Source organism: Chamaea fasciata, unplaced genomic scaffold (genome assembly GCF_029207755.1).
Source record: "Chamaea fasciata isolate MVZ Bird 193981 ecotype frontalis unplaced genomic scaffold, bChaFas1.0.hap1 SCAF_2, whole genome shotgun sequence".
Taxonomy (NCBI): domain Eukaryota; kingdom Metazoa; phylum Chordata; class Aves; order Passeriformes; family Sylviidae; genus Chamaea; species Chamaea fasciata.
Window position 1 is genome coordinate 9,212,883 of NW_027094087.1, and position 1,153,433 is coordinate 10,366,315.

Sequence of the window (1,153,433 nt, forward strand, 5' to 3'; positions counted from 1 at the left end):
TAAATGTTCACCGTGCCTCCAGTGAGCAGAGTCAGAGCTAAAAGTCAAAAGAAGCTAGTAAAAGCCACATTAAAATCTAAAGACCAACAAGTAAATTTTGGATTAGTGTGTTGCTGCGTTTGAAATGCTCCAGAGCTGCGAAACCTTTTTTCTTCCCCCAATGGATATTGGGGCTAGTCAAGTTTGTATGGGTTCAAGGGATGAAGAACACGTTGGAAGAAGAAGCTGAGATTTATTAAAAGCACAGAAGCAAATATGGCTTTGACTGTCTAGTTTGTTGTCATTTTTTCAGCTAAGAAAACCATTTTCTTAGTAGCAGTACCCTACACAATCTAAAAAGCAACAGATTTAAAGCAAAACAGCAAGAAGAAAACAATATTATAGATATATAGATGTTTACTTGGTGGTCTTAGAATGGGTCACAGGAATAACCAAGTTATTCAGACAAATTATATATAAGTTGCACTTTCCAGTGAGGCACTTGAGGGCTAAGTCTTAGAATAATGGCTCTCTAAATGATAGTTTGCTGTTCATAATCATCTTCAATCATTCCTCTCTCCTTCTCCCTTGCTCCAAGTCTAGAGTATAAAGGTATTTATCTTTATGAAAAATGCAGAACAAAGCTGCTACACAACCTCTGTAAGTTATACTTGTGCTCTTATGGACATTAAACCCAGTATCCCTCTGCCTTCAAGGAAGAAAAAGCATCAGGCAGGTAGCTATTCTCCTCTTTATTTATATATCTTCCATCACTTCTAAAATAAAGGAAATCTGTTTATCACTCCATCAGAATTCAGAGATTTTGTTTATTTCTAATTTAAAGATACCAATTTAATGCATGAAAAATATTTTGCTTGTTTGTTTGGATTTCTCCTCACAGAGTTCAGTCTCACAATAGATATACAGCTATTGAGGACAAGTTATGATCAATCATTCTTCCTGGAGCCTAAAGTATAATGCAAAACAGAACATCAAGAAAAAAAAAATAAAGCCAAACCACAAATAAACAAATAAACAAAAACACTCTGAATTATGAGCCTATGATTCCAGCTGTAGACAAAGACTGCTGTGCACAGCCTCAGGACATCCAGTAGCCTGGATTTCAGCAGTAGGTATTCAGTTAAAAAAAGAGGGAAAAAAAGGCAAACAAAATTATTCAAGTGAATTTAGTGGTTATTTGAGGAGAGGCTTAGTAAAGGCTGGCATTGTTAGCTTGATGGGTAAAATTATGCAGCTGAGGCCAATATGTCAAAATCTGGCTTTAGCAAAATCAGCTGTTTCTGGCAAAGCCTCCCTTACAGTCATTGCATTAAATGGCCATGTAAAACTGGGATTTATGAAAAGGAAATCCTACATAGTTGTCTACAGAAGTTAGATTAACAATTATTACTTAGCACAAGTACTGATATTTGCCAAAGAGGGAAATAAAACACTTGCTTGCCTATCTTCTAAGTACGCTTATATAATGAACTTTCAATACCTAGTTGTAACTCCTGCCTGGGAGAAAAATATATAGTGCCAGAATATATTTCAAAACAGACGCAAATTAGGAGTTTTACAGACCTGCATTCGGCTCTGGGGCATCCCATATAGGGCTGTGAACCTGTTGGAGCAAGTCCAGAGGAGAACCACAAAGATAATCAGGTTTTTGGAGCATCTCTCACATGGACACAGGCTGGGGTTGCTCAGCCTGGAGAAGGCACCAGGGCAAACTTCCAGGACATAAAGGGGGCCCACTGCTGCAAGACAAAACATTTCCAGCCTAGCCTCCCCTTCCCAAAACTTTCAGCAGACAGGTGGAAAACATTCAGACAGACCTGTTTCTTTCTTCCTCCTCTGAGATCATTTACAGAGCAACAATTTTGAAAAATCTCTGCACACAACCTGCAATGGACTGCAACAGTTCCTTTTCTCTGTAAGATCAGTTGTAGTCTGGTCTGAAGGAGAAGACAATTAAAAATTACTTTAATTCATCCACAGTCTGGTCTGATTGAATGTCCAGGGCATCCAAGTGACAACAGGAGCAACAATTCTCAACCTGATTTTAACATATTCCCTGAGCTGTATATCCTCCATTGGAATATTTTAATGCTATCCTATGGATACATCATTCTTGAGGGAAGTAACAACAGCAAGATAATTTTCTTCTTTTTACAGAGCATTCCCAACACCTCACAGGCAACATTAAATCCATTAAAGATTAGCCATACTGCAGACTAAGCCTGACAAGATAAAAATCACATAAATAATAAATGCTGAAGTAGCATGCTATGCCAAAGCCTATTTCATCAAACGTAACAGTGAAAACCTCTTATTATTTTTGTTTTGATATTCTGATATTGTAAGGGGACAATAAGCGGCATCTTCCACACTTTGAAGCCTCAGGGGCAAAGCATTACAGAAAAAAAAACCTTTGTGAGCTGTCAGTAACCTGCTTTCCAGGAATCAACTCCCACTGCCTCATTGGCCTGGAAAAGCCTTGCTGGATTTCATAATTAGTAAGTTTGCTTGTGAGTTTTACAGGCATTTTTAATTAGGTTCTTCTGTGTTGATACAGACTGTATTTCAAATTTTTTTTCATAACTGTTAACTTATTACTTTACTTAGGGGTTTTTTTTTTTTTTTTTGCTTCTTTTAGTTATTACAGGATTATTGTATCTCTGTTTCCACAGAAATGAAATGTGGGAAATGGCAAATGAGAGCTTCCTTAATTTTTCAGCAATTTTTTCTTGGGGAGGGGATGTCCTCACAGTCTCATATTAATTCTTCTTATTTTAACAGTTAGTCCCTATTTTTTCATTAACTGCATTACCTATATCTCTGCTGCCTATTTGTGCAAAAAAATTGTTCTTGGTCTATATACTGTATGTTAAAAAAACAGTCAGACTGTTTGTTCATTGTATTTTTCCATCAGTGGTACTCTCAAGTTAATTATTTATATTTTCTCACAACTTTTTTTTTCTTCACATATCTAGTTCGATGTTCAAGTTTAAAACAGATTTGATAATTCAGCAATTTTGTAAGAAACTTCTGATTTCATCTCCTCATTTTTTATTAATGAGCTTCCTTCCCTCTAATTTTTTTCTTTTTCTTCTCAATACTGATAACTCATAAGGGGTTAAAACGGGGATTTCAGCAGCTCTGACAGAGGGTACAGGGAGTTGAAAGACACAAAGCTGGGAGGAGTGGCTTATACCCTAGAGGGCTGTGCAGCCCTTCAGACGGGCCTTGACAAGTTGGAGAGGAACTTTCTGAAGCTCAGAGGAAAACGCTGGGTGCTGGTGGACACCAAGCTGTCCATGAGCCAGCAGAGCCCTGGGAACAAAGAAGACCAAAGACATCCTGGGATGCATTAGGAAGAGCACTGCCAGCAGGACAAGGGAGATGATCCTGCCCCTCTATTCAGCCCTGGTGTGGCCACATCTGGGCTGCTGTGTCCAATCCTGGGTTTCTCAGTCAAAGAGAGACACGGAGCTCCTGGTGCAGGGGCTTGGAACACAAACCCTGTGAGGAACGACTGAGGGACCTGGGGTTGTTTAGCCTGGAGAAAAGGAGACTCAGAGGTGACCTTATCACTCTCTACAACTCCCTGAAAGGTGGCTGTGGTCAGGTGGGGTTGGTCTCTTTCTTCAGGCAGCAACTGACAGAACAAGAGGACACAGTCTTAAGCTGCACAAAGGGAAATATAGGTTGGATATTAGGAAAAAAAAATCCACAGAAAGGAGTGATAAAGTACTGGAATGGCCTGCCCAGGGAGGTGGTGGAGTCACCTAGATGTGTTTAAAAAAAGACTGGATGTGGCACTCAGTGCCACGGTTTAGGTGAGGTGTTATGACATGGGTTGGACTCAATGATCTTGAAGGTCTCTGCCAACCTAGAGATTCTGTGAATTCTGTGCAATTCCAGTGGAGGGCAAGCAATTTGTTTAAGGGGGGGCTGGAGCATCTTTCCCACGAGGAAAGGCTGAGGAAGCTTTACCTGTTCAGCCTGAAGAAGAGACACATGAGAGGGAACCCCATCAATGTCTGTCAGCATCTGCATGGAAGGTGTCAAGAGGATACAGCCAGGCTCTGCTTAGTGGTGCCAAGCAATAGGGCAAGAGAAGAAAGCCCAGAAAGTTCACAGTGACCACGAGGAGGAACTTCTTTCCTGTGCATTGACTGAACATTGGAACAGGTTGCCCAGAGAGGGTGTGCAGCCTCCCTCACTGGAGATTTTCCAGGACCACCTGGACACAGTCATGAACCTTGTGGTCTGGGATGGCCCTGCCTGATCAGATGATCCACTGGAGATCCTTCCAACCTGACCCAAGTAATCCTGTGGCCTGACTTCAATTCTAGCTTTACATTTTAAATGTTCATTTTCTGTTAGGTTACCTTATGTCTCTTTCTACCTCTGCTTTCTCTCCCACTTTCTTCTGGTCTTCTCTACCTATAACAGATTTTCTGCTTTTGGTACAAATTCTTTTATAGAATTTATATCCCAAAGCAAGGACCCCTATATCAGTAATAAGTACTAGCACCACTAACAATCATTAATTGGATTCTGCAAAAAGATTGTCTGATGTAGAAATTCTAAGTCAATTTTTTTCTCCTCCCTTTCCTTCATCTCTCATTAATCTCTTCTGCACAAACATTTTAAAACACTTTTTTCTTGGTGTTCAAGAAAAGAGTTTTAATTGAAAACTATCCTTTTTACCTGTGTATGAATTGCAGGACTATCAATAGGAAGCAGGAGAGGTGGGTAGAAAAGGGGATCAATAAAACTGCACTGACTGCACCTCTCAGTACACTTCCTGAAAATCAGTTGCTCAGTCCATAGATACTCTTTTTTCCTCTTTCACTGTAAGACTGAAACAAGACCCAAAGTTTTATTAAGTTGTCTACAAGCCATTATAAGTCCAGTTGTGTCTTATGCAATATAATAAGGATGCAGCACAGCTTTAGAATGTATATCTAGTGATATAGATAAAAATATTTAGTGGTGTTCTGTGTGGTCTGTCCAGATTAGTAACAATTTAAAGTTGTCACTAAATAGAGGTAGAAACATTCAGCAGTGACACTGTTTACATTTATAAGCAGCTAGTGGGCAGGGATGTTTTAATTGCTTTTCCTCAAACAGTTTCCCTGCCAGATGACAGAAGTAAATTGTAAGCTGTATGGTCACTGTTACATTACTAGCAAATATTTGCCAAGACAAGGTAAGTAGAATTTTTTTCTTCAAAAGTAAAGACTGTGAAGCCCAACAGAAGGTGCACTTGGAAATTGCACTGCACTTTGGTCCAAGATACTTGCAAGTAAACCAGAGAAACATGAAGTACAGAGATTACAATAATAAGAAATTGTAATAGGGAATATCCAGGATTAACAAATATATTATTTATTGCTTAGAAAATCAGTTAAGATACTTTCTCCTAACTGACAGAAGTTAAACAAATGCATTAAGTATAACATACATTTAAAGATGCTAAAGAATGTTCGAGAACATAATGAATATAATTGTGACAGGGTTGTAGCACTCTTACTAAGATTTCATATTTCCTGTATTCCAGTACATTAAAGCACTCTTCTTACCTCCAGAGGAAAGTGAGTGTTCTCCAGTAAATTAGTGTTAAGTTGTATATGCATTTGCTGGATCACAAGATGTTCCCACTGTCTCCACATTCTTTTATTTTTTGCAGAAAGAAATCATGCCATATGCAGATTTGATGTTTTCTTTTCTACATATCCATAAATACGTTTAAAGCATTGTGTCACACTGAATATTCTGGAAGCAGGACCTGTGAGGAATGGACTCTTATTCTTTGCAAATCTTGCATGGAGATCTCAGCCTGTAGAGGCTTAGTGTACTTAAGACTAAAAGAAATCCAAATACTCATTTCAAAGAAATTTATCAGGATTTTCAAAGACAATGATGAATTTCCCACAGGATGTTTTTAAAGAAATGTTAATCCAGTTGCAAGAAAGAGAGAAATATGTAAAGAGGTAAAAAATTGTCATAGTCCTCACATGCTAGAAACACTCACCAAGTTCTAGAACCCACTATGCTGTTTTAGGCTAAATAAATAACACTTTTCTTTAAACAATCTATCTAATTGTCATTGGCAATTAATGATTCCACTATAAAAATTTTAGCAAGATATTTTATAAAGGACTATCTGAAAAATATAGTTAAGTTACATTTAAGAAGGTATTTGTAAGGAGCACAACTAGGTAACACTGACCATAGGAAATAAAGTTCATGATCCTCTTATCATCATTAGAGCCCCTAAAAAAACTGCCACAGCAACTCAGAAATATTTCAGCACAGAAGTACCAGAAAAAGTACACCTAAAGGGAAGAAGCAAAAGGAAAAATGCAGATGGGTGAACAAGACGGTTGTTTTTAAAAGTCCCCCCAAAAATGTTAGAAAGGGCAGGAGTCACTGGGAAAGACGTTATAAAAATTCCTTCAGCTTTGAGGTTTGCTGTTTAACTTAGCCTTCTTAATTTTAATCATCTACCACAATCTACTATGCCATGCTGCTACCAACAATAAATTTCATTTTAATTATGTTGGAGATTCATTTATATGTAGATGTTCACCATCAGATGCATAAACCCAATGAAAGAGATTCATTGAACATCTGCCTCAGAAATATAACAGAGTCAGGTCTGTTTAATGAGTAGCATTGTCCAACTACCTGTTCATCGGATATCATTTAATTTACCCTTTTTTCCCAATGAAAGTAAAAAAACATAAGGGGGAACTATACCACCTTCTCCTTTTTGCAATTATTACATACAATTTATAAAGACAATAATAAAACAGAAAAGATTCCCCAGCTGGAAAAAAAAAATAAAGCTGAGGGCAAAACATGGTAAATAAACCCTTGTATTATTGATTTGGAACTAGAAACACAACGCTGAGTCTTACACCAAGGGAGTGATTCATGTACTAAACACAAGCATCAGGTGCTGTTTTAAATGCCCAAGTGGATACAAGACATCGCAACACAGAGCCTAATTTCCTGCTCTTCTGCAGCAGCAGGTGGAGGTGAGGGATATCCTTGGGCATCTAAACCGTCACTAGATATGCAATTTTAAGCATCATTATAATTTGTGAAGTGACTTGCCTGTAAAAAACTGCTGCATCATATTAGTGGCGGCAGGTTCATTTTCAATGACATTGTCTGCATTCAGAGCTACATTGAAAAGACTTTTGGTCTTGATTTAGTTTTATTTTAGCTTGTTTAACTTCAGGGCAGTACAGTTTCATTCCCACATTCACGTCCTGCATGCACCAATACAATATGGCTGTAGGAATACCATACTGAAATTAGGAAGCTAGATCATCCAAACATAACAGCTTCAATCAGCTCCACTAACAATGCTGACAATCCCAGCCTTTCCATGAATAAACTCAGTGCCAACAAATGTACCTCCTAGAGTATGAAAAATATGAATTTGGTCATTTATTTCAATTGTCATTTTGTGGTTTTTTTCCCCTCAAACTCTACAACATCTGTTGCAGCAGGGATGGTGTCACACAAAAGCAAGAGGATTGTCCCACTGTTGATCCAGTCTGCTATGAAATCATTCCCTCCAGCAACACTGGAGGGAACACACCTGCAACAGGTCATATAACACAAGGGGATGCAAGGGGGCAAAGCTGTCATCGGAGAGGGGAACACATCCCTTGGCACCTGTCACATGCAGCTCTGGATAGCAGCTGTGCCTGGCACGTGGAGAGGAGGAGAGAGAGAAAAGCTGTTGCCCATAAAGTTGTCATCTCTCCTCCCAGGCTACTTCTGCCACATGTTGGTTTTCACAGCATTCTTATTGCCTCCCAACAACTGCACACCCAGCATCTATTCTACTGCATATAAAGCCAGATCACTATCTTTCGTTTATGCTACAAAGCTTAAAATTTCAGGAAGATCCCCCTGAAGTCAATGCTGATCTGTGCAGTTTCTTACTGATTGCGTGAGTGAGCAAGTGGAATTGCCTTCCCAGAGAAGTTGTCTTTCTCCTTTGCTTTTATCGTGTGGAAAAAAAGTTACTGCAATTGCAGTGCTTCCCTCCACGTTTCCTATGTATTGGTGGAGGTTTTTTTGTTTAATTCTAGAACCACGCAACTCCTGAAAAAAGATTATAGTATGTTGAAAGGTAAGATGCAGCTAACAAAGTCTAGAAAAAGCAAAAGAGATCATTGCAAGAACAGCCAAAATTAATTCAGTTAGTAGAGATTGATAAGGATGGATGGAATTCAGTTGTGAAATGAAAGAGATTAAAATTTTGGCCAGGAAACTAAACGCACACCTTGAATAGTAAAGAAGGAAGCTACCACAATCCAGGGACATTGCATGCCAAGACAGACAGACTTATAGAGTTTCCATATGCTTTGCTTTTTTCATTTTTTTCTTCATTTGGCTATAAAGCTCAGTAGTTGAGGGGCCAAACTAAAGTTGTTTTTGAAAGAAGTTCTTTGCGCAGCAACATTTGAGAATCAAACTTGTGTTGACAGCCAAACTGTGGTTGCAAGAGTATTCAGCTTTACCTTACTGTCGATTTTGTTCTTAAAATACATGCCCCACATAACTTGTTGAAGCTTAGCTTACTCTAAACGAAAAAGTAAAAAAGCTAAATTAAACACATACCCATGTGTTTTTTCAAATGTTTTCCAGAATATTTGGGTTTTTATTTATAAATACATTCCTTCCTTTTTTTCATTAAATAAAAAATCCTCTTATTTTAAGAAGACGACTTATGAGAAGAGAGAAAAAAGTAGTGTCTGTGAAATACAAAACGTGATAAAATATGGTGCCAGATTTTCTTGCAGTTGCAGTTTCAGACTCCCAAGCATCTTGAAATTCAAAGTTCAAAGCACTTCAAGTGATAGCCAGCTTTTTTGAGTCTCAAGGCTGTGCCCCACTTACAGTTCAACTTTGAGCATACAAGTAGAGAAGAGACAAATGTGTGTTATCTGTACCACAGTGAATTTTAGCCATTGTTGATGTTGACTTCAGAATCCACCTACACCACAAAATACACACATCGGGTTGTGATTGCCCCTGTGATGTTCTTACCTCTGTCTGCCCCCTTGTCCTGAGCATCTGGGCCATATCTGTCTTCCCTCCAGCCTCCTAAGAAGCTATCTCAGGTTCCAGGGATGTGTGCATAACAAGATTACATGAGATAGTGAGGGTTCAGTCACACTTCCCTCCCTCAAAGAGCTACCACTCTTTTCAGAATTAAATCATACCTGAGTTTTGGACCTGGCTAGAGTGGTGGAATGAGATCACGGTTCAGACCCAGAAGCTATGAGATTGGAGAGTTCAGATACAGGCAGAGTCCTGCAGAAAGCTTCCATTTAAAGGGGAAAAGAGGAGACATGTGTAATTGATATGTGGCTATTAACAAATTATTAATAAATCCCTGCGTGCTGATGAAAACCCATTATTAATTAACCCAGAGAGATTTCTGCAGTGTGGCTTACAGGAAGTGAGCACTAAGTTGCACACTACTTAACCTTTTCCAGGCATTCAAAATACAGGAAATTATAACACAAACATATATATATATATATACACACACACACACATATACACACTTTATAGGTGAGAAGGAGTACAGAAGTCCTGTCTCCTGGTAAACTAGGGAGGTTGTGAAAAAAAGTAAAAATAGGGGGTTTTATTCAAAGAAGTATAGCTGCCATTTCTGTTCATCTAGATTTGCTTTATTTTGACCTCAGAAGATGTACAACTTCCTAGAATCAATGGATTTGAGTGACCTGTACAGGTTGTTCCAGATATCACATGTCTAGGCAGAGTAAATAGGGCCTTTAATGAAAGGCACAGGGCAGTGGTAGTCCTTGCATACCATCAGTGATAAAATGGCTTGGACTGTGTGCTTTTTTTTTTCTTGCATTTAGAAGTTCCTGTTTACTTTCCTGTTTATTTATTTTGAATGTGTTTCATATTTGCAAATCACTCCCTGACTCTTGAAGGGGAAAGAACAGTTTATAATCTTACCTCTACAAAGTCCTAGTAATCCTTTTAAAGGAATTCATACAATGCTGCTACACCACAAAATAGAGCAGATTTAAGAATTATAATTGTCTTACTGAAATCCTTTTCTTGAGGCCATAAAGTGCATGCCAGTATCAAAACCTCAAGGTCAAGGTAAGGAAGAGTTGTTGAATGGAACAGTTTGAGAAGCAGCCCTTGAGCCTTTGACCCTTGAGCTTTGACATCTTATTTTCTGTCCCCATGTCATTGAGGAAGGGGACTGACAGCAGCCTGGTGGGTGTCTGGCAGCTGGCCAGAGCCAACTTGCTTCAGGAGCTTTTTTTAAATGAGCAGGCAATAAAGAAAAAACTTTTCAGAGATAAATACAAGTGGACACCCTGGAGTGAACTGAGGACCCCAAACTGAGCATCTTTCCCTTTAAGGGACTGCCAGCTGTTTGGAACGAAAATGGCAAGAAGAAAAAGAACAGGGAGGAGTCAGTACTTTCTAGCAAGCAAATAGGGTAAGATTTCTAGTTGTACCCAGAAGTCAATGAGCCAGACAGAGCTGGAAAAACTATTATATTTAACATGGGATTCTGCTATCATGCTCTGACCAGTTGTGTTACAAGCAAGATTGATTTTGTGGGGCGGATGTAGATATTTTGGTTTGTGATGGCTGGCTCCTCAAACAGGAAGAAAGCAAATGAATGAAGCCCTAGGAGAATACCCTAGAGTCTTTTTCAACTGTAAAGAAAGTTCTGAAAAAAAAATTTATTAAATTATTCCTAAGCTTGGGGGTAGTGTTCATATATTAATTTATTTAGGTTTGATACCAGATAGCTATTTGCAGATGCTTAATACTTTAATTCTAAGGACAGTCCACTTCACTGATACTGCTTAGCTCTAGGAAGTGCTACAAGTGGATGTTGTACTGTTTTAATTACAACATTAGTTGTAATGATATTTACAGTTATTGGGATCTAAAGTGTTCTACACCATCTTCAAAGGGAAGTCTCCAAGTCTAGACAAAAAGAGTGGTTTCCATACAGCAATGCTCATTGTGTCTGCTTTCTGCTTGCTCAATTTCCCTTGCATTCTTCAGCTTCACACCTCTCAAATGTTGCCCTACACTTTTTTTCTCCTTTATTTGCTGGTCTGCTTGTCACATTAATTTCTCTGAGTGTTACTCTAACCCATCTATCAGTTATACACATGAACACACACTCTCCCCTTTCTGTTTCTGCCCACTCCGCAAAAAACTGCTGGGATGTGCCTTCTAGGAGTCCAAATATGTCATACCTTAGGCTTAGGTCTAATGCATACTAGAGAGACTGGTTTTCAGATGAAGTATTAAGGAATAGAACTCAGTATCCATGATCACAAAAAAAAGAAAAAAAAAAAGGGACAGCTTGCAGATATTTTAGAGAAACTGTGTAAAAAACAGGAATAACATCATGAAATCTTCACTGAAAATGGCTTAAGAAAACTCCTGCCAAATTTCATTTGCTGAAAATAAATTCCTAACTGCAAAAAATTTTACATGCTCTGTTTCTGACTGAACATAGTCTCATGCTTTATTTACCAAATTAATGTTTATAGCACAAGGCAAGAGTATTCTCAACTTACATGACTGTAATTTGGCTGTCTTCAATAAAATTAGAAGTGTTCACATGAGAGTTTCAAAAATGCCTAAATTTTAAAACTATGTCAGTATACAATTCCTTTCATTTTTTAATTGCTTACCCACATTGAATTACGAGTGGAAGAAAATAAGGCAAGGGTTTTTTTTTTTTTTTTTCCTTCTATCAACTCCAGTTCTTTCAAATCTTTCTGCTGATGGTAGATTTTGACAGGCAACATCAAGCTGCCTGAGTCATGTCACATTATTGCTAAGTGGTAATTTTCTCATTTCAAAAGTGTTACATTTTAAGGGTCATTGGTACCACAAAACCCTGTTGAGGTTATTTGCTAAGACAAAGACAACAACCTAAAAATGTTACTTATTTCATCCCATACAAATTCCATAGAGGTGAGACAACATCCATTTTCCTCTCAGTACATAGCTTGAGATAGAAATGGTATTTATATGCATAAAAAGGGGTCTATAAAGCTCACATTTACCCAAAAAAAAAAGGGAGGTATAGATTAAGATAAGAACTACTTTTTTTATTTAGCATATATGGAAAGGGAATAAAATGGCAGATATGTAGGCTGATCAAGGGCTTTGTTAGGTTTAAAGCTTCAACACCAAGTCTTTTGTTTATGAAATTGTACAGCTGAGACTCCCTGAAGTATACCATTTTTATTTCTACTGAGAAATTGAAGTGCAAGAACAAATGAAATCAAGGCAATGGCAGCTCCATATGCCTGTTCCAGGCAGTCCATACAGTCTACAGGCATAAGAACGTCCCTTGCAAATATGTGATGCTGACATCTTTTATCCCAAAGTGTTTCAATAGCTACAAGTCATCAGTATAAAGGAAATATTTCTGGACTGGATGTTAGAAGAAAAAAGAGAATAAAAGTAAAGTGGTACACAACAGCAAGTGGAGGAGAAAATTGAATCAGGAAGCAGGACATTTTCTTATCAACCTAAACATGCTGGTAAGCAGCTGGGAGAATAGGATTAACACAGCTAAGATGTTAAGAAAATGTAGAAATTAGAAGGGGGAATAAAGCATATCTTTGTGCTCTTCTTTCTGTAGAACTTCCCTGTCTGGGAAGATTTTCCAGTTCCAAAGTTCCTAAAACATAAAATAGTTCAGGAGAACAACAGCGTCTCAGTGGTGCTAAAATTGGATTTACTTTAACAAAATTACACGAGTTATTACCATTATATGAGGATTTTCCAATCTATAGCCCTTACAAACCTTGCATATTTTTGTGAGCATTTCCTGACTGCTTCCTTCCCTGGGCTGGGTTATATGACAGCTGCCTAGGCTGTGCTTTGGTCACGTTCAGCAATAATCCACATTGCTGTATTTAGAGGAGGAAAGCAGTGGTGACTGAGGCACATACCCCTGGCAGTGCTGGGATCTTCCTGAGTCCCTCAGATTGGGTGCTGCAAGTCCTCTAACTCTTGGCGAGGTGGGATCTCAGTTTAGAGCTCACATAATCAAGTCCTACATGGCAGAGCCTGTCCTGACAACTCCACCATAAGAAATATCCTTCCTATAGCCAAGTGTACCAGGTTTATTACAAAAAGGTAGCCATAAAGTCAGTGTTATCTCGTAGGGTTTGTCCCATGGGACTTGCACTATAAAACTCGACTCACATGAAGCAAACTAAATTTTCAGGCACTCAGGCCAGCCTCTATTAAGTTAGTTTGCTTGTTAAGAAGTAGACAGATGACATGTTTTCTGCTTTGACTTTGTCATCATGTCCTTATTGTCATATTCAATTAATTAGCATATAAAGGTAATATTCCAGCATACACACCTCCCTTGGAAACACTACAGAATTCCACTAAATAAAGTAGACTTGCAACAGATTAGGGGGATTAAAAAAGGAATGTTTAGAGGCTTGTGTGCCTGCAAAATGGCACATCTCTTAGGAAAAGGGTATTATAGTAAAATTATACTAGTTTTCTATAAGGGGACCAGAAAGAAAAGAGGAAAAGAAGAAAAAAATTTGGAACAGATAAAACTGAGGACAGCTGCATACCTACTGAAAAGTGCAGTCATTTTCGCTTCACCTTGACCTCATTATTAATGAATAGATCAGGGGAATAGAAAATGAGCATGTATTAAAGCCTTTTCCCTATCTCAAAAAAAACCAAATATTTTTTCACAATTTTGGGGGATAGTAGGGGATTAACTGCTTTATTATTTTTAATCAAAAGTCTCAAACCTATTCATAAGGGGGAAAACAGACAGTAAAAAAAAGAAACACTGCATTAGTTCTAAAAATAAGACAAATTAGATGGCTTGTACCTGTAGCTTCTCCAGCTTGGTTGAAGGGTGCTTTTTGAAAAAAAAAACCAACCTGATTGACTCCATTTTCTGTATTGTGGTTTTCTCTCTGAAATGGTTTCAAAGCACATGATATGGGAACCTTCCATATTAACAAAAAAGGTGGAAGATGCACTCTGGAGGCATCCCTAATACACTTCATTCAATCCATGCAGCCTTAATAGGGCTCAAAAAAAAAAAAACCCAAAACAAACCAAAAAAAAAAGAAAAAGAAAAAAAAAAAAAAAAAGAAAAAAGAAAGAAAAATAACAAAAAAAACCCAAACAAACAAAAAAACCCACACACACACACCAAAACCACACACAACCCAAAAAAACCCCCAAAAAAACCAAAAAAACAAGCAGCAAGCAAATACATAAATGTAAGTGTGATTGGGTGATTGGTGTGTATGTTGAGTCCCCAGCATAACTGACAAAAATGTTTCTAAAGGTCATGTCCAGTTAATGTATAATACTTGGCAGTGTATTTAGAATGGAACAGTATATTTTTAGTTGGAAGATACCTCTAATCATCTAGTCCAAGTGCCTGACCACTTTGGGATGACCAGAAGTTAAAAGCATGCTTTTAAGGCCATTGTCCAAATGCCTTAAGCACTATCAGACTTGAGGTATTGAAGAAACAAAATTCTGCTCATGCTGCACAACATGAAGGGAACTGCAAAGACATAAATCTTCTTTTAGACAGTGATGTAAGCCCAACAGACTTAACAGGGTGATGTTTAGCACTGGCTCTTGCCAGCCTCTGAGTTCAAAAGCCTCCAGATCTCTGTGGTTTCAGTTTTGCCATGATAATTTTCAGTGGTGTTTTTTACAGTAGGTGACTAAATTGCTTTTCTCTTGGTTGGCGTCCTCACTCCAGTGGTAAAGGGGATGGTTTTGGTTTTCATCAGTAAACAGTCTCAACCCTTCTTCTTACATATTTTTCAAATTAAGTGAAATATATATGATGCCACACTTTTACATTAAGTACTTCCAAATCTCATTAGCTGCAGCATAATAAATGTAATCCTGCTTCTGGTACTATTTGCTTTCAGGGAGGTAAAAAATTATATGTTTCTAATGCAGACAAATTGCTTTCAGATACAACATATGACCCAGCATACTCAGGATACAGAATAATCACTAAAAAGCTATTTGCTCTGCTTTTCCCTACAATCTTTTACCAGAATATCAATGTTGTACTGGAAGTAATAGAAATACAGCACAACACATTGATCTCATTGGGGTTTGCTGCCGCAAAGAGGTTATACATATATTTCCTAAGGCCTCTTCTAAAATGCTTTTTCTCACTCTTCCCCTGCCAGAAGACCTTGTTTCAACATTGTTACCAGAATTATCACTACATTAAGCTTGGCCTGCTATTACAAATACATTTCCAGTTCCTCAGTTGGGAAAGTATTCAAAACTTTAGTAGCTCCCATAAAAATAAAAATAAAAATAAAAATAAAAATAAAAATAAAAATAAAAATAAAAATAAAAATAAAAATAAAAATAAAAATAAAAATAAAAATAAAAATAAAAATAGAGTTCAAGTGCTCAGAAAGAGAAAAATACTGTACATACTCATATAAGGCATTAGGACAACTACAGATATTTCTCTCAACAACATATTCCCTGAACTGAAGCACTAAATTCCACTTGTACCTAAACCCATTTATTTTATGCTCCACTCAGTTGCAGGTGCATTTATCACATTAATATTAATGACAGTATTGATTCTTCTCTTGTACAGATCCATCACTAAGGAAAGGTCTTGTCACTAATATCCAACAATCTCAGAACCCATGGTCCTATCTGAGCTACTAGATGCCAAAGTCATGCACACACCCCAAACACATCAGAGTTGCCATGCACATCTGTAATAGCTATAAGGTATCTTCCAAAAATGACCAGTTGCTAACTGAGTTTAGAAAACAACAACTGTCAATAGAAAATAGTCACTAAGAGGCACCAGTTTTTTCAGTTAAAAGCTGTGGATTTATCCAATTTTTGGTGAACTTTGCTCTTCTTTATACCACAAATATTCACCTATTTGATTTTTCACAAAAAATGTTGAGTGTGGAATCAGAATTTCTGGATTTTATATTATATTTACATATAATATAAATGATATAATGATATATTTATAGATTTTAAGTTGGACACTGATAACCTTCACTGGGATGGATAAATAAATTATCCATGACCCTGAATTGTGCACCTACTTCTTCTTCTAGCTAGGCCACCTGTGCTTGCTGTAGTTGCCTGATTCAAGGCATGTCAAACATCAGCTGAGTGAGTTGATGACATGAGGTCTGTCAGCCACTTCCATTGTTACTATTTGGAGCTAACATGAAGAGATGTTTGTCTTAGAGGTGACTCTTTCTTTGCAACTCATTTCTTGCAATCCCATTCTGTTCATTTTAAGTACCATACTTCCTACACCATCTTCTTACTAACTTTGCCTTTTATTTTCACCAGAAGGTGAAGTTTTGTAAGGATTGACTTTCTAGTGCTGACAGTTCTAGAAGAGCAAGGATAATTGATGCATTGCTTAGGCAGAACAAAAAAAAAAGTCCATGTTAGGCATTTTTTTATCTATCTCTTGTTTGAATAGACAACATTGCATTTCCAATCTTTACCATAATTTCTTCTTTTGGGAAGAAAAATAAAATTATGATCTTCTAAATGAACTATCTTCTTGAAAATAATTCAGTTGTCATCCTTTAAGGCTTGGAAAGAAATTTTCTTCCTTATGTACTTAGATTGGCTTATCAACAGTAACTCGAGCTGTACACTGCTAAATGCCTACTGCTTGTTGGTAGTAAATCAAGTTCGCATTTTATAACTGACATAAACGTTCATTTCTTTCTGAAATAAAATTTACAGCTATACTTTCACTGACAAGCATGCAAGGTTTTCACTTCATCTTCACCATGTGAAATTTGAAGTTATTTTAGATAACTTCATGTGTCAAGGTAGCACAAGCTGGGGGCCAAAATGGATTGCTCCACAGGCACTAATTGCCTTACCAAGACAAAGCAATATGGCACTTCACTGCAGTGAATTGTTGTCCTGAAACACATTTTTATGCATTATGTTCAAGGTTTCTTTTAACTTTAGAGATTAGAGACAAAAAAAATGGAAAAAAAAAATCTTGCTATTGTTACATTTTAAAACAAAACTGAGATTTTTTAATATGTTGTGATAAAAATCAATGTAGTATAATTTGACTTTTAGTAGCAGTAAGTATACTTCAGTATATGAGAGGAACTAGAAGACAACTTAAAAATACCATACGGCAGAAATCCCCTTCTTAGATTTGTATTCCAATCTGTCAAGACCTTTCCATCCCTCAAAAGTAAATAAATAAATACCTTCTAAACAACTTCAGACACACTAGTTTAATAAAACTAACAAAGGAGAACACATTCATTGAAATGAGTGGAATGCAACCAAATAAATTCAAAATCGTTTGTAGACTAATTTCCATGCCTCAGAGTACTTTAATATTGTTCCTACTCAGAATAAAATTTTCTGATAAAAACTCTAAATACTCAAAGGAAATATATACAGGCATTATGAAAACAAACTGAAAATATGTAGATATATGAACAATTTTTTTTTTTCAGAGATAAAATTTAAAAGATATGGCCCCCACTCCAATAAAAAGACTGTTCAAGAACACTTGAAAAAACAGAGTATACAGTCTTACTACCTGTCAATGGACAACAAGTGTTAATGGTAATTGTGAAACTAAAATGTAAAGTAACTGAAATACAGAATTAAGGCCAAACAGATTATCACTTCTCTGTGGTACAGTTCAAAGCAGCTCTGAACTGGCATTAGACAAGAAAATAAAAATAAAGTTACTCTAAACCCTACAAAAAACCTGATCAAATATTGGATCATTGGATAGATTGAATAAGGAAATAAGTACAACAAGAACCTTTCAATTATCTGTTTTGGCAAACTATTAAAAAATAATTCAGCTTAAGAGTAACCTGTTGAATGCTAGTGCATGAAAACAGTAAATAAAATAGATGCCTCTGGTACTACAAAACTTCTAACTTCTGACTGTGTGCTACTTTCTGTTATGAGGAATTCAAATCACTGGAGGTGAATCCTTCTCCAGTAAAGTTAAAAAACCCCCAACACATAAATTAAAAAAAAAAAAAGACATCCCACCCCCCTGCTGTAGCCACAGTTCTCATTTTGAATTCACACTATTTTCACCTACAGAAGAGCTGAACTTATTTCCATTCCTGAAATACATAAAGAACCACCAACAAAGTGCTGAAATTGGATTCAAAAGGGCAACACCTTGCATGTAACAATAAAGTTTTCCTTTAACTAATTCTCAGCATAAGTTGATTTTTCTATACAGGGCATGTTGCTCCTCTAGATAAGCAAAATGTCAAAAAATTGTCAGCAGATATGAAAGGCCACTGTGTAATATCTCTCTGGTTTTATAAAAAAAAAAGAAACAAAAAACAAAACAAGCAAACAAACAAACAACATCAACTGAAATGGTCACCCAACTCTATCTTAATATCTCCATTTGCTAGCTACCCCAGGCTTTGTAATTTAGCAAGCAAAGTCTTAACTTCTGATAAAACACAGTATTTCTGTTGTGACAACAACTTTACACAGAAATAAACTTTTTCAATAATCGAAGTACAAAAGTAGAAAATTACTTAAAGTGGTGGGAATTGATAAATCCATAAGGGTTTGTGCAAATCACTTTTCAGAAAGTGCAGTTTGGTTAAAAACAATGCTGGCTTTTTATTTCAATATTTTTTATTTTTTAATAAACTATCAAGCTGTCCTTCACAGCTTTCTCAGATTTTTTGCAGCTTTGCAAATAAAAGAATTCTTACCTAAAGAAAAATGTGAATTACATTTGGTCTTCATATTAGTTGCACAGATTAAAGAACAGAAGTACAGCAAGTTTGCATTGTTATGTTTGTGTACTTGGCTTGTAGAGCTTTTATTTTCTCAAGAAAATGGCTTTTCTACTTTTAGTGTCGTTGCCAATTAAAATTTTGTCTGAGGGAAAAACTAAACCAAATTTTGTCTCCAGCCTAACTAGCTAGAAAATAAAACTGCTGCCAACTTGCATGGTTTTATAAAAGCTTCAGAGTAAATGGTGGATTTCCTCCAAACTTATGTGAGTTCCCACTTTCCCAAATGTGCCAAAAACAAAATCATCAGAGCAAAACACGAGGGTTTGAAAAGCCACATGATATTCCAGTGCTTTGGGGTCAGCAGTGTTCATGTGAAGTTTTATGAAACAGGTAGCTCTGGAAACAGAAATTATTCCATTTAGGAAAATACAGTATTATGTAGCAGCTAAACAAACTCCCTGTGCAGATGTACCATTTACCACTTTTTCCACGCCTTGTATTATAAACCACCACTAAAACTGAATGATTTAATATAAGGTTTATGCTAAACCATCTAAAGATATCACTTGGCCTTCTTGGACGCCAAGCATCATCACACTTATCTTTCTTGTTTCTCTCTGCAAATATAAGTTTAAGTTGCATTTGTAATGAACATAACCCAAGAAATTGGAGCAAAGTTAATTTTCCTCATTGTCTGCCTAACACCTCCTTCCTCACTCTGTGTTCCTGATTTTATGACTCAGTTTTATCTCATTTATGCATGTCGTTGAATGGCACTTCCTCAGCCCAGAATCCTGCTGTGCAAACACAACAATGTTTACTGCACTTGACCTACCAGGCATTCCTTAACTGATAAAAAGATAATTCAGATCTATCTTCCACTTGAGAAGAAAGAATTTTTGTTAATCATATTAGAAGATATTTCAAAGGCCCATGGCTAAGAGAGAAAAATTAATGGAATCTGCATTCTCAGTACACCTTGATTTCCTGGAAAAAAAATTGCCTAATTTTATCTCTACTTAAATAATAACTTCTATCTATATTTATTATAAATATTTATTTGTTTTATATTTATGAAGCAGTCTAGAGTACAGGAATTCACTATTCCTTACTTCCTTCTCAAAGATGTTGCACATCCCTGTAGCTAAAGTCCAGTTTGAGGTTTTTTCATTAACACATCCTTAGTTATTTCATAGTGCCACCGTGTATTTCAGATATTTGTACTCATTTAAAGCAGAGAGAGAGATCTTCATTGCTATTTCAAAGGAATCTTTATCAATTCAGTTCTATTGCACTGAATCACTAAACTACAGTTTGAGTGGTTTGGGGGTTTGCTAAGAATATTTCTATCCGTTCCAACTGAAAACAAGATGAAGAAATCTTTTGAGGATTTTTAATCCAGTCTTCCCAAGGCCTATATTCAAAGCAGTTGGGTATTTCTTGCTTTACACCGATACTGAATGTAAGTGATACTAAATATATTATATATAGGCTTAGAGTATTGTTCCCCAGGATGTCCCTGCTTATTTCTTGCATAATGTGTCCTAAGCTTTGCTTAGGCTCCATTTCATCCCTCTTAAGTGATAGTTTTCTTTATCAAGATTCTTTAATCTTCAGCCTTATAATTCTCTTTCAGTCTTGAGCAAGGTGTCTAATGTTTACTGAACTTGATGGATTTTTTTTCTCTGACTTCAGAGAGGTTTAGAAGTGGCAGCTTTTTTAGTAGTATCAGACTTGCCAGGTACCTCAAGCACACAAAAAAATTGTTTGCACGTTAGAAGGGTTTACAAACATACTTTAAATTCAATAATGCACATTAGACATCAAATTACCAGGTACTTTCCTCTGACACCTTTGCAGCTGAGTGCAAGAAATATAAAATCAAAAAGGTGTGGGCCTACTGGAATTAAACTTTTTCCACATCTCAGGCCCATCAGAAGAACATACTCAAATTATCATTCATCATTTTGTGATGCAGTTTTGAAAAAAAAATCAGTAATTCTAATAATTCAGAGTTATATCATCTTATTTCCATTCAGAAAGCTTATTTGCTTTCAGTGGAATTCAACAGTACTTAAGATATCAGTATTAGCTAACTGAACCCTCACAAAAAATTACCAAACTGATAATCGCAGACAGTCGGTACTACTAAGAGATTTGTGAAAGGCACTTTTTTTTTTAAAGTGCTACGATAATAAGAGTAACTTAAACATGAAAATAAATACTACTGATAACACATTCCCTGTCTCAAAATGATAATATTCAGGTGACAGAACTGGGTTAAAAACCTAGAGTTTGCTCAAGAAAAAATAATCACACATCAGCAATCTCTTCATTGACTCTCAGTATTCACATTTTGGACAAGAAATACTTTTTCTTCACTTATGTCATGATGAAAAACAATGTACAAAATACGCATGAACAACAGTGAAAAATAAAATAACAAAATATTCTATGCCACCACATCTCTTTCCTCCCTTTTGCACATCACATGGAAATAATATATTTATTAGAGAACTTTAGAAGCATCATAGTTTATAACTCGATTCTCAGATCCTTTAAAGACTTTTGAAATGTCTAGCTCTAAATCACATGGATATTATTCTGTTAGCTGATATGAATGCAAGTGGAAAATGTAATATTTTTTGGTGGCTGGTTTCATCATATTCTGCTGTATAGAAACTGTGGGAGTGTGTCATTTCCAGACGTGTTTACAATGTCTTCAAGGCATGAAGATAATCTTAAATATCACAGAAAAATGTTTATTGAGTGAACCAGGGGAATTTTTAATTCTTCGATAGCAACAGTGGTAAATTATTAATTGTTTCTTGGGTTAGAGGTCTTGATTAAAGGATTTGGTTTCTTAGATTGAAAGTATGACTGCATTCAGTCTATTTCTTTGAAATATCCAATTTTCACTGATCCCAGAAAAAAGTATTTTTCTAGCCACTGCTCCTTCTCCAGATGCCTTCCAATTTCTCTTCCCTCTGTACTTGAGCAGCTTTTTTATTTGCACGAGTACCTATGCACACATTAATTCCCGAACTCCCAATTTTACTCCTCTGTTCCTACCCTCTCATTTTATCTAGTCCATTTGACAGAGTGGAAAATTTCATTCTCCAACTTTTTATCTTCCTTGAACACCTTCCTGGGTGTTCCTTAAGATGATTAAATTTCTTCTCCTTCCCTCTAAGTGTTCTCATCCTGTTGTTTTTTTTAACATATGATCTCATTCACTTTGAAAACTGTCAACATCAGAAGTCCTACTCATAAATGCTCTTTCATTGGTAATCTGCCTTCTAATATTGTTTTTCTTTTTTCCTTATTGTTAAATTTTCCAACAACAAGTCAAATACACTAAAGCAACATGCCATTTTCTTCTTAAAAAACTTTGATAAATCCAGATGAGTTACCTTCTTTCACACTTTTAAGTTACCAACCATATATCTTCATATATATCGTCCATAATTTAGTGTAAAATTCATATATTTGCTCTGAAGAGGCAGTTTTAACTCCAGTTTTGACATTTTTATACTCTTGTTTTCTCCCGGTTTTGCAGTGTCAAAAAGTTGCAAGCAATCAATAAACATTGCTGTTTCTTGTATCAGGCTTTGCTCAGAGCTAAAAGATTCACGCTTCAGCTTACACTCTTTGTCTAAATGTCTGTGGGTGGAAATGGAAGAAGACAGAGAAAGCTATGTGAGCATTAAACAGGCAAAGAAATGTACTGTATAGCACAAGATAACCCTTATTTATGCCTAACAAGGGCCTAATCAACATGCATCGCTGAAATTAGTTCTTATTCTTTGCATGCTAAATATGTAACGTATTTAAGGCAAAACCAAAGTCGTGTAACAAGTGCGCATGGAATTACACCAATTCAGCATACAGTAGACACTTTAAATTGAGTATACAGCAACTGCCACTGATTTGAGATCCTGTCAGGCTGTTAGGAATGGCAGAAATAGGCACTAAACAGGGAAGTTTCTGATTTATCATTGCTCTTGATGTCTGCCTTTGCTACTCCATCCATTTTTCAGACCTACTGAATGCTAAACAAATATAAGCTGTATTTCTATATGTGCCCACTTTTATGATCAGCTTAAGCCATCCTTTATGTAATGGCTGAATTTGACCTGGAGGCTTTCAGGGGAATTTCAACCTATTCTATGAGGTAACTGGACAAAATTGTCAGTGCTTTGAGCTTCAGGATTCAATGATGTCATTATTGCTTATTCCAGCTGGCTCCAACTACTTTTGCTACAAATCCCTGGTTTTTACATGGAGCCTACCTGAAGGCCTTTGATTTAAAAATACGGTGGCATTTCAGAATTATGGCCAACTATTTCTTCTGATATGCTTACAGTACTGTCTGAGAAGACATTCTGGAAGAGATATTTATCACTCCAGTGATGACAGTTTCATTAAGTCTTTAATACTTTAGGCTATGTATAACCTTTTTTTGGTAGAACTTCCATACAATTAGCCAACAGTCACAAAGTTATTACTGTTTCCATGGCTGTCCTATCAAATTCTAGAGGCACAACAGGCACATTTTCAGTTCAAATGGACTTTGCACACTGATCTTTCATTGTTGAAAGTCTTAAGTCACTTTGTTTTCCTTTTTCTATATTAACTTTTGGGGTGGTTTTGACATATTTGAACTCACATTTTTTGCCAGTATTAAAAACACAAATGTACCTTCCTCTGCCAAAACACTGCACTACAATTTTTTTTTGTTTACTCTTTAAGACTTTCGTTATTTCTTTATTTCTAACCAAATAGGAAGCATCATGCTATCCAAAGCATCCTGAGTAAGAATTCAAGAATTTAAAAAAAAAAAAAAAAAAAAAAAATGAACAGTTCCAAACAAATATCAATTGAGGGGGAAAAAAAAAAGTTTCTGAATATTTCACTCTGTCCTCTATCTGTGATTTCAGCCAAAACTCTACCAAAACCTGTGAGCAACCCATAGAATAACAGAAAATACTGTTTGCAGAGATGGGTTGCACAACACAGAAAAGTCAGAATCCATGCACTGTGTAACCCTACTGCTACAGCACAGACACAGCTTACCAATTTTATTTGAAACAAAACAAAAAAATACTTAAGGCTAATTTTACAAATTTCAAATATCAGGAATTCTCTACAAGGGAATATCAGGTGTTTCAGCTGAAGACAACAGAATGACAATGTGAAAAAGAAAAGAATCATATCCACAGTATTTTGAAACACTTTCAGTAGTATTTTCTAGCAAAACCAGCCGTTGACTCTTGTCCTTCATTTCAGACCCTCGCTGTCTAAGTGAGATTACTCTGCAGTTTGGTGGAGGTGGTTGAGAAGGCAGAGTCAAACCACAGCAAGACATCTGAACAATGTGTGTCATATCCTTTTCATTTCAGGTGTTTACTTAATGGAAGTCCTGACAATTGGATTTATCCAGCTTATGGAGAGTATTTTAATTTATATCAAGATGACACACAAGAAAGGTATGAGGGGAGAAATAGATTTTTCTTGTAACTAACTGAACAACTAGAAATTAAAGTTTCATGGGAAATCAATGCAATATCAAGTCTTCAGTGAACTTCCGTAGGAAGGCTGAGAAACTTACTTTTTAAAATTGTGTCTGCTATGTTCAATCTATCTAGATTATTATAAAATAGGCCTGCAGTTTGAATCACTGTAGTGGGTATAGCTTTTGTCTAAAATGCCTATGGAGAACATTACTGTTAAAAGAAATCATCATTTTGAAATCATCAGGCAGTATAACAAAAAAAAACCCTCTTGAAATTATTCCTTTCCTATGTCCTGAATAGGAGACATATGAATTTGCCTGTTTTTTCAAGCTTTTATCTTGAAGAAATATTACCTCACATTGGATGATAGAATCACTCTAATTCTATTGTTTTAGAAATCTTATGCAGTTCTTTGAAGAAATAAAGTAGGGGGAAAAAAAAAGCTTTAGGGTCATGGAACATATACCGCATGAGTGTGTGATAGATGTACAACATCTGCTCTGTCTTCTCATCTCACATCATCTGTGTGACCCTGGTCCTTCTCTCCCATCTTATTTTGAGACAAGAACATTGGACTTTACATCTCGGTGCTGAGTGTGGCATCATCTAAACCAAGGAGAGAAATACATCTCCTCAATACGGCAGAAAATGTCACTTTGAATGTTCCTGTCTCAATGCAATAAATCCCCCCAACAAGATGAATTAAGTATAATTTCTTAACTTCCTTGATGAAGGACAATGAAACTTCCACTTTTTTGCTAGATTTTCAATAATGCTATAAATACAAAACTAACACAATAAACTAGCACTCCATCTGCACTTTTAAACTAATCACCCCAGTCTTCCTTCTCAAGTGGAGAAGAAGGGAGGAAATGGAAGAAGGGCACCTGGAGTGACTGAGTTTCATAAAATAAAGGAATCTTTCTATGGCTACCAAATTACTACAAGGACAAATTGTTTGGACTTTGTTCATAACTTTTACAAATTTAACTAAACAGATCCACTCTACACCATCTACTGCCTTCTTCCCAATGCAGACACTTTGGCCTTCATCACTAGAAATGTGTTGGTAGTACTACCCACAAAAATAAAACACTGTATTAGTCTGGACACAAAGTCCTGCTGAATAAAATACCAGCCAACTGAACCTATCCTACCTTCAAGATGTTTTCTGTCATAAATTTAGCATTTGAAAACACCCTTCATAACAGCAATCCTGCTGTGGAAAGCAATTTTGTTAGTGTTTGGAGTTTGTAATCTATAAAGAAATTCTGACAGTTTATATTCTGATTCTGACATGCTCTGAAAGATCTTTCACTTTAAAAGCATTTTTTCAACACAATGTCTAAGAAAACTTAAAAAAAAATCTGTTAAACATTTCACAGCTCCTAATTTTTCCAATAATTGGATTCAATTGAGCCTTAACAATTTTATAAGACACAATAGGAGAAAACTATTTTCTTCTGTTAGTTTATGGGAAAGAAAAAACTTCAATACCTCCAGTACTTCTGTTTCTGCTATGGGGACAACTTCTACAACCCACTTTTTGACATCTGAGAACAGCAGAAGGATTTTAAAATGCAGACTTTTTTGGCTTTATATTTTATTTTGCTCAGATAGTTAAAAAAAAAGTTATTCTTGCCTGGCTCTTTAGATTATATAATAGTTTTATATAAAGTAGCTTTTAATATTTAGCAAGTCCTATGTAATAGCTTTTAGTGCTTTTAAATGAGAGATTAGATATTGGTCTTTTTTACTGTCATTCCAGCAACACTGGTGATTTCTTGTGTATCTCTGAAATGTGTCAACGGAATTAAGAGAGAGAGCAGCTATACACAGTATGGTCTATTATAAAAATGCAGTGATGTTCAAAAGCTTACTGCTTTATAAAAATGCTGCAATAATTTCTGCAGCATATTTTCTATTTTGTTGCTTTTCAATGAGATGTTCATATTTTACAAAAGTGTTAAGGCTGTTGTAGATATTTATGCATCCATTTAGTTTCGTTTGATGTATTTATATATACATTTATTAATAAATAAATTTGAAAACAGATGGAGTTAATTTCTATTGCTTTAATCTATAGTATTTGGCAAGGGTCTAACAGGTATTCTCAAGTATATTCATGATTGAATAGTTTAATAGAATTAGAAGTGGATTCTTTTGAGTGCAGACCTATGCATAGAACAAATCGCTATACAGAAAAGAAATCCATGGAAAAATCATATTCTCCTGCGACAAAAAGTAAATGAGCATAGTAGATGTCACTCATTGATATGTTTGTCCCAAGATCTTTCCTGTACATCCAGTTTTTATAGTATTGGGCCTTCAGACTGCTGAAATGTGGCAAAGCTATCTCGTAAGTACCTGAAGCTGTTGACAACTATAGCTAAATATTTCCTTTCTTTTATTTCACATGCATCGAGTCCTCAGGCTTTATCAGCTTCTGTATGACAGCTAATGAACTATTCCAAACTGTGACAGGCTACAGAAAGCTCCACAGAACCACTTACATGCCTATGCCACAGAAGAACCTGTGTTCTCATCTTCCTTTCCTTCACACAGGGAAGATTTAACCAGGAAGATTTATTGGGAAGGTCTCCTTGCTGGCACAACTAGAATCAGGTAAGTTTTAATGGTTCTGAGCAAATTGGCACTGAACAGGATTCCTGAGATATGGCTTTGGTTCTCCCTGATGAGCCTCTGAGTCACTTTGCAGGGCCCCTGAGGGGCAGCCAGCACAATGGCACACCCTCTTAAATATTCCTTGAGGAGATTGTGACAGCGCTGCTCACTTTTCACAGAAGCACTGGGTTGGAAGAGACCTTAAAGATCATTGAGTCCAACCCAGCCCTAACACCTCAACTAAACTGTACTGAGTGCCACATCCAGTCTTTTTTTAAACCCATCCAGGCATGGTGACTCCACCACCTCCCCAGGCAGACAATTCCAGTACTTTATCACTCTTTCCATAAAAACTATTCCCTATTATCCAACCTATATTTCCCTTAGTGCAGCTTAAGAGTCTGTCCTCTTGTTCTGTCAGTTGTTGACTGCTGAAAGAGACCAACCCCCACCTGACCACAACCAATTTTCAGAAGGTTATAGGGAGTGATAAGGTCACCCCTGAGTCTCCTTTTCTCCAGGCTAAACAACTCCAGCTCCCTCAGTCGTTCCTCACAGGGTTTGTGCTCCAAGCCCCTCACCAGCCTTGGTGCCTTCCTTTTTCCCCAAAGGACCCAGTGGTGAAAACCAGTCTCCTCTATGCCATGTATGCTCAACTCTCTCATTTCCCACCAGTGTCACAATCATTAACTTACACGGCTTTTATTTGTTTGATTATTGGGTTTTTTTTCTCTGTTTTTAACAACAGTCATTAGAGAACAAGATCTCAATCCTCTCCCTCCCCAGTGAGTATACCAAAACCACATATCTGCCACTTTGCTTGGACCTGCCATGTTATTAGCTTCAAGTCATGCAGAGCTCTTTTATTAGACTCCACTTCATCAACTATGAGCAATGCTGCCTGCATTGATCCTGTTTCCTACACAAAAATCACAGAGCTAAGATCAAGATCTGCTCTGCATCATGGAAATTCATATCAACGTGCACTCCCAAGGTGTTTAGAGACCCTGAACGAGAAGAAGTCTTGAAAACAAGTGCCTCAATACTGTGCCATAAGGCTCCACTGATTAATTTCTCCCTTGCCTTACTGCCTGTGTTTCTAAAAACCTTTTTTTGGTGATCCAGGGTTTGTAGTAAAGAGAAGACCTCAATGATAATTCTCACATCCAATTTTCACCTTTACTACAAAAAGGCACTCTCTGGGTGGAGTAAACTGATCCAGCTGCCAGACATGTTGTTTCAGTAGGGCATCCCATAATTCCTCTTAATAACGGCACCTATTAGCAGCTATCATTCCAGATAGCCAAGATGATTTCAAAAACAAGTGGTTTCCCTCTATTAGAAGCTGTTTGTACTGGTTCCAGGAACAGGCTTTCTCACTTTCTGAGACTGTTCAAAAGCTACACTACTTTTAAGAAGTTATATGATAGTCACTGAATCATTCTGAGAGTAGCAGTCTTCCAGAATTCCTTATTAACTGTACTCCTCCTGAAGCTGGACATATGTCCTTTCCTTTGCAAGGAAATCGAGTTATTTCTGTCACAGCAGGCAGTTCTCAGCAAGCTTTAGATGCTCTTCCCCACCCTCACTGTATGCTAGACAATTTAACATGTTTCTCTCACAGCGACTGTACACAAGGATAATAAATGACTAGCCATTCCAAATCCTGCCATGCCTCTGGCATTTTCCTCTTGATGATCTCAAGAGCACTATTAGCACCAAATATACACCTGTGGCTAAAAGATAAAATAGCAAAGTATCTTCTCGTCTCTTGGAAGAATGCCTTGCAGCACAAGACTCATTAATCTCCCAACTATTTTATTTGGGTGCTCTGAACCACACATTTAAGAACTACTCTACACTTCATCTGATGCACAGAGCAACACTTGGTGTGAACTGGTTCTCCGTGCAACTGCCCCCCTCCCTTTCTAAATCTTCTGGAGCTGAAAGAGCTGCATCATAAAACTTTCATTTAATCTTAACTGAGCTTCAATCAAGGTATGACAGAAGCACCATTACCCTGAGATCGCCAAGACCAACATTTCCCTAGTCCCATTTGAGAGACGTGCCAAGTTATAAATTTCTTGGTGTAGCCATGCAGTCCCAGAGCATCCCCAACCCCCCTCAGCACTGACAAAGTACCAGGTATCAACTTTGCTATTTTCTTGTTACAGGGAATGCTTTTGCAGTTCCAGCATGCTGGGCAACATCTGCTGAAGCTGCTACTGACTCTCCCATGTGCCACAATAATCTGCTTCCTATGGAAAAATTAATGCCAAACAGAGTGAAAGCAGGACAGATCAAAAGGGTGAAAATGGGCAAAATTTGTGCAATGGGCTCAAATTGAACACAAGTGAAGACGAAAGAACAGTCAAGCAAATGAGCACCTCTGTTATGGGTCTTACCAATGCTCTTTGTGTCTCTGCCAACTTGCTCAACTAATCTTCCCTTCATTCTGCAGGCTGACACCAAACACAAATAACAGCAGCTGCAAAGCAGGCATAAAAATTCTGGAATTCAAATCTCTAGATGATGATTCAGTACAATGGCAGAGTCTTGATTCTTCCTCTTGTCTGTTTATTGTGGCAAGGCTAGCTAGAAACCATTCCAAGCAGAGAGACTTGGAGGGCAGAGTTAAATAAAATTTAATAAACTGAGCTAGTTAGAAAAAAAACCCGGAAGGGTAAAGGTGAAAGGCAGCAATTTCTGATGAAGATTAGAATCGTTCAGAAAAAAACTGCTATCATTTGGAAAGCAGTTGAGAAAAAGTAAGGTAATTCATTCAGGTGAGGACTTCTGTTTCACCCTGCTGTTCAGCACTGCAAATTCCTTCACAGAACTTGCCAGTGTTCTTCATAGTTTGCTTTCACAATTCAAATATGCTTTTATAGTTCCAGGCTAAAAAATAGTGCCAGAACTGTGACCATCCAACTAGTTTACCTCTCAGTGACCCAGGGGAAGTGGGAAGCCTAGGACAGGGAGATAAACGCAAATACAGTAAAATAAACTGCAGTTTATAGAACTGCATCTCCCAGATGGCATGCCGCATACCTGTACCCAGCCTAAACTCAAAAAACAGATCTCCCAATTCACTAAATTTCAATCAACATGTAAATTTTCTTCTTTTTTTGTCTATGTCAAGCAGATTAAACCACTCTTGCTGTATATTGGTCCTTCAGCTGGCTGTAGTCAACTTGATTCTTCTCAGTTTGGATCAGCTCACAATGCCAACTTTGCCTGCAAACACAACAATTTCACCAGCCTCAGTGCAGCTGCCAGCAAGGCACTGCCTCCCATGACACTGCTCTGCCCCTGGTCATGCACAGTTCCCCCCCTTGACTAAGCAACTCCACCACTATTCATTCTTGAAGGAATCATATTCCAGATCTTTATTACCTGTCCCAGGAGTCTATCTTTACTCTTTCATCCCAATGTTTCTCCTCATGAGACCAAACACACATAGGGATTTCACCTTGGCCAGTTCAGTTACATTATGATCTGGTTAATATTTAGTCTCTTTAGGCCATTTGAAGGCTAATCCTTTTGGTACCTCTCTATAATGAAGCCATGTTACAGACAGAGGTGGAATGATGAAAAGGGAAACTTGCAGATTTGGACCAAGAGTGAAGTCACATGCAATTAAAGAGTTTATTTGGTTAAAAAAACATCATCACACACACAAATCTTCTACTCTCAGTTCCTGTATAAAATAAAAATTAGGCACCATCATGCTCATTAGCATGTAAAATTTAATTCAACTCCACTTACTAGCAGAAGTAACATGGACAGTAACAATCAATTCACAGAGGTCTTTCAAACTGCAGTCATTTTTCCCAATTTCAATCACTTTCATATGGCTAATAACTACAAAATATGCTACTGTAAAACGTGCTGAATTTGGGGTTCTCCATGTACGTTTTCTCAGCACACTTGATGACCTTGATGCTGATTATTGTTGCACTCCTCTCTTAAAGACAAAGATTTAAAAATACTGTATGTATTTGTGATTATTAATTCCATGTCTTCTCCGTTCTTATCAAGTCTACTTAATGATTTATTCCCCCTTGATTAACTTGAAAACTAATTTTAGCTAGCTATATTAGCTACCTATCTCATTATATGTTAGGAAGGTTTAGCACTGAAGAAAACAGGGACTCAGTTGTCCTTGATGCATTCCTGTTTATCATTCTCAGATTTGTAATAGTTCTTGCCAGACCAGCCTTCCTTTGTTCCCTGAGCTTTTAGCTTTTTAGCACAAAGTGTTCTCACCAATTGTGCTTCATTGGGGATAAAATATTCATCAAACTATCAAACCATTACTATTTCATAGCAATTTACACTATCCTCACATTTAACTGCTAAGGTTTAAAGGGTTTTTGTTTGACTGGGGTTTTTGTGTGTCCGTCCCCCTTGACATACCTATCTGCCTTTCCAATCCCTGTGTTTTCTGCTCTGTGAACATCCTGTACCAAGTAGATCAAACACTGCCAGCAGAGCAGGCTCCTGAACAGTTAAACACAAAACCTTCTCGATGATCCATTTCTTCTTTCATACTAGATACAAACTTATATCCTTGCTTTGCAAATCAATTCCTTCTGGACATACATCTGACTTGGTGACTAACATTTCAGCTTACAAAACCTCCAGGTTCCACAAAGATACACTTTCTTATCGAATTCTAATGAAGTGAAAAGTACTTGTTACCACCACATTGTCCTTATGGGGGGAAAACACCCAAACAAAACATTGTTCTGCTTAAACTCAAATAACTAGTTAATTTTTTAAAAAACAAAACAAAAAAAGCCTACACATACACACAAACCCACATCAAAAACATTTCCATGGAGTGCTGTTTGTCTCTCTGGAAGTGTCTAGCTAGTTAGCTGACTAACTAGCTGTCTTACTCGTAGTAAAATTTTCATAAGGAACTAATCCCACTCAGAGCTCTCTCAACTCTATCAGTGATGCTTCTTCACAATGGTACTTCAGAACCTCCACTTTAGCAGTCACAAAATTTCATTTCATGAGTTCTTCACTGCTTCAAGTCATATATTTCTTGATTTATCTAAAAGGGATCTTAGCCCATGCAAGAGTGGCTTCCTTTAAGGCTCTAGGAAATTATGCTTAGCCTTTCTGTAGATAATTTGACTAGATTCAAATGCCCTTTCAAAGAAACCAAACAGACCCTCATTCATTCATGAACTGAAATTCAGCATGTACTTTTTGGCAGATGGGCACAGACAAAACAGATGGAGATAAAAAAAGAAAAAAAAAAAAAAAAAAAAAAAAAAAAAAAAAAAAAAAGAAAAGAAAAAGAAAAAAGAAAGCTTGACTTTGTATTTCTCCAGGAACCTGTTCTGTCAGATCTTTTGTGGATTTCCTCACAGTTGTTTTGCTGAGATACTATTGTCCACAAGCATTCAGAGTAGTCAAAATAATCCTCATCCATAATAGGCTTAATGTCTGAGCCAAAACCTGACTCCTCCAAGTGGTAGCTAATATCACTGAGCAGCAGAATAATTCTGGATGCAACTTGCTGGGGTTGTACTTCCGATGAGCACAGGTGATTATTTCTCTGTGTGTGCTCACACAGACCCACGCTCACAAACACAGTGCTAGACCGAGAAATCCTTCTTTCCCTTTCCTGTCCACAACACATGGCTCGCTCCTCTCTCTGCTTCAAGTTTTAAAATTTCATCTTGGCCGAGATGAGAGACACAAGAGTGAACATCAAAGCAACACGCCCTCACTTGACTCTCTCTAAATAATTTTTAAGCTGGCAGTCATGTGAACTGGAAGCACACTGACACAGAGGCTCTGCCCATGAAGAGCATCTGCTCTTAGATATTTGAAGATGGGGGTCTCACTCGGCGGCAGAGCTTGCTGTGCTCCTGCACGCACAATGAAAAAGGCGTCACTTTATCTCGCCCCAAAGATGTGTGAATGTGTGCATGGGAGAACAACACACAAATATGCACTGGATTTCCACCAAGTCTTTTGGGATGTACAGGAAGAAAAAAAAAAAACCAAAAAAACCAAAAAAAACCCCAACAAATCCCCCTGTTTCAATTTTCTTCGAATCCTAGAACACTTACTGTGTCCCATTTGCTGTTCTTCTTCCTTGTAACAGTGATGTATAAAAACCTCTATTTCTTAGCTATCAAGAGCTGCCAAATTATCATAAGAATACACTACAGTATGTAGCTGTCCTTACAGAACAAAATGAGTACTAAACACCTAAAACTCATGCATCCAGAACAATTTTTAAAAAGTTTTTTAGGTTCAAGGGAAAATTTAAAGGAAGCCATAGGATCTGTAAAGTAAAACTCAAAAGGGAAAACTAAGGGCACTCAATACTTTTTTATTAACTTTTCATCCTTCTCAGAAAAATTAATAAGGTATTATTGCACATACAAAGTGAATTTAAATTGGCCACACCACTTAAACCCAAATATCAATTTCTTTTATCCCAAAACATTTTTTCCTTAAAGGTTTTGTTGTTGGAGGGCAGGGAGGGGAATGTTTATTTGTGGTTTTTTTTTAACAGTATTTGGCTTTGCTCCTGGTATACTGCCTGTGCTGTGAAAGTGAAATAAAATCAATTCTATGTATACATCAAAAATACTTTCAAACACACGTGGATGTGTGTTTTCCCTTCTGCAAGTTCAGGAATGCACAATTTTCCCATCAGTGCAATAAAAATATAGTTAGTGGCTAAAACCAGAAATATTTTACTTTTTCTAAACACCGCAAACAATTTTCTCTTTTTTTTTTTTTTTTTTAAACACTGTAGGTTTCATGTGTAACAAAAAATGATACAAACCCATCAGGTATATCACATACTTCAGTACAACTTAAAAAGAGTCTCACTTCTAATGCCCTATATAATATGTAAAATACCGAGCTGTACAGTTTTGCCGATGTTATTCTACTGTGAAAAGCTAATTAATTCAGAAGATTGAAAAAAAACCACTTGGCTTTCTTTTAACAAGGTAATTGATAACAATTCATTTACAGATTTAGACTTACAACTTAGTAGACGTTTAAAAAGAAAAGTATCGGAAAATGTACTTCAAGAGAGGAACAAATATAAACAATCTTGAATAATAATAAAAAAAAATAGAGAGAGAACAGATGAAGGATGAGAAGAGTATTGGCTTTGACTGGAAGAACTTATGTTTATCATCACCTGTATTTTATCTACTAGTCAGGCCAGGGGTTTGATTCCCAGAGGTATGTCTGTCTCTCTCAGCATCATGCTACAAGGCAGTAGATAATACAAAGTAGAACTGTAGTTAAAATTCTTATTATGTGCTGGTTTCCCTACTGTTGCCTCTAAGGCAAAAAGAGACCACTGAGCTCTATAGTATTGAAGCTTTCAAATGCAATTTCAGCCTAATGCTTTGCATTAATATGTGGCATCTCTGAGTGCTCTGCTCTACTGCTGAAGGAAAGAATGACTCAGGTACTGTGAGAGGCACATCTGTGATTAAATATGGCAATGGTATTTATGCTGCAAAGCCACTGGCAAAACAGCTCAAAAATTAATGAGAAGAAGGTTCCACCACAGAAATGGTGGAGCCAATTTATGGAGACAGATTGACAGTACCCCAAAGAGAGAGATTAATCTACCATGTATACTTCTGCAGATATTGCTAAGTTGTCCTAAATAAATAGAGTTGTAAACAGACATTAATCTCTACCATGAACATGCAGCTTACTTATTCAGCTATGGTATGCTCTGTAACTTGGAGAAGATGAGATCTCCCAAACAGATACTGAACTGGTTTAGACCTGCATGTCTTCCAGCAGCTGATTATACTACTTCTGAGTACAAACTTATAAATTAGTCTCCACAGTAGAAAATGTTCTATTTTCTTTTTTCTTCCCAGAAATTTAAAATTTTTAGTTTAGCCTTTATGACTAACTAAATTTAGTCTTACTGAATGTGATGGCTCTCCTAAAGCTATCCCACTACATAAATGCAGACGCAGAAATACTTGTTGTTTCTAAAAATGCTGTATATTAAGAGAGACAGTGCTAAGACAGCAATAAGAATGATGTAAAGAAAATTGCAACTCTTTATCCTAAAAGCCCAGCTAATGCAGTTTAAAAGTTATAAAATGGAAATTAAAAGACACTCAGAGTTTAATATTTTTGACAACTTTTTTTCTAAAGTGTTACCAATCCCCTACCTATAATAACACCTACACGAAACACTACCGTTGTTTCCAGAACAGCATTTTCTTTACTGTTACCAGCTTCCTTTTCATGAATCACACCATGGAAATTTAGAAGAATTTTAGTACAAAACATAAAAAAAATATTTTTTAAGTTATGCAACTTTAATTTTAAAAAGAACTGCACTCCAGAGTTTGAATTTTGGTATCAGAGAACCATAACAAAATAAAAGATAACATGATGGCTAAGAATGATTTCTTGCATAAACTATTCAATATTCCTATGCATATACATCACTTTGGGCCCCATTTCTAAAACCCATCTTACAGCAGAAATCAAGATGGAAAGAGTATTAAATACTAACCCAAGTTAAGATAAAAGTCAAATTTCCATTCAAAATTTTACCAGTAAGAATTTGGTTTATTTTTATTATCTTGTACTCAATCTTATTCTTCAAAATCTATTAAGGACAAACTTATTTTTTACATGGATATATATACATATACATACATACATACATATATATAAATTATCCAAGCTGAGACTAAATGACTCTAAACTTAGCACTTATATTTTGGTTCACAGAGAGTAGATTTACCTCCGTCATTCTTTGTATCAATCTCTGTTTTCCTCTGCAACGACCCTTCACATAGATCTCCTCTGCATAAATTAAGTTACTACTTCTGCTTCTCCTCTCCATCCCATCCCAGCCCTACCATGGCTCTCCAGGCTCCTGTGGAAAGGCACATAGATGTGGTGAAGCAGTGTGTGTTTATTTTTCAGAAGGTGAAAAGTTAAGGGCTCGTATTAATTGGACAAGATGCCTGTTAGAATTGTCACAGACTCTCTATACCAATCAGAGTGCGTTAAAATTGTCAGGCAAGTGGGTAATTAGCACAATATACCACCCTCCCCGTGTGGGAGGGCACAGGATTGTCACCTTACACCTCATTGTTAACCTGGACAGACAAAAGCCTTCCCAGTTTTCCCATTTTTTTTTTTCTTGAACAAAACCAAAACCGGGTTATGAACCACTATGTATCTTGATTTAAAAACTGCTGAAACTGGAATGGCCCCTCTGCTTCTGAGCAACCCTGTTTGCTCCTGAACAAATCTCATCTGAGAAAAAGAAGAAAAGAAGGGAGAGGTGCATTATTTATTTGGGATTGGGGGGCGGGTTGTTTTTGGTTTTGGGGTTGTTTTATTTTTTTGGATTGAGATTGGGGTTTTTTGTTGTTCTGTGGGTTTTTTTGTGTTTGGTTTGTTTGGGTTTTTTTTTTGGGGGGGGGGGGTGGGGTGGGTTCTTTTTGTGGTTTGTTTTTGTTTGGTTTTTTGCATTCCTGCCTCTGGTCTTGCAGAGACACTTCAGGAAAGATAAAAGGCCAGGGTAAATAAATATGGTTTTATACTAAATCAGTTCTATTCTCAAAGCACATAAAAAGGCCCAAATCAGCAGCAGAAAAGAAAATGCATAGTTTGTTAGGAAATATGTGATATGCTAATAACCTTGAAAAAGTAACTGGGGAGATGGGAAACAGCCTCCTCAGGTTCCTGTAAGATGTGTATGTCAGGTCTATTCCACATAAATGAGCAGGGAACACAGAAATAGCTCTCTTTTTTGGTTTGTTTCAATAAGATGAGCTTTCTCAGCTCTATTTTTACCCCATGAGATTAGTTTATAATCTTGCAGCAGAATTTCCCACAAATTTGAACAAATATGAGCTCAAAATCTGGTCCTATTTGAAACAACAGAGTCACTTTTCCTCTTAAAGCAGGTTGGATTTACCTTTTCAGTTGAATGCCACCTAAGGATGCTGTTATTTTAAAAAGAGATGCTAATTCATTCAATCTCTGACAGATTAAAATAAAATAAAGCATTTCAGATGTTAGGCACTTACAGTGATCACCTGGTACAAGTCAGGAGACCAGAAGTTAAAGCACATTACTAAGAGCATTGTCCAAATTCTCCTAAACACTGACAGGGATGGGGCCACCATCTACCACCTCTCCAGGAAGTCTGTTCCAAAGTCTGCCCACTCTCTTGGTAAAGAAGTATTTAACAAAGCTAGGGAATTCATTGTGCATAATAAAACAAAACAGCAAATGATTAACACACAAAAACCAAATAATTAAATCTAGATGCTAGAGTTTAGACTTGTATCTTCATTTATCCTGCTTAGTTTTTTCCTGACCTATGTAACCATGGTCGAAAATGCCTGCAGATCTGTTTGTAGATTGCTTTTCAATGAAAATTATTGAGCCTCTGTATCATATGAAATAAGATTTTTGGCATTTGCTGAGTTTTTAATTAATTTTTACTTCTAGCTTCAGGAAGGAGCTGTCTTGCACAGTAACTCATAGATAGAGATGAAGATATTAAAATTCACTTCTCAAAAACATCAATATTTCACTCATGCTTACAAGACTCAAGGAATTCTGCAAGCTAAAGCATTATATTTGTTGTTTTAAAGACTCTTTTCAGCTGCTTCTAGTACAGAAGTACTTCTGAATTTTGTAGGTATGAGGTGTCACTAAGATGAAGTGCTGTACCTATTCATGTCAATGTGCACATCATATTATCCTCTATAACCATTCCAAGGATTCATGCCAAGAATGACATATAAAAATATGTAACTCACTCTGAACAGCAGCTGCAAACACCCTGTTCTCCAACACACTGCTCAGAATGGGAATGACTCCCTGTACTAGGGTACTGCTTTGTTATTATCATCATTATTTTTGTTCTGGAAAATTCACAGCCCTTAATGATTTGAGCTTGCAGCACAAACTTGCCTCAAGCATTCTGTAGCCAGGATGGAGAAAACCGGACAAAACTCTGTATTCATTATTTTAAATGTATTTTAAGGTGAGGGCATTAGAATTTCACTAAGGAGTAAGAAGGGTTTTCCAACAAATGGGGCTGACTATGCAATTCCAGCTTTTTCCGGCAGGGTGTTCTTTAGTAGCAGTGGGTAAACATGTTATTTTAGATGCTTTGTTACATGGCTCAAGTTGCAGGTCGCCTTTACAGGAGAAGCAAAATGGTACAAACCAAGAGCAGAGGTGGAGTATGATTTAATTTCTTAAATATTTTCTGGCTATGAGTTATATGACTAGAAGGGGCCTCGAAAAATCCTTCAGCCCCTTCCCCTATAGTAAAGCAACTTCAGCTACCTTTATCCTAACCAAGCTGGTTTTATGCAAACCTCACTTAAAAACATCTCATACCAAAGACACTGAAATTTGCCAGGAAACCAGTGCAGAATTCCAGTCCCCTTTCCATGACTTATTTATTTTTCCCATGGTATTCAATGCTCAATCTTTAATTTAATTTAAACCTAGACTTCTTGGGCCCTCTACATGCACATAGAAAAAAAAAATGACCTTTTTACAGCAAGAGTTATGAAGTAATCTTGCTATTCATCTTGGTGCAGGTTAAGACTCAGCCACAATATTCTGTCCAGTTTTGGCTCTTACTGTGCAGTAAAAATACAGTCTGGCATAACTCAGAAGTTTTCACTAAAAATTACCAGATGTCCTATCACACCTGCATGTGCTGCAACCTTCTTTCTCAAGGCAAGCTGCAGCTGTTGGAAATTGTATAAAGTCTAATTTATTTTTTTTTCATGTCATTTCAGTTCGTTTTGTTTGCTCTTATCCCAGGGGGAGGGAATTGAAGTTTCTTTACAGGGGACTGTTCCACCAGGCAAGGTCTAAGGAGCTGAACATGCCAGCAGACCGGGAGTAGCACTGAAGATACACAAAAAATAACGACCATTAATGACCATGAACAAACATCAGCTCCAAGCATCACCCCTGGCATGGTCAGAGACACCTGGTATGGGAAAAGAGAGAGAAAAATTAGGACCTAATTAGCATCAGAGGCAAAGAAATCCCCAACCAGTAGGAACCCAGATACTAAGAACTGTGCAACTTGGGACCATTGAACCAATGAATTTCTATGTGTTTTGACTGTATAAAATATGTGAAAAATCAGGTAAAATGTATCTGTGATGAAATGATTTTCACTGCACAACCCAGGCAATGTGTGCATGAAATTGTTTCTGCTACACATCCTGGCCAGAATAAAGTAATGTCTTGAATTCTCAAACACTAAAAATGACGTTGGAGAGGTTTTTTTTTGTTTTTCCCGCACTTTTGGTTACACAGCCAAGCTCTTCAATCACTGCTAGAATTAATGTCAGCAAATGGTCTCTCTAACAAAAATGCCTATGCCTATCTCTCACAAATGGTCTCTCTAACATCATGAGTTGCTGCAACCTTCAACTTTGGCTGAACCACCAGTCAGGAGTTTTCCCTCTTTAGAGTAGTGGACCACCACACAACTGAGTTACACCAACAGGCACTAAGTTAAAGATAATTACCAACCTCAAAACTTAGAAGAGGTCTATCCCAACAACTAACTAACTTACCAGCTTTTATGAGGAAATGACATTAAAAAAAAAACAACAAAACAAACAAACAAACAAACACCAACTTGACAAGCAGACAATTTTGATGCGAAATATAAAGGGATTGTACAAGAAAACTTGCTGCTCCTGGCTGCTTTCTAGCTTTGCATAACTGCTGGAGGTGCTCAGTGAAAAGGAGCATTAAACATCCAATCACTCAGATTGTTCCCAGATCTAAAATATTAGGGTTGCTGCTCTCCTTGTCACACAGCCAGACACCCACGAAAGAGTCCCATATTCACCAGGGGCTAAGACAACATGAAAAGCTAGTCTAGAGCTCCTTAAATGTAATTTTGAAGTTACAATGACAGGGTGAGTTTATGAACTCAGACAGAGAGGACTAATCCCCTCCCTAGGGCATTAAATAGTAAAAATGATACCCTTAATTACATTCTGGAGCATTTGTGTGTTGCAGAAAGATGACTGATATTTCAGCTTTTGAAAGATGTAAAAATACTTGGGAAATCTTGCCCTTTTTTGAGGTGTTAGCCGCAGAGTCTTTAGCCACAAGGCACTCTGCATTCAAATCACTGGGACTACAAAAATGCCTTGATCTTAGGTAGAGAAAAGGAGGCTGCCTGCAACTTGACCTGCTCTTTTCCACTTAATCATGGGCCAAGCCTCATGCTGGCAGCCCATCAGATACTGACATTCGCTCAGTGCTTTAATTCAGCAAGAAGGAAAATCAAAAAAGGGAAAAAAAAAAACAAAACCAAGAAGTTTGGAGCTCTTATTCCGCACACACTAACAAGTATTAGCATTTGCATAGGACAGGTTTTACCCTGGCTGATCAGTCCTTGGAGCACAAGTGATCCTGCAGGAGCCAGGAGGGCTGCCTGGGGAGCAAGGCTGTGCTTCCTCATGTATCTTGTCGTTACAGATTATTTCACACTCCATGTCATACATGGGAGTCGGGAGCAAGCTTAATGAACACGGGCCCCAACAACCAGGATTAGCAGCAGGAAGTTACAGAACATTAGATTAATGAGCTAAAGCTACCAGGCCCCGAACAGGAACAATTGGTAAGAATCCAAGATTCACAGCCAAGGACCAGAGTCCTACAGAACCAGTTGCCAGAAATAAATGTGTATTGTACCAACACAAAGGGAATAGAAAAGAAGAAGTTAGGTTTCAAAGCACATGACTGGAGGACTAAATAAAAAAAACAAAAAAACAACACAAAACCAAAAAAGCCAAACCAAAACAACAACAATCAAACCAAAAAAGAAAAAAAGTAGGAATGACAACCTCCTGCTCAGAAGCAACAGTAAATAAGACACTAATGCACAAGCAAGAAGAATTTTCCTGAAGCACTTTTTTAAAAAAAGAAAATAGTGCAGATTCCAACTGAGGGAAACCCACAGAGCCAGAAAATAAAGTTGATAGAAGTTCCCAATATTTTTTCTTTTATTCTGACAAAACCCTTTCTCCTGCTTAAAGCTGCTGATGTAGATGCCTTTCGAACGTGGCACTCTGGCATTGCCTCAAACAGGGCCTGGGTAAGATCTGGATGCAAAGAAGTAAACAGACATTTTAGTGCATTTGTTTCCTGTTGCTTGCACAAATCTAAACAGCTCTCTTTTCTGTTTCACTGTTAAACTTTGATTCCAATAAGGGATTATCACTGAGGGAGGGGAGAATATTTTTTGTTTATTAGTTTGTTTTTGCAAGACAGTAGTTTTAAAAAGGGTATATGGATTAAAAAAAAAAAAACCCACAAACATTTAAAAAACATGTCAGATTTCCATGGGCGTGGATAGTTTTGTTATCCAAGGTTTTTGGTATTAAAACAGTAAAAAATGTTTTGCACAAGGTAAAATTCACCTCAAGCCAGGAGTCCCAGTTTCAATTTCTTCTCAATTCATCAAAAAATTAAAAAACTCCAAAGCAACAGCACCAAACATATCCAGAAAAAAGTAGCTTCACCATTCCATCACAGATACAAACAATATCAACATAAGCAAGAAAAGGTGGTAGGATTATCATCCCTTGCTCCACTTTAGTTTATCCTTTATGCATGAAATTTTGGGGTTTCTTACACAAACTTATGAAGCAATAAGCATTCTTGTTTATCTGTAGTAAGTCCTGCTACATTATTATATGCACAATTGTAAGAGATGACCAGAGCACAAGACATTTTTTCTGTGTCTATTATTTTTTAACTGAAAAATAAAAACAGAAGAGCTAGATTGTTAAAACTAAGGCCCTAGAAGACAAACTTATAAAGATGATTCATTATTTGGTAATTCTTCAGAAATACAAGGAAGTTCCCACAAGTGGACCTATTCTCTCCTGTAGAACTTAATATAACACAGAATTCCTACGAGGAATCTACTCATAGATTAAAATGTCGAAGAGAGGAGCAGCTCATTGTGCTGTCCTCATCACAGACACTCTGAGTGGTCTCCTTTTTCTGTGGGATACTGGAGGGAACACTCTGTCTCAGTACATAACTGGTGTACATCTGCCACGCACAGAAGCCATGAGAAAGGGAAGAGAAGCAAGAAAGATTAAAAAGAAAAAGGAGGAAATAATTTCTTTGCTGTGCAGCAGATTCCCTTTAAAATGGCTCGCCTTCCAGATGCTCCCCAACTACAGCAATTGGCAGATGGCAACGACTGCAGATGGATGGGCACAGCTGAGACACAGATACAGCTGCAAATAGCTGGCTCGGCAGTGTTTGCTTTTCCTTCTGCCAGCCACAGTCACAGCACTTCTACAGAGTGGGTGGCAGAATAGGGAGAGGATTTCCCAAATTCATGGCAGAGGAAAAAGCCTTCTGTTAACATCACTGTCTTCCTTATTATCATGAGTGCATGATATTATAAGACATTTTTTCTTCTTCATTAACAACAAAAGATATACTTTGCCATCTATTAATTAATGCCTATGATTAATTCGGAGAAGATTTATTAGATGCAAACTGTTGTTAATTTACCCTCTTTCTTACAGCTTACGTTCTTATGAGGCCACAAAATGTTACACATTTTATCCTCGTTCTTCACTAACTCCTTTATTAAGAGCAAATAACAAGCTGTAAAACAAAATCCACTAAAGTCAACTTTACCTTCATGGTCACGTACTAAGTTACACCATGTAAAACAATAACAAAGAGACCAGAACTGCAAACCATATCAATGGCTGTGCAAATCTCTTTTCTCAATCCATAAAAACTTGCTTCAGAATTTTTTTATCCCTCTGATTTCTAATTTATTGTTGCTCTTGTGTCAGTTCTGTCTTTATAATCAATTTTACTGAATTCTCTACATCGTCAAGATATTTTAGTCTAGGGAAGGCTTCAGCCTAGCAGGCTAATGATTCTCCAGTAAGAGAGATGTTAATAACCATTTCTACCTGGAGTACTAATGCATTGAATATCATTTAAAAGGCAAACAGTAATTAAGATCTATACATTTTAATAGCATAAGAAAATAGCCCAGCACATTATCTCATGTTTTGAAAGAGCATTCTGAGTAATGACCATAGGAGAGTACGCTTAGAGACTGATAATTTAAGGGCAAGGATTCCTATTTGCATGTTTAGCTCACACAGACAAACTTCAAGCTTCAAGTGTAAGTATGTGCTGATAGACATGTGCCCCTTTCCTCTACCTTCCTAATTATGGTGACTGCAAACATGGGTAATAAAGATGTGTAATGTACATTCATTCTGTTACAACAGCTACAGTCATCTATCCTACAAAACAGTGCAGCTGACAGAGCCGGTTAATGTCCAGACTACTTCTAGAGCTCAGTTTTCTCCATCCTTTTCCCTTCCCCCTTCAATAACACCCAGCTGCTGGAGTCTCATTCTGTCATAACTGAGAGCACTTTCCCCTCCCTCTTTAATAAAATCTCATTTAGACAGAAATGTTCTGTTGGTGGACATGACTACTAATGCCACATTTAAAAAGGCATGATACCTCCTTTCAGAAAAGGGCTGGTGAGGGGCTTTTTCGGTGCCAGCCTAAGTGCAGAGAGGCGATTTTCATTAAATTTGGGCCATTCATTAAGATGGGAAAAAGCTACATGATAGCCACAAATGTCCATCTGCAAATTGCAATACCAACCTGTTTGTTCTATGTATCAGAAGGCATAGGGAGCAATTTCAGAGGAAAAATGAAACAACATTATTATAACCCTTAAAGAATAAGCTCTTCTTCTTGGAAATAAAGACGTGTTTCTGAGGCTGTTATAATCCCTAAGATGTTCTTTAAGAACCACATCCAAAACAAAATGCTCAGGGAAGATGCTATAGCACACAATTACCATGTTCAGCATACTACATAAAGAGTGAGGGAATGGGAGGAGTGGAAACTGATGATATCCTTAGTTGTAATTTAGTGGCACACACTTATAGTGGTGTTTTAACCATACAGAAAATATCTCTAACAAGTTCCAATGAACAAGTCTATAAACTGTTAAATTGGTTGGGTTAATAAATGAAATTACTAAACAAGCTTGCCAGGCAGATTTGTCAGTGATTTATGCACCTCTGAGAGTATATAAAAGATTTGTCTCTGGGGATGTTCTTACATAAAAGGCTTTTATTGGCATCCTGTAAATCCATCCATGGTACTATTTCCACCCCTTTGAGTGTGGAGTCAGATTTGTGACAAATTTTTGTTCAGGCAGTTCACAGGAGATTCCATTGATGCTTGGTTTTTGACTGCTTATTTGCATATTTTTATATAAAAGGGAAAAATTAGAACTTAAAAATCCAGAGATAATTAAACAGACAACTTAACTAAATCAATTCAAATACAGATAAACCACTTCCATGAAGTCAATGTATGCACTATTCTGGAATCATATTTGGCCTTATAAAGTCAGATGAAATAATCTTGTGATTTCACCGTGGGTGTATTTCATAAAACCAGCTAAAACATATTTGACGGCCTACACCAATATATTTAATGAGTCAAAAGTCATGCATAAACAAGAACTGTAAGCCTGCTCAATGAAACACTTAAAAATTCTTCAGTATGAACTGTTATTTCCCTCTCCCTTCAGCAGGCTTCTTCATTCCTTCCTTCCTTTTCAAGGTGATCCTTTAAAAAAAACAGCACCGTGTTTTTATGACAATTTTAGCTCCCTTCCCCACAAAACTCTCAAGTTAGAATTAGTTGTAAATTAGTTTTTGGAAATTGCCTGTTCATGGTGGCTCTGTTAAACCACTTAATTAGATGGGGACAAAATCAGACTATGAGAAACAAGATCATTTCTGTCTGTTGGAAACATGTATTTTGATATTATACTCTACAGAAAGGCAATTGGCATACTATTGCCAGCCTCATCTCCAGGCTGTTTTCCTTTCCTTGCACAACTGGGCTCTCATTCTGACATTTAGCAACCCTTTTCATGGAGACATTCATCCAACCCAAACCTCCCCAGGCACAACTTGAGGCCATTTTCTCATCCTGTCTCTGCCTGTCTGCGAGAAGAGGTTGATGCTCACTCAGCTACAACCTCATTCAGGTAATTGTGGAGAGCAGTGTGTTGTCCACTGAGGCTCCTTTTCTCCAGCCTCAGCATCCCCAGCTCCCCCTCACTGGACTTGTGCTCCAGATCCTTCCCCAGCTCTGCTGTCCACCTCTGGTCATCCATAATTTTTTTAAAGGTACTTAAAGGAAGGCATTTTATGTCAGTACATTGACCAAGCACAGGAGAGTTAGGAAAAGCCAAACAAAAAAAACCCAAAAAAACACCTCAGCAAACCCACCCCAGAGTAGTTTCTTTCAAGCAAGAATTTTTTTTCTTTTAATGCATATATTTGGTACTCATGCTTTTGTCCAAAACTCAAGTCTGCATTAGAGCAGAGGTGAGCAGTTGGAATTACACAGGTTGTGTCTCCTATTTCCATACTTTTTTTTTCTTCTCAAACTAAACAATCACACTGTCCTGGCTTTCAACCTAATCTCTTCATAGTCTTGAACCCTTGCGCAAACAACGGTCATATGTTCTTATAACTCAATTCCGCAGTGCTTTCGCAAGCGAGAAACTCAGCTCGTTGGAGAAATATTTGTGATGCCCTGAGCCCGTGTGCACACAGACAGACAGTGTGGATGTTTACAAAGAGTCAGGTTCCCAAACAAATGCATTCATTTTTTTTTTCCTTCAAAAGCACCTTTCTTCACCTTTTCATATTTACATTCCCAGCACACATTTATCCCAAAAGCTTAGACGCAAACTCTCAAACTTCAATGCCAAACGTGTTGATGCTGCTCTGGACACAGCCCTTAGAATATTCCATGGGCAAGGAACGCCTAATTTACATCTCTGTTCAGGATCTGTTAAGGATTTTTAGCATAATCTCCAGTGAAATGATTAAGGTGGTACTTTTAACAAGCTTCATATGATCCAGGGGACTGAAGTGACTACAGTGATCCTTTTCACCAAGAGAAAAGCTAAGGGATATTCCATAACATATAATGGCAGCTCAGGTATAAAAACAAGGAAAAGGAGGAGGAAGAGATGACATTCCTTATGTACAATAAGGAATTTCCTTCTGCAGCCCAGATGTGGCTGCATATTTCTTGCTGATGGGAAGTGGAGGAAAATCCTCCTTTTCTCATTGCTGGTGCATGAGTAAACTTATCTTTTGTTTCAGTAGATGGCCTTATCTCAGCCTATAGTTGTTTACCAGCTTATCTTCACTCCCTGAGCAGCTGGCACTGGGAAGGGACAGCATGGCTGGGCAGCCTGGAGCTGAATCTGACTCCACTTGACCTGACCCAGACACAGGGAGAGACTTAGACCTGGACATGGACCTGCCTTCATTTGACCTGATCTGCCTTACCTGGACAGAGGCAGACCTAGACATGGATCAGACTTGACATATCTGGACTCAACGGCACTTGGGTTCTGGGAGGTAAAAAAACAAGCCAAAAGCCCACCAGACCAAGCTGACATTTATCAGGAATTACACTTCTCCACAACAAGTCCCATGGATAGTCTGTACCAGTGCCAGCAGACAGACACGGAGCACTGTTACAATGTTTGACCAGAATTTGGTTCTCACTGACTGCAGTTCTCTTCCTCATCTCTCCTGTTGTATTCACAGAACTTGAATTCTTCAGTCATTTCTGTAGCACAGTCCTTTTGTTTTATAATTTTTTTGTTTTCTATATAAAACTCCCTCTTTTTTGCCAACAGATCTGAATCTACCCAGAAAATATGACTCAATCCAAACTTGCCTTAAGACTAAAAATAAAGTGTTCCAGGTCCAGTAATCCTCCAGTCCCCCCACAATTTTCAAGAAAAATCATAGGAGAATAAAACCATAAGAGATAGGGACCACATATCACTTTTAACTTTCATTTCATGATACAGTCATGCATTATGTTCTTCACTGATTGTAAAGAGGGTGGAGCAGATGGTGAAGGCCACGTTTAAAATAATGCACCCAATAAAAACATGTACACTTGAGATTGTTCACAGGACAAAAGGTTATTTTCACTTCTAGAGGAGTTTGGCTCTAATGAAATACTCAGCTTGCAAGATGGTTGAAGTTCAAAATCTGCTTGTTGTAACATCATAACAAGGAAATTTTGTGGTAACTCTAAAGATAATTTACCTGTTTTGAGAGTGTGTGTGTGAGTGTTTGTATACACACACATTTGTTTGGAAAGGTTTATGCTTGCAGATTTAGAGAGGTGAGACTATGGTTAAAATTATATATGATGGCAAAACTACTCCTGCTCCCGGCTGCTTTATTTTGTGCACCTGCTGTAGGAAAAAATGCCCTTTTTCTATGTTTTCTTTTTTCTTCAGCATAGGATTATAGTACTAGGAGGCTTGCAAAAACACTTCTGCAATCCTCTTCCCTTACTCTGCCTACATTAACATCATCCCAGCCCCAAAACACATCCTCTGTTTCAGATGTGACAGATAGTGATTAAAGCAAGGAAGCTGCTACAACACAACACACTAGAGTCACAAAACAACTGACACAGAAGAGTCAGAGGATTTAAGCCAACAGCAGTTGAAGAGAGATTTTATTTTCCATTTTTTGCAGGATTCTTTTAAGGTTTGCAACAAAAAATCATGGGCTCCGTGGCACCTGAGGTCCTAGTTCATGTCAGTAACTGGTTTATTTCCTAGGTGTAAAATGTCTTACTCAGTTAGGATGACATAATGACTCTTAGGAGCCTCTTAAATTTTTAAGCTCCTGAGCTGAAAACACACTGATGGAGGAGTCAGGTATTCCAGGGTTAAGTATGAAGCCTGAGGTCTATTGAATATATGACAAACCTTCAAGGCAAAGCAGTTGCATCTGATCTTTGACTGCAATAGTACAGAAAAACTCTATTGAAGGAACAAAGGAGATGGCACCTCATGTTTTGCTTCAAGACTGGAAGAAGGGTCTGTTTCAGTTTTGAGGCAAAAATGTTCATTTTTAAAAATATTCAACTGGAGTTCCTAAGACAATTTTGCACTTCAGTTATAGTTTCTATTACCTCAACCTAACAAAAACAAAGGACAATTAAAAAAAAAAACTATAAAAAAATAGTGAATGCCCAATAGCTCAACAAAAAGTAATTTTTAGAATGTCATAATTTATATAAAAATGGCTATATGTGGAAATAGTGATCTGAATCAACTTGCAATTTAACTGTTGATAGAAGCTATTGGTAGAAATTTATATTTTCAGGCTTAGAGTGTGAATTAAGGATTTATTTATTGGTTTTTGGTTTTTTTTTAATGTAGCCCTCTCAATGTAATTGAGAATTTGCTGAGACTGTAAACACAAATTCAGGAGGATCAGATATGGCATATAGATACAGAACAGGGTCCTAAAATCAAGCCTTGCCCAAATACTACTTTTTTAAAAGCAGAGAGCAAACGTACCTTTCCAAAAAGTATTTCTGGCTCTATCACATTCACAGAAAAGTAGATTTTAGACTTCAGGGAAAAAAGTAGATAACATCAATCCTATTCTTGCTTTCTAATGCAGCTTCAAATGTAAAACGTGCTATGTTTGTGTAAATTAACAATCATGAGTTTCAGAAGGAAATTTCATATTTTAAAGATTAACACACTATAAAGTTAAGACTAAAGCCTGTTATGAGACCCTGGATGCTGCTAGAGAGGAATGCTTTTTCATAAGCATCTCACTAAATACCACAAACTTGAAATAATAGTGTCTCGTAAGCACACTGCAAATAATTTTGCAACCATCTTGTGGAAGATTAATTCTATCATCTAAGCATCTTTAAGAAAATAAGTATTCTCCATTTTTAAATGATTTCCAGAACAAGAAACTAAATTGATAAAACAGGTAGGTTACAGCAGGTCGAGTAGTCCAGTTTTACTATTAACTAGCATCTTTACACGTGAAAGCAACAGGAAGTTTTTTTATTAGTTGTAATATGTAAATACATTTATTTCCATGGCCTTTTCTCCACTTTTCCACTTGCAGGTTTCAAACTGATGTAGTGCTTAAAAGAAGAGAACAATACATAACTGAAATCATCTGGGAGATGCCGAAGAAATCATACATTTTGCTAAACAAAAATATATCCAAAGTTTGCTCCAAGTAGCACTTTACCACCTTAGGGTTGTGAGAAAGAAGTGATTTTTCTCCATTTTTAGGATGAGGAAAATTTGCTTGACACATTAGACATAGCTATAAGCAGGAATAGAGCCCAAAACAGTTGGTTTCCACACTCATGCTCTGACCACCTGATCATGTTTCTATGGCCTTTAAAAAAATTGTCTCAGCAGCCATTCCCCGACCAATTTTGCTTAAATCACTGCTGCTCTGCTGGTGATCTAATCAGGATGGCAGCCAGGTCTGCTCTGCCCATGGCTCCCACACTGCTCCTCTCTGTGGCACCTGCAGCGTAATGAGCCTCCACAATGGATGGTTGAATCAAAAATAAAGCTGTTTGTTTGAGACGTTCATCTCATTGATTTCATAGGCGTGCATAGGAGGCCTCTTAACGGGTTGTTGGATATCCAAGGTAGGCAAGGCCAACAAGTGCACCTACAGATTACCACAAATGTGAGCCTCGCACACAACAAATGCTCCTACAGATGACCACGAGTGTGGGCCCTAGGATGAGAAAGTCAGAAAGAAAAGCTGAAAAGGTTCTGTGTTCCAAGCATCCTCAAGGTGAAACAAGCATCCTAGACCCAGAGGATTCCTGATGTTATATAAAAATAATTTTGATCGCAGGACAATAAGAGAAAACTTGCGAGCTTAAGCGTCTGGAGTTCAAAATTTCTCTGATAGTTGTACATCAAGTAACTATTTCCAAGATATGCACACAAAAATAATATATGAAACCAACACCCAGATACAATGATTAAAAGCTACCTCCTAAGAATTAGAGTTTTTCCACAAAAAAACCCAAAAAAAACAAAAAAAACAAAAAAAAAAAGAAAAAAAAGAAAAAAAAAAAAAAAAAAAAAAAAAAAAAAAAGAAAAAAAAGGAAAAAAAAGAGGAGATTTACACTGTGCCGGTCTGCTGTGCAATGGGGATAAGTCTAGCTGGCTCAAAGCTTTCCCAAAGACTAGTACTACTGACAAACACCCATGTACTTTTCCTTAAAGAATACAAACCTCTTGACTTCAATCAAAGCTTTGGTGAGCACAAGTACTGCAACAATAAATAGAAACCACCTAAAAATACTGTTTAACAAGCACAACATCCTTCAGTGTTTGTACACACTGGAATATGCACACATATACACAGAGCTGTCAGAAGATTTGTCCCCAGATGTTTGGGCAACTGCAGAATTAATTGCATATCACAAAATGCTCATTACAATGATTAGATACACAAAAAGGACTTTTAGCCATTGAGTAAATAACCTCATTTAAGATCCCTGGAGCTAAACACAGGCCAAGTGGTGATTTCCCGCAAATCATATATATATGTGTTTTGTCCATAATATACCTTCACTGAGTTAGACCCCATAGATTATATCCACCAAGGTGTTTATGGTTTTGACCTGTTGGGGACTGTAGAGTAGCAACCTCTTACTTTCTGGTGACTTTTCTCCTCTGGTGAATGACTTTAAGGGCTTGTGTGTCTGGGAAGGATATTGAAAGACAGTGTAGGGTTTGAATTTACAGCACAGCACTAGGCAACAGAAAGCTACGGCCAGTCAAAATTATATTAATGAACAAGACTGTCCACATGGAATATTAGCATGGAATTAGCAGTGTGTTGTAAATTCAGAGAGACACTTATGTGTACTGTACAGTAATGTCCCTGCCCCCTTATAAACAAACTCTTCACTCTTTCTTGGTGAGAACAGTCCTAATTTTCTAGGAAGAGGAACACATGCACACAGAATAAAGAGGCTTTAGGAATTGATGTCAGAGCAAAGTGCATGCATGAAATGGAGCAAGGGTTTTAAGTCAGCCTGTTCAGATTAATTGGAGTTGTTTTAGGAGTCAGTGAGAGCTGCCATCTCTTTTTCATGGTTAATTCTACCAAAAGCAGAATATTTCCAATTCTTATCAAACACTGAATTTCAGTATAATATTAAATCAATATTCTCAGAAACAAAAATAAGCTTATGATCAATAAAGTGTTATTGACTTAATAAGGGAAAACTTTATATTTCACATTTTTATATTATTTTAATACACCAGACCTTTGAAATTAAAATCTGAAAGTTACTTTGATAGAAATGTTTGAAAAAGAAAAACCAATATAACGGGGCTTTTTTTTTTCTCCAATCTTTTCATTTCAATAAAAGCAATAGCCATCAATGCCCTATTTGAGACCTACAGTGCAGTGGACTAAAAGCCTGACGGACACCTGACAGAGAAATTTGTCTGCATGAACATCTTCACAAGAGAGTCCGCTGCATGGGCAGCGTCACACAGGCTTCAAATCCCTCACTCCACCAGCCCAGCAGTAATAGAAGAGAAAATAGATCACTGGATCAAGCATCTCAACATCAGAGCAATACATAAAGGTATTTATCTGCACAAAGACAGGCCATGATGCCCCTTTCCCCACTTGCAATTTCATGACCATAATAATTTGATTCATGGGTTTGTCTGCAGACTGTGCACTTCCCTGTCTGTACCCACCCACCACGGTGTATTTTCATGGCATTTCTGATCACCTTATGCTTTGCCTAAAGTAAATAGGAACAGTAATAATAATAAATTACAAATTCTGATTCACAAGTGGAAAGGATGCAGAGTATTTCTGTTAGGAGAAAAGGCACTTACTACAGTGGAAAAAGGGCCTTAACTTAGTTTGTGTAAAATAAAAAGGTAAAACAAGAAAAAAAAGGGAAAAAGTTCTATGGAATTTGGAAAAGGCAGTGGAGATCTGGAAGAGGCTCAAGTCAGAGTTTTAGCTTTGAAAATAGCTGATATTGCTAGCATTAACAACTGGCAGGAGAGTCATATTTGAAGGAATGATTCCCTCTTTTTGGGAAGAAAATCAGCAACTCAGCAGAAACATTGATGTTATATTTTGAATTTGATGCAATGTAGCAATTCTTTCTATGATTACTTGGACATGAATAAGCGTATCTCATTTTATAGATTAGTTATGAATCATAGGTTTAAGTATACAGCATGTCCAGGAGAAAATGAGACATTACTACCCACACTCAGTATCCTTCTGGGGAAATATATGCAAGATACCCTATTTACTGGGTAAGATAAGATACCCACAATTTACTGCAAGCTATCAAGACAAAAAGGCATTCAAATCAGTGGTGGCTTCAATCTGTACACGATAAACCTAAATCTACACTAGTGCCTTTCACAATTAAGGGTAACTGGCTTGAATAGAAAAGAAAATAGAAAATGTGATGTGACAATGCCAAAACAAACTGGAGGATCCTTATCATTAAATCAACTAAGTTTCTGAAGACTTTAGAAGTCCCATCAACTGGCAAATTCCAATGCACCATCTTGAGCCCAAATCACATCACATCCATGCAACCTTATAGCATTAAACCAGAAACTTAATGTCAAATTCACCAAGATTTACCTTTCTTAAGGGGGGGAAAAATAAAATTAAAAAAAAAAACCCAAAATATTTTCCAATCAGCTTGATGCTTGTCTTGGTGCTATTACCAAATTCAGGCTCTTTCATATTCAGACAGCTAGTCTAATACCTAGCTAAATTTTGCTCAGTGTGAACAGTGATTAACTGATTTCTACATGAAGCATTTTATTTTCCTGATCATCACCAACTCCAGAAAAAAAAAAAAAATTGGCTTCCAAAATACACAGGTTAAATTCTGGATGTTTTTTCCTAATATGTACATTATTGTAATTAAGATACAATTTATCAACTAAAAATAGAACTGCATTTTAGATTTCTCCAGCTCCCTTTTGTTTGCCCAAGAGGTTTAAAAGATAGCCGTGTACAGCTGCACATAATAACAGAGTTACACAAGGTTTCCAGGTCCTTTCACGTGGGCATTTTAAATACCTCCAGCTGTGATGCACAGCTGATCAGATGAGCTCTGGGGCAGAGGGGTAGGTGGAGGCTATGACATAGCTTAACCAGACCGAGCAAACCATATTTATAATCTAACAAAACTAAACCTGAAGAAGCAAATCAGCAGCACCAGTCTTATGCTGAGAAGCATCAGATGTGATGCTCTGCTAGCAAGCACAAACAAAAGGCAGCTTTTCAACTCTGTAAGAGCAACAGAAGCGCAATCCACGTGCAAAAACCAAACACTAGTGGTGAAAGTTCCTGCTTCTGCCAGCACCAAATGACATTTCCTGCGTCTGAAGAGGGATGGTTGGAAAGACAGGAGAAGCCATGCAGCAGTGAGCTCGGGAGAGTCCAGTGCCACTGCATCTTCGGGAGCTTTCCAGGGTGGTTTGGGCAGGCACACCACACTGCAGTGCCTCAGGGGCGCTTTTATCAGCCTCTAGGCAGGTTAGATAGGTAACTGCAAGGAGGTTTGAATCCTCCTTGAAAACATAATTGTAGTGCAATTATATCCTCATTATCTCTGAAAATTGAGAAGCCGGTCTGGTCCATTCACGGTGGCAATGGAGCAGAGAAAGGGCAGCTCGAACAACCAGTGGAATGCTGCCATTAGCAGTTGGGTGCAAAGCAAACACCGGGAAAGATGCACAGAGTGTTTTGCAAGAGAGGACATCCTCTAAAATTAGTTCTCTAGCATGAAGTGCTTCTCGGGAGTTGATTTCATAGCCGGGCTTGAATTGCTTGTAACAAATGTTATAACAGTGTTCTGAAATATTAAACATGTACTCACTTGAAGAACAAGATTATTCATGAACTTAAATGCTTGTTCCTACATTAACTTGAGTTATTCCGTGGATAATTGACTGAAGTTATTTACAATAAAAATAACACAACAGCCAAGGCACTAAACTGTGTCCTGGAATAAGCATTAATGAAATGTAAACACCAGCCATATGAGATATAGGCTAACATTTAAGTATCAGCTAGGTTAAATAAAACTATTTAAAAGTCCAAACACAGAATTAACAAACAAGTGTAAAAAGGCTGTACTGAAATAAAATAGAAGATGTCTCATCATTATTTTGAAGATTTTAGCTCCTACTAAAACTAATTATATGACTAGAACTCAATGCATTCTCCCAGGATTTTTATCTGAACAAAAAAAAAAAAAAAAAAAAACAAACAAAAACCAAACAAACAAGAAAAAAAACAAACAAAAGAACCCAAACAAACAGAAAAAAACAACCCACAAGAAAACCAGCAGTGTGACAGGCCATCATATAGTCTATGAATTTGCAAATAATAAATTTAAATAAAATTTTCTGCATCTACATTTTTCCCCTTAAAAGTAAAATTTATTTTATAAATAATAATCAAAAAAGTAAATTAAAAAGAGGGTTCTAATCTTGTCTCTGCTTGGGTAAATATTGACAAATATTGTTGGTCAAAGTTTCCATTATTTTCTTCAGGAAATTCAGAACTACTTTATATTCAGTTTTCAAAAATAAAAAAATCATGTGCTAAAAATGCAATTTTCACCTAATCTATGACCAAATTACTAAAACTGATGTCAAAAACAATCCAGACAACGCAAATAATCTTTTCTAAACTTCCTTAAATTACAGAGCTAACATAATTAACAATCTAGGAGAAAAAAAAAAAAGAAAATAATCACTTAAAATATATAGCAGTGGTATCTCTGAAATAGTGCACTAAAGTCTAAAATTGTTTTACCGTTTTTCTGAAAAAAAAAACAAACAAAAAAAAAAAAACCAAAAACCCAAAAAACCCCCAAAAAACAACCCCCCCCCCAAAAAAAAAAAAAACCCAACAAACCACATGCATACATGAAGTTATTTTCCCTCCTGAGTCTCATTTTGCTGAATATGTCCATCCTTTAGCTTTTTCTGCCTCAACCTCACCTTCCTGACTTTTGAACAGAGCTGCTTTGTTGGAGGTAGGTCACACTGGAACCATTTCAAGTTGCCTTCAGTGATGAGAAGGAAAAGTTAGGACATGATTTCATTGAGCAGGACGAAGTCTTGGAGTTTATTAGTTATGGTTTATAGTCATGCTTAATATAATTATATCACTTTTCAATAATGCAAGAGCACTACGTGCTAAAAAACACCGAACAAGTAAATCTGTGCCTATTTAAGAGAGAACTGAAAAAATTCCCTTCACAACTACATTGTGTAAAGATGTGATAAATAGAGAATTAAGTCACCTTTAAGACGTCACAAAAGCTTTTTTTTTTTTTTTTTGGTAAAATATCTGCCTAACACTTAGAATATGCAAGTGAATTAGACTTTTGAGTCATCACAGTAGCCCAGATCATATGTTTCGTTTTTATGATGTGCTTATTTTATGCCATTTTAATTGTGGCCAATAGTAGTTTTAAGAAAAAGACCTTGTTTAAGGTTTTGGGGGTTGTTTGTTTGGGGGTTTTTTTTGGCAGAATTTTAGTTTTATCTTGCTATATGTTTACATACACATTTTCTCTGAGTAAAGGCAATATATAAATTTAATGAAAATACATGGAAAACACATTACAAAAATATCAATGAAAAACATTTAGTTAAAAACAGTCAGCTAAAAGCTCTGAAGTGTTAGTCTGGAAACTAATATGATACTCAAATCAAGTTTGCACTTAATTTCAGTATCTCTGTCCTGGCATATCGATTTCAGTTCCAACAGATAGCAAAAGGCTCTAAAATTGTTTAAGTAATGATTTTCTGTTAAAAACTTATTGTCATTAAAGGACTTCTTCTGAGATATAAACACGTCACTATCCAATATTCCAAGGACAAACCCTTCCCAAACTCCCAAGTAAATATAATAAGGGGGAGAGAGGTGAACAAAATATCTGCCACAGCTATTGAAAGAAATCACAGGTTCTAATTGGTTGTTGTGGTTTGGGAAGACAGGTATCTGCCAGGTAATAAAAAAACCCTGGAGTTTCCTTTGGAATGGAGAGTGTAAACCCTCCCTCCACCCTTTCTTTTTTTCTTTTTCAATTATAAATTTACAATCAGAGGCTCTTAGGCAAAGATTTGGGAAATAGGAATAGCAGTTCTTTACTAGTATGTATTGCAAAGCAAACAAACACAAAAAAAAACCCCACCAAACAACTACAGCATTAATAACAAACGAAAACAGTACCAACAACCTTGAGGGCTTTGTTTCACAAAACCCAGGGCAGTTTGGTTTCGGTGTCCCTGCAGGATCCTCAGAGCACCAAGCTGAAACAGTGGAAAAGTCCCGGGCTGGTAGCTGGGATGGCAGGGTGTCCCGGCAGGCAGGGGCAGGATGTCCCGGCAGCGCAGGGGGTGCAGGGTCACACTGTAGCAAGAGGAGCAGCGCCGAAGAAGCCGAAGGCGAGGCAGGGCTTGGCCCAGCTCCCGCAGGTGGCAGAGAAAAACTCAGGATTCAGGCCGAACCGGTGATAGTAGATTTCCCAGGACTGGATCCCTTTGGCCACAGTGAAACTCTTCCAGGCAGCAACAGCTGTTCTCTTTCTCCCCAAACGCCGGAAAAAGAAGAGCCCGCAGCTGCCTCAAGCTCTGTCTTTTACCTGCATTATCTGCCCCTTCCACCTTTGTCCACCTCTTTGTTTCGGTTAAGTACTCTCAAGTATCTAACACTTGGTCTCCCTGGTAACTTATGGGGAAAAAATTCTTTAGAGAAAGAAGGAACAAACCTAACCCCCAACACTGGTCAAAGCAACACTTGTCTAGTTCAGTCTATTACATGAACGTCCCTACAAAAGTCTGCAAAGAGTTGCAATACAATGCCTAAATCACGACATCTATTTATATGTGTCACTCCTGGACAGTGTTGCAAGCTATTCAAGTAAATAAGTATTGGAATAGAAATCAATAGATCAGCTCTGGTGTGTTAGGAATTAGGTCTGACCAGTCAATCAAATAATTTGAGAGCACAGTATCCAACATAGGTTCAAGTATCCTCCTTTGGAACTGGATTCATTATTGAATACATCTAGATAAGCACAATTAAGTGTTCCAATATCTAGTAACTGATACCCGGATGTCTAACTGCCAAATTCTCTTCTTAATGGTTCAACGTATTCTATATCTCAGGACTACTATACTAAAAAGAAAACACTTACTGCCCCTGTTTCCTCTACACCTCTTCAAGAACAATGGACTTAAGCCATTTGATAGGTTGAAGCTAGAAAGAACTATTTCTTCGGAAAGATTCTTCTAAAAAAAAAAAAAAAAGGCAGTTTCTGTCTCATCTATTTATTTTGTCCTTTTCAGAAGAATTTTGTCGTACAATAGAGGTGTCGATTATACACAGAAGGACGGCATGGCCAAGAAACCTCATGGTGACTCTTAGGAGAGAAGTTTGCTATATTTCCAGGTAGTAGCACGAATTGAATCCCCCCAGCCAAGTTTACATGTTGTGTCATCTAAATTAATAACCTCTATATTGCACTTTTCAATGCTTAAATTAAAGGAATGTCTCACTGAGTGAGTGGAATGCTGCCTTCCTTCATCACACCACACCGTAGAACTGCCACTGTGCAGAACCAGGTAACAAACCAGGTGTTTACAGTCATTCCAAGCAAGTCAAAACCTCTCTCCATAACTCTGAGAAGTTGCTGTGGCACTTTATAATTCCAGGTGACAAAACACTCCACATAAGAAGGACTCAGCTGATAATCCCTCTGTTATTTCAAGGATCTGGTCTACTGAAACACTTCAGTCTCCAACAATTATCCACCTTTACTACTGCAGGAGCCCAATAAACCCTCATCAGCTTCTTTCAGATATTCCATGTGTGAGAGGTGTGACTTTTACTATCCCCAGTCTCCAGGAGGGAATATGTGGGTGAAGCCAGTTCAAACCTGCTGGTCTAATAGTTATCTAGTTTTCACACTCTGTGTTACACTAAGAAGTATTTACAGGACCTCCTGCCGGTCTGGCTGATTCAGGAAGACATTTGCATCAGTAGGTGATCCTTTCAGATGTTGATAGCTGTTTATCTAAAACAAAGGCCACCCTCTGGTCTCCTTGCTGTTGGAATACTCAGTTTATTAATCTTATTCCCTGAGTTTAGTGGGCACTTTACCCCATCCCTCTCCACTGAGCTTTCTTGAGCTTTCTCCCATTGTAGGGTTTATTCAGGGAGTCACAATCCACACTTAAGGATTTAGACAGTCACAAGTACAAGGCAGGTCTTAAGATATCAGTGGTCACCATGCCATTTGTGTCTTTTTTTTTTCCCTTTTTTTTTTTTTTTTTTCCCCAAGAGAAGGCAGGAGGCTTTACACAAAAAAATTAGCGGGAAAAATCCAGAAGGTTTCCATGGGTGGCAGCAGCTGTTACAGTGCAGAAAATCATTAATATGAGGACTTGATTGAATCTCACTACTAATCCATGATTCTGAGGACGGTGTACACAAGTCCTTAGCAGCGTTACTGAGGGAACTGAAATATATGCACTGCTACCAGATGGGTTTAGAGAAAAAAGGGGGAAAAATGCCAGTTAGTCAATATTTCCACAAAGTTATTCTTAACTGAAGAACTGAGGTTAGCTAACTGAAGAAAACCCAACAAAACACTCTTCCCAAAGACCTGTTTTCAAGTTGCACAAGTCACAACCTGATGTGAGGTGTTTATAAACTCTCGCTCTTCAGGATTCTTTGTCAGGGCTCTTATGCCAGGATAAACCTCTGCCAAATTAATTTGGTTTCTGAATGAGTATTTTGCTACTGCACGGATGTCAAAGGAGTCTCCTTGATGTGGGGGGCTTTTCATCAGTTCACAGGCACTTTGTGATTTTCCTGACAGTGCTAAACTTACTTCTCCTTACAGAGAAGCAGTAGCCAATAATCATTTTCCCAGGTATGAGTAAAGGAATAACAGGTTCTGATCTCAAAATGGGAGAAAGGAGGAAATACAAAACCCATGGCAACACTAATGTTTGATTATCCTTCACTGATAACTGGTGTAGACTTTTCACAAGCTTCTGTATATAAGGAAGTTGGGATTTGTGGTTTGTTGGTTTTGTTTCGTGGGGGTTTTTTTGCTTGTTTTTTAATCAGACTTTTTTCTAAAGCTGAAATTAGCAGCAACTGTAATCTAATAAATCTTCCTCTCCTCCAGGTAGCAAATCCTACCACACACCACCTTCTTATTCCTTCCCTTATGTATTCTGTGCAATGAAAGATTGCCTGAAGCTATATTTAAAAGGCCTTCTAGGAGAATGTGATCAAAAAGTCTTCTAAAAGTAGTACCTTTTGCTGCAAATCATGGGTAGAAGTTTGGTAGCTGTCAGAGGGGACTGATTTATTTTATGAATGTCTCATTTCACCAAAAAGTTAGCAATAGAAATTAAAGCTGCAGGGTTATTGGGGATGCTTTTGTTGGAGGTTTTTGTTGTTTCTGTTTCCTCCCACCTTTGTGTGGGTTTTTTTTGTTTTTTTTTGGTTTTTTTTTTTAATGTAGCCCTTATCTTTATGGGCTAAAGTTATTATGCCTTCCAAAAGCCATAATAAGATCAAAATTCTAGATTTTTAAAATTCATTTTCTAGTTGTAATAAGCTTGGAAATATTTTAGCATAATTTTCTTAATATTGAGATTGGATCCCTTTCTAAATCCAGCATAGATTTGTTCACCATAGTTGATGAAATGAAGACTGAAAAAAATTCCATTTTCACATTCTAAGGAGCTGTTATTTGCTGATCTTAGCAGATAATAACCTGAGTCACTTTAAATCCTGTCAGATTTTCTATCTGTTCTATCCCAGATCTGTAGGATCTCAGTAGGACTACCTCTCAAATTAAAAGAGACTGATGCTGTCACTTCTGTAACACCTGCACTGGCACTGAACAAGAAAGCCATCTCTGTTATTCTTCACATGTGCTTTCCCCCTCATTCCACTGCAGTGAAAAAGGAATAATCACCACTATGTGTTTTAGAAACAGTCACTTCTGCAGAAGGAAGATGCAGAGCATAGGTCACAAGAGCACATTCCCAGAGCAAGTCAGAACGAAACCCAAATTCTTGAGTTTTATCATCTTCCTGTTACAAATATTTTGTCAATAGGTTTCAGAGGTTTATCTTTCACCCTTATTACAGCAGCTAGTCCTTGCAAAGGCCTGAGTACTACTATCATCAGTCAGTTGGAACATACTGTAGGTGACAGAAATAAATATGATTGGTTTCCACAGTTACAAAATTGCTGTTGACTTGTATCGGTAGCAATACTGTTCCACATAATAGAATTTCTAGGAGGGATTAGTTTGCTTTCCTAAGCAATGAAATAACACATATTTGAGTGTCCAAAGAAAGTCTTGCACTTGGCGCTCAAATCTGTTTTTTCTTCCTGTAAGTTTACTTGTCTGTCAAGCTAGATTTTTTTTTTCTTTTTTCTTTTTTAAGCCACTGTTAGGAAACTGGGAAAAACTGAAGACAGCTTATAGAAAGTTTCAACACTATGTAAGATTAGTTACCTACTTTTCTATATTCCTACCAATAAGCGTTACTACAGACCAACTCCACGTATTCAACAATACAAACTCATGATGAAATTTTACAAATAAATTTTTATTTCTAGGTTGCAATCTTATTTGCCATAGAGCTTGGCTTGCCAACAGGTTAATGTGAAATGATAAAATATCATCAGATTCCTCAGATGTTCCCTAAGATAAAGAAAGCAGACACTACCAGAGCACTATAAAGTAACCATCCATGCCACAGACAGATTTCAGCAGCCAAGAGCTAATAATCAGCACCATGATTTCCACATGCAAATGAAAATTAGGATTTACACAGTCAGAGTCAGAGGAGCAACAGCTCTTCTATTTCTTTCATGTCTGGAAGTCAGCATGGTGAAATGCAGTACTTAAAATTATAAAGATCCAAAAGATCTGCCCAAGTCCAACAAATTAGTCTGACTTTAATAAATCAGGGAACTTCATAGGCGCAACAACCAGGGCAATCATGGCAACATTGACTTACAAATTTCCAGATGCTCGACCATCATAAGGTGTCCAATCATTTGGGCCCTTTTTATCACAGAAATATTTATATGGAAGCCAGTTAGAAGAAATTCAACCTGTTGTTTAATCATTTATATTTAACAGCACTTGAAGTTAAGTAGACAGGAATAGCTGTGTTGTACCCCTCACAAATGAAATGGTTAGACATTATGACCAATTCTTGGAAAAAAATAAAACAAAAACAAAAACAAACCTCACCAAAAATCCTGATGCCATATGCCATGCTACTTCTGCCAGGAGGAATACTGCTCTTTCAAAAAAAAAAAAATATTTCAGCTGGGCATCAAAACAACATACCCTGCACTTCTGTAGAAGGGATTTTTTTCCCTCATTTTTTATAATCCAATTCTATCCTTTTCTCTTTCTCTTTCCATTATCTTCAACCAAGTTTTCAGTGTATTTTTGTTTTTCTCTTTAGAGCAAGTGAACAAGCAAAGCCAGCCAGAGAGCCTGCCCTTTGAAATGGGCAGTGCTGTATGTCTAATTTGGATTAGTCATGCATCCATTCCAAACTAAAAGCAATGTCTACGCTTTTTTCTTTTTTTTTCCTCCATCATGCTTTGGCTCTCCAGCAAGTTCCATATTCATTAACACAAGCTGGAATTTAGGCTGGTGTGGGATTTATTCAGGAAACAGACGCTGTATGAGCATGAGGGAACATTTCTGTCTTGTAAATGTTGTGCACACCTTCTCATGTGGATTTGTAAGACATTTTATTTGCATAAACAGCTGTCTTCTTACCTCATTTCTGCAGCAACAAATAGTACCATTCAAGAAAGCTGCCATAAGAGATCCTGCTCTTACTCTTCAAAGTACTCCTTCCACTTCCCTTTGCAGCTGGCTCTTCAAACTTAAAGAAAACAAAAACCAAAAAGAAACAACAAACAAACAAAAAACCACAAACCCAAAAGAAAACAAACAAAACCCTACCAAAAAAAAAGCCAAAAAAAGAAAAAAAAACCCCCACAACAAAAAAGAACAACAACAAAAAAAAATCAAGAACAAGCAAAAAAAAAAAAAATCCCACAACCAAGAACTGCATTATTTTTCAATTCTATTATAACCTGTATTGCAAGAATGAGGTATTGGTATGCAATTCCAGCAGATATTTTGAAGCCAAAAATGAGTATATTTTTAACTTCTGGTCATGCCAAAAGATTACTATGTCAACTCTAACTGAGAAACTAAAATAACTTACTAATAACCACCAGGGAAAGATCCTATCAGTTAAACAGGAGAATTCTGAAATAACACTACAGAACACTTTTAGATTTCAAAGAGAGATAAAAATAGGAAGCATAGGTTAGTACTCCATCCCTGTAAAGAATATTTCAGAGGAAAATTAAGTAGATACATGATAGTATATCTCAAAGAATGGAACAGAACAGAAAAATGTTCCAGGCCAACAAAAGGGAACAATAGTGGATTTACTCTATTTTACTAAAATATTTTAATTAATTTACTTCCCCAAATTTAACTTGTCTCCCCAAATTTTCTTTCACCTCAGGAACTAAGATAAACAATCTTCATGAGTATTGTTATAAAACTCACTTCTAAAGAGCACAGAACAAATATTCCTGGGGAAAAAAAAATCCTCATTCTTGTAGTGAGTGTCTCAGTCTTTGATGGGAAACAGCCAATGGCATCTAAGACTTCAGCTGACATGAACCATAGAATCCCAGAGTGGTTTATGTTCAAAGGGACATTAAGTCATCTAGTTCTAATGCCCCTGCCAAGGGCAGGAATTAAATCACTTTACACCATTCACTGCTAAGAACCCTGAAAACAAATAAATAAAATAGTCTGTTTTAAATAGGCAGAGTAAGAATACATCAAGGGGGAGAAGAAAGAAGAGCTTATTAATGCATTGACGAATCAAAATCAGCAAAGCACCCTTAGCATCACAGAATACTGAAGGTGGCTTAAATTGGGATCAAGTCAGAAGGAATTTTAAAAATATAGATTTCTTTTTCCACTTCTAAACTCCAAATATTTTTGCATGAAAACAAAAATGCATTTGTTGTATTTCCTTAAAATTTTCTTATGACAACTGATATTTTTTTCTATTTCAGGTATTAACAGACTATAAGAGCACCTAAGAGACTAAGGTACATAAACTCCAATGAACTATTGGCCTGTTCAAACTGATTCTTTCCTTTTACAGACAAGAGAAACAATATTTAACAATCTCATCTGAATCTTCCCTGAACGTAGGATAATCACAAATACCTTGCTTAGGCAGAGGCAAAATCTCAGAAAATATATAAAAGCAGGTTTTTGTGCTAACATTCTGATGGAAGTACTACTTACAAAGCAGCCTCAAAGATAAGCACGTATGTCAGATTTCTAAAACACATTTGTGAACGTTCTTCAGTTAAAAAAAAAAAAATCCCACAACTTCCTACGAAAGTCTCTTGTATTCCTGGTTCTGTGTTCACTCTTACATTGTGTAGTCATTGGCTGGGACTAATAATGACATTTTAGGTATGCTCTGCACTCAGGACAAGCCTCACAGGACAGTTGCAGGTGGCAAAGAAGCATAACCACGCCCTTTTGAGGCAAGGAGCTTGGACTTAGCCAGTTACCCTGGAGCTTCCAGTCTGGTACTACACACCAAAGCTGAGCTATTTGATTTGCCTTCAGTCACAAAATGTTCTACCCCACACCATTTGTTAATGTTATTTTTCCCCCCAAAACCAGAGTGCATGTCTTAAGACTTGTTCAATTTCAGACAAGTGCTATTTGTGAATTAGGCAACCTTAAATGTTTATCTGCCTCAATTCAAATTCACATTTCCTCTCTTGCAGACAGTCCAACTTGCTGTGAACATCTCAAACAGCAGGTAGTTGCTTCATTCACTTTTAGCTGTGTTGGAAACCATCTTGGCATGGCCAAGAAACCCAGGCAAGCTTGTCACAGCCCGAGAGTCTCTTTCAGAAGTGCTCTGGCATTAAAGACATGCTGAGGGAAAGCCAGTTGAAAGCGTCATCCAAACAAGGTAATAAACAGATAATAACACACATTCTGTAGCAAAGGTGAGTTGCCAGGAAGCCTGCTGAAACCTTAGAGTTGCAGATCAGTCTCTCCTGACAGACTTCCTTGACTCTTGCAAAAAAAAAAAAAAAAAAAAAAAAAAAATTAAAAAAAAATCCACAGAAGCAATTATTTTTTTCAAATATCAATAGAACATCCACATAACATCTTTGGAAATAACCCAGTATCTTCTATTCCATTAGATTTTCTTTTTTATCCTCCCGTGTCTTCCAAAGATAAAGGAAGAAGCTCGAAGAAACAGGACTTACAGATGACAACCTTCATGCCTCACCAGGAAAATTTCTCATGCTTTATTTCACTGACATTCAGATTTCTCTGCCACCTGCCATAGACTCTAATGACATTTTCAACAGAGATGGATGAATGATCTTTCATATTCTGAACAAAATGGGCACAAATGTTCTAAGTTATTCCCTGTCAAACTTTCTCTGATCTTCATAGAATCAGGTGTCGGAATTACACTGCCTACTGTTCCAATATTTCTTACTGCTACCCAATTTTTTCTCTACTAGATTACTGTTTAAGAACAGAGATCTGGTTATGACTAACTTCTAGAAGACTTATGTCATTTAACTATGACATTCTTTTCATCATCTCCTGCATCTTGAATCTTAACACTGATGTTAAATTATGACATCTGGTTTCAGCTTTCACAAGTTTTCTGTTCTTCCCCCTTATTATTTCTTTCCTCTCTCATTTAACATTTGTACACTACACTTGGGAGATAGATTTGATCTGGCTTCTCCTTTCACATTAGTATTTTTAGTCATTACTGCATCTGAATTGTTTGATAAACACATCACTGGCACAGAGGTAATTGTAAATCAACTCACTTTTTTGATCCTCACATTTGCCGTGGCTTTTGTTAGTGCAGTACCTAATTCTAATTGAAAATGCTGATAAATGTGAGCCTCTTCTGCCAAGAGCTATCCTCTTATTAGCTACTCTTTCAACAAATTCTATATTTGCAATGTTCAGCAAAGCTGAACTGCAGCAATAAAGCCTCAGCTGTTTCCCCTTGTTCCCAAGATCTATGAAATCCACTCCGGATTTCTTGTACATTCATCTATATATGTAACTGCATACATACAGATCTGGATATACAATATTTTGTCTATGAGATTGAGTATTAGAACTCACTTTCATTTAAATCTTTTGGGCTTTTTTTTCTCCACAGTAAGGGAGAAGGAACACACTTCAACTTATCATTTCCTGAAGTTCCTCTAAATAATTTCAACCCAAATGGACATTTAAGAACCACTCCCTGTTTGCACAATATTCAAGCAACCTAAAAAGAACCTAAAGTGACACCTTGGTGTAGTTCCTTTGGGTAAACTAGGTGCAGTTTGAAGATTTGGAAGTAATTACTTTCACACTGAGGCCATAAAGAAAAAATATACAGATTTCCATATTAGAAAGAGTAGCCCAAACAATTTGAGGGATCTTTGTGTATGTATATTTGCACACAGAGGAAAAAAATATACATATGGTGGCAGCTCTGTTCTATCAGTTTAGTGGGCTATCTTTTAATGTTCTGAGTGATTCAGTCTGGCAATGCATGAGAGAATTCCTTTATTCAAGGAGTTTCTCTTTTCTCGGTATCTTTTTGTTCTTGGAGGGCTGCAGCACAGAGAGCAGCAGCATGCAACAGAGTTGTGAACTATTCTAGTAAAAAGGAGCTTTCAGAGCCAAATGGCTATTTTGTTAATGTTTTAGACCAGCACATTGACCTTGCAACATAAAAAGATTAAAACAGACAAATATTTTAAAACATTTTGTTTTATGAGTTTCAGCACGGAAATAACTACCCTTCATAAAGTCCGCATCTGAATGAGAGAGTCAGTATTCCCACAGTGCTTTCAAATTTGCTGGAATGTTACATTTCATACTGCTTAATTTTTAATGCCTCATTCTGCTCCCAAGTCCAAAGACAGAAGTCACTTGGAACCATGTAATGATTTTATTACAGGCACCTCAGTTCTTGCATTTCTCATCATTCCTCTTATTTGTTTGTTACAGTCAACTGTTACACATTCCTCAAATTAAATTGTAAGCAATTTGGAGAAGTACCACAGTGGATATTCACAGAGTGCATTAGCATAAAGAAACTAAACCCTCTGTGTTTCTCCTGTTGTCAGTGAAAAGGTAGAAATGGTTTCAATTTCCTTCCCACTCTGGAACTAACACCAAACTTCACCAGAGCTGTAGCATCTCCTTTCACTGGCAACACGAGAAGCCTGTGGAAATTAATTGTCTCAGAGTAAGATTATTAAAATACAAATAAGAAAATAAATACACACAAGAATAGCCATAAGGGTCAGTTCAAAAATCTATCCAGCACAGTATGCTGCCTCTCGTGGCAAACTGTAGAGACTAGATGGGGAAGCAAAAAAAAAAAAAAAAAAAAAAAAAAAAAAAAAAAAAAAAACCACACAAACAAAAACAAACAAACAAACCAAAAACCCCAAAAAAAAACAAACAAACAAAAAACCAGCTGTAGGAAAATAGTTTCTTCAAGTATTCCCAGAGCTTGCAACAGAGAGCCATCCACAATTGAAGGTGTCATCTCTGTATTCAGGGCCTTTGATGGATTCTCTCATCCCTGATGTTTCCTTTGTGTCCTGCTTGGCTCATTGCTAACTTTAGCATTCAGAGCACCCTGTGCTCCTTGTTATCAACCCTTTGCCTGAAGAACCACCTCCTCTCCTTTGGCTGAGCGTGCCATGTACCTGGTCCATGTTACATTCTATCTCCAGTCCCCTCAAGTTTCCAAATTTCCCTAAGTACATCTTTAGGCTAGAGGCAAATTTTCAGATACTGTATGTTTACTTCAGAACCGCTGTTTAGTTGGCGTTCTACAAAGAGGGTGTTCTGCGCAGGCAAAAGCACAACTCTGAGAAACTAGACACTAATTCAAAGAAAAGAGGACGAAGAGAAGAGCTTAGCTAACTAAGCAGACAGTTTTCCTTGACCAAGCAGAAAACCAACAATTGGCAAACAGCACTTCTTATCATGGAAAAATTGATAAGCCAAGTCAGAAGCATAAGTTTCTCTACTACCACTGAAAAAAACCTCAGTACATTTAGTACTGTGGTAAACCAGTGTTATGACACCCAGTTCCTTCTATGATGTTACTTGTGACAGTCAAAATTGCTTTGATCTGATCATAATGAACTCAATACTTTTTTAACACTAGATGGAAAAAGTCAGCAAGCAGGTGGCTTTGGAATAAAAGCAAACAACCAGCCCTTAAGCAAAGAACACCAACAGTTTTCTGCTCCTCAGCATTCCCTAAAATATGTCAGTTTGGTATTTGATGCTTAAAAAAACGTTCCAAAATACTTACTCACCAACTGTTTTGGATAACAACATTTGTTGACTTCATTTCCAGGAAGAGGAGCCTAACATGCATGACAAATGAGTATAAATAGCACAATGCAAATAGAAACCAGGAACTTTGGTATTACTACAGCATTTTATCATGCTTAGTGTTGGAAAAGACCAGTACTGAAATGTTCCTGAAAGTAGAAAAAGGAAAAAAAGTTCCCAACTGTTGGCAATATTCTCTGATGCTGATATAAGACGGAGTGGAACAAAGACTCAAAGGAGTGATAGACAAAGGTGATCTGGAAAAAAAAAAGAAAAGTAGATGTCCTCAGAAAACGATTTATTATCAGTTTTTACTTTGTCATTTACATCAGTCATATGAAGAAGGTAGTTTTATACTCCTTATTACTGAAACAAATGAGCACATGGGCTAATGCTCATGGAATACCAGAATAGTGCACCAGAGTAGTGCTCTTTATTTCCAGTTACCAGTGTGCAGACAGAGAAATCTTTCCTGACCCAAAGAATATGTCTCTAAAACCTGAAGGATATCTAAAATGACACCAGCACTACTTGGATGAACCTAATTTCCTAAGAAAATCCTTCAATTTATGCAATTTCTAGTGTATCTGTTTTGTTGTTCTTGTCTTTTGTTTGGGTTTTGTTTGTTTTTCTGATTATGAATAATTTGAAAAGGTCTGACAAGGTCTTTCAAGAAGAACTTGAAGGCTCCTGACCCTGCAAGCACTGTACATATGCCCAACATCAGCATGTCAGCGCTGATTGAAACCAGTGAAACTACTATCATGCTTTAAATTACAGACTGGAAAGAGATATCTGCAATGTCAGAGCCTCAGCCTCTAAAAAGTTTCTGCTTTATACAGGCTCAGTTTTCTCTTCCAGCAACTGTGAGAGACAATGCTTAGGAACTGTGAACAAAGTTCATGATTTTTTGTTTTGTTGTGTTTTTAAATAGCAGCATCAGAAAAGTGTCAACACTGTAACAAGGGAGCTGATGTAGAACTGAGAATAAAATAATGTGAAAGAAAGCCCAACCCCTCCCTCCCGAAAAAGTAAAAGAGGCAAAGAAAAGAGTCAGCTTAAAGGGAATTCACAGACCAGAAGAAATACCTCATGACAAAGTGCCTGAGGAGGAAGTGGAGATACTTAAAGAGATGCTGATGTTTTCAGAGACAGAAGTAGGAAGAAGAAAAGGTTGAAAGTTGTGAATCTCAATCCCTGAAGGGAACATTAAGCTAAAAAAGTCTATTCAAGCACATTAAGGCAGAGCTTATTTGTACATTCTGCAGCTGAAGCAAATATTCAGAACCAAGGAAGATTACTACTATTTAAAATGTTACAAAGACAACCTCATATAGACTTGTCAAGTAAGACAAGAAAAGACAAGACCAAGAAAATGAGGATTTTACTGTTCAAGATTTCAAGCTAATGTGCTAATCACCAACTCCCCCTTCAATTCCTTCCTCTTCAGTAGAGCAACTGGCTAAGTGATAGAATGAGGCAAGTTTCCCAAACGGTCACACTTTTACCTCAAGGAACATTTCATTTACTGTATGTTTTATGTTAAGTACAAGTAGTTTTATGTTAAAAGGATCCTCTAGGGCTTCTGTGATGAAAGACTCCAAGATTACCTGCTACTTCTCTCGCTCGCCCCCAAGCACTTATCTAAGAATACTCTGAGACATACAGGTACACGAACTCTTGCCATACAGTGCACAGGAGAATCAATCTCGAGGCAGAGGGAAAAAGGAAGAAAAACACCACTGCATCCAAGTACCAATATCAAGCCTGCCCCAAAGAAATGTACTATGAAATTATAAATTCACTCCCATCCTGGGGTATTCATTACCCCAGAACCAAATAAGTGGACAAGGCCCGTGTGCACTGTACTAAAAAGCAGGACACCCTGCTGGCAAGGGTGAAAGATGGGGGGCCCAGGACATTTCTCAACCCTGCTGTTGAGCAAAAGGTGCTCCAGGTAAATTCCAGAGTGATAATCAAGGAGGAAGGGCAGATAAAACCTTCCTGGGGCAGCTGGGAAAAGTCCCACTGTCACAGGAGATGTCTCTCATGAGCCTCGGTTGTCTGCTGGCCAATACAATGGGTCAGAGGAAACCCAGACACCCAGGATACCAAGAGGAATGAGTGGGATCAACAGTATTGCAGCCCTGGAATGCAAAGATATTGCAGCCTCTGCAGGGACTTGCTTGGAAGGACCTCATGGGAAACTGCCTGCCAGGGCAAAGGGACCCAGGAGAGCTGGCTAAAGTTCAAGGTCAGCTTTATGAGAGCAGAAGAACAGTTCATCTCACTTTGCAGAAGTCCAGCAAGGCCAGCACAGATGAAAAGGAGAGCTCCTGGCTGAGTTCAGGCACAAAACAAAAGGACACAGAACCCAAAAGCAGGACAGCTGCTTGGGAGAAATAGACACTGGGTCATGGGTGGGAATAGAATCAGCAATGCATAGCTGGAGTTCAAACTAGCAAAAGAGAAGATGGGCAGGAAAAAGAGTTTCTGCATGTACACTGCCAGCAAAAGGAAGCCTGAGGACTGTGCTGGCCCTGCTCAGTGAGGCAGTAATCCCAGTAAAAAGCAACAATACTGCAGAACTCAGGGCCATTTTTTACAGCGCTTTTAACAAGTCTCAACCACTAGACAGGTACTAATATATGAACCAATTCCTTCTGAAATTCTTCATAGAGGAAATATTTTCCTCCATTACCTGTCATTTACCACATGCCAACGCATGGCACAGAGCCTTGTCACTAACACCTAAAAAATAACCACTCATCATTAATGTTTCCACATAAAATTTGTTTGCAAAATCATGGCCACTGACTTAACACATGCCTTCTGGTCACATCAAAGCATGCCCAAGGCTGTTTTCCATATTAAAAAGCTCGCAGATTTGTTAAAAACATTTCACAGTTCTAATTAGGTGGTCTGTATCTGCCAAGCTATTGCTCAAGAGGCAGATGTAATTTAGTAATTTGAATCATTTTCTTAGCTAGTCTCCCACCACATCACCAGAAGAAGAGCCATGCTTGGACTGGCGATTCACTGGGGCAGTGGTCTGATCAAGACACCCAGAAAGGTCAGACAGGACTGATAACAAAGGCATCCAGGGATCAGTTTCATGCTCTCTTTTGACCATGTGGTGGTGACATTTGAGGGGCCATTGCCACCTTTCCTCAACAAGAGCAAATCAGTCCCAAGGCTCTCAGAAGCCATTTGAATATTTGGGTACTGAGGTTTTGGAATCATGTTCAATCCTGTTCCTCTACCATTTCTATACTGATTATATATACTTAAATATATAGTCACTGTGATTATTTGCTCATTTACATATATATATTTGGTTAAAAAAAAAAAAAGTTTAAAACCAAAAGGCCCAAATCCTTCTGATTTTAATACATTCTTGCCTGTCTTGTGTTCCAAAATTCAGTCTCAGCACCCAAGAAACACATCAGCTGTTGCAGCATAGGGTCTGACAGGAAGCACTGACAATGATTAGCAAGATTTTCCAAGTGGACAAGTTCATCCTGTGTTCAATATCCCAGCTCCTGACATTTGTTTTCAGAACTAACACACCAGACAATCTATACATAGCAGAGAGAAGTCATGCCAACACAGCTAAATATGCAAATCAAAATTTTATACCAACACACATTTCTGAAAAGGGCCCAAAGACTTTGTGGGTCTGGGGAGAAAGACAAAGGTTTTAACTTCTTGCTGATTCAGAAAGATCACTGGTGAAACATATTCTCTCTCACTCATCTGTAGATATAAGTAGCTTTTTTGGGGTTGGTTGCTTTTTTTTTATTATTGACACATTGTGATACTGATTCAAGTCTAGAAGAATGCTATGGAAAAAAATAGTGCTGTGAGAGTGTCTCACGGTTCCTTCCCTTCTTTTCTGAGAACAAAGCATTATATCACAGAGAACGCTTAAAATGACAGAGGTTGAACTTGAAATGGAGGAAAAATTACACATTGGCCTTCTGAACATGGATGGATTTCAGCTCTACAATTTCCTTTAAGTGTTTTCATTCACACATATGAGTCATCCCTAAAGTACCAGTTCTGTTCTATAGTTGGATGTCTCTGACCCATAGGAAGAACACAAAGTCATACTTCCTGAAAATTACTGACACTGATACCATTTTCACTGTGAATATAACCTTTCATGGGTGAGAAAGGTGTAGTGTGTTACCAAATGTAAAAAAAATTGAAACGACCATATCCCAAGGAAAGAGGAAGAAACATTCACCATGAAAATAATAGTAATTCCTTGAATATTAACAAGAGAAATTCATAGCTATGAGACCTAAAATATCCTGCAGCACAGTTTTTCCTCTTTCATGTAGGGAAACCTCTATCATAGACTGAGGTCTCCACAGCCACTGACAGGTGAATAAAACAAATGTTTACTGTTCTCCTTTCAGAAATGTTTATCACTATTAAGAATTAAGTACATTTAAAAGTTCTTTGAGGCTCGATCAGAGTCCAAAAGTATTCTTGAATCAATTTTATACAAATGTTAGACCACTGATCATAGGGATACAGCACAGTCTTACATGTGCAAGAAATCCAGCATCAAATATAGTCTGACACATCTACTTGAAATAATAATGATTTTCTGATTTCAGTGAAATTAAAACCAAGGGCCTTTTCATTGCTGAGTACCTGACTGCAGTATGACTCCCCATCTTTCATTTCACCAGCCTACAGAATCTTCTCTGCTTCATTGTTTCAGCAACAGTTTCTGCACCTCCTCTTAAAAAATGATTTTTTTTTACTTCCCCCAGCTGAAAACACCAATCAAACTATAAACAGGAGAGCTGTAATTATCCTGCTTCTGAAACCTGCTTTCTACTCAAATAGAATCCTCTGCTTAGCACAATCAACTCATTTACAGAAAATCTTGGTGAAGAATAAGTTTTGGCCTCAGCTCTTTATTTGGTTTCTGTTTGGCATGAAGCAGTCAATGTTTGAGATCCAGGCACTCCAGAGACAGAGCAATATCCAGCTAAGCCCTGAAAACCCCATACTTTTACATTCCTTAACCCTAATATCTTCCTAGTTAAAGAAAAGAAAAATTAAATAAATAAACATAGTATATCTCTTTTGTGGTTTGAAAGTGGTAGAGGATAAAATGAGAGCAATAATATCCATTTAACTTCACAAATGAAATAAACTATACAGCATTAAGTGTCATTATTTTAATTAATTAGCAGAGTGATTAATCTTCCTCTAGATACCAGTTCCTGTGAGACAGATATTCATTCCCTCCTAAACAAATATGATGCTATCATTGTGGACATACAAAACACTAGGTCTGGCAAGAAACAAGAATGGATTGTTTTCTAATTAATTAATATATACACTTAGATTTGATGTATAAGAGCCAGAACTACTCAGCTGTTCCTCAAGAATCTCTCACAGGACCATCCTTTTGTACCATCCAAGTGTGTCTTATGGTAAGCATTAATTTATATTGGCAGGAAATGCTGGAAGGGAGCCATGTGTCAGCTTTCCAAATGCAGGCTTGCACCTCCGATATTATAGCAGCAGGTACATAAAAAGAGCAACTTGGGTGTTGGAATGAAGGGATATTTCTGGAGTCTTTGTCTCCCCTTTCTAACAGACACCCAATGGCAACAATCATGACTGCTTAGGGATCCCATCAACATTTAAACTAAATTCCCTTATACTTTAAGATATAACTATTTAGCATTACGTTATATATTTTTCTGATCCTGAAACATAACTCCATGGTAATTTCTTTCTTATGAAAGAAGAACTAAATCCATATAGGAAACACTCAAGAGCTGCTATTAAATCCAGGGAGAAGTACAAATTACCTTGCTTAGCAGAACTCTAAATTTTTATTCTACAGATTGGCCTAAAGGCAGCAATGAGTGTTAATGTCTTGTACATGGGAGTGCATTCTTTTGTCAGTGTATGCATATTCAGAACTTAGGAGACAATTATTCTAGAAAAACCTGGCCTTCCACTGTTAGATATAGTTGCCAAATTCCTATTTAATCACCTTTGAATAGTGAGTTTCTCTTGGTTTGCTTATTTATGTTTTCTAGGGGGTTGCCTAGCTTAGAAAACACTTTATTTTCACTCAACAACCAGGAAGTCCTGAGAGTCCCACATTAGGACCCTAACAGTGCCACAAAAATGAAGGATTTACATTAGCAACTAACAGTCATTCCTTCTTTGGGACCCACAGATACAGAATTCATGAGAAGGAAACAAAATTAAAATCATGAATTAGATCAACTGAGATGGAAGCATCACAGGGGTAGATTTAAGGCAGCGATATGCAAGATACTATATTGATGAGGGACCTTGTTCAAGAGGTCCCTAAATACAGATCAGCTCCAATTCAGTTTGCCAGTAATTCCCCTAATTTAATTAGGGACCAATAAGAATTTTAAGTTCATGAAGATTTAATTGAGTGAAGCTTTTGAATAATGCTGGGCTTTTCATTTATACATAATGAATGTGAAATATAATTAACCCATTTTAGCTGTTCGTAATTTTCCCCTTTCCTTGCCAATTTTTATTTAAGGTAAGAAATCATACTATGCATTAATACACAGATATGTACTTTTATACATTTGCCAGTAACATTCTGTCTTTTTGATGACTGTGCTGCCAGCCTCTAGCAGGGATAAACATGTGTTTTGTGACTTGGGATTTACTACCCAGCCAGGCAATGGCACAGCTTCAGATTCTCAGGCAACAGCAATCTTGCAGCCTCAAAGTTATTAGCTTATAGCATAGGCTATGGCCACTTCCACCATCACACAGAAGGAAAATAATATAAAGTAGAAGGTGTGCAAAAGAAAATAAATTTCTGTCCCATGCAGCAAGAAAGAAAAAAGCATCAATAAATCCAAAGATAAAAGATCAAGATTAGTATTTTAAAACGACTTGCAATTCCTAGTTATATTAACACATTCCCCTCTTTTCGTGCTCTTCTTCTTCCACAGCTATAAAGGCAAAAGCAGTGGAGGTTTTTGGAAATTTAGGCTAATAGTAAATCCAGTGTTAGCCTCAAGATTCAAAGCTTTAGCATTAGAACTAATAACTATCAATCCCAGAGAGGAATAATTCTTTTTCAAAAGACTCCCAGTTTCATACAGTGAATACTTATATTGTGTCCTAGATAATAGTTTAACATTTCAAAAACAGGACTTTGAAATGAAACAAGATTTTAGAGCACACTGAAGATGATTTAGCAGTTCTCTGAGGAACAAACATAATACTTATGACTGTTTAACACAGTGCAAGATAATGAAATTAGAAATGGAAAATTCAAATGTGAATTATAAGACACCTATTAGAAATACCTACATCTAGCTCCTGACTCAATACAGGGAATGTGCTTCAACTTGAGCCCAAAATTAGCTTATAATATAGTGGCAGAGCCCCCCTACAGGCAGGCTATGTAATCAAGTATGGAAAAGTGGGATGTTTAGCAGTCCAATTCCCAAATCTGGAATGGGAATTCCCAAATTCCCCTACAGTATCATGGACTATTTTCAGATCATACCCAGAGCAGTGAAGGATAAAACAAAGTTTTCTAGACTGATAATTATTCTGCCCTTATTAATTGCTTAATGCAAGCAAACTTTTTCAGAATGCAGCGGCAGGGGGTGGGAAGAACTCAGTCTAAAAAAGGCTGAAATAGGAAAAAAGAAAGAAAAAAGCCAGGTGTATGCATCCACAACTATAGAAAACATCACCAAGTCAGCTCAGACAAAGCAACATATTGGTTTGTAAGATACATTATCACTGAAAAATAAGTGAAGTTTCACAGTAGTGTAACGGTGTGACCAGGCAACCCTGCTTGGGATGACAGAAAAAAACTCTATTCTGCCCTTTCTAAAAGCTGTGCTGTGAAAAGGAAGCCCAGGGTGCCTGTTCATTCTCCAAGGGAGCTATCTTGTTCAAGTAATAAAAGACATTAAGTTCAAACTAGAAGCAGCTGCTGGCCAAAATGCTAAAGCATTAATGGAAGCTTGCAAGTGAAAGCTCAGAAATGTGCTGCTACTTTATCTCAGTGCTACATTATTCCAAACACGTCAAACATATCAACATTACATTTTATCTCATGGTAAAATTGACCAGGCTTCTCCAGTTCTGCAGGTACTTTTTAAAGGCTACTCCATCTCTTTTAAGTCATCTTTAAAGCCATGGTGGGAAAAATTCCCTCCTCCGTTCTGTATTCATCCTTTCTTTGTGCCACACCACTGGCTGTGCTGTCAGACATTGTTGGGAGGAAGGGATGAAAAAGCAGAAGTCCGGTCAGGAGGATTGTAAATGGCTTAAGTGACCTTGCAGCTGGGAATAACCCTGGACAAACCTGTGGGAACAGCAGGACAGGGATCTTCTAGCATGGGTGGAGTGCAACAGTACCTGTGTCTCTGCTCACGTGCCTCTGACCAGGGGCTGCCCCAGGGATGCCCCTGCCAGCAACGTGACAGAAATAAATTTACTGTTTGTGTTCTTGCTATGGGTTTGTGGGTGTTCTGGCTGCCTGTGTTGACTCAGAAACAGCAGCAAAAAAACAGGCCAAAATCTTGTCCTGATCTGAGTAATGAGGTTAAAAGGCTCAACACTGCATGACTCAAGACTTAAACCGTAAGAAAACCGAACCCCAACAAACAAAAAATATGGAAGTCCAGCTGGTTTGTTACAATGTTCATTCGTATTCAGCTTATCTAATGTAGCAGCTAAAACAGGTTTACAGGGAAAAGACTACAGTTTTCTAAGGCAGGGCAGGCATTTCTCACTCACGCTATGACATGGTCAGATCTATTAATCAGCTTGGTGACTGCTTTAGCAATTTCCAAGTGACACACATAAGAGCCCAGTATGCCACCCCAGTTCTTACCAAGTTTAGCTAAGAGCTAGCATTAGACATTCAATGTTATATATTAAAAGGAAATTTGTAAGTAGGGGGCAGTGATATTTTTTCATTTTACATATGAATACACTTGTTATTTTTTCCAGCTGGGGTACTCAGATCGAAGTTTAGCATCTGAGGAGGGCATAATATCTGTGATACGTTTCTGAAGAGGCCTTTGAATTTTGTCTGGATTTCCTCCTATCAACTCAGGTATGCTGAACACCCTCCTTGAAATCCACTTCTCGTACTGTCTTCTTCACCAAACAGTTGGTAATAAGAGATGCTACACTTCCCTTTCATACTACACCTGAAAGTGTTACTAGAAGTCCTGAACAAACAGAAAGGAATAAATATTGATGGAAGGCTTTTTCCTCTGTTTAACCAGACTTACAACCTTTTGTCCCTTGCGTCATGAAAACAAATTCAGTCTACCCATAACAGAGCACTCTTTTGTTGAGAAAGGTGAAGAGTAACACTTTTTTCCAGTGTGATAATAAAAGGCAACACACACAAAAAAAAAGTTTCTTTCATCTTAAACTGTTCAATTACTTGATTAATTACAATAACAGCTTTGGTGGGTGAGTTTCAAACCAAATACTATCTTAGTGCACTCAGAATATTTCTGATCAAATTCTAATTCTGTTTTACACTGTTCTGCAATACAGAAAATGAATTAATTTCAGCTTTCATCATTCCAGAACTTTCCTGCAGGGGCAGGAACACTCTCAGCTCTGCTGAAGGATTTTTCCCACACCCAGATGCTGTCACCTCCAGCACAGAGACACTGTGGATTTTGTGCGGAGTGTCCTGGGGAACAGTGGGGCTGAACAAGGCCAGGGGTACGTGATGTACTGCAGGCTATCAAGGGCCCATTCACTGGCAGCACTGCAGAGCACAAGGCAGCTGCTCCTTTTTTGTGTGCAGGCTTTAGAGCAAATACTGCAAAGAACACAGCAAAACCAGGCTAAGGACAGAGTGCTACTTCAGGACAGCCACTTGTTACACTGCAAGGTCATTCCCCTTCTGTCCTCTCCTTCTAAAATAGAGAGTGAAGAAAAAAAAATAATTAAAGATTTAAAAGATACTTTCGTGACTTCAGGTGCTCTAGAAATGCAAGTGTAGCAAATTTGTCATGGTTTAAATACAGTAATATCTTTTCAAAGTGATGAGGTGAGTCCTACAGGGGATAGAGTCAGGTGAAACTCTAAACTGAAGAGCTTTAAAAGATTCTGAGAGATTGATTAAAAGATCTAGCTATTTACAGAAGGGACTCTGTTTGAGAAACTGGAATAAAATATGAGAATTCAAATGAATATCAGAAATGCAAACACGAATCTATGAAACTTAAATCTGAATATGTTTACCAGATATCAAGTACGAGGTCAACCAATCATGGGGGTTTTTTGGATTATTGTTTCCTGGGTGGGGTTTTTTTGGGGGGTTTTTTTTGGGTGTTTTTTTTTTGTTGTTTGGTTGGTTGTTTTCTTTTTGTTGTTTTTTTTTGTTTGTTTGTTTTTTTATAACACTATTAACAGAATAAGGAGTCAAGTTTGAAATTTCAAAGTTAGTAGAAAAAGCAGACCAAATATTTAAGTCGCATGATATAACCTCATCACAAAAATGAATGTAGTTCTGACATCTAGAGCAAACCACTGTTTCAAGAAATAATGAAAAGAATTCAAAGCAGAAACAAGAAATTGAAACCACTCAGCCATACTAATGGCAGGACGAGAAGAAAAATATTTTAAGTTTGGCAATAAATAAGACAGAAATGAGTATAAACAAAATAGAAATATGCTGCACAGAGCAAGCAAAAAAATAGTCAAAGCAGCACAATAAGGTATCATGATATTAAAACAAAATGTCAGATACCATGTTGCTTCTTAAATAATATCATCTTTTGCTCATCATTTTTATTCTTTTAAATAAATATTGAAACCTGTCTCTTCTTTCTTCTTTCTAACTGTTGCAAAGTTACAAGTGAACAATTTTGATTTCTAGATAATAGATTTCCCCCCCCCCCCTTACAATAGTCTCAGATTTTAAAGGCCTTTAAAGTATTTGTTTATCCATCAAATCTTCTGGTCTGTTTAGCCATCTCCTGAGAAAGAGCCTGCTAAGGCACCATGTAGTAGATCAGCATTTAGGAACTTGCCCTAATATTACAGAGTCAGAAGTTTTGCTGGACTCCCAATTCTCTTGCTCTCCGTGCTGTGGTTATGCCACTGCTCACAGACATTTCCTTCTAACAGATGTATCTGATGGGAATGCAATGGCAAAGGGAAAAAAAGAAACCAGTTTAAAATGTACTGTGCCTCTCTGATTATAATTAGATTTGCACATGTAGAAATCTAAATATGATGCATATGTCTCTGCATCTCTACTCCCACGTGTGTGCCCATGATGGCAGGCAACCTTCACAGAATGTGTGTGTGATGAGAATGCGTAGCATCTGTCAGATGCTCCAGAGTTTCACTAAAGGAATAGTCCTAAGAGCAGGCCCAAAAAGAAGATCTACAGGATTTTCAGGATTCTTTCCTGACATACCTAGATCTTCTCAGCTAAACTTGGTTTGGTTTTCAGTCTTCTGTTGACTGAACAGGAAAACTGTTCAGGGAGAAGGAGCCATTCTTCAGTTCAGAACAAAGCAGATAAGAGCTTGAAGCTCTATCAGTGAAAGATCAGATAGAGCAGTTACAAGTTCCCTGCATTGATCCCTTCAATTTCTGTTAGAAAAGTGCAAAGAAGGCCATAGTCAGGCCTTTCCAGCTTCCACCATCCAACTGTTGTGCCGCTTTTTTATTTTAACCTCCCATTTCAGATTACAAATCGGTCTATAAGCATATATTTTGAAGTCAAAGAAGCACTAAAACATACACCAAAAGATGGATTAAAACAATAATTTCATCTAAGTATTCCTGTACCATTCCACAAATTTATGCCCCTCGTAGGCTATTCTTGAAGTTAACAATCTTTCCACATAGACATCTCCCATTAAAGACACCTGAATGATATTCTTACAGCCAGAATCAGCTTTACATGTTTAGATGTGCTTCCTACATATTCTACCCTGAAGACAGGATGAAGTACTTGAGGAAGTTACTTCTTTTCTCATTATTTTTTTTATCCTAAGGCTTAGTCACACCTACCTACGGCAAGGAATTTTTATGGAAGAGTTCATTTGGGTTTACTTGTGTGAAAGGGGCCAGCAGCCCAACTGCATGCCCATGGAAAACCTGACCTTCCAATCCTAAAAAAGCTCCACATTGGCATCCCAGTGTAACCATCACATTAATTCCACTATGTACCTGACAGCAGTGCACAACCATTCTTTCAAATTGAACCAAACAGTAATATTCTGGTATTCACAGGCAGTAAGATACAAAACAACAACAACAACAACAACAAAAAACCACAACACTTCAGAGGTTTAAAGTGAAAACTATGCTACACTAACAGTGGCTTTCAAACTGTCAGGGGAAAAAAATGAAAAAAAAATCTGTTTATATTAAATATTTCGGTGTTAAGCTTTCTCCTAGAATCTTTTTTTTTCCTTTGCTAATATGCATTTCATAAGCTAACAGTGAAAATGCACACAGTGTAAAAAGAATTAGATTTTGTGGTTGCTGTTATTCAAGAGAGAAGCATCCTTGCAAATACAGGTAAGTACTGACATTCATACTGTATTTTCCTGAGAGTAACACACCAAGTAGACAGTGGTCTGCAAAAGAAAATCCTGTCACATTTAGCTGAGCCGCAGTAGAAATGAAAATAAAATTTTCTGAAGGTTACATATTAGAATAAAGGTCTGGAAATTTTGATAACATTTTTTACTTGAATAGGATAATAGAGGTCTTAAGGGAATGCAAAATTCAATTACATACACACTGGAATACAATTCTGGTGGGAAGAGCTGCAGAACCAAATAAATGCAGCCTCTCTATCCCCCCCGTTGTAACTTTATCAGTCACCATAGTCAAAATGCATCCTTTTTCACCCTTGAGCTGCATTCACTGACTGATCCAATACGAATAACAGCACAAGAAAACCTTCCCTCCTCTTCCTCACACCTCTGACAAAGTTCATTTACCATTTAATCATTGTGACATTTGGACCTTGGTCGGTACAAAGTCTTTTTAGTGGTTTATAGACATAAATTTTGTTGCCATTTTGATTTCAACACATCTGAAAATCTCCAGATGTCTTACTGATTGTGCATGCAAACAAGTACAGAAAGCATTCTCTTTTGGCTCTTTCCAGCAGCTTTCTTAGTTTAAAGCCAACAAAACCCCTTGGAAACTAAGGGCATACAATAAATTACAACAGGATAGCATGGACTAGACCTGATTAGGTAATAGGATAAGATAGGTTTGTTATGTTATTGCTTATTGGAAACAATTCAAGTATTATTGAATTCAGATATTGTATCGCTACATTGCAGAGAAGTTTCATATGGATTCATTTGTTGCTCCCCATTGTATGTTTGGCTGTTGAAAAGAGGCTTATCTTTCTTCTTTGGCCTTCAGACAACTGAACATTGCACTGAAAATGCAGGCTCTTTTTTCCTGATTAATGAACATTAACTACTATCCTGAATAGGGAAGTGAGAGAGAGAAGGGCAAGTCACAACAAGGATGCTGTAACCAAAAATGAACATTGGATAAGGGAGCACATTCTTCTAGCCAGAGTGGGAAAATTAATAGTTTCCATCAGTGTCAGAAACGTTTGAAGATGCTAAATGGCAGATTACTGAAGTACAACTAGAATACAGGGAGAAACACAAGTCCTTCTTTCGTGGATTGAGAGCTTCTTTGAGCATCTAATTGTACTTCAGGCAACAGGGATACACTGTTTACAAAAAAGGGTAGGATGGGAGGCACACAGGCCAGTTCATTTAATCAAGCCAGAACTCAAAAAGAATTCGTGCCTGACACATAGAGAGTATTTTGGAGGCTGGCCCTGCCTTTTACAGGGACTTGATTTAATTAAAACACATTTCAATTTTTGAGGAACTTCCTTCTTGTTTTTTACTACCACAGTTACCAAAGTAGATGAGGGAAGAGTGGTATCTTAAACAGTTCAAGGAAAATGGAGAAAAATTTAAGTTACATACAGAGCCCATCCTATCTGACAAACCAGTCTTGTCCAACACATGGGGGTTTTCCACATCACCACAATATTATTTATCCTGCAGTAACCCCTGAAGGCTTTAGCTATGGAGTGGGCCACTGCTCTGTAACACTGGGCCATGTCCTACATGGAATTCCTGCTACAAAGTGCTTTCCATTGTTTTATAAAAAATGCAAAAGGTCAGCACTAAGCTATGGAAGTATACCTAAGTAAGGTATTAAAAACTATTCATAATTGAAACAGATAATCCTCCTCTCAAACCACAAAATTTCCCACAGTGAGAAGAATATTTTAGCCTAATAGATCCATCAGTAAATAACAAAGCACCCTGCCTCCACTTCAGTAACCAAGAACCACATTCACCTCCACCTGCTGGCTTAGAAGCAGAGTTCTACTTCCCCTGCTACTGTTAAAAAAGGTCAAAGTTAATAAACCACTCAGTGGAGAATGCTTTTTATCACCATATAGGAACATTTCAGTACATGAGGGATGGGGAGGGGTGGTGGTGTAACAATAGTTAAAGCAATGCCTCTAGAACAATGCATTTTCTTGATACTTCAAATGTAAAAGATGATCCCCCTCAAAAGAGTTATTAAAGACTTGCAGTTTGGTTGGCAATAGGAGAGATCAAACCCACCTTTGCAAGTGCCTCCTCAAATTCAAAAATATGCTGTGATTACTGGCAAAGCATTTTCACTCTGTCTGTGTGTGGGTAGCAGCATGTGTGCATTACAACTTTCTCAAAATTTCAGCAAAGAAACATTTTAGGATTTTAGACCATCTCAGTTGTACCATCAGCCATCCCAGTCCCATTAACAAAGGTATTAAAAGCAAGCACCAGATTAAATTTGTTCTCTCTTATAATAAGAAAATTTAAATATGATTATTTTATTATTATGAATGCAAAAAACCTTAGACCATGAATGTATCTGGAGTCAGGTGAGTAAATTTAGTAAGATTTTAAATCAAAGAAACATACAAATTACTGCTTACTACTCTTAATTCGTCTGTTTATTTTCTCACCTTTCCCTGCTACACCCTGTACTCTCACAGGCCTTAAAAACAGATCCCAACAGTGACATAAAATTACTTCTACTTCAAAACTTTCTCTCAATTCCGGAAAAGTAATGGGGGAAAAAAAAAAAAATCTGCTCTTGCTCCTTTACATTTCACTAGTTGTCAGTGTTACCAATATGAAGGATGCTCATTATGCACATTTATTTTGTAGTGTTGTACTGAGGCTATGATAAAGCTTGGTTTATATCTATCTTTCTTTACCCAAGTGAATGTTTAAGTTCTCTTTAACGGTTCATTTGGTACCTGAGCTCATATAAGTACTTCATTAGAATATAGGACAAAAGGCATTTTGACAATCCTCTTTAAAATATGGTAATTGTCAGGTGAGGAAGGAAAAAAAAACACAAAACCAAAAACCACCACCCTTGCAGTAATATCAGATGTTTCAGAATTCTCCTTGGAAACACATGATACAATTCCTAAACCACTGCTGTTTCTTCTTACTGTAAATTTTTAGGATCACCCACTGTACTAAATAATTACTTCTCAAGAACCATCACTAAGATTTTCGTGTCATGGTAGCCTTTGAGCTCTCTACTACCAGGCAAAGCATTTTGGATTATTCCCTTGCCTTATTCAAGACAGACACTTTAGTTTCTGAAGCCTGTTTTAAACTGGATTTTTTTTTTTTTAATTTTTTTTTTTATTTTTTTTTTTTTACTCATAGTAACTTTCCAGCAAGTGCTTTGTACCGACTTTGGAGCTTTGAAGCTCCAAATTTTGACATATCAAAAAGTCATTTTTAGGTCAAATAATTTCAGTAGAGAGCTTTGTACCTAATCATAGCAATTTTTTAGGTCTAGTTATTTGTTCCCTTGAATTACCTCGATAACTATCCCATAAGCAAAATAAAGGGGGCTGCTTAGTCACTGCTGCCATATCACACTTTTCTGATATTCCCAATTATCCCAGCATACAGCTTAACTTACTTCTCCCTGAGTTCCAAAAGAAAGTAAAGATACAGAAAGCCAACCCAAAACAACCATAAGCTTGCATAATTTATGTGAATACAACAGACATGTTCTCATCTAAAGGCAGAAGAGAGATGAGAAGCTAAAGAGTATCTCACTTGACTTCAATATTTCAGAAAGTGAAGTTATTTACCTTTTTCTGTAAATAATACATCACAAAAGTGTTTCCCACTTTTAATATGGCCCTCAGTCTTTTAAAAGACAAAAATCAGGTGGTGAAGCAGACAAGACTAAAAGTAATTGTTTAGTTTGGTTAATTATTAAACTGAAATTTACTTAAGGAGCAAGGTTAAGTTTTCCAAAACCCTGATTCCCTAAGAGAAATGAAGTTTTATGTAAGAGCACTCTGTACCGCTGAATTCATTACAGATACGCAGGCAAACAAGGTCTCTGTCTCCAACTGGTAGAGAAATTGTACAAAATTCATGTCCTAAGTAACACAACCCAAGGTAACTCTCTCATTTCACTCATTTTCTTTCTTAATGATACAAGTGAAGAAATGTTATTTCTGTAGTCTACTGCTATTTATGATTCCAAGAAGAGCAACAGAGGCACATTAAGACAGAGGAAGACTGACAAACTCGAGAAGTTTTCTTCTGGGGCATCTTGTTGTGGAGGTTTGAAAATTGGACCATGACCTCTAGGTAATATTTCAGGAAAAATGGCATTTCATAGTAAATAGCATTGGTAGATAGCAAACATTTAGGATTTCCATCCCTACAATTAGCTTTCTAAAGTATGTTTTGAAGCCATGTATTAGGACTTCAGAGTGGATTCTCCAGCTGGTCACAATACAGTTTAATTTCAAATTAACCTGCCTGTCTAAGCTGAAAGCAGCTCAGCTCTGCCCAACAGCAGCTGAGTGCACTTCTCATCCTTCATTCCCGACTTTAAAGACCTGCTGGATATTAGAGGTGTGTGGGTGTAATGTTGAGTGCACCTAAGGAGACACAAGAAACAAAACCAGAAGTGGTAGACTCAACTTGCTTCTGTCTGCTGAGAAGCAGCAGGTTCATGTCATAAACTTAAAGATGCCAGACATTTGCTTTTAAGCTCATGATGTATAGTGGTGTTTAATCCCCTCCCTTTTTCCCTTCTTCCTTTATTAAAAGTTTTGACAATTAATTTTGATCCTCACAAAGAATTTTGCACCAAAATTTGGAAAGAAGCAGGCCTGACTTTAATAGGGGAAAAACAAAAAAATTCATTTAACTTTTCTACGTAGCTTAACATAAAAATGACAAAATCAGACAAAAATATGACAGAGCTCATGAAGATTTTATCTGCTCATGGAACAAGAACTCCTTCCATCAGTACTCACATAATTTTCCACTACAATAAATAATAAGTAGAAGTAACCCATCCATTTTCAGAATGAAACAAGAACCTCTTAATTGTTGTTCTTCATTTTAACATCCACTCTTCTGAATACTTCTATAAAGCATTTTTGTCTCTTAAGTGACCTGAGGTAAGAGTCAAACTGCAAGATAAAACACTGAATCGGCTGACCAAGTTTCCTATTCTGTTGAATACATAAAGGAATCCAAGAAGAAGTCCAAGAAGTTAAAATGTTTAACCATTAATCATTAGCATGTATTGTGGGCATAATTATTTCAGCTGGGGAATTTTTACATTACCTAATTTGTCCACTCCATCTCCCTGAAGCCTCTCCAACCAGGATGCTTGGCACAAACACCCCAAGCAAAATTTGGTTTCTCCCTTACTTAAGTCTGAGGGGGCAAAAAGCATATTTCACTGTCTAACAAAAAAAAAAAAGAGTTTTAATTTTTGTGAGCTGAATTAAGTGCTGGGAGAGAGCACACACAGCAGCTTTTTTGACTGCAGCCACAGTATACATATTTTATAATTGAAAGGAAAAGCCTGCTTAGTATTTTGTTATTTGATCCTATAGTTCCCAACAGTTGAAATATCTCAAGTCTTGCTAGTTTGGATCCAAACCTCACTTATTTTCTTATTGTTGTTATGTCATACCCAGCAAATACAGTGTACGTGATAGTATTTTCTTTTGTAAATGGCTGTGTACCAGGAAGCCTGCAAAATATCTCTGCACATATTGAGACAATTTTTAGAAGCCATTATCCTAGCCATTTCACTGCAGACATACCAGTAGATGATCTCTATTCTGGCATAGCTGAAACAGTTCTAGTGATTTCAGTATTTAAAGGGAAAACTATTTTTTTTGCTGAGATAATAAGATATATAAAAATATGCACCTATTCCGATGGATTTATATCAGTTTGGTGAAAATTTAGCTATGCAGGTACACAGAAGTAAAAAGTTAAATATTAATGTTACTCATTCTTAAGAGAATTAACATATGAGAAATAAGCAAATGTTATCACAGATAACATTATCAAGTCAAGGTATTAAATTTATCAATTTCAAGAAACCAGTTCATCTGTTTGGATAAATCCAAGCACTCAAAGAAGATTCCAAATCCTGTTTCTCATACTCAGTATGGAGTTTGAAAACCAGGTTTCTGATCTGTTCTTGTTGAGACCTACAGTACTATTTAGCACACCATGATTTAAGTTAAATTGCAATCTGTAAAGAGTATTATTATCCCACTGTCCCTGCCATAGATCCTTAATGGCCACTTTACAGACTTCAAGGCCCATTCAAGATAAGATAACGTCTTGATAAATACTACTCTCAGTTCAGCTGCAGTCTCATCTCTTCCATCTCCAGCTTTTTTTTTTTTTTTTTCTGACATGGCTGTAGACAATTTTGACCTCACCAGTACCTTAAACCTTCACCTCCTACACTGGTCTCTCACAACATGCAAAAGTCTGACTGAACAACAGAGACCAGTGAGAGCATTCATAGCTCCATGTGAAAACACGCTGCCTTTAGAAGGAGGAAAAGGTCAGGCATAGCCCTAGGACCCCAGGAGTGGCATCGCAGCATAACAGAACAAATTTCTGCCTATTCCAGAGTTGCTCTGGTGCTTTTACAACAGAAGACAAAGGGAAACTCGTGGACCTCTGGAGCTGTCTGTGGATGTGACAGATTGTGACTGTCCTAGCACTACCTCCTGAACCTGGTGCAGGTGAGGAGCTGCAAGGAGGCAAGCAGAGTGTGCTGCCGGCAGAGAGTTGCTGGGTGACAGGGCTTTGGGAGAGCCCCACATCCAGCAGGGCATCCAGGAACACTGCTGTCATCTTCAGAAATCACAGAAGGATTCCAGTCCTTTGATTACATGAGATCAGTAACAAAATCAGGGCCAAGGCTTTCCTTTCAACCCTGCTAGCCTCTTGGTCTAGCTGTAACTCATGGGCCAGAACCAACAATCCCAAAATGCTACAGAGACACTGATGCCATGGGAAAGGCAGCAGGGGTTATTGTGAGGGGCAAGGGAGGCAGATAACCTAGAGAAGAACAGACCTGTATCTCTTATCTATTCATAAAATGGCATGAAATCTATCCCATTCAGTGAATAATCCTTCTGCTCCAAGGCTGTTTTTGCCCCTGCATCCATTTGATTAGGCAAGTCATTTATAGGGAATCTTATAGCCAAGGTGTACAATTTGTTTTCAGTTGTTAAACCAAATTAAATAGGACTGCTCAAAATATTTGAATTCTATGTTTCTTTGTGCTCTCTGAAATTAAGACATACTTTTTTATTTGAAAATACATTTGCTTCCTTCCAATGTTTGTTGATGACTTTTACTTTCCTTTGACTGTTCAGTCTACTTCTAGAGAAATATCTCATGGGAGCAGGTGCTAGATTCATCACCTAAAAATAGGATCCTCATTTTGTTTTCCAGCAAACTTCTGAGAGCAAAAGAGGAGCAAGCCTGCTGGTCAGCAACACCATCTCATTCGGACACTATTGCCAGTGACAAATAGAGATTTTGAACACAGCTTCATCAGGTAGGAAAGAAACACCTTTTCGCCTTATGAAATAGTCGTTCCTATATGGTGGTCAAAGTAAAAAAGGAAGGCCTTTAGTAAAGTTAGACCAACCTTACAGTTCTTAGACTTGGTACATCATAAAAGGAAGGTAAGAAAAGCTGAAATTCAGAGGGTTATTAAAAGATCTAAGAAATCCTGCTGGCTCAACTTCTATAGCACTATTAATAAAGATGCTTTTGTAGGTAAAATAAAGAAAAAAAGATTAAAAGGAGCAATGGATGAGGGGATGATTTTAGACTCTATGAAATGTAAGAGGTGAAACTTATTCTCTGAATACTATCATATTAAAGGGCATTTTGCTAATATTAGATGTGATATAAAATCTGATTTTCTGATTGTCAGAAAGTGACTTCTGGTACATATTTAATTTTCTTCTTAAAGGTGGATTTGCTTTATGCTGTCAGATGCACAGTTAATCAAATATAAAATGTGAAAACCCTTTCCCCAGTTTCCCAATTTCTTTACCAGGTCTGGATAAATTTGGTTTGCTAATGTTTTAAGCACACACAAGATAAATCCTGAGCTGTAATTTTCAAATTAATCTAAATGTCAAGGCTCTCTGCTTGTTCGTCAATGAGTGGAATATTTTTAGTGTTGTTATATGTCCAATCTAAACTCTTCAGATGAGTACCTACAATTTTTTTTAAAATATTAGATGGGTGGGTGATGAGAGCCCTATTTTAGTCCTATAGGGTCTTTGTCATCTGCCTTTACTTGAAAGGTGTCAGTTGTCCCATGTTCTTTGAACAGATAAGTCTTCCTAAGTCATTCTCCTTTGTTCATTTTCTTGCTTTCCAAGGAGATTTAAAAAAAAAAAAAAAGACTAAACCACCCTCAGCTTACAGAAACACACTTCACTTATGATTTTTATTGTGCACTACTGCAGAGAAACTAGAGAGAGAATGGAAAGCAATAGGTTACATTTCTGCAGAGACTTTCCCCTGCCCCATTTTTTTTTTAATTTACAAGAAATCTTCTGTAACGGAAAGGATAAGAGACATAAGTAAGCCAATGCCGAGTAACAGAGAAAACATGACTCAGGGACAAGTTTCCACAAAACAGTAAGATCGGGGGGGGGGAAAAAAAAAAAAAAAAAAAAAAAAAAAAAAAAAAAAAAAAAAGTAGCAACAGAGTCAAACAACAAAGCCAAAACTTATGCACATTTAGCCACAAGCCTCAATTTACTGCAGTCATCTCAAACTGTCCTGCAAGCAGAGAGAAGCATCCAATTCACCTAAAATTGACCTTTTACTGCAGATGGTTTGATTAACTCTGGCTGAGTTGATAAGTGCCTCACTCAGGGCCTATAGCTGCTTGTAGCTCCTGGCTCACTCTCTCAGTGGCTCCATTGGGTGAAAGTGAATTTGAAGGACCAGGGCACACCAGCTCCTGCCTCAAGCCCTCTACCAGCACATGGCAGAAGGGTGCCACCATCTTAGGGACAGAGAATAAAACCACTGAGCAAAGGAGCACCCTCCAAACCATGCCAATAGTGCTGCCAAAGTCAAACTTGCAAGTGGAAAAATAAAACTAGTTATAAATAGGATATTTACTAATAGAATTAGGACAGAGACATCAATGTGGAAAATTAGGAAAGCAGTGTGACATAAGTAATACATATTTGCCCTGATTTTGGAAGTTGTTTTCAGCATCCAATATAATAAAAATCTGACTTTCTCTGTTATTCAGTTGACACCTGTTTTGCTGGTTTGGGCTGAGGCTGAGTTAGTTTTCTTCACAGTGTTTGGCATGAGGCTGTGTTTCTGATTTGTGCTGAACACAGGGTTGATAATATAGGAATTATCAGGGATTGTTATTGCTGAGCAGGGCTTGTACTCAGCCAAAGTCTTTTTCTGCTTTTCCTAGAGCCACACTGGCAGGGAGAATGGGGGGGCTTGGGAGGGGGCACAGCCAAGACAGGTAATCCAAACTGACCAAAGGGATATTCCAGACCACGTGACATTCTGCTCAATGTATAAAGTGGGGGGAATGGGGGAGGTTTGAGCGATGGCATTTGCCTTCCAAAGTAACCATTGCATGTGATAGGGCCCTGCTCTCCTGAGGATGGGGATGCCCATGGGAAGCAGAGAATTTATTCCCCGCTTTGCTTGTGTGCATGACTTTTGCTTTCCCTATTAAACGGTCTCAAATCACCAGTTTCCCAGTTTTTAGCCTTTTAATTTTCTCCCTGTTCCCACTGGTGTGGGAGTGAGTGAGCTGCTGCCTGGGGCTTAACCATACCACCTGTCCAGGCTCTTGGTATATCCTTAAATTTCCCCCTCTACTACCTGCAGTAAATCTGAGACATAAGGGAATGCAGGACAGACTACAGTCATCTTGCAGAGAATTATCTGTTTTACAGCAACAGAGTTAAAAAAAGCCAGCCCTAAAATGATCCATTTTTTTTTTCTTGGAAATGAGGTAAAGTACTGATCTTCATCAGAGAAGATAAAAATAGGACAGAATAAATAAGAATTATTTTTAATCAGATGGGTTGTTAATACTTATTTTAGAATACTAAAATTAAGCTAAGAACTCTACAAAGTAACTATAAGGGTATTGCAAAAAAATGTTCTCTCATTTTTGAAGACAGAAAGGAGAGAGAAAACCAAACTCTAGTTCTGGAGGACTTTAGCTTAATATAATTTTTTGTGTTCTGATCTTCTTGGACTCACTGACTAAGCACTCACATAAATAAAATTCTAGAGGATTAGGTTTTAGAGGTAGAGTCTTTATTCCAGTAAAGGATCCAAGACTAGAGCATCCTATGCTACAAAGAAAAGGATAATTTGTATAAATTTAAATACCAGTAGCTAGGAATTACAACTGTGTAAGTCTAAGAGGAGCTAGGAGTGCATTATCCAAATGATCTTTTTCTTACAAAATCCCATTGAATCTATCATGCACCTTTGTAGTGTCATATCTAACATTAGTAGAAAGTGAATATCAAACAAGGTGTGGTTTTTATAAATTGCATGTACAAGAGAAGCTCTTAAAAGCCTTTTAAGTCAGCAATGTAGCAGTTCTGGCCATGGACGATCTTCTAAAGCAGAATTACAATTTTCATGGGTTAGTGAAGCAACAGAAGGATGATTTCTACACGTTATTTTTGTAGTGTGTATGCAAAGGAAGTAAGTGGGAGGAAAACAGAAATGGACTTAAGCATATTGATTTATCAAAGAAAAAAAAACAGACCAAATATGAAACAAGACTCCATTTTTAGAGTAACTAAATTGAAAATGCAGGTTAGATGAAGATTTCTCTTATGCTAAACCTGTGGAAAATAAAGGCAAACAAGCATTCCTTCTCTGGCATCTCCCATAATTTTTCTGCTGTTTCACCCTCAAGCATCATGTTATAACTTATGAACTTTGGGCTAGTCCACAGTTGTTAGAGAAAAAGGTTGTACCCAAAGGCCAGAAAAAAAATGAAGTTCCCACATTAGCAGTTCTAGCCAAGTACTTTGAAGAAGCAGCTGGTGGAGAATGGGGGAGCAGGAAGCAGTAGGGCAGGGGAATTTAGGCAGGACCTTCTTTGCCATTGAGGTGTTAGTGAGTCTTGCAGGCCCACTCTCCAAAGCATCATCACATTACGAGCTCCAACTTGATTTACCTTTTTGCAGAGAAGTAACACGCCCACATTCACACATCCAGGTCAGGAATCAAAGAATCATTAATGTTGGAAAAGACCCATAAGGTCATTGAGACCGACCATTAACCCAACACTACCATGCCCACCACTAAACCATGACCATCAACACATTAACACTTTTCTGAAGTTCTTATGTGACTGTCACCGAGGAGATCCAACCTTGGCATCTGCTAGATCTCTATGCTTCAGCCTCATCCATGAGTTTTCCTCCGCTGCCTGCTACTGCCACACTAAAGGCAGTGGAAGGCAGATCCCATTAACTCCCATAGTGTCCGGTCCTGGCCAGTTCTGATATTCTTTAGAAGACTTGGTAAGGGTTTTTTTATTTTATTCCCATTAAATAAATATTAGGCAGTATTCTTGAATGTCAATTCAATTATTTTTCAAGAGGAATAGTATGGCACACCTCTATGTTTCAACATGTATGAAAGCCCCACTTCAAATTAGACATTCCCAAACCCAGCGATCTGAAACGGCTTCCACATTTGTCCCCTGCTTTATATTTAATGGTTTATCCCTCTGTTATTCGGCAGAATTATTCTGAAAGAACTAAGAGAGATTAATCAGTATGTTATGAATATTGATTTTCAAAGTATGCTACCTCATGATTCTATAACAAGCCTAGCAGATCTATTCCTAGCTTTTTCCTGAGTAACCATCCTTAATTTAAAAGGATTTTAAAATTTAAAATCTAAACAGAAGTTTCATACATTTGATATATTGTCAGAACTTTGCTGTTCTTACCTGCCCACTGCTTTCAGCTGCTTAATAGCCTGAGCCCCTCTGAAACCACAGCTCTGTCATTAAGTGCTAAGTAAGTGCTTGATGTGTTTGGTTTGGTGTTTCCCTCCACTCTCCCTGCCCATGCACTGACATTTGTCCTTTTCTTAGGCCACAGAGTGAAAGCAAGCCTATTAAGCTGCAACTAAGAAAATGGGGGGGGAGGGGGAGGGGCGGACGACGACAGGAACTCTCATACGGAATTGGCCCTGAAAAGAGGAATAAAAATGTTTTTCTTCTGAGACCATATAAAGTCATTACTAAATATTTTTTGGGAGGGAGGTTTGTAAAAAGCATTCACAAATATACATCTCCTTTTTAATTAACCTAATGTTTTAAAAGATATCCTTCAGATTTAGGTACATGATGGTTTGTCACTATTATTTTATCAGCTAGATTCTTCAATCAAACTCCTGTTCTGTTGCATGTTGTAAAGGGGGTATGTTCTTGCTGGATTTTAAAGACCAGAGTAATAGCAAAAAGTGAATAAATACACACAATATAAACAGAAGGAGGAACATCCATAAAAAACCCTAAGCTTACTTCCACTATGCCGACTTGCAAAATATGAATCATCTGGTTAGTCTTGAATAGAAAATGTAGTTTAGGACTAAGACTAACTGCAAATGTCAGAACAGCACAGATGAAAACATTTTGATAGACCAATAAACACATTTAGGACCTTATGCTGTGGTTAATTTTAGCAATTTTGCCTCAATCAGAAGCAGCACTTGGTTTACAAATATTTAGTAGGTCAAGTATGAAGTGTCCTTTTGAAAATTCTGTGCAGAACATTTTAATAATAAACTAAACATTTGTCCTAATCTTATTCTAAATAAACACACAAAGACAACATAATCCTTCAGAATTAACCTTTGATCAATTACAAGTACTCAGTAAAAAAGGAGTAGCTCTTTCTCAGCTCATTTTCCTTGCCTTAGGGTATTACTTAGCAGGTTTTTTTAAATTTAGTTTAGACGCAAAGATGCATCCAATTCCAAGCTCTTCTCAATAAAAACATACCAGGGAGTAGCTCCTGTTCTTCAGGATGAAAACAGAAGAACAAACAGAGATGTGTGCCCTAAAAACCTTAGGTGCCAAAAGTTGTTCCTAATATACCACCACAGATGTCTCCATGCCTGACTTTAGTCATCACAATGAATATTTCTGAATGGAAATCATCCTGTTTGGAGGGAACAAATCCCAAGTAAGGACCACACAGAAGTCACTTCAATTGGAAGGAAAAAAAGTGATTAAAGTGGCACTGATTAGGTGGGTGGGTTTTTTTTCAGAGTAGGCCAGGGATAAGGTTCCTTAAGTAAGCACAGAACAAAAGCCAAGCACCAAATAGTAGTATCACGAAGCTCTTTCAAGATGATTATGAATATCACCTTTCTTCCCAGACAGCGATAAGCCTGAAAATTTCCTCTTTTCTCAACTTCCCATTTCATTTCCTTGTACTAATATGGCCATGGAGATCCACCTTTCCAAGAAACAGACAATAGGGGCTCAACCAGAATGCCACCTCCCCTCCCACTACTGCTGAAGCTGGGGGTGGGTGCACATTATCTCATTACCTGAGCAGATGGGGAGGCTTATTCCAGTTCTTGGAAGCCTGATTACATAGGTGGCATGCAGGGAAAGCTAATCAGAGGATGCTTTCTGCTAAGTGAATCCTGTCTCATGGTTGACAATAGAGTGAAATCAGCAGCACAGAGATGGACTTCCAGAAGCTTGTTCTACTAATAATGACAATCTGTGGCTTATAAAGCAGGACTGCACTAAAAGTGCCCAAGAGATTAACTGAAAGAGAGGAAATATTAGCTGTGAACTCCACAGCTTTTCTCAATAAGTGTCAAAACCTCAAAGCTATTGAAACATAGTTTTTTTCATTTAATATTTACAATGCTGTGATAGTAGCAATGAGATAATTATAGCACTTCTGCCACCAAGGCATTCACCAAAGCCAAACATCAAGTCATTATTTCTGTCATTCCACTACAAGGGGTGAGGAGGGCTAAAGGGAAGAGGAGAGCAATGTAGGCTTTTTACTTTGAGATACTGCTTACAGAAGCAGAATATTTGTTCCCAGCACAAAGCATTTTGCATCTTGTGCAACTGAATTACCAAGGAGTTTTTGTTACCTCCATCCTACTTTTTTTTTTCTCCCTAAATCTTGTTAATGACCAACTCAAAATACCAGTGCAATGAGAAAGAAGGCACATGAAAAGGAACAGTCAAGATGTCAATTTGTGAAGTACCCCAGTTTTTCCATCTGGTATACTGCAGGCCAGGCTCTGTGGAATTATTTAGCTATTTTGCGATGCTAAAGCACAGTATAACTTATTGTGTGGTGAAGCCAATCATTCCCATTGCTTTGAGAATTTTTATAGGGCATCTGTGCTACCTTTGTAGTTATAGCAGAACCCGCTTTCCAAGCATCATCCATGCTTTGTGCGTGTGGCAATTTAGACTAACCTGAAAACCCCTTAAGTGAAAACACTTCTAGGATTGTGGTCTGGGATCTCTTAAGTATTTTTGCTCAAGATGAATCAAGCAGTTTATCAGCAGCATCATAAATTAAACAGATACATTCTATTGACCACAATTGTCCAAACATTTAGCCTATGTACCAATTTAGCAACAATCTGGAATAATCTATTTTTCAGAAAGCATTTTCTCAAGTTAATTGGAAGTGAAATCTTCCCTTTAATATTATCTGAATTATGTCCCAGAAAACAGATAGGAAACTTTACTACTTGTTAGTCCAAGGCAATCAACTCTCTCTCCTCTTTTCAGTTGCTATGCTGCAAAATATAAAGTACAGTTATAGGCTGCAAGATACATGAAGAAATATTTAGTGGCATTACTTGCTGGTAAAGCTCCAAATCAATCACCATTCTGTTTTCAGGCACCATGATTTAGGCACCAAGGAAAATACAAAACAGCTAGGATCAGAGGGGAGAAAAAATTTAAGAGGAGTAACAAGCATGATCAAGGTTGAAAAGAAACTATATCACTTGGTCTAACAAAGACTGAAGGGAGATGTGTGTAACAACTTCTTTTACCTTTTACACTTTAAATTATTAACTAGTAGAAAATAAACATTTCTTCACATCTGATGAAGATAAGGAAAGTAGTAGTGGGTTTAATAGCAGCAAGATTTTTTCAGGTGGAATACAGATGGCTAAGTACTGGAAGAGAGTGCCCACGGAGGCAGACAAATCTCCATTATTATATTTAGAACAAACTAGATAAATATGCATCAGGAATAACATAGGAAGACCCAATTCTAGCATGGGGCTGAAAGTGAAAAATGACCTCATCAAAATTTCTTCCATCGAGTTTATCTTACAGGATTTCTTCTAGGATTCTTTGCTATCTGCCCTTCTCAGACCCCAGCAAGCTCCCTGCTTGAATGCATGACAGGTTTTTGCTGTTATCCAGATGAGAAACTAGCAATTGACTCAGGTACTGCCATGCTGAGATGCCAGGAGTTTGCTGGCAAGTCAGCACTATTAGTGAAAAAAATCCTTTGAGAGTTCTGCAGTAATACAAGATTTAAAAGCTTGAATTTAGGGACAGCGTTGTCCAGTTGTAGATGTGGACTTGCTGTGTTTACAGCACTTGAACATGTGTTTTGTCGAAGTACATAAAGCCCATTTCAGGCCACTAATCCTCCTTTATATGGCAATTTAATTCAAATCAATTAGCAATATACATTTAATGTGGTCAGCTGGATGGGATTTTGTTAATATTGAGTTCGTTTGCAATCATATAGATAGAAGTAACTGCATCACACATGAAGGTAACACTGTGCCACACTGGATCACAAACAGAACTCAGTTAGGGCTTGCATAACATTCCTTACTACTTTTGTTATCTTCTCATAGGTATTCTACACAGAAAATCTCTAATTATTTCAAAACCTGTTTTTATTCTCATAGTCCTTCATTGCCTGAACTAGTAGACAGCTTTCTCAGGAGCAAATATGAAAAAGCAATATAAACCTTTCTTAAGAAACCAGGATATCACAAATCCCACTGTTCTTCAAGTGCAAACTTCATCTCCTCACTTGGTAATTAAGTACATAAATTAGTATTAATACATTTTAAAAAGTAATAACCTGAAATGCTACCGAAGAGACACTTTTCCTGTTCTCCAGCTGTGAAGAGAATGGCCAAATTACACAATTCCACATACCTGTGCTGCTTAATGCATTGCTTGAAAAAGCAGTAAGATAGCTAAGCAATCTAGGGAACATAAACAATTTTCTAAAATCCTGGTCACAATTTTGAATTCTATTGGGCACATTCTTGACTCCAAAGAGATTAATCCATCCACATATATTCCAATTTGATGGGAAAAAAAAAAAAAAAAAGAAAAAACAAAAAAACAACCCCAACCTTGGAGGAAATTGTACTAGTATTTTCATAAAAAGGGCTAACTCCTAACTCTGAAAAGGAACCTCACCCCAAGGAAGCCAAACACATGAAAGGCTTAAGTGCTTTAACCTCTAGTTGAAAGAATGTCTGCCTTGAGCTTTCATCTCCAGCAGGAAAAAGGGCTAAGAAGAACCTTCCAGTATACTGAAAGTTGTTCATTAAGTTCAAGACAAAAGCTAGCAAATTAGAACAAGTTACAAGAAGATCTACTCAAAGATGTGCAGAGTATCTACAGATACAGACCAACCAGGATATCTTAAGATATGAACTGCTGTGACTCATTGTCATGGGTTTTGTAAAGAGCATATTATTCTATTCCATCTGGGTGGAGCAGAATTGCTTATCTTTGCCCAAATGGGTCAGTGTCACATATCAGATGGTGGAGCAGCTACTTATCTCTCTTCATTGTTTCACTACTTCCATGGGAATGTCTTCTGCTAATGGACCATTAAGAGCTCATCAATGACATTAAACATTACAGTGCACTGTTGTATGCTGCTCCACACAGGGAGGAGGAGCCAAACCATCTTAACCTAGATAAAAAGGAGCCACAGCCCCACTAGGTATCCAGTTTTTCCACCGGATCCCTGGAGGAAGACCGGACCCATCTCACCATTACTGGATCCTTTTTTATTCAACAAGACCATCTCTACTGCAACAGAACCACATCTGCCTCTCCAGGAGGGCTTACTGTGGACTGCTTCCAACATCCTGACCAACAGGGTGTCAGGTTGTATTTCTGACTCTGTCAGGGTTTTTCTAGGATTTCTTGTTTGCTTACTTTCTGTACTACAACATCTGTATTTTTATATCCCTAGTAAAGAACTGCTATACCTGTTCTCAAAATCTTTGCCTGACAGCCTTTTAATTGCAAATTTATGATAATTTGAAAAGGGAGGGGGAGGGGCTTACATTTCAAGGGAAACTCCAACCCCCCCGGCAGATACCTGTCTGTCTAAACCAAGACACTCATAAAGGTAGTTATATTAGCTAAAAGAAATCATTACTCTGTGGAGTAATTCAGCTTGGATAGAACATTACAGTGTTGTGGCAAACAGTTTCAATATCCCAAACTAGCTCACAGCAATCAAACCATTTCTACATGGTACAATTTTATGCCATGGAAATGTGTCTTAAATGAACGTGAGCCATGTAGCCTAGCAACAGGAAACAAGAAAGGATACTTCTCTTTGACATGGAAGTTGTAGGAGGACTAATTACAAAAAAAAAAAAAAAAAAAAAAAAAAAAAAAAAAAAAAAACCACAAACAAAACAAAAACAAACAACCACCAAAAACACACCCAACATGACCAACAAACAGAAGACAAAAGAAGACGACAGACAAAAGAAAAGAACTGGGATCATATTACCCGTGAAAAAGTCACAAGTTTAACTATATTTAGAAGACTGGAATGAGAATTAAAATAGCCTTTCAGTAAGGATGGAGGGGAGCAGAAAATAATGTTAGCCTCTTTAGAAGATTACTCCAAATGAAGAACTTTAATGCTGGCTACATACCAGCTGACACCTTTACTTTGATAGGCCAAGCAGCGATGGGATCCCCAAATTATATTATTATGCTTATTTTTCCAGACTATTCTTTGAATCCTTAGAAGCAGTTTTGAGCTACCTTCCACCTACTTCATACAAAACCCTGAAATTGGAGTGGCCACACTCCCTAGGTGATCAACCTGCATAAATTTCCATTATTTTATTGTCAAAAAAATAAAGATTGGCTTAAGCAAATGACTTAATTCCAGTATTACTAATGCCTCACTTCACTTTGAGAACCAGTGGTTGAACTCTTCCATCACAGAAAGAAGCTGAGGTGATAAAGATGAGGAAAGAAAGTTCTGACAAATACCACCTCTCCAGATGGAGAGAACACCACAATGAACTGAGAAGAAAAATAAGAAACTGCCTTCAATTAGCAACCTCAGCTTGAGAAACACTGGTTTACACTAAGCAATGTGAATAGATTCTAACTAAAAGGCCTGGAGTTACCAACTGCTTACATCTACACTATTTTCCCTAAGCTAAGGAAGATTTTTGGTTGAGTTCAGAAGAAACACTACAAAACCAGACACCTCTTAAAAATGGTTGGTTTGTTATTTGCATAGAATATGGTAACCTATCTTTATTTTTCAGTGAAGCTCATACTTGTCGTTTTCAGATTCAACCATGAGAAATCATGATTTGTTATGTTAAAAAAGCATGATTTCATAGCTTTGTATAACAAGTGTAAAATAAATATTAATAATTTAAAAAAGGCCTACAAAAAACAAAACAGAAGGCAACAAGAAAAGCCACACAAAACAGTATAATAGATTTGATATATCATTAAGTGGTGAACTTTATCCAGGTAAAAAATTTCATCTACCATAGTGGTGAATGCATTTTCAGGGAATTTACTAATTTTAATAGAAGTTCATGCTATTTACTACACTGCAGAATACAACCAAACTGAACATCACCACTGGATTTTCTCATCTTTATTTTCACTATGCTAACTGATAAATGTTTATGACAATTTTCACTTGAACAGAGTCCATCAATAATTTAAGAAGAAATAACTTGCTGTTAAAATTGACTTCTTTCTCAAAGACTTTTCCTTTCATCTCCTCCATGTTAAAACTGGCACATCACAAAGTGACAGATGAATTTTATGAGGATTGATTCATGCCAGTCTCTGAAGAATAATTAAGTTCAATAAAGGCCTGTCAATATCATTTGGTATCAGTTGTCACTTTATATCACATATAAAAAGTACAGATGCACACAGAGATGGACAAAAACTGCAAGGACAGAAAGTACAATTCAGCTAGGACAGGGAGGTGGTAAATATTAAACACTTACTAGGACTGAAGTCACTGCCTCACCTAAAAAAACTGTTGTGAACCACTCCTAAAGGCCAGTCCTCAATCAAAAGCACAAATACTCCCAAAATGAGAAGTCAGAAGTCATTATGTTCCTCTCGTCAAAGGACATATAATCCATGCTCTCCCATCTGCAGATCCAAACCTCATGGAACTTCTTAAGGCATCAGAAAAAGAAAAGAGAAAGAAAACATATAAAAGGAATAACTGTCCTCTTTTCCCTCAAGTGAGTATATGGTTTCATGCTTAACAGGCACCTACACAGTGAGAGCCTTAAACCCAAATTCACACTCCAAGCTTTAGGCTAGTTATCCCACCTCCTGAATGAAGTGTTTCACATAAGAAACTGGCAGATAAAAAGAACCCACAGCAACAATCCTTTTTAAACTGTTTTGAAAGCAAGAACAGCATCTTATTACATCAGCAAGCCAGAGATTCTATGCAGTTAGAAAGGACATAAACACTTACATCGAGATGAAGCAGTGCTGCAAGCCACTAGTAGCAGAACTCCATGTGCTTTAATCCCAGCAAGAGCACAAAGCAAAGAGAGATAAAACTCAACCTCCAGCCTTTGCTCCATAGCACTTGCCCATTAACCAATCCCAGAGAGATGGAGTTAGAGACTTTTCTGGAGAAGGCTGCCTGTGAACATGCTCCACCCTTCCCCTGAGTTTTAATTCACACTCTCTGATTAATACATCTGCAGCAGAAGCTGAGGACTACATGGCCTAGTGGGGAACAGCTGCCCTTTCAAGGTTAAATCAGTTAAAGTTAATTGAACATAAGAAACTCAAACTGCGAGTGGGATGGCTCATGCAGGGATGTTAAGAAAAGAGAGGACATGCTAAGTTTTGGGTTTGTTTTTTTTTTTTTTTTTAAATAAAGGCTTTACATAAGGAAGCATAGTAGGGACTCTATAGGACACATAGACCTGAACATTTAACAAAATGGTAGGTGCCCAAGGATGAATTTAGGGGGGATTGTTACATTTGAAGTTTCAGAGCTGGAACAGTGGGTGCTGATAAAGAATCGCTGATAGCTAAGAGGCTTTGGTATGTGGCAGGTGATCCTAGAGAAAAAAATGAAAGGAGGTTTCACCTTTTGGAGAAAGGCATGACGGCTCTGTGAAATACAGTGGAAGCTGGGTTTTTTCATGGGCTTCTAGGTGGCTCAGTCATACTGCCATGACAGACAGAAGCTAAATACTCTTAAAATTCTGATGTTAAGTGCCTAACTCCCTTATGTCCTTTTTTTTTTTTTTTTCTTTCCTACCTAAGAACAGATCTTCTGGCCAAATTGTGATTGGGCCCAGATGAACAATCTGAATTGGAATTACTTTATTATGTAGGATATTCATCTCATAATGAAACATTACTCACCATTTTATATTCTCATATTCCTAGCAATGATCTAGAAAAGAAAGGTTTATCTACATCCTGTCCATTTCATTTAGGATGTAGTTCTCAAGCCTTCATTTGCAGATCACCAGAGGCACAGAGAGTAGTTCTTTGTTTTTTTAAGGGAATCATTTTTCTGTACATAGTGAGGTTTTCTAGGAGACATACTTCAAAATGACTTTTAGAAGTTTTTAGGTGATTTCATGACTGATTAATCTGAAATCCCTGTACGGTTTCTTTTTTCCTGTGCTTGAAATAGTAGCTCCACATCCGTTGCTGGTGACTTTGCAGTGGTTATTCAGCTTTGACCACAACTTAGAAAACTGTAGGAAAAAAAATAACAGAGGCCAAAGTGAAATGAAAAGGAGTGGTTTGGTCTGTGACATTTTCAGCCAACAGGGAGATTCAATATTAGTAAATGCAAAACCTGATGGTCAAGAAAATGGAAGAATACATACAGAAAGAAGCAAGCATCATAATCAATGTAAATTAAAACACAGCAAGGAAATTTTATCTTTCTTTTCTTTCTTTCTTTCTTTCTTTCTTTCTTTCTTTCTTTCTTTCTTTCTTTCTTTTCTTGTTTAAATCAAATACAATTTTTCAAAAATTGTTGATTCTTTGGAAGATTTTTCTGCCTGTTATAAAACCTGCAGGGGGGAAATTCTACACAAAATCTTGATGTCTTCATTAAGGCATTATCTATTCTAAGAACATTCTCAATTATCATGATCATCATTAGCATGTTTTATAGCATGTTCATTTGTTTTTCCTCCTTCTGAAATGTTAATCAAAGATTAAATTTACTGTAAATCAATCAAAAACATTTTCTTCATTTTAACTTTAATCACAAAGTGTTGTAGTGTTCAATAAATGAAATACAAAAATACTGAGTCATTGTTGTTGGTTCTTTTAATAATAATAATGTGAAAAAACTTGACGTTTATAGCCCTACTAATTCGAGCATAAGTCGAAGTTACTTTTCTAGTTTTTAACTAATATATTTTGTAAAAATATAACTTCTTTAAAACTTTCTACCTCACCAACTTAATAATATATCTGAAAACTTTAGAACTTGTACATTATAAAATTTTTCCTAATCACAAAAAATATACTAAAAGACCACTGAATTAAAATAAGCAGGCAAGTTAACGAACAGCTTCCCTTAAGGAAGAAACTAATCTAAAAATCAACAAAATTTATTTCAGTAACTCTTCTGTCTTCATTGTTAGAAATATTTGGTAAAATATTGTAATATTATTCTTACACTTGCAGAAAAAACTTTTTACATAAATCAGGCACAAATTTCCTGTGCCTGATATCCAAGTATTGTGAACACTCCTCAAAATCCAATGTTGTCATGCATATAAACATTTAGCTGGAGCGTGAACAGAGAAGACTCGAATCCAACTTCAATAATTTTGCCACAGTTTTGGAAAGTGAAAGTGTACTTTAGATTAATTTCATGACAATAACGTTGAGTTTATGGCCTCAGAAGGAGAGACCAGTTTCTGAGCAACAGTAAATTTTAACTGCCTTTGAAAGTGTGGTGAGCTGACCTTGTCTAGCTGGCAAATGCCCACCCAGCCACTCTCATTCCATTCCTCAACAGCAGAGGAGAAAATATGGAAATGCTCATAGGCGAAGATGAAAACAGGGAGATTGCTAATGAGTTACCACCAGGAGCAAAACAGACTTCCTTTGGAGGAAATTAATTTAATGTATCACTTACAGGGTAGCAAATGGAGTAGGAGAAATAAACTCAAAACCACATCGCCTCTACCATTATCTCTTCCTTCTTCCGGGGCTCAGCTTCATTCCTTTGTGGAATCTCCTGTCTCCTCCTCCTCTCCCTGAGTGGTGCAGGGAGATGGGACAAAGGGAGCTGTGGTTAGTTCATAACAATTTGACTCTGCTGCTCCTTTTTTCCTCATTTAGGTCCCAGGCTCCAGCATGGGGTCCCTCCCACTGGAACCAGACCTTAGCAAACTGCTCCAAGGTGAGTCCTTCCCACAGGCTGCAGCTCTTCAAGAACTGCTTCAGCATGAATCCTCTCCAAGGGGAAAAATCAATCAAGCAAAGACAGCTTCAGCACGGTTCCTCCACAGGCTGCCAGAAAACCAGCTCCTGTGTGGGTTCCTCTTCTGCCAGGAGCTTGCTCCAGCGTGGGGTTCTCCATGTGCTTTTATCTACTCTCCAGTGGTTACAGGGAATCACTAGGTTCTCAAAGGCTACATGGACATTTTCAGCACCCCCTACCCCTGCTCATTCTCTCACCACAGAACTCAGAGAGCTGTTTCTCATGCTTTCCCATCAGCTCTCACTGATGGGCAACACTTTGTCCTTCCTGACTCTTTGCCCTGTCTCAGGGCTTTCCCTGGGACACCACTGTTGTGACTACAGGGCTCAGCTGTGCCCTGGAGTCACTCTGGAGCCCTGTGTGTCTGGGGCACAGAAAACATTTCCCTCTGCTGTCCTTGAATACACAGCACTCTGAGCCTTAACTTTTAGGCTTTCAATAGAATAGTAGAATGTTGTCAAATTAGACAGTTTCCTGGTAGTGTAAAAATTATAAAAGAATTTTTCCACTCTATTTTTATCATATTAGTTTTTGTCCATGCTCATTTCAGCATAAAAAAGCTTCCTTCATGCTACACTTTAACTCCAAATTACCATCCAGCTTCAGCTAAGGAATTGGAAATCAATGCCTAAAACATTATATTGATGACAAATAAATGATAGGCAATTCACAGCAAGCAAACTGAAAACTTTTGGACAGAAAATCAACATAAATGTTTGTGTACATAGCAACGGAAAATAAGCTACTTTCTAGGCTTCCTGAATTATATGCAGATTCTTATTTCAGAGTACAGAATAATTTGTGCAGAGAATATTTATTCTATTCCTACTAGGTGGGTCAAGTTGTATAAAAATGTGAGATAACCTTGATTCAGACACCTGATAAGTAGTTAGCACAAAATATAGATCTGAGAAAATCCTGTGTGGATGTTTGTTATCTCTTATGGCTTGGATCTGTTGATATGCTGAAATACAGACTGTGTTGGAAGACAATAAGCAAACAAAGAATTGTTTGTTGAACATGCTGATAGCATGATAAACAGATCAGTTATACACTAAAAATCATCATACATAGGATATGCACAAAGCTCCTAAAAGGTAGAGGTGGAAGGAAAATACTTTTCCTGTTGTTTCCACATTAAAATTTTCTATTCTCTGGATTTTTTTTTTCATAGTGTAAGAAAGATGATGGGAAACATCTCCATTAATGAAAATATCAGAAAAATACAAGAGTAAATGCTACCCCTAGCTTTTGCTCATTGCCAGATATCCAGGCTGCAGTGGAAAAGTTAATGTACAAATAATATAATTGTCTGGATCTTGAGAACTGAGAACTTTATCTAGAGGCAGAATTGTAGCTTCCCAAAGTTCACATCTGAGGGTCCAAGCAATGAAAGTACTGAGTGTTTTGTAAATTAAAATCTGGAAAAGGGAATTACGTACCAAAAATTATGTACCTGAAAAATTTCATAGCTGTAATTCACTTTTTCTTACCTGGAAAAGAGGTTTTGAAATAACAGAATCAGAAAAAAATTCAGTGTTTCCTTTTGTAAAAAACTAATGAAGGCAACAATTTTAGTCATAAATACAAAGTCTGACCTGCTCTGTACAAGCTCTTTTTTTTTTTCCTCAGCAATGGAACAACACTTAGAAGGAAAGGTTTCCACAGCCAATTGCCTAATTCGAGTGATCTGAAGAGTTCCTATAATGCAGTTTGCATTTCTTCACACTTCAGTGTCTCATCATTTGTCAGTGAACACAATGAGCAGAGAGCAAAAACAGCCAAGGCAGCAGACGTGACAACGTGCTCTGGCAGAGGAAAGGAGGGGTACAATTAGGTGGGATCCAGAGGCTGTTAGTAGAGGTAGCAAGGCAAATTAGTTGTGTAAAAAGGTGATCTATTATTCCTTAGTGAACAGTGCTGCAATTATTTTCTCTCTCTGTATGGCAGGTCTTCCCCACCACACCTCACGGCTTTTTAATTTTGCCATAGCATTAACTGAGTGAAAACGCTGCCACGGTTGAACCTAACATGGCTGGTGAACTTCTGTCCTATATTTCACAGACAGAAATTTGCTTTGCACTCGCTGTGGAGACTTGGAGATGTTTAGAATCAGTGGGTCTCGTTAGCAGAGAAGTAGGGGGTGCTGCAGTCAGAAAGATTCTATAGGTCACACAAAGTTTGCATGTATTTATTTCTCTTTTCCTATGCAGACAAAACTTGTGGGCAGAAAAAATGTGAAAAATCTTTTTGGTCCATTAGTCCTACAACTTAGAAGTAGGGTAAAAATGAAAGGAGTACTCACTGGTAGGTTATCCTTTTCATTTTGCCATAATGTTCAGTATTTTGGGACGTCTCCTGTGACAATGTAAAGCACTTAGGAAATGAATGTTTCTAAAACAACTGCATGTTGCAATAAAAATAACAATAAGCATTAGGGGGTAGCAGGGAAAAAGAAAGATGGGAAGTAAATTTTTGACTATTTCTAGATAGAAAATGCAAAGTCACTGCAATATGGCAAAATTAATGAGTTCCACTTAACTTGAGATAGCTGAGTGAGCCTGCTGCCTGACAGCCATTACCGAGTCTGGGCTGAAAATCCTTAGCTGGAGAAAACCATCTGGTAAGCACCACACAAACAAAACTGAATGCCTTGGAGCACTTGGAGCATGTAGGCAACGGCAAGCAAGAGGCAACGCTGAAGTTTGGGAAATAGACAACATTTCAGGCCAAGTTATTCAGACTGAGTGATTCATTTCTATACATGCTTCAGCCTTGTAGAAAGTCCAGCACAGCCTTTCCTCAGGGATTTCTGGATAAAGAAAAAGTAGAAGAAGGAAGATCCTGTGACCTGTAACCATACTGAGAAATGCAGTTTTCTGTGAATAATTTAGGGAATAAGATACTCAGTGGGAATCAGAGCAATGAACCTGACCTTAAGACAATCCTGAAACTGAATACATCTCTTAAACCCACCCAAAGGAAAATCAAAATATCAGATCTGTTTATCAAACATTTCTAATCAGAGAAGTATCTTACTTTGAGAGATGTCCTATAACCTTCAATGGGTTACTCATGATAATGATGATGATAATAATAAATATGATAATAAATATGGTTTATTTGGATTTTTTTATTGATATGTTAAAAGAATGGGATAAGATCCCACTATCAAGCTACACAACTATATCCATATTATCTATTTGTAGTGTCTTTATATTTCTTAAGAGATTGTCACATGTAGAGTTTCACAGTTCAAGGGATTATAAGCATAAATCTCCAAAAATTGGGGAAAAAAAAGAAAAAAAAAAGGAATAATTTCTTATTGCTTGATTACGTTTTCTTTGTTTGGGGGTTTTTGGGGGGTTGTTTGTGTTTGTTTTTTGCTTTTGTGAGGTTTTTTTTGTGGTAAGGCTTTTCTAAGAAATGGAGGTAATACTTTCAAAATCATGCTAGTGTCCAGGTTAAAGCTGACAAAGAAAAGTATTTCTGAAAGGATTTAGACATAAAATAAATGGTTCTATATCTGTTTAGTTATTTGGTTTCTAAATTTATAAGTTTACCTATTTATATAATGCTTTAAGCATTCTTTCATAAGTGACATCATCCAAATTTAATGATAAGTAAAACATATTACATGACTTTTTTTTCTTTTTTTTTTCTTTTTTTTTTTTTTTTTTTTTAATATGCATGGATAAACTCCCTTTCATAACTGCCAAACATTGCAGAAAGAATTCTACTCAAAATATTTTTTGGACAAAAGATACCACAGATGTGGCTATAATGATTTACTGTTATTCCAATTTATTTTTAAAAACCCTCTTTGGTAATAAAACTGGCATGCAAAACTTCCTCATATTTACCCTCTTTTTTTTGGTGCTAAACCTGTTGTTCTTTGGAAAAGCTTCATTCTTGCTCAACGACATTGGGAAAGACAGGGACATAGAACAGTTTATCAGCAGCATCCAGAAGTCCTTTACTGGAAGGAATACCATATCCATTCTGGTGGTTTCTACAAAAGGTAGGGAAAATACATCTTAGACCTACTTATTTCAGAAAACATGGAATCATTTAGGCCTTTGAAGGAGAATAATTGAGTAAGCAAATTTTCTAATGCTTGTTCAGCCAAAGTATATTTAGCACATTTTGTTTAGGATGTCACACTAAAGTAAAGACACACTGGGGCTAGAAGCAGATTTCCCTATTGATCTACCCCATGCTCATTATATCATTTACAGCACACCATGGTTTGCAAATTTTTTAAATGCTATGCACTCCATCTTCCAGATCAGGCCAGAATGCATTGAATAAAATGAATTTAAATGCACATGGTTTGAGTATCCATCTACACTTCACCCCACATTAAAGTTCACTTTGTTCATTGTCTTTCATCTAGTTGTTCCTCCATGTATTAGCAATCATATTCAAGTGGATGTGGACCTTTTTTTTTAAAGATTTTCAAAGGCATGATCATACTTTACTAAAATGCAAATATATCTGGTTCATATCCTTCATTTACTAATTTTGTAAGTCTATCAAAAAAGCAATCAAATTTGAGTGGCATGACACTTTTTTTTCTTTTCTTTTTGTTTATACTCATACTGATTTTAAAAAATTAATGGTTTTCATTAGAGCACCAAGATAATTCAATATAATGAAATGAGTACCCTATAATAGTGAAATACAGAATAAATACAAAATGTAAGAATTGGAACTTCATTTTAAGGTTGTGGGTAGCATTCAAATATTTCACTATAATCTATATATTTTAGGAAAGCAAATTAAATAATGCCATGCATGAAGATATTACCAACATAGAAGAAATGAGCTGGTGGATGCGTTTTATTCTCATGGTAGGGTTCATCTGTTCTCCCACTCTAAGCCTGCGGGTAAAAATTCTTTTGAACAAAAATTATTACGACAATGCCATGTGACATATGGAGGTGTTCGAGGCCAGGCTGGATGGGGCTCTGAGCAACCTGGTTTAGTGGAAGGTGGAAAAGTGTCCCTACCAATGGCAGAGAGGTTGGAATTAGCTGATATTTAAGAACTCAGATTCACAGACTATTCTAAGTTGGACTCTTCTGAACTAAACTTTTCCAAGATTCTACAACAAATGAAAGCATTGTCCAGGCAAAATGAATGCCATATATGCATTTTCTAAGATTTTTTTAATACATATTCTATTACTCTTGGCTGCTTGGCACCACAAAGATTTTAAAGTCAAGAGTGAACATAAAGCAGGCCACAGACCTTTTTTCAAAAGTTCTTTCTGAGAATTAATGGTTCTTCTATCTGTGTAATGATGACACAAAGTTCAGTAAGTTGCAGGTAAACTAAACTGCATCTTTTCAATGCTTCACTGGAATATAACCCTAATTTGTACAGCTGAATATTATCCCAAATTTGATTATTTTCAAATTTCAGTTTTTCAGATATGTGTCTGTGGTTTTATTCTGTCAGTTTATGTAGTTTCCACTGGTCAATCTCTTATTTCGTGGTGGATATCTACAATCCATGATCAAGTCCTCCCTTAACCTTCTCTGCACGAAGCAGAAACTACTGAAGTCTTTCAGTGAGAGGGAAATATTCCAAACCTCACCTACAGTTCTTTTGAGCATTTTCCTATAGCTGGCAGTGTTTTAAACTCAATGAATTAATCATCTGCCACAGATATTCCTGACCAGGTACTGAAGTCTGGGGAGGAGGTTAAAACAACTATAGGAATAGGGAATATAATTTTGTGAAGCTTTGACTGCATGAACTGCTTCAGAGGGCTTCTAGCTGCTTTCACACAAGCTGCAGCATCCAAAACATGAATGGGAATGCTCTCAGGGTATTTCTTGTCCTTGTGAGACCTCATAGGGCACTCCAAGCTACAAAAAGATCTTTGAGTTTATCTTTTGATTGGGTGAAGATGAACAGACTAGTTGGAAGACAGAACTGTGTAGGAGATGAAATGGAAAAAAAAGTATTAGTAATTTGCAGTTGTCATCCATAGCAATGAGATGAGCTGACAGTGCCAGGGCTGCAGCTGATCTCTTCTTTCATTGATGAGGAGTAACAGAGCTACTTAAATGTCAGGCATAAACAAAGAATTAACACTACCTCAGTACCTACTGCCTCAACTCTGTGGGCTCAGTTCAGCATCTCGGTATTGGCTACATTTCATGATTGTCAACAGACAGGAAATGAGTGACATAACTCTTGCACACTCTGACCTTTCTGTAGTAATTTAATGTGTGGAAGTCTTTATAATGGAGTTTGACTGCAATTTTCTACTTTGGATTGAATTCTGAGTTCTGTTGTGGTAAAGGTCCTTGGTGGATCAGGCTGTGAGGGAAGTGTAGACAGAACCTGCCCCCAGCTTGCAAAGGACATCCCATGAAAGATTGAAAACTGCAGTTTGCTTTTTATTTATTTATTTTCTTTACAAGGAAAGCCACTTACCTGAGTTGTGCAATAGTACATGTAGTATTTATTAAGAATGTACCAGAAGAAGGAAATCAGACTGGAAAAAACCAGAAAAAGCTTAGCTGTAAAATCCAATGTAAGTTAGTTAATGACCTCATGAGTCTCAAAGTAAATCCCTTTTATTTGAAAATATCTAAATGAGGCTTCCACATGTACATCTTGGTTTAGATTTAATTTTGTTTTTTAACAGATTGTAGAATAGGACAAGTTCCAAATTGAGATAAAGCACTCCTTTTTTGGATTTTGGGTAGAAAACCTATTCCAGCATGGATGGAGGACAACTGTTCAATTGCTGCAGCTAACCATAAACTCAAGCCTTAATCTAAGAGTTCTTCTGAGTCAAAACAAGAAGCTGGATTCATGTAATGCAGGAGGCTGGACAATTACACGACCTTGAGACCCCTTCCAACCTAATTTTTTATTATTATTATTAAATAAGATATACTGCAGATCTTTACCACTAGCTAGTCTAGGAAAGCACTGAATATTATACAGTTACTTGCTTTACATTTTGAAGTACTGAACATTCAAATTACAATACAGAGTGTGATTTTTATTTCAAAATCAATTCTTCATTTGGGACCCCAGATTTGCATGTATAAAAAACTAGATTTACTCAAATATTATATGTGAGGGATTAAGTTTTCTTTTCTTATGTAAAATACACACAGAAAGCTCTGTAAGTTTATATCAGACCGCTGTGTCAAAGAAAAAACCCTTCAAGAGAACTGATGGTGTTTGCACTTATTTAGCCCATACATTCCTCATATGAGATTCAGTGTCATTTCTTCCTTTAAACCAAATCAAAGAAAAATGAGAGTTTTGATGAAATCTCGAAATCTCACTGGTTTTTTAGACCAAATTAAAGAAGATGGAGGGGAGTCACCTCTTAATTGTTACAAGTCTTTAATTGACCAATTGAGCAAGAGTGTTCCCTTGTTTAAAAGTGTTCGTTAGTCAAGAACCTTGAAGGAACAAAGCGTGTGTGCAACAACACTGCTGGGAACATCAGCCTGGCTCTGCTTCAATAGGTATAGGATGTCCATGATCATCTAACCCAATGAGTCACCAGAAAATGAAACACTCTAAACTTCCCCTTAAAGGCTGGATTTGGTTAATTGACAGCAAGTGACTACAAAAGTTCAGGTGAGTAGGTGCTCCTTAAGAAAATAAAACATGAATAAAGATGTAATGCAGTTAATTAGACAGCTACACTTGTTTCTTTGTGTTTATGTGATAATTGAAAACACAACAGTGTTCACTGGACTGCCAAACTTTCTCTCTGTTCTGCTGCTGACCTCCCCTGCCCTCTCTAGCTGGGGGTTTTCTGTTCAGTTTGGACAGGAGAGTCTGCTTTAATGGGTTACACTGACCAACCCACAAGGTTCAGTGTCTGAACCAAAAGAAACCAAATTTCTTACAAAAGCCATATGAAATCCCTTTTCTTCAGTGCAGAAAGAGGGTGAAGACAAGCAAAATGAAAACACACACTGTCTTTCACAAACTTGTCTCCCTCTTACAGTATTTTTTGTGGTAAGATAGCATTTTGGTCTGTGTCTATTTATTCTAATGTTTTCAAATATTGAACTGATGGTCAAGGAACCTGAGCTGTACTGTATTTTAATTTTGAAAAAATAAATAAATTGTTCATTTATAATTTTGAAAACCACGAAGCAACAGAGTATTATATGTAAATTCCAAGTAGGAAACACAGAAAGGAATATTGATATATTAATTCACTTTGAGCATTTTGCATCCCTGCTTTTAGCCAAAATCTTACATTTAGCTTGAATTTTAAAGACTTTAGGCTTAAAATCTTTAAGATTTAGTAATAAATAGTCCTTTGCATCTATAAATTATTTCCTGAATGCATAATAGTGACAGGAGCCAAAGAGAGAATCTGAGTTTGTATGGGAAACCCAGTGGCAAGTAGAACTCAGTTCCCTACATATACAGTTAAAAAAAATAATTAAATGACATCTCATTATTCTGGACTACAAAGCAATAATGAAGAACATGAAATTCAGATAGTCTTGTGTACACCTGAAGAGTTGTAAATATGTTCAAATTTAACTCTCAGCTGGATATCAATTAGCAATTCTGTTTTTTCCTTTGTATAGACAACAGTGCTTCTATACACTCCACCTTCAAGCAAGAACTTGTTCAAGCAGTACTAAATACTTCATATCAAAGAAACAAGTTTATTTTCAAAGTATTGACACACTGTATTTTGAGAGCTTTGAAAATCCTTGCTGCACTGAAGGCTGCGCAGCACAAACACAGAACCCTTGAAAAACCAGCTGTAATTTTGGGTGCTCAGCCTTTGAAAAATCAATCAATGTTCCTTTCCAAAAATATAGGCCTAAATAATCTATTCTAAATAATCTATACACTGATGAGAAACAACCAACCAAAAAACCAAAAAGCAACACCAAAACCCACAGGAGAACAACCACCCTGCATATTAAATATCCATTCATTAGTTACTTCAAATGTGAAAAGCAACAGTGACTGCTTTCTCATATTAAAACTGGGAAATTTTATACTGGAAGTAAAAAGGACAGGTGATAAAAATATAATGGAGTAAAATAAATGCTAAAGCTATTCTAGTCACTAATTAACCTTGTCTCGCTTGATAACAAGCTCAAGAACTGCTTTCCTGTACACATTCATATCAGAATTACACTGCAGAGAGTTTGAACGAGTTTGGGCTAATTTTGCAAGTTCATTAGTTTCCAGACTTAAAGGTCTTTTCTTGCAAAATAGAAGGAAATAGTGTCAAATTAAGGGTTATATTTCCTTCCTAACGGGAATGTTACGTGCCTTGACTAGTCCAAGATGTACCACATGAATGCCATGGGTTTGAACATTTTTCTTCAGTATAGATTTCTGCCTAGCAAGCATGCCAAATAAAAAAAAAAACCCTTTTCCAAAGCTGCTAGTAGGCTGCTTTGCTTCAAGCACATCATAAAGAGATGATGATAAGACATGTCTCAGTAGTCCTGCCCATCTCCCCTTAAATTTAAATATATATGACAGTACAGAATAGACACATATTGAACTAAAAATTGTCTTACTACAATTAAAATTTAGCTGTCATGTATACCCCAAAGAAACTGGAGGGTTAGAGGCATTGAACAAAGTTGCACAAAAACCTGCTTCAAATTCTATTCTTAAACTTCTCAGGAGCAAGTTATAATTTGCCAAAATTATTTTTAATTAAAGAAATTTACAAATTAATTCCTGTAATTATTACTAGCTCTGTAAATTGTTTAGAAGCTTTAATTTAGAACATTTAATATTCAAAATTCAAGCTGAATTGTGATTAAATGCAGTCCTATTTCTGCTTCTCTGCTGGATGAAAATAACTCTTGGAATGAATGATTTCAGAGTATTAAAAATACACATTTAACAGTTAAAAAGTGTGAAACTGCCTGATATCTACCTAAAGTTCAATTTCTTCATGTTTAACATCTTCTTAAAGCTAAGAAATACTGCTGGCAGAGGGCAAAAACTTTAGAAATTTGGAAAGAACTGCAAAGAGTTGTATAAGAAGGGCAGGTGAAGGTGAGAGGTTTTAAGACCAAAAATAAAATGCATGGAGAGGTGTGCGTGAGCAATTTGTCTGTTCTATATCTTTGTGTTTTCACAAACTTTTACATAAAACACATAGCTGCAGACACAAATTTTGTCGGGTATTAGCTCTGTAGTCTTTAAGCTATTTTTTTTACTGTTATATAATAATTAGTGTCCCTAAGTGCTTTCATCATTTTCATCATTTTCATTATGTTTGACACAGATGTGTCCCAGGTATGTGGCACATGGATTACCTGACCCATGGATTATCTGATCAGTTCCTGTGATGGGGTCTGTGCAGTGAAGAAGTACCTTCTCAGTAGTACCTCCTGAGGAGCAGTCAGAAAAGTCCATAGTTTGTTGCCACACATTCGTACAAAAACACTTTAGAAAAGTTTACCAAAAGAGCAACTGGACTTTTCTCTTAAAAAACAAAACAAAACAAAACAAAACAAAAAAAAAAAAAAAAAAAAAAAAAAAAAAAACCAAAAAAAACCACCTCACACTAAAGACTATTGAAGCCAGTAATATTCTAGAAAAACGAAATTCATTTATTTCCCTTTCTCTGTATGAGTCAAGACAGTACAGTTCACTAAGGAATGTCCAATTACACAGGCACCTTTACCCTCTCTGAGTGTATACTCTAGAAAAAGACTGGGAGACAGGCAGGAAAAGGAAGACTTAATACTGTCTCATTCCTGATAGTTTTCTGTATCGCATTTCCCAACTAATTAACCTTTTGCTGCAGAAAAGTTCTGTATTAAGAAGCACGGCATAACAATCAAACCATTCATCATCATTGAAAGGCTGGTTCTAATTTAAAATATTTCTACTCTTCAGAAAAACTACTAAGTTCCATAAAAATTTTCTATTCTCTCCTCCCCTTAAAAAAAGTTAAAAATCATACAGGTATGCAGAATATAAACGTAGAATTTATTTTTCTTTCTGTTTCCAGTTGTTAACGTCAAAAATGTTTGTCTCTCAGCAATACAGAAAGACAGGATTTTTCATATCACAAATTGTAAATAATATATGGAGGAAGTTTATTATGTTCATACTTGCCATATGTTTAACCATGCATAACCCGCACTCTAAAGAAATTGTACTCAAAATGTACAGAAAGCATGTGCACACACATGGGGTCTCCCTTCCTATAGGCACCCACACACCTTGTTGATGTATGAATCCACATATGTGTGTGTGTGTGTGTGTGTGTGTGTGTGTGTGTGTGTATAAATATATTTTTTACAAGTATACATCCCTTTTTGTGTATGAGAGCAAACAGAACATATAAAATGTGATATGCAGTGTTTTTTATCGACTGAACAAAGTGAATGGGGTGAAGTTCCTCATCTCTCTCAGCCACAGGCTGCCCAGAAGTCTTTGTACGTGGCCATCATCTCTGCCTCAGTAGAACACTAGGAGACTTGACTCCAAATATATTCTAATTTAAAGAACACATAAGATAAGACACTCTCAGAACTCACCTCTCCTCAACGTACTTCAAAATCAGCTACTCATAAAAGAGAAATATCTCCTTGGTGAGATGCTTTACTGCTGCTTTAATTTACCTGACAATCTATTTTGAAGACTTCCTTAGTGACAGATATTCAAAAACTCCTCAATACGAATACACTTAATTTAAAATCAGTGAGCTAAAAACCTATAAAATGCATAATTTTAATAGTTTGGAAATCACAGTCAGTATTATACAGGAAGTTGGTATAACTAGACATGATTATTAAATGGATAGCACGTTATGGTTGAAAGATTCCAACAGGCTCATTATGCTGAAAACATTTCTGGAAATAGATATTCCCCCCCCCCCCCCCCCTACATTTCTGCATTTTTAGAAATGATATTTCTTTTCCACATTTCAAATGTTGCCTCTAACAGACAAGTGTATTTACGTGGAAATTTCAAAATTATTGAAATAATCTCTTCATAGCCAAGGAACCCTATTTGTGGCAAGTACTCTAACAACTTGTTCCCAATACCTTTTTTTGCTATGCTCCGAAGGCCCAGCTCCTGGGTACATCCCATTGCCCATTTCCTTGCTGTCAAGGGCACAATCTATGCACCACTAATTTGGATAAGAAAGAAGTGCAATTAGAGTAGCTGATGCTGTTATTACACAATACATTTATCATCATCTGTAGATGCTTCCTCAACTCCTGCTGAAGTTGCCAGTGCTGATGACTTTCCTGGCTTTGAGAGCTGAATCAGGTCCTGCAGTCGCTCTCAGGCTGTAAAGACATGCACAGTTTTATGAGGAGGGACAGCTTTAAACACAGTTCTCTAGAAAATCCCTTTCCTTATTGCAAGGGCTCGAGCCTATCAGGAGACCATCAGCAGGCAGAAGATTGGAGATGAGAGCAGGCACACAAAAGATGCAGCAGCATCAAGGCTGTCAGACACAGTGTGGGGCTGGATTGACCATTCTATCCATGACAGATATGCCACAGGAAAAGAAAAAGGGAAATAAAATGGCAGGAAATCTCTAGTCCTTGTGCTGTGCCAGGATACAGTGACATTGGGACAGCACCAATTGCTACAGTTCATCATGTTCCTTGTCCTTAGCCATCTAAGAGTTCACATATTCAGTAGAAACTCCTTGCTAATTCATTTTGTTCCATGCCACTGCCTAGGAATCTCCCAAAAATTCTACTTTGTGATCCAGTCCAGTTTTTTGGGTTTTTTTTTTAATTGTTTGTTTGTTTGTTTTTTTACTTCATGGGTTACATTCAGCATCCTGGAAGATATGAACCCCATAGTTTGAAGGTAGGGTATGTATATATTCCATCTTGCAAGCAGTGTAGCTCTCTCAGTATCTAATGAAACCAGCAGGGACTTGAGCATCCTTCAGGATACAGCTCTGTCCTTTCTTGCTGAAAAAAATAAGATATAAGAGGACTGCAAGGAAATAGTTTATGCTACTCCTCTGGAAATCTCTGTAAGGATACTAAGGGAATACACTGACCACAGAATCTGAGTCTGCTAAACTGAAACTCCATAAATGAAAGATTTTGCACCTGTACAGTAAATTTCCAGGTATTGTTATCAACTTTTTTTTTTTTTTTTAATAACTCATGCTTAATGAATGTTAATGAGGAGAACATGTTTCTTCTTCTATTAGAGGCCTCTGAGATCTAGTTTGGAAGGACATCAAAAGGGTAAATTTTATTTTAAAAACCATTAAAAAATGAGAGATTAGTTTCTAAATTATTGTGTTCTACCTTCCTTTAATTGATTCTCTTATTCAGACTTGTTTGAAGTTTGACATCAGAGCCCCAGTGGAAACATAGCCATGGATTAAGCACCAGTTTGACCTAAATGCTACTGCATAAAATCTTCACTTATCTTGAAGTACATATATAAGGTCTAAAATTCTAATAGTGAAGAAAAAAAAAATAAATGCAGTGGATGACATGAAAATAGTGAATTCTTTAATGAGCAATTTTTAAATTATAATTTGAAGTGCATGAGCATATAGAGACTAATGTTTCTCTTGACAGGAAGGATTTGCCTGGATGAATGTGGTCAAATGTAGTTGGTTTTCCTTCTGCCCTGAAGAGGTAACATGCTCAACAATATCAAAGGATTACAAATTTACTTTCAAAGTACAGTGGTCTTGCAAATATTATCTTCAGTATTAATTGCAAAGCTAACTTTTCTTTTCTTAGAATCTCTTGTGTGTTTGTCAAGACAGTTTGGAAAGCACACCCAAAATGATACTTCTGCAAATATTAATCTTAAACAAAAAAGTTGGTTTCTTTCAACCTACAATAAAATAGGTTTTATGCCTTATATAAGTTTAGAGCAATGTTAACACAGCACCTAGCTCTTACTGAATAAATGACTTAGAAATTTCTGAATGAGATTTTTTTAGGGAATTTATATACCAAGACCCCTTGACTAAAAACAAAACAAAACAAAAAAAACACAAGAAAAACAAAAACAAAACAAAAAAAAATATAAAAAGAAACATACAGAAGCAAAGTCAACCAACAAACGACACCTACACAATCAATTAATTCTAAGCAAAGTACATAAAATTATTAGTTTTGTTATGGATTAGGTCTAAGCATGACCTAAAATGTGCATTTCTGGATAATATCTTTGTCTGCTGCCTTCCCTAAAGGATGGAGTGCATCTCCTTTAACAGGTGAATTTTCATAATGTAAAATGCAATGTGATCTTGTGGTTCCTTGAGATTCCTCAGAGGAAACACAAGATCTGATTCAGCTTTCTGCCACATTTAGAGAAGCACTGAAAAAGATTCAAAAATCATAAACAGGAAATCCATTTTCCTTCCTGTGTTCTTTTCTCCCCGAATTGATGTTCCACATCATCTGCTGGGAGACAAATGGCTTAAGTGGCCTGAAGTCTCACCCAGTAAACACTGATACTAATGAGAAAAAGAACCAATTACTTCCATGAACTGGACTGAACCTTTAGCCACCACTAGAGAAAAGCACTTGAGCTATCCCTTAAGGATGTTCAAAAGAACACATTGTCATAAGCACTGCTAACACAGGTACACCCAGACCATAAAATGTCTTTCTAATTAAGGCAAAATTGAGGAAAAACAATGAAAACAGAAGAGATGAGGAAAAGAAAACTGCTAGAAGGTCAGGAGTTAGTGCTTCAAAGTCAGTTTTCCACAGAAGTGCTAAATAACATTAACACAGAAGAGAGGAGGCAGGCAAATGGAGAGGAGAACTCAAAAATAGATTCAATTCTTACACAACATTTAGAAAATAGGCGTTTTTCTTCCCTACAGCTTCTGGGGTTGTTTGCCTCTTCCAAATTCTATGGTAACTTAGAGCTCTGTATAAGTATTAATGTTTAGGAAGATTATAGCTCTCTCTCTCTCTCTCAGACACTTGGTTATAAAATTACATAAACTGCAAATATGCAGTGCTCCTCGTACTGTGTATTTGTGGAATTAAAATATCAGTCTATGCTCAGTTCAGGCTTTCAGTGTAAGGCTCTAGAGAAAAAAAAATTCACCCTGTGCTGCATCTATATTTGAAGATAGCTCACGGAATCAGTCAGGTTTGGCAGTGCCTTACAAATGCCTCTATCTCTTTCCCATGCTGCCAGCTTGGTGCATTTCCCTGGGAATCCCATGCCAGGGAGACAAGGGCAAGAAGTGTGGGGACAAAACGGGGCAAAGAGCAGCCCTTGGAAAAGCCTACAAGCCCAAAACTCAGCAATCAAACTAACTCCTCTCTCATGCCCTTGGGGATTTGATAGATGATTAATAATAGTGGAAAATTCTAAATAAATCTGACAATATAAGACTTCATGAAAGTTACATACTTCGAGAGTGTTCACAATTTGCAGAAGGTCAGACCCTGCTAATTATATCTTGTCTCCAAATGTTCTTCAAATCTTCTGTCAAAATGCTTGGAACCCTTTTTTTTTTTTCCCTTGCTTGTTTTTTTCATTTGTTTAGAGTAGGTAATCACCTAGAAAGCATTTTTCATGTTGTGAATTTCAGACAGCATCCTCCCAAGAAATTGCTTGAGTCATGGAAAGGTCATCTATTGGAGTACAGAAATATAAATTAGCAAGAAAATTACTGGACTTTATATTTACTCTGATATTGAATTTTAACACATACTTTAAAGTTGAAGGAATTTTGTGGACAGAGATGAACTAAGATCAAGTGTTCTGATAGTTTTAAACTCCAACATGCATCTTACTGATCAGCACTCCAAATTAATTAATTGTAGATACAGTAATAGTTGTACAAAAGTCTATGTGCAAATCCACTCCATATTTTATTACCTCAGTTTTTAAGGTCAATATAGGTCTTATTTCATTGAAAAGATGAGTAAAAATGAGTTAAATAATTAGAAATGTATTTCAACTTCAAGTCTAGCATGCAATTTGCAACAGCCTCATCAAATAATTTAGAACCTGAAATAAAATAAAAAAAATAAAAAAGGGACCTGGTGGGATTATATCGTTTTCAGATCTGGCCCAATATTTGTGATTGTCTTATAGCTGCTCCCTTTTCCAAACTGATGGGCCACTTTGCTTTACAAATAGGTAGCTTGAATTATAAGGTCCTATGCCCAACAGTTCTGAATTAAATCTGGTTTAAAACAGTTTGGTAAACTTCCACTCCAACAGAGCCATGGAGAGATTGAATTGCACATGTATATACTTAATTAGACTTTTCATCCATTAGGAATATGAAGAACAAGTGTGTCAGATAACTGCAAATTCTCTAGCAAAGCCAGCAAATAATATAGGACAAAGTCATGTCAGCTTTTAATGAGAGAAACAGTCCTGTCAAGGCTCTTCTACCTCCAGGGAAACAGAATGCTAGCACATTACCTGTTCTTCTTTTGAATAGTTATCAAGTTTAAATTTCTCTTACCTCAGTGAAATCACATTGAGTTCATTACAATCTAATTTCCTGATCCAGAACCACTTAACTTATTCTTAAATTAATGCTGGTACCATGCATATACTTAATTGTGTCTACATTTTTCTTCTGTGGAAAAACCAAAGAATTTTCTGGCATTGTAAGCTGCATATCAAATGCAAATCCACTATGTGACCTTGATTTTTCTCTTCTAAATATTTTTTTGAACCACAAGATTTTCATACCAACTTAAGTAGAATTTTGTTGTTCCTGAAACGCAGGGGTTCATGCTTTTCCCCATACCTCTTCCTCCACATGCATTATGCCGTATATATCTCTACACAGTTGGGTTGTTTTTTTTTTTCACAGAGTTCTCTAGGCTGCACAAAATCTCAGCACCTAAATCTTTGATGAATGCATCACTAAATAGATTGAAAAGGAAGTGATTTGCTGAGGTGGATTGCAAAGTCATATGGAATTCCTCGGAGAGGATTTTTCCTACATGGCAAACCTTCATAAAAATACTGCAAAATATTAAATTTTTAGGAATGATTTTGCAAATATGAGCACTATGAAAACAGCTTCCTTTTTTGTAGCTTTCCCAGATATGCATTTTTCTTCAGTAACCAACATCTCACCTTCAATCACTGCTGTGAATTTTTTGCCCCTATTTTTCTGTTGAATGTATATCTGAAAAAAGGGCTGGATTCTGACCTGGTTTAAGATGGAAGTTTTTAAAGCAATCCCACTAAAATCAATGGAATTTTTCATCACATGTCTGGAAGTCAATCTGTTCCTTTCAAACCCTTCCTTAGGGGATGATGGGAATATCCCTGTTTCTGGTTAGGTTTTATTTTTATTTTTATTTTATTTTTAATGCATATCACTTGGTTATGTCTGGTGTAATGAAAGACATCTGAATTAGATTATATAATTTGATGTAATTTTTAAAATACTGCTGTTGTTTATGAAGTAGCAAGGATGTGTCTCTGCCTTAAAAATCATGGTAAAGTGCTTCATGCTGCTCTGTCCTAAACTGTTTCCTCTAAGGGTGAACTGGGATTAAAGGTGGCTCAGGTAGCTCCTCAGTGCATTCAGTCACTGCCATGTAGGTGCAACTTGTGACAGGTTCCCTGGTTTTGATTTTGTCACCTACAGAGCTGCAGGAGCTGCTAAAATCTTCCCAGGATTTGCAGAGCTCTGTGTAGGATCTCTCTCATGCATACCATCATGTGGGTGTTTACTCAGCATGACACAGCTTCAAACCACCAGTGCCTTTCATCCCCTACACAGTCTGAAGGCGTCTGACAATGCCTTCCCCTTGCAAATGTGAGAAAAGGGAAACTTCTCTAACTGTGTTCTCAAAGTCTTTACCCACAGATTAATCATCCCAGTACAGAAACAACTACAATATTCTCATAAGTATGTTTTACTTTATCCTACAGCAAACCAAAAAAAAATTTCAGCTACTCATATTAATCCAAGGAGTAGTTTCTACAAAATGCAATTGGTTTTGAGATCTGAGTCTGATCTCATACTCATTTTATCCCAAAGTAGTCAGAATCTTTGTTTTAAATGACTTTTCCAAAACTAAATCCAAGACCAGCTAGTAACTTTGTCTTTCCTATGTTATGAATTAATTCTTGCCTATCAGGTAAAGCAAGATTAGAACTCCATAACTTGATGTTGTCTTCCTCTCTTGTCTTATGGAATCAGAGGCCAGTTGTGAAACAAATTGTGAAGCACCAATTTGCACCTGTAATGCCACAGTGGTTGAGGGTGACTGTGGGGTGTGAACCTCCTCAGTACAATTTGCATACTCCTGCCACTACACCAAGACCTTTTATTCAGTCCTGAAATCTTTTACACCAGCTTAAAATTTATATTGATTTGCACACTTTTTATCTTTGAACAGATGTCTATATATATGTGTGTATGCCTGGAAAGTGCTGTGTGGTGTTCCAGCCCTCAGAACATCTTTCTTACATAAAAGTTGCATCCTGTTTGAAAGTTTCCTTGGAAATGCTGGGATTCATTGTATTATAAAAGTGAACAGTTTTGTTAGGATGCAAGGATTTCTGGCTGCATATTAATTTTGCTGTAAAGTGCACTGAGATGGTAAGCTTCCAGCAACTCAGTCCAACTCAATTATCTGCATCCTTCCAGGTGGAGACATCAGGACTTTATGCCATTTTTTGCCATTTCACTATTTTACAGCTCAAACTTCTACGTGGAGCCAGAGCAATCTAAAATTATAAATGTCTATTAAACTTCCCACCCCTCTGGCAACCAATATGGCAGCTGCTCTACTACATCAGGAAAAACTTGCTCTCTTGGAGATGAACTTTTAGAAAATGGACTAATCCTTTTATACAATAACTTGCTTTAAACATGAGCTAGAATGACCTAAGTTTTGATCTGTGCATGTTTGGTCCAAGTCATGCAGCTCCGTATCACTTTCACCTTTACTCAGAAACTACACAAATGAAGATGGAATTTCTTCCTCTGAAAAACACCTTTGTGTTTCAGCTGTATTTCCCTCAAGGAGACCTCCAGGAGGCAAAAAAAATAATCTGAAGAGCAGAGTTTCCAGCTCAAAATCAATAAGTGGAGAACAAGACAGCATCTTTTGTGGAGATAACTTTCTTCAAGTCTTTCCTCTGATGTTGATGCTACCAGAGCTCTGTGCCTTGGGATATGCTAACAGAAGCTGTCATATGAAAGAGTGGAATAAATACCAAAATAAACCTTAATGGCCCAAATTTCAGTAGCACTCAGTACTTAGTAAAAAACAAACAAACAAACAAACAAGCAAGCAAAAAAACCCACAAAACTTCAGGATGATAAGGTTTTAACCACTGCATTAAAAACAGCCAGCAAAAGCTATCTTATCATGTACACAATGACATATTTACAGAATTTTACATAGAGAAATGCTAACAGAGTTTGTGCATTAATTAATTAAAAGTTTTGTCATTTAAAATATCCTCATGTTATCTTAAGAGACAGAGCTTAAACTTTAGAAGAGCAGTGACTCAGGTGATCCACCTCACATTTTGCACAGCTTGGGTGCAAACTATGCTTTTAGACATCTTGTGATATGACAAGTGCAATGTACATTTTCTTCCTTGAGACTGCTTTAAAAGAAAATTAAAGGGAGATATTTTCAGAAGTTTATTTCCCTGAAAGATCAGATAGTAATCTTTACTCCACTCTTCCTTTCCCTTATATATACTGTTCTCTAAAAGTGAAATATACTTTAAGAACCACCTAGTATTTCAGCATCAAATATAACTATTAACAGATATACTGAGAGAAAAAAAAAACACTGGTTGCCTAAGAACAATTTAAAGAATTCTGAAAGTTTCAGAAACTTTTGCATTCCAGTCTCAACTTTTCCCCTACTTCCAAAGATATAAAAACTAAATTTTATTTCCAAATACCAACTAGGTAATAATTTTATTTCCAGTAAATATAATTGGAGAATGAAAATCAAGATTCAGGATCCACATTCATAAACCTGAGGCACTGACGTAGGAAAGATTTTAATCTAATTTTCACTTCTTTTTATTCATATTTTCTTGAATTTATTGATGTTTTTAAATATTATAGAAATATTTCTCTCTCTAATGGGAGAAATGTACTAGTACTATTTCTAGAAATTGGATATCTGAAGCCAGGAGAAAAAAAAATCAGTTTTCATCAATTGTAAGTACCAGGTTTCATTCAAATGTTAGTGTAATTTATAGAGTAATATCTAAGCAAGGTAATTAATTGACCAACGGTGTCTACCTAGAAAGGCAAAATAATCGATACACTTCAACTCCAAGGTGCTACATTCACTACAATATGTTACAAATTAATGCTCCTGGGTCCCATTTGTCCCAAATTCCAGCAATATTTAAACATTAGGCCAAACTTACAATGTGGCTATGATAAACAAACCTTTTTTAGGAGGATAAATTCGAAGCTCACTTTCAGCTGTTCATCCTGTCAAAATTCATGGTCCCAACTAGCATTTGCTAGGTCCTAATGCTCATTTTATTGTATTTATTGCTTTGACAAATGGTGAGGTTTCAGTGATGGCGGCAGCCCAGGAAGCCCCTCCCTGCAGCTGTTCCTGTCACACACAGTCACAGCATTTATACATGGGTGCCTTTAGGCAAGTACCCGAGTGCACTTATCAGCATTTCCTAAGGCACTTATGTTTGTAAGACAAAGTAGGAACTTGAGGAATCACTGTAAAGGGTGCTTCAAAGAGGCACAGGAAGCTCGATTGTCACTTTGGGAAATTATGATCTCTTTAGAATACACAGGTCATGTGAGAAATTCTTCAAGGCTAGCAAAAGTCTTTGAAAACCTGGTTACAGTGCATTAATGCTGATCAATTAGTTCTTAACAAGTACAGTACAAAACCCAGCTCAGCTCTGGCAGGTGGCAAGGTGCTAGGAAAAGAGTTTTGCTGAAGGGCCCTTCTGGCCCACAGGGTCAGGTAGAAAAAACTTCAAAAAACTGTGGGAAAGGTAATAGAGGAGATTTGGGCACCTTAGGCAAGGTAGAAAGCAGGCACATTGCCAGAGATAAGTGCTAGAAAACTAGAATGTGCACAGGGGAAAAAAATGTTAGAAAAAAAAAAAAAAGGGTTAGAGAACTAGAATGTGCAGCAGGAGGGCAGAAAACTCTCAGTGGTGGAAGTTCTCAGTAAAGTGGTAGATTTGACAGCTAACTGTCAGAATCTAGTACTGACTCATGGGAGAAGAGAAGAGCACAATTTGTGTCTGTAATTGCTAAAAAAAAAAAATAAAATATTTTCTTGGAAAGATGTTTTGTGGTGTGGTCAGATACAGACCAAAAATACAATGTCTCCCATGCAAAGTGAGATAAACAAGGTGACCCGCTCAGTGTATGAAGACAAGGCTGTGGATGTCATCTCTCTGGACTTCAGTAAAGCCTTTGACACCATTTTCCACAGCATTCTCTGGAGAAACTGGCTTTTTATGACTTGGATAAGTGCACTGCTCACTGTTCTGAAACACTGTCTGGATGACCAGGATGGCAGAGTCATGGAAAATAAAGTTATATCCAGGTGGCTGCTAGACATAAGTGATGCTCCCTGGGCTCAGTTTGGGGGTCAGTTGTGTTCAGTATGTTTATCCGTGGTCTGAACGAGGGGAACAAGTGCACCCTCAGTCAGTTTGTAGATGACACCAGATTGGGTGGGAGTCCGGATCTGCTGGAGGGTAGGAAGGCTCTTCAGAGGGATCTGGACATGCTGGATTGATGGGTCAAGGTCAACTATAGGAGGTTCAATAAGGTGAAGTGCCAGGTCCAGCGCCTGAGTGACAACAACCTCATTCAGCGCTCCAGACTGGGGCAGAGTGGCTGGAAAGCTGCCCAGTGGAAAAAAGCCTGGAGGTGTTGGTGGACAGCAGCTGAACAAGAGGCAGGGAGGCCAAGAAGGCCTGTGGCACCTGGCCTGGATCAGCAATAGTGTGACCAGCAGGAGCAGGGCAGTGATTGTCCCCCTGTACCCAGCACTGCCACAACACTCCAACACGGACAATGAGGTGCTGGAGCGCATCCAGAGAAGGGCAATGGAACCGGGGAAGGATCTGAGCACAAATTGATGAGGGAGCTAGATTTTGGAGAAAATGAGGCTCAGGGGGACCTTAGCCTTCTCTACAACGCCCTGAAAATAGGTTGCAACAAACTAGAGGTCAGCCTTTTCTCCTAGGTAGCAAGCTATAGGATGAGAGGAAATGGCCTCAAGTTGTGCCAGGGAATGTTCAGATTCAATATTAGGAAAAATTTCTTCATGGGAAGAGTGGTCAAGGATTGGAACAGGGTGCCTAAGCAAGTGGTTGACTCACCGACCCCAGAGATATTCAAAGTACAAGTAGATGTGGTGCTTAGGGTCATGGTTCAGTGGTGGACTTGGCAGTGCTGGGTTCATGGTTGGACTGCAGGATCTTCAAAGCCTTTTCCAACCTCAACAATTCTGTGTATCTCTGACAGGAAGCTTAATATGGCTTAAGAACTCATAAAGGAGCAAGTTAGAATAGTTTGGAAAGTAGAGGTGTTTTATCCACTCAAGTCTTGGCTAAATTAAATTTAAAAAATCTATAGACTACAGTAAATGATAATTTCAAGTCACCAGGAACATGAAGGAGAGATGTTTTTGGGCACTGTAAACAGTTGGTAAGAGACAGAGCAAAAAATGTGCATAGAGGATGGGTGACATGCAGGAGAAACAGCCATCTCAGTTTTGCAGTGAGGGAAACTAAAACCATATCATCTACTGGCAAGGTGCTTCAAACCTTGAAATATTTTTGTTTCTATTAAATTCAAGCATGAATTTGTAAGGTGTAATGATTTGTGTGAAAAAAGCAGAAACTCTGGTGTGCACCTTTATCTAACAGAAGCCCAGATGGGAGGGGGAAGGACTCTCCTCTCAGAGTTTATCTGTGGTGCGACTCTTCCCAAAAAAGATATCAAAAACCCATAAATGGCAATATCTTTGCTGCAACAATGACCCCATAAGATTTTTTATGGAAACTAGCTAGACTTAATACACTTACAAATCTGGTAGTTATATTAGAAAAAAAAAAAAAATTCTCCCATCCTGGAATAAGAATGTCCACATGGAAGACATATTATTGAATAATTATTCCATGTAGACTGCTTCCATAATTGTACACAGATTGACAATTATAGTCTGCGCATGCAGTATCTCAGAGGGAACTGTTTTTCAGTCTTGGCAGTCAAGGGGTCAAAGGAGAAAAGAGCTAAAAAAAGATTAATTAGAAAATGATATACAAAATTTATTGAAGTACAAAAATACATTGCTAAAAAATGTATTAATTCAGATACCAGGTGATTTTAAAGTTTCAATAATCATTCCTTATGTTAGAATCTCCCTCAAACTTACAGGATGATTTGAGTGTGTCAATATCATAACCGATATCCTAGCTAGCCTTTGTTGGAAATATAAGGGATTTGTAAGGTACAATTTTTTCTTTGAAAACAAATGATTTTAAATTAAACACTTAATCACATAATTTTTAGTCAGTGGTAACGACCCCTTCACTTTTGTAATCTGTTACACCACATGTAAATATATATAACAAAACATTTAAAATTCCATTCTGAAAGGCAGAATTTAGATATTCAGTAGTAAAACAATGGAACTGCAACAAATACACAGTCTGAGTTTTTCTATCATATACCACAATATAAATATTCTCACACTATTGTACTATTTCATTAAATGTGCACTCAAAGAAAAAAAAAATGTGCTTTAGTCAAAACAATATCTAGTGTAATAAAACTTGCCACTTTAGGCTACTGTCCAGTAACATTAAGAAATAAAATCATGAATTTATAATGATTACCTATGCTCACATATTTTTAAATATCTTTTATTTTCTCTGGGAAATCTAATATTTTCTAGATAATATGCCACTTGAGCAATGAAATATTTAAAACAACAAATTATTTTCTGCTCAGGACAGAAATTGTTTTCGTTTAGAGACACTTCAAGTATTTGAAATCAAAAGCTTTTATTAACAAGTGTGGGATGGAATTTTGTGATTGTTCATTATTTGTGAATTCCACAATTATACATTTGGAGTTGGAAAAACACAGAAGGAGCTGATTTCTTTGGATTGTCTGATAATCAGCAAAACTGCTTAAAACTGAATGAAGAACTTATGCTGATAACATACCAGTTTGGTGTTTGGCAAACTTAGTGTGTGTTTTCTGCTGCAATTTTCTTTTGCATGCATGAAAAAATAATTTAGGGCAGAATCCTGACTCCACTGAAATCAATGGCAAGCTCTCATTCACCTACTGAAGTCCAAGTTTCATTTAACCTTGCTGTTTGATTTTGTTAGCAAAATCGAGAGAGGGTGTCACACCCTTTCTATTCCCTGTTTAAATTGCAAGAACCTTAGTGCATGGACTGTGTTTTGGACACAACACAATCTTAAGTATTTTAAATGTAATTTTTTACTTTTTTCTTTTTATCTTCTTGATTTGCACTTTTTTTTTTTTTTAAGGACAGATACACATATGTAGACAGTGTTTAGTTAATACAGATATAACTGTATGTGCAACAATTATTTCCCACACACAGGTTTTGATGTGTCTACTCTTTGATGCACATGTGTTATCAGTACCCAGTCACGTGGATCCAGGCTCTCATTTTAACTTTTAAAACCTACTAAAATGTGAAGGTGCTAACAAACCTGAGGTAGTCTGCCTACAGATCAGGCCAGAAATGAGGTACCACAGCAGAAAGCTGCCAGAGCACACCCAAACAAATTACCCAAACTGAACAAATGTGTTCAGTTTACAGCTGCAAGTCCCCTGAATCAGCTTCACTCTGTCTCCAAACACATCCACCTACCTCTAAATTCTTTCTTGTAGCCATGACCTTCAGTATTACTATAAATGATAATAATCGAGTCCATTAGCATATTATCATATTCACATATTTCATGAATCACATTTTTCCCCTTCTGTTTGATATTATTAAAAGAATAACTTGCATTTATTTCATTTTCTTGTGCAGCGACAAGGAACCTTCTCCCAAAAGTTTAAATAGAGAATTAAATCCAATATTACTATGAAGTCTTCCTAAATGCTCTCTTGTTATTTTATCCTTGTGCAATCTTTGCAATTAAATGTTTAATAATGTTTATTTTATCTTTTTTTCATATTTTTTTCCTCACCAAAATTAGGGACTAGTCTTCTGCTGCTTTTCCTCCTTCAAGTAAAGAGGAGGTATGTAAGACCTGTGGGATTGATTTCTTCAACAGGCCTGCGGAGATTATTTTATCATTTTGTTCTGTTTGAAGGTTTGAGGAAGTAAAGCATAATGACCACAAAAACACTCTGTGGTCTTAATGTATGTCATCTGCCTACTGCCCTCCAAGAAAAAGACATCATGTGTTATATATTTAAACCTCCTTCTCCAATGAGGTTGCTGTTTCGTCGTTCTAAATTCTGAAAAATCGCAGGAGGTATGTTCACAAAGCCCATTAACAAATAAGATTTGTGCTCACACTTCCTGCATACTGTTTTGAAAATTGATCCCTGAGGGCTTAATTAGCCATTATGCGCTTTTCCTACTGGAAAAGGAGAAGGAACTTTTATGCTTAAAATAACTTAACAACCAAAATCTTCCAGAACATGTAATCTCTCTTAGTCAGTATCTCACCTCCAAATTCAGGGAATCCCACAGGGCTCCATCCCAGCCTCCAGTGAAAGGACCACACAGAATTATCGCACTGGATATCAGCATTTGTCATCTGCATGAAGAGCAGGAACATTGTCATGTCTTAATTCTGACAGACTCTAAGTTCTCCTGCCTTACACGGAAATTCAAGATGTGAAAGAAGCAGCTGCACCCCTCAAAAGAATGAGCTGAAAGTGTGGATGATTGTGCAGAACACTGGGATACAAGGAGATGCCAGAGCAGAAAATGAGTGCAGAAAAGCGTGCTACAATTATAAGGGCTCGGATGCTTCATTTTGAGACGTCCACGAACGCAGCAATGGGCATCCTATTTCCTTCTCTCAAGCATGCTACTAATTTGTCCACAGCATTTAGCAATCAAGTGGCATTCAGCAAACAAGTGCTCAGCACTACATAAAACAAACAGTGTCCCTCACTGAAATGTTCACGTGTCAGTAGAGTCTGGTTAGAAAATTACTCAATATGCTTGGGACAGTATTTTTCCTGGTCTCCAATATTATTTTACTCCCACTGCCTTGCACTTTTGATTTGCCCTGTTGAACCATGAAGTGACCTGCACAACTGCTTTCCACAAATGGCAAAATTCTTGCCCTTCACAGATACCATCAACAATTTTGCAGGCAGAATACTCCCATTTGGAATTGCACTAAGTCAGCTATGCTCATAAAAGTAAATTTTACCACACTATCTTGGAATCCAGTTATCTGTTTGACAAATGTTGGACTTTGGGATGTTTACTACCCACTCAGAAGAAAAACAAAACTAAAAACTTCTTATTTAAAAAGTAAGAATAAGACTAGTTCAGTGCTTACTTCTGATATTATACTTTTTAGAAAATGAATAAACAGCAATTTTTTATTGTGATACAGACTTGACAGATAATAGTAGACCATTTTAAAACTATTGCAGAATGAAAATAATTGCAAACAAGTTGTTCTTCAAAGAAAAAAGTCCATTCTGAAAAAGTTCAAATTGAGTGTCTTTGCCTTAGGAATATTAAAAAATCTGAAAAAACAACTATTCCAAAATGTGTATATTTCTTAGATTTTTTTTTTTTTTTTACTTTCAACAAATCATCATTTTCCATAAAGACTGTTCTGGGGAAAATTTTAATGATCAAAATTGGATGAAGCACATCTAGTGTTATACTAAGAAATATGAACATCTATCTTTATCTGAAGGTGAGTGTTCCTAGAGGATGGATTCAAGAAAAAAAATTATATAAAGCAGTGTAGTCTTTTCCATTTTCAAGGCTAAACCTAGGTTTTGATCAAGAAGTCGACCAACAAAATTTTAGAGAAAGAGACAAATGAAAATAATTATTTTGAGTGGCTTAATTAGGATGTCAACAGTAGCTGAAATGGTAGATGAATTATATGTTTTCTAGAACGGTTCTAGTTAAATAGAAGACTTGCCAAATACAGATGCTTTGTGACATCTAAAGACACCAAATGATTAATTACTGTTAATAGCAATGGAAATGTTCAAAGAATAAATGACTGGGTTTTGTTTTTTTTTTAATTTCCATAATCACAGAAAAAATTCTAAGAGTAGCACTGAAGTAGAATAACTACAAAATGCAAATGAGTTATGTGTGATCACCCAAATATGACTATCTCACTCTCAGCTTTTCACCCCAATTTACTTTTTTGATTAAATCACGTTAAAATGAAGAACAGCCATTCTGAATGCAAGTATTTTTGAAGTAAGGTTAAAAGATTATGACAAAACAGAATTGAAGCATAATCCATTACCAATTTATTTCCATTGTTGACTCATCCACAATAGACATAAATCTGGCACTTTGCAATAATGGTTGCAAAAGGCACTCTGTGTTAATTTGTAAAACACATTGTAAAAAGAAAAAAAAAACAGTGAGAAAGACATTTTTCACTTGGTTTCCTGATAATTAATGTTTCTTCTACATATCTCCCAAGTTAAATTTGTTCCTTGGTATTTACAACAATTTCAACAGACTTCAGACATGTAGAACTTCAGTATTTTTCTTTTTTTTTTTCTTTTTTTTTCTTTTTTTTCTTTTTTTTTCTTTTTTTTTTTTAATAAGGAATTTTGTTCTAATGCCAGTGTTGTATGATATTATTGCTATGAGAACAAGCAAAGCAGAGGGAGAGATGACCCCACCATACTGTGGAATCAAATGTCCTATAAGCACTAGAGGAGTAAAGGGCAGTCTGGTTTTCCTAAAAGAAATTCATATCACATAAAATATATAGAACAGCATTTTACTAGAGCTTACATAGTTTTCCATTTAATTTCAGACTAACTTCACATTTTATATTCTATAACTAGCAAGGGTTTTAAATAACTTGCACTTATTTTGTGTTTTGCAATTATAATAAGGTTGGGTAATTATACAGAGAGCATTTTTGCCATTTATTTCTAATTTGAAACTTTCCTGAAAGCATGGAATCCAAATAAAGTATTTGCAATTCTAAAAGAAGGAGAAATAGTTATTTATAAATAGGCAAAAATTATCAAAGTCTCTTATCAAGCTGCTATCATTTTAAAAAAGGACCATGCTGGGATAAAACAGTGAAAAACTCAGTAAATGTCAGCAGTATTAAACAAAAAAAAAAAAAAAAAAAAAAAAAAAACAAAACAAAAACAAAAAAAACCCAAAAGATATTAAATTATATTAAATATACATAACATATATATTTGTAGTGGCAGCAAAAGTGGCTAAAGATTTGGCAACTGGAACCTCTTTTCTCTATTCCTTCCCTCATTCCTAAAGTAAATAAAATAATTATTTGACCAAAAATACTCAGAGAATGGAGCGGGGATGTCAGATATTCAAAATATTTTATATGTGTGATGGTACAAAAAATACATGGGCAGTAATCAAAGGACAGGCACAGTTAGTTGTACTTTGGCATAGAGTTCTTAGTTTGAAAATCGGAAAGTGCAAGTCAGATAAATTATATTCTTTAATTAAAGCCTCAGCTCTTACACTAAAATGCTTGGATAGCTAGGAGACCTAATTTGAAAAAGTTCTATAAAATTAGTCATATATGACTGCTGGATTTTTGGAGGTAGATTTTTTTTCTTTAATTTTAACTATTTATAGGAGTTGTCTTTAAGATTTTAATAGTTTTGTCTACCATGACCAAACAGTATTTCCTTAGATTTACAGTATTTAAAAACACTATTACTACCTAAAGCTTTGGATAGTTGCCTCATCTTTTTGCTGTAGCAATCTGGATAAGTGAATAATGAACTGGCCCCGTAATGATCAAACAAAACGTGTTTAAGATGGAAAATTAATTATGAAGGTAGTTTCCAAAATGAAAAAAAAAAAAAGAATAAATTAAAATCGAGCTGTTTGTCATATATTGCAGCTTGTCATATATTGCAGCAGTGCCAAGCTTCTGGCTGTGAAACATCCAACACGCTGTAACTTAACAGGTGAGAAAACTGCTGTCCATTCTCTTCTCTAATTTTTCCCACCATTTGACTTGCCTTTGGGACATTCTTATGGATAGAGCACAAAGCATAAAGGTGCACAGCATGTTTTTGGCTCATGGGATTTAGAAAACGGATATTCACTTTTGTGATGGAGTAACTCAGACTCAGGAGAAAAATAAATCTCTAAAGAGAGCAGAGCCACTGTTTCTGGCTATGGAAAAAGAGTATGAAAATTTAACTGGAAAGACATCTTTTTTTTGTGAGCTGTTGATCCAGGATAAGGGAGGATTGTTTTTCTTTTGGGGTGGTGGGTTTTTTCATATGTTTATCTGATTATGTCATAAGTTGAGCCTAGACTGTGCAAAGAACTTGGGCACTGTGAAGAAAGGTCACTCAGTTTTGAATGTACCCTTACATAATGTGTTATGATTGTAAGGTTGATTATTACAAATTATATGGCATCCAGGTCCTGAATTATGGAGGAAAGTATAAATTCAAACAAATTAGTTTTATTTCTTGAAAATCTAGAAACAAGTCTTACCTGCATTCAAATTATGCACTTACATTGGTATACATCATCTCCAAGGATTCAATAACTGATTTGGGTACTTATTAAACAATAAGCATAATTGGGAGCTTTCACTGTTTCCCTCATCATTTTGAGATTAACCACTTGACAAAAAAAAAAAATAAAAAATTAAAAAATAAAAATAAAAATAAATGAATGAAAAGCAGTTAACACCTTGACATGCTCAGCATCGTGCCAAAAGTCAGGATGCAATATGAGCTGTAGGAAGATCACACAGTTCTCCTCTTACCCTTTTAGTGATGCAAGAAGTGTGCTGAGCGCTGCGTTCCAGAGTTGCCATCCACAGTGAGACAAGGTCTTTAACACATGACATCTGGCCTCCTGCCTCGTTTCCTATGCTCCCTGAATAGCAGATGGACCTCAGTGCCACAAGTGTGACCAAGTCACTGGGTCAAGCAACACCCCCTTGGAAATTATGCAGTGGTTAGCACATGCCCTCCAAAATTGAAGCTGAAGAAGCCTCCTGCAGAGCAGAGGGGAATATTATTTGTAGTTCTAGACCTGAGCATTAATCACAACAAGGTCAGACACATGAACAAACCCTATACATTTAAATGATTTGAAGCTATTAATCTGAGCTTGCAATACTACGTTTTCACCATGGCTATCCATGCTTTCCCTCTCACAGTTTGTCACACTTGTAGGCTTGTTTTATCTTTGGGTACCAGCCCTTGCTAGCAGTAATAGGTTTTCCCTATATGATTGTAAAGCATCTCCCACAAGGAATTTCTAATGCTTACTGGGCAGGTGGGTCACTACCTGTAAATTTGATTTGCATAGTACAGAAAGTTGAAGGAAATGAAAATAAAAGCAACAACCATTCTCAGTAAAGGTCATCTGAAAACTCATGCAAAGTATTCAAAATAAAACTTTCCAAAAAGTAAAATCAGATTTTGATAGGAACCTTTTATTCTCACAAAATATTTGCTCAACTCAGATGAAAGCAGAAGATTCTTTTTTCTCACCAAATTTCCATTAAAATATCAATCACTTACTTAAAACAAGCTCAGATGGAATTGTCTGAGTAGCTGCAGCCAATTTTCTTTGCATTTTGCCATGTAAGAACAAAGCACGTACCTCATGCACTTCAGAGTAGTACAGAAAGGGAGAATTGAACAATCTGGAAATTTGGAAATGGAGAATCTCACAAACATAGCCATCCATCAATATTGAACAAATCATTTGAATATGGTGAATAAAAATGTGTTAATATGTCACCAGAATTAGTTCTCAGTCTGTAGGAAAAAAGGTCATTTTTGATGCTGAAGGACTGAGTGATTGAGGGGATTAGTGAGCACTAAAAGCAACAAAAACCAGTTCATTTGAGTATTCTGAACATCAGATAAGGTTAATAAATGGTCTTAGCATAGTTCTCAAAGTGCAAGAACCACACCATAAAACTGTTAACATTAATTGATACTTTTTACGGGTAGTCTCAGCTGAAAGGTCACACGACGGGAACACTTCCAGATCCGAAGCACATCACAGAGGCCTGAAGCTTACACACATTCTGCCTTTCTGTGCCCTGCCAGAGCTAGAGGTTTTATGCTCAAGGACTGTTCTGTGAGCACTAAAACTTAAAAATATTTGCTAGCCTCTTCTACCTATAAATCTAAAAATAGAAGCTTGGAAGGAAAAAGTCATTAAAATTTACAGTTGCCTTCTACTTTTAAGGGAAAGTATTACCAACAGAGAGTGGGAGGAGGATGAGTAATCCTGGCACCTATTCTATATTTCAGCTCCCTACATCCTTTATTGTTTGCCTAGCTGTTGCATAAATTCAGGAATTTACTATTTTCAAAAGTATATATCAACACGATATATATAGTGCAGTACATACCAACCACTGAATTGTGTGAGGAACATAAACAAAAGGCCAGGTTCTTCTCTGGTGCCCCTGAACACAACCTGGTGTGCTCTCAGAACTCTGAATCCCACCTCACATCAGACTTCGAGTCAGAGAAGCATCAGTTATTCAAAATATTTCCCCTAAAATAGTCAGCCTGGGAGCAGTGCCTATAGGAACTGAATGCAGATTTCAGCATCCCCCCTCCTGTGCTCGTGGGAGGCTGCAGGCTGCACACACACAGTGTGTTCTCTCCATGTAGGCAGCAATCCCACCCATGGAGCAGCCTCCCTTCACACACCAACCCACTCCCAAGCACTGCCATCCTGGAGAAGGGGTGAAGGGAGAGAGGACAGGCACAGTTCAGTCTGGCTGCTGCACTGGGCACTGGGAGGGGAAAGAAACGACAGTGTAAAGAACGTTCTCTTGTTTGGAGTGGAAGGTGCTAGGCTGAGTGGAAGACAAGGCTACCACTGAGCTGAGCCTGTACTGCTCAGCCCAGCTCTGGCTTCCCACCAGCAGTGGCAGCAGCAGCAAACAAACCCAAACTGTGCCTGTGCAGCCACTCTTTACACACTCTGTACATTCCAGTACATTTCATTCTGTTTGATGTATTGTAGGGTTTCCCTTTGGGCCTACTGAGCATTATATCCATCTGTGCACTCACCCAAGTCCTCTAGGGGGACAGGATTGCATTTGCTCCTTCCTACCCATCATGGTTTAACCCCAGGGATCAGCTAAGCCCCACATGGCCACTTGTACAAACAACCCCCTCACCCCGACAGCTGGGAGAGAACTGAAGGGGAAAAAAATGGAAACCTTTTACATTGAGATAAGAACTGTTTAAAAACCAAAACAAAATAAGCTAGAAAAATAATAATAGTAATAAAAGTGAATGAGAGGTAACACTTGAGAGAGAAGAGATGCTCAATACAACCTCCTCTCCACCTACTGACTGATGCTGCTTCCCTGGGCAGCAATCACCCCTTCCAGCCAACTCCACCCAATTTGTACACTGGACATCATCTTTTATGGAATAAAATCAAGGAATATTCCTTTGGCCAGTTCAGGTCAGTTTTCCAGGCCATGATCCCCTTCCAGGTTCTTGTGCCCCTCCTCACAGGCAGAGCATGAGCCTTGACTTAGGGCAAACACTGTTCAGCAGCAAAATATCAGTGCGCTTTCAACATTATTCTCACACTGAATCCAAAACTCAGCACTGCACAAGCTATCCCAGACAAAATTTACTCTATCCCACCAAAACCAGGATACTACTACTGAAACAGACTGTTCTGCCCTCTTCCCTAGACAAGGACAGTACCTGGTGATGATCCTTATAGAAATGTTTATGAAGAAACAGATTAGACATCAGGAGCATTGAGGAAAAAAACTTCTGCGAGCAGAACACAAACTAGGTACTAATCCTCAAACCCTGTTGTTAAGGTTCTCCCGCACAAAGTAGACATCAATCTGAAATGTGATAAACAGTAGTGTGACATGGATATTGAAAGATGCTTTCTTGCAAAAAGGGAGCAGGTGGTAATTCATAGTACATGAGGCTGTTTATTAGCTCTGAATTGTCATATGAATTGTTCATAAATGACCTTCAGATGCCATCATTTAAAATATTCAGAGGACTATGTTTGGAAAAGTGAGTAATCTTAGAGAGATAATCAACATGTTCTGTATGTTATGTACTGATCGTTATTTTCAAAACTTCAGAGGCATTAAAATGTTAATTATTCTTAGGATAGTTTTGAATGTAAGCAAGCATTTTTCAGTCCATTTATGACCTCTTTAAACAAAAGAAAAGTAGAACTGATGAATTGAAATCAGTGTTTACTCCAAGCAAGCAATTCACTCTCCCTCTGTCCATTGCCTATTTTTTGATAACTTTCATTTTACTATTTCTACTTATTCTAGTCTAGTTTGAGTGCATGACACAGCCATGAAATATTTCTTCTACTGTTTAGAAATAGATAAGGGACATGGATTTCTGCTTAAATGGCAATGACAGTGACAGCACATAACACTCCAGCCTTACAAACAAATACTAGCTTGATTAGAGATACCAAAATCCAGGTACCATATTTTTGGTCATACCATTTGGCATTATCTTCCTCCAACCCTTAAAAAAATATTCCTTTAAGAAACAGTGAGTTAGGATGAAGTCAGAATAAGAGCTCTTCCATTCTGGAAGAAGTAATAAAAAACAGAATGAAAGAAGCCTTGTTTATAGCTTAAATACCCCCAGTTTCCTTAATCCATATCATGAAGATTTTTTTTCCCTGTAGTCTTCAACAGACAGAGTCATCGAGTAACCAATACAGGTTTTCTAAACCTATCAAATTTTAAACACTGAAAAATAAGGTTTTGACTTTAAGGTTGAGTTGGTGGGATTTTTTTTGTTTGGTTGGGGGGGGGTTGTTTTTTTTAAAGGGGTGTTGGATTTTTTTCCCCTTTTTTAAATTGGGAAGCACATAGAATGATTTTGTAATAAAAGGCCTACAGTTTAATACACATCAGCACTAGTTTTCACCAGGGATATGAATATGTCTGCATGTGAAACTGTTTCGTATAGATTGATTACAGCTTCATACTGCTTTGTTTTAGGATAATAGTCATAACTGCTATATAACTACAAGGACAGGAATTGTTTTATTAAAATAAATGCACTCCTCTATAAATGCCAGTGCCACACCAGCAAGGTCTGCATAAATACAAAACTGCTGACAAGAAGGGTTAAGCAACCAAAATATATCAATGTTAAGTCTCAACATAATTGTCTAAATGTCAGCTGAACCTTCACGGACTACCTTTCCAAATCTTAAAACTAAGTATGATTAATAGAAAAAAAGTTAAATATCAATCTCTAGACACAGAATAATGTTTTAAAAGGCTGGGTTTAGAGATAATTAACTAAGGATCCATTTGAGAAAGGTTATAAGTCTCAAGTAGCACAGTCAACATTTTGAATGTTATTAATCCTAAGATTTTAAGCAATTTAGACATTTAGATCTCATTTAAATACCCTCTCTTACATGTGATTTGCCATATTAGCAAGGCCATTTGACAACAATTTTGCACAATTGATGTAAATTACATTACAGATTAAACACTACTACCAGCTATGTGATTAAAGCCAAAAATGAATAGCAAGAAAGATCCAAATACAGTAAAAGGCAAAACTTGATAATATCAAGGTAACTCTGAAATATGTAACAGTGTCTTAGAGTCTGAAAAAAGTATGAACTGATAAGTGAGTATGATTTGTAACTTCATCTGTCAACGTACATGCGTAGGCATGAATGCATATGTACATATCCATAAAGCATTGTTCGAAGTAATATTGGCTTACACTGCAAATTATTTGAAGACCACATGTGAGCCATTGAAATTTAGTCTTCATGGTTATGGTACTCTTCAGACATAAGATCACAAGCATGAAAAGCCAATGAATCCCCTAACTCCTCATGCAATGCACAGCTTGGATGAAAATCATTTATGAAAACTTCTCCATTTTTTTATTCCTCTTCATTTTTTATGTATAGTTCCAGCTATTATTGGTGGAACACTCTTACAACACTGTTCTAAAAACAGAAACTTAATTCACACATTTCTACTATGTGACAGCTTCCCAAATACCAATTTATTTCCCCAACCTCTCACCCCTCCAAAATGATGGGGATGTATTCATTATTATATACATTTTAAAGAGGGTTTCTGCATCACAGGGAGTTTAAGGTCAAAAGCATCAAGTGATTTTGCATATGAAGTTTGAGAGGTGGTTAGAAACTGATTTATCAGCATTCCTAATGTTAGATAGCACTTTTTATGTTTATGGATTTATTGACTACAGTTTTAGTTTTGATTTGCAAACACTTGTCCCAGGCAAGGCAGGATTAATTTTTGCAGGCAAGGAGGCACAACCAGGACCTGGAGGTTGCTCTATACCACCTCACAGCATTGCCAGAGGTGTGGGGAAGGGAGTCTTTCCAGAGGAAAGTCTCTCTTGCTGTTGGAGAGGCTGCAGACAGGTCATGGGCTCCATGGTGAACATCTTGGCATGTGAATCATTTTGTACGTTTTTGTTACTAGGGTTGCTGTTTGTGTTTGTTTTCTTATCTCACTGCTGTTTCCAGCAAACTGTTCTCATCTCAGCCCTTGAGGGGTGAGTGGCTCATGGTTTTAGTGGGAATACTTAATTTGAAAACACCATTCCTAAAATATGACAACACTTTTGCACATAAGACACAAGGGAAATGAAGAATCTTGTTTACAAGTGAGAAAAGTTGGGTTGAAGTTATTTGATAGCATAAAATAATATTCTTTGTCATAGATAGAAATAAACTCCAGTTTCTCAAAAAGATCCAACTACTTTCATTGTCAAACTTTCCTTCACTTCACTGCAATCACTTGTCCCATTCAAAATTCCCTCAACACAGGTCCCAGGGTGAGTAAAGGCCTTCTCACCCTGATTACCCATAGAACAGTTCTACCCTGAGCACTGGCTGGGATGGGATCCTGAGAAAAAAGCTGGATGTGTTCATTGACTTTTGTCAGGGTCATCATGCCTAGGCACAAGAAATAAGTCAAGAATCTGCTCCTCCAAAACAACTCACCTAGACTGCTGCCTTACCCTTTCGACCTCAGACAAACACAGACTTCCTGCTCTTCCAACAAACCCTGCAGTCCCTCCCCTTCTGCAGTACACAATGCAAATTATACCTGAAAAAACTGGCAAGTACCAGGCCACTCAGCTCACCAGAGAGGTTGGGCTAAAACAAAGTAGTTTTAAAGGGATTACGCATTGTATATGTCATGGCTAGAAATGAGAAACAGAGTTCAAAGAGAAGAAAAAAACGTGTGGAAGAGAAACAAATGTAGGGAAGTCTTACTTGGAGTTTGGGGAATATCAAGAGAAATGGTTGAGGCTATCATACAGCTTGATTATAAGAGCACTGGAGAAAAAAATTCAGAGGGTAATGAAATTAAAATGAGGGAATGGATAAACGGAGACTAGCAGCCTATTTCAGAGATTTACGCTGAAAACTTTAATATCCCTCACACCTTAAAATCAAGCCAAAGTGCTGATAGATAACGTAGACAAGATCCCATACAGTTGCACTTCTGCAAAAGAGAAGTAGACCTCATCAATGCATCATAGCAAACTTAATGGGAAATGTGCTGTTTGAATTATAACTCTTGTCATGGTGTGAGCTGGGACGAATAGTGGTCAAATAAAAATTAAAGAAAATTGCAGTACAATGTAGTGGGCATTTTCTTCACAAAAGAAAAAAAAAGAAAAAAAAAGTCTATGATCTCCTCTCTTTGCAAATCACAGCAAAACCACCATGAAGTAGTTGAACCATGAAACTTTCCCTTGATTAATCAACCAGAGAAACAGCTTTCTCACTTAAACACACACTGTATTCCTACAACTGCTTAGTCAGAGTTTCTAAACAGACAATGAGCTTAACTCAAACAAACTGTAGAGTCCTCAATTTTATTTTTCTTTTAATTAGCTTGAAGTGAGCTAGTGGAAGAAATCCTCTAAGACAGAATCATAAGGTTCTTCTTTTTTAGGTTCAGTTACTTTTCAGAGATATAAGTCAAATCTCCCCAATTTTTTTGTTCCTTTGGTTGCATGCCACACAAGCATAAAGAACTATCAAGGTGAGATAGAAAGGTTGACATTCACCCAAATACAGAGCCAAGCTGCTTTTCAAGTAAATCATCAAAACATGATGTGTTATCCTCGTTCTGTCACCTGCAAAAGGGTGAACCCCAGGCATTTCAAGACATTAAATGCACTAAAATGCACCACTTCATCTGATAAAATATCACAGACAGAAATTCAGGCTTCTGTCTTAGTTCTATCTGTATATACTCCAGGAGGCAAGAAAACTAAGATATAAAAATTAGAGAAGTATCCAAGAGGAAAGTGGGTAGGGAAGAAAGAAATGTGACGCATTCCAATACCAGTGCAATATTTTTTTAATCATCCTAGAAGTCAGATCTAATCACAGCAGGAGCCTTCATGGAATCTGATCCTGTATTGCTCTCACTGTGCTTTCACTTGAGTCTATGAAGTTAAAACTCTTGCTTTATTTATGGGCAGTGGTGGATCATTTCCTGCAGAGTGTAGACATTGAATAAGAGTTGAAAAGAATCAATCACTTGAGAAGTCTTCACCTCTTATCACTACAGCTGAGCATCTAAAATCAATTAGATAATATTAATAATAATATTCTGACTTTTGCCTACAAAACCACGTAAATTTCACTGGGTTTGACCAGGCAACTTTAAATGTAGATGGTGTGATTTATCACCAAGGAGTAACCATCATGAGTCAAAGCTTTTGAACTGTCAAGTAACTGGATTCTTTTTTCTCTCTGTGTAGTACAACGTAGAACAATGTTTCCAAAAGTCACATCATGCTGATTTATTACTAAATACAAAAAAAAATCCCAAGTATTCATTCCCTGAACAAGAGAATACTCAGGCTGGAAAACTTCATTCAGAATCACTGAAGCAGAGATTTTCAAGACAGTTATTCCTCATTCCTTGACTTGGCAAAGGAACAACAAAGGAAAAAGAGGTCCTAGCTGTAGCCACTTAGGATTCTCCACACATGTTCCAAATCTTAGCTCCCTCTCTGCTGATGGAGAGAAAGATGCTTGAAATGCCAGTAGACAGGTTAGTATCAATGATATTTTTCTTTCTTTCCAAAAACCCAAATGCCTCTTTTCTTTTAGGGACACACCCTTAATTTTGTTCAACATGTAGCAGAACAAATTAAGAGGGAGGGAACTATCTGGCTACCATTTAAAGCACAATTTAAAAAAAGAGTGAGAAATTCTCACTCTCACCATTCCATCACAGGTTCACAGTCTCTGGGCACCTTGCCAGTCTGCAGGACCACACTTATCTGTGACACAGCCTTGTGTTTCAAACAGATTAGTAGACAGAATCAAAGCATCTGGTGTTGGCTGTGCAGAACCACTCTTCATAATTAGTTTAATATTTCACACCAACACATATTTCATGTCTCTTAGCCTACTAATCCACTATTATACTCCATGATGCTACTGCTCTGTGTTCCTCATTCATCCATTCACTGTGACTGAAGGACATCAGTTTTATTGTGTCAGTTTTTCTTGTGTCCACAGCCTTTGCCTGATGGAGGTGGAGGAATGTAGACTGACCATGTGACACAATAAATCCATAGGGATTAGTGGTGATGTATATCACTTTCATGCTTGTGAGAGCACTGACACTGTGATATTACTCATTGATAATGATCCAGCATCTGCACCTCATTTCTGTGGAATATTTCTCTACATCAGCTTTTTCCACTAACTATAACAACTGTTTGGGGAGGCGTGTTTCCAGTTTTCTCCTGTTATTTTCAAAGTTACACACAGTTTGGGGACTGCTGCAGCCAGCAGCTTCAGCATATTGACCAATATTTCTTTGGCTTCACGTTTGCTGTATCACAGCTTTCATTTTACACTTGATGTGCTATGAATCTCCCTCTGCATATGTGACCATGTGGGCTTTGATGATAGCACTTTGCCAATTACTGCTCACAGCTGCAGATCTTTCCCAATGGCATTTTCTTGATGCACAACATCTTAGGCTCTTTTTCAGGGCTTGCCTCACACCAGTTGTGTTCCAAACATGTTATTGGAAGAAAAAAAATTGGCACATCCCAATTTTGGCTAATGTTTCTGTAAGTCTTTGCCAGTTGAAACACTCTTTTTTATTTATTACAATGGTCATACATGTCCTAAGGGTCAAGAAGAGGTATGAGATAGGTATTACATATATTTCCTGTCTAAGCGTTTAACTAGAATTGCCAATGCTGCCTTTACAGTGAAGCATCATGGAGAGGGGCAGAAGAGCTTTTAAGAACGATCCAGCCTACTATATTTATAGTCATCTGCAAGGCTTTTCCAAAGCCATAAGATGAAGCATAGAGGGGAATGTGGGGAGCTGGTCTTCAGTGATTTCTGTCAAAGAATTCATGTATTTGAGGACCTTTAGGGCAGATCTTCAGTGATTTTGAAGAGGTAGCACCCCTCAGCCTGTTCCCAGATTGATTCTTCTCCCAGTTTTTACTGCAAAGACAGTTCCTTGCTTCAAGTTGGGAGATCTTGACTCCCTGATTCCAAGCAGATCCATGTTAACTGTTTTCAGCCATTGTTTTAGAGTGTAGCCAGAGGTTTAACACATGGGATATATGTTCTTGACCTTTCAGCCAACCTTGGTACAAAGAAGGCAAAGCCATGGCATGGTTTTATCTCCTTCCAGTAGTCTGATATCCTCATATATTTACATCTGCAAATCTGAGGTTTTCTGCTGCCAGTGGAATACTGATTGTCTCAAAGCAGGTTGTAAGGTATGTTTGGAAGAGCTCTCTGAATTTGCATGGTGAAAGAGCAAATATGAAATGCACATGAATGGTCTGAATTTTCATAAGGGAGCAGTAAGAGTGCAGGTTGTGAAGTAGTGCATAAATTCACAAAGACGAAAAGCCATTGTTAAAGAAAATATGTATATGCAGAAATAAAATTGACAAGAAGTTTTATTCTGTCAGTTACAGGAGACCATTGACAGATTATGTTATGGAAGAAAATGCTTCACTAATGCAGTTAATGTGGTATTATCCCAGATGTATCTAAATTGCTTTCATTATTCTACACCACGGAGCCTGAATGCTCCTATTTCGTCATGTCCTTTTTTGCTGGCCTGCTTTTAACTTGCAGCTGGAGAGACCAAGAACTAGAAATTAAATTCTCAAACACTTGTAGATAGTATATAAGCATGTGCCTCCATTTTCTCCTGCTAACAAATGGGAATATTTTCATATTATCTGGATTTGAAGAATTATTTAGGCAGGTATTTGCAGTTCATTGGAGGTAGCTGGTGGTTCTCCTTGTTCAGTATCTGATATTTCTAAGATGTATTTATTTTATAATATCAAGGAAAGTAATGAGTCTCTATGAATTCTTCTTTAAGTACATGGCACAAGTTGAAACATATAACACCTACAGTGGAATAAAAACCTTCTGTCCTGTTTATATCAACTCTGGTTCCATTTTCATAGGATTTTTTTTTTTTTCAATTGAAGACATTGTATTCCAAACTACAGCAGAAGATGGTACAAAAGTTCCAACAGAGACTGGATAGAAAGAAGGGCTCATAGCTCAGAAAACAAGTAGAAGCATCAGTGCTTCAGCCTTTCAATACTGAATGGCCAAGGAATCTATTCCATTGGTATATTACAAACCCTACCTGCTTCTAAGCTATTTTAACCTCAAACAATAAATCTGCTCTAGGTCTGAAGCAACAGAAAGACACACTAAAAGTACAATCATTTCAGAACTGAAATAACTTAGGATGTAGAACTGAGTCTTTATGAACATTCGTGGCCAATATTTTGCAAAAGCAAATGATCTTTTATCACTCTTACCTTTCCATAATCCAGCTCCTGAGATGCACAAAAGGGTTGCGTAAGGAAGCCTCTAGCTGAGAGGGAAGCTGGTGGTGGGAGGAATGCTCCTCCTTTTTCCTGTCTGCCCAGCTGCTGCACATGCAACTCTGCCTGCAGGGAAGCAAGATTGAGAATGGCTCCAGGTGTGTGGAGGTGAAAAGAACACACTTTGCTGCTCTGTTTCTCTTCAAAGACATGAACAGGAAAAGAAGCAGCAAGAGCCATAGAAACCCCCTAGGCTGCTTTTTCCTAGCAGTTTTAAAATTCCTTTTAGCATCTAAACCCAACAAAGCAATTCTCTGATGCATTGCATTTGAGGTTGTCTCTTGCTACAGCATGGCTCACATCATATTGCACTGGATAAGTCACTTACTTATCAGTGTCAATCAGTTTCCCCACCTATAAAACAGGGCTTCTTCACCTGTTTTGCAGAGGAAATGGTGATTCTGTTGAAAAAAGGAAAAAGAAACAAAAACAACAAACTCAGAGCCACTACTGTATATTTATTTAGAAGCAGAAACAAATATTGTCCAGTTCCGGTACACTTGTTTACCAAGAACACTGTAGCCTCGGCTCAGTTGTTTGTGTTATTCATCTTTGTGCACTCATTAAAGTGAAACATGGGTAAATGGATGCAATGGCAGCCCATAATGACAGCTGATGTGTGAGGAAGGGTAACAGACCCTTTTACCCTTTATGCCTCAATCCCTCATATGTGCATTTAGGGGCCATGGAGTGGTTAATTGTCTCCCTAGATACTGAGTAATCTATCATATGGCTCCTTATCATCCCATTCTGAGGATTTTGTTCATTTTGAAATCTTTTTCACCTGTAGAATCATTAGCTCTCTCTTTCTCCTTGAGATAATAACAATTACGCCTAAACCACCATGGTTTCATTTCTCTCTTTGGTCTTTATCTCACAGGACTTTCTCTTTTTCTTTTCTTTTTCTTTTTAAACCCTTTTATTTAGAAATAGATATTAGCCCATAAATTAACAGAACACTAAACCAATCTAAGGATTTTGAAGATACCAATAAAATGATTTATTCATAATTTAAGTCCTATAATTTTTTTTTCTATGCTCACTTCTGCTTTTTAAAAATTCTTTTCTGTGAAATGAATTTCTGTTGTAAACTTATGTACAACCAGTGTATATAATTTTTGTAGTTGCAGAGATTTGTACACTGTAGCACAACTCTGTCTGAAAGGTTTTAACCTTTTCAAGCCATATACAGGTCATAGTAAAGCCCTGTTTTTTTGAGTCACTTGATAATAATTTAAACTTGTAAAGAGTGTTACTTTTACTATGGAGTTTATAGGAAGTATTCAAAAAATGAATCTCTTTGACTTTTGTTTTTTTACACCCATTTAGTTGGAAAATCACCAAGCCCTTATTACAGGAGAAAGTGAATTATTCATAGAATAGGAGGACAAGAATCTTGTAACTGAAAAAAACTTATTCAAACCTACCACCCCAGATGAAATTATTATAATGTTCCAGTCCTGAGAACTGGTAGTCATGTGCCTAATGACAGATTTGCATTAGTTTGCTGGTCTGGATTTGACCCACAGAGTAATTCGATAGTCTCCCACTTTTTGTTACAGGAATTTTATGAGTGTAGGATGAAGGGGTATCAGATATTGGCATTTACTCCTCTGGTGGTTTGGGATCTATTTTAAAAGACCCTGACTACTGACATTACTAGTGAATTAATTGCTTCTACTGAGTCTGTTCATAGACAATTATGTAGGATTGCCTCTCAGAAGTCTGTAACGAAAGTAGTGCTGAAATCCCAGCACTGCAAAAACCATTTTATTGGTTTTGCCTCAAATGATAGAGCATTTTACATGTGAAGGATGAGCTTTTTAAGGCTTACTTTTAAATTTAAAAAATTTTATATTGCGTCCATAAAGAAATATGTTGGAGCTAAACAACCAAGCAATTCAAAACACTGCTTATTTATTTCAGTTGTTGCATGCACACACATGCATATATATATTTTACAGATTTTATGAGATACTGTCTATATTTATGAATATTCCATACATTTATTGGAAGTAATACAATAGTTTTTCTACAGTTACAAAAAATATTAATAATTATGAATTGAACCATCTTTGAATTACTAACCAAAATGCATAGAGGTTATTTCTAGTAGGAGGATACCTACAATGAACATAACCCAATAATATCTAGTCTTCTTAATGTGGCAGTTCACTTCATTAATGTGCCAAAACTAGATGAATCATAGATCTATAATTATGCTGTTAAAGACAACTAGAAATGGATAGATCATATATGCCTCAAAGACTCCATCTTTTAAAACTAGGAAGGGAAAAAATAATACAGAAAGATCAGAGTATGAGACAGAGATATAATAATAATGTTATTATAGTTATTATATATTATTAATAATGGCATTATTATTATTATTACTATTATTAACTGTATTATAATAAATAATATAGTAAGAGCAGAGTTATATACAGAATAATTTTATTGTGCAAATATCCACAGTTGAAGGAAATTGAACAAAGGCAAGTATTTGTAATTATTTCATCATGCACCCTGGAACCTTCATAACCCTAGGTACGGTGCAAATAAAATAACGCAAAACATTTTTTAAATGTATCCAAGATTTTGTTTGTTTGTTTGTTTGTTTGTTGGAAGAGGGACTAAAAGAAAGCACAGGGGAAAGAACAAAGGGAAGAAGCAGCGAGGAAAGAATAGGCAGCAAAATTTGATCTCCACAGTAGCAACTGGATAGAAGATTGTGAAAAATGAAATGACCAAAGGCAGCTTCTAAATGAGAAATTATAATACTGCAAACTTGATTCATATATATCTAGTTTGTGAAATCAAAATGATTTAGCAGCATAGCTCAGTTTAAGGTTGATATTCATTTATGAAAACTCCTGATTCAAGGTCTCACTAAGGATAATAAATAGGACTAGAAAGAAACCATGATTAGACAAATAAGTATTCTTGAAAGGAAGCAAAAGGTGTACTGAAATAACACAGTAAGAAGATTGTGGATGAAATAAATGAGAATTTAAAAAATATGGTATGTACAAGTTCAGCAAAAAGAACTTATGCTGTGCTTGGAATCATCCACTAGCAAAATGTTTGGCTATACTGCTCCCCTGATGCTGAAAAATTACTTTGCATGGTAGAAAAAAAAGTTTAAAATAAGAGAAAAATCAATCCCAGATAGCAGAGGAACAATAATAAATTGAAAATAGGACCATCTCTTATGTTAAGAAACCTCTGCAGAGCTGTGAAGGAATAAAGAAGCTTTATTCCTAATATGGATAAAGCTTTTTAAGAAAAAGCTGATGACTGAGAAAATGCAGAGAAGATGCCTCCCTCCCCAGCTTCTCTGAAAACCCAGTCAAACAAAATAAAACCTGATAAAGTGTTATATGTCATGAGGGATGTTTACACACCAAAAAGGGGGCATAGCTTATATCTCACATATGACAGATCCCTGAGAGCCCACACGTGCGTTTCCTGTTTATCATCAAAACGTGGCAGCTTGGATGGAAACAATAGCATCCAGAAACTTTGCTGGCTCCAGCAAAACTTGGAACAAGCATGAACGGTTTGGAAGGCTTCAGATGACAAATAAATTCCTCAGGCAAGTGAATAATAGGTACCAGGATTATACAGCTAAAGTTTTGGGACACCACTGTCATGGTCCAACCCCAACCAGCCACTCTCTCTCTCTCCCCTGGTGGGAAGCGAGAGAGAATCAGGAGGGTGAAAGTGAGAAGATTTGTGGGTGGATTTTAATAGTTAAAGCAAAAGTCAGGCATGTAAGCAAAGCAAAAGGGAGAATTCATTCCCACGGTTCAGCTGTCCCTAGGAGAGCTGGGCTCTCACACATATAGTAATGACTTAGGAAAACGCACCCTTCCTCCTTCTTTATGTGCTAAGTGTCATGACATATGATCTGGGACATCCTTTGGGACAGACCACGTCACCTGTCCTGCTGGGACCCGTCCCAATTCCTTGTGGACCTCCAGTGACTTCACTGCTGGGGTGGTGTGAGAAGCAGAAAAGGCCTTAGCTCTGTGTAGGCTCTGCTCAGCAGTAAGGAAAGCATCTCTGTATTATCAGTACAAATCCAAATCACAGCCCCATGCTGCCTACTGGGAAGAAACTTAACTCTATTCCACCCCCAAACCAGTGCAATTGTACATGGCAAATGGAAGTGTTGCTTCCAATTAATTCCTTTAGACTCTCTGTTCGCATGTTGACAAAAAAAAATCTGAACCATCTGATAAACAGCAGTGTATAGATGACATAGGTCGTTCAGCAGAATCTAAGTGGAATTTTCAGAATCATAGAAATCTATTGTTTAAAATAAGTTATTTGGGCCACTCCTCTTAAAAACACTCATGGACTAAGAAGAGAGATGCACATAACTGAATACCTAATTTGGTTATTCTAGAGAAGTGACTTTATGAAAGTTTATTAACAGGAGTAGCAAATATCTGTCAACTACTCAAAGAGCCACACGTATGGATAATGATTAATAATCATATAGTATAAAACAGAGAAATGCATAACAGGGCTAGATGGCTAGTCAGTTTTTCCACCACATCAATGAAACTAGGTCAAATTTTGCAGAGTATTGTGAGGTGAATTTTGGGTGTGAGGTTAAAAGAAATCAACAAACATTAGATGAGATAATGCAAATGGTTAGAGCAGAATATCTTAATAATGTGTCTTTGCCAAATGGCTCAAATTATCTCATTGCCTTTCTCAGAAAGATTTCTGGTAAGAGTCTACAGATTTTACAGAGGAACAAAATAGGAACTGAAAATCCATGCAATTTCAAAGTGATAGAGAGCCTTTCTGAAGTTTTCCATTTTAATCAGGCTACTAGATGTTACAGAAGACACATTTTTCCTCTGTTACATTTTGTGGGATACAGATTTAAAATTGGCAGGAGAGAGTTTTGTGCAAAGAGCACTGCTCTTCTTTCCATGCACCTTGCCTTTAAGGTTGCCTTTTTGCTTGACTGAAGAACCGCACCTAAAAACTGGTCATCTCAACATCAGCACCAATATTCAGCTTAAAACAATGGGCAGCTGCAGAGACCCCTCCTAGTCTGGGGAAGGTGGAAAGAATCACAATTTTATTATTTAATAAATATTAATGTTAATAATATAAATGTTAATATTATTATATATGTTACTTTAAGAAATAAATGTACAGCCAGGTATCAAAAAATTGGATGATTAAATATACCTATATGTGAAGCCTGAAAGGAATATGTTTTTTTAAAAAGACAATAGGAAACAAAAGCAGTGACCATGTTACACTGCCAGCAGTCTCAAGTCTGTGTGATTAGAAGGTCAGTGTGTCTGTAGCAGCAAAAAAGTATATCTTGTGAGAAATTATAGACGGTGTGTTGTCATGTCAGTCCCCTTCATGCGGTGAAAGGTCAGTGATCCACTGTGGAAGAAAGATGACAATTTCTGTGTAAGACTGACTGACAGCACAGGTGCTGTTGGACATCGTGTCTGCTGTCAAAAGACCAGTGGACAATAAAGCAGTTTTAGTTTTATTTTAAATTTTAGAGCTAAGAACGAAGTAAAGTCATGTCTGACTTCCATGAAAAATGGCACCTAAACTTCTCATTACATATTTATAACCCGTAATAACCCTTGGAATTAACTGTGTCAATAACCCTTTCAGAGAAAATGGACAGGGTTGATTTCTGTACACAGTTTAGTCCTGCAGCTTTCAGTGTAGCCGTAGACAGGCAAGAAGAAAATCTGTGGCTGTCAGAGCAGTTTACACTGGCCAACTGGAAGGGAAAAGAATGAATGTGAGCAACATGTAGTGTCATAATGAACCATACTATGTCCTGCTTTACCTCACTTTCTATGGGTTTGGGGTGGAGGGATTTGATTTCACCTGTAAGTTTCTGAAGAGTTTGCTCTCCCAAACACAAAGGTCCTGATTCTCTTTAGATATATGTTACAAGACAAGTAACTCAACTGATGCAAAATAGGTTTAAGCAGAATCAAATCCTTGCTTTCCAGCCGTACCTGGCGCTTGGATAAAATGCAGTTCATAATTCTCTTTTTACCTGTGAGTCAGCCTCACAAACACAATGCCTTGAGGAATGTTCTAGAGCTCCATCAGGCTTATTCAAACAATGTATAAGAGTCCTCAAGCAGAACTCAATTACTGTTCAAGTGGAAGAGTAATTGGACAACACTCATCAGTTTTGGAATAAATGATATTAGGTGCCAGATTTGAAAAGCAAACCTTTGGGTTGTAATAGAAAAGGGAGATTAATTTAATGAAAGACAAAAAATTCCAGTTCTCCCAGGTTAGAAATAATGAAACAAAAACTTTTCACTGTATCTCAGATAGTAGTAAAAGAGAAGGTGCATGTACACTTGACATTTTAAATTATCTAAGCTACATTCAAATGAGAAACGGAACCATGGTTAGAAGTTTCTCAAATTATTCTTGTATCAAAAAGGTTTCATCCCTATGTAACCTTTATCAAGCTGTGACTCAGAAGAAGTATTAATATGAAGTTTTATGAGTGCAGATGGGAAACTGAAATCTATTCACTAATTTTATTATACTTTAAATTAATTTCTAAATAGAAGAATTGATACAAACATACATAAATGGAGATGTGTGCATATGTTTTCTTAAATGTACTTTTGGTGGTAACTTTTCCATAATTATGTTTAGAATGTCTAAAAGTAATGTGGACAATTGATTTTTGAAAGAAGCAATAGGGGAGAAAGAGGGATTCCTAAACTCTTTGAAGAAGGAAGAAACAAAGTTATAAGAGAAATTTTGTCTATATTTCCATATTTAATCCATGGTTAACAAATGGTTACTAAAAGAAAAGGGATATATTGCATGAATATTGCTTCTTTTAAATATACTAAAGCTGAAATGTTAATCAAATTCCTCAAAATCTGGAATATGGTACCTAAATTAACCTGAAGTTCACATCTTGAAATACAGAAATAAAATATTTCCAAGGAAGACAAGGTTAATGAAAAGTAGTGGTGATATGCAGAAGGTCACAGCTAATTTTTGTGAAAATAATATTCTGAATAAAGACAAGATTCAGTGTGCAACTACAATGGCCCCGTATTCAAGCATATTTGGCCCTGCACTTTTTATTCAGAAATAATGCAGCTTCTGAGGCAACCAATTTACTTCTTAATGAATTCACAGTCTTAGTTGAGCCATGTTGGCAAGACTATATACAGTGCATATATATATATATAATATATAATCTAACTGTATAGATAAATGTTTTATATAGATTTCCAGGTTTAAATAATGACACTGATAATTAAAGGAAATATAAAAGCTACAGGTAATTGAAACACATACATTTTACAGTAATCAATTTAGAAGCATAACATAGATATGGTCAAATGTTTTTGAAAAAAAAAAACCAACAAAACAAAACGTGAATTTAAAGGATTTTAGAGTCAAATAGTGCAGGCTGCATTTTGCTGTTGCAGATGTTGTTACATTTTGGATGGTATGGTGAAATATTCATTTCCTGTGCTGAGGACTGGATATGACCTTGGAGTCTAATGGCTTGTGCAGTTACCCAGGCTGAGGAAAAGTGGGGTTTCAGTTCCTTCACTAATGAATGCTCGTGTTCTATATTCAACAATAATTGTTCAAAATGCATAAATATTCATAGGTGGTGAGACTCTCTCTCCTTGCAGATGAGTTCTCATGCTCAGGTGAAAGCCAGGCTCGATTTTCTTGTCAGTGTGTGATTTGACCTCACGGTTTCTCTGGTTACGAGGTGGGATAGGTCAGTTCTTTGGCCACTCTTCAGCTCACTGCTCATTTAAATTGGGCTTTGTCAGAAAATGCACACAGATTTACATGTGCCCTCTTCCTTAATATGTCTTTAGCTATTCCATCCTAGAAGGATGTTGCATTTCCAACACCCTATTGATCCTACAATACTTTGGGCATTTGAAGGTATGGATCAAATTCTGAGATGTCCAAATAAAGAAAAAGAAGGCACATCAGAGAAAACATATTTCTATGTGTGAGATGAAGACCAAATAACAGTGTTCACAGCCACCAAGTGTATCTTTCATTTAATCTATTTTCCACAGTCCACAGCTCATTTTGCAAACTGCAAGAAAATTAATCTGGTTTTACTGGAAGCAAAACTGAAGTAAAATTTCCTAACTTTGTGTTGAGTTTATAAACCATTTTCCCCTATACAACTACTGAGAAAGCAAGTTACAACTTAGCTTTTGCTCCTTTCAGAATAGAGGTTTTCTGAGTTAACGAAGTTAACTTTTAAGTTGCTAAGTTAACTTTAGCAGCAGGGTCAGTAACATTGCCATATTGATCAATAACGGTGTCTTGCTTCTTTTTATTCTTTTTTTTTTCTATTATCATTCAGTAGTGTCACTCCCCATCCATTACATTTTTCACAAAACTTATTTGCTGACTCTAGAAAGACACACATTTGTGCACAATTTATCAGTACAGTTCCTAGAAGATGTTGCAAAGGCTGTGAGAAACAGGATACTCCCCCTTCATGTGCTCTTCATTTTAGCCTATTGTCGAACTTCCCTTTCTAGGGATCATCTACTAGAGTTGCTCTCTTAACTGGTATCAACTTCATCTGCTTCTTGTATTTGGTTTAATCTGTCCCCAATCTCTGTTGCCAGCTGTAAAGTGTTCCACAGTTATTTGAGGATAGCAAGTTTAAAAGAGGGATGGAGAAGGTTAATTACAACAGCATAATTAATATAATTCCTACTGAAGTAAATGGCAGTTCTGTCATTTTATGTAACACAAGCAGGATTACACTAATTATAATTTCATAATCTCCCCATTAGAGAAGCACAACAGCAGCTCCATTAAAACATATTGCTTAACATTACATTCCCTGCTGACAGGATCCATAAAATAGAACTTTAGATGTTCAAAACATGAGATATGTAATACAATATTATGTCAGGCAAAACCATGCTCTTTTGGAACTATTCTAATCATTTTCGTTATGTAAAATTCACACTTTTTTCCTATTTTAATCTCAAAAAAACCACCATATATTAACCCTTTTCTCAAATATACTGAGTGGAGTGCTCAGCTTGAGTTTTCCCCTTTGTAATGCAGGAATGTCAGCCTAGTGAAAAAAGAAAGAGCTCAGCATTAATTTGGCACATGAAAATTTGAAACTGCGGGGATAAACAGGCTACTGAAACGTGCAGTCTTCTAAACCATTACCAATTGTTCAAATTTTTTTTAACCCTTATTTCACCCCCCTATTTCACATAAAGAAAGAAAGAAAGAAATTAATGTATTATCCTGGCATTGAAAAAAATCCTACTTCTAAGACTAGACTTTGTATTACTCATGCACAAGGAGGCCTGTGATGCCCTTCCAAAGCACTGCAGAGCTGTGATTTCTACATCTTTTAGGAGCTACATTTTCACTGAAGTTAACAACGCTAACTCAGCACAAAACCTGATGACAGATTCCAAACACCTGTGGGAAGTAGGTCAGAATTAGAACTCACATAAAAAAAACCCCCAACCAACCAACAAGCAAACCTAATTTAATTATGTCAGCTACGAAAGTGATGCCAAAAGTAGAACAGTCTTTGTAACGCTTTTTAAATCAAAAAAGGTACTGAGGAGAGATTTTCAGGAGATGGATCAGCCCATCTACAGTAGTTTCACTCTATTAAAAATTTGCCATGATTTGTAGATTTGGAAGGAATCACATCTTGTATGATGTATAACCATACAAAAATTTCTCCTATAATGCTAGACCTTCACATTAATTCATTAATATGGATATTTTTACACAGATTTTATTCCCTCTTTAACAATTCCCTCAGTAACACCTTTTATATTTTCCCTGCTAAATTGGATTTAGCAATTTTGTTCTTTCTTTTCAGAATCATGAGGTTTTACAAACAAAACAGGTAATTTAAAAATAAAAACTGTCAGAAGTTTTGTAGGAAGCCACTGTTTAAGTATTTCTTCTTGCTTGCATTCAAGCCACTAGACTTCTCTGCCTGATTTTTACCCTCAATTTTCTGTAAAGTTGATGAGAGGTAGATATTCACAGAACAAAAACACCCAAATAAAATGAACCTGTATTCACTATGTGCTCATAACTGCAAATTGGCTCACAAATCCATAGGATTCTATGACTTAAATATACATAGCCCAAGTGTATCTTAAAGCAAATGGTGATGCACCAATGTTGAGGGTCATTTTTGGGAACCTTATTTCAATGATTTTTCTCATAAAGTAAAATGCTAAACAGAAAGGAATTACAAAATAACTAAATGAAAGTGTTAATATCATATCAATATTCACATTAGTTCATCACCTTGAATAACCCCTAAACTCTAAAAAAATTGTAACTTTCTTCAAATATTTTTAATTTCAAATATTTTTAATTAGGTTTTGTTTAGCGCTGTCACAACCTGCTGAATAGATACAGACGTGGCTCAAAATTGGCAACTGAAGACTAAATTCTAAATAGTGAAATGATACTTCTGTATTTACCCACATATATGTGTATTAAATATATATAAAATCTTACAGCAGGCCCACTGAAGCTAAATATATTAATGATATAGTAGCCTAAACTAACCATTAGTACACATTTTTAAGAATATCAATATGGACTTAGGCTGAAAATATTTGAAATAAATTTCCAGGGAAATCAGATTCTTTCAGTACTTGATTCAAGTAGGATAACTCATGTCTGGCTGAGCACATTCCTGAAGTGGACAAAATCTGGGTTTCTGTTCAGCTTCTCTGCTGAGGACCCCTCACACAGCCAGGGGCAGAAACAGGAGACCACCAGGGAAGCTTTTAAAATCTTACTATTGTAAAAGATAGTTTTTTTCCTTGATCAAGAGGCAATTTGAACTCTGCATGCCATTTCTAGGGGGGGTTGATTTTATTTAGTGTAATTGTAATTTAGTGAAGAAAGCTGAAAACTACTAACAGTGTTCATAATGGAACCATATGCTAAACTAAAAAAGAAATAAAATGTATAATTGCATCACTATGTCTGAGATTCACCAAATGTTTCAAATTCACTTTTTTTAATGTGTAGGATGTTAAACTCATACCCTGTACATAAGTATTGAAATGTTTAAATACATTATTTTGATATTTATACCTTAGCACAAAGCAATAGGAGAAAATTGCATTACCTACATAAGCAAGCAAACCACAGCATGGAATCAAAGGTGGGTTTTTTTTTTTCTGTGTGTTTACTTTGCAAAATGAGTTCAGTTGGAGAATACAGGGCTGTGATGAAACTTTATTGATGAAAGGGACACTTGGAAATTGAAATGCTGCATTTTCTCCCTGTAAATGTATGGATACTACAATAAGTACTCCTGGAAAGCTGCAGCTCTTTAGGAACCCTATAACACTCCAGGAACATAAAAACAAGGGACCTCTTCCTCTCCATTGCCAAAATATGCAATTCTTGGTAATTAAAAACCAGCAAATCTGTTTATTGTTAATGGCACAAAGGGAACCAAGAAGCCTGCAAGAGCATGGGCAGGAACTAAAAAGCCTGCAAGAGCTTTCATGTTGGTGCCTGGCAGAAGGAGATTGCCAATGATAGAAGTTACCTGTCTTTCAGAATCACAGAGTGAGATAGGTTTTAGTGAAAGCTGAACATTTAGATAACGGGGAAAGTTGGCAAGACAGCCCTGGGGGATTGCTGTAACTCAAATCCATCCATCCATCCATCCACCCATCCATCCATCCTTTAAATCCCCTCCCTAAGCAAGTCACTTAGCAATAAGCTCATAAACTCTGCCAGACTACAGTAAAAGTAAACTGATGTCTTACTACAGCTCCCCAACAAGCCAAGGAAATACTTCTCTGAGACTGCACCTTACAAATAAATTCCATGTTTAGAGTCTGGCATGCTCAGAAAACTTATTAATGAAAATTCCTTTAATTAAATGTTCACAAAGTACCATGGGGGAGGAGAAGAAAGAGTTTGAAAAGTAAATAACATCATAGCTTGGTCACATATTTAAGACCAGAAGACAAAGTTTCATTTCTTGTGTTGAGTGATGGAAAAAAGGTCTTGGAACTGGGTCCTTGACATCTCTGGTAATATCCGTGTCTTGGTGACTTTAGTCTCCCTCTTTTTCTTACCACAGTTAGCTTCCAAAAGTGAAATCTCAAGTAGCTTGCTGGGTTTTTTTTTTTGTTTGGTTGGTTTTTGTTTGTTTGTTTTAAGATACAAATATATGTCACCTAACCTTATCAGTTAGTTCAGTGGAATTTCAGAGAGGCTAAACTCAATTCACAGACAAATAGAGCTGTGGAAAACACAAAATCATAGTAATCTATCCCGAAAATGTTATCCATTACAGCTCTCACCATGACAGTCCTGTGAGTATTGCCTTCAGGATGTTTTTTGCCTGGCCGAATATAATTCATTTTTTCTGTTGGTATTGAAGATATATTATGAGCATCTGGTGGTATTTATATGTCTAATTTTTCTAACATATTAATTGCATTTAAAAATAAAGAGACTACCATAACTAGAAAAGTTCCACTTAAATACTTCCTGTTATCTTTCATCTTTCCCCATGACTCTCAGCAGGCTTTTGTAGTGGGCTTTAGATCTAAAACGTGTAAGTCTTGGAAGGCAAATTTATGTGCATTCAGAATACTAAGCGGTGCATAATTAGATTTAAAGAATGCAACTGATAAAACACGTCTACTTTCTGTGTTGTTGCTGATATTTATAGCTGGCACATGGAATTTAACATGGATCATTACTTTCTTGGGATTTTACACATTAGCTATGGTTGTGGCATTACCCCAGTACTTCTTGATGTCAAATATTTTTGAGTTGAACACATTAGAAAAATTCTTTTCATCACATTTGTCTTACCTTAATAGAAGAAGACGAAGTTTTACATCACCATAGCAATGCATTTATTTCTGTGCTGTACTTATCTGTCTTTCGATATGATTCTAATATCAGGCACAATGCATCGTTTCTATTGAGCCAACCAGCTCCAGTACGGAAACATCTGCAAACCATTTATGGGTTTTAAATAGCAGCCCATTTGTGTTTATTGCTTTATAACCTTTCATGCCACCACTTATTTAAAAGCAAGCCCTCAAAGTGAATTAAAATATTATTTCATTTAAAAAAGAATTCAAACTCAACCCCCCCCTCCCCCCACTGACACTATTTGCATTACTTGTAGGCCCTTGAATTTTAAACAATATTTAATCTAGCCAAGCTAAACCAATAAGCTACGTATTTCAGATCTCATCTTTGATAAATATTGTCATTTTTACTGTAATCCTTCAGAGATTTGTGCCCATCTCTTAAAATTTTAAATATAAAACGCATTACCAAAGTCATTGGAAATAGTAACATTGATTAATAAAAGACAGCAAATATGTTTCTAAGATAGAAATGTTCACATGGATGTAGCAAAATTGCTATAGTCATAAAAATATAACCTCTCCCAAAATACTTGTACATCTCAGAATTTAAATATGTCCTTCAAAATATTTCTTTAGTACACTCTCTAACCCATTGTTGGAGATATATATGAATGTTTTTTAAGTTGTCTGAGTAACCAAGGGTTCTTCTTTCTCTAAGACTCACTTAAAAGGGGGCTGCATCTTTTCCATAATCCCACAAAATTTTATATTAATTATTCAATGTGGTGACAATTTTTTTCTTTGTTATAACTAGATATATTTTACAGTATGAAAAGTTATGGGAGAACAGGGTGCAGAAATTCTTCCCAGCTGATAGAGTCCTCAAAGTTGCATATAAAATAAGGAGGAAAAAAAAAAAAAAAAAGAGAGAGAGAGAGAATAAAAGCCCTCAACTCCTTCAGGCTTAATGATATATGTGCTATGCTAAGGACTTTTCTTTAACATGTGTTCTTTTCAATATGCAGCACTGAATAATACTTTCCACTGTTTAAAAGCCTAAGCAGTGTGAAAACTGTTGAAAGAAGAAAATACAGAGCTAACTAAGCTGATAAGGCTGTGATGACTGGAAGTATCCACAGAGAGGAAAAATACCCACCTTAGTAGCATGCTTTATAAACACCATGCATTTTTTTCCAGATGGGTTCATTCCTTTTAACTAGAAAATAGTACATAACTTGGACTCATCTTCCTCCTAGTCAGACTTGCTCATGACAGAAATATTCACCTTGCACTACATGTACTAATCCTGAAACTGATACAAATATTAAAAAAAAGGTTAGAAAATTGATTTGCAATCTCCTATAAAATCTATATAAACATCAGTGATGACTCAAATAAATTGTTGTGAATAGTGTTCCTTAAAACAGAACAAAGAAGTTTGAGGGCTGTTAATATTAGATGCTAACAACTCTTCCAAGCTGTGAACGTATAGTAGTGACAGAAATTAAAAAGCAGATGTCCTCCCACGTTGAAATTCCCCCCAACTTACTTCAAGATTACATGGTTGATGAAAGTACAGCAAGTTCTAATTTCTAGGGGGAATAATGACTTCTAGTTGCAATAATTTAAGGAATAATGTACTCCAACTGTACTTAATAAGGCTATAATTCCATCAAAGCTTTCCAGGGACGTCATAAACCATGAGGGTGAAACTCAAGTGGTTTCCTCGTGTCACCAGAAGGCTGAGATGGAATTACAGTTTGAATTTATATTCATTTTGAAGGAGACTTATTTAATATTGCACATTGATCATGATTAATGCCTTTGGAACTGCCAAAAACTATTAGGGGTGTTTACAGTCTTTTGAAGCCACCAAAAGTCAATTATGCCACTGAATAGTGATTCTTTTAAAGCTGTGGTTTGGCCTGCACAAATTGTTTAACCATGCTAAAGTTAATATCAATTTGGTCAAATATTTTTGATACTTTTCTTTTTCATATTGAATGAAAGTAGGAAATATTTCTTCTGTCTATGTGCATAGCTCTTTATTTATAGAATTTCATTCCAAATTAAGGGACAAATTAATTGGAATAATTTGGCTAACTTAGCCACTGAGCATCACTGAATGAATGTACTCTTATTGAACATATTTTTCACTTAAATGGCAATAATTTTCCCACATCTTATGTGAGCTAATTGAACAGGGAGGAGCTTCAGTTAGAGGAGAAAATTATTTTTTGTTGTAAGACTGCAGCTAATCTATTTTAAAAATAAGGATTGTGTGGAATAGCCCAGAGAGCCCACAGACAAAAAATTGTGGTGTGGAGAAAAAAAAACACAGAAGAGGAATTCTGGTTGTTAAATAACGTGTGAATCAAAGTTTCCAGAGGTAAAATAATGTTCAGTGTAATCCTTCAAATTTCTATTTATTTTTTGGACTTGAAGATGTTGTCTGCCTCCACAGCCTCCTAGGACAGGGAGTCCCAATGTCATTGCTTAAAGGACAGCTACTCAAAAATATGGTTTATTGTGATCTCCTACTGAGTATCCTTACTTGCCTAAGCATAAGGACTCAGAACCTTTGGGATGCCCTTTGGTGTGGTCTCTGGACTCAAGAGTTTCCTCTCCTGAGGGGCCTCCACCATTCCAGTGCAGATATTCGCCAGCCACCTGTGGATTTCTTAGATATCATAGGGGATCTAATACATCAGAAGATGCCTTTATTTAGATAATGGCTTTAAGCCAAAACGTTTACATGTGTCAGAGAACCTGCCATAAAATGTATTTCCCCAGAGATGACAGTGTGTCAATTTCTGAAATTCCTAGTGCTGAGTAGCTGATTTGATTTACACTTCTGAACAGAAAACACATCAGGGTAATCTCAGTTCCTCTTTACATTATATTCCAAGTAGAGGATTTATTTGTAATTTGTTAAGATCAGATCCAGATAGAAATAAGTCACCTACAAATCCTATTGAAAGTCTTTTGGCCAATTTCTAAGATGATGGTAGAGCAAATTGATCTTTAAAGCCAAAAACATGTAATCAGTTACATGGCACTTTTGAGCAAGATAAATGCATGTTCTACACCCCGAGCTAAAAAAGCATCATTAAAATGTAACAAAAAAAAAAGAAAAAAAGAAAAAAAAGAAAACCAAAAAAAAAACCCCAAAACCAAACCAAACCAAACCAAACCAAACCAAACCAAAAAACAAAAAACAAAAAACAAAAAACAAAAAAAAAAAAAAAAAAAAAAAAAAAAAAAAAAAAAAAAAAAAAAACCACACACCACAGTGTTGTTTGCTTCAAGCACAGCAATCCCATTTGGCTTTTGGAAGGAAGTTTTCTCAAACTCAGGGCCCGATGATTCTAAAGGTTTCCTTTGGAAAACCACAGTATGAAAGCCTTCTGATCCTTGTATAGACCACTAAAAGTCAAACTAGACATCAGGTTTTTACATGATACGTGAAGAAATGACCCTTGGCCTTTGATGTTTTGCATGCTGAGGACTCAACATGGGGTGGCAGAACAAATGAAAAGAAAAAAAAAATCCGATCAGGATACTGGCTGAGAAAATCCCAGAGTCAAAAATTTTTGGAGGCTGAGAAAAAGTTCTTTGGTTTAATGCTATAGGGATGTCCTATCCCTACAAACTTCCCTTGGCATTTGGTCTTGGACAAAGTCATATGAACTCTTTGTCTGCAATGACCCAAGAGAGGTGCTGCCAGTGTTCCCCTTCCCACAACAAATGTCAAACTCTGGCTTTGCTTCCTGAGATGGATTGAATTTTTTTTCAGTTTCCACATGTAACATTTGCTATTAATGCCAAATTGCTCGTATATTCCATCTCTATGTGGAATCTAGCACAACTCAGCATTCCCAGTGCTCCTTTGCAACTATTTCATCAGTAATCATCTCTCCTTGGCTTCTCTGAAAAATTCTTCAAATTCATGAAAAATTCAAATTCCTCAAAAACGGACAATGCCAAAAATAGCAGCCTTCTGAATGTGTTCCTTCCTATTAACAGCAAATTCTGAGAGAAAAAATTGTCTGAACTTGTCCAGGTTTCCGTCCTTAATTAGGAGTTCCAACACGGGAGGAATTTTTAATTGCTCCAATCCATTTCTCAGGATAAATAAATAAATAATAATATCTTTGTACTCCTGATACTACATGGTCTTAAGCCATACTCCAAGAAAAGGTGTCCTCAGGAGTTATCTACTTCCTTCTGTACTTCAGTTTTTATTGATGTGGAGTAAAAAAAAATGCATTTTAATGGCTATTTCTACATGTGCTTTCTCAAAAATTAGGGCAAGATGCATAGAATTAAAACCAATTAAAAAATTATCTAGCAAAAGAAGTGTTCTGCTACAAAGCTTGCATGTTCATTGCTTTTGTGATCAATCAATGAAAAATACCAATGTGTTCTGAAACATGGAAAAGTATATAAAATTTTAAAAGATTTATATCCACCCAGATGTAGGAAGAATTTTTATTTCCTCCCTCTAAGCACAATAAAATATTAGAGCAACTGCCCTGAGATGCTGCAGGCAGCTTCTCTGGAGGTTTTCAAAATCTGTCTGAATCAAACCCTGAGCAGCATAAACTGACCACGAAACTGCTCAGGCATGAGCACAAGGTTGGACAAGAGACATCCTGAGGTCCCTTTCTCCTTTGAAAGTATGTGTGCGTGTCTTAGGTTGCTGTAAATTCATATATTAATATATAAATAAATGGAGTAAAAGCCATTTCAAATTTTTTTTGAAATTCTTCCCCAGCTGTCTTCAGATACTATCTTTTTTCTTTGTTGAGAATACAACAGGGGGTGGCTTTGGAAAATTACTACAGCCCTGAACTCTATTTACCTAGACTTCACTTTGTCATCAATTGTCTTCTCTTAGCTTCCCTGCTGTTCATCAAAATTGGAAATAAAGAAGTTGGCAAAAGGGTAATTAATGTTTCTTTTCTGAAATGATTTGTGAAATGTTTTCCATTTTTTGAAATTTTGTTCCTAAAAAAAAAGAAAAAGGAATAAAAGATAAAGAAATAGAAAAATTGATAAATTGGAACAGTATATTGTCAGTATTACATTAGTCAGGTGATGACTATAAATGTTTATTACACTGGACTAAAAAGTTGCTCGCTTATAACAAACAACAAAATAATTGGACATTTTTGTACAAGTCCCTTGATGAATCTCCTAACTTATTTTCTAATTTTGAGTGTTGAAATATTTGTCTGCAAAGCTTGTTGTATTTTGAGTAATTATTCTCAAAGTGGAAACAACCAACTATAATAAGAGTTTTGTAAAATTTTAACCTTAATATCTCTGAAATCCTTTCATGCATTCCATAAGAACATCGACAAGGTTAAACTCATGGTAAGCAGAATATTTTCAGGCAAACAGGAGCCTTTCTGTAGGTCTAGCTGAGACTTATAGGTCAAAATGAAGGTATTCTAAATTGGTGGTGATTCTTTTTCCCTTCTCGTAAAACTGGCTATTAAAAAATGCACTATGGGAGGTATTCTGAGGAAAGAGGTAATTTGTGTGTAAATATATAAATATATAGATGTTAATAGACATGCATATATGTGTATAGCTATGTAAATACACTTGCACACAGTGGACCAATAAAAACAAAGTATGATGCAGTGACATTCTGTATGATGAAAAAGATCATTAAATTCATGAAGGAATTATGGACATATTAAATCTTTGGTACAGAGGATTCACGAAAAAAGGAAAGAGTGGTGTGAGAAGATGTCTTTGTTATACCTCTTTTTGATAAAAGTTTTCAAGATGTCTAGTTAATTGATCTCTGGAGAATGCAGAGTAAATTGTTTTATACTTCCCATATATTTCAACTTATTTTAACTGAGCATAAATTGAGAGAAAACACTTTTCCTCTCTCACACTCTGCTATTTGTCTCAAAGGACCAGTACCACAGATAAAGGACCTTTGGATCTTTCCAACAGCTCACTCTTCTCAGGGCATCCTCAGAACCTGTTTGTACAGACACAGACATGTCTCAATTAATTGATGAACTCAGTCTGCAACAGATCCTGTTGGCATCTCCTGTACTCTGTGTAGCTCACTAATTCAACACTATTCCATAGAATTCCTATTAAAGGACACACATTTGGAGTTCCTAACTGCCCAGCACAGCAGCACTGTCCATGTGCCCCCTTTGCTGTCACCTAAACACTCCCAGGCCCAGCAGAGTAGGGCTGGAAGCGCTGCAGCAAGCAGTGAAACCAAAAATCAGCCCCAAAGAGCACCAGACTCTCACAGTCAGGCAAAGGAATCCCATGGCAAGCACAGGAGCTGCCCATTAATAGCTGAACAGCATTAACAGCTCTGGGCTCTGTCCAGCACATTCCAATCAGACCCTTTGTCCCACACAGGGTGCCCACAAGGGCTCTCGTGGTTTAACCCCAGTCAGCACCTCAGCCTCACCCAGCTGCTTACTCTCTACCCAGAAGGGTGAGAGCTGGAAAACTCATGGTCTGGGATAAAGACAATTTAACAGGGAAAGCAAAAGTTCTGCACCCAAGCAAAGCAAAGCAAGGAATTCACTCCCCGCTTCTCATGGGCAGGCAGGTGTTCAGCCATCACAAGGAGAGCAGGGTTCCCTCAACATCTAGTGGTGACTTAGAGTCACAAATCTCTCTGGAGGTTACTCTGCTCCTGCTTCTTCCCCCAGGTTTATGTGCTGAGCAGGGTGTTACATGACCTGGGATATTCCTTGAGGTCACCTGTCCTGGCTGTGTTGTCTCCCATCTCCTTGTGCCCCCCACCCCGAGCCCACTTGCCGCTGAGGTGGGAAGCAGAAAAAGCCCTGGCAATGTGCAATTGCTGCTCAGCAGTAATGAAAAGGTCTCTGAACTACCAACATTGTTTCCAGCACAAATCCATAATACAGCCAGTTATAAGCCACTGTAAAGAAAATTAGCTCTACCCCACCCAAAACCAGCACAATATCTCATGTAAGTGTTTAATCCATCTCTAAAAATGTTAGTAGAAGAACTGTAATCCCAACTGAGTGAACAAAACAGTCATTAACATGCACAAGGATGGAGTTGTCTGAATGGCTTACTGTTTTGTTTTGAAATATATGAAACTACAGTTCAGTAAGCTCTTCCTGCATATTAGTAGAGTCCCTTTTTGGGAGGCTTAGATATTTGAGATGACGGTGATTCAAAAGGAAGACCTCAGATACATATTCCCTAGCAAAACATACAGATCACTAAGATACTGATTTAAAAAAATAAACAAACAAACCCTGTCTTTACACTTGGAACAGACCTCCATTTTTTCCTTAAGTGTTTTCTAGAATACCCAGGAAATTCTTTTCCCTGGAGTATGAGTGTAATGAAGTCTTAAGTGTCCAAGGAGGTGTTGGTACAAAAACATAAAAACTACTACAATTTTTCAGGTGCAGCTCTCTCAACTGTCATGTTCTGTTTTCTTTATTTGTGAATGAATTAAGATTTCCATTAGTTTTTTGTTTTGTTTTGGTTTTTTTTCTAATATGAAACTGTTTTCTAACTAAAAAAATATAGAATTTTTTTACAGGAATGAATTTTCTGATGTTTTTATTAGTTTGAAATAGTATCACAGATTAAGGGAAGAAATATTTGCACCCTCTGAAGCTGCTTAATATAAGACAGTGCCTCATGACCTAATAGGTATATACTTTAACTCTTGCAACTGCCTTTTTTATTTTTTTTTTCTTCCTGGCCTTAGCTTTTTCCTCTTATTCCCCCATAGCAATTTCAACTCAGAGTATAATACTCATATAATTTCCCTCTAGATTTGAATCCAACGACTGGACAGATCTATTAGTACACAAAAGCAAATTTGCACACCTTTAGGATTAAGCTTTTTAAAGGCTTCTTATTGACTGCATCATTAGATATTAGGGAACAAACTTTATGTAAGGATTTCTTCAGTGACACTCCTGGAACAAAATCTTACTAAAAGTTTATTTCTTTGCTTGTTCCATATAATCAATATTTCTGATAATCAGAGTCTGATTTAGGACACTGAGCTCATTCCTTGTTGCTCTGTGCATCCTCAGGTTTTGGGATACTAAAAAGGCTGATATCCTCTGACACATACAAAAGTGAAAGAACAGAATATGTCTTTTCCTCCACTCCATCCAGCCTCCCATTAATTATCTATCATTCCAGTTATTTGGGGTTTTGTAAGTTTCCCCTACTGTGTGGGGAAAACAGTACTTACAAACGTGGGCTCATGCTAGCCAGGAAAGGCGGGTGATAGATGAACCCTCTGCCAATGTCCAGACTGAGAAAACTCACATTTCCTTCTCACAGAAAAATAAAAATGCAAAATAAAATAACATAAAAAGCTGATGATTTTTTACAAAGCTTCCCAAGCCTTCCAGTTTTCAGTAAAACTGATGTCCTTGTCAGGTTCATTGTAAGGAGCACTGGATATTTGCTCAGCTGTAGAAATCTGGAGCCAAAGATTGTGGGTTCACTGAAATGGCATTTTCCAATTAAACTGTGTTTTGCTGGAAGTTCCCCAAGCTCTACCAAACACCATGGTTATACATCCTATGTAAACTACAGATTTGCATCATTTTTGCATGACAGATTTTTGAATACATAAGTCTTGGGGGAACAAAGCTTTGCAAGGTGAACATTACAAAATGCCCAGTGATTTTTCCCTTCTCCCACAGGCTTTTCTGCAGGCATGCATAATAGGGACATTAGTTATTAAATTGGCACTGGGTCTTTCTCTATTTCTCTATCATTTTCAAACAGGTTAATTAAAGCTTATTTATATGCCAGTAAAATAGAAGGTAACTTGAGTCAGAGGAAACATCAGCACACATTTTATCATAAATCCTTCTGAACTTATAAATGACCTTCAACCACTTTCAATATCTACCTCTTGAAAGGTACAAATACCTGCATCTTCATTTGTTTTTCAAAACCAAAGCAAAAAAAAGAATTTTTGTTTTCTTTTGTTTTACGTGGGACTTCCTTTTCTAGAATCCTGTGTTGTAACTGTCAATAAGCTCAAAGGAAGAAATCATATTGCATAGTTACCATTCATGAAGAATGAGAAAGAAAAATAAAACCTTCTCCTGAGATTAAAAACAAAATAACGGCTTACCACATAGTTCATTGGCTGACATGCAAATGCACCAGCATTGGGCACTTCATTATAGGCAATATCGGCACTTAGGCACTTTTTAGCCTAAGTGAGATGCAGGTAAACAAAGCCAGAATTTCATCCTCAGCCTCTCAGCTCCTTTGGAGACAGATGTTGACACAATTGCAAGTGCAATTTCTATGTACAGATCAGAGACAGAAAGCCCCAGGTAGTGCTGGTATACAAAAAAATGTAATTAGCCACAAGTACAAAAAACTTGGTCGTATCTGTGCTGCTCAAGGCCCAAAGCCAAAATGTTAGGGCTCACTTGTATCAAGGTACAATTTCTGTTTCCTTCGTGTGTGTGCTCCTTACCAACAGCAGAATATGAAAGAACCATGTGGCTCAATCTTCTTTCACAGTGCCAAGCTGGCAGATAATGTTTTAATGTATGTACATAAGTATTTTGGAGCAGCAGGAGCATGGGGTATCAACTTTCCAGGTAGGGTGCTTGCTAACACTCTTACAGTCATAAAACTCTAATTCTACAGAATTGGTTTTATATATTTCCTTAGATTTTTCTTTCCCCTTTAATCTGCTAAGTTCCATGAAACCCCGTCACTGAAAAATCATAAAAATGATGTGTCTGTGAAGCTAATGCACAGAATTGTGTTTTGCTATTGTATCCCCAAAGATTGTCAGAGAATATTCTAGAATAAAACAACTTGGATCATATGTAACCATTGATTTTTAGTCATAGTTCTCCATTGATTTCAGTGGGGAGTTCTTATTAGGCATCCCTGGCATGAAATGGCCACTTGTATTAGATTTTGTAGGAAAAAAAACCACAGTTGGCTAAAATAATCAAAACAGGCATCGTGAAATTTGCCCCATATTGTGAGCAATTGCAATAACAAAGTTATCTATCCTGCACCACAGAATAATTGCAGCATAAAAGAAAACAAAACTTCTTTTTTCCTTTTTTTTTACAAACATCAATCCTCAGGAGCTAAGAGTAGACAGATTAAACCATATGATTTGGGATTAGTTTCTGAAGAATTAAAAAAAGAAATCTTCAGAGCCTGGAGTTTCTCACTGTGGGAGCTATCTTGTGGAGGGAAATTATTTTCCCTGTGATAGCATAAAAGCAGATTTGCTTTCCTCTAATTGGAAAAATATAGATGGGATGTAAGAGGCACACAGTCCTAAGTATATCTCCCTTTCACAGCTTTAAGAGAAAAAAAATAGACGGATGACTCAGGAAAATGTTTTTGGGTTTTTTTAGATCCATTATTTAATGTTCATTCCCTAAAGCTTTCTGTACATGATTCCAGATATACCTGAGGGAACATTTTAAATTCTGAGGTAAAGAAAAACTCCTTTTTTTTTTTTTTCCAGAAAAAACACGATGTTCACTTTTTTGAATTTGGATATGAATGTTCCCTATGCCATATTGCAAAAAATCTCATGAAATGCAGTTCATTACTTTTATCACTGTTTTATTTTCTGAAGACTTTATTATACCTAAAGGACATTTTTACTCACGTGTGGCAATATATTACCTGTCCCTATTTCCTAGATAGCCAGGAGGATCAAAATAGGGCATATAAGAAATTTGTGGAAGAGGCTGGAGTCAACCTGGAGAAATTTTCCCACTTCTCACGCCATGACTTGAAACACTGAACTGAGCTGTTTTTCCATTAGGAACTACGATGTTTATACAATTCCTCAATCTATTATTCCCTCAACAATATAGCTCAACAATCCATGAGCAATACAGCTGATCTGACTGGCAGTTCTGGCTGCAGGACTTTAGGAGCTCCTTTTCTCTCAGAGCAGGACTTGGAGTTGCTTCTTTGCCCAGCCAGTCAAGCATCACTGATGGGGAAATCATGTCAGTCCTGGTTGCCTTTGCTCCAGCAAACTGTGAATTTGATCTGAACCTCTATTCTCTTGATCCTTCCCTTTTGCTGGTAAGTGCTTTGCTTCTTCAGTGAGCTTATTCCAGCTGCGGTTTCCACGGATCATGTTGGGATCTGAGGTTGTTATTCAGTCTTGGTGAGCTGGAATCCACTCCTGCAGAAAAGACAGCCCCAGTGTCTCACTTCTGTGCTGCCAAGTTCATTTCTTTAATGATCTGGCCATTGTTGGCCTTCATTCCTGCCTCTGCAGGCTGACCTGGAGCTTCACTGCTGTTGCCTGAGGAGAGGGAGAGAGCCCTGCTGCTCTGAAAGGAACTGGGTAAGGATGGTCACTCTGTCAGGAAAGCAGCTTTCTCTTCCTGACAGATTATTCTTTTATCCTGGGTGCATTTATCCCATCTCGCTCACCTTGCAGAGACAGGCTTTTCATGGGAAATTTTGCCAAGAATTGTGAGGCATCGCTCTTTTGGCTATTCTGCTGTCTCTGACATCTTCTTTCTAGAACACTCAAAAGGTTTTAGAGTTCCTTTCATCTCTAGATTTTGTTCAGTGTTGTCAATAGACTTGAAATTTTTAAGTGTAAAAATAACACCAGCAGTCATAAAATTCAACTGATTTCCCATGGGGCAATGTTAGTCAGCACAGAGGAATATTCCAGACCACCTCATTTTTGAAAATTAGCAGCAAAAAAAGAATCATTGGAAAGTTTTACAAAACTATGAAGTAATATGAAAGATGAGTTCAGTAATGTTCCAGAGAATTAAGTTTCAGATTTTTCTAAGTTTTGTCAAGTGTTTTGTGCTTGGTTCAACTTCTATTTTCTTTTTTATATTATACCATCAAAGCAAGTCAATTTCACAATATCTTCTTTACTCCTTTGCTCTGTCACTGACTTTGATATTCTCATTGTAGGGTCAGCTCTAAGAACTCAGAGCTTTCCCCAAAGACAAAATTTTATCATTTCTTCTAGGTTTGCTGACCCAGAAAAATTCTAAAACAGCAAGTAATATGAACAAAGCAGACATTTAGTCCACAGAAAATAAAAAAGTACAAATCCCAAGACAGAAATGCAGTCAAGGACAGACACATTGCTAAGGAACAAGGAGAAAGGAATTGCTGGGAAAAAATTATGTCCAAAACAGTCAAGGCCTGCAGATAAAGCAGGGGATGAAGTAAAAGAAGGGGGGTTTTTTTGGAATGATTTCATCCCTGCACCTCCCACCCACACTTTTCTTTAATGTTGCAAAATATAATGTAGTAACAAAACACACATTAATCTTTCATTAAAAAAAATATCTCTAACCAAGCAGAAAAGTCTTTCAATAAAGTTTATGTTCTTGAGATATAAAGTGTTAAAAATTTCCTCCCAAAGCCCGTAATTTCTGCTTCAGGGATAAAAGTGGCACTGATGTTTTCAGTTTTCCTCTTAACTTACTCAGTTTGAGACAGCTTTCTGTCCACTTGAGTTCTTTCAAAGTACCTTTGATTTTGTTTAAACAGGCAAGAGAATCCAGGCATTTCTTACAGATTTAGTTACTTAATATATGATACTTCATCATCTTAAGCAGGCTACTCACTCCAGTTAAAGAATGTTGATTTTTCAGTGTTTGTGCAGCCACAGTAGATCTGACCTAAAACTCATTTAAATGAAAGACATCTATGGAATTCATGGGCTTCGGGGCATAAACTAGCCAGCCTTTCACTGACTCATGAAATGCTGTAGTCAGATTTATGATTGATATCTCATTCCAATGGCCTGGACTTGAATGTGGTTGTTCAAGGGGTTAGTAATCACCAGGCCAGTGTTTTATAACCTATGAATGTTATAAGAATGCAGATATATCAACCCAGTACTGTCCTTTCTGAAAAGGATGGGGTTTTTTTAACAGTTCCATACAGATTCAAAATGAAATAAAAGCAAAAATTTCAGAAGGACAGATAAAAGCTGTGTTAAACTTGCTGCTCAAAACGGGAATTTGCAAGTGTTCACTTTCACAACAATTGATATTAGGAAAACAAGAAAGGTAGATAGGGTGTTTGCTTTCAAAAACAGATAACTACTAAAGTGTCAAAGGGATTTAAATAGAGAAGAAATCTATGGACCACATTTTTTATTAAATTGGTGTTTATTGACACTACCCCTAGGATTTACTAGCTAGATAAAGTGACAGCAGATTTGGTAATTGTGTGTGTAGATTATTTGGAAAAAGGTATACTAATAGGATATGTAAGAAAAAAAAAAAAAAGACAAACCACCAAGATGAAAATCCCAATTGTATAAAATCTGTCATTAATTTTAATAAAGAAATGGATAGTTTACCTAGTTATGGCTATATGAGGACAAATGTCAATGAAGGAAAATACATCTAGTTGCTTTTTACTGATTTGTCACACTCTCCCTCCAGTTAACTAGAAAATTATTTTTCCTAGTTATTGATCATTAATATTCCTTTATGTATTGATTAACTAAATTAATAAATTTAGCAAGTAATGCAATCCCTAATTAAAAAAAAATCCTGCTTTTAAGTAAGGACAATATATTTTAGAAAATAAGGACTCAGCCTGAGTCTGTGTTTATCCGTAGTAACTTAAATAGCATCATTCAAGAGTTTTATGTTGTTAAGCTAAATCCTAGTGCTGAAAACATTAGTGGAGTTGCATAATATGTGTGATAAGTATTTCCCTGAGAATTATTACAGAACACAAGAAGGTCCTTCCTCTTTTACTTGGCTTTCAGGAACTTCACTAGGTCCTCTTAACTTTATAGAAGGAAAAAGTTGAGTTACAGCAGCAGATAAGGAGGCCTTCAAGTTTATAGAGCAGATTTCATTCCTTCCTTGCTAGACAGCTAATGTGAGGAATGATTGCCATCTGTGAAACCTCTAATCTGCCCCACCAAGATAAATAAAACGGGGAGCAATCAAAATTTCCAGGATACCCTTCACACTGTATCACCCATGGCCAAATTACCTGTTCTCATGAGATTAAAGCACACTTTAGTATATTTCTGAAAGGATGTGATAGAAACACACTGTGGAGCCAGGGTATGAGGCACTGGTATTTTAGACTTATATAGAGTAAAGCTTTAAACTGACATTTTTTTCCCTGTCAGAGGAAGGAAATGATGAACCAAGAAATCTGTCTCTGCAATGTGTCAGAAGGTGATCCCAAGGGGGAGAAATATTAGGAGAAAAAGGAGCTCTGCCTTGGTTTCTTAGATATATACAAGTAGCATTGCTGGAGGACAATTTCATACCTCTGTGAAGAAACCTGAGTTGAAAACTCATGTTACAATTAGCAGCAGAGTTTCTGTGAATTTCTCAAGTTGCAGCAAAAGGAACTAAACTTGGGTGCACCCTCTTTCCACTGGACTTAAAAAGGACTCTTTGATTCTACTTTCCTTGGAAGCCTTGCAAACTACTTTCTCACCCCCAGCCTGAGCTTTCTGCATGTGATGTTTTCATTCTCTACTATATTAATGGATCATAAATGCCAACTCTGTCAATTCTCCCTGCTCAGTACAACTGCAAATTACATTTTTAAAAAAATATATTACAGATTTTGCAAAATCAATTATTGCTACTAACGAAGCAGACGCTAAAGATTTCAATTGTCTTATTTTGCTATTCACTTTCTTGCAAAACTATGTAGTTTGAATAAGATAAACTGAATATTTGTGTGAGTATATATATATATATATATAAAAAAATAAATATAATATGTATCAAAGGGAGCTATTTCTTCTTTTGGTGAGGAATTGTAGGACAGAGAGGTGACACCTAGCCAGAGTGTACATATAAAAATCACAATATTATCCTTCTCAGTTCCAAGAGTCCAATGTCACCCTGTTGATTCTCTCTAAAATATTCAAGAGCACATTATTGTCCCATGTGAATCACTACTTGTTCCCCACAGGAATTTGCTGTGTCCCTTCCCCACCAGTCAGCATGCAGGTCATTCTGTGCTGGTGTGTTTTGGTTTTTTTTTTTTTTCTTTTTTTTATTTTAAACTCTGAAGTAAGACGGAGAGTTTCAATGCAGAAAAAGAAACAGACTAAAATGGCTGAAATGGTTTTATGGCAGTTTTTCTTTCAGCAGGCTAAGCAAAGACTATGAAGGTTAGAGAAGAGGACAGAAAGAATATTAACAGAAAACTAATAATTTTATGAGTTTTGCAGGACTTGGGCTGTAGGGCTGGTGTGCACTGAGGTATGCAGTGCCTACCGAAAGTCATAGTCAATGGTTAGGAGTAGATAATATTTAACATTTATATAGTGTTATACAGCTTCAAAGAACTATGCAAACATAAATTAATTAATCCTCAGGATTTTAAGATCTCTATTTAGATAGGTAGATTCCACTCAGAAAGTTCTGTGTAACACAGATGATTACATCTACTTACAAAATAGGACAAACAACAGCAATATTATCACTGGCTTTGTGATTCAGTTAAGCACTGTTATCCCTCTTTTGCTGATGGAAAAGCTGAGGTTTAGCTATGAGGACATTTCTGTGAGGCATGTCAGTGAGAGAGCTGAAATTAAATTTTTGGAATGGCCTATCTTTTGACTCTTATTTTCTGCCTCCTAAGTAAATCCAGGGAACAATATAGTTTAGTGATGTGAGACAGATAAATAAATTTAAATTAAAAAGTTTAGAGTTATGATTTCTTTTCTCATAAGATTTCCATCCCAATAGTGCAGTTTCACAATATTTTTTTGAAACTTACATCAAAATTAATGCTGAGGTATGGGAAAAATAAAAGAAAAACTTTCATCATAATATGGCCAGATTCTGGCCACTGCAAAGAACAGACTTGTATTCAAGGGCCCTATTAATTTATGTGTTTGGTGGCTTCCAAAATTTATTTATTGTCCATTGTTCCAGATTTTCAAACACAGCTAACAGACACGTGTTCAGTAAAGTCTGATGTGATGCGGAAATGTCCACCAGAGTCTGCAGAGATCCTGTAATAACACTGATCCCACTTAGGAGTTAACTCAGAGGCCTGATGATAATTAAAAATGCCAACATCATTAAATATTTCATTTCTCAAATATGAAAGAAGAGGCTGAGTCTTATCTTTGCAAAATTTACTTAACAGCCGCCTAATTTTGGTGATTGAATTGACGACACCTGGGAGGTCTAAACTTTTGGGTCTTAAATCCACAAGTCTCATACCCAGAGAACTTTCTAAACCCTGTCAGTGTACTGAAGTTCCACCACAGGTACCGAAATCCAAAAAATCTGAGAAATACAATCTTATTGGGGTTGTTCACATCATTTTTTTTTTAAGTATGATGGCAGCTGATACGGATGAAGCACAGAGAGCTTTTCTCACTTTATTGTTCTCACTTGGCTCCTGCTAGGAAGATAAATGGCAACGTTGTCAGTCAAAAAATATTTTAATATTAAGTTTTCTCTCTCAAGTGGGACCAAACGGTATTATATCTTTGCATCAATTATCTTCCTATTAGCTTTTAGGAACTGTAAATTGTGTTTTCCAAAATGAACTCCGTTCTACAGAATCGACCAATAATCTTGCAGCCTGGTGGCTTCCTGTCTTACTTTAATTCATCTCTAATTTACAGAGAAATATTCCACTGGTAAACCAAAAAAACCAAGGAGTACATCCAAGAAGACCCTTCATGATATAGGTAACTAACTTAAATTCCATTTTGAACCTTTGCCAAATCATTTAAAATGCTAAATCTTTCAAGGTTTTATTATAAATGTTTTCTGGTGTTATCAGCTGGTGTTTGGAGGAGAGAGGTGGCTGCTCTTTATTTTTATATTAATATTGTAATATACAGACCAAGAATTTTGATATTAAGAACTAAATTGTTTTGTTAGAGCTGCTGTAAAGAATTTTAACACACTGTGGCCTAGGATAATATCTCAGCTCACAGCAAATTCAGCTGTGATGGGATGAGAGGGGAGGCCTTCTCATGAATTAATAAATAGTTTAAATAGTAGGATTAAGTGATCAGCTTCAACAAAAGTAGAGGTTTAGCAGCAGAGTCCCTCAGGGAGCTCTGCTGGGATATCTACTGCTCAACATAAATGATCTAGAAAAAGAAGGGAATAATGAGGTGACTAAGTGTCCTGATGATATAAAATTCTTCAAAATAATAGTGATGAAAACTGACTGCCAGGAGCTGCAAGAGGATTTCAAGGTATCAATCAACTATGGGACAAGGAGCAAATGAACATCACTGTGGATAAGAGTAAGATAATGTACAAGAAAGGGGGGGAAATCTCTCTATTACAAATACAGAGTGATGGTCACTAACCAAGCTGTTATCATTCTGAAGAGGCATTTCATTGTCATTGCCCATAATCCTAGGAAAACATTTATAGCCCTCACACTCAGTGACAGCAAAGGCTAAATAGAATAAGAAAATAGCAGCTAAGGGAAAGAACAGAGAGTAAAAGAGATCATCATTATGGCACCATGTACAGTCATGGCACAGTCATATCCTGAATTACAGATTCATTTCAGTCTCCTCAGCTAAAAGCCGGGACTGTCTAAAAAGCAGGGATAAAAAACCCCAAAAGTATGGATTGCTGTCAAAACTTAAAAACACTGACATACTGGCTTGGCAAAGTGAACTCTTAGATATTTAAAAATCATGGGTAGAGAACAAAGTATGATTATTTATATTTTTTTCTTGTCAAAATCGGGAGGCCCAAAGTTAGTAGATAGAAGCATTAATACCAAAATACATACTTTTTCAGTATAATTGTGGAGTTTGTTGCCATTTGTTGAAATGCATTGGGTCTGCAATGGGCTTAAAATCTGCATCGTGGAAAAGGGGCCCTGATACGCTACTCTTGCAATGCTCAAATACAGCCTCCAGCTCAAATGCAGGGTGAGGGAAGGCATAAGAGATAACCAGAGAGGTCCCACTCTGTCTTTTCTCATGCATCAGAAGCAAAAAGGTTGGCTAGATAAAAGCTTCAGTCAAAGTGGTTTTATTACCTTGTGTGGTTTCTCTCTAATTACAGCACATCTGCTGCTCATCTGTGAAATGGGGCTAAAAATACATACTACCTTTACTTTGGAAGCATGTTAAGATTTGAGATTTTCTGTGATGTCCTTAAAGGTGCGTGAGGTACAGAAGTGGCGGGGTTTGTTTGATTGCAAAAATACTCTGACATTTGCATGTGATTAAATGATTTTAAACGTCTTCTAAATAGCTTGGAGACAGCCTCATTTAGTTATAGTGACTTCTAAGGAGAAATGACTTTGAGTAAAAATTGTATTGGCATGCTCATTCTACACTTCATCATTTGTGTTTATTGAGGTGAGGGCTGTTAATGTTCTCTTTGGGCCAGCCTCTGCCTACATATGCAGAAATCTATAAAATCACAATTAAACTGCATTTTGGTATAAATAAATGGCAAGCATTCTCCTACTCCCAGGGCACTTTAACTCAAGCGTTTTTCAGGCTGCTGTTTTTCCCCTGTCCTTAGCACAGAGGTAATGGATCCTGATGAAACGCCCTCTGCTGCTGGAACAACTGCAGCTTTTTCCAGGGCTTCTTTTTGCAGCAATTGCTCAAAAATCTGCCTGTTGAGTTCTTTTCTAACTCGCCTGCTAATGAAGGAGGTGGAGGAAGAAGCCATCATGTCTATTGCTTGGCATGCAAGCATCACTTTCAAGGGAGTGATGCCTTGACCTGTGAAAGTAAGATGTCCACATTCCCTCTAAGAGGTGGCGGCTGCAGCCTTGTTCAGAGGTATTCATCTCTGCTAAAAACTTCTGGAATTTACTCTCTAGGCAGCTTGAAGGCTATTGAACAAAGAGGTTTTCTAATACATCATCATTACACAAACACCTGTGCTGAGCAACCTTTTACTGAGCTATCCAAATTTTTTTTTCAGCTGTACACCAATGCTCGAAACTCCTCATCAGCAATTTGGTGGTCTAATGGCTGAGCACAGGGCACAGTGAAGTACAGATGGGAATTCCTGATCAAAGACATTTAAAGAAAAGTGCCCAGATATACCTGTTCACAGTATTGATTTTGATATAATTTTACAGCATGCTGTGTAACCTAAAACTGTTTCATTTCAATGTAAGGGCAAAACTAGAACTAAGACATAATGTCATTTATAGATGTTCTCTTCAGATTATTTAAAAAAACTTCACAGTTTATTTGTTTGACTCAATATATGAATGTCATCTTCTACAGTACTGTATGCAAAGTGTCTTTTTAAAGATTTTGTTTACTTTTCCAGCTTGTTCAGGTGGCTTTTGGAGTCTTACAAATTCTAGAGTTTCCAAATCTCAAAGTCATTCTTTACCAAAGATATTCTTTGTATCACATTCTTTTGTGAAGTCATCTTTAAAAACATAAATATTCAACACTGGATTTGAAAGCTGAAATGATTTTTGAGAATGTATTTAATGATCCATTCTCTCTTCAGCCACCAACTGGAATCCATTATTAGATGGGCAATAACTCTTTCCCTACGTATGAACTTCTTTCTAAAACTTGCTAAGAACAGCAACTTCTTAATGAATTACTACATTCTCAGTTTTTATCACATTAACATTATCTGGTATCATCAACATAGATTAATCAAACACTTTCAATGAAATTAACACAGGAGATGTCTTTCTCTTCACACCAACTTACAGAATAAGTTTTTTATTTTTTACTGAGGTTCAAATTGTTTCAAAATCTAAGCCTATCCCTGAGTTTAAAAACTGAGATTATTCAAAGAACAGGATCTTTCAATTCAGCATTGATTTCATTTTCTTTTAAGAACAACATTAGTACAGGAAGTCAGAATGTTCAAAATTCTCACAACATTAAAGCAACTAAAAATCTATGTATTGACATAAAGTTTCTGACCTGAAACCGGTGTGGAATTGGAGAGATTACTTTGAATCATGTTACAATTTGTGTGAGAACACAAATATAAAAGAAATTATGGGAATAAAAGGAAACAGACCATCCTGCCCAGATTTCTCTCTACAGCAGTAAATTCCTCCAGAATAAAAGGCCAAAACCAGACTGATAATTTTCCAGGATATTCTTACAACCTCCTACACCACAAAGGATTTCCAGTGCTAAGGTGGTCCCTTTGCACTTAGCTTGCTTCATTTGAGTTCTTTTCCACCCAGCTTTGTCCGGGTTCTTTTTGAATCCAATGAAAATATTTAGAATTACTTTTTAGGAAATTATGCGTAATCACAAAGACTAGATGTTTGGCTCAATTTTCTCTGTCTCGGTTTTTAATCTGTTTAGTAAACAATCTGCCTACTATGAACCATGAGGATAGAGAATATCATTACAAAAACCCAAGCTGTTAAACCATGAGGCTGACAAGGGATTAATTCTTAAAAATTGCCTAAGGCTTGCAGAGGATTTTAACAGTTTGGAATTAAAGACTGATGGAGTGGTTGCAGCTCAGCCATGATGTGTTTTGTCCCTGATTGTCACTTGTGCCAAACAAACTGCAGTCAGAGAAGGGTGGCACTAAGCTAAAGAAGAAGAGGTTTCCTTCTTTAAGGTTTTCTTCTAGAGCTTCAGATCTCACAGAAAGTCAACCTTCCTATTAAAGTCAGAAAAAATAAGCAAAATATTTCCATGTTGTACTCACTGTACTTTACAAAGACAGACTTTTTTTCATACATGTGGAGGAAACTGAAAGTGCTCTGTCTTACTTGTTCTCACAATTCCTTTTAGTTTTAGGATCCTGTATTCAGATTTACTGTTCTCTGCATCCTTTACTTTTCACTGAAGTATTCAGTGACTGTTTTAGATGACTATGTAGACACAAATCTTCTAGAATATCCTTCATAATTCTTAAAAACATGTTCTGAAAATACACCTATTTAGACATAAGTCTGGAACAAATACCATCAGTCTCAGCACTATCCAACAATAAGACTAAGCAATACTCAATATTGGACTATGGGGGCTTGTATTGTTGGGGTTTCTTTAAAATACAATTCTGCACCCAAAAGTGTTGTGATTTCAAATGCATATTTGCAAAGCGTAAAATTACTATGCATGGGAAATACTGTGGTATTGACCTAAGAGTTATGTTATTTAAATTAAAATAGCAGTTACAAAATTTTTCTTCTTTGTCTTTTGGGTTTTTTTGAAGTGGGCTTTTTACTTATTTTATTCTCATATAATCTTAGCATCACATGGAAAATACATTTTTCTCCTGGTAGAATTCTAGGCCAGATACTTCATTTCCAGTTTGACATTACTCCGTAGTAAGACAGCAACACCTGGGAAGTTCTACTTGAGTTATATATATTTTTTTCTTTAAATGTTAAACCTCTTTGAGCACAGTCCTCTGTGCAGATTTTCTCTTCCTCTCAGCTTGCTACTACGTGACTCTTGAATTGAATAAGTTTGAAGAATCTGCATACGTTGTAAAAAGACTTTATGATTAATATTTAATTCAGAATCATTTGTAGCATTCAGAAACAGAAATATTCTGCAATTTTATAACTCTCAAAGTGAGATCTTTTCAATACCATAAATTCATTTTCTTACTTTATTTAACCTATATTGTGAATTATGTTATGTCAGTACCAGCATTATATGTACACATAATACACTAAAAAATTATATTTCCGTATGACAGCAAAACTTGAGAGTTTTGGGCATTGGAAGGGGTGTGGGTTGTTGTTGTTGTTATTGTTGTTGTTGTTTTTAACAATGGTATACTAATAAAAATAAAATCTATTAAACTTTGACACTTAATTTCATCAGCTTGGGTTTGACTGGAAGACAGTTATTGAAATAGACATCTGCTTTCATTAAGAGTGTCTAGAAGTTAATTCATGTGTAACCTCTAATTGGGCTATAAAAGATGCTTGTGCTCACAACAGATAAGCTTTTCTGAGTAAGAATCCTTCATTTTGTCACTGATAGCTAGCTATGTTTTAGGGACCAGCACTTTGGGCTGCTTACCTGTGGGAAAAAAATAAAAATGCTCATAAAGAAGAACACCAGAATTAACTAATGTTTATGATACTCTGGAATTTTTAAATCAAAGGAGATATCAAAAAATGAAGATGTTATAGATATAAGAACACTGGTGGACATTGTTCCTTTTTTTGATTTTAAATAGTAGGTCTTTTTAATCTGAAGGGAAGTGATGATGCTTTTAGCAGCAGATGGGAAAAGACAGACAATAGTATTTCAGAGCAGTACAGCTTGTGCTGTGTGCTTGCAGCACAGCTTGTTCCACAGCACTGGGGGCAAAATCGTTCTACATCCTAAAGCTCTTCAGCCCTTTAGGAGCAGGATGCCAGATCTCCAAGAAAAAGAGATTGCCTAGGAAGAAATATACTGGGGTGTGGGGAAAGCAGACACAGGTCAAATAGTCAAAGATGAGGAGGAAATCTGGGTGATTTAACTCTTCTGTAGTGAGAATATCCCAAAGACACCAGCTAACAATTCTCTGGTAATATGTATTTTTAAATTTTGTCAATACAAAACATTTATGACACCCTTGAAAAACAGCACAAATGTTAAAAATAGTACAAAAGTCACTACAGGGTTACAAAACTGGAGAAGTCAGTGAAAATATTGTATCACAAGTTTTCTGCCCATAAAAACATGCTTTGATCATAATTATCTTCTGAATCATCAACATGGGCTTATATTTAGCAGCAATTTTACAAAATATAATCATTCCTTAAAATCTCAGATTTTATACCAAGAGACCTTGTGTACCAACAAATAAAGTACTAGAGGGAACAAAGAGTACGTACCTAACTTGGAGTCTATCACAACTGGACAGACATTTCTGTAAGACAGATATATTAAACACAAACTTAGATTCATTTCTCATGAGGACATAGATACAAAATTAAACAATTTGATCTCATTAAAAGTTCTATGCCACAATAAAAATATGTAGCCACATCATATTTCAAACGGTAACAAAATCCTCCTCACAGAGTCTGCTCTGAAACTACGAGAAATTTAGTAACTTACTTTTGCTATAGCTATCATTGCTGAATCATTGTTAAACCGTTGCTTACTCTCGTTAAAGGATTCAAACATATCCTGACTACAACACACTTTCTCCTCTGTACCATTCGAGGTCATAACACATTAATTTGTGCCATTTCTGTAAGCAATACTTAGGCTAGGAGAATTAGGGCTAGGAGAAGTCATCTCTCGAGATACTTTTGAGGAGACTGAGGATCACATTCATGATTGTCTAGGAAAAAAAAACATGAGAGCTCTTTCTTTTAAGTAAAATTTAGCCAACATTTAACAATTCTGCATAAGTCAAATTTCCTACAGAGAGTCCTTGTATTTAAAAAGGTAGAATGAAGCTGTAGAATGAACAGTCTGTTACACATAAGCTGCCTTTTCAGTGGCCTTTGATTGACCAACACCTTTGACCTATAGATTATCCTGCATTGGAAGGAACCCACCAGGATCATTGAGCCCAGTTCCTGGCCCTACACAGAACACGCCAGGAGTCACACCATGTGCCTGAGAGTGTTGTCCAAAGACTTTTTGAGCTCTGTCAGCCTTGGTGGTGTGACCACTGCCCTGGGGAGCCTGTTCCAGTGCCCAGCCACCCTCTGGGTGAAGAACCTTTACCCAATATCCAACCTAAACTTGCCCTGACAGCCTCATACCACTACTTATGTAACCAGGATGCAGATCAATTAATTTTAGAGGGGCTGTATAATTATGAAACCGTTACATCTTTATTATTATTATTTTTTAACTGTCATACAAATGTATAATGCATCTGAGAAAAGAACTCGGGTAAAACTCAGTCTCTATAACAGTGACATTAAGAGCTGTATTTCTAAAGTGTAGGTTATAAATATTAGAGTTATAATTCCTTTTATTAATCATTAATTGCTGTTAAATTAGTATCCAGTTAATAAACAACTATTTTTAATAATTATCATTAATAAGTAGAGTAGCAAATATTGATCATAATGTGGTTTGCTTCTTTTCCGCACCTTTGCAAGGCTCTCACAGTGAAATAATTGCTTGCAAAGGACCCAATTACGAGTTCTGAATCAGATGCAATAATTTTGAGGAAACATCAAATAGCATATGTTTGCATTTCTTGAATTTGAATTTGTAAAACAATTTAACATTTGGGTGTTTAAAAAAATTATTCTGAAATACCTAATTAATACGCCCTAGGTTTCACTCACGGAGTTCAAAACACAGAGGAAAACATAATCGCCTTTCTAGAAGTGAGAAAAGTGTGGGATGGCATAGGAAATACATACCGAACACCTCCCATAGCTTGGAAGGAGAAACAACCAAATATAACCATGAGTACTAGTTCAGAATTTTGTACTCCAGAGCACATGGCCTCTTCCAGTGGAGTACTATTTCCTTTTCAATGGAAGACTTATAGTATGGAATCTGCATCATCTCTTACTGAACTGGGACTCTGGTTCAAATTAAACATTAGTTGAAAGAGATCATATTGTACTGAAAGGAGCTAAAAATGCAATTTTCAGTTTTGAGGGGTTTTTTGCCAGTGCTGTTTGGGTGTTTAAAGGTCTAAAAATTCATTAGAAACAAGTATGTGTTTTAATGACTAAGCTCTGCCCTCAGTAACAGCAAAGGAAAAAAAAATTGCAAACCAGAATTGCTGATGAATAAGTTTGTAAGCAATGACATTTAAATCTTTTATGAGTGAATGGTATCTCTAGAAGTTAATAAGGGGTAGATTGTGGAGAAAGCCTGTTAGTAATATGTAAAGCTTGATGAGAAAAGTTATGGATGTGGTTCCTATCCCTGTATTTAGGCATCACAGTCACAATAAACTTAGTTTAAAATTCTTTACTAAATGACCTGTAAAACACAGTTTGGTGTACTCTGACTCTATGAACAAGAAGGTGAAAAGTAGAAGCTAAACTGCTTGAAGCAACTAGACTTATCTTTCCTATAACTGTAAGCACAATAAACAGCCATTATAGCCCTTCATTAACACATTAATATTATTTATTTCTATGTATTGCTACACAAAAATATAGTTTGTTTTATATTGTTTTGTCAGTGCAATGTTTATTCCCTGTTTCTTGAGTTACAAAATATAGATGTATTTTAGCAGTACATTGTATTTTATCTATGCAGTAGAGGCATTTTATTGAAAGCATATATAAACTTTATTTCTTCTGTTGGTTATGGCTTTAGAAATAGTTGATATAAAACTTGGAACCTGAATTTTAGGTGCTACTCCTTCCATTATTTTTCTTTCTAGCTAAACATTTTCACTTGTTCAATGTACTACAGGAGACAGATGACATGAGACAATGCCAAGGCAAAAAGAAAGGAAGAAAATTAAAATTAATTAAGCAACAATTCATTGACTGTTGAAGTAGCCCCAAATGGGAATATTTTATTTCAAAGCGAAGTTTAAATTTATTTGCAGTGAGTTTCAGTCATTCAATAGCAGGAAATTAACAAAGAGGCACCTGGATGCACCTCTGAAGACTTAAACTGTTCTTTCTGTGTTTATACTTGCACTTGAAAATTGTCTTGCTGAAGTTCATGAGGAGTCACAGCATGAAAATGTAAACCCTCAAGTGTGTCAGGCACACTAAGTAATGCTGTAATGACAGATTGCATTTTCAAACTAAAGATTTTTCTTTAACCCTTATGACTTAAACCTACTAGAGGTGTGTAATTTCATAGAAGTACAAAAAAGAAATCCAGTTTGACAATTAGATTAATACAGAATAGTATTTCCTTCTATTGAAATGTATAGACACCCTGCAGTTTAGCTTCTCATATACCTTTGCTGATTCAGGAATAAGATACTGCACAATTTATCTTTCATGATCAAGATTTTCATAACTGCTGAGGACATTTAGTCACATTTATTTCCTTTCACTGAGATGTATGTCTGAAGTCCCTTAAATAGCATTAAAAATTTTTTTAAAAACTATCAATACCTAATTTATACCTATGCAACAGTCCAAACAAGAAAATGCAAATAGATGAAAATATCACACTCATTTGCACTTTCGTGCTTAAGAGTACATTTGTACAAACACAGTCCTCTCCTACACAATCATATTTATTTTATGGTATAAAGGTTATGCATTATCTACTATAATATAATGAGAGATTCCTGAAGAGCTGAGTTATTTTTCAATAAATCTCTTAATGATATGCAGAAAGCAAGCAGAAAGCTGATTGTGTTATTGTAGGGAGATTCAGGCAGCTGATTCTCCCCCTCTATTCAGCCCTAGTGAGGTCATGCCTCAAATATTGTGTCCAGTTCTGGTCTCTACAGTTCCAGAAAGACAAGGAGCTACTGGAGTGGACCCAGCAGAGGCCACAAAATGATTAAAGGACTGGAACAACTCTCTTATGAGGAGAGACTGTGGGATCTGGGCCTGTTCAGTCTGGAGAAGAGAAACCTGAGAGGGGATGTCATCAATGCACATAAATGTCTCAAGGGCAGGGGCCAAGAGCATGGAGCCAGGCTTCTCAATGGTGCCCAGCAATAGGACAGGGGGAAACAGCCATAAAACAGAACTCAAGATGTTTCACATCAACATGAGGAAGAATTACTTTATATTGAGAGTTGCGGGGCACTGGAATGGACTGCCCAGGGAAGTCATGGCGTCTCCCTCTCTGGAGACATTCAAACCCACCTGGACACATTCCTGTGTCACCTGCTCAAGGTGACCCTGCCTTAGCAGCAGGGTTGGGATGAAGGATCTCCAGAGGTCCCTTCCAAGTCAAACTATCCTGTGATTCAGTTTCTGAGTGTTGAAATGAAACAGAGATGGACCCAGTTGGGAAGGCATGAACCAGAATTTGCAAAATCAGCAGAGTTTTACCACCAGACGTGAAGTTGTGAGGCCTCAGGTAGCACCACATCACAACTGCACTTTTGGAGTACCAACACGTGAATTACTCTGAACAGAGCATCATCATAACAAAGTGGAGTTTGACTCTCGTGTGGATAAGTGGCATCTGTAGTAAAATCAAAAAGAACACAACGAGTTTCATTTTACATGAGCTGCTTTTGCAGTGCTATCAGCAATTGTTCAAGCACTCTGGTTTCCAGAAGGGCCACTTACAGGAAGGACAACCGAGAACAAAGAGAGAGCGCATTTGACTTTCCAACTTAAAAGCAATTTGTCTAATGAATTATTCTGAATGGGAAACAATGAAGTTACACTAAATGAAGAGAATAAATAGAAAATTAATATGACTTGCAATCTGCTGCTTCAAAACAGAGGATATGACTCATGAAATATATAGAATTTTACATGTAAATGTCATGTAATCTAGCTATATGCACAAAATGTGTGTAAATTTATAATGTTCCAATTTATTATAATTTAGTTTAATAATGTTTTGCTTGTTCTCCATATATTTTCACAGTTAAAAAAACTAATCTTATACCTTACCAGGATAAAGTCAAGACATTTTCACAAAGAAAATTTGTAGAGAATCCCATCCTAAATTAATTTCAAATTTAACATATCACCAAAAACATATGCAACTGACTGAAACAGTGATGTTCATTTTTCCTAACTTTAACAATCAATATAAAATGTACAGTTTAAGCTACTTGGCCAGAATTCAGGTTATCAGCAGAAAGACTGTGTTTGCACAATTCCCCCCACCCTTCAGAACTGAATACCTTTCTCCTCTGAATAAAAAAAGAAACTCAGATTAAGCCATTTTGGTTCTTATAGAAGTTTTACCTCTTAAAATTCCTTATTTCCATTTTTCCTCATTATGAATTTCAGAGACATTCCTCAAATTTTAATTATTGTAAACCTTGCTTTATATGTCATTAAAAATGATATCTCTGAAAAAATTGTTTCTGGACCTCTTAGATAAGCCAGAGGAATCAGTGATTCTCCCCCTGAGTATGGAATGTGCTATTGGATCCTCATTTTTATACATATCTTCAATTCTCACTCTCCATGTTTCCATTAATGAGCCAAGACTTGTCATGTTAGCCAGAAAATGGAGTTACATTTTATGCACTGCTCTGAAATCTTTGAAAGGACAATCATCGACTGATATTATATACAGGTTTGGAGAATTAAATCTGCCCATTTCTTGAGACCATTCCTGCATTTCAGTTTAGTTTTAGTTTCCAGGTATTACTGCTTCTCTCACAACATTTTCTGGATGCATGAATCACTATAGAAATTATTTTCTTTAGCATTGTTTCAAATATTTTTCTTTTTCCTAAATTAATTGACAGTGAAATGACCATGGGTGTGCAAAGCCGTGTTTCAAGAAAACAATAAAAACTGAAGCTACAATAATATTCCTACAACAAATTTCCAATCAATAAACCACTTTTCTTCCAAGTAAGCATTAGCACTAAACTGGCACAGCCTTTATAGTTTTTTATTATAGCTATAACCCTTTTAACTAAGGCTTATTATTTGTTCTTAGCTGACCATTTCTTCCTCCGTGTTAGTAGAGACAATTTTTTAGTGTGACCAGAAAATATCTCATATACAAGAAATACTGAATAAGAGAAGCTTTAGGTACAGCTTTGTTTCATTTAAAAATGTTCAGCTTTCCAGCTTAGCAAATTCACTGCATAATTGCCATAGCAGGAAAAAATAAGCTCAAAAACTGACACTTTTGGGGCATTGGCCACCTCTCTGTCTCTCCTGGGAGTCAGCCCCAGTGTTTGACCATTTTCTCTCTAAAGAAGAGTTCTCTCTTGTCCAGTCTGAGCCTCCCGTAAAGAAACTTTAAAGCTCAGCACCTGAGGCTTCTAATATAGAACATATGAGGAGATACTGAAATTGGAAATTTTCTCTGCATGGTTGATTGACTATCATTAGGGTTTGGGAAGGGGAGGGAGTGGTGGTGACAATTTTTTGGGAGGAGTTTTTTATTTTTTTTAAGAAGGTGGCCATTAACAAAATTGTAGGGCAGATTTACTTGGCCTGGAGTAAATGTGAAGGGATAGCACTTCTGTGAACAAGACTTTCAGCTAACACAAATTATTTGCCTTTGAACATGTGTTCAGTTAAATAAAAAAAAAAAAAAAGGTGGATGATAATGTGTCCTTGGTATTACTCAATAACCTTTTTACTGGCTCGTAGTACATTAAAATTAAAAAAAAAAAAAAGGCAAACCAAAACAAGGAACATGTCAGCCTTTTTCACAACTGATCTTTTATCCTCTGTGGGACAATTTTCCTATCTTCCCCTCTCTGTCCTTCCCCAAAAGGGATAATATGAAAGAAATCATGATACTATAATTTTATTCCAAGTATGCCTTTTTTTCTTCAACACTTCTATGTGATTAGCCTGAGGGGTGCTTTCACACATGCCATGAAAGGCAAATCCTACAAGGACAGTAACAAAAATACTGCTAATTTTGAGGGTTTAATTTCCTTCATCTTAAAAGACAAATCTCCTGCCCAAAAACCAGTCACGGATCCACACACCATTCTGCAAAGCCCCACAAAAGTAATTTGAAAAATCCACTAAAAATGTTATGCTGAAACAGTGCAGTTCTATTCCATATCATTTACACCCCCCAATTAAGTAATAGAAAAGCAAAAAAAAGTACAACATAAATCTTAAGCTGTCTAACGCTAAATCTGCATACTTTTTCATAAAAAAATATAAACGGACACAAATTTTACTATCCCGTGCTAGGGCAGATGTGATTTCCCATAAGTAACACTGCTTGTCAGTTTTTCTTACTTAAAAAGATAAATACATATTTCCTCTACTGAGTTACTATTAAAAAAAACTTGACCACCCAACAAACAGCTATTCATGTTAATCTGAGTCTGTGTAATCATTTATTTATGGAAGAATTCATAATCATATCATTCACTAGCTGGATTTTATAACCTGCTTCCAAGATTTTAAGATAAAAAGAGGGAAATAGTTACGAGAAAACTAAACAGCAATAGCAATGTCTTCCACAACTACCAATTTGTCAAAAAATACTGTAAATCTCAAAAGGTGTCCACTTTTTACTGTCAAAATTATCAAAATACCTTCTGATTTCAAGTAGATTTTGGTTTGGTTTTTAAATCTAAGCAAAACATTTTTTTTATTTGAAGGTTTGAGCTCATTTTCAAAGAAGACAAGGTTGGTAGAGACAACAGGCTCTAATTCTCTGAATCCAGGATCACTCGAAAGAATGGGCACTAAATATAGAAATATTATTTTGCTGTACTTCAGTCCAAAAATCCTATAACAGCACAACCACAATTACTTTTTATGACTGAAACTGTTTTCAGTGAGGTCCATACTTCAGTACCCTTGCACTACTCCAAGAAAAGGAGAATTGGATGTTAAAGATTCACCTGGAATTCAGGATGCTCACCTTTCTGGAAATAAGGAATTAATTTTATTATTATTATTATTATTTATTTAATATTCCACTAAATAAAGGGAAGAAAGCCTGATAGCATAGCTAGTCACACATTATGTAACCTAGATAAATTTGATGTAGAGATGTATACCTTCCTAAGGCTACTTTCTCATTCATTATCCAATCCATTATGGCTTTATAGTTTCTTCATGAGTCAGGGAGTCACTTATTGCCAGTTCTGGTGGAACATTGAGTGATATTCCCTGGCTAAAGCAGGGAGTAATTGCCCAAGATATTTTTGGCACGTATAAAGCAATGAGATCTTTTCAGGAGTAGATCTTGTTTCAAATGCTCTATGACTCTTTTTTAGCCTTTTCATTAAGGTTAGAGGAGGTGTGTTCAATCACTGGAATTTTAAGAAACAGAAAGCTGGAATGTATCAGTCAACTAGTAAAAATAACATGGGTAAAAGTTCCTGTATATTCAGAAATCCCCGTAGCTGACAGCATAACTTTCATTATACAATTTTTAAAAAATCATAAAGAGAGAAGCTCAAAAGACAATCTTTCTCCCCAGTTTTTTTTGCCACAAAGATTTCACCAAAATAAGAGATGCTTCATGATATTTAAAATTATTGAAAGAATTTTTCTATCAATATTAAACGTTGGAAAACTTTTAAATATTTCCTTTTTTGAATGCTTGCCACAGAGCAGAAAGTGGAACAAATATTTTAGAAGCAACAAAACTGTAGGGATTTACATGAGCTCCTGGACTGCATACATTAAAACAAGTTCTAGCAAAGTGAAACCTGAGGGAATCTCCTCAGATGAAAAAAAAAAAAAAAAAAAAAAACACACACCATAAACAATTAATTTAACACACAGTGGAAAAAAAACCAAAAACACTTTATATAAATAACAGGTATGGTCTTTTTAGTTATCATGAATGCAGAAGTCTTGGGTTTAGACGCACTGCTCTTAAAGCTTGTTTATAAGAACTTTCAGTCTCAGCAAGGACCACGATCCCTTCACAGCAACTGCTACTCCTTATGCATTCCAGGTTCTGTAAAGAACTGTCTGCACAGGACCAGACTAGGCATAAACTCTCCATTAATTCCACACCTCAAAACTGGAAGCAGTTTCATTCCTCTCTTCTCCCTCTTCTTTCCTCTGATTGGAAAGGCAAGCAACAGTAACCAGTGATAAATTATTTTTTGTTGGGCTCTCTGCATTAAGTCTTTTTAAATGCTAGAGTACTGAAGCTCTTTGCTGTCTCTTGTCACGCACACCAAATTAGCAAATTTCCTTCCTTAAAAGCTGTTATCATAGCCATACTCTGACCTTGGAAATTAAATGAATGAAATACTCATTAAAAAATGAGCTTCCTACATGGGTCATTCATTTTTACTGTAATCTTGCTATAATATTGGAGATGACAAAGTTGCCTGACTTCAGATTACCAGTCCTGCTAATGCTCAACCTGTTGCAAACAATTATAAAACTTAAAATTATTAATGAAATACTATACTAAATGTAGATTTGATGTCAGCATTGTAGTACTATTAGGAAGCACTAAAAAAGTAGCCCTTTCTAGAAAAACTAGCTTACAAAAAGCCTAAAACATGAAGACCTGTTTTTAAGTCAGACTGCTATTGAACAGCTGAAGGATAGCTCCTATAATAAATTCCCAGCCAAATCCATGCTGACATTTTTAAAATTGAATGCCAGGAATTCACCTACAAAAAAATTAATGTGTTATTCATTAACCTACGTACCAACAAGCAATAATTTTAGAAAAAAAACCTTATGAGCCTCAGTAGAACTTCTGTCAGTATCAGAGCTCTCTGCAATCGTAGTGATAGAGGAAAAAAAATTGAAAGACATTCTGTCTAACCATGAAGCAATTTGATCCAATACAGAAGTGCTTGGGTACAACTGAAGAACAATTCCATTCATCCTGCTAATAGAAACAGACTAGATTTTCATCCACATCTGTGGTAAGGACATGAAATAGATGAAAAAATCTTAGAGAAGGTCATAGTCATGAACAGAGAATAAAGCGAAACCGCTGTCTTCTGAGGGCTGAGGCCTTCTGTAATAATGAAAAACTGGCACCTGGACTGGTGCTATGAGAGACAAAAGGTTTTGTGGGGACAGCAAATAAAAGTGGGGAATGAAGGCATGAAAGCAAAAGTTTGCTGAATACTGCTTTAAAGGAAACTGATCACTTTCATCATTACCTCTACCTGCAACTCATCCAGTATTTACTGAAGCAAGAATGTTTACCACAGGAGTCATTAATTCACCAACTCTCTAAAAAAAAGAAAAAAAGGATCCAGTGTTCAGCTGTTCAGGTGTGCTGGAGAGCATTTATCCCTTCCTCATATGAAATAAGAGGAGTGTCTAGAACTGTCTAGATTATTTTTTTCAGTGTTTTCAGAAAACTCCAACTCTAATTTTGTGGTGGCCGAGTCCTATTGGAAAAATGTGCAATATCGCACTGGTCAATAAAAAAATGGTTACAGAACAGAATCTAAACTAACACAGGAAAGATAGAGACTGAGCTTTGAATTTTATCAATATAAATCAATATATATATATCAGGTGCTGCTACACTGAGAGGAGAAAAAAAAAGGAAGTTTAATTATTTATGGGCAAGGATAAAATGAAATAATATAGAACTGGGGTATAGAAAAGACAAAAGTGAATAGAACATAATTATTTTGTTGAAAGCAAGCTGAAGAGGTATGATTCACAGTAAGTAAGCAACACTCAGGAAGAGTTGATAAAGAGGAAATGGAAGTCCTTGACGAGAAAGAAAAAAAGAAGTTGTGAAAAGAAAGAAACAGTGTGGTCTTTTCTCCTCTTGTTTCTTGAGGACATTTTGTACTATCAGTTTACATCTTCTGCTGCATATTTTTCCTTCAAATACAAAGCCCTGAATTAAAGAAGAATGATATTTCAACACTTAAATTATTCATAATCAAGGTGAAGAGAGGATAAGTACAATAGGCGTGGGTGATATTTTGGTTGAGAGATGATAAAAAGAACTTAGAACAAACAGCCCTAATTCAGTGAATCTGGTAGGCACATATTTATTAAATTCTTTCAGAATCGAAGAAAACTCTTCCATATTTATTTGTAATTGCTGCATAATTTGTGTATGCTTGTACATACTTCAGGAAGTTCAGAATGAAGTTTGAACTCTTAAATGTTGTAGACACTTGAAAAACCCCCTGGTAGGTTTGACACTTCTAGATTTACAGAGATGTCTATAAAAATTACAGAAATGAAAGAAATCTTAGAAGCACAGATATGAGGGAATTAAGGGAAATACATTTTTCCTGTGCCAGATGGACAGAAGTTCCAACTTTGCTTCTTTTTTATAACATATACCTAACCAATATTTAAGTAATGATATTACAATACCATCCCCAATCCATGATTTTCCTTGAGCCTTGAGAACCATCAGTATCTGCTAGAGCTATGTTACCAATTTGACCTTTATCTGGTAGCTGATAAAAAAAAAAAAATATTATTTGCAGGATCATGAAGTAAGGGAAGGAAATAAAATACCAATAAGGAAACTGCAAGATAAGTAATTTGAAAAAAAAAATGGCCACATTGAGTATTTAGAATACTAGACTTTAGGAGAAAATCCGCACCTACACAGTGGATTCCAAAAATCTGTATTTGCAGCCAGGCCTAGAATATTATATAACAAATGTTCTTAAAAATGACAACAAAATCCAACAAATGACACACAAGACTGATGACATGCCAAAACTGCCAATAGACAACTTTAAAGATAATAGACAATTTTAGACATTATTTTAAAAAATGCATAGTATATGCTGCCTTGCACAAGTGGTCTGATAACTGTTAGGGCATGAAATTTTGATTATTTTTTAATAATATTGATTGTTAATTTTTTTGGTTTCACTTTAAAGAAATCTGATCTGCAATAGCAAAATATACTTCTCACAGTGGCTGAGCTGGCTAAAATGAACTTTTCAACATCCAGGTAGAACAGGGAGAGCCTACAAACTGATACAGTCCATCTGTGAGGGGGACTGGCTACTCAAATGCGTGTCAAAAAGGAGTAATCAGGAGAACAAGCATCAGCTGCTGTCAGGAAACCACCAGTCCTCAGCCAGCCTTTATTAAACATGCCAGGTCAAAGTTTAGACCTAGTAAAAGAGTTCTGATCAGAAAAAAGGGCATTCACTATTAACTTGGTTTTCAATAAGTAAAGGACTTGCAGAGCTCAGTAACGCATGAAGGTTTATGAAAATTAGGATTGGGACATGGCAGACAGATTGAATTTCATGTACAGAACACATGTCATATTCCTACCATTGCATATCATCTCCAAAACTGGACACTGGGGGCATGAGTACCATGCATAAATAATGGTGATTTTTTTTTCCTTCTCTTCGCATTTAAAAATATGTAAATACTTCTGCCTCAAAGAAACTGAATAGTAAGTATTAAGTAGACAAACAGGTACAAAAATATTAAGGAGACGTCTACAGTGCAAACCGTGTCTAAAACACTCTACTAAACCATGAACTCAGAAATAAACCCAAAATTAATATTATTTGACAAGTTATCATTACAAGACAACCTTGAATATGTTTGGCACAGGCTTCGATAAAGCTTTCCTTATTGCTTTGGGACAACATTTACATCTAGGAGTTCCTAGTCCAGAGTTGATTGAAACAAATCTCCAGCACATTTTAATGACTATTAGTCAGCTCTTCTGGGACTTTTGTAATCAGGGGATTTTTCTGCATTCAAAAAAGTTGCATGAATCCATCAAAGGTGCCAAGATAAAATGCATAACTTTGGTGTGTTAAATCTCTGTGTAGAGTTGCTAAGTAGAAAATAATTAAGTTCACGATGCACGCATTTGTTCTCTTGTCTCAACTTTCACAAATTTCAGCTTCTGCTCCTTACTGAAGAGGTAAAAGAGAAGTAATATCTATTATTATAAACAGATTTTTAAGGCAAAACAGTCTAAACCTTTCCCTTAATGAAGAAAATAAATAATGCTTACAACTTATCACATAATATGGGAAATTAGACCTTCACATGTTTTCACTCTCTGGAAACCAGTTGTTTCACACTGAATCTGCAGGTGTATTTAAAAATTAAATATCACAGATAAGAATAAATGACACTAAGCAGATTTTGCCAATATAGGCTCTTCTAAATTGAATGTGTTATAATTTAAAGTGAAATTTCTCCAGATCTCTACAGAACTTCACCTGTTTCTGAACACTTTTGTAGATAAACTTAGATGAAGAAATAGAAAATTAACCACTACACCTAACTTTCACACAAAACAAAAAAATTCAAGGAGGCAGGGAGAGAATTCACCTTCATTCTTCACACTGGGTTTATGAATGATACTGATGCCTTATGTAGTTGACTAAGTAAAAGAAAGTAGAAGAAAAGAGAGAGAAAAGAAAGAAGCAGAATAAATTCTAAGGAAGCTCTAATGTTTAAAATCCATAAATCAGTTAGAGATCTACTGGTTCTGTGCAGAACCCATCACATGCCCCTCCACATCCTCTGGACTGATTTACGAGTTAGATAACAGCTGAGTGTTTCACCCCACCAGTGTGAAGTCTTATGCTGTAAAAATTCTTAGTTTCCTTGAAGTCATTAGGTCTATTTAAACCCTACTGCAAACCCATCTACTGTTCTTCCATGTAATGGCTGTAATATTAAACAGAGAAAGTGTCTAACACCAATTGTAAGGGGAAATGGGCTTTAGGTCACTAATTCCTTTGAGTTTGCTCACAGTAATAATATGTTGAACAAACTTGTAGCAACTAATCAAAGAAAACTCTCAAATTATGTGAGATAGGCCACGTCTTCCATTTCAAGCATTGGTGCTTCCTCAGTTTGTCTTAAGCCAAAGCCAAGGAAGATAAGAGCAAATAAGCAAATAAGTCTGATCAATTGCAAGTCTTGCAATATGCAGAGTTGGTTTATGATTATTATTATTATTATTAAGCATTTTTAAAAGATCTAATTCCAGAAATCACTCTACTCAAAATGTCTCACCTTTTCCATGACACTGGTTTACTGAGGGCCCTAGGCACGTGTGAGTGATTAGAGACCAACACTGCTGCACCTCAGGTAAGACATCCACCCTCTCAGAGGGAGTGTCATAAAAAGTCAACAAAAAATCACGAGGAGTCTGTGCCAAGTGCCACATTTTCAAAACTGAATTTTTTTCAAGTTCTTTACAGCATTATGAATGAAAAAGACTGAAAATTAAAAATGAAAACATTGCTGAAGTACATTAAACAGGACAGACTTCCAAAAAAGGCCTAAAGCTACATGTTTTTGAGGCTGTGATTTGATAACATTTTACGTGACTAACATACACAACTGTGAGAAATTGAAAAGTTTTTATTTGTAGGCAAAGGTCCTCACTTTTCTGTTAATGTTATGGACATATTCAGGATGTGCAGTAACATTGACACAAAAGGATTTTTTTCTTATTGCAAAAAGGAGTAACTGCAATAGATTTTCAAAACTCAAATGGTAGACAAGCATCTTCTATAATAAATAATCATATATTGTCTGAGATCTACAGTTAATTAGATTTACGACACTTGGTACAAAACGTGAATTTTTACAAGTAAAAATATTTTGATAAATGGAGTATTTAAATGTAAATTAATTTTGTTCAAAATGCACAGTCTGCTCCTCTGCTTAGTTTCAGAGTTGTGCTAAAGAAACAATAACCTTGAACACAAAATGTGAGCATCAGAGATGGCCTTCATGTGCCTGTTATCCTTTCCTGACATTACAAATAAAAACATAGCATATTTGCATTTCTTTGTCTTGCCATGCTTCTGAAGAGTAAATGTATACTCAGGCAAAAATTAAATGCAGAAAAAATCCATTGGAAACACTGCTGAAAGAAGTCAAGCTGAAGAGATTAGACATTTTGCTTAAGGAGGGTTCTGCCTTTGCATTATTAAACTGGCCTAAGTTTAGGCTTTCTAGAGCACTGTTGACGGGGTTACCTGAAAATGATACCTTGAAGGAAAAACAGTGCCACAATATCCATAAGAAGCAAGAATTCCTTTTTGAAAAATATTGAATACCATAGACATGAGCAGTTTAGCATTCAGTTTCCATGCTTCAAGGTCCATTTTATTAATTGGAAGAAATAGTTTGTGAACATTTGAGTTTTAGAAGAGAAAGGTAAAGAAAACATTCTTTTTTTGACACCAGAGCTCTGCTTTCTCCCCACCATACTTTGTGAAGCACCCCAAGTGCTGTTACACAGGTGCTGAGTGTGATCAAGCATTTGACATAACTTAAGGAAATGGTGTTATGGTTGACAAAGAGCTGAACTAGTTTGCCTCCTTTGAAGGAACAAGGGTGTGTCTCAATCAATAGCAAGGTATCTCTAGGCATTTCTAAAATAAACACATTAAAAATACGCTGGTACTCACATGAATGTTATTTACTGTCAAACTGTATGAAGAACTGAAATACCCACAGAGATGGTACTCCAAAAATGCAAATGAGAAAGTGTATCTGCATTTATATATTTATATAAATAATGAATAGGTGGATATATTTCAACAAAAATACATTTCACTATTAATCAAGACATTTTCACTTCCTCCAATATGTGTTCTACAAGGCTTTTGGTGCTTTTTTCTTGTGGTTGTTGTTCGTCCCTTGGCCATCAAAACAATTCCCCACAGCCTCCAAACACAGACAGACTAATCAGCTTTACAAAATGGGCATAGGCTAACTAACAAACACCTTTACTTTTAAGTTCTCATTCCCACACCGATGTAACCTCTGGGTATTCCAGGGGAAATGCTAAAAGCTTCATGTGCTTGATAGCCAGCCAGTCCCTCTTCTATTGTACTGAAGTATAAAGACATTCACACTGCTGGAGGCAAATCGCAGCAGAGCCACTATATTTTTTTCCTTTTTAGAACCTTTTTTTCCGTAAGGTTTCATGCATGTAGCATTTGTGAATGGCAGTCTGCTGAAGGAGATGCATTTTATTTATGGAAACAAAGTTTCAACCGTGGCAGTACTCTCTCCCCTAAGCTGTTTTTATGCCCCAATCCAAGTGGCCTAAGGAATGAGTTTCATCTCCAAAATCTGTTCAGTTGTTTTGCCTGATGTTGCCATCTCTGGTCCTGTACAGTGCCCCTTGAGCTGTCAAAAAATGCATGCCCAGACGTTGCCTAGAACTAAGCCTACTTTATTTTCAAGTGTGAACAACAAATGTTCAAAAGGCATCTGAGCACGGCACTTGGATACATGGGTTAGACTTGAAGATCTGAGAGGCCTTTTCCAACTTGAATGATTGCGTGATTCTAATAAACTTTTTTTATTACTAATACTTGTTACTTACTACTTTGTGATCAATCATACCTGAAGCAACCATAATACTGACCACCTTATAGAGACTCTACGTATGCTCACCAGACAAAGATCACCCAGCTCCAAAAACAACCTTTCCATGGAATTTTGGCCAACAGATAAACAGAGAAGTGTCTGCAAGACACTTGGCATTCCAGTATCTCACCAGTTCATCTGCCATTTATTTTACCAAACTCAACCCTATGGACTGAAACTGATTATGCCAGTGACAGCTTCAGACTGTGGACTTTTAGAACATATAATTCAAACCAGTTTGGCGGTTCCTCAAAAGAAGAAACCAAGTCCTTTTGCATGTGTTAAATAATTCACTGTCTGCTCATTTTCCCCATAAATTCAGTGGGAAGTGTTTCCATGCTGGAGAAATAGACTCTACAGTTTAAAGCACTAGAACAGAAGACTGTGGTTTGCACTTCACCCATCCACTTAAATATTTTTCCCAGAACAAGAGAGAGTTTCTGAAGCATCTCTCCCTATCACCCGTGTACTGTGCCTCGTGTCACTCTGTGGAGAGGCCTAGGAGTAAACAAACTGGATTCCTTTTCAGACAAAAATAAATTTGAAGATGTCTTTCAGGAATACATCAGATACACTCCAAATGTTAATAATCCCTCAGTCTACAATCCTGACTACAGCTGGTTTGAAGTAAGACTCCTGAAATGTACATGGAATTGTCAATAAGTGCAACTCCCCAGCAAGTCTGCCATCCTGCTCTGTGCAACCAGGAATCAAGTATTTGTTTTTAGCATTCACAGATTTTATTTTTTTTTTTTAAGTTATCAACATGAGCTGGCTAAGAACACAATGTGGAAGTAACAGGACCTGGTAAGAGTCTTGCAGAGAAGTAAATAAATATCATAATGGGTCTTGTTCCCCTTAGAGCTTCAGCAAGCTGAAATACACAACTTCCCGAGAAAAGGAGGGAGGTACCCTTATTCCTGTTCCCCACAATGTGACAATGACGCTCAAAAGGTAAGAAAGAAACATTCTAATTTTAGTCAGGCCCACCACAGTAAAAAAAAAAAAAAGGAGAAAGCATTCTTTGCATCCTGCAGGAAGTTTGCTGTCTCTCCAAAAAGCTACTTATTTCTGAAAATGGCAGAATGCAGCCAGTCATGAGGCAAGGAAACAGTTGTTATTGCGCAAATTGTAAAGCTTTGTTTGCTTAGCTTTGTTTTTATTTGAACAGGCTGTTTTAAACAAAATCCTAAATACATAAGGATTGCTGCATAGGCACCATGGACTAAAACAGAGAATAAACAAAAAACCAAAATTTAGCCAAGATTGTCCAGGCAGCTCCATAAGTGAACTGAGGATTTTGCAGAGGGAAGGGATTCCTGGAAAAAGGAGATTACCACTGAGAAAACATATCCAAAATTCGTATGAACCAGAATAGCAAAATTTATTTACGTAGGCAATCTCAGTTTTGGCTTACAATATTTAATAAGAATTTCAAATAGACACTTCTTTTAATAGATGTGTCCTGACCATGGAAAATCCCTTGATCACTTCACTCTGCATGATTGCTTTTCCTTTACTTGATGAACTGCTAAAGAATACCTTTCTTAGATAGAGTTTTTGTTTTAAAGTGTGTTTAAAATATTGCCAGATATTTTGTAGTAATGGTTTTTAATTAGCTCAGATCTTTACAATATTCAACATTTCTCAGTACAGAGCCTCTACCGAAACCAGCTGAACCTGTTATCCCTCACTTAATTTTACTGAAGTCTTTTTCTCTACTTTTGCACCACACTAAAAATCAATGATTTCTGTAAATGCTCAGCTTAGATTTGCAATGTCAGCAAGTAGTCTGTTTTCTTCTTCATTTTTTTTTTCTTTTAACACTTGAGTGAAGGATAGTGTGTATTTACACATTTCTTAATTTGTGTTAGGTTTTCTACCCCTCCTGTCTCTCATACCATCTTGCTCCCTAAGGAAGGGAGAATAAATGAGTAAATTAAAACCCTTCAGAGTAGGGTAAAATACATACATGCCAGGAATCATTCAGATTTTCACATCTGTCAGAAAAGTTGACAGGACTTCTAACACATTTGTTCATTATGAATAGAAAAAACAGTTTTATCACTCAAAAATAAGAAAAGAAGGGGGGACATGCACATAAGCTGTTTTCTGACAGGCTTTGACAACTATGAAGAGATAAAAAACTTAAAAAGTGAGAAGAGTATTTAGCAACAAAAATAAACACATCAGTTTGAGAAAATTTCACATAAAATTTGAAATTTAGAAAAAAAGTGAAAAGGTAAGTTATTGCTTAAACTGGAAAGCAAAAGGTAAAAAGAAAAGCAAAACAATCCTTTCCACAAACAATTACAAAAATAATCATCAAAACAAACCTAGTGATGTACTACAGACAAAAACAGATCTACCTCTGACTGGAAGGGAAAGATCATCTTCTATTTTATCCTGTTCACATGCTAAGGTATTATCACCTCAATTAATTATAACAGTTCTGGACACCAACCAGTTTAAAATCAAGAAGCATTCAAGTTCTTCACATTTCCAAGGCCTCTACTTTTTATGTCACTGCCTATCCAAAAGAACAGCTGCAAATTGTCATCTCTGAGCTTCTCCTAAATTGCAGCATTTCATTTGCTGAATCAATCACACACAGGTGTGGAAAAATTAACGTCAGGACAAAGGGAACCTCACACTCCAAAGATAAAAAATGCCACGTGTCAAGTTTCCTTCCTATCCCACTGCATTTTTGTTCCTCTTGTTTCTTTCACAAAAGACTGTCATGGACTCTTTTTTTTTTTTTTTTAAATACTTGATACATCTGAGACTTAAGTTTTTTATATGAAGTTAAAGCACACATACACATGCTTATATACTTTACATGCATTATATATGAATATATAATACAAAAGATGCACATTATGCATAAATATATCAAGGATATAATTTAAAAAACCTGTTGGTTTGTGAAAAAAAAAAAAAAAAAAAAACCAAACAAACAAACAAACAAAGAAACAAACCCAGGCACATAGGCCTTTGCAACAACTTAAGATATTCAAGCAGTTTTCTTACAACAGAGTTTTTGTAGCTCTTTTGGTCTACTATTAGCCATGAAGGAAGGTTTATATGGTCACATTGTTTTTCTTAAAAGATCAATTAATATATTTACTAAAAAGAACCCGCAAAGCTTGTAGTTGCAATATTTTACTCTTTTCCCAGGTTAACATAAATGCTAGAAATTTCTAAATATGAACAAATTTCAAGTAGTTATTCTAAATTTACCTTTGTTGTGTTGCTCAAACAAAATTTTTATTACATTGGAAAAAACAGATGGAAGATTATCAACCTTAGGATCCCTAAACAGTTATTCAGAGCTGGAACTGTAAAATATGTTTGGTTAATCTGTTTGGAGGGGGTTTTATTTAGGGCTGAAACAGGTCTCTAGTTTTGCACCCTGCAAGAAAAATGAAAACATAAAGTTCATGTAAAAACTTACTCCTTCCTTTCTTCTGCCTCTATTCTCTCCTTTTAAGAATGCTCCTAATAAAGATGTCAATTTTCCTTTTACCTTTGATTTCTTGGTTTTCTTGTAGTGTTCTTCTAGAACTCTTGTAGAATTACTTGTGCTATGACCTCAGCTTGTGTTATGATTGAAAGACTTCCATAATAACCTAAAATGTCTGATTTAAGCCACCTCTGAAGAAAATATCAATATTATCCATTCTTTGCTCAATGATACCAATTAAATCCCAAACACAAAAGGCATAAGGGAAATAACTTCTTCACTGGGAGACATTAAGTTCCTGAAGGCGTTATTCCTGCTGCTGACACTATTGGGGTGCAGAGGAAAGGAAATGAGAAATAGCTGCTCCTGTATCCATTACAACATGACGAATTGCTCCTCAACACTTCATTTGCAGCTTATATCCCAAACCATCATTCTCAGAACAGCTGTTTTCATCCTGGTTTTGATCTATTTAACAATAAAATATTGTCTGAGATATTAGACATCGTCATTTTTACTGCTTTTCTGTTGCACCTAGTTCCAGTTAGACTAATTCTATTTACATTTAGTAGTCAGGCATGCTTATTCTCCTCTCTGTAATCTTTTCTTTGAGAAACTTAATGAATTGCACCTCTTTCAAACCTTTTCAAAAGACTTTGACATTTCTTTTGCAACATTTGACCCTGAAGTAGTGAATACTTTTCATCTCTTCTGACAAAAACAGACTTTCGCATGTCTCAAAGATGGGTATAACAAAGCGATGTTTGGTTGTTTGATTTAATCCTATTTTTCTAATTAGCACCAAAAAGGGGAAGACAGTCTTTTCATTCAGCCTAAAGAGTCAAATAGCAACAACGTGTCAAAGCTACAGTGGAAAAGAAGTGAGAAGGTAGGTGACATCTAATTAAAGCCAAATTCAATCACAACACGGGTCTCTAACAAACCCTTTCATCAGTAAAATGAAGCTGAGTGAAGCACACATTTAAATGGTGCTCACGATGGTCGTAGCAAATATATAGAGAGCTTTATATAGCTAGCAAGGCAAAGGAGGCTACTGGGGAGTTTATGAGATAGTCTGCCACAGTGCTGGGAGACGTGAGGAATGCCAGGAAAGTGTCTGTCCCGGGGCTTAGCAGGGAAATGATGGCAAATAGTGTTACTTACTAGCTGGGACCAAAAGTGATTTCTCAGAACTGGAAAACAAGTTTATGGGAAGAGAAAGAGTCTTAAGGAATCTTGAAAGTGGAATCAAAACACAGTATCTGACACATCACAAAGGCAGAGGTAGTGGAAAAGATGTAAAACTTCTCACAACTAATCAAATCAAAATGACAAAGTAGGAAAGAGATCCTTGCTGTGGCAGTCAGGATGAATGTGATGAAGCAAAGGCGCCCTTTAAAAGGTCGAAAGGAATACAATTACTAAGGTAATTTACATTGCTTTAGTGGATGCTTCTGTTACTGTGTAAACAGTAGTTGTTAGGCGCGTTGAAAATTCACTTCTGTGAGCGCAGGTAAACCGAGACTTTGAAGCCAATGGCAGAAAATAAATAATCCTGATTTCCTGTGCTTGGCTCTGCTCCCGTTTCAGAGCAGACACAGCCCGTGCCTGTCACTGCTCTCGCCTCCGCTCGCTCTGCTTTCAAACCAGAGCATCCAGCTCTCGGAGCTGCTGCACTGCAAAGTTCCCTTTTGTTACTCAGAATCTCTTCCACTCCTCCGCTTTCTGCCTTCTTGGGTGGCGCAGACAAAAGCGCCCTTCTCTCAGCAGTTAGGATCGTGCAGCCGTTGGTTTCCATTGGCTGCTATTTTTCACTTCTGCTCTAAAAAAGGTATTAGCCTCTTTCTTTTTTTTTTTTTTTTTTTCCCACTGGGTGGTTTGGTTAATGTTTATGCATGAGTTTGTACATTGCCACATATGCTGAGCTAAAAAAGTTAACTCGGCGCTTGTCACTCCCTAATTGAAGCTCGGCAAGTAATGCTAGAATTGGAATATATGAAAGCAGAATACATCTGAAATAAAAAATGCATGTATAAAAGAGGACAATAAATGGATGCAGGAGAGCACTTGCTCTGCTGTTCCATTAACTTACTCAAAATTTATTTTCTTTTTTTTTTTCCTGTGACACAAATGTGGAAAACTTCTAACACTTTTTCTTAAGTCTCGAAGTGATGGAGAAGTGTATTTCCCACTCTGTAGCAACCAAGAACTATCAAATATTTATTGGCCAGGTGGAAAATCTTTCTCCAGTCCATTTCCTGACTCACTGGGAGCAAAATCAATGTTTAACCTTCATAAAAATGTTAGCACTAAATTTACCAAAAAAAAAGAAAAAAAAAAAAGAAAAAAAAAGTATTGCCTTGAAGATACCAACCCAAAATGGTGAATTAGGAAATTAGGAGAGGGGAAAGTTGTCACAACCGTCTTACACAACTTATAAAAAGCACCTAATGTGTATGAAGTTGAGATTCAGCACCAGTTTTGAATTAGAATGAAGAAATTGTTTCTTTTTTGCCAAATCTTCTAACAGTGCATACTAATTACTCTTTGGAATTAGTTCAGATCCATGATATTTACTTACTAAGGTGTACAGGCCACAGAAAGAGAATTCAGGTAGCTCTGCTCTAAGATGTCTTAGCCTGGGCAGTGTAATGTCCACTTGAACTTTCAAGGACTAAGTCATTATCCCAGACTTGCTCAGTTCTGCAGTACCTCTGTGTCTGCTTCTCTACCATTATTAGAGCAGAAATTCCCTCTTGAATGTAAGAAACCACCACTACTCCCATTTGATCTATAACAATATTTTTCCAAAAAAGCATCTCTGCATTCACTAAATAACATTTCCCATAAAAAGAAAGATAAAACATTGTGAAGGGCAAAAATCATCTTTTCTTTATGTAGAACACATAAAAGGGCTGGGAATATATCAAGCGTGGTTGTAAGGTAGATCTTACTTTTGAAACAAGGGTTATTTTTGTCCTGTTTGTCTTGCATAAAATCTGCAATACTTTTGTTGCATAGTACCAAATTATGTGTTTCATATGCTAGAAGAATCACTAGAGCTGTAAGTCGCAGATAGTTTGCAGCTACTGTCTCTGCTACCAAGATCACTAACTGCTGCCTGTATCCAAAGGGACATCACATCCAATGATCCTTAGGGGTTCAATTTTATATTTGCCCTAGACCTTAAAAAAAACAACAACAAAAAAAAGTGCCTTTGGCTCTGCTGTGCTCTGGAGCTCAGAGCAGAGCTCCAGCAGGATCTGCTTTCCTGCTATCCTCACCCACAATGGGTAAGCCAGCTGTTGTTCCCAGAGCCTGACCCAAAATTCAGTCCCTGCTCCAAGAACAGCACTCGATCTCACCATCCCCATCCCAGTGCTCCTTACCCAGTGTTTGTCTCCTCTCCTCTGTCATTTTATTTCTGAATCTTTAAATCATTTTTTGGAAATGAAGACATTTCAAGGAAAGGCTCTGAAAGTGTTTTCCCACATGCAAGACTTGTCATAACCTCGCCATTAACAGAGGCCATAAAAAGAGATTTAAGTGAGCAAACATTCAGGAAACGAGTGGAAAAAACATCCAGAGATCTCACTGGTATTAAGGATGAAGGGAAAGGGTTGGAAACAAGTGTCACATACTGTTCTGGCCATGTTTTGCAGCAAACATGACAGCTGCCATGGTGTTTTGTGAGAGCTGTGCCCTTGTCGTGGTGTGTTCTACATGTTGTGACTGCACCTCCAGGATTCCATCCCTCAGGGGAAGCTCATGCAAGAAATGCAGTATTGTTGAGTCTTATGATGTCTCAGCGTGAGACAGCAGTCTGTCTCAGCTGGGCATTTGATTCCCTGGGCTCAGTCATTTCTGAGATGCTATCTTTACATCTTGTGCACAGAAAAAAGGGTATGAGCTTGTTCTGACGTGAAGATTCAAGCCCAAAACACCTAAATTCCGCTTCGGAGTACCTCAAACCAGATGGAGGCCTTGATAAGTTAAATGCAGCAATTAAAGACATGCATTTAATGCAAGCAATACTTGTGTCACAGAAGGCAAATGACAGCTTGCTAGGAAAGCATAAAGAGACATGGAGCTGTCTAGGGATGTTTGTTTAAAGAACTGCACCGTGTTGATTCCATCAGGGCAATATGGAAGAGGTTGAGGATAGCATAAAGAAAGTCTGGGGACGTGAATTCTCCAGAATTGCACCCTCTGGGAGAAGAAGGAGGAACGGGGAAGGGTATGAAGGAAACTTACATTTTTCTTGTTTCCATTTCTTCTCTTTTGTCTCCTGTTTCATGGAAGTGTAGCTGCACGGTGCTACCTTTGTGTCATGGCTTTCACTGTGCAATAGTATTTCCTGAAGGAGAAATGTCCTTTTTAAAATTCCAGGGATTTTATTTTAGTAGTCTGTGTTTCAATGATATAACACACAGCAAATTATTTTCAGTCTTTTCACCCAACATATACCTGTCCTGAAAACAGAAACCCCAGACTGCTTGTGGATTTCATGAATTTGGAACGAAAATCTGAGCTTTTCCGATGGACTCATTACTTTTTTTTCAACTCCTTTTTTAAAATATAAATCTTCCAGCAAAAATCAACTTTTATATCAGATACTCAGCATTTGTCAGATTTGAACCATCCACATGAAAAGTCAGGAACTGAGATTTGACTGTCAGACTAAAAAAATGTGTGACTGGAAGAAAGAACATTTTGTAGACAAAATTTTGCTTTTATCTTGAGGGCTAGATATATCAAGAATTTATAATTAGGATACACTAGGAAACTTTAGAAATCTTATTCTCTGGTCAAATATTACACAAAAAAACCCCCAAAAAACCAAAAAAAAAAAAAAAAAAAAAACCACAAAAAAAAACCTCAAACAAACCAAACAAACCCCAAACAAACCAAACAAACTCCAAACAAAAATTAAAACAAAACAAAGCAAACAAGCAAAAAACCCAAAAAAAACCCCCAAAAGAACCCCAAACCAAACCAAATCAACCCAACCCAACCAACCCAAACCAGAATCTATCCCCTTGATAGCTGCCAACCCACCACAGTTTTTTTAGTGGTGATATTTCTCCTGCTCTGGTCATTGTCACAGACATTGTTTCTCTCGTTTGAAATGAGAAACAGAAACCATTCCCCAGCTGTTTTATCCCCAGCTCCCTTGGCCAGCTGGAGAAGCAGGGTGGTGGTTCAGCAGCTCCCACACTAGGAACTTCTCCCACATTCTGTACTGGCTGGATGAGTTTTTTGAGGAACAGGCATTAGAAACATGCAATCTCATCATAGTTCGAGGTGTTTTGGTGACTTTACATTTTTGGTTTAACATTTGAGTAAGAATATTTACAGGATAGAAAATAAAACCCTGAAAATCTCTAAGCACTAACCACAAAAATTATTTCACACAGCAATACCTGCTGCAGCAGGATTGCCTACTGCTAAGGCTGGCCTGAATGATGGTGCTAAAAATACTTGGGGTTTTTCTTGAGCTGAAGCCACAAAGGCCAAGAAAGTATGAAATAACAATTCATTCTTCTTTTGTATGTCTTCCATTGCTAACATATCAGTTCAACAAATTTCTTTACTATACATGGAGTGAAATATTTCTCCATACATCTTGGCATCATCATATTTTATTTTGCCACCAGATGTGCCCTACGCCACAATAAGATCAATAAATGCAACAATAAAATAATGCATCACTACCTGTGTGTTCAAAACAATTTTATAGTAGAATAACATCCTAGATCCTGGGTTGAGAATTTTACTGAAATATCCAAACCTAATTTAGGTTTATTATTACTATACATGACAATTACAGACTATGTTCTACCTCATACTACATATGATATATTACACATGAATAATAAATTATATAGGTAAATATATACTTCAGTCTTTATTATTTATATGAAAATAGATTTTTTCCGTATTTTCAAGACCCAAGAAATTTCTCTACTGATGACCTAAGCATTGCCTGTGTGCTCAACAAACAGACCTTGTCAGTGGGGAAAAACTTATACACATGACCAAGCAGGTAAAACATTTTAAATTCATTTTAATCTTAGTATCCTTAGACTTATGATCAATATATTGATTAGAATTACCTAAATATTGTTTTTCTTACATGTACCCGCCAAAGATTACCAGAAATTGCTTTAATAACTAACATGAAGAACCCTACTATAATTTTAACATGAAGTTATTACCAATTTGTTTGTGATTTTGTCAGGTGTTCTCAGTCAATTTTCTATCTGAGGTGGCTACTCAGGATAAAATAGTCTTATCTTTTGAGGGGCTATTTGATTAACTGGAATCATTGAGCTAATTACAGTAATTTTGGGGGCACTCTTTCTTTTATCCTGGATGATTTCCTTATTTTAAAGAGAAATAAACTCCCTTTGGGCATTAAACTGTATTTGCTTTGATGTAAATGTGTTTATAAAGGAAATAGAAGACATTTTCTAGCCTGTATGGTGCTATAACAATATTTTGTGTGTTGTTTTGAAATATACATAAAACTAAAGATCACATTACTTTTTATTAATATTTTACATGGAATCTTCAAATGAAAATGGTACATGGTATAAATAATAGCATACAACACTAAAAGCCTCTTATGAAAAGAGAGAGACGCACCACTTAGATTATCTTTTGCAAAACTAATAATTTTTTTGTTGTTGTTATTATATTTATTCAGTAGTTCTATTTCAAGTAAAACTAGTTGTTCAAATTCAAGAAGATTTTAGTATGGATAATTTAGAGAAATATAAAATTCAGAGAATATTCTAACAAAAGCTATAAACATCACTGTAAAAGCAGGGCATTTTCACTCTGTATTTCAAATAAAAATACTTTAAAACAATTATATGAATCATTATATTTCAGAGAATGTCTTATATAAAAGCTTTGTAAAGCATCTGCTTATTTAACATTAAATGGTTATTTTATCTTTGGAAGATATTTAGGTTATTGCAAACATGTTATTTCTTAATGGTGAAAAAATTCAAATACTTAAATATTCAAAGCATAAACCTCTCAAGTGGTACACTTAGAAACATTTTGTATGTAAATTCAGATAACTGGTAATAACATCTTTACATTGGTGCTATGCAAACAATAAAATACTTTATATTCCAATACATAGGACAGTGGCTGCATTACAACTGGTTATGAGTTTAAAGAAGTCATTTGAGTAAAAAGCATTTATCTTAATTATGAAGTTAATTAGGTATTTAGAAATGTGTAAGTAGCTTAGTCCACAAGCAAAAAGAACAGTAGACAATGATCCAAAAATTATTAAGGAAAAGAAGGGCTTCCTAAGTGACTCTGTGCAGTTTATAACTTGTCTTATAAGTTAAGTTCAAAAAGTTTATTCTCAGGTCAGGTAAACTTTTCAAACTAATAAAATGTTCCTGAGTTCTGACAAATACTGAAAGGTTTACTCATTAAATGTGCCTACCAAGTTTATAAAACAAACTGTAAATATTAGAGAGGTTCCTGCAGTTCTATCCTCAAAAATGAAAAATAATACTGATGGTTTGCCTATTCATGAGCTGATCCTTCTAATACCATACTCCACACTCTCATACTATTGCATTTTACATTTCCCTTTTTTTTTAGTAGCTTTCTCCTTCCAAACCTAATCCAAAGCAATTTTGTAGTGACCTTTTGCAAGTATGCTTTAAATAAATTATTCTGGTTTTATTTATTTCATGTTGTTTGGTCTAAAATAGTAATTTTTGTTGAGTTTGGTGAAGGGAGAGGAACATTTCTGTTTTTTCTGGACTAAAGTCCTGCCCTTTTATGCAAAAACCAATATCCTTCCCACCTAATATCTCTAACATTGTACACAATAAGAGAGTCTCAAGGGCAATAACCTCCAAATCTAACCCAAACTTTTATTAAGAATCATACTAAAGTCATTCAATAGCAAATTAAAAATACTGCAGAAAAGCACCACTTGCATAAGTAATCACATGAGGTCAATTTTCACAAAATTAAAGTGCCTCTAATTTCAGCATTACCTCTGAAGAAATAAGTTTCAGATTTCACTTCTCACCAGTAACCGAATCACCTGGACTAGAGCACCCACCAGTGAAACAAAAAACTACTAAAGCATAACTAAAGAAAAGGAATGTCTTCTATAATATAATGAGTTCAATAGAAAACTTAAATTCTTTTGTGATTAGAAATTCAGGATGATAATTGTGTCTTACACAACAGCATCAAATTACAAATCTTCAGTTAGGTTATGCTGGCAAAGAGGCATTAATTAATTTTGGTAAACCGAGAGAAACAGTTTAACTTAATTACATTTCAAGGCTATTTTCCACTCCATAATTGTTTGTTGCAAGAATATACCTTTAATGACTTCTTTTAATTAACTGGTCTAAATTCTTTATTTGGTTACATGGACTTGATAAGATGGCTCACTAGTCCACCTATATATTCATTTTCTAGGGTATTCATTACAAATTGAAGAGAATTCTCTAACCATTAAGCAAAGCTCTTTAGCCCATGAAGAACTTGCACTGAATTGTCTGAGGCATAAGAAGACAGGATACATTGATTTGAGAGAAAAATTTTCTTTAAATTAATTTACTTACAAAGGAGATACTTGACTCAATGCATTCTTGCCTCTAAAGATGATACATTCCAGTTGATAAAGAAACACACAGTTAGGTGAAGAAACCAGCATTTATTCTTTGTGTTCCCTGTTGCTCTCCTTTTTCCTGCATTTATTGTAAGTCATTACAGCTGTTTTGCTTGTCTTCAATTAGATTGCTCTATAAGACAGCAAACATTAATCTAATGTGAGTAAAATACTGAGAGTCATCCTCTGTGTGACTAAAGGACACTATTATTGAGCTTTGCCCTGTGTATTTCCTATCTTTTAGGACCATGCATATTACTAATGTCAGAAGACATCCTTGGGAAAAAACCCTGCCGGTAATGGATTTGACAATGTATTTACAGCCTCTTGGCAACTTCCTGTTCAGTGTCCTTATTTTTTTCCTGCTGCAGCACAATACATAAATACGAGACTATTTTGTTCAGTTCCCAAAGAGGAATCTTTAGAACAGCTTCAGGGAATTTCATATTGCTTGCAGGAGGCAGAACAAGTGTTGGAAAAGAGCAACTCTAAACATCATTCAAGGAAGAGTTCAATGAGCTCTTTCTAAATTGAAGAGTCAGATCTACACCCTTAGAGACAGGGTTATTCTGTGCACTTCTCCCACAGTTCACACAGGAGGCAGTTTTTCACAGGGATGTTATTTTTTGGTAGCAAAATCTTTTCACCATAACTTCACTAACTGATGAGAATTCGTAAAATCTCTCATTCTCACCAAATTGAATGTTGTGATGGTGAACAGGATTAGCATTTCTGAGTACAGTTTACTTTCAATGCCTCAGCAAAGTGTACAGTTGGAATTTTACTTTACTTATCATGTCCCAGTACAGCTAATGCTGAACAAGGCTCAAGGACTTGATCTTCTGAAAAGAATAAGGTCTTCAGCTCCTTCATTAGTGCAAAAGAGCAAGGTTTGCTGATGCCAAAATGGTAAAAATAACTTTGTAAATGTCATTTGCACTGGGTCTGGGTCACCCCCTTCCTTTGGCTCTTACCCAAAATATTTCTCTTTTCTGTTTCAATACCCAACTTTTTTTCATCTTAAATTTCTACAGAGTACAGACTGTACTCATTATACTGCAAAGTAGGCATTACCAAGAAAACCACCCCAAAACCCACAGAAGAAACACCCAAAAAAAAAACCCCCAAAAATAAAAAAAAACAAACAAACAAAAAAAAAACCACAAAAACAACCCAATAAAACAAAAAACCAACCAAACAAAAACCCACCCCACATATGTACAACCCAGTTCCCAATACTTGCTTGCCACACAGTAGAAAAATACCAGGAATTACTGATAGAAATACTACAAATTCATTGAAAAACGAGTTTAATTTCCTGTTTTTCAAAGGTCACTAAATTTAGTGTTTATTCCATGCAAAAATCTCCCCATGCTAAAACAAATTAACTCCAAAATTGAAATCCTGTGGTATTAACTGATACTTTTGTTTACCACACATAATTGTGCATAACTGTTTTCTAGAATCATTCATAAGCAAGAGAAAAAAATAAAATTAAATTATAATAAAAAAGGTTTTCAAATCAATAATTTTTCTTATAGCTTTTTCCTTAGTATCTGGTGTGATGGGCAAGTGCTTAAAAAGTAACAGAATTAATTTTTGACATTTTTAAAGTTGTCTTCATGCTTGAAATTCCATATCTCAAAAATTTTGCCTGAATTAGGAAAAAAGCAAAGGAGGTAACACAGACATTTATTATAACTACTGTGAGACAAGTCAAAAATATGTGACAACCAATGGTGAGGATCATACCTTAAAATTCTATCCTGCTTCATTGTAACTCAGCACAAACATGAGAAATTTACTACATGTGAAAACTAGAATGACTTTCAAAACAATATTTCATTCTTTTAATATTAAAATGAAGTTTATCATTGTAGGAGGTATTCTATGTCACTTTTAAGCTCTCACTGAAAAGTATTAAAAAGAAGCAAGTAAAAATTGCAAGCAAGCAGGAGATGACAAAATATCTTCACAGAGCACTGTTGAAAGATTTGAAAGTTCAAAAGCAAAACAAAATTGGTGCTGAAAATGGCTAAGAGTAAATGCGCAGAAGGTAAATTGAAAAATAAAATCTAAGGTAAATAAATAAAATCAGATTAGTTTTGTGGTAAAGACCCCAAAATAAAGCCAACAGTAAATAGATTATGTTGGAAAAAGGTAAAGAGAGAAATAAATCATCTTTAGGAAACGTTTTTGAGAAGAAAACCTGTTAGAAAATATAACAAACAATGAGGAAAAAATCAGCAGTACTTTTAAAGTAACAAGGTTGAACTGCTTTTTTTTCCAAAAAAAAACCATGTTGAATTGATAACACAATCTAGAGAAAAAAAAATCTTTTTTGCATTCATTCATGATTTTATTCCAGTTTTCCTCTTAATCATCCCTGTGAAGAAATCTTTCATCCTCTGCTTGCAAAGAAGTGTTCCCAGATTTCTAATAATCTATCCAAAAGTCATCTTTATTTTTGAAGTAGAGAAAATGGAAACTACAAATCATCACGTCTGAACGCCAAGAGTGCATGATAGAATTATAGCATTGTTATTTTCTACGTTATTTTTTAAAACATTCTGACTTTTTATATATTTGTTTTATGTGATAGCATCACCATACACCAAGCAGAGGTTTTAGCTGAAGTGAATACAATAATTTTCTTATCTGTTTGCTGTTTGTGGTTTTTTTCCACGCAGTGTCCCTAAGCTATTTTTCTAATTAAAAAAACAGACTTGTATGAATAGATGAAATTATTCATGTGCTTGGATATTTTCCTGCTTGTATCAAAATCCAATTGAAAATTATTTTTAGCTAACATTTCAGTTGTTTGTGATTCTTCCAGCAGCACACAAAATTTCTTCTGATTTCACTTATCTAAAATTTTATCACATTTTCTAGTCCTTATAATATAGATCTTGAAATATGTATTAAATTACATCAAATTTTAAATATTGGGCAATTTTCCATCATCAGGCCATGTTTATAAACAAACAAATCTATACACACACACAAAAAAAAAATCCAATTTTTTTATTATTTCAATTTTTCCAATATTTAGCATATTTAGTTTCTTTGGTCTTAAGCATCAGCTAACTCTTATTTTAAAAACAGAGGCCCAGTTTCACACCTGCATAATTTACCACCTATTAGTGCCACAGCAATATATTCACAGTACAGAACATTAAAAACAGCCTTTGAAGGATAAGAAGTTTTCATGATGGATTTTTGTGGAGGGTTTTGCCAGAGTCTTTCATCCATGTGGATTACTAGTAATACCTTTGAATATACCAATTAACTTTTTTGTTGATATAATCACAATATTGTGGTACATCGAGGGTACCTCTTCACTTTTAGATAGAAACACTGATTCATTCCTATAAAATTGCCCTGGAACAAAACAAACCAACTTTCCTTTTCCTAGTAAGTAATTCTATACCTTGATTAGGGCTAAATAGCCTGAAGTCACCCAAGCACCAAGCATGGCAATTAATTAGAAATATTGATTATATAGCAAATTTCTTTAGATTTGAGGGAAGCCTTTTATTCTGATAAAAAATTTTGAGAAGTCTATTGAAAAAGTTGGTTGAAACATCATGTCTTGCATAGCCAAGACTTACCTGTGTGAGCCTTGTGCCATGTGTAACATATACACACACCTGGGGGGAACCAGGAGTTTTCATGGTATGGATTAAGAGCTTTACAGTCTCCATCTGTGTTTACACAAGTTAAGCATTTTGGCTCCTCTTGTGGTTTGGTCTAGCTATTGTAAAAACACCTTACTCCCCTGGTTGCCATCGTAAAGGTAATTCCTCACCCAGATCAAGGACACTTGCCAATTTCACAAACAGCTGCCACTGCAAGAATGTGTGTCATCCAAAAATCTCCAGCAAGGTACTTTGGAAAAAAAGATAAAAAAATCAAACATACGAAATATTTTTTCCTGGTTTACTGTCTTGACAGCAGACTCTGAAGCCACATGTTCTCACAGCACTGGAAGGGGCACAATTCCATGGCCAAGGGTGTTAGCCACCATTTTAGCTGGTGAAATCAAATAGCACCATAAATTAATTCCAATAATGAATCATTTTGCCTTTCAGATTGATTTTCTATTCCTTCCATCTGGAAAACCTTTTATTTTAGGCAAAATAGGTGATAAACACTACCAAATGTAATCGTACTCTTACACTCAATATGAAATGAAATAAGCACCTATACAGAGTGCAAAGAAGTGGAGATTCAAATTCATTTAAATTAATTGTATGGGAACAGAATGTATCCTGAATTCAAGTCTACAACTTATCTTTACAAAATACCACCAAACTCTTTCAAGTGTGCCAAAGTTTAGAGATTTTTTTTCACTCATTTGAAAAGCCCTTTTAAAATAAAGCTCTCCTTTAGAAGTGTGAGCAGTTCTCAAATATTTACTGCAATTCTCTGCAATATTTAGGATTTCAGGGGTTTTCTGCTGTTATCTGACTCTTGATAGTGACTACTGCTTTGGTACAGCCTTGCTGCAATTATTATGGATGACAACCACGTAAGGGTTGTTTCGACTGAAAGCATTGCAGTGGACATGTCCACTGCTTTGATTTGCTGCCTCGGAAGAAAAATGGACATACATTACTTTCTTGCTGAAATTAAAAACTAATCACACTAACTTTTCCATTAACATCATGACCTCATTTGTTGCAGAATTTTTTTGCATCATATTTCCTCCAACAGTTATATTCCATACCAGAGAAATGAAATAAATACAAGCAAAGGAAAAATAAAAAAAAAAAAAAAACACGAGTTAAGGAATTAAATGTTAGCAAAGAGTAGCTCAATGTTTGTGCTAAAAATAGTTAAAGTTTATAAAAAACATTTGTTAATTTTCTCTTGATATTTTCTGGTAAAATGATCATTTTCCTCTAACATTGATTTCTTTTCTTCATTCACTGAGCTGAAAACTGACTGCTGCAACTTATATAAATGGGCAAGTCCTACATTTATAGCCCAAGAACTTTAGGTTCTTGCTTTGATGACACCAGAATTCAGTTAGGACACACCGTTGAGCCTAGGACTCTAATACATATTTCCATATAATTTCTTTAAACATACTTAGCTATGTTCCTGTTTGGTTTATTTTTTTTACTTGATTTTGATATATTTGTAAACTCACATAGCACAAATATGCCCTGCAATACAACGTGAAAAGGAAATAGTGAAATATATATTAAAGAATGTTCTTTTCTAATTTGTAACATAAGCTCCATATCTATGTTATCTTCCATTCCAAGCAATCATTGTACAGACACTGTGGCTGACTGAAATTACCAAGATAATGAGAATATTTTAAGAGAAATGAAACAAACCAACCAAACAAAAAACAGGCCCCAGCAAAACAAACAAGACCCTACAGAAATTATTCAGTGCAACACTGTGATTAGCAAATACATTTGAAAAAGAAAACTACAATTTTGATTATCTGTAATTTGAAAATTAAATATGATGTGGAGGATGTGAAATAGAAATTTTTATACATTCTTATCTCAGCTCTGATTGTAATTTGACTTCCAAAATAGATTAAAATTGGATTGGTCTGTAACAAAAAGTGATAATTCCATACTGTGTTTACTTCAGAGTCTGTTCTTCTGCAATGTAAGTCTTGTTTGTCAGGTCCATACAAATATTCTGGGCTATAGGATGTAGTTACCATCATAAATAAGATGGATAGAATGATGGAAGAGGAGCTGTGGACTTAAAAACCAGAATGCACAGAAATTCCAGGAATTACACACGCATTGAACACAAGGAATGAGAGGAAACCCCTCCGTACAAGCACAAAGTTTGGGCTGTGAGAGAAGCTTGATTCTGCTCTGTGAGAACAATTATCAAATTCTGTCACAGCCCTCACAAGAGAGAAGCTGCTCTTGCTGGGTACTCCCCTGTGCACAGCCACAACCACCAATTCCATGCAGACTTTTGGATCTACAAGGCAGAGATGCAGCATACAACACATTCACTCCGAGGACACATTTAGCCCTTCTTTTCAGAAACTCCCCAAGCAACACAGCATTATTTTCAGCATATTGCCAAACACTGATACCAAGTTTGCTGATTTTCACATTTCATGTAGCATAAAGGATGTTTCTCAGAAGAGACTTGCCTCTCTGGTAGTGGAGCTGTTTTATGTCATAACAAGGCTGAAATACAAGTCTGGATACAACACTCTTCTTCTCCAGTATTGCACATAACACACTCAAGGTTCATATATACCCATCTGCGGCTGATTCCAGACCAGATGCCCTGATTCTTCTTGGATATGGTACTGTAGCTTTTCCCACGTGTAATTGCATGGAAGTTCATTACACATTGTAAATGGAAACAGCAGCAGGAATTAAAGCTAATCTTGGTACAACCACTGAAATGTAAAATGCGTTTCTTCTTCTGTAGCACTGTGTAAAGACACAATCATCTGAAAATGGAACTAAACTCCAAAAAAGAATGGGAAAAGAGATGGAGATAATCCTGAGTTATCTTTTCATAATAACTGTTAGGAGAAATGATTTTCTGGAGCATCCATACGAGATATGTGTGAAAGAACATTATACATTTCTAAAGTCTCATGGACTATTACACTTATGGCAGATATATTGTACCTAACAGCACTTCATTTGGAGTGTGAATTCATTTGTATGGTGAACCTAGTCAAGAAAGTGTAGGAAATTAAATACATGAAAGAAATGCAGTTTACGGTTTGGAAGCTATAGTCTGCAAATCAAGAAACACAATTTTAAAACTTGAAAAATTTCAAGCAAAAAGCAGTTGGCAAAAAATATAATATAATACTCTCTTTAAATGCATAAACAGTTGAATGATGAGCAGAAAATCTAGCAATTTTACCTTCATTAATAGTGGTGGTGAAGGTGACAATGGAGGATTACATCCAGCTGCACATGCCTAGATTTCAAAATGGACATTTGAAACATGGAGTGTGTATCACGTAAATGACTAGTGAAAAAGAAATGCCTTTCATACACTACAAAGCTTTATACTTTTTGTGAAATAAAACAGTGATGACAACTTTAAATAACTTAGGACTGGTCATAAATATTTACTGGGGAAAAATTATGCATAACCATGGACTTTTTACTCCAGCAAAGAGTCATGCCAAGAAGGCGTGGGTATTAGGGTTAGGCACATATCACTGATGTTGAGACAGTTATTCATCAGAACAAGCTGCTCTGCAAAATTATGGATTTTCCCTGTTGTGATGACTTCCAATCAAGTTTAGAAGTCCTTCTAGAAAACCAGGGTTTTCTGTGTACAAACTGTTGAACCTAAAATTGTGTTAATTACATGAAAACAGATGGCTTTATCCTGCAGTCACACAAATCATATAACAAATCTATACAACCCTCATTTTTTATGAGTTCAAAACAGAAATAATAAAATGACCAAAGAATGCTATATGAGGGCATATTTGCATTGACACTGAGAAAGAGTGCTATCTGGTTAATTAATATTATTAAAATTCTTTCTTTGGCTCATTGCTTTCCCTATAAAGGATGCAATAAGACACAATAAGTGCAACTGCTGCGTTACATTTCAAGTTTAAATATGTCTTCATTTGATTTGGACAAACTATTCAAGGTAAAAGATACTAAAGTTCTAGAACTACTATCTCCCTTGCTCTGCATGATATCTGAAATCATATTTTATAGCATCTCTCTCAAACAGGTCTAATCCAGCTCTCTGTAGTTGTTTCAGACAGACTCTATACTTCTTACAGGCCAAAATAACTGATGTTTTTTAAATTGCCACTTTCTAAATCAATATTTTTCATTCTGCATTTTAACACTTTTTAAAGAATTAGAGATTGCAACTACTGCTTCTTTTTAATAAAGGAGATATTTATTATTATTATGAAAGGGGACTAACTAAAACATAATATTTCAGTCCTCTATTAAAAGCAAGATTGCTACAATCTCCTCTGACAGCACGTATCATAATTCTGCTGAAACCCCACATGATTTACATGGAGTTTCTATCATTAAACTTGTTGTTGGCTTCATTTCTAATCCTATATCTTCTGCCAGCCACCACAATTTAAATTGATCAGCAGATGATGGTTTTTTGGTGGGTTTTTTTTTTTTTTTTTTCCTATGGGAGCAGGATAGGAAGGTTAATGACACATGGAGTTTTATTCTCTCAGGTCCTGGGCCAGGTACCGAGTCTGGATTGTAAGAGCATGTAAGGCTATGCTTGAATCCACTCCTATGCAGAACATTAAGCAAATGCTTTAAGAGTTGTTCCAGTTGGGAATGTTTTCATGTGTCAGTGCCCAGGCCATTTATTTTACAGGGAAGTGTGTTATCTACGTGGAAAAACTCTTAGACATGTCATATTAAGTCAAAAATACAGTATGCCTGGAAAGAAGCCTTCGAGTGCTCTGCAAGCAAAAACTTAAAGGTGAAGAACTCCTAAAAAGTAAAGTATACCAAATAAGACATTTTTGCTGATGCTATCAGAAAGGTCCTATGCTACCAAATCATTTATTTGGGTGTGTATAAGTAGGATTATTTTTTTTTTTTTTAAGTTGAATTATATAGTTAGAATTCAAATTGAACTCTTCTAGTTAAAGGACTAGCAAAATACATTACCACAGCCTTTCTCTCTTAGGCTGGCTCTTCTGCCCAAAGTCAAAGTGAATTTCAACAAGTTTAATTCAGGCTAAATTCAGACATTCCCCCGATTCCCCAGACATAAATTACTACTCTGCTTATTATTTTGTTTTTCAAATAAAAGATACTACTCCTCTGTGCTCCAAGTTCCTGGGAGCAGACTTTTAGGATACTCCACACTAGGGTGATACTGAAGGAAAGGAGCTGGTTTTCAGACACTATTTACTGTGGAAATTTTACCAAATAATGCACAATATTACTACAGTTATGTAAGCGTAGAATCAGTATTTTATTCTGAAATGAGTAGAATAAACATCTGTCACTTTTTTTTCCCCCAATAAATATTAAATGACTACTAAAACCGGTTGAATTTTAACTTTACTATGTTATTCTATTAGGCACTGGACTCTAACAGATACAGTTCATAGAGCAAGAAGATACACAATTTTAGAATTATGTCTGTTCAAAGTTTTTTGGTTTTCTGGGTTTTTCAAACTAAATAATACCTTTTAGGTAAGCTAAATAATTTATTATGTGTTTACAATCCAATAAAGATGCACTGTGTGTTCTTCAATATTTATCAAGATTAGATGCACTGGGACTCTGAGCCTTTCTGCGTTTTTGGGAAATATAGACAAACTATAAGGGTTTTTTAAAAAGTTTTATAAAAGCCTAGATTCATCTACATTGCATTTCTTAATCCCTAATCTGTACAGTTTTGTTAATATTAGCCAGAGGCACTTGTTTTACTCTTCTCATTTAATTGATATTCCCTTATATATTAATCCTAATTATCACAAAATACTTGTTCTCCATTTTAGATGCCAGAACTGGGTTCTCTAATCTCCAGAGGGTGTGATCCAAAATTATTTAGGTTTTTTAATAACACCTCTGTTCATTTGATTGGCCTCATGGAAGGGTTTGGGCTTTGCTCTTCCTACAACCTGCAGTTCTACTGAGGAAAAAAAAATCTCTTGTATGACTGTATAAACACTAAATTCAGAAGAAATTTGACATACATGCTCTAATTCCCATCTTCAGGGCTGTGTTCTTTTACAAATTATCTGATTTCAGTGTTTTCTGACTTGATAGATGCACAAGTGACCTCATGGTCAAAGATATTTCTCTGATCTGGCATAATATGGGGCTGATGCAGTGTCCATACCCAGGATTATCTGTAATCATTAATTTCCTGAGGGCCAGAGTTAGAATCAGGCTTTTTATGTGGTGCTATTCTTAAAAATCCTGTTACCCTACTTGAGAAAATGAAGAATAATAATTTTGATAGAGTATAAGAACTGAAAGACCCATTCCAGTATTCAATGTCTGAGCTCACTGAATGCATGGGTGTAAATTTGTGCAGCAGTTATATTAGAAATGTCTGTGTAGGAATCCTGTTATTACTTAACACCCACATTTCTTGTAAACTAGTAACAGGATTTGTGTTGTCTTTTGTACACTGTTCAGAAAGTTTACCCTATGTCCTCCACTTTACCCTTTAAAAATTTAATCAAGCATCTGTCATTTAATACCCTGCTCAAAACCCTTTGTGTTGCTGCAAAGAATCCAGATTATTCTGTGATTATTAGGAGGAACATGTTGCATCTCAGTTTAGTTTGCCTCAACATGAAGAATCTCTCAGCTAACATCTGAAAATACAATAAATGTGCCATGTGTGTATACGTTTAAGGGGGTAAGTGAAAAGGAGAGAGAAGAGATAAAACTTATAAACCTTTCACATACAACACCTTATGCTTTTTTTTTTTCACCTGTGTATGCAACAAGCATCATCAGAACCCGGAATAATTTTTTCTCCCTAGTGGGCAAGTCAGGATATGCCTGATCATATGACTAAACATTACCTACATGAGTGATCTGAGGTTATTTTCTTGCACAGTCAAGAGGATTTTCATACTTCCCTTTCAAAATGCTCTCCACCTTTTCACAAATCAATCATACCTGAATTCACATGGCTGCACAGTCTCCCATTCCCACTATATTGGATACATCCATAAGTCCTCTCCATACATATTTCCAGTGTTCTAAAAATGAAAGTCATGTAAGAAAGGGCTTCCACTTCTCGACACGCTGTGGAGAGGATGTGGAAAAATTATCTGCTGAAAACCATGATGATAATTCAGAAGTCAATGAGACTTAAGTAGAAGCAGCTGTACTACTATGGTGGGAGACAGGATCCAGAGAGATGAGCAAACACCTGCTACCCACCTCGCAAGATATTGTTAGACTTAATTAGTCAGTGTTGAAAAGCACTTTAAAATCTACTGAAAAAAGGGCAAGTATTATTAATTTTTATTGTAATTACCATAATTATCTCTATTATTGTTATGCGAAATGCACTGTGTGAGAAGGCACAAGATTACAACAAGTGCCTTTCATAGAAGATACAAAACATTGGTTTCAAAATTCTCTAAATTATAGCCACATCTATGCTGTCAATTTGGCTAATGTCTCATTTTAGTCTTTGGTCCCACTTCTCTGACACTCTCATGTATGAGAGTTTGCTCCTGGGCTGATGTTTGAAGGAAATCTTGTGAAAACACGTTGCCAGCCACATCAACTCTAACCTCAGAAATCCCTGAAGATGAGATCCTTAATCAGAGGTCTGGAGCAGCCTGGCACGCAGGACCAGAGCAGGACCTTGGGCACCATCATAGAAAAAGATATTGTGGCAAATGTTCAGCCTTGCTTACGTCTGACTGAGGACAGGAGGGAAGGGGCAGGGGGCACTGATTGTGTTTGGGGACAGACAAGGTATGATGACAGGAAGCAGAGTAAAACAGGCAGGGCACAGGTGACACAAAGGAACAACAGCTTCTGTGCCTGGCAGCCTCCCATCACCAGCTCACCTGACTCTGCCTCCAGACAGCAGGTCTGGGTGACAGAAAGCTGCATCACTGCTCTGGCCAGGAACAGAGAGGGAGGCTGATAAATCACAGCCATACACATTCATGAACATCAAGAACAGACAGGCATCTACAAACAGTGCAAAAGCATAAGCTGCCGGGCATCCCCTCTGCACAGGTCAGGAAACAACTACAACTTCCACAGTGACACTCAGCTACTCAGATGGGGAAAAAAAAGCATTCACTGAATTTTGAAGTAAAGGACTACCCTGCCTTAGACTGTGATCACTGGTTTCACAGAGCACCATCCTGTGAGGGAAACATTCACAACCCTACCATCTGCCTCACATGACCTTCACTCTCTCCCTGTTTTCCCCATCCTCTACCACAGACTAAGATACCCTATTCTGCTATTCTATTCTGACATCCCTTCTCTGGTCCCACACCTCATAAACAACACATTGAGGTTCAGGTTCACCTCTGTGGCTACCCCCCTCAGAGTTTTGAACGGTTGATACACAGTCACAGAAGCATCTCTGATTTGCCAATATGGGGGGGATGGTATTTTGAAGCACCCAAGCATCAAATACTAGGGCAGCAACTTATTCCACTCATGATTCTTCCATGGCAGTCTCTGACTTCTTTCTTGCTTTACTGGGAGGGTAGGGTATTTGAGCTCTTTATATAGATGCCACGTAGGAATCTAAATCCCAGATGGCCACAGTTCTCCAAAGCCCTGGAGAAATTGCTGATGAATTCTATTCATGGATCAGGCAGTCTGGTGGAGGTTTCTAGACCTCTAATCTGCTCACACCTGTGGAGAAATGTTTTCACAGTAGCCAGTAAAAGCTGTGCTTGGCAAACATCAGAGGTTCAGCAGTGAGCTTTTGTCCAGCTGTCATTAAGACCTAAGGGAAGGATGCACTACACCTTGATTGTGATGCTGATCCTGACACAGTCTTAAATGTGATCCTCTGCACGTAAAAGATGCACACACAACATCATTCTCCCTAGGGTTATGTCTCAGTGTCTTGTAAGGAGGATCCCCTCCCATTTTGGAAGGTCTCCAGAGCAGAGGAGGAAGCAGCTCACCCAGTGATGTGGTCAAGATGATGCCCTGACCCTTGAACAACTGCAGCAGCAAATACAACAGCAGAGAGGGAGCACAGATTAACATGCAAATACAGGACTGTAAAGGAAACAGGTTTGGGAAGGGTTCTGATTTCTCTTATAGGTCCTGACAACAGAGAGTGGGAGGAGGAATAGCTTGTCCAATACTGAGTGCTGTTAGCCCACACAGGGGCACCCCAGTGAGCTGCAAAGGGCTGAGGAGCAGCTGCTGGGACAGCCAGGATTAGGGAGAGGAGGCCAGGCCTGCCTGTCAGAACATTTGTCCTAAGCCGTGTGAGCACAAGCTGTCTCATATCTATCACCACAGCAAGGGAAATCTCTCTTGTGTAAGTTCCCTCCCTACGGCCTAAATCCCCTTAAATATCACTATTTTTCTCCTTATCTAATGCCTCTGTTCTCTCAGATTTTAATACTATTTGATAAAGTTATCAAATAATCAAACAACTAGGATATCATAACTTCATGGCTCATGCATTAAATTTTCTAGAAATCATAAATGAGAGCGTTTCAGAAAAACATTATATTCTTTTTCTAAAAATGAATCAAAAATACCTCTCTGCAGAAGTCTGTATCTGTTACTGGGCTAGTTAATGAACAGCAACATATATATGCGCAATATATGTATTTATTTACTGTGGGAGGATCAACCACAGATCCATCAATCAAAATGTTAAGTACTCACTGTACCTAAATGGAATGGTTGTTAATACCTACCTGTCATTTCCTCCCCCAACTGAATGGGAACAGATGCCTCTAGGAAGTTCTCCAAATTATGATCTTTCTAATGCACCCAATAGCTTTCATTAGATGTGAAACTCCCAAATCTCACCTTATATGTCCCATTACAGTTTAACTATTATTTAAAATAAAGGTAAACCAAATACATCAAATTTCTTTAGGTTATTCTTCTAAACAAGTAGCTAGTCAGGTTTACTAGCAGGCTAGTCCTTGTCAGCTAGCGCTAATCCTTACTAGCAGGTTTCCCACATGATCTCATTCCCTCAGGGACTATGATCATCAAGAAGTCAGTGTTCCAGGATCCCACAGTGGGATTGCCTCCTGCCTGATAAAACCTTGATTTTTTGCTCCTGTCTAAAGACTGAGATAGGATTATGAAAATTTACTTATAAGTCAAACAGTGACAAAATATTTAGGCCTGAAATACACAGACTCAAAATTCACTATTGGAATAAGGACATAGAAACACAACATCATCATCATCATCCTGAAAAGTCATTCAGGGTCTTAGGTCTGCCTGTAATAACACTGCAGAGCACACTGGGCTCCAGGTGTGAGCTTCCACTTGACAGTTTGGGGCATAAAAAGCAGCACAAGCCAGTCTAACTGCTATTTGCTAATTCAAAATGGGAAATGTCCTTTAGCATCTGTAGAGTTGGAACAAGGAAATACACCTTCTTTAACAGAACAGCCAGGAAATCTGAACTATCTGGTCCTTATCTGGTGATAAGTGAATCTTTTCCATATTCCAGAGCTAGACAGAGTTACCAAGCAAGGACACCTGTGTCTGAACTTGTTCAGTTTAAGGTCCATTTAGTCTATGATACTGTCTCTGGAAATGGATAGCAGTGATGAATCAATCAATGAAGATTATTTAATTAGAGAATAAAAACAGGATAGAGAGATATTTCCTATATTGGCAGCCCCTCACCATAACTACCTGAGGCAAGGATTTTTCTGAGCTAGAAGAACATCTTCACCATGTGTTTGAATTTTCAAAAACTGTTCTATTGCATTAGTTAATTTCATCATTTTTAAAGTGCACTTTGACATTTATTACATTCTGGGGCAAATGTTCTGGGAAAAATTCTTACATTATGCAAAAAAACCCCCATAAAACCATTATCTCAATTCTCTAATAAAATTATAGAAATTGCAAAGAATTGTCTTTTCTCAAGACTTGGATTCCAGCTATTTTGACTCTGAGGTTACAATAGCTGCATATTAATTTAGTAAATTGCATATATATATAAACATTAGTGTGATGTGTCATATCATAATACATATTATAAAAAGGTTGGACTTTGACAATACATTAAAACAACATTATCAGGTTGATAATTAAGAGGCGTTGAAAAGAAAGAAATATTTCCAAAATCATCACATGTACAACTGTCCTCATTATTTGAAGTACTTTCTGACAAGACAAAGCCAGTATAGATGTAATTTCTGTAGAACTTTGCAATATTAAAAAAATTAATAAACTGTCATAAATTGCTTGTAGTAATTTTTCATATTCCCTCCAGACCTGTTCTGCAAAGTGAAACTTCAAGGCTCTTCATCCTGAAATGAGGCTTCAAGGGGACAGGATGTCACAGGTGCTGGTGAATGAAGGTAGGGAAAGTCAGTGTGCACCCTGATGCTCTGAACTGTTCATCCCACCTGTCCCATATCAGAGCCCTGCCAGTCAGGGGAAGTGACAACCCTCATCCCAAAGTCTTTTCTTGTGGAGTTCTGCATCTGCTTTTCCTCCTGGATGGAAACCAAAAGCCCCTGGCTGTTGCTGCTGCAGATACTGCTTTGTCAGTCCTGTTTGCACCAGAAGGAAAAGAGAAGAGTGAAACAGCATCTCTGAGGAACTGCTCCACCATGCATCTGGAGAGAGTCATAAGAGAAGCAAGACACTTTCATCTTTACTTGAGCTATTTATATCAATGCTTGACATGTATCTTAGAGCTTGATAATACCCTTGCAATATTTAGGAGATTTATTCATACCTTTCCTTATTGCAAACTTCAGTCTATTCTAGAGTACTTTATTAGACTTTGATTTTTACCCACCTGCCTTCATGTGCCTTTCTTGCACAGATGCAAGAAAGGCTGATGATAATAAAATTCAGGAAGCACAGGTAGGAAAACTTGATGTTACTAAGATCTTTCTGCTTAAACATTTGCTTTTAAGTTCATGTTTTACTACTACATGGCTGCGTAGTCTAATTTCTGACTTGGACTTTGTAGAAATATTTATTTTGCCTTTTTAGGTACTGATCTCATGCTCTGGAACTTTAAAAATGAAAAAAAAAATTATGCATTTTTTAATGGAATCCTGAGAGAAAAGGGAACTTTTTTTTCAATTTAAACTTCCAGTGCTTCAAATTAATTATTCCAGCTGCCTATACTAAACTAGAAAAGATAGTCTGTAATCCTTCAAGGCAATAAAGCCAATCCACACTCTAAATGCTGAACTGAATAGATTACTAAAAATCAAAACCAATCAAAGCCGGCTACTCATCAGAGCTGATGCTCATGAAGTATTAGCTGTTCCTGTTCTTGTAGGGTTCACAAACACGTTGTCATGTCTATGAACATCTTTCAGATCCAAGGCTTTGGGTTTAATCTCACCACACTTTGAAAAAATTCAGATTTTTCAAAGCTTGCCAGTTTTATGCTTATGTGACCTAGTTATGCTCAAGTGACAAAAAACATGCTGCTCATGAAGAATTTAGAAGCCTCTGTTGTAAGACTCACTGGAACTCTTGGCTCTGCCCCTAATTTTATTTGCTACAGGGGCCCATAACTCCCAACTCCAGCTCTTTCTGCATACACAGCTCTCTGCCTTGGAAGGGGGCTAAAAATCATGAATATAACAACAGCTGACATCTTTGGAGGTTGATTAAGATTTTGGGTTCTCTTGATGAGTTAATTCAGGCCACCTGAAAAGAAATTTCTAGTGCTTATATCAGCTTTTGGCATATTTGAAGTGTGCTGTTGTACAACAATCTCAAAAAAAAAATTTGGTTCACTTTGAAGAACAGGGCATAGAGACATTGTTCTATGAGAGTTATTTTTTGCCACAACTTTTGGACAGTTTCAAAACGAACACCAATATGAGCATAGTCAGGGGGTTGTTTTATTACTGCTATTGTGATTCTTTTTTTACTCCAAATGCATTCCAAAATATATTTCCCTTTCTAGGATTCCATTTCTTGCATTGTTGATTCAAGTCACAGTATTATTGTTAGGTTTTGGTGTAGGGTTTTCTGGGCTTAGGGTTTTTTTTAAGAATTCAAAACTGTCCCTTTCCATTTGGTGGCTAATCCATTACTCTCTCCAGAAATAGAAGGTAAGATATTTGTTGCAATATGGACCTTCTTGTTAGAAAAAGAAAAGCCAAGTAAATCATGTAAAGAAATCAACTTCACCCTTTCTTAAACGGATTTTACAGTTTAATGGCTTCAAATGTAGTGTAAACAGAGCTCCACGACAAATCTATCATCTGCTATAATGCTTTAGACAAGTCAATGTACAGTAAATGTAAGCTATGTGGGGAAAGTTTGGAAGTAACTATTTTTCTCTGGAGAAATTACAGGTGCAGATGTTAAAATTAACAAATTTATAAGAGAGGACACTTTTTCTGTTGCCTTGTATTCATTGATAAACATCAAAAAGGAATAATACCTGATATTGGTACTTAAACAGAACATGACTAAGTCCTTGTGCAGAAGACACTAAGATTCTAGTCTGCCCTTCATGAAGCTGCATCATGAAGATGAGCATTTTGTGATTCTGCTTCAGTAAAAAACTTTTTAATAGTCCAAACTACAAACCAAGAAAAAATTATTTGAAAGAGCAAACTTGAAATGAATAAAAATAAAAAAATATGAGATAATATAGTATGAAAAGGATAAAATTCACTTAATAAGTATTTCCCTTCTTAAATTTACAGTTAGACCCCAAGATCCTTCAAACCTTATTTAATTTGCATATCATTCATTGCCCATCTGCTCTATTTCCAATTTCTTCTTTGCCATCTGGTTTTCTAATGCTGTATCTACCACAAATTTTTCTGCATGTACAGCCTCTAAATTGTAGCTGATTGATTAAAACATATTACAAAATAAATATGTTTAGGCTTCTTCTAAGGGCTAGCTCACTGCTTAGAATTAATTAGACACCCTAAATCACCCTTGGTAGCTGATAAGGTAAATAATGACTGTAGAGTTGACTCCTGCAAAGAATGGAAGAAAGGAAGAAGCTACAGCAAAAGACATAACCAGAGAAATCAAAGGAGAGGTCCCAGAAAGGTTATGAAAAGAAAAGATAAATCCCAAAGCAGTCCAGCAGAATGGAGGTGTTGATGAGAATACATGGGCTGGGAGGAAATGTGACAGTCCCAAAATGTGTCATGCAGTGTGATAAGAGAAGCAGCAGCAGCTGGTGCATGTTAAACAGCACTTTACTCTGCAATTGGTCCCACTAATTTTAATAGGATAGATTTCTATTCACTGACATCTCATAATCTGTCCTTTGTGATGTAGCCAACATTTTTGTCTCTTCACACACCCCAGGACTCTTAGACTGCTCTGGCTGTCTGTCTCAGCTGCTGTGATTTTTGTCTAACTGTTGCACGCTTCCCCCAACAGACTCTCCAACTCCTTCAATCCAACAGCTGCCACAAATGCTTCTATTTTTGGCACAGCAGCCCTACAGTTTCAAGATGTTTACTCAAGGAGTAGGTGGGTCATGATCTATATTTCTGTAAAATGTGTTACAAATCTAATCTTACACAACATTTGGGGTGGGACACAAAAAACCATTCTGTTTTGTAGGGGTCCTGAAAGCATCCTAATTTTGATATATATTTTTCATTTCTATGGAGGTACTCATCCAAAGATGGGTAAGTCATTGCAAAGCGGCATAAATACATTATTTGCCTGACTGGGCATGTAAATAGGCAATGGGATAGTGAACAGACTGTCAGCTTTCTTTCTAGGAGTGTTAAATGAAAATAAAGCTCTGAATTGAGAGAAACACAGTACCACACCAGTAGATACCCATTGTCAAGTAACTTAGGGAGAAAGTAAAGGAGCATTATGAAGGTTAAAGAGTCCAGAGATTACATAGAAAGATTTTTACGGGAGACATTCATAAAGAACACTTAATGTAACCTCAGCAAAGTTTTTTTCCAGAATAAGAAAGACATATTCATATTTCTAATTTCTACCTCTACCACTTGAAAAGTACTAAAACAAAACTCAAAACCTTCTCCTGTTCCTCATTGCAACATCTCACTTACAAATTCCATTTATCTGTCTCAAAAATGAAGTTAAAACTGCCCATTTCCAACAATTTGTTATGACTTTCTGACAAGAAATGCTAATTACAAAGTGACTCCATCCATCTACCTTTTCTCCTGTTACTTAGCACTTTGTCAACAATCCCTGCTGGAAGTTTTTTTCATGGAGAGCATGAAGACTGTTTTTAAGAGCTTTTATTTCCTCCTGATTTCTGAGATAAAAAATACATATAGCTTACAGCAATGCATAAGTCCACACAAAACATTAAAGTTTTTTTTCCACTAAATCTTGACAAATTTTAGATATTTTCTTGCAGATCCTAAGCAAAAATAAAGAGATAAAACTCTAAATTGCTCCAGGAAAACAGCAATCATCATATGACACCTACTGCACATCTTAAAATATTTTTTTTTTTACAAAAATCATCTCATATAAAGATGCTGACATCAGAAGGGATGTTTGTTTACACCGAAACAGCAGTCTAAGACAGATACACTAAAAACATAGTAATTCTGGATTGGAATGGGACAATTAGTCAAGAAAAGGAAGGAAATATTTCTGCTCAATGACAGCATAAATTTGCATCATGATGCAACAGAGCTCAGTATTTCTGGTGTCAACCTTTCCAGCTGAGACATGCACTGGAGATCATCCTGTTTTAGGGTATGGAAAAGAAAGGAGAAAATACCTCAACAATGCTAAGCTGCATCCTTCAGACAGAATTACATCTGATATTAGGAGACCTTTCCAAAAACTTTAATTATGCCAAGGTACGTTTTCATTGACACACACAGAGCTGAAAGTTTCTTTTAATTGCCCCTTCAAACTCAAGTATTCAGTCACAACATAATTTACTACGTAGATTATGTTAAAATACTTTCAGAAAAATAACATGTAAAAGTTACCAGATTAGTCCATAGTCCATGGATTACAAACCAGCAGCATATTATTTTTCTTTGCAATGAAACACGTTGCTTGCAGAGCTACCAGTTATACACTCTTATTAAGTGCTTCTTTAAAAGCATATTTATGAGCCAAATTTTAGAGCACAATTGCAGTGTTAGGTACACAACGCTTTCCTATTGGGCTGGGGAGAGACTTAGCCTTTTAGATGTCAATAAAATTCAGCTTAATGAATTGGCATTAACCAAACATTCACCAAATATATGCAGGAGTGGAAGAAAGCAATGAACCTTAAAATTCAGAGAAAAAACAAGTTGCAAAGAAATGCATAATTCTATTGGAATTTCATGCCTCAGAGACTTGATGTAATAAATACACTTCTGGATTACATTCTTGATTTAATAAATTAAGTATCCCAAACTTTCATGCACATATATGAAAATGAAAGGCTTTCCCTCAATGAATTTGTTTTCTTATTCAGAATCATTTGCCCAAAACACAGGACTTCTCAGTACATGTTCGCCATAAAATCACACACAAATTCACTTTCATATTCATGTTGCAGATTATGTCTGTCCTGATTAATTTTTAGAAACTTTCTATAAAGAGATGCAAGTAAAAAACCTAGAATATTATATGTATTTCTACAGATTTCTACTGCCATTTCCAGAAACACATTCTTTCAAAAACTTATTCTCTTTTCTAATTTCTATAATAAAATAGACTGGTACGGACTAGAAAACTAAACTTCACTGTCCCACTGGCTCACAGTTTATGATAAAGTGTTCCTAGGACACTAATTATTTTCAGCTGAATCTGATTAGTGCAGCTGCTGGACTGCAGAGCCTTGTCTTGTACAAGTTACAACTGAAAGCACAAAATACTGGAAGGGGGAATAAAATACTTCCTTTGGTTTCTCCTCCATTCAAAGATATGGATGCGTCACCCAGAACAATTTGCCACTAACTCACTTCTACTTATGTCTTGATATAGATCTACTGCAATTTTGCAGGCCAATGATATGTGAGCTAATTTATAAATAATAAATCATTTAAATACATTCAGGTATTAAACATGCACATTTACATAGAAAGCATTTGCTGAAAAACACTAAACACTAGCAACAAAATTCTATTTTCTCTTCTTTTGACAATATATGGATCAAAGAAAATACACACTATGACTAAGCTCTTGATTTTGAGGGTTAAAATGGATTTGACAGTAAGGGCTAATGACACCTGGCCCTTGTTTACTCTTGAAATCTCTTTAACAAGATGCAATCTCTGTTGGCCAACTTCTTCTCTATTGGAAATTAGCAGAACTCCTGCACTGCCACAGGTTCATAGTTTGGTGGGGACCTAAAATCTCTCAGCTTTTTTGATTCTTCTCATTATATTCGTGGTTCTTTCTCCCCAAATCTTCAATATCTGTACCCTCATTATAAGAAAATTTCTTCTGTCCTAAAATCTGGGTGTTGTTTTGAATGGCCAGATTCAAAGGGGGGAAGGAAATTTCACTCCTAGCTATCACCAAAATTCAGAAAACAGTTTTCTGACTCCCTTGCACTGCCTATAACTTCACTGTAATTGATTAGTCAGAATCCTCATGGCAAAGGTTAATTTAACAAGGATGCAGAGACCAGAACTGCACTTTCATTGCCTAGACTAGAAAAGAACTGAATTTTCCTGGTTATCACAATTGGACACTGCTGACAGAGGCTGCCTTAAACTGGCTTTATTATCAAAACACAAAGAGGGAGAATAATATTAGGAAAATAGGGGGAAAAAATCAGAACATGCTGAACTCAATGTAAACAGAGTGCAGTTCAGATCAACTCCCTGGCTGGAGGTGCTGAGGGGCAGATGTCTGAATTTGGCTGATCAGAATGAAAGAAATCAGGATAAAGAGCAAAATGTCTAAAAGTGTAACGGACCTAAGAGCAGAATTCTTTGCATTACAGGCAAAATTAGAGGGTATCAAGGCACTCTTTCTTTCTGTCGTTACTCCACCTTATAATCCCAGCTGATATAAAGCAAAGTGCTATAATTAAAAATTAATTTATTCTGAACGCATTCCTTCCTTCATCTTTGTCTTTAACATTGCTATTAAAAGTTTTAACATACTTTTTTCACTTGACATTAAGCTTCCATTTTTTCCCTCCAGGGTTATGGCAGCTCCCCATGTAATGCAGAGGTATGTTCAAGTCAGTGCACATCTTGAAACTGCAAATCACAGAATGCAATGCTCTGAGCACATGCCTTCCCTGAGACTTTGCTCTTGCATGTGCACCAGAAAGCTCCCAGGGGCCCTTTTTGCCACTGAATACCAAAAAAGGTTACCGTTATGACAGGGAGAAAAAAAAAATAAAAAATAAAAAAAAAAATAAGTTACAGACAACATAAAACATATAACACAACATCACATGTCGTGGAATGATGATCACAACTTTTGTGGGACAACTGTCAAAGCAAAGACTTTACTGAGAATTTCAGTACAGTTCATACTAAATTTCCAACTTCAAGCAATATTTAGTTCTTTAAAAGATACATTAAAAAGGAAATAATTCAGGAGCTAAAAAGACAAAATTATAGAGTTTTCACTGAATAATTACTTTCCTTGGGTGTTTTTTTCTAACTTTTAGATTTTTATCTTTTTCAAAAAATATATTGAAATTTAATTTAAAACCCCCTCAAATACCTCTGAAATCCAGTACCTAAATATTCAGATATACCTGCGCCCTTCCATAGAAAAAATTGTTCAAATTCACTTGCTACTATAATAGAATTACATCATGCTTCATAAAACATTGCAATCACTTCAATAACTTTTTCATTTTATTTTAGAAGCACTGAAACAGAATCCCTGTTGTATAAAAATCTGGGTTTCACTTTCATGCAGAGTATCCAATACGAAGATAGAAAATTAGAAAATTAGCATATTAACAAATTAGCTACTTTGCAGAATGATTGCACAAAGCACTAGAGGATCAAGTTCCATTCAACAATTCATTTTCAATTTGGTGGCAAATCATGATATACAATTCTTTTTATATCACATTTTGATTTCAATCTACCTACATGCACGGAGAAATATTCTTGCTAGGAATATGTAGGATCAAGGTTTATATGTTCCTACTGGTATAGGAATAATTTGATGCCTGTATTTATTAGAGGAGAAAATGCATATGTTTGCAATAGTGATGGCAAACAATGTGCTTTTGAGGAAAATTCTTGCCATCTGGAAGGGCGTTAAATGAACACTTTGTTAGGTTATTGTTTTGTTGATAGCCAGAGCACTTATTTTCTATCTTTGGCATTTATTGTTCTTTGCAAATTGCTTTCCTCAGCCCCTATAGCAGTACAATTTAACACTACTTAAAACATATCCTCACTTGTGACTGGAAAACACCAGCAAAGAAATGAATAAATTAATCATCACAAATTCCTCAAAGTCATAAGGATGGAACTTACTCTCCTATATCAGGGTTCAGTTGTCTTCTAGAAATACAGCAAGTAAAATTTAGCACAAACAACTTTAAATGCTTATCTTTTGCTCAATAATCATTTTCAGGCCAGCTGACACACTGTTAACATGGTAAGTGGGGCATTGTATTAATTACAAAAAAGAAGAATTATATACACTTGTATAGATTTGACCTCTATTTACATTCACTATTAAGTATTTTCTGCTGAAAAGAAGAAACTATAGGGGAAAAAAATCCTATTAAGGTAAAATTAAAAGCTTACATAAAAACCGAGTTATGATAGAATGGACACATACCAAAGTTTTTCACATAGGCAGATCTATTACTCAGCACTTCAGACCTGAATGTGAGCTTTGACCCAGCACAGCTTGGTAGAACATCAGGCTAAATTTGGGATCTCAAGCCAAAGAAGAACCAGATATATTTTCATGCTTTATTTTCTGTACAGAGTGCACAAACTATGCTGCTTTACCATTTTCCCTCATGGATAAGCTTGGTTATTTAGCTCTTTGCACAGTGTTACAACTTCAGCAGCAGCACCTTACCCACCACTTAAAATTAAGCACACCATTAATCTGATTGGAACCAAATGAATATCAGCATATTTCAACTTAAATGGTTTAATAAATCCTTTGTTACAAGCTGAGAGTTTCTGCAATGAAGTGGACTAGCAGGAAAGGAATAATGTAAGTTTACATCTACTCATCTGCAGATTTAGTCCAACATAAGTTGCAAGAGCTGGACTTAGTTTTCCACCCCACCTGTCACATTTTTCACTCAATTATGCAAGGAGTTTTGATGTCTCAAATCTTAGTGTAATGAATCAGATTTGCAGTCTGATTCCAGTAAGTGGCTTCAAATATAATAAATTATATCACAATTAACAGAATTAATGAAATTTGGTGTGTATTCCACCTAAATTTATCTGTCTCTGCATAGGCATTCTCATCTCAGGGATTCACAAGAACATCAGACTTATAGTTCACATACAAGTCTTTGTTTTATTGTTAGACTAAAAACACATGTGCCATTTGGAGTTGCAGCTTCTGTACATTCAGGATTTAGAAACGATTACGTTCTCCTTCAATGACAAGTAATCATTTTCTAGTCCTGTTTCCTACTCTGAAGTGAAAAAACTCTAGAATACAGTTGGACCAATAAAACCCAATGATACAGTACCTACTGCATGTTTCCAGGTGGAGTAGCATATGCAATTACGAGGAGTAAAAATACCTATAATTCTACTATGCAGTACTCATATGTATATCAGTATATAAATAAACAGTGTCCTACATATCTCTTTAAAATAAGACAAAAATTATTGCATGTTCTAAAAAAATACTTCCAGACTGCCAAAATTTTAAAGTTTTACAATTAAAAATAAGGTTTTATGAAATTATTTTATGTAGTTTTTAATTATATTCTGAAATGATATAGCACTTACTTTGAGAAGAAGGATAATCTGCAATGCAGCTAATGTAATTTTTTTTATCTGTCACTAAATATAAGATGAACGATTCAAATCTCCCTGGAAAAAAAAAAACATACCTTTTGGCAAAGTTCTCACTCTGCTCTATTCCTAGTCAAGCTGTGAAATACATGAGGAAGTAGACAGGACAAGAAATTATAAAATAAACCAGACTACTTTGCATTCTGAATTTCTTGGTCACTGTTGTATCTGTATAATTCATAACTTGAATTTATCAAAAATATACACTCAAAATACTTGTAACAAAGATGAATTTTTTTTTAAAAAATCAACTACTTCCCTGAAATAAATTCTGAAATATTTAGGGGGAGATTAATAGTTAAAAAAAAAAAAAAACAAAAAACCTATTTACTAGCATGAGTTTGAGGAGCTAAAAAATGTGTCTATAAACAGTCTGTAATTTTTCAATACAAAATATATTTATATCTTTCAATATAAAATATCTAATGTGCCCAAATCTTATTGCTATTAGAAATATATTGCTCATATAAATAAATATTAACTCTATTGAATATGAATTTGGTTTTTTTCCCTTCTTCAAAGCATCTAAAACAGTTTTGAGTCTTCTGCCTTTCCAAGTTGAGTATTGAACTTTCAGCCTGGCCATGTAAAAATGGAGCATATTTTAGTCCAAGAGGAAATCAATATGGCTGTTCTAATATGAAAGGAAAATTGCATTATCAGCAAGGACTGAGAAAGAGGGCAGCCCTGCACATATCCAGAAGAACGGAAGATGTGGTTTCAAGTCACTGCCATGAATTCCTTCCCAGAAATTGAAATCCATTTGAGGCATTTGTTGTTTTAACTTTGTTTGCTTTTTAGTGTTTGTCATTTGTTTTCATGCAGCTTTAAGAAAACAATGTATATTTTTAGAATTATGTATTTTGTTTACATATTTCTCCTCTGGGAGGAGAAATGTGATTGATGGTTGTCTTGACCAATGAGGTTAAAAAGGTGGCAATCTATGTAGTCAATCTTCTGTCTTCTGAAAGAACTGTATATAAAATAAAGTCAAAAAATTAAAGTTAAAACTTTCCTGCTAACCTTCCTGCTGCCTGCTTCATTCTTTCATGTCCAAAAGTGCAACAGGCATTCCAAGGCAAACACACATTGTCATCATCCTACTGTTAGTTACGTGATTTTCTATAAACCTTGGGTATTTTGGACCAGAAATTCCAACCTGAAGTGAAACACGCAGAATTATGTTTTCTTGTTGAACTTCTCTAGAGTTCTGATGTCATGGATTCACACATGAGAATTCACATGCGAGAATGAACATTTCTGCTAAAGTTGTAGAGTAAATTCATTGCAGGACCATTTCACTAACTCTTAAACCTGAAAGCAAATTTTAAGTTAATTTAGCCTGAAAACCAGCTATGATCTCAGCAACTGAGGGGCCAGTTTCTGCTTAGACTCTTAGTAAATCAGTACCAATGCAAGATTTTAACTTTTCCATGCTGATTCAAGGTAGTTGAATGTCTATTCCAACATTTTGTGAGTTAGTAGAAGTGATCATCACAGTAAGGCATGTGCTAGAGATTTGCACATTCGAGCTGAAGAAAGATTTTTCTCTTTCAAAGCAAAGACTGTCAAATTTTCATGTCCTGATAAAAATGAAAATTTTGGCCATAAAAACCAGTAACAAAAGTTTTATTTAAATTAGGGAGCAAAAGAATTGGGAGTTACTTCCCTATCTCTGACGGTGGCTGATACCACAGGCTCCAAATAGCTGATAAGAAGAGAATTTGTTTGTGCAGTTTTGTTTTTGTTCAGTTGTTTAAACTTCAGTGCCAATGGGATTTATTTCCTCAGTGGTTATAATTACTTTTTGATGCCAGAGGTATGAAAAAGTCTAGTCACTCCTTCCAGTTAGGATTTTCTTACATCTGTTAGGAGTGAATTGCATTACTTGTCCAACTGCCTATTCATCTAACCTTGCTATTACTTCAGAATGTTTTCAGGGTTCATTATACTTGACTACTCTCAATAACTTAGTGTCAACTCTAAATTTTCTCTTATCTGGAGTCCTTTCTCCGATTTTCACATGTCATATAATTATCTAGAGAAAAATTGACATGGGAAATATTCTAACAATTGTTAGCCTTTAGAAAAAATAAAGATGTGATTTACACGCACATTTTCTGGTGTCTGCTTTCCATTTCTCATTTGTAATCATTACCATTAATTTACTTCTCACTATTTGACAGTCTTCCCCAAATAAAACCATGGAAAGAATTAGTTCTGAAACAGTTAAATAATACATTATTTGATTTTTAAAGACAAATACATGGTCATGCTGAAAGAGTTTTAAAGAGTATATCTATATCTAAACCCAAACACAAGCCATATTTTTATTGTTTTAAAAATGACAGCTTTACCTCTTCTTGCTTGGAAGCTGCTCACCATTCACCATGTAAACACATGTACATACATGCAAAAATTCAGCTTTTCATACTTCAGATCAAGCTCACACAATATCTCTGTGCTTGTGAGGTAAATCATACAAGTCCCATCCTGTCCCAAGTTTTTTTAAGATGAAGCAAAATTGTACTACCTAACAGGAATCCCTGACCATCTCCAATTTAATATGTAATATTTTACTTATGTATATTGATATGGACTCAAATATGCCTGTCCAACAATAAACAAGGCAGATTTAATTATTATAGCCATAGAGTGGACTGAAACATGAAGTATTGATGACAACTTAACTACCCTCAGAAGTTCAGTACACACTAAAGCATTCTATCACCTTGTGAGACAAGGTCGTCTTATTAAAACCTTTTTAAATTTGATCTCAATTTTCTTGATTGTCCCTTTATTCACTGTACCATGGAATGCTAAAATTTTGTTATGCCTGAATAGTTCCTATTTAAGTTCTCCTGTAATGGAACTACAATTCCTGCCCAACCTTTTGCTAAATATTATTTCTACAAAACTTCCGAAGGAATTTATCTTTTGAAACTTGTCATTTAACCATGCTAAATATTTACTCTCTCTAAAGTTTTAATCAAATCTGTATTCTTTTGCTGATGATGGACTGAACCTTCCCAAAATCTAAGGATTACTAGTTTTACACTTGGGTTTGAAGCTTATTTATTAAGGGTTGGACTTAACCTGTTATTTACCCATTTTTTCTCCTTGAGCATCCATCACTGTGTTTCTAGGTTGTTTTTATACATGCACAGTTTATCTACCAGTAAGATAAACTTAATTCTCTTATGGCCGTCTCAATTGCTACCAGCAAGTGTTGTTTGAACTTTCATGAGCATCTCTTTACAATGCTATAAAATTTAAGGAGTTGTTTTCCTATATAACTTGATAAGAAAACAATGGACAATTTTCTTTTAGTCTGAGCTTCCCATGAATGATCATCAAGTGACATTAGAAGCACTTTAAAATGTTTTTTCAAGTTTCCTATTGATCTTAACCTGTATTTTCGCAAGCAAAATTCAACAGTTAGACAGGATCCTCTGTGCTTTGAATGTTTTCAAAACTTCGGAAGCTACACAATAGGCAATACACAGAGGGAAATACTAGAAAATTTAACATACAGTGCTCTAGACTGAAGGATTTAAGTCACACAGGCTTCAGATTGCAGTGGAAAAAGCAAAACTTGAAACACCTAATTTGGTTTATACTGCTGGTACAAGAGCCAAAGTGCTGAAATCCTCTCTTTATTTACAATCACTTTAAGGCCAGAAAAAAAGACAAAAAAGGGGATGTTTTTGTAAATTTTATAATGAAGTGAAATGAGATTTGTTATCAGTATGTGAAGAGCCTCGTAGGCAACTCTACACTCAGACCTGGACAAGAATAAGCAGTTTCACACATCCTGTGCTCTGAAGGATGTCTGAGCACACCCAAAATAATACACACACAAATACCCACACAGTGACCCTGCAGGATATGTCACACAAATACCTATAGGTGCCACAGAATCCTGTTCTCGTTACAAAAAGTTCTTTGGACTGTTTTACCATGGCTGCACTAAGGGAGTGCTTCAGAGCCAATTTGAAAATAGCAGGGGTCGCAGTACATTAACAAAGATCAGCCCCATGAGGTTATTATCTTTTCTTTGAACTGCAGCCTAAGAGGACAGACACGAAGCATAGGTCCATTTCATAATGAAATAACAAGGTTGTGTTATAGCTGCTCAGAGGGAACACTTCAAATGTGACCAAACTGCTAATTCTACTATAACTGTCCAAAGTGCCTAAAGGGCCATTTATTAAAAATAAAAAAATAAATTGCTTTGCCACTGAATAAATCCCCAAACATACAAGGTCTGAGGGCAGCATTTTGAAGGAGAAATATTTAAATGTTAGAAGCAAAATTTGCTTAATAAGAGACATTGGGTTTTCATTTGTTTGTAACAGAGCTACACGTGCCCATCTCAAATTATGCTAATATGCAGTTGAAGTCAAAAGTGAGTATCATAAAAGAAAGTTCACAGTACATCAAAATAGTACCTAGACACACTCCATTTGGAAATCACTTAATTTATACATCTAGTGATAATCCCAATTGCCAAGGGGGAAAAAATGCTTTCTATTGAAAAATTTCATCCTCTCAGTTCCACATTGCAGCTAAAGCATCAGATAATAAGAATCTTTCCTTGGAAATTTAAACAATTAATTCAAGTTGATTCTCTTTTTTTCTTTGAAGACTAGAAAACTAAAAAATCTTCTAGTGGTCATTCCACTGCTGTCATCCAGCACAATTTCTTATATTGTAAAAGGCTACTTAGTGCAGGACCAGTGTAGGGCAGACTCTGCTTGCATTTCAAGTTAATGCAATTTTTAAATACTTCCATGCATCAATGAAACATGTACAATATTTGTGCTAAAAAATTGCAGATTTTTATAAATCAATCCTTGTCCTTCTCTGCAGCTGTGTTGACATTTATCAAAATACATGGCACTAATATATTTAAGACAACTTGGTGATGAACATCTTACAAGTGTCTATAAAGAAAGCAGTAAATAAAAAGAACATTTTAAATATGGAACAGCATCACTATTTTCATGAAATATACACAGATGTGTTCAGCCCTGCCTCTTATTTGCAGTGTCATAAATATCATGCAGTGATATTTTATTATGTTATAGTAGCACTTCTGCTTTTGACAGAAGAGATTATGTGTTGTGAATACATGTGGAAAGACAGCACCCACTCCAAAATAACCTCATACATTAAAAGCCATGGTAGAAAACTTATTATCCACTGATTCTCAAGTCCCAATACAGTCCTCCAGCAAAAATATTTGCTTTTTTATTTCCCTTAGACGGACTGTTCTAATTATAAAGTTGTTACAAATATACTCATAAAAAATACTCACAATTATGTTCCCTTCCCGAACAAAAGGAAATGTGATTAATATGAGAACACAGGGAAGAGAAAAACACAGACTTAAAGCCTCTTTTGCTGCAACAGTCCTAGGCATTCTGAAGAGTTCTTCAACTCAAAGAAAGGAAGAAATACCATTCTATTTGTCAAAGATTTCCATAAACCACATTTTGCCTTCTCTCACTTCCTTCCCTTTTACTGCTTCATCCTACAGAAAAAAAAAAAAATTATGCTGGATTTGTGACATAATTTTCATGACTGCAATGCCACACATAGGATTACAACTTAACCAAAGGATCAGGCAGAAAATAAACTGTGAGGAGAGGCTGTGAGCTTTTCTGCTGGATTAAAGCACAAATCTTCAACGGTAGTGCAAAGAACATACACATTGCTAACCAAGGACATTGCTTTTGCTGTGAACATTCTCACTCAGAGTTGCTCCACTGTGACAGCTCACTTGATCACCATCCAGGCAGACAAAACTGGAAATGCCACAGATAGCCTGAATACACCTATGGGTTTTTTTCCCTTGTTATGTTGCTTGACGCCATCTGACAAAGGATAGTTCTTGCTCTCTAGGACAGAAAGACTCCTTCACCTGCCACTTCTTCCTTTACCTTGAAATTAGTGTACATTTGGGATCTTCAAGCATCTCCCATCCTTGTACTTCACTACAGATTAAAATCTGGACTTCAGCACTGCATAACTAATAAAGAAATCATAATAAATTACCTGTCTGCCTGTATCATTTGTCAAAAAGTAACATCCAGAGATTTAAATGTTTACCTCCATCTTTAAAAGAAATAAAGGCAAATCTGAAGTCTTCATTTGAAAGTGAAAGCAGGCTGTGCTCACAGATAAGGATGTTCTGTGTTATGAATACCTGTGCAAGTGGTTAGAGAGATTTTACACACCTATTATTCTCTTTCACAGGATCGAGAGCAGAGGAGCTGTGGGTCCACAGACACTCTCCCAGGCTGTTACAAGTAAGAATAGATGCTGACATTGAAAACTGGTGCTTTACAGACTACAGCATTTAAGTTCCCATGAACTTCCCATGAGTTCCCAGAACCTGCTTTGTTAGTGTCAGAAAGGACAGCACAGTTCCACTTCAACTGGAAAAATCTCCCTGTGCAAATGTCTGCTTATCACATTATGAAAAAGTTTGTATACTGAGAATTTAAAAGGAGGTGTCCAATAACAAGCTGAGGTTTTTTGCCATGTAGGATTACAGGTGCCTTGGGATAGAAGATGCTGAGCAAGGTGATAATAAGGAGAAAAGAACCTACACAGAAAAATGGATGCAAAATGCAATGTTTGATTTCATAATATACATCCTGAAGACTCCACCGTGATCCAATCCCAAAATATTTCTTCAGCGTCAAGTCAACAGCTGAAGGGCATTTGCTTGGGTTTGGGGGTTTTTTATTAGATTTAAGAGGGAAAAATTAAGGGAGATGCCTGATAAACTTTTAAGGCTCCAAACCACCCAAAGAGGGTAATAAGAACACGGCAAAAAAATTGTCTGTTTTTCACTAAACAGCATTAAACTACTATGGGAGACTTATTTAGGCAAGTCACTATTAGGCAGAGCAGCAGTACCATAAATTAACAGCCCTACTGTTAAATTCACATTTGGAAGAAATTCCAGTTCTGAGCTAATCGAGTCAGTTGGAAGTCATCAAAACCTGTGAATTGCTGCAGAGGAGAAGAGCTTTTTGTACCCCTTACCTAGTACCAAGGAAAGTAAGGTCCCCCCAACGAGATATTCATAGATTACTGCTGTGAAATGAGTCTTATTTGCAAGGAAGGAAACTGCTGTTAGAGCTCCTAGGGTCATTCGAAAAACCTCAGACAAAAACTCACAGTCAATTCTAAAGGAACCACCAGTAGAAATACCAAACTCATTTTAAGTATCATGCAGTGCCTGTGTAAGTAGGAAGGAAAAAATGGAGAAAAAGTAAATTATTACCCATTGAAAACTACACCAAGCAAAATGCACAAGTTGACCACACCTAAAAAATACATTGCTTCTAAAGGGAACAGATATTAAAGCAATAATCCAGATCTTATGCACCTGAGAATCCCAATACTTCAAGAATTTACTAAAGAAAACCAAACAAACAGCAATAACAGCAACAAGACACAAGAATGAAAAACTTTTTTGTGAACAGATATACCATGTGTTATAGAAGTTTTTAGTTTTGGTTTCAAAGATTTGACTTACTCCCAAATGAAGAGTCCACAGCAACTTTCATCCAGAAAGAATCTCCAGGAGCAGTCCAAGTTATCCTTATAAACTTTTAACCACAAGGGGTTCTGAAAGTCCAGCTACAGTAGATCAAAACAGCAGCTAATTCACTCTAACCATGACCTTTTCCATCTTATTGTACACAGATTCAACATAAATGCACAGCCTAAAGACTTTTACTGCATCTTCCCCTTCCCAAAGGCTTTGGCTGCCCCAGCTCAGGACAAATTGAGAAAGAGACAAGAGAAAGCAGCTAAACAAAAAGGAAAGTCTACACCCCCTCCCTAGTGTCTGCTTTTAAACTCAGGCTCTCAAGATTGGCTACAGCTGTAGACAACTGGCTACATCTGTGCTGCAGACTTACCACACCCCAGCAGTGCTCCGCCCATGCATCCATGCATCCATCCATCTATGCATCCATCCATCTACGCATCCATCCATCTGACTCTGCCCCTGATCCACAGAGTGGCTTGTCCTTGGCTCTGTCTTATCACTCTAACTTTGCTCCCCATGCTGGAAATGTGTCTGAGCTTTCCCTCCCCTGATGCTGTCCCAGCCCAGGGGCTGCTCCTGTGGCTGAGCCCAGGGCCATCAGCGCCCCTGGGCCAGCCCAGCCCAGGTCCCCTCCCTTCACTGGAGGCTGTCTGGGGAGAGTGGGCACTGCACTGTCCCCAGGCTTGGCACAGCAGCCCACGGTGTGGACTCTGGCATGGTGGGGCAAATTCTGAGCACTTCTCATCCCCAAATCATCTTCTGTCATGGTCTGAAACTGCACCTTAATGGCAACATAAAAATGGAAAATAAGAATCTTGCAAAGGTTTCAGATTTATCCCTTATGGAGAGGAAAGGTCTGATGTCCCAAAAGTATTGCTCTTTAAATCCCTGTGGATACATATCTGCCTCGTTCAGCAGCTGGACTGACAGGAAACCATTTTTCCACTTTCTTCAGCACAGGAAGAGTGCCACTGTCATAAAACTGATAAACCAGGATTTCCTTTGTTTTATTTTATACTGAGACACAATTGCAGACCTAATAAAAGCCACAGATGTACTTGACAGGATGATAGTGAGTTAGTGCACCATTCTCCTACCTCCAGAAACTTCAGGGAATGCCACAAGCTTAAGCTGCAAGTTAAATGAGGACAGTGAATTCATCCTTGTCTGCTCTAACTCACATGATGCATTTCTCCTTGTACAGCTATTTAAACTCATGCACCTCTATTGGCTTCAATAGATTTCCTCCAGAATCAGAACAGTGGAGTAAGGCATATCCAGGCTGCAGGATTGAATAGAAATGTCAACAAACGCAGTCATCACAGCCAGTATATTACGAGAGAGTTCCCGAGGACAGTGTTCAAAAATGAGCTGCAATGGTTCATCTCATTGTGGTGTAAACTAGAGGCCATTCAGCTGGCATTAGGGTTGAATTTGTCTGTCAGATTTAGAAAATTATTCAAAGAAAGATGATGTGCAGTTGCTGAAAGACATTGCTTGTACCTCCTGAGAAACTGAGTGATGCTGATTTCACAACAATTTATCTGAAAGAAGAATTTGATCTGTAACTTCCACAGTTAATAAGAGAAGCATCACCAGTAGCTATTATATTGCAGCACTTGTTCCCATTGAGTTGATGAAACAATTCATTATAGCACATCAAATAATATATATATATATATATCCAAAAGCTCATATTTTAAAACTTAAATACTTTTAAATAGACTTCCAATTTATTTCATAGGAAGAAATTGTAGGCAGATTTGAACTGCTGGTTAAAGGTATTTCCATACAGACAGCCTTTTGATGCTAATATGCCATTTAAAACACATGCTCTGTAAGCTTCAGCAAGACTCGTTTTTGAAACAGAGCACAGGCATTTTGTTTTTCTTCCAATTAACCTTTTATGTAGGTATTTGGTTGCAAAGCTCAATATGCTAGAAGAGTTTTGTGTCTAGAAGAAGATAAAATAAAATGGCAGCAATGTAAATTCAAACATTTAGAAATTAGTTTGGGTGAATCCTACGTCAATTCAGTTGAGGAAATTATTGTATTGCTTTTGGGGCTAATAAGATCGATTCCAAGCAATCATGTCTTCTGTTCCGTTGTAGAATGAGTTGTTTTTCCATGCTGAGTCTTTGCACAAGGTGTGAGAGATGCTGACACAATCAATAGTCTGTTCCCTACAAAAAAATAGTTCAAAGGCTCTATGTGAATAACATTGTCCTATTTTCTCAAAATCCTTCCTAGCATCAAGTAGTATGGTCACAGAAAAGGGATTCCAGCTGATTTTTAACATTAGGAAAAAAAATAAATTATGAGGGCTCAGCAGACCAGCAGGTAGCAGAGAATTTATGCACTCTTTCCCAAAACTAAGTTGATTAAAGACAATAATCTCAGATAATTTAAGATAACTAAGCCCTAAGTTCTTAGCAATTATTCTTGAAGAGGTTTTCACTCCTAAAAGACCACATGACATCTGCCATCACTGATAAAATGAAAAGGAAGGAAAACTGTTTCTTTTTGTTGGCTTTAATATGGTTCTAGTGGGTGTCTTTTGTTTGTTTTTTAATGGCAAAATAAATCATTAAAAAATCATGAAAATAAATCTCCTCTGATTTTTTTTAATGTATGCACTCAACTTTTCTGTCAATACTTTAATATTTTATTTTGCTGTAGGTTTGTTTTTTTTTTTAATTATGGTTTTGCTATATTTTTTTAATTAGACATGTTGTAGAGCAAATTTTGATTCTGAAGTAAACAAGTGCTTGCTGTTATACCCCTGTGTGTATCTGGACTTAACTGCTTTGTGTAAGTACATGGGCTGACATTCTAAGTTAAATAGGTTAATATTTAGTCTAAGTCTAAATCTATATGTTCTTTTTAATGAAAATGTTTGCCATATTCATTACTAAAGAATGACATGATTTGTCCAATGAAATTTTTTATTGATTTCATTAAAAAAGGTCATAAAGAGTCATCCACAGTAAGTTTCAAAGCTATTTAAAATACAATACAGTTTTTTGGGAAGAAAAGGAAAGACAGAAATATCTACCTATGGAAGATTTTTTTGATTTGAATTTTTTTCTCTCCAAAACAAATCTGTCATGTTTCCAGTTTAGCAGAAACATAAAATTAAATATGTAAGCTCATTTTGAGGCATAGAAATTGTACTACTTTCCATTGCACACAGTGGCAATTTTCAGTAACAAATGAGCATTATGCCTACAGCTGAAACTATTTGTTACTGTATTTGGGAGTTTATTTTGTGCACAGGTATGGCTACTCTTTCTGTATTCTTATGTTTTTCTAAATAAATAACAAGACAACCTGGACAGAGATGCTGAGGGGAGAATATTTCAGAGACCAAATGGCTGAGCAGGCTCACATCAAGATGCTTGTACTAACAGGGCCTTGAATGGGACATGAAGATCTTCATGAAGAACAAAAGTGAATTAGGAGCTCCTTGTTGGAGCTTGAAAATCATTGACTTTCTGAGAGCAAGGATTCATTGGGTAGGGGAAAACTATGCATAATCCACTATTACACTAGTTTTCTCTTCCCTAATAGACAAACGTTCTCTGTTCAAAAAGGTTAAATTGTCAATCTAATTTTCTAGTAAACTTTTAAAGTATTTAGCAAGTCTTTTTTCACCAGTAATTAATTTTCCAGAGGACTGGAGACACAACTAAACATATCTTTCTCAAAGTTTTGACCAACTTAGGTATTAACAGGAGCTACAAAATCACATTAGAAAAAGATCATTAACATTTTAGTAGCTCTTTCCAAATGAATTCAAAGGCCTCAAACAAATTCCAAGGTCCCAGGATAGTTTCAAAGCTAAAGAAAGCTTTCTCAGTTTGTAATGTCATGGTTTAGCCCCAGCCAGCAAGTAAGCTCCACCCAGCTGCTGCTTCATTTCTCCGTGGTGGCATAGGGGAGAGAATAAGAAGAGTTAAAATGAGAAAACTTGTGTGTTGAGTTAAAAACTTGTGTGTTGCTCAATAGATATGGAAAAAATCTATGTGTGCAAGTAAAGGAAAACAAGAAATTCATTCACCACTTCCCACGGGCATGCAGCTGTTCAGCCATCCCCATCACTGGGAAGACAAATGCCATCACTCTGAGCATCTCCCCTGCTTTTCCCTTGTTCCCCCAGCTCTATACCCTGAACACAATGCCAGATGGTCTGGGATATCCCTGGGGTCAGTTGTAGTCACCTGTCCCTTCTGTGTCCCCTCCCAAGTCCCTGTGCTCCCTCAGCCCACTCGCTGGTGTGAGGGAGTGAGAGGCAGAAAAGGCCTTGGCTCTGTGTAAGTCCTCCTCAGCAGAAACAAAAATACCTCTGAATTTTCCATGCTGTTTCCGTTTAAAAAATCCAAAGCAGAGCCCCATACTAGCTACTGTGAAGAAAAACCAGCAAAACCATCACAGATGATAACTGCTAGAGCTAACATGCAGTTTAAAAAAAAAAGTTCCACCAAAACTCAAACAAACAAAAAAAGACCAAACAGAGCTAACACTACTTTTCATATCCAAGCTACAAAAGCTGTGTCACTTCACTTTCAAAAAAAACAAAATTACACAAGACAGCTTGAGCCAATCTAACACCTTGTCACTGCTCCTTACTGCATGCTGTCTCTGTTTACCTTGCTTTAGCTGCAACATATATCAGGCCTCTCCATGCGGCAATTTCAGATGGTTTTCTGCTGGGATAGTGCAATCAGTCTTTTGAGCAATGATCTTGGGTAGAGCCTGAAAAGGAGCAGAATGACACCATGTGAAGGAGGGAGGAAGAGCTGCTCCTGCAGCCACAGAAGGGGAAACCTCCCCATCTGGCAGTGGTCAGTTGTGGGACTGACTCGAGGGTCTCACATAATTCCAGCTAGAGAGGAACCAGGTTAAAATGGTTTTGGCATATTTAGTGCTTAGGATTTACAAGCTTGAGAGAGACCAAAATAGGTATAATGAGACTGATATAAATAATGATGTAATAACATAGATATGATTGATGTTCTGATGACTAAATAACTCAGGATTTGTCATTTTGCTGGTTGGTCCTAGCATACAGAAAGACCATCACATGTCAGGTTTCATTGCCAAAATTTCAAGAACCCCTGAAGACTGCTGTTGGTTAGGAGTAATATGACCTCAGAAGTGCAAAAAGTTCATTGTTATGAGATCATAGTAGAAATTGTGCTGCCTCTTCCATCTGCAACCCTCAAAGGGTGAAAGCCTCCTCTGTTTTGTAACCATCAGACTGTCTCAGGTGCACAAACAGTAGGTTGAACTGCATTCTTGCAATGCCACAATGTTCAACCTCTGTCATCTTCCTACAGTTCTATACAGAGACCCAGCTGTGGAGAAATCATGGGAGGAATTAAACTAAAAAAAATGTGCTAGTAGAAAGAAAAAAAAAATTGAAGAAAGGAGTATCTACCTGTATATATTTATGTCTAGATATGTCTTTCATTGCTAAATTGCCAACATTATTTTTTAAAATTATCTAGATTTTTTGTAGGTGAAAATGAAAATAATTTATAAGATGTTATGCAAATGCTGTATTTATTATTAGTGAAATCACAGTTTTATTTAAGTTCTATTGGTACAGGGAAGGTGAACTCACTAAATTCATATGACATCATTTAAAAGCTCTTAAAGAATACATGATGGATTTCAGAGGAGTTTAGCTTCAGAATTTTAAAATGTTCTTATAGTATAGAAAAGCTGCAACGAGCAAAGATAGAAGATTATACTGAAATGGATTTTACTGAAGAGGTTAAATCACAGGTTCCCATACTAATTTATTTACCTCATATCAGCACAGCTGAGGGTATACCTCTTTAGATTATGTCAGATCATGCATATCTCAAAAGCAAAGCCTCCCTCATAGACCAGAGGACTGATCTTTTCAAAAATGCAAAATAAAGTAATGCGAATATGTCTGGGCACAGAGTGGGATAAAGAAGGCCAGTAACTGATGGAAATAGTAATTGTAACTATGCATTTTTTTCGCTTTCTCAATAGTTCCTTATTAAGATATTTACACACTGAAAAGAAAGAAATAGGAATAAAGGCATTAAAAATCAGATTCTTTAATACGTCCTTCTTCTCTGAATCTCATCTTTATTGGGATACATACACAACATTCAAAAAAAACCAAAACAACAGCCCAAACACCTGATTTATAGAAAAAAAAAATCTCATTTTCCGTCTGAATAATGGTCCTGATCCCATATAAATCCAAATAACATCCCCTGGAGTATAGTGCAGAAATATTTCATAGGGAAAGCCACCTTTCGTATGCGACTCTTGGAGACACATATTAAAAAAAGACACGAAGAAATCTCAAAACCCACTGCTTAATCAACCATTTTGCTTCACAGGAACTATCATATCTGAAAATCACCGTGGCTATTTCAATCACCAGGTGGATGTAGCAGTTGCCAAAGGCAGAGTCAGTCCTCTCTCTCTCCACGGAACTCCATAACATGCAGCACAGTTTCCTGGAATAAAGCTCCAGAACATTCTGACACAGAGATATTTGTAAAAAATGAAGTAAACCCCACTTCCCAGCTGGGAAAAACAATTTCAAGGTTTTCAGAATTCTACAAAGGCTTATTTTCTCATTTAAAGCTGTAAATAGCTAAGTAACATGCATCTTGGCAAGTGGAGGCTTTTGCACTTTTTAAACATCACCTGCAGAAAGAAAAAGAAAAATGACAAATTAAAGTATGTGTGGGTTGATCACATGTTACGGGAATGTTTTTACATCCACTGTATGATTTTTAAGAAATAAATTCATTTTGATTTAAAGTGATAAACAGTTCTTTCAAAGAAAATTTTGGCAGAAAATATCATTTAGATTTCCATGTTCCAAAGTTATTTTACTCTGACTTACTTGTCTGCAAAGTTACTGCTAACAACACATTACAAAAACTTAAACTAAAATATTTATTATGTGCAACTGATAGATTGTGACCTATTTCTATATAGGTCTTCACTTTGTTCACCTATCACCTTAAGATATATCAAGAATTTTTTTCCTTTTATCTTTCACTGAACATGCCCTAAACCAAAAAGCACTTATATAAATCAGAATGATCAAGAACTGTGTTTGAAGTTCAACATTTTTATCATCTCTGACATAGTTTGTCCATATTAATATTAAAATGAAACAATCTCAGTGAAGTACAGTTCAATTTATGGAATAATTACACTCCATAAATATTTCAGCAAACACATTATTAGGTCCCATATGTAGCTTATGTGTTTGTGTGATCTAATTAATTATAATGCTCTGGAAAAATCTGTGGCCTCCTGAACTGAATGATTGGTCCTGTTTAATGATATATTTTATATTATGGAAATATAACTACTTTATTTTGTCCCTTAAAAAGAAGGCAAGGATTCACTGGCAGTATGCATTTCCTTTGCTATGTCAGTAACCTAGATCTGAAACATAAATTGTTCCAGATGTTTAGCCCACAAGTTACTCTAAATCTAGAGCATGGAGTATTAAATATGCAGGTGCAAAATTTCTGATGTACTAGACTAAGTGTCGAGAGATTCAGGTTCTGCCTGTTTCTGTGTCACTTCAGATGTTTTCCTGATTTGTCACATAGCTTTCCTGGCATGTATATGGTAAGAGCCATGCTTGATGACCTGATGTCATTTATTATTATTGTTGATTCCAAATGGGAATGTTACACAAGGATCTCAGGTATGAAAACAAAACAAAACAAAACAAAACAAAGCAAAACAAAACAAAAAAAAAAAACCCACCAAACACCCAAACATTCAAAAAAATCCTACAAAACTACATCAAAATGTGATATCTGTTCAGATATCACATTTTATTCAACATTGTCATATTTGCCTTTCTTCCATAACTCAGTAGACATTAATAATTAGAGAGATACATAAATCAGTATGTTCTTCTAAGTGAAGCATTAGCCCATTACCCTTTTTTTTTAAACTTAATTTTATTTACCTCCACTTGGAAGACCTTCTTCTTTCTGTCACTAACTTCAGGCTCCTGAAAGTCATGTTTCTTTCATTTCCTAATCTGACATATGGACAAATAGATGCTATAATAATTGCTAGGATGCTCCAAGGAAAGAGCATGAATTCCGGAACAGAACAGTAGGGTAAGAACTCCGAAGTGTCTGTCCTGCTTAATATTCTTGGCAATAAAAAGGAAACATTACAAACCAGAAAATTTTGATATGAGACTTGTTGGTTTTTGCACAATGCTTTTGGTTTTACTTGTGTTCCATGTCCTTTCCTAGAGCTATCCTCAAGTATTTAACACTTAGAATCATCACAGTCCAGCTCTGGACAGCCTGCAGAGTCATAGAAATATGGAATGAGTTTGGGTTGGAAAGAGCCTTAGAGATCATCCCCTCCCAACCTCCGTGCCATGGGCAGAGACACTTTCCACTAGCCCAGGCTGCCCAGAGCCCCATCCAACCCAGCCTTGAATTCTTCCAGGGATGGAGCAGTCACAGCTTCCCTGGACAATTTGTTCCAGTGCCTCACTGCCCTCACTGTAAATATCTTTTTCCTAATATTTAATCTAAACCAATGCTATTTCTGTTCAAAACCATCCCCCCCTTCCCCTACCACTGCAAGACCCTATTAAAGTCCCTCTCCATCCCCCTTTTAAGTCCACTTCGGACATTGGAATGCTCCCATAAGGTTTCCTCTGAGCCTTCTCTCCTTCAGGATGAACAGACCCAAGTGTTTCAGCCTTTCCTCACAGGAGAGATTCTCAATGCCTCTGTGACTTCCTCTGAACTCAATCCAACAGGTCCACATCCTTCCTGTGCCAAGGATCTCAGAGTTGGATGCTACTAGTATTCCAGCCAGGCTGCTCATGACAGCAGAGTAGAGGGACAAAGAACTGCTGTTCACACTTCTTTTAGTGTCATAAAAAAGTCTCTTTGAAACTGGAAAACCTTCAGCAGTGACAACCATCAGAAATATATCATCTTCAGATGAAACCTCAAGGGCAGAAGGGAGGAACAGTTGCAATTCTAGCATTCCTTCAATCATCGTGGAAGATTCTCCTCACCTAATTTGTAGTCATTCCAAACCTCCCTTGACTTATTACCTTTGTGGAGTTTTTCTCAGGGGCTGCCTAAGAAAGGTCAGACCCTGCATCTGACAACCAGCTGTTCAGCAACAGAGAACAAATGAGATGGTCTTAGCTGGTGCTTGAATGAGTTATCCTGGAAGTAAACTAGAAAGGAAGAAAAATGTCTCTAACTGGTGTGTGCATAAACCACTTCTTCTCATCCATCCCAAGTGGTAGAAAAGGAGGGAGGAAAACTCTGTCCCTCCTGCAAGGTTCAGTGGTTCCCCCACCTCCTTTGCCCAGCTGAGGAGCATCTCAGTGCTGCCAGTGCTACTGCATTGCAGATGGCAAGGGGAATAATAAAGCTGCCCACTTCTCCTCCACATGCCAGATAGTGAACTTAAGCCTAGACCACCTCAAAATACCTCAGCACGGCTGTGTGTTACAGCCATTGCTATAACCTCCCTCAGAACGGACTTTAGCAAAAAATGCTGCAGCTACTGCTGAACTCTTACCTTGGAAGTATTCTTCCTGGATCTGTGGAATTGAGAGGTTTTCCATAAGCTCTAACAATAGTTTTCTTTATGAACAGCAGCTGATGGCTCACCTAATGAATTCCCTGTCAAACACAGCTCTGTGAATGGGATCTTACTTCAAAAGTCACCAGGAAAAAAATCTCTCTTACTTGGCTTTAGAGTTTCTCTGACAGTGAAGGTTTTTCTCTTCATAGTATCTGCAGCACTTGTTACACAAACAGAAAGTCACTGATTGATAAGACTTGACTTATTAATTGTGCATAGGGACCAATTATAATAGGTTATTAGGATGAACCTTTGTCCCTGAAGATGTTGAGACTAGAATCACAGGAAGTCAAATATTATGACAACTATTCTTTTGGGGTTGTATAGGAGCTTGAAAGTTATTGAAATAAAATATCAATGGCTAGACATGCATATAATGTAATTAAATGTATTAAAATAATGCAGAAGTTCCTAAAATATGACTCATACTTTTGAGCTACCAACAAAAGAAAAGATCTGCTGCTGCTGGAAGGCGCAGTCGGCAAAAAGAGTCGGTATACAAAAGCAACCCAGATAAACAGATAATCTTCTTAAACAGGAAAGCATGCAGCTGGATTCTTCTATCATTTCATGACTAAGTAGCATAATAGGGATGAGGAATGTGATACAGAATTCTTTGGCTTACACTTCAAAATCCAAGGAAGGATTTCAAATAGTGAGGAGACATTGTTGAGATGAAAGAAGCCCGTGTTCTGTATCATCATAATGCATCAAATAAAAAAGTCGTAGGGTATTATATGTCATAATTAAAGTCAAAACCAATCCCACAGCTCACCTGATTCCTTGTAACTGGATAAAATATCACTAATATAAACTGATTTCTCTACATGTAAATCTTAAGTGTGTGGAGTCACAAATCAGGGTGGTTCCTGAAGACGTGTTCAGTCTGCAACACCACGACCACCTAACACCAAGCAATATACAAAACATTACTCACAGTACAGTTCTATTTTGATGCAGAGCGTGCATTCATGTATTTTTTAAATTAATGAAATAATTTTGGTACAAACACCTTGCCAATGTTTGTGTTCCAATGGCTCAATATTCGTTTTTCTTCCTTTGTGGTTGCATTGCTTCTATTTAGGTGACACTTCATGGTTACACAAGTCCATAGAGCGGAGATTTCTATGTACAGCTAGAAAGATGTAAATACAGTCAGAATGTGGCATAAGTTTATTGGACCTTGCCATGTAATTCCTGTCAACGATTTGAGCATTCATTCCAATGGCATAAATGGTCTAGTAGCAGCATCTGCTTTTAACTGTTTTACTCAACAGGCACATAAATGCATTTCTGAATAGGAAATTATGAAATTTTTTGCTATTACCTTTTCTCATATGCAAATATTTCTGAGAAACAGCTGCATTCTGAAAATAAAATTTGTTTCGTACTTTGTAAAAATTATCTACAAAATGCAAAGGAAGAGTCTGATTAATCTTAAGAGGATTTATGAATATTTTCTTAAATATTTTTCTTTCTCATTGCTAACGGTAAGCTTTAGTGGTCATTAACCATTCATCTAAAAGAAAGGCCTTTAAGTTGCAGCTTTACTCTGACTTAAAATTTTATCAAAATTGAATTTGAGGATTTCTGAAGAAACTGCATGGATAAATATAGCACAATCTTTTATTAGGAAATTATAATGGATATAGTATAATCTTATCTCATTCATCTTGACATTCTTGTACCTTTTTTCTGTTCCCATGTATGTGACAATTACCTTTTGTCATTGCTGTTGCTGTGGGTAAGACAATAGAGGTCACTGCTGATGGTGTAGGTTGAGAGCTGGCCTGAGGTTCCCTGTTTGAGGAGACACTATCATCTGTCCTTTTCAGAAAAAAGGAAATGCTGACATTTTGTAAACAAAATCAACTGGCTAAGCTGACAGCCCCTACAGCGCTCTGTATTCAAAGATGCTTAAAAGCTATTATCTGATGAACATTTGTGAGAAAATAAATATGACGATATGTAACATTGTTTTACCATTTTAGTGAGGGCATTTGCATGCGGCAGAGACAGGGAGGTTTGTACACAATGTGAAGCTGACATGTTGGCATCACTGAAAAGATAGGGACTAGTCACTTTTGAAAGGTCATTCTTCAAAGGAAATTATTTTTCTCTGTTATCTCGCACACAATTGTTTAGTTTTCAAACTTTCCAAAGGCATTCAGATTTCGGTATAATCACAATAGTGCATTCCATTAACTATGAAAAAGATTAAGAATGACCTTTCATCAGGCAAAAGACACGGCAAAACTGGCAGCTTTATGTATTTATTTTCAATTAGATATAAAAATGCATCAATGTTCCAATTTTCAGCTACATTCTTGCACAAAGGTGGGCATTTCAGACTATGCAGGTACTAAGAAAGTGTGAACATTGAATGAAAAATAAATGTATATGAATAAGTGAAGAATATTTAGAGAAAAAGCGAATATTGGTTGTGGCAGCAGTGGGAAGATACAGTGTGCTTCAGCAAACAAAGAAAGCAAAAAAGTGAACATCTCTTTATGATCATTGACAACAGAACTTGCCCTTTTCTGTCAAGATGTTTCCTTTTTTTACACCTTTTTTAGGTACATGTATCATTCAAGTAGGAAAAGCCAAGCCTGACCAACAAATTCCCTTTATTCGTGCTCCATCAGAACACAGGCTTGATTAGTCATGGTATACAAATAAAGTTTATCAGTCGCTTCTAAAATACAGATTTGGTGAGGCAGGGGCTGAAGGTTCCCATTTTGGCACCTTGATCTGCACGACCTCTTCTTGCCCCCCAGAGTTTCTTTTTTCCTGATACCTGTCTGGGAGAGGACAGGAACCCAGTAGGGAAATGGAGGAAATGGTGTAGACCCAGCACTTGTCACATGGGTGGCCAGTCACAGCTTCCAATTTCAGGTTATGTCTGCAGAGCAACAGCTGCTCCCAGCCTGCTCCAAAATCTCTCAGATAACATTGGGTACACAGACAGTTAGCTATGGTGGCATGGCGTTCCTCTTTGGCAATACTCAAAACTTCATTGATCTTTGCTCTATAATCAGCTATCACGGCAGCAAAGACATACTAAAGGGTTTGGCTATGAAATTCCTCTGGAGCCCATCGGACTCACGTCATCCAGTCTTCTCTCCAGTTCTCAGTTTTGTCTTCCTTATTGAAGAGTTCAGCCATAGACCAGGTAGGGAGATTCCTTGATTAAAATAATTTGGGTTAGTTTGTTGCTCCAAGCTTTTCTGGAAGAGAGTCTACAGCCATTCAAAGAAGTGAATATTATTATTAAATAAATCTTAATGAAGCAGTGGTGAAGTTGAATCTTGAGGCACAAAAAGGCCACATACCGTGACCTGCAGAGCAGGAATGACCATAAACCTGTTGCACTTGTTTGAATAATACCCCCCTAAAGACCATCAATGGCCTCTGCAAGGTGCTCTGCTCATTTTTTGGGTCCGCTCATCGTCTTTGGGTTCATGCAGAGTGATGAGCACATTCTATGACATGGGGAGCCAATGCTAGCCAGGTAGGACTTGGCACTGTTTCCTGGGTTAATCTTGCAACAGGCTGAGATGTTTCTTGTGATAGAATCATTCATCTTAAGTCATTATTCTTATCAAATTCTCAAAAATCAACTGTGATTTACTGTGAGTATTTTGCATTATTACTATCATAAAACCAGTTTGGGCAGAATTATAGGATTACAGCTGATTCAAAAAGGAGGAAAAATTCATCTCAGCTTGAGGGATTTGTTTCATAATGACTTCCTTTCTTTTCTGACAGATATCCAACAGAGAGGAATTCAAGTACTTTTTAAAGGATCTCTGTCAAAAATAAACTGATAAAAGCAATACTCAAATAGTCCATTTCCTGGATGACCTAACTTTAATTTTTCTTTTGTCAACTCTGCCTATTTGCAGAGTACTGAAAAGCTTTTCTGACACAGAGTTGGAGTTAGGATTTTTAGATACATGCAAAAATATGTGGTTTTCTTTGTAAGAACATCCCAACTCCAAGGACTGGAATTCAAGCTGTTTGTACAAGACAAAATTCTGAAAGTATTTTGGTCACTGGAGCATTATGCCCAATGTCAATATCCTCATTATGTTATCATCCAGCACTAGCACAAATTAATTGCGATTTACCAGAAAAAATCCAACTCCTATATCAGATTAGGGAAAATGTGAGTTTTGTGTATAACCATAGTAGGCAATTTCAGAACTCGTATTTTAAGAGTTTCTGCATAAGCAAATTTAGCCAGTAGAAAAGAATGGCTCAAAACGAACACAAGCATTTAAAAAAAAAATAAAATCCCAGTGTCACAATCCCGGCAGTAGCCACACATCTTCCATATAAAAGCAACAGCTGAAACAGATGCTGCCTTTCAGTCTGGCTTCTCACAATTTAAACATAAGAGCTTTACTTCAAGCAAGCTTTTGTTAGAGCGCTTTTTTTTTTCTTTTAATTTTATTTAGTTAAGTTTTTTGGTGGAGAAAGAGGGGCAAAATTGCTTGAAATTTTCAGGTAGAAGTGACAGTGCTTGCAGTAGCAAGGCCTTATAGAAGGTTTTGTGTTTTCTCCCAAAACAAGACAGAGTGGATTCATGTAGGGGCCTGGCAGAGTGTGTTCCCTGGCAACTTCTCTTTGACTACAAAATAAATAAAGAAAAGAAAGTGCAGTGAAAGCCTTTACACTTTTAAATTTAAAATCAGTTTTTAACTAAAGTTCTTTTGTTGTATTAGTCTGCTTTCTACCTCTGCGTATGTCAGCATTAGGGGTACTCCTTAGACAGGGTAAACGAAATAGTGTATTTAGAAGTTCTGTAGAAAACTTTTTTGGTTAAAACTACAGGTAATAATGAATGGACTCTGATGTCCCCTAGAGACTAATTCCTTGCCTTCTGCCAGACCTTTTGTTGTAGCAGTTTGATATTTCCTCCAGTGGCACAAAGCTGGCAGGGTTGGATGGCTCCCTGCCCTCAACTGTGCATTTTGAGGCACAGTAACCAGGACAGCACAAAGGTCTGTTCTGCCAAGGCAGCCTTGGTGGGGTGTGAAACATAACCAGTGAGGGTCTCAATGGCCTGGGATTGTCAATAATAGTAATAATAATAATAATAACAGCTATATTCTGTATGAAAATGCAGTGGAAATGGAGGTGTGACAGCCAGTTTCTTGCACGCCTACTGGCTCTTCTCAAGAAATTATCTCATGACACAGTTCGCAGTGTTCAAACATTTTTATGCTTATTTGTAAAAGTGTAGCATAAAATGGTCTTGCAGCACTGTCTAATCTTTTGTGTATGTGTTAAGGCACAGAGACTTCTACCCAGACATTCATCAGTTCTCTCTTGCTGCCTGTCTTCCTTTCTTTCTTTCTTTGTCAAGTTGAACTGGAATTGGATCATTCTTTAGGAATCTAAGTCCCTGATCAGGATTTTGGAAATACAGTTTATTCCTATCATAACACCAAAATTATTATTTTCATGTCCTTGAAATACACTTTTTCAGTATTACTAATAGTAGGACTCCTAGTTAATTCCATATTGTATTCCATCAAAATGATTCTGGTAATATTACAATTTCTACATATGTAATATTTTCATTTATATACATGCAATATCACTATTTCTACTTATATACAATTTCCAAATATATTGAAATCTTTTCCTCTTCTAATCAGGGTTTTTTTTTTCTATTAAGCAGAATTGAAATGCCAAATTTCCCCCAAAATGCAGCCAGTTTACACATTTGTGCAAAATAAGTAATAAGTAGCATTGGCATACACTGATTTTCATACAAATAGATGCACACACACACACATAAACAAAAACGGAGGATCAAACCCACAACACTTACAAAAAATGCAGGAAAATGTTACCAGGGACACAGCCACCTTATCTAGACTGATATGAAAGGCCTCATCAGAATTAGCCAAGAGAGACATTTATAACAGTAATCCCAGTCTAGACAAGGTCTTATAATTTAAAAGAAGATTTTCAGAATCATCTAAGAGCTGTTAGTCCTCTAGGTCTCAAGATGGGATCCCAGATGAAGCAGTTTCAGGCAAGAGCAAAACATGACAAAGCAGTTTAAAGAGGTCAGTTACAGAAGAGACAAAGTGCATAGGATAGTTTTAGCTTCGTGTACTAGACTCAAAAACACAAAAAAACACCCAAACACAAGCCAAACCCTGAAAGATTTAAATATCATTAGAAAACTGGATTTTTAGAAAATCCTTGATATGTGGAAACACTTATACCCGTATTGAAGATATTTGAAAACAAAAACCCCAAAAATTCTTATAGGAGATTTAGTTTACTAAAATAGATTAAAGCAAAAATCCACCTGTATAAATCTAGTTAAAACTAAAGAAATTATGAAAGACAAATTTTTTCCCCCCTGTAAATAAGTTGCCAGTGCCTGACAGCTTTCCTATTGATTTTTATTTTAGAAACTGCTTAGTTCCCCTCTAGGAGTCACAAGCAGAGAGATCTTATTCTCAGCATGTTTCCTAGATGATTTTTGCTTCTACGTTATTTTTTTAAAAGACAAATATATCAAGGAAAACAATTCCTATAGGCTGGCGTCCACAGTTAAAAGAAAATCTACATTCTTGCTAAAGTAAATGATACCATCAGAGACTTCTGTTTCTGGCAAGACCAGGAGAGATAAAAATTACTTTATTTAAAAAGAGACCACTCACATTAGATGGACATAGAAGATGATTCAATCTCCCCTCTACAAATGCATCCCCAGACACACTTGATTTAAGTCTTACAGAGGATAAAAGAGTTATTGAAATTTATATTAACAATGAGATTTTGTTCAACAACTGCACTGAACTGCTTCAGTACAAAGCACTGATGAGTTTCAGAAAATCTGGTAATTTTAATACTAACTGAGACTAACAAGTGCTGTGGTTAAGGATGGGTACAATGTGCAAAAAGAAGGAACCAAGACAGAGTGTGGTCACGGTTTGCATCTCATCTTTTTGCTGCTCTCATGAAAAATGAGCATACTAGACCATTTTTTTCTGTCAGAAGTTTCTTGCTGCCACCTTGCTTTATAAAAGTACATTTATTTAGTCAGGCAGCTGACCTCAGGAGAAAGAGAAAAGACTTGTATATATCTGAGCATGAGGCAAATATTCCTTTTCTCATATTTCATAAAATATTTTCAATGAAATTTTAAGCGGATGAACTTACTCTCAAATTATATTTTGGATAGCATACTAATGTCATTGTGGTGCCCTTCACATTCCATCAGTTTATGCTATGTTGAATAGTAAAACATTAGGCATAGGTCATTTATTTCGACAATAATCATCTGTGTAGCAGTAGAGGAGCATGTTACTTCTCTAACAATAGCAACAGGATAACACCTCCCACTTCCCTTTCATTTGGCTACTGAATTATTGCACTGCAGTAAAAGGATTAAGCATTGCACAATAATCACAATATCAAGATAAATCTGGCTAAGGCAAAGCACATTAAGGCCGTTTCAAGGCACACTTTCTCATTTAATCTTTGTACAGAGACCCAGAAGCTCGGCTCTTGTAACACAGACAAAACTGGAAAAGCTTTTGGTACACATAATAGAAAATATATAAATGTAAAATTTGCATTATTATATGTAAATTCTGGACATTCAAGCAGCCTAAAAATGATTTTTGAAACAAAAAAAATTAATAAAAACACATTACTTTATCTACTTGGGCATCATGTATAATTTTAACGTAGAACCTAATTTGATAGAACTGGAGTATTTATTGCAAACTTTTTGATCAGTGATCAGTCCCTAGAGATAAGCACTAGCAAAGTCAGAGGCTTAGACATTCCCCAACTTTTAGATCTTGATTAACCTCTTTCACAAAACACTTTATAGTCGTTATTTTTTCCTCAAAAAAACAGGCCTTTGAATTTTAATTAAGTTCTTATTTCAGCAAAAATTACTCTTGCTTCTGGCATTTTCAGTAGGGTCAATATAATGATTATATCATTGACATGTTATTTCATTTCCTTTCCAACACCTTTCTACCTAAAAATCCAAATTTTCTCATGTTATCCCAATAACTACATGATGCATTGTTGAAAAAATTGATTGCGGTGTTTTTGTGAAAGAAAACCACACTTTTTTCTTGCAATCATGTCATGTAAATAGAAAACCAAATGTGAGGAACCTGTTGAATAAGAATTTTTACAATTGGATAGAAGAGGTTTGATTCCAATTTTCTTTAATTAAAATGACTATAATCTTAGCCTACTTAATCCAGTATATGCTTTGAACTAAACTATGAACCGAAAATGTAGTTAAAATTGTCAAATGAATGATACATTAATGAGGGAATACTAGCAAGATGACAACCTTGTAAAAATCACAATTGGTGTAATTCTGAACTATTTTTTTCATTATTTATTCAAAATTCTAGGTTAAAATTTTAATAATCTACCATATAGGAATACAACATATGGGAATATTGTTCTTTTTTTGCCTGTTAACTATTTTATTCTATACACTCTTTAATTTTGTTTTTTGTTGCCTTTTTTTTTTTTTTCTTGTGAAGAGGGAGAATTCTTCAGGATCTGGGGAACTTCATTAGTGTAAAATTACAAGTTTGGTATGACTGTGGAACTATGATAAGATCCAATAGAGACCAACACCTTTGTTAGCTAGGAACTTTTAAGGTTTGATATAGTTGCCATGTCTTTGAAAAATAGATCTATAAGATCAAAAATACCTCTTCCTGTAAATTTTTAAGGCAACGGCGCTGAATATTTTCACTTAAAAGGTTTACCAGTTGCTTCAAACACAGCCATGAGCCTTTTGTTTTCAATACCTCTGCAATACCAAAACCTTCCACGGTCAGAGCTGCATAATTTATTTCCATGTGTGTGAGTTCTGAAGAAAAAAAATAAAATTGATAGCAAACATGCTAAGTAGGAATTTTAGGGGTTTTTGAGGAGGTTGTGGTGTGGAGAACTGGAGTACCAGAGGGCAAAGGCAGCACCTGATGAGAAGACCGTGGTGAGGAGCCCAGCACTAGCAGTGGTACCCAGGAAGGACTGGCCTTCAAGAGGACCCATGGACACTGGGGAGCTTGCTTCAATGCAGAAAACAACAACACTGACGGACTAAAATGAAGTCCAGGACCCACAAGTAGACACAGTGAGTAGGAGAGGAGTGTATGAGCCTGTTTTACTCTGACCTGGTCAATTTTGAATTTGAAATCTTACTTATTTTTATAGGAACAGCTGACTTCCTGATTTTAAAAGTTCTTTGGTCTTCCTTGGGGATCCAGGACAATTAGTTCTCTTCATCTCAAAACAGGGAAAAATTTCCCATCTCACCAGGCTGCACTTTTGACAGTTTTCAGAGTTTTCTTTCTATATTATTTTAGCCTTACTTTCCATTTTGTCTAGGAGACTATTTCCTTCATAATATAAATCCAGGAAGCAAAACACTCTTAAGCTATTTGCCAAGACTTTCAGAAAACTGTTCTAATAGTGCAAGACGGAACAGAGATATTCTTCTGTTAATTATTAACTGTAATTTCTTTGGGGAGATGGGAAGGAAGATACTAATATTAAACTATAACCATTTATGAAATTTCAATATATATGCTGAATTTGGGCTAGACCTTTATTTGGTGTGGTCAGCATAATTCTTCTGACTTCCCTCCAATCCATCCAGCATGTACAAGTTGATTAGCTTGTTCATTAGTTCTTTTACCCATTATTACATCTGCCAAGAACAGACTCCAACCACAGCCTCCATGCACTCCGTGCTGGGTTATTCCTGATTCTCCAATACCGGCCATGTAAACCTCTAAGCTTATAAATCCATCAGTTTTGTTGAGAAGTCACACAGGCATAGGGCACCATGTGCCCAAATGTCTTTCCGGAGCTGGAAGGGATTGAGTGTTTATTCTTTTCAAAGTCGATACTGATCAAACTCTACAGATTGAGACTATTTTGTTTTTCAGGGCAGCCCTTGTCACATTCGTCAAAATAACTGACTACTTCTTCACTCTTCCATTCATCTTTTTCTGTTTTCCAGACTTTTCATTCCATTGTAGCAGTTGCAGTGGATCAGAGCCATATGGCTCTGACTTTTAACTGCTGCAGCAAGCTGCTCTACCACCTGGCAAAGGAGTGATACAGACTCTGCTCCTTATTTTCAGAAATTCCGTGTCTCCTTTCACAGTGACTAGGCTTTTCACAAAGCAGTGAAAGGAAAGAATTAATCTGCACCTACTTAACAGACAACATACAATTTTTTATATTGATCTTTATTGAAAATATGTATCTTTGAAGACTGTATGCAATATGGGAATTAATTTCTTTTTAACATCTTAACAGTGCAGAAGTCAAGGATAAATGTAATGATGACCAGAATGTGCTTTGTAGATTTTTCAAGTAATCTTGCATCCAAAAGCAGATGTGGCATTTGATCTTCAAATACCACATTTTTCAAAAGATCAATGGCAACCTCTTAAGAAAAGAAAAAAAAAAAAGTCCTCTTCATTTCTTTTTTCTTTATTTCTAAGACAGTGTAATAGAACCAATGTTTACCCCTTCACCTTAGCTACCTTTCCATATAACGTGCAAAGGTTTTCCCATGTGATCTGTCTCAAAATATTCAGTAATGTTTACACATTTTTCCATTTAAAACTTCTAAGTGAAATCTATGTGTCATTAGCATTTGTACTGTAACTTAGGAGCAGCTTGAAGATCCACATGAAAAAAGAAACCCATCAAAAAAAAAAAAAAAAAAAAAAAAAAAACCAAAACATGAGAGCACTTTAAAAAATAGGAATTTAATATAGGCTCAGTGTCCTTACTTGAGGGTGCACTTTGCTGCACATGGATCAGCGGTAAGCTTCACAAACAGCTTAAAATATATAAAGTTTGTCTACGTGTATTGTGCTGCCAAAGCTTCACATTCATCAACACCAGCGTTTTGTGGAAGTGCATTTTCACCCTTGGAAAATCTGGCCGATCCTTAATTTTATATTATGCAGATTCCTTGGGGCTTATTTTGTTTGCAATTCGTTGGTCACAACCTAAAGTAACTGAGTAACAATCTAACTGATTGAAATGCATGCCACATGAAGAGGAACTATTTGTTTGTTCTCAAAGATTCAACAAAATTGTCATTTCTTGTGTATAAGAGAATACTTGGTGAGGACACCTTCAAGGAGTCATTGTTGAAGGTGAGGGTGGAAGAGTTCAATAAGATATATCCTCACATTAGACCAAAAATCACTGACTGCATATGTTTTATAATGAGCCATTTGGGGAAAGAAAAAAAAAAAAAAAGATGAAACATGGAAAGACAGAAAAAGCACTATGGAACAGAAGGAGTGTGAGGATAAATAAGGAAGGCAGGAAGGAAAGACTACACTTTCAAGAGATGGAGAGTATTGGCTTGCCTGTCCAAAAGGGAACTGTTTATGTTCTAGAGTCTTGGTGAAGGAACAGAGTATGGACTCTGGTATGAGCAGTTTCATATAACTACAGAAATGACATTGCAGTGACTTCTAACATCTCCAAGAAACTGGAGGTGTCTAAAAGAAAACCTGATAAGATAGGAGGGGGGATGCTGGCGAAGTTAAACTTCAAAGAAAATTATGAGCGCAAATGATTCAGATTAACAACCCATCTTTCACTCCTGCTTTGTCATGGGCTACTAAAGGCCCTTTTAAATTTCAGCTCACTGGATTGCTGCCCAGTTATAGCATGTTTTAAAGGGAACTTTGGCTTCAGTGAAGCCAAACAAACTGGGAAAGGTAGAACCCTCTCTAAGGTAGAGGGGAGTTACATTACATGCTGCTGCACAGTGAATTTCATCAGCTCCTCACAATGTGCTGTTAAAGGACACAAAAAGAACTCAGGGTCCTTTTATCCTCTGGAATCCAAGCTAAAATCCAGTATCTTTGTGACACCAAATAGAAATAATTCAGTAGCACTTAGGAAGTGGATACTTTTATCTACTATTCTGACACCTTCTGGTCATAAGTAGCCTTGACTTTCAGTCCTTGTCGATTTAAGGGGGTTACATACTGTCCATTTCTACTGTGACAGGGGATGAGCTTTAAAGAACTTGGTTTTAGTCTTCAGCACTGCAAAATGCGTATTTTAATGATGTCCCAATGGAGTGAACTAGGCAATTAAAAGTTTTTGCTGAAAATCCTGCTATTAAATTATTAACACGTGGAATTCACATGGAACAGTGTTATAAATTACCCTGCCCAGCACCTGTCATTGACTTCACATGCACGAGTTGTTGTTCTGTATCATTCTTGACTCTAATGCTCTCATTTTTAAGGAAGATGACTCACAAAACAAAGATTTCCCTCTTCTGCTCCACTTCCAATTTCTTCCTTCCTACCATCCTACTCCCCTTTCCAGAAGCATCCAATTGATCCAGCGTGCAAATGCAACACAGAAAAGATGAAGAGAGCTCAGGAGCAAAGACTGCATTCCTGACTCATTTGCACTCGCTCATTAGCTATTTAATTGGCAATTTAAGAACTGTTTAGCTAATTTCAGTATTTGTGATTTCTGTTGTGAACCAAATCATCGTCATGGTTACCATGCAGTTGATACCCTACACACACACACCTCAATTTTTTTACAATTTTTTGCCACAGCTGGGAAAGAATATCAACAATAATGGATTGTTGTTCCAATCCAAAATACAGAAAATCCCCCAATACAGAAATGTTTCTCAGGTGGATTATCTTCTACAATCTGGTAACTACCCCACTTGCCATACTCAGTAAACAAATTACACGTAACAGATGCTTTGTCGAAGCATGAAATAGGTCGCAGACACTTTTGAAAATAATGGAGAAAAAATGCAGTAGGCCCAAACAAAAGAAGAGGTTATTTGTAAATTAAAAGGCAAGAATAAAGTACTTATGTGAAGCAAATGAAAGTCCTGCCATAACTGGATGAAAGTGGACAATGATAAGCTAACTTTTTTTTGTAAAGGCTTGACACTGCTATCAAAAGGAGGAAAAAGATGCAGTTAAACAAGTTAAGGATGCATGATAATCACTGAGCTCTAATTATGCCGTGCACTTTCCCTCCTTTTTTCCCCTATTCTAAGCAGAGAGAAACGCCCATTTCAAAGTGAGAAGAATATACATTTAGAGGATAGAAGTTACAAAATGCATGTCTAAATTTGCTGATGCAGGCAAAATATTAGGTGCTCATGCATCTCTCTGTTAGCATAAGAGTTTGTTTTGGATTTTAAGAACACATTAGTGCGAGTATTTTAAAGGAGATATACATTATTTACTCAATTCATCTACAGCTTTAAATTGTAGCACATGAAAGTCAAATGATTTTTTAACATCTCAAATGTCACTATAGCATTGAACTATGGTAGCAACCTGACAGATGAAAAATATACACGCTTGCCTGAGTCAGTGAAATAAGGACATGATACATATTAAAAACTATAGCAACTTCACATAGGCATGGGTTTATGGGTCCTTGATCAGAAGGGAGGAGAGAAAGTAAAATCACCCATTTGATTATTAATAGGATGTTTCTATAACAATACACATTTTGAAACATAAAAGGAATAAAACCATCATCTTCAGAGATGGCTTCAAAGTGAACCTTATTCTTCTGTGTCCAATAAAAAGGAGATGCAATATAATTTAAAAACATAAGCATGTGATTTTGCATTATTATCATAATCTGCTGCCTTAAGAGACTGTGAGGGGTTTTAATCATCCAGCATGAAACAAATTGGCTACTTTATTTTCTTGCTGATCAGTGCTTTTCCTTCCACTGTCACTACCTCACATTTTAATTCCTCCTTCCTATTGCTTAGATTAGTGCACCAACCAAAAAAAGAAAGTGTCCCTTTCTGGGATAGAAATGCTGGTTTATATGTTCCAGGTGCATACTTTGGTGTGAGGAAAAGCTTGAGTGTCAGTTTCTGGAGGTATCCCACTCTTTTTTCCTGGTATCATTGTTAAGCTGTGAATGCAGTTAAAGAAAATGTTTTTACCTTCTTTCATCAGACAGCAAAAATTTACTTCAGTACAGCCAGTGTCTTGTTCTTTCTTGTGATTTTTTCAGCATTTCTTCATACTATATTGTGTCTCAGCTATGGTTTGGTTTTGTGGCCTGTGTTCTCATAGCAGAGGACCTCTGAACTGGAACTCTGGGAAGGTTCATAGATGGAAGACATGCCTGTCTTCTCAGATAACTTCTAAATCCTTCGTTCATGTCCACAAAGACCCCAACACTGTTTTATTGGATGGTCATATTCTCGATCTTCTTTTTTCTTTCCTTTAATTTTCTCAGTATTTTCAACTCTGTTCTTTCCCAGGGCCCTTGCTGAGTTACCTCTCAAAAATCCTGTGGCAGACTTTTACAAAAGAATCCCTTGGGAAGCTTTGTCCATAGTGTGCCTCTTTTTCCAGACAGTCTTTCTTTGGATCTACTGATTACTCAGGGATTAAAAGTTCCGAAACATCTTCATTTTTGAGAAAACAACTACTGGTTTGTCACACTCAACTTTGGACAGGTCTTTGCAATAACATCTAGCTTATCTCATATGGCTTTGCTTTTGAAAAGAGTAGAAGACGGACCTGAGGACCACATGGAAATTGATCTCATCTTTATTTTAAGGGGGCATAAAGAAAACCTGGTTTGCTTTATGGTCTGGAATATAGTTTTCTGAATACCATGGAATTCTGCACGAATATTTCTACATGGACATGCAATAAATTCTATCAATATTTTTTTTTTTACAAAAAATCTTTTTTAAACCAAGATCACGTTAAAAATTCTCATAGAAAACTTTTATATTGAATATACATCATCTATTAATAAAAATACCTTCTGAACGTAGGATGGGGCAAAGTTTTTGGTGAAAATGGTTTTGTAAGTGTATACTTAGTGTATCAGCACAACTGTATTCTTTCTTACCACCAGTTAGTGGTATGACAGTTTGAAGAATGTCAAACCCGTTTATAGAAGAGGGAATTTGCCAGCTCTACAAAAGTGTAAGCTTGTTTTGGCAAAGGTCCACACAAATGAGCATGAATTTACCAGCTTTGTTAAAAAAAAAAAAAAACAACAAACAACTCATCTAATGAATCAGATATGAGAAGATCAATGGTTCTTCTTCCCTTTTTGATAAAAGTCCAAGCTGCCACCTGTGCCAGGCTGGCTCCTACCTAAGCAATCTGACACCCAGGGCTAGGAAGGGGATGTAATTCCAGCAAGTGAGAGGGTAAGGAAGATCTTGATTTGGAGTAATAAACTTATATTTTCTTCACAAGTCAAAGAGTTATCAGAAAGTGAAATACACAGTACAACAACTGCAATGTGCATTGAAAGATAGCTGATGGACAGCAAACAACAATTCCTGCAGTAACCTCTTGCAGATTATATGTGAATGTAACCAACTCTTTCTCAGATTGCTTATCCTTCATTAAAACAGCTATTCAATAATTCGATACGTATTACAATTTGGATATTACCCCTATGAATCTTACTTATCTCTTTGATCTGCTCAATGCAGAAGCTGAACGGTTGTTTGAACAAGAACAGGTCTGGTTTTGAAGAGGTCCTACACTGGCACCTTTCCATGTTTTCCCACTTCTCTTCATTGCAAGAGTAGTTACATAAATAATAGAATCATGTGATCAACTCATGGACCATATCAAGAATACATTTTAAATACAATCAGCTAAAATCTTGCTCTCTCCTGCCTGTTAAGGCCTTTCTTTTCAGAATGTAAGCACTCACATGTGTTGGAACACCTGTTTTTCTTTCATAATTTAATTTGATGGGAACTTTTTCCAATCATGTTTATTATCCACAGAAAAGTCCTGTTTCTTCTCCCCCCACTTCTCACCCTAAATATGAACTGTATGACAGATGGAGACCAGTATTCAGTCTACATCTAGAATAGAATACAGCACCTACAAAATACTGCTGCTAAAAGTGTGTTGATTATACTAAACCTCCTCAATGCTTAAAGTAATAAGTAGACATCTTTTCTCCCAGTCTAGAGGGATATCTTAGCAAGCTGGTCTGTCTACAAAACCTCATGGACTGTGCTCAGCTTCCAAACCAGATACCTAAGATACTGATAACACACACACAAATCCTAATCTAAATTTGCCTCTTAACAATAATCATGTTAAAGAGCACTTTCTGTAAATAACCTAGTTAGACACACAAGTACTCCAGTCAATACTACCTGATGGAACAGTCCTTTTAAGATGCATGGGGAAGTAATCATCTGAGCCAAACAAATTAAAGGGAATTAGACATCTTAGAGATCGGTAGGAATTAGTGTTCGTACCATTACTTGTTCCAGGTTTTTTTCCTTCAAGTGTTCTACATTCAATGGAAAAGGGGATTTATTTGTCAGCCTATAGAATCAAGGTTCCTCAGTCTGTGAATATCTAACAGAAGATTGATTGCAGCTGGATGTACAGACTCATTACAGAGGGATGTTTAAAGAGCGTAGTGATGAAAAAAGTCACTGAGAACAAACAGGAAAGCCAGAGAAAGAAGGATATTAACGAGATAACCCACAGAATGCAACTGTATGGGCACAAAAATTAGAGGATCACAAATACAGAAACTGCTTTCATGTGTTGACAGTCTTTTAAACACCAGTCAAATTAACCCCTAATTTCCAACTAACTGTGGAGCTTGTTGACGCCAGCCGACTCTGTGTGAGCGCAGGTGCTTTTGCCTGGCCAAACAGAGGTGCAATATCCTGATGCTGAAACTTCTAGCTGCAAAGTAAGGCTTTTAAAATAATATGAAAGAAATTATGCAGAAAACCTGAGTAAAGAACAAAGGGCAGAAATAAAAAGCGACCAGTATTTTCAAACATTAAGTACACTGAATTTCAGTAGATGATGACCAGAAAAGCAGAAGGGGATTTTAAAAAGTCACTCAAGATTTGAATGTCATGCATGTTCTGCACCTCCTTACCACTGTTTAAAGACTGAAAAGTACCAAGGGTACCCTACAGTTATTTTCCCTACTTGACAGAGTTAATTATTTATGTCTGATACCCTTTATCTTAGCATTACATTCTGGAAGTAATACTTTGAATTCATAAATTTGGTACAAAGTCTCTCTCAACAGGAGTATGTCAAGAACCAGCCCTTACTTAATCAACACTGAATTGCTAAAACTTTGTCTAGTACTGAAAACTACCATTTCTGCAATCAGAATAGACAATGAAGAAAGGGACACTTGGTGTCTCAGAAAAACTAGAATGTGTCATGACCAATTTTTCAAAACAGATAATAAATGCAAGCTTTGGCAAAACTGGATGTCATTAAGCTTGCACAAACCAAGGATTTATGAACTAGATGGACAAGTGTAAAAGTTTCCAATTATTCAGATAAAAACTGTCAAAACAGCAAAACAAATCTTACAATGAAAGAGTATTTGTTAATTTTTGATGTTTGGTCTTATGAATACAGGAATTTCATAGTTTGTTTGTTTGTTTTAAGGTGTCTGAAATAATTTGCATATCATGGCTGCCTGTATTATCCAAGAACTTGAACTTGAAAATACAAAAGATTCTCTTCTGCCATAAAGTCCTTGGTATAGTATTGAAGAATCCATGCCTTTACTGTGTCTGTTATGATTGTCTGTTTAAAACAACATCAATGTGACTGTAACCATTTGAAGAACTTCAGGAGACCAAGTTTTACTGACTGTCCTTTATTTACACATTCTGAGAAGTGAATTATAGTCAAACTTCATATTAAAACTACCTCACATTCCCCACTTAAAGGCAGAAGGGTTCAGAACACACATATGGGCGTGTCAACAACTATAAGCATATGAAAAACAGTTTCTTCTCAAAGATGAATCAGGTAATAGCTCTTAGAAAAATGCTTTTTTTCCCCACTCTGGATATTAAACAATTGTGAGCCATTGTCTCACACAGCAATGCCTTTCATGTGGTCAGCTGTGAACTATTAAGAATTGTTGGGAGCTCACACTGAGGCAATTATCCAGGATTACCCATATATCCATCAGTGAACCATTGGAGCTCCCAAAACAGGCTATTTCATCCTCTTAGAATAACTGTGTCAAGTGCAAATGGCTAAATTATGGATGTTTCCTTATTTTTGGTCTTCTATCCAAGTGATTGAGATTTACCTGGCTTTCTACTGAGTCTGATCCCACAGTTCTTTACTACCTCTGACCATCACCAACAGGATTGTATAGCATCGTCTGGATCACTGACAAAAATATCACATAGCAAACAAGTTCTGATGTCTCTGAACCTTACTTGATAGGATTCTCTACATCCCCCTCAACAGCTACATCACGCTGTCTATCCAGTATTTATTCCATCTAATCCATCCCCTATGTATATCTATGTAAACTTATGAACTTTCACATCACGTAGTATCAAGCTGCAAGTTGGAAAAATCGAATACTGGATTAACATATTTTCTTTTATAAATCAGACCTCATCTTAGTGGAAAACTTCAGACAATTCTGCCTAACATTAATTATAATTTGGCCACTCTTTATTTTGTTTACAGACCTCAAAATTATGCTTTCATGATTTTATGTGTCAGGATAATCTTTCTTGGCTGTCTACATTCTCTTTAAGTGCTATTACAAGAGTTAATATTTTTCTAATTTTTCAAAATCAGTTTGAGATGTTATTGATTCGGATTACTTCACAGGTGATTCTTTTGGTGAAATATATGTAAGCCAATTTATTTGGAATTTTTATGGTTTTGTCTTGAAATTTAAACAGTTATTAGGAAAACTTTTTTATTGACTAGAAACAAACAAAAGAGAAAATAAAAATGAAGTTTCATGCTACCATCTCTACTCCTTCTCAATCACATCTGAGCGACGAGTGTCTAATTTCAAGCTATAAGGAGAAGTTTGTCTCCAATTTAAGTCCATAATTCAATTGCTGCAATATAAGTTTTTAAGAAATTTGTATAAAATTTGTGCATTTACTCCTTTTTCCATCATTACATGGGAGGAGGAAGTAGTAGCATTCCCAGTTTCTTTCATAGTGGCAATATTAAGAATAAATTGAAGTATGGAAGACACTGTAAAATAAGAGAAGGTATTTAAGTCCAGATCTTCACCCCTCAACTCCTTAAAAGAACTTTGCAACTTTTTATTCTATGTCTTTTGATCTAATAAATCTTTCCTGTTCTTCTGCTAACCAAAATGCCTTAGCAGGTGAGAATGGAAAGCATCCTCTTCCACTCTCCCGTGCAGACACAAAACAAAGTATAAACTGATGATTAGATCACTGCCTAGAAAGAAAAAAAAATAAGTTTGGACACTGCATCTTCTAATGAGACTAAACTTTTACACACACGTGATGTCTATTCTGACTAGGTGAGATCTCTTGCAGGATTCAGAGGGGCAAAAACCTCTTTTCATGAGCAAACTTAACTACTATCTATTATCTATCTACTTCTAGCTCAGTGCTAAAAAGACTGAATCAGTTTTAGGTGTGATATTAAACTCTGCCTAAATGCCACTTTACGTAAAAAAGTAGATTATATATCTATCTTATCTCCCCATTTTTAATCTGTGCCTACACATTAGGGTGTAGCTTTACTTACTTTGAAATCAATACTAAAATCCTTAGACTGTACTAGTAACCTGACAAAATTCAACTAAGCCAATAGAATACATAGCAATTTACACCTGGTTTTCTGATCCTACATTATCAAGATTTTCTACTTTACTAAAAATGTTCATTTGTCTAAGTATAAAGTGTTTTTAGATACGTATTCTGCCTTGTAATCTGAAATCAGAAGAAAGACATTGGTTATGAAGTCTCAAGAATAAGGGTCACATTTATCTCAGGTATAAATTCAGTCATTTATATTTGGCTTCATATGTTCTGCCTCAAGAGTTTTTTAAAGAACCACTCCACCAACTTCCATGTTCCCAAAGAAAAGCATCATTTTGTGAGCAGGGGGTAGATTGCTTCCACATGGAAAAACTAGTGAAGCCTCTCAAAATTGCTGATTCACAAATTGTAGTGATTGAAAGTTAATCTCAATTATAGTACTAAGGTGTATTGTCGCACAGTGTGATAATGGTATTTTTTGCCTTAAAGGGATTTTGATTCAAACACCAGCTTCAAATAAAGAGAAAAAAAGGGAAAAAAAAAAAAAAAAAGAAAGAACCAGACATTTACTATATGCTCATCGTAAACCTAGTAGACAGGGGGATTTTATATTTACAAAGGTACAAGGACACCTGCACAGAAAGCAGGAACTTTTTTTTAATTTTTCAAGGTATTTTCTTAAACAACAATTTTAAATATTTTTAAGGAGGATATGTTGTCATGCTAATTTGCAACTTGTTCATATTCATATAAAAGTTATGTCTCAGTTAATTATTTGAAGAAACAGAAAATAATCTACTGATAGCTTGACTGTTATTCATAGGGGTCATATAGAGGAAATAAAAACAAGACTGTGTCCCAGTCTAAGCTAAATGTAATTTCTAACTCTAACAGAAAAAGTGTTTAAAAAGACAAACCCCAGGTGCAGTTCAGTAGTATTTCCTTGCAAAATAAGTGTTAAAATAAACAAAGAAGTGTTGAAAAGGTAGAACCTGGAAATTATCCTGTACTATGAAGTTTACTACAATAGGAAATGTAGGAAATATTGGTGCACTCCAGATACAGTACCTAATTTATAAATCCCCAGAGTAAATGGTCAAATAACATACAATAAAGAACAAGCAGTTACCTATTTTTGGCCTTTTTCCCAGAGATTTTCTTTTGCAGTCACTGTCAGAGAAATAACATGGTTCTTGACATGTCTTTGGTTAAAATAATTATTTTACTGGAATATTTTAAACTAAGCATGAATCAAGTGTAACTTTGCTTTTCGACATTCATTAGAGCACATTATACTATTCATCTTAAGCTCTGCCAGCAGAGCCTCCTCCTGTCTTCCAAAGCATCCCTGTCTTTTCTCCTTCTGACTGAATTTTTCCTCCTCACAAAAAGATATTTGGTATTTTTGAAACCGGTCCCAGACAGTGACAAGATAACTTGCTTAGACCCACAGTATCTCTCTGCAACACTACTTCCACCATCAATGCTCTCATACATTAACAGGTTTTAAAAGAGGAACACATCGTAAGTGAATTAGTCGAAATTTCAAAACATGGATTTGTCTTCAGATGAGCAGCCAGCATACGAAACACACTCTGAATTTCTCTGCAAGTGTGAGTTAAGCAAGAGAATAGCAAAAGAACATTTTCAACCAGATTAATTCTGCTGGATACTGAGGTAGCTCCCAGCAATCCATCAAATGAGGCTTTGTTTCACCACATGAGGATCCATCCCCACGAATACAAATTTAAGCTACTTTAAATGTTACAACAAGGAGAATAAATTTGCAAAGGACAGAAGGGCAAATCATGGTCCAGAGAGAGAAGTGAGCCAGGTGTTTGAATTCCTGCAAAGGAGACCTAATTATCCAGAGCAAGGAACTTGTCTTAAATGTCAGCGTTCATAAACCTGGAAAGTCTGTGACTGAGGAACTCTTCAGAAACTCTGTGGTTAAAATGTACCCAGAGAAATGTGTCTGGAGAAGCAGATGTCATTTTAAACAGAACTATATAGTTGGAGGGGGGGAAATGTTGTTTATAGGAAATTAAATGCTAGAAAGTCTATCTCTAATGTGTTTTTTGGTTGGCTTTGATTGGTTTGTTTTAATACCATTATTCTATTTTTAAGGAATAGCAAATAAAATATTAAGTCACTAAACTCCATCATTCTCAACAGAGCAGGATATAAAATTGATATTCCTCACTGAATTGAATATATTGTAGCTGATTATCACTGCCAGGCTGAAATTTGGATTATTGTTCTCAGTGGATATATGTTACCTTACCACCTTCACAGAAATTGCAGATAAAGAAATCCTGTTTTACAAATTATTTAAGTAAAGCAGCATAACAGTCTAATGTAGATGGTGTAATAAATATCAGAATTAAGTACAGTGATGCAGCCTTCACTTGCCCTGCTTTGCAAAGCCATGACATTGTTGGGAATTGAGTCACATTCACAGTTAGAATCAACACAGGCAAGGTCAGAGATCTTAATTTTTTTATGCAGAAAGTCAATGGAATTGCTTGGAGAAGTCCTGACATATCAGAATCCTGCTCCTTGTCATGGGTAACTTCATCACATTTTAACTTTATCAGTGAAACAGGGCAGCACTAGGCTAGATCTTCCCAATTCTTTAATTGCAATTATAAAACTAGCGCAAGGCCATTTTCTTAACCAAGAGGATGTTTGGACAGCAGCTAGAGGGACAGAATGCTCTTTCTGAACATTTAGTTGCGCATGGGCTACATGGAAAACCTAGTGGAGTTTGGCAGCATTTTCTATGAATCTGGCCTGTACCAAAGCCTTTGGTACTGGAACAGCTTTAGTGAGGATACAATGCTCAAAAAGATCTTATCAGCTCCTGATAATGCTCTACTGAGCATGATAATTCTGATTTTCAGAGGTTTATACCCCAGCCAAATTGAAAGGAATTTTCTTAGAGATAGCAAAAGTCTCTTTCACGCAATGACTCTTCTCCTGCCAAATTTTGGGTACCTACCACAAAGCCAAAGAGCCACACTTCAAAGTAATGATTTTACAAAAATCTGATACTGGCAAAAGGGTCTACTTGGCTTAAGCTAGAGGGCAAAGTACAATTGTAAACTATAACGACACAAGGCAGACACACATTTTTACATCAGTTAAAGGTTCACTGAAAATGGAGTTTTGAGGTGCAAAACCATCTGCAATTTTTTGTTCACCTTCTCCAAAAAAAAATGGTGGGGGAAAAATTAAACTCCAGTAATTTTAGTATTATCTTTTCCCTTTTTATTGATAGCTTTCCATTGTCATTTTGGGAATGTTTAAGTATGATCTATGTTTAACATCAAACTTCACAAGTAGATTGAAGAATATTAAATGATATCAATATAGAATGAAATAGTTGCTTCTCAGTTGTATTAAAAATCAGCTTAAAAAAACCCACAATTTTTTAATTTCTAAAAGAGAAAAAAAGCTTCAATTCATCCTCTCATGGTTTTTTCTTTATGTATTCAGGTTATCAAGGAAGCTCGCAATCTACTTTCCTGACACCTGTACTAGTGTTTTGGTACATAATTTCACCAGGCACTGCAAAATACCTTCTCTCAAAACTGCCAAAAAGTCGAGATCTTTTCCCTGTTCTTAAACACATTGTCTATCTTATGCTGGCTCTGGTCTTTGCTAGATTGCTGCACTACTACATTCACTTCACTAAAATGACATAATACAAACACATTGGGGGTGGGGAGGGGTGGTGACAAAAAGTGGTTTCCTACTCATTTAATATGGAAAATAAACCATCACAGCAGCTAAGCATGTAAATTTAGTTTTTTACATTTTTTCTGAACTAATTAAATTATAAGTTAAATTATATGCATTCACTTGTGGATGAGTAAATTTATAGAACAAAATACGAAATTTCAGGTAAAAACAGGGCTGTTTATCCAAAAACTGTTTCCCAGAAAAACAAGAAGCAAGTACTCATTTCTACACTTTGCCAGAAAAAGCTTTCATATCTACTTAAAACATTCAAGTTACATATTCTGCTAAATTACATCTCCAAAGAACTTTTTATATTTCTCACATTCCCATTACAAGTTTTCCCAAAACGAAGGGTGGCCAGCCTTTTTACTTCAGTAGGTCTTAATTTCAGACACTTTATTTGCAGTGATGAGTCTGAAGGGTTTGAATTTGACGTGAATATCAGGCACTGGACGCAAACAGTCATATGTTCATCAGCCTGAACCAATAGTAGCAGGCACTGTGTTGTGAATTTACCACTTTCTGCAGTCCCAAATGAAAGATCTCTGTGCTGAAGTTGACATTATACACTGTAAGAAGCACTAGGGATGATGAATGCTCAAGTGAGTACATGCTGTTGGCCTTGGACTGTGAAGCTGCAAGAAACACTGATATGAACAAAGCTAATGCAATTTCTGCTACTTTAGGAACATTCAGCTGTCTACTGATGTGAGCAGAGAGTTGATGGACACAACAATCTCTGGCTACTTGCTCCCAAGAGGCAAATAAACTTTACTTTCAGTTCTTTATTGCCCTAAATTTTTAATCTGAGAATAGTGGTATAGTCCAAGGATCCCCTGGAGGATAATGATTGAAAGCAAAAAAAAGTACAGCAAGTTTATTAATTGTTCAGCTGAGCTGGGATAGTTTTTGTTGTTACTGTTTTCTTACATCAAGAGTTTCCAGTGAGTAGGAAAGTGACAGATGTTTACAGGAGCTGAACAACACCTCTTGCAATAGTTTAAAATTAAAGAATTCATCATGAAGTTGTTCCCACCTGAAGTACAGCAGCATTCTCTGTGTCTTTACTTATGGCTCATAATCCTGGCAGCTAGAGGTTCAAGGTTTGGAGGATTAGTTCCCTGCCAAAGTCTTAAGGGAGTTTGGTCCTTTCAGCAGCCTTAGAGAACCTGAGAAAGTCCAAAGCCTAATTGCATTTAGGACCACAGCATCGTTATCTTCTTCCTGAGGAAAGAATAGCTGTCTCAGGCTCCCACAGGTGAGCCACTAACAGTAGTCCCACAGACAGCAGTCACCAGGCTGCGGCACAACATCCATGCTACAAAATGCACAGAAACCATTCAGGCTTTCCCTTCCAGACGGGAGCTGTGAGGAGCCAAGATTTCACAATTTCTAGCACCAGCAGAGCCTGGCTTATCCTTTTTACAGTCTCCCAGCAGTCTTCATTTGTTATAGGAATGGTTTGTGAAAGCAAATTGGATGCAGAAATATATTAATCTCCCTATGACTGACAAATGTACATACATCATTAGAAATATTTTTGAAAATGTCAATTCTTTCTCAGTTACTGTTTCGTAGGTGTGCATGGGTGTGTTGCTGGTGTTTATCAGATGTGAGTGAGCAACTCATAAATAGATTATTTGGTTTTACCATTTCCTATAGAAAGTTTGTCTTGGACTGTGCTAAGTTTTAGCTATTGAACAGATGTGTGGGGGTTATTTTTTCATATGGTTTAAGTATTGCTCACAAATTATAGGTATGAGCCATGGACCAATATAGCCAAAAAGATAACAATGCCTGTTTTATGAAAGAGGAGATTAATTGATGACTGCTCATGCAGCTATATCACAGTCCAGTTATTCTTAGGATTTCAGAAGAGGATTTTGTATGCCTTGGTTTGGAGATTTTTATTCAACCAAACTATGAACACGGAGCTCTTGTGTACCTCTTGCTACTTTTACCATTTTTCATTTGTTTGTTTATTTTCCCCTTATTTCTTTCTTTTTTAATTATATGGGTGATGTTGAAACCAGAAGGACAGAAGACAAACATAAAGACACAATAAATTGCAAAGTGACCAAAACAGAATGGAGAAAGACCATCTGCAAGCAAGGAAAAATTTGGCCTTAATAAGTGCAAAACATACTGAGAGAAAATAAAAAGCGGAGATATTGAATGAAAGGATATGAACAAGCTCCAGGAACAAGTGGATTTTAGTTTATTTTATTTGCTTAATTCTGTTTTAGTAATGCTTTTTTTATGCCATCAAACACTACAAATCTAACATAAAAGTAGTTGCTGCTCATACAAAGTTTTTTTTTTTCTTTACCTTCTGTGAGAACAAAATACAGAAATAACAGAAGAGTTCACAGATCTTAGTACTGGTTGAGATCTAGAAATTCATTCTTAATCCTGCAATATTATTTGTAGAAAACCAAAGTGAACAGTTAGGCCACTTTTATCAATGTGGGTTTTTTTAGAAATAAATAGCTTTCAGAAATGTACTGAATTTGTACAAGTATTCAGAAGTTACACATAAAAAGTGGTTAGGCATTTCCAACATTATTCCATCTGTTACATCCCAGGTCAGCAGGAAGAGTGTTCGGCCGCCAAGTTCATCAATTTTGTGCCTATTATACATCCTTGACAACTTTTCTGTGATTTCTGTGGCGTTGTGATAAAATGAATATACTTCCAGTAGGCAATATATTTATCTCAAATTTATTTACAGCATGGAGACTGGCAAACAGCTTTCTGATGATAGCAACATTTTATTCAATATAGCCTCGTGAAAAAGGTTAACAGCTTCCAGATAACTCAATGGCATTACTCCTGCAGATCTCGCATCCTGGGGGTTTCTGAGTGAGTTTAGTAGATTTAAACTAGTACTTTTTCCTGGCCTTTCCAATATGTACATTATCACACACAGATGCCTTTCTTAGATGTCCTCACTTACATGCCCTTAGTCATTTAGGCTCTGCATTGTAGTCCCTGGAAGTAAACACCCTAGGTAACTGCCTGATGGTGGTTTCTCTTATTGCCACTTTACACCCTTCTAATAGCAACAGAGCCATAAAAATAATGTAAATATAAATTGCTCCTGTTTTAATGCCTTTTTGTATTACCAGAGTGATGTGAAGGGCTCATCTTACAAATGAGAATGAGGCCTAAGGAGCCTGAATTGACGTAATTCACATGCTGACAGGTGAAACAATGGGAACAAAGCAAGAGAATTTAAATCTCTCGGTTTTGCTCAGGGCTGGTTTAATGGGCACCTTCCTGTACTTTCCTTTGGCTCCTTGGGCAGCGACTTGGGTGCCCTCATGCTCAGGAGGAGTGTGGCGGCCTCAGCCTGTCCCTCAGACTCACCGCCTAAACATGGCTAAACTAAACTAAACTAAACTATACTAAACTAAACTACTTTTTTCACATCTTTGTGGTTTGTACTTCTTCCCTCAGTGTTGGAAGCCGTTCCCATGGACTGAAGTCAAAAGCAGTGTCCTCCTGAGCTCTGTGCCAGGGTCTCCAACCCCCCTGTACAGCTCCAAAACCCCCCTGTACAGATTCCAACCACCCTGTACAGATCTCAAACCCTCTTGCTCAGGTCTGTGGCCTCCCAGGGCATCCAGAGGAATGCTCTGGACTCCAACAATTTCATGTAAAACTTTCCATTAGGAATACAAGTTGCTATTAAACGTTTAATAAAACCAACCACAAACTCACAGGAAAACAGGAAATTTTGACATTTCTGAAAGTAGTGAAACTTTTTTTTTTTTCAAATCTCACAAATTTCAAAAGCATGGTACTTGTAAGTGTTGGTGAAATATCAACATGTATTTTGATTATCAAATCCACTTATGCAGTGTAAATATTCATCATTTATTATATATTAGTGTTAGCCATCATTATAATCCCTTAAGAGATAAAAGCCCAGATAAATCAAGTCTGGCAAAGTAATGAACAGACACCATCACTTTTTCTGCTCAAACAGAATAAAGAATGATATCACATCAGTCTAATGCTAGAGAAATTTTGTTTCCTCTGAAACTTCCTGTCATAATCATTCTTTGAAACTCTTTCATAGCAATACCCTATGGTGTCACCATAATCTGCCTGGCATGCAGAGAGAGCAGCTCAGGAATCAGTGAACTTCTGTGCTTTTACCACATTCCACAGCTTTTACACAACAACTTCAATATTGAAAATTAAACATGGCCTGTTTAAGCACTGTAGCTGAAAAATTTGGTTTCATACCATTAAGTAACTGTTATCGTACCACTCTTCTTTCAAGCAGTCACAAATCAAGAGACAACTACTGCAGCACATTATTTGGGGAAAGAAGAGCTCCTATCTAAAAACTGTTGGTCTCATTTCAATAATTTTAAAATATTGTTTCCATAAATTAAGAGTTATCTTTTATTTTTAAAAATGTGGTGTTTTTAGTGGAGAGTACAGAAAGTTATTTTTTTAAAGCATTTTCCAAGGGGCTGCAGTTCTGTCACTGTATCATGCAAAATATGCTGGAGTTAAATGTAGTGTGTTCCTCAGGGTAGGTGAATATTTAATTAAATCAAGACATGAGGTACAATGTTGCAGTCTGCAATGCCGGGCCTCAGAGACATGCTAGGAATCCTGTATTCATTATATTTGACTATTTAGGCAAAATTCTGGTATAACTACATTTACCTGTATTAACAGTAGTATCTTAACATTAACAGATTCAGGATAATGGAAGGGGAGCAGCAGTATTTCCTGTGCTCAATCAAAAATTAGAGCAGACTTGGGTCAATCTCATTTTTCCATTTTGCCTTCAGTGTCTGAAAAATTTGTTAAACATGCTTGTTTTTGTATCTTTGCAAAGACCACAAAAGAAAGGCCACATTTCTATTTCGTGACTGTTGGCTCTTCAGTCTGATCCAGAGAATAAGGTGTTGAGCCTTTGGATTGCTGTAAGAGATATTTTTATACCAAAAAGTAAAATTCATTATAAATCAAATGTGTTCTGAGATTCTAAATTGTCTGTGTGTCTCAAATGCTTTTGTCTCTAAAATGCCTTGAGCATGAAATGTTTCACCTTCAGTTTTGGAGGTAGTATGTAAAATATTTAGGATGTAAAATGAAGACTAATTCTGGTTACTAACTACGGTACTTAAACAATTTACTATCTGATGTCAGTTTTTAATTGGTCTCTAGACATGTCAGCCGGTAAAATGATACGGTAAAAACAGGAAAGTGTCAAACGTGGAGAGCTCATCTGGAGATGTTTCAGGTCTAAGGCCTTGACAATGCAAACTTGTGCATTAGTAATTTATGAATTTATGAAACTGCTCTTTGGCATCAAGGCCAACTGGAATGGAGTAGACACTGCAGCACATTTTAAAGATTCTCACCCTCCACAGCAGCCAGGATGCCTCCAAAGTGTCATTTGAGAACATTCCCTGGTCCAGGCTGATGCCTGGGCTGTGCCTGGGGATCACTCAGGAGGGTGCAACAGGGACAGGACCAAAACCCTGTTACAAATAGCATTGGCAGCTGAGATTCACATTGTCAAGAAGGTTCCTTGTCATTTTTTTAATTCCTCATATAATAATACAAACTTATGCCAACAGCTTTACTTAAATCCTCAAAGAGAACAAAGAAGGTACATTTTATATGACCATGTCTGAATCAATTGTTTAATAAAATTGCCATTTAACTTCTCTTTCATAAAATATGTAAATTATCTTCCTTGGTTCTTTCATTTTAAGATACATTTTCCACTTCTATAATCATTGTGTTAGCTTTTTTTATAAATTTCCTCAGGCTACTGACGTTTTTTAAACTGTAATCAATGAGAAACAAAAATTTATTCCTGAAGAATTACTTCAGTGCCAAATACAAACAAACCAACAAAATCCCAAACAAACAAACAAACAAACAAACAGAAAAGAAAGACAGATGGCTTTCATACAACTTGATCTCTCTTTCAGACTTCTTCTAAGATATTGAATTTGGAGCTTGAGTTGAGTTCAACTCATTATTTATCAAAAATGATAATTTTTTGCAGAGTTTCCATCCTTCAGATATGGTTACATTTTTTTATTCTTTAAGATACGGTTTTACACTTTGGCTTACTAAAAAAATTTATTGTTCCTTTACAGCCATTTTACTAACAATGACACATTTGTGCCTTTTACTGCATTCTAGTCCTCTGACCCTTGTCTCACCCAGAGATGTCATCAAGAATGATATTTTCTTCTAATTTGTTGTTCAAATTTTAAATTGTGTAAATAAACAGACACACACTTTTGGGTCTTCAGTAGAAGTATGCCTGGAAAATTAAAAAAAAATTAATAACCCAGGGATATAACTTAAATTTTGGATACAGCTTGACCTTGGATATAGCTGTTTATTTCCTTGTCACAGAAACTCTTTTTTGAAGGTGGAAAAGTTATATGTATTAAAATATATGCAAAAAAGTTTATATATAAAAACTATATGTAAAGCTTCTCTATCTTCAATCCCTACATGTTGAAGCAATAGTGTTGATATCAGCTAGAAAGTTCACAAAAAAATTGTGGGTTATATTTTACATAGTTAGTAAAGGAGAAAGTTCAATCTAGTATTCAACTTAATTTCCATATGCAGAATAAATTGAGGATATTTTTCAGATTACTTTCAAACAGGAAAAGCATAAAATCTACACTGAAATCTGATATTTATTTTAATAGTGTTTTGCTAAGAAAATTACCTGCTGGCATTATTTTTATGAGATATTATGGAAAATAAATTCTAGTTAGGTTGGAGGTTTTTTTGTGCAAATTGCTAAGCAAAACTAAAAAAACCCACAGGTTTTGCAGGTGTAAATAAGGGCTGTAATTTCACCGTGTGTGCCACACCAGCTGCTCTGTAGGGGAAGGGCAGCCAGGGGACAATCAGGACAGGAGTGTGAGTACCCAGTGATGCCTCGGGAAGGCTGACCTGGAACAGAGGCTAGACAGAGCTGTGAGAACAAACTAGATATTTATTAAAAGGCCTAAAAGGATACACGTTGGCCTGTACAGGAGCCTGGCCAGGGCTACACCCAAGATGGTCTTAAAATGGTCACGAAATGGATGACTGGTCACGAGGTTTCACACTTTTATAAGTTTTGGTCCATTTGCATACTGGGGTTTAATTGTCCAATTACAGCTTCAGATTATGAAGTCCCATCCTCCATGTTTGCTCTCTTCAGTTCACCATTGTTTATACTTTTGGGCCTGAAGCTTGTAACAGTTGTCCTTGGTCTCAATCTGGAGAAGGATTTGTTTTGTCTACCTGCCCTGTGAAGAGAACTTACTAACACTTAATATGAAGATCAGAGCTACACATCTAGGCAGCACAAAATCTAAAAAACATGAAAGTTAAAACTTAAGGCATCACCAGGGCCAGCCAAGTGCTTAGTGTGGGTCAGACAAAGCCCATGGGGATGAGGAAGAGCTCAGGGCAAGGCAGTTGAGGGGGACGGGGCAGAAGTGGAAACAGGGAAGAGGAGGCACATCTCTTTTACACAACACTAAACCAAGGCTGAGGAGACACAGGCCAGCATTGACCTTGAGCAGGCAGCAGTGAAGCAGACATGACCTTGACTCAGGCAGTAAAGCCTTTGGGGTGTATTTGGGATCTTCCTAGGCAGTAGAGACAAGACAACCCTATTTTAGGAGTGAAAAAGGCTGTGGGGATGCAAGCTGTTGTCATGTCGCTTGCCCTCTGGTGCAGCAATTGGTCACATGTTACTTACTGGCACAGATAGAGCCTCCAGTAGTTGTTTGCTGAAGGACTTGTACAACAGAGCTCATGCTTAGCCTGTATCACAAAATGTACAACCTGCCAATTAAAAGCATGTCTGTCCAGGTACTTGCTACAATTTCAGTTTTGCAGACTACCTGTCTGATCCATTGAGCAGATTTAATTCTAGAACACAGTCAGGAGAAAACCTGCAAAAAGATGAGGTAATCCTTCCACATATTTCTTCAGTTTGTTGCTCGTAGGATTTTTTAAAGAAATGCCTTCCAAACTGTGTGCCTTGCTATCCAGATGGACACGACTGCACTGTTCGTTTCGCATACACTTGGCAGCTTACCTGAGGTGAAAATAGATATCTCAAGATATCTCACACACCTCAAGAGATGGATGTGTTGACAAAGAGAAGATGTTGAAAGGTACAATACCTTTTCATACCTCCACAATCTGTGATTTGTCTGCTTTTGTCTCTGGTTTTGATCTTCATTGTCATGTACCATATTGAACAAGAAGATCAGTGAAGAGCAAGTGTGCATGGCTTTCATCAGCACATACCTGCAATTTGTCAGTGTTAGCATTTCAGGACTCATCTCTGCTTCGGGTTAATCTGATTAGACTGTGTGTCAAAGCTTCCTGTAAGTCAGCTTGCTGCTAATAGAGTCCAGCCAAGGAAGACTTCATTCTTGCAAAGTATTCTGCTTCTCTTTCAGCTGGAGTTTCAGTGTGTCATCATTGACATCAAATCAGTTTTCATCTCCTCTGAATAAAAGTCAATAATGTGCATAAATAAGCACATAAAATTTGCCAGTTTCTGAAGCCGAGTTTCAGTTTTAGACAAAATTTGGAATGGTTTTGAGCACACAATTCTTTGAACATTTCCATGCTTTATGTTCTTCCAGTTATACAGCTGTTGTTACTGGTTTTGGGCAGATCGAGTGACGTGTGTAGCATGCAGCTGAATCACAGCAGAGATTTAAAAGTCCCTCCTGTGGGTGATGAGCAGGCACAATACAGATCTTCCCAATCCCCCTTTGTCTTGGCTGGCTGTTGGAACGTGGTGCTGGGTCACAGCTTGTAGTGGAGATGATGAGGCAGATAACGCTGCCATCAGCACAATCTGCTCCTTATCTGCTTGGAAGGCAGAAGGCTCGGTTCCCCATATGCCCACTGAAGTCTACCAGAATGAGAAAACCCTCAGATATGAAGATATGAAAGCACGTTGAAAAAAAAAAAAAATCATATACATTCAATGATGATTTATACCTCAACATATTTTTTATGGTGAAGATTTTCTTCCACTAATTAATTTTATTCCATTTTAGAAAGCCAGACACGAGAAGATTATGTTCTTTAGAAGTGACTACCTCCACAACAATTGCATGCTTATTCAAGAAGTTGATTTTCCATCAGTACAGTAATGCTTATTGCACTTGCAGCTTGCTGTTTGCCAGCAAACATAGATACAGCTGGCTTTTGGCTAACCAATACTCCTTAGGCATTCTAAGCCATGGCAGTTACTTCCTTTGGTCACCCTTGCAACATTTTATATTTGGTTAAATCATGTCATTATGTACATAGTGCACTTTCTTACTCCAAGTACAGTATAATATCTTTTTTTTCAATTAAGTTTACAATTTATTTTAACTGTTAATGTCACACATTAAATCCTTAAAGTATCTAAAGGAGCAATAACATTTTGTAGGATTATTTCATTTCATGAAAAAAAAAGAATGATAGCGAGTGATAGATATAGAAAAACTAAGAAATCACTTTGAAATGTAAGATAGAATAGAGTTCTAGAAACTCTTGTTAATTTTTGGTGATTAATTGCTAAATTTATACCAAATTATAAAGCAAGGAGTAATTACTTTTCTACATTAACTATTCTATATATATATGTGTGTGTCATTTTTCCCAGTGTGGGGCTGATCTCATTCTCATCCAGATCAATAGTAATTTTTCAACTTAGTTCAATGGGTGTTAGACAAGCTTTTCTGGGAAAAGTACATTCCACAAACCTATTGAAAACAAAGACATTTTGCATATAAAAAGACATCTACATAATTATCCATTAAAGTAACAATGAAATTCTAATTCTACAGGTCACAGTTCTAAGGACTTACACTCAGAGTAGCTGCATTCTCTTGAGATATATCCTTTGCTTTTTGCAATACCATTTTCTAACATTTCCTTGGTCTAAATGTTCAAAAAATTTAGCAGCAGGAGTCACAGTGCTAGAAGTGTAGTGAACACATTGTAGGGTTCTAATGGTAAAGTGGAGAAGGCACTTCAGTATATTCCATTATTAATTTTAAAATTAGTTCAGATCAAGACATCTTCTCTGAAGGACTCTCAGTTGAAGCTATAAATTGGGGGCTTGCTACATCTGTTAAAAAATATTACTTCACTTTCATCAGTTGCATCTTTCATAAAGTATATTTTTAGACTTTAAGAAAGAAAAAGGAAACTTATCTCTATGTATCCATCATCTCCTAGCATAATGTCTAGTACGTGGATTTCTAAAGCAGCATTTATCATAGAGTCATGGAAAGGTTTGAGTTGGAAGGGTCCTTAAAAATGACCCAGTTCCAAACCCCCTGCCCTGGGCTTCCACCAGATCTTGTTGTTCAGAGTCCCATCCAATGTGGCCTTCAAAACTTCCAGAGATGGAGTATCCACAACTTCTCTGGGCTACCCCAACTCTTTCAGTCTGTCAAGTTTTTCCATGTACCTTTATTTCGTGCTAATATCCAACCATAGACCCACACTTTCTACTGACTATCACTAACTTGGTGGACTTTAAAACAAGACTTTGGTAACATCACTGCCTTAAAATGAATATGTAAGAGTCAAGAGACTGACGGATCCTTTGTGATGTTCATATAAACAGCATTTGTAGTTGGTTTCAATCATAGTATACTACCAGTCTCTGATGCCTCAGGAAGTTTTTTATCCAATACCAGGTGGGGAATCTGGTTTTGTTTCCTTTGATTTAAAAATTAAAACACTCCAGTATCTCCCCCCAGATGAAGAGGGAGGGTGATAAAATGACTTTGGCAGGCACCTGGTGCCCAGATAATGTCAACCCTCCACATTCTTTTAAAATTGGAAGGTTATCTGGAACAGTCTGTCCAAATTCCTCTAGGGCCCAAACACACTCCTGAGCTCATCCTACTGTGAACCACAAGTCTGAAAAAAAGTTGTTCTTGGGTTACTGTACCACTTTTTATCCAAAAAGAGGGAGAACAACAGTTTTCTTTAAGTGTCTGCAATCATATTTTCAACTCCATTCAGTAACACTGAAGCCTCAATTCAATTTTCTCATTAGCACCCTGAGTCAGAGGGGTAGGTTCAGTTGTTAGATCAGGAGACTGTGAAACCAAGGATTATAGCTTTGTTTATGGATTAAGTACTCCTGTACTTAGGGTGACAAGAAAAAGGCCTTTGAGAAGTTAATGATTCATCCGGTGATTTCTGAATCACAGAACACCACTGATAAGCACCTAAGAAACGACAGTTCCAGACGATGAGGGAGTATTCATTGTGCAATAAAAAGCAAAGTGCAGTTCGGGGGATTGTGTGGTGATATTTCTGTTGATATCACCTCTTCAGTGCCGAAATCCAGCTCCATAATCTATAGTGGCTTGAAGAAGCATTTTTTAATTTGGCATTTCAGTTTTGCATTCAATTAACAGGCCGTTTTACCCTGAAAGCCAGACAAAGCTGAGGCATTGTCTCTGGAACCTGCAGGTTTTGATGTGATATATTTGATCCAAACTCCATTTCCCAAGCAGCATTATCCTTCTGAAAACAAAACAATTCAAAATCACGTACATGACAGAGAGACGTTTTCCTCTTATAATAAAGTGCACTTCTTAAAACTTGCTGAGATGTTATTTGGCATTGTGAAAAAAAACCCCAACACTGCAGCACAGTAGGCATCTCAAAGAGAAAAGGGACATTGAAGGCAAGAGAAAACTGTCTACAAAATCAATGAGACAAAAAGATAAACACTCCACTGAAGCACTGAATGTTCAGTGTGTCTTATACAATTCTTTTAATATAAAAACAGAAACTGACATTTGATTTAACTGAGGAATTAGATAATTCTGACTTCAAAGGAGGAGAAAAAGATTGAACTGACAGATGAAATCAACTACAAAAGGGTGTTCTTTACCCATCAGCACTAGGAAAGGAACTGAGAATTGAAGTCCCTCCCCAGACATCACTGATGGCCAGAAAAACCCAGTTTATTAGGAACATTCTGATTTTGAAAATGCCCTAATATAATGCTTATTCTCAGTAAAAATATTATTTTATTCCTTTTTCTTTCTTTTTCCTAAATCAGGACTGACACCCCCACAGCTGTATGTTCTTGTCTGATTCTAATCTAATCTCCCTGTTCATTTCTCTAATTTTCCAAAAGGCATTCAGCACCTAGGAGGTATCTACCACAAGCCTTCTTTACCTGTCTCTGAAAAATTAAGAGTTGAAATTCATGAAGGTAACTCAGTGAGCTGTTACATTATCAGAATAATTATAAGAAAGTCAGCATAAGAATCAGATTTCTTCAATGCATGGCAGAAGTAAGGAAAACTTAGATTCCCTGAGACATTTGATTTGCTGGAGCTGTAATGATTCTTAGCTAGGAAGAAATAAAAGGACTAGATTTTTGTGTTTGGCAGCTACTTAGAAAACAATAATGCTACTTCATTTTTTTTTTTTAAATGCTATTGAATTTCCAAGTCCTATATGAGCAGAAACAGGCAGGGGGAAAGACAGTTAAAACTTTTTCTTTACTCTGACTTCTGGCTTTATTGATTTTACTTTTACCTAAACACATGTACTTTTTTTTGATGTTAAAAAACTTAACTTCAACGAAATCTTGGGAACTGATGCAGTGATTCAAAAAGAGCTGCATTTTAACACATGCAAGAAATAATTATATCTTAATTTTTCAGGAATGATGGTTAGTTGGCTTATATTTTCTATTTCCATAGCAAGCATAGAAGATGTTTTTCTCCACAGTTTCACTGACATCTGCTTTGTATGCATCACCTCCATGCATCTTTTTGATGTGTCATCTTTCTCCTCCTTGTCAGAGGTGAATAAAAGACCTGACCATAAACTTAACCTTAATATTAAATATTTGTGTCAAGAATCCCTGCTCTGTTTTCTGAGCACTGGAGTGACTAGTCAGCATCTAAGTCTTTTGAAAAGCAGTGTTGATTCTTACCAGGCTGCAGAGTGTCAGGGCTGTTTGCCTGCCTGGCATTAAACAGCAGTTATGTTTTCTTCTACTTTTACTAAAAATTAAGGAGATCAGAAGGATGTAAAAAGCTTTGTTCTTCTAAATTGTTTCTGAAGTATTTCCAGAGTATGTTATGTGCGAAAGCCTTTTAGCAGCAGAAATATTGCCATTTGAGAACCTAGAACCCACTTTCCAGAGGTGGTAATCACATTTCCCAGAAGAAAGAGAAAATGTTTGAGGAAATGTTCCTAATTAGATGACAGAAAATATGCACAAATGATCAGGAGATAATTTGTGTGGGAAAGGGAATGAGAGAGGAGTGAAGAATCCAGACTAGGTACAGAGTAATACAGATAAAGTATTTCCTCCAAAGACTCTCAGAAGTTAGAATTTGAGATCTTTTATAGTCTATGGGATGCAGGAGGCTGCCCACAGCTCTTTCTCAATGGAAAACAGTTGGGGAGGATTTGATATCTCCTCTTATAAAGAAAGGATTACTTTTTGGCATGAATTTTGGCCACTAAAGAAGAATAGAGTGCTTAATTTTCCTGATAAGAAACAGTTTTATTAGTTACATTTAGAATTATTTTCAGCGGCTTTTACAAAAATATCCAGCAAAGAAGATAGATGTTAGACTGGAGATGCATATATTCTGTTATAAAAATCCTACATATGATGACAATTCGGGTTTCTTTAACCCTTAATTTCACACTAAATAGATGAGAGTGGTTGTTTTGGTTTTTTTTTTTTGGCACTGACTAGTTTTATCAACAGCAGCAATGGAAACTGTTCAGAATTTCCTTTGTGTTAAGCTACTGTCAAATCAAAACAACTCTGGTCCATCACCAGGTCTAATTCATCCAGTGAAATTAATACACAATATTTACTCACAGCAGTTCTGAATTTTTTTATATTAATTTTAATTAGAAAATCAAATGTGAAGACAGAGTCTTCATGATGTAAAGTAAACTGACCACAGTAATTAAGAAAATTGACATCTTATGCCCCATGTACAAGTCACAGAGGATCACACAGAGAAATCCTCCTTAAAATAAAACTGACAGAAGATGCTGTAAGAGAATGTAAGGAAGAGCTAGGAAACAATGGAAGAGCACTGTGCATCCTTCCCAACAGGAAGAAGCTGATTCCTGCAGATCTTTAATTATATCTCAAAACACAGGTCTTCAAGGAGAAGCACATTTTGAAAGATCCGCAGAGGATGTTTCTGGGAGAAAGGATATCTAAGATCAAAGTTTTGTCTTCATAAGTGAGTTTAAGGACACAGATAAGAATCTACAGGCAGAACACACGATTAGAAACAAACCTGAAGGTAAAGTAAGACACTGTTTTTTGTTATGGGTGCTAATCCAGCCATTCATGACAAAGGAGTTAGGATGCTTTTCAAATGTTTACAGATGAAAACCAAATATCCTGTTCTGCTGCACTGTTTCTGGTCATCCTGAAAGTCTGATGGGGTTGGAAAAATCTAAGCCATCTGGATCCATCTTGAAGAAAACAAGCTCCTAATTAAAAAAAAAAAAAAAGATAGATAGATAGATAGATAGATGGATAGATAGATGGATAGCACTTCGAATTGATGATAATTGGATGTTTACTTTGATGATAATGAAAGACCAGGTTTCACACAAAGGATATTCCTCCCATATTTAGTTACAACATTTTACCACCAGAACAGGCAGTATTGACATAAAAAAGCAGTGTTTGGCTCCAACAACTCTGACCACTACTGAGATTTCCAGACATAAAATAAGATCATGGTTTCTGTTCACAGGATGAAAAGTGCAACTTTTTCTTTTTTGCCTGGTTGATGACTTCTATTTTGCCTCCACACAAACATGAGCATTTTCATGATGTGTTGTTTTACTTTTTCTGTGCCCAGAATTCAGAAAAAAGAAATATGAATTTTAAAGGAAACACAGTCACAGAATAGTTTGGGTTGGAAGGGACCTGTGGAGATTATCCAGTCCAACCCCCCTGCCAAGGAAGGGTTACTTCAAGCAGATGACACAGGAACGTGTCCACGTGGGTTTGGAATATTTCCAGAGAGGGAGAATCTCCAGGACCTCCCTTGGCAACTGTTCCAATGCTCTGCCACCATTCTTCCTCCTGCTGAGATGATACTTCTTGTGTTTTATTTTATGGTCATTGCTGCTCCTTCTGTCACTGGGCACCACCGAAAAGAGTCTGGCACCAACCTTTTGGCACCTACCTTGGAAATATTTATGTTCATTGATGGGATCCCCTCTCAGGCTTCTCTTCTCCCAACTAAACAAGCCGAGCTTCCCCAGTCTCTCCTCATGAGAGAGACACTCCAGACAAGAATGAGTTTATTAATTTCTGTTAATTAATTGCAAAGTTTATGATATTAGGGAAACTGCTGTAATTTTTTCAAAGTTGAATTCTCACAGAAGAGCCAATTTTTATCAAAAATCAAACTTTCCATGGGAGAGAGCAATTTTAGGCCTCTTTTTCTTCCTGTGTTCCAAAATGACAGTTCAAAATTGTTTCCATCTTGATACATCAAAATGAAGCAAAAAATGTAATCAGATTTTAAAGTGTATAATTTTGTTTCTTGTGGGAAAAAAATATCATATTTTGATACTTTTAATTTGCATCCTGAAGGGAAAAATGAAAAGGCAGCTACATTGAAGAAATTCATTGCACAAAGGTTTCCAGGGGCATTTGAAGGAGTTCTGCAAGTGGTTCCAAATGAAGTTAAGATTCAGAAATCTTGGGGCTGGCACCTTCCAAAGAGGGTGGGTCTATAAGAGATTCAGGAAACTTGAATTTCCTTTCTTAAACTGCATTAATTCAAATACAGGAACAAATACTTCAAACTAATTTCATAGATCTCCATCAAGGAATGCTACTTTCAGACAGATTAATTTGGGCATATAATAACACCAGAAACACCATTGGTAAATCAATGATAATGGCAATTATGCTGTCTTGACTCTTGTCACAGTTCAGTACCTTTTGTACAACTGCAATATGTCAGTCTCCTCACTAGAACAACTTTCACTGTTCTGTGCCTTACTGACTAGATCTGTACTAAATATGGGATGAGAACAGAGTCCATGTGGAAGTAAACAAGTGGCTATGGAAGAACTCCAAACTGTTTAGCTGTTACTAAACAAATGACATTATCATATGGAGTAAAAACATAACAATAGCTTTTGTTTCCCAGGACTAAGCTGTGTGCAAGTTTGTTACTATGCTGATATTATGTATCTACAGGATTTAAAACAAATGCAGTGTTGCAGAATGGCCGTTGAAATCCCTTGTTCCATGCTCTCATGGCAGGATGTAAAGCATTATCTATTCAGTTGCATAAATATATCTTACATACCCAACCAGATCTCAACATGGGTACAAAATGGTCTTCCCTGATTCGTTTATAAGTTTCTTTGTTTCATTTTCAGCACTAAAAATCCAATTTGAAGTCTACATACTGTTTTTAACACCAGCAAATGTCTGCAGCAGCAGGCACAATTATAGAAATGTATTAAGAGAAGGGTGTTTCAGAGCCAAATTCACTGTTTCTTAAAAATGTCAGATTTTTATTTAATTTTCTTAAAAATAAAACCTTGCTGGATCAAGGTTTTATTGAATGCATCTCTCTTTGGTATTGAATTTAGGGATGGCGTAGCCTATGAAAATAATGATAAAATACGGTTTACCCATTAATGGCATAAAGATTAACTAACCAGAAAGGAATTTCCAGGTTGCTAATTTATTCTGAATTAAGAGCTGGCACTTCCAGGACAGCTGAAGTCATGGCACGTTCTGCGCTGTTCCACAGACCTGATGCATTTAAATAATCATACCAACACATCACATGTACCATTGTTGCACAAGGAGTGGTGCAACCTTCTGCATCACACTCAGCTGCCCACATTCTCCTACCACTAGGAACATTTGGTCTCAAGCATCTGAAAATAGCATAAATCTACACAACAGGTTATGGCAGAGTGAAAAAGGTACCCAAAGATACAAATGGGCTGTTCCAAAACCTTCGACAGCCTGGCTGCAGAGTTCAGTAGATCACCGTAACTGAAGTTATCCTTTTTGTTTCCAGACATTTCCTCTGAAAGCTCATAGAAAATCAAAGTGTCTCGGAGACATTTGCTTCAAAACAAACCATCTCCTCACACAAAGATCAATATAACATAAAGGAAGGAATGAAAACTTGTTTATAGGTACCAAAGATAGAATACGTATTTCTGTCTTTGCTGTATTTAAGGCACTCTTGCCAAGGTCTGAAAATCAGTCTCCTTCATTACTGGTTTGGAACTGAGGACTAATCATTGCAGGTTTTGTGCTTCTAGCTGGCAGGATCCTCTCTAGGCATGATGGGTCCAGAGATTTTATTGTTCTTGCTCATACCTATTTCACCAAAATGTGAAAGCCTTTGAAAATAATTCAAAAAAATATTCAGTGTGATAGTTGGAGTACTGTTTTATTTGTATTTACTTTTGTTACAGTTTGAAAACACCAAAACAACATTAGAGGTTTTCCATATTAACAAATTCAACACATTTGGCCTGGATAACAAGGAACACAAAACAAGGTAACACTGATTATGGCCTGGTGGATGAAAATGCCTTGAGCTGCCTTCAGCTAGAATAGCAAATGGTTGAATAGCCCAAGGCTCCGTTAAACAAATGACCAGCAAAACCTGTCAGCACAAGTAGGTTGACTTTTGTTTCCAAATAATTAAGTATAGCAAAATAAAAATCAGTGAGCAGGTGGGCAACACTGTTTTCCTGATATCCTCAAAATACGCAATAAAAAAGGATTGAAAAGAAGGAAGAAGAAACAAAAAAATGTATACTCTTCAGAAACATTCAGTAGCAAAACCAAAATTTGGGGAAAAGAATGAAAGCAAGATTGAAAAGTGGATTTTGTCCAAATGTCAGTCATGTTTTAAGAGAAAATATAATAACAGCTGTGCAAACTTCAGTTTATTTTTAACTTCAAGTCTGTGAAGGGGGGAGAAGATCACAATGTGAGATAAAACTGTTTGCTAGGAAAAAGTTAACAATCAATCTGCAATAATAGTTTTCATAGGCTACAACTGAGAAACTGCAATCCCAATTGCAGCATGTTTTCAAAAACACAATCTCATTATGTCCTTCAGACAGAAGTACTGAACTTAAAACCCAAGTCTGAACTCTTGGAGTAAAAAGTGCAGAAAGGAGGGTAGCATAAAAATGGATGGATGAACAGATACACATCTTTCCTTTTGGTCTTTCATGTGTATCCTTCTATGTCAAGTACGTACTTTCAGACCAAATGGGATTTCAGTCTTCTGTCTTTCTATCCAGTACATAGTTCACAAGCTGCTGGTTTTTATTTTAAGGGAGAGAAAACAAATGAACAGACAGAGCAGAATGATGAATTTTTATTCACTGAGGATAGTGGTCAGCTTAAGATAAGTAATTTTGCATGAGAAAGATCTTGTGTTGCTCTGTGCATCCTAATATTCAAAAACAGTGAAACACAAGAAGGGATCTTCTACTGCAACCTTGCTCCTTTCATGTTGAATTACCTGCCTGGATGGGGAAAAGCCACTTAGAACAGACGTTGATTCTTTGTGTGGAACCCATGAAGTGTTTTTGAAAGAACCAATTAATACTTACGGAGGGCAACATATAATTTCTATCATAATGCTAATAATAGAGAAATAGAAAAAAGAAACAAGAAATTAAAAATAAAATAAAGTAATTATTTTAAGTGGGCTTTATTCCATTGAAAGCCTATGATGATATTTCTAAACAGTGTGTTCGTGTGTGATTAAAGAAAGTGGTTAAAACAGCTAATAAAAAAATATGTTAAACTTCCTTTAATACCCCACCAGCTTTTCTATTGACTTTTTTTCTTGCCACCTACATTTCACTGTTAATGCCTCTCAGGAGTGGTGCCTCAAGGTCAAAGTAGTGCAAATTCATACTCACTTCACCACCGGTTTTGCTCCTCCAAGCAGTTCAGAGTAAGCTCCAATTCCATTTCCAATTTGTCTCTTGTGGGAAGGATGTTGAGTGTCATTTTTTTTCTCACTACTGTGATGTGAAATAGATATGTGCTGTCATGCTTCTGAGAGATTTGAGGAAAGGAAGCGACTGATTTCTAAACCAGACTTGTGCACTTATTACCCATCAACATGAAAGTCACAGGGAAAAAATAAAAAGGAAATTAAAAGATATTGCTGTCCTTCAAAACTGCTGAAAATTCAACAGACTCATCACCAGAATTTTGTGGTTTCCACTCAGTTAGTTGGTGTTTTATGAATTTCTTACCTTTTTCATTTAATAGCTATTTGGGGCAGGTACTGTTTTGCTTATTTTTGTGTGAAGGCGGTTGTTTGGTTTGAGTCTCTAAGAACTTTTTCTCAGAGCACTGTTCATTTATCAGATGTTTAAATGTTGGAACTATCAGCAGCCATATGCATAAGGATGATGGGTACTTTCCCTTTTTTAGCCTTTAACTAACTCCCCTTCTTTTTCCAGTACATGTTCTTTCATGTCCTTTTAGGCATTTTGCTCTTCAATGACCTCTGCCTGTCTTTCTCCAGGAGACAGCACAAACAGGATTTACTAATGAATAGAAAACTCACAGAAATTATGTGAATATGCCCCAACAATTCATTCAGTCCAACAGGTAGGAAAATCACCATTCTCCAGGGTAATAAAAAGCTGTCTTTTGTCTTCTGTGTCAGATAATGAAATGACTCCAAAAAATCAGTGTCAGTAAGGAATGTCATGGGATGTTCAGGAATACTGATCTCAGCGTTCCCTTTTTTTTTACTGATTCATTTTTACAGAGCAGCCTTATGCACCTTTAAATGGTTTGGATAGAATTTACTCCAAATCATGGCACCTAAAAAGCTAAAAAAGCATAGAAAAGGGGACTTTAGGGTATTGGTACACAGCAAGCTCAGTATGAGCCAACAGCATGCCCTGGCAGCCAAAAAGGCCTCCAGCATCCTTAGCAGCATTAACAGGAGAACAGCCAGCACAGCACTGCCTGGAAAAAAAAACCCCAAGCATTTATTACTATGGGGGAAAGAGGAGGACTGGCAACAGCACAAGACAGTACATTCCACCAGCAATATGCTTTCTCAGAAAGCCTCCTGGATGTAAATCCCTGTTGTCATGTAAGACACATCCCATGGATCATGTCCTGCTCTGGTGCTCTGCTTTGCTGTTTCACCTGGTGCAACCTCTGTATTTGCTGATGGCATTTTAGTTCAAGTGTTAAATAACAAGTCACGTTTACATGGCCATTCTCACACATGTTCTTTACCAATTGAGCAACAAGAGCCTTTATGATACAAAAGGCACTCATTCCTGCTGTTAGCATATACAGTCAACAAAGAGATTCAGAGTATCAGACCTTACAGATTTTTTTATTTAGCTAGATCAGCCTGGATACAATGGGAAGAGAAATTTGAATAGGTAGAAGTTATAGCAATTGTAATTTGTATGTCTGTTTTTCAAAAATATTATAATGTATTTCTCAGAAATAGAGTATTGCATAAAAATGGCATGAACTGATAACAGACAGAAAAGCTTTATCCTAAGATAAGAGATTCAGATAGAAATATCATCTTCCTCTGTTTTCCAACACTGGCTTTTCCAGATAGGATGCATGACTGAGACCCAAATGGGGGCCAAGAAGCACCTACACAAGCCAATAGTGGGCTAAAAAGCCATAGCCGAATCTCTCTTTAAGAGATGTTAAGATACACCTCATGTAAGATACACTCCCAGTAAGAGTTCCTACCTAAGAAATATTTTATAGCTTACATTGAATTCAACCTAAAAGCTCCAAGGACTGAACTGGGACAACCCTTCAACCCTTACTGGTAGCCATTTCTGGTCACCTGGCTAATTATGATGATAGCACAGAAAGCCCTTGCCTTTTTAATCAAGTTTAAAACTCACACTACTTTGCAGACATAATTTTCTGGAAAGAAAAGGAAACACACTCAGCAGTGATTGCCATTCGAATTAAAGGTGAAATATGGCAGGAAATATCCTGGCCATTACAAAACATCCTGACAGCAAAGAGATCTGAAAATTGTTGTAAATGCAGGCATGCCATTAAACATATATTTGTGATAAACAGAGTGAAACAATTACAATTTTCCATTTTAGAAGTGTCAGTATAATTTTTTTTTTATATTCTGCGTTGTCAGATTACAAAGTTAATCCTCTCAAACTACTACTTTGAAGTCTGGTTTTGGAGTTAAATCAGAATCTAGTCACAGTGACAATCTCACCACAAAAAAATTTTAAAGGCCATTTTTGCAAAATATCTTAAGCAAATGTTTTGCTTGAAAAAATATTAGAAATCATCATTCTTTCCAAGAAGCTGTATATTGTAAAATGGTTTAAAGGAATATATTCTTGCAGACTGACTTCTGCCTCCTAAAGAAGATATGCACATATGGAATGATATCTTATATAAATACCAGATTTGTGTGCACAGATGCAGCCGTGAGCGTGTCTGCAAGCTCAGATCAGTCTTCAGTTTTCAAAAATCCAGCACAGGAAGTTGAGCACCTGATGGAACCTTTCCCATTTCTGCCATGCAGGGCTTCATTTCAAAAGTGTTTTTTTGTAGACCATTGTCCCTCAAACAGGTGTAGTGCTGACATAAAGTGCCTCTTTGCCCAGGCACATTTCTTTCTTAGGAATAATTTCATGGATGCAATGTCTAGTTTGCCCACGTGAATCACTGGTACTGCAAACTAACTCCTTGTTCTGAGAAAGTGTGGAATGGAATATTGTTTCTGGAACAGCTGCCAGCAACCCAGAGCCCAGAGCACTTGAAAGGCTCTGAAAAGACTACCCACAAGCTATAATTTTATTCCAGGATATGAAGATTACTTCCAGTTCACACCATTATGTATCCCGGTGATTCTTGACCTCCTCCTTGTCAGCTCAGCTGTTTTGATTGATATGATTCAATGGGTAGAGATCTGTCTTGTCCATTCCCTTATAGATGGAATAAGGAAAGATAGAGGAAAGAATGATTTCGTGACTTACACCTGCTTGACAGGGCCGGTGTTAAAATAGTCCCTGCACAGTCAGGTAAAGAAGTTTCTTTTTCTTCTATAGGGATTCCCATATCCCTTTGTGCAGATAATCAAGACAAATCTATTTTATTTAGCTTTCTATAAAATAAGTTTATTATAAACTTTGTCCAGAAAGGTTTATTATTTTCCACATTTTTCCCATTTTCCTTTACCCTTGCACTTCTGCCACTTTTCAGTTTCCTAAATCCTAATCACCACACCATAACACAAAGGGAGTTACAAATGTTCATACACACATGATCATCTGGTGTATTCCTAAGCTAAAAACAGGTGGTGCTACTAAATAAGAACAGAAAGTTATTTTATAATAGCTTCAGGCAAGTAAAGACATGGCGCATTAAGGAAATTCAGTGGACAAGGATCGATCCTTGCAGCTGGATGAGCAGGATAAACGGTAACAAGCATTAGTGAAGGCAAGACTAAACAGCAGCCTTCACCAAGGAAAAAATGTTCTGAATGTTGTATGTCAGCAATGCACAGAGTCACAGAACAGATTATCCAGGAGTTTAACAACAATGAAATTAGCTTTAGAACTCCAGAGCTTTACAAAACAACATTACAATAAAAAAAATCACAGATAAGGTATTTCTGCCTGCATATAAACAAGCAATGTTATATTACTCCTTCCTTAATTTAGAAGTTATGAATTATTTGTAAAATAAAGACAGAATCCAAATTCATGGAAGTGGAAAGACTGCTATACATATTATGAGAGAGAATTTGTTTTTTTAAATGGTGGGGAAAAAAATCAATCAAAGCTTACGCATGTAAGACATAAATGCAGATTGATAACTACTAAATATATAACATGCACCCAATACATCTGAACCATACAGAATAGTCTTTGCTGGTCAACCCCTCTTTCTTTGTGGAAAGATATTTTTTAGTATCAAATCCTTTTGATTCTCACTATACTGACATTTTAGGTAAACTAACTCAAAATGAAACCACAACGACATCAACCAGGACAGTCTTCTAATTCCTCTTTTGTGGCCCATGTTAAATCTTTATTGATCTAAAAATATGTATAAAAGACAAAAGCTGTGACCAACTTGAATTTCCATTGATGAAGGCAAAGACTGTCAGGCAGTTTATCTTTGCTCAAATGGTACTTTGCCTTCAAAAGCAAAGTACAGGTTGATTAAAACTTATACAAAACTCCCCTTAATTCTTGAGATATAGGTAATTACTCCAGAGCAGACTTAAGACTCATCAGTAGAACAGTGTCCAAAAAAACCCCAGAATGTCATTACTTGAGTTCAGTGTACTAATTAAACAGAGAATTATGCTTTCCACATCTGTTAGTGCAGTGCCTTTCAATAGAACATTCAGCTCAGGTCTCTTAGAGAGAAATAGCTACCTTCACAAAATATGGTACTTAATTTCAGAAAAAAAATTATTCAAATATGTAAAAAAACAAAAACAAAACAAACCTCATTTGTATGATTGTTATCACAGCCCTGAAATGACAATAAACCAAGATTATCAGCAGAAGCTTGACTCTAGCTTTGAATTATTTTTTTAATAGTAATCAGATAAAATTTCCAATTTTTCCATCCTTTAATTTGTAATCTGATTTCTTAACTATGAGGTGGCATTTAAAGTTTTGCCTTTCATCTAGCCCACTAGTGTTAGTAGGTTTAAAGTGTTTAAAAAAAAAAAGATTGTCACTGACAAATGCAGGTTTTTTGCACAGTCATTGTCCTTATTTGCTAGACAATCTCATTGTGATATGATCACATCTTCTCTTCAAACTTTTCAGGGACACGAGATCATGTTTGTAAATGCTTTCCATTTCAGTGTTGCAAAGCCAAGTCAAAGGTACAGGGATAAAGAATATGTGGAAGCATAAAAACACTCTCAACACACTAAACAACAGCAGGATAAGAGATCTTATAATATGAACTATTTTTCTTCAACCTAGCAGGAATATTTTTTAAAGGAGCCATGTTCTAAAAACATACATCTTGCGAGGTTTCTGGCCCAATTTTTAGTCTTTTCTTTTTTCTCACAAAGGCTCTTATAAAAAGAATATTTTCTAGGACACAAAAGAGAATTGAGGACTAAAAACTGAGTAATTTGTTTGACACGGCAGAAATCTTGCACTTCTTTCTCAGGAAACCTGCTTTGTAGGAGGTTTTCACTTACCCCATTACATGCATGGGAAGAGGCATCTTTGTTCTGATTTTCGTTTGTATCTGAAAACATAATTTGTAATTTCTAGCAAAACACCCTCTCCTCATCAAATCAGAGACAACACTTGTGGTTCCCCAGTTATTTGCCTAAAATAAAAAATTGAAAATGATTACAGGACGGTTGTGGCTGAAGATGTGTCCACAGAAGCCAGAAAAAAACAAAAAAGCAGGAAGTGAAGCAAATCAAAATTAAGTAGAGTAAGCAGGTTGCAGTCACAGGGAGTTTTTCAGTTCTAGACTGAAAAATAAGTATTAATATTAACATGGATATTGATGGAGATTTACAGGCAATTTCATTTTTTCTTTGCATAAAAATGGAGATTAGAAGAAATCAAATGAAAGGAAGGGAAAATAGTCACAAAATTAGGGTTTACAGTTGCTGATGGTTTCCTCTTATAGGTTAAAGAAATCATTAGATGTGAAAATACTATGGTGAAAAGGACAGAGTTCAAGTGCAATGGAAAAGAAAATGCAATCTCCTAAGAACTTTGAAACACAAATTCTGAAAAATAGTGTTGCTTGAATATTTCACCACTAGATTTCATTCCCACTACAACAAAATTATATCTAGAAATATCCTTTATGAGTTTGTCACATAATGCTATTAATAAACTCACTGTACTTTCCTTTATATTCTTTAAATAGCAACAGAAGAAAACATCTTGCTAATGGAGAAAATAAATTATTTAAATGAATAAGATTTTTTTTGTGTGTGAAAAATTCTTAAAAATATAATTTGGTTTTAAAAAGAAAAAAAAAATCATGAATTTGAATCTGACAGACAAGAAATCATACACAGCTTTCAGGACTTAAAATGTTACCCTGTCTGGGCGTGTTATAGAGATCCCCACCTCCCTTCTGAGGTGATCCATGTCACAAAGCCTGGAGTCCTCCAGCCATCCTTGGATAGAATCCAAACTCTCACAGAAAGCCCCTGAGAAACACTCACCCTGTTTAGTAAAAGTTACGTACAGCATGGGGATGTTCTCCAAGAAAGAGGCTCCATTTGGGATTAAAAAAAGCTCCATTTAGGATAAAAATTAGGTCTTTCTTATAACACAAGAGGGTGTAGGACGCACCACTTTGAGCAGTCAATAGATGCTGCTGATTTTGATTTTTCACCAGTTATAAGCCAGCATTTGATTACGTTCTCCATTATTTCAGAGCAATTTGATTTTTCCAGACTATTTACCACTTGTTCGGATGATAAATTGTTGTAGCAGTTCCTTGTTTATGCACCTCTTAATGGTATCTCAGGGTGCCTTTGGCATCTAGATCCCCATACTTGTCATTCTCACAGTTTCCAGACATACTTTTCAAGGAAGTTTCTGATTCACAAAGCTTCTTCCAGGCTCCAGCTTCCAAGCTGAGAGGCCGCCCTCTGGCATTATTTTTCAGGAGATCTTTTCCCCAATAATTTTACCTATTTAACCAGGCCACCTTATTGCTGCTCACATCAACGTATTCCAGAGGGCTCAAGGATTGTCTTTGAAGCATTTTCTGCTGTCATCACTACTTATGTAGCCCTAGCAAGGTCTGATAATCTAAAACAATCCAGAAAGACTAAGAGGGAATATTGAAAATATTTTAAATTCAAGATGCTCAGATTAAGTAAAAGAAAGTCCTTCCCACATTGATTAAGCCTCTATTAAAAAGTAAAAAGTTTTTCTTTTCCTTTCTGTAAAGACTTCAACCCTCGGTACTTGATACAGTATTTTCATAAACTTGGAAATCCCACTGAATCAGAGAATGGCCTATCAGATAAAATCTGTGTCAGCAAGTTTGAAGAATGAAACTTTTTTCTTTCTGTAATCATCTGAGAGTGAACAGATGCATGTTTGACAATTTGCAGACAGAATAAAAGACTAAGGAAATGGAGAAACAATTGGTCTAACCATGCAGTCATTTACCCAAGCAAGCTATTTCCATTTAAATCAAAAAGCATTGCTTACCTGAGCAAGTATTTCCCACCTACATAACAACTTGCAAAAAATGGAATCAAAGTCGTCCCAGTAAAGTATTACTTCTGAGCAAAGGGAAAACAGATGAATAATCTTTCAATGAGATAAGCAAAATTTTAACCAAATTTTATATTTGACAGTATATTAAATGTATCACAGAGCAATCCTCCTGAGGAATCAACATTTGAAATAATCTCTAGGCAACAGAGCACTTTCTCCCTGCTGTAGTTATTGTAATATAGTTTTTGAGTTGCAGTTTGTTTGTTTGGATAATTTAATTAAAGAGCTGAGCACGAAAAAAACTTGTGAATTCTGTCTAGGATACGATTCTATCTAGTTTTCTTGCCTTGAAAAATCTATTTAGGAACATAGCTGGAATAAACATCTATATGCCTTTTCAAGTTTACCTAAGCATATAGATGTTCACCTACTGAAGGGTCTCTAATGCTACACGAAAACCATTTGTGTTAAAACAGTGAGGTAAGGGGGAACGTAATTGTGGATTCTGGCAAGAATGGTGTTTCTTATTTAATAGAATTCCCACAGTACTCACATAATTAGGAGCTAGCTTGAGACAAAAGATACTAATATTGAAAATATGGACCCTTAGGAGTTTCAGGCATAGAAACATTATGATATACTAACATTGATGGATGAAAGTATGTTTTTTTCCCTGTCTTATTTTCAGGAGGTTCAGGAAACCTGAGGGATGCTTCTGGCAATTCACCTGGATGCCCTTTTTCCCTTTTATCAGTTTCATTGTGTTTTACAGAATGTACAATGGCCTGTGGTGGCACAAGATCATCCACACAGCCTAAATCTGAGTCCAGCAGTGCACAGCATACACATATGCAAGGCATCAATCTCAGGAGGGGCAGGAAATAACTTCTTCAGAATTAGAAGTAGAAAGGCAGATTGTGACATTGGCCTACATTGGATGGGGGGTATGAAATGATATCTGCTTGTGGGAAAACACTCCAAGCCTTCCTGATTTCTACAGCGGTTCCCAGCTCTTTTTAGATGGTGTGCTTATACCATCACGCCCTGGTATTTTAGTCAGCTCTTCCCAAGATATCAAACCAACCACAGCATCAAAGGGAAACAAGAACAAAGAACAGCCTGAAGTGGTGTCACACACACAGGTGGCAGAAGATCCCTTTTTGCCTTCTTCATTCCTGTGGGTATTCATCAGGGCCAGGAACAATCTGTTGTTTCTCAGGTTCAGTTACACAGTCTTAAAAAAAAAACAAAACAAAACAAAACAAAACAAAACAAAACAAAAAAAATCCAAAAAAAAACAACACCCAACCCCTACCTGCTTAGAAATAAACCCCAGCAAACTAGGTCACCATGAACTTTTTGCATCTGTTTGACATATAATAATGAAGTGCAGGGTCATGGAATTCCCTGATTTTATCAAGTCATTAGTTACATTGGGAAAGATGATTTCAGGAAAAGGCAGTGGTGTTAGACTGAAAATGATGTTTACACTTTAGTTCTGTTACAATGTTTTATTATTGCCAAAGTAAGTTGCTAAGCCTCAGATTTCTGGTGTCAGAAAATATACATGGATAAGTGGGATGAAGGGGTGCCTGTTGTTCCTTGGGAAAAGTAGGGTCTTCTTCCACTGCAGAATGAAAGCACTGACAGAAAAATTAGGCAAATATATAACACCATGGGACTTCATGTTAGCAAATTCAGGGTTAAAAGTAAGCTGGCAAAACATAGGTACTTTAAACAGCTGTGTCTTTCTGGTGAAAATTCTTGACCTCACTAATGGTGCTTCCCACTCAGCAAATCAGTCATTTGTCATTTTGTGGTTAAAAAAAACCCCTCATGTATTTTCACTCAGAACACCAAAAAGACACACAAAAAAATACTGATAAACAACAAACAGATGAGAAAGTATGCACAAAGCAAAGTTCAGAACAAGGAAAGCATGCAAAAAAATTTCAATGGATTCCACCTCTATTCAAAAAATAGAGGTGGAATCCATTGAAAAACAGCTCTGAAGGGCAGAGGGGCTAAAAAATTAGCAGGTCTTTAAAGACAACCTTCTCCAATTAAAGGCAGAGTCCATTCAAACTAGTGGTGCAAGTAGTAGACATTATGAGTTGTCATTTGATCTGTAAATATGTTCTAACAGAATGGATCATAATTACCTTTGTATTATGTAAATAACCAATCTAATAAAGGGAATGACAGAAATATGGAAGAAAAAAATAAAATCTCTAAAGAAATAACTACTCCCATTCTACAAGGCAAGAAATGTGGACTTCGGATAATGTTACACCCTAGTTCTTTTCTCTAGAATATTCCCCGCAGAAACAGAGCTAAACTCTTCCAGCAATAACTCTCCACCTTTTTTCCCCAAAGTCTGCCCTTACTGCTGTGTTCCCCACCACCCCCATGCCCACACCTGAGCTTGTCCACTCTTCCTGTGCTGTTGCTGTGACCGTGGGTGCTCTCCCAGCTGCTTGTCCTGCCCCAGATCATTGACCATCACTCCACAGTGTTACACTGACACGTTTGCAGGTGGAGTGTGTCTCCTCGTTCCAGAGCCCCTCTTGCACCCACCACTGTCTTCTTAAGATGTTCCTTCAAACAAGTTATTTGCACCTTCAAACTGACTAAAATTGATTGTGTTCTCTTTCCAATCCAATTATGATGAAATAGAATGAATCTCTTATTCTCTATACAATCTCCTAGACACGTTGCCTTTTTCCAAATGCCTTCCAAAACCTTTGGGGGTTTTGGGTTTTGATTCATTGACTTTTTAGATATCTGGTTTAACACTGACAGCTGAGACAATTTTTTTTTTTTGGACCTGAGAAAGGGCAAGAGTTACAAAAGACCTGCTGATAATATATTCTTTAATGACTTTTGTCACTTGTATTATTTTGCTCTAGGATCTTACAAAAGCAGACTTAAATGGGCACAAGATAAAACCTTCTTATATAATGGCAGTTACAGTATTATTAATAAAATGACATATTCCTATATTGAAGTCCCAGGAAGAGCACTCTGCTTCCCCCCTATATTCTATATATAATACATATTTAGATGAAATATATTTTATATTTCTATAGTTTCAGAATTAAAGCGTGTCCTCCAGCTGAGGAAATTCACTTCAAGGGAATCCATCAATCAAAATGAAAAAGCCACACAAGAAGCCAGCCACAGCAGAACTGACACACTGTTTGGAGCTGTTGTCTTTAAATAACAGTAACTTACGTGGATCAACATTTAGAGTTTGATTTTTAACAAAGAATTTTTGAAGAAACCATTGAACTATTAAAAAAAAATTCCCTATCACAGCACTCAAGGGGGAAATCAGCACAAAAATTTTGTAAGATGGTTTACACTGTGGGGAGGGAAGGGGCTAAGAAGTTAAAGACAGAAGAACAAGGTACTGTGAGTCACAGACCTCTTCCTCCAAACCCATATGTTGGATTCATTCAGTTCCCTCTCATCCAGGGAGAAGATAATGTCCCATATTATGCAAGCACTATGAGACTAATAAAAACATCAATTGTCTTAACCAAGCTATCAAGGCAGATGATGACAGCAGGAGCAGGAAGGGAACAACACTGTAAATCACCCAAGACTAGAGGAGAAAAAAAAATTATTGGGGGATTTGCTGCAAATCCTGTGCATTGACTTCTCTCCCAGTAAGGAAAGGATGAAAGCCAGGGTCTTGGAACTGGTTCTGATATTACTGGAAAGGGCAAGAGACAGAGTTACAAGACAAGAAACAAGGTGCTGCAGAAGTTCCATCAAGGGAGGAACAAACTTCAAGGAGTAGCAAGAAACAAAAAAAAGCTATAGGAAGAAATTAAACTATTCTATGTATAGCATGATAGCTAGAGAGTTTAACAAAGTGTTGGAAGAACAAATGTTTTTCCCTAAAGCAGAAATGTCAGTGTATCCTCACTAGACCTAGCTGTGTGCCAAGAGCTTCAGCAGTTCCAAGAAAGTGCACGACAGTATACAGTCTATCATTTTAAATATAAGAAGGGATTTTCAATCACTGATGCCCAATATTATAATCTGAAGGTCAAAACATTAAAAGGAAAAAAGAAGAAAAAAAAAGGAACGTATACTACTGCAGGTAAGAGGTCTGAAAAGGAAACACAGGGAGTGCAGAGAGAAAGGAACAGCACTATATTGATTGTTATGAATTTTCAGTATGAAATTACCAGTAAAGAAACAGCAAATTTATCTTGAGAAATTTTCTGTGACAGAAGTTCTCTCCAAGGCAACAAATGGAAGGAAGGTGTATTTGTTGTGAAAAAAGTTTACAGCCTAAATATTAACACTGTATTGTGTCAAAAGCAAACATTGTACAAGTTATATGAGTTAACAGGAAAGACCACAGATAATTAATTTACTCTGGATATTAATAAAAGACTAAATATTCATGTATGCAAATGATTAATATTTTAAAACATGTTATTACCTGCTTAATTATCATAGATTAATCAATGATAATTAACAAGTGATTAATCAATGGATCTCTAAAGAATTGAAAGAAAACAAGTTCCTACCTGAAAAAAAAGAATGTAGATAAGCAAACTTCCCAGAAACAACTAAATATATAGAGACGATGCAGAGAAATATAATTCAGCCCCAATCCACGGGGAAGTGTGAAGACTAACATCTTTCCAGAGACCTGTGGAGTGGAGAGAGCGTGGCAGAGGCACTGCCAGAGCACCAGGCAGGGCTGAGATTGCATAGAATTATATCAGTGGGTGGGTGAGAGCAGAAGAGAGACACATACACATACAGTTGAGACACAAAAACCAAAGCTTAGTGCATTTCAATGTGAAACTCAAATTGCATCACCCAAATGGATGTCAAGTGTGCTCATTGGTACAGTACAGTGGTGACTGTGACTCATTTCTCAAAAAAGGCACAAAGTGATCAATTTCCAGGCAAATTTCTATTAAAAAAATAGTATTCAGGTTATGCCATAATATCTGCTGAAGCAGCAAAATGGCTTCAGATATTCAGAATAGGTGCAGGTGCACAATTCAACAGCTTTCCTTTGAGGTGATACAGATGGTGCTTGGCAAAAACTCTGGCATGGTCGGCAAGGGGTCAGGCGAGGCCAGCTGTGAGCACACAGCAGCCCCAGGATGCAGAAACACGTGCATAATGCCAACACCAGCAGGCAGGGAAAGCACTGAGTGTTGGAAAGGGGCAGCAGCTGACCAAAATTACAATTGCTTCTGGGGGAAGCAGACAGTCCTTATGGGTCTACACCAGAGAAATTTGCAGCTGTGATGAAGGCACAAAGGACCCTAGGAGTCACTGCCAAATCAACAGCAGCCAGCTTACACTGCACCCTCTCCTTCTGACCAAAAGGAGCAAACAAAAAAGGCTTCCTATGCAAAACAGAAATGAGGAGGAGAAAGCTGAGTGGGTCACAATCAGTCATCTCAGTGATGGCCATAGCAAACAAAATATAGAAAAGAAATCCTATTTTTATGGATCCAAGTGTCTTAATAATAATCTATTGTATGAGCACAGCAGCCACCACCAAGGGCTGCTTGATAGGACGTTCAAGTTGTTTTCAGTGTATAAGGTGAACAGGTGATGCACTGGCAAATGAAGCTGAGTTAGAAATGCAGCCTGCTAACCTGCAGCACATCGTTTGGCAGCTGCTGATTCTTCTAAATGCCCTTTGCATCTCATCTGCAGAATTCCCATTTCTTCTTGCTTTTTCAGAAGGAGGAAGTGAGGTGCTTAAAGGACTGCACAGAGTGAAAGTCATAACTGACAAAATTCCCAGGTATAAATTCACAAGTCAGCAATACAACAAAAAAATTCATAGTACTGCCTAAAAATGTTGTATTTGCTATATACAGCTGAATCTGCACTCATAAAAAAGCAAGAGGGAATCACACACTTCAAAAACATTTTAGGAAAGAGAGATCAGAGATGAAGCAAGATGAAGGGAAAAATAATTGGCGGATTTATTTTTCCATCTATAAATCTTCAGATATTTTGGGAGAGGGCAAAAATGCCCAGTGACTTGAATTTGTCATGTAAAACTTACATTTGCCACAGCATCAATACTCAGTTAATGAAAATGCCTAGAACTTGAGCAGTTTGTGTGTCCTGTGGTCTGATGAACATCATTCTCTCTCCAAGCATGTGCTCCCTACTTTTTGTTACTGCTATTCTACGCATTGTATAAAAGCAGTGTTTGAAGGCAGAAATAACACTGCCACCTGTGCACTGCTATAACAGTGACTTCGAAATACCTGGTATATTTTGGGGTAACAGGAAATCCCAGAACAAGTTAGCTTTCTTAGGCTCCTCCTGCAGAAAAGACTATTACAAATCTGTTTTTCAAATGTATAGGAGCTTAAAACATTTCAAAAGCCAGGAAAGTTACAGAATTGAGATTCTGCTGTTGCATAATTACTTTTCAGAGTCTCCATCTCGACTGTATTTAAAACTTAACCCCTATGCATCCTAGATTAAAGAAAATAGATTAATATGTCAGCCTTAAAGAAGATTTTCGAGCTTGTAAAATCCCATTAAATTAAACAATATTTTCCAATGTATAACACAGTATTAGTGACTACAAAAAGAAATATTAGTTGCTACGCAATAGATTTAAAATCATTTCGGAGGCTATGAAGATTAGCATAATCTTTCACTACTGAGCAAATCCATCACTGAATGTAGCCTTAAAAACATATGATTGTGAATATAAACTGGAAAAAATAGTGATTTTCAGTGAAATTCTGTTAAAGAAAAAAGAAAAAAAAGTATTTTGAGGAGAATTTGCATTTTGCTAAAGGAAAGGCATGGATTCATAATCAACGTTTTCTGGGAAGAAGGGGAAGTTAACAAGGAATAATTTACAAGACATATGCAGGACATCAGGAGAAATATCTTCTAACAAGACCTGCTGAAATACAAAAGGGAGTCCATAGCTTGGGAAAAAAAAAAAACCCACAGAGATAGGTTGGATAAGTTTTGTCATTGAATAGACTAAGATAATCTTTTGAAGCAATTTTGAATCCTATGTTACTGTAATTCCAGAAGAAATTCTGGGTTTGCTGTATTTCCTTTCATTCATTAATTAAGTTTTAATAAGGCATTTCTTATTATATATTGGGGGATTTTTCCCTGTTTCTGATTAATGTTCCCCCTTCTTAGTTACATATTGAAAAAAAGATTATATTAGAGTTAAAAATATATATTTTGTGACTTTTCATGGGTTTTTTTACCATCAAATTACTAATAAGTAATGCTACTTCTAGGTTTGTGGAATTTCTTTCTGAAAAGGCCTCATATTTCTGAACAAAGTTTGCAAGTTGATCCACTTCTTATGACCTTTTACCTCCAAGGGCATTATTTCTTACTGCCTAAATATATTTTCCATAAATCAGTTGCATACAATTCAGGTTTTGGTTTCAATTTTTGACAGTTTAAATGATCACTTCTTTACTGGGAGAGAGAGAAGAAATGATTTCAATGTCAGCCAAATCTTACTCTAATCTACTTCATTAAACTGAGTAATAATCTGTGCACAGATTAAATGTACTCATCTTTGAGTGCTTCTCAATTTCAGTATTCCAGTCATTCACTCAGAGTGTAAAGTTATTTTAATGAATTTATTTTAGTGATCCAAGCGTATCTCTGGTCAGAGAGTCTTGCTACTGCTGATCTTTTTTGTTGACGTGCCACAGTGCTTTATAGAGAATTGGCACAGAAGAGAAACTTACAGAGGCAATTTTGTCTTCCTTATTTTCTTTTTGTATGTAAAACTAGTCGAGACAGAGCAATCTCACTTGCAATAAAATTCTGGGTAGGAAGATAAAGCCACAAAATAAAAACTTTTTTGGAGTACTCTAAGTAAGATCTTCCCTCCAGAGGAAAACAGAGAGCAAACACATCCTTGTGCAGAGAAGGATGACACCAAAACAACCAATTCAGCAAGAACAGCTGCTATCCAGAATGAACAGCAGAGTCAACACACAGTCTAAATCCAAAGGAAACAAAATGTTAAAAGAAACAAAAGTGTTTGCAGAGCCAAGGCTATTTTTCAAGACTGTGAAAGAAAAGAAATGGATTAATAGTAGTAGGTTTACTACAAATCATACTTAATGCTTTATTCTTCCCTATATAGAATATTCTCTGGAATATTATGATCAAGCAATTGAGTGAAGGATTATGTTATCTATATATTATGTTGAAAGACAAATTTAGTGTTCTGTGAATGTATAAGACTCTTACCAATAGAATATATAGCATGCTTAGAGCAAGTACAACCAGTATTGGGGCAAGAACAGCTTCTGTGCTAGTCACAGGGGTTGGAGCAGCCACAAATAGTTGCCAAACCCTAAACAACAGCTGAACGATGCTCAAAAACATGCTGGTTCCCAGCAATAGAGCCATGCTGGTTTCAACAGCCCAAGGATATAAAAATTTTACAAATTCTCAAACACTGTTGCAATTAGCCTGGAGAAGAAGGGGGACATAAAAAGAAACATTTCATGTAATACCTAAAATTATGATAACTTCAAACAATATGTTACAGAATGGCAAATCCTTCAAGATTTAAGCCTAATGAAATCAAAGATACATAGGCTTAAAACCACTATTCACATTCAGTCAGCCATACAATTAACTTGGTTGGATATTTTTCATGTTGAATAGATTCCACTCATAAATGTCACCACAGGGATATTTGTTCACCAGAACGCGTGTTAGCAATTTCAAACCTTTGAGCAAAGATCCCCTGTTGTGGCACTTCTGCTGCCATCAGGATGTCAGTGGGTTTGGGGACTGCAGCTAAAATCCTGGGTGGAGGTGAAGATTCATTTACCAGCTTTTAATAACTCAGAAAGGAAGGAAGAAAAGACAGACTGACAGAAAGAAAGAGCAACTAGCTTTCTTCACCCAGCAATAAATTATTCCTTAAACCAGCAGACACATCTCAGCAGAATATACCAATGTCCCTCACCTCAAGAACCTTTCATTTTGAAGCCAAATGACCCGGATATCCCACCATAAATAGGAATTGTCATTCAATTATTAATAGGTATAAAGAAACATAAGACTGCATAACAGTTACTACAATGCTTGATTTGTCTGATTTATTCTTGCTGTTTTCTAGTCAGTGTGGAATGATGAATGCTTTCTTTTCATTATTGTCTGCTTGAAGTTATGCTTCCAATTTTCTGTCTCGACAAAAGGTGAGGATTCATGTTTGGCACAATTGAATTATCAAAAAAAAAATCAAACATGATTTTTTAACTATAGATGAATGCATTATTCTTCTTTATTCCTACCTTCTTCCCTCCTGTGAATCCTTGCCAGCCCTTCTCCCACAATGACAGCACCTACTTTGCATGAGCAAAATACAATAGAATGAGTTACAGTCTTTTTTTTATTATTATTATTTTTTATTTAGGGGCACTTCTAGTTACAGAAATATTAAAACCAGCTGTTTTAGATTTAAGGTTTCATCTACAGTGAGGTTTATGTATTAAAGATTCTAACATGAAAGAAAAGGGTGATGTTTGGTCCTTTGGTCTATCTTTTCTGGTGATTTCACTGGATTATAAATTCTCTCACAAAGATGATATTTTTTATTCAAGTGACGCAGTAATTTGAACATTTTGTAGTTTTACAAATAATTTTACTTCCTGCCTATGTGTGATTTCACAGGGCAGGCTTCATGCAAATTAGGTCAGTTTCCAAATTCTTCAAGTCAGGCTAACTAAAGATTTTGGTCTTGATCTTTTGCTGAGCTTCATGCAGTGAATTCTCTGCATATACCAAGCCCCAGCAGTATTAGCCCTGGCTTTGGGGCTGTACTTGTTCTTCAAATCGTTGTGCACTAGTTCCAATTAAATTCACTGGACTGAAATCAAGATGGCATTTTGGGAAGTAGAGGTTTGGTTTTCTGTGCTTCAGAAACCAAATGAGAAATTCTGAGAAGGGAAAACAAATGAATAGAACGCAGTGTGAGCAGCAGCAGTATTCATGATCTCTTCCTTCAGTTTTTCTCTTGGTGTTTCTACAGCGTGTCCAAACTCCCACATAATCCCTCTCTGACTTCAACGTTTCTGCCAACTCTCCCTGACCATGACATCTTTTATCAGCTCAGTCTCCAGTTTTTGAAACAGAATATAATGCTGGAGACGTAGCTTCAGTTTTAAAGGAAACAAAGGGAAATTATTCCTGCCTTCCTAGGACGACCTCAGTTGCCTCTTTAAAATAAAGCAGAGTTAGGATTTGTCTGCCTAATGTCAGGGTGGCTTTGGTTCTGCTGAAAGCTGCTTACAGGAGAGGTAACATTCTGTGACTGTGCCTCTTGACATGGCTGCCAGCTTTGTGGGAGAGGTTGCCAGAGCTGGCTTGCAGCAAAGCTGGAGGAAAGAATCATGTAGATGTCAAAAGTTTAGGGGACATTTCCACTCCAACTTCTTGAAATGGAATCCTTTATGCTTTTCCTTGATTATTCTGCCACAGTTTTAGAAATTTTGAACCCCTCTCTTAAATCCAGCACAGAAGGGCTGGAAGACCCCTATACATTTCCTAAAGTGCCCCGTATGCAAAACATACACTGGTAACTCCATGTAGCCAATTGCACTCTCTGCCTCAAACATATACATATAATTAAAAAGTAGAAAATGCATATTTATACTAACTAAAAAAAAATGTAGCAAGAATTCATTGTGTCTTTCTAATCTCCATATCCATCCCAGCTGTTTTCCAATTGCCCATGTCCACCATAATCTTTCATAGTCTCATTTGCTCAGTCCTAGGCACAGTATTACAGCATAAGTTACTCTTTATTTCTGCTTGTAGGACAGATAGATAGTTACTGCGCTTTAAACTACTTTTACCCACTGCTTCTAGTTCCCTTTTTGAAACCATACCAGAAGTTAAAGCTTCCAACTTTGGGAAGATTTAAACATCTGTAACTGCAGTGACTGCATTAAGACGTGTGACTGCCCCTGCTATTCCCTATCTGTTGCCCGGGACTGTCATCTCTCCACCAGAGAGTGACCCCAAAAGACATGCTGCTGAGGCCCATATTTAAGCATTTGTGTATTAAATTACAGGTCTTCCAGGATGCGCAAATACAAACAGCATTATGACTTCTAGAAAGATGGATCTCAAGAAATTTCTTCCTATTCTTTCTGTCTGGGATATAATAAGTCTGTCTCAGGATATAATGGCCAGGTGCATGGATAAGAAACCAGAAGCAGTCATAGAAATGGATGACAGCCACCTTGTGAGCATCTGTGTTGTCCTATCTTTAAGAGAAATGGAGCACTCAAGATTCATAGAAGCTCAGAGTTGAAAGGAAAAACAGAAGTCAGAGGGTCCCAAATAACTCACAAAGTTTTGTTAGCATGTGTAATTACACACTTGGCATGGAAATTGGTAAGTCAGTCCCTGATGTGCAATATAAGGGGTTTGGATAAAGGGGTAGGGTAAAAGGGAAGAGAGTAAGGAAGAAAGAAAGGGCTTCAGGAGGTTTTGGAGGTCTTGTTCCTTCCCTACAGTTCACGCCTACTTCTTGATCTCATTCCTGTGCCTGTGCTGCACTGTGTTGTGCTTATCTGTAGGAAGTAGAACAAGGGTGTTTGTCCCAGGAAAGTGCTGCCCTACCTCCCCGTGGCTCCTTTCTCCAGCCACATCTTGCTCTTACTCACAGTGTGCTACTACCAACATTCCTTGGCTGCTGGTGCCAACAATTCTTGTTTGGCTTCACAGCCATCCAGCTATTGCTGTTTGAGACATGCACAGAAGTCCCTTATCTTCTGGGCTTCTACAACAGCTTAACAAGACACATTGGTATTGAATACCAAAGACAGTGATGATGCTACAACAAGAATTGTCAATCTTGACTTTTCATATGATGCATCTTCCAGGCAGGTAATGTGTTTACATACACACTCCCACACAGCGAGCACACCATGCATGTAATGCAGTCCTGGAATTTAACTGAGGTTATATGCCAGCTTTTTAGCAATGCACAGCATCACTATGAAAGCCATCTGTTGAAACTGTGGTAAGATTATAGGCAGTTAAACTGCTAAATGTTATTCGTCCGTCTTTTTTAGTCCCCTTCTGTTCGCTGAGACTCACTGGAGCATGTGCAGGTGCTGTAACTCCCTGAGATAGGAGTTACTGCAATCAGACTAGTCTTCTAGCAGGGAAACACTATCACTGTATCATTTCTCTTAAGAATTTTCCCTAAGTATCGGAAAAATTGAGTGATGCTTCCTGGAGATGGCTTGACTCTCCAGCAATGGCCAGCTCAGAATTTCAGAACTTACATGGCATTACCCATTCCAAAGGTATGCTTGCTCTTGAGGTATGAAGAAAGGGTTCAGTCAGTAAAGAAGTACTGGTTAAAGACAAATCTGAACTGTTGGATATCAATTCTGCTCATCTCATCAGCATTTTATTCATATGGGAGCTCTCTAGAAAGACTGATGTCATCTCCTTCAAGGAACAGGGTGACCATCTGCTAATTAATCAAGGTAGCTCAACAAACCCAAACAAAGCTGGAAAGAAAGCAGCATTTCAAAAGGAAGGGAGTGCAATTCAAAACCAGCTCATTGTGAGTTTTCTTCTCTGTATTTCAAAGGAAAACTCTAAAAACTAGAGAATAAAAGTTATGCAGAGAAGTGGTAACTTTAAGACCAAACTGAGTGATATTGCTAAAAACCAAGGGCACTTATGGAAATTATTGCAGCCTTCACACCAAAGAAATTTTAGGAGGTTTTATTTGTTCCCCAAATAAATTACACTTGCAAGAAGTCATCAGTCTTAAATGCCCATACTCCTGTTTGAATTCTTCTACAAGTTATGAGAAACATTCTTAAAAAACTGAAACCTTGTTCACTTTCAAGATATCAGCGAACCAGTCTATGAGGCCTAACATAGAATTCATAGCTTTTAGGTGAGATATCAAATTCTATGCCACCAGGACAGGGTGTAAAATATAAAGCCCCACAGTTTGAGTGTCATAATTAAAGTAAGCACTTTTAACCCTACTAGCAAGTTGGTTTTTTTTTCCAAAAACTCAGTATTCATGACATCCAGAACTCAAGGTTAAAGCAAGTCTGCACAAAATGCATTGAAAGCTTAGTTTTTAACACAGATTTAAAAAACAAAATGGTTGCTTGCATTAATTTTCTTTTAACTATGGAATAAAAACAAGAATAATGTGAAATATAAACATGGCTTTTTAAGCTAATTTCAGATTGCTCTACCTGCCTCTTCAGGCACTGCAAACCCCAGCTTTGCTTCAAATGTAGTCTGCAGACTACTTTTTACTGCTAGGTCTTCAAACTGAAGACACTTCCACTAGAAACAAATCAAAAAAAGGGAGGCTATATCTACATTCTATTTGAGTCCTGTAGTAAAGAGACACCTACAAATGTGAGTCACCAAAACAAAAGAGCATTTTCCATCAAGGTCACAGGGTTTTTTCACAGACCTTGCCAGTTGCTACAAACCCAAGGCCCTAATCCCGCAAATTTTAACACATAGTCTCAATTTTACTATTGTGCATCCAACTGAAGTGAGTAATGCTTTTTAAAGTGGGAAGTAAATGCATAAATATTTATAGGGTTGCAGAGGACAACTTGTTAGATAAGGAGAGAAGGAAACAAGCACCCTTGTAGTCACATCTAGGCACAGAAAGTGGTGGCATATTCTCGTAAATGCCCGAGAAACATAGTTTATATATAAAGTGACACATCCAAGTTTTATAGAATCCCTAAAAAACACCAGATCTGTTTTCTGACAACACAAATAAAAGGCTTAATATTTGCCTGGAAAGGACTTGTATGGAATCTGAAAGTAAGCACTAGAATTGAATAAATTGCATATGCAGAGGGATTGGTAGGGTCTGTCTGTCCACTAAACTCCATGGAAGATATAGCAGAGGACAGATTTCCTGAATTTGTACAAAGATATTTCTTTATATAAAATGAGTCAAATGAATTCCAACTGTTTCAATGTGAAATTAAATTCTTATGCATCCTATAATTTTTGGATAAGAAAGTAGTTCAGGAATCCTGGAAAACTTTAATGATTAATGTTCGTGATGTCTATACATGTACCTCTCAAGGGCAAATTTTCTGCATGGTTCATTATTAATGGAAATTGCATGCCTAACTCCCTGTACACCATGCAGAAAATGTACTTCTTTACAACTATCCTGATACAAAAAGTAGGAAAATATTTATTTTCCTATTTTAAAATTATATTCAAAGTATCTCTGATAAGAAGCTAATAAATATGCAAAAGAGCTGGAGAGAAAAATAAGCAAAAGAAGGAAGAGGTTCTAGCAACAATTAATTCTCAACACAATAAGATGATTTCAAATATCTTAATGTAAATAAAAACATTCTTTAAGGTTATATCTTCTTATACCTGTGCAAGACAGAGTATATTTTCTTTGTTCCTCCCTTAGTAGTTATAGGAGGTTATATAATGCATGCTATGTACTTAAATTGCTATTATAGAAGCAAAGAAAAAAATTGCAATTTTTTTAAATGTTACTGAAACATGACAGAGCCTTTCTAGATGAAGAAATGTTCAGAACCTCAGTAGTTTATTAAGTCTCAGTTTGGAGTGAAGGAGTCCCCCACTTTAAAAATATCGACTCTTGGACTGGACAGGTTTCCCTTCAAAATACTGGTAAGTCCTTTAAATTTTCAGTTTCTCAGTAGCATTGCTGAAGTCCAGACCAAACCTTCTCACTGCCTTACATATGAATCTTCAGTTAAAAAAACCCACAAACATAGAATTATAGAATATCTCAAGTTGGAAAAGACCTGCAAGGATCATGAAGTCCAGCTCCCTGTTCCTCACAGGACCGCCTAAGACTAAATCATAAACTAAGAGTTTCATCCAGATCGTTCTTGAACTCTGACAGCTTAGTCCTGTGATGGCTTCCCTGTGGAGTGAGCCTGTAGTAAAATAAATGTGAGGTAAGTGTCACGAGGCAAACAAATGTGTCATTTAACTGACAGGAACTTCAATATCTCAGAACATCTATCACAATATTAAGCAGAACATCAAACATATGGCCTGGGAAAAGAGTTGGGGATTTTTTTGAAATGAATAAAATATTGTTTACAATATTTTACAATATCTTACAATAAGAAATACACACAAATATACCATGAAAACATCAGATAAACAACAGTCGAGGGCAGAAAACAATTCCCCAAATAACAATATTGTAGCAGAAGCAAAGACTCAGAAAGTGGGATACTCCAGGACTAACTGGAAGCAAAACATGGTTATGATTTGCTTATGGAGGATAGGATGGGGGAATGATGAGGCAAAGCCCTTGTTGTTTCAAAATATTCAGAAGAGACAAAGCTAGAACAGATTCCTGACATTTACTGCAAACCTACTGCCTACCTGATTCCCAAGATACAGACATTTTAGCATCACTGCCCAGAGGGTGATTATTAAAGCTGCCAATGATGATTCTGTTAGATGTTAATTAAGGAACCTCAGCGTCATCTTAAAGCTCTCCTATGAAGTTTCCAGCTCTGATATGACCAGGCTAAAACAAGATGTTTTAGCAAAATCAGGGAAGAAAAAGGGGAAAGGAAAATAACTTACAGTTCTCATTAGGGCTTTGTCCAACAAAATCAAGTAGAAAGCAATAAAATGTATAGAAGTCATTGATGTGTTCTACAACAGAACAAATCAGTAACCACATCTTGTAATTAGCCAAGTTTCTGGATGGTCTTTGGATGTTATGTTGTATAAACTATGCAACCTTGAAAAACCCAAACAAATCCTACACTAGCTTTGTTTTCTTCCTCTCTGGACACCCAAACACTGGAACTGTTTGCTTTCCTTCTTTAAGTGATCTCTGGTTACACGATAGAAATGAGAAAGTTTGGTCATAGATTCCTCTAGTTTGGAACTTGGCACCACAAACTATCTTTATTTCCACAGAAGACAAAATTAAGTCAAATTGTTCATTTTGACTAAACCCATGTAGTCAATTTTCATCAGCTGTTTTTTTGGGGGTTTTTTTTTGAACAGAATTAAAATTCTGTTTGAGACAACTCCTATGAAAGTACTAAGCAGGATAAAAATTAAACAGCAGCTGTAACTCTCATGCAAAATTTAATCTGCAAAGAGTTGAAGAATCTGATCTTTTCATTTCGATTTCTATCCCAAAAAGTAAGCACAGTGGTTGAATGACGAAGTAATTGGACTTTCGTGGTTTGATATGGAAAAGGTAAACATTTTTCCCTGCTTCTCTTGACGGTTCCATAAAACTAGTTGGGAAAGTAGGAAAAAGTTGCTGGGAACATATTTTTTTATCTAATTTTTCTCTCTCCTACCCTTTGTCAGAACCCTGTTTGAAGGAGTTAGAAGTATGGTCTCTCTGTTCCATTAATTTATTTTTTGGAAAGAGAAGTTTTGCTTGACTGAGAGACACTGTAAATGTTTATGCCAGATTCTCTGCACAACCAGCCCCAGTGGTTATCTTGAGCCCCCATGCAGATTAACACAGGCTACATTCTGGATTTCTGGCTGCAAAAAAAGTTGAACACATCAATATTGAAAACAGTCCACAGCCAGCCCACACCTGAAGCATTTTCCTTTTCTGACTGAATTTCCCATGTACATCCCCATCAACATCAGGACTTAAATGTTTTTTAAACCCACACCCCATTTCTTACCACTGCTTGGTCTTTAACTGGAGTAAAGGAAAGCTCTCCTGAGAGGTGCAAGATGGGAATTAGCAGCAATTGTAGCACTCACCTTTCCCTGGCTCTGGTTTCCCATTCTCCCACTAAATTCCAGTCTAGGGGTTTGGTGCCTTTTCCCTGGTCCCTGGCTCAGAGCTTGTGAGAGAATCTCTCACAAGCTGCTCCAGGTGTCTTGGGAGAAAGCTTTAGTGTTCTGCCATTTCTCAGAAATACATCACCTGGCACCTGTGCCCCAAGGGCTTCCTCATGGCTCATCCATGACATTGAGGCAAAGGACTTGAACTCCACCTAAGTGGGATGAGGATGAAGACTCCAAGCAAACACTCACGGCTACAGAAATCAGCATTCCTTCTTTTTTCCTGACACTTAAGGCCCTGGAAGCTCTGCTCTTCTGCAAAATCTTTGTCTCAGCATCAGCCCCAGCCTCACCCTGAGCCCAGGGACACGTCTCAGAGCAGGTCCCAGCACTGACCCGTGTCCCCAAGTACCACATCCATGTAGTTGTTAAATCCTTTTCAGAACATTATTCTATAAGTGAAAAAAAAAGTACTGAATTATGTACTACTTCCATGGATGCAGCACAGATAAAGCAGAAGAAATTCCTCTGCAATAGTATAATTTCAAAACTGTAACTGAATATTTTGCACAGCCCTTGTCCCTTACACTAGAAGTAAGAGATTTTGAAGGAAACCACTGGGATGCAGGGAATCAAAAGTATTTTTCATTCAAATAGGTAAGAAAATTTACATCTTACTTAGAAAAAAACCCCTAAAAATCAAGGAAAAAAAAGTATCAGCTAGTGTAGTAGTAAACCAGATGAAATTTCTTTCAATAATCCCCTTTCTGCCATGTACTATTGCATGACAGTGGCTCTAATTTTTAAGCAATGCTTGCTAATGAGGAGTCCTTCATACCTGTAGGGCTCCTAAGTAAGAAACATTGCTTATCTGGTTTAGAAATGCATAATTTGCCTCAGTTCATTATTCTTAGCTTTGGAAAGTAATATCAGTACCAAAATCAACAGGAACTTTCATCACTGAACACTGACAAGATTAGTTTCCTAACACAGAATTCTTAGACTACAATACTATTATGCATCATTTGTAGGGTTGGAATTTAAACGCAACACATTCCTTCCACATGCTGAAATCCTCGGATGGGGAGCAGAGAAAATCTCCTGAAACATAAAAGAGCAACTTCATAGGAAAAAAGTAATTAAATACTCAAAAGCAGATAGGAGAGAAACTGGTAAATCAAAATGACAGCTTGATCATGGACAAATGTATACCAAAAGAAGAGAGCTTAGCAATTTCAGAGAAATTTCTGATTGTTTAAGCATGAACCTCAGTGAAATCGTGTGGAAGGTGGATGATACATCTGTGCATGGCTGACTATGTATTGCTAAGCCTTTTTCAAGTGGGACAGACAGTAAATGTCAGTTGTGTGATACAACAGCGCATTCAGGACACGCTTTAACAACACTCTTGCATAACAAAAGGTCACAGAGACATCACTTCAAAAGGGAGGCTCCTCTTAAAACATTGTAGAGAAAAATCTACTCTGTCAATACAATAGACAAGCAATTGAGTTGCACAGTCCAGTGTGAAATAATGGCGCCTAACGCACCTGAGAATGCAAATGTTAAACATTTAAAACCAGAAGTACATTTCTATAGCAATTATTTTCTTCAACAAAAACAAACAAACAAACAAAACCAACACTAATTCATATAGACTGGGAGTATCACCAGAGAAGTACAGAACAACTCAATTGCTCAGTGTGGGTTATTTATTGTATTCCATCCGATAAATGTTTCTCATTGTTATTTGTTACTGAATTAAAATATCTCAAATGTAATTTTAGTACTTCAATGTGAGGAAAGTTTATCAGTCTTAAGTTCTCAGTAGAAATTACATACTGCCCTGAGGTCAATATATTTCAAGGCAATGGATTTACTTCATTCCACTCTATGAGCACTTTCATGTCAATATTCATGCTTTCAAAATTTTGAAAAGCAGAAAGAAACAGAGTTATATATACTAAAGGCTAGATTTTCTAAAAAAAAAAAAAAAAAAGAAAAAAAAATCCCGCTACAAAAGGAAAAAGCATTCCAAATCTTGACTTACTAAAGCTATTCTTAAAATTACAATCCAAGAAGGTTTTGTTCTACTGCTGATTTAATGAGGCTTGTTTGAATTTGATAGAAAAGACTTATGGGCATATCAGCTAGTCCACTAAGTGGACACAAGTGTGTGGCGATATCTTGAGTATCTGAGAAAGAGAAATTAATTTAGGAGCAGAGAGAGAATGAGTACCCTAACAAGCATTTTGTAAATTCCTCAGTGGAGTGGCAGTTAGGCCCTGCTGTGAGGACTGTCACAATTTCTGCAGCAATGAGAGAAAGAGAAATGAGAGACACAGAAGGAGAGAGAGTCGCCACCTGAGCTACAGGTCCTGTTGGATACTGTTTTCAGGAAATAAACGAGATTCCAAGCCAGAGGAGCACAAAATTCCCAGTGCAACTGAAAGGGAGCTTTTCAAAGCCGAACTAAAGAAAAAGTGTTTTGCTTAAAGTGCTCAGTGCCGCAATATCAAAGTTTCCACCCCACAACAATCATCCAGGGTCATCCCATTCCCTGTGGGAAGATGTCAAGGTGAAAGACAGCATCAAGTATTGTGTGTTTTTCTTATTTTATTCAGTATTTTCACTTTGGCCTTAAATTCTTCCTCTATTGAGCTATTATGGCCATATATCTATTATTTGTTTGCCCTAAGTGATATTTGTTAAAATTTTGGGTATTAGTCCTAATACCCCTGGCCAGTTTGCAGGATTTTAATCAGCTTTCCAAGATGCTCAGCTTCTGGCCAAGTGATAGCTTTCTCCAAACAGGGTCCCAAGCAGAACTTAGTCACATCTTGGTCATGCAAAAAAAGAGAACTTTCCAGCTCATGATGACCCAAGCAGCACAGTGAGAAGAGGGGAAAAGCTTAGGTTAATTTCACTAGGTGAAGTAGCAAACTGTTTTCCTATTGAGGCTGAAATGAATTAGAGCTGCCAAACGGAAAAATCCAGGATCTGATAGTTTTTGATATTCCTGTGTTGAAAATAAGGAGGAATTGAACTCATTTATAAAGTCCCATGGTCTGTGAAAAATACTACACCAAGGAAAAACATGTTTTGAAAAGAAATTTGTTTAGTACAAGCAACCTCCTGAAGGAAAAGTTCAATTCACAATGAAGAAAGAAAATTTCCTACTAGGTCTCACAAAAATCTTTGTAAATCTAATGGGGCTTTTTTGTTCCCCTCTGAATTTCTAAAAAGCACCAAAATCCCATTATGCTTTCAATTATGAAATTTGTGCAATTCAATTAATTTAAAGAAATCCTTGTAAGTAAGGATAGGGTTATGCCACCAAGCAAGAAAACACAATAAGAATGGCTTTGCAGAACAAAACCATTCATTCTGAAAATGACATAAGCACATGGATGCAGGGGGTGCTCCTTAGACTGACTGCAGTCTGGTTTTGTGTATTAAAAAACAATGAGGTGCTGAAGTGTGTAAACTCTATTCTCGAGCTTGCATTGTGATTTAGTTCCATAAAAAATCCAGCTTTTATAATTCCAAGACCACTCTCTGAAGCTGCACAGAGTACAGTGACTGTAGATGATCTGGTGGTTCACACAGGATCAAAAATAAAACAAACCAAGGTAAGCACACCCTAATGTTTCCAGTCAGAATTTAGAAAAGGATCTGCATGGTTTTAAGTACGCAAATGGTCTCAATGATCTTAAAAGTGCTTGGCTAAGTTTATATCTATATGCTTTGTTGAAATACAGATTCAGTGGGCTAAAATGGTTTTTACATTGCAAGTACATGTAGAATTTTAACCTAAATTATATCTTTTGAGATTCAGAAAAATCCTGCCCTTTCTTAATATTTAGGTAGAACATTCATTTACCCAGATATTTGTTTCCCTTACAGTTCAGAAGTACTTTCAGGACAGAAGCCTTAATAAAAAAACAGTATGGCAATATCCTCCTCATCTTCCCTCAAAATTCTTAAAGGCACAGAACAAAATATTTCAATTTCAAGACACTCAGGAATGACATAAGTTTCTTTTATTTCTCATTTTTTCATCATCTATAGACTCATGTGGACTAGCATGGCCATCAGGGAGTATAGTCAGGTAATTCATCTAGTGCAATTAGTTTAAAAATGGTAACATTCTGCTGGTGAATGTCTGTAGGCACAGAATACAGGTCTCCAGCTTTGTTACACCAAAAAAAAAAAGTGTTGTTTTATATTACTGATCCATATAGCCAGACAATGAGATTCTGGAAACACTATGAAATGAAAATAAAGACTGAGAGCAAGTCATTTCATGGTCACACTTCAAAGTGCAAATTATCGTCTTTGAAGACAAACAAAACACTTTTATTGGCACAATTCAAAGTGTCAGACACTTGATTTCCATATGACATGACACAATAAATATTGTAAATCTTCAGCATTACTCACGACTGTAACCAACAGTGAGTGACTAATGCTAACACATTAACACCACAGTTTCAACTAAACTGACTTTATATGATAATTTATGTAGTTCAGATAAATGCATTGGCTAAATATAAGTCAGTTGTTGCATGGCATTTGTCAAAGACCTAATGCTCACTGGAGCTTGCAAAGTTTTATCTGGGTCTCTTTTCAGAATACTGTCAAAAGGATTGTCAGAAGACCTTACATATTTTTATCAAATTAGACTAACCTCTCAAAGAAGTGGTGGAGTCCAACAGTCACAGGCTAGAAAGGTTAAAGAGATTCCTAAAACAATATGAACTACAAAACCTCACTCAGCAAACATTTCCCTAAAATCCCTGGAGAAAACCAGGCCAAAATATACTAGTGAGCATAGCTCTCATAAGGTCAAATCCCTGGAAACTCCTTTGCCTTTCTAATTTTGTTACTGTTCTCAGTGTAAAAGAATAGTGAATGATGTACTTAAACTATCTAAAATGGCTGGATGTGGTAACCTACACAAAAACTTAGATCAAAAGTTATGCTTTTCTAAACATTCAGCTGTGAAGGCCAGGAAATTCATGAACATGCTAAGATTGGAGAGAAAACTGGACTTAGCAGGTATAGGAAAATATAGTTGCTTAGCAGCTGTCCCAGATTGTACTGGTGCCTTCACTTACAGAGTCTTTAGGGTCCTCTTGAAACAACAGAGATTTGGGTCTTAGTCTGTTACTGTGTTTTGTTAACATCCTCAGAGCATGCCTGCAAACAGGAGTCACAAAAGGAAAGTATTGCATAATCCCAGATTCTGATGAGTCATTCAGTAAACTTCATTCCCATTCACAATGCATCCCTTTAGAAAATGTATGTGAAACCATTATGAAAAACAAAGAGAATCCCTACTCCACCAGTTTAATCTTCATTAAATATCTGAAATAAAAATAGTTACTTTTTTAAAAGATAAGCCTCACTCATAATGTTAGAGTGATTTGATGAAGCATTTTCATATATAAAGCTATATACCTGGAGTATGAATATTGGAAAAGTATCCAGTCTTGCCTTCGATTTTGCACATATAAAATAAAAGATGCTTTAACAAAACATAAGACCTGAACATAAAGTTTCTTATTTTTTTTCTTCAACTTACTTTTATATAGTAAATAGTTATTGTATACTGTTAAAGTGAAATATTGAAATGATTTAATTAACCTTTTTTGACCTCTGTAAAATGCAAAAGCTATAAATACGGAGCAAATCAAATTGAGTTCTGCTGTAGGCAAGAAACCAGCCTCCAGTGGATTGCCTGCTGCTCAGATAGCATTTGCTAATTTCAGTCTTTATACTTCCACAGGAAAAACTGAGGGTACACATGCAGAATAGTTGTGTTCAGTGATTTTCTATAGTTTGGTGTTACAAAAATAATTTTGATCTTAAAAAATGAGACATAGCTTAATCCAATTAATACAGGCACAGTCAAATCTCTGTTATAAGTGAAAAGTTTCAGACAACTAAAATCCAGAAGGAGAATTTTTTAAATGACATTTTGTATATGTCCCTACTTACCCCTATTTCCATACACAGCCTCTAGCAAGGGATAATTTTCAGTTCATTCTTATCTTATCACTTGTCACTGAAAGAATTACTGACAATAGCTTACAAGACAGTCCTGATAATAATAAAAAAACTCAGGATCCATAATTTAGAGCCATAAGAATCAAAAATCTTACTTTACATGTCATTAAAATTAATACCATCTTCTAACAACTGAAATATTAATGGCAACTGAATGTACTTGCCAAAAAACAATTTTGCGATTATCAGAGAATTTAGATTTGCTTTAACAAGCACCTTGAAAACCTTTTTATAGTTTCTACTGCTCCTCTGTCATAAATACATTCCTTTATAACTCTTGAATCTCACTGCTTTGGAAACTTGAATTTTGGATGCTAATCCATTAAATATTCAGCATTATAGATTTTATGGCGGCAGGTAGTATAAAATTCACTTTTAAAAAATTCTTAATTCTGTTTTTCACCTAGGAGCAAACTCTGATTGGACTGTCCTGTATCAAAATGACAAGAGATATTATAAAACAATTTACTGCATTGGTATGTTTTAAAAGCATTAAAAAACTATGCTGTGTTTACTTCTTAATATGCCATGTTCATTAAACAGCATATTAAGAGGTCTAGAACCACACTTCATAAAAAATAAATCCAGAAAACTTATAAATGTTTGTATTCCACAGATTTCTGTGATTCACATGCATTTTAATGTGATCACAAATAATAATGTTCTGTTTTAAACAAAAAATAAAAAGTTTATTTACATGCAAAATCATGTAGCAATTACAGTAACAAACACCTTTCACCTACTCTGAAACAACAGTTCAACAGACTGTCAAGTTGTCGTGTTTTGCATAATTCCTTCTGGTTTACTTCTTTTCCAATACATCGCCACTATTTTTCTTCCAAAGACGGGTGAAGTCAGTTTCATAGTTTGAGCCAGTACCAAGTTGCATTGTAAGTCATTATTTATCTTAGTAGCCATAATGTCTGTGTTCATTTGTGATTTATTGGCTTAATACAAGAGATTCAGACTCTTCAGGAGTGGAACTTTCACTGACTTCGTACATGATGCCTACGCTTCTGAGATATAACAGATTTAAAATGTTAGGCAAATATTTCTAAAGAGTAACTACATCAAAGCTAGCAAGATAATTTAAAAAAAAAAAAAAGTAAATAACTGAATCCTAATAAATGACCAACAAATATAGAAAGCCAAATTAAATTACCATCACTAAAATTGAAAAATCAAAGACTTAAGAAATACCAGGATTCAGAATTGCCTATGCAACTTTAATTTGTCCGCGTTCTGCAGATACATTATAATGAAGTATTTAATTAAGATTAATGTCAAAGGTAGCCACTAATTCCAAGTGGCCAATTTTCATTACACAGCTCTGCGTGTTCTTAGTCCAGTTCACACCGGCTTTAGGATGTCTGCAGTACTTCACATTCCTGCAGATTAGACTCTGGTGTGAAGTTGGGAACTGAGAAAATGAGCATTAATATCACTTTATTAGCACTGTAAAAACATTTGGTCTGAGTGACTTACCTAACATCAGAGAGGAACTCTGAGGCATAGTGAAACATAATCCAATTCTCAAAGGCCTCATTTAGTTACTCAGAGACTGTCTTTTCCTCTTCTTTCAGACCTCTGCCATCCTGAATACATATTTTCTGTTTTTTTCTTCAGTTAATGAACTAGAGATTCTATCCATTAGTGTCTTCTTTCTCCCCACACCCACGAGTCACCCCCAGAGTCTCTTCTTGGGCTGACTGAGCCCAAAGCTCTTTGTTACGTGGAGGAGGGGTAGAACAGGACAACAGATGGACAAGGCATGGGAGAAAAAAGAAGGAAGAGCTGCCAGGCAGTTTGAGTTAATCATATAAAAGTGCAAAAGCAACATACATTTTGTATAAGTAACAAGTTCATATCTCTCATTATGACCATCTCCTAACTGTAAAATCCTTGTGTACTGTAAATGTATATATTTCCCTAATATTTATGGAAATGAATGAAGGAAAAAAATGTTATCACATTGATATCCATGCAGATTACTAGAGGACATAGGGTCTTTAAATCCACCTGACATCTTTTCATTTGAGCTCATCAGTTAGGGAGTGGTATAGAAAATTACTGTTTCCTAGAGGAGACAGTAACTTCATCAATATTTTATCATGGATCTCAGATATTTACTAAGAGCAGATGCATTACGAAAGTGAGATACAATGAATTTCAGGCCCTGCAAAACAATTTGGGTACTGACATTTCTTCCTTTAGTTAAAAGCCTGAAGTTTTGTTATTCTCCTTGTTTGTCTCACCTAGCAGGAGCTAGTTTTATCATCCCCCTTTCCATTCCTCTGGCTTCTCAGCTCATGCTGTGTAAGTTGTACTATTTAAATATTGATTTTTTTCTTTCTATACTTGGTGTCTTCTTTTTTCTGCTCTCATCTTTTTTTTTTTTTTTTTTTACTGTTGGACTTTATTTTCTGTTTTTTTTTATCACAACACAGTTTCCCTTTGTTATCTATTTTCTGGTCTTGACTTATGCTCCCCATCCTGTAGTTTCTCAGTGCATTTTCTGGACTCAAGGATTCTAAGTTCCTCTTTGAAGCTTTAGTCTGTCTTCAGATTTATCTTATCCTTCTTATTTCCCAGATAATCTGCTGGTCCTAAATTCCTCACCTGGATGACCACAAATTCCTTCCATTCTGGGGTCTCAACATGTTGTCATCATTTTGGTTTTCCTTACTAACAATTTATATTCCCTCAGATTTCAACCTCAGCGTTATGCCAGCCTTTTTTATACATTCAACCTATAATTTTAAGTCCTAATTTTACCTTGACCTTCCATCACACCTGTACTTTTTCTAGAGCTAGTCTCCCAAAATAATTTGTCTGAACATATTTTACCTTCCTCCCTTGTGGATTTTTCCTCTGTTCTTCCCCCCTTCCCCCCCCCCTTTTTTTTTTTTTTTTTTTTTTTTTTTGGTACCACATGACATCCTTTTGATTCTGCCTAGCGTCAGCAGATCAAAAGACGACACAAATCTCTGAAGCCAAAGACCTGGATCTATTTCCAACTCCTTGAGAACTGTGGTCTCTCAGACTACATCTGCTGGGAATTAACAAGAGCAGGGCTGCTTCCTAAGGAACACAGGGATGCCCAGCCCATGAGGACAGAGGCCTCAGAAGTCTCACAGTGCTGAAACAAAAAGAGACCCAGAGGTCACAGCAAAGTCCAGCCAGGAGTCCAGGCCATAAGGCAACATCCCAGTGCTGGAGCAGGTCAGAGACCACACTGCAAAGGCCAAGGTTAGGATCAGTGGTTGCAGGATCAAGCAATTGATTGAAATCTGGCTCAAAGTATTCCATAACCAAATAGGAGTAGGACTAAGCTACAGATAGGCACTCTCCTAACAGCTCGGCTTAAACAGAGGTCCTGAGCCCATGGGTGTGTGTGGAGACCCCTGGTGAACAGGATCCTTAGGGATTAATAACGCCCTCAGCATCCTGACTGAAAAGAAGAGCAAAAACTGGAGCACACAGTTTCTCATATGGCCTGGTTTCTTTGGTGTGCATGCCTGCACACGATAAAACAGGTCTTCAATAAGGATGATTGTGGCATCAGAACTGGTTAGACACAGGTCAAGCAGAGTCTGCTCTTCCTGCTTCTAATTGTGTTATATGACACCATCCATCTGACAGAATTACAATCTCATTCCCATTGCTGGAAAGAGCACTGATAATCCAGTATAGCTGTACTTCACTGCTAGATCATCTAATTCTTAGGAGACTGTTGAGCAGAGACAGAATACATAGAAATCATAAAGGCTATAATCTTTAAAGTCAGTTGTGTGCATTTTTTTATTTCCCTGAGGCTTATGCTGGGGGCCAATTTTCATAGACACAGCAAAAGAAATGCGCTTTTCAGAAAGGTCCTCTGAATTCTCAGAGCCTTGTTTTAAAAAGTATGGATGTGCCTGAACAAATATTTTAGGAATGTTTAGGATGGGCAAACTGATGAATTTGTGCAATTCTGAGTCTTACTCTGGATCAGTCAAAATAGTTTGACTTGTATTTGAAAACATTTTCAATATAGCATGCACTAATGTGAATATCTTAGTCTGAAAAATCCCAAATGCTGGATCTAAATGTCTAGACCTTCCTTTATATTATCAGAACATGTGAGAAAATCATTGTACTGTGTCAGTAATCGAAACTGTTCCTCAGAAAGTAAAATGGATGACATGATGCTCTACAGAAGGAACAACTTCTTCTTACCGAGTTTTTGAACAGTTTTTTGTCACTTCAGCTGAGTGCAAGAGAGGTTTCTGTGCAACACATCACAATATCTGCATAAGTAATAAAAGGCAAACCAATTTAAAATTAAAAAATATTTGAAATATTAAAAAATAGATAATTGGATAAATACGTATCACAAAGATGTTAGCTGGGATGTATTCTATGTAAATCTGTTCAAAACATTTAAAACACAATTAGTGTGTATTTAATTCCACGCATTAATATGTTTTTATGGCCAACTGTAACATGTATTACATAGAATCATAGGATATCCTGCAAGGATCATAGAATCAGAAAATCAGAGAATATCCTGAGTTGGAAGGGTGCCATCAGGGTCATCGAGTCCAGATGCTGACCCTACACAGGGAACCCCAAGAGTCACACCATGTGCCTGAGGGACTTGTCCAGATGCTTCTTGAGCTCTGCCAGGCTTGGTGCTGTGACCACTGCTCTGGGCCTCCAACCACCCTCTGGATTCCACAGTACGGCTGGAAAATTTTAAAAATTATAAGGAAATCAGGTTACAAAAGTTATTAAAGTTGTATAACTCCCCAATTCTGTCGTTTTGGGTAGGGAACTAACATTTCTTCAAGTAGTTGCTTCTTGGCTCAGGGTTAGAAGGTGTAGGAAAGCACACACTTCTACTAATTATCAAACACTCTAGGAAGTGGGAGACCTAACTAGAATATATGGAGAATCATGTTAGCAGCACCATTTTTTCTGCGTCTTCATTCCACAAATTATATGGATGAGAGGTCAGGTAATGAATAAGATAATTCTGCTTCCACTCATCATTGGTAATTCTCTTCTGCAATTATATTCACCAACTCAAAATGTAGATTATGTATTTTTCAATGAGAATGATACCAGTGTGGTTTGACCTTGGTTTACTTTGCATTAGCATTGCATTGACAGGGTTGTGTTATAGACTTTTTCTTCTCCAAAAGTCTGTGAAATATCTCACATTTATAATTGCTTTATAAATGGGACTTCATCCCACACATATTTTATATGTAGTATTCACAGCATGCAATTCCCCTTACTTGCTTCATCTTACTAACTAACACAGAACAAAATTTCACTGAATTCATAATATTGCTCTGGAACTGATACATTCTGTATATTTACACACCAATATGTTTTATGGAAATGAACACATTTCTTCTCTGGAGCATATTTTCAAACTTCAATTGCTCTTTACTGAAGCCAATTTTTTTTTCAAACAAAAAAAAAAGTGCAATGCGTTTCATGTCTATATATTTTTATTCATGCCAATACATTTTTCACAGTTGGATAGATTTAACTAAATTAGTAGTTACAGTATTTGTTCAAAGCATTGCATTTTTGCTGGCATCTGGTAAGTAAATGTTATCTGGGTTCTCTTTTTTTTTTAGTAATCAGCTTCCACCAAACTCAAACCATTAAAAACAACAGTGACTTACCTCAACCATTCAAAAATTTTCACCTCAAAGAGCAACAAAAGCAAACAAAACCCCAACTCTTCTGCTGCAGCTGCTGAAATATGGCAAAGCGAAATGCACAGGCTCCAGTGATGAACTCTGGTGCTCTGATTTTCACATAGGCCAGGAATGGTGCACCGGGCAGGGAAATGCATATTCTGTGATCCCTCCTGGGTCTAGGGATCGCCCACATGAGGGAAGCCATGGTGCCACTTTCAGGTGTGCTGGGGCAAACAGAAGCATTAAGCAGTTATTAAGGACTAGTGCAAGAGGCTGCTACACAGCCCCAGAGATTTCTTCAAAGCTAGGGGACAGCTGCACTGGGGTTTTCTCACAAGATATTTTTATTTATTTATTTATTTAATTTTACTGAGCCACATAAATAAATCTCACTTTTCAAACTGCTGTTTTAAAAATAATCATGAGTGATTAGCAGTTTTGCAACTCAGGATAGAATCTGCCTCTAACTTCTGTCACTAGAAGCTTGCCTTCTCCTTGTTTCCAATGGGGCTTTTTTAGTTGGTTTTGGTACTCTGCAACCATATTTTGACTACTTCTTCACTACCCTCTAAATTATACAAAATTTATTTTAAAGGACAGAACAATTGTTTCTAGAGCTATGTTTCCCAGCTTCTAACAGTGGAAGTTTCTCCCTCCAAAAATTATCTATACATATTCCACCGTTTGATGAATCCAACAAAACCATAATAGTTTGCCAAATATATGTTTTTCTTGGGTTTCTCCTCCCTAATCACTGACCACTGAGGCTATCAGGGAGCATCATTAAAAAACATGATTATCCCTTCAGATTTTGCTTGTCTTTCAGGGCAAACTCTAGAGGCACCCAAACCCAACACAACACAGATGGCTCTGTTTAGATGAGGTGGAGTTTAGCTGTTGTCTTGGGGTGATTTTATAAGTTGGGGAACTTTTTATTTACCAATTCAGTGAGAAAAAACACCGCAGGACTCTTTCTGAGTCATGTTTTGGGATTAAATTATTTTGCTTTGTTTAGCATTAGGAATATTTGCACTTATGAATATTTGCATGTCACCTTGGTGAATAACAGGATTATGCAGAAGAAAATTTTTTATGGTTCTGATAAAATGTTTACCTTCTGCATCTGATTTTCAGCATTATCTCTTGTTGGTATTTTAGGTTAATGCTCTTTACTCTATTCTGAAGTGTGTTTCCTGAAGAATCCCTGTTGTCCTTTTGGCCTGGAAGCAATGAAGCCCCTGGCTATGCTGCTCAAGAGCTCCAGCTCCACGTACCAATTGCAAAGTTCTGTGCTTGGTTTAGATTTCAGCTGACTTTCACAGTGTCACAGCTACTGTGCCTACAGAAACCATCAAATTAACACAGCTGAGCTCATCAGGAGAAGTATGACATTGTATCTAGCAGTTGTAATGATTTTAATTACACATTTTTCAGATATATAGTTGATAAAAAAACCTTTTTGTTGGGGACTTTTGTTGCAGATTTTTTTTCTCTATCAACATGTTGGTAGCTCATTTCAGACCCACCTGAGCCAGAAAAGAATAGCAAGAATTGGTAATTTTGGTTATGCTCCTGACATGGGGCGTGATGTGATGTCCATGTCACCGAATTCCAGGAAGAAAAGGCCAGCTGGTGTTTCTAAACACTAGGATCAGCTTTTCCAAGTGTGGCAAAGACTTGAAAATCCCACGATGGTTTTCAAAGACAGACACTTCATTCCTACACCTGCCAGAGGACCTCTTTCTACAGCTTTAAATCACTGAGCTAGGAAGACTCTTGTATCTTTCCTAATATGTTTCCTGGAACAGGACTATAACCAAAAGTATATCTTATCAAAAAGTACAGAGCTATCAGCCATCATAATTAATGCAAAAGCACTTCAGGATGGATTACAGTCCTGCCTTAGTGAAGGATTTGTGGGAATTGCTTTTTTAATTTCCTTCACCACCAACCAAAAAATACCCCCAACCAACATTTGTTGACATTTATAGTGCTGGCTTAAAAATGATGACTTGATCCTTTCTGTAAGTCTTCTAAAATACTTTGAAAATCATTCCCTATTCATTACTGCTGCACCTGCACTGAACCTTAAGAGAACAGTTGTAAAACCTTTGCCTGTTGTGTCTTTTTTCACTTATAATAATAATAAAAAGGCAAAGCAAATATCTACTCATACATTAAAGACAGACTAAAAATGCTACCCTGTCCTAGGAGATATTGCAGTGCAACATCCTCTGTAGTGTTAACATAACCCTCCAAAGGCATGGAGATGGACGTGGTGGTCCTTTGCTAGCAAACCACACAAACGCCAGAACTTTAAAAGGTGATACTTCAGTTTCATTCTGTATTTTATGTGAAAATCTTTTGGAGACTGAGGGAACTCAGTATAAATCCTGATGCAGTCTTAACTGCTGCCAGGCATAATCATCACTTGCTAATTAGCGAAGTGGAGGATGTGACTACAGAATGCGTAACTTTCCCGATCCCACTCCTGTGCAAGCTCTTCAAGGTGAAGTGGACAACTGATTGCACTTCCTTGACGATCTGAGACTGTGCCCCCTTCAGAGAAATGAGCTTTTAAAGAGCTTCCCTCTCCTGTAGGTAAGACTATTTCACCACTTATCTCCCCAAAGCTCTTTGCTGTCAAAGGCTGGGACACCAAGGTGGAAATTCAGAGTTACTGTGGGAAACATGATGTTGGAGAGAAAACCTCAACAGGAAAAGGATGGAACAAGAACTGGAGAAATACCCGGTCATTACAGGCATTTGGGTGCAGGGGAATACTGCTTTCTACGGGATAAGGCAACAAAAAACCTCCTCAGAGTGTTTACAGACAGATCCAGCAACTTCAAACCCAGGAATTCTGATTTCACTGAGAGGCTTGTGCAAAAGGCGGCCCACACTGTGCTAAACACCGAACACACAGAGGTGAAGTGGCTGCCTGGCTTCTTGCATTTTCTCATCACGTTCAGTGCTTTATCTTCCAGAACACAAGCGATTCCGGACCACGAGCTGAATGCTACCAACCCTCCCGAGAAACCCTCCAAGAAAAGGAAAGAAAAAACTTTCTCCACGCCACGCAGAGTCCGGACAACACCGTGGAAAGCCCAGTAAGCTCTTTATCGCCATTGTTCGGGGGCCGATCTCATCGCCGCCGCGGTGAAGGCGCCTGCAGGGGATTCGTTCCTACGAGCACGGAGACACAGCCAGCCACTCTTCTATCCGCTGTTTTCAGGGAGGAAAAGCAGAGGCAGCAGAGGGGGTTTAGGAAAGGGCCGACCGCAGGGTTAGCGTCCCTGGCAGAGCCCCTGGCCGGACCCGCGTCCCGCGGCGCTCCCGCCCGGCGCTGCCGCCGCTTCAGCACCGGCCCTGGACAGCTCCCGCTCCCGCCCCGCCCCCGCCGCTCTCGCCGCCCATTGGCTGCGGCGCCGCCGCGCGGCCGCCGCTCCCTGCGATTGGCCCGGACATGCTGTCATTCAGCGGCGCGGGAGGCGGGCCTGGCCCCGGGGCGCGCCCCTTTGCTTTGTAACACGGCTCCTCATTGGCCGCCCGGCCTGCTCCGGGCAGCGGCCATTGGACAGCGCCCCCCGTCAGTCACGCGCTAGCCAGAGGGGCTGGGCCGAGGCTGAGGGGCTGGGCCTGGCCGGCGGGGGCGGGACCAAAGCGACATCGGGGGCGTGGCCATGGCGCAGGGAGGGCCGGGGTGTGGCAGGAGGGCGGGTCCAGGGGCGTGGCCAGGCGCAGAAAGGGGCGTGTCGAGAGGCGGGGGCGGGGCCGGGCCAGGGGAGCCTGGCGAGCGGAGGTTGCCCTTGTGTATCGCGCCGGGAAGCGGCTGGAGCGGAGCGGGAGCGGAGTCCCTGCGCATCGCCCCCTCCCCGCCTCCGCCGCCCCGCGGCGGCACGGCACGGGACAGCCCGGCACAGGCGAGCGGAGAGACGGACGGACGGACGGACGGACGGACACGCCGGCAGGGGCAAGGGGAGCCAGCGGGGGCACCTGGCACCGCTCCGCGGTGGGAACCTGAACCTGCCCAGCAGCGCCGGAGCCAGCGGAGAGAGCCGCTCTTTCCTCCTCCTCCTCCTCCTCCTCCCTCCCCAATCCACCCCCGCGACCCTGGTCCTCCTCCTCCTCCTCCTCCTCCTCCTCCTCACCCCACTGGATACAGCGAGGGAGACACTGCGGCGGAGGCGGCGGCGGCGGCGGCTCCTGCGGGGGGAAGGAAGCGCCCGGAGAGCGGAGCGGCGGGAGGCTGCGGATCTGCGTGCCTGGCGCCCACCCAGCCCGAGGGGAGCCCCCAGGATGCGGCTGAAGCCCGGCGCGCTCCTGCGCTTCTACAGCCTCTGCGGGATCCTTGTGCAAGGTACCGCCTCCTCCCCACCCCTGCCCCACGCGTGGGGAGGGAGGGACGCCGGGGGGGCACCGCCGCGGCCCGGGGCATTCCAGATTTCCCCCCCGCCCCACTCCTGACCCGCTCCCTCCCTCGCCCCTCTCCCGGCTTCACCCCTCGCCGTGCGCCCCCCGCCTCCCGCTTGGGTAGCGCTATCCAGCGCTGAAGCGCCGCACGGCTGTTAACCCTTCCTGCCCTTCCCTCGTCAGCCTCTTCCCCTCCTTCGCCCTCCGCGCTCCTTCCTCCACCTATCCCCCATCAGCCGCTCGCCGACCCCCGCAGCCGCCCCCCCGACTCGCCGTCCCCTCCTGGCTCGCCCGCTGGGAACGTGCCCCCGAAAGTGCGAGTGGCAGCCGCAGCAGCGGCGTGTGCGCTGCAACAACATCCCGGGGAAACGTGCGGGCTCCAGCCGGGCCCCCCCGGCGGGAGGCGGCGGGATGGGGGGGTGTTCGCGCCTGGCTGCGCCGCCGCCGGGAGTGCGTGTCTGTGTGTGAGGCATCAAATGTGCACGTAGGGTAATCGGATGAGCCGGGGGTTCAGCGGCGGATCCTTTCGCCATCCTGCTCCAGGCGGCTCATCCTGCGGCTAGTTTCCAGACTGGATGTATTCCCCTCTCCCTCCTCCCCGCCGCCGCTCCCCCTCGTTCCCGTTACCCGGTCAAGTGGGATGGAGCGGCCGCCGCGCAGGGAAACCCCGCGACGCGCTGCGAGGTGACCGCCCGCCGCGGCTGCCTGCGGGGGAGCTTCCCCCAGACCTCTCCCGCTCCAGCGGGAGCCGAGCTGGCAGCCCAGCCCTCTGCGCTGCGCTGCCGCCGGGAGTTTGCCCCCTCGCTCCCGGAGCGGCAGCGGGGAGCCAGCGGTGGGAGGTGGCGGTCGGGGAGCGGGCGGCGGCCCCGGCCCCGAGCCACTCCGCTGCAACTCGCCGGCGGCCCCCGGTCCTCCGGGAGGATGCGGGGCATCTCCCTGCCCTTCCCTCGCTCGGCGTGCGGGGTGTTTCGATGTGGGAGGGAGAAGCGAAGAGTCGATTAAACTAAGTGGCCTTGTAGATTTTTTTTTTTTTCCGCCCGCTCGCCTCCGTCATGCCATTTCACGTCAAGTTTAATATATTTCGCGTTTCACATGGCTGCGTCATGTGTCGGGCGATCTCTCCGGAGGGAGCCGCGGCTGGCAGCCCCGAGCGGAGGCACAGGCAACCGCCCTGGTTCCCGAAACACGAGAGCCTCACTCCCCGACACCCCCATCGTCCAGAGCCCCCCGAGTGCCCCCGCTCCACCTCGCGGGGAAGTTCCCGGCCAAGGGCGCAAGAAGGAATGGGAGGGGAAGGAAGTGCGCTGGGCAACTGCGAGGGACGGGTCCGTCGGGCGGATTATTTGTATTCTTTCCCGGTGTTTATGGGTTGCCCGGTACGTCACCGCACAAGGAGCTGCTGTGTTGGTGCTATACAGGATTATTTATGGGGGCATGTGCGGCGCGCTGCACCTGGGGGCTGGCTTCTCTCTGCCTTTTACATTTCCCTGTGAATTGTCAATTCATTGCCCTGCAACGGAGCTGGGGGTGGGAAGCCTCTGGACTGACTTTCTGTCACCAATAAAATCGGGGTTGCTGCTGGAGGGGGAGGATTTGATCTTTCCTAAGATGCAATCAGCCGCATTCAACGCAGCACAGCTTTGAGAGTAAACCAGTGATTAAAAACAGTGATGTCTTTCACTGCAGTTTAGAGAGCGTGCCAGGCAGAATGTAACTCTGTGAACTGCAGAAGGTAAAAAACGTGTTGCAAGAAATGGGGTGTAGCACAAATCTGACTATGACTGTGTGAAAATAACCACGTTGGGCCTGTCCTTGCAGATGGGGAAAAGTGATGCTTAACACATTACCCAGCTTGCCCTCTGCGTGTGTAAATCATCTCCCCTCTCTTCAGTTTCTCACACAATCATTTTTTTCAGCTCCTGATTAAAACTTCAGTCAGAAATGCTGAGGCTCTCTGTACACCATAGTTCAGCAAAGTGTTCATTCAAGGGAATATAAAGGACCTGTAACACTCAGGCAGAAGTGAGAGGAAGTAATTTCTCCAACCCTTGTGTCCTAAGGTAAAGGAGAATGGAGGAGATGAGTAAATACATTCCATAAGAAAGTCCCTCAGTGGCAGCTGTACCCAACAGAATATCAAATTCTTTCAGTCGATCTTAAAGTGCAACTTCGTAAATGTTATTTTCTTAGTTTCTGCCATGTATTTTGACAGAAGTAGCAGACACTGTTACCATTAGACACATTTTTTGTTGATAACTTAATAGCTGCATTTGATAGTAGTTTTTCCTGTTGGCTTGATTTACTTCCCCAAACTGTATTGTGAAGTGACTCAATGGATTTATTCGATTCCTCCAATTTTCTGTTTGTGGGTTATGGGACATGCAAGTTTTTTCTGTCAGCTCTGATGGGGATGATGTCTTTGTTCTGAGGATTTGAAGCACTTCTGAACTGTAATTACTGATGGTTTCTGTTGGTGAAACTGAAGTAATTAAAGACAAGGTGACAAAGAGTCAAGCTGACATGTGTCCTGTATGGAAGTTTGCCTTTCTGGCAAGATCTGTGAAGAGACTTGCTGAAGGATTCTGTCCTGAGTATTGATGAAGCATCAGCTGAGGGAAGAGGACATAGAATAATGCTTCTCAGCTTGTGCATGGAATAGCATTAGCAGCAAGCAGTCCCTTCAGATAGGAGGCAAACAAGAAGTAAAAGAGCCCAGTGTCAACTGCTTGCTGTGAAAGGGGAGCGATGGAGGTGGGAGAGGGAGTAATAACATGTGTAGCTGGGAAGCAGTTTGTCAGCTGAGTTCAGGGACAGTATTCATCTTCTCTGCCCTCTCCAGCGTTTGCTGTGAAAATAGCGGGATCTCTGGCTGCTGCTGTTGTTAACTTGTGCGCTGTAATGAGCCTGGAGTACTTAAATGATGTCCCGGGGATTAACCTGTTACTTATGTTTACATCCAGCCTTATGTTTGTTTGTTGTTTTTTTTTTATTTCCATTCTGCTTGTCTTTTGACATCGTGAATGTAGTCTTAGACAAAATTTAACAGTTGTAGGGGGGCATGCTTTTAGAATAAACTTGAGTGCTTCATCTGAGCTGTTTTTATACAACCTGACAAGTAAGCTCTTTATTGTCAAGTCACCATGTGAGAAACTGTAACAATAAAAATAGTTCTGCTGGATTCATAGGAAACAGATACAGGTTAGGATTATCCTGGAATTGTAGCTGCTGTAGCCCCCTGCTGTGTGATAATGCAAATGGCATCTAATGCCTTGATGTGCGTGGCTCCGAGGAGGCACTGGATAGTGCCATGAGTGGGAGCAAACGATGCACTTCCAAGATTTTGCCAACACCGGGTAAATCTCCTCAGCGCGGTTGCTTCAGACACTTTAAATGCGTGCAACCTGTCTACTAATGAAAATAATGTAGGGACTCTTTAATTTGTCAGAAAGTGTGGTCACTGATGCAACAAATCAGCCAAGACAGGTAATTGCTTCTTGCGGGTGAAACTCTTTTCGTTAGCCCAGATCTGTTACAAGCAGAATGGAAAAAAAAAAAAAAAAACACAAACCAAAAACAAAACCCCACAAAAAAACCAAACCAAAACACCAAAAAAACCCCAAACAAACAAAAAAAACCCCAAACCTGCAAACAAACCTGGACAAACGTGGGTATGACTACTTATGAGATCATTGAAGCTGATTTAAGATGAAGTTGTTACGCATTGTTCAGTATCTTGTGTGTTTAGACTTTGTTTTGAATTTTCGGTTGGATTTCTGTTAGTAAAACCTTGGCAACCCAAGGCTGCACAGGGGTTGTCTTGACAGCTAAGTGTTCATATGCTAATACAGTGTACAGAGTGTCAATGCATGTAGTTTATAATTCTGCAGGTACTGTGAGGGCATACACAATTACATAATAAAGGACAGTAGCTTTAGTGCAGTCTCTATGTGGAATATTTCAGACACAAGTTGAAACATAAAATTTTTCACTCTACTTGGTGGTGTCTGTCTTTATATGACTCCCATCAATCTAATCGAGGCTTGGTAGACTTATTAGCTGCTTAGTTCTCTGGCTAGTTCATATTTTATGAATTATTTTGCTTGATTTCTTCATGATTTTTTATTGATAGTCATCCTATAGCAGTTCAGGTTTTGAACAAGGAGTAACTAAACAATCCAGATGCCCACTTATATTGTCCCACAACTTCCCTGTGGAGCACATGAATAGGGATTACTCACTCAAATATTTATCACTCCTGCACTCAAAGTATTTCTCAAGTTTCTACCATCAAATCCACAGTAATCAGTTTTGAAGTTTGTGACCAAAGAAGTAACTCCATGGAAATGGTGATCAGCAAAAGCACCTCTGTTGAAGCAAATACATTTTCTTGTCTACTTTCCTGTTAGTTTTATTCTCCTTTTTTATTTTTTATTTTATTTTAGAAATGTAGAATAGTCAATCTGCCTCTGCTTTTGAATTTACTTGTCAGTTGCAATTCCATGATAATGTACTGTATATGTCTCTAAGTTATAGTTTATTATTATAGAAGCCTTAGTTCTCATAATTAGCTTTCTCATCCCTCTGGCCTCATCCTGCTATTGACAAAATGTGTTGAGTGAGATTACCCTTACTCTTTCCACCAAAGAATTATTCTGTTAATAGGAGTTACTCTTTTAATATTGCAATGTAAATTGAAACTTGGATTTTGAGGTGCTTTTTTTTTTTTTCTTTTTCTCTCTTGTGCATTAGAAATGTTGATTAAGTAACTGGTAACAGCAGTTATGTATGGTATGTATGTATGGTGGACATCAGGTGCTTGCCAAAAGAACAGCTGTATAACCAACCAGAGTGTGGTTGACTGAGCTGGAACAGCGACTCTCTCTCCATCTAACACTTAAAAATGTAGAAATAGGAGATGTTGTCATTGTCCTCTTAATGCCTTCTCCAAGAGAAAGAAGGATTACTTCAATTTTGTTTCAATTGAGCTGAACAGCAGGCAGAAACTCCAAAAAGTTAGGCCCTCTGAAAATAATGCAGGGTCTTCTGTAGAGAGGATGCCACTGACTTGCTTTTTAAAATACACATCCTAAAACAAATGCAGAATTGTAAAAACTATTAGACACAATTTAGTGTTTGTATCCTCTGGGATTGCATCGATATTAAGTATGATCTTAATGAGCATATCCCTTCCTCCCAAGGAGTTTTTGAGGTGTGTTTGAAAGGAAGAAAGGCAAATATCACGTTCCAGTGGCAAGGAATAAATTGTAAAATCATGATTTCTCTCAGGAATTTGCCCTTGAACAATTATTCTCCTACATAATGAAAACATTTTGGAAAGAACTGAGTATTTTCAAAAATGAATGTGGGTGTCTTTGCAAGGGTTCTTAATGCTTAATGTTGTGGGTTTTTTCTCCTTTTTTTTTTTTTCTTTCCCTCTGAAAATTAAAGACAAAGCCCAAATATTTTCAGTTTGTCTTACTGTTCTCTTGATGCATGCTAAGCTCAGGATGGGTGCTTTAAATATCAGTGCATAAGGCACTGTTGTAACAGCATCCTATGGGGGTTGAAAGAAGGAGAGAACATTTATTTCAGTGACATAACACTGGGGGCTGTGTGGCTGTTCTCCCAGTGCTCTCCTTTAATGCTGGAGTTTTGTGTGTAGGACTTCTTAGCATGTGGAACTTGAAACAGGCAACAGAGGGTTTAGTGAACAATGTAGGTTGGCCTACCTATTGTCTCATCTACTTTCTCTTTAATCTGTAAATGTGAAAAATAAAATCATACTTGCATCCTTTGCTATACTTTTATTTGAAAAATAGAGATCTTGGAGCCTTTGTAAATCTTACTTAGGAATGCTTTTGCTGTCTTGACAAGTTTGGGGTTTTTGAGGGAAAGACAATTTCCTCCCAACAGTGAGTTGAGTTGTGTTTATTGCTTTCTAGTTTAATCAAATGGCTCTTGGAGACTGTGAGTGCTTTTATAACTTTCACATTTTAGGTAGCAACAAATCAATTTTAATATAGTTTTACATTACTGTAAATTCATGCATTTATCATTTTTTCCTGTTTCATTATATTGAATTTAATTTCATTTTTTTCTTAAATAGCTGATAAAGATTATTAACTGTCCATAGGCAGCTGCTCTTCAGTTTCAGAAAAATAATTACAGTGTATGTTCCTCAATTCAAACTCCTAAAGTTCTTTCAGAGCTGAAAATTTTGCTGTGTAAGTTTTGTTTATGTGGAGATACATTCCTGAACTACTCTAAAGCTTTCCCTTTGTTCTGTGAATGGACTTGGCAAGGTTTAGGTTTTTTTTGTAAAACAGTGAGTATCATCACATATCCAGTATGGTGGTTAAATAACTTGGATATTCCGTCTAACATCATCTCTGGGTAAAGAGTTTGTTTGGAAGGATAGTGCAGGAGAGACTGCTTTCTTCTGTTAGGGGTAAAAATATCCTGGTGATATTTTAAACCTCTTACATGCCACAGTACTAATCAAACAATGGCTATAATCATGGTAATTCAATTACTAAACCTTAGGTGAAGGAACCAGAGTCTGCTGCTACATGCAAAAATAATCTGTGGCCACTTATGAAGATGCAGTTACACCTTTACCATCAATAAATGATGCACTGCATTATTGCTGCTTCTTCTGGCAGAAGCTGAATAGGCAGCAGAGCTGTACAGACCCACTGAAGTCTTAAAGTTCTGGTTTTTTTTCCAAAGTTCAGCATTGGAGATTCAAGAACTGCCACTGACTGACAGCTCTGAAGAGAGTAAGACCAAATTACTTCACAGCAGCAGTTGTAGTAGGCATGGTCACTGTGGTATTTTCTGTCTGTTCCGATATTTATCCCAAACTGACCTACATCTGCTGGATTAACAGTGTAACCTGACCTGCTTTTATTCCTGCTATGCTATAAGGCAGAAAGGCTGTTCTGGTTAGTCCCTAACCAGGGGAAAAGCTGTACTAGTTGAAGCAGAAGCAATCAAATTTCTTTTAATTAAAAGGTTGTAAAAAGTATGTTCTAGCGTCAAGTTCATTTTATATTTATCGCTTTTAAAGTATTTTCTTTTTTTCTTCCTTGAGTGTTAATATGTTTTTAAATGTGAGGTTTAAATCTTGACATGCTAGTTGGTGCTTTATTGTGGTACACTGGAGAGCAGTGAAGAATTCTCCATTGATTTGCACAGTTTATACAGAGAAAGTAAGACTTCATTTGATAAATGAAAAAAATTATTTTCACTCTTGGATTTCTTTCAGTTGAATGAGGTTTTTTTTATGTCTTCAAATACACAAGAACATCGAACTGCAGCCATTTGCAAATTGGAGAATAAATGCAGTGTCTAGAAATATTACTCACTAATCTGATTACTAATCAAGGATTAACAAAGTATCCCAAATCTGTGACAGGTCATCAAATGGTATAATATACTGAAGTATTACATTTATATGAATTCTTTTGTTAACAACTCAGATAATGGTAGTGAGAATGAAAGAACTTCTTGTCTTTGGAGGAAACCTTAAGCTAACATGACAATTCTTAAATGACATGTGAAGCATCTTTTTGGCATTGCAGTTGTCTCTTAACTTTACAGTTTTTTAAGTTTTCCATTGCAGGTTTCTAATAATGTTACTGATGTCTTCAGGCTTGTGTCATGTAGCCTTGTAAAATTATGAAAAACAGGTGAGATTTGGACTGATATGGAGGAGGGTAGAACTGATGATTGTGGTTTATGACAAATTATATGTGTGCAGACAAAAGGGAATCCCTTCAATTTTAACTTGAAACCAATTTTAGCAAAAGTGACAACCCCTAACACTGAGGATCTTTTCAGAACTTAAATATCAAGTCAGACAATTGATGGGACATTGTGTATTAAAAAAGCGTATCTCATCTTCTGGTAGAAAAAGCAGTTAGCAGTGAATTAGCTTTAAAGGCTGTGTTTTCTCTGAAGGCTGGAGTCCTCAGTCTAACATGTCTTAGGGCATATCTTGACTGCTGCTTATATAAGTACAGTCAGGATGGTGTTGTTTTGATCACAGGCAGGGTATAACTGATTTAAGTATTAAATCAAGGATTAGAACCTTGACTAGTTGCCCATCTTCAGAACTGTTTGCCGTTCTTATTATATGGGGATTTTTTGTCAATTATGTGGCATGTCTCTCCTCAATAAATGTAAAGTTTGTGGTTTACAAACTTCTGGTTAATGCTACTTTTTGGTGTGTAAAATGCAAAATTCATACCATTCTATAACTGAATAAATCTCATTCACTCCTTAAAGAATGGTCCAAAGCTCACATAATTTCAGTACTTTCCCCATAAAAAAAGCTTGGGTTTTAGAATTGGACCAGAATAAAATTAAAATGTTTTCAGCTTCCTAAGCCATTTTTGTTTTGCAAATTGTAAATCATTACTACTTTGCTGCATTCTGTATGGTGAATTTGGGAGCCACTGGGAAAGCATATAATCAATAGAAATATATGGGCCATTTGTTTTTATTTATGATAGATAAAAAACCCTCATTGGCTTATAGACTTATTTATGGGACTTTCACATATGCCTAGCACATAAGATTAATGTAATTTCAAAATAGCTTGGATTATAACATTGGTTTAAGTGACTAGGCTTTTATCTATTTTGTGGAAGCAATATCTGGGGGCAGGGGAAGGAGAAGTAGTTTTGAAAACAATGGGGTTGTAGAATTTCCCAAGCTGTCTTTGGATTTTGAGAAAAAGAGGTATGCCAGATTTTGTACAGATCTGCTTTTGTCTATTAGAAAAAGAAGTGATACTTCTGTTCTACAAAAGGACGATTTCTTCCTGATCTGATGCGAAAGGGAGTAACAGGAAATCTGGATAAAGAAGGCAGTTGAACAGGTGCTATAAAGGATAGTCTTCATTTACTATGATACCTGTACCATAGGATTTGGAAGTGCAGATGCACTTAGTGTTCATTAGACTATGTCTATTGCAAACTGAAATATACCATAAATCCCAACAGGAAAACAGAATCTACTAGTCTTTATCATTGCAAGTAATTTTCCTTTTAATTGGTCGTTTAAAACCTATTATTTGAACCTTTTTTTAGAATGTAAATATCTTCAGAAATAAATTTCAAAATCTGTGACTAGCTGGTCACAGCTAAATGCAGAGTAATCTCCCTCTAGGCCTTGTCTACCCAGGATATTTACCAAGAAAACAAAACAAAATAAAACAGCTTATTTTTTTTTTCCTTCTGCTTGCTGCCTCAAGGCTTATGGTGGGGAAACAGCAGTAGCCCTGCTCTGTATGCATGAGGGATTTGCTTTCTTAAGAATGTGAGGATAAAGGCCTCAAATTTGGATCCTGTCTAATCTGTTTATGTTGATGTGTCAATTCTGCAAGGAGTGAGCTGTGCCAGGACAGCGCCTAAGTGGCCTTCATGGATGATGGGGATGTGGATGGATGGAGGACGGGGCGTGTGGACAGCTCATTTTCTCTGGGAGTAAAACATCCCTTCTGGAGTTATCACAGAAGCCTTTGCTGTGGAAGGCCAAGACATCTCTGAAGATCAGGCTGGAACAAACCCCTGTAAGACTGTGGTTTTGCAGGATGCTGTGGGACATTCTTTTCACCTGTCTCCTGCTGTGACTTTCCACCTCTTCCTCTCCACAGGAAGTGGAATGAAACAAGACAAGAGTTTAGGGGAAGTGCATTCTGTGAGAGGACATCCTTCTTCCTGCTTTGAGGAGAAAAATACCTGAGATGGATGTTATTAGAATTGTACCTTAGAATTATTTCTTCTCTCCCCCTGCCTTTTTTTTCTTTTTTTTTCTTTTTTTTTTTTTTTTTTTTTTTGTAGGGGGGTGTTGGTTTACTTTTGCTTTATTTTTAATTATTAGTTATTTATATTTTATATTTATATATTTAATTATTATTATTTCTTCCCAGTACTTCTCTGCCTTCCTCAAATGTGCGCTGACAGAGGTGAGGAGGAGAGCCAGTGGGAGTCAGTTCCTGGAGCCTGCCTCCTGCCAGGCACACCACTTTGAAATGCTTTTTACAGTGGTGGTCATAAAAGCTCCAGTCTCTTACGTCCATTCACCTGATTTTTTTGCGTCAGTAAAGCATGGAAGACTTCCCACAGGCATAAGCAGGACAGGGAAATTATGAGAGCTGAAAATACTTCAAAAGTCACCATAGGAGAACCAGGACTGGAGATGAATTTCCACAGATTGGTACAAATGTACTGCATGAGAGCTTTCAGCGTAGCCCCATTTAATTTTCCTCATTCTGAGTTAAGAGAAATCAATTGTTTGATTTGAGCATTTCATTCAAATGCAGCTAAAGCACTTTGTAGGTGCAGTTAACTCCCATTTTCTCTGTAATGCTACAAGACAAGCCATTTCACTGCAGAATGCAGTACTACCCAGAATACTCAAAGTATCAATGTCACTTGTGCTGCTTCAATTAAGGGGCTTACAGAAAAGATCCAGTGAAATGTATAGTAGTATGAGAAATTGGAGTTGACTCATGAATATCAGTGTCAAAACAGAAGATGTCTTCAGAAATACAGTTCCACTGCTATTATGTCCTCTTGATCTAAATGGGAACTTCGGAAATCTAGCTTGTCTAGGAAAATGGAATAAATGCTCTGCATGTGTAGCAATGTGCTTACCAAAATTTAAACATTGGCAGCCACGCTGCTACAGCTTGGGTAAGATGTTTGCGTGGTAGGGGTAAGCAGCTTCTTAGGTGCTGCTCTTGCCTCCTGGTAAACTTCTGGATTGTGCCAATGCACACCACTCATTTTCTAAAAGGGGAATTCTTCACATGGAATCTTTCAGTCCAGCTAATACCTGAAATATCTACCCCATTTCTGAATGGCTTCTGCTGCTTGCAGAATAGAAAAGTAACTGTGAAACAACTGGCAACAAGTTTTCTAAACACATTACTGAGGCTCTGTATTGTGAATGTATTTTTTTTGTATCTGGAACATGTGTACACACTATAAAGTGTCAGGCTATTGTACAGGAGAATCAATACAAATACAGCGTTTTTGCTAAATTAGGGAAATAGTCCCAAGAGTGGAATTAAGAAAAGACGAGCAATCCATCCAGTGTTCCTGGTGCTTCAGAACAAGATTTGTATTATTGCAAGTCTCTGCCATTCATGCATGTGCAAGTTGTTTTGGTGTTTTGTTTTTTGTTTTTGTGTTTTTTTTTGTTGTTGTTGTTTTTTTCCCCCACAGTATACGCTTGTAAAGCATCTACATCAGATGCTTTAATAACTCCTGACAAACTTGTTAGTATTGTTTCCTGTGGCAGTGTGACAGATTTTATTGCTGAATACACACGCATATGTGAATTTAGATTGCAAAAATAAATCAATGGATGATGATATTTGAAAACTTTTAAATAGAGAACTAGGTGGTGCTGTTCTTTCATCTTTGTTGCTTAGCTGAATTCTTAAGTATGGACTGAGAGCACCAGGCTACTACTTTTCAAAATTGAATTTAGCTGTCTTAGAAATTATAGTTTCAGATTTCATTGAGAGTGCTACTTCAATTGCTAATAATTGCACAATACAATACTTTACAGTTTATGGAAAAGAACTTTTTCATTGAACAAATGGTGTAGTTTTATTCAGTATGGTGATATAATTCCTTTTATTTTCAGTTTGAAGGACTTTGGAGTTAATTCAAATAACTTTTTAGACTCTATGCTTGGTGTTGTGTTTAGGATTATTTGTTCTAATCAGTTTAGCTTGTTTAGATGTGTGAACCTTTTTAATTCTTTTCCGCTGTTGGTTTCTTCAACACTTTGGGACTAATTTGCTAACAGCACAATGAGATCATCAATAATTGCTGGAAGAAATTTGTTGCAATTCTGTAGTAGCAGTATATAAACCACAATTAATTAAACCAGAAAACCAATTTATTAAGTTTCATTCCATTTACAAAAAATATAAATTTTTAATCACTGTCTTGTCTCAATGCCATTAATGCTGCAATAAGAAATAGTGAAACTAGATTATAATGAACTGCCTAGGATCGAGATAGATTTGTTTTATTAGTGTTCAGTGTTGCAGCAGAATAATAAATGTCTAATTAGAATCCAACTTCAGTATGCAGCACTTCGGTAGAGAGTGGCTCTCATTGACCACTGCTTAAACTAAAACGTTGAAAGAACAGATGGAAGATAATAGAAATAAGGGGGAAATGTACTTCTATACTGAAAAAGAAATGAAAATGTGCTGTGGCTAGGTCAGAGTTATAAATGTGTTTGCTCTAAGTATGTAATTGCTTATTCAAAAAATAAGCTGCAGCTGTTAATGGCAGAGTGTGAAAGCACTTTTTCAGGGAATTTGTTTCCCCTATTCTTTCTGAAGTGCTGCAATACAGAGTGGAATCTGAAACAGAAAGTTGGATTTGTACTTTATGCTTAATAATGCACAATCAAAAAATGCTTTTAATTGACACAAATTAGAGATTTAGTCAAATATCCAAATAATACATAGAATTGCAAATTCGTATCTAACACTGTTAAAAGCAATAATTCATTTTATGTTGATTTTTCTGAGATTTCAGTATCACAGAAGCAGCTATTCCAATGTTTGAAAACCACCAAAAGGTGTTTCAATTTATTCTTGGAAATGGGAGAGAATCCCTAAAAAACTCCAATTCACAAAGAATTTTTAAAAATCCCTTTTTATTCCTGACAAACAAACATTCTTAGCTCTGAAATAGGAGTCACATTTTATTATGCTCTTTGTGGTAAAGGACTTTGTACAGTGTTTTTGGTTTGTACCATTAGAACCTATTAATAAAACTCACTGCCAGAGTTACTTCAGTGCGTAGCGCTTGCTTATTGGAGAATTGCATCTCAGAGATAGTGGTTCCATTTGCATGAGTTAGTAGACTATTTACTTTTAAAAGGGTTGTGTTAATAGATTGTTAATTGGGTACAAGTGTGCAGAAGATTTCTGCATGCATACTAGAAATTGAAAATTATCAAACCAGCTACATTCGGAAGTTTCTACTTTCTCCCACAGCCCATAGTTTGGCCTGTGGATTAGCACATTCTCACCATTATTGCAAGTACTTAATTTTTGCAGCATTTTTCTCTTTTTTCTCAGGAAGCGTTGGACCCCTGAATCAAGTCCTTCTATGTGCAAGTGTCCTCCTAAAGAAATATTTGACTGGAAAGAGAGAGAATTTATTACAAGTAGTTACTTCTTTTCTGTTGTGTTGTGTTGTGATTCAAAACCACTAAAATTGATCATTTATGGACTGTGTTGGAGGTGGGCTGTCAATAAATAAATGAAGGACCACTTATAAGTCTTTCTGCACCAGCCCACTCCTTTCAGAACAGCCAGGCTGGAACATGTGAAGGAGTGAGCTGTTAGAACCAGAGCTGCTGTTGTTTTACTGATTTTTCTAAGTTACAGTTGCTATTTAAGAATCTAATTTAAGCCTGGTGCACTGAGAATGTCCTGTGATTTCTACAATGTTCTGCAGCACTCCAAAATAACTTTCAGAAAATGGATGCTACTTGATCCTTAGATCTGAGAAAGAGGGAGAGGTATTATTATTTCAAAACAGAGGAAATATGATAAAAATGATCTTTATTTCTTTTTGTTCTGCTTCGGTTCTGGGAAACACAGTGATTCCAAAAGCATGAAAGGTGTCCTTGCCCATGGCAGGGAGGTTGGAAATAGATGATCTTTCAAGTCCCTTCCAACCCAGGCCATTCTCTGTTTCTGTGATTCTGTGATCACTAAAGCTCAGATTTGCTTTCTTAGTACATTAAAAATAATACTAAGTTCTTGATTTGTTTTCCCCTCCTACTGAGTATTACCAGTATGGGGAGACATCTGAATAAGGTACTGAGTTTTAGGTAACTTCTGTTTGAAATCATATAGATTGGCACAGTAGGTTTTTCCCCTTGTCTTACATTGCAGTGAATAATTTATACATGAAATGCAAGATGACACCATATATAAGGTTACTTTTCTAATCCAGGAAAATGCCACAATGTAAAGCAGCCATAAAATACTTTGCATTTCTATTTGTGAGAAAATGCTAATTTTTTTCCAACATTCTTTGATTTAGGCTTTGTAAAACACTTTCAGGTTTTATTCTCTTTTAATCTGCACCTTCATTCATCTATTCTTTCTCCATTGTCTGAATTTTTACTTTTTTTGTTCTGTGTTGTTCTTATTCCAGTACGTTCCCCTAAGTCCTGACATTCTAAATTTATTAAATCAACTGAAGAATAATTTTGAATAAACAAGAGATTGTTGTCTGTTTTGGAACAAAAGCATGAAGAACCCCTTGTCACCTGTCACCAGTTGGGTGTTTTGTGGTGTTTTTTTTTTTTTTTTTTTTTTTTTTTTTTTTTTTTTTTTGTTTGTTTTTGTTTTGTTTTGTTTTGTTTTGGGGTTTTTTTGTGTGTGTGTGTGTGTGTGTGTTTTTCCTTTTGTTTGGACTTGGGTAAGGATAATGGTAAACATTAATGTCTGATTTAGTAAAAAAGACAGCTACACCCAACAACTTCCATGGTATCTACGGAAGGGTTGTGAGAAGGGGGCAATAGATAACTACCTCGTTTTTCATAAGAGTATCTCAGCTTTTGCTGTTACTGCAACACTTTTAAGTTCTTAAATACTTTTTCTTTTGATATTTGCAAGTAATTTCCCTTTATTTTCATGATATTTCGGTTGCCACAGTTACAGTAACTGTTTATTTTCAAATATAGTCAAAGCAAGACTCTCCGGTATAATTTCAGTAGGGTGTAACTTTGGTTTGTTTTTTCAGCACACCTTTAGACAACTCACACTTCAGAGCTCATATGAAAACTAAACAGACATATACGTAGAGAGAATTTAACCTGAACTCTTCCTTCCAAGTATGGAATTTAAAGGAAATAACTAATATTTAGAGTAAACAGTGCTTGCTCCTCTTTTTCCCTGATAGTAGGATCTCAGAACCTTTGACTTGAACTTTTTAAAGTTAACACTAACTAAATTAAGCTCTAAGGCTACTCAGGCTCATGATGGTGATACAATTTTTTTTTAGAATTTTTTTGTAGTGTTTGTCATGCTTAATTAATCTTGAAGACCTCTATCTGTGCATAACATTGCCAACATAGCAGAATTAAATGGAAATTATGAGATAGGCAAAGAATTGTTTGTGTACATCTGTTTATATCGATACTGAAAATAAATGATCAAGAAGATAGGGCAATTATTACATGATATTTGATGAACCTAATTCAGTTAGTTACCTGACTCTATGCAAATATTCCAGGTACCCAGGAGAGTTTTTTGGGTTTTCTTTTGCCAGCTACCCGTCTATCTCCCCACTTCCCTGAAGAATTTGAAGTGTGCACGAAACTTTGCTGGCAACACTTAAAAATACAAATAAAATTCTGAAGTCCACCTCTTCTATCTTGAAACCAGTTCTTTAGGCTGAAGCAAAGATGTTCATGGTTTTTATCTCTATGGAACTGTATTATTTGGAATTCTGTTTGTTTTCATTGTGAAACACGTAAGTAATTGGTTTCGGTGATCGGATAATATCAAGGTGATTTTGTTACTGTAACTTGTGTGCTCTCTTTGATTTTTTGCATTTGGAAATGTAAGTATGCCCATGTGTCTGCTCTGTACCTGCTTGTGAAAATTCAAAGGTGCAGTCACAGCATGTGAAAAGTCATTCAGTCCCATAAGAGTGTTGGTGTTTTTCTCAACTTGCTGAGTGTATAAGCTGTAAACTTTAAGTCATCTCCATGTAGAAACTTTGTGCATGTAACAGGACCATTTTATCTATGTCTATTTATCAGCAGCTGCATCCCAGAATGGATTTCTTAAATAAGTACCACTGTTCTGCAGTCTGCACTTCTACACGCTTTTAAGTTGTCTGATAATCTCAGCAAATCAAAAACTCTTCCCCCACCCCACCAAATAGTCTTCTGAGATTGTGGAAGTACTAAAATTTGTTCAGAAAGATGATATAATAAAAAAGACTTCCAGCCACCCAAAGTGCTGGCTGTATTTTTGACTATTGTTTCATTAAATCTTTTGTCTTGTTGCTGGGTCTGCTGGCAAGTATCTTTCAAACATTTTAATTTTTGGGGCTTTCTCATCACAAAATGCCATGACAGGAAAAATATCAAGTAAAGGTGAGGTCGTTCTTCTGCAATAACCCTTTGAGTTGAGCCTGTCTTATTCTGTATGAAGTGCATCTTCTGGGCAGTTAAGAGTCCACCAGCTTATAGCAAGGCTAAGGGGCTGAAGTCGAGTTCTTCAAAGTCCTTGAGCTGGAAACGTCTTGGGGCTGTGGCTGGGCTAATTAGCCTTATGTAATTCATCTTCAATGCACTGCTTTTCCTTACCCTTCTCTTTGCAAACACAACCATTTCGCTTTTTGTTAATACATGTCCCCTTCTTCTCAGTGACAATTTTTAGTATCATCTCATCCTAGCACTGTACTAAACCAGATCTAGTCATTGGTCTTGGTGTACACTGCTAAAAGTGCATGTTGAAATTCAGAGTTTTGACTGAGATGTAGTCCACTGAAAAATACAACATCCACTGTGGTCACTAGAAATTCATGTGCAGAAGTTTGGAAAAAAGTCAGGTTGCATTTTCTATTATTTAAGAAAAGATATGTGGTGTAGAGGTTGCATTTATTTAATATGTTTTAACTATAGTTTTAACTATATTTGTATATAGTCATTTAGGCTAAGTTTAACTCTTTATAAACATATACATATATATATTTCATCACTTGATTTGCACTGCGTTCAAAGCTAATAAATCAAATGTCCATGCATGACTTGGCTTCTGGCGATAAAGTTGCCCAAAATTAAGACAACTTAAGTGCAATAACTGAAGTGTTCTGAAAGCGAAATGTGAAAACATGCCCCCCAAAATGTGTATTTTTGCTCTTTGTAAATAGAAGCCACATCAAAAATGTGTCCTTTTTTTTTTTTTTTTTTTTTTTTTTTAAAGTGTTGATGTCAATGAAGCTGAGTTATGGAAGACCTGGTACTGCCTGGTTCAACAGAGTCAGAATTATGCTGTTCCAGGTCATTGTGGGTCATCTGGTTAATGCTGGATGTGAAAGGCTGTGCTGCATTCCAGCCTTTGTCCTACTTTCATGAAACAGATGCTCTTTGCTGAGGAGACATAATTAGTTTCTATGAAATGGGTGGGTGTCCCCTTGCCATTCCTTAAATGCAACCATTTCAGTTAGTTTTGGTTAAATTCTGTCTTGTTTGTAGCTGCAGGAGTGCATATTTTGAGGTTGTGAATTTCTTAGACTCCAAGACAAGATGAACAAATGGAAATGAAAATGCCTAATATAAACACTTTGAGTGCTTTTAAGCTTTTTGTTTATTTTGCAAGCATTTAAGCTTATTAACCCTAAAAAAAACCCCCTGAAATGGTGACAAGTGTTAATGCAACCTCCTCTTTCAGAAAAAGAACCTGAAATTTGCAACGCCAGGTCACTCAAAGGACCTCTAGATTCACAGTGAATATGGTTTAATGAAAATCTTCTTTCTTTCTTTGAGGGTTTTTTGTTAAGCAGTTATTCTCCTGTGGAAGATCAGGCTACTTAGTAGCAGGACTAAAAAGCAATACATCTAAGAAACATGATAGAATGGATTTCATTATGCATGTGAAGTACACCCACTAAATTTTCTGTGACAGATGTGTTGCTTTTATTGTTGACTTCCATGGTCTGCAGTGAGGGGAGCTGCAAAACCAGATCTTCTGGAGGCACCACCTTGCTGATCCTGGACTTTCAAGGCTAATCTCCATCACCTGCAGGCCTGAGTGTGCCCTTTTGGATGGAGAGAAGGATCCAGGCAGGATTTGCAAGGCTGGGAGACACCAGTGCACTCATGTGGAAGAGGTTTCAGATGGGATCCAGACTTGGATTGGTTTTTGCTGCCTTGGTTTCGTGCCTAAGATGTTTTGGTTATCTGAAATTCTTTTCCCAGGGAATTTTCTATAGCCAAGAGACATGTTTTTGTAACTGTAACTTTGTTTTCATTCCTTTTCCTCAGAGGGTCATCTTCTTGATGTCCCTCTGGTCTGACCAATGTGATTGAAGAGGTTTATCTTTGTTTCACCAATCAAATTGGTCTGTGTAAAATAGTATAAAAGGGAAAATAAAGGAGTCATTTTCAGCCTTCTGAAGTCAGAGTCTGTGTCATTGTGGTGTACAACAGCATCAGGTTTTCTCTCTCCTAGGCAGCACAAAGCTGCATTCACATGGCAGCATGGGATGTTATGGTGAGCAAGGAAATGGGGAAATGCAGAGAGATCTGAAATGCTGGATAGAAAGGAGAGGGGTAGGACTGATGTACAGTAATATGGAAGAAGGGAGGGAAACAGCGCATGTGATTTGAGGCATGAAGGGTGAACTGCCTGCTGTAAAGTAGAGGAAAATAACACAATTTCAGCTGTGTACAAAGATCCCTGGTTCAGCTTCCATACACAGTTTAGTCCTAATCAAATTGCAACTTAAAATGTGTTCTACGTTCTTCATTAGAATTAAGAAATTACATGTCTTGAACATGCTTCAGTTTCACATGCTTTCTGTAGTAAAAGAATAAAATGCTTTTCAGGGTGAAACATTAAGTACCAATGTATGGTTATAAATTGATTTTTCTTTAAAAATATTGTGCAAATTTATATTAATTCATTTCTCCACTTTTTTTTTTTTTTTTCTTCTCTGTGGGATCTCTTTAATAATGATATTCTTGTTCCTGTGGTTGGTTCTTCCTGTGCCTGATTTCAGAAGAACAGCTTGAGTGACTTCCTCAATTCAGTTTTTATATAGTGACAAGTATCTCATGCTTCTAATCCAAATGCTGTGTGCTTGACTAGCCTCCATCCGGAGGGTGAATATCCCTCCATGAACAAAGCCTATTCTAATAGTTTTCAGAATGTATATCAGCATTATTCTGCTCTTCTGAGCTGCCACATGCTGTAGTCCCTTTTATGAACCAAGGATTCATTTATAAATAAGATTAGGAATTTATTGTTACTAATGCTACCTTATTTTGAATGTCCACTGCTGCTGGATTACTTTGCTTGTCATTTACAGGAACTGTAATATTTGGAGCTCATATTTTTGATTTCTTGTTTGTTTATTTTTAATTTTTTTTCTTTGCTTCCAAGTCTTAAGCCAGAAACTAAAAACAGGGGACTCTCCATAACATGAAGAAGGAATGAATAGCTACCATTTCTCATTTCAGGCTGCTGTATTAGTCCAGTGTTCTAAGCCATTAAGTTTTTTTTAGCTGTTAAATTATGCTTTTTCCCTACACTGATAGTTCTTCCCAAGTCTATCATCAGTAAATTTGATTAGCACAGTCCTACTGATGTGGTAATTGTTGGTTATGGGAATGTTAAATGAATTTTTTCCAAAGACCAATCTGAGGGTGTCCAGAAATAAGCAGAAACAAGTAGAGTTTGATTTTCATTTCATTTATGAAATATTTGTTGTCTTAGGAAGATCTGAGAATATTTGATTTCTATTTGATACTCTTTTTCTATATGATATTCTGAGAATATTCTATTTCTATTACCTTCTATTTGTGTCAAAAATGCTAGTTTTTTTTTTCTTTTTTTTTTTTTTCTTTTTTTTTTTTTTTTTTTTTTTAGTATGTCCAGCATGGTATTTATTACAGTAAAAATACTTGTCTTCTGGTACAGAACTTGAAATTTGCCTTACTTTTTAATCGAAATTCCATTCATATTGCATTAGAAAAAAAAGTATACAGATGGAAATATGTTTCCTCCTTCAGCCTTCCTTATATATTCGTTGCAAGACCTTACTTGTTAACTGTTCTTTTCATCTTCCTTGTAAGCACTAATTTATTCTTGCCTTGTTTCATTTTTATGATTAAATTTTTGGTAATGTTTGCAACAGGTTTAGGTGAAAATTGATCAAAGAGGTCTCTTGATGTAGCTGTCTGTTCGTTTAAGGCAGAAGCTTCTCAACAGGCTTTTGGGTTTCTGCCCACAGATTAAGATTGTCTTTCCAGACAAACTCTTGTGAAAGTGCTGACTCTGTGAGTATTTGCTGCATTTCATTGTAGATGCCTCAAGTCTTCATTTTGTCTTTCTGAAATGAAGAGTTTTAAATTTTTTTCTAGTTCATTAGAAATGTTTTTTTTCTAGTTGTGCAGTCCAAGGTTGTATGTTCTGGCCTCTGATTTAGCTACTTGACCAAGCAATGTTTGATCTTATATGAAGTCTAGTTGATACTTTGTGGCCAAAAAACACCAGAAAACCAAGGAATCCCATCTCAATCAGATTTCTGTGTTCATAATACTGGTACTCAGTGTTCTGGAATGTGTATCTGGAGAGTTGAAAATGTATTAGTTTCTAGTGGTATCTGCTGATAGAGCAAACCCACCATACAGTCAACGAGATTGAACTTGAAAAGGAAACTTGATTGAACTTAAAAAGTTTTCCCACATGACTTGCAAAGTTCTTCTCTGGGTTGAAATCACAAAAGAGAGAAAATAGTTTGTGTTTTATTTTTAGTCTTTAATCAACTACAAACATGTACTTCTGCCTTTAAATAACATTTTTAAATACGCCTTTGCCGCCCTGCAAAATTGTGACTTTGGAACTACATGTAAAGTTATTTCACAGTGAATAAAGAAATGACTGCAAGAATAATGTTAATCTTTTTACTAAACCAAAGTTTTGAACTTGATTCTTGACCGTCTATAATTGTTTTGTGTGAAAAAAGTTGAGTGGTAAGTTTTTAAGCTTCTTATGAAGAAATTGCATTAATGTGGTGTGTATATGTGTGTGTGGTTAGGAATATGTGGCATATTGAATGACACTTTTTTCGTTTTCACTCTTCTTAAAAAGGAAAATATGTCCTTGCATCTCTTTACTCACAGCAGTTTCATGTAATGTGACTGAGGCTGAAGTTATTTTGGCTTCCACCTCTTCCCCTAAAAGTTCACAAGAGTTCATTAAAAGTAACTTTTAGACAGCAGGTAGTGAACTTAAATAAATAACTCTGAAGTGCTTGTGTGTCTTCTGTAGCATACAGATATGCTGTAGAAGTGTGCATACGTATGTAAATTCTCTTAGAATATTTTGCAGGCATGTTATTGAACATTTAATTTAATAGGTATTCAGGAACAATATTCTGTTTCTCCTTTGCTTAGTCATACTCCTAAAGTGCTTCCTCTGCAGAGCATATTACAGCAAATCTTTTGAAGTGTTTCATCAGAAGCTGCAGGTGCCTAAGATAAGTGAGACTCCCGAATAGCCGCCTTATGAAATCTACTCATCATGTGGTATTCACACAGATTCATGTTTGTTTAGAAGTCAATTTAAAATTCAGTTCTTGCAGGAAGCACCAAGACAATGGTTAAAGATTTCCTTCCATCATAGTTACTGAATAAAGAGAAACCAATAGGATCAGCTAACTGATCTATTTCCACTACACTGTTTTCAAAGATTCACTTTACTGTCGGAGCAGATGAGGAAGCAATAGCTAAAAAAAGGCTCAAAGTTGTCATTATCTGCTGTGTTTACCACAAAGGGCACATGCTAAAATCTTACTGAATCCAGGGGCACATTTAAGAAGTCACTTCGCCTCACTGATTCGTTGTTTAATTTCGCAGCGTCAGTTGCCAACGAAATTGCTCTCCTCCTGCATTGTTTCTAAACATTTTTCCTTGGGAGAGTGACCAAATTTTTCATCATTTCTGACTTTGCCAGGATGCATTTGTTCTGCGCCTTAAAGCTGTTAGATATGCTCTAAATACTCGGGGAATTATGGATCGCTTGGATGGATGGCACTGTTAGTCAGCATCCTCAGCTGCCGTGGCTCCCAGGAGCTGTGTCAGGGTGATGGGTGAAGCACACAGCCATGCTCAGCTCTTGGCTTTCTTTGGCCCTGTGCCTCAATGGGGCTTTTCCTCCTGGCATCATCCTCTGTGTGCCTGGCAGCTCTGAGAAACACGGAGCTGTCCTGAGGGAGCGGCTTGCACCATCTCTGTAGGGGGGAAGGTGGTGGCACAGCCACCTTTGGGGCATTGGGAAGGGTGGGAGAGGAGGTGTGACACCGTGGGGCCTGCAGTAGTCAGAAATGATGAAAAATTTGGTCACTCTCCCAAGCAAAAGTGTTCAGAAACAATGTAGGAAGATAGCAATTTCACTGGCAACTGACGCTGCAAAAATAAACTACGAATCAGTGAAGGGACTTCTTAATTGTGCCCCTGGATTTAGTAAGATTTTAGCGTGTGCCCTTTGTGGTAAACACAGCAAATAATGACAACTTTGAGCCTTTTTTATCTCACCATGGTGAGCAGTAGAGGAAAATGGAAGGACACCATGGTGCCTGCAGTAGAGGAAAACAGAAGAGGAGAGGATATGGCAGCAGGATGGGAGGAGAGCAAGAGGGAGTAGGGTGTGGTGAGGAGACAAGGGTCTGTGAATGTAAGAAGGAGGAGGAAGCAATGGCCACAGGCCTCTTTAGAGAAAAGCAGAACAAATCACTCAAGCACTGTGGTTAGAACAGTGTTAGAGCCCTGTTCCATTTGTGTGTTTCTACTCTGTTGTTGTCATCAGCATTTAAAGTCATTCATGCAAGAGCACACACAAAAATGATGATGTCTCTCTCCTTTGTCTCTTCTGATGATGTAGCAATGTAACCAGATAACCCCAGCATTGCTGAGAGTTGAATCCCTGAGTTTGGAGTTCAGGACACAGCCAGCCTGCTAATGTCCTCTGTGTGTGTGTGTGTGTGTGTGTGTGTGTCTTCACACCTGGAGAGCGTTCTGGGACACTGATGGTTTTGCTCCAAGTTTAGGACATTTTAAATTGTCTCTTTTCCTAGTAGAACAGTCTTACATCTGGAAACATTTGCAAGCTGGACAGCGTGGGAAGACCAATAGAGATAGTACTAAAGGCAATCTTGCTTCCGATATGTTGCAACTGTGTTAATTACCAAAGAGTGGGAACAGCCTTGCCCTCACGGCTGGGTGTGATAAAGAGTGAGTTAGGTGGTCGAGAGTTAGTTGGAGTCTGCGGGTTCTGCTGTGGGAAGGAATAGACAGGAGGTTGTGCAGGGGACAGATACAGGGTAAGAGGCTGTAGAGGGACAGATAGGGTTAGGTGGTTGTTCTGGGGACAGGAAGCAGTGAGCTGGGACTGCAGAAGGAACAGAGAAGAAGGAGAGAAACAGCCAGAGCTGTGTGGAGCTGCCCATTTGAGGCTGCATAGAAAAGGTATGAAAGACTTGTAGGTAAAATGGTGTTGATACTTGAAGCCCCCTGAAGTTTTTATTGAAGCATACTGAGTGCAGTGTCTGTCTCAACTATGACAGGATAGCATCATAGAATTTGTTTCACGTGTGCATTAACCTCTAAAGTGTATCTTAACTAGAAATGCTAAATGTTAACTTGTCTGTATGTCCTTCCTTTTTCTTTATTTTGAATTTTATTGCCTGGACTGTTCGAGACATTGCGAAGGAATCAATGGCAATGAGAAGTCTAGTTGAATTGAGACTTTGGCATTGTGCCAAATGTGATTAAGTAAAAAAGTATCAAATATGTTTCAAAGATGAATATTGTATTAATTTGAAAGGATATAATGCGTAAAATAAAACAATATTATTGTTTCACTAATGTATGTACAGAAATAGATTAATTGTATAAATATGTATGTATATAAGATTCTGAGACCCTATGTTCTAAACTGTGCAGTAAACACAGTCATCTTGCAAAAATCAGGAAGACTTTCTGTCTAGCTCTTTTCTCATTTTCATCTTCATGTCTGGCTTTTGCACAAGCTAAGAATACTCTTCAGTTATCCATCCTTGAATCCTGTCTGAAATTGTCAGTTTTAAAAGTTAGAAAACCTCAAAACATCTGGAGGCCAAAGCTTACGCTTCCCTCTTCTTCCTTTTTTTGCATGTCTTAGATCATTTAGGTAAAAGTGAAAAATACAAGAGTAGAAGACAGAGCAAACTCCCATCACTGATTTTTCCCTCGTTTATCAGTGTGATATTTGGGAGGGAACAGAGGGGAGCTTAATGTATCCTTCTGTGAATGCAGCTTCCTCCTGGCTAATGAGAACTATTTTGCCAGTTTTGTTTCTTCTTTTAGCTGCCTCCAAGTTTATGGCCCATCTGTTGGCCATAAACAAGCCAACAAGTTGTCTTGGGTTGCAAGAACTGCCTGATTCAGTGGCAATTTGAAGCAGAGCCCACTGTTGGATGGCGGGAGGATGCTGTGTGCAAGGATTAGACATTGCAGAGACTTTTGTAATACAACAGCTATTGGGGAGTAGCAAATTTGAGTGACTTGTGGCTGGAGATAAAGGAGGAGTGGCAGATTCGGCTGAGAGCTTGTTCTTTCTTGCCGTGGTCAGTTGTCAGAATCTCTAAATCAGCCAAATGCAGGCATTCTTGCAAATGGTTACTTATCTTGAAGGTCCTGCATGGAAATAATTGAAATATTTTATTCTGTTTCAGGGCATCAGGATTCAGCAGGTCTATAAGTTCAACAAGAGCAAAGGGTTTTTTTGCCATCACTCTCCAGTGTAAGGAATTGTATGGATTATCTGGAATTTAGCTGCAGCTCCAAGGCCCTGTCTTTCTCTATGCTGGCCTTGCAGACAGTGCTGAAAGTGTTGATGTTCCTTCTGCTGCATCTGTTGTCAGCTCCGTGTCCCAGCACATTATTGGGCTGTAGAGCAAGGCCTGGAGAGTTTTATTTATGAAATAATAAATCAATTTTAATAAGCTCAAGAACTCAGCATATTAAGAAATTAAGCTCAATTTTCATGTCGGTGCATACTTGGTCCTCAAATTGTCTTCTTTTGAGAACAGTGTTTTTTTGCATAGCAAAACTGCTGCAGCAGAGTAGTTTTATGTAAGAATGTACTCCATATTTGTAAGGATTAGTGTATACAGTATATTGATAATGACCACTATAAGCTTTGATAATGAACACTTTTAGCTTTGTTGCTAGGCCATGGTGGTTGTAGTAGATGATCTTTTTGGACATTAGACTTTTGTGTTTTGGGGTTTTAAGAAGCTTTCAAGGTTTTCTGAGTCACCTTAAAAAGTGCTTCAATGTGCTATCAGTTGTGCAAATAAAATACAAATAAGTAAATTTAAGTTAGTGCAAATCTGGAACTTGCATGCCTTGGACAGAGAGGTGAGTATTTACGTAATGTAAGAAATCACAGGTGCGTCAAGAAATGTGTCAAAGACTTAGTCTTGCATACTAGAATATGCACTGATTTCTCATAATTGTGGTGAATTTGTAAATATTGATTTGATGAAAAGTGGCCAAGAACTATTTGCCTTTTCATACAAAGGTGAGCTGATGTCAGTACAGTCTAGAAAAATCATTGTGTTGGGCTGATGTGCTCGTTTTATCTACAAGTTTGAGGCAAATTCTGTATTTCAGAAATTCCCTTATTTTCATTGGGGATTTTTAATTTGTTTTGGTTGCTTAATTAGTTTCCCTCTTTTGAGAAATTTCTTTCCATACAGCTGAAGAATTTAAATAGATAAAAACTAACTAACAGGGACACTTCACAGAGTCTTCAGTTTTCTATGCAAACCAGTTTTTTGACCCTCTTTCCAAGTAGTTAGATCTCTTACTTTTAGCGGTTTTGGGGTTTTGTTTGTTTTTGTGGTTTGTTGGGGTTTTTGTTGTTGTTTTTTTGTTTGTTTTTGTTTGTTTGTTTTTGGGTGGTTTTTTTTTTTAAAGTTTTAGAACTTGGCTTTTACTGTTCTGTGCTATCACTTGCTTCTCAGCTACATTGGGAAAATTTTTAAACTACAACCTGCCAAAACAGAAGATCATGTTGATGGTATAAGTGCAGAAATAGTCTCTAATCTATACTTGCTACTGTCAGATTGGTGTCTGTAATGGTGTATTAATTGACCTTCCCAGCTTTTGATATGGAATTGACTGTAGCATTTTGAGTTGCTTTCTTCCATTTACTTCTGTTTTCAATAATCCACTTAATTACTAGGCTTAGATTAATACATGGTTTTGTTCTTACATCCAGAAAGTATAGTTTTACTTTAATTGTTATATCTGATTTCACATTAATGTGCAGTCTCCTAGCAACTTAATTCCGTGGTAATTTTTTTTACTTCATTATTATTTCTGCAGCTTGACCAACCTTTTCTTTTCATTCTGTTGCAATGTGAATCTAAATATGGTTCTGTTTAATCTGCCATTTACTTCTTCAATAAAATGGAGAACATCCAGCTATAAGAAATGGAGTCTAGATTAGTCAAGGCTACTGAAAACTGATGCAGTGTGGATCTTCTTGCTGTGTTAATGGATTTCTATTCTTTGTTTATTCAGATGAGGTAAATGCAGCTTTTTGCCCTGACATCTCTCTTGACCCTGAAAAACTGTTTTTTAATCTTGGGTGCAGACAGAGTTATGTTCTGCAGAATTGGCATTCACACCAGGGAGGCTGTCCTAACAAATGTGTGTTTATATCTCCAAGGCTGTTAGTTTGGGAAACTAAATGGAAAGAACTCTTATTTCTGCATATACCTGATGTGGTAGAAAATAGGCTTTATTTTTTTGGTATCTAAATAGGTTTCTGTTGGACTCGTTGTTGTTGTGGTTTTTTTTTCTTTTCTTTCTTTCAGATTTTACATGTTTGTGGTGATTGGATGTGTTTACCGTTAAAGTGAGATATATATTATAATTTATTTAGCATCACTTTCCTTCTGGGCAGTCCCTTTATCAGAGCACATTTTGGGAAGAAATTTGTTTACATTTTGGGGCAATGGAAAGCAAACATCATCCTGGATATAAGATTAACATCAAGCTTGGAGAAAATAGGATTGGAGTGCTGTGCCGCTGGAATTATTTGAAAGTGTACTGGACTGAGGAATTAAAGGACAGATGTTCTTCCATGTAAACTAATATGGATATATTAAATATGAGAGTAGTGTTGACATTTATAAAAATAAAAAGTACCCTATATGTGTATCTTTATGCTGAGCAGAATTTTGAACCTTTTCTGACATTACAAAGTTAAACACCAAAATGAATAAATTTGTCAAACCTATCCATAATACTTAGTTACCAAAGTGCTCACTAACATGGGGATCAGCTTCACAACTGCAGCTTGATTTATTGAATTTCACTCTTTGGCCGTTAGGAATTTGTAAATGACAAAGGGGACAAAGCTATTTCTGGGAACAGGGAGAATGCTTATGCTACTTGATAATTTTTGCTAAACAAAATTCAAAATATCTTTGGGGAAAAGAGTGCCTTGTTAGAAAAAGCACGGCTGTAAATACCTGTTACCTCAGCATACTTGTCCTGGAGGCTGTAAAGTCAGGAGACATGAGAAGACTGGAGTTGAGAATCCCTGTGGTCAGAAGTAGATGTACAGGGAATCCCAACTGCATCTTCTGGCTGCTGCAGGGCATTGGGAGTCCTTGGGGAAAGCAGTAAAGCAGATTTAAATCTCATCTCACAAATCTGCTGTGGAAGGGATAAGCCAGTGCTTCAGCTTGAACTCTGCAATTCTGTGCTCTGCAAACTTAGACATGACTGTAGTTTGCCTTCCCTATATCCCCACTTCCCTGAGATTCTGGATTTTTATCTTTGTGTATAATACTTACTCAGTAATTCATCTTTTCACTTGATGGTTTGAGTGCTTGTGTCAGTTAATGAGCAAAGTAACATTTTTTTAATCTTCCCAATGGAAGACTCCTCACCGGTCCCTTCTCCTTATGCTTTCAGTACTAGAAGTATTAAGAAAATGTGTAGTTATTATTATAATTCTCAGGAAGAGCAAGAAAAGTTGATCTGCATGTTAGATTAAGGATAGAAAATGTTCAATAAAAAATAATAGTAATCAGGATATTTAACACATCCTAAATTGTGGCTTTTACTAATGAAATTTAATGTAATGTATCAACATATTTTTCCAGGCACAAATGAAGAAAAATAGAGATCCAGTTTGTTTTAATCAATTTTTATTAATTCTGCCCTGAAGCTCCTCATGATTTCAGCATGGAACACAAGCATGCAGAGCAGCAGGCAGAGCAGAAATCTGTCTCATTAATCTCTTTTGGACAGAGCATGGTGGAGAGTCATTTAGGATGCAGACGGGTTTTATGGATAACATGCTGTCCGTGTTTCCACCCAGGCCAGAAAGGCTTCTGTGTCCTGGTCCAGAAAGGTGCCAAGCTGTGAGTACAGAGAGTGCAGTCAGGGGAAGGGGTGAGCAAAGTTTCCTGTCTTCAGCTTAGGAGGTTGGGGGAAAAGGCCGAGGTCTCAGGGTTTTTCTTCTATGAAAGGAGTTAGTGATGTTAAACCGCATAACCATGTCTTATCAGAGGCCTTCAGTGCTGGTTTCAGGCATGTTTAATATTTATAGAACTGTAAATAGCCGATTTTAAAAGGTTTTTTTTTTGTTTGTTTGTTTTAAGTTTTGGTTTTCCAGTTTGAGATTAAACATTTTTTTCCCAGATTTGCTTTTAGGATTAAAAACTCCAACAATAATTGAAAAAAAAAAATATGGGAAATACCTTTAAAAAGAGAGAAACTCAAACTCCACATGAACCCCCCAACCTGGAGGAGACAGCAGTTGGTGTTTTAATGAGTAGCAGATTTTAATGTGCAGCAGATTTCTCATCTGTGATGTGCTGAATAGTTTGAGGCTTTTCAAGGCAGTTTGCTCAGAGTTATCTACAAACTCAAAATCTCCCAGTTCTTCAGCCAGGAGCTGGAAGTCTTCATACACCATGCTCCAGCTCTGAGCTTTCATGTGCTCCTGAGAAGAGGCAGTCTCAGATTTCTGTGCTCCAAAGTGCATTCAGGCTCCCTATTCTGGAGAGAAGGGACATGGTAACTTGGGCACAGAAAGGCTGTTCCCTGCCATTTCACACGAGCTGTTAAATAATTGCTGATGTGATGGCATCATGTCCAGGAATTGCCAGCAGTGAAAGGCAACCTCCCCAGCTCATGTGCCCTGGAGTTTCTGATTTCATAAAAGGTTAATCACCTTTCAGATGTTTTGATAGTATTTAGTGTTTTCCGGAAATCCTTTGGAAAATAACCAGCTCTGTTTGGAATCAATATTGAAATGCAGCATATTACAGCTGTGCAAAATGAGGTCTCAAATGAGCCTGTCTCTCCTATGTGGAATACAATTTATATTACATTTTATAAGTTATTTTCGGAAAGAAACTAATACATGATATAGCTACAGAAAGTGTATGTTCTGGAAGAGACCACAAAACTACTCCTGTTCTTACAGGGAAGTACAAATTGAAGCTTTGTGTATTGCAGTCTGTATGCCTAATCTCTCTCAAAGTTTTGCTTTATTGAGTGTTAAGTTTTATTTTTTGGTAACTTCAGTGGCCATTCACTTTTTCTAATGATTCATATTTTAGAATCTGAAAGAGGTGATCTTTCCAAGAAAATAGGTTAGGAAGGGGAGAATCCCATCTGGACAGCTCCCTTTTTGTTTGGCTTGATAAAGTGGCTCTTAAGTATCTGTTTGTTTGTTTGTTTCCCTCCTCCAGTGTTAATTTTTATTGACATGTGGGAGAAAAGAACCATGAGCAAAGTAACAGTACCTAGTTTGATAAAGGGCAACTGAGGTATGAAACACTGGGGATTTGCATGGAATTTGCATTTTCTTTTTGATATCTTCTGTGTTACACTTGCATTTTGGCTTTGGAGACTGAGAGTTTGCTGTCATAATCAGTCTTTTTTCTTTGTAGTGTGTCTGTGTGCTAAGTCACCATTGTAAGCCCTATTTACTGCTACTCTTCCAAAAAGTTAATGTAAATGAGGATTACAGCCATCATCTTTTGATGTTTCACTACATAATATTATAGAAATTCTTGGCTGTCTGAGTTCTCTGGATGTCTTTCCTGCCAGATGAAAGTTATCAGGGAAATTATGAGTACATTTTTTGGTTTAGTCTGCTGCCATCTCTTTCTGGGCGAGAAATTCAAGCCCAGATTGGCAGAACAACACTGTGTGGAAGGAAATATCTGAGGGATGAAATGTAGTTACTTGTCCAGGAGTCTAGATAGGAAGGAAAATCAGGGTGCAGTAAATGAGCTTCTAAGACATCTCCTTTTGTACAAGGGAAAGGACCACCACTTCCCTATCTGATCATCTCTTTCATGCCAAATCAGAGAACAGACTCCCCTCGCAGCCATCAGGGGCTCGTGGCAGGTGTCAGCTGGGTCGGATAAGTTCTTTAACCAGAGGGCTTGGAGGATGCTGCTCCATGAATTCCCTCTCTGGAACAGCAGGTTATGGAGTGTTAGCTACTCTGTGTTACAATTCTGATAAGAGTGAAGTAAAATAACTTACTTCACTTGCTAAAAAAGCCTTATATTTCCTTGGTGAGACAGGATGGATTCAAACTCTTCTGTCTGAGTAGTGACTCTGTACTTCACCATTTTTTTTCATTATTTTAACCACTGTACTTCTGGGTTTCCATGCATCCCACTTAAGTGGTAGTGGATCAGCAATACCCTGTTCCCTTTGGCTTTCTGGGATGGGTTTTTGAAATACAAAAAGCTTCTTAATTTTACAATTCCATCTCTGGTGATGGCAAATTTTAGACCTGTTTATTTGGCAATGTTAGATTCTCAAGATAGATGCTTAAACCTCGGAGAGCTGTGGAATGAAATGAAGTGTTTGCTGTCATCCAACTTGTATATTTTCCTCCAAATTGCATCTTCTGCTCTTAAATTGCTCTTTTCTCTGATGCTCTGTGCAAATTGGACCCTTCCTGTTGACTTGCATATGACACTTAAATAATTGCAGTGTAAATGCTGAGTAACTTTACTCTGAAGTACCATAGTTACCTGATTCTATTAAAGATGGATTTTGCTAGAATTAAGTTTTTAACCATTTGCTTTTGTATGAACTTGAAAAGTTCTTCATAATGGCTTTCACGGTCTTCTCAAAATCTTATATTTTTCAGTTTCGTGGGGTTTTTTTTTTTGTTTGTTTTTGTGTTTTTTATTTTTTTTTTCCTGAAAAAGCTAATACCTGCCAAATGGAGTGGTGTGATTACTCATCACTGCTAGGGAAAAGACTTGTCTCAATACAGTGCAAACTCCAGGTAATACTTGTGCAAAGAGAGAAGCAACAAGAGAAATTAGGAGTTATGATAATGGCAGTTGTGAATGGCATTTGAAAATTCGGTCCACAGCTGTGATGTATTGGGAAAAATAAATTATGTTCCATAGAGCCTCCTATAAGGATATAGGTCTTTTATTTTGACCACCAAAGTGAGTGTTCCAGGCTTATGTTGCAGCATGGACTCACTGGAATACAAATTTGCTTGTAGAGGTATTTTTTAATATTACTTAATAATTTTAATGCTTGCAGTCTCAAAATTGCAAGCCAGTTCTAAGTGAGATTTCTGTGAAATTTTTCATGGTACCTTCATTAAGGACAGGTTAGCTGTCTACCATGGTTTGTGCACAACGGAAGGACATTGAGCTGAAATCGCTTAAATGGGGGAGAAAGAAAAGCTCATATGATTTTTCTTTGAGGGAAAGAAATTCCTATCCTTTGGAATTATTCTCCCTTTTCTTATGAGGCTCCTGATTACAAAAAATCCCTTTCTTTAGCCAAGGAATTTAAAGGAACTAGTCAGTGGACTTCTGAACTAAACTCAGAGGGCTTATTCCAAGGATATTTTCCTTATCGTTCTCTTTCTTACGTTTTCAGCAATGTGTATTTGTCAGTAAGTATGTTTCAATTGAAATAATTTAACTGACTGTGAACTCGAGTCTTTTTTAGGTGTTCTGAAAACTAACCTGTGGCACTAACTTACTGATGTGGTTTTAGAATTATATTTATTTTGTAATTCCATTTGATCTTGTATTCAGAACCCTCATAAACAGTATCATGGTATCCCAGTTGGCTGATTAAAAATAAGTATGAATGAATATTCTGTCACTCTTCTCATATCCTTAATTCATACAACATTCTGAAACCATTCACTTCCTAAATATTTTTTTAATTAGTGGGAACTTGCAAATTGTGTGTTAAGTTTATGCAACAAAGTCTTTTATATTAGAAATGCTCTATAATTATGTTTTTTCAGTCATGAAAAATGAATTAGTGCTGCATTTTATGCGATGACAAATTCTCCTGTTTGTTCTAATTTTACTGAATAGCATGCTGTAACTTCTTGGCACAGCCTAGAATAAGTCTATTTAGCCATGAAAGTAGGAACTGTGCTTAGTACCAGAAAAGGCTGATATTGTGTGTAAACAATTAACTTACATGAAAGCAAAGCAAAAAAAGGATGACATGGGGAATTGGCTAGCAGACACCAGTATACCAGTTTGTCCGGACAACTGGAGCTTCAGCAGGACTGCTGGGCAAGTGGTGCTGATACTTTCTCTTCTGGGAATATCAGTTTATCCCTGTCTAACTTTATTTTGATAGTGTGGAAGTAGGAGATGGAAGACATCAGGTCTTTTTTTTTTCCTTCATTGCTGAAAAATTTGATTAGACACATAACCAAGCTTACGTTTTATTTTGTCCTATGGGATAGTGTTGTTTTTGTTTTGTCCATTCCAGATGAAAATGGAAAACACCCGAGAGACAAATTCTCAAAAGAAAACACATTTTGGGTCTGTCAAAACACTTTGTTTTGATGAGTGTGCTCTCCTTTGTGGTACTGTTTTTAACCTTTATTAAAGATTGGTAATCAGGTTGCCTACTATTTGATATTTGATGTAGTTTGCTCTCTAGCCGTTCTTCTCCCTGACGCTTCCTTGGTTCTTGTGAAGTGTCAGATGAAACCAACCAACCATGTTCTTGCTGAACTCCAGAGAATTAGGAAACACATCAAACAAACAAACAAACCCAGCAGTCTGAAATCACCTCAGTTTCATGCAGCTTTCTGAACTAGATCTGTCTAATAAGTGAAAAGAAGGATTTTAGACAGGAGAGAGAGAGCGATAATAATGACTGTTAATCTAATTCCTGAATTAGATTGCTCTTCTGGCGCTGCCTTCTAATGCTCAGGTTAATATCTAGTTATTTGCTTTTCTTTCTGCCATGTGTGTGCTTCTGGCCATTGAGACACCCAGCTTCTTTGTAATACATATCTAAAGTTCGGAATGTTTTTTATGTTATAACTAATGTAATAAATGTTTTGTTCAAATAGGGCAGAATGCTCCATGCCTGTGTATATTATTTGTAATGCCAGATGAATCTCTTGAGTCACTTAATTCATAGTTTTTACTTGTCAACTGGAAGGCTTCCTCAGCTTTTAAATCTGAACGCTGTGTCAGACGTTCAAAAGCTTTCCAAAAGTCAATGTACATTGCATTCACTGCGCTTTCCTTATCTGCATAGACAGTCACTTTGTCACAGGGGGAAATTAGGTTGGTCGAGCTTGATTTGCCTTTTGTAAATCTATGTTGACTGCTCCTGATTGACCTTTCTTAAACATGTTTTGAAATGTATTGTGAGGATTTACAGTCTGAGGCTTATGCCTTTCTTGTTATCTCAGGTGGTTGCCTGATTTCCTTTTAAAACACAACAAATCCAAACCCCATAATGAATGATTTTGGCCTTGTTTAAAAAGGCTTTGAAAATCTTTGTAAATTCCTTAGATGGAACATCATTAACCTTGTGCTGTTGTTCCTCACAGAACTGCATTATGTTTCCAGGCTTTTCTTCAAAAACCCACTTTGACTCTTCCAATATAAATCATTTATCCACACATTTTACTAACTCTGCTCTCTTTGTGTTCCTCACTGTTTTGCCTAATGTAGCAGTCAGGAGCCTGGACCTATAGTTCCCTTAATAAACCATGGAAAAAAATTTTTTTTTTTTTATAATTATTTTTTTAACAACTGACATTTCCATTTTATAGATAGGAATGTGATTTTGTTGTGCAGGCTGTGATGCATTGCGCAGCAAGCAATGCACTGTGCTAGATGGGTGGTTCCCTACCAACTTCCGCATTTGTGGGAGTATCTTTGCTGGGTTTTAAAAACTTATTAACTGAAAAATACAGTTTGCACTGCCTTGAGGAGGATCCACTATCAGTTCCTGATGCTGATCAAGACAATCATCCTGGCTATATATGATTTGTAAAAAGTAGTTTCCGTCCTAATTTAGTTTCAGACTGTTCTAGCAGGCTGAAGGTGAAATGTGTGATGCAGTTATCCAATATTTGTGACCAGTGGAGGACAAAAAGTTACTTGGATAGGAAAGTTTGTGATGTCCTGACTTCTCATAGACCAGGAGAGGCTGTTGACACGTCAAACAACTCAAGCACTACAGAAGCAGAAATCTGTAGTACCGTACAAAACTTGTCACAAAATAAAACAGCAGAATCAGTTTTGTAAATATACTGACTAAAATAGGTATTATTCTAATATTCACCATTATTCTAATGTGACCTCTCTACTAATATATACAGCTTAAACTGAGTCTAAATGAATTGGATAAGTAGACAAATGATGCTAGCTATTTGAAATTTCTTAAGTGTTGCAAAGTCAGAGTCTAACTGCAGTTAGGTTAAAAAAAAAAAAAAAGCCTTGCCCAAATAATTACTTTTTTTTTTCTTTTTTAAATGCCTTCTTTTTTTTTTTTTTTTTTTTTTTTTTTTTTAACAGGATGCATGTTTCTAGCTGAGTTTAATGGTTAGTCTCTTGGGATTTCATGCTGCTCCAGCTGCTCTGAATTCCTAGTCGGAATCTGTAGGTGGTTTTTCCACATAGAATGTAAGACTGGTTGTGCCCACAGCAGAAGTTTAAAAAAAAAAAAAAAAAAAAAAAAGGCGAAAGAAAGTAAAAGCAAGGTGAACATCTTTGGTGAAACTTCTCTGGAATATTATCCTAATCTCCAATAAATTATGATTAGGATAACACCTGTGTTACAGGTGATATTTCCTCTTTAATTAGGTGTTTGGTTCATGTTCAGTCATGTTATCTTCAATAGCTGGCTTTAATCAGCAAACTTGATTACTTTTCTATTCATCTCTTCTTTGAGATAATTTAATAATGGACCATCCAGTTGCTATCTTAGAGCCCTTAATTGAATATCTCCAATTTCAGTAGCAATCCTTGCAGAGCTGCACCAGTGACTTCTTGCTGTGAACTGTGCCCATGTGCTACTGCACTGTTCCTTAGCCAGGAATTTCCTCCTGCTGGATTTTACACCTGGTGGAAACTTTGTTCCTTTAGGCACCTGGGGAAGGGGCATTTTCGAAAGCCTTTTGTACAAGGCTTTTTGACACCTTGGCAAGACCCCAATAACTTTCTGAATTATCAGTCCCCATTACAAAAACCAAGAATGTCAAACATTAATCCTTAAAACTGTTTTTAATAATCTACTGTTAAAAACTGTTTCTATTAATCTACTCAAAAAATACATCAAATTCACGGAGATACAAGGGTTTGTTTATCTCTATACTGTTTGCAAAGACGAACTCTTTTGAGCTTCCTTTTAGCTGCCTTTTTTTTTTGTGTCCTTGCTCCTTGAAAATAAACCCAATAGGAATATTGTTGAGAAAAGCCTGAGAAAAACATGTACACCACTCTTTTGGTGCTAATCCTCGTAGTTCATCTGCTTAATACTTGTGATGTTTAAATGGCATTTTATTTCAATATTAATTAAACCCTGATGGACAGAAAGGTCCCCGTTTGAACACATTTTGTCAAGACTGGCTTTAATTTGTGGTGAGTGGAATAAGCTAAAAAAAAAAAAAAAGTCTGTCGGGGCCCCCAGGACACTTAATTGCCCTTAATTGCCCCGATGAGCATCACCTGGCACTGGAGCCACACTCTGACCCCGGCCATGGGGCTCCATTTAAGCTCAGGCCAGGCAGCTGATCCTGCTCTGTTTCCAGCTTTGCTCCTGACCATCCGTGGGATTTCCCTGCTTATTCTTGGCTCTTTCCTTTCCCTGCTGCTCCCAGGCGCGTGTTGGTGGCACCTGTGACCAACACTTTGTGTCGCTGCTCACCCTTTTTGGGGCTTTTCTCTGCCGGGGAGGCACCTTCTGTGCTGGGGGTCACCCACAGCTCCTTGCTTGGGGAGTACCCCAGCTCTTGATGCTTTCTGCCAGTCAGTTTGGTGAGTTTTATAGATCTAAAGTTTTACAGATTTTTATAGTTTTGTATTTAAAGTAATTGAACTGCCTGTAAAGGTAGGGGTTTTTTTAATTATCAAGGAAGATAAAAAGCAATTATGTAGTGCATGCTGCAAAAAAGCAGCAGTGGCAGAGTATTCTGTGTCCTGTGGTTTGATTAATCTCTTTTCCTCTATTTCTCACCCTCAAGCTGCACATTCTGAAGCTTAGCATACTTTTAGTTTTTCATATGGAAGTCTTGTGTGTCCATTTTGAATTTGCCTTAGCATTGTTACAATTTTTTTTTTCCCACACTTATGATACCCTTTTTAACTGAAAGTGTATCGTAAGTGTATTACTTTCAAGAGCTTCTAGGTTTTGGTCTCTGCTTTTTCTTCCTTTTGTTGTCTGTGTTTACAGCTCCTGTAGATAAATGGAAAGGATCTTGTGGTATTCTCACACACAAGGCAATTATATTCTGGGTTGTTCAGGTGACAAGCCATTGGACAAGAGGACACAGCTACATTCACAGCTGCACTGGGGGGTTTAGTTTGAATATTAGGAAAGCTTTTCACTGAATGGTTGGTCAGACATGGGAACAGACTGCTCAGGGCAATGGGGATGATCTTTGTCCCTGGAAGTGTTCAGAAAATTGTTGATGCTACACTTAGGGATATGGTTCAGTGATGTACTTGGCAGTGTTAGGTTAATGGTCAGGCTGGATCATCCTGGAGCTCTTTTCCAACCTAAATGTTTATAAGATAATTTTTAATTTTTGGTTTAATTTTTTTTTTTAAACATCTTTGCATTGCACCTCTGAAGGGTTGGTAACGACTAACCACACAAAAGGCTCTGGACATCACTGAGAGTCCTACCTGATGTGGGAAAAGCAGGAGTGTGGTATCCATGGAGTCCTGTTAGCTGAACAGTGAGAGCAAGAGGCCCAACACTATCACACACGGAGAACAGGTGAGCAGAGGTGCTGGTTCAGTCTGCATGGTACCTCCAGGCATCTTTCAGAAAACAGTTCAAGGACTGTTTTCCTCTTCATAAACACACCTTAGAAAAGCTTTCAGTTACATAAAACTCACCGCTAGTATTTTTTATTAGTATCTCTTAACATACTTTTTTCTTAGGCAACACTGCATAAATTGAGTTCCCGTGTTGTGTATGTGATACTGGGTTGGGTATAATGACATTAATTAACGTCATGCTGTATAGTTAATGACATGGTTGTATATTACAGGCAGGGATGAGATAGACTTCCCCTGCTCTTAAAGTCAGCTGTAAGCAATGGATGTCTAAACTGATGTGTCCTGTGTTTCAGCATGAATTGCTGCATTTGGACTGACGTTGTCCATGTGCTCAGTGGGCAGAGCTAATGCTGTCTGAGGAAATAGACTCACATCTGCCCACAAAAATCCATTCTAGGCTGGACTGTTGGAATTGTGTTTTAAAAGTTGACAATGCATAGCGAGTTGAGAATAATTTTCTGTATTTTTTAGTAATTAGAAAAAAGAAGCTTGGGTTCTGTCATAATAGGTGCATGCTCAGAAAATGCTGGTAAGAGTGTACAGCTGCAAAAAAATAAGGTTGCTGCTGTTTAAAACATGTAGGTGTGCTGCTTTGAGCAGCTTGAATGCACAGACATATCTGTAATTGAATTAAAGGCAGTGGAAGATAATGAAACTGGAATTTGATGTTCCTTTTTCCCTCTATTTCTTAGTTTTTAGCTTGGCAATTTTTTTTTCCCAGAGTTCTCTGTGGCTCAACTAGGTCTGCTTCAATTTGGGAAGAATCTGCTGCTACTTCTTAGTCCCAAGCTTCTTTCCTGGCTGCCTGTGATGCTGCCCTGTGTGCTGAGTGAGAGCTGTGTCTGTGCAGACTGGGTTTCACAGCTGTTCCAGCTGAATGTGAGCAGTGCTGGCCTGCCTGTGGGATTGTGTTTGCAGCAGCTCCCCACAGAGGGAGATTTCACAGGCAGCAGCAGAGAAGTTTCTCTCTGGGAAAGTTTTGCTGTGAATAATGCAGAATAGTCCTAACTGAACGTCCTGGCTGAAGCTGGTGAAGTTGCAAGCTATCAATAACTTTATCTTTCATTGTAAATTGAACAAACTGAAAATCTCCTTAGGTTGTTCTCAATAGTAATGAATCAGTTGAGGTTGCTGTAACCCTTTAGTGGTGCTATTTTTTGGGTAGATGTGTTCATAAATTAGGTCTTATTGTTGATATTTTTGAAAAGACCACATTTTGGAAGGGTGTCACAAAATTGCCATAAGAATGGACTACAAGAGAGTTTACTTTGTTTCAAAAATTGTCATGTGTTTGTCTGAAATTAAGGAGTAAATCACTCTGAGAATAAAGTGAAAATAAAAGTACTAAAGCAAATATACTATTAAAGAATTACAATAAAAAACACTGCAACTTTAAGTGAGGTCTGTTTCTACTTGTTAGAACTACTATGAATAGAACACACTTGTTCATGCATGTTCTACTAGGTTAGAACACATGAATAATTCTGCTTTTGAGGGCTTAGATGCCTTTTGCAATTCACATTGCTTTCTCACTATGGCTCTGTCAAACTCCAGGTGGAATTACTTAAAATGGATTACTTAGAATAGCAGGGTACTTTTCATTTGTTTTCATTCCACATGTAGTTGTCAGAGCTTCTCTTTGCATTGCAACCTCTGCTGCTCAGAGTTAATCTGTGCCAATTGTTAAGGATTCAGTTGCCAGCAGGAACTGAAGTTAAACTGGTGTTGCTCCAAATTGTTCACCAGACTAGGGTTTGACATTCTGATAAAAGGCCAGTGGAAGATTCAGAGAAATTCAGGAGAAAATATGTAACTTCATGCACCAGGATGTGAAGAACGCTCTTAATTTATTCTAGCATCACCTCTTTTTTGCTATCACCTACATTCTTCTCCACTTCGTTACAGCTGTAGAGAAATCCCTTCTCAAGAAAACTCATTTTTTAAAATCAGGAGAGGTAGGTATTTTTAAAATACGGTATTATATTGCAAAATACTTTCTCTCTACAAACTCTTTAGGTTTTAGTCTTTATTTCAGCTAATGAGTGAAGTATTTACCGTCAGAACTCAGTGATGCTATATCTGTTTGCATATTTTTTAATGCAGGAGCTATTTAATAGGATTTGTGTGTGTGTGTGTTTCTCTGAGTCTATTAAACTTTCCTGTTTAATAGGTGGGCATTTCAGTAGACATGCAGTAAAACCTTGTACAACTCATGCTTCATTTCTGTAGTGAGGGCCACAGGTCGTGCTTATCTCAGACTGTCAAATGTGATAATACTGTAGCTATATAATTTTGACATGTATATTCTGTGGAGGCTCATTTAGAAGCCTATTTGAATTTGATAAACGATTCAGGGTTTTAAATATAGAAGTTTAGAATCTAGAAGCCTTTGCCTCAAAGACAGATTATATTATGAAGTGATTTCATGTTTATTAGCCATTGTTTCTTGGCTGTCACTGTTGTGTTGTGGTATTATAATACTGTCTTTGAAGATTATTTAATTTAACTGAACAGTTCTTCCCCTTCTCTTGAATAGTTGGTTGGAGGTCTTTAAACCTGTCATTGCTGGTTGTTTCAGTGGTTTCTTTGATTTAAAGATGCTTGGTTGAGATCTGTTAGTGTGTACAAGCAGGATGACTGAATTTTCTGAGCATCAAATGCTGGGTGAGAAAATTTACTACTTTGTATACATATTTCAGGTTTTAAATGTGGGGGGAAAAAAATCTTGTTTCTTGTTGTCTTGCACTCACTGGAGGAGCAAATGCCATTCAAATAAATAGAGTTAGAACATGAAAACTTGCAAAGTGTTATCTATAAAACTGCCTTTTTTTTCCCCACTGCATTCATAGACATAATTTTTTTTTTTTTAAGTAGAGTGGGGCTATTTTTAGGAAACATTTTTGGTTGGTGGTCCAACAGCAAGGCCAGAAAAAGTCTCTGATGTGATGGCATGAGCTCTGAGAACTTGCAGATTAAAGCTAATCATTCTGCCAGGTTATTTTGTGTCTGGATCCTTTCCACAGTCCAGAAGCCAGCAGTCAGAGTGTAGGTGGCATAGCAGCAGGAATGAACAAAATGGAATTACAGGGGGAGATGGAATTCCTTCCTTCGGTTCTTTACAGTGTCGTAGGTTGGTGTGGAGCTACAAAGTAATGGAGACAGAGGAGCTCTTCTGAAAGGGGATTACCTGTCAAGTCAATACTTTTGAAATATGACAATGGCTTACATTTCACCTTATAATTTTGTTTTTCTGATTTTGAAGATTTTTGAAGAAATACTAGTTTTTTCTTTGAGGGTGACTGGCAGCTTTTAATTTCAGACATCAGCTGAAGGTGTATTTCAACACCTAATACTTTCAGTTAAATTAGGTTTTTATTTGAACAGGCATAAGTAAAGACTTGGACATGTTCTCCTCTGATTACTGGTTGGTGTGGTTTTTTTTTAGTTTATTATTTCTACTTCTTTATTTAAACAATGCAGCTACATTTGAATTGTAAATACCTTGGAAAACATCCAGTTGAAGCAGATGTTTCTACTGTAATCTGTTTAATTGCAAAAAAAAATAGTTTAATTGATTTTTAAATTTGGGAATTCTGAAGTTTAAATTGGCCTGGTCACAGTTATTTACAAATACTTTGATTATAAACAAAACAAACTAAAGCAAGAAACAAATCACTAAAGTTTAGAAATGTAAAAAAGCGACACTTGAATATTTCTTGTTCATTTTCACTACTTTAATGAGTAGATGTCACTTCCTTCAGCTAGTCAGCAATTTCAATACTTGTAAATAAGAAATCACTGTATTTATTCATACTTAAAATGTCCTGCTCCTCAGGTATTACAAGTTAATGGATAGATGCCGTTCAGTTGAGGGGAAAAAAAATATACATACAATTTCTAGTATGCTAGCACAGGAAAGGATGCTTCAGTTGGAAGATTCCTTTGAAGAGATCTGACCTATCCTCCTGCTTTCAAAGCATCATCAGCTCTGATGTCTGAGCCAGTTACTCAGCTCTTGATCCAGTAGGAGCTAGAAAGCCGCTGAGGATTGAGATTGCACAGATTTTTTGGGCCACCTGCATTACTGCCTGCCTGCCATTATGGGGAGGGAGATTCTCACTGTAGCCGGTTTGGACCTTGTTGGATTATTCCTTTTCCTGACTCAGGATGGGGCAACTGAAGGACATTTTAAAATTTTTATTCAATTTTTCAGTCTCATGAAGGGTGAGACAATACAGATGATACAATTTATGCCATCACACAATCAGAAGCCAAAATATTTCCTAATTGCAATACATTGTTTCTTTGCCTATCAGCTTTTGCCGCACAATGCTGTTAATGCCTTAAGGCCAGTCATCCTCATGTGTCCTACTACAATGCATCTTCCATAGTTCTATTTCTCCAAAGTATCTAGTCTGTTTGCAAGGCCATCATTTGAAACTTGTTTCTAGTTCCATTTCTCTCTCAACGATCTGTCCTATTCCATGGCATTTCTAAGTCAGCATTTTCTATCTCAAAGTTTGCATACAGATACATACATCTGTCAGGCTTTGGGAATTCTCTACAAATCCATTTTCTGCAAGACCACCTTTATTTCAGCTTATTCCCGTTATCTCTTGTGTTCCCACCAGGCAGCACTGCCTACTTTGGGCACCTGCATCTGTGCGTGGGATCTTCCCTGGGCTGTGGGTGAATCTCTGCATCCCCATGGTCCTCCCTGGGCTGTGGGGGAATCTCTGCATCCCCATGACCCTTCTGGGTTGCAGGAGCACAGCTGTCTCAGCAGGGGCTGCGGGGGATCTCAGCTCTGGCACCTTGGAGCACCTCCTTCCCTTGGGGTCTGCAGGATCAGACCTGAGGTGTCCTCACCACCAGTCTCATTGTCACCCCTCTCCCCCACTGCTGATTCTATTGTGTTGGTTTTCCCCTTCCTTCTCAGAGCTGCCATTCCTGACTGGCACATCCTTGGAGCTGCCTGCCAGTGGCTGTCACACCTGGGGGAAGAAGCTTCTGGCAGCTCTTCACAGCAGCCACACCTGTAGCACCCTTGGCTACCAAAACCTTGCCATGCAAACCCAGCACAGGCAGGTATTTGCTCTGGCCATTTGTTTTCCAAAAGGGGGCAGCTTGATAAAGCTGCTGAACTAATTTTGTGTTGCTAGGTCTGAATGTACATCAGGAAAGGTGGTTTGTTGTTTTTCTAAGCATATTTGGTAGTTTGTGGGATTCTCTGCCAGAATTCTGTGAGGATAAGGACAAGAAAAAACTGCTGTGACTGTAATAATGGGGTAAAGTCTTGACATACAAAACAAAGTGGGGGTAGCAATTACACAAAAGAAGCACTGAAGTGTTTTTACCAGTTTTGTGTAAAAGCTTGCCACAGCCTGTGGACAGGAGCTGTATATCCTGTGGAGAGTATCTGGTGCACACTGCTTATTAGAAAACAGTTGTGTTGGATCTCCAGATAGGAATCCCTGAAGCTGTACCATGGGGGATGATCACAGTTAGGCTCACTGTTCCCACAGCTGCTGCTTGGAAGATCAAGTGGTGATATGAAGGTGGATTAATGAGGATGTAGTGTTGCTCTGGTTCTCCATTCCTTTTGCCTGTTGAGACAGCTTCATAATAGGACATCTGACTGTAGCAGCACCGTGGCCCCATGTCTACATGATGGCCATGGCTCTCTGTGTTTGTCAGCATTTTGGAAAGCATCTATTTCTAAAGTATCGTGAAAAGTGATTTAAATAAGCTTTTTCACTAAGCTATACTGCCCATTGCAAAAACAAAAAAAATCATTACACATAATTGTTTGGATTTCACACAAAACTGTTGAGATTCATTTATCTTGTGTATTACCTCTTCTGAAAAGCAAACCTCTAACCTAAAATACAAGCAGTCAAATGTGGTTATATTTCTCTCTTCTTCATTTTCAAGCTCAATGAAAAAATTTGTCCCTTGTTCTCTTTGTAAGAAGTTAAGTTTAGTGTGTGTGGATTTATTTTCTTTTCTTCATAGTGTTCTACCACTTTACACATTTTTTTAGAATTACTTTTTTCCCCCCCACTCTTCCATATATGCAAAATTGCGTTGCCTTCATTGTTCCACACAAGTTTTCTCAGTGAAAGTGATCTCTGAGGAGTTGATGAAGCCAAAAATGGCAGGGACTTGAAAATCAGCAAGGTTAGTTGGGGAAACAAATGTGTTCATTGAAGTTTAAGGCCGTTTTTAGTTTCCCTGCCTTTTCATTGGAATTGGATGTATTATTGGTTATCTTTCAGTATTATTGGATGATGTGGGGGCAAGGTATATTTCAATCCCAGAGATACATCTTGCATGAGTTGTTTGATATTGGACAGTTGCTTTTGGTCATAGAGAGGTAATTTGCTTTCTTTGACATAAACCCAAGAAAACCTCTGTCACTTTTCTCAGCTAGTTCCTAGTGGGCAGTTTTTCCACCATTTTGCACTAGATGCATGGTTCTGGGGTTTGATTTTTTTTTTTTTAATTTGCTTGACATTTCTTCAAGTGGTGTCTTACTCTTCCACATGCCAAAATCACTGAGAAATAATTTTTTTAAGGAATAACAGGAGATAAGAAGGGCAAAAGACAACTAGGGAAGGAGAGTCCTACCTCATTGCAACGCTTGTCCAGATCTGGAAGTTCATGGAAGTGGCTGTGTTTTCCTAAAAGCCGTACCTCTGCTTTTCCTGCCAGCATCTGCAGATTTATGGCACTTGAATCTGTCAGCCTTCTTTATCAGGACTTCAGATCCCTGCCAGAAGAATGGAAAAAAGGCTGTGTGGAGTTAAACCCTGTGCCAGTGGAATATTTAGTTCAGATGAGCCTGTGTGTGTCAGAGCTGCCCTGGAATCCTTTTGCCTGCTTGTGACCCCGGGTGCTTTTGGGCTAGGCTGGGTGGCCAATCCCACTCCACAGGGCTGGGGTCAGCCTGGTCTGTCTGCCAGCTGGGAGTAGCACAGCAGTTTGCACCTCAGACTTAGTGCTGGCATCACCACAGAAAATTTGCTCCCATCCATCCAGGGAACAAGCTGCCAGTGGTGAACTGCTGTGGATGCCTGGGGAGAAATGAAAAGCAGGGAAAGGGAAACAACGAGCACTGCACTTTCAAGATCACTATTCTTATTGGGATGAGTTTTAAATTTCATAGAAATGCTGAAAGAAATTAAGTCAGGGTTGGGCTGGTGACATGAGAGGTAGGAGTCTGAAGGGTGTCAAGGCCACCTGCTTGGTGGCCAGGATTGCCCTGTGCTGGACACAGCTGGTCCTAGCTGAGCTCACAGCCAGAATGGTCATGCCTCGGGGACAGCTGGAGTAAGGGAGGGCAGCACTGCCTGGTGGTGAAGGTTGTGTGAGGAACAGCCCTGAGAGCCCCAAAGGGACAGGGGGAGCATGAGGTCCAGCTGCAGGAGCAGGGATTCCTCTGCAGCTTCCGGGCAAATGTTCCCTGGCAGCCTGACAGGACCATGGCAGAGCGAATTCTCCCCCACTGCATCCATGGAGGGCCCCCACAGGAATATTTTTATCCCAAAGGACTGCAGCCAGTGGGAGGGTCCCATGCTGGAGCAAGGGAAAAGTGTGAGGAAGAAGAAGCAGCAGAGGAGCTGGGGACTGACCTTAAAATGCTGTCCAAGCTGCTCAGGGAGGGTGGAGATAGAGGAGCCAGGAATGAGGGAGCAGAGGAGAGCAATGAGGAGGGGAAGGTGTTTAGTTTTTTTTGGTTTTTTTTTTTTTTTTTTTTTTTTTTTTCTTTTTTTTTCCCCTCTCACTCTGTAATTCTAGTTTATTTGGTAATAAATTAATTTTCCCCAGTCTATTTATTGTGACACTAATTTGTAAATGATCTCTGTCTTTATCTCAACCCATGGGCTTTTTCATCTTCTCCACTGGTGAGAAGGGGGAATGAGAGCAGCTGGGTGGGTGCCTGGCAGCTGGTCAAGGTCACATCATCAGGAAGGTAAAATCCATATGTGCTCTTGAGGGTATTTAGCACAAGGGTTTAATTTCAATTGCTTTCCTGTGAATGCATTTTCAGAATTTGTGTGTTCAAATGTAGCACATCTGTGAGATCAGCAAAATGTAAGTGATGTTTTATTTACAATTTGAAGAAGCTCTTTTACAATATATACTTCTTCATCTAAGGCATGGAAAAAGGCCATTCAGTTCTAGGGTGCCATGCCAGTTAAAGTTTGTTCAGTAGAAGCAACTTTTGGGTTTTCATAGCTAATTCCAATGAGATAAATTAATATTTGGCAAATGGAGAGAACTTGGTGTGGTAAATAGTAAGCTTCTGGAGAGGTTTGAAATAAATATTGTAATAAAAAATGTGTTGAGGCGCGTCCTAGAGTGTCTCCATTTACAGAGAACAGATGGCATGGAGATTATTAATGGCATACAAAGCTTTTTACCTCTTGGTCATGAGTTTGAACTGCCATGAGGCTGGACATGATTGAAAGTTGTGGCCATCTGTCTAATGGCCTCCATGAAATGAGTTAGTTGTCTAAATCCAGTTACTAAAGAGCATCACCTTCATCATCACGCAGATATCACAAATAATACCCGTTTTGGTCTTTAATCAGTTTGCCTTTTGAAAAGGAAATAGCTTTTCAAGAATAGCCAAATCTCCTATGGTTGGCAAATTTATTTTTGCCACAATGTAAATTTGCTTTGTTTTTCCACGGATACGTGTCTGAATGAATTAATTGAAAATATCTAGGTTTTAAGGAATTATTTTGATGTGCTGGTTTATTATGTTGAAGAAAGCATTTTATTTCTGTTGGCTGCTGCCATGAGTCATAATCTAACTCTGATCCCACAGTTATCCCACTGTACTACCTTTGCTGTGCTCTGTCTCCACAAAGATGGAATATTCCAAAGGTTTTAAGGCCAATTTTATTAATTTTTGACTTAACTTTCTGGCTCTCTAAAATTCAGAATGATATTAGCAAACTCTGTACTTGGTTCACCTTGCAAAGCAAGTGTTACTGTTTTTCTTTTGAACGCTTGAATGATGTCAAACAAAACCTTTTTTTTCTAAGCAGATGTTTGTAAGAAACCCTGATATAAAAATCTGAGCTTTTTGATTCTTTAGCTTTTAGATCATAGACTTAATTTGCAGACAGGAAAAATTCATAAATGGGGAAAAAATACTGCCTCGAGAAGAAAAGAAACAAAAAAAACCTTTGCACCCTTAACTGTTGTCTTTGATGTACCTACTGTATTCACTATTGAGAAGAATTTTTATACAGAGCTGGAAAATTTATTAAGATATTTGACATATTTCATTATAAACAGCTTTTGGAAAGGTTTGAAATGCTGACTGCTTTCTTTTAGAGGATTATAAAAACACAACAGGTCATGCTGAGGATTCCTACATTCTGTCTGGAATGCTAATAAGCATGTGAAAGGAATCAGTGGACTTCACTGCTCCTGTGCATCAGTACTTTTATGTTTTTCCTGTTCTTTTAGTGACCAGCTTCTTGGTAGGTTACCACATAGTGAAGGAAAGAGAATTTATAAGGGGATAGGAAGAGTAATCTGAATCCAATTTATCATAGCCAGATGCCTTTATTTCACTGAAAATATTTGTGAGTACTTGTTTTATTTCTGTTACATTAATGAGTGAAAAACACAACTGAACTCAATAGATATAATCCCAAGTAACTTGTTCTTTTACAGTTTGTTCCTAACTAACTTGTGCTTTTTCATTCTCATTAGGATTATTCTGTAAAATATTTGTAGCATATTAAGTTTGGCTCAATAAGTTGATGCATGCATTAGCTATGCATAGATGGAAGGAATTCTGAATTGACCAGACTTTCTGCACCCTCAGTATCTTCCCTTATTTAGAGATTAACTTGTACCATATCCAGTGAAAGGGAGGCTTTTCTGGTGTGCTGAATAACACCTCAGATAATATTGTACATTCTGTAGCTACTCTGCATTATGGAGCTGGGGATGAGCTTGCTTTAATCATCAAAATTAAAATTGTTGCTGAACAAGATGTGGTGAAGCAAGGGGTCATTGAGTGTTTCCCCCGGAAAAGTTGAAATTCCTGTTTCAAAGTTAACATTACTCCAAGTGGGAAAGAACACTGATTACAACCCAGGGAGAGTGATAGCTTTTTGCAGTCTGAAACACATTTTCTCTTTTTTTTTTTGGTCATAAGTCAGTCAAAAAAACTCCAAAATCAATGAAAGATGAGCTTGCTGAAGTTATAAAGAAACCCTGCTAAAATACTGTTAGTTGTATCCATCCACTGCTTCTTCTGAAACCATTCTGAATATTCTAGATCAGGGAGGGGCAAAATACTATTTATTTCTTCTTTAGTAATAGGCTTGGTAGCTGCAGTACCATGGAAGGGAAACAAAGGAAATAGTTGATTTTTATACTGAATGAAAGCCTGTGATGTCACTGTCTTCTTTCTTTGTTGTGGTCAGAGGTGATGGCAAATTCTTCCCTAGTTTTCCTTCAAGTTTTACTCTGGAATGAACATGAGAGGCACATCCTCCTCTCAACTCCAGAAGCATCGGTGAAATTGCCACAAACAGAGCGCTTGTCCCCTAGTCCATAACAGAATAGACCCTGTACTAACTGCCTAGATCTAATATTGTTAGTACATTTAGTTTTACTGATCTGTTGGCAGATCAAGTCTAGATGCTTTTCAAATGTTTGTTTTTCGTGGTTATTGATGAAGTTACAGGCTCTGTTAGGGACTCGAGTGGAATTTTGGCATGTTATGCTGAAGTGGAACACTGAGGAAAGGCAAATCTTAAAGGCTTCATTTGGTTTGAGCATGGTGCTCATAATGCCGGGGTTGTGCGTTTGATCCCTGTATGGGCCGTTCACTAAACAGTTGGAGTTGATGATCCATCCTTGTGGGTCTTTTCCAACTCAGAACATTCTGTGATTTGTTGCAGGTAAACCCAAGTCTGTATGTGTGTGTTCTCTTTTCTTTGTTTACCCCTCCTGACTAGAACGGTGAAAGCAGAGTTTCCCTGTGATCACGTGCAGGATTTCTTTTACTTGGCTCTGACAGAGCTGTTGTGTCAGCGAGAAGCAGCTGTTTGAGTTTGCGGGAAGGCAATCTGTGTCATTATCTGGGAATGTTTGATGAGGCTTCTGGAGCAGCGTTCAGCAGTGCCAGTCAGCGCTGCTCTGGCTGCGGTGTTGGTGCTGCTCTGCAGCTGCTGGGACTGTCAGGCTTCAAACACACTGTAACTTTATATCTGCTGCTGGGATTACAATAGTATGGTTTGGTTTTTGCAGATGGAATATTGACCATTAATATGCAAGCAGATACCCAGTTGTTATTTCTCCTGCTGTTTTGGATTCAGGCAGGCTGTCTGTGCTGGGGTGGGGAACAAGCTCCATGGTGTGGAAGGTCTCTAGTTTCTGAGCAGCTCTGACATGCACACTGACTTTCTAAGGCTTCTTCTGTCATTAGGCAGTGTTAAATGTATTGCTTTTTGGGTAACTTTCAGGATTTGAAATAATAGAGCTGATGTCTTTGAAGATGCTTGATGTGCTGCTGATTTTTTTTCAGGTGCCTTATTAAAGTATGCTGATAAAATTAACATAAACTAGGAACAACATAAGCTTCACAGGTAGCTGAAAAATACAGTTGGGTTTTGGCTGAGTCTAAAAGCTACTTAATTAGAAGTAATGCAAGTTAATATTTTATAGTTCCATATGAGCTGTGTCTACAGAATTATCAGCTTCTGTAAAAATGACTAACTAGGTGATGCAGAAAATACAGGTTAGCTTTTTAGAAACTCCTAGTGGGAAAAAAATAATCTGATGCAAAGCAAAACTACTTAGGCTGGGTCTAAAAAGCACATGTAAAAGGTTTCCATGTATTCTGCCTCTCTTTCAGTCTTGAGCTGAACTAGATGCATGTGGGCTTTTTTCCCCATGTTTTTTCCTTTTTTCAGTGGTTTCACTGATGTTGAAACTTGTTTCCTTCATGCCAACATCAGGTTTACTGGGTAACAGAGCCAGCCTTGAAGTTCTATAAACACAGAGCTAACTTTGTCCCTGTTAGAGGACTTTAGCCAAAGATAATTTTTTTTTCATTTTAAGTTCTTCAAATAACTTCATTCAAAAAAATATACTTAAAACAGATATTTGATTATTTTCTTGGTGAAGGATAAGAGCTGTAGCTAATAAGAATGTTTGTTGCTCTTCTGTCAGCCCTTGTCTTGGACAGAAGTGCCAACCTGAGAGGATTTTCAGGGTCTGGAATATTCCCTGCATAAATGCATAGCCAGATGTGGATTTTACTTCTAAAGAAAGGGTTGTTAATATATTTTATTTGGAAAGGAGGCAGATACAGCACTGGTAGTCATTTCAACTCAATCTACTCTTCTACACAGGAATCCTAGTAACACTCCTCTGACTGATTAATTTTGTCCTGAAAGAGTAGTTTTGTAGCAGAAGTTTGTCATGGTTTATTACCACACTTGCACGGAAGCTTTGGAGGGCTTTTTGTATATTTTGGGTTGATCCTGGATAATGACCGAGGCATCTGTCTCAGTGATTAAGCTTGCCAGACCTTCCTGCTAAAAGTGCGTTTGTGCTATCTTGCTTTGCTGAAGAGATGTACTTGTTGGGATTTTCCAAGTTTTTTGAAATTTGACATCAGATAGATTGATAGATAATTTTGGAGCTGAGGCTCTGCTGGGTTTTCTGCAGCCCTTACTGAATTAATGGGAACTTGGTTAATTTTTAATTCCATGGAAGCAGGTAGGCTGCTATTTGAGAGGGAGCTCTGCTGTTTGGGAAGTACTCCCAAATGTGTCTAATGTTTTATTTTGAGTAGTGTGGAGCATCATCTGCTGTAAGAATGCATTCAGGCTGCAGGCTTTCACAATTCATGATGCTGTTTATGGTCCCCAGGTAGATCCTTAAAGAATTTTATTTTAAAGCAAAATTAGATAATGTAATTTTCTTTCCTCTTGATGACTTTGATTCTCGTTAGAGCTGTGAAATGTAACCCTCTGCCTGGAGATGTTTGATGTTAATCTGCACTCTTGATCACAGTATTTACAGCATTCCCAAACTATTTATAGTGAGCAGATCTATTTATCGCATTCTAAAGACATTTTTTTTTCCTTATCAAAGAGGTTCTTGAGGTTTTGTTGGAATGATCAGTAAGTGAAGCACTGAGATAGGGAAGAACATTAAGTTCTCTCCTACCAAATATGTGTTAAGGTGTTACCTCATGTATATAAATGCTGTTGAACAAATTTGGCTTGCCATGGTAGGGTTGGCCCCATTTATCTTCTGACAGTTTTTGGCTTTTGGCTTCAGAAGAAGCAGAATGTTAAATTTAGCAGTGAATATCTTTTGAAATGTGGTAAAATTCAAGTGATAAAAGACGCTTTATTTTTTTTTCTGCCTTTTTGTGGCTGCATTCTTTTTAAGCAGATGTCCTCTAATTTTGGGATCTTTTTAAGGAAAAGTCTAAAATATACCACTACACAAGAGGAGGTGATGAGGAGATGATTTCTTATTTCATTGACCTGAGCTGGTGTTTTTTTTCTTTTTAATTTTTTTGTCCTTTGTTATAATGCTTTTTTCTTAATTAGTTCAGAAACTTAGTTGTGTTCATAGAATGCAGGTCCAACTCAGATGCTGAATGCTGTCTGATAATCTGATTTGATTTTTTTTTTTAGTTCCTCTCATAGTACTTAGTTAAATGGATATTTTTTCTAATTTTTTTTGAAAACAACAGAACAAAACCGGAAGAAATTGTATCATTGCAGCTTTCTAGTTTAGAGAACTCATGAGTGGTGGTCTGATATAGTTCATAGCTCTGTAAAATATTACATTTGTCTAAATTTCATGTCTCAAGATGGCATTGGGACAGAAGGTACACCTGTCTCTCTCTAGGCTGGTTCTGTGTAACGACATGTCTACCTCCAGTGCTCTCTGGTCAAAACCTTTCCATGTTTTGTTCTGTTTCAAGCCTTGGAATGAACAGCAGATATCCTTAAATATCACCTTTGTGTGGCTGGCATGTTTACCTTTGGTGTTTTCCCCTGAAATATCAATTCCAAATGAATTTCAAAAGGAGCTAAAATCATGTTGAAATTGGAAAGGATTTCTTTTCCCTACACCTGTTGTGCTGTCTCTTGTTATGGACAAAAAGGAATTCCCCATGTGTGTACAGGGCCAATAATTTACTGTTAGTCCTGATAATATTTTTAATAGTCTAATTATCCAAACTACATAATTAATACAGGAAAATCTCAAAATTAAATGCTGTCTTCATCTGTATCCATGTAACCAATAGCCTACACGTATCAGAAAAGCAGCAGTGGATTTGGTTTTGGTGTGGTAAATGAGTATTCATCTTGCAGCTCTTTTAATGAGATTATTTTTATAGTTTGCGTGCTGCACTTACGGGCTGATGAAGAAAAGATTGGGTGATTCTGGTTTCTATTGGAAATTTATGAATATTACAAATGATGGCTTGTGACACTGCATGTAGCAGCAGCCTGAGAGCTGCAGCTCAGTGCAGCAGAAATCCATGTTTGAGGGAAGAGGAGAGAATGATGGAAATAAAAGACATTCAGACACAAATTATGTGGCTGCTCAGGTTCAGTGAGTCTGCACCTACGGAACATAATTTGGCTGAATTTCAGTGTGTGACTTATTAAGCAGATGTTATTTCATGAGAGCACACCTTGTTCAGATGCTCTTGGGTCAGTTTAAAGTAGAGTGTTTCAGTTTAGATTTAGTAAAAATTAGTAAAAAATGTGTAATTTTTTTGTTATGAAACTCCTAAACTTAAAAAGGTTTGTGATATGAAGAAATACTCTTCTGTCAATTGTAGAGATATCAATATAAAAAAGGACCAAAGTATTTTTTTTTTCCTTTAAGCTCTCCAAAATATAACTGAAACCTGTGCCAATGTATGTTTCTCTTTCTTCCTTGAACGAGTTTTGGCACAATAGGTTTAAATTATTTGGGATGTAGTGCTCTAAGCTTGCTAGTTATGTGAAATTAATCAAACTTTGAATAATGAATCCCTTGACAGCTGTGAAAGCTCCTTCTTTCAAGAAAGAATTAATATAAGAGTGAGATCTGGATGTTGTTGTACTTCCATTATTTAGGAGAATGAGTTACTAACCTTGTGGCAGGCCTTTCAAAAGCTTCATGTTTCCTGTCAGTTGTGATCCAGGTGGATCTAAATTTCTCTGTAGCTCACCAGGATATAAAGAAACTTTTGAAAAGTAATCTTGTTAGATTCTGAATGTTTTTGCACTAATATAAAAGAAGAAAGATGAATATTAGGTTAATTTCAGTTTGGCCTATTTTTTCTTTTGAGTTTTTGGGACTTAGTCCTATGGGGTTTTTTGGGGTTTTTTTTTGGCTTTCCAAACTTGCATTTTATAGTATGACCGTTCCCCAAAACCACTAATACTCATGTGTGTTTATGTACAACAATTGTGTTTTCAGTCAGTGATTAAAAGCAATAAAAAGTTCAATTTTAGTTATGGACAAAGAAGTATTATTGAGAAAAGAAAAAAAATAGGAAATATGCAAATTCATTTCTGTCGTTATTAGAACTCATTTTCAAAGGGAATAAAATGGTCTGAAATAGAGGGATCAAATGACCGGAGCAGTTGTGTGGCTTGTGGAAGAAAAGAATTAAAATGTGTGTAATTGTGTGTGTCTCAGAAGAAGTGTTATAAATGAATGTGCTGCCTAATTTTCCAATCAGGAATAAAAACCCAAACAATATTAAATGTAACAGCAAGTTTAATTTGAGCAGCTTAAAAGTTACAATAATTTGTTAATAGTAAATAATATTGGTTCTAATAATATATAAGCAAATCTACATATACCACGGGGTACATGAGCAGGACCTGTCCAGCCTCATGTACAAATATAAATAGCTCATTTGAGCTCTTTTATAATCTGTGTCACCGCCCATTCCCACCTATTTTCGATTTGTAAAATTTTCATCACCACCCGTTTCTGTCTCCACTGCGCATACTCCACCACCCTTTTTAGGTGGTCTTCCCCACCTTTGGGGGTCACAGGGAGGAAGGCTCTCATCTTCATCACGTGTCCTTTCACTGAACTCATTGGTTACACATGCGTACTAAGCCTATATTATGTCACTAAATACTATATATGCACATCTGAATAGTTTCTTGGTACACTAAGGCAATAAATCTAATATAATTAACATCTTTCTGGATTTCCCCCAAGAAGTTCCCATCTCTAAATAAATATAACCTTCTTATCTCTCCTTCCTCCTCTCTACTGAACATCTGCTGGAGAAGGGAGGGGAGACTTCCCCCCCCCCCCCCAGTTACATTTTGAACTACTGTTCTTAAAATATTGATTACTGATTCAATTTATCAGCACGAATCATACCCATTTATCACAACAGTGTACAGATGCACAGGTTGCAGCTTCAATTTCTGAAGTAAAGATGAGTTATGCAAACTGAAATCACAGGGATCAGCAGAGGAAATACTAGGATTTTTGTGCTATAAAGAGTTCTCAAAGTAAGGCTTGCATATGAACTTTCCTGGAAGGGAAATATTGTTAAGGGTTTATGCTTATTTGGCATTTATTTTTATGAAGCAGTGAGAAATACTGGCTGGGATCTAGACTTGTGAAGGAATTTATAATGACCAGTATCTACCCAGCCAGTGGCATCACACTCTGACCCTTAGCACATAACAGTATCGGTGTGTGTGGATACTGAGTTTGTAAGGGAGTCCTGTCAGAGTATTCAGTATATAGTTATTAGCTCCACTTCCTGAAGCTCAGGGAGACACTGGTTTTGTTGGCTGTTAGCCTGCAGCCATGGTTAAGCTGACAGGAAGTACTCAGGGTAGTTGAGAAAAGCAGAGAAACTTCGTTTACTCATCAGATAAAACGCTTTGTGTAATCTGTGCCGCCGTGCTGCACTGAAAATCAGATCAGTGCTGCTGGCACCACTCTGTCAGGCAAGCACAGAGAACACTGACAGAGCTAGCACTTGGAGGCAGCTGGTGACTTGCTGCTTCATCTGAAATTTAAGTGAGTCACACACCAAGGAAAGTGTTGAGCATGTAGTTCTGTAAAACAGCCTCTGATGATGGGCTGCAGCATGCTGGGGGGCAGCTTCACGATAGCAGGTTCAGCATTGTTTTACTGAACTAAAAATGGCAAAAAACATGAACCAGTCCAAGTGCAGAAAGTTAGCTTTCACAGCAAAGGTTGATTTCTTAAAATCTGTGTAGAAGATTTTAGACCATTTACTCTTTACAGTTATAGACTTAGCTAGCAGAGGATGCTCACATGAAAGCAGAAGACTGTTTGGTTGTGTTCTGTCTGATCAGACTTGTTCCTAATAATTGGAGATGGCAAATTTCAGTCTGAGTAATTCAGTGAATAATGCTTCAGACACCTCCCTGATGGGTTTATTTGTTTTATTGACTAAAAATAGAAATGTTGGTAGAATCCAGTTGGCAAAAAATCCCAAGATGCTTTACATATAACAAACAATTACTGTCTTCTGATAATTGTTGCTCAGCAAAAGTGATGGTGTGCTTAAGGCTTAAAGGCAAAGTTGGAGTAATGAACTTGTTTGTCTCAGCTGGAAAAAGTGTGAGAGGTCATATTCTTCCTTTTTTGTGTGCCTGCTTAGGTCATAATAAAAAGATCTCAGCTGAGATGCTGGGTGGGGGGCTCCTCACAAATTAACCACGCTGTTCAATATTAGATCTTGAATTATATCAAGAAATTCTAAGCAGAAGGAAAGGAAAGCTCATTTGATGTAATTAGTGACTACTAGGCAATGCTCACTGGAAAAGTTACTGTAGTACTACACCTACAAAAACTGTCTGGAACAATTGCCAAGATTGCAGATGTTTTGCTGTGAAAGAAATGAGCCTAATGAGAGACTGTCTCAGCTGACTGAAACAAAGGAAACTTCCCAGCAGGTAGCAATTGAGGCAAATAACAGGGTTAAAATGTGAGAAGTGTTTAGTAAGGTTTGCTGGGTGAAATGAGCCAGTGCAGTCTATTTCAGATTTCTCTGTTTTGCAGATTTTAAATTGTGATAGAAAAATATTGGGTTTTGCTTATCCACTAGGAGAAGTAGTATTTGTATGGATACAGTGAAGCTATAAGTACTGAAAGGAGTTTCTAAATTTAAAGAACATGGAGTTCTTAGGTATCCTTTTATTTTTTCTGAATTGGTGTGACCACAATACCAACTAAATTAGGAATATAATGTTACAGAGCTGTCAAAAAATGCTATTATTCATTTCTTTTTGGGACGTCTATAATTTTTTTTCTCCTATTATATTGAGCTAATTGTAGGAAACTTTAACAGAGGATGTCTTTAGTTCCAGTTATGTTGCCAGGTTACGCAAAAATACGGGAAAAAAAGGAAGCAGAAATGCAGAGATTCAATTCAACCAGCAGTGTTCCTTCAGCAACTCATCACAGAACTTCAGCAGAAGAAGAATCCAGATGACCTACCTTTATTTGGAAAATGGGAAAGTAGGGCTTGTTAAATACTATTTTGACCTAAAGAGATATTATATTGTCATAGGAATCTTATACATCTGTTTTTTTTTCCAGAGAACCTACACGGCAGGTCTGAAGTAGTTAGGTTAACATAAGTCTCCAAGGCCATATGTGGGAACTGGGAAAGCAGAGGACTTTCAGTGTTGCAATAAGCTTACATAGATAGAGTTTTGAAACAGAGTTGAATTTTAGGCCTTGAAATATTTGGAGCCTTGAAAGTTTCTGAGCTGCAAAAAATATAGAACAAGCAACTACTGTATGCTGTAAGGTGTATGTGTAGTGTTTAGTGATTGGCTTAAGTAGATGCTTGTAAACTTTTAGCATTAGCCTATTGGCTAAAAAGCTTTTAAAAGACCTTGTTACAAAGAGAACTTTGGCTTCTGTTGTGGCAAGAGTTTTACCTTCTGTTATGTCTCCACCTTCACTAAGACTGAAAATGAAATAAACTTGTAGAGCCTCTTAGTTGCCCGATCCCATTATAGAAATAGGTCCAACAACCATCCTTAAATATTTAAGGAAGAGTTCTTGCTGGACTTTCAACCAACAGCATGTCTTGGAATAATTCTGTACTTGCTTCAAAAAAGAGCCTCTGAAACAGAAGGCAAGCAAACTGACAAACTCTGTTTTCATGTGGTTCAGAAAGAGTTATTAGGGTTTTTTAGATAGATCAGACAAAGCTCTTTGGCCTAAAAAAATGTGTGGGTTTTTTCAGATTTTTCATTTTTCAAATGGTTCTGTTTGTTGACAAGGACTACGAAAGCAGCTATTTGGTGCACAGGGATGCTTTTTCTTTGTCATTTGTAAATATTAGCAAATTACAGAAGCTGAAAATTGCTTACTTTTTTGATTTTTTTGATTTTTTTACCTCACATAGGGAAGTTTGTGGTTGAGGTGACGCATCAGTCTGCATTTCACTTGAAACAGGAGCTGATGCTGATTTAGAGCTTAAACTTTTCATCCTGCTTTGAGCTCCGAACTACCAAAGCACAGAAAACTTTGCAGCCCAGATACAGAAGAACGTGTGTGGACTGAATCACGTTTAAGGACCATACGTCATTCTCCTGTTTATAGCAGTGAGCACGGTAGCCAAGTGTTTATGATATTGCCCTTAACATCCCTATCTTAATTTTGTGAATTTCTGGGGCCAGATGTGGGGGTTGTACATAATTGGCTACCCACATTTGATTGTTATTCCATGAGCTTGCCTAGCCCCTGGTGTAATATTGAGCTTTCACTTATCTTTTGGCAAGGAGTTCAGCGGGTTCATCTCCCATTGCAAGCAAACTGCTTCCTTTTGTTTTAAATTACAAATTCGTTTTGATAAGTACTGGCTAACATGTTGCAGTGTGCAGTGATACTCAGCTGCCCTCTGTGCCCCAGGTGACTATGGAGAGTTGTAGTCATGGCTTTTAAATGAATTAGCTGCTGCTGCATGATTCTGTCATTGCTATAGCTCATGGAGTTTTTTTTCCCCAATATTTTTCCCCCTGTATCCTTGTGGATGAGGTGATCAGAACTTAAATTCAGTATTCAAGATGCAGACAAATTGAGTTTTTTCTGTGGTCCAATTATAGCTTCTTTTTTTGTTTAGTTTTCCTAATAATTACTAGCATTTCATAGTTTTTCGGAAAAAAAAAGCCAAAACCAAACAACAAGCAAACCAACAAAATAATGGCTTGATTTTTATAGCATTATGTAGTATTCAGAGCTTCATTCCTGGATGGAAATAGTTAACTTAGCCTCCAAAAGTGCAAACATGAAGTTCAGGATTTTTGCCATGTGTGTCACAGCTGGTACTGAAATTCATGTACTGTTTCACTGGTACTGTTTCACTGGAAGTCACAAAGTCTCATTAAGATGATTTCCAAGTCTTCTTGCATTGTATTTACTATTCAAAGTAATAGCAGCATTTGTTTGTTCCCCTTTTTCTGGATAATTTGTGTGTATTTTGGTTTATTGCTATCTATAAACTTTGCTTTTGGTTGAACTGAAAAACAAACAAACTGGGATTAGAACTGTCAAAATGGTAATTTACAAAATATTTACAGCATGAGTCTCTGCCCATGGTGTCAGATAAAACATATTCCCTTTTGTTTGTTCAAGACCCTGAGGTTGTTTTTCCTGCTTGTTCCTGCTCAATATCAGGGTTTCTCTTTGTCCTTTATACTAAGCCAGCTCCATTTCCTGGTTGTTTGCACTTCTAAACTTTTTCCCTCACTGTTCCTCAGGTGTGTGAGCAGGTCTCCACCAACATAAGCCAGCTGCTTCACAGCACTACTATCAGCTGCAGATAAGTACAGTCCTTTTCCAGTGACTCCTGGAAAAACAGTCTTTGACTTATTTCAAGTCATTACATCTTTATCCAGCTTCTGTGAAATTGCACTGAAACCACTGCCTGATGTTCTGTCCCTTTCTCCTCAGGCACAGTCTCTTTTATGGTTTGTTGTTTTCTTTTTTTTCCTTGGAGATGGGTTAAATTAGTAGACATCATAGTAGGAGCCTGGTCTGTGTTTTATGAACTCTACTGCCACAGGTAAATGAAGTTATTCAGAAAGCAGCAGCTGCCACTGAATGTAGGGGAAGCCCCTTTGTATTCATGTGCATCAATAGGGATGCTTACTGTAGTTATGGGAACTGAGATTTTTATTTTATCTCTGTTGTGCCATTAGGCTTTCAGGTAAAGATAAAAAACCCCAAAACCCTATGTATTTATATTTTTTTTTCTTTTAATTATTTCCTAAGAGATTGTAATGTGAATTATGAGCAGTAAGCTTGACAGGAGATCGGTTTTATTTTCCTGCCCTCTCTTGTTTTTGGTTGGCTTTTTACTTGATCTGGATGCTTAAATGTTAATAGGATTCCTCAAAAATGCCACATTCATTTGTTAATTTATCCATGTATGAGCTGTATGTTGAACAGAGGAAGCAGGTAGTCTGGAGTGAGGCTGCATTGATATTTGAAGTCAGATCAGGTGATGGGGTGCTCTGCATTTGGGTGAGGAAATGGGCCTGTTGTGCTTAGCTGAAGTGGGAAGTAGGGGACATAACACAGAAGGGAGCAAGCCACTAGGAACTGAATCACGAAGATTATTTGGGAAGGATAATCTTCATTGGGAGAGGCAGGTGCAAAAGGTCTTGAAGTGCCTGAAGAATCTAGAAGCAAATCTGGAGTTCCTGAGTCTCAGACTTGGTCAGGTGTTGGCAAGTAGCCAATGAAGTCCACTAACAGCAAACACGTGCTCCATTTCTCTCTTGCTGGTTCACACAGCTGCTATAGGTTGTAATCCTTTGTCAGTTAGGACTGGCAGCTTTCATGTGACGACTTCAGTTTTAATTTGCCCCCCATTCTCCCTGTGAGGATGTATTATAATTGTCTTTAATTACATGTTCACATGCTGCCTTTCATTGGATTCTTACTCAATTTAATGGGTGGTATTTGGAGAATGAGAGCTGTACAGTTAATGAAGCTGTTGTCTCTAGGGCTTCTGCTGTAGCTTGGTGCAGAAATAGTCATGTAGCGAATGAAACAGATGAATTGGGGAGAAAAATAACCGTCTTCCAATGTAAATCATTCCAGAAGATCACTTTTCTCATGACTTCCAATTCTGAAATTGTTTAAAGCAGTTTTTAATGTGTCTCCAAAGCATTGCTCATAAAAGTGACTTTAATATCTTTTCACTTCCATGGAAGGTGTCTTGGAGTGGCTGTCCAGACACACCAGCACAGGAAGGAGGACTTGTGTTACCTCACTGGATATCTGAAGGAAGAAAATTCTTTGAATTTGCCGCTACAGATGTTGCTGTGTTGTGCCAGGGATCACAATCTTAAGCTTGTGGGATGCTGATGAAGCCGTATCCTACTTCAGGAGAGCCTAAGAGATTCCTAAAGCAGTATTGTGGGAATACTTCTCTGTTTTGTGGTTTTTTTCCTATCAGTTTTGAGGAAAGCTTGGGACAGTACCCCATCTGGTACCAGGCTGGTTTGTCTCACTATCCTTGAGCTGTTTTTTCATATAAATCCAGTGGAAGGAAATGAGAGAGCATACCTGTTCAGTACCCAGTTTACTCAATATTGGAGGGTATTTTGGTGCCTTTGTACTCCTTGTGAAATAGGTATATCCACAAGAGAATGGCATGAAAGCTAAATGGGGGATAGAATGACCCTTCTTGTCAGTGACAGCAGACTTAGGTATTAACTTAGGTATATATTTGCATGATAAAAACAGTTACATTTATGTACTGAAAATAGATTTCTTGGTACCCCTTTGGCATTTTGTAGTAGTTGTGCTTTTCTGCCAGAACATTAGGTTTAGAAGTGCACTAGAACTTCTAGAACGAGCCAGAACTGTTCCTTGGTTCTATCTCTAGGACCAAAACACTGATGGTCTGGAGCCTGGGTTCTTCAGCATGGATCCAGTCCCTCTGAGCCTTTCTGGCTGTAGGACACTTTTTACCCTGGCCTGAAGGTATGCCATGCTAAGGGGAAACACAATTCCCTTCCTCACTATCCATATCTGATGTTGCCTGAATTGAATTGGGCTGTGACTTGGCTGATATCCCAGAGAAGGAATATAAAATAAGAGTGGACTGTAAATTTCACTGTTGTGAAATGATACTGCATTTAAACTAGTCAGTGTTTGTTTTTTCTTCTCACTTTTTGTGAATTATTTTTTTTAAACAGAAAAGTACCTTGTAACTTACCAGTTGTTAAATCTTCCTGAAAGAACCTTCAGAAAAGCCTTTTCTCTGGCAAATTTTTAATCACCAAACATTGTTAGAAATGGTAGCACATTTGTACCAATGCATGCTGAGTGTTCATAACTTAAAAAAAAGTTAAATCCAGGAAAAGGTTTGCTATGAATACAGAAAATAAGTTCTCTGCAGTGTTTCTGTGAGGGGGATAATTGGTGGTTGTGAGATTACAGGAATTTTAATGGGTTTCTGTAAACATCTTCTCTGATATTCACTGCGATATTTTATTTTCCCAATCTTTGAAGAAAGTTATAGCAACATATACCTTTACCTAATGGGAATTTTTTGGTAAAAAAAAAAAAATCCTAAATAAATGAAATGTTTCTAGAGTGCTGAGATACATTGGTGAAGATGGATAAACACAAGTGCTGAATTCAGAGAAAGACAGTTATTTTTCAAAAAATGATTTATAGGAGTGCATTTGAGGATGAGGAGAATTCTAAGGTAGTAGTTCATCTACTTTATGGTCTGAAATTTCAAGGCTTTCCTGTGTAATTGTCTTCTATTTTTAATAGTCTTCTTTTAATGTGTTATATGTAACACATGTGGGTGTATGCCTTTTTGAGAACTTTTTCTCTAAATTTGAGCTGAAAAAGTAAAATTTTTGACTATGGGTGGTTAGGCTTGATGGTATGGCATTATTGTAAAAGTAACATTAACAGAATGTATGCTTCTTAATGGTACTGTATACTTTTCTTTTTAATATAATATAGAGAAGTAAATAAGCTCCCTTCTTGTAGGTGAAAAATTGGGGTATTTTTGCTTGCAAATTTTCTTGTAAACTATTTTCTTTATATAAACTTCTCTACTATTTTTAAAAAATTAGAACTTTTTTTTTAGAAATATCAGTCCCATGTTATTACCAGATTGACAATAGCACATGAAGAATAAAAGCAGTGCAAGTGAATGTGAATTTCAAAATATTTACATGGACTCCAGTTGCTCAATTATTAAGGGGCTTAGAGTTCTTGAGGATGACCTTTAGTTGAGTTGTTAACCAGTTCTATGCAGTTTTCCTCTAATTAAATGAAGAGCACTTACAACCTGATATTTCGAAGTGTGAAAAAAAATCAAAGCTAACCTTTTACCTTGTTTTAGGCTTAGTTTTTTTTTATCATTAATGATTTTTGCTTTTCTCAAATTGCCTTCTGAATCACTGGCTGTATTTTGAAGTGATAATACCATTGTGTATTGACAAACTGATTTCAACAGAGTTGGTGTTAACCTGATCTTTGTTAAAAGTTTGAAGCAAATGAACGGAGTAAAGGAAGGGGCTGTGGTATTTTGTGAAGTGGAGCTTATTTTAAGGAAGGAGCTGTACTTTTGCTGAGATTTCTGTATTTTCCCCTAACAACCAGGAATGTATTTGCATGCCGTGTCAAATACATGCATACCAAACATAGCTGTGCTCAAACTTTGTTGAAAACTGTCCCTTTGCTGAAAAATTTCTGTATAAATGAATCCTCAGGGATTGCCTGTAATTTAGCTCTTTTTTTTTTTTTTTTTTTTTTTTTTTTTTTTTTTTTTTTTTTTTTTAGCACAGTTAGTCCACCTCAAGTAACTGGAAGCTCTGGCCACAATAGCCGAGCTGTACCTGTGAAGTTGGAGGCATGGGGCACCAGTAGTCCTGTGCCTGCATGAGCATTTCCAACAGGAGTTTTCAAACATCTGCATCCTCATAAGCCAACACTCTTACCTTTACTATTTCCCACAGCACAGGACTCTCTGATGCAGTTCCTGGGGAGATATGTGACAGGGATATGTGTAATTTTCTGCAGTCAGACGTGTCTGTTAGGCTCTGTATTTTAATTTTTCTGCAAGGCTCTCCCAGAGAAGAAGCACTTTGCATTTTGTAGCTGTCAAAGGATGCCTCGTCTGAAGGTGTGCTGGTTTTCCAAACCCTAGATCTTTATGGGGAGAAAGCAAGTTTGTTACTTATTCTTAAACTCAGAATCATGTGATGGTCTTTTTTGGTCTGTCGTGTTTTTTTTCAGGCTGAAGGGTCATAGTTATTTCTTTTACAGAAATAATTTGGTACTTTTTAAATCCTAAATATATTTCCAGCTCAGCTGCTGGAAGAACAAACTCTCATTTAAGGATGCATCTTTGGTGGTTCAGATTTCAAGTACAAGTAGGGGAAAATGAGGTTTAAGTCTTACCAATGCCTTTTAGCTCCAGCTGAAATCAATCATCATAACAATATATTTGCCATTTCTTTTTCTTTCACATGTCCCATTCCGGATATCACCGTGGATTCTGATCTAAGCCTTATCCACTGTGAACCAGATCCTGATGTGGTAAGACTGGATCTTGAGAGTTTGACTTGACCACAGTAACAGATTGGAAACAAGACAGTAATTTTGATCTGGAACTTAGTTTATCCCTGTTGGTTTTTCCACCTGTGAAAGACTGAATTTACCACTCAGTACATTTCCCTTTCTTGGCTAAAGGTTTTTGAGATCAACATATGTTGTTCAGAGCCCTCCACAGGAGTGAGCATCTAATAACCGGTGAACTCCATAACAATCAGTATTTTTCCTGAAAAAATTACTGCTGTACTTAAATGCACGATAGCATTTTGATTTGTAATGTTTTAGGAGAAATTAGAGCACAAAATACGAGACTGAAGTGTTTTGTGATTCTGAAAAGAAGGTAAACATAGACTCTATACTGCTTCTCCTTTTGGAGTAGCAAGTAAACAAAAGGGAGGTCAAGGCAGTAAAGATGTTACCACATTTTACACTTTAAATATTAGTGTAGTTGCTAGTGGTTTGGTTTTTTTTTTTTTTTTTTTTTTTTTTTTTTTTTTTGTGTTGAGTTGCAAGATGAAATTTAAGAAAAGATTTCTGAAACTGTTCCTGATCTTTGCACCTCCATCATTGTTGTGTTGCTTTCCATTTCATAGTTTGCATTATGAACAACAATTCATAAAAGTAAACTATTTCCAATTTCACCATTTGCAAGGCCTCTAAACTGGTAGAAAAACAGATAAATGCAGGCTAACAGGGCTAAAAAGAGGTTTTACGCTTCCGTGCAAACTTCAGCTTTCTGGCTCTCTTGTATTGTGTTAACATTTTAGTATCCAAATATTTGGGAGAGGTTAAATGTTTAGCAGGGCCTCATATCCATGTAGCATGTGTTGAACTATGAGTTTGTTTCTCTTCTCAGCCACCTCTTCCTTCTAAACATCGTTGTAAAGATTGATTCTGGGAAGATTTCTGTGCAAAACAAAATTTATATAACACTAGGACTCAACTCTGAGGCAGGCTGGTAATTTTCATTAATCAATCTCCTTTTAAAAATCAAACTGCAACATTTCTTCTATTAAAATTCTTTGGTTTTGTTACATTTTTGTCATGACTGTTATGCTCTGAAATAATTTCAATGTTCAAAATTATTTTAGTGAATCTGCAATTGAGCAAGTCAAATTTATCTCTTGTCCTGCAAACCAATTATAGTAAATTACAGTCATTCAGAACCTGAAAACTGTAATAACTCTGACAGAATTATGAGCAAACTAATGGGTCATTTATTATCAGATAAGTTTGCTTTCATTGAAAATGAATATATACTCGGCTCTTTTTCCTTCTAACTCAAGAATGGTTGTTAAACCAAAAAAACCTTGAAAGATAGCCTGCTATATTGCTGTAATACAGTTCTACCTCATACTGTGCTAACAAAGATCTATTAGATTTGAATAATATTTCACCACTAACAGAACTGACCAAGTTCATTTTTATTTCAATGGAGCACTTGTTAACACTTTATAGTTTTCTGTCAGCCCAGATGATAATACCCAGGGGGAAAAAAAATATGATCTGGTTTTACTATTGCTAAAAAGAGTATTAAAGTCTCTTCTCACCATTTAAAGTTGTCTTCCTCACCAGAAAGGAGAGCACATTCTTCTGTCAGGTGAGCTATCAACAGCAAAGCAGTCCTCATGGAGATCCTAGGTGGTTATTCCCCTGAAATTTGGCAAATGAAACTATCATTGTGTTTGCAAGTAAATTTAAAAATACATATATTGGTATCAGATATGAATAATTCATTGTTTTTATACAACAACAGTACTAATATCCTGCAAATCTGGATATGCATTCTCTAACACTGGTTTGGTTTCTGTACAGAAAAATAAAAGACAAATAATATAGGTTCTGAGTAATGTCAGTGTTTTTATCTGTGTTGCTTTTTGGGTTATGGACTTTGCTAGATGTGTATTGGTCTGTTACTTGCTCTAAAATTCAGAAGTCTTTCTTAAATCTGTGGTGCCTTCAGATACATGTCAGAGAAACCTGATGCTTCTTTGATCAATTTATCTGGTCTAATTTGAAATTTAGCTTTAAGCTTTGTGTTTAATTGTGTGCCTAGGAGGGAATGAACATCAGTTGTCTATAGCTAGAGGCAGTTTTGAGAAATGTTTTAATAGGGTAATTGATTGATGTGATCAACCAGCCTAATCCATAAAATCTCAGGGAGCTGGAAGAGGCTTTTTTAGTAAAGGATAGTTAACAGGAGGGTTCAAAAAGATCAGCCATCATGATTAATATCAGTAAGTGCCAGGAGAATCTAAGCCTCAGACTGCCAAGGAGATAGGTTGCTGAAACCTGGTACTTCTCCTGAACTTAATCCAGGGGGACTTCAGGCAGGATGATAGAATTTGGAGTTGTTAATAATTTTTAAAATCATTTTATGAGACAGCTGAAAACTAAATAAAGGGTAGAGGGAGACACAAAGATGAAAGTAATCAAAATACCTTTTATTCTTCCAAATTATTGGAAGAAATAAAATACTTGGAAGCCCCAAACTACTGGGTATGGAATAATATCCAAACAGTGCTGAAAAACAGGTCTCACCATGACCTCACTTCTGTCTACGAGCAGATATAGAGGAAATGAAAATTTCCTGGTTATTATTAATTGTGGCGCTGAGACATCCAGCTTGGGAATGGGGTGTGGTGCTGGACTTGGCAGTGCAGGGTTAATGGTTGGGATGTATCTTAAAGGCCTTTTCCAATGTCATAATTCTGTGTATTGTTGATAAAAACTCACTGAGACACTGTCAGTTTGCCAAGATGAGGGAAGGAAAAACACTTCTTAGGAAAAGTAAATTTTAAGAGGGGCAAGGCCTGTGGTGAAGAGGTCTATGGTGAAATGGTTGTATTTATCAGTATGTATTTATTGGCCTCTCTTTGGTGCTGTCTCATCTGACCTCAGTTAACTTCTGCAGAGCAGTTCTCTGGTTCAGGTGTATCTGCAGTTCAGTTTTGCTCAAAGTTCTTTCTCTCCTTGTTTGTTTGTGTTGTGGTTTGGAGTTTTTGTTGCTTTTTTGTTGTTGATTTTTAATTTGTTTTCTGTTCTGTTACTTTTCAATGCTGGGGCTCCTGAACAACTATAATGTGTGCAAATGAATATGTATTTGATGTGCTCTGATTTGTGATTAATACCTTTTCTTCTTCTTTGTTTTGTGTGACAGAGTTAGCTATATCGATGTCACATTGTGGTAATACTTTTTATATCAGTCAGCATTTTTTTATCACACTGTTTTTTATTAGCATCATTAGCTGTTAATGATGTTTGTGAAAAAAACAAATCAGGAAAATTAGAGTGTAGATGGTATGAATATTTAAATATTTTTCATAAAGGCATGGTTAAAAAAGTATTGCGGAGCACTTTCATAAGAGATTTTATTTTTGAAAGAGAAAATGAAATGGACAAATTTGAAGATTGAATTTATCAGTTCTGAAACTATGAAACACCAAACTTATCTGTGGTTAAATTCTTGCTTGCTGATAATTGGATATTTGCAATGACTTGCTGATTAGACTTGAAATTAATTTGACTGTAGCTTTTCCATATCCATGTAACTTTTTGTTGCAATGATGATGAAGCACTACCTTAGTCATCATTTAGTCATTCCAGTAATTCTGGACAATATAAAAGAGCAGAAATGTAAGGCTATTTAAATATTTTTTATGTAATATTCTGTATATAATATGTAAATTCAATAATTTAGCTTATAATGAAGGAACTGAAGTTGTGGGTTTTTTTTTTTTTCTTTTTGCTCTTTGTTTCCATTCTTCAAGTGTCTATTTAAGTCACTGATTAAAATAACTTAAAATATAATTTCTGGCTGTTGACACAGCTTATGATTTTTGGGAGTTCGTTTTCCTTCACAAAGAAAACGAATAGTAAATGCTAAGCTCAGTTGCAAAGTGGGTGTTGAGTTTCATTGGCAAATCCTTTACTGAAGTGTCTGCAAAAAGCTTAGTCCTCAAATGCAGTGTAAGCCACAGGAGAGTATAAGCTTTGTTTCTTTTTCTATGCTTTAAAGGAAGGCAGGAGGAGTCTATTGCTACAGACAGCTTTTTAAAGTGATGAGTAGATAAACTGACAAGAATTCTGCTAGTGCAGGGACCATGGGCTAGAATGAAAAGGTATCAATATATTAAATAGGTGATAGCAGATGTAAAGCGAAAATTAGGCTTTAAAGGAAAGTAAGGGCCCTTGCCAACTCACTCTTAGATTTTGCTGTTTAGAATTGTGCAAGCTTGTGTTATCTAATGATGAAAATATCTAATGATGCTGCATAGTTGAAAGGCAATTGAAGGAGATGAAGATGCAAGAAATAATAATAAAAGAAGAATTAATTGAATAGGAAGAATTAAAATTATTACTAAGGGCTTAGGGTTTTTTGATGGAAATTATTTCAAGTTTTTGAGAAGAACAAAAATAAGTGTCCACATGGTATCAATGTTATGCGTGTGTTTTTGTGTTCATTTAATTGTTAAATTCATTGTCTCTTAAGTTTTTTGGGAGACTAGGTTAAGGATTCTACATACTGTAACTATTTCTCCACTTTTATATTTATTTTCTTCTATCTATATACATAAATAGCTAAATAAACATTAAATTAACCATTTTCTATATGGGGAAGAAGCTGAGATAGTATTCCAAGCTTGAAGCTCGAGTGTGACTGCCTAAATTCAGAGTCTGTGGACCAAACACTGATGGTCAATGCCATGCCTGTCAGTGTTTAAGGCTTTTGGAAAATGCACTTAATAATGTGTTTTAATCTTTGGTCACCCTGCAGTGTTCAGGCAGTTGGACTAGGAGGTCTCTTCCAGCTAAAGTATTCTTTTCTATTCTAATTAACGCTGTTATTATCTAACTCATAGGTTCAGAACATTATGAGCCATGAGTTATCTCTAAAAATAGAAGGGCATGCACAGAGATGCTGACATGCCCCAAAAAGCCTCAGGCTTGCCTAGTTTTCTTTTTTTACCTCATTCACAGTCAGTAACAATGTCATTGTAGTTGACTTAAGATGACAAACAATGTTCCTATTGAACTGTTTTTTTTTTTTACTCAGGACTGCTTGCAATGTGTTAATATAACTTACGGTCACTTTTGCTTCAAGCTGTCTTTTTGCTGGAATCTAAATATCCTTTATTGCAGGTTTTCTGTATAACAAAAGGCATACTTAAAAATGGAAGACTCTCACTGAGAGCAGATAAATAAAATTTTTGTTTTCTCTGCTTATGGCTTAAAATAAAAAGTGAAGTCATCCAAGACTTCTGTAGACAAAACTTATTTTAGAGCAGAAGTGTAGAACTTTGTGCCCACACTTAGATCAGTACATACAATCAGAATCTCTATTAAACCCCACTACAAACTGCAAGTAGAATATGCTCTTTTATTAGTCTCTTCTGTTTGACTGTAAGCTGTTTTGCTTTTTATACATGACTGTTTTTCAGCAAATCCTTTCGGATACTGTGGACCAAATTACATTTTCCTAGACTTCTTGTACTCTTGTTTCTTTTTCAGAAGTCTTTTTCCTTCATATTTTTAGAGGTAAAGTAGCAATAAGTTTGTTATTTTGATGATAGTTTTGTTTAGTCAAAGGATGTCTATTTTAAATATTCCCTTGCTGTTCTTGCTATTACTGAGAACCCTATGCAGCCTATCAGTAACTGATTATTTCTTGTCTCACGTTGAAATAAGTATTACCCTTTTTGTGTGATTCAGTAATGAGTTGAGGCATTTTGTAGTCAAAGGCAAAAAGGAAAAGCTTTTCAGCAATGAATCTGTTTGGTCTTGTTTTTTGTAGTAATTTGGTGAAGTTTGGCAGGACTTCTGTATTTCAAGTTCCTGGCACCATTTTTATCCTTCTAGGTGTGTGCCATTGACTGGGTAAATATTTCCAATAAAGTTTGGTGTGTGGATAAATCTTTCTCTTAATGTAAAATATTTCCAGTTCATAATATGGTGTTAAGAACTTCAAACTAACTTTCTTTGGTCAGATCTGCTAGGAAGCAGAAACATTGATGCACCTCAAATGGATACTTCAGTGAGAGTTTGAATCAATTATGCAAGACATTAAGCTCTAGATTACACCAAAATGCTGATCATAGCATCGTAGTAAGACTATGTTCTGATTGCCACAATAAAAAGAGCTTCTGTTAGTCAACCACAAAATATTTTTCGAGAAAAGAAAGATGCACATTTGAACAAAGCCAAAGTCCCAGGAGGGGATTGTGTGCATATGGAGAGGAGATCTAATCTGCCTCAAGAACAGTAGATATGGTGTTTTGCAATAAACAGGAACACTAATGTCTTAATGCTTTTCATATTTGATTTACAATAGGTTAAAAAAAACAAGCTGTAGAAAAATAACATGATGATTGTGCTTTTTTTTTGTATGTTAATCTTGTTTCATTTTAAGAACTGAGGTGTCATTCTGTGAATGTGGGAAATTCTGTATTCATTGTTTGGGTGCTTTTCTCCTTATGTAAACAGTTTTGGTGTGGTGAGTTTTTTTTTTTTTTTTTTAAATTTTTTTTTTTAAAGCAAGTCATCTACCCAAGTAGCTTTTTATTTCTCTAGAAGATGACAAAAAATTCAAGGACTCATGGCAAAGTACACAAGTGGTGAGAAAGAATGGCTGCTGCTAATTGGCTGCATGAAACAGTTTTACTGAATGATATTTCTGTGAAAAAGCTGATGCCTCCTTCTGTGAACATTTGGTTACCTGGATAAATGCCCGTTCTTTGCACTTAAGACTGCAAAAAACTGCAAATATATTTAATTACCCATTGACATCATCTAATGGCTATGCTAATATGATTAGTGAGAATTTGAAATTTTAAGTGGGTTTTTTTAAAAATTTTTTGGCGAGGTTTTTGGGTTGGTGACTTACATGCTGTGACTGCATTACTTTAGTTTGGTTTCTTTGGTTTGGATTCCTTGAGAGGTCTCTGGCATTCACAAATTCAGTGCTGTTTGATTTTGCAGATCAACTTTCCGCGTGTGTTTTTCACAGTTAACAGCATGATGTGACCTTTATTTTCCTGCATGTGCTGTTGCTGACACTGTTTGGGTTTCTCCTAGGCTGATCTTGAATCTCAAGGATTCTGCATAGGTAGCAGTTCTCTCTGGAGTATGAAGTTGTGTATTATTAGCCAACAAAGCATGTTTGTCTGCAAAGCCCTGACACTTTTGCACAGTCAGCTGTTGTATTTTTTCCTTTGACCTGTCTCTCCACTATGCCTTAAAAGAGGAGGTTAGAACACGAAACTGCTGGGTAGCGCTGCCTTTGTGAAACCCGCTTTGTAAGTTTATTTTTTGCACTGTTTGGTTGCCTTTTGTGTTGGCTTGCTTTTAGATCGGTTTGGATGCACCCAGACCATTGTTTGTAGCCGGCAAACCATTCCCATGGAGCACAAGTCCCGTGTGGAAGCTGCTCTCATCACGTCTGCAGAGCATTGGTGTGTGTTTACTGCCCCATGGAGGCAGGTGATTATCTGGGGCATTGCAATTGCCGTGAGATTTTTCTGGTCAAAATTGTCTTGTGTGAACCTGAATGTGATTAAGTGATAACCGGGTGCAGAACGAGTCCTGCTAAGAGGCATATTTGAAAGACAATTCTGATTCAGAAGTAGCTAAGATATTTTCTGGTTTTGTGAGGGCTACTCATGTATTTTTTGTCTGGTATATGTTACAGAAGGTCTTGAGTTCAGACCTATTGTTTCCTTTAATCCAAATACTTACTCTAACTTCCGTGCTCTGTCCTGATTTTCTGGTTGGTTTTACATGGCGAGTATTACAGGGAAAACATGTTGGAAATAAGGCTGTGTTAGTCTGATGCACAGTCTTCCTCCTCCTAAATTACTGGTTTTTGCTCCAAAGAAACTCATAGGATGTTATCTTACATAAACTCATGTCTCGTATTCAGAGACCCATCTCTCATGTCCACATAGCCACTGAGGTGTCTTTAAGAACAGTTTAGAGGCTTGTTAGAACAAAAGGCAAAGCAAGTGCAAACCATGTATGCCGTATTTTGGTGAGGCTGTTGTGCTTCCAAACAGATGCTGCTTTAGCAGGCAGCTCTTCTGAAAGAAATGCCTTTTAAAATGAAAGTAAAATGAAGTGCTTGAAGTGAGGAAAAAAAAAAAAAAAACACTAAGCTCAATGCAGTTATGATGAGATTGCCTGAGAGCACTGGGAACAAGCCAGGCATAAAAATTAAATGCCTATCTGCTTTTTTTGTTATGGAGAAATATCTTAAAAGCTGGTGTGCTAGAAATGACCAGAAAAATGGTCTAGGACCTCATTACCGACTTCCTAGGAAAGAGCTGCTTTTCTCAAACTCTGTTAAATTGTATCTTCTGTCTGCCTCGGCTGAAGTTCTAAATTAGTCAAGTGTGTGTGGCTTTCTTGGTTCTCAGCCTCCCACAAATGTTCCCTGCCTGGTGCAGAACAGTGACTTCTCTAGAGAAAACAAGATTTTCTGGGTGACTTTGTACAGACCTCAAGCTGGTATTATTTAGTTACAAATAAATCTAACTAAACAGAGAACCTTCAGTACTTCAGGATGACCTATCAAGCTGGTTTTTAGAGCATTGCTTTAGATTTGTGGGTTCAAAGAAATCAATTGTTACACATCCATCATATACCTCAGAAAAATTGTCTTGTAAAATGGCTTTACACTGTATGTCCAGGTGAACAGACTTTAAATTTCGTCTTGGTCTAGAGCAAATGTAAACAATTTTCAAATTCTTGCAGCTATAACTATCTGTTTAATAAATAATGAATCTGAATTCTCATTTGTAGTCCTGTGCTTCTGTATGTGTAACTTTTAGTTGTTCTTTTCTGCAATGAACTCTGCAGGCAATGTACAGCAGAGGTGGACGTTACAGTTAAAGAATTTCTACATCCAAACTGAATATAACCCAGTTTTTCTGCCTAACACATATGCTGGGCATGAGTATTATCAGTGTTTCAGGTTCCTAATTCTTAGTTGGACTTTCATTGTCCATGATATTTGAGTTGGAATTTGCCAGTGAGATCACAGTGTGGGGAATGTATCCAGTTTACTTAAAAAAAAAAAAAAAACTTGTACAAAACATGTTCCACACATTACACTGAAATCTAACATAATGGTTATCACAAAGGCTTTGCTTCAACAGAAACTACAAAAAAGGAAAAAAAAACCCAGAAAAATCCCCAAAAAAACCAAGACCACAAAACCTCCAAAAGCCTGGGTTTTTGGTTAGGTGTTTTTTTGAGTTTTGATTTTCTCTTGTTTTGGGAGTATCATTTTGCTAATGATTTTTTTTTAAGTGCAAGGGGTGGCTTGGTGGTGGTTTTTTTGATTCTCTTTTTTTTCCCCCTTTGAAAGGCACACTTCAAATTTAGTTCTTGCTTCTCTAATGAGCTGTGGTTCATGAGAAAGAAATTAGTGCAAGGGTAATGTCCCAGCATTGAAGAGATGGGGAAGACCCAATCTAAATAAAGAAAAACAGACAAAAAACCTTTTAATTGTTGAATATACTCCAAAAGTTTGTCATAACACTCTGCTTAAACATGCTTGTATTTACCTGAGAAGCATCAGATGTGGTGTGCTGTGAGATGAAGGGAGTTCTTAAAGGTTCTTATCTTTCAAAAAGGGGAGGAGAGGAAAGAAAATAGCCGAGTGATGGGGAGAGTTTCCATTGACTCAGTCTATGCAGTATTACCCCAGCATAAATGTGATTAATGGTGGTAGAAATAAGGCTGAAGAAGATCACTCCTAGGTAGCTGAGCAGGAAAGTACAAAGGAAAATGTACAAAACTGCAGTGAAGACTAGCTCTAAACTGAGATTAAGTGGAAATTCTGTTTCCAGTTTAGAAGCTTTTGTGAATATTGGATTTTATAATCCCATGAGAATTTGTAATAAAAATTAATTGGGAGAAGACATCATCAGCTGCTTCTGTTGGTAATGGTTGGCCATAATGTCTGCCTGAGTAAATGTATGCAAATTGTCTCATTCAGGGATTACTTAGTATTTTAAAATGCCCTCAAATGTGAACATGTATAAGAATGTTTCTCCCTCACTTTGGTGACTGATGAAGAATTTATTTTTTTTTATTACTGTCTGAGATGTGTGATAGTGGCTGCTAAGATATATCCAGTGCTCAGCATGAATCCTGAATTGGTCAATTGCACTGTAAAATTTTCTGTGCTAACAACATTTTGAGGTTCTTACTCCATAAATTAAGAGTATTTTGTCTCTTTCCTGAAAATAGGCAGAAGTCTAGTGTATTTACTTTGCTAATTTTTTTAATTCTTTTTTTTATTATTTTTAGCAAGTTCTACAAGATCAGTTATCTTTCTACAGTGGACTGAAACACCACTTTAGGTACTGAGAGGATTGCTGTCTGTTGTGTGGACAACTTTGACTCAATAAATGGAAAACAGCTTAAACATTTTTGAGTAAGAAAATCTGAAGCTTATTCTAAGGAAAGCAAGTCTAAGGGAATTTCCATTTAGAATGTTGTAGTGGTTTGATTGGTTTTGGATGATGGTGTGTTGTGGGTTTTTTGCTGTTGTTGGCTCTTTTGGGGAGGGTTGGAGGTTTTTTGCTTGTTGTTTTCTTTCGGTTTCTTGTTTGATTGGTTTGTTTTTTTAGTTTGAATTATATTATGTTTTTCCAATGCTATGTGTTCTGCAACCCCTAGATTCTCTCTTCTGGTCAAACTAGACATCACAATGAGCAAGGAGAAATAAAGAAATAGAGACACTCTCCTGTCTCTTTATCCAGCTGAAAAGTGGCCTGGCAGTTCTTAAGTAATTTCCCAGAAGTGTTAGACTGTCCTTGCTTCTATCCCTTCCCAGCCTTTATTTTTATTATTTCAGCTTTCAAAATGTAGTACATTCTGAGGTTTTATTTTTCTGTCTCAGTAATGAAGTAATCAAGTGAATTCTTTAACACGAGTTTTGTAGATGCTGTCTAAAATTAGTCATTTTTGAGAACTATTACACTGTTCAAACTAACAAATGCTAGTATAATGCTTGTAAATTTTTAAGTATTATCAATCTCACAAGTTTTCACGTGAAAAGACTTAGTCTTTCAATGTTTAAGTTTTGAGAAGCTGCAAAAGACCCTAGAAGCACTGTAGTAAATGTGTGAATAAACAGGTGAAGCATTTTGAATAAATGCTTAATTAATTCTGTTACTTTGTATCCATCGAGAGGATTTGTCAACGTTAATTAGTTAATTTGCAAGGCATTCATATTGGCAAATTATTCCTTTCTCTTTATAGGGTCAGATGTTAAAGTGAAGATAGGTGGGGGAAGCCTAAGACTGTAGAAGTAGTTTAGCAGACCTGGTGTCAAGTGCCTGGTTCTGTGCATTTGCTGTTAGACCATAGCCCTGTATATTTTCCATGCTGTGTATTGTTTTGGTAGTGAGCTAATGATTGGAAAACTTTCCTTTTTTTTCCAAGTAAGATGTTGAAAACAGAACTGAGTTTTGGCATGCTGAAAAACATGAGCAGCACAGTTTTCTCATTCAGCACACACTTTATGGAACATCTCTACCAAATTCATGGCATCAGATTAAGAAACCTTGGGTATAGGTTTATAATAAAATAGGAGGAAACTGTTTCTTAGCTCATATTTGTAAGTCATTCATGGACTGCTGGAGTAAAAGCAATGTGCTTCCTAATTTTGGGGTTTTTTTCCCCCATCCCATGATGTTTTTAAAAGTGGGGTAGAATTCTAGGGGAAAGAAGAAACAGGTTACTTCTTACTTCATTTAAGGCTTAGCATACATTTCCTTTAAATTCATTTGCTATCCATTAACGTGTGTGTTAGTACAGATGTAATTTGCCTTTCTACCTTCCACTGAGCCAGCATGAAGTGTTCAGGTCAGAAGAAGCAGACTTAAGCTTGCCTTGAGCGCCCCTGAGTGCGTGGCTCCAGCCTGAGTCTGATAACCTAAACCAACCTTTTCCAGGTCAGCTCTTGCACATTCCTGCTTTGCAGTGGGAGTTTTTGGATTTGGGGCAACAAACACCAAGGGTAGGTCCCTTCCTTTCTCGCCATCTTTATTACTTTTTCTTTTTGTCTGAAAAACAATGTTCTCAAAGAGATCTTCCCTCCCCCCCTAAACTCAACATTAAGTAAATAGCACAAGCACATGTAAAAGGAATGTTGTGTTGCAGCTGTTTCTTCATACTCGTTGCCTTTTTTATGTCATTATTTCAGACCAGAGAAAATGAGATTAGTTAAGCAACACTGTGCTTTCATGATCAGATCTGTTTTAATTTTGAATGTGATGGTCATTTCTCACCATCCATTTTTTCAATAATAAAACCTTGTTGTGGTTTTTTTTTTGTTGTTGTTTTTGGTTTTTTTTGGTTGGTTGGTTGGTTTTTTTCCAGGCTTGCTGAGAGTCTGAAATTGTTTATAAATACTTGCCAAAATATTCCCGAATTTTGAGACAAGGAGGAGATTAAGTGACTTGACCAAAGTGTCAGGCTAAGTATCTGCTAACAGCAAGCTCCAGTCTTGGACACTATATGCCATTCTTTCATTTAATGCATATGAATACCAATTTATTACTAGAGATAAGCTCAGAATACTGGGAAGGGAAAATCCCCTATACAGAAAATGGAAGGTGTGTACATTTCTGTGCTGTCAGTGCTTTAAAAGGAGGGTTGAAAAGAGGCAATGCATGCCGAGATCTGACAGCGGATGATTTTTTTAAGCACAGGTGAAAAGTAAAGGTTTTTTTTCCCTGTTGAAGTGTCAGTGGTAGGTTTGCTTTTCAGAGCTCAAACCTGCAAGACGCAGTGACTTGCAGAGCCAGGGCTGTGGAATGCCACCACTCAGAGCTGTTCAGTCTTGGGAAGGCCTTTTCTTGCCTGGCACCTCAGGGTGGATGGAGCTGTTAACTAGTTAAATATGAAGTATCAGGTTTTCTGTCCACTGCACAGGCAGAAAATGGTAGTGGCCGGTAGCATGTTACACAGCATCAGCAAAAGCAAGTTGGAAGCAAATTAAATGAAGTGTTGACCTTGAGGTAGGTCAAAAGCAGGGTGGGAAAAGAGAAGGAACCAGAATGAGCAAGAAAAAAATGGATGGGCTGCCATGTGGTCACTGGGCTCTCAGACTGATGGGAGAGGTGCATGATGGAGCATTGCTCTGCTCTGTGATTGGGCTGTAATGAAGGTGTAATTAGCCAGGAACCTATTTTCTTTGTTCCTTCTATCATTTGGGCCTGGTTTGGCATTCTTTATGTGAAACTATTTTCTTTCATCTGCAGGAGTTCCTAGTGGGCAGATCTGGTGGTCCTTTCCAGACTTTTAATTATAAAAATATCTTATGTCGAACGTGAATGTACATAAAACGAATTAAGGGGCCTCAGTGTGATTGAAGAGTGCACTGGTGATTCTAGTAAGAGTAAGTATCAACTGTGGATGTTTGGGCTCCTGAAATGAGATCTGTTGTGGGTTTAGCGCTGCCATCTTGATGCACTGTGGTTCTGAGCTCAGAAGGGTCACACAAGCATTCTCAAAATAATTATAGGATCTCAGAATAATCTCAGGTCACCAAGACTTGAAAACATCCTGCTGTCAGTGTGTGTTTGGGGAGACTCAGCCCCTTCCCTGGTGTGCTGCTGGGGAATGCAGTGAAGGTTGCACCTCAAGGTTGTGGGGTGCAGCCGCCGCTCTTCCCTAGGCTGCTGTTGACAATCCTGGCTGCACCTCAGGGTTCCCTGCCTGGGGATGTCTGGGTGAGCAGGCTTGACTGACAGCTTGCACAAGGTCATTTCAGGTAGAGCTGGGAAAGGAGCTGCATGCTGACAGTGTGGCTCTGCATTAGCCCTCGGCAGCTGCGCTGCCTATCAGTGTGTGACAGTGCTGCTGTTCCCCTGCAAAGGGATTTGTTTACTCCTTGAGCCCATGTCCACTCCTTCACTTACCTTGAGCAGAGCTGCTGTTTTATGTAGCTGTGACAACTGAACCATGGGTCCTTCCAAGAGCTGAGGGGAATCCTGGAGCATACATTATTTAGGGCTTAGTTGTTGTGTGTGTGTTTGTTTGGCACCCTTTCATGTAAGTCGGTGTTTCTCGTGCTCTCCAAAGGAAGAGCAGCACAAGTGCTTGTTTATACCTGTAAATAAAATGATGTGTGTACACATGGAAGTGTCAACTCTCATGCTATAGCTTTAATATACTCTGTTTTTTCTGGTGGCATTTTGTTGGTGTTGTGGGCTTGTGTTTCTTGGTTTTGTTTGTTTGGTCTAGGTTGTTTCGGGAATTGTTTGATTATTGTTGCTTTCTCTTTTTTTTGTTTGTTTTTTAAATTCAAGTACAAATGATGTTTCACCCTGTTGGGTCCCTTACCATGAAATCTCTCAGCTGTACCCAAAGTGATTTTACGTAACATTCCTAAGATGGCAAAATTATTGTCAAATGTACTTAACTAAGGATGAGTTATGATGGGACATTTCAGCTGCAGGGATCTCAGAAGAGTATTGCCACAGATGCAAAAGCAGTTTGTAACACGTGGATGCTCTTGGGAACCTCAGAGACTGTGGAGAACATAGTCAAAAATGGCATTTAGGTGATAGGAATGAATGACTGATATTTAAGAGGGCAGAGAAGTAACTCACTATTTTCTCCTTGGCTGTTTCTGACAAATGAGTTGGAAAATAATATCTGTTCCATAGGAAAACTTGTTTTTTAATTGTCACTCAAATTCAGGGCAAAAAATTTTGTTTGCCACAGAAATAATACACCAGTAATTTAGTTTTGGGAGTATTGAAATCTTTTTGCCTAACTGATGCTAAATCATTCCCATTTGATTTTGAAAAAATCAAATCATTATAGATTAAAATACATGAAAATTCAGAGAAACAGAAATACAAAGTTTTAGCAAAATAAAAAAATGCTAGCCGAGTGTTTGAATCTTAGAAAACATTTTCAAACTGTACTTGAACAAAACCAATTTTGATAAAAATACCTTTTTTTTTTTTTTTGATGAAAAAGCACATAACTTTCTCTTACTGTTTTTAAGTCCTGAAGGCTGTATCACACAGAGATGAAAATGAGGTAGTTGAAACTGTTATCCGACACTTGTAGCTAGGAAGGAGTTGTAAAGGTGGGAGGCTGAGATGGCATCCTGCTTCTGCCACATTTCCATGTTGCTGCTGAGCATCAGAGTACCCATTTAAACAGGTACAACAGTTTGTGTGTGGCTCACAGTAGACATCAGCTCCATGTTTTAAAGGACTTGACTTAGAATGTTGAACTGAAATTTTCCTGTCACAGCAAGAGATTCAATGGATGACAATCAGGCTGCTCGTAGGGAAGTCCACAGAGTTAGAGTTTGTGTTTATATTTTCTAAAACAGCTTGAGGTGGGGGAATGCTTTTTTTGCCTAAGCAGCTTTTAAGGGATTAATGTAACGAGATCTCCTGCAAAGCTGACTGGAGAAATGACACAGAAACAATCAGTTCTGTTTGTGTACTTTGGCATGGAGTTGTACTGTCAACAAAAGCAATAAAGCAGACTTTCCAAATTTGTGTGATCCCTGAGGAATGTATAGAAATTGTACAGTGCTGGTGATGCACTTAATGAAATAGGTGTATAAACAAATAGGAGGAGCAAGTTTTGTATACGTGCTGTAGATACAGCAAAAAAAGAAAAAGAATCCAGGCAAGACCAAGAATTCCTGCCTCTTGTTTCAAAACAAGGTTGTTTGTAATAGAAGATGTCTTTAGGCAACAGTGAAGAAAAATGCTTTAGAACTTTTTGTAACAGTTCAAACTTTAATTTTTAGAGTAGAGCTTCAGAATATATCTTGGGTTTTTTTGTACTTGTTTCTGTTGATATTTGTTGCCAAGATTCCTAACAGAATACATTGGTGGGAAATAAACCATCAGGTTTATTCTTGATCTGTGATCTGTGTTAATCTGTCCATTCTAGTGAGGTTTGATTAATGTTTCTGTGCTTAAATTTTAGGGTACAATTTTTGATAACTGTAATTATAATTTGTAGTTTAGAGATAGGACTACATTATATCTTCTGATTATATCTACTCATGTATAATCAGTGTGTGTGATTTCAGCCTATGTAACAGCAATCAGATACAAGTAAAAGAAATTAAAATGCCCACAAGTATTGGCTTCCTTGTAACTTTACTGTAGGTACTGTATAAGGAAACAAATAACTTCAGATATTGTTGATAAGTGAGTGCTGGTTATGTCTTTTAGTCTTACCTAAGAAAAAATGGGCTGGTAGAGGCTTATTTTCCTAATTTGAGAGCACATGTCAATTGTTCTGAGTCATTACCATATATTTATGAAGTAGTAAGCTCTATCATAAAAGCATCGAATCTCGAAAGTTGAAATACATTTCAAACGTTGAAATGTACCATAAAATTAACATGGAGTCTTTACTGTGATTCAATTCCATATCAGGCTTTTTGGTGTGTTGGTTTCTGGGCAAGGCAGGGGGAGATTCATGGTAAATTAGTAAATTCTGTGGTTGGGTTGCTAGAGTTTGTACTCTGGGTGAGGAGAGTAGTATTAAGGTGATGAATGATGCTTGTTTATATTATTCTCTAATTTCTTCTAGCTTTAATAAATTAATATATTTACCTAAAAAAAAGGCAAGCTGCCAATCCCTAACCAAGAACACAGAGATGCAGTGTTTGTAGTGTTTTTATCAATTTCCAAAGATATGTAAAGGTCAAAAATATTGTTTTGCCCTGGGAGATATCTTTATTTATTATGTGGTAGGCTACATTGCAGTTCAGTTCTTTCAAGAATCTGTCTTTGATTTTAGTAGTGATTATACTTATTTCAGGAAGAAAATACACCATTGAAGAAAACATTTATATAAGTACATATAAAATAAGTGATGCTTTACTGTGTTTTCTCAATAATTAACCAATTTTCCCAGAATGTTACTGAATTCTTCCCAGAACACTACAGCATTTACACTCAGTGTAAGTTCATTTATAGAACTCTCGTTCATTCATGGACAATCTCTTAAGATTTAATTGCTGTCAAATAATATTAATAAAAAATTATCCATAGATGATTTCTAAGTAAAGGTAACATTTCTTCCTGAGTTTATTTAGATATTTATCAGGCAACTTAGGAAGCTTTTCAATAGACAGCAATTATTTTAAATTTAGGGTCTGTGGTTGTAGATTCCCTAAAGAAGAGGGTGTATTAATCTCAGTCTCTCTGACTGCTTTATTTTTCTGTTCAGAAATTCAACTTTTGAGAGCCTGTTTTTCCTGAAACATTCAGTTAATTCTGCAGAGATATTTTACTGATAATCCAAGTCCTCTTCCTAGCTGACTTTTTTTTTTCATTTTGAAAGTCTTGATTCTGAGAAGAGATTTAACCTTCCAGCATGGGAGATGTTAAGTGTTTCAGCCACAGTCTGACTTTTATTTTCTCAAGAGAAGTAAAACCCGTAGGTAAATAACAGGAATAGTAATAATATATTGGAAAGCCCACTAATACTTTTGGATTTTTCTGAACCTTAATATTTTGAATAGCCTGGCCTTCAAACAGTTTTCATACTCTGTCTAGCTGTTATGAAATTCAAGTGTGTTTATTCTGTGTATATAATTTTACATGGAAATAACTAAAATTTTTCAGTGTGATCATCACACTTCAGTAAATTGGACTTTTAATTGAAGGTCCTGTTCACTGCCAATGCTCTTCTTCCTGAGAGATGTAGAGATAGAGGAGATAAAAGTTTGTGCTAGATCTTTTACTCCCTGGGATAGGCTGTATCAAAAGGGTTGTTTTAGATGTATTTTGCAAGTAAATGCTTTTAATTTATTTGCTTTCATGTATTTTGCTTGTTCCACAGCCACACCTGTACTACCACAATCATGTTGAATGTGTGGAAAGCACTAGTACTTTGTGTGGTTTGGTTTTCATCCTTTTGATTGTTTGTTTACTGTGTCCCAGTGCAAAATTGAGCAGGGCCTTTGGATTGTAGTTCGGGTGTGACACATTTGTGGCCTTGTTGGTGATGCTGCTGAGGATGCTGCACTGTCTGAGAAGTCAGACTAATGTGTTGTGATTCTCTTCAGATGACCCATCAAGGATGGAGGTGGTTGGACTGTGAGCAGAGAGGAGTAAACTTATTGTTTCTGCTTTACCTTAATTACAGTATTATATATTTATTATTATTGCATTATAATGTCTGAAAGTGGTAAATATATCGTAGCTGGATCCTCATCATGGGGGAAAGGACACTCTCATGCTGGAAAACGTGATTTTTGCAGAATCTTTGGAAGGAAGATTGTATTTTATAGTGATTTCTTTTGTTTTTCTTTTGCTACATTAACAACTGGGCTTTCTGTTAACCACAGAAACCTTTAGATATTTTTCTCCTACTTTACTAGAATGTGCTTGTCTGCTAGGGGGTTGAGGTTAACTTGATTTCTGACTTGAATTGAAAATCAATTCAACTACCCCTTAGTCATAATGCTATAAACTACATTTGAGAAGCTGATCTAGTATTGAATTATATGTGAGTTTGTGCTGGGAATTGAGTCCTAGCTTCCTGAAATGAAAATTTTTGAACAATGACAGGCTTTTTTTTTTTTCTTTTTTGTCTCAATAGCATCTGCCTTAATGAGAAGTAGCTATAAATTATATTTTGCTGAAAGATGGAGGAGGTAGAATTTTGCTGGCTGTGCTTAGTTGCGGTTTGTGGGGTTTCAGTTGTTTTTTGGTTTTGCTTTGTGGATTTTGCTTGCATGGATACGGCATAATGCAATTTTTTTAATATATGTGTGTGGCACTTCTAAAGGGTCTTTTCATTAAGTGCTTGTGGTCAAGTTGCAACTCAAAAAGACAAATTCAGTAAACAAGAAATTCTAAATGGAAGAATAATACTTGGTTGCCTATAATACAGGCATTTTTAGTTTGGGGGGGTGTTCTTGTTTTGATTATGTTCAGGCTTTGTTAAGGTGAATTTGTCAGAGACTAGTTTTCCTGATGAAATTTTTTGTTACTTGTAGAACAAATCTAAAAAGATTCATTAGTTCTGTTGGTTTTTGTTCTTTCTTTAGTCTCATCTACCAGTGACTTTGGAAGTAAAGTTTTTGCAATTCAGCCATTTGAGTTCTGTCCCCTTCATGCCTTGCTTGGTGGGTTGTTTTTTTTTTTTTTTTTTTTTTGTGTGTGTGTGGTTTTTTTGTGGTTTTTTTGGGGTTTTTTTGTTTGTTTGTTTTTTGGTGGGTTTTTTTTGTTTTGTTTTGTCACTTTGTGAACTGGCGTAAATTTGAGAGAAATTAAATAATTCCCTTAGTTTTAGTTAAGGCTAAAGCTGTTGGCTGTGTTTGCTGCTGGCTAATTACATACATGATTCAGCACATCTGTTTTTTGAAGTTAACTGTGGCAGGCAGCTGGTCCTGCAGTTCAGGATGTGATTTTGAGTGGTGGAACAGGCAAGGGTGACATGGGAAACTGCTGGGAATGAAGGTGTGTTGAGGTGGAAGAGTTCACAGAAAAAGTTGTTTTTTTGAGTGGAAATACAGGGTTCAAATCCGGAGGAGGCTGAATTACTTCAGTTTGATGGCTCAACTGGATGTTTTGTGCCTTACAAGTAGGTGGAACTGTGGAGTACCTCTGGAGAAGTTACAAAGTCTGTGTGGCAGTAGACATCTTATGGTTTGGGTACTCTGCTGAAAGTCTCATCTTTAATCAATATGTGGCAGTGATAGGCACAGAGCATAAGCATGAATAGTATGGAGAACTTTAAAGGGAACAGTACATTTAATTTGCTTTTAATTACATCATCTTTATATTAATATAAATGAGTCACAAATTTATTGCTGGAATGTGAACTTCATGACAGTCTTCAAGGATATGTTCTCAGTTTTATGCTTAAGTGCATTCATAGTCAGCTATGATAGAATATCATTTTCTATTGATTTTTTTATTTAGGGAGAAATAAGCAAAAATCTCAAGCATCAATGAAGTTTGCAACCAAGTGTTTAGGTCTGACCTAGTTTTTTTTTTTTCGCTTGATTTCTTCAGACTGTGACCTGGAAACTTCAAAGTTACCTCATAGATCACAGTGAACTCACGCTGTTAAAAAAACCAAACAGAACAGTATTACCATTACATTTTTCTGCTGTTGAATGAATCTGTTTTGCTCTAATATTGTAGCTGTGACAGCCAGGAATTTGTTTTTGTTAAATATGGGTCTCATTACCACAAACTCAAGTGGGTTTGAAGGCACCAGAAGTTACGCATGCATAAACCACAGGTTTAGCATTTCTTTCCCCAAAAAAATCCCAAAAATCTACCAAACTGGCCAAAGCAAAGAACAAGTGTGTTTTTTTAAAATTTTATTTTAGTTTTCCAATGGCTGTTTTGTCTATATTAAGTTTTTACTGAATCTCTTTTGTGGTCAGTTCTGTTCTATTGTTTGTGAATTTAATAGCAAGTAGTAAAAAAAAAAGCCACTCCAGATATGTTAAGATTTGCTTTGTTATGTTATAAATGAGGACAGTTTGGTCTCTGATTAGGAAAAAGCCACTTGATCTTTTCTGGTTTCCCATCAGTTAAGGGGTGATTGCTGCCTTTTATCACCTGCAGGACAGTAATACTTGAAATATGCCCTAAAACATGTGCCTGTAAAGTATTCTATGAACTTCTGTGTTTTGTGATTTCAAGCACCATAAAAATGCACCTTAGTTATAGTAGTTATAAGAATGAGAAGTAAATAGATTTATAATATCTGCAGCATATGATTACTTTAGAGCAGTGAGTAGTTTCAGTTTCTTAAATGGATTATAATACTCACCTGGCATAAACTGTGTATTATCCACCACTTTTGTAGATAATTTTTGTGCAGCTACATGAAATACCAATATTAAAGGCAATTATTTCATCTTGCCCTTTCATGAGTTTGTTCATATTAATAAAAACCATAACCACATTTCAGTATGCTTTTCAGGGTAAGAAAAATCTTGAACTAGTTTTAGGGGTTTTTTTTGTCTTTGTAGGTTAGTCAGGACTTTCTGGTTGCTGTTTCCATTGTCTTTGCTGAGTAATCTTCAATGCAGCTGTGAAGTTCTATGGACCTTAAAAATTTTTGTGTACATAGTTTTGATTGGAAAGCCCCTTCCCTTCATGAAATAAGAATAAAAAAAAGACAACTGATATGTTACTGTCTATGCTTGCCTGTTGAAAAGAGATTGTATTGGCAAACAACCAGTGTAATGACTTTCTGCTTTATTACCTGTTTTGGCTCAGTAATGTTGATTCTATCCCCAAGCAATCTTCTTGATTATCTTTTTAGGACATATAATAAACACAGAAAGCTATTTGCTATAGAATTTTATAAGGGAACACTTGTGGTAGTGGTATATAATACCACTTCAGATACTGTTTACTGCATAAGGCATGAGATTGATTCTTTTAAATCTCACAGTAAGTAGAAAATGTAAATTGTTACAAAACTGCATCTTTATCATACACCAGAAAGTGACAAGTTCTAAAAAGACCAAATTTTAGGATTTTATTGTTCTGAAATTTTAAAAAAGTTTGTGTGCAGTATCTTGGTTTGAACCTTCTTGGTGGAACTGAAATAACTGGCAGTGTTAGGATTTTCTCAGGTTTACATGCTTTTAGAGGAGTTATGTCAAGTATCTCTTTTACTTTTGTTAATGAAAAAAAGATCTTACTTTTTTTTTCTTTTTTTAAGAATGGTGTTCTCCTCTCTCCCAAAGGAGAACAGAGCCTACTAGTAATTGGAAGGAAGAAAGCAATTGAGCCAAACTAACCTTCTCATATATGGTTCATATGAATTCTGATCCTTTTGTCCCAATTATCAGTGACAATCAATGAAAACACTAGTCAAGTTAGATTACCTTTTGGAAAGTGGTGGGATGTTATGCTGGTTTTCATTTTTTTTTTCCTAGAAGAAAATGTAGGCCATATTTTTTTTAAGGAATATTAAAAAATTCCTGCAAAATGCTCTTGAGCACAATGTGCAGTTGTGTCCTCTTCATTTCAAGAAGGAACTGGTGAAATTAGAGAAAATGGGGAGAAGCTGGTAATATTATCAAGGGTATGAAATAGCTGCCAATGAAGAGAGGACTCAATATTTTAGTGTGGAGTGAGTGAGGGATAGGACTAAAGTTACTAAAAAAAAAAAGCAACAAATTTTTTGCAGTGATAAGTCAAATGCTGAACCGATTGGAAAATAATGATGAAATGAGCAGAGATGTAAAGCAGATGGAAAAAAAAGTATTTTTTACATTGGTTTGTTACCTTCTGGAAGCTGCTGCCACAGGATGTTGGTGGGAAATGGTACCAGTGCTTTCAAAAAATGATCAGATGAATTTGTGGGCCATGGGCACAGAGGGATACCAGAAGGCCTGAGTGGGGGCATGTACTTCCTACTATGCCACAGAATCATGAAGTTTGGAAAAGACCTCAGAGATCTAGTCCAGCTTGTGACAAGAGCATGCACATTAAGCCGTGTTGTGGAGTGCTGTTTCTACTTGATTTATGAGCACTTCCAGGTGAGGAACTGAGTATAAAAGACAGGGTAGAGGTTAAGTTGGTGCGCTTTCACTGGTGTCCCCCTCTCCTGACAGAACTGGATTAGCTAAACTATTGCCTTAATCCAAGAGAGGATGTCATAGGTAATTATGGATTCATAACAAAACTTTGAGAATGAGCCCAAGTTCTTCTGTCTATGATGATATACAGAAGACTTTTCAGCATGAGGCTGCATATTCTGTCATTTTGAATATTAAATATGTAATTATACATAATATAATATTAATGTATAATATAATTATACATAAATATAGTATTAAGACATAAATAAGGCCTTAAAGGAAAATTGCTAATGTTTGGGAAAGAAGTCTCAAACAAACCAAACCTGCTGTTGATTCAGTAGGAGACTTTTTAAACTTCTTTCCTAACAATCTTGCTTGGTAAGATTGGGGGCACTAGTTTGGGATTTTACAGTAGTCCTCATTGAAGTGTTCAAGTGTTGAGAAGTTAAATTACTATTCCCTCTTTCCTTCTCCTATTTTGAGGCTTTGATGTGTAAAAGTCTTGACCTTGGAACCCTGTGAGCTTTTATTTACCAGTGCAGTAAACTGATCAGTGGGGGAAGAAGAGTGCTCTTCATAACTCCAAACTGCAGTCTTCTTACAGTACATGACATTTCCTCCTTTTGGGTGGTTTGTTCTTACAGAGGTGGTGTGGTTTTGCCACAGGCAGCCACTTGCTTGTTTGCCCACCAGTGGGATCAATCTGAAGGGTAAAAGCTGGAAAACTCACAGGTTGAGATAAGGGCACTTTAATGGGGAGAGCCACAGCTTCCCACACCAGCAGAGCAAAGCAAAGAATTGAGTCCCCATTTCCCATGGCTGGGCAGGTGTTCAGCCACCTCCAGAGGAGCTGACCCCATCACACATGATGGTGACTTGGGCAGAGAAATGTCATCATTCCAGATGTCCCCCACTTCCTCCTTCTTTTCCCATCTTATATACCGAGCATGATGTCACATGGTCTGGAATATCCCTGTGGGTCACCTCTCCTGGCTGTGTCTCCTCCCAGGCACCCCCATGCTCTCTGCCGGCATGGCTGGATGAGAAACAGAAAAAGCCTTGGCTCTGTGCAAGCTCTGCGCAGCAACAACAAAACCCATTTCTACATTATCAGCCCTGTGCTCAGTACAAAATCAAAACCCAGCCCCATACCAGCCGCTGTGAAGAAGTATAACTCTACCCCAGCTGAAACCTGCGCATGAGGCCACCCCTTTTTATGGGTATTATGAGGACAACAGCCCCTTTTTGTGTGTCCCTTGCCTGTCAGATTAATTTTGGATGTATTAAAGTCAGACCTATTAGTTCCTCCATCAAAGTGGAGCCCAGGAGCTGCAGAGAATGATAGAAAGAGTTCTTGCTGGGATGGATTAGCAGTAGGCTATTTATTGATTGATGCCTCCATGTGGTACCTTATTTAAGTTAAACTGCATCCATACTATTGTCTGCCAGTGTGGTGTTCAAGACAATGGCTAAATTGAACCACTTGCAGATATGTGGTTTGAATTTATTAGCAGTACTTTACTCGAATATAAAAGGATTCCTGACTCAAATAGGCTTTGTTTGAGAAACTGTGTAACTGTTTTGTTCATAGAACAGTACATCCTATTTGACTTCATTTCCTTTCAGTGTCTTTTGAAAACCTTTTCAGGTGCTCAATAGGAACACAGCCAAATCCCTACCAGACAGGAACAGTAGTTGAGTGCCCTTATACTTGTTGTTGTGTGCAGTACGTCAAATTTAATGGGAACATAACAATATGCTGTAGTATACAGTGATTTTTTTTTTTTTTTAGTCAGCCTCTTTAATGCTAACTTTTAATGTTGTGGTTTTCATAACTTATAGTTTGCTGTACTATTCTTTTGATAAGTCTAATACTTGGTTCCCCTGTAATTTCAAGAATCTGAAATATCTGAAATTGCATGCTGTGTTCCTTTTATTTTCCCTTACTTGTTTCCCTCAAGTAATAACAGTAGCTAATTTAGAGACTCATTACTATAGTATTTTATTATCAGGCTTACTTTTGACATGATTTGGTGTTCCTTTTTTTCTTAACAAAACCCTTTTGTGTGAACAAGTAATTAAAGTTATGGATGTAGGTGTGACGTATTAGTGTTGTCCCTATTTGATTAAATGTCTTTTTTTTTTTTTGTATTCCAACTGCCCTAATGTAAATGATAAAGGGAAAAAATTCTTTTTGGAAGACTGATTAATAATGCCAGATGTGGCCTCCATTCTTCTATCAGAGCCATGAGCCATTGGGAACAGAATTGACATCAGAACTGTGACAGGTGGCTGCTTGCATGGAGATCACTGCAGAAATGGAGCCATGATGTTTATTTGGTCTTCTCACTTTTTCTTGTATTACATGGGTTTATTATTTATTTTAAGTCAAATGTGGTTTTCAGTGGTTTGTGTCATGCATTGTCGAGATCTATTGTACATAAGTGTAACATTTTGCTCACTTAAAAGCAGCTTGCTTTGGGAACTGTTTTTTTATTTTTTTTAATTGCAGTAAATCATTCCAGAACACTACCACTGCAACACTAATGTGGGCATTGACTTTCCATTGGGTTTTTTTTAACATTCCTTGAGTTGATTTTGGATGACTTTTGCTTGCTGCTTCTTAATTAATGTTTCCTTTATGTTTCAGATTATATTTTTCCTCATTTTGAGATTCTTAGTTTTCTATGAGTAACAGAGGCATTCAAAAGTGTTTCTAATTATCTTTCTTCAGATTTATCAGAGGAACCCTTAGTTGTGAAAGGAAATCACAAATACAAAGCTGTTTATTTCAGCCTGGGTTTTAAGGCTTGGTTTCATGCAAAACAGAGAAGTATGATTGCTTGGAATTATGGAATGGAATTATATCAATTCCTCCATTAAACATCCTCCAATATTTAACTCAAATAAAAGGCCAAGATGTGTTTGTGTCACAGAGCAGGGGGTAATTTAGGCCGTTTGGATGGGTGGTAACCTGCATGTTCCAGAGATCCCAAAATAGGACTCTGGCTGTGGCCTTGGTAGGGGATTTTCTGTCCCTTCCAGAGGCATGCACTTTCAAACTGTGTGTGAATTGTAAACTTCAAGGGAGTGGTCAATTCCATGCAGAACTGCTTTGATCTTTTTAACTGGATGTTTTTTGTCTGAATGCCACAGTTCTGAAGGCGAAGGGGAAAACTGTTTCATTGTGTGATAAAGTAAATTCTATTAGCGTTGAGACCTTGGGTGCGTAAAGCCTTAAGGCTGGATCATGAAAAAGAAATGGACATGACTCTGAGAACCAAAATTCCTGTTTGGTCTTTTATCATTTTTATCCTAATCATGAAGTTAAAGTACTGGGAAAGCTGCAAAATTATTAGACTATGGGAATCTTAAAATATTACATTACTAATGCAGAAACTATTCACACTTGCTCAATGAGGTTTTTTTGTTGGGTTTTTTGTTTTTGTGGGTTTTTTTTTTTTTTTTTTTTTTTGAGTCATGCATCACTTAGGCCTGATTTTAGAGGTGGCTCCAAGATGGACCTGCTGCTAGCTGAGGTCATGTCCATCAGTGAGGGTGGCAGCATCTCTAGGGTAGCATAATTGAGAAAGGAAAGGTAAAAAAATCATGTTAAAAGAAAGCTTGATAATAAAATACTGTAGTGTATACCGGCTACTGTTATTACTTGAGGGAAACAAAAAACACCTTCACAGAGATGTTATAGATAGTTGTCCAAAAACATCAACATAGTGTTTAGCTCCTCTTACTGGATTTCAGACAGGAAATGGAATCAAGAACAAGGGAGGAAAGATGAGTATGTCATTGGAAAGTCATGAGCAACGCTATCTTGGAAAGTCATAAATTAAAAATAGGGAAGTTGCCCAGTGGGATAATGAAGATGTTAATTTTGGGAAGGTTTCCATTTCAGGTGAGATTAAGCGTACTGATGTGCACTATGACCTGGAAGAGAGGAAACTGAGAAGAGTGTAACAGTAGCATGTAACTATGAAGTACATAGAAAAGAGGAACAAAGAAATTTTATTCACAAAATAATATCTTAGCTATAATAGAAATAAAATCTCAGGAATCTGGCCTAAGTTTACAAGTGCCTATTCACAAATTAGGCAATTATTGTGAGCATGACAGATTCAGAATACTATAGTTTCCCAAACACAAACTCAAAAGCTGTTACAGAAATCAACACGCACATCTGCTTATTGACTGTTCATACCAATGACATGTGTGTAACTCTAAGACCTGAACTGAAAGTTGTTGTAAGCAGGGATAATGTGGAGCCCTCTGTCACAACAGAAGCCTGTGGTTTATTTTATTTCTTCTTTGGGCACCTGTCAGGGCATGGTTGAGAATGTGGAGATTGGTTTTCAGCTGGTTGTATGTTCCTTGTAGAGGAAATTGTGCCACTTAAGAAGAATAACTGTTGCTCTGAATTCCCACTTCACCCATACTTTGACCACTTAGTCTAGATTGGTAGCTATTCAAAAGCAAAATCTGCCCATTATTATATGTTTGCAGTTTTTTGAAGGACTGTGGTGCTTGAATTTTCTGTGCAGGAAAGCCAAGAAAGCTAAAAAAAAGTTACTGAACTCCTAAGTCAAAATAGTATATGAACAGCATCGTTCAGTTGCAACCTAGTGAGCAGGACTGTCAGTCTTCAAAGAATTGCTTAATGAGTCCTAAAAAAAATTGTTTTTTTTGTGCTGGATAAGTCTTCAGTAGGTTTTGTGGTTCTAAAGCATGCTATAATAAAAAGAAAAATTGAAAATTTAATTTAGTAAGCAGAGAAAAGTCATTTGCACTAAGTTTGCCTCAAAAAATTATCTACTGGGAGAAAAAAGGTGGTTGGTTTCTGTACTGGTTTAGTTGGCTGATACACAGTTGGAGTTTCATGCAATATAGTGCAGGACTAACTGCTCTGTCAATCTTAGTTCTTCATGATTGTCTCTGCATCTTTCTCTTCTTGAATTCAGCTCTACAAAGTATTTTCTCAGTTGAAAGGTCACCCTGTTATCCATGCACCAACTTCACTGCCTCAAGTGCTAGGGAAAAAACAAATCCGAGAGCCCTTCAGTGTAAATACAACCTTGGTATTGTGTGCTGGTACAGAGCACTGCTATCAGCAGCAACAAGCTCCCTTCCTGAGTGGCAGCTTCAAGTATTGGCAGAGCATGGGTATCTATATTCACTTATTAATTATATATATATATTTATTTTTTTTTATTTTTATAAAGCTTCTTGAGATCCTGAGAAGCTTCTTCCTTAGTATAGAGGAAGATCTTTTCTTTGTTCCTTTTATTGTTTGTTATGTTGATAGGAGCATGTTTAGAAAAGCTGAAATATGAATATGAAAATCTGAGTAACATTTGCCCTATTAAGTGATCAGAAAGTCCCTAATAGAATGCAGGGACATTTTAAGGCTAGGAGTGAGGCATTAAGAATTAGTAGGTGGAGTGCTTTTTCAAATTTTTGAGCATCTGTCTTGTTAGCTTGGGTTACTACGATAATGGTAAGAAAATAGAAATAGAAGTATGACTTTTTGAATTATTGGAGCTCTGAGAGAAACTCTCCCTGTAAAGAAAAGACCAAAACTTTTTTTTTTCATTGCAAATACCTTAAAATGTATTTGCCTTGTTGTAGAAGGGAACTGAAGCAACTCAGTAGGATTCATCAGAGTAAAATAAAACTTGCAGCCAAGTTCTTAGAATGGAGGAAGGAATAAATTAAAGGATTAGAAAATTTAACTGATTTTCAAGGTCTTCAAAGTGGTAAATGATGTTCCCAGTTTCACTGGGCTTAAGATTTCATCTTCAGCCCTTACGATAGTGGCTGTGTTTTAATAAATCAAACTGATATTTATATTGATTAACTTAATTTTGTATTTTCAGTATAATAAAATTTCCAATGATTGCATACCTACTGCTGGTAGCAGATGTGATATGCTAGACTATAGACAAATTTGTTGTTGTTCTTTTTAGTCTCTTAAGTCAAAAAGTGGAAAATGGGAGAATATTTAATCGGGTTATCGGTATGAAGGAATTATGTGATTGCATTTTGGTCTGCATATGAATTCTCACTTAGCACTGATAAGACTTTGTAGGTATTTTTTATGTTCCTGCATTTCTGAAGATAGTGTGTTGTGGTTTTTTTGTACTTGATAATTGGAATGTAAAATGTGTTCCTGTTTTAAAAAAATGCAAAATTAATTCAGTTGCGCTGCATAAACTAGCAGTTGGAATATATGTTTTCAAATTTGTTTTATAAAATTTTAATATGTTGTAATTTGCAAAAGGTGATCCGTAAAGGTTTTTTCCAGATGATGCAAACAAAAATTATTCTTTAAAATTTAAATGCTTAGCAGAAATTGCATCATGGATAGTGGCAGAGGATTAAAACATTAGAGGTTAAAATCTGTCAGATTTGGTTAATCAACAGACTCATTTATTGAACCATGAAAACATGTTTATTTTCCATGACAGAATTGCTCATTAAAATTAACATTGTACATAAATAGACGTGTCACACAGGAAACTGTAAAATGTTTGTTCAATATGTAGTGTTTTGTTCATAATTGTAGCATTCAGTCAAATATCATGTCACAATATAATTCCAAAAGAAGCACTGCTCCAAAATTTCTTACATCCAATGATCATTCCCACTTGTTTACAAAAAGGCTGTGAAATGAGTTCTCTTTCATTATATATGCATACAGACATGCTTACATATAATTTTCAAGAAAATAGAATGCAAAATGCTCGGCAGTATAGTAAATTAATATAAAATTTTCAATCACTGTCTTTTGAAATCATATCAACTTGTTTTTATGCCCAAGATTAATAGGTATATAGAAATGCCAGTGGAACAGAATATATCTAATTTGGCAGTAAACAAGCTAATAATTAAAGATCATGTCCCCTAGTTTGCCAAGGGTAATTAAGACAATCCAGATAATACCTACTTGTTAAAAAAGAAGTGCCAAACAAAACAAACTACCAAAAAAACAAACCAAAGCAAAAGGGGAAAAAAAAGGTGGGGGGGAAGGTCAACAAAACCCAAAGCATTGCAAAAACAAGAAACCAGTCTCCAGAAAATACCTTGTTCTGTGCTGGTCAGTATCTGCGTGTTAATCAAGTTAGATTTAACAAACTGCTTTGGTAAAACTACTCTTAATGATTTTTGAAACTGAATAAGAATGAATGACAAATAAAGTGTTCTGATTTTTGTTGTTGTTGGGTGGGTTGGGATTTTTTTCGTGGGTTTTTTTGGGTTTTGTTTTGGTTTTTTTTGGGGTTTTTTTGTCTTCTCAGAGTTTGCCTTAACTGATCATTCCAGGGCATTCTGGAAACACTTGTTCATAACTCCTCTTCATTAAGAAGATTATTTTGCAATGGGGACTTTGGGCTAATTACCTATGCACTTCATCCTTTCTCTCATGTGTTTTTCTGGTGTCATCTCTGAACTTCAGCTGTCATTGTGCAGGGAGTCCCAGGTCACTCTTGGATGCTGATTCAAAATGCTTTTTACTTTGTTGCTGGACAATCTGAAGAGCCCTTCAGTTTGGGAGTTCTGGGTGCTTCTCTCCTTTTCTTTACAGAGGGATGTGTGGGAAATTGAAGATGTGGATGGGAAGGGGTTGGAGTGTGAGTCTCTAGGGAAGGGAGGTGAGGGAGGCACTTTGAGTGATAGATGCCTGGGTAGGAGATTATTCTTCAGGGCCTGCCTTTCTTGTGTGCCCACCAGACTCCTGTGTGTCTAATGGTGTTCTGTCATTCTTCTGATAGATCCCTCAGTGTGTGAATCTACCAGGACCATGTTTCCAATATCTGTGGAGCCAGGGGGCTTCAATTATCCTCATTTCCTTCTATTCATTGCATCGCAGTGTTTGAATTTCAGGTGCCAATCTCTAATCTTGATTCAAATCAAGACATCAAGAAGTTATAAGGAAAAAAAAAAAAGCTTTTCATGATATAAAACGGTATTTGTATTGGATTTATTTTCTCATGGAAGGTGGCAAAAGAGCCCATTTCTCAAATATAGGCACCATGGGAATTGTGACATTCATTCATCATTACTAATGCCAACATTACAAGTAGGAACCATGAAGCTGATATTAAAATAACTTTGATAATTCTTTTTTTAAAAAAACGAGTGGGTTTTTCTCCATCTCAGAAATTAGATAGCTTTTAACTTTTAAAAAATAAAGGAAAACTGGCTCTTAAGGCCGATGCTAAATGAAATCTTCATGGATTTGCATTACCACTATTGATAACACTTTGTTAATTGAACTATTCCAGGGAGTTGAAAAGTGTCCATTGTAATTTTGTGCATCTTGACCATCTTGATCTCACTGTAGAGATCTGTTTACTTCCTCTTTGATTCCTTGGAGTTGGGTATTTGAATCTTTTAGAATATCACACGCATGTAATAAAGAATAAATTTAAAGAATGCTTGGAGAAGGTATGACTAATTGTCTGGGGAGAAGAGAAAAGATTACAAAATCCCACGACAAAAGAAATTAGGGGTGAATTTTCCTTTACATACAGGACCTGGTAAAATAAGAGCCATCCAAATGAGCAACTTGGTACCTCTTTAGTAGTTCAAGTAAAACTACAAAACCAAAATGTGTTATTTATTAAAATATTAATCAGTAGAAATAATTCAGTATCACAATGTGCCCGATTTTGGTGGCAACAAGCAATCCACTGTGTTATCTATCTATCTATATATATGTAAGAGAAATTTGCACATGGGAGAAGATAACTTTTCCTTTACAAGTTACGTGATTTTATAACAGTAACACTGTGGATGACCTTGAGTACCCAATTACGTAATATTGTTCTGCCCAACCTGTTAATGGATTTTGCTTCTCTAACAATTTGAGCCCTATGAACTAAACCAGTAGCTTGTAAAAGGAAGTATGATTCTTTTTCAGTACCACAAATATGGAAGTGGTAGCAAGAAGAAAATTAAATGAGATGATTTTAAATTTCTAGAAAACCCAATAACAAAGCATAACCAATTAAAAAACCCTAATCAACAAAAAAAAAAAAAAAAAAAAAAAGGCAATCCATGAAACAAAATCCTGTACAAGTAAAGCCACTATTTAAAAGTATTTCAGGTCAGTTACAGATAATAAAAATAATATCTTTTGAGTTTGGACTACTAATTAATCACTTAAAATTTCTGTGTTTTCAGACTCATTAAAGAATTACTAATGTCTTTGTTTTAAGATAACAGCATTTATGTAATTTAGCAGAAAAAAAAAACTCATAAAACTCAAGTTCGGCTTTTTTTTCTTAACTGTCCTAAGAAATCAGTTTATAGCATGTTCTGATTTGAAGTGATATGTGTTGTCTGATTTAGTTTAGAAAATCTCAGATGGTACTTTGTGTGTTAAAATTGCTTATTATACATAGTTTTACTTCTGTCCTCTGGGAAGCACTGGTGTGTACTTATGGCTTGCAGGTGCCCTGTAGGAATTGAAGGTTTACCATTTTGGTAGCACGTTTTTCCCTCGCTGTGTAAAGCATAAATACATAGTAGTTGGAATAATTAATCGTGGAGCAGGTTTTTTTGGTGTTTTGTTGTTTGTTTGTTTTTTAAATCACGGGACTCTAAAGGAATGTGAATTTAGTTTTAGGCACGATGAGCCTTTGAATTATCTCTGTCATATCAGCATGTTAATGCAGTTAAACTTCTAATTTGAAGGCAAACAAATGTGTTTAGTGAAGCTTGTTCTCACCTGTTGTAGTTACCAGACCAGAAATACATGGAATGCCTGCATGCTAAGTGGCATAAAGACTTTGTGATAATGAGATTCATAGAGTTTAACTCTTGAGCATGGTGAGTGCTTTGCAGGAAAGGCACGGGTGCACAGAGGGTGTGTGCAACATCAGCTTTGCTTTGTCACAGTTGCTGTACACTGTCTTTAATAAAGTAAAAAAAAAAGTAACCTGTGGAGGTGTTGACACAGCTAGAAGTCTATATCTGGAATATTATGAAGGAATAAAAGCGCAGCTCACATTTTTGGGATGAGTTAAATCACTTTCAAGCCTGGAATTTCAGAGGGAGGTTTTTAGGGACTTGGTATTTCTACAGTTCCTGTAAAGAATGAAGAACAGCATCTGAGTTCAGGTGTGTAGAGGTATAACTTTAGACACAAAAAAGCCTGTGAAGGATTAGAACCTCTTCCACTGAAAGTCAAATTTAAAGGAACATGGGAAAATACAGTTAAGAAAACAGATGCAGAATGTAGATTTGATCTAATACATGTAAAAGTATTCCTGCATTTTTAAAATTTCTCCATTCTTTTAATATTCCTCAAATGCCATTGAATTAAGAGTGTATATGCCTTAATTTCTGCAGATATTTTGTACATAAAATGTTGACTTCTTTTGGCAGAGATCTCATTATTCATAGAACCAAAACACGATGTTTATTACCTTTGAGTCATAGAGTATCTTAATAACTTACAGAAGTATTAAACAGAAAAATCATCAAAATTGATACTAATGTATATTTAAAATCCATGGGGTTTTTTATTTAACTTGAAATAGCTTGACCATTAAAGGGCTGTGAATTTCTCTTGGTCCACTTGAATTATTAATTTGTTGGTATTCAGTGGTTCAGACCCATTCAGTCTTAAACTGCCTCTTCCCCTATGGCCTTTACTTCTAAGACTTGTCCTTTCCAAGTGGTGGAAGGAAATGGGAATTGGAAAGGCAGTGATTAATTTATTGCTTTACTTCATGGTTGAGCTGTTGGGGATTATAGAAAGTTGGCATCCATGCTTGTTTTCCTGGAACTGTGGATGATTACTGATTCAGTAATTATTTGTGTGTTATGTATGTATTGTGAGGGAATTTTCAATTCAGATTTTCAGATTTGTCAGAATTTTCAATGAACTTGACACAGAGCTAACAGCATTTCATGATGTTCCACTTGCACAGTTCCAACCTGGTTTAGAGAATTTTTTGAAAAAAGTTGTCTTTTCTGACTTTTAGATATACTTTATCTCTGTCTTTGGAATCTGTGTAGATATTTCAGAATGAAATCTTGTCATTCTTGCCTTATTTCTTTTAATATCTTTTTATACATACAAGCATATTTGTAGTCTGAAGATTCCTTTAGTTTTTATTCACTGTTTAGTGAAATTACAGACTCTCACCTCTGTCAAGAGGTGATTTTTTTTGTTGGTTTTTTGTTTGTTTGTTTGTTTTGTGGGAGACACAATGTCGTAAATAACATGGAATGAAAGTAACCATTGGAGAGTCAATTGTTTTTAAATTTCTGCACTGTGTTCTGAATATTGTCCTGCAACTACCACAGGTACAAAGTGTGTTTTATTAGTGGCTCTCTGGTCTCATGAGGGTCTTAAATAATGAGGTCTTTCCCTTCCTGAGCATGGGATCATGTTGTTCTTTCATGCCAAGGTGGATATATAATATATATTGCCCTTATCCAATTTCTGCAATGGTGGTTGTGATGTCCTGGTTTAACTGCTGATGCTGAAGTTTTTCTTCTGTCTTTATCAAGATGTTTTTTGAATGGTCAGTCACATCAAGGTGTAGTGATGTAGATGAGGAAAACCTGCAAGGCACTGTTTACCAGAACTAATAAGAGTGCTTGAGCTCTGCCCTTGGAATTCTCAGCTACAGGAGCTGTGAATGCCTGGATTTTCCCCCATATTGCCTTGGTTCTTGTCAGAGCACCACACAGATGATGTTCTGGCCAACTGTGGGCAGTTGGTTCCTTTTTTGTCCTATTCCAGAGTGCTTTCTTTGACTCCAGGTTTTTGCTTTGCTTGGTCCTTAGTGTGATATCTCAGGGGTGGGCTTAAATATCCTTGTCTATAGCCATTACTTAGTCAGTAGGTGGGAAAAATAAAACCTCCTTTTATCAGTAAATATTTTTCTCCTTGCTGACTAACTCTTCATAAAATGGATTTATAAATCCAGGAATTTTAGAAGCTTTCTACTGATAGTGATTGAGGCAATGAGATCTGCTCCAATGTATTTAGAATTCTTGTTGTTTTAGAGATCCACCCCAACGACCTGGATTCACTTTTCCCTTTTTTTTTTTTTTTTTTTTTTTTTTTTTGGGGGGTTTTTGTGATTTTGTTTTGGGTTTTTTAATTGTTTTCCTCATGTAGGAAAATAATTTGATAAATTGACATGTGAAGTCATAATCATGTTTCAGTTTGGACTGAGTTTCCAGCTTGAACTGACCGTATAACTTTTAGCCCTGTTGTGTTTCACCCAAAATATAAAATAAATTAAAAATACCCCAAACAAAAAACAAAATTCAAAAAAAACAAACAAAAACCCTCTAGGAAATCCCCAAGACTCAAGCCAACTTGAATTTTTTTTTTTTTTTTTTACTTCCTAGAACTCTTGAAATATCATTAAAAAATAAAATTAAATGTGATGAAATTCTGAAGGCAATTTATCAACTCATCATACCTTATTCAGTAACAATAAATAGAAGGGCTAATAAACATTTTCTTCATTAACGAAGGAGTAATTCACGAGGCTCTGTGTTGAATAATGGAGACATAATTTAAACATCTGCATGTGTAGCAGTGGTTTCAGAATATGAGATCAGCTGTGCTGTTCTTACATGTGCAGGGTGGTGTAGCCTGCCTGCTGTGAGTTCAGCCACTGACTGATTGTACTTCAAGCCTCAGTATGTCCAGAGTAATCGTTTTAAATTCATCTTACATTTTTTTGACTGTATTTTGCCATTTAGTGAGGCAATCATCCTGCCAAGCAGCCTCTTCACATGGATGTTTTAGTGACCCTTTTCAGCACTTTTGATGTGAAAATGCCCAGGATCTTAAGCTTAGAAAATGTGCTTACTCTTTTGTTATTTTTTTGATACCTTTCACAATGAATTTTTTTTCTATTCCAAACAGAAGCCTGCTGAACTGACTTCAGCCCTTTTTTCTTTGTTTGGCATGGCAGAAACTTGAAGGTTATGTCAAGTTGCATTTTATCTATGATAAATAAGCTCTTAGAATTTTTCTGTTCGGATTTAGTACAGGAGACTTTCCAACTGGACACGTGGATCATGCAGTATGGTTTTTAGACAGCATTTGTTGGACTTGTCATGAAAAATAAAGCTTTGAGTTCTTCTCCTATGTGTGTGCTACTGGAAAGAAGAAAAAAAAAAGGCAATTTTTAAATTAATTCTCTAGGCTAGAAAGTCTCTAACCTAAAACCTACCAACCCCAACCCCAGAACAATTTCGTCTGCCCAAAGGAAGTTCTAGAGGAATAAACAAATCACGAGTAAAGACATCTGGGAGAGAAGCCAGAAGCAGTGTAGCAGGTTCATACATTTAATCTAAGGTTTCTAAGTCTCTCGTGACTTTTGAACCTTTGCTGTTATTTTTTTTCCTACAATAATGGCTTTTAAGAGTTTATTAAAAAATCCGGAGACACTGTGTTTTATGGATCCAGATCAAGGGAGTTGTTCTGTTTTTGAAGGTAATGTGCTGTGGCAAAAATCAAATAAACAAATCATCTGGGCTGCTTTTTGTGAGAGGCAGATGTGGGACAGGGAATAAACAAGAAGTTTGGTCCAAATACTCACTGCAAATGCAGTGGAAGAAAAGGTGGAGTTTTTACAGTAGTTTTATGAGACTGCAGATAAGCATGGTGGTAGTGTCAAACAAGGTTGAAGTAATTAAAATTGCAGAAGAAAATACAAAATTTTATATTCCTATTAAATTTGCATGTAAGTGAAGAGAACTAAAAGGAAAAGGAGGATGTGCTGCTTTTACGTGGTGAGTTTCAGCTGTGACAGGCAGTGAGGGGACAGAACCTCCTTCCTGATTAGAAAATTTTGCAGTTCTCTTTCTCTAGTAGCTTTGGTTTATTTTTCTGGGAATTTTCTTGCTTGAGTTTTTTGGATGGAGATTGTATTTCAGCCTGTGCTCTTCTTATAGAATGTTAATTTCTTTAGCTTGAACATAGAGACTTGTAAACATATCAAGAAGAAAAAAAACAGCCAATTAAATTTATGTTAGGTCAACTCATCCATTGCAATAAATCTGTTTTGGAAAATTCACAGGATATGCAAGGGTTTTTTCCAAGTCATCATACAGAGTCTGTGGTGGTTCCTATTGAAGATCTGTTTTTATTTATGTTTATGTTTCACCTATTAAGATCTTCAGTTAAAAAAGATCTTAAAAGTAACTTGGCCAGTGATTGAACCCAATTTTAACCATAGGAGGGTGGAGGAGTAGGGAGGAGGAGGGGTTGTTGCAGGTATGTCAAGAATTTGGACAGTAGAAAAGTGCAGAAATGTTTTAAATTGGAGAATAAGGGGTAAAATGTTAAGTGACAGGCATAAAGACAAAACTACGTTTTTTACTAGCTGGCTCACCAAAATGTTCACAAAGTAGAAAATTAATTCAGCAGAAAGGCAGGTTGGTTTTTTTTTTTTTTTTTCCTTTTCCGTCTTGTTTTAAAATTAGGTTTGGACCCATTTAGTCATGTCTTCTGAAGAATTTATACGTAACTGAAACGTTCATATGTGAAACTGTTTGAAAGAAAGGACCTCAAAATTTAAGTTTTTATCCATAAATGGGGGAAAAAACTCCAAAATGTTTATCTGTCAAAGCTATTTATCTGTATAAAAAATTACATAATTTGTTGGGGTTTTTTTATAGCTGTTGTGGTTTTGCATGAAAACATTTGAAAAGGTGTGAAGTTTATAAAATGAGAACCAAACACAAGCAGAAGAGCAGCCAGCATATCTGGGCCTGCTGTGCTTTGGAAATGGTCAACAAGGAAATTTGGGCTGATCTATGTAAAAAGGCATCAAACTAACAGCACTTGAAACTCAGGATTGGCAGCAGAATGACATGAGCAAACAGGAGCAGTGTGATGTCTGTGAAGATATTGCTAGATTAATAATAAATAGCTATACATAAATAATTAGGGTTTTTGACAGTTTCAATGACAAGTCATCCAAGGGAAAAAAAAAATCTGCATATTTGGAGTTGAAAAATGACAAGTTGGAGATGACAGAGGGAAAGAGGTGGTTTGGAACAGACAGGCAGCTTGTCTAAATATGTGTAATGCTAAATACAGGTGATTATTTATTTGAAATTAAAAATAAGCCTTTGATTCGGTTATTTTTAAATTGTTAGGCCTTCTCAGCTGCAAATTTTGCCAGGTGCTATAAGTTGCAACACCAACCACATAACTTATTACTTAAAAGTGGCATTTCTAGGCGTCAGTGGATATCTTTCTATTAAAGAAATGCTGTTTAGTATGGTGAAAAGCAAATTTCCCATTTTCCCCACGTAATTTGAGAGAATTTGTGGAACTCTGTGATTCGGAAGCAACAGCAAAGATTTTAGGTGTTGCTTTTTTTCAATTAATATATTGATCAATTGGGTAACTTGTATGTGCTATGGATATATATATATTTGTGGGTATCTAGAGCTGAACGAAGAAATACCATTTTTAGCTTGCAAACAATGCAATTTTTGAAGCTTTTAAATACCACAACATCACAGAATATCCAGAGTTGGTAGGGACCCACAAGGATCATCGAGTCCATCTCCTGGCCCTGCACAGGACCATCCCCGAGAGTCACATCATGTGAATATTTTCCAAGTGCTTCTGGAACTCTGTCAGGCTTGGTGCTGTGCCCACTTCCTTGGGGAGCCCAAGAATCTCACATGAATTTGGAAATATGACTTTGTTTCCCATTGTTTTACTTCTGCAATCTTACTCATCTCACTGAAGCAAAAAGTACTATGAAAATCAATAGGCAAAAATAGAAACCTATACCTAGTGTTGACACATTACGCCTAAAAAAAAAAAAAATCTAAGTATGTATAGAGCACTCTAAATATGTAAACCCCCATTTGTTATTCCCTTGTTGGCCTGTACCAGTGGGATAAATTGATCATTGTTAAAAAGTTAAGTCAAGAAAGCCTCAGGAATCTGGCAAGAGATGCAGTTGTGCCGGTCTAATGTCCATCATGGAGCCAGAAAAAGGCAGGTGGAGCAGTGCTGGTGGTTGTAGGTGAATCTGGTCCTCCTTAATTAACACTAATTAGGTGTTATTACTTAATGACGCAAGTGGTGCCCAATTTCACTGAGCCCAATGTGAGTCTGACCAAAAAAGCAGGAAGATTTTATTGCTGTCTCGAAGATTATCATACCACCTCTTGTTGCAGAAGGTGAGGGTAAGAATCCTCTTCCAAATTTATTTTTAATCTTGGTATTGAAAAGGTAGAAGGCTTGTTAGGTCTATATAGAAATAAATAAAAAATATCTTAGAAATACTTAGATACTAACAAACTTGAAAAAAATAGCTTTTAGGTAATGATGAGTGAATTTATCACAGTATGATGCAGTATTTCAGCATCTCATTATCTTAAGATGCTGCCTTCAGTTTTGATTGACAGCAAGTATAAAGGTGTAATGTACCATTTGCAAGCTATTTATCTGTTGTAATTTTTAGTAATGACTAGGCAAAGCTCAGCTCAGATAAGCTTGTTTAGTTGTCATACATGTCAGGCCTCCAGTTAGTTGAGGATTACTTAAAGAGGTTTGTTGTTTTACTCAAAGATGTGTCAAAAAATAAGCCTGTGAAGATGATACTACAAGAGCCACCACCAATAAACTTTAACGTGTTTTATTTTTGTCTTGATTTGAAATGTTATATGGTAAAAACTAAGCTTAGGAAGAAAACCTGGGCTCCCTTTTAATCTTTGACTTTAAATGCTGTCAACTTTCAGAGAGCAAAATCCATTGAATCTCTGTGTGTGCTTTGGTGTGGTGCTGATCTCACTGTGATTGTCACTAGACTAAAGGTTTTATTCAGTGATACAGAGATCTTTCAGCTATCAGATCTGGTGTGTTTTGAAGAGTCCCTCTGTAGCACTGGGTGTGTGTGTTCATCTGGCTTTGTCTGAATATACATGAGCTCTTTTATATTTTTATATTGTAGAGCGTGTTTCCAAATAGATTTCACAAAAATGTGAAGGCTTTGATCAATACTTTAATTTTATCATATATTTGATCTTTTGATAATTGCAATGCTTTCTTGTATACTCATATCCATATTCTGTAATAGATGAAAGAGGCACATTGTGTTTAGAAAAGACAGCACAAAAATACCCTTGTATCTCTGAAGATTATAATGCAAAATATAAGGAGCTAATTATTCCCAAATTTGTATTTCTTAATAGTTCTATTGCTTTTAAGCAATTCTCGGAAGGAGTTTTTATGTTTAGACAGTGAGTTAATGTAACTCAAATGCAAAACTTTCAACTTGGAATGGGTTTCTACTAGAGTTAAATTAGAGGCTTTTATTTTAGATTTGTGTTGGTTTGTCCTACCACCTTGTAAGAACTAGATGAACTGCCCACAGAATGAGTTAATTTTTTGCTTCTGTCATTGATCACTGGCTTCTTGTGTCGTAGGCAGATAGCCAAAGTGAAGTTCGTTTGTCATGGCCGACAGCAGGCTCTGGCTTTTAATTCCTGGTTGTGAACCTCAGCCCTGCTTGAGGAGGTTTCTTGCTTCCCAGGGCAGTGCTCTGGCATTCCTAGTGATGCTGGGTTTCATGGATTTGAATGTCACATCAAACATGGTAGCAGTTCCATTGTGTATCTTTGCTGGTGATTTACCAGGTTTCTTGCACGAGTGAAAGAGTCACTGCACCTGCAAGGCACTCACTACACCTGCTGTTTACTCAAAATTCCATGTTTAGTGTTTGATAGAAAATACTTAATAGTTAATAAAAAAATCCCATCCTTGCTACTTGTTGCTGTAAAAATTAGTATTACAAGCAGGTGAAATCAATAATTAAATTATGCTTGACCTAAGATGACATGCCAAGAGATATTATCCATTTTGGAAGAGCATTGGTGTGTGGAAGTTGTGTGAAGAATGTCACTGCTCAACCTTTTGTGAAGGATATATGTTATCTAGGACAACTAAAATGATGTTCATTTGTCTTTAAATCATTAAAGTTTTCATTAAGCTTAATTGCACTGGAAGTTTGAAGAGTCTGTACAAAGATAATTAGAAAAGAAATGTACCTCTTAACAATTTTTCGCAGTCTTATAAAGAACTTACTTCAATTAGTTAAATGATTTCTTAAATATCTAATTGACTAGAAAGTTTTTGGGAATTAACCTCTGCCATTAATAAGCAACTGTCACATCATTTTTCATATATAGACAGCTGAATTCTGGTTTTAGGTGTACATCTCAACCTAAATTCTGGATTTTTCTAAAATTGAAGGTCACATAACGCGGAGTATTTTCTGTTTAAATTTCCACATAGATTGCATTGTTTGTTGAGTAGGTGACTTTTCTGTCTTTTGCACCAAGCAGATGTTTACAGAAGGTACCCTAGTGCTTTAATGACTTCTTTAGCTGCCTCTACAGTTTATGTGAAGTTAAAGTTTACAGATTGGTACCTGTAAAAAACTCAAAAAAACCAAAAAACTGTCTGGTTCTGACCTAAGTTACAGAAGAGAGGGAATGCTGTCTGCCTTGCTCTGACATGCTCAGATTTTGCTCATAGTGTGACGCTTGTCTTGTCTGGCCTGGATTTTGGGCAAGACAGTGTAGCTAGAAGATGGTTAGAAGCAAAAAAACAAAAAACAAACAAAAAACCCCCCCAAAAAACCCTAAAAAAGCCAAACCAAAACAAAAAAACCCAACCAAGCCTGAAAATCCTGCACTTTAACATGATGCTATTTTTAAATTATTTTTTTATTATTATTATTTATTTTTATTTTTTTGAGATTGGTACTTGAAGTGTTGTCCTTTTACACTGCATACATTTACTTCTAGATAAAAGTATTCATATAAAACTTAACGGGACTGTGTCATTAGAATTAAATAGAATGTTTCTTTGCTGTTTCTTTTAAATGCTCAATAATTCATAATACTGACCTTTAAAAATTATTTTCATTTCCTTTTAAGGAAATAGATGTATTTGCCTTAAACTGTTTCAAGTATCCTTTCATTTGAAAGCTAATTGTAGATCTCTGGAACTGGAATTTATCATGATGGCAGTGAGATTAACTGTAGATATGTGTATCTTCCTTCAGTGAACTTAGACAAATAGTATTTACTTAAACACAGGAACACAGAGAAAAGTGCTAGATAGTCCAACAATAAAAAATTTTCATAGACGTCATGAAGTACACCTCTCCTCTCTGAAAAGTAACACAGACACAGTTTTGTACTATCAGAATTGTTTTTATTCGTTTGCCTGTTTTCCTACTTGCCAAAGAGGGAAAGAAATACAATTAGTGATTTGTGTCGTGTTGTGCCCCCTTTTCCCCCTTATCACACTCATCTACACAATGAATTAAAATTTTGATTAAGAAGACTGAAGTTCAGCCAGCTCTCTGGAATTTTTCCTTCCTGATAAGTGCTTTTGAAATTACAAGGCTTTTATATAGTGTTCCAATTAAAAATTGTATGGACAGTTAAAATTTTAATGTATAATTATCCCATGCTACAGCAATGCAATTGCTGTGCCTGTATGCCAGTAGCATGGTAAATTTTCTTGATGATCTTTAAGTCTTCTGACTATTTCTCCCTGGCTCACGCATAAGTTCAGGTTTCATATATAGTCCCACATATGTTGGGAAGTAACAAGTGAGTATAGAATTAAACAATAAATTTGAGGTGTAGTTCAGTTCTTAAAATAAAGTATGGTTTGGTTTTGTCAGGAGCAGTCATGAAACAGCAATTGTTTTGGCTATCAATATTGTACAAGACAGTCTCAAGGTCACTTTAAGCATGTAAACCATTTTATTCACTTTTTTTGACTAATGACTACAATTTGCTGTCACATTAATAGCCTGACACTGGGAAATCACAAAAGCATAACGTTGGAAAATGCAGTTACTTAGAAGATTTTTTACTGCTGCGCTGATGTAATTTGAAGGACTTTATGAAAGAAGTTAGGGGGTTTTGTCTCTGAATTGCACTTCTGTATAGCAGTTGATTTTAAAAGAGTGATTTTTATTTAAAGCAATAAAGTATCTGTTCTTAATAATATTGCATCAACAAAAGCAATATTGCATATATTAGACCCTCACAAACCCTTTCTTTGCTGGTGAATGACTTTGTCTTTCCCCTTATGGAAACTGGGTGTAGAGCACACTTCATGTTTTGGTTTCATAGTAGAAATTTCATGTATAACATTAAACCATGTGGTAATGATGAATAATTTTTTTTTAATGCTATTTGAATTGATTTTTCAATTGCTTCTTTAGGAAAAGCTTTGTCTCACTAGTGCTTTATACAGCTGCTATGAGTTTTTTTTAATGTTCCTACATTAAGGAAGCATTATCCTTGCAAATTTAGATTACAAATAATCCTACTTTGGAATATACATTGGAGGAGTCCACAGTTATGCTGGAACTGACAGCATTTGAAGGACTTTTTCCACATAGTATTAAACAAGTTATAAGGAGTAAATAGATGGTTTATGGGTGCCAGTTTAGTTACCTGCCACATTTGAAAGTTCCACAGCCATCGGCCGAAATGAATCCTCTCTGCATGAACAGGGCCCAGTTTTGTCCTCAACTGGATTACCTGTTAAAGTGAGATATTCGAGACATTATTGCCTGCATATTTTAAATTTGCTTAATAGTGGCTTCAAGTTGTGCCAGGTGAGTTTCAGGTTGGATATTTGGAAAAATCACTTCATTGCAGGAGTGGCTAAGCATTGGAACAGACTGCCCAGGGAGGTGGTGGAGTCCCATCACATGAAGTGTTCAAACAATGAGTGGATGCAACACTTCATGATGTGGTTTAGTGGCCATGGTGGTATTCAGCTGAAGGCTGGACTTGATGATCTTGGTGCTTTTTTTCTAACTATAAGGTTTCCATGATTCTTTCTTGGACCTTTAGCCATGCATTTTTTTTCTGCAGTTTCTTCTTAAATGGTGGAATGTTGTGGACCTGATTTCACTCTAGACCTAACTTAGTACTTAGGTCGTAGAACTTGAGATGTATCATTATGAACCTGATTAGAGATTATCTATATGTTGTGAAACATGCTATTTTTGTTTTGTTTTGTTTGGTTTACCACACTATTCCACTTAGCAGTTATGCTCTAGAAAAATGTAAAATAAAAAGGAAACTGCTTTTCCTAAACCTTGGTTATGTAAGAGCCTACAGTGGCATCTATGAGCTGCTGTGAAATGAAATTTTTTTGTCCACAGTAAGACAGTCTAACCTTCTATTCCTAGTTTTTGCAAGGTTGTGTTTGGTTTTTTTTTTTTTTTTTGTTGTTGTTGTGTTGTTTCTTTTTTTTTTTTTTTTTTTCCCCTGAAGAATTTGTGCAAGAGAACTGTTTGTACAATGAAGGGTGGCGGGGGTGTAACAGGACCAGTTCTAACAGTCCTCTCCACACCACTGGAAGTTCTTGTGGATTATGCTAAGCACCAAGTAATCCACTTGGTCTGGATGGCTTTGCACTTCACTGTCACTTCAGCAGTGTGGGTGCTAAAGTGAGATTTGTGAGATGTGAGTGGCTCTTCATGCACTGAAGTGTGGAAGTGTGTCACTAGTGTCACCTGAGAGGGCAGCTGGGATATTTTGGGGCTCTGTGAGTGACATTCTGAAGGACTGCATCTTAGATTGCCTATGGTTATGACTACACATTCCACTAATGTGGAGCAGTTAGGTTTCTCAGATATGCTCAGTTTCCAGCAACTTTCATTTTCTTGCATCCTTTGAAGTTTAATTCATTGGCAAATCTCCCAAATTGGAAGGCACAGCCTTTCCTGAAGCTAATGCAATCTTGTGTAACATAAGAAGGTACTAGTGTTCTTGGTAAAGGTTTTTACTGTTTATTTTTTCTATCTGTTGTATACATTTGAGATCTGAGATTTTTTTAGCACATGTATCTTATGTGTATACACTGATGAGGAAAACTTTCATTCTGATATTCATAATTGCTTTCCGTTCATGCTGCTCATTAACAAATGCTGAATTCATTAAATCTCTGAAAGAACATATCATCGTTAATACTCATTTGACATTACCTAAAATAGTGTGTTCACTATTCTATTCTAAATAGTGTCTTCACTATGTAACACATAGTGTGTTCACTATTCTGCTAAAGAGAGGATACAATAAAATATATAAATGTGTCAGTTCAGAAAAGCTGTCTAATTTTATAAGGCAAAACTTCAGATCTTTCACTGGCTTCACTGAAAACCTTGAAAGTGTTTATGGTAGTCACAAAAGTTAATGACCTTTGAAACTGTGTTATGTTAAAATGTTGCTTTAGGCAGTGTATTCTGAACTCAAAATTTTCATCCACTTTGGTTTTCAAAGGTTTTTGCACTCCTCTTGTCATAGGAGAATGGAATTGTGTCAGTACTCCAGCTGAATGAGCTGCTTGGATTTTACACAAATGCGACTTCTACCGAATTGTTGTTTTGTGATCCATTTTGCTGTGGAATGTTTCCATCTCAATTCTTTTAACTTGAATTTCAAGACATTTTGATTCAAAAATCTCATGAACGTGGAAGCTAATTCACTTTACGAATTAACTGTCATGTTCTTCCTCCCACCAAGTGTACTCATCCCGTTCTCTTCTTTTTCCTAGGTGAGTAACTGAAGGTTAACAGAATTCCTGCTTGCCAACTTTGCTTATTGCTTTTCTGTAGTACGTGGTGGGTAAGTAAGAAAGATACTGTTTATTATTTGTTTGTTCTTTTTTTTTTTCTTGAATGAGCACACAAGCAAAAATGAATAATTTATAATAATTCCTGCCATGGCATTTTAATCCTCATTGGCGTGTGCCACAATTGGCTGGTATATTAGCATACTATAAAAATGTGCAAAAGATTTGAAAGCTTTGTGGGAAGCTTGGCTTGGAAACTCAGTTTCACGTAATTGTCTGACTGTTTTGTCCTGTTGTTTAAAGTATGTGTATGGGGCAGGCGTGCAAACTTATAGAATTGTAGACGTGAAAATGGTTTGTGTAGGAACAAGTGTTCCATGAAAGACTAAAATTCACAGTCATACAAACTAATTCAGAAAGTGTTTTCATGGATTTAAGTAACTGTTTTGGGCTTGTGGCTTCAAAACTTATGAATGAATGTGTTGTATTTTGAATTTAATTAATGTTCAGCATTATGCTTTGGAGTTAGATTTGCTGTGCAAAAGTTGTTAGGGAAAAAAATGGTTTGTAGGTTAATATTCAACTTATTTATTTCTCAGTTGGGATTTGCATCATTTCTGTTTGTTATAGCTGGGGAAAAAAAAAAGTATTTTTTTCTGGAAGACTCTTAAACAAGGTGGCTTGCTTATGCTGGATTTATTTCTTACCAACCACTGAGTGTATGATGGGAAAAAAACTAGCAGTCAGGACTTTTGCTGTAATCCCAGCCCCACTGGAATGCATTGGACAGCATTATCAGCAACTCCAGTGGCAACAGTTATTTTCATTGGAAATATCTGTTTTATTAGTCAGAAAATACAATTAATAGAAACATAGCTGTACAAAAAAAATACACTAAAACACTTCAAACTCATAAAAAATAGTTCTGAATTCACATAAATTGGTGTTTATTTGAATGGTATTTAAAATACTTTTGTGAAATTTAAAATTTGTCATGCTAATTTAGTGGTTCTTTTTAGTCTGAAAGTGTGTTGTCAACGAGGATGCTTAAATTGTTAAATGCCCCGTTGGTTTAAATGATGGAAGAAGGAAGGAAATGTTTAAAATAAGCCTCAGACGTGGTTCTAGATTCTCTAGGAAGCCTGATACGTGTTCTACCAGTAATGCTTCTGGTAAAACTGGAAAGGGTTTATTCAGTTATATCTGTATAGTGGTATTCAGGAAACATGAGAAGGGCATGTGTCTAGGAAATGAGAATTTTGAGAGAGAGGGTTTAAATCTGGGAAACTTAGAAGCTTATTTTAAAAATGCTGAGTAGTCCCATGTGATGCAAATCATGTGCATAGAGGGATATGTGAGTAGAGCAAAGAGCACAGAGACACTCAATAATCATGAATTCAAAGCCTCAAGGCAGAAAATTTATATTAAAAATGTAGTGAATGGGATAAATTCGGGATACCAGAGCCATTTTGTTCTGGCTTTCTTATTCGGGCTCTACCTCTTTTTGTCACAGGCATGACTTACTTGATCGTTACACTGTTAAACTTTTCCTTGAAATGTTTAAAAACAACTTTTACAAAAGGTGGAAGAAAGGCTATAGAGATATTTTGTGTCTGGTTTTATATTTCTAGGTAGCTTAGGTTGACTTTTCAAGATATTAAAACAGCCTCCAAGTTCAGATATCTTGCAGAAACAATAAGCTGTTTTCCTCTAACTAGAAAACTTTATTTTTGTAAAACATATGCTGTCAAATCTTTACCTGATGACTTCAATTGAAATACAGAGAAACCAGTGATAAGCTTAATGCTACTGAATGTAAATCCTGATTTTGAGGGTCACTAATTCATCCCATAGGAAAGTATTCAGTGATTTTCATTATTAGTTTCTTTATTTTTTCATTTGGTGATTCCTTAATAGCTACAATGTATAGAATATGGATGGCACCAAAATTGATTCAATGGTGACGGTAGTTTATACTTGAAAGGTATTTCTGAATATTTTCCATCTGCCTGGGTATGTAAACCTACCAAATGAAGTAACTGAAGTGTGATTCATTGTCTGCTCTCTTATCAGTTCTGTTGTTGGGTGCTAGTCACAGTTGCATGGATCTTATGAATGAACTTAAAGCAAATTCACAAAGGTAATATTAAGGCCATGAACTTATGTTCCAGGTTGAATTCTATTTGGAAGCATAACTTTGAATATGGTAGTCTTGGAATAAGAAAATTAATAAGGAACAAAAAACTTCCCTATTCTATGAGTAATTGCTAACATAAAAGAAGGGCTTCAAAATGCCTGGAATTTTTATGTCAGCATTAATTAGCTGCTGGAGAAGCCTCTGATAGTATAAGAATAGATCCAAATATTGGTGGCTTACAGCTCTTGAATGTAGAATAGACTGTATTGATCTTATATGCTGTCTAGAAATAATGTTAATTGCATTTAATAAAGTGGAAAAGCTAAGCAAAATACATTGAAACTTTAACATAGATATGTTAATAAACAGTATTAGCAACAGTCAATTACAGAATACCAATGCCATTTTCATTTTAAGTAACAATGAAACGTGGATGGATACAGTGCCTCATCCAAATATAGAATTTTGTACACAAGCTGACTTGCATTTTAAAATAATTGCTGCCTTAAAAAGTCTTTACAGGAATATCTCCTGACATCTTGATTAATTACATCACCTTTGCTTACATACTAAAATCAGTTTTGTTATCTTTCTATGAGTGGGCTTGTGTTACTAATTATGGCAGCAATGGATTTTTTAAGTGTTGGAGACACTTTATTGCGCTATCTAAAAAAGGAAAAATGACAGTTTTAACTCCCATTTTTTGTAGCCAGCTTGCTATTTCTTTCTGGTTTACATAAAACTTGATGTAAACACTTCATTGGTTTGGAGTTAAAACTCTTAGATCTTTGGTTCTATAAACCAAAGCATATCCATCCTTCCTCCCCATGGTTCCTCTTCTCCCTCCTACCCCAGACATTTTGGCTTAGCTTGTGGTATTAATTGAGCCATAAAATGCCTGAATATGAGAATAACTGATGAATACAGGAGCATCTTCCTAAATCTCTTGATGAGCAGATTTAAAATTCAGCTGTCACAGAAGCAGGCATAGCACTTGCTGTCAAAACTCAGAGGCATTGCATTCATGCTGAATTTCCTGCAGCTACAAAATCAAGGTGCAGCCAAACTGCACAATTCCTGAAGTACCTCAACAATTTGAGCAGTCAGGACCATGTCTAATGAAAAAGGTGTGTTTCAAATATACCTTGATATAAAGGATTTTCTCATCCCCAGGTAACTTTAATACTTCATTATTTTCCCCAGTTTGAGATGAAATGTGAATTTAATAGGCTTTTGAGTGCTGTGACTGAGCCTTGTTTTATTCTGACAGAAGGTAAAAGAAACTGAAGAAATAATGTTTTGATAAACTGTTACTTGTTCTTTTCTTCTTGGACCTAGCTTTTTGTTGATTTTTTTTTTTGTTTGGGGGTGTTTTTTTGCGTGTTGGTTGGTTGGAGGTTTCATTTTTTTTTCCTCCCACCCTCCCAAACAAATGTGCATTGTGCATTTAAAACAAAGACTTCCTTTTGTTCCTAGGGCAAACAACTCCTTTAGAATGCCTGCATTGTACTTTAAAGTGAAATAATAGAATAGGAAGTCTAACACTTCAGATTTGATAGTGGTTTTTCTGTATATGCAAGTGCTACTTGTGGAGTATTTCTGAGATCTCAGCAAGTACAAACCGAATTATTTATTCAATGGAATCTGCAAGTCCTGTGAAGCAAAGATCAGTTTTTGAAGCTTCTCTGTTTCATACGCTCTGTAAGAGACAGTTTTGACACAGTTATATTTGGGTATCCCTAAATAAAAGTTGTCCTTTGGTTGTATTCTTTAAATGGTTTTTTGCTGGTACATGCATATACAGAAGAGGGGTTTTGTAGTGTTCTTAAAATCAGATTTTCTTCCCTTCAATCATTGCTTTGTGCATTTAGCATGGTTTTCTTGGATTTTTTTTATCTTGATGAATTTTGTGTGTACATTAGATAGAATATGGTAGCACTGGTAATTCACTGTGTGGACTAACACACCTCAGTCTGCAGGTGGTTTTTTAGCTTTCTGTTGAAAGGTGACAAATCAGCCTTTAACAGTGGCAAGTTTAAGATGAGCCATTTGTGTAGTATTCCTTATTTATGTGAAGTTGCTTCTGTCTGGGGTTTCATGATGCAAATGACCTGAGGGCAGTCCTGCTGGCCTGGGAAACACGGGATGGAAGAGCTGAGTGCAGCAGATTGATGTGGACAACAAACTGAAGAACTGTTCAGTCCAACTGAAGGGCTGAAGTCGTGGCAGTCACAAATGAAAATGAGTCAGCTGATGGAGGAGATGTGAGTCTGGAAAGCTGGGACATCCAGAATGGCAGCATGAGGAATGGAAGCAAGCAAGGCTTGGAGCGTCAGCAGCTAGGTTAGGAACAGGGCTGGTCACTGGGGTGGATGTGACAGAGCTGAGGAGCAAGATGCAGAAGGAGAAACTTAAGCCAAGGGATGGACTGTCCTCTGCAAAATGGGGAATGAGGCAGCTTCACACACTTGAGAGGCAGGGAATGCCTCCAATGTTGATTGTGACCAGCAGCATGGGATGACCTCCAGCTTGTCCCCAAGTGGGCCAGGCAGGAGCAAAGAAGGTGTGGAGTTCATGTTTGAAGAACAAAAATACATCTTGGTGTTTATAATAGCTCTGCTGAGAGAATCCATGATTGTTGGTGCAGCCTTTTCCATAGGTATATATGACACTAAATGTTTTTCCATATCAAAGCTATCCTGTAATGACAACATGAATTAAGAAGAGGAATTACTAAGAGAAACTTCACCAGGATTTGTCATGACTGCAACATTTTTCTATGCACTGTATGGGAGGTGTTGCTAGTACTTTGTCTATGATCTGCAGCTTAATTGAACATCTTGTTACGTTTTTGTTTGATTTCTTACAGCACAGAAAATACATTGTGGGACCTCTAATATGAATAAAATAATTATCCTTCCTTCAGCTTGCAAGATGCAGTGTAGGGCAGGAGTAAGATGATAAAAAGCCAGGGAAGGGAGTATAGTGAGGTAGTATTCATTGGGAGCTGAAAGTGTGTGTTGATAGAACTCTTGATTTGGTGTTAAATAAGTAAAAACCCTTGAGGTTTTTTTTGGATTTCACAAGTTAGATGTCTTCCAGAAGACAGATATTAACCTAGTCACTGTGTTAGCTCAGAAAAGGCAGCAGAGCAATTAAGCTGCCACAGAATATCTTGAATTGAAGTTGCTGCTTTTTCTTGCAGGTAACTCTAGTCCAGTTTGTGTTATTTATCTGGATAGAATGTAAACTGCTGATTAATGAAGCTGCCAGAGGGTCTCTCTGGCTACCTGGATGCTCTTTTGCATGGTGCTCATACATTTTTTTTTGCAGTGGAGACAGATACAAAGCCAAACTGTCTGACTGATAAGACTGTGCTAGTTAGGTGTCTGCTCAGTGATGGTGATTGAGTTATTTGCTGACATTCCTCACTCCAGCCTCTTCCTATTCTGTTTCAGCTTTCATCTACTAAAACCCATTTTATGCCTTCTTAACTACCTCCCATGCCTTAGTTTATATGCATTATTTAGTTGACTTTGTTTGTTTTTAAGGATTTTGTTTTCTTTTTAAGGAAGGTAGCATAAATTAATCTCTTCTGCAAGGAATGAGAAAAGACTTAGTTTATTTTTGTCCAGAAATTTCATTCTCCTTTCTTTCTGTACTGTTAAAAACATGTGAGGCCACATAGGAAGATGGATCAGATAAACAGTTTAGTAGTTTCCTTATTTGCCTTGTGTGTGGAAACTTGGAGACAAATACAATTTTTCAGGAAGTGCCAGGTGCTTGAGCAGGAATGATAAAAGGATTTTCAGAGAATAGTCAGCAGTTCCAGGTAACCTGTGTGTATGTGGGGACCTGGGATCTTAATGCTCTTGTGTCCCTCAGAAGAGGAGCCAAAACATGGCTTTCCTAAATGCAAGATAAAGATCATGAGCAATGTGCTGTTAGTGCTGGTGTCAAGTAGTTCTGTCTGTGCTTTTGAACAAGAGATTGACTAAATCTAGTTTTAATTAGAGAAATTTTTCAAACTGCTACATTTTATGAATAATAACAGCAGTAAAAATTATTAGACTTCAATAAGTTGGGTTTTTTTATGAAAAATTAATGATTGATTCAATTCTTATGTTCCAACAGTGGTAGTAAAATTCTGCATGGAGTTTATCTTCCTATTTTACTATACTATAGATACAGTATGTGGAATATTCTATACCTCTTGGCTTTTTAACATTAGAACGCTTCTTAAATGTTTTTTACTCCAAAAATATTTCTGATTTTTCATGCCATTTTCAGTTGCTTACATTGGATTTTTTTTTTTTTTTGCGAGCTTGCAACCATGATCTAAAAGGTGAAAACTATAAGCAACTTAATTTTGTGTCATCCAGCTCCCTGGTTTCTTACATATAATCTTTGCTAAAAGGCAGTTAGATATTGTCTTGTTCAAAATACTTAAAATCTAGTATCTAGTAAGCATGACTGTAAAACCATAGTCAACGCTTTAATTTATTGGCAAATCAGTAGCATATTTACGTTATGTGATTGTTTAGGTTTATACAACTTCCGGGAAAAGAGAATAATGAGAATCACTATCCAGTATTTAGAGACCTATGCTTTTACTTATGTGCAACAGACTTGTTTAAGGTTGTTTTTTTCTTTCTCTGATACAGGTCTGCTTGGGTTTGTTGGTGGCTTTTTTTTTTTTTTTTTTTGGTATTTTTATGTGTCAGGTGGCTTTACTAACTCTTTTTGTCCCTGCTAAATGACCTGGATGAATGGCATGGTTTCACTTACTGCTATTTTAGGGAAGTAATAACAGGTTTTCAGATATGATTGTGGTCTCTTGAATATAGTCCATTAAACAGAATGAAATCTGGGCCCTTTTTGATAATATTGTTTTTGGTTTATTAATAAAATGTCACCCCCTTAGTGTGGACATATTCAGGAAAATTGTTTTGAGCTCCATCTGGTTGAATAAAAGCACTGACATAGTTTCAGATGCATTTACTGGACTGGATTCAGCCTGATGAGGTCATGAGGTTTCGTGGGACAGGCAAAAAAACCTGAGTGACTCCATGTCAATCTGATTTGTAATTAAATTATATTATTGTACTTCATAGGCTTATAATTCTTACTGGTTGGAGGAGGTCCTTTTGGAAGTGAATTAGTACTCCTTCTTGTAAGGTAAATGATTCTAGACATTTCGTGGCTCTTCATTTAGACATGCACTATTTCATTTTTGTCTTTGACATGACTGCACTTGATGCAGTGTTATAAATTTATATATTGGAATCATATTTTCTTGTGACATGTAGCTTCTTAATCCAGTGTCTATATTCTATTTTCTCTGTACAAATTCTGACATGTGCTTTCCTAGCTGAGTTCCTTCTTTTATGCTTTGTAACAATGATCTTTCAACTATTTATTCATCATTGCTTCCACAGCAAATTTTCATTTTCCTTTCTCCTCTTCTATACATGGTGGCTTGATTTTTCTAGACTGCTTTGTATTTTCAGAGACAGGGAGAAAAAGTAATTGAGACTTTGATCCTACAGTAAGCAATTCTCTCCTTCTTTGAGGGAAAAAGTAACTCAGTGCAGGATAAAGCTGTGAAATACTGCATTTATTTCATGCATTAAGTAGTGCTAAAATGTTAACTGTGGTAATACTAAGGATCACTTTTAAATTCTTAATTATTAGCTTGCTTGGTCCAATGTCAACTCTCTATTTTTTAAAAATTATTTCAGCTGCAACAGTAATATTGGGACAGTTGGCAAGTCAAGTCTATTCTGAAATGTTTCTCATCTCATTTTTGAGGCAGAGGTGATAATTTTCTGGTTTTGATTGTTTGATAATGTAGGACAAGTCTTGCTTTTAAAGTTCTTCTGGGCAGAAAAAAGTTAGTCACAATGAACTTTTTTTTTCTTATCAATGATTGTTTCCTTGAAAGTAGAATAAGGCAAATTCATAAAAATTAGAACAGGAAGATGTAGTATTTATGCCTATTGGCAGATTTATTTATAACCTATTGGCAGATTTGCTTGCGTAGCCAAATCTTAACACATGATTTTTGCTATTCACTAAAAGCCAAGGCAGGCAGTTGCCAAGCTCAATCCATTTTAGAGTGCAGACTGATTATTTCCCCAGAAATTAAATGGAGTTCTTTAAAATGTCTGCCACCTTACTGGTGATTCCCACCTTTACAGCTGAATTAACAGGTTGTCTCAATTTTGTTTCTCAAATCGGAGTACAGCTCCTAGCAAGTCCAAATCACTTTGTCCTGAAGTGACCAGACTCGGTGATGAGCATCTGGTGCAGTAAGTTTTCAATCATCCCAGCTGGCTGTGCCAGAATTCATCTTTCTGTGCCCTTAGTCATTGATTTTTCTGGGCTTTTTGCTCATTGACTCATGGCAGCGTTGCGATAGAAAATCTCGACTGGCTAAATCAAAACCCTTTTCAAAAAGGTAGTCATGGAATGAAAAGATGAAGAAAAGGGAAAAAAAAAAGAGAAGAGATAAATGAAGGGGAATCTGAAAGAGGGCAGAAATGCTGGTGTTAAACTCTGAATCAGTTTTAGAAAAGAGCAGAAATCAATACGAGCTTCAAGTACTTTGAAAACCTCTGCATCCCTGTCTGGTTTGTTTGATCTGGACTAGTACAAAAGTCCCAGAGACAGAACAACTCTTCCTCAAATCCCAAAAGATGACTGAGTGGCAAGAAGTATCCTCTTTCTTCCTCATTTTAGATATATTTCATCAGTGCCAGCCTGGAGTAATTTTTTCTGTTTACATCTAAGGCAAAATGCCACATTTGCAGGATGCAAAACCTGTCCTACTGTTTCATCCCTTGACTCACTGCTTATTTTTTGCACACTTGGATCATGGATTTTTGCTAGTACGCTAGTTTTGTTACAACCACTTTTCTGTTAACTCAGACACAATGGTTTCAATAGAAAAATTCCATCTATCATTATTTTATTCTGACTGCTAATGGAGAATTTTGAGAAATGCAAAACTGATTTAGCTCAGGTTAAGATCTGTGCAAGATCTCTGTAAAGGGACTCTTTCTACCAGCTTTGACAAGGTTGTGCTGTGCATTCACCTCATGTGGCATCTCAGAGATAAATGATGCCTTTCTCTTGCCTTCCTTTTCTTTGAAATGACGATTTACTCTACAAATCAAGTCAAAAGAGGCTGGTGCTTTCCCTGCTTTAGTGAACTCTTAAAGCAGATTATTCTCTTATGCTGTGATAATCTGTTTTGGATTAGATATTCAGTAAATAGTCTCTAATGCATCATGCAGTTGGCAATGTCAAGTGGTTTTTCAGCAGTTTGGGTTTTCTGTTGTTGTTAGGGTTTTTGTTTGTTTGTTTTTAATTGGAGTGCTCTTTTTTTAATAATAGTTGACTGTTTCTAAGATCATGAACGTGCTCTGTGTAATCAAGACCTGATTCAATCTTGAATTTTGTATAAATGCCTCCTATTTGCATACTCCTGTATTCTGTTCTGAATGCACTGTCTGTCCTCACTGGAAAAAAATCTCAATTTTCTGCGAAATTCTTACTTAGGAATTGCCCTATATTTGGAAATATGAGGGAAAATAATGTTCTTAAATCAGACAATTACCAAATTTAGCCTGTCTATCACTGATGGAAAAATCCTCAGGTTTGGATACTTTGCTTTTGTTTTTACTTATGAACGCTTGTCTGTGGAGCATATGTATGCATAGTGAGTTATACAAAGCATATATTTTTAAGGAGGATCTTTAGTCTCTTCTTTTTCACTCCTGATTTAGTGTTCTAAATTTACACTAGCAGCTACTGAAACACCTCTTATGCTCTTTGGAGTTGGTTTTGTTATGTTTTTAGTAAATGAGAGAGAGAAGGAAGTTGGATGGTATTGCAAATGCTGTGTTGACAAGATTAAAAAAAAAAAAAAAGTTCTAGGTTTTTGTAACTTAAGCATTGCAAAAATCACAGTTGTATTTCTACTCCATTGTATGAAGGAATTGCTGTCCACTGCATGGATGGACTTCTCAGTTTCTTAAAAAGCTGGGAAAACAAATACTGAGTGGCTTCTTCCTGTAAGCACTTCCGTGCACGGCGCCCAGGGAGATTGTTCAGCACACAGTGAGTGCTGCACTTCCTTGCAGGTGTCTTCATTTAACATCCAGCCCCCCAAAAATCAAGCAGTTTGACACATCCGTCTACAATTAAACTTTTTATGTACAAATATATGGCCGAGACCTCTTTGTTGACGTCAGGGTACATTTAGTTTTGGATGAGTTGGAGCTGTTATGGGCTAAAAGTTGCACTATTTGCTATGTCCATGAGAGGACTTGTATGTTGATGGCTACACACTGAAACTCTTTTTCACTAATCATCTGAAAAGAACTTGCTTCCAAGGCAGGTGATCCCTCTGATTTACAGATTCTAAATGCCTGCAGAGTCCTTAAGTACTATGGTCAATATGCCTCAGTGGCTGTGGTTCAGTTTGTGAAAGTAAAAGGGGATGTTAGGACAGCCTGAGGTCTGCTGACTCTCTCCTGAATAGGCTCTGCTGCTGTATTTGGGAGATAAAATTGTTTGGAAAAATGCCTCGTAAAATGTCTGAGATGCAGTGAAAGGATTCATCTGAAAACTGATCTGGCCCAAAGACTTTCTTGTCCTCCCAAGGTGGGAAAGAAGCCAAATTATGTATTGTTCTTGCAGAGTAACTTATTTAAGAAGAGCAGAGCTCCCGTATGTGGGGAAATTAATTTCCTAGTGAGAAATTTCTCAATAAATATTTGCCTCTGATGGCTACCAAATGTAGTTTTAAGTTCCTAAATTGTGCTGTATTATAAATGATTGTTCGTAAGGAAGAGAGTATAAGGGTATGACTTAGAATTTTCAGTACTAAAGCGGCTGAGAGCCCTCTTTCTAAAGAATAGTGATGTTTTTATTGAGGAATGAAAACTATTTCTGTACGCAGAGAGTAGGTAGGACTTTATCTGCTCATTTTATCCTTCTTGGAGACCCAGGTGTTCTGGGTGGTCTTCTTTTTAGCAGTCCACATTTTCATTAAGGAAAGCAAAGGAAAACTTCCAATCAGCTTGTGCCCATGGTCAGTACTTGAGGCATACAATGCTTTTACAAGCAGTAGAAAATCTAGCTGAGGGGTATTTGCCTGTGGGATTTAAGGGCTGCTCCAGAGTGGATTGGCAGGGAACACAGGGAGCAGTAACTGGAGTTGTAGAGGGAGGTAGCTTGAAGACCACTCACCTTCTTGCTCAGACAAGGTGTTTTCTGCAGCTATTCCAGGTGAAGGAGTTTTATACAGAAAAGTCCCTGGAACACTTGCAATTCCTGAATCATCTAACATTGGCTTCACTTTGGTAACCCCTTGGGAAATCTAATTGCTAGCAGCTTCTTAGAGGTCAATATTATAGATTGCTTTTTACAGAAAGATCAAGGAAAAGATCAAGCTGTACTTCTTGTTTGAAGATGGGAGGGAGGAAGGACAGGTAGGAAAGGGCAGGGAGCTCAATAAGAGAATGTGATCTGTGCACTGGGGCACTGAAACAGCTTTTCATTGTAACCTTGTATTTGATTATGGTGCTTCACAAGTAAAGCTCAGGGGTGAAAACAGGATGGAATGATTAAGCGCCAGCTCTGTTAAAGAAATAATTTCCCATGGAGAAAGAGTTTAATGATAAAACTTATTTATTATTATTATGCAAACAATTTTATTTTTATTTTCTACATCCAAACTGTATTTTCAAGCTCAGTTACTATAATTTTTAATTAAAAGCAGTTTAGATCTTGTTAGTTTTTGAGGAAGGGACTCTACCATATAAGTTCTGTTTGATGTGGCAAACACAGGAAATGCATAGATGTATTGAACACTTTGAAAATTATAATACCAAAAATGAACTCAGTCTACTACTTGTTCTAAAATTATGAGAAATACCTTTTCCCGTAAGTCAGACATGGAGACATGGACTTTGTGTTTTATTTTCCTGAGGGTGGTTTTTTTTTTTTTTTTTTTTTTTTTTTTTTTTTTTTTTTTTTTTTTGTGTGTGTGTGTGTTTTGTTGTTTGTTTGTTGGTGGGTTTTGGTTTTTTTTTTTCCTCTCATCTCTTCTGAGTTTTTCAGTCCATTTATTGTGGGGAGTGCTTTAGGTAACCATATGGGTTGAGCACACACTATTGAGCAGTACTGGCAAGCAGACAAAGTGAGTATGCAGCACAGATAAATAAGGCCACAGGACAGTGTTTTTTGAAGTTGCATTATTAATGAGTGCCTTTACTTCTTCTTATCTGAGGCTGTATTAAAAGCTAAACCAAGTAGTAAACTGAAGCTATGAAAGTGGTTGCTTTGCAGAATCTGTTGGTTGATTAAGTATTTCAAGAATAAAATATTAGTACATAAGTATTTCAGTTTATATAACCAAAATGCCAAAATAATCTTCTGCTTAATAGAACAAAAAAGCAGTTGTGATACCAGGACCACAGTCTTTGAGTTCTGCAGCATGAGCAGGCAAGCTTTCAGTTGGATTTTACCAGAATATGTCTGAAGAATGCTAGAAAAACTGAGTTTCTAAACCCTTTTTTTCTGTCTTTAAAAGAGTACTCATAGGATGGCTTGATAGAACATAGAGGAAGAGGTTTGTGCTTAACTTTGTTTTTTGTTTTTTTTCGGGTTTTTTTTTAGCTTTTATGGTGAGATAACAGAAGTAGATATAGATTAAGTTCACATTTAAGGGGACAATTTAATATAAAGAGGCCTTTTGTATTGTCCATATAAGAAACCACTGGGCAACACAGCAACAGCACTGTAGTATGAGATTTCTGCAAGTATGCTTGGTTATCTTTAGTAGTTTTGATTGTCACTGCAGTTTTGAGATAACTGCTGTGCTAATCCTGGATCTAAATTACCACTGTCTGGTAATACATGGTTTTTTATGCCTGGTTCCTTTTTTTTACCCAGAGTCCAGCCTAGAGTAATTACTGCAGCAGCTTCCCATTTGCAGTGAGGAGGGGAGTGAGGGGATGGAGGCAGATCCACTGCTCTGGCATCTTTGTTTTTCAGTACAATGTTTGATCAAGACTTCACCTTCATTTTTTTTTTATGCTACCCAGTGAAATTAGAGTAATACCATGCTTCTCCTGAATTTCTCTTCTTCAGAATTTTTTCTTAATATTGATGTGTACCATTCATGTTTGTGAGCTACAATGAATTAAAGAACGTAAAGAAGTATGATTTTTCAGTTTGCACCTACTTTGATTTGGGAAACGTAAGTCCTCAAGGAACTCATAAGGAGCAAAGAAGTAAAAGGCGATAGGTTTAAAAGGGTTCACAGGACTTTTCACCAGACACTACCACACCTCATCAACGCTCTGTAATCAACTTTTTTAAAGCCTGAAAACCAGAAATGTAATGGGACAGCAAGGAGAAAAACTACTCAAGACCATCAACGCTATCTTGGGTCTCTGCAGAACCAGGACCCCATTAGGCAAATCAAAGCTCATTTTAGCAAACACAACTGCAGAGGTGAATCTGAACCACAGGGGGATGGATGAAGGCAGGAGACCCCAGTTTTTGTACAGTTGTAATTTCAAGGGCTTCCCTGGACATTTGCTATGCTTTGCTTTCACAGTTAGCACTGTGCTGTCTTGCCATCCAAAGCTTGATAAAATCTTTACTTGGTTGAACATTTTTCTATTTGCCATTTTGTTCCAATTATCTTAGAACAGCGCATCTTTAATAATGCTTCTATGTAAGACAAATATTTTTCAGGTACAGTGATCTGTCAAAAAATGTTAGGATATCATAGTGTAAATTGTATCACAGATGTCTTGCATCCTGGCTTAACTAGTTTAGCATTTATTGTGCTGTAATGATTTCCATTTTCTGCTTGTTCAAATAAGCTTTTGTATTTCATGCACCTGAGTTTTGACTGACACTGGATATTTACTCTAATATGCATTTTGATAAAGTATAGAGCAATTAGAAGTAAGATGACACTTATGAGGGAAGACAAGTAGTTTTCACTAGAGAATATCATTTATCATGCTTTTATTAGAAAAAGATAGAAAAGCTGTGTACAGTTCTGGACTGAGGGCAGTGGAGTGTAGAACCATGTGCCCCTGTCAAATTGATAGAGTAAAGATGTTGAGGGAGATAATGGAAACTTTCTATTCAGTGAGAAGTGGAATAAAGAAACCATTTCTAGTCATTCTTCAGCATTGATTGCCTTCCTGCTTGAGGCTTCGTTTAGAACTTGCACATAATAAAGAGAAAGTTGAACAAATACGGAGATCCAGTGTGGAAAATGTGGTTAGATGAAGCTGATCCTTTGGTGTGGAGACATCAGGAAAATATTTAACATGGATATTTAATGCAGGTGATAACTACAGTGATGATAATGCAAAGGATTAAGCTGCAGGCAGTAGCACTGATAAAATGTAGAACAGTGTGTAGTGGAATAAATGGTCCAGTGCAAAACATATGGTTCCGTATTTCTGGTTTGACTATACTGCAAGGAAACAAAGCCACAAAATAACCCTACACTTCAGCTGTAGCAATTCATGGTGGTTCTTTATTTGTGTATGTCAGGATTCACTTCAGTTTTCTTCACACCTGGCTGTAGCAGTCAAACAAACACTTGCACATTCTACACCTGCTCATACCTTGCCTCTGCAATCACCGTGGCAGCGATGGGTATATTAAATTAATCACTTAGCAATTTTATTATGCCACCTTCTGAAGCTTTAGCGTTCTGTAATTTTAAAGCAGTGTCATTATGGCTACCTGCTGGGGCATTTTATGTTCAGTTTTTAAGATGCCTTGGTGTTCATTATTTGTAGCTTAGGATTGTCCAGAAGACTGGATTTTGCAAGGCTTTATACAGGAACAGAGGAGCATAAAGACTTGGAGTCAGAACATCTGAAAGCAGAGAAATAAGTAATAAGTAATCAGAACAGCTGCTGCTGTAACATGTACAAAAATATACTATTCCTGCATCATGCTTAACATTATTTGCAAAACATTAAGTTGCTATTAATTGATGCTGGTTTTATTAGCCTGGGGTCAGGAATGTTCATTACAACGAGAAGTGGTGGTTGCTGTAGCTGAGAATAACTTAAAATGTCTGTGAGTCACACAGTGCAGATATTCATCAGTTTGGGATGCATACTTCTACAGAAAAAAAAAATCTGAGTTGGTGTATAAATAGAACAGGAAACCACCTTAGTGGTTTATGAAAAGAACACCTTAGTATTATAAAAAATGTTTTTTTTTTTTTCACTAGAGTTGGGGGCTTGAAGCAAGATCAGAAGACAAAACTGCAGGTAGTGGGAAGAGAGTTTTTCACCAAAACTTATTTTTAAATGGAGATGGTTGTAAACTAAAAAAGAGGAAGTTTTCATCAGCAAGTGATAATAATCTAAGAGTCAAGTGAAAGCTGAATTATTCAAGTTTTGGTAATTCTTCTGAACTATTGGGGTTTTTTAGTGGAAACAGCTCAGCTCTTTTTTGTGATCTTTCTTTTCCTTTTCTGTCATTATCCTCCTCTTACACATAAAAAGATTTCTAAAAAATTGTAGGAGATAGAATTATCCATAATTCAGTTTGTTAGTATGTTCACTAATGGATTATTTTTATGTTGTGTTTTGAAATTGGAGGAAGGAAAGTAGCGAGGTGGATGGTCGGAGGAGTTTCATTAATGTCTTCTCTTCTTTAGCCTACTATTTAATGAGAAAACACATCATTTGGGTCAATCTGATTTTCACAGCACACTTCAAATGGTTATTACCCATCAAAAATTGAAATTTAAAGGGTCTAGATCCCTCCTTTTAGGACCACCTTTTTTATTCCTGGCTTCAAGTCAGAATTGGGCCCTATCTCACTTGTATACTGCTTCTTTTCTGAATTAATTTCAATATTTCCTCTTCAACTTTGCAACATTTTTTTTTCATGTTTTCATGTTTCACGTTTTGACTTTTAGGGTTTCTTCTCTAAATTTTCATTGAAAATCATAAAGTTTCTAGTACGAGTCAGGATACTGCAAACAAGCAGTATTTACAACATGCTTGTAAATGCAAATATCAGCAGGAAGGAATTTTCTCTTAAAATTTTTCATTTTAACAGGACAGGTTATATTATGGTAAAAAAACCTGTTTCCAACACTCTTTTCACTGTCTTGTTATGTATTCCCATTAATTAGTATTTTGTCATATGCTAGGGTATCTCTGTATGTATGTTTGTGGAATGAAAGAAATTAGTAGCCTAAATCTAATTAATTCCTGTATTTAACATCTACTTGAGAAGAAGTTTTTTTCGGTTTAAAATAAGCACTGAGGATCAGAAGCCTTTTAAATGTTATTATGAATCGTGGCAATGAGACAAAATATTTGTTGAAGCTGTGATACAAATCCTAAGCAAGTGGCAATATAGTAATGGCATCCAGTATGTTAGCCAGCAGTATCCACTTTTTTTTACATTATAAAATTATTTTTTCTTAAATAACTTTTTGCACTTCAGCCCTGTGTTTTTGTTTACCTGTTGCTTTAGTAGCACGTCCCTTCTACGCTAAAGGTTACTCTGCAGGGGATTCATAAGGTTAGCCTTTATATAAGCCTAATTTGTGGAAAAGGTATTAATCTCCCATTAAAACAACCAAAATATATTAAGGAATAATACTGGAAATTTCAGGTGTTCTCATTGTAAAACTTCCTTGGAATGTTTCTTAACGTTTCCACCAGTGATGGCAGTTGGTATTGTTGGAGTAGTAATACATATTGAAGAGTAAAGTATAATAGAAAAATGATGTTTTATGAGATACTTGACCTGATTTTGATGTACTTGAGATACAAAGAATCAACTTCCTGGAATTTTCACCTTGCAAGAAGGGTGGAATTTCAGTGTGCAACTGGGGTGACTTGTTATTTTCAAGAACCATTCAAAAATTAGCTCAGTAGCTAACAGTAAGAAAAACAGCCAGAAACAGAAAAGCAGAGGGAGAAATGGGGGGAAGAAATAATACAGTTTTGTTCTTGTAGTAATACTGGCTTTTTCATCAGTTTAATGGCTTTTATTGGCAGGCATAAATGTGTTGTGATATTCTGAATACAGTGTGTCTGTTGCTTGTAATGACCATTGCACTTCTCACAGTCTTAAATCTGAGCTGGTAAACTAAATAAAATATCCTGTGCGTAGGTGTAAAGGAAAGTTATATAAGTGTAAAAAGTTCAGAACACGGGAAAAGGAAGGCAGACATACTGAACTGTGTTTTGTTTAGTTTTGCCCAGAGGAGGGGGGTACTGAGTTGTTAACAATAGATTCTGTAAGAGTTTTAACAACTTAATACCAACAACGTTTCTTACTGCTGAAACATCTCCCCTTCCTTGATCTGAGGGAAGGTCACTCTGACAATCGTTTTGTTCTCTGAGATTTCTGAACTGTATCTGTTTCTAAGAAATTGGGTGAAAAATGTATTTGCTGGTCTCCACTAAGATGTCATTTGCCTTTTTCTTTTTGATTGTCTTATTTTGATGGATTTTTTTAAACTAATAACTGTATTTTTTTTGGACTCTCCTCTTTTACTTACCCTATCTTCTTTTTTTGGACCTTTACTAGCCTGCCATGATCTTTATTGGATTAAATTATTTTTAGCTTGAATGTTTTGCTCTTGCTAAGGAAGCTGGGGAGATGGCAAGGGGAACAACATTTTTAGCAGGATATGTCTCTGTTCTTACGTGTTGTGCTCTCCCGGAGCAGTCGATCAAAAGGAAGCTCTTTATGTAAGCTTAGTAATTTCCTGAAAAATAATGAGAAGTTATCTCTCTGATGTTCAGCAGAGCACATTGTCAAGTCCTGAGCTGCTTGTGACTTGAACAAGTTACAAATGCTGCTTGCCACCAATCTTGGTGTGAGTTTAACTTCTTTTTCTGGGACAACATGTCAGTGTATTCTACTTAATTGTCGTTTGGAAGTTAGACTAGCAGAATACTTCATAAGACTCGAACTGCTCCTTTATTAGTTTACATAAAGACTGATTACCTAAAACTTGCTGTTCTGTGTTTTTGGGACTTGCAATGGCAGAGATGACTGAGATAGGGCCCTCTTAAAATGACTTGGAAGATGCTGGTAGCAGTGTGCTATTGTGAGAGACATCTGACTTGAGGTTTTTCTGTCTTTATTCCACCAGCATCTGAATTTGTTAACCTGTCAGAACACAAGTTCACTCTCTCACTTCCCTTCTCCCCATTTTCTCCTGCCCAGCACACATTAATACTCTTTTCATGTGTTGTTGAGAAACAAGTGGCTTGAGAATATTCTTTGTTGTAGGCAAATTGCTTTGTGTTTCTACTTGTTTAATATAGTGCAGACATGTGTTTAATGGCAGTTTTTAATGGATTTGGGTAGCAACACAAACTTCTGAAGAAGGGAAAGGGCTGACTCCTTTCAATGTGAGGAACTGATAGGCTGGATTTGAAGAAGGGAAAAAAAAAGTGGCTTTCATATCTGTGCTGTCAATCTGATCACATTTTCAGTGGGTAATGAGTGACAGTTGTTACCAGCTGATGGCTGTGTGGTGACCTGTGTGAAAGCAATTGCAATCGTGTTTGATTTCAGAGTCTACAGGTGCCTACACTGCAGAATAAACCAACAAAACTGACAGTAATTGGCATTGGTTTCAACAGGCTCTGCAAGAGGTCAAGGACAATCCAGCATTCCAGGACATTGCTGGGGCAGCTTGGAGCTGTTGTCTGAGAAAATTTCTGTGGTTTTCCCAAGCTCTAGCTGTAATGAGGATCAAGAGAGTTTTGGTTTCCAGTTCCACAGTCTTCAGAAGGACTCTTTTCTTTTAGAAACATAAACAGTGGAAGGGAGGAGGGCAAAAGAATCGTCTCATTATGAAAGTATTAATTCCTTTCTAGAAATACCCTATTGTAAGTGTATCTTTCACTTTCCATTAAATGAAATTGGAAATTAGCTTCTAGTAGTGGTTTTGATTTCCATCTTAATTAAGAAAAATGAGGAATAATAACTGTTTTTGTGAACACGTGCATATGTATGCATGTGTATATGTGCAAACACACATGGGTTTTATGTACACCAATTAAGCTCAGCGTATTGTGTGTAATTGGTGAGTTACAACAGAAAGCGGCATAATTAATAACAATTAAATGCCAGTAAATGCTTAATTGCACCTTATGCTCTATATAGTTGCTCAGTAGTTTCCTTTTGTATTTACTGAAGATTCAGCTATCAAGAAAACTTCTAAAATCCACCATGAACCTATGTATTTTGTGGGTATAAAGTGATTTTGGGGATTTTCTTAATTTCTCTTGAGTTGGAGGGCTCTTGCTTTGAGTTTCAGTTCTGAATGATGATTTCTTGTTTATTCTGATTGGAGAACGGCTTAGTGGTTTTTAGCCTCACCATGGTTATCTTGTTCAGTGATAGCTCAAAAAGTGATGGCAGAAGTTTGCCATTTTCATATTTAAATGTATCTATGTTGGACTTGTGGCAGGGACAGCTGGAAGAGACTTATCTGGTGTCTAATGTATCATTTTGGCTTTAAATATTTTCATTCTTTGGAGAGAAAGATGGACAGTGGAAAGAGAACTTGCTCCTCTCCAGTATAAACCAAAGAGTTTGAATGGATGATTATATCAGGGTGCTCTTGGGTGGTATCTACTAACCCAAGCTCTTGTAAGATGATAAAGCCTGGCATCTTTTCAGCTGAGAAAATCATCCTCTTTTCCAGATGTTTGGATTAGGGTTGAGTCTAATGGTTACATCCCTCCCCCTTTGTGCAAGACAGTTATGGGTGCATTCCTTGCTCCCAGAATTTTTGTCTGATAAAATTGATGTGACATTTTAATAGCATCAGCAAAACAGATATATTAATTAATTCATTAGGCATTTATATTTTTTTCTTTTTAGTGCTGAGTACCACAAATATTTAATCAGCTAGCTGTAAGTACTCTTTAAATCAAAACTTGTGCCAACTCTTAGAAATCAAAACATACTATCAGGAAAGAAAAAGAAAGAACTACTGTTGCAAATATAAGTTATATCTGTCATAATCATTATCTTTTTGGGTTTACCTTTCCTCCACAATTTAAAATCCCAGAGGTTACTGCTAAATTGGCAGGGCTGTTTTTAATCATTCTATGTTTAAGAATAAAATCAATCTATCTTTCTATTGTCAGGAGTAGAAATGTTTGGTGCATTTTCTCATCACAGAAGTTGAAGCTTTAAACTTGAAAGTTTAGCATATAATTATGTATTTATAAATAAAAGTATCAATACATAATGCTAAAAAGTTAAGCTTTTTCTAAATCAGCATTTAACTCTGAAGAGAGTTTGGTGTTTTGTGTCCTTCAGGGGCCTTACATAAATCTTAATGTAGCCATGTATTAATTTGAAAGCAGTAATTTCAATTTTCTTCCTCTTTCTTCCTTCTCCCAGACCTTTTCTGTCTTTGTCTTCCTTCTTTTCCCTTTGCAATTTTTAACTGGAACACAGAAACCTTGGTGGGCTTTTATCGTGTAATAGTGTCATTAGAAGGGATTTTATTAATTTCTAGTCCCCATGGCATAGGAAACAGATATTTGTGCTAGATTGCAATTGAAGCAATAAAGCAATTTTAGTGCAGTCTGGATGCTTGCTCAACTTTCCAGACCTGGCATGAATTTTATTTGTTGTTAGTTCAGACAATTTAGGATGAAAACCACAGTGCATCCAGGTTCTCCTCACTATCAAAGTATTCACTGAAGAAGTATAAATAGCTATAGGCTGTCAATGTTGTTAAACTGTTGATGCATCTAATTGAAGTGATTCACATCAATGTTATCTCTCCCTTTGTGTCTCAGTGCTGAGCAACCTCTTATTTTCATTACTATCCATTTACACAGAACCAATAAATGCCTTTTAGAAGTATATTAATGCTGTGGTTTTGAAAGATATTTTAAGATTTTGTCCTGTTATGAACAGCTTATAAACAAAACAAAAAGGTGCATAATAGAGAAGTGTTTTTTCTTGGTGTTACTACCTGTAGGAGATCTATTTTAAGATGTTTGAGATTGACCCTGGGGGACAAGTAGGAAAGAAGAAATGTATTGATGAATGAGGACAGAGATATTTCTAGAAACTTAAAGCAATGCTCTCAAGGCAAAAATAGGTAAGGAAAATGAAATATTTGGGAAATGTATAAAAAAGTCATTGAGAGAAAACTACTTTGGATGCATGTCCAGTCTGGTTTGTGTGCAGAACCAAGGTGATAAAGAAAGTCCATTTCAGGACTCAAGAGGAGGTTTGGGAAGCTAGGATGAACTGCAGGGTTTGGATGGTGGAGTAGAATTCCATTCAATGGCAATCCATTCAAAAAGAGCATTTTGAGAAGGGAGTAAGTAAGACTTTGTTAAATTGTTTTACTTAAAAATGGTGCATTTAGAACTTAGTTCCAAGCCTGGCTAGCTCACCCAACAATAAAACCTAAGGCATGCTAATCTTTTATTTGGGCTATTGGAGAAGGAAGTGGTATGATCATCCTTTGATTTCTACAGTTCAAATAACCAGGCTCTCATTCATGTGGATTAAAAAGGAATAGTTTTTCATGTAGGCTTGGAGCAAGGCTGCTGTATGACTGACTTTGTGGTGAGATGCATTAACTGCATATTACTTGATATGGAAAGTGAATTTGAAGGTAACCCAAATTTATTGCTGCCCTTTTCTAACTGAACCATGTTTGCAGAAATTTCAGTCACAAAAGAAAACACTCTACTGATTATGAAGCGGCATATTATGAGCATATCATGGATCAGTAAAAAGTAATACACAATATAATTTGTAAATATGTGCTCTGTCATGACATGTGTTAAAAGGGAGCATCTCATTGCTTAATCTTTGCTGCCTTTTTTTTTTTTTGTCTTGAAAGTTAAAAAAAAATTGTGTAACCTCTTTGCTCTAATAACTGGGGTTATTTTTTGTGGGGTTTTTTGAGTTTTCTATATTTCTGTGTTACTTCACTCTTGAGTCTTTGCTGATTTCTGTTTCTGACCATCTGATTTGATATGTGGGTTGTATTTCTCCATATTTCATTTGGGTTGGAGGAAACCCAGGTGAAACTCATTTTACTGCTTTCATGCAAAGGCATTTTGATTTTTGTTATATTCCTTGAAATCAGTTCTATGTTTTTTCTCTGTTTGAATTTGATGCTACTTTTTACTCTGATATTTATAGATGACCTGAGAAATCTTGGAACAGTATCAGTTTTGGTCCCTTGTGGAGTGGATTCCACCTGCTCTGAATGTACCACAAAATCTATCATTAAAGGAAAAAGTCTTCTTGGTTTTCATTTTCTGATGGGGGAAACTATGACTGACTTTGTCACAATTGACACAGACCTGAAGACGTTGAAAACTTGATTGTTTATCCCCTTTTCATATGGGAAAATGTTATTGTGTAAAAAGTAGAATCCAAGTTTAAGACTAACAAGTTTATAACTTTGTGTTTCTAAATCTTTCTCCTATTATGGTAGAAATTAAGAATTCAGAGTTTGTATCTGTAGATGAAGAGATTTTGATTCAGTTGCAGCAGTCCAGCCTTTGTTACCAGTCACCCACTCTTCTGTGGTTTCTGGAGGGAGGTAACCCTTGTTCTAGAACAGAACAAGAGCTGCTGAACAGCCCAGTAGATTTTTGAAGCAATTTAGGGGTTTAGTAGCTGGATATTTTTCCTGTGCTATGCTTTAGAAATTGGCTGCTACTTAGTTTTGTTTTACCCAGGTGGTTTGATTTACATGGGTCTATAGGGCTGGAGAGAAGAGTCAATACTGCCTTTTCTCTGTTAGGCAGCATCCTTAGAGGAAAAGCCAGACCTCTGAAATCCATTGACTTTGTGTCCAAGTTTATAAACCTATATGGTTCATTTTTTTTTTACTTTGGATGAAATATCACGTGAGAAACTTATGACAATTCCTCATCGTTTTTTTATTATGTGTGAAATTTCAAGGTGATTTACAGCAAGAAAATTAATCTAAGATACAGGGATTTATTCAGTTTCTTCATTCAGTATTTAAAGGAAAGTTTAACAGCTCCTTGTTCTGTTTGTGCATCTGAGTGTATGCAAATATATATATAAATATACATATTGTGTCCTACTGCCTAAATAGCTGGAAGGCTGTAGAAGAAAGTATTTTTTGTAATCTCCAGTAAAATGTCCTTAGAACATATGAAGATGATTTCTCATATATTTTACTTATGCCCTTGACTGTAGCATTTTATGTGTAAGGCCCTTGATCATCCTCAGTTATATAAGATATATTAGAGGTTTAGGAATTAACTCTCCTCAAGCATTGCCAGTTAAACATGAAGTGTACTGCAGATATTGCTAATTAGTCATTATTATTCTCAGATGTTACTGTCTTCTAACTATAGCAATACTTTGAAAAATTGTGGTTTCCCCAGTACAGTCATCCATCACTTTTTATGTATCATCTTCTTTCATTGCAGTTGATTGTGACATGTTTACTGGGATGTCTTAGTGTCGATTGGTGTTGTGCCCTACTTGTGAGATGATATATTTTATTGCACTGAAGATTTTTAGATTGGATGTTATAAATTATTAGCTTCTGTTGAAATATTTCTTCTTTTAATTTCCATTTTTAATGTGAGTGCTTGATACTCTGAAGGCTAGAGACAGCTGTTTGCAGGAAAGGACAGTGCACTTTGGTTTATTTCAAGACACAGTCCTCTAACTTCCTGATGTGGCTGCAGTCACCCCTGTGAGTGTGACTTTGGACCAGATAACCTCTGAGTATCCCTTACAGTTTAGTCTATCATCTTCTCCATGGTCAGAGAGTTACATAATCCTTAGGGAATTGAAGCTTGTAGACACTCCTGGCAGTAAAAGAAAGGGCAAAAGCTGGAATGTTTCATCTAGTCCAGGTCAGTGCTCAATTGCTCTCAATTCTAGACACTTTCCAAATTCTGTAGAATAATATTGTTTAATGCAGGAAATGTTTATACACAAGAATTTTTTTTTCTTTCATTCTTCGATATATTTGTCAGGATGCCCCAAATTTTGGGGGGGATTGTTGTTTCACCACTGTGATTTCTGTTTCATTACTTGTTGTTTGTCATTTTGTTGTTTTGATTGTGTATGGGACTCAGAGAAAAAGTTTAAATACATGAGATAATGCTTGTCTTTTAGCATCCACTTTTTCCTCCCTGCTAATAATTTTTTAAGTTTGAAATACAAGTTTCCTGCCCAAAATCTTAATTGATGACACTTAATCTTTTATATGTGTTTTTAACTTATCTGTATTTTATTTAGAGAGTGGTTAGTATAGCTACTGTAATATGCTAGGTTAACTGATTGAAAATATTTGAAATCTAAGATTTCCTTCATGGCCCATTTTAAAGTAAAAACTGTTGGTGGTATGATGGTCACTGCAATTTACTTTTGACAAATAATACTTATTATAATGAGCCTGGAGGTCATTGTGTGTGAGGTACAATACTGTATAAATGTCTGCTATTATTTTTATTACCGAGTAATTTACAATTCCCTTGTCAGCCAGTGACCCATGTATGAACATTTCTGTATACCAGTCAAAGCAGATTTTTCTTTCACAGGAAAAAAAAATCCCAGTCCTCGTTGCCTTACAATATTCTCTGACAAAAGACATTATCATGAAATAATTGATTGTGCTGGAGAATTACAAATGTTGCAGCACCACCAAGGTCATCTAACCCTCAGCAAAGTGGGTTACTTGGTGATAAGAGTGCTTTGTTCAGAAATATTGCTATTGCAAAATGGTTTAATAGTAGCACAAAGAGGATGTTCAGAATTTGAAAAAGCTGTTTTGAAAGAAATGCTGCCCAGAAGCAAAACCCATGCTGACAGTGGTAATGCTTTAGTGGGACACTGTGGGTGATAAAAATGCTAATGACTAGAAGTTAAGCGTCCTATAGCAAGTCCACGCAGTTTGCACTATGATCTTTGCCTTTTGAAACAACTTGGATTTATGAGGAACTGAAGCTGTCTACCAAGGTGTTCTAGGAGCAGAACACATGCTTAAGCCTTCTAAATCTCAAATATTTAAATGCAGTGTGGCAATGGTTCTAATAATAGTTTGATGACACTTAAGAGGTCAGAATAACTTTGTTTAATTGGCAGGATTTCTGTCATTCCTGAGTAGATAATTTAGCCTAAGTATATTGTAATAGCAATTCAAGCTGTGGCAGATTCATCTCTCTGTCTATGACATCAGAGAGCACAAGGATTGATTTTAGTTGTGTCATTAGAATGTAGAGATAAAAAGAAAGTGTTATAACCAGGACAAACTTTGTGTAGAAAAGTATGTGTCACAGGAAACCAGAGGACAGGTGCTGCGATTCATTTGTTTCTCTGTTCAAAGACAATTTGTCTACATTCCACATACTTACACTTGCAAATTAATTTAGATTGGAAAGAGTATCCTTCTGTGTAACTAATACTGCTACTGCAATGAGCATCTCTAGTGGGATCCTGATTAATGCAAAAATACATTAGCATCCAGAAACTTATGCAGATAGCTGGAACTTTCATTCCATACTTTCTGCAGCAGGTACTTCAGCAGTTTTGAAATCAAGTATTTATACATAATATTTTAGGGTCCTTATTTATGCCCTTAGGACTCCTACACATTGATCTTGTATCCAGCAACAAATCATTTTCATTGAGCAACTTTCAAAGCTGAGTTCTGAATTTGTTTCAGAGCATGTATTTTCACCTTTAAAGATTTGAAAACAGCTTTTTAGGAGTACCTAACCTGCAGAATCTTTCCTAACAGAAATTATATCATTATTTAGTCCTCATATAAGACAATGTGTAAGTTTTCTCATGTTTCTTCACTGATGCACTTTGAGATGTTGTGGGTTATCTCTCGGCCAGTCCTGTGGAGGCCTTGCTGATTTGGTTGCTGTCCTGGTGGGTGTGGAGAAGACACAAGGGCTGAGAAGAATTCCTTTAACTTGATGAGCCAAATGCTCCATTGGTTGGTGGGCTCACATGAAAACTTCAGGTAGCAGGTCTCCTTGGGAATGGGATTTTTTTTTTCCTATTTATAGCATTGGGAAATTTTGTCTTATTGTGGGGAGGGGAAAAAAAAAAAGAAAAGGTGAATAAACAGATCAAGCCAAGGAAAAATGACCAGACTGTGAAGCTAAAGTGAAAACCACACATATATAAGCTCATTCTATAGTATAAATTGCTTACTTCTGTTTATAAGGGCAATTTAAAGAGTTGTCTGTTTTTTAAGGCAGTGTAGAACCATCTTTAAAAAAAAAACCACACAAAAAAACCCCCCTTATAAGCCCATAGGTTGAAGTTCTGTTATGAGAGATTTGATAAAAATAGTGGATTTATGTGGCAAAAAGGAATCTCAGGCTTGAGGCCTCTGAGATGATTTCTGACGGAAGTAATGTTTGCGATGCACAGCCAGGTAGCATTGGTGAGTGGGTGGTCACACACGACCTCAGGATTACAGCAGGTATTATTAACAGTCTGAGACCACTCATTTTTCTTGATGAGAACACTCATTTGTGTTACTGTCCATTCCCATTGTATAAGCCTTCATTCCTCCTGATTTTCTACCTTGTAGGCTGTGGTTTGAAATTATTAATTTCATAAGTAAAATATTTTGATTGGTGAAATCTTGAAAACTGTGATTAGTAGTAAAGGTTATGAGTATTTGGTTCAGAGGATTTCTAGTAATATTTTTAAAAACCGCTGCTTACTGAACTACTGTAGCACATCTACTCACATCAAACGATTTCTAGAGGTTTTTACAGATGCTTATTCGAACAATTCAAATTCTGTGTTGGAGGGGAATTACACAACCAATATTGAAAACTGAAGGACAGAAGGGTCAAACGACTCCAGTGTGATTAAGGACAGATCAAAGAATCATGGAATGGTTTGGCTTGGAAGGGGACCCTGAAGGTCATCTTGTTTTGACTCATCTGCCTTTAGCAAGGACACCTTCCACTAGGTGAGGTCACTGCAAGCCCCATCCAACCTGACCTTGGACACTTCCAGGAATAGGTCAGCTGCAGCTCTTCTGGGCAACTTCTCCAGAGCCTCACAGTAAAGAATTTCCTCCTGATATCTAATCCAAACCTACTCTCTTTCAGTTTAAAGCCCTTTCTCCTTGTCCATGCAAAAAGTCCATCCCTAAACTCTCTTGTAGGTCGTTTGAGATATTGGAAGGTGCTTTGAGGCCTCTCTGGGTCATCTCCAGGCTAAACAGCCCACACTCTCATCTTGTCTTCAGAGGAGAGCAGCTCCAGCCCTCTGATTAATTCAGGCTGTGTTTGAATACTGGGCAGGTTTTATGCCTGAGAGAATATGGTAAGTGTTGTTTTTATTCCTCACAACTAGAACTGTTCACTAGATGATAGTACTTTGAGGTAACCACTGTGCTGCCATGTTCACAAATGTCAGTCGTTTCAGTCAGTTTTAGTTTCTCACTACCGTGAATGAGTTTTCACTTTATCTGAATATTTGGCACTGTGAAGGGTAGCTGCAAAGAAATAAAAGTTATATGATCGTAGGAGGTTTTTTTGTTTGGGGTTGTTTGCTTGGTTGGTAGGTTAGGTTTTTGTTTGGTTTTTTTTTTTTTTTCCTTTTTTTGTGTGCTTTTTGTTTGTTTGGTTGGGGTTTTTTTTTTGGTTTTTTGTTCTGTTTTTGTTGGTTTTTTTTAATAAGCATAACAGGAGTGAATACCAGTTCAATGACTAATCTCCATCAGTGTGGGAATGTCAAAGGGTCACTGCCATGTGCTGATAGCTGCAAGGGCTACATTGCTTATGGATAAACAGATCTCAGATGATAACTTGAGTTTGCAATGAATGGCTGGAGTTTAGAAGTCATTTCACTGACTGGAGCTGTGTAGTATTTGAAGGATAAATTAGCATTTTTTGTTCCTTGTCATCTTTAACTTACTTTTTAAATGCCGTTTTCCCTCATATATCATTTTTGCACAGTTATAGAGCTACGCAAATTGAATTCTCTTGTTTCTCAAATTTTAATTGCAATAGAAAACTGAGGATTTTTTTGTAGTTAATTATAAAAAAACCCGCTTGATATTACTTGAGGTTTATTTATTTTCTCTTGTTAGGCTCAGTTTTGCTCTTCTGGCTGTTCTTCCTCCTCTAAATGATCATTAGTCTTGCTTCACCAAAATGATTGACTTTATCGAACTTCTTGAATATATGTTCACCTTTACTTTCTCTTAGTTTAATTTTGGTCTTTTTTAGTTTGAGTTGAGGGCTCAGGTTTGAAGTTAAGGGTAGGGTTGGTCTACTCTCTTGTCTCAGGGTTGGAGTCTCACTCTCATTGCCGTTTACCCTGATAGGGTGAGATGCGTTTCTGTCAGGTGTTTATTTAGTAAACGGGTGAGTGGGTTTTGGTAGCTGGCCCTATAGCCAGTCCTGCATCCTTCCCTTTTGAAGGGAGGGTGCAGAAAACTGTGGACTTCAGTTTCCTTGTCAGAACTGCTGCCTGCAAAGCTGATCCCAATACTAGCTAGCTGTGTATTGTTCTGCAGGCCAGGACACACTTCTCATTTAATGCTAAAATTTCTGGTCTGGTTTCCAATATTACGTGGATTTTTGGATTTTGGTAAACCTTTTGCTATACTGTCTGTCACAGGATCCTTCTGGACACAATGTCCATCTCCCAGCTGGATAGCAAACGGCTCATGGGCTGGGCACAAAGAGTGGCAGTGACTGGGGTGACATCAGACTGGTGACCTGCCACCAGTGGGGTTCCACAGAGCTTCATCCTCTGCCTTGGGCTCTTCAACGTTTTATTAGCAGCTTGGACACAGGACTCAAAGATATTGTAAGAGACTTTGCTGATAATACTGAATTGGGAGGAGCTGCTGCCTCCCTGGAGGACAGGAATGCCCTGCAGAGAGACAAATCATGTGGCTGGGCCGTCAGCAGCCTTAGGAAATTTAACAAGGGCAAGTGCTGGATTCTGCACCTGAGTTGGGACAACCCTGGGTGTGTTCATACCCTGGGGAATGAGAAGCTGGAGTGCAGTGGAAAGGGATCTGGGAAGTCAGCAACGCCCTTGCAGCCAGGAGGGACATCCCTGACCTGGGGGACACCAGGCCCAGCATCACCAGCTCGGCAAAGAAGGGGATTGTCCTGGGGAAGCTTCACCTCCGGTCCTGGGAGCAGTTTTGGGTGCCACAATATAAGGATATAAATCTATTGGAGAGTGTCCCAAGGAGAGCAACAAAGATGGTGAAGGGTCTAGAGGGGAGGCATATGAGAAGCACCTGAGGTCACTTGCTCTGTTTATCCTGGAGGAGACTAAGGAGAGACCTCACTGCAGTTACACCTTCCTCATGAAGGGAAGAGGAGGGGCAGGCACTGATCTCTCCTGACGAGTGACAGGGCTCATGAGAATAGTGTGAATCTGTGTCAGGAGAAGTCTAGGTGGCATGTTAGGACATGGTTCTGTATCCAGAGGGTGACTGGGATCTGGAACAGGCTCTGCAGGGCACTGGTCACAGCATCAGCCTGTCTGAGTTCAACAAGATGTATGAGGGAATCACACCCTCAGTGGTGTGGTGTGATTATTGAGGTGTCCTGTGCAGAGCCAGGAGCGGGACTTTGATCCCTATGGGTCCCTTCCAACTCAGGATATTTTATGATTCTATAATGATGTTGAGCTTCTCTCTTCCTGTTTTACAGATAAAGTTTGGGCTGTCTCATGTCCATAATATTTCCTGCTTTCAGTTTTCTACGAAACCTTTACTTATTCTTTGAAAGTCTTACTCCAAATTGTTTTTCTGTCATTTTTCTTTTCAGTGATTATAGATATATTTCTTTAAACATCTTGACCATGTAAGCTGAATCTTCATATTTGTTTTAGCTTTGATGTTTAATCTTATTTGATTATCCCAAATATCATGAATCCTTTTTAAGACACTTCCTACTCTTGTTTTTCTGATGAGTCAAAGTTCCTAGGAGTTAAATCTCCAGAGATTGTTCTACTTAATTACTATACATGTTGACTGATTATGTATTTTTTTTTATTGTTACTCATGGCAGTGCTTGACACCAGTAACTGCGAACACTGAGGGAGCTAAGCCTGCCTTTTAAAAGATGACCCAGTATAACACATGTCTTCATATGTAGTGATTCACTGGAGTGGAATTTCATCCTCTAATATTCTATGATTACACAGCACTTCCCAGAGCACTTTCTGTCTGGAGAGTTCAGTGGGAATACAGCCATGCTCATTGCCCTCTTGCTAGAAAAGCTTTCAAGTGAAGATGGCTTTTCACAACGACTAACAGAAAGCAATATTGCTTTTGCCCTCAATATTGCTGAACCTTTGGCAGAGAATCAACACTTCTGAGAAGAGCTGCTAAACGTGCCTTATCTTCTGCCAGAAGAGGAAGGGAAAGGGTAAGAAGTTGTCCAGATTGATTGAAGCTCCTTAGAAATGACATCCACATCAATAAGACTGGGAAGTTTCCCACCAGCTAGCAGGTGGTCAGAGTCTATGCCAAGCCATCCAGATGACCACATGGATCCACCTTTACCAATGCCAAGTCAGTGTGAGTTTTGTGGAATTAATCCGGTGTTTTTTCTGCAGTTCTTGAGGGATAGCAGCCTTTGCTGACTCAGGCTGGAGGTTTCTGAGTAACAGCCTTTGTGACCTCTGTCAGTCAGTTTCACATCGATACCTGTGGAATTCTGCCTTCCTGTGTTCTGACTCCTCAATCTATCACATCAAACTAAAGCTGTCCTTTATGGGGAAAAGTAGCCCTGAATGCACTTGCTTAAACACTGTTTCTTTTCTCCAAACACTTTGGGGCTACAAATAAATGCCTTTTCAGTAGCTGAAATCTGCTGCGATTGTGCAACAGAGCTTTAGCCTCTGTTGTGACTTTGCTTTTCTCCTCATCTTTCTCTGCAAGCTGGAGGAAACCAGGTGAGTTTGCAGTGCTACTATCTAGTGATGGGCCACCATCCTTCCTTGTGGAGGACCAAAAGCTCTCACTGCAAACCTGTCACTTGTCATGTTTTACTAAGCTTGTGGTAAGTTACCAAAACACAACATAGCTCCTAGCCCTGAGATTAATTCTTTTGCCCACAAAGTGTTTTAGAGCAAGAAAATCCTTTTTAAATAGACTACTGACAGTTTGCTTTTCTTATAGGAGCTTATCCTTCCCTTTTCAGAGACAGGGAAACGTTTAAAAATATTTGTGGTCTCCCACAAGAAGCAGTGCTAAAAATGCTTCTCAAAACTTGGAAAGAACCTTAAAATACTGTCATTCAATAATATAAAGCAGAGAGTGACTTTTAGTACAGAGAGCTTTCCCAGAAGTGGTGATGTATCTGTTGTTCATGTTCACTGTTTTGTTAATGTGAGACCTATCAGCTTGTCTTAAATTATTATTTTTCCTTAATATAAGTGAGAAAAGAGTCACAAAAGGTATTTTTATATCATATTCATATGCACCCTACCTAGAGGGCAGTAATTCTTCCCAGAAAGAGAAGTTCTTTTTTATAGATTGTTTTACTCAGTAATTAATACTTTATTTTTAGAAACTGAAAAACCTAACAAATACTAAAACTAAAATATACAAAATGCAGTTTTAAGTCTAATTTCAATGTTAATCAAAAGTAACTTTCATTTTGGCATTATAATAATTTCAGTGAATGTGGGAAAAGATGTGTAAGACCCATCAAGGATTTTTTCCTTACATACGTTAAAATAATAATCTCTCTAAGCAAAGATTAGTTTCTCAAATAAAATTTGTGTTCTATGGATATAATAGCTTTCATCCAAAGCAAGTTACCACTTGTCTAGAGAGGAGGACATGAAAATGAGACAAAAGAAAACCTGAGATGCAGGCAAAAATAGCATTTAGACCATTTTAGCTGATTAAGAGAATATGAGAGCCTGTTTCCTGAGCTGAAATCTGCCAGCAGTAAAATAAAACCCCTACACATGAGCTACACTTGCATCCCCAAAACTGTCAGATCACATATAGTAGGTGCTTCCAGATACCTGATTCTCAGGGAGCAGGGGGGAAAGTATTTATTCCAGCTTTGCAGGACAGAGGTCAGCATAGATCATCATTAAATTTAGAGGGCAACAGATAATGAAAACTTACTGATTCAGAAATCCTTAAGACTAGGAGGGAAATGAAACATTTTTTCTTTTTCCTATGCAAGTTTCACTCCAGACAGGTTTTGTTCCTGTGGTCTTGAAAAATGGATGTCTCTCATGTCTCCTTTCTCTCTTCTGTCTCGTAGTTTGGCTTATTTAACAAAAAAGAATATGAACTTGACAGTCTTTTTGCCTTATTTTTGTTGCTTCAGCTTTAGATCCGCTAAGTGTTTTCTTCATCCTCAAAATATCTGTAGTTTACACAAAGGTACAAGTTCTTCCTTTCACAGTGTATTGATAAATTAAGCCTATGAGAGGACATGATTCACTGTAAGAAACGGCCTTTGGATTCTGACAGAAATTAGCTTTTATCTTAAATTGCTTTTGGGTTGTGCTGCTGCTCCCTAGGAGCAATGTGGGAGCACCTAGAAAATGCTTGTGTAGTGTAGTCCAGTTAAGGAACTCGTTCTTCAGCCAGTTTGGGTCCCTTTGTAATACAAAAGGCCTCAGCCTGAAAACAACAGGAGTTGCTCTTGAGAGACACCCATCCAGATAAATGCCTGTTTGAGAAAAGCAAAATCCCCACAAATTATTCCTAGACCAACCATCCCTCAGTCTGCTGGAAATAAAGTTGTGTTTTGCAGCTCTTGGAAGTCATTTTGTGTGGAGTAAATGCAATGAAGTTCATCCATAATTTAAAATTTCTCATATTACTTCAGTCACAAAGTCAGAATCAAAAAGAAGCAGCCTTTGGGTTAGGATTAGTGAGCATAAAAAGGAGCAGAAATGAATCGGCAAGTAATATCAGGATAACAGTGAAGCTTCCCTTTTTTACTGGAGTTGGAAATACAGCTGTAACTTTTCACATTAATTTGAATTATAGCTGGATTCTGTATTGTGTAGATGAAGGATTTTAATTCTCCTAGCTCCAAAACAGCAACATGTAAAAGTTTGGTTATCTGTATTATAATATGATATCATGGACACTTTTTAAGGAATAAAGTATAATTGAGACAGGTTCTCTGATACAACATGCATCAGTTGCTGAATAGTTTTTGTGCATGGAAGCTTTGCATGACCCACAAAGAGGACTAATTTTTCTTCTTTTTTCTCATCCTGTGAGTAGCATATACTGAAAAAAATATTGCAGAGTTCAGAGTGTTTCAGGATCAGTTTTTCTGTCTCTCTCTCTTTTTTTTTTTTCCCCAGAAAATGTCTAGAATTTAACCTCATGTATGAAACATTAAAGCTAGAAAAAATACCTAAGGGAATAAAAAGGTGGGGTTTTTTCAACGTTTTTCAATGATTGAATTTTGTAGCCAATATACTGTCACAGGATGAAATCTTTAGAATATAAAGGCATAACAGCAAAGTTGTGGAATATGCATTATGTTGATGTTCATATGCCTTCGTATAACAGACACATAATTTTCATTGTATTTCTCCATACATCTCAATTCTGTTTCACATATTTTTTATATCAGGATAAATTTCCCAAAATAGTGATTTACAGCCTTTACTAGCTATGATTTACTTCCCATAAATTTCATTCCAGTGGAATGATGTGCTGTAATGTGGCATTTAGTGTGATGTAGAAGATCTTCTTTATTTGGGTTGGAGAAATAACATTTTCTGCACATGAACTTCCTTTTTTTTTTTTTTTTTTTTTTTTTTTTTTTGCAGTAGCTTAAGTGTTAAAGCCTGAAAGGATTTAGAAAGCTGCAGTGAATGTGTTAAGACTGTTAATGAAGCTTCTGAATCTAAGGACAAAATTAGCTCTCACACCCACACTGCGCAAAGTACAGCAACTGTCTGATAGAATTGCATCATGACTTTTACCTGGGGACACAGGTATTGTATTCACTTGGAATGATGAAATTGGGAAGACAGATGTCCCCAACGGACACTTTAAGGAGTTTGTACCTACATAAATTGCTTGACAAAAATCCCTGAAATTTGAACGTGAAACCTATGTAAAAGTGCTTAGTAAGTGTGAGCAGTGGATAATATATTCCATCTTGCAATATCTGCTTTTAAGTGTGTAGAGGAATATACTTTTGATACAGAATAACCTGAGAAAGAAAGAACAAAAGGAACTTTTGACAGCAAGGACTTAGAACTACCTAATTTTGTTGGAGGAAAAGATAGATCTGCACATTCAGATTCATCAGAATCAATCTCTGGAGAACAAAAAAAAAGGGGCAGCTTCTCTTTTCCTCTATTTCAGTGAGTGGGAAAGATGACTGTGGCTGTAGTCATGGAGAAGGAGAATCTCCAAGATCTAGAATAACCTGTTCTTCTCACCTCTCCGCCCACACAAGTTCCTTCTTTCAGGTGTAGCACAGACATCAGGCACAGGAGATTTGTGAAAAACAAGACCAGGAGAACTGCTGTTCCCTTGAGAGCGCGTTGCTGGTCCTATGGTGCTGATTTAATCTATTTTTTCTTGATTTTATATGAAATGTTTGTGCAATATCATGACTGAGTAGCAGTTGGCATGATCCTGCAATGTAGGCTTGGAATAGGATGAGAAAATGAGAAATGCACTACAGGAGGAAGTAAGAAGAGAGCAGGGAGGAAGGGAGAGGATCAGATTTCCACAGAGAGCACTGAAATCAAAATATCCTGGATAGAGGTCAGTGATGGAGAATGTATATGGGTATGCCAGTGGATGTAGCTGGCATTATAAAAGCACAAAGGGAAATTGTTAATTACAAGAGCAAAAAATTACAAATTGCAATTACAAAAATTACAATTGTAATTACGTTACAATGTGTTTGTACCATAAGTTCTTTTGCAGTAAATGATCTCTCTTCATCTACTTAATCCAGAAATATAGGAAGTGATCTGCAGATCACATGTTTGCCAGCAACACAGTGGTGCTTGTTGTCCAGCAGAAGATCACTGATAAACAGAAGTTATAAAGTCATTTTTTCCCTTCTTTTAACAGAAAACTTCTTAGAATTGGAGTCTTAAGCAGGCAGTAATTGAGAAGAACCTTAGTATCAATTAAAAAAAGGGATATTTGTAGGCACTTAAAAAAATTGAGTAAGTTCAGAATCTTCAGCCTTCAAGATGAAGTATAATTTCTTCATAATGGGCTACTGAGTGTGCTGATGATGAGAAGGGAGCACTTGATAAAAGAAGGGTTTACATATTTCTTCATGAAGTGTGTTGACTCCAATAGCACAAAACTAAACATTTCTGTAACATATCTTTAACTTCCACAGCACTGAAAAACCCACTGGCTTCTTCCTCGTTGAAAAGGAAAGCATGTTGCTTTTAATAAAACTATTGTATTTCATGTCCAATTATTTTGGTAATTCTTATAGAAGAAAGTCTTTTGTCTATCAAGATAATATCAGACCTTTGCTTTAATAAAGTGAATCTTATTAACACTTCATAGCCCGTCATGGTAAGGCTGGAGTTTTATATCTGATTCTTGTGGTTCTTCTTAGAACCCCGTATAAAATTATAATGTATTTGGAGCTACTGAATGCTGTCTGCTTGAAGCCGTCAAAATTCAAGGTGATTTTGCATAATGTAGTAATTCGAGGACATCAAAGTTTAGAAATTTTTTTTGAAGGATTTTAGAAATAAGGAGTTTAGGGCATGAGAGAAGAGTAAAACTCTTATATTCTTGAAGATGTTGATAAGCTATTACTGTCATCACTGCTTTTTAGATGTAGTATTTTATAAACATGACAATAAAGTGAAGTCAACTAAAAATCTTCAGAGATTCATTTTACAACTATAGGTTAAGGCATGTGCACACAAAATCCTGGAAAAGTTATCAAATATAGGAGATCAGTTGCCTGGGATACTGAAATCAATTTTAAGTAGGACTCTTTGACAAGGCAAATTGAGAAAAAGCATTTATGATTGGAAAATTAGTAAGTTAAAATCCTGTAAAATAATTCATAATTAGAGATAAAAAAAGCAAGAAATTGAATAATTTTAAAATGCCTTTAACTACACGAACTACACAGGAAGGTGCAGATATTCCTTATTTACTATTTACTCAGCAATTGACATATGACTTTTGATATTTACCTTTACAGTTTCTGTCATGAAGGCTGGGTCTTGTTTATGTTGAAAATGGATTAGTTTGGTCTTAACTCCATTTCTATAGAACTGCAGTATCCTGCAACTTATTCTGAAATCCTGTCAATGGTCATACAGATTAATTTCCTAGATAAACCTACTTCTGCTTTCTCTGTGGAGCCTGAGGCTATACTCCTTACTACCTTTAGGTCATCAGATCAGTTCTTGACAAGGCAGTGTCTACCACAGCACTGCCTATCACTTCTAAAATATGAAAAGATATGAAGGAAATGTAAAATACCAGGAGAAAAGCAGATGTAGCACTAAAAATTGTATAAAAATTCTGAAGGATATGACCAAATACATAGCGTATAGCTGTCAATTAATTTGGTAAATAAAGCTTACTGTTTTAGTTGATTCAAAAACCTACAGAACTTGAGGGAGGGGAGCGTGGAAGAAATCAGTGTAGTAATTTTGTATTTTTGCAAAGAGTTGGCTGTTGCTTTGCTAAGCCTGACTTGCAAAATTAATTCAAATTGGCTTGGATAAGAGCACTGTCATGTGGATTAAAAGCTGGCTGAAACACTACAAACAAAGGATGTCTTGAGGGTACCACAGGGATCACTGCTAGAACCAGTCATTTTTAATGTCTTTATTAATGGTCTGGGAGAGAATGTTTAACAACATGCTACTAAAATTAACGTATAATACTAAACTGTGAGGAGATGGAAATACTTAAAAGTTTAGAAAAAAGGAAAACATGCAAAGTCCACAGAGAGATTTATAAACACTGCAGAAGTGCCCCAGTGAGCTTCAGCTTCAAGGAAATGGAGTCCAATTAGATCTCACAGGGAGAATTTGGAAGATGGATAACATACTTAAACTTGGAAGTAGTTAGGTAGGGGGAAAAACAAAAGGCTGAAAGGAAGAGTGATAATCAACGGCAAACCAAATGTGCATAAGCTGTGTAAGAGGGTGGCAGAGGAGGGTGAGGGCAGCTGAAGCAGCCCAGGAGCCCATGGGGATGTGAGTCGGGCTCTCAGCAACTAAGTTGGAAATTAAGTTTTTTAGAGCAGGCAACTGGTAAGTGCCGCAGTGGGGAATAGCCATAAAATGACAGGTTAGTTGTTTATGTGTTTTCTTCCTAATTTCTTTGGATCTTACATAATGTTCTAATGGGCACATTGCTTAAATATTGCAGCTTTAAATATGAGCATTTGAGCTAATGCTGAATAGTGATGGAGCTAAATTATTACTCCTAAAGTACCCATGGTAAGTATTTGGCAGAATCTTCAAGTAATAAATCCAATCACAAAAAAATAATGGAAAATACAATAGTATTGAATACCTCTGGGAGTGAAACCAATTTTGTGCACATAGAGCAGCAACTAAACAATCTTCAGATCTCAAGAATTTGATATTTCTGTAAGTGAAATGTAAACACTTCTTATAAATACTGACTGAGGCTTAAATGACATACTTAGTACTAAATTCTTGAAGAAATAGGTTGGCTTTCTTAATATGTTATTCAGATCACCTCAACTGCTAATGAACTGCTTTTGGAAATCTTCATTTGCAGTTTAAAAATGTAAAAGTCTTTAAAATTTTATTGTAAAAATATCTCCCCCCACTTCAACTGTGTTTATGTGAACAGGCAGCTTTTGTTCTATTTTACTACATATTCCTAAAATTTGCATTTAGAATTGGGAAAAATAACCTAGTGTTTTGGAGGCTTAACTATCATATAAAAAAGTATCATATAAATTTTTATATCTGTGTTGATCATTTAACTAATAATGACTTCATTTGAGACCTTAATTTTTATTTAAATGCAATTCTACTTTGTTTTCAGCTGGAGCAGCTTCACACACGCTGATGATGTGCTTTGCTTGATGGAAGCAGGTGCTTCTTGCTGGTCGTTTTCTTAGTTATGTTTAAGGAAAGTTTTCCAGACTGGTTGTTTTCTCTTACAGAGCTCCACAAAAGTTTGAGCATTCTGGGTTCTCCTTATTTGTAGCCTTTTTAAATCAGAGAATCAACCGATCTATGTTAGGAATCTATCACATAAATGTTTTAGAAATACTTGTGGTCTTATTTCTATTTGAAAGAATCTTTCTAACAAGTTGTAGAATTGCAAGTTGCAGAGTAACAAGAATCTGTATAATTCTTTAGCAGTGTTCAGTGTGGTTTTTTGGCTTCCAATAGCTTTTGAGAGGCAAATTTGGTTGTTGGTTTGTTTTTTGTTTTTTTTTTTCCATTTTGCGGAAACGCGTGAGAGACAGCAGATCTTCTTTGCCTAGCTGTTTCTTCTTACATATCTGCTTCCAGTTGGGCCATACTTCTTGTTCCGGACATCACCAAACAGCTCACATTGTTGGAAAAGCATTTGCATTGATTTTGAAGCTGTTCATTCAGTAAGAATGTTTGAAGCAGCAGGGATAGGCTGGGAAACCTTTACTGCCTTAATTGTTTGTGGAACTAAAGGTGAAATACATTGGAAAATTGATATGTCTGAGCAGTAACTTTTTTTTATTTTATTTTAAAGCTGTTTTTGGAGCATGGTTATACATGATATGGCCTCAGAAAGAGAGCGTCTCTTGTAGCTCTGTTGCTTGAGAAGGACCTGGAAGTGTCTCTGTCATCTCTGATGGGATCTATACATGTAGCATCCATTGAGGCTTTTTGGGCTACAGGGATGTAATTCTAAGGGTTTTGTTACACGTGCATTACTGTGAAATAGCTAACAGAACCTAGAGAAGAAAATTCTAGGCAGAAACATGAATGCTAACTCATTTATCAGCTCTTTGTGAAATAACTGAAGTTCCCATCTTGTACAAAACCCTGAGAATGAGGTTGGCACCACTTGCGAGTGGTGTTGGTTGTGGTTCCAGTAGTCTGTTTAGTATTCTACTGGACCCTGGGGCTGTTTGAGTGCTCTCTATCAATAACAAAGGTTCAGTTGTTTTATTTGCTTAGCGGTTTGTGCCAGCTTTAGTCAGCATATTGAAATCTACATTTTGAGTGCTTTTTTGAAACATTTGTGAAATAGATTTTTGCCTTCTGTTGATGATTAAGGTAACATGGTACAGTTCCAGACTGCAAGAAAATGCAATGGGTTTTATTTGTGATTAAATAGATGCAAATCTGCATATATACTTTTTTTCCCATATTTTTCAACTTCAAACTGTGAGGCTACTTGGTCTATGGGCATATTTATTCCACTGTAGTACCGGTATAAGCAAATAAAAAGCTGGGCATGAAATTAGATTTTGATCAGAAAATTGAGTTCTGGTTATGTATTTTTTATGTGCGCAGTAGTATTATGGATTTACAATATTTGAGGGGACAAATATAATATGCATCCTAATTTCCAAAGACTGAAGTATATCTTTGTCACACCTGTAAACATAAACAAATCGAGTTCATGAAGTGAAGTTTGTAAACAACTCAAACTTGCAAGGTCACTTTGCAAGTCTTTTAGAAGTTTTTAATCTTTTAAAGGTTTTAAAATATTAGCTATTTAATCCTTTCAAAAGCTCAGTGAGGAAAGCAATGAGTACAGTCACACCGCTGAGCTCCAGGCAGCCTGAGTGGTTCCACCACAGCACCCAGGACTTGCCTGATTCTGGATTGAAGCCCTGACTGAGTTGGTCCAGAGTCATGGCATGATTTTGAGGAGATTGCCCAGTTTTGAAGCTTGTCTGACTCTGGACTTGAGCCTGTGCCCTGATTCCGAGTTTGGTCTAGGCCCCCTTTGGTTTTGAGGAGAACCAACACTCCTCACGGATGGCAAAGACTGTGGAGCATCCTCCAGAGAGCACCACAAGTTCCTCCTGCCCTGGGACCTCACTCTGGCTAAATCTTTACACAGAGCGGATCAAAGACAGCCAGTGAAATCGTGTGCCATTATCAGTGTTCCAGTGGAGGGGCTTTTCATCCAAATGTTTAAGCAAGGAAGCAATCATTGGAACGTTCTGCTTGTTAGCAGCAGTGACTGCTCTTTCTTGAGGACTGTGTATTGCTCAGAGTTATTGTCATACTAGAAGTATGACCTGGTATTAATGAAAAGGCACTCAGCAGAATCAATTAACGCAGATGTTTGTTTGATTTATTATTGTTGCTCTTTGTTCTATCAGTTATTCACTGAACGTGGTTGATTAGCCTGTTCTCCTTTGTTTCCATTTACAGTGGTGAAATCTTCTGAAGAGTTTGCTTAAACCTTTCACTTTGACACATAAAGCTAATAAAACTAAGAACATTCACTGTGCAAGATGTCTTCAGAAAACTCTCTGCAGTGCTGTAGTACAGAGTTGAACAAGGCAGGTTAAACCATCTGATTTTGCATTTAATTCACAAAGGAGTGTGCCAGACATTGGTGGTTGTCTAGAGAACTGGTGATAAAAACAGGATGATATTGCAACTGATGTGCCAGATAAAATAAAACATAGGAAGACCAAGACTGGCATCTCTAGAAGGGAATACAGATTACCTAGTTTATCACTGGAAAAGACACCATCTGTTTTCTCTTTTCCCTGCAAAGAGGTGGGAACGTTGTACTTGTGGATTGTTTTTTTATAGTTTTATATATGTGAAAAGCTTCCCCCCCCCCTTTTTTTTTTTAACGAGGTAATATCAAACCTCAAAAGGAAGAGAAAAAAAACAACAATTGCTTTAGCTGAAATTGGTAATAGAGCACTGCTTTGATCATTTCTGTAATGTGAAGACTTGTACTGTGGGTACACAGGTGCCAGAATGGTTTTGGTTTTAGGGAATCTCGATGACTTATCCACTTTGTGCAGGGTATGTTGTTGCTTTTAACAAGTTTTCATAGGTTTTGTTGTTTGACAGCATTTGCTTGTCATTTCCTACGGTTGAAAGAGCTGTGTAGCATAAAAGCACTTCATACTGTATCCTTTAATTGACTATAATCAACAATTTACCACACATTGTTTGAAAGGGACTATGCAATCTCAGCTAAGAATATTGCTTATAGGATGAAGCTCCTGCACAAATTGCTTTCTCAAACAAAAAAATGTAATCGGTTTTAAATATCTACAACAAATTTTGTGAAATTATGTGATGTTGTGCTCACTGTATTATAACAGCACCTTATTTGAATGAGTGGGAAATTTGAATGTTGATAACACCTCACGGGGAATTTTATTACAGAGTAGTTGAGAACTTAGAGGGTAAGTGGGATTTCAAAATAACAATTAAGATAGTGTCAAAAAGTGATGGCTACGTTTGAAAAACAGTCAAAGTTATCCACATGGATAACTTGTGGACGGCCCTGTTATCCATAAGCTGCTCAGGCTGTGGTTCTTGTGGGAAGGACTGGAAATTTTCTTTTTTAGTGTCCAACCTGTGTTTGGTACCTCCTGGATGCTGCTGGGTGGGGACCAGGGGGCTCCAGGCCTGTCTCACCGTCCCTCCAGGTTCTGGAGGAGAGAGCTCTGCTGTGCCAGAGGTGGCTGCTCCCAGGGGTGAGCAAACAGCAGGAGAACAAAACATCTTAAATACTCCTAGGCCTAAAATAATGAAATGCAACAGGATTTAACCAGGGCAATCCCAGCATTTTGTGCTTCTTTCACTTTACAGTGGTGCTGAATTCTTTTTATGAGGGTAGATGATTATAAAACAAAAGGTAATGTCTTCAAACTTAAGGGAAATGGGTTTATATATTAGGTATTAAGAAGAAATTCTTCACTGTGAGGGTGGTGAGGCACTGGAATAGGTTGCCCAGAGAAGCTGTGGATGCCCTGCCCCTGGAGGTGTTAGATGGAGCTCTGAGCAACCTGGTCTAATTGAAGGTGTCCCTACCCATGGTAGGGGGTTTTGGAAATAGATGATCTTTAAAATCCCTTCCATCCCAAACCATTCTATGATTGTGTAATTTGTGTCCTGTTTGGATGATGGCTGCTCTCTAGCCCTTGGTGATCAGTACCAGCATAATTTCATAAGCAGTTCACTGTAAGTAAGAAGAGGAAATAATTTATTTTCCTTTTGGTCTTTGTTTCATGGATTCCACTGGTCATATGGAATTCATTCCCACAGCAGGCAGTTCCATAAATTTATGTCCGTTCCTCTCATGTGTGTTTTGGAATAAGATAAATAATGCTCTAAACCCTAGATGGGAAATTATTCATTGCTCCATGTCACTTCCAGCAGCCTTTGGTGGAAGTATCATGTTGCCTCCTCCATCCACTGTATCACTCCTTGCTGCTGCATGCAATAACAACAGATTCACCACTGACTTTTTCCTTCTGTCGTGTTCAGCAGCGGAACAATTAATGCTGACTTTAAAATCGTTATCATTTTGCATTTTCATTAGCACTTGCTTTGACAAACAGGATTAGTTCACACCTCAGAGTGGCTTTGTCAGCCCTCTGCAGGTACCACTGTAAACCAAACCCTGTGATTGTTGCTGTCTCTGGCGTACAGACTGGAGAATTTGGGTTTGTTGCATCCAAGACTGTGCAGTGGAGTTATGAAGGAGCCTAAACTAGAAAGGATAATTAAGCAGGGCTTTTCTGCAGCTGCGTAATTGCTTTGTACAGCAGGTCATGACTGTGCTGCAGTAATAAATTGTAATGTTGTCCATGCTTTTTAAAATGTTATCTTTGCTTTTGCATGCGAGGAAATAACAAATAAGATGTATTCAAATTTGCTGGTAGTCCAGCTCATTTAATTCTAGTTTGCATACATCACGTTTTAGTTGAATTTATCACCGCTACCAAAATCACCTCTTAGAAGGCAAAGTCTGACTAATTCCGACTAATCTTGGCAATGCAAGCAATGCTTTTATTTGCATTCGGTTTTATTGCCACGTCTAACTTCTCAATTTTTTTAAAAAAATATTTATTCAGGTTTTTTTAAAAATTTATTTCTGCAGCTTACAGAATCAATCACCAATTCACAATAAACCCTGTTTTCTTAGAACTGTTGTTTTTAGGATGTTTGGAGCAGTTCACTAACAGAATGTTAAAAGCAAAAACTCATAAGGTTCCATGCTGCCCATGACAGCATTATTTTAGCTGTAAAAAATTCACTATAATTTGAATTATTTTAATACATATTTTAGGATAGTCTTACAGACCACTTCTGTGATATCTTTCTTTTCTAAAAGTGAAATCGTTCCTTTTATTTTAATGGAATATTAACTATTTAACAAATACTTTTTCAGATCTTATTACTGAACATTTGATTCAAAGCTTTGCTTTAGTCTCAAAGTTAATAAAGTTCTGAAAGAACTGAATTTAAATGTGAAATGAAATTTCTTAATACATGACTGTTCAGTTTTCACCGAAGAACTAAACACTGGAAAAGTAAAATGTGCTGAATTATCATGTGTAATTTAAAGCCAAATCTGTCTCTAAATGTTGTCTTGTGGCATTTAATCACAGCTAATGTCTGTGCATTTCCCTTGGAAAATAAGGCTTTGTTTGGGTTGTATTTGTGTGTTGGGGTGGGTTATTTGTTTGTTTATTGTTGTTGTTTTTGTTGTTTTGGGGTTTTTTGTTGGGTTTTTTTTTTGGTTGTTTTGTTTTGTTGCTTTCATGTGCATGTCATCACTCCTTTGTGTCCCATTAGTAATTTCAAGTACTTAGTTAACATTTTTCTGTTATTGGGTTGGAATGAGCTTTTCCCATGTCAGGGGAACCTCAAAGCTTTATTGGAGTGAAACAAAGACTGTATATGTGCGTTTGGTTTAAAATAAGAAATAAACCCCCCCAAACTGAAATGCAAGCCTTTCTAAATGGATAAATGTTTGCCTTGGGGTAAATGCAAGGTTTTTTTGCCTAAATTCTTAGCATTGTGTGGTAGCAAATGGTGATCATTTCTGCAGTTCTATGGCATGGGTAGGCTTATCATTTTGTAGACGTAAATGTGCCACTGTCGTATCTTTCTCCCTGTACCTGTGCTAAGTCTTATCTCTCTCTTACAAATTAAATAAGACAATAACCCAAGTTACTTTCTTGGACTTAAAAGAAGCTCTGTCTTTTCTTCTTGTCTCCTTAGTATCTGATGTTACTGTCTTAAGCTTGCATGTTTTCACTAGTCAAGTGAAAAGGAAATTTAATATGAAAACATGAGATTTTGTGTTGATTCTTGAAGTACTTAATGGATTTAGTAACTCTGCTTCAAGCTGACTGCCCATTTTCCAGTGGCTTTCAACTTTTTTCCCCCCCTTGGAGGGCAAACACAAACTTTCCTTCCTTGCTTGGCAAAGACTGAAGTGTAAGTGCTTAGATTCAGACTGTTTTATTTGTTGTTCTGTTGTTGTTTGGGGTTTTTTTCTGCAGTTTTAATAAAAGTAATGGAAGTTTGATGTCTCCTGCCCTGCTGCAGTCTCCAGGTTTTCCCAAAAGCTGGCAGACCAACCCCTTGTCAAAGATATGCTCATTTATGAAACTGATTGTTAATTTGCTTCCTTTGTCACAATTATTTTAGAAAAAGCCTCATGTTTTTAAAACTGCCTTTTTTGTAGGTAAGGGTCAAATCAAATTGCTACTTTGCAGGTAAAATCATGAGTTCATGTACAGCTTAAACTTTGTTCAGCTGTAATGCCGGGAACCCAGAACTGTGAAAGAAAACAACATTTTTTTTATTCTCCTGTTGCTACTAAACTTTCTGTTCTTCTGTCTACTCACTACACTGTTTCAGATGCTGAATATAGGAGACTATCTTCCTTCACACTAAGAAATAAACACTTAATTTTTTTGCAGTTTGTATAGTGGCTCTGTCACCGAGTAATTGAATCTGAATTATTCAAATGCCAACTAGTGACATGAAGTGTGTAACAAGTTTTCCAAGTATATATAAAATATTTTTTCCAAGCTGTATTGTATTAATTTGTGGTGAAGGTAACAAATTCAATTTGCCTCACTGAGAAAGCAAACCAGAAAGTTAATTCCGTTTTCAGTTAGCATGTGAAATCAGCAGAATAATAAAACACAGGAAGGAGAAGCAAATCTGAAAACTTGATTCAGAACTAGAGAAAATGCCTGAGGGAACACAACTTTGGGGTCACGTGGGTAGGGAAAGTTGATATCCAGTAAAATGTGTGGCATGTAATGGGGGAAAATAAAAAGTGAGGGAATCTTGAACAAGGTACTTGATGCCCGTGGTGTTGAGGTCGCAGTATTGGAGCAGTGACAGCAGCCCAGCCCATCTGTGTGGCTGCTGGACCACATGCGTGGTGGCCTGAGGATGCTGAATCAACACTTGACAGTCCTGTGTTGTGATTAGCACAAGTCAAGGACTGAAGGCTGAGGAAGAAATTGCGTTGTCCAGAGGAAATGCCAATTTGGAGACAACTGGTGTAGATAAACGTTGCTTCAAAAATCGGGTATAAACTCCGTTGTTGTTGCTCAGAAATCCTCTTTTTCTCCTTAATAAGGCCTTATAGGGGTTGATAAACCCCACAGCTTTGTTGATCCTAGGATTTTTGTTGTCTCATTTAGTTTTCTGGACAAAGTGAAAGAAAGGGATAATTAACAACATGCAAGAGTGGAATGGACTTTCTGAACTAACAAAATTGATACTGTAACATACACTGAGCATGGGGAAAAGGTAATCTCAGTCAAAAGCAGTGAAAGTTTGACAAAGAATCAATGCATGTGCAAAGTACTTCAAGGACTAAATGGATCTGGATAGAGGGATCCATTCTTTTGACTAAAGAACAAGACAGATTGCTCCAGCTCCTGCAGTTGGAGGTCTGCAGACAAATATTTTGGAAGGCCTGTAAGGCCAGCTCTAAGAATTAAATGATAATTTGTATTCAAATTTTTTCTCCTTCAGATTTCTCTCTTGAAAAATGCTGGGAAAAATGTTAATTTAAGCTATGGTAGGATCTCTTTCCCAATGATTAAAGAAGAGAAATTCCCAGAGTAAAGAATCTCTGGTCAAAATTTATAGCTTTAAGTGAGGTTTTACACTTACATCTGAGGAAATGTTTGCTTTTGATAAATGGAGAGCAGGCTGTTAGGACAGATACTTATTTAATAAGCAGAAAGTTGGAAACGTTCTAAAATGGAGAAAATAACTGTTTTTATAATCAATGAAGACTAAAATGCAAATTTTTGCAAGAATTCCCTTATTTTTCTTCCTGTTTTTCATGTGTGAACCTGAAACTTTACAGGTGTTGCCATTTTCCTGCCTTCAAGGCAGGTAGATATTTAACAGAAGTACAAAATTAAGCAAACCAAACTCATTCAATAGCGGATTGAACGCTTTTGTGCCTGTCTCCTCTGCAGCAGCTGAAGTAAAACAAATGAAGTGTTTCTGGTCGCACTCAGTTTGTCAAGCATAACAAACTTGTATTTCAAGTAAAATAAAGCTGGCACCAGAACACTGTAAGCCAGGATGGTGCTTGTCTTGAGCTCCATGACATTAATTCTAGTCCAGAAGCATTGTCAGTTCACAGGTCCTTAAAATAACCTCTTTGCTTGTGTCTTTGACTTGATAAAGCTGCATCTGCTTATTAGTTTCAGCACAGCAAAATGAACAAAAGCTCAGCCAGAATTTGTTTTGGTGGTTAGCTGTCAAACACTTCAACTATATTCTGCTTTCCCTCCAGCATGAGCACTGTCAGGAGCTTAGGCATCTTGATTGCAGAATTCCTGGGAGGGCATCAGAGGTCAGGTAGACCATCACACCAAATTCAAGGAAATTGGAATTTAAGAGGTAATAATTTTTGTAAGCGCACACACCATTTATTTGTTTTTTCAGTGGCTGTGTGAGGTGTACCAGGTATTTAAGCCATCCTAGAAATTGGATGTGATTGTCTTGACCTTATTCTACCCTGGTGGTTTAAGTAGAACTTCAGTTGTGCACTTGGCAGGCGGTGACTGATGGGACACGCAGGCTTGTCTAAGTACAAGCAATCTGCCCATACTACTCAAGGCAAAGTAATTGGCATTTCCCTCTGTCTGCTCAGCCTTGTGACTGCTGGGCCCAAAGATCCATCAGCACGAGCAGCAATTATGTGAATGCCTGGAATCCTTTCTGCCCAAAGTGTTTTTAATCAGCATGAAAATGATGTAAATAAATGCAAACGTGAACCACTCAAGAAGCCTCGCCTCACTTTTTTTTTTTCCCATTAATTTATTGTTATGCTTGTGTTTATTCCTTTATGTATCCATATCATACCATTCCTTTATTCTTTTTGATTTTGAATGCTTTAAATTTGGCAAGACAACTTTGTGCATAAATTGCAAAACCAGTATGACCTGAACTAATAAATTTTCTATGAGCTGGGCTCACTTTCTTATTTAGCTGTAAGAAATGTACTCAAAATATTCTTTTTTTTTTTTTTTTGTGCGTGTGTTGTGCTAAATGTAAGCCTTTGATCAGACAGTACATGAATAAGGAATGTTGTTTTTCTGAATTAAGTGGAAATGAGGCCTAAGGCAGCCTGCTGTTAGGATCATAAGTACTAAATAAAATATAAACTAGTTAAACTTTGCAACCTTCCAAGGACAGACATAATTTCATATAGTGAAAGAAATATTATATAATGAATTAAGAGTTTTGACTTAGAAATATTAGAAATATTTCATTCTTAGTACAAAACTTTCAAACTAATAAGTAGAAACTGGTGCAGGTGTTCTATCTCACTGGGGATAAGTCTGTAACTTTGTGTCCTATTTTTATTCTGTGCACCATTTAGATAAATTATTATTACACCCCTTATGCATGTGTTATTTTGAAAGATCAGTATGTGTAGTATTTTCTTGTGCTGCATTATCAGTGGCAGTTCATAGAAGCCACTTCTCATTTCGCATTGGAGCTTTTAAAGTTTCAGCCTCCCCTGACAACATAGCCCGTACTATTGTAACACATAATAAGTTTAGTATTTTTCTAATGAAAGAGATGTTAAAAGGCTTTAATTTGCTTAGAAGGTTTGCTTGCTTAATCTAATACTCCCACCTTAATAAAATACAAACACATTTGAGACAGGGCTTCGTCACGTAAAAGAAAATAACAAAGCTTAGGTATTGATTAATTTACCTGTCAATAATGCCACAAAATGAGTACAAATTAGCTTACCATCTTTAGGTGTAACTGCCATTTATTATGTTCTCTGAAACTGCTATCACAGCCATTTTATTTTATTTCAGCATTATTACAGTCATTATATCCTGGGAACTTTTCTGTGTGTAGAGAAAAACCCCATGTGGTTGCAAAGATGATGACAGTTACAGGGCTGCCTGACCTTCCTGCCCAGGACCTCTCCTGCCTGCTGCTCTTCTGGGGAGTTTGATACTGTGCTGACAGAACAGCGTGGGGCAGGAGACCGAAACCTCCACAGATTTTCATTAAAACCTAAAATACTGCCTTTATTCATTATTTTGATCTTGATCTTGATCAAACCACTCTAAGCCCATTTAAACCAGTTCAAACTGGTTTGAATGGTTAGATCTGGTAGAAACCTGTTCAAACTGATTGGATCTGGTTGAAGCTGGATTGAGCCATTCAGAACTGGTTGGATGTGGTCCAAACTGGCTGGATCTCAATCTGGTCAAAACCTGTAGAACTGGCTGGATCAGATCAAAACCATTTTGAACCTGTTAAAACTGTTTTGAACCAGCTGAAACATGTCTGAAGCAGTCAGAAATGGTCAGATCTGGTTCAAACTTGTTTCGACCAGTCAGAACCAATTTGTTCTGGGCTGAACTGGTTCGATACTGTTCAAACCACTCTGAACCATTTTGCATTTGTTGACACTGATTAGAACCAGTGGGATCCAGTTGAAGCTGTTCAGTTTTTCTTTACTAATTCCATCATGGAAGAGAGATGTAGTTTTTAGTCACTGTTACTGATGTGTGTCTCTTAAGGAAGGTGTTCTGGAGAGCAGGCATCAGTTTTTTCTTCTAATTGATTAATTTGTAGAGTCAAAAAGATAAATATGCAAGTTAGTTTTCTGGGCAAGTTTATCTTATCTCAAGCCACAACTCTGCATCTTAATAATAATGTTTAAGGGCAGGGTACGTGTTAAGCACCGTGTGTTAGTGTGGCCTAAAGAAACACACTGTATATGCAAAACCAGCATTTGTTCTTAACCTCATTAAAGCGTTAAGTCTACTCAGAGAACTATTTGTCTTGGTATAATGGTATTAATTCTTACAGATCAAATTATGTAACTATTACAAGTCACTCCCAATAATGGGACAATCAGAACTGATAGAAACAGACATTTATGTGTAGTCCTTTCTCTTGTGTTAACCTTACCTTTCGTAAAAAGTCTCAGCACTAAGACTGGTGATGATAATTCAGTAGAAAAACAATGTGGAGTTTTGGGTAGTGGTCAACACCTCACCTTCTACACCAGAAACCACTGATATTGATCATTCTTTCTTCTCTCTGTTTGGAAGAGTCAGATGTTGACTTAGAGTGTTTCTTCCACGTTGGAGGCTGCTTCTGTTAATTTTTGTTGTTTGGCAAACACAGTTTACTGATCTTTATTAACTTGTAAAACCATTTTTTTTTCCTGCTCACAAACCTGAGCTCCCTTAGTGACTATAATTGACCATTTCTGATTTGTGTTTGTAGCCCTGCCAGTTTTGCCATCATCCTGTTCTCCCTCTCTCATGGCCTTTGCTGTCCATCTGGTGTTTGTACCTTTGGGAAACCTGTGCTTAAATCTCCTGCTTTTCTTCAGGGTGTGGTTTTCTGAGTGCCTGAATAAGGTGTCATTGTCACAGACTAATCACATGTGCACCTTTTGTGCTAACATCATGGGAGGGACCAATCTATTTATGCCTTATTAAGGATGAGGATTATTATTTTTTATGTTTAAAAAAAAAGTTTGAAGCTCTGACATGACTTTGAGATACACTGATATATAAGAAAACTATGAAGAGTGAGAAGTGAACTAGAACAGTAAGAAATACAATGTGAAAATAATTTATCTTTATTTTAGTGGCAAAGGGAGAGAATTTTGTGTGTTTGTATTTTGTTCTTTTTTCTAGGTCCTTATATTCCTTTATGCTATGAGGTAAAGCTGTACTGTGTTTTATAGGTCTTGTGTTCTCTTTCACACTGAACCTAAAGTAGACATGGAACAGAAGCTCTTGTGTATTAATAGGAATAAGGTCAACACTGGTCTTGGAGGCCTATAACAGTTTTACTTTTGGACTGTTTTCCTGTCGAATATTAATAGGCAGATGTCACAGCCAGGAGATACGCCAAGAGGCTCAGGGACTGAACAGGGGGACAGCTTAATTTAGTAATCTTGCACACTGCAAGACAGCTTTGGAGTTGGAGGCATTGTAGCTTCAGGCATTTTATCTTCAGACAAAATTATGGCTGTACAACCTGAACTAAGTAGCCTTGCTGGCAGCAGGGCTTGCTGGCTTCTCAGAGCACTGGAAGGTGGCATCGCCCTGTGGCCTGGCCATTCCTGCAGAACTTGTGTGGGAATTGAACTTGAATTGGCAGGAAGGCACACACTCAGTGCCTGCAATCCGCAGAGATTTTAGCAACTGTGTGTATCAAACATTGTACTGGAGCAGCTCATCTGTCTGCTCTTTGTGTTAAAAGGGGAAAAGGAAACAAAGGTTCTTTGGTTCTGCTCAGCACTTTTCTTTCAGTTTCTACAGGTTCAGGTAAATGTGGCTGCAACAGTGCAGTTGCACTGTGTCTTCAACCAGCTCTACATAAGCTTTATTTGTGACCAAGGAACCTTTAAACATGTTTTGGGTGTTTGTTTTTTCTGAGAAAGGTATTTGGTGCTGGTAATTTGATTTGTGAACTGCATATTGAGGTGCAGTTTGAGCTCTTGGTGTGGGAGCCCAAGACAAAAGGTCTTGAGAGCAGAGGGCATGAAGATGGGTGTCACCAGCCAGGTGGATGGACACTGGGTGACAGAGCAGGAGGGGGCAACTTGGGAAGAAGAGTGTGACCTTGGCATGCTTGTACTGTGATGGGATAAAAGCCCGAAGGTTCCTTTGGGATCTCTCCTCAGAGGAATCAGCTCAGGCCATTTCTGTCTTACTGCAGCTTTATGGAATGAGACGTCTGAGATGTGACTTTGGGAAACCTGGGATCAAGCTGGTGAAGAAACCTGGCCTGTGTGAGTGGGGAGTCCAGAGGGAACCTGCCAGGTCACTGGGGGCAGCACTGTGAAGGGGCTTTGGTCCCAGCAGTGAAAATCTGTGACATTGGGAGTGTGGCTGTCAGAGTCTCTCATGAATAATCACACTGGGGAGTTTTCTTTACAGTTCTGTTGACTGTTTTTTTTGTTGTGGGTGTTTTTTTTTCTTTTTTTCAGAGGCAGAAGGATTTTTAGCATTTTTCAATGTCTATGTAATCTGAAAGTTTTTCTAAAATCTGCTCCTACACCAAAATTTGGCCAGTGTCTGTGAAGTGTCTCACTTTGAACAGCCTGACTTGTGGCTGTCCCTGTGGGACAGAACCACTTCTCCCCACTTGGTGCTTTGAACCACAGCAACACCAGTCATTATGGGGCACAGTGTGAAAACCTAATATCATAACTGTCTTTGCATGTAGAGTGATTATAACTAAGTCACAAGTAAAGTTGGGAGTGTACTTGAATATTTTCCTGAGAAAATGACCAAAAAAATGTCTGAAAGATACGTAAGGAGCCTTTTATTTGTTGCTTTGGTAAATTCTTCCACTTTTTTTTTTTTTTTTTTTCTTTTTCAGAGATTTGGGTTAGCTGATGTTAAATGGGACTCATTATTATTTTTTGTGCTCACTCAGTATCTTTCAGGCAAAGGTTTTAAAGTGCATCGCATATTTGTGGCAGAACCCATGACTGAAACTCAAATTTCCTGGCACATTTAGCATCTAATTAGTGACCTTGGTTTCAAGTGGATGCATGTGGGCAGGTCAAAACACATGTATTAAACTCTGCAGTGCCAAACAGAACTGAGTATTTGTGTTTGTATATGCAGGAGCAGGTTCCAAATTTGCTTTTATTTTCTCAAATATTATATAACAGCCACTGAGAACAGGAGAAACGATTTGATATGATTAACCTGTCATTGTGTTAATTATATACGGTGCAAGGTTGGGATGGCAGCAACAACTCATCAGTTTTGTTTCAAACACAAGTCTTCCTGGCAAGTGAGGATTTAGTAAGTTTTAATTCCATCACACATGCTGAGGTTAAGCTCAGTTGGAAGAACTTTATCCCTGGAATTTTTAGTCAAAGCTCAATCACTCGATTAACTTCCTGAAACTAGAGGATTGACCTCAAATCCTCATCCTTAATAAGAACTTTGCAGTAGATAAGATTCAGTAGAAAACACTTCTCTATCTCAAGAAAGGCTTTTCTTTACATTTTTTAATGAAACTGGAAGGATGCAGTTACCCTTCCATTATCAAATCAACCTTCACTGGAATTCAAACTTCATGACTGGTACCACTGAAATTAAAGTCCACTTGTTGTTTGACTTTTCAGACTTCTTACTTCTTCTCAGTGTAAAAAATATAATTACTTTTTACCAGTTAATGCTGCCTACCTCAGTTCAGTTAAATGTATGCAGCATCCACACTATTAGTCACCAGTCTCTTGTTGAGACTGAAACATTGCTATAAATGTTCTTGTGGTGCCCTACAATATTCATCATGACTAGGCATTATTGGGATGCTTTTTGTGGAAAAAAAAAATTAAAGCTATCAGCCACCTTCAAATAAAGTGTCAGAATAGGTATTTGCATGTATTTTGTATTGTTATTTCCTCAGCTGAACTGATTCTCTAGGGTCAGATGAGGCTTTATTCAACTGGAGCTTTCTCAGAATTGATGGCATGCCTGGGGGATGCTCCTTGAGATTGAGATTTGCAGAGTAGCACCTTGGAGTTCATTTGATTGTTTGGTAAATGATTACTTTGTTTACAAAAAAAGCAGAAGGGTAGCTTGACTTGAGTTGCCAGTCAAGTAGTTAAGTAGTATTATCGATTTTCCCTTGCCATTTTCCTTGTTGGTTTCGGTTTGATTTTTGTTCTTGTTCAGAATATTCTTGCTATTTTACCTGAAGTTAAAACTTATTATTAAAAGTACTTAGTTTACAGTTGGTCTTAAGTGCACTTACATTCTCTTCTTTCCCCTCTCTTCTGCTGAATCTTTCAGGTTTGATGATCTGTTACTTCTAAAATGCAGAAAGGGAAAGCAAGATTGCTCTCCATTGTTTTCTTATCCTCCTTTGGAGTTACACTGGCCGCTTTTTCGTGCCACCCTTTGCAATGCTGTGTAACATTTGGAATGATCAAGAATCCCTAACTGTTAGGTACTTGGATTCCACTTAATTACAGTGAGGTTTGTAGTCCTAAATCACATAGTACAGATTGCCATATTCCCAGTCAGCATACCTGAAGAAGCATCTACTGGGCAAGAAATTGGACTTTTTCCAGCCAATTACCAAATGCTAATTAGAAGATGAAGTAGGTCAAATGAGAATGAATAACTTCTCGTGCTCGTCTTTGCTCAAGTTCTTTGAGTGGGCTCGCAGGCGAGGCTTGGGAGGTATGGCAGCTTCCACAGGCAGATGTTTTATGTGCCCTGGCTCATTTCACTACAGCTCTTCTGCACCATGTGCTTCCTGTCACTGGTGCTCGCCTCATTTTTGTGTGATGGATAGTTCCTCCTGGGGTCCCTTAATTCACACTTCCTTTTAGTGTGGTACTGGTAATTCTATAGGTCATTCCTAAATGCCTCCCAAAAGTTGAGCCAGGCTGGAACTGGTATTGGAAACCAAGTTTAGATATTATTAGAAAATAATATCTAAACTTATGTGGTAGTAAATGAGACAAATGAGACAAACCACACTTCTGTACTTCTATGTACAGTTTAAGGAAATTCTTCTTGAGACATCCAGTTGAACCATATTCAACAGTACATTTTGAAGTATATAGTACTGAGGTTGCCGTAGAATTTAGAGTATTTAAAACATTTTGATGTTTACAGGTGGTTTGGTTGTATAAAAAAGTTTGAATTTCACTCCTCTGTATTTATGGAGAGAAAGAGTGCAGAAAGTGTCAGAGTTCTGTAAACAATAGAAGTTTTCAAGATGTTGTCTAGAAAGTATGATAAAAAATTAGAGTACATTTTTAAACTTTAGCTTAGATTTCAGTATCTGAATTTTATTTTCAATAGTACTATGGTTGTTTTCTGCTGATTGCCACCTATGTCATGCCATTTCAATAAATTACACGATTTCTACAATGTTCTCCCACTTTTATTTATGATAACCCTTTATACTCCTCAGAGAGGCCAAGACCTGTCCCTCCCAGATGGAACACAAAAATGTAGGTTCTTTTTCTTTCTACTGTTCTTAAATCCTGATCTTGTGAATTATTTTGGGGGTTGTGGTTTTGTTTGTTTTGGGGTGGGGGTTTTTTGTTGGTTTGTTTTTTTTTTTTTTTACATTTTAAATGTAGTACTTCTAACGAGTAGAATTTAAACTTGATCAACTTATAGCAATATTCTATAAGAGTGGTTTTGAAGGGAAAATGAAACAGACAAGAACATGTTAAATTTCAAAAATGAGATAATTTGACTTTAATTTTTTCTGAAGAGAAAGAATGACATCTGCTAGGTGCCTGGAGTTGGGAAGAAATCTCCCCTTGAGACTTTCTTATATCTTCTGAAGCACCTTATTATGTCAATGTCACAGATGGAGCATCCTATTAGGCTACTACTTATACTGTAATTTTTATATTTTTTCTGTGAAGTGCGACTGTAAAGGAATCATGGCAGGAGAAAAAAAAAAGCACATCTTGAAATACAATGAGCTCATCAGTGAGTAAGCCTTTAATAAGATTATAGAAATATGCATAAATAACTTCCTGAATAAAGTCTGTGGTATGTAGAATAATGTAAAAATCCTTCCTTCATGTACAGAGAAAATTTTTTTATTTAGTACTTGACATTTTGTTTCTTTGCTTGGCACTGTTGAGATTATCTCTGTTTTTTAATTTGAACACTTTTTAAGGAGTAGTATTTTGGAGCATTTTGTTGTGTTAAAGTAGGTGGGGAAATTAGTCTTCCTTGAAGTTTTGTCATAACAAAATTACAGGTTTTTTACATCTGGATGTCTAAAAGCAAGGACTGAAGCTTTATGCTTTTATGATGAAAGGCAAATGAGTTGTTATTCTAATTATAAATTTAAAATATCAATAGAAGTACTCACTACGTAGCAATAAACATCTCTCTTTAAATTTCCTGTTCTATCGATTGTATCTCATATGATAATGCATTAACTGATTGCTGTTGATCAGCAAAATGAAGTGAGATTGTATTTATTACTTTTTACTGATGGCTCTCATAATAGATTATTATGGTAAACATGAAAGGCAGAAAAGAGTAATTGCTGCTTCATTTACATTAATTATTCATTTTTTAATATCAAACTCTTTTAAAACATATATATGGAATAAATAAAATCACCAGTTTATTGTTGTACAATTAAAATGCAACAATTGTTTGCTTGTTTGAGGATTTGAAAACAACTGATTTTTTTTTTTGTGATTTTGCTTCCTACAGTTCTGCAGCTCTCACATTTCAGGATAGTTTAACTTTTTTCCTATGTGAGCAAACAAATACAGAGAGTGATAGTGCAGCTGCTCTGCATATGTGTAATTGTTGACCTTGGTGACACTTTAGTTTTACATTGACAATCATGGCTTAGAAGGTCAGGGGCTAATTTCCAACACGGACAGAGCATAAACTTACTCTGAGCTTTCTCAACTACTTTATTAGCAGGCTGATTTGTGGAAGAGGCTCTGTTGCCTTGATGGATCCATTTTTCTGTTTTGCTCATTCTATTTTATGTGCCATCATTGCTGTTGCAGTCTGCAGAGATCCTTATTTAACCCTCACCTCTGTCACCTGAATGTCACCAGTCACATTGCCAGGGTAGCCTGTTTTCCACGCATTGAACTCTAATGCAAATGCAAAATATTAAAATATTTTCTTGGCTTTTTGTATTTGGGTCAAATTCCAATGTCCTGCGATTGGCAACAGGAAAATACGTGACCAGGTCATAGTGAATTTAACTTGTGATTTCAGTGTTGTGCACTCATCCTTGCCTGATGTATCAAAAATCATTTTGTGTACTGCAAATTACCATATTAATAAGATCTTTTAGAACAGAAACCAGTGGCTAGGTCTTCATTGTCATCTGAACTGGTTCTGAAGCTTTTCACAGTGAGCACTAAAACTGTTGTCTATGTCTTTATCTTCCGTTGGAACTAGATGATCTTTAATGTCCCCTTGAGTTGTGTGTAAAAGTGAAGCATAATTCCTATATTTCACAGTGTAACCGGTGTGCCTGTACCTTTCTGACAAACAGAACAAACAAATAAAACCATAACTTATGTTGAATTAGCACTTACCCCAGTGGCAGCCAAAGGTAAGTGTAGTTTTATGTCAGCTCTAGGAAATCCCTCTCTGTGTGAACAGCAGTACACAGAGGGCTGTAATGGGAATTTTACAAATCCCTCCCTGCAGGGATTTGCATTGTCAGTATGTCTCCCACATATAATATGCTGTAATTGAAAGTCCATTTTTTCCCTCCTAATTATACAATAATATTGTTTTACATGTCATGTAAAAGTATGAATTTTCTTAGTTTGTGTATACCTACTTTCAGCAAATCAGAAACATGATAATTTTTTTTCTTTTTTTTTTTTTGGTGATAAGTATGCTTTGCTACTTTTTAAAAACTGTGTTTCATGCCAGGAGGTTGTTTCCCATAGCCTAGTGACATTCTAGCTTAGTCAGAAACGGGTATAGCACTGAAAAAAGTTGGCTGGACTGAAAAAAATGGACTATCACGCAGCTAATTTTTAGTGAAGTGTGAGTCAAGGTCTTTATTTCTGGAAGAAATGGATATTTCTGAGCCACTGATGTAATAATTTGATTTCTTAAACAGCCTGAATTACACATACTCACAGATGATAAAGGTTTCTAACAAACTGAGTAAACCAAAATGAGAATTAAAATTCTAAGAAATTACTGTAGAGGTTGGAAGCCTTGACATATTTGTGGTGATCACAAATATTGAAGTCTTGGGTTGGCCAATTAAGGCGAAATAATCTTGCAACTTTAATAATATGTCCTGAAAATCAAATCACTGTTGGGCCAAGTGGCCCCTGTGGTTTGTCACCAATAATTTCCATAACAGGTTTTTCCTGCTGCTGAAACCCCAGGATAATGTGAAATTTGCTCAGCCTCCAAGGAGGAAGCAAATCTCAATGGAGCAGTCTATCCACACACCTCTGAGGACAAAAGATTGAAACCCAAGCACTGGGAAGTCATCCCCAGCAAGCTGTGGTGATCTGCAAGTGTGCAGGTTTGGGGGACACAGGCTACAACTGTCCTGCAGGAACATGAGCTGGACAGATGCTCCACAGCTCTGGGCAAACCCTCTGGTGCCAGATATGGCTTTGAAATTGGCTTTCACAACAGCAGAGTTAGGAGAGGTGATGCTGACATGATACCATTTTAGTGTGAACCACCTCAAGGGCAGCTGAAAGGGGTTTGGGAGAAAAGAGACACAGCAGACCTGAGCAGAAATCTGAAGTTTTGATCTTGGCATTTTACTATAAGAATTGCTAAGAAAAAAAAGGCCAGATCTTGGATTTTCTCCTGGCTTGTCAATGAAGGGTATATACGGCAATAAGGGAAACAAACTTCTCAGATGTCTGAGTTTACCCCTTCCTTTCTGAGTTACTCAGCAGTTTGGAGTTTCATCAAGAGTCCCATCCAGTGAGGCAGATATTATTGTTCTGCTGGATAACCCACTGTGAGCCTCTGACACAGCTTTAATTATATGATATACAAGCTGAAGGCTGGTAGATGGAAATTAGGAAGGTAGCGTTGATTTTGCAGGTAACTGCTAAAGCAGTCACTGTTGTAATAGACCTATTTTTCAGTATCTACTCCTAAAAGTCTTAAGAAATTGGAAAAGTGACAGAATAGAGTTACAGGATGTTTCAGGAATGGAATTCATTCAACTGCAATCTAAGAAAAGTCCATACTCACAGTTTATCAAGGGAGGGGACAAAACATCCCTTTTATAACAATTGTTCTGTGTATTCTGAGGCGCTGTCTGTGTAGTCTGCAGTTGTCTTCCATGGCTTTAAGATTTTCTGAATTTTATTTAACTCAAAAACACCTTGTGGCAGAAAGGAGAGTTTGTATAAAACTACGTGTGGGAGTATTTCCTGACTTTTAAGGTGGGCTTTCCCTTTCAAAATTACCTGTTGAAGTCTGAGTGGAGGTGCTTATAAGTGTATTAATGGAATAACTTTGGAATAAGAAACATGCTAACAGGGCTGGAAGCTGCCAGGTTTGCTCTGTCATTTCTCATCTGCTTCCCTGGTCTTCTGCAGAACTTTGTGTACCCTAAATAGCAGCATTTCAGTTTTTTGCACATAAATGGTCATATTTTCTTCAGCAGTTTATAAGTTGATATTACTTTTTAATTTGCTGGCTTTGCATATGATATTCATTTTAATGCAACACTGAAGGCAAAGAAAATACAACTTTTTTTTAAGCCTTAAGAGTTTGGTTTTATTGAATTTTAGGTTCAAGTTTATGATTCATAAAAGGGAGACCTTTCAAAAAGTCTTCAGTCAAAATGGGTAATGCATATGTTATAAATTTCTATAGTACTTCTCCACAGGGTCTTGTTTTTAGATTGCATTAGTCTCCTTTCAAAATAGGGAATCACAGAACCATAGAATCATTTGGGATGACAAAAATCAATTGAGTCCAACCATTAATCCAGCGTTGCCGTGTCTGCCAATAAACCATGTCCATAAGTGACACGTTTATACATCTTTTAAATACCTTCAGAAATGGTATTTAGGACCTCGTGACTCACCCCTCCCTCCCTTGGCAGCCTGTTCCAATTTTTGACAACCTTTTCTGGTGAAGAAATTTTTTCTCATGCCCAATCTAAGTTTCCTCTGGCACAATTTGAGACCATTTAGTCTTGTTTGCTACCAAAGCCCCACCCTATGATGAAAATAGGAGTTTTGAGCAGTGAAGCATGCAGTAAAATAATTCCATATTGGGGAAAAGGTATAAATTTGAACTCAGCTGCATATGATTTTTAAAAGCAATATATCTGTTCTAAAATGTATTGTAAGAATAATTGGATTTCCAGGCATTAATTAGATAAACTTCACCACAAAACAAACAAACAAAAAAAAGTTTATAGCTCAGATAGAGGCTTATAACATTTAAAACATGAGTTGTCATATCTTGTGCTCTTACCTCAAGATTTGTGCTCCAGTAAAGGAAACCCACTATTTTTACCCCAAAGTAAAAATAAAACAGAAGTTGTGGCAGGTTTTTAACAGTGTTTTATAATCTTAGAAAAAAGAGGATTGTGATACATTTTCTACGAAATCTATATTTCCTCGCAGGAAAGTTTTTTAATTCACCAGAGCGTATTTTATATAAACTCATTTAACATAGGGATTACTTTAAGCAAAACATAAAATGAAAATGCCATTAGTATTTTTCAAACACTGGAGTATTACACATTTTATTTTTAAAATGGTATTAAACACATGCTACAGGCAGAAGCAACTTCTAAAATGCTGATATACAATCACAAAAAAAAAAAAAAAAAAAAAAAAAAAGTTTTTTTTTTTTTTTTTTAATGCCCAAATCTTTCTTCCTTGATGCTAGGAGGAGCCAAATTTTGTATGTCGGAGACCTTTCCATATTCCCCCCCCCCTTGCTGTTTTAGGGCCAGACTAATGTGGTGGCATGCCAGGCAGTCAGCAAGAAAACAGTTGATAATGGAAAAAAACCCCTTAAAAATACCCACACTGTTGGGATGTGCAGCACAGCCCAGCACGAAAGCTGTCATATGGGCCCAGCTTATTAGTGCTGGCTCTCTTCCATGCCAGCAGGACCCAGGCTGGCTCCTGCTGGCTCGTCCCCCTGTTCCCTCTGTGTCTTGGATCCAGAAGGAGCTTATTAGCTCAGGTGCATCGCCTTGCAGGGCCAGGTTTTGCCTGGGATTAAGTGGAGGCTAATAGGAGCCCGGAGCTCCCCAGGGTCAGCTGAAGCCTTGCCAGGAGCAGCTGCGCTGCTGACCTGGCCCAGGCACCTGCTCAGGGCTGTGCTGAAGCATCCTCCTCCTGCACAGGGGCTGCCTCTGCATGCTGCCAGCTCGGGGATCTCAGCATCTGTGGTGCACTTCATCCTCAGACCAAATCGGCTGGGTATTTCTGGGCTGAAGGTGTGGGGGTTTTTTTAATTTTTTTTTTTTTAAAGAGTGACCCTGCCACTAAAGCGTCTCTGACTCTTTGGTGCCTTTCCCATTCCCTATGTTTGCAGTGCTGGGAGGACAGTGGAGCTGGGGATCAAGCAGATGTTGGTCAACTCCTAATCACCGGCTAGTTCATAATTACTCCAAGCCTGTCTCTAGCTGGGTGCACTTTGTCATGTTCGAAGCAATTTTGGAGGCTAAAATTCATGTCTAATCTGGATATTGCCATGGGCTGTCTGCTCTAAACCATTTCAAAATCAATAAAATTAAAGGTATATTCAGTGCAATCTGCTAAATCACCATGTGTGTATTAATGTATCCACACATCTTTCTGATACATTGTAGTAGTTTAATTACTTCAGTAAATCTGTAGTTCAGAAATTAAGCCTATCTCAGTTAAATTAATAGTCTTATCTTGCCACTTTGGTAAACTGATCAGCTCTCAAATTTGGGTGTTAATAGAGAGAAGAGCAAATAAAAGTTTTCCATGACTTCAGTAATTAAAAGATGGGGAAACTGGGTGTCTTCTACTCTTGCAATAATTTAAGATAATCCTGTCATAACATTGTGTTATTATTGCCATACAATAATAATTTTGTGTATTGTTATAGGCGCCTAATCATAATTACTAAAACCAAGATAAGTTAGAGAAGACTAAAAGTAGCTTATGTTAAAAAATATTTTTGTTTTTCTTTTAAAGCACTATGAAAATCAGCTGGAACATACTAGTTAAAAGTATGAACAACCATTTTTACTCTCCCCAGCTTCTCTTCCAGATACCATTTTCCTCCTGCCTTTAGGGAACATTAGCTTTGAGAGTGATTTGCTCGTTTTTCTCTGCTTTCTGTACTTTTGAGAGTACCATGAGACATTAAACTCAGGGCTGATCACAGCAGTTAATGTTTATATTGGTGGCTTCTGTTGTCCTGCCAAGTCTTGCTGAATCCACAGGTGGCCTGCAAGTTTGGACAGTTTTAGTTTTTTTTTTTTTAAATTAAATATATTATACTAATGAATGCATAAAATAATGCAATTAGACGTATTTTGTGATTTGTTATCAGCATCCTGGTAATTATTTCTGTTTCCTCAAAAGATACTTAAGTTTTCTGAGGCATGTCTAAAAATAGGCATGCCAAAAAAGTATATTGAGGGAAGCCAAGTCATTATTTTCCTTTGATATGGAGATTTGCTCTATACAAAGTGTTTTCTGTCATAGCTGTGGGATTCTTACAAGGGGAATCATCTATTTCAGAGAGGATGGTAAAAAAACCTGTCCCTTGTTTTCAAAATTAAATGTTATTATCCTAGACATCAGTGCAACTCTCATTAGCAGATTTTCAAGCCAATTTGCCCATTTTTGTTTTGTGGAACCCTGTATGTCCTAGTTGTCATTATCAGTAATTTTGGAAGAGAGTCCTTTGAAAAGGAGGGAGGAAAAAGCAATTTTTATTTTAAAGTGTGACTCCTAGTAACATTTCTGCAGGGTTTTTTTCTCCTTTTTTTTGATATCTTCTGATGTTATACACTTACTGTAATCTGAGTGCCTGTTGCTGCTTCATTCTCTTTTCCTTCCACCTTTCATTATCTAGTCTGCTTTTGTGAACATAAATTTCCCTCTCTGCAAAAGCAGTCATGTCAAAACACTTCCTACTAGCCACTGATCTATGGTGGGATTCTATTACAATCCAAAGGATTGCTCTTTTAAGAATCTCATTAAAGTCTGAACAAACAATATGAAATGAAAAATCCTTCCCCAAGGCACAGAGGGTATAGACAGTACTGCATTGCAAAGCTAGATAGGTGAGATGATATTAGACAGGCGATAATGAAAATATCAGAAAGATTTCATAGCTAAAAATGTGTAACAATTAAGGTCAAGAAAGTGGCCCTTTTTCTGATTTTAAAACTTAAATATAATTCACAGATGAGAGAGCATAAACACACAAAATCTTTCCTCATAGGGCATTGGTCAGGGGGGATGTTTCTCATAGACTTTTTTGTACGTCTACTCAAAATTTTAGTCATCTTTACTTTTAAGATCCCCACCAAAAAAAACATACCAAAAGTTTTAGTATCTTTTTTAAAAGAAAAATAGTTGAAGCAAAAAATGTAATTATACTAGCATATTTTAAAGTTCACATTCTATAAATATTAATAATTAATGTGTTAGTACTGATTTTTCTGAGGCATGGACATACTATAGAATATCTTGCCAATCTTTGGGTAACTTCTGTTAGTTTTAAAAATATTTGTATTTAAACACATAGAGAGTGGTCTATAACTGAGTATTTAATAATAAATAATGTTTTTTAATCTGGAGTGAGGGTTTAACTCAATTTGTCTTTCCAAATAGCTTTCCTTATGATAGCTGAGCAGCTTGTTACTGTAGTTGTCTCCTGAGAAGGAAAGAAGAGCTTGAAAGCTCTTATTCCTGAAAGGGTGATGAGATTAGAGGGATGCTCCAGAGACGGGGGGAAGGGGAAGAAAAGTATTTTCTAAATTAGACCCTTTGAAAATCATTGTAGTCTCTTGGTGCTGGGACTTTTAGCTGTGGGGTTCATGGCAATTTCTGAACTCTCCTGGGTGGCCAGAATCTTGCACTGTTCAGAACAGACTTGAGTTGTGCATTTTTCTTTTGTTTGTGTTTTTTGGGTGGAAGGCTGCGTGGTTTTCTTTTAGATACAGTCCTCATTACGAGTATTCATTGCCTCTATCATCTCCATGTACAATCTGCTCTTTCTTCTGTAGCCGTATATTTGCCATGAAGACCCCAAGGGAGGGTAATCCAATGTAATTGTGCCTAAATAAAGGTTGAAAAAACTATAATTAATGTAAAAATCCATAGCTTTTGAATAGAGGTACATGCAACTTGCTTTTGTGTTTTTTGAACAGTTGAGATTTTTATTTTGGGGTAGGGTGCTGTTTGTCTCCATATTCCACTAAGGTTTAATTTCTGGATTTATTCTTAAAACCTTAACAAAGGGTTTATGAACAGAATTAATTCATCTGAAGAGGAGGGTTCAGCTATTTGAGGATTACACACTGTCAATTAAGACAAATAGTTATTGGCTCTTGGGAAGCTTGTGAGCAAGTAATTACAAGAGATGTTCCCTGTTGAACTACCACATATAATCCATCAGATTTTGCCTGATGTGGATTAGGCTGCTAAATTGAGTTGCATCATTTGTGCTTTTCTCCATCAAGGGCTCTTGGAATTTTGTTTTAAATTTTGTTAGCTTTTGCAGGTGGGGAAGATTTTTTTTTTTTTTTTAAGTCATTTAAGTCATTGTGAACTGATCTGAGAAAATGATGTGGAATCCAAGTTCCTACTTAACACCTGGTTGGAGGCTGGGCTGCCCACCTGTGGCTGGGAAATGCCATTTGCTCCCATCTCCTGTAGACCAGAGCAAGGGCTGCAGAACAATCAAGATGTGGTAATTACCTCTTTCCAGTTAATTACTTACCAAGTAGCACAAGGCAGGCAGTCTGGGGAAGGCAATTCCAAGAGAGGAGCCATAGGTGGGTCAAACCAGGCAGTGATTTGCTCAAAATCACTGCCAGAATGGTGGTGTTGGTTTTGGTTTTTGTTTGTTTGTTTTTTTGGTTTTTGTTTTTTTTTGTCTGCTATTCACAGAGAAAAGGTGCAAGTAAAGTTGTGAATCTGCACTGTTAAGATACAATTTTTCACGCCACATATCCATGTTTCCACAACCAGATACATTAAAATGATTTTCTATCTTTTAAATATAAAAGTAAGAGAAATATTTGGAATATTAAAGACACACAGGTCAGAAAAGTCACTGAAAGTGCAAAATTGTGATTTTTTTTCTATGCTCTGACACATTTTTTTTCTATTTAGATAAAAAAATCACTGGCCAAATAGAATTTGGACATAAGAATGTCAACAAACATTATCAATCCCATAGAAAAGAGAAGATACAATGGCATTAAATGCTTTAACACAAAGGTTATTTCTTTAGTGTTTATTGTTGTAGCTATAAATGGAAGTAAAAATGAACTTATGTGCATACATGTTGTGGAATAAATTGAGTAAATATTAAAAACTAGAATTTTAAAAAGCAGAGGACAAAAAAATCAAGTGACCATAAATGGATCCATCTGGGCCTTAATGGGTTAAAAGTAATTTATTTTTGTTTGCAGTTGCAAGTTATAACCCAGACACTACCAGGCACTCTTCTAAGTGACTGTTCCTGTACACATCTCACACCATGTGTGAACACAACATGTAGGAAAAGGAAATGTACATTTATATGGTCAGGATAAGGAGAAGTCTTAGGCTAGACTGGAGCCTTTGTACTTTTCTTTTTTTCTTTTCAATTGGTGTTTAGAGCTTTGGGAACAATATGGAGAAGAGAAACACAGGCAGAAACTTGTAGCGCACCTCTTGGCTTCAAAAGGCAGCTGTATTTTCCATAGATATCTTGGATTTCGCTTCAGTGAAGGCAAAGTCAGCAGTGCAATCTATCCGTGAAGCTGAGCTTAAATTTCCCTGTGATTGGTTCACTCTCTGCTTGCACTGGCAGGAATGGTGTGAATAGAGAAGATGGGCTTGATTCAGGGTATATTCACTCAAATTGTTGGGGCTGTTAATCTTAAATGACCTAATAATAAAGTTTTAGTTATTGTTTCTGTCTACTAACTAGTTCCTCTGTGTGGGGTTTTTTGTTTGTTTGTTGTTTTTTGATTTGCTTTGGGGTTTGTTTGTTTGTTTTTGGTTTGGTTTTTTGTTGTTGTTGTTTCTGTGGGTTTTTTTGTGTGTGTTTTTTGGGCTTTCTTTAAGGGTAAGTTTGTTTGTACCTGGGCTGTTAAAATGCCGGGTCAAGCTGTGGTGTCATGTTAGATGCAGATTTGTTTGCATATGCCTGATTAGGAACACATGAATAAGGAAAACTATTATGTTCTTAATAGAACAATTTCCCTTGTTCTATTAAGTAGACGCTTTTGTTATAAATCTGATTCAGGAACATTATTCTGAACTCTATGGACCATATAATACTGGATTATTTCCATGGTATACAAAATATCTGGAATTTTTCTTCACAAGGCAGAAATCCTGTAGGCTGGATCAAGGTGTCACCTTTGATTTAAAGGGGTGATTTCTAGAAAGAAAACTTACACAAGGATCCATCTGTGTAGGCATATTTTGTGTCTAATAATGCAGTGCACTATCAATATATCTGATTTTTAGGGAGGATGAGCTGTACTTTGTGTTTAGGCCAATCTATAAACATATATTTCTTTCCTCTCTTCAGCTGTACTGTTTACTATGGGAAGTTGGGTTGCATGAATGCAGTGCAGTGGATCCACCAGCAAGCCATACTGAAGCAGTTTGTAGCTTCTGGTTGGTTGGGTTTTTTTAATTCCTGTCATTATATTGCCTAGATGAACTGATGCAATTTGGTTGAGCTGTAGAAACACCCAGAACTAAAAGCTGCCACATGTTGGATAACTGAGAAATTAGGTTGTTCCTACCTTTTGAGTGAGATTTGATAAGGTTTCACTACATTTCCAGGGTTTTTCCTGTGGTTTTTGGAGCCTTGGCTGATTTTACGTCTGGAGAAGCTGAAGCCAGAGCCTTGTTAATCAGCTGCCACACTGATAATTAAATTTAAGGCACTCTGACACTGTCCTAGGGTGCTGAACCACCCCAGCACTTTTCCCTCCCCATGTTTTGTAGAGTACATTAAAAGATAACCAAAAACATTTTCTCAATGTGTGATAGCAATAGCATCTCTCCATTTACTATAGATATTTGCATTTTAAAAGTATTTTTTAAAGTATTTTTATGTATCAGGTGACTTTTCTTCCCTTCCACCCCCAGGAGTTGTATTGTAAAGTGAATTTGTGTATGAGTCCGTCATCAGTGTGTTGTTCAGTTTTTTTTAAATTAAAACCTTAGTCAGATCTCATTAGGCATCTTACATGTCATTAATTTATGAAGAAAATACCACGTGTATTAAAATGTAATTCTGGTTAATGCATGACAACTAAAATTATTAATGATTTTTTCTGATAGTTGTTACTTTTCAAACCTCTTTCTCTGTGGAAATCTGCAGCAGCTGAAATAGCAGCACGTTGTGTGAAGTACACTATCAATCAGAAATTACTGAAGGCGTGCCACAACCAAGACAAACATTTGTGATAAAGCTCCGCCATTTCTGTTTCTGCTTCAGCAAAGCAGGCAAACATCTGTACAGTGCTTTTGGTGCATTTATTTAGATGTGTATGAGAGCAGAGTGCTTTGCACATGGCTAGATACAAATGCATTTAGGAAAATGCAGATGAAACTTGGACTGCAGTTTGGTGGAAAATAGGTTGATGGAGAAGTATGCAGATGAGGAAGAAAATTACTCTATTCCAGAGTGTTACCATCATAGTTCACTCTCTGCGGTGTGAAATCAGTTTAAATTGAAGCTAACAGATACATAGATAAAAAAAAGATACAGAGATAAACCCAGCTTCTTCCAGGCTGCATTCCACAGGTAGAACACAGAATATCCTGTCCTTTTTGTGTCACCCCTTGAATTGTTCCAAAATTTTTCACTTTGACCAGGCTCTGTTCTGTAGATCTTGGTGAAGGTGTTCATAACACCAGCACTGACTTCAGCAGTCCAAGTGACATTTCCTGCCTCCTATTTGGAGATAAAACATTGTTCCAGCCGCTCACTTGGAACCAGGAAAATTGCTCCTGCAAAAACAGGCTATCAGCATTTATTAGAATGGCGTACCTCACAAGCCTAAGACAAATGAAACATTTAGAAGGAGTTGAGTGTGTTTGGCCTTTGGTTCCTGTTTCTCCTGAGAGAGAGGAGATGCTTTTCTCTTTGACTTGTACACACATATATATATATATATATATATATATATATATATATATATGTGCTTCAATGGATGTGCAGACCATGTAAAACTTAGTGTTTACAAACTGAGATTTTCTTGTTGGTGGGTTTAACTAACTCAGAATTGTAACATTGTTACATTTGAACACTTCGAGGTTGACAGTGGTTTGAAATTAACAGTGCGTAACTTTTGGAAAGGAAACGAAGGGAGTTTATTGCCTTAATTGCAGTGAAATGTTCATATTAAATATATTTATACTTTAAAATTCCGATTTTAAGGAGATTTTAATAGAAGCTGGAGCTGATGAGGCAAAGCAATGCAAAAAGGCTGTTCCAGATGGCATTCATCCAGAGGGACACATTTGTGTATTGACAACGGTGGAAATATATGAAAAGAGAAATAAGCGTGAGTATGAGACCAGTGAAGAGAATCCGAGTGAGAATAGTCCAGTACTCAATCTGTTGTTGCAAGGAAAGGAGTAGCAGTATTCTCTACATGCTGTAATGTCATCCCAGGGAAAGATACTGAAAATAGTATTTCTGTCAAGCAGCAGGGGAGTGGAGGAGTAAGTCAGCAGGACAGTCGTAGATGAAATTCCAGAGCGGGAGAATAAAGTTTTGCAAAAATAGGAGAAAAGAGGGAAGATGTATTTATGGTGAAGGCCAGTCTTGAGGTGATGATAGAGATCTAAAGATCATTTTTATGGACTAAAACCCAAAAAGACTACATTATATAGGGCTTTAGTTACTCTCATGGGTTATTTGGTGAACCAGGGATCTAGTCTGGCATAATGGTGATTATTCCTTGTGTCAGAGGATATTTTCTTCAAGGGAAACTCTCTGCAAAGAAAAATGTTTACATTTGACTAACTGCATGTAGTTTCAAAATTAATTGAAAGAAATATAAAAAATACATTCAGTGTTTAAAGTCTTTCCCATTCCTTTTTAATATTGTTTAAAGTGACACCACCAATTCTAGGAAATACCTTATAACTAGCTCAGGCAAAGGTTAGAACTAAATATTGTGTCAAGGAAAGCAGGCTTTTTAGTTAAAAGCAAATGCCAGCTGCTGCCTTTGATTTTAGAGGAGAGCTTTTCTTGCTAAATGCCTCATTATAGTGTTGTGTATCTGCTCTGCTTCCATGCAACGCTTGTTCAGGCTCCTTATTCTGAAGTTCCTTTAGAACTTATTATTTAGTTTTTAGTCCAGTTCTATTTGGGTATTTTGCTCTAGGTATCAATTTCTTCCTCATGTGCTTATTTTTCTCTGTGCTGTAGAGAGTCTTCAGTGTTATGCCATAGGCACAGTGCACCAGGGGAGGCTTTTTTTCACCTCCCCGGGTCCCAAAGCAAAGGCTCCCTGGGAGGACTCCTGGGAGCATGGAGAGTTTCATAAATTGCAGATTAATTAAGAATTGGGAAAATAGATGTGCTGCCTTGTACTTCATAGCTTCCATCTGCTGTCTCCTATCCAGCAGGGCAGCATCCTCACACTGGAATATTGCTGCCCAGAATATTGGCCTTTGCTTGGCTGACCAATTGTCCTTTGCAATTCAGATTAAAGGAGAGCATGGGGTTTTTGTAGCCACCTTCTGCAAGTAATTGAGGTTTTAGTTCTGCAGTGGAAAGCAGGTTGACTTTGTTAAGTTGAAAATTTAAAAGAGTGAATGCAGTGAATTAAAGTCTGCTGTTTGTAGCTTGGAACTTAAAAACTACCGGAGCTTCGTTTTACTCTGCCAGAAAGAGTAACATTTATGTCCCTAATGAAGTTAAAGCAAGTCGGTTTTATAACGAAGCTTGTATGAGATGGTGGGGACATGGCTCAGTGGCTGTATCATTGCCATCTTACCAACTTTCAGAAAGTACCATCCATCCATCAGCTGCTGATTCATTTTTCCCTTATTAAAATCACACTCGAGGCGAAAAAGACACTGATACGTTAAACAGAAAATCTGCTGTGCTTTTTTTCAATCAGAAAATGTTGGCTTTGTGTTTAAAATTTTTGTAGTATATATTATATACTATTCCTGAGTTTTTTAGCATGTTTTCTTACTGCAAGAAATATGAAATGCAGCAAGACTTTGTTGCCAGAGTTTTTGCAGAGAACAGCAGAGAGCTGTTTGAGGAACCATTCTGAGCTGCAAGGCAATGTATGAACTTACTGCATTGAGGTTTTGAAGGGGAAATGTTTCGAGGGCACGAAGGGAAGGTGCCCGACTGCTCTGCCATCACAGGGCTTTGGTTGAACGGTGTGGGAGGGTTGCAGGTACTGCCCCAAGTATCACATGGGCAGAGAAATTGTTTCAGCTCCACTTGGGAACCCCAGGGCTGCTGGTGGAGCAGACGTGGGAAGGAAAAAGGAGGGTAACGAGCAGTATCCAGTATTAGTGGAGAAAAAACCCAAGGGAAAATATTTTTGTTGATGCTTGCTTAAACAGAGCTGTTTCTTAGAGGAGGATGTCTTCAGTGTCACGGCATGTTGGATATGGCTTTTGGTTTACACTGGTGTGAGCTGCAGAGTTGAAATTATTATTGCTTCGTTGTTCAACAAAGATGGAGCTGCCCTTTGAAAAGAACCTGCTAATGCAAGCTTGTAATTTCAATTTTTCACGCATCTTTCATTCTGTGTTTCACTAAAAATCTAATCTACCCAATCGTTGCTTTAGGCTAATAGCCTGTAATACAGTATAGTGTCACAAATGTCAAACTTAATGAAAAAAAAAAAGGGGAGGAATCGTAAATGCTCACTGAAATCACTTCTTTGAGTTCTTTTTTCCAGAAGATCTAGGTTTTGTGGAATATTTACTAATCAGATCTGAAATAAAAAAAGGAAAGCTGTACAGCCATGAGACTCTTCCATGGCTAAGGTATGAATTAAAGCTATAAATCTATTAAATGTATTTTTAAGAAATCATTGACATAAAACTTAGTAGAAGGTTTTATGCTATGCATGTCAGGTATATTTTGCTGTATCCCTGTTGAGACTTGTACTTGACCTTATTAAAACAAAAACCTGAAATTTTTCTCCATCTCTTGGGCAAGGTGGTCGAATTCTTTGCTTTTAAAGCACTTTAAAATTTCTGTTGGAAATTTAGAAGGGGAGAAGGAGTAGATTCTAGAGTATTCATGCTATTTAATTGCAATGAATAGTTTAATTACCCAGCTCAGCCGTGTATGACAAACCCCTGAAGTCTCTGAGGTGCTGTGATGGTCCATGTGAGATGAAACACCTGCATGCCAATAGTTGGGTCGATTTGCATAACTCCCTTAAACAGAGAGGCCATGGAAAATCAGCAGCAGTGGTTTAGCAAGTCTTTGTGTTCATTGCTGTCCTTCCATCTCTCCCATTAATATTTGTTTTGTTTTTCTCCTTCATGCTACAGCAGTAATGCTGATGATGCAACCCCAGACAGTCATTTCTATGTAATAGCTTTGGGCATGAAATGCTTGATTTGCACTCCTGAGCAGCTACCATGGGCTCTGCTCTCCAGGTTTGGATGGATGAGGCATCAAGGAAATGAGGAATTTTCATAAACTTAAGGGTGGAGGATGTAATGCACAGAGTAAAAAAAGGGAATAGAGCAAATGAGTAATGCCACCATGGTGCAACTGAAAACAGGAGTAAGAAACTTTCTGCTCAAGCTAAGAGATTTATTCTATTCTACTCTTGGAGAAAAATAAGCAGGAGTGTAATACAAAAAAAAGAAAAAAAAAAGAAACAGGATATTCTTAGTCTACCCTACTATATCTAAACTCTTAAAAAACCAAAAGAAACAGACTGTACAAATAAATAAAGAATAATTTTTATCTTCTGGACAAGGACTGTCTGGACTCATGGGAGCTTTCTCCTTAGTTATTTAGGTAGTAGATGCAGAAGAGATTATTATATGCCAATATATTAAATATTCTACTTTTGAAAACTCTCAGAAAGGTCAAGAATTATAGCATTGACAGTTCTGTTTTTTCTTTCATTTAGAATTTCACAACTTCCTCCCCTTTCCCCCTTCTGCATATGTGTTCAAGAGATTTTAAAACTTTCCTTTAAATCCTCTGTAATGGTCTTAGCTAATACAATAAATGTCAAGTATCTTTGAAAAAGTTCTGAAAAACTTGTGTCACAAAATGAATCTGGGGCTGAGCCATTTGAATCTTCTTTTGTTTGTGTAACTGAAACTTCAGTGGAAAAAAATCCATGAATAAAAATTAAATTTGCTGTTGCAATACATAAAATCATTTGACCTTGGTGAAAATTAGTCCATGTGCAGAGGAAAGAGCACCTGTCATTTTGCTTGGGGGTCAGAAATAAGGCACGGTAACTAAGAGTGTGCTAGTAAAATACGTAACTGCCTCTGTGCCACTCTACTCCAACACCAATAGCTTACAAAATGTGCTGTATCCCCAAAATGCCCGAATCAGCATTCAGCAAAATTTAGTTAGATTTGCTCTATTGTTTTCAATTTTTTTTGCCAAAAAGTAAAGGGCGGTATTTTGAAGAACAGAAATAAGTGAAAATGTTCAGTATATAAATTCAAGCCATGGGAGTAGCACAATATACAGAGACCAGTAATGCCAGTATTCTCCACTGATGGCATTTCCAAATACACTTTGTTTTTCATTTAACAAGGCCTGAAAATTACTCTATTTTCACTATACTTGGAAGCAATATCCAGACTTTGGTCCTGAGCTTTGTTTAATGAGCTTATCTCCACCCCCCCATCCCCATCATTAGTTCATCACTAATTGGGAGAGTTGTGAAAAAGTCAGTGATGAGGTTATTCTTAACCATCTGCCCAAAGTGTCTCTTCCCTGGAAGTGCACACATGCATGCACTGAGACACACACCACAGGGTCACTGTCCTTCTATAACAAGCTACTTAGGCGCAACTGAATGAACAGGATTAACTGCATTTCTCTGCAGACATTTGTTCATGCTTGAAGTTAGATGCAAACTCAACTCATATCTTTATTAATTTAATTCAGTACTGCTGGGTTTCCACAGTGAAAAGCTTTTGTTTGCTTTAAAGTGGAGCTGGCTGCATTTCCTGTAATAATAATAATAAATTTAAAAAAAAAGGTTGTTTTGGTTAAAGGGCACACTTTTGAGTAGGATTTTTTTGGGGGGGACTATTGTTCCACCAGTGTTGCCTCATCATGTGAAGGTATCCCACCTTCATAACCAACAGGCATTCACCTGTTAAATAACTAAGTTTATGGTCAGTAACCTACCAAGCAAATTGCCTGGTTTTCAGTTTTAAATGACAGATTTCTCTTCGGCCTTTGCTGTAAAGGAGGGGGTTGTTGGAATAATTTCTACATCTTTCAGTATATTCAATTGTTAGCAGCGTTGCTCAGATACCACTTTACAGCGTTACAGCAGTATCAAAATGTTATATTCATTAAGAAGTGCTTAATAAATCCCTTTGACTTCAGGGAAAGTCAGGGTGATTTTGCATCTGTGGCAAACTGGCTTTAAAACATCCTTATAGCTGTGTATCTGTGTGTGGGATGTCAGAAGCCAAATCCATGCCAAGTCCATGAATCATTAGATGATGGTATTTTAATAATCAGTACATGAGCATTTCTACATGAAATGCATGTTTTAAGTGAAATCTATATATCAGAGTCTATTATAGAACACCAAAGAAGGAAAAAAAAATTGGTTACTGTGGGGTTTTTAAGTTGCTTGTTTGAGAAATTGTGGTCTAAAATGAAGAGCCTCTTTTCCAGTATAGTTCTTTGTAGCAGGAATGGGAAAAAAAATAATGAAAGAACTGGGAGGTTCATGTTTTGACTGAGCCAAAACTTTCATGTTTTTCTTAACAGCAATAAAAACCCCCCAAACTAGTGGGAATAAAAATGAATTTGATCCTAAATCAAAATTTTAATATTTACTTTGAAGACTTATCTTTTAAAATTTAAGAAAACTTCAAAAGAAAGTTTTATTTTAAAAATATGTTTGTCATTTTCTCTACGTTGGTTTAAAAAGTTGATATGAAAGGTTAAAAGCAAGAGGTAACTTTCTGTTTATTAAGGATAACTTAATTCTCATCAGAATTATCTTAGTCTCAGGAGACAAATATAGTTATTGCTGAATTCCTGTCCGTACAGTTCTTGAAGAATGTTGATACTATTCAATTTATTCATAGTCCTTTCTAGTTCTTTATGGAATTTCTTTCAAGTATAATCAAATATATATGATGACACCATACACAAATCCGTTGCAACATAGAAAAAACCTGAAAATAGAAATAACTAATTCTTCAAATTTTCCCCAGATGTGAACAGGGGTAACAGAACAGTTAAACTGTGATATCAATAATGCATCCAAAAAAAGAATCAATCAGTAATTGATCAGCACAGGTATGTTTGTATGTATATTGTCAGTGTTTCTATTGAAAAATGAAACTGTGTGTGTAGATATATCTATCTATATCTATATCCTTACTCTGGGAGTGCATTTTTGTGCTGCAGCCATTGTGTTCTTGGGAAGAACATCTGAAATTAGGTTTGCAGCTATGGATGTATTCAAAATCTGAGCTAAGAATATAGTTTTCCTTCTCGACTTAAAAAAAATACCCAAACAACAACAAAACAAACCTCAAACAAACCAAAACACCATAAAACAAGTAAAGGAAAGGTCAAAACAGTTAGTGTTATTGTTTATAAAGTACTAATTAAGTTTCCTTTTAAAGATGGACTCAAATACTGCTTCAGAGTGTCTTCAGTCATTTTTCTGAAATCACTGTTGCAAAGACGTAGATGTTTCCTACTGGTTCTTCTGTTGAAAAATATTTTTGAGTTAATTCTTACAGAAGAGTGGGATTTATTCTTACACCTGAATTAAGTTTCAGCCTGAAGAAGAGGGAAGTTACTTTACTGTCTAAAGTACAAGATGCAGAATGTAGGCTCCGTTTTTTTGGTTTTTTAATATCAACTTACATGATACAGTTTGACTTGATAGTCATGCCAACAAGATGCCATTTATAGCTATTTAGCCGTCACTTTACAATACTAAAATCTTTGAATAGAACCACATAATTTCAAGAAGAAAGGCTCAGAAGTGCCGTGGCGTGTTCTTTTCACTGTGTATGATGCATAAAATGCCAAACTATAAATTTTTACGTATTATAAAGTATATGTTATGAAGTACAAATTATATTTGCAATTTGGTGTATAAGTATCATGATGTGGGTCGGTTCTGGAGGATAGGAGTGTTGCATTTTTTTATTTGGTTCAGTGGTGATCACTGAGTGGGGGACTTGAGGTGAGGATAAGATGCTGCAATGCCTTTGTGTGTTTTGGGGTGTTGGAGATTTGGTTGAGGTCTTCTTAGCCTTGGATCAATTGTCCTGCAAAAGTGTTGGCAGAATATGAGTTTAAAGGCAGGCTGAGATGTGTTACATGAAATTGCAAGTAATTTTACTGCTAATGAAATTAATTATCAAATCCAGTGGTTTTGAAATTCTGTTCTTCTGTTGATTTCAAGGACATTAGTGGGATACTGTATTCAAAAAAAAAAAAAAAAACAAACCTGGAAACAAACCCACAATATATTTAGGTGCTTTTCACTTTTAAGGATAAACTATTTTGTAAGATGAGGGATTAACACAAAAATTTCTTTATTTCTCTCAGGTCTTCATTTGTATCGTCTAAAAGAGAAAGCATTAGAAATTTATTATAATTGTGAAAAGGCATTAAATAACCTGTAATGTCTCTCTTCCATTACAATAATTCTATTTATCTCTTTCAACTGTGTTTAAACCAGAAATTTAATTTTTTAATAAGTAAATAAACATAGTTTTTTTAAGATTTGTAACTTTTTGGGTGCTGTTGTGTTTGATGCAACATATTTCAAGCCGTTTTAAAAGGCTTGGGGTTTTTAAATTTTTATTTTTCAGACAGTGCTTTCAAAAATACATGTAACATGCCCAAATGCACATAAGAAATGGATGAGAGATATTTTTACTTTTTAATGAGGATGGGCTGTGAAATATTTATACTTAAAGTTTTTATACCAGTCCTGCAAAATGTGGTTTATTTGGTTATTTTTTACTCTTATCAAATATGCAATGCACTAAATTTTTGGTGTCAGGAATTATAAAAGACCAGAGATCATTCAATTGACAAAAATGGCAAACTACAGGTTTTGGGAAATCTTCAGTTCTGGGGGAAATAATCTTCTTTACAAGAAAAATGGAACTTGTTCCGGGAAGAATGATCCAATTGTTTCTTCTCTTCTCAAGTTCCACTGTTTGATACTTTAGGTGATCTTAAGAAATTAAAGTCTGTATATACAGCATTAGAATTAGGGAAAAAATATAGTACAAGAACTTTAGAAAGCCAGTTGACTGGGGCTTGTGTGTGGGGGGAAGTTTTAGAATAAGTGAAGAAACTCAGGATTTTTGTCACATTCTCAATTTTATTCAGTCAGCTTCCCAAGTCTGGTATGTTATGGCTTCTCTGCTGTTACTATTTATTTATACATTGTTTGATAAGCATAACAGTTAGCTAAAAGTTGCCTGAGGATTAACCTGACACACAGAGAAAGCATAAGTAGGCTATAGGATAAAAAACCATTTTATGTGCTCTAACATTACATATGTATAAACAAAATCTGTGGTTCTGTAACACATCCATGAACCTAAATAGTCAGCACAGCATTTAATCATGGAGGCTAATTTTTTTCCTCATAACAGCATGCTGTTTTGTATGAATTCTCATTCTCTCTGTGACCAATGCATGCACTGGTCATTCTTTTTTTGGAGACTTAACAGAGATAAAAAGGGTGTTGCTGAGATAGACAAAAATGAAAAGTGTTAGAAAAATATGTGGAATTTCAGGGCTATAGAACAGCCTCTCTAAACTCCAGGAAGATTGAAGTTGAAGAAGAAATATAAATCCTAATCTGGTTTCATCCCAACATTTCCTGTCTATGGTAAAACACTGAGAAGCATTTCAAAATAATGTTTTAGTCTTGTGGCTGCCCTCTAATCTCCTAAAGATGAATCATGAACATTTGTAGCTCTTGCTAAAATTTAAGTATTGGTGCAATTTTGTTCAACAAAGAAATAGTTTGGGCATTTTCTTCTGGTTGCAGATAGTTTAGAAATAGCATGTTCAGGCTCCATTCTTCCTGTACCTCACGTTTGCTTATAAAAAAAGAGTATAGAGCAATTTTAAACAACGAATTCATAAAATCTCTTGGACACTTTTAATACTCTGTCGTCTCTACCTCCTGTTTTCTTTTTTGTGTGTTTGTTCTTTTCATCCCGCGTATCCTACAGGTCAAGCTACATTAGAGTGTCTGCTAGGAAACATCAGAAGAGAAATCCTGAATGCTTGTTGAGTCAGATTAAAGATTGTTTCAGTGGGGCTGCAGCAGCCTCAGGTCAGCTCCTCCTGATGAGATTTCTGGGATGGTTCTGAGCTTGCTGTGTGCTCTCGTTAAACCCGCTGTGCTGACACGGTGTGGTGGGCAGAATGGAAATGTGGGTGGGTGAGAGCCACCACAGCTGGGTTTTGTCTGAAATTCAGTTCAGCTGACCCTGGTCTTCACTCCTGCATTCGTGAGTGTCTGGGCAGCATTGACAGAGGCTGTGGCCATTGGGTTTGTTTGGCCAGGAGCTGCTTGCTCTGGCTCCCGGATAGAGCAGCTTTATCTTGTTTTAGCTGACAACTTTCTCTGTGCTTGCGTGATCAGAGTAATTAACTGGGTGCCTGCTTCAGAGTTTCAAGACACTCTCTTGGAGTTTAGCTATTTTTAAATTTGAGAACTAGCAGAGGGACAAAATACCAGAAGAAAGTGGTGTGGTTACTGCTCTGAGTTGCCACATCAGTTGTCATGGTCATCATCATCTGGTAGTGTGTGGTTTCCAGGTTCTGTGAAAGCATTTTCATGTGGGGCCCTAAAGTCAGCACCACATGAACTAAGATATAAGATATAATCCTAACAGAAGAGTATATGATAATGTATCTAATTATGTCAGTAGTGTTGTCTGTAAGAGAACTCACAAGGAGTCTTGTTTTCTATGTACATTTTTTTAATGTAAAAATTATTTCTAAAATGAAATGTCACAGTTTTATAAATCAGGGATAGCCACTTTGTAGGATTAGCAGGGTATGCGGAGAGAATTTTTACATCAAAGGAGAAAAAAAAAGTGTCTTCTCTTAGTAGCTATCTTCATGAAATAAAATTCAGTATTTCAACCAGTCTGGTTTCGAACTACACCCACTCAAGCTATGCCCCATAGCCTAATAAATCATTTTCTGTGGGGGTTTGCTGGATAGGGTTTTTTTTTTTGAGTGGGGACATGTTTTGTGTCTTTTGTGGGGGAAGATTTTTACACGTATAAAGTATGTCTTAAATCAGTTTTGCATAGGAAGGAAACCTGGGGTACACAGAAACCTGCAAGTCCTGACAGAATCAAATCAGCTGTCTGGCTGACATTCGAAGTGAAGATTAACACTTTTGTTTGCCGTGAAATAATTGTGTTACTTGCAGAAAAGGAATTTTACTGCTTGCATCTCAAAATGAGATACAGTACATATTGTAGTGCTAAGCTATGTTTATTTTTCATTCCAAAATTTAAAATGGAAAGCATTTGTAATAGTTAAGCATCAGAACGCTTACAGATGCTGCACTTTCAGATCTTGTCTTTTCTCAGTAGGCTGGCATCAATGGAAAATCCCACAGATCTCTGTCAAAATGAAACTTTCATTTGGGACATGAGTCATTATCAGCCAAGGATCTTTATAGCCTTTGGATAGTTTGCAGTCATTTGGGTCTGCAGTCTTAGCTTTACATTACTCAATGTCATACATATATTATTTAACATATACCAAACAATCAACTTTCTACATTAATTCTTTGCTCTCCCTAGCTTCTCATTTTCTCTGAAAACAAAGCATTGCAGGGAAAGTCTTCGAGATAAGAAAAATAACTGTTTGGGAGAAGTGATGCCAGGTAAGGCCAAAAGTGTCTTCAGGCTAACAGTATTGATTAGCATTTTTAGAGTTTGATAGATCATAGTTAAACTTTTTTTTTTTTTTTTTCTTTTTAGGACAAATCCTCTGATTTAACATGACAGCCACATTATTAATTAACAGAAATTGGAATGAGCGACTTCAACTAACTGCTAGATGCATAATTTATTAATTTATATACAGTATAAATAGTTCTGAGTGTATGCCAAAGGAATTAATAATCATAGGAATAATATCACGGAACATTCATATCAAAGAGACATGGTAATACTTCATTACAGTGTTTGAATTAATGTGAAAAATTAACATCCTCATTGTATGCTATGTTTATTATAATTTAGAGAGAAACTGATAGCGTTACAGACCTGAAATCAGGAGACTGCAAGTCTGGAAAACACACACAAATTTAAAGGTTGCCTTTTACTTTGCAATTGTGGAATATCTGTAGTGAAAGGAAGCCTAACATTTTGTTCTTTGGTTGGATGCCTGATGATTAAAACAAAAAAAAACCCCAAAACCAAACCAAAAAACAAACCCAAACCTGCAATGGATGACCTGTATTTTCCCTTATTGAGCTCCTACATGTCTCATAACTTTATGGGTACTAGGGAGGAAAGTTAATATTTTGCCACACATGCTTAGTTGATAATTATGCTAATAATATTTGTTATTTAACGGGGAGTGATTAGCATATTTTTCTTGTGTTTTGCATTCGCTGATGTTTGAATCTGTGACACTTGAATATTCTAGTGAGTTCTGGTTGTTAATTTCTGCTGTCCAGAATCAAATAACTCACTTTTGAAGTACTTTGCCCATTTAATTATTATTTCTTCAAGTAGACTACATGTAGAAACAGGGCATGTTGAAGGCAGACATCACCTGGGCTTCTGCTTGGTGTTTTCTTATATTAAATCATTCTTTTGTTCTCCTTTGATGGTGCACAAAAACTTTTCACATTCTGATTTTGTCTGCTCTGCCTCTGGGCTCCCTAATTTGGCCACACCAGAAGCCACACAATAGAGTTGAGACAATATATTAAAGTTGTGTTTTATCAGCATCAGAAATAATGACAACTAGTGGCTGCCAGAGCAGTCCTAGGAAGGTTATGAACTATCTGTGGTCAGAACAAAGTCAGTATATGATGGTACATTGAAAATCTACTTTTCAGAAGTCACGTGCATGTTACTTTTCCATCTGTTATCTAGTGGATGGGTGAGGTATATTTGGAAGAATGGACTTCAAAGTTTTTATATTGAGTTTCTAAGAAAATCCTGTTGTAAGGTATCTATGCAATCTTCTTCTTTCTCAAAGACTTGAGATATCCACCATTAGTAGGTAGATTTTAATTTTCAAATGCCATTTCTCCTGCAGAGCATGACTTTTACCTTTTCTCCTATTATGCTGTGATTTTACTGTGCTTTTTTATAAATTTTAGTTTCTCTCTATAGATTAATTAATTTTGTTTCAGCCATATTTAATGCTGTATTTTAGCTGCACTATTTCCTTAGTATTAATTAAATCCTTGCGTGAAGTGTAATTGTAGCAAATTTTCATTTGAAGTTTGTGAGTTTCCAAGAGTAGCAAATACAATAGCTTTTGTTAGTTGGCTGTCTCTTAAATTCCCTCAGACTGACAACATTAGAACACCAAAGTCCTACAATTTTAAAGAAGAATTAAAAAAAAATAGTAATTCTTAATAAAGAATCATGTGTGGCTTTTTCAGAGGTCTGGTACTTCTGAAGCTGACAGAAATAAAGAGAGAGGTAAGGGCATTCAGAAGGCAGCAATCTATTGCTCAGCCAAGTCAAGAGCCAGGGCAGCACACAGGGTGATGCTCCTCTGCATGGCTCACTCAAACCTAATTATTAAATCATCAACAGCTTTGCAATTAAAAAGACTTCTAATAAACCTTTTGCTTAGTTAATCTTCATCTAGTAAAGAACAATGCTGAAGATTGCACAGTCCTTCTAACCTCCCTCATATGGTCGATTTGTTTGTCTTATTCCTTCTGATAATCTCAGAATCATGGAGCATCAGACTTAGAGCATCATCTGCTCCAGTGTTTCTTGGCAAAGGCTCTGTCTAGACAACGTTGGCTCAGCCCCTTGTCCAGCTGGATTTGGAGGCTTTGACAATGGGGGATCCAGCATTTCCCTGGGGAGATTTTTGCAGTGGCTGATTTGACACTTTTTTGAATAATTGGCGTCTTGTGCCCAACTGGAATCTCCCCAGAGGTAACTCGCACCCATTACCCTTCATCTTCTCCATGGGACTCCCTGTAAAAATGGGATTTCCATCTTTTCAGGCACTCTTTGAACATGGTGCCAAGGTCTCCTCTAAGCCCTCTTGAGTCAAGGCTGATCAAACCCAGTTCTCTCACTCTCTCACATGCCAGGCTTCCCAAGCCTTTGCTCATCTTTGTGACTGTTCTTTTATCTTTGTAATAATGTTATTTTATTATGATCAGGAGTATGATTTTATTTTTGCTCTATAGCAATGGTTTGACTGAGCCTTCAGCAAAATGCTTTGAGTGTTTTCCATGGCTTTATGTTACATTGCAATTACTCATTTTGTTCTGATGAGTATTTTGAAGTTGTGAATATCAGGTTTATAAGTGAACATTGCAATTAGGTTTATAATTTCCAAGGGAAAATGGAAATGTTTCCAGTACTACTTCAGTCTTCTTTTAAGATCAAAATATTTAGTCCCAAAGTTAAGAAGCTATGCTTTTGAAGTTGAAATTTCAAACTAAATGCCAAAGTTCAAGGAAAATACCACTTGGGTAGGGAGCAAAACATTCTCAAAGTGCTTATAAAATAGAGTGTTTTGTATATATATTAATACACTGTATAAAATACAGTGTATTGTATCAAGGAAAAACAAACCACAAACATGAGTGATTGTCTTCCTCACATCTTAAAAGAGATATTTAATGAAATATATTTTTGAAATTTCTATAATATGTAAGATAAATTTTTCTATTACCACTTGTAGAAATAAGTATTATTTTGGGGTTTCTCTCTTGTTCTTTTTTTCAGTTGTAAAGAACTTGAGCTTTACCTCTTCTTCAGTGTGTTCTGTGCTACTTTTAGACAGATAATCACAGAAACAATTAGGATGTTGTCCTGAGGCTCCTGTACTGCAGGTGCAACTGTGTGATTGCTGTTTTGTAATTACTGTATAATTCTAACCACGCATATGCATCAGATAAATTGTACAGTGTACTTCAAATAAGTGAAAGCCCCTTTTCAAGCTCAAGTAAGTACTTAATAATTTAGGTTACTCTGTTATTAAGTCTCAGATCTACTCTTTGGTATGTTATTTCATTTGTGAGTCTCAGGTAATGGAGAATGTCATGCGATTGGTTAAATTGTTGCAGAAAACTGTTGAATAACAGTTCTGATTAAAACATTGAAATTAAAATTCCTTGAAATATGCAAAAAAGCTTTAAATTATTACAGAAGCATTGCCAACTTTAGTATTTTTGTTTTTGAAGTCTTTGAAGTCTGACTTTGCAGAACAGATTGTAAATCCCTGGCCCATTACACACCTGCAGAGATTCTGGTGTTTTATTTCTCTTGGGTGAAACAGCAGAAGCCCAAACCATGTTAATCACTGTCAGAACCAGTTGTATAAAATGCCAAAATGCAATGAACCAGGAATTTTATAATAAATATGACAATACAGTTTAAAGTGTTGTTTTGTTAGGCTTGCAATTTGTTGTAATTTATCACCTATGATAGTACTGGAGGGGGAAAATATCTGGGACTTTCAAGAGATCCTTTCACTTGGAAGAAATGGTCCTGTATCTGAATGCTGTTTTAAAGATGAAGTAAAAAAGGAAGTGCGGCTATGGGATATGTAACACATGTACTTTAAATGCATATAATTGAAATGCACTACAATTACCTGTTAATATCTATTTAACACATGGGTTTTATTTGAGATAAGATAGATAAGTTGCATCTTGTTTATTGAAAGAGGCCTATATTCTATTATCTTTTTAAACAATCAGCAGCTTTACCATATGAGAATATTGGATTTTATATTACAGAAATGACACTACTAAAAGCTGAAGAGAGGAATGGTTTTCAGCTACATGAACAGAATCTTCTATCTTTTCTAGTTTCAGTATCTGTACTGCTCTATTAAGTGAATTATTTTATCAAAAGTTACTTATTAATGTACTTTTGGAGCAAATTTATAAAATTCTTTTCAGAAGATTTTTCTGGAAAAGAAATTGGTCCATTTTAGCTGCCTTGACAGGCAGTGACAGTGTTGTTCTAAAACAGAATAGGATTGTTTTCTATTACACTGCCTTACATACAAGTACAGTTCTTATCCTCTGGCCTGGTGAGTTCCTGAGTTGCCCAGGGGTTTACCCAGGGGTAAGTTATCCAGGGGTGACAGATCCCTCTAAAACAGATTTAATTGAAAATACAGATGCATTATGGCTGATTCTAACAATTTAGATTTGGATTCTGGTCTTTAACACGTTTATGCAGATGTTTAACTTAAAGCACAAGAGTAAGCAGGTTTACTTCACTGGAGCTATATCTGCTTAGGTAAAACTTTGCCAGATTAAATTTCTGACACACTTTTACCCATGCCTTTGCTATTGTCTGTTGGCTGCACATTCCAAAGGTACCTTGTAGGCAGCTGTTGAAGAGGGTTCTTGCTTTGTTGCTACACGAAGTTCTCACTGCTTCTGGCATAGTCCTAGTGGAACTGCTGACCACAGAAGAATTGCCTCTGACTATGTCTCTGTTGTTCCTCCTGCTCTGACAGCTTCTTCCATTGTGTCTCTGTATTATGCTCCTACCGAATCCCTCTGATGCCTCTTGGCATCACTGTAGCCCCTGAACCACATCATTGGCAGTTTAAACACTAGGGTATGACTTAATTTCAGAGGTACTTGTGGCTCCTGCTCTCAGACAAGTGATCAATTGCATGTTTTTTAAAGTAATTTTCAGTGGGGAATCCTGACACAATAAGAATAGGGTAAACATGTCTTGAGGAAGAGCACACGTGATCTCCTTTGGAGGGAATCAGATGAAGAAAAATCACCCAAAACCTACCCCTGAAATATCAAGTTGGATGATTTTCTTGTTTTTTGTTTGGTTTGGTTTTGGTTCTGGTTTTGTTGTTGTTGTTTTTTGCCTGAGAGGGTTTTCCCAATCAGTGGTAAATCAACTGATATGTTTCTCTGCAAGGCAAATAAAAAGAGTTTTTAAGTTGTTAGAAATAATTATTAGTTGTCATACTGGTCATTTCCACAGACTATATCCCAAACAGAGCTTTCGAATGGGTGGAAATGATTTATTGCATCCTGAGTTGACTAGGAAGGATATGTCCCTTGGAAAGGTGGTGAAATAAGTTCCCATATCTATCATACTTCCCAGTGGATCTGTATTAGTCATGTAGCAGAATCTATCACTCTTCAAAACCTCAGGGCAGTCTTTCACATGGAGCCATAATATTATTTATGATACTTAAAAGAGTTTCTTTCTGGAACTCACCTGAAATCACTGGTACTTGATGACGGTATGGATAAGAGTTTGTTGCACTGTGAGCATTCTCGCCAAGTCCCAATTCAGAACTTTAGGTCAAAAAGCTATGCATATTGAACAGTTGGCCTCACTTAACTACATTTGCTTATCTACAACTTTTTCAAATATATCTCTATATTAGGATAATCCATTTGGGTTGCTGTCTAACAGCTCTGGCTTTAAATGCAAGGGATTGGCAAGAAATTTGTCACACTCCATTCTTGAAAAATTTTTCTCCTCATGAGCGCCGAATGTTCCTGGGCTTTCTTCCCAAACTTTTCTAGATTTTTGAATGTTAATAGCTCCAAAACTTTCTTTCCCCACAAGAATAATTTGGAACAGTGCTGAATTTCTCTAGGGCAGGCCCTAGAAGAACCAGCCTGTCTTCTCTAAGGAATGGCCCAAGAAATTCCCCCTAAGGAAGCCCCTGCTGGTGATCTGACTCTGTCTGAGGCATGTAGCTTTTATCTACTTGCCTCTTTTAGTGTCATCCATCAGGACTTTTAATAGTTTCCTTCCTTGAGAAATAAGTTCTTTCTAAGCCTATAATTTGTGACCAAAAGTATCTGAATTTGCTCTGAACAGGCAAAGTTTTCATTGTAGGAAGATTTCATATTCACAATAATTTCCTCTTCTCCGTTTTCCTACAAGAGTGAGTCCTACCCTTACTTCATTCATGATCAGACTGGTGAAAGTAAACTGTGCTTCTGTTGTTTCTCTGAAAATCTTCTCTCCTAACAGAATAATAGGGCAGAGCATTCACTCCTTTCCTGAACATCTGTTTTGGTATGGCAGGTTCTTTGTGATTTCTCCTGAAAGCCGGAGAAGATTTTGCTGTGAAGTAGATCTCTGCTGAACGGATCTGAGTTGTAACAAGGTCTCAAGATAGTGACTTTAATCTGGTTCCCTGTTTGCTTCTTGTTATCTACTTTTATCTCCCATTTTGTCAGAGGTGTGATTTTTTTTTTCCCCCTTTTTTCTGTTACATCTGCTGCACCTGTGTGATAAGGTCTCTTATGTTTGTTTATCTTTTGATGAATGAGTTCTAAAAGTCTTTTGCTTGAAAGTCAAACAACAGTCTTGTTTGAAAGTGTCTTGTCTGAAATACCATTTTGGGATCCTGCTGTTCTCTTTGAATTTGGCTTTAAATGAACTCAGGAAAGGATTGAATATCTATGTGAGTGGCTGACTGACTTTTTACTTGCTTTTTCTGAACCTTTCACTGTTAAAATCCCTCACTTCAGGGGCGTAAAAAACACTCTGTGTGACATGCTTATGAAGTATGCGTGCAGTCTAGGATTTGCATGTTTAGAAAGTATACCTCTATGACAGAAAGCATGAGCCTGTTTGTCTCTATAACCAGGAAGATGAAAGGGGAAATGGCCATAAGGTCATGGACTTATCTAACTTGGGCTCCTTTTCAGGAATTTCCCTCTTTTCAGAGGGTTTTCTCCTCAGCGTGGGCTATAAAAGTGAAGCTGAATTGCAACTCTGCAGCAGAAATCTGTCTTTAAACCAGCACACCACTGGTGTGAGGAACTGCTTGCTGCAGAATTTTGTAGATGCTGAAAAGTTTCTGCAAGCTAAAAAGGCAGCAATTGAGTGAGAGATGAGAAAAGACTTTCAGAGCCATTAGATTGAAAGATACAAACACCAGCACAGCATTTCATTGAGTGACACCTTTCTGCAGGATACCTGAAAATTCTAGGAAAGCTCAAAAATTTCAATTCTTATTCAAACAGAAGGCATTGTTCTCATTCTTAGGTGTGTATCCCTGTGTACCTCTAGAAATCTGCAGTGGTGGGGATCATGCTTCATTTTCAATGATAAGTTTTAAACATGTGACCAGTTCATACCACTATAAAGTCTGGCTTGTGTTCCCTACTTTCCTATAATAAATCAGTAGCAAATAATTCCAAAATGTAATTATTTACAGTACGGTATGTAAAAATGGATTTAATTTAATTTATTCTGAGTGAATTAATACATATGAACGAATCATCCAACTGAAGATCAATTTGAACGTATCCCTAAATGTATTTGCATCTTAATTCTGACTTTCTAATATGATATTAAAGTGATTATTAAAATATAATCTTTCATTTTAACCACATGTCTTGAATATTGTTAATGTTCAGGTTTCTTACCTGCACTCGAGTCAGGGGATTATAAATCCACTGTTGAGCTGTGACAGGACTATTGTGCCCTTCACAGGCCACTAGCTCCTGATAATCTCATTTTATCTTCAGTGCTTGTGTACAAGAAGGATCACATAAATGTGGTGCTGTTGAGTGATTGTTGGGAAGGACATGTTTGGGCCCAGGCTGGTGCTCCAGCACAAGGGTGGGAAATGCTCCTGTGGAAGGAGGGCTGAGGTGGGAGGCTCTCCAGTTGCTTTTTCAGAGTTGATTGTTTCACTCAGGCTGTTCTCCCTGCACACCCAAAGGCTTTCACATACATGGCCTCTCTAATAAAACTTCACCACAGCCTCTTTTGGAGGCAGCCTGTGCACCTTTCCTGCGCAGTAATAATGGTGGAGTGTCTGGTCACATTAGCCTGACATTATTTTTCTCCTTTCTCAAAGGAGTGCAGGGAGGTGTAGCCAGGCTTTGGTACAGAGAGGGCTGATGAGTGAAGGGAAGGTGAGAACAGCTTGTCAAAGCATAGACAAGGGCTTAAGGCAACTAAAGGTAAAAAAAAATGCAGTTTACTTGGGTAGAAAACTGTATTTAGATTAGTTTTGGCATTACTCAAGAGAGTGGAGTTTTGATGTACTCAGTTCTATTTGTTCTTGCTAATCCTTTACCAAGCATTTGTGTAACAAAAGTATTGTTGGTGTAGATTAATTGTTAGACCTAAGCACATGTCCATGTAGACACTGAAGCACTGGTAGCAGGTGAAGTTCTGCCACTGTGGTTTTAAAGGAATGCTTGGCAGTTTATGGTAGGGATAATTTGATCTAGTTCTTGAGGGGGAAAAAAAATTACCATGGATCTGGGGTCAAAAAGAAACAGGAGGGTATCCTGATATGCCTTCAACCTAGAGGAAAAATAATAATAATAAAAAAAAAGCTTAGATGAGGGAAAAAAAAAAAAAGGAAGAAAAATAAAAATAATAAGGGTAAATTCAGACTAAAACCAATTTTTACCCATCAATTTCTGGGTAAAGCAAAAAGCTGAATGACATACAGGTTATAAAATAGTTGATGTTAACATCTTTCAACCTTGAACTAAAAACAGAGCAAACAAAAATCCCTATTCTGTAAATATTAAATGTTGAGTACATAATATATTAAACCTCTCAATCAGGGAATTTTTTAAATGTATTTTCTCCCTTACGCCCCCTTGACACTATAATAATGAGCAAGTTATTTAGTTAATGAAGAAAGCATCTTGTATTTAAAGATCTACATATTAATGTGACCTTCCTTTGTTCATAGCTGTTAATATTTATTTCCTTTTCTCATTGAGATTTTATTTGGTGTTCTGTGACAAACAAGAGTATGATTAGTGAAGCTGTAAAGTTCTCATGGTGGTTGCCTGTGTTCCCAAGATAGCAGCATTAGTGTCTGCAGAAGCAGTTAATGCTGTTTATCATTAGTGACAGAGGCTGGGAAGGGCTTTCTGTAGCTTTTATCTTTCACCTTGCCAACAGAAGTTGATGAGCTCTGTGATTTAAATGCATAGGTGATGTTGTAATATTTATAATCATTTCACATAGACAGGAGCACAGGTAAACTGGTCTTGTTGATGGAGATTAATTAAAACCATGTTACTGTACAACTGGACAGGCTACAAATTGATATACTTGGGGAAAAAAATAGCCATCAGCACTTTATTTGCTGGGTTTTTTTTATTAAGCTAATTTTTGCAGAATTTGTAGAAAAGGCATACAGATTGGGGTTTTATACCTGTTTTTCCACTGGTTTTGAGTTTAGAACCTTGAACTCTACATCTCCCATCCACAATATAGAACAAAAGAATTTTAGCAACTTGTTAGAATGGACTCTACTTTGGAAAATAGACAAAATGTCATATAAAATCATTTGCCTTATGAACCTTCGTATTCAGAGTTTCTTTTGTATGTACATGTTTGGGAACCTTGCATTTCCTCTATTTCCAGCTCCATACAGGATGTTTTAACATTCAGTTTGTCCACTATTTAATTGTTGAAATCTGGAAAATAGATGATAAACACTGCTGTTGTGCCAAAGTCTCATCATATAATTCTACTTACAGAAAAAGCTAACATTTTCCGAGTCTTATATTTTACTCCTGAAATGCCATTTCAAAGTAAAGTAAGTTTTCTGTCTACATTTTGTAGGATGTAATTTTCAAAGGAAAAGTTGTAATTAAAAAAACAAGCAAAAAAGCAACACAAAAAACCAGCAACAACAAAAAAACAAACCTTAGATAACAAAAATCGTTGCATTATTTATATACATGTCAATGTAGACTTTAAAATAATCTTCTCCACTAAGCATTTCAAAAATGCTTATTTGGAGAGGAAAATTCAAGAGGTAGTTATTCAAGGCTGCTGCCCAAAGAGGTACAGACTGCTAACTTTGCTGTGATCCCTATTTGGATGTTGGGAAAAATTGGAGATTTTATTGGTTCCACAGTAATGTAAAAAGACTAAAGGTGATACGTAAGTGATAAAGGGTAACATTATCCACAGGAAATGTTCTGAGTTGAGCTCCTTACCAAAAGCTAAGCATAAACAAGTATGAAGTACTTGGGACTTTCCTATCAGCTCAGAGACTAAAGTGCCAAGGTATGAGACCCCTTTAATACAAAGTACCTTTTTCTGGTGATAGTTATCTTCCTTTTTCTGGATGCAAGTGCTTAAAACATGGATGATTTACAAGTATTTATAGTTTGGTGATTGTAATCCGAACAATATGGTATGCCTTGTGTTCTTTTTCTTAATTATTTTAAACAGCTCACAGATGAATTATTTAGCCACATAAATAATGTAGAGTTTCCTATAAAATTTTTGTGTCTAGCTAGCTGTAGCTGCTTTGATGGTCAAGGTGAAAAGGAATGAAAGGGATGCATGGGGTGGAGGATTTAGTGATTTATGAAGCAGCAGCTATTTAAAAATGAAAATTCATAGTAATGTTTCTTGCCAGTTTACATTATTACAGTATTTCTGAATTTGTGTGAAGGACAAAGTTTAAGGGCCAACTACTACATCTGTTTGTAGCAGTTCAGTTTCACTAGGCAAGGTATAACAAAAAGAAGAGAGGTATGGGGTGAAATACACACCTAAATGTGCTTGCTTACATACTATATTATTACAGATACTTTATACTCATTTTTTCTTGCTTCAAAGTGTTAACATTTTAAGAGCTAATGCCTGTTCTATGACTTTCACAAGGTAGAAATAAGGCTGACTGATCTACTACATCCCATGCCAGCTGCAGAAGCAATGCAAGGTTTCCAGCTTGACGCCCATAAATCAGAGTCTGATCTTTGCATAGACAATATAATTCTTAAGTTTAGGGAGGAAACAAAAAAAGTTTTATGCTTCCCTCCTTTTTCTGTTAAACATCCTTGATTCTACACAGTCTTCCAAGTTTTATGTTTTTTGTAAGGGTAGCTTAGGCAAGAAGCAAAAGTATGTTCGCAGAAGCTCATTTCCACCAAGAATGCCCCTTCCTGCACTCCTCTTGCGGTCAGTGGTGAAGTGGAAGCTTCTCCATTGAATTACTTAAAATATTGCCATCACGTAGATATCATCTGGGTGGTTTTTTATTCCCTTTGGGGAAGACAACTCAGTTAACCTGTCACTGTATTCAAAACTAATAACCAAGAAGAGAATGATGCTTACTTATCCTATGTTGATAAAGCATGTAAAGGCTGATAAAATACATGTGAAACAAAGACTGCACTTACAGTAATAGTCATCTATCACTACAAAGGCAATCAGAAAGATTTAAAACTTTATATTCTAAGCTTTGAAACTTACCTGGATGATTACTGCCAGATGACCATTCTTTTAAGGGAAGAAGTGATACCAACCTCACCTGAACATATAGATTAAATTGCAGAGAAGGTCTTAAAGTGTTTGCAGATGGAAACCTTTGCTTTAATCTATCTTTGATGCAGGAGGAGTAGAATATCAAGGGAAAGCCTGTTGAAATGATCATGTCACTAGTATGAAATTGTCTAAATTTTATACACAGGGCAACCCAGTGTTGCTAAGAGAAGATTTTACAATGAGCACCTTGGCTCAGTCAGCTTTCCCATAGAAAATTCCAGTTTGGTTTTCATTTTGGTTTTTTTTGATTTCTGATATTTTTTTCAATTTTTTTTCCTGCCAAGCCATCATCTGTATTCCTTTTAATCTTTTCCCAGTGTTATTTCATGCTGTCTAATAAGCCAAGAATAAAAGATTAAGGTTAAGAAAGTTCTGTGCTGCTCTGCGGTTTGGTTTTTCGCACTGAATCTTCTTCTAGACAGAAGATGAGGGGAAAAAATCTCAGTCACAGTTATCTTTTTTTGAGTACCCCCACTTGTGGACTCATACTGTCATGAATCCATTAGCTGCAGCAAAAGTAATTTCTTTCCAAGTGGTAGAAGACCTTTGATCATCCCAGCCACTTCCTTCAGCTTGCATGGAAAGGCCTGTACTGATGGAGGATGTTTTGTTCTTCATTTGATATAAAGAGGACTGAGGATTCGTAATGGCTAAAAATTAAAAGACCGTTGTGATAATTTATTGAGGTTTAACTAGAAAATGAATTATTGGCATTTGCAAGTTTAGAAAATGGTTGAGTTTGCTGAGAATAAATAAATGTAATAAATTTGCTCCATAACTCATATAACTAATAATAGCTAATTTATCTAATAACTAATATAAAATACCCATCTGGAAGAAAAAAATATCATGGTCTTATTGCATTTTCTCACAAATATTTTTCATTAGGCTGAAGATAAAAGTCTGCACCCATACGCCACAATACGTTTAGCTGCCAAAGATTCCACGTGTTTTACCATCCAGAGCAGAGGCAAATCAAAATGGGTGTTACTCTTGGGTCTCAATTTCTTTTTTTCCGTGTTGTAACATGGAAACATTTGATTCTGTCTCTGCCAGTGAACTGGATTAATAAGGGTAATTATTTCATAAAACATTTCCATAATCTGTGTCTTTCACCTCAACATTCCATGCAAAGAAATCTTTGTTTCTTTCCTTGTTCCAGCATAGGAAATCACCTAAATTGTTACTGATAGAGCACAGAAAAGGACTAGCTAAACTTTGCTCAGTCATATGACTGAAGAGTTTAGGGGAAAAACGTTAGTCGTTTGGTTTTTGTGTAGAACTCTTTAATCACTTTATATTCCATTGTTGTAACATGGATTTAAGGCCTTTAATTATATAAGCTTTTTTGGAATAAATTACCTCTGCTCTAATCTAATTTAATAGACTTTGTGGTATGTGGGGGATTTGTAGATAACAATTAGTCTAGGTAGCATCAAATTTAATGGTAAGAGGAATGGAATTCTTTAAGGTCAGTGCTAATGCTGCATTAGTTATGCCTGAAATTGATACATAAGGGGAAAACATTAAATGAAACTTTAATGTCAGTTACCACCAGTAATAGATTGATTGTTGTTGATGCTCAGTGAAAGTAACACTGAACAGCAGAGAAGTCTGGGCTAAAATAATTTATCATCAATTAATATTTCAGCATGCTGTATATGTTTATGACTTGAGAACATCTTAAACCCTAGAGCAAATATAAGCAAATTTTAATTCAGCAAGGAGAAGGGAGGGAGTTGGTGCTTGAACTTCTCAGGTGTACATTTATTTAACTATTTTTAATACAGTCAGGGTTATAAATAATGGTTCAAAGATGCATTTCTGTGAGAAAAGTCAATGCTCTGAAGGTGGTACATTTTTATTTAAGTACTAGCCTACTCTTTCTGCACAAAGAAACCAAGATGTACCTAATGCTGCTTTGTTTGAAATTATCTCATTTCTTCATATGGCAATGATTTTGGCAGTACATTGTACGATGAAATTCATCTTATTCACTTCTATTTGTATTGTGAACCCCTCTGTCACTTTTCCTTTTTCGACGAGCTCCAAAGCCATGCTGGAGTCCATAGTGTTTTTGGTTTGTTTTTTTGTTGTTGTTGTTTTGGTTTTGGTTTTTGTTGTTGTTGTTGTTTTTAATATGCATATATGGTGCTTTTTGTGTTCTGTCTACATCTCTCCTTTATATTAGATGTTATAAATAACAGCCTGCTACTCCTTAGCTGTTTTAAGGAAGGTTCTGTGGAAGCCTCCACCATCTCATCACCTGAAGACCTCACCCTCACTTCCCTGGTGTGTTTGCTCAGGCTACTGACCTGCTGTGGAGGAGATGGCAAAGCTCCTCTGTCGCAAGAATCTGCTATTGATGTAAATGATTTCTTAGCTAAAATGCAAAAAGGTGCTGGTAGATAGAGGAGCATTTGTGGGCTGGTGTCTAAGGAAGTTTCTTGTAAGTCATTTTTATCAGGATTTGTTTTTTACTCATGTTTTCATGGGAGCTGACCATAGCACTTATTTAAGGAATTGGGGAGGAAGGAGGGAAAGAACTGTTAGTTTTCAGATATTAATAGGTTTCTTTAAAAAAAGTTTGGTTTTTTTTTATTTAATGGGAGAGGAAGATGATGTCTCAGTGAGAAAAATGCATTTTATATGTCAGCATTCAAAATTACCAAATTGTTGCTGTTTATGGTAGGATGTGTTCTCTTTAAGAGGCTTTCTTCCGTGTTGAACTAGTGTCTTACATTTTTTCTGCTAATTCTCCCAAGGATACTCTTGGAACAATGTTGAACTTCGTCTTTTCTGTTAAGTAAACAATTTCCTTTGTGCACAGGATTAGTAGAATGCCAATTAGAAAGAGTTCTTCAGTGGGAATCTTTTCTTTTTCCCTTTGCATCTTTTTGAACCTGTCATTGCCCAAACACAGCTGCTTTTTGATGTAAATAACTTTTATTTAAAATAATTGTATAAAACTGCCAGTCAGCAACATTGTGATCAAAGAATAAGCCTGAGCTCTGGGTTTTATTCCTGTCATCTCTTTGAATGGCAGATATGAGTAGCTCCAACCAGTTGTGGATGCTGATTTTCGTTTGAGAAATGTGCTTCAAAAATCAAATACTTCTTAATTTTTAAAAGTTGTGATTTAGCGGAGGCTTTGTATTAGCACATGTCAAATTAAGTAATTCAAGGTATAGTTATATTTAATTCGGCTATGCCATGTGTTTGACTTCGTCATGTTAAGAAGCAAAAAGTTTTCAGAACCATATGAACCATTTGGGGAAAAGAGACTGCAGAGTTGGGTGCAGAGTAAGATGAAACAACTGTAATCCTCTGGTCTGCATGGAGTATAGCTCCTTTTAGGCATGAGACTGTTTTGGGAATGCCTTTAATTGATCTATATATATATAATTGATATATATATATAATATATATATAATAATATAATATAATAATATAATAATATAATAATAATATATAATAATATAATAATAATAATATAATTGAGATATATATATATATAACCAAAGCCGACTTCTTGGTTTGTATTTTGAAAGTGAAATAATTTTTTAGTAACATGCAGTTCTTCCGAAGCTGATACCAATACGTTTGATGTTTTATCCAACTAATTATTTTATTGCAGGATTATAGAATAATATCAGTTGGATGGGGGAGACCTCAGGAAGTTTCCAGTTAAATCTCCTGCTCAGGCAGGGTTGGTTATGGGGTCAGACCAGGCTGCCCAGGGATTTCTTCAGTCTGGACTTGAAAGTCTCAGGCTGAAGGTTGTAGAACCTCTTTGGATAACCTGCTTCACTGTCTGACTATCCTCTTAAGTGATTTTTTTTTTCTCACTTCCAGTTGGAATTCCTCAATTAAATTGATTCGGGGGGGGGGGGGGGGGGGGAGATGGACCAAAAAACAACAAACAAACCAAAACAAACAAACCAAACTCAGATGTAATTAAAAAATCTCATATTGAAAGTTTCTATTTAATGTAGAAGTGAAGAATGCAGGAATCAGTTCTAAGCATAAGTGGGGTTTGAGGTTTTTCTTTTTGCTGTGTGGTGTTAAGGATTTTGGTGGGTTTTTTTTGTTTGATTATTTTGTTTTGCTAGTTGTGTGTTTTTATTGAAAGGCAATATTGTACTCTGCTCTTCTAATGTTTGGTAAGGCTGTATAGAGTACAAACACATGGATGTAGATTTCTGTTTACTAAATGGAATGACATTTTGGGACTGTTTCCTCAAGTTTCTTGATGACCAAAAAAAACCCCTCTAGAACCATTTAATAATGTCTTTCGATATATTTTATTTTGTATTGCTGAGAGCCTTACTGGGTCATTAGAGTTCATATGCTGGTTGTTCCAGGTTGGAAAGCTTTGGTGTATGTGCCAGAAAAAAACATATTTTAAAGACAGTAAACATTTCGGGGATCTCAGTACATTTTAGGATTCCTGGTGGAAATAAAATGGTGAATAGAATTTAATGAGATTAGGCTGTCAAAAAATATCTAACAAACTCATGAATGAGACTGCTGTTTATTTGCTAAATGCTGGGGAAAGAGTTTATCATGATCATATTAGACACAGAGTTGTTGGTTGTTTGAGTTTTTTTTTTTAATTCTTTGTGCCAATTTTTATTGGTTGTCCTATATTTTATTGTTTGTGAACACTTCTTTGATTGTGATTTAATATCTTAAGCATAATGCATCTCTCATATAATTAGAATTTGGGTTTTTACTGTGGGGTGTGAGGGGGTTGACACAAATCCAGACTTGCATTTGTTTTCTTTCCTAATAAAAGGGTCATGATATATCTTGGATGAAGCTAACAGCTATAATTCTCTGACATTAGTTCATTTATTTGAAGCCTAAACACTGTCCTAGTTTTTCATGATGATCTATTAGCTGTCTATACCATATTTTATTTCAGTTTGTATTTTTTCTCAGTTAGATTCAGATCATTTGATCTTGAATAATATTTATGGATCTGTGGTACCTATTGCTGTCTGTTTTCTGGAATGCATGTCTGAAGACAAACCAAAACTAAACCACAAGAAAAAAAAAACTAGCAGTCCCTCTGAATTTGAAAATAATTGTTGAAGGGAGCCTCACATTCAAAAGTGTTCTCTTCAGGAGAGAAAAATGTCACAGCTTCTAAGTGAAAATAAGTGGATGCAGGTATTACAGATTGCCAACCAAAAAGGCTGCTGAGCGTTCCCCGAAATGTGCAGGATCCTACTTGCACCTGTTATGGTAAAATCTCTCTTTACCATAGCCAAATGTAGAGGATGCTTAGGAAACACCGGGGGGAAACAGCCAAACTGACATCTGTTCACAAGCTCAGATTCCTGGGATGCTGCAGTTTAGGTAGAGGACATTTACCTGCCCCATGGTCTTGAAGAGGTTTTTATGCCATGACCTTAAATCGCTTCTCTAATGGAATCTGTGCCTGTTGTTTGTCATCCAGAGCTGTGTGAATGATAGAGACTTACAGAGTTTGCCTACACAATGTGTAGAGAAAGGACTCACTCCCACCCTTCATTCCTTGTTGATTTCTTATAATGGTTTGCAGTTTTGCATTGTGAGCAATAGTGAGTTGCTTATTTACTCATTCAGTAATAAAGATGATATACTCTTCCATATTCAGCATTAAAAATGTTAAAAAAAGAAAAAGCTACCAGGCTTTGAAGTGAAAAGACCTTCATCAAATGAAGGCTAAGTGTAAAGGAAGTATGCTTGATTATTTTTGAAAAACCAATTCATCTAGTTTAATATTATTATGTATTGTTTTTAGACAATGGTGATCTCAGCAAAAAGTGTGATTAGCTCGGAGTTGACAGCCATTATTTATATGAAAATCTACTTGTATTCAAGAGTGGTATCATCTCTCATTGTTCCTGGGATAAGTGCTGCTTCAGCAAGACTCAGCAAATGAGAATTTCCACAATTTTGCAAAGTACCGACTGCCCATTGTAGTGGTTGTGCATTTGTTTCTGCTTGCTCTAAGTGTTGAATTAAATGAGTTTACATTTAGAACAGGATGAGATCTTGTACCCCATCAGTTGCAGAGCTCCAGGTGACAGGTGGTAATTTCTGAAGCAATAGGAAGTTGTGTGCCTTTGATCCATGACCTTTGCCTCCACTGCTGTTGTCCTTGTTAGAGTCCTCCCAATTTCAGATGTCTATACAGCACCCATTTCTCACAGTAAAATCACAGTCTACCTTTCCCTGTCCAACTGTGCATGGACTCTAAGTCCTTATGTACTATGCAAAACTTATTCAGAAAGTCTGATTTTGGTTCAGGACTGCTTCTTTCTGAAGGATTGTGTAAACTCAAAAACTCTTTCAAAGACTAAATCATATATTAGTTAGACAAGTTATTTTGGAGAAAACATATCTTGAAAAAGCCAGGAAAAACCAAGGAAACATAAATCAGTCTATACAAACACCAACACCTAGACAATGACCTGTTCCGCATAAAGAAATTGGAGAAATTGAAATACAGGGCTATAGGGGTAGTTGGGTATCTAATATATCTAGAATTAAGAGACACTTCTTGTCTCATGATGTCTCAACTTTTTACAAGCTTTTCTTCAGTGTTTTCCCAGGTCAGCTCTTCTTTCTCAAAATTGACAAAAATGCCCTTGAAAAGTAATTCTCCTTCCTTGGCAAGGATTTGTGTACTTGAAGGTTTCTCCATCCTTATGCTTTTTAATCTAACAAAAAACTTACTGGTTTAATGCATAGCTAAGGAAAATGATGTTGTCTTTCAAATATGTGCTTGTCAGTTGTTTTCTGGAAAGAGGTGGCAGTGTCTTCCTGAGCAGATTGCATTCTTTTTAAGAATTATAGGCATATGGTGAGCATCCCAACTGTTTTAGCATAACATATTTAAACCAAAAGTGTTGGTGCCTCATCATAGTCACATAGTTATCTCACAGACTACATTCATAAAATTGTTATATTTTGGTATTTGTAATGCTGCTACAATTTCCATATTTATTATCTTTCTATATAATACTGTTTACAAGAATCCCGTTTTCAATATCAGTGGAGGGGCTTTTAACATTTCTGATAAAAGTATAAAGGCAAAATGAAAGTCTAGAGATTTATCTTCATGGAACTATGCAAGACAGTTGAAAAACCTCAACAAAACTAAGAGGAATGCAGATGTTTTTTCTTTTCAATGAGAGGGAAATTTCTAGACATTTACAAATGCCATTTTGGAGTGGGAGACAGTAAAAACAGCAAGCTAGGTTTGTTTCTAGAATCTGGTTTTAGTTCTGTTTCTCAGGGGGCTGTTTGTGGTTTGAGTGAAGACTACTGAAGCTTTCATTGCAGCATCACCTGGCCTGTGGCTGCTTCTCTGGAAAGGTTGGAAGGGTTAAGTGCTCCTACTGTCTTTTTATCATGGGCAACAGAGGGCAAATATCAGGCTGGTGTGGGCACAGCAAAGGGAGGTTGATGCCTGCAGTTCAGGCAGCTGAATTCCAGCTCTAGCACTGCTTTAGGCTGTTTGTCAGCAATTCATCTCAAGAACATTACCTGCAAATGTTTTTTTAAATTATTTTTTTCATGTTGATGGTTACAACACAGCACAGTCCCTCCCATCCCAATTCACTGCAGGAAAATAGAGAATATTTCAGCAAGTTACTCAGTTGTGACAAATGTACACAGCAGATGTCGTGTGAATTTTCACAGAACAAAAAGAGGTTGTCATGTTTATAAAATCATAGTATCTTGTAAATGACCTGTTGATGCATGGCTTCAGTTTTAGAAGTGTGTATCAATTTTAAATATCCCAGTTCTTCTTTGTAGAATAATCCAGTAATTCTGTTCTGCATTAATGACCTGTGTATTTATCCAGTGGTTTCTGTGTTAACAATCTACAACTTCTCAACCATTAGGGAAAAAAAAAAAAAAAAGAAAAAAAAAAAAAGAAGGCAGGAAAGGCTTTTGTAATTCTAAGTCTGGTGAAGAGTGCACAAACTTTGGTATAGTCAAAATTCTGAGCTACAATATTTGGAATTCTTTCAGCACAGGGGCCACCTCTGACTGATTGGGTGATTTAAATGAATCAGGAGCAGGGATTCAACAGGTAGAACAAATTGCAGTACTCTAGTGCTGGGGCAGAGAGAAAAACTTTGAGTGTCAAGATTTGGTGTGGAAGCGAGTATTTAAAGAGCCAAGGGGAAGCTTGTTTCAAGACAGCTGCCCAGCACAGAAGATTATTTCTCAGGGTATGTCTCATCGTGTAAAATATGATTGTTGAGTATGTTTTTAAGCCCTGTAAGAATAAGAACAGTTATTGCTAGATATGCATCCAGAAGTGGATCACAACAATTTTGAACCTCAAAAGCAGGCAGACTGTTTCATGATTCTTGTTTCTCTGCCTCTTTGAAAAGCAAAACAGTGCACAAGTCTTAAATGAATTGTATCTGACATCGCTATTCATCCTCCTTTTTCTCCTTAAGTCTAGTTCATGTGAACTATTGATGTTCAGAAGGACTCTGCAGTTTTAGGAGTTCAGACATTTGTAAAACCACTGCAGAGTGCTTTCTCTTTAATTCACCCAGAATCTTCCAACAGTAATGCAAAGGTTATTTGAAACTTGGAGCATCAGAATCGAATTAAAGTTCTGAATCAGGCTATGGTAGTTTTCCCTCCTGCTTCATCACTGGGACATCACCACTTCATTTGTGACTGATAGCAGAAGTTACCAGCATCCTTCTGGAATTAGAGCAGTGCTGTTGAGCAGGGCCCTTTGAAATGCACAGTCTACACTGATCTCTCAGGAGTGTGTTTAAGAGAAGGTTTCGTTGGCAGTACTGCCTGCATTAATATTCTATTCCTTTAACGTTTTCCAAAGGCATGAGACCAAATCGCTGAACTTTCTTCATTAGTGAGGGGAACCATTGAGCTAAATGGAAGAAATGAGGCAAAAATTGTTCCCAAAGGATTGCTAAATGGGAGAGGGTTTAGAAAAATAGCATTAAAGTTCACACCCTAGTGTCCTCAACTGACCCCAGTGGTGTGAATGAACAACATTCAATTAAGATGAACCATAGACACTTGGTTACTTATTTCAAAGTTCTCTTCTTTTGATCCCCATCACTGACATTTTGTAACACAGGGAAGTTTAAATGAAGTTTAGAATCAAAGTTTCTGTGAGGATATAAAGCTAGATTCTACAAGATTCCTTAGAGGCCTACAACTCTTCCTCTCTGGAGTCCTGCTGCTCCTTCTGGGACTCCACATGGCAGTAGCATGTCTCCCATTCAGAACACAAGATAAAATGCTTCCTTTATATCAAAGGATATATGATAATTAGCATGATTTATGTCACAATTTAATTTGACCCCCTCAGCTGATGGGGATGAAGCCTTATTCTATTACAAGAGGGAATTTTTAAAGTGAGACAGGATTATTAACTTTGTTACTCCTGCTGTGCTGAGCCACCCTCCCCTCTTACCATGACTCCTTTTTCCGTTTCTCCTTTTTCTTTTCTCTAATCCCAAGGAACTCATCACCTTCAGCTTCCTCCTGTGTGCAGGAAAACAAAAAATCCTAAATCAATCAATCTACAACCAAAACAAAAGCAACCCAAAACAATCACTGTGGACTCTGAGTGGGGAAGAGAAAAGGGTAGTAAAGGGTAAGAATTAAAAAGGGATATAGAGGATTCTCCTGTTGAATCACAAAGTTCAGAGTAGACTCCTGGGCTAAACTGAGCCCACACTTGACCAACAATTTATTCCTGAAGTCCCAACACCACTTAAACCTGACCAGGAATGGGGAGGTGTCAGCCCTGGATCCATTGAAGTCAAAGGAAGTTAATACCTCATTCATGGAATTTGATTATTTCTGCAAAGCATTTCCTGTGCTGCTGTTCACAACTTCCACTTAGCTGACCAAAATTCCTTCTGACATGCCAGTTTTAAGAAAATGACTTTAAAATTCTATTTGTAAGTGGTAATCTCTTCTGGTCTTTCTTGGAAGTCTAGTCCTAGCAGCTCATTTGAAGAGATCCTGAGAGACAGATGGTGCTTTGAAACTGAGAGCAGGAGAGCTTTCAGATACACAATTTAGTGTGAAAGGAATTCATTTCATTATGTCAGAAAAATAAAACTTTGAAAAGAATACATTGCAAGAGGCATACTTATGAATTCACAAATTGATGAATTATTGATTATGCCTATCAATGCAGAAAACAAATTAAAGATAAGGGGAAAAATATTTGGAAAGCGTGTTAATTCCAAATGCATTATAATCATGGTGTAAATACTTAGAGAAAAGCTCAAATATTTTTTTAAAGGCAAGACAGTCACACTGCTTCAGATCCATCTTTCTGGCAGTTGTTAAAACAGCTGCTCTACATGAAAATGCATTTTGAAACAGTGCGTGGGTATTTGACAGGAGAAAAGGCTTAATGTTAAAACATGGAATACAAGGCTATGGGAGTATAAAATTAATTAAAAGTGAGAAAAAGGTGGTTCTTTCTAAACAGACATGCATGAGAACAAAATGTGTTTGCAGCTTTCAGTCCCCAAAGAGTTTGTTTAAGGGAAGAGTCAGGGTATGAACATTTGAAAAGTGCACTCTGAAAGTGATTCAAGTATTCAGTGCAGTGTGATGAGGCCCACTCAGGGATAAAATAATTACAGAGAGAAACTACACCAATCCAAAGAAAAATGGTAACCTCATCTATTATTTGCAATAACTTCCTAAAGTTCCATCATCATCACTTTTTTTTAAACCAAATATTTTAAGTGAAATATTTTTAATATAACTGACATAGCTTCATTTTAGTGCTATATGTTAACTAGAAATGTTATTTATAATTAATATATTTGGAACAAATCCTCCTTTTCACAGTCAAAATGTGCTTTTAAATATGTCCATTTGTCTAACAGAGTCTTTCTCAGCAATGTCAACTAAACTGATTTGAAATCTTGTCAAAAAAGAAAATACCTTACATTAGTCTGTATTTAATTTAATTCTATTCACACAGAAGCTACTAGAGCATGTGACGGTTTTAAGAGTGGAAATTTTATAACACATCTGCAAATTATTATGCATAAAATCCATCTCTTAACTAATTAGCAGTCTCAACATGTTTCCTGAAGTATAAATGAATTATTACATGTTGGCTCTGATGAGGAGTGATTGAAAAGAGAGAATTATTTCTTTAGCCATTATGGATGAGGATCAGAAAAAAAGGGAAGCTAATTCTACATCAATAAATAAATAAAAGGAAAAGTGTAGATAAGTTTGATTTTCTTGGTTTCCAGCTGTGCTCTGCAAAAGGTGCATCCTACACCTGCTCCTTTGACAATTCTGTCCAAAGAAAGGGTTTGACACAGAAATAAAATTATAAAATTCTGAGTTCATACCATAGCAATCAAACTCATCTTTATGTATTTTCTTTTATAAAATGAACTTTTTGTAATGGACATGAGGTCTTTCAGGTGCAAAAAGTAATAATTTGACCCCTGTTACTATTTTTGCCCATCTTTGGGAGGGAAAAACGTGTAAAACCCCGTAGCTTCGGATTTTGTCTTTGTGGTCGTGCTGTGCAAGGCTGTGCTCCACATTTCATGCTTATTTGGTCACAGGAGCGTGTTTTTATCAATGAAAGGCTGAGCTCTGGCATAAAATGATACTTTTATTAAATACATGAAATGAAGAGCCAGACTGTGGCAGGGAAACAATGTCAGAACAAATTGTGGCTCTACACTTTGTGCCTGGTATCTCACCAGAGGTCGTTGTTAGGGCCCAGTTCACCTCAAAATGCACACTGGCTTTGAAGTAACATCGCTTGATGTCCTCCCCTGTGCCAGTGGCTCTGATCACAAATCTCTTTGTCACTATGTATTTGGGGAAACAATCAAGCTGAATCCCTTGAGGGGTGATCTTTGGGAAGAAACAGTGTTCCACCACCAGTAAAGGGAGCTGTATATGGGTTTCAAATGGATGTTGTTCTAGGGCAAAGATAAGGATTCACCCTGTAAAAGGTATCCATGCTGAAAAATGCATTGCAGGAGAGAAGGATGTCTTAGGAGGCATAGTTTCAGCATTGTTACAATTTCAGATAAATACTATATATTTTAAGGTAATGACTACTGGTATAAGTGGCACTGCCTGTTTTAGTACCTTATCCTTGTTCTTACTAAACTTACTTGATACTTCATATTGATTTGGTCATTTATTCTCACCCTCTTTAGTGTGCATCCTTATGCTGTTTATCAGTATTGCTTTTATGTGTGATTGGCTTTAAGAGGGAGCACTGGAAACAACTCAGTTCCTCTAAAGTAATTCTTAATTCATTATGAATCTTAAGAAATTCAAAGCTGTGAATTTTTTAACTTTTTTGTTACCTATATACTTTCATGTTAACCATATGTGAACTGTGTTTATTTTGCATTGATTCTGGATTGGCTGAGGATGATAGGAAATCATCTTACTTGAACTAGAGACTTGTAGAGAATTTCTCTCTATTTAATATGGAGATACTGAAAGTTTAGAGGGGTGCTGATATAAATCATAAAGTTTAATTTTCTTCTTGGTTTGATAAAAGGATGTATTTTATATTTTAGCAACTTTTTAAAAAGTGTAAGGGGTCTATAAAGAATAATGTAGTAAATGTTATTTTATTTCACTCTTATTTCCAATCAGTTCTGTCATAATCTATGTGATTCAGGGATAGTCATCTAATGCCACTTAAGCATCTAGACTTAGTTATAAAGGACATTTTCTGAAATAGAAATTCAGCATAGCTGTCAAAAAAATCTTGCTGCTGATCTTAGCTTTGAAAAATAGAACTTCTTGGTGATTTTCCTTTCTAATAAAAAGTATTTCTATTTGTTCTCTTATATTAGTCAAACATGTTCAATACAGTTTTTCAGTTCATATATTCTAGCAAGCATTTAGCTTCCTATTACATAGTTGTGAATGAAGATTATTGAATATGCTGTTGGGTCGTGGTAGAAATTTATTTAAAACACTCATCTAAGTTGCAAGCACTCATCTAAGTTTCAGAGTACTTTTTTGTTTTGTTGTTTTTACTTTTTTTCTTTTAATAATTATGTTTTGGGTTATATATATTCTATATATTTATATAGAATAATTCTATATGGGTTTTGCATTTTATTCTAATAACACAGGTTTGATTACTTGGATGCTATTACAACAGCACGGTTGCTTGTATAGAGGAGTCGTTTTGTCAGTCCTGGGCACATTTATAGGGAATTATTGAATCCAGCAGCATCACTTTGAGATTGATGCACTGCTGTGCAAAGGGTTGTGCTGTCCGCAGTTGAACAAAACAGAGCAGAGTATCCACTTTGGCCTATGGAAATCCTTAATGTACACGCTCTAAAATAAGTACAAAAGGTACCAGAGATAACAGAGCGGTTGTCTGTGGTTCTGTTATTCACATGGACTGTATATTCAAGGAAAGTAATCAAAATGGAGAGGGGGAAAAAAATAATACATGAGTAGTACCCATTATAATTATCATAGACAGGGGAGATGTTTTCACATTTTTCTTCAAAGGGATTGCACTGAGTGCTTTATCTTGGTGAGCTGAGGTGAAGTGGTTGTAGGGCCATAGGAAAAGCACGTGTTCGAATAGCAGAGAATTGTGCAGCATTTTGTATCTTTTGTCCATTCAAGAAATAATTTGGCTTTTGACCAACTTGTGTGGGCCGTTTTTTGTGGGGTTTTTTTGACATCTGTAAATAAATCATTAGCCTTAAGATTTTTTTGTTTGGTTTTTAGAAACAGAAGGTAAACTGATGATGAGGAAACCATATCTTGCTTTCCCACAACCTGATAAACATTGTCATATTTGGGAACTTCAGGACAAAATGTAATTTTCTTGTAGCTTTTGAAGTGTTACTATTTCTCCATAAGCAGTATAAACACCAAAAGACAAAATATATTTTTGGATTCTCTTAGTTTCTAATGACCTAAGGATTATAAAATATAAATACACCTTCTATTTAAATTGTTGAGTTTGAATTAGGAACAATAATAATCTCTTAACCAGACTACTTAATATTTGTTTTTACATTAAGGATTTTTTGCTTGGTTGATTTGTTTTTAATTACATTAGGAAGGAAAATTCTGTAAAATCTGAGGTAGAATCCTATTTCTTTATATGTGAATGCTTTCTGTCTATGGGAATTAACTATATTATTTTTTAGCTTGTGCATGATCAGCAGTTGGCAACTCTGTTCCTACTCAGTCTTTTTTATTGGAAGCCCTGCGTAAATGAGAAAGATAAAAACTTGTTTTCAAATCACTATTTGTCAATTAATTAAAATAAATGAACAGACAAAACCCCAGAGGACAAATCAACAAAAAATGAACACTACACCACCAGCAGTCTGCTCACCTGGGTTTACTTTCAGTAGAGAAATAAACCAGGAACTCCCTCAGAACAATGTCACCACTTAACTTATTGATGTCTCTGCATTTGGGTCCAGAGTGAATTAGACTCTCAGAAACTCAGGGAAAGGGGAAAAAAAAAGTATTTGAGGAAATCCTTCTCTTACTGAGCTCATTAATTTATCTTTGGCTTTCTTTAGCAACCCCTGCCTCTGTCCACAACCACTATAGGATTGGTCTCAACTTAGGACATTCAGGTGAAACTATGCCTCCCTGAGAATTTAGCAATTACAGCAGGAAAAAGAAAGCTACAGTAGAGGAAAATAATTGAGGGGGAAAAAAACCCCCAAAAAACAAAACACAAAACAAAACAAAACAAACCCCAAAACTAAAAAAAGCGAAAACAAAACAAAAAGTGTTATACTTATTTTCAGGATCTCTTCTATGATAGTTTTCTGTAACAGCCACACTAAAATTAGAGTAATTTTGTGGCTTGTGGATCTTTCCCATTGTAAATGATGTAGTGAATCAGGATAGGTTTATGTGCTTTATCAGCACACTCCTTTCTTCAGTGGGAATTTATGATACAGCTGTTAAGCCTCAGACTGCTTGCAAATTTCCCTGTGAATAAAGGATTAGTTTTTGTGGTGGAAGTTATTCCATCCCAATACAAGCAAACCTTTAGTCGGTGATTTTGTTTGCGTAGCCCTGCATAAACGATTGAAAAATGTTTACAGTGCAGTCTTTTTGGAGAATTTGCATTTTTTGTCTTCTCAAAAAGCTGTAAAGCTCCTGACTGGAGAGGCAGCACCCCCAAAGCAAAATAAGTATTCTGGTTATTGGTTTGTCTCAGTGCAACTGTTTCAGGAATGGGGGAGCAGTCAGCCTGCTGCAAGGAAGAAGTTGTTCTTCTGAACTAGTGCTTAATGTGACATTGTATCACAGCCATCTGTTTTATGAGCAGGAGCTCCAGTAAAGCAGATTGTGAAGGCACTGAGTGGTGGGGTTGTTCAGGGATGGGAAAAAAAAGGAAAAAAACCCAAAAACCCATTAAGTTTTGATCTCTTGGGGGCTAATCTGCAGGTGCTGTGAAATCTGTTTATTCTTTAGACTTTAGTGGAGCTCTAAGGATGTCTATCAGTTCAAGATCTTGCTCTCTTCCCTGTCTATATTTTGACCAAGTCAAGTGAGAAATAAATCCTTGCTGAAGAGGCAAGTAATTCCATTTTGCTCCTCTCTTGATTTGGATAAGATCTGGCACTTTCAAGAATTTATTAGATTTACAATGTCCTTTGGTTCTCCTTTTATGTATGGCAAGAAAGGCATCATTTCACCTCTGCTCCTGTTTCTGTCAATTTTTTTTTAATTTTTTTTTTTTTATAAAGGATCTGTGCACTGGCCTCTAGCTTTAATTTAACTTGAGATGAATATTTTCCTGCCAGTGTGTTCTATTGTTTGATCAATGTTGGAAAACAGAAAAATCCTCATCTAAACCCCAATATAAAAAAGAGAAAATAATGTATAAAGAATTGCATCAAGCACAAAGATTCCTTTGACAACAAATTATTCCTAATCATAAGAGTCTTCTAAAAGAAGATTTTCCACACTGCAGAATATATTCACAATTAAAATTATGTGGTTGGTCAAAGTCAAAAACTAACCTTTGCATTCAAGGAGGAAAATGATAGACAAAATGCTTAAAGACAAAATAATCTGCATTTTTAAGGGGAGTATATAGTAAGTGTTTATATCTTCTCTCAGTTAAAAACAAAACAAATAAACAAACAAAAAACAAGAAAAATGTGGAATGTTCGGTTGGCAGCATCCATTTAAACATTTTTAACTTGCTTAAAATAGGGTATTTAAGGCCACATAAGATGCTTAACTGTAGCCAAGAGATGCGCCTGGAGTAGATCAACATGACATAACATCTTTCTGAGCCTTGAGACTGTCTAGGTGTGTTGTATTTGCCAGGACACTTGTGTTTGAGCAGCAGAACCACTCCCAGCACAACTCAACAACTGGAACCTGGTTCCCTGTTGTTATTATTAGTTTTCATTATAAAAATTCTATTGTTATAAGTCATTGAATGAAGAGTAACCCTTTGTGTAATCTCTGCAATTTAATTCCCAGAATATTAAATAGTAATTTGTGTGGTTTTTAACACATTCAGCTTTTAACATGTGTTCTAACTTTCACTTTCTTGTAGTCTCAGAGTTCAAAAAGCTTTGGAAGTCTTTGGATTTCTCAGAAACCAGGGCTGTTGAGGAAGCTGTTTAGATAAAAGAAAACACACGGTTGAAAACAATGCTATCAGGACAGAAAGGCACAGCAAACATTGTATCAAACCTGAATAAGCTAATAGTGCTGCCTGTGATGGGGATGACTCATTTGCAAAACTAAAAATTAAAAAAAAAAAAAAAAAAAAAAAAAAAAAAGAGATGAGCCCAAAGATGTGTTCTTCTGCTGTCAGACAACAGTACCTCAATATCTCTGTTGAAGATACAGCTTTTGAAAAAATCATAGTGCACTTAACAAATTTTGAGGTTTGCAGGCAATTTTCATGCTAAATGGTGCCTAAGTGGCATTGTTCATTCATTAATGGATATTGTGAAAACCAAACTATTGCACTTTTAAATGAGAGATATTTTCCTACCGCTAATACTTCTTATGTCCTAGAAAGCATCATAAAGTTTCCTGGCAGTTTAGACACGTGAAAAGTGTCTATTTACATGGGAAGTGATACATCATCTGTATTAGCTGTAGTGGAGCAAGAAAAAAAAAGAAAAAAACAAAAAAAAGCTGACTGTCAGAGCAGTTTCTCACAACATAAATTAAATATTGAGTGCTCTCTCTCTTCCAGAAAAGAGGTTGTACTACAATGCAGCTCTTCCTTTCTCAGAGCTTGGTAATGTTTTAGCCCCCGTCTACAGGTAATATATTCTAAATCTGGTTTTCAGTTCCACAAAGCATAATTCTTATTAAACCTGGCACTTTTGTCCCCCCCCCCCCCCAAACATTTTCTTCTAAAGGTATTGTTGTACTTCTAATAACTGTCGTTTGTTTCTCATGTAAAATTAAAATATTCTTTTCCCTTTATATTATATTGAAATATTGATGAAATAGCATTCACTGGAAGGATAACATTTCTTCTTACAATAGTTTTAAGTTTTCATGTTTAGTCAGAACTTAATGTGTCCTCCCCGAATATTTTATTATTTTCAGAAGAAAGAAGTGAGACTTAAGTCTGGTTTAAAGCAACGCTTTTCTATAAATGCATTATACATTTTCTAATTTGTTTTAAGATAAACCAGGTAATACTTTTGCTTCCTTGCTCATAAAGAAATATGCGTATTTGTGTCAAATTGTTATTTGTGTCTAGGTGTGAATGTGAGAGCCAGCATGTATGTCCATGAGCGACAGGAATTGTGCCTACTCTCTCTATCCTGGTATCCTCTGTTTTGTTGATTCTTCATTCATTATGTGCAGTCAAATAACTAGGGAAGTTAATTAACTAGTTCTCTGTAGAGAGTAATTATAACAGTGATCAGGAAAAAGAAATAGAAAGGTGTATTTTTTTTTATTCTTTAATTACTGCTTTGCACCATTTACCAGTCCTTTACAAAACGTTTTTATTTTCTGTTTTAACTTCAAGTGTAATGTTTCTGCAGAAAATGTTTTTGGATTGCCTTATGTGTAGTGGTTATTATCCACCTGTCTCTTTCCTGCCTGAGCAGGGAGATTCCAGAAACATATTTGACTCAAAACTTTTTCCTACAAAATCCTTTACTCTTAGTAGTAACCAGGCCCAGGAGCCTTAATTTTCGAGTGTCTCTTGGAGACACCTTTTTTACTTTGGGTTGGTTTGGTCTTACTTTCTCTCTTCTGCTGGAATAAAACTCTGGGATCGTAGAGTCCCACCCATGGCCAAACACCTCATGTCAATGAAACCAAGGCACTGAGTGCCACATCCAGTCTTTCGTTAAACATCCTCTGGGACAGTGACTCCAACACCTCCCTGGGCAGCCCATTCCAATATCTGATCACCTTTTCTCTGAAGAAATTCTTCCTAGTGTCCAACCTAAACCTCCCCTGCCACAGCTGGGCATGATATCCTCTCATCCTGATTTTCTGACAAATGATCAATTCTGCCTTGGGAAAGTATTTGAGTAACAAGCACAATGGATTCCTCATGCAGAATGAAAAGAAATGAGGAGAATAAACTGAATTTCTGACACCTTCTGGTATGATTCTGAAGGTTCACGTGCAAGCCTGGAGAAGTATGTAGGGAGCAGTAGATTGTCTGAGCATCAATCTCAGGAAGCTGCTGAGACAGACAACCAGCAAAGAGTATAAACCCAAGAGAGTGCCAGAGACTGCTCATCCCTTGATGATTTATATTTCAGAAATGAATGTTCTATCTCTGCTTGGCATCTTTAGTCAGTTCAGTGCAAATAGCCCATGAACATGAGTATGCAAGACTGTATGTATCTACATAAAGCCTTATGAAAATGTGCCCTGCTCCTTCTTTTTTTTTCTTTTAATGATACAGTTTATGCCTTTAAAAGAATAGAGAAAAAGATTCTTTATGTATCTTTCTTATGCCTTCCATTTTAATGTTGTAGCACTTAAAACAGTAATCCTTCTTTCTGGAAAAAAATACAGACAAACCTATGCAAGTCTTTTTTCTCTGTGTCTTTCTTCAGATCTTTCTGGCTTTAGGGCTAACAGGGCCTTGTACTTTATTTTCATAAGCTGTTACTTTTCTCTTGATTATTAAGTTATTTTAAACTAATGTACCCTTATCATTAACAGGATGTATCAATAATTCATCTGTCACTCTGACCTTGGAGACACTAGTGCCAAGATCTGTAGTCACAAACTGAGTGACTATCTCCTGGGGTCAGCACCTCGGGTCCCCATAACGTGTCGTCACAACTGTGCCCTGAAAAATTATTTGGAGCACCCCATAGCAATGATTTCATAGGAATTATGCTTGAAAGATGCTCTTCCTGAGCACTGTTGTTGTTTACAAAGACGATTGCGTTCCGAACTGAGGGAATCACTACAAGAGGAAATATAATTTAGGTGTGAGGGGCAAAGGTTTCTCTCCTATCTGTTCCACCTATCTTTGGAAAGGTGGAGAGATGTTTCTCCTAAAGTTTCTATTGTTTTTTATTTTTCTTTTTTTTCCTCTGGACCAAGCTGATTGTTAGCCTGATAACAGTTCCATGATTTGATTTTTAGAGTTTATATCTCCCCTTCATACCACCAGTCTTTTCAGAGTTTATCCTCACAGGTGTGCACGCCCCACAACCCCTGGCGATGACACCAGAAAATCCTCTTGTTGCTGAAGTTCATTTTCCAAAAAAAAGGGCATCTCAGACTGCAAAGTCAGTAAAGTCCATCTCCCTCCTTCCTCAGGCTGCAGAAAGGCCATGAAAATGATAGGAAGGAAATATTGCCCCACAGCTCTGTCAGCTGTGACAAGGGAGGGCTTGTTGATGATTTGACAGGTCTTGGAGGAGCTGATAGATTTGATGCAGGTCAGTTCCCAGCTCAGGCTTCAAAGTTCTCTAGACACCAACACTGCTTGATGGAGGAGCCTGAAAGAATTCAGCTCAAAAAGAAATCAACCAGAACAACTTTTCAACCTAAAAAAAAGGTAAATATTGAGAGCACTCTCTGGAATGCTCTTTATTATTTCTGAAATATAAAGGAATGCTATCACTATTTCAGCTTCTGCTTTTCAAAGGCAGTTCAAAATTATGCTGCAATTTGGAGGATGGATTTATTAGGTAAATTGAAAAATAAACATGAAGTTTAACATGTGTTAAGCATGGGAAAGGCTTTATCAACTCCTTCAAAGCTGAGGAAATATGTGTAAGTTTTGCCTGGGTAATTAATAAACATTGTTTTTAGGCATTATGGAAAAGTGAATTTAAGGCAGTGAATACAGCGAATTTAAAATTGGGTCTCCAACAAAGCAAATGAATCAGTCTTTGTAGTTTAACCCTAGAATTCAGATTGTTACAATGCTACACAGAGGGTCCAGCTGCGGGAAGCTTTTGTTGAATACATTTTCTTTAAATTGTAATCCTATATGAACTCCCTGTAAACTGTAACGAGAGTAGATTCAATCATCAATTATTTGAGGAAAAAAAAAAAAGAAAAAATAAAAAAAAAGAGAAAAGCCCTTTATTGGTTGTCTGCAGGTCATTATTTTGTCAAAATGAGCAGACATGAAGGAAAAGGGGGTAATTTTGATGCCAGCATTCCAGTAGTGCTGCAGCCTGTCTTGCTGTGCGTGGCTGTGAGCTGAAGAGGTTAACATGAAAAACAAATTACTGTGCTTTTCTGTAGTCTTCATTAATGATGTACTTCACCAGGAAAAAAGAAGAGAGACAACAAGCAGGAATGGTAGCGGCTTTGCAGGCTGAATTGGTATTCTGCTGTGCACAGTGCTTTTTACTCACTGGCAGCAAGAGGACTTGTTTTTTCCAATTTTTGGTGGTAAAGGGTCAGGAAACAGTATTAACTATGGCAAGTGATTAGAAAGAATTAAATGGAAAACTTTTCTCTGCCCAGCAGAAGTCAGCATGAAAACTTTCTTACTTTGCTTAAGAGTGATTTATCATTTCTTCCTCTCCTCTACCTCCACGATGATAAAACCCAAACGCCACATGCACAAAGGATCTAATTTGATCCTCAAAGTTGTTGCTTTTTATTCAGGTGGGAAAATTTTTCTTGAAGCGTATTTTGAGGTGTTTCAGGTGTTTATTTTCATATGTGCAATAAGCTTTGTTCTAGCCCTTACAATTTTAAAGAAATGGACTTAGATACACAAGAAATGATAAAATATATTTTGTTCTGACCTCTATATTGTCCAACAACTCAGCATTCTGAAGAGTATTTTGGGAATTCAGTATGGCAGCAGATACAGAAGAATAGCAGCATTGCCTTTCTCACTACTACACTGTTTCTTTTCTGTCCTCAGCTTGCCAAGACTGACACAAAATTTTGTGTTCTTGATATCAGACATTTTCAAGTTTCCATTGTCCCAGATCCTCTTTAATAATGGTCTTATTAAAGAAAAAACTCCAGGAATTGTCATTATTTTATTTTTTTTTCAGTCAATGTCAGTATTTTGGTTCTCTCTTTAAGGTGCAAAATGCACAGGCGATTTACATTTTGACTTTTCCAAACTTTTCTGTTATTGTATAATAAATGGCAAGGTTATTTAGAAATATTCAATTAATGCCAGTGAAGCCTTTTGAATTCTTCATATGACAGGTTCTATTGGGTTGCAAATTTCACCTTTACAAATTACAATTTATTTTGATTTCTGTGTTTTCTAGGAAAATACTGTTAATGGAATTACCTTTTCTCATTTAATTTCCATGGTTCCATTCTTTGGGTCATGGAGGAAGGAAGGGTATTTTTTGCCTTTTCCTTTTATTAGGATTTAGGCTTAGTATATGCTGAGGTAGACAAGTAATAACCAGATCAGCTCTTCTAAAATTCAGTATTGAAACAACTAATCTGTTTGTTGATTTTAGCTGAATACTCTCTCTACTTTTTAAAGTTATTTTATTGGCACCCACCACCAACACATGTGCCCTAAATGCACGTTTTACAAAATTAGAGCATAGAATGAAGAAATAGTTAATCCTGTCAGTCTTAACACTTTCAAGAACATTAAATTATAAGGAACATTAGTGCTATCAAATAGAGACTTTTTCAGTAACCATGGGAACTGGAACTGTGCAGTATTCCCCTTAATGCATTTGGGGGTGTCCACTATGGGCAAAGAATAGATTAATAGTAATGTACACGAGTTGTTCTTTCAGAATAAAACATACTGCTTTTGTTTTGTTCAAAACATTTCCTTCCCTAGTGATTTTGCAAATCAAAATTTTCATTTATGAGAGATCTATAGTCAAATTTTTTAACAGGATTTTAGGGAGGAATTGTCATACCACGATTGGAAAAAAAAGTAAAAGTCTTCAATTCGTGATGAATACTTGTTTAGAAAAAATAGTCTGTCCTCTTTCTTTGGATCATACGGGTGCTTTCTATAGAAGCATATTTCTGTAAAAACATTAATTTACTTTCAGAAATTTCATTTATAGATTACTGAAGATGCTGTTTCCTCATCACTTTTCCTGTATAATTGACCAGAATTTGAAACTTGAAAAGATGATTTTATTAAAAACTGATCAAAGAAACATTTTGACAGACTGTGTAAAACAAAAACATGGGTACATTCTTTAGAAAATAAGATTTCACCAGTTTCTCTTTTTAATGCTTTTTGCCACAGGTTTGTTTTAAAAATGCAGAACTGTTTTGCTGGCTTGTCTCTTTATAAATACATTGCTATTAAAAATTCAAAGCTGAGGAACTTCATCTCCTAACTTCTGTTTTATCCCCAAATACAACCTACAATAGATTCTGTGTAAAGAAAGTTTTCCAAGCAGCCCATGTCACCTCATGCATGCTCAAGCTCACAGCAGATCTTTCAGCTGCCAGTGGAAATGGGACTTGTTTACTTGCTATTTATACTTTGCTTTCACATTCAGTGTTGCTTACTAAGGGGTTCCTGTACACCTCACAGGCACATATATATAAAGATAAATAGAGAGGGGAGTTAGTTAATGCTAAGTTCCATTTAAATCGTTTCCACCTGTTAAAATTAGAACCAAGTGGTAAAATAAATTCAGCAGAATCCTTCTGGGGCATTGCATCTTGCAATTAAACTGTGAGGTTTGTTAAGACTTGCAAATACAATCGATTTTCTTTTACTAGCACGTATTAAGGACTTTTCTATTATATTGCATTTATTAATAAGCCATTTTTCACGTTTCTAATAAGAATTTGCATCCTGTAGCCATAAGCTATCCTTACCGTGCTTAAACAAACTCCCTCTAAATCAGAAAAGCACTACAAGTGTCAGGTGAGAATGCTGAACCCAAATTTGCTCCATTTTCCCTTCTGTCTCTTGAGACTCTTGATGACTGTTCTCAGGCACTTAAGCCATTTTTCTTTCACTTTTTTGCCCTATTTGAAGAAATAAATCACCTTGCACGGCCTATGCAGACATGCCATTTAAACTTGGGATTCTTTTTTTCTCATCCAATGTTTCAGGATTTAATAGAATTATCTACTGGACGCTTTCCCAAGAAAATTAAATTCTGGGAAGGCTTCCAGTTCTCATCACCTTCTACTTGTGGTGGCTACCACTACTGAGAAGAAGGATAATATTACTAATTTTGTGCCAGTCTTGGCAAGCTTCCATTAGTTCTAATGTAGTCATGAGATTGTTGTGGATACATAAGCTGGTTTGTACTTGCCTTTGCAGTCTTTTGCTCTGAGTCTATTTCCTTCCTCCTTCCCTTCTTTTCCACCCTCTCCTCTCCCCTCTCCTCTCCTCTTTTTGCCAGGTAAATTCAAATTATAGCTATTCTGATATTCAAGCTGTGCTTTTCTGGTGACCATGTCTATTAAACTGTTTCATTCAAAACTGCCACATACAAATCCCTCCACAGTAAAATTCGCACTTTTCCCCATTATGGGAATATTTTTTTTCCCAGATTACTTTATCCAAGGATGTGAAGATACTAGAGAGTTGGCATGTTTTCTTTGGCAGTCTAACTGTGATGGAAGTTTTCATTCATGAGGTGAATGTAAACAACATTAGTCAAATTAAGTAATCTCTCTATGTTGTCAGTACAAACACTGTTTTATTCAGGCATGCTTGTTTTCCAGAAGTTGTAATACTTGTGAGTTTAGTTTGGTTCATAATGCCTGTATTTTCAACCCAGATTTGTTGCTAGTGAAAAGGATAATACAATAGAGTCTTCCTTACGTGTACTGGTTTTGTCATGTAACCTGTAAATATTATCAGATAGTGTGGAAGATACAGAGAAATGAGTTTTGTAATGAGGTTGTAGAATTTCTGCAGTAAACCTGAGTTTTGAATTCATATTTGTAATTTTAAAGTATTGTAACTGAAATATAGAGAACTAAATTTTGAAGCAGAGTTTTAGCCTGCATCTTTTCTGGTGTGTTCTGCATGATTTCCACATCTTCTGCATAAGAGTGAGGGACATGATAAGAAATTCTTAGCCAACAAGGTGTCTTTTTTTTTTTTTTTGTGACTTGAGAGCTCACAGGAACAGATGTCATGTGTGATTTCAAACATATGCAGACTTTTAGGGAAACTTAGCAAAAAAGATATAAATATTTTGAAGGAAAACCTAATAGATTTTGGAAGATAGCTTTTCCATATCTCCTGCAGCAAGATGATGCCTCATGTTATTTTAGAGAATTTGGGAAATTTTATGATTCAAAAATAGTCACATTTTGACTGTTTTGCTGATCCATTTTCATCTCTTTTTAAAATCAGTTCAATGAATTGGATATGAACACTCTATACTACTATTGTGCAGAAACTGCAGTGTCAGGAAAGCTATCAGAGAGGTGGAGTCTGTGGTTAGAGGTAGAGATTTTATTCCAAAACCAGATCTGGATCACTAAGATGATAAAAGAAGCTGAAACACAAAATGTTAAAGTTCCTCTAAAATTAAAGTAAGAATCCACTGTACTTTTATCTAGTGTGCTGAGAAATAAGAGATTTAAGGCTTCTGGACGAATGTGATTGCACTTTATCACCTGCTGCTCCTAAAGACAGAGTTCAACAGGTAATTGACACTTAGCAGTACCACCAAATGAGCTTTTGGAACTGTGTTTGGGGGGATAGGAACTGAGTTAACACAGAAGTGACAAACGAGTGGATTGCAGTTAGTTTGAAACTCTGACAATAAATTAATGTCTCTTTAGATTTTCTCAAATGTACTTGAGCATGAGGTTCACCCATCTAGTAATAATATGTATGTGAGAAAAATAAGGTAAATTAACTTTTTTCTTTTTTTTTTTTTTTTTTCTTTCTTTCCCCTCAGCTACTCTTTCAGGTAGCTTTGTTTTAATGCTGCAGTGGCTATAAAATTGCACAGGGTAAAGTGAGCTCTGTCTCCTCAGAGGTGTCAGTCAGCTCTTCACCTCCTCTCGGCAGAGAACTTCTGTTTCACTCTTCAAACTTGTCACCATGTCAAGCACTCTCTTAATATTTAGATGTCTTCACTTCAGACATCACCAAATTTTTTGCCCCAAATGTATCACAGGTCTGTAATGCTATGTAGAAGAGAAAAAATAGACAACAACAAAAAAAAATCAAAACAAGAAAAAATAATGTAAACAAACAGTGCATTTTTATGTAACTCTTTTTTTTTTTTTTTCTTTTAACCTAGAGCGTACAAAGAACATCCTGGAGATAATCTCATGAATAAAGGTGATTCATATATATTTTTGTTACACCCTTAGGAAAATGCATTGCACAGGCATCCTTCTAGAAGGAAAACTGCAGCACTGCTTAATGAGACTTTTGAATATACAGACACAGCATTAAAATAAAATAGAAAGGCTGTTAGCATTCCCTGTTTTACTTCAGAGACAGTATAATGGTACACTTTAAGCCATCATCAAATACACATTTTCTGCTTGGCAGCTGGAGATATCAGGCTGTGTAGAGTTGGTGAGGTGCACTTGGGAGTGATTTGTCTGGATGCAGAAGCCAGTCCACAGCCAAGGGGAGTTTGTGGCTGGATAAAAGAGGGAACTGGGGGACAGGACCAAAAGCCTGGAGAGCAGGAAGGCAGGGGGAGATGGTGGGGTAGCTCAGCAACTTAACAGAAGGAAGATGCCAATGCGATGATAAAATTCATACCCCCAAAAGAGTGGGTGAAAAGTTAGTTGCTGTCCCTGGAAGTTAAAAACAAAACAAAAAACAAATTATGCAATTTCTTAAGATATTTCTAGTAACAAATGAAACTATTTTGATTCCCAAATCAAATTACTGTGCTTGTTTGTGGAACTGAATTGTGCCATATAGTTGTGTTTTAGTTTGCATATGTTTTTGAGCAAGAGTAAAGTGCATAGGAGAAGTCTATGGTCCTGGCCAGCAGAGTAGATAATATCCTTCTCTTGAACAATCCTCATGAAGCCAAACTTACTTTCTCCTTAGGAGTCCTCTGGGTTTTTCAGTAACTCTCATATTTTTAAATTTTCTGCCTTTTAAAGGATGTATAAAACCTTTCTTAGGCAACAGTTGTGGGAGAATGTTTCCTAGTCATGTTCTCAGTCACAGACAGGCACAGTTATCTGAAATAATGTTCAGCCTCTGGACAGCTCCAGATTTTTGTCTGCAATGGCAAATTACCTATCATTATAGATGTCTCTCTCTTAAAATTGTGGTGGGAATACTTTTATTTGCAGCATTACGGAAGTATTGGTTATAATGTGCAAGTTAAAGTGTGATTTTGGCACAGATTAAAGTTTGTCACTGACATTATGCCAGAGTTGCTTTTGTTCTGTTTTTCCAGTATAGCCACACTAGATTAAGCAGTTCCTCACTTTGCAAATGGTACAAGGTAAAGATAAAGCATATCTCTTCCAGCTTCTACAAAGCTTGAATATTTGTACCCAGTGAAAATTGTTGATAGCTTCCGCAAACAGAATTTAATACATTATTAATTTGCTGTAATTAACTGGCTAGTAGCCAGTGATGAAAGCAAGAGATCAGATAGCTTACAATGTTGAAATTTTGCTTTATTTCAGTTAATAACTTTGGTAAACAAGCATTTTATACATCAGTTTAGGACTCAAAATATTTCCCTTACTTTTTGGTGCTTCACAGCCTAACAGGAGATGCATAAGGTTACTTCCTTTCTCTAAAAAAATAACAGCTCTTCTTGGCCCTGCTTTCTGTGTACTTCCAAAATCTGATATGTGACAGTTTTGATGTACTTGCATTCCATTACTCCCTGAATGTGTAATCCTTTTCAAGACTCTGTTGGGAAATATTGGAGCTGGATTAGTAAAATGGTTGAGTGTATCATCACATGCTCTTAGTAACATCTCTTGATTGGCACCAAAAATTGGCACTGGCAAACAAAGTTCTAGAGATAAAGGGTGAAGTAAAGCAGTATGGGATTGTAATTATCTGTTCATGACCCTGAACTGTGTTCTTGTCTCTGAAGTAGGAGATCATTGCATTTATATTATGATTTGTATTAGGGTGTTTTCTGGAAGTCACGGAGATGAAATTGAAGAAGTACTTCAAAGAGTTCATAGCAGCAGAAATTAGATTAGTTTACTGTGGGACAGAATAGAAACCTGTCCTTACCAGCTGGGAAACAGGAATATTCCGAAGATTCACCTACAGTGGGTGACATGGGATTAGGACATGTGTGCCTTGCAACTCACTGTCATCTCCTGTGCCAGGTGCCTCTGTCCCTTTGCTTAAGTAGATCTTCAGCAGCAGAGTTCTCTGAGCTGCCTGCTATTCCTTGAAGCTCTTTCTACAGCTGCAGCAAGAATAAGAGGTGTTGAATTGTCCCTTTGTTCTTCCTCTTGTCACACCCTCTATATCAAATGTCTGGGGTAATGCCTGCCTGACTTCCTTCGCTGCTTAAAGGATCCCTCCTGTGGGAGATCTTGTTTTGATGATACAATATCTTCTTAAAGCAAACAGCATGCAAACTAACCCCCTCCACTTTCCCTAAAACCTGGAAGTTGTTAACAAGGTATTGCTCAGCAAGTCATCTCATCCATACATGTTACTGGAGGACAAAATATTCTCTGGACTCTCCTTCCCATCAGTTTGTATTTCTACAAAATTTCCTAAAAAGAAAATGAGACTGCAGTAGCATAGGAAAAACCAACTCAACTTTGATGCAGCAATATCTGGGATTTTTTGTTTTAATTATGTGTTGTGATGGAAAAAAAAAAGAACAGTCCTAATGATATTCAGGCATCAAATGCAAAATCAGCCCCACATTTCATCTCAGTTATGCCAATTCTGTTTTCACTACCTCTGTCTGAACCCTGTAATAGAGATTTTGGAAATCCCAGGTCAAGCAGGCTGCAGAAGGGACACACATAACTGTGGCAACATTTCTGTGGCCATGTCTGATGAACTCTTTGCAGAGTGCCTGTGAGGAAGTCCCACCCTGGCCTACCAGGTATGGAGATCTGATAGTGAGAGCACAAACCAAGGCTACACATGGTTCCAGTATACACACAATTCCGGTGTTTGGAGGTTGATTTCCCAATATGATATTTGCCTTCCAAACTTCTGCTTATTTTGTCTAAATTAAAATCCATTTAATATCCAAATAATTAGAATATGAGAAAACTCTGGAAGTCTGAATTTTTTGCTTTAGCTTCAGATCACTAGAGGAGTGACCTTGAAAGGAAATAAACCTGCCCTATCTGTTCTCCTCAGTATTCCATAAATATGTGAAGGAATAAAATGGCTGTCAGAGTTACAAGATTCTACCAGCAGTATTAAATGCACATTGAAAGCAAGGAAGGAGGTTTTGAAGCTTTGTTTTTACTCTCTCCTTGGCTTTTTGAGGGAGTGAGGGTTCAGAGTTGGATCTTAGTGATGTTTCAGTTCCTTTTGTTTGATAGTCTTGCCCAATGCCTACATAAATAATGGTTTTTAATGACTAATAGAAAGAGTAGTATTTGTAAGATTTCAATATTGTTTTTACTCTGGTGTAGATTTTAAATGACTAATGCTACTTTAACTATATCTCTGCATAATGGGATGAATATCGAATGAGTGAGGAGATGAATTTAAAGTTCAGCATCTATGCTGCATTTACAAGGTGGGTTAACCCAAAGTAGACAAGGTGCTTCTGGGTCAGAGTAAGAGCTTTGAGCCATGAGCTCTGTTGATTCCTGCTGAGCAGATGAAGAGGATCTGTCTGGTGTCTGTCCTTCTTGTCCCACAGCTGAGAGTTTCTTTCCCAGGAGTGGGGTTGAGGGAACAGTGACATTTTTGCTCCAGAGCCATGGCAGCATTAAGGTAAACCAAGGGACATTTCAGTTTATATGTGAGACATTGAGCCATGGCACCTGAGAGGGCTGATTCACAGCCCCTGCAGGATTTAGCCGCAACAAGGTAAGAAATTAAGTTCTACATACTCTTCATTTATTTTAACTGCCTGATTGGGATGGGACAGGAACCTCTTCTGCTACTGGAACTTAATCAGGCACGAGTCATGAATCAGACCCACAGAGCTGCTCTCCTGGGAATTAGGGAAGTGGAATTAATTTACATTCTGGATCATTCACCCAGCCTTCCTGTTTGACACCCTTGGGTGGGCTTCCCCAGATCCACAGTACCAAGATGCTGGCTCAGGGAGTAGGAGCTCCCTCATGAAGCTAGCCTGTCATCTCTGTCAAATTCCAGTCCTGCAGGAGGAGAGGGATGCAACTTGTACCAGCTTCAGTGGGCCAGGAGCAGGCACACAGGGGCAAGGGGCAGGCTCTGTGTCCCATGGTTTTGAGTGCTCTGCATTCTCCTGGAGAGGCCCTGTGGTTTTGTTTGAGCTTTGTGGAATATCAATCATACAAGCATTTACATTTAAAGAGACCTCTGAAATCATGGAGTCCAGCCAGAACCCAGCACTGCCATGTTCTCCTCTAACTCACATCCCCAGGCACCACATCTACACATCTGTTCAACCCCTCCAGGGATGGTGATCCCACCGCTTCCCAGGGCAGCCTGCTCCAGTGCCTTATCACCCTCCAGTGAAGACATTTTTCTCAATACCTAGCCTGAACATCCCCTGATGCAACTTGAGGCCGTTTCCTCAATGACTAGGCCGTTTTCAGCTCTGGCTGGGTTATTGACTGCCTGCCAGGGTAGAGTAAGACCTGTTTCAGTGAAGCAGTTCAATGGAGAATCCTTAAAGAATGGTCTTCTATCTATTGTAGAATGACTTAAGCCTACAAACTGGTTTTCTTATTCTGTGCATGCATGCTGAGTGTGTCTGAAAGAAAGATTTGTTCAGAAATTGAATATTTGGGCATTGTTTTAAATAATTTTGTTTGTATTGTACAAAGACAATATAAAGACTCATGTGCTGTAAATTCCACATCATATGGTTCTGAGGTTGAGTTTCTCTTGTGCATCATACGAACTTTTTTTTTTTTTAGTGTGTTTAGATGGGTTCTTGACATGGCATTAAGGAAATGTCAAAGTAGACATCTATTCCTAGTCTATAAGTCATTATTTAACAACTTCAAAGGTTTGACAACTACAAAGAAATGAAGCACAAATACCTTGGTATTGATTTTGTCTTTTGCTTTGTATCTACTCCATTAAATTCTATTGGCATTGACAACTGCTGAACTCTTCTTCAAAATTCTGTGAGCTTTCAGTTTTTAAGGACAGCTTTATTTCATTTTCAGCACCTTTTTCCTTCTAAAATCTCTCTGTCATTAAACTATTACTACAATCTCAAGAAAACCTCTTTGACATGAAAACTCTTGAAGTTTATCCTTCCCTTATGTCTGTGCTGAAAGATAATGCTATGTCATGGATGAGTTTAAGGGTGCTTGCTATCAATGGAGTTTTGATATTAGATCTAGTTGCCCAATGTAAAGACTAATCATCTGTCACAAATGTCTGGTTTTATTTAAAGTAGATGATATAAGAATAGTTCCTTAAAAGAGATGTATTCCAAAGTACATATAGCAGTAGTAGCTGGGGGAGGAGATGTTATACTTAACTAGAAATCTTTACAGTAGTTTATAGATTGCTAGCTGGGGTGATATGTAATTTTAAAATGAATAATAAAGACATATCAGTAAGCACTTTCAGAAATATATCACCTCTCAGTGCAAGACAAGATGACCAACAAAAACTAGCAAAGGCCTTGTACACACTGTAAGTCACTTTGCTCTGGGTCTCCTCCACAATTTACAGTGTCTGAATCCAGAGACAGAGCTGGGTTTTTTTCCTGCTTGAGGTCCTACTGCATAAAATATCAGGTCTCTTTTGCACTGACCAACTTTTTTATGTTGTAATATGAATATCAAAGTATGTGATACTCTGTGCTGTAGCTGGAGTCAGAGAATGCAAAATGTGCCAAATCGGTTTTGAGAGATTCTCTTGGGTGATGGGAGGCAGTTGCCTGTGATGTTGCCTGTGCTGTATCCTGAGAACAGAGCTGGGAACAAATTGTCTGAAAAGAGGGACAGAGGTTTTGCTTTGTGAATGGCTGGGTTGTTCATTCCAGAATAGAGTCTGGGATAAAAGTAGCAAGCAGTGTGAATGACCAGGGATGATTCAGTGCTCAGTGTCAGTTCTAGACATGTTTTATGTTCAGTGCAGATGGCCCTTCAGGGAAGTCTACAAACAATTTTGATGTGGAGGAACTCAGATATTGCTGCAAACTACTGATAAAACAAGCGTAAACTAGGGAGAGTCTGGAAGCTCTGGTTGTATTTTATTTCTGCTTGTTTTAGGAGAAACTAGAGATGGTTTTGCACTAAGCATGTATCCCATAATATACATGTTATTTCACAAACCTTGAGCTCTATAAACAGGAAACCCCGCACTAGTCTCACTGAATTGTTCTCACAATTGTTCTCTCCAATTGTTGTCCACTTTTGGAATAAGGAATATGGTGCAGAACCAGTAGGAAAACCAGAGATTTCTTATTCTGAGAGGGAAAGAGAGATGAGATGTATGTTAAGGTGAGCAAAAGTAATATTTCTTCTTGGGGGGTGAGAAGAAAGGAAATAGCAGGAGGTGGTATTTGCAGATTATATTTTAACTGCCAAGTTCAAGAACTGTGTCTGATTTTAATTTTCCCAGCCCTGGAGATACTTCAAATCATCTTTCTCTAGTTTTGTGAATCCAGACCCGTACTGCCTTTGCTTCCATTTTTCATATTTAATTTCATATCAACTGGAACATATTAGGAAGGGATAAGCCTTTACTTTGGAAAGGTTAGGATGAGAAGAAAGAAATTAGAACTTTTAAACCTAAGTTTGATCTGATCAAAAATTATAATTGAAGTTTTTGATTTGGTTGCACATGAAACAGTATTAAACAGAGATCTTCTTAGAGCTATAGTTTCAAAATTCCTTCCAAGTTTCTTTTGGGTCAAGATTTAAGTTCTCCTTATGAATTTTATCTGTCTGTTTATTTTATGAAATGTAGTTGAAGTCACTGAGGAACACTGTAGAATGGCACAGTAAGCTGTGTTTTGAATGACAAAATAATTTTTAAGGGGGTTGTTTTCGTGATAGTAATATTTATGTACAATGGGAAACACTTGAATTTCAGCCAAGCACTGACTGAATTTCAACACTCTCCAGCTGTAAGGAATGTAAGCATTATCATTTCTGTTTTAGGTGAAGTTTTGATGAGTGTGGATTAAAAAGCAATGCTATTTTTAACTGTGTTTCACCTGCATTCCAGCCAGAATAAAGCAAAGTAATGGAATGAAGACTATAATGTCTATTTTATATACCTATTTACATAATTAAAACACTATGAATGAAAAAAATACCTTATTTATCCATTTGTATGGAAATGACCATAATTTTCCAGTTCCTGATGATCTTTTTCTGATGATAATCCATAAGGGCTCAATAGATTTCATAGCAGACATTTCTGAGAGTAAGCTTGTATTGGATATTGAGGTGTCAAAAATTCTTTGAAATGCTTCTAGAATTTTAGGACATAGACATTTCTGTGTGCATTTTATTACATCAAGTTGAGTAAGAAAAATAGTTTTGAATCTAACTGAAGCCATTGGCTTATCTCAGATTCTATTTTTTGTATTTATTTCTGAAAACAGCAGCTAGCTAACACAATGCAGTTTCTGGTATTGGCAGCTATATGGAGAGTGTAAGTTGTGTTTTGGTTATTTTTTTTTGTTTTTGTTTTTTTTTGTAGAGGAGCATCTGAGAAGCCTCCCTTATTTTGCCTATTATTTTAATTACTCTTCCATTTAGTAATTGATAAGGTGACAAATTCTAATTTGGATATTGTCATGAAGTAGTAAGCAGTTCAAGTATTCTGCCTAATTCTTGTGTCCTTTAAGAGGGCACCATTGTTTGGATTGCCAGAAAGGAGGGAACTGCATGCTGAGAAGCAGAATTTTTTTCAGCTGTCAAATTGAAACCTACACCTAAAATCTCTTTGACCAGATTCAGAATCATTTAGGTTGAAAAAGACCTCTAAGATCACCAAGTCCAAGTAAATCTAACACTGACAAGTCTGCTGCTAAAATGCATCCCTGAAAACATCACTTGCGAAACAGAAGTGTGGAGATAAAAGGCAGACTCTCATTAAAGATGTAGCAAAGTGTAAAAAGAGAAATATGAGACCTAAAAGTAACCTAAACTTGATTTTGTGATTTCAGATAGTTAATTTGAAACTAACCTGTAGGAATTAAATGCTCTCTCCTCCCCAGATGAGAGTTATTGTCAAGTTGGTTGACAGATTAAGGGCTGCTTGTTTTGGGAGGCAGGAAGGAAGAACTTAACACCAAGTTTTAGGGAGGGCTCATTTAGCTTTGCTCCCAGTGGCTTGGCTGGAAGGACGAGCACTTCTGTGTTGATCTGGCTTGAGTTATTGCTTTCTACTTACACCTCAAACTCCTGCCTACATCTCATTCTGCTGGAAAGATGCAGAATTTACTTGCAAGCAACAAGCAATATGAAATTGCCTCTTAAAGCAATTTTGTTCTGGCGTTTCCTTTTTAGGGACCTGGGGGACAAATACTAATACATGTCACAGCATCTAGAAAGCAGTTTGCTAGTTCACACACCACTTGATAGACTGCCTCATGAACAGGAACTTTTTGCTGCTGTTCCACTAATGAGAAACATTATCTCTTCTTAGACCCAAGATCTAAACCTGCAGCAGGACTTGTTTCCTTTAAAATATGTAGCTTTGCACTTTCTTCTCTGTCATACAATGTTCACAATCAAAGAAATGCATTTTTTCAACCTAAACAAATTGATTCTGATGTCATATGAATATTTTCTGTTTATGGAGTCTGAAAGAATAGCATTAAGTGTTACTGTGCTTTATTTTGGTATCACAGTTTTATTAAAATGGACTCAACTGCCTATAAGAATTAAAAAGGGATAGTCTTAATTAAGCTGCTCAAAATATCAGCCCCACTTTTAACATCGGAAAGCTTCCTTCAGTTTTCTAGTAGAGAAGGCAACCTTATATCATTACAGAGAGTCAATAAATCCAGGCTGGGGAGCTAAAGGGACATCCAGTTTCCCAGTCAAGGGGCTTTGACAGTAAATGCCCTTCTAGGAGGTCCCACTTCACTAAATTGACAGAACTCGAGCACAAATTTCTCTGCACGACAACCACACAACAGAGAAAATGTCCCTCAAGTACCCTTTTTGTAGTCATTTAAAGGTCAAAACTAACTCCTTTGGTTTCATTTGAAAGCCCACAGGTGTGGTAAGCAGCTTAGGTTACAAAGCTAATGACTGATAAAGTTGATTCTGCATGACAGAAGGAATACAGAGATTTCTCAAACAAGATTTAGTTTGTTATCTCTATTGCTAGCCCTGCTACTTTGACCTCCGGTAATTATGTGACAGCCGTCCAGATTTGCTAACAGATGTGTGGAAGTAAGGCAACTTCATGCACTTAAGCCTTGGCTATTGAAACGAGGCGGGGGCGTGGGGAGGATTAGGGAAAGAGATACCACTTTCTTTCTAGCTGTAAATAGGTGTCATACAAAGCTGTGCAAGGCAGAAAGTTTTCCTCTCCTCCATCTGGGCTTCTGGGTTTTCTGTCATGGTTAGATTGCCACAGGACCACTCACCATGGTTTTGTACTCAAGTTTTATCTTAAAGAAAGGAAGAAAGAAAAAAGAAAAAAAAAAGTGTGTGTGTGTGTGGGGAGCCTGAAGAAGAGGAAATCTTTCTGTAAAAATGAAGTGATTCCTGCTCCTGACTCCTCTGGTGAGGCTGCTGGGACACCTGGGGACCTCACCTCTTCGCTGGCATACGAGACTCAGAGCTTGGGAGCTTGACCACTTCCTCTCTGTGGCTGTCAGCAGAGCTGGGGGATTTTTAGAAGACTGGGAACTGAAATTCCTCAGAGGCTGGATAGACACACTGTCAAAGGACCAGGGAGGATAACTGTCAGGAATGGCCCAACAGTGTATTTCATGTTGACAACTGAGTACCTTGGCTCAGTTATGACTGACCTGCAAGGTCTGGTGGGGAAACTCTCTGGTGGAAAAGTCATGACCAGTTCCAGCAGAGAGATAAATAGGTGGGCACCGTTCCCCACTTGTAGAAGTGGTAAATCTGCAAAGCCTCTCCTCTCTCTCTTTGGGTACAGTAGTGCTGTAGAGGCAGTCAGGAAAGTTAAGATCTCCTTAAAATTCACTGAGTCACTGGAAGGCAGGAAGGGTATGATGAAATTTCACCAGGTGAGGAAGTTCATTCCTTAGTCAGGGATTGTCATGGAAAAAATCTGTTAAAAGCAGTCTAAGATAAAGGCAAAAAGAGGCAGAAGTTGCTTGGTGAATGGATGAAAACAGGAGCAGAAAATTGGAAGAGGAAGGATTCTGTGAGCATAAAGGAGGGCCAAGCTGCAGGTAAGGAGGCAATCTGAGTCTCCTCTTGTCTCCTTGTATTTACCTAAAAAAATGCTTTGTCCTTTAAAAGTTGTTAGCCTTGTTTTTTTGGTTTTTTTCCAAAGTACTACAGCCACTAAAATGGCATGCCACACAATGGACACAGAAACTAATCTTTCTAGTAATTTTCCATTTGGTCAGTGCTTTAAGTGATTAACAGACTACTTTGTTTTTTGGTGACAGTATTTTAAGTTGAATTTATTTGTATTTGAACATGGCTGATTTTTTTTCATATTAAATCCTTTTGTTGTTGGTGGTGATTGGACATTTGAGATTAGGAAACTGCAATAACAATGTCACTTCTTTTCTAGTTAGTGTCATTTGTTTTGGTTTTTTTTATTGCAGTGCAGTTTCATTGAGGGCACTTGCTTAGAATTGTGACCATCTCAGATGATCAATAACCAGAAGTGGTGACTGATCAAATTAACATATAGAAAATCACTATATTGTAAATACATTGAAGTATTCTTATCGTGGGAAGTCTTTAAACATAATAAAATGACTCACAAGGCAACAGCCAAAAGCACCATAGTAAATTAAAATGTAGCATTAACAAGAAAGTGTACCCTAGGGCTGTCTGTATGGAAAATCAAGACTCACCAGAGCAACACTAAACACTTAAATTACTCCTCATAGATTTCAAGCATTCAGATATGACAACCAAATTGTTTTCACCGCATTGTATTTCTGAGTGTATAGATGCTTTATCCTTATCTGAGAAGCATGAGGTTGAGAGGGAACCAACATCTTTATAGCTGCCTTTACGAGGTGTGAAGGCTTGAGATCCACAATGCTGGGCTTTAACACATATGTGTATTTCCTACTTTTTTAATATACATTTTATTGGTTGGGGTTTGTTCTGTGGTGGGGTTTTTTTTTTTGTTGTTGTTGTTTTTTGTTTGTTTTTGGGTTTTTGGGGGGGTTTTGTGAGGTTTTTTTTTAATATTCTGATAATTCTTTGATTCTGAAAGAGAAGTGTGAGAAACACCACAGAAGAATTTGTTCCCTTATATTTAATTTATTTTATTCAAAGGACTATAGTCAATTGGAGATGTTCTGATGATGGGAACATCAGAAATTCTTTAAGTAATGACTGGGAATCCCATATGAAACAGAACACAGTGGCCTAGCTTTCTTACATTTGCACGTAAATTAGATTTTTGTTGAAGACTGCAGTGTAAGTAGAATGATGTGAAAGATAAGAATGAATGTCAGCTGAAGGCAAGAAAATGAATATCACTTGGTTAAGATCATGGAATGACACAATTCCTCATATGCTACTCTAAAGCATATGTGTGTGCATAAAATGTTTGTGTGTACTGTTTTATTAATGTGTATCAGAAATGAATTAAATGCCTGCACTTAGAAAAGCAAGAGTTTTGTTTTTATAGTGACATTAAAAGTACTATGGAGGAGGGATCAACCTTTATAAAGATTTATGTCTCTAGGCTGAGTATTTTTTCTGTTCTATTCCTGAATTAAGACAAGGGGAAGCTTTCGGCTTTTTTAATTTCCTCTCCTCCTTCCCTTACCATTGTTTGCATCGATGTACAGCAATCAATTTTCCCTATTCAGGAAAATCCTGTGTCGTCTTTATGGCCATGACACTTGTTCCCAGATGATTCTCTGGTGCCTTTCCTTGAGGAATATCTTCACATCTCTTATTTAGCAATGCTGGCCATCCCACATTGCCTTTCCTAAAAAATTCTGACTTCTGAGGTAAAAGCAGCCATTTGTTGACCTCCCATTCTCAATTTCAAGGACTGAGATGCTGTCTAGAGCCACGGTGACTAATTGAGGCAGAAGAGATTGGATGGGAATATTCCAGATGGGAATATTCCAAGGGAATTTTTTCAGGGGAACGTGGGTTTGCTGGATAACAAAGCACAGGAATTAAACAAAAAACTCTAGAAGCACTGAAGAGGCCAGAAGCAGAGCTCATCAACATGCTGCTCATCAGGGGGAGCAGGAGTGGCCCTGGAGGTCTTGGGTAAAGCCAGGACTGCCAACAAAGGTGATAATTGTGATGAGCTCCTTGATGGCATGGACTGTCCACCAACACCAGTGAACCAGCAGCTGCCACACAGGAGGGCTTTCAGGTAACTAACACCTGTGGTCCCATTTGAAATTACAATTAGCTGCATTGTTGAAATGCTTCCCAATTCCAAAGGATATCTACTTCCTTGTTGTTTTTTTTTTCTTCTACAATTGCTGACATGTGGTTATATCCCGTAATTTTTCTGAAATTTGTTTTTGTTTATCAGTGCATGATCATCACTTCCTAGGAATGCTTTAGAGGGACTAGGAAACTTTTTTCTCTGGATGTTGAACTTGGGTTTGATTTTTCAGTGGCCTCTGTACATAGCATGAATTCAGATGTATTTTTTTGTTGTTAGCCTGTTTGAATCCTTTCTTTTCTCAGGCCATGAAGCATGAGCACTTGTGACAGAATTGTTTCATTTCAGAGAATTAACACATTTAAAATATGATAAGTGCATACAGTGAACTATAAGCAGGCTATAGGCTTTCTGTTTTTCTCACTGCAACATCTACAAAAGGAAGAAAGGAGGGACGAGAAGAGCAGCATTTTCTCCCCTGCAATGTCTGCTCTTTAAATGAGGGCCAAAAATGAAGGCACAGTAGCTGAAATGTCCACAATTCTGGCACTGAAGGGGAAACAGGTGGGTTTGATAAACTATAATGAGGGAGTTTCACAATTAGACCAATTGACTTAGCAATATGTTTATTTGGTTCTGAGTTGTTGCTGGCATTTTTCCACTTGACATTTAGTCATTTGTTAAGATCCAAAGAGTTTTCCAGAAAGTAAGCATCTCTCCAGGTGGTGGGATTCTCTTCTAGTGGAGGGAAGACTTGGAGGTACTGTCAAGCAGCTGAAAGCAACAGCTACTCTGAGATGAAGTCTGATCTCATATTTCTTTATCAACTTCTTAAATTAACTCAGAGCTACTTCAAAGTTCCCATACAATTTCTTGTGCATTCCTGAGTGAGCTGTGGCAGGCTCTGTAGCTGGACTGAACTCAGTGGGACCTTGGGGCTCCAAAGGCTCCTAATGGGTGAGGAGCTGCAAGGAGCCATTGAATAAAATGGAGGATAACTCCTCACTCTGAAACTTACTGAGCTTCCAAAAAGATTGTTTTTTTCCCCTCACTGGGGCAAATGAAGCCTTTTCAAAATCATCTGTGTGAGTGTATGGGTGGGGATGTCATTCCTGGTTTTGTTTTGTTTTGATATGAAGCAAGAAAATGAAGGAAATCCCTGCTAGAATTGTGAATTCTTACAGCAGAAGTGGTAACAAATGTTTAAACAAATTCCTGTCTTAAAAACTGCTTGCTTCCTGATTAGATGTGGGTCTCCCCTTTTGAATTTGAACTTGTTAATCATTTGGAGATAGTAAGTAGCACATTAGTCTTTAGAAAATCAGAGGTATTAAATAAAAGAACATAATTGTTTCTATAGTAGAAGTCCTACTTTAAAAAATGTGGTATTAATCCAGACTTAATAATGGTGTGGAGCATGAAAAGTTCTTTAAAACGAAACTTTTGTGTTTTGAAGCAAATACAAAGCAGTTTTGATGTTGTTTTTATCTCTGTGCTCTGTCTTTGGGGAAAGAAAGTGGAAAACAAACATGACAGTACCTTAATTCATTGTTTCAGTAAAAGATCAGATACATTCAAAATGCACATTTGTTTTCCTTCTTTGACTTTAGTCAGTGCAATAGGGGAAAAGACCAGCTTTCTGGTAGTAGATGAATGTTGCAAGTACATAATAAACCCAGATCTCTAAACACATCAGTCATGTGTCATCTGAAATATGCATTGTGTCTCACATTGCAATTGCTTCCCCAATATTCATGAAATATTCATGCTGGATATATGCAGTACGTGCCACATGGATGGATGTGACACGAAGCAGCAACAATAATCAAGGCTTCAATAGAAGGAGGCCAAAGCAGCAGCAGAACAGCTTCCTCCATTTCACCTTTGCATAAGGTATGAGGAGGAAAATATGTTAGAAATGAAGTGTGGAAGGCTTCCCTTCTTACGCCTGTGTGTGCACACCCAAATACACGTGCACAGAGGTGTGCCTGTGCACACCAGGGCTCTCTCTTCTCTATCAGTCAAGTCAATGGAGAGTTCAGTGTCTAGCTAGCATTTTTTTTTCCCCTTACTAAAAGGGGATGATGTGGCTCTCTAATCATGGAGCAATCTTGGTTATTAATGGTGAGTTTAGCTTAAGCTCATGGAGCAATTGGATGTAAAAGAGCATCCACACCTTAAGCCCACTATTTGAATTACAACTCTCTTTTTCCTGTTCACTTAGTCTGTCCTGTTTATTTTGCTTGGGAGCTGAAAAGAGAAATGAGCCTGTGCTATGTTTTGTCATCACCCATAAATCTTGGGGAGGATGGGGTAATAAATTTCATTTCATAGGTAGATGCTGGAGTTTGTTTTTATTTAAATTATTTTCATATAGCTTCATGCCTGGATGCCGGGTACATTTGGATGACCTGAAAGAATCTCCAGACGTCAAGGTCTGGTCAGGTTCCATAGACAAATCCCAGGGGAGCTCAACTCAGCCCACAGGGGCTGCAATCTTTGCAGGTGTTTTCAGTTGTAAATTTCTTGTTTTGTTTTAGAAAACCAGAAAATAAATCCTAACACTGAAGAAGGGCTCTGAGTCATGGCATTTTATTATCCATAGTGCTGTTGCCTTCCTTGAGTGTTCAAATATTTTCTCTGGTTTTATCAAGTGATCCAGGAACCAGAACTCTGAGCTACTTGTGAAGTACTTGAAATGATTACATCCCATTTTAATCCTTTTTGCAGCTAAAATAGTGAAATGGGATAGGATTGGAAATGTCTCTAACACTGACAGCTGATGGGCACAAAGCATGACTGTCTTAAAAGAGACTTTGAAACCATCATGGGTGACCTTCCAGGAGAGAAATGCAACACTTCCTAAACCAAACTTTTCTTGATGACACGTGGCCTTTTGAATGCCAGGTGACATGGAGGGGGACCCAAGGTTTCCGCTGTTCAGTTGTCTGCATTGTACTAATGTGTAATGCTAAGTGTAGGCTTTTAGCACAGTCTATAATCTAATCCCCAAATCCACATTAGTAAGAATTATTACAGATTTTTCCTTGCAGCCATGAATAACAAAATAACAAATGATAAAATACTTGCAAAGCAAAGCCTTACTGCAACAAGAGAATGTTATTTTTTTTTCCAAGATAAAAGTGTTAATATAGCTTTTTCAGATTTATTTGGTTAACCCAGCCACTGATTTTTACGCCCACAGTGGACAAGCAAAAGAGATGTTTGCTCGTTCATGCCACTGAATTCATACTAAGGAGTTTCCTTCTATGTGGAGAAAAGTTTTCTAAATGGTGAGTGCTTGTCAGTCCTTAACTGACTTAGAGAAGGCATTATTTTGAAAATTACCATGTCAATTTAACTGTGACAGTAACAGAGGCAGGTACCAGCAGTTTTCTTCTGATTATGTTAAAAACTCATCTATTATTTAGTTTGAAACTGACAGCATATATTAAGGCTTAATGAAGGCTTTCAGTAATTTAAAAGATGAGATTTATCTTTGCAGATTTGGGGATATTTCTGTCATTTATGAGGTCTAGGATTCTAATACAAGCTAATCTTAGGAGGAGTTTCAGCCAAATTATTTTTACTTTGAAATAAGGAACTTTGAATTTACTACAAAAAAAACCCCAAAAAAACCAAAACCCAGCGTTTTTTGAAAATTTCTACCTCTAGTCTGGTGTAAAAAGCCACCAAAATGGTGGCATTTTTTTCTCTTTTCCCTTTTTTTTTTCCTTTTTTTTTTTTTTAAGGAATATATTAAAATGACATTAAAAAGTAATAGAACATCATGAGCAAAAGTTGGAAGTTCAGACTGGTTTATGAAAATGAATCTTCTACAGACACTTTTCATAGTGCTCATTAAAATTGACTGAATTTAAATGAATCTGTCTCCTGGAGTAAGGAGAATTTTTGAATTTCATACTTCTGAAGCATATCTTAGGGGCAAGACAGATTCCATTTTATTTGTTACAGTAACACTGGTTTTGTTTTCTTGGTTGGTTTGGGGTTTTTTAGTGGGGTTTTGGTTTTCAAAGGAAGAGCTGTACAACTTTTCAGTGTTTGTGACTTTGCATGGCTCTGTCTGCCTCTGAAAATATCCAAAGCTTTTGGTTGATTTCAGCCAAATTTGACAGAAGGCTGCAGGTCCCCAAGGTAATTACGTTTATTTCGATTTCATAAAGACAGTCAGAAAAAAGAATGAGCTTTGAACTGTAATAAATTTGCCTCAAGAACTTTTGTTCTTGTTTTGGGAGAGCAATTTTGGGGAAATAGGAAGTAATTATATTGGAAAAAGGAATGAAACGTATAAGCATATGCAAAATTGATGAAAAATCTTTACACGATAAAGTGAAAATGAAAATCAAACAAAAGTCATAAAGTGTTAGGAAAGCAGAGGTTTTTTCTCATTCTACTGCATTGCCTTATTTTAACAGAAGGAAGGGAAAAGTTAGTGCAGCTGCCATAAAACATCATTAACTCATCTTATGAGAGAGATAAGAACCGAGATATATAGGGGATGGCTTTTTTATGAACTGCATTTCTAAACTAAGGCAGTACTTGACAGAAAAATAAATTCCGCTTGTGAAGAGTGTTATCTTTTTTCAGACACTCAGAATTCCATATTTTTTCTAATTGCATACTTTGTATGATGGCAGACATATGTATTAATCTTTAAAATTGAGCAAGAATTATGTTTCGTATTTAATTTTTGCTGTCAGCTGGGGAGAAAAGGAGCCACAAGTGGTTATGAATCTTTAAGTACTTTTTATAAATAAGCAATTTCGAGATTAATATTTGGGAAGAAGTGAAACCTGCATTTATGTTTTACTTCTGCATATATTTCTGGCATTAGCACTTCTTCTTTTGCAGAGCAACACACAACTGAATTTCAACCTTATAGGCACTGATGTACCGTCAGAATTGACCTTTTAGGACAGGTTAAGAGTGCTATAATTAATGTCTGGCTAGCATACTCCTTTTTAATTTTTTTTTTTTTTTTTGGTTTGGTTTTTTGGGTTTGTTTTTTTTGTTTGTTTTTGGGGTGTTTTTTTTATTTTGTTTTGGTTTGGTTTTGTTTGTTTTTTTTTTTTTTTTGGTAAGCAAAGCAGAAATTCCTTGGGAGTTTGTGGAGTCTCAAACTTTGGAAACAGTCAAAAGCCATCCAAACATGGTCTTACAATTAGCCCTCTGTGGTGCTGTTTGAGGGAAGGGGTTGGACCAGATGACCTCCAAAGGTCAAAGAAATTCTGTTATTCTGTAAAACTTATGTATTTTTTCATTCTCTTGTCACAGTTTCATCTTTGCTATTAGTCAATGAAGGGATCAACCATAAAATGCCTGGAATATTGGAAATTTGAAAGGGAAGTAGTAGCAGCCAAGAGGAGCTGGGGCTTATGGTGTGGATCGTGCAAGGCCATTTGCTAGTCCTGCTGGTAGCAGGTATCTGGCAAGTAAATATGGGTTAAATATGCTGAAATATCTGTAGAATGAATGGAGAAACAATGAATTTCACTCACATGGTAAGAAAATATGTAGGGCAGATATTGCATTGATCTATTTTATCTTATTTACTGTACACAGTAAAACAGTGAAGTTCAGTGTTTCATTTATTTTATGAAATGACAGAGATGGTTAATAATTGAGTTCTTCAGTGAAACTTCTTTATGAAAGGGCAGCCCCTCTCCCAGAAGTGGGAACATCACCTGCTCACAGGCTGCATTCACACCATGCCAAGCCTCAGTGAGATGGCAGCTATCTTTCCCACAGGCTCCCTGTGTCTTCTGAGGGATTAGGAGAAATAAAAAGGATATCATCCTTTGGTAGGGACCAGTTAATCCCTGCCAAAATTGCCTGTGGACAAGCTATTGCCTTCCTTGATTGCAGACAGGAGTGGAATAACTACTGTTTGAAGAAAGTCAAAATTCTGACTATAATAAGGGAAAAATATTTTAAATTTATTTTTTCTAAGTGCATTAGTTATTTCAAATTATGCAGAACACTGGAAAACTAGCAATTTGTTGTTGAAAGAAATAAGACAGAAGCGAGCAGGCGCAGAAGCACAATTCTTATGAGATCCTGTGTTTAATTATTTTTAATTCATAAGCTAAGTGACAGATTTAGTTAAAATCCTGAGAAAATTCAATCTTTAATTACAGTGTGTCCTTTGAGCAGGGAAGGTGTTATAATACATCCTTCAAATAAAACAAAGAGGATAATTCCTTTATTTTTTTTTAATACAAATGTCTGAAGTCAGTCTTTATACAGGGATTGTTTATATAATATGACATTAAAAGGAATGAAAATTAACATATGCTAAGGGTACTTCAAGGTGGCAAGGCAAGCTCTCACAGCCTCGGAAACACTGATGAGGATTGCCTATGCAACCCTGATTTGTCCCCTGCAGACAGGGACACTAGTACAGGCTTTAATTACCTGCTCACAGGCTGGTGTCACCTCACAAACGTTTAACTTCTGCTGAGGACTGCGTGAGCTGCTACTCAGAATTTCCTTCCAGCTTCCCCATTCCCTTCCTGCATGTAATATTTACAGCACACAGTCCATCCTTCACGCTGAAAACAGATAGAATTATTGATTTCCTCATGTGCTTTTCTTTTTCCCCAAGTATTTCAGCTTTTATGTCTTATGACTAGAACCTCACAGGGGCAGAGGTATTTTGCCTAATTTGTAGGTGTCTGGCTCTCAGCTTAGCTTGTACAACCCCAACTTAAATTCCCTTTTCAGCACATGGACGCCTCAGGGTATTGCTGCTACGGGCTTTTCCACAGAGCAGGGAATCTTCGGCTTGTTTTAGGTGACAGGAATACTTGCACTGGTACAGGCTCATCAGCGCACATCCAGCTTCCTCTGGCATCCTTAGATTTAGCTCCTGGTGCCCAGTGAGGGGTTGGGAGGCAATCCATCACTGCATAGGTTGGCCATTGGTGTTTGTATGTGTAAGGGATGGTAATGTGTGTCAGGCCTGAACCCAGGTGTCTTTAGCTACTCCTGGCTCACTGAGAGATAGCACATCCAGGGCTGACTGCCTAAAGTCTTTATCTCTATTACAGATTGCCCAGGGAGTTTGTGGATACCCCAGCCTTGGCAGTGTTCAGGGACAAATTGTTTAAGGCCTTGAGCAAACAGGTCTGGTGAAAGGCTGTGGCAACGAGGTTCGGGACTAGGTGATCTTTAAGGTCATCCTTAACATTCTGTGATTCCTTTTCTGCAGGAAACAAGGGTGATTCTGGCTCTTTTCCTGTGGGGATGTTAAAACCTCTGTCCTCTTGCTCACCCCTTACATGATGGCTCCTAGTTAGGCACTCAAACTTCAGGACCCCAAGGTTTACTTCTCACCTTTTTTGGATGAGCTTTCCTATCTGCAGATACAGCCTTTTTGGAATGACCTTGTTAGTAATAACCAGGTGATTTTGGAGTGAAACCCTGCCAACACCTCCTGCCACGTGCCACCAGAGACCACTGCTAAACCTGAATGGAGTTGGGTGTCACTTGCAGCCTGAGATGGGATGGGTGAGGTAGTTGAAAGACCAAGCTAGAGTGTGCTGGGGAGTAGGCTCTGGGGGATGCCTGGGGTCCAGCCTGATGGTTCTGGGGTTGAGGAATGCCCCTGGGTCACGGCCCCAGGACTGGGGGCAGCACAGCAGGCAGGGCAGTGCTCTCAGCAGCTGCATCCCCATCCCACAGCAGCCATCTGGGCAAGCCAGGCAGACCTGAGGATGGTGAGAACATCCAGCCAAGGGTCCTGAACATGTGCTGTAGCTGTAGGAACCAGGAGGGCCAGGGCTGAGTCAGGTCAGAGTCCAGCTCAGCAGGAGTTGTGGCCAGGCACTGGCAGGGTTGTGGCAGCACAGCTCAGGCAGGCATCTCGGATGAGAGGCTCACTGTAAAAGAAGCTCCCAGGGGAATGGGGGGCTGTCCCAGCTGAGGTTTCTTCTCTCTTTCTTCACAGTGGCTGTCTCCAGGGTCACCAGCTGTGCTTTGTGTTGTCTTTGATTCCAGCTAGACAAAACCCATGGAGGTGAGATGGTCTTGGGGTCCTGACAGCTTTGTTCCCCCTGAAAAGCTTCGAAGTGTCAGAAAGGAGAGGAGAGATCATGAGCACCTAATTGCTTGCAGGGAAACAAACCTGAGCTTTCCTGTTGCAAGAGAATTTTATTGTAAAACACATGTCCATATGATATATCCAATTTTAAAACACCTCTGTGATTTGAGGCCATATTAATATTATTAAATTGTGTAGGGCAAACACAGGCATGGACAATGTATGTCCAGCAATTTAAAAGCATCAGTTAGGTCTTCATTTGGACACTCCCAGCATATGTGTAGAGTTTTATGTGCTGATAGCATCATTCTCCTTATTGTGGTGGTGTTGTGAGTGCTTGCATCTGTCGATTGTCCCAGGTGTCTCAAATTAATTGCCCTCAAATACAGAGTGGACAATTAGTAGCCACGAGGAGGACTTTGATTTAATATTTTTTGGTTACAGTGTAGAGGTAGAATAGACTGCTGCTTTCAGCCATAAGATGATTCTTCTGTGGTTATTACTTCTGTCCTTCTCACTGGACAGCTGTGAGCTCCCATATGGGTGTGAGGTGGATGGTGGAGGTTCAGTCTTTCCCAGGTGATAGTTCTGCTATAAACGGGCAGAATTCCATGCAGGGAATGGATGACTTGAACAGAGGCAGTCCAGCTCTCAAGGGAGCTGACCATGACTGTACAAAGGAGCACAATGCTGATGTTTAAGTCAGTAACCACCTATTGTTTAAAAATAGTTGTTTTACATAACAGTAGGTATTGTCTTCTGAGTATAACAGCAATCTGTTCATGTTTCATTACTGGTATCCTTTAGGGGGGCAGTTGTATAAAGAAACTTATATAATTCGACATGGATATAGAGAGAGAGACACACAGAGACGTATAAAGGAAAAGAAAGTTTCAAAGGTGCAAATAGAAGATTCACTCATCGCAAAGACTTACACAACCCCACCTGCATTTTACAGGCCAAAAACATAACTGCTCTGTCGAGACCTACAACTCTGTCGAGCACTGTCTGTAAAAGTCTGAGATGATGTAAAAACAAGGATTTTCAGAGGGGTTGAAATGTTAATTGCATTACAATAAGAAGGGAGAGTAGGAGAATTGGAAATGCCCTAGGTAGGTATAACGAGTAAGTAATGGGAAAGACTGAAATGCATTAATATTAAACCTTCACTATATAACTCATCCTTATTGGACACAGCTGTCGATAAAATATGCCCTTACTCTTGACAAGTAGCTCCTGTGTTTTGCTTGTAGATTAGCTTGCAGCCCTGCTCTGTATTCTTTATCTTCATCACTGCACCAGTCCTTTAATTAGGCAGTGAAATCTTCTGCATAGTGATTAGGAAATCACAGTTAAGAAGGTGTTACAGAGAGAGGCTCTGGAAGCTGCTCAAAATAGCTTTCAGCTTTGGAAATTCCTCCATCTACTGCGGGAAGGAAATGCATGTAGGATCCAGAAGGGTGTGAAAACTAACCTTTGCTCAGTTGCTGCAGAAAATTGCTGGCCTTTAGTATGAGGACATCATGCTTGATAAAAATTATCTTCATGTGAGAAGCTAACAGTTTCTCACTCAGAAATTAATAATCTTAGAAATTTTACTGAGGTTGCGTATAGGAATTAAAGATGTGTTCAACAGCTTCATGCTGATGAAGATTTTTTGATTTCAAGAGAAATTATCTCGCATTCTATCCAAATCTATTCAGAGCTTCAGCTGTTGGCACTTAAGTAAAATCTAGATTTGTTCTTCATAGCACTGCTTTTGGTGATGCAACCCACTGTTATTGGTTTGGTTTATTTTTTTGCTTTTGGAAACATTTGTACTTCAGCTCCTGGCAATTGGCTTGTGTTAGCTTTCTCATTACCCAACCAAAATCATTGCCTGCTGTGTATGAAAATTTACACATATATGGAGAAGCAGAGGAGTGGGATATAAAGAAAATGCTAAGAAAAAAAAAAAGAAAAAAAATGTCTTTCCTGTTAAGCTTCATGCTCATGTTTGGAGGAAAAAAAGCTTTCTAACACACCTGTGTGGAGGCAGAAGATGATGGAGATCATCTGTTGAGGGTGAGATTCATGTTCTTGCTATAAATATATGTGCAGAAAAGGAGGAAGCCACCATTTTACAAGGCATCTCCTGTCTTGCTTTGTCTCATGTTCTTGTATCTGTATGTTCACTGTGATTAGGAACATATAAATGTCTGGCTTTACACTTACTCCTGTTCTGTGCCAGTATATCATAAATCAGAAAATAGAATGCTAAAATGCATATTTATCAGTAGAGAATTCCTTGATCCTTTGGGTTAATCATATCTGGGATTAAACATATACTTTGCCACATAAAGATGTTCTAAATTCTGTCACATTAAATGGGGAAGTTGGACAATGCAGAGTCAAATTCATGCTGAGCAATAAAGTACGGCTCAGAGCCATGCATAAGAGCGATATTTCTGTGCTGAAGAGGAAAATATGAAAAAGAGGTGAGTGGAATAGGACAAAAGAAAATGGAAAAGGTTCTGATATTTTTCTCCATTCCTGGTATAAGTGCCAACTTGAAGACTTCCTCGCTCCCCTCTTCCCTCCCTACTTCCCTCGCGCCTTCCTCTTTTTGTTTTCCTTCCTTCTCATTCCCTGTATTATTAGAGCTAAAGTAAGTAAGTTACATTTCACAGGAAGTACTCATTTCTATCATTTTCCAGAGAACATGCTATTTTTTTTTTCAAAAATACTACTAGTAAAATACATTACAGTATAGCTACCAAGAGTTATGAACTGAGTCTTTATATTTAGGCTTCTGAATAATAGTGATTATACAATAGCAAACTGCATCCTCCAGAAAATATTGATATCTGGTATTTGCATTTACTTAACACAGTGTGTGTTGCAAAACTTCAAAAACTCTTAACAAAATGAAAAAAAAATCTGATTTTTGAGGCCAGAGTTCATAGAATTCCTCTGACTTTTTCTCTAAAGTTACACAATAACTTGTGGCAATTCTGCATTTTGTTTTTGCTAACCTCTTCACCAGGAATGTTAAACACCTGAAATATCTTAGCGTGGGCATAGGGGTGTAAATAATGTTCTGTTGTCTTACAGCTTGAAAACATAAGATGTTGGTATGTGATGGTTTGGCTAAGACCTGATTTTTCACAGTGACATTTTAGGATGGTAGTTTCTTTTTGAAAAGAGGACAATCAGTGCCAGACTGCCTCAAAGCTTGATTGCCTGTATGGAGTCTGCTGCAGGAAGTGTAGGGCAAATAGGGCAGAGTAATTCTGCATACATTTCATGACAACAGTCATAAGTTTTTCCTTTGGAATAATGCATTAGTTGGATAACCTGGGAGTATCTTTTTTGTGTTGCTTCTTTCCTTTGGAGAAACATTAGAAAACAAATGAAGGAATAGTGCATGGCAATGTATGTTTCTTTGTTTAATTAATTTCACTTTCTCTCTGAGATTGAAAAGAAGGTAGAGGTAAGTGTAGCCTTGTAGCAGACATGTATCTTAGCTAAAAGGAAACTCTGAGAAGTTCAAAATTCCTGAAAAAAACTTCCCTGTACTGTCTGTCATTGAATTAATGCACAGATTTTCTTAGATATAACATTCACACTCACATATTCACAAATATGTTATAGGGCTGTGTTTTTTTCACCTTTCCCATCAATATTGTTCCTTTTGAAGCTTGTCCCACCTGTTGTTTCCTTTAGTAGGTATGTGTGTGAGGTGAGGGGGAAATTTTCCTTTTAGGACACACACTAGACCTCAATTACATTAGGCCAAATTTGATCACATTTCTAAGCCAGCCTAATAAAAACATTTTTTGCTACTCGTTCAGCTTTATAAAATTCGATCCTTCAAATATAATAAAACCACATTGTGTACAATAGATCTTCCACGTAAAAGATTCAGTTGTTTTGTCATACTCATCTGCAGCAGAATTTTATTTTAAAATTTACGTGGCTTTTTGAACACGCTGTATGAAACAAAATAAATGTCTCTTAATTGGGCTTTGCTAAGTTCAGATTTTCCCATTGACAGAAAAATAACTTCATTTGCACTCTAAAAAAGAACTAAATTGTAGCAGTCAGCTGCTCTGCTGAGTTATAAAAAATGATGTGAAAATGCATTTTGGCTGTGTGGCCTCTAGCAGGCAACACTGGAAAATGGATTTGTAACTCAATGTATTAAGACTTTTTGCCTAAAGGCACAACTATTAGGTGTGCATTTTGCCTGCCTCTAAGGGTGGGTGCCCTGTCACTCTGCTCCTTTCTTTACTAATGGCTGGAGTGTACAACTTCAAGTTTACTTTTTAAAGTTTTGTTCCCAATAGTTGTTGATTGTCTAGTTTTATTTGCCTGGTTTAATTCTTCCAGTTATTTAAGTAATATAATTTTAATTCTTTCATCCCTACATGTCTTGACAAAGTAAATGTAGCAGAAAAGAAGACATTTTTCTTAAAAACTTTGGAAAACTAATTAAAAATAAGCCATATTTTATTTTTTTTTTTAAATTGCAGTGTGCCAGTCACTGCTGTTTCTCATTGCTATATAGCTCTTCTAGATAAAAGATCCACATGGAGTAGTCATTGGGCCAGGGTACATGGAGTTTCTAGCACTGCAGGATGCACTGAATGGCTTAATAGCTTCTGGAGAATGCTTTAGGGGCACTTTCAATAGTGCCATTAAAAGAATTTTATGTTTAAAGTGAATTGCGCTCCACACATCAGATTTTAACCCTGAGTTATTCCCACATTTGGAATGTAAGCCAGTTTTGAGGGCCTGAAACTGGACAGAAGAGTTTTTTCCTGGGTCAAGTAAAAAGCATTGGTGATAAAGCCAAGTCATTGTGGAGGAATTATTTTCAATAGATCATGAGAAAGATGTGGAAGTTATGGTAAAAAGAAAGGGTGGTGAAGGAGAATAGGTGATGCCACGACTATTCTTAGACCTAGTTCATAGTTCTGGTGCACAGTGGACAAAATTGGCAGAACAAGTCACTAAAATGGCTTCCTGGTGGATTCAACTCCTTGTCCTAAATCTGGAGGTGAAGATGTTGCATAGATGAGGAGAATAGATAATTTATTTGCATATTTTTAGCAAAGTGGTTTTGACAATTAAGACTGGAACTAAGTGCAGCTGAAATTAAATATTCATGTACATTTAATGGCTTGATCATTATTGTTACAGAAATGATTTAACCCTTGGGACTTCAGGTATTTCTGGCATTTCCATTACCAGCCAACAGCAGCACAGTCAGCTTCCACTGCAAAATATTTGTGTGCCAGAGACCGGATTTATTTGGTGCAGACATAAATATCTGGAAGTCACTTCCTGGGCTTTTTAGGTAGGTGAAGACTTCTCTGACCACTGAGATATAAAAATGAAAGCCTAAGTTCTTTTACTTCCTCCCTTCCCCCTCCCCAAAGGTACTGCTTCCCTTTTGAGCACTGCAGGATGAATTCAGATATTTTGAATAATGCTCATGTTTTAACAATAAGAAGAGAACCTTGGCTGTGCAGAGATATCTAGTAAGCATTTGCTTCTGGAAGAGGCTTAGCTCCAATGGTTAATGGCAAAGCATCTCATGAGGCACCCTAAAATCTGTTTATTCTGGGTGCGGTAGATATATGTGTCCAAGTCATAGGCAAATTAGAAGCAGATTACCTTGAAAGCTTGTTAGGGAACATTTAATGTGATGTACCTGTTAGTGTCTATTCCTTGCTCCTAAATCACCCCAGAAGCCATTTAGGGTTTGCTGGGGGGGAAAGCACTGCACTATTAGGTGGTGGATGTGTCTATGCCATGCTGGAGGTTTTGTGCTGCCAGTTATTCCTTCTCAAACCTGGCAACTCTTGTTAGAACCTCAACTGCTGCCTCCACGGGCAGTTTGCTGTCAACATGAGGGCTAGAATGGAGAGAGAAACAACAATTGAAACAAGTATTTGCTCCCAAAAGCCACCACGTTTTTTAACAATTCTGCTCTACAAGCACATAAATCCAAATCTAAGGACTTGTGCAGATGCATTTACAAAAGAAGTATTTAAAGAAACTAGCATGTGTCTTGAGGAAAGCAAACTTTTAATAGTGGAGAGAGGAGTAGAAGAAAGAAGAATAAATTCACTGCACAATTTTTGTGTCCTGAATATAGTTATAATTCATTAAAGTGCTCTCATGGTGTATCATGGTGGCATTACATGTGAATCCTAAATATCAATAACTCTAAACTATAGAACCCACAGTCTGTGTTCACGAAGATACAATTCCACAATCTGGAGGAGGGAAAGGGGAGAGAAGAGACAAGATCCATCATCATGGTGGGATTCCTGGGGTGTCTTGGTTGAGGCCAGGACTTGAACTTTATGATCCTGATGAGTCCCTTCAAACTCACTGTATTCTATGTTTCTGTGTTTTTATAAAAGTCTGGGCCAGTGAAAAGAAATAAAATCAGTTGCTAAACTAGAGAGAAAAAGGAGTTTTTTCCTAAAGGCAATATATCCAAAGCTAGCAATGGTGGAAAATTTATAGAGAAAATGAGAACATAATCTTTAACCAGCAGCCAGCAAGGACAGTCCAGAAGGAGTTTAAACATATTAGGAGCAAAAGGAATCCTAATGATTTTTATTATAAATAGTAACCTGTTAAGAAGGATGTGGAAGAGATACAAGGACTAGATAATGCATTTGCATTTGGGGGAGGAAGAAAAGCAGACAGCTAATGCAGTCACATTACAAAATGCTGAAATACTTTGTATTCTAGAAGGAAAGGGATGCTAGTGACTGTGCCTGTAAAACCATACTGGGTGTGGCTTCAAAGGGCCTTAAGACAAGATGGAGGTTGGTCATGTATTCATGGAGCCATCATCTCTCCCTTTCCTTCATTCCTGTGCTGCTTTGCCCGGTGAATTCAGCCTAAGACCTCCTGGTCTCTGGAAAGAAACAGACAGAAATCTCTCGGCCTTTCTCTCTCTGTCTCTCCCTGCTCTTTCTCTCTCCTGCACACTCATTTTATCCACCTCTATGTGAGTTCATCCAGCTTCTCCAGCCCCAGCCCGGGTCTGGAAGAGCACCCTCTAATTGGCGATTAGCTTGCATCTATCAATCTCATTGTTAGGAGGATTGACAGTTGAAACAGATGTCCAAGCTTAGTCAATTAAAGCTCCAGTTGCGTCCATTGCCAACCTTATGTCAGGTCAGTCCCTTCAAGTGCAATTTGCAAGGCTTCAAGCAGAAGCTTTTTACATGCATTCCCAAACCTCTTCTGTAAAAATGGGTTTTTTACAATTTTCCCTTAATTTTTTTGAGTGTGGTTGGAATCTAATTTTAACTTTGTCTTAATTTTGTTCTGTGCTGGTCTAAAGCATAGATTCATATTTTTACAGCATGAACTCATTTAAGTGTGCCAGGTTAATGCTTCATGATTCAGTAGTCAATATCCATAGATGGCATTTCCAAAGGTATTATTACCTACTGCAAGTAAACAATTTCTTTTATTTATTTTTAAATTCAAATCCATTATATGAATCCCACAGAAGAGATTAGTTTCCCATTGAAATAAATGAATCTCTAGCCAGATAAAAACTACTTGCAGTGTGACTATTAAGGTGGTGAGTAAATGCCTTTTGTACATAAGAAGGATTTCATTAACAGGTCGGAAAGGGCATTTTGACTTGTTTCCAATTTGCTGTAAGTCTTTTTCATTCTCACTGATCAACACAAAGACAAGCAAGAGGTTTTACTTCACGATGTTTCAGAAAGCCACAACAAAAAGGTATATGTGTATGTATTTTTTTTTAAATAATTACATTAGAAGAGGTGTGGAAGTTGAAGCTAGTTCAGTTTTGTCTCCTGAAAAATTTTGAGTTATTTCAAAAGCACTGGAATTCTTTTGCAAAGATTTTGTTACAAGTGCCCTCATGAGCAGTCTATTGATGTCATTAGTCCTCTTTGTGAGCTGGAAGGAAGCTGTACCTCAAAAGAAGCTGAAAAGGATTAAAAATGCTAAAAGAAAAATAAGTAGAGATTAGAACACCAATGATTCTTCTTTCTCTGTAGAATGCTGGAGTGCTACAATTGATGAAAGTAAAAGGTGCAGCATAACAGTTCATAACTCTGAGGGAAGTGATCTAACAGGTAGCTGAACTGAGAATAATCATTCCATCCAGAGGCATTCAGAGCACCATTTTAATTTTTCTTTCTGTGTTCACTGTAGCACCATCACATTGTTATATTATCAGAAACAACAAAAAGCCACATTTTGATTCAGTCTTTTTGCCTTCTTTTCTACTGCCCTTTCTTCACTCAGAGAGGCTGCATATAAGCAGAGTGCCTGTATATGTAAATTATTTTAAGGGTTTGAGTCCCTAAAGGAGGGAAAAGGAGTTGAGAGAGATATTTAATTTCATCTTTATACTGGTACCAGGCAGTCCAGCTGTATCTGTAAAGTAGTCTCTGGCATGTCTATGTTGGATAATTGAAATGCTCAGCGTAAAATCCTCTGCACAATGTATTTGCAGGTATTTCATTTGCCTTTATCACATTTCCTTGAAAATCCAGTTTCGTTTTGGGTTGGTGTTCTGGTTTGGGTTTATGGGTATATCTGCTTTTTCTTTTATGTGATACAAGTGTTCTATTTTTGGAGACTCATTTTTTCCTTAGACTGAGCTGGAGCTCTAATTGGTTCCATAGCTCATATCTAGGAACATCTTTCAAAACTACCACAGAAATTACGGCTATAGCCTAAAATGCTACCCGCTGGACTTTAATCAAACAGAATTTTAAATGTATTAAAAACACAATATGTATCATGCCTTAGCCTATTTAACTTTTTAAGTTGTATCAGTAATGATGTCTGGATGAGTTAAAAAAAAAAAAAAAGCCAAGAATCACTTCATTGTTGACATGAATGAGTTTTTTTTTCTCGTGGGAGGAAGGTTTTTGGTGTGGTTGTGTTGTTGTTTTTTTTTTTTTTTTTTTTGTTCTTCACTTTCAAAATAACCTTGGAAATTTATAGGCTGAACAAGCAGGGCATACTTAGTTCAGGGTCAGAAATTGAAAACTCGTTGTTTTATAGCATCCCAGGAGTTTATGTAGAAGTTTTATGTCTTCCTTTATTTCAGGGCACACAAAGCCACCTGAGTGTTCTGTAACAGAATAACAGGATCAGATTTTTGTCTTTTTTTTTTTTTTTTTTTTTTTTACCTTTGTGCACAAACAAAGCCTCAAAAGCAAAGGAGATTTTTTGTATTAGTTTTATGAAACACTATGGATTGATTTACCTGGTCATTTTGTGCACATGTGTGTTGCTTCTAACCTTTTCCCATGACATTATTTGCATGGACATTGTTTATGACAGGCAGTGCCTGGCTAGGGACAGTGAAGAGGTTAAAAAAGCTCTTTGGCATTTGAATAAGTCCACATGAGCACTATAGTGGATATAGGGAAGAAGCTGGCCAAGCAAGGCAACAGCTTTGCCAAGTAGGCCAGTGACCAGCTGAGGGTTCATCTAGTGTGTTTTGACAAGAAGCATTCTAACACAACTTGCTGCCCGGTTATTTGACAGGGACTGGACACCCACAGTTTGGGGAGGGCAGAATGCTGGACACAAGCAGAGGTGCTAAGAGAGCCTCCTGTCTTAGAAGAGAAGCCAGGATCTGCACCAAAATGAGGAGAGTGAGCACATTTACTGGTTTTGACCATGTACTGCACTGCAGTCAAGGGTAATGAGTGACACGAAGGAAGCACTTGTAGATGTGATATGGTTTTACCACATCTGAGCAGCGGGGCTGCATTAAGGACAACCAAAATTAGAAAATCTGAAAATTATTCTCTTTAGGTTCAGTAGAGGCTTAGAAAATTTAGATTTAGCTACAAACCCAGAGCTCCCATTTGTGGTGCTTAGGTTGCTGAGGTTTGTAAAACACAGAAGAGTCCAGAAAAGCTATAGCTTTTTTTTTTTTTTTTTTTTTTTTTTTTTTTTTTTTTTTTTTTTGGTAGCATTCTTCATTCTTTTCCAAGAGAATTTCTTCTTAAAAACTTTTCTGGAAATCCTAAAGTCAGAGACTGCATCTGATCTCTTTTCACACTGAGGAAGCTTAGCAATAACTGGATCCTGTCTGGGACATAGGCACAACAGCACAGCCAGATTCAATCACGGGAAAGCTTTACTAGAACTAATGTCAGGCAGAGGAAGAATTAAGCTGCTTGTTTCAGCTCTGGAACAGAACATTCCGAAACACAAGATTTAAGACTTGTCGATTTCCGACCCGAGTTGAGTCACTTATTTTATCCAGTTACACTCAGGGCATTCTAACTTCAAAAGGTTTATTGGCAGAGCAGAGCAGCATGCTAATGTGGCTAGACTGCTTCCAGAACAGGACAGATCATTTCCAGCAGTGCTGTGTGGACTTGCTATTCTGGGACCTCTCACTTGATCTTCCTTCCGTGCTCTAATTACGTAGCCACTAATTCATCTGCATCCTTCATTCCGAGAAGGGCTCTGTCATGCCACTAATTTAATAATATACACTGCCTCCTTACAGTGTTTAAGGTGCTTTGGTCAGTTGATTCAAGATTTAGGTAACTGAATTAGTTGATGTAACTAGAAACCTGATCATTTTTACTGGTTTGGGGTTTGTTCAGGCTGGGGCTGGGAAGGAGAACGTGAGGTGCTGGTCAGGTTGCGTTTCAGCAAACCGAAACAGCAGGTCATCAGTCTGTTGATACACAGGTGATAACATATGGGTCTAGCAATTTATCTTTAGGCCCTGTATTTTGTATTTCTCTGCGTCACTTTTTTTTTTTGTCAATTATTTTTTTGTCAATTATTATTTTTTCAATTTTGTCAATGAGAACACAATGACGTAATTCACTGGAGTGTTAATGCCAAACAAAGGGATGCTTTTCAGTGACAGTGACAAGTAGCAAGGACAGTGAAATGTCTAAGTAAATATATATAACTTTTGAGCACTGTCTGCTCTTGTAGAACAAGAGGGCACTTTCATTACATGAACTTGTGTTATTGCTGACACTATGTACAACTAAAGTTCAAGAGGGTTCCAGTCATGATTGACTGAGTGTTTAATGGCCACATGAAAAAGATAGTATTAATTTCTCTCAAAGAAATCATCAGCTTAGGCTTTAAGCATGTTTTTAGTTCAAGTGAGGGAGGGTACATGTATTTGAAATAAGGTCTGATTTCTTTTGTAAGCAAATTGAGTTTTTCTCCCTTTTTCTTCAGACTGCTTTAGAGTTCTTGTAATATCTTGCCACCAATGAAGTCTTTAATTAAAAAAACACATGGATTAAAAAGTGGAATTCTAAAGGATAGTGCCAAGATAATTTTGTCTCATGTTATTTATACATTTTTGCACTGCACATATGATAGAGTTCACAACTGAAAAGTGAAGGATTTCACCTGTGGTGAAAATCTGATAAGATTGAACTGTGAGCTTCTGGGTTTCCGTGACTGAGCTGGGCAAGAGCCAAAGAAAGAGCTTGTTTTGCATTTATTTCTTCCTACTGTTCATAATGCCAGCTTCACAGATCCTCTGAAGAGAACTGTGTAAATGGTAAAATGTTAATGGTAGGGTGGTAAAACAGGCTCTTGTACCTGAAAATTCCTCACGCTTTTTATAGTGGAGATTGCCAGATGTAAAAGATCACACAGGTTTGAAACGAAGATTTATGATGGTACTGTTTTTAAAAGGACAGTATTTTGAGGGGGAAATGTATTTTTTCCTACTAAACCCAGCACCTCTTTCTGCATGGAACTTCTCATTTACTTTTGGTCCATGATTTACACACAGCCAGGTACAAGGCAAAAAAAAACTGGATAGCTTCCTCTAAGGGTGATTGTGGATAGGTCCTTGAATCTCATTATGGTAATTCTTTAGTTAATAGACCATTTTCAGCAAGCTTGTGTTGTGAATAATAGGTAGAAGTGGCGGCTGCCGAATGTCTGTTGTCACTTCTGCTTCAGTCCTGAAGAAGGCACAGTCTATGCCAGCTTTACAGGATAGCAGAGGAGGTTTGACTTTAGAGTTTTTGGTTCTTTTTCAGACCATTGCACACCCACTCGTTCTCTATATTCATGCCCCATGGAAAGTGGTTTCTGCCTCAGGCATTCCAACCCAGCATAATGACTTGCCTTGAGTTAGAGGGAGTATTTATGAGGTAAGGCTGTGGATGGAATGGAAGGTGGCCTTGCAAGCTGAATTAGTCTCCTGGTATTCAGTCTGCAGCCACACAAGTGCTCGTTTTGAAACAGAGTAAGTGGTGTTAAGAGGGCAAGAAGAAACAGGTACAGCAACTCTTTTTGAAGAGTTAATTGGGGAAAGAGCAGTTTCAGCCATTACACTAAAAGGGTTATTAGTATAGTAATTAGTTTATTGTTAGCATTTCCTTTTCTTCTGTCTTCTTAAAACAGTGCTGAAACTGTTCTTGTTCTGTGGTCTGGCAATCTGGTACTGGTGGTTGTCCATGAATCCTCATTGTCTGCTGCCCAAACCACCTCCACATCTTTCTAAGGTGTTTGGCTTCTGCCTAATTACTCAACACTTCTAGTGGTCCTCCTCCAGAAATCCAGCTTCTTACCATAAGCTCCTGCCTTACCTTAATATGTCCAGACCCTCTCAAGAAACAAAAAATTACCTTTGCTCCTTTTTCTCATTTTGCCTGCAGAATTTCAGCCTTTCCTGAAACCTGCTCTTCATTATGCAAGTTCACTGTGCTCATTGCCTCAGCCTCTCACCTCAGCTAACAAGCTGGCATCCATTTACTCCTTAGACACCTGCAGCTTCCACTTGCTACATCCAGCACAGCTTGAAGCACTTTGTTTTGCTATAAATTGGACTTTATGGTAACATACAATGCATTTCTAAATGTCACAATATTTAAATAACAAACTTCCGTACTCGTAAATAACTAAAGGAACTATGAGTAGTGGTAACAATGGGACTCTGTTTCTGCAGCCTTAATGATTTACATAGGTCTTTGTTACTGAAATCTCTTTAGGAAACCATAAACTTTGGATTTATACCTTAGGTCTTAGATCAGGCCATATGGTTTTAGACAGGCTTCCAGACCACCCACCATCATCCATCTTCATCTCCGATTTATTTGTATTGTGACAACTTCAAATTACATTTTTCCTATTTTGTTCTCAGAATTTACTTTGCTTCTCCAACAATCTCTTTAGAGAAAGTATTTGCAAGGAAACAACAGATGGTGGTCTTATTTTCTGTGCTGTAGAAGGACAGCAGTTCTCAGTTTAGTGAGCAGAGTGAGATCCTTGTGCATTTATAAGGATAAATCCCTGGAAGTGTTCAAGGCCAGGCTGGGTGGGGCTCTGAGCAACTCTGGGACTGTGGAAGGTATCCTTGCCCATGGCAGGGGGTTGGGACAAGATGTTCTTTAATGTCTCTTCCAACCCAGGCAATTCCATGATGATTTATGACTCTTCCATTTCCTGTGCTGGGAGCACAAAGCATAAAATACCAGTTTACCATTGGGTAAAGCACCTTGTGTTGTACAGTATCTTTACAGATGACTGGGTTATTTCTGGTAATTTCTGATCTTTTCTTTATCTTTAATTGCATCTAGGAGAATAAAGATCCCTCTGAACTTGAAATATAGTTCTATAAGAATGCTATTTCTGGAAGTCTGTTCTGTAAGAGGAAGGTCTAGAGGATGGAGATACTTGATCCTTTTTTTCTGATCAAATCACTTAGATGTTCACTCATACAAAATAAACTATGTTGTAGGGTTTCTTTCTGCTCTTACTAACTGCTATTCCGCATCTTGAGGTGAAATACTTCATAATAACTAGGACATGGTCTTTTTTTTATTCTTGCCTTCTTCTGAAGAGTGCCCCTCTTAATGATAAATCTCAAAGATGAAAAGGCCTAATGCTCTTCATGTTTTGACACATATATAATGGTATATGAAAGCCTAACATGTCTCTTTTTTTTTTTTTTTTTTTTTTTGTCAGATTGCATGTTTTAGAAGTCACACCAAGGGCACCTTATTAAGTAAAATGCAGTTCCCAAGTGTCTGAAACTTAAAAAGAAAAATTAGGAAAAGGTATTTCTTTATAAAAAGAAATATGTAAAACCAGTTTAAAGTTAAGCATGAGCTTCTGTGATGAATTTGAAGTTCAGTAACTGCAGGTGATAAAAATAATAACTGCTTTGCATAGTTATATGTGATGAGAGACATTGTAATAAATATCCCAGCACATTCAATATCAACAGTACTTGTTATTCTTGGAATAGCTACTCCTTCTTTCTTCAAGGTGAGATTTAAGAGCAGTGTAAATATGAGTTAGTGCAACAAAGAACTGTGCTTGCTAACCCAGATGTGTTTGTGTCAGTGTAAAGTCAGTAAGATTTTGTATTTAGTTTCAGTAAAAATCTTGAAAGGGAAATTTTGCAATATCATGGCTTATGACTGTATGAGTTCTGACTACGGTTATATTTCTGATGAGCACTGCAGCAATTGCTAAACATGATATTAAATTGAAATATATTCACCATGGTTTATTTCCTTTCTGTTTGTAGATCTTTTATTTTTTATATATATGTGTCTTTTTTGTTGTAAGTCAAGACTGCTGCAAGTCAGCAGATGCATTTTAGAATAAACATCTGATTTTTGTGCTTGTGTGCCCAAACCTTATTACTGAGTATGGTTCTTCTGCTGAATGTGGCTGATGAAGTTATGGGCTTGTTTTTTTCACGGTCAGAACTATTTATACAGACCAAATCCTTTTGTACAGGTCTAGTTTTATAGTAAAATACAGTGATCTGCTGCCCCTCTACCTGAGAATTTGCAGAAAACCTCTGAAATTATTTTTTTTTTAAGTTATTTTTTGTGTAGTTATGGACTCTATAGATTTCTATAAACTGCTGCCAGTAATGGCTGGATAATTACTTCTCAACATTTAGTTTAAATGTCGATTGACTACGTAAGGGAATAAGAAAGGAAGGTATAAAATAGCTTGGAATTTTATTTCATGTTTGTCTGCATGGTATTAATTACTCATCTGAATTTTTGGACAAGTTATCTTTTATGTCTGACAACAGAAATAAAACTTATCTCAGAACAGTGCTAGGTACCAGTGAGAGAGCTGCAGCCACAACTAGCACGTGAAGCCACCACTGTTCTGCTGCCTGTATTTAACTGCCTGTTACTGTAATTCATTTTATGATAGCATATGTCAAATAACACTTAATGCAAAGTCCGGCAGTGACAAAGTGGCAACATAATCACCTCGTTACAATATATGGTGGCCCCAGGAGAAATGTAACCAGTTAATTTGCTTAATGTGTTTTTCTGACAAAAAGACCCGCGGGAGTTCTGCTGAAGAAACTTCGGGGTGGTAAAAGGTGCTAAAAGATCACAGAAAATGAACTCTGCGCTCGTGGTATTCTGAAGCTTTTGTCAGCTGGAAGTATGATGATATTTACTGAAACATTTTATTTCTTGACCATCTTTTACGTTTCTGGGACAAGACTGAACTTGATTTGCCAGTCAGTAGAACTGCTCGAAACGTTACCTTGAGATGTGTGTTTATGCAGCTTAGAAGAGAGGTTATTGTATGAATATTACCAAGAGAAGGTAGACGATTTACTTCAAACAGTAGAAAATTCAGTGCGTGTTTGCTTATTTTATGCTACTTTTTATTTATATAGATGGGTGCATATATCCAAAGCATTGCTTAGTAAATGCATTATGTGTAGAAATAGGGAGAAAACAGACTATTTTAATGTATCAGTGTTTTTTTAATAAAATATACTGACACATTAGTAGTTCATAAAACAGTATTTCTCAGAGGAAAGTGGTTTACGTTCTTTTTTGCACTTTTCTGCTTTTACCCACTGAGTTGTAGTTTTGAATATAATAATAAATTATCTTGTACTTATTTTGTTGAATATGAAAATATAATTTATAATCTTCTGCCAATTAGCTTTTCTCCTTAGTTATATTTCAGAGGCATTCATTGCTGTTCTAAAATTCTATTAAGATAAGACAATACAGACTGTTGGACTTCTTTGCTTAATTTTCCTTGAGACTATCACAAAGTGCTTCTCCCAGTAAGCCAGGAGGAGAGAGAATGTAATTTGTACTTTCCAATGCTTTTGATTTGAGCTGATTGGTATATTCTTCGCAAAAAAGCTGAGTAAGTTTTATTACAGTACAAACACGACCTTCAGGGGAAAGTTAAGTATAACTTCACCAAACTTCTTTTCCAAGCACTCATAAAAGAAACACTTGAGAAATGACTGTGCTCAGCTCTTCAGGTAAGTAGCCCTCCTTGGTTGGCTAGTACTGGCATGATCATTCTTATCAGACAATTGCTGTTTTTAAATCTGGAACAAGAACACACAACTAATGAAACTGAAATGCCAGAATTAAGATGTTGCTAGTTAGCTTTTATAGCTAATGAGGAGATTTTTGTGGTCACACCGGTAGTTGCAAGTGCTTTAATGGGATCCTTTCTGGGGTTTTATAGTTATAAGATCATGTGGTTAATTTATTTCAAGCATGTTAATGTGATCTTCATTCTTTTCACCTTTCACACGAGGAGACTCATTACTTTTCTCCAGGGATCCAGTATGATAGACAAAATGTCAGAAATAATTAAAACTGATGATCGCCACAGAGAGAGAAATGTTGAGTAGGAATTCAATCTATCTACCGCCAAGAATTCCCCCTGGAAATTTGAAATGAAATTCTTCCCAGTTGAATTTGGAGACTTTCTCTCATCAGCCTCATGGTTTCATCAGTTTGATAATGTTGTGCTTCTTTGGCACCCTGATTTATTGTCTTGTGGGAAAGAGGTCAAACACTGTATGGCCTTGCATTGTTTTGGCAGTTTTTATAACTCCCTGGATAGAATGATTGTTTTGTGACAGGAGTGCTTCCAGTTTAAAATCCAGCATCCTGAAATTTGTTGTCATGATCCCCAGGTCCCTTTGGCAATAAGAACTATGCTTCTCTGTGCTGTAACTTTGAAATGGCTTTTATATCAAAAATTAATGTTATTTTAAAACATAAATTGGGATTATTTGCAATTCTGACTTGTATGTACTTCAGCAGTTTTCATTAAGAGTCTTCATTAAGAGTCTGGGCAGATTTTCATGACACTCATATAAGCAATAAGGTTTTCTCTAATCCTAAGTAGTTACAGCATAGCACTTCACATACACAAAATCTTGACTCTAGATTTTCTATTCAGAATGTGAAGGAGTTGTAATAAGATATTGTCTTCAAGTGGAAAATGAACACGCAGCTCTTAGATTTTAGAAATCTTTCCCTGAAATTACTGATTCTGTTTCTTAGCACTGCTTGTAGCTCAGGCGAGCTGTGATTGGTAAGGGCGACTAGATTATTAAAACCAACCAAAAAAACCCCAAACCCTATGAGTTGAAAATGAGAGGCTCTGCCATTGTGGGGTGGATATGCTAGGCAAAGGTCATTCACACATGGCCAGGGGCTGCTTTCATTTGCACCTCTGAACTTTTTCCTCACCTGTGAGGGACGTATGCCACTTCCTTTGGTCATAGGATAGCGAAGAGCTGCCAAGGTTTTTAGGACATCTGTTTGTCTGGCACATCTGTTTGCTTCAAGTCTCGAACCACAGCGTGAGCAAGGAGGGATCCAGCTAGGGGTGGGAGAACAAAAATATCAAGTTCTGCTGATACTCTGAGGTAAATTGTGTCCCTCAAATTGTCAATGCTGGATGGTGTAGTTAGATTGATTTGGAATTAATATTTACAAAACGAGCTGTATCATTCAATGCACAATTGTTTCAGGATCTCCACTGGAAATCTTGCTTCTGTAAATTTTTAGCCAATGTGAAAAGTCTAGGAGAAAGAACTAAGCATGATACTACTTAAATATTGGTTTTGAAAATAATGTTTACTTTAGCTTCTGAATCTCCCTTCTCAGGGACCAAAGTTGAGAAACTCTCAATCCAAGTGAAATGGTTACAAATGTTCTTAATTCTAAATGCATGAGAATCTTTGAGTGCATAAGGCTATTTCTTTCTTTTTAAAATTCACTTCACCTGTTTCATATGAGGCACATGCAAACAAAGCTTGGAAGTGGGGTGTTTTGAAGACTGAAATATTACCGACTTGTTTCCTTGCATACTTAGACTTCTTATTTGTAATATATGTCATTTTTATTGAAGACTTACTAATACAAGTGTTGTGAGCATTAAGAATGGTCCTTGCTTCACCTAGAGCTATCAGGGCTCCTTCCTTTCTCCAGTATTAGGAGTAGTGCTCATTTATCTTGTGGTGCTGAATCCCCATCTTTCACTTGGTGAAGCCTTGCTTCAGGATAAATCTTGTGTCACGCTACTTCGTCTCTCATAAATGAAATGCTGTTAATAAACCAAGTGCACACAGATTGCATGGCATTGCTAGCAATCTACCCTGTGTATCTACCTGTGGGTTTAACTGATGTTACTTTTAATTTTGCTTATCAGATCTCACTTCTCTCCCTATCTTTCTGACGGCTATGACTGCAGTGGAAATTGATTCTAGCTTTTAAGACCACTTTGTCATTAGGCTTGCGTTGCTGTATTGAAAAGCCACAGATAAAAGGGGCTGATGGACGAGGTGCAAGGATTAAAACCATGCCCTGTTTGTGTTTGTGTGTGAGGCAATAGATCTGCAGGATTGAGTTTATTTTCTCCTTGCTATTGTTAATGCTGTTCTGGAAGATGAAAATAGAACCAACTTCTTTCTCAGTAGATTTTTTTTCTTCAGTGCATTTCCATTTGTGACATTGTTCACCAGAGCTAAAACTTCATGCCCCCCCCTTTATTTTTTTTTTTTTGTTTTTGTTTTTGTTTTTGTTTTTGGTTTTTTTTGTGAACAAAAAGCAGGGTTTTTTTTGGAAGGAGAATATTTCTATCCAGAGACCACTACCAGAGAAATGTAAAAGAGAATATAGGAAGAGTACGTGAATTTTAACAGTCAACATGGAGGTGAACTGCCAAACTTGTGAAAAAAAAAAGAAAATTAAGCTTTGACTGGAGAATATACAAAAGCATTACTGACAGCCTAAATAGCAACTCCCACTTTCACCCACGCACAACTATGAGCCAGCATTGGTTTATTCTTCTTCTGTTTGGAAACCTAAAATCTTAGCTCACTTTGCATTCAAGTAAATCTTTTGCCGCTGCAGCGCTGAAGAACAGGTTGTGGGATGTGGTTGAGTTCAGACCTTGAAAAGAAAACAAAATTGCCCAATTAGACCCCCCAGAACAGGTTCATTTGTTGTAGTGAATTACACTGGTCACTGGCTAGTGTTTAGAAAGGAAAAGGGAAGGAACAAGGGATCACACGTTCAGAGCAGGTCAGATTAAACCAGACAGAAAGGTTCATGGTGTCATAAACATTGCAGAGAGTGAAAAAAGACACTGATAGCTGATAACTTAATTATCTGCCACTATCAGTTTGGAAGGGCTTTTAAACATGTCCAAAGTGTCTACCAAAATTTCCAGCAGGAGTGACAGCAGATTTTTAAGTAAGGATAAAAATGCAGCAGTCTTCCTGGAATAAGAGTCTGGCAGACTATGATGAATTACCTTATTACAGTTGTTCGCATGACAAATGTACTTGATCAGTGTTTCTTCTTGGGAATAGTTGAGCTTATCCAGAGGCAAAAGTTGAAAGGAAATGGAAGCTAACTAGTAATCCTAAATGCAATACATCAGAATTTCTAGCAACAGAAGCTGAGAAACCTAATCAATTATTGTGTTGTCAATAACAAGACAATCTCCATGTCCCCCACACTATTACTTCTTCCATCATCTGTTTAGTTTTATTGAGAGAGATTTCACATACACATACTTTTATAATTGACTCAGAGGTGTACTTAAAGCAAAATGCTGGATAAGTAGCAAGATTTAGCCTTTTTCTCAGCTGCAGGAGCACTCACAGCACGAACACAGAGCGCTTACCTTGTGCACAGAGACTGATAGAGAAATTGAGATGGGGTACATCTGCATGATGACACAGCTGACGCTTGCCCAGTTTCCCCAGAGAATTTTGAGCCTTGGGAGCCCTGGTTATAAAGCCATTTTGGGGGGTCTGCAGGGGTGCAGGTGCCCAGGCTCTGGCAGCCAGAGCTGCCTCTTGCTGCACACAGCAGGACCCAGCTGAGCCCACAGCCAGGATTGTGAGGAAAAATGTCAGAAAAAGTCCCGAGAGCCACAAGGGGAGAGCAGGAGGAGGTGATCCAGGTTCCCCTGCAGAGCCCCACATGCTGGAGCCAGGGAAAAGCCTGAGGAGGGAGGAGAGGCAGAGAGGAATTATAGTGGACTGACCACAGCTCCCATTCCCCAGCTTTGCTCTGGTGGGCGAGGCAGAGGATTTGGGATTGAAGAACTGAAAGCGTTTTGTGGGTTTTGTCTTTGTTTCTCACCATCCAACTCTGTTTTAACTGCCAATAAATTAATTTTCCCCGTGTTTTTGTTTGTGGGGGAAAAAAAGAGCATTTTCATCTTACTCTTCCCTACTTGTCCTGTTTAGGACATTGTCAGCTGGGTGGGCATCTGGCAGCCAGCCAGGGTCACCTCACCACAGCTTCTCTGTGTTTTTTATGTCTTGATATAGCATCTCAATCCAGGCCTATATCTAGCACACACATATTTCCTCTTACTATTTTTCAAGTGTTTTTACATTATCATAAGGCATAGTGTGTAGTCTAGAATCATATTCAGACTTTGTAGCTACCATTTCTCAAAGTAACTTAAGTTTTGTAAATCATTATGAATGAGACACAGTAGTTATCAACTGTTTTAATTTCTAAATCATTTCAGAAGAAACTCATGACATAGGACCTAATAAGTGATTATTTACCCAGTGTATTAGAGTTATTCTAACCTGAAGTTTTACAATTTGCCTACCTTACAATTTAAGCAATGGTGTAGTGGAGAATCTACTCCAGATTTTAGAGTTTGCTAATAAGCTTTTCATCACTGGTTTCTCTAAAGGTATATAAATTAGGTTGTTACCCCAATTACAGTTGAGGGCCTACATCTGGCCCATCTCCCTTGGAGAAAAAAGGCTACAATCCTGTCTGTCAGGAAACAGAATCTATGTAACAGAAGTGTGAAATTCACATAGAGAAAAATCCCGCTATTTTGGGCAAATTAGGTATTTGGGTTGACTCTACTTTTTTTGGTTGGTTGGTTGGGGTTTTTTTGTGTTTGTTTTGGGGTTTTTGTTTGTTTGTTTGTTTTTTGGGTGCTTTTGGTTTTTTGTTTGGTTTTTTTGTTTGGTTTGGTTTTGTTTTGGTTTTTTTTTTAAGCTTGACATACGCATTGAAAACACTCTCAACATTTTTATTTTGTTAGTCCTTAAGCAAAGAATGTCTGGTTCTGATATCTCCTAACACATTTTAAGATTGTGCCATGGTAAGTTGATGAGTGCACTAATGATTCATTGCTCAATGTAATGGAACCTAGACTCAAGTAAAACTGAAGGTACATTTTTTGTGATGTTTATATCTTTGATGTTTAGTTTTTTTCTTAATATATTATTACTATTCTTCTGAATCAGTCATTGGCAATGCTTTTCCTGCCAGCTTCTAGCCAGGGGACATTTTCCTATGTTTCTAGTTATATATAATTATTAGTTTGTTCCAAGGCATGATTTGAAAATCAACCATGCATGTGTGCAAAAAAACCGCAAAAAACCCAACAGAAACTTGCACTGTAGTTAATCTTGGCTTTAGAGGGCAGATAAGTGCATCTGCATCCAAGCTTTCAAAACTCATCAGAAAATCATTTCATGAAGAATTACTTCTGTTAATGCTTACATGGAAATTGTGGAATAAAAGAGTTTGTTATTGCACGTGCTTTGTAATACTGCTCACATAAAGTGCTCAGCAAGCTTTAATGTCCTAGATTACATTAAAATAATGTAGTTAATGGGAGTTGTAGTCAGCTATTTTGAGGGTAACATTGATGATATAACACAATTTTTCTTATTCTTTTCTTTGACTTGTTCTAATGTTTCTGTGATTTAGAGGACAGGAGTGGAACAGTATTTGCGACGTATTTTTTTATACCCATGAATATCTGTCCAGATTTTGCATGAATATGATGCCTCTGAGAAAATTAGCACCTGTCACCTTTTTCAGGAAGTGACCAGCTGTAGATTTTCCTAAGTTAGCTTGATTACTGGAAGAATCTCTTCACAACCATAAGGAATTCCGTGGGAGTATAAGTAGAAAGTGTTTGCTAAAGCACATTGTTTGTTTGGTTTTTTTTTCATTATGGGGAGAGGAAAAATATAAATAAAAGCAAAGAGCAAAGTACATTTGTCTCCACAGGACTCCAGACTGATCAGCATCCTTCCATATAAACGTATTCCTAAAGGCTTATTGATCATCTTCTTTAGACTTACCCGGCATGTTTTGTCTTACTTCTTTTCCTCTTACTCTAGTATAGCTTTGTGAAGTGAGAAGTGGGTTCTTGCATTCTTTGGTAAGAAAAGCACAGTTGCAGTAGCTGTCATCTCTACTGAGAACTTACATATCCATAATAATTAAAAAAAAAAAAAAAACTCTGTAAGAAAATTAAAATGTTCTGTAGTTTCTATACCTGCATTTGATTGGTGTTCTTTTTTTGGTCCATCTCTATCTCAAGCAGCATTTAAGGTGGAAAACTGGATTGAAAGGTTGAGAAGGCAGACGGGGGTTTCTTGAAGTAGCTGAGGACAAAGCTGCAGCACTTTACTCTGTTTAGGACTGATTTAGTATCTTAATTGAGTTCACGTTATTTGGGTTGAATTCTATCAGAGTTAAAGAAAAAAAAAAAAATGTTAGTTTCCTGCAAGGCCTCCTATGCCTTTTTCCCAGGAAGAGTTTTACAATTTTTGCATTTGCTCTTTTATTTAGTTCTTGAATATTTTCCTGTCTCTTTATGAGGGGTTTTTTCATATATTCATAAAATAACATTTAAAATTGCCAGTCAAGAGAAAATGCATACATTTAAAAGTAAACTAGAATAAATTGAATGAGGTGGGGGTTTTTTTAACTAGGTCTTGTTGTGCAGAATTATTTATTTTGTCCTTTATTTCAGATATTTATCTTACTGATGTGTGTAGCATAAATTCAGTCATATGGTACTTCTGTCGAAATTTTGACAAAGCAGTTAAACAGAAGAGTGGGTAAAACTGCAAATTAATTGAATGGATAGACTTGGGTCTAATGCTTCTTTAGCTGTCATTTGCTTGTTTTGTTCTGCTTAATTTAGCTGCTTTTCAGCTCATAAACTTCAAAGTCAACTCAAAGTCGAGCTCAAGGAGAATTCATTTGATGCAAGCAGGCCTGATTAGCCTGAGAGCTGTGAGCAAGGCTTGGATCTGTGCAGTCTGCATAATTGTGGGGAAGATGTAAATATATTTTTTTGGTATTCTGTGTTTAAGCTCAAAGGATTAATTTATAGTAAGAAATTAAGGAGGTTGCTGAGATTGAATATATAAAATCACTAGTTTTAAGATTTTAAATGTCATCTGTTTTAAGGGAAGGTAATTTAGTAGTTTGGCTCATTAGTAGTGATCACGACTTAATATCGTGAGTTTTTTCCATTACTGTGGATTATTTCATAATGGATTTTCCCAGCTGGGATTTTAGAATGATGTATCTGTTTATTCAAGGCTACTCTTGTGCTCTGCTCTTGGTGTAGGACTGGTGTTGATTTCTAAATGGTCAGATATTTGTTGTACTCAGCTTATTCCTGGATCATTGACGATAAAACCTATAACTTTCAATTTACACCTCAGCTGTAAAGCTCTGATCTCTTTAAATCATATGGAAATGAACTCTAAACCTTTATAAAAATCTCCAGTGTTGCTTTTTCCTCATGCCAGAGAATTCTTCTTTAGTCTACTTTTCTCTGTTCCCTTTGTGTCAAACCAGAGCATGTCAATGCCATTTTGCTATCCCACACTGAACCAACTTTCTTTACTAATTATTATATTGAAATCACTTGTAGCTCATGAACATCTGCTGCTTGGTTTCACAGCTTAAAATACAGGGTATAATATTATACCCTATTTTTTTTTTCCTTTCTCTAACATGTGTTCCAGCTACTGAAACCTGCAGATGTTCTGGTATTTCAGATGACAGCAATAAATCCCTGTGCATGCCCTTAGAATCTGTTTCTCTTTTCCACAGACCATTTTGAGTTTTCCCTCACACGACATGAAAGAGACTGTGCTGATGGCTGCAGTTGTGAAACAGAATAGAAACAGAATAATAAACATAAATCCTAGGTTAAACACATTTTTGATTCTGCAGATTGATAAGAGGAGTAGGAAGGAACAAGTAGAGAGATGCGACAGAAAGAGTCCAGCTCTGGAGCTCCATTTTTTCTGTCCTAGACAAATGGCATGTGTACTGAATTGGGAGGATTTTTACAACTGTGTCTACACTGGCAGTGATAGGACTTCCACATGGCAAAGACTTCCTTTCTCAGAAACTGCCTGGCTTGCCCTGATGGAAGCCCGAATTTTTTTTTTTTTTTAACCTTGAAATATTTTCAGATTACAGCACTTTTGCATCCTTCTTTGAAGTCACAGTCTCAAATACAATACATTAACATTTGAAGATCTAAATACTTTGTTGTGTAACAAAGCCTAAGAGTTGATATTCTTACCATAATATTCTATAACTCTTCAAGTGTAGTAAAATCTTTACTGGAAGTTGTGAGGATGAAGCCAAGCAGCTTTTCTCTAGAATAAAATTTGATGGACACTAGAAACTATTTACCACTGGGAATGTTACCTTTTTTCCCCTCCTCTCTACCCCAAGATCATCATTTAGCCCAACTGAGTCACAGCTATCAAAGAAAATCTACAAAAATAGCCAAGTTAGTTATTAAAAAGATAATGAGCTCAACAGAGGGAACAGGAAAAGAGTTGGTTTTAAAGACAGCTCTGTTCTACTGGATTCAATAACAGGGGGGAAGAAAAAGTTAGTTTTGCTGCCCATAGCTGTTCACTGAGAAAATCACTTAGATTGCATAATGGATAAACAGAATTAGGTTAAAGGAAAGGTTGGGATCCTCTGCCAGCAAAGCTTTCTCCACTGAGAGTTACCACACTCTCTGTTGTGCCATTTCAAGCATTGCTATTACCAGAAACTAACCCAGACCTGTCTGAATGATCTAGTTTAAAAAGTAAGCAGAAAACTGGTTTTCAAGTTTAAATGGTTTGAAGTTAAGAGCGGGGAATGTCACCAAGAAGTTTTGGGTCAGTGCACGGCTACACAAACAGAGCATGAAGAAACTGCAGCATCTGGGGGGAGAAAAAAAGAAGCAAATCCACAGTTGTTGGTGCTGGAAAAAAAAATGTACCCAACGTGTGCTTGCTGGATGTGTCAGTGATACTGGGCCAGGACCAGTGAGAGAGATTGTACTGGTGGATTTCAAATTATCTGAAAACCTTTGTGCATTGAAAACATACTAAGTGGGCTGGGTTTGCATTCATTTTTGCTGTGTTGCTCATAAGAAGTTAAACTAAATTTCAAAGCTAACATATAAAATCATAAATATGATAGCTGATGGTTTATATCTAAGAGGATTTTTTTTTTCCTTTTTGTCATAAGGAAAACTTTGGTGAAAAGTAAACAGTTCTGTAGTCTTGGTTGAAACTCCAATAATCCACACAAGTGTTAATAAACAGCTTGGAGGAACAAACGTTCAGTTGTCTCAAGAATCCATTTATTCCATAGCTCAAGTGGTTGAAAGAACTTGTAATTTCTTTTTTTGTTGTTGGCATCATTAAGGTGAAGTTACTTTGCTTAAAGGAATGTATACCATTTAAATGTTAGATTGTTTGAAAACGTGTATTTGCTGCTTTATAAACACTTTATAAACAGAGGGTGCCACTCCTACATCAGACATTCCTTAAGCTTCAAGATAGTGCTGACAAAAACTTACTGGACCTTTGTCACGGTTGAAAAAGAAAGTGGAAGACAAAATGAAACTAAATTATTCTTTATAGTGTTTTTACACCAAAAAAACCCCTAAAAACCAAAACAAACAAACAACCCCCCCCAAAAAAAAACCAAAACCAAAAAACAACACAACCCCCCACACACACTTTTGCCCCCCAGAACAAAACCACCAAACCACTGTAGAGTGAGGTTTATAGAAGCCTTTGAATTTCTACTTTCAAAAAAAAAAAAAAAATTGTATATGTGGTATATGTGTGTACATTTATACCAGTGGTGCGCACTGGACAAAGTTTGAAAGTTAAGAGCCTGAATCAGATCAAGATACATGCAAACATGGAACTTGGATTTTTACATGTTTTTTAAACCTTCTTTGATTGGAGAGACAGAGTTTTTAGTCATCTAAGGAGAGAAAACGATGAATCTGTGAAAGAAGATTATACCAAATCTTTTAGATTGATTTAATACTAAAGACCGTTTACCACGAAATAGTCTAAACAGAATTTGTTGGTTGTATGTAGTTCATTCTTCTTTAACTTGCAAAATGTGTGATTTGAAAAATGCTATGAATTAATCTCAAACAATTTCTTTTTTGTGTTCTAGGTAAGAGAATAGCAGGTTTCTCACACTGTAATCAGACTACAGCAAGGTAACCTATTTCAGGTATCTAAAGCCTATGATGGGACTATAGTTTGTGTGTGTGTGAATATCAGACTCCCTTCCATATGAAAAGTGTCTGAGTCAGTAAAATACTTGCTTGCTGAAGAAGCAGCCAACCTTAACAGATCCTTAACAAACCTTGAAAATATAATAGAAAAAAAATATATTCTGGGATACTGTTCTGCCCTTCCTCTGTGAAAACTGTTTAATTAATGTTGTTACCATACTGGATGTGTTTCGTATGTGTATGTATTTACATAGCAAGGCTCAGACAACAATATTGTCACTTTGTGACTTGATTTAAAAAATTTAAAGGAAAAAGAAGAAAAAAAATAGTTTGATGCAAATTGTAACAAAGTGTGGAGTTGCACATGTAGTTCACTATATCAAGATTAATTTCAAAAGATCCTCAAATACCATTGTTCCATCAGGATACTTCATACTCATTTCTGCATGTAGATAGTATTGATAAGCTGACATTTTGCTAAGAGGTGGGATTGGCACAGCTTGGCTGTGCTGCATAGACTGATGTGCTCAAGCAGCCAAAATATTTTTTATTTGATTATAAGTTATTATTGGATATGGACAACTCTAAAAATAAACCAAACAAGCTTGGTTTCCTTTTACATCCTTGGTGTTAATCAAGCTTTATGGGTATTACTTCTGTAAGAGTCTTGTATTTTAAATAGACAACTGAACCTCATTTATTAATTAACCTGTGATTATTGACACAAAATACAGAGGGTTACAGTAGATTCAGCCAAGATCCAGTTCTGGAGTGTCTGTCATCTACAGCTTTCTAAGAGTCTCCTGGAAAATTTAATTAAAATTTTTTCATGGTTTTCCCCTCACCAATAACCTGTGCTTTTGTGGTCCTTGATGTGGTTGTTTTCCAGCAAGAGTAGAGTGTAGCCTCTTGAAAAGAACTGGAACATTTTAGAGGCCTTTGTTTCCTTGAGTGCATCCTGCCTTTAAAAATGCAACTTTAAAATGAATGATAGTGCTGGGGTATCCTTAATGATGTTGTATTCACATCTGAGCACTGCTTTTTTTTTTGTTGTTGCTGCCAGTATCTGCACTGTTGGATACTGGGATACATAAAATCCTGCAGCTACACAGAGACAAGTAAACAACATAAATCCTTTACTGCTAGACAGAATGGTGTGATGAATCTAAATGGCTTTTTTAAAGGTAAGGTTTGCTGAGATGTCCAGAGATTTCCAGGTTCCTTTGCTAAATGACCCAGAGTTCCATGAGTAACTTTGGGATAGGAAGGCCTTGCCTTGTCCAGCTGCATTTTGGATGCACTGGATCAGCATAGGACTGATAGTGGTTTGGTATGGTAACAATTGTTGTTCTGAAGTGTACCTCCAGCAGATGCTATTGCTTTAAATGTAGTATGCCATTTGTTTTGCTCTTGGAGCAAGTTACCTGTAGCAGATGAATGGTATTAAAGTTGAGGTGCAGGTTTCGAAACCATGGATTGTGTATCTCTGATCAGATTGATACCTGTTAATTGTGCTGAGCATCATTAAGTTTGATAAGGATGGCAATTGGGACAGTTTCTCATTTATTCCTCAAACTGCCATACAGAATTCTTCTGACTGTAGGGCAATTTGTGCTTTTGTATTTTCTTTTTTTTTCCCTTCTCTCCCTTCCATCTCACCCTGCCCCTAGTAGCCATCCTTTTTTTGTTCCTGGTGAGTTCACGAAACTGCATAGGCACAAATTTGTCGATGTTTTTCCCTCTCACATTGTATAAAGAGTTGTAATGACAGAAATGTTAAGTGCTCAAATCTGTAACCTAATTGACTTTGCATATATTGCATGCTGGCAAGTGGTCTAGACTAAGATCATTTTAAGATAATCAGTGTTTCCTACTTTATGTAAATGCATGATAGTGCATATTTATTTAAGATATAAATGGGGATGATACCAGGCATTTCTGCAGTAAAAGGAAAGTTTTTTGTTAAAAAAAAAATGACCCTTTTACAGCAGGAACACTTCAGGTAGAATATTTTACATTGCAGTATTCTTAAATAAGTTTGCACAGCAGGCATCCCATATTTCTTGGTGTTAACAAATCCACTTGGAAGTACCATTTTCTTTTTCCAAGGAGTGGTTTGCTATTACTTGTATGCAAATCTTGTTTTCTGTTGCAGAGTTACAGCAATCAAGAGATTCTCACATAATGATGGCATCTGCTGAATGTTGTTAGAATTCTTCATACAAGCACAGACAAAAAAAAACATCGGGTTGCTGTAGATGTTTCTTTGCATGTTGCTGACTATTTCACCATTGAGCAACCTGAAGTTACTTTCCTATTTAATTTTTTTTTAGTGACTGAAAAATTTTTAGTTCTGCGTGATTGTGTTTTACCCAAAGAGAATGCACAAAGTTGTATAAGGCAATCTAGCAGTTCCTTTTCCTGCATCTTTCTCCACACTGAAGTCCTTGCCCCCTACATTTGCAAGACCTGTTTTGAAAATTTGATCTCTTTTAGGGCTCTGTGGAGAAGCAGAAAATTCTAGAATTTCTTTGACTGTAGGTGGCTTTGACTGTAGGTAGTCCAGACTTTATATGGGGTTTGGTTGGGGGTTCATCTTTTGTGGGTTTATTTTTGTTTTTGTTGTTTTGTTTTGTTTTTGACAAATATTACCTCTGCTTCTCTGTCAAGTAGATATTTATATTATAAATACATTTGATCCTATGTTACAAGATCTATCTTCTTGGGCTAAATAGTCATCTACCATGTTGTAGTCTAACCCCAGCCAGCATCTAAGCACCAAGCAGTCATTCATTCACTCCTTCCTTCCCTCCCAGCAAGATGGAGGGAGAGAATCAAAAGGGTAAAAGTGGGAAAACTTGTGGGAGTTGAGATAAAAAGAGTTTAATGATTGAAATTATAAAAAAAAAAATCAGATCATTTGTAAATTAAAGGGGAATAACGAACACAGAGAAATAAACCCCAGAGAAGGCATGTGATGCAAGTAAGAGTAGTTGTTCAGCTGCACCTGACTGGTGTATCCTCTCCCAACTTCTTGTGCACCCCAGCCCACTTCTTGGGGTGGGAAGTAGAAAAAGCCTTGGCTCTGTGCAAGCCCAGCAGTGAGAAAAACGTATCTGCATTATCAGCACTGCTTCCGGCACAAATCCAAAACACAGCCCTGTAATAGCTCCTGTGAAGAAAATGAACTCTATTCCAGGCACAACCAGCACACCTATACCAAAAGAGGTGTTATCAAAGTTCTTAGGAGATCTATTTCTTTGGGTCCATTAAAATATTAGAGGTTTTTGAGCAGTTTGATGAAATAGCATATTAATGCAGTATAATGTTATATAAAGCTACATGGTGCTTAACCAAAACTACTCAGGATAATTTGTGGCAAAGACTATTATAATCCATTAGCCATAATTTCCAAGGCAATTTTCAGTCACTTTTAAGTTGTGACAACAATGTGTGCTGTAAATTGTTATATGAATTGCAGAGATTCTTGGGTTTTTATACCATTTTCACAAATAACTGTGCTATAAGCAGTGTTTTTATAGGTGAGGTTATGTTAGGGCAACTTGGATTTTTGTCTCTCTACCTATTGTGAATGGAGGTATAGTCTGTTTGTGATAAAAATGGGTAGGGATAATGGATAATCTCTCCTTTTAAGCTGCATCTCCAGTTTAGGAAAAAGTCATTAAATATAAGGCTTGAATTCACAAGTAAAATAAAATACATTCAGTCTCTAAGATTTCTTGCCAGTGCAGGGCTTAAATGAAATTTAGGACTATAAGTAGATTTTTGAGGTTAAAAGCACACTGAATTTCTCCTTCCTGTAAACTGCCTTTGCCTTGAATGACGAGGGAGTTGTGCAGAAACACTAAGATTAAATTGTTAAAGCACACACCTGTGTTAAATATGCATGTGTTATCACAGGAAAGATTATGTGGAAATTGTGGGGCTTCTTTTTTTGCAAACTTTCTTTTTGTGCTTGGTTTTTCAACATTTAACATTTTGCATGATGGTTTCTGTGCACGTTGCTTAAATTGATCTCCACGGTTTTCTTACAGAACATGAGCAATTTGAAAGGAAAACAAAGTTCTAAACTGCCTGTGATATTATTTACAGGAAAAAAAATATATATATCCTTCAAAAGTGTATTTCATAGGATCACAGAATATCTGGGGTTGGACGGGACCTGTGGAGATCATCTAGCCCAAACCTCTTGCCAAGGCAGGGTCACCTCAAGTGGGTGACACAAGAACTTTTCCAGCTGGTTTTATTGTCTCCAGAGAGGGAGAATCCATACATTCCCTGGGCAGCTTTTCCAGTGTTCTGCCACCCTTAATGTAAAAAATTTCTTCCTCATGTTGAATGGAACTTGTGGTGTTTTATTTTATGGCCATTTCTCCTTGCCCTGTAGCTGGGCGCCACCAAAAAGGGTTTGGCACCATCCTCCTGATGGGAAGTAATCTGGAATGGTTTGTGTGCTCCTTAGATTTCTGGCAGGGTAACCGCAAACCCTCTGCCAGAATTCCTCCAAAAGCAATACCCCATTGCATTGTCCTTGACACAGGAGACATCCCTGTATCACTTTTTAGCTTTTAGTGAAAGACCATGAAATCCTAGTGTGTGTACACACAAATCAAAAGCAAGCTGAAGCAGAGCTCATTTCTATAGTGATCAAATTATTCAGTAGAAAAGCTGGCAAAATTACTGTGCTGTTGTGATAATAATTAAAGAAAAATATATTACTTTTCAAATTCTACAGTTTTAGTAGAAATAAAGCTAGAAAGCTGAATCAAAACTGTTTTCATATCAATCGAGCAGCAGTTAATTTTTAACGAAATTATTTAAGAAGAAAATATCACAATTAAGCTGCTATTAATGCATTAAAAAGTAAATGCAAATATGTTGCTTTCCAGATCATAGGGTTTCAAACCAAAAAGCAAATTCTAGTGGAATGCAGTCAACTAATTTTTCCTCATCTGAGTCATTCAACTTTTCATCAGTGCTCTTTTTGTTCCCCTTGATTTGACTATTCAAAAATTCTGTTGCTGTCACCCAGGCATTTATTTTTTTTTTCTTTTTCCTCTTTTTTCCAAATTTGTTTGAAGAAGTTCAGTGTAGTAAAGAGCAATGCCATGTTGTGTTTTGTCATGCCTGCTGGATGTTCCCACGCCGGTGACACTGGGATTGAAGGCACAGATCTCTGATGAAACTTCCCAAGCCAAACATGCAATGTGGGTGGGGATTTTTGGGTTTAGATCAGTACGATATTATTTGTGAATGAATACAGAAAATATATTAGCAGTCTAGTCTAAGGATGTTTTCCTGTACAATCATTGTTACTCATGTGGAGGATGATTTGGACAGTAAAATGACCGACAAACAAATAGGTGAATTAAATGCTCTAAGAGACCCAACCCATAACTTTTTGATGTTATATTTCATTATCTAAATCTGTACACCCAGAGCTTTTGTTCCAGAATATTCTTGCTATTTTTTTGTTGAAAAATTGGCCAAATAGTTCAGTTATTGACCAGAAATATATCAGGCTCCAGGGAAACCTACCAGTAATTCTTGTATTGTTAGCAGAAAATCTGATGAGTTACTCATTATTACCACTTGAATAAGTACAAGGGATTATTTTTCTTTACTTTATTTTTTACTTTTTTTTTCTTCTCTAATGTTCTGCTCTGAAAATTCCAGGACTGCTCTCTGCAAAAAACTCTTTTGTGAAATGCTGTTCATTTCTTCATTTCTCTTTGGAAGGAAATCATCTACAAAGAATTGAGTTCTGGCATAATATGAAATATCATGGAATTGAAACTTGGAAGGTGCCTACTACCCCTTGAGATGTAAAATATGCATTGGGAACTAATAGCAAATGTTCCACATTATGGTGCAAAACTTCTCAAATAGTTCCACCCTCCTCCAGTCACCTTTCTTCATTAAGTATTCTTTGTTGGTATTTGCAGAGCAGAATGATCCTGGCCCTGTGAAGCTTCAGCACTGACAAAGGAGCGAATGACAGCTCCTCAATGATTTTCAGTTAATCAGTCTAATTACCTTTCACTCCATTGCAGTGGCAACATCAAGCTCGTGAAGGAAAACTTTAAGAAATATCCAGGTTTCTACTATTGTGTTTTCTTCATGCAGGCTCTGTTGCAACAATTCATTTTAGCATTTACTTCACCCCATTAAAGTAACTCCTGGAGGTCACAGGAGGTACCAGGCTGTTTTGATGTCCTCTGAAAGGATGCAGCTGGGTATTGAAAAGCTTCCCTGAACTGCAGTCTAGCAGTGGGGATGGAATTAAAACCTTTGCTTTACAAGTCATGAGCTTCTGTGGGTCAATGCAGGATACAGGGAATCATAGAACATCTCAAGCTGGAGAGAATTCATAAGGATTATTCTGTCCAAGTCCCTGCTTCTCACTGGTGATATCTTGTCTTCATGTCCCCTTATCCTCACAGAGGGTGAGTCTGAGGCAGTCTGGCACTGACCTGGCACTTTTTTAATTCAACCGCCAGTAATTTAAGTCCGCATTTTTCATTAGACTTCCCCAGAGGTGATGAGGGAGGGTTTTTTGAGTCTGAGCTGTCTGCTCCAGGTTTGGCCACATTTCATTTTTATGGACACACACAGTGAAGCCTCCTCACATGGCAGCCTTTGGTTAATATGTAGATGTATTATCTACATTTTATCTTTTTCATATAACTCTACAACCTTAATTAGTATCTCCTGGTTCAGAGACAGCTCATAACATTTTATTTCATCCTTTTTTACTTCTGCGGCCCTCACTGTTCTTTCACAAATCCAGCAGATGTATGTGTATTGCTCCCTTACATCTGTCTTCTTCTGTCATTTTAATTTTGCTGTAATTCAATTTAGTGATAACAGGCAGAAAGGAAGTAAATTTTTTGATAACAATGCAAACCATCAGAGGTTTAAAGCTGGCCACAGTAAACACAATTGCATAATTTGTGATACTCAGAAAAAAGTTAGAAGATTAGTATATAAGCCTGTAGTCAGAGATCCTTCTCTTTATCATTACCTGGACTTATCTGGATAATTAATTGTTTACAACTTTTTTTTTTTTGAAAGTTGGTTTTCTAGATGGCTAAAAAAGCCCATGCCAGAAACCAAATGATTTCTTTTCTCCCAAGTGATGTATTAGATCCACATTTGTCCCCATTTGTACAGTCTTTGTTTTGACCCATTTATTTTGATTCTCTTCTCAGCATGTTTTCACAGGCACATAAACAATTTAAATAACAATAATATGTGTAAAGAAAGTACACCAAGATACCTCAGGTGCTCTGTTGAGATAGAATATGCATCTAAATTGATTCAGGAGTAATACGCACTTTTGCAAAGTGCCATGACTTTCAGACTTTTCTGTAGGAAGAATCAACAATGAAAAATAACCAAGAAAAAGAGAAGAGAAGAGAAAGAAATCCAGGTTGTCTTTTTGTACATGCTAAATTAAAAAAAAAAAGCCGCTCAGTATTGTATAATTATTTTGGAAATGCAGAATGATGCAAACCAGCATATTCTGTTAACCATCAGCATTATTAATTCAGGCTCTTTATTTGATGCCTTCTGTCCTCTGGATTTGAGTCAGAGGTGGTCAGTTTGTACATATAGATGCAGGGAAATATACATCTATCTGTAGATGTATGTTTGGGAATATCCCACCCAGCCTGCAGGCCATGCATCACACTGGACCTGGCACTTCTGCCCTTAACAATCCCATAATTTTCTTGGAAACTAAGGATGGTGCCAGTCCCAGAGTCACCATGGGAGAACAGCTCTGCAGCAGCATTGCCCCTGTGCCTGTTTATAAACTGATGTCTGCAACCACATTCTTCCAAAACTGTTCTCCATGCCATCTTCCAAAACTGCCATCCTCATGGCATGGACAACTCTCTGCCTTTCCTCAGAGACAGATTCTCATTCTTTCTGTTTTTTCACTTCCGTGGGGGTAGAAGATTAACCTCTGCCAAAACCTGGAGGATTTACCAACTCTGCCACTTTCTTAAAAGAGGGAGTGAGTCTTTGGGAGCAGTAGGAAACCTGAGAATAAAAATCTGTCAAAAGAATAATGTTCTTTTTAAAGAGTTCTCTGCACATGACAGTGTGATAACTTGCTCTGTCGTGCACATTTGTGTATATTGTCTGTCATATTTGTTATACTCCTTAAATCTCACAGAACGCTCTTGTTTCCCGAGCTGCTAACAATATTTTTAATTTAAATTTTTGAGCTAAAACATTGTTGTTTAAGTACTATATTAAATGATAATTTTCTTAGCTTTGTAAGGCCTCTTAATTCAATATGAAATCATAAACACTACTTTTTTCCCCAGTTTATATATTTGTGTAATTCCACAAAAATCCTGGTAGATTTTTTGAATGCTGTTGGGTCTGCCAAACATACGTATCATAAAGAGTGTAGAAGGACAGAATCTCATTTTTTATTGATTTTTATTGATTGGCACAGCTTAAGTGAAGCCAGAGGAGTGGCAGCATGAAGCGTGGCCCAGCCATTCTGACAAAGCAGCTTGTATTACAATGAGCTGTATAAAAATGGATGGATCACTTCTCTTACTCCTCAGGCAATATTGCTTATGTTTTAAAGCTTTACTTTAAAATAAGGTGGGGTAGAATGTACTTCAGGCACTGATCAGTAGACAAAAATAAAGCTCCCTAATTTTTTGTCTTCAAATTGAAGCAGGCAAAGGGTTCTTCTGATGCTCCTCCTTTTTTTTTTTTCTTTTTTTTTTTTTTTTTTTAACTCAGCAAACAGTGAAAAAATCGTTACAGTCCATAAAACTGCAGTATTCACTGAGAGGATATCTGTATCTTGAAGTGTTTTTCAGTTGAGATTATTACCTCTAATTCGTGATTTTTTGCATTAGTTGTCAACTACGTGATAATCATATATTAAGATAAAACTGGGCTATAATTTCTAAGAAATTGTAAAGGATTTAGGTCATTCTTGTTTGCAGATGTGTAATTCTGAAGAAATTAACTTAGACATCCTACACTTAACTGGTGTTTGTCATTGAGTACCTCATGTCTTAAGTGCATGTGGTGAAGCATTTTCTCCTCCCCTAAAGGTAAAGCGTGCTATAAAATGGAGTGGAGCTCATTAAACTTCTATAATGAATTGTTTCTCTTAAAAATAAGAGAAAATTGATGTGTCCTGAATACAAATTACATCTAACATACATGGAAACAAGCTTAGGTTCAATCAGAGGTTTCACTCGAGTAATTTTTTTCATTATTCAAGTTAGGGAAGAATTAAAGGGTTGTTTTTGTAGTAAGTGCCTTTTTTTGGCTTTAGCAGAGGTCAGCTGTCATGTCATTCTGGTTTCCAGATTTGTTTGTTGTTGATGCTTCTTTCCCTGTGTGACCTAGGGGACACCCTTCCATTTCTAGAAATACTGAAGAAATCAATTCCTCACATGCAGAGCATTTAATGCATCACAAACGCCAGCTTTGGCAGCAGAACTTCTGTTATTTATAAAGAAAATGAGTTTTATATTTTGTAACTTTTACTGCCATTCTTTTAGGTTATAAAGTGCCCATGTGCACATGCAGAAGGACACGCACATTCCCTATTAGGTTTTTTATTGGCCGGACTCTACTCCTTTGACCCTTTTAACCCTGAAAAAGTGGTACTGTGGGAGAAGCTGGATACTCTGAAGGGTGCATGTACATTCAGGAACACATTTTTATCACAACTGAATCATTTGCCTTTTATATGGCATTCAGCTCTCATTCATTAGGTCATTTGTTTCTGTGTTAAGGCTGGCAGGAGGCATTTGTGATAAAAGCAAACTGAAGGTGAGCAATCACAGAAACATAGGTGCATGTAGCTAAAGCAGCGACTTTGTTCTCTGAAAAAAATGATGTGACTTTGTAATAGCAGATTTAGTGTGTCTGCTCAGTAAAACAAAGTGACTCCTGCAGTGAGAAGTCCTCTAATGGCAATGAATGCTGTTTGCTCTGGAGGGCTCTTTGGTTTTCGGTGTGGGGCTGAACTGCTTGTTGAGGTATCCGGGATGGCTGAGCACCTTGTGAATGCATGCCTGCTCCTGGGGGAAGGAAACAGCAGTCTACTTAATGGGAATGTTTACTTCACTTTCTCAGTCAGACTTTTCTGTGGAAGAAAGTGTTGGAGGTTGAGCTATTCAGACCTTGACAGGTTATATATCCCCTCAGCTCCCATTTAATTAACAGAAAAGAACTCCCAACAATATTTTGGTTTGAGAACCTTCACAAGAAGAGGTGTCGGAAGCCGAGCCTATTATCCACCTTATCTCCTCTCTAATCTTCTGTCTCCTCTGCCCATCAAGCACGGATTCAGTGCCTCATCATTGCCTTTGGTGCATCCTTCTGACCCACAGGGTCTGCTTCCATCCTGATATGGGTCAATCAGTCATGGATGGATTGCTGACTGCGCTGCGGGAGGTTAAAATGTTTCCCAGGGTTCGGTGATGGGATGAGAGAGATGAGGCTGGGGAAGTCTCAGGTAACATACATTAGTGCAGAATTTCACTCAAAGGGGTGTTTTAATTTAAATACTTCTATTAAGAGTTTAATGGAGTTGAAGCTTCTATGCCCACTGTGCTGACACATAACTATGTTTCTCCCCGTCTCTTCTCAGAGACACTGTTTACACTCACTTCTTCTCATAAAACCTCTTTTTCCTTGGATTAATAGAGATATACTTGAGTTGCGGTATAACTCTTGTCAGAATTAAAACCATAATAGGAAATATTTTTGCTTTCAGAAACAAGCGTGTGGAAAAGTGATGCTTGAAAATAAAAGAGAAATTTGTAGTCTTCAAGGACAACTCTGTGAGGGCAAGAAGTATGCAAAATTGTGTCAACTAAAAGGAATAGAATGAAAAATAGTAAAGACAAAGGTAAAGAGTAAACATTCCTCACAACTCCCTGAAGACAGAGTCAGTTACCTCTCATTGAAAAGACGCCTGAAATTAAATTGAGCTTTGCTATAAAGAAGATAGCTGAAATGATAGGCAGGTACTGCAGAAAACATGATTTGGAGGTAACAGTGAGATAGTATGGAAATGCAGAGGAAAATACAGGCAGAAAAGTATAAATTATAGGAAAGAAGGAGTAAGAAGTAGTAAAGAAGCCAGTCAAAGTGTCACAGAAACACTTGTACCATTACTGTAAGCACATTTAAACAATTCTGCAAATGACTGTTTCCTGGTGTGTCCATGTTTTCTCTAGACCAAATCTGAGATTCCTGTTTTGTTCAGAAGAGTTTTTCAAAGGCTCCCTGTACATAGCAATGACTTCTGTAGAAGAAGTCACAAAGAAGTAATCACTGCATCCTCAGCTTCCCCTCCAAGCATGAACTGCCAGGAAGATCCCAAGTGTTCCCTGACAGTCGGGCTCAGATGGATCAGCAAATTCCCAACCACTTGCACATTCAGTTACTGTTTTCAAAGTTTATTTTAACTGTTGGATAATCTCATCCAGAAACATTATGCTGATACATTCACCCATACAGTACCCTTAAAAAGAAGTTGTGTGTGAGACTAAATCTGGGCCTGTTCCTGTAACCATTCTGAAGCAAGTGTGGAATTCAATTTCCAAGTGCCTTCCCTAGTGTGTCTGGCCAAATTCTGAACAGTTATAAGGCATAACAATTATAAGGCTGACATGGGGCATTTAAAGTCATTTGCTTTGTGTCCCTGTGATGTTTCAGTGTGATCAGGTAGAATATAGAATGGAGTTTTTCAGTCTTCTGCCCTGTTTGACACAGGTTGTCAAATATATATCTTAAAGGAGAATTTGTTTAAGATATAAATTTGGTGAGTCTTCATTCTACTAAATCAGTAGTGTCCCTGGCATGCTGAGAAATAGGGATTACAGGCTGAAGTCGTCTTCTGCCACCAGAAAGGAAATGGGGGTTGCTCATTTTGAAGCAGAGAAATAGTGGGACAAATTGTTATATAGACTTGGGTCTTTTAAGCAGACTGTTAATATAGAATCTGTGCAGAAAGAGCTGTGCATGCAGTTGTGAGGAAAATATGGAATTTTTTTAAAGATCTACACATGATGTTGAAACACCAGGTTTCCTTCAGGTAGCCTGTGGTTGTAGGCACTGCCTACTATTCTTCAACCTAAAAATTGCCTTTGTTTTTTTTTTTGTACCTCCCTGTAGTATTTGTTGCCTCTTTGCTCTTTTTTTCTTCTTTTTGACAGCAGTATTTTTACTTGTAAAGAAGTTATGTGTGTATCATATGACTGGCCATGTGCACATGAACAAAAATGCTGATAACTCTTGAACCCCCTGTGCCAAGCCAAGCCCATGCAGTTAGCACTGTAGCTCAGCTCCAGCTGGCTAAAATGTCCGTATTTATGTGAATTCATAATGCATGCTAGAGATCCTATTTCCCAGCTTTATGTTGCATCTTTAATTAGTCCTAGCTGTCTTCAGTTCATAAATTAAAGGCTGTCCTTTCTTTGGCCGTCACGAGCACCGGTTACAAATTTCAGCAGCTGAATCCTGTTGCACTGTAAATCAACTTTAGGCAAATAGATTTTCAATTCTTGACTGGCCAAATCAGTATTTTGCTTTGTTGTATTGTTTCACACACTGGCAGTATCATTAAATTGGAAATAGTTGTTAGCCTTGAAACTCCTATTGCTTAATTTGTAAATGTGATTCCTGTGGTATATTTCAACACAGCCTGGACAGTGTTTTTATTCTTTATTCTTGGTAAATTGGTTAATTTGCTGTCTTTTTCTGTATGGAGTCTCATGCCATGTTTGCCTTACCTTTCAGTATGACTGGAGTTCTGCAATGTGGCCAGAGGGCAAGATCCTGCTCTCTCCACCAGGTTTTCAGTGATCTCTATGGAATTCCATGTATGATAGAAGATACATGGGATACATCTCACTCCTTTTACACAATCAGACCTGAATTCACCCTTGGAAGATACTTTGGGCATTATAAGAGCATTTCCCTCTTCTCAAGGACGGATCAGAGGCTGCCTTTGCAGCTGATACATAAGGAGCTCTGTAGGGCCTCTACAGAATGCTGCGATCTGGTATCTCATGTACTGTGATCCATGGAAGGGGAAATCATTATCTCTTGCTCAATGTAAACTGCTGCATAAAATAGTAAGAATTTCAGTGGTTTAAAATCTTTCTCTGCAGGGTGTGTGTACATATATATATATATACACATAAAAGAAATGGAGTTCATGATGTCCTCAAGTATTTGGAGTACATTTTATATTTACAGACTCTTACATTTTATATGCAGATGACTCATTACACTTTAGAAAATGAATATATTAATTTGATTAATTTCTTACCTTATTTAAATCTTTGGAAATGTCAGCTGCCATTCAATCTACATGGCAGTTCTGACAAAACAACAAATATTACAAAGAGGTGAAGCATTAAATTTCTCCTAATTACAAGACAGACATGACAGGTCTCAGTTTATGCACACAGACATTGCTGAGTGTGCTGAAAATATGGAGATATTTTGCTCCCTTTACAAAACTCATTAGAATAAAACCTTTGGTTTTAAATCTGTAATTGAAAATGTTTCTTTTTTCCTGTGTCGTAGAAAATGAACACAGGGTTCTATAAATTTTCTGATAAGACTGTGAACTACATTTGAGGGGTTTTTAGATAAAGCAAAATATAAACAAACTACTGAATATCTGGAAAGTTGGGGAGGGGATTGTTTGGAGTTTTTTTAATGGATGTTTTGCTGTGGGCTTTTAGAAATTTTGTGTCTGAAGTTTTATTTGTTCTAAGAAGAAATAAATTCCTTCATGCCTTTGTTACATAGTAAAATACTGTATCCTTGTATCTTCCCTGAGGTATCCAGTGGGTAGCCTGTCAGTTCCATTATTGCAAGAAGGCTTAGCCCAGCAGTCATTAGCTATCCCTCATGTTTGCTGTAGAATTCTGTTTAAAACCAATTGAATTCAGCATCTCCTCTGTAAGAAAATAAATTTTTAATTGGTAGTTCAGTATTTGGAGCTTTAACATCTAGATGCAGTTTACCACACTGGTTTGAGACGGGGCAGATCAGTTATTCTATTCCAAAGCTTTACTTACTATGGCATAAATTATTGCAGCCTTTCTATGTCCTTATGAGACCTAATGACTTTTAATGTTTTCAAATTAGTTTGCTTTCTTCTAATGCAAGTGATGCACAATTCTAGTGTGATAATAGTATTATTGTGATAGGTTCTTTACTCCACTGGAGGCTTGCAAATAGATGCTTGTGGTGCTAAACCTCACTGCAATCTTCTGTTCAAGACATTTGCATCACCAAATGTTTCCTGGGAGTGGCAAAACCCAACATGAACTCGCATTTAAGCTTCATACATGCATATAGAGATTTCTAACCACATAAAAAACACAGCTGCTGACTGGGACAATCTCAGATTTTTTAAGGAAGTGATTCTAGGCTTGAGTGTTTTATGCGTTATTTTGTTTCTTGAACAACTTGCTTCTATCACTGAAAATATGAGAAGTTTAAGTGACCTTGAGTAGAAAACATGAAATGTTTTCGTAGTTAAATATGCATTTGAAAAAGTTTACTTCAAAAACTACACCATGTGAAAGTAATGTCTACCTACATTAATAGTTTTATTATTAATGGCTTTGGACTATATTATATTATTTAATTGGTGTTTATAAATAGCTTCCTTCCCTGTGGTTATGAAATATAACATTTACCAAACTTCTTCTTTGATGGAATTTACATATGGCACATCATGATGATTAAAAGCCAGCCGCCTTTTCACAGCATGGCAAGAAATAGGATTTGATTTATCTTCGTTGCTTGCCTACCACTTGCTGTGACTGTACTTTTGAAATTTTAATATTCTCATTTCTCAAAAGGAGCTTGTTATGTAAAGTATTATGTAAATATCTTTTAGGCTTTGTTTTTTGCCTTTCTATGTAAAAAAAAAATAAATTAATGTGATGAGCAAACAAAGCATGAAGGTAGGAATGAAAAGTCTCAGCCAAAGAGATTTTGTGTCAAAAGAGGCAGATTTATTTATACTTTGAAATCTGAAATAATTTAAGTACATTATAATCTGAGCAGTGTTTTGAATCCCTTTCATATGAACTGTTGATCAGTAATCATTAGAAATGTATCACTTCCAGATTCCCAATCCTTTTATAGCTCAGTACAGGTACAGTGTGGTTTTCCAAGACAAACAAGGGAGTACAAACCTGGTGTTGTGTGGGCAGACAGATCCCTTTTCCTGCCCTCCTTCCTCATGCTCCCCTCTCACAAATAACTCCCCAGCAGCAAATATGTGAGGTCCAGGGCTCAGGCTGGTCAGGCAGTGGTAGTGTGATCTTTATGGGATGGAGATGCAGCAGCTCCACCTGCATCTGCTACAGCAAAGCACGTTTAGAAGAGTAGGGACTGTGTATTCCTGTTGCATCTGCTCAGATTTTAACACTCTCCCTTTTAATGTTGGCCTTCCCAACACAAGAGACTTGATCAAGGTGTTCTTCAAAACTCAGTGCCACGCTGGGAAAGTCTAGTATAAACCTGTTGTCTGTCACCTCCTAATTCTTTTTAAGCAATTAAGCACCTGCTGATTCTCTGAGGTTACACCAGGATTTTCACTTTGATTTTTCTTCATATTTTAGCTCAGTTCTTTTTTTGTGCTGTTCAGTTCAGCAAGGGAGCTAAAACAACTTTGACTCTCCTCCTTTCCCCTTCTTGTGAGGCAGCCTGTGCCTACTAAACATCTGTTCCTTAGAAAAATTAAAATAAGGATAAATTAAATGTACTCAGTGCTACGGTTTAGAAAACTGAATACAGAACTTTGTATCCAATTCAAACAGAATGTTGTCTAAAACTGCACACAAGAGAAAGAATTAACCAACGCCTGCACCAAAGGTTTGAAACAGGAGGTGCTCAGTGGGTGGTTCATATCAAATGCAACCCACAGAGAAATTTGGATTTTTTTTTTTCTTCAATGGGTGGGATTTTTTAGGTTTTGGTGTTTTGTGGGTTTTTTTGGATTTCTTTTGTGGTTTTGTTGTTGTTGTTGTTTGCTGTTTTTTTGTGGTTTTCTTGTTGTTGTTGGGTTGGTTTTTTGTTGTTTTTTTGCGGGGTTTTTGTTGTTGTTTGGTTTTTTGTTTGTTTTGTTTTTGTTTGGTTTGGTTTGGTTTGTTTTTTTGTTTTGTTTTGTTTTGTTTTGTTTTTTTTCTAAGAGAACCTCCTAAGAACTTGCAAGGTATTTAATGTGCCAAGGAAGAAGGAATAAGTAGACCAAGGGCAAATTATATTTATATAGTTCTGACAGTTTGAACTACTGAAGGTTAAGAAATACTGTCCTCTGTAGAAAACAATCCTACTCTGATACACCACTAGAAAATAAGAGGAAGCAATCATATCCCTCTCCTAATTTTTGATAGAATATTTCACATACTTGTCAGTTTTATTTGCCAGTTTTGAGAAATTAGTATGTCAGAATGAGTAATTATCAGTTCTAAAAATAACAGATAAAATCATCCCAGAAGTGGAGCCCTGCTGGGGCTGCAAAGCTGGTTAAGATGGGGTTTGTCTTGGAATGCTCTCAGACCCTGCCCCATGAGATGTTATACGCCCTTAAATCCTGTTAGATCTGAATGGTAAAAAGGATTAAATGTTCTGCAAGGCAGAGTAAATGACTTCATGTCTCAGGAAGAATAAACGTATAAAACTAGTGCAAAATGTATTTTTCTTGCTCTGTGCATTGTTATAAATGCTATTTGTTGTGATAAACAATATATACAAATAGATTGTAACCACATTACCTTGACTGAGACTTGCTTGATAGCTATAGAAGAAAAAAAAATGAGGATTAGGTAGGACTCCTTGGGATTTAGTTTACAGACTATAAACTGTAGCAAATCTCCATTTTAATAATTCTTGAAGAAAGCATGACACTCAAGAATTTCAAATTCAGAAGTTTCTCACTTGCTAGCTGGGTTTACAGTAGTAAATTCATGCTGTTTCCAAAAAAATAAAAATATTAAGCAACACGTTATCCTGTCTTGAGTCCTAAAGGCTTCCAGTCTCTAACATGGTAATTTCAGACACTTCAGATTTGGTTTTTTTCTGTATCTTTTCAATTAAAGAATGATGTAGAAGACAGGAGTTAAGCAAGAACCCATGAGCTGAACTATTTACTAATTAAGCTAATAAATAGATGGTAATTTATTGTCTTCTGTACACACTTTCAAATCGTGGTGAAGACTTCCAAGGGGTTGGTTGTATATTGGTAACTTTTAAGGCACATACATAATTTTCTGTGTCCAAAGGGTATGCTATGATGGAAATAAAACAGTATAAATGACCTATGGTTGATTCTTTGTAGCCTTTAAAGAGTATTGTAACAAATAAGAAAAGCCTTTCTTTTGTCTCCACTGTAGTTTTATAAGATGACTGTTAGGATGCCGAACTGGAAAACATTCAATTTCTGTGCAGTCATTTCAAAAGTTCTTATATAATCCTAAAACTTAAGGTGGGATAAATATCTTTTTATTCCAATCATACATTCATTTCATTTATTGTTGAAACATAAAAATGAACTTATCTTTTTCTTGCAGAACAGAGTAATTTGTATTTACCATTACTGAGAAGGGCTGTAATTATACTTGTGCAGATTAAGACACTGATGAAGAATGAGGGGCCTTTTCATTGCACGTGCCAGGTAGGGCATAGACTGCACAAGCTGTGTTCCACTGCTGATCTCAGACATGCCCTGTTCCAACAGAGGATTTCTTCTTTCTACAGAAGGAAAAAAAATAGGTGCTGCAGTGTGTCTGATAATTCTGTGCTTTGTACATGGGAAACAATGAACTGTCTGTGGTCTCACAGTGGCAGGAATAGTAACAAACAGATGGCTTTAGTTTACCCCTGCAGTGGCTACCCCGTGAGCAGAAGTGAGTTATATTTTGCATTGTTTTCATAAATCTGTTTCGCTGCACTTATTCAAGATGTGAGTGAGCTCAGAATAGCAGTAACAAGAAGTGTATAAACAAAGCTAAAAACAAAACAACCAAAAGACAACTCCCCAGACCTATTATTTCTAACTTTGGATTGTTAAATGATTGTACAGAAGTGGACAGTGTTTTTCAGGACATCTGTACAGTGCTATTAAAAAAAAAAAAAAAAAGAGTATTGCCTGGCTTAGTCGTGGTCTGGATTCATGGCAGCCATCAGCTCTGCTGACACTTGAATGTATCCCTCGGGTGTAGCAAAGCGTTTTTATATTTCATTGCCTTGCTTTGGGATTGAAGCATTGAGTGTTCTGACCTTACAGACACGTGGTTCAATCTGAGATGTTTAGCTACAATGAAAATGGTTTATCCTATAGCTCAGCTTACAGGCAAATGCATGCCCAAGAGAGCTTAGAATTGTTTAAAAGGTACAGAGAGAAGGATGAAAAAAACTTCCCCTGCTTTTGGAAGCCTGTGAGACACAGGTAGTGTCTAGCAGTTGTCTCTAAATCAAGACTATCTCTGGCAATTTGTTGTAAGAGTTTTGCATTGCAGTCTTAACAGTCATATGTGTTAAACGGTGACACTTCCTACACCTTCTGCTGTGCTCTGATGGGACATTTGCCATTCCCTTTCTCTCTGGGGCTGTGACAGGTTCAGGCAGGAATGGAGGGAAGAGTGGGCTGCATGAGTCACCAGTGTTCTGTGCCCTTTACTAGGACAAGTGTATTATAAATGCTTTATTTCTCCCTCTCTAGAGTTCATTTGAGGCTGATATAACTTCTTGCTGCAACATGCTGTGCAGCTTATCCCTTTTTCCACTGGCTTACAGTCCCCCATATCATCCAAGCTGGTATGTTTTACAAGTGTTGTGTTTTTGTTCTTTTTTTTTTTTTCTCCTTATCATCCAGATCTCAAGCTTGCATCCATTAGTAACCAGTAATTACCTTTTTTATTTTTTTTTTTTTTTGGGTCCTGGGTGTTCTGTCTGTACTTTAAAGGCCTCTGCTCTCACTTCATAACTTCACTCCTCTATCTGGGTTTTGATGCTAGGTTCATAAGTAGCTTGCTAAAGGAGGACTAACAACTAGCTACTGTTTTGCATTGTTACTAAAAGTATTTCAAGGTATCGATAACAGTGGTGTTTACACCCCACCACTGTACAAAGCTAAATCAAATCAAGTGGGAGTTACCTGGTAATTAGAGGGCTGCTGTCACTGTTCATTATGCTAAAATAATGCTCTACGTGAGCTTAAAACAAGCCTAGACAAAAGGTGTGATGTCCCTGTCTTGAGTCCTTGCAGAGTCACCCAGCAGTGGTGACAGCTTTACTGGGTTACAGAGCTGCACAGGCAGCTTCATGACTTGAAGCCAATGTTGTCATTCAGAACTTATATTCACATTATTTCATCATGAAATAATGAGATAATAATGAGATATAATGAGATTCTTCCTTCTCCTTTTTTCTAATTTTTTGGTGTTGCTTTTCTATATTTGGAATTTCAGATTGTATTAGGATTGTTCCCATCCTATTCTGAAAACACTAGATAGCAAGTCAAGCTAGGAGTGTCTCTTCTGTGCCTTAAATATTTTTGGGGGTTTGTTTGGTTTTGTTTTACTTCAGATTGGTGTATTACAAGCTAAATCAAGGTAGTAATACCTTGAAAAGGTAGTGCCTCCATGGAATGTCAAAAAAATTGTAATTAGGTGTTGCCTTCTCAGGTGTTTTCATTTGCCTCAAGCTGAGTGTCAATTGAGCTACAGCTCTTCTCCTTTTCCCCCCAAACAGGCCAAAAACTTCCCCTGTGGAAATTCTCTTAAAATGTTTGTCAAAACATACTCAGACAAAAATCCTAACCCCAGCTTTCACCAGCACAGAGTTTAAGTTGCCTGATTTCCTTACACAGTTTCTTAGGATGCAGTTCAGTAAAAACTCAACATCAGGAGGAAATAAAATGGGCAAAAAAAAAACCCCAAAAAACAAAAAACAAAAAAAAAAAAAAAAAAAAAAAAAAAAAAAAAAAAAACAACCCCCAAACAAACCCAACTTTAACGGTTGCCTCTTGAAGTTAATAAGAAGTACCTATGAGCAGTCCAGCCTGGTGTGTGTGGGGGATTCCAGTCCAGCATTGTAGGGGGGAATCAGAACACCTTGGCAAATCAGGATGTGATAGGATGTGATACGAAACACCTGAGAGGATGGTGCCCTAGTGTATGGTCACCACAAAAAGGTCTGTGCCCCCAAGAGAGATTCATTAGCTCTTTTTCAGAGCTGCTTTGTGTGTGTTGGGCCAAGGGCTGAGCCTGTTGTCATCTTAAGAGCTTTCCAGCAATTAATCTGTGCGTTCTGGAGATTTAATGCTTGGTAAGTGAAATTACAGCTTTACATGGATTATGTGCTTATGGGCAGGGGAGATGTAGAGTGGGGAAAAATACTTGGAAAATATCATTTCTGTGGAGTGGGCTGGAAATGAAAGATGACTGAGGGAGGAACTGTAACACAGAGGACTATTAAAAGAGAGAAGTATTAAAATAGTGAGTCCTTAAGAAAAAGTAGTAATGTTAGAATGGAACTTTATGGTTTACTTTAGGTGCTGAATGATGGTTATTTAGGAAAAAAAACAAAAGAGAGTACTTTTTCCAGATTAAAGTAAAACTCATCCCACTTGTTATAGAGTATTGAGGATGGTCAAAATCTGGCTGTATTGGAAAAAAAATAGATAGATGTGGAAAAAAAAAAAAAAGATAGATAATGGAAAAAGAAACCCAAACAACTTGCCAGGGGTTTCTTGACAGAAAAAACCTGTCCTTTGTTCTGGGGAATCCTTAGACCTCAGACTGTGTGAAAGGTACTAAAAGCTATGCTATTCTTACAGTCCTGCCCTGCTTGTTACTTGTGGGTGTCAAAGACTGACAGCTCCTTGTTCACACGGGGAAAACTGAGATGCAGCCAGCTATTCTGAAAGAGGCCTGGGTATCTTTCCACCAAGGAGAGGGAAATGTAGGCTTTAAAATTTCCCACTCTTTATTTTTTAACCTTTATTTATCTTCTCTTCACAGATTTATTCTTTATTCCTTAGCCCCTAGTCCCTCTCCATAGAAGCTACATTCACCTATAATCTTGTCTCTCATTTCAGCTTTCTGTGTGCCCTTCCTTTTTCGCCCGTGTCCAACTCCTAATTAATGCCTGTATAAATGAGAGCTATTTCCTTGAAAATAACCTAATGAAAATTAGCTATGGTTTCTTTGAAAGAAACTGTGTGGACCTCTTACTTTAAGGCAAAAAAAAAATTCTACAAAACATTTGTGGAGTAGGGCCAGCATTTTCCCCCAAAACCAAGAGGTCTTTCATCAAGACTTCCAGAGTATTTTCACAGGGGCTGAAATCTGTACAAGCAGGTTTTCAATCTTTGGCACCTGTTGCAAGATTTATGAAGGAGGTTTCCATTTCATTTTAGCAATGACTGCCAAAGGTAAGGCTTGGATAGAAACTTTTTTTTTTTTTCCTGAAGTAAGCTGGAACACATCAATGTGTGTGGGTGAAGCAATTTATACTATTAAACTTTTATGGAACAGCATTGAAAGCAGAAGAATTTTGAGGCACACATTTTATTTTTTATTCTGCCGTGGGCCTCCTTCTTTTTGGTAATTATCTGAATCTATCTGCTGCAATCAATAGGCTTGTAAAAGAATAATTATCCACATCCATGTTAATGTACTTTGAGTTACTTGTGTATTTGTTATAGGTGCCACAGTATTGATGTCTCTACTATATTAAACACAGGAAAACTAAAAGCATGAACTAGCCTTTATTAATTAATAGGCAGTGTTTTAACTGTATTGAATTGGGATTTTGCTGACATCAGGAGAGCAGAAAAATCCTCCAATACAGTGATAAAGTAACAAGGCATCATTACTGTGTATTTGAGTGCTGACAGTTATTGTTTAGACAATTATTATTAGAGGAGTAAATTATGTACTGTAGGAGTTAACTTGTCAGTTGCATGTACAGCATATTACTTTTGCTTATTACTTATGCCAAAAATAAAGACAGAAGCGGCATTAAATATCAAGTTAGGAATTTTTTTGCAAATATAAATTGGTTTATATTTGGAGATACATGCAGAGATTTTGTGTGTTCAGCTTAGGCACAAAGCTAGTCTGCTTAACCCACTTCTACAGTTGATGTATGTGGACCATCAAATAGTTGGCTCTAAGTGAAAATACTAATCCATCAAATAAAAGGCCTAATTTTCTAAACTATAAACTTTTTTTTTATCATTATCTCCCCTTGCTGGCTGTCATTCAGAGAATTCAGCTAGGCATGGCTGCTTGCAGAGGCTGTGTGGAAAACGTGAGAGGAAGGACTCTACTGCCTGTACGGTTTTGCAAAGTGATTCTTCAGTGTTTGGGCTTCATACAAAGCTGCTAACAAACCAAGGTTTATAAATGTTGTAATATGACTGTTGAAAAATTTGTATGAAGCTTGACAAGTTGCTTTGAATCTTTTGTTTGTGAAATGAGGTGGTAATTAAAAGTGCTGGTTTAAGCTATATGTAAATACAGGAAATCACCTTTTCCAAATCAAAAATAGGAACCAATCTTGTAGTATATACTTAATTATCAATCTTACAAGTCTGAACCTGGAGCTGGGGCTGAGTAGAAATTCCTTGTGTTGTTACCCTGTGATGTTTCTGAGATCTTGGAGCTTGCGGAGCCTGTTCTCTCATGCTAAGTGAGGCAGGCTGTCAGGCCATTAAAAACAATTTCTCTGTATAGCTATTGTTATTATTATTGAATTGGGTTTTTATTTTGGGCACCCTTTTTGGAAAGAGAGCTGGAAGAGCTCCTCACGATGTAGTGGGCAAAGTCACTGGAGATGCTAAATGCGTCTCTGTTGGTTATGATAGTTAAGCATAATCTTTAATGATGGGGTTAGTATGTTGTCATGCCTTTTTCTTTTAGTGCACACTTAGGTTTAATTGTGGGGGGTTTTTTGTGTGTTTGTTGTTTTTTTTTTTTTTTTTTTTAATTAAGTGGTGTCTATTGACAAAGATAGCTCTGAGTAGTAGCCGTGATATCCTTAATAGGGAGGAGCACATACGTTATTTGGAATCAAGGTATCTGCTACCTGCTGGCTTATGCTATCCTCAGAACTCTTTATGAAGATCCAACAAGAGGCCTAAAAATGTCAGGTCTTGGTGAGCAGCAGAGTTTACCAATGCAATTGAAATTTGACTGGATTAGGGGTTTCTTCCCAACCTAACAAATCAGCAAAATTTTGGGCATGATTCTTCAGCCACTGCTTCTATTTGGATATGTCTGGTTCCCCAGAGCTCTCTCACTGCTTTTCTGCTCAGCAGCTAAATTTCTGACTGGGTCACTTTTGCCTCATTTCTGCAGCGTCTGCCTCCAGGTTTTTCTGGCCTGGTTGCCAGTTTACATGTCTTGGTATAATTTCACGTGTGAACACATCATCCCAACTTCTGTACATCCCTCTCCCTCTTTTCTCTCCTACCTACTTCGGATTGCAGCAATTTTAAACAAAACTTAAGATGATAAATTCCACAAAGGGGATTTCTAATGTGTATTAGTTTCCACTATCTTCTAATCATAGAGGACTGTAAGAAAAATGACTTTTTGTGTCATCATCTGTGCAAATATGTACTTACTGCTTGTCCTTCCTGTGCTTGCTCCCTCAGTTCTGAATTGCCTGTGTTTATTTATGACCATGTGCTCTGTGCTGCTGTTACAACCATCCTAGACCCTTCAAGGGATCAGCCTGTGTTTGTACATCTGTTGGCACAATCAGGATCTAGACCTGATCAGAACTTTGTGCACTTTCAGAATGTAATCTGGTAAGGCAGGATTTTTTAGGCCATTTTTTTCAGCAACATATTGAGTGAATAAGTAAGTCAATTATTTTTGTTTCCCTCAAAGTATTTTTCAGCTTTTCAAGTCTTTAACTGTATAAAGGAAGAGTGGAGGGGATAAAACCATGCTGATATTGAATGTGTCTTGCACTCTGAGATTCTGATAGTACTGTACACAGAAGAGTATTTTAATAAATCCAATCTCAGCTGGATTGCATAGTGGGTGGTGAAAATAAAACAAAACCAGAAAAAAACCCCAAAAATGTTTAACCTGCTTGTTATGTTGAAGAATTTCAAGGCATATTAAAACAGAACTTAATTGCTGCCTAATAAAAGTAAATGCTAAAACTGTATAGTATATACATGTGTAGTGTTAAATGTTTAAAAAAATGGAAGTTTTTAATAATTTTATTTTTTTTTTAATAAAAACTCAAGGCCTAGTCTTATTGAGATGTTACTAATGGCTTGACCAATTGTTCGTATCAGTTCAGTAAATATTTTTTTACTCTCTGACTATTTGAAGTTATTTGCTACACTTCGGTGCCCAGCGTCAGAAAAGTGCAGCTCCAGATATGACTGATGGGAGCTGAAAATTGGTTTCAATGAGTTTCATCAATTTAAGGACACTGGTGTTCTGTCTGACAACAAAGGAACATAAATTGACAGCTATCATTTCAGCTATAGCCCATCCTGCTGATGAACAATGAAATCCTGCAGAATGTTACATACTGTTTTGTTTTGTTTTTCAACTGACTTTGCTTACAGCTTTGAGTATTATGAGAGTGGAATATATTTCTCCAACTCTAATTCAGCAGAAGCACAGCATAAAACAAGTCTCTGTTAGATTGACAAGTTACCAGCTAAAATCATGTGGAAAACCAGCAGACATATGCAGTTCTAGCGAGGCTCATATCTGCTTAAAAGGTTTGGGTATTTTTTTGGGTTTTTTGGGTTTATTCATTTGTTTTTGTGCTTGGAATTTTTGGGGGGTTGTTTGTTTGTTTTTTTGTTTGGTTGGTTTGGTTTTGGTTTTTTTTTAATATTTGGTTTTTCATTTGCGGTAACTTTTTCCTCCTGAAATGTCAGGACAGAGACAGACCACCTGAATCTTATTTTTCTTACCTGTTCTGTGCTAAGGCTTTGTCTGTAATGAATGGGTAGATCTACACAGCTTTACAGAATACACCTGCTATTGAACATAAATATGAATATTGCATTGTAGATATTCCAGAATGCAAATGACACTTAATGCAATGAACATAGATCATGCTGATATAGTCCCTCATATTTTATTAAAATCTTAGACAAATAGACTTAATGAGTACTTCTTTTAAAATTATCAAAGTGTGCACTATTAAAACCAGGAAGGTCTTCTAGGGAAAATTCAATACTAAATTGACTTTCATCAAAACTCTGCAAAAAAAGAAAATCAATTATAGCAATCATATTATCTTTCAAGTATGTCCAATAAAGCCAGTTAATGGATATAATTTATTCTTTATGGAATTACTCTTTAAATGTACTGGAAGGCACTTAAACACAGGAATCACTAAGGCAATTAAGATTTCACTTTGCATGAAATTCTCAGTTTATGAATGCATAAACAGCCTAAACTGGATTTAAGAGTTGTACCAAAGAAAGTTTTTTTCAGAACAAAAAAAAATCCATACAATGTGTAGCTACCACTTCCTTTGCTTGATTAAATATCCTTAATTATTATATATTGCCTGAGGTAATAGATCTTGACAATTTTTCCCACTTGCACTCCTCTCAGTCTTCCTAACTTTTTCCTGAAATAATGCAGTAGACATGTATTTATCAAAGTATGTCAGCCAGTAAATTACCTAAATCCTTTGCAGTTGTTTCTCCTTTCCCTACCCCACACCTCTTTTTCCAGGTAAATTGGGAGTAAAGTGAAATTAGGCACTCTCTTGTACCAATCAGGTTTGTATTGGAAGCTAGGAAGCAGAAGATAGCCCTACCTACTCTCTGCTTTTTCGGGGGGGGGAGTGTGTTCAAACTGATTCTTTGCTTACCCCACTTGAAACATTTTCTAGATAGTAAACCAGTTGTGTTTGGGAAGCACACAAAATTAAGATTTAACATGAAGTGACCGCTCTTGGGATGTGATATTCTGTTGTGTGAACAATAAGGTCAGACAGTTGAAAGGCAGAGCTTCAGCAAGGAAAATAATACTGAAAACAGGATAGGGGATATTGAGAAATAGTAGGGGAAAAGGTGGGAAATGAGACAAGCTCGTCAGGCTGTAAGCAGGAGTATAATGATGCAATGTCCACTTTACTTCCTGTTTTTATGTTCATGCTTAAAAACATATATATTCAGAATTATAAACAGTTAATAATAAATGTTCTCAACCAATGAAGTCCAAATTTAATGAAAATATTAATTTTTCTTATTATTTTATACTCTATTGACAATACATGCCTCACATGGTCCTTTATGCAGAAGGTAAAATGGCAAACACACATAGCAGAAATGCATTCATTTAAATTTTTCATTCTTCTGCTGGAACATATCACTGCTTCTGCTCAAATCCTGGGAGCTCCGCAGTTCAAAGAGAGGCCTTGATACCTGTTCATGCATAGAAGTTTGCCTGGAGATTTACAAATCCAGATAGGCATTGACATTTCCAGCCTTAGAAAATTGCTGCTCTGTGTCCATGTGAATAAATTTTGACCTACTTTTTAAGGACAAACTTAGTCCAATGAAGCAAGGTTTTTATTCATGAATACACTTCATCACTGCTCAAGAAATATGCCTATTTGGTTGAAATATGGGCTATTTGGTTGATATTTCAGCTTTCTTGTCCTCATGTAGTTCTATAATGTGCTGCTGACTGCACAAATTGTGTGAACCTCAAGGGGCAGGGAGAGAAAAAGATTCCAGTAAATAAGTGGGGTTTTTGGGGGGTTTTTTGGGGTTTTGTTTTTTTTTGTTGTTGTGTTTTTGTGGGGTTTTTTGTTTGGTTGGTTTTTTTTAATGTATATAAAAGTCGAGGAGTTTTATTATTATTATTTTTCTATCCATATTCTGCAATACAGATTAATAGTTGAATAAATTTATGTTGCCTGTCCAGATTGTTAAGCAACAAGAGTGTATAGCAACAAACAAGCCATTGAAGTTGGTAATCTGCCCCATAGTTTGGTTTTGCTTCACACTAGAGTATTACTTCCACATGGTCCTAGCATTAAATATAAGAATTTAAAAATGAAGGATGTATAGACTCAATTATAGCTTTTGGGTGGGTTTTTTGTTGGGTTGTTTTTTTGGGTGTTTGTTTGTTTGTTTCATTGGGTTTTTTAAAATCTTTTAGGGGACCATAACCTGTATGAGTATTTCTGGAGAATTCAAAGCAAAGCCGGTAAAAGATACAATTGGATGAAGTGGAATTGTTCTGTTTCAGTAGGCTTAGTATTCTGTATAAGGCTTTCATTTTTAGTATTTGCAGTAAAATATACCATTAAACAGAAAGATATTTATAGTGTCTCATGTAGTGTATAGATGGCATCTTTATTCCTGTCTGCATGCCTTAGTCTTTCAAGGATATCCCTTTCAAGGATATCCCTAGGTGCATTGCTTTCATAGAAACCAATTCATTTTTGGAAAGAGGTGGTCTTTAAAATTTAATTTTAATCAAAATAAACTGGATCTCTTGAATACAAAATGTTTGCCAGAAACTGATTTTATTCATTTTTCATTCAATTTTTTTTTTTTTTTTTTCATTTTGTGGCCAGGCCTGTTTGTAAAGGCCAAGTAAACAATTGCTAACTGTGTATGATATATAAGAGTTGGATGGAATTACCATTCCTGTTTTGGCTGTGAAGTGTTTTGGCCCTAATCCTCCCATGAATTCCAAATAGATGGACAGCTATTTCCTCACAGTAGAAAATGAGCCTGGGAGAAAGTGAGGTCAAGTTACTTACAGTTCATTTCCATGTCATGGTTTGTTTTTTGGGTTTTCTTTTTTGTATGTGTGGCTTGGCAAAGCTGGGTTTGCTTTCTTTCCCTTTTATTATCCTGTGATGATGTGGTAATAGATTTTAATGGTTTGAGACTCTAATACGCTAAGGTTGCTCTCAACTGTTTTTAGCAGGATGCAGGTCTGTAAATTTGACTTCAGTTAATTGAAAAAATAGGATACAACAGGAGAAGCAGGTAACTTCTCTGTTCAATCGACAAATGTTTAGTACCTAAAGCTCTTTCATCCATAGAAGAAATAAGTTTTGAGCTGTATTCTGATCTGCTGCTGGTTGAAGTGACAGAGACGACTAAAAGATGATGACTTTCTAAAAGGGATTAACTCTTACTTGTAATATTTTGGGTTCATGACTGCATAAGGTGCAAAGGCGCAATGGCAAAAAGGCTACGAAGTATCACAGATTTCTGGGACTGTGAAGACTTGTTTGGACCAGTGATAAAATGCCAAACAGTAAAAATGTTTGTCAAGGAAGGACTCTCAGACCTACAGTGTTGAGGTTTGGGGGAAGAATCTTAAGGCTACCAAAGGTATCACATTCCTGCTTGCCCCTGTAAAGTAAAGTAAAAGTAGAAAAAAAAAAAAAAAGGTATAAGTAAAAGACCAAGAGCCATATGTGGAAGGGAATACTAAACGTGGAATTATCCAAGCCATCAACATAAGGAAGTAGGATCAAATAAGTGGTCATATTTTATTTTTTTCTTCAAATAAGCACCTTTTTTTTTCAGTTTCTGCCACCGGCTCTCCTCATCAATTCAGCTTCATTTACTGAACTGTGTTTCCATTTCTGAAAATGTTGCTGGTGAAGAAAATGAAGTTGTTCTCAGGTGCTTTTTCTTGATACTGAATATTCTTGATATTCCATCTGTAACAATCAGTGTACTCTTAGAAAAGGGTTTAGCATGTGGCTTGTGTTTTCTGGAACAGTATTCTCTGACCTTGTTGGAGGTGCAGTTGCTGCTGATGTAGGAATAGACCCCGTACACTATATATTCTTTTGCCCTTCTGAATAATTTAATTTTTCATTAAGTAGAGTTTGTTAAATCAACTTAGCTTTTTATGTGAATGACAGTAAAGTCTTATTTGATGAAAATTAGCCTCTTTATGCTGAAAGAAATTATGGTGCTAGGAGATGAAATAATAAATCCACAAACTCTCCATGAATGCTTATGTTTGTGCATAACCATAGCACTGCAAAACTATTGAAAAATTGCTTTGCTGGAGAACAGATTTCTCCCACTATTATTTTATATATGTTATAGGAGTATCAATATTGAGATGTAAAGGCACCCCCCCCCCCCTTCCCCCCGCCAGCCCAACCGGACAAACAGCACTGATAAATCTATTCAGCTTTTCTTCTTTTGGAACTGTTCTGCTCTCAGTTCTTAAAGAGAAAGGAAACTTAGCATCAAAAGCTGTGGACTGGACTGAACTCTTGGGGTTAATGTCCTTCATGGCAGAGATAAGTGAAGGCTTACTGTGGGCTTGGTCATTTTCTTTCTCTAGAGAATTAATGCACTAAAAATAAATTGCCCACACCAGAAAATACAGAGAATCTGGGATGGGCTTTAGTAAAACTCTTGTGTCTGCATTTATTTATTTCCTTAATGCTGCTCAGAACCATCCCACAACCTTGGCATAGATGTTTGCCTTTGTTACTGTTCTGTGTCTCACATGCTGAGATGATATTACGGGGTTGTGGTGGTTTTTTGTTGTTAATGCTTGTTTTGTTTGGTTTTATGTTTGTTGGTTTAGGTTTTTTCTTTGTTTTTGGGGGTTTTTTGTGGGTTTTTTGTTGGCTTTTTTTTGTGTAACTACATTATCAAATTATAGGATATGACTTAGTTTTTTTCTTCTTAGTCAAAATTTGCACCAGCAAGCCTTTTACAATATAAATCTTTACACATTTAGTGTTTGTACCATGTATGTAATGTGTGGGCAGCTTTGCATTTGACATACTATATTAAAAAATTGTTTTGGAGGGAAAAATTCACACAGAAAGACATGTCAAAAAAGGGCTGGAGTTTCAGGCCCTGTGGCTCCAGAATATGTCAGTACCGTAGGCATTTGTACATTTATAATGTTTGTGTTTTCAGCATAGGTTATTTTAGCTGTTTTGGTTTTTTTTTTAACACACAGATGCCAAACTATTTCGACACTCCTGATGTTGGGCAGCCGAAGTGAGGTTTCTGTACAGTGCAGCAAAGGCCAATGATGCCTCACTTCTCTTGCTATCCCCCTGCAGTCTTCCTGCACAGCAGTTGTGGGATCAGTACCTGGCACACCCTAACACAAAAAGGGATTAGGACCTGCTACTGCTTCTCTTTCTTGACAACCTTGGAGTAACAATTAGTTTATCCAAAAAAAGTTCCTTCTGAGAGCTGTGAATTGCACTGATTTTACACTCAAGCTAGCTCTGATTTGCTTAAGATAGGAATAAGCAGCACTCCTGGATGGAAAGATCAAATGTGTTTTATCTGCACCTTTCCTCTTTTAACTGACAAAATGCAGAGGCAGTGTAGGTGCACCTGGAGATCAAGTGCTTATTCCCTGGTAGGATCCTATTCACTGGTCTAAAGAATTATTTTTGGTCTCTGGTAAAATGCAAAGACTCCCATCAGAGTCCTGCTTCTCATTATGTTTTCCCGAACTTTCTACCAAAAGAAAGTACCAAAATCAGGGTCTGCTTCTGGGAGAAAACAGATTCCAGGTTGTCCATGCCACCCCTCAGGTATGTCTCTTCATTATTGGTCCATAGGATATTCCAAGTTGGATCCTGTTTCATCATTCCTGTTCATCTTCTGCTTTTCTCCATCCTCAGTTGGCTTACGGTTACAGTGTTCTCTGTAAACAAAGACAGAGACTGAGGCTCTTATCAATTTGGAATCACTTATAAAATGTGGGTACAGCAGAGGAAAAATTCTGATGTCTTTCCAAGGCTTCATAAAATTACACAAGTGAATGTAGATGTTTTAAAATCTCGGGCGTGAGTTCTGTGGTGGTGACCCTGAGAGAATGCTGTGGTGTTCTGGGTGTGATTTTTAGCTGTAACACTTAATGTCATTTTCATTACTGCCAAACAAAATGGATTTTTCTGTCCTTGACAATCGAATGTCAGCTATAAAATAAAAATAAGCACTTCTAGGGAAGGTCTTCTATCTGCCACACTTTATCTACAGTCCAGAAATTGAAATAATAGGGTTATAATAGCTAGTTTGGGAGGGAGTGAAAATATGAAGAGTAAAGTTGTATATACAGAACAAGTGGGGGGTTGGGGGCTCCCTTGTTTGTGCAGTGCCTGCATGATTCAGTATCTTGGAAAATTTTCCTTTGAGAGCCTGAAAAGAGAAGCACAAAGTACCTTCTGGGTGACTTGTTAAAGTTCTGTGGTTCTTATAGTGTCTTCCTGTGGGATGTGATAAATGTGTTCAGAGGAGTTGAGTAAAGATGCGCCTTTAATAACAACAGAGCATTTCAAATTAAAAAAAAAAATCAAAAAAAGCCCCCAAAATACCCCCAAAAATTAAAAAAAAAAACCCCAACAAAACAAGCAAAAAGAACCCCCACCACTGCAACAATCTGCTGAAAGCAAGTCCTAGCTTTTTACTTCTGAAATGTAGATATATTCAAATACTGCCAGAGTGTGTGGACAGAAGATACTGGAAGAAGGAACAAGCAGCTGCATGCCTACTTTCTGCTGTCTCCGAAACTTTAGTTTGACACACACACAAAATACCTTGAAACACAGCTGGTTGAAGGAAGAGGCATCTTTGTCTGGGCAAGCTGTCATCTATCAGTTAGTTATCAGTGAAACCCCTGCATTCTGCTGTGGGTAAACATGTTTCAGTAAAGTATATCCTGCAGGTGGGGGGAGTTGGAGGCAAAGAACACAATTCTGTCAATATCCATGCCTGTTCATCTCCCACGATGAATGTGTGATGACAGTCCAATGGGAACAGTAAGTACATGGGAGTAAAAAATACTGCTTAGAAAGAGGGTCTTTGTACATTAACAAATTTTTGACACCTTGTGAAGTTGTTTCCATTTTAATCAGTCTGTTTTGTCTTTATTTGAAAGGTTCTTTGGAGTTGAGAGTTTATCTAGAGATTTTAGGGTGGGTTTTTTTGTTTTGTTTTGTTTTGTTTTTCGGTCATGCTTTACCAGGCAATCTGGAGGGGGGAACACTATTTTTTTTTTTTCCCCAGACAGTTGTGAATCAGGAAACGTGACTTTACAGCAGGAAGAAATACTCTTACTGCTAGAATCTCCTGTGAAGTTGTTCAGTTGTTTGCTGCCTTTACTCTCAAATGCAGTGGCGAAATGATGTATACATTGTAAGGTTATTAGCTTGATTCGTCCTTCCGACTGGTTGTTACAGGCTTTTGGAAGAGTAGTATTTAAGCCCTTGGTAAATTGAAACAGTCAATGGATAATGTTTCTAGATGTGAGGGGTTAGATGTTTGTATCAGGAAGGCAAATCTAAGAAAAATCAACAATGCAGAGTAAAGTTATTATTTTTTGCATATGGAAAATTCATAGACTCACTGAGACAAATATTTAAACCTGCCCAGCCTCTAGATTTTCTTTCTTTCCATAGTAAGTATGAAAATGCAGATAAAGAATTCGTCTTTATTTAGCCATGTTTTCCAGAGAGGCTGGATGAGCTCAATCACTGGAAGGCAGTGCTTGTAATTTCTGTCAAGATGTTGCCTGAAACCTGTGGAATTTTAAATGATTCTTTGCTGGCTGAAATCCTTCCTTCCTTTGCTTGACATGATAGCAACAAAGGTCAAATGATGAGCTGGAAGTAACCATCTATTTGTGTATCATATGAAAAACAAAATGCACATTTGTTTTTAATGAAGGCATGGTTGTCAACCCTGCCATGTCTGTTCATTGTCCATCTAATTGCAAATTTGTTTTTACTTCAGACTGTTGCAAAACGTGTCTCTGATCTGAGGCTTATACATGGTAAGAAAAGAGAGAAGGTAATACCCTCGAGAGAACCTGCCCATAAAAATAAAATTTTACTAAATTTTAATTCCTCTTCTATCTTTGTATGCAAAACAAATTATAAGAGAATTTCAATGGGATGATTATAAAATAATAAAAAAAGAAAGTATTCATATGATCAATGAAAAATCAGTAATCATTGCTAATGCAAATATACATGAGAATGTAACAAATACCAGTAGCAGAGCATGGGGGAAAGAATGAATCAGATTTTCTTTCTTGTTCTCTTAAATACGACTGATGCATTCAGTCTTATAATGCAGAGGTAAGATTTATTTTTGTTTCTTTTTCCTTGATGGTTGTTCACTCTTTCTTTCTTAGAGAGCTTGAAAAATTAATTTTTGATCACTTGCACTGCTACCTAGGTCAGGTAGCTTGACCTTCTTAGTAACTTCCTAGTGGGATGTGTGTTAGCAGTACACCAAGTTCCACATAGTTATTTTGGTGTCATGATGGACATGGTTTGATGCAAGGCCACCTCAAGTACAAAAAGGTCTTGTCATGAACTGCAGACAATGAAAGTGGTTTTTTGGTTGTTTTGTTTGTTTGTTTTGTTTTTGTTTTTTGGGTTTTTTTTGGGGGGGGTTTTTTTGTTTTTTTTTTGTTTTGTTTTGTTTGTTTTGTAGATTTTTTTTAAAAGATGAATCATTTCAGGAGCTTGTCTCTTGGCAACAGTTGTAATGGATCTTCCTGGAGGGAAAAAGGAAGAATTTTCTTAGGTTGTAACTGGCATAAATAGTTAAAAGCAGTCATTTAGGTGAAGTTGAGGGGGCTGCGAGAATTTAAGATATTTGACCGTTTCCTAAAACTTCCAAATGTACTTAAATAATTTGTTTTGTATTCATGCGTTTTTAAGCATATTGGTTGGAATTCCTTTTCTCTGCTTGTCCTATGTTCTGTTTAGCAATTAAATTGTATTGAATGCATCATGAGAAAAATGCCTGGACAGAAATAAAAACAAAAATACTCTTCATATAAGCAAAGGTGAATTAGTTGTATTAAGTTCATTTTGCCAATATCCTTGTTTAATTTGGGAAAATGGCTCTTCCTTTGGTCATCACCAAGCCTTGGTTTCCATTTTTCCAGTGCTATGTACTTTAGGAACTCCAAAGCACAGGATGTATGTTTTAAGTGAGGAGGCGGAAATTGGAAAGCTTTTCTCTAGCACCGTGTAGGAAAGACCAAACTAAAAGTATGTGCACATTATTGCTGAGAAATCAGGGGCCATCTCTGCCTTATCAAGTGGCATTAGAGGAAGGGGGCAGTTGATTGGAAGGGCTGGTACTGAGGACCTGCTTTGTGCCTTTTTGAAAGCTTTTGTTGTGTGGACTGGAGCATCTCTCAGAGGCTGGAGAGCGCTACAGGTGTTCATGGAGTATATCCAGTTTAGTTTCATCTTCAGGCAATTTATTTGAGCCTCTTAGTACTGCTGATAGATGTGAACCAAAGTGTTGAGTGGTCAGATTTGTCCTGAGAAAGTGCTGCTCACTTAAACTAACACAGTTGCATAGGACTCATTCAGAGACAGGCACGTATGAGATCTGGTTCTAATCCAATTCTGTATTCAAATTACGAGCAACTTCTTGCAAACAGGTGAATGAATATCTGAGTTTGAATTTCTGCCTGAAGGAAGCAAGTTGCTAGCCAGGACATTTTCTCAGCCCATCCAGATAAAGACCACTTCTAGAAGAATTGTCCTAATTATTTTTGTGCTTTCAGTGAGCAGTTAGCCAAGGACGCTTCAGAGCAAAGGATGTAAGCCTGACTTTGCCCAAGTCAGCTATGAACTATTGTTGACTTGAGAGGCTTGTTCTGAGAGATGAGTTCTGCCCTTTCCCCATCTGCTGTGGTTTCAAGTGCCAGGAAACAGTCCTGGTGGCGGACTGGCCCCATTTCAGATGTTTTGGGGGCTTTGCTTTCACAGTCCTGATGGAATTAGGGAACCATTTCTCCTGTCTGCTAAAATCTAAGATTTATCCTTCCTCTTGCATTTATAAACTTTAAATAATTTTAATGTGCATGCTGTTGTTTCTACCATTTTTCATTTTGAGTCTTGGCTTTCTTTTTTCTCTCCCCTCTTTTTCTCCCTTGTTATAATAAATTTTTTTTTCTAAGGGGAATATGCTGTGGTTTTGGGCTTTTTTCCTTGGATTTTTTTGTTTGTTGTTTTTGTGTTTGGTTTTTTTTTTGTGTGTGTGTGTGGGGGGGGGGGTTGTGGGTTTTTTGGGGGGTTCTTTTGGGGTTGGTGGTTGGTTTTTTTTTTGTTTGTTTTTTTTTTTTTTTTTTTTTTTGTTTTTTTTTTTTTTGTTTTTTTTTTTTTTTTTTTGGCGTGTGTGGTTTATTCTTTTGGTTTTTTTACCCCTGGAATAAGTATCAAATCTCAAAGGCAGTGTAACTAGATAAAGACAAACTGCTGCCCCTGCACTCTGTGTCAGTTTACATAGTGCAGGAATAGATGATTAGAGGGAAGAAGAGGCCTTTGGCTTCTTTACCACTTCCTATATTTTGCATCCAATTTTAGCTACATCAAGACTTGTGGAAGCATCAAATCCATGATAATGGAGAAGAATCTGCTCCTAGTTTCCCTATCCCAGGGGCAGAAACTGAGCTCAGGCAGGATTGTTCCAAGTAATGTTTGACCCAGTGACCAGAGGATGTAAGGGATATTTCTCAGGACCTCAGTATGATGGGAAATTGTTCCCTCTGATTATAGGACTCAGTCACTGATGTGTGACATGACAGTATCATTGGATCAGGCTTCTTTTTCCAGAGGAGATAATATTAGGAAAGTTTAAAATCAATCTTCTTTAGTGCATTACCCATAAGCATTTAGGAAGAATGGGTTTCCTTCCAATTACACCTTCAAATACAAGAAGCTTCTATAAATTGTGAATGCAAAATTTGTATTTCTGAATGAATACAGAACGCAGGCAGTTTTCAGCCTGAGCATGCATCAGGGAGGCCTTGTATTCACATTTTGGTTCTATGAATTAGAGAAGCTTGCAGAAAGTCAGTCCCACTGGGTGCTAATATTAAACAGTGGAGCCTACAAGCACACTGATCTCCAGAGACAACTTGAAACCCAGAGGGAATACACCCATGTTAGCTGCATGACAATGCCAGCAGGATTTCTGTCAAGAGGAAACTGAAACTTGCCAGATGTTTGTATCTGAAACACACACTTAGAGCATTAGAACGATTATTGTGTCAGAGAAAAGGCCTTTGCAGTACATGAAGTATGCTTTTTACCATACAGGTAGAGGTATTTCAAGAAAGACCAACTAATTCAAGTGGGGTAAAGTTGCATTTTCTCACTTTTTAGGGAGGATGGCAGTAGAAATAGATGCCCTCTAGAGTCAGACTCACCAACTAAAAGCTGACCTTCCATGTATTCTGAGCTGATGAGTTTTAGGACACACAGCTGGTAATGTGGAGACTAAATGGAGATTGATGCCAAACGCTTTGATTGCATATGCTGACTTTTACAAGTTAAAGGATTTCCATGCCTTGCAGGAGAAGAGGTGTTCTGGTAGAGTTGTGCATGTCAGCATAAGGATTTTACCCAGAATATGCTCAGCCTGATTTCAGGGCTTCAGGGTCCCCTGGGCCATGCCTGTTTGCTTTTTCTCTTTCAGAGTCCCTTTTGTTCTTTCTGTGTATCCTGGCAATCTTAGATATCCCAAGTTTAGCTGAAGTTGTTCCCTCTGTGTTTTCAGGAACATTTTCCAGAGTGCCTACCCAGTTTTTCTCTTCAGGAACCTCTTCACTCCATCTGTTGCCCCTGTGGTGGCTGCTGTCACTCACCCATGTGGGTGCTGTGGTACCATGATAGTCCTTTTCTGGTTTTGATACCATGACTAAAGACGGAACTGTGCTGGCTTTGGCACTGGTGATGAGATGCCCTAGCAGCATCTGGCTCTTTCCTTGGGGTTCCTGCTGCAGGGGATTGTGGTGGCTGATTCAGTTTGAGAATCAGATTCACATCTCCTCCTGCTTCACTTGTGACAGTCGTGCTCCTGCAGGTTTTCTATAATGTAGTTGTGAGCAAGAGCACTTTGAGTCACACAAGTGAAATGGCTCAGCATCTGTATAGAACCTGAGAGCATTTTCGGGAAAAGGTAAGCTAATGGAAGATGAGAATGCCTCACAGTGAGTTCATTGTGCGTTGAAAAGGAATGCTATTCAGTTTATTTCTTTTCATGTGTGTGTCAAACATCTGTGAAGGCATAATGCTACTAGCAGGTATTAAAGTGCTATCAATAGCCAAGATTCAGTTATTTAATCCCCTTTATGGGACTTTCAGTAATTTCGTTTAGAACTGTTGACTGGTTTTCAGCAGTGACTGACTTGTTACAATGTACCCATAAGTGTGCATTTTTTTTTCTGATACATGAGCAAAATAGAAGCTCTTTAGTGAAACAATTTCACATGTTAGGCCTCATTGAAATTATTAGTTACTTATTAGTTGAAAGATGGTAGGAAAATACAAACTGAAGTACAGGCTGAAGATGGTTCTGCTTGGTCCTGGTGTTCTGTCAGTATAGCAACAGGTGCATTGCAAAATCAAGTGGCTGAGGCAAAGTGAAGTGTGAAAGTAATACCAGTTACAATGGTATGATTTAGAAACTGATAGCATGTGTTTATGCTTCTTTTATCTTTGGTTCAAAGGGTCATACACTATCTCTGTAGTTGTGTCTTGAAGAGTTTTGAAATATATTTCAAAACTCTTGGAAAGGGAGTCCTTTGAATTTATATGAAAGTGTTGTTATTTATTGTGACTGATCCAGTGTGCTGTGGTTTTCTTTTTCACAATCCAGAATACCTTCAAGAGAGCTCTGTCGTAAAACTTACTTTTCAGTGTTCTGTGTTTTGAAATTATTTTGTTTTCTGCTATTTGATTTAAAACAAGATGAAATCATCCATGACATTGCAATTAAATAATGAGACAGAGAAAGAATAAAGGCAAAATGAGGTAATCAACATGCATAAACGGTTAATCATGCAGGTGTCTTATAGGCACTGACATAGACGATTTCTGCTTTGAGTGGCTCTGGCTCATAGAGAAGGTTTCCAGTGTTGAATAGGTCTGGAATTGAGAATGTTAGACTCAGGTTAATTTCCCACTGTAGGGCTTTCATCACAGCCAGCAGCCAAATACCCCAAAGCCACTTACTCCTCTCTCTCAGACAGCTGAGCTGTCCTGGTCGTGCTCCCTTCCAGCTCCTTCTGCCATTTCTCACTAGCAGAGCCTGGGGAAACTGAAAAGTCCTGGCTTAGATAAAGCACTGCTTACTGACAACTGAAACGTCAACATGTTATCAACATTATTCTAAACTCAAAATGCAGCACTGTACCAGCTACTAGGATGAAAATTAACTCTATCCCAGGTGAAACCAGGACACCCCACAGATGTTCCATGCGACTGCCAGACACTGGGACTCAGAGCACAGCTGTAACACAGATTCAACAATAATGCTTAATTCTGTTAAGAGAGTTTTTGAATATAAAATTATGAGGTTTTTAAAGTTCTTAAATACATCAGCAGAGCATGGTACAAATTTTCACAAGGAAGATGTTTCTTCTTATGTACCAGTTAGTAGATACAGGTTTGTGTTTTCAGGCACAAGATTGTACAGTAAGCATAATGATGAAAGTGAGTTTGTAATGATATCTTTCACTGCAATATGCAGGAGTCCTGGTGGCCAAAGGTAATATTTGACTTCCCAGTTAGGAATGGTACACAAAAACTATAGTGTACAAGGATTTATCAGGCTACCTTGAGTCTGGCATTTCCACCTTTTGAATATTTTGCTTAGCAACCATTTCTTTATATGATTTTGTGGAGACAATTTAATATTTATGTAATGATGGTGCCCATGGGCTTGATCATGATCAAAGACCTGTTGTACTAACATGAAGACACAATAGACACAATTTCTTTGCTGTTAACTGTTTCTCAACTGGAACTTCTGGTTCACTGTCATCATGTTTAAGCTCCAGGGAAAATATGTCATGTTGCAACTGTTGTTTGAGTTAGGAAAACTGCATTATTACTTTTTAGAGATTAATGTTTACATTCTATAGAAGAGACTTGGGACACATGAACTTCCCTGAAGGTGAAATAAAGGAGTGTTGGAAATTAAGGTCCCGCATAAGAACAAGTTTTTTGGTTTAGGTTTTTGTTTTTGTTTTTGGTTTTTTTGTTTGTTTGGTTTTTTTGTTTGGTTTTTTTTGGCAGGGTTGCATAGGGACAATTATGGATGAATATCTGCTTTAAAATCTTTCTTTTCTATAAGATGGTTAACTGGGAGGTAATGGACTGCAGATTTTAAACAAAATGGCTGTGGGCTTTCTTTTTTTTTTTTTTTTTTTCCTTTGCCCACTTGGTACAGCGTGAGATTAGTATAAAAAAACATATTACTGCAAGTAGAGAGAGAAAGGGTGTTTGAGCATTATCCACATTCAAAGGATCGAATTCTTAGCTTTTTGGGTGCAATGTTTAGACCAAATCCCAGGCTGAAGTTTTCAGTACTGATTCTTAGATAGTTTCTCTTCAGTGGTCAAAGAGAAGAAACAAAAAATCATACCAGGCTTCAAAGATTTAATTTATGAAGAAAGATTAAGAGGCTGACTGAAAAGGAAGAATATATTTTATGGGGATTTTAGTGAAATTTATGTATTTGAGGGGTGGATGGCTGATGTTAAATGAACTCTTTATTCATGCAGAAAGAAAAAGGGGAGGAATCAAAAGAGATTAGGAAAGGCTGAGAAAAACCTTGAGTGACACATTTTTACACATAGAACGATAAATGTATGAAAAAAAAATGCTGGAAAGTTTATTGAAGTTTAAAGCATTGGTGGATTCTGAAGGTGTTTATTTTCTGAGGATAAGAATATATGGAGGTGAAACAGTTGAATAGAAGTGAGAAAAGCATAAATAGCCAGTCTAGCTGTGTTGGGGTTTCTGTGTGTTTTGTTTGGTTGGGTTTTTTTCCCATATATTCTTGAAATTTACTTGAACAGTATTTGAGGTGAAAGGAATGTATTTTAAAGCAAATCATTCTGTTTGTCTCCCTTTCAAATCATCTTTTAAAGATGAAGCAAGATTTGAACCTCTTGTACATTTAGAATTAAGGTTCTTTGAACTTTACTTCTAAATCTTCGTAACTACCATAAAATATTATGAGAAATTACAACACAAAATAAAATGCAATACAATTTAAAGAATATTTTAAATTAGCTAATGGTGTTTAGTGACTTGCAAGTTCTGTGTGAATGGAGTCCAGGCAAAGTTTTCTGTATTGTAATAACAGATGTAGGTCCATTACACCAAGAACCTCAAAATGCAAAGGAAAAAAAAACACAAAATGCTTAACAATATGCTGCTGTCGAAACTAAGGAGCATACTGAACCAAGTAGTGGCATTTATATATGGAATATTAGCACTTGACAATACTTCTGTTGAAACGAGATTCATCAGTGCAAGATTTTAGTCATTGGGGGTTTTCTTGATTCTCTTTTTGTGTGTGTAGCGACACTGATTTCAAATACTTGATACTTCGTTCTTCTTCCTTGTAGACCAACAGAGTGATGTAGATCTCAGTTCATAGCCTGATGCTTTGTTATTCAGGAAGTGCTTTTTGTTTGGGATGGGGTGTGTCTGGGCAGCAGAGCATGTTTGAGGTCACACCTTGTGAGGCAACTCATAACATTTTTGAACCTGCTGCCTGATTTGTGTCTTCCAGGGCCTCTTGTAATAAGGGTCTTTTTTCCTATGGAGAATTCCCAGATTACAATCTCATGGTTTTAGACTTTTGAAAGGTCCTCCAAGTGTTTTGCTAGCTCTTCAGATATGCTGGAAATCACTACTTAGACCAGCATCTTCTAGCCACGGTGTTAATTTTGGACCAGACTTTACCTTTCCTGCACATAGAGCTGAGGTAATCCATCATCACAACTAAAGCCAGGGAAATTCAATCCATCACTGCTGGATTCTGATACAGGGCTGTAAGGGGGATGCAAGTCATCTTCCCAATAGTAATCAAACAGCTGTGATACATGCCACTTTAAGCTTGTATCATCCCATAATAGATGGGTTTCTTCTACATGGGAGCCTGCTGCAAAATCTTCTGACAGATGGACTGTCTTTGCAGAGGTTTCTTTTTTGCAGAGTTTAAGGCTGTGAACTAGTTATTGACAAATACTACATCATCAGTTCCAGCTGAAGACACAGACTAATAAGTAGAACATTGGCACTAATCCTTATTTAATCAGCCTTAAAATGGTAATTTCAAATTGATGAGGGCATAGGGAATAGATTTTATACTTTTAAAGTGTTTCTAAAAATACCAGGAATGTGTGTATACAACCCAAGGATGAAATTAAAGTGCATTCTGCATGTATGGTGAGTGAAGCATGCTGCAGAAAGCTGAGGTTGGAGTCATACTGGCACCAAAAAATTTCTTGTTTCAAAAAACAATGCACTCCCACTCCAGATTTCACAGAGTGTCTGAGGGAGCACTGTTGGTTTATTTTTGTTCTGTGGCTTTGTTAATTTACACAAGACCTTTCAGAACCTGTTAAAACATGCTAAATCATTAACAAACTTCAATATAAAAAACCCCCAAACTGTTGCAAGCTAAATCATCAGAACTCATTAATTTGAATTTAGTTATCTGTCTAATATAGTCTCAGTATTGACAATATTGACAATAATTTCCCAGTTGTCTTTAGTGTACATTTAGAGAACCTGAGGCTGACAGCAAAACCTTTGATTTTTACAACATAACACACTGATTTCTATAATGCTATTATTTGTTTAATAGTGTACTGGCTATTATTATTAAATATGACCATGAAGTATTCATATGAAAGTAGAAATAATATGTAGCCACTTTGAGAGTTTCAGCACAAAGAAACACAGTGCAGCAGGAGAAGATTTGCTGTTCAGGTGGAGTAATACAAATATTTAATAAGCCTTACTGAGTGCATTACTCTGCAAACATCAATCTCAATCTATTTTGGAACTAAGGAAAGTAAGCCTTGGAACATGTGTCAAGCATGCAAGTGCTTTGGTTCTTTTTTGGAGTTTACTAACTTGGTTGTTTTTCAGATGTGAGATTTATCAAAATACAGTTAATTAATCATCTAATGATGGAAGGTAGCTTTGTGAAAACTGAGACCAGGAATGTTAATAGGCACCAAATAAAAGTTGCACGCAAGCTATTTAAAGTATGATAGTTGTCATTGTATGGGCCTGAGCTATTTGAGTGCAAGAATTCACCCAACTATAGCAGAAGAACACTCTCTGTTGGGCTGACTTGCTCTGGGGTCAATTCATCCAGTGCTGAGGTCTGTGCCCCTTAAAGAAGAGTGCTCTTGGCACTTGCATTCTTTAATCTAGGCTAGAATAGCTTGTTACACTGCAGCCCAGAGTCATTCTGGGGCAAGGATGGAGAATGCAGTGTCTAGAAATTACCTCAGTATTTTTATGTGGGGATAGTTATATGGATAATAGATCATATTACTGTGGACAATGTTCTGCCTGTTCTGTGAGAAAATCAGACTAAATCAGCAGGAACTTTTGCAACCTTTACATTTAACAGCAGTTCAAAACAAAGAATTAAGGAAAATAGTTGAAAAAGCAGGAAAAAAAAAGTGGTTGTATTAATGAACTGGACCCTCTGTTTTCCTTTTAGTTCTTGCTCCAAACCAGCAAGCAGAGTTAGAACATTTTTATAAAGCTTCCGGTAGTTGGTACAGAAAACCAGCTAGAGAGCATTCTGCACTCTTCAAATATATTTAAATTGTGTTTCTTTTCTTCAGTGAAATAACCAGTAGACTTGCTTGCATAGATTTTTATCTATTTGATAATCTCTTCATCCGGCAGTTCTGGAGTTACCTTATAGATACAATTATCAAAAGAAAGAGCAGGAAGTGCACCTGACCCTTATTTTCAAAAGATTATACAAGCAAAACTGGGAGATATAGAAAGCCTATAGCAATTGATGTGACACCTGGACTACTGAAGATAACCAAAGGCGATAGAGAGGAATGGGTTATGCCCCTTGGTGAGCAGTAGAATTTTGAAGGTCTGTTACAAGCTTATGATCTGCTTTTCTCCCTTTCTCTTTTGAAAATACTTCAAACCTAACAAACATCCAGTATGCATGTGAAAAAAAAACCCACAAACTAGGCACTTTTATTTTGCAGAACTCTTGGGGTGTACTGGATATGTACATCCATACATACCGTGTCTTCTTGTGAGTGAAAACAGATAAATGCTGGCCACAAGCAAATATAAAACCCCTTTGTTGTTGTGAGTATGTATTTTGAAAGCCTTTTAGAAGTACAGCCCTGGTGTAGCCATTTAGACCATCACCATCCACAGCAGATTCACCCCTACCTTCTGCCTCTGATGTCTGCTCATGGCAGGCAACTTGAGGCACTGTGTAGTATTATCCTACTTAGGGTATTATCCTTGTTTTGTAGAAAACAGGAATTTGTACTTTGTAATTGCTTTCAGATCTTTGAGGTGAAAATTGATTGTGTGTCCTTCCAAATAGTAAATAGATCAAATAGCTTATGGAAGCAGAGGGAAAGGTCAAGGAAAGAAAAAATGTAATATATAAATCTTGTGTTTTACAGAATATTTACTACTTTAGTAGTGGTTCTGGTAGAACATCAGAAACAGAGTGGCAAACTATTCTGAAAATGTTTTAGTACGTAGTGGATAACAAAAAACTGGGGATAAACAGAAGGTGATTTGTAAGAGGAGATTCATACTTAAAGCGAGAGCAATTTAGGCAAAATATGCATATTGAATAAGCCTCTAGAACTAACAAATATAAACTATGGAATATCTTTTGCAGTAGTACAGTTACGTAAGAGATATGCCGTATTTCATATTCATGGGTTGGAGTTCAGGAGTCCTGGAAATCATACTTTTCCATCCTGAAAAAAATTCAACGAGTGAGCTATTTCTTCTGGGGCTTTTCTGAAATATGTTGGTTGATGAAAGCTAAGGCTTTATAGTATATTATGCAATATTAATGATTTTTATTTTGAAGGGACGGTTTTCATTAATATTTTTTGTCATTGCATTTTTCCTAACACAGGTATTATAAAATAGTAACTAAAAGTAATGTGTAATAAATAAAATAGAGCAGTTCTAGTTCGTTTTTTCTGGCTCTGTTTCTTTAAGTCAGAGGACCAGAATTTTAGTGAATTGGTTGAATACAGGAAAGTTTGGTAAGTGGCTTTATTTTGATGTAGAAGTTGGCATTTATCTATCTTCTCTCCTAAAAACTTGAAGTCACATGATATTGAACACTGAACAAAGAGATCTGGTTGCTTCGTACAACCCTTCAAGGATGTTTTGAAGATTGATTTGTTCATACCAGTCTCCAGTTTAAAGTATTTGTGTATTTAAAGGTTGGTTTGAGCTTAGAAAAGGACAAATTAGCTTTTTATCAATAGAAATAAGCCAGAGGCTGTAACAATTTGCTCAGAGAAAGTTAGACCTAGGCTTGGCCCTGATCCTACTTTTTTTGTGGGGTTTTTTTTTTGGGGGGGTGGGGGATTTGTTTGTTTTGTTTTGGGTTTTTTTAGTTTATTTTGTTTTGTTTTGGTTTTGGTTTTTTTTGGTCAATACCATCCAAGTAGAAACTGTTTCCAAAAGTAGGTTGTTAAAGGTCTGTGGTCCTTAGAGGACACGTTTGAATTCAGTGACAATTTTTAAAATCTTGTGTTTTACTTTTTTGAGGGCATCTTTGAGGTAGTAACTCAAGTAGAGTGGCAAAAAATATTTGGGCTTTGTGTTGAAATTAAAAGTATGTATTTGAGGTTTTGTCCTTTGCTGCAACACCTTTTTGTAACCATTCCAGGTTGTGAAGTCAATTGATCACTTTTTTTGTGTGTGTCCAGGCACTAAAAAGACACTGTCTCTCTAATAAAAAAGACAGGAAAGCTTCTTCCAGAGTCTTTTGAGTTGCTCTGACATGTCATTTATAAACATTTAGCCTTATTTAGTAGGTCTAAAAGTTCAAGCTTTTGAGAAAGCTTCCAAATTGCTTCCATGCCTAACTCATGAAAAGCTTCTTAAAATCTAGAACAGATAAGACAGCTGCTGGAAGGGCAGCACAGTGCCTGCCAGCTCGGGGAAGGGTTTTATTCCAGATAATGTACTTTGTGGGAGCTGCCAGAGATCTGGCTCCCCTCCATCAGGAAATATCTCGATCAAGATAAGATCGTGATAGTCAGTCTCTGAGCCTGCCAGGGGAAGGCTACTGCCTCTCCTTGTTCATCTTTAGAAGGAATAACTTCCAAGAGCTGCAAATGTTTCAGGTTAGCTATAAGAGAGCCATAGTGTGCTCTTTTTAGTCTGCTTGCTGCAACTTTGCTGCTATTGCTATGTAAGTCAGCAGTTAAATTCATTTAAAATTTCCATGTCTTCATAATGTCTTAAGAGGGAGCAAAGAATCTGGAGAGGTTTTTTCAGTGGGGATGTATTTACAATCTTAAAAGCAAATTCATAGAAGCTACTAATGTCTTCAGTAGGAATCCTTTATTATGAACCAAGTTTTTTCTTTCTTCCTCTAATCTCTAATTGTTTGGCTCAACTATGTTTTGAGAACTCTCCTGTGGCAAATCTAGACAAGGAAGTCTGAAAAATAGTAATGAGTCCTGCTTATCCATACTGAAGATAGTTTAAATTTAGACTAAAATATCAGCACAAAGTTTGAGTGGTAATAAATTCACTTTTCCTAAGCACACTCGCTTTCAGCTCCTGTCTGATGAGGTAAAGATTGGATAACAGATGAAATATAAGTGCAAGGATGGCTTGTTAGGAGCATTCATTTCAGGTGTCAGTGTAACTAATACTCTAAAGCCTTCACTTCCATGTAAGACATGCATGTCTTCAGCTGATACGTTAGCTCTAATAGCACAAAGAACCCTCAGTAATTAGAGGGGGTGAAACTTGAGCATTCTGGAAAATGAGTTTGGTTTATATAGAAACTCTGGTCTCTTACTGAGAGTTGTTTTCTATGCTGATTCATATAAGCATGTGTTCCTGTTGCAAAAGGTGAAGATAGTAATTGTTGATGGGGAGAAGATTGGTTAATTTGTTTCACTGATGCTTAAAATTTTTCATCATCTTTCTTAGGGGCATCAGCATAGTATCCATATAACCAGATGTCTTACAAGAGCCTGACTGTCAGTGCTGTATTATTGAACAGATAATTTAAATATTAACTGGGATTTTATTTATTTATTTTTTTAATCCAAGTTGCTCAGTATACTGGAAACTATCTAGGTGGGATCTCAAATACGCAATATGGTTTTGCAGAATTTCCATTTAGAGCTTCTAATTTTCTTTGGCAGGTCCTTCCCAAAATCTCCACAAGCCCTCTGACACTTGAGCTGTTTACACCACTGCAATTGTATTGATTGTGCAGGAAGTGCCAATAGTTGCACTGTAATTAAAACTGCATATAAAGTAAGAAAAGGTTGGAGAGGGGAGAGAGAAATTTCAGATGAGAACTCCAATGGAAAAAAAAAAGTTATTTTTAATATTTTTACTTCCCTTATTTATACATTCTGTGAAATAAAGGAGGAAGAGGGAACCAACTTCCACAATGTGGTATTTGGTGAGCTGATATTTCCGTGCTGGATTCCCTTTTCTGACCCTTTCCCCTGGTCACACAGCAAATCTCTGACTACTACATGTTCCTTCAGACTTGCATACCAAATTGGCGATGACATTTTATCTGAATGATGGAAGTCAGGGGAAACAAATCACAGAGGAAACTGATGATTGTATCTGTCACACAACCACTGACTTTTCTTTCCCAGGGTCACTGTGTTGGGTTTTCTTTACACTTCTGAACTAGAGCGGCTTTCTGAGCTGCAAGGCCGAGGACTGGGATCAGCTGCCAGGTATTTGACAGCTCTTGAGGGAGAAAATGAGAACCGCAAAAGAGGAGGAGGAGAAAGATCCAACTCTGCATGGTTTATAAGTCCTCTGGAAATACAAGTTTAAAATTTGGTATTTTTGCTCCGTACTGACTGATACCCAGTTTAGATTTTAGAAAATTAATATCCTCATTTTAAAATAATATGGAGAAACATATGGAGAAACTTCAGGCGCTGGAAATCTCGTGAGCAGCAATCTATTGGTAGGTTAGTGCTTGGTTACTTCTCACTGGATTTTACAGGATGTGGAAAATGTGCATGGTGGAAATTACAATACAAAGAGGGATAGCCATTTATAAAGTGTCTGTTTTAAATAACTTTATGCACTCAAACAAAGGAAAACTTTCTTCATTTAAACAAAGGAAAAAAATAATTATATAGTATAGTCATATTAATCCTTAGCATTCTTATTAAGCCACTGCTTTGAAGGTCTAAAGAGCTATCACATCCATTTTCTTCATCAGCAAATTTTTTGGCCTTTTTCAGTCTTAGCAATGTTTAGTGTATGTATATGAATAAATATTGTGTGTATATATTAATAGAGTATTCTAAAACACAAGTTAATAAGTCAAAATTTTAATGCTTGAATGGAAAAAATAAAGCAAACAGAAAATATCTAGTACCAGTAAAATGCACAGACCCCAACATTATCTCTATTGGGAAATGGAACTTAGTTTATTATATTATTGGGGTCTGTAAACTCATTTTTCTGACCTTCTTTGAGAGTCAAGTTTGAGGGGGGACACTGTGTTCATCCATATGGGATTACAGTCCTTCATAAAATCCGAAGTGTGAAGGATGATCTTCAAAGCAGAACAGCAAAAAGACAAGAAAATGAGATGTAGTTAACCAAAGGTACAGTAGTAAAAGGCTTGTTCTGAATGCTCCAGCTAAGAATATATCTTAACTCCAAAGGGTTCCTTTCCCCTTCTCCTCCCCTGAAACTGCTTTTTCGTGTTATCTCTGCCTCAAACCTCTTATCTCTGCTCCTTAAGTTTCAGCATGAAAATCATAAAAAAGGCAGGAAGCTGTTGCTGGAGAAGCTTCAAAAGTAGTGTAAGAGAATGAGACTAATGCAGTGATAGGGACAGAAAAAAATGATTTCTTGGGAGGGGTGTGAGCCTTGCCCCATGTTTATTCTTTATTTTTAGATGATACAATAACTTACTGGTGTATTTGATAACAATTTTGTTACCTAAGACTTAAAACTGACTATTTATTACTTTCAATAATGTTATATTAGAGATTGTGGTAGTTTTGATGGGGAATGCATTTCTTTTTCCCCAGATAAAAAAGATGTTGCATCTGTGTGTGCTCTTTTTATTAAGAGCTTTTTGACAGTTAAAATGAGAAAGTCTAAATCCAGAGGGTTGTTTTGATTTTTATCTTGTTTCTCTGGGGAAAATAAAACATTTAAAAAATACTTTGCTTAGTTTTTTATGTGCAGATCATCACTGCACAACTTAGTTATCCTCCTGCAATGCAGCAGAAGCAAATATGACCCTGTGTAGTCCATGGTGTTAAAACATTCATTTGTATCTTTTGAGAACAGCACAAAGATTACCTGAAATCACGTAGGATGAGCTGAATTACAAAGTAAAAAATGGTTTCCATTTTAGTTTGAGAGTTTTTTTCGATCCCGTTTTTAATGCAACTTCTAACATGATCATTTGCTTTTAGATAACTCAAGTTGTAAATTTGTGAAGGTATCATGACTATAAACAGATAACCTGATATTTACTGTTAGATTTATCTAACAGTAGTGGTTCAAAAGGAATAATCTGATTCGTTAAAAGTGCTGTTTATTATAACTAGTTTATTAAGTGATTGTTGACCCAACTCTTCCACATAATGATCATGGGAAAAGCCTTAACCTTTTTTTCCATCTACCTAGTTCCAGGAAAGGAGAGATTTTGCTAAATGGAAATCTTCTGTAGTCTGAAAACACCCATATATTATGTGTGTTACATGCATATGTATATTATATGTCTACATTATATGTAGAGTTCTGAATACAAACACTATAACAACAACATAAAGAAGATTGCATAACAATAATGTAAAGAGGATTTTGATAAGTCTCCTTCAAAAAAAAATTGCAGCAGTTAGAACTGGAAATAAAAACTTATAAGTCTCACTGCATTTGAACATTCTTAATAATGAATGGTAAATTGTGCTTTTCCATTAATTTCCAAAGAAACCTAATTTAAACAGCTGTTCCAGGAGGTAAATTTGCAATTTGTGATGCATGATGTCATCACTCAAAAAGAAAGTATCACTTGGAATCTTCTTTCTTGAATCATCTTCACCAGGCAATCCCAACTTGACATTACTTGTTTATTTTGCTGACAGAGTATTTTGAGAGGGAAGGAGCAAATATCAACACAGAGATAGTGTTTGCTTCAGTCTGTGTTCTGCAGTAACCAAAACCCAAATTTTGTGTTCTTGAAATTAAAATTAAGATTTTCTTTAGTGTATAGATCTCAATGAATGGAAGAACGACAGAATGTATTTCAAAACCAAAATTTTTCAATCTGATCATATTAGAAGATCCTGGTAGTTCTCCAGTCTTTAAAGAAAACTGAAAGCACAAAACCGGGATTAAAATACGTTTGGTACTAAAAGGCAATCTGGCAAGAGAAATATGGCCCTGTATACAAATTTTGAGCTTGCTCAGCAAATGACCTATTATATAATTTCTTTCAACAAGATCAAGGAAATTAAGTGTGAAGTGATTAGAACAGCATACACTGTGGGTATAAAACAGGTACAGTAACCAATATTAATGTGCTGACTTACATCAAAACAAAAATGTGGCAAATTTAAAAGTTTTTAATTTTGACACATCAAAGCCTTTTCATTCCCAGTAAGTGTTATTTCCTGTTTTGTACTAATCATCACTTCCACAGCATTTTAAAATTTATTATTTCTTTTGAAAAAAGCTTAAAATAATATTAGCCAGCAGATATTCATATAATTGCAAGTGTCAGTCATGTTGTTATGTGTAGCAAATACATTTTGAATCCAGAAAACTGTTTTGAAGTTTTAGATTTAATTCTCCTGTGTCTTTTTTTCCTACTGCAGTTATGCTGAACCCAGCTACAGTATACAGGGTTCGGAATTTGTGTATTGTTGAATCCACAATGTGCTTAAAAACTAACAAAACTGTTGCAGATAAAAACTATTATCGAGCAAGTAATAACTTTTGGCAAATAAATAGTATATCAAAAATGTAGCAGATGTTAATTACTGACCTGGCCTACTTCTCAATTTCAGCCTCAAAAAAGGGAAGAGTAGCTTGTAAATAGGGAAAAACTTAAAAATCTGCATTTTCTTTTTCAGCTTTAAAATTGCATGAAAGAAAGAAAGAAAGATTGTTCTAGTCCATTTAATCTACTTTCTTTCATATTTACTTAGGAAAGTTTCTATTTCTGCAGATTGTAAGGGGTGGCAGTGGGACTAGGAAAAAAGTCTAGACAAACTGGTGGGCAGAGGCAAATACAGATTAATAAGAATAAATACATCTAAAAAGGGTAATTTTAGAATCATTGCACATACCTCTGATATTGTGTCAGGAAAATTGAGATTTGTTAAAAATCTATGCTTGTATTTTTTTCAAATATGGCGTTCAGACTTTGTCCATTTTTCCCATATTTTGTCTTTCTTTTAAGGATTTTATTAAATAAAATAATAATAGACAGTGGTTATTTCTGAAATGGCAATTTTCATTATGTGAAAATTAAATATATTCATTTAGCCTGATGATAAAGTGTCTGTACAGCACACTGCCCACAGGGAGACCAGCTGCCACATGAATTATCTGTCTCTCTTTCCCTCTTCTGGGGGAAGCAAAGCAAAGCTGTTCTATGACTGGCCAAGGAGTCTGAAAAGATTTTATCTCCAGTTCAATGAACACTTCTCAGTCTTGAAATGGCAATCTCAGATATAAGTGAGGATCTTGCAAAGTTTGGCAGAGGATTATGTAAATTTTTCCTGAAAATTATTGTCTTCATATTGGGAATCCAGAGAACTGTTCCAGTAGTGCACAGAACAATAGAAATACAAGACAAACATTAAAAGCAAAAACTGGATATTCTGTATTTCTCTCAGAAAGTGTCCCTCTTTCCTGAGGGATCAGTTCCAAAATAAAAGGGGTTTACGGACTTTCAAAATGCTGAAGAAATAATCTGCTTTCCAGGCAGTGACTGTCATGTAACAGTGCACATATAGATGGAAAATGGAAAAAAGTATATCTATACAGGACTTATTTTAGTAAACCTTAACATATATACATATATACATATATATATATATATATATATATATATATATATATAATGCATGTATGTATGAAATAGCATAGTTTGCTAGAGGAAGAACACAGACTTTTCCCATGCCTATCCATTTGGATCTACAGCAAGCTGATTCACTTTTGTTTGCTCAATCCTCTGGTAATCCTGGAGATTTTCACTGCCTCCATTATGGAAGAGTTACTTTCTTTAAGTTATTGATGTAATGTGATGTGATTTAACTGTGTGCTTGTTTTTAAAACAGTCTGGGAATGCATGAGCCAGAAGATTCATAATTGTTTGACTAAAACGTTAGAGGTCTTCAAAATAGTGCCCAGAATGCCATGAAAGCAGCCAAGGCACAAAAATTGTATTATCTGACTGTGGCCGAGGAGAAAAGAATCATTGTTTGTATTGTGTTTGAAAGCAGCTGCTTCACTGGTCAGTACAAATATCCGAGGTAGCAAATCAGCTCCTGTCTAACCAGGACATGTGTTGGACCTCTCTTCCAGCAGGTGTTCCATGGATGTAGAAATTTCTCTGTCAGAGGAAGGAGACTAGTAAGAAAAAACCAATTCTGTAGGAATGCAGTTAGTTTCTCTCCCCAAAGAAAACTTGTTTAAATCTTAGTGAATTGGAACCCTCTGGAGAATTGTATTTGGATGGTGTTTTAGGAGAAGGGTAGAGTCCTAATTTGATTGGAAGGAACTCCCAATGGCCATAAAGTGCAAGCGCCTGCTCCTAGTGTCTCATTAGGTCAAGTTGCTCAGGGTCATGATCAGGGGCAGCTTTGTGGCCCAGCACTGATGATCATTCCAGTGTGAAAGTATTTTCTTATGCTGGGAGCCTTAAAGAGCGTCTTTGTGTGGCCTCACATAAGGAAGCAGGCTCACTGCATTTAGAATTCCCTAGATGTAAAAAATAGCCCATGCTGTTCCTAAACAAGAAATAATAAAAAATGGAAGTCAGTTCTCTTTTTTTTTTAGTTTGGTGAAAGGGAGCTTGGACAGATTTTGTATTTCTTGTTTTTAATTTTGCACATTTGACTTGTTTTAATTAAATTTCTGATAAATTTCACCCTATCCGTTTGTTGGTGGAACATAGTTTGTATTCTAGAATGATCACCTGCAGGCATGTGGGAGATTTTTAATTTTTTTTTTAATATTCTTCCACCCCAGTGTGGGATGTAAGAGCATTACAGTGTGTTCTGTTTTAGATCACAGGAGCAGTAAATTACTTTTAAGTTCATGCCGGACACTAGTTTGTTTTTTAGCCTTAAAATTGCTTACTTTATGTGCTTAAGAAAATCAGAAAATACTTCCAGTCAAATCATGTTCTGTGTCTGATGATATTTTTTTTTTCTTTTTTCCTTTTCTCATTATTTTTACCTATTCATTAAAATCACCAGCTGGGTAGCTTCTTTAATTTACTTCTGAATCTCTTCGGAAAGCTCTTCTAACAGTAATACTTCACCTCATGCATATATAAAACCAGCTGCTGACCAGAGAGCAGCTTATGGCTGACAGAGTGTCAGCCTTATGTGCAACACCTGCCTCAGCTTTTTATGTGCTGTAAACAACAAGGTGAGAAATAAGCACACTACGGAGCAATTGGAACGCAGAAGGAATTCTAATGCAGTGCCAACATGCTTAACTCAGTTTAGGAAAATAAAAAAATCAAAACGCAATGGTGCAAAATAAAACAAAAGGAATGTTTCGTGTGTTCTCCACCTGCATTTTCCACTGTAATGGCAAAGTTGGTTTACTACATCTTTTGATCCTGATATATATGTAGAAGACTAATTAAAATTTATTTTTCTAACAACAAATGTTACTGCTATTGGTTGGTATTATTTGATTTTTTTTTTCCAAACATGGATACTCTTCCTGAATCACGAAAAGATAGGGTTGGATGGGGCTTAAGTGTTTACTTATCTTAACCCCCTACATAAACATGAAACTTCTATATTGGTTGTCAAGAACATTCAGTAAGAGAGATTGTGCAGTGGGTTGAGATCATCTCTTTGATTGCTTTAGTTCTTTTTTAAATGGATTTTCCTTCTCATGTCTTCCAGACAGTCAAAAGGGAATCTTGTATTGCAAACCAAGTCCATCTCCTCGTGCCCTCTAACACAGGAAAGGGCAAAGAATTGAATAACTGTTCTCACAACTATTCGTGTATCAGGAACCTTTGAGTACAAAAAGCAAACATTTTATGAGACATACACACACAAAAAAACCCTGTTTCCTTTACCTTTTCCTGAAATCATACATCCTGACACATGTAATTTGAAAGCTTTTCCTATGCAAATTTGCATTTGAGTTTAGATAGTGTTATGTGTCCTTCAAGGAAAACCATGTAGAATAAATATCTGCTCTGTGTTGATCAAAAGATGACAAAATCAAATGGTTTTGTACTTGTTTTGCTGCACATGGTAGTGGGCAGTCAGCAAGCCACAAATAAAGAATATTTAAGGCTGACTCCTACCTTGAGCATCCAGATCAGATTCAGAAATTTTGTTGTGATTGATGCAAGTGCCAGCCTATTGAATTTGAAGTTTGAAGAAATGGTTTCAGTCTGCTTAATTCCAAACTTACACTGCCTGATTAAAAGGGCACTGTGTGTGTAGCATGGATATGTAACCACAAATATCTTGCTTATTTTTTCTTTCACCAATTTCAGTTATTGTAGTGCTTTTGTTTTCCTTCTGTCTGCAAAGGATTTTGTCTGAATATGCTTTTTTGGAGTCAGTGCTGGGGGTTGTTCTTTTTCTATATACAGATGCCACTTCTGCGTAAAACTAATTCTAGTAAAATTCCTAAGTTCTAGGAGCCTCCTTAAACAAATATAATTTCTTATAAACTTTTTCCTCATACATATGTGTACCTCATGGCATTGATCCAGATTTCTCTTTTGAATTAATTTCCGTATCAGAATCATCATTCAGGCTTTCAGTGTAATGGGGACAACACTAAAATCAGTGATGTATTGCTAGTCAGAAGGTAGTGTGACCTATCCAGCTGTTGCATATCTAAGCTGTTAAAATTAGCTCCTGTCTAGCCATTTTGGCAGGTGTGTGGAAATAACAAAACAAGTTCAGACTCCTTCTGGGTCTCTGGTAGAACTTCCCATCTTGTGACAGTATTGCAGACTGTCACTGATGCTTACATTTCTATCTGCTTCACTGGAGAGGCCATGTTAAAGAGTACAGGTTATTAATTTAAGGAATTTATTTATGTGCAGTCTAATTAGCCATTATTTCTAACAGAAACCTCTGTACCTCAAATAAACATGATTAGAGAGGCATTTAAGAAATGTTGTAAGATTTCTTAGTCCCTCTGCTCAAGTCTAAAAACTCTGTTCAGCATGAAATTTACCTTATTTCTGCCAAAAATCAGGTATTTCACGTTTTATTGTTACTATTATATTCATTTTTCCACTAAAACATTTTGTGTCAGTACCAGCTTAAATGTTTCTAGGACACAAAAACCCATGAAGAACTTGAGAAGCACAGGGCTTTCAGAACTTTCACTGACTCTATTTTTTCATGTCATTTGTGTTATCTCCAGATATTTGCTAATGGAAGTTCTCCAAGAGTTTGTGAGGGCCTGAAAAGCTCTTAGGATTTTTCTGTGTGGCAATTATTATTTCAAGGGTAAGAAATATACAGTGGCAAAAAATTTTTACAAAATACACTCAAAGCCTTTTCCTTTCACTGTCAGGATAATTGCTACATTTTGCATGCTGCGTCATATTTTAGCAAAATGTCTTTATATTTCTTCTATAAAATGTTCTAAATCAGTCTTAGTACTTATAGCTCCAAATCTAAGATGTTTTAGTGTACATTTCTCTAATGAGTTGTCAAAATCTGGCACCTGCTTTTTCTTCTGTTACAGCATGTTTTTTTTAAAACTTCAGGTCACCCTTCCACCTCTCTACTGAAGATTGGCCCTGAAGTAACCAGGAAGTTCTTTGATTACCCCAGAATCCCTGTTGATCATCAGCCTGTGTTTTCCCTTTCCTTGTAGGGATTTGCTGTTGAAGTTTTGCTGTGTTTAAGAGCAAAAAAAATACTGAAAAAAAAAATACTGAAAAAAATGAAAAAAAAAAAAAAAAAAAAGAGTAGACTAACATTTCTGCTTTTGGTCAATGTAAATGAAAACTTCACAGAGATTTTGTGGTTTTGTTTAGACTATTCATCAGTTTTATTGAAAGTAATATAAAGTGACAATTAATTCTATCGTATTTGGCTAATATGTAACTCAGCTGTCATGCACCCACAGAGATTCTTTAGGGTGTTCAGCTGTCAAATATAATTTATAATACAGTTTTGTTGTATGAAAGAGGCAAATTAAAAGCGGAGTATATTTGGTTTTCTTTCTCTGAATGGAGGGGAAGGATCTGATAAGTCTTTTTAAAACTACTTTTTCATATACTTGCTTTGATAGTATTGACCTTGGACTTCTATAACAACAACAAAAAAGATTAAAATATTCAACAGCAAAAAAAAGGATTCTTGCAAAAGCATTCTCTGAGATGCCTGTTACATGCCTGCTGTTGGGAAGAAGAGGTTGGAAACAGTAGAAGAGATCAGATTATATCAAAGTAACAACTGATCCAATGAAATAACGATAAACACAGTAATTTGTGTCATTCACTGATAGTTGTATCTCTTGGCCAACTCTCTTAATAGGTTTTCCCAGGTGTCCCCTCCTGTACTTGGTACTTAAAATATTGACTTAAAGAGTATAGTTTATGATCAAAGGAAATTAATCTCAGTGGAGTAAATCAAATATGTCACCCATGAAGGGCAATCATCTTTAATTTTCTCAGCTATTGTTCCATCCTAGATTTCTTTCTTCTCGTACTTATGAAATAACAGATGCTACTTCTATATACGGTAAAATAAACATTTTTGTATTTTTAATTATATTAAAATTATGTTGGATAAAGAGAACTGATAGCAGAATTTTTACAACAACATTATTATTACAATGACTAGCCAGTATTATTTATAAAGTTTTCTTTTTTTGGTTTTTACTTTCTAGGCAACTTACCAGCACAAAAAAAAAACAGGGTCTCAAAGTAATATATTTCAAGTTTTCTCGGTACTTCGTTCCTTTGTTGTGATTTTAACAATTTATCCAACCTCAAGAACAATGTCTGTAGCAGTAGCATGAGTAGCAAAGCCTTTATTTGGATGTGGTGATTTATCAGGTGACTTGCTGGGGCTTTTTGTCTGAAGTGCTGTGCAAAGGACAATGAGGTCATATTAAAAAAAAATAAAAATAAAAATAAAAATTAAAGAAAATCTTTTATCCTTTAACTCCAAACTTTCTGTTGCTCTACAAGTGAGTCAAACATAGGTTATCAAAATGTTATTATCAAACATCTTAAACAGGCTGTGATTTCCTTATTGCTACATGAAACTTTTCCTCTCCTGCAGAAATACTTTCGGACTACCTCCAGAAGTTACAGGGACATGGGAAAGAATTTGATTAATGCTGCTTGGAGCTTTTCCTGCTTCTTGTCTTTCAGTAAATGCTGTGCATCTATCTTTAATTGCCTACCTGATGCTTTTTCCATACGCCATTTATAGCACTTTCATTATAGCCTGGCTATTTGAAGATGATAATTTTAAAATATCATGATTTTCTCATAAAACTTCCAAGCTATAATGATTCTTTCTGTTAATTTATCTAAAATAAGTGAGCACTAGTGTCATATATGAAACTACCTCAATGTAAAGGAACCTTTCCTTCTGAGATGTGTATTGTTTTGAAACATTTGGAAGAAGAAAAGCAACTTTAACTTTTGACTGATACATTCTTTGTTCTTAATATACTATTACACCACCAGAGCAGTTTTACATTCCATAATTTGTACCAACTAGAGAGACAAATTAGTGAAAAATATAAATAATTGAATGATGATCTAAGAAACTACATTTCACTTGTCTTTCAAATCATTCCTGATAAGCAAGACTGGTTTTCCTGAGATCACATCACATGATGTGTTCCTGGAATGGCATGTGTACCGTCTGAGTGATGGTTGCCCTGACCCGCTGAACCCTGCTCTAAAAGATCTTTGCTTCTTAATCAAGAAAACAAACAAAAAGTCCCTAACCCATTAAAAAAAAAAAAAAAAAAAGGCACCAAATCTGGGAAGAAATAATGATAATACTCCAGTTATACAGAAATAAAAATTCAGGATATTTTTAGCAATATTTGCATTGAGAGTTTTATTATTTGCATGAAAACTTTTGAGTCATGTTAGTCAGATTTTTAAATGTTGTATTTGCATTATTATTTAGACAGAAAACACAGACATCATACATCATTAATTGAATATGGCAGGGTTTTTTTTCAGTTATTGATCCCCCATGCAGAGGGAAAAAAGAAGGGTATTTTAACAGCATTTTAATATTGAGTTGATATTCGTGTTACATTTTATGAAGGCAATAAATACCTTCCCATTGAAAATAAAGATTTCTGTGGGATTTCCAGGATAGATTGTGACAGAATTTTTTTTTTTTTTGCTGATGTTCAATGTTAAAATGTGATTTCAGTTTGCCTCTTTGTATATGTAGTTATTTTTTACTTTTTGTCCATTTATAACCTATTTGTAATTCATAATCTGTGTTCTCTCAGAAGGGTCTCCTGTCTACTGTGTTTTCAAGTACGTTTAGCTTGGGTGATCTTCACTTAAAACTTACACATTCTTGCAGATAAAAATCAGTGAAGCAGATACTGTTATAACTTCTGATTTGGTGCCACTAACTACAGGATGAGGAAACCTTTCCTTTCCATTTACTTGATTTATGTCTCAAAAATTGTTTATGTATTTTGTATACAGGGGAATAATTACAGCAGGTTTCAACTCAGAATATCTTCACACATGTTAATTAGGACAATTATTTTACTGTAGTATGATTACTCAGACCTTTATGTGTCTGTTAAATGAAAAGCAAAGATGTGATTTTTTTTGTGAAGTTAAAATATTTGTGGTGCTTTCCAATAATATTTTTGATCGGGACTTAATTATACGATCAGAGTGTTTTGACATGAGGCATCTTGCTAGATACTTGAAAGATTAACGCGGATGTGAGCAAGCAATTTATACAGCTGCTAAGAACTGGGTGACTTAACTGTGTTAACGAGTGTGGTAAGAAATTAATTTGGAAAGAAGGTGAGGATCTGTTTGAGGAGGAGATCCTTAGCTTGCTTTCAATACCACAGCATCGTGTTCTGCCACACTACACAACAGGTAAACAAGAGCAGAATGAGATCTGATTGGAAAATAACTGCTTGACTAGAAGTAAAAGTATTTAGAATTTTCTCCCTAATTTCCTGCTACATTGAATCTGTGATGTCTGAGTAGAATTGCCTTATGTGGAACAAAAACCCACGGCCCAGTAAAAGGTGTAAAGATTGTTTATTTACCACTGTTCAAATCTTGCTCACAACTTCATTGTTACTAATTTGATTGCTATTGGGCAAAATAATTTTTCGTGTCTTCCTAATATTTTTTCAACTCCATGCTCTGTTTTTTTCCTCCAAATTCCTGAAGTGAAATCTTACAGATTAGGTTCAGAGGCTTTGTATGAACTTCTTGTATGCCTATGGCTGTATATTACCAATATAGCTCTTAAATAGAAACCTTCTGTTTAGTTAGTTTAGCCTATAAATGCAAAATTGGTTTTTAACTAACTTTGAATTTGACAAAGATTCATTGGGAAGCAAGGATTTCAATTTGAAAAATTGAAAAAGTCACTTTGCCTCAAAGGATGCGTAAATGTTTAATGTGAGAAAGTACCTGAGGCACTGCAGATCCTGAATTTTTTTTAAACTCAGGTGAACTTTCAGAACCACCAGAAATATTCATCCAACAAATGTACCAACAAATGTGCAGTAACATTAAAAACAGTTCCACCATGATTTTTATGGCAACAGATGCATAAAAATTAAATTTTTAGCAAACTTTCACTCACTGCAGTTTGGTTGCTAATAAGTAGAGTATTCATTTGAAGGTAATGGAATGATTGCAAGCTTCAGTATTTCTAAGTTTCCTATGATATCTGATGTATAATGCATGATAAAGGGTCTGAAGTTCATATCTTTCCTTAGCATAATTTCTTTGTTCTTCACAAGCTTGTCAACATCCTGATTCCTCACTTCATTTATGATTTTTTTTATTAAATCATAGATACAAATCATTCCAGTGATTTGTTATCTGAACTGGCAGAGGCAATTATTGGAGCAGTGGCTAGAACAAAGACTGAGAGAACTGTTTTTCTCAACAAATAAATTGAATTGGCTGGGAAAATTTGTTTCCCCAAGAAAGACAACCTGTGCTTTGCTGTTGTATTCTGACTTTCTACAAGAAAAGAAAGCATAAACCCTATCTGTTAGTGTTTTGCTGGTTTGACACCAGATTTTCTTGTTTTGTCTTTTAAAAATTTCTTTGTAGAGTAAGTTCTTGTTTTTCAGAACACATTTATTTTTTGTAAAGTAGGAATAATAAAGTTGCAGAGACCAAATAGATGGATTGAGTTAAACCACTGGTGTTTGGCACTTGATCACTTAATACTCCAACTGAATTGTAGAGTTGTTTTCCTCTTTGATGGACAAGAGCGGTAGTGTTCTAATTTCAGACAGATACAATATTTAGTTTTATTTCCTTGACATTTCAAAAGTAGCTGGTTTAACAGATATCATCTCAACTGTATGTTTCGAGTGCTTTGAAAACTGTGTTTCTCTCTGGAAAATTTATTTCTTCATCAAGTTTTACTTCAATAAGCATTAAGTTTTTAGGTTATACATTAAGTGTATATCTAATTTATACTATAAGTTAAATTTGAAAAGACACGTTTTTTAAATTTGTTGGCTTAGGCCTGGGAGTTAAGGTGAATGCAGAATGTTTCATCAATAGAATCACAGAAAAGGGGTTTTTGGGAACAGTATTTCTTGAAGAGTACTGCTGGCAAAAATAAGCAGTTCCTTCTCATGTGGATTCCATTGAAATGCCTAAACAAACTTCTGACTGTGCTTTTGAAATAACTGCCAAAATCACAAATAGCCAAGTTTAGACTGTGGCTGTGATAACTGCAAAATTAAAGATTAGGTATTGGTTCCAAAGTCCTTTCATCTTGTGTTTTTAAGGATGTTTTGAAAAGCTTCTGATGGTTCTGTTCGGAATGTTGGATGGGAAACACACACTTGATTAAAAACAAATGTCATATTCAGTACTCTCTAATGGACAACACCTATAACATTCTATCAGAGGGAAAATGTTTAATCCATTTTGCTTGCACTTTCAACTAGGATACAGCTTGTGGTTTTTGTTGTAGAATACAATATAGGATATATCAAATGCCACAAAGTCTGCATTTCCATGTTTGGGAAGGTGTCAGAGTTGCCTTTATTAGTTTCTTGTCCCAAATTCAATTTCAGGAAAATGATTAATACATTTTATGCATAATTATTTTACAGAGAAAAAAAAAATAAAACAGGCAGGAAAAATGTGCATGTTACGTTTCGTGGCAGATGGTAAAGAGAATAGAGAATTCCTAACCTTTTAGATTTTGATTTTCATTAAGATATAACAAATGCTGTATTGCTGAAGCTACAATGACAATTTATTTTTTCTATAATTATTATACTGATGAGGAATTTGTAAAACTTTTGACAGTAATAATGGTTACGAGTAATCAGTTATTTTTGTAATGAGAGACTCCAGAGCAATGGTGCTACTCAAAATTGGAAATCCATGACACCAAAGATGTGGTGGCACTGTTAATGTCTTTTGTATTTACCCTCCTCTGCCAAAACCCTTCCACTTCTAATGTTCTAGCATTCAACTGAAAATCAGAATGGATAGATGAGAGAAAAAACCCAAAGAATTAATAGCAATTCAATTAAATCAGCAAATAACATAGAGACAAAGAATGATTATAGACAGTGCTGACACTTTTTATATCCTAATATCAGCTATTTTTGTTTGCTAGTTACAGCTGGCTAGATAATTTATTCCAGGGAGGATCTACAAAACATCATTCAAGTTTGTAACAAAGCCTCACCATTCAAATTTCTTCATCAAATGATTTATAAATGAAGTATTTAAAATTTCTTTGCAAAGAATCACTGTAAATTTTTTGGGCTTAATGCCATCTTTCAAAAGTCTATAATACAGAAAAAAAAAAAGAAAAGAAAAAAGATGTTTAAAAATGAGAAGTAATGGTATAAGAAAAAAAGCCAAGTATTTGGCAGGAAAAGTTCCAAGAAAAAATGTTTTTGACAGGCTCTGAGTGTGTTTTTTTCTTTGAAATGTGTTTTCTCTAAAATCAACCCATTTATTTTTTTTTTAATATAAACTGCACTTTATTTAAGACTGCGCCTCAGTTGTTTCTGACTCTGTTTTTGTCCCAGTATCTTCTCATCAGGGTATTTAGATCACGCTGGTTTTTACTAAAACAGGTATCAATGGCTGCTGGTGTGTCCCTTTCCCTGTCCAAGGGAGCTGAAGTGGTGCCACCTTGTACCACTTTGTCCTTTCCTGATTCCCCCACTGCTGTGCTTCTGCTCTGTCATGGTGCAGACCTGCAGGTCTAGAAGGGTGAAGCTGGAAAGGAAGGAGGGAAGCAGTGGTTCAGGGTTTCACTTCCCTCAGCAGGTTCTCTTTCCTTCTCTGCAGTGCCTCTCAAATCTTTTTAAGCTGTCCTCAGAGCTGCTGTTTGTTCTCTGCTGTTGCTTCTCTGCTCATGCTCTCCCAAAGCATTGTGTTGGAACTGAAGGGATGCTGCATTGCACAAGGAACTGCATAGAATGCATGGCTGGGGGGAGATGGGGAGCTGGAATGATAATCCTTGAAGACATTGGATGACCTGAGTAATGCCAGTCTGGTGGCTGCATCAAATGTCAGCCAGAGGAAACAGAAACAAGGAAATAGGGACTGTATTATGGCCTCAAGATGCACCAGGGAAAGTTTAGGTTAGACATCAGGAAAGAATCCTTCATGGAAGAGTGACTGGGCACTGGAATGCTCTGCCCAGGGAGTCACCATCCCTGGATGTGTTTAAAAACAGACTGGACGTGGCACTCAGTGCCGTGGTTTAGTTAATGAGATGTAATAAGGTCACAGGTTGGACTTGATGATCTCAAAGGTCTTTTCCCACTGAACTGATTCTGTGATTCATTTGTAGGGAAGGGATTTTGCAGGGATATGGCTAATCTGAGTTTCGTCTATCAAAGCAATGCTTGGACTATACTCTGCTCAGAAACTGCTGGTGTGATAGCTGTAATGATATATTTTTCAGGGCATTAACTTTCCATCTATCCCGTAGTGAAACTCATGTAGGAAGGCACTGCAGTAGCCAGGCAGTGAAGAGAAGCAGAGGGTTAGTGGGTTTAGAAGGCTGCCCTCAAGTGAGATAAGGAAATATATAGGTAGATACTGCATGCTAAGAACTTCACAGAAAAAAAGAGAGCAGCTCCATTCTCTTTCCTATTTCTCTGTTACTTCAGGAAAAAAAAATGAAACTGCATCGTCTTAATTTCTTGGTTTCTCTTAAATAACACAATTTTTATCTTTTTTTTTTTTTATTATTGGGGTGAAGTTCTACTTCTGCAAGCTTACTCTGAAGATCCTGGTTGTTAAAATTCTGTGGTTTTTTGTTCATCCTTTTCCAATATCTTTTTTTTCTATGAAAATTTACACTTTTAAATTGCATTGTATTTGTTTAATGTAGCATTGCATACTCCTTGAACTTTAATGTTGGTAGTACCAGAACTTCTATCAATGTTCCCTCTCAGGCCACATACAATTGTATGGAGTTCTTATTCAGAGTGCTGCCACAATAATGAAAATTAGGATTGTTGTTAAAAGCATTGAAATATGGAAAAATTATGAGTATGTAATGCACAATATCAGTTTCTTTACACTAAAGTCCCGATTTGCAAATGTGAGTGAAAGATTGACTTTACGTTTCCAGTGATGATTAGCTGCCAGCTCTAATCAAATTGAGAAGTAATTAGCAAATCAAAACTTGATTAGCTCTTTGCTTGATTTACTAAAATTACAGTTTATGCAGTTTAAATGATGGGGGAGGGGAAATGTCTCTTCCCTGCATGCCTCCCACTGCTCTGTACTAGGGGAACCAGAGAGGGGGATCATTGCTTCTGCTGCTCAGCTGTCAATTCCCAGCACTAATACTTGAGTGAAAGTGAAGCTGGAAAAGCAGACTTCATCCCTTTCCATCTGTGAAATAAATGTGTTGTGAGCAGCTGTTGAAAGCTGCTTGGGATACAGGTGACCCAGAGAACCTGAATTTGCATTGCAGTTCTCTTCTTCCTTCATGAAGTGCTTCAGTGGTCTTACACAGTTATTAAAATGTGAAACCTGTGCACATGATTCTGCAATGAAATAAGCTATCTAATTGATGCATGTGCTGGAACAATACAGGCAAGGTTGAAAGTGACAACAACTCATTTGACTGTGTGAAAACTCAGTTTTCATCTGTGTCACCCACTGGCTGTAGGACATTTACCTTTGCTTAATTTCTGTTTTTCCTCTCCATGGAGCAGGTATCATACATTTTTTTCTTTCACCTTGTTGAACTTTGAGTTTCTGGTGGAAAAATAAATCATCGAAATGTAATCGAAAATGTTTTAATAGGTGCCCCTCTAGCTACATAAATCAAATACAAAATATTATATTTTTATCTTCATGAGACCAAAACTGTATCTGGTTTTTCAAGTATGCAATTTGCTAGAGTCTTCCTTCTCTGTTTTCTCCTTGAGATTACATGGCTGTAATGCTCTATGCATTTACATTGGGACCAAGACACGTTTTAATGCATCTTTTATACTTGAGTCTTATTTGTTACTGAAGTAACTGCAGTGGAGAGCTTCTCAGAATTAATTTAATGGCAGAATTAGCAGGCAAGCTGTAATCCCATTGAAGTACCTAAAAGCTGCAGTTTTTGAAGGTAGCTTTATTGAAAAGCAAGAAGTTTAAAACAAATTCAGAATAGAGTGTAAGATTCTATTTTTTTTTTTTTATCCCCTGGAACTGCCGTGCCAATATCTTAAAAATAAAAAGTACAATTTAATTAAATAGAAGACTAGAAAGATAAGCCTAGTGATATTACAGTATAGAGTATTGCAGAACTGCTGATAGAGAGCCCAGTTCTGCTCTTAAATGCTAGGTATGAAACACTAATTAAAGCAAATTGAATCTCCGTTGTGTTTGTATGTCTGATAGCCAAATGGATTCCTCCTATAGTCGGAATTTCAGAGTACATTCCAGCAAAGTTGAAGAAAAAATGGATGCTCTTTTCAATTTTTTCCTTTAGTTTTTAGGGCACTTTATTTTCAGACATGGGTTGTTTATATAGCAATTTAATATATTGAGTATTTTTGCCGCAGGCTGCAAGGTTGTGGCATGGCAGCTGATATATTTCTCTTTTGGATTAAGTATTTAATCCATAAAATTTTCCTTACTCTAGGGGACTTCAATAGCTTTAAACATTACTCTTGGGCTTTCCAGCTTGTATAGACTATTAAATGAAGCATTGTGTGGGGGGTTTTTTGGGGGGGTTTTTTGTTTGTTTGTTGGTTGTTTTTTTTTAATCGAAAGCTTTATTTACTTTATGTTGAGCTCTCAGGAACTGCACTGCGCTTATTTTCTCTGACTCCTTTCCTCCTGTAGACTCAACCTGCTGTTAGGTACATTTTGTCATTCCCTGCATCTGCTGATAAGGAAACCTTTTTCCCTTTGGGCTGAAGAGTGGCCCCACCATCAGCTGGCAGGGATTGCCACAGGATGTCACCTCCAGTGCAGCCGTGGCACACAAGGAAGCACAATTTCTTTACCTTCAGCTGAAATGTGCTGAAATCAAGAGGAGCAGGAGTAGCAGGAATCCTTGACAAGCAAAGCTGATGGTTGATAGCTCTGTGAATGGGGTTTATATGATGTGTTTTGAGATAGGGGAGGGATTAAGCTGATCTCTCTGATGTCCCATCCAATGCTCAGTTCAGGTGTCTGATAGCTGGAACTTCAAGCTGAGAGAATTCGTACACTTAGAAGGAGAAAATTTCACTTAATAATTTTCCGACTAAGTTCTTAAAGGAATAAGAAAAAAAAAAAAAAAAAAAGAAAAAAAAAAAAGACACCACAATTTTTATGTAAAGGCAATGGATCTGTTGCAACTGTGTTGCTGTCAAGGCTGATTTTAGTTACAGGAAACTGAGTTTTCATTTTAACGGGCGTGGAGTTTATTTTTTTACTTGGAAGTGTTGTGATGGGAGACAGCAACATTGGATAAAAATATGTATTTGTCAAAGAATAGAAGATATTGTTTTGACAATGAGAATGAGGAATGTGTAACTGAAACTAATTTTCAAAATGGTTTGCTATTGTATTCTCTCAGCTAGAGCTTTTATTTGCTTACATTTCCAACTGCTTACAGCTTTTGCCCTGAATTACATTGTTTGCACTCATTGTTTGGCTGATAGAATTTTGTTTTTTAATAAAAAGAATAGTTTAGCTAATTTAACTTTTTTTCTTTCAATAAAAGGATTGTCAGAAAAGCTTTGGAATGAATCTTAAGTTTTCTTCCAGGCAATAGGTTTACAGCCTGCCATAGAGATCTATCGCAGCCTATAAAAGGCATTATGTTATATACATACATTTTATATATATATATATATATATAGTATTATATATAACTGTATATAATTATTTTGTGTAAAAGTATTTTTATATAATATATATATATTTAAATAACATATAATGCCTATAAAAGGCATTGAGAAATCTAAGGAATATTTTTGTATCATGGGTGGCTTGGTTTGGGATGTTCGTACCACAGAAATTCACAATCTTTTAAACTGATTTTTGGCATTGTTTTCATATACGAGTGGGTTTTTTGGGTGAAATTACTGTGTTTTCCATTAAATTTGTACTGGGATGAGTAACTTTTTTTAGAGCAGCTCATATGGTGCTATGGCTAAAGCAGTGTTGGTAACAGCAATGTTTTGGTGTTGCTGAGTAGTGCCAAACCTTGGTTTTATTCAGAGGCTGGGAATGGGCAACAGGTTGGGAGGAGACACAGGACAGCAGGGCCTGGCTCACCTAGTGGATATGCCATTCCATCATGTGGTGTGCTCAGACATAAAAGCTCAGGGCAGGAAGCAGAAGGGACATTCAGGGTTCAGGTGTTTGTTTTCCTGAGCAGCCATTACCGTGCTCTGAGTCTCTGCTTGCCTGGGAGGTGGTGAACATCTGCCTCCCGATGGGGAGCAGGGGGTTTTGCTGTACTTGCACGCACAGCTTGTGCTTTTCCCTATTAACATGCCATGGTCTCATTCTACCAGTCTTCTGGCCTTCCTGCTGTTTTCTCCCTATCTTGCAAAAGAGTGGAGTGAGCAGGGGGCAAGGGTGGGCATTTGGCTCTGGTCAGGGTCAGGATCCTGCATAAATGATGGAGGTGAAAGAAGTTGCTCTCGTTGGTTGGCTTAAAGGAGGTATCCACAGGCCTCAAGGGGAAATCCCTGGGAACTTCCAGATCCTTTTCTGAGTCTCCAACTCTTTTTGATTCTAGTATGTTATCAGTTTGTACTTCACAGTGTAAACTTGAGTTCCCTGCCAGAAAATCAACCACAGTCAGCACCAGCTGTAGCTGCAGCCATGAGGTTGTGCTTGCAGAAGAGGTCTGATCTGTTCTTGCTGGCCCTCAGGCAGGTACTGCTACAGCAGTGCTGTGGCAATCCTCTGGTACCTTTTCCTTGGCTGTTCTGTGGTTCCAGTGGGAATTCTCTGTGAAATAAGATGACTCTCTGGTAAACAATCCGGGGTTAGGGAAATGCAGAACTCTCATTTATAAGCATAGGATTAAAAGACTAATTGTAACGGCGTCCCAAATTTTCAATGTGAGCAGTAGTTGAGTAGGTAGATAAAAGTCTGAGAGGTTTTAGCCTTACAAACATTGTGTCTCAACAGATGTGATGCTGCCTCATGTTGTGTGTTGCCGTAATTAAGAAGCATTCAGAGGCTGTTTCTCTTTCAGAGATTTCAGACATGTTCTTGTGAGTCAAATTTTAGTGAAGATCATAACCTGTACTCCAATAGCACAATTAAGGTAATTGACAGAGGCAAAACTAGTTTGCAAAGTTAATTAGATTTTTCCATCTCCTCACTTTCAATTAAGCTTGTTGGTCTGATGCACTTCTTCCTGTTTAATTGCCATTTTTTAACACAGTATACAGGTTGTAGTAGACAGGTAAATAGTGGTTATTGAAATAATCATGAAGCTGAACTATTTTTTCCAAGTTGTGATTGTCCTCCTCTGTTTGAGCCAGCAGTTTCATAATTAATATTTACTTCATTTATGTAGCAGTTTCAATTTGTGCTTTGAAGTGCATTAGGTTTTTTGTTGTGTGCAGATTTTATTTTTTTTCCAGACAACAAGAACCCTACTGTATTGCAGAAACAGATATAGCACATTAAAACAACTATAATTACAGCAGATGAAATATTAAGAGACTACAAATCCTTTAAACTGTTCATGGATTAGGTTAGAAATTATAGGAGTGCTGGATGTTAAACCTGATAGTGTCAGAAAAATATTTATGGCTTGGGTAGCACAGCAGTATTAAAAGCTGGATTGCTGCCCTGCAGATCATACAGTTCTGTCAAACACTTTTCATGGGCAACTATGTTAGGATTCAGCTGAATAATTCACTCCTTTCAGAATATATAGTGGCTTGCAACACCATTGATAAATTTATTCTTTTGATTGTCATGTAGGTGAAAGGAGGACAAATACCGCTAAAGCAAGATTAGATGCTGATCATAGCTAGTGTTCATAAAGCGTGTATAAATACATATTTTAAAACGCAAATGTTTGTTCAATGTGTGCATAAAAGCATCTGTCCAGTCCCTGCAATCATGAGATACCAGAATCCCTTGGTTCAGTTAAGTACCTTGCAGAGATTGAAAAGTAAAAAATCCTGGTTCTCTTGAATATGACGGTATTTGTGCATTTTAGTGAAAATCTGTGGTTTGACAAGTTTGAGAAGAGAAGCAGCAACTCACATGGCAATATTCTCCACTGTGCTCTTCCCTCCTGTACCTTACACCTCATGAGCCTGGACTGAGCTTCCCTACATGCTGTCATCCCTTCCTTTGCTCCAGCTGGAAGGGATTTTTACCCTCCCATAGCTGACCTGCACACACACATCTCCATCCAAGGGGTCCCTCAGCAGTAGTGCTGTGGCTGCAGCTGTCCTGACTGTGCCACAGGCCAAATGAACCCACTCTGAGGCTGTTGCTGCAAGCTGCAGTCCTGTCATGTCAGCTGTATTCCACAAGAGTCTGTGGGCTGTGATCCTTGTCATCCCACGGGACGTGAGGTGGCTCTCTGCTGACAGACTAGAGTTCTCACAAGGGGTGTGAACTGCAGCTTGGCAAATTAATTCTTGTCATACCGTTGTGTGGTGTAAGATCCTAATGGAAAGCACAGCTGGATCTTCATGGTTTATCACTATTTTATTTTTATTTTTTTTAATGAACCTGGCTCTCTGTTGTTTCATTTGTAAACCCTCGCAGACCAGTTCCCTAAAGACTTAAATATTACTATCGTGCACATTTAGTCCAGGAGTCAGGACGTCGAATTTAATAAAATTGTGAGTGAAAGTCCCTTGATTTTTTAAGAAATATGCCCATTCCATTGTCTGAATCTGAGTAGTTTCTAAGTCTAATTTTATCTAGTAGGAAATTCTTTGCTTCTTTGAGACCAGTCCTCTACTCCAGGTGATGTAAGAACATGAAAGGGCACATGATTTACTCTTTATAGGCATTTGCAGCGAAACATAGATGTTTAAAATGATTGAGAGTTGGCTAGGCAGGTAGATTTGTATTTCAGCTGTTGTTCAGTAAAATCTAAGGGTCTGGATTGCTTCTTTATTCAGTAGAGAACTCAAGAGACTGCATAAGACCATAGGAAGGCTCATGGTTTTTATATCTGTGTTTCCCTAGATAATATGGATGAAAACAGAAAGCTTGATATTTTCAGTACTGATATATGTAGAGGTTTTTCTCAGTGACAGTGTTAACATTCATGGTGATCCATTAGGCAATTGTCTTCCCTAATTATATGTTTCAAGTATGTCTTGACATGTCAAAAATATTTAGCTTTCATCTTACATTTATCAGCTTTCTGAAGGACTGTGATCTTCCCATTGGGGGGATGAGCTGGTGAAATTAAAAGGACCAAGAACGGTGGTTTTGAAAAACTATTGGGAAGGGTCCCAGTTGGGACTTTGCAGAGTGGTATGCAAGTCTTTTGGTCTATAGGGTTTTTGATTTCCAACAAGTATGTTTGGCTTTCTGTGCCAGAAGGTTAATAGAGAGTCCTCAGAGAATTAAATGTGTAAATAGGAGGAGCTGGGAAACGTTGGCAATTTTTTCAGGCTTTTGAACTCCTCTTGGTCAGCGATGGGAGCTCAGAAGTGAGCTGATCTGGGGCATGCAGGAGGGAATGTGTTCCTTAAATTGAATATTTTGTGGATTAAGAACCTAATCTGTTTGATTTTGGGATATGTGAAGGTGAAAGGGCACATCTCCTGCCCATAACACAAGTCAAGTGGGGATTCTTTTCTGCACCTATTATTAGCTGTATCTATTCCAGCTGTTTTTTTAAAGCTGAATTAGTCATGCCATGTATCTGTGCTGTTCAGATGGCTGGTTTTGTTTTCTTTTTAGCATTGATTAGATGACAAGTTGAAACTCCATAAAGATCAGCAAAATGAAAACCATTATTTCTCAAGTCATCCCTATAAACGTGCAGATGCAGGGATTCTGAATGCTCAAGCTGTAATGCAGGTACTGGGTAGCACAGGCTCTTTCCTTTGAGGGCACAATAAATGGACTGTGCTTCTGGGTCCTGCAGAAGAGACGATTCCAAAGATTCCAAACAGAATATTTTCCTCCTGTTATCGAGATATCAATCTGTTTACCTCACTTAAAAAGGCTTATCAGTGTGTGATCCATTGACTACTTTTCCTCAGAGTTTACCTGGCAGACACTGCTGCTTTTATATGGGTTGAGGGAAGGAACACCAGCTTCTACACATTCCTCTGGTGGTTTAGTTTATTAGGGAAATGATGCATTTAACACCCCTACAAACAAATCGGCTGTGTCATGGGATATTAACTTTCTCTTGCCTGAATTAATGAAATCTGTTTGAGGATTTTTTTTTTTAGTTTTTTTTTTTTTTAACCAACCTCAAGTGCCTTAAATAGAAAGTTATTTTCTGGCAGAAGAAAATGCAGTTCACAGACGCAATAAACTGCAAGGTCTAGTGACTGAACCACAAAATATTAAAGTTAAAATGATGTTGAATTTTAATTCAGGATTCTCCTCTATGGAATGATTCCGTGGCAATCAGGCAGCCATGTCAATATTTTGTTTCTCTGTGCAGCAGTTTTAGAAGTCCCTTACTTCAAAAAAGAAGGCCTGGAGGGAGGGGGAAATAAGGCAGAAGGAGATAAATCTGTCGATTTTTAGGCAGACAAATGCAAATATCCAGAAAACAAAGCATAAATTTTGGGTTTAACATTGCCTTCTGCACCAGCCCCTGCCTAGGGAACCAGTGTAGGAGAGCATTGGCTTCTTGTACTCCTCATTGATATTCCTGAGTGATACTCTTGCTTGTAGGTCAAGTAAAAGGTCACTCAGCCAAAGCAGAAGAGAAGATGCCTGCCAGCCTCAGGTTAGTGCTGCCTCTGGAGGTTTATATGTCAGCCACTTGGATTTCACTGTATACCTTTATTAAATACTAGAGCTGCTATGTAGTCATTCAGGAATTAATGAAAACTGTGTAAACGCTTGTAAATACACCAGGAATATCATAGTTTTGATGTATGTGCCTGAGAAAGTGTCTGATGTTTGAACTGCAGGAATTCTGTATATCTTTGTCTCTTTCTCAAGAGCTAAACCAGAGATACATATTTAAATATCTGTCTGAAACTTGTTAACCAAATACCTGTGGAAAAAAACCAAAAAGCAGAAAAAAAACCAACTCCAAACTGAGTGTAAAGTATGAGATATCAGCAAAACGACACCTTTACTTTTTGTTTCGTTGCTGCCATATTGTGCACTTAACACTGCTGGGAAATAGATGGAGCAGTCAGCTGCCAGCAGAAATCTCCAAAGGATCACTTATATTTGCTACCTCAGCTTCTGCCAGTGTGGTATTTTCCAGTTGGCTTCTATAGGAAAAGGTCCAGAAGGGGTATGAGAAGAAGAGCTGGTGTTAACAATGACCTGTTTGGGTTCTATTCCATTGAAAATCAAGGCCTCCATCTTTTATATTTAAAAGCTTCTGCATTAAAACCAGAGAAAACCTACAAAAACATGGCAAAAAAGGCCAAGGCTTTTAATAAGCATTTGAGAGATTTAGGAATAGCCTCCACTGTTGTAAAAATACAATGAATTTTTAACCAACCTTTTCATGAGCATCATTATTCATAGGTGCTTTTGACAAACTTGGAAATAAATTTTAAAATCTCTCTTAATGTCATGTTTATGAGTAAAGTCAAACTGATTTTTCTTTTCTTTATCACCTTTAGGGGCTCTAAGTAGTGAGTGAATGGAGAAAAAAACAAAAAGAAAAAAGGAGCAACAAAATAATGGAAATAGAGGAAAGCTAAAGGCTGTCTATGTTCTAATGTAACATTGCATAGTGTAGGCTTTGGTGTTTCCACTGCAGAATGAAAACATCAGTATCAGTGGAGAGATTTCCCTCAAGTATTCCTGTGATGATATTTGCTGTCCTTGGGTGGTACAGACTTATATGGGAAATAGGAAAAAGAATTATAGCTGTTATGATAGAAATGCTTAAGGTGATGAGGAGTATCTTTGCCTTTGCTTCTAGTGCTTTAAGCCCTTTATGGAATTTCTATCTCTGTGTTAGCTTTGTGGTCAGGATTTTTTTTCCCTTCGTTCTGGTTTCAACCCAGGGAAAAAAAAAATCCAGCTTATCTGAGAACTATTGATACCATATTAAAAAAGAGGAGGAGGAGGAAGCATAATAAAGTAGTACACAATTTTGGGTTGCCTGCAGAGGCCCCACCTCTCAGCTTTCAAAAAGCCATCTTCAATTTTATTTGTGAAAGAAGGTCATACGTATCTGGTTTTTTCTGTTCTCTTGATTAAAAAATCTTTAAGCCTGCCTTTTCAGATATACAGAATTTTAGAATCAATTAGATTATTGTCCTCATAAATGGATAACACCATTTCAGTGTAGATGTGCATTACATGTTTTATAAACTTATTTCTTGTTGTATCAGCTCAGATTATACTAATTGCCATAAAAAAGATGATGCATTTATGGTTCAGTAAGAAAGAAGATATAGATTGTAGAGAAGATGGACTTCCCTCAGTTTTTCAATTACTTGGATTCATTTCAGTTTTCTTTTATTCTTTTAATGGCAATGCCTGTTTTCTGTAGTTTGTGTTAGTTCAATGCCAGTTTTGCTGCTATATGCATTAAACAATGTTTATTTTGAATTTTTGTTCGCCATGACTCTTATCCCCATCAATACCAAGAGCCTAATATTATATTTTGACCTCTTATTAGTATTCTTACCATACTAAATAGAAGAGTATTTCCTCAATAATTGATAAGATAAAAAATGTAATGTTCTGCAACTATCCCATTTTTCCTCATTTGGCTCCCTTATAAAGATGCTGTGCAGCCATCTTCCTAAGCAGAGAGCACATTCCTTGCCTAGGGCCAAAACAATTATCTGCCATCATAAAGAAGTTAAACCAGTGTGGACGAGGGGGAGAAAAGGCTTGAAGTGCTACTTACAAATTCTAGCAGCAAATCTGCAGGAAAGTGAAAAGAATCCATAAGGGTACCTCTTGAAAGCAAAGCCATGTCCCATTTGGCATAAAAAGCTCTGGGCTGCAGAGTTAGGACAAGCTGAAAGGGTAAGCGTGCTGCAAGGTCTTTGCATGTTTGCTGTTTTAAATGACTTGAGAAATAGCCTGGCTGATGATAGATGTGTTTTTAGATCTCTCTGTCTAGTTAGACATATAAAAGGGTAGCATTGCCAGTGAGAAACTGTGTCTTGATGTATTATGAGGGAGTATTTTGGCTTATGAATCAATTTGTCCTTTACTGGTTTAAGTTGCAGCGTTATTTTTTGTTTCTTTTTTCAGTTACAGCATTTGAAATAATGGCTTTGTCACTGCTATTAGACATAAGCTTGTATCTTAATGAGCAGTACTTTGTGAAGCAGCAGAGTTACCAAAAATACAGTGTTGCTTTCATCCATATCCTTGCAGAAACTGAGGCCTTAAGAGACGTATGTGTTCTTGCACAATTTGTCGGCTTTCCTTTAAGCCATGTATAAGCATGCTAATCAACGTTTTTGTTTTTTCTTTTTTTTTCTTTTTTTTTGTGCAGGGTATTTCTCAGGGGCCCATTAATTTTGGTGTCACATAGCTGATCTCATGGATAAACTGCTTGTTTATGGATGCTGAATGTCTAAATAATCAAGAGACCAAAATATAAAATACATGACAAAGAACTTTTTCTTCTTCCTGGGATAGAAAGTTCTCATATGAGCATAAATATTAACTGTTGGCTACACTGTAAGCTAGACATAGCTTTTAAGTGAAAATATTTAAGAATCATTTTGCTACAGGAGAATGCTGATCCCCCTTCCTGCCCTCCCCTGCCTGTTTCTGTTATAGATGTGCCTAATATTTTGATACAGCTTTTCTTTTTAAAAAAAGTGCTTGTAAGATATAAGCCACGTTCTAGCTGTTGCTCAGACTGGCTGTATTATTACTGAGATTAAGAAAGGTGCTGTCACAGTCAGGTTTTTAGTTATTTTACATTGATATTTTCCATTCATTCCCTGTGTAAGTGATAAGACTGTGCTGTACTACTTGATGAATAAGCACAAAAAAGTAATAGATGTGCCTTGAAAGAATAGAAAAGCTAAGTATAAAGGAAAAAAAAAAAAAGATCAAACAGAGAAATAAACTCGGTAAGGTGGTGTTACAGTCCTGTTTGGCACAGTGGGCTGTAGGTTGAGTGCTGTAAGAGCTTTTGTTGTGATCCTGGCAGCATGAGGAAGGTGGATTTGAGGGGCTGTTTCAAGAAGATCAGCGCTTTAGGTGTGTAGATTTGCCCTTTCTACTAAAATGGGCTTTGGAGGCTTCCAACTTTGGTTGAGAAGTAGAAATTGGTATCAATGTTGAGGTGGAGAAGGGGATAGGACGAGAAGGCTGAAAAAATGAAGAAAGCTTACATTTACGCAGCAAAGAGAATTATGTAAATGTCTTTTAAATGTGTTGATGCACAGGTGAGATTCCTTGGGGCTCTTCAGAGCTGTAGTGGGGTTTTGAATGCAAGAGTGTGCTGCTTCCCTGAGGTGATCCAGAGGATTCACACTGGAGCAGCCACTGCTAATGGGATACTGCAGTATTTATCTGCACTGATAAATCTTTTCTCTGGTGGTGGCCACATCTGAGACAGATTTGAACCGAGCAAAACTGCGCTTGTGTAGCCCAAAACAAGGAATGCAGCCATGCAGAAGACAGAATGAGCTTTCTTTCTTTTCTTTTTTTTATTTTTTTTTTTCTCTCTCTGAAAAGATTAGAAGGGCTATATTTCAGAGATGCTATGCAAGAAGCATCTGTGGACCAAAATGACAAAGGATTTATCAGAGGGTATACTAAGTATAGTGATTTAATTCAAGTTTAGAAGGCTGAGAATGCAGGTGGTTATTACTATAGAAAGTACTCATGAAAGAGATTAAAAGGGAGGGGTGGGGAGGAAAGGATAGTGCAGAATTAAAAGCTTCAGTTGAGCTGTAATATATCTGAAATACATGCTGGACATCCATAACAAATGGCCAGAGGAAGAGGCTAATGAGATTTTAATTTGGACATGGTAGAACAGAATGAGAATAAATAGGTAGATTGGTGAGACAGGTAGTTAAAGCTGTTACATTCACTCATGTTATATGAGTTTGTGGGTGGGACTATGCACAGGAGGCCTCTGTTCAGGACAGTGGTCTTGGAGAATTTTGAAGAAAGCTCGGGGGAAATGAGGAGGCTCTGATGAAGGCCACTAAAAAAAACCCAACAAACACAGAAATGACACAGTGAAAAAACAAGGGGGTGACAAAAGTTTGGGTGGTTTCAGTTTTGTTTTGTTTTCTTTAAACCTGCAATTTAGATTAGCTAGACGTCAAAAACTTGGAGCAAAGTAGTGCGGCTGGAATTAAAATAAAATTGGAAGGGACAGTAGTTGATTAAGTCATCCTAAATGTTTTGATTTTTTCTTTAAAATTTTTGAAAGGACAAAAGGGAAATTTGAAAGGAGAGACTGAGTAGTTACCTACTTTTAATTTTTTCTGTGAAGACCACAGATAGAAAATAGCTTCTTTCAGAGGCAAGAATTGGAGCTCTTCAGCAGCCCTCTGAATTCAAGATAAATGTATAAGGAACGAAGGCCCTGCCAAGGAAGTATTTTCTGTGGGATTGGGAGTGAGTCTTATGTTTTTAAAGTAATAAATACTTGGAGTTTGTTTGATTTAGGAAGAAAAAGGATTATTCCAAATTTAATATTTATATACCTATAATAAATTTCCATAATTATTTTCATTAGCATCATATTTTAAACACAACCTCTCTAACTGCTGTAGAGAATCTTTCTTATATAATGAAAGGATTTCTCTAAGTAACTTGGCTATGACTAATAAGAAATTTGCTTGTTTTCCTGTTACACTCTTTTAAATAACCTCTTAAAATTCAGTTGCACAAGGCGTTGCCAATTTATGTAAGCCCATATATCCAATAGGTTATAAATATAAAGCAAACATTAAAAAAGTTTTCTCTTGGTTTTTTTTCTATTCACTTTTTAATGTGCTTCATAAAACCCATCAATAATAATGAAGTCCAGAATTTGTTTTACAAAGTATTCCTTAAGGTTCAGCTGTGAATTCATTACTCACTATTCTGAAAGCTCTTAAAATTTTATAACTGCAGGTCTTTACATTGGAGCAACACACATTTATGTATATACATCTGCGTATAAATATATGCATATATGTAGCATTCTGAATGTATAAAAAGTTTTTCCCATTTAAAAGACAAAGACTGCAAGGAAAAATACCAGATTTTCAGTTTAATACTTTCCTCCCAAATGTGAATGTTTCAGCATTGTCACCTGGAATACATCAGATATTAAAAAGTGAGAATTTTAGAAGACAAAGATGAAATAGTGAATAAATGTAAGATGTCTGTTATTCTCATCTGTCAGGAAAAAGCAATTTGAAGTATGACAGTGATTGAATTTTTAATGTGCACTTAATTCAATAAATTGTGTTAATGTGTCCAAAATGCATGTCAGACAAGGCAACAAGTATGATTATATCAAATTTGGTTACAATAAATATTTCCCACCACCCTAATAAAACTGACATTACATAAGCCTGGTTCTTTTGAAACTCCTGCGTTTAGAACTGAAAATGTCTTTTCACATAAGATACTTGCACCTGGGGTTGTTCACCTGAGATTTGGACAGCAATTTTACATCAGAGTTTCTGGGGCATATTTTCTGTTTTAAAGTCATTATTTGGCTTAATATGTTAATAGCAAATGTTTGTGAGTTTTACATTATTTCTATAAAGTGATCAAAACCTGTGTCTAAAGCATTATCCCTGCCTCTCCCTTTCACAAAGCTGGCGGTTTGCTTTCCAGCTATTTCAGCAGTTTAGGGTCATCATTACCATATTATCAGGTCACCAAGATTTCTGGTTTTATAGTTTTAGGGGGTTTTCACCTTTTTTTTGTTGTTGTTTTTTTGGTTTCTTATTTGGTTTTTGGTTTGGTTTGGTTTGGTGGTGGTGGTGGTGGTGGTAGTTTTTTGTTTGTTTGCTGGGGTTTTTTTCCCCAATTTATTCTTCCATTTGCAAATTAAATTTCATTTGTGGGCATGAAAATCACATCATCTAATGCTGTCTTGAGGTAAGTCATCATTTGCTGGTGATGTCCAGTTGTTCAGTAGTGGAGCTGAAAATGTCACTTTTTCCTTATATCAGCACAAACCCTGGTGTCTTAATCACACCATAAGCATGGTGTGATTAAGACACAACATTAATTTAAGTGCCTTTTCCAGTTTTGTTCACTTAACACAGGGAGAACAATCTCATACACAGCTGTGCTGAATGCCAGTGCTGTTCCTTTGGTAGGGAATGGAGACCTGATTTTCTCTCTGACTGCACTTGTAGAAGGTAGCTGAGTGTTGGCCCCGTGCTTTTGCCCCTCGTTATGTTTTCCTCTGTCAGTGGAAGAAAATGGAGCTGCTCCAAGAAAATTATTTTCCCCAACTTAGAGAAGGAAAACAAAGAGCTGTGGTTCATTCCTCCAGGGGTTCGTTAAAATGCATTTTATATGACTGTAGTGGTTAAATATTCCTGTTTCAGTAAGTGAAAGTTCATACTGCCTTTGGAAACTTTCAGGTAATAAAAATCTCTACTCTGAAATATCCTTCTTTAGTTCTGAGTATGAAGTTCAAAGTCTTTTATTACAAGCATAGTGCTCCTGAAGGGAATTTGTTAGAGCTCAGAACCAGGCTGCCGAAGAATGCAAAACTCCATTTGTTTGGTGGGCAAATAACAGGTGAGGATCGTGTGTGAACCCTCAGCCCAAGCCTGGCCAGGACCCCATATCCTGCTGCCATAAAGCAAGCAGAAGAAAAAAAATAAAATCCTACTTGGTTTTTTAAGCTTGCTATGAGGAGTTAGTTTGCAGGAGAAAACATAAAATTAATACCCAAACTAGGTTTTATGGCTTCCCTCCAGCTTCTGAAGTGTTTCCATGTAGATGAGAGTGGGATATACATTTTCAGCAGTCGGCTTCCTGTCACTCATAATTTTTTTTTTTCCCCCCCTCAGGGTATCCTCAATCAATGTATCTTTTTATTGAAAAGTTTGCTTTGGATGTCTGAGCAGGAATGTCAGGCTTAGTCAGAAAAATCTGATGCCTGTTGATTTTGATGTCAGAAGTAAAAAGCTAACTTATCTGTAGATGCTCTTACCAAGTCCATCTGATAGTTTTGGATTCAGAGTTCCTGGGCTGGGTGGATTTTATTTTGTGAAATGTAATTGGGTTTCCTGGTGTCAGCCATGGATGATAAGGCCATTGCAAATTAGAGTTTCAATTTCCTTGACTAAGATTTCAATTTCCTTGACTGAGAATATCAATGATTAACTCTGGTTTCGTTTGTTTGGTTTTTTTTCTCACAAATATTTTTTTTAACACTTAACAGAAACATTTTTTTTTTTAAAATGTTAATTGCAAATTGATTTAGGTCATGATGTACTAGTATTCTCGGGAAGATCTTACCAAGTGAACTATCAAGTGACTAGAGCTCTTATATCAGTAGTCAATTTACTGAGTAAAAAAACCAGATAATTCACAGTTTACCATAATATTGCAATCTTTCTTAAATCTATGCAAATAGTTGTCAAAGTTTTTTTGTATTATTAAAATCTGCTTTGAATCTAAGTGTCTTTCAGGGAAAAAAATGATCAGTTTTATACTCTATGTAAGAATCCTTTACCAGAGACCATTTAATATCACCTTTTGACTAACTCTGAGCTTTGTATGTATTTTATACTGAAATACATACTGAAATAGTGAAATTCTGCTGGCTTGCTGCTGGTGGTGTTCCAGACGTACAAGTGGAGAAAAGTCTCTCTTTTTTTGTCAGACCTGCAAGAACGGGAATCAGTAGCAGCAAAAATTTTTGGTGACCAGGCGCTGGTTGCTGAAAAAGATATCATGTAGCTCATTTTTAGGTGTTGCAAAGGTTTGGTTTAATGGAATAATTAAAGGTCTGTGTACAAGGTGGTTCCAAAGGGCAGGAGTACTGGTGTGGGCACAAATGGATAGCACTGAAAAAAATGCAGAAGACTGGAATCTCTTAGGCAGGAGATACTGGGAAGAGTAAGGAGCTGAAATCAGAAGCATAATTGTGTGACATCTTGAATAACGAAATAGGCACCCTAACTATGAGATTAAGATGATAATTTATTATGATTAGAATTGATTTCATATACCTGGAAGGAGGCTTTGCCCTCAAGGGAGAGAGAAGTTTCTGTATTAAAACATGGTGCAAGCAGAGTGTAGATATTGCCATTAGAATAAGGTCATTCTTTCTGGTTTCCTCATGTCAGTGAGAGGCAAAGCGAAGAGTAGAATTAATATTCTAAGCCCAGCAGTCTTTTTGGAGCAGACTGATGTCACATCTCTTTCCACTGATCAGATGGCTTTTCACTTTGCACAGTGCATCAGTGTTGAAAAATTAAACAGTGATTTTGGACTCTTGTTGTCAGTCTCTGGCTTCAGTGAAACATATTCATACTTTAAATGTGAAGAGAAATATTAGACAATTATGGCATCACCATCTTGCATTACTTACTAGTATGAGATTTATACAATAGTGACTAACTTCTGAAGTGGTAAACTACTGCTACCTTATATTTCTATTATATTCTCATCTTCCTTCTCTTTACATTGTATGAGTAAGAGCAAAGCCAATTGGTAATTTGATTTGTTACCTTCAGTTTGTGCGTCAGTATCTTTTGCCTCCTTTCCAGTAATGAATATGTTTAGGTCTTGCCCTAATTTTACTGAACTAAACCAAAAAATACACACTGTGGCTTCCCCATTCAGATTTTTGGGGTGGAACTATGACAGATTACTTATTATTTGTTCTACAAAAGCAAAATCCTCCATAGCTTGTTCCTTTGGTAAATTTCACCCAATGAAATCTCTTTCCAAGCCATTAATTTGCTTGCTGTCCTTTTATTATTAGAGAAGTTTTGCTGGGGCCTAGCTGTTAAGGCTGATATTTTACCAGTTTTAGTAATTCTTAGTTCCATTTAGCTTTTTTTCTTGAAAAAATATTTATAGTTTGTCTGTACATAGACCATTGCATCGGCTCTGCCTGGCGTGGAGTTAATTTTCTTCATAGCAGCCTGTGTGGTGCTGTGCCTTGGATTTGGGACTGAGTTTGTTGGCTCCCACTGAGCAGTACCTGGTCTGCAGTTTTTTCACTTTTCTCAGTTTGTTTGGAGTTTGGTTAGTTCATTTGTTTTTCTTTCCTAAAACTTCTTTATCTCAATTCACTTTTTTTTTTTCCTTCCCCCCCCCCTTCCTTTCTTTTGACCATTCTTTTCTCTCCCCCATCCTGTTGGGGAAAAGTGAGCTGGGTGGAGGCTTAGGTGCTCCTTGGGGTCAACCCATCTCACCATTCTTCAGACATTAGGTATAAAAGATGATTATGGTGTCAGAATCTGGAAAATCCATCCATTTGTCTTTTCCTTGGAGAACAGTTTATCCTGCAATCATATTTAAGAACAAAGCATATCTTTGGTTATTTGGTGGTGTCCTTCATCTTTCTCGTTAAGATGGCTGATACATTTGCCTTGTATTATGGTCATTTGTTTGAATAAATGTCATCATTATACTGATTAATGTCCTGCCTTTTATAAAATCCATAAAATTTCCTGTCTAAAATCTCAGTGTCCTATCTTCAGTGATGCAGAGCTACTATTTTTCATATTTAACACACCAAAAATCAGCTTGGGCAAAGGACTAAAGGAATGGAACAAACTTTTAAAAGATCCTTTTATTCTTTCATAGGAGATTTTAAAACAAGGCCAAAAGGTCATGCAAGAATCTAGGCAGCTGCTTAAATCTGGGCAACAGAGGCTTTCCCCTTATTGCCTGGTGGAATCACGATGGAACACCCGCAAACTCCCTGGAGGTGGAAGCGCCTGGTGTTGCTGAGCAAAGATTTCAGCAGACCTGAGCTAAGCTGCAGGTTTGGGCGCAGAGTGATTGATGTCAAATTGGCATGTAGTTGTTCGTGCCCCATTATGCTGTCTGTGCTCTTATTTCCACAAAGAATATCTGACCAGAGACATAAAGTCTTAAGGTGTCATTTCAATGCAGCTCTCCGGCCCTTCTTCACTAGAGGCAGCTCGTGCAGAGGAATTTCGTGTCAGCAGGACCTAGAGTACCATAATCAAGCAAGCAAGAAGTATAAAACAACTCCAAACCTGTCTTTTAAATGCTTGTAGCAAAGGGGCTAAACAGCTTACATCTCTTGATACAACCATGTATTGTCAGATCATCTGGATGACATGATTGGTTATGACAGTTTCAGCAAACAAAATTTTCCTTGATCAATTTGTTGTTTTCTGCAGAGGATAAGATTTTAATGCTTTCTGTCTCTTCTCAAGGACTTCTGCTAAGGACTGAGCCCTGAGTCCTTTGTATCTCATGCCCTACTTTCTAGTGTCCAAATATATAAATGGAGAGAGAGCTTTAGATGACATCTGATCTGTTTTAACTTCGGCAGATACTCACTGGTCTAAAGTTCTCTATGATCCTTTGTTCTTAAGCAGTCCTCTGAGCTTTTGTTTGCTTTTGTAGCACAGTGGGACAACTGGGTCTCATGACTTACAGATGGCAGCAGCAAATGGTTTTCCTGCTTCAGGGAATGGCTGCTGACCGTCTCTCCTGGGTCAGCTGCTAAGTCCAACAGCTCAGACGCGGGCTTTTCTCAGCAGCTCCTCCTCTTTGGGCTGAGCTCCAGTGGTGCTGAGCTCCTCCTTTCCAGGGCTTTGTCAGCACTGGCTGGAAATTGCTCTGCAGAGGTGTCAGTTAGATTTTTCATGGCAGCTCTTGCTGCTCCGCTCTCCTGGCTGGGTGCATGGCCCAGGTGCTGTCCGTGCTGTTTAAAGCACTGCTGGTTGAGCTCCTGCTAAAAGCTGTATGAGCTCCTCTGTCTGTCAGAAGGGCAGGGACACCCCTTCACACCCCCCTGGAACATTTCCATGCTGTTACCTTTGAAAGCTGCTCCTCAGCCTCCACCTGGCTGTGGGCTTCCACCTCTAACAGTAATTACCCCTTTGCTCATTTTCCCACTACTGTTTTAAGGCTGATGGTTCTTGTACTATTCCTTAGTTTTTTATTTCTTTCCTCATTGTTTCTCCATAATGTGCCTCTCTTATCATGTGTGCCTACATTTTTCTGATGAAATTGGAGTTCTGCTCTTTCAGACCAGGATATATAACAAAACTATGGAATTGGAAACTTATTGTGATTATAGCTACTAAATAATTTTTTTTTGCTTTTTTCTTCCATGAAAAACCCTCCGGTCCAGTTATGGTTTCATAAATATCTCTAACTGTAGTTTCTCTGAGGATAATGAATTTTCCACCTATTTATTGAAACAGAAAGATATCCTTGTTTGCTCCCTTAAGAATGATGATGTATTCTAGATCATATGGTTTTAAGGAAGTAGAAATAACTTGAAATTTCAGAACTTCAGAGTCTGAAAATTAATAGCCCTATGATGGATTTCTTTTCCTGAGCAGATAACCTGCTAGTGTCTTTGGTAGTGGCCCTTAATTTGTGCCACTTACTTATACCTGCTAATTATTTTGTAAATGTCTGTCAGTGGAAGTGTGTATGAATATGCATTATCTTCCTCAGATTCAACGGCTTTGAATATTCTGGTTTTGTTAGCTAATACCTTTGTTATTGTAGTTTGCAATCAGTTAAGTGTACTTGACAAATTCAGGATGCCATTTTTGGCATCTTGCTTTGAGTTTTGTCTCATAAAAATTAGTTGGCTGAGTGCAGATATTAAATAATTCCTCAAAATATCATAAATAATTACTGCTGCATATGGAGATCATTTAGGGACATTCATACATGAAATAGTGATTTTCATAAAAGTATATCATAAATAAATAATTGCACTAACAGCGAGTCCATATGAAGAAAGATCAATCACAGTCAGTGTTATTACAGTGTGTTGTGTTCATGCAAGTGGCAGAAGTGCATTACAAATGCTGATTAAGCTGGGAAATAAACTAATAGGAAAGCACAAAGCTGAATGCTACTGCAAGCATATTTATTTGAGCTTTCGACTGAATCTTGCCCACTAAGTGCTGCAGGTGAAGTGAGAGGAGCTTCCACCTGTAAAGTTACAGTGATACATCGGTGTTTTGGTCACTGGAAGTCCAATTAATTTCAGTTAGTCTTTATAAAGGAGAGCTTCTGGGTGTCTCCATGTTGTAAGCCTTGCGAAGCAGTCATTGAAAGGCTCTTTAAAGAAATGCAAAATATTCAAGGGTGGCTTTAAAAACAGTTTTAATTTCATAGCCTTTTTTTTTGCTATACATAAATTTTATTTTCCTTATTTTGGATAGTTAAAATATCAGATTTGGCAAATTATGGTGTTTTCTAAGTGCAGCAGCTTATTTGAGCCACTTTAGAGTTAGAGAGATCCATCATACAACACGTTCCACTAAGCTACAAATACTATTTGTAAATAAAAAGCATTCTTCAGTCTTCTGCCACTCTAAGTGGTATAGCTGGCTTCAGCTTCCAGTGAATCTGGTTTTTGTCAGGCAGGAGTAAAGGAACAGCCCTTTGTCTCCTGTTCTAACCATTTTATTCCCTGTGCATATCTGATGGACATATGCAGACAGGCTGACAACAGATTTGTTATCTACAGGCCAGCAGAAAAATTAAATAATATGAGTAGGAGTCTAAAGAGGAGTGAGTGTACAATAAAAAACTGACAAGCCCTTAAAAAAGAGCTGAAGGAAAAGGGGAGCTGTTTGTTAATCCTGGCCTTCGTTGGCCTACATTTTCTTTCTATGATAAAACAAATACTTAAATTAGAAATCCATATAAAATGTTTTATATTTCTAGAACAAGTATGATTTTTTTTTTCTTTTTTTTTCCTCCCTCTTATGTGCTATTTGGAAAAATCTTAAGTTTTATTAATACATTTATGTATTTTTAACCTCTGGGCTTGCTGGCAGTAAAGAAAGTATGACCCACAAAATGGGGATGTGCTTATATTCAATTGTTGTTAATCCTGGGACCAGTGACCTTTATCTGGTCTAAGGGTCCATCTGTGTAGATCTTTGCAAGGAGGTGCTTCCTCTGCATCCTAACTTGGAAGGAGGCTGAGCTGTCCTTAGAGTGTTGTAGTTGTGGTGATGATTGCACAATTTTATTATGTTATTTCTTAGGTAATATAATACTTTTTTTTCCCAAAATAATAGCTGGTTAATGCAGTCTTTGTATATATCTTGTTACATCTACAGAGGTAAAACATATACTTGCTTCCTGAGTTTTTTCCCAGTTTCTACTCAACATTCCTTTTCCAGACGTAGGAAAAAAAAAAAAAAAAAGGGATAGATAGTTCATGAAGAGATGCCAAAGGATTTCAATAAAGAAATTGCAGATGAGTGTCAAAGATGAACTTTTGTCTGTTGGTTTTGATAATTTTGCAGTAGCAGACTAACTAAGCAAAGGCAGGCTGGCTGTGGTTTTTAAGTTTACAACATGGCTTGGGTGAAAACTGACTTAGAAAAAATGGAATCACCATCACTTACATTTGTATTTATTACTTTTGTGCAGTTTCTCAGGAGTTTCAAGAATGTCATGACCCCTCTTTATTAAGTTAATTTGTGCAAGGTGTCCAAATAACACCTCAATAATACACCGAAAAAGTCACATTTGAACATATGTTTGGTGTTGTCATGCTTTGATACTGCTCTGGCTTCCTCTGATAAGAGTTGAAGACGTTGTCAGGAAGCTAAGTAAAAAGTAAAAACTGTGGAAAATTATTTCATGTTGTTCAGACCGCTGTTTTCTACCTTGCTCACCCTTGTGCCTCCTAAGAAGAATAAAGAGAAAACATTGAGAGTGACTCAAGGGAGGCTTAGGCTTGTCAGAAACATGGTTGGGGGATGAGCTTCTGGAGCCTGAAGGAACCTTCCAGACATTGTTCAATCCAACCTGAGTCCAGGATTTCATTAAGGGTTTTTATTTACTCTCATTTGTTTGGTCGCTATTGACTCTGAATGCTATTGAGTCTGTCTTTTTTTCTTTTTTTTTTTCCTAGTCCATTTACCAGAATATCCTCAGCCATATTTATGCTGCTTATTTTCTCTCTCTTCTTGTGTTCTTCTCTGCTTTGTTTTACAGCAATCCTCTGCTGTTTTCTGCTCCTCTTTTTTCTCAGAAACACCCTTCTCATTGCCCCAGTCATACATTCTGCTCCTTGTAATGAAACATGTGCTAATGCCCTACAGAACTTTTTTGATTACTTGGCTCTCTTGTGCAATGCTAACAGTTCTTAACAGGAATTAACAGTTCTATGGACAGGGATTTTATGCCCTGATGTTTGTATAGTGCTCAGTGTAGTAAGATTTGTAACCATAGTGAGATCCTTACCCTCTGCTGCTCTGCACTTTGTGGAAGTGAGCATCCAAATTCCAGTTTACAGTCCAGCCATTTGTTGCTGTTTTAAAGAAAATTAACAAGTTTCAGCCTCTTTTAACCAGCCACTTCAGCTGCGTGCATGCATTTCTTGAAGTTTGACGTGGAGAGCATGTGACTGACATTTTTGCAAGTTCTTCTTTCCTGTAAATTGGTATTGAATGGTGGAGTCCTCAGAGTCTTAAAAACAAAACAAACAAACAAACAAACAAAACCAAACCCCGAACAAACAAACAAACAAACAAACAAACAAACAAACAAAAAAAAAAAACACCAAAAAACCCCCTTTAATTTAATGCCATAAGCACTATGCCATATTTGAGGAAATATCCATGTCACCTCTGAATAAGCATGAGTTTTAAGGGGTCCTTTAATAGACTGATAGACATATTTTTCTAAAGGGCAAGTTGGAGAGGAAGCCTAAAACTAAGACTCTGTTTCTCCACTAGTTAAGACATCTTTGATTTTGGTTTTTTGGGGTTTTGTTTGTTTTGTGTTTTGAAAGTCAGGCATCTCAGTGAGGTGACAGAGTTTGAGTGGCACAGTGTTCCCTTTTCCACATCTTTCCATCCTGCTCACCCAAAAAAAGTTTCCGAGCCTGGCCCCTCATTCCAGAGCAGCCAGAGTTACATTGGATGAGGATGAGTAAGAAGCAGGACAAGGATGAAGCACGGGGTGTGCTCAGTGCTGGAAGCCTGTCTTTACACCCAACAACAATGCAAATCCCCAATCTCCAAAGAAAATGAGCAGATTCATCTTGTATCGATTTCTACAGTCAGGAGACTTTCCTGCCAGGTTCCAGCATATTCCCAGTGCTTAATCAATATCAGTGTTAAACTGCCACCCATAGCCATTGCCAGGGATATTTTTCTTTGCTTTTCTGGCTTACTCCCATAATGCCACATGTGTCTTTAGTGGATTAAAAATTGGATGAATACATGTGAAGATGGTTTTGATGAATATGATCTTTAATAGAAGTTTAATAACCTCAGACATAAAAAATTGATCTTGTTCTTGCTCCTATAAATTCCTCTAAGACTAAGTTTTTTGGGGTTTTGTGTGTGTTTGTTTTTGTTGGGTTTTTTTGTTTTGTTTTGTGTTTTTTTTAGTTGCAATTACATAGGAAGACAAACAGTCTTACTACCTGTAATCTAACATGTGTCTTGATGCAGTACACATTTTGCAGCCCTGAAGGTCAGGAACTGGAAAGCTATTTATTAGGGGGAGAGAACATGTCTGGAGGGTGTATTTTTAGAAAGAAATGGAACAATAGGGAGAGAATTCATGACATTTTCAATGCCATAGAACTTGTAAAGTGGCCATGGAAATTAAGTACCTTGATGAATTTTAGCAAAAGCATTGACAGAAACATTAAGAAATACTTGAGTAGTCTGTGTAACATATACTATGGAAGCATTTGATGATGAGCATAACCTCTATAAAATTGCTAATAAAAGGCACTGTTAAGCAATGCTGTGTTCTGAGCTGCTGCTGGTCCTGATGTGACATGAGGAGGGTCTGGGTGTATCTGAGGTGGTCTGGCTGGATCAAGTCAGCCTTGAAACAGTGGAGAGCACATTGTGCTGTGACGGTATAACAGAGTTTTTGCCATTAGTACAGGGGGTGTTAGGTAAACTTTGCTAGTGTTGGCTTTGTTTGTTTTTTATTACACCACAGAATGCAGCTGTTTCAGGCCTCTGTAGATGTAGAGCTCTCCTGGCTAAGTCTTACCATCTTTCTAGCAGAATTCTCCATTACCAGTGCCCAAAATGGCTTGTTAGAACCCTTTTATACTTGGTTACTCTAAAGAAAGCTTAATGGTAAAGGCACTGCAAGACTATTCAGTCTCTTGGGTCTTCCGATTGCCAAACTTTGGGGTTTGAGATCCCTCAGTGTTTGTTTAGTACCCTAAATTACTGTTAATATGAACTAGTTTTCAATTTTGTGTAAAATGGATAAGCAATTTTAAAATTCTAACCATGGAGAACATAGTTACAATTTAATGGAGCAAATACTGCTCTTATCTCTTTCTGATCTACTGAAACTGGGTATCATCTCTCTAATAACCTGTTTATAATTCAAGAGAAAAGGCTGCTTCTTATGAAAATTCTGAATTTGCCACCAGAGGGGGAAAATTCCTTTTATATACAACCCCACTTGAGGTTCTGTGCCTATTCAAATCTTAATTCCATCAAGAATAATATCTCTAAATCCTAATATAATTCAGGCATGGCTTTTTTTTTTTCTCTCTAAGTGCTCACAAATCATGACAATTAGTAAATATTAGAAGAACTGTAATTGCATAGGGAGATAAAGTATTCTTTTTCTACTGTGATCAAAAGTCCTATTAGTGTTTCTATGTACTCACTATGTAATTTATTAATAAAATACCCAAAGTGAAGTTGAGAAGTGGAGAGTTTGAAGATGAGTTAATTGCACGTAAAATGGGCATCTCCAAGAAACTGAGATTCTTGAGTTCCTCTTGCACCCTGTCCCAGTGTTCAGCTGCCCTCATGGATAAAGTTTTCCACCTGCTGCAAGAGCAGCTCATGATAATGACATTTTCTGAGGTGAGGATTGCCTGCAGTACCCAGCTCCTCTCTCACCCAAGGATTCCATGATAGCACATGTGTAAAATTTATTGAAGAAAAACACTCAGCAGTGATGGTTCCAATGCTCCCAGCCAGTGAGCAGCTTCTCTGCCCTGGGTGTTACTGTGCCAGCCTTGGAGCTGGCACATCTGCACTCACACTTAGTGCAAGAGAGAAACAACGCTTAGATTTTAAAAGGGTTATAAAACCCTGGTGAGGATTAATGGATGACAGTGTTTTCTGATGAGCCACTACCACACTCTGCTGACTGCACACTAATTATTTTTTTACAGCCCTCACAGCCTTAGGAACAGCAGGAGTGAAAATTCTGAGCTAGCCCCACTTTGCTGATCCACTTTTATTTCCTGACTCCTTTTTTTTTTTTTTTCATTGATGGCAAATTTTTTTTTTTTCATTGATGGTAAATTTTCCATGCCTACAAACTGATTTAATAAAAGATTTTTTTTCTCTACCTACAAATTAGAGGAAGTTCCTTTTGCATTGTAACAGGAACTTCATCAGAGTCACATAACAGTTCAAGTTGGAATACACCTCAGGAGTCATTCGGTCTAATTCCTGCTCAAAACATTTCCAGTTATGCAGCTGTTATCAGAGATATATGAAATTAAAAATTAAAAATAAGTGTATGTATGTTTTTCTTCTACATGTGACGTAAAATTAATTTATAATCCCTAGAATAAAATGAAATAACTAGCAGCTATAACAGAAAAGGTTTTGACCAAGCTCCTGAATTTCAGTTTGGTGACTGGAGTGAACAAAGCTCTGAATCTGGGTATCTGCTGAAAACTGCCTTTTATATAGATCTGTTAATAATTCTGAAGGTCACTCTGAAGCCCAAATTGATAGGATAACTATTAATCTGTTAGAACTAAACCTATCATTATTGCTTTCAACAATAAGAGGGAGGTGGAATTTCAGATTTTTTTGCTGTTATTGTAGATAATTGCTTTTAATTCTCGAGTAAAAAAAAAATAGAAGGGATAGTTTCAGAAAAGCTCTTGGTTTAATTTTCTAATTTTTGTCATGTTTCTATAGTTGAGTTGAAAATTCCTAAGGAAGAAGGTGAATTCTGTGATTTTTCTTTTCTTTTGGTTTTGTTTGGTGGGGGTTTGTGGGGGGTTTTTTGTTTGTTTTGGGTTTTGGTTTTATTTTTATTTTGCTATATGAACTGTGGATGATATAACTTACAGAGCACAGAAACTGCAGGCAGAGTAACTCAGGCACATTGTGCTGATGTGGCTGCAGATGGCAACTTATGAAAGCCTTGGGGACATGGGAGAATATTGAATCTAACTTGAAATGCATTTACTCAGGCCCTTGTTACGGGGGTTCTGCAAACTGTTTGTAGTCAGTGGTGCTGCTGTCACTCGTTTGTGAGAGCAGACAGTGCCCGAGGTTGAGGAAGCACATGGCCTTGCTCCCTGAGTGAGCAGCTCTCTCTCTCCTGGCTGCTCTGTGCAGTAATTGGGAAGAAAGCAGCTAAGTGCCCGTTCTGAGCAACCTCACTGACACAGCCCAGTGGCACCTCAGGGGTCAGGGATTTTTGGCTTTGCCTCCTCAGTGATCAATGTGTTACCAGCAGTGGTGAGGGGAGAATCAGTACTGCAGCCACCTGGATTTCAGGTGTGGGGCAGCTGCCAGTGGCTTGCAGTTCTTTGCAGGCTGTCCTTAGAATTATTGCATTGCAAAGTATGAAAACTTCTCATCATGAAGTATGGCGTGGACTTCACCTACTTTGTTGTCTTCGTGCTGTTTCACTCACCATTTCCTTTAGAAGTGGTGCTTGCCACTTATGGGAATGTACACTTCTAGGGCTTAGTGGTTTCAAGCAATATTGTTAAACTGCTTTTACTATTTTAATTTTAGTGTGTATATTCATGAAAATAGGTGCCTAAAAATGATTGAGATTTGACATTATTTTTTTTTTGAATGAAACTCTGAAGTTCTCCACTTATTTTTAACTAAGTACAAGATCCTAATAACTTTGTCGATTTTTCTTGTCCTTGTAAGAGACTTACTGTGAAATATTATGAGATGTGTTGTCTGGACTCATTAGTGTTTCTGCTAAATATGTGAACAATGAAAGAACAGTCAAATTTTGTACAATTTTATGACTTTACGCATATGTGTCCTTCCTTCCACTTTACATCCTTTTTATTGTTTTTTTTTTTTTTTTTTTTTTGCTGGAGAAATGGCTTTTATTCACATTTTCTAAGGTTTTAGTTTATTTAAGTGTTTTAGCACAGAGGAATATGTAGAAATATTACAGCAGGAAATAATGCATAAATGTTACACTGCCAGTGCCCAAATATATTTTTAAAAATGGAAACACAGCCACTTCCATACTGAGTTAAGCCGTGGATTTCTCTTGGCTAACAGGTTAAAAGGTGGCCAAGTAACCTGGCTGATGTAAGAGTTTACATTTATGGGTTGAAGAAAATCATATTTGTAATAGTTCATGCTGGACTTGGGGCAAAGGGATTCTATTTTCTACCCTGAAGCGTGACATTTAATTACTCTGGCAATCATTGTCTTCTGCTTAAGAAGCTGCCACTGTTTATCATCAGAAAATTATCCAACCCTTTTTAAAAACAGCTTTAGTATTTGTCTCAATGAACTTTCACAGCAGTAACTTCATAAATTAGTTAAACGCCGCCTTGGAAATTGGCTCCTTTTTGCAGTTGAAAGTTAAGCACGATTTCATAGAAGCAGATTTTTCACACTCAGGGAATGAAGTTCAAAAGAAATTGGATAGTTTAACTATGTCCTTCATTATTTTATTGCATTTTTTTCACAGTTGATAAATTAATTGACCAATTGCATGCAGTAGGTGGGCTTCATCCTTCCATACCCCCCAGTCCCTCACCTTCTTTGTGGTCCAGTTCAGTCCAAATATGCAAAAAGTCTATAAACTATAGGAATCTTGTGATCTGTCTTAAATTGCTGTATTACTGAAACCATATTTATGTATTGCTGATACCAAATCATCTTTATGATCTGTCAAAAGTATGTTCTTCTAAAGCTTAAACTTGAAAGTTAACCTTCAATCAAATTCAGCAAATTCACTGAGTTAAATAACATCATCTTAAACATCTCCTGTTTGCAGATGCTGAAAGTTTCAAGTTGTATGGTATTTTTGTTTGTTTTTCTTATGTTAGTATCAATTTCTATTTATGAGACAAGGTGTAGATGAAATCTGAGAGCTATTTAGTGTTTCTGGTATTAACTGTAATGCATTTTATAAAATATTTTCTAATTAAAGATGTGGGGAGTGGTTGGTATGTGCTTTTGTGAGAGTGAATTACGTCACAGTTATAGTTAAGTACAATGAAGGAATTTAGGTGCTGATTAAATTCAAAAAGAGAACTGAAGCCACAACAGAAATGCAAAGAAATGGATTTCAGCTACATCAGTTCCTTCATTAAATTCTCCACGTAGTTTGAAATGTGCTGGCATAAAAGGGGAGGGGGAGTCGCAAGTGCTTGGGGGTTGGACAGAGGAAAGGAACATTCACCCAGATTTATGCTCACTTAATTCTAAATGGTCCCAGTGTAAAGAGGCTTAATGTTAAAAAAATGTATGATGTCAAGGTGATTATCTTCTGGTATTTAATGCTCCTTATTACTATTATACTTTTATATCTTTAATGTCTTCTCCAGTGCTTTGAGTTTCATGTTTTTAAATTACCTGGGATTATTGTTAATATAGCTTCTCATGGAATTTTGGTGACTGTGCGCTCAGCGTGGCACTAAGCTTGAAGAGGACTTTCATCTGTCTTTCTTACAAATAACTAAATATGTATAAAAGACCCTGTGTTCCTCTAAAGCAGGTGCTTTAACCCTTCTCAAAATCCAGCATAACAAGGAGTTTTCTACGCTTGAATGAACTACACAGCTTTTAGAAACTTAATTCCCTGATAAAACTGCATTCCCCTTCTCAATCAATGCATTCCTGGGTTTTTGGGTGAAAGTATGAAATGGCATGTGACACTTTTGGGGAGTATAATCATAGCATTGACAGCCAACTGATCGCCTTCCTGGAGGTTCCCTTTTCAGCTGTCTGCTCTGTTTCTTAGAGATTCCATTTAATTATGTTTTTCTTCTATCAGCTTTGTGAGGTGGCTGTTTGCTGTGACAGTGCTGGTTGTCTGTTGATTCCTGGATCTTATTGTGTGAGTCACCACTTTGTCTGGGCAGCAAGTCTTTGAAGAAATTGGGTTTATTTGTCGTGAATATTCTCCCCTGATAATGTTTCTTGGTTAATTTATTTTATCAGTAGTCTATAATGTGCAGTAATCATCCATCTTGGCCGCTAAGTATATAATAATATGTGCATGTGACTACTGATAATTGCAGCATTACAGGATGCTGAAAAATGCAATTTCACCTAGCCAAGGTTGGTATCAGATTATACCAGTTATTCTAGGGCTATTTCCTTTTTTCCATTTATTTTTCCTAAATCACTGTTATTTTTCTTTCAGTAATCTAATGGTATAATTATTGCTTGATTCATAGCTTACTAAAGTCAATAGAAATATCCCTGTCATATTCAGTGAGTATTAGACTTTTTTTAGCCTGAATTTGCTTCTTACATGCATACTTTTTGTTAAAATACTTCTTCGTTCATTGATGCTGCACAGGTCATTTTTTTTTCCTTTTTACCATTTCTCTTTGAATGTCAGTTTACAGTTCTGATTGAAAACCATATAAAATCAATTGAAAGACTGGTTGTTTTCTTTTGCTTAGAAGACAAAACAAAGTAGTTGAAAACTGACATAGTTAAAGGAAACAAAATGCTAGAATCGTAGAAGGAAAATGTATGATGACTAAAATTGTTAGTTTTCAACAAATAGATGTATGTAAATGTACATATTAATATATTCATTGTAGGGAGATTTGTTCATTGTCTCCAACAAATTTTCTGATCAACTGTCATTGAGATGTACTTTATCCATATGTTCCATATTTCAGCTTACATAGAGGAATACTTGGTAGTGAAAATATCTCTGGAATTGTTTGACATATGATGAAGTATGGAAGGTCATGCAATGTAACCTCTGTGCAAATGATACTTCTGTTCCTAGTTACAGTATTGGAAATGCGGAATAAACAACAACAACAACAAAAAAAAAACAAAACAAAACAAAACAAAAAACCCACAAAAAACTGAGTCTGATACGGATTTAGCTCTTGTATGTTTGCCATAAGTTGTTTTAGAGCCCAAATATTTATACTTGTGTTACTTTCTGGTTGACAGCTTCTCACAGAACTGATACCAGCATTTTACCTTGAGTGACACTTTTTTCTCAGCATTCTTTTTGTTTCTTTGAAGGAATCTAATTTGAAGTTGCAGTTTTAAACAATATTCAGCTTAGAGTACTTGGTTCTCAGTGTTGCTTGGTAGACAATGTGCTCACTATAGGAGCTGTTTTAGTTTTCTTCTTGAAAGCATTGTTGTGAACTGAAACTTGTCAAAATAATGGTTAAGCAAAGAAAGTACCATGGTAATCTCTCTTTTTTGTGTGTACTTCAGTTGTGGGTTAAAGCAGAGAAAGAAGGTGGAATCAGCTAGTGTTTGTGTAGGTTTCAGAAATCGTACTAAGAAGCATCATCTTTTCCATGTTATTCTTTCTTTCCTAGAGCTACTTTTTTTCTTTACTGGGAATCAGTAGTAAAATACATGAGAATGCATTTTACTGTTAATGTGCCATCTGACAGTTCAACCAAGTATTTTTGTGGTCTTTGTAGTGATATGAGAGGAGAAATTAGAAATATTTCTCTTTCAGGGTGTCAGGTTGCTGTGTCTGTCTTGATCCATTCCTTGACTTCAGAACAATATCATCAAGCTTGATTTAAGTATTTAGGTTTTTTCAGTCTCTTCGTAGGCAGACCTGATGCACATATTTAGAACACCAGTGTTTGGTGTTCACCTTATTTGCCTGTTTTCAGAACATCCCTTACCAGTTGTACTAAGGTGATCATCAAAAACTAAACCTAATAGACAAAAAAATATTTCTAAAAGTTTATTTTTAGCTGTAAAGATTTCTGGTTAACTAGAAAGTTGTAAGGCTGGGGTTTGCCTGAACAACACAGTCTTATTCTCCTCCTTTAAAAAGCAAACAAAATTAGTAAAAAAACCTTTAAACTGTTAATTTTGTGGTGTATGCAGAACAAGTTATGGCAGTACAGTATTTGCTTTGCCTGTTTTACTTTTTATATGTAAATTCACAAAGTTCAGTTTTATAACACTTAATAAATCATTCAGTCATTCTGACTAAACTTGCAGTCAGCCACTATTTCTGCTTTGCCAGTGGTATTGGCTGTAATCATTTGATAATCTGATTGTGCTCTTTCCATGCTTTCCCAATTACAATCCTACACTTAAATTATAAAATAGTAAAAACAATAAGAGAATTTGCTGACGGAAATCTTAAAGAATATGGATAGAAATATCAGATGGTAGCAGCTTTTCTGGTGCTAAAACACTTTTTCATTCAAATGATATATTGGTCTTGTGATAAGAGAGTATTTGTTTTATTTTAAAAGTGATGGAGGAATGGGATAGTTAGCTTTTATTATGACAAAAGCATAACAAAACATCTCTGAAGCAGAACTGGACAAAATAGTATTGCAAAAGTTCATTTCTTGACACTCTTGGAGCTCATCAATCCAAAGTATTGTTTTCCTTTATTTAAATAATTCTAAGATACAGGTTCTTAGCCGCTGTTTAGTGTAAATCTAATAATATAATTGAAATTGCTCAATAATCTTCTGTCACGAGCTTTTCTTCATTTCTGATTCATTGTGTCTATTATTAAACCCAGCTGTTGATGCTTTTGAACAAACTGATTTCTGAATTAACTTTGCATTGTGTTCTATAATAACGCCACTTCTGAATTATCATGGGCTGCTCCCAATTTACTTTTAGATAATTAAAGGCTGTCTTTATTTCTATCCAAGTTGCCTGTTTTATTTCCCAGAACACAAGGATGTGATTTCATTCATGCTGCTCTAGGGGGTCTGAAGTTGATAATCATTTTTCTACATCTGCCCCCATCACTGTCATCTTCCAATATCTGATGCTCCAGCAGTTTTCCTTGGCTTTACTCATTAGCATTCACAGAGTTGGTGCTGTGTTGTGCTAGTCTGCCACAAGCCATTCCCTGTTGTTTTCCTGAGAAGTCTTTAGAGGACCTGTGGAATAGTCTCATTCCTAGAGTACATTCCTCTTCTTTTTATTACCTTTTGTTCACATAAACTCTTCCTTTCCAAATTAGTGTTACCTTAAAATCATGCATTACTTAGGTATTTAAATAAATTGTGTATTAATTAATCACTGGGCTCTTTTTAGAGTGTCTCATGTATGGTGCATATACTAATTACTAAATTAAATCTAAGGACTTTAAAATTAAGACATCAGTAGAATATATTTTGGATAACTGATTCATGTGCTTCTTATATCTGCAAGTAAAAATGATATATTTTTCTTACTTAAAAAAAAAAAATCAGTAAAGCCAACTAAACAGAAAAAAACTCCAAACGAAGTGGACTTCAAATAAAAATACTGACCTGTGACATGTTTCAGTGTAAGGTCATACATAATATTTTGCTTCTTTCTTTCATCAGATCATGTCATTGTTAAATACAATAGGAAAAGTATCACAAAAATTTAGGGAAAAAAAAAAAGAGAAAAATGTAAAGGATTAACAGTAAACCCCCATGACAATTTAAAAGAATTATCTTGTTTATCCCCCCTAAGGTTCATTTCAGGACATTCTAGGCTCTTAATAGTCTTTTTAAAATTAGTATTGACCTCAATTTATGAGAGTTGTATATATTTCCCCTTGGCAAGAGCAAGAATTTTAATCTGATCCTACAGCCTTTTCCCTTGCTGACGTAAAATTCTTCTCCATTTGCTAATTGGGATCTTTGAGGACTGGGTTTTTAGGGGTTTCTTCCTCTTTTTTTATTCTTTTGAGGGACTCTTGTGGTATTTTTTAGTGTAGTAGCAAACCTGAGTAATAGACCTGGAAAACAGTGATCCTCACTTTACTAATCAATAGGATTAATAAAACAGGGTGAAAATTTGCTGTCCAAGGTGTCGCTGTTTGCTTAAAAGCACAGTGGCAAGATCTTTCATGTTGGTGTTGTCTTCACAGAGGAACTGGTTTTATCTACTTGATTTTGAAGGTTGGGCTCAATGATCTCTGAGGTCTTTTCCAACCTATGTGGTTCTGTGATTTCACATAGCTGTGTATGAGTAGGTTAAACCTTTCCACTACTTGCCAGTGGGTTTTCTGTTTACTTCCTTCCTTTTCATGTTGGACTTTCCCTCTATTATCCCTCAAGAGGCAGCACTGTTATGATGCTGTGTAAAATTTTCAGTCAAGTGCTGAGGCCTGCTTAACAAAAACATGCCTCTTATTTATGATGTGTCAAATTACTGTTCTGAGAGTAGACCTTTTAGGTTGCATTCAGCCTTTAATTTGACTGAATTTAAATAGCATAAAATGCCTTTTAGTTGGGACTTGGCTTGCATATTACGTCTCTCATTTCAATGAGAAACATTCAGATGCAAATACGGTTTGTTTGGACTGAGTACAAATGCCACTATCATGACTGATGAAGGCTTTTGATCACACATCTACAAACCGAAACCTTAAAAAGGAAAAGGCTATTTGGACTGGCATCTGCAGTGCCATGAATTATTTAGTTCCCATTATTCATAAATCTCTTTGAAAAGAAGGCGTATGAGGTTTTTAAGGAGGAGTAGTCATAGTTGTGTTGCCAGTTTCTATTTATGCTGTGGCTGACTGCGTGTGCAAACTTCTTTTAAACTGTGCAAGGATTGTGCTAAATTGGGAAGGGTTGTGTGTCTGAAATGATCCGGAATGGCCCTGAAAGACTTCTTCAGTTTCCTGGGATGACAGTGGGGGTGTTCTGTTGTTCCTGTCTGTTTTGGTGGGCTCCAAGAGGTGTGCAAGGCAAGAACATGCCTGTAGTATTTGGTGAGCTATGCACTTAGTTGTTAAGGACCTGGTTGGCTCTTGCAGGGCACTTGTTAACATCCAGAGTTTCCTCTGTACTCATTCCCTGAACTACAGATGTCTTTGGGCTGTGCCCTGACAGCCAGGCAAAAATAGCAACACCGCCCTCTTTTTTGCGTTCTTTCGATCGGTACCTTTTGTTGTGCAATGTTTGTGCTACAGACAGGTGGCCTTCCAAAATCTTTCCTCCCTTTCCAGTGATGATCAAAGCTAAACACTGTATATAAACACTACCCTGCTCCAAAGGGCATCTGTGCTTGTCTAGCTCAGTGTAATTGTGTAATGATGTTGTCCAGAGGATACATGTTGGCAGAGATGTCGACAAATGAGTTAGAAATACCCAGTAGTGGGTTTTTTGCCCTACAGGCTAGTTTGGTGTCTGGGGGAGTGAGGGATATGGGGGGAGGTGTGTGTATCCATTTTTGGGATTGGTTTGTTTGTTTTTTCAGTGGGATTTCAGACTGCATTACTGAGGAATACCTTGAGTAATAATTTGCCTGGCATATGTCCTTCCAGGGCATTATAAAACTCACAATTTGGAGTCACAGTACTGTGAAGACTCAACATGCAGCTGCTGTGCAGTTCAGAAATGTACAGAGTTCACAAAGCATCTCTTTACCATAACACATTCATCATTGTAGGAGTAGTGAGGATAGTTTAGTTCCTAAATCTTAATTAAGAGGATTACCTGAAGAATCACATAGTTACCTGTAAATAATCACTCTGACAATACTTAGTCTTTAATTGCCTAAAGTGGTATTTTTTTCTGATATTATTCAAAAGTTTCTCAAAAGTGTTCCATCTTATCATCTTTTCACGTTATCACTTTTAATTTTCAATTGACTGTACATGTTTCTTTTTTACCTCCCTGTTTTTTAATTTTTCTTGTTGGCTTTGAAGAACTGTGTTTTTTGGTGGTTTTTTTTTTTGGTCATCTATAATTTTCAACTTAGCTTGGTGTTTTGAGTCGCCACCTGTCCTAGACTCAGTTTTTAAAGATTCTGTGCTACGTACAAGCCAAGATCCTTTGATATTTTCTTTTTCATTCCACCAAAGCAGCAGAACCTGCAGAGTGTTATTTTTCTCCCTTCATTTGTTTCCAGCAGTCACTCAGCAGCTCTTGTTTGGTGCTGCATCTACAGTGGTCCATGGACCATTATTGATGTCTCTGCTTGCCAGCTGCTTGTGCTGGACACACACCCTGCTAAAAATCTTCTCTAATAAGTCCTTATTTTGATGACTCTCTGGCAAAACTGAGCTGTTCATGAAATGTATCTGGACTGGTTTTGAGCTATGGCCAATGTGTACATCTACTGTAAACACAGAGTAGTTCTTAAATGATTCTTGCCTACAAACAATTTCAGTACAGTGGAAGCATAATTCAAGAAGGAATAGAAATGTGTTTAATGCTCAGAGCAGATCAAAATGGTGTTACAGAGATACCAAGGGGTATAATTTAAAATAAATAAATAGGGAAAGGTACCATGCAAAAAACATCAGCTGCCTTTTGATAACCATCTTGGAGCTTCCAGTAGGTGATTCAGTTCTAAGCAGAGGTAATATAAGGAGAACCCCAGCTGTTAGTCTGCCTGCATTGCTCCTTGCTCTAGATGATACAGATTTGGGGTTGGTTTGGGGTTTTTTTGATGTTTGTTTTTTGTTTGGTTTTGGGTTTGTTTTTGTTGTTGTTGTTTGGGGTTTCTTGTTTTTTGTGTTTTTTTTTTTTTCGTGTGTGGTTGTTATTTTTGGGGGTTTTTGCTTTTTTCATTTCATGCAGGTGGCATAGGCGCTTATTTTCAAGTACAAGAACCCTTAAACTTTTGTGGGTTATCAGACCTGTGGACCGTGACCAGAAAGGAATGTAAATGAGCCTAGTAGACCCAGGAAATTTCTATTTGTAATAATGTAGGATAGCATATACCTTATCAAAAACCGAAGCTGTGTGAGATATGAATGTCACAGGTTGCTCCTGGATTGAGTAAAATGGACAAGGCATTGTTTGAGGTGGTTTGCATGTATTGATCTGCAGATGTGAAAAGAAACAAAAGCTCACTGCTTACAGCTGCTTTTGCACAGTCACAGTTACCAGACGACAAACAATTAAGTACTTTGCTAAGTGTTTCCAAGGAGAATCTTTTCCTTTCTCTTTATTCTGGAGACCTGACTAAAACCGAGGAGCTGGGGCAAGTTTGTGTGTATGCACATTCTGTATGACTAACAATTTTGTTCGCTTTTCTGAGGGGATGAATGAATATCAAAGCTTTTCAAATATTTGTTTTAAGTTTTGAAATAACTGTGAAAGAGATCTGAGAGCAGAACTGAGGACTGCCTGACACCTTGCTTACAGCCTGTCGCAGAGCTTAATCCTACTACTCCAGAGTTGTCTTTATACATACTTCTTAAAACATTCTGTTACCTTAGTAAAATGAAATATAAAAATTATATTTATTCTTCTTCATGAACTAAATTATTGATTTTCAAGTGAAATTTCTCTGAAACCCAGCTTATGATAAAATTGCTTAGTTGCAACTTGCATCGCTTGTAGAAGTTACATGCCCAGCTGTATTAAAACATGTATAAAGTTGGCATTTTGGGATGGGCAGATAGTCTTATCTCAATATTTTCAAGAGAACCCTTTAGAGCATGATTATATTCATCTTCTGTTTCCACTCTCCTGTAATATATTGTGTTATGTGTTTCCAGCTGCTAATGTGAATCAGCTACAGCTGGAATCCCGAACTCTAGTGATGTTTAGATTATAAGATGCTTCTGCTGATCTCCATTGTGCCAGTCATAATGAGTATTGAGAACAAAATTACTATATTTATACCCTACTTTTCAGAAAGAAAATGGAGCTGCGTGCTTTTCAAAATTTTGTGATTAGTATTGCATAATAAATGTTGTTGCATGTGATAATCTAGTCATAGTTTAAAAACTGAGAAGGCGATAAAGTGAAAGTTGTAAAACTTGTACTGAGAAAGTTAGATTATTTTTAAGCATACAAGAGGAATAATAAATCTTCAGGTTTGCAAAGACTTACATTAAAGAATTCTGCATTCTGTAATTTGAACTCCTGGGAGGTATGAGAAGGGTGAAGGAATTGCACCAGTCTCCTACCTGTAATAATTAAGTTATATATCAGCAAAACAATTTACTGTTGAGAGGGACAACTGTGCACAGAAAGAGGTGATCTGGAGAGCTTTTGAAGTCCCCATCACCAAAGGTTTTAGCAATATCTTAGGCAATCTGTTAGGAGGGGTCCAAAGATAACTCATGATGCTTCAAACCCACAGGATGCAGTGGCTGAAATCCTCACAATCCTTCCAGCTGGCATTTTTGTCCCTTTTTCAGTTGTATCTTCAAGACTATTTTATGTTTCTGAGGGAAATTACCTGATGTCATTTTGGGAACTTGTGTTGTAGATACAATGATGTAGAGCTAGAACACAGAATTTATAGAATAAAAGAAGGTTGCGTGTTTGAATTCCATTTAGTTACGTATGCATGACTGCACAGATTTTTAATGGTTATATACATAAAGAGAGGAAGGCTTATCTAGGAATATATGCATTCTGATTATATCTGCAGAGGCCACTATCTGATATTTTAGGAATCTCCATGAGAAGAGTGTGCAGAACTTATGTATAAAAAATAATATACACTATAAAATGCAAAGACATAGCAATAAAGGGAATCAAGGGAAAGATAAGAACATCAGAAGCAAACAAATTTATCTATGCCAATGTATCCCTTTTTTTAAAACTACATCCAAAACTGAAAGAGCTCTCAAGATCCCATGTTTTTGTGTCTTCTGTTGGCCACTCCTCAACTCTAAGCAGCAATGTCTTCCTGAATTCAGGAGACTCAAATTCCCACCATGAATTTCAGGTGATGGTGGTGGTTTGTTTCTCCCTTCAGTGGCTTTTGGAAAATGCTGGATTTCTAAAGGCGGGTGGGAAGAGTTCTGCAATGCAGCACATGGGAGTATCTTTGTTTGAATGGGTCTCTAGTCTGTCAGAGCCTAATAGTTTGCATTATTTTCTGGAGGAAATGATCCTGCTAAGGCCTTCTGTCACACAGAGGAGCTTTTCCAGTCAGAGATTCAGAACTGGCATTTAGGTGACCTAAATGATCAGTGATAATCTGTCAGTTTATCCAAAGGGAAAAAATGCAGTTGTAATCATCGTCATCCTAAAATTAAAAAGAAAATTCTAAATGTAGGCAGTGTAAAAATAAGTAGGTGGGTGTTTTTTGTTTGTTTTTTTTTTTTTTTAATGGAAATCTGAATTATGTTAGATGTGTTGGGGAGCAGGGCTGTGTGGTTGTTGTTGTTTGTTCCCTCCTACTTTGTGGGGTGGGGGATGTTTATTTATGCTGCTTCTCTGATCATTTTTCATAGTCCATGATCATAAAAGATTTTAAAGTTGGAGTAAAAATACAGATGAATACATGCGTCCATGTGACTGGTGATGTGTTAATCTTTTATTGAAGATGAGAGTACATCCAGAATTGCTGGGAACTGCCGGTTATTGTATTTGGGAGAAAATTAATGCAGTGTAGTCTATGAATGTGAGTTTCATCTTGTTGAGTTTTTTTTGTGTGTGTGTGTGTGTTTTTTGTCGTTGGTTTTTTTTCTTGAATAGAGTATTTAGTCATTATAAAATTTAAATATTTTTTGTTCCTCTATCTGCAATCTTAGTGCATCTAATAGGTGAAATGAGAACAAGACTGACCTCAAACCTTCCACTTTCTTTTTTTCTTTCCCCTTATTATTTGAAATAAAAGGTTAGGCTAGCTGGATATCTGGGGGAAATGCTTTTTCCCTTTTTTTTGATTTTTATTGAGCTATTGAAGTAATTGGATGGATGTGGTTTTCTCAAAAGACAAAACTCCAAATCGAATAATAAATCACATATAAGAGAAGAATAAAATAAAAGCTATATCAAATCTGTCTAAAAGTGTCTACAAAATTGAACAGTGTAGAGGTGGCTGAATGTGGAGAAAATATTGAACAACTTGTAGCCACCATTTATCAAGGAATGTAATTTAACAATTGTAGGCATACAAAAAGCAAGAAGTCAGAAAGATGTATCACAGAAAATAAAGCACAATATATTATTGATATTTGAGAGCAAGGGTATATTAGGGTTTTTGAAATTTGAATCTAGGTTTTTACATTCAGGCAATTATTTTTAAAAAGATTGTTTCAGCGGCACAGCTACAGTAGGCAAAATTGCTTTTCTGATTTAAAAATGCCCTAAAAACATTATTTCTGTGACATTTAGCTGCAGCTGGCACAGTTTTTCCTCCCCTTACTGGATCCCTCATAGTGGGGCTCCCCTGAGATCATTGACCTTGGGCTCTTGCTTGTTCTGTGATCCCCTCCCTCACAGATCTTTCCCTGGTGGCCAACCCTTTTGTTTTACATATGCTGTGACCACAAGAGCCTTCAGAAAATACAATACTGTTTAACCTTGCTAGAGGAAATAGAAGAGATTTATTTCTTGGCCTTACCTAGAAATCTAGTAGCTCTGTCATGCCTTTCAACCTGACTTCTGAAAATATGGTCTTTCTTCCTGCTTTGTCTTTCTTTCTTCGCTTGTCTTTAAAAATTTCCCCTAAGTTCCAAAAAGGTTACTGTTCACACTTTTCTGTAGTATGCCTCCCTGTCCAGAATATTTTTCCTAAGAAAGACAAGACAGGAAAAGAAAAATGCCCTTATAAATGTCCTTTTTTTTTTTTTTTTTCAGATATCCCTGAACATAGGGAAATACCAGAAGTCATTCCTCTTGATCCATTTACTGATTGGCTTCCTATTTTAGACAAAGAAAGTATGCCAGCCATATACAGCAAATTCCAGATTTTAGGTTACATTGTGCCCAAAAATTGTTACTGGCCAGTCCTAAACCACTTTATTTGTGTTACAAAAGTTTCGAATCAGTGTCGTGATATAGTAGTATATACATATACTTCTTTGAGGTAGAGGTAGACTCACTGCCTTGAAGAATTTCTTTCTTTTTTCAGTAAGCAAGGAAGTCTAGGTGGGAAAAAAGAGAATGTGTTATGTGAAATGTGGATAAATCAACTGACTTGCTGAAGATTTAAAGTAAAAGTGGATTCTTTGACTGTAATGTTGTTTGTTGAAACCTACAGTCTTTTGTCACTGACAGCAGTGGCATAAAAAAGTGGGTTTTCCCATATCTGGTGCTCCAACTAAAGTCTCAGCTTCCCTCTACTGAATTTCAGTCTTGATGATGCACATTCAAAACATTTGTCTATGCTTGTCTTCTATGGCTTTTCATGTAATAATAAGAGGTGGGTGAAACTTTTCAAACATAATGGATATAGGTTGAAAATTGTCTTCTCTTTACAGAGTGACAAGGAGAGTAAAGAGGGAAGACAGGAAAATTCTTTCAGCTTTGAAAAAAAGAGAAACTTACCCCAATGGTAGCAATGAAAGACAATTTTCCCTCATGCTAAGTATCAGAAAGATGGAAACAGTTGCAGCTAGTTGCCTTCTGCAGGCAGAATTATATTTTGAAAGTCTATTTTCAGCTAATTTGGCTGTTGTGCAGTTTGAACTTTATGAATTGACTTGTAATTGGTCCATGCTGTCAATGGGAAAACCTACAAGTATTGAGCATGACATTTTTAAGAAGGTTACTGTCATCTAGTCCTCTATTTAGTGGCTTTGCAGAGAGTTCTAATTAGCCCAACAAGCCTAGTAACCTGTCCTACTTCCAATTATAATGTACAGCTTCATTTATATCTTTTCTTTATTTACTGATAGGTAATAATTCTCTGTCTAGTGCACATGCTTCAAAATAAAGCTGTCTCACCATGGAATGTGTGGGTTCTTTTGATATACATGCGTATATGTGCCCATACACAAATTATATCCCTTACATATGCATATAACTGTGTTTGTATATATTCTGAAGAGTTTATGTACATATGTTTTTAATATATGTATTTTATATATATATATATATATATATATATGCATGCATGTATCTTCTTATTCTGTTTCATTAAGTACAAAGTCTCCTTTTGCTTTTAAATTTCTGGTGGGGACAGGGAGATAGTGTTTTCTCCAGACCTTTGTTAAGGTTATGTGATTATTCTGGCTACAAGTGATAATACATTCATGTAGATGTAATTCTCGGGACTGGAAAAGAAGGGGAAGCGTAAGAAAATGAGTAGGCTGATGAACTCAGTGCATTCGTTATCAACTTAGATCTGCACAAAGGAGAAGCTGTTGGCTTCTTATAAAATTAGAATGGCATCATTAATTTTGTTTACTACACAAGCAGTTTTTAGCGTGTGTGAGATTTACGGGCAGTTTGCAGGTGAACACATCTTGTTAAACAGCCCTGTGGAAAGAGTTCTGCAGAAGCATCTGCACTCGTCGTGCCCCTCCCAAAGCAGAATTTTTGTGTTCTGTTCACTGCAAGAAGAATGTTGGCAAGTCGCAATGGTGAACCTAGAAGTAAAGGAGGGATCAGTGATGAAATTTAAAAAAAAAAAAAAGGGAAAAAAAGCAGCAGCTAGGGAACTCATATTTTAATGCATTCATAAAGTTTAAAATTTCAGATTTTCAGTGATTTCTTCATTTATGGCAACTTGGTTTTCACTGCTATGCACTCCTTGCTTGTTTTAGTAAAGACTGAGTGGTGGGACACCAGACCAGAAAACAAAACAAAACAAAAACAAACAAAACAAAACAACAAAAAACACACGCACACAAAAAAAAACCCAAACAAACCCACAGCCAACCAACCAAACCTTCTAGATATGAACAAGAGAAGCAAAGACACCAGAAAAGGGTTTGGTCTTTCTCCTTTACTTTCATGTCTTTTGGTCTCAAGCATAGCTTCCTTTGAATTGTTGATGTAGTTCTGCCCTACAAAAAGGGCCAGCAGAAGATGAATTACATGTTTTGTTGTTTGTTTTGGTTTTTTTTATGGAGATGCTCTTGAATGAACGCCTTCTCAGAGTGTACTTGTAAATTTAGAGAGGTGTGGATAGCATCTTTTTGAGTAATTTAATTAATTCCATTAACAGAGTGATTCCATTCTAATTGGGTTCTGAGTAATATTTTATTTCAACACCATTATCCTTGATCCTTAGAAAACAATGATTCTGTTTATTCTGGTGATAGAGTGGTTGTTAGTGAAACATTTTAAACTGCAGTCTTGTTTTTTGTTACCCTGTTGGGCATGAAAAACTACCAGCATAAACTCTTCAGGATACTCAAGGAAGGCTGTAGTGTCTCTCCCTGTTTCTCTGAGTTTGAGCATTGGTCACTGTTAGTTGAAATATTTGTTCCTTTTGGTCTGCATGCTCCATTAGAGTGCAAGAACAATCTGAAGATATAGGCTTCAATGAAGAAAAATAGTGATCACATAGCAGATTATAAATCATTGGCGTATCTGCAGATTAACTGGCGCTTATTTGTACCAGCTTCACGGAAGAGTGATGTTTCAAGAAATAGGAGCAAGGGGACGACATAAGATTTAGGTTCTTCAGAACGTAGTTTTGGCAAGGCAAATTGTGCTTTAAGTTTTAGAATTCACTAATGTGTGTGCACGTGTTCTCACCTACTTATGACTGATGAGCCGTGATTTTTCTGCACTCCTCACCATGCCTATTTGAGTGTGTGTTCTGATGTATTTTTCCAGCTTCTCAACACAGGCTTTCTGACAGAACCATAGATCTGAACTCTCTCACAGCACAGCAGTGTCTCTAATAAATAGGTCAAATAATCTTAGAAACGGTGTTTGAATCGATAGTGATGAAGTTTCTCTGTGTTCTTGCTTGCTCAAACTTCTGTCTAATCTATCTTTGTTCTCTTCTTCTTGTGCAATCTTTTCCTTGCTTCCAGTGGCTGCTACAAAGAGCAAAGCTAGAGGTGAGTTTCTGCCTGCACCCTTCAATTTGCATTGCATGGTTCTGCAGCCCACGCGTTTTCTCCCAAGGTTGTTTCTGCTTCTCCAAACAAAGGAAAATATCTTTAGGTCCTATGGTGTGATAGATTAGTTCTTTACGATTTTCTAATTGCACCTAAGTGCATTGTTTATCAATCAGCGCTGCTCATGCTGTATTTTGTTAATTGCTTTAATTTGGGAGGTTTTTTAGGAAAAAGATAAAACTAACTGCTTTGTAGTTAGATTTCTGACTTGCATTATAGTAATGTAGGGATATTGATGGCATTTTAATCAAAATGAAGATATTGCATAAAAATGCTCATAAATATGTAAATGTAATTTATATTTTTTTATCTCTAGTCATAGTCATAAGTATCTGAACAGAGAACAATGAACTCCTAAGTGTCTCCTAAGCATCCCCTGTCTTTTCACACCAGTATAAATGATCATCACTGTTCCTGATAGCATACCAATATTTAGAAAAGCGTGCTATGGTATCTGCAGAGATTTATGGCTTCAGAGCAGCAAGGTGATTGCCACAAATCAGTGTGACAAAGAAGTAAACCTTTCAGAACTAATCATGTAAGGTCAGCAGTGCTGCAAACCATTTCCTGAATTTCAACGAAGCAGTGATGTAGCAAATGTAACCTGAGGGGTGTATTTTGACTTACAGATACACATAAATCGATGCATACATGTTTGTATATACAGATGCACATGCATTTATGTGTATGAACATATATTTTCATAGAAAATCGTGAAAATATGTATTTTGCTATGATTTTTATATTATTTCTGGTGGATGAATTTGAGTTGTCTGATAATTAAACATCAGATTTTAAGGCAAAAATCCATGCTAGTTTGCATGTATTTTGGAAGTTAAGACTCACAAAGTTTGCAAAGTTCAATTCCATACATTGCTTAGCTTAAGGCTGTAGACCAATAATAATAATCAAAGAAAACACAACCAGTTGAGGGTGTTTATGTATTAGAATAATTAAACCAATAATTAAAATACACCGCAGGTTTGTATTTTTTTCTTTTTTTTTACCCTTGCATGGCTTTTTCTAAGATATTTTACTCAGAAACTTTGCATGCATTGGGTGACATGAATGACGGGAGTGAACAAAGTCAAATTGATTTATTTGCCTATGCATGCTTTGAAATTTGCTGTACTCCTTTCTGTACTGTTATGTGTTCATCTGTGATGCTGTGTAACAGCGGTCAAGACTTTGAGACCTTCACAATTAACAAAAAAGAAAAAGCCCAAACCGAAACAACATCCACAGTGGCGACTTTTCAGCATAAATGAACACAATCTCATCAGTATTCAGTGATTAGCTGATATTCCCATATATTGCCATTCAAACAGAAACTGCCCTGGAGGCACAGGAATTGTAAGATGAGTCAGAATTACTCGTGGGTACCACTCAGCTGGGGGCATTAGCACACCCTTATTTCAGGAGTGCACATGCATATTGACTGCACAGCTGAAACTCCGTATCTGAACGAGGTTTGACAGCCTCTGTGATCTGCATTATCTTTGGTGATCTCTTGCTCAGCTGCACAGTGCCTTCAAGAAGTCCTCAGCTTTTCCTTTGGAGCTGAACAGGCCTGTGATGAAAGCACCCAGTATCCACAAGGACTTCAGTCCTACAATAGTTCTGCCTTTTCCCAAAAGCATAGGACCTATTTTATAATCTCCCATGGTGGAAGACATGAAGTAGATGATGCCTTACTGCTTTTCTCATTACTCTGTCTAAGCAGTAAAGAAAGATCTGTTCCTCCTTTCCTTGCTTAACTGGCAAACAGGTCTCTAATATTGCATTGGAAATATCAATTCACAACGGAGAGAATTCTCAGGAGGAGTTTCTCTTTTGACACTTATAATATGAAATCCAGCAGTCCTTTATGTCTTTGCTCTTATGTATGGATCTTCATTTTTCCTTTCTGAAAGTCTGGAGTTTGTGCTGCCATTTTCAGCAAGGCACAGTTGACCTCATGCCTGCCCTAAGATCCGAGGGTTCCAGAGTACATTATTAAGTGATATTCTGTGGGATCGCCTGTCTTTCGTTTGTGCATTGTTGGCATGGGAAAACTCCTGCTGGTCTCCACTTCCCTCCCCCTCCTTGTGGAATTGTCTGTAAGCTGAACACCAGAGTCTTTGCTCTCAAACATTGCATTCAATGCTATATCCTGAAGTATTTTCTCAGTCTTTGTTGAGGACTGCTTGTATTAAGTGCTGTAAAGCAGCTGTTGAACTCTCTACTTTAGCCTTGCTTTGAGGCACTTAGAATCAATTTAGGTTGAAAGTTCATCTGGTCTGCAGGTCATTTGGACTGAGCTACCACGTAAGTAAAACCCACTTAAATCTGTTTGCTCACAGCCTTCCAGTCAAACTGAAGTATCTCAAGGATTTCACAGCTCCAGGACAGAATTGCACTATGATTGCTTGATTTTACCATGGTTTTCTTCTTAAACTTTTTATTACCTGTAAGAAGCCACATGAAGTTTTCTGTGGTCTCCAGAGAGGGTAAATACTTGGATTTCTCACAGAAGGACAGATCTTCCTCTGGACTCCTGGGAAGATGCTGCCATAGGATGCTTATGGACAGAATGCTTGGGACATTTCCGAGAAGTCTAGTTCAGAAGGGATTGAAAGGTTGGGGAGGGCAAAATGAAACATGAAAATGTGTATTTATAGCACTTAATGCGGTGAAGCAGAAACTGAAGATGCCACCTGAAAATCTCAGACTATCAGAAGGATTTTTTTTCAGTGCATGGACATTTTAGGGACCATTTCTTAATGCATCAGATGAAATTCGTTTAACTTGATCTCTATAAATTAACATTTCCTCTGGCAGAGCACCTGTTTGAAGACTGCTTGACCTCTCAAGAAGTGCTATTGTGACAAATTTGGGACAATATTCTTCCAGATTTCTTCTGGCAGCAGTTAAAAATGGTTTCCAGTCTCAATTGTCTTACCAGATATTCTAGTGATGTATCAATTTTCAGCCAGCAAGTGGAGGAGAGGGCCAAGTGTCTTCATTCAAATGTAATTAGTTGTAGAATGGAGTTCTGTGCTCCTCATTTTCATTTCTTTGATACATTTGGGGTCATCTGCTATCAAAAAGTTATTGCCAGAGCTGTCCCAAACCTGTAGTTAGGGAATTGGTTTTTAACCCTTCAAAGTATAAATTGGAGATTATCTTTGTTTTGGTTGTGGGGTTTGTTGGTTTTTTGTTTGTTTGATTACACTTCTTGTTATCGTTGTTACTTTTTTGTTGTTGTTGGGGTTTTTGGGGGTTTTTTGGGGTTTTTTGTAATTGGGAATAGTGAGGATGACTGTGGCAACTTCTTATAAAGAAAAAAAAGAATATAAAGGCCAGCTTCTATTGCAGGAGGGGAAAGCAAGCCCTTCAGAAAGATCTTTTAGCATCTGCTTGTTGAGAAGTACAACATTCCTTTCTGTTCCTAAGGCTCCTGTGGCCCACAGATTAGAAATGGTGACATTGCCAAGAAGATTCCTAAGTCCCCTAGAAGAGGGAAGATGTGACAGCTTTAATATTGTAGGATTCATACTATCCAATCCATATTAAAAACCAATTGAATTGGTTGCTGTTTCTGCCATGCTTCTTTCCCCCATTTGAGCTGAGTATGAAGCTCTATTTTTAATTTTTTTCTCAGGGGAAATACCATTCGTATCATAGTGCCACTGCTTCTCATAGCAAAGTACTGCTGTAGTACCCACACAATGCTATGTTCTCTCTCAAAAACTGGCATAAAAGCTGTACTTCTGATGGTTCTAGGAGACGTCCTTTTAATGGGACATAACTTCAAACTTTTTCTATTTTAGTGTTACAGTTTTATGTACTGTAAATGCCTTGAACTCTATCTCACTTGCCTCACAAGTTGGATAAAACAAGACTATGTGGCCTGTTGGATATCCAGGGGATGTTTGAATTGTGGATTATTCTTGACTTTTATTGCATCTGCATCCCAAAGAAACTCCATTTTTGAGAACCATGGAAAACCTTGCAGAAGTATATTGTTTCTGCCTTACTTTTAAAAGAGCAGACTGATTCTCCTTCAGAAACATAAGATTAAATTTAGCTTTACCAATGCCACTTAAAGCTTACATTTCAGTCTGTAATATAAATCATCACAGCAGTTGATGCACTGTCTGAAAGCATCTTATCCAGGAGGCAAAGATCACTGTGGACTTTATTCACTTGATTTATTTTGTTTGTTCTCATTATGTCAATGAAATTGGCATCAGCTTATTTAAAGCTTAAGTCAGGAGGGATCATGTGAAGAGTGTTGTACCAACATAACCAACATACTGTGTTATTGCCTGAATAGTTGTGCAATTACTCACGTTATCTTTTAGTTAAGAATCCCTTTTTTTTTCCTCAGGACTTCACCAGACCTTCATAATTTTTGATATTCTACCCAGCCATCTCTTGATATTCTTACAGCATATGGTAGTTCATTGTGTATGTTCTACATAAGTATACTTGTAAATACATAGGTAAAGTATAGGTTTCATTCATAACAGAGTTTTGACTGAAAACCATACAAATGAGGAGAAATTGTGTTGGCCAGAACTTGTCAACACACTTGCAGGACCTACAGGTATAAACCTACCTTTTACGTCCTTTCTTCAGTACATGTAATTAGCCAAGGGTATTTCTCCTTCAGAAAGGTATCATAGTATTAAGTCAGTAACACAGCAGCTGTCCATGTAAGGAGCTGGATGAAATAAATGTTCACGGAGGAGGCCCAAACACTGCTATTCTTCTTATTCACATTATCTTCACAAAGTTCTCAGCAATTCAGTTACTGACATCAGTCAGGCATTAGCTTTGCTGTTGCTTTTCTTTTTTTTTCTTTTTTTTTCTTTTTTTTCTTCTTTTTTTCTTTTTTTCTTTTTTTTTTTCTTTTTGTTTGTTTGTTTATTTTTGTTGGGTTTTTTTTTTTTTTTTTTTGATTTTTTTTTTTTTGTTTTTTTGTTGAGGAATAGATAACTCAGGGTAACTCTGCAGAAATGACACTCTGCAACATATTACGGCCAAAGTTGCAAACAAGTGGAAGTGTATAGATGTTGAAAGTGTGAATCCAATATAGAGCCTAGGGAAACTCCATAAATCAGTAGTTTGGAAGAGCATTTATTTATGGTTATAAGCTTTCACCCCTGAGACAGGTAGGAATAAAAACCTGTCATATTCCACCTTTACTACAAGGTCATTACAAAAAGCTTGCCAAGACTGTTATAGTAGCATAGCAGGATCTGAAGCCCAATTGAAATTTTTCAGATATTCTAGTGCTATTGAAGTAGAGGAGCTCTGCTTTGTAAAATCTTATGATGTTTTTATTCAAAATACAGTTTCCACTTCTAAAGGTAGAATTTTCATATGTCACTTTAAGGTATTAAAAGCACCTTTAGTGTTTGCAAGTGATTTTACTTTCAGAGAGAATAACAAAGCCAGTGTAGCCTTAATAACCATTCCTTTACTGTCTCTTTGGTATTACCTCCCCTGTAGTTTAGCCACTGATTCCAGTATATAAAGTCTGTGCTTTCCTCCAAGGATTAAATCCTGTCCACTGGTTAAACTTGTGAGGCTGAAATATAGGGATTTCAGTTTTCCTCCATGATTTCTTATGGACGTTAAGGGTCAGAGTTTTCTTATATTGAGCATTTCTGATGAGGAAGAAAGTGGTGATGTAGAACCAAATTTCATGCTTGTCTGTGAAGACAGTCCACAGAGAAACAAAAAACCAGAAAAGTTTGGAAGTGAAAAAGTTTTGAAAATGACCATGTTGAGAGTGCAGAAGGACTGTGAAGGTTTAAATTTAAAATTGTGCTGTGTCTTGTTAATTTTTTTAATAACCTCTTAAATGTAAAAGTTCACATATAGATCAAGACACTAGATAATTTCACAGCTTAGTTTTCCATTGGATAATGTAAAACATGATTATATCTCAAAAAATCATGCATATCTACTTAAGTATATTATATATATGCCATTTGTTCTAAAAGATTTGGGAAAGAAAGCAGTTGCCTGAGTTCTGGAGGGTTTTTTAGAAAACTCACAAAATATGTATCCCAGAACTCCAGCTGGGATCCTCAGGGGGAAAACTGGAATCATAATGATGATAATAGTTCTCAGCAAAGTTGCTGACTTCTCCCTGCTCTTTGTTATTATACTTGGGAAATACTTGGCCCTAACATCTGTAAGATCTTTCCCATATTGAGAGAGCTGAGATATCCACTTGATGTCATGTGTATGCAGTTGAAATGCTCACCATTGTAGTTCCTGCCAGAATTCTTTTGCCGTTCAAGGTACCAAATCCTGCTACATGATAAGAAGACCAAAAAAACTTGAATTAGCTTTTCATTTTTTAGATGGAACAGCACTGGAAGAAGCAGTTTGACAAACCTGTGTGTCCTCTTTAGTGCTTTCAATGCATTTTATCCTGTTTTCCAGAACAGATACAGAAAAAAACAGTATTAATAACTGAGATCATATAACACACTCACTAAAGTTCCAGGTTATTATGGAATAGAGCTGCTCTAACAGCACAGAAATACCAAAGGATGGTATCAAGATATGTAGGGGCCGGCTATTGCTGTCAACATGTCCTTTTTATTTGAGAGGCATCTACACTGAGCCAATGGGTCAGTCATTTATTGACTAATTTTATTTATTTATTTATTTGTTTGTTTGTTTGTTTGTTTACTTTAGCCAGTGCAGTAGATTTTGGGATGGAATAAGGACAGTGTCTGCTTTCACACTTGTGAAATGCAACACAGCTGTGGGAGAGGGACTCTAGGGAGGAAGTTCTGTGCTTAGGTGGACCTGGTTATCATTGACTAAAGCATTTTATCAGTTCTTACTCCCCACCTTTCAGATAGGCCACTCTTCCCTTCACAATGGTTAGTAGACATTCTGATTGCCTATTTTTATTTTTGTTTTTCAATTTGTCTGTGCTCATTTGGGTGTTGAGCATATGAGACTGTCAAAGACAGTGTATTTGGAGAGCTTGCCATACTTGAATAGAACTCTGCTGGAAATGTGGTTGATTTATTTGCTATTTGAATGGATGAACTGCTGTAAATCTGGTCATGGTTTTGAGCATTGAGCCCTTATGACTGTCTGCAAAGAATTTCCGAAGGCAGCACATTGCATTTCAGACACATATTGCTGTGTGCTGGCACAGTTAGGTAATTTGTCAGATTCCAGGCAGACAAAACACTTTGCTTCAGAGTCTAGACTGTTGATTTAGGCACAATCAAAAGGATATAGGGAGTTCCCAAGATGTGTTCATCGTATTTTCTGTGTCCTGTGGAATTGTTGGGCACGAGTGCCTAATATCTGACAGTTGGATGGAGCTGCTGCTCCGAGGCAGGTTGTCAGCTTCTTTGTCCTAAATATCTAAATTTCCCAACTTCTGTTGAGATTTGGGTTGGTTTTTTTTCCAAAATTTCTTATAGAGAAGAGGGAATTGATAATAATATTTAAATATAGGAGAAAAGATAACAGTGGGTGTACAGGTTAAATCCATGGCAACTGATTTTTATTTTTCTGAAGATATAGACACTTTTAAAAATACAGGGTTTTCTTTCAGGCTTGGTTTTGTTCCAGTGTGCTTTTATAACAAAAAGAAGTGGAAAAAATGCTTTAAGTACAAGGAATTTTTTTTTTCCTCAAATGCTCTTTTGAAAACTAGAGGACTTATAATGATTCTACACATTAGGTCAGATCTCAAGATTTGTTCCTTAGATCTCTGTATGAGATCAGATCTTCAGAGAATTTATTTTACTTTAGTGGTCAGTGAAACACACGGTGTTTAAATGGCTGAGGATTCACCATCACTGCTACCATTTGTGGGTTTATGTTAATTCTAACTCAGTTTTTTGATGGAAGCATAAAGGCCTAAATCAGCTAAGGCTTTTTCATGTGTGCTATTATAGTTTCATAGGGATCTCTAGTTCTTTGTAAGTAAGCATTATGCTCAGCATTCTTCTGGGATTCTTTCAAGGGCTAATAACTTCAAGGTCTTCCTCACATTTTAATTATGGGCTGCATATAAAGGAAAGAAAAGGTAATGGAAAACACTTGAGCAGAGTACTTTGGAGGGATTTTGGTTCCTGTGCTGTTCATACACTACTATTTAAAAAAAACCTGCTGTGACTAGAGTTGGTCGTGGCATGATTTGTGTTGATCTGTTGATCTGATGGATCATTAGAGATAAAGTAGAGAGAAGTACTCAGTGCTTGTTTACCATCCACCTTAAATTGTTGATTCTGAATTAACATTCTCAGTCACTCGTCACCCAGTTGCAGAGCACCCAACTCCTTCTCTGTTAAGCTGATAAAATGAATAATATCTCTTATAAAAACTAGGTGGCAACATCACATTGTCTTTATGCAGCTTCTCAGCTCATATAAAAGAACCAGAGCTCCATTTGGAGCATTGCAAATAATTGCAGATTGGAGAAGAAACCTCTGCCATTTATCTTTTGGAAGCTGTTGCAGGCTTCCAGGAAGCTAAACAGATGAATGAGTCTGTTCCTGTTCTTCACAGGTTGCTGCAACTCAAAGTATGTCAGTACCAGCACTCCAGGAAAGAAAAAAATCTCAGGTTTTCCTTTTTAGGATCCTGATTCTACGAATCTATGATTCTATGAAATCAGTTCTGGAAGCTAAATAGATTAACTAATAGATTAATAACATATAGTAATAAAATAAAAGAAAAAAAAACACAAATAAAAAAAACCCCACAAAACAACCCAAAACATTGTAACTATTGGATCTTTTCATTAGTTGTTTCAGCATTCTGTTCATGGGCGCCCTAAAGACCTGCTAGCTAAAAGCCATGATTCCAACTTAGTCTCTAAGTCTTCTAAGTTGAAAGAATATGATACAATTTTTTAAAATGCTTTAACTTGATAAAAATCATTCAAAGGGAAATGAGCAAGAGAATTAAGGAGTTTGAAATAAAATTAAGTGTAGCTCTCAGGAGGGAATTAAACATTGGAGAGAAGGCCATGGAAAGGAATGGTGCAGTCAGCCTTTGCAGCAGCCAGAAATGAAGGTTCTTCCTAGGTTTTGCAGGTCCCCATGTGTCTTACAGAAGTCACTGCCAGTTTGCCAAAATTTGGTTTAAAGGGTGCAAGCTAAGATAAGACTATAAAGTCCTGATTTATTTTAGTACCTGTGCACATAGAATGCATCCCTCTGGTTTCCCACAGACCCACTCTTGTCTTGTTAACTGGAACTAAGAATACTGCAGCCCTTTTTGTTTTGCAAAGGGTGACTCTCTTATTTGTTTGGGTTTTCTAATAGTTATTCTTATTTCTGTGCATACATTATATGTGCTGTGTGTGGTGTATCAGGAAAAAAAGGGTTTATTTTGGTTGATGAAGAAACAATTCCACATAACTAAGTTTTTCAAGGTAGAATTTTTTTTTTTGCTTTTTGCATAGTTTCTTTTTTTACTCAAAAAGCCTATCATTGGAAATCCCTTTGTTTCATTGCCTAATTTCCTTCAGAAGTAGCTGTTTTCATTTGTTTTGGGGAGCAGTATTTATTTTGTTTATTCATCATTGATTTCTGGAAATGTGAAGTGTATCAGCTAATGCTCTCCAAATAGAAGCTCCGAAATGAAGGGAGAATATCAATCCCTGCATTAACGTCCATTTGCATTTTGGGAATTTACAAGTATCTAACACTAATGAGCTAATAATTCAGTGTTCTTTCAGATAATGTTATGTACAGAAATGAATAGAATGAATGGGCTTCCTAACTGTGGTTGTGCTTCTCTTACAGAATTTAATTTTTATAGTGATTATCGTAATGGACTACCCATCCCACTCCAACAATAAATATTCCCCAGAAGGCAGATTAGTAAAAATGCATTTCCAGAGCAGACATAGTAGAATTCCCCTGATCTTTGACTTTTCCTCTCTTCAAAAGCCCAGGAGGAAAAGTGGTCCTTGAGGCTCTGTTGAGATGAGTTTCTGGGGTTTGGGACACCAGCAGTGAGCAAGGTCCAGTATTTCTCCCTAATATCTGATCTAAACCTACTCTCCTTTAATTTGAAGCCATTCCCCCTTGTCCTGTCTCCATATGCTCTTGTAAATAGTCTTCCTTTATTCAGCTGCCATTTTAATCTTGATCAAAATTTTTCCAGTCATTTCTGTAGGTTGGTGACAACTATTTTAATTACTTTACATTTTTAAAAATAAAATCTTCTTTTTTAGTGCTTCATTGAAAAGCAAAGTGTTATTTCCTGTGACAATTACACTAAATAAGATGTCATATCAGTGATTTGGGGTGTAAAGCTGTCAGTCTTACCTGAAAAATGTTAACATGTTTCCCAGAAGATGCGAATTTGGTTGAGTTTTTGAAGTAGTGTATTCAAGCCCTTTGGCTGTTTTAAAATGCAGGCTGTTCGTGGTATTCAGGAACATGAGCAGCTATGAGAGGTATTCTTGATCATCAAAATCAATCACTATAGGCATTATGCATTTCCTCCTTTCTCTGCATTCTTCTGAAAAGCTGTGGACTTTTGTTTGTTTGTGGATTTGTTGTTTTTTGTTTGGTGTTGGTTGGTTGGTTTGGTTTTGGTTTGTCTTCCTCCTCAGCTGGTTATTTTATTAGGGAAGCTCTGAACCCTTCCCTTACAACTGACAGGCCTACTCTTCTACTTTCCAGAAGCAGCATATTCACATAACTTTTTATTTTGTCAAGATTATCTTTAGTTATAAACATCATCTCCCATGTAATTTTTTTTTCTCTGTGAATAATACATATAACTGTATTTTCTTCTCCCAGTCTTTGTTTTGGTAGACAGATATTTTTCAGTCTCTTCTATTTCAAGTGTGATATTTTTTCCAGTGTCTCATGGTGTGAATTGGCTGCTGTTGACTGAAGTGAGCAGAAAAGTCTCCAGTGTTCTACCTGGGATTCACCCCATCTTTTCTATCCAGCCTTCCTACCTCTACCAGAAATACTTCAGCTGTCTTACAACTGCTTTCCTTGAAGCTGCTCCGTATTGGTCATTCATACTCATCCAGTGATAAATTAGAAAATGTGGCTTCTTCCTGCTTGGTTGTTCTCAGCTAACGAGATTCTAAGGTATAGCTGAAGTTTCAATTTTTACTCCCCAAGTGCATGGGGATTTTTTCTCATTTCTATTACTGAAGTCCTAAAGGTTGTCTAGCACTTTCTGTGAGATGTATCAGCCCTCTTCTCTATGAATGATACTTTTAGTCTTCACCTCTTCCTGGTCATTTGCAGGGAACAAATTCACTTATCCTTCCCAATCTGCGCAAGGTGACTTGGCGGTGGATTTGTTAACTGCGATATTTTGGTCAGGACACTGATATTTTGCAAGTGTAATGCTACTTAATAATGGTAAAAAGGCAAGCAGTGAGATACAGAAAAAAAAATCTAATCTCACATAAATTATACCTATACTATCTACCTAATAATTTCCCGACAGGTGGGGTTTTTGCATTTTTCTTTCCAGAATTTTCTGCTGGTCATTTTCATGAACTTTGTAGTCATATTGTTACTTCATCTGTATCCTAAGTACATGAAATAACTGTGCTCTGTACCTGCAGAATTGTGTTTGACTTAGCCATGTATCCTTAAAAGATTTTATTGGACATTTCCTGGGTTTTGCACCATTTTGTATTTAATTCCTGAGGTGTCTTATGTCTATCTTCTAGAGCATTCCAATCTGCTACAGGTATTGTAAATCCAAATCCTATTCCATAGTTCCTGTTTGCTTGTTGATCACACTCTCTGGCTTATCAGTACCTCATTGATGGGCTTAAAAATGATTATATATTTTACTCTCTTTTTTTTTTTTTCCTTTTTTTTTTTTTTTCCCAGGCATTCATGGCATTATTTCACATTATAAAGCTTTCCCTTGGGAATTCTTGGTATTCAAGCATGCTCCTTGTTTTTGCAGTGATCCATGACAGCCAGGAAATGATTTTTTTTTTTTTTCCTCTTTGAATATGTGCAGCATCGCTCAGTACCAGGCTTGCTGCTCCTGTAAAGGCAGAACTTGTTACTCTGTCAGGAGCTTGGTGTGGTGTCATGGGGAGCTCAACACCTGTTCCAGTGACCAACAGAGATTAACATTTTCCATGTCAGGTCATTTACTTGGCTTGTCAGAGTGTAAGATTATGGCTGAAATGGTATAGTGACTTGAAAACATAAGTTTTTTGAATTTATGGAACAAAGTTAAGAAAGTACAAAGCATAATATAGTTTTGAGTTACAGTATAAATGTAACAGAGTCTATCTGCATCCCTCATTGGCAATAAAGGAATCTGTTATGATCTTGACATAGGGTTTCTTCTGATTAGACTGGCTTTAAGATGCTTTCTCCATGCTTGGGGAAGAAAAGAGGCCTTTTAATGTCTTAGAATTTCACTAGTTGGATGTTTCCTTTCTAATATCTCAAGTTACTTCCTAGGAAAACAGATTCTGTATCTTCCTGAGTTTTTTTTGGTTTGGTGGAGTTTTTTTTTGTTTCTTGTTTGTTTGGGTTTTGTTTGGTTTTGTTTGGGTTTTGTTTGGTTTTGTTTGGTTTTGGGGGTTTTTGGGGGGTTTTTGGGGGGGTTTTTTGTTTTCTTTGGGGTTTTGGGGGTTTTTTGGTTTTGTTGTTTTGTCTTGTTGTTTTTTTTTCATGAGACAGGATTGTCCAACCCCTTTCCCTGGATTCTGGTCAAAGCCTGTTACAGAAAAGAAGGCAAAACAATGGTTTTTTATACTTGAGGCCTGTGTGAAGGGTGATGGCAGGAAGGAACTCCTGAAAGGAAAAAGATAGCACTGAATTATGTGGGAAAGGACTTTTAATTAGACGCCTACAGAAATTTTACATATCAGTTAAACTAAACCATATTTCTAGTGCCCAGCTTCCATAATGATTTGAATTTCAGATTTTTTTTTCTGGTAAGCCATCCCCTGGCCTTAAGATGTGTGTGGGAGAAGTGGGGATCCTTGGAGGAGGAACCGCTGTGCTGGAGGAGAGATCTGGGCTGGTGACAGGAGGGTGCCAAGTAAAGGACAGACAAAGCTTCTCAACTAGTGGCTTGTGGTTGAAATTAGCCATTTAGTCTCAAAAGCTGTTGAGCTTTGAGTTTCAGCTATTGCTGTTCCCTTATCTACAGTAATAGGGATTAATGATCTACAAAATCATAAACTAGGAATTTCTAAATCAAAATCCTCATTGTTCCTCTCTGCATTTTAAGGTGATTAGGCTTTGTTGGGTGCATTACAGTGTGAAGTCAGATTGCAGCATTGAAGTTCACTAAAATAGGTTTGCTCTTTCTCTAAATCAGTGTGAAACTAAGCAGAATTTTTTTTGGCTCTTGAACTCTCTGAGCCTCCAAAATTCACAGATGCTGCCTTAGGTACCTTTAGATTCATTCTTGAAGAGGAGAGGCTGGCAGCTGAGGCATGCTTGAGCAGCCCGGGAAGCCTGGAAAATTGATATGAAACAGAAGCTGGAGAGAAGCAGTACCTACAACTTATTTTATTTTCCATTGATTTAAATTTTCTATCAAAAAGTAATGATCGCAGTGTTTTCTAGTGGGGATTGGCATCTATTTTTCTAAGAATAAAGGGCAAAAATGACATTTGGATTCCAGAAGAAATGTCATTTAGCAGTGTCAAAGAAAGTATCTGGGACTCTAATGACCTACTTTCCTGTTAAGTCTCTAGGCCATTGCTGAAGTTAGGAGCATAGGGAAAATACATTTCATCTTCAAAGACTTCAAGATGAGGTTTATAACTTTCTTAAAGAGAAAAAAATGAATCCTCTCTCCTGAATTGAGACAGATAAAGTTTGAGCCCAAGATGGATGTTTTTTCCCTGAAGATTTGAAAATTAAACCACCTGCTTTAAATGAGAAGTTAGAAAAAATGCATTGTGTTAGACCAGTGTAGTCAGTTTGAAAAGAAGGTGAAAATTATATAATTTTACTTCTCTATAGGTCTAAATACATAGAAAAGGCTTTAGATGACACAAATAGCACAAGGACTAAAAAATGCTTTCATATATCCGTGGGTCCTAAGGGTGCTGACAGATGAAGTGGCTAAATCATTGTATTTCATAAGTTGTGACAAGGCGGTGAAGTTCCCACTGGCTGCAGAAAAAGGACATTTAACCCTCATTTTTAGGAAGGAAAAAAAAAAAAAAAAAAAAAAAAAAAAAAAAAAAAAAAAAAAAAGAGCTATTAGGTTTTAATCTGAAAGAGGGCAGTTTTAGATTAGATGTTAGGAGGAAATTCTTTACTGTTAGAGAGAAGCTGTGGATGTTCCATCCCTGGAAATGTTCAAGCCCAGGCTGGATGGGGCTTTGAGCAACCTGGTCTGAGGGAAGGTGTCCTGTCTGTGGCAGAGTTGTTGGAACCAGATGGTCTTTAGGTCCTTAGGTCCCTTCCAACCCAAAATATTCTGTGCTGTGTTTCTATGATATTCTAACTGGAATCAGAACTGCTTTTGAGTTTTTGAAGGAAAATTACGCTTTGTATTTTCCTGACATATCGTATTAAGGCAGGTTGAGTATCAAGTGTATTTTACCATTTTTTTAGCTGAATCTGACAGCTTCCCTGCAGACTTTCATTGCTCTGCCTTAGGAAATAATAAAGTGCTCACAGCCACGAGTCCACACATGTACCAGGTAACCAAGCAGGCTCACAGTGACTCTGTGTGTGGGGGTTTCAGATTGTTTTCCCAGTCCTCTGGAAGGAGCCAGATGACAGACTGCTGTCTCCTCATGTGCTTCCGATTTGGATGGCAAAACGTGCGCTTGGTTTTGATTGTGCCTGCTAAAAATCCCTGCTCTCACTCCGGTTTGTGGACTTTAGTGAGGCAACCAGACAGAGATGCTAACTTAGGTGTTGAGTCAGAAATAGTACAGCTAGGTCATAGCTGTGCATCAAAGCAGGCTAGGCACAGGGATAGAAGTGGAGCAGATGGCTCCTGGATCTCACTGCCTCGGTGCTGGAAAGAGCATTGTGCCTCATTGGGCCACAAAGATATTCCCCACACTCCACTACTATTTCAGATTCTTTGGAACCTTTACTATAAATGAACCTGTTCTGAAACCATCCTTATTTTGAAAGAAGCAAAAGCAGTTTCCTTTTTTTTTCCTTTTTTTCTTTTTTTTTTTTTTTTTTCAATTGACATGCCATCCTGGATCTTGAATTCTCAAATGCCTTTTTTTTTTATTCATGAAATTTAGTGCATCACTGCAATCAGTACTTCACAGCTTTATGCAGCTGAATCACCTGAAGAAGGGTTATGTGGTGAGGGGAGGTAGGTGAGAAGAAAAAAAATGGTAGGAGGTGGAGAAGACAATAATTTTTTCTGATTTTTTCAGTATATTCATTTTTGTGTTAGTGGCAACTACTTTTCACAAAATGTTGGACCTGAGTAAAAGGAAAAAGGAAAAAAGGTAAAATTTTTATCTCCCACTTATTCAGTGGCTCTCAAGCCCTCCTGTTCATGAACTCCAGCACCTTAGCATAGTTGTATTGGAGCTTCCTGCATAATTCATCATAAAAGAACATGAGGCATTCAGCAGTCAGTGCTCATTCAGAGATGTTCTGCATTACTAGCAGCACTGGTAAATATGCCTGCTCCATACATAATTTATGGTTCTCAGCAGAGATAGTTTTATGCTTCATAATAGGCTAGCTTTGATCCCTTAAAATTTGTTTGTTCAACTTAGGGGTTGGGTGCAAAACAAAGCCTCAAAAATCTCTTTCTTGCATTGCTTGTTTCAACAGTCGTCATTTCCCCATCCCGTTAACAAGGTTGAAATTGTTTCTGACCCACTTTTGGGGAAATGAGCCTTCCTGTAATGGATTTTGTGTGTAAGACTTTTTATTAGCCAATTCCCTCCACACACAACTTGAAGTAGAATGAAAATTGGTTTGGAAACCTTAGTATGGTCTATTCTGTGCTTCTGCTTAAAGAATTTATTATTTCTTGTGACCTGTAGGAAGAAAATGTAGATAGACCTTGTGTTCTGTGAATCCCTCTTTGAATGCTGTGATACAGCTAGAGACTATGTATAAATGTGTACGTGAATGTGTTGGAACTCGTTGAGATGATTCCATTCTTCAAATTCAGTAAGTTCTTAAGGTTAAAAAAAAAAAAAAAATTAAATGTTTCCATTTCCAGCAATATTTCAAAACAAAATAACAAACTATGCATTTCTAAATTAACATTTTCATTGTTCCTCTCTGCATTTTAAAGTCGGTAAAGTTTGGGGATTTTTTTTAAACAGAATACCATTAGAATTGATCCATGTCTGAGACATGTATCAATTTGTCATTTAAGCATTTTCTGATGGAGTTTGTTCTTTCATCTTTCTCCTGCTTGATGTAAATTTCCATGTACTGTTCTCTCTGTTTTGTTTGGTTGGGTTTTTTCCCAGTGATTGCTACACTTTAACTTATTATCATTCTTCATTTTTAAAAGCCTTGTTTGCACCCAAGCTTTTTCAGCTATAAAATTTCAGAATTGCTAAGTGGTTTTCATTTCTTCAGCAAATAGTAAGACCTGCCCTTTGGAAACCAGGTCCCTTTTATACATGTCGAGTTAGGCATGTTAAAGACTGATTAAAAGTTGCTTGTCACTGTTCAGACTTCTTGTTATAAACTTTTTTCTTACAGTTTCCTGATGTTTCAGTCCTCTGCTGGTAGTCTGCCCAAAGGAATGATTTAAATATTCTCTCCGTCTGCAGTTCAATTTGGTTTTCCTGTTTTTCTCCCCACTAGTCCAGTATTATGACCCTAGCTGCATCAGGTTCCAGTTGTGTAGTGTCATCTGCAAGGCATAACAAACATTTTAGTCCCTCCTTCCTTTCTGCTGTTACACTTTAGTGTTTCAAATGTTGGGGTTTTTTTACATAATGTGGATTCTTGGCTATTTTTAATGATTTAAATGAAGCCTACATATTCACCATAAATTCACGATGGAGAATTGGCAAGCTTCTTTGCATCCTTTTGACTTTTCTTCTGTAGTCATGAACCTGTTTGTGATCACACACCAGCAGAGTATTTTCCTGACTTCTTAGGAATGGGTTTGCTTCGAGAATGGGCATAGCTTTTCTACCTCATCTTTAATTGCACAATCACACTGGAAAAGCTACCTTCTACTTTTTACCTCCATTTGCTATTTCAATACTTTTGGCGGAGTCATCTGGAAGTATATGAGGTAGAACAAATAAGAAATTTACTTTCTGGTCTAACTTTCTTGTCTGGCAGAGCTAGCAAATGTTGCTTGTAGCAGCAAGGGGGAGTAGTCAGTTGGAACAGGTGTTTTGAGATGTCATGATCTATTTCATTAAATGTCTATGGTTTCTGTAATTTTGGAGGAAAAAAAAATTGATTTAATCTCTCTCTTGCAATAATACCTGTGTTTGCATTTATTCATGCAGTGTGTGCTGCACGGGCTCCAAGGGCTTTCTGCAAGCACAGGAAGGAGTTTTGGGTTTGCCGTTCATTTTGTTCCAATCTAGCGGAACAGAACTTCCCATATCCAAACAAATGTGATATTGCTTTGGGGAGTGAGAGGGGCTGCTGGTTTTGTTGATTTTTTTTTTTTTGGTTTGTTTTTCTTTCCCTTCTTCCCCATGATGTTGGCCTTCTGTACATGAAGCCTGAAGCAAGAGTATTTGTAACATCAGTAGTTAGAGCAGTCAAAAGCAAGTGAGTTTTCTGTGTCATTGTACTAGTTCTCAAATATAGACTGGGATAGAACTTTTGGACTTTTCCTTGCCCTTGTACCAGCATCTTAGTGCATTTGATGTGGCTTTTGGAACAGAAGATTCAGATTGCAGCAGCATTACAACATACAATTGTTTCTTTCGCTTTTTCATTTGCATCTGAAAAAAAAAAGTTCTTATCTCTTGCTGCTCTGTGACAAGTTTCATGTTTGGTGTTCTATTTCTTTTCTTAATTAAAGATCCAGGTCTCAGAATTCCTGGAATATATATATATATATATATATATATATATATATTTTTTTTTTTTTTTTTTTTTTATTATTTTTTTTTTTTCCAAATGGCACTGCATAAAAAAATTGGAAATATTTATGCAAATCGCAAATCATAATTTTATTGGTTGGTTTTGTCACCTTATTTTCATTCTTTCTTGGAGCAGATGCATTTACTTTAAAGATTTTCTTTTTTTCTTGATACAATAATTGCATGGAGCTGTTCTACCTGTTTTAAAGTAAATGAGTAAAAAGAAAAATACTCTTTATGGTCTAGTGCAGGTCTGCAAGAACTGTATATAGTTCTTCCTGAAAACATAAGGAAAGTCTAGTTTTGGGTTTTTTAATTTATTTCCCTCTTATTCCAACACAAAGCCATTAAAAGCTATTTTTACAGAGGGCATCTTCTAAGAACCTGTATATATTCCTAGAAAAGAGGGTTTCTATGCATGGGGAATGAGATGCTCTAGCTACAGTGAATTTATTATTTTGAAATAATTGCCCAGAAGCTATGTAAATAATGTTAGAGTCTTTCAGGGAAGCAGACACTGCAGTGTTGACTTGTTTGGTGATTGTAACAGTTACCTTGGTGGGGGTTTTTTTTGTGTTTTTTTTCTTTTTTTTTTCTTTTTTTTTTTTTTTTTTCTGGGGTTTTTTTTGATTGTTTGGTTTTTTTTTCCATGAAAACACAGAACCAGAATTATGTTTAACTAAAACCCAACCAATTATTCTTGGCCTTTTAAATATGTAAACTTCCTTTTCGAAATGTTATTCTAAGTTTTTTTCTGTAAGTGAGCTTAGTGTAGTATTTCGGAGAACTCTGGCCGAGTTTTGACTCATTTTTATAATCCTACTGCATTGCTATTCAGCCCCATGCATCTGTTTGCATGTAAGTATTTCTTGCACACAAGAAACCACAAATATGTGGTTCAGTAATGATTTTCTTTCTTACAAGCTGATATCAGAGAAGTCCTTCCCAGTCCTCATGACCTGGGTTGTACTGATTCAGGTGTTTGCCATCCCGACTGGGAGAGCTGTAACCCAGTCATTTCACAGGCTCAGTTCAGGGTCTGGCCAGCACACAGGGTGAGGGAAGCAGCATTTGAAAAGGGAAGTAAGCATCTAGAGGAAAGTAGCCCAGCAGAGATTTTCTAGACTCTGCTGCCAGTAACAGAGGAAGGTAGGTTTACCAATCCAAGTCTCTCATGCAGGAGAAGCATGCTTGACGAAAGGCTTCAAGACAACTGCTTTCCATGGCAGAAAGTATAAATTCTAAATGGGAGGATGTCTAAATTAGGCATGATTTAATTATATGTCAAATTAATTGAGAAGATCAACTTTTCTTTTCTGCCCCTGATTTTTTTTAGACATGGTTTATTTTACAGCAAACTACACTTCTAACTTTTGACTCATATTGGCATTGCTGTGCTGATAAATCCATTTTCATCATTCTGGGAGAGCTGAAGAATGGAAAGTCCAACTAATGTTATAAGAAAGATTTATAAGTGCATGTAATAGCCTGTAATTCCATGGTGCTCAGGAGAACTCGCTCAGGCTTTTTATACGGTGCATGATGGTAAAAGATGTCTTCACTGCTATCATTCTTTCTGTTCCTTTGATTCTCAGAGTCGAGCACAAGGAGCAACATCTAAAAGTGAGTAAAACAGCACTTGAAAGCTAGGTTTTTACTGAGGGTTTGGAAAGAATTTTTTATGGATTTTCTGTACCTTCTCACAGTGGGGAAACATAACTATTGAAATTAAGATTAAAAAAGCAATATAATGATGTTACAGATGACAGTGATCTCTATTCCACAACTGCCTGGCCCAAAGGAGAGAGATGGAAGATATACACTGGTGATAGAATTTAACTTACCTCAGTCATTTAGTTGATCTGATTTTTTTCCTTGTGGTTCTGTGAAAGTAACTCAGGAAGATCAGTAAAAGTGATGGTTACACTGGGAATTGGGGTATAGTGTAGAGATAGCTGTGCTTGCTCTAGGTCAGAAATGGAGAAACAGTCTAAATGAACCCTTGTAGGACTTGTCCTGTCGCCACTTTCCACTGCCTGTTTTGAAGAGAAAACTCTAAGCACTGGACTATAGTGCTGAAAGGAAAAAAACAGTCCAAGTGTGACAGATGCCTCGAGGCTGAGTATTGACTGAAAAGAGATTTGAATCATGGGCAAAGTCACCTTTTCTGCTGTTTTTTGTGCTCTGTGCTCAGAGATTAGAACTTGGTGCACTCTTTTTAAGCTGTATGTCTTCATCACAGAAAACCCCCACTACATCATCAGCTCCCCTTTCCAAATAAATCATTTTTCAAATCTTTATAATCTTAACTAACCACTTCTCAACAAAAGTAGTTACTCTGCAATGGCTGCAACGAAGTCTGCATCTACAGACACGTAGATGTGTGTGGGTATAAAATCTGCAAGGAGCGGTGTTAATAAAGTACATTGTGCTCTAAGCACTTGCTCGTTTGCTTTGTCAGTGTTCATAAACAAGTGCACGGTGTTGAGAATACAGAAATCTTGATACTCAAAACAGAGGCACTTGGTGAACAGGATCAGTTCTCTTGCCTTCCTCTCATATATGGTGTTTCAAGCAGGGATTCTGATAGCTCTGTGGAAGAATGCCAAGAATGAGATGCTTTGTGCAAACTGAAAGGAAAACAAATTAGTTGAACGTAAGCAGGCAAGAAGAAGTAGAAATACCCATGTTGTATTTTCATCTCTGTAGGTTTAAAAAACTAACAAAGACCAGCTAGGGGGAAAAAAATTAGGACTTGTTTTACTCAAATATAGGGCAGGCTGTGACTGAAAGTTACTAAAATTACTATGCTCATTCTGAGGACCTAAACTCAAGAGCTGTTTTATGTTAGGTATTTTCAAAACTTACCTTAAAATTTCTAAGTTCACAAACTCCCAGTTAACTTACATTACTCTGCTTTGAAATGCATTAATTCACTGTAATGCTCTTTAATTTCTTCACCTGAGAAATGCACTCTGCTGTCTGGAAAAAGCCTTGTTATCTCAATCTGTTCAACAGATGTTAGTCATTGTGTCTCCTCCTCCCCTCTCCTGCCCTCCCTTGATATGCAAATATGGTCTTTGACATTTATATTTCCCTAATGGGGAAATATATTTCCCTGTTTAGGGTAGGTGTTGTAACTGTTTAAGAAAAAAAAAATTAAAATCTCTATATTGAAGCTAGTAAATCAGTTTTGTAAATTTTATCAGACATCCTCCTCTGCCATGTAATTAATTCTTTACTGAGTGGGAGATTTATGTTTTGTAAGCCCCTACATTTTAAAAATGAATTTGTACTGTACAGTAAGGCATTTTAATTTGTGCTTGCTTTGTTTGCTTTTTCTTCTTATAAATTAACCCATCACCACTCAGTACTAATGTAATTAACACTGGCTAGGACAGGAAGAAGCCCATGAGCATTGCTTGCATTTGTGGAGCTTGCAAGGTGACAGCTATCCAGTAAGAGACTAAATTGAGAAATCCTTCTTTTCTCTGCATATGCTAATTGCATGGCAGCGTTTTTGTGAGTTTTTGGAGTGTTTCATGCCTTGGAGTGATTAGGAAATGGCAGAGCTGTGGCTGCCCCATGTGTTTCTCCCTTGGGTGTTGCTGCTGCTAACTCCACACTCCATACAGAGAGGGGCTGCACATGATGTGATTAAATCCTGAAAAATAGCAATTTTGTACCAATTTATTATTGGTACAAAGTAAAATGGAGGATGTGAGGTAATGTCAGAGTGACCAGGAAGAGAATTTTTATCTGTCCTGCGAATTTGACCAGAGCGGGCATTTTCTCAAGCACAAAGAGAGTTAAGTGTTTTTTTTTCTGTTTTCTAGAAGACAACATTATGTTAGGTACCAAATAACCTTTGTAATAATTCAGTAAATTATAAAATAAAAGGCTTCAACTAAAATATTCTTACAAGCTGAGTAAGGAGTCTAGTCAACCATTACTGACATTGATTCACTGACCTAGAAAATGACTTTAATGCACATATCAATTTACTTGCTGATTTCTTATATTACAGTGGACTTAATTTTTTTTTTTTTTTTTTTGCAAAACTGTTACTGTTGAGAGCCCTTGTGGATGATAGATTATAAAATTCACTAAAATTTTCTATACTAAATCAATTATAGAGTTATTGTGGCCTCTTAGGTTAATATTTTTAATTTTTTTTTTTTAAGTTCAACTTAGCTGTACAGATATGAGGGTATTTATATGGAACTGATTAATTTTTTTCTTTGCCTTTTGAATACAGTTAATTTAACTGTGATTCTCATTCCAGATCAGTAAGGGATTCTTTGTGCAAGAGGACATACTTAAATATGATTTTAAGGAAGACAAAAAAATTTCCTAAGAAAGATGAAGTTTTCTAATTGAAAGTAATTGATGAATAAAGTTATTCTGTCGGCCGGTTGGACAGAAATTAGGCTTTTTTGTTAAAAGAAGACAAAGACTTCAGCCCAGATGACACTGAAACTAATGCTAATATTCCTTGTGGAAATTCAGAAGTCACTTCTGAGTTCCTGGTTCTGCTACTGGCCTCACACTGGTGCCCCTGTCCTGTCCCTATTTTTTACTTTCTGAGGAGTCAGAATTTAATTGGCTTATGAGAGAGGAATAATGAATGCCTATATCTAAAAATATATGTCATGAATGCATAAAGTAAAGGAATTTTGAAAAATTTTTTTTTTGGCTGATCCCTATTGTTAAACCAAATTACTACCTTTAAAAGCAGTAAGAGCAAGAATTTCAGGCAAATATGATATTTAGGCTGAAGCTTTTTATTCGTAGACAACTGGAAATGACAGACTCCATGTTGAATTCTCACAAATAAAAGGGATCCAAAGGTCACAATAAAAAAAAGAAACACATTCTAGAATAAGAACTTAGAGATTTTGAATAAGACACTGTTCTTACCACCCACTGCTAAAGTGAGGTCAAGTGATGAAAAAATAAGGTTTCAAAAAGCAGTTTTTGAGGACAGCTAGAGAATTCAGGAATATAATTTCCTTTAAATTACCATAGAATCACAGAATGGTTTGGGTTCAAAGGGACCTTAAAGTTCATCCAGTTCCAACCCCCTGCCATGGGCAGGGGTGCTTTTTACTGGACCCGGTTTCTCAAAGCCCCACCTAGCCTGGCCTTGAACACTTCCAGGGATGGGGCATCCACAGGTTCTCTGGGCAACCTGTTCCATATTTTTAATTAATTTTTTAAAAACTTAAGTTGTTCATGTCCTGAATCCCTTTAACAGTTTCCATTGTCGCAGTCTGTACAATATGCTAGGGGCACAATGCTGAATTCAACTTGCATTTAGGCATTTCTAAATTTATATTGGCAGGGAAATAGAAGGCCAAGATATAAATGTATCTTTCTAATTTATATCTATGTATTAATCTAAGGCTCAATAGGACAACAGGGGAAGTTTAGGGGATGTAAAGAACCCAGGTTTGTGTTTAGCTACACATGAGCATGATATTTGTAAATAACCCTCTTAAGAGAGGACTGGAAAAAAAATACAATCGTTATACAGCACCACGCTCAGCAAAGCCACAGCAGCTTTTTCCTGTCTCTGCTGCTACATGGCACACATCCAGATATCTGCTGTAGTAACATTTGCTCCTGGGAGGAGATGAAGAAAAAAGGGTCCATAAGGTTTCCATTGGCCTAGACAACTGAAACATCTGCTAGATTCATGAGCAGCTTGCTGGCCCAAGTCAGCAGGGAGAGCTGCTGCAGATCAGCACTGCCATATCAATGGATATTTCATAGACCGCAGGGAGGAAAACAGAAAGTCAGGAGAGTAAGTGAATTTATTTCAAAGTACACCCAAGTCTAATGCAGTTCTGCATAGAGTGATATCTAAATTGCTCAGAATTAGAGCCACATCTACAACTGATCTGCATCTTCATTAGGGAAACAGGTACATGAATAAATAGCAGGGTCCAATCCTAATCTTCTAATATCTGCTAATTGGAACAATTTGCCTGGTTCCCAGATGAAATTTGGCAAAAAGCAAACACCTGAGAAAACATTCTCTTCACTCAGAAGGTTGCAGAGGAGGAAGCCTCCTCTGTCTTTCTGAAATACAAATAGTGTTGTTGGAAGGGGAAGGGCCATTTTTCTGTGGGACGCACAGCAGAGGGAAAGAGCAAGTGTTGAAGCAACAAGGGGAGAGGGCAAAGTGGCATATACATCCTTGTTTGGTGTAAACTGCCTTTCATTTCTGTAGGTCAAGCCTGGCTTCTGATGCCTCAAAGCGAAGTCTGGCCTAAGTAATTTTGTTGTTTATAGTTTGATGCTACTGAGGCTCAAAAAATCTGCTAGAATTGTATAAAGCAATTCTTCTCCAGACCAATTCCTGGCCTTATTTTATTGTGTAAACCAAAAGAAGGGGAAAACAACCTATCAAGTATAAAGTCATTTTCAAAAGAGTTGTTTTGTACTTGAACTTTCATGAGCTTAAACGGAACTGTGATCTCCCCTACAGAAGAAAAAGAGTCAAACATCAAAGAAGGTCGATATCGACAGGGTGAGAGAAATCATCAATAGCAAAAACTTTGTGAATATACTGCTGATCACAAATGAAAAAGAGTTTATTAATCATTCTGACTTTTCCTTTGTGAGAATCAGAGCTGCTTTCTTCAGGGAGCATTCCCAGCTGGCCAGGATGTGTTTAGGTATTGATCAACACAAGGTCATCAGGAGAAGTTCCTGTTCAGATCAAACCATCTGCACGTACCGCATTCCCCACCTTTAAGACACAGTTTCTTTTGTATGTTAAAACACAACTCTTCACAATAGTTTATATATTTATGAAAGGGATTTTTTCAAAAGTAAGTTTAACTTGTACATATTTTGTTCCATTGACAGAATTCAAAGATCTGACTCCTGTATATTGATCCCTATTTACTGCTAGGATGGTTTTATCAGTACTATTTACAACTACAAAGTATTTCACTGGAAAACACCAGTGATGTAGTAATCAGAACAGATTAGTCTCTGTCCAAAATCTGGTTTTTTCCACGTTTGCTTTTTTCTTCATTTACCTTTGAGGATGACTTGTCACCTGAAGCAAACTGAGCAGTGAAAGAGTTGGAAGTCCAGGTAGCAAAGATTTATTTAGTGTACTTGTGCAATGACAGGTGATTCTTATTCAGACTTGTTTCCAAACCAGAGCTGGTGAGATCAGTGTTTAAATGTGTTGTTTTAGTATAACTAAAACATACTGAAATAAAAAGAAGTGAAATTCACAGAAACAAGCTAGGTTTATTAGCAATTTTATCACTGTTCTTCGTTCCCCTCTCCTGTGTGGGCCTGTATTTACGAATATGTACATGACATGTTTAGTTCTCTCTTCTTAACAAGAGTAAAGTTACTGTGTGGGCAAATAGTAAGGCAAACCTAGAACAGTTTTAATTTTCACTTTTTCTCAGCTGTTCAATGCAGTGAAAAGTTCAGGCTTCCATTTAAACACAGGAGGTTCCGTTTGGTGAGTGAGCTCTTGCCATGCATGTTTATAACTAACAATAAGCAGTGCAGTTATGGTGCATTTTGGGGGATTTCTGAATACTTTTTGAGATCACAAACATTCAAACACCAGCTCTACTTGGAGCTGATTTGTATAGCTGCCTTTTCTCTGTCTTTTGACTTCTCTTTGAATGATAGTTCAGAAGTTGGTGAGACAAAGTTAAAAGTGGAAGGATTTTAAACCTTGGTTGTGTTCTGCTCAGATAGGAAAAAAAAATGGTCAGACAGAGAACAAAAATAAAGAGGTGTACAATAAGAAAGTTCTTGCCAGGTGGGTTACCTGCATGTTGGACTTCAAATAACAAAATTTGTCTTTAAGGATGAAGGAAGGAGGAAAAGTGTATTCCTGGAGAGATGCAAGTATATTTTCTTTTATAGAACTCAATAGCTGAAAAGCCTAAGAAAGCATTTTTTCCAATAGATACGAAATTTTTTTGCAAATGAGAGAAAGGAAATCATGAAAGGGATTGTAGCAAAATGAGGAGGGGAAAATGAATCAAATCTACTGATACATACTGATACATTCTTCTTTGTGTAATTACCTTTCAGTGGAATGTTTGATTTGAAAAGAAATGAAAGCTGAAGTATTTTGATTTTTTCTGAAGAAAAATTGTTTTCTTTTAATACTGTGTGAAAAGTTAATATTTCTAATGATATAAGTCCATCTTTTCTTCTAGCCAAAATTTTCTTAATTACTTTGGTATTTCTAGTAATTTCCATCTTTTTTATGCATTACTTGTTTTGAATAAAATATTACTTTTCAAAATATTTTTCCCTCAGTATTAATGTTAAATGCTTTTATATACCCCCAGAGTATTTCAAACCAGGGTTGAAATAGAGGAGAATTGTGGGAAAGGCTGTGGTTGGCCATCTGAATAACTGGGAGATCAGTAAAGGTATCTTTGGTTTTTGTTAAGAGATTAGGAATAGAAATACAGTGACAATGAGGCCCAGATCCTCCAAGAAATTAAAGGGTCCAGTTCTTACTCTTCATATTAGGACTGGATGCTGTCCTGCTTTTAGAGGAAAAGGACTTTTCAGTTGGTTAAGGCACAAAGAATTGAGCATAATGCTTTAAAGTGACAAGTGACACAAAGCTCGGAGCCTTATTTGCAATTATGAGAACCAGCAAATTCATCCGTTTGTTACAACTTCTGTGGGAGGATGAGGTTCACTTCAATTATGTTTGGATTTTCAACTTCTTCAGGAATTCAGAGTGGTTGAAGAGAATACCTTTCAATAAATAATAACTGAATAAAATCACTGGATACTCTTCTCCATTCACAAGCAAGTAATACCATGGTGATAGCCTGAAAAGAGTAAAAAATAGTGACTTATGCAAGGTTCCTAGGAAACAGCACTGTTTCTGCCTACTTCCCCCCCCCCCCCCCCCATTGTCTCTCTCATACTTTTTCTTGCTTATCATTATGGAATAGTTTTACTTGAAGATGTTTTTTTCTTTTTTTTTTCAATTTATATCTGCAATTTCTTTCACTGCAATATAGTCCAAATTAATAATATTTGAGTTAGCTCAAATATTTGTTGGTTTGGAACCATACATCTGAAACATGGAGTGAAGGAAGGAAGTAGAGGCTTCTTCCTTTTCTATTTTTCCTGTCAGATGTAAAATTCATAGTCTGAAATCAGAGGCTGTACTGGTGCACTCTTGTCCTTTGCCTTTGCATTCTTTTAGTATTGCTAAAACATTTAAAAAGGCTCAGTGACCTTGAATGCACAGTCTGGGGTTAACAGTTATTCTCTACATTATTCCTTCTCCCTCTCCTAAGCCTGTCATTCTGTAGGAAGTTTCTGCAGAGTTCTCATTAATTCCGATGTTCTCTGCAAGAGGTTTTGTTACTGGAGTATGTAACAGTTATTAGAGGACACAATTTTGTTTGTTTGGTTTTTTTTAATCTTTTTTAAAATTATGGTTCTTCAGTGAGCAAACTGTTTGCAGGATATTCCCTCTGGGCATAAACTGAAAAAGTATTTACTATCCAGATGTGGGACTAAATTACTGCCATTTAAAACAGCAAGTTCAGAAAGGTGAATCCATTCAGTCAAGGACTCTGTGTATCAAATAATGGTCAGGCAGGTTTTTTTGTTCTTTAAAAATGCTGTGTGAATGCAGTTTGACATGCAAGAACATTGCTTTATTTTCTTTTAGAATAAAGCAAAACAGGTAGTTATACATCAAGAGTTAAACTGTCTTTTTTAATCTGCCATCGATATTTTTACCACGCTCTTAAGACTGTTCTAAAAAAAAAAAAATTAAAAATAGTAGAGGCGACAACTTGCCTCAAATTTTCTCCCTTCAGAATTTCCAGGACACTAACCTTCAATCTGTTACCCATGCTGACAAAATAGAGAAGAAGATTCTTTCCCATTGCAAAGTCAGAAGAAGCTCACAGTTGCACAGTGCTACAGATCTCTGTTTATGCCTGCTGAAATGAAGTTCACAATATCACTGTTCTTTAAATTAGGTAAAGACAAGCTAATAACACTTTGTCTCCTTGGAGAGATGTTTGCATTATTTCATGTATAAATTAAGTGAGAAAACCAGGAAAGTGATTCAGTATATTAGATATTTCATCATAATGGATTTTCTTTTCCTAATGTTTTAGTTTCTTTACTAAGAAAGAAGGCCAAAATTAATGTAGTCTCCCTACAGATGCAAGCTGATATTTGAAGTAGTAAACCTCTTGCCCTCTCACCCTAATATTTACTTTGTTTTTAGGACCTGGTCCTGTTAAAATCACCATTAAAAATCAGACTGTTTTGAAAAATAATTTGCTCAAGTTTGGTGGGTTGTTTTCTTCCTCTGCTAAACCTTTGCATTTTTATGGGCTCTGGTTTTGGCTGACACCATTCTATAGAGGTATAAATAAAAAGCCCATGGCTTTGTGGTTCCGTGCAAGACTGGAAAGGATAAATCTCTCTGCTATAGAACTGTAGACTCTACTTTTTCCCTGTTACATGCTAATAAACTTAATTTACCTCACAGGGACAGTGGTCAGCCAGGCTCTCAAAAGTAGAGCCAATGTGGCAAAACATTGGTAATTCACTGCTGTCTCTCTCACCTCTTTTCCAGGCCGTCCTCTCTATCCAAAACCATTTTTTGTGGTTCTCTGATACACGGTGACATTAGTAGACAAAGCTTGCTGCACTGATACTGTGAAAGTCTCTTAATTTGTGACATAACTGTTTACAAAAAGAGACCTTTGCAGAAGCAAAATAAGGAGAGGATTATGTTTTCTCAGTGCTTACAGCCAGCTAGTCATATTTATAATTAGCCTGGTAAATTGATTAGAAGGTATCACCTAAGCATCAAGTGGAAGTGTTGAACTCATTAAAGAGCTTTCATTGTAATTGCAAAAAGTTTAAAAAAAAAAAACCCAACAGCAAAAACAACCAAAAACCAAAAGCAAAGCCACAAAACCAAGAAAAAAACCTAGCCCAAACATAAACAGAAAAACATGAGATGAACTCACATGATGAATGTTTACAAACTGGACCAAATAATGATAATTATTCTACGTAGACTTGTCACACACTGAGATAAAAATCAGTGTTAAATGTAAAAGCATTTTAGCCGTGATTTCTGGGTGGGAAAAAGGGGGGGAAAAAAGTCTTTCTTGACAGGAAACAGCTTGTGGCTAATGAGATATGAGTATTGGTCCTCCACAAAGCATTGCAGAAAAAACCTGTGGTAGAATATTCTTAACCATAGCTCCATCCAGTCCAGAAAGTTGAAATAATTGTGCTAACAAAGTTTCTAAAATGAGCAGTGGGCTGGGATACAACATGATGACAATGATATCTCAATGCAGATGCCTTTCTGCAGTAATATCATTGCTTGTCATTTACCTTTGCATAACCTTGTAGTGTTTTCCTTTTCAGATGCAAGGGAATTATTAATGTGGGCCATCAGGTTGGGTTTTTTTTTTTGTTGTTGTTTTGTTTTTGTTTTTGGGTTTTTTTTTTTAATTATTAGTGTACTCCTTACAGGCAATAATTTTTTTTGTCCTCCCTCTAGATTTGATTTTGGAACAGAAAGTAATTTTATATACTTTAGTGGAACTTTAGTGGATATATATATGTATTTATGAGTTTGATTGACTTGACCTGCTGGTGGAGGTTAGAAATGTCATTCATTCCCAGCCATTTGTTGGGAGGACAGAAAATAATCTGGATGGGTAGCCCTGTCTGTAGGATGGTTAGCATCTGAGTCATATTTATTACCTCAATTATACCTGTCAATCACCTCAATTAATAGTAAAGTAGGAAATAAATTATACTGAACTTACCTAAAAAAGCTGTGTTCTGTGCAGTGAAATATAGGGCTGTATAAATAGGAGGAGAAGTGGAAGGGTGCCTGAGGAAAAACACCAGCCCCATGGTAAACCTTCAGCAGTCACTCCTGGGTCTGACCCTGGGGCCAAGGGACTCTTTTAAGTGTGCAAACAATACCCAAAAACTGGCAGAGAAGTGGCATCACCTTTGTGTTTCTGCCTCCTGTGACTGCAGCCGTGGGGCTTACAGGTCTGGGCTGCAGCCTTCAGAAAGGAGAGGACACAGGGAAGAGGGCACAGAGAAGAGCCACTGGCTAATTAAAGGATTAGAAAAATGTGATTTCTGCTGAAAGACTTAGGAGCTCAATTTATTTAGATTATCAAAAGGAAGGTTAATGGGTGATATGATCACAGTCTTTAAGTGCCTACGAGAGAAATTTGATAAGAGAGAGCTCTTCAGAGCAGGGGAAAGGATACAAGAGTCAGTGGAAGCTGGGTGCTACAGCAAGATAAATTCAGAGCAGGACTAAATTTTGTGGTTTTGTTTTAACAATGATGACTGTTGCTCTCCGAAATAAGTTCCTGAAGGGGCCACTAAATTTTCCATTACTGGACTTGTTAAGTCAAGATGGAATGCTTTTGTAAGTGGATATGAACTGAAACAAGGCCTCTCCCACAAAATATTGTCAGATCTTCAAGAACCAGAAGGAATCTTTAGTAGCATAAACCACTTCTTTGACACTTCTACTGCAGTAAAAGGGCAAGATGCTGATGCTTTCTTCAGTGTTCACCTGTTTCATACAGGGCTTTACAACCTTGTCCTGTCCTTCCAGCCCTACTTGATTGTTCCAAGTTAGATGCAAACAGTAAAGTAAATCTCGTAAGTTTTTCTTTTCTTTAGTTTTCCCATCACTTGCTCATAATTTTTGTCTTTATTAAGAGCTGTGCAGTTTGAATGGGCATTCATTTGGACTTGGTTTATACGGTTTTCTCTGTCTTGCAATGGCTCCCTTCTTTCTACTCAGGCTACTTTCCATCCTAAATTTTCTCTCATTTTCTCTGTACCTCCTTCTCCAGTCCAAACTTCCCATGAAGCTCTGTGCATCTCCTCCAGAACCATACGGACTCTCTGCTGGCAAGAGATAGGATAAAATTTTTTTTTGTCTTATTTTTATATTCCAAATTAACTCTTGTTTCCAAATCATCAGCAACCACTAGGGTGGCCAAAGAAAATCTTTCTAACCCATTCAGGTTATGGCATCTACAGTTTCCATTTTTATGGTTGATCAGAATAGTTTACTTCCTGACCAGAGATGAGTCTGTGACTTGGAAGTGGTTAACAGATGACAGAGTGCATGTACACTGACACCTTCATGATAAGAGATGTAATATCAGACAGAGAATACAGGGTAATTATGGGGAGATCTCCTAAACTGTGTTAATAGGGTCCTAAATCATTACAGCAGGTTTTTTATTAAACTACCTCCCATTGCAGTGCTTTAATGTGACAGATTTCACTGTGCTAATCTCTGGCACTAGGTTCTGTTTAATGTTTCTTGTAGGCAAAAAGTGTTTTAGCCCACATAGCCTCCTATTCACAGCTCATACTTTAGAAGGTTATTTCTTTGGTAAGTTGCCTGTAATTTAGTGGAAGTAGTAAGAGGCTGTGTGCATTTTTTCTGGGTTTAAAAAATTCTAATTTAAATGATAAGCAATTTATGCAATGTCTTGAGGTTCCTTGACACATTGGAATTGAAAGAGGAGAAATGGAAGGAAATGACAAATCTTTTCTGTTTTCTTTTTTTTCCAATCCTTGTTTATTATTTTTCTCTCATCGAATATTTCTCAATGTGTGGTTTTCAAGAAACAGGATTTGATTAATGAAGTGTCAGACACAGAGGATGTCATGAGAATTTTGGCATTTATTATTTGCAGCATTCAAATTAGCTATGATATTTTTAGTATTCCTTATTTATTATTTACTGTATCTGTTATCCTGTTGATAGTAAATACCCTCTTAGAGTAAATATCAGTACATGGTAAATCTTGATCTTTAGACAGCTGTATTTGATATTTATACAAAAAATTATACTAGTTGCTCAGATCTGCATTTTGATGGAAATATTTTATTTATTTATTTCACTGATGTGGGTGATTTTGTTCCATGTGTACGGCTATTGGGATTATTTTGCATAGGGAAATCTAAATCTGGCTAGAATTATGCTTTTGGCAATATCATTATATAAATATCCTATATTCTATTTTATACAAATAGAGGTTCAGTTGTTAATATTTTATTTAGTACTTCCTTACTCTGGTCATCTGCAAGCCTGTGTCCTAGATAATAGATTTTCCTATTATCATGCTTTTATACAGAAGACATAACTCAGTTTCACTTAGTTGGGAACAAGTCTGATATGAGCCACTAAAATAGGATGTTTCTCTGAAGGTTTTATGCTGGGTTTTTTGGTTCTGGATTGTATCATTAATGGATACTGTATATATTATTTCCTTGATGTGCTTGTGACATGTCTATGAGCTTATTCCCTCCTGTAGGACTGTAGAGAGGTTTTTAATTTCTGACACATCCCACTTGAGTGTCAATCTTGGCATTATACTTTTTATGCAAGCATCTCTACCTACTCTTCAGTGCTTCTTTTAGTAAAACTTGTACAAAAGGAGGAGAAGAAAGAAGCATAAATTTCATTTGGAGTTTTAGGTTGTCTTTCTTTCGAGTTGTATCCTTAAATAAATAATGTATCTCCTAGTTAACAATCATATGTTCAATGATGTGTCTTGCTTATTATTGAAGATTTTTTTTCTTTCTCCACCCATGTTAAAAAACACTTCCATGTTTTTTTTCTGTGCTGCCTTCTTTCAGTGCTGTTTGTCAGAATGCGCTGTGCTGTTGACAAGGAGTGTGCTCTCCTCACTCTACATAAACACTTTAGCCTTACCATGCTATTGGAAATGCTTGTGATTCAGGGACCTGACTGATACTGCTCCTGCATTGTGTAGAGGCATTTGTAAATCTTTCCAGTGACTTTTCAGCAAGCACTTCATGTGATTCATAATGCTCTGGCATGGAATCACAGACGTGAAAGAGACCTACTACATCATCTCTTCCATTTTCATATGAGATCAGGTTATATTCCCCCAACGGAACATGCATCAAGGGTTAGATTCACACTACATTTGTTCTCCAACAGCTTTCCACACCTGACACAGAAAGCATCATCCTGAGAGGCCTTTAAAATGCATAAAAAAGAAACAGGGAGTCAAGGTTGCCCCATCCCTCTGTGTTAAAAACTGTGGATTTTTATATTATGCTTTCAATGATGTTTTCAACAGTGATTTAACTATATTGCCTGCACTGAGTTTTGGTATGTCTGAGGAGACAAAACTGCAGAGTATTTCTTTGGAACTAAATAGTATGACATACAGAGAGGGAAAAAGAGGGGGGGGGAAATCCTTATTTCTTAAGTCATCTAGCCGTTTCTCAGATACAGGGAATATGTTGTAAATGCAGGTTTAAAACATTTATTGTACTACATATCTTTGGTCAGACTGGGCCACGTTGAATTCTGGGTCTATAATCTGTGGGAAGCTGCTGCAATAACTTCAATCCTGCAACTTAATTTTTTATTATTATTTTTTTTTCCCTTCTTCTTCTTCTTCTCTTCCTTTCTGCATCCCTTCCCTCCCTCCTCAGGCAGCCAAGGGCAGTTCCCACTCACACAGAACGTCACAGTTGTTGAAGGGGGAACAGCAAATTTGACCTGCAGGGTCGATCAAAATGATAACACCTCCCTCCAGTGGTCAAATCCAGCTCAACAGACACTCTACTTCGATGACAAAAAAGGTAAATTGTTCACTGAACTTATGCTTCTGCACTGTTTATTATAACAAAGAAACGTTTAAAACCATTTATTTTAAATACTCTGATGTTAATGTATTTCCTATATGTTCTAGGAATAGATGTTTTCCGTTATAATTATTATATGATTTTTTTTTAACTGGGGTTCACTGAAATACTCTCACATTATATTGTTTTAAAGTATGAAAGAAAAAGAATAGGATTTGAAGGGCTTATTGTAAGATAATTTGGGAAACATTGTTGCAAAATATCTTGGAAGAGCATTTATGAGTGGCAAGAGAAGTAGTAGCCTGTAAAACTTGACTTATTTTTATTAGTGTGTATGCATAAATATATATTCTATATATTTTTACATTTATGTATATAATCCTACAGTTTGCCACTAGTGTACAGCAGTCTGGTTATTGGTGCAATGCACAGTTGCTGTGGCAGCTGTCCTTAACAGCTAATAAAAATGCTTGGATTTTGTGTCCTGATGTTTCCAATGATTCCATGGGCAGATTTTTTTTACATTTTAGTTAAATTAGTGAAGAAAAAGAGACCGGAAAACATCCATTCCTTACAAAAATAAGGATATTATTTTTCAGTGGTATATATTTGTAAACATATATCTGAACTGAAAAAGCATTGCATTTTACATAATAGAACATTAACGTAAAGATTGCAGTAGATTCTGTAAAGAAATTAAAGTTAGGAGTAATAAATTCATCACTTGGCTTTAAAAAATGTAAAAGCTTTGGTGTTGATTTCACTGGTACAAAAGTTCAACAGTTATATTTAATTCTGGTGCTTGAATTTATTTTGAAAGGTGTTACATACTCTAGAACATATTTTAACAAGTGCAGTTATTACTCTGCTCAAAATTAAAGAACTGCTGTCCGAATGCTTTGCTGAATGATTACAAGAGTTTAAAACACCTTGTAGGACTGAAAACGCTTTGTGGATCTGTGCACTTCAATAAAGAGAATCTAAAACCTGTCATTTTGTACCTGCAGAAGCTGCAATCAAAATATGTTTTTTTACTATTAATATAATAGCTGAATAGAATCTCTTGATGGTGTTGAAGTGGTTCCTTTCTCTTTTATCTAATTTCCTGTAGCGTGTAATCATTTGATTTGCAATTTCTTTGAAATCATAAGTACCTTTTGAATGTAGGATTGAAGATGAGAGGTTTATAAGGTGCAAACTTTCCAGCTGTAAGTCCTGTGCTGTCACCTTTGCCCACATGCACCCCTTCATTTTACCCACCATTTGGGTGGGTAAGTAATGTCTGCAAAACTAAAAGCAGAGAGACCTTGTCTGTTGAAAGGACACATCAGTACTCAGAAAGACTGTATCTTTTATAAAATAAGTGACATTTTAAAGGATGCTGAGAAAGATGTGTGAGGACTGCAAATACATTAATTTGGGCATTTCAGCTATTTTGGTGTGAATTGAATTTCCTGTGTGCTTCAGCAAAATTTCTACTTTTACAACAAATAATTGAAGTTTGTATTACTTTTTAATATAATGAATTAAAGCAGCAGAATTTGAATGGCATGCAGAGTAGTAAGTACTAGAAGCAATTTATATTCCCCACAGGAAATGTGCAGAGCTCAAGTGTGTAAATTTAAGGGACCACTGTCTCTTTATTGAACTTTCAGTTTGTCCCAAGACTTGAAGGAGTATTTGATGATTAATTTTATGGAGGAATTACTCTGCATCTATTACACATGAAAATGTCTTCATGTGGTGAAGAAAAATCTTCAGATCCTTTAGCTGGAGCTAATAAGTCTTCTGTTAGCAGCAGTTTGCACTGTGTATCATATTTCCAGTCTCAAGTGTACTGAGAGGAGGGAGCAGTACATCCAATTCCTGCATGGAAAAAACCATTCTGCCACTTCTGAAAGGGAAGTTACAGCTTTCACTGGCAATTTTTCCTGTTTGTATATGTATGGGTTCCTATAAGTAAGAAAGATATTTCCTTCACATGCTTTTGATGCTTCCATTATTGAGCCAAAACGGAGAGAGATATTTCTTAGTGGTTTTGTCAGGAAATTATGGCAAGTGAAACTGTAGAGGTTTCCCCATTTTTTCCCGCCTCGTTTCCCACTTCTCCCGGCTAGGCATACAATTTGGCTATAAAGGAGCAGCTTTCTGCTAGAACCAGTCATTGAATTTAATTTATTGACAGCAGTGCCTCTGCCAGAGTTTATTCAAACCTGTCTCTTATTGTTAGCCAAAACCAACCTCCAAGTCTTACTTATCCTTTCAACACCATGAGCATTGCTTTTTAATAGCTGTGTTTCTCAAACCCTGAAAATTAATGGAAGTTTGAATATCTATAGAGTAATGTTCTGTGTAGAAAACAGAGGCTTAGACAAGCAGCATCACCAGCAGCCCTTCTATCCATCAGAGCTGAGTAACTCTGGATGTTGTTGCCATGTTCAGAAATGAATCAAATTTGCTTACTTTGAACTTTACTTCCCCTCAATAGGTTATTTTCTCTTTATACGAATGGCACACGCAGGAGTGAGTGTATTTCCTTCATGTCTGGAAGCATAAAACAAATTCAGGAAACCCTCTTCTTTTGATAGCTATATATTTTAATAATTATAAGAGAGTCAAATAGTAAAATGAAGGAACGCATGCAAGTGTCAAAAGAGGGTCGAGAGTCCAGCAGAATATGAGGGAGGTGAGAGCTGTCAGTATATATAATAATTAGGGTTAGAAAAGGCCTTTAAGGTCATCGAGCCCAACCATCCACCCTAGGACCACCACCATATGGCAGAACAGGTGCCAAAAATAGAGGAAATTGTCCATGCAGTGAAAAGCTCTCCCCTGCTGGATTGTCCTTGGCGAGTCCCCTTCTGTGCTCGTGCTTCTTTCTCAAGCAAGTTGGTTCCCCTGTCTTGCAAAGCCATTTTCTAACCAAAATAGAATTTCTTGTGAAAAAGGAAAAGAAGAGTCAGTCACCTGGAAGGAATGTGCCTTTCAAATTACTGTTGCCTATCCACAAGGGGTTAATTATTAGTCTCCAGTTTATTAAAAATGGATGACATATATATTATGACAATCACGTTCGTGTAGTTTTGCATCTTCTGAACTGTAATGCAATCACTGACGTTGCAGTTAGGAGTCATTCCTCCTTTTCTGTTCTAAATATTCTAAAGTACAGAAGTGCAATGAGCCAAACACACTACTACCAAAACCACATTATTAAAATTTTTCTTCTGCTTCCCCTCACATACTGCTTTGGCCACCTCTTTCTAAGGACAGATTTTTCTCAGTTAGGAGGACTGTGTGAAGGTAAAGAATACTTCCACCCCAACCTTCACAGCAGTTTAATATTTATTTATTATTTATGAAGGAGACAAGAACTATTTTTAACTTGGGACATTTCTGGCACTTGGCCTACACAGCCTTAAAATGATATAGACAAAAAATCAGGGGAGCCTTGTTTCAAAAGAGGCAACACTGAATTTAGTGAATGGGAGATCACAGTTCAGAGGTTGTTTCCAGGTCTTCATCACTTGCGGTACGTCTGCTTTGTTTTTGTTGTAAATTTAGGCCTAAAATGTGTTTGACTCATTGTGGTGATGGGAATAGGGATGAGAAAGAAACCCTATTTTCCTACAGGAAATTAAATTATAGCTTTATTTTATTAGCTAACCATGGTGAAACTCTTGCTTCCCTCCAATTCTTTCTTTGACACTAGAATATATTAAGATCTGAAATAACTTTGTCTTCATTATTATTCTAACACAGTGTTGCTAAAATATATGAAAATAGAAATGTTTGAGCTGGTGGTCTTGGTCTCACTGGTGACCTGCCTCCTTGCTGCCCTTTTTAGTACTTCTGTCTTTCTTCTGATTCCTGTACCTCAGAGATTCAAGAGCATTGTGTTTCAATTATATTTTTAAATCTTTCTCTTTTATTTAAAGCATCAAAACTTTACCAGACAGTGAAAAATACTGTAGTGAATAAGTGGGTACATGTTCCTAAATGTTAATAAGCTCAACAACCTTACCTCGGTCTCCAACCCCCTCCTCCCCCAAGAGAATTTTAAAGATTGTGTCTTCCCAAAAAATAGGAATTCACAGCTCACCCTAAGGAAGTTCAGATTTTCTGGAAACAAATGCAAATTGCATGCTGCACTTGAAATGAGTCTTTCCCTACACAATTTTCAATTAAAATGAATAATTGCCATAGAAACCTCCGTATCACTTTATGCACCCAAGTACCTATAATTGCATAGCTGCCTTTGGAAGAAGCACAATGTGCAACAGTGTAGAACTGACAGATATTATTTTAAATTAATATAGGTTATTTTAGTTTATCTTTGCTAGTGTCACTTCTTAAGGATTTTGAGAGGGCAATAAATGCAGGGAGACATAAATATGAATGCGGAGCTACAAGAAAAAGGCCATAGCATGGAAACACAGAGATACTTGATAGAGAGAAGACTGAAAAGAACCTCTATGCAGCTTACTATAGCAGCCATCTTCTCATATTCCCATTCAGTAGGGAATATAGATAAATATGGAGCAGGATATTGAGTTACAAAGGAGGAGTGTGTACCTGTACAATGGCTGTTGATATCAAAGGTGTTTGACCTCCTCAGTATAAAGATGTGCAATTGGACTATCAAAAGGAAGAGGATCTGTACCTGGTGTGTACAGATCTAACAGTTTTGTTCAGTCGGGCAAGTGCAAGTGTAAAATACCTGCTCTCCACCTTAGCAGGAAAGTTTGCAGGTCTCCTGATAGTAAGACAAGGGTGTGTTGACATTGACCATGATAAGTTTGCCACAAACTGACACAGATTTTGACGAGACATGTGCCTGATGCTGATCATCGGTAGGTACATGTCCCCTGTGCTTTCATCAAGTAGTAGCACTTTCATGTCTTACTGAAAAATTAGAAAGGCTATTCCAGCCTCAGAATTATTCATCCCTCAGCAGCTGAATATGTTTTTTTATATGACCTTTGATTTTTCGCTTTTAAGAGTGCTTGGCATTTATGTAGCTCCCTATCATGCCCAAAGCTTTCAGAGATAGCGGTGCACGAGGCAAGGGTTGTGAGAGGGCACTGTTCTTGCAAAGCTCTCGAGAGCTTCCCTGATAGGCACAGTGTCTCGGGTGATCTGGTGGGAACATGTTTGGCTACAGCAGCAGCCCATGAGCTTCAGCATTTGCTCCCTCTCAGGGGTGGCAATATTGTGTTGGAACTTGCCTGTGAGTTTAGAGAGTTTAGGCCGTGTCTCCAGTCAAACCATCATGACTGTTGGGATACCCAGCTGTGCTCTCAGCTCCATGAAAACAACTCCTGACCTTTTTCTTTCTCAGTAGAAAGAAATTTGGAGGGAGACAGAAATTCACTGTGTACAAGGCATGGGATTTTAATTCCAGTGTCATGTTTAGATGGATTCATTAGTGCAGAGAACTCTTTTACTGTAACACTAAAATAGTGATTGAATTGCCATCCAGAAGGCTGATCCTTTCAGGTATGAAAATCCTGTCTTTTTGATGTTATAGATAAAGAACTCCATCCTGGTTTTCTGTATTTACCCTTTGACTTGTTTTGTGGCAGCCAGACTCTGGCTATTGAAGTATAAAACAAAATTATGCCATTCTCGGGTGATTCAGCTCAGATTCTCATCTGCATAAACAAGCAGAGCTTCTTGTGAGTTACAAAAATAATTTGAGGATATTTCTGACTGAGGAGAAATGGTGAACTTACCTCTTGTAGACATTTAATGATCTAGTAAGCAGCTGAATTTAAGATGCAGGTGAGCGTGTAGACGAAAGGAATAGGCTTGTACAAAACATGAGTCAGAGAAGCAAAGAAAATAATGTTTCTTTTTGCAGTAGAAAGAAAAGCAGAACATTTAATTAGTTATGCAAGACAAGGAGGCAGACAAGCTGTATTGTTGGGAGGACGGGGAGTATTAGCATTTAGGTAACGTGAAATCGAGTAGCAATGATGAATGGACTTACGTCTCCACCTTCACATGCTCTGTTTCCTGTTACATAATTGAGTGGAAATGGCATCAGACAGGAGATGATGACCAAGCTTAACCCCATCCTAGGGTACCCATATAAATTAGAGATTCACTGTTAGAGTTTAATAGACACTTTCAAGGAGGGAATACCTTGTAGTCAAACTATGAAGTAGCATGAAAAGCAGCGGGAAAAATGCAAGAAAGCTATGCAGATAATTATTGAAGGGTTATTTTACAGCCAGATAAGTTTGGGAGAAGTTATACAGAAGGACAGGATTTTATTTTGTCCACTCTTTTTTCTACCTGACCTGAATAGCAATAGTTTGTAAATGCTTTATAGTATTTAGGAAGTTTCTAGCACTTAACAAAAATTATTGTATGAGGTAAAAATATGATTTTCACTATGAGCTTTCCATAAAGATCTTTTCGAGTAGTAGTTCCAAGGTATGTAGTTGATTTCATTTTTTTCATTCAGTCAGATCTGTTGATTTCACAACTATGCCAGAAAAATATCAGTTGCTATCTGGCCAGCTCTTATCTTTCTTTGAGACCCACAGTATGGCATACAGGGACAGATAACCTGGGTTAAGTTATTCAGCTGCAGTTTTGTTTCTTTCTTATGGGTTCTTTCTCTCCCTCACTCCCCTGCAAGGGGGTAGGGGAGAGAATCAGATTGGCAAAACCAAGAAAAACTTAGAGATCAAGGTTAAGAGAGTGTAGTAAGTGGAGGAAATAAGAATAAAAATTTCCAAGTAATGGAAAGGCTGTCCCACCAGCAGTGTGATGCACCATGCAGCCTCCAAGCAATCCCTACTTGGGGAAAACAACTCCCAAGCTTTTAATTGCTGTATTTTATGGACTATTCCATGGTCAGACTGGGTAAGCAGTCCTGGCTGTGTACCTTCCCAACCTCTGGGCCACCTCAGTCCTTTTCATTGTGGGTGCAGAGTGAGAAACAGAGAAGGCCTTCACACAGCTCAGTGATATTCAGTGCATTGATTTGTTTTCCACACTGTTTTGGTCATGAACCCAAAACATGGCACCATTCAGGCTGCTATGAAGAAAATTAATTCCATCCCTACCAAACCCAGAATAGCTTCCCTCTAGGTCAGGGGAGGGAACAAGATGAAATCATTTCGGATGGTAGCTCCTTAGTGCTCTGGGGAAGAAAAGAAGCTGTCTTAGAGCTTTTGAGATCAAGTGTCTCACTTTATCCTTAAACTCCATGGTTTCAAAACAGGTTGCCACTTTTGAAACCCGGAATGCTTGTGTTCATGCACTTTAAAAACACAACATGATAAAAGGGACCAGGAGTCTGTTAAAATATCTTGACAGTTATTGTCTGCATGAATAAGAAAATTACATTTTAAAAATGTATTACAATGCATTAAAATATTATTTCATTGCAATAAATTAGTAGAACTACTCCCACTTAGAGCATTTATTTTTCCATTTCTTAGCAGAATTAAGGGAGTAAATGGCTGTATTGTAGACATGGTTAGAAAGTGTAGGAGTTTGCATTATATTGTGCTGAAGTGTGGGTATGTGCAGAAATTGAGTTTACCAGCACTCAAGCTAAATGGAGAATGAAGCTGATACACTGGAATATGATGAATTGAAGCAGTAGTTGTGATGACACTGTTAAGATTACTCTGTAATGAAGTTTCATGATACTCAGGCTGCTGGCTATTTTTTTTTTAAATGGCAGAGGATCTTTTACAACTGAAAATTCCATTTTTTGGGGGGGGGGGGGGTGGGGCAAAGTTGAAAAGAGGTGCCAAGAGAAATTTCATATATCTGCCCTCTCTGCACTAGTTGTTTACGTGGATGAGCCAAACTTCCTGGGATTTCTGAAGAAAATGGTCCTGTTACATTAAATTCTGAACCCGTTGGGGTTTTTTTCAGACAATTCTTAGAGCTAATGATAGTGAGGAACAATTTGAGTGCAGAGAAGGGCAAGTGGGACAATAGACTCGCGATGATAAGCGGTAGATCCTGGAGCAGTGGAGCTCAGCATTGTACATCATAAAAAACATGAAGGTAGGCAGAAAAAAAGACATTTTGTTTTTAATCAGGAACACAGCGAACAGTGTTCCTTGGGGAAGGTGAAGGTTATTTTTTTTTTGGAGAAACTAGCTGACAGGCAAGAGTGCTGATTGTTGTATCACAGTGGATTCAGTGCAGCAGAGTCATAGGAATAAGAAAGTCACCAGACAGGCCAGAACGTGAATGTTCTGTCATATAAGTGATTCTTAAATACAAGAAAACTCTTCTGTGGAGAACAAAAAGAACTGACTTTGCTAGGGATAACTGATATTTGCAGCTCTGGTGAAAATTACTCTTCTCAGAGGAAAACGGCAGCACTGGAAAATGTTGAAGTGCAAATATTTAGAAACGGCACATCAGTATATAAATGAATAGCTTTAGGATAATAGCATAAGGATATTTATAATTAAACGGGAAGGACAATCATGGAACACTCAAATATTCCCTGGACAGAAATGTGTGATGTTGGATGTAGAAATAAGAAAAAATCCACACTACAAGCATAGTCATGACTTTGCATCTGGAGGATAAAACTCTTCCAAGGGCAAACCCCTAAAAACATGACAGTATCTGTGTGGCACAGTGCCATGAAGAGACTTTTGAGCTAGCTAAGATACTGCAGACAAGTCTGTCCAGATTCCATAGGGTTTCTCCAAGCAAATTAGATCAGCTGAAAAGAACATTTTTAGGATAGCTTATAGACATGGATATAGCTTAACACATTTAAAATTTCAGATTCTGCACCACTCTGGGTAGTGGTACTGGAAGCACTCACTCAAAAGCTGACTTTGGAACAGGAACTGACATGAAATGCAATATAATCTTAGCAGCTCTACACTAGCAGCAGGTGGTACAGTCACTGCCATTCCAGCTGCTTTTAGATGGGTTAATGGGAAGATTAACTATCAGTCAGTAAATGCTGGAGGAATAAAAACACAGCAGGTCAAGGAGAGATGTAGTTCAGAAGAGCGAATCAACAACATATTTTTAGAGAATTACCCAAGTGGATGAAAAAGAACTCCAAAGGATATGGCTGAAGGACATTGACTGCCAGGTAGGAAAATAGTAATGGAATTGAAAAAGCCTCTTCTATTGGCATGATTCAGAATTCCCACTCTGCTCTACCTAGGCCTGACAACTGGATTGATTCCAAACTGGCCCCAGAACCCGGTTTGATAACAGAGTTGAACCTGTGAGCTCCAACCCTGTGCCCTCTGAAATTGCAGCCTCTCTGAGATGGAAGCTTGCCAGATTATGGAAACATTTCCATCTTTCTCCGGCAAATAAGGCAGAGATGTCCCAGAGAATTTCTGTCCCCACAATGTTGAATTATCAGGGTTTAGGAGTCTGTTAGCTCAGGTGGATAAATCCTCTCCGAGTTAGAACTGGCTGGAATACAGTGAGCATGAACATCTCTGTAGCAGGCTTGTCTCTGCACACTTAGCAAGGGTGAAGACAGCTTCTCTTTTCAGTGGGTATGTTAAATATGTGTGTAATATACCCACTAAAGCAAATGTATACTGAACCTAAGTGAAGTTTTTGAATGCCTCCTGTGTATTACGTGAATAGAAATTCTGCTGTATTAGCAAAAATAGAATACCTTAATTAAATTTCTGTCAGTGGGGAATAAATTAAAGGCCATTTTTACCAAATCTAACATCAGACGTTATGAAGCCAATCCAAAAGCCAGATGAATGGCTTACAGGAGGATCGCAGTATTAAGGTGAGGCAAACTGAGGATTTTAATATATCCAAATATTTAAATAAAGGCAGTAAATGTGTGTTTTCATAGTGCTTGGATGTGCCTAAAAATAATACTGTTTTCAATTTCTGAGGTGGAAGCATGGAATCTAACATTATTAGAAGTGCTCATCTTTCCTCCCCCTTTCTGGTGGTAACTTATTTAAGGAACATGATTGTTTCAGCACAGAACTTGTAACAAATCATCGTGTCCTGGATCTTTAAGGATCTGTGCGCAGAAAAGTAATTGCTGATGAGCTGCTGATATGTGGTGAAAATCCTCAATACCTCAGTGAGAGACTCTACAATGTTCTGCTGTGAGCCAAAGAAAATAACTTTAAATTTAACTGAAACGAGAACTGAATCAACCTGAATGAGATTACTTTCAGAGGCCTGTTCTCTGGGTAAAAGGAGCTTGAGGAAACACAAAAACCAAAAGGCAATTGTGTATATGGAGAGGAGGAAAAAGCAAACCAAAAACCAATAGCCCAGAGAGTTTAATCTCATGTTAACAGATGTAAAAAAAAAAAAAAAATTAATTAAAATGCCTGTAACAGTTAATCTACAGTAACTAATAGGTAATTATGGATATTTGTATATTCACTGTCAAATACCAATAAGTTTTCAGTATGCTGTTTAGATAATATAAAATAATTACAAGACTGGGTAGAAAAATTAAGCTTCTGAAATCTAAGGTAAAACCAAGATGTATGATAAATGAATAAACAGTAACAAAAGTGTTATTTGAAAGAAAAATTGCAGATAAGAATTTCCATCTTGGAGTCTGAGATGGTAAAAAGCATTTCTTGTATGTGACAGCTGTATTAAGTCTGGAGGAGCATCCCAAGTGCTTTCTAATTCACTGAGATACATCCAATGTGTTGGAACAACCATTATCTTTTCCTTTCTTGAACCTCAGCTTAGCTTTGGAAGCAAAGGCCCATTGATCAGTCTGATCAAACATTTTGAGTGTAACCTGTCACAAGCTATTACTATTTTATTTCTATCTGTAACTCTATTGTCCAGCAGCAGCCTAAGAGAATAATAATGCCATGCAATTACACTGAAAGCTCAAGTGTATGTTAGATGGAAGCAAAGCAATTTAAATAGAATTTCTCATTATCTAAAATAACATTTTAGATATGCATATTATTTTGCAAAAAATGCAAAACTGTCTTACTAGATGGTTTCCTGTAAAGATTATCTGGTCATGATTTAATTTATTCCTACTGTAAAGGAATTAAAAAAGCTATTACTGTAGCTTTAGTAGACAAAAGCTTAGTTTATAAAATGTACAATATAATATACAGTCTTAGCACACGTATATTTATTTATTTTTCTTCATACAGGATGTGTTTCCTCTCCTGATATTCTTCAGACTTTTTCAGTCGATTTTTTTTTTCCTAAAAATAAAGCAGGTATCATTTGTATCCTCCCCATCCTGAATTTTTCTATTTTAATACCATGGTTGTGCTGCTTATTAGCACAGAGGAGAAAACCTGTCTGCATTGAACTATGTTCAGAAAATCAAACTTATATGATATGGGTGCTGAGAATTAGTACTTAAATTAATTGTAAATAATAAAATCAGTGCAGACAAGACTTAAAATCTGCCTCATTCATAGGAAGAAAAAAACCCCAAAGACTTGCAGATCAATTCATAGCATGTGATTCTCAGAATAGTACCCCAAAATCCTTTTTACCTCAGTTACAGAGACAGTAAGTTGTCCCTGCCGCTACAACAGTCAGAAAAAAAAAAGAAAAAAAAAGAAAAAAAAAAAAAGAAAAAAAAAAAAAAAAAAAAAAAAAAAAAAAAAACCACCAAAAAAAAAACCACCACAGTGGCACTGTTTATACTGGAATCAAACAGTTTTGAGTTTACGTGCTGTTTGAGCAATTGAGTGGTGAGCAAGCTTTAAAAATGTTGTTATATTATTAAAAATACAAATGAATAATTCAATCTCTTCATTGTCAAAGGTTGCTAAGGAGAATCAGAACAGTCACATTCCATTTCTTTTAACAGCATGATAGAAAGTTTTTGTACACAATTAATGCAATGCTTATCTGAAAATGAGAGATATGGTCTGAGAAGTAAAGAATTGCCTCTGTTGAGTTGAACCATGGGGAATTTCTGGAAGATTTACAATTGTATTGGCTCATTGCTTAATCGGATGGCAGAAAGATGTTCTCAGTATGTATTCCTTTCGTTAATGAAGGAGGTGATTAACCCATGCAAAATGCTATCTTCAAAGACTTTTTTTTTCCAACCACCTAGCAAAATTATATTTAATCCATCTACAGATGCACAGTATGTTCTGCTGATGTAGTTGATAAGAAGCATTTTTGATAATTTTTTTTTTTTTAATTTTTGAAGGATAAATGTTTATCACAGTCACATCTTGTGAGAAAAGCAGAAGAGACATGAAGGACTCTGTACAGCTGAGCTCTTGGCAGGTCTAGTAGCAGCGCTTTAAAATGCTCCTGTCTCCAGTTGTCTGCCCTGCCCCACTGCCAGATGTTATTTAATGGCATTGTGAAAGCAGCAGCAGAAGGGAATTTGCTCTTTGCCAGCTCGTTTCTATCTGATTTTGTTCCTTTGTTCTGATTCTGTTATGGGAGTGGTAATTGCTAGTGCTGGGAATAGAATCCAAGGCTGTTTCTTAAACCACCATTACTAATTCCATCAAAGCACTTACGCCACAACTCAGACTGCTACAGAATAACTCTGCTCTGCAATCCTCTGCTCTGCCTGGGGAACTCTCCTGACAGTTCTGATCCACTGGAAAAGTAGAAATGTCAACTTAAAAAGTCAGACTTGTATCTGCATTAGTCAGAGCTTTCTTAGCAACTGACTCACACATGCGGAATTTTCTCTCTGTGCAGATAAGCCAGGATTGTGAATGGGTATTTTTTTTCTGACCTGTTGAAGGCTTCAGTTTCCCCTTATTAGCATAGAAACATTTTCTTATCATTTTCTTCCCCAGTGCCTTGATGCTGCCTGGTCAATGTTTTGAATTTTAAATGGCTGTTTCCCGTGCATGAGCATCTGCCGAGGCAGGCTGGTTGGTGGGGCAGTGCAAGGGTAGGGCTTGTTCCTTTTTTGTTTGTTGCAGTGTACAGGTTCATACTGGAATTATCCTTGCACTTGATGCCTTGGGAAGGCTGACCTGAAACAGACTGGACAGAGCTAGTGAATAATGCAGGTATTTATTGAAAGGCCTTCAGGATCCATCTTGAGCAGCCCAGGGCCTGAGCAGGGCTGCACCCAGGGTGGACTAAGTATGGTCACAAAATTGCTGGCTGGTTACGAGGTCTTACATTTTTATAAGTTTTGGTCCATTTACATATTGGAGTTTAATTGTCCAATAACAGCTTCAGGTTGGGAGATCTCATTCTTCTTCAGTCCGCTGTTTGTGCTTTTCGGCATGAAAGTTGTCCTTGGTCTTCAGCAGGAAAAGGATTTGTTTTGTCTACCTGCTTTCTGAAGAGAGCTGACTAGCACTTAATATGAGGCTCAGAACTACACCCCTAGGCAACACAGAATCTGAAAAACATGGAATCTAAAACTTAAAGCGTCACACTCAGGTGAGGGGGTCACCTTTGAGCTAAGGCAAGTAGGAGCCCTGAAATCATGCAAGATTCTGCTCCTCTCACTCAGGAGGCTGAGCACCACCTGAGGTATTCTTTTTAGAATACCTGTGTCAGCCTCTGTTCACCAGTTCTTGGTGAAGTGTTTGAGAAGCTCACAAGTGCCAGTTCCTTCTGTCTGACAAGGACCCCTCCTGGGTGTTTTCCCGGTAAATTGGTTGCTCACCAGTTACAGTAAGAAATTGTTATGAACAAAATGTCAAGGCTTCACAGGAATGACACCTGCCTGATCTTTCACCCTAAATTAACTTCTGGAAAAGGCTATGAAAAGACAATGTTTTTGACAGTGAAGGACAAAAAATATTTCAAGAGGAACTATTAGACTGTACCCACACTTTCTGTAACAGGCATCCTTAGTCATCAAGACACCTTTGTTTGTCTTTCAGGCATAGCTGTGGATTGATGCTTAACAAGCTTCTTTACTGAAGCTTTTCAGCGTTAATAAGGGAAGCTTAATGTCTCTTTTAAAGCTATTCTCCTTCAGAACTTAACTGCAGTGAGACCTGGACTTGCTGTTTTGCAGGAAATATCCCCATTTTAATATTCTTCTCTTCAAAATGCAACATTAAGGATCAAATCTGATCTGGGGGAGGGGACAAAAATTGCCTGATATAAACATATTATCTTTTTAAATAAATTTAAAATGTTTATTTCTGTTCAGCTTTATGGGTATAGAATGGAAACTTGTTCTGAAATGTAAAAATCTTCGGTTTCTTTTTGTATCAGTTTCTGGTGGGATTTGTTCCTAGGAGAAGCAGAAACAGAAAAATATGTCTCCTGCTTTGTCTCTGGGGCATCTTGAGCTTTTTTTATGCTTGTTTTCAGAAAGTGAGCAGCCTCAATGGGGACAAAAGAAAGGTACAGTTTGCAAGTCCTCTAAACATTTTTTTTCCCTGCTTATTAAAAACTCTGCACACCCATCCCCTAAAATAGAAGGGTAAAATGTTTTGTTTTGATGCCCTGCTCTTTTGCTGAAGTCTTCAACTCTGGAGAAAATTAAAACTATGGTATGAAACATATTGTAGCTTTGTGCAAAATAATTCACTTCTATAGTGAGTTAGGCTTTTCAAATCCAGCTTGGTTTGAGTGTTGAAGTTACCAAGGACGTGCATACTTTTACCCATTTATAGATGAAAGTGTGCTAAGCAGCGTATTTTCCCGTTCTTGCCTGCTACATCCTTGCTTTATTACTCGCATTATTCTCCGTCTGTATTGCAGTTGAGGTAATGCAAGAAAACTTTATTCCAAGCCTGCTTCTCTCAGTTCTGCCTTTGCTCCTCAAGCCAGAGTTCATCATGCCAGGATGATGCAGGGCCACATCAGCACACAATGCAGAGGCTCCCAACGACAGCTGTAAATGCTTTCCTATCATGTTATGTTTGAACCACTTCTTTTGAGAGCCTATAGAGGAATTCAGAAAAGTTAATGCAACTCAGGTCAGTTTGTGCTATTTCCAAGGTTTTTAAGCCTGGATGAGCTTGGACTCATCCTCCAGATCGATGTGTCCTAAAGTGTATATCATTGCTTTTTCAAAAATGAGAGGATTTGCTGTCCAAAAAATGTCAGCCTTGCTGCTGAAGGCTTTAAGAGGTGCAGTTCATCCGCGTTTAACAAAATCTGCTGGCAATGATGTCAGTTTGTAATGAGGTAAGGTAAGGAGTCTGTGTACAATCTATCAGTGCCCTGCAGCTTCCTGAGAGGATTGTTTTTCACACCGGTCAGTAATAAACTCACTTTGCTGAAAACAAACCCCAAACCCCGCACCTTTATTAATAAAGATTTTCTCTTTCAAATTGTGACAGAATCTTCCATTTTCTTCTCAGATAGTCAAACAGCCTGCATCTGTGTTTATGTTTTCAAACACAGGAGAGAGTAGCAAAGGAAAAGATCAAATGGCTGTGATATGAAAATGTCCTTATTCATTTTATGTACTTTGTAGCAATTTTGAAGAAAGATTTTCCAGCAGTCATATTTTGTGGCAAATTCCTTTCCTTCTTTTATCTACAGTAATAAATGGGTATTTTTTTACATCAAACTGATGAAGGCACAGTGGATCAGAATTGTCCTTCAAGTTGTTACAGAGGCGATAAGGATTAATTTCTTATTTTAAAATGTGCAAATTACTCTCCTTGTCTGAGAGCAGTATGTCACCCAACCATCCCCCCATTACCACGGTTTAACTTATGATAAAAGGGCTTTGCATCCCACTGTACTGGCATGACATGAAGGAGACCTATTAGTAAAGATTTAATAGACTTGGAATAGAGGGTAATAGAAATTGAATTGATGTAATTTATGTGGTACTGAAAACAATATGATCTGAGAATCTTCAAAGGTTTTCCTTTTCTTGGTGACTAGAGATGATCAGGCATTTTCAAGTCATGTTCCTGCAAGGGGTGTACTATCAGTGTGGTTTTCTCAGACTTGTTCTGGAATTTTGTGAGTGTGCATTTAATCTGAAGTGCTGAAAGAAAAACCTTTTTTTAGCAGATGTTTGTAGTGAATTGTACCATATGATTGCATCATCATTGAACTCACATTTTCTCCTTCCAAATGCTCCCTCATTAATACGTTGTCCAGTTCCAGTCTGTTTTAAAGAAAGTGTGAGTATAAAATATATGTAAATTCATGGGTATTAGGAACATGGAGAAAAGTGATCTAAATATATTCTGCCACTGCAAGAAAGGCAGGTAGATTTTTTTTTTTCTTCTCCACTTGAAGAGGCAGAGACTGACCAGGCAGCTGAGAGAAGAGAATGAGGCATCTCTAGATCAGGAGGGTAAGTCCCAATTCTTTCTTACCCCTCAGGAAACGATGGAGAAAAAAGCTGAGAATTTTTGTAAAAGGGGCAAATTAATATAAACAGGTGTGAATTCCTGGGCTTTCATGTTTCAGAAGCTCTTTGCTGAAGAATTGACTAAAAAAAACCCACAGAGAGCTATTTCTTTAAAAACCTTGTGTGATCAAGAAATTAAGATATAATTTATCCCTCCCAACCGTTGCCTTATAGGCAGGTTCTGTCTGTGACAGACCAAATCATGGCACAGAGCTGCAGATACAACTCTATCCTCTGCAGTGACTTTAACTTGCTTATGTAAGGAGTTAATGTGGTGCTGCAATTTTAGGTCTAAAGAAGTTCTGCACCAGCCTGCTGAAGTCTATAATAAAGTCACAAACATGAAAATGTTCTCTTTGCTGGAGCTCTGCTGGAACCTTATTCATCCACTGTTAAAGTGAATATAAACAAGTGCTTCCTGCAAGACAGTGTTTATTTCCAAGATAACTACGAGTTTAACATCTTGACTTTCATTCTGAGATTTTAAGCTATTTCAGAGCAGACTAGGAAAAAAAGCATCCATTAAATATCCATGTTAATGATATAAACTGTCTCTGAAAGTAAAATGGATATTTTGACAATGTAAGGCTGAGCATTCTTATGAAAAAGAAGTACAGTTGAAAGGTTGTGTAAGTAATGAGGACTTCACCCACTGCTAAAAATTCCTTGGTGGTAAAATAGGAAATCAGAACCATTGGACAGATTAACCCACTACTTTATGCTTAAAAACACTCGAAAACTAACTTAGCCATGTCACTTATACCAGATTGCAGCTCTTTGAAATTGATTACCACACTTAAGGCATCACTTTTTGATATGCCCTACACCAGACACAGGTAGATTTTTTAATTTTTTTTTTTTTTTTAATTAGCCTAGGAAGTGGGAACTTAAAAGCAGTATATGAATTATGGGAAACTGAACTTCTCAGATGAGGATATTATCTTTGTGAGATTAAAATAACAAAACAAATTTGGTAGTTTGCCTTGGATCTGTGCTACACTTGGCTGTTATATCATGGGTTTTACAAGACAGACTTTTATTTGATCATTGCATGAATGGGAGCCTTGTGATAGTTTTTAGGAGGATGATGATGATGATGATAATGTCGGAGATTTATTGCAAAGAATTTTGAAAGCCTATAGAGCTCACCAATTTAAAACCCAAATTGGTTTTAAATGATTATTCCAGAATAAAGGTGCTGGAAGTTGACTATTTTGGACGAGATTGATATTACTAAGACCTGATTGTGACCCTTCCTACAGCATTTACAAGGTGCAATTTTACTTAAACAGAAAGCTTTTAACTTACTTTGGAATCTGTGAACACCTATTTTTGTCTGAATTTTTTTTTTTAATAAATCTGAGACTGTGATACAAAAGATATACAGCTGCAGTGGGAAAATTGAAGTGCCTCTCTCTCACTGCAGACAGATCCACTTCACTATTCCCCACCAAGACCTTCTATAAGAAAAGAATTTCTGGCAGTTAGCCATACTTTAAATGGTGCTTGACATCAGGAATTGAGTTTTTGCATCCTAATCCTAAAACAAATGGAGTCCTAGATGATAATTACTTGCCCCAGGCGATGAGGCAATGAGTTTCAAAGATAGGATGAGAAACCAGGAGTCCCTGCCTTGCAAGTACCCTGCGACACAAGGTATTCTCCCAAATATTTGTCAAATATTATTTTATAGAAGTGATTGATACAACAATAGCAGTGCATTGCTTTTGATTGATGAATCTTATTTGTTTATATGCAAGACCTAGGAATCACTTTAAAAGTTTCTGTATTAAGGCCCTTTTCTTCACAGGCAGTTTAACACAGCATGTCAGTCCTTTTGTCTTTTGAGGTAATGACTTGAATCTTATTCTGTAAGTGTCATCCAGAGAATAATTATCTTTGTGTAACTATTCAAAAACTGAGTTTGGTTGATTTCTTTTAACTTGACAGCCATGTTTCTTTGGTTCAATAAATGTTATCAGGCATTCTTTGGCTGCTCCTATTGCATCAACTTTAATTAGTTTTTGATTGCTGTTAATTTCACAGCTTTTTCTCCTTAATAAATTGCATCAAAAATGCTTGAGTTTTTTGTTGCATCAAGTTTAATTAGTTTTGTGCTTTGCTTACTCTATTTTTCTTGCTCTTTTTGAAGAAACTCCCCCACAGCTTCTCCCTCTGAATATGTCTGAGTCACTGATTCTGATGTTGATGATTAAAGGAGATTTTAGAATCTCTCTGATGATTGAACCTGTCTCTCTCCAGAACAATGAGAACTCTTCTGTCCCACCAGGTTGTTCTGGTGAGTGTGGTGTGCAACAGAAAGGTCCCCAAAGGGCTTTGCACACTGGTGCCATTCGCAGTGACATTCTCACAGCATACCAACAAGCAGAATTCTTGGGTTCCTGAACTCAACAGATTCACGCTGTAAACTTCAAGTTGTTTATTCTAAACAGCTCAGAGGGAAAGCAATGCCATCAAATTGAAACGTGCAATGGAACTGCTTCACTAACTTGTGCCAGTGATAGGCTCATGCTATAATCCTTTAAATGTAATCAGGCACTTTTGGAAGGCCATTTTTGGTGGGACTGATAGGATATTTCATGAGAACTATCAACTCCCACCCTAATGTTCTAGTCCTAAGGAATATAAGTTCAAATGCATATCCCTGGAATTAGACTCTTGGCACTCTTTAGTTTTTCTAACTCATCACTTTATGGATAAAGTTTAGTTCTCACCAAACTCCATTTAACCCACTTTAAAGATTGTCTTTTTAATCTCACATCATATGGAAGTCTCTGTACTCCTTGTTGCTCTCTTCATTTTTGCACGGTTTCACTGAAGATTTCTGTCAGATTCAATATATTAAGTAGTGAGTGTCCAAATGGTCCTCAAAGAACATCAGGAGATGAGATTTCAGTACTCTGCTTCTTTAGGCTGCTTGTTTCTGTAGAAGAAGGTGGGGATTTCAAAGAGAAAAGGGAGTCAGAAGCCATGTCTTGTAAGAAAAATGGGAAATGAAGAAGGAACACAGATGGCTTCAAAGGAGATCAGAAGAACATCTAAAAGAACACTATCAGAAAGAGCAAAACCTCATCTTAAATCACTTTGTGGTACTTTAGGTATCAGTAGCAGAATGACTTCCCAGTATGACACTGTGAGGGCAGAAACTGGCTGAGGGGAAAATGGTAATTACAGAAAAATTATTTTTATGCCTAAAGTACTGGGTTAGGAGTCGTGAAATGTGGTGTTGATTTCTCTTTCAAAGTTTTCTTACGTAGCCTTTGGTAAATAAGATGGCCTATCGTCCATCTCAGGATGGATGGAACTATTCGTGTTTCACCTTTTTTCTGTTTTGTTTTGTTTTAAATCAGGCAGTAGCAATGTTTAGTCATATTTCTGCAGCATTCTCTGGTTGTGGACATAAGCATTAAAACAAATCCTACTTTGATGATTTATAATTCAATGCCATCTTCCATCTAAAAGTTTCCAAATTTACATTTCTAATTACATAGAAAATATCCTTGACCATCAGATAAAAGATTTTGAGGGCTTTGATCACTTCTTTAAGAAAAATATTGTCTTATTTTCAGTAACAAGTGCTCTTTGCATCTGTCCCTTATAATATTGTGGTCTAGAGAAAATGAATGTTCAGGATTTTTCATAAGTTTTTTTTTTTTTTTTTTTTTTGGATGATAGGAATTTGACAGAGAATGAGGAACCCTTGCCTCTCTAGAAATCTAGGGAGGTGGTCGGGTGAGGTTTTTGTTTTGTCAAATAAGCACTTTTGCAAGTATGGCCATCAATCTCTTTCAGCTTCTGTGTGAAGCCTGTCCTTTGGAGGATTTAAATGTCCCTCCTTTCTCTGCTTTGCCTCATAAACATGTTACACCTTTGAGGGCAGGGTATCTTCATCTTTGTTAGTGTGTACAGTGACTCTAAATTAAAGATAAGATGTGGGTTTAGGTATCGTGTAACAACCAGAGCAAGTAGTAATTGTTATTTTCCTAGCAGCTGGCTTTGAGACTGTTTTGTGTTATTCAAGTAGAAAGTGTGTAAATATGTTGGATAACCCACGGCAAATATAATAATATGGGTTCTCTTCCATATGAAGGTTCTTTCAGGGTTTCTGTAGTTTCAGAGAGGTCAGATTCTTTATTTCACATATGAGGCTTTACCAGTGAGCTTTTCTCCTTGTGAATTTATGAGTTTCCATGTCAGTCTTTCCCTTAGCAACATCACGTATAAAATTATCACCAATGTTTAAATTGCTGACTTATTCTGAATAATGCCAACAAGACCCAATATTTAAAGAGTAGAACTGTAATTTTGGAAGTCATACTATTACCGTAAAACTCAGTTGGTGTTTCTAGCATCCAGAGTTAAAGAGCCTTTTGTTACAGGCTTCTGGTAGAAATGAATGGGTTGTTCACAGGAGCGTTCAGTATGTGTCTTGCAACACTCCTATGAATCAAGTCAGGGAGTAATCAGATGTGTGGGACTGACTTCACAGTGCCTGAAGGCAGTGTAGATTCTTTCTGAGGTAGCTGACCAGTAGATATAGGAGAAAATTCACAATAGATCTGTAAACAACAGAATTATTAATAATAATTAAAAAATGTACTCTGTGTTTAAAGTTCTTATCAGAATTCTAATTCCAGGCTTCTGGCTCCTAATGTGTTCTGATGCCACAGAGGAATTGCTTAATGATGGTTTCTCTATCACAACCTTTTTGAAATGTGATCACTTTCCATCAGTGAGGTTTCCAGGCTCAGCCATGGCACTTTTCATTTACTTTCCAATTTTTCCCCTCCTGTGTTAAATGAGCTCAATTGCCCTGTGACCAGACTCAGCATGCTATCTTTTCTTCAGAAGTATTTTGGCTGTGTCACAGAAATTCTCTTTTGTTAATGAAATTGAGTAAATAATTTGTAGCAATTTTAATGCAGCAGTTTGATAAAGTTGTTAATTGAAATGCTTCCTGTAATTTTGCAGCAGATGTTAAAGGTCACAGCTGCTTCCACATCAGAATTTTTTTTTCTTCTTTTTATATATATATATATATATGTGTGTGTGTGTGTGTGTGTGTGTGTGTGTGTATATACACATATATATGTATATGTATATGTATATGTATATGTATATGTATATGTATATGTATATGTATATGTATATGTATATGTATAGGATCAATGTTTTCTTTTCCAAAGGCACTGTAAATCTGGCTATAAGCAAATATTTTCCCAAGGTAAAAAGAAATTTTCAGGTCACATGCAAGTAAGGTGATTATAGGCTAACTTGCTGTTTGATGGAAACAAATCATGCAGTAGCTGAATGTTGAAGGCATATATTTTTATATTTGGGGATTATTATTTTTGGTGTTTTACATTTAAAAAAATTAAAAAGTGAAAAGTGGTATAGGGGGTTTTCTTTTTTGTCTAACTTGCAAGTTGTATGTGTTTGCATGATGTGCTTAGAAAAACAAAAGAGCATTATTCACAAACTCTTCATATTGTCATCCCTGAAAATACCAAACCATAGCTTAAAATCCTAGCTCTTTTGAGACTTTTTTTAAATTTTAAAATTAAAAATCTAGAATTTTGATATTGTCAGACCATCACCAGGTTTAAAAGCTTTTCCATGAAATTTGCACTGAGCGCTCCATTCCAACAATGCATCATTAAGTAATGATAAAAGGCAGGAAAAGAAGAGTGATGCTTATTAAATACTTTCAAATGTACTTCTGAAAGAGCTCTTTAGTAGTTGGTTTCCTAGGCAGGAGTTTGTTTGGTTTTTTTTTTCCCTCTCATACTTTTGAGATGGGTAATGACTTGAGATAAGAAGTGCTCAAAGAAACTGTAAATACTGTGGCAAAAGTATTAACACAAACAAAGATGTGCTTATTTTCCTGAAGTCTGTTTCTGGGGGTTATTGCGACATCCTTTCTTTCTTTGACCAGTCATAATGTGTGGAGTTTATTTTTCCCCCTCCTCTTCTAAGCTCTGGCATTATATACAATTTCTTGTACAAACAGGATCAGAAAGAATTTTCTGGGTTTTATTTGTAATGGAAAGTTTATCCTTTTTCATTACTTTCACTATTGACTTCTTGGTGTGTTCTTGCCTCTGCAAATACTTCTGAAATAGCTGTTGTCATCCATTCTGTGATATGTTTTGGCTGGACAGGTGCTTCAGGGTCAAATGATAGCTCATTCAGTCAAAACTGTGGGAGCAACAATTGCCAGCCTCAGGCCAGCCCCTGAAGTTTACATTTTCAGGGTTGCGATCCATGATTGCTTGTAGTTCTGAAACTTCCACCAAAGTGTTACTCTTTTATATGTGTGTGTATATATATATATATATATATATATATATATATATATATATATATGTGAAACTAACTCTCTAAAGAGCTCTGGTGTTAACCTTCCATCCATCCTCTAAACCAGAGGATGAATATGACATGGCATAAAGTTGCTGTCAGGAACTGATTAAACTTCAGTGACTTCCAGGATTTCAGGGTTCAAACAAACACCTGGTATTTTCAGCTGCTGTTTATGGGATTAATTCATGAATGAATTCATTCATTCTGGAAGATTAATCCATAGGAGATGACTGCTCCACAAACTCAAACACATGTTGTGTGTTTTCTTCTTAGGCTGACAAATTCCCTTTTTCATTAGAATATACTATGTTAAAATGTATTTTATAGTGTATTCATTTTAATATTTTAAATAATGTCAATATTCTTAATGCAATTTCCAAAAGTCAAGAGTTGATTTTTTGTTTTTAGAAAAGGAGGAGGCCCAAATGGCCATGTAGGTACTTCCAAATTTTGTAGTTAAATACTAAGTAATTCTTTGGATAGCTCATCAGGTAGTTCCAAGGGAAGTTATATCCACCAAAATCAATAGGATTACATGTTAATACCCTAACGCTGTGAACTTAGTTGATAAAATCCTGGCCCATTTTCGATTGCAGTTCTTGAATTCTGAAATTCTTTAAATTGCCGGCTCAAACAAGAACAGAATATAGTCCAGTGTATGCAATTTTTGCCTCTGGACTTCTTTTTTTAGAAGTGTCAAAAGAAACTTCATCTTATCCTCTTATCCATTCCCCCTTACAAAACACTCCTTCAGATTTTATACCAATAGTGTATAGATGATAAAGCTTGGCTTCTCTGCTGGGAGTGAGTCACTGTTCTATTTTTACACTAAGTCACATAAACAAGATAATATTTTTACACTCATTAATATTTTGATAAAAGCTTCATAATTACATGGACCATTTTTTTTTCTTACAATATGCAGTTCCTTAAGATTTTTTATTGACGCTTACTCAAGTAGATAAAAGAAAGTACTATAACTCACAAAGAATATTTGAGAAGTTTACGACTAGAATTTGAAGTTGTCATAATATTGCTTAGCTTTAAAAAATGTTGTTTATAGTTTGTTCCACCTTTATTAAGTTATTTTTTCATAAATGTAGTAACTGTTGTCACTTCCAAGATTAACACACACTAAAAGCAGGTATTTAACAGTGACATAAGACTTGCTGTGTGGCTCTGAAGGATTTTGTGACTCAGTTATCATCCTGGGGTAGGGCTTTTTCTAGAACTTTAATATTTCAGGTTTATGTGCCAGTTTTAATGTTCTTTACAGTGATAATAAGGTATCATCCATGTGAGTAAGTGTTTGTATGATGTGCTTAGAAAAACTGGCACAGCTGGCTTGGACCTTATCCTCTGCCATTAAATAGCTTTTAAAACATCTGCTTCCCAGCTGACTGAGATTAAAAGGGAAGACTTTTCCATAGGCTTTTCCAAAACTTCATTCTTTCCATTCTCTGAATGGTCCTAATGTACTTCAGTTGAAAATATGGACCTCTGAAGCACTCAGGAACAATACCTTTAGTTTTTGTGATGAATTTAAAAATTTTTATGTCAAACATTAATAAAACCCATGTGACTCCTTTATGACTTTAAAATATAGTAGCCATTGTCGTAATGGATTTTTTGCTTCTAAATACAGATAAAATAGTAATATTTTATATTGTTCCCTCCATTATTTTGGTACTCTGCACCTTCATTTATCCTTTTTACAGAAATTAAGCACGCTTTTAACTTGGATAGACTCAAAGTTTTACAGAAAAAATAAATCCAGTTGGATCATACATGAATATAGGTATTCTACCTTCTTAGTAAGCACTGGAACAGCCTACTATTAACTGCAAATGCAAAAAGAACTCCCCTCCCTCCTTTTCAGAAATAGGTCTGTCAATAGCTTAACCCTTTTTATCTACTTCTCAAAGCCCCAAAATCATAGAATGGGTCAGGTTGGAAGGGACCATGGTGGCTCATCTGGTCCAATGTCCCTGTTCAGGCAGGGCAATCCCAGAGTGCATGGCACAGGATTATGTCCAGAGAATCCTTGAATATCTCCAGTGAGGGAGACTAACAGGAAAGTGAAAAAATAGTTTATTCTACGTCAGCAAGATACTGGTACCTCTTTAAACTACTTCTAAAATGTTTGTCACCAATCTTTGAGGCATAACTTTTGAATATCTGGCATCCTTAACAAAATTTGGCAAACTCTGTGCTGGCTCAAGGACAAGTTAAAAGCATTGCTTTTTATTGATTTTTCCACAATCAGACTGTAATTTTCAAGAACAAAAGACTGCTAGTTCCCCTCCATTCCATGAACAATCCTTGTGACATTATCCAACTGCTCTTTGAAGGGTCCTGCAGCCACCTGAGATCTGCCTGCCTGGAGTTAGTAAAACAGGATTTATACCTTTATCCCCTCTTGGGAAGAACAGGTGAGGCACTTCACAGCAGGTGTTAAACCAAGCAAGATATTAAGGATTTACTCACCTTTTGTAGGGAAATAAGTATAGATTGACAGATTGATGGATTGATTGATAGGTATGTTGAAAGAGAGCAGGGCTGTGCATGGGAGAGCATGAGAGGTATAAAGTATCTGTGTAAAATTGCCTTCTCATTGCCTCAGAGAAATAAGCCATTAAATACTAGCCAACTGCAATAGTGCTTGATAAACAGCGTAGCTAGTGACCTCTCCTCATCTATGTGAAAAGAAGCAGTATAAAAGAGCACATGCCTTTCATTATTTTTAGAAGCAAATCTGCACTAGCTATCTTAATTTTTGTAAAGGCTAAAGAGAAAATGATGAGTCCAAATACTCACTTTTTTTTTCCCTTTTAACAATTTTTAATAGCAAAAATAGGAGCCAGGGTTATTATAAATACATAGAAATCCCATGCCCATACTTTGCCATTCTCAGTGCAGTAAAACAGTGCTGTTATACAGATTATGGGACAGCAGCAAGCCTTCCATAGATTTTGCATAATTGGAGTGTTATGAATTCCTGGGTCTTGGATAATGCCTAGGAAAAAGTTTTAGGTTGAGGACCAAGCATCCAGATGACTTGATGAAGGGAAGCTTTGCAAGTTACTGTGAGCTTCTGCATTGCAATCCTCATGGTATTACCGCGCAGATCAACTGTTCATTTAGAGTACTTGTATGAAAGGAGATTTCTCACATAGGAATAAAATTTAGGGAAAATGAAAAGAATTCATTCTTTCTCTCCCTGCCTTTTGGAGCACTTCATACAAAAGAATGAGGAGATGCTAACATGCATCAAATGTCACCTGTGTTTCAATTCTCCCATCTGCTTAATGCATAGTAGTTATCATTAGGTAAAGCATTAGGGAAAGGGTTGAATGTGTGGAGATGGACTTTTTCATCTTCTTTCATTTGGCAGCGTGGAGCAGGAATGCTCGATGCCCAAGTGTGTCATTCATCTGACAGGTTTTGCTGACATGGAATGAATCAAGGCTGGCTCATCACAAAACAATTCTAGAGGACAGCAGTTCATTCAGTGTTCTGCGATTCCAGTGTTTTCTTTAATCACATCTGAGGATGCCGCACTTGGCTGCTTTTATTTCTTTTTCTTGATAGATGCTTGTAATAGCCCAATGCAGATTACTGTGACCATCCTGAGGCAGCTGCACGTTTCATCTGAGAGCATGACAGCCTTATTCTCAGCTCCACCTTATTTCCATGAATTATCCTGTTGGTTTGGTGATGTCTTTCAGAGGCTTAGGCACAAGGAAAAGGTGTCATGTATTGGGGTTTTTTTTACAGTCTTAGGCCAAATTTGGTGTTAGCTGAGGCTGGACAAAGGCAAAAACACCTTTATAGAATCATTTAGGTTGGAGAAGACCTCCAGGATCATCAAGTCCAGCTTCAACCAATCACCACCTTGCCAATCAGATATGGCACTGAGAGACACATCCTGTCATTTCTTGAGCACCTCTAGGAATGTCAACTCAGCCTTGGTGAACCTGTAGTCTTTTCCCACAAAAATACAACATTTGGGTATTCATGAAATATCAGCAATCTGTTTCTTCACTGAAGGCTGCCTCCTTTCTGGTTCAAGATTTTTTTTTTTTTTTTTTTTTTTTTTTTTAAGTATTTTCCTAGTGTTTTATTCAGTTTAATTTTGGATTTTACCCACACACCATCATCTGGTGTTTTTCTACAGAGATATTCTCTTGCCAAACTCCTTTCTTTTATTTAGAAAACCTTCTATTCTTACTTAGGCTAAAGATGTAGCTCATCCCAGAAAATGGCCCTCATTTTAGCAATGGTTAGCTAAAACAAGAAGCTGACTAAGAGCTAGAGTGAAAGGAATGTTATCAGCTTGTCATTTCGTACAATCCCAGTGTCATCAGCTAGAAAAGCATCCATTATCACACATCCTGTCTGGTATGTTGGGTGTTTGGGAGAACAGACCGAAAGATCAGCTGAAAGTGCATCACTGAGCTCCTTGATCCTCATACAGTTGTGGACCTTAGAAATATGATAAGAGAATTAATAAGAATCAAGTGTGTATTTTTATTCTAATACAGGACGTTCAATTTATTTCTGATTAAATTTTGCCTGATTGTGTCAATGAGAAAAATACAGTATGGTTGGCAGGGAACATCTCAGAGATTGTGATGTAAGATTTTATTTTCATACATTCAATATCTACCCGGTAAATTGAAGGTCTCATTAATTAATAATAGTTTTATAAATATTAAAAAGAAGAAAAAAAAAAAAGCTGGCACTTTTTCTATGGCTTTGTTACAGAGAATGCTTTTTCTCTTGTTTTTAACGCACTAAAACTTTATGAAGAAACAAAAAGAACAATTTGACAGAACATGCTGTTTTTGCGCAGTAATATAATTGCATAACAGTCACAGAACAGGAAGAAGTAATTAGATTACTAGTGTAAGTATCATCAGAAATAGGAAACTTGTCAATTTTCATAGCATTTTGCGAGTGACTGAAAAGACTGTAGACAATTATTAAGTGCAAGAGAGAACTGGGACTTTGCCTCCCACAGTTATTTTGCACTCTAATGGAACTATGGATTCATAGCATTTGCAAAACAATTATCGTCAGAAAAGGAGGTAAGAGTTGACAACCTTCAGTCAAAAAAAAAAAAAAAAAAAAGGAAATGGTTCAATAAACTGTTTAGTAAGCTAATTTTTTTTCACTATTTGGTATATTAAATATGGATTTTAGAATTGTACCTTTAAGATGGTGTTATTAAAAAAAAAATCAGAACAAAGCCCTGCTATTTTATTTATAAGTATGAAATCAGAGCCAGACAGAAGTGAATTATTTGCCACTCATTATTCTACTCATGGGGGTCAGTTTCATGTACAGAATTTTTTTTTTTATGTGTAAAAACAGACAGTTTAGAGCATAAATATGTTTGCAGGGGGAAGGAGAGACTGGAAAAAAATAATAAAAAAACAGGTGTGAGAAAAACAAGAGTGAATAAATATTCCTTAAAATACCTGCCATGAAATGATTTGCTCCTGTTCTTGTTGCCATTTAGGAAATTGTTGACTTTTGCAAATTCTGAAAATTATGTGGGGTTAGGAAACTATTTTTTTAAGGTATCTAAAGGTCTAAAGAGGAAATTCAGCAATAATAACACAGGCCTACCAGACACATATTCTTATATAGAGGAAGAGACTGGGCATCTTCCCTTGCAGTGCAGTCACTGTGTCTGTATCTCGTGCAGGCAGCATTGCTCTGAATTCAGTGCTTCATCCCCTTCCCGTGTCATAGCACCAGAAATTTGATTGACATCTGAAATATTCCACTTTAAATTCTAGATAGTTAGTTCTTAGAGTGCTTTAGTTGTTAAAGAGTATTTCCATGGATTTGTATTTTCAACATAATTATTGAAATAAAGCAAAAAAAAAAAAAAAAAAGAACTTGTGGAAAATATGAGGAGAAAGAGGCAGGGAATCTGAGCCATGACAGTTTATGTGCTTTTCATATGTCTTTAATGCAAGTATCCCAGAAAACATGCGGTTATTTACTGTTTTGTTCATTTTGTGTTACCTTTCCTCCTAATGTGCTGGTCACTCTTGTGTGATCAGACAGCAGTTTGCATTGAATTTAAATTGTGTGAAAGCCATGGCCATCATTGTCTTGGCCACCACCATTTTGCAAACCTTGCAATGATTATTAAAAGGAAAGGCTAATGTAGTAATAGTGTAATTAAACTGAAAGCAAAATTGAGTAATTACCTTTTACTACAGAAAAAAAAAAAAAAAAAAAAAAAAAAAAAAAAAAAAAAAAAAGCCCAGATTAGGGCTGTGTCCTTCCTCTTCTAAATTCAGACATCCTCCTTAGAATGCATGGTGGCTTCACTCCTACTCTGTACTTCAGCACACTGTAACAGCACAGAGACATGAAAATAGATAAAGGGAAAACAAAAGGAATAAAAGAAGCAGAAGATAATAATAAAGAGGCAGAATAAAAACCAGGCTAGCAAAACTCTGTAAAACAAAGCACATTTATGAAGTACAGTGACATAAGAAAGGAAAAGAGAATGAAAACATAAGGCAGGAAAATAGCATGTGGAAAGGAGGCTTGAAACAACTGGAATAATCATAAAATTTTTAAGGCTTGATTTATCAAATCTAAAATGGCGTGCCAGCTACTGAGAGCAAAGGAAAAGAAGAGGCATTATTATTCAAGGAGAAAGTACCTCAAAAGCTTTTGAGCAGCATAAATTGCATTGGAATAGAACAGGACTACTCTAAGATTATTGATGAAGGATTTTATGTCACTAACTTCCTATTCAATGAAAGTAATATAGTCTAGTGTACCCTTGAGATGTGTTTTGAAGAATATTTCTTGCAAAATCAGTGCTACCAATACTTAATGTGAACTAGGGAAGTCATGATTTTAACTTTAAGAAAAAAAAAAAAGTTATTTTGAGCACACCTACAAGTACTTGAGGGGTTTTTATGTATTTATATATCCATCTCAGAGATTACATGTCTACTGTGCCTTGGAGTTTGAAAGGTAATGTCATGTTTATGATTTTTTTTTCTCCTAAGCACTTCCTCAGTGGCCCAGAACATCTGCATCACGCAGGTCTCCGTCTTAGATAAAAACTAGGCAGATCTTGCAAATTCTCCTGATACATCAGTTAATCTAACGAAAATTCATTAAAACTATGGTCTTATCCTAACCCTTATCCATTCATTACTATGCCCTTATCCTAACCTCACTAAAAATGCTGCAGTTATCTCAATATGCTTTTCCCTTCCATTCGGCTTGAAAAAGAACACAATCTCAGCAGTTAAATGAGGAGCCATGTAGGCTCCTATAAATATAATTTCTAAGTAAACATGTCGTGTCGGTGCTTCTCTTTGAGTTAGGCTACCTTAGGATGCAAAAGGGAAAATCCTGCATAAAGCTTTCTGCCATGGGGCTAATATGCCCAAGGATCTGCTACTTGAGCTGTGAGTCCTTGAGGATATGTGTTATGCTGAAATTGTCCCGTTGGGAGCAGGAGGTGAGTGAAGGTGTCCCTCCCAGGCAAACTGTGACATGCTTGGACCAAAGGCTGCCACAGGCAGGAATTGCCTGGTAATTGATTGCAGCAAGGCTTCCTGCTGATTAAGATGCTTCTTGATGTGAATAATAGTGACAGATTGTCTTTGACTGAAAGAGTGTTGCGTTGTAAATTTTTAGTGTCAGTTTTAGAGGGCTCTCACTGGTCCTAGTCTTCCAGCAGGTCATGGTGTAATAGTAAATGTTGAGTTGGAAGGGACCCATCAGGGTCAAGTCCAACTCCTGGCCTTGCACAGGACACCCCAAAAGTCACACCATGTGCATTGTCCAGGTGCTCTCTGAAGTCAGGCTGGTGCTGTGACCACATACCTACATTCAGCTACCTTTTCCTGATAGCCAGCCTAGACATCCTGTGACTCAGCTTCATGCTGTTTCCTGTCACTGATCACAGAGTGAAGAGAGCAGTGCCTTCCCCTCTACTTCCCCTCATGAGGATGTAGAAGACCACAATGACGTCCCACCTGAGCCATATGTCAGAAGGCTTGCCCTCCAGTCCCTTCACCATCCTCGTGGCCTCCTTTGGATACTCTCCAATGGCTTTGTGACTTTTTTTTATTTTGTAGCACCCAAAACTGCCCCCAGAACTGGAGGTGAGGCTGCCCCAGAACAATCCCCTCCCTTACCCAACTGGCAGTGCAAGGCCTTGTGCCCCCCAGGACAAGGAATATCCCTCCTGGCTGCCAATTTACCATCAACCAGGACCCCTCAGGGCCCTCTCCATGGCACTGCTCTCCAGCCTCTCGTTCCCCAGGCTATACACACAACAAGGAATGTCCTGTCCCAGGTGCACAATCTGGTACTTGCCCTTGGAAGTCTTCATACAGTTGGTGATCACCCATCTCTGATTTCTCATGGTCTCTCTGCCCTCAAGGTAGTTGACAACTCCTTCCAATTTAGAATTGTTGGCAAACTTAGTGAGTCCTACATCCAGGACATCAATGAAGATGTTGAAGAGAACTGGGCCTGAGCCCTACAGAACCCCACCCCGAGCCCAGATCCAGTAGCGGGGAGTAAAAAGTGAAAACAGCACTGGTTCTAGCACTGCTGCGGTGGGTAACTTGCTTGTGCCTAGCAGAACTTTTGCAAAATACTGCTGCAGAATAGCAGCGATCAGCTCTGTCTGCTCATGTCAGGTCAATATGAGACCTGTCTGCTCTTTCTCAGAGCAGTTTTCTTTCCCCTTTGAAAAGTAATTAAGCTTATCTGTGATGTATATTCTCTATGTCAAACGATCTTCCATGGCACATTGGCTCAGGCGGTCTGATTAGCAAAAACATCACCTTGCAATGAAAAATGGATAATAATTTCTGCTTTATCTTTCTGGTTATAGACATAAGAGTGACTTCTTACTCTGTGCTGTAAAAACTTATTTGAAGAACTATTCCCAATATGATTTGCTGAGATAATGAGCATAAGAAAACTACTTAAATCTAAAATAAATATTGCAATAGATGAATGATAGAGACTGATCAAATATTTAGGCAATTAATGGTCCTGTAAATCGTTACTGTGAATTCTGATGCACTCTTGCTAATCCTGCTGGACAATTATAATCCACTTTGTAATGGCATAGTACAGTATCTGAAGAATAAAAGGTTTCCTTAACATGAAGGTTACACGTAATAAGTCACAAGAATAAAACAGTTCTCTGTCTTGTGGGGTTTTTTTTTTTCAGCAATCAGTGTGCCAGTAAAATCAGATTCAACTCAGTAAACGGGAAAAAAGTTGGAAATTTCCCATAGCAAATTACAGCATTGCTGTGTTAGTGAAACAAAAGCCTCGCAAAGAGCCTTGAAGAATATCTGTATGTCAGTCCGGAGGCAGAGATACCAGCTGATACACGCAGCCAAGGGCAGGACTGTGCAGAATGCCAGCACAGGTCCTTGGCCTGGTATAACCACTTCACTCTGCTTGCATTGCTGTTGCTGAATTCAGCTGGTGCAGCTGGACTGATATCAGATCCCTCTGCCCCCTGCCATTAGTGGCATGCTGGGTCTGAGATTCCTCTTGTGGTACTGCATTTTTCACTGCAGAACCAGCTTTGGTGGGGACTGTACTGCTGTTCCTTCTTATATCTAATGTATTCTTTGTGGCACCTCAGTTTGAGACTGTTCCGAAGGTCATTAACTCAAGCTATAACCGCCAAGAGTTACATTTGTATGCAGAAACACACGTTTGTTGTGTACTACAACCTGTTTCCCCTTGACTTCTGCATCCAGCTTAGCCTGGCTTTCTCTTTTAGTCCATCCCCATGCAGTAGCGCCCCTGTGTCCAGTGATAATCCACATTTGCAGCGTGTGTTGTTCCTGTGCATCCACAAGGGACCCAGAGATGGTACCTGCTTTAGCCAGGTAACAAAGACAGGTCACAGTAAAAAACTGCTTCCCAAGTGCTTCCCTCTCATCATGTTGGGCATCTCAGATGCCAAGTATGCTCAAAGAAAGAAGGAAATGGGGGGGGGGGGGGGGGGGGGTATCTTCTTTTCTGTTAGAGCCAGTATTAAATGCTCGAGACTGTTTTCATGTTTGGTCTCAGGTGTTTATTAATTCTTATCTATGTTACAGTCTCAGAAGTTGTGAGTTCTAGCTAACAAAGTAAAACATGGCTCTATCTCTATCTAAGATCTTTTAAGAATCAACTTTCCAGTTATGAAATGACACCTAAATTATTTTTACTTTTAACCCGATAACCAACCACCCAGATTTTTCTGCCCAATTGCAAAATACCACCCAGATCCATGAAGAAGGTAGAAAAGACTTAGCCTATGCCCTAAAACCTTCATCTTGCTTTATATATATTACTATAATCTAAAACCTTAAATTCTAAGTTTTCCACCCTGTGATACCACACACTTCTATTCAAAATACACCCCCATGATGCCAGTGCTATCACTCAATTTTGGAAGCCTTCTCCATGGCCTCAGGTCAAATGCAGTGTTTGCTTGGGGGGTCAATGCCTGTCAGCACAGAAAGTCTAAAATTCTCAATGACCAGGGTTCCAGCAAGGAAACTCTTCTCTGGGACTGTGCATATACAAGATATTGCTTCTGTGTCCAAGGAGAAGAGAATGGCTGGTCCAGAGAGTTGCTCTGGTTCAACACCACCTTGCAAATCTGTGGGGATTGCAGTTTATAGTTATATTCAGGCACAGGCCGTGGAAAAATGGAATATAGTTGTCTAAATTTTCCCCAAGGAGCTGCAGGCTGTGGAAACTACTCCCAATTTTTATTAGAAAAAATGCAGGTCTACCAGTCCTTAAAAATCCTAAATTATGAGGGGGTTTTTAATTATTATTTGTTGGGGGATTTTGTTTGTTTGATTTCTTTTTGTTTGTTTTTATTGTTGTGAGTTTTTTACCCTGTGAGATAATAAGTTGTAGAGCTCCGAGATAGTTGTGATGCTATGATATTTTATTTTTCCTAATTTGAGTGTGGTGTCGCTAATTTACTTGAATTTAAATACATTCTCAGATTATTTGATTGACAATAAATTAAATTAATTTCCCCAGGCCAAGCCTGTTTTGCCCATGTTTTGGCCTTGATGGCAGTTGCTGAGTAATTTCTCCCAGCCCTTATCCTGACCCATGAGCCTTATGTTATATATCCTCTTCCCAGGAGTGGGGTGGAATGGAATGGAATGGAATGGAATGGAATGGAATGGAATGGAATGGAATGGAATGGAATGGAATGGAATGGAATGGAATAGAATAGAATAGAATAGAATAGAATAGAATAGAATAGAATAGAATAGAATAGAATAGAATAGAATAGAATAGAATAGAATATTCCTCTTTTATAGAATATGTCACTTTTTTATTTTAACAAGAAATCATGTTTTCTTTAGCTCTTTCCTCTTTTTTTATATTAATGGACTCAGTATCTCTTGGGCTGCTAGTAAACATCATTTGCTTTTCTGAAATAGGAGGAGAAGGTAAAACCCAGGTTTATCAAAGACTTAAGAGACTGGTATAAATTCTGAGATAAGAGTGTGCAATTCCTGCCTCCTAGGCATTCTGTTCATGTCTCATTTTTCTCAAAGCCTTTTAGTCAAGTTTAGAGCTATTTTCTTCCCACTACCAGTGTTTGTTTACACATTGCATGTGGCTGTGAGTGTAATTTCCATTTGATATTGTAAAAGTTGTTAATGTTACTTCAGCAAAGCACTTAAATTTTGAGCTAGCAACTTAACTGATAAAATGTTGTCTGAGAATCTGTTTATGATGACCAATGTGTTAGAGCAGGAATTACATCTGAATAGTTCTGACTGAGTGATTCCCTTCGTTGTTTTTTGTTTTTTTTTTTTTTTTTTTTTGGTCAAGATCACATTCTTTCATAGTCAGAATAAAGCTACTTTGACAGGAGGTTGACATCAGGGTGTAAAGAACATTGTGCTTTCAGGCTACCTTGCAATATTTTTAGGCTGCCCTTGAAACCACAGGTTTGTTTAAATGCATTAATTTAATTGTTGCTAAGTTTCACTGCGGAGTATGCCACAGAGAGAGAAGCAGAAGTAAACTGTTTTGTGGCTGTATGTTTAAATCATAGTGCATCATGTTACTGCTTTAAATACAGGAGACTGAAATGTGTTATCAGAAGGTTTGTTGTTATACTATTAAAAATAACAAGAAGTACCTATTTTCTGAGAAAAAAAATATAGACAAAATAAGGACAGGTCTTCATAGTAAAGGGCAGAAGTCTTTCTATTAAATTTCTGGGGATGTGCTTGTAAGAGCTGCTGATCTCTTAAGAAGGTTAATGACTATGCTACAGTAGGAAGAAGCAGTTCAGCTAATGCACACTTCAGTAAATTAAAAACCCCTCTATTTCACTCAGGTATTTTATTCACATATTTTCCTCTTGCCTTGTCCCAAAGAAGACAAGATGGCTGAAACTTCAGCAGATTCCTGCACCTGAGATAACAATAAAAACCTCTGTTGTCACCAGAAACATGTGAGTGGAATGCAGAAAAATGCTGAGGAGGAGTCACCTGCTGCCACGTTCAGTGGCTAGACAGGTTTTCTACATTACTGAGGTAATAAGACAAGATGGGGTGTGCATTTCTGAGCTTTGGGGGTTTTCAGGTACTGTGAGAGAGAGAGATATAATGCCAGAGAGAAATAACTTTAACAGCTGCAATAAGGTGCCTGTAGCACAATGGTGCACACTGACACATGTCTCATTAAAATATATATAACTGCATTGTGATGTAGGTGTGGTACAGGGAAGAGAGGGGAGTTTCTTCATTGTCCTTCACTTTCTGAATTGTTGTGTTTATGTTGCCCAGGGTTAAGTATAGTGCTAAAGCACAACCTTAAAGCAAAATGATTTGTTGGAGGTTGTAAAATAAGAACATTATCAGCCAAAATCACTGAAATAAGGGAGAGGAGGATGCGCTGGTTTGTAGTCAGTGAGGAGACTGGAATTGAATCCATCTCAAATGCCACAGTAGCAAGCACATGGACATTAAGCAGTGGGACTTAAAAGTGGTTTCAAATGACTGTTCAGTTCAGCTGTTCCAGACAAACACTTTGTTCCAGTTCTATTGTTGTTGCTGCTACCCCAGCACTCAACAATCGGGAGATGAACAGAGCTGTTAACATTCAGCCAGTTTGTGTTTCTCTGTCAATAAGGATTGTTTTCCAGTCCACTCTGGAATGAGAGCTGAATCTCCACGTTTTTTTGGTTACCTTGCCTTTTCCCTAATAACACTTTACAGCAAATGTGTGGATGGAAGAAAAAGTCAATGTAACTGCATGGAGTTAGAAATCATAGGCTCGGTGATGTAAAAGTGACTCCAGGCAAGGTCAAACCACAAGCCAGGAACCAAAGTAGAAGCAGATCATGTGTTTCTCAGGAGCACATTCAGTGCTTTGGAGAGGAGTGTGCCAGTCTCAGTGAGAAATAGATTCCTCAGGATTGTGCCTCTCAATGTTAGTTTCTATTTGACAGGTGGAGTGAATCAGGAATTAAAGGTCCTGGGTATTTGCTTTTAGAAGAGAAAATATCTCTTGCAAGTCATAAAAGTGTACCTTGCTAGGATAGGTCTTTGCAACCCCTCCAGTGAAGGGAATGAATTGCAAGAGATTATGGCTTTATAGCATCCCTTCCTCAATTGTATGTTCTTGAGTAATAAAGAAGAGCAATTTGAGTTTCACTGGCATTGCATCCTTGGGTGGGAAAATTTTGGAAGTGCTGTCTCCTGTGGTTTTGATAACAGAGACTTACTCCCTCCTTGAGTTACTCTGCACAACTCTGAAAGATACTTCGTTCATCTCAGAGTATTTTCTATGAGTTGTTTCTTACAAAGTCAATGGGCCAATAACCAGAAAAGTCACATTTTTTTCCACCAACACTTCATGGTGTAGATTGTTCCTTGTTCCTCTCTTTGTGGTTTTACCTGCCTTACAAGATATATGTGCTAAAATTAAATAGTGCTGCTTCAGTGTTGTGCTCTACAGAGACCTGTGTCACCATTTTTAGTAGTTAGGAGCTGATGTGGCAGGATGTATTTAGGCTTTGTTTTCTGAGACAGATAAAAATAAAATTGTTTGATAATATTCCATTATTCACCATGATGCTACCTAAGGGGCTATGCAAAACTTAGTTTTGTTTTCAACTGAGTTGGACAATTGTCCAGAAGCTAATACCTAATAAATTACTAGGGCATTGCAATACCAGCAAATATAACTACTAAACATGAATTTGAAAAAGCAATGATAGCTTAAAAAATAAAAAAGTTATATGAAAAGTTTGTGGGAGCTCACAAAGGCAGTGCAGAAAAAGGCAATAACAAATAAGCCACCCCTAAATCCATCAATACATTTTTCAGAGTGCACACTGAATGCCTAGGACTGTCCCTGTGTCTGTTCTGTCAGTCTCCAACCTCCTTTTATTAGTCTTAGATAGAAGATAAACAACAAGACTGACAGCTTTGTGTCCTTTGGCATTTTTGTGTCACCATCACAGAGTAAGAGGGTATTATGTCATCACTCAAGCCTGTCAGGTTTAGTTGAGTCTGCTGTTTGTCTTAACGATTGTTTTCCTCTTTTCCCCCCCCCTCAGTTGATACACATACCCTGTATAGATTGTATATTGTTGATGTTACCAGAATCCATTTTTCAGAGGAGAGGTGTTTTTAACTTCAGCCATGGAAATGTCACTTTTTTTTTTTTTTTTCTTCTTTCCCTGTACACTGAAATAGAAATTAGAAAAAGAAGCATCTTCTGCACTCCATCAGTTCTGGTCTGTGCAGAACTTTTTCATAACACACATATTCAATTGTTTTTTGTATTAGTATGACAAGCAACAAGGTCTCTCAGATTTTTATTTTTTTAAGGCTTTGTTTAGTGCAGTTCATTATGTATAACTGTTGTGGAATCTCTGTAGGTTTCGGCACTGTACATCGATAACTAGTGCCCAGTACCTACCTTTAATTGTATCATGTATGGATGAAATAGAATCTTAGCTGAGGTTTGTCTTTTGAAAACAGTCAATAGGTGTGAGGGGAGGCTGAAGAGACAACATTTGGCTTTTGAGAATGACTTTGTAGCATGTGGAAAATACTGTTTCTCATCACAAGGGAAGTCATAGGCTACTTCCACAAAACAAAAGCAGAGGTACTTTTGGGAAGTATCTGCCTCAGATTACACATTCAAGCTCTCTGACAAATGTCTGAAAAGAGCAAGAAAAATTAGGAGCAGACTACTCTAAAGATAGCAAGCTGAAGAAGAAGACATATAAACTAAATATTATGAAGTCATGGACAAGCAGCTTCACCCTGAAGGATTCTATTCAGTGCTTCTTGGGACCCTCCACTTTTCTCTAAAAGTGGCACGTAAGCCAGATCAGATCTTGCTCACGCTGAAACAAAGACACAAAGAGACTGCTCAGTCCAGCTGGTAGCCAGATAGCTGGATTCAGTCAGTGTTAAGGGGTGGGAAGGAAGCAACAAATTTTTAGTCCCTACTGCAAGCCAGTATTTAGACCTTTTGTCCACCAGTCTTCTCAGAGAATATCATAACCATCTGGGCCCTTGCACTTTCTTTACTCACACCTTTACCTACCAAAGCTATGCCACTGCAAATATTCACAGTAGGAAGCAGAAAAAAAAATGAGCTAGCAGGTAGGAAACACAAGAAAATGTTTAAATCTTTCTTTCAATTAGTATGTCTTTGTATTTATATGTGTAATGTCTGTGTTCACATAAAGTAGGACAGTAGGACTTTAAATGGACAGATGCCCTTGAGTCCAGCAGTGATGGCACGCAAATAGATGGTCAAGTGAGGTGGAAATTCTGGAATCTGCCCCTTCTGAGCAGGGCTGTCTAACCAGGCCCTTGTGGGTCACAGTGGATAGGCGGGTTTGGGACAATCACAGTTTACCAGAGGAAATCCAGCAGGTAATTCTGGGGATGTCTGGTGGATGAGCTCCTGGGTAAAATCAGTGCAACAGCACTTTCTTTAGGAATTGCCCTGATGCAGAAACAGGATCTGTCCTGCACTCCTAATCCAGTTAAATGACCCAGGAGAATTCAGGCAGTTGCCTGGAGGCATTTGTACCTTCTGAGAGACTTGAGCTCAGCAACTCAGCTAGGTACTTTCCACTGCATAATTGAAGAATTTCAGCAGTGCCCAAAGGTTTTCCTTAGGCACAAGGATTCATGTTTCTGATGTTTGCTGTAAGTGTTATTTGGTTTGGGTTGGGGTGGGGTTTTTTGGGGGGTTTTGTTTGTTTGTTTGTTTTTTTCTGTGTTAAGTTCATCCCCAGCTAGAGCTAGGTGCCATTCCTTAATAAATTGCCAGAAATATCTGAGACCAAATAACGGCTCAGAATGCCAGTGAGCCTCCCTAGGTATTGTTGTAGTGGCTTTTTGACACGTCTGCCTCTGCTGTCAAATTTATTCCAGTAGAGATCACCTTATGATACTTGATTTGCATTACCTGATTTGTTCTGTAATGGGGGAGATCAGAGTCAAGTCCTTGATTTCATTTTCACAGGGAACAATATATCTTTAATTTTAAAACGGATGATCAGCGCCTACATTCAGGGAAGTTGGCTACCGCAATCCCCTTTGCAGAGCAGTCCAATCATCATTCCCTCCCTACTTTGTCTGTTGCAGTCAGAAATGTTTCATCTTGGCTCATTTGTAGCTGTCTGTCTTGGATCTAGATAGACACACCTGGGCCAGATCCTCAAGCAGTCCCACAGTCTTTCCCCTTCCTTTTCCTCTCCTCTGAATTTAGGCAGTCTCCAAGGAATCTCATCCTCTAAAGATCTATTGGGGGAGACAAAGGCGCTTTTTTTTTTTGCCCCTTTTTTCAGCTTTAATCCATTTATTGTTTTATGTCTGCTGGCAGAATTAGGAAGACAGATTTGCACATGAGGATGCAATTTTGTCTTCATCCCCTGGAGATAAACCTGGTTGCAGACTCTTCTAATTATTAGTGTAAAGCTCATGATCGAGATTTTACAGTAGGAAGCTCCCCATGGTCTCCTATACAACTTTAGAGTGCCTTTGAGTTAGTGTTAATCCATATAGCTCTGATTACCCTTCACCTGACTGTAAAGTTAAATCTGCTGCTATTCATAAATTTATAGGATTGTATTTTTCTGTGCAAGAAAGGATTGATAATTTTTATTTTATTTATTTTATTTTATTTTATTTTCGTTTGGTTTTTTTGTGGCAGTGGTGGTGGATTGTTTTATTCTAATCTCTCACTGTTAGGTGATACTTTCTGGGATTCCACTAGACAAAATTTAACCTGCAAAGGAAGTTTAAAATTTAGGAGACAATAGAAAAACTACCTCTGATCATTTTTCTACCAAGTTATTGTTCATTTGTTTGTTTGTTCATTTTTTTTTTAATTCGGCTTTTTAAGCAAGAGTTTAGTAAGTTCTGTATGACTTAATTTTTTTTTCCCCTGATCTCAGAATGGGCGTCTGGGAAATAAAAGTAGTACATTATGATTCTTGTCTATTCAAGCATAGAGGATTCAAAAATGTATTCAATCAGTCAGCATTTGAAGGCGTAAGTTTCCAGAGCTTCCAAAACTCAATGGTGGTTGTTATTTATGTCCATGATGCTGTAATTCAATGTTGATGCAGAAGATCAAGCTTGTGCTATCCTACAAGAGGCAAAAGCAGCTCAGACCACATGACAACCCCATTGAACAGGATCCTGGAGGATGTGAGAGCTCACCTGTGTGTACTCAGACAAATATCAGGGTCCTTTTTCCTCACCCTCTCGCTTTTTGTTGTTCTGTCTTGAATGATTTTCACTGATTCAATAAGATGTTTTTTAAATTCTTTTTTATTCTGGGAAAAGACATGTCTGTGGGGGAGGGCCTACCCAGAACAGCACTCAATTCCAGAGGCAGTCACAATAATCTGTCAACATTTTCCCTGTACTAGGTAAGACTTATTTCTATGGATGGATAGTCTTCAGTTTTCTTTATTACAGTTTAGCAGAGCACTCTGCAGGGTATCAGTTTTTAATTATACGAAAAGCAATTTCAAAGCCAAAAAGGTGGAGGAGAGTAGTGCCTGAGAACCTTTTGTTTGTTTGTTTTATTTTTCTGTAGTATTATGATACAGGCAAAACCTGTATGAATCAGAGAATCCTCGAATAGCTGTGGTTGGAAGGAACCTCTGGAGATCATGCAGTCCAATTGCCCTGCTCAAGCTGGATCAGCCAGGGCAGGTTGCCCCAGACCATGTCCAGTCAGATTTTGAGTATGTAAAGCTGGAGGCTTTACACCTTTTGGGAATCCTGTGCAGTAAAATACAGTACCATAGTTCTTTCTGTGATTAAGTTTTAAGTTTGTGGAGGACAATCTCTGGTGCTGGAGCCGAAGAGTGTGAGGAGCCCTCCAACTGAAGAGGAAGCAGCAGCACAAACACTGAGTGATGAACTGACCACAGCCCCCATCTGTGTCCCTCTGCATTGCTGGGAAAGAAGAGTTAAGGGAATATTGGGAGCAAAATTAGGCCTGGAAAGAAGGGAGGGTTGGAAGATAGGTGTTTTAATATTTTATTTTATTTCTCATTATGCTACTCTGATTTGATCGGTAATAAATTAAATTTGCCAAGTCAAGTCTGTTTTTTCCCACGACAGTAAATCTTGAGTAATCTCTCCCCATCCTTACCATGATCCGTGACCCTTTCATTTTCTCTCCTCTGTCCAGCAGAGGAGGGGAGTGATAGATCAGTTCTGGTAGGGAGCTGGCACTCAGGTCAAGCCACCAAAATGATTGGTGCTGCAGTCCCTTGCCTTTATGACCCTACTCCAATGTGACCCTGGTTCAGTTCCGCTGGGTGAGCCCAGAACTAGGCACAACCCTTCAGGTGTGATTTCTGCAGTGCTGAGGAAACTGCAGGGATCATCTGCTTGGACCTGCTGGTGATGCTCTTCCTAGAACAGCTCAGGAAGCTGATAAGTGTAAAGTAATTTAAATTCACAATTGTTACATTTTTGAACTCCTGCTACAGGAAAGATAAAGTGTACTTGGCAGTTTATATTTGGAAATACAAAGTAATAAGTTAATTTGAAGTACTCTTCCCTTTTAAAGAGTTGCTGATCAGTATCCCTGATGTATATTGTGTATGTAATTGGTTTAGCCCATTCTTATTTTACTTTTTTTTTTTTTTCCAGTGGCCTCATTCTTATAGAGAACCTGTCTAGCACGCAGAGGAAATAAAATTATTTACTATAGAAAATAGGAAAAATGTTATTAATAGAGATGCCAACAGAGTTTTTGATCAATTAAAGATGATGAGGAGAAGAGGATGAGACTAGATGGGTTAAAAACTGGGCCAAAGAACAGTTTATTCCAAAGACTGGCAAGACCCACCTATTGTGCAATCAGTAAAGATTTCAAAGAAAAGGAACGATGATGAAGAGTAAGAAGAATGAAAAAAAGAGGAAAGGATGGGATCAGTGAGGCAGTTTATTCATTATTATATTTATATTCACAGTTGAGTTTTTTATTCTGTGCAGCTATCAGTACTTGGTATGCCATCGTATGTCAGGTGTTTGCTCTTATTTATTTTCTAAGTAATATTCTGCAGTACTTGGTGAATATGTCTGGCCATTGCTATGGAGTCCAAATATTTTATTGCTGCACTTGTGTCACCACATTCTTGGAATATAGCTGCAAGATCAGTGCACTTACACAAACTAAATTTAGCCTAGAAAAGGTAATTTTTATCTTCCTCTCTCTCTTTTGCTTTTGGATTTGTTTTTCTTGTATTTTTTTCCCAATTGACTATAGAGAGAAAAGACTGACAGCCTCTTCTTCAGAGGGACTCAAATCCACATCCTCCATGAGGGAGAAAAATTCTTAGGAAAAGCTAAAGAAGATTAATCTTTGTGAATATCTACCAAAGGGTTTTTTAGTTGGCACTTCAGGTTTGGTCACATTCCTGAATTTTGTGCTGTGCAGATTCTTTAGCCCAAAAACATCCAGAATGACGAGATTCCAGGATGTTTAACATTGGAAAGGGCCTCTGGAGGTCATCTAGTTCAGCTTGGTTCTCTATGTTAGATTAGCTTCCTATGAGAATTAGAGATTCAGATCTGCTGCAATGTTTTTTTTTCTTTTGAATTTGGATTAACTTTGAGATTCTCTGCTTCTTCATGCTAAACAATCCCAAGTCTCTTAGCCTCAACTTGGATGAGAGAGGCTCCAATCCTATAATTATCTTTGATTAGTGGTGTTTTTGACACCATTTCTCACTAACAGGTTCCTTCACAGCACATCTGCATCTGGAAAACCACAACAAATCCCAAAAAAGAGGGAGCATTTGTGTACTTGCGGTGGAGAGACAGATTGTCTGCTGCTCAGCTGCATGAGAGACATCATAAAACTTTAAGGGCTCCATCATAAAAGATGTTGCAGCCATCAAAGAGCTTTCTGAGAATCCACCCTCGAATTGCACTAGGCTCATCTCAGCTCTCTCCTGATACTTTGCTCCATATTTCAATTCCCTCCATAGTGAGATGTGCGAGTCATCCCTAACAGCACTAACATCTTCAGTATTGATGTGTGCATTATTAGGTTTTCACTCTTCATTGGTACTGCGATCAATTGCTAGGTTGATTGCAGATCCATTCATCGACTGTTGATGATTTCTTGGCTGTTTTGTCCAGGTTCTGTAATATTTTCAGGGCAGTGACCTGTTCTTAATTGGCCTCTGGAGGAAGCTAGCTTGCTCCACTGGCTGCAGCAGGAGTTTAGGGACTCTGACTGCTTAATGTAGTTAGGAAGAATGAGTATTCCTGTGTTGGCATCTTTAGCCAGCACAGCCATCTGCTACGGGAAGGGTGATGTTCATTTCTGTATCTACGTGATCAAGAAATGCAGGAAGAACAGGGGCATCTTATGGCTGTTCTCAGGTAGAGAAAAAATCTCTTTTAGACCAAAAAGTGAGAACGTCTCTCCATATTCTGGTGAAATAGTATGTTTGAACAGGACTGCACTCTTTAGAAATTAGAAGACTCTGACTTTCCAAGGAATATGAAGCAGTACCATAAACATGACTCTACCATGAGTAACACTCATTCATGTCACAGAAGACACTTTCAGTGTCATGGGATCATTAAGCTGAGCTGATGAATGGGCAGAACTGTAATGTCACCATCTGCAAGGTCAGGGAAATAGAGCCCTTCAGCTTCCTTGAGGCATGGTCATCTGCAGACACACACAAAAAGTATATTGCATTTGGGCAGGCCTGAGTAGAACCTGGTTGTGCAGTAGTGCTAGAAATGTAAAATCCGGCTGAGTTATTCTGTGCTCCCTGTCTTTCAGGGCTCCTTTCATTCAAAGCTGACTAAAGCCAGTGCATGAAGGTCACCAGCAGCAACTGTAAAGAGCAGTCTCTTGACAAGGAAAAAGAGTATTATACAACTGGTGTTCTTTAAAATACAGAGATGGCCTTGGTAGAGCTCTGTGCTGTTTGGCCAGACAGTTTTTAATATCTTGCCTTGGTCAGGAATCTTTAAGTACAGCTGACACAGTGATTAGTATCAACATCAATAGCATGAGGAAAAATTACCTGTTCTGATCTTTGCAGAAGAGCAAACTTGGAAATCTGTGTAACTTTGATATGGCTTGCAAGAGGATTAGTATTTATTTCTCTCTTCTATTCAAGAAAGTCAGTATCTAACATTTCTCACTCACAGTGAAGTTCCATTTAACCTGAAACATAGTGTTTTGTCTTTTCAGTATTACCCTCAAAATTATAGAAAAAAAATGAAATTCTAATTTCTGTTAGTCTTTTCTTAGGTACATGTGGACTTACTACAGCTCTCCATTGTATTATTTTCATTTTTTAGTATAATTTTTGCAGCAGTAGTCCATCAGTAGACCTTCGGAAATTATCTTCCTAACTGTGACTCTTTCTGTCTGTAATTTACACTATATGGCACAGTGTGATATATGCTATTTTGGAATGTTATAGCATTTTCTTTCACCATAATTGCAAGGATTAGTACAACCCAGATTAGGATTCATCTTTTTGGAGTGGTGCTGCATTGGAACATATAGTTAAATAATTTCCTCTGTAATCCTCAGGGCTTCTTTTCTGCATTACTGTTTTCAAAACATTCATCTCCAACTTGGTACATAAGACTACCAATTACTTTTATCTATTGAATCTCATTTATTTTAATTGTGCCTATCTCTAACCTTGCCAGATCATTTTGTAATTTTAATTTTTGCAGCTGTATATTTGAGGAGTATGATTTTTAAATATTTTCTAGGCTACTGTGCTGTGGTACATGTCCAGTTGCATTAGGATAATAGGAAATCTTGTAATTCCCTGTTGAACAAGGAACCAGATGAACAGACCTTGTAGAATAGTGTTTCATCCTGACTAATGTGATTTTTGTTTTATTATTTGGAGGTACAGTTAAATGTTATTTCAACACAGTAAAACAGTAAAGCATCCTGATAGCTCAAAGCCTGTGTATTTTGCAGAGATTTGAAACTTAAATTTCTTATGGAAAAGTGAGTCAGGCCTCAGACCTTCTCAGACAATAAATATCATCTTTATGATTCTCAAAGGACAAGAAGAAAATAAGTTCACTGCTTTCTTAATACAAGAAACAGGCAGTATAAACACCCTAGAAGGCAAGTTTTTCCTCTCTTTTTGCATATTGCCATATTTCTTGAGTGCTCTGGAAAAGGAAGAAGCCAATACAGAGCATGACTGTGAGAGAAAAGGTAGCTCAGTGCAGAAAATCTGTCATGCAGGAAAGTTTTCTTTATTCCATCCATGAAGGGAATGTAGTCATCCTGGCCTTCATTTGTCAACAGTTGGTGAAACCTCAACTTAGCAGCTGTGTTCAAGATCAGAAGTCATTGTAAGTCACCTTAAACTCTTTTCATTTAATCCAGATTGCAGGAAATGGAGAACTGTTGTTTCGCCAAAGAAATCACCTTTCTGTTTGGGTTTTCCTCATAAGCATCTGAGGCTGTAAACTCTGATAAATAATAGATAAGGTTGTACAGGCAGGTTCTGACTCCCCAGTGCTGTGGCCTTTTCAAGGCAAGCACAGAGTAGATGCCTCTCTTAGTGAGCCTGTCAGCACCTCTCCTGATGAAGGGAGTTTGCTGCATGTCTTTGGCAGATGCATTATGCAACATGCAAAAAATTCTGAAAAATTTGAAAAAGAGCAAGCAGCTTGCTGTTGAACAATGCTCTCTAAATAAGCTAATCAAATACTTCAGCAGTGTATCTCCACTGAAAACAATCTAGTCTTCTCCTATTAGACTGCAAGCCACTGCATAAAGTAGAAGATGGCCAGATGATTAGAGGTGGGAGAAGTATATTTCTATCGGCCCCATTGTTTCTTCCTTTTCATCACCTAATACTTCAGAAATGCACTGGAATGAAAGTAAAACCAATCTCCAAGGATTGTTATGTAATTCTTCCATTTCTAAACCCTTACTTAGTACCTTTTATGAAGCTCAGTGATGCCCCAAATTTATTAAGTACATGAATGGGTTTAAAAATCTAGTGAAGTATTCTCAGCATTCAAGTGATGGAAGACTGTGAATGACACTGCTTGGAATGTCTGTTTGAACTCATCTGTGTTACTAATCACTTTCCTAAGGGGGGAAAAGCCATCATGCATCTGCAAATTGGTCAGACTGTTCCACAGCCAATTAGCCAAAGATCCCTCCACAGTATTGCAACCTTCTGTTTGTGTGATTTCCACTGGTTTTACTTATAAATGATTCCACCTTTAAAGGGTGCCAATGGTACATATATCATCCAAGTTGATAGGTTGAATAGAAATTCTTTTCCCTCTACATTTGAATTACCAGTGAAAGTAGACTCAGTTTGAAGACTCCTGTCTTGTTTTTTTTTTTCCAGGGGAAAAGAGTGATAGTTTCACAAATGCTGTGCTGTGGGCAGGTAAGAATTGTCCCAGCTGAGAGGTAAAAACAGCCTCAGCACATACAGAAATAGAAATAGAAAACATGGGATTACTAAATATTCACACTGCCACCCTTGTGTACTTGAATGAAAGTAATCAACTTGCATGACTGGAAATGAAAGAGGAAAGAAATGGATTTTCTTTCCATGTAAAAAACAACTGAGAAGTTTTAAAATCTTGAGAATTCAGATACCATGCAAGTGCAGACGAGATAGCTTAGCAATGAATAGAACAACTGTGTATCAGTCCTTTCTCTTTTAAAGGAAATGTGAATGTTTTGAAAAGAAATGTGAATGTTTAGAAGCCACAGAATAACAATACTAGTTTGGTTTGTTCCATTTATTCCCGTTCTGTCTCTCGTTTTTCTTGCTCTGGTGGTGGTGGTGGTTGATGCTCAACTATAAGCAAATTCTGTAGATCTTCCTATGGGGACCTTGGTATATTGAATTCATTAGGAGCAGAGAAAAGGGGCCTTCTCAAGTATATCCAGAAACACAACATAAATCCCTTTAAATCTGTTTCAGATCATGGTACTGCATTCAGAAAGCTGGGATCTGAAAATCAGAGAGATTGTTTCAGTTTCAGAAGCATTAGAATTCTGGGAGTTTAGCGTGACCTGTAGAGTATCAGAAATCCTTCTGGTTCCAACTAATGGTTATGTTATTCCCATGAGAGAGGGAAGAGCTCCAACATAAGGAAGAAAATTGTTGAGTGAATCCCAGCATGGCAGCATATGTCAAGTTAGTATTCTCAAAATATCCGCAAATTACTCTAGAGAATTTGGGGATTTTGATGTTTGGGTTTTTTTTTTCCCCCCCTATTCTTCAAATATATGACTCAAAATACTCCAAAGATGTGGTCATTTTAGATGAAATGACATTAGAGATGCTGCTGTGTGGCTACTACATCTAACAGGTCCAACTGCCTTTTCTTCATGGTATGAAATGTGGAATTTTTTTTTTCCATTTTGGCAAATTTCTAAGGTTCTTTTGTCTCTCAGCTTTAATTCCTGTTGCAGGATTTCTCTATGATAACATATGATCATTATATTATTATTATTTTTTTCAAAAAATAAAGTACAGCTTTGTTTGATTGTGAGCAAGGAGGCCAGTTTATTGCGATGGTCATCAGTCTCAATAATTACTAATTAATGCAGCTAAAATACATGCATATCTCTTACTCATAATTGCCTCAAATATAGAAATTATCAAGGTTGCTTGCTTCTGTGTCAGAGAACATTCTGAAAGGAAATCTTTTCCACAGGAAAAGAGAATGACAGGTAAAATAAATGAAGTGTGTCTGCTTATGAACAAGTGTTTTATGCATAATTATTTCATGCCTTGCAAATTAACTACATCATATGTGCCTGGGAATTACACAAAACTGAAATAATGTACCTAGGGCATATCAGAATTTACTATGTAATTATATTTCTTGTTGCATTTTGTATTTTTCAAACAGCTTGCAACATGAGACTCCAGCAAAGTGATGCCAGTGTTGGTATTCTCTGTTACTGCTTTTGGCATGTGTATTTCCCAGAAGTCAAATAAATATTCTGTTTATTTACCCTTTTTCGAGTATAGAAAAAGCTATGGATAGGCTAATGATTCAGCAATGTAGGTTAAAATCCCCAGGAAGAGGCCAGAAGGTTCTATTTGGCTTCTGACAAAGTGAAATGTTAAAAACAAAGAGTTTTCAAAGAAGGTTCTGAAAGAGCAGTGTTCTACATTTTTGTGTTCAAGTGCTAACTAAATGTGATGGAACATTTTGTATTTTACTTCATGGAATTTTATTTGAACTTCTCTGTGAAGCTGCTTGCCTCTTGGTACCTTTCAGTAGCTGCCTTCTGTCAGGGCTCCGTGGGCTGCTTTGCTCCATCAGCCAGGCTTGGCAAGGTTTTCTGCCATGAGCATGACCCTGCTCCACTCATTCACAATGCCTGGATATCATGAGTTGCTAGAATTATTCCTGATTTCTCCATTGTTGCTGCTGCTTCCATCACCCTTTTAGCAAAATGCACCTAAGACAGAAAATAGAAACAAACCAGTTCTGGCATCCATCACAGCTGTCAATTTCATGAAGAGAAGCTGGTGTATTTCTAAACAGATCAGGATATAGAAAGGGTTACAGGAATACAATTTGAAAATAAGATTCTAAAAAGTCTCTGTGTAAGTGCTCACCTTGTTTAAGCCATAGCGGTCACATGTGGTTTTTCTGTCATCTGCGTAGACAGGAAACTTACAGGTACTCAGATCTGAAAATGATGGAAGAGATAATTGTTTTTAGACACAGCACTTACAAAAATGCTCTGACAAACAGCTTTCCTGCAAAGGAGTATTATATTGATGCTATTTGCAGCATTTATTGCAAAGGGTGTCTTGGTGTTTCCATTACAAAACTTTCTTGCAGTTCTTTCAATAAAAATCCACTTCATAGTGAAACATGGAACATCTGATCTCATCTCTTGACCAGTGCTTGTTTTTACCAGCTTTCCACAAAATCGACAGTGCTGAGATTTTTATATTGTACTAAGGTTTAAAATGGTGTGGAGGAGGAGAAGGTGAGGGAGGGGAGCAGTAGGAATGTAGTTGATGGGAATGGTTTGTAGTTCAGTTGTGGGATCAAAATGATGTGCTGTTCGCATCATCTGTAGGCCAGTTGTGCTGTGGTGGAATTCATTGCTGTTCTTCTTAGGGCGTGAAATTCTACACATTGTCCCATCTGTAGGAAAATATTTCAATGGATACATAAATCTTTATCATGAGGCAGTAACAACTGAAAGTTATAACAAACTAAAACACTATGTAAGATGATATAGTGCATTATTTTTAAAATAATTCCAGATTAAGAGGAGGTAAAAAATAACCACTTCCAAATTATGGAGTGCTGAGAGGCTTTTTGGTTTTGGTTTGTTTGTTTGATTGTTTTGTTTTTTTCTATTTTTTCTGCTGTTGCCAAATTATATAAACAGGTGTGGTGGTGATCAAACCATTTGGAAGAACTTGAATCATTTTTAACTTTTTTTATTTTTTTTTTCTGGAAGGTCAGTAATGTGAAATAAGCTACTATTCTTTTATCTGCTCGTTTTCATCTGACTAGAATTGACAAGCTGAGAAAGGAATTCTGAGTCCCCATTCTACTTGCTCAGAGATAGCAACAGCTTCACTGTTGTGAGGAGTTTTGGCTGCTAAAGCCACAGTGATCAGCTTTGCTGCCGTTTGGGGTTGGTAGACACTTGCTTTACGTGCTTTTTTGTTTTCCTGAGATTGTTTTTCTCAGCTATTCTGTCAGCTTTGCATTTTTTGGCTTCTGGCTTTCTTGCTTGTTTGCTTTAAGGTTGCTCCTATTTTCATCATTATATGGGTTTGATACTGTAAACTAAATATTTGTGGGTTTTTTTTTCTTGTTATGGCTGGCCAGATGGGATCTCAGTTTTGTTTGGAATGTGTCCATTACGCACAACCTCGGTCCCTTTAATGTGCCATGAAGAAGTCCATGGCCATTACCTGTATGTTAGACCCGCTTAAGCTGCCACCTTTCAGTCCTCAGACCCTGCAGAAGCTGCTGAGCTTTAGCTGGCCTACCCTGAAATAATCAACAAATTCAGCTGAAATTTCCTGGTGAGAACAAACTTAAATGGCAGCCTTAGAAGACAAATTCAAGTGTCGTTTCTGCTGAATCTTCACTGTGTTTTCTTATATTGGTGTAAATCTACCTGGATTGACTTGGACAGCAGTTGGGCAGAAACATCTAGGTTTAGTAGCAAAAGAGCCACAGTCAAACTTTTTATTTATTTTCATTATTGGAAAAGATATACTAGACAAATCTAAGAGTCTTTGGAGACTTTAGAAAGAGGTGAGAGAGAACAGCATTAGGGAATTGAACACTTTTGTTCTTCTCACAAATGCAAGTGTAACTGTCTCGATAAATATCATAGTCCCATTTTACTTTTCACTTTCAGAGGCTTGCTGTGAAAATAAACTCACTGAAGTTTCACACACTGTCAGGCGAGACATTTTGATATAGAGGTATACAGCTAAACTTCTTGAGTTACAGAAGCTTTTTTATTGTTTGCTTTGGAGAATCACAGTGCTTGCTCACTTATTAGTATTTCAATGCTGTGGAAAGGCTTGGATAATATAGGCAGATTCCTGACGCAACTTTGCTGCAGAAAAATAGAATTTTTGGGAATGTTTTGTCAGTTTTTCAACAGAAAATGGGGGTTCATCTTAGTATAGGCTATAACATACTTTAAATTTTAAAGCATTAACTAAAGTAACATTTTGAATTGAAGTGAATCTACGTGCTCCTTCTCCCTCATTGCTTTCATGCAAACAGAAGAGTTCTTATTTTTGTTCATAATCAAAAAAGGTAAGCCACTCAATTACCTCAAATAGTTCAATGTACTACATATGGATGTGTAAGTGGAACTTTCAGTCTCTTAGTGATAAGAAATAATTATTTATTTAGAATTTTTATTAGATAAATAAATAACTACATAAATATTAAATAAATAATTATTTATATTATAATTTGAGAAATCTGGTATTCCAGTTCCTTGATAGTAGTAATGGACATGAGAAAAATCGGTAGGCCAACTATGCAGGGCTAGATACAGAGATTCTCAACATCTGTAAATAAGTGGAACACAGGCTGGCTTTGGAAAGGATTTATTTTAGGCATTGAACAAAGCCGTGAGGGGGCAGAAATCAAAGTCATTGTTGGGATTTTTCAGAGGAAGGCCAGAGATAACTCAAGTCCTGTAGTTTCTAGGTTTATACACGTTACAAATCATTCAATACAGCACTCAGAAACTTGCTCAGCTCTCCTACTTTATTCCACAGAGAAAACAATCTGCTCTGCACAGACAACTGTGTCCACACCCAGGCCTGGTTTCTCTAGGAACCTTCACCAAGCCTCTTGTACGACACCCCACGCTTTGTTCACGTGCTGTACCCAACCTTGACGTGGAATTTTTTTTTGTTTGTTTGTTTTCCAGCTCTGAGGGACAACAGAATCGAGCTGGTGCGAGCGTCGTGGCATGAGCTGAGCATCAGCGTCAGCGACGTGTCACTGTCGGACGAGGGGCAGTACACCTGTTCCTTGTTCACCATGCCCGTCAAAACCTCCAAGGCTTTCCTCACTGTCCTCGGTAAGTGCACAGCGGGGAGAAGCAAGTGTGAAACTCCTCAGGGTCCTGGCAAATTATGATAAGAATTAACTTTTCTGAGGCTTGGCAGAAGATGAATGTGAGTGTCTGATCTGGTTTCCCCTGATGTTTATTGTTTCACGTGGCCGTGCTGAGGAGTAACGTGCCTCTCGCTGTTGGCGCCGTGGCAGGATAATGAGTTGGGGAGCACACAAACACCACGGAGCGAGTGCCCCATAAAATGGACATAACGCTTACATCCCGAGCACCACCAGTGCAGGGAAGGTGCATGTGTTCATCTCCTGACAATCTATTGGCTAGGGCAAAGGGGAGAAAATCAGAAAGCATGAAATCAAACCGGGCTTTAGAGCTTTATCATTTTTCCTTAGCTGTGCATTTTTTTTTTTTTTGGCTTGTTCTGCTTTCTTTTTTCTTTTTTTTTTCTTTTTTTTTTTTTTTTTTTTGGTGTATAAAGTGCAAATTTTCCCTGGGTTTTGCTGCTTCTTTTATGCTTTATCCTCTAAGTGCTCTGCTCTTTTCCCCAAAGGTTATAGATACACATAGAAAAGCAATAGATTTCAAGAGATGCCCAGGAAATAAAGTTTCTGCTTGAAGCTTTATATGATTCTATGAACGTCAGTAGCCCAATCAGCCGAAATTGCTATAGTTCATTGAAGCACACCTGTGAACCTAAGAGGTTATATGATTCTAGAGATTGATTTTTATTCTTTTTTTTTGTCCCTGAACATGACTCTTTCTTTCTTTTTGTTTTATTTTTATATGTGGATAGGCAGACAGTTGAATTTAATAGGACTAATGTAAGATATTCTCTGTGGCAGTAATACTCACATTAATCCAGCCAGGGAATTGGTTTTGTGCTTAGGATATGAAGTACATCTCCCTTTCAGTCCCCGTGAGACTATTTTACAAAAATCTTCACAAGTTTGCCATTAAGGACGAAAAGAACCCACTCAAAGCAGAATATTCTGGAACAGCAATTGCCTATGATTAATCTGCTTTCTGTGGAGAGGCATTTCATGATCTAAACAATTGAGGAGTGCACCAGTTTGACCTTTTAAATGGCAGAAAGACACAGAAGGGTGTTACAAAGATAAGAAAACCCCCAAAATATCCAGCCAATATTTATTAACAAAAGTAACTTTTACAGTCCTTTAAGCTTTACCTTCATTTTAGGGGACAGTTTCATGAAGTTTTCCCAACATCAGTTATTTACCTTCCAAGAGAAAAAGCTGCAAAGTTTAAGATTCCTGCCTTTTCTTCATTTAGTATTTGTAATTTCCTTTTTCAAAGTAGTAACATTTTAAACTCTTAAAACATTTTCTGCTGGAGAGAAGGATCTTTGCCATTGAGATGAATTGCATCTTTTAATCAGATAAACTATCCTTTTATGTACTAATAATCTCTTTATTGACTGCTCTGCTTTGGATTAAAAAATTTAAGTGTCAAGGTATTGTAGTAGACACCATTTTCTGTCCTGAAAGAGAGGAGTGGATTTATTAAAGAGATATACTATGCAGTAGGTGATGCTGCTTTGCTTTTATGTACATAATCTGCCATTTGGGAAAAGAGATGTAGAAAAACTGAATTATTAAATGCAGGGGAGGGGATCAATTACTGTGACCAAGCCCTTTATATTGCCACAAATGTGAATGCATCAAAGAACTGTAGCTGCAAGTTATAACTGACATTTTTTGAGATTTTTTAATTGCTTTCATCGGTTTTATTTTAAAATAAGTTATTCTTGTGTCTTCATAAGTTAAATGGATTTATGCACCCAGTGATCAAAACTTTCCCAAGTTTCCTCATGTCTTGTTTTTTGGTTTTGGTTTGTTTGGGGTTTTTTTTGTTGTGTTTTTTTTTTTTTTTTTTTTTTAAATCTTCCATGGTTCAATGAAAAACAGCCATTTCCAAATTGAATGTTATGTGTGTGATAGGTCCAAATTATGTAATCTCCTCTGAAGAACTTGTATTCAAGAGCTGAAGAACTCTTTGTAGTCGGTGGAGCTGTGATTATACTTCTTGATGTTTTGGTTTTGCTTTTTCTGAAGATAAAGTGACTCCAGTATTTATTTTCAGCCTTCATTTTTCCTGTACGTTGTATTAAAGTCTTCATTATTTAGGTGTAAATATCTGTTCTGAACTTAAGTCAGTTCAGCTTTTTGTTGCCAGTAGTGTTTAATTTTCACAGCTGTGCTTCTAATGCGCTTTGTCATTGTGCTTGCTGTGCTGAGCAGTTTAAATACTGTAACAAGTCAGACTAGACCTCCATGCAGAGTACACAGAGATAAGGTTTTTATTGAAATGCAATCTGTTTCTCTTAGAAAATTAGGTAATTCCTGCTTTCTTTATTTATTTAGAACTAGATTGATGGTTAATTTACAATAGGAAAAAGGTTTAACTGTCAAGGCACGAGGAATTAATTATCCTGTTTCCAGAATTTAGAGCATATGAAGAAGTGAACTTTAAGTTGGTCATGCATTCATGGCAGCAGCTGACACTATAATTTTGAAATCAAACTCACTATCAAAAATTTTGCTTGTTTGCTTGTTAGGTGTTCCTGAGAAGCCACAAATTACTGGATTTACCTCACCAGTTATGGAGGGAGAGAGGATGCAGCTCACTTGCAAGACGTCTGGTAGTAAGCCAGCAGCCGATATCAGATGGTTCAAGAATGACAAAGAAGTTAAAGGTATTTAAAGGGATTCTGGTGTCATTTGGTCCAGTTGTCAAAACTATACATTCTGTAGAATTAGGGGTTTTTAACCTGTGTTTGTAAAGTTGCTCCTGTTTGGTCATGAAATGAGTTGGGGATATTACACAGATGAAGAATTGATTGTAATTCACTGTAGTGGTCAAATAATCATCTTTTTATTGTTTCTTCAAATAGTAAAAGCTGTTTCGGATTGCTCAGAACTCTGCAGCATAATGAACTCAACTGTGAGGCTTCATAGAGAAATGTTGTCTGGATTGTTATCACAGTCAGACCACTCATCCCTGATATTTTCCCTTTTCATTTTTCTTGTGCCATTCCAGCATGGAGTATCTCTGATTTAGCTAATTCCCAGATTTAGGATACACTCCCCTAGAAACTGTGACCAGGTGAGGCAGAGCCATCTGGAGGAGACAGGAGAATGCACTTCCCAGAGGAGAGCTATGGAGCCTGCTCTGGTGAGGAAGAGTCAGGAGGCAGCAAATGAGGGAATCTCAACTGGGAAACTCGGAATCTCCAGTTGAGGCATGGATGCTGACAGTCTGCAGTGAGGAGGAGGGAGAAGATGGACTTTAAAGGGGATCGGGAAAACTTCACAGGGGCTGGAGGGAGTTGGACAAAGTCAGCTGTAACTGAAAAGCCATTGAGTGACTAAAACCAAAGCTGACAGCAAGGATTTGCCTTCAAGGATGCAGTGAGCTAGGAAAGAGCTGCATATAAAAAGCTGTTTATCTCTTTTCCATCTTGTCTTTCACTTGGTATGTTCTTTGCTTAGAACTTAGTTTTCCATTCCATATTCTTAAAAATGCTGGAATAGTTTCAAATCCTCGTTGGTGAATGAGTGAGTGAAGAGAGCTTCCTGGTGCAGAAGGCTGTCACACCTCCAAGCCAGTTGAGGTGCCCATTATAAAGTAGATGGATAAAAAGGATGAATTATTGGTATTTATTCATGTCACCTCTACTCATTCTGCTATAAGACCAGATGAATAAATGATTCAAAATCCACTGTTTCTGTTTAGCTTTAAAAAAACAAAAAAACAAGAAACACCCTTCATTTATCTGATTTGTCTAATATTTTGGATTTCATTAACTCAATAAACTGCCTCAAGCAAAGTTACAGAGTTAGTTACAGAGTCATTTATCTTCTTTTTCTGTTCTCTACCTCAGTTTAATCTGCAAAAGCAGAGCTGTGGTATAAAATTGGTAAATAAAGGAGATTTCAGATGATTGCCTAAGGAATCCTGTCCATTCTAAAGGTGTCCTTATATTTCTAATGAAAATGAGAATAGTGTTGAAAGGAACTAGAATTTTAGACTGGAATAATTTGAAATGTTTAACAAGGATAGAAATGCAGAAATAGAGAATAATTCTTTTTAATACTGGGAAATTTGAGGAAATTGATGAAAGAAATCCAGGATCTAATCAAATATAAGTAGAAAGAAGAATTAAACAGCACAGCTAACGCACATGGCATAGCATAGATTGTGTCCTATAGAAAAGATGGCAGGATGAATATGCATATTCAGGGCATGTAAAGATTGGAAATAACTCCAAGCCATGTCAATACTATAAGAGTATTTTATGTCTGATACAGTTGACCTAACAGCAAGGCAACACATATTTGAAAATGTCTTATTTTAAAAATTATGTTTTAAAATCTGGTGTAATACCTTTGCCTTTCCTTCAACTGACATGTAATTGAAGCCAGCAAGCAATTTGGTGATTTGATTCTTAAATAATTTCCTCTTCTCAAGAGTTCCTTAAGAGATTTAAAAAAGAAAAAAAAAAAAAAAAAAAAAAAAAAAAAAAAAAAAAAAACCAAAACAAAACAGGATGGAGAAATAAAGGTGTATGAAAGGAGTATGAAAAAGAACAGTGAAGGGGAAAAAAAACCCAACAACCAGAAACAGGACGAAAGTACTGAGCACATTCATTTCAGTTTAGTTTTCTAGGTCTTCTGAAGAGCACATTGCCATTTCTCAAAGGTTAGAAATAAAATAACCTAACCAGTCTGCAGTGGCATCAGCAGAAGTTACATTAGCTTTGTGCAGTGTAAAAGGTGAAATGATAAATCTGAGAAAATAGATGTGAAATTATATGCTAATGCAGCTGACATTAAAGGTTAGAAGTTCGTCTGTCTAGCACCAGTAAATCCAATTGTGTTACACTGTATTATACATGGTGCAAACGAATATAAATGATGCACTGAGATCAGAGTTGTACCAGAGGGGAAAAAGCCACTCTAAAATTGTAGCTCCATTGCTATTACTCAAAAAAGGAATCATCATCTGGTAAAGGAATAGTGTTTGATAAAGTAAGTGTTAGTAATGAGAGAGACTGAATGTGAAGCACTGGGTGCCACACCTTTTCCTTTAGTGTTCTGTCACTCATATATGCACCAACTTGCATATATGCAAGTGTATGCAAGGGATCTGCATATACTTGCATATTCAAGTTGGTGCATATTTGAGTGACATATATGGGATCTGCAATTTAGCATTCTAGTGACGTTTCTGGAAGATTATTAAGAACAAAACATACTGGAGAATCTAGATGCAAATTTTTCATTTTGAAATTGCCATTTTTTTCAAAGAAAATTTGTTACCTGCTCTTTCAACAAAATTATGTAAAGAATTTTTTAGGCTTCAGGAATATTTTGAATGGATTTTCTTTTTTTTTTTTTCTTTTCCTAGGTAGATTGGATTTTAAAACTAAATAAATTCATTTTGTTGCAACAGGTTAAGATACTTTGAGTAAGTTTCTGTAATTTTAGAATATGCAAAGATTTCAGAGAGGCACTGATCATTTTGTCGTGATAAACCTCTAAAGCAAAGATACCATTTTTTTGATAATAAGGCCATTCCATGTCACAACTTGAGTTTAAATGTAAGCAAAAATTATATCTGCCATGTAAAAACAGAAATACTGACTTTTTAAAAGATGAGTATTTCTGTGTGTTACAGGTATGCGCTTTTATAAATAGCTTGCAATAAGCAATGGATAATGGGCATTCCATCATTTCCATTTATTATTTTCCCTATCAAACATCTATAATTATGAGATAGAAACCTGTATGAGTTGATACAGGCATATCTGTATGTGCACCTGTCTGGAAGTCATGGAAGTGGGCCCGAAGCTGATCTCCAGGTTTCATTTGGCCCAACATCTATTCCAAGGTTAAATGAACTGGCTAAAGGTCTTCTCCCATTCAGGTTTGAAAAGTCTCCCAGGACAGAGATCCCATGGAAACATTCCTGTTGGGGCTAGATTTTTCAGCATCCGAAAATCCTCTTGAGGAATGTTTTTATAATTTGTGGATATTTCGTATACGTAATCCGAATTTGTCATGGTATAACTTGTGTTTGTTGCCCCTTGATTTTGCTATACACCTCTGAGGGGATTCTGACTTTTTTTTCTCTGTGGCCATAATTTATGTACTTTAAGGCAATAGTCTGATTGGGTTTTAGTCTTCTCTTCCTCAGGTTAGATAATATCAACTTTGTTAAGATGTCCTCGTACAGCTCCACTGACTCCACAGTGTTGTTCAACAGGTTTATTGTACATTTTTTCTTCAGAAAGTCCAAAACTCAGCCAGGTACTCCCGTTGTAGCCATGCATATGCCAAGGAGAGAAAGGGTCACTCCCCTTGACCTTCTGGCTGTGCTTTTAGTGGAACAAGACAGTGGATTTTAGCTTTCTGCCCTGCAAGGGCAGGGTGTTGGCTAATGTTCAACATGTCCTACAACCCCTAGGTCCTCCTCTGTAAAGCTGTGTCCCTCCAGCCTGCTCCATTACAGCGTTTCCCACACAAAATGCTTGTGCAATGGATTTCTTTTCAACCTTTTCTTCAAGGGAATAATTAGGAGAGAGAGGAGCAGCAAGAAATCAAATTAAACAATAGGCTACAACTGGCATAGGTAAAAATTGTGTAAAATATCCCAATTGATAGCATGTACGCAGCACCTGACCTCCACCATTCTGACATCTAGTTAGGTTTGCACTCAGTTAGCACATATTACAATCACACCTTCATTTTGCCATGAAGAAACATCTAAGAAAATACAGCTGATAAGGAGGAGAAGCTAAAAATTTCTGTTGGTGAAGATGCCAACAGTTTGTAGAATATTATCGTTGCCCTTTTTGCAGAAGAAGTTAATTCTAAGAGTTGAACTCTTTCACACAGTAGATACCTATAGACTTCTAAACATCAGTTTAGGAAATAACCTGCTTTTTTTTTCTTTTCTAAAGCATTAAGAATCCACAACATCTCGATAAAATTAAAGTTGTTGATGTTTTCAGGAGTCTTCTATCCCCCACCTGAAATCAGTAAGCAAAGGGTTGTGCACATTACTTATGAGCAGAATGTTACCTAGAGATGCTTATTACTAAATTTGGAAACCTAACTCTGGAAACAAAATCACATATGTTTGCTTTAAATACCAGTGAAGACATTTGTTGTTTGATTATAATAAATTTGCTTTAGCTCTGGTCAATGTTTCTCTCACCTACTAATCCCTGAATATTAATATTGACCATGGCAGAAATTGAAATCTTTTATAGCTTAGCAGCAAACAGGCAGAAGAATTCTTGCATGCAAGAAATAATTATTTTTTTAGGGGAAAATGGAAACTGTGTAACTATGTGGTGTCCTTGTCTGTCTGGAGACAATGATAAAGACCACCTCTCTGATGTCAGAGGTATTTTTAATCTAAAAAGATGTAGCTTAAGCCATTGAAGATTTGCTTTCTAAAATTGATATTTCATGGAAATTTTATTTAGGTCATTCTGTTCTCTAATGGGATTTAGTATAATTTGAAAAACTGAAACCTCTCACTTTTTTTAGGACACAGAGGACATATGAAATCTCAGTGTAATTTAATATATATGTTTAAGTATTTATAGATGTCTTTTCAAGCTTTCATTGCAATAAATCAATATAACAAGCTTACCATTTTTCTGAAATAAACTAAAATCAATAAGTATCACAAGTAGTTGGGAACCAAGTAAAACAATTTTAAAGTATGTTAGAAGATCTCATGTTTCAGTTAATACATTCAAACATTTTAACACAAATGCTCAGTCTTTAGGATCTTCATTTCTGACCTGGCATGTATTTCTTACAAAAAAATGTTCTGAATGTGAATTTCAACCTTGAGCTGAGATGATGTTTCCTAAGCGTAGCCGAAAGCTCCCTCCACTGCAATGTCTGTGCTGAAAACTGTCAGAATTTTAACTGGATCTTCACAGAATTATCAGCTCAGTTTACAATGATACAGAGCAGTGAGTGGAAGTTTTCAGCAGTAATCTTATTTCTGGTCTTCTTGGGACTCATCTGTATGTTCCAGTAAATACTGTGACATGCTCTATTTACAGTTGTTTGTTACTACTGATGACTATACCTGGGTTTAGTTTTATTAGTAAATTAGCATTATTCTAACCAAACAACAGAATAAGCAATGAAGAAAGTAAGCACAGGATTAATCTGAGTGTGTGCACATGGCTTCAGTAATATCCATACATTGCATTACTGTGAAAGGCTACAAGAATGAACTTGGGGAATCTAATATTTAGTGACACTGTGAATGCATAAGGTAATGAGGGTAGGACAAGATCACACTCTTTTTCAGATGACCTACAGAGAAAGTTTATATCAAATATGGACCTAAACATTTAAAAGGTAATAATGAATGGATTTTCTGTTTGAATGCAGTATCAGGGAACCATTTTTAAAATTTTCTCTTTCAATCTCCTACTCTGACAGTGAGAGCAAATTGACGAATTACTGCAGTCTAATTACTTTTATATTAAAGAGATCAATACAGATATGAAAGATGTGTTTTTTCCAACAGTTGTGATAGAAAATTTAGCTGTCTAATGCTGGACTACTTTTTTCCAAAGATATTGAAAAGATAACTGACTGTTTATTCTTTCTTTCAGATGTTAAATATTTAAAAGAAGAAGATGAAGTTCGTAAAACATTCACAGTCAGCAGCACGCTGGATTTCCTAGCAGATCGCAGTGATGATGGTGCAGTTGTAAGTTGCAGAGTAGATCATGAGTCCCTAAATTCTACACCTCAGATAGCAATGCAGGTTCTAGAAATACACTGTAAGTAATACACATTATACATGCTTGCTTTCATAGTTTTGTTTTGTTTCGGAGTGTCTGTTGGAGCAAAATTCTTTGGTGTTGTGCAGATAGATAACACCTTTCTTTTAGCCAGCTTCTGTGGTTTGTATATGGTTGGTTGGGTGTGTTTTTTATATAATTTTTACAGGAGTGACTCAAAAAAGTTTAATGAAAGCTTTACCATCAAGAGCACTGTGGGACTTGGTTTTCTTCGAGAAGCAGTTGAGAGAAAATTCATTTGTCTCTTTTGGTTATCACTGAAGTAATGTAAATGTGTTATTGAACATCAAGAGCATCCTAATTCACAGTTTTCCTTGAAAGTTTATAGAAACTTGAAACAAGGGTATAAATAAGCAAAGTTTGTAGCAGATTGCCTCACTAATGCTGAATCCTGTTAATGAAACTCAGTAGTGTTGTTAATAGCACAAATTCAGGAAGAAAAGATCTTTAGGATTTATTTTTAGGCCTGGCCTACATAAGTTGTTAGTCTATCTTATCCAAACTTCAGTTGTATTGAATATTTATATACTGGCTATTTCTTTTCTTTCAAATAGCATTTCTGGACATGATGTTTTCCACAGTGCATTGCTTCAAAGTTGAATGAATCTGGTTTTCTGTGTGCTTTACTCTGAAATCAGGTTGTCCTTTGAGTCAGTGGGGTTTTGTCATTTATAAACTGTGAGACACACCAGAGAACACCTTTTCACCATCAGCTGACATTTTCATACTCACTTGTATTATAGCCGCCATTTTTCAGGGTCCAGCTATTTGGTTTTTTGGAGAACACTTGTACATCTCATTAACTGGCAACAACAGGCACCTGCAAAAGTCAGACCAGGGGAAGGGAAAAGACCTTTCATGAATCTCTGTCTAGACCAGGTGCAATCAATCTGTTATAAACCAGAGAAGGTTGCCCCTGAAGCAGGCAAGCATTCAGTGACTGCAGCCAGTTCCTGAGAAGCCATATCAAGGACTGCTGCCATATGTAACTTGTTTCTAAACAGGGATATTTCTATAAGCATCTAAGACTTGCAGCACATGTAAAATGCAGGAATGGCAAAAGCACTCTGTGCACAAAAGCTGACAACTTTGCTAAAAATGCCATCTGCAAAAAAGTCTGAAAATGAAGAGAATGTGGATTAGCATATGTGCTAAAAATGTTTTCTGATACATTCTGGCCATCATTTTACTGAGGGAGATCAGGCCCTTTCTTCACCAAATGGCTATTAAACACCTCTCCTAATATATTCAAATGCATCTGTGCTGGAGACATGAATCCCTAACAACTTCCTTTCTTTGAATTCTAAATTGCACAGCCATCAGCCGCTGAGTTTGCCCATGCCTTCACTCCCAAGTTCTTTGCTCTTTCTTCAGTGCCTTGCTTAAGATGTTGGCACTACAGGAAAAGAACCAAATTGAATGGAACAGTAGATGCAGAAATTGGACAAGCTAAAAAAGGTTTAAAATGGCTGCAGTGTAATGTAATGTGACTGAAAGTAGAGGCAGGGCTCTGGTTTGCATGAACATCATAAGGCAAAAAAGCCTTTTTGTGGCCTCTTGTATATAAAATCTACTGAATATTTGTTATTTCCTTCCAATTTGAACTCTTGTAGGAAAGCTAAACAGCAGTGAGGTACATCTTCCTTTGTGTTTGTTTCTCCAAGTTTTGAACAAGACCTTTCTCCCTCTTCTCTGGCCTCACTGAAGTTCTCTAACAAGGTCAGGCTGCACTGGGCATTTCCATTGCTGGTGTGCTTTATGTTAGTGCCCCCTCAGACTGCCAGCTTATCAAAGGCCATAATGCCCAAGTAATTGTTCTCTATCATTTCTGCTTGCTCCATTTATTTTTCACCAATCAATTTAATACTCTCCAGCACTGGTACAGAGCCATTATACACAGAGAGAGAAGTGATAAATGTGCTAAAAGAAGCTGAAGTTTAGGGGCAGAGAATGGAAGTACCATTTAAAGCTATGGAGAAAGTATTCTATTTTTGGTGGCAAGAAGACTAAGAACAGTCTTTTGTTGTCCTTGTCCTTGCCACCTACATTTCCATGGTCAGCATACTCAGAAGTCTTAATGCTGGTCCAATTTTGAAAGGAAACTTTAGAAAAAGAGAAGAAGATTCAAGGAACTGATTATATGGTTCATCAGAGAGCCTTAAAGGAAAAAAAGAGGAGTGGAAAGATTCACTGGAGCAATCCCAAATACTCCAAATGGGGTACATTCCACTGGAACTGGGCTCCTTGATTTTATTCTCCTCATGTTGCTCAACCTTGTTGTGGATATTACTGCAATCACTGAAAGCTGGGGATGCATTTTTTTTCCATCAGTCCATAAGATTTCGAACATATAGCATGTTTGTATTAACAAGAATCATGCTCACAGGACCCTGTGGAAGCTGATCCAGCATATATCCTCAATGCCACCTTACAGCAGGGCAAAAATAGTGCTTGCAAAATGGATAAATTATGGGACCTCAGAGTCAGGAGAATTTGTTAACCTGACAACCTGTAGGCTCCAAAATCACAACCAAGTTAGCGTGGCGTTGCTCTTAATATACCAGAGATCTGCAAAATTAGCAGACCACTGTGAGAGAATGATTAGCAAGTCTCTTGAAACAGTCCAACAGAACAGCACAGGTGAGCATCAGTTTGGCAGAGAATGAATGTACGAAGGTGAGGAATCACTTGCTAGAACTGCACTTGAGTTTTAAACACCATCCTAAAATCTGAAAAGTTTTAGCTGTGGTACATGGATGCTCCTCATGAACTATCAGTGTAACTACCAGTTAGAAGAAAAGGGAAAAAAAAACTTGTCTAGGCATTTCTGCCCTGCATAATTGTGCTTGAAAGTTAAAAAGCCTTCTTTGTTTCAAGCCACTGGCCCCTGACAATGGACAAAACATTTGTGATTCCATCTAAACAAACAAACAAACAAACAAACCAAAAATCAAAGAAACTTTAAAGAGAACAGTAGGAATTAGAAGGTTGTGTTTGCATCCAGTGGATGATAGGTAGAGAAAAAGGAAAGCAAAATAATGGAATGGAATGACAGGTTTTGATACATGCCTAGTGAAAGATAGAATAAAATTAAGTCTGCCTTAGATTCTGGGACTGTATGAAAGAGATATTTGTAATTAGTCCATGGAGAGATGTAAACAGAAGTGCTTCTGAGTCCACACAGCTGCTTTTATCATCAACTTTAGTAGGAAGTAAACTTAACAAAATGAAAGCCATCAGATATAGAATATGTTTATTCCCTCTTCTTCCCCTTACACAAATCTTATGTTTTATTATTCTGATAGAGAAATCAAATAAGCTTTCCCAGTAGTGCTACAGTGTATGAAATGAAGCTGAGGACCAAACTTTTACACTCAAAGTATTTTTATTTTCTATTATTCATATTTACGTTTATGTGACAGAAATAGTGCCTAAGTCCTTCTGCTGCTCTTTTCTTTACTTTCTTTTTTATAGTTCAGTCAGGTAGTTGAGATTACCTGTATTATTATTTCGGAGGAGACTGTGGTCAATCCTTCTTTTTGCAAGGGTTAACAGATCAATTTTGCAAACTTGAAATACTAAAATAATAGGTGAAAGTATAACATACCCCCACTCCAGGATAATTAGCTTCTCTAATATTTTGATTTATTTGTCTGTAATTTATGTTATATCTCACTTGTGCTTAATCCTGTTCATCTGTATGTTGTGCTCTGTGCACTGCAGGGCAGCCCAATTGCCCAAGTCTTTCTGCTGTGCTGAAAGGTTCGGCTGTAATTTAGTTTCTGCTTGGCCAGCAGAGGTTTGTGGTAGCATGACACTGCTTGCTGAGTTTATTTTTTCTCTGACCCTTAATGTCAATAGCAAACCTAAAATAGACTTGTATCCCCCTTGGCTTTGCTCTGAAGTTTGCTTGTCAGCCTAGCTGCCACTGGTTGTTAGGAAGTGCTTCTTGTAAGTGATAAACACAAATCTCAAAGGGATATTTAATTTCATTGTTTACTTCTGTGTTCAGACTAAACAAAGAATGCATTCTTTGTTCCTGTATTAAAGAATCATGGGTACAGTGCTTCAATTTTGAAAGCTTTTCAGTTCAGTGTTTAGGAGATTGTCTAAGTCCTTATGTGTGCTCCTGAAAAGACATTTTGAGGGCATGTACAACTTCTGGTCCACATCTGGGAAGTCAGTGAATTCTTCTCTTCCCTCTTCAGTGTTGCAGATATGTTGTGATTCCCAAAAGCAGCATCTTCTCTTCCTTCCAGGTCTTATCTGAGCAGAAACGAGCCAACATTTTGCTTCCTACTGAACAGAGTGCCATAAAATTACCCAGTGGTAATTACCTTACCTTAGTGAAGATTCTCCGACTACAGTAAATTACCCAGCAGACCTCAGTAAAAATTAATTGTGTAAATCTACCCCAGAGGCTGCTTTTGAAGCCTTAAAGTGAAATCAAATCATTTGAACTTCAAACCTAATCATCGTGCTTCTAAAATGGCAGCTGTGATGTGATCCGCACTAATGGACTCAGTGAGTTTTTGCTCTAAAACTGACCACACTCCCAAAAGACAGCACTAATCAGCTAAATATGTGTTATGTAAAGAAGTGTCTAGAGAGGCAATTTTGAGTAAATTCTATATTGGCAGACACAGATGTGCAGTGGATTGTCGGCCTGACGAATCTCTAGCCATCAGCTAACTTGCTTCCACAGGCTATTCCAACATGTTTGTGCGATAGGCACACTTCTTCTTTGGTGGGCTGTTATTAGATTCCTTTGCAATGAACATCTGGGCTTGACTTTAAAATCAGGCAGCTATTCCATGAGAATGTTGGAACCGTTGTCCTGGAAATAAGGGTATTGATTTTGCATTAAGTAAACAAAGCCCTGAGAGTGCAGCAGGCTGCAGATCGGATCAGGCACGCGCCTGTGTGGCCGTGTAGAGCACGGGGTGTCTGCGTGTGCACATGTGTCTGACAGCACCGAGCCCCTCTCACTCCTCGTGTGCCAACAATTGGAGCCTTCCCTGATGACAGGATGGGCCCAGAATTTCTGCTGGTGTAAGCAGAGTAATTTCATCAAAGAGCATTCCCTGATGTAGCTAACCTGGGAGGGTTTAGCTCATTTTTTCTGCTTGGCTGCTTTCAAGTTTTTGTAGGAACAGAGTTTCTAAAATGGACATTCTGAACAAAAATGAGTAAAAAATGTGTGTGAATATATAAAAATGTATTAAATATAGTATATTATGTACTACACGTTCATATAGCACTACATGAACCAAGGCATTCTAAAATAAAGGCAAGAGAAGGGTCGTGCATAGTTGGGTGCTAGACTGTGTCTCTGATGAATGTCTAAAAGACTCGGAGCTGCCCATCAGAACAGCATATAGAGACAAAAAACCTGTCTTTAAGTATTAATGTTCAATTCTGATGAATTAGTCACATGTTAAATGTCTTATTTGCTCTTCAAGGTTTCTGTTTCTACGCAGACTAGCTGACTTTTTGTAGCTCAGAAAGGGCAGATGCGTGCCCATGCAAAAGCACACAAAAATGGGACCTTTCTTAGCTATGATAAAATAGGAGAGGAAAGGAAAAATTTTCTCTATTGCCTGCATATGGTCCTTCTGTACTGTAAATGAGTAAAATATGTGTCACACATTCATTCTCTTTATGCTGTTGTGGCCATTTGTCTTTTTGAAGCTGATTCTAATTTTCTCTTCATATGGTCCGTTCTTTTTACTTACTTCAGTTGTTTCCCCCAATTTTGTGCTTAAAAAAATCATCTTTGCTTTTGCACTTTGGCATATCTCCTTTTCTCATTTGATTTGGAGCTATTTACTTGTAATTTTTTTTTTTCTGAGTTGTGGTATATCTCCCAGAACTATCCCAGAGTTAAGTGGCACCTGTGCTTTAGGAACAAGCACGCATCTCCCTTTTTTTGGAAATAGCTGTTACTCTCTAGGCAAAGAAAATGTTTTTCTGAAGTGAAGAAAATGTAAAAGTTAAAAGAAATTTCCTTCGCTGATGCTGATCTCTTTGGTTTCTGGTCAGTCAACGGAGTTGTTGGTCATTCTTGTTTGCTTGTGACCATCTTTTCATTACATTGTGTGACACCCCGACAGACACACTTGCTAGAAGTAAAATCTGGTAACATTTGGTGTGATTACACACTGCCACAATCTTTGTGTGGACAATCTGGCAAGAGGTGCAACCCCAGAGTCAGAAAATGCTTTGTTAACGAGGATAATAAGGTGTCATAGCATAGTATTCCAATTTTTCTTTGATTTTTTTTTTTTTAACAGGGCCCCAGGTATACTTGGTAAACTCAAGCAAATATCCTGAGTGTTGACTCAGAAGGGAAAATAGTTGCAATTCTAGTGAGAATTGAAACTTGTTTTGATGTTACCAAAAGAGAAAATGTATGTGTAATGATAACTTCAATCAGTTATTTTTACCACACAATTCTCCTATAACTTCTGATACAGTGAAAAGACCTGGATTTTCTAGGGGTATAATTCCCTAGAGTCACAAAAAAAAAACCCAAACAAAAAAACACAAACAAACAAACAAAACCCCAAACAAAAACAAACAAAAAATAAACAAAAAAAACCCAAACAAACAAAAAACCACCCCACAACTTACCTGAGATTTGCACATCCAGGGCTTTGCAGATCTCTATTTCAAACTAGCACAATTTGCTCTCTTCCTATAATCATTTTATCATGGTATACTTAGAGTGGTTTGGAGCTGTGATACCTCAGAGACCTCTGGAACATGTGGAAGGAGGCCAATATTTGAAGCTTGGTCTCATTGATTAAAGCCACCTTTTGTTCCAGCTTAAGAAGCAAGAGGGGGCTGCATTTTATGTCTGATGTGCAGACAGGACCTTGGTCTCTCACAAAGCCTCTGCCTCTGATCCCAGACAATCTCTGTAAGCTTGAGTAAGCAGGGATGTCCTTCCCTTCAGTGAAAACCTGTGAGCTGTTCAGGTCGTGTAGAAGCTCATGAGGAAAAGCTGGATGTTTTCATAAATGGCTTCCTGAATCTGAAAGGGAGGCATTGTCTCTTGGACTGATGCTCCCATCCTGTAGAGATCAACTCTCTGAGTGCTGTTCCTGCTGTTCTCTTTCATTGAAGATGTTCTGCTGGATTGAGGAGGAGAGAATTCCAGAGTCTTCCAGTTGACTCTCTCTTATCCTTCTTACACATTCAGGTTTATCCTTTTCACACATTCAGGTCCCCACCCAAGACTCACCCATGCTGTGGTAGTCAACCAACCCAAACAGGTTTGGGTTTTGTTTTGTTATTTGTTCCTGAATTCACCCTCTGAACGTTAATATGGAAAATAAATACATCTCAACACAATACTTTGAGGACCAGCTTTCCATTCTATTTCCCTTAAAGGAGGAATGTTTCTATTCTTACCAGTGTAAGATGCAGATAAAAACAGTAATAATAGGAATGCCATTTAAAAACTATGGTTTCAGTGCTCTATATCTCTTCATACTGAATGAAAATTAGGTAAGAAGTTAATTATATAGCTCAATAATTATGTAAGGACTGTGTTAATTAGTACAGGGGGTTTTTTTTAAGCTTTTCATATTGGTGAATATTTGAAATAAATGAAACTTAAAGGATAGTTACTGTAAACAGTAAAGTATGATATCTGTGAACAGGAAAGTTCACTGCTACAATTTGCATGTTTAAATGAGATCAATTAGGTTAATGATGGATGAAAATAAGAAATCCATTATTTAAATGCAAAATAATTCATAAACTTGTAAGTCCATTTACTGCCAAACTTTCATCTTTCAAAGGGGATATCCAGTTCAAAGGGTTAATGTACAATCCTGACCTTTACCATCTGGAGGTTTATGTTCAAATATGGTTTACAAGTGAAATATGATCTATTTTTTTTCTCTGAAAAATCTTATGGAGAAATCCACAGGGTGGCTTGTCTACTCTGCATAAAAAACTTTGAAATCTGATGTGGGCAGGATATTCCTTGTGCTTGTTTTGTGACTAAGAGAGGGCTCCAGAAGGTTTCAAAGGAGGTTTGGGAGGGAGAGTTAATAATGTTAAAAGTAGGAAAGACCAGCAAGCAGGTGAGACAGTCTGGAGGAAAAGACAAAACACATATGTAGAGACCGTTACCAGACTGCCAAGGAAGAGAAAATTGCCATTCACAAGGGTGAATATTTTCAAGAAACAAGTCAAATTTTCATTTCCTGATGCTGCTGCTTAGTTATTTTTATATAAACTTAACTTTCATAGTGTCTGATATCTGATATGAATGTCAGAGAAAGGACTGAAGAGATATTTGGGAATTCTGAGCATCCAGAGCTCTCATTTAACGCCTTATGGATGTGCTACAGTTCTTTGGCCATATTCAAGATAATTTAACTCAGGCACAACAGAACAAAAAAGGCTTTAAACAAAAGAATCTGAGAAAGCAGAAGATAAAGTTACACTGGAAGAGCATAGGCCCTCTCAAAGTTCAGCATTTCTTTATAATTAGGTTTAGGCAGAAGGCTTTTCTTTGCCTTTTCCTTTTTTCTTCTCTTAGAAGCAAAAGTGAGCTAAAACAAGTAAGTTGGAAAGAGCACAGTGTAAGGCAATGGAGATGCAAAAGGGAACAGATTGTTTACTCTGAAGAAGTGACATGACAAAAATAATTAAACAAGATGAAAGTGGTAAAACTAAGCTTCATCGCTTGCATTCACTGGAGAAAACAGAACTTATTTGCAAAGAAAATATTGTTTCTACCTTTTCATTCATGTGTGTATGGAACTTAATGCATAACTCAGAAACCAGTGACCCATTCTGCACAGCCACGTAAAGGGGAGTGGCCGTCACCTGGTGCTGTCTCTGTGGAGTGGCACACACTCAGAACTGGGGTGACAGTGCCTCTCTGTCCTCCTTAATTTAGCAGGGGCTGCTGGTGTGCTCACATTTATCTCTGCCTGTGTCAAGGCCAGGCACAAAGTAGATAAGAATGATCAATGAACACATTACGTGGCAAAGGCAGGGTAAGGTTGTAAACATTTGAAATGGAGCAGGGGGGAACTGTGGAGCTTTGGTGTTGTACTTCCAGCTTCTTTTCCATCCTACCAAAACCCCAAGCCACAAGTTATTTACTGCCACATTTTACTTCCTTTATTGTGTTTTAGTAATTGTGGTGAAGGAGCCTGGCTTAGTAATTGTGGTGAAGGAGCCTGGCATGACCAGCAGGTGAGGTGCTGAAACAAGTCCAGTGGATATCTTTAACAAAGTACCACATAATCAATGCCCACAGAATTAGTAACCTAAATTGTTTCCTGCCAGGTCAGTGCTTGAATTCAGGCACTCATGTAATATGAGTGCCAGGGAGGAATATTTGATCAATCTTGATTTTCCCCCACACTTTGGCATCCACTAGAGTGTTTTTACGCTCTTCTGTTACAAGCTGTTATTTTTCTTTTCTACAACAAATACAATTTTAAAATAAACCAGATGAGATTAAGGATGGCACAATAGTCATCAAAGAATCTCAGGTAGCAAAGGGACTGTATGCTGTTTCTGGTCCTGCTTAACTGTAAAGCAGTTTTAAAGGAGTGTAAAAAGAAGACATTGGAATATCTATGTGGATATGGTACCAAGTATTCACTTCTATCAAACCTAAGTATTTAAGTACTATCATAAAGGTTAATTTCACAGTGTTGTTGAATATTTTTATTGAAATGAAACACCATTGCCATGGCAAAATTGCTTGAACTAGGTTGACTCACCCACAAATATTACTAATTAAATAATTTTTTCAGATACATAGTATTGATTTTCTTTCTCTCTCATCCATTTAAGCAATGAGTTATTCATTGTTTTCTGAAGCAGAACATCAAACTTACTGTGTCTTCCAGGCTACTTTGGTGAAGTTACCAAGGCTGACTTTCACCTAAGTGCTTATTCAAGGCAGTAGTGCACAGACAGAAGCCATGCTGCTTGCCATTTACAAAATAAGCCAGATATGGAGAAATGCTGATTCACAGCTGTAGGGTGCACAGCTGGTAAGTGTAAAAGCTATTAAAAATGGTGAGCACTTGCACAGAGCTGATTAAAGTGCTCCTCTCTCCTCTTTCTCGTCTCATTTGAGATATCCAATCTGATGTTTATTTTTGTGCATACTGGAGTGGTTTGTCCTTGGAATTTACTTTTAAAATCTCTTCTTTCCTAAGCTTATTTTCTTACATTTTTTAGAAATAGGAATAAAATTATGTAGTACTACAGAATTTTCAATGAGCTTTGGAATTGCTATCCATGTATGAAAATTATAATCTCGTGGTTTCTGATGAAAAAAAAAAAAAGAGTTCCCGAAACAGTCCTGTGCTTTCTCCAGTGCTAATTAATTTAGAAAGTAGATACATCATCATTTTCAGAGGTATCTGCTTATTTTATCTTTGCATCTGGAAATGATGGAAAGGTTCCAAGGAAATAAAGAGAGAGAAAAAGTGTGATGAAAAATGTAGAAAGCTGTGACATAGATAGATTTCACAAACATGCATTTTAAAAGAACAGACAAAAATGGGTAGAAAATAAATGAATTAGTCTCTCAGGAAAAACTTTAAAAATCTTATCATCTGGCAGCCATTTATTACCAGGTAGTAATAATCTTTTATTATCAGACTGTTAGATTTTTATAACATTTTTTAAAATGATAGCACCAGAACTGCTGTTGTTCACTGCCACACTAAAATATCTGAGAAATTTATGAAAGCTTTTCAATATTCAGAAGGTTTGTGGTCATAAAATAAAACCATGACGTAAAGACATGTTATTGGTAGCTCATAATTTAGCTAAACCTGTAAGAAGAAAAATGTGTTGTAATGAACCAGTTATAGTAATTTGCACTCTGGTACAAAGAGGAAATGATGGTTTGTGTTCAAAGGAAAAAAAAAAAAAAAGGTAAATATATTTATTAAAAATGGCAGAGGAAATCTGAGTATTATAGATCCAGGCAGGAGGTGCTGCTGCAAAAGATGAAGTGATTAGTTCAGAACTTGGAGTGGTCTGGAAACAGTCAGTGGGTAATGGGAGGAAGGTGGGAATTATCCTTTTCCTTGCCAGAGGATGTGGCAGCCATGACACGGATGCTGCACCATAGGAAAGGTCTGTGTGCTTTATCTGAGCTGCCTGGAGCTCAGCTGAGTGTATTCTAAACTGGCAAGCAATTAATAAAGCATGCTCCATGTGTTGCTTAGGGTCCAGGAAGGTAAAACCTGGCTTCCATGGGATGATCCCTGATCACAGTGGGAAGAACTGCTCTGCCACACAGGCTCAGCTTTCTTCCTGAATGGATCCTTAATCATATTGCATGCTGCTGGATCCAGTGCTCAGTTAAGTTGTTAAACAAAGCCTTCTCTTACTAGCAGTACTTTTAAGGCTTTTTAAATCATCGAGTATAGGAGAAAATTTCTAGTGACAAAAGGTAATTAAAACCATCTACTCATCATCCTAAAAGATTAAATAAGGAGGTAGTATCAATGCTTTTAGCAGGAGGATTTTAAGTAACATTTGTAGCACATCCTGATGGATTGTGAGCGGTCGCTTCCCCTGACAAAGCCAGCCTGTGAAGTGTTTGCCCCTCCCTGGATCTTTCTCATGTCTTTCCTTTTACTGTTAACATAATTTTCACTCAAACAGCAAGTCCAGCAAGGATCACAGGTTTCATTACAACAAACTCAGCTTCTTGCTGCAGCTGGAGAGACGTTCATAACATAAACCACAGAGAGAGAATCACTTTCAAAGGAAGGATGCATCAGGATCAAAGTATTCCAGAGGAGGCCTAGGGTCAAATGATGTTAATAAGCTGCTTTCAATTATTTATAGCACAATCAGGGAGAGGATTGTGTCTGCCCTGGTTTTGAGATAGGCACCTGACAATTTGGCTACATGGAAACTACTCAGTTAGGAGAGCCTTGTGTTGGAGGTTTAATGTATTTGTTGATATATTGTGTGGAGCTGTAAGTTTTTGTTCATTACGTGCAAATGTTTGACCAGCTGTGCCTCCTTTTTTTTTTCTACCATTTTCACAAGGTTGAGCTCTTTTTACTAGTTTGAACTTTCAAGACTAAGTAGGGCAATGTGAAAGAAAAAAAAATAAAGTACAGAATCCCTTGTGTTTTAAGAAAGAGAGATTTAGGCAGCATATATCACACTGATGTGTGCCATGCATGCAGGAAAGAACCGGGCCAATGGATTGTTTTCCTTTTGAACCCCAAAGACTCATAAACTAAAATAATTCAAAAGATTTATCTTTCTCTATGTGCCCTGTGTATATTGAACATTATATGTTACTGTCATCAAATGGTGCAATTTTTTTGTGCCAGATCTTTTAATATTCTACAAACCAGAAAAAAAATGCCTTCTTTGGCTTTAAAGGAAAAACAAATGAAGTCAAGAGAAATGTGATTTCTGCTTGACACTATTACCCATTTCCTTAAATTTATGTGAACCAACGTACCCAAAACTAAAAGTTGATACTAATACTAATTTATTAATTGTTACTTAAACAGTAAATTACTTTTTTGTTTCTAAATATTAATTATTGAATTGCTTTGATCATGAGAAAGTCACATTAACGTGTACAAAGAACATCCAAACATTAGGCAGAATCACTGTATAGCATGTGAAATCTTGAATGGATAAAACTACAAGAGATTTTAATTGAAATGCGGTAGAACCCACATCTTCTGTGATGGCATTTTACTTTGAGAAGTAGGAATCACAGACTTCATGCAATAAACAAGTTTAAAAAGCCAAAAACCTGAAGGGACATTGCACTTTATATGAAATAATAGTGTGGAAACATAACTACCCTAGCTGAGTATATATTTGTTACCAGTTTGGACAAGTTTTTCTTAAGTTTGTGTTGGTATTAGTAAAATATCTAAGATCTGCTTATGGCATGGTGTTTACATTTAATTATCTTATTTTAAAAAGTAATTATTTAAGCATTCAAAAATATTGCCATCTTTGACACATAAGAAGGCTACTCTGAGGCCACCAGCTCAAGAAGTACTTTAAGAAAAAAATAAAGTTAATTTTTTTTTCATGTAAAGCTCATGAATGGAAGTGCCAAAACTCCTTGATGCTAAGGATTGACACATTCCTAGGAAGTAGGTGGGGATTTTTAAAGTGTTATGAGGTTTGGTTTTTTTTGTGAATATCCTGATCTGGCTCTAGAAAACTTTCCTAAATGTAAAATGAAGGGTATATTCTGTGTTATGTTGGCACTGAATGTAAATGGAAACAATTTGAAAAGGACTGAATTGCTTGAGGATTTTTAACTCATGATGTGCATTGGGCTAAGAATTTTGTAATACCTGGGGGGTTTTTAGTATTTCAGAATACCCTGATTAATCCAACCTAGGAAAGAGATAAGAAAAAAAGCCTTTTCAGATTCAAAGTGAAATCTTAGGTCTAAATCTGGCTGGGAAGAAGACCTTAGCATTCCTGGCAGACCTCTGCTGTTGCATGGAAGGTCCTTGTATTCTGAACCAGACCAAACCCTTTATCCATGAACTCCAAAGGCTGAATATTCTAATCTCTAAATTACTGCCAAATAAGTATTTTGCTGGATCTGATCAACATAGTGTGAATACTTCAGTACTCAATGAAGTAAGTAACCTCTTTTTCTCATAAATCACTGCATGGGAGTCTAATAACTGATCTTGATGGATTGATTACCACTTCTCACAAAAATCAAATTATGTCTAAGTGAGGGGATGTAGGAATGGCTTCCTGAGACATGGAGGTAGAGCAGGCCCCTAAAATGTAGGCTGCTGAAGTACAGGACTCTTGGGATTAGTGGTTCTGTCCTTGTAAGGGAAAAGAAGGAGGTGTCCTTGTTCTGTTCTGCCTTCTAAAGTTTCAGCCACACTGAAAGGTATTTGAGGTGCTAAATTTAAACTTCATAGTAAGTTATTGCATTTATTTATTTTTTAAAAAAAATATATAATTCAGCAGAAAAATTGCAAATTAGGAGCCCTGACTTGGATCTATATATCTGATACAATAGACCTGTGTAAATTTCTGCAGAGGAGAACCACTAAGATTTTTTCTGTTAATCTTCCTTTCACTGGAACACCAATGAAGGCTGAGATTTACCTGTTAACAAATTGTGTGGAGAAATCTAGTGGCAAGTTTATATTACAGCTAAAGTAATGCATATATCAAAATTATCTGGAGGAAAGACTGCTGCATGGTTCTTTGCATAGGTGCATTTTCAGCACTCTTGGAATTCTCATGACTGCAAGATGATGAATATTCCTTCTCCTGAATAGTTTACTGCTTCCAAATGTTGTTTCTTAAAAGTGTCAATGAAAAATATATGCTCCACCCACCTTAACATCTGCCCAAGAGGAAAGGTGGTCTTATTTTCTGTTTATGGGATTGTAATTTCATTGACTGAAGTTAATTACATTAGGGAGGGATTATTTGATAAAATAGTGTATTCCTATCATAATAACTTCATGATAATGCTACGCCTTTGTCTCACAAAGTGATTTCTCATGTCCTTATTCCTACACACCTGTTTCTGATTAATGCCCTAGGGTAGAAAGGGTTATGCTTGATTTTGGGACTCAGCCAGAGCTGTGAGTTCCATGAAAGGTTTCACTAAGAACTGATGGGACCTGAAGATACATATGAAAAATAGGCCAAATTACACTTTTACTATCTTGGCACCAAGAGGAAACCAGTAGAGATTAATTGTCTGATTCTGTTGTCCTGTTTCACAATCTTAGCAAGTTTGTTTACTTTTATGAATTCAGTTTTCCACTTTTATATTGTGTTTGTCAAGGGTTTGCACATGAAGTATAACATAACTCATCACGCAGGATTTTTCCAGCAGCTTTCATGTGATTACTTTGTATGAGCAAATTCATGTGAAGGAGTTTAATCCTGCATGTAACTTTATAAAGGCTTGGTGATAAAATAATATAAATAGATACATACTGAAATCTATTTTACTTCAAGCAATGTAAAAGCAACAAGCACATTCTTAAAGTGAACACACACACACCTTTAAGCATAGAAGATCTGATTAAGAGCAGAAGTCTTATCTAGTGACTGATAAGAACCACCTTTATTTTGAAAAGAGATTAAATCAATCAATAATGAAGTTCCACAAGGTATGAATGTTGCCATTAGTTGCTGCTAAAAGTACAACAGAAGTCAGGTGTTTCATTTCTTGATGTATCAGATCAGATTTTTTACTGGCGATGCTGGAATCAATTTTCCACATGTTTACTGATTTGTGTGTTGCTGAAGGTGACATAGCCTGATCAAATACAGATAAATCTTCTCAAAGCTTTGGAGTGGGTTTCCCAGGCTTTGTGAGATGAGATGAACCCAAATCCGAGAAAGATGGATGAAGCAGAATCAGTCAGTGGAACTTTTGCCTATGGTCTGCTGAATCACGAAAGGTTATATAAAAAAAGCCCCATGCCACAATTCTTACCTGTAGCTGGTATGTCCAGAAAGAAATGAGCAGATTTTGTGCTCACAGAGGGTAGAAGATGCATAAAGACATGTTTGAACCTCAGTTCAGACTGGTGATAGCAATCAAATGCAGCTCATAAGTACCTCATTACTCAGACTAAAGACTGGAGGGCCAAAGAAGCTCTTGCTGCTGGAGATGGATGTAAATAAAACAATCACTGGGTGCTGAAATCAGTTTCCTTACTGAGAAAACTTGCTGTGGTGCTTACACCCACATAAGTCACTGGGTTTTTAATAGAATTAGACTTTGCCAAAGTTTATTCGTTTTGGAATACTTACCTCCTCCATAATATTCTTAGAACTCAGGATAAGGACATATTTGTAGATATTGTAAAGAAACTGTAGTCACAACTCTCTTGTTCAGAAGAATTCTGCTTTGAATACTGATCCATGATATTTTACTGTCATGAAATTGCTGGGCTAAATACTAAAAAATATGCAAATTATTAAAGTTCTGGTAAGTTCAGCTGGTATTTCTTGGCATATTTCTGTTGAGTTTAGAGGAAGAGGAATAGATCTGACCCACATTAAAACCCTTGACTCTACTCCTTTTGTTTGTTTTGGTTGTAGAAGGAGATTTTTTTTGGATATATCTATATTATTTATAACAAGCTTATAACGTATCTGAAAATAAATCAATCTCTTACTGGATTACGGTTCTTGATTTTCTTTCTTTAGGCTGTTTCCTAATGTTGGTGTTTGCCAGAGATCATGATGTTTCAGTTGTAATGATTAATACTTTCAAGTGTGACAGGTCAAAACTCAGAGTATTGATGGAGTACATTTATACTTTTCAGTTTCTTCTAAAATGAGCAGTCACAGTGGGAGGTAGCATTTTGTAATAGCATTTTGTGTTCTGGAAAAGTACCAGTCAGCAGAGTTCTATCATTTTTGTTAAAATAAGATATTTAGCTTCGTTTTGATTCAGTTCAATTATTCTGAAGATTTCTTCTCATTTAAAGTATTGATGTGAATGTGAAAATAGAGGGAAGGTTCATCTCAAAAGCTTTCCCTTTTTTAAGTGTACACTTTAATTCTGGAGAGAAATCAAGCATGGCCTAAAAAGAAAAAATGGAAACAGTAATACTGAGAATAAAGCACTCAAAATAGAATATCTAGTTTTTGAAAAAGAATCATTAATAAAATGCAAAAATTTTCCATTGTTAGTTTCCCTAAAAATTATATAGTGAATTAAACCCTGTGTTTCCTGCTTTAGAGAAACAAGTAGTTACTGTTTAAGTCAATTAGCAGGGAGAACCACTAGGGAATATATTTCCTACACCAATTTGTTGTGCCTTAGAGAGTGAAACGTAAATATAAGACCTTTCTTATTCTGTGTTAGTAAGCTCTGTTCAGAAGTGCATGGAGAACAGAGACCTGCCTAGTATACTAAAGGAGGAATGGGAACTTCAAGTGGGGGCAAACAGCACTGCATTGATCTATGCAAAGGAAAGCTTAATAGCCTGGAATCCTCTCTTCAATTTTATTTGGGTCATTTACAGTATTGCATAAAATGCTGATAATTTTTTAACGTATTTAAGCCAGGAATAATAGCTAGATGGGCCTTTAATTTCTTCCTTCACCTGTGGCTGTCAGGATTACTTCCATCAAAGTTTTGCTTTTTCATATTTCTCTGGAAACCTCTTGATCTCATTGCATTAGTTGTCTCCCTCCCTCCGTTAAATTCTTCATGTATTCCTATCTGATACTAATTTGCTCCTCTGGTTCAATGTATAGTCAAGAGAGTAATTTATTCATCTTCAACAGCACCACTGAAATCACAGAAGTACTTGATGCCCTGATTTATTAAGGCACTTGAGGTCAGTGCCTTAAGCATGTGCTAAAAATGAAGCAAATGCCAGCCTGGCCTCCAAAGGATTAGTCACCTGCATAATGGTTTGCAGGGTCCTTAAAAATATGAACCTGTGGAAAAGATTTGCTCCTGGTGTAAGGTTAGTGTAGCTGTTCTGGAAAGCTGAATGATGCTGAAAATACTTTCAGTGAAATTGCAGAGAGTCTGCGCTAAGCCTTTCCCTCTTCTTGACTTGTGCCGTGCTGGTACTCTGTGGTGTGTAAAAATAAAAAATCAAAAATTAGAAAAATGTTTCCATGATCTTAATTGTTCAGATGCCATTTGGGGTTCAAGAGGACTATTGGCATCTCAGTAAGAAATTATATTGTTATAGCATTTCTTTTTTTGTTTGTTTGATTTTGTGGGGTTATATTGTCATGCTCTTTCACATTTACTTGGTAACGGGATATCTGTGGTGTCACTGCTAAGGAAAACAGCAATTGCAAATTGAATGAGACAAAATGTAGGTACCCTAGATTTGCAGGATAAAGTGGTTTGTATTAGGAAGCTATAGAGAAAGAAACCATGAGGAAAAATAGCCATTTTTCTACTCAATCTGAGTTTTTTTTTCCCTGTGACAATGAACTTTGTTTTTCTTCTCCTTAAGGACAAAATGTGTAACATTCCTTTCTTTATCATCTTCTTTTTGTTCCTTATAAAAGTGCCCCTTTAAGTCATATGTTGACTATGAAAATATATTCTTGCAAGCCAGGTGGCAAAATTTTTTATAAGTTAAAGATCTACTTCAAATGCTCGATTTGGCATGAATTCACAGGAGCTGTATTGTGTATCTTTTTGCAATTAAAACTATAAAACTAATCCAATCACATTGGACAGATTGCAGATTCTTCTGTAATGCTTTTTTCAGATACTTGAAACATTCTCTTTGCAAATTCTGTTTAAGATTGTTATGGTTTAGGGGCAGCTTTATTGCATTTCAGAAATAATATCCTGTAAAATGTCTGTAACAAGGTGTTTTATCTGAAAGCCCATTGTGGCTTTCCTATTATGAGTTTCAAGCTTCTGCAACAACAAAAAGGCTCTTATTCAAATGCACACCATTGCATTCATTCCTCTAATAGCAGCATTCCATCATATCAGCCTAAAAATAGGCAAACAATTGCATGGAGTTCTTGTTATTCATCCTCGATGTTTTGGGGTTTCTATTATTATTTTGTTGTTCGATATTAGACTTTTGGATAGTCATATGGAGTATTTGCATCATATGAAGGAGTAAGAAATTGTTTTCTTTTAGTGTACACATGCTTTCTGTCTGTGTCTCCTAAGGATATAAAAAGTTACTGGTTTAGTTACATTGGTCATTTTTATTGCCTTCCTGAAGACAATGGAAATTGCAAAAGGCTCCGTATGAAACTGTCTCCAAGTGTAAATTAAATCTGTGGTTTAGTCTGTTGTAAATAGAGAAGAATGTACTCTTAGATAATAAATATTTTTTGTGTATATCAACAAGTTGTCTATTTTTTTCTTCCTAGATACACCTTTAGTTAAAATCATTTCTTCCAATTCATGGCCTGAAGAAGGACAATCTATAGTTTTGACTTGTGAATCCAAAGGAAAACCAGTGTAAGTGATTTAACAAGTAATATGTTTTTTTTGTTATTTTACTTATTCTGCTGTGACTGCAGTCCTCAGCTGCAGAAATCTGCTGGCTTTGTCTCCTCCTGGGGTGTAAAGTACTCACTGCTATAGAAAACCCCTTGAAGCCTGTCTTCATTAAGTGTCTGTAGAAGATTGGTCTTTTACTTTGTCATCTATTTTAGTTTTCAGGAAGAATTCCAACTGTGAGATTTTTTTTTTTCCCCCCAGTCAGGTATATAAACCTGAAAGGTGTGCAGGTTTAATCTATCTCTGTTTACATCATTGAATTGATGACAGAGGAGAAGACATCTCATGAAAATCTTCCTACATCAACCAGCCTCAGAAAAAAATATATTGAACTTTGGCTGCCATTTACAGGGGAATTTGAAGTTTAATTATATGTGCAAGTGGGCTGCCTCTTTCTACTAGGATTTGGAAAGGTGTAGCCTGCTTTAAGAATATAAGTTGTTTTCCTTGGGAATTAAAATCTTTGCTATATATATCTTTAAAGACAAATCTGTAGAGGTTAACCCTTGCACAGAATCTACTACTTAAACAGACTTGACTCTTGAAAACAGTAACTGCTCAGAGGAGCTATTGTATATTTACTAATATATATATATATATACATATACATATACATATATATATATATATATATATATATATAAAATCCAATTGCTTAATATTAAAGTTGTTATGGATCAATTTTCTTAAATATTGACCTTCTGCTCAGAAGATCAATATATAGTGTAGTGATGATACACAGATTTAGAATGGTCTTCAAAATGGTGATGGAATAATATTTTGAATCTAGAAAAGGTGCAAATTGCATGACAAAAATCATGTCACCTATGGCTGAATTTCTCCCTGGTGTAACTTTAGTGACTTCATGGAATTGCTTTATGTAGGAGCCTTTAGTCAGATTTAGTTCAAGTAAGGCATTTAAGTCCAAAATTTCTATACTGAAAAGCTCTTCTGAGTTATGCCTGACGTAATTTAAACTCCATAGGTACTTTTCTTTTTTTATGCTATATGCCTGCATCATTTTAAAGCAACTTCTCCCTCCAGATCTTGACTGGGTGAGCACCTAGATCATGCTTCTTCCCTGCCTGAGACCAAAGCACTGGAAGTCTATCTAATTAGTCTGACCTGATGCTCAGTGTAATTGATCTGTGTACCTGTGTACTTCTGATGTGTTTGTATTTCTGAGAAAAATACTTCTGTAGGTAACACAAAAATCCCGTGTGAGCCATCTCTTGCTTTTATAATGTACCTGAAGGAGAAGGAATTATCCTTTTATGTCATATCCCTTGAGCATTCCCCTGAGCATGAAGAGGTAGAGTCTGTTTCCCCCTTATTTTCAAAATCTGCTGAGAATGTGCAAGTGCTTAATTTTAGGAAAGAGGTCAACACTGATTGCCCTGAGTGCACCATTGGCTGGGTGATATTTAGCATTTTCTTTATCTCAGTGTTTTTCTCATGACTTAACACGTGACATCTACATGTGAAGTGCTCTATTTGGCTAAAAGACTTGTGGCATTCTAGCCTCACTCAGTCCCTCACTCACCAGCAGGATCAGGGAAAGAATCAGAGGAGAAAAAGTGCGATACCTTGATAGACACAATATTATCTATTTGGTGCATATAATATTATGGACATAGTTTATACCACTAAGAGGCACTAGTTTAAACTTAGTAATTAAAAGAGAGCTTCAATTAGGTGCTTACGGATTTATTTATTTTAAGTAAAGCTGTGTTCTGTCCTTGAAGGATTCAAATACAAAATTTACATGTGGTTTTGAAAGGGAAAAAAAATCTTTACATTTAACAGTTATCAAGAATGGAGACCTGTATGTGGTAGCCTTTGAGGCACAAATATTTTGCCAATAAATGCACCTCTAATTGTCCAGGCCACAGGCACTGCCAACATCAGCTGCCCTGTATTACTTCATTCGGTCAGTCTTTCATGGCACAGGGCCAGTAATAAATAGGCATCCTCCTGAGAGCAGTTTGCAGTGGCTTAGCATGAGGAGGAAAGAATCTCATGCTCCCAGCCAGCATTGCGAGTACCTCTGCCTGGGAGAGAGAGAGGAATTGAAGAGGTCCACAGAGCCCAGATGTGTCAGTGTCACAAGGTAAGTGATGGACTGTGGACATCATGGAGAGCTCAGGGCCAGATGTGGTCCTTCACGGCCCTTTGCACACTATGGATTAATTTCTGTATACTTCATGTCACAGAGACAGCAGTGTCTCCTGTTTCCTGTAGGCAGCAGCAAATGAACACTTACTTAGGGGTGCATTCCTCTTGCATCCCAGAGCAATTCTCACAAGCTTCAAAATGACATTTGAGATGAAAACTGAGAAAGGGTGAAGCCAGGTGGTGGCTGTGGTGACATTGACGATACTGATGGCTGCTGCTGAGTAATTCTTTCCCAAAAGGGAAAAGCGGGATGAGGCTAAAGTTAGAATGTACTTACACCATCTTACAGCTCATCACCAGGCCCTTCCTGAAGGGGATTCTGCCCCTCAAACCATGTGCATCATCATTACCCTGATACTGTGTTTCCAGTCTACAACACAGTCTTGTGGAAAAACCCTTCCTAACTTACAGTCCTGTGGCAGGAAATGGGAGGGAACACTTGCTGAAACCAACCCCTGCATCTCCTGCTGAAACAGCATCCTCCAGAAATACAGCAGAGGGACAAAGAGCAACTACAAAGAGCTGTACTAGGGGTTAGATCTAGGGGCCTGCTGAGGTTTCACAATTTAGGGTATAAGATTTCTCTTGGTCAGTCATTATCCATGGCTTTGGACAGGAGAAGAAATGTCTCAGATTTGTCCTCAGACCCTTGGATGCGAGCTGCATCAGTTGTCACAGCGTGTGAGGTGGGCTGGGATTATCCCAGCTTTTGAGGTTTCCAGTGGCTTTGGATGGGTTCTTATCACCCCACATTTGTGGTCATGGTACAGAGATCGCAGTGTTGGAGGAGGGATCCTGAGACTGGGGCTGAGGGGGAGAAGCTGGGAGCATGGGAGTGGAGAGGAAGATAGAAATATGATTGAATGAGACAACATAAGAGGGTGTAAGACAGATTGCGCTAATTCTGTAACTGTACTGTTTTGCCTCTCTGCTCATCACTGGGAGGATGAGGATGGCTCTGGCTCCGGTCAGATCCTGTGCTGATTTCTGTTACTTTGAGGCAGGAGCTGAAAATGACTTTCTTTTGGGCAACCACTGTGTTGCTGCTGTGGAAGTGGGACGATGCCAATAAAAAGAGCTGGCCAGGCTTCCTGCCTGTTCTGGGATGGTTTTGCAGAGGCAGGCCACATGGATTTGATGATGTTCTTCAGGCACCAGCTCTAAGAAACAGCAACAGAAGGCTGGTGTTTGGAATATTTTATGAATAAATCTATGACACTTTCAATTAAAATTTTCTGTTGATGCGAAGAAAAAAAGGAAATTTATTCATCAGTTTACCACAGAGAAACATGACACTCTAGGAGTATACTCTACTATGTGTAATATTTTAAGGGAACTTGAGATACAGCATTTGTGAAGATTTTGTCCAATTGATGAATGCCCAGTTGGTAGAGCAAATTTAAGTTTTCTTTTGGAAAACTTTGAATAGGTGTTAGATTAGTCTTTCCTTTTTCAAGACTCAGTTGCTGGTTTCTTCACCCTGTTGACAATTTTGATAATATTGATGTCCAGGGTTGTTGTGTTTTGGTGTGGTGTGGTTTTTTTTGTTTGTTTGGTTTTTTTTATTTGTTTTGTTTTTTCTGAATTGCAGCTAAAAATGTTTTCAGCCATTTCTCTGCATAACTGAGGTCAAAACACTCTGTACTTGATATCACTGTTCAACAACACTCCTTTTTTGGAGTTACTGTTGTGTAGTTTCAAACTATATTCAATTTCTTATCTTTTCAATTCTTAGCACTGTTTTCTTTTCCAGTGTTTTTGGCTGCATCCCTGGACAGTTGTCAGTCTGTAACATTTTAGTCAATGAACTTGCCTAATATATCTGTAAGGTGGTGTTGAATCTTCTAGATTTATTTCTTCTTTTAGAGTAAATAGTTTTACCACGATTTTGTTTATTTTCCAAAGAAGGAAATGTAATTAAACTTCTGAAATCCTAGACATCCTTTTCATGTAATGTCTAGACTTTTCTGAAATCATATTGCCTGGCAGTATTTTGAGTATTTTAAAATAAACATGAGGTAGCTGTAAAAAATATAAAAAGTAAAGAACAGAATGATCATTTACAGTCATCCATGCTTAGAATTTTTTTTAAATGTCAATGTTTTCTTATTGCAAGCTGTAACTTCTTTACACTGTTGTGTCTTAACAATATAGTCTAGTGACTCAAAACTGCCCCAAAAGAAATTCAAAAACTGGCCCATAACGAAAGAAAGGTTCAATATTTAATATTCTTAGTCAGTACTCTCATCAAAGCATGCATGAAATATGTGAGTTTTTAAGTCAGTGTCATTTCAGGAGAAAGGACATCAAAATATAATGGAATAATTAGGGCACAGGAAACAAAGAGAGAGTTAGTTGTCTCCTGTGTGCTTTAGAGAAGTGTCTTTCCATTCCACGCAGCTCAGGGGAGTCATAGTACAGTTGGTTGATTAATGTAAAGTGAATATTTGGCCTTCCTTGAGATAAATAGGGAAGTTTTTTATTTCAGAATTCTCACATAGGTATTCTTCATGAGCTCATGAAAGTTATAAAGAAAAGCACAACCAAAAACAAACACTAATACATACAGTGTTCCTTCAGCTGAATCAATGGTCCAGCCAGGTTTTTACCCATGGAGTGGAACAAACATCCAGGTGACAGTGACATCCCAGCGTAGCTTACAGTAAAGTCATTGGAAACAGTGACCAAAATCTCGCTAGAGCCAGAGTAGACAACATGCACTGTCTTTTGCACCTAACGATCCTGCCTTTTCTGCAGAGTTTTCACATGTTTGGGAGTTATAATTGTAGAAACATTTCTCTCATTAACCATTTTGTCACAGACTTAAGGATGGAAGATATTGTAAAGAGAAGAGCAGAAAATCTCTTCCTCCCTCTGAATACTTGTCTTAGTTCAAACTAATTCCAAGCGGAAAGACATCTGAACCTAAGGGAGGCATTTTGAGATATACTAGGAGGGACGCATTTGAATTTCCTGATTTTCTTTGTATGATGAGAGATATGATAATGATTTTCTTCCTGAAAACTGTGGCGGGATATAACCTTTGAAGAGGATTCTTGGCTCCTTCAGTGGCACGCTAGTTATGAATGGTAGCTATGAATGATCTGTATGTTTTATTTGATGCATACCCTCAGAAGAGAGAATTAGGGTTCCTTCATACTGCTCATACTTTTTTTTTTTTAATTTCCCATAGAATCTGAGAACTTAGCAAATATTTAAATGTTATGATTAGATTATTCACTTGCCTCAAATTTACAGCAGGGAACTGATGCAGCAAAAAGTCCTAAGTTCAAAATTGACAAATTTTTTCAATTGGTGTATATTTTATGTCTGACATTGGTCACAGTCCCTATTTTCCCAAGAGTATTTTGGAGTGACACAGCATCCCACTCAGGAGATAGCTCATCTTTGGTTTGAGTTGTAACAGTGAGTTCTTAGCACGCCTACAAACCTGTTTTCAAGAGTGAAATCAGAATCCAGGGCAGAAAATTGTGGAAACCCACTTGACATTCAGCTGTTAACATTTTGATGTAAGCAGTTTCCCAATATTGCTTTGAAACTGCATCCTAATGGCAAATGTAGCCTCTGAATCACTAGTCTAATGGCCAGCCTTTTGTCCATAGACAATTTTTTCTGTCCTGCTTTGATATGATGCACTTCCTGGCTTCTCTGGCAGGTGAGATAGAGGTTCTGTAAGAAATTATCTCATTTTCTACGTAGATTTTATTCACTGCTGTGTAGGTTTGTGTCGTGAGTGCCTAGCAGCCTAGAAAGGAATGCTGGTATCAATTCTGCCTATATGAATTATCATAATGAATCTGGAAAAGCATCCATGTTTCTGTGTTTATAAATCACCGTGCAGAATGAATCCACAGCTCGAACTGGAAGCTCAGGCAGTATCAATAAATATTAATGATTTGGAAAATTGGATGGATTTGTCCATATCCATGAGGAAGTATTACTCTTGCAAAACATCAATGTGGTATCAAAGTGTTTCTCCCTTAAGCTTCATACACATTTGTACATAAGAAATCCTGAACTGTAAGAGTCTCTTGTTTCTCTGGAAAGGACCATCTACGAGTGAAATTAAGTAACTGGGAAAAAAAAAAAAAAAAAAAAAAAGGTAGGAGTTTAGGTACTGGAGTTTCACTGCTTTACGTTTAGATCTTTGTCTTAGCAGAAAGGTGGATGGTTTTGAACAAAACTGCTATGCATTTAACTAACCAGGACCTTCCCTGGTGTTCTTTGCCTTGATCCCAGAACTGGCATTAGCTGAAATATCTTTATCTGATTACTGCCTTCTGAACACTCTGAGTTTACAGTGAAGTTTCCAGAGACACATCACACACAGCTTTGGGCAAGGTCCTGTAAATGTATGTTTGACTAAATGCCTACATATATAGGACAGGGTATTATTGTACCTGTGGATATAGACAGGTACAATGTCTATACTGTAAGAGAAGGGTAAGAAACCCTCCTCACAGTCCTCAGCCCTGTGTTCCTTGTCGCTAGGAACAGCTCTCAGGATAGCTCAGGCTCCCCTAGTCCTGTCTTCTGTCTTGCTCTCTGTCCATTTCAAGTTGTCTTTCTTTTAACTTGGCTTGTTCAGCAGTTAGATAGAGCCTGTCTTCTGCAAATACTGCTGGTATCTCTGTCCTGCCTGTCTCTTTGCCCTTGTTACAGTTTCTTGAAATGTTCTTTGTCTTTTTTTTTTTTTTTTTTCTTAAAGCATTTCTTTTTCCTCCCTGTATCTCTATCCCGTTTAGGCTTCTGTATGCTTTTTTTCTGTTTGGGAAGTGTGAGCTTCTATTTCTCCAGAAAGAACTTACTCTGTTTGAGTAGGTGATTTTTAACTCAAGCCCAGGCCCCTGTTAATTTGATCTGATATGATACATCCCATGTCAGCTGATGTCAATCACTCTGTTTCCTGTGATTATTGTCAACCACAGAGAAATGTTGACCAGTTTTTGAATTACTGTAATTTTGAAGGAGTTCATGCTAATGATATCTCCTGCCTTGATTTAGTGTGCATCCATTATACATTTTATTTAATGAGTGCTCATTTTCAGCAAAGTTTAATGAAGAATATCATATGAATTGTAGGGAAAAATCTACCTGGTGAAACTTTCCAAAAGGTAGTTTGTCTTTGCAGGTAAAAGCCAATTATTTTAAAGGATTGTGTAAATATTCAGCTTGAGACTTTCTACACCAATATTTCATTGACATTACACCTCCACTGTAGAATTATGCCATGATATCGTAGATAACATATTATGAAGCAGATAACATTTTTGCTGAGATACAGTATGTATATTCAATAGATTAAATTTGGGTTTGTACTAAACATCCCGTCCTTCTGGGAGCTTGTAGCTTCTTTTCGCAGCTGGGACATTCTACACTATTTTGTAATTTTTCTTTTCCCCAGTATTTTTCAGAAAGCAGGGAAATTGGTGTTATAAAAAGTGTGACACAAAAAGAAGCAGGTGGGAGCATTAGTGGCTGTCTGAAAATTACACTTTACAATAAAGCCTCCTGCAGTGCTTAAGAACTTCCCCTTTAGTGTTCTGTAAAATGATCACATTGCCTAATAGGCTCAATTCAATAATTGCTTTGCCTCTTTTTTAAGCATCCCTTTTCTGCAGTGTTTACCCATAAAAGTGCACAAAGTACAGTATGAAAAACAACTGCACGCAGCACTTTTAGTGCTCGTTAAATCCATTTTGCATGTGTATGGCTTTTGAAATAATTCTTTTCCTTGCTCTCAGGTGGAAACACATGCTAAAATAAAAAAAAGGCCCGTGGAATAGAATAATAGATTAAATTGAAATACAGAGAAAGTAACTCTAAGTAAGTACCAGACTGCAAGTTAAAACATGAGAAAGAAGTTTTGGGAGAGGATGTGATGTTCAGATACTTTTAGATACTTCAGTTTATGTAGACAAGTGTTTAGCTACAGTTACACATAAAATTATAAAGTTTTTGAATCGACTGCTAGCAATGGAACACAAAAAGGCACATTAGTATAACTTTTTCAGTGTAAATCATGCTGATTATACTGACTATGTTTCACAATTCAGGAATATGTGTAGCAGATGTTATGTGAAGCACCTGATGTCATGGGGAGCACCAGCTCGTTGAATATCTGAATTTTTAACCCCATTTGCAACAGCAGAGTATCCTGAGAACAAGTATGTGGTAGAAGCTGGCAGGGTAAAACACCATCCTTCTAGTGGAGCTTAATACTGCTCTTTGATGACCGTAACCTCAGAAAAAAATGGAGATGGCAAGATTAATGGGTTTGTGGTTCTGACTGGCATGACAGTAGAGAGTTAAAATAATTAATATAGATTGTGTTAATTTATTATTAGTGTAACAAATTATTTGTTGTTTGGCTGAGGTAGTCTTTGACTTTGCATTGCAAGGAAGATCTTGGAGATTTCTCAGACCTGAGTTTGGCTGGCTAAAAATGAAATTTCCACATCCATACTATTCTGAACACCATGGTAAACTGTTTCCAAAACTGAAATTATTTAAGAGGAAAGACTGAGCCTGAGATTTGCAGTCTTGCACAGGAGAACGCTGCTCCAGAGTATTTTCCTCCAGGGGCTGCAGGACAACCAGCCCTTGCTCCTGCACCTGGATCACCTCTTCCCATTGTTTTGGTTTATTCCTGCTTAGGAACACTGGATTGGTCACTTTTAAGATGGAATTGTGAAGGTTTACCAAGGATTAAGAAGTGGTGCTGGTGGAATGGATTGTATTATCCCTGCAGTAGGAGGGAGTATGGGTGTCCCTGGGGGTTGGTGGGAGGGAGGTAAGTGGGAGGCAGATCGGTGTTTCTACTTAATATTGTTTTTTGATTGTGGTTTTGTTTGTTTGTTTGTAGGGGTTTTGTTCGGTTTCTGTTTTGTATTTACTTTCTATTGCTCACAAATATCCCTAAACTACCTTTCTGCCTCGTACACACAATTTCTAGAATCTTCCAAAGGGTGTCACAGACTGAGGGAGCTCTCAGCGCCATCTTCATTCAGCTCCTTCTTTAAAAAGTATTTATTTGCTGTTTGCACCTAGAGGCAAAAAAATAAAGTCTGGGCAATTATATGGTAATCAGCATCAAAAAGGGGAACTACATAAAAATGAAGAGTCTTGTTAAACAGGAGTTATAAGGGGCAACTAAGAGAATTAAATCTTTCCAGGCAGCCTGAGGACTATGTTAGAAAAATAAAGAGTTTAGAACCACAGGGTCAATACATATCACCTAGCAGAATCCCCTGAGAAGAAGAAGTTGGTGAGGCTAAACAGAAGAGAAATCAAAGTAATAAGAAGAGCAAAGCTATAATTTGAAAATCTGAAGTTATTTTCCAAAGAAAAGAGAAGATTCTTAGATCTTGGCAGATTAAATATAAGACTTCAGTAAGCCAAACAACCAAAAAAGCAGGAGTATTTACAGAATGACTAGAAAAGAAACTTGAAAATAAAGGTTTGGGGTTTTTTTAATTAAATAATGGGAAGTTTGTCAGTACATTTTTAGGATCACCTGATAATCAAGGTTTACAGCGAAGCCATACGGATTTGCTACATCCATGTTTTCTGTGGCAGAGGAAACTGGGTACATTATGGACTGATTCCCTCTTTTCTCAGGTGCTCACCAGCAAAATTTAAATGGAGTGTGGAGGTAGTTGTGGAACAAACAGGAAAAATGGGCAGTAGGAAGTCAGCAGGACCAGAAGGTTTTACCCCTGTGTTCCAAGGGAATTCAAGGATGAGACTGATGAATTATGAGCTGTGACAGGAACCTTCATGCTTGAAACCACATGGCTAGATCAGGACAACAGAACTTCAGGAGAGATCCCAGACTGTCCATTTCCATAGAAGTGACATCTGAACTTCTCAAATACTAAAATTTATAAAAAGGACTAGGATTAGCAGACATCTGAAGAAAGGCAAAATTTCATGGGGTTGGAATTCCTTTTGCAGAGAGAAAAGCCTATTTTATAAACGTTTCGTACACAATCCTTGAAGGGCACAGAAAATAGACCTTGTGGTGGCCTATTTGGTATAGAAAGAAAACATTACAGATCTTTCCAAAATTGTCAGTGGTACAGAAGTAGTTGTTTAGGACTGCTAGTTCATTCTCTCTTCAAATAGAAATGCTTAAGAGTAAGTTAAACTAATAAGAACCAGTTTTGTTGCCAAGCAAGGACATAATTTTTCATAAAATAACTGGGAAACTTTGGGAGTTTGTAGTTGATGGATATGACAGATGGTGGAAATTCACAGTAATTCAAGGGAAAACTGCCTAAGTTCATGAAAAGGCAAGTCCTTAAGGTTTAACACTGTATTTTTAAACTGTGCATGGTATCAGAAATGCCTGAGATCTGTGCTTGGCCTGCTCCCTAGACATCTGCTTATCCCTGGTGTTGGAGATGAGGGTCTGGGCTAGCTGAACTTTTTGTCTGACTCAGTGCAGCTGTTCCTTCTCTGCTAAGCACTGAGCATGGGCTGTTGTGGCTCGCTGGGACTGGATGCTAATGGAGCTGAGTCCCATGGAGAGCTTGAGGATATCTCCTTTACAGTGATAAAATTATTACCACGGAGGTACTAATGAATAATTTTCTGTGTGAGGGGAGTTTGTGTGAACTAAAGCACTCCCCTCTGTCTGGAGATAATAACACATTTGGGAAAAGAAAACAAACTTCTCTAAGTAAATAATGTTTGTCTCTTTTCCCCTTTATTGTATTACCATTTTAGAAGTTATTTTTAGATGCAAAAGAAATTGACACAAACCATGGTGTAGAACTTAGCTCTCAAATACAAATGCTTGTAAGTTCACAGTGTATTATTGTTAGGATATTGTTATATTATCTTGAAAGCATAAAACATTTTATTATTCATTATGATTCAATACTGTGTGCTTCAACATCAGCTTTTTTCGACACTGGGGAAAAAAGTAACTGAGGTACAAAAAATTTATGGTGTATTTTCTTTCCTTTGGTGCTCCTATAAACTGTTGTATATAGCAACAAATATTTACTTGCTGAGAAGACACAATTCAACAGAAAATCTTAGAAATGGCTAGTTATTAATGCTTTCTTATCTGGTGAAAAGAAGATGTTTTGCTTCATCTCCCAAACTTCACAATGTTCTTACATGCATTGAAAGTCAGGAAGTGCATACCTTGGTTAATGAGGGTTGGCACAGAAGTCCTTGCTTGTCATCCAAGATGCAGCATTGGTGCTTTTATCAGTTCTCTGCGTGTTGTCACTGCACCTCAAGTGCAGGAAGGAATTTTAGTTTAATGAGGCTTCTCCTTGACTGTGTCTTACATCAACAGCAAATGATTTCAAACAAGTAGTATTTGGACAAGCAAATAACTGTGAATGAGATTTTCAACTGTTTACTTAATGGAAAAAGAGGAAATGAATCAGCCACTCTTCATTTTCCTCTTTGATTCTTGTGCCAGCAAGCATTTGACCTTAGCTCAGAAAACGCAGCTGCCGTTTCTTAGATGGGATTTCTCAGCTTATTGTAATAACAGAGACAAAGTTTCTTGTGAACGTTGGGACACAGTGAAGGCAAATTCAAAACAGTGCGAATTAGGCATGTGAACATCCATCAGTGTGGCAGCCTGAAACATCTAAGCAGTTGAAAATCAGGACTTGTCAGAGGGGGGATAAAAACCCCTCGTAATAGTATTTGCTCATGAATTTCATGATATACCCTTCAGACCTCAGCTGGCATTGAGGGTGTGACCAACAGACATAGTGAAAAAGGAACTGGAAATGTGACAGCAGTTACTGCCTGCTTCTTGTTTTTTGCAGTCCCAACCATTATCTCTGTGTGGCACTTCAGCATAAACAGTGTAAACCAGGCTATCTTAAGAAAATGTACCTTTCTTAATCCTGTGACATGAAAATGTAAAGCATTTAAAATCAGCTGTGCTGAAGCTCTTTCTGCTATTTTTTCTTCTGTTATTTCTGATAAATCAGTATTTTCCTCAGTGCTTGCTCCCCTGGCTGGGGATGCAGCATGCTTGTAAACTGGTGTGAGGAGACACAGTGTTAGAAACGGGTCTGAAGATGTGCCAGATGAGAAGATGTTATTTTCCTCTGTTCTATGACATGCATAGTAACTAAGGTGTGCACATCCTATCATTATGCTTTGCTGCAGCTTTCCTATACCCAGCAGTACTTCATTAACATTAAGAACATAGTTCCTGGTTAATCCCAGTAATTTTCAGCAGCCATTCTGATGCATCCACTTGAGCACCATATTATCTTAATACTGCTGACATTTGCATGTCTTTGAAATATATTTTTTCCAGATACTGTTCATTTAATCCATGGCAGTTTCCATCATGCTTTGTTCTTATAGTCATGCTTTATCACAGCTGAGGAAAGAAAAATAATCTACTAATTTCTCAATAGCTCTTAAAGGTTAAGAAGGAACCAACAAGGTGTAAACAGTAGCATAGGAAGCCCAAAGATATAGCTGTTTCAATACTGACTACATAATTAGGAACATATAGAGCTAGAATTATAGTGAAACCAGGCCATTAAGATTTCAATATTTAATCAACAATTTTTCATGTGATTAAAATTGTTATATGCCATTTATCATTTCAGCTGTGCTCTGACAGGAAAGAAAGAAAAAAAGCCTTTAGGAACAGCGGTAAAATATTTAAGGAAGGTGTGACAATAATTCTTTATATTCACTTATCTGTATATAGTTTCTCCTCTCTTCTCTTCCCTGCTCTTATCTGAGAGTGTAGGTCTCAGCTTATGAGACTGAAAGGAAAGGGATTTGTCTTTGTAATTTGCACATCAATATATGGCACCAATCCCAGGCAGAACAGAGGAAGGGTGTATATTATTGACGTGCTCCAGTGCTGATCCACAGTACTTTCAGTTCCACAATTTTAAAGAAGCTTTCAAAGCATCATTTTTTTTCTGTGAGTGGACCTCTCTTCTTCCCCTGTGTGAGATTTCCTGGCCACCAGTTTGGTACTTGGCTCTGCTGAATTTCCACTCTCTGGATGAGGTGGCAGCTTCACAGTTCTTCTTCTGCTGCCTTCCCCCACTGCAGCAAGAAGGGAGATACACCTTCTAGAGGACTCAGTCCCCTTGCTTTCTTGCACAGTCTCCTAAAAACAAGGCTGTCACTTTTCTTTAATTACTAAGATGTCATTAGGTGTGTCTCATCCATTGCCTGTGGGAGCTGGTGAGGGGCAGATAATACATTGTGCATCCCCCTAAGCAGGTGCAGCATTGTGCAGCCTGCCCATATCAGGCCTTGGGTACAAGAATTCTGATACAAAACCAGTGTCTCTGCTACTTTATAGGAATTGGAAAACACCTTATCTAATCTGTGGCTGAGTGCAGGCCAACCTGCAGATGTTTCCTGTGAAGTGTTGTCTCCTGCTTTGTCCTTGAGCTATTGCAAGTTACCTCACAGTGGCCATCACTCCTGCAAGACCTCTGTTCCCCAGCAAGTGAGGCAGGATTTGTTACATAAGATTGTTTAATGTGGTTTGGGGTTTTTTGTTTGCTTGTTTTTATTTTTTTTTCTCTTTCCTGTTGCTCTACTGGCTTGCACCTCTCCTTTTGCCTTTCTAGCCTCAGGAATATTTTTTGAAAGACATGTTATACTTCTGTGGAGGACTTTTCCTTTTTTCCTGGTTAAAATTTAAAAGGAGTATAAATTATTTATAAACTTGTGACATAAAATGAACAGTATAGCCATACAAGCCATTGTTTTTTAAAGACAAGGTTTAAAGATTTCTTCTTAAAGCTGTTCATAAACTGTGGAAGTTATAGTGTTTCCTCTGAACTTGAGATGTTTTGAGCCTCAGACTTTAAAATACACATAAAAAATTGTGGTTATTAAATGGCTACTAAAAGTGTTCCAAAATAATTGGCATTTTGATTTGAACTACTAAAAATGCATTAAAATGTCCAGGTTTTTTCCAGATTTATTTTGGAAAAAAAAATTAAGTCAGCATCTATTCCATGACTTGATGTTTTATTTAAAAGAGGTTTTCCTGTCTTCTTTATGGTATACATAAATGGAACAGTATTCCTCAGTTCTGTTTGCTCGTAAGTGGTGGCCTGGCCTTGAAAATTTGGAAATATGGCAACCTCTTCCTCCTCCATTTTTTGCTTCTAGATTCATAAGTGCTTGGAGGTATAACTGAATTAGTTCATCAAATTTTGCCTTTCATGGATATGACTGCTTGCCTGGTGCAGAAATGTCTTGAGAAGTATTAAAGGAGTAGAAGTGCCCAATCTGTTGTTTGGAAAGTTGGTCAGATTCAGAGAGAAAAAAAAAAAAAAGGTGGGATAGAATGAGACACCAGAAGTTTGAAAGCAGGTGTAGTGAATGACAAATGTGGGAGAGATTTGTGTGAATTGGGATACCAGGACAGGTTACAGAATGGAATCTCGCTCACAAACTTCTGTTGGGTTTGTTGTTTATTTTTTCTTTTTAGGCAATCTTTTTTTTCCATTTCTAGCCTCCCTGCTGCGTACAATAGTAGAATACAAGGGATATTTCTGATGCAATTCACCGATAAGTTCTCCTCTGATTTCACATAAGTTCTCTTGTTGATCTGTCTCATGCCTATGAGAAAGCCATTCCCCAAAATGTTATTCACAGCAGGGTTTTTATACTTCCCTGAGAAGATTGTGAATAATACTGGAATTAGGTAAGAAGCTTCACATATACATATATATATATATAAAATATATACATATGTATGTGGGTTAGGCAATTTTCAGAATATTGGTCTGATATTGCCTTGCCTTCTTGAAAATGACTAGCAAAGGAAATTTTTGGTTTGTGTTTTTGTTTTTTGGGTGGGAGGGGGTGCATGATATGCACAAAGGGAAAAACTTTGTAAGATAAGTAGTTTCAAAGAAGTTACAATTCAATTGGCTTGAGGATCAATTGGGAAAATGTCTCCAGATAGAGAGCAGCAGCATTGCACAGTTGTGTTGAAGGTGGAAAGCCTGAGGTCAAAGGGTGTCCTAGACTCTAAGAGTACTAAAAGATAAAAAGAAATGGATTTTTAGCCTCATAAGAGCAGATTAAAAAAAGAAATAAAAAAAAAATAAAAAATTAAAATAAAAAAAATTAATGCAGAAACAGAACAGTCAACTTACCACAGGCAAAGGGTTTAGACCAGAAAGGAAACTTAATGCCAGTTTCAAGGAAATATTAGAGTATAGATAGGAGAAAATATGAATATGAAAAATTACTCTTTTACCCTCTAACAAGATATACTTTGTATCTTTGCTTTGAAAGGACTCTTCATTCACTTTAATCAGTTGCTGTCATAATCTGCTGAGGGATAAGGACTTTCAGCTGCAAATTTAGTCTATCATATCAGCATGGTTAGCACCTGTAATCCAGCAAGGGTGAGAGGACTGCCTGATTTATCCACAGCAAGATACAGGCAGGGAGGTCTGTCACCTAAGTATAGTTGTGATGAGCAAAGCAAAGGCTTTATGTGTCTACCTTTATCTAAAATGTGAGGAATGAAGTGTGTTTGGTTTTTGGATGCTTTGGGTTTTTTGTTTGCTTGCTTGCTTTCCTCTTCTGCTATCTTTTTCTCTTTTTTCTATTTTTTGGTCTTCTCTTTTTTTCCCTGTAAATGATGAATATTAGCACCATTTGAGATTCTTCTTACCTCTTTATGTTCATTATTTATGCACCTTTCTCAAAGGCATAATACACTGCAGCTCTCTTCAACACTTTGTTGTTCCTGTTGTCTTTATAGCTGCAAATTCTTGTCAAATTTTTATGATATAAAAAGTTGAAATCTATATTTAGTTGGCACCTCATTTTTAATATATTTTGGTAATTTAATTCTTGACCCTTTAAAAAGCATTAATATGGAACATTATAAATATTTTTAGGCTTCATTATGTCGGCTGAGATGCTTAAAAGAGGAAAGTAGAGGCAAATATAATAATAGTCAACTCAGATGTTCAAAGCTTCTTTCTTAAAAATAAGAGAACTTTGTAAAAGCTACTTAGGATATTCTTTACTAATTCTTCTGGGGAGAAAAAGACTTTGTCAAGGTTACTCAGGTTTTGCAGAACTAGAAAAATCAGAGAGAGTTCTTATCTCATAAAATAAAATCCATCTATCCAAGCCTTTTATGAAGGGCTAGAGACTGTGGAAATTGATGTTTTTGATAGATGAAATGCTCCCAAACCAGCTCATCCCAATATGACTCCTCAGACTAAGACTTTTTATAAACAAGAGGTTCCCCCAGGGTTTAGACTTTCAAGTGGATGATTAACTGACAAAGCTAAAAACCCAGTTTCTTGATACAAAGGAACTATAAGTTTCAAATTAATGAAGCAATCATTCCCTTAGATGACTTTTAACATTGCACCAGGTTTTCAACAAGAAACACTTTGATAAATCTTGTGATACCTTTTCCATTACTCATTTGAGCATATCCACTAGATTATCGTTTTTATGGACTTCAGACAATACATGTATACCCCTGTTTGGAGAACTAAAATGTATTGTTGGAGAGGGCCCTACTCAAAATAATGAATTTACTTATCTTGTTAATGTTCCTCAAATTCTTCTTCTCCCATCTTTCTTTTTACCCACATTGGCTACAGAATTCTGACAGGATGCTTAAATACCCAACTGGATGATAATATCCCCAGTGCGACTGGACATGTGAAAACGTGGCGTTGGGGTTTTTTGTTTTTGTTGCTTTGGTTGGTCAGGGGAGGTTTTGAGTGTGATCTTATGGAACTGAAAAGTTTATTCTGTACTATTATCATGGGTCCGTAGTTTGTCCAAGTGTTGTTTACTAAGGACTCAGTGAAGAACAATTTGTACGTGAGCTTTCTGTACACAAAAATTAGAAAAGGGCAACAAAAATGCATAGAGCCAAGAAGTTTCAAGTGAAAATGGATTGCATTGCTTAAATTCACTTCATTCAAAAGGAAAACATAATGCAATAGATAGATGTGTAGTTTTTAAATGAAGGGTAAGTTAGCTGTTGCAGTTAAAGATCTCACTAAAGAGGAGAATTACAAGAAAGCTTTGAAACGTCATTGTGCTTTGGTTAAGGATAGAGAACAGGAAAGAAAATTAACAAACTTGTCTTAAAATACTCCTGTGTAATTTCAAAGGCCTCAGCTAAAAAAACAAACAAACAAAAAACAACAAACTTTGTAGACAAAAGTAACTATTGACTTTCATGTTCTGTAAACACTTGTTGAAAAGGTAAGTGTTCTTTTCTAGGTGTTCTTTTCTAATCAAGCATGTGGTTTTTAATTTATTTTTTTCCCAACATATTTCAGTTTGCCCTTACCTTTCTTTCTGACTTGTTTTGAAACAAAAGGTTTTCTACTCTCAAGACCAGAAAATAGTTTTGCTGTATTTACCATTTCTTTGTTCAGTTACTTGTAAGAAAAGTACCACAATATAAAGTATGAATCATTGTGAAACTTCCCGCCGCTGTTTTATACCTTCATTTCAATCTGACTGGAAAAGAAAACCAAACTTCCTTGGTTCTGTGTCAGGCTATGAGGCTAACATGAAGACAGTTAACAAACTCAGATTTCTGTACCAAAACCCAGTTCCTTTTTCAAAGGCTTTCCCTGAATGCACAAGTGGAAGGTACTGTTTGTACAGACATTCCTGTTTGATGCAGTTGACATAGGAATTGACAGTGTTATGGCAAGTCTAATATTAAAAACAACCCACTGAAATTCTGCAATGTTAGAGGTGTGTGTGAGAGAGAAAATGTGCAATATTAGGAGTGGACATATTTGCCAGGTCTTCTAGCATGTCAAACCTAAGTATCCCTTTCAAAATGCTGGGTAAGAGCAAGAACCTCTGTCTGGGTCTGGACCTGCGGACGCGTTTCAGTAAGGTAAACTGGGGAGTTCACTCCTCTCTGTGCCTTGTGATAGAGAAGGAAACTGCTTCAATGTTTCAGCTTTAGACAATAGAGATACTAAGGCAATTACCAAAGAATACCAATGTGCTCTAAAATTAAGATTCCTTTGCCCCTTTTTGTTTAACTTTTTCCCTTGTGATAATCTCAGAAGGTATCAAATTCCAACAAACAGAAAAAGAGGGAGAGACAGGCCTGCTAAGTACTAGACTGTCATAACTTCAAGGTTATAATAGGAAGGAGTGTTACTTACCACGTCCTGCAATATTCATTGCCACTTCTAGGAGATCAGTGCAAGACAGATGAAAGTAAATACTATTTTACATGGCAGGTAGGGAACTTCCAGAATTCATTGCTACAGGAGGTGGGGTTTACTGATTCCATTAGCAGATTCCAGAAGATATTTTTATAGGCAGTAGGTCTAAACAATGAGTAGATACAAAAGAGAGGAGATGTGGCCTGCAGCACCCCTGACAGGATGCCTGTGGTTGCTGGCAGAGTGCAGGAGGAGTGGACAGCAGGAAATGGAGGTACTCCCATGCTTCCCTTGAACAGCCATCCCAGTGCTGCTTACCACAGCAGCGTGATGGCCTGGATGCACGAGCACATCTCCTGTTCTTAGCTCACTTCTGCCTCACCAGTGAATTGTTTAGACCAAGTGTCTCAAAGGTTCCCAGCAGTGCAGGCAGAATTTATTTCTGTGGGTTGACAGAGTTTCTGCTTAAGGCAGCACAGTGAGATGAGGTGGGGGGAGAGCTGTGTTCGGCCACCAGGATGTGCTGGCTGTGGGCCCGCTGCCCAGGAGCTGCTCTGCTGCTGCCACAAATACAGCACAGCATGGCTGAATATTCACTCTTGATTAGCAGCCTCCCCAGCACCCAGAGAATTCAGATCTGCCTCTCTCTAAGCCCTGGCTTTTCTGCCACACATCATTTTGCAACCACAGCTAAGTGCTCTGTATAAGACTAGAGTTGGTGTATTACTATGTGACAGAGCTCCCTGAATAATTTATATCTACAGCTCCATTTCATACTTATTTGTTATCCTATAGGTTTTCCCCTAGGATATGCCATCTAGTTTCAATTTAAAACCTAAGTTCCATAAATTACCGCTGCACAGAAGTTGCTTTAACACGCCATTTATGCAGGTAATGGTGAACACTGTAGCAGAAGTGTTTCAGAGTCCCCACTCCTGGGATTACAGATCCACAGTAAGCTGGTAAATGGGAAACAATGCGGAGTTGGCCAGAAAATTGAACAAATCCACCTTCACATATCACTGCAAATCACACCTTAATGCTGGGAGGTCTGTAGGGCAATGTTTCTACACCAGTGTGGACATCTGGATTCTCTGCTTGCATTAAACAGAAAGTGTGTACATTGTGTGTGATATGTGCGTGGATACCAGTTCATGAAAATGAATTTAGGAAGAGGATTAAGATATATTTATGGTAAGGCATAAATTGGGCCCGTCACACAATCGGTTCTTTATCCATGCTTTTATTCTCTAAGCTTACGATTTTCTGGAAAAAATCAAAACTTCAGAGAATAGCTAGTCTAAGTGCCAAGTTTTGACAACATTTTAACAGAGTGTCAAAATTTTACTAAAATGTGTGTAAATCTACTCTATTTCAGAATAAATATTTTTCTGTAAAGACTAATTTGAATTTTATATAAGTAAGTGCATTTCTGAAAAATTCTCTGTTTACATGTGTTGCCTAACTCAGAAGAAAATCATGTCATTACAGTCATTAGAACTATTTTTCTGTTTATGAAACCACATTTTGGCTAAATGTTTCTCCTTAAGTATTTAGATTTATTTCTTTTTCTCAGCACTTATTATATCTAATAGGCTTTAAACACCTGCTTCATATTAGTGAAATTAAGTGTTTCTTGAGTAGGACTAGTGACTAACCTGGCAACTGCTAATTTTATAATAGTGTATTATATTTTGCTTTCTTACTGAGTCATACGACTGGCATGTTTGGATAGAGATTGATACGTGGCTTATACTGCACAAAGCTACAAGCAAGGTAGCACTGAATCCCCAGGCTGGGAATATCCTGCCGAAGTATTTGGTATAAAAGGGCCTGGAGATGTTCTGTCTGCTCATTTCATAGGCAAGATTCAGTAAACCAACCTTTCATTCCCAGTTACAGGCCTGTCTTTTTGGTGATTTCCCTCATGTAAATTTGAAAGTGCATCTTGTTACACGCAAGCGAAGGCTGTATGCCAGTAATAAATACATCCTGCTGTCTGTTAGGCAGATCTCATGGACTGTGGAGCTGCTGGAGAGTCTCTAGGAAGGAGCTAGGTCTGCCTTGCCAGTGGGAAGATGTGTGTGAACCTTCAGGACTGTCAGTTCCCTGCTCTGTGGTGCCCTTACCTTGCCTAGGGGGTTATCACTGTCAGGGCATTGCCTTCGGCTTGTTTGATGTGACTGCATCAGGCAAAAGAGAAAAGGTTTCACAAGAGAACACAACGCAGGATTTCATGTTAAATCTTACATTGCTTGTGATAGCGTGCGGTACAAGGAATTATTTAAGGGAAGTATGAAGATAAGGTGGGGAAAGGGATGGACTGTGTCACAATGCAGCAAGAGAAACAAGTTTAGGTTGTGTGTTACAGGTGCTACTTTGGCAGTGATATGCCTGTTTCAGGAACAATACTCAGTGCATTCAAGTTCACTCGTGAATATGAATGGTCTAAGTAATTTAAGAATTACTTAGACCCACATCATCCTATTTGCACTTGCCTTGCCAAGCATCTGCGGGCCCTGAAACCTCACGAGAACTATTTTTTTTTTAAATTTAGGAAAGATCTTGGCCTGTTGCAGTACCGTTCTGCTTCCTTTTTTATTTATCTTCTTTCTTATTTCTCTGCTTGTTCTTTCACTTTCTTTGGCAGTTCACATCTGGGATGGTAAGGCTGTATCAGTTCATTAGATCCAGTAATTCAAATATTCTTGGGGTGGTGGATCAGTGTTCATAAGTTGCTGATGCTGCTATTTCTGATGTTCATGTTGCATATACGTGTTTCACGTGTCTAAATAAATGCCTTACTCTGATCCAACAGGCCAGAACCAGTACTGTGGACAAAGGATGGTGGAGAGCTGCCAGATCCAGAGAGGATGGTTGTCAATGGCAGGGTTCTGAGCATCAGCTTCCTAAACAAAACAGACAATGGCACATACCGATGTGAAGCAAAAAACCCCATTGGCCGGAACAGCACAGAATATGTCCTGATAGTACATGGTGAGTGTGCTCCCCTTGGTGCAATCCATGCAGATTTAACATCTCCAGCTGATACAATCAGGTGCCTATGGCCATCAATAGCAAGAAAATTTGGAAGTGTAATTGCACTTTTATTGATGCTATTGTCTAGCTGAGGGGAGTGTGTTGTCCTTCTTTTATTGGCATGCCTCTCTTCGTACAATTTAAACAAAATATATTCACCTACGCTGTGAACTTTTTGCAAAGTAAGCACTTGTTTTGCACGCTGTTTCATAAATACTTGCCTCAGGCCCAGCTGTTAAGATAGAGCTGGTTACAAAAGGATATATGAAGAGAAATATCAGACAGATGTGTGCCTGAGGTTTTCTGCTTAGCTTTTTATAGACCACTAAAGACAGGACATTGGATACTTCACTCAAGTTACAGCCTGCTACTGAGAAAATTCATCTCATACAAGCTAGCTGATATCACCTGGCCCATCATTACAGTCGGACCTCAAAACTATGTCATGTCCTAAATGCATTATAATATTTCCAATAAAATGGAAAAAATAGGAGGGTTCACATTAAATTATGATAGTTGTGGAGTTTTTTCTCTAATAAATTAGGCGACAATATGTGTCATATGAAAGATCTAGCTGCTTTCTACACTGATCACGAAATAGATTGATATAACTCAGCTGTAGGGGAAACGATAATATAAAATTAGCATTTGCCTTTAATACAGCCTGGCAATTTGGATCTAGGAGTCTCAAAACATGATGTTGTCTTATCACAGGTAATTCCTGGAAGGATATGACTTCCATAATTTGAATTTTAATAAAAGAGAATATAGAGGCAGGACTTCAGTTCATGATGGTACTTTTTTCCCTCTATTTTTTTAAAATGCAATTTCTTATAACTATGACAAAATAAAATAAATCTAATGCAAATTTTATTCTTTAAATAGACAAGAGAGTCATATAGATTTTATTTGCTCGTGATGAACTCAGTTACAAGTATACATTTTCTTGGTGGTTGTAAGGTATCAGAAACATTTTTCACTACTGGCTTACCTGCCTCTAGGTATTTGGCATAAAACTTCTAGTAAGTGCTGCTTTCAGTAATGAGATATTTATTGGCACTTTTGATGAAATGTCATTTATCAGAAGAAATACTTAAGTTACTTTTCATTTTTCTTAAAGTTCATCATTAGTTTATGTAGGTTTAGTGACACAAATAAGGAGGAGATCTTTGCATGAGGAACACAGAGCCTGTACTGCTGCGTGAGTATTTCTGTGTTAAAGACAAACAGAAAAAACTAAACCCTCTAACCTCTATTTACATTGGCTGCTACAAGAAGAGGAAAAGAAAAAATGTCTTTTGCATCCCAGAGGCGGTGGTGTGGTGGTTGTTGGCTGCAGGCACTAAGTGCTCTGCCTTTGATGAGGTAACGGATTCTGCACTTACCATATGTTGAAACTTCTGTCATTTGTGTTTTCTGCCCAATTTTTTTATGTGATCATTTCTGAAAATATGGCCTTTTATAGTGGGGGTTCTTTTTCCATCACCAATAGAACTCTATCAAAGAATATTTCACCATTCGCGCTCTTGCACAGTGGTGTGTCCCCTGTTGATCTGATTATCTTGCATCAACTTCCTGGTAGTCTGTAAAATCATTCATTATCAGGGAGGCATTCTGTTATATTTGGCAGCACATTAGGCATGTTATCAGGTTTAGCTTGCTCATTGCTGACCTTTTCTGTTATGAGTACCTGAGTTTTCCTAATTGCATTTCTGCGATTCCAGTGCTGGAACTAGAGAAGGTAAATGTCAGGTGCTTGCCAGGTTTCTGAAACAATCAGAGTTATGTGACAGAGCATGAGATGATGTTTAGTACTTAATAACTTACTGGGGTTCAGAGTTGTAAGGTTTATTTTAAGTACAAAGGAGACTGACGCAATTATTTTATCAAATGTGGCACGATCTGTTGTATAGATAAATTTAAGCAGCCTTACCCCTTCTTTAGCTCATTACATTCATGAATGTCTCTAGTGAACCGTAATCCTCCTAAAATTATACAACATTTTTTCTTTCTCTCTCTGGGGGCTAGAAAACCTACTTTCTATCATTTTTTGAGATGCATCCTTTTATTTAATAAAGGATTTTTTTTTTATCTTCCTAAATATATCTGGAACCATCCTTTGATTTCTCATCCCTTCCCCTGCGCTTAACATGTTGATGTAATTTTTTTTCTCCTACTCCTTTGTTGGAGCTCATTAATCAAATGACATCTTACCTTGAATATCAGGTTTCTAAGACAAGGGACATGCCAGATTTCCCACACCAGCTTTTGTGAGGAAACAGGGGACGTCAGTGGAAGGTATCCTCTGCAGAGGCAGGGAAGGGCAACATGATTCACAGCTTTCCTTTTTATATGTACTGTGGTTTCCATACATTTTATTCCTTTCTTTTTTCAGTTCAACAGATTTTTATCTCTTTCTGTGTGTTAATGGTGTAACAGCTTCATCTGGCTTCTCTTTTTTTTTCCTCCCACTAAGAAATCTCCCCAGTTTGAGTGATACTCAATCTACTGATTCTCTCAGCCTTTTTAAGTTATCTTCCCAACTCAGAGAAGATTTAGGCAGCTTTAGTGTAGAGAGAACATTGACTAAAAATGGAAAATATAGTTTATCGTAATAAAGGATTAGGTATAGGCAAAGTGTTTGTACATATTAATTATGGAAACCAAGCAAAGAGTGCCTCATGCCTTTAACTGGACTGACCTAATCACAAAATTATACAGAAGAATAGTATTTTTCCCCCTGTGAATGGTGATGATGGGGTAATACTGTTTTGATGTTAAGTGATGGAAAAAAAAATTGCTGTAAGCAGATGAATGGAAATCTGTCCAATACAATTGGTATCTGACAACATAAAGATTATTTTTAGACTTTTTTTTTGTATAATTAAAGAAACAAGACTTCAGAGAAATTGAATCTATTTGAGTAAGGTTAAAGGCTTGGGCTATTAAATATGCTCATGCTGCTTTGCTGAATCAATATGACTGCTAATTTCATTTTTCTTAACATTTATTGTTAATAATAAATGTCAGAGAGTACTCTGTGAAGCAGGAAGGTGGGTACAAAGTCAGAGTTTATGGGCAGAAGCACAAAGGCAAGACATGTCGTTTGCTCAAACATTTGTTTCATGCAGTAACAAAGGCACAGGCTTTAATGCCTGTAGCTGTTGTCATTTCTGTATTCTAATTGGCAAGCTTAGTGCTTTAGAAGTGCACATTCTGCCTAGATATATTACACCCTTTCTTTGGTAATGGGCCTCAGGCAATTTTCACTCTCTTCCAATTTATTAAGAATTTTTGTTTACCTTTGTCCAAATACTCGTCATTAATCACCAGCAAACAGAGCAAACTGTCAAACTCGTGTTGCTCAACCCAAAAACATAGACTCTGCTTGCAGAGCTCTGGTAATAACCACAGTGATTTAGCTGGAGCTGAGGAAGGAGGTGTTCCATCATAATCAACCTGAAGACACACAGCTGCTGTGCTTGGAGGAGTAGTTCACAACCTCTGGGTGTCACTGCCAAAGACTCAGTTCAGCACCACCTTGGAGTGAGTGACAGAACATCGTTGAGAAACCTCCTTAATGCAAACAGCAGCAGCTGATAATTTTCAGGCCTATTTGAAAAAGGAGAACCTTGGTGAAAAATCCTGATCTGCCAGTCTACAGCCAGGCATTAAATTAATTGAAATATTCAGAGCTCTAATGTGTTGTGCAGCAATTGTCTAAGAGAGCAGTATGGAAATGAACGTGAATCAGCAGCTGTGGATGGTCAAGGCAGTTCTTCTGGCCCAGATTTTAACTAGGAGAGCATTTGAGCCAGTTACTGAAGATCTCTGGGGAATAAAAAGTGGCATGAGATATTCCTTTTTCTTTAGCCTCTCAAATTTGTATTTTTCTTTTCTTGGGCAAGCTATTTTTTGTAAATAAGACAACTGAAAGATCGAGTTACAACCTCATTAGTATTTTGAATGCTTTCAAAGAGAAGGTCTCCTACAATATGTAAGACCAGAAGTCCCAGTGCACCTTTCCCAACTACAGCACTATTTATATTCCACCTGCTTGTCCAGTCCCATTTCAAAACATTTGTCATCTTAGCTTCCACAGTAACCTATGGCAACAAGATTCTGAATTTAGTTATGTGCTTTGAGGGAAAAGTATTCTCTTTTGTTTGTTTAAGCCTGGTGCCTGATCTCTTCACTTTCCAACTTTACAATCTATTTGGCCTCTTTTGCTGTTTGTGCTGGAAGTTTGCATTTAAAATTACATCTGCTGTTTCCCCTCAATATATTCTAAAGTATTTCCACATTGGTCTCTACTTCTCATTAATGGTGATCTTAAACTCTGCATTTCCTGGAGTTCTTCCCCATGTATCCATTCTCCTTTTTTCCTAGTCTCTTTTTCCCCCCTTTTTTTTCTTCATTTTTTGGTCTAGCTCTAAATCTCTGTGACTGACTGTTCTCCATATCTGGAGCAGCACTATGCCAAATCTGCACCAGGCACATTAGTTTATTAAATCCTACCTCTAAATATATTTATAGAGATTCCCCTTCTGTACCCAACAATAATACCAGCACCATGCACTTGTGCATCTGTATAAGTGTTGGTCTTTTTTTTTTTTTAATTGGAGGAAACTCTGTGGAATCCAAAACACATGAAATTAAACAAACTTTTCTACCTCTGTCTGTTATAGATTACTTTGTCAGTCTATTTGCCTGCAATCAGATTTTTTATGATATTTCTTTTCTGTTTTGATGTCTTCATAGGGGGCCTTCTCTTTCCTGTATTTCTCTAACTCACTTGTGCAAATCTCTCTATAAAAGTAGAAACTGAATAGAACAGAAAATTGACAGAAAACCTGAGCAGATGAGGATATATTCTGCTTTCTTTCAAAATTAAGCTTAATGAATAGGCAATAGATCTTTCACTTTGCAAATATTTTCACTACAGACCTCTAGTAAATCTTGTGCAGTGTTTCTGAACACCTTATCTTTATAAACATATAACAAAAACCACATAAAATTTTTGGGAAAGAAAGAAAGCAGCATCCTTGTGGAGCAGCACACTCATCAGTAATCTTGGCTGCTCCATGTTTTGCTGTTAAGATCCTACAAGTTGAGGTGACTGGACTTTTAAAAATGTTTCCTCCGTCAAAATTTTCTGAGCTAAAATGTCTCGTTTAGACACACACCTCAGAGAAAAGGCTTTCTTTGCCTATGGGAACACCTCACCTTTATGTGACCAAATCTTGGGCTTTGCAAAAAAGAGAATTGAGCAGAGCCGTGGTGTGATGTAACAATAATAACATTTATAGCTGCAATCTTGGGTGAATTTGGTAAAAAAACTCAACATTGCCCTTACAGCAATCAAGGCATATCAAGAATATGAGACTCAGAAGAGTTCTTAGGACTTAGTTAGAAATTTACTGTATGTTACTATGTGTGCCTTTTAGTTTTGAGATTTTTCTCTTTTGTATCTTTGTTTGAATTAAAAAAAAAAGGAGTCTCAGTATTGAGTCCTTAAAACAAAGGTGAAAAAATTTTCCTATTCCCATTTTATATGAAGTAAAAATAAATTAAAAAGTACAGAAGATAACTTGCAGAAACAAGGAGCCTGGGCTTTCAGTTGGAAAGTAAATAAAAACATGCTCATGAGTACTTGCTCAGTCTCAAATGCCTTCCTTCCCCACAAGCTATCTTTTTCAAAGCACAGTCCTTCAAATTGTGTTGAAATACTTCAATTTTACATCAATGTTGTAAAATGACATTAAGGCATTAAATCATTAGCACAACATTAAACCTAACTTCTCCAGAAGGCTTTTTGGTTGGGTTGGAAGAAGTGGTCCAGACTTTAAAGCACAGTGCAGATGAATTTCCTGCAGTCAGATGAATTAAGAAATTGTGCAATAGGGCTTTTGTTATTGGGCTGAAGAATAGTGTTTAGTTGACATTTTCAGGTATGAGAAGTCTGTCAAGAAACTTGTGGTGGAGTTGTTGGCTTAATTTTATGGATGAATTGTCCAGCTATTATCCCTGAACACTCTCAAGGCAGCTACTTTGAAATTGCTTTTTGTTGATAAATACTTGAATAGTGGGGTGTATAGTTGAGCTGTATGAACTAATCTTTCTTCATTTATGGTGACTTTAGAAGAATAAGGTACAAATTTCTTTTCCAGATAAGCTTAAAAGTATTTTGGGAAGGTCAAGAAAATAACATTCCAAACCACACTAACATTTTTGGGGAATATATTTGGCACCTCTACATTTTTACATTAAAATACTGTTTCTCATTAAATTAAACTTTTTAAATGAAGTGATTTTGTTATATAACATATAAGAGGGATTTTTTTTTTGGTGGGTTTTTTTGGTTTTTGTTTTTTTAATTTCATACTGGAGTAATCATTGAAATTGAGTGCAGAGTATTTCAGCAGCAGGAAATCTCTCTCCAAGCCCTTTCACAATGGAACAATAACAATATATAAAATATATCAATCTAATCTTTCATAATATATTCCAATATGTAAAGCTTCTTCCTATTTGAACACATATTGTATGTGTTCTAAAACTTGTGCTTTTGGATAATGTCTTTAATTTAAACGCATTACACTTGAAAATATTTGATTTTCTTTGTGCACAAATTAGTGGCTGATATGATGGTTCTAATGGGATTTCTGAAAAGGAAAAGATTGTGTGGATTTACCATGTATGTCACTCTTGCTTTTTTGACTGTTTTAACTGACCTTCAGTACTGTTGAGTTTATCATCACTGATATGCTGTAGTAGCAAAGATTGCTCTCTAATTTTTCACCTTTTACTATTGCTTATGTCCCCAGTTTTCCTGAACTTTACTTCAGTTTACCTTTTTTTTTTTTTTTTAGCTTGTAAAATTGCCATGTCTATGAACATCATATGCAATCTTCATGAAGAAAATATTAACTCAATAATTTATTTGAGACTGATGGCAAAGTTAGAATCTAGCAGTTGTTAATGATCTTCTGTTTCCATCTAGATCGTTTATTATTCAGGAAACTCAAACCATAAAGACAATATTAAAGTGATCTAGTGATTTTTCTAAATTAAAGCCTTTCCTGCACTATGAGGTGGTAGAATGCAGATAAGGGTGTCCTGTCTCTGTCTTTCTCATATGATGCTTCCATAAGTTACCTTTCTTTTGAGGATAGGTTCCTCAGTGTTTCACTCCGTCCAGGAAAGAAAATAGAACATTATCTACATGATAGTGCTTAAAATGACCACTGGTCATGCCAGGTGATATATCAGAACTGTGCTTTGCTCCAACTGAGATTGTGAATCCTCTTGGAGATAGATGTAAATGCCTTGGAGGAGGGGTAGAGAAAACCTTCTGCCAAGAATATGCATCTCTCTCAGAGAGCTTTGAGAACTTTTGTATCTGAGGGCTCTGGTCACATATGAAGATAAGCATGGAGACTCAGAGAGAAATAATTAGCTAATTTCAAGCTGTTAGTATTTCTAACATCCATAGCTTTATATTAATAATTATTAGTACTGATTATTCTACTTCTTCTCTTTAAAATTTTAATTATTAATTACTTGTTTCTGGAGTTTATCTTAGCCTGCATTTCTGTGTTATATAAGGAGAAACATTCAATAGCATGTTCCTTACAGTACCCTATTAGCATTTTTCTTAAAGCAAATGAAGTATTTCTCGACTTGTTTTCAGCATTCTTTCAGATAAAAAACAGAGCAAACCAACAAGAATTTGAAGTTTCACCAAATAAAATTTAAACATCTTCCTATCATCGTTCTTCACAGCATAGGTTCAATCTAAATTTGTGTTGGGACCTAACATGTCTTTATCCCCTTCTGCAAAATGGAATGCTGTATGCTGCAATCACAGGCTATTTTTCCTAGCTGTTACTGCTTGAGTTCTTGATGCAACATAATAAAATTCTCCTAGCTTTGTATTTAAAGTCACATTTTTTAATGCTGAATCCTATCATGGACATTCTGCTTTGGATCTTACTCTGATGTCCTCTGCCTTAATGCAAATCACTTTGGCCTTGTCTCAGGGATTCCAGAGTGTTTTGGCAGCTTTCAGAAGAGCTCATGGCATCAGTCTTTCTCTATGATTCCCACAGAAAGGGGAGCAGACAGCAAAAATAACCAGGAGTACAGGAAGGGTGTATCTCAAAACCATCCTCATGTGCAAGGACGAAAAAAAAATGAAAGCAAAAACCCATTAAAACTGTTGCTAGCAAAGCTGATGAGGCTTGGAATCTGCCATGTGAGGATGTCCCACAATGCCCTGACTTCTTACACCAGGCTGTGGTTCTTTCACAAGCTCTGAGAAAGTTCTAACCCTATGTGAAGGAACTTTCCTGGCAGGTGCTTGGGGAGAGGTCTCCAGATATGTGGTGTAAGCTGATGTGTCATTTGTGACAGTGACCCCAACAGTTTTCAGCCAGGGCCCTTTGCCTTCCCTTCACTGGGATCCACACAGCTTGTTTACTGCCTTGAAGAAAAAAAATTTCAGTTCTTGGTAAACTCATGCCTGACGCAGATTATCTTTCAGCTGAAACTGCCCTTATTAATCCTCATGGCAAGTGTATAGAAACCAACAAATCAAAAGAGAGCAGGAAGGACAGAAGAAAGTTTGGAGGGGAAAAACTCAAGGAGTGGACAAAGTGTTAATTCTTCAGATATTACTGTGGGTCGTTGCACCAATGGATTTGTTTTCCCCCCGGCGGTTTTGTAGTTGACATTTTCTGCAGGCTTCCCAACCCTTGATTGGTGGGAAGCAGGGAGGATTGGGGGATGCTGACATGTAAGTGCTTGATGGAGGGGAGCTCTAGATGGCTTTCATCATTTGGGAGCAGGAACTGAAATCTCTTTGCACTGCTTTGTGTTTTGTTTAAAATAAATTAGCAGATATGATCAATAGTTCTTTATAAAAAAATCCCTGTGATTTCCACTGGTAAACTATCCTGCTTGATGGAATGATAGTTAAGGTACTAAATATCTGCCAGCCTGAATGAAAACTGGGTAATTTTAACAAAATTAAGACTTGACAATATTGCATGGATCTCACCATTCATAGTTATGTGTTATACAAAGCCAAAGAATAATGGCGGTAATCCTACTACATGTCTAGAACTCTTTTGAGGACAAAAAAACCCAAAACCCCAAAAAACAGACCATAAAAGATTGACAGCTGTAAGACAGGGCCTTTTTTTTTCTCAGTAGTGTACTTTGGTGATAGGAATGTGAGAATTAAGTGTATTAGTCAGAGAAAGTGCAATAAAGTGCAAAAATCTATGTTTTAGGTTGCACAATGCCAGTCACTTTCCCAAGGTGATTTTCAATAAGATACAGCAATCCCACTGTGATAAAGTGTTCCAGATTAGTGTTGGACCCTTTGATTTTATTTTGAAATAAACTTATTTAAAATAAATGACAGTCCCTGTTATCTCTCTTTACTAACCTTACAATTATTGCCAGGAGTTTGGAGTTGCTTAAGCAACTTCAGTGATTTGCCCTGAATTTCTCAGAAAAAATGAAAGTAGCAACTGTAATAAAACAGAGATCAGCAATCTGTTTACCTCCATTTAGTTTCAACACCTGTGCCCATAAAAAGGAACTTTTGGAAAATTCTCTTTATGGTCTTTCTTCTCAGTGCAGTTCTGGCTGAGCTTTTTTATATTTTTTTTTTCTTTTTTTTTTTTTTTTCTTTTTGGTGTGTGTGTGTGTGTGCACAGAAAGAGTCAAGTGTCATTCTGAGCAAGCTGTCATCTTCGTTCAAGGCTGATGGTGTCTGAATTTGTACTGTGCATTAGCTTTTCCTTATAGGTTTTCAAGGGCCAGCTGCTGGTACTTTATTTCATTTAATTTTGAATACTCCTTTTTTATGGCTTAGAAAAACAAGAAAATATGGCTTGTCTGCTTACTTAAAAAGAATAAAAATGAACATCAGAGCCCTAATGTGATTTTTAAGCAGTGGCAATGGGCCTAGAACACCATATTAATAGTGATAGAATGGTGTGCTTCTGGGGAAAATTGTGCTGGCTTTATTCATACAAGATGTCTGGTGGCTTTTGTGGTAACGTTTTGTCCTGAATGCAGTGAAATTGGCACCGCAGGTATAAAGACAACTGCTTTTTTAAATACAATTTCAAGAGGTTTTCTTTTGTGGTTTTGATTTTTTTTTCTTTTTTTTTTCTTTCTTTCTTTTTTTTTTTTTTTTTTTTTCTTTTCTTTTTTTTGTTTGTCAGAGGATTAAAATGAGCCTCAGGAGATCTGTTCAGAACTCCCCTGTCAGGCTCAGGAGTCTGCAAAATATAAGACATTCCACTTAATTCTTCTGTGTTCATTTCCCCAGTTGTGAAATGGGAACAATACTCTCTTTTCTTCCTAAAGTTTGGTCTCTACTGCTCAAAAAATGATCTCACAGATCTTCAAGGCAGAGGTCCATTCTTTACTGTTTCTGTATTTGTTAATGTGGAGCTAAGAACAAAATCAAAACATATATATATATATATGCCTTTTTATTAGTAAGGTATCTTCATTTGAGGCTGTGTTCTCAAACAATGCTCTAAAACTTTTTCTTCTTATTTATTTAAAATGTTGAATTACCAAATTCTTTTTTCTTAGCCTGTTGCATGCCCTGCAAATTTTACTTAGTTTCTTTCAGGCAAGTTGCATAATTTCAGTCCCGTATTTGTAGCTACTTTAATGAGAAAGGTGAGCTTTTATACAACGCAGATTGACACCTTTAAAACAATAAGCTTCGTTTTTATTGCTACTATTGAATTAGAAAGAACTTTTTTTAACTCCTGGCAAAACTTGTACTAAATTTAGGGGGAAAAATAGGTCTTACGGTAATTCTGGAGTAAATTGAAGTATGCATCATATTCACATAACTCCAGAACACTGGAGTTTAATCTTTCTGTTTAATACTTGTTTTGATTTGTCCTTAGAGGTTAAATCTTGCACTAATAACCATTAACAAAGTAAAACTTAGAGGGCTTGAGAATAGATTGTTCCGTATTAAATAATTTTTCTACAAAAGATTTTGAATTTTTCCCGCACTAAAATAATTTTCAATATCTAATTACCAGGTTAAGTTCTTGTTTTGTTAAATTTATCCTTTTTAGGAGATCTCTGTGTGTCACCTGGTTCTAGCACAAATAGAAATTAAGAAATAAGGCATTACAGCCTACTGGCTTCCCACAGTCCAAATGTTGCAGATAATACAATCTTCCCCACCAAAACTGAGCAGCAATAGGTAAATATATTGTGAGACAGTGCATTATGTCACCTTTGATTCTTCTGCATCACTGGGAGCAGGGACAGGGAGCTTTGTAAATGGCTGGGCTGATGACAAACAATGAGTGTGACGGGCAGTGAAATGGGAGCGTGTTCCAGCATCTCCAGGCCTTCATTGCAAACTTCTCCCTCTGTTCCAAGGGAGCTGCAGTTAGAGTGCTTTTGCTGATAGCAAATTCGGTAGAGTGCTGTGGGGAGCAAAATGATCCCTAAAGTAAACACTGAGGGCTTCAAAGGGCAGACCCGACATTTTGAGAGCTGTGAGCCACCAGTGCAGTACTCAAATGTCCATGTTCAATGATTTTCATGTGAAATGCTTGATTCAGGTGTCCTGGAGTCCCTCTGTGCAGCCCCACCAACTGTGAGTGCAACAGACTGCTTCAGTCTCCAGGTGACAAAGCCAAATTTGTGCAACATCTGGTGCTGTACAGAAAGGTCATGTTGTAACACCCATTAAAAAAAAAAAAAAAAAAAAAAAAAAAAAAAAAAAAAAAAAAAAAAAACACCAACCAACCAAAACATAAAAAAAAAACCCAAACCCTTTCCTTTCTGTGTTTATTGTTACTCTTAGAATTTTTAGCAAGTACCCATGAGCATTATAAAGCACACAGTCCCAGTGTCTACTAAATCCTAGATTCTGATCTGTGCAAGCGAAGGGTGGGCGCTGCCTCTGCTCAGCATATTCTGCTTGTTAGTATGCTCACAGAAGGTGGCAGATATGGGTTTTACCTAAATACCCCAAGTCCCCCTCTTGCCTTCCTGGCCCAGGGGCCCACAGCTCTGCTGGGAGCTGACCTGGATCTGGGCAGATGCACCTTGAGGGAGAAGAGAAGTCAGGGCCAGTCACTGCTCTCAGCCCTGCAAACGTATCCTCCTGTGCCATGGCATCCTACCACCTCACTGAGGTACTTCCATCCCACTGCTTCTTCCTTCTCACCTGCCTGAGATGCACAGCTGCTTGTTTGCTGGCAGCTCTCACATCTGTCCTGAGCCTGACCCGGCTTTACTTGTGGGAAATCAGCCTTTCACACACCTGTGGTCTTTGTGAGTCTTGCTGTTGCTCTGGTGCACAAAATAAATGAGATATTCACTGCAGGAGTTCTTTCTAGACAATTTAGGGCAGCTAACTTCTTCTCCATATTTCAGTGTCAAATGAGATGGCATAATCAGAAATAACTTGGTACTACACCTTGTTTTTTTCATATTCATCGCATTTTTTGTTTTGTCATAAGCAGTTCTGGTCAGAGTGTGTGTTGTAAAATGTGCCGCAGTGTGATATCAGGCCCTCATTTTAAGTGATTTGGGATGACACCATGCTGCCAGTACTAAATAATAATATTGAAATGGGCTTTGTTCTTCAAGGTTACATTCTTAACTTTCTAAGGACAGAATTTGGGCCAGGGATGTGCAGATTCCAAGTTTTTGCTTGGCTCTTTGAGAATAGAAGGAAATGGGCGCTTTTTTTCTGTACTTTTTAATACTTCCATTTGCTCCTTCATTTGCTACTGAAACCTATTGCTTTTGAAATAAGAGGAAAAAAAACTAAAAAACAAACCACAAATGAGCCAGCAAGCCTAAATCTTTCTAGAAGAAAACTGTTGTTCTCTCCAGTTCCTGATTTGTTCTTTCCAGTTCCTAATTTCTAGTCATTTTAGTCTGACTGTATGTCTTACAGTATGAACTCATCCACTAGAAGACTTTATTGGTATAACTAAAGATACAGATCTACATGGAGCTTTTGTTAAAAGGGTTTGGATATTTTTAATGGCATCTGATTTGCTAGCAAAAATGTCAAGCACATAATTGCCATTTCAGAGTTTCATAAATCTGAATCAATTAGTAAAAAGAACCCCTTGACCTCATGTCCATGAGCATTCATGATCATTCAGTCTAAGTGCTAAGGAGCTATTGGCACATGATGTTCAAGCTGAGTGATCCTTTTGTTCAATCCCATTTTCTTGGTGCAAGGTAAATGCAGCTCCCTTTGAATTTAAAACCTTGCTAAATTATTTAGTGCTACATACCACAGGCTGATTAAATTTTTCACAGAGTAGTGAGATTGTTTCTCAGGTAGGTCATCACTCAGTTCAGTTTACCACTTAAAATTTCTTTCATTCTCAGTCAAAATACAGAAAGGACCATCCATCATTATCACTCTGTCCTTTAATTTTTCTGTCAGCCTTTGTCAGGCTTGAAACAAAAGCCTTTACATTTTTATCAAGTGAAGCTATTGTTGTCTGATTTGTGCTCAGTCATGTCAAAATATCGGTTGTGTTTTTTACCAAAAAAGTCAAATATTTTCAATAGGTCAGATCTATCTTTCACTTAAGCCCGCTAAACCAAACAGAACCATTTCTCATTTCTTTGGAAATGGAGAGTAAAAATGCTCAGGGCCAAATTGGCAGGGAGACTAAATTATCTAGGCTCCCTGCGCTTAAATGGATGGATGTCTTCTGCCTTCGCAAGGAGAACGCGGCATCAATTCAAGAAAGAAGGAGAAGCAAATGGGAAATTTTGAGCAGGTGGGACTCAACACTGCTTTGAGCTGATCTGGCACAACACTGCCCTGCCACTCCTAAGCAGTTTTCATCTGTGCCTCTGCTAAGGAGCAGCTTCCACACCAAGTCCAGTTTGCCTGTTTTTCCACCATCCACTGGGAATCAGGCTTCAGGCTGTGTGCTGGCTGCTCTCCCCAGCTCCTGCCTGTGGGATGTTAACAGGCAGCAGTGCTGTGAGGAACACCTTTTCAGAGCCTTCCTCAGCCTCCTCCCTGCAGCACCGAGCTCTGACATCATGTCAGGTCCCCACTGGAATGAGGGTTCTTGGCAGAGCATTTGCAGCTCAGCTCAAACCCCCCTTTGCCACCAGAGAGAGGTCAGGAGCCCATCTCTCTCACTGAATGTCCAGTTCAAGCCTCACCTGTATAACTGTGGAAGAGAAGTGACTAAAAGTCCACGGGAGTCCCTTGGCATGAAGGTCAACCCCTTTTCTATTTCCAACAGCTTTTATGAAAACAATTAGTTCTCCATGAGTTGTTTGCATTTCAAAGCTAGCAAGATGATGAAGTTAAAACCAGCTTAATTACATTATTGGATTTTTGACTGAACATCTGCCTGTCAACAAACATCCAGTTTAGAAGTGAGGTTTCAGAATTAATGGAGACAATTATTGCTTGACTTCTAGATCTCCTGAGCATGGCTTTTCTATCTCTTTTGATTCCCCATCTGCAAAATATAGCTATTTTCTGCTTCACAGGAGGCTAAGGATTAATACCTTAGTATTATTGAAACAGCAGTCTCATGCAGTGATTTGGGTATGGCTACTTGAATTAAAAAGTTCTGCTCTGCAAGGTCTCTTGGTCATAACGATCCTTGGTATTTAGAGGCATGAGAGGCAGAAACAAAAATTCATTTTCAGCCAAACGTTGTGTACAAGTAGATCCAGAAATTGCAAGACAAGGAAGTGGAATTTAGTTTCGCTCCAGCACAGATTTCTTGGGCAGAAATCTGCAAATCCATTCCGTTAAGATCCTCCCTGACAGAAAGCTCAAGAGGACAAATCTACAGTGTCCCTTTGATACCGTGTTCTGGGTAGCTGCCAGGAGGGAGCTCTGGATGACAACGTGTGCCTAGCTAGGGAAATAAGATAGGTTTGCCTTGCATTTAAAAAAAAAAAAAAAAATAGCAGGACTAGAAGCAGGTCAAACTGTAATTCCCTTTTCTGGTATGCAATGGAGCAGCACACCCTCTAAGAAGCACAGTGATCCATCTGGCTTAAACAGAAGCCTATGCAGTTAAGTTTTGGTTGGTTGGTTGGTTGGTTGGTTGGTTGGTTTTGGGTTTTTTTGTGGTTTTTTTGTTTGTTTGGTTGGGAGTTTTTTTACATAGTATGTGTGCTTTTGGGAACTTCCAAATCCATTTACCTCCTACACCTGCAATGCATGGTGAGAGTCTGAGCAGCCCTGGACATTACTTCTAGTTTATTTCTGGAACTGAATAGTCTGTATTCTCTTATGCAAAAGCCTTTTCAAGAAGAAGTTTTCATGACAATCCATAAATCTTGGAAGAACTGGTAGAAGCCTTTCTATCAGACTCAGGAGGCACCATACACACAAGTCTTTTCAATGTGGGGATCATTGCAGAATGCTGTGCTTGGATCTGGGCTGTCCAGAGTAGAATCTAAGCATGAGATGTGGTTCAGGAATTCCAAAAAGTGCTGTCTGCAGAGCTGTGAGCTATTTGGTTATTTTGCACATTCCTGTTGCACACTCTCGACAACAACTTCATTAACAACAACTCTCATGTTGTTAATGAAGTAATTCCACTGGGCAGAGCCTTGAACCTAAGCTGGTACCAACCAAATGTTTCTAGAGTCCAGAAGAGACTCAGATTTCATTGCCTGGGTGATGTGATGCTCCTCAGGCTGATGATTCCTGGTTTCTCTCTTGTGCTGGGATCTTTAGGAGCAAGTACTGGTATTGCAGTGAGCAAAGCAGACAGACCGCAGTCGTTCGCATGGTGGAATTCACCTCACTCTGCAAAGAAAGAAACCAAATGCTATTCCTTGGGTTTGCATCCCTTTTGAGAAGATATATTTCCTTTGAGGCTTCTGCCAGGCTTCCATTTTGATGTTTGTCATCACAGTTTATGACTTTCATTAGAAAACAAATTTATGCACAAGTTTTCATTATTCCTAATGAATCTTCTGGTGAGATCATGTCTGTATTAAAACTCTGACATATCCTAGTTCATGTTAGCTAGAATGCTTGCTAGGTAGCCTTTCATTTAAAATAGGAAATCTTGTTTGAAATGTTTCGATCAGAAGAGAAACCAGAAAGTTTTAAGTTCACCAGTGACTCATATAAGCTGTTATTTGGTAAAATAGGTAAACAGTGTGCTTGCAGATTGGGTAGCACTGTCATAAAACCATAACTTGTCATTGCAGTCTTAAGTAATTGGTATGTAAGAAAGATAACTAATGGAGCCATGAGTCACACTAATTGGTTTTACGTACAAGAAGGATGTATAAAGCTTTCTTAATAAACAAGGTTTTACTCTCCTTATGAATTAGGTGGGGTTTTTTTTCTCTTTGATTTAATTTTTAACAGATACTTATCAGGGAAGGTGATTCCTTTTATTAGAAGAAATTGCATAGATCAGTACATGTGACGTGTATCTTTTTAACATGTTAATTTATTTCTAATGCTTGTTATACTCTGTTCTATTGCATTATTGTGGTACTCACACTCCAGGCAATATTATCATAATTTCCGGTGATTAATATGGCTACAACTGTGAGGGTTTTTAAAAGCCTGTTCTAATTTTTCTGTCTTGAGAATATTTTATACTGGGAATTAGATTAAATATCAGTGCATATTAGATTAAAAATCAGTGTACAGATGAAAGATGGATCTTACACTGTTTTCTGATGGCTTCAGAAGTAGAACATCACACAAGTATAGATTCCAGAGAGCATAGTGGTGTTTTTTATCAAAACCAGAGGAATGTGGAAAATAGTAGGTGACTTATAGATGTTAGCAAAAAAGGAGACTTTTAAACTTGGAAAATAATCTGTCATCCAGCATGGAAATAAGGTAAGCTTGCTACTTTGAAACCTTAAGAGAGTAATTATGCAATGCTGAGCTCAAGAACCTGGTGTCTGAAGTGTGTTCTGTAGGGCCCAATACTGAGAAGCTCTGAGCTGCTTCAGCTTCCATTGATTTCAGTCAGAATTGATGGTACTCAGGGACCAATTGCATTTCTTTCCACAGCAAGGGAAGACAGATTATGGGTCAGATTTTTGCTCTTTTATTGCACTGAATAACACCCTTCAGAAATATTTTCAGTGAAATCAGTATGGAATGGGTTACTCACCATCAACTGCTGAGAAACGAGTCCTTCTCTTTCAAACCTGCAAGATAAATAATCTGAAAAATGTCAGATGCTTTTTATGTCTTCTCAGAAGTGCTTTTCTCTAGTTCTCTTCAGAGCTTTTGTTTGTTTGTTCTTTAAAACCTGCAGTCACCTTAGAGGCAAAGTCCTATTGGTCTTTATTGCTTTTGGCAGTGTAATCAAGGTATTTTCTATGTGTACATCTGGTCGTGTTCTGCTCTGTACTGTAGCATTCTGCATCAGGCATTGTTGGTTCCTCTGCAGAGAAGCAGTCGTGCTCCTAATCCTGGCAATACCTGCATTTTCTTGAGCAAAACCTGAAGGGTTTTATAGGGTGCTGTTGTCATTTTTTGTATGGATTTTTTCTGACTTGCATGCATGCTTTTTTATCAGTAATGTTATTGTCATTTCTGATTTTTAATCTGAAGATGTTTTAGAAAAATACTGATGTGTACTAAGAATAAGTTGTAAGCATTAAGGATGACTGAAAGATGACTGTGCCTGCTAATTAGGGTAAAGATTTTGAAATATACTCTGCTCTGGATCTTAGCAGACAACTGTGTCTTAAGCAAATGTGTGGGAAGAAGAAAAGCAATCCGGAAAAAGCAGCTCTTATAGTTAGTAGCATTTTCTCCCCTTTTTCCCTTCATTGAGTCTGTCTGAAAGTGGGTGTTTTAACATACAGCCATTTCTCGTTAACATGTGTGTGTTTATTTTAGCATGATGGTGTTGTTTTTTCCATCTCCCACTCTGACACAGCATGTTTCATCTGTATATGGTTTCTACTATATGAGACATTTAAAATGGCTCAGTGAAGAAATGGATTCTTGTCACTTAAACTGTCACTCTCTCGTTCTGTGGAAATGTGGTCATTTTAACAGTTTTAAATTCCGTGTACTCAAAGATTGACTATAAAAATTGAGAGTGATAAATGTCAAGAATTTAAAGGTACTTTGTTGTACCTGTAATAATTTATGTTAATCATGTTTTAATTTAGCCATTTTCAACATGCTTGTATTTACATATTAAACCACTATTATGGTTCTCTTTTGTTTGCATGATATGATTTTATTTTATTTTTTTTTCCACTCACCAGATGTTTTCAACACTTTGCTTCCCACTACTGTCATCCCCTCCCTTACCACTGCAACAGTCACAACCAATGTAGCCTTAACAGCCAGCACAACCACATCGGCAACAGCCACCAGCATCAGAGGTACAGTATCCTTCTTTGTTATGGCCTGGGAAGCACATGATAAATAGGGAAATAGAGCTTTGATTTGGAAGCTTTGGTTGGTTTTTTTGGTTTTTTTGGGGGTTGTTTTTGGGGTTTTTTTTGTTTTTTTTTTTAACAAGAACAGAAATTGCTAAAGAGAGGGTGCAAGCATTTCAGTTCAGTCTGTATTTAACAGAATAATCCACGTATGTTAAGAAAGATTTTGTATGACCTTGATTGTTGTCATTGCTCTAGGAGTGTGTATGTGAACTTTGACAGGATGCTTAAATTATTTATATACATTTGCATTTAATTTTTTTAAGGTTAGTAAATTAATGTAAAATGCAAGCAAGCTATTTTTAAATAAACATGACCTTTTAAGACTGGTTATCTTGGGTGCTACCATTTAAAACAAGCTAGATGTCTCAGCACTGGAATTTCTGGTGGTGAAATCTTGCTTGATAACAAAGAGGCATTGCATTGCATCACCCTTGTTAGCCTTTTGTAGTTTAAGGCATTCCTAATTTAGGGGTGTTGGTATCTCACCAGAACTAGAGTAAATGAGCTAAAAGTTCTCTCTCCCCTTCCTGACCCCCATCTGTTGGGGTTTTTTCTGTTATAGCTTTTCAAATGTTTCTAGTAATGCTTCATTTCTTTATGAGCAAAATATAAAGATTATTTTTACTCTTTTATTCAGTGACTGATCAGATAACTGTTAAATAGGGAAGATGTGTGCAGAAGGTTTTGCAGATTATCATCTTCTGGGTAGCTACAAATCTCTCGTGGTAAATGAAATGGCAGAAGGTTCTTATGTGGTCCCTTGAAAGCTTTCGTTGCACAAGAAGAGAGGAAATTATATTCTTTTACCATACTGCCAGTATTGGCATGATGAGGTGCAGTTAGGCCAGGAAAGTTAAGACAGTTATGAAATCTTTTCTTTCTGGAAGTGTTGTTATTAGTCAGTTGTAGTGACCTGCCTAACTTGCAAGAGTAAAGATTGTGATCGTGTCAGATCACCTAGATTTTTCCTCCACAGGGCAGAGATATTTTAATAACGTGGCCTTAATGTGATGAACTGACATCAAACCTAAAATTACATTTTTTAATCTTTAATATTACTTTTAATGTGAAATTGCTATTATTTTAATGAAGAGAGGAGGTGTTGTAATAATCCTTTTCCTTCAGAAAGAGAAAGCTAGACCATGGAAAACAGACAGGTGTTCATGGGTCTTAGAGGTTGCAAGAGGAACATTTCCTGAAAAGGAGCAGAATGGCAGGAATTACCATGTCTTTATAAAAAAGTGGTTTGTGTAAAGCCCAGAAGCTACCAATTTTCTAAGGGCTCACATCCTGGAAGGACGATGCTCTTGGTGTGCTGTGCTGAAGTTTGCTGCCCTTCATGAATTGTTTTCTTCTGCTTGTTTATGTGGTCATAACTCTGTCATTGTTATGATTGTACTGATGTTTTTAATACATTGTCTCACCTCCGAAGTGTGGTTTAGGGCCTCATTTTCTTTCCTGTGGAGTGTTCATTTTCACTATTTGTGTGTCTAGCATCAAATAGAAAGGTCTGAAATGGGAGAACTCTCTTCTAAGTTTCAGCTCTAACACATGGGAGAATGCATGTAATTTGATGCTACCCTTACAGAGATGCTGCTTTTATAGGAAGTCAAGGAGGGAAAATTGGGTGATGAATTGCTGAAACATGAACACTCACTTTTCCCAGAAAGAAAGAAGTGAATGAAGCAAAATGGCTGAAAAGATGAGACCACTTCAACATCAAGGAAGTGGTAGATAGAGTCTGTTGGGAAGATAATAGAAGGGACAAATGAGCATGGGAAGTCCATTTCCTCAAAATCTTGTATTGAAAGGAAAATGATAGTTTATCCCAATGCAGAGAAAAAATAGGACACATGTAGTAAATTAATGAAGTTTTTTTTTTAACAGTCTAAGATGTCAAGCCTCACTAAAACAAAAACAAGAGGTTACTATGTGTAAGAAACAGGAAAACGGGCATCAAACCGGGTGCAAAATGAAATGAGCAAGTTGTGAGAAATTTAACAAAGCAGTGTTAAGAAATACACTAGATGAATAAAAAAATAAAGAAATTAATTGTGAATAATGAGGACAAGGCTGAAGTAATTTGTGTTTTAGCCAACAGTGGAAGACAACTGGACTGCTGTTTCTAATGGGGGGTAGGAGGGGATGTCACAGTGTAAAATGACCACAAATGGAGACAGATGAAAAAGCAAGGACAGAAAACTTACAGATATGCTCTGCAAAAAAGCCGAAGGCACCAGCTTGTTTGGTTTTGCTTTTGAAACAGAAGTCGGTATGACTCTGATGAAGAGTTATTTTCCCAGTTCAGTGGGGGAAAGGATTCCCTAAATTAGTGGCAAAGACATTTAGCAGAGACACTTTGTAAATGCATGGGAGACAGTGACTCAGCTGTTTAAGTTCTATGACTTCCTTCATCCTGACTTTTTTCAAAGTGCTTGATTTCCATGGCAGAGAGACTTGGACAAGGTATATCTCCTTGGGGCTCCTCATCCTGGACCCATAAACAAATAATGTTCAGACTTTCAGTGCCTGCTGTGGAGTTCTGCCGTCCTGAAATACAAGACTGAACCTCATCTCCAATGTCACGGCACCCAGCCCACAGAGGTACAAATGACATAAGAGCCATTTCAGAGAAGGTCAAATTTTTAAGTACTATCTGTTGCTAGCTGAGCAAAAGGTACCACATAAACATATTTCCCTTTGATACCTCTGCTTCATATTACAATAAGATTTTTGACATGAAAGAATATATAAGGACATTGAGTTGAGAAACTATCTATATATTCTCAAACATCAAAACTTTTTTGTTTTTTCCTTTGTCTTGCTTTGTTGGATCATGCCTTAAAGAAATGTGTTTTCCCCACATTGTAGCGTAGTGTATGCTGTTTAATAATATCTTTGAACTGGGTTCCTCATAGCTGGCATAATAAACTTCCTAGGTAGATTTCACTAATTTTGTTCTAAAATTAGTGCCTAATACTTAAGAATCTCCTCAGGTAAATTTTACAAGACATTCCTCTGTTCTGCATGACTTTTACATAGTCCACTTTGAGTATGTGCTGCTTCACATCCAGTCACAGGAAATGTCTTTGCAGGCATAAGGTACAGGGTATAAAAAGCCAATGGAATCTGTGAATCCAAGGCATTTTGCATTCTGATTATTGTACCTCCTCATTACCAAAAGCCTTAATTCATGGGGAAAAGAATTTCTCCAAAAGTCGTAAGTTAATTCTGGAACCATGTGATTCATGGCTGTCCTAATTTGCCTGGCATTTAGTAAATAACTTGAAAAAGGCTACTGCTCCAGTTGGATGACAGCATGATAATTCATAAACTTTCTGTTTAGTCAAACTTTTCACTTTCTCAGACAAACGTATGCTTGTTTTTGTGCTCAGTCCTTCAGGAATTAATTACTCTTTTACTGGTACATTACCTACTAACTCAAAAAACCCTAAACATAATTTGATGCCAGCGAGGAATATTGCCCTTTATATATTTGTCAAGGGTATCTTAAAGCCTAATAACCGTGATGAGGAATGTATGACAAAATGAGAATAAAATGGATGAGAAGAAACAAATCTGGAGGACTACTGAAGGAATAATTATACACTGTATGAGTAGATGTCTTTCTGTCAGATTTATATAATATTATTTGTGGAGGTTGTGCATGGATCCGTGCAATTTTCCCTTTTATGACTGGGAGGAGGCACAAGAGGATTGTGGATTTGTCCCAACAGTGAAACAAGGGATGCTTCCATTGGAGAAATCCTATGTTAGTGCAAAGGTAATTTAGGTGGTGCTGTGCCAATCTTTCCAAGTACTGTAGGTGGAGAGGGAGTATGATTAACAGTCTAGGAGAAGCCACCTCAAGTCAGAACAGCTCCGTGTTTCTGGATTCACAGAGGGAAAAAGCTTATGCACACAAAAGTACGTAAAACCTTCCCATGGGCTCCCATTATGTTAATCACCCACACACACAAACAGAAGTTTTGTTTTGTTTTGTTCAAATCCTATTTCTATCAAGGAAAAAAACAAAGTCAAAAAGGTTATAAAACTTGTTTATTTTGATTTATTACTGAAGACTGACATCTCACCACCACCACCACCACCCAAACAGGTGGAAATGTAACAATGCCAGAGCATCCCAGACTCAAAAGACAGATCCATTCAGTTTGATCTCACGTATCAGAGTGATTCAGGCTCAGCTGACTCATTTGGGTGATGACTATACCAGAATGCTCAAACCTTTATATAGCAACGCCTAAAAACACCTCCAGAAGTTGTTGTTGAAGCAGCACAGACATGATGCTGCTCCCAGGCAGCTGCACTGGCCAGATCAAGCGTTTGTTTGTCAGGGTGACCACAAAGCCAAAAATTGTGCATATTATGTGTCAGTGAAATCCCTGCCTTATTATAACGCACTTCGCTTTTATTGGGTTTGGCTGTGGTATAAAATAAAGATTTCTCAAAGGAAATCTCTGGAGCTAAACTTAGGCGTTTACAGTGGCATAAGCAGAGGTTTGAGGCTGTAACCATTTTGAAAACTATTGTGACTTTAAGGGTGAATACTTCTATGTAATAGCATAAATGACAACCATCCTAGCTAAAAAAATGTTATTTTCTTTTTTTTTTTTTCTAGTTTTACCTTGAAGTCTCTATTAAAATTTAAAAAAAAAAAAAAAAAAAAAAAACCAAACAAAAACAACCAAAACTCCAACCCTACTAGAATAACTGTGTCATTATAGGCAGCTTAAATGAAGAAACTACTTGGACTGTACTTGTAGTCCTCATGCTTTTTCCCATCAAAAATTTCTGAACATTACCAGATCTTTCCTTGTGATTTTTTTTTTTCTTTCCCATAATCTGATTAATATAACTTGGCAGGCTGAGATATTAACAAAGAAAGAAAAACCAAACAAGGAGAAGCTATAGAATATGTGAGGGTCAAAGGAGATAAGGGTAGACCCACCCTTTAAATGTAGTTGTGTGTGCTTACTTGCATTCAGCTCTGATAATAAAAATGATCATTGTCTAATTTTAAAAGCAGTTTCCTATGACAGCCAGCTAAAAACTGGCATTTATATACCACTTTATAGCTGTAGCAGTAACATAAAATCTAATTTGTGGCTGGGTTTGTTCAAACTGTGTTGGAAAATTAGAACTGTGTATGTTTTGTCTCTTCTTTCTTCCTACTTATACACTTGTCTCCTACTGGCTTAGCCAAGGTCTAGGTTTGTCAGAAGGCTGAACAATTTGAGATTCAAACAACAGTGCCTTAGAATTTTTTTTTCTATTAGACATTCAAGTCTTCATCATCCATCTTTCAAGAACTTCCATCTCTTGATTTTATTCTGATTTCTTTTATTACCATTTTTTTTACAATCTGTTTGTTCCTCAGCTGTATAGATGGTGTGTTAAAAAATCACGATAAACCTATGTTACACCATGATGAGATCTCAAACTTACTTTCCAGGCCTCTTTTCCAAAATCTCTAAACAGGACTGTCTTGGTCAGAGCCATTGCCCAGGTGAAACATCCACAAGCTACAGCTGAGTAATAGCTGGAAAACCTTCCCTAGCATCTGCAACCAGCTGGTAGACAAAACTGTTGGATTTTTTTTTTTTTTTACATCAAAATATACCTGTTGTGAACAGGACTTGGAGTTTCTTAAGTTCTACAGCAATATTTTCATGAGGCTTAGTCATCCACAGTGCCAATTTTAGGGGTTACACAGTATTTGTTCCTTTTCTGAAGCACCATTTAATTAGGGTTTCATTCCACTGGTCAGGCTTGGTGGTGCAATTAGTTCTGTGAATTCTCAAAGCTCACAGATTTAAGATCAACAGAGGAGATTGTAGCATCTGTTCTAACTCAAAGAGCTCTTTGGTTTTCAGGTCTGATAGATACAGAGCCAGTAAAACCTTCTTATAACATAATCTGAATGAAAAAAAAAATTAAATCCCTTCCTTCAGCACCCCTCCCCCAAAACCACAACACAAACAATGAGATATAATAAAAAATCTCAAATGTTTCATATTTTATTGTCTGGATTCCTACAGATTTCTGTGTCCCCATAGGATTAAAATAATGGCAAACAGCACGTGTTCACATGCATGGTGATCACAGACCAAAACCATTCCAGCTCCAAGCAAGAAAAAGGCTGTACAAACATAGCATGAAAATAACCTTATTCTGTATTTTTTTAAAAATTTAAGGCTAGGAATTTTGGGAACTGGTACATCCACACAAGATACCTTCCTGTGTCTCAGAGGCAACAGGGCAGTAAGTAGCAGCAGAATGTGGTTATGGAAGGAGAAAATTTTTCATGCAGCGTGAAACTAAATATAAAGCTGCATTATCACTACATGCTAAAAAATGGAAATGGAAATACCCTGATGTCTGTTGTGAGCAGACCAAAATCAAACCCAAATGCTCTGTATGGAATTTCCAGTTCTCAGATACTTTTAAACGTTGCTTCATAGTTGTAATATCAATCCAAGAGTAATCCTCAAGGCAACATGCACATCGCTAATGCAGTCTAGCCACCAAAAAAAATTCTGGCAACGTGACCCACGTGAGGCTAGTTACCTCCATTGCCATGAAAAGTACTTGTGCTTTGCAATTTTTAACTTTAAAAACTAAAGCAGAGACCTGTGCCATTTATAAAATGGCAATTTTCTCTGCTTAACAGCCGTTATGATGTAAGATGAAGATCGTCATCATTATTACACATTATTTGGTCATATTATTCATGAAATGAGGCTGTTGCATTCTGGAACAAATAAAGATAGATTTCATGATCTGAATAGTTTGCCAAGTAAATGAATATCATAAATGAGACGTAGATTAAACTACAGGCATGCTGAATACATGAAAGAAAATATCATAATATCATATATTAGGAACCTGCTCTTTGTGTCTGGGACAAATATTTCTAGTGCTAACAAATCCATCCAGCTGTCAGCTTGCAGTAATGAAGTAGGCAACTTAAAAAGTACACAATGATTTCCAGCCTTGATGGATTATCACTTAACCCAAAATGCAAGGCTGTGCAGATACGTATCACAATTGGTTGATGGTCTGATAAAGATTCCATTATATAGCTGAGCTCCAGAGAGGCTTCAGCAATGCGTCAGGAATTCAAACATTCCCAGCCTAAGCCCTGATCGCACTGGGGTTTTTTGGGCTTTTTTTTTTTTTTTCCTATTGCATATGAATTATGCAGTCTGACAGTCTCTATTGTAAACTGGCAGTGCAAGAGGTTTTCCAAATTAAGAGTCCCTTCTCCTGGAAGCATTTTTACTGCCTGCCAAGAGCATCCTTTGCTCTGACTTCAGCCTCAGACCTCTCCTCAGGTGCCACAGGCTGTGAGGTGTTAGCTGTCCTTCTGCCTCCACGTGCAGCTAGCAAGGAAGCACAGGCATTTCCAAAAAAATCCCTGGGGAGAAGGGCTGAAGTCATCAGTGTCATCACCTCTGTGTAAAGTGTTGCACCAGAGTCAGTGTGTACTGATGTCACACTGACCATTTTCATCTGACCTCTAGTTGGGTGCTGACCTCAAGTGAGTGGTTTTCAACATTCAGGTGTAAACAAAGTATGAAAACTATATTATTCATACTAACTTCATACTCTGTTCAGGCTTAAAATGTGATTTTCAAACTAGTAACTTTTTAACAAGTAGGGTTTTGTACCTCTTGATTTAAAAGCCAGAATTCTACTGATTGTAAGAGGTTTTGGTGACCTAGTATTTACATCTGCACAAGCATTGGGTTAAATGAGTTTATCCCATCTCACTCACAGGCAGTTCTGAAGTGGAGGGATCTGGATTTTCCAGTCCAAAGAGAGACAGACTATTTTTTTGTGCATTGTCAGTGCTGCCCCATAAGCTTGACAATGGCCTACAGATATCCAAAGTGTTTCCTCTGCAGAAAAACAGGCTGAACTGTCCTTTCTTCCAGGTAAAACTTTACAGATAGATAAGCTCACTAATTTTCAGTGGGGCTGTATGTGGTTTGGTGTGTTATTCACAGATAAAATCTGTGATCTGCTCAGTCCAGAGAGACCTGCTGGTTCCCTGACCTAAACTCTTGTATATTTTCCAGTCTCATAGATTTATAATGAGACAGAGAAATCTTTATTTTATTAAAGAGCACCCAACAGAACTTATGTAGACTTAATTTAGGACCTAAGAAAAGAGAGAATCCACAATTCCCCTTGGTGTTTCTCTTCAGCACTTATCCTCAGTGTTGCAAATTTGAGCCTTGCTTCTCACTTAAATGTCTTTGAGGTTAACAACCATAGATTGATTCTTGAAGGCTTCACATTCCATAAGCATTTTCTTCTTAAAAGCAAGTATTTATTGTAAAGAAGACTCTGTAAATATGCTTTGAAATTGGTTCTTGAATTTTCATTTGTAAGAATTGAATCTATGATCTTTAGGATCTTATTAAGACTTTGATTTGTTTCGTTTCAAAGGCGTTGTCAAGCACATCTTTAATGATAAGTTTTAAGGGCAATATATTGAATTTCTTACAGCAGGGAGAAAGATTAAGCAAATGGTTGCTGTTGAATTTCCACTGTTGCTGTGTTTATATGGGATCACAAAGCTTAGTTTTAGTTCATTTAGAGAGGTTTTTTGGTATTTTAAAGGCAAGCAGCAAAAACTGATACCTTTTTTTAAATATTTGTTTCTGGGTAAGGCAGATTTTGGCAAGTCCTGTGCTGTCAGGGTATTGATGAAGTGCTTCACTGTTAAAAGCAAAAGTATACAACTAAGTATTGTTACAGCTAACAACAAGGACATCTAAAGCAACTGTTTCAGTGCCATGTGGGATGTTAAAAAAAAAAAAGACTCAAGTGGTGCCAAGTTCTAAAAATGAGGAAAGGAAAGAAAAAAAGAGAGGAAAAATGCTTACAGTTCCAAATGTATTGCTAACACCTTTAATAAAAAATGCATGTCTTTCTCACTAACCAGTGAACTAAAATCATCAACTGTGCCTTTGAAGCTGAAAAGATTACTCTCTCTGCCCTTCGTTTCTCTGACATTCCACTTGAAACACAGTTAATAACTTCCAGTGTGAGCCTCACAAAATGCAGAATTGATACTAATTATATTAAGTTTTTTTGGATGAAAGATGACCTTGGTGAAACTTGAAGCTGTAGCATTCCCCAGAACAAAAAAAAAAAAATAAAAGCAAAATCTACAGAGAGTGACTTTGGAGATTATTTAACCCAACCTATTAATTTTTGCATGTGAAGTTATTCAGGCTGCGAATACAAAAAAGGGTATTCTTAAGGTGTTTGTTTTTTTTTTTTAAGGATTTGTCAGAGCATTGAAATAAGTTGCTGAATCACACCCCTGGGTTTTTTTCTGTGTTAGTCATTTGGGATGTCTTTTCTGTGTCAGATTCAGTGAGTGCACCCTGGAGAAGAGGGAGTGCCACAGTGCTTGGAGGGGCTGGCACATGTGTGGGTGTGAGCAGTCAACAAAGGCAAACAAAAATCAAACACCAGTGTTTTAAAAGATTACTTTCAAACACACCTTTAAGGGAAAGGAGTGGAAGAGAAGTCTGGTTTGAAGTCCACAGCCTCATATTCACACCTGAGTTCATTTTTTGTCGCTACAAAATTGAGAAAAAGAGAGAATTACAAACTCATCTACTCTGAGAAATACAGGGTGAAAAACCTTATTCAGTAACACTTGACTCACTGTTTGGCTGACTATAAAAGACCGAACAGGGAAGCAGAACTGGAATTGCCTGAAAAAATGAAATTCAGAACCAACACAAGGAAGTACTTTTCACTCAAAAAGAAATACAATTTTTCAATAGCCTACTGAGCCAAGTTTGGAATTGGAGGCACTGGGGTCATTAAAGAAGAAGGGAGATATTATTCTAGAAGAACTGTGTTAACCAGGATGACTTGCAATGGGCTGAATGGCCTTTTCCTTCTCCCCAAATTTATGTTCTTTTTGAAAAACTTTGATTACAAGTCATCCTGCTGTGATTTAGATAGCATGAATTTGAAAAGAATGTATCAAATCTTTTCAATCAAGATGCTTGGGTTTCTTTCCAGTCTGAATTCTAGCAAGCCTGTAATAGAAAACCATCAGTCAAGGGAAAGAAGTATCAGGAGTAGCAATTTACCTTAATGTACAATTTCCTTTTCTAGCATAAAGGGTAAGAGGCAAGGATCCCAGACAACAAAGGCCAGAATATAAATCTTTATGGGAATATATTTTTAAAAAATACCCCAGGCTGACAATTTGAGGAAGACATTTTATTTCTTTTGTATGCTTCTTTACTCGTGGCTAACAAGTCCCTACTTTATACACATCAGGTCATGAAGTGCATTCAGCACCTGACAGAGTAGAGGCAAGTTTCATTTTAATTAATTCAAACTGCAGTAATGGACTTTAGCCTTGACTTTGGACAAGGTCCCTGAACATACTTGACAGAAGTTGGCTTTTGAAACTATATTAATTTGTTAGAAAATGGGAGTGGCCCAGAAAATTAATATGTAAAGCGTTTGGGGGGGGGGGAATGTTGTTTGATAGGGGGTTTTGTTTTTTGGTGGGTTTTTTTGTGAAATTTTCTGCACAGAGGAACATTTCTGATGTTTAGGTTTGAGTTTCACTCAATTATTGTATCCATTGCAGGAATCCACTGTGTTACTGGGCTGAATTGCAAATATTGGGCACACTTTGAGATTCTTTGGCACAATTACTGCCATCAATCTTGAGCTCGTTTATCACCTACAATGCAGTTCTCTTGGTGTGAATGCTTGGTTGCTGTTGTGTGTGTGGACATCCATATGTCAGACTGTTGTTGTGGGCTTTTGGGATAAACTGTGTGGTTTTGAAGACAATAGCAGCCCTGGGTTATTTAGGTTTTTAAGGGTTGCCTAATTCCGGAGCCTTATCCTTCCAGTTCATCTCAGAAGCATCTGGTCCCAATATTTCTGGAGATAGTAATGCAAAGAAGAAATTAGTCTTTTGTTGCATTCAGGTTGGCTCTCCTCCACCACAAGACCTTGTGCCAAGTAATTTGTGAGTGGTTTTATAGATTCCCAGTCCCTGTGGGATTTTGTTGTTGTTGTTTTTATTCTAGGTCCCTGTGTTATAGTGTGACTGTGGGGGAAGTGTGTTAATTGTTTCTGTCTGATGAAAATATTCACCTTTTTACTTCCTGGTGCTTTTGAGTAGTATTCACTAATTCTTACCAAATCCTTTCTGTGGAAAAATTTACTTCAAATTACTACTGTGACACTCAGAGATTTCAGTCCTGTTTTCCTATGCAGAATGTGTTTCTTTATATTTATTAAGAAATGTGAGTGGACTGTAGGATTTCTGCATAATTCTACTCAACCAAATAAACATTCAGGGGAACAATTCACACACAACAGAAATTCACAGTAGTCTGGGTTTGCCTTCAACCCTGTAATAAAATAGATGGCTTGTATGCAGTCTGAAACGTCCTGCTCCTGTTATATTTGCAATGTTATGGAGAAATTAAGAACATCAGTAAAGTTCAAGGGCAGGAAACTTTTTCTTCTGGTTTCTTGTTTTGTTTTTTTTTCTTTTTTTTTTTTTATATAGGCAATGCCTGCATGCACTTGTATATAATAACAGAAAAAATAATACCCATAATATGAACAACACATGGGTCAGTCTAAAACACATTTTCAAAAGTGTCTGTTTTATTAAAAAAGTGATGAACTGTTAAGCTGCCTTCTGAAGACAGAACATAAGGAGCAGATTCAAGGGCTTTGGAAGTTAATGCTGTTCAAATACATTCAGACGGTTTTTTTAAATTGTTTTTTACCGTTGACAGTGTGTTGTCTTTTTTACAGGCTTCTAAACCTGTTAGTAACTGTCCTGGTTTCTAGACAGAAGAACTTTCAAAATCCTACCATATTACATGATTTTGTGAAGAATTCTTTTAACCTATGGTTGGTTGATACATGGCAATATTTGAGTTTAGTTCAGTATTCAAGCACAATCCTATGTTACACTTTTGTCTCTCAATGTAAATGAAATTAAACATACTCAACATCTAACATTTAAACAGAGATCAGTCTTCATGCCTTTTGGGGTCATCTGACATAGGTTTTTTAGGATTGAACATGTCTTAAACCCTTCTCTATCTTTTGTTGGCTACAGAATGGTGCTGCTAATTCTTCATGCTTTCACAAACTTTACTAAAGAACCCAGAATAAACTCTTACTGAGTGTTCCAAGTCACAAGTGTCTAGAATTCAACGGGTCTGTCATAGGCCAAACATGGTTGAGAAAGGCAATAGGAAAAACAAAGCTGGATAAAAGAAAATTAGTGGCCTCTTCTGTGCATTGTAACCTCTTCAATTTCCCTACTGTTGCCCATTTCAACTTCATATTTCTCTATCACCCTTTTTTCTTATTATCATTCACTTTTTATTTATCTCATTTTACTATTGATTAACTAATTTTACAAAGGGATTTACTGGGGGTGATAGTGTGGATATGCCACATTTAAATTGCCCTCTTCATTCAGAGTCAGAATTGGCATTAATGCATTGAATTTAACTCTGGGCTTGTCTAGTCTGGAGAAAAAGAGGCTGATCCTGAGGAGGGAAAGTGGAGAGGGAAGTGCAGATCTCTTCCTTGGCATCCAGTGACAGCAATGGTTCAGACCTGCACCAGGACAGATTCAGACTGGACTTAAGAAACATTTCTTTACAAAGAGTGGCCAAGCACTGAAACAGCCTTCCTGGAGAGGGAGGTGGTAAATGCCCCATCCCTGTCAGTGTTTAGGAAGCTTTGGACAATCCCATCCATAAAGATCTTTGAGTGTCAGGCCTGAATCAGTCAGGCAGTTGAGCTGGATGATCCCTGTGGGTCCCTTTCACCGTGGCTGTTCTGTTCTATTCTGTTCCATTGTATTCTATTCATCCCTAGCATTTATATCATGGCAGCCACAGCAGATGCCTAATGTTGCACTGGAACTCACAAGCCCCCAGTTGAGAGAGGTTCCTGAAAAGATCTGAGCTTTACATTTAATATCACACGTGAAAATTTAGGTCACCTTGCCTTCCAAATAAAATATAATCAAAGGATTCAAGTTATGGGATAATATAATTTTTTTAAAAGGCACATAAACGTTTAGAAGAGGTTCAGTCATACGTTTCCCCATCTGTTGCTGGATCCCTTCAATAAATGGTTTTTTAATGCCTGAAAAAGCTATTTTAATTCCCTTTGTAATGGTTAGAAGAGGGTCTTTTGTACTGTGTTCAAAAGACCAGTGTTGGAAAAGGGCAGTTATTTTAGCCATATTGCAATATTAAAAGTATGTTAAAAGGATGGAAAAGGGAAAAAGGAAAATGGCGGTCAAATAATATCAGAGTCTTGGTCAGTTGAGAGTTCCAAGAATTAGCTTCATTAGTCCTGAACATCAACTAAAACTTAACTTCAGACATCAGATCTAGGTCAAAAATTACCGTGGATAAGTTATTTATTAGCAAATGTAGTAAATGGGATTTTCTAAATGGAGTGGACACTTTTTCTGCCAAAAAGCACCTGTTCAATTATTTAATTTTTAATGAATTGACCTATGTCAAGAAATTTAGTCTTTCCATCAACATGTTATATCTTAAGATCTTAGTTTAATCTGCTGATATTCCATTAGCATCAATTATTGTCTTTGCACTGCCTGTACCATAGTGAAAGAAAAATACCTAAAGATAAAAACCTAAAATGAAAGCATGTAGGACTGAAAAAAGTGGGGTTTTAAGACTGTGAGGCGGAAAAGTCCCAAAAAACACGTGATGCCCCCTCACTGTTGTAGGAATATGAGCTAATCCTGACTGAATTCCACAGCCTTTCTTTCAGCAATCAAAAGGAAAATGATGTATCAGCAGCAGAGCTGTGCTGCATTGGCAGCAGCCCTTACATACATAGCAGGGCAAGAGCATGGCAGAGAATGGGACCTGCAATCCGGCAGAGTGTTATTCAGCCTGAACTTTACAAGACGGTGCAATTTTGTCAGGCCTGTACTAAAATTTAAGAACTTTTTTTTTTGTCAGCTTTACATGATATCCAACATACATTATGATTACATATTAATTGAATTAGTTTGTGACTACAGAAAAATGCAAAATGTTCTTAACATTAGGACTTTTCTTGGTGCCTTCCCATGACCTGATTTCTTGTCTTCTGGACAAGGGACAGTGGTCTGGCTGCAGATACTGTCCTGATCCTGCAAACCTTCCCACTTGGTGCTGTATCAGCAATCCCAGGGAAATCAGGGAAGCTCCATCTGCGTTTTAATTCAAATGCATGTGTGTCTATGGGACATTAGGAGCCTGTTTGACATCAGGAGTAAACCCCATTCTTTGAACTTTACTTAAAAAAGTTTACTTGGAAGGTTGTTTAGAAGGCACCGTGGCATAATCGGGCCCAAATATTCCATTAATTTGATTATTTTCTTTTTTTTTTTTTTCAACTTAATCATTGCATACTGAGACTAGTAGAACAAAACTGAGGGGTTTTGGTTTGTGCTTTTTTCTTGGAACCCAGTCTGTGTTATTATAGATAAATAATTTTCATGATAAGCTTAAAGCATTTATATTGTTATGCAGTTATCAAGCATTTACTCCATTTGCTCATTTTAAGTAGCACTTCACAACTTTGATAAGGTGTGAATATTTAGATAAGACCCAATTTCTGTCAGAAGTGTCCGCAGAACCTGCTTCAAAGAAAGAAAAATAATCGGACTTCAAATTTTTACTCATTCTCCAAATATATATCTGAACATCTGCAGTGCCGTAGTAGATAATGCTAAATATGACTGCTACTAGAGAGAAGTTGAGTTGTACAACTATATGTTTAAGGCAGAAATTTAAAACTAATTAAAAGTATTTACTCATATGCTGAGCATTCCCCTTTTCTATTCCACAGATTTTTATTATTTTTTTCTTTTTTTTACTGAAGTTAGAGTATTTAGCAGAAAGCCATGGTCACCTTTCAGTTCATGTAACATATGAAATCAGTTTTATGATTAACTTAGGAAAGGTTCATGAATTTCAGTGTCAAAGTGTTTATAGAGGTCTACCAGAGATAATGCTTATTTTTTCTTTGCATAATAAAGAGGTCAATCGCCCCCTCCCCGCTTATTCCTCCTGGCAGGTAGAGCTATTTTCACAAGCTAGTTGAAAAATAACTCGAGATATTTCAGGACTGTGAAGAGCTCAAAAGTCTTTCATTTGATACCTGAAGTGGTATTAATTATTCCACTACCAGGAAACGAGTGACAGAGCCCTACAGTGTCATTGTCACTGTCACCTGACCCTTTTGCTGGAGGGAAAGAATGATTTTCAAGCAAGGAGAGAGGCAGAAACCCAAACAGAGGTGCACCTTAGGGTGAACCTTCCATGCTTTGGAAATATTGCTCCTCTGCTTTGGAGGTGCAGCGTGGAGTTCTGCTCATCCAGCAGCAAAAAAGAAAATGTGAAAGAAATGAGGGGGGGAAAAATGGGAGAAGGATGGCTGATCTTTGAAAATGGTGTCTGTGCTAAGAGAGATTAAACACACCAGCACTCTTCACCTTGGGAAAGAGATAGCTGGAGAGAAAGGTGGCAGCAGTTAAATTAAATTAGAAATGACATGAAAAACATGAATTATGTGAATACAGTCACCAATGCAGAAAGTTTCTAGACTCTGGAGTCAAAAAATGGGTGAGTGAGCAAAAGAAACTTTATATATTCCATTTTTCATTTTGGTTGTAAATTAAATTGGACTAGATGGTGATGTTTTCCCATCTAGTACAGACATTCCTATGTTCTCGGATTGTAATTGAAAATTACAAATGTCCTATTTGTCATCATTTAAATGAAGAAAAACATAACCCAAAATCCTAACTTTAATTAATATTAGAAACAATAAATTCATCAAAATGGGCTTTTCTAAATGTTGACTAACTGTAGACTACAAGGCTATTTTTGTTGCAGTCTTCTGAAAAGTAAATTTAAATATATTAATTTAATAGCCACAGATAAAAATACAAAAAAAAAAAGCAAGATGACTAAATCTCAACCTTAATATACCTCTACATTCATCCAATCTAGTTAAAGTAAATCTTGTAAAGATATCATTTATTATTAAAGCACCTTTGGTGTACAGACAATGTAAATATGCTGTTATCCATAACAGAGTTCACATACCACAGCAAACATAGATAAAAATCACTTGATACAGATCTTAGAAAATCAGACCGAGTCAAGTGATCATTACACAAAATCATCAACATTTTCAAACACCACTGTGTCCTTCTTTTTCTCATTAATTCACCCCTCAGAAGTTTGTACTGGCTTAGGATGCTTTTAAAAGAGTCTTCTATCATTTTTGGCAAAGTGAGGTTTAGTAGGGGGAGACAAGGAAAGTGAGAGAGATGCTGGAGAAACGTCTCCATGGAGCATGTGAACATTTTTGTCATCCTGCCCACTGTGTCTCTAGCACTACCTGGAGAATGTGATCTGAGTGCATTGTTTGGAAATCTAAACTAAAACCATTTCTCGCCTAATTGTCTGGTGAAAAAAAAAATGCAGTCTCAATTAGATTCTGTCCTGTTATAAACCAGTAAACTCCATTGTTTAAGTAGTCTGTAATATTTTGAAAGATTATTTTTACAGAATTACATTTTCTTTGCTTGTGTAAAATTTAAAGGTTAGGACATGGCTAGGATTGAAAAATAGCAAATGCTGGAACTTTTTGGAACAGAAAATAATTTCTCGAAGGTGCCATAGAGTATTTTAATTGGGCCTCAACCCTGAAAATGTAAAAGTACACGGGCAACTGATTATGCATCTAGTCATAAAAGTCTTTTGTGCTTTCCTAAAGGATGTTTTTAAATAAGGTGTATTTCCTTTTGCTGTTACAGAATTTTCAGGTTTTCCCTCTAAATTTAAGATTATATTTGTAAACTAAATAAAAGTCTAATGGTTGTGAAGGAGACAAAGATGCTTGAGAGTGCAGATTAATCCCCCCCATTATTGCCATAAATAATAGTGATGTAACACATCTTAACAAAATGAATGACTAATTTGGACTCTTTATTGCCAAGTCACTCAGTTTCAAAGACATTATAAAATCATAAAAGCAAGTTATGAATTTTCCTCCTTCCAAATAATGCAAATAAAAATTACAGATGAAAAAGGCATTTACTCATCCTACAATATAATTCACTTTATCAGGAAAAAAAAAAAAAAGATATCATTTGATGAGAATGCTCATCACTTGTGAATCTTACTGCTATAACGGACATAATAATTTCTCTCTATGGTCAGCTACTGTGTGAGTTCAGTGGAAAAATGATTATCAAACTATTTGGCAATTGCATTGGTGGTATGTGCAAAGAAATACTGTCTGGGTGGCTCAAGGTTGTAATAGCAGTAATGGCTCCACAATTAACAAAAGTGATAGGGAAAACCCAAAGAGCATCTGTTACACTAATGGTAGGAATAAGGGACATAAAGCAGAGAGAGGGGTAATACAAATTCAGATTTTATAACTGCAGATAAAAATACGGAAGATTGCGAGATGATTAAATCGCAACTGTTACAACCCTCTACCCTAATCTGACGTAGTTAACCTAAATCTTCTAGCAGTAAAATTTACTGCTAAAACCATCCTGATGTACAAACCATGTAAACATGCTGCTGTGTAAGTCACAGTTCATTTGCCACAGCAAACACAGGTAAAAATTTGGGTACAGTTTTTTACAGGATTAAGTTGGTGAATATTAGACAAATACGATCTCGATGAAGGAAGATGTGTATGATCATGAAGTACATTGTGAACAATTTATTTTTCCTGCCAAAACAAACCCACGTTTTTCAATATTCAGAAGTTCCAAAATCCATGAGTGGAGCCATAAAAATAAGAATTTTATATAGTGGGTTAAAGGAAACAATATTGTGAGTTTTCTTTGGGTTTTGATTTTTCTTCAGGAAAATATGCCATGTCATTAGAGACTTTTTATTGGTCTTTTTTCCTCTGTAGATACACATAAATTCAAGCTGTTTTTCATGTTCAGGAAGGTCATGGAGCACATATGAAGCTGTGCTCTGGTTCTTTGGGCAGAGAAAGGAGAGCCATGCTGTTCTGCAGGTACCTCTTCTGGAGACCAGCAATGTTGCTGCTGGGGTTCTCTCCTCTGGTAGAATTTCGTCTCTGATTCTGCATTTCCTGGTGAGGAACTCGAGCTGCCAAGAGGATACACATCCTAGTCAGTCACATCTCTCCCTCTGGTACATAGGCAGGGGGAAAGCAGAGCCAGCCATGAAACAGAAACACTGACTTTTAGCCCTGAACATCTAAAAGTGTGTGTATTTTAATCTTGTTTTTTTGTCAATACTCGCCCATTTATGAATGAGACAAAGATGACAGGAAACAACCAGAGACGTGTCAATGGGCAAAAGTTCATGATCTGTGGAGACATTTTCATCCAAGTTACTTGGTTTTACATCCCCTGAACAGGCTCTTATCTTCTACACATCAGTGAAGGCTGTTAAAGACCAGTGGCTTGGAGTGCTCAAGCCTTGTGAGTCTAAACTAGCAATTCCATGTATAAAATATTCCATGTATAAAATATTCCATGTATAAAATTGTGCACGTTACACTGAATATATGAAGGGAATATTCAGGATTGGATAGTTTGGGGGAGCTGGGGGAGGTGGGTGAAGAAGGCATTCAGTTGATTCTGGGCCCATCCATTTAATGTGTCCCAATTGTATCTCCTGGTGCTAAAATAAAACAAAAGTGATCCCTCAGCTTAATGCAGTCCTACAGCAGTACTAATACATAGGGTGCTTGAGCTATGTTAAAGGATATATAACAAACATTTACCAGCGCTTCTCATCCTCTGGGTGATGCAGAGGAGGCTCTGCCCCTGTGTGTGTGTTCAGGCAATTGAACTGAGCCCACACTCTCAAAGGCAGGTTTTTGTTTGCAGTAGGGATGTTAAAGTTTCATTTCACCAGAGTCTCTTGCCTGCTTCAGGCAAAAATTGGAATCCTGGCTTGGTCCCAGCAACTTGAAAAGAGTCTGATGCCTATACAAATATACATAATGGCAGTCTTAATCATTAGGAATTATGTTATTTTTCTGTTTCTCCAGTAGTGTTTCATAATGAATCAAAATGAGCTAGATGGTTCGCTATCAGTTTGAATGCTAATTAAATGGAGACCTTCAGCAGTTTGTGACCACTTCTATTGCTTCTAATTTCTGTTTGTTTATATTTCTGTTTATCACTGGGGCTTGTGTTATAGAAAACCCCAGCATAACAGAAGAATCTTAATTTCTTGCTTTCTCTCTCTTTTTTTTTAGAAGCAAAGCTTCCAAATCCACAGTAAACTCTTCCTACTCAGACATCAGTGCAACTCAGACTATGCCAATGGGGTTTTTTATCTCCCTGAAGTAGGGATTCAGAATATTAAGCAGTTTGGAGTAGGATTTACAAGGATTTTACCTGCCTAGTTGCCCCATCATTTTCTCACTTCTTTTCTTCAGTTTTGCTTCAGTGGACAGAAAATTAAATTCTTTGAAAACAAAGGGAATTTAGCAACAGCAAAGCAACCAACTAATTGGGGGGAAAAGGAGAAGAAAAGGGAAAGAATCCTAAAATATGTATTGTTTGCCCCCCTGGTTTTTGCTAATCATGCAACAGTGACTAGAGCATTGACGGGTATTCTGCCTTGAAATCTGGTTTTGCTGGTTAAGTTTCTTGCTGACCTAACAGGGGCTGAGTTTGCCCGTTGGAGCTATTGCCATCCTCACTCTTCTCAGAGAGGATGTCATTCCATGTTTCAGCACCCCCTCATTATATTTAGATAATACTAAATACTTGGGCACACACAGCAAATCCAAAGCAGAGCCTCTGTTCTTCCTTGTATTTTATTTCTTTGTTGGTATTCTTCTGTCTTTAAATGCATTCAGGATGGAAAGAGGCAGTAGTGAAATCCAAGGAAAGATACATATTTTATTTCCTATCACTATTTAAAGAACCCCTCAGAGTTTATTTTTAATGGTGAGCAAAGGGAAAGCATTTGGAGGAAGCAAGCCCAAGGCCACTTTCTAACACTAATTCTAATTTTCCCAAATGGTAAAGAGAGCTATATATATTAAATAAAACTGGTACTCCTACTCCTTCTGCTAATAATAACAGCAATAACTAGGAGAAGGACATGCTGATTTTAATTCATAATTCTAAGGAACCTCTGAAAATCTGCCTTTCCTTTCCCCAGCTCTGCCAAACAGAGAGAACAAATGTATCCAGTACCTCTTCTTGGTCCTGGTTAGTTTCACCCACAAAGGGACAGTAAGTCTTTCTGCTGAATTTTAGCATGTTCTGTCATATAGGAAGCACCAAAAGTCATGGCTACATCTCTGTGGTTCAACAGTGTTAATGAACTAAAGTGAGGAGAAATGGGCAGAAAGAGGTTTGCATTCTTAGGGCAGATTCTTTTCCCCCTTTCACAGTCTTTCCAGTCTCTTTTTGTTTATGTTGTTGTACCAAAAATGTTAATAAGCCCAAAATGCTGGGAAGAAAACCTTAGCTTGCTTTTTCCAAAATTTCCAAAACCAGTGTAACATTTCTTTTGTTATAATTGATTTTCAAGTTTGTTTAAAATGTTTCACATACAGAAAAAAGTCATCCAGCTTTCAGGGTGTTCTTGGAATAAAAGGTTCCTCTACAACGTAGGTATAAAAACCACTATTGAAATGTTAGCAGTAAAATAACTCTCCCTAAACATGTTGAAAATGATTTTATTTTTTTTTTAATTTGAAAAAACAGATCAACTCACCATCAATTACACATAGAGCTCATTATGTTTGTGCTGTTATAATTATCAGTCCTTTTATGTCCTGGGCCTTTCTTGTAGCTCCTTGGAAGAATATTTTGGTTTTGATGCACAGCTGCTTGTTTCACACAGGTCCTGCCTGAAAAAGCCAGATCTGATATCAAATGCTGTTGTCAGTTACAAAAAGAAATCACAGCCCCTATTTTTTATGTTTCCTCAGAAGACACATATGAGACATTTCAAAGTGTTGTATTGGAGTGCTTCACAACATTCTTTTCTCTTTAAGCAATCCACTGAACGTGTACTTTTGTAGTCCCATGGATCTCACACACACTGTTGCTCCTTTAAAGGACGATGCTCTGGAGCTCTTTTACCCCTCCAGTAACCCTGTCCATCCTGTTGGAACATGAAGAGATAGAATAATTTAAAGTCAGATTCTGAGAACTGATAATTAAGAGGAGAGATTTTATCTGTCGCTTCCCTCGGTATTTCCTTCTCTGTGTGAGTCTGTGGACTAAAAAATTATTATTCCTTTTAAATTTTCTTTTATGTGTCAGCATTTTCAACAAGGATTTCTGAAATAGGTGATTATAAAGCTTGTCTCTAAAAAAAAAAAAACAAACAAACAAACAAAATGACTCATCCTCATAAAGGTGTTATGCCAAAATATGTGATTTGAAATGTTCAAAAAGATCTTTCCTGAAGTTGTACTGCTTAGACCTGTAGGTTTACCAGCATAAGGTGGTTCTTTCCCACCAGGCTGGAGACAATTCAAGAGTTTGTTCTTTGATCTAGCAAGACAGGCTTCCATTAAAGATTACAAATCTGGTTCAAGAAGCCTTCTCAGTGACACTGTGTTTATCTTCATGCCAGGCCACCACATAAAATATGTGCATGACAAAAATACCTGCTCAGTGCTTTGCAGAATGGGGTTTGTGTTCTCCATACAAAGAAACACATCTCTGAGCACTTCACACTAAGAAGGTCCCAGAAGTAGTTTGGATTGGATGAAAACCATCTTTGTCAGCCAACAGCTCTTAGTGGTAGTTTTCAGTTGTTTTAAATATTTAAAAGCTTGAAATGCATATTGAGTCAGATGGGACAAGAGTGCATCCTTAGATACTGTAAGTAAAGCAAGCATGAAGCATAGACAATGTTTAACTGTTCAGTGCTAAGCCTCTGATGAGGGACTCAGTCATGATAGTATTTATTTAAAGGCTTGGCTGGTGTAGTTCCTTTTGGATGTGAAGGAAAACGAAACTGTCTGTTTGGGCAAGGTTTTTTGTTTTATTTTTTTTTTTCTCCAGCATATTTCAGAAAAAGGGAAGTCAACTTCTTTTAATTTCATCTGTTCTGTGAAATGACAGACATCTCTTCAGGCAAAAAAAATCTTGCTGTAATTTGTCTGACTCTCTGCAGACAGGTAAATACAGCTTGAAAAGCAGATGTTTCAAAGAACAAATTTAAGCAACACTAGACAATGTGATTTACATTTAACTGTGCATCTTGGCTTCTACAGATTTCCTATTGATAACTGGAAGATAAATTCTGTGAAAAAGCAGTGCTTAGAAAAAAACTTTGCAAGGTTTCACATACACTGCTTTCTTCTGTCTTCTCATAAAAATGTTAAGATGTTAATAGTATAGAAAATCAGTCAATTAACTATAAATTCCTGTCATAAGATGCTAAAAGTTTAAATTAAATAGAGGTGAATCCAAATGAGTGATTTACTCTATCAACTAAATGTACATGTGCTTAAAACATCATGTTTTAAATCAACATCTGGGACAGAAATGCACACCCCGGAGGAGATGTAGGCTTGAGAGAGAGGGAGGCTTTTACCTGAATGTATTCTAATGAGTGTACAGCGAGGCACCACACTAATCAGTACAGAAAGGAGATGAACATATTAATGATGCTATGTGCTTCACATATGATATATTCAAATGCAGAGTTCCACGTTCAACTTCATTCACAGATGGACTTAAGGATGTTGTTAAGCATGTTGTTAAGGAGCCCCTCTGTTGGCTGTAGTTTATATCTTGTTAAGAGTTCTGGAGCATTTTGATCATGGGCAGGACTAAATCACACAATTGCTGGTCAGTGTTCACTTGCTCATGCACGAAAGGGAGATGAGACAGGAGATGTGTCACTGCATCCATCTTCTGAGTCATTTTCCCAGGAGGGATTTGCCACTCTAGGTGCAAGCAGTCAAAAGAGGACAAAGCCAAGGGGTCTGATACTCTGTGCCTGATGCCAGGCAGCCTGCTAGAGAAGGGCAGGTCAGGGCTGAATGAGGCATTTCAAAGTGGTCTTTGGGTACAAAGACCTATGTAACTCCTGTGTTCATCCAATGTTCCGGGACAGTCCCACTCAAAAGGTTTTTGTTGTTTTGTTGGGGTTTGTTTGTTTGTTTGTTTGTTTTAATTAAAGTCACAAAGCCCTACTCCTCCCAAAACATTACTGTCCAGTCCTGGGGACTTAATTTTTGTGTCTAAGTGCAAAGGTGGTCATGGCCGTGACGTGTAATTTTGTTGTGCTTGTTCCCTTACTATTTCAGGTTGTTTCACCCTCTTTTGTGCATGGAGGAATTGTATTTATTTTAATGTTCTTCGTTAACTTCTACATCCCCAGGGAACATAATGATTTTGTTCCCCTTCTTGTTGCATCTTGAATAAAATAACTGTGGTGAGGACATTTTGGCTTGAATTCAGTGTTTTCAAGTGTGTATTTAACACTCTTGAGGTAAAGCAAATTGCTTGGGCCCTCAGGTATCTTAAGGCTAGAGACACTTACTTTGTGAATTTAAAACAACTTTTTGGGGCAGGCAGGTCCACAGATGTAAAAACAGGCATGCTGCCTCTAGGCATGTGCAGTACAGCGTATTAGTTATCCAAGGATGTATTTTCAGGGATGCATTTGTCTTGCTGTCCTTTAAATAGCTTAAGCCACTCTTCTGTGAACACTCTTCATGACTTCACTGCTCAAATTTGCCGTAAGATGTACTAAAGATACTTAAATGTTCATTTGGTTCTCATCTCGAGTACACATTCACATTGAGCTGAAAAACAAATTGCCAGAGGTCTCGTGCAGCCTACTTTTGTGGGACAAGGAAAAGTTCTTCGCTTCCAAAGCAATAGCGAAAAGTAACAGTAACAAAATAATAAGGCAATGACAGGTTTTGTGGAGATGTTTGTGACACTGGTGAAGTAATTTTAAATGACAGCTTTGCTGAATCTGTATGAGCTTCTTTCGTGGAAAAGAAGCAGAGGAAAAGGAGGGTGAGACAGCTGTGGAAGGCAGGAGACACAGAAAACTGTGTAAGCACAGTCCTAGATAGAGTTGGGACGCAATATCATTAACAGATGTTCTGAGAAATTTTCCTCTCCTTGAAGTCAAGTTTTGTCACCAGAGAGGAAGGGATATGGGAAAGTGGAAGGAAAAGAGAGGTGGCTGATGCTCTCCAGAATGTTTTCCCACAGGAAACCCAGAGGCAGAGAGAAATTTCAGGCCAGAATTTTTGCAGCAGGATTTTTATCTCCTCAGATTTGGGGAGAAGATTTGGACCACGTATTTAGTTGTCATATTGTTGGATGAGGGCTTCCATGTGGTGGTTCCATCGGAGGCCCCGCTGTGCTTGGGCTTTGCAGTGTACTTTGAAAAATGTGTGCTCACTGTTATTACATGGAGATAAGATTCAGTATATTTTTATCTAGAAAATGTTTTGTGCATTGAATATCAACTCTGACAGGCAGACAAGTAATTTGTGTGGTTGCTGATTCTTACTCCCCACTATTGCAAAGGAACACCACCATCCAGAGTTTTACTTGCGTGACAATTTCTCTACTGCGTAAAGAGATACAAGATATTTCAAATGAGTTGACCTTACTATAAATAAACCTAGCTGTGCCTGAGGAAAACAGAATTACACTAGTTTTGTCATAGCTGGCCATAAAACTGAAATCCTGACTGAAAATACTGCAATTGCCACAGAATGCTGAAATGTCAGCTCATTTCTTTGCAAATCTAACCTCTCAGTAATTGTAAACATAATTTGATGGAAAGTCCATTGGGACAATTTGCTGATCTTCGACATTCTCATTATGTATAATGCTTTGTAAAACATTCTCTGAAATAATCTAGTGTAGAATTTACAGTTTGGTTTCTTTGTTGTTTTTTTTTTTTTTCCTTAGAATTTTGAGACCCTGTTTGTGAGATTAAAAACAGATTATTTTGAGAAAAAAAAAAATTGTGACAGGAAGACAAGGCCCTTTATATCACACAGAGTTTTCCTTTACTAACATACACCTGCTTTCTGTGGTATAATTTCTAAGGTTTTGTGTGAACTCCTGCTCCCTGATTCATGTGTGTCACACCACTAGAAGGTAGGAGAAAAGTAATTATGGGCCCTTTTGAATTTTTGCAGTATGAATATGACAGTGGTGGCCGCTACATAAGACAAAACAGAAAGAACAGCATGACCTAAACCAGTAGCAGGATCTTGGCATCCTCCTGGATGCTGGTTGATTATTAACTGTTCATTTTAAGGTGCAGAAAATTGCAAAACCTATTATTTATATTTTTTTGCATGTATTCTTCATTTTGGTGGCTTACAGCCTATTTCCTGGAACTGTAGAATGATAAAAGTTTTAACAGACCTCTGGAGATCGGCTGGTCTGAGCCCAGCTTTGAACAGGGCCATGGTGCATCAGGTTTTTCAGGGCCTCATTCAGATGAATTTTTTCATATGTCCATGCATGGAAAATCCACACCATTTCTGGGTAACTTGTTCCAGTGTTTGACCATCCTAGTGGTGAATAAGAATTTCTTGATAGCTTGTTTGAACTTTCTATGTCCCAGCTTGTGTCCATTGCCTCCTTTGCACACTTCTAAGGAAAGCCTGGCTCCATCATCTATTCTCCTTCCCCTGTAGTGGAAGGCAGCAGGAGTGTTTCCTCCTTCAACTCTCTCTTCTTCAGCAGGTAATTCTCCCACCATCTCCTCATTCTTTGTGTGAAATACACTGTATTATGGCTTACACCTGTAGACCCATGGTAGGTTTTAGAACACTTGTGGTTTATGAAGATTATTCATGAAGATTTAACCCTGTGGCAGCAATGAAAGGCACAGTGGTCCCAATAAATACCTCACTTGTTCATGCCAGAATGGTTACTTACTAAGAGAAGTCACTCTACCTATACAAACATCATTCATTCTAAAGGATTAACATTTTATGACTTTTTTTTGTGACTGCTGTGGTTGCTTTTGTTGCTCAGTGATGACAAAAATGGTAAGATTACCTGATTATTGTTCCCTGAAACCTTGACCACTAGGTGCAAGTTTGCTTGCTTCATGTAATTTTAAAGTTCCAAACTGTTTTGTTGCATTTGATTAGCATACAAATAAAGCATTTAATATTTAATTGCTCCTCTGAGATTTTAGGTAACTTTGTGTAACTAAATATAAAGAAGTTTTAATCATAATTTTCAAAGTCTACTTGTAATGCATAAATTATTAGCACTTGTAGTAAAGTAGACATTACTGGGGTGACAAAGAAAACTGAAGCCAGGAGAGTATAGGTGTTCAATTTTTAAACATTAATTCCACGGTACCTTCTTGTATCAGCTGACATAGATCTTCAATGACTCTATTATTAAAATGGAACATCCTTTCCTATTAAATTCAAGGTTGTTTATGAACCTAAGGGTTCTTGTTGACCTGTTTAACAACGTTTAACAGCATCCCTAATACTTCTCTGTTTGGTTCCATAATCTGGAAGTGGAGTCTTCCTATTTCTGGCTTATTCTCATATTTCTGTTTATTTTTATCAATTACCTGGTGTGAATTACTTCCAGTGGCATTACTGCAGAAGGCTGTCTTTTTCAGTCTCACCTCTCTGAAATAAAAGCATTTAAATTTAATTTCTTCATTATGCAAAATCATATTAATAGATACTTTCCTTTTAGACAAGAAAATAAAGATAGATAGAAAGATAGACAAGACAGATAGATGATAGATAGATAGATAGATAGATAGATAGATAGATAGATATCTCCAACAAAAAGCTTAGTAAAAATTAAACGCACAGAAGTCCATTTAAAATGTTTTGAAATACTATTATATAGAATATTGTGTGTAACGGCAGGTGAAGTGCCTGCCTTACCAGTACTACTGTGATATTTAAAATCAGTCTTTTATAATTCCTTCTGTGAGTCAAGTTAATACATTGCTCCTGAGCCTCACTTTATTTCAGAGGAACTGAGGCTCAGATAAAGGGAACACTTTGCCAAAGCGCACGCCAAGGCGTTTGTTGAATGGCAAGGATTTAAATCTGATTTTCCATGATTATTCCCTGGAAAAACCTTGTTCTCAAAGGGTGCCGCCAGCATGATGTCCTGCAGGAGCACCTCCCCAACCTCTGGGCCTCAGATGTTGCTGTGAGTAGACCGAGCACAGCAAGCGCAAGGTTTCATTACTTTGCTCGGCCGTGAGGTGCAAAAAAACCCCTTTCCACTTTAAGTACCAAACTGGATATTGAAGGAGCAGGCCCCATGCTGCCTCCTTGGCCCAGGTGACAGGAGCAGTGCTTTGATGAGAGGCTGCTCCCAGGCAGGGGGATTCTGTGATCCTGCTCTGCCCAGTGTCACAGGCTCACTGCTGCCGCTGGCGCCCAACCCAGACGTGCTGGTGTCAGAGAGAAGCTGTCACAGTGGGCTCTGGATTCAGGAGTCTCACCTCCACAGGAGGAGGAGCAGCCTGCTAATGGTTTCCAGAATGCAAGGAAGGCTAAAAAGCACTGCTTCTCACAGCTCAAGTATTCCTAGCTGTTTCTTTTACTTGCCTGTGTCTCCTCTGGTATCCAGTGTCTTGTAAAATGGAGCTGGGATCAAACAGCTCAGTTCCAAATCAACAAAAGCACTAAATCATATCTTAAGTCTCATTTGTTGTAGGCTTGCATGTTTTACTGAATTAAGGGCTGTAACACCCTTGAAATATCCACAGTTGGCTTCACAGCTCTCAGAAACAATCTCTGTTTCTCAGCTGAATGTAGTGCGTACTACTTGCATGTCGGGAATGGTATTGTTAGAGATGTTGGTTAGATATCCAAAATTTTGCTGACTTAAAAAAGTTTCTGCATCAAAGAGGGTATCATCATGGTTTTGAAGGGCATCTTTATTTTTAATCAGTTTCAGCATTCAGAATACTTCAGAGAGAAATATCATGTCCCTTGCATGGCTATAATGGAAAGGAAACAGACTTATTAGGAAGGAATGAAGTAAAGAAAAGTTTCTCAGCGTGGCGTTTGGAAAAGTTGTGTTAAGTCTAGAGTTTAGAACACTGTTCTCTCCTGTCACAATTTCTCTTCTTGACTTCCTAAAGGGAGGACTAAGTTTTTAGAGGTCTTTTAAAAGGAAATGTCATTTAATGAACCACTTCAGTTAAGTAAGAGTGGATGCTAAGTGATGCAGGCTAATGAGACCATTTAAGGTGAAGGGTTTATATGGCAAATCTCATACAGTTAAAACAGAATAAGAACTGAGTAGGGAAAGAAAGGAAAGTTGTTGGAGTGATCACATAGGAGATGAAAAATGAAATATTTCTAGATTTTTCTTAGACTCATAATGCTTCCCAGAACCTTTTTCCAGATACATGTCTAGGTGGAAACAAATTTTAACCGCTGCAGTATAAGGATACTGTCTTTTAAAGAGCTGTAGAACAGCAAGGGTGTTTTGCTCAGCTTTAGAACAAGAATTTACAAGGCCAAAACTCTCCTTGATTCACACAGAGTGTCCTAGTACACTTTCTGGGCAGAATGAATGTGCAGTAAGAACCATGACAATGTAATAGGGTAGACCAGAAATATCCATCCTTTGACTAGGAGATGATACTTCCTTTTTTTTCTTTTTTTTAAATAAGCCTTGTAGTCTCAATTTTGAATTAATTTTGTTGTTGATCTGTGAGCTGTAAAGCTCAAGAAGCTGTAAATCATAAGAAAAGCCCTTCAAACCACAATTAGTTGTTCTATGAATATCCTCCAGGCATTTTTCCCCAATCTTTCTTTCTCACCATAAATTTTTAAAAGACCTTCAGTAATGCACTAAATTTTGACTGTCCACATGTTGCAGCCACCACTGCAAGGAGAGCTGTAAAGTAAATCGTGAAATGGTAGCATCATTGTCTGGTTTTTCCTTGAAATTTGTGTTATTTTATTTTTCAGGTTTCTGGTTGGGATTTTTTTCTAAATGGAAGGCCTCGAATTACTGAATTTATTTTTCTTTTTTTTTTTTTTTTCCTGCAGATAGTGTCTAATTTGAAACTATTTAGCAGGATTTTTCTGATTTTTAAAGTTCTCCTCTAGAACACTATGATACTTATTCCCCCAGTGTTAGACTTTCTGCAGCTTTCCAGCATCTGGAAGAAGCTCATTGGGTCTGCCATCTTCAAACAGCATGAGCACAATCAGCATTTAGTAAAATAAACATGGCCCCATTATTTCTTAATGCCTTGCCTAACAACTTTGAGATTAGACCACATCTCCCATGCTCCCAGTAGGCAGCACTTTAACAGTGAATAATATTTCTGTCTGCCGTAGTCGAGTAATCCCAAATGTAAGTAATTTACAGGCTGGCATTGGGGACTGTTACAAGAGACATATTGTAATATGTCACTGAAAATCAGCCTGCCTCTGCACATTTGATCAACAGCCAGATGGAGGCTTTTATCACATTTATTTAATCTGAAATGTACATAGTAATTACAGTGGACCTCTGGTTTCTCGGTCCTTGTCGCTGTCTCAGGAGAAGGTAGAAAATGAATCTGTCAGTTGCAAACTGGTGGGGATGCGACCCCCTTGGTAGAATCTGGGTCTGCTGCAGCTAGTGGTGCCGATAGTGGAGATCATGCTGCTGGAAATTAATGCATGTTTCCAAGATTTAAAAAAAAAAAAAAAAAGCCCATAAACCAGAGGCTGGGTAACTGTATTTTTTTATGAATACAGAAAGCCTTTAGGAAAGCAAAGACCAATGTTATTCTTAGCAAAACCCATTACCAATCAATGGCTTTAAGAGCAAACAATCTCTTACTAATAGCTGGATGGTATTTAACTTAAAGGCATCTGAAAACAACAGGCTTAATGTTCCCAGAGGAGAATTTGGTTAAGATATTGAATTCCATCAAGCATGTCATTATTAAAAGGGGAAAATATTGTTGTTTCCATTAGTGCAGGGTTGGCATAAAGAATGGATAGCATTCATTTAAACCACAGGAAAAAATTCAAACAAATTGAAGGTAGATTTATCTCTTGGACAGGAACTTCACAAATGGATGTTGCCATTGTCACAATGAATTTAATAAGATTTTGTGCCCTAATTAGAGCAGCTATAGAAGATGCCTCACATATTAACAGTGATGCTGACCTTATCAATAATTTACCTGTTACTCTGTGCATTACAGCAGGCTATCTCTGCTAATGTCTCTCACATCTCTCTTTCTGAGATGAGCTGGATACGTCAACATCCTCTTTTGGATCATATACTACCCTAACCACAAGTATGCCTGGCTAATCTGGAGATACATTGACAGATAAAATATACTATTAACTGCCAAAGAGGCTCTTCTATTACAATTACTCATACTGAGTAGTCCCATGACAGATTAAATTGCTGTTCAGCCTGAGTAAGGTGTCAGATTCTGGCTGTAAGTGGCTGGTTTACTGGGGTGTTTTGATGTCATTATAGGCTTATAATTACTCTAATCTGATTTGGTAAGAAAAAAAATTAGTATGACAAGAATAAAGAATTCATTTGAACAATAGGTTTTCTTCCACCACAGAACTAAATTTTAATTAGAGCTGTTCTTCAGTTAAATTAAATCTGCCCTTCTTGGTTTTAAAACTCCCATGACCATATTCAGCGCAATGTACCTTGTACAACTGTGGATCTGTTGCTACCTCTCTGATCTTTACCCATGCTTAGCTGTTCTCAACTAACTTTACATGTGTGACTCTGTCTTACTGGTCACAAAACCTTCTCCTCCCCAGCTTCTGCCATCAGGAACAACTTTCTCTCACCTGATCCTCCCCATCCATTTGTTTCTTGACTGAAAGTGTGTCTTTCTCCCACTGCTTACTTGTGGTGGTATTTATTATTTGAGCTCTGCAGTGATACTGATTATCTCTGAGAAGCAGTCAGTGAGGGAGTTCATGTAACAGCATGGAAAACAAGGTGGCAGAAAAACCGCAGTGGAAATATTTATGCCACTTCCCAGTGGGTTTAAGCTCTTGGGCTTCCTTCAGTTCGCAGAGAAAGCTTTGAGTGATCTCTTCGATGCTTTGGGTGATCAGTCTCTCAGCAATCTCCCCATAATTCCTAACGTGTGTTATGGTGATAATGAGTTCCTTTCTCCGAAATGTGAATGCTGAGACTGCCAGAGGCCATCTGAGTCTGGCCCCAGCCCCTGTGATGGCAGCCAGCAGCAGGTGCCCACGCTCAGCCACAGGTGCCACGCTTCCTTCCCACAAAGTCCTGGTCATGTTTTCTCCAGCCAAGCAAAGTCTGTGGGAAGCAACCAAAAGTCAGAGATTAAAGGTACTCTGAGAAAGGGAGAAGAAACTGACATCTCCAGTTTCTGCGTTAATGAGAGAATGGTTTAATATTTCTATAGAAAATTAACTTCTGGTGACAGGAAAAGGAGCTGTGAGCACACTAAGTCCATCTGGTCTCTGTCCTTTTTTGACAAAGAAAAGCAAGAGCAGGGATTTTCCTGTATTAATTGATGGAAAGTCATCAAAAGAAAGATGACACTTCTGTAATGTGTTTTTTTTTTTCTCCCAAAGTAGGGTGTCATGAATCTCATTTTTCTAGGCAGAGATAGGTGTTGGTTTTTTTTGTTGTTGTTGGTTGGTTGGTTTTTGGTTTTTTTTAAGTATCTAATACGTGGAACTTTCCAAAGTTCAGTCTTTTTTTACCGAAATGAAGGATTTGAGCATTCTGGAACTTCATAAGAAAAATGAAAATTAAAATGCTAGAGCAGTGGACTCATTCAGCTTAACTAATTCTCATGTCATCTGTGCCAGTTGTCTCTTTCCCTCCAGCCTCCTGTTTCAGTAGACAGAAGTCATAGCTGGATGGACAAGTATTTCTTCAAACCCAGAATTGACTTAATTATCCTCTACAGAAAATAAGATGAAGGCAAAATGTTGCAGATTTCAGTTCCTTTTTTCCTAAGACAAAGTCTGAAGCAATTAATAAGTTTATTGACAGCCAAAAATGTAATGTTGTCAATAAGAAAAGTCTTTTATGTGCTCTAATTAGAGGAACTGTTCCCTTCAGTAAACTCGAGCTTTTTAAGGAGCATTAAGGTAAAAAAGAAGAGAAAGGGAAAAAAAAAATCTTTAAAAAAATGTGTCAATGACACAGGCACAAAATATGGAACAAGGTTCTAAGGACTCTAAAAAATACTGTTAAACTTTTGATCTTAATGTTGTAGGTATACAGCTCTCTCCTAAGCATTTAAAAAAAAAATTACAAAATAAATAGGTATGAGTAAGGCTTTTATTCACTTTGACAAGGGCTACCTACTCACAAATACATATCAGGAGACATCTGCAGTTTTCTCTCCGCTGAAAGAAGTCTTGCCTTCATGAGAACAGCACGAGCTCTTCGAAAGGAGCTGATGTTTCAGCTGCTGAAACATTAGTGTGGGACTTTTATCTTTCTGGGATGTAGGCTTTTCTTAATAGGAATGTATATAAATTTCAGTACCGTAAAAAAAAAAAACCCACTTAGAGGCAAAATGGGCCAAATGTGCCACTGCAGTAGCACGGGAAGAAAAGGCTATAAATTCTTTTTAAGGTTTAGTAGTAATTTTTTCTGCCTGTCTTTGCTATGGTTGATGATGTTCTGCTATTAAAATAGCAGTTTATATGTGCTGTACATTAGTACACTGTTTTGTTCTTCTTTGCTTCAGGCACTGAAGGATAAAGAAGCTTGTCACATATTTTAAGTTCAGGATTGGTTAATAACAAAATGCATTTTCAACAAATTTCACAACCAGCCCCTTTGGGCCACTACTTTTTGCAATTTAAATGAAGGTGCAGAAAGTTTCTTTTCCCTCTTAACAATAGTTTCACAAGTTTGGCATACATGTATTTTAGTGGTTAGTAGTATATTACAAAAAGGGATTAAAAACACCTGTTTCAGCCTTCCAGGCCATGCAAGAGAAATTGAACTCCGGGGTCCCCAAATTAAGTTGCTAAAATGGGTAAATTCTACTTACCAGCATTTATCACAGACAGCACTACTGCCACTTTTCCTAAGGCAAATACCTTGTCAGCTATCACTTCAGTCTAACCTTCTATCTACATTGGGGGACAATTCCCACTTTAGTCTTTTTTCTTACTGATGTAAAACCAGATCTTTGAGATTCTGTTTTGAGATTTTGGTTTTGAGGTTTTTGCTTTGGAGTTTTTTAGCGTGTTTGTTTTGATTTTTTTTTTAATTTTACTTTTTTTCCCCCAAACTTACATTGGTGGAGCAATTAAATATTTTACCAACCCTATGGCTAAATCTTGGCAATGACATTAGTCTGAATACGTTTGAAAACCCAACTTTGTGTCGTAAGCTGTAGAAAGAAATCTCTGGTTTCCATGAGATTGTGCCTCGTGGCTTTTTAACTGAATTACAGAAATACCGCAGTGCGAGCTGAGACAAGAAGGAGGAGAAGCATGAAGGGCGGGCTTTGGGGAAAGGAAAAAAAAAAAGTGAGGAGGCAAGGGCTCAAAGGTTATAAATGCCACCTAACCATGTGAAAAGCTTCAAACAGGACCTGTGCTGCTGGACACCGAAGTATTTGTAATGGAGACAAACCTCTAATGAAAAATTGATTCTTGGGCAGAGATTTGGATGGAAGCTTTTGTCTCTGTTAGGACTTTTATAAAGGCATCCTTCCTGCATATTCTCTGATATCTAATAAGCTCTGAACCCCTGCTGCAAGTTGCCCTCTCAGGTTAGTTATAAGAAAACAAGACTCTTAAGTTCTTTCCTGTCTCTTAAAACTGGTTGTAATGGAACCACGGTTCATAATTTGAACATAGTGAAGGAGAATGATTACACAAGCTCTCGTCTCCTTAGGAAATTAAGTTGATATGAAGAAAAAAATCACTGGGGAATATCTCTAATGTAATTTGCATTCACTGATGGACTTCAGAAATCCTCAAACTACTCTCTCCCCCCAGTTTGGTCTCTGCTGGTTAGGACACTTCAAAGCAGTGCAGGTTTAGATAGCTCATGATTTGAAGGTCCTCCTTTTCTCCAGAAATCTTCAGAGTCTTCCACCATTCATTTTCACACTCAGCCTGCACCGTTTCAACAGCCTTTCAAATAAGACAGAGGTATTTATTTAGGTTTTGTACTTTTTGGGTTTTCCCACCCTAAAATGCACGTTGCTTTACTCATCTGATTTGAGCAAAGCCCTTAAAACAATAGCTTTCACAAAAGTATGAAATATTAGTGAGTTGTACTGGGGGTTATAACAAGCCCCTGAATATGGGAAAAGAATCAGCAGTCATTTGAAGAGATTTTTCAGCCGTATAAATTGTAACACAGAGCCATGCCCCAGGATCCCTTATTGGAGCAAGTCTGCTTTGCCACAGAATTTGATTATTCATGAAATCAGTAAAAGTGACTGTAAGCTGGTGGGTTTAGTACTTGTGTGAGAAATGGGACACCCATTTCTTTCCCCAGACTTAAGGAACAGTAATTTATGAATAATACCTGTACTTAATAACTCTTCATTTTGTGAATGCTGTTCAAGCTCCACAGCAAATTAGGATATTTCCAATTTTTAGTATAGTCAAAATGGTCAAAAAAAATTACTATTTTGGATGCCTCAAAACCTAGGACATCTCATGCTCCAAGTGATTTTTTTTAAAACTTCAGCATATGAGCCAAAAATGCATATTGATAAAGTTCTGCAAAAGAGAGGGCTACTTGAGAACATATTCACCAAAATATGCCATTTCAGCATTCACAAATGTTTTTGTTTTGCCTTTTCTCAGTAAAGGGTTACCTGGCCCTTTCCTGCAGCCTGCTCAGTCAAGTCTACTCTGCATAAATGAGAAGGAAACTTATGCATGAAGAAACTGAAATTAGGTGAATAATTAACATACACTTAATGCAAAAGCATGAAAAACTATTCCAAAATGTATCTGCTTAACCAACGTGTGAATTCATACTTAAATATTCTACACTGAAACTTTGTCAGATGGTCATAAAAAGCACATGTCTACTTATTTATTAGGTCTAAGGTTTATCTGATGTGTTTCATCTCTTAAAAAATGAGGCTTTTTTTTTCTTTCTAAGTCATTTTAAGAATGTTATTTAAGTGTGTGTTATGTCATTTGAGTGTATTCACAGTTTGTGAACAAGCAGTAACAGGGAAGTCCCAAAAGTTGAAAATGGGTACATTTTCACAGCATTGGAAATCACTATTTTGGAGAAGCTTTCTAAATTTAGGAAAAAAAAAAGAGCAAGCAAAAGAGAATTGCGAGGTTTTGTGCAATTATGTTTTTATATGATTTTCTTAGTTTCATCAAAGGATGAAATAGGCAGAAAAAAAGAACTAATCTCTGAAAATCTAGTCTGATTGCAAAATTGTAATTCCACTGTTTCAGGCCATAACTACTGTAGCTGCCTGTGCTCATGCAGTAAAAACCAGTATGTATTAAAACAGTAACAGTGGGAGCTAATTTTTTTTTTTTAATGGAAACAGCTGAAATATAAGTATTTATTTGCACAGTTGCATATCTAAGATTTCATTTGCTGGAGTTGTGTGTATGGCAGGGTAGGATTTACTTGGTACAGTCCATGATGCTTAAAACATGAATCAAAAAAAAAAAATCTGAATAGTATTCTGCTTTTTTGGAAAGCAAACTGTGAAGGGGCCAGTGGCTTCAGGAACTTTAATGGCAGTTGCTGACACTTGTGCCCAGAACACTTGAATGATTATGCATATTCACTGTATAAATACCTAAAATACAAAAAGCAAAGTTTTCAAATCCCTGTATTTCTGTCTTTCAGATCCTGCTCAGGCACATTTTGAATTAGTAATTATTTATACCACGATAGAAAGCCCCAGATCTATAATTCATTCATGGGGCTTAGATCATTTCATGAAAGGCAAAAGTATAGTGCATTACTCTGTATGCATAATGTAGAGCATGTTTATATTTAATGCTACCATTATTTTTCTATGAGGAGACTATTCATGAGGTATGCTTCCTGTTCAGAATGTTGTTTATGTTGTACAGATTTTCATTTTGAGATGGAAAAAAGGTTTGTTTCCCAAGAAAATACTGGCCACTTTTAAGAATCTTTCTTTATTTCCTTTGCTTCCATCTTTTCCTTTCTCTCCTTCCTTTCCTTTTTCCTTTTCAAAAAAGGAATTGTTCACTGGTAATAAAATGATAATATATCATGTATAATTTTTTTTTTCTGGACAAACTTCTCTAGCAATAGCAACCAATATGGCTTTGATAGCAAGGTTGAGATTAGAGCAAAAAATACGCAGCTACTTTTGCAGTCCAATGAATACCTGCTTTAATTTTAATGTTGAAAAATTCAGCCTATAGCAGTATTAGAGTCTCATTAATCCACACTAGTAGGTGGAAACATTGTATTTAGGCTGGCTTTGGGTCACTTGGTGTAGTCACATCAGGTATGTCAGAGGAGGAGTGAGTCACTCCATGTTGGAAATCACCAGAGGATAAAAACACAGAGATGTGTTTATCTCAGTGTATTGTGAGGATTTTTATCTGTAATGTTTATTAAAGCTCACAGAGGACATGCGTTGTAAGTCTGGGTATTGAGCTAAGGCTGTGTACTTCAATCAGCTTTGCAAAAATGCCTGTAGATAAAGTGTCTGTGCTAACCCTTCTCTGGATTATGCTCTGCATCAGGAAGCATATTATCCCTTAAAAGATCTTCTTTTATTCTTCAGTGTTACTGGCAGCATACCAGCAGGAGCCAGTTTTGAGTGGAAAAACACGTTCCTGCTGCTCCTGTCCCAGTGCTGTGGAAGAGCATCTCCTGCAGGTCACACATGGAGACATGGGTGTTCCTCAGGGTCCAAATGGGCCCAGCCCTTTTGCTGCAGGGAGGAGCTTTACTCAACATTGCCACAGGCACCACAAAAGAAGGAATTTCCTAGATGGCTCAAGCAGGCTGACATTCCTGAAGAAAGCTGTCACCTTCCATCTTCTCAAGGGAGCAGCCACTCCTCCTTGCGCCACTCAGAACACAAAGCCCCTGCAAGGCAAGGGAGAGGAAGGCTGGATGCTCTAATCTCTTGTTTTGGGAAGGCAATGCTTCAACACTCTTGCTTTCCCCTGTGAGTCTGCTGGTGCACAGGATTTGGGGTCAGATTTAATGTCCAAAATGGAGCCTATGTCCTGCTAGGCTGGTGATGTGTACTCAATGTGGTGCCACCACTGGCAGCACCATGCCATGAGGATGTGGAGGTGGAAGAGGATGCAAGGGAGCTGACTTAATAAGGTGTTTCTAGCTTCTTTGAGGCTGAATAGCTATTATTTGCCATCATGTCCACAGAAGTGCTATGATCAGCACTCGTGGCAGCCAGAAGAGAGGGATGTGGGAGCTTGGAAAGCCAGCAGTAAGTGACAAAGCCCTGCCTGATGAGTCCAGTGATTCTTAAGAGCAGAACTGAATCCGCACCACACCACTCTGTGCTCCAGCAAGCCTGCAAATGTAGTTCCAGAATGCTTCAGTTTGCAAAAGCAAGGGGAAACAGGATTGTTTTCTTTCATCTGTGGAACATTATATTTATATACATGTGCGTTTGTGGATCTTGCAGTCATAGAATGGCTTGAGTTGGAAAGATCATCCAGGTCCATGGGCAGGAGCACCCTCCACTACACCAGGTTTCTCAGAGCTTCATACAGCCTGGCCTTGAACATTTCCAAGGATGGGGCAGCCACAGCTTCTCTGGGCAATCTGTGAACCACAGTGAAAAATTTCTTCCTAAAATCTACTCTAAACTTTCTCTTAGTTTAAAGCTATTTATCCTTGTCCTATTGTTAGATACCCTTGTAAATAGTCTGTCTCCATCTTTCTTGAAGGCTCCCTTCAGGTACTGAAAGGCCAAAATTAGGTCACCCAAAAGCCATGTCTTCTCCAGGCTGAACCATCCCAATCCTCTCAGCCTTTCCTCATAGGAGAGGTCTCCTCACATCAACTTGGTGGCCTCCTCTGGATTCACTCCAACAGGTCCCTGTCCTTCCTGTGCTGGAAACCCCAGAACTGGATGCAGTTCTCTAGATGGGGTCTCAGAAGAGTGGCTCAGAGTGACAAAATCCCGTCCCTTGACAGCTGCCTACAGTGCTTTGGGTGGAGCCCAGGACACATTTGGCTTTCTGGGCTGCAAGAGCACAAGGCCACCTCATGTTCAGCCTCTCACCCACCAGCACACCCCAAGTCCTTCTTAGCCAGACTGCTCTGGATCTGTTCACCCCCCAGCCTGGACTGAGAGCAGGATTTGCCCTGACCTGGGTGCAGCAGGGCTCTTGGCCTAGTTACACCTCATGAGACTTCCATACCAGATGTATCCATACATCTTACTGCCATATAGCAATCCTGGTCAGCAGGTTGTAATTATGGTATTACAGAATCACACCTCCTCAGCATTATCAGAGGCCTTTCTATCATCTTCACATACTTGCCCTCTTCTCTGTGTAAATATTTTCCTTGCATTTCCCTTTTGCAAAGCAAAGAAGTTGTTTGCAAACTAGTTGAAGAATATAAACAGCTCCTACGAGGGAAATGTCCTTGAAGCAGTGAGAGTGGAATGATCGTGGGATACAGCACTCGCTAATAACATCTTCAGAGAATTACTGTTACTTCATAGCAGAGGCGTTTTCATTATAATAGGAACCATGTCATGATCCTCAGATTAAAATTTTAACTTCTGCATTTATCTGTTGAGTCAACAGTCACAGGTTACTGGTTCGTTGGTAAAAGCTTTGAAGATTACTCACCCCAAAGTAGTTCCATTTCCCATGATTGTCTCTTGGAAACTTTTGTGATGCATCGGGCAACAGAACAGGAAAATGACCAGCACAGAACACTTGGATCTGACAGTATTCCCAGTGCTCTGCCCAGAGCTGGAAAAAGGAACCTGGTGATTCACTCTGCCATTAGCAAATGTGCAGATGACACCAAGTTGTGGCGGGGAGGGGTTGATCTGTTGGAGGGTAGGAGGGCTCTGCAGAGGGACCTGGACAGGCTGGATCGATGGGCTGAATACAACAGCATGAGGTTTAACAACACCAAAGTGAAAGCTGTGCCAGAGGAGGTTCACGTTGGACCCTTGGAAGAGGTTCATCACAGAAAGAGTGATTGGAGATTGGGATGGACTGGGCAGGGACGTCGTGGAGTCACCATCCATGGAGGTGTTTAAGAAGTGACTGGATGTGCCGTGGACTGGTTGACAAGGTGGTGTTGCTTCATTGCTTGGGCTTGATGATCTCAAAGGTCTTTTCCATCCCAGCTGACTGTGATTCTGTGATATCTATTGCAGCTTGCTTACACTGGGTGTTGATCAAGCATTTGTAGTAAATTCACAAACTGATGCTTGAGTCTGAATGATGAGTTTCAGGTTGCCTGATACCTTTATCTGATCAAATCCATGTGCAGAGGAAGTTGGCACAGCTGCACCTTATCTGCCTTTTTATTTCTGGTGCAAGAGGGTAGGAATGAGAGGAAGAGAACACAGAAGGGTTCCCCACTGAGAATCAATTCTATAAATTATGTATTATGCAGACACTATTCTGCTGATGCTGTCTGATCCCCAATTCTCACTTCCTTGTTTTCCTTCTATAAATAGCTATGGCCAGGTTTTCAGTTCTAAAATGACGAGGGCAAAGCTAGAAACCTTTTCCATTTAATAACCTCTGCCAAAGAAGAATAAGGTAATATTTTTCATAACTGTGATGTCCTCAGGGTTTCAGCAGTCTGGGAATACAAGCAGCACTGTGTTGTTGATAAGATTCTGGGAGTAAAAGTGGGAATAATGGTGCTGAATATTAAAGAGATATGCCCCATTTTAAGGATGATTGGTATAAAACATGGTATTGTGAATTTTTTCCTGTCATTTTTTTTTTCCTCTGTGTAGGACCACATTTGGTTTTTTTGTCTCTCCCTCTAGATCCAAATGGTTTGACACAGACCGGACCTGACCATGCTCTTATAGGAGGAATAGTGGCTGTAGTTGTCTTTGTAACACTATGTTCTATAATTCTCCTTGGTCGATATCTGGCAAGACATAAAGGTAGGATATGCTCAGTGGAAGTTCAGTCACTCTTGGAAGCAAGGCATGATTTCACCTGGGAGTGCCATTCCCTTTTGCCTTCCCCCCTCTGCTAAATGATTTGAACAAAAAAATAGTTCTCAATCCAGTTGCAAGTGAAGGCCCTGTGAATTTTAACCAGTTTTCCAGTGGGCTGGCTAAGGCAAAGGACATGGAGTTACTGTGTGCCCAAGGTCATCTTGTAAGTTAGTGATTTAGAGAGACCAGGGGTAAGATTGTCCCTTGATTTTGGATCTTAACTCCTGATACTTAATTACATGTTCTCATCATGTTCTCAGAGTTCAAACTAGCGTATCAATTCAGCAGAATTTATATGCTTTTAGTGAGCAAGATTTTTCATTTTAATGGATTATGCTAATATTTTAATTGTATGTTTAAAAGATAATATTAGAATCCAGTGGTGAGTTTTCAAATCAGTTTATCAATGATCCCTCTGGAATAAGGGTTTCATTCCTGGGGCTAGCTTTACTTTATTCTCTGGTTTTACCTTAATAATTCTGGTCCCTTCATTTTCAGTCCCCTCTGCCACTAAAGATAACAGGAATGGAGTGACACTGACTTCTGACTTCTCTATGATTTGATTTTGACCTAGTTAGTTCCAAGATCATGCCTTGAGATTTAACTTCTGTACAGCTTGTAGGCCTATTGCTAAAACTCAGTTGATTCCCTTTCCACACCCCTCAAAAAAACAAAGGAAGATGAGTTGATATTAATTCAGTAACTCTCATTTTAGATAGGATAATCATACACCTAGCAAACATAAATTGATGAAAAACATTTTTTCAATTTGATTGGACTACATGGGAGAAAATCAGATTTTTTTTTTAATGAGCCAGTGAAAGTGTGTCTCTTTTGTTTTACTTTCCTGAATGAACAGTTGTACATCTTATGCCAGCATAAATAATGCTTTACACAAAGGGAAATTTGACTATTGTAAACATTTCTTTTTTCATTTATATCCAGAGTGTAAAAATAGCTGTGATAGTATAATATGAGTTGGTTCAGTTAATAAAACTACCTCCATTTTGTAATTCTTGGAATCTACTATGATACAAATCTGTAAAATTAACGCATAGATACGATCGAGGGAAAACAGAAATACAAATGATCAGTGGCCACTCAAAAAAAAAAAAAGAAAGAAAAAAAAGCACGTTTATGAATAGCTATGTCTTAAGACTTGCTTTGTTTTTGATGGATATCTATTTCATGAAAAAAACAAGATTTTATCACTTATTCTATAATTGAAAAATATATTGGATATAACTGCAGTTAGAGAAAGTGGAGTTTTATTTAAATTTTTTCTTAATTTGTTGTGGATATACTAGGGTTTGTATATGTGCCTTTACCAGTATAGAAATCAGTGTAAATATTTCTTAACAAATTAGAAAGCTGAGCATACCTTTATGATGTATATTAAAACTGTGTAAAAATATTTTTCATTCATTAAAAAATTGGAGCACATTGTTTGAAATGTACTACCTATAATGCGGTGTAAAAAAAAAAACTAATCTTTCTCCTTTTTTTTTTTTTTTCTCTTGTACTGATTCCTACAGGAACATATTTAACAAATGAAGCAAAAGGAGCTGAAGATGCCCCTGATGCCGACACGGCCATTATCAATGCAGAAGGCAGCCAAGTCAATGCAGAGGAGAAAAAAGAGTATTTCATTTAGATGCAGAGCTAGAATCTTGGAGTTTTACTTATCAGGCTGACTGCTGGAGAAAACTGGCTATCATTTCTCAGAATTCATTTCTGCCATCTTCTGCTATCTTTATTAACTCACATACCTGCTATAAGTAGCCAGTTTATGCCAACAATCAGCTATTGACATCATCATTCTATAATTACAGTATCATGTGTAAAACAGGACATTTCTTATTGCCTAAAAATCATATCCACTGCTCTCTTAACATACAGTGCTTGAATATACAGCCTTAACAATGTTAATCATCATCTTAACCCAAGTTTTCTACATATTTAAGTGTTACGCAGCTTTCTTTTCCAGTTTTCTTTTATCATGTCCCTACTAGTATGTCATAGAACAAAATTCATAACAAGTACTATTAGGTAAGGTCCTAATTTACTTACAGAAAACATTAAGTCTAAGATTAGAGGTTTACAAAGAATATTTTATACCTGTCTATCTATAATTCAAAAAGCAACTTGTTTTTGAAACATGTGCCCTTGGAAACACAAACTGAAATCCTTTAGTATAGTTTCCTGTATGCTTGGATTTGGTGGGAAAAAAGATCAGTCCAGTGAATTTTTTTGGTTTGCTTTGCTTTGTTTTGTTATGATTTAAATGGTACCGTGACAACAGTGCCATGTTTCCGTGATGAAAACATGCTGAATAGTTATACTGATTCTGCAAAGTTAGGTAATAGAGCTTCTTTTGAAACAATTTGTCCTGCCCTTCTACTCGCTTTTGGGGTTCACAAAGATTAGAGAACTTTCTGAGTAATTTATGTTTTTATAATTTATTTGCTAAATATGAACTCACCTGCCTACTCAAATTTGATGTGTTCATGGGGCACAATGGCAAGGCATTTTAGTATCTGTATATAGTGCATATAATAAATTCAATTAAACATTATTTGATACATATTCAACTTTTTTGGCAGTAGCTAAGTCAGTCACAAGTAAGCATTTTCTAATGTCCATTATATCCCTTTAGATATGACTCAAAATCAATATTCTGAGTAGATAACATGTGTTAGTATTTTTTTGTCTGTATGTCCTAGCACTGTTCAGCAGCAAACTTTTCTAGTTCTTGTTAATTTTTTTCTTTGTTATACAATGGAAGCACAATGTTATATGGAAAGGTAGTTTTAAGCTAACAACCAGTGCACAGCCTCAGGTTTTAAATTACAACCACATTTGATTACTATCCTTAAAAAGTACTATTGAGTTGCTAAAATTCTCAGTTTTTAATTTGGCAGTTCCAGAGCTGCTTCTCTATGTTGGTTTGCCAAAAAAAAAAAACTTTAAAAAAAACCTTAAAAAAAAAAAAAGGAAAAAAAAAAAAAGAAAAAATAGAAGTGTTAAAACAAAAGATATATGTTTTGTGTATACAGTAAATGGACTAATTCTTTATATTAAATTCCTGTCTATGCATTTTGTGAGGTACAAACTTATGTCACCGTGAATGATAGAGAATTCCTGCCATGCTTTTAGCTCCACAGTGAAGGTCTCTGTTTCGGATTATTTCTGAAATTCTTTTTTTTTTTTTTTGTGTAATTGACAGCTGAAAAATCATATGCTCTTAAATATGACAACAAAACACTGTAAGCCCATCGGCTTATTTCCTCTTCCAATGAAAAGAAAAGGTTGCCATAACAGGTCTTGGAAATGATTCTGCACTGGAGAACGCAAGTTGGTCTAGTTGGAGCTCACTTTGCTCCTGTGTTTTTGCACCTTTGACAAAAGAAGTATTTCTCTCTGGTTGATGTATTTGTGAAGCATAAAAGCATGATGGTCTGCTGTAAAGGACTTTCTCCTGGGATTTTATTTTTGTGTGGGGAAGGGAGAATTTGGAATACGACATCATGTGGTATGGTAAAATGGAAGATAAAAAGGTGCTGTGACAGATTATTTATCAGAAGAATATAAACCTTTTAAAGACAATATTAGAGTATTTTAATTGTTTTTGTTGAAGCATTTATCTTGTTAATTTCTAAGAAAAAAGGGTGACGTCAATCAAAGCAGCACTTTTTTTCAAAATATACAGACATAAATAATATGATGTGGTTGAGTGTTAACATAATAAATCATATACAGTATGACATTTTAAAGAAATAAGTCTGCATTGATGTGATTGCATGCTTGTTTTACAGTTCACTCCATACCCATCTGTGGAAAAATGCAATAATATGTTAATATAATATGGTAGTTTGAGAGAACCAGGTAGGTGCTACTAGACACATTGAAAACTAGTATAGGTTTACAAGATATTCATGTCTTTCAAAACATAAACATGTAAAAAGGCTGGCAAAGGAAGTCATTCAGTTTAATACCAAAAATATGGGTTCTTATCACTGCAGTAAGGTACATTAGCTATAGTACAGTATCAAAGTTTTATTTCAGGACCTGGGGCCCAGTTCCACTAAGCTTTTAAGCACATAGTCAGCTTCAGGCGTCAGAGAAGTTCCCTTGGAGTATAAGGCACTGTTCATATGCTTATAAACAAAGTGCTTCCCTGGATGAGGGCCTTATTTGCTCAAGTGGAATTCCCCACCAGCGTGGTGTTTACGCCTTCCTTCATCCTTCCTAACTCCAGCTCACTTGGATAGTAGGGTTGTTACTTGAACCATTACCCAGCCAAGGTCAGCTAGGACCTCCAAAAGCAGGATTGGCCTTGTGGTAACTGTTTCACACCATATTCTCCAGTGGCATAGAAACAGCATTTCAACTTGGCAGAAAAACACATGTAAATTGTACTGTTAAAACAGTTGTTTTGGGTTTTTTGGTGGTTTTTTTTGTTGTTTTGTTTTGGGTTTTTTTGTTTGTTTTTTTTTTATTGGCTTTTAATTAGAACTCCTCACATGTGCTCATTTTTAACCCATTTGATCTTTGTTGCCTTGCACCTAGTGATGTCCCTTGCAGCTGTGCACAGCAGGTGTGGAAAGCCCCACGCAGAGCATTCTACCTGGATAGCACTTTGCAGGCCTGTCTGGTTTTCACGGGTTCAAATTACTACACTGGGTACAAAGAGGCATCCCTCTTTTCTGTAAGCAGAATCATGGCTCAACACTAATGACATTAAGTAGGCTAAAAGCCAGTTGTCCATACCTTTTGCCCAAGTTCCCAGTCTGAAAAAAAATTTAAAAAATAAAAGTTTTTATGATGGTGTGAGGCACCCAGCAAGTGTGTAAAATGAAGGCTCTGAATGGGAACCACCTTTACTAAAATGTATGTGACATCCTCTCCCTCACTCACTTGCAGAGTAGTTTTCTCCAAACCAGGTAGCTAGTTTCTGCCAGTGTACTGTTTACAGTGTCTATTGCTGATTATTTTTAAACTTTTTGATGTAGACTTTTTTTTTTTAATGCTTCAAGAACATTCTCACGATTTGAACAAGAAAGCGGTGCATCAGAAGACAAGGGGTGCATCATCCCACTCTTTTAGTGTCATCTGACAGACCAAGAGACAGTTTAAGGAACCTGATGTTTAACTTGAGGCTCAGAGTTTAAGCTAGAACACCTCAGAAAGTTTCCACATTACTTAAGGATGGTTCATCTTGCACTGAGACTCCCTCTCTGAAGGAACATATGAAGAACACCAACTTTTTCTAAGTGAGACATGAAAGTCAACATCTTGTGTGTTTTCATTGCAGTATAATATATATATAAATATATATATATATAGCTATTTCAATGAAAAGAAAGGACAGAATCATCTGTAATTATGTAATTCATGATTGTAACAGCACTGAAGTTACCATGTACGCACATGTACAGTAGCTCTTTCAACAGTTACAGTGTAGTTACATGTAATTCCCTGTAACATAGCAGTTCTAGTGTAATTTAGTGCCACTTATTGTAAAGTGTTACCAAAAGGAAAACGGACTTCTTACCTTTAGAATTCCATTCAAATTAAAGGTAAGTTTATTAAATTAGCATCATTAAATCTGATATTGCATTTCTTAATTAAAGAGGTGATTTAAAACTTGAACGTTCACGCTGCAGCTTCCCCCACCGCTTACCCAGACTCCTCCAAATGTCTATCTCTACACTTCTAGGAACTGGTAATCTGTGATGAACATACCAAAAATCCCAGCTACTCCAACTTTAATTGAACAAGCTGTCTAATAAAGAAAAGCAGCAACAACAAAAAATGTTGAGTAATGCTTTTTATTAAGTGGCACAAAGTACACACTAAAAACTATGCAAAAATATAGGTAAATACAGTGTACTTACATGTAAGTATCTTGTACTTGCTGTGTATGGATATTGGAAAACCATGTAATTATAATATGCATTTTGATTATTTCAAGCAGGGGGTGACCCTTAACAGTCACAAGGTAAAAGTGGAAGGTACATCTACAAGCAGTGGATATCCTAATGCAATATGTGTAATTCCTCTTCTTGCAATGACAACTAATTTATAAAAAATGCTTCTACTGCTCCTCATTCTCACCAGCTTTGCTTTCCATTTTTTGGAGCACTATTAAATACCACTGAAACACCTTTAGGCAAAGTAAGACACTGACTCCTCTAATGGCTTTGCTGCCAGCACTCTGTCTGGCAACACTGTTCTGTAATCTTATTTCTGGCTCAACAGTACAAGTTTCATCTTTTTTTCTGTCCTCAAGGGAGCCTAGTATGTTAAGACGCTGAAATATGCTGCCATATGCCCTGGTATTTTTAGCATGAACAACAGAGAATGAGAAAGAGAGAGAGCTGCATTCTTCTGACCCCTATTTTGCTGAATCACCTCACCTGGAATTTCCACTACTTGCTCAGTAACGCCAGGTAATCTTAAATTGTAAGTACAAAATGCTTCCATTACAGTACAGAGGATGCCTTTAACGATAAAGCTAAGGTTTTTGTAAACATGAAGTTTTGTATTATAGAGCTTTTTACTTCCTGACACTTTTCCATCATGCCCTTCCAGAAGAAATGCACCGAAAGACAGATAACATAGAAGAGCAAAAGACAAGATTTTTTTTGTAAGCCTTCTTGTGGTTGCCATTGCTATCACCCTCCTGTGTGTCCTGTGTAACAGGCAAATAAATGTATTTAGCAACTGCCATTAGCATCATTCCACACTATACTCTATTCCTAGAATATGACATCTACCTCTTAGTCTAAATACTAGCTATGAGATATTTGTATACATTTTAAATACTATTGAATCTTTGCTTTAGTCTTGAAATGAAATCACCGTAATATTTTTTTTCTGTTAAAAATAGGTAAAAATATTTCCTGAGTTCATAATTCTTGCCCTGTTCTATTAATTTTGGTGTAGTTTTAGCTTTTTAACAGGGCATAAGGACACAGCCTCAGCTGGTATAAATCAGCTTCACTCTGTTGCCTTAAATGTGGGCCAATTTACACTGGCTGGGGATTCATCCCAAACAGCTTAAAAATAAACTGCTATAACACATCAATATTTAGTCAGCTCTAGATAATAATTTGCAATCCAACTGCAACACAGTTCTTCCTAGTAAGGCATGCACGTATGAAGAGAAACCTTAAAAAGCACATGCAAGCTTTTGAATTAAATATGCAATATCAACACAGTTGAGATATCCTGACTTGTCTCTTACTTATTTAAACATAATATTACCAGGGCATGTTTACATTAAAAACACTCAATGCATGGGGAGCAGGGAAGGACTATTGCAAACAGCAGGAGAAAACTTAGTAGAGAAGCCTTTGAGTCAACAGAACAGAGTAGATACTCTTTTGAGAGCAGGACTTCCTACAGGGTTTTCCAGGGTGGACCTAAGGCCTCTAAAACACATGAAAGTTGTTCACTTGGCATTAAGAGAAGCTAGCACAGTTCCTTCTTGCTATCGAGGAACCTTACCCGGCACTCTGCACTTCTTTTAACTCAGGAGAAAATAAGGGTACAAACATGGTTGAACAGCACACTTCTGTATCACTCCACATCCTCAGGATGCTCCAAGCCTCGTGCGCTTCCAGCAGCCCTTAAGGGAATTCTTCCAGCATCTAGGAATCATCCTGTTGCCGAGCTGTGTTCATTTCCTTCAGCAATATTTAACGTGCTCACAACCAGACAGAAGGTGTGAAGCCAATTTGAATGAGTCTGCAGTTCTAGGGGCTTCCAGAGCCTTGCAGTAGATGGGGAAAAAAAAATAAAAAAAAAAATCTTCATGGCTTCTGTGTTTACTGTAGGCCTGCCCTCCACATTCTGTGTCTTAAGTCATTTATTCTCGGCTGGGCTGAAAGCGACGGTCTAATTGGAAAGGAGGAAGGAAAAGTATCTCCTCTAAAAGGACCAGTCCGTGCTACTATTAAAGAAAAGTTCAAGGGGTTTTGTTTCTTCCCTTTTTTTTATGATTTCAGGTGCAAAGCCAAGCCTGTTGGGGTCGGCACTTTAGCACTTTCCTTGTGTTCTGGGTCAAGCCAGCAGTGTTTCATGTGTGAGCTCTGATCTCATGTCTCAGCACAAATACAGACAGCCTTAGCCTGCCCTTATGCATAGTGCTGAAAATCACCAGTGCTATTTTTTTCTAAACATAATCATTTTTTCAGTCTTGTTCTAAAATGAAATATTGAGGGGTTTTTAAAATAGTTGTAAAGGGAGGGAGTTTAAAGTAATAGCTTGTAAAGAAGATTGTAAGGATGATCATCAACTCTTTATGGTGATTTTAAAGAGGAGGATAGTCTTTAATTGCTGGGCTGATTTCTTTATCATTTCCTCTTTCTCTCCTTTCTATGCATATTGATTAATGTTAGTAAATATGCAGTTGCACATGTTGTCCTTTTTCTCTGAATGCAGATTTGCTTATACCCCTATATAACTTTCATAGAAATATGCAAATATAACCTCCAGTCATCTGCTTCTGCTAAAACAGTGAGCCAAGAGAGTGAACTCATGGATTACTGGATTCATATATGTCCTGCTTCCATCAAAATTGAGGACAGTGCGCCTATTGATTTCAAAAGAACAAGGCTCAAGTCCTTAATGCACATGTTTGAGTTGCTATTTAGCTCTTTTTCAAAAGAATTATAAAGCAATCCTTGTGCATCCTTTACTTTTAGCCTAGATATTTTTATAACTACAAAACCCCTTCAGTTCAGCAGGAAGTTTCCTGGAATAAATAATAAGGCATAATTTGTGAAAGGACTATAACAACTTCATCTATTCATGGTCAGTGTGAGTGTATTCTCCTAGGAACTCTGGTGTGCTTTGCTCTTACACTGGCAATTTATGGCTCTGAGAGGGATATATATTTAAATGGTTCAGAAATGCAACCACTAACCTGTAAAAAAAAAACAATCCATGGGAATTAAACATATTGCACTGATGATAAGACATCAATTTCATTTTATTTCCTCATTTAAGCAGACAAAATGCATATTGTAATGTTGGGTACATGACACTTGCATGTTGCTATGCCTATATACTTACAAAGTATTCAATGTGTACTTGGTGGCGCTTAAAAATGTCATGTACAGTTCTTCTAAACATTCTTACAGGGTTCCCATTGCACTTCATCTTTCAGAAAAGTCTTGTCAGAAAATTGTCTGATGAATATTATTGAAAAAAAAATAAAATTTCAATTTTAGTTATCTGTTGGACATTTCTGAATTGTCTATTCATTTTATGCATTACCTGGTGCTTGCCAGTTTGGCAGTGGAGTTGATTTAGACCAGTGGCTGTACACACAGACTGTTCACTGAGCAGATTTTGGGTAGAATTGTTGCAGTCATGTTCTTCTTGAAAGATTAATTCTGAGATTTTAAACAGTACTCCAAGGAAATTATATGCAAGACAGAAATACAAATCCTATTCTTTGTTTTGATGTTTATATACTATTTATTGTGTATTGCTTTATAGTTTCTTCTGACTGACAAAGTAACAGCTGTCGGATGCCATTCTCACTGTAGGGGAAGTTCATCCTTATGAAGAGGTCAAGTGATGAAAAGCATTTAAACCTGTGGGACTTAAATGGTGGATTAGCCCTCTTGAAGGAGCTTTGGAATTCATGCAAGGTTTTCTGCACCACTTACCCTGTTTGAGTTGATGTTGTAAAGGGCAAGAAGGCCACCAGCCGCAAAGGGAGAGGGACAAATGTCAGAGGGGAGAGGAAATTCTGAGTGTGTCTGTGTTTATGAGAAAGGAACCAGTCCCAGGTTGGTGCCCCCATGCAGAGTGCTCTCGTACTGTGCATCTCAATTTTCCTGTGACCTAAACTAACCACACATTTGACCAATGCAGAGTCCTGTTGCATTCAGCGGATTTGTTCTTACCTTTATTGCTTCTTTTCACTAAACCAAAATATTTCCTCTTCACCAATTTTTAAAGTGCAATAAGAAGCTTTTTAAAAACAGCAGCAATACAGATTTTCACGTTTTCCTCAGTCACATGCCCATGACTTTTAGGGCAAAGCATGCTAGAAGTCTACGGCGTACCCAAGCAAAATGACACAATCCAGCAAATTATTCAATTCAGCCCTGGATTAATAGTTTTCTGCATTCAAGCTGTAATTTTAGTACCGTCCTTGTTTCTGTCACCAGCCAAAAATTTACCCATAGGTAACTGCACTTTGCTCTGTGCCTCTCCCTGGCTGAGTAGATCTTTACAGTTATCACTCCAGCCTGGTATGTCCCTCATGTGGTTCTCTTAAAAAAAGAGTCCTAAATCTGTAAATGCTGCTAACAAGTTTCTTTTTCCATCAACAGCCAACAAAATTCTAGCCCTCTTTTCCACTTTCTGTAGTGATAAACAATGAGAGTCCCCTTTTCTATGGGTTTTTGGTTTAATTTGGTTTGGTTGGTTTTTAATTTAGGGTTTTGTGGGGTTTTTTTTTTGTTTGTCTGTTTTCAAACAGGAGAACAAACAGGCTTTCTTTTAAACTATAAAGACTGCCTGAAATTACACTGAATACTGAGAATAATTTCATTGAATACAGTCTCTGTACAAGCCTGTCATGGCATTATACACATTAAACACTGACATGTAGGAAGGACTCCTTGCCCCTTTTAACAGTCATCAGGCACCTGCATGAAGATCCACAGAGTTTTTCAAAAGTAATGTTATAGAGGAACACTTGGCCCAGCCCTTTTACTAAGTGTAAGGTAAAGGTAAGTGCAATTAGTGAAATTCAGAGATAATTAAATGGGGATAATGAAGATGATGCCTTGCTTGACAAAGAGTCATAGTGTGTTGCCTTCTGGTCCTGCTCCAAGCACTTGGCAACATCCTGAGCCATGGGAGGGCACTTTTGATTATCTCTGGGCTCCTTGCTTGCCCTAGCTCTTCCTCCCGCTGAGTTTGCAGCAATAGCTTCTCTGCTGCTCGGGGCTGAGAGGCTGGGGCCTTATTGATTCTGCAAGCTGCACACAGGAAGAAAAGAAGACAAGAGAGCGTTTTTAAGCAAGCCGGAAAGGTTTTTTAGAAAGAGGGCCTCTCCTTTATTCTGTGGCAACTTACAGGAAATTAGCACTGATGTCAGTTGGTGAGGATAGCAACCATCCCTGCTCCGAGTATTGAGGGGGAGGACATCCTCTGCGCCAGGCTGGCTGGGTGGAGGGAAGAGGGAGCAGAGAGAGGAGGAAAACTGCACATGGCAGGAACATGGGAGACAGGTTTGTCCCTCTCTATGTGTAGGACCAAAGGGGGGGGCTGTTTCTTTTCTTTTCATCTTGTATTCATGGCTAGAGGTGCAAAAAGAAGGTGATCCAACCGGGAGGTTTGCAAAGCCACTGAACAGGAAGAAACGTCGCAAATGCTGATGTCATCACCTGGCAAGGGAGCAGTGCTTCCCACTTCAAGGACTTTGAGTTGATTAAACATAGGGAGAGGTGGGAATTTATAAGAGACAAAGGAAAGAAGAAGAGAGAAGAAAATCAGAATTTGAACCTTGACAGATAAGGTTGGGCAGAAAAAAAAAAAAATACCATTTGCAAGGGTTTTTAGTCCTGTATCGTAGCATTAGCCAGCCCAGTCTCGGGACAGATGAAATATTTTACATAATTCTGTTATTTTTCCAGTGCATTTTCTATTTTTCTGGAGCATCTAATGGTAACCTCAGAGACAAAAGCACATGTACCATGATGTGATCCAGTTAAAGTGCATCATTATACTGCACTCACTCATGTGGGATGAGATTACCCTCCAGAACAGCAGTAAGCAACATGACTAAGAGCTGTCATATCTATTTCCTCATCCACGCCCCATGAAGGAATGTGTGTGCAATGAAGCACTGTGCTTTAGTTGTTTTTTTTTTTTTTAATTTATCTATTTTCATATTTCCCCAATGTTTATGTAAGAACTTTATATTTTGAGAAGCACATTGTTCTTGAAGGTGAAACCAGTGCAGTTTGTGATCGTTCCTTCTTCCTCTGAGATTCGATGCTTCAGTTCTAGCAAAATCTCCCTGTAAAGCCTTCAGTGGGATAGAGGAATAATTTTCTTGATGATCTATATTTATGATCTCTAGCAAGATTTTTAACTATACTCATATCCAGTCTTTAAAGTAAGGCCGAGGACTTTGGAATTAATTCTGAAAAGCTGATGCAGGCTGTGGGAAGGAGGCTGAGCTTATTTATTGAGAAGATGCATCCAAGTTTTCCATGCCCTTGAGGGTGCATGAGGACATTTCTCATGGCAAACCATCCTGCACAGCTCTAACCCACCTGAGAGGTGACACAGGTGAATTGCTGCCACCAGCTTCACATTAATTTATTGCCTGAAGGTGGTAACAAGACATAGCTGCTGGAGGGGAGGGCAGCAATCCTCCTGTTGGGAGTGTAGCAATATCTCTGTGTCAGTGTGGGGCTGGTTTTGGCACTCCCTGGGAGAAGACTGACTCCTGAATTTTATTTAGGAGTCTGGACACAGTGGTGCCCTCTTCATGCAGGTAGCACAGGATTGCAGCGCTTCTGATCAAGCCTTGTCTGCACAGGGCAGCTGAAGGTGATGTATGTGTTAATCCCATGGGACTGAACAGCTTCATTTACTGAAAGATGAATACTAGGTCTTCTGGTTCTCCATGAAATTAGTGGTTGGCTCTAAGTTAGGGAGTTTATTTTTCAAGTGGATGAGCTCATAAACAACAAGCACAGCTGCACAGAAATAGGCACACACACAAGCACAATACTTCCTGTATTTTTCTCTGCCTATTTCTTGCCCTAGGAGACAACTTCTACATTCTTTGCTCCTTCAGGTTCATGATTTTGTAACTGCCATAGTCTCTTAGGACACAGCTTCCTCTTTTTCCTATTTGGTTTATACCTGCACAGCTGTTAGTGATGCTTTGTGTGGCACAGGCAAACTAACTCCAAGTTTACTCATTGATCAACAAGTTTGGCTCTAAGCTTTTCAACCGGAAGGATATTGAGGCTTTCTAAGGGAAGCCATAATATATAAAAAGTGAGAGGTGATGATGCCATTTGGGTTTTGCCTTTTTTCTTTCATATGTTCTCTGCATTCTACACACATATATTTGTAGCTCTGTAGCCTATTGTATTAGCAGCCAGTTTTCCATGGCCTTTCCCTAGGCAAAAAGACAAAATAAATTTCAGAGCTCCAGGCCCTGGGAGGTACAAGGCCCCAGTGCTCTTGGTTCTTCCTGGGAACCAAGGCTGAGAACAACTCTTTGAGATACATTTCATGGACACAGTACAACTGGTGCTGAAGGGGAGCTCCAGAGAAGGGGTGTGACCTGGGGAATTGTATCACCACTTGTCCTCCTAATTGGTGCCTTTTAAGAATTGTGCTTATTTCCTAAAACCTATAAAATATACTCACCCTTGGATGATGGAGTGGGTTTTTGTGGACATCTTTCCATAACTGCTCCTGAAGGCCTTCATTAAAGATCCCCTTTTACATTAGCTCCTTACTAAAATTATCTCAAGTTTCATTTCCAGGTCGGGAAAAACTGTGGAAAATATTATATATTTTCCCACGATACTCAGTACAGGAAGGCAGTATCCACTGAAGTGGGAGGGAGATTCAGCATCAGTTCCTGAAGGTGCTGGTAGCTGAACCGAGGATGAGAAGGAAGCTGGTGTGTGGCTGGTTTTGGCTGTGCTGCAGAATGTGTGTGTCAGCAGAAGCACCAGATCAGGGCATTATATGATCACCAAATCACACATCTTTCCCTGCCAACAGCACTCTATTTCCTTCAAAGTGGGAGGGAAATAGCAAAGCTTTTTTTTTTCAATGCCCCTGTGGCACTGAATCTGCATTTTCATTCAGGAAAGGAATCATGATCATCATGCCCTTTCGTAGGGCAAAACCAGACAAAATGGTGTTTCCCTTTAATGCTCAAAGCTAACAAGTACAGAACTTGTAAGGAGCTAGGAATAGGAGGAAGAAAATTATATGGGCTGCGTGGGGTGGAGAAGAACGAGAAATGCAACAAAAGTGAGAAAAAAGAAAGGTGTTGGCAGGAGGAAATGCTGCAATACCTCTCCCAGCACTGAAAGTCTCACAGTTAAATTGTGAATGTGAGGTTCAAAATGAAAGGAGGGGGGCATAGCTAAAGATTCAATATAACTGCAAAAACTACTCAGGGTTCAGGGAGGCAATGAAAGAAATTTCAAAGCAAAGCCCGAGAGAGAAAAAGGCCTCTCTGGAAGAAGATGATGGCAGACTGAGAAAGTGTCACTTTGACACTGCTGAGGTGCCCTGAAGTCCCCAGAGCTGGGACTGAGGAGGCATCGCATCAGATTCCCAACAGAAAGGACTTCCGCTGTCACTCACAGGCAGCCTTGAGCTGATCAAAGGGCACTGCCAAAAAGCCACACTGAACTCAGTAGCCCAAGAGAGAGCAGATTGCCTACAGGCAACACCTTGAGGATAAAATCTGTAGGAGACAATAAGGTAAAAGTGAATAGCTTGAGGTTCCTGTAGCCACCAGAAGCCCCCTCCCCATAACTAATGGGAAACGATGACGTGGTCTCAAGCATTCCCTACACTTCTGGGGTAAAAGTGTCCCAGCAGCTTCAACTGGAACGGGAATATTTGATATAAATATTTACATCTGCATAACTCCTCTCTCAAAGCTGTACTGGAGACATAAGGAAGTCAGCAGCATCTGCTTCAGGCCAAAGCTCTGCCCCAGCTATCAGAAGGAAATGGCAAGTGCAGTCATAGCCCTTGTCACCAGCTGCCACCCACTTACTCGGGTGCTGGCCAGAAAGAATGACAGACAGTTACTCTCTGACAATGGCAGTGGCATTCTCACTCCTTCACGGCTAAAAGGAGCTCTAAAACCCCTCTGTTCAATTCATACTGAAAGAGGCTAAACCTTGATGCACTATTAATAGGCTCAAGAGACAAAACTTGGAAATCTCTCACCTCCTTATATACCTCTGGCAGGAACTTCCTTCCCAGAAATAATCTCCTTTTTAACCAGCCAATGAAATTTGTTACAATTAACCAAAAGAAAGGGGTGAAGACCATTGTCAGAGTTTCATGAGCTGCAGAGTTCATTGTACAAGCGATGAAATTCTCTTGCAAATGGAAATGAAGTACTCTGTAGAAACAGGGATCATTATGTAAGGAGATAAAGGAAAGCCCTTGCTGCCCTATATCCCTAACGAGCCAGCTAATTTATGGTTTTACTTTTTCTAATGACCAACAGTGATTTGGCAGACATCACCTGTGTATGGAAAAAGGTGAAACTGAGAACCATAGAAAAAAGGCTGAGTTATAGCAAAGCTAGTTCAGTTTAAAATCAGCCTAACTCCCCCAGACCTCTGTGAAATTACTCCTGATTAATTTGGATGTACTTAAGCATGGAACCCAATTATTGTTTTTGCGAAGTGTTGAGTGTGGTGTCATGCTGGGGCAAGGAATGAAGACAGGTTTATTTCAGCCTTTTTTTTTCTTTCCTCATTGCTTTTTTTTAATCTTTTTTTTTTCCCCTCTTTGAATGACCTCTTATGCCAAAGTTCTCATTAGGCAGCATCAGAGATGTCAAAAAAAACTGTATGAAGTGTTACAGTAGTGACTCAAACCTCATCTAGCCTCTGTAAAAATCAGTAACATGTTAATGCATTGACCTCTGCCAAGCTCTACAGCTTGTTTCTAAGCTAATGCATAGAAATTGGAGTGGGAGGATATTGGGAAGGATCAGTGACTGGCACAGCCATGTACTGGTAGAGAATTGCCCATGTATCAAGTTAGAAAATGTGCATTTACAGCTGGATATAAAAAAAAATCTGAAAATAATGGATGGACTTGGTATTTTCTTTTTTGTTTGTTTTCTCTGAAGGCCTATATATTTATTAGAACTCACAGGAAAGCACGGTGGGTTGTTGGGGTTGTTTTTTTGTTTTTTTCGTGAAAGGCTACAGGAGGATTTGTCAAATATGACAAGGGAAAACCATGAGCAGAAATTCCCAAGAAGTTGTTATGTGAGTAAAATGTGGGCCTGCAGGGAAAGGCCTGGGAATTAAACGTCCCCATAAAATTCACTGGGCACAGCTGCTTTCAGGAACCGTGCTAAGCTGCAAGAAATGCAAATGACTGATTTCTAAAGAAGCAGAGCCCCCAGTAGAGTGCGACTAACCCACATCCCCTTGCTCCTTGCTGGCCACTCCTTCTAGTTCTCAGCTTGCTGTGAAAAACCAACCCCTTTCCTGGTACAGAGCTGGCACCAAGAACCAGCTAAAGTTGTTAGGTTTTTGGTTGTTTGGGGGTTTTTTTGGTGGGTTTTGGGGGTTTTTTTGTTGTTTGTGGGTTTGTGGGTTTTTTGTGTGTGTGTGGGTTTTTTTTTGGGGGGGGGGGGTTTGGGGTTTTTGTTTGTTTGTTTGTTGGGGGTTTTTGTGTGTGTGTGTGGTTTTGGGGTTTTTTTTTCTAATGGGGCGGATCCAGCAATTTCATCTGGCTGGTACAGGATAACAGCAGCATTTCCTCAGTGGAGAACTGGGCTTTAAACCAAAAGCACAAGTGTCTGTAAGACTGCTGTGTGAAAAGTCATTTCTCACAAGAAGACTTGCCTTTTCCCGTGAATTGATGAAAAAACACTAAGAAAAAATTTGAAAACTTTATTGAGGTGATCCCTTAATTTCTTGAAACTGCCTATTCTTTTCTAAATTTATTTGTGCCAGATAACATTCTTGAGGAAAGTTCTGATAATCAAAAGGGGGGGGGGGGGGGGAACCCACCAAGAAAAAGGGTAGGAAAGAAGGGTTTAAACAGTATTCAAAGTTTTGCTTTCTTTGTTGGTTTTTTTAAACACAGTCTGGAAGTACCTGGGTTTCTTATTGCCTCCTACTGTAATGAATTAGAAAGTTGAAACATGTCTTGCAAACTAACATTTCAGATGTTATTTGATCTGTGGTGAGTGAGGATTGCCTCTCTTACAGTGTGGCTGTGCCTCTTGTTAACCAAAAGTCCCAAAACAGTGTGATTAAAGAATACAGATCTGCATCTGGGCTGATCTCCAACTATATCTGAGATATATATATACTGATATCTCTAAATATATTTATTCAAATCCCTGGGCACCTTTTGTCTCTTACTCTCTCTCTGTCAGTACAAATCTATTATGTTGTCAACATATTAGGGGGTGTTCTCTTCCCCAAATCCCTTTAGCTGATAGGAGCAAAATCAATATCTGCTTGCCTAGGTTTTACTGCCTTTTGAGGAAGTCTCGTTCCAATCCATGTTTTCCATGTATGAAATGAAGTTAATATTTAAAGCACATTTTTAAACCCCTTCCAAGATTGTCATGTTAAAAATTAGCCTTTGCCTCTTACTAATATGTTAGTTTAACATGTATTAGAAATCCCATTAGATTTGCACTTACGTGGTCTCAGGGGAGCAAATGTCTGTGACAGCCACTGATGTAGAAAGAAACCGAATTCAGCAGCATCTACTGAATTTGCTAATAAACCCAACTCAGGTGTCTGTCAGAGCTGGGATGGCAGTGCCTAGTCTGGAAATAAGCAGGCATCTCCTGACACTGGAGAAGGATGCTCTCCACAGGACAGCTCGGCTCCACGTCTTCAGCAACGCAGAGCAAAACAGCTTTGGAAACAGATGTGCTGTGTGACAGTCAGATGTGTCAGTAACTCGACTCAAGAGAATAATTAAGGTTTTGCTTTAGTGCAGGAGTTTTAATAGCATAGATATTTTTTCCTAGTATTTGTTTCAAACAGAAGTCAGTAACTTACAGGGAGCTGACAGTAGTGACAGGAATTGAAGAGACAAAACCTACTGGAGACTTTCCCTCCAAGTTTTGCTGCTTATATAAAATGTTTGCATAGTCTGAGTATAGCGTAATGCGACCCTCTTTTTCCATTCAAGAAAAATAATTGTGTGAGTTAATTAATAATAATAATAATGCTATTAGTAATTTAAAGATATTATCTGATACTAAAGTACAACCTAGTTGCATAAAGTACAAGTTCCTGTACCGATAAATTTCTCTGTTTTTTGTCTTTAGCACGAGAGCTTTATTTAAAAATAGCAAAATTATTGTTTTCTACTCTGTCTGTGCTCTGATATGGACTAAAAAACTTATTAGAAAACATGGGATTATAACAATACATCCTTATTTGAGGTATTGCCAAGTTAGAAACCCTGCATCAACACTTCTATCACACTCTTAAAACTTGAAAAGTAGTGCTTCAGCCTGTGTGGTTAGTTCAAAAGATTGCAAATGCAAAGTTTACAGAAGTGTGTGACAATGATATATTTGCCAGCAGCAAATTAGTCCAAGTGAGTTGTAAAGCTTGCTCTGACATATATAATTCTTAGCAGGTTTCAAACTGTCTCCTCCAGGCTGTGATTAATTTCATTAGATATTCTTAAAGTTAAGAAAAAAGGAAGAGTAATAAGGTAGTCTGTCAATCACAAGTTCTAAAACAGGAAATATATCTCAGATTAAGTAATCTTTCCATTCTGTGGAATTGATTCTCATCTCACTGACATGTAAATGGTTCTGCTGCTCTCATAACCCACACATTTAAGCAGATGAAGATTTAATTTTAGCACCAAGCACCGATGTCTGATGTGTTTATCTCAAAAGGTCTCCTCCAAAATGGAGATTATGCAACAAAGTGTTTTAAATTTACCTGTCCCCAAATAATGTGAAATGCCATATCAATGACAAAATTATGTGCCCATAGGAAAATTCCATTACATAATTAAAATGGAAAACTATTCATATTGTGCAATAAAGAGTATTTATGCCATAAGTGAAAGACCTAAACAGTAATTTAAAGCTAGAATTATGCCTTTTTATGGTCAAGTTATGAAGCAAATTTTTGCATTCATCACAAAGATACCACAATGACAGAATTTATGTGGGAAGGCAATTTGCAACATAAGAACCTAACAACAGGAATCATTAAGGTGGCTCGTGGCTAATGACAACACGGCTTTTGTTAATCCTTGATGATTAAATATTACTTTTTTTCCCTCTCTGGTGATTCCATCACTGATTTTAATTTCCAAAAGAAACTTGATCTGTTGGCAACAGTATCATTTTTTTAAAGAAGAGGGACACCATTTCACTGTCTTCTGCACGCAGGTTTTTCTTATCACTTTCTGATGAGGCAGATTTTCTTCTGTGCTCAGAACACACAGCTTTGGGTTTGCCTGGTGATGTGTGGCAGCTGGCCATCACTGGCCTCAGCTGTGGCCATTTTACTGACCTTTTAGTGGGTGTGGAAGGAGACAGGAAGTTAGATTGCCTATTTCTTACTTCTGACCAGAGTTCATTCTTTCCTAAGTGCTGCTCCCCACAGCTTCCAGCTCCCCTTTCTGAAGGCAGACAACAGCAGCATGACAATGAGTACCAAAAACTTTTATTCAGTACAGGATCCAAATTTTCTAGATTACTGCTTTTATTGTTGTGAGATACCTGGGATAAAGGGTGGGTAACGATTTCACGTCACAGAGAGGAATCTGAGAACAAAGAGGTGGATTGGTAAAGGGGCATAAGGATTGAAATCATGTGTTTTCACATCTAACCTTTAGTGCCTCTCTGCCACAGCAGAGTCCAGAGCTCTGTTTTAAATCTCTTTGTGTGCCTACGGCATGGATTTTGGGTGTCTAGGATGTAGCTCCTTAGCCCACTGAAAAGGGATTCATTTAAAATAGTTTTGGAGAGTTGGATGGCATGAGATGCTCACAAAAGGGGTAATTCTGAACTTTCACCTTTCTCTGAGGCTTTGCCAAGTGAACTGACACTACCATAAATCAGATATTCTTTTGGGCTCAGTACTGGAACCTGTTACCTGAACTTTTTCCAGAAAGCAGGTCAAACAGCAGGCTTAGCAGGAAGGGTAATGGGGCTGCGTGGTCCCTGGTGTCCGTGTTTTCAGCTCTGGCATGCGTGCTCTTCTGTAAAGTGATATGGCTGCAGAGATGCCCACGTTTGCTTCAGGGTTTGTTTGTCAGCACTGTTAACTCTCAGAAGAAGATCACAACTTTACTGGTTCAGTGATGATGAGACTAACTCTTAAGGTTAACAGCTAGGGACCTAGCCCATTCTTTTGCAAAGTCAAATCACCTAAGAAAGAAGGGAAAGAGCATATTCCTCCTCCTCCTTGCCAGCACAGCTTTGTTTCAGCTCTGTGATAGTGGTGCAGGAGCTTGAAGATGCAGACTGGAATTACCCCAGGCAGAGTGGCCTTCTCCCAGATCTTTTCTGAAGCAAAATGAGACATATTTTCGCAGCAGGTGATTTCTTTACCTGCTTAGACCTACATAAGACATGAAGGCACTGTTGCTGCTGCCTTCTGTCTGACTTCTGAGGCCAGATGAGTCCTGATAATTGTTCACATTAAAACATACAAAGGACAAGGCTAGCCATCCTTTTGCCATCAGATGACTGTCTCTGTTGTGAATAGTTTAAGGATGACCAGAGTGTTTCTCACATGGGAAACACACCAGCCAGCCCAGAAGGGAGTTTTATACACCCAGCTGAGGCAAGCTGCAGTTTTCCACTTGGCACTGCTCGCTTGGGAGTTGCTACTAGTGCCAGCATCAACTTGGGGACTGGCTCAGGAAAGGGGCTCTACTTCGTACATCCATTTGCACCCCTACTCAGGCCCTCCTCATCACAGAAGAGGCTTTTCAGTCACCCATGGATGCTGTCACATGGCTAACAACACAAACTAATTCTTTTCATTTCTGTGGAGGCCTATAGTAAAGCGGAAAAACAGGAGCTAATAGAAACGCTTGAGCAGACAAATGGGAGTTGGGCTTTTTGCCACTTTCTCACTCCAGTTCCTCCCATGCCTCTCACTCCTGCTTTGCAATAACCCCTGCTGCTCCCATCACGTGTATCTTGACCAGAGTCTGTCAGTCATGGTTTCAGGGTGCCAGCTGTGATGTTATGTTGTGCCAAGTGTGGCCTGAACTGAGTTGCTAGTGTGACTCACTATCAAATCATTTTCTCCTGTGAGACAAACAAGATTTAATAATTACATTAAAAAATAAAAAAGGAAGATAAAAAGAGGGAGGGGGATGGTGATTTTAGACATGACTGTTTTGTTGGGTCTGTTGGCTTTGCTCCTACGCAAGTTAAAAAGTATATTTACTAGCCTTTGTTTTCACACAAGTTAGCAGTGAGAGGCCTGAAATAATATGGGAGAAATATAGCCTGAAATGAGGATTTTGTTATTGTAAAAGCACATGGATTTTGGGGGTTGTCTGGAGCAATTTCACAGAAACAAGAGCAGATTAAAGGAGGTAATGACATGTTTGTAATTTCATTCCTAAGGTTCATGGTGTCCTTGCCTCTGTCTGGTTTTCAGCCTGGAGATAAATCAAGGGCTTCAATTTCCAAATCTGTCATAGAAGCTTCACAAATAAAAATGCTGACAAAAAATATCTGCTTTTAAATGGCTACTTGCAAACACTGACAACTAGCAGTCTATAGATCTTTCCCCTTACAGGGAAGAGAAGCAGTGTGCCTTGCCAGGAAAAATGAAGAGCAGAAATGCACTGCTCCTAAAGTTAAAGTAATCTAAAAGTATGACAATAATAAACCATTTACAGTCGTGTTTTGAATGCTAGATGAAAATAGATTTCAGGTGGTATATTAACAAAGTCTCACAGCTGCCTGGTGTGGAAAAAGAATGGATGTGGTATTGGAATAGGAAGTAGAGAGGCCATGTGGACAAGAAAAATTCCTTCCCAGCTGCTATGGCTGTTCCACATGGGCTCCTCTGTGCCCACAGAGCCCTTGTAAATGACTGGGGAGGAGTGGGAAACAGGCACCATGAAAACCAGTGCAGATTATGCTGGTTAATGCTGAATAATTTGCTGTACCTGTTAGCTGCAGGCTCTAGATTTTGCAGGGTCTGAATTCCAATTATAAGTCAGAGCTGGCGCAGACAATAGCAAAAGACAAACTAGGCCAGTTACTTTGCAGAAACTTGGGGTAATGGAGCTGAGGAGCGCTCCTCCTGGAGCCCTGCAGAGTCCCTGACCCCACAAAAAGTCCACGCACAGGCGTTGGTGTCTGCTGCTCACACCTATAGTCTCCTTAGTCTGTGGCATTTAATTCTGTAGACAAAATTGCAAAGCCACATTGTGGTTTTGAATACCCCCCTGAAACTCTTGCTTATTTCAGAGGTAGAATAGGATGAGCCAGCCCCCCCATGCTGTGGCTTCCTGACATGTTGGACCTGGTCCAGCCTAAAGCTGAGGATAACTTGGCATGCAGGCTGTGTGCGGCCCTGCTCTCAGTGCAAGATGTGAGCTCCTGTGGCAGAATAATTTCACTCACACACCCTCCTTTCCCAGGGAAGTGCTCGTTCTTTACCCTCTACTAACATGTGCATGTGTCCATGTGCTGCCTTTCAGTCAACTCATCTCTTCAAGGCTTCAGCCTGGTAAATTCTGAAAAGAGATATCCAGCCGTTTCCATATCCAGGGGGTGGGATGAATGAAATATGCTTCAGGCATTTGAAGTGCCTTACATAAATTTATTTCATGCATAAGCATGTTGTCCTTGTGCAGTGTGGCCCCCAGGATTTGCTGTGGGCAGGCTCTGTAGTGGCTGCAATCCCTGTTGCAGCAGGAGCAGTGCTTGTGTCCTGCCTAACAGGCAAATGGCCACAGCTGGCCTGAAGGTGATTTATACGGCAGAAAAAGAGAGCATGCCAAGGGAAACTTGTGTCTAGAGTAGCCCTATAAGTGAGAAAAGATGAGATATGAAAGACAGATGATCATGTTGTCTAGCTAAAACAAGGATTTTTATTTTTTTTTTTTTTTTCTTCAATGCATGAGAACTGCCTGTAGGACATAAAAGCTTTCTAGGGCAGGGAACTTTACACATACCTCTGCCATCCATTGATGGGGATATAGCATCTGCTCAAGACAGTGATTGTCTTCATCACTACAGCCTTTGTCAGCTGGCTGGGCTCAGAATGAGTCTGGAGAAGGTGGATGCTCTCCTTTTGCTCTTCACAATTTATGCTTCAGGGTCAGCTGAGTACTGTGAACCTCACTGCTCTAATTTTGCTTCTGGTTTTATCACAATTGTAAAAGGAAGGGTTAGAAAAAGTTTTTACTTCAAGTCGAGGACTTGCCACCCCAGAGCCACCGAGGGACAAGGCTCAGTAAGCAGCTACCTCTGAAGTTTTTATTTCAGGAGAAGTTTTAGAAAAGGAATTCTTTAATCTGTTGGTCTGGAAAGTCATCTGCGAATAAGGGCAAAAAGGGTTAGTATTTTTAGGATACATATGTTCAAAGAGCTGTGCACACTGCTAATGCACAGCCATTAACAAATTGATCTCCAGCCCTTGTGCACAGTTAAGTTGGAACATTTTTACAGCTGGGGAGACAGAGACAAAGCATCTTGCTCCAGGCTGCCCAGCAACAGAACTGGCTTTAGAAGTCAGCACCTCCTGTCTCCCTGTGTCATTCCCTCAGACAGCACTGCCATACAGCAAAAAGCTGAATCAGAGGCACCTTTCTGTGAGGCTTAAAGAGCATGACCATGAAATAAATATTGAACAGCTAAAGCAAAAGGCAGTCCAAACATTGCTGCTGCATTTTGAGTGCCAGGGTCTGCAGAGCAAAACCATTGATAGTTTGGTAAAACTAACACCGAAGACATTAAGTTTTATTATCAATATCAGATCATTGCCCATCTTGGTAATCACTGGACTATGTGTTTGATAAAAGAATGTTTGAGAACAGCTAGGGTATTATTATATATAATTGGTCTTTACAATGACTGGGTATCTCTGGTGAAAATGAATCAGTGATCTCCACTATAGCAGAATCTATTAAATAATTGGAGAGCATGGCTGGTGCCTTTGATGTTGAAAGGAAGAAATTCAATAAGCAGTCTTGTCAGGCTTTCTAACACAGCAGAAAAAAAGGGCTGCAGGCAGGAACATACTGACACTACAGGTCAGTGAAGGTTTATGGATTTGTGTGCCTCTGAAAGGAGGCAGAACCTACTGTACAGGACTGTTGAACCTTTAGATACCTCAGGGTGTCGAAGTATTGTTGTGTAGCCTTCTAAAAATATAAATGGTAGGGCCAGACATCAAAAGTCTCTCCCCTGCCCACATTTTATGAGAATATCATGTGTCCCGAGGAGATGTCAGAATGGTGCTTCAGCTGTTTTGCTATTTGACAGTGGTGCGTTATCCTTAGAAGATTCATTTTCACATTTATTAACCCATCTCTGCCTCACAGATTCTCATCTCTCCATCAAAGAAGTGCCTGTTTGTCTTTGAATTAATATCTTACATGTATGTAGTGGCCTTCATTGCAAAAAAAAAAAAAAAAAAAAAAAAAAGCCATTCAGCTCCCTCTGCCAAATGCAAAACAGCTGGCAGGTACTTAGTACATCACCCTGGGAGGAGAGCTGGCTGAAGAAAGCACAAAAAAGTCCTAATTATCTTCTAACAAGAGGTACCCAGGGACATTTAATGTGACCATGGGACCAACTTTTGCTGCCTCCTCTGACAAAACTGCACACAATGCACCTTATGATGCACTCTTTATCCGCAAGGCTGAAGGAGGGAAAGGGATCAAGGGGCTTTGAGGATCAAATTATACCTCTCTAATGTTCATAGCAGCATTTGTGCTGGCATTAGGCCATAGAAGAGATATTTAGGAAAAAATAGTTGACAAGATCAGGCTGGCTGGTCATTTCCTCTGTAGAGATTTGCAGTAAAACGGAGCTGAGCACCCCAGGAGCAGCCAGTTAATGCTTCTACAATGCAATGCACTGGGGATAGCTGGTGCACAGTTTTGGGGCAGTGTCTGTGTCCTGCCCCACTGTGGGTGGCCCATTCCTCAGCACAGCTCATTTCTCCCACCTGAGGAGCCAGCAAAGGTGAAGGGAACTGTCCAGGGGAAAGCACAAACATTCTGTGGTGACTTCTCAGTCTCTAGGGCAGTGAGCCGATGTCCCTTGTTATGCTGACCTGTACCCAGGGCCAGTGGTGACACAGTGACAAATGTGCTGTTGCCAGGGTGTGTGAGAGATTGGAGAGCTGGAGGGATTTATCATTTTAAAATCCCTTTATCAATCCCAGAGTTGTGTGGCACAGGTTTGGGTGTAGGCAATGAAATGGGGTCACCCCAGTGCCTTCCTATGCAGACATCCAAATCCTCTGACCTGCAGGCTGTTTGGGGAGCTGCTGTCTCAACGTGGCATTGAAAATCCTCTGGACAGCACTATGCAAATCTATTATAAAGCATTTTTCAGCATCTCTCAAGGAGTCCACATTATTACTTTTCCATAACTCACATCCCTTGCCTGTGTGTTTCAAAAGTTTGTTTCATAAATACATAGCAAATGTTGTGTGTAAATTTTTCAGTAATAGGGTCTAAATTTTTTATCTTATTCAAAAGGTTTTCACCTTTAGTGAGACACATCTCCTGTACAATGTGATGATTTAAGTTTATATTTTTTTACTTCACTTTATATTGAACTGTGGGAAAGGTCTAGAATATAGATTTATTATATATGAGTTAATGCCTTTTCAGAAGTCTCAAAGTTGGTTTGCTGTGAAACCATTTTTCTCATAAAAAATGCTTCTCTTCCTTGTCCACTTTTTTCAAGCTTAAGCAAATTGAATGAAGAATTCATGCACAGATCAAAGAGAATGTTAGAGAGTAACTTTTGTGACTTACTTTCTCTTTTAGGATCAGTAACTTTCCATTTCAGATGCAGAGTCTTGATTAGCTTTTTTTTTTCCTCATCTCTATGCTGTGCTACAGTATTGCTATTAAAATATCTTTGCAGCTTCATAACTCCCCAATACAGCAAGGAACTCCATGATGTGCAAATGAAGTTTTGCTTGGAGTATTGTGATTAAAAAGAGCAGATGAGTACAGTAAAGCAAGATGATCACAAGGCCATATCAAGCTTCAGACCCTGATCCATGCTTTGGACACTTCATAAGGATTCTATAGGAAAAGGATAATAGATTTGTATTTTTGGACCAACCTCCAAGATCTCCCAATATTCACACACTTTTCCAGTGCACACTCAGCCACAACAGGACTGATAATCTTTGTTAGACTGTGGCTGTTGATAAATTTGGGATTCAGAGCTTGCAGCTCTTGTGGGTCAGGGCTTTAAACCTCCTGTGAGTCTGAGCTGAACACAGAGCCAGAAACTGTCCTGTGCATGCTCAGCTTGTCCAGCAATGGATTGCTGGGACACTGTAGTGCCCAGTGGCTTTGAGGCATCCGTGCTCACTGCTATGCTCAGCATTCCAGCTACCCTCTCTCTCAACCGCATGCCCCAATTATATTTCTATCTTTTATCACCTCTGCTGTGTCTTTCAACTGAGAGAAAGGATGGCCTGCATTTTTTAATTTGTACTTAGCCGTGTATTTTTCCTTTGATGCCAAACAATAGATTCTTCCCTGTCAGTTCCAATTTATGATAACTGAAAACCAGATTTTTGATTCCTGTTTGACCTGTGCCACTTCAGTGTCATGCAATCCTCACCTCTCTGTCCTGGGATCCTCCCAGGGTTAGACACCAACCCCCAGCAGCACTGGGTTAAAAACAGGACAAAAGAGAAGGAGCTCCACCCATGCACCACAGGGCCCCTGCCATTCCCCCAGGATGGTATTTTGGGAGCCAAGTTGTTATTGCCACTTGCAATGAGCCTCAGTGTCTCACGTTGTAATGATGACAAGACTGCAGTGTTCAAAAGCTGCCCTTGCTCCTGTGCCCCGGCTACAAAAGCAGACCAAGGACCTTGTGATGCCTTGGCTGATGGAGAAAATAAGCCTGTGTAAAATGGCTTTTCTCTCCTTGGCTTAGAAGATCACTAAGCAAAAATTGTTTTAATAATTTTTTAGAGGTACCTTTTCTAAAAGCCAGTGCTTCCTGTAATTCAGATGTGCTTTTTATCTCATCAGCACTTCAGTACAAAGACCATCAATGTTTTAAATTGGCTCATTTTATGTTTATGAAGGCTTTCCATATTTTAAAAAAGTCAATTAGAAAGCTCACTGGTATATACTGCTACTTCAAAAGGAGTAGAGAAAGATGCATGTTTTAGATGGTCAGGACTCCTGGTGTGAGTTGGGTTTAATATTTTGACAGGGAGAGTTTCCATTAAATCCATATAATTATCATGAAAAAAAAAAGTTTTTCTCCTTTATTAAAAAGCTTAACATTCTGTCACATTTAACAAGAAAGTGGATTTTATTTTTCTGATGACATCCATTGTATAATTAGACTATTGAATGTGTAGCCCTTGCTATACTCTGCTGCTGTAACATTAGTGTGCACCCTCAATTTATTAGAGGGCATCTTGTTTTCCATGATCTCCGTTCACTTGCCTCACTTAGATGCTTTGCTGTTGGGATTTAATGATTATCATTTGTACTTTTCAGCTCATTGTGTAATTTTAAGGATATAATAATGTGAAAAATCAGTATTAAAAGTCACCTGATTTTTTTTTTAATTTTCAATTTTACGAAAATTGAAATGAATTAAAATAGATTCACAGCTCTGACAAGACATCCCTGAAAATGAGCAGCACCACCTGACCTCGATGTACATTCAAAATGCCATGTAGCCTGTTTTTTGTCAGTGATACAATTCCATTAATGTGGAAAACATGAAACTGCAATAACATGTGATCAGCTGGCTCCTGGTTCATGGGTACAGTAATGTTGCCCCTGCTTCTGGCTGCCACAAAGCTCCTGCAAATTAACCAGTCAGGGTGGGAAGAGCTTGGCCCTTTGGAATGATTTAAGATAAAGAAAAGTAGAAAGGCGACTTCAAGCCCCAAGCAATTTAGAATCTGATTTTAGAAGAATATGATACACAGGATAAGAGTAAAATTGTAAGATAGGGTGTGATACTGACAGCATTTAGAGCACTACTGTCAATCTCACTGAAATGTAGGTTATATTGAGGGATTTGAAGGTAGAAAATGAGAGTGCTTTGCTGACAAGGGAGAAGGGTGTTTTTTTAAGTAAAAGAACTTTGCTTTGAAGAGGACAGCAAGTTTAGAAGAGGAATAGACAGAAAAAAGGAAGATGTATGAATGGTGGTATTATGATGATGCTAATATCTGTAATGTTTAAGAAATAATGAGCTTAATGGCATATTTGAAAATTCTTTTGAAAAGTTTTGCAGGGAAACTTAACAATATGTTTTTAATGGTTAGCAGTTGCTAAATCCTACTCTCTGCCTCAGAGTTTCCTTTAATGGGTTACAGAATTAGCTATTGCCTTGAATGTATTTGGAGTTTAAATATTTTTTCATTATTTTCCCTGTTTAAGAAGGGACTGACTAAGGAAGCGGTAAAGACATTTTGGAAATTATTTTAGATTTGTATTTTCAAAGTAGTTAAACACAGGACTGCGTAAAAGTGCTGTGTACTTACTCATCTACTTCATTAAATAACTATATTTGCTTGTTTTTCTGATTAAATTCTCTCGGGGTGGACCCCTAAACGGAGTAATGAGGGAGAGAGAAAGCTACATTTGTATTGTATTTTTGTATCAGAACACTGAGCAGTTCGTTGCTTGTTTCTTTGCTTAAAAGACCTTTCCTCAGTTGCACTCCTTATCCACAACGATGCAGCAAACAGAAATGGGGTGAGCTAGACGTATTTTTCACCTGGTTAAGCTGGACAGGGAACACTGAAGAGTGTGAGATGGGTGGGAATCTGGAGAGGCAGCTTTAGAAGCCGCAGTCAGTCCTAGGCAGCTGCACAGATACTTTGTCTCTTTGCACCTTTGTAGTATGTGATGCCTGGCCCTCTCTCCTTTTGGTCAGAGAGAAACTTATTTTCTCTGATCCTGCTGATCCTGTCTTTTCCAGCTCAAGTTTTATGCATTTGGGTTTGCATTTATAGCATTATTCATGCTATAAATGCATGCTATTAACGCATTTGCATTTACAGCATTATTCATGCTATAAAACCCCAATGAAATATTTTCAGCTGGGAGGCACCTCAGAAAGACAAGAACTAGTTAAGAGGGAACAGCAGACACATGTGACCTGTTGGAGCTTGGAATTCAAAATCACGTTGAGGATTTCTGATTGTGCACCAGACCTGTCCCTGCAAACGTGCTGGGCTCTTTCTGGCACACTGGCGTAGTGAAAAGAGCAGCAAAACTTTGGCTTCACCAGTTAAATATGTGCTGGTGCTTTGTGCCTGTGAGACAGACATTAGGTCTTCGTGGCACAAAACAGCCAGAACTATTGTCACTTGTTCAGCTGCTCCTGGTCAGGGTTAGAGGACTGCAGGGTGAGCCCAGGCAGTAGGAAGTACAAAATCTTAGGAATACAAATAACTTAATCAAGGCTGCTTCCTGCCTGACAAGTGTAGTGGCCATCATGGAACAAATGGCTGGTACAAAACCCTTCAATTCCACAGAGGCAGTTGCTCCTTTAGGGGAAAATAGGATGTAAACATGGGACAATGAGAGGATCCTGTTAATTCTGTAGGGAATCAAAAGTCCCTCTCTCAAAATAATATCAAGCCAAAAAGTAGGAGCTCAGCTAGAAGACCTTGAACACCTACATTTCATAGAGTTGAAAGCAAAAAATACATTGCAGCCTTCTTACAGTGATTTCTGTGAATGTGTCTCACTGATTACTCTGATTTCATGTGCTTCAATCCACCTGTGCACAGGTGTGCAAATGCTGAGTTTTTACTCAGTCTTCAGCTGTTGTTTATTTCTTATTTATTTCTCCTTGTGATTTGATACTGGAAAGATCAATCTGCTTCCTTAATTTCTGCATTTTAGATCTCTGTTTCTGAGCAGAGTTGTTTTAGATACGGGTGAAGTTTTATGCAGGAATAAGTTTGAAGAGCAGTCAAAAAGTTTTAAGGAGTTATTCTCTTGTCTCCTAGACTGAATGTAACAACACACCAAAGGAAAATAATAGAACTTCCCCCTTTTTCTGACATTTTAAAAGGGAACAGGACAATTAATCTAGATCAACATTTTTTTGGCATGCAGGTGTGGCAATTGAACTACTTGAACAAACACTTCGAAAAAATTTTATAGAAACACACAGAGATTTTTTAAGAGTTAATATATTTTGTTGCATTTGAGTGACACGTTTTTAAGTGAGTTGATGATCTTTTCCTAGTCCTAAATGGCTTTAAATGTGTCATCCTAGTTTTGCCTCCAGATATGAGGGGAAAATCTACTCTGACCATGAAACCAGCAATAGCATTGGTTTTAAGATTTTATTTTTATTTCAATGTGTCAGTTGTTTAGTTATATAAATTATGCATATAATGCCTTCCTATATGTTGCCTTTTAATCTGTAAATTTTCTCCTTTCCTTTCCTCTTCTTTTGATTCAAATTAATTTTATTAAAATTAATTTTGTTCTTCTGAGACTAAGTTCTCCTCTTGGAGAATGCTGACTGAGTTTGCAGCTCCCCCCTAAAAACTTTGCCTTGCTACTACCTAAATAGTCTTCACTTCCTCTATAAGAGATGGTGTGTCCCAACAATGACTCTAATTTCTAATATCCCTTTTTACTCACAAAGGAAATGAGGGCAAAACCAAACAAATAACTGATGTACCTGAGAATTAAGCACATTCTCTCCTCAGCTCTGAGTTTATAATGCAGAACTCTGTGGTGGGTGCACAGGCAGGGTTGCCTTCTTTCAAGTTGCACAGAGCCAGGTGTGCATTTTATAGCCACTTAAAATTGTCATGCTGGACATCCAGCTACCTTTTACCAGCAAATGGAAACCTCAGGGGATGTGATCAGCCCTCCTACGACACATGGAACAAAAGGGATGGTTTGAATGCAAACCAAGTCCCATTTCCTCAAACCTTTAGTTTACAGCTCTGGACTATGGCTGCTCTTTAATAGGTGTGTACTGGAAGAGGTGTGGAGGAGGTGGAGGGTATCACTTCCTATTATCCAGTAATTTAGAATATGCTATCATCCTCTGCCTGTGGGAATGAAAATGAATGCTTACCTTTTACCTGAACACTGCGTTAGTAACTGCTCTCCTTTTCTAACTCATTTTCACACACCTCCAAAATCCTCTGGGACAGGGGAGGGTGAAAAAAAAAAAAAAGAAGCCTTGTCACTCAGTGCAAAAATGTTTCCTGGAAGCAGAAGAACTGAGGCTTGTAGTCAGCAGCTGTTTGCTCTTTGAGGTGTATTATATGATCTAAAGAAGTCTTCTGAGAAATATTGAAAGAGACAAATTATTCATCATCTTCCTCTCCCTCTGCTAAGGAGCACAGATGGGCTTCCCCTTGCCCACACATGTGAGTTCATCCCTGAACTTACAGAAGACTGGTTATTTGTAGCTTCTTTCCCTTGACTCCAAGTTTTTGGGTTTTTGTTGTTGTTGTTGTTTTTGTTTGTTTGTTTTTGTTAGGGTTTTTGTTTGTTTTTTTTTTTAATGAAAAGAAGGTGTGGAACCCTTTAAAAGTTTTAGCCACAGGCCTAATGCATCTCTCCCTCTCCCCACACCTCTTTTTTTTAGTAAAGAAATGGAGACTAATGCTTAAGGTAATTTCTCAAGGCTGAATTTCATGCTTACAGTTTGAGGGGGGTTTTTTTAAGTTCAATTGGCTCATCAGGACTTTCTCTTTCCAGTAATTATTTTATTTACATGTTTATATTTCATGCTTTGAAAGATGTATCTGACCTCAAACTGGTTTTTTTCTGCCCCATAAAAATTGTTCCTTTGTGTAACAACTTTTTTTTTTTCGTTTTTTTTTTTTTTTTTCTTGAAGCCTTATATATTCATGATGTTTTGAGGATTGCATTTTAAGTGCACAAAGAACCTATAGTAAATCAGATGGGAAGTCTTAAAAATTTTTCCCTTTTTAACTTCTTTTTGAAATTTAGCTAGTTTGATTTTATAGGAATGAAAGGAAGAGCAGGGATTTATTGAGTAAATGTGCTGTTAAGCTCCTACAGCTTAAGAATATATCTGATGTTTACTGTGTTGACCAATTTGTTCTCACAGCTCTAATTCCCTGGTCATAAGGTATTTTGGCTTTACCCTTTGGAGAAAAAGCTAGAGCAGAAAGGCTTACTGCTGGTGTATGGTCAGTAAATATCAATTAAAATTATTCTTGAAGATTTTTGACATTTGTTTTACACCCTTGACAATCAGATTGACATGAAAGACTATAATGGCTCCTGAGCAGCTGTTAAATTCCATTGCACTGATGATCTGTGAACTAAACAGAAGCTGACTGATAGATTGTAGCTTGATTTGAAGGAGCCATCATGGGCCATTGGGTCAAAAATGATCTTTTAAGAAGGAGCCTAAGTATGAATTCATAACTCCTTGAAAGGAAAATTAGACTGCCTCAGGCCTATTTGGATTGCGTTTCAAAACTTTAAATGCTTTTCAGAGTGAAAAACCTTAGAAATGGTACCTGTAAAGCACTGAGCACATCTACAGTGAACAATTATCATCCACCCTGGTGATGTACGAGTGTGCACACTACAGCTACAGCTGTAAGAGGGACTGGTGCCTCACCCCAGGGCTGTGTGTTATCCCCTATTTCATGTCCAGACTGCAGGAGCAGATTAGCCAAATCTGTATTTAGGTGGTCTTTGCACCTGGGATTCCTCTGGGTCCCCAAGACAGCTTTGCTGCAAAATACTTTGTGTGGCTTTCTCAGTCTGAAACATCTCCTATGACATCCACTTGTAGCAGTCCGGACAATTGGTTTTCTTTGGTGTGAACCTTCTCACTAATATATAACTCTGTGGAGGAAAGAATCCAAGTCCTGTGGAATGCCATTTTCATCACCTCTGGAGTGGGCTCCATCCCTGGATGTACTTGGGCAGTGTGATGGATGTGTATAGCTGAAATACTCAAACCAGATGGGAAAGAACCAGCCTGGATGATCAGGGTCCAGTGCCCAAACCTGTTTCCTGGTCCATTTTTAGGGAATGACACAGCCACAGCTATGTGGCTCTTTGTGCCACCCCACTGCCTGTTCAGTGACAGCAATAAAGTTCTATTCAGAGGCCTACATTATTGTAGGACTTTTATTTGTTTCTCTACATTACTAAGTAAGGCACTGAGTGTCTGCTGTCATACACTCTCCACACCTGGCCTGTTGCATGTGGAGCCAGCTAAAGAAATCCCCGTTCAGGGTTCTCTTGGGAAGGTGTAGGAAGGAAACAGCTGGCTGTGACAGACAGTGTTTTGTGTGCTTCTGAAAGGTGCTAAGCATTACAGAGGAGCTAGGATTGTAGAGGGGGGTTGGGGGGGCAAAATCACAAATTGGATATTTTACTAAATGAAGATGGCAAAAGGAGTTTTGCCTTTGGCTGTTGCAGTGTTCCTTTAGGTACATAAACCAAGCCAGGGGTAAGGCTCTTGGAAAACTGGCAGCAGGGCTCTGTAGCAGTCACTGTCATAACATCAGGAACCCCGTGCCTGTGCAGCTGTTGCAGACCTATAGAAGTATGAGTACGGTGTACTTCTGTGTCAGATTATTCCCTACCCAAACAAAATTGGGGAGTTCCTTTTTTGCCCTCTTGCCTGTCATTTTTTTTCTAGCCTGGGGTTAGAGAACTATGAATGTGACGGCAATGAGGGGGTTCTGCTGACCTGTGGCAGGTGCAGTTTAAATTACTTCAGCTGTGCTTGATGCAAATTGCCACATCAGGCTTTGTTCCCCTCTGCTATATGTGATTGTAGTGGCTGTAGAGAATGTACTTCCCACACTTAACTGTCCTTTTGAATAGGAATAACTTGTTCAAGACTGGAAGAATTGTCCAGAAGATCAGAGTTATTTATTCCTAAGTAAATTGCTGTGAATTAGAAGGAAAAAAGTCAGTAAGATTAATAGTCCTAATTACCCACTCTAATTAATAACCACTGGGAAGTTTTCCCTAGCTACTGGCACAAAATTTGTTTCAAAGTACAGAAGATCTCCCCATAATGCTAATTGGTTATGAGTTTATGCATCTAGAGTTTCTCGTCCTTGGACCTATAATGAGGTTGCATCTGTGTGTTGAAAAGTGGAGCAAGCACTTCCTTTTTTTAGTAGAACCACATAAAGCTGATGAATGGTGAGTGATTTGCTTATGAAAAATATCCTGAAGTATGACAACTGACAAACAAAACTTTCTCTTCTCGAGTCCTGTGGAGAAATCTGAGGAGCAATGTATGCATGCTTTTGTTCATGACAATGTATTAAAAAAGGGAGCTGCTGAATACCAAGAACAATTTTCTCCTGAAGACATAGAGAAAGCTGACAAATGCCAAATGGATTCTTCTGTTATAATGAGATGAGGAGAAAGCTAACAGCTACAGTGTAGATGGTCTGCCCTATGCTTATTAAAATTTATAGAGGAGAAACTAATTGTTCACTTGCAGAGACTTAGTCAATGGGCCAAAGTTATTTGCATGATTATGAATATTCTTGAGCATGTGGTGTTAGTACAAACTCCTTGGTTAGGCTAAGGATCTTGACTGGCTGTTTGTTTGCCAAAAGAAGGGATGCAACTGTTTTTTGCTCTTGGTTATGCAGAGAATGTTCCAGGAGCACCTCACAAATAAAGCTTTTTTGCTAACAGATAGTACTTGCTGCTCGGCTGAGTTAGAGCAGTATGAAGGTACAACAATGTTAAAGAGTTACAAGCCTGGATTAGAGCAAACAGGCTGATTTTTACGGGGTTTATGCAGTTTTGTTTAACCAATACTGTTAAGGTAGTTTGACAGACGTGGAGGGGGATGGAAAAAGATTTTCCAGAAATGGTTGGAATTGTTCATTGCTGTGGGTTTGACAATGAAAAATCCTCCATGAATCTCTGGTATTAAAGTCACTGCAGTCTATAGCACAGATGTGTCAGATGAGAAACAAGGATTGCTGAAGATGAAAGGGCAGGATAGGAAGTTGAGTCCTGCCTGTAGTGCCCCTTCATCCCTTGGAGCAGACTAGATTTGACTTCTCTGGTCCACAGTAGATCTGTGACTTCAGGGAAGGCATTAAGTGATTTAAGAGTTCAGGCTTATCTCTTTCTCGGTAGCATTTACTTCTTTACTCTGGGGTTTCTGTTAGAAGTCTTTTATTTTTTGGATGCTCGCAACTTATTTGGGACTACGAGGGAGGATACTGTTTTTACTTTGCTCACTCTTTATTTTGTATTCTGGGAAGGAGCTCGTTATGGCGAGTGTAGATTTTGGAGGGAGGGTGGGAGACTGGTTTCACTGCAGCGAGCAGCAGATGGATCATGGGGTGGCAGAACAAGAGGTGGCCAGAGGAAGAAAGCAGAATAAAAACAAAGATATTAGTTAGGGGAGCAGAAACAGAGTTGTGCCAGCAGCCTAGCCCAAGAGGAAGTAGAGTGCAGGAGATGTAAAAATATATATATATATATATATATATATTTGCAGTCTCTCACTTGCATGTCTGAGCTGTTAGAGCTCTGATAAAACATTCTGTTAGCACTTGCTGTTAAGGAGAACCTTTCATGCCTCAGAACTGTTAACTGAGAACAGCAGCACTGCAGTATTTAAGCTCTTTCACACAGAGAAAATACTTTTTTTTTTCTTAATTTTTCTCTTGACTCGTTTATGATACTATATTAATTTTTGAGTTAAAGTGAATAGAGAACACTTGGAGCATTCCATAATTCAGCTACATTTTCCAGGTCATTTCCAAACTATTCAAGACATGCATAAGACTTTAAGAGTGAAAAGGAGAGCAGGAAATCCATAAAATATTCTTTTAAAAGCACAGGTGAATTTTGTCTTGTTACCTCAGAATAATAATTCTCCAGAATAAAGGATCTCCACCATCATCTTTGATCCAGGGCTTGTATCCTTGTTTTAGATAACCACTCATGCTGTGCAGCCAGGAAAGGGATGTGTCTTGTATTGTGGCTCAGCTGTCTGATGGTACAGCAGTGTCTACTATTCAGATGTAAAATCTGAAAGAACAATAGTGATAATAGTGTTTGATCCCAATTTGGTCATAAAATATGGATTGCATAACTAGAACAAGTAGATCACAGCTCTGCTTTCCCGACTGAGAATCAGCTGCTCTTAAATGCACAGTGACTTGACATAAGTATCTACATTTCTTTTTCTTCCTTGCTAAAAATAAGATTATTTTTATAAGGCATAGCCCATACCTTCCTCCACCATCTTAATGCCAACTTTTAAATCCTCCCTGTTATGGATTCTGAGGGGAGGTCCTGCAATGTGACTGTGTCCTGTCCAGTCACCAGTCTGCCCTTTTAATGACATCTTTTGGCTGCGCCTTAGGGGAACTCATGAAGGGGCTCATTACTGGTGCCAGCTCCCGCTGATGCTCTGAGTTAGGGAGGAGAGGGATTTATGTCCTTCACTGGGAGAGGGAGATGGCCTGGTGTCCCTGCACTGCCCTGACCTGTTTACAGCAGCTACAGCCCTTGGGGGCTCCAAGATCATCTTAGCCATGTGCAAGAGCCATATTCAAACAGACAGCTCTCCTGGCACGTTCTGGACTGTGCTTTCAGTCTCTTCTGTCCTACCACTTTTCGGCTGCAGCACAACAGCCCTGAGTCACCAGCCTAGGAATGTACGCTAGGGTAACTTCTTGTAAGAAGAAAATCAGCAGGCAGCCTCCCATCCTGCTAAATCATGTGCCGCCCTTGCAGTCCCCAGGGACACCATCTTTTCCTAAAAGCATCTGTTTCTCTTCTTGTTTCTCTTTCACAGGAACTGAAGAGGGTATTTCTGTGCAGAGCTCTTATGCATAATTCAATTTCCAGTGTTGGTTTAGAAGCTGCCTGTAAATCTGAAGGCAAAAGGGTTGCTTTTTCTTTGCCCCACCTGCAAGGAGAATTTAAATTTCCTCTAGAAGAAACTGCATGCACTGGATTGGGGTCACTCCTGCCTTATTATTCTCCCATCCATGTTCTCTGCAAAAGTACATAAGGAGAGCTGCATTAGGAGAAGCCTGTAATCCAAGCCCCATCACGGAAACCTTTAGTGAGTCAGTCTCATTCTAGGCAGCTCCTGGTATTTGGCCATTTATTTCCTTTATTCTCCCTCCTGAAATAACACATAATGGATGCACCTGTCCAGTCATGCAGAGAAAATGAGGGCATTGCTTGTAAGTTAAGTAATGATTCTCTCGCCCTAAATGTTTCCCCCAGCGCTTTGGTCCCCAGCATGTAGTGCTACATATTTTGTTTTTGTCTCTCTCTTTTAAAGCAAGACTCAATTTAATTCTCTCTGAAGTGTCAACTGCTGTGATTGCTTTATTACACAATCCTATGCCACTCATAGCTTATCAGATTTTAAATTACCATATAAATCTACATAGTTTGACAATACCAGAAACATCTAATCTCATTTTCAAAGTTAGATAAGAAACATTCAACACTTTAGAATGAAAGTGATACCCCTAAGCTAGAAAACAGCAACCTAACAAAATTATCTACACTAATCATCATTAACTATAATAATACTTGCAAAACAAAAAGCACTGCTATAATTAATTGCAACACCTAGCGGGCAAAAAGGACCAGACAAAAACCAAAATCCTTGGATTACATGTTGTTTGCTGATTCTACAACATGGTAATATGAGAGTTTCCTAATTATATATGTTAATATTGCTGAAGTTTTAGCAGAATATTTGTAGTGTACTGCATGTACTGTAATGTAGTAGATGTAGTAAGCACAGCACAACCTCTGTGAATTTGAACTCCCTAAGTGGAGGAAAAAAAAACCCAAACCAGCAATGAGGTTTGGCTGAAAATCTGTCTACAGTTACCTTGTGGTCAGCGAAAAGCAAGCCTGCTGCAAGACCTGGGAGTTATGTTTAATTAATATGTGGGAGGAAGATGGTTTGGAAGAAACTTTTGCCTGCCTTGGGGAGGGGAGCTTTGGCAGGAGCTGAACAGGGAATACTGTACCACAGAAACAAATCAGGAAGCCTTGTTTTGAATTTTATTAGCTGTTTGAAAGCAAGCTCTCAGAAGTCCCATTACTGAGAAAGGAATTGGTCTGCGTGCCAAGGCGAGGAAGGGAACAGAGATAAACAGGCCTGAGGCAAGAGCAGCCAAGATGTCATACAGCAAACATGACTTGGGCCGCCTAGAGTTGGGTCTCAGAAACAGGGTCTCTGAGGGCTGGGACGTCCATAGACCAAAGAAGAGGTTGCCTGGTAAAACTTGACCTCCTGTGATCCCAGAGGGGCTGCAGAGGTGCAGCTTTGCCTGCCCAGTGCCATCCGTTTCCCGCTGCCTCAAGCACTCGCTCGTAGCCGTGGTGCTTTGGGGAGCATTTCTGGCTGCTTTTCCGTGAACTCCTGCTCTGAGTACACAGCCAGGAGATTGCTGTGCTTCCTCAACTGCTTTTCGGGGCTTTGCCCACCTTGGTACTGGTTCTTAAGCATTCAGTGTGTGTCTGGGCCTGCAAACCTTTCTTCAGTGAAAAGGGACTGCTCAGCTGTGTGAATAAGAATTGACACGGGTGATTGAAGCTTAAAATAATGTGGCTCGGCCCAGTACATATGAAATGAAATATAAGGAAGCTGAAAGGGACTTCTGAGGAGAGCCAGTAGTGCTGCCCGTAAGTTGTATGGACATCTTTGTGCTAGAAAAGCCTGTCTTCACCTGCATATAACTTTTGGATTTTCAGGAATCATACAAAAGGTTTCTAAGACCTTCATTTGCTTTAGTGTGATTCAAGTATGTGACTGCATTTAGAAGTTTCAGATGGTCTATATTTTGCCAAACAAGGAGAAACATGTTGTTTTTCTCTACCTAAGTTAAAGACGAGAGCCTGACTGAGAAGCTGGGAAGCCCTATGATAAAAGGAATAAACCTGCCGGGTTTACTCAGGAAATTTTTGAATTCTGTGGCTGATGCTCCAGACAAGATCAGCTTGTGGTCAGATGTCTGCCTCTTGAGCCCTGGGAGCTGAATCTGCAGCAAGTTTCACTGGGGACTGATTGATCCCAGTTAACTGCATGGGAGGGGAACTGGAAATGGGAATGCCAGGTTCTCATGCTTCGGGCTTGGCTGATTAGAGTGACTGTGCTACACAAAATCACCCTGTTCTTTCCCTCTTTTCCCACCTCTGCCTTCTGGAGCTGCATTTGGGGCGTGAAACGCCAGACAGCCCCTGCCCACAGAAGGGAGAGGGAGGGAAGGAAGGGAATGGCCAGTCATGCCTGACAGAAGCTGTCAGCTCTCGGCTCTCTTCTCTCCTCCAGTGGCACCTGCAAAGCCTGTGGGCAAACACTGCTCCCTGCCCTGCTGGCTGCTGTCAGGGAAGGTGGGAGAGATCCCTCTGCCATTCCCACTGGCCAGTGCCTCTCTGGGGCTTGGGATTTTGCCAGGCCCTGGTGCTGCCTCTACCTGAACAAAAAGTGTCACCAACTAATTCTGGAAGAGGATTCGTAAGGGTGGCATGGTCAAGCCTTCAAAGGTAATTAGGAAAAAAAAACCAACCCCACATGTTTTCCTGATTGTCACAGCATGAGGCAAAGTCCCCAGTGGCTCTGAAGTGATTTGGCTCTACTACTTTATTTGAGTTGTGCTGGTTCATCCAGGCAGATGAACTCATTCAGATATAGATAGTGGCCAAGTTTCAAATTACTAGGCTTGTAACCAATTGGAAAGCACAGGTACTTACGGTGGGGAACACTTCAAATCAGTTTTAATTGCAAGAACTTAGAACCTATGCTCTGCATTTTAGCCATTTGTTTTGGCTGTGGTTTCCCAGCACTTCCAAATCTGTTTCCTGTTGACAGGATGCATTTCATAAAGTCAAGCATAGTTATCCTAAAAATCTCATGAGATGAATTCTAAGAAGTCTTCGGCTGTACTTTTTTCTTTATTTTTCAAAAATAAGGAGGCCCTCTCCTTCCCCCCCACCCCACCTCTTACTTTCCCCCTTTATTCCCCTCTCCCCTTAGAGTGGAAATTCTGTGTATAAAATGCTGTTTTACAAAAGTAATTCTGGCTGACTCCATCCATTTTTTCACTTATGATTATGCACTGTGTTTGAAAATGCAAACCTACTACAAAGCGAACAGGAAGCTGGGCACTTTTTACTTTGATGCTAGTTCTGCTTTTTGGAAAACTTGCAGAACATGAGCTCAATCTGTCTAGCGTGTAAAATTCAGTGTGATATATGTATAAATTTGTATAATGTTTCTACTGAAACCTAGTACAACTTATGAACTGCAAAACTGGTCAGCCCTGTCTTACCTCTAAATATCAGTGTTGATTCTACATTCTGAGATGAAAAGTAAAAGCCATGTAGGTATAGAGGGATGTCTAATAGAAATAATATGTTTTTAAAGGGGTGATTTCAGCAGAATTAAGTGGGATAAGTTCCTGTTTTGAAATAAGTATGTGGCATGTCTGCTACTTGGCATCTGATTAATGTTTCATTCACATCTTGTTCGCCATCTCTCTGGTCATCATGAATTGTTGAATTTTTTGTTGTTGTTGTTGTTCTTCTTCTTGGGTTGTTGCTTTTTTGGTCCCCCTTTCTGACTAGCTCAGATGACCAGCCTCAGAATTCAAGGGAGGAAGAAAATCAAGGATATGTACAGCTCTAGTTGCTTCTATTCTGTATTGTGACAGATTTTCTTTCTGATATTCATTTTTTCTCTGACACCTTATGAGATTACTGCAACTTATTTTTAGCCTGGGAAATTGAATGAAAAGTTGAGGCCACTGTGTGAAGTAGCCCTGCTTTTTCACTGATAGCAGGTGGAAGAGGCACTTGCTATGATGTAAATAATGCAAGTTGCCTCTACTGCTCAGCCACTTTTCAGCTTGTCAGTCCCCAGGCTTTGCTGCTGACTGGAGTTATTTTCTTCCAGATGCAGAAGTTTCCTTATGTCCTTATTAAACTTCCTGAATTTTCCTGTTGGCCAGTCCCTCTGTCCTGCAGCTCATGGGTGAGGATATTTAACACTGTCACCTCAGAAGTCAGCAAAGATCAAAGGATGGCAGAAGGGTCCTTGCAAGCTGGCTCTGAAAGCAAGCCTGCGAAGAACATTTCAGGAAAAAGAAACTGTCTCATTATTTAAGTCTATTTTACTGCTTAGATGGGGAAACTTGTGTCTCATTTGAAGAACACACAACTTAAAACCCCAATGCAATCAAACCCTGATTTTCAACAAGCTTTTTCTCCTCAAGACCCTTCCTGAACGTTATAGGCCTGAATGAGTAATTCTTTAATTTTCTCTCCCCACTATTCCTTCTCTACCTTCCCTCCTGCTTCTCTTCTGTTGTTGTTTTTGCTTGAGATCAATGCATGGAAACGTTGTTCTGTGCTGCTCAGGTGAAGTGGGACCAAGGTAGTTTTATATCAGCATTCATCTGCATCCCCAGCAGGGAAGATGATTGGGTTGCCCTGATGAGTTCTTGCTGTTCTCAGTTACCAAAGAATCTTTTAGGGGTCATTGACATTTTGGGCACAAACCAGGGCTGTTCCCTACAACTCTCAACAAGGAAGGGAGAGAAAATGAAAGTAATGTCTCAGATTAGGCTGATAAAGCGGTGCTTATCACTCTATAGGTGGTCTTTTTGTGTTGTTTTTCTTTTCCTTTACTAGTTTATTCTGTTTTAGAAAGGTCTCTTAAATGCCTAAAATTATTGTAACTGTGAAGTAATTTATACTCATTTAGGCAATAACAAAAAAAAGGTGTAAATTTTGATATTTTTTGTTTCTCTGAGGATTCTTTTCTTTAGTTATTTTTTTCTGGATTTTCTGGTTTGCATTTTTTCTTTTCTTTTTTGTTTTTTTTTTTTTTTTTTTTTTTTTTTCCTCCTCCAGGTTCTAGAACCTAATTTCCTCTCTTTTAAACCTAAAATTGCAACTTTTGGAATCATAACAATACACTTAATAGCAGAGTGTTTTCCACAAACTGTAGTTACCAACCTGAATTGTAATTGCAACAGTAGTGAACCTCCAGAATGTCTAGGTAATCAAGAATAAATTTCAAGCTACAGATGAGATTTTTCCACTTTGCCATAGAAATTTTTATTTGGAGTTGGGCTTGCATATTTTGCATTACAGTGTGTAACATAACATATAGTATGGAAAAATATATTTTGAAAGTTTTTTTTTTTTTTTTGGTGGAATTATGGGCTAGGAAACTCCTGTTTCTAGGATTTTCATCCAATTGCAATTAGTACCAGGTGCAGTGCTATTTTTTTTTCTTTCAATATATATTGCTTTTACTATAATTCATTTCCAGACTGACTTTTATTCTACAGGGTTTTTAAATTGTCCAGAGATGTTCCAGATTAGTGAGTGCATGTTTGCATTTAACCAAGTTCTGACTATCTCCAATATGGTCAAAGCAGGTGGGATTTTGCTTGTGGAATTCTCTGCCTCATTTCATTAAAAGTTTCAGAGAAAGCAATGCAAATAACCCTGTTGCTGTTGTTTCATAGGTTTGTCTTTTTTTGTTGTTGTTTTGTTTTGTTTTTCTCTCAGAGGATATTCTGATTATTGATATTTATACCATTAAAAGAGATACAATTTCATTTTGATGTTTGAGGAAACTTGTTCTGTTTTCTTTGTAGTCAGTTTATCTTTTTTTGTTTTCCCTTTGTAAACTGTTAGAAATGTGGTTGGTCTTTCAGCACATCTCTTTTCTCTCTGGCTTCATGGAATCACAGAAGAGCTTGGGTTGGAAGGGACCTCCAAGCAAAGTGCCAGCAATGGAGGTCTCACATTGACTCTGGCCAACTGTGACTTATTGATTGTTTTTAAAGATTATATGCCATGGCTGTGTAAAAAAAGCAAAAATGTTTTTGTGCTTCTACCCTAACCTCTGCTTCTAGAGTTTGAGGGACAAACCCTTGTTTTTGTTAGCCTGGCTGCGTGATTGGGTTTGGCTTGTTGTTTTGAGGGCTGAATGGGAAATGGCTAAGTGGTCTCATTCCTCCAGGCAAAGGAAAATGCCTGACCAATATTTTGCAACTGGTAGGTCTTTCAGGTGAAACACTGCCAGGCTGTTCTGTCAGCGTTAATGCAATTGGAGCCTCCTTTCCCAGCATGGAAATGTGAATGGAAATTCAGGCATATATATCTACTGATCAGGAAGGGAAGGTTCTGTGTGCTGAAAATACCAATTTTTCTCTTTTGGTCTGACGAGATGACAACTGCCATGTTTGCTCTTGGAGCTGATTTTGAATAATAAGACTTCATGCCTTTTTTTTTTTTTAACCTGAAGGTTAAATGTTAATGTGCTCTATATGGGACTGTACTTGGAAGTCACTTGTAAGCTGAATACAAGCTCCAAACCTGTTGCTTATTATGAATCACTCTGCCCACATCTGAAGATTTATCAAGAATTATGTCAACTATTTTGATGTTAAGGTTTAAGATAAGCCTCTAAGATTTGACTTAATGCAATTTGAGGCCTCCCTTTGTATTAAAAGTAGCAGAAAAGTGGAAGACCTCAAAGAACCAGTGACATGACAAACAATATCAGTTTTTCCAGAACCGTTATCATTTCTCATGTCACTGCAAACAAATAAGGAGCCTTTAATCCAAGGGCAAACATCATGTAATGCTTTTATCTATCATCTCAATATACATTTTCGTATTTAAAAGTATCACTCAGCATTAGCATGCTATTGTACTGCATCCTAAAAATCTTGCCAAAAAGTCATCAGGGCATACATTAACTGGCTGTGAAGACTCATTGCTTTAAGTTTAGTTAATATTTCCAATTGTAGTTGATTGTTAATTTCTCTTGTTTTGTTGTTTTAAGGGAGATCTACCTGTACAGGTCACTTATAACACTGTATGTTATGTAATACAACAGATAAAAAACTTTCTCAAGACAAAATAACATCTTAATTGCAGATTGAACAAATGAAGAAAAAAGTGATTTCTTTTTTTAGCAGAGATAAAACTTGCTACTGCATTTGACATTTGTTTCCCCTTACTGTACAAATAAGCATAGGGAAATTGATTAGTGTTTTCAAAAGAAGGCGAAGATACATGTTCAATAATCTCTTAAACTCCTTTTGGCATACAAGTGATGACCTCAGATTCACAGCTTGTTGAGGGATATAGTGTTTCCTTATACTAAACAATAGCCTGGGTCAAGAAATTAAAGAATGCATTTGTCCATCTCTGCTTGAGAGAGCAGCAATGGAGTTGATCTTGATGTTGAGCAAAAAATAGTAGCATTTTAGGGGTAGCCTGAAATACTGTATGACTAAGAAGGTCCAGAAGTCACTGATCTAGGCAATTCTCTGAATCATTGGTCATCCTACTCGTTTGGAGGGGCCAAGAATTTACTGTTACCCTAGTGCAGTAAATTGCAAACTTTTTTTCTGACTCTTGTTTGCTCAGCTGCTTTCATTAGTGAATTGGAGGAGGGATGCAAAGGGGACAGTCAGCAAATACTCTTTTCTCTTCTAAAACATGCTGATAAGCCAGGTAACTTGAGGTTGATTTCCCTTGTGTGACTGTACAACCTGAGACAGAATTGAGTCTGACTAAAGCTGCTTTCAAGAACAGAAATTATTTACTCTGCTTTTTCCAAAAACAAGCAGAGCTGAAAATGCACAGTGGATTATCTTTCTCCTACTGATTTTGTTTGTTGGGTTCTGGTGTTTAGGTGTTTTTTTGTTTTGTTGGGGTTTTTTTTTGTTTTTGTTTTTGTTTTTTTGTTTTGTTTTTTTTTTTTGTCAGTTTAAGAGAAAATTCCCTTCTGCATCTATACACAGCTGCCTAGCCTCTAGGAAATGGATTATAAAGGTATCTATCATAGTAGTTTCGACTTTTTCAACAATTTCAACCATGCAAATTTCTATCCATTGCATGATTGCAGCTGGGGAGCTGGTGTTTGTGTTCTTAGACCTTAGCGTGCAGATAACATCTACTGTCGCACAAACCACTTCCTATCAGGGGAGTCATTTTTAGCCTAAATGCTTGTACTTAGTAAAAAAGGAGGTAAAAAAAGAATCCTGGACCACAGGTGCAGTCCATCAGTTTATTTTTCACCATCTGCTTTAAAAAAGGCTTATTTTATTTCTTCTTACTTTTTCTTTTTTTTCTTTTTTTTTTAATGTTGTGGCATTTAGTTTGCTCCCACTCAGTCTCCCAATTCTTTTTCCTCCAGTAATAATTTTGTTAAAACCAGAAAAAATGGGTGGAATCAGGAGCAGTCTTTGACACTCTGAAACACTTTCATGATCTGTTGTCATTCTTCATTTTCTTCTCCCAAGTCTCACCCCTTTTTTCTTCAAAAGCCTTATTACACCCCCATTTTCCCCTTATTCTCACTCAGTTTATCCTTTGCTTTTTCTCTCACAGGTCTTGGTGTTCTTTCCACTCACTGTCCTTCCCCTGTCATCAATCCCCTTTTCACCTTTTCTTTCCCCCTCGATTTTCCTCTTGCTCACTGCAGATTTGCTCCCCCTGTTCCCAGGTGGATGATGCCCTGAGGTGTGGATCTGCAGGCACCAGTCCCCCAAAGGAGCTGTGGGAGGGCTCAGAGGTGAAGGGAGAGGGCAGCAGGGACCTGCAGGGCTCTCTGCAGCAACCTCACATCTCTTGAGTGCAGCGTCACTCCAGTAGCTAAAGTGGGAAGAAAGAGTTGCTTGGTTCATCCCACAGCTTCTATCTCCTTCCCAAACCCCTTCTTTTCCCGGCCAGCAGGAGTAGGTGTTCATGCCCCTGAAGCAGAAAAGGGTGTGTGGGCAGAGGAATGATTTTTTTTTTTTCCTCAACTTGACTCTGTCGTAGTTTTTAGGCTCTTAATATATTTTTCTGTAATAACCAGTGTGCAATTCCCGGGGAGGGGATGAAGAGCTGTGAAAACATTATTTTTTACTTCCCTGGAGTGGGGTTTGGTCTATTGGTCTTATACATGAATATATGATGCAACATGGGGAATAACACTTCAGACAAACACAAAAATGATTTCCCTTTGTTAGATACTTGGCTGAGAACTGGCTGGCTGAGGAGAATGAGCCACTCTCACACTTCTAAGTGGGTGCCTCCAGCTGCACAGGAAAGGAACCTGTGCTATATTAATTCTGCACAAAGATAAAGGGCCTCACTTTTCAAGAGCCTTTATAATTGTTTAAAAGTGGTTTGGCATTCTGAAAAGAGGAAAAAAAAAAAGGAAACAAAAAACAAGCCCAACCCTCAAAGCAGCAAAAGATTAAATACATTTGAAGGGAATGATGGAATGTAAAATGAAGGAAAATAGGAGTTAAGTTTTACTTGTTGCCAAACTGTGTAATATGTAGATAGTGTATTTGTAACATGGAGTTTTGTGTTCCCTGCTCTCCCTATCCCTGGAGAACTAGAGTGTTACTCTCTACTAAGAAGTAAAGCAAAAGTTAAACCAAATGCCAATTCTAATTAACCACTGAGAGTTTTGCTGTTGGCTTTCATGGTAGTAGAATGTCACTCCATGTGCTTCATCACAGGAGCAGACCTTCCAGAGCTTTGGAGAGAGAGAAGAGAGACTTTACAGAAGAGAGAGAAAGAGAAAAAAGACCACATAGTTTCTAGTCAAGGTCAGGAGTCATTCTTAGGGGGCTTGCCCAGCACAGAGTGGCACCCAGATATTCCCAGCTCCATCACCTTGACAAATTCCTTGGTGGAAAATAGGATCAGGAGGATTTCGTCTCTTCCAGGTGCCATTTTTTCAGCATCCTCATAGATGTAAGAGTGACATCCCTATGCTGGGCAAGGCAGACTCAGAGTTCTAACAAAAAACAAGTTTTCCCTGGGAGTGTTTTGCCAAGGGAGGTGTTTTGCTGAAAAAGGGATGAGTTGGCTCATGATGGTGGGAGGTCAGGCATCTCACCTGGGACCAAGATCCTGGTGTGAGACAGCAAGAGGTGATGGATGTCACCTGCTCCTGCTGAATTCTGAGTGGGCTTGTTTTAAACTGAAAACCCATTCAACAAAAAGTATTGTTTGCTCTAGCTGTATGCACTACTTCAAGCACTGCACAGTGAAAAAGACAACAGCAGAGCCCAGCACTGTATCTGCTAAAATACAGCCTGCTGCAGAAATCTGTGCCCTGTAGTTGTCTCAGACTGCACTCCAATAAATCAAAATCTGGCACTTTTTTGTAAGAGTTGAATTTTGCTTTGGGAAGGAGGAGTTTTTTACCCCTTTTAAAACATTCTATAGTGGGTGATTCTTTGAGGGAAGGAGGAGGGTGAGCCAGGGCATCATGCAAACCTCAGTCCTGAGGCTGAGAGTAATGACATTGAATAAATCCTCGACTCCTTAAAACGATAAATGGATACAAGAATGCTTGATCTGAAATTACATGCCTAAATGTATGATCCCACTTCTGTGAAAATGGAGGTAGCTAGCCGAATGAAATGTCCTGTCTTGTACCATTTATTTTTCCTGCCTCAAAAATATACTGAAATAGAAGAACCACACAGGTGGTGTCCATTTCTTTTATTTCTGTGACAAAAGACCTGATGAAATACAGAAAGAAACAAGATGAAGCAAAGATGAGCATGGTCTTTGTGTTCCACAAATTGCACCTCTCTTGTACCTTTTCTGTTCAATAACTGGACCTAGAAGCATCTGCCTTCTGTATTTGAGCAGTTTGAGTATTTTTTGCCACACTCAGTAAAAAAAAAAAAGTGAAATAAAGAAACCTACTGGAGGCTGAGTAAGCCAAACCCTGTTCACCTTGAGAAACAGAAGCATGCACCAAGGTTTTGCTTGAATTACGTGGAGCAAACTTCATGTACAACCTCGTGAATTTTCTCTTTCTGTTTCCAGAGTTTCCACGTTCAGGTTCTCAAAACTGTCATAGGAAAGGTTTGCCCTTTTATGAACTTGGCATAGAACACTTCCAAACTCTGGAAAGAGATGCTGTCAGAAAGCACCCTCTTGCCTTTTATATTTAGGTTTTCCTTCGTGTTTTGTGGGCATGGATCATAGCACTCATTGACTGAAGAAGGGCTGCAATTTGAATTGCTCCCAGCAGCACCTGTGAAGGCTGCTGGCTTCAGAAGCAGGAGCACAAAGCCCTGAATGAAGTCTTCTCACTATTAGCTGCTGACTTGTCAACAACTGGTGAAGTGAGAGAGAAAATAGCATTTACATTTTCTCTCTAATTTAATGAGAAATGAAAAGACAAGAAGAGGGAGAGCTTGGCTAATTTTCCATTCAGCATTGACTTCAGTGCTTTTACAAGAACAAGCTAAGAAAGGCAGGAAGCCCTAGAGGGTAATAAATCTAGAGCTGCTTGGGTAGCTGGGAGAGGACTCTCTGGTGCTGGGTTCTGGGGTATAATCCCGTAATTCAGTAGCTCCAGCCCAGTGAGTGCCACACTGCTTTCCAAGAAGCTCATTTACAATCCCAAAGAAGCTCCTCACTGTCAGTTCCTATTTGCATCTTCTCCTCACCTCTTTTTTTCCTTTCTCTGCCATCTTCCCTGTCACATTTCATCTTAATTCTGATTTCTTGTCATCTTTTCTTGAGGTGTTTCAGCTTTTTTTTTTCTGCTATCACCCACTATTTCCATCATGTTAACAAAGAAAACCACCTTTAGCACCAGCACAGTCCCCAGCTCAGGACTTTTCTCATTTGCTCTGTCTCAAAACAAGCACAGGTTCTTTGTGTACTTGCTCCTTCTCATCAGCCTAATTTTTGCAGCTAAACCAGGACCTCTTCTTCCTTCTCACATCAAGCTTCCAACAAGGGTTGGAATTATTATAGGAGCCCTACAGCCAGAAAATGTTCTGGCACTGGCACAACTGGTCTCCCTTTTCTGTTTAATACTTTTACATTCTTGAAGGAGTCAGATTAATCTTCATCTCTTTGTCATCTACAGTTTCTTGAGACTAGGCACGCATTGCAAATTGATTTTTATCTCAGTGTCTCTGGGTTTTTTGGCTTCATCTTCTATATAAACAAGTAATAAATTGTTGGTTGGTGTTTTTCTGAGCCTGCAACTTGAACAGGTGTGTGCCATTGCTGTCTTCCATAACTTCCTGCTAGTTTTACACTGTTCCTCTTGAGCAAATTCCATTCCCATTCCTGCATTCGTCATGTGTAATCTTATCATCACGAAACTTTCCCTTGGTTTGGTCAGCGACCCAGCACACTAATTCTCCTTGGCGTTCCTGTCACTCACTGTTTCAGCAAGCACACCCTTTCAGATAATACATTCTCCTGTCAGAATTTTCCGGTGTTTTTCCACCACATCTCACTCAGTGGTTTCACGGATTTTCACATTATCTCATCCCAGTCCAGCTGTCAGCACCTTTGCAGTCCTGCTGATGCTTCATGCCTTTGCATTCCAGCAAATATTCTGTGCCATAAGATACAACGAGGTACAGCAATAGCAGAAGAATGGAGTTGGGGTGGGGTTTTTTTAATGTAGGTATCCCCATTATGTGTGGAATACTGCTGTGGGAGTTGATAGGCAGGAGACACAGTCTCTGAATCCTGATGGTCCTTTTGCTCTGGTGGGAATGACCAGCTGAAGGAGTGGAGATTGTTAGGAGTGCACCATTTTCAGGATCTCTTCCCCAAAAATCTCCCATTTCAGTGGGAGGGTAAGAAATTTTCCAGCAGTTAACACCACCATGAAGTCATCCTGTATTTCTGACCTATCACTGACAGTATCCTCAGAATGCATTTCATTTCCATTGAACAAAATATTTTGTTGCAGTTAGGTGGGACTTTTTGGTTTTGTTCAAGTACTTCTGAAGGTTTTTGGGATGATATTGTTTCAAGTAAATTTTGTGCATAGATTAGTACAATATGTTTTTAGGGAAGTTGTATGTTTGTGGGTAAACTGTGAAAGGGTCATCTTTCTATAACATTTAGGGAAGGAGGTACTTGGAAAGTTTCATGCTGATGTTACTAATTGTATATTCTCTTCACCTTTCAAGAAAACATTGCATGTGAGAAATTTGTCCCAAACCTTTAAATTCAGGAATTCATTAAAAGCATGGGATCTGAACATGGGATCTGCTCTTGTATGAAAGTTACTCCTTGTGTAGAGAGCCAACTCTTAAGGTTTTACTCTTTCAAGTAAAAATTATTTTGGATATATACTTTTGAGATGTTTCTCAAGTGTATTGAGACAACATTCAGGGGAGGGTGAATGAAATTTAGAATATTTAGAAGCTGTGAATACAGCATTTCAAACAAGGAAATGTGCTGAGTGATTTAGTAGACTGTTTGGTATCATGTATATTCATTTTTTTTTCATTCCTTTCAAATTTGATTTAGTTTTGTTTGCCAGATCTCTTGATAGGCAGTAGTGGTATGCTCTGGGTGGCCCTGTCTTATGATTCTGTATATGAATAGCTTTAAAAAACCAACCAAACAAAATCAAAACCAAACACCTGGGTATTGCTTTAACCTAAGTGATAGGAATAAGAAAATATACTCCCATTTAGGCAATATCTCTGATGGCATGAAATGTTCAGGGCTGTGTCGTGATTACCACAAGGTAGAATATAGGAGATTTTAATCAATTAATAAAAAAAAGAAGAAATGTCATTGATTATAAGCTATTTCCTGCAACAGATAACTATGCCTTTTGCTTTTGTAAGAAACAAAAATCATTCTGAGGCCAATATGGTCAATGTATGAAAAATGCTACTGTTTTTCACCTTTTTTTATTAGTGGTTTTGTTTTGGGGTGTTTGGGGTGGGTTTTTTTTGGGTTTTTTTTTGGGGGGGGGTTTTTTTGTTGTATTGTTTTTTTTTTTACTAGTAAATATCACAGTAGAAGTGGAAACCCTCATCATAAACAGACCATGACAAAAATCACTCCAGCAAATCCTGTCTTACTCATATCTGACAATCACACTAATTGGAGCAGTTACCAAAAAGTATAGCCTTTTAAAAAGTGTTTCCATCAGAGTTTTTCAGGGTAGCAAACGGAAATATTGTGACTTAGTAAATTCTTTGTATGGGCAGGGAACTGACTTCAAATCATAGATTATAAGTTTTAAAGGGATTTCAGAATGCCCTGAGGGAAGACAGTGCAGAAAATGACAAGATGAAATTTGTCTGCATTTCCTGAAAAATGCTTCTCTTGCCTGTTCTTAAAAAAATCTGGTGATGGAAAGTGGATTTCCCTGGCTGCAGTTTCAACCTGTTGTTTCTTGATTTTTTCCTTCGTGGACACAGAGGATAAATTATTCCTTCTTTCTCTGCAAAAGCCGGTAATTTACTTTAAGACATTTTCAGTTATCAACCCAAATTTGTTTGGCCTTTCCTTGTAGGTTATGAGAGTCAGACCTCTGATCCTCAGGAATCTCTGCAATCGACCCACACTTTTTTTTTGTTGGATGATACCCAAAGTTGAACCCATTGCTCCAGCAAAACTGCTGAAAGCTGGGGAAGGCAGAAGCAGTGCAGTTCATGCTGTTGTCACTAATCCTGCTTCTACCTTCACCTTTTTTTGCTGGAGAATGACATTTTTGATTCATGTTTCCTCTGTGATCCATTGTAATAGCATGTATTTTTCCGGCTTTTAGCCGGTTGCTTTCCAGGCTGAGGTTGTGCAATTATGTTATTATTTTATTTTTTTTTTATTTTTACTTTATATTTTATTTTCTTTTTATATTATTTTATTTACTTTTTTAAAATTTTATTTTAAAATTTAATTTTAAATATTTTTTAATTTTTTTTATTATTTTTTTCTATTCCATTCTATTTTAACTGTACCTGTCTGTGTAGAAAGCCATTTTCAAGAGGGACAAAAAAGGCCTTCAGATATGTAGAGAGATAGATAGATGTGTGTATATACATACATGTAAATATATGTGTATACATACATATATATCTATATATATGTGTATATCTCTGCAAAATAATTTCTTGGGGTTTCCTGTGACTTCCTTATAAGCAGCACAGTGTCAGTGCATGATTTACCAGTCTCCCTGTCTCAGAAAAGTTAAGGTCAGAAGACCGATTATGTCACCAGATAAAGATATTGGATGGATTTGATAAGAATTGTTCTTCCCAGTTTCTCTTGCCCTGTTTCCTTGCTAGATTTTAAAAGTTGTTTGAATGTGCTGATAGGTTTTCAGGTAGTAGGTTAAGGTGACTGATATATAATTTCTACCATTTTTCTATTCCATCTCAGAAATACATTTTGTGTTTGATCTCTTCTGGTTTTCTAGAGTCGTGCCATTTCCCAGAGATCCTGAAAGAACAGCCATTAATGGCTTCTTCAGATGTTTTAACATCTTAAAGATGTTTTAAAGAACAACTCTCAGATGTTTTAAATTCCCCAAAATGAAGTTTATCAGGCTCATGGAATCTGAACACAGATCATAAGTCTCTCTGAGCTGTTTTTTTCGTTTTCTGGCTTTTTTCTGCCATCTTCAATTGTACGTCATTTTTCTAGTGAAGACTGACAGCCAAGGAGGCATGCAGCACTTCAGCTCTGTGGACAGCCTCAGTATGAAAAGGACAATTTTTTTTTTTTTTTTTTTTTTTTTTTTTTTTTTTTTTTTGCTTTTCAGCTTCATGTTAGTGTATTCTAGGATGATTTCTTGTTATCTTTTATATTCTTTGCTAGTAAGCTGGGCTTCATAATCCCGCTGTGTATTAAAGCTCTTCTTTTTCTACCATCCTTAGTAATCTTGTGTAGCTTCATCTAAAATGAAGTCAATGAAGAACTTTTGATTTACACAACAGGCCTCTAATTAAATTTTACGTCCTTCCTTTGTATTGGGTATCTGTTTTTGTTATAATTTCTTTAATGAATTCTTAGCTCTCCAGAATTTCTTGAGGCTTATCTCATCCCTGTGAGTGGATGATCTACCAGTTCTCTGAGTATTTTACTCCTCTTTATCAAATTTCCTACCTTAATTCTCTTTGTCCTTCTCAAAATCATGTTTCTAAGAACAGTTAATTTTTCAGTTTTCAGTCCCAAATTACGCTCTATTTATCCGCTTTTTATTCTTGCTGAATAGAGTTGCATTTAAATCGCTCAACTTTTCTCCATGTTTTGTAAAGAAAATCAAGAATTCTCAAAAGTAACTTTAAGGAATGTACTGATCTCCCTTAATACTCAGCAGCTCACAGGATTCAGTGTCAAGCTGCTTATACAGTTTCTGTAGGCTTTGATAAATTCCTTGTGTCTGGAAGAATACCAAAGACTTGAAGCAAAATATGGTCTCTGGCCTTAAGGGTTTGACATCATGTTGCCAAGCAGAGATCCTACGAGATACTTTAAACAATTATATCTTTTTTTTCTTCTTTTTTTTTCTTTCCCCATTCTAGCACTGCTATCTAATATGCTGCTCTTATTTCTCTTCTGTGTATTTTTTTTCATATCGTGGAATCCCAGAATGGTTTGGGTTTGAAGGGACCCTAAATGTTATTTACTTCAAACCCTCCTGCCGTGGGCAGAGACAACTCCCACTAGAGCAGTGTTTTCCAAGCTCCATCCAGCCTGGCCTAGGAACATTTCCAGGGACAGGGCATCCACAGCTTCTCTGGCCAAACTGTCCCAGTGCTTCACCACCCTTATGGGAAAGAATTTATTCCTACTATGTAATCTAAATCTACCCTCTTTTAGCTTAAGGCCATCCCCCCCTTGTCCAATCCCTCCCTGCCCTTGGGAAAAGTTTCTCTCCAGCTTTGTTGACAATCCTCTTTAGGCACTGGAAGGCTGCAGTGAGGTCTCCATGTGGAGCCTTGTCTTTTCCAGGCTGAGCAGCCCCAACTCTCTCAGCCTGTTTTCACAGCAGAGGTGCTCCAGTCCTCAGATCACTTTTATGTCCACCACAGCAGCTCCATGAATTTTCTGTGGTGAGGATCCCAGAGCTGGATGCAGCCCTGCAGGTGGGGATTCATGGAAGAGCAGAATCCCCTCCCTCACATGCTGGCCACACTGCTTTGGATGCAGCCCAGGATCTTTTTGGCTTTCTGGGCTGTGAGCAAACACTGCCAGCTCATGGTGAGGTCCTCATCAACCAACAACCCCAGTCAGGGCTACTCTCAAGCCATTCTTTTCCCGGCCTGTTTGGAAAAACTTCATATCACATTTAAATTAACTTCATGGTTAATTTTAAAAAGAGTAAGTAGCACAGTAGCATCTCTAAATCTATGCAGTCCCAAAGACCATTTCCAGCTGAATTTCCCACATATATATTTTTAAGACAAGATCTTTTAACTTTCTTGATTTTATCATGTACACACATGTACCATCATAAGCTGTCTTCAGTAGGATTGGGTCAGTGATGAGGACATAAGTAATAAATTTCTTTATCTCTGGATTTTAATGGAAGCAACACCTTTTAAAATACTTCTTTACTGTCTACTTCTTTCATGCTGTGTTGCTGACTGATTTAGGCTATGGAGCGCTGTGGTCAATTGAATCTCCCAAATTCTGATATTAAAAGATGGAAGGGAAGGACCTTTATGTCAGCAGAGTAAACTCAGAAGTGTTCAGGAAGCACCAGTAATCGTCTCTGAGAAAAGCAGAAAAATGTATTTGTACATTTATTACATATTTGTACATGTATATATTTTCTTCCAATGCTTGTTACTGCCTTTGATTCATTAATGCTACAGCTTTTTTTTTTTTTTGCTTTTTTTTTGCTTTTTTTTTTTTCCCCCCTAATGAAGATGATGTATATTCTAGGTACTTCTGATTTGGTAGAGATGTTTAGTAGAGCCACATTTCTATATTGATGAAGACCTTCTATTAAAGAATGTTATTTTGCCTTGTACAAAGAGAAAGAGAACCCAACATTCCTCAAGTGAAAATAAATTTGAAACAAGAATGAAAATAGTAAACACTTCTGTAGCAACTAGAGAAAGCTAATTACTTTAACTTCACTTGCAGTTTAATTTTACGTCACTTGCAGTTTCAACCTATTATTGAAATTTTCCCACAATGCGTCCCTTCTAAATGCACTGATAGTGTAATGCAGTTATAAGGGTCTGGTGTGCTCCTCACATCTCGTAGGCAGAAATTTGTAGTTACACTTTTCAGATGATTCTGTTACTGCCAGCAGAGACATTAGAACATATCACAGAATCATAGAAAATTCTGAGTTGGATGGGACCTGTCAGGATCATCGAATCCAGCCCTGGTGCTGCACAGGACACCCCAAGAAGGAAACCATGTCCCTGGTAGTCCAAAAGCTTCTTGAACTCTGTCAGGCTTGGTGCTGTGACTACTGCCCTGGGGAGCCTGCTCAGTGCCCAGCCACCCTCTGGGTGCCAGTCTTGTTCGATACTCTATTTTGGCATTGAGAAAGCTTCTTATTTTAATATTGAATTACTAAAGGTGTTTCTGTGCTGACAAAACAAATCCAAGAAACTCAGCATACAAAAGCCTCCAATTAGCCTTGCATCAAAAGCAGTGTTTCATCTCCATTTATCCATTTCAGGCTGATGAGTCTTTAATATACACTTCCTCTTATGCCATTGTGTGTGGGTAAGTGCTTACATTTTTGTTTCTACTGTAGAGATATTAGCAGGAAGGCTTGGTGAACTTTTGCATTTTTCACAGAATTTGCTCACAGGGCTACTGCAAAGTCATTTTGTGGCTTGTTTTTGTTTAGTTGGATTTTTTGTTTGCTTGGGTTTTTTGGGGGGAGAGTTGTTTGTTTGTTTTTTGTGTTGTTTTTCTTGGGGCGGGGGGGAGGTTGTTGTTGGCCTTATTGTCTTCAGGGTTAGTCATGTCAGCACATAAATTGGTATTGTTGAATAAATGGCTTCCTTTGTCCCTTACTTTCTTGCAAAGCAGAGTCTAGGTTTGATTCCTAGTTAGTGTTGATGTTTAAAATGTGACACTATTTTAAAAATAATAGCAATGTGTTTCTGTATGTGATTTTTCTTTTATGAAAAGAGAGGTGTAATAGGCTAGGATATGCATTTCCTCCAGGCACTGAAGCACATATTTTCTGATACATCAGGGCAGCAGTGTAGATAAGTTTCATACTAACAAAAAGTTTCCAGCAGATAATTTCTGCCTGTGACCCTGGTGCAGAGTGCAGTCACCTTCTGTGTCACTTTTTCAAATCCTTGTACATCAGCAGGGAATAAGAAAGCATTTGATGACTCCCCTGGAGTTCATCTTCCAGTTTATAAGCCTGATACACTGGATGAGATTTTAGACAGGCCTTCTAAGTCTTTTAAAACAGAGAACTACATTGGAAGGACAGGATCTGGATCCCTCCAACCCTAAAACCAAAAAAACACCTTATTTGGTGTATGAGTGCTCTTGGTCCTTGCAGTCAGTAACTGCTGACTGCATGAATGAAGAGTATCCTTTTCCAAACAAATATGAACAGAAGATTTATTGTAATTCTTAATGTGCACTTTGTCTATGCCAGTATTATTTTTGGTGCAAAGACATCCTATTGATACACATCGGTGCAGTGGCAACAAGGAATGTAGGAACTCAGAGAGATTGTGCCTTGGAGAAGAATAATTCGCACCAGACCTCTCTGAGACATCCCCTGTTCAGGGTGAGGCTCCACAGTGTCCCACAAACAATAAATTCTGGGTGACCCTGGGCTGTGAAACGAAGATTCATTCTCACATTCCTCAACAGAGCCCTGCTTCCCTTTTGGGTAGTTGACCATGCTCTGGGAAGGGATAGGTGGCAGCTTCAAGGGCTTTGCTGTTGCATTTCTGTGAGTGCAGAGCCAGCAGTTGTGACTCTTTTGCACGAAGGGAATGCAGCAGGGGCTGGTGCCTTTCCTGCTCCTCTGCCTCCCTTCACCTGGGCCCTCGAGGGCCACTCATGCTCTGGGCCCCAGGATCTGCTCCCAGCACTGTCCTCTGAGCACAGTGGAGCTGTACTTGTGCATGCCAAGGAGTTATAGTTATGCATTACAGCAGATGCTTTATGGTAGTTCTGTAATTAGCACTCTGCACCATTATGCCAGGGGCACAGATTTGATCTCTTGGTCTCTGAGCTGGCAGGGGATGGGAGCACTGCTTAGGCAGTGTACAAAACCCCCAGATGGGCAGGGAAAAGGAATATTTTTCCATTGCTCTGCAGTGGCCCTTATAGCTAATGATGATGGTATTTTGTGCTCTTATGCCTTTCATTTAAGGATCTCCGAGTGCTCTGCAGGCATTAAGCAAGACATTCTGTTCCCCAGTGGAACAGCCAGCATGGGGAACAGGGGAATCTCTCCATCAATTACCTCTGGGCCACAGCACAGCAGAATCCTGTCCAGCAAGGCACAGCAGAATCAGTCAATATTTTAGAATGGACAGTGAGCAGTTCAGCTTTCAATTAAAACCACAGGGAAAATCGAGGTAGGAAGGAGGAAAATCGAGGAACTCCCACTTAGGCAGAGTTTTTGGGCCAATGCATCTATTTTGAGGGAAAATTGCTGCATTTCTTAATTCAAACACACATCTTTCATCAGCAGCAGCCCCTCCCAGCCCCTGACACGATGATGGGTCTTTGGCTTAGTGATTCAGTGAGAAAAATGCCATTCCCTGCTGATCAGAGGCCCACAGACTGGCAGGGGGAATTTCAGAAGAGCCAGACAAGTGATCCGACACTCCACCACTCAGAATTCTAGACTTGCTTCAGCAAATATGGATTAAGGCTCTTGTGCTGCAGCCACCTCATCAAGCTTCCAGCTTCATTTAGCAGCTCCTTACAGGACTCAGTTTGCATTTTGTTGAATTTTTGTTGGCTTCCTCTACTACGTCCTTCACACTATTTAGGCTTGTAATATACTTCCTATGCTCAGTTTGGAAGTTTTTTTCCAACTCAGATGTTCATCAGCGCTTTTTTGGTAAATTTAGAAAACTCCAAGATGTTCATTAAATTTTCTAAGCTAAAAGATCTGTATGAGGGTTTTTGATTTACCCTGTCTTTCATTTATCACCCTCTTCTCTCATCTATTATGTGCCTGTCTTCATTTCTCTCCTTGGTTCTGTTTCTTTTACTTGCATAGACTATTTCATTGTGATTAGTTATACTCCTATGCATTAGCCATAGGTCAAAAATAATTATTTAGTTCTCTTTGTTTTTATCTGGGATCAATGCAGAGACATTTTATACCTGTCATTTTTTTTTTCTTCCTATATGACAGATTTTGTGGCTGTGTTGATGCAGCCATTCATGTTGCACTGTATTGTGATTCAGGATTTTCAGGCCTTTTTTATTTCAGTAGAATTTTTTTTATTTTTTTAATGTAGCACTTGGATGTACATCTTCGCTTCTACGGCGTTACTGTGTGGTGACAAGTGCCAGGGTTGATTCTTTGTTGATCACTCCTGTTCAACAAGTGCAGCAGCTGCAGGCAGGTTGGTATTTCCATCTCAAATGCTTGAAATCCAATACAAACTGTAGATTGAAAAGCCACTGTATAATCATTTATTTAGCTAAGTTGTTGACTACTTCTCCAGAAACAATCAGCAATCAGAGGATATTGCAGAATTGGAGTCTGGGAACTCTGAATGCTAAATGACAAACGTGGCCATCCAGCACAGCACATCAGAATCATATTACCACTGGCTACCACCAAATTTTCCTCCTGCGTGTCAAAAGCCTGGTGAGGTGATCCAAATTGTCCATGCTTGATTTGTTTGGATTATAATATGAACTAATATCAGGCTTGCTGTCTTCTGAAATAGCCTTGTTGTCTTCAATGCAAAGTGATGATGCTGTAGCATTTCCTTCCTTTGGCGTCTCGCTTGCTAGCACTGTGGTCTGGTGAAAACAGAACACAGATGCTTTCTTTGCACATGGATGATTTGGGAATAACTCCATTGGAACCTCATGTCAGTTGTAGATCAGCAATTGTACCAACAACAAAAGTGCCTCTGCCAGGTTCCTCTGCAGGAAAAAAAATAAAAGACACTGTGACATTTTAACCTTTGCTTTCTGTAGGTTTCCAGTCATCTGGAGAAATCAAAGATATTACTGTGTCTCTTTCCCTGTCTTCTGCATGTTGTCATGAATGCATTTCTCAGTCAGGGAATATGACATTGTAAGATCATAATACCAATATATTTTTCCTCTGTAGCTCTATTCTTAGCAATATTGGTACAATTGCCTGGCAAACTTTTCCTGCCATTCGTTCAAGAAAATGTCTACACACCTCTACAAAGGCAGCCAGCTTTCATTCTCTTGTCTGCCTTTTCATGTTATTTTTCCTGCAAAAATGCAGCAAGGTCTGAAAGTGCTGCTTGAGATACTGTGACACAAAATATGCAGAAGACTGTGGCTATCCCATTAATTCTTTCTGCTATTTCCAATTGAAAACTGGCAATCTAATAAATACAAAAGCTACTACATGTTTAGCCATCTCACACATCCAGTTCATGATGTTTCCTGTGCAATGCAAATGGGGTGACTGTACTTGGAGCACCTTTTTCCTTCCTTCATCACCACACATCGTGGTTGGCAGCCTGCACAGATCTGTACTTAAGCACTGTATCTAATTGCCACGTGCTGTTACGCACCACTCAAATTCCTCTGCGCAGAGGACACCTAGGCAAGTTTAAATGTTGTCTTGTTTCCATGGATGGTGGATCACTTCCAGGAATACACTGTTACTGCTGTAGAAGCTTTATCAGTCCAGGAAAATTGCTGACATTTTCTTTGGTGCCTGTTGTGGTTCTGTTGAAAGGGATAAGAACAGTAACTTCTGGGAGAAAGGTGTCCCCTGTTGTGCTGTGCTATAAGGTTCTGAACCAGCTTTGCAGGGTCCTGGCACTGAGGCACAACATTTGTAGGGACTGGTGGGCTGGGCTTGGTGAGCAGCAGCTCATCAGCCACCAACATGACCTGACCTGCAGGTGGGCTGGCACCTTGCTCTCATTCTTGTCCTCGAGATCAAGAAGATATTTTGGGTTTCTGGATCCTATATATAGATATCAAAGGCTGGCATGCACAAATGATTGCTTGTCAATATTCTGGTAATTTCAATATATTGATCAGGGCTCTCCTGGGTTCCTCTGTGTGAAAGTGGGCCATGCTCCACGGGGAGAAACTGAGTTGTTTTGCTACAGAGTGTGATTGCTATATAAACATACATGGCTTTAATGTTCCATCAGTGCTACCTTTGACATGCTGCAAAGATAACTTGCAAATATTGCTGACTTGTAATGAAATGACTTCTTTCCTTAAGGCAGCGTCACAAGCTAGATACGTAAGGGTTAAACAGTACAAATACAGTTTTATCCCTTCTTTCAAGTTACCCATGTATTTGATTTCTTTCCTGTTATTCTTTCATTTCCTTGCATGTTTATTTATATCTGGCTTAGAAGCCAGAGCTTCAGTGTTCTGGGCATTGCAGAAATACAGAACAAAGGCAGAGCCCCTGTGACAGAGGCTTTGCTTTTATTTCATCTGTTTGTTGTAGCCTCTCATGGAAAGGCTGCCTTTTGACAACTAAAGAGAAAGTGTGTGTGCACATGGAAATCAAATGGAAATATGCGTTCCTCCCGCCCCCTATTTAGCCCTCACCAAAGTAATTTGCTTTAACTTTGGCTATAAAGAGAACAAACTTTCTTGGCATTTTTCAAATTAAATTACACAAGATATTTCATTCTCTTGTTTGCTTTTAGAAGGAAATAATTAGGAGACATTTCTGTTTTCCACATGGATCTTAGTATTCTGAAAAGAAGATGACATTATACCTGGGTAAACAGCAAAGTGATTATCAAAACAAAGTCAAATAAAACAAAGGAGACTTTCCCTTGCTTTCAGAAACTCCTGGTACTCTGCAGCAGCATTTCATGTGTAACTGAATCTCTTCTTCTCAGATTAATTTCTGTGCATGTAGCTAAATATAGAACAGTCGAAATAGTTTTAAGAGTAGTAAATTATTTACAATAATTTTATTTGCCTTAATTCCCTTGTGATTGCATTGGGTTGAATTTGTGCTACAGCAGCCTGTATGCAGAAAAATAGCTTTAATGATTTTTTGTTACGGAGCTCTATTTTGCAGCCTGCTTTATTCTTTGGAATTTGGCAACGACCGCTCCTCCTCTTCCTAAGGTCAGAGTGACTTGAGCTTCAACTAGTTATTTAGAGAGATCTGATAAAAAAATTTCATCTCTGTGAGTGCTGATCAGTGATGAACAGAACCCTGGGTTTCAATAGAGACTAATCTTAACTCAGGAGGGAAAACTCGGGGTGGGGGGGGGGGGGGAAGCAATCTGCTCTTCAGTGACAGATCGCTGACAATTTGCTTCCACTGGCCACCTCTCTCTTCCTGCCTAAACTGTCAGAGTGCCATGAAAGAAAAAGCCCTTTGTGCCTGTCTGCAGAAAGTGACTGTCATCACCATTATGAATGGTATTTTACATAGGGCTTGTAAAGATCAGCAATTACTTCATCCTTCCTGCCTCTTCTTTGTGCCGGTTTCTCTTCGTGCTGCACCCAGCTGAGGTTTGGCCCAAAGCACATCTGCTTCCCTGACCAGCAAGGGTTTGCCTTGTACTCCAGGTCCTTCTTTCCACTCATCTTCCCAAATCTTCGGGGGGGAACAGCTTTCCCTTCTGTCTCAGTGGGCTGGGACCAAGATTTGTGCCTCTGTTTTTGACTTAGAGCCATAACTCGGACTGAGGTGCAGTGGTAGCTGCTGCCCGAGCCTTCTTCAACCCCCAGGAATTCCTGCTGGGGTGGGAGAGATGAAAACTAGGAGAAGTTACAGCAGGTGCATTCGGGGAGGACAAAGGGACGGAAAAGGATGAGTGTGTTAAGGGACACTGTGATCTGCCATAGGGGCGTAAAAGTTGGATGGTACCCAAAGTGATGTGGAAGAGTTTGAAAATCGTGATTTCAAACTCTCGTGGTTTTTTTCCTGGATTAAGAGGAAAATAATTTTCTTGTTAGAGTGGAAAACTCTAAAAAAAAATGAACTTTCAAAAGTTTTTAAGTTGGATGTTGCACAGTGCCTGCCTGAGTGGGGCCAGTGCCTCATGAAAGCTAAAACTCAGCTCCTTGTCTACTTTGGCTCAGATTTGGGCTCAGACTACATCCTCTCTCAGGCACTGAAGTCTAATGAGTCAGACAGTGTGTTTAAGAGTTTAATTGGAGGAGTTGCTGTGGTGTGGAAATGTAGCTGAAGCTCTAGAAAGGTACCTGCAGGGAAAAGGTGACTTCTAGAATGAGCAAATTTCTCTGGTGAGGTGTCCTGGCAGCTCTGGGAAATTGAATATTGGTGAATCCAGTCCAAAATGAAGGGCAATTGTTTGCTTTAAAAGCACAATAGTACTTTGTTTCAGATCAGTTTGTCTCCGAGGTCCTCCTTTCTTCCTTCCATCTTGAAATAGAAAACATAAAACATTGATATGATAAAGATTTTCCTGTGTAGAGCATCTGGGTTAGGCAAGTCACTTTGGTTCCCATTGCATAGGCTTGTTACACTCAAATTCCCAGTCCCTGCAAGTCAGTGAGTCAGACAAATGAGGTGAATAGGGGTGAGTCAGGGGTTTGATGACACAGCAGTGAGTGAAGATTGATGTGATGAAGGTACCTCTGGTGCGGGTGAAACGGGTGTTGAAATGACTTTGCGTAGACAAAGCTTGTTCTGAGGAGAGGGATGTCTGTCCAAGAGATACCAGGAATGGATTTTTATATAAGAAAAGACAGTCCTTGTGAACAGCCAGGGAAAATTTTGACTGCTCATGTTTTTCAGTATTTCCTTCCCACACTTTAAACTTCGTGAATTTCAAAATAATGGTTTTTCTGTTTTCAAGAAATCATTTAATTTCTGGGTGCTTTTTTGATTTTTAAACAAAAGATAGCCAGTATATTTGCAGTTAGTTGATGGAGACCCTCTTAGTTACATAAACAAATTGTTTCCCAGGGTCTGTGTATTACAAAGAGAAAGTATTAAAAGCTCAGATTATCATATGATTTTAATAAAAATGTTACAAACTAGAAAGCAGCACATTACAAACTCAGAGGATAGGAAATCCATTGATTACACCTTTGGGTGCAATTCCTACAGATAAGAAAAGTGGGATCTTATCAGTCAGGCTGTTTACCTATGAGAGTCAGGGTTTTACTGATGCTTCATGTTTTCCTGCTATTGTAGTAAATGGGTTTTGTGTTATTTTTCCCTTATTTAAATTTCATCTCTTTATGCTTTTTGTATTTTATTCAGTCTGTGATATTTATCTCATTTCCTTTTTAATTATTGAACAATTTGAACAATTGTCCTTCTAAATATTCTTCTTGTTGTTTTAATTTCTTTGAGTTGTTTAATGTTGGTGTCCGTGCTTTTTACTGGTTGTTTCCAAGGAGATAATTAGTTTCGGTCTCCTGCAAGTTTTCTGGATTTTTCTTCCTAATTTGTAATACAAACATAATTATTTTTAAAGTGTTTTATGAGACTACTTTTTTTTTTTTTTTTAATTTGCAAAATAAATTACTGTTCACATTTATAAAGTGCCTTGACAACCCCTCTGAAGTAAGGGTGAATATATTGTGGAATCTGGAGGAGGAAAGAGGTATCTTAAACACTCTCAGAGCTGGTTAATTTGTTTGCTAGACTGCAGCATCAAAACAAGTTCCACTGTGTAGTGTTTTAAATAGAGAGAAGGACTTTAGAGAAGAAAAAAAGTATGATTTGTATGTACTTAGCACGTGAGGAAATGGTAGTGACACTATTCAGCCTAAAGCAATTCCTTGTGGGGTTTGCATTGGTTTGTTTGTTTGTTGGGTTTGGGTTTTTTTAATCGACTCTGTGACTTTGGGCAAATCAGTGAGCTCTCTATCCTGAGGTTTTAAGTCTGCAAAACTTAGAGGACTAACAGCATGCTTCCTGAAGCTTGGGGGATTCTTGTTTTTTGAGGAAAGCATGATTACTTAATGTTGTATCATACCGTATTGTAAGTTCTTGCTGTTTATTGCAGTAACACCAGGGCTCATGATATTTCATATTCCTTTTTCTCCTAACATCCCAGACACATGGCTGTAAAAAAACTTCAACTCTAGCTGAAATAAGTTTCTAGCTCTTCTGATTGTTAGGGGGAAAAAAACCTTGATAAAGTTTCTCCCGGAAGACTAAAAGAAAAACTAGGACAGAAATGAAGAGGACCCAAACTCTTCCTTCTTGAAATTAGCAACATGTTGGGACTCTAAGCTGCGGCGTGTGTGTGTCAGGTCTGGCAGCATTACAAACATGAACAGCAAGGTGGGACTGTAAATGTTAAGTGTGTGCAGCCAGGCTGATAATTAGAGAGTTCTCAGCAATTTGTCTTCAATTCAGAGGAAACATTTCTTGATCAGGGAGTGTAACTGAACAAAGTTCCAGGAAAGGGAAGCAACATAAAGGATGCGTTTTCTCTCCTCTATTCCTCTGCCTGTCTATCCCCTTGGCATATTGTATCAGAGGTGTTAAGTGCAACATTTTCTCTCCTTTTTTTTTTTTTATGAATCTTTGCATTCTTACTAGTAACTAGAATTTAATAGACTTAGTTTGCCTTCAGTATTTAAATTTTTTGATATGCTGAGAATTATCTTAAAACTGCATGTATGTGACCTTGGTAACCTTGCAAATAGTTTGAAAAACAGTATATCTTTACTGTGGCTGCCAAAGAAGTAGCTGTTGTAATGTTGGTTTCATAGCACTTCTTTTTGTCTTCCTTTTTTTCCCCCCAACCCTCTGTCTGGACTAGATCTCACATGTTTTTGATGATAATTCAGAAAAATACCTCTATCCTAGTATGTCCACTAGTATTTTCATGGTCATGCTGTCAACATAATTGGAAAAATGGAGCAAATAATGCCCTGATATTTAACAAAATAATGTTAAAAAATTAATAATCTCCTGCACACATCATTAAAAAGAAAAGGAGTATAAATGATTTTGTAACATTGCCTTTAAAACATATTAAATTAAAAGGGATAAATCCCTGTGTGGGATGAATTGAACATGTACCGTTGAAATCAATGGAGCTACACAGATTTAAAGCAATTTGGTATTTGGCACTCTATTGGAAATGCTAGATTAAGTTGGAGAGACACGTACTTGAAAAAGCACACCTTTCACTTGGGAATCTATAATGGTCCCAAAAAAGCTGAAATACTCCCCAAAATGTGATTTGCACAAAATCCAACCAACTCTGCTTTATATCTTTGCACTGCTTTTACCTGCAAAGATATACTTCAAGTAGTTCTCAAAATAACTGAAGCAAATCTGACAATTTATCATAATTGAAAGTGTCTTAGGAAAATGTCTTGGAGGCTCAATTTCCTGCTGAGAAAGGGAATGTCACTGTTGTCACTGACCTGTGGCTGTAAGAGGCACATGATCAAGACTTATTAATTACAGCATTAAATGCCAAATATATGAGACACCACAGACACTTTATTGGATGTGGGAACTAATCAACTTGCTACTGAAGTAATTCAATTCCATGCAGGTTTATTATTCAAGCACTTTAAAGCTCAAGGAATGACAGCTGATATATATGGAGGAAAACTAAGAGAGACAGCAATAGTTCCTTTTAATTGTATTTATTGTATTGGATAAAAGTGATATACAGCTTTCCTTTCTGGTCTTGAAGTGATTTGTCTCATGCTTAATTATCACTTAACTATCAATGACCAGGATGGAGAAAGAACAGCCAAGCTGAAAACCACAGAGATCAGAGTGAGCGGGTCTCAAGGCACAGGTTCCCTGCCAGCTTTAGGTTACCCAGCTCCAGTTCCTGTCATTTTCCAGGGCTCAGCTGAGCAAGGAAGGAGGTGTGGTGAGGTGTGTCCTCAGTGCCATTCCAGGCAGCAGCTGCCCATCCCCATGCTGGGCTCTCCAGGCAGGGGCTGAGCACTGAATGTTTAATTGAGCTCCTGGCGCTCTGGAAAAAGCGAGCGCGTGCTTTTGCCTCCTCGCATGTGAGAAATTCCTGCTGCCTAACTTGCATTTGGCTACCCAGGGATCAGTGCTTTGTGCTGATGGGACCAGCCAGCCTGGCAGGCTGGAGCCCTCCTGTCAGCTGAAACAGTGTTTTCCACAGGCTTTGTTTGCTCATGAAGCATGTGGGATTTGGGTAGGTACACACAAGGAAAACTTGCTGAATTATATACCTGTGCAAGTACAAAGCTCTCTTGTTTGTGGAGCACAGATGACCATCTCAGTAGGACTGGATTCTTGGTGGTAGATTTCTTTTTTTTTTTCTTTTCCCCCTGAGGAAATGTATTGCATGGCATATGTGGGAAACCGTGCAACTTAGTGAAAATGGAAAGATGCTCATGTTCTGGAAGGGTGAACTAGATGGAGTCCTCACAGATGATGCATCTCCTTCAAACGGGAATAATATGGCTTTATAATAGACTAAACCAGACAAACTGATTCTTCCCCAGCCCCCAGGGACTGGATGGTTATGATCTGAATTCATTAAAAACATTTCTTATTTGTGCTTTAGGTTTGAAAGCAAGATATGTCCTTGGCTCAGGAATGAAACTTAGCAGGAGAATATGCATTTACTTACCCTCTGAGGCTGAAATTTTATGCAAAATTTGTTTTGTGCTTTGCTTTTGATTTTGAAATGCAGACTACATTTCTGTTTACCCTAAGTTCAGTCATTCATGATCATATTGATACAAGTACTAAAGCTATGGAAACAGAACCAGTTCGGGGTCTTTTTTAATGTAACTTGAAAATGCCCTGTTGTTTTCCTATTGAGCTAGGTAGAAGGGCTGAAGTTTTGTTTAAGGTTTTTTTTGGTTTGAGGTTTTTGGGTTTTTTGGGGGGGTTGATTGGCTGGGAATATTTTGTTTATTGGGGTTTTGGTTTGCTTTTTTGTTTTGATTTATTTTTTTTCTTTTTAATGCAGTAACAAGTCCAGAGAGACAATAAAACAAAAAATCCTGTGTGGTTTTTTTTCCTTCTTATATTATGGCTGCTCATCTCTATTAATATAGAATGTCCATTTGTTTGCTGTCCAAAGATTTTTCTAAAACAAAATAATTATGGTATTTGTAGATTTATTTTTATTCTTTTCATACTTGTTTGACCATAAGACCTCTTTTTGAAAAACTTACAATCCTCTTTGTGTTTAAAATGGATTACCAAATTATTCCTTACGTCAGTACCTGAAGCCTTACCTGTAGATCAGGTAGGAGTTGGGAAAGAAGACACATATTCACAGCAGCATTTAGGGCTGCATAAAATCCTTGTGGCAGTTGAGTCATATGCTTGCACAGATTGGCAGTGTTAAAATAGACTAGAGAATGATAAGAAAAATTATTTTTTAACTTCTTTTTACAAGTGATTTAACCACAGGAAGTAAGGAGGAAATGCTAGCATAATTAGATAAGCATTTCTCTTGTAGTTAACAGTGATAAACACAGTGATACCAGCTACATTTTGAGTTGGAATTTTAGGCAGAGTGCTAGCAAGGGGAAGTGTGCCCACAGGGATATTTCTGTTACTCCTTCCTAATGGAGCTTGGCTAAGGCAAGGCAATGGATGTCATCTTCATGCAGTGCCTCCCAGCCAGAACCAGCAATAAAAATACACAATAGATTTCATGCAGCTTGGCTGTCCTGTGACCATGCAAGTTGGCCACAGGCAGGGGCAAAAATTACACTGAAATTCTTCAGCCTTGGTCTTCAGGCTTTTCTCACCACAGTCTTATGCAGTGGACATAAGCTGGGCTGAAAGTGACTCACTGAACATATGAAAATGCAGAATAGAATAATGGTGAGAGAGCATGAGCACTAACAGAAATGTAAACAACCTTGCATTGAAATAGAATTCAAGAATACATTTGTTAATTTAATACACTGTTCTTAAGGATTTGATGATCTACTCCCCAAGTGTTTTCTATTTGACAGTGTCATAACTCGGGTTTTTTTGAAGAGAGTGGGAAGGCAAAAAGTTCTGGCCCCACTCTGAGATATTTAACCAAGGCAGAGATCTTGATGATAGTACCATGGAGCAGTATTGCTGTAGCCATGAATGGGTGAAGCTGATTACAGGAACATTTAATAGCTGAAGAAATCTAACAACAAACTCTTTAGATTCCAACCATCAGCATCTAATGGATAAATTACAAATGAATTTGAATGAAAAAGGCAGACCTTAGTCACCCATCCAAGGAGTACAATCCAAAATCCCTCTCTAACACCAAAATCAGAACAACCATGCAGATTTCTCTTTCATAGAGTGTTAGTTTCTTTTTAAATGGAAATGAGATTATTTCTGATTTATGCTGGTGATGTCTTGAGCAGATTTTTGCCCATTTGCTTACCTGGTTTACAAGAGGTGTATTTTTCCTCTGGGCCAAATGTTGTACTCCCTGTAAAACAAAGGTTATGGCACTAACACAAGCTATTTCCTTGAGGCCAAATTCTACCCACAGCTTCCTGAATGCAAATCACTGGCATGACACACAGGTAACTGAAATCTGAATTTACCCTTGAGTGCTCAGTTCAGTCAAAATTATTTTGCAGCTTCTCTCCTGATGGCTAAGAAATCATCCAACCCCAGTAGTATAGTTACCTTTTATTCAGAATTCCCTTCACAAATATAGCATAAGGGTTGCTTATAAATATACATGCTTTTGTTGAAAATTGCTGTTGAAATACACTGCTTTGCATACTACAGATACAGAGAAAGAAATATCTGAAAGCTCATAATTAAATACTCCTTTTGTTCAGACAATGCAATGTGAACTAAGTTCTCAGACATTATATGCAAGATGCTGTTTCCAAATTGTTTTCAGCTTTTCTTCACACAATTTTGATTGGTTTAGGGCAGAGCTGTGCTAGTTAACATTCCTGGTCATCCTCATCACTGCCAATGCGTTGTCGTGTGCTTCAGATCAAATCCTGCCTTGCTCTGAGCACAAATGATTCAACTCCCCACTGTAAATCTTTTCTAATTAGGTTATTTTTGTCTTTTAATCTCTTACTCTGAGAGCCATTAATGATTTTGAACTGAGACGAGTATAATCTGTAACAATTTAGTTTATCTGGCTTTTTAAGACCATTTATTTTGCTTTTAATCTTTAACAACCCTGTTTGGATTTAAGACTGTGTGAGCTAAATGACCGAAGTAGAAATGGTTTTGGCATCATTATGCAATTCTTAACCTGGTGCTCAGGCCTGCAGCTGCAAGGTTTATGATGCCATCCATTAATGAATTTTAAAAAAATATTTTTTTAAAAAAATTAAATTTAAAAGAGGAAAAAGGTTGAAATCTTAGATAATAAAAGTAATAGTGTGTCATATACTCATTACTTGTTCCGCTGCTGTTTCAAATATCAAACTTGGTTGTTTTCTCTTGCCTATTTGACCTGGTAGCTTTAGCCTAATTTTCCATGAAGAAATGGTGTGGATTATTAGAATTTTTTTGAATCTAACCTTTCAGAGATCCTTATGGACTTCAGGCTAAATTGAACAAACTGCTATTAGTGTACCTTGTTTGATTAGCAATGCAGGAATTGGTTTTAGTGGAAAACAATAGTGAATTACCTCAGTCATAGATGAGAATATGATCACTACCCTGGACAGTAACTGGAAATCAGAGTAGAAAAACCAAGGAGATTAAATTAATTTTCATGATTTAAACACATTTTGTTTCTAGATGCTCCTCTACAATACGAAATGTGGATATGACAGTCAAATAGAGTTTAAAAGCCCTGGAAATTTGTAATATGTTTTAAAGAGATGGGTAGAATTATTTTACAATGCACTGTATGTTACCCTCTAGTGCATGTCTGGGATGTTACTGTGCTACAAACAGTTTTGATTAATCAACCATTGCTGTTAAGATGGGATGTTTAGCAAAGCTGGGTAAATACCTCAGCTGTGGAAGGCCCTATATTAAAATGAGCTGTAGAAGTATTTTCACAGCTGTATAAGAATCAGTCAACTAGTGATTATTTTTATGAAAGGCTTGGTTACATCTAAGAGGAGGCTTTTTTTTTTTCCCCTGTTACAGTGAAATGCAACAAGGGAAGAGAAGTTTCACATGTGTTTGGTTTATTTAACCTTCCCACGACTTCTGCTCTGCACAGTCAGACAAATGCATGCTCATGTGCAGTGGTTTGAGCACAAAACAAATGAGAGGCTCCAAGTCAGAGATACAATTTAATAGGAAGAAAGGAAAGACAGTAAAATAAAATAGATGCAATAATACAAAAGACCACTGACAGAGTCAGAATACAACCTGAGCAGGGTGATGGAAGCAGTCCAGATTAGGTGGTCTTCCTGAAGCAGTGATCCTGTAGAAAGGTCTGGTAGCTCTGTTCCTCTGGGAATCCAGTGGGTAAGGGCCCCCTGTACTGTCCCAAACCCCAGATTATATCCAGGTGGGAATGCCTGGTTCTTCTCTCTGGGCAGAGCATCTCACAATGGGATGATAAGTCATGCAGTGGGTCCTTGATGGCCCATTAAACAGAGATAGCTCCCAGAGGGAGTTATCTATGAGTCATGCAGCAAGGCATTTGATGGGCCATTGGCAGAAGATAGACCTGAGGGAGGGGGCCCAGGAAGAGCCCTACTCCAACAATTGGATTCAATAGTTCATGAAGATGGTGATAGACTACTTTGTGCACATCCTACACTACAACGCAGGACATCATGAAACTTCAAGAGCCATGAAGGGTGCCAGTTCACATGAAACAGCACTCAGGCATGTTCTCAATCCCACTGGATTTCAGTTCAAGCCTGGGAAGGATGAGCAGTTTTCTGTTGCAGTTGCCCCTCAGCTTCCTGGAAAGGATAATTTTACACACCAGTCAAACAGAGTGGAAGAATGTAGAGCAACTTGAGAAAAAGCAATATAAGATATGACATAATGAGTTACTCGTGCCCGTCTGTGGGGAGTTCTATTGATTTCTGACTGATCTAGTTATCTTTGAAAATCCCAAATATGTAGGAAAAAAAGAATGCTTTGTAAGTAAACACAGATTTAGATATTTACACTATATGCAAAACCAGATTTAACAGTAAAAAGAGAGAGCTTTTCCTTTTATAAAAAGGTAATTTCTCTTTTTCTTTTGCTATGGCAAGTCTATTAAGTGTTAACATGGACTAAATTCCTGTTGTTGGTAATTTCACAATGGCCTTGAACTAATTGGGATTGACCAGTGCAGGGGGTGTGACAATGCCAGGAACAAGGGTGTGGTGTGCTCCTTCTGTACCAGTCCGGTCCTACAGCTCCTGGCCAGGCAAGCTGAATTGCCACTGATCAGGGAGTGGGAAATTATGTTAGAATGGCTTTCTGAGCTGGGGAAAACTTGGAGGAAAATAGGTGTGTGGGAGGATAAATGGATCTGTCCATTACCCTGCTGCTTTGTTCTCAATGATTATCACAAAACACAAATTGCCTCTCATCCCAAATCCATGTTATTGCATGCTTTCACTGGATCAATTCCTTCAAATGCCAAATCTTGCTGGAGTTGAAAGGTGACAGAAATAGGGAAAAAAAAAAAAAAAGGCGGAAAGTTTTTTGGGTTTGGGGTTTTGTTAGGTTTTTTTGGTTTTTTCTTTATCAACAGGGAAGCCTGATGATAGTTCTGGTTCATTGGGGTGCAGAGTCAGATACACATGAACATAAACCCACTTGAGTATGCCAGTATTGGAGAACTGCCTTGAACCTAGAGGAAGACAAGGATACGTTCTTCATGCTTGACAGTTTGGAGAAAATGATCTGTGCTGGTGACAACAACTGATTTCTCAGCCCTTTCAGCACCTCTGCAGGCTCCAGCATGGTGCTTCCACTGTCACCACACAGGCCATGCTTTCTCTTTCCCTCTCCATCCAATTTTATTTGCCTGTATGGCAGAGGCTTTTCTGAGGACTGAAGTCCTCTTATAAATGGCAGCTTTTCTCCTGCTTGAAATCTAAGAAGGAGCTTAACTGCTGCCTTCTGTGCCCAGTCTCTTAACAAAGAAAACAAGCCTTGTTCTAAAAATCTCCTTTTTTGCTGGAAGGTCCACATGTGTTAAAATCCTCTGATTAAATATCATCTTTGGTCAGAGCTTAGTGTCTAAATTTGCTGGAAATAAGCAGAAAGACCCCTCTTTAAAATGGGAAGAAAGGTGGCTTAAGAAGTAGACCTTAATATTCTGGAGTCCTTTTTTATTAACTTCACATTTGAGGAAAAAAAAAAGTCTTATGACTTATGTCAGGATCTTTTGTTCACTTAATGAATTTTTCAAGGTATTAAAAATAATTTGTGCAATGTGATGACTATTAAGCTAGTAGGTGAGGATGGGAGTAGAATATAATTTCAATTAATATCCCATCTGAAATAAAAAGAACATTCTTAGAGATTTAAAAAAAAAGAAATCTTTACTGATGCAGAAAAGAGCCTCATCTTTGTTGGAAACTAAGCCACACGACATGGCAATAACAGCTCCACAGGAAGAGTGAGAAGGATGTTGAAGATCAGTCTTTGCATTTAACACTTCAAAAAATGAACCTCAGTGAAGACACCAGGCAGCCATGCTCCTCATGCACACTCATAATAAATGTGTAAGGATATATATATATATACGCACACACCTCACTCCTCCTCATCTCGCTGATTTCTGTGGGTGTTATGATTACAGACCAGGAGGAGATTAAACCCCAGAGCACAGCCACACGGTGGCTCTAAGCAAGTTTACTTTGCAAGTGTTAAATGGGTGAAGTGATCTCCAATGCATGCAAATTAAAAGCTTCTGGGAGTGCTGTGCACGCAATGAAAAGAAAATATAGCCTTCTGCAGATGGAAAAAGCTATCTTATTAGGAATTAATAACTGTCTCAAGTCCTAGGGAAATAAGAGAAAATGGTGCATCTATTTCTCACCACAGCAAAATGTAATTAACATGAAGGTCAGAGGGCAAGGACATAGCATGCAATTAAGTCTTCCGCAATCTTGCACTACACAGGTAAACACAATATAAGTTTAATAATGAACAAATCCTCTGATATCTAGCACACATTTTTAGAGCTCTCATTTACATGAACTCTGTGGGGAATCTTGTTTCTTGCTATGGCATATTTTGCAGTTCTACATAGAAAATTTAGGAGGACTCTAAGGACATTTCCCTCACATCTTTCTTGAGGTTTCCTCTGATTCCCCTACCACTGAAGCTTTGCTGTAGCTCATTTTTCTGCATGTTACCTGAGATTTTGTTCTACTGCAGATAAGGCAAAGCTGTAAGAAGGCTGCTGCTAACATGTGAAAGCTGTGCTTTGAAGTGATAGTGTAATGAATACCTACGTTAGCTACTGCTGGATGCATCCCTTACCTTGCAGATGTCAAGCTACTTTAGGATGTGATTTTTTATTTATTTTTTTCTTGGATCAGGACACTTGCTTGAGGATATGGTATTCATTACATGCCTGTTCACAAATGCAGAATGGGAATGGATTCAGCTCTGACTGTGCTTCGAGCTGGAGGTTGGAGAAGATGACCTCCCAAGGTCACTTCCAACCTGAATTAATCTATAGGCCTAAGATTTGCATGCAGCTCTCTGTTAGTTTTTTGCAGTTCTTTTAGGGAAGAAAAATATTTCTGCTAAATATTGGATTTTCCCTGCAGTATCTTCAAGTTCTCAGAAGAGGTCTGGTTTTTATTCATGCCCCTCTGCCCCCACTTTACTTTCTCTTGTCTCATTTTCTGCCAAGAGCTTCCAGACTTGCCCTTGATTTCTGCCTCATAGCAAATCTGACTAAGACCCACTTCCCTTTTGGTTTCTAAACTCTCTTTTCTCCATGGCTCTGAGCCCAGGGAGTAATGTATGAAATGCTGCCAACCACGACACAGAGACCCAGCCCCTGGCAGGCACAGAAATGGGATGCAGTGATGAAATAGCCCCAGCAGAAGGGATTGTTATACTGTGAACTTACCTTTCTGGGCAGCATCAGAGAAGATTTATGCAAAGGGACTCTCTGGGCATGGAAACACCAAGAAACAAATCAAAAGGGCAAATACACACACTAAGTCATCCCCTAGCCCCTCATGTCAGACCTCCCAACCTTATGCTGTGTATCACTGTGAATTGTAAGGTAGAACCTAATCTAAAAACTCTGTAGTCAGATTAAGGAGGAGTGCAAAACTGACCTGGTTCATCTCTTCTGTCATCAGTGGAGAAGGCCCTTCCCATAAATGCTACAGGATTTTTTTTGTTTTTTGTTTTTTTTTTCTTCCATGGACACGATTCCTTGGGAGAAGACATGAGGCTACAGTAGGGTCGATGCCTTTCTCCCAGACAATCTATGAAAATCACTACCTGAAAAAGAATGGTGGGAGGATAAAAAATGAAATGGAGACAAGTACATGGATTGATTAGAAAATTAGTGCAGATAGTATGATTTTTCCAAAATAGCTCTGATTTTTGAGCTCTCAACTTGTAACCTTGGAGTAACAGTAGGTGATCATTTTGAAAATTGGGGGAATTCCTGTTCAGTCTAAATCCACCTGAGATGAGAATAAAAAGCCTCTGCAGAAAACAATTTTGGCCTCAATTAAGATGGAAACACAGGGAGAAGAAGAAGAAAGACACTTTTGTCTGTTTTGAAAAAGACAAGCCCGAAATTCGGGTAGTAGGTCCTATTCTGCCAGGTGTATGGGATGTGAGGCAGCAGAATAAGCGCCAGTGTGTGATATGAGCTTACCCCCTCCACACTCCCTTTTTCCAAATGATCAGTTGTGAACTGAATTTCATGCACTCAGCTGCTAAAAAAGGTGGGGTTCTCTTTCCCAGTCAGTCATACTTTCTGCTGCTTCAAAGCAGGAAGAAATGAAGAGCCAACGTAGCAGCCCGCAAGGAGCAGTGCAGAGGATGAACCGGGGTTACCTTTTGAGAAAAGGCCACAGCAACCCTGTGCAACACTTCATCCTCTACCCTGGCCCCATCCTCACAGCCTTGCACCTGCCTGTGCTGCCTTGGATCTTTGGGGGGGCTTGTCTTCTGCTTTTTTGGCTGCTGGAGCCACGTCCCCTCCTGTGCAGGGGGTGCCCTGGCTGACTCCTTTCTCTGGGAAGGCTGCAGGAACTGCCAGAGGGGCACAGCAGCTCAGAGAACAGTCCTATAAGAGGCAACAGCTCTGCAAAATCTCTCTTTCTTCTTTAACTTTCAAACTCATTTTCTCTTTCCATACATGTCAAAACATGTCAGATATTTCGAGCATGATCTCTTGAGAACATGCTAATTCATGACTCCCTTAATATTCTGGCTGTTTTTATTGAATGATTGTGGTATATTTTACCCTCATCCTTTGCTCACTTGCTTTTTCTGGTATAGGTTGAGGTTATGTTTGTTTTCAGGGGTATGACTATATTTTGTCTGACAGAAAATGGGTGGTTAGTTTGAAATATCTGTTATTCTGCACATCCCCCTTTTCTCCCAGAGAAAAATAGAGAGGTAGAAGATTATTGTACTGCAGTGCTTGCATTAACAGGGGCAAGAATACAGGTACTCTTGGCTTACTGACTACTGCATACAGGAAGGATAAAAAACCCCCAGATGAATCATAAGTAATTTATAAACAGAATCGGAGTAAAATTATAATGAGCTTGAGCAATCCAAGAGAAGGTAGCACAGATGGATTCAGTATTTTAAAATTAATGTGAGAAAATGTTTTCTTGAGTTTGTGGATTTGGTGGTGCTATTATTTAATATTAATAATCCCCACATAGCTCCATAGAACAAATGGTGATAGGGGAAATAACCTTACCAATACTCGGTAGCACATATAATGAGACTGATATTTACAGTTCTTTACACCTATATTCATTTTACAGAGGAAATCTTGTCCTTTTTTTCCTTTTGTGTTGGTATTTACAATTTATTACAATCGCTAAGGGCAAAATGAGACTCCTGCACACATGTTTTTCTTGTGAATCTCCTAGCTGAAGAATGATGGAGATAACCGGACTGACTTTTTAATTTTTGCATGCAATCAAAGCTCAGTTTCAGGCATTTTACTTATGAAATGAATGCTGATATTAGGGGATGTATTTTCTTCATTATGGTTCAGACATCATTCTGAGATAGCTGTACAGCAGTGTACTGCACTTCTTATCTGAATGTGGTGACTCAGAGAAGACATTAATAATAACTGTGCAGTTTTCTTCTTATACTGACTGTGAAGGACTTGTGCCTGCTTGTTTTATCAGAAAGAAAAAAAAAAACAAACCTGCATCTGACTGGTAGGAATTTTGCCTGAGCAAAAACTACAGGTTGCAGTCCAAATGAGACAATTTCTTTCAATGCACATTGGTTTAATTTTCTGAAGTTTCTATATTTTGATAGCACCTATGGGACTGGCTTTAATTTGAGGCTTAAAATTACTGCTTTAGGAGACCAAGCTGCTGCAGTGATTGTTGAGCTCTTAAGCATTTGTTAAGGCTCGGCTCTGTTATCTACCTGAACTCTTGGAAGTTGTTAGTGTTTATCTCGGGTCCTGGTGAAATAGCTGGGAGGGTTTTATGCAACAGAGAGGAGGAAAAAATAGCAGCTGCATTCATAGAAACTTTTCCTTCACGTCAGGGCATTCACCCATGACAGCCATCCTCCACTCTGACACGGGACAAAGGTCTTGCTAATGATGCTCCTATCCAGGGTACTGAAGGCTTTGGGCACGCTGCACAACTGCAGGTTGACAAGGACACGACACTATTAACCAAAGCTGTCTCTCACATCTTAGCTGACCTCAATACCAGAGTGGAACTTGCAGCAAGCCCTTGCTCCCTTCGGGCGCTGATCAGTTCTCTTTAAGTGTGTGGGAATGCAGGGTTTCCTATGGCACAATTCACAAAATGTGTTACCCAATACAGAGAAATTGAAGAAAACTGCATGGAATGCTAGATTTAGGGCAAAGGAGTGCTCCATCGCTTAAGTATTTTCTTTTAATCTATACGTGTTTAAGTATGTGCGTGTACGTGATATATCCTTTTATGTACAGATATTTCTGGCAGATTATATATATGTACAACTAGTTCATGCAAATCTCGGCAAAAGATATTAAAAATGGCTGTTTATAAATATGAATAGCTGAAGCAGGTATTTGCTTTACCATTACTCCACCTACTGGTATTTTGCTAAACTGACTGAGGTCTCAGAGCTTACTCAATAAAATGAAAGAAATACATGTATCCCCAGAGCATGGGCACTGAGTGATTAATTAACCAGCGAATTTGGAGAATGATGGTTTTAAGGAACAAATCATAATTTATTTTGAATGGGTGGAGGTCGCACTGCACCTTTCTATCCATAAATACATATCAGTAGTTTCCTTGCCATTAAAAATATTTAAAACTTAATCGAAGAAGAGTCAATATTATAACACATGTATCCGACGATATATTTATAACAGAAATGTGTGCACATATATAATTTGAATAGCGGTGTAGAACTACCTTAGAACAGTAAAATATCAATTAAAATTAAGTCTTCCAAAAAGCCACAGCAATGTGAGTAAATAGAGTATGACAGTGTCTGAAAAATTGCAGCGGGGAAAACAAACACTGTCACAAACAGACTGTGAGCAGTTATTTGGGGCTGAAGTTTACAAGAGATGATTTCTTATCACAGTGTAATTGCTGGAGGAGCCTGAGCTCCAAGATGTGTTTCGGGCAGCCCATGGAAGCTGTCAGTGCTGTGTGTCACATGGCCCCCGTTCAAGGGCAGTGGCTGCTGGTGACGTCTCAGTTCAGCCAGGTAAATCAAGCACAACTGGAGGGACACCCTGGGCTCTGCAGCAGAAAAGAAAATGCAGCGCTGTTTTGCTTTCAGGGAGTCTGTAACTCCAAGGTAGCCTGGTGCTTGCTTGGTTTTTCTTTCTTTTCACCTTCCTTGCACTAAATAATGCATTGTTTTCCTGGAGCTATCATAGAGCCCACCATGCACCAAGAGCTCTGGGAGCCTCCTTCATCAGCAAATTTCCTGGACAAGCTTATCTGGTTTTTAATGTTAAAAAAAAAAAAAAAAAAAAAATTAATCCACTGTTGTTTGGCAATCCTGCCTGTGTTATATGTGCCCATCACATGATAGATGTGCTCATGACCGTTGCCCTCGTTTGCTTCATGTGGGTTACCGTTTTAATAGTCACATTTTCTTAATAGGTGCTAAGAAGTTGGCTTCTTTTAGCAAATTTTGTAGCAGTGTAAATTTGCAGAACAGGAGGTCTTCATTTCTGTGGCATGGTTTCCTGCAAAGGCCTGGTAATGAAACTTTTCTTCTGTTTTTTGTAGTTGAAAGGCTGATGAGGGTGCAATCACCTTTTACTCTGCTGTACCCCCTGACACCATCTCTAAAGAAATATTTTTAGAACTGGTTTAAGGACTATTTGTTTTCCTTTTCTGCAGAGGACTGCATGCATGCAAGAGCAAAACAAACCCTGATCACTCCTCCAAAGGGACCTGGAATCCATGATGGATTCCCACTGTGGGGTATAGCCAGGTACTTCATTAAAACCAGGCTTCTTAGTTCAGCCTAAATCAAGGGTGAGAGGGAGAGAACATTCTCCCTGTTGTGACTCTGTGTGCATTGGCCTTCTGAGTGCTGATGGACTCAGAGAGAAATTTCTCAGTAGAGAAATGCAGGTATCTGGAGTAAACGTCAGGCTCGGGTTCTCACCCATATCACAAATGCCCAGGACACTGGCATATGCTGTGGTGCTCTATTCTCCTCTTCTTCCCAGCTTCTCATGTATTCATTTAACTTCCTTCTCCTTATTTTCCTTTAACTTGTCTGGAGCCTTTGGATAGGAACTGGAACTCAATTACCCTGGAAAGCTGCCCAAGGAGGGTCAGGGAAAGAGAGAACTGAGGAGAGGAGTGTGCAGTGACTCCTTAGAGTGGGAAAATGTCCCTCCTTTACCCCTGGGAGGAAGAGAACAAGCTGAGCCTCAAGGAGGGAGCAGTGCTTTGGGAGATGTCATTGCAGGAGGAAGCATGGAGGGCTAATTAGGTGAGTTTGCTCCTGTTCCATGCTGCAGTGCTGATTCTCAGCACTGCACAGGTTAAGAGGCACAGATCTGAGTGATCATCCAAGGGATGTGCAATCAGCTCCCATGCAGGGCAAAACCAAAGCCAGAGAGCTCACACCCGTGGATTCCTGATGAAAAAAACATTCTTGGATGAGCGTGGTCTAAAGTGAGATCTTTTTCTTCAGAGCACAGGAATGTTGTGCACTGAATACGAGAGGATCAGCACAGCTGGTTGGTAGCATCTTGATTAGGGATGGATGAGCTAGTTCAGATAAAACAGCAACTGGTCTGACTGTGCACAGACCTCCAGCTGAGCCTGAATTTGGAAGGGTCAAAGCAATACAAAGCTTATATTACTATTATTTTCGTTCTTACATGTTGCCATTTGTCTGTATTTCCTGGCTGCAGCAACACAGTTGACAGACAGTGGAAGGATGGCACATTCCTTGGCTGACTGGAAGGAAAGAGGTCACTTGGTCTCCCTATCACCAGACACATTTCTAGACAAGAGATGATTTTTCTCTCCACCTAAGCACGCATCAAAAAAGGTGTACATTTGCCCATTTCTGTTGTATTCAACCTGTAGCAGTCAAGAGAAAAGTCCCTATCCCTGACAGGTTTCCTTCTGAAGTGTCTGTGCATTTCCTGTAGAGGAGGCTTGTCAGGAGGTTTGTCAGCACTGAAAATCTCCATGTGGGCCCTTGCCAGTGCATTCTCAACATGCTCAGAATGCACAAGGCACTTAGGATGTCAGAGCCAAGGGGAGGTGGAGCTTCTTGCTCAGTCATGTAAGGGATATCTTGGCTGTAGTTTTGTGGGAGCACCGTGCAAATGTTTGGATTCTGATTTAAAGTGAGCAGCCACCTGGCAGTCCTGCTGGAACATGTGTTTTCTGAAAGCACATCTCAGTGTTTCGCACAATAAAATGCTAGTTTTGTCCAAAGGATCCCTTAAAGCACAGTGATAGATAGTTTGGTATTCTTGTTGAATATATACACTTTTTTCAAAGCCTTTTTTTAATTTCATGAAGATAGAATGTGGGAAATCCAGTTCTGTAGCCCTTCATTTAAACCATGGTTAATCTTTGGAGAGCTATATTTTACAGTGAAAGCTGCTATTTAACATACATAATAAGATTTTTTTTTCCCTTTAATTGCACAGAAGGGGATTGTTTCCAGTAAATTAAAATTTCTTTGACACCAATTATTTGGCAATATGAAGATGTAGTATTTTGCTTTCATTTAATTTCCTCTAAATTAATCTAATGATGATTAGATTTAAATAATAAAAATAATGAGTTGTTTCCCTCTCTAAATTACTTCTTTGTCATGTGTGTTTCCCTTTGTATTGAACTTGGTGACTTATTTGCTTTTAGTAGTTCTGAAATATTCTGACACTAATTGCATTTTGAAATATAACCTTCCTACTATGTTGCTTCTGTTTTTCACTCATTTCAGATTGGTTTAGAAGCATTGACTTCTTATTTTATTGCTGAATATTGAAGCTGAGAGCCACATTACATATATCAGTGTGCTTTCTTTTCCATCTTTAGCTTTGTTAATTAAATTCTGTATTTTCTATATTGCTCATGATTTGCAATGTTTGTTGCCATATCCCAGGCACTGCATTGTGAAATCTATTCAATATAAATATTTTATTTGTCCAAATGTTTTTTTTAAACTAGTTCAGCCATAATCTCTAGCATTTTCTTTCCTTGCAGTATACTAAACAATCATTATGCTATCTAAAAAATCAAAGGGAAATATTCTGAGTACTCCATGCAAAAATAAAAGATTAAGCATATATTTCTCCTGCTGCTAGTAAAAACGTAGAGAGATGTGTTATTAAGGTTTCTGGGCTATATGTGACAGAAATATAGCAAATTATATAGCATAAAACAGCCCAACAGGAGACTAGTGCTGCTTCTGGCTGAGCACTGGATATGGGACAGACCCCAGCATTAAGAGTGGTAGGGAGTTACAAATAACTTTTCATTTTTCTCTTATAATATACTTAGTGCAAAGGTGAAAATATTAATGGGTTTCAGGTTCCATGTCTTGTAGCCTAAAGCCATAAATACATAAAGACAATCACAGTGGGCCAGACCTAAAGTTCTGTATTCTGACCCTGTAGGAGCCTATAAGTGAATGTTTAGGGAAGATATTAATTTAAAAGCAGAGTAGAGATGCAGGATGTTTTCATTCACTATTTCTACTGGCCTCCAACTGTTTTCAGTCAGAAAACTCTACATGCCAAGTCTGTCTCCTTTTGCTTAGTAGTTGTCAGCGGATTTCTCTTCTAGGGTTTGTCTCCTCTTGAACCCAGGTTTTGCATCCCATAGCACGTGTGAGGAGTCTGTCTCCTGCTACCTTAATTTCTTGCCCCTAGTTCTGATTCTATGGAGAAAAAAATCAGCAGTTTACTCCTAGCCACTCTTTTCTTACCAGCAATGATACTGGAAATTTTTCTCATATCTCACTCAGGTCACTTAATTTCCATGGCAGAGATTCTTAGCTTAATTGTTCCCTACACAAAAGCTGTCCTACACATTTGATTTTCCCCTGATTTTTTTTTCTCCCCGTATTTTATATTACTGTATTTGTTCTGAGGGTAAGGAATAGTCAACATTCAAAATATGGGGATACCATGGGTCTTTACAACAGAATAATGGAGTTCTCCATTTCATTCTCGCTTCATTTTGAAATAGTTTCTGACTATGATTTGTCTTTTTCACTACCATTGAGCACTGAGCAGGCATTTTCAAGGCATTGTCTATCACAATTGAAAGATCACACTCTGAAGCTGCAATGCTCAGCTCAGCAGCCATCACTTTAAATGTGGAGTTGAGATTATTTTTCTTCTGTCTGACTAACTGTACTTTTACCTATATTGAACAGCATCTGACATTTTATTGCTCAGCCTCTTCTCAGCTCAGGCTCATAATATCCTTCTGCAATTTTTCATGAGTCTTGTCCTTCCTACTTTAATAACTCAGTATCGTCAGCAAACTTTGTCAGCTCACCACTGGCCCCCTTTGGGAGGCTATATTTATGGCCATATAAAACAGCGGGGGTCCCAGGGAAGTTTCACTGATGATTTTCTTTCACTGCTTGAGACCCAGTCATAGTACATCTTCTTCATCCCATCGTTAAGCCTATTATCGAGCCAGGAATTCTTTCCTTGCATGTGTCCATCTGGTTCTCCAAAAATTTTTTTGAAAGACTTTGTTGAAAAAATTTTTGAAAGCCTAAATAGGTTATATATGATCTTTATCGGGATTTCTGCTGAAATCTAACAAAGAGAACCCAAAAAGGTTTTTAAGGCACTGCCTCTTTGAAAAGATACATTGCTTTTTTCCAAATAGAGAATGTTTGTTCAAGTTTCTATAAATCTTGTCCTTCGTTAAGGCTTTTACTAATTGGCCATGTGCAGGCATCAGACTTCCATCTAATTCCTTTGACATATTTTCCTTGACTTAATTTTATTTTGTTTTCTAATGACACCCTATTTTTATCTTCTCATATTAGCACAGTTTTATAACAATTTCTAACCCACTGTTTGTCTGCTTCATCCTCGTGTTGCCTTGAAACTCCTGGGTGGACACCATCTGGTCCAGGTGAGCCTCTACTGTTCATGTTGTCCCTTTGTGTCGTGACTCTTTCTGCAATGATTTCAATTTCATATGGACCCTCTGACAAGTCTCACAGTCAAAAGTACTTGCACATGGTGGTGTGGGGTGTTTTCCAAGTTATCAGTGCTTAAAAATTAATTTGGCTTCTCTGCTATTGAGTGTACTTTTTGTTGCCTTATCATTAATTGGTCATGCAGTCATTTTGTTCATTTCATGTCCCTGCTGGAGGAAGGATTTACTACTAGTTTTTTGTTGCATGTTTATATTGAGTCTGTCACTTTGATTTGTGTGAGTATATGTGTTTTCATTAGCAGGGCTCAGGATGTTCAAAGGAAGTCTTATCTGAAGCCCTACTGCCTTTCTGCTCTTTTAGAGCCGTTTTTTTTAAGAGGGTTTATATGTCTTCCAGAAAACTCTATGTATTTGCTGGGATGTTCGTTTTCTTTGAAATGCAGTTGCCATGACTGTTGAGTAATCTGTGACAAAATCTGCACAAGCAGTTAATTCTTTCATCAGGTATACAGAGCAACCTATAAGTGATGTTTATGTACCTTTTCAAATTAATCCAATTGTAGTAGATCTAGTGAGAAGTATCTAGAATCCTAATCAGGTGATTTCTTGTTAATTTGAATCAGTATATAAACAAGCTTTAAATGAAAAGGGATATGGAAATTATTCAGAGAGGGAGACCCACAGAGACTTCTATGATTGCTGTAAGCATGAGGGATTCCAGATGGGGTTCCCCACAGGAGCTAATGCATGGAAACCTGAACACTGTGCAGGTTCTGTAAGAATTCAGTAGAGTGAAGATGCTATTTTTTCCCTCTCTTGCTTACCCATCTCATTGCAACTTAAAAAAAGAAAAAAAAAAAAAAAAAGATGAAAAGAGTATAAATATTGTCAAGGTTAAATTCCTGCCTTGTCACAACTGAGAAATTATTGAACACCTCTGGCAGTTCCACACAATATCATTTTTTCTAAGGTATGTAATCTATAATGAGGTCATACTGTGGACAGCATTTCCCTCTGTTTTGGTAGGCTATTTTCTATTGGAATTTCACATTATATTGTCAGTTACAGAAATTATTCATGATGTCTCAGGAATGCAAATGGGATTGCTTTTTGATTTTGATTTCAGGAGAGGGAGTAGGGAAGAAGGCTGGGAAGCAGTCCTGGAGTCCATGGTTGTGGGAACAAAGGTTTAGGAAAGGCTTTTGTGAAGGGGATGGGATAAGAGAAAAATTAAATGGAAAGGAAGACTGTCCTATCCCCTCTGGGGAAAGAGACAGAGAACTGGGCCAAGAGTCCTGATAGTAGCGCTGCTAATGAGGAAAGGGATGAGAGTCTGTGTGATAACAGCACCCACCCCATGTTATCTACAGCCATCTCTCAGAAAAGCACTTCAAAGAGGAGCTGGTTGTTCAGATTTCTTAGCCCTCAAATCAAAGTTATGAGTCCTGCCTAATCTAAATGGATAAATCTGAAATCCAGATTTATTTCCTTTTTAATGTAGATACAAACACTTCCACAAACCACAACCGGAGATTTGCTTAGTTTGTTTATTTACTTGACTTGTTCTCTTAAACAGAATAAAGCTACTTTACAGGACTGTGAACAGGGACAATAATCAATGCCTAAACTTCTACAGAGTACATAATAGCATCAATTACTCATTTTTGGATATGTTGATTATTGAGCACCCAAGTATGAAAAAACCTTGACTGTGGCATGAGGATGAGCAGGTCTGCCCAGCAAACAAAATGTCACCCTTAAAAATAGACATAATTGTCTTATTTTTTGGCATGCAGGAAGGTGTTCAAGACTGTCAATGGCTGTCATGTTCCCTCTGCAACATGGGAGAAGGCTGCTCTCAGCTGAGAAATATTTAAGTGTCATGATGCTTCATTTTTGTCTCTGGTTTGATTTTGTGTTTTGTTTGTGTGTAGTTGATACCATAAGCATTATGAGTTTTATAAATGGAACTATAGAGGTTTTAAGTAGTCCTAACCACATCAAAACTAATTCCTATCAGGGCATTTTTCCTTATCTCTGGAGATAAGCTAAGCGGCATTAGTATCAAACTTGGAAATTAGTATGGAAAAAGACCTAGAAGCATAGGTTTGTATTGGACATTAGGAAAAAGAAATTGTTCACTTGAAAATGTGTTCAGGCATTGGAACAGGCTGCCCAATGAGGTGGTTGAGTCACCAACCTGAAAAGGTTCAAGAAATGACTGGACACGGCACTTGGGGACATGGTTTAGTGGCAACTTGGCAGTGCAAGCTGAATAATTGGACTTGATGATCTTAAAGGTTTTTTACAAGTGTAATGATTCCATGATTTCTGAAAATTTAAATGAGGTAAAGTGAGGGAAGCAAGACAAGCAGACACAAGCAAAATCGTTCTCAAGGCAGTCAGTGAAATGCCCATTAGTTAAGTGCTAACATGGAACAAGATACAGCATTTCATTGATTTCATTTTTTTTTAATTGGTAAAAGGAAGCCTTGTGTATGTGTGTAAACTATGTTTCTGCAGGTTAATCTTGGGGACATATATTTTTAAGACATATAATTAATGTGAGCATCTATGGACTGTAAAATCAGAAGAAATATAGATATTTCAGAGAGAAGAATTCTCACCCCTCTGCTATTCAAGAGATAAGAGCTGAAATTCAGCTTGGAGAGAGACCCAGGGGAGTAACGTGCCTTGGAACTTTATGTACAGGAGCAAGAACAAGTCCCATTTCAATGCAAAGTCCTCTTGCAAGGTTATGTTAAAGAATGAGGTCATTCCACATTTACTTAAGTTAACAGAGCACTCCAAAAGCTCCTGAAGAACATGAAGCATAAGATTAATTAAAATACTAGGGAGAGGTTCCTCTGTCTGGAAGACGAATAGTGCAACTAATGCAGGGGCAGCAGCAGGCAGGCTGTCAGTTTTCTACCTGGAAAAGGAATTTTCTCTGAATTTTCCAACTTTATAAATAACAGAGGTAACTGCAAAAGACGAACAGTGCAGCAGCACCAGCAGATGCTTGCCTGCAATGCTGTGTTTGCATACATTGAAGACACCTCCTTGCCCTGTTGCTGGTAATGTGTTGATTTGGAGTTTAAGCTGGCATTAGGCGCCCATTGGATCTCATGCTTAGATAATGAGGAATTCAGAGAATTGGCAGCTTGCAGAGATAACACCTCAGCTCCTCTGCAAAGGGGTCTCTGCTGGCACTGCAGCTTGGCAGGCAGCACTGCTCTGGTGGAGAAGAGCTGCACAGCTGAAGCCTGGCCCCGGGTCCCTTCCTACCATGCCTGGCAGAATGCACATGCTTTTGGGATGACTTGCAGCAATGAAAATCAGGTTCTGAGGCTGCACTGGCAGCACTGGCTCGGTGCTCAAAAGTGGGCTCTCCTGCCCAGTCTCTTGATAGGCTTCAGAGGAAGCTGCTTACTGACTCCTCCAGCAAAAAAAAGGCAAATTTCATGTTCATGCTAATCTAAATTCTTGGAGACGCAGCAGAGGGAAAGGGGTGGGAGAGAGAGAAGGTTCTCATGTCACCTTCACACAGACTTTGATAAGGAGAGACTGATAGACTAATCATAGCCAAGAAACCTTGCTGTTCTCTTCTGGAGGATGAGTTGATTAAAACCTTGTGTAATTATATTTCACCTTAAATTTTCTCTTTCTCCTTCTAATGTTTTTACATCTTCAGTGTCAAATTAGAGTTAGAAATTGCTCCTTTTCATACAGGATCAAAACAGTGGCTTGTCATATTTTGAACTTTCCTGTCTTAAATCTTAATAGTATTGCTGTACCTGGTTTATGGGTCCTGTGAATACTGCTGCTCACAACATACCAGAACCTGATTTTAAGAAAACTAAAGCCAAGGGATTCACTCGCTTCCAAATGTTATGTTTCCATTGAATAAAGGATTAAAAGTTGCTTTGTAGGCTCTTTGACTTAGCCTTTCCTTTTTTCTCTGCTTCTTTAAGAGGACTTTAATTTGCCCTCTTCATTTCTGTATATCATATTTTTTCCTTGCTGTCCTCTTTCCCCTTCTAAAAGGATCATTGGACATGGTTGGATTAGCCCCAAAATATTGCTGTTCCTTTTCATGTGAAGATTGCACACACAATCATTGAGTAATAATCTTCTAAGCTTCCTCTAAGTGAGGTATGGATGAGAATCACTGTGGTGATTAGAGTATGATTAGAGAACACTGTGTTCCTTATCGGTTGCAAAGAGAAGGATAAGAGATTGGAGTGTCTAGACCTGAACTGAGGAAAAGCCACTTTATTTCTACATGTCTAGAAAATCATCTTCAACCTAAAGGGCTCTTACAAAATGGAAGGAGAAGGACCTTTTATACAGACAGATGGTGATTTTAATGGTTTTAAACTGACAGAGGGCAGGTTTAGATTAGATGTTGGGAAGGAAACTCTTTACTCAGAGGTAGTGAGACCTTGGCACAGGTTGCAGAGAGAAGTGTGGCTGCTCCATCCCTGGAAGTGTCCAAGGCCAGGTTGGATGGAGTCCTGAGCAACCTTATCTAGTGGAAGGTGATCCTGCCCTTGGCAGGGGGTTGGAACTGGATGATCTTTGTTGTCCCTTCCAACCCAAACTGTTTTGTGATTCTGTGAGCACAGGTCTAAAAAAATAGATTGGGGTATAGCAGTCCTTTTCCTCAGCACTGATTTCAGCTCATATCTCACACATTTGGCTGGAAAATGAATCCAAGAGATTTGTTTTGCTAATCTTAAAAACAGTATTTCAAACCACTGCTGCCATCTCTGAAAACAGGACATACATATTTATGACAGAAATAAGCACTGTCTGATTAATGGCATGCCTAATGCTAAAGGGGACTTGTCCATGACTTTGTATGGGCTCCTCCCTCCTAAAAAGCTCCTTCTCTTCATGAACAAATAAATAAGTACCCATCTGTTTAAACTGTATTATAAGGCAATTAATGGTGTTGTACCACTGAGGTCATTCATCAGCCTATGAGCTTCTCAAAACTTCACATATTGATCCTTCTTTGTTCCATTTTCCTCCACATCCAATATCTTTCTCCCAGTTGCTAATTATTTATTTTGGTAAAAACACAAATGCTCCAGTGATCATTGCCAACAGTTCAGCACTAATGAGCAGCTCTCTTGTAACGAACAAACACTGTGTGCATCCAATATGAGAAGGCAAATTGGTAAGGAAAAAGCTTTAAGCGTTGTTGCAGGTAATAGCAAGGAGTAAAATCTTATCTTTGCAATTATTAAAAAGTATCCATCATCCTGAGAACTGAAACCTAACGGACTATAAATATTATCGCTACTGTTACTATTATTAGTGTTATTGGGGCAGCAATCTTTTGTTCATGGTGAAATAACAAAGGCAGTGGAGAAGCACTAACACTTCAGCAGGTACTTTCTGGCTGAACAGAGAATGAGGAAAGCTTTTATTTTATCTTTAAAAGCAGTTCAAGATAGCCTACAATTCCAACACATTTTTATCTCTGTCAGATGAATCAGTCATGTCAGAACTCTGTAGCAAAAGTTTGAGGTGTGAGTAGAAATTTGTAAATTTCCAGCCAGTTAATTAATTTAGCAGAGGAGAGATTCTGGTAGCAAATGGCTTATTCAGCTTCACTGGAACTTTCTTCTTCAGGATCTGCACTAGAATTCAAGATCCTTTTTTATCAACTCCTGACCACCCACACATCCTTTGACTTCAATGTTTTAACAATTTATACAATAAGAGGATCCTGAGATAGGAATTCTTGTAAGTTGTTGTAGCTTGGATCCAGACTTCAGCCTTTCAGCAGGAAAATGGGAAGGATTACATTCCTTGCTTCCGTGTTTTCACAGAAATTTCAAGAATTAATCCTTTTGAGATACATTAGCCAATTAATTTGAAAGGTTGTCACACAACCCACACATCTTCATTTTGAGGTCTCTAGCATTCCTGTATCTGCCATGAATTATGCACTGGAGCTAGGTGCATGAATTCCAACAGCTGTCTCATCCATGCTGGGACCACTCGTCTCCTCCTGTCTCCAAGGACTTCATTAGGGCTTTTAACAGTAATATTGTGTTCACAGTTGATGAACAGGCAATCTCTGACCTCATCTTCAACTGACTCATTATTTTCATGGCTGTGATTCCCAAATGTTTAAACTGCATCCTGCAACACACATATCTGGGTATTACTCTGGATTTTTGGCTGACTTAAATATACACTAATGGATGGCTATTGTTTAACCAAGAGCTACATTTCACTCTTTAATACTCTGCTGCATATCGTTGTTACCCATTAATCCTTCTGTGCTCTGCAGATTCTAGTGTTTAGGCCCTTGTTCAATAATTACCATGGATGTTTATAATATTTTAAAAGCGTAGCTATTTAATTTCTTATTCTAATGTAGAAATCCTTTATCCCTGTACACCACATTATTTCTTCAAATGTTCAGAGCTGGGTGTAACAGAGAGCTTCAAAACATAGATCTGAGGGCAAGGTGGGTTCTCGTCCCAAAAGAATTTCTATTTATTTTTAATTCAAATATTCCCTATGTTTGTGTTTTAGAAGGATGTGGCTACTGAGATGCCCCCTCAGCCCAGTTCACTGATGAAGATGACGTATGAGTTATTCTTCAAGTCTTAGTGAAAACAGAGATTCAGATGTGATTTGGTTTTTTGTTTTTTGGTTTTGGTGGGGTTTTTTGGCAACTTCATCCAATACTGAGATTCTTTCTGGGCAAATTTTTATGCATTCTGCATTTCAAAAGTATATATCTAATTGGGTTTTCAATGATTTGTTCTGCATCATTTTTGTTTCAAAATAAGTGTTAATTTCAGTTAAATTAGACTGAATCTTTCATGACTAGGCATCTCATTAGTACATAAGCCTTACAACATCCCAGCTTTGCTCAGATTATCTTATTTCATTCAAATGAAATAATGGCGACTCTGAATTTAGTCCCACTTTTTATGAATGTCATAATATAAAAATCTTTTCCAGCTTTGGTCTTTTCTTCTCCAGCCTGTATGCTAGTGAGTGGGTCTTGCAGTGATTAACAATGCTGTGGTTGCTCTGCAGAGAGCTTCCTTCTTGCCTGCTGCCTCACCAGTGCCAGCAGCCACCTATAGCCACTGGAAAGGTTGTATCGTACTCAGATAAGCAATTTTTCAGCCCCTTTGTGTGCTGTAGCTGCTTCATTAAGAGCTCCCTTGCTTTTATTTATTAGCTGTGGTGTCATGGGTGTGTTCACCCTCACCCCTGCCTGCTCACAGATCCACAGGAGCAACAACTGCCTGTGCAGAGTGTGAATGCATTGCTGAAGGTGTTAGTGGAGGAATCAGAAAGTTTGAAGAAATACAGTGATTGTAGGAAACAGCTTTGCAGATCTGTGCTGATAATGCACAGATTCTGTGTTGCAGACAACATTTCCAGAAATGATGCAGACAGGCCTCCTCACCTCACACCAGCAAAGAACCATTCCCTAATCTCTGTGAAAGCATTGGGTTTAAGGAGTTTAGGATAAAGGATACTTGTTTATTTTGCTGATTTACTGTGTGGCAGAAGTGACTCTCAGCATGATCCAGCCCCTTCCTGAATATCATCACAGCTACAGTATGTGCTTTACCCACATCATCTCGCTGGGTCTTGGGCATCATTGTGGTTCAGCTGGCACTCAGCCATGCTCATACAAGGAATGAAGGGAGAAAAATCAGAATGTTCCTCGTAAACAATGGATTATAATGGTTTGGAGTGGGTTCTGACCTTGTGATTTCTGTCTGCTGTCATGAATGTTAAGATGAGGAAATATATTTACACGGTAGTGAATGGATGTTGTAATTCAGATAGAAATGAAACTTAAGAATTATTTGGGAAAGGAGAGATGGTGCTTACCCCAGTTATATCCATACATTTTAGAGAGGGGGAAATCTCTAACACAAAGAACTAAGATCAGATTAGGGTTTGCTTTGCAAGTTCTACAGTGTCAGATAACATAAACAATGCGTTTAGGCATAACAAATCATTTTTATGATCCAAGCAATCTTTTGTCCATGTTCTCTTTGAACAACTTCTTGAATTTTCTAGGAATGCTTAATAGACTGTTAGGTTTTGTTAATTGGTGTTTTAATAATTTAAAATGATTAGAGCTTAACAGCAGCTTGTTGAAGTTGTTGCTGTGGAGAAATTGGTATGAGGAGGAATTCCTGCTCAACTTAGGCAAGGAGAAGTAATATAGGTTTTGGACCCAGCGCAAACCCATTAACTATTAATAGTTCAGATACAGACATTGGTATCTAAAACATATGTCAAAGTAAAAGAGCAGACTTAAAAGTTTTAAGATGAAGCAAAGAGACAAAAAGTCTTTCTCAGGTCCTTTGCCATGCTTTTAGTCCATTGAGGCTTTTTAACCAAAACAGCTCCTATATTCTGTTAAACTTCAGATTAAAATAACCCTGAAGTGAAAGCATTGTAAGGAAAAGATGTCCCTTTGTTAGAGACAGTTCCTGCTGAGGAGCTGTCTGGCTTACTTCCTCCAGTAGCTTCTATGGGCACACAGAAATGGAAGCATTCCCTCGAGTTTGAATGGGGTGGAGGACAGCAAGTGTTCACCTTCCCTTGCCAACCCCTTCCTCTCCACATCCTCACCCACCCCCACAGATGGCAGCTCTCCCAGGGCTCGTTTAACTGAGCAGATAAGAGGGTTGATTCTCACTGATTAAGCCAAAAACTGGTTTTTGTAGGGTGTTTATTCTCAGCCTCCTACCTCTACTGTAATATTTTCTGTATTTTCAGAGTAGTAAGCATTATCGAGAAACTTCTTTTAGTCTGTGCTCAGTCAGGGATTGTGGAAGCACCCTCCTGGATTCAGGAACTCCCCTGAAATATGCCTGAAATATCCCTGTTGCATTGGCACATTGTCCAGTCTCTCCTCTGTGTTATGGAGGGAAGGCTGCCTCTGAGAGCAGCTGTATCTATGTGGCTGTTCTTGTTTTTCGGTTGTCTGCTGCTGTGGGCTGCAGCATCACTTCACTCTGTGGCTTCTTCTGTGATGGCTCACAACCACAGAATCGTGGAACATCCTGGATTGAAAGGGATCCATGGGGATCATTGAAGTCCAGCTCCAGGGACTTCTCTCAGGAGGATGGAATTAGGTTGAGCTGCAAGAGGTGGCATGTGCTTGGGGCCACAGTCTGGGATGCAATAGGAGGGAGAGTGGATATCCTGGCAAGAACTGTAAAGTGAGGTAGGAGAGGGAGAAGAAGGCGACAAAGGTCTCCTCTTTGCCTTTTTGCACATCTACACAGAGCTGGGGGTGAGCACTGCCAGTGATGGTGCAATGTGCTGCAGCCAGGGATACCCAAGCAAAGAAAGCTGGGAAACCTCCTTCCGAGCTTTTCTGTCTTTGTAGAAGAATTTCAATTCTGTTTCAGCCTGAAAAAATTCAATTCTGTATTTCCCATCTCCTTGAGGAAAGTCAGTTACAGGCTGTTTGGGGAAAAAAAAAAAATCACACTACACTCTTCCTGGTGAGCCTGTTCCAATTTTCAGAAAATACTGTAAGCTTTCTTAGGCCACAGAGAAAAAGAGAACATCGTGTACAGCCTATTTGTTAGTCATTCCATGATAGAAAAGAGATAAAAATTTTGGTCCCTGCTTCACATTGTTTCACTGCATTTCCACATAGTATCACTGGATTTCCAAGTACCTTAAAATAGATTAAAAAAACAGATCTTCAGGGTGAATCAGTTATTTCTAGTCAAGATAATTGATCTTGAAATGCTTATCCCAATAGTTTACAAGGTTAATTGTTTATGTGTCAAGAGCTGCTGAGACTTCTTTTCATGCTGATGTTTTGGGCTTGTCTTTAAGTCAGTAACACTTTAAACCGTATAGGGCTAGGGCAAAGGCACAAGAATTCTTTGAAAAATGTTTTCTGAGGAACTTCCTAAGGCTCCGCATTAACAGTCCTCTGTTAGTTTTTGCAATTTTTTTTTTTCCTTTTTGTAATGCTTCTTTCTGTAATACTTTTTTCTGTTTTCCTTCCAAAAAGATTAATTTCACTTTTTTTTTCTTTGACTTGGATTATTTCCTCCCATAGAAATCTTTTAGCCAAACTTGGCAGTGTATGAGCCTATCTTAGAAACCCTTTTAAGATGCATGACTTTTTCTACTGCCTATGTAGGAAGCTTGGGGGGGATTAGTGTTTCACCTCATCAAATTGCAGATTTCCACATGATCTAGATCTGTGCTGGTTTTCTAGACCCCACTTATCATCAGGGGAGGGAAATGTCAGTATAAGAGGTTATTTAGCTCATGCTAAGTGACAGAAACTGGATCAGAGGAGCCACTGCCTCAAAGTAAATGCTTCTCTTTAGTGAGTGTGAATATTCCATGTCCATGTAGACCTGTATCAGGGTATACTCCACTGCCAAATATCTGAATATCTGTGCTTCCAGTCAGGGCCAAGGGGAGAGGGCATAATTACCATCAGCCTTGCACAGGAGCATATGCCAGCTTTTGTCAGGAAAAGGCAAGAGCTCTCCAGGTACAGGAACTCATCAGAAACCTGGAGCCAGAAACCTGGAGGGGCTGTCTCTTGCAGGGTAAAATGCTGTTAATCACCAGTTCTCTGGGCAGCCTCCTCGCTGTGCCCAGAGGAACTCAGGAGGCCCCTAACTCTTATCTGCCTGCATCTGTGGGACAACAGCTCTCTCTGAACTTCTGCACATGTTCCTCTCCTCCTCAAAATGCAGTGCTCCTGGAAAAGTTTAATACTTTTTGTTTGTGTTTTTTTTTTTCTAAAGTATATGTTCAGTGCCCCTCTACTTGGTGTGTGTTGAACAAAGTGGAGCCCTCAAAAGTTGAAGTTGCAGGTGTTTTAGGTCCTGATTTGACTTAAAGTCCTGCTGTGCTCTCAAGTGCAGACTGAGGTTTGGTTGTAAAAGGTTGAATTCCTTCTGTGTCTAGGCTGAGGATGTCCAGATTGTATGTTTGAGGTTCTTTGGACATCTGAACAGCCTTGCACTGCACATCCTGAGCAAGGTTTAAGAAGCCATCATGTTTGCTGGTACCATGCAAAGGTATCAATTAGGATCCCAAACCCCAAGAGGCTGTAACAGGCACTGTGACTAAGAAACTTTTTCAGTTCCTTTAGGACTTGTCATTCTGTTTCCAGCTGCAGACCCTGCAGCAGTCAGTGCCAGCACGGCTGTGTTTGACCTTCCCACAGTAAGTGGCAAAGGAGAATAAGGCACAATAACTTCCAGGAGCATTCAAACATTGCTTCCAGAGCTTCAGAAAGCACAGAAAGTTGTGTAACCAACCAACCAGTGTTGCCAGGTTGAAGTGTTGTGGCCAAAGTGCTGATTGTGAGAAAGATCTTGGAAAATTCCAAACAGGAGAGAGATGTACCACAGCCTAAACTCATCTTTACTTGAGGATAGGGTGAATAGTAGAGTAGCCTAAGAATCTGCACTCACACAGGGAAAGAGAGAAATGGAATCTTACTGAGTGGCAAATTTAAACATATGTCAAGGGGAGAAAAAAAAAAAAAAGTACTAAAGCCTCCCTAGAGACCCATGCTATAAATCATAGAGTTCTTTGGATCGCATCAGTTCAATAACTACAACAACAACGAAGATTATTTTTTAATAACTTGGCCTCCAACTAGGCCAGTGCCTTGTAAAATCAAGAGAATGACTGACAGACATCACTGTCTTGGAAAAGAGACAGAGCTGCTTTTTAATAATGTAAGTTTAAATTATAAATTGTTTCATGGTCTTTGCCCAGAGAAATCCCATGTCAAGGGCCTCACTGAGAGCAGCCTGTGGCTCAACACCTATGCTGCCAACAGAGCTGCTCAGATGCAAGGTTTCCCTTTCTTTGTGTGTGCAATTTCCCCATCATTTTTTCCTTTGTCAGTTTAATTGTTTGGAGACCTGATTCTGGATCAGATAGCCCTCATGGAAAAATACAGAGACATGGTGCTATCGCTGCATGGAAAGAAATGATGGGAGCTACTTGCAGGAATTGCTCTTTTTCTTTAGGATCCCTTTAGAAGTTTGTCAGATTGCTTTTGGGCATTATCTGTGTCCTGTGGGAGAAGCAAACATCAGTGAAAGTAATGTTAACCTGGTATGTTGTCCAATTCAGGGCAGCCACAACCTCTGGATCTTGACAATTCTGAGCTTGATAATTCCTCCATCTACCCCAAGTCCCACTGCCAAACGACACTGGGATTGTTTATGCCCTTCATGCATTCTCCATGGGCCTGGATAAAGCAGGGTTTTCCCTCAGCTCACTGTGGATATTCTGCACTTGTTTACTGCCCATGCCAACACTACCCACAGAGGAATCTCCTGCATCCTCTTTTCTTTCAGAAGACCAGCTTCTGAGGAGCTCACACTCACCCTTCTTCCTTTTGGTTCCTCTGTAAAATGCTGTCTGAGGTGCTCAGTGTGGAGGAGGAAGACATGCAGAGAGGCAGTCCTTCCTGCAAGCCTGCTGCATGATTTGAGGAAAGCAAGGATGGGAGAGCATTTCCTTGTGTACTGTTGCTGGGAAGACAGAAGCATCTGTCAGCTGTGATATGCTTGAACAAGGGCATCCGATCCTTCCTTGGCACATGACTGCCACATGAAGACTTGACAGTAAAACCAGCTGACAATAGGATGAGGCAGATAATAAATGAGCAATTTTACACACCCCAAGCATTAACAAATCTGGAGGATATCCTAAAGCATGAATGATACCTTAAAATAATACTTTGAGGTTTGTTTTATTTTTCTCTTTGCTCTTAATTTCTGTGTTGTTAGTTTGCATGATAATAGTGTTTTTTTCTTGCTCTGAAAAATGTGTAGGCTGGAGATTTGTTTTAAAGAGAAAAGAAGATAGCTGACATATTCATACATTCTGATAATGCTGGCACTGAGGACTACTTGGAGGAGTAAAAACAAAACCAGCCAAAAGGAACAGAACTATCAGGACTTCATGAGACAACAAAGTTTCCAAGATTGTCAGTCTTGACTGAGTTCCCTCAGTTTACATTTCTAGAACCTTTTGCTGTCTTAGTGAAAGTGTTGCCCTGCAGTAAAAGAATGACATTTTTTTTAGTTAGCAAGTGTTTGAAATAGCATGTCGCTAACAAAATCTTTCTTACCACTCTCAGCCAGTCCCTTTTTCCTTGCTCTACTTAATGAGCTTGAGACTTACATAAGTATGTAGTCAGTTCCCTTTCATAAGATGGGGATATCATGATGAGTAGAAGCACATTTTCTGCAATGACAAACTTTGATCCAGATTTTGCTGCACTTCTGAGATTAAAATGTCTATTTTCTGCCCTTAGTTGAGGACCGCAGTAGTTTGATTTCCTAAGTGTTGGTTTATCCAGCAATATTTAAACCCTCTTTGTGTATGTCTGTGTGAAAATGAGAATGTTGTGTTATGCAACTAAAGGCTTTAAAGAAATTTAAAACCAAGAAACATATTGAATATACAAAATGCACGGGTTTTTTTCTCCTGAGGGTGTCTTCAGCTTTTCTGTTTCTGTAAAATACAGTCCCCTGAGAAAACCCCCCCCAAAAAATGAAACACCGCTTTGGAAATTTAGAGCTGTTGCCTGACTTGTATAGGGGGAAAAAAAGATATAGTGAGGTGCTGTATTCCCTCAGCCAGCACATGTTTCTGAGATGTTTCTAGTGGGTGATAGTTTGTTAGTGGGATGATGTATTTTCCCTTGTGGAGGCAACAGTGCACTGACATTTCTGCAGTTTGTCCAGAGAATTTTTGCCAACCATACTATTTTTCTGAGCAGAGCATAGCTACCTATTCCACTGTGACAGGGCAGGATATGCTGATACAGATCGCAGTGAGGTTCCTGAGCTCCGATGAATCTCATAAAATGAGAGGATAGTCTGCTGTAATTAAATTGTGGAGCAGTCCCTATAGAAAAACAGGCTTCCCTTAAGGTATAATATGCTTTTAATAAAAAGGATAGATCTTAATGCATCCTATTCCCTCCCAGCTGCCTGGCAGTGTTTAGGTATTCAGGCTGTTAAATCAAACCCTTGCAATAGCAAAATTGGAAGTCTGAGATGTTGTATTTCTTTTTGATGAGGAACTAATTGTACCATATCACTGACATGCTGAAAAAATCCTGCTGAAAGATCAAGTTCCAACATCAGTAAGCACTTTTTGAAGTCACACACTTTCAGCTGGGAGAAGAGGACCTGTTTGTGATCAGCCTGTTACATTGGGTAGTGATTTTCAAAACTACAGCCAGAAATCTATTGAGATAACAATTGGAAATATGTTGGTCTTTTCAGGTCTGATTGCTTTACTTATTAATTTTTAATTTTAGTATGCAATCTACAGAATCATTGAAGGTGACTGATATAAAATAGTTCTTATAAAACAGCATGGCTAATTAAAAGCTGTAAAAATCCTACAAACAGCCCAGCCAACATCTATCACCATCAGAGGTCTTAATTTCATGAAAAAGAAGCCCTCCAGTGAAATTCCAGCGGTGGCTGGCTAAGTGGACTCTTTAATTTACTTTTCTCCTTTGGGAGTTTTAATAAGGAATGTCACTCCAGCACCTGGAAATGCTGATTTGTGCACATGTGACTGCACACACACACACACACACTTTAGAAAGCTCCCCACAAGAAAGGACTTGGCTTTTGCCACCTGGAAACAACACATGGAATTATGCACTTAAACATGGCCCTTCTTTCATGTATAAAGGCCAAAACAAAAGCCACGTGTGCAGTTGGGAAGGAATTTTCCATTTTGACCACTTGGTTGGTTGTTTTTTAGGTTTGTTCTTTCCCAGCAGGGCAGAGTAAAAGGCTGATTCACTCTTATCTGACTTGTCTGAATTGTAAACTGCATCAGGATGCTTCACTCTGGCTTCCTACAAGGTCATGTTTAAGGAACAGCACTGACTCATCTTCAGGTGGCAGCCCAGAGTGCCAATCCATTGTCAAATCACCCTGAGGGCAGGGTGGGGGCTGCCTATTTCCAGTTTTGTAGCCACTTTCTCTGCCTGTCTCATGGATTATACTTTCTGAGCATTACCAGTTGGAATAGGAAGGTGAACAGTTAGGAAGAAAGAACAACCCTGTAGACGTCTCTCTATATACCTATATGCTTCTGTATCACTGCTATGGTGTCTGAGCAATTCCTATTCCCTACCACAGTTAACTTTGCAAAATTTTAGTGTGGAACATCCCTGTTATCTGCATTTTGCTGCCAGGAGCTGAAAATGAGTTGGTGTCTGTATGCAGATGGACAGATTTCTGTTGGGGCTGCCTTTTATGCAGAAATATTGCGTTTTGAGCAGTTTTATGGGAAATTCAGCCTGAAGAAACAGATTTTTCACCAATCTAGCTCTCCTGGGAGTGCCACAAAGGCAGCACTTGGGCAGCTGGGCTGAGACAGGAGCACCGACTTTGTTCTCCTGCAGCAGGTGACACAGGGTGTACCACAAAGCAAAAAATTCAGGATTCTACGGAAAGATAGTGAGAAAACAGTAACCTGATATTATAACCCGGTGAGGACTGGTCTCTCAGAAGTCTGAGGGTGTGCTCTGTGCCCAGGGGACTGCACCAGAATTTCTCAATTTGAGCATCACTGAGTGAAATATATAAACTGGTCCCATTGCAGTGCTGAGAAGCAGGGATAGCTCTGCTTGAATCTGTTTTAAATGAGGTTAAAAATAGGCTGGCCAAAATCAAAACTGAGTTGGGGGTGTGTTATGATGGACTGCCTTCCACTTAGTTTCCTGTCAGGGTTCCTTGAGGCAAGGATTGAGGAAGTGGGTGCTTTTCACTTCATCACTGCTGTTGGTTTGTTTTTTGTGGTTTTAAACAGGAACCCACATAGCCTTAAAGACAGAGCTCTAGTGCCAATCAGTGAAGATCAAAAATACCTCAAACAGCAAAAGGACAAACCAGATTAGACAGAGAGCCAAATCCAGTGGAATTCATTCTGAGCCGTGGTTTGTGAATATTCATCCTGTCTTTGCCCTTTCTGCCCCCTGTTTTCCAGCTGACTGTGAGGACTGTGCTCCAGCACTTCAGGGCCACAGGGCCACTGAACAATGCACTACTTATGCACTGTTATCCAAGGGACATTGTTCCATCAGGATTTGTGATCTAAAGAACCAGTTTTGTTTTGGTTTGTTTTTTGTTTTTTTTTTGTTTGTTTGATTGTTTGTTTTTTGGTGGGGAAAAAGTGTGAGAGACCAGCTGTTGATGATTGATAATCATAATTAATTTGGGGGATTATTATTTACTTTACAACATGGCCAGAACCACAGAATGTGTCTGTTACACGATGCTGTCTCTCAGTTAAGAGAAAAAGCTGCATATCGATAAATATTGAGCTCAGTCTCATCCTACTTCTCAAAATATACTCGCAGGCTAGCCACAGTGTTCTGTGTATTTGATTAGTTGCTTTCAAGCTGCTTCATTTATTATGGATTTTATTTTCTTTAATTGTGTGGGGACCTAACTTTGCAGACATGCTGATATGAATTCATAAACCCTGAGGATTAAATCCCCACTGATGCTGAGTCTCTGAAGTTGCAGCCGCCTTTATTCTTCTCCTGTGTTGTTGTGCAGTGATCCCTTGTGCTGCTAAACCCCTTCCAAAACTCATTGTAACCATGTCTGTGTTTCAGTTGTAGGTGAAATGAACCTTGCCTGCAGTTTGTTAAAAACTTTGACATCCTTTTGATTTAAAGGTGTTAGAAAAATGTAAGATTATTATGTGGCTTTAGGTTCCCAAACATCTCCTGTAAGTTTTTGAATATTGATAAACTCATGGCTTGAAAATGCTGTGATTGCAACTTCAGAAATTTCTCCCGTTCCAGTTTGTTTAACCAAAGCTTGTTTAACATTAAATATTTAGCAAATTTCTTTCTTCAGATCAGCATACTCATTAATAACTTAAAATATAAACTATCATACATTAAAGATGCAAATCAGACTTTTTATTCAAACTGGATCCTCCATCTCCTACACATAGTTATGATAAATAGCACCTTCTGCAGTGAGTCACAGCCCTGCTTCTGTCAGAAACTACTCCCTGGGCTAGAAACAAGGCAGAATAAGGCAGTAGTCTGCTGTATCTCTGGCCAGTGCTGACTGCCTGTCACAACACGCCTTTAAACTTTTGCCCTCTGTTTCCCAGTTACCAGGCTCTAGGAATGTCCTATTTTAACTCACTCCAGGGTATCTTTACATGGAGACAGTAATATATATATATATATATATATATATATATATATATATATATATATATATATATATATATATATATATATTTTATTATGGGGTTTTTTTGGCAGCTTGATCTTTGGTGGCACATTCACCAAATTATTGCTACAAAAAGGCACGTCCATTCTGGGAATACTGGAAGCTGAGGACCAGCCAGGCTGCTTCAAGCTATAGTTTTGTGAGAAGTGACAGTGAAATATGTGGATGACTGGGGGAAGGGGATTTCATGGTTCTGGCAGAGTGTGTGTGGGTACATATAAGACAAACTCTCTGTCTTAGTCACTGGCACAGTAAGAGACCCCTGGGTGTTCAGAGAGGATGCCAACCTCACATGGAAATTGGAAGGGTCATGGTGAGATAAAATCAGAAACAAACTACACAGAGTTTTTCCTCTGAGTGAAGCATTTGTAATAGGTTTTTGAAAAGGGTTCCCAAAGGATTGTGAGGGATTGGTAAAGACTACAGGAGTTATTCAACCCTTGGGGGACTTAGATATTGATGAAAATAGGGATAGACATCAAATGGTGTTGACTTTGAAATAAGCTGCTATTTTGTATCAACAAAGTAGATCCTGGAAAATGTGAGTAATTCCATCTAAGCCTATTAAACAAAAATTGATTGATCTTTTTATGGAAAAAGGAAATTCAAACAGACATTTAGAACAACCTGCCAATTCCACTTGTTTTTGCCAGGAGGAAAACTGAGGCAACGCATTTTTGAAATGAGCAAGGTCCTGGTCTGAGATTGAGGACATTTGTGGTTTGCCTGACTAAGCCCTATCAAAATGCTGAGGTTTTTAATCACATCACTTCAGGGTTTTACAAATATGCCACTCCTCTGCCTTCAGCACAGCCTCTCTGCTTCTATTCACTGCCAACAGGCTAATGGTGAAGACTCAACAGTTTCTTACATTAAATGACTTAAAAAACAAAAGTGTAGCTTCACAGACACCTAGACACCTTTTTTGTTAACATGAACAAAACATTATTCTTGAGGATTTTTAGCAAGAATTACCTTAATAGACTAGGATTACTTGAATATTAATATACTTGAATATTACTTGAATATAGTTATTTCATTCTGAAAATGACATTTTTTTAATATATATTTGTTTTGTTTGAGGCCCTGCTCTTTCACAGAATCCTCATTGGCAGAAAAGAATTTCATCAGCTTTAGCCAATGCCGCATCATATTCCTATTTCACCTTGTGTTTAAGTTTGTGTGGCCCAAGCTGTAAGACTAGGAGGCAGAGGAAGACTCATACAAGGAAGGAAAATATAAGAAGGACATGATTTGTATTAGATTCCACCCAGGATTTTAATTCAGATGTATTTTCTGGTAAATGGCAGTCTTAGTTTGACTCTGGAATGATTCTGGAAAATAGCACCCTCTAAATTCTGAAAACTCTACAGTCTACAACATGGTGGCTTGATTTATATCTGAGCTCTTTGTTTTAAGCTATATGGATTTCATCTGGTTATCTTCTTCATCCTAGGTTTCATACCAGTGTTATTTGTTAAAACAGAAAGGATCTGAACATTGCTCTTCAGCTTTCAGAACATTTGGCTAAACGGCTATCACACTACAGGTTGCCTTTTCTTTCAAGCTATTTGTATTGCAGCTGAGTATAGAAATTATTTAGTGATCTACAACCATGTGAAAACTGTTGTTTTCCTTAATTCTTTATTTTCCTTCCATCCTAACTGATTACCACCTCCGTCAGAATTTATCAGCACTGCTCTGTGCACTGGACTGTGTGACCTAAATTTTATGACCTTGAGTCCAAATCTAATTCTCTGGTACAAACTCATATTTCTCTGTTGATCTTTTAAAGACATTTTCCTCATTAGCATGGCAGGAAAGCATGTGGAAGCCAAGCGAAACAATATGCAATTTTGCATTGCACTCAAATTCCTTGCTGCAGTGCACTCAACTAACCTTCTGTTAAAATTGTATTTTCCCCCCCATATCCTTGCTTTCTCTTTTGCCAACAAATAATCTGTCAGTGCTAAGGAGTTATTTATTTTGTTCATCTTTGATTATTCCTGTTGCCTACCCTCCTTCAATTTGTCCATTTTTCTGTGGCTACTCAAGTAATCACAGTGACATCAAAGCCTTTCCAGGACTTGAAAAATCCCAGTAACTGTGTATCTACTGCAAGAATATCTTTATTTAAAATTTCAATATTAACAAGAAATTATATACAATAACAAAATGAATCTAACTCTCAGTTTGCACAAATCTGATAAGTGATCAGTAAGTGGCAGCTTTTTTTGCCCCCCACAAGTATTCTGCAAGAATTCAGATTATTTTAATAAATATGAAACTAATGCCCCTCCAAGCCATTTATGTATCCATTCTAAGGCAAAAAAAAAAAAAAAGGTGTTTGTATGTAGCTGTCAATGCAATTTTATTTGACCATGTCACGTCCTGATAGACACACAGATACTCATGGGTCACTAGCAAAGCTGTGTAGCAAATATCCCTCCAGAAACAGCCAGGATCATCAGCTGGAAAACCTAAGATAAAATGTAGGATGTTCTTTAACATCTCAATATCTCCTAAACCACATCCAGTCATGAAAAATAGTGTTTGTACTTCAATTTATGTAAAAAATCACCCCAATAAAATCCGGGAAAAAAACCCAAAAAACAAAAAAGAGTGAAGGGCATCTAAAGGATTTTACTTGTGATGCATGGTGTAAACTCAGGCTGATAGTATTTCATTTTTACTTCTTGGGGAATTTACTGGTGGTATTTATATCTGATGTCAGTGTCACACCACCTTCAAAAACACTGACTTGGGAAAAAAGTGTTGCTTCCCAGTCTTGTGTTCATCTCTAAGGTATTGTGTGGCTCTGGAAAACAGCAAGTGCTATGATCTAAGTCTGGGGTTTGTTTTTTTTTTGGGGGGGGGGGGCTTTTTTTGGGTTTTTTTTGGGGGGGTTGGTGTTTTGGGGGGTTTTTTGGGGGGTTTTTTGGTTTTTTTTGTTTGCTTTTTTTTTGTTTTGTTTTGTTTTGTTTTTCCCCCCCCCCTGTTCAATATGGCACAATTTACAGGAACAAAACACAGGTGAGGTTTATGCCCTCATTCATATAAGGAGACCACTTTACTTGTTCTGTGGTACTTACAGTATATATTGAGTAACTGGAAAATTATTAGTATTAAAGCTATTTGGGGGAGAGGAACACACTGATGGTGAAAATACTTCATGTTTAGACATTTCCATGCTTTCGTTACAAAGAATTGGCAGATCCTGAGGCTCTCTGCAAGGTAATGTGGTCATTTTCTAGAAAAGTATAAGTTAGAAAGTTAGGAAAGCCTATAGCACAGCCCCCTTTTTCCCCTTTTGTTTGCTGCCATTAAAATATGTGCAGCTTTATGAGCTTCAGATAAACTTTTCACTGTTCACAGTTTATTCAGCAGATGATAACGCACTTGATTAGGTACTTAACTTCCTGTTAAATTCACTGACTCTTGCTGAGTTAAGGAGGGTTGGCTTGTGCACACACTGAACTGGATACCTTTGTCTTGTGTTTTTAGTTATTTTTACTAAATAAGTTCCGAATCCCAAGGTTTCCTGCTGTCACTCAGAAGTGACAAAAGCTCCTGCCATGTTCTTTGCCAGAAGTGGCCTGTGAGGCCCCAGTTCCCATCATTTCTCTCTTCTAGAAACGACCCTCCAGTATCTTGCCAACAACAGCATCCCAGGCAAGCTGCGTAACTCTGCAGTGTACAAAGGAAAGTCCTGGTTTAGCTGCCTCACACTGGGCTTCACATCTTGTGAATTCCAAGATGCAGAGCATCGTTTCAGTCTCAAGAATGCAAATATCTCTGTTTTGAGATAATTGCCTACAGAAGCCTTCAAAGCATAAATAATAATGAGACAATGCGCAGTGTTTGCTATGGTAACATGAGTTCAAAAGTCAGCAGTGCAGTAATGATGCCTCTGAAGAGAAAAATGTGGAATTGCTCTGGAAAAGAAAGTGTCTCAGCATGGCTTAGAAGTTGATCCAGACCTCCCCTGGGTCCCACAGTTGCACCTTAAACAAGGTTATTTGTATGTGAGTGGCTTCTTGTCTAATTCAAAATATCTGAAATACTTTTAAAGACTATAAATGGAGTTTGTTTGGTTTTTTCGTAGCGTGAGAGCCAAAGGTCTGCACTGCATGCTTTGGCACACAGCAGGAAAGGCAGATTTTAGGATGCAGTGGGTACTGAGATGTAGTATTGGAGGACTACACATAGTGAGGAGTACCAAAATTCTCCTTTGCACAGTCTTATTCACAAAGAAAAGTAGCTAGCTGTCCCTGGAGTAAAATATTTGAAACAACTCAGTTTCATTTTGGTGGAAACTGGCTGATAGACTTCAAGAACCTAAAATTGAATTGATTTTTGTTCAGTTTAGACAAGCAGGGTACCAGAACTCAGGGCTGAGCTGTGAAGTTCATCACAAAGAGGACAAACTCTTGGTTGTGTTTTCTTCTCTGTTCAGCCATAGAAAGAAAGCATTTAGATGCTTCTGTATAAAATTCAGTCTGAGTGTTGCATTCCCAAGAGGAACCATCTGCAAATGTTTTTATAAGCTTGGGTAGAAATCAAAGGCCAAAAGCACATCAGAAGCTTCTGATGTATCTTTCATAACTTCTAGGGCCACGGTGTTTTGAGTGACAATAAAACATTATTTCAAACCCAGCTAACATCAGATCAGGAGTTTGTGCTGCGAAAGAGAGAGCTGAACAAGTCAGATTGTTCTGATAGCTGAATGATCACAACCTCACTCATGTTGACTAGCATGGCATTTCAGCAAGATTTGAAAAAGTATTGTCAGAACCCATCTGCTTCCACAGATAGTGTGGTTCACGTGTTGACTGCAATTAAAGGAGCAGAGCTGTCCTCTCCTGTTAGATGCTTTACATACTCTCAGCTCAGTCACTGAAAAGGGCCTAAATATGCACCAGGTGAACAGTGTTTGCATCATTTCTCCGAAGCATCCGCACAGCAAGAACTGCTGGAAAGAAAAAAAACAAAAACAAAGCAGCTCCTGCTGGCTGTTTACCAATGTAAATTAATAACAGATGTTCTAACAAAGTTATGACATGTTATCTGGATAGTAAGAGCAACAATCAGCCATTAGTGCTGTCAAAACAGATCTGGAGAAATGGATAAAACCCCGTGACTTCTTTGGAAGTGATTTGACGGGAGTTGAAAGAGTCACCTAGATCCTAGAGCCCATCATCATAGCTCTTTGTGAGCAAGGAATGCCTTAAGTTCTGGGGACATTGTGAAATGATTTTTATGTCACTGAAAGTCACCAGTCCTGGTTTGGCAGCTCATTGGTAACAGCAGTGAATACTTCAGAGTGGCTGAACACCCACATATTGTGAGCTTCAATTGTTTTGTTTCTCTGGGGACACACACACACACACGGAGGGGGGTGGTGGGAAGGAAAAGATATTCATTTCTTGCAGGGAGCTGTGTATTCAATTCCAGATGCAAGATCTGTTCCCATGAGGAAGCCCAGAAGATTAAGATTTATGGTGGATACTGTAATTCTGGGTCTGTAATATGGCAGGGACAGAGAGACACACAAGTAGGGGGTAACAGCACTTCTGATAAACCTTTAGAAGGCAAATCCTCGTAATTTACCCCCCACCTGTGAAGTCCTCAAGTGCACGGATTTGAAAATGTGGCCTTGAGAAGATATTAGTGGGTGTTCTGGTACAAATCAGAGGGGTATTAAATATGCTGGTGTATGAGATTACCAACTGAAAATTGAAGACAGTAAAATGTGATTCCCCCATGTGGTTAAAGCTGTGCAAAGCTAGGTATTCATTACTGTCAGCACTAGCAGAGGAATACCTTACAATACCCAGCAATTTCAAATAGTTAGTGAAAGAATCTGCTCAGCTGTCTGTGATATTATCAGTGCTCAGAAGTCTGCCCCTCTGGGGAGGATGTCAATCAACTCATTATCATTAAAGAAAGAAGTAGAGAGAAAAGTTTGAAATGTGGATTCTGCCACTCTGAATTTACCATGTTTATGACATTGGCTTTGTTCATTAAAAACTGTTAATCTCCTTTTTTTGGAGCCAATTTAATTTTGAACCTGTTGCAAATATCTTGTTTTGTATAGAGGCTCATAGTTCATTGCAATAGGTGTAATATTTTTGGGGATGCTTTTTTTTGGCTAATTGCCTTAATTCCAAAATTCACAGCAGTGTAAGGGAGACAGTGATTGTTTTTAAAATGGACTATCTGAAGCATGGTTAAGAGAGGTGACCTTTGATCAAAAACATAATGGAGAGGAGGAGGAGGCTCATGATTACCAAAAGAAAGAAATCAGAATATGTGGTATATGCAAGAATATGTGTATGTTGCGTGAAAGCTTTGTTTGATAAACTTTCAAGAGGAGCTATAAAACTCCAAGATTAGGATACTACTGAATGTGATAGCTGAGATCAAAGGGAAAATCATAATGTTATATATACAAAAGCACTTCTATCTCTGGAATACATTAGTCATGGTAAGCAACCCACTTTAGATTCCATGATTACTTGAAAAACACTTTGTGGCTTACACAGAGCAGACATAGCACTTGAGATATGCTGTCATTTATATATTGTAGGAAACAAGCTTGGAATTGCATAAAAATCTTGCACCTATTACATAGGAAATCAGCTAGGAGGCTTAACAGTAGAGATTGCATTAAGATGTCAAAGGCAGCCCTGCTCAAGGATATTTTAAGGGTTTTAGTTTAAACTTCACAAAATAGAGTTCTGAGACACAGAAGATAATGTGTGTTCTGCTGGGTTAATGACCTTGGTCAGGGACAGGAGGCATTCCAAAGTCTTTAATTTACATCCTCACAGCACTTGTTAAAACAGTAGATAATAAAAAGTACAGAGAGAGTTCCCATTTGTATCTTTCTGTTTATGAAGAAATATTTAGAGAATTAAAAGTAATAGGAATGACTAAGAAAAAAAAAAGATTTATTTTTTCAGTGGCAATAGTAATAGTGAGTGTTTAGTGACTTAAACACACTAAATAGACATTTTGTAGGACTTTTGAAGACCATGTCTATATAATTACCTGTGCAAGAGGAGAGAGGGAGAGGAAAGAACGCCTCATTTTGCATAGTAAATGTTTAGGCAAAGCTATGCACTGATGGAGAAAGGAGTAGTGTCATAGGGAGAGCAACCAGTCATCTATGCTTTCCTTTTATAAAGTGCTTTACAGGCTTAAATCATTAAATACTGAACAATCTGTATTAATAAAAGTAGTTTTAACTCCCCATGGCCTTCTGGATACTGTTAATACATGTTACTCTTGTTGAGTTTTGTTTTGTTTTGTTTGATGGTTTTTCTGTTTGGTTGTGTTTTTTTTTTCCTTGCAATATTATAATCTCATAACCTTGAATGATTCTCTTGATCCATTTTACCAGAAGAAGTATTTTTTCACTCATGTCTGATTACAAACATGATTTATAGAAACATGTTGACTGGTTCTTGTGAATGGAAAATGCAGTTTGTCACTCTTTTCTTCTTCTCTGTCTTCTGGGTTCTACCAACAAACTTCTCTTGTGGTTTCACATTTCAGTGGTAACTTGTGATGGATTTGGAGCTACTTGGTAAGAAGGAAGTGGTAGATTTGAAGCAAGATCTGGAGCTGTTAAGAAGTAATGTATTAGTTCAGTGAGGAGAGTAGTGCCTCTTCTGCTTGATAAGAAAGTGTAGCTTCAGCTTCTCTTCATAGGAGGCACTGCAATGGTCCCTGACTCTGAAAACCTTTCCTGTACGGAACCGGCACATCCATTTTCAGTCTGGTGATTTCCTCTCTTGTCCTCAGCTCTGAGAGGCTTTCTCAAGGGAGCACAGCAATCAGTCTGCTTTTTTACTGCATACCCTATCTCTTAATACCTTTTTATTTATAAAATCATGAGCATTCACTAGTGTTTTTAAGACCAAAACCTGTATGAGTAATTTCTTGCTTGCATTAGATGTCAATTTTGACCCCAGAGTGGCAAAATGTAAGATGCTGTCTCCTTAATTTCTCTTCTGGGCAGACGTACTAAGAGGTGCCCATAGTCAACGCTATGTGTGGCAATTCTTTGTTTCTTTTCATTCTTTCCTTGACCTTGATTGTCTCTTTCACCATTTGCTGGATCCAGTTTTCTTTCTCTTTGTCTTTTTTTTTTCCTCCTGTCCTTTTCCAGCTTCTCATTCTAAAAATTGTGTATGGAAATTCCTTTTCTCCTCTGTTTGCTTTCCTTCAGCACTACCTTGCTAGCACTATTTCACATTCCTGTCCAGAAATGTGCCTTCTATATCTTAGTTCAGAGGCAAACAGTGAATCATTCCAGAATCTCTGCCTATAAATCTTTGGTTTATTTGAGTATCAGCGACATCTCCAGGCTTGGCAGATTCTATTCCATGAAGTCCATTAAGGAAAAGTTCACAGAGGAGCAGGAGGTTTCTGGCTGTGTATGCTATTGTGCTCCAGAATTTCTTTGCTGAATCACGGACTTAAGAGCAGCGAACTCTTTGTAGATGTGACCAGAGGGTCAAGAAATCTAAGTCAGTGTCTGTGTAATGTTTTTTCTTCATGTAAACTTCAACTGAGTTAGCAGTACTGTGCAGCAGGTAGTATAACTCCTGAGACTGCATCTCTATCTTTAAGCAGTGCATGTGTGGATAGCTATGACTTTTTTTCTACAAAGGGGTGTTTTTATACAGTTTAAATGTCTTGTGTATTTCCAAAAGGTGGCTTTTTTCTTTTTTTTTCCACATTTTTAAATCCCTTGGATACTACAAAGTAACCTACATGACACAAAACAGCCCATTCCAGTGAAAAAGTTTTATTTTCAATTATAAACAACCTGTGCTTTTGCAGCTGGAGCAAAACAAAAAAATCCTGGCAAGGGGGTTCTCCCCATTAGGGAGTGGGTGTTTATACCTGTGTTCTCATATTGCAATCTGAAGCCTAATGTCGTGCCTTGAACCATGACTTTGGCCTTCACTTTGGCCTGGGGAATGGCACAATCCTTCCGTTTTGAAGTGTTTCCCCTGTTTGCAGGGTTGAGGTTGCATAAGCTGCTGAGTTTTCAAACAGTTTTGTATTTGTGTGGCTAACCAGAGACAAAAAGGATTCTTTGGCAGGAATCTCACTAGAAACACTACTGCAGCAGTAGTGAAGCCCCAGTTCTGTGGATAGTGGAAGTTTGTATGATCAGTGTGTTGCAAGTTTGAAAGCTGCTGGGGTTTGCATGCTACAGAGAGAACTTTTCAAAGTCACTGAGCACTGAACTAGCCCAGTTCCCTCAGCTGCGGAGAGCCCTTTTCCATTCACTTGAAGCAGTGCTCAGTCAATGCAGAGTGCCTTTGATAGCATCATACATTTCAAATTTACCGCCCATCTCACAGCTCCAGAATATCTCCTTTTCCCTTTTTTTTTAATTTTTTTTTAAATTTTGCTGTGTATTTATCTTCTTTGTTGCCTTATTTAATAGAGATGTTCAGAGTTAGCATCTTATCCGATGATGACTGGAGCCAGTTTCTCCACGCCTGAGGAGTTTCTGATGTGATTTGTTTTACTTCACTATCTGCTTTGCATTTGCTGGTTTGGAGGTTTTTATTTTGAGGTCTCTTCTTTGGTTTTCTGTGGATAACATTCAGTACTAATATATTATTGCTACTCTGTTTAATGTTTGTCTCTGATTGCTAGGTTTTACTGAACAGCTATTTCTGAAGATACAAACTCTTTTAAGGTTGTGCAAAAAACTCAGGTGCCTCAGAATTTAAAATTAGACAAATTATTTCCTTTTTTTTTTTTTTTTTTGCATGCACAAAGATACAAAAACTTTTGTGGCAGATTGAGGATAACAGGATCTCATATAAGTGTCTGCATGTAATATGGCAGCAAATTACTTTGATTTATTGCAGTCTAATTGTATAGAAAGCCAATGAATTGATATGTCATACGCTCAAAGTAATACAGTTTAACTGCAACAGTTATGCAGCTAAGTAGAATTAGAACTTGATTGCTAGTCTATAATAACATCTCATAAGAGAAAACTCTCTTATTTATCCTTTTTTAAGCAATAATGGAAGTCAAGATGGTTTCTTCACACTTCAGAGGAGGGAAGGCAGAGGAGGAAAAAATGAAAGGAAGATGGAGATTTGAACTCAACAAATCTATTTTTATCCGCGCTATTTACTTTTTCTGTTTACATGGACAGATAAAACCAAACCAAATAAACCACAAAAACATCTCCCAAAACCAACCATAAAGCCTCAAGAAAACCAAGCAAAAACCAACCAAACAAACAAACAAGCAAAAAAAAAAAAATCCAAGCAAAAAATCCCTCCTAACAAATTCCAAAAATGAAAAATTTGGGCTTTTTTTCCCAATATTCTAGTTGGAGCCCAAGATGCAACCAAATCCAAAACTCTCAGCTGTAATCTGAATGGATAATTCACCTTATGTGCCATTTTAATGCAAGGCTGTACTAAATAGGTACTGACATTTCCCCCAACTCAGGCTGAAGAATCAAGAGTGTGGAAAAAAATGTACTGGGCAAAGCCTGCTACCATTTTGCTTAAAACTACAGGTTATGGTTGTATTTTGCACCAGAGGAAAAAATGCAAGACAACTTGTTATAGCAGGGACAGATTTTTTCCAAGGTATATTTTCAAGTTTCAGCAGCAATTGGGAAGTCTGTGTTTTATGTACTTCTAAAGGAAGTGAACCTGGGGAAAAGCACCAAGGCTAAAGCAGGAGACTGATGGACAGGAGTCCACGAGGGCCTTTTCCTCACTGTGACATCAAATTCTTTGTGACTTCTGTGACTATGGCTCTGAAGCTAATTTCTGATTTGTGCTGTGCTGCTGTGTTGAGGGAAAACAGGTTGCAATTATTCACAGCTACTCCACAAAACACTCATTTAACAGGTTTTGAAAGGTGTAGGGTCCCTGCTGCTGTGTCACATGCATCCTACCGCATCAATTTTTAGGCTGGCTCTGTGATTTATGCAGTCCCTCTACAGGCCTTGATGCTGCAGGATCAAGGGGAGAAGGGGCTGGGTGTGATGCAGTGGAACACAGTGTCCTTGATTACACCTCTTTTGTTGCAAAGCAACGTGTTTCATCCCCTACCTCTGGCAGGAGGACAGGGAGGCAGGGAACAGAGAGGCACCCAGGTCATTACGTGCCACAACCCACAAATACAAGGCTCCAGCATCTTTCTCCATGTCAGTAAAATGAACACAAGAGGTGCCTTTTGCCAGCAGATTCCCACTGAGCCAGTGGAGTAGGAAGGAAGCAATTAAGTGACATGTACTCCCAGTAATAGCTGCTCTAGGCAGCACATTAAACAGTGCACTAATTGATGTATTAATCGATTTATAAACACCAGCTTCTTGATTATCTTGATTATTGCTATTGTACTGGGATGAGGAGGATGGTGGGGGTCTCAGTAAGCCCTAGTGGTAGTGTAATTAAACATTTCTTTTGTTATACTCTCTGTGACTTTCACTAGAACAGCACAGGAATGATGCATTTTTGTCTGCTTGAGTAATGTTCTGGATTAATTTCAGCAAACTTCACAATGCACTGAGTTGCATAAGGGTTTCCTGAACTGTGACTTATCTAAAAAAAGAAGGTGTTTTAGTGAAATGAACAATGAAAAGATGCAGGGGTCTGGGAGGCAGAGAAGGGCTAAGAGCCAGATGTTTAACTGTAATAAAATGTGTAAGGAAAGTTGTTCTGCTCACTGTCACAGCTGGACTTTAGAACGTCCTGATGAGGGGCTTTCCAGATGCCTCTTTTGAGATGAACATCAAGCTTCAGCTGGTCACAAGGAACTCAATGATGTCTTTGTGCAGACAGATTCTGCTTCTGCTTACAGTGCAGGTGCTGCCCTTCCACATTCTGGGAATTTCCACAGGCAACAGGCAAAGGGAAAACTGATATCCCTGATCAATCCCTTCTCTGACGCTGGGCTCAGGGACAGCTGCAAGAGTGTAAATTTCACCCTTCAAAGACCTCAGGAGAGAGTATGTGTGAGACAACACAGATGTATATTTCTTCTCAGCAGGGGTTGTACCTCAAAATTTGGGCTAAATTCCGCTCTTTTTCTGCTGCATCCTTTGCTCACCTTCCCTCTGCAGCCTCTTCCTCACTATCTCTGCAGCCTGCTCCACTCTTCCCTGTGGATCAGCAGGAGCTGTGAGTCATTCCACGTCTCATACTAAACTCAGAACAATATTTAATCCCTTGACATCCCCCTCAGGTTGTTAATGGACTCTGTTCCTTCTCCTTTTGCCCTCTCATCGCGGCAGGGGCAGAGAGGCATCTCCAGGGTCTGTCAATGCTTTGCTCAGACGGTTGATTGGGCATTGCCTCAGTGTCAGCAGCAGGAATTAGCACAGAATCCTGAGTGTGGGGAGCATTCTATTCCAGCTTTGAAGGGATGCAGTGTTGCAGTTTGAAACAGAGATGCTGCCCAGTGTATAGATGGGGTGTCATGGAATCACTGGTAAGTGGGTGCTGCTAGGGAACTCAGAAAAAAAAAAAATTGTCTGTGTACATCCCTCTGCGCCCCATACCACTTCAAACATCCCACTGATTGATTTTGAGGTGAAGGGGTTTGTCATTACCTAAAACACGATGATAAAAAGAAGTTGTAGTGGAAGTAGAATAATAATACTCACGTAAAAAAGTTTTTGTTCCAAGATTTTTCTTTGCTTGTCTTTTCAAATAGATGTTTTAAGCTAATTTTCAGTAGTTCAAGATATGGGTGAGCTTCATGGAAATGAAGTTCCAGTGATCATGCTCAGTGTTTTTTATGAGCCAGATGCATAGCCTGTACCAGGGAGGTGTCATTCTCATAGGCATTGGCATATTCCTCCCCCATGGACAAATGCTTGAGGGCAGCTTAGTGTGCAGGGCATGAAGCTGCTGCAGCTAATCTCTCCAAGTTTCTAGACTGTATTAATATTTGGGCAGTGTAGGGAGCTACCAAGTCTAATTGTACGCTGGAAAATGCTGCAGACATTTGTAATTGAGGTATAAAAATGGTGAAAATAACATCTTAGACTTAATGAGGAGAGTGGGAAGCAGTTAGGAGCAAAAAGTTCCGTTCATTTCAGTGGAATTTGTGTTTCTGAGATCTCTTAGAAATTCTTGAAAATCCATTTCTAGCATAACTAAAAATATTGAAAGATGAAACATTAGATATGTTTCTATGCAAAATAACTGTGCAGAGTCTATCTTTCCACATTTATTGCAACTGACAATGAGTAGTCTTTTGTTGCTTGGGTCGTTGGCACTGTCTGAATAATTTGGGGCAAGAAGCAGAATAACTTCACTAATGTTTATCTTTTATTTACTTTCATAGGCTCTGTCCCCGTAGAACTGCAAATAATGTAGGAGTTTGTTTCTTCTGTTACAGCAACACCATTAGGAGTCCACTGGGGGAAGAGGGGTCCTGGATACAGAGGGAATGTGGTTGGAAAGCAAGGTTCACAGGCTAATGCCAGGGTTCAGCTTGAAATGGAAGCACAGGGATGACTCTCTGCTCTGTTTGCCATTTTGCTCACCTTCAAACCTGGGCTATTTTTCCTGCATGCTTCATATCTCTGTTTTCACATTAGTAAGAAAGCAATAGCTCGGGCAGTACAATCATCTGGGCCTTCAGTAAATGCACCATGACCCCTGATATTACAAATGAATAAGACACAGAACAAACTGTGTGTAGCTCAATACCTTACACAAGGCATCTTGCCTCTAGACAGTTCAGTTCTATCTCTGTTATTGTTGAGACAGTTCTTCTGGCTCATCCTTTTTTTACAAGAGTCCTTCCCTGTAACAAATGGTAAGTGTCCTCCAACTGCTCACAACGATTGTGGTAGAAAACAAGTTTATTCTTTAAATATGCCCAGAAGATAATATTAACTTTAATCCTCTCATATTGTACCACTTGATTGTTTTTGTCCTAAATGCTCCAGAGGTACTAAATTCTGGCTTTCCAATACAATTAGAATGGCATATGTTGTTTCAATACTAATCATCTGTTAATACATTGTTTGACTGACAGTGTCACTTTGGAATGGCAGCTTTCCTGACTATGGACATAAACGGAAAACCTGATCTGGTCCTAGGGGCAGGTGTGTGGATTAACTGGTATTGTATGGACATCACATAGGCATTGCTGAGAAATGTTCATTTATGTCTCTTAAACTGAGTGATTAATGTATCCAGTCTGCATTCCTCTCTTACCTGAGGACTAACATGCCTAAAGTTGTGCCCTTTGGTATGTTGGTTGCTTATGTATTGCTGCTACTTTGCACTTGCCATAAGGGAGCCAGGTCTGTTCAGTCTAAAGAACTGCTGGAAAAATTCGGGGTCTTTTGAATTTGATGCTACAGTAATCACAACACCTGCTTCAATCTGCTTAGCAAGTGATCCCATCTGAGGCAACATGTGGATTCCTTACCTTCAGTGAAAGGAGAATAAGCAGATTAAAGATTGTCAGGGATTTAGGGATGATGGAAATGGGGTCTCTCAGATGGTTCTGGAAAAGTGTAATACATTTTTTCTATGCTACTGGGATTTAGCACTAGTGACATTCCTTGGCATCCAGTCTGTAAGTCCACTTGAGCCACAGAACAGTGACTGACTTTGGAGGGCCAAAGGAGGGTCAGGGTTTGTTGCGGGGGTCCGGTTGCCACCAAGAGCTCTGTTTCTGGTGGTTTTCTGTAATTCTGGACATTCTAGCATTCTTTCCTGGTGTGTGGTAGAACAGTTGCTTCCCTGAGCTGTCCTTAACAAACAGCAACGCTGTTGGTATTTCAGGGAAATAAAGTATAACAGTGATTCTTCAGCCCACCAGACACATTAATATGTTTTCTGATTATTAATTCAGTTTTCTGCAATACCAGCAGTCTCCTCTTGTGACAGCAGTCGGAGGCAAAAGCTCTGACTGTAATTACAATTGAAATTGTAAATGAGCTCCTTGAGACTAAATGGGCATTAGATCAGGTACTCTTTGAGAGGTAAACAGCAAAGACTGAAGGGCCTGATTGATGTCTTATCTGGTTTTGTCTCATTTTGCTGTCTCTAAATCATTGCCATTGTTACGCTCAGATTTTCCCAGTCATGGGAAGATTTGAAAGCAGGAACGTTGCCGAGGGTTCATTGGTATGATGGAAAGTGCAGAAGCATATGCTGGTGAGTTAAGTTTTCCTTCTCTTGGCTAGTGATGCAGTATTGGAGATTGTAAAAATGTCAGTTTAGGACATCTAGCTCCAAATAATTACTCTTCTGTAAGTCTGGATAAAGCAATATAATGAAATTACTGCTAATACAGTGAATTATGGTTTAGATTAATGTTCACAGGCAATGTCTGTTGGGGTTTTTTTCCTATATTTTTTCCTTGATTGTTTGTTTTTTCTTGTTTCCCCTGTAAGCAAGGCACTTTGATTTCAGGCTTAATAATCTCTAATAGCTTCCTTTTTAAGGTCTGCTAAACTAAGAGTGTGAGGTAACTACCATTGATCTTAGCTTGATTTATGGTCTATAGATGACCAAGCAAAGACTTGAAAAACTACTTTGCACTAAAGAATAGCTATAAACCCCACTTTTCCATCAGAATGAATTTTGTTAGTCTGAAGATTCTGGTAGAAAAAAACCTTGGTATCATGCTCACAGATAATAAATTATCTGCAACCTTTCCCAGCCTGCAATCAATATGTTATTCGCTATTTATTTCCCAATTTTAATCAAATCCAGAGAAAGAAAACTCAGAAAAGTCAACCCAGGACAAAACTGATGATAACAATGACATTTATTGACATTTCTGAGGCACAAGGAGATTTAAATGAAGTTAAAAAATCTCTCAGCAAATGACAAGAGGTCTAATGAAAACCCAGTGAACACAATAAAATATGCACCGTCAGCTGCATGCAGGTCAAAGATGGAATTTACATAAAAGTGAGATAACTTTGCTTTTTGTGGCAGTTTATCCTGCTGCTAGACAGCTCCTTGGTTGTTGCAAACCACAGCAATAACACTGTGCTGCCCAGGCCACACAGCCTTGCCTCCACTTATGTAAAAGAGAAGGAAACTTAAAGGAGGGGTTAAGGGGCAGAAACCATCCAGCTGCTGAAATTCAAAGATCTTTAGGTTGTCTTTTATTTGTTTATGGCATATATATTTAACTGGATTTCTGTTTGCTAACAGATCCCTTTATTTACCTCTCTGATTCTGGTGGACATGTGCATTTTAACATCCTACATGTTTGGCCTTCGCATTCATGGTACATTTTAAAATGTTCCACCTGGTCTTCTGCATGTACAGCAGTTACCAAGCCCACTTTCAACCAAAGAAGTATTTTATTTCCCCAGTCTCATCAGAGACATTGCTTTTGACATTGGTCTGCTCAGTGTAAAACCCTCAAAATGTCTGAAATGTTCCTTCCTGTGTTCACATGCCTGTTTTGGAGACACAGTCTTGGAAGGAAGGCTTGCAAACATCTGTAATTTAACCAGTTGTTGGATTGCTCTTTCAATTAATTTATTAGACAAATTTCATCCTGCTATAAAAAAATTCCATGGCCAAAGACAGAATCAGGCAGTATGAGGAGAAAATAGTGAATATTTTTTTTATTTGTGTATATGAAAGCAGGCAGGATAACAGTTGACTCATGGAGTTGCTAATGAAGTGGAAGAGAGTATGTGGGAGAGTAAGTTTGCAGCAGTTTCAGAGGTCTGAGAGACCATTTTCAGAGAGCAGGCTTGTGAACAAGATATACACTGGTTATTTGCACAACTTAGGTTTCAGTTTATGGACTGCTCAGAGCAGGTACTCTGACTTGTTCTCCTGGTGCCTGAAGGTCTTAATTCTGGAACACCAGCAGTAATTTAGCAGTGTTCAGGAATGGAGAGGTCTTCTTGATCACATCTCATTTGAGGGCCTGCCACACAACCCTGCTGGAGGGAAGCTGCAGGAGAGTCCAAAATTTCAAGCAGCTTTTAAATGAAACCAGATGGGGCTGAATTTGCAACTCTACTCAAATACCTCCAGACTTTACATCATAAGCCTCTTGTCAGAAGTTGCATTGCTATTGAAGTATGGCACAATAACAACTTTTCTGTTTCAATCCCTCTAAACTGCTATGAAACAAAACTGTAAGTCCACAAAGTTGGTTTTTTTAAATACTATGGGAGTAGCTTCAATTTTCACAGCCCTTTCATTGGATGATCAGAGAGATTCAAGTTTTATTTAGAAGTGCAGTGGTGTTTAGAAATGAGGTACTACAATTGCAGACCTGGATTACATGCTGCTACACACTAAATGACAACTAAAATAAAAACAAGTCCTTGTCTGGTCTTTAAATTCAAAATGACACAAAGAAATAGAGACAATACCATGATATTATATTGGTAGCTGATGCAAAAAGATGTTCGGTAGACTTTTTGAACACTGGATACATACAGCCACTCTCTTGTTCATCAGTCTTTGTAGCTGCTGTTCTGAGTCTTATTCTGTTAGTATCCATTTTGTATGAATATGTAAAATGAAATATGTGTAATTACTCGTTTGTACATGGAGCAGAAAAATATACAATCAAGCAAAATTGTAATTTTATCTTTTTTTCTAGGCTGGCATAGAATGTATGATTTTTGTTGTTTCAGACATATGGTTTTGATGTTCTTCCATACAAATGAAACTAGCTGATGTAATTTAAATGACAGCTTCTGGAGGGATACCTCCATTTACTTAATTCTGCCTTTTTGACTCTTTCCTTTCTTACAGCTGATGACTCGCTTTTAAAGCTTCTACTTTGTATGAATTGTATACATACTTTTAGTGTTCCATGCATCTGCTGATTTTTTTTTTACAGTTAGGCAGCTGAGAGTGTTAGCTTTTCTTTTATTATAGGTGTCTTTATTCTTCACCCTAGGACAATAGGTCAGGCTTTTGCATTTGTCTCTGCTACTTCGTGCCCTCCTGCCATCTCTTTCCGTCCTGATTCGGGGGAAATTGCAATCACATAAAATTTATAAATAAGTAATAAAATTGATTTTATATTTATACTTCTCATCCTACATCATGCAGCTTGTCAAGAGGGCAGCTGGGGTAAAGCTGCTGCTATACCTACTAAAGTCATTACTCCACAGATCTGTTGTGCTGCTTTACGAGCCCATAATCTGCTTCCGTATGAGGCAACCAGATTAGTGCCTCATAAAAATGGCAGAAGCACTACTATTACTGTTCTACAAGTTTTTATGCTTTGCTGAATTTTATCATTATTATTATTATGTTACTGTTAGTGTGGCCTAGTGAAGCTGTGGTTGCAAGAGAGAATTCTTTGTCTAGAAAAAAACCTTCAGCATAGTATCTTGAGAGAATTGTGACCCCCTTGGACAGGAGCAGGAGTTTTATCCATAGGTTTGGGATAGGATACCTGCCCAACCTGCAAGTCCTGCCCATGATGCTGTTCATTGGGATAGGTGGTTTGTGAGGCCAGAAAAATTTACAAGTCTGAATTTTGAAGTGGGGTGAAATAGTTGACATCAAAATTGTTGAAGAGATAAAAGGGAGATAATGTATCTCCTCATTTAGTTTTTCAAATATCTAGAGCAGTATTTGAATACTAAACTTCTGTAGCTCTTATAAAGCCCCTTTCTTGTTTCTCCCAATACGCAGATTTGCTGGCACCAGTAAATGCCAGTGGTTTTAAAACTGCAACTTGTTTGTTCAGTATCTCTGTTTCTAGGTAACAGTCATGACAACAGAAGAATAAACTTGTGACAAAAGCGGGGGGGCATTTTACTTCTAGTTTGGGGCAAGCAAGCAGAATTATCACCCATTTGGTCTGTGGAAATTCTCTAAGAATCTGAGGAAGTTTTGTCTATTTGTTTGCATGTCTGTTGTATTGCTCTGAGAAAGTCAAGAACAATCTTTGTTTTCCTCTAAGTGTGCCCTCAACTTTAGAAAAACAGGATAATCACAAGGACAGTGCTCCAGAAGTTTTAATGAGAATTCCTGCAGATGCAGAATGATTGAAATTATATCCCGTGTGCCAAGGGAGGAAGAGAAATCCTTGGAATGAGAGGGCAGGCAATTTATCTGTCCCTGCAGCTTTTGAGGCAGGAAGGACATCTCACAGGGTCAGAGAACTGCAGGTTCTGGTGGGCAGCCAGGCAGGGGGAGAGCTGAAACAGGAGCACCTTGGGGGCAGGTGGTGATGTCCTTGTCCCTTGCTCTGGGGACCTTTCCCAGGACACTGAGCTGGGGACTGACCCCTGCAAAGGCTTTTAGATGCCAGGACCTGAGATAGCCCCAGTAAATACTTACTGCCATCAGGCTGAGTCAAAATCAAAGAAATTTCTTTCTTTGTAGCTGTTTGCCAACTGACAGGAACCTTTTAGTTATCCTCTGGTGCTGCTGGTTCTGAATATCTCACCTTTTAAAATTCATTTTTTTCTGTTCTATCTGATGCTATATATTGAGAATAAATTATAATTTCAAACACAAATAAGGATATTTATCTTGACATCACTTTAAGTGTATTTTAGCAGAGTGACTCCAGAGTGCCCATTCAGCAAAATGCATCCTCTCAGGTGGGATCATTTGCTTTTCCTTAGCCTGTCAGACAGAAGACTATTTCAGCTTTTGTCTCAATAACTCAGGGCTCTCTTAATTTAAATTTATTAGAAGCCAGGGAAGGTGCCCTGCTGCAGTATAACCTTGGATGTCTTACAGGTTTTTCAGCTGCAGTATAAGGGCAATGCCCTGAGTAGATACAAATTTAACTAGACATGAGAAATTGCAAAATCCTTTTTTTTTTTTTACCACCAGTTTTCAAGTCCCTTGATTCGACCATCAGAATAAATTTTCTATGATCTCATAACTTCAAAAGCTCTCCTCGCTCCCTTCTTCCCCCATCTGTTTAACCAATAACCTATTCTCACAAACGCTGAAAATCACATTATGAGCAAAGTTGTCTTGATGGCTCTGGAATGTACTGTGGATCCATGCTGAATTAAGTTATATGTATGCTAAGGCTAGGCCAGAGAAAAAGTGGCTATTCTTTTTTTCTTTTTTTTCTTTTTTTTTTCCTTAAAGGTTTACTTTCTAATTTTTTTTTTTTTTAACAAAGATAATAACAATGGATTTGGGGCCAACTAAGAAAAATGGAGATGATTTGTACAGCTGAAATTGAGGGGGGTTTTATTCAAAAATATTGTAAATTATCAGGGAATATGGAAGCAAGATTTTCGCCAACATTTCCTAGTGCTACTGACAGGTCAGAATTGTAATTTTGGAGACTTGTTTATATTGTTCCCCTAACTAATCTGAGGTGATGTTGCCAATTATTTCTCTCTTGGTGAATAGAGGAACCAAGATCTGAATCCACTTGTACAAAACGAGGTCAGTGTGCTGTTGTCAGAGATGGTGGTTATCATGAAGATCCCAATTTTAAAAACTGAAAGAGCCAATGAATTTTTTTTTTAAGAAATTAGACCAAATTTGCATTAAAAGAATGGGTTTTTTGGGGGAAAACAATTGTGTCAACCCACCTACTTCTCTTCTCTAGCATGCCAAGGAAGCAGCATTAAATCCCTTGTGTCTTGACTTTGCGAAGTTCTCTGACCCAATATCCTCAAAAGTAAAGAAAGCACAGTCTGCAGAGATCCGTGACAGCATTTGTGTGTAAAATTGTTTGAAACTTCTACACAGAAGGCAATTATCAGATTTCCTATCAAAGGAGTGGTGTTGGAGCTGCCCTGGGCTGCTGGTTGTCCATTAATGATCCCCACCCTCAAGGTGTGGGCAAGTTGAGAGGGAGGAATCTGCACTCACTGGGCAGTGAGAGCAGAATTCAAAATGATCTTTGCAACCATGAGAATATGAGCTGAAATGGAAGAGGGGGAAGTGCATGATCCTTCACGTAGGCAAGCTGAGTCAACTGCATAAATAAAGTATGAGGAGCAGCTGGCTGGGAAGCTGTTATACAGAAAAGGGTCAGGGGTTGTGCTGAACCACCAGCAAATACGTCTGAGTCATGAGTTAAAAATGTCACACTGCTGTGGTGAATCCAAATACCATACTGGAAGGCAGCAGGGCACATGAGGGACTGTCTCCATTCTGCTCAACTTTGATAAAGATCCCTGGGCCTCAAGGATAAAGGGTTATACTGAATTTGGGGAACTCACTTAAAGAAAGATCCAGATGAGATGGAGACATTTTAACAGGAAGTTCCAAGAACTATTAGATTCCTAGAAACTGTCATCTGAGAACAGAGATCAAAGTAAAGTTGCATAGACAAAACAAGAAAAGGAGGATGGAGGGAGCACATAATACTTTTTAAAACTATAGAAATTTCTGGAATGGAGAAAAAACGGCTCTCATCTCTCTGCTTATGGGCCAAAACTCCCAGTCTGTAGTGGGCTACAGCCACATCAGAGTAAGCACAATTTATTGGAAGATGCAGAAACATAAGACTTTGAGAAGGCAAAGTGTTCAGGAGTTTATTGACTGTGTAAATGAGGCATTTTTTGGATTATCAGGCAAAAAGGTAGCATTATACCACTGGCAACCAAGTAAGAAGGTGGGATGGTTAATCTCCATCTTTCCCACGTGCATAGAAGTTCCAGGGAGAGTTCTGCTGATGTGTAGAATATGGGTATTGGTAATTTGGAATGTGACAGAAAGGAAAATGTGACAAGAAGCAACTTGTTAGGTTAAATTAACCTGGAAAACTAGAAAAATAAAGGGCAGATTATTCAGAGAGGAAGAAGAAACTCAGCTAAGGAAGGAATACTGCTACGTTGCAAACATGAAAGATTTATGTGGAGACTTGCTTTGAATGTCTCCCTGTTTTAAAAGACCAAGGAATTAACGTGATCCTTTTGAAGTCTTAGGAGCTTGAAGAAACTCAGGAGGGACTAGACCAGTCTCTGGCAACTTTTACTTCCTATTGAAAAAAGTAGTCACTGCACAACAGTATGTATGTTCACACTCACTACAATTGCACTTTTTTTCTGCTTTGTAGATGTCCCCTGGGGGGAAGGCCAGTGCCAGGGGCAGAAATAGAGGACCAGGCAAATGTCTTCTGACATATATAATCTTTAGTTTTTATCCCACTCAAAAATTGTGATCTGTGTCTTGGCTTGTATTAGAGCAAATACCAAAGTCAGGAGGTGAAAACAAAACTTCAGGTTACACTGTCAAAGCAAAACAGAGAAATATTAGGGATAAACAAAACCCAAAAAAATCAAAAAGCAAAACTGTATCTGACTTTTGCACCAAAACATTTCTGACTCTTTGGTTGACTGGAGAGAAGAGAGGTTAAAAATAAAGTTTGAGAGGAAAGATGGAAGAGGGAACAGAGAATACATTTTTTTTATCCGTCATGGACTATGGCTGGGATGGTGAATAAGAGAATTTGGTCTGCGGCTGCAGCAAGGAGCTCTCTCCTGTGAGATTTCTTCATTACCATCTTTCTTTTGTAAGGGAAGACATACTTTTTTGCTATTCAGCTATTGATTATCCAAGCATCAGTTTGGCAATGTGCCACTTGCTCTCTGTCCCATGCTGCTGTTTCCATGGCTCAGAAGAAAAACAAAAAAATCATTGTCAAGCCAGGTTAGGATGGGTAAAAACATAAAAATAAAACATATGGAGCATCAGCCTGTGCTTTTTATGGAGACCAGATCTGACCCAACCAGAATCTTCACTTCTGAATAAATTTTAATTCAGCCTTAGAGCCCTGTATGTTTTGGGATGGGTTGTTCTTTCTTTACTTAGATTTTTAAAAACAGTGTTATTTTAAAGTGTATGGACACTGCACATATCCACAAAGATTATGTTCTTGCTGAGATCCAGAAAGCTCTACAGTCTCCTAAAATAATGGCTGAATTCTAAGCGAGTAAGACAGAGAAAGGAAAAGGAGAAAAAGAAAAGTGAACTTCTCCCTTTCTTGAGATGAAGATACCATTTGCCACAAAACTATAAAATTGTAGAATGGTTTGGATGGAAGGGACCATAAATGTAATAATCTATTTCCAAACCCTCCTGCCCAAGGGCAGGCACACCTTCCACAAGACCAGGTTGTTCAGAGCTCCATCCAACCTGGCCTTGAGCACTTCCAGGGATGGAGCATCCACAGCTTTTTTCAGGCAACCTGTTCCAGTGCTCCACCCCCCTCACAGTAAAAAAACTTGTTTCTAACAGCTAATCTAAACCAGCATGCTGGTGGGAAAAATCCCTCCCCATATTTCTTTTAGGCTTCCTTAAGACACTGCAAGGCCACAATGAGTTCTTCCCTCCAGAGGTGTTGAGTTGTTGACCACAACTTTGGGTGCAACCATACAGCCAATTCCTTCTCCACTGAGTGGTCCATTCATCAAATCCAAACCTCCTCAGTTTACAGACAAACATGTCAAGTAGGATGCACTGTCAAATGCTTTACACAACTCCAGGTAAATGGCGTCTCTTGTTCTTCATTTATCTGCCAATGCTTTTTTAGGCCACTAAATTTGGCAGGTACGATTTGCTCGTAGTGAAACCATGTTGGCAGTTACCAATTACTTCCTTATTTTCCATGTGCCTTAGCATAGCTTCCAGAGTGATATCAGTCCATCATTAATCTTCTCACACTGAGGAAGGGCTATGTGAAAAGTGGTATCTCTTCAGCTCTTTCATTATCTCTTTAGCCATGTGTCTTCAGAGAAACTTGAGTGTTTTCCTGACCCAAACAGAGCAGTGAGATAACCTCGCTCGTTATTAGTGCTGACAGAGGTACCTTGTCTCCACAGACCCCACGGTTTCCTCTTCTTTTAGCATTGTACATCACAGAGTCCTTGCATGAGCATCTCAAGGATGTGCAGCAGCCAGCTTTCAACTGTGTCCTTTAAGGCTTTTCAATCTTTCATATCGCTCCCCCCAACCTTTGGAGAGATGATGTATTATCCAATTCCTCGCATTAAGAATTTACCATTCCTTGGGATGCCATGCTGGCATCCATCCCCTGTGGTGCTTAAAAGACAGCACTATTTCATGGCTTTAGTCACTGTAAGAGTAACCTAGTTTCACACAATTTTAAACTGAAGTGAGCTTTAAAAATTATCTGAACTCACCCCCTGACCTGAATATTCACATTCTTGTCACATTAATCCATTTGGATATAATGATGTCATAACAGATTTGGGGAAGACTCAGGCAAGAGTCTTTTCAACTTAAGTAAGTCTGGAGAATTCTTTCTTCATAAGACCTAAAGCACATGAAATTGCACAGTGCAGGAGCTGGGCAATGCAGCTCTGTGTGCTTAAAACAAAAGATTTAGCATTGAAAAAGCACTGGACACAGTGGAAAAGGTGAGCTTTGGAAACAGTCTAAACCACCCACTGAAGACAAGAAAAGGGTATTCAAGTCTCTATTATTGTGACAATAGTGTCTCTAGTGATAAAATCCAGATTATTTATCCACTTTTCCAACCATAAATCCTAAGAAATAAAATGTGTCATGGAGGTGCAGCAAAATAATGGAGTGCAAGTAAAGGATAAATATAGTAACCTAATCTTGGCCCTTTTTTTTAACCAATATCCTGCCATTTAATTACTCAGTGTCAGTGTTCTTCACTACCATACTAGTAATTTTGTTTTCTTTTGGGGTATTGTACTTTTTGTGGCTTATTGTAGACTGCATTCTGCTATCCATGTCACTACTGTATAACTCACATTCTGCCCTCCCAGTTACAGCAGGAATATAAAGGGAGTGAGAGACTAATCAGAGCGAGCACAAAAGGAGACAGAATGTGTCCCTGAATGCTTAAACTCATCAAGAGAAGGCCTGCTGCCTTTTCTATTTTGAATGCACAGTTGGTGCCCGATATCAAATACTTTTCTTTTGGTAGTGAGGTCTGTGGTTGCCTGCACAGAAAGCATTATGATCCAAGCACTAATTCCTATTCCCTATTCTATTCTACTAAAAGTTGTCAGTGCTTGCATGCACCCATTGAAGTGGCTTAATCCTACTGCCTTTCTGACACCTGAATAAAACCAGACTCCCTGCATGGCTTAAGGGGCCGAGCAGATGTTTCCAGGAGCAGAAATGAAAACAGGAATATTCAGGTCAATAGCATTGCAGAGACAGTAGCAAGGGCCATGAAAGACATGAGCTGTAGCAGCAAGTTAAAGGTCTCTGGCAGGCCTACAAAATATATGTATAAATATAAATAAAGAGGTGAGCAAAGGTGTTTCCATATGTTGCATATAACTCTACCTATATTTGCTCATGAAAGAGGAGGAGCATGCTTCCTCTTGGACATAGCTGTAAAAACACCAATGTACCACAAAAAGGTAACTCCACCAGAGACCAGGAAAAAGGATACATGCAATGGATCTCTTAGGCACTTGCAGTGCTCTGAAATTTAGCAGGATCAGACATAGGGAAGCCAGAAAAAGCCCAATAAAGGAAGAACTTAAGATAGAGATAAAACATTTGATTATTTTTCCAAGCAAAAAAAAATTGGAAACACTTTTCAAAAGATGGTATTCACTTTATGAACAAAGGTATTGGGATAGATTTTGAAAATAACATTTTCATTTAAAGACCTAGCAATAAAGGAAGAGAATATTAGAGCCATTAGTTATGCACCTCATCTTAGCACCAGTGGTAGAATTTCAGCTGTCATAAAGACACAAATCAGAAAATGATGATCATGGGAACAAAGACAAACCTACAGATCTAGGTAATTAAAATAAAACAGGCTGTATCAAGACCTGCTTCACCAACAGCAGTGATGATTTTGTCTGAGGTCCCAGCTCTTAAGAATAATTCTCATAAGCCAGTCAAACACAGAAAATGTGAAAGTGCAGAAAGGTGCAGTCCCATGTAGAAATGCAATTTTGCCAGTTTCAAATGTCTCTCACCTGCATTGTACTTTCGCAGGGGTAAAGGAGCAGTTGTAATAACAGTGTACTTGATACGTGCCTTCTGCTCTGTTGTCTTCTGGTGTTATGTACCAAGGACAGCTCATCTTTCTCTGTGAGATAGCTGTGTTCCTGTGTACAGAGAGGTCCTTTTTATGCTTTATGTTAAAAATCATCCTTTTCCAGGAATAACTCAAAAGCTCTTCCTGAGGCTTCTGGGAATGAAAGGTTTTATTTTCTTCACCCTGATCAGATATCTTCCTGCATCCTTCCCTTAGCTCCTATTCACACAAATAACTGAGTAGAAGTCAGGCTCTCCTGCCTTCCTCAGGCCCTTTTCAACCTCCAGAGCAATATGTGAGCCACAGTCAGTACGTCTGGAGTGATTTAGTGACATCCTCTCTTCTGTTCCTCCACAATAACCCGAGCCCCCTTGAGAAGTTTTCTTCTTCTCTGCACTCTTGGCCTTCCTGTGGGATGGCTCTGATGTGACAGACTCCTGAGGTACATTCCATGAAACGCTTTCTCTTCTAATAATTTCTCAGAAAATACTGTAAGACTTGCTTCCTTTCCACAGAAATTTTAAGCTTTGTGTTTTCTCTACCAGTTTGGGCTGGTAGGGGAATAACTCCCTGATTTTCTGGCAGGGTCACCGGGAGCCAGAGTACCTCTGCTGCCCACAAGTTGCTTACGAAAAAAGCTTTTGCTGGCCTGAGAGGGAAGAGTGGTAAGGGACAAAAACAATGTTGAATTCTTAAGTAGTACTGCAGATTATTGTGGGCTAAAATCAGCTAAAGCCATAATCTCACCAATTTTTGGTGACAGACATACATGTCCATCATCCTTCTCTGTTTCAAATGGATGGCAGTGAAAAATGAGGAAAGCTGTGACATTCCCTGTATCCCTAAATCATTCTGTCCAAGCACTCTGTCGTCCTCAGTGAGGTCATGAATGACTATCTGCAGAACATATTGCTTCTTTCCTGTTTGCTGTGGAGTGCTTGCACCACTTCCTCCTCTAATGCTTGCCTTCAATGAAATACTTAGCTTTATTAAGAAACTTATTAGCAGATTGTAGGTGCTCAAACTCTTAATATCTTCCCTCCCAAACTCTTAATATCATTTGTTTATATGGCAATTAATGGCAATATCCTAGCCATCACACTGTAAAAAAGCAGGCAATTCAGTACCAGGTATACTGTTAAGATTTTGTAGGCCTTCTCTGATTTGATTAGACTCTTGGAAAATTTTCATAAATGCCCTTGTGTCTGGATGTTGAAAACTAACAAGGAAATTTTCTAATTTTAGTGTACTTTTAACCTCTGCTGCTAATAGTGACCTCAGCTTATGGAGATGATTCACTACACTGTAGATAGCAATCAGAAACATTAACTTTGCTAATATCAGTCTGACTCAAGATACATTATAACATCCTTTCAGAAAGCTAAAAATATATTAATTCTGATCTGTTCATGTTCTCAAATCTTTGAATATTTGTGGTACTACTCAGATATCCTTTTTGTGGGCCCAAAAAATGAGAGAAGCAAAGAATAAAATTGCCCTTGAAATTGCAATTCCAGAAATGTGGAGAGCTTGGACAAGAAAAAAACCTCACTTGCATCCTCCAAAAATGACTTATCTTTCTAAGGATGTAAAGATGCTGTTAAACATCACTTTTGACCAGACAGCACAGAGATTCAGGGAAATGTTCCCACTTGAAACAGGTGCTTACACAACTGAATAAAATTAACAGCTTTCCTGTTTATGTAGTCATAGGGAGAGAAAATCTCATTAGGATATGGATCCTATCTCAGGCTGTACTACATTTCAGGAAGACATTTCCTTCTGACTTTGTACAGAAAAAGGGAAGTACTGGCCTTGCTTAGAGTGTATGCAGAGGCACCAAGGTGACACACCGAGGGTCCTTGCTACCTCATGATCAAAGGAGCAATTCACACACAAATGCTGTAATAATGGTGTCATGAGGCAGTAATGGTTTGCATTGAAGGAAAAGGAAACAAATGAAAATGGTTCTTAACTGGTGAATTTGAACTTAGTTGAACTTTTAAAAGTAGAAAAAAAAGGCCTTTTTTTTTCCTTCCCCCCACCTTTTTTTTTTTTTTAATCCTTTTGAAAGGAAACCATGTACCAGTTATAATCCTTTAAGATAGCAAAGTTCTTTAAAATAAATTGTCAGGAGAGATCAAAGAATGAGTCAGGGATGTAGGAAAGGCTATGTCATATCCAATAAATAATGAGTGTTTCTTTAGCATGTTGCCAAAGGCAGCCAGGATCTGGTCTTTTACACAAAGCACTGGAACCCTCGGTGCATGTGTTGGGTATACAGGCTTGAAGAAACGGGGAGGGAAAAGTAAAACCAAGGCAATTTTTAGCATCTTCTTTTGGTTATAGATTATTTTTATAATCTGCTATTTGATCAGCTACTGGGACTGCTCAGACCTTATAGCAGATATTAACACAGATGGAAGAAATGCCACAGATGGGGAAGGAAGGAGCTGAGAGCAGTGGCAGCACAAAGATGACTCATCCATAAACAAGGCACAGGTAGCAGGGAAAACTGCTTGGCTGTACAGCTCAAATTAAAAAACATAAAAGTATCAGGAGCAATCTCGCCAGACCTCTCATTTTTTTCTCGCAGCTCAGAATTTTCTGGAGTTTTGCAGTTGTTTTCCTTCATCCTGTCACTTTCAGGTATCCCACCTTTAGCAGGCTAGCTGCTTTTCTGTGTGTTACATCTGACAATGCAGAGCTCTTGTGTAACAATGAGCGACCTGGTCCCTACCTCTTCCAATACAGAGACACGGTTTGAAATACAAAATTTTCACACATCACCCCTACCCCATCCTCTCCCTTGCAAAAGGGCTCATCGAGTGGCAGCCCTGGAAGAACCTGTGGGCTCAAAGCAGACAGTATCACAGAACTAAGTTGGAAAAGACCTTTGAGATCATCAAGTCTGTTGCAGCCTTGCAAATTTTTCTCTCTTTCCCATTCACACATCAGCTTGTGTCTGTCAGGCACCCTGAGGAGACTCTTTGGAGGCTGCTGGTGGGCCACAGCATCACCTCTGTGCTCTGTGCACAGCCAACAGCTGGTAGAAATCCCTGTTAGTGCTGTCCCTAAAAGGCAAAGCTTAATGTCACCACTGGATGCCCTTCTGGCTGCCAAGATAAAACTGCTGATGTTAAGCCCAGCTTAAGCAGGGTAAAATGAGGGGTGTATACCACAAGGCATTTAGTACAGAAAGATAAACATGATTTAAATGACTGAATGCTCTGCTAAATACAGCTGTGCACCAGAACCAAGACATATCTAAAGCTTGGCCTTTAATATTTCTGTATGCTTGCCTATCACAGGATTAGAGTTGATTTGGGAAGGGTCCCAGCAGAGTTTCTGTGGTTGCTGTGTTTCAGGAGTGTAGTGGATCACTGCAGAGCAGAACAAGTCCGGAATTGTGATCCGTGTGTTTGTGGCAGGCTGCAGGGCTGGCAGTCTGCTGGGTGGGTGGGTGGGTGAAGAGCCTGGCAAATATAAATCGTGAGATGGGAGTGAATGTTCCCATCCAATGATAGACACATCTAAGTGGGGACTTTAATTAGCTAAAAATATTAGTTCTTTTAGCACAATAAAAAAGTATGTGAGCTGGTAAAAAAGAAAAGTGGAGGATTAATGGAACACATTCTTATGAGTCAGTGGCAATATCCAGCTAGGTAGAGAGGATTGGTTTTGGTTTGGTTATTTTTTCCTTGATGAGATATCAGAAAGCCTTTCCTCATCTGATTTTCTTGGGAAAAGCAGATCTTCCCATGGTGGGAAAACAGATTATATATATATATAGTTAAAGTCAGAAAAAACAGAAGAATGAATGAATACATCAATACAGTTATATTTGGCTAAATAATTCTATTTCAGAATATATGTTTTAGAGTCTCATAATTTAGTGCTGATTTTCCAAGCAAAAAAAAGAGTATATGATCCTGTTCTGTCTCACTGTTGCTTCCACTTATTTCTGAAACTGTTACCCAGTTCAGCCAAGAATTAGATGGATTAGAGGATTTCAAAGATGAAAGTCCTATTTTGTGAAAACTCATTCAGGAGAAAAACTGGAGCCATCACTTCTGCAGAGGAAAATTCACAGCACTGGGTCAATAGCTGATTGGCCTGATGGCCTCTTCTCAAACTAAATCCAGGGCTTAGGAGGAGTGCTAAGGCTGACTCTGAAGAGAAGGAAAATAATATGGCCCTGTTGACACAGGGAATGGGGGTTGATGTCATATGCAGAATTAGGAGTCTACTGGTAGCAGAGGGATATTGAAACCTGTCTCCAGAAAGATCTGCTCATCATGGAGTTAGTTGTGTCTTGCCTTTCTTTTCAGCCCAGATGGTAAAGCCAGATCCCACATGGAGATAAAATTACATTTCTGGTTTTTTTGTTTTTTTGGTTTTTTTTAAATGGTGGTAGTCCTACTTTGCCGTGGATTCTGCGGGGGTGAATTGAGGTCTGTACTCCAGAACAATTCCTTCAGTTCTCTCTGGAGTTATTTCCATCTCCAATGTTTGTGCACCACACTGTGGTAGTGTCATACAAACAGCACAACATTAAGCCTGTGAAGGAGTCTCAGTAGGAGGTGATTAATTTATAAGCACGAAGTTTTGTAACAAATTAATTTCCTATCCACCAAAGACAAGTTCCCCTTTAATATCCCCTCTATGTCAATTTTCTGATATTGGACTGGACTTTTTCTGACATTAGCTCTTTCTTAGGTGGACAGAGAGATATTTTTGGTGAATCTCATTCATGTCTTGAGTGCCTGGAAGCAGGGAAAGTGAATCTCCTGGAGGCAGGTGAGTGCAGGGTGGTGGCAGGCTTATTTTTCCTCTAACCTGCTCTGCTCCATGAGCTGCTGTCATGTCCCTGTGGTTGCTGCTGAGCCCTGGCCCAGGGTAGGACCTGCTCTGCCAGAGCCTTGCAGGCACAGCTTGATGAGATGCTCCTTCAGCCATCAAGTGCAGAGAGAAACAGGGAGAGGTGTTTTAAAAAGCAAACAAACCGAGCAAACCCAGGGCTGGCTGCACCTGTGTACAAAAGAGGATGGCAGGAATTTCCCTGCCCTATTAGGCTGCTAGTCCCTTGTCCAGGCTCAAATCCCAGCCAAGGCCAGATGCTCCAAAGTGTGGGACAAGGCACAGTGCAGCAGGAAGCCGTGCTGGCAGGAGGTGTGACTATTAATACTCACTTGTTTCATTTTTTTCCACTTCTCCTCTTGGAGTCTTAACTCAATAATTTTATTTCAGCACATTCTTTTTCTCCTGCTTTGCCTCAAAAAAGGGTTTGATTCTCCCCCTGTAATGCCTGTTTCCCAGTCATCTTTGGTAACCAGCTGAAGGATTCACTGTGTTCTCTTAATGGTAGTTTAATTCTGTAGGTGTTGATAGCTAGGGGAATTTATCTGCAGTTAAATCTGCTCTTTGGCTGTGTGTACTAACTTCTCAGGCAGGTCATGTACTCCATTCCACTGCTATCTCCTGTTCCTCTGTATATTTTTCTGCATTTTGCATTATCATTTGTTAAATACATTCCAACCGGCAATTTATCTTAGTCAGCAGTTTTAGGACCTTTGTGTCTCCCTGCACACCCAGGGAATTTAGAAATAAATCACTGCTCTTACTGGTTGTTTTTAATGCAAAAAATGTTTTAGAGAAAGTCAAGAGGGGCTTGGTCAATATTGTCTGGACTCTCCTGTGCAATAAAACATTTTCCATATGCTTTCCCAAGTGATAGGAGAATCCTGATTCAATTTTCTGTACTTGCTATTTTTAATTTTTAATATGTATGTTTTTCATTGAATTCAAGCTCTGCTGGTTAAATTTCATGTGTTGGAGATAATGCAGGCACTAGTCAAAATTATTTTTCTACTACTTATGCATTGATTTCCGTTGGCAGGTTTTACATAAAAAGAATCTTTCTGCAATATTTGGTAGGTTAGATAATGCAGAATAGGCTAAGAAAACAAGAAACAGCACAGCTTTGTTAGGCAGCGTTTCTTAGATATTTAAAGACAGAACCTGTTTTTAATAAGATGTTTCCTAAACCACATTCCTTTGCTGAGGTGGAAACTGCATTAATGCAAGACAAACATGTCTCTTCTTTGAAACCTGTCAAAAAATAGGGTTCTTTGAAATGAGGAGAAGGATTTGCATACAGATCCAGGTCTCCCTCCTGCACTGTTGAAACAAGTGAAAATCTTTGTGCATCCGAGTCTGATCTTATGGTGCTGTTGGGTGGTGTAATGCTCCCAGTGCAGTGAATTTCCCTTGCTAGGCTTGCCTGCCTTCTCTAATTATTCGTGGAAGGTGTGAATGGGCTCCTTTGGTGCTCAGTGTGAGCGTTCCTTCCTCTGCGCTCCTCCAGATCAGCGCCAGAGCACTTGGCACTGTCCGGGCTGTGCTGCACCCACGGCCCTGATGTCCCTTGGCTGCTGTGTAGGGCTGATGGAGCACCTCTCTCCTCACCGCACACATTCCAGAGCCTTAGCTGGGAATCTGTAGGAGCAGAGGCTGTCTGCCCATCAATTTGTCTGCTGCTCTCAGCAGGGCGAGTCCTGCGCAGCGCTGGGAGTCGCCGAGCACTCAGGTAATAACGCGTGATAAATGATCACGGAGTAAAAGAATTGTGGTGAGGATTGGGTAGAATTGATTCAAATGGGAGGCAATTGTCACAACTTGTTTCGAAAACAAAAGCAGGGCTTTTAACAGAGCTGTGACTATAATGCTTCATTATCACAATCAAGTTTCTGTCAAGAAATAAGAAAGGCTGGGAGCTCAGGGGGACCTCTCTCGATAAAGAAGTAACATTCACTTTTTGTTTGTGAGATTGGTCTACAGGTTTAACAAATTATAAATAATTGCTGAAATTAAAAATGATTGAATAATGCATTCAAGGGACAGTTTTCATATTAGCAAACTGGTCTGGTGTACATTCAGAGGAATTTTCTGCCGTGTTATTTAGCAGCAGGGATCAGAAATATTCATTTCCTCACAGTAAGATGCATCTAACAGTTTCTTTAATTTGGAGACAATTAAGACTGGAATGTGAAGGGACTGTTGCAGTGGAGTGACTCCTGCCATATTTATTAGGGAACAATAAGATTACCTTCTGAAGAAAAACTAAATCTCCAAACTACTTTTTTTTAAAATAACTGCAGACTATATATGAACAGGGATAATCGGATTCAAGAGATTTTCTGTTACTGAACCAACAAAAAGCTGACACATCTATTTGCTGGGCCTGAACAAAGTGAAGAAAAAACCCAACAGTCTAGAGAAAATGACTTAAGCTTATAAGTACAACTGATCTTTGCATGTGTGTGTTAATACTTTTGGGGTGTTTTTTGAATTTCTCCAGGCATTGGGAGATGAAGTTATTTCACCTGAGGCAGAGGGCAGAACTTTGCAGCTTGTGCTTCCTTATCACTTCATCAAAAATACAGTCCTGATATGTACAGGCAAATTCTGAAAGAGGGCAACTGTTATCCTGCCAATGTGCCTACTCTTACCTATTTTTTATGGGGCAAGGCTGCTATAAATGTGAATTTATAATACACTGCTACCTCTGCTTCCAGCTGGATGGCCATCCTCTCCAACTTGTTCCCTCTTCAGACAGACACAAGATTTTCAAATGGTCACCTTTCTGCTTTTTCAATCTAAGAGACATCATTTGCTAAATATTTTGCTAGAAAGTCCATTTGCTCAGAAATCAGTCAAGAGATGCTTTTCGGGTTCTATAGATTTATTGGCGCAAACCAAATTTCAAATAAAAGAGTTCATGTGAGTTTCCAGGATAAAAATTTTACTAATAAAACTTCTCATGACAAAAACAGATTTTGGACACAACTAGGGAGTCACTGAAATAGGAGATGCCAGCAAAAATAGGGTTGAAAATCAGTGTAGGGCTGTCCCGTGCAGCCTCTGTGTTTTTCTTTGTCCTTTGTTAAACTTCGAGTGTAGTAAGAGAGTAGAAGGAAAGAAGAGGTGAGGTCTGGACAGAGGAAGAGTATTATAGAAATGTGAGGTCAGAGTGTATGAACTGGACAGGTGAGAGGGAGAGCATGGGAAAAGAGCTCTGACCTTGCTGTAGCTACAGCAAGAAAGGAAGATGAGGTTGTCCTGGAGGCAGGGAGAGAAGAGGAGCAGGGAAAGTGGGACAAGGAGTTGTAGCCTTTGCATAATGAGGAGCAGGCTTAGCAGTAGGAATAGTGATGAATGAGCAGCTGTACAACCCAGAGCCAGAGAGTGCTGCTAGGCAGAGGAGGCTGCGCAGAAATAGCTACAAGAGAAGGAAGATAGAGAGATAATTACAGAGAAGTAAATCAAAACGCAATATGCCTGTATAAAGAATTTAAGTAGAAATTCAGTAAAGAATAAGAATAGTTTTAAATACATTCCCAGATATATTTCAGATCAGATAGAATTGCTTTAGATATTTGCATTATTTTAAGGATGAATGAGGAAGTTCCTTGCACCATCCTTCTGAGGGAGGAGTGTTGTGACGTTTGCTAGGAAGTACAAAGATTTTTAGAAGATAGTTTGCCTGTTTACAGTCAAGGTCTCAAGAGAATCTGAAAGGTTTCAAGGCATCAATACAGTAGTCAGTAGCACATTATTTGAATTCTCTCACATTCAAGCATCATTTTTTGCAGATGTAACGGTTGGACACTGAACAGGCTTTGAAAGTGTGTCCTACAGCAGTCACGCCATTTAAAAATCAGCTCCTCATCAAAAAAAATCCCCTCCTTTTCTCCTGAGATTTTTGTCTTTTTTTTTTCTTCAGATTTATTAAAATGGAAGAACCTAAGAAAATAGTATCCATTTTGCCCAGTGACTTTAGGTGATAACACTCATTAGAGATTATTGGTACATACCCAAAACCACATACTGGCAGAAATGGGATGGATACCTGGTAAAAAGTAAATTCAGTGTGATCTCACAAAAGTCATGCAAACTGATAAGCTCTGAACACCACAACTGGATTTATTAGAATTGGGGATGCTTTGAAATCACAGGAGAGTTGTTCACTGCTCTTAAAAACCGTATCAGCAAAAGAGCTTTATAGAACAACAACAACAACAACAAAAAGTTATGAGTATTAGGAGCTTTCAAATAACTTCGTTTAAGATTCCTTTTTACTTGTCTAGTTGTGCTGATCACTGTGATCCTAAATGTAGAAGATTTTAGGAAAAGCAATTTTCTTATCCAATTTCTCAGGGAAAAAAAAAAAAAGCACAAGAAAAGTACTAACATTCAAAAACTAAAAATGTAGGGAGCTCATGACTCTGTTTGCAACCAGCTGTGAGCTATTACTCACATGAGTAGTCTCACTGATTGCAGAGGGTCTATTTGTGGATGCTGGAGCTTACACCTGGGAGCAAAGGCACAGGAATCAGGCACCAGTTTGGGGAGGCAGGCTGGAGCAGGAAAAGGCTGTTCTGTGTTGGAAGATGTGCTCCTACAGTCTCAGGCTCTGGTGACACCAACCTTCACAAGGTTGAAGGGCAGCTTGCGCTTTACTACCCCGAAGCCTCTGCTCTGAACCTCCTCACTGGCCAGAGACAACAGGAGGAGTAAGCAAGGGATTGTGAGGGGTTTTTTCTGGGTTTTGAGTATGAACAACAGAACAGAAGGGAGAACAACAGAAGATGAAGGTGAAATTCCCAAGCTGGTCTTTCTTCTCCCTCTCACTTGTCTGGTTTTTCCTCTGTCCCTTTGCTGCTCTATTCACTCTTCTCCACACAGACTTTTAAACAGAGCTCTTTCTTTTCCACCTCACCTGCAAATCCCACTCCTTTATCCAATAACACCACAACTCTCTCACTCACCTGTAGTCCTTTCTGCCATATGGACTCAAATTTTATTGCATTCCTGTTGCCACAGAAATATAATTTTCCATCTCCTCTTGCCCTTCCTGCCCCTCCAAGCACTGCCCTTCACCACAACATGCACACCTGTCAGCAGGAGACTCCTTCAAACCTGGCCTGTCGCTTCTACTGCTGAATTGAATTTGCCTGAAGGATCTTTGAAAGGACAAAACTGAATTTGTAGCTGAGAAGCCTTCAGTTTTCCCATATAGAAAAGAAACTAAGGGAAGAATCAGATTCAAAATCCAGCTTTTAGTGATTCATACGCAGGATAAGTTTTATGGAAATGTCTTAAGTGGGGTATGGAATAAAACTTGGAGATTTCAGCTAATAGCTCAAAGCCAAAAGAATAAGGCATGATGTGTTAAATCCCCTTGCTAAAATCTACTTACCTATTTTAATAACAGAGATGTCTCATCAGGACACTGACATACAATATAGAACCTACTCCTCAATTTTTTTTTTTTTTTAGTTGTGGAAGGAATTTATCGTGAGTTCACTGGAGAAGTAATGTGACAGATGCAAAGGAATAAAAATGTCCTTTATCCTTGTCCTATTTTTTCCCTTGGATTTAGGGCTTGGGGTGGGTCTGCTTTTGCAAAATATGCAGAGTACAGTGGGCAGCTCCATGAATGCCAGCTTTCACGTGACTGTGGAAAACTGGAGGGATAATTGGCCTAAGGTTATTGTCTTTGACTCTCCTCTTTTTCACACAGCTACCCGTAATATTTCTTAAGCAGCATTTTTTGCCAGATATAGAATACAACTGAAAAGATCAAAAAGTGGTATGCAACCAAACACAGTTGGAAGTTTTGGCCAGCTTCAAAGCGTCCCTGAGAAACCAATATCCTGCTCTGGGAAATTACCTTCATTCAACACAATATTTACACAAATACTTAATTCTATGATGAAAGAAATATTTTCATGGATTAGATATCAAGATCATCATAAGCATTCCAATTGACTTTTTTTTTTGTCTTTAAATGCTCAAAGCATATCTGCAAGGAATATGAATATTTTAAGATAGCTTCATGTAAATCATGTGATTTTAAAAATATTTTTTTATATCATCTGGATTGTTCTTGTTTGTTCCTGGAGTTTATTTTTTTCACCTACAAAGGTAGAGTTGATCCATGATTCTGTTTTCTTGTTTAATGGCTATTTTGGCATTCAAGTCACTTGAGCTCAGTGCTTCAGTGCTCTGTCCCAGCTGTAGAAATTTTCTATTCTTTCAGGAGAGTGAATAGAGTCACCAGGATATGTGCATCTCTGTATTCATATTTGTTTTTGTAAGAGCAAGATGCCTGGAGTGCCCTTCAGAAAGCATTGAATAGCTTATTGAAGGTCTAGATTATTAAAAGTGTGCCTCACAGAACCTAATCCTGATGAGGTTTTAGCTCTGATCAGCTGTGTTGCAATCAACAAAGAAACATTTCTTTACTGTCTTTCCTTAGTGGTCAAATCCACTGTGTGTCAAAACAAATCTGCATGAGGCCTTCTTACACAAAAGGTGGCAGATCATGGCAGACATTATTCCTTTTTTATTTTCGCTTACTATCAGGCTCAGTAGTAACATCCTCTCAGGCTTCCTCCCTCCCTCCTTTTTTCAGACCCAGTTACCAGTTATTTATTCAATACAAACTGAACTATTTCTCACACTGAAAGTGAGTGCCTCTGATCACTCCTGAATACCTGTCACTCACTGCTAGAACACCTTCCTTGAAGCTAGAGAATATAGGTTCAAACAATCTCAAATGGCATTCCCCCTATTTCTGTTTATAAACTTGAACATGTCTGCAGACCCACCAGGCTGTGCATCTGCTGAGCCCAGCAATCCCAGAATGTGTCAGATTTAATCTGTGTGGTGTCCAGCATGTCTAAGACATGCTGAACTCTGAGCACATTTGCTCCACGTTGATCCTGAATCTACAGTGGCATTTGTCTGGCACTTTGGGGCATCTAGATTTATTGCTCAGATGTTCAAAATCCTCAGGTTCTGCCGGATGGAATAATAATTTCTCTGAAAAAAACTCGAGTAGTTTGACTCAAAAGGAAAACTATTCTGGGTGGGCCAAAAGCCTCACTTTGCATCTGCAAGGAGTTAAATATGTGTAAGGCTCTGACAGCCAATGTGGTGGACTTTGGTAGAGAAATGCAGTCATTAAATGCAGGGCAGCCATTACCCCAGCCTTAACCTTGTGACAAACAGCAGATCAGGACACCTGTAATTCCAAAATGAGGAAAAGAGTCTTAACCCCAGCGAGGCACCTCTCTGAAGCTTGTTATAATGCACCTGCGTGTCTTGGAAAAGGACAAATGTGTGTTTGGGGAGGCTTAAGTGATTCTTCAGGAAACTGAGGTTGGTGAAAACCATATATTTATGCCAATTTCTTCCAATGTCCTGCATGTACCCCTCACCCTGGGCAAGGGATTGCAGTACACAGCAAAGAATCTGAAGTTTGGGAAATTCAGCCTAAGGTTGGAATTTATGGTCTTACAGGTGGCTGAATTGATCTTGTGCCTTTCATCCAAAAGGAAGTGAGGTCACTTTTTCCTCCTCCATACAGAACTTTGATACCTGTCAAGTGCTTTTGGAAGTAGTGTTTCACCTTTCACCTTTTGGTAGAGGAGGACTTTGAGAGCAGCTCACTAAATGTCTCGTGCAGCTCTTCTGCTCTGAGCTTCACAGTCTATGAACAGCAAGCAAAAATGACTTCTCTTAATGGATGTCCACACTAAACAACAATGAGGAGCTCAGTTATTCCAGTAATGGAGATAAGTAGTGCAGACAAAACTGGCTGGATTATTATCTAAGCAAGTATTATTTATCCAAATTATCTAGAGAAAATATTTCAGACGTGTTTGGATTCTGGAATGCAACATCTTTAAATTTTATATTATGTGTTGATCACAGCTGATGGCAAATGTATGTATTGGCTGAACTGGGTACCCTCAGAAAAGCAGAATATTTTTACACAATTATTGCATGCAGTTGTGTACATCATGCAAATATTAGTAATCCTATATGTGCCCTCACATACCAGATGGGTTTTCACATCTAAAAAGGGTTGTGCTTGTCAGATGTAAATAAGACTTTCTATTGTTTTAGATTCCCTATTCTTACTAAGAATAATGAATATGGTATTGGATATCATGCATTAAAATTTGTTATTTAAAATATGATACATGATATACTCAGTGAAACTTATCCTGAAGAGGGAAAAAAAATTACCAAGAGATGATAAAAACTGTAAGTCACACATGAATTACCTGGAGAATAAAACTTCCTTCTATTGTTTATAACTTTTATAAAGACAGTGGTCCCACTGAAGATTTCATATTGCTAGTTCTAAAATACAGCTGCTTGCATGAGCTTATGATAATATAAAAATGTTGGAAGGGAAGTTAATTCACTCCTTCATAATGGTGAAGTTATTGAGCTATGATAATAATTTCTGCAGATTATATATTTATGGGGGGGATAGGGGGGAGGTGCTCCGGATGGTTGCTCATTGGGCTGAGAGGGATCTGGGTTTATTCATTCTGGCTGTTCTCCCAGAAATAGATGGTTGTCCTAGAAGATATTCAAATCCAAGGTTTTTTTTGGATAGAAGCCCATTTCAAGCTGCAGACCTTGCTGGTGTCCTAGAGCTTGGTGAGAAGGAAGCCTTGACCAGTTGCCCAAATTGTGCCACTTCTTGCCCTGGGTGTAGGCTGTGTCCTGACAGTGCATGGAGGGCAGAGGAGTACAGCTTGCCCAAGCCCACTCTGCAGAACAGATTTGCTCTTTGACTCAGAGCAACTACTTCTCCAATTCTTTGTCAGTTTCTTTTTTCTTTTTTTTATTTTCTTTTTTTTTCATTCACTCTATTTCGTTGGTATTTACGTGACAGAGAGTACAAGAGCACTCGTGAAACAGCTACAGCAGATTCCATCTCATCGGAGTCTTCAAGGCACCACTCTTACACAGATAAGTTAATAATGACTTTAATAACCTCAGAGAACTCATGACAAGGTGCTGCAAATTTGTAACCAAAATATCTAACCCAAGGTACCCGCTTGATTTGTATTTGAGTTTGTGGTTTAGCTTACTACAGCAACATGAAAGCGCTGTGCTGCTCAAACGTCCTTCAGTTTGAGGGCTCTCCTCATGTAAAAGATAGGCAAAGCCATTACCATTCCACATAGCTCAAAAGCTCCTTTTCCTCTCTCAGTTTTCTTGCTGAAATTACCTTTGAGACAACACTTTACCCCTCACTCCTATTAAATGATTATACAGCAAGAGCTGTTTCTGAAGTGGGATAAAGTCTGTGGATTTGCAGCGTTATTTTTTTCAGGTTTTTTTTGTTGTTGTTGTTGTTTGTTTTTAGTAAATGTTTGGAGTCCCTCATTTTGGATTTTTGTCAGACATTATGCTACACATGTGGGCTCTGGCAAGTTGAGGGCTGTGGGAGCAATTCTGATCTGAAACAGCCTTCTGGTAAACACAAAAATGAGTGCATACCAATTTCAGGACCTCTCTATCTTGAATTACCAAAACAAACAGCTTTGAAATTGGAAATGTGTTTACCCTGGCCCTTCAGTCTGGCAGAGCAACCTTGGCCTCATGGAATGGAAACTGTGCATTTGAAACATCATGGGCACTATGAAGGTTTGGAGACCAAATACGGAGAAGGCTCTGAGCATTCTGGATTGAAATACATGAGGGAGGGAGGAAAGAGCTGGCTGGATCCACAAGATAATGTGATATACCCTTTTCTTGTTAGCCACAGAGCTCTTCATTTCTCAATGCAAACAACCACTGTTACTTTAATTGTCTGGAATTCCTTGAATTCTATAGCAATACTAATTATTTTTAGAGGCATCGCAAACGTTGTGATGAGAGCCATGGTATGATTTTGTCTGTCCCCTCTGTTTGTTGGCAATATAAAAAGTGTCAGGATTTGTTTTTAACTCTACTACTATCAATCTTGGAACTTTTTGATAAAAACTGATCTGCCATGTTTTGTAATTTAAATTATTAAAATGTAAGTTAGAATTGCCAAGTACAACTTAAGGGCACACAGGGAAAAAAAACATAGCTGACTTTAATGACTAAATAATTTTATTAGATTTTCTGAAAAGATTATGGAAAATAGTAATATAAATCTGAAATAGGTTACATTAAGAATTTTTGGACGTAGTTAAAACTCATGCTCTTGGCATAAATTTTAAGTGTTGTGTGATTGTCAGGGCTGACAACTATTTTAAACCCATAATGGGCCAGAGCTGACTGAAAATAGTTTATCTTGATATTATCTGTAGACCAAGTGCTTAAACATATTGTAGTTAAATTCAGTGTATTTATGGGGATCCTAAGAAGCAGGTAATTAGTGCATTGCAAATTTATTTCCAACATCAACCAGCAATATGAGTCTGTGAGCCAGCTTCACAGATGGCATAGTCAACTTTAACTCCATTTATTTCATTGTGATGTTCTTATTTAGTCCCCCGATTATTTCAGAATCAAACAATATTTCGGAATCAAGTCCATAATTTTATCTTTTTTCCTTGATGATCCTGAGCTATTCTAGCCAGTGCTGTCCCACAGATTTGTATTCACAGTCTGGATTGCATTCAAGGTGCAGCTGGGGAGCTGGTCCTCTTTCTCTGCAGATACGTTTAGGTGCTGCAGAAAATTGCAGTCCTCCCCAAAGCTCTGTGTATCTTATCAGGATAAGTTACCCAATGGAGAAGCAGATGTAGCTGAAGATCCAGCAGACACAACTGTCAGCACTCTCATGTTTGCCTTCAGTGTGGCTCCAGACTGATCCCATGGGCTGAACACCATGGCTGAAGCATGTAAGGAGAGCTCACAATGCTTTAGATTAGTTTGATCCAGAAGGAACCAGTGCACACTGAGTCTGCTTTGGTATGCAGGCCAAGGTATGGTGAATAGCAACTGCCAAAGTTTAATTGCTGGCCTGAACCCAAATGCTATTATAAGACATTCTGTAAAATATATTCAAAATCACCCCGAGTCTGGAGAGCAGTTTGGACAATTTCACCTTTCAGCAGTCTGGTTTCAAGTCAGAACCTACAGCCTAACTTCTATGTATGAGAGGTAACCCATGAAATATTTCTGGAATTCCTTCCAAAATGCTCCCGTTATCCTCCCTCTTTTTTTGTTTTACAATGTCCAGCCATACCTCCCTTTAGGAAATGACAGGTATACTGATTTGAGGTTTTTCTTTTCTTTAGTACTGTCAAAAAAAGACTAAGGTGTGAACACAATTTACTCCAAAATTCCAGTGCAGTGAAGGAAAGAAAAACAAGGAAATTTCTAAAGACATGACAATGCTATGGAAGAAAAATTAGATAGAAGAGAAAGTAAGAACTATTCGAGGCTTCTTCATGTAAGTTTTTACAGTATAGAGAAATCAGTGGAGTACAGGATTTTTGTGTTTGTGATGATATCCAAGCTGCAATAACTGTGTAAATCTGCCGAGAAAACTTTGTAAGAAAAGCTTAGTCAGTCCTTGTCTTTGAATTAATTGCAGTGTTAATGAGCAAGTCTTCACATATCTCTTACAAACACTTTAGCCTGATACATTCCAAACCCCTGCAAGGCTTTACTTTGTTGCAGCCAATGTGCACTTTAATAAAATATTGCCTCAAATTTCTTCATTGAACCAGTTTTGAGAGCTTTGGTGACTCAAGGAGCACCAACCCGGTTGATGCAGTGAACAGCTGAATTTTGTCAAGGCCTTGACTTGGGGTTTTTAGGTGAATAATATCTGAAGAACTTTCACTGGCAGCTCCAGTATTCCTCCTTGTATGTTCTAGCGTGACAGCACAATGGTTCCCCTCACCAGTGAAGACAGGTGCCCTAGTAGAGCATACACTGCCAAATCAAGCTTACCATTTCCAATAGCTGTCAGACTTCTAGGATATTTTTTCAACCCTTTGAAAAAACTCTGGGTAGTGCTGGTAGAGGAAAACGAGCAAAGCCAGTTCTCCAATTGCAGTAAAGTTCCCATGCATACAGCTAGCAAAACCATTCAGCTCTATGGTAACAATAGATTTTCAAATCTCATAACCTGTAAGGGAAAATTATTTATATACAGTTACTTGAAAAGTAATTTGAGTTGATATATCATTTGGCACCTTGTGAAATCCTTTTCACCATTATATTATATGAAAGCACAGTCCCATCAAATGTTATCTGCTTTTACTTGGTCACTGCAGTGTACATAATTCAGGTCATCTTCATCATGTATTGCATTTTATTTTCTTATACATGATACGTACAGGTATGTCTTTGTGTATATGTATCCTCTGCATTATATAGCTACATCCACACGCATGTAAAAGTATCTAAATAGAGAGAGAGAATCTGTGTGTCTGTGTACAGACATTCTGTGTACAGAATGAATGAACCTCAAATTAATGTTTCATGGTGTGGTGATTGTTCTTTCCGGCACAAGGGATGATCACATAACACATTTGCAAAGATGCTGTAGAATAATTTCTTTGTGGGTTCTACGAAATGCTTCCCTGGATTAAACCTCTTTGTGAGTGTATACTTACAAACCAAACAGCCTGAAAAACACTGTAAACAAGATGTGGCTTTCACATACTCTATTAATTTTACTCCTTGCTGTGACATCATCCCTTTTTAAAAAAATTTTGGTGATGTTTTGCTCTTTCTGTTCATGATTACAATATAGCCACTTCTTACAAAATTCGAAGTAACTTTTGGACTTATTTCATATACTTTGGAAGTTGAGACCCTGGCTACACTCTCCAAGGGCTTTTTGCCTTTTATGATTTTCTGCAGCATCATCAGTCACAGATGAGGTGAACCTTGCACTTTGCAGTGCCAGGCTTGCAGGCAGCTGTTAAGGATTTCTGCTGCTGTGACTACATGCAGAACTTTTCATCACTGGGTCTCTTCCTGACTGCAAATTGGTAATTTTTAGTTTCGTTCCCCTGCTTGAATTCTATTGCTTTGCAGGTTTGTTTTCTGGGAGTGCCACACTGGTTTATAATTCTGTCTTTGAGACATGAGCTCTGTCATAGCTGAGCACATATAGCATCCCTTGTGGTGTGTAAGACATAGGATGGTCACTCCTGCTTTAAACTTGGAGAGCTAAAATAAATCCTCTGTTGCTTTGTGCCTCTCCTTAATTTCTTTGCAGAGAAACAGCATTGAGAGGAAAACTGCAGACCATGACTGCAAACTACCAAAAACCTGTAATAAGGCAAAATGAACTTAAATACTTCAGGATTACATATGACCAAGCAGTAGGAGTCCTCATCCATTATCTTTATAATTCCACCTGCTATTAAGTGCTGTGACTTGCTTCTGGACCAAAATGCAGCTTATCAACGTTAATGAACCTTTATCGCTTTTCCCTTAAAAAGTTTGTGATCTGAGCCTTTGGGCTGGAGGAGGGTTGCTAAAACAGATGCTTTATAAAGAGCTATTAGTGTCGTGAAGCCAAAGGTTTGACAACCTAAAGGGTTACTGAGACCATTTTCTGATATCATTTCACATTCCTTAGACGTCTCCTTCAGGGAAAAGGAAAGATATGATACCCAGCCTAGTTTTCTCACAAACCTGTGAGACATTATGGAAAAAATATTTATTTTATTACAGGTCAGAACAGAACCTTTCATCTATATGTTTTTTAGAAATTATTTTTACACTATTGCATCTCAAGGCCGGCAAATATATCAGTATACGAACATGAATGGTAGTTGACATAAAAATGCCTGCATTTGTGTTTCTCAGACAGGCTACCTAATCAGTTTAAGGAGTTTTTTATTCAAACACTTACTCAGAAGCTGAAAAAATTTCAGGCTTGGAGATGCATTATTCTATGAATTGAATTTAAAACTGCAGCTGACTTCACACTGAGGTATGGGTCCTGGTTTAAAGAATGAGAGGCAGACTATACTTTTTCCTGACATTTTTGATTGGATTAACGTTGGGTACAAATAAAACTATTCTGTATCTCTAAACACAGACATTTTTCAGAAGGACAAAAATGCATGTTGTTTAAATATTAGATATCCATGTTAAATGTTCCTTTTGTACATATTCTCCCAGTATATTGACATTACCCAGGTTTAACTTATTGCATTTCTACTTGAGGAATCTGAAAACCGTTATTTTCCGGCTTCGGGTTTTTTTAACATTGATAGTTTTGTCACATCATTCATTACAACCTTCTGCTTCTCTTTGGGAAGCATTACTCCACCGGAAAGGAGCAATAGGATTTCATGACAGCAGCACGTTAGCCAAGACAATCGATTACAATCGTAATTTCTCACAGATGTTTTAACCTGGTGGGTTTAAATTGATATCCAGGTAAGTCTTAAGAGACTTCAGGGAATGGATGTGCATCGCCACCCTACACATGGTTGTCTTCCTGACAGCACAACGTATTGTCTCTGAGGAAGCACCATATGGCTTCAGCTCAGAGGAGACAGCACCACTGTGTACCAGATGAATTCCTCTAAAGCTGAGCAGCAAAACTATAATGCACCGTGCTAAAGTGCATATGTGAGGAAAGCAAGAGTGTTATAAACACAGGTGACAGCCTGGCAGGCTTTTCTGGAAGCATCGCCTGTCCTCTCAAGATGATGCATGATAAATAGATATTGGCTGCACACGTTCTTCATCCTTACTTACTGCTCGATGGTGTTTTTGCTACTCATGCACTTGGGTTCTTTGGTAACACAATTAATAATGTTGTCAGTTCTGACCTCTAAAGACCTCTGCAGTAAATGACATTATTTTAGTCAGTTGACTCTAAATCTGTAGGAAATGCATGTATTATAGAGGAGGTTTCTTAAAAGTTGTTTCCCACTGGGCTGTCATAGCGGTTGACATACGGCCTCACTTTATGTGTAAAAGTTAGCGCTGCACAAACCCCACTCCAACTCACATGAAATCTATTAACAACTTAAGTAAGAAATCTCACAAAGAAATTCCAGTACAGGCATTTTTCCTGTGGTCATGGAGAGATTTGGGTTTTTCTAATGTTATTCAGTAAGTTGCTTGTGCCTTGGCCTTTGCAAACTGGTGCCTTGCCACTTTTCACCAAAAATATGCTGGTGTTTGATATTTTGCTGAAATATCTGGGGAAAATTTTGTCAAAGTGAGTTATGATGTAATGCCTCCACTGGGGAAGTAAAGTATAAGAGAAGGAAGAAAATGCGTTTCTTATATGAGACAACTTTTCTTTTTAAAGTGCAAATACCAAGGTCACTGGAGGCAAGTTTAACACTTATTTCTTTTGAGCCTAAGTGGTGACACTTTTGCAATGGCATGGGTGTCCAGGTGAGACATCCCTGCCTTTGCAAAAATAAGATTTTCTTGAGGTATTATTGAAAATATGCTATTTCTTTAACCCAGCTGTTGTCTGTTCATTTTGACTTCTGATGTCTTTTTTCCCCTCATTTTTTAATATACACTAGAAGTGATTTTGTTGTTGTTGCTGTTGTTGTTGTTGGGGGTTTTTTTAATCCTATATCAACTGTGATTTCTCAACTGCTAGGGCAACATTTTCCAGTAGACTGAACTTAAAATTTTACAGCTGGAGGTGAAAGGTGATCCAGTACCCAGGCTGTCAACTACCCAGTCCCAACACAACACACTGTCAAACAACTCTAATTTATGCAACCTTTGTGAGGGTGACGGAAAAATATCACTCTGACACATCTGTTAGCATTATTCTCCTTCATCACTGATACCACCTGTGAAAAAATAGTCCAGAACTTGATTGCTCCCAACTTCTGCACAGAACTGATGCTAACTCCATTTGTAGAGCAGGGAGAGATGGAGAAAAAAAATCTTGAAAGTAGCGAGTCTGGGTGATTTCCCATTATTTGCTGGAGTATTTCTTAATAAAATGGTGTCATCATCTAGTATGTTAAAGCAGAAGTACAACTTAAAGTTGTTAACAATAAGACACTGAAAATAAGGTCAGTGAAAACCTGACCTTGGCAGGTGTGAAGCTGTTGACCTGCAGGTCTGGCCAGGTTCATCTGTTCTCTGCTGAACATCCTAATGTGGTCAAGAATCTTTTAAGCTTTCTTGTTCCCTTGCAGTCACTGAAGCAAAAGACCTCAGTGCTCTTCTGTACAGCTCAATCATAAGAAGGCTTAGGCAGTATGGAAAGAAAAACAGATCTGGTAACACAAAAATAAGTGTTTTATGCCCTTAGTGAATGCTGGCCGTTCACCTCACATGTTATGTAGTTTTCATGCTGCCTGTTAAAAAACAGCTGTAGAAAAAAACCTGAATTTATTGGGGAAAAAACAAAAGTCACACAGAGTAAAGTAGAATTGCAAGATAAAATTTAATAAAAATTTATATGTTTGGGGTTTTTTTAATCATAGTGCTAAACTGACCTTGGTTTTCATTGCCACAGGAAGAATAAACAGGGAGATATTGATATAGAAGAAAGTATAAAAAGATACAGGCATTTAGATGGCATATTTTGTTTTCTGCTTCTAGTAGCATAAATTCCTATGAAGAGTCTCTGGCTTCATTCTTCAAGAGAGGAAAAAAAATTATGCCTTTATTTAAAATACTTGATATACAGAAGACAGAAACAGATAATTGATTTGGTCCATGACATGATTGTTTTACTCTAGGCATAATTTTACTAATATTTCTAAAATATTTGAAGTGCCTCATTCAAGTTAGATGGGTTTTGTTTTAATTGCACAGAATCATCTTAATGAGAATGTCTTAATCATCTTTTAATATCAAAAATGAAGTACAAATCATAATGACTTCATGTATAGCAATGAAGCTTTGTGATATCAGGATGTATATTTTTCATTTCTTCTAGTTGTTCTAGTAGTTCTCTGTTAGTTGGAGGTGAGCACTTGCAAACACTAAATTTGAAATTGTGTCCTCAGTCCTGAAAAAAGCATTAAACAATATTTTCTTTTTCATAAAAATAAGAACACTAATTCAACAGCACTGGGTGCCTCAGCAGTTACAAGGAGCAGAACTGTCTGTCACAATAATTCCCACACAAACAGCAGTGAGGAGCCAGAACTCTTCCTGTAGGTATATATTTTTATGGTCACCCTTTGTGAAATGTTTCATGCTCCAAGATAATACATCAGGCAAGCACAGTGACTAATAGGTGCACTTTTTTGGCATTTTTTGATTTATTTTGACTCATTTTGAAAGGCGTCATACAGTGCTCAGTTTTAATGTTTTGGGTTTTCATCACAGGGTTGGAGTTTTCTCATTTGGCTTTTCTTTTTTTAAAGAATTTTATTTTTCTTATGCAGCTTCTTTCAATTAATTTCCAAAAAGATAAACATTTCTATGGAATCTGATGTCTTCGGTATTAATGCATTGGCTGCCATGACAATTGCAGAAATTGATCATGAGGTCTGTAAATTGAGAGACTGTATTAGTGATACTCCTTTCCTTTGGCTTTTAGACTCATGAAGTTGAGTGAATTTCTCCACTGAGCTCCAAATAACAATATCTGCCCACACTCTTGAGAAGTAACAATCTCAGCAAGGAACAGTGGTCATGTAGGCAGAGTTCCCCTGGTCTTCCAAGCAGACAGAATTTTCTGCCTGATATTTGTTTATCCATACACTCATGGGTGAATGAAATATCTTTTAAATTATGACGTTTTCTTGAGTATTTAAAATACATAGAGGTTGTCTCATACATTTACAACTAACACGTCTGGTAGTTATTACAAAAAAATGCTAGTATCAGCCCTATTAGGCCAAATATTACCTGGGTAACTTGGTTAATTTGCAGCTATCACTGTGAGCAAAGTGGAATCATTTAAAGAGACCTTAGATGGGCTGACCAAATAACCTGTATTAAATAAATAACTGCACACATTTCTTTAATCTGTTTTCCCTTCCTACTGCCCCTCTCCTTCCAGTTCGTTGAGGTTCATTCCTTCATTTCTTTTTTCCTAAACATTTATTTGTGGCTTTCTCCACCAGACTCTCCTCTCCTTTGCATCTCTCAGGTTTCCTCCAAGGACAGACTTCCTATGTTTAACCATCATTTTTTCAAGGCACACGCTCTCAACACATACATCAAGAAACAGAAAAGCATCATTTACCTCCACTCTCTCTGCAGGCAAAATGAGTTCCATTTTCACATTGTCATTTATGTTTTAAAACCCCTTAGATTCTTCTCCACTCAGGTCTGCTTCCTTTTAGGATCCCTGGTAGAGCATAAGAATGTGATTATTCAAGGGACTGCAATTCAGGTTAAAAGTGGAGATAAACACAAAAGATGTCTGTTGAGGGCCGAGAAAGTATAGAGTAGAGAAAATCAAAGCAGGGAGTCAGGCTGAGGAGGCAAACACCAAGAACCAACCAAAAACCCCAAAATGGTCTGATTGAGAGGTTTTGAGAGTTCCCTGTATCATGCCTGTGACTGCATTTCCAGATGGTTCACTAGTACATACATCCCATCTGGAATGGGAGCTTGTTCTCACCAGCATCTTTAACTTTTTTCACACCAACCTTTCATGAGCAATATACTTTTTGTGCTTCCTCATCCACGATGCAGTGAAAAGCAGCTGGTAAATAGAGCTTGCCACACAGTTCAAAATGGTTTCCAACAAAGCATTTTTAAACCACAAAGGGTTAAAATATCTCATTTTTACACCACTGTCCCAAACAGTATGACTACCTTTCTTTTTTATATATTCCTTCCTTTTATTCCTCTGCCTTATTTAGGTTTCAAGCCCTATTCAAGGTGGAAAGCATTCCTAACTGGGAAGCTGATGTGAACAGGCATTTAGTTGGCATGACTATGTAGGAGAAAAGAGCTGTGGCACATAAGAAAAACAAAGTGTAATATAATGCTAAAAAATGTCTTTTGTTCAGGATGTCCACACAGTATAAAACACAATGAAATCGGTTTCATATGTCAATTTTATAGAAAAATCACCTGTAACTATGTTTTATGTTTTACAGTGTTCTTCAGTATTTTTTTTTAACTTTTGTGTGACGGGGTCTGCAATCTTCTTCTGACCATCAAAAAGTATTTCCATTCTACTCTTGTTCACTTTAAATACATTCCACTGTTCAGGCCTTTCACTAGCTCAGTAAAATGTTTTAGATCTGAACTCTATCACTCCACTGACTGAACTTTGCAATTTAAAACTAATGTGCTGTTGCACTGTCTGCAGGCACTCCTAATGGACAACTTTAACATTGTTTAGATGCCAGGTAATTTGTTACAACCTGAATTTCCTCATCTACTTAATGGCTGAAAGTTAAATGTTTGCCATCAAAACCAGTGGTCTGTTGAACATTGATCCATGTGAGGACAGTGAACCTATGTCTTTGCAAATTTGTAAGTCATCTAAGAGGGAAAGCAAAGCTGACCTCGTAATGTCAAATCCCATTTAGAGCCAGTGAACAGGTTGGAAAGAAGGTGCTTGATATCTTTTGAACAGTATTAAAAATACACTACTGTGCAGAAGGATGAAAGCCTCAGTAAATTAATGTAGGGAGTCTGGCCTTTCCAAATAATTTATAGTAGAATTTTGTATTTTAGGAGGAATGAGATGCAGTTAATAAGTGTTGTGACTTCAGTAAACAGTTTCTGAGCACACAGGCTTCCAGAGAAGTGTTAGAGGCTGTAGCTTTGCCCTTCTGTGTGCACCGTTTTATTTTAAATTGTCTTTTCTTAAACCTCATTAGTAATTACACTTTCTAACCTCACTCAAAAGTGGTAACTCACATCACTTAGCTAACGCATCCATTTGGAGTTGAAATGTATATCTAACTGCATTTTACTAAAATATGAAGTTTTCATTTTGCCTATATTTTTACCTAAATTCTTCTTATTAACTGGCTGCAGGCCACAGCAGCACCTAGGCATAGAGTCATGAGCCTGGGGCTGATGCCCCACTCAAGACTAGTTTTTCCATTTCCCTGCCAGGTGTCTGTGTTGTCCTTGCTTGATAAATTCACTCTCCTGGATGTCAGCCATGAAACTTTTAGGGCTTCCAGGCTTGCACCTTTAAGATCTGACTCACACAGCTTGCAATTTTCTGCATTATTTACTGGATAGGTATCCACTTTATTTGGCTAAACTAGCAGGCATTGTTGTCGTTTAACAACAATATTTTGCATAATAGGAATTAAATTTTTAAGAACTTTTTTTTAACAAGAAAAGTTTAATAACTGAAAATGAAAATGTTTAGGTAGTAAAGCTTTCACTTGTAGGGCTTGCAAAAGCTCTGAGCAAATGCAAGGAAGATCTTCATCCACTCTCTTTCCAGAGTGTCACTGCACTGTTTTAAACACATATACCCTGGCAGCAGCGAGGGCAGGATTTGAAATGGAAATCAAAAGTTCTTTTGAAAGGCAGTAGCAATTTATCAGAATTGTCAGAGACCAGTGAAGAGGATGGTTGCTGGATATAAAAACAAGATGTGACTCTGATGGTTGTGTGTGCTAATATATTTATGAATTTGGGCAGAAAGATGATCGGACACTTCATCTGTGCCTAATGCAATTTCATGCAGATTCTCACCAGTTCTGACCTCTTTGCATTGCTCCAGAATGTTATGCCTGAAATAGCTTGCCCTCCTCATCCCAGTATTTTTTATTAGGCTTCTGCTGTGGCCAAAACCGACAAAATCTAACTATGCAGCCTGTGGAGTGCAATGCTTTCTGAGGAATTTAAGTGGAGCCAAAAACCAGGCTCCAATTAGACAGCTTGCTACATTCTCACCATGGAGAGGAGACAGCATGTAAACTACCCATATGCATTAATTATAATCTCCTCCCCTACTTTCCATTTTTCAGCTTGCCAACTCTCTCTCTCTCCCCAAAATGAATTCTCCTGCCCTTCCTTTGTGGCTAAGATTAGGTTTTGCCCCCTGAAATTAAAAGGAGATGGGCACAGCCAAAAAAGGCTGATCTGTGGGGACCCAATCAGGCTGGTGTGTGTGGTTTTGTGGGGTTTTTTTTGTTTTGTTTTCCTTTTTCACTGAGTCATAGGTGGTTAAGAGTGACAGTGGGGAACAATTAGTGTTTTCATAAAACTTAGACCTAGGGCTGAGGAGAGAGCAGGAAGCAATGTATCTGTGGTGAGTAAGCCTCAAGAGCCATAATTTCCCTGTTTTTTAGTTCAGATGAGTGCCATCCTGTTGTTTGTTTTAAAAACTGTTTAATAAACTGTAATGTTTATTAACAGTAATCCATTAAGATCATCTCCTTTGAGAACTTGCCTGTACAGTCAGTGCTCTGCACTTCAATGAGGAGCCCAGTTTTATTTTCCTCTTGTTTATTGTTTTGCACCAATTCAGAAACTTTAATGATTTTGTTTGAACTTTTATACCATACTGCATAGAGAAAGAGATCTTAAAGCTGTTTAGACAACCTCTGCCAGCTTCAGAAGTGTCATACAGAAAAATAATGAAGTCTAAAATATGTGTATGTGAGCCCCATCGTCTGAAATGGTAACAGCTCAATTTCCTTGCTAGGATGTGGGAAAATTAGCTGTGCTATGTCATGTGGTGGATCGAGGTGGGAGGTAGCACAGGTGGTCATAACAACTGCAAAGGTTTTATTACAGAAGGCTCTGCTCATTTTTAATAAAATTGTCCTTGAAACCCAGCTAGCCAGAAATTAATAGGAAGCTTGCAATGACTTTTTTCCTCAGGAAAGTACTCTGAAATTTCACATAGTGAAAATCACTTATCAGTGCATCTAAACCGAGTTTTATTTTAAAATACAGTTTTTAATTAAAGTTTGCAATTCCGAGCCTGCTGCTAGTACCTGATACCTTGCTAAAAGGTCACAGCACCGGTGGCATTAATGGCATGAGAAGCTGATATAGGAGATTACGAATGTTCAAATTGTGTTTCAGCGCAGGTTTATCATTAGGAGGGGCCGCAGCCATTCCAGGCAGCTTTAGTGAGGGAAGTGAGGTGCTTGTTCCTTGGCATGGCTGCTCCCACAGTAACCAGGCCTTTTCCTAGGGTGGGTGTGAGCAGGGGAGGGGAAAATGCTGGTGGTCCATGGTCTCAGCTCCCGCCTTTGAGGAGGTTGTTGCCCCAGCAGCCCCAGAAGGGGTGTGGTGGGCATGGTGGGGATGGGGACCTGGGGGGCAATCATGCCCTAACCCCTGGAGATAAGAGGGGCAAAACCACCACCTCCCTGCCCAAGCCTTAGGAGCAGTCCTTACCAAGAGCAGGAGCTGCTTCATGTGGCTTGTGCCCCTCACTCTTCATGTGACAAAAGTGACTTTGCCTGTACTGCTGGAAAGCCTTGAACTGGGTTGGTTCCAGTTGTATCTTGAGATGTAAACAGAAGATCCTTGAGCTGCTTTACTGCAGCTGACAGTGATACAGGGGGGCTGTGGAGCTCTGGGTGCTTGCCAGAGGAGAGAGGAGATGCAGCTATTCTCAGAGTGGCGTTGCAGAGATCTAAAGAGAAGCAAATTTAATTTGGAAGGTGTGAAAGGACCTGATGAAGTGAGGCAGAAGTAGATGTTTTTTGCTGGGAGGGGCTGGCATTGCTGTGTCAGGAGACAAAGGAGTCACACCTCCTGCCTCTGAAGCATATCCGAAGTAAAGCAGAAGGATGAACTTTGCACAGCAACTTGAGTAACTTTGCTGCTGCCGGAGCCAGCAACCTGAAGCTGCTGCTGTGCAGAGCAGGCAAAGGACAAGGCTTGAAAGTGCTCCAGTTTGGCATGGAGGAAGATGCTAAGGAGGCCTTAGAGCCAATGTTCTCCAGCAGTAAGCACAAGACTAAGCCGTCCACAAACAACCCACAGGATAGATTGGGCACAGCCTTATTACTCTGGTCATAACTCTGAATTGCTATTACTTTAAAAATATATTGGTCTAGTGAAAGCTGAAATTAAGTGGAACATATTGCCACTGCCCTCAGGGATCTGGCATGGAACCACCGCTGAAAGCAGGAATGATCATTTGCTAACAGAACAGAAACCAGAGTTCTGAGAGTCGGAGGCACTCGCTTCAGAACATCTGCCAGATGAGCCATGGCATAAGCTGGAGAGTCAGATTGTGTGTGTTGGGCTGTTGGGTTTTGTTGCTATTTTCTTTTAAAATTGCTGTTTGGTCTCCTATAAAGCTGTGAATCTTTGCCAAAGACAGTGCTGAGGGTGAGGATCCAGATGAAGTAATTATATCTAGCACAGGGTCTCTGAGAGAATGTATTTCCAAACTTGTGTTATCGATATGAAAGTGAGTTAGCAATAGCAGATTTTTCTAAATAGTACAAAGGTAGTCAGGATGCTTCAGAAAATAAACAAACAAAAGGGCACCTTTAAAAGGTTTTTGTTGAGGAATGCAAAATCTGAGCCTTGGCTCCAGCCATATTGAGGAAACCAGTATGGCAAAAAATACTAACTGAAATAGCTAAAAGTACCTATAGAGTGAGATTTTAAAAATAGTCTCCCTGTTTACTTTTCTTCTATAGAGAAGAAACTGCTTGTTATAAATAATTATTCATATTTTTATGAAGTATCATTTCTGTAAAAAGATAAACTAAGTAATCTTTCTAATTTGGAGGCTTGGGAACTGCAACACTTTCCAAAGAAGAAGTCTCTGGAAATTGGTGGTGACAAGCAGAGGCCTTAGGTAGGTCACAGTGATATCGAAAAGGGACTTTTGTCATTGCAGAGAAATTCTTGCTCAGGCAGAAGAGGTTATGTCAGTGTAAGGTGAAATGGGAGGGAAGCGAAGGTCTTTGTGCCCAAGACAGTTTTATATGGGCAATAACCTCCCCTTGATGAGCTGGCTGAGCCTGGGGACATGATTCATCTGGTGCTAATGAGCTTTCTGCTGCCTCCAAACACCTGAGACCACACAGGGTGTCTCAGAGATTAGCTGACTATAGTTAGGAACTTGCTTTCTTGTGCTGGAGACTTTCTATTACGCTGACTGCTGTTAGGGCTGTGTTTGGTTGAGAAAGGTGGAGGAAGTGGAAAACTGTTATTCTAAGAAGATCTTTGTGCAGAGGTCTGTGTTAGAGGTTCAAGGCCAAGCAATAGATCTTAGGAATTGAATGAGTTTGTCAGCACAGCTTTTGTGTGGCTCAGCAGCCAGGAAAACAACCTAAGTATAATGGCTTTTGAGAAAGGTAAAGACTAAATAACTTTCGGTTTTCTCATTAAAATCTTCTCATTATTTAAAAAGATATTCACCTAATACAGCAAGCTGCTGTTCTGTATTTCAGACTTCCTCTGAACTTCGGCCTCTGAAAAGTTTCTGCTGTTAAGCAGACAGCAGTAGCAAAAAAATGGAAGGAATTGTTTGCTCAAGGTAACAAAACCCACCCAGGAATTAAATCCAGGCTGCATTATCCCCCCACCATGCATGCAGCCTGAGGATGCTGATTTGGCCAGTACCAGGCTGCTCTGTATTGGTGAGTGACACATAGTCTTTATACTTATGGAAAAAAAAGTTCAGTCACTGATAAGAGTCTGGATATGCCTTGTCCTTTTAACAACAAAGTTAGCCAGTGGAGGAGGCTTTGCATGTAAATGAGGTTCTCTTCAGGTTTCAAATCTAATCAGAGTGGAATTCAACTTTCTTCTAAAGGATATGCAAACTAGTTGGTCAAACATCCTTCAGCCCCTAAGTTTATCACCAGCCTGACGTCAGTCTGGAAATCCCAACTTTCTTAAGAGATGATAAATGTTATCTGCCAATCTCTTCCACTGAATAAACTCTGTTTGATCTGTATTAATCACACTTGGCAGAAGCTGTTCAAGCCTGCTAGCAGCAATCCTGGTGAACAGCTTGGCATCATTGCTTAATAATGAAGTGGAACAGTATGAAAAAAAAACATGAAGAAGCCTCCTTTTCATTGCCACCCCAAAGTTAATGAAACACACATTAAAATGTATGGTTTGAAATATTCAATAGATCTGAAACTGTCTTCTTGTAATCATATTATAGCTCTCAAGGGCAAAACATAATTCTTTCTTTTTCACGTTTCTCCTACAATGATATGTGTCAGAAGTGCACAGAAAGAGAAATACCAGATACTTCTGTAATTCTTGATACTTTTGATCATTTTAATAAATGAGCATTCGATGCCCTGAATTAATCTTCACAAATTTTGACCAAGAATATTTGAGTCATTACTGCTTTCACTCCAATATGATCAAGCACAGTTCGGAGCTCAGGAATTCCTCCTGCCATTTCCCTAAGTAAGGAAAGAGGGCCTGGGACAGGTCTGTGCATCACTTCAGCGCAGAAAACCCCTATTTTGGGGTGGGCTTTTGGGGTATTTTTTAAATTAAGCAGTGACTGGAACACATGCTGAGAATTTCCACAGAAATGCTCTGTCTGGTTGCAGGTTCTCATCCAGAAAATGCTTCAAAACCTTTTTCTGTGACTTTTAGTTGTGTGGCTGCACTAAGCTCAGTGGGATTGTTGACATGGGGAAAGTCTAGCACAGAAATAAGGAATTGATAGAAACATCTATTAGAGTGCTCAGGGAGAGTGAGAAATGTGCTCCTGGGGGGTTACATGGCACTTGCCTTGGTTTTGAATAAATGGGAAGAGGGAGTAATAAAAAGAGTGAGTAGAGGGGGAAGTACCGAAAGTGGAGTCACAGCGCTGGAAAATGAGATATAAGAAAGGAAGAGAAAAGAACAGAGGAGACAAAGTGAAAACAGTGAAAATATTTCATTTGCTTGTGACTAGATGGGAAAAATAATGTTTTTAAAGAAGGAAAAGATCTTCTCCAAAAACTCCCATAGAGTTTCGGGGTGTGCAGGGCCTGCTCAGCAATGACTTGAAATGTTCTATTGAGGAATCTCTCTTGTAAAAAAGAATATTGGGAAAACCAGCATGATTGACAAAGGAAAAAAACACTAATTAACTCTTTCCCCCGAAAAGAGATAATAGACTTCTCCAGAGACATTGAAAATATCTCTGTTAGGAGTTACTCCGTGTTAGGAGTGTGCAGGAATGTAAGAATAACGTGGCTGATCTTTATAAATGTTCATTCATCTCAGCTTAAGCCTTGAATTTTTGAAACTATAAGACAACTTAAACACAGGGGTTTTTTAAGCATCATCATGATTTTGTGATTCTTTGGGACTTTTCCTAAATTTTTATTTCTGAAGGTTGAAGTTGCCTTAAAACATATTAATAAGTGAAAAAAAGCATATTCCATCCTAGTATTCCAATAGATTCAATGAATCCATCCTGTTAAAATATAAACTCCTTCCTCTAGCCTATAATATACACTACTATTGGGGTTTTTTCTAATTAAAAACTGTGTAATTTGAGTCCCGAGGGACACATGCCCTAGGAAATCATGTAACATTGTAGTTAAAGTAACAATGAACCTTCCTCTTTTTCTCAGGAATTTATTGCATTGCACAAAGTTTTACAGAACAGAAAGGCTTAGAAAGAATTTAAAAAATAAGAAATGAGGCCATAAAAGTACATTAGATAAGACATTAGCATGATGTATGATTTCTTTTCTGATATTTTTATATTCAGACAAGGAAATCAAGAAGGAATTAATGAAGTTATCATGTTTTGGAAGATAGATCTAAATACTTCAGTTTAGTGCTGGCCACAGAAGTTACTTTCATTCTTAAAATAAAAGAAACAAGTTAATTACTGAAATTTTATTTGGATACTTGAACTTTCACATTAGACACCTGGAAGTCTATCAAAGTATGCAATTAATTGCTAGTGGGCCAAAATATTTCCTCTAACTTGTAACGTGTTTTATTTCTTGCAGACACCTACACTAAGACCTCATTAATTTACTGGGATTTGCTACATATTCATCTCACTTTTGGCTATGCCCACAAATAAGTTACGTTTTTAATTCTATTCCATTAAAGGATTGCAGTATCCATATGGCAATATATATGTAATGCATACTATATTAATTCAAATTACTCTCCCCTCTCTAAGAAACTGTCAGTTTAATGAGACATCACAAATAAAGTTCAATCTGAAAAAAAAATCTCTCACTTATAATTGCTCAAAGCATGCATTCTCTCTCCAAGCTTCATTTTCACTGCATGTATAATGTTTTTAAAGTGGTGTTGAACGTAATGCATTTTACTCTGAACACTCTTTACTTTCTGGCTAGAGTTTCCTTCTTAATATAAGAGGGAAAAGTTGAAATTGCTTCTAGACATGATGGGAAAGCACTAGAATACAGATTAAATTCTTTACAAGGTTTTGATAAGTCAGGAGTCCACTATGTCAGAAGCAGTTAGGCTAATCAATAATGAGACTATGTTAATTAATTCATGTGCTTGTACTGGGGCATCCTTTTACAAACTTGTGTATATATATATATGTATGTACATGTATATATATATAAAAATATATGAAGTGACTAAGGCCACATCTTTTGTCTCTGTTATTCAAAGGAACATTTTCTAAAGAAAATTTCTAAACATTTCTTTACTGAAAACTGAATGTTATCACATAAAACAGGAAGAATATAATAAAAGGAAAGAATGTATACGACGAGAAAGAAATGCATGAGAGATCTATCAAAAAAGTATAGACCCAAAATAAGGGGCATTATTGAAACAAAAAATTATGGATTAAATTTTCAAATGCATTTTATTTCCAGGTTCCAAAATGGTAGACTACACTAAATTGAATTTTACATCCATCTCCTGGAATATTTGTTCTCAGAAACATTTTAAACCCAGGAGTCTAAAAGCAACTATTGCCCAAGTGCATTTTTGTTAGGAACTTTTGTATCTAAATGTAGATGGTGAGACAAAGAATAATTTATAATGGCATGATATGTACATATTGGTAACCACAGTGTCTCAGATTCTTATTTTTCTTTTGATGTTTTTTGGGGTTTGTGTAAATGGCAAGGTTCCGGTAATTTCAGTTCTCTTAAAACAACTGTATGATTGGAAAAGGATAATTTATGAGCAGTGCTGTCGTTTTGAAAACATGCGGCTTTTAGTATCAATCTGAATTTTTCAGATATAGGGTAAAAAGTGTATTGAGTAATATAGAACACTGAAGACCTTTTCAAAGGTTAATGTAAATAGCAGGAAAACATTTAGACCATTCCTCTTTATTAGTATTTTGTTTATTAAGATTAAAGGACTTATTGCTGTTCTGAAGTGAAACTTCAGTATCCTGGGGAAGGAAAAAAACTGCTCAGGAATTCAGGTACTGCTTACAGACATGTGGTCTATGGTGTAAAATGAGGATACTGCTACATAGGATGCTTAAAAACTTGGAAGATGGTTGGCAAGTTGGAAACCTTTCCTCACCTCAACACAGGTTTTATTAGCCATGTATTTATACCTTAGAGAAAATGGTTATTATTTATGAATAAATTCACTTAGCAAATCAAAATTAAAATGCTAAGTACTCTGCTGTCTTTTTTTCAAAACATCTCATCATTGCAGGGTAACCAGGATTGTGAAGGACCTGGAGATTAGGAGGTGATCTCAGGATCATGAACAATGAATGCATATGCATGCTGACTAGATGGACTCGATCAAGGTGTTATAAATATCATTGTCAAGGAGATGTAAAAGTGGTAGAAACACAATTCCAAAGATGGCTCATCAGGATTTCTGGTAAGCACATTTTTTTGCTTCATTTTCTGCTGTAATCCTTCATGTGGGCAACCAAATCATTCCCTAAATTTTAACTTTATGACTAGAGGGAGCTGGAATGCTGAGGTAAATTTACTTATCTTTCCAAGGGTAGAAACCAGCCATTTCTAATGAGAACTTGAGGGTTACCAGTCTGAATTTTCCTCCTGTATGGATCTGACTCCCTGGTTAACCTGCCAGGTCTCTCTCCTCATCTCTTTTTCTCAAGTCTCAAGTTTGGTGTTCTCTTGTACTTGTTAAAACCCTGCCACTCCTGGTGACCACAGTTGTGTTTTCACTGTAAACTTATCCAGGACTTCTGACAGAGCTTGAAGTGTAAACAAGTAAACAAATAAGTCTGGTCAGAGTGATGGCAGATTCATACTTGTCTTCTGGGTAGCTGACAGTGACTCAATTCTTTCCAAATAAATGCAAGCCTTCTTTGAGCAAAACTGCATTAGGGTGGATAAAATGATGTGAGAACCTTTAAAAAAACTAAGCCCAGCATAAAAGTGCAGTGTCACTTAAAAATCCCAATTAAAAACTAAAAGGAAACAGACATAGTATACTTGAGGGATTGGATCACACATACTGCAGATAAAACTAACAAAGCATCACCTGACTTGTGGAACAGAAAAGAAACCTTGTTTGAACATAAAGAAATTAATCTGTCAGGAATATTTTTGGCCTGTTTTTAGAGAAACAGAAATGCAGATATCTGACTACAACAAATGCATTCAGAAGGAATGGTTGGAATCATTCCTCTTGATAGTTAGAAACAACTGCAATTTTTTTTTCAATATTGAGATATAATGACAAGCACCCCGGAGTAATATTTCCTTTTCTTTGACATTTGGGAAATTTTAAACTTTCATTTTAACAGTGAGAGTTATACTTTGGCATCTAGAATTTGGAAGAACATGAATTTGAACATGTGCAAGTGCAGTTTTGATATTTATTTTAATACAACTATCCAAGATTCTTTTACCTCTTGGTTTAACCCTTGCATATGGTCAAGGGTCTTCCTTGCAATTATTTTGTACCTTTATTACTTAGGGAGAAAGAAAAAAGCACCAGGTTGTGAATGTGTCAGGGTTCTGATGGTAAATACAGGGACGTGTCTTGGCAGTGTTATATGTTTGTAAAAATGCTTGCCAAAAAGATGTGATCATATTGCCACATCACATCCCTCAGTCAACACAGACTCCCTTTAAGAACCTTGGCTACTGTTTCTTCAGGGAGTTGATTTGATTGTTTATAAGCCTAAGAGCTCACACAGCAGATCTTCCTCTGGTTTTACTCATGGGATTTTCAAACACTCCCCAGTTTTCTGGAGATAAACTAGACAGATATATGTAAGCTAATTTGATTATTTGTTATGACAAGGTTAACTTGGTTATTATGACTTTGGGGTTTTGAGATCCAACTCTGTCATCATCTATCTTGCCAGGTGATGTTTTTTTCCTAAAGCATTTCAAAAGTAGAACCACTCCGGGTTAACTGTATGTTTGATTTCCCACAGCGTTTATTCCAAGGTATCTCATTTAGGCACCTGACCACCAGCAATCTGCTTTATTCCTGTAGCCTTCATCCCTTGCTGTGAAGATGGGTTTATCAATTAAGCCCCTCGCCATAATCAGCTTAACAACTCTGAATTTAAGTTACAGTTTGCAGTTGTTGTTGTCTCTCAGGGCTGACAGAGTTAATGGCAGCCTTCCTAAAACCCATCAATGCTTTTCCTGTAGACAAAATAACTACAAGGAAAAAAAAAACCACGAAGCTAAGAACAAGATGATTAAGCAAGCATCTTTAAATAAGGCATAATACATAGCAGGCAATAGCTGTGAAACAATTAGACCTTGTTTGATAAAAACACATTTCTGCCTTGCCTTCAGATGTGTGTCCTGCTGTGAGCTCGTGGCTAATTGTTTAAAATATTTCCTTCTAGCCTCTTCCTTTATAGTTTTTTTTATTCCTTTTATATTCATGACCAATAACAGCTACTGCTTCACACTGGTAAAAGCAGTCAAGTCTGAACAAGTAGCAGACTGATCCATTCCTTGTAGTCCTCATCCTATAGCAATGGGCATAGAGAAGTTTAATCTTTAACTGAATACGTGGAAAACAGAACCAAATTTTCCGTGGTGTGTTTGCACCTGAGCTTTTTAATAGAGACAATGAAAGAAGCATACATTTGCTATTGACTGGGGAAGGAAAGCTAAATGCTCTGCCATCTGCGGATTTTATCGAGCAGCACTCTGAAATATTCTAAAGTGAATGTGAACAGCCTGATCCATGTGTTGGACAAGGAGAGAATGATTTGAATTAAATTTGCTACTCTGGCTCCTAAGACAGTATTGGTCGTCATAACCTTGGAAGTAAAAGAGGTGTAATTGCTTTCCTGCAATTATAGGTGGCGTTCATATAGGAATAGCTCCTAAAAAACGAGGGAAGTATGCACCAACAGCCAACTGTTGCAAGCCAAATTATCTGCCCATAGAAACAGATACAACCCCATTGACACTAGAGGAGTTTTATCCACTTACAATAGCAAAGATCTGCCTTCTCACTGAGGTTTGTTGTTGTACACATTCTGCCCCAGGGTCATTCTGTAATTACTATAGAAAATAGTGTACTTACTTGATAACTTCTTCGAGCAGAAAAGCAATTAGCCTGCCAAGTGACTTGATGTTCCTAAGGAGGTGCTGGAGTTTTGGAGGCTGGAGGTTTTAGCAGAAATAAGTGGAAGTGAAAGAGGGAAAAAGTCTGACAGGCAGAGTACAAAGAAGAGGTCTAGCTAGGGAGATAGAGATGGCCACTTTAGGAATTACAGTTCCCAACAATCACTCAAAGCTTTGATGCAATACCAAACTCAGAAAAATACTTTGCTGCCAGCAAATGGTCCAGGGCCCTTGCAATAGTGGGAAAAACAGATGGAGATTCTGCCTGAACAATTTGCTCAGGCTTTTCTACGCTGGTGAGCAGCACCCACATTCTGCAAGATCAGTTGTCACATCTTTTTGATCTAAAATATTATTGATGCAAAAAGAAAAGAGATCCTTCTGTACAGAAGTGTATTACCCTATGAATATCATTCCTAATGTGTAAAATGCTGCTTGACCAGTGCTTCAGCCAAAGTTTACTGGATTAGGATGGTGCTCGTGAAATCTCAGAGTATTGGGCACAAAGGCAGAGATGGAAATGTTAGTGGATATCTCAGATTGTTGCAGCATTGTTATCAAAATACACAAAGTGTTATTATTTTGTTATGGAAATCAAGACAATTTCTCTCAAACAGAAAATAGATGCAACACATGATGGACTGTGCAACGTCTGAAAAAACTGCTTAGGTGGTTGGAAATTGAAGAATAAATTAAAGCGCAGCAACCCTAAAGAATAATAACCATTTTTTTACTCTATTAGAGAGGAAAATGATTTTGCAAAGTGTGATTTACCTGGTTCCATAGAGCAGGCTGTATTGCAAGCCTCTGTTGCATTTTCTTTTCTCTTTATAACTCTCAAAAAACAATTTTGAATCAATACGATGTGGAGTATTGGAATGTCAGTATCTATTGAAAATGAACTGTTTTATGCTGATCTGATCTAATTAAAATCAATGAAGATATCTTTAGAAATTTTTTTTATTTTGGGAGATGAAGCCACATAGTGGTATTGGGTAAATAAAATGCTCCCAATTGTCTGCTTTTTTTAGAGAAAATGTTTATGTGATTGAATCTCTGTTTATCAATAGCTAATATTCATTTTTATTCCACGCAAGCTAGATTAAAAATGAAGAGACTCATAATTCACAGCAAAATTTATCTTAAGAGTTGGGACTACATGTATATAAATATGTAAAATAATTTTTTTTCAGAATGCACATTTCTGACATTAGTTGGAACAAATAGAATGTTAAGCCCACATATATCTAAAAGCTTTATGTTTTCGGATGCAGGAGAAATATTAAGATTGTATTTCCCCATCTACTTTAAAAAAATGAAAATGAAACACCAGCCACTTAGTAACAGAAACTCATTTTAAAATCCCAATCAAGTCCCTTGAAGGTTCCTACCAGCCTGATTTGAGTTTCGTAAGTCACTGTAAAGAAAGTGAATCTGTGCAATGCAATGCCTCTGAGGAGACAAGGAACGCAGACTACATCTGAGAAAAAGGAGGGATAATTTTTACTTCAGACTAGAATGCACATTATCTAAGTCCATATATTCTTCTTGAAGTCTTCACTTTTTAGGGTAAAAAAAAAAGGGGGGGGAGGGGTGATATTTCTTAAGGGAAACTTTAAAAATTAGTTTTCACTTTCATTTTAAAAGGAGATATATACTTTCTGTGTTCAAGAAAGTAAATTCTGCTTAAATTTAAGTGGCCATCAAGCTCTGTGGTGACAATAACCCCAGTAAGAGCAGTTTCAAGACAGAATTCACTTCATGCATCATCTCAGAGGATGTATGACAGCAGGAGTTCTCACTGCTCCTCAGAGACTGCAGCTGGTGGGAGGTTTCCTGAGGGAGCAGGAGAAACAGGAGCACAAGAAATGCAGAATGTCTCATAAGCACCAATGATTTTATCCTTTCCTGTTTTCTTGTTTTTTGTTGGGACAAAATCCTGCAGATTCCTGTGCAGGGATCCCACAGGTCTCACCTAAAAGAGTGAAATCTCCAAGGTAAGGAAAGCACATTCACGTAGTTTTATAACAGACACATATTTTTGAGCATGTATCACTTTTCTGATACATTAGATGTAAGAACAAATGTAATGAACTAGTTAAGTTCAAGTGAAATCCTGTCATTGCTGCAAGCGGGGAGTAAGAGTTGTAGCCAGCAGAGTTCAGTCTGCAAGTATTTGACATCCATATGCAATGTCAAATAATTTTCTAGGGCCAGATAGTCACGAATAAAAGTTCATAGATTAATTCCACAGTTTTCTCTGCTACAATTTTTAATGAGTTCTCTCACTTAGATAGAGATTTACACAAGGCAGCCTGTTAAAAATTAAATTGAGATGCTTCCACCATAAATCTGAACATGCTGTAACATCAAACTCTATCTACTAGGGCAAAGTAAACTTTTGGAGGGTTGTGGGTTTTTTTGGCAACATTTAATTTTTGCATCGGTTTTGGAATGCAATTTAATGACAGTTTTTTGATCTTGTAAAGGTTCTTTAGCTGCCTTGAAGATAATATTGCTTTTAGTCTACATTCTGCTGTAATTACTTTTGCCTGTATTTGTGCTACATATTTCCCTCAGCCCCTCCACTCCAGTATAAAACATTTACTGGTGAAGCTTGTACAAGGTATGTTGTGTACATTCACAAGTAAAAACAGTTTTAATGCAATTAACTCAGCTAATTGTGAAAGCACAACTTGGAGTAATGCCTGTCCTGTCACTATAGAGAACTGTACCCAAGGGGAAAATGTCATGGGATTATCAGAGGTGACTTCTTATATAAGGTGTCTCACCTACTTTGGTTTTTTCCAGCTCTGGGAGTTTCACAAACTCACCCTCTTGTAAATCACTGTGCTTGCTTTGATGCACCCCCTGCTTTTGATTGTATTTACAGCAGCTTTTCTTCTCTCATTCCACATGCACTCAAATTACCCATCCTGGCAGCTGTTTGCAGTGAGCCAGCATCACAGTTTTAATGAGCTGGTTTGTGGAAGTTTGGTTTTTTTTTCCTCTGAAGACATATCAGGGGTTGCAGACCTCTAATTAGTGGTACTTAGAATTAAACTTCAATAGTCAAGCCTTTTGAGGCATTAAGAGATTATATTCTTTAATAGCTCTGAAGTTAATGAAAACCATCCTTTTTGCTTCTCATTTCTCAGCTTTACCCTTATCAGGATATAATTTGGTGTCATGGAATGTGTGCATTATGTCTGCAAGAGGTTATACTGGCGCATTGGCATGACACCAGAACAGGGAGAAAGCTCATGTCTATCAAAGAACAATGAAACCCAAAAAACTGAGTGAATCAAATTGAATGTGTGTGTGTGTGTGTTTGTTTCTGTCAGGGAGAACTACTACTTTTTTATCCTTGGCTATGATCAAGTTGTCCCTTCTCTTTCATTTGACTGACAGCAGAGCCAACACTTGCTGAAACTTTTTGTTTTTATTCCTCACGTTTCCTTTCCCCTTTTTTTTAAACTTCATTCTTCTCTCTTTCTCTCCAGAGATCCATCACAGCAGCATGCAGCTCCCAAGTGTAATCTTTGATTTGTTTGGCAGTCTATGTCTAAATCAAAGAGAAGGGGCAGAAAGTAACCTGACTGATGTGAAACCTTGTAATGATTTTCTTCCATAATCCCTCACAGAGTGTCATTCAAGGAAAAGCGAAAAAATTACTTTAAAACAGGACCTCAGAGTTTCATGATGATGATCTGCATGTCAAAAGCTCATTCTGTATCTCAGTTGCAAGGAATAGTCTATCTTGTCAAACAGTCAGTCAATTAAAGAAAAAACAAACAACCAAAGAAAATCCAAAACAAGAGGGAGCCAAAAACTAGAAATATTCCCTAACAAATCAGTGACCCCAGCTAGTTGGAGGAGCCATAAAAATTGATCACAGATATCCCAAATATTCTTTTCTGTGATTAATGTTAGAGCAAAAGTCAATGAAGACTGCCTTGAGTTACTTTCCCACCAAATTAAGGGTATTGAGTTGTCAATACACCTCAGGCTTTACAGATCTTATCAGATGTAGCTAAAATCTGCAGTGTAAGACCATTTTTTTTCTACTGCAGTGTTCAATTGAAGAGTGACTTCAAGTGTTTGTGGTCAACATCAAAAACATTCAGCAAATTTTAGGCTCTTGTTTTTTAATGGAGTTGCTTATGTTCTGTAATTATGGAGTATATTTATTTATCTGTAAGGTTTGCAATTCTACTTCCAACACATCTCTTTACTAGATAATATCACTTTGCTTTACCCTATTGCAGCATATTTAGGCACATTTAAAGAAGAACCCCTCAGTCCTTAAGGTCAGCTCTGCCAGGTTTTAAGCCAGTGTAAAGGAAACATCCCAGTGCGTCTACATGAGCTACACTCCTGTAATAAACTTGTGGCAGAAGAAAAGGTGGCAACATTCCTTCTAAGGTGAATGCAATTTTTTTTTCTCTCTCGAGTTCTTTTTCACAGTTTGTTTGTTTTTTTTGTTTTGTTTTTTTTTTAACGTACTTTTGGCTTTGGTCATGTGCCCTGTGCTGGGCACCCTCAAGTGCTCTGTGAGAACACTTGGAAGCTACAGCCTGAGCCATAAATCCCCAAATGTCCATGGCAGTCTGGAGACCCCCTTGACACCCAAACTTTTATCTTCTGAGCTGTTTGAGTTCTGCGAATACCCAGCAGCACAGCCATCACACCTGAGCTAATGCCAACAATTCCCTAAGACCATTTGCTACACTTTGAGAAGTTTGTTTTGCTGAGCAAATCCAGTGTATTGCCTTTGCAATTGCAGTAGTGATGGGCACTTAAAAACTGTAACCAGAGGAAATTATATCAGTCTCTAATTTTTGAACAACTTAATAACATATCTCCCATTTGGGGAATGAAATACTTCCTTTCATAAATATTACTTTATATTGCTTTCCTACCAGATAATCATCCTCATTAATAATTAGAGTCACAGTTGTCTTCATTTCCCCTTTTATTGTCTGTTTGGCCCTCTGAATCTTGGATATTTTTGTAGGATGGTGGCGATGAAATGTTTCTTTTCCTCAGACTAGAGAACATCTGTCTGCATAGAACATAAAACAGGAAGGGCAAAGCTATGAACTGAAACTACTTCTGACCAAGGAAGATCAAGAATTGTACTTCTGCTCTCAGGTAATTTTATCTTGGCATAATTGTAGGGTAGCATTATTATAAATCGCATTGTTATCCTATTGTCCTAAATCACTGTCATCCTCCTCAAAAATTCACTTTGTGTCCGCCAGCAGGAATGCATTTCCTATACAGATTATATAGACTAGATCCCTGAGTCAACATTTCAAATGCACATTTCTTTTGGCAACACTTGTGCTGTTTGGGGAGTTGTGAATCTCACTGTTAATTGAAAGTCTCGTTGTCTTTGTTCACTTAGGAGAGAGTTTTGGCCCTGAGCTGAATTTATGAACACAGAATTTGGCACTGGATTGCTCTGGCCTTTTATTTGCACATATTTGCTGTAAATGCAATGAGAAATCCAGATTGCTGAACTATGGACATGGCCATCACTTCTGCCAGGTTCGATTGTGCTGTATTAAATAATAATGCAAACAAGAAAAAATAGCTATAGAGACAATAGTGAAAGACCTCAAAGTACCAAAGGAATGAAAGTTAATTTCATTCTCTTTTCTATTGCAATATTCAGAAACATTCTGGAGTACTTTATGGAATCATTAAAATACATGCTTATTTTATGTCCACATACCATTTAAAATGATGCAAAAACATAATTATCAGTTATTAGGTGTTTTTCATGGTGTGTATATGTGAGCTAGACTGCTGTTATTAGTAATTCAGCTGGTGTGTAAAATTATACAAGAGTGCATAAAAATAAAATCCAGCTTGTTGTAATGCTTTTTGTATTCAAATCATCCCAAAGTATTATATACAATATGTTGTTGCTAGGTGTCATTAAAGACCTTCCATTAACTAGGAAAAGCTGTTTGATGGCTTCAAAGATAATTGAGAAAAAGTTTCTTAACATTAAGACTAAAAAGAAAAAGCACTCTCAAACAAATTTATCCTACAGAGAAAAAGCTGGGGAGAGAACTGACTTTTGTCCTCTTTTGGTCAATAGATGCTATTAAATCTCTAAAATCATATTAAACAATATTTTAGGGAACTGACTTAAATCCACAAGGGGAATAAAAAAGAATGAAGGCAGATATTTATTCTGAAATTTCATACTGTAGCAACTGTATTTCAGATGCTGATGGCATACCATGAGCATGTTATTATTCACTTTGGTCAGACAGCAAGGGTTAAGATAGGAATATCATCCCAGGCATTAGCCATTAATCTGGGTATCTCATTGCTTTACTAAGGTTTAGGTTATACAGATAATAACTCCAGGCCATATTCTGACACCTTTATTCAGGCTGAATGGCATCTGAGGCACCATCAGGTCCCACAAAAATCAGAGGGTTATTTACAGGGAAATGCATTAGTCAATGTACAAGAATATTGTCCTTTGGCAACATCTGCAGATGGAACTGTGCTGTAAAACATTACTGCACCAGCCAGGACAGGGTGTCATAATGGCTTTGTATTCAACTTTGAAACAGATTCTGGGATAGTGGCTCCTGATAATGTCATTTTTCTCTCTCTTTCAACGTGTGATTTCTTGCCACAGAGGTGTAATGACAGCACAACACTAACATTTTATCAAAGAATGACAATCAAACCATGGATAGGAGTTATCAAAGCTATAACGCTGAGACATGTTTGGGACTCAAAGTCAGGAAGAAATGTACTGTGCTGATCTTGAAAACTGTTTTACTTTAATGTAGACTGCTTTGTGATTCTGTGTCTTCTTTTCTTAGTTGTATGGTTTTAATTGCTATATTCTGGAAAAAAAAAACACAAAATGTACTTTTAAAACATACTTTAAACTTCTTTCGGAAGTAAATTAGACTCTTTTGGTGCCGTTTCAGTCTGCTTGAGTCTGTATGATAGCCATAATATTGGAAAACATTATTGTAGGGTTTCTCACTGTAATATTTGCAAATGGTGAGTCCCACTTTAATAACCTCAAAGAACTACACTTACAAGAAACTGGCTTTTGGGGAAATTAAAATAGCAGAGAAAAGAAATGGCAAAAATTAGGAATGGAAAACCTGCATTTTGAGAGACAACAGAAAGAACATTTTATTTGATTTAGTCAGATATCCAGTTCCAGCACAATGATAGTAGTCTGTGTAATCAAAATCCCTCACATCAACAGCTAATAGTAAAACAACCAATTGTTATTGTGTACTTCCTGATAGCACAAAAATGAGTGCACGCCAAGTACTCTTGCCAGCAGATAATCAATTTTGACTTCAAAAACAGGAGCTCCAGGGGAATTCTGGGCCTGACTTTAGGCATCTCTGCCACTTGGATCTCATGATGCTACATCTGTGTCTTCAGCAAGATTTCTGAGGGAGACACAGGTGCCTGTGCATCTGAGAGCATCCCAGGATGTCTTATAAGGTACTGAGGGGAATGAAGTAGAAAAAGCCCTGCACTGTGTCTCTCAGAGGTTTCCAGCACTGCAGACACCATGGGGAGGAGCTGGTCAGAGGTTGATGGGAACTGCTCTCCCAGGCAATAGTTGGCCCTGTAGTGCTGTACAGTGTATTATCAAGCTGCCAGGGTTAGTCCCAGCATCGTCACTGTGGTGTTAACACAGGACAAAGAGCTTGTATTGCTTGTAGAAGCTGGGAAAACCTTTCTGGAGCCTTTCCAACATTTTTGACCCAAGGGGCCAGACCTGTCAGCCTGAGAGTGTTGAACCCTGTTAAGATGTGTGAGCTCCTGATAAGAGCTCTCTGGACAGTGTTCACAGCCCAAAAATTGAGGTATTTGAACTTTCCCCAGCTCCTTTTCAGGAGCTCCCAGTCCCTCTGTCTGGAGTAGAGGTGGGTTCATGCTTCAAGGAGAGGGATAGTGGGCATGAGGATTTATCAGCCGTGCTGAGGAGACTCATCAGGCACTGAAACACTCCAGAGGACATCTCCCTTCCACTCAGACAAGAAAGTTTGGGGTTTGATAAGGTGTTTCAGGAGCATTGCTTTTTCCCATGCTGAGAACTTCTGCCCCACTTAGTTTATCAGTCGAGGACAAAACAGATGTGGCCCTAAAACATGATCTCATTCACATTTTCCTCCATCAGACAGTTCACCCAGCAGAACCTTTAATGGTTCACCTCCCTGGTTTTCCCATTCACACTATCTGTGAAGGGGATTTTAAGGGAAACTATCAGATGATCCTCCGAATGTTTATGTGCTCCTTGGCTGTGCTGAGATCATGCTGTCAGCCTCTGTCACTGTCTTCCTCTGTTACCCAACAACTGCTGTCTCCTCTGCTGAAGGTCTTTTTCTGTTTCTATTGCTGCCTTCTTTTCCTTGTCTTCCCTTAAAAAATTGCTCATTTAGCATATGAAAATGAGATTTTCCAGAAGTTAAAACTTGTGTGGTTGTGGATCTTTTTCACGGAATAACATTGAAGTGTCCGTTACGTGAAGGTGACTGTCTCTCTTGTCTCACTCCGTACCATCTGCTACTGCTGTCACTTTGCCAAGTTTCTGCAGAGCAAATAAAAGTTAGAGCTTTTCAACCCAGCAATGGGAAAGCCTTATCCTGCCCCTCAAAACAGTTGAAACAATTTGTCTGAAAATCCCCTCTCTCTTATCCCAAAGATGCCAATCCACATCAAAAATTAGTCCAAAGGAGACACAAGCAGTTTGGAAAATTTCATGTTAAGTGATAGGATGATGAAAATATCCAAAACCGAGAAGAGTTGTGCAGCTATAAGATGGGCTGAAACTAAAGGCAGAACTTTTAATTAGAATCTAGATAGTGAAAACAGCACAGCTACTAATACCAGGGCTAAAATCCCCTCTTGGGTACCTATTTTGTAAAAAGTTCCTATCAACTTTCAGCAGAAACATTTGCACAAATCCAGCTCCGAATTTCAGCTTGGATTTGCAGGAAGTCATTTTTGATGTTGAATCTGGCACCATTATCAGTTAGAACTGCCATAATTTCTGTCATTATATATTCCATGCTATGAGGAGAATAGATAGCAGCAGTGTGTTAGGATGATAAAAAAGATGAAAAGTTTTAAATATAATTACTTTACAATATTATCAGATTGCACTATTGGGCATTATAATACTTCCGACATGCACAGTGCCACAGATGGAAATTTTAGTTTTTACTATTGATAAATTATTACTTTATTATTTTCTTGAATTTTTTCATTCTCCTTATGGGAGAGTTCCAGGGAAACAAATGTGAAGTGAACGGAGATGAAATGTGCAGCATGGGTGGTGAAACAACCAAGTTGATCACTTTGTTCTGGGTTTAGTGGTTGTAGACAATTCTCTTTGATTTATTAAAAAATAAGAATGTACATTAAAATAATTGAAACCCCAGTAAGTACAAGGAACAAAAGACTGGATTTCCTTTGGTAGACACAGACGTACAAATACAATATTAATGCTTAGTATAGGTAAAGTAATAAATGGTCTGCTAAACAAATCTGACTGCATTGGGAATCTGAGCCTTTCCAGGAATTGATACTAATGACAAGTCAATTTCTGCTCTATACCTGATATGAGTAATAGGAGAGAAAAGCAAATTGAGCACTTCTATTGTGGCTTAGAAATTAAATTCTGTATCTTAAGACATTGTCCCACCACAAAAGTATTTTCAAATAAATGAGTGGCCTCTAAGTGCAGCTTTAATAACATTGACTTTGATACGTCCCAGCCTACTACTATATACCTGTGCTTTTTAAATTTAAGGCAATGTTTCTAGTTAATCCTCTTTAACAAAATTGAAATTTCTAAAACATTTGCTCTGAGATTCTGCATTAAAGTTAGTCGTTGAACTTTTGTCTGGCAATCAAAGAACTACTGCATCATATTGATTGCTGCTGCCAAGTACCTCTCAGTCCTTGGGACTGAGCAATTTTCTTGGGGAATTGGAGCTAACTAGGGCCAGTACCAGCTCACCTCTGTCACACTCTCTGGCTGTTTCTGAAAGAAACTTCTCCAATGACTTGAAGTCTTTGGTCTGCAGAATGCTCCTCACAGCAAGCAATAATTTAAGGGTTAATCTGCCTTATCTGTTGCCTCTCCTTAAGATCTCCAAATTCAGCTCACAGATTTAAGTCCAAGACTTCTCTGACTGCAAGGCTATTCCACAATCTTAACCCTGCTTTCCCCCCTTTATTCGTCTAACAGATCTACAGTGATTTGATTACAGGACTTTTTAATAGGACCATCTCCATCCTGAGTGTAGTCCTCTATGCTGTGATTTAATAAATATCTGTGATCTTTGTCTAAGGATATGAGAAGTGCCTGCTCTCATCAGAGCAGAAGAGCTTATGCGCTTCAAAATCTGATCACTTTTATGCAACCACACTTTCCCCAAAAAAACAAATCCCCTTTCCCTTAAGATCCTGCCAAGTTAAGGGTATTCTGGGAAACCTAACTTCCTACAGCAGGACTTGCTTCTCTTATCATCAATGTGAGGGAGCAGAATGGCTAGCAAGGAGAAGTTATATTCTGTACAATGCAGACGCCAATTTAATCTTATGAGGTGCAGACATCAACCTTGAGATGCCATGTTGAGAGCAACAACAATTTAGTCAACAGAAGAAACAAACATATTTATGAAGTCTTGGTCTCATTGAAGTCAGTGGCAAATCTTCTTTTAACTTCAGAGTATTCTCTTTTCAAGTATTATAAAGTACAGAAAAATGGGGCCTGAGAAATAGCTGTACCACCCAGACACAGAAAGCCAGCTGCTCCATTCCCCTTTAAGGGCAATTTCTTGCATCCATCAGCTCCTGCCATGAACCTTCCAATTTGGAGGCTGTGCCCAAGATCACAGGTAACATTGCAATGATATTGTATTTTCCTCCTGTTGAATCTGCCTGCTTTTGAACTGCCTGCCTGCACAGCCTGAACCAGCCTAGGACAGAATAAAGCAGATGCTCCCAAAGGTACCCCCCAGTCTCCAGTGATGAGGTGAAATAGGGATTGATTCCTTCCATGCGCATCAATTTTTTCTTCCTGTCCTTTGAGACCAGGCCTCATAGCTCATGGGGTAAAGATGTTTGCAAGCAGCACAGGATTACCCCAACTGAGTCCCTGTTCTTTAGCAGTGCTGTAAATTGTGCTTTTGCTGGAGTTTTGTTTGTTTGGTTTATTTGTATGGGGTTTTTTTCTTCACAGATTCTTATTTTTAAATATCATATATGTGCTTGATCTCTTCTCCTTTTAAATAAATAGCAGTGGTACTTGGGAAGTCAAGAGGGAGAACAAAGAAAGTTTGTTAGCGCTAAAGCCCTTATTTTTGTCATCCTGTCAGCTCTACTACATGACGGGATAAGGTTTAGATGAAACAGCAGGACTGATCCTACATCAAAATAAGGAATAAACTCTTTTGCTTAAAACTGTGCTCATATGAATGCAACTATTGAACAGTAAGTGGATCTTTGAAGCTGAAAGCTTAAAAGTAAGATTTCAGGCATTTTAAAATACACACACACACACATATGAGTCTGTCTGAGATTTGACACTTTATTCCTACTGCATTTTTGGTGACAACTGGATGGCCAACCAAGCGCTCCAAGCACAAACATCCAAAACAGCAAATCCATAAATAACTGCGTCAAACAGAGAGGACTTGGGAGTTCTCCTCTCTGCAGACATCTCTAGTAGTTTAAAAACAAACAAAAATCCAAAAAGACATCCCCTACCTGCTATTGAGAAGAACAAAGGATACATAAAGCAGTGAAAACTCACTACAAACAGCCGAGTGAAATTTTGCAAGAACTTTTTGGCCATGGGTGCTGATTACTCAGGCTTTCCTCAGAGGCTTCTTGTTGCATTTGGCTTGTTTATGTATTTAGTGCAACACATTTTCATACAAAACTTGCTTTTTTTGGTTGGCTATCTCAGTCCTTTTTTAAAGTGTATAGCAGGGCAGTAAAGCAATAGATGTGGTGTTTATAATAAACTCTACAGTGAGGCAAATATAAGTGTTTTGATCAAAGGCATGGCTGAACTGATAAGAAGCCATTGTTTCCATAATATCCAGTATAGGGTTTCATGTCTTTGTATCAGTTCTTAACCTCTGAAAACAAAACCAAAAGGGAACAAGGTGATCAACTCTGGTTTTAATATCACAGAAAAGAAGCTGGTTTTATTGGTAGGAGCTCTGCAAGGTTTATTGCTGTTATCCCAAAAGCCAACACTAGTGTCACTACTGCCACATCTGCTCTGTGATGATTCAGTCACACACAGCCATGGCCACAGTGCTGCATGGAAGTGGGAATGGATTTGGTTTGAACAGACAGGATACAGGCAGTGGATGGAGAAGACAACAAAGGGGTAGAAAAGCCATGTCACATTTCAGCCAAAAATGCCTGGGATGGCATAAAGCCTTGCAAACAACCACAAAAAACACTCCCCAAAAAGAGAGACACCAGAAGGAGCAGAATCAGGTGAAAGCTGGATGAATTGAAAGGATGCAAAAAAATTATAAGATATTGTGCCATTGGTAAAATTTCCATTTTCATCTCTGCTTTTTTCCCTGTTGCACTAGACTGGTCACTTCCTGACTGACAATATGATTAAGCTTTTGGTCTTTTGGTTTCACAGCAGAAAATGCAAAGTTATTTCAGTGCTTCTTATTTCCCACCTCTCTCACTTCATATCTTTACAAGTTTAGGATTGTTTTGCATCCTTCCCTTCTTTATTGTACCTTTGTCCATTATACTAATGGAGAAATATTAATATTTTGCATACTGCAATTCTGTGCCCCACTGATGTGCAATCTGCAATAATATCCAATTAGGTGACTTTTTACTCCTTTTTATGGTAGTAAGATAAGATCTGTCTCATGGTGATTTTCGTCTACTGCCACTGCAAGCATCCATGCTCGTTAAGATATGTTTTTTGTGACAACAAGAAGAAATGACTGAAATCAGATTCAAAATGAGGATATGCTAGATACAACTGGGTCTCTTACATTCCTTCAGAGTTTTATCCATCCTTGCCAGTTTTATCCATCCTTACCATAGTTCAAGAGACTGTGCTTCACAGATATATTATTCTGTAAATCAAAATTATTTAATCTTCAAGATGGAAAAAGAAATAACGAAAGAAGAAATTAACTAAAATGAGAATTCATCTCTTTCTCCAAAAGATTATTTTATATACAACTCCCAGCAATTTGTCACTGTGCCACATTCCACTTTCATGTCTTTATAGGATTATTACTTAACATTTTTATTGAAATTTTTGATACAGCACAAAGACATGACAAGTAAAGCCCAAGGGACAAAGCATTTGATTTATGTATGCTTCTCTTGTGTGTGACAATAAACAAACAAAAAAAAAAGCAGATACATTTCTCCACCAGATATATGAAAGTAAACACAGAGGAAGAAGTTTCAAAGGAGAACAGCATTAATGGCAAGTTAAACATAACCAAACAATCAAAGAAATCTCTGATGCAGTATTTCTTTAACAAGAATAGTGAAGAACTTGCTACAAGGAAAAAACCACCCAACTTCTTGTCACAGTGAAATGATGACAGAGCCTGCAGAGCATGCTAAAAGGAGCAAAACTAAACATGGTAATTAGACTTTTTGCTTGTCAGTGCAGCCTCTGAAAACTTAAGCAGCCTGAGCTAAAATATCAAACTAGATGAGAAATTGCCTTCAACAGCTACGATGGCGGAATGTCATTGGAACATGTTCAGGATTTAAGTTTTTGTGGTTTTTTTCCTATTTTTTTACCAGAGTCCAGATAGTTTATCTCTGTCCCCTGCTGCCATTGCTAGTATTTTGGGACATTTTGACTCTGTGAAGTGTGGTAGTGTGGTTTGCTCTCCAAGAGTGGCACACACAAGCACAGCTCCCCATGCTGGGGACTGCCATGTGGAAATGTCATCACGTCACTGCTGCTTCCAAATGGTGGCCAGAGCAAACAGCTCGCTGCACACCTTTAAACAAGAGGACGGTGTTTTACTACCAGCCATCTGGAATTCTGCCCAGCTTTGTATTCCACTGGAATAGTTCCCGTGGCATGGTGAGAGAGGTGACACCAAGTTTCTCACTTATGTTTCCGGTTTAATGGTCAAATCAAGGAGCCATTGCAACTTGCACCAACATATCTAAACTGGACCTTGGAAGATCATTTATTCTGAGAGTAGCTTCCCACTTTCCGGTCATGGTGATTATGTCACAGAGGCAGCTGCCCTCTGGTTGGAGAGTGAATCCCAAAGTGTTTGGTGGCAGCATTGATGTTCACCCTGGGTGACACACAGCTGCCCTGTGTATAGAGTCCTTCAACTGCTTGGAATGAATTCTGGTAGAAGTAATTTATGCCATGAATTGTAAGGTTGTTGAAAACATTCTTACAAACAGTCTCTTCAATTTCCCAGGTTCTTGCTGCTAAGAGGATTTCTTATGTCAAGGACTGATCCTGCAGTTGGCACATCAATGTGGGCAGCTGATGTTTCTGCAGCAGCCTCAGAGCTATGATAAGAGTGGCTCCCACCATGCTGAAACCTTGGGCCCAAGTGATTCAGCCACAGAGGGGTACTGATGCTCCTGCTCTATATTTGCAGAGAATTTAGGTGACCAAGTACATTTTAAATATGTTTCTTCCTCTGATGTTCCTGATATCCTTTGAGGCTGCTTTTCTCTCAGTATTTCTCTGGGATGCCCCATGATGTCAGCAGATTTTCACCATTTCACCATTAGCAGCCTCCTTCTTTGGAAGTGCTGGGAATGCAGCCCCGTGGCCTCTTCTCACTCCTCCTGCCAAGCCTGCTCAGGTCTGTCATCCATACTTTGGACAGCAAAAATTGAGTGGAATCAAAGCTCGATAGGAACAAAATGGCCCTGCTTTATATTTCATGAGGTCTTTTTATTCCTTCATACATGTTCCTCTCTTCTGACTCCTCACCCAACCACCTCAGTTCTTTTTTATTTTTTCTGTTCCCTTCTCTATTGTAGTGCCCTGCAGTGCTCTTCTTCCTCAACATAGATTTTTACACACATGTGTGTGACTTCATCTGATTCTCTCAGGTCATATCAACCTATGAAAACAGCTCCTGTTCCCTTTCCAACTCTGAGGCAGCAGAAGCTTCTGCCAGAGAGATCTGAAGCCCTTCTCCCCTTGACTTTAAATTGGTTTTCCATGTCTTGTTTTCAGTGAAGAACTTGGACAAGCAGATGGAAATAAGAAGCATTAACATTAAGAGAGTTTACTGCTGTGATACCGGCCATAGAATCCCTGAGATTAGTTCTCAGACTACAGATTTCAAGTCACTATTTTACTGTTTAGAAAATTAAAGTATGAATAAATGTAGCAATCCATCAAAGCATAGTTAAGTATAAACTAAAGGCCACAATTAGAGCAGAGTGAATTGTTTTTCCATCTCATCACATCTGTCACACTCAAGAAGTTCATGAATTCTGAAGTCTTCTCATTGAAAATAGAGGGAATATCTGAGACATTATTTTTAAGGACAGAGCTTACATGGGAACTGCTGGACATCTATAATGAAAAATAACTTTATATATATAAAACATATTTCAGAAGAATGACTTTTGGAATTAACCAAATCTGAAAAATTAAACAAAAGGCGTTTATACAAGATCAAGGTATGTGGTCATGCCCCCAGCTGCTTTTCTTGGGGATTACAGTAATGCACCAGTCAGGTCAGTTTCTACAAATTTGCAACTGCTGCTTCTGATTTGTTCTGCCTTGATATAATCAGTCTGAATTCATGGTCTCACCCTGTGCTGCCACAGAGATGACTCGTGGGACACAGAGGAAAATGCAACAGATCCTGCCCCAGTGCTAATGGCTGTGACATGGTCTCTCCACTACAAGGCCAGTGAGTTAAGAGCTGAGTGCCTCTGACCTTCCTCTTGCTTGTAAATTTAATTGCTTTGGTTGTTAGCTAATGTCCTGAAGAAAAAAATAATGGGAAGGATGTAACCAGCTGATTTACATTTATTTATTCTGTATTCGAATGTTTTACCTACTAAGAAAGTCATTGCCTGAAATTGTGAGTGCTGCCCGAACAGGAATATTTGCAGTGCTGACACACCAGATTAGCTGAGTGTAACATTGCATTTCCAGTGGATTGTCTATGCATGTCCTAATTCAAGAATACACCAAACATTGCCGTCCTGACTGCCCAAATATTCGAATGCTACTTATGTTTACACTTAAGCATGCTGCCCAGTGATGGGATGAGCTCCTAAAAGCCTCCCTTATAAACAAAGCAGAGGCTGAGAGGCTTTAAAATTCAAATTATGGGATTCACATGGATTCAGTTGCACTGGTGTGAAACTGTGTGGTCATGCATACTTTTTCTGCCTCATATGCAGATGGGCAGGAGGGCAAGGCAAGCACTGAGACTGTGATTTTTAAGCAGATTTAATCTTGGGGGTTTATCTTATTTCCTTTAAATTACGAAAAATACAATACAATACAATACAATGCAATACAATGCAATACAATACAATACAATACAATACAATACAATACAATAAAATAAAATAAAATAAAATAAAATAAAATAAAATAAAATAGTATTGTTTGCTTCTCCCTTCCCAATTTATCTAGTCACTTGCAGTGAAACCAAGCACTAAGATAGGTCTGGCCTGAAAATTGAACAATGAGATGATTTAAATGCAATAGGAGACAGTCCAGAACTGTGTATTGGCTTTGTTTGCAAAACTTTTCTGTTGTGATGCTCACTTTGTTGAATAGTCTTGTACCCAGGCAGAAATGTTACTGCCTTGACAATCACTGAGGCCAAGTTCCCAGAAACCTCTTCCAACCACTTTTTCAAGTTTGACTAAATGAAAATGTTGGTCACTTTAGTGACACTGTCAGGAAAAAAAAAAAAAAAAAAAAGTCTCTCCAGAGACACCCCAGTAGATAGGAACTTTGTTAATTAGCAGTGGGAAATGGGAGTAAGAACAATTTTCTTTTCACAGGGAAGGCATTAGGTTTTTGTTTTTTATTTGGATATTAAAGCCATGGAGCCTTGATATGTTAATTTGTTGGATCTGAATGTGCTTACGCTCTGTGATGAAGCTGTTTTGACATTGGATGATGGGGATGTTTTGATATTGCATTTCTGAGGTTGTGCTGTTTTGACACAAAAGGCTTTGACAAGACATTTGTAAGGTCACTGTGACCTACCATTGCTGTTATATGCAAGTGATGGAAATGTAAATTCCCTGATGTCTAATCAATGGAATGAAGCATTGTGGGATATATGTAAATTGAGATGTAAATCAGCTAGTTTGGATTATAAATGAGCATGATAGAAAAATGTTTCATGGGAGCATTCTTGGCCATCTTGGTTTTCCAGTCCTGTGGGTAGAGGAGCATTTAACTTTAAAAACCTTATGAGGCTTTGTGGTGGCCTTCCAACAGGAAAGATGGGGAAGGGTGGTTTATCAGGAAGCCTGCTGATAGGAAAAGAGGTAGCAGGTTTAAATTGAAATATGTAGATTTAGAGAAGATATTATAAAGAATTTTTTTACTGTGAAGGTGGCGAGGCACTGGAACAGATTGACCAAAGAAGTTGTGGCTGCTCCATCCCTGGAAGTGTTCAATGCCATGTTGGATGGGGTTTTGAGCAACCTGGGATAGTGGAAGGTGCCCCTGCCCATGGCAGGAAGATTAGAACTGAATGCTCTCTAAGGACCTCTCTAACCCAAAACTTTCTTTGATTCTATGATAATAAGAAAGAACTGTTTGGCTTTTCAAAGCTGCCTCTTTCCACTGATTAAGACAGAAAAAAATACAGATTGTTATTTCCATTTAAGAAAGCTTGTGACAGTAATACCTAATAACAACTCTGAATTGAAAAAAGCAACCAGCTTTAACCGGGCCTTGCATAATCTCAGCCTAATTTCTGGCCAGCCCCCAGTGGGAAAGCTGCTGGTTTAGTGATGTAGAATCCACATCACAAAAGTCATTTTCCCTCTCACAGAGAAGAGGCTGCTGTCACTTCTGCTCCTGAGATGACACCTGGATGAAGCAGGCAGAGTCAGCAGCACAAACTGCTGGGCTGGCAAAGCAGAGGGAGGCAGGGAGGCAACTCCTGGTGAAAGGATGCTGCCCTGGGCTGTGGGATGCTCGTGGCTGTCTTTTTCTTTCACTGTTTTGTGCCAGGTCAGACAACGGTTGGGGAATTAACAAGGGGCTGCCACACAAACAGAGCAGCCTGTTGTGCTGTGTATTACAGAATTTAATGCCCTAACAGGAGATGGATCAGTACCATTGAGGAGACCAAGAATAGTCAGAGAAGGTGAAAAGAGAGAAGAGGTTAGAAGAGGAATGAAGAAAGGTTCTTCCTTTCCTTCAGAAATAATATCATTCCTAATATTTTTTTTTTTTCTTTTCAATTTGGTCTGTGTGCCTGTATATATATGGGATTTTCTGGAGGGCTTTTGCCAGTGTCTTTTTTGTTTGAGTTTTTTGTTGTTTTGGGGTTTTTTGGGTTTGTTTTGTTTTGTTTTGTTTTTTTAATTTTTGCAATCGTGTGTCTGCTTTATTGCTCTTGCCAGAGCTTGATGTCAGAGCACTGCTGCCCGAAGAGCTTGTACTGGCCTCTATTTCCAATCCTGTACAATCTCAGTTTAATCATTATGGCAGTCAGCTCAGAAGTGCCTGTAGTGGAAAACATCACTGTAACATGATGCAGTTGATTTTGCTTCAGCATGGCCTTGAGACAAGCCACTCTGGCCCATGGAATGTGTGTAGTAACTCCTCTTTCTCTGTACCAATTCACACACTTGGAGACATAAATTTTCCCTTTCTGAAAACACTGCTTTAGAAAATGTACAAGAAGCCACCATTTCTGGAAGATAAGAGCAAATATTAAATGGGTTGCAAATAAGCCAGCCTGACAGAGAAACTTTAGATATTCCATTACGCAAACATGTCATTCCTTGCTCCTTTCTGTGCCCTTTCACCAATCTTATCACTTCCATCAATCTTCAATAACTCTAGCCATCTCTTTCCAGCCTCTGCAACTTGCAAAGGGTTTAAAAAGCCCTGCACTGGCTTTGTGGTTTCATTTCTCTTCTCTTTGCTCCCAGCAAGACAAATAAGTGGTTTCACAACCATTGGGAAGGGAGAGCAGAGGGAAAAAAGATTTAACCTACCTCATCTAATCAGAAGCTCCTAACAGATGGAGGGAAACTGCTCCCTGAGCCCAACAAGGATCTGAGCCAGGGCCCTTCCCTCATCACCAACTGCTTCCAGCTAAACATCTGAATTTCCACTCTTCTGGAAGCTTATGAAAGCTCTAATCCAAGAAATGGAGCCTCATTCTCTCCTCTTCCCTCCTCTCATGCCATCTCCTTCTCCCACAGCACATGGTGCCACACCCTTCCAGACAGATGAGTTTCAACATTGTGACAATGTCTGAGTCACCATGTTCCAGGCACTGTCAAATCCACTGAAAAAAGAAAAAGCACCCAGAAACTCAAAAATAAACTCCATAGGAAAAAACAAAAACAAAACCGGCAAAAACTGTTAACACTTCCTGTTTCTACATGTCCTCTCAAGCTATTTTGTCCAAATGCTTCAGGCTACCACTGAGGACCATAGTTTCTAAAATATCATGAAGAACCACATTTTACATCAGGAGGGTAAAATTTAAGTGTCTCTCTGGAAAAAAGGTAGAATCTACTAGATAACCTCTTGCATTTTTGCAGGTTTGCCTTTCCTTTTTGGAAGAGGAATTTCCTCCTGCACCTGACTAACCTCCAAAGTGAAGGTGGTACCTTGGTCCCTGTCAGAGCTCCAACTTTAGCTGCCAAAATTAAATTGCCCATTACACCAATTACTCATTTCCAGCCATGTGCTGTGTCTGGGCTGAGGGGAAGGTGTACATGTTAGCATATTTCAAAGTCCAGCTCCTGCCTGGTCATCCAGATGGGAAACACAGCCAGTGCTCCTTGGCTCCTTTCCTATAAAGCATCACTTTGTGTGGAGGATGGGGCTGTTGGATTACCCAAATGAAGGGCCAAGAGTAGTCAGCCCCAAAAGGCTGGAAAGGCTGCAGGACTCCCCAGGTGGGACACAGCTTTACAAGTCATAGTAAGGAAAGGTTTGTAGACAATGGAAAAAAATGTCATCAGTATTCAGTCCCAGGGAGGCCAGTGAGTTGTTAACTCATGTGCACCTTAAACATAAAACCCAACTTTACCTTCTGACCAGGTAGGATCTCTGGGCCTTTATTGCAAAAGATCTGTCCAGTCAATCCACCTGCTGAAGTTAAACAGAATGACCCTTGATAAAAATTCAGGTACAGTTCACTTCTTTAAACAGATGGCCAGTATTTTGTGTTTCATCTTCATTAAAGGAAGGAGAAGCCCTTGAATACCTTAGGGTCAGCTAGGCCCTAAAGACTTTCTGAGGAAGGGACCAGAAGCAATGGGTGTGGAATCATGGAAGTTCACCAAGTTTTAGTTTTGCAATTATTTGAGCGTGGTAATGTTTTGGTGGTTGACACAATGCTCCTGTTCAAATGCTGTGCCAGAAACTCCTCCTGAGTTCTCCCATGTTCATTTTTGAGACTCAAACACAAAATTCTTCTAAGTTTCACCCGTGTTTTCTCCAGAGACCTAATGTGTGTGCAACTCTGCACATATGCATCTCTCACGGAAAAGGAATCTAAGAGTAGGAACCAAACAAGTAAATTCTCCTAGAATTTTAGAAGAAGGCACAAGAACCATACTATAATTTCTCTCTGAATATCCGCTATGATATAAATTATTCTATGGCTTTTATACCAACCTTCACTGGCAAATAATTCCTTGATTTTTGTGTATAGCAGGTGTGTCTGTCGTGCATTGAAGTGAATGAGACACTGTTTTTGTTTCATAAGGATTTTGATATATCCAGTAGTACAAATATCTAGGTTGGTGTTACAAGTGAAGCTTGTTACCTTCTGCAGAAAAACAGGTGCACTTTTTCATAGCTGATTTATTTTTCCTGCAGAATATACCTTGGCAAGAAATCTGTTTTGTGAGTGTAATGAGATGTGGCTTTCAAAAGTAGTAAATGGGCGCAAATTGAAGTATAAAGTATTTTTTTAAACAAAAAGAAAAAGAAAGTCACTTTGGGTTGGTTTTTTTTATTATTTTTTATTTTCACCGTGAGAGTGCTTGAACAGTGTCACAGGCTGCCCAGAAAGGCTGTTCAGTTTCTGTCATTGGAGATATTCAAACAGTAACTGGGCATGGCCCTGAGCAACGTGTCTGTAGGTGACACTGCTTTGAGCTGAAGGATGGACTTGACAACTTCCAGAGATGCCTTCCAGCCACAGCTGCTCTGTGGATCTAAATAGTTGTGTTTTCTGTGCAGTCACAAAGGGGTAGTTTCTTTCTAGATAGTTGTATAAATTCCTCCCCTTGTCAGTTTCAATAGCATCAGTCATCTCTCTGTTGTTGTGATAGGTGAAGCTTATCAGAAATAAGAATTCACAGGTGATTTCTACCTTTCCAGGAGAGAGGACTGAAATAAAGATTAGCTGTGAAGCTATTGCAAATTATGGACGCTGAGTTAGAGATGACAGAGTACACCTCCTTTAAGTGGGAATTATTTACAATCTTTCATGTTAATAGTTCTTAATGTTTAAAAACTCTCCATGCTTTGAATGCAAAAATCTTCCAGGTAAATTAGAAACAGTGAGAGTTAATGAACTAAATGATTGAGACAAAATAGCTAAAATGAAGAACTGTGTTCCTCAAACTGCATCCTAACCTGACATTCTACAATGGGATGAAACTAAAAAGAGGATAAAATGTGCTTGGATCAAAAGTATAACTCTTGAGTCAAATATGTTCAATTAGCCATTGAAAGAGAATGAGATAAACTGTGAAGGTAAATTACTAATGAAAAAATAAACACAAAAAAATGGGGGGGAAATAGAAAGAGGAACTCTGGAGTTTGTAATGATTCAATCCAGCTTGCTTAGGGAACTATTGCCACACATCTGCTTTGTGACAAGTACAGCAAAAATTAGTTATGGATCATCAAAGAGATTCTTAACACTTAACAAAATGAGACCAAAAGTGCATTTTTTCCCCAGGTTCAGACATCTGGGAAAACATTAATCAAACATACAGATTCAGTGGGAGGAAAAATCTGGAAAACAGCAATGTTGAAAAAGACTGAGTGGATAATATTGGCAGAAATTAGATGTGAATCTGCAATGCAGCATCACAGCAAAACAGCCATTTTTGCATTTTATTTTATTTTTATTTTTTCAGTCTGCTTATGAAGAACCATCATACTCCTACTCAGAAAGGAGCAGTGATGCTGTTCTGTTCAAGAATGGTGAAATGGAAAATCTTGGTTGATTCTGCAGGATGTTTAATATTTCTTGCTAAATGCCCTTGGATGATGCAGAAGGGAGCTGGCCCTTAGAACAGAGAGTATGGGGCTGGACAACCCCACGGCTTGATGTTGCAGAGCAGTTGGAAAAGAAATCAAATAAATGCAATGCTGGTGATTGCTGAGGGGACTGCCTTACAAGAAAAGATTAAAACTTGTCTGATTACATCTGTGCCTGGTGGGAGGCAGTGAGGATCTTCCTAAGAACTAGACAGGAAAAAAAGGTTCTATGATATTGGCCACTGCATGAGAGCTGATTCCTCATTTGGGGAAGGGAGTTGGCTCTCCTCTCTCTAGTATGTGGAGGTAATCTCTAGGGCAGAGATTTCATCTTGGTTTTCATCTAATTTGCTTTTATCTTACCTTGAACACTTCTTAACCTAATTTAAATTGGCAAATTTTAGGGTCTGGATCTTTTTTTTTAAATCTATTTATTCAATTTATTATTATTTCTAGTGAGTAGCAGATTATATCAAACAATAAGCAGTTACAGGTACAAAATATGGGAGAAGGGTCACTGTGCAAATGGGTATAAGGGAGAGCAAGGGAATAATGCTCAAAAAGGGACAGTTGGCTTTGAATATCAGCAGAAATAGATTCTCTCAGGCCTGCCTACATGACCTGCTTGGTTTGCACAAAAGTGTGACCCCTTTAGCAGTTGCATATTCAGCACTGCACTATATCTGTCTCAGTGCACTTGCTTCCACCCCCCACCCACTCTGATCTATATTTTGTGTGCAGGCAATAAGCATTGTGATTTCTTTTTTTATTATTATTTTTTTTCTTCGGTGTGCTATGAATCCTCCTCTCTGCAACTGCACTTCTGGGATGAAATTCACACATATCCATTCCTAGATCTGCCCATTTGACAATCTGGTGGTTTTGCCAGCTATTTTGAATGAAAAGCATCCAGTATGGCATCGCTGGCCTCTACCAATGCCTGTCAGGCAGGGAGGAGGGGATGTATTCGACACCTTGCCATCTTCTGGCCTCAACTCTGCAATCCAGAGCTTAGCCAGACCAGCCTGGGTAAGAACTTTGGCCTTGTACTTCATCATGGCCTTGCACTTCCTCACAATCCCAGTGGGATGATTAGCAGGAGCACAAGGTGCACTTCTGGCTGCCAAGCCAGACCTGTTTCCTTCAGTGAAACAGCAGCATTACCACCACCTTGATCACATTAATAGAGATGACTGAGTCTTTATTCTGGCAGACCCTGCTGACTCTCTCCTGCCTTTTTCTAAATAACAAAAATGACAGGCAGGAACGATTTAGCTATCACCTGAACTAGTGGAGGGTGATGGAAGGTTTTGGAAGCTGAGGGCAGGTGACATGGCACTGTAAGTAGACTACCAGCTGCTGGGCAGCACCTGCCCTTCTCACATAATTGTATCCCATCTTTTGAACAGCTAAGAGAGCAGAGAAATGAAGAGAAACTCCTTCCTCAAAATCACATTTTCCCTGGACACTTAATCAGAGAAGACTCTTGTGGTCTACATGAAAGATGATAAAAAATTCAGAGGTACACGATTTCTGTTCCTTTTCTTTTTATTTTCTTTTTTGTGTATAGCATTTTCTTGTGCATTTCATCAAACTTTAGTACGTTATTACTTAAAGAGTTCACAAGCTGCTTTGTGAGTGTGCAGGTGTATTGAAAAAAGACCTTTTAAAATGGGGGAATGCTGCTTCCATTGTGTGTGATGTGGCTATGTTCCCACTATTATCCCATTTTGTTTAAATATTAGCCTATTGGACCACGAAAAAAATCTAAAGTCTGAGAAATGTACTTTTTCTTTTATGTAACTAGTATTATGAGCTTCATAAAAAGCATAGCTCAGATGAATAAACAAAATATTTATTTTTGCAAAACAATTAGGAAGATATAACTATTTAGAAGATATAACTTCTTCAAGAAACTGTGCAAAATTACACAGGTTGCAACCATCGTGTTATTCCATATCCAGGGGTAGAAATGAGGTTGGGTTTCCCAAAGACCTGTGCACAAAGGCTGTGGGCTGAGCCACCCTGTCCTTCAGCATGTTTCAGTCTTCCACCAGATCTGCATATTCCCAAAGTTGCAGCGTTTTTGAAGCCTCATGTTCTTTGCCAAATTTGGCTGCAATGCTACTGTGTCAGTTCAAAGACTGTGGAAAGGGAAGGAGGAAAGACAGACAGGAAGGTGGAAAGAAAATTTCCTTATATGAACCTCCTTTCCAAAGGAAACCACTGAAGGTAAGAAAGGATCACAGGGGCCATAACAGAGCCACATTTCAAAATGATTAATTCACAAAGAAAAGAGAAAAAAGGTGAAGCCTTTATGCCTGCTGTTGCCATGAACTCTTCTCACCTTGGATTTGCTGTCCAAGACAGTTCGTGTCACACCTCTCAAGGACAGGCACAAAAGACACAGAGGCAGCAACTGTGTTTGGAAATGACTGTCAGAACACCAGGGGTTAATGATGCCCAGAGCCTCCTGCCTCTCTGCTCCCTAAGTCTGTGCATTTCTTATGCAGAGCTGATTTGCAGCTGCACTGCTAAGTTTTATCCTGGGAAAAAGCCTCAAAAATATGTTTCTGCTACAGCAATTCTGCCCTTTGTAATTGGGGAAGAAAATGCCTATGAAATATGCCATAGAGCTCTGTGGTGCTGCATTCTGAAATATATTTCATTGCATGCCATGAAAGCTGGAACTTCAAAACCCATTGATTAAAATGAGAGCATTACTGTATTCTGCTAATTAGGATATAGTACTTAACACTATTCTTAGTTTGAACTGTGCACAGTAAGTACACTTCTATTAATAGCTTTTTGGGGGGTAGTGAGACAGTGTTTATTTATTTTTTTTTTTAATTGCATGGAAAGGCAGGAGCCAGCAGTCACATTTTAAGAATGCTGTGGTGAGAGAGGATTTCCTGCTGGGAGAAGCCAAACGAATGGAAGGAGAAAATATATGTCAGATGGCAGAAGGGGGAAACAGACCAGTTGAAGAGGGATGGATAGCTGAGATACAGTGAACTGCTGCATTCTCACCATGTTTTTTAACCAGTATTTCTGGGTTTGAACAGGGAAAATATTTGAACATTTAGGGGAAAGGGTTATCATCATGCATGAAATCAAAAAGGGTTTGCGCAAATCCATACAACCACCCGTTTGATATTCAGAGTGGGAGCAGGAAATATTAAATGCACACAACAAGCAGCAAGTCTAAGTAGTGTTTTCTCTGCCACAGTCACTGAGGAAAGGTTAAAACTTCAAACAGCTACAAGTCTCCAGCAGATACATGGGAAAACAGGTCCTGAAGGTGTGTCAAAATATCTAATATTTGCTACATCGAGATAGAAATATAAGGAAAGTTGAAAGTAAGAAAAGTAAGGGAAAAAAATAGCCACAAGCCCAGATCAGTTTCTCGGTACTAACAAGCTGCCTATGCAAAGTGCTGACAGGTTTTATTCCAGTGGTGTAAAAAGATTCATGCTGGGCTCTCACTTGAGTGCAGAAGAGCAGAAAAACCTGGTGCTGACCCCTCAGCAAATCAGCCACCTGAAGAGAGAGCCTTGCAGCCACGTTTCCTCACCCAGCAGCCTGAACCTTCCCCTTTTCCCTCTGGGGGGGCTGGCCCACTGCAGGCAGGCGATGCCCTTGTGGCAAGGCACAGTCATATTAATGGAGGGGGTCACTGCCTTGGGTTCAATGCAAGATCTATTCTATTTCCATCTGTTGAAAGTGGTTGAAGAGGTGTAGTTTTTTTGGCTTTTTCTTTATCTCTGTGACCCATTCCTCATGGCTCTGGGGGAGCAGGGGGGGCGGGTGTCTTCTGTTAGTGGCCAGCTGTTAAAACCAGGTGGAGCAGTGTTCTTATTTCTTCCACGACCCATCCTCCCTCCAGAGGGATATCTATTGGAACCCTGGATGCTGTAAACATCAGGCTTTCTGCTTTGACAGGCAGTGACCCTCAGGAGGGTACTGCCTTTGACTTGAGGCCCTGGGAACGGCTTCCAAAGCTGAGTGATAGCACTGGGTGTGTGTGTAGTTGTGTAGAAGTGTGTAATGTCGCAGGGTGAAATATTTAAAGTTTGGGGTTTTAGAATATAGAATATAGTAATATAAATATGTAAGGGACAATATGGAGGGATTTGGGCATTACCTGAGTCCTTCTTCACTTTCATCTTCCTCCTTCTTCTCAGGTTTGGGTGATCTTTTTTAATTGGTTAGTGAAAGTCCGCATTGCAGACATTGAATGATCTTTAATTGGGTTATAAATAAAAAATAACTTAGGTGTTGGATTTCAGTTGGTTTTGCTTGTTGTTTAAAAGTCCTTGAAACAAGTTAGAAGTAGCCATTTTTCTTGCATTGTTAGACAGAGCTCACACTGCGTGAGACTGTAACTTAGATCCAAGTCTGAATGAGATACCAATGTTTCTAGCATCTTCTGTCCACACCTGGCTAGACCTAACACTGCCACAGGTATCTGGTGTTAATGGGCCATTAAGCCTCACTGCATGACTGATAAAATTACATCACCCCATTATGAGATGCTCCACCCAGTGGGAGGAGCCAAGCATTCCTACCTGGATAAAACCTGTGAGCCAGAACACCAGGACAGCCTGTTTGCACTTGATTCCCAGAGGAGGACTGGACTCATCTTGCCACCACCAGATCCTTCTGCAGGATCATCTCTCCTCCAACAGAACCACATCTGTCCCTCCAGGAGGACTTAATTGGACTGCTATCAATGCCCTGACCAACAGGGTGTCAGGTTGTATTCTGACTCTGTCAGTGTTTTTCTTTTTTTGTTCATTTGATTTTTTGTTCTTCTACTTTTTTTTTTTAATGTTTCTAGTAAAGGACTGTTATTCCTATTCCCATCTCTTTGCCTGAAACCCCCTTTATCTCAAAATTATAATAATTCAGAGGGAGGGCATTTACATTCTCCATTCCAAGGGAAGCTCCAGATTTTCCCTGGAAGACACCTGCCTTTCCAAACTAAGACAGTCACCAAGGTGTCCCCTGGGCTGTGTTTCCCCCAGCCAAGGGCTTGCCCTGGCTGTTCTCTGGCATTCCAGAGGGAGCAGCTCCTGGTGCCTGTGGCCCAGCTGCACCCAAGAAATATTAACATTCTTCCACTTGATGCACTCTGGATCTACCACGGTTCCAAAAGAAGCACGGGGTATATTTTCTCTCAGCAGTTAAAGTGTGCTGAGATTTGTGCTGCGCGAATGCAGGGTCATCCGAACGTGCAGAAACCAAAATGGAAAGAATGTGAAGGGAGTCCCTGCTCCCCTGTGTAAACAAGTTCTTAATCTTTCCAGGCTCTGCCTGAGAAAGGATTTAGGATGCTGATCCTCAATTTTTTCAGTCTCCTCTTCATCATCTGTGGGTGTTTACCAAAGCACCAGGTTGGTTACATAAATTTCACATTATTCTCACAGGCTGTCCAATGTATGAAGTTGGTGCTTTATTGAAGTTTTTATTTGCATGCTTCACAACCCTTAAAATATTCTGCTTGGGATGTCAGATGAGGTTAATTGAGGACCCTCTTGATGATGGTATTATTGTAATTTGAGCTTAGAGAATCCAATATTAATTCTAGGAGGGTTCTGTAAGATTTATTTTTCCTCTTTAGGTTTTATCTTTATATTGAGAATTAGTTTGCGGTTTAAATTCAAAATGATTTTCAATATAGTAAATGCAAAACGATTTTCAATATCGTGAAATTCATAATGTTCTCATGAACTCTAGAAATTATTCTATTCCTAGAAATAGGAAAATAGCCTTGCATTTAAATATTACTATTTGGATCCTACCACACAGGAGACTGCATTATACCCCTTTTTGGCTGGTATGATCTCAGGAATTTTTATTTCCTCTTGGCTATGTGCACGGAACTATTTCTCAAATTTGGCTGAGATCAGCTGTAATTACTCTTCTAGGCTGTTGCCTCCCTGTGCCTGGAGTTGTATATTACTTTTGGAAAACTGACCGTAAAAGTAGTTTTTTTACCTAACAATAATGTTGTTTAGGAATAGCCTGTTTTCGCTTTTCCTTGCCATTTTTTAGCAGACAGGACATTCCATGAGGAAAGGTGTTTGCCCCAGTTTAAAATACAGAATAACACGACAACAACCTCAGTGAACGGCGCCTTGTTCAGAGAATTGAGGCATCCATTCAGATCTGTAAATGAAAATTTTATCACTCAAAGGTTATGGAAACTTTTTGTTTCCCCTAAGCATATCTTGGTATCCTTTTTTCTACCATCATAGTAAGCTCATGTCCTGTTGAAGCATTTTTACCTTCTGTTTGCAATATTTCCCATGTTCACACTGGATAGAGTTATACAAATTCTGTAACACAGGGTAGCAATGGCACAGCATATAAACCTAAATTCTTTATCCTATTTAAAATTAAAACTTACAGTGATTTCAAAGAATATGTGTAACAGCTTTTACTCCAGAGTTTTGTGAGATCACTTAAAGCCTGATACAATGGATATTTTAAACACTGCTTTAAAGAAGTCATCACTAACTTAACATCAACATAATCACTTCAGAGTTTCAAAATCCTGTGATATAATTCTCGATCAATTGATTCATTTTAGAATGGAAACTGAATATTTGTTTCCTAGCACATCATACCCTGCTTCCATAGAACTGAAATGGAATTTGGATACAACTGTGACATCCTTTCACTGAGTCATTAGACAGTGTTTAAAAATCGGTATTTCGGGCAATACCCCACACAGATTTGTTATTTCAAGTTCTGTGTCTGATGCCTGAGAAAGAGACAGGCAGACTTGTACCTCCATATGGAGTCAATGGCTGTATTCTAAGGGTCATCTGCAGGGGATTGTTTCAAAACACCAATTTCATGCTCACGCTCATATCAGTTCTTGAACCGATGTTCACGTTCATATCAATTTTATGCAGTATGGCTTTTCTTTGCTCTGCTGGACTGTTCAACAAACTAGCTTTCTTTGGTTTTTAACTTAATATTCTGGCCTTTCAGTTTTACTCCTCTGCACACCTGGATTTGAGTCATGCACGGAGAAGAAATGAGACAATATTTTATTGTAGCAGCATCCAGAGAGTTCTCCTGCTGCCCAGCCATTCCTGTTGTTTCAGCGCAGTGGATACTAATTATCCAGCATGTGAAATTACAATGGCAGAAAATAGTGAACATCTCAAACAGAGAAGTAATTACAATGTAAGACAAATTATATGGTTCCGTTTGTTTTTAAAAGAATGTTGTGAAAAGTTTTTCTTTTCTTTTCTTTTTGTTTGGTTTTTTTTTTCAATTTCTTTCCTTTTTCCTTTTCTGCTAAAAGCTCTGTGCTCACCTCTGTTTCACCACACTGGGAACAGCAAGCTCAGAATGCTCAGATCCCCATGGGCCACAATCCTGTTGGTATTAAGTACAGATCACTCTGGAACATGTCTAGCCAGGAGCAAGAGGAGCTGTGGTGAGGGGCAGGTGTCCATATGGATCTCTCTGGTTTTTATGCATATGCAGGGCACTTCCCTGCAGATTTTCCACCTGCTTCTTATCCTTCTCCCTTTAGATGGGAACTTACATTTGTCTTCCTCTGCTGGCCCTCTCCCTAAGGTGTTACAGCAGAGGGAGGTGACTTGTCCACAAGTTATTAGAGCAGACACCACATATACTAGGAATTCCCAGTGCATAAATAATGTCCTTGCTAATTAATTTATTTTTGTTTGAGCCTCTCGTCCTGTCCTGTTACTGGCACTTGTGGTTATTAGAACAGAAAGCCCAAGTCCTTTCCCAGTCCTTTGTCAGATGGCTGCCTCTTGTGTTAACTGGTGGGCTGCTCTGTGCACGATCCGTGGAATGAAAATTAGCTGCTCTGCAAAAAGGTAACAGTGGGGGAAGAACAGAAATTATGGAGTTTGAAACTCCACAAAAATTAAAATTTCTTTAAAAATATTGCTGTCATGGTAAACCTGGAGACTAACAAGGAAGTCATACAAAACACCAAATAAAAGTGTCCCCTTGTCCTTGGCCAGCCCCTTCCCAGGCAGGCCTGAGCAGTCAGGAGACAAGAGCCTCACTGAGATGGGATATAGGAACAAGACACTAAGGAATGGCAATATTTCTCTGACCACAATTATCACTGCTAGTGACTGTCACTGTGTGGATTTCCAGTAGCTACAAGGAATGCAGATAGATCCGGTCTGGCAGGTGTTCCAAGCACTGTAGCACAGTCTTGTCCAGGTGAAAAGAACAAAAATAAATGTTTATCAAAGAGTTCTGATTGCTAGGGAATTGTCCCCCCAGCTCCTAATGGAAAGTTACATTTTGCAGAACAATCTATAGATTCTATCTCACGGCTGTCACAGTGAAATTACCTTCAGAGGAGTGAGCCAGGAGTCTGCTAGGAGTCACAGAATGTGCAAATGTCCTGAATCCGAGTGCCTCAGTGGTACAGCTATATCTTATCTTCATCAAAAAAAGGCGCAGTGAGGAAAGATTTCACATCATTCTTTTAGATAACATGTAAAGCACATCAATTCTGGCCTGTAACATTCTTATTCTACCCAAAGATAATAATTTATTTCCCATGCATAAGCAGAGCTGTTATTTTCTTTTGTGCATCCTCAGAAGTATGCATTTTGTTCCCTGCTCAACAGAAACTCTGAGTGAAAGCAAATATATAAACTACCTCTACCTCTGTAAAGTACCTATGCAGAGTGCCTGACCTACAGTTCAGAAGCCTGAGAAAAAAATGCTCTTTGTTTTATACTTGTGGTTTGTTTGTTTGTTTTTCTGAACAGTGTCTATGCTGAGAGCTATGGAAATAATCAACAAACAGAAGAGACAAGCAACAATAGCCACCACAGGGAAGTTCAGAAAAATAACTGATGAAGAAGTTTAGCAAACAGCCTGAAAAATTACAGGGAAGATGGTGAGTGTTTTTTTCCTTTTTATTTTCTGTGAGTGATAAACAGAATGATGCAAAAATATGTGACTGGGGAGTTTTGTTTTCCCAGGGGCTGGACATGTGCAAAGAAGCAAAAATGGCTTAAAATAAGGGTGAAAATGTCTAGTGGAAAGAATTTTGTAACAGTGAAAACTCTTAGGGAAATAAAAAAACCTCTAGCTGTTGAATATAAAAATGCACACAAACTAAAATTCCATACAAAGCCCTGAAGAATGTGTATCCAGAAACCACAAGTGTTGGCTTTAAATTTTGAATCTAAAAGCAGAAGATTTTTTTTTCCACTTATCCAGCAATAGATGGATTAAAGTGGCATTCACTGTATCACATACTCTAAAAGACATGCCCAAATAGGAAAGATAAAGATCATATATACATATATATATATATATACATATATATATATATATATATATGTGTGTGTATATATATATATATATATATATATATGTATATAATGTATGTTCCTGAAAAGTCCAGATCTGGAGAAGGACACTTTTATTTGCTAGTCAGATGTGAAAGAACAAAATTCCTCTCCTTGGTTTAAGACCAAAACTGCAATATTTAAAGTTGTTTTAGCAAGGCAATTTCTGAAGTTGCTGTACCTGAATGAAGAGCTGTCAGTACCAGGTTATTACTCAATTTTTTGCTGCTTTGGGCAAAATATTCAAAAGATAGACAAGTTCTGACAGGCAGTAATCCTGTTTTTATACCCCAAGTATTTAGATGCTTCAGGACATTTATCACGGCTGCCAAAACTGGATTCACAATCTGTGAGTTCCAAAAAGAGAAAGAGAGAGAGAGAGAGACAGAGAGAGAGAGAGAGAGATTTTGCCTGTTCTTGCTTTGGGAAAAAGGGGCAAATATTCTTATTCTTTCTTCCCTTCCTTTGCTTACATCTTTTTCATCTCCTTCTGGCTGGACTCAGCTCAGTGATAAACCATCCACAGAAGCAGCCAGGGCTCCCTGTGGCTCTTTCCTAGTGAAGAAGCTGTGCTGAAGCCACACCTCCTGTAAAATGCACACAACAATTTTGTAGTCCAAAATGGAGCTTTCTTTGTCCAAGATTTTTAGTCCAAAATCCAAAAATGGAGCTTTCCTATCAGCCACCCACATCTCAGCCATTCCATGCTGGGAAATGACAGACAGGGCTGCGGAGTGACTGGAGGGGAGGAAGGGAGAGGAGACAGTGCTTTGTTTAATTATCCCACTTCAGCCTGATGGCTGCAGTGTTATCTTAAAAGTGATAAGATTTTGGAAACTAGATTTCTGGTAATTAGTGTTGAGAATGTTGTGATGCCAGCACCCAGCATCTTCCACTGTGGGTTTACTCGCTCTGGGATGAAACAGCCAGGCTCTCACATCCTCTGATCTCACACGTGCTGGGCTCAGGATCGAGGCACTCAGGGCAGGGAGCAAGGAGGGGACTCCGTGTCTGTCGGGGCTGGGGCAGCTCCATCTTCTCCTTCAGACGGCAGCCCACGCTGCCTGTGCTACACCAGAGAATTGCAGGCACTGCTGTCGCCGCATCCCGGTGCCAGGTGAAACTCTGCTGTCATTTGGCTGGGGCTGGAGCCCAGCACACACAATAGAAAGGAGCTTTAAGTGAGTAGTCAAGAGTGAAGGGAGCAAGAGTGTCAGATATTGATGATGCAGCGTGCCCAGTCTGCAGCTGCACTGCAGGGGGAGACCAAAAGAAAGTATCGCAAAAGCAATAGGCATCACAGATTGCCTTTCACAGTGGGAGGTGAGCAGCACTCTTACCTGGACAAAAGATACATTTAGGTAATAATTCACAAAGAATCAGACTGTATGGACTCTCCTGAGGGACTCTGCATGTAACACAGCCAATGGTAAAATGTCAGCAAAAGCTGCAACTGCCTCAGGCAAGCACACACTGTCTGAGACAGAGCAGAAAAAATCACTTGGACCCCCAAAATGACTGCTCACATGAGACCACAACCTTCTGATCACTCCCTAGGTTTGTACCCATTTCAGGGGCTGTTTTGGAGTATATCTTGGCACAGGCAAGGATATGCATCAAAACCAAGGAGTTTGCCAAAGAGAAATAGAGGAAACTTGCTGCCCACCAGCTGTGATGCTGGCCAGGAGCTTTGGGCAATAGCACATAAACACCTGGTTTCATTTGCTGAGGGGTGCTGTGACACCAGGGTGAGCGGTGACACAAAGCTTTTCAGATGGCCCTGATCTGCTTTCAAAGCTCTGTAAACAGCTCTCAGCTGAAAATATCATGTAACTTTTTTTTTTTCCTCGTTGTTGCACACAGTTCATCCTCAGAGGAAGAAGAGCTCCTGTGCTCATCTGGGCTTGGGAACAGCAGCTCCCTTGAACACAGCAGGCATTCAACCTGAGGCTGAGCAGGTTCGGGCACTGAGCCACGAAGCTGTAAGTGTGCAGGCTTGCCTTGCATAAGGAGGGAATTATGAGTTGTGATAGCTGCTAGTTGGAAATAAGAGAAAATGGATTAATAGAAATTCAATTTATGTTAAAAAAAAAAGGAGACCAACCTAGTTAATTTCATAAGGATTCATGAGTCAAAATGTAAGACCTTTAGTTAGGAAATAATTGCACACTTATGACCTGAGGCAACAGTCAGAACTTGCTGGAAAAAAAAATGGCACATATCATTAAATTTAATAATGCTTAATTATAGAATCATAAATATTTGAGATTGGAAAGGCCCAGCAAGTCACTTAAGTCCCCCTCCTTATCAATGCAAGACTGTTCCCTATTGCACATATGCTGGTATGTTTTCTGCAGACTATTAGAACTCATTATCAGGAGGATTTGCCTTATTCCTCAGTTTTCTATTTCTTAATTTCACCCCTGATATATCTGCTTGTTTCCTGCTAAGTAATTCCTTTCCTTCCCTTCCCTAGAGTGTGTCAGTCAAATATTTGTAGATGGTTGGAATACCTCTCCTTAGTTATCACTTAGCCAAACCAGACATATTTATTTAGTTCTTTTAATCTTCCTCATAGACAAATCCCTCCAGTCTCTTAATTATTTTGTTGCTCTTTTCTGAACTTTTTCCAAACCTTTCTTGTAGTCATATTAAATGCAGTACTCTAGTTCCTGTCATCCAGAGCCACAGTAAAATCAGGGGTGCTGTTGCAACTCTGCTCCAAGGTGACGTGTCTTTGTGTCTGCCCCACTATAATTTTTTTTTTCCCCCCTGATCTATCATGCTGAACACCATGCAAGGCTGGAGAGAGGTCAAGACAACCTCTGTTTTTAAAATTCTGCCCTGCAGCTATTCCTTATGGTGCTGTCAGCAGGGAAGACATTTCGTCTTCTAAAACCTTACTTCTGGTAGTTTTTCCATCTAAAGATGTTGTAACTTGAGCCTTCTTCTGCTTTGGGCAATAACTTCACTTACACTTCTCTCTCTCTCTGTGCTTCTTTACTGTCCTCTGCCCCGTGTGTTTCAGAGGAGATCAGTCAGATAGGCAGGACAGAGCAAGAACAAAAAACCCAAAATGTAGCTTAGTGCACAAAAAGTTTTGTCTCCTGGGTTTATCATCCCACAGATTAGTAACCCAGGATGAGGAAAAGGCTCTAGGGAGACACTATGATGAAAATCAAGAATGAAGACTGAAGTAAGGAGACAGAGTAGTACTACTCTGTACAGAAATAACTTAGAGGGCTAAGCTGACAGAGGAGGTGAAAACAGGAAAGACAGAGCATGTATTATCTCCCTGACCAGCACCCAGCAGCAGATTCTGTTCTTGAATAATTGGTGCTATGCTGATTGCATTGGAGGACTCTGTTTTGACTCTTCCTTTTCAGCTTAGGTATTTCCATTTACACTGAAACACTTCCTTCTTCCTCAGACCTTGGTTCCATGGAGCTGAAAGGTGGGCCTTCCATGCAGACTCTGACTTTGCTTTCCTGGCAGGTCCTCTGCCCTTGCCACAAGGTCCCCAAATAGTGACATCCATCTCTTTAGTGTGCACTTAACAGGGGGTGGTTTCTAACAGCACATTGCAGAAAATTTAGGGGCTTTAGGATAACCTGGTTGATTCTCAGGCTTAGAAGGAGACTAGTCAGCATCCATTCTCTTGAGAGCTTACCTGGTTAAACGAAACTAAATATTAAATGAAAAATATTAAATGGTAAGTAAATATTGCCCAAGAAGCACTAGATTAAAATAATAATCAGTTGTATCAGTGTTCAAGCCAAGGGATTTTGTAGTGTTTGCTTTATCCTTATCTTTTACACTTTTCATTTTGTCTTGTAAAATCATGGCAATTGGCAGAGCTGTGCAGGAATGCAAAAAGTAAATGTAAAAATCTGCAGATGTAAAGGTATATATGTAAATATTCCAACAAAGGAATGAGTGTCTGCATAAAAGACGCCATATTTCTTCTTCTTTTCTGGAAGTTCTCATCTGGTTTACTTTGTTGTGATTTTTGTTTCCTTGAAAATAATGAAATTGTTGAGTCTCATACTTTTTAAACAGCCATTCATATGACAGTTGCCATGATATTTGTTAGAATTAACAGGAAATACCTTTTTTAAAATTATTTTTCATGTAGCTGCCCATGATATCATATATCTGATAAATCATTATCAGAGTAACTCTCTGAAATCATTCCATGGGAAGAAACTGACCCTTGAGAGAAACTTATTTCAAACAACAGACAACAAACATGAACAAGGAACGTTTCCATCTTTAATACAATAGTCTTCAACCCAGCCATCAACTTTTTATGCATCCAGTTCTACACAAAAGAGTGCCTGTGTGCATGTTCAGATGAATAACGAGTGCCTGAAGCTGACAGGGTCCATGGAAGCCATCACCTGCCTGTGGAAATCATGGTGCCATGTGAATAATCAGCCTTTAAACAAGGGCTCCTGAACAGTTCTCCTCACCGAAACATTTTACAGTTGCAGATGAAGAAGCAGTAGCCATACTGCCACAGAGGCAAGGAGAGCAGGGTGCTGTGAGACCAAGCTTTCCCAGCATGGGCTTGGCTCTGGTTGTCCACAATCCCAGCAGGATTTCTCTCCTGTTCTTTCTGGGTGCTACAGAAACCTAAATGAAGTTGAAAACTGAAGTCCTGAGGCAAATTCAAATGATGGATCCTGAAAGCTTTTGCCGTTCTCTGACTTATCTAATATGTCAGGCAGTCAGCATGACACAGAAAGAAGGGTGTTTATGCAGCATTTTTCCCAGCTCACATCATTTTCTCAGCCTATGTCTAAAACACTCTGACACTTTAAGTTGTTTCTTTTCCCCTTAAAAAGGTTTTGAGAAATTTTTGGGAAAAAAAAAGAAAGTATGCAAAACATGCAGAGACTAAACTCCAGACTCCAAACCTTCGTATTTTTGTTCTTCGAAGGCTATCGGCTCTTAGATTATGTAAACTGACATAGTACATTTCGTTTCATTTTCTTCTGAGTGTATGCATCAACTTACCCAGAAAGTATTGATTGCAGTGGGCTGAAGCTGTCTGCAAGTGCTGGCAGATTTTAGAAGAGATTTTATTTGCAATTCTGCCTCAAAAGCAAGGTGTTGCTGTTGCTTATAGTAGAAAGTACAAGGTGTTGAAGACATGCAGGTGTCTGTGGGAGAGGGGCTTGCACTCCAATGCCCAAGTTTGTGTCTTTATGCACAGTATTTGTGAAAACATGAGGAAATCATCGCACTTGAGTCATCCCTCTGGGGCAAAATTGCCTTCAAAGCTTTGTTTTCCCCCACTACATCTGCTGTACCGCTTGCTCTCTCTGCTTTCCACACATCTATATCTGCAAGGGATTTCCCAGGCAGAAGCATGTAGTTATGTGCCAAACCCTTGTTCTGTGCACAAAGAGAAAAAGATAATGTTTCAGGGATGGATCACACACTGAGCTCACTTTTGGCAGATGCAGTGAAGATGGAAGGCTCAGCCTGGGCAAGCAGAGCTCCCTGGCACAGCCACAGAGACCCTGAGCCCCTCAGTGCCTGCCTGGCCCAAGGGCACAACAGGGACCTGACACATCTGGGAGCACCAGCCTCCACACAGCTCACCATCTGACTTCTGGGCAAACCTGCAAAGTCTTTGCTAGGAGCTGGGCGAAACTTCCTCAGACAAAAGGTTGCTTCTAAGAGATCCCACAGCCACCACATGGATTATGATGCAAGAGTCACTGAAGGGATTGGACCCATCCTATCATTTCCTTGAGGAGAGGGCCAACAATGCTGCCTCCAACCCTTGCTTTAAGGTCACAGGAGGTGTACACACAGGTACATGTTTTTATCTTTGTACAGAACAGCCTGGCCGCCTGATCCAGGGCACCAGAGCAGTGGTCCCTGCTCCACTCTCCCCGAATCCCGTTTGAAATTCTTGTAGTCATTTACTATATTACGTCATTATATTTCGGTCAGCTGTCCCTGGTGGCCTCCTCATCCCGCAGCTGTGAGAGGCAGGAGCACAGAGCACTCCACGGATGTTCCTGCATCCAGCAGCCGATGCCGGGGAGATGCTGATTCCCCGGGGCGGGTACCGGGATGGGCGCTGCTGGTCCCCCGCTCCCCGCCCGCTGAGGGATGCTCACGCCGCAGCTCCCAAACGGCTCCCTAATGTTTCAAACAGGCTTTTAAGCGCCGCAATTATTTCCTACCTGCATTCAGGACAGGTCAGACTTTTCCCTACTGAGATAAACACGCTCTCGCCTGACTTCCAAAAGGCGCTGAGCTTTTCCGAAGTTTCGTAGCGCTGCCGGGGATCGTGTTAGAGGCGGAATGGCCGCGGCTGCAAATGGATTTTCCCCGTTCTAGCAGTGGTTTTGTTGCCTTGTGGCTCCTCGGAGCGGCGGGCGCCGGCAGTGCCGCCTGGCCGGGGCGGGAGCGCTCGGCTGACCCACATTTCGGAGCGCAGCGCCAAAAAAGGGACAGCGCCCATTAGTCCTGATGACTGGATTAGCAAACCGCTCACGCAGAGAAGTGTCTGTGGGTTTTGCTGTGTCTCTGTGGTGTGATTCTGTGCTTTACGTCTTGCTCTTTCTCTGTGTGGAGCATAGGGTTTAATTTTATTTTCTGCATCTTAATTTGTCATCCCCGCGCCTCATTTCTTAAAAAAGGATTTCTCAGTACCAGAGTGGTCTAGGTGATTAATGAAACTCACATACTCTTTAATAAACGTGTAATTCGGAGTTTACTAGCACCACGTTGCAGCAGTTTCTTGTGCCCCTGTTTCAGGGAGTCAGTGTTTGTTCCATGACAGACTGCATCAGTCACTCTCTGAGATTTTGTAGCCCATCTGCCCTGCACGGGAGATCCCTGGAGATGTCATTACTGAGGTGATGAGACATTCTGGTTTAAGTGCTCATGGTCTCTGCAGAGCACAGGGCTGGGAATTAAGCATGCATCTTATGAACAGTCATGCAGAACAGCATCAATAAATGACTATTCTCCTCCTTAATGTTTACTTTTAGATTCAGGGAGACTAGAAAAAACTACTGCTGGGCCAGAACTCCTGGTTTTTAATTCCTGCTCAGGCCTGGATTGGTACTGCTGAATTCCATTGTACCTATGGGAAATGGACACAATACTTGCACTTATCATCGAGCTGTTCTGCTGACCAGGTACTGCACAGGAAGTTCTTGGAGGGTAGAAGTGCTATGAGAAAAGAAAGGTTTGTGGTTGTAATGGAGCAGTGCTTCAGTAATGATTCTTGGCTAAGGTGAGACTGCCAGCCCTGTCCAGTGAAACCCTGGGTACTTTGCCTATTGACTCAGATGGAGGATTATCCGATTTTTCATGTTATTTCTTCCACTGCAAATACATCTGTTTTTTCTACCAACACGTGCAGCATGGCAAGTAAACATGTCTCTGTGTGCTCTGCAGCAGGTTCTACAGTTTGTGTTTTCTTTTTGTTTGGATCACACGTTAAAACACAGAGGAGTAATCTGACAGCAAGGTAAGCTTTGTGTTGAGGTTAGCACTAATATATAGCAAGAACTCCTTGTGCTTAAAACACAGCTGTGGTAGCTGAATTATTGTCCCTGTGCAGTTTTCACAGTTATTACTTGGTAGGTTGCCTCTTCAGTGTCAAATTAGAAGTCATTCGGCCAGAACCATTGCAGTGGTGCCTCTTGAGGTTTGTAGGTCCACATACTCGAGGTATATTACATATTTTTCTGAACAGTTGTGCTTTCACAGGGGTCTGTATTAGAACAGCATGAAATCTGCTGCTGTTTACACGCGTTTTATCTAAACCTCACTGGTGGGTTCACTTTGTGCAGTGTCAGCAGCACTGAGAGTCAAACTCTGCTTCAGACAAACTTGAAACTTAAAAGAAAACTTGGACTCAGCTGCCTGATTCTCTTCCAGTCTCTTTCTCCTTTCCATTCTTTTCTTCAAGGATAAATTTGCTTTTAGCTTTCTGATACTGTGTGAACGCCAAGCAGCTTTTTTTCCTACTTTTCAAGAGCGATTTAATTTTGCAGTGTACAGAACGCAGGATGGGAAACAAGTATAGATTTAATTCACTTTTTTTTTTTTTCTTTCTTTTTTTTTTTTTTTTACATATTTCTGGACATGGAGGATGAATTTTCTGTGTTCAAGTGTTTGTTAAAATGCTGGCTGTGGAGACCATAAAAAAGTGGAAAGAATAGAAGGGTTGATGAAAACATTCAAGGAACCAGCTACCTTATTCAGGTGAAGAGGAATTTCAGTGAAGAAATGCTTTATACTGGGCATAAAGTTAGAAAGTCTTTTTCTGTCCCTTAGTAATTAATAATTGAACTGGTTGGTGAAGCAGAGAAGTGTTGTGGTCCTCATTTCACTGTTAAGGAATCTTCAGCTGCAAAAAATGAAGGCATATATTAGAGAGATATCTAACCATTTTAAATTTGTGTAGAAACATGATAAAAAGAGTTAGACACCAAATTAAATGTGGAATTAAGCAAAATACTGATGATTTTTCTTTTCTTCAGGTGTTTCTTCTTTTATTAATTTTATTTGGTCTCACCCACTTTTTTAAAAAAATATTTTTTAATAAATAATACAAGCACTGTCATGTCCTTTACACTTGACTGAAAACCAGACTTAATTTCCATGTAGAGCTTTTGCCTGAAAATTGTCACTACAATGTCTTCTGGCAAATGAGAGAGAGATTTGAGTATGGTAAAAGACAAATCTATGTGTGGATTAAAACAGAGAAGATTTCCAGTCTCCCCATAGGGTTCTTAATCTTAAACAGTAAAAGCCAGATGAGATTAAAAGGAATTATGTAACAAATAGAGTTAATGCTTTTATATAATACAAAAGGAAGGGAACATTTTAGTAGTAGACAATTAGTTTTAGTTAAAATTATTAAAACTAAGCATTTTATATATACGTATGTATGTTTTATGTTCTGCAGTGCATGTTAAGATGGAGTCTTCGGGGAGCCTCTTGAAGTTCAAGAATCAAAGTAAAAAAGTGGCTGAAAATCCAGCCTTGATCATGGCTATTAAAACAGATATCATGAACCTGAATTGGTCCTTGTACAGTTTAGTTCCTTTGTCTTTGTTTAAGAAGATGAACTGTCATAAACTTGGGTTTGATGCTTTCTTATCTTTTCTGGAGAAGAGATGATAACATTTCCTTCTACTTCAGCTTGTATTTGCAAAGAATTATGGATAAGTGGGTTCAAAGTGACCAAGATCCACTAAAATATCTCCATTATATGTTAGGTGTAATTTTTTAAAATGTGAAATCATGACAGATTGTAACAATCTGGAGAGAATCCTTATAACCCCTTTTCCATGAAAAGGAGAGGCATAAATGTGGCAGTTGCTTTATTTGTCTGATACGAGAGTTTATAAAAGCAGCATCTCCTCTAATTTCTTTCTCTATACGACCACAGTCATACACATGGAGGTACACACATCACATCTTTCTTCAAAAGGCTTTTCTTCAGTCCTTCCCAACGTTTCCCTTGCATATATTTCAATGAATTTGTTTAATTTTGCTGCCAGGAAGTAATATTACCTCTGGATTATAAACAGATCTCTACGGAGTAGGGATGGAGTTGTGATGGATAAAACTGATTAATATTGAATGAGACTTTTGGGACAATCCTTTCAGAGTTTCTCTTTGGGTACACCCACACACCAGTGCATCAAACAGAAAGAAGAAGGTCCATGGACCACCAACCATTCTGCTGTTGGAGCTTGAAAAGCTGGGCAGGGAAAGTCTGGAGTTTCCTCAAACCCCAGTGCAGATTCAGCAGGGATTACAGGAGACTGGGGACTCTTTGGCATGCCCTCAGTGGGAGCTTGTGGCTGCAGCTACACCTCTGAAACCTGCCCAGAGACATTTTCATACATAACATATGATGTGCTGGCCCAAATCTTGGAAGTTTTACCAAGCATCTGCTCAGGCTTCCCAATAGGGAAGTTGTGCTTACACGGGAAGGTGCTGGGCAGAGTCTGCTGTGAGATTAATGAGGGTAAGTGGAGGTTTAACAGAAATGACAAAAAGAAGTATCAAATGAAATCTTCTCCAGGCCTCTTCTGTCTGCAGAGTGTAGCTCAAACCCCTCAGCCACATAAGAAACAAAAATAAATTCTTTCTAGGTCATTTTATTGTTGAAGATTAACTTGAGATCAGAGACTCATATCATGCTGTGCCAGTGCCTCTGTATTTTGCAATATAGTTATTGGTACAGATTTTTGAGGACTAAATTGTCAAAATAGCTCAGTAGTTGTGTGAAATCTAATAATTTTGTACAGATTACAGTACCTCTGTGTTTGAAATGGATTTTTAAATTCCAGTTGCTGAGACTGCATCTTTAGTTGTTCTCTGTTTGTAGATATTGTGAATGTCTTTGGATCATGCCAGAGCAATAATGACTTTGAGCATAGAAATGGACTTGCAGCTGGATTCCCAGGAGAGCTTCCCACACAGGGTAATAGCTCACATATTGAAATGTGCTCACCAAAGAGGTGTTAGGGAAGCAGTAAAGAGAACCTAGATTTGCCTGCAAAATGGGGATTAGAAACAAGAGCAGATGAATCTATTTCTATTTAAAATGAATCTAATTTCTCATAGAAGTTCTGGTAAAAATCAAACCCCATTATTTTCATCAGTAATTATAGGCCAGGATCTGCAACCACTGCTGAAGGTACCCATTACCTTGTTCCCAGTGCAATTCCATTTATTAGAGTATGTGCCAAAGAAACATGGACAATTCTTCTTCCCAGGCTAAGCTGCTGCTTAACACAAGTGTCAGAAGTGTTGAGCCTTTATTGATGAAGATTCTGAGTTCTTATAAACAGAAATAGCCAATATGCTGAAAGGCAGTAGATTTTATTTGCAAAAAGAACAGCGTGAAAGGATCTGTGCTGCAGTGATGTCTTGTTTTCTTTACTGTTGCTGTGGAGTTGAAAGCCCATCTGTCCTCCTTATTATGTTAAATTCATTCTGGAGCCACTTAACTGAAGTATCCTTAACCTAGTGCTTCTGCAAACTAGTACATCCACATGGAAAATAGTTATTAAAATAAACATCTCATTATCAGCAGCCTAATGCAGTACCATTGTGAGTAATCAATGAGGTCTCTGGCAATCATGGGAATTATACAATATAATTGAGTTATTTGTAATAAAATTGCTGCTGAAGAGTTGCTGACTTCCCCAGTTAAACATTTTTTTTCTTTTTTTGTACAGTCTGCTGATCTTGCTCTGAGTTTTCAACACATTATATTTTCTTTTTGTCCTGTCATAACTTTAGAATAGAAATCTATTAAGCCAAGCACAGGTTTATAAAAGATCATAAAGTCACATAACAGAATCACATTGTGTTCCTCAAGCTTTAAAAACATCACTTCAGGTAAGATTTTTATGCTATCTTCCAAAATGAAATAGAGGCTGAAAAGATACAGTATGAAACCTTTTATGTGTTGTTTCCACCTCCTGATGACCATTTATATTTTGCCCCTTCTGCTTTAGTCTCAGAGGCAGCCATGCAGTAAAATGGGTTTGAATCCCCTGCACACTCATTACAGAGAGCATGTAAGAGGCAGGGTAGTGCTGAAGCCTCAGCTCTGAGTAAATAAATATAGGAATAAGAAGTCTTCAGCAGATACCATGAAGGCACAAAATGTCTTTGCTTTGCAAGCCTGTGCCCCCCTCCTCGTTTTTCCCTCCTCTTCCATTGGTCGTTACCACAGACAGAGCCTTGGTAGAAAGTAGCTACTCCACCCCTCAGATGTTTCCACCTTAGCTTAAAGTGGTGACGAGGGTGATGTAAAATAACCTTGCAGATTTTATCCAGAAATGAATGAAAGAACATTCATGTTCTTCAGTTTCAGGAGTGATATCTACACAGGTGGGTGTTGGTAATCATCTGGAAGTTCTAAAGTTATTAACCACATCCAACACTGAGTGTTGGCGCACTCCTGCCTGGAAAGGGAAGGGATATGCAGCTGTGATCTTGCCCCCTATACTGTCTGACAATGTAGAACATGAATGCACTGGATATCTTTACATTTATCACAAATATTTTCTTCTTTCCATCAGATGCTCTGGCAAATATTTGGACCCTCAGACCAAGATGGTCATTAAAATTCATAGTCCAGGTTTGCATCAGCACAACTCAGGTGTGAGACCATTTATATCAGAGATGTGTTTTTAGGAGAAAATAGGCTTGTCCCCTTTCCTGTGGGTACAAGATTTGCAGTGCTGTGCTCTGGTTCAAGATTGAGAGGTTAGAGGACACGTAAGACACCAGTGTGAAAATGAAAGGAATCAAATTCAGCGATCCTATTCTGTGCCAAGGAAAATATCCAGAGAGTAGCAGTTGAAGCTTGTGTGTTTATCAGGGAGATGAATTTGCAGGTGAGCTGACTCCAACCTGCACAGGAGTTGGGGAGCTTTTCTGTTGATTGACAGCAATAAGCTGAGGACACCTCAGAAGTCAGGTGGGGAAAAAACTTACTCTTCTCTGCAGGCTCAGCAGTCCTCCCAAATAGAGGACACCATGTGTTTGTGGGAGGAGGATGGGAGAGTTAAAACATGGTCATGACTGCTCTGAAACAAAAGTTAGACCTAGATTCCCCCAGGTCTCCACCCACCCTGGGAGTTTCACAAGGACAAATCACATCAAGGCTTGCAGGAGGTGCTGCCTTGCACCTTTTTTAATACACAGGAGTGATGATGGAGGAAGGGTCTTGCCAGCTTTTCCCCCCTCATTTGAAAAGCTGTACTGCTGTGTTTCATTTTATTTAATGCAAAAGTGGCAGAAGGAGGGAGGCAGAAGAAAAGCATCTATATCAGACACAACAGAAGGAAATATGGGAGGAGGGTGGGGAGGTGGGTTGGTGGTGTCTGGTTTATGGCCCTTCTGTGCCATCTGAATGGTACAAAAGGCTAAAAAACAGCCTGAGCATCTGTGTTACTCTCTGCACCACTATGATAATGAAAATCCACAAATGCTTAGAGGAATAAATGACGTTTCAAGTTTCCTGAGGTTATATAAAAGAAATATTTACTCTATCTGAAAAAGACTATGTAGAGAAGCATTGGAGTTAAAAAAAAAAAAAAAAAAAAAAAAAAAAAGTCATAATGTGTTCACAATGTGAGGGAGAAGAGCAGCACAGCAAGCAACCTTAACTAGGCTGTTTCCAAACTTTTGACTGCCTAACCATGCAGCCTTAATGCTCTGTTACCATATTTGTCATGCACACAGTATTATATAGATATATATAATACCAACTGTCTGGCTAGATATAGATATCTTATTTTTATTGGAATTTTATCCTCAGTCTCCTCTCTGCTTCTCTTTTCACAGTTTTTCTTAAGCAGAATGTGAAACTAATACTTTCAAATTTCAGCTGCACTTTTGAACTCATGATATTTGAAAGCAATTTTTTTCTCATCACAGCCTGAAACTGATATGTTGTTACACAGGAAATGTTGCACATCTCAAAACTCTCCACTCACAGAAGAGGCGGAATGTATCCTTTAGAAGGTGTGGGATGCATGTGAAAAAAGTATCAAGATTATTCTGCTCCTCGGAAATTATCACTGCAACTCTTTTCTCTGCCTTTTTCTTTACTCAAGTGCCAAAATTGTCTCCTAAAAATGCTTAAAATTCATCTTCTGTCATGTAGATGCTGCAGGTTATTTTGAAATGCAAGCTTGTTTGAGAAAGCTGTGTTATGCATGTGTTTATGCTACATAAAAATATTAACATAAAGTAAATCCAAACTCAGCTCCATAATTAGATCTAAGAAAGGAATTAGGAAAGCACTTAAATGATCCCCAAGGTTAAATCCTACCTGCCCTATGAGAGCCAGTGACACTGGAGCCCTCCAAGGTCTGTGATGATCAAAGGATCTTAGCACCCAAGTAGTCTCATAAATTTAGGTACCTAAATCTGTCATCTATGGATGGACAACTTCTTCCTATTTTATTACAAATTAATTTGATTTTGGTGACAAAGAGAAGGGACAAAAAATGGAGAGCAGTCCTCCAGGCCAGCAGGGTCCATGTCTTGAATCGGAGGCAATTAAACGAAACTACAAAATAGTCTTCAAAGCAAAGACAATCCTCATCCAGAAGTGAATATCAGGAGAGAGACTGCTTTTTGTCACTTCTGAGCAGGATCAGATGCAAGGTGGGAGCACCAGAGAACTTCCTGGTGAACATCCAAGTATCTTTATCCTTTTGGATGCCAGCAAGGTTGAGAAAGGGTTTTATGAATTGTGGTTTTGGATTCAATGCCTAAATCTCACATAAAACCTACCCAGGATATCTACCTACCTCTGCTGAATTGATTTTGTTTCCTACTGTTTTTTTCCTGATTACTTTTATAAATATATATATATATATATATGTATATGTGTGTATATATATATATATATATATATATATATATACATATATATATTCCTTATACATATGTGCATTTTAACCCTGTAACTGCTGCTGTGTTATGTGGCAAATCAAATTTATATAAAGATGAGACAAAACTCCTCATTTCTCTTCAGTCCTAGAGTTCAGTAACTGTGGATAAGAAGCATTTGTCATGCATAAAAATGTTGATTCCCTCTCCAGTAATCACCCACCCATCTAATCCATCATACTCGACCAGATTATATGTAAATCTGATTAGCTCACATAAGAATGTAAAGGGGTTTCCTACTCCCTTTGCTAAGAACATCAGTCCAATAACCTGGACATCAACAGAGAGAAGCTTTACACTTTATGGGGGAGAATCAATAATCTTAAGGATATGCTGATTAAAAGTGCTCACAACCCACCAGGAAGGTTGTAGGCCGTTTATGAGAGAAATCCTTCATCTCCTGAATTGCTCAGACCCACAGATTTGCTTGGTTAGCTGATCATGCTTCCTGCAGAAGACCTATCTGCTTAATGCAACAGCTCAATAACACAGCATTAATTTTAATTAACAAATTGCTTGTACACCTACAGCTCTATCATATTGTTTCTGTAGCCAGGGTTAGGAAATTGTCCGAAGAAAATAAATTTGAAGCAACTCAGGCACAGGTAAATAGCCTGTTATTATCCATGAACCATTGTCATTATGGTCATTTCTGAAAAATCATGTGTTTCCCATGGTTCATTAAATCTGTTTTACTGCCTGGATAAATGAGCTACTTTGAGGTGTCAGCAACAACCCCAAGCAGGAGGCTTTATTCTACTAAGAAAGATGGCAATCAGCAACAAGAAAGGCAATCCAGAAAACATCTTATACAAAATTCATGGGTTTATTAATTCATAATGTTAAATGTTTTTGGCAGCTAACTAGTCACAGAATTTCATCAAGATGTGCACTTATAAACAAAGGGAAAGCAATAGCATTTGTTTAGCAACTTTGTTCTGATACTTTTAGTCCTTCCGATTAAAAAAAAAAATAAAAAAAGTAGCATTCTCAATATGGAAATTTTCTATTTCACCAAGCTTGTCTGCCAGATTATCAAAAAAAGTCTTCAAACTGGCCAGCGTGAGGCATCCACTAAGATTTATCAACAAATGAGACAGAAAAACCCCACAATATGGAACCAGAAAAAGGTAAGAAAGGAGAAGGGGAGGAGACAATGTGCCCATTTCAGCCAGGGGTTTGTGCTGCCCTTGCCACAAACAGATTTTAGAGCAGGCCAGGCTGGTTAATGTGACTTTGGTTCCTCAGCAGGCACATGGAATTTATTTCTTGTGGTACCATTACAGGAATGCTGTGAAGAGGGAGAGCAGAGAAAAAAAGCTGGTGCTGGTGCCTGTGCTGTGAAGAGGAACACCCTAGAAATAAGTGAGGAAGGGGAACTACACCTTCCATTAGCGCATCCAAACAAGCCAGACTCCCAATTCCTCTGGAGGGAAGGGCAGGACAAGTGCAGTGGAGAAGAGGAAAGCAGGGAAAAGTCTAAAGGAGTAGGTATTGGAGAATTTCTGAAGGGAGCAAGATGCTACTGCAGAGGAGGGTAAATGCACAGCAAGCTTCAGAAATGGCAGAAATAGGCCTTAAGAACTCCGAAGAGAAGTCAGTGGAGAGGACACTTTATCTCAAGCACAGAAACACTGAAAGTTGCTAAGAATTTGAAAAAAAAGCCAGGAGAAAAGGACCCATCCTTCTCAAGAGGGTGTTTGTCTTCCAGATTTTCATACATTTTATTCCTCATATTGTAAGTTCTGAATTTTTTCCGCTTAGCCTGCTATCTTGCTTTACTGTGTGTGGTGTATTTAGAATTTTTCCCCCTAATTAATTCTAATTTAAAGGGCTACAAAACTATTAACTTCAGATTAATGGGAAAGGTTTGCTTTTAATTTCAAGGCCCTGGTGGTGCAGGTATTGTGAGCAGGTAACCCTACACCACCAGCTGTCAGTACTGACAAACCTCACAAAAGCAGAGGATAGGTAAAGAATAATGTTGAATTACTTTAGGAGGGCTGCACAGGCACAAGGAGAGGAAACTCTTCCCCCCCTTCCTCTCTCTAAAATCTGCAAGCAGATATATGCTTATGTGCAGATATGTAGCTAAGTGACACTGCCTAGCCTCTAGCATCTTTCAAAGACAAAAATCTGACTGGCCTTGGACATGTGTGTGCAGTAGAAAACTGATGATGAAGAGACAAGGAATTGGTTGCAAGAAATCAGTGAATGACAGCCCAAAAGCTGTCTGTGACTTACTTGAAGGTGTACAGTGAAAAGATTCCTGTTGATGTGTATCCATATTACACAGTGGCCTTTTGTACCCACCCCAGCAAAGCAGAAACCTGCCCGTGACCCAACACAGCCTGTGGGGCAGCCTGTCCTCCAAACCAGCCACACTCAGGATATTGAACACACTTTTTTTTCCCCCCTCTGAGTGCAACAGGGTACATGTGGAATATTATATTGGTTTCCAGCTACCTGCCAGAATTTGATGGCAGGAAATTTGCCCGGCTCTTGTTGTAGCCAAGTGACAGATAGTAAGTGAGAGGTGCCATTGTTGGAATTATCACTATCAGATTTTCTAATGCAGCCCTCTTGTAATGAGATCATACACATTGCTCAAGCTTCAATCAGAACTTCCACTGAAGGAACAAGCCTGAATAATAATAAAAGCAGAAAGCATTTTAAGTAAATAGAATTTTCCAGATACTGCATAATGGTGTTTGTTATTGCTATCTTTTATGAGCCTCGAGAAATATTTTGTGTAAGAATGATTTCCTTCAATATAAGCTGTTATCATGGAGGTCTCCTATGTCAATTCTTATTTAAAATATATTTCCTTACAGTCCCAACATTATGAAAGCATAAATTAATACGACCTCTTTGCTTCCATTCCGTGTTCTTATAAAACCTCACCTCAGCTCTCCAAAGAACAGTTATGTGCTGCATTGTACAAATGTAGCCTAAACCACTCCAAATAATAAGATCCATTTTGGCAGTAAAAATTTATTCTATGTGCATCTTTCCAAGGTCTTTCAGTAAGGACTGCAAGGAGCATTTTTTTTACCTCAGCTTGAGTGTCAAGGAGCGTGGAGCCAATATCCCGCTCCGCTCTCCTGATGGAAAATCTCCACGAGCCCAAGCAAAAGCCACTTTTTTTGGAGAGCTCGTGGGAACACAAAGAGGGATCCCAACAGAGCAGGCAGCCAGTGCAAAAAAAAACCAAAACCCAGCAACTGCAGAAGGGAGAGCAGATTATTTTCATCAGCTACAGTAATGCATGATTTCCCTCTTGCCTAAAGCTTGCCATTGGCAAAAGGACAAAAGCCAAAACAAACTCCTACAGTGTGTACATTCCTGTTTAACATTTCCCTATTAAGACCATTTTCCTGTTTTGCACAGTTTACTTTTTGTTTTGGTATGTATTTATTATTGCTGGCAGCTGATAAAAATGATTTCATTATTTCATTTCATGAAGTTCTGACCACTGGATCTCCGTACACTGCTTTCCGCTAGAAGAGCTGTATGATTTCAAAATTTCTTCCTTAAGTAGTTAAAATCTTGTTTACAGGCAAAGAGGAAACATACCTTATACATAAAGTCAAAATTTATCATTAGTACAGCTGAAATCCTAAGAGTCTCATCCAATGACTGTTATTATTCCACATATAATTGTTATGGAAAGAGAAAGAATAAATCTGTGCAGAAAAAGTTCAGTAATAAAAATAAGAATGCAGCTAAATTTTTACACAGGCACTTAGTTTCTACCTCTTTTCATGATGTTCTGCTCACCCTCCTGGTGTTCCTCTTATCCCTTGGGTCTGGGGTTTCTTTCTCATGGTGGCTGTGTTCCCAGCGAGTTGTCAGTACCCAAAGTCCTTTGGCAGGAAGAATTCAATGCTCACTTCAAAGTTTTCCTCTTTCTCTGTCTTGAATTATTTTTTGGTCACTTTTATATTTCTGCTAACATGCTTTTACAGCTAGGCTTCATTTCATTGATCTGTACCTCTGATTTACAGACATTTTTAAAGGTGAATTTGCATGTCACTAGATACGATTTCTTTGTTTGCTTGCTTATCCTAAAAAGCAGAGTTGTTCAGCTCTAGGTCTGCATTTCTCTGGCCGTGGGCCCTTTGGTGTCAAGTCTGCATTCCATATTTCGTCATCCCAAGTCTCTACCCCTCCACACTGAACTCTGTCTCTCTCTCATCCTGCCTGGCCCATATTTACCAGTACTGCTGAAACTGTGGTGGCTCCACAGAAAGATAAGCAAAAGTAAAACGAATCAGTCAGAAAGTCCTAAAGAGTTGGAGAAACTGCTGTCACAATAAAACCAACTGAAAAAAGGCTGCAGGCAGGTCAAGAAAAGGCCAGGCAGAGCAAGTCCTGACACTTTGCAAACTCAGTGCAAAGTTTATGGCCACAGCAACACAATATTACAAATCAATATAATGAGAGCATGTCCTTACATAATATCTTTTCACTTTACTTAGAGACATGAAGCAGATTTACCTTCTTTGTGTTTTTATTGCAAAACATGAATTTCACTTCCCAAATAATTCTACAATTCTTATAAATACTTTATTTTGTGATCTTCAGTAAAACGACAGAGATAACAAAATAGTTATATAATGTAACATGCATAGTTTGGTGAGAGGTATCATAAGGGACAAGCTGCCAAATTTCCTTTCTAGACAATGTTTCTTGCTATTTTAGCTTCCAGCATTTTTAATTCTGTGATCCAATATGGCTCAGAACAAACCTAGAAGTTGTGACATTGTAGTGGTTTGAAAGCAAAACAAATGAGAGGCTCCAAGTCAGAGATACAATTTAATAGGAAAAAAAGGAAAGAAAGTAAAATAAAATAGATGCAATAATACAAAAGACCACTGACAGAGTCAGAATACAACCTGAGCAGAGTGATGGAAGCAGTCCAGATGAGGTGGTCTTCCTTAAGCAGTGATCCTGTAGAAAGGTCTGGTAGCTCAGGTCCTCTGGGAATCCAGTGGGTAAGCGCCCCTCTGGTGTTCAGAGTCTCAGCTTATATCCAGGCTGGAATGCTTGGTTCCTCCCTCTGGGCGGAGCATCTCACAATGGGATGGTGAGTCATGTGATAAGGCCTGATGGGCCCATTAACAGGAGGTAGTCCAGGAGGGGGTTATCTGTGAGCTGTGCAGCAAAGGTGCTGATGGGCCCATTAACAGAAGATAAGCCAGAGTGGAGGAGGCAGGGAGCACTGCCTCACCTGGTTCCAACAGTTCATGAAGATGGTGATAGAATATACTTCACCCCAGGACAGACATATAAAGAAATGAAGAAAGCTGATAGGGGCTGAGGCTTGTATAAATAAAGGCAACAACTGGTGAGACTTTTCTGTACACTTTACTTTAAAAAGCAGCAAATGCCCAGAGCCCATCACTGGATTTTCCAGCACAATGTCCACCACAATTAGATTTAATGAAAATTTATACTCTTGTTTCCTAAAGAATGACATTTGAAATCATGGTATCTATATGAATTAATTGTTTTGATCTGTTTCCTCTTCCTTCCAGAAAGTTTTTGGATGATTTCCCATACTTGGTCTATTTCAAAACAGGGCAACTCATCCCAGAAACTACTAAATTCTTACTGAGGAAACATGGGTTTAATCCTTATAAAACACAAGAAAACCCCATCAAATACAAGAAAAAACCAGGCACAAATCTGCATTTCTCTGGTCTTTGCTGGGCTGTTCTCTGGGAACAGCTTGCTGGCCAGTTAATGGATTGCTGGGCAGAGTGTTCAGTGCTAAACATTTTAACAATCCTTATCCAGCTGAAAAAAAAAATTTACCAGGAAAGACAGCACAAAGCCATAAAGTAGCTGGTGGATTTTTCAGTCGCAAGTATCCCTTCTGTTTCCTTGGGGTTTTTGCTTTCACCTAATTTCCACTAATTTTTTTTTAATTATGAGATTTCATACTGGAAAATGTTTCTTTTCTCTGTGGCAGATGCGCAGATATCTTACCATCAAATACTGTATTGGTGATCTGTTCTGAGTGAAGAAAATCAGCTCTTATTCTGTTGCTGCTTCTCTACTTCAACAAGTTCTAGATGTCCCAGGCAGAGGGAGAGGACAACACTGCAAGATGCTGCCAACGTACAGTGAGTAGCAGCTTCTGTTCTGATAAATTTATGATTTTTCACTCCATTTATCTCAATGAGAAGTGAACTTTTAAATTTGCATGGTCCATTAGGGCCTCAAGTGAGCAAGGCATTTAAGCATGTGCTTAAATCCATCTGTATTCAGGAAACCAATTAAGTACATGCTTAATTTTAATGATGGATCCTGTACTGAGGGCTATAAAGCTAAACTGCCTTTAAACTTGGACAAAGTCCCCTTTCTCTTTATTTCCAAAGAAAACAGGGAAGTTCAATGCTAGAGGTGGTGTTGGTGCAAAACAGGGCTTTTCAATCTCAGCTATTGGGAATTGAAACTGTGAGAGTGAGCTGTGATAACTTTGACCTAGAACAAGTAGGGTTAATTCACAAAAGCTCACTCTGCCTAATGAGACAGGGCAGCTCTGAGTGGCAACACGAGGCTTCTGCCTCTTCTCTGGCTACAGAGGCAGCCTGGGGAGACCAGTACAACCAGAGTAGAGCTAGCACTCGTTCTGTATTTGTGCAGCCAGGCCTAGAATTCCACAGGAGACACTATAAAAGTACAAAGCAAATTAGCTAAGGGAACATTTCTTCTCTTGCACATTTTCATCTGCAGCTTTAATCATTCCATTAACAGTGTCATAGATGCCTTTATTTTGTTTTCTAAGTGCTGCTATCATCAGGACTGACAAAGCTATAAAGTTGTTATTTCACACTGAGATATGTATGAGCCCTATTGATGTAGAAATTAAAGGTTTCTGAAGAAACAGTGCTGCAACATTATTATTAGTTCACTAATTGCTCATCTGGTTTGAATTGGCTATGACATTTCATAATATATTCTATTTCACCCTCTTCACTATGCTATGCAGGGCAGCTAAGTACTTTGAAAGCTTTGAGGAGGTATTTCTATTTATGAGGGCAAAGGCAATATGTAGACATTCCTTGATAAAGTATGTCTGAATCAGCATTAAAAAAAAAAAAAAGTTAGAAATTAAGCAGCAGCTTGTTAAAAAGCAGCTTTATTGACAGATGATTTTAGCAAAGCCACCAGTATTTGAAGTTACTGGGAAGTACTCAGCAGCACCACAAAATTACATGAGGAGACAAACATCGAACATCACAGCCTATCTCTGCAGGTGAGAGAAGCAGCAGGCCAAGGCTGGCCTATCCCTGGAGGACTAATTTTGACCTGTATTGACTGCTTAATCCAGGGAGTTCAGTTTAACACCATTAGAAAAAGCAGAGCACATGTTTAACAAGTGAACAGACAAAAAAAAATCTCAAAGCTCCAGCTCAGCTTGTACTACTCAATACAGCTGTTAGAGCAACACTGGCCCGGGGCACATGACAAGTGGTAGAACAAGAAGATAAAGAGGTCAGCAATATATTTACAGATACTAGCGCTATACTTCTGGAATGTATTTTGTGTTCCCTTCACAAATGTACACATTGGCAAAAAGGTAAAGATTAATTTCAGAGCAATGCATTGATGGGCTGATTTTTTTTCAGGAGAGAACTCTAATAAGAAGGACATTTTTAGTGGCATTTAGTGTGTCCAAAATTCTGCAGCATGTGGATGTGCAATGGCAGGAAAATTCTTCCCTACTTTTCCCCTCCCCTGCTTCTTTGTTAACTTTTCCATTCTGTATCCAGATTCCCTCTCCTTTTCCCAACCACCAAGCAAATTGATACAGACCTACCTGCATGCTTTACTCTCCTTACAAGGGTTTCATGCCCTTGGCAGCAAGAATTTGTGATGGCAGCCAGTGTGAGCCCACGTGTGGACAGGGGTCTTCAATTATCCCCAGGAACCAGGAGAGCTCTCACAATTCCTTTTTTTTTTTTTCTTTCTTTTTTCTTTTTTGCAGTCTTCAAGATTTTGCTGGGTTTGCAATGTGGCAAATATTCCCATGGAAATGGAATAGACCTCACGTTTCCCTTGGTGAGAATAGTTAAATATTTTCTGGGTCACAGACAGAAAGCAAATCTGCTGCATTTCTCTTAAATTAACCCAAGGTGCAGTAGGCCAGAAAAGAAAGAAAAGGTCCCACGTTTTCAAGGATGTTTATCCAAGGTTGGCTTATTCCAAAGCATAGAAAACACTGGTGCAGTCCTGGGAGCAGCTCCCATTTTCTTGTCTGTTGGGTGGCTGCCCACACAACAAGGCTGCTGTGTGAAAAGGGGGCCCACCTCCTCCTCTGGCCATCTTCTATAAGAAAACAACCTGTTGCCTCTGTACCCTCCACATGCCCTCCAAAAACCCACGGATCAGTGCTGATTTGGAGGAAGGTTTTGTTTCCAGGCCCCAGCTGACAGGAGCTTTGCTTTGAGCCTTTGAGAAATGTAGCAATCCTTTATATACCTACAGAGAGGTGAGAAAGTTGCCAGAGGTGTTTGGGCAGGGCCAGAATTAGAATGCTAATCAGTGGGTTTGCTCCAGGGGGTTTGGATGTGGGTTTGGATCGAGTCCCCAAGCTTGCATGTAGGCAGGAGTTGTGTGACAGAGCTCTCATCAGCATTTCTCACTGCAGGAACCTTCAGCCTTTGCCACAGAATCGCAGCTTTTTTTTCTTTTTGTCTTTTATATGTTTCTGAAAGAGTCCTAAAACATATGCTTTTAATCTCCTTTGAGTCATTAAAGAGTTTAAAACAACACTCCTGAGAGCCCGGGGACAGAAGTGATGCTGTGCCACCATGAAATCTGACATTTTGCTAAGGTACCACACGAGTCAGTGTTTTACTGCAGATTTAATTATTTTGCTGCTATCAGAAGTCTGAATGCATTAACTTTTCAGAGCCCATTCTTTAGTGAGACTGGAGATGTCTGTATCTTGCTCTGCATTCTTCCCTTCTAAAGAGGATTACATTGATGGTGGTGGGGATAGGAAAACCAAAGCTGTGTCACTGGGTCAAGGAGAAAAGGAGAGAGCACAGAAAGCATAAACATCTTTCTACTATCCCTATTTGGGCTTTGGTGAGAGAGATGACAGCCTGACAAGCAGAGGAGAAAATACTCCTTAGCATCTGCCCTGACTGTAGGATAGTGAGAACATAGAAAAACCCTGTGCATCCTTTCCCATTGCCCTGTGTGTCCACACCCATCCAGCACTTGGATTCTGTTGCAGCTCTGTCTTCACTGAGTGCAGACCTTGTTCCTCTGATCTTGGGGAACTTCTGCTCTTTGAATGTTTTTTTCCTCGGGTAATAAAAAGCCCACGTGTTTCTACGAGTAAGGTTTTATGCATACCACTTCAGAACAGGTACTAAATAACATTTACAACACGAGAAAGAAAATTTGATCCTGATAAAGTCATCCAATGGACAAATGGCCTCAGAAATATGCCCAGGAATGTGTTGGATCTGCAGCCAGTTGAAAAGTGTGTGGGTGCCATGGGCTGCTATTAAGTTGTGCCGTTGTGTTAAACTGCACTGATGTTCACCACCTGTGGAGCTGCTCCAAGGTCAGGATGGAAGAATCAGGGCAATAATCAGACACTCTGTTTTTTCAATTAGAAACCACAGAGTAATGAAAAGCTTTCCAGAAGATCATTTACTCTATTATTGGGTTGGGTTTTTTAATTGTCTCTTAAAATGAATACTGCTTAAGTGACTAACTGGACAGTCACTATTCAGCTTGGGAAGTGCAAACAGGCTGGGGTAACCAAAGCAAAAAGGATTGAATTGATTTTCATATTAATAAGAGAGTTCATTCTAGACAGAAAAGGTTAATTTGCTTTTCAGTGAGTTTATGGAGAAAGTGCTTGCGGTCAGGGTGATAATTTATAGCTAAATCACATGTTTAAAGGCAAAAGTGATTACAGAAAACTAGGAGCAGCATTTTCAGTATTATGCAATGGAACCATCAAAAGTGTTTTCTGTGCTTTCATCTTTCCCAGGCACAAGAATTTGAGAAAGAAGCCAGCACAATAGCACTGTCATCTGTAGCCTTTTTTTTCCTCTGCACATCAGATATCCTAACAAATGCAGAAGCAGAGACATTGCTGTCTCACCCAGCTTTGATGCTGCTCATGCTTATGTTGTGGGAGTTCTCCTCAAATACACATGACTTTTGTTGGGCTTGTATTCCCCACAGTACCTGCTGTCTGTAGGTACTGAATTTTTAATTTATATTTTGTTAACATGCTAATTCTTGAGATTTGTGAATTTTTGGAGATGCAAGTAAAACAATTTATGCCTAATATGATGACTTGAGATAGATAAAATTATTGCAAATATGGGTTGGGGTTTCTTTCTTTAATTTTAGCCAAGAAGAATCTGTGATATTTAAGCAATTGAGTATGAGATGGGCTAACTTTGATATGTCTGTGGGTTTCTTTGATATGTGTAGGTTTAGGAGCTGAAATTTTGGATAGTCACCTCCAAGGCTAAGTACGAGTAAGAGTGGTAACTGTGGTGCTGATTTAAGGAGTAATATAACAATTGTGACATGAGATGCAGTGACAGCAGCTTGCGCCTCCTACCTCTGATGCTTTATTAAAGGCTTAAGCAAACCTGCAAACCTAGACAAGCTCAGTAATGTCTGCCCTTAGGAATTTTTAAAATAAAAATGCTAACAGAGCACCTTCGGAGCTGTGGGGTTTGCTACACCTGATGTTGTTAGTATGGGGGTGGAATGAAAAGCCCAAGTCAGAGAAACATCCAAAAAGGCCCCACTTAAAATTTCTATCCCTTCTTGTGTGAGCGTTTGAGTATGCAGAGTTCAAACTACTTGGAAGTAAACTTGTTGTAGCTGTTCTACATTATCCTAGCCCATGACTGAGGCTCATGGGCTGCACCTTTCTCGTCTCTGCTCCCGTGTGGGGGAGGTCAGAGCATGGTTCCACTGGTCCATCTCCTTGGCTTGACCTTTCTCCCCCATCTCTTAGCTCGGCCACCAGGCTGGATAGATCATTCACCTGGTCACGTCTGACACAGCTTTCATCTTTCCTGCTGTCCATTACCACCATGACAGGTTCTGGCATTGCCTGCAGTCTGAGACTTTGTCACCTGCATATTTTCCTGAGTGCTCCATCTGTGAGTTATCTGAATCCAGTTAAATGGGGATACTTCAGACTAGAACTACTTTAAGCTCATCTTGTAGTACAGAAACATCCCTGCCACTCCTGAAGAAATGAGAGAGAAAAAAAAAGAAAACAGACCTGCACGTTATAGGCACTCTTGGATGGCATGTACAGAAGTGCATACAGGAATTTTCACTATAAAAAAGAGAGTTCAAACTGACCGAGAAATAGATAAAACCAGTAATCTTCAGGATGCTACCTGCAGTAAAGATTATGTATTGCAGATTACAATCTATGCTAAAAAGGGTATCTTCTTCACCATGGCAAAAGAATGGTTGAACCTTCCACATTTCCAAGCTCACATGCAGGCATGATAAAATCTTAACAACATGCCATTAAATAAGTCTTTACAACATCTATTCTGCTTCAGCTAGATATATCTTTGAATCCACCCTTTGCACTGGAGATTAAATAAACTCCCTGGACAGCTGAGAAGAATTAAAGGATGACCTGAGAGTTTCTCTGCTTGACAATAATATTGTCTGTCAGTTTGTGCTGTATCCAAGATACTGTTCTCTAGTCCATGCTCAGAAAACAGATATTGATGGGTTTAGCTGGTTAACATCTCTATATCATTTGGCCTTTCAGTCTCAAAATACATTTTACAAAATGTTGCAGCAGGTGTTTTCTAGACTGTGCACAGTGGTGCTCAATGCAAATATTTTCATGTATCCCCCAGATAAAGCCTTAAAACTTTGTTCTGTCTTAAACAAACAGCAGTGCTGTCAAGTTTGGCCACTGGAGCCCAATATTTTGGCTGAGACAGGGTTTGCACCTTGTAAGGAGATCTGGGAAGGTTGTCTGACCATTCCAAGCCTTTCTCACAGGACACAACATCAGCCTCTAGCTGGTCTAAATGCAGATATGCTGATACCCCACTAATTTTGGATAAGGCATCTGGACAGGGAAGGAACTCTCTGCTACATGCTTTGAGGCATATTGATGCTTCTTAAAAATAACCATGGTCCTACCTGTCACCCAAGTGGAATACCCAAATTTATTTTAGTGTTCATGAAGTTGTGAGAAGGGAGAGGCTGTGAGTGTCTCTCTAGAAAAGGATAGAGGAAAGCTGGACACGGGGTTGTTCACGGGCTACAGCCTGCTCCTTGCCCTGAGATGACTAGAAAAAAATGTTTGCTCACACATGGTTTATTTAGTAAAACCTTCAGACCTTTCATTTATTTAAGCTTTACATCAAAATTTCACAGAATTCCTTTAAAAACTAGTATTTTTTCAGTAAGTGAAAGGAGAAGGTAACTGTGATGTGTCCCACAGGAACCATCACTCACCTCCAAGGCTGGTGCGGAAACAAGGGGGATGCAGATTTGGGGAAACCAAGCAGCTTCTGAGGAGAGACCACAGATGGATTTAACATCCATCACCTTTCTTATCGTAATCAGATGGCCCAATCCCAAAAGTAAGGGAGTGCATCAGTTTTCAGAGTTAGCATCTGTGTGCCAAAAGTAAAATTTGCACTTCCCATGGAAAGAGAAATAGTGACAGCATCCTCAGAGACTTTCCCTCCTCAACCAGTCTATGGAAAATGGGAGGAAATTCTAGGAAATAGGCAGCAGGAATAGTTCAACTGCCTCCAGCCCCCTGGATGGAGCAGAGCTGAAAAGCTGAGCATCAGCCACTGATACCAACTCAGACTGGCTCTGCAGCAGCTGAGGATGGAAGGCACAGCCATGAAATGACCAGGTCCTGCACTGAACACAGGACAGCTGGGGAGGGATTTAGGCACTGCTGAGACCCCTCCCAACAGCAGCACTTGGCCCCAGACCTCCAGAGAGAGCTAGGGCAGAGGGTGAGGGAGGAGGCAGCTGTGCTGTTCTGGCTCCTGCTTGTTTTCAGTTGCTGGCCAGGATGTTCCAGCTTCCTGGAGCCTGCTGTGCCACGCAGATGGAACCTGCATGGAAAGCAGTGACAAGAGGATAAAGTAGCCACAAAGTGTGTGGTGGTATAAAACAGATGATGAAATATGATCATGGTTGCATAAGAATGGTCTATGTTCTAGAAGGTATAGCAGTGAATTAAGGCTGAAATGAAAATACATAAATTCTCCTCTTCTTAATTTTTTTAAAAAATTTTATTTTCATTAACTTCTACTGGCTTGGGAGCCATTCCTGTACACACTTCCAAATGCCATAAAGTCATTTATGCACCACTGGGAATTATTTTAGATATTCAGGCCCATGTTACTACAAACTGCAAGTTGATGACCGAACTATAGCATTGGAATCTAATTTCAATTGGCCATTTGAGCACAAAGCTACACACTTTTGTTATTGCAAATAGATAGAGGAATTATTCTCCATTGTAAAGCAAACTGTATTTTGTTTATCTAGCATTTAAATCTCCAGTGTTAAAGGAATTCTCCCTCCCGTGGCAGCCTGATGCTCTTTACACTGCTACCTCCTCATGGTGTCATCAGTGAGTTTCATTTGTGCCTTTTGTGACGCTCGTCCTCATGCCAATGCCCCTGAAATCAATATTAAAATAAATATTTAAATATATATATATTAAATAAAACCAGACCTGCTCTCAATTGCACTGCTTTATTAACAGCCACAAAACCAAAGTGAGTCCATTCCTTTAACAAGGATGTTGAAGAAGAAAAGAGCTTAGCCAAGTACAGACATCCCTACAAGGTCCCCCCCCTCCCTCCTTGCCATTCCAGATCCAGCCAGGGAAACATAACCAGTGCTGGGAGGGCCCAGCAGCATCAACGCCACCTGGCCACCAAGAGCAGGGTCAGCCCCCAGCAGCCACAGGGCACATGGAAGCAGTCAGAGAAGGAAACAGAGGAAAGGCATAGGTCCTCCAGGGGCTGAGCACAACAGGTGTCTCAGCTTTTCATTTGGATGATCTTTAACTCCTCTTGCCACTGGCTTGAAATCCCCACGTGCAGGAGAAACATCTTCATCCACCAGCTTTCTCCCTGGTCATGGAATACACACACTTGAATCTGAAGGAAGCCCAAGTAAGTGAAACTCTTCTGGCCTTGGCTTTTATTCTGAGCACCCCATGCAGGTTTTCTGAACAAGGACTGTTAAAAAGATTTCTCCAAGAAATTGGGGTCACCTGCTGCAGTGAACTGAACAAAATAGAGAAGTACTGTAGATCTGGTCTGTTTGGAAATGCATTGCATGTGGATATGGCCGGGTCAGTTTGATGTGTGCTTCTGGCTTCCCAGGCTGTTTTTAAGAGCTGTAAATGGAGCAGGTCCTGCCCCCCTCCTTCCACCCTCTCCTTCTACTCACTCTTTTCTCATCTTAAATTCAATTGACTACAAACACTGCAACAAATAATTTTCTCTCTACGTTATAAGAAGATAGGCATAGACAGAAGTTCAGAAACATTCAGCGTGTAGCATCTTTACAAGATAAGATCAGCACTGTGGCTTTCTGTCCCAGGGTTTGCCTTTAAAAATTGTAATCATCAGCTTGGAATGTTTATCATCCTGTGAGAGGGGCACTCGTACCTCTGCCTATGAAGAGAGATGTCTGTGATAAAAGATTGTCTTGATGTTTATCAGAACCTTTTAATTGCCCACAGCGGGCAATCCTTGAGGATCTTAACTGTGGTCCTTACAGGCATTTACACCAAGAAAGAAACAAAGATGTCACTCCCATTTCAGGAGATATCCATGTTCAAAAGGATGCATCTCCTCCAGCCTAAGTTTAGAAGTGGAACTAAGAGGCTGCTGGCTTCCCCAGCTTGCTTTGTCCTCACAGGAGAGAGGAGCTAGAAAGCAAATATCCCTGCCCTGCTGGCTTTTGCTGTTTTCTGCTTTTTGCACTACTGAGGCAAGGGCAGCAGTGCTGGTTTGTTGGATCAGGAGACTGATAACAGCAGACATCCCTGTTGTCTCCCCCAGCCTTTCATGAATGTCAACCCCAAAATAATTTGTAGGAGTTGACAATTTCAACTGGCTGATTTAGCCCAAACTCAAGCCTCCCTAACTTCTGCCAGATCTTGCCTGTTTTGCAGAGCTAGATGCCAGCTGGAAATCGGATGTCCCAAACTCCACAAGTAAATGTTCTCCTTGTGCCATTTCATACAGAAAAAGCACTGCACAGGAGATCCTCCTCTGAGGTGCAGAGAGTGCTCCAGGTGTCTTTGGAGCACAGGTTGAGGTGATTAGGGATTATTGTTGTAAATCAGACCTTCCAAGCAGCTGCCATTTCTTCATAGCTCTCCCCTGACTTCTTGACACTCTTTCTTCCAATTATCACAGGTCTCAGGACCATTTCCATGCTTGATCCAAGTGGTCAAGCTTTAGGGCACCTTCTTCAGGAAAAGCAGATTTTTGCTCAAGAATGGGTCTAGTCCCCAAGGTTTATGAATCTAGCAATAACATAGCTCTGCTGATAATGACAATGTTTGAATAATTTTTATTTTAATAGATCTGCCTGCATTACCAGTATCTGTGGCGTTGCTTGGTAACTATTTCCTGATACCAGGAGACTCAAAAACACTTTTTCAAAACAAACTTACAATTCTGATATTAAATTTCACATTGTAGTGGTTTCAGTCTATCCTCTGTATGGCTGTAAATATTTCATACTCCTCCCTTGGAAATATGTTGATATTTTAAGAGAGTCAGTAAAACTGTAAAGTGAGAATACAGGTGATCTCACCCTCAAGTTGCATAATTCAGGATGAGTTTCAAAATTCAAGTAGAAAGCAATTCTAAATTATCAGTGGATGGAAATAAAATTCCCTCATAAAGTAGTAAAGCAAATGATATTCAAGTGTTGTATGGAAAATAGGTGAATATGTTTAAATATTAGTCACACTTCTCTGTATTTATTTTGCTGGTGGTGCAGTGCCAGAATTCACTTATTTTTCAGAAGCTGCTTTGTGTGGTCATGAAGATAAAGGAAAATAATAGTAATAATAATAATAACAAATGTAGTACTGTTGATAGGATCATAATTCAGTAATGAACAAAACACCACAAGGCTCTACTAAATTACTTGTTAATATTTACCTTAGAAAATAAAAAAAGGTTGTTAGAAACAGGAAGGAACAAACCCCACTGTGCTGCAGTTTTAAAAGTGCATCCGCTGATTTCCTCATGTTGCATATTTTACTTACAAAGTCATTCCTTCCTGATTTTCTGAGGATTAACAGTCACTTCTGCCTTCTCTGCTAACAAGAACAGCACTGGAGAAGGTGGCAGGATGCTTGTAAATGCCAGGGTCTTGTTGGTTTGTGGGTAGTTCTGTGACTGAAGGAATGGAGCAGTTGTGTGAGGTCACCCCCAATATCTCTTTTGCTCCCTGACAATACCAGAATGTACAGGGAGCTGTGCTTGAAAATTCAATTCCCACCTCCCCAAATATATACGCACAGTGACATTCTGAAACATGACTTTCACACCAAGTGCCCACACTTTGTTCATTTGCTTTCCCAATGGCCTCTTTGGACTGAAGGCTTGAAACTGGCAGTTCATAGCTGCAGAAGGTCAGGAGAAAGCAAAGAACATTTGTTTAACAGCTACTGGTAGTAGCAAAATTTTAGCTGATATGAGGGTGATTACATCAATTCTATTCCATAACTCTTACAAAAGAAGAATCACGTCAGAACACCCTAAATTCTGTGGCTTTGAGGAAATAGCAAAATCTGCATGGGAGATGATTGAGGAGTTCTGATTCCTACAAAAGTCCTCAGCCATTGAATGAACTTCCTAAAAAATCCTCCTCAATTATAGCTAACCGGACAATTTGGAGAGGACTGGGAGTTTCTGTCAAGGCTGTAAAATGTAGACATGGAGAACACCTGTAGAAAAGGTTGCACTCTAAAACTTCCCCCAGTTCAATGCCAGACGAAACTGACGTCTGACATTTTAAAAAAAGAAATGGAAGGTTTGTTTGTCCCCAGGGCCCAACTGTGTCCTAAGTGCCACATTCCTAGAAAGGCTATGGAACCTTCAGCACTGGAAATGGGAAAGAAAAACAGATTAGAGCTCTCTGGAGTGACATCTGCAGGCAAGCTTGCTGTAAGACAAAGGAAGCCAAGAGTCCTGGTCTTACTCCACTCATTAGATTTCTAATATTATTGATAGCATTTGGTAATAATTGCACTGAAAGATTTGTCCCTTTTACTGCAAGTGAAAGTTATGGGAAGCATTTAGGCAAAAGCCAGCTCTTTTCCAGAAGGAATGTTATATTTCACATATTCTGGGCTCCAGAAGACACTCATGAGGAGATTTTTGGTTAAGAAACGGTCAAGTCCCATGGCTGCAATGATCTCCAATAATTCCAGATTCATATCACAGCAGCTTTTTATTCATTAACTACAGATAGATTTAATATTGCCCAAAACCAGACACCATGGGTGTGGCACATCTTCTCTCCATCCCTCCTCACACAGAAATAAGGCATCTGGGATTCTTCAAATTGCTGTGGTATGGTTTGTTCAATCACACAGGAAATCGCTGAGACAATAAGATGTCTCTGGTGTAGTCTTCAAGGTACTACCATCCCAAAACACTAAAAAAATTATGAACTCCATGCCAAGAAACAATGGTTGAGTAATTGTGAGTTCTCTTCTTTCACTTGGGGTTGGGGATTAAACTCCTAGGGGTCACATCAACATTTTTTGTTAAACCACAGAGTTTTCCTGAGGTGTTGTATAACTCATTCAAGTAGAGCTTTTCCAACAGCATTCTCCTAGAGTGAGCCATGCTGCTGAAAAATTAAAAAAGAAATTCTCTTTTTCCTGAGGGGAAAAAGGGCATATTGTTGGCTGGCTTGCTGCTGGAAATTTCCCTTCTCAAGGACTCACTCCTTGCAGAACCAGAAATTGCAGTTGTTACTTTGCTGGTCTTTTACAATTAGACATTTTCTTCATGTGTTTTTATGCTTTTGATCACTAAGATTTCACTGTTTATTTCTCTGCTTTCATTATTGTCAAGGCTAAAATAATACGTGAGAGAAACGTGCTCAGAAAAGACAGACTCTAGTTTTCTTCCTTTGTTCACACTGCAAAATACAGCACACAACAAATCTGCAAGCAAATCCGGATTGGAGGCTTATGTGGGCCATTAATATTTCATGCATGCAGTATCTACTCTTTTGCAAGTTTGTCCATATTCTATTCCAATGTCCTGTAAACAGTCTCCAGGTAATTTCTGACATCTCTGGAGCAAGAAACTGCTATGTCTACAAAGTCCAAACTGTGCTGGAGATGAGAAATGATGGCAGAAATCAGTGTTAGAACCCTTTGATCCCCCTTCCTCTCTGCAGCAATAAATAGATTCAGAAAGGCAGCGCTGTAGATTTAGAAATGTTAGCACTCTGACTGAAGTCAGACTCATTTAGTCCATGAACTTTTCTGACATTATGAAAACTTTACAAAGAGATCATTGCATGTGAAGTATTAAAATACTATCATTTTACCTTAAAAACCCCGCTCACCAGACATTCGAGCTCCCTTCTCTAGATCTGCTATGTTTTGAAGTGTTTGAAGGATAAGTAGGAACACCACAAAGATGGCAAAATAAATCATGCCTCTTGAAGTTTAGGAGTAACACTGACATCAAATAAAATGGTGGGAATCCATTTGTCATAGATTGAGACTCTGGCAGTTAGGGGGGAGGAGGAGTCGAAGGGGATTGTTCTGAATGAAGGGATGGTGATGAGGAAGAGAGAAGTGACCCTGGAAACGTCTACCCCAGTGACAGAGGGCTTGAGCCTTGTCTCTCTGGTGACAAGCTCGTGCACCCTTTTGTCCGGGGGAGAAATTAATTGATTGGGTAAATTCAGGACTGAAGTAGTTGCAGATTTGAGAATGGTGAGTGCAGACATCTCACCATCGGCACTGGGCCACTTCCAAGGTTTTCGGCTGGGAGCTGCAAGGTGCAGCACTCGGCTGCAGTGGAGAAGGCAGGCACTCAGCACCACTGCCTGCAGAGCCACAGCAGCCCAGCCAGGAGCACCAACTGCACCTGCACTTCCAGACCTTTCTCTCTGCTTGATACATGGAACAAAGGGAAATCTCAAAAGGAGACAAAGCCTGGAGGTTGGATCTGAGCAGGTGATCATGTCTGTCAGTAAGGAGGAGAAATAATGGCCAGGGGAGGACTCTCCCTCCTGATGTGAAGCTCTCTGCTGGCAACAATTGTAGGCACCACTTTCCCAGCTTCTCTAGCAGGCCAGGAAATCATTGATGCCTTAATTAGTTCAGAGTGGTGTTCTTCACCTTTTGAGCTGCTACAGACTTGTAGGAGCTTTTCTCCCCTCCCTGCAGTGATGCCCCATCGATTTCAAAGTCCTGTTGTGCCCTTGGTTCTCATCTGAGAAGGTCTCCGCAGCCACCTGGGACTGAGCTAAAGGTCACACAAGACATCTCCATTTTCTGCTGTTTGCCTGGAGGACCTGACCTCTTCCATGTGCTGATCAGATGATGGCTCCCACCACTTTCCAATCCTAGGGGGAGTAATCGAGTGCAATCCTAATCAGCTATGTATGCCTGCTTTGTACAGCTAACGCAGGTGGCTATCCAAATTTCAGCACCCAGTTTAGGCCGCTGACACTGAGCTTGGATACTTTTCTTCACAGCACCATCTAGTGCTGCTTATGCAACTCACAATTTTCATTCTCCTTGCCTTCTTTCACATAAATACACAAAACCACATAAATTTGAAAATAAACACAGAATGGACGCCAGTCCTTAAAAAAACCAACTTGAATAAATACTGGATTTTTTCCTCCAAGGAAATAATGAGAGAAAAAAATTACACCACTAGATATGCAGGGACTTACACTCTAGAAACAATGCTGGTGAAGTTGTAACAAAAACCTCAACTAAGCAGGAAGCTAAACTAAACTAAAATGTAAAATGAAGTAAAATGCTGCTTCTTTACTATATCTTTTGTCTGGGCTAAGAAACTGTGTACGGTAAAGTGTGGGTTTGCCTAGATGGACTCCCTTGCTTTTTAATATGCCTTCTTCAATTTTTCTAACCTCAGAAACTTTTTCTAACCTCCAACCTTTTGCTTAACATTGTTAAAACATGTTTAACTTCACTAAATGATGAATGCCAAAGATAAAAATTGTCTCTACCAATAGCTCAACAACCACCATCAATTACAGTGAGTCCTTGCATGAAACTTTCCCTCCCTAACGGTCACTGCTACAAGAGACAAAGATCCCACAACCTCTCCTTCAGGATTTGATTTGTCCTTTGCTGTGGTAAAAGTAAAATGGGGAAAAAAAGGAAAGAGAGTAAAAAAAAAAAGGGGGGGGGGAGGGGGGAAGATTAAAAGGACAAAAGGGAAAGGGGACAAGAATAAAGGAAAAATAGGAAAAATATAGGGAAAGAGGAGGGAAAGGGGGAAAGTGAGAAAAAGGGGGAAAGGAAGAGGAAAAGGAAAGGGAAAGTGAAAGAAAGTAAAGAGAAAAAAGTAAATACAGCCAAGCAAAAAAAAAGTTTATTTTATTTTTATTTTAATCTTGATTATAACTATTTGACTCTTTCAACAATCCTGAAAATTGCCAAAATATGGAGGGGGAAAGCAGCCAGACATTTTCCATGGGGTTTTTCACATGGTCACCTTGTACTGCTACAATAAATTCCCATGGAGTCTTCTGGAGATCACAGTGGGAACCAGCTGGAGAAAGCTGCAGTGAATACCAGAGCACTGCCTATTGATGGCAGCTGGATGTGCAAGTGTTCTCCCTCCACTAAACTCAATGTCTAGTCCAGTCTCATATTCATTTATTGCAACTTTGTCATTTGACCTTGACAGCTTGTAAATTTTTAGGACACTGTTCTTAAAAGCAGTTCGGTCGTGTTACACTTTCAAATCACTGGTTTCATGGCTGGACTTTATGGGGAAAGCTGCATGTTTTAAATAGCTTTTGTGTAAAATCCCTACAGGCTATGCCAAAGGCAAACTAATGACCACTGGTGGAGCTGCAAATGGAATTGGATAATATATTGATACCAGAAGTAAACAGTATTCGATTTTAACAGCAACTAGGATAGAATAACATGTCTAATTTAATTTATGAACCTAATTTAAACATTGGAGAGACTTGACACAGAAAAACCAGTTGCTGTGTTGTTCCTGCACTTTTATTTTCTGCCCATCAGAACAGGGGAAGGATGTTACAGCAGTTGATGTTAATTTGTTCATCTGCTTATGCTGTTGGTATTTCTTGCCTGCTCGTGGCACTTCTGCAAGTAATCCTAGCTGCTCTTAATCCTCATTCAAAGAAGCAATTGATTTTCTTGTGATGATTTATTATCATTGATCAGACTGCAAATAACACATTTTTGCTTTTGGCACTTTGTACAGCCATAGCTAAAGTTACCAACCTTTTTCTATTTCTCTCTGCAGGGAAGAACTCTGGCTCCAGAAGTGCAAATGCTCTTTCTCTGTGAGCAGCTGTGCCCACACAGGTAAATCATGTAAGTAAATTCATGTGCACAAGGCTGTGCCACCTGGGACCAGGATGATTGTGTACAGCTCAGCTCAAAAGTTTCTAATTCTCCTTTTCCTTATGACACATATTTTTAAAGATTTTAAAACTATTTATATAAATAATTGAGAAAGCTGAGGGTCTGAGCCTGCCTGAACTGCAGTTCTGGTATAATTTTGAAAGAGAGTAAGGGGTCTATGAACAAACAAAAAAGTCCAGCTTTCTTTTTTGGGGGGGTATTTAAATGATGACCTTATGAAGTATATTGAAATGAAAGAAAGAAGAATTTTCCAAAGTTTTTGTACAAAAGAAAATAAGCATTACTTACTGTCTCATTTGCAGGTCTTACAGGCCTGTCTTGCTTTACACGTACCTTTGCTAAATAATGGCCACTAGATTGTTGTAAAACATAGTTAAATGGGAAGATTTCGCTCTGGTGACCACTGAAAGATAAAATGTACTATAAAACATAAATATATTCACTAGAAGATACTTTTTACTGACTAATAACAAAAATGTTTCTGACTTTCACAGGGAGAATAATATGAATGCTTTTTTCTAATATTTCTTTGTGCTGGTTAAGTGTGGCTTTTGCTTGGCTTTAAGTCTCAAACTTCTCCAAGAACTCTCCATCCTGTACAATATCAGAATCCTCCCAGTCACTGAGAGTGGAGGGGAGGAGGTGTTTGACCTTCTGTGACCCCCAAACAAGGGATCAGTCAGGTTTTCAAGAGCAACCCCTTCCTCCAGGTGATTTGTTGGAACAGTGGGTGTGGGTCAAGATGATGTTAACAAGGAAAGCAGCACTGCAGAACAATCAAACCCTGCATCAGCTGCCCCCAGGGCATTTTTGGTAGGCAATATTTTTCTCTGTGGGGCTCTTCTGTGTGTGCTTGGATACCTGCAAAGCCCAGCACAGCAATGCCAGGGGGTTCCTGAGCTTTAGCAAAGTGGCTTTTAACAAAGCGGCTTTTAACAAAGCATTGGCAGCTAAAGGTAGGTTTGCTAAAATCGGAAAAGGGTGACCAACACTTTGGTGACTGTCTGGTTTAATGATAGCAGGATCTGGCACAGCAAGGGGAATTCTCCTGCAAAGCTTCATTTATAGGATAAGAGTTTTCTGACGAAAGGGGGAAAAAAAAAAAACCCCACAACAAAAAAAACCCCAACCTTTTGATTGGGGAAATTATTTTATAGCACATCTATTTCTGTTTCCCAAACTCATCATTCATTATTCCCATTCTGAAAACTGGAATTTGTAACATTAAGAGTCTTTTTCCCCTTTACAAACCTGGGATATTGAGAATCAGGCTTTTAACTTTTTAACTTTTTTAACAAGTATGAGTCTAACAGTATTTGAAGTCGATGAGATACTGATTCCCCAAAAGAAAGAAAGAAATTCAAATGCCCAACCATTTTAAACCTCAAAACTATCTGCAAAGTTAACAATGTCACACTTAGAAAACCGATAACAAAAAAAAGTCCTTTCTATACAATTGCCATGGAAAAGGATTTATATCACTTTTCCTTTCAGAGGTCAACAGCTGGAGAAAAAGTGCACAACCTCAGGAGTGTTTCCTGGACTTTGTGGTCCAGGTCAGATCAATTTGATAAGCAAAGATGTTAAAAAAATCTGTAGTCAGTGTCCAGACTGGCTACTAAAATAGCAACAACAGCAAAAAAAAATCCCAACCTTCCAGCAAACCTTACTCAGGCTGGAGTTTCAATGCTTTCTCTGGCCTGTTCCTTGGCACTGAATACTGTTAATTTGGAAGCATGCACTTGATGAGAGCAATAAGGAGATGTTTTCAAGCTGACAGAAGCTCTGAGCAGTGCTGCACATTCTGTGTTCTCCAGGTGGGAATCAGTTTCAGCCCACAAACCACGAACCTGTGCTCAAGCCCTAAGCTGGTGTCCTTTACCTTTCAGCTGCATTTTGTGCCTCAGACCACACTCCATGTTCTCCGGCTATAAAGCTCAAGAGGAGCTGTTGGCATCTGGCTGCCCTGGCTCATGGCAGCAGCATTTTTATTATGCCTCGGTAGGACCCCACTGTTCATGCAGAGTTTGTGTGCAATAACTCAGCTTGCAGCTAAGCAGTGATTTGGAATCAGCAGCAGCACTGATTTGAAACCCTGGAGCCAACAGCCCTGCAGGTCACAGCTGCCCTCAGCTCTGCAGAGCTCAGTGCTGCTCCATGCCTGCCCCCAAGGGCTCAGCAAACTCCAAGCACATCTCCAGATGTGCAGAAATGTCTCCACACATCTGTCAGTTTTCAGACCAGAGACCAGGGTTGGGATGGAAAAAAGAGAAGGAGAGAGGATGAGGAAGAGGAGGAGAAGGAGAAAGTGGAAGAGAAAGAGGGAGAATGGAATTGCCTCTAATGTTCAGTACTGAGAGGGACATACCATGTAGCTGAGTTGAAAGGCTAAATTAGTTATCCCAGGTTTATTTCATTAAAAGGTTGCAGGAGCACTTCAGCTGCAGCAGCAACAGACACCAAAAGGTTTTGCACGGACAAGCTTTGGTAGCAGGGGTGGCTTCTGTGAGAAGCTGCCAAAAGCTTCCCCCCTTTCCAGCAGAGCAAATCCCTGGTGGCTCCAAAGATGGGAGTGCTGCTGGCCGAGGCTGTGCCCAGCTGGAATGGTGGGAATGCTTCTGTGATAACAGATCTAAGAAGAAGGAAAAAGTTGCTGCACAGATGGAATTATGGCCAGGGAAGAGCAGGATGAGAAGAGGTCAGAGGAACAGCCCTGCAGACACCCAGGTCAGTGCAGAAGGAGGGGCTGGAGGTGCTGCGGTCTAGCTGTCAACTGGTCCAAGGTTGTTGATGATTTTAGAGGAATTTTCCAATTTAAATTATTCTTTATTGCCTGAATTTAGATATTTAGTGAACTGAACATAGTATACAATGAAAGAGAAAGCAGTTTTGAATCTTAAAAATGTCATTTCTTCTGAACTTAAAAGCATAGCCCTGACCTACACTAAACTATAAGATGTCACAGAAAGACAAGCAGGTGTTATGAAAAGCTGTATCTGCATGCAAATATAGTGCAGGTTATGAGGAAAGACAAAAGTAAATCAAATAACAGCCATATTAAAAATCAACTGCCACTGCAGTTCTTCGGGGAGGGGATGGATGAGGAGCAGGAGGAAGAGAATTAAAATGTGAACCACTTTTGAATCCCTCCTTGTGGCCTGGAGCTCCCTCCTGCAGTTGTTCTGGGTGTGTGGCATTGATTTCCCCAGCCCAGCAGACCATTCTGGATGGAGCAGAGCTGCTCTCTGACACGCTCAGGGCTGGCAATTGGGAGCAGCCATTGGAAATGTTGCTTCCAGGTGGCTGCAGCTTTGAAAACCCCCTGCTGCAAGGCTGAGCCCTTCTGGCTCTGCTCTGGGCACACTTTTGGATTCAGCTTATCAATAGAATATCAGTGGGATTTTTTTATCCAGGGGCTTGTTTAAATTGTGTCTGATAAAAATGGAAAAAAAAAAAAAAAGAATTTACATTTATGAACTTGAGTCATAAATGAGATAAAAATCCAGAGTCCACAATTACACACTTAAAGATCAAGAAATTTAAGTGTACTGTAAGACACCTGATGAATCAAGCCCTTGGAATATAAAAGCTTTCTGCCTACATTCTTTCCCTTCAGCTCCAAAAATTGAAATCTCTGTAACCCAGTTTCTGAAATATGGTCTTCTCAGAAATACATTTTCCCAAAAAGGGAGTTAAGGCAGGCAAGCAATTCAGGTATTCTTCTTCAATAATCTCTTCTGAAAAACTACAATTTTTCTGACACTGACTGACTATAAAGCAACTCAGGACTTATTGTGGCCAGTAAGCCTCAAGGATAAGTACATATTAAACTGTGCAATGTGAAAAGGAAATGGAAAAGGTAAAATACCCAACCAAAACATATCAGAAGGCCCTGGCCACCATACCAGGGCTGCTGTGTGACAGATTGTGGTTTTCAGGGAGTGGATTGGTAAATGGTCTCTGTACAGAGATAGATAAAGTACAACTGGAAGCAGGACAATGAGCAGGCTGTTGTAGTATGGGGATATTTTTTTACATTATAATTGGAAGGATGTAGAAAAGAGAAATCTGACACTTTTTGGTTTGTTAAGTTTCTGTTTCCTTGAAGAGCTGGAATCTGTCTCTCTGGCTTGTTACCTACATCTTGCTACAATGCACAGCATTTTAATTATGTAGTCCCTTTGCGAGTACTTCAACTCTGATGTATTTCAGAAGGTTTTGTACCTTTGAAAAGCTGGTGCTCAGCATCTCCATATCCACTAGATGTCACTCAATAGTCATCATTTCCAGCACTCACACACACACAAAACAAATAGTGGTTTTCTTCAAACTCAAAACAACGTTCTTTCAAAAAAAATTTTAGTCACTGTTTAAAGTTAATATGTGGTGTCTGAAAAGTTTTCATCATCACTTCAAAACTTAAAACTTTCACACGATTCCATTAGAAGCCCTGGTTGCCACCTGGAATTTACATATTCCTTTAATAGAGTTCTTTCAAAGGAAAAAAAAAAAAAAAGGATAATTTGGAGGGTGATAGACCTGATAGATAATTGCATTGCACCTCTGGACCATGACCACACCATGCAACATTCTGATCTGTGTGATGCCAAATGAAATTTATCTTCAGTGATATTTTCTAGCTTGTATGTTCATGCCCCGTGGGGTTTTGCCTTTAGGAGTTGTTTTAAATCCCTAGCTCCCAAAACAGCCAGGATGGATGGAGTTTCTCTTACTCTGCCTGCAATGGTGGGTTTCTATCTGGACATTCTCTGGCTCCCAATTCCAGGCATTTGTTCTTGTCTGCTTTCAGAACTGTAATCACATCACAATGCAGCTGGATTTGCTTCAGAAAATAAACAAAGAACAATTTCTCAGGCACTCAAATGATTTCCTTGTCTTTTTTCCATACTCCCTCAAGCTCCCTGGAGACAGATGAGAGGAGGACCAGGGGGATCCCTGAAGAATCCACTGGATGTGGCTGCCCAGAGGCACTAAGGGAAAGTCAGGAAGGATCCCAGCGACTCTCACCGGTGAGTGCAACTTGAACTTGAGTTAAACGTGGCAGGATGCCCAGGGCGGGCAACAAAGGAAAGTTGAAAAAGGGTCTTGGCTATAGGGATGCCGATCCCAAAATACCTCCGATGGCACCTTTGGGAGAATGCTGAGGTGGTTTGCACATTCTCCCAGAGGTAGTTTAGGATGTGGGCGCCCAGAGGGGGCAATAAGGTGTTGCTTTGGGAAAGGATTGCTCCAAGGGGAGTGGAGAGAAATATTGTTAAGGCAAAAAGCAGTGGGAGATCAGGTGAGATAAGGAAAGAACAGGGAGGACTGGGAGCTTCTCTGCCTTATTTTCAAACTCTGCAGTCTAATACAGGGCTGGCTGCAAGTCTTTTGTATTCCCGGCTGCCAGGAGAGGAAAAACAGGCAGATGTTGTCCCTACGCCCCCGTCCCCGGGCTGTTTTGGAGGCAGGCTGGAGGATTTGGATTTGTCTGCTTTGCTGTTCAGGACTTAAGGGGTTTTCTCCCGAGTGAGGAGAGCCAGGCCAGGTGTGAGAGCTCCCCGGCAGCGGGAGCAGGGGCTGGACAGGTGGCACAGTGGGCCCTGCTGGGAATTGCCTAGAAAATAATCTCAGGTACACTAAAAAAGATTTGAAAGAGGGGATGAGGAAAAGGTAAAGGTACCAGCCAGGATAATGACACCGTTTTTACAACCCCTGACAGGAAAATGTGCAGGGAGCCCCAGGACCAAAGGGAGGGGGGTGGGCACGAGGACAGCAATTGGGAAGGAATCAATGTGCCATTTGTAAAAAATACAAACGCTTGAAGTGTTAACTGCACTAAGTGTACTTAAGCAATTTGCAACAATCTTGGTATTAACTGTTCGTTAACGCAACCACCTATTCTTGGGTTAAAAAATAAGTGCATCTGTGGAAACAAGATCTGTTCCAGAAGCCACAAAGGAGGAATGTAAACAACCTGAACCTTAGCAGGGACACACAGATCACCTTCTGACCAAAAAATGCAGTAAGAAAACTACCAGCCAACAGGTGCTGCACACGAGGCCTGTGAAAAGTGTATCAAAGAAGTGATGCGAATAAAGAATCGGCTTTTCCCGCATGGAGAAAACGGAGTCTCGGGTGACGTGTTACAACAGCTGCTGAGCCGAGGCGACAGCGGGCTGCGCCGGCCGAGCCTCCCGCGGAAAAGGCGTCGTATGCAAATTACGCCGTGCGTCGTATGCAAATTACGCTGTGCGTCATATGCAAATTACTCCGTGCGTCGTATTACGCGTAGTATGGCTAATACGCGCCGCGGCGCGTAGTTTTGAAAATACGCCCCGCGTACTATGCAAATAATAAGAAGTCCCGCGCGGCGCCGTGCAGGATAAGGGCCGCGGAGCCGCCCAACGAAGAGCCCGGAACCTGTGCGCGTGCGCCTCTGCAAATCAGTTCCGGCGGGACACAGTGTCCCCGGGCGGCGATGCGGGGTGGCCGGGTCCCGCTGCAAGGGAAGACGCGGTGGCCGCGGTGGCGGGCACGGGCCGCGGCGGCTCCGCGCGGCTGAGGCTTTATCCTCCAGAAACCCCCGAGCCCTGGCAGCGGCCCGTTCGCAGCTCCATACGGAACATACGCGTTCTGGAGACGGCAGGACCCGGAGCACATTTCCTGAAGCACAGCTCCTTCCCGGAGCTGACGGCGCCAATGCCGTCCCCTCCCCGCCCCGGAGCTGAAGGCTCCAATGCCTCTCCTTTTCGGAGCTGACGGCTCCGATGCCGTTCCCTCCCGGAGCCGACGGCTCCAGTGCCGTTCCCTCCCGGTCTCGCTTTCCAACGGCCCCGGTGGCTCTGCCGGCCGGGCCCCGCATCGGCGGCCACTCGTCGCGGGGCTCCGCGGGCTCCGGGGCGGGAGGTGGGAGCCACAAGCGCTTTGTGCCTTTTTCACCTTTTCTGGATTTGTTTTCGCTGTTTTCCCCCTGTTGCTACAGGCGGCCTTTAGAGGTGTTTTTGTGTTGCTTTCCTCCCGCGGGTGTTGGGGGCAGGCGGGGATGCAGCGGCCCCGGGAGGCTCCGCTGGGCTCCCGCCGCCCGGGCACTGCGGAGTTCCAGATCTAATCCCTACGGATGTGAGCACAATACGGCGCGTTTGGTGTTCCCTTTCCCCGCAGCAGCTCCAAGGTGGCAGCAGCCGGAGCTTTTTTTCTCTTTCCTCTCCTTTTTCCCTGCGGGCAGCTCAGCCCCCGCGCTCCAGCGTAAAGCGGGTTCTGGCTACCTCTATTTAATAAAGCTTTATGCGTCGTGTTTGTATGCCTTGAAAACGTGGTGGTATGGGTTTTTTAAGTTAATTTTGTTTTCTGACTGAATTTTAATTTTTCACAGTCTGACGGTTGCTGGAGAGATAGCAGTAAACGCAGTGCCTGATTACCTGTCAAGGATTTCAACAAAGTCTGATTCCTTTAACAAGAATGTTAGCAAATTTGCCAGGTGGAATTACACAAATTTGAGAACAATTACACAATCGTGAGAAGCTACTGAGCTGTCCAGCAGTCTGCCAAATTACACGTTTTTGGTTTTGTTTTGTTGGGGTTTTTTTTTTTTAACCCTGCACTCTAAAAACTCTTTCTAAATTGCTGTTTCTGTGAAATTTGCTGTGGCCATGGGTTTTCTCCTAAGTAAATTACTTATTAAGCCTGTTAGAGAAGCTGGGAAAGTGGTGCCTACAATTGTTGCCAGCAGAGAGCTTCACATCAGGAGGGAGAGTCCTCCCCTGGCCATTATTTCTCCTCCTTACTGACAGACATGATCACCTGCTCAGATCCAACCTCCAGGCTTTGTCTCCTTTTGAGATTTCCCTTTGTTCCATGTATCAAGCAGAGAGAAAGGTCTGGAAGTGCAGGTGCAGTTGGTGCTCCTGGCTGGGCTGCTGTGGCTCTGCAGGCAGTGGTGCTGAGTGCCTGCCTTCTCCACTGCAGCCGAGTGCTGCACCTTGCAGCTCCCAGCCGAAAACCTTGGAAGTGGCCCAGTGCCGATGGTGAGATGTCTGCACTCACCATTCTCAAATCTGCAACTACTTCAGTCCTGAATTTACCCAATCAATTAATTTCTCCCCCGGACAAAAGGGTGCACGAGCTTGTCACCAGAGAGACAAGGCTCAAGCCCTCTGTCACTGGGGTAGACGTTTCCAGGGTCACTTCTCTCTTCCTCATCACCATCCCTTCATTCAGAACAATCCCCTTCGACTCCTCCTCCCCCCTAACTGCCAGAGTCTCAATCTATGACAAATGGATTCCCACCATTTTATTTGATGTCAGTGTTACTCCTAAACTTCAAGAGGCATGATTTATTTTGCCATCTTTGTGGTGTTCCTACTTATCCTTCAAACACTTCAAAACATAGCAGATCTAGAGAAGGGAGCTCGAATGTCTGGTGAGCGGGGTTTTTAAGGTAAAATGATAGTATTTTAATACTTCACATGCAATGATCTCTTTGTAAAGTTTTCATAATGTCAGAAAAGTTCATGGACTAAATGAGTCTGACTTCAGTCAGAGTGCTAACATTTCTAAATCTACAGCGCTGCCTTTCTGAATCTATTTATTGCTGCAGAGAGGAAGGGGGATCAAAGGGTTCTAACACTGATTTCTGCCATCATTTCTCATCTCCAGCACAGTTTGGACTTTGTAGACATAGCAGTTTCTTGCTCCAGAGATGTCAGAAATTACCTGGAGACTGTTTACAGGACATTGGAATAGAATATGGACAAGCTTGCAAAAGAGTAGATACTGCATGCATGAAATATTAATGGCCCACATAAGCCTCCAATCCGGATTTGCTTGCAGATTTGTTGTGTGCTGTATTTTGCAGTGTGAACAAAGGAAGAAAACTAGAGTCTGTCTTTTCTGAGCACGTTTCTCTCACATATTATTTTAGCCTTGACAATAATGAAAGCAGAGAAATAAACAGTGAAATCTTAGTGATCAAAAGCATAAAAACACATGAAGAAAATGTCTAATTGTAAAAGACCAGCAAAGTAACAACTGCAATTTCTGGTTCTGCAAGGAGTGAGTCCTTGAGAAGGGAAATTTCCAGAACCTGGGAGGAGTATTTAGTTCTTAGCTTATCACAGCTATGAAGCAGCAAGCCACCCAACAATATGCCCTTTTTCCCCTCAGGAAAAAGAGAATTTCTTTTTCAATTTTTCAGCAGCATGGCTCACTCTAGGAGAATGCTGTTGGAAAAGCTCTACTCGAATGAGTTATACAACACCTCAGGAGAACTCTGTGGTTTAACAAAAAATGTTGATGTGACCCCTAGGAGTTTAACCCCCAACCCCAAGTGAAAGAAGAGAACTCACAATTACTCAACCATTGTTTCTTGGCATGGAGTTCATAATTTTTTTAGTGTTTTGGGATGGTAGTACCTTGAAGACTACACCAGAGACATCTTATTGTCTCAGCGATTTCCTGTATGATTGAACAAACCATACCACAGCAATTGGAAGAATCCCAGATGCCTTATTTCTGTGTGAGGAGGGATGGAGAGAAGATGTGCCACACCCATGGCGTCTGATTTTGGGCAATATTAAATCTATCTGTAGTTAATGAATAAAAAGCTGCTATGGTATGAATCTGGAATTATTGGAGATCATTGCAGCCATGGGACTTGACCGTTTCTTAACCAAAAATCTCCTCATGAGTGTCTTCTGGAGCCCAGAATATGTGAAATATAACATTCCTTCTGGAAAAGAGCTGGCTTTTGCCTAAATGCTTCCCATAACTTTCACTTGCAGTAAAAGGGACAAATCTTTCAGTGCAATTATTACCAAATGCTACCAATAATATTAGAAATCTAATGAGTGGAGTAAGACCAGGACTCTTGGCTTCCTTTGTCTTACAGCAAGCTTGCCTGCAGATGTCACTCCAGAGAGCTCTAATCTGTTTTTCTTTCCCATTTCCAGAGCTGAAGGTTCCATAGCCTTTCTAGGAATGTGGCACTTAGGACACAGTTGGGCCCTGGGGACAAACAAACCTTCCATTTCTTTTTTTAAAATGTCAGACGTCAGTTTCGTCTGGCATTGAACTGGGGGAAGTTTTAGAGTGCAACCTTTTCTACATGTGTTCTCCATGTCTACATTTTACAGCCTTGACAGAAACTCCCAGTCCTCTCCAAATTGTCCAGTTAGCTATAATTGAGGAGGATTTTTTAGGAAGTTCATTCAATGGCTGAGGACTTTTGTAGGAATCAGAACTCCTCAATCATCTCCCATGCAGATTTTGCTATTTCCTCAAAGCCAGGAAAGGTTTCCTCAAGGCTTTAGCTGGGCGATACATGGAAATATTTGCATTGAGCACTACTGTGCACAGTCTAGAAAACACTCCCAAGGGTGTAGACTATTTTCAGCTCAAGTATATAAGTAAGTGTAAAGAAGGGGGGCGTGGTGTTGCAATTCATGCAGCACCTCAGTAGATATGGGTAGAAAAGGGTTAATTATTTTAATAAAAGAAAAATAAATCAAACCAGAAAAAAAAAACCAAAACAAAACAAACCAAACCCAATAAAAAACAACCAACCAAAAAAACCCCAACAAATTCGAAACCCATGAAAGTGCAGAAAGCTTATTCTTTTGTTCTATTTGCTTAGGCGAAACAACTCAGTTTTAACTTTAAAACATTAACCCATATTTATGCAAGGAGGGTGGCACTTGAGATAAAATAACTCTAAACTGAGGAAATATATATTGAAGCTTTTAGCCGCAAAGGGACAGGTCTTAAATAGTGTACTGATTATCAAGCTGGATTTTTCTGACAGATCATTTTCAGGAGGACATTTCCAGAAGGCGCATACTACAGCTAAGATATAGAAGCATCCAAACTTTTACACTGAACATTATTAAAAATGGTTCAGCATTCAATGTGGCTTATTTCAAGTGCCCACTATAATGTGAATATCGAAACTGAAGACTGGGTTTGAAATTCAAAGTTCAGCTATGGATGTTGAAGAATCCTACCGTAACTGCTATTGATATGCTGAGCAAGAAGAAAGAAAATTCCAAAGCAGGATGAACATATTTCATAGTCTTTTTAGAAGCATAAGGTGTTGTTAGGAAAGAAGCAGAGACATGCTCCACAGTAATCTCAGCTTTATCTTGTGCTCCCTTTCCTCCATGTGCCTGACTTGCCTTTCTCAAATGTATTTTTAACAGTGTTGGGCAGAGACAGCTGCTATGTCTGGCCCGTGCTTTGCTACAAAAGACAAAAATCCTGCTCCTAGATGAGGTGACAGCTTCTGTTGACATGGAAACATGTAACTTTGTGCAGTCCACCCTCAAAACAGAGTTTCACAACTGCACAATGTTAACTACAGCCCACAAGTTACACAGTCATGGATCCAGAGAGGTAAGTTTTGAAGAGCCATTTGAAAAATAAATGACTCCCTTGAAATGCGTTCCCATAATCCAGAGATACCTGTACCCAGGACTGGAAAATGTGGCTGAAGAGTTGATTGTTCTTCTGTAATCTTTCTGTTCTTGTTCTGCATGCAGGTAGGATTCTAGAACATGATACACTACAGGATTTGTTACAACAAAAAGGTGCCTTTTCTGAAATGGTTGCAGAGGCTGGGATAAGAAGATAAAAAAAAAAAATCAAACTAATGAGTGAATTCTGAAGGAACACTCAGGGGATCTCTGCCATTCCATATATATAGGTGCAATATTTTATATTCCATATAAAACAACTACTTACTCAAGAGCTGCTCGCAGCATTGCTGTTTACTACAGCTACAATCTGTGTATATTGATCAGGTTTCTTAAAACTCAGATTTTATACAAATCACTTTTTAATCATATTGGCACTGGGACAACAGGATAAAGCAGGGATTTTCATGGTGTGTGTTAAAACTGTTGCATTAGAAAAAACTGATCAAAAAATCTTGTTGATATGCTGGTCTTAATTAACTTGAACAAAGTTGCTCTGACGTTATGCTCATTCAGTTAATAATTCTGATTACACATCAGGAAAAAACAAAACTGCTGCTTGTGCAGACACAGAGACAGATGTCACTTCGGATTGAGTTTTAGGACATGCACATCCCTATGTATACTGTCTTGGTTTGGGAACCTAACCCTCAACATATACTTAGGTAGTTCTTGAAGCAATAAATGTGTCCCATTAAGTCAGTTTTCCTTTTGTATTTCTGAAAAACTGAAAACCACATCTTACGTATCTAATTGAGCATTACAAAATCCCATTGTGAAAGAATCCCAAAAATGCAGTCAGGTGGAGCTGCGTCTTTGCTAGTAAATATTAATGTAAACCTCCATACTACTAAGAAGCAGGACAGGTTATGTACACTTACTTGTAGTGTCAGCTAAATGTATCTGCTTCTGTAGGCCACATAAATAGTCATTTCCATTTTTATTGCAGTTCCTGAAGCTCTTGAAATTTAATACCTACACAACCAATGTAATCAATCTTCTCTTAAGACAAGATCCCCATCAACTGCTTTAAAAAACCAACAAACTTAATAAAGTTCCTGGGTACAGCCTTGTTATATTAGTTTAATATTGACAGCTGATGTATCAAGTACAATTTTAATTCCTTGCCCAAGACAAAGTTTTGGGCACATAGGCTAGGGGAGGTAGCCTTCAGTACCTCAGGAACCAATCCCTTTTGCAAGGTCCAGAGAAAACAGACTGAGGAGAGGCATCAGTGCATAGTAACTTTTATTTGCTTTTATTTGTGGGGAGGGCTTTCTGTGCTTACTGCCAGGCCAACATAACCTTTCACTTTCAGCTACCTTCAGACTGCAGCTGGGAGAGCTGCAGATTGAGCAATGGCGAAGCCTGAGAGAAAAGAAAATGCTGGACTAGTGTCAGCAAAGCCCTTCCCTCTCTTTCAGCAAGCTGTACCCCTCACATCTGACTGTAACTTCAGAAAAGGGGGTGCAGTGGAGGCAGAAGCAGCAGGAAATGCTCCTGCTGTGTTTCCATGCAGCCATAGCTTCCCAAAGCAAACCTCTGACCTTCCTCCTCCAAACACGAATTCCCTGAGCTTCCTTGGTATTTGGGGATTGGGTTCCAGTCCTGTCCTGTGGCACCACTCATAGGAAGAGTAGGACAGGCAGAGGAGCAGAGCAGACCTGAAGAATGAGGCTCATAAGGGGCCTGGACTTCTTTTCACAGGAAGGAGCATGAAGGAGAACCTGCTGATGCTCTGCTTCCACTTCATTCCCCACTGCACTCAAAAATCCCACATGCACCACACTCCTGGAGCTGCTTCCCTCAGCCCTGCTTGTTGCCCTTGCTCTACACTTTCCTGGCAGTATCACAGGAGAATCTGGAAAGAAGTTGAGCAGGAACTCCCCCTTTCCGTCACAGGAAGAGACACCTTTCTGCATTTTCAAACATGTAACTGTTCAGGACAACACAGATACAGAAACTCTCTCACAGCTGACACAACCTCATTTTCTATGCTTCAAAGGAATTTGAGGAAGACTGAGAATTGCCTTGAGAAAGTGAAAGAAGACAGATACAAGGGGTAGAAATTGCTTTTATTAAAAAAATTTAAAATGTTACTTAAAAAATACATTTCATCATCTGCACTGGGAAATAATTAGGGAACAAACAATTGTTGAGGCCTCTTGATGCTTTCAGAATTTCAGCTTGTCAAACAAGCCTTAGCTAGAGAAATTTGTTACACACCTACCACCACAGGAAATCATAAGGATTACAGAATGATTTCAGCCTTCAAATTTTTTTTTTTTTTTTTTTACAGAGAGACTTTTGGTAAGCAGCCTGTGTGCATACCTGGAAATACCCACTTAGTGCAGTGGACTCGTCTTTAAAATTCAATTGTTTGTGCCAAAATACAGTATTAAAAGATACAAAATAAATAATTCAGAAAATTTAATAAATAAGGATGCCCTGTGATATCCAGTGTACAGTAACTTCTCTACTAAAAAATCCAACCTATACAGAAATCTAAATAAATACCCTTTTGTGAATTTAGTTTTTACAAGTAAACAACCTGCCCTTCCCTTCCAGTTCCCAGATTAATACTGAAAGAGATTTAACTTCCCCAGAGTGAAGGAGAATATGAAAGAAAAAAAGTACTTCATTTATTTGCTTTGAGAGTTTTAACAGCTCCTACCTAATTTGTCCCAAAGCTGCAAAAGCTTTTAATCGTTTAACTTCACTGTGATGTGGTTCTGTTCCTATACAGGTCTGCTTGTTTTACACAGTGCATTAAAGAAATGAAGACCAAAGTCCTACTGTAACTCCAGTGGATTTTGAGATGAACTTACAGCGGGGCAGAAGGAAAGGCCACAATGACTCTGAAGATGTTGGTACAGATGTTGAACACATACATTTATATCTGCAAAGCAAAGGCCCCCAACAGCAACTGAGAACTGGCACACTGGCATTCATCCATGGTGTCACTGAAGAGGCACTTCTTTTACTGCAGGAGTTTTACTTACTGGAAGTTCCATACAGACTTAGTTGGGGTCACTTTCAAAGAGGCACAAAGGAAAAAAAACAAAAGAATCCTCAAATAAAGAAAATCACTTTGGTTTTCGACTCAGGAAAATTAAACAGATGTCAGCAGTACTTTGGGAATCCTCTGTCAAGTTAAACAATGCTGCTGGAATGGCTGTATGCAACTGTGATTCAGTTTAAGAGTTTTTTAATTGGATTACTTCAAAGATGCACTCAGACAACAGCTATGCAAACAGCTGAATCAGCACAACTGATTTATGGCAGTGCCATAAATCAGGCCTACTGCCAGGAGAGTAATAAGACTATTTTAATATAGTCATAGGTTAAAACAATAAATCAAAGCCCCACACTTTATTTTAGCAAGGTTAATACAAAATTATTCTGGAGAAGACAAGAAAATCCTTAAAACCACCTGTTACTAGAGCTTACCTGCTGAAGACTGGACTGATGGATGTTGAAACCAGTCTTAGCTGAATGACATGGGGGTTTTTTGTAGGAAGTTCCAAGCAAATAACAGAATTCAGGTGGTGTTTGATTATTGCTTGATCCCTTCATAGAGAGAACTATCACCAATTTGTTTTTTTTCAGATCAGTAACTTTGTTCTCCTCACACTTTTTCAAGATACCTGGATAGCGACCTATCTGCCTAAAAGAGAGTCCTAAGAAGTGCCACCTCAAACCCCGAGTTACAACACTGCTTCTTTCCCAACAGGACAGTTACAACCTCTGTTCAGTTTAGAGTGGGGATATGACAAAACTTAAACCACATAAGAGCTAAGAAGCACAAAGCAGTTAGGTCAATTTTCATTTACGGAGGCTACAGGAACTACATTTCATCCAGGCCATCCCTGCTGTCCCACAGTTTCTCCCCAAGGACAGTATGACTTGGGGTACTTCAGGGGGAAGATGTCACACACTTGTAAAGGCAGAACAATGAAATTCATGTTTTTCAAATTCAAGGGAAGACAGGCAGGTGCGGCTTCAAGATACATAAAATCACCATGATTTTAAAATAAGGCAGGGGCAGGTATGAATATTTGGCAATATATCCTCATTCTCTGTGGAGAACATCAGTGGTAAAACAGCAGCACCTGTGTTTACCCATCACAGTCAGGTCAGGAATGAAGCCCTTGGAGACCAAGAAACTGCACTGGCAAGAGCTACATTTTCAATAAGGTTTCCTAATCATGGGACTATTTGCCAGGGAGCCTCAGCAATAGCATTATGCTGTTATGAACAGCAGAAGAATCAAGTGAATGCCTCAGTCTCATTTAAGCTGCAAGATACCTTTAGGAAAGGTGCTTAAGTGCTCAAATGGCTCAATCTAATAAATAAGTGTAAGCTGAACACTGCCAGTTCTCTGTGCGTTCACGCTGCTTCACAGTCCTTCCAAGTAAATACATTGGACCCAGGAATGCCCCAGTACCACATTATCTCAAACCTTTGGTCACACTTCCCTTTATATTTTAAATACACACCATTCCAGGATTTGCTAATAAAATTTAGCAAGAAAAAGTGGGTGTGCCATTGCATTTTCATCCAATACCCCATCTCCAAGTAAACACAGCACACTTCAGAACTTGTTTGTACCTTTAAAATAACATTAAGCTTTAGCAGGGGTAGGTGTCCAGTAACACCTGTGTGGTGAACAGTTGAAACAGGTGAAAATTGAGTAGAATGCAGCTAAGATTAGGTTCCATTGCCAGTCAAATAAGCAAGGATCTGGAATGCAATTGAGAAGAGTTTCTTTTCAGTTAAAATTAGTCTTCCTTAAATGCTTGTTAGGTATTTCTATAGCACTGACTTGGAGAGGCCACGACCCAGCAAGAATTCCTGCCTGGATGGCTACGCCTGTCACAACTGCCAGGTCGGGATCCACAGAGGTGTTGGGCTCCTTTCCAAAGAAGTCCCGAATAACTTCACGTATTTTGGGAATCCGTGTGGAGCCTCCCACTAACACGATTTCATCCACTTCTTCTTTGTGCAGGTGCCCTTCCTGCAATACTTGTTCAATGGGCACGAGAATCTTCTCAAAAAGGTCCTCATTTAGCGTGTCAAACAGCTTCCGAGAGATTTCTGTTTCAAACACAACTTTGACAAAGTTGTCCTGTGCTTGGGAAGTGTCTCCAAGATTTTTCAGGCCTTCTGCATTTTGTGAGGCCTCTAGCACACTGTTTGTTTTCACCTGGCTTTTTGCAAGTTCTCTTGTAAGCTTGTTTGCTGGCAGAGTCAAGAGCACCCTCAGTGTCGCTGCCTCATGGACAGTCAGGTTTAATTTAACAGCTTCCACGGCCTGTCTGAGGCGGTGAATCTCCTCCTTTTTTGTTGGCAGAGAACCATACGTTTGGCGCAGCTGATCGTATATATACACCATCAACCTCTGGTTGAAATCCTGCCCTCCAAGTTTGTTGTTACCTGAAAGATCAGAATAGAAGGCATCAGGCAGAGCACCTTCAAAGCCCCAGAAAGCACCACGCTGCTTCTTTCACTGGGAGATGGTGCTCAAGGGCCAGAACAATCACAGAAAGACCACAGGCATGTAAGCCCACAGAGCTGTGACAACAGACAAAATTGCTGTTCAATGCACACATGATGGATAATAATTTCCACTGTTTTGTTTTGACTGAAAACAGTAACTCACTCAGTGGAGCTCTGTCTAGCTAAATCAGAGTGAAGCTGCTGAATCTTTCTTGCTGTTCCACTCAAACTGGACTGAGCAGCAGCAGCTCACATCAGAACTTGCTTACTGAAGGCAGCACAGGCAGCTGGCACTGCACCTCAGAGCTGTGTGCATGCAGGCAAGCTGAAGCACAGCTGTCTCTTCACTAAAGAGTGACCAAACACTGCTGCCAGAGCTCTGTGCCCAGGGATGAATCATTCATATACCAACCACAGAATTTCTGGGTTAACAGCCTGTGCATTCCCAAACCCTGTTCAACTGAACTGGCACCAAACACAAAGCAAGGATGCACCAAAGCACTGGTCAGTGATCTGCCAATATTCCCAGTTTCGGAAAAGGTCACAGAAAGATTTTAAACAACCCCAGCCCCCGAAAGTCCAGTCAACGTAACTATAACCTGCACCAGCATTTTATTAGTGGATACAAAAGTTAACATGGATAAAATAAAACCACTACTTACCCCTCTGGGTCAGCCAAAACCTATGATTCTGTGGTCTTAATTGCTGAAACCAGCCACAGACCTAATTTTGCATGAAAATCAGCTGAGAATGCATTGGGAAGACACTCTGTGACATGGCTGGTATGTTTTAAAAAGTCCCTCTAACAGTGACTTCGGGTGCACCTTGCCTCCCACTCCTTGAGAAACAAAAGCATTTTTCTCACCTGCCATGGCTCGTGTGACGAACATCCCTCCCATCTTGTTCAACAGAGACACGTCCAAAGTTCCTCCACCCAAATCCACCACCAGAACATTAAACACATCAGCTTTGTGCAGCCCATAAGCCATAGCAGCAGCTGTGGGCTCATTGATTACTCGCAAAACAGTGAGACCTGTGAAGACCAGAGACAACAATCAACACTCAGGTACACCTCAGAAAACTGCAGTTCTTACATCAGAATGACATTTGCCATTACTTGTTGGGATTTTTTTAACCACACTCACCTTAAGTTAGGCGCCAGGTCTAAAGGAAGCAGTTTCCTAAGCAATAACAGCCAATGAACTCTTTTCCTTACTTAATCCTAAAATAGTACTGCTTCAGCCTCAGGGCAAAATCACGAACCATACTGTGCCAAAACATACTGCTTCCAGACAAACCCTGCTAAGGAGATTTAATTCATGCATTCTACTTCTGTTTAAAAGATTGTCCAAGGGTGCTCTATACAGTCTCTCTATTTGGAGATTAAAAAAAGACTATTTTCCCTGAAGTAAAACTTACTTCCAGCCATCTGTCTGCATTAGCCAGCCACACCTGTCGGGACTTAGAAGTTCTCAGCTGTTACTCACAATAAATCCATTCTAAGCTTCTCTGTCACTGATTAACTGCTTCTATATCCTCCACAAGGACCTTACTGTTAGTGAAACAAACCTCAAGGTCTCCAAGAAACACTCTGGAACAGAGAGACATCACCTGCAAGGTTAGCTGCCTTAATGGTGGAATTGCGCTGCCTTTCATCGAACTCTGCTGGCACAGAGATGACTGCCTTGGAAATGGACATGCCAAGGTTGGCTTCTGCCATCTTCTTCAGCTTCAGCAGCAGCTTAGAGCCAATGCGCTCTGGAGTGATGTGAAAGGTTCCATTAGTTGTCACAGAAAATTCAGCTAATCCATTGTTGTTGACAACCTAGAAGGATAAAGCGACACAGTCCCCAGGTGAGAAGTCTTCCTATGCACCCCCACCCTGTTGCCATCACATGTTTTATTTGCATGTAGTCTCCATATTCTGGAAAAATTTAAATCTGCTTTTGCCATTTCTGCATCACTTTTACTCCTTGATTAGGAGGATTATGCAAAACATACCACTTAAGGGGTCACAGTATATCCAAACAAATGATACCTACTGTGCCCCAATAAAACACATTAAAAAAAGTTAAGACTCAGAAACTGTGCAATCAATTTCCAGCACTACATTCAGAGACAGAAGGGATGCTTTCTTAGTCATCAGGTTACCTTTCAGGTTTCTGAAAGGAAACAAACAGCTTGGTACCGAAACAGCTTCTCTTAACAATATTAAAAAATTAAGTAGACTTCAAAAACCACTTTCAGTACACGATTTTTTCTTTTTTTTTTTTTTTTTTCCAAGCAATTCTGCACTATGCTCATATAATGCAGGTTAGTTTTTTTTAAAGCAATTTTCAAGTTCTGCTGCTGGTCAAGTAAGCAGTAAAATGCTGAAGGAAAAAACACACTAGAACAGAGAAAATGTGGCTTTAAAACTTTTCTGGGTTTTGGTTTTTTTGGGGGAGACATCTGTTGATTTTTGTTTGTGTTTTTATTTTACAGTTTCAAGGAGAAGTAAAGCTTCAGCAAAGCACAGTTAGCATTTCAAATTTAAATTTAATCCATTCAGAGAAGGAACTGGAAGGTTACCCAGAAACACATTTCTGAGTAGGAAAACACAGGGACTCTGGAAAATCATTATCAGCTCTTCAATCCCTCTGACCACCTTGGTGCCTCCTCTGGCCTGGCTCCAGCAGGTCCCTGTCCTTGCTGTGCTGGGAGCCCAGAGCTGGATGCAGCCCTGCAGGTGGGGTCTCAGCAGAGTGGGGCAGAGGGGCAGAATCCCCTCCCTGCCCTGCTGCCCATGGGGCTTTGGATGCAGCCCAGCACACGGGGGTTTCTGGGCTCCCAGCACACACGGCCGGGGCATGTCCAGCCTCTCACCCACCAGCACCCCCAGGGCTGCTCTGGATCTCTTCATGCCCAGCCTGGATGGCATCCTGCACCTTGCTGCTTGAAGGAAACTGAAGGAGGTGGCTGCTTACCTTAAAGGGATACCTGCTGCTTTCTCTCTGAAGCTCTTCTGAACTGAAGACCTTCCCAATGAACCTCTTGGCATCGTATATGGTGTTCTGAGGGTTGGCATCGGCCAGCTCCAGGCCCTCATAGCCCACGTGCACCCCTGTGTCCGTGAAGGAGACGACACTAGGGATGCTGCTGTGCCCGTCCTCGTCTACAATGACCCTCACATCCCCACTTCCCGGCAGGAAGACACCGACGGAGCAGTAGGTGGTGCCCAGGTCGACCCCGATCACCCTGGGGGTGGGCATGGGTAGGTACTGCTGTGCCAAGTAGCTGGCTAAGAGCAGGGCCAGCACAGCAGAGCCTGAAACAGGGAGTTGGGAAGAGCAGGGTTAGGGGATCAGCTCTGCAAACCTACAAGTCAGTGCAAATGACATGGTGTGTGTGTGACACACCACGCCCCCCACAGCTTTATTTCACACTCCAGAGCCTGTTTAGCCACCTAATTAGTCTTTACTTTCCTCCTCAACAGAGAGAGGCTCTATAAGTCAAGAATTTTAGGCATTAAATATTAAACTGATAAAGGAAAAAAAGCCCAAGAGACGGCCAAACCAAAAATATCACCACTGTAATAATTCTATTTCTCCCTGCATGTTACAGCAATAACACAGGCTAATTAGTATTTCTGGAGCAGTTGCCTATGAATGACCCTAAAAGGACATTGAGTTAATGGGGCTTCCTAAAATCAGAGTGAAATGACAAACTCCTAACACCTCCAGCTTCACCAGAAGTCTAAAAATAGAGGAAGAGAAACACATACTAACTCATTGTTTCAGCCACAGCTCCCAAAACAGCACCTTCCCACACCTCTGAATCTTTTCTGTACCTTGAAACCCAAGGAAAGGCC

The 1,153,433-nt window shown here is 37.7% G+C and overlaps 2 protein-coding genes and 3 long non-coding RNA genes across 10 annotated transcripts in view; 2 read left to right on the forward strand and 3 right to left on the reverse strand.

The window, feature by feature from the left end:
• Positions 1-115,413: 115,413 nt before the first annotated feature.
• Positions 115,414-143,859, reverse strand: LOC136285803 (uncharacterized). The gene is made up of 5 exons (XR_010719538.1): positions 143,801-143,859; positions 132,706-132,939; positions 128,424-128,514; positions 118,147-118,370; positions 115,414-115,709 (listed from the first exon to the last, which is right to left on the reverse strand). It is a non-coding gene; the product is annotated as an uncharacterized lncRNA (long non-coding RNA).
• Positions 143,860-237,105: 93,246 nt separating this feature from the next.
• Positions 237,106-240,120, reverse strand: LOC136305051 (uncharacterized). Its single transcript, XR_010724993.1, has 2 exons — positions 239,843-240,120; positions 237,106-237,823 (listed from the first exon to the last, which is right to left on the reverse strand). It is a non-coding gene; the product is annotated as an uncharacterized lncRNA (long non-coding RNA).
• A 91,462-nt stretch (positions 240,121-331,582) lies between these two features.
• On the forward strand, positions 331,583-911,882 carry CADM2 (cell adhesion molecule 2). 4 transcript variants are annotated; one of them, XM_066208460.1, is made up of 11 exons: positions 331,583-332,129; positions 709,076-709,102; positions 742,719-742,868; positions 794,521-794,673; positions 797,243-797,380; positions 803,339-803,509; positions 822,404-822,494; positions 843,717-843,895; positions 862,220-862,339; positions 902,449-902,571; positions 904,164-911,882. In XM_066208460.1, exons 1-11 carry the CDS (start codon positions 332,069-332,071, stop codon positions 904,280-904,282), a joined length of 1,332 nt encoding a protein of 443 aa, XP_066064557.1. In that variant the 5' UTR covers positions 331,583-332,068; the 3' UTR covers positions 904,283-911,882. The 4 variants fall into 4 exon arrangements, with proteins under 4 accessions (XP_066064557.1, XP_066064576.1, XP_066064566.1 ...); XM_066208479.1 differs by lacking the exon at positions 862,220-862,339; XM_066208469.1 differs by lacking the exon at positions 709,076-709,102.
• LOC136305076 (uncharacterized) lies at positions 368,080-459,216 on the forward strand. 2 transcript variants are annotated; one of them, XR_010725004.1, is made up of 3 exons: positions 368,080-368,301; positions 440,142-440,212; positions 458,979-459,216. It is a non-coding gene; the product is annotated as an uncharacterized lncRNA (long non-coding RNA). The 2 variants fall into 2 exon arrangements; XR_010725011.1 differs by lacking the exons at positions 440,142-440,212; positions 458,979-459,216 and adding exons at positions 369,119-369,265; positions 370,052-370,714.
• A 234,261-nt stretch (positions 911,883-1,146,143) lies between the features above and the next one.
• Positions 1,146,144-1,153,433, reverse strand: part of HSPA13 (heat shock protein family A (Hsp70) member 13) — an 8,322-nt gene continuing 1,032 nt past the window's right edge. Inside the window, exons 2-6 of one of the 2 annotated variants that reach the window (XR_010725017.1) lie at positions 1,152,550-1,152,890; positions 1,151,195-1,151,408; positions 1,150,449-1,150,616; positions 1,147,535-1,149,520; positions 1,146,144-1,147,117 (exon numbers count right to left, since the gene is read on the reverse strand). Coding sequence is in view for 1 of the 2 variants with exons in the window: in XM_066208492.1 (XP_066064589.1) it covers positions 1,148,856-1,149,520; positions 1,150,449-1,150,616; positions 1,151,195-1,151,408; positions 1,152,550-1,152,890 (1,388 nt within the window). In the remaining variant the exon portion in view is untranslated. Of the gene's footprint in view, positions 1,149,521-1,150,448; positions 1,150,617-1,151,194; positions 1,151,409-1,152,549; positions 1,152,891-1,153,433 lie in introns of both variants that reach the window. The other variant, XM_066208492.1, reaches the window with a different exon arrangement.

Coding starts and splice junctions, on each gene's coding strand:
- CADM2 (XM_066208460.1), top strand. CDS start 332,069: ATGCGGCTGAAGCCCGGCGCGCTCCTGCGCTTCTACAGCCTCTGCGGG. Junction 797,381..803,338: donor GAATGACAAAGAAGTTAAAG/GTATTTAAAGGG, acceptor TCTTTCTTTCAG/ATGTTAAATATTTAAAAGAA. Junction 803,510..822,403: donor GCAGGTTCTAGAAATACACT/GTAAGTAATACA, acceptor TTTTCTTCCTAG/ATACACCTTTAGTTAAAATC.